The sequence below is a fragment of the Leptodactylus fuscus genome, chromosome 1 (assembly GCF_031893055.1).
Source record: "Leptodactylus fuscus isolate aLepFus1 chromosome 1, aLepFus1.hap2, whole genome shotgun sequence".
Lineage (NCBI taxonomy): Eukaryota > Metazoa > Chordata > Amphibia > Anura > Leptodactylidae > Leptodactylus > Leptodactylus fuscus.
The window spans coordinates 153706994-154853195 of NC_134265.1; the positions used below are offsets into that span (position 1 = coordinate 153706994).

The window sequence follows — 1146202 nt, forward strand, 5'->3', positions numbered from 1 at the left end:
GACCAGCTTAGCATCCCCAGTCCCTAGCTCTCTTTTAGCTCTTCCCCTATCTGTCGGCTAGGTCTTCGTGTTAGAGAGCCAGGAGTTGTTGGGGACAAGGCTAGCTTGGGAACAGCTGACCACCACCCGCAGGCAGGGCCTATCCAGCCACCGTAGCGTCAGGGAAAGTCTCCCACCCCTGTTCCGTTAGCGGTGCATTCTGCAGTCCGGATTCTGTGTCTGGTCATAGACGCAAACGTAACATATCCACACACTGCAGAAAAATATGCGAAGAGGAAATGCTGTGATTTCCAAAACTGTCACAATTTTATAAATCACAGCATGTCAATTATACCTAAGGAATTGCTGGCGGATTCCCTATAGGCATAATGGAAGCAGAAAGTCCACAGAGGAAAACCCTGCAGACCTTCGGTGAAAAGTACTGCGGGAAAAATCACAATCTATTTCCGCTGACGTTTTTTCCCACATTACTTTTTTCTGCAGCACGCTACGAGGGGGCTTTACCTAATGGCTGGCTTTATGAGCGCTCCCATTGAAGTGAATGGGAAGTGTTTAGAAGCGCTCGCGTGTACGGCTCAGAATGAGCCGAGCGCTTACGCCGCGTGAAGGAGCCCTAAATCTGTTTTTGCTGCAGAAAAAACCTACATGTCAGGTTTTGCTGTCCGCTTGAAAAGTCGGACACCTTTAGGAATGGACAGTTAAGGACAGGCACGGAGTGCAAAACAACGCACTCGATCGCCATTTAAATGAATGAAAAATGTCACGGACACAGCTAGTGTCCGCTGCTAATATCCGTGCAAGATTTTGAACGGACACTACCTGTCGGACAATGACGGTAGTGTGAACGCTCCCTAACCTCTATTAAAAAATTGCCTGACCTCTGTATAAGCAATGCCGCCCCTGCTACCTCTTGTGTCACCCCCTCTACCTCATAGATTGTAAGTTCTTGCGAGCAGGGCCCTCAGTCCCATAGTGTGAAATGACTTTTTTTGTAATGTATCTTTCTGTCTGTATTTGAACCCTACTAATTATACAGTGCTGCGGAATATGTTGGCACTATATAAATAAAATTTATTATTATTATTATTATTATTATTATTATTATTATTATTATTATTATATGTCTTGAGAGTGCGGTATTGCTAGAACTGATATGTCTTGAAATACATCTCTTCAGCTGTTGTATTGTTTTGCCAATAGAAATGTTTGGGAACGTGCATTGAGCATAGTATACTACAGTGCAATCTATGAATGCTCTGATCATGTATTGTTTGTCATTTAGAGGATTACTGAAGATTTTCTTCTTAATCGTTAACTTACAAACAGTGCAATGTCCATAAGGATAAGATCCAACAATTGTTGATTTCATCCATTGATTTACCTCCGATACTGATACATGGTAAAATGATTGTGAGCTAGATGTTCACGTGAGTTCCTACCACGGTGATACGTGATAGTTGGTCATTGTGTCAATACTGATTTTAGATCTCCATCTCCAAATAATTGTCTCATATTTCTCAAACATTCTTTTATTCCTCAAATATGTGTATAAAAAGTACCTATACATCTAATGACGTGCTCACTCTTCCGATTCTTATCAGCAAACAGATTCTGAGTACTGCATGTCCGACTCTGTGTCCGATTTAAAAAAAAAAAAAACGGTTTTGCGGCGGAGAGCATAAAACGCTCACCGGCGCTCACGTCCGGACATCTTTCAAACCCAATGGTTTGAAAGAGTCCTGCAGCTTTCCGTCTCCTGCCTCTGTTTTGTGCAGGAAATGGAAACCTACATGAACGGAGACCGGGCGCAGATATGAACGAGCCCTAAGCAGACAAGGAGACATGATTCAGAACTCCACTCATAGGTGCACAGTGTCACAGCTCAGAGTCACACCACCTTGTCTGCACTTGTTTGATATGGCCCACTTGACTGCACAGAGCCTAAGTAGTATATCAGGCACTAAAACTATTAGCATTTATTCTTTGAATGCTAGAAAAATATTCCAACAGTGCTGGAATCAGTGGAGCAGTGTCTATTAAATGATGTAAAGAGCTTGACTTGGTGTAGATGGTAAATGGTCCTTTTTAACCGTTAAATACCATCATAAGGTGAGCAGAGACCCGGCGGCAATGCCTGCAATCATTGGCCGCATTTTCTCAGTGGTATATGGTCACCACCATTTTGGGGTGGAACACTAGTCCAATGGAACGATACCTGGGAGTTGCCATACATTGCCACTAGACCTGGAAGCCTACTGAAGTCACTTGCATTACAGGCTGTTTTATGTGGTTTGTAATTCAAGTGTCACTATTTTACAATGCTTTCCAATGCATTGTACTAGTAAATATTTTTTCCCATACGGTGAATACAATAGCGGGAAAAAATAATGTAGCTGTTTCAACTCACATAATTGGTGTTGCTGTGATCATACTGACCCATAGAATACAGGTAACATGTAATTTTTGGCTGCACAGTGAATGTGATAAAAACAAAGTGCAATGTGTCCAATTTCACCCCATTCTGAGTTCCACACATTGTACAAAATATTAAATAATACCACTACAAAGTACATTTTGTCCTGCAAAAAAATTATGGCTCTGTGAATGGAAAAATAAAACAGGGTTTAAAGAGGACCTTTCATAAGATTGTGCACAGGCAGTTCTATATACTGCTGGAAAGCCGACAGTGCGCTGAATTCAGCACACTATCAGCTTTCCCGATCTGTGCCCCGGGTAAAGCGCTATCGGTCCCGGTACCGTAGCGCTTTACAGTCAGAAGGGCGTTTCTGACAGTCTGTCAGGAACGTCCTTCTCCACAGCAGCGCCTATCGCGCTGTGCTGTGTGAGCGGGGAGGAATTCCTCCCACTCACACTGTACAGTGCAATAGGCGCTGCTGTGGAGAAGGACGTACCTGACTGACTGTCAGAAACGCCCTTCTGACTGTAAAGAGCTACGGTACCGGGACCGATAGCGCTTTACCCGGGGCACAGATCGGGAAAGCCGATAGTGCGCTGAATTCAGCGCACTCTCGGCTTTTCAGCAGTATATAGAACTGCCTGTGCCCAATTCAGTGAAAGGTCCTCTTTAAGTTATTAAGGAAGGGTTTAAGTTATTAAAGAGGACCTTTCATGTCCTCAGGCACATCCGGTGTAATACACCGCTAGAAAGCCGGCAGTGCGCTGAATTAAGCTCCCTATCTGTTTTCCCGTTCTGTGCCCCTGCTGAACAGCTATCGGTGCTGTTACTGTAGCTCTTCAGCGTCAGAATGGTGTTGCGCTGTGCTGTATTGCGATGACGCTGAGGAACGCCCCCCCCCCCCCCCGAGTACTAGTCTATGGACGAGTACTGTCAGGAGTAGGGGAGGTGTTCCTCACCGCTCAATTTTTTTTAACTAGATGTTATTCTATTGAGGTGTAATCACATTTTATTAAGATTTTTGCAATAAAAAGTGAAACAAACACATAAGATAACGGAACTATAGGGATGGGGGAAACAAGTCTCATAAACAAACAATGCGACCACACAGGGCCGAAAGAGAAGGCAAAGAAAAACGGGGAGAAAACCCCAACAGAATGAGCATGGATCAAAATAGAAAATTTGCAATACAAAAGAGAAGGGGGGATGAGGGAAGACAGGACAAGACAAAGGCACAAGACACAAAAGGAAGGTGGGACAGACAAGAGGTGCTACAAGAACAATGAGAGAGGGGGTAATATCAGAGAGAAGGCAAAGCCTGGAGCAGCAAGACTCGGCGCAAACGACAAAAGAAGCTAAGACATCAGGCAAAGAGGGAAGTGAAGTCTGACGACTCCTGAAACACCACCCACGGCTGCCAGAGGGTAGTAAATTTGGAAGTGTCCGGCACATCCTCCACCACAAGGAACTCCATTCTGCGGATAAGGAGAAACTCCTGCAGCCACTGCAGGAGAGAGGGAGGAGTAGGAGTAGAACTGCGCCATTGGCAGGGGATAACCGTCCTAGCAGCCGAGAGGAAGTGACGCAGAAGGTCGCCCTTAACCTAATCTTGCTAGGGATGAGGGAGAGGAGGGCCAGTTGAGGGGAAGGAGTCGGAGAGCGGCCAGAAACCTTTTCGTACAATGAGAACACAACTGACCAAAATGGCTTGATTTCCCCACATTCCCACCATATATGAAGGAGACAACCCTCCGCGGATCCACAGCGCCACAAAATGTTATACTATTTAAATGATTGCTCCATCTTTTTCTTTTTGTGCCTAATTTATGACGTTACATATCTCATAATAGACCATGTGCATACTTGTGGGTCTATGCACCTAAACAGAAATCCATGCAAGCTCCCTGTTGGTGTAGAGTGCTGTCATCATTTCCACCAGAAAATTGGCATAAATTATGATAAATCCTATAGGAATAATGGGACTTTTACTATTCCAAGCCCCTTTTGAGGAAAGTGGTGCACAGCCACAAACCTTTCTTCATAGATTGTATGCCAGCCTCATAGGGTTCAGTGGCTTTTACCAACCATACCAACAGGGCCAGTGTCATACCTGCTGTGTTTTAGGTGGGCAGATCTCTAGGCTATAGTGCTCTGTGCATAGCTGAAGGTAGAACTGAAATTAATCTGTAGTAGGCTTGAAAAGGTTGTCCAAGCATTTTTATTAATGCCTGGGCAACTAGGGGGAGATAAAAAAAAAAAAAAAAAAAAAAATTATACTCACATGTTCCCGGTGTTTCAAGCACATTCCTGTCCTTCTGATCCGGGGGCTTCTCAAGGGTCTCTTCTAGAGTACCATTGAGGCTGCTGATTGAGAAGACCAGGCTGCACTTTGAGGCACCAGAGCACTGTGGAAAGGTATCACATTTTTTTTATTTTTTTCACTGCCCCCGTTCGATTTAAAACTTAAACGGGTTGTCCATTTTTGGGGCACCCCATTTAATACAATACAATATATATACTGTATATGTAGCGTTAACTATCTCTATTACACAAAGATAATGGGGGGAATTTATAATTGATTTTGGACCTGTTGTTGGCATTACAATATCAACATTTTTGATACATTTTGTGGCAAAATTTGTGACTTTTTGATATTTTGTATATGTATGGCTAACCACAGCCCAGCATATGCATCATAATTTATATCAAGGGTGGAGTCTGACCACAGATTGAGTCCTCCAGGAAACACAGTTCTGTAATTGTCTGTCTGACGCATCTTCACTTGAGGACTGATTTGGTAGTACCAGCCAGACACCCTCAAGGCTAAAAAAGGCCAAGGCAACATGGAGAAATTCCTCTGGGGGAAAAGTATCTTCCAAGAAAGGGCATGCGAGATGGCACCTGATATTGGCAGTATACCAGACATACAGTACCCCAAACATCCACCTTCTTTACATGTGTTCAGATTTAAAGGTTGTTTTTTTTGTTTGTTTTTTTAAAGAAAGTGTTTAAGTTACTTCTCCTGTCTTGTTGGAACTTGAGGACTTTGACCAAAGTGCACCAGATGGGAAACATTCTGCTCTACAGTGAAGCATGGTTTCAGGCCCGAAACACAGCCTTTAGTATGACCATGAAAACTGCAGTAGGTATCAAAAAATGTGAGAATTAAAGGTCTCCACGAACCCACAGCCCATGATGTGCTGCCATCTGCAGCTAACAAAATTTTTACGTGAGTTTTACAGGAGGACAAAAGAGGTATAAGCATAATTTATGCAGAATTAAGCTATAGAGACACAGCTGATATTGTAGAGAGAGAAAGAATGAGAAAAAAAGAGTTGCTATTCAAAGGATATAATGTTTTGAACCCAATTCAGACTGTGCCACCAAAAGAGAGACCGTTTCCCTGCTAGGGAGGGGCAATCTTTGGACCTGACTTGTCTGCCGCTCTGAGAGGATGGAAGAGTCTCTGAGGCACACCTGGACATTGGTTTATTTTGTTTTGTTTCTGACGAACTGCCACCTGGAGTATGGCAGGGCACTTGACGATCCTTTGATCTTTTCAGGAGTGGTGGACCCTTGCCCTCCTCTGACGTGTTCGCCCCCTTTCTTATTTTTCTCATTTGTTCTATTTTCGCATCTTTTAGGCCTCCGCTGCCTTCCTGGTTGAACAATATTGTATTGTCAGTTGTTCCTAATTTTCTTTTTCTGTCTGCTGTTGCTTGCCACTTTGATATTACTTATTTGTTTCGGTGTCTTGGGAGCTCCAGGGGGGAGCGGCTTTGCTAATGAGTGTGTGCATTGGTGTATTAGCCAATTTCCCCACCTTTTCGTGGAGAGGATCTCCCTCCCCCACTTTATTGTTTCTGTTTTTCCCCTTTTTTTTCACTCTTGTTCCTCTTTGTTTTCTTCCTTCCCTCTCCCTCCTTTTCCTTCAACCCCTTCCTTTCTTCTTTCCGTTCCATCTTAATTTTGCTAGTGTGCTTTGGTTTCCCTTAGTCCGCGTCTTTGTCTTTACTTGTAGCTTCTCCCCATGTGTGGCCCCTTTGTTTGTCTAGCTCACATCTATCTTTTCCCCTTCAGACATGGCTTCTGTGAACTCTTAAAGGGGTTCTCCAGGCGAACCCCCCCCTTTTTTTTTTTTTTTTACAAAAAAAAGGTATTTAGGTGCTATTAATGGGATAATAAGTGCACCAAAATACCTTTAGCAGTGTTTTGAGTGATTTCTGAGTTTCCATGGGAGCTCCTCTTCTGAATTTGTTTACATGAGTAGATAACTTCCTGCTCTCTTAGCTCTCCCTCCCACTCTCACACGCCCACCCTGGTTCCCTAGCTAGCTCACGGACTACTAGCCTTATCTACCTAAGATCACCCTCCACCCCATATATACCTGTCTTCTGTGTCCTGGAGATCACTTTCTTATATCCCGCTACGGTAGCTTCTTCTTCTGTGGACTTCTGCAGCACCTGCGCAATAGAGCCAACAGAGCTCTATTGAGGCACACATGGGCTTCTTCTCTTCGTCTGCCGGTATTTGCACAATAGGCTCTATTGAGCAGGCTCCGGCAGAGAAGCGCACGTTACATCTTGCTAGCGTCCCCCGTCATGAGATTGGGGCTCCTGAATTAAGGTCCTATGCATATACAGTCCTATGAAAAAGTTTGGGCACCCCTATTAATCTTAATCATTTTTAGTTCTAAATATTTTGGTGTTTGCAACAGCCATTTCAGTTTGATATATCTAATAACTGATGGACACAGTAATATTTCAGGATTGAAATGAGGTTTATTGTACTAACAGAAAATGCGCAATATGCATTAAACCAAAATTTGACCGGTGCAAAAATATGGGCACCTCAACAGAAAAGTGACATTAATATTTAGTACATCCTCCTTTTGCAAAGATAACAGCCTCTAGTCGCTTCCTGTAGCTTTTAATCAGTTCCTGGATCCTGGATGAAGGTATTTTGGACCATTTCTTTCTACAAAACAATTCAAGTTCAGTTAAGTTTGATGGTCGCCGAACATGGACAGCCCGCTCTCAAATGATCTGAAAACAAAGATTGTTCAACATAGTTGTTCAGGGGAAGGATACAAAACGTTGTCTCAGAGATTTAACCTGTCAGTTTCCACTGTGAGGAACATAGTAAGGAAATGGAAGACCACAGGGACAGTTCTTGTTAAGCCCAGAAGTGGCAGGCCAAGAAAAATATCAGAAAGGCAGAGAAGAAGAATGGTGAGAACAGTCAAGGACAATCCACAGACCACCTCCAAAGAGCTGCAGCATCATCTTGCTGCAGATGGTGTCACTGTGCATCGGTCAACTATACAGCGCACTTTGCACAAATAGAAGCTGTATGGGAGAGTGATGAGAAAGAAGCCGTTTCTGCACGTACGCCACAAATAGAGTTGCCTGAGGTATGAAAAAGCACATTTGGACAAGGCAACTTCATTTTGGAAACAAAAATTGAGTTGTTTGGTTATAAAAAAAGGCGTTATGCATGGCGTCCAAAAAGAAACAGCATTCCAAGAAAAACACATGCTACCCACTGTAAAATTTGGTGGAGGTTCCATCATGCTTTGGGGCTGTGTGGCCAATGCCGGCATCGGGAATCTTGTTAAAGTTGAGGGTCGCATGGATTCCACTCAGTATCAGCAGATTCTTGAGAATAATGTTCAAGAATCAGTGACGAAGTTGAAGTTACGCCGGGGATGGATATTTCAGCAAGACAATGATCCAAAACACCGCTCCAAATCCTCAGGCATTCATGCAGAGGAACAATTACAATGTTCTGGAATGGCCATCCCAGTCCCCAGACCTGAATATCATTGAACATCTGTGGGATGATTTGAAGCGGGCTGTCCATGCTCGGCGACCATCAAACTTAACTGAACTTGAATTGTTTGTCCAAAATACCTTTATCCAGGATCCAGGAACTGATTAAAAGCTACAGGAAGCGACTAGAGGCTGTTATCTTTGCAAAAGGAGGATGTACTAAATATTAATGTCACTTTTCTGTTGAGGTGCCCATACTTTTGCACCGGTCAAATTTTGGTTTAATGCATATTGCGCATTTTCTGTTAGTACAATAAACCTCATTTCAATCCTGAAATATTACTGTGTCCATCAGTTATTAGATATATCAAACTGAAATGGCTGTTGCAAATACCAAAATATTTAGAACTAAAAATGATTAAGATTAATAGGGGTGCCCAAACTTTTTCATAGGACTGTAATGGGAAAAGTGAAAGCGCTGAGGGGAAAACAGTTGTGACTGACAGGGACGGATTATAGCAATGGCGCCAAAGAGTCACAGCTAAAGGGGCCGCACCACCACACACAATTATCTCACAAACACCATATAAACCTCACACAGATAACACATATACACGAACCCACAAGTGTAACACCACACAAATGCCACAACACAAACACCAGACCACTCTAGACGCACACAACACCACCCCATAAATACCACAACACCACCCCATAAATACCACACACACGCACGGACCACACATGCACGCAATGACACTCAGATGGATGCACACTACTCACACGGACGAACAGAATTCTGCTCCTGTGCGGTGGATTTGTATAGAGCAGACTACTACAGAATTTGAGTTTTATATATATAGATTTTGGGTGAGGCAAAAGACATTAATTTGACTATTACTAGAGATGAGCGAACAGTGAAATATTCGATATTCGTTTCGAATAGCCCCTCAATATTCGACTATTCGAATGAATATCGAATCCCATTATAGTCTATGGGGGGAAAAAAAAGTTTGTTTCACGGGAAACCACTATTCAACTCAGGAGGGTCACCAAGTCCACTATGACACATCAGCAACTGATGACACCTCTGGAATGCAACTGGGACAGCAGTGGAATGCCTGGGGGCATCTAACACGCCCAAGTCACAGTTTTACCCCACTATCACAGCCTATCAACTACACACTTTCCAAACTCAAAAAAACCTTTATGGAAAGTGGAAAAATACCTGGAAACCTTCTTTCCTTCCCAATTGTATGGACAGAAACCCAAATTATAAGCTAAAGAAACATTACCAAGCACCCCTTTAAATCACGTTGCCCATGACAACCACAGATGGAATAGGCAATGGGAAATCCAACAGTAGCCACCCTGAACTGTCATTGTGGATGTGTGAGGAGTTCATCACAAGGCTGACAGACCCAACTCCAAATGCTGCAGCACAAGCAACCAGCAGACAGACTAAGATTGTCTCTTCTTCAAATAAGACACAAGATTCTTTGGAACCAGAACAGGAAAACCCAGTGATTGCCATTGCAGCAGTGCCTAGGCCATCTGTCACAGCAGTTCATTCAGAGATTGAATTGGAGAAAAATAAGAACATTTACTGTGATCGAGTCTTCATGCACATTAGTGGGCATGGACAACCTAACGTACAAGTTCCTCATGCTGAGCTGGCCTCATTACTGAACAAGGTCAGCCAGGATAATCAAGGCTGGAAACAACCATCAGATCTTACCAAATGGAATCACCCTTGGTTTGGAAAGACGCCATCTAAACGTTGCACCTTTAATTGAGTTGAGCTGAATGCTCAACTCAGTTAAATTGAGTTGAATTGCATCAGCAGAATGTTAGGCCCTTGGGGTGAGATGAGCCTTGCGCCAGCAGTGTTTTTGGTGCTTGGGGTGAGTAGAGCTTTGCACCAGCAGTGTTTTATTTTTTGGCCCTTGGGGTGAGTAGAGCCTTGCACCAGCAGTGTTTTTGGCCCTTTGGGTTAGTTGAGCCTTGCACCAGCAGTGTTTTTGGCCCTTTGAGTGAGTAGAGCCTTTCACCAGCAATGTTTTTGGCCCTTGGGGTGAGTAGAGCCTTGCACCAGCAGTGTTTTTGGCCCTTGGGGTGAGTTGAGCCTCTAACCAGCAGAGTTTTTTGAGAATCAGGGTGGATTGAGCCTCTAACCAGCAGAGTTGGGGGGGATCAGGGTGGAATGAGCCTCTATCCAGCAGAGTTTTTGGGAATCAGGGTGGATTGAGCCTATAACCAGCGGAGTTTTTGGGAATCAGGGTGCATTGAGCCTCTAACCAGCAGAGTTTTGGGGAATCAGGGTGGATTGAGCCTCTAACCAGCAGAGTTTTTAGGAATCAGGGTGGATTGAGCCTCTAACCAGCAGAGTTAGGGGGAATCAGGGTGGATTGAGCCTAGTAGGAGCAGAATTGTGCAACGCTGATGGTGGAGGATTATGAGGAGGAGGAGGAATTGTAGAGGTTGAGCAGACACATGAAACTTCATGTCGGGGTGCTTGACACTGGTGGACATGAAAATGATGGGTCTATCTATTGGCTGTTCATTTTGATGAAAGTCAGCCGGTCACCACTGTCAGCTGACTGTGCTTATCCGTGATGATGCCACGAACTGCGCTGAAGACCCTTTTTGATAGCACACTGGAGGCAGGGCAGGAAAGGACCTCCAAGGCGTACAGCGCAAGTTCCAGCCACAAATCCAACCTGGAGACCCAATAAGTGTAGGGCGCAGAGGGATCGGAGAGGACAGGGCTGGGGTCGGCCAGGTACTCCCGCAACATGCACCTATACTTCTATCTCCTGGTGACACTAGGCCTCTCAATGGCAGTAGTTTGGCCAGGGGGTGCCATTAACGTGTCCCAGACCTTGGAGAGTGTGCCCCTCGTGGGTGTGGACCGGATGGCAGTTGTTAGCCTCTTGGAGGAACTCTCCTCTCTGCTGCCAACGAGAGTTGATGGAAACATTTTCATCATATTCTACACCAGTTGCTTGTGGCAATCATTAATGCGATTGGGCCTCCCCTGTATCGGAGTAAAAGTAGAGATATTATTTTTATACCGGGGTCGAGGATTGCAAAAATCCAGTATTGGTTGCTCTCCAGGATTTTGACAATGCATTTGTCACTTGAAAAGCACCCCATGAATTCAGCCATGTGTTCCAGAGTGTTACTTGGCATGACTTCACTGCCCCCACCGGAATGGTCACTCTCCATTTCCTCCTCTTTCACCTCCTCCATTTCGCCCCATCCACGCTTCAGCAATGGGACGCACTGAACTTCCCTGCTAGCCTCCTGTGTGACAATGAGATCATCTGCGACTTCGTCATCCTCCTCCTCCGTCATAATACGCTGTGGAGCGGACAGCAGTGTGCACTGACTATCCTGCTAGGATGGTTCTGCTCCTATGCCCGACTCCTCAGCGTACAATGCATTATTCCTGATGGCGATGAGGGATTCTCGCATCACACACAGGAGTGGGATTGTTACACTCAATAGTGCGTCGTCACAGCTGACCCTCTTGGTGGACTCCTCAAAGACACAAGATCTCGCATAAGTCTGCCATCCATGGCCATTAATGGTGCAGAAACTGCAGGAACCCTTGGGTTTAGGAGATGGTACTCCATCAAGGGTCCCTGCTGCTCACACACTCTGCTCAACATGTGGTACGTCGAGTTCCAGCGTGTGGGGACGTCGCACAACAGCCGGTGTTCTGGCAGATGGAGGCGTTGCTGGAGTGTTTTGAGGCTAGCAGTGGCTACTGCAGACTTGTGAAAGTGGGCATAAAAGCGCCGCACTTTCACCAGTAGCTCGGGTACATTGGGGTACGTTTTTAAAAACCGTTGCACCACTAAATTGAAAACGTGGGCCAGGCATGGAACATGTTGGAGGTTGGCAAACTCCAGAGCCGCTAACAGGTTCCAGCCGTTATCAGACACAACCATGCCTGGGGCCAGGTGCAGCGGTGAAAACCATATTGACGTCTCATCGAGGAGGGCATCCCTCACCTCGGAGGCAGTGTGCTGTCTGTCCCCCAAGCTGATGAGCTTCAGCACGGCCTGCTGACGTCTCCCCACGCAAGTGCTGCAGTGTTTCCAGCAGGTAGCTTGGGTCGATATGACGGCAGAAGAGGAGGGTGGTGGTTCACAGCCCCTGCCAGGAATGTTGGACGGGGAGACGAGGTAGACCGCCCCAGTTTGTGACCCGGTCCCAGCCTCAACTACATTCACCCAGTGTGCCGTCAGTGAAATGGAGCGTCCCAGTCCACATGCATTTGTCCACGTGTCGGTGGTCAAATGGACCTTTGTGCAAAGCGCAGAACTGAGGGCCCGCCTGATGTTGCATGACACGTGCTGGTGCAAGGCGGGGACGGCACACCGGGAGAAGTAGTGACGGTTAGGGACGGCATAGCGAGGTGCCGCACTTGCTATCAGGTCACGGAAGGCCTGAGTTTCCACAAGCCGGAACGGCAACATCTCTTGGGCCAGGAGTTTGGAGATGTGCCCGTTTAAGCCTTGTGCATTTGGATGGGTAGCGCTGTACTTTTGCCTGCGCTCAAACGTCTGGGAGATGGTGGGTTGCTGGGAAGAGGCGCATGATGGTGCAGGACAAGGAGATGAGGTAGGAGAAGGGGAGGATGAGGGAAAAGTCCCCAAAGTGGTGGAGGCAGATGTGGAGGTGTCCTGGCTGGTGGTCTGGACTGCAGAGCCAGCACTGGCAACAGTGGGAGAGGTAGTGGCGGCAACATCGGACAACGATTGTCCTGTGTTTGCTCTCTCCCACTGAGCCCAGTGCTTGCATTCCAAATGATGGTGCATGGCAGTGGTCGTAAGGTTGCTCTTTTCAGAGCCCCTACTCAGTTTCAAGTTGCAAAGTGAGCAAACCGCACTATATTTGTCATCCGCGCATACATTAAAAAAATCTCCACACCACCGAAGACCGTGGCCTCGATGGGGGAGTTTTTTAGGCTGGCTAGAATAGGGAACATCTTGGGCCTTGCTGGCTGTGGCCTGGCTTCGGTGAAGCAGCTGTCCTCTGCCTCTGGACATGCCTCTGCCTCTATTCACCCTCTTTGGTGCTGCACTTCCCTCCACATCTACAGTGCTTTCCCCCCTTGACATCCCCTCTGTCCTGTCGGGTCAGTGTCCTCTTCATCCACCACCTCCTCTTCCAACTCCTCTCTTGGCTCCTCCTCCTGCACACCGCCCATGGCAACAGGCTGCCCTGATGGCAACTGTGTCTCGTCATTGTCACTGAAGGTGGGTTACTGGTCAACTACAACAAAATCAACAGGAGATGGCGGATGCTCCAGTGTTTGGGCATCAGGACACAGAAACTCATCTGTTAGCTTTTGGGATTCGTGAAGTGGTGGGACAGAGAAAGGACCCGAAAACAACACCTGGGAGGTGGGATTACTCTGCTGGGAAGATTGGGCATGTTTTGAGGAAGGAGGACCAGACTGTTGGGTAGGAGGAGGAGTTGAGGTAAAGGCTAACTGGCTGGTGCAGAATGTGCTGGAAGTATTATCCGCTAGCTATTGTAACACCTGTTCTTGGTGATCGGATCTGGTTAGTGTTGTACCCTGCACCCTACTTAATGTGGCCATCAAGCCGGGGACTGTGGGGAAGCGCTATGCTTGCTGCCGCAGAGGAGTAGGCACGAGATGCGCTGTAGCTTGACCGCGACCTTGCTCCGCAGCTGCATTTCCACGCCTCCGGCCTCGTCCCTTTGCAATAGCCTTACGCATTTTTAGATGTATATAAATGCGAATTTTATGGTGTATACACCAAAGAAAAGCTGGATTGAGTGGATATAGCCTGACTGAATTGCTGTGTATCCCACTTAGGTGTTTGGGGGTACACACCGTGGAAAGCTGGATTGAGTGTATATAGCCTGACTGAATTGCTGTGTATCCCACTTAGGTTTTTGGGGGTATACACCGACGAAAAGCTGGATTGAGCGTATATAGCCTGACTGAATTGCTGTGTATCCCACTTAGGTGTTTGGGGGTACACACCGTGGAAAGCTGGATTGAGCGTATATAGCCTGACTGAATTGCTGTATATCCTACTTAGGTGTTTGCGGGTATACACCGACGAAAAGCTGGATTGAGTGTATATAGCCTGACTGAATTGCTGTGTATCCCACTTAGGTTTTTGGGGGTACACACCGAGGAAAGCTAGATTGAGTGTATTTGGCCTGATTGAATTGCTGTGTATCCCACTTAGGTTTTTGGGGGTATACACCGACGAAAAGCTGGATTGAGCGTATATAACCTGACTGAATTGCTGTGTATCCCACTTAGGTTTTTGGGGGTACACACCATGGAGAGCTGGATTGAGTGTATATGGACTCCTCTTCCTGCAGTATAGCTCTGAAAAGAGCTGTTGTTGTTCTTCAGGTTTCCTGCCTAGCAGAAGCTAATCCCTCCGTAGCCCTCAGCAGATCTCTGTCCTTATCTCTCCAAGCCGCAAATGAGACAAACATGGCGGTCACTATTCTTATAAATCGGAGGTCTCCTGATTTCGGCAGCCAATGGCTTTTTCCAATTTTTTTTTTCAATGCCTACATTGTTGTAGTTCCTGTCCCACCTCCCCTGCACAGTTCTTGGTGCAAAAAAAGCGCCAGGGAAGGTGGGAGGGGATACGAATCTTTACTGCATTTGCCGCATGGTATTCAATTCTAATAGAATATCTCGATATTTGATTGAACGCTGTTCGCTCATCTCTATTACATTTTGGTCTTTTTTGCGTGTTTACCATACAGAATAACGCTATTTTTGGATAGTGCTGACTTATATACGCATCCTATCACATTTGTTTACTTTTATTTTGTTCTCAAATGACTGCTGAGACCAATTTGTGGCTTTAGCGGCCGCTGGTAGGTAACTAGTGACGTATGTGAGCGAACAGTCCCTCTCCAGCAACCGCTGAGGCTATGGATTGCTCTCAGTGGTCACCTGGGGAATAGGATTTCCATCACTGGGGCACTGGAATTTTTTTTTTTTCTGCTGCAATTTGCCATGTGTAGCCTTAGTCGTTGTTTTTAGGGGGTCTGATCTGGGTTCTCTGTCCACAGCCAAAACAATAGAATGGGAGATGGAGCCTGCACCCCACATAGGAGACCAGATCCTTATCTGTACATTGTGCTGGATTTCCGACCTCTCAATGAATCTTTCATCTAACCTTAGCAAGGGTATTGGTTTAGAATAGGAGCTAGCTGCCATATTCCTTGTCGCCCCCAGAGCACTAACCCTAAACATGCCCCTCATGCTGCCGAGTGCAGACAGTAAACGTAGAGAGCGGCTGTGTAGCTGCTGAGGTAATACTAAGAAGCCGGTGCTGGGCGCACATACACCAAGTAGCAGTCACCGTTCCCGGGTGACGGCGCTGTGTACCCGGCAAAGGGTTAAGTCCCCGGCATAGGAGGAGTGTCAGGCTGACCCGGAAGCGCATGATTCTCCGCCCGTAGCCTCGGAGATGGCGGAGTGGAAAGAGGAGGTGGAGGTGCTGGTACAGCGGGTGGTGAAGGACATCACTGGTGCTTTCCGCAGGAACCCAAACATGTGAGTGATAGGGGCGGTGACGTCATAGAGGGTTGTGACGTCGCTGATGAAATAATTGCCGGCACCGCTCGAGTTGGGAAACTTTGAGTGGTGTCCTGTAGTAGCCGCTATCTGGCACCGGTGCTGACTTACAGATGAAGTGCCGACCATTCCTCAGCTGTGTGCAATGTGTCCTGTCCTTCAGGGGAGTCAGTCCTGTGTGAGGATGTGTGCTGCTTCCTCATGATCAGCTGTCCCCACATGTAATATAAGACTGTGCTATAATGCCGGGTTACTAGTCTCTAACCACACAATAATGATGGGCATAGTCACGTATCTGTATCAGCAATGGTTGTAAGAATCAGAGCCATGTATGACTGGCAAGACCTGACTACCCAGTAAACCCACAAACAGTCCCATATGCCATAGAGGATGTGGTGTCAGTGACTGCCCACCTTCAGGGCATGCTATTCTACCCTGCAAGTAGCTGTGGGTCACCCCTGGCCAACCCTAGTGGGCCTGTCTGAGTATCTGTGGCACAACCTATGCTCACCCACTGGCGGCCACCCTGCTGGTACACACGTCCTATTCTTTTGTTTGCAGTGGACTATAAACCACTAGAGTGGTGCCATTTCACAAAACAAACACTAGAGGGTAGTGAGGATGGCGATGTAACTTCTCTCTGGTGGTATAGGGGTGTTAGCGGTTACAGTGGCAGCAGGGCCCATAAGATAGAGGGGCCCAGATACCCATGTAGCAGCACTCTGATCTGCTTTTATGTCTGGCAGCCTATGTATCATAAATTGTCTCTTCTGCAATGTTTGCTTAGATTTATGGTACACAAGCTTCCAGACATGCCCCCTATCCTCTGAGGAGATCATTTAAGGGGTATTCCCATGAACATAACCATCTTTAAATTTGTACATAATTAAAAGTTAAACATTTTTGCAAATATAAGTAATTAAACATTTTGCAGAGTTTTAAAGATTTTCTCTAAATATCTCAGTGGTGACAGTCTGTTATCTTGATCGGTTGCCAGTGGATACGATCATGAATGCAGGAACTTTCTAAGGTCAGAAAGTGTAGTGTCCATGTCTGATGACTCTGCTACTATAAGAAAATCATGGCTGGGTTCCTGACAAGTCCCAGACCATAGGAAGGTTCTGCATTAGTGGTCGTATCCATTACATCCAACCGATCAAGACAACAGACTGTCACCACTAACATAGTTAGAGAAAATCTTTAAAACTCTGCAGAATTTTCAACTACTTATATTTGCAAAAATGATTAACTTTTTAATTATCTACAAATATAGATATGATTATGTATATGGGAATACCCTTTTAACCTTTCAAGGGTAAAAGTAGGAAAACTGTGGAGAAAAGTGCAAAAGACTGTGAAAGGGTTTTCAGGATTCATAGCATGACAGCATTAGAGATGAGCGAGTACTGTTCGGATCAGCTGATCCGAACAGCACGCTCCATAGAAATGAATGGATGCACCTGGTACTTCCGCTTTGACGGCGGCCGGTCGCTTAACCCCCCCTCGTGCCGGCTACGTCCATTCATTTCTATGCGAGCGTGCTGTTCGGATCAGCTGATCCGAACAATACTCGCTCATCTCTAGACTGCATGGAAGAGACTGCTGAAGTATACAGGAGATTTTACCTCTTTTGCATCACTACAAGCATAGAAGAGGTCACACGTGTAAGGCCTAGTTCACATCTGTGTTCGGTATTCTGTTTGGGAAGTCCGCTTGGGGAACCCCTGAACATAATACTGAACACATTAAAAAGTGGTGAGCAATGAAAGCACATGGACCCCATAGACTATAATGGGGTCTATGTGTTTTCCGCGTGGTGTCCGCATAAATCATGCAGAGAGAAAATAATGGTTGCAGCATGGAAGGCCTTCAGTGCATAAGGACATCTTGAGGAGGCAAGTATGATGTGGTGGAGCAGGGGAAGCAATGGGCTGAGTTAGTTGGGAAGGGTTAGTAGTGGGTGGGCTATCTAGGGAGACAGGGAGTGATTGTAAGGGAAGAGGAAGGAGCAAAGCATTATGGTAGTTGTAGGATAGAAACACAGGAAGTTACACCAGTAAACAAATGCAGAAGATTCCAGGAGCTTCCAGAGAAGCCAGAAATCACTCAACACACTGCTAAAGGTATATGGCTGTACTTAATAACCTATTAAAAGCACTAACAGACTTTTTTTTTTTTTTTTCTCCAAATAAAAATTTTGTCTGGAAAACCCCTTTAAAGGGAGTCTATCATTGGGAAAAATGCTTTTGAGCTAAACACATTTAAAAAGGCTATTCTACTGCTATCTTTATTTTTTCAGTTGTCCCCGCCGTTTCTTCATAAACCGCTTTATTTCTTTATGCAAATTAACCCCACAGAGCACCCTGGACGTTCCCCAGGGCCTCCGAGCACCCCCCACGTCATATTTTTAATTCCTCCCCTCCATTGCTTTATTTAATTTATATAGTTTTAATTACATTTTAACCCTTTAAACGAAATCTAAAACTTTGCAAAAAAAAAAGTTTTATCTTAAAGTCGCCATATTCTGTCACCCATAACTTTTTTATATTTGCCTGTACAGGGGGCGTATAGGGCATCTTTTTTTGCATACTTTTTATTTATACCATGTTGGAGAATGTCTACTGCTTAGATCTTTTTTTTTTTTTTTTTTTTGTTCAAATTTTTATCAGAGGCAAAAACTAATACCTAATGAGTTTTACATTATTGAAGTACTTTTATATGTGTTCTAATATTATATGTATTTTTTTATTATAATTTTTTTTTAATTATTGCACTTATTAGACCTCTTAGGGGTCTTGAGCCCCAGGGTGTCTGATCATCGCATTACAAAATATCAGTACTGCATAGAGTAGCCTACAATATAAAGTAATGGAACGCTGGCCACAGAGCTCGCTCCAAGTGCCAGCGATCCCTGGCAAAATGACGCTTCAGTCAAAGCACACTGTTGGCTTTCTAGTGATATATAAAACTGCCTATGCATGAAGGTCTTCTTTAAATACCTGACATCCGCCGTACTGTTACGGTGGAGTTCGGGAAAGGGTTAAAGAGTTTGTCCAGGATAAAACTTTTTTTTTTGTTTAATTAGACCGGGAGGTACAAACAATAAACATACTCACCTGTCCCTGGTGCTTTTTGGTACCTCCCAGCGTGGTCCAGCTCTGCTCTAATGTTTTCTTGTGGCGGAAGTCTTCTCCAGCAGTGACATCCTGGGCCCCTTGTTCTCGTTCACTGATTTGCCTCAGTGGTCACGTGCAGTGGGGACTTCTGCTGGAATTAAACAATGGATCAGCAGGACTGGACTGTTCTGGGAGGCACTAGGGAAAGGTGAAAAATAAAAAAAATACATATACATACTGTGTATATATATATTAATCCTCGACAACCCTTTTAATTATGGGTGGGAAATAGAGATGTAAAAATCAAAGAGGTATTTTGTCTAACCTAAAGGACATCAATTAGGTAAGCCATAATGCTGAGTTTTAACAATGTTGGGTCCTGGCCTTAGGTGAAAAGAAATGCAATGTTTTTGGCTGCCGTAAAAATAAAGCAGAAAAAAAATGCTGTGTTTTACAGTATCAGCTAAGTGAATGAGATTCTGGCTAATCCCATCCACACATTTTGGGGGAAAAAATGATGCAGATCAGGTGAATTTTTTAAAATTAATTTGTCTTTGAGAAACGCAGCATGTTAATTTTACCTGTGAATATTTTTCCTATAGATTTAATATGAGCAGAAAAATGCAGCAAAAACGTAATGAAAAATATTGTGCAGCAGGTTTTTGTTAGCTGCAGTATTTTTTTTTTTTTTTTTTTTTTTTTAATTTTACAGACCTTGCTGTGTTATTTTGAGCCAAAGTTATGAGTGGATTTAGCAGACTGGAGAAGTGTAAAAAGTACTGCAGTTATATTTTCCATTAAGTTCACAGCCACTCCTGATCTTTGCTTAATAAAACACTAACACTAAATCTGCAACAAAAAAAGCAACTTTTCTGCCTTAGCCTAAAAAAGCCAAATTTAGAGCATTCAGCGTTTAAAGACAAAACCTAGCAGTAAAGAAAATGTTTCAAATTTCAGTTTTGACTTTTTAGAGGACCTGTCACTGGGTATGAAAAGCCAAGTGAATTACATTATCTGATGTCAACCTGAGCATCTTGGTGTTTTGTTTTCCAAAATTCTTTCAGCCATTCTAAAGATATAAACCCTTTTTATTGCTGATTCAAGTTAGGGTATGCTAGCCAAGTGGAAGGTAACACTGCATAACATAGCACACAGACTCTTCTCCCAGAGAAACCACGGTGTTACCTTGGCTTAATATGCTCTAGTCTGCATGGACACTAAAAGGCTTATATCTTTTGAATGGCTGAACAGATTGGATAAACGAAACCCATATGTTCGAAGTGAGATCACCTATGAGATGATGTATGTCATTGAACTGCTCAGCCCTGATTGAAGGTCCTTTTGTCTTTTTTTAACTACAGGGGAAAAAAAACTGCTTAAAAATAATGAAATAATAATAAAGCCTTATGAAATCACCCTGATGGGTATCTGTAGACTGGTTTCAAATTAAAGTGAATATTTGTCTGTTCCACAGAGATGAAATTGGTTTAATCCCTTGTCCAGAAGCTAAATTTAATCGCAGTCCTATTGTACTGGTGGAAAATAAGTTGGGCGTGGAAAGCTGGTGCATCAAGTTTCTATTACCTTATGTACATAATAAACTCTTGCTTTACCGGCAGAAGAAACTATGGCTCAATAGAGATGGTGAGTGTTATGGATTTTTTTTGTTTTGTTTTATTCATCTTAGGGCTAGTTCACACGGGGGCAGGTGGGGCAGATTTTGGGGAGCCGCGTCACTCTCGGGTCAAAACCCGCCTGCCACGACCGTCGCGGTCGCGGATTCCCCCTCCGGAGTCGACTCAAATGAATGGGCAGTGAAGAAAGGGCAAATCGCTTCTTTTTTCCGCTATCGGCATGTTGAAAAAAAGAATGCTAGTGGTCTCCATAGACCACCATTTTATGTAGGTGGATTTTGAGGCGAAATCCGCTGTCAAAATCCGCCTCCTTGCCCCCGTGTGAACTAGCCCTTAAATTGTATTTTTTCAATGAAATATGATCGCTTGAAAGTTGAAGCCCATAGACTTGCATGTTTTAATAATACATGAGGTTTGTATTTGTCAAATACTACTTAAGGCCAGTTCACATCTGCGTTCAGGCCATCCCGATCCCCTCTACGCATGAAAAATGTGGAGAGAAAAATCCTGCAAGCAGCACTTTTCTCTCAGCATTTTTCGTGTGGAAACAGAGCGGAAACTACACGGACCCCATTGTAGTCTATGGGGTCTGCGGGTTTCCTTAGGTAACGGCTTTTTTATGCGGATTAGGTTTCCGTTCGGGGGGTCCCCAAGTGGACTCCCCGAATGGAAACCCATGCGCAGATGTGATCTGGGCCTCAAAATTAATAATGCAAATTATTAAGGCTACATCCAGATCTGCAATGGAGTTTCTGTTAGGTAGTATTAATGCTAGTTAGCAGGAAGCTGTGATGTACCAGTCATTTTGCAGTATGTAATCCAAGATAGAAAAATATATGTTTGATGTTGTAGAGATGGGGTTTTAGCTTGAGCTTAAATTGTAGACCCTGACAACATTGTAACCAGTTGAATGGCCGTTCTTTTTAATCGTATTTTAATGCACCATTTCTAGGGTATGAATGGCTGCATTGTATTGAAGGCCATTAACCGGTTAAGGACCAGGCCCAGAAGTACATTAAGGACCGGGCCTCTTTTTTCAAAACTGACATGTGTCACTTTAAATGGCAATAACTTTGAGACGCTTTAACTTACACAAGTGATTTTGAAATTGTTTTTTCGTAACACATTATACTTCATGTTAGTGGTAAACACTAATCAATATTTTTGTATTTATTTATAAAAAAACTAGCAAATTTGATGGAAATTTGGAAAAAATTGCAATTTTCAAAATGTGAAATTCTCTGCTTTTCAGGCAGATAGTCATACCATCCAAATACATGAATAAATATTATCTCCCATATCTCTGCTTTATATCGGCATCATCTTTTGATCGTCTTTTAATTCATTTTGGATGTTACAAGGCTTACAAGTGTAACAGCGATTTTCCAGATTTACAAGAAAATTCCTCAAACTAATTTTTTAGGGAACACTTCAGTTCTGAAAGGAATTATAAAGGCCTATATAATAGAAACCCCCATAAATCACCCCATTTTCAAAACTACACCCCTCAAATTATTCAAAACAGCATTTGGGATGTTTGTTAACCCTTTAAGCATTTCATAAGAATAAAAATAATATGGAGGTCAAATTTAGACATTTCATTTTTTTTCACTAATACATTCATTTAGACCTAAAATTAACACATTCACAAAGGGTTAAAGGAGAAAATGCATCTCACATTTTGTTATACAATTTCTCCCGTGCACAGAAATACCCCACATGTGGGTGTAAACTGATTTTTGGGCACACGGCAGTGCACGAAAGGGAAGGAGTGACACTGGGTGTTTGAACAGCATATTTTGCTGGAATAATTTTCAGGCACCATGTCACATTTGCAGAGCCCTTAGCGTACCAAAACAATGGAAACCCCCCAAAAGTGACCCCATTTTAGAATCTACACCCCTCACAGAATTCATCAAGGGGTATAGTCAGCATTTTGACCCTACAGTTGTTCCACAGATTTTACTAACATTGGAATGTGTAAAAGAAAAATTACTAAAATGTCACTTTATCCCCAAAGTTTTCATTTTCACAAGGGGTTAAAGGAGTAAAAGCCCCCCAAAGTTTGTTAAACAATTTATCCTGAACACAGCAATACCCCATATGTGGCCATATTCTGCTGTATGGGAACATGGCGGGGCTCAGAATGGAAGGAGCGCTATTTGGCTTTTGGATGGCAGATTTTGCTGGAATAATTTTAGGTGCCATGTCTGATTTGCAGAGCCCCTAGAGAACCAATACAGTGGAAACCCCCTAAAAGTGACCCCATTTTGGAAACTACACCCCCCACAAAACATATCAAAGGGTAGAGTGAGCATTTTGACCCTACAGCTGTTTCACAGATTTTATTAACATTGGGACATGAAAATGAAAATTTACTTTTTTTCCAACAAACTGTCAATTTAGCCCCAAATTTTTCATTTTCACAAGAGGATAAAGGAAAAAAAGCTCCCTAAAGTTCGTTACACAATTTCTCCTGAACACAGAAATGCCCCATATGTGGTCATAATCTACTGTATGGGAACATGGTGGGGCTCAGAATGGAAAGAGCGCTATTTGGCTTTTGAAGGGCAGATTTTGCTGGAATATTTTTCAGGTGCCATGTCGAATTTGCAGAGCCCCTAGTGTACCAATAAAGTGGAAACCCCCTAAAAGTGACCCCATTTTGGAAACTACACCCCTCATAGAATTTATCTAGGGGTTTGGTGAGCATTTTGGCCTCACAGCTGATTCACAGATTTTATTAACAATGGGACGTAAAAATGAAAAATTACTTTTTTTTCCAATTAATCGTCCATTTAGCGCCATATTTTTAATTTTGCAAGTAGCTGAAGAATTAAAAGCCCCCCAGAGTTTGTTACACAATTTCTTCTTAACACGGCAATACCCCATATGTGGCCATAATCTGCTGTATGGGTATACGGTGGGGCTCAGAATGGAAAGAGCGCTATTTGGCTTTTAGAAAGCAGATGTGGCTGGAATAGTTCTCAGGTGTCATGTCGCATTAGCTGAGCCCCTAAAGTATCAATACAATGGAAACCCCCCATTGTGACCCCATTTTAGAAACTACACAGGTGACAGTAAACTGGAATTCACCAAGAAGTGACCCCATTTTGTAGGGACAATTTTAGGGCCTCTGCAAATGTGACGTGGTGTCCAAAAACAAAGAATCTAAATCTGCACTCCAAAAGCACATATCGCTCCTTCACATCTGCGCCCTGCTGGGTACCCAAATAGCGGTGTATGCCCACATGTATGACACTGGTGTACCCCGGATAACGGACTTAATGCCATATGTGGGTATAAATGGCTGTTTGGGCACAGCCGGGCACAGAAGGGAAGGAGCGCTATTTTGGTTTTTGGAGCACAGTTTGGTTTTAGGACACCATGCCACTTTTGCAAAGCCCCTGAATTGCCAATAAAGTGGAATCCGCAGACATGTCACCCCATTTTGGACACCAGCCCACTGATGGGATTTATGAAGTGTTGTAACGAGCGTTTTTAACCCTTGAGTGTTGCATTTATTTAGTTTCCAGAAATGAAATCACAGCTGATAATGAGAAGTTAAAAATGAAAAATTTCCAGAGATTCGCCATTTTAGTGCCCGATATGTTGTGCCCAACTTATGTCAGCAGAGACACTCCAAAAACTGGTAAGCGGGTATCCCGGGCACAACAGCTTTTAGAGCGTTCATCTCTGATACAAGGCGGGCACAACATATTACGCACTGAAATGACGTATTCCTGGAAAAATTGTCATTTTCACCTCTCACAATCAGCTTCGTATTCATTTATGGATAATAAGTTATAGCAACACTTGGGGGTTAAAAATGCTCTCTGTACCCCTGGAGAAATCCTTCAGGGGTGTAGTTTCCAAAATAAGGTCACATATCAGGGGATTCCACTTTACTGGCGTTTCAGATCTACAAAAGTGTCATGGCATCCAAAAACCAAACCGTCTGTGCTCCAAAAACCCAATAACCCTTCTTCCCTTTTGCGTCCAGCTGTGCCCTAATATCAGTTTATACCCACATATGACATTACGTCCGTTATCCTGGGTACACCAGTGTCATACATGTGTCATAAACTGCAGTTTGGGCGCACAGCAGGGCGCAGAAGCGATGGAGCGCGATGCGGCTTTTGGAGTACAGATTTTGATGTTTGGTATCTGGACGCCATGTCATGTTTGTAGAGCCTGTAAGGTACCAGAAAAGTGGATTCCCCAAAGGAGTGACCCCATTTTGAAAACTGCACCCCTCAAAGAATTTATCAGGGGGTGTAGTGAGTATTAGTATCCCGGACTTCACTGCACAGCGGATGGCGAAGAGGGAATATATAAGCTGTGCGGAGGACATTGCAGACACCAAATTCCCTACTATGTCCCAGTAGCTCCTATGATTGGGGGAGTCACTCTGGGGGTCACTTCTGGTGTTTTTTCGCTCATAAGCTGTAAATCTGGGGTGTCCCCTGATATTCGCTCGCACAGCTTATATATTCCCTATCTGCCGCAGCCAGTTGTGTTCTAATAATTTGGCGATTTTTGGGGGGTTTTGCCTTGACATTGCTAGATGCTATATTTTCTTTATTTTTCTGGTGACGTGGCCATATAAGGGCTTGTTGTTTGCAGGATGAGATGCATTTTGTAATGACACCATCTTTGGGTGCCTACAACTTACTGATTACATTTTATTAACTCTTTCTTGCTGGATTAAAAAAAAAAAAATCAATCCTGCATTGAGTTTTACATTTTAAATTTTTCGCCATGCAGCGTACAGCATAAGTAACATGTGTCCTTTATTCTGCGGGTCGGTACGGTTACGGCGATACCTCATTTATGTTATTTTTTTATGCGATACTAAGTCTGCAGAACAAAAACACATATGGGGACATAAATCAATGTTTTTTGCATCGCCATCTTCTGAGACGTAACATTTTTATTTTTCGGTTGACAGTGTTGGTTGAGGGCTTATTTTTTGCGGGAAAATGTGCGCTTTTTATTGGCACTGTTGTGGGGTGAATATGACTTTTTGATCACTTTTTATAGCATATTTTGTAGGATGAGATGGCAAAAAATCATTATTTCCGGCGAGTTTTTTCCGTTTTTTTTTTCCGACGTTCACCGTGTACATTAAATATTATTTCAGTTTTATTGTACAGGTTGTTACGGACGCGGCGATACCAAATATGCATTGCTTTTTTTAATTTTTAGTGCTTTTTTTTATATAATTCATTTTGTATAGAAAAAAAGGGATTTTTGGACTTTAGAACTTTATTACTTTTTTCATACACTTTATTTTTTTTTTTTTTAACTTTTTTTTTACTTTTTCATGTGTCCCTTTAGGACACTTGAATCAGTTGATGCTTTGATGAAAGCACCAACTGATTCAGCACAGTAGCAGACAGGACACGAGCAGGACATGAGCCTGCTCGTGTCCTGTAAGCTGCAGAGGAAGTGAGACACATCGCTCACTTCCTCCACCGCCTGGCAGGATCACCAGGTATGTGGGGGCTCCGGTAGTCTGGGGTCACTGGCCAGACCCCAGACTACCTGTTACTGACATCGGCACCCCTCGATCTCGCCGCGGGGGGTGCCGATCACTTTAAATTATCGGCGGATCCCTTTCGATCGCGCCGTGATGTTTCACGGCGCGATCGAAAGGGTTAACACGTCCAGTCGGACTGAGTTCCGACTGGACGTTATGGAGGAAGGGGTTAGGTGTTAGTAACACCTAACCCCTGTCCCCCCCGCACCCCTCCCCCCGCCAGAAAGGTACCTAAAGGCCGGACGTATTTTGACAATAGTCCGGTCTTTAGGTACCAGCACATGAGGCCGTAAATTTACGTACGGCGGTCCTCATGTGGTTAAAGGGATTCTACCACTAAAACGCTGTTTTGTGTGCTTTAGACGTCGGAATAGCCTTTAGAAAGGCTATTCGTCTCTTACCTTTAGATGTGGTGTCTGCCACGCCGTTCCATAGAAATACCGGTTTTTACCGGTATGCTAATGAGTTCTCTGCAGCAATAAGGGCGGGCCCCAGCACTCAAACAGCGATGGGGGCGTCCCTACTGCAGCCCGAGAACCCGCTCCAGCGACACCTTCTTCTTCAGCTGCATCCTCCCTTTCTCCGTCGTCTTCCTTCTTCGTTAGCCCTGACGCCTGCGAAAATATGGCCGCCGGCCGGCATGCGCAGTCGGCTCTACCAGTGTCTTGCTGGCAGAGCGGACTGCGCAGGTATCAGAGCTGACGAAGAAGAAAACCGGTATTTTTAAGGAACGGCGTGGCGGAGACCACGTCTAAAGGTAAGAGACGAATAGCCTTTCTAAAGGCTATTCCGACGTCTAAAGCACACAAAACAGCGTTTTAGTGGTAGAATCCCTTTAAAGGAACTTTAAATGTAGAAAATTCATAAAGAAAAATTGCTTTTTTGAGACCCGCTACCGTTACCTTGTGCAGTGATTTTATTATTGAAAATGTAGAAGTTGCACTTGAGGGGAACCTATCACTAGGTCTCGTATGTCCATTGATCTACATCGTCTGATAGGCACTGCCACTTTAAGCATTTTGGTGGTTTTTTTTATCCAAATCTGTTGACACAAAAACACAACAATAGAAACCACAGTGTTACTGCACTATTCGCTAATAGACCCTACATCAACACTGTGGTTTCTCTGGGCACGGTGTCTCTATGTGCTGTGTGACATGCAGTGTTATTACCACCTTGGCTAATAGGTTCTAATTTGTAGAAACACTAATGGGGCCAATATCTGTCAGCATTTTGCTGTTTTGCTTTTCCAGATCTGTTCAGCCATTCCAGAGACAGCACTTATCAGATGATATACAACATTGGGCTTCTCAGGACTAGTGACAGAACACTTATTATCCTTGTTTGTTAATTGTATTCTATCACGTAACTTAAAATTTTGGGAAGCTGTATAATAAAATATGTAATATAATTTTCATAGGAGTGCAATTTTACAAGTAAACCTGTAATAATCGTATTTTAACAAGCTGTTAGAAAACCACTATTGGGTTATTGGATTGGAACAAGATTTTGGCATGACTGACAAACAATATGGGTATGGTTTGGTTTAGTGTTCCTTCAAAGAAAACCAGGACGTTTATGACTTTTTTCATGGTGTTGAATGCAGTCTATTGTTCTCACACAGCCACGTCACACTGAGGAGACTAGCTGCAGCGTTCTTCAGTGATAGTGACAGACTGAAAGTGCACTTAATGCCTGTCCCAATGACTGCTGCATAGTCTCTCCAGGTCTGAGGACCCCTAAAGACTCTTTGCTATTTCTATCAGTGATTGATCTGAGCAGTCTATGATCTATCACTGTACTTTATAAGGGTTACACTTTGGCAACAGGTGAAGTAAGTGCAAACAAATCTTCCTGCAAGTAAATCTGCATGTTGGTATACTTGTTATAATTCCAGGCTGCAAAACAGATCCCGAGTTTGAGTTTTCCAGTAACCGTTCTAGAATGGTAGTAAAAAAATGAACAAAGACTCATTTGTTCCTATCCTGGGTACACTTCAACAGAACAGCTCCAGATAGACTTGGCTAGCTCTATGAATTTTACTAATTCAATGGCCCCTTTGTGTGTAGCTAGACCAGTACAAGGGAAAGTTCCTGCTTCTACAATCTAGGAAAACTGTCGTTTTAAGGGTACTTGCCTTACTAGACTCTCCAATTATATATGTACTTTTTATAAATGGACTCTTCTATCGATCACATAGGCCTGTGAATCAGAACACACTTTTTGGAAGGAATGCTGGGACTCTTTTGTGGTACCAAAACTTTCAAACCAAGCTACTTTGCTGTTGTATCGCTGAATGTGTTGGTGACTCCATGCACATTATCAACAGGTTTTGACTAAATTCTCATTTCTTACTATATACTGGTCACAAAAGTAAAGAGCTGCTCTTCTCCAATTACTTTCTTGTGTATACAGATAGCAAAGTGTTGTACAGAGCAGACGCAGGACAATAGGATGGATTGAACAACAACGATGGATTGAACAACTGAATTGTCAAACTTTGCATATATCAGACTTATAGCCACTGATAGTCCTTATAGAGAAGTACTGACTGACTAACATTGATGTGAATAAATCACGTGGAGTGAGATACAAAGATTATTGTCGTCTGAAACGTTCTGTATGTCCACTCTCTCAATGGCTTCTCCTCCTCCTTCCCCTCTCTATAGATTACTGTTGTGAGTCGTGGTATGACACCTCTCTGAGGTTTTGACCGTCCTGTTCTAGCAACATGAAATTTAGCATAGGTTTTAGAGTGAACGTAGTTTTGCAGTTGGAGAGAGAGGCATTTCTATCTGATAACATATATCACAGTGTTTCTTATGCTCGCTCGTGCTATTTATGCAAAGTATTTTTAAATGTTTGTCCATCAAACAACTGTCATGTTGAACTTTAGGGACTGTACATGTGCCATATTCTGAAACCACCACCTTGGCCCCAAACAGTACTTGTTCCAACCTGTTGCAGAGAATACTACCCACTAATTGAAAAAGATTAATTCTGCAACCATATGAATGATACGTATCAGTCAAATCTGGTTTGCCTTAAGCCATTGTTTAAAGAGGACCTTTCACCACGCCAAGGCTGTACAGTTTTCTGCACCATGTTATAGGTGCTGCTGCACAGACTCTAGGGCACTTTGAATTTTAGAAAGTAGATAAAATCCAGCGTCTACCAGGAAGGATCCACGATGGTTCAGGAGTAAGTATAAAATCTAGCTTTTATTTGCTCCATCATAAAAAGTTACAAAGTAACTGATGGAGTACACAGGTTACATTTCAAAGGCTACCGGTTTCAGGGCATTGCTAGCCCCTTCCTCATGGAGTACACTGGTTACATGGCATGAGGAAGGGGCTAGCAATGCCCTGAAACCGGTAGCCTTTGAAAATTAACCTGTGTACTCCATCAGTTACTTTGTAACTTTTTATGATGGTGCAAATAAAAGCTAGATTTTATACTTACTCCTGAATCATCGTGGCTCCTTCCTGGTAGACGCTGGATTTTATCTCCTTTCTATTTGATCACTCATCTGAGTCCTACAGCAGTCTATGCTTGCCAGGCTTGTAGATCTCTTTATTAGAAATACGGTGAGCTGAAGGTATTTTCTTTTGCTATATGTTTCCACTTTGAATTTTGTCTCTAGTCCCCCTCGTTGCAAAGTTCTGAACCCCAATATTTTTGGCGCCCTGTATGTTAATTAAGCCCTTCACTGTCAGAAGGGTGTTTCTGACAGTGAAGGGAACAGCAATGTCATTTTCGTCTTTCTGACACTGTCCAATTAGCAGAGGACAGTGTCAGAGCTGCTTCAGCAGCATGATCTTGCGACTTCTCACGAGATCACGCACTTCTCTCTTTACAGGACTGAGAAGACGAGCCGGAGGAGCAATTCACTGTAGCGATGTCACTGAAGTTCTCCAGCGTCCCGCTTCAGAACTCTCCCTGGAATCTCTCCTCCTTCATCTCTGATAATGTCAGAATGACGAGAATGATGTTGCTGTTCCCTTCACTGTCAGACACACCCTTCTGACAGTGAAGGGCTTAATTGACATACAGGGCGTCAGAAATAACGGGGCTCAGAGCTCCGCAACGAGGGAGGCTAGAGACAAAATTCAAAGTGCCCCAGAGTCTGTGCAGCAGCACCTATAACGTTGCAGAAAACTGCACAGCTTTGGGGTGGTGAAAGGTCCTCTTGAATGACTTGCAGAATTGCCAACTCTAATTGTACTACATAGGTTTTTCTTCCTATATCTCCCATTTATTCTTAAGGCATTTTCCAACCCCCTTCTTTTTAGTGACAAGTGTGTGGTTCACAGACGTTCAGTACTATGTGATGGTGGTGGCCAGTTAATTCTTTCTGTTGCAGAATTTAGGCTGATGATAACAACAAGGAAGAGGTAATAATGTGTTTTCTACAGTAATTGATGAGAGTTGTTGGAATGAAAGAAAACTTTGTGTATTAATGTAATGTTGATATATGTAAGTAATTGCAATATTAGAGTAAAAGGATAAGTTTATTGGGGAAAACAGAAGAATTAAAAGGAGACTCTACTACCCTGTTGGAATGCCTCTAGCCTGGATATAAAATGCCATATTGAGAATAGAGGCACACATGTTCTGTATGGTATCCACACATTTGCCCACCGATGTTGCAGCTGGTCCAGTAAATCCTGCACACTCGTAGTTGGTGTCTCAGCTGGTCCAATACTCGATTGGCCATAAATCTGCCAGCAGGCAGGCCAAAGAAGTGCCGCTACCTGGTGGAGCCATGCCTTTGTGTGGGTGACTATTTTACGGCTTAAAAAATTACATTTGAAAGCTGTGCTATATGAGATTAGACCTGTGTCCGCATGATACCTTGGGACTGACTGTTTTGATATCACTAAATTTTCATAACAATAGAACCTAAGAAGAAAATGCAGTTTTACATGGAATAATTGTGATCATCAGCCTTTGGCCTAGCAAAGAAAGAGCAGCTATTTTTTTCCCCGTTCTAACTGCACAGGAGCTAATAGACATGCTGCTCTTTCCTGGAGAAAGCTATTTCTTTTGTCAGCTCTGCTGGGAAAACCGGATCACTATGCAAAGATTTGGCTGTGGAAGAGTGACTGAGCATACGTGTCTGCCTGTACTTGGCTCTTTATAGTACATGCATTCGTAAAATTGTATGCTGCAGATTTTCTCCATCATTCAGATTTTGTTGTTATTTTCACCTCTCATTGAAATCTATGAAATCCGCTCAAAGATTTGACATGCTGCTACTTTTAAAAACTGTATCATATGGCAATTTCCGCTCTAAAAAAAAAAAAATCTGCATTGTCTACACGAGATAAAAGGGAGTCTGTCCCCTGAACCCAGTATATAAACTCCTGCCCTGCAGATTAATAGTTTAGGGCAGTGATGACTAATTCTGGTGCCGTGTCACTTCTAGAAATATCCATTTTTTTCCTTGTAAAAAAAGTTACATTTTTGATATGTATTTATTAAAATTTAAAACAATTCTTTGCATTAATGATTTTTTTTTTTTTTTTTAAATGTGAGTTTATTAAGAAAATGCCAAAACTTGCAAAATTGCCCATGTATCAAATACTTATTTTCCCCACTGCATGTGCTCGAAAATGAAAGGAGCGCTATGTGGGTTTTGGATTGCAGATTTAATTGCTGCATATCTGGACTTCATGTCATGTTTGCAGAGCCTTTAAGGTACCGGTAAAGTGGAATCCCCCTAGGGAGTGACCCAATTTTTAAAACTTCACCCCACAAAGATTTATCAAGGGTCGTAGTGAGCATTAGTTTACCAGATATGAATGCACAGCGGATGGTTAAAAGTGAATATGTAAGCTGTGCTGGGTACATTGGGAACACAAATTCCCTACTATTTCCCCAGTAGCTCCTATGATTGGTGGGGGGGGGGGGTCACTTCTGGATTCTTTATCCTCTTAAAGGGATTCTACCATTGAAATGAATTTTTTTGGCAATCACACATCGGATTAGCCTTCAGAAAGGCTATTCGTCTCTTACCTTTAGACGTGATCTCCACTGTGCCGTTCCTTAGAAATACCATTTTTTACTGGTATGCAAATTAGTTCTCTCGCAGAGATGGGGGCGGGCCCCAGCGCTGAAAATGCAATGGGGGCATCCCCACTGCTGCTTGAAAACACGCTCTAGCGACGCCTCTATCTTTGGCTGGATCCTCCCCTTCTTTCATCATCTTCCTTTGTGTCACCTCTGACGCCTCCGCAGTTGGCTCTGCCATTGAGACACCAGCAGAGCAGAGTGCGCATGTCGACCGGCGGCCATTTTTGGGAGGTCGCTCCTGTATTGAACTACAAGAGCAAGAGCGGCCTCCCAAAAATGTTGTCTCACTGGCAGAGCCAACTTCGCAGGCGTTGGAGGTGACGCAATGGAAGACGACGAAAGAAGGGGAGGATGCAGCCGAAGATAGAGGCGTCGCTGGAGTGTGTTTTCGAGCAGCAGTGGGGACGCCACCATCGCATTTTCAGCGCTGGGGCCCGCCCCCATTGCTGCGAGAGAACTAATTGGCATACCTATAAAAAACGGTATTTCTAAGGAACGTCGCAGCGGAGACCACGTCTAAAGGTAAGAGACGAATAGCCTTTCTAAAAAATAAAAAAAAATTTCAATGGTAGAATCCCTTTAAGCTTTAAATCTGGGATGTATCCTGATATACGTTCAGAAAACTTTTACATTCCTTTTCTGCCACAGCCAGTCTTGTTCTAACGCTTTGGAGACTTAAGATTTGTCTTCATATTCGATTGAGTTGCTAGGTGGCTTATTTTTTGTGGGGCGATCTGTGCTTTTTATTGGTTCTGTTTTGGGATACATGTCTATTTGAAAATCATTACTTTCTGTGCTTCTTTTTCAAAGTTCATGTCTGTAGCCCATGTACATTAGATGTCACTGGCTAAAGTGGAGGTGCGGGAGAACACGAGCATCTGACACAAGCAGGGAGAGGAAAACAATTACTTTATTATTCTTCTGTACCTGTCCCTTATGATAACCCCAGGTGAGGGGATTCCATAGACTTTTTTTCATGATGTCACCCCCCCATGTTAATCAGAAACATACTTGCCATTTAACCCCTATATATTACTTCCCTCCTTTTTAATGATAAAAACACACAATTACAATTCAAATGCTAGAACTCATGTTTTTTTTTTTTACATCCTGCCTCTCAAAAAGATAAATTAGTAAAAACTGATCAAAAAGTCATATGTACCTATAAAATACAAGATCTTGTAAAACTACATTGAAATAACATGAAAAAGTTATGAATGTGGGAATGCAGAAATGGATAAAATGCAAATAAGATTCCTAAGTTATGAGTCAGTGATATTTATTTAAAATTTTAAATCTGCAATAAAGTGACCTATTCCGAAGGGTTTTTGGAATTTTAATGTGGGTTAAAGGAGGGTTAATGCAGTAAAGACAGTCTGCAATGGCATCCCAATTGTAAGACTTTTGTGATTTGTTTTTTTTTACTTTTTTTTTTTTTTTTTTTTTTTTTTTTAATCCATTCAATACATATGATATGTAGCAGTAGAGAAAGCCATTTCAGTGTCTGCCTGACTGCAAAGATGCTTTAATATTGTACCTAGGTTGAAATAATTATATATAAGTATAATACGGTAGGTTTAATCAGCTGCCTGACATTTAGGTTTCTTTTAAAATTAAGATGCAAATATTCTTCTGTCTTGCATCTTAACAAGCCTGAAAAGCTTCATTAATCTTAGATGAATTTAATGATGCCCTTGATGTAAAATGGTGTGGGGATCATTAAAGTATCTGGATGACAAATTAAGGCCACTGTGCATTAGCACAGTTGGTTCCTTTTTGTAAAGTCTGTGCCTGTCTGTCTCAGAATATATATTTAAGGGGGATTGTGGCTCTGTTTTTCTGATAAAGAACTCCAGATTCTTTATGTAGACATAGTTAATTGCTAAACCTTTGGCTACCTGCAAACACCCCTAATAGGCTACTTATGCCATATTAGACTTAAAGGGGTTTTCTAGGATAAATTTAATATTTCAAGTGTACTCTTCCCCATACTGCCCTAACTTTCTAAACAACATTATTAATTTTTCTTAGTTTAATGTAATATACGTTGGTCATGTGACCTACATATATTACATTTTTTGCCTTTCCACTGGCGTTCTTGGTCTACTGGATATCCACACCCTGGAACATCACTGAAAAGAAGCCTGCCCCCTCCCAGACCCATTGTACTTACCTGTTCCTACTGTGGATATCCGGATCCGAAGATTTCATCGCTGGAAGACTGCCTTTTCATTGTGTATTATACTGTGCGTGGAGCATACTATACCATGCAGTGGCATTATGGAGCATATTATACCATACAGGGGCCACTGTGGAGCATATTATACTGTGCAGGGCCACTATAGAGTATTATACTGAGTAGAGGCCACTGTTTAGCATCATACTGTGCAGGGGCCACTGTGGAGCATTGTACTGTTTATGTATGTATGCATGCACATATATATTTTATTTATTTACCAAATGGCAAAAAACATCAAGAATTCATTGTTCCCCTGAAGTCTGTGTAGCTGTAATGATGATATACGGAGGTGATTACAATATTACAGCCAAAGGAAAAGAAAAGGCTATTGAGTGAGTGAAAACTAGGAGCCTAAAGATGGCTGCTGAGGATGTAGTGGGCGCACTAGCTAGGGAAACAGGAGAGGGGATTGTGTGAGAGGGGGAGGGAGAGAGGAATGGGTCAGTTCTGAGTGCAGAGGAAGGAATCATGGAAGTTGCAGGAACAGGAAGATGCCGCTGTAAACAAATGCAGAGGATGTCAGGGGCTCCCAGAGAACCTAGAACTTTTTAGAAAATATAAATTTTTTTGCCCGTAAAACCAATTTAATGTTGAGACAGTATGCAGTAAGTTCCGTCTAGTGATGGCTGCTACAGCTAAGTTGTCATCATTTTATCATTTGAATTTCAGAGAATTTGGAACACTGCAATATATAGACAGCTTAGGAGGCGTTCACACTTCGGTTTTAAAAGCAAACCGCTGGTGTCCATATGCAACCTCTCCGTGGGGAAACAGTTTGTTTGTTTTTTTTTTTTTTTTTTTTTAAGTCGGACATGTAGGACTTTGTTTCCGGCCAAAAAAAAAAACGTTGTCCCTTGTAGAGGCTGCTGTCATGACCTGATTGTGTGTGTATGTGTGTATGTTTCTGTCGGGGATTCGATCCGGGCTTCTGTGATCTGCTGGTGGGTTCCCTACCATTGAGCCATCAGTGTGTATATAGTGTTCTGGTCTTCTGAACACACTTGAGGTTATAAGAGTAAACCTCAGGTGTTATGTATTGCCATCGTCCAATGGAAGGAGTCTGGGGCCTTTATTAGGAAGAGGGCTGTCTCCACCAGTTGCCGGTTTTTGTGGTCCCAACCTAGAATTCTTGGCCTTAGGAGGAGGACTGGTTTGCTCGTGCTTACAGACTAGAAAGGAGTTGGAGTGTTGTTTGTGTGTGACTTTGGTTTTTCCCTCCACACTTCTACTCTGCTCTGCCCTTCACGTCTGTTTGTTTGGCACTATCTGGTTGTTTGAGGTGGGTTCCAGTTTATTTTACCCCAGTCCCTAGCTCTCTTGCAGCTCTTGTCATATCTGTCTATTAGGTCTTCGTGCTAGAGAGCCAGGAGTTGTCGGGGCCAAGGCTAGCTTGGGGACAGCTGACCACCACCCGTAGGCAGGGCCTAGCTAGCCGCCGTAGTGCCAGGGAAAGTCTCCTTCCCCTGTTTCCTTAGCGGTGCAATCTGCAGCCCGGAATCTGTGTCTGGACTCTGACACGAACGTGACAGCTGCATACGGACACCGGCGGTGCTATTAAAACCTGTTCAAATGAATGGGTTTAAAAACTGACCACCGGGAAGCCGTCCCTTATGAAATAGGATGGAGACCCAGTGGACCGACATGAACGGAATTGTGAATGCCCCCTTATTTTGATCTGTACAATACAGATTTGTAATATATCAGTGTTCAAGTTGAGTGGGAATTTTGGAAGTGAAGTGTCTTTTGCTGTTTGAAGGTTTTAGGCCTGTTTGACTTTGACACTTGCTCTGTTGTTTTTTTTAATTATTTTACCTGTAAATAACAAGATTTATAACCCTTTATTTGCACACAGCTTTCCTGAATACCACTGTTTTTTCTGTGTGGTCTTAAACCGCACAACAGTTATCCCTGATTGTAACACCCTCCCTTGCTGAATTTCTCTGATAAGTTTGCTACAACTTTCCTGCTCATCCTGTAAAATTCTAATTTTGTGCTCTTTCAAAGATGTGTGTCTGCCTCCTTAAAATAACATTAAAGGCAATATACTAAGACAAAAAATCCTTTGGAAGATCAAAGATAAACCTAGCTAAACTGTGGCGATGCATGGCTCTTTAGATGTTCTATATTTAAGAATCCCTGTGGAGCTTCAATTCTATTTTGCCCCTAACCTCCTTGGTAATAGTAATTTTAAAGTAAAATCTGTTTTGTAAAATCATCCATAAGGATTTTTTTTTTATGGAAATGAAAGTACTTATCTCACTTTAAGACCTTTAGCTGCCTGATAAACATATTAGCACAATAAAGATAAACGAGTTTCCACTGTATAATGATGCTAATTTTGTTTTCGGAAAATACATTTTCATCCCCTATAGCAAATAGAATGTTTACTCTACAGATGGATGAATCTCTGAAGATTTGTTTAGTTTTGGTTGAATCGTTTTGGGTCAAAAAAATTGTTAAAAATCAGAGTTTAAATTGACTTAAAACAGTGTATGACACTGTTAGGGGGGCGTTCACACTACCATCGGTGTCCGACAGGTAGTGTCCGCTCAAAATCTGTCACAGACATTAGGAGCGGACACTAGCTGTGTCCGTGACACCTGTCATTCATTTCAATGGGCATCGGGTGCGTTCTTTTGCCCTCCGTGCCCGTCCTTCCCTGTCCGCAAGTGAAGATGTCCGACTTCTCAAGCGGACAGAAAAACCCTGCATGCACTGACACTGACATATACACACGTTTTCTAATATATAAAAATATAAGGCTGGGAAAGCTTTCCTAGAGAAATAATGGCAGCTAGGCATCCAACGTCAAGGCTGAGTGTCTGCCATTAGTTGGCAAAACGCAGTGGAATCCACCAATTGGGAAAATAGTAGAGACTGCATAGCCGGCAACTTGGCCAGGTGCGAGTTAATTTGACAAAGAGCAAATGTGGGAAAACCACCGGCATTTCCAAAGATATAATTGACGTGATGCTATTTCCAAAACTGGCCAGTGTCCGTATCATGGTTTTTACTACGAAGTGGGTATGGGATTCACTAGATTTGCTTGTTTTCAGGAAAACAAAACCTAGTGGCGCTCACAGCCGGACTCTGTGTGAAAGGTTTCCGTCTTCTGCATGCAGATTAGTGACATCTAGGGGTTAAAGACCGAGAAAGTTTTCATTTTTTCCTCCATAGCCTCCAAAAAATATAATTTATTTATTTTTATTTTTTTTCAATTCCCAGATAGCTTATAGTTTGTGGGATAAATTGTTCTTTGTAATGACACTATTCAATACCTTGCAATGTACTGGGAAGCTGAAAAAATTCTAAATGAGATGGAATTGGGGAAAGAAAATCTATTTGCGCCAATTTTTTATGGGTTTCATTTTTATGGCATTTCGGCTTATGGGACAGTACGATTACAACAATGCCAAATTTATACATTATTTTTTTTAGGTTTTCTTATGTTTTAATACCGATTTAAAAACTTTTTAAAAACTTAAATAGCACACCTTTTAGTTTCCTTTCAGAATCAACATTTTGTATGTAACACCATACTACAAATACTCCCACAAATGTCCGTCATTGATTGCAATCAAGATTTGTTCATTTGCTCACACAAAAAAAGTAATTTTCCTGACAAATTTATTCAAGACCATAGTATAAAAAATGAGAATACCTCAATGAAAATCTTAGAAGGAAAGTTAAAGTTTATCCTACAAAATTCTCAAATATTATAAAGAATTCAACCACAGGAGAGTGTAATTCTTCATGAAATAGGTGAGTATACCATAGAAAACCTTTTCCCATTTCACGCTGTCAGCAAAGGAAGCGATGGGAGAGAACATACACAAGAAGTCTACCAGAAGATCAGCAAAGCTTTACTTATCAGTCAGAATGATGTCGCGAATGTGATACAAAAATTTAACAAAGGTGGAACTGAAAGTCTCAGGTCGGGTTCACACAGGGCTTTTTGGGCTGGAAACCACGTCACAATCCGGCTCAAAAAACCTCCTCCCATTGAAATCAATTGGAGCCGGTCATTTCCTTTGTCTGCAAGCGGTTTGTTCCCGCTTCTGGAGAAAAGAAGTGACCTGCCCTTTCTTGAGGCGGAAAGTTGCTGTTATTCATTACACATGCTGATTCAGTCGCGGATGTGCGCCTCATGTCACCTCCCTCCCGAAGCAGTGGCCAAGTAAGTCTTCTGATCTGAACTCAATCGAACATCTGTGGGGAGTTCTGAAGAGACAAGTTGAGCATCGCTCTCTATCCAGCATCCGGACTCTAAAAGAGGTCGTTCTTGAAGAACTGAAAGTGATAGATGTTGCAATATATCGCCAATTTGTTCATTCCATGCCTATGAAACTTAATGCTGTCATTTCAAATCATGGTGGTCTTACAAAATACTAGATACTAGTGTGTTTGTTTTTTGTAAAGATAATAATGCACTATTTTCCACTTTTCCTTTTCTTTAGAATTGATTGATGTAACCTGCACCCTGTTGTTACTGAACCCAGATTTCACCACTGCATGGAATGTAAGGTATGTCACTATTCCATTGTTTATTCATTAATTACACGCATAAAGAGAAACTCCGAACAAAACTAAAGTGCCAGTTGCCATTAGAGTTTGCTGAAATCAGCAAAAAGAAAAAAGGTCCAAAGGGGTAGAAATGGTATAAATTAGTAAATAATTACCGTATTTTTCGGATGATAAGACGCACTGGACTATAAGACTATAGGAAAATAGGGAAAAAAAAATTTTGAAGCAAAAAAAAATGGTAAAATATTCAATAAATGGGAGTCGTAGTTTTGCAACAGCTGCAAGGCCACATTGACAGGTGACCCTGCAGCTGTACGGAGATCTCAAGAGCCATTGGGTCCAACCCCCTGCGAGTGCAGGTTTTCCTAAATCATCCCAGCTATATGTTTATCCAGATTCCGCTTGAAGATTTCCATTGATGGAGCGCCCACCACCTCCCGTGGCAGCCTATTCCACTCTCTCACTACCCTCACTGTCAGAAAGTTTTTCCTAATGTCTAATCTGTATCTCTTTCCCTTTAGTTTCATCCCATTGCTTCTTGTACTTCCTTGTGCTAATGAGAATAGGGTAGATCCCTCTGCACTGTGACTACCTTTCAGATATTTGTAGACTGCTATTAAATCTCCCCTCAGCCTTCTCTTCTGCAAACTAAACAATCCCAGTTCTTTTAGCCGCTCCTCATAGGACATGGTTTGCAGACCTTCCACCATTTTGGTTGCTCTTCTCTGGACTTGCTCCAATATATCGATGTCTTTCTTGAATTGAGGCGCCCAGAACTGTACACAGTATTCCAGGTGTGGTCTGACCAGGGAAGAGTACAGCGGAATAATGACCTCTCTTGATCTAGATTCAATGCTTGTCTTAATACACCCCAGAATTTTATTCGCCTTTTTTGCAGCAGCACCGCACTGTTGGCTCATGTTGAATTTGTGATCTACTATTATGCCCAAGTCCTTTTCCCCTATGCTATCACTTAGTTCTATTCCTCCCATACTATATATGTTTTTTACATTTCTCTTACCCAGATGTAGAACTTTGCATATGTCCCTGTTAAATACCATTTTGTTCGCCTCAGCCCATTGTTCCAGTGTGTCTAAGTCCTTTTGATCCATAGAGATCCATAGAGCGTTTTTTTTTTGCGGAGCCAGATGTACTTTTTTAGTTATACCATTTTGAGGAATGTCTATTGCTTAGATCACAAGTGTATTGCCGTCTACAGGAGATTCTCTACATTACTATTATGGCTGGTCATAGACCAACCGCAATAGTAATATAGCTATGACAGGCCTGGGAGCCTTCAGTTGGCTCCCGCTGTCACCAGAACAGGTCGGCTCCTGCGACTTTAAAGGTATGAGGGTGTATTCTACATTTTGGGGGGAAGTGGGGTTAAGTTTTAATGTCCGCAACTAGAATGCATTCTAATTGCGGGCATTAGCTTTGGGTGTCCGTGTATAGCGGAGACCCTGTTGCTATGGCGACCGCTCTGCAGCAGAGTGGCTGCCATTATTCTTACAGACTCGGCATCAATCCCTCCCCGGCAATAGAATGGCGGATGACGGGAAGGGTTTTAGACGCCGGCACAGGTGCTGGGGCCTGCAGCATTGCCACGCTCCTGTCGCTGCAGGAAGCCAGCAGCGGCAGGAACATGGCGATGCTCCACATTCGGACTATAAGACTCACCCTCATTTTCCCCCCAGATTTTGGGGAAAAAGTGCGTCTTATAGTCTGAAAAATACGGTACTCACCTGATGACTCCTCCTTTGAGCTAGTATTACTGCTTATTGTAAGGGCAGCACGGTGGCTCAGTGGTTAGCACTGCAGCCTTGCAGTGCTGGAGTCCGAGGTTCAAATCCTGCCAAGGGCAACATCTGCAAGGAGTTTGTATGTTCTCCCCGTGTTTGCGTGTGTTTCCTCCGGGTACTCCAGTTTCATCCCACACACCAAAGACATACTGATAGGGAATGTAGATTGTGAGCCCTATATGGGACAGTGACTGACAATATCTGTAAAGCGCTGTGGAATATGATGGCGCTATATAAGTATGCATAATATTGTGTTGTTGCAAAAGAAACAGTCTGAATTTGGCTTGGTGAACTGTGTTGTAATTTTTATTTACTTTTTTTCCACATGAGTTAATAGGGATTTATTAGAGATGAGCGAACACTAAAATGTTCGAGGTTCGAAATTCGATTCGAACAGCCGCTCACTGTTCGAGTGTTCGAATGGGTTTCGAACCCCATTATAGTCTATGGGGAACATAAACTCGTTAAGGGGGAAACCCAAATTCGTGTCTGGAGGGTCACCAAGTCCACTATGACACCCCAGGAAATGATGCCAACACCTCTGGAATGACACTGGGACAGCAGGGGAAGCATGTCTGGGGGCATAAAAGTCACTTTATTTCATGGAAATCCCTGTCAGTTTGCGATTTTCGCAAGCTAACTTTTCCCCATAGAAATGCATTGGCCAGTGCTGATTGGCCAGAGTACGGAACTCGACCAATCAGTGCTGGCTCTGCTGGAGGAGGCGGAGTCTAAGATCGCTCCACACCAGTCTCCATTCAGGTCCGACCTTAGACTCCGCCTCCTCCGGCAGAGCCAGCGCTGATTGGCCGAAGGCTGGCCAATGCATTCCTATGCGAATGCAGAGACTTAGCAGTGCTGAGTCAGTTTTGCTCAACTACACATCTGATGCACACTCGGCACTGCTACATCAGATGTAGCAATCTGATGTAGCAGAGCCGAGGGTGCACTAGAACCCCTGTGCAAACTCAGTTCACGCTAATAGAATGCATTGGCCAGCGCTGATTGGCCAATGCATTCTATTAGCCCGATGAAGTAGAGCTGAATGTGTGTGCTAAGCACACACATTCAGCACTGCTTCATCACGCCAATACAATGCATTAGCCAGTGCTGATTGGCCAGAGTACGGAATTCGGCCAATCAGCGCTGGCTCTGCTGGAGGAGGCGGAGTCTAAGATCGCTCCACACCAGTCTCCATTCAGGTCCGACCTTAGACTCCGCCTCCTCCAGCAGAGCCAGCGCTGATTGGCCGAATTCCGTACTCTGGCCAATCAGCACTGGCTAATGCATTGTATTGGCGTGATGAAGCAGTGCTGAATGTGTGTGCTTAGCACACACATTCAGCTCTACTTCATCGGGCTAATAGAATGCATTGGCCAATCAGCGCTGGCCAATGCATTCTATTAGCGTGAACTGAGTTTGCACAGGGGTTCTAGTGCACCCTCGGCTCTGCTACATCAGATTGCTACATCTGATGTAGCAGTGCCGAGTGTGCATCAGATGTGTAGTTGAGCAAAACTGACTCAGCACTGCTAAGTCTCTGCATTCGCATAGGAATGCATTGGCCAGCCTTCGGCCAATCAGCGCTGGCTCTGCCGGAGGAGGCGGAGTCTAAGGTCGGACCTGAATGGAGACTGGTGTGGAGCGATCTTAGACTCCGCCTCCTCCAGCAGAGCCAGCACTGATTGGTCGAGTTCCGTACTCTGGCCAATCAGCGCTGGCCAATGCATTCTATTAGCCCGATGAGGTAGAGCTGAATGTGTGTGCTTAGCACACACATTCAGCTCTACTTCATCAGGCTAATAGAATACATTGGCCAATCAGCGCTGGCCAATGCATTCTATTAGCTTGATGAAGCAGAGTGTGCACAAGGGTTCAAGCGCACCCTCGGCTCTGATGTAGCAGAGCTGAGGGTGCACAAGGGTTCAAGTGCACCCTCGGCTCTCCTACATCAGAGCCGAGGGTGCGCTTGAACCCTTGTGCAGCCTCGGCTCTGCTACATCAGAGCCGAGGGTGTGCTTGAACCCTTGTGCACACTCTGCTTCATCAAGCTAATAGAATGCATTGGCCAGCACTGATTGGCCAGAGTACGGAATTCGGCCAATCAGCGCTGGCCAATGCATCCCTATGGGAAAAAGTTTATCTCACAAAAATCACAATTACACACCCGATAGAGCCCCAAAAAGTTATTTTTAATAACATTCCCCCCTAAATAAAGGTTATCCCTAGCTATCCCTGCCTGTACAGCTATCCCTGTCTCATAGTCACAAAGTTCACATTCTCATATGACCCGGATTTGAAATCCACTATTCGTCTAAAATGGAGGTCACCTGATTTCGGCAGCCAATGACTTTTTCCAATTTTTTTCAATGCCCCCGGTGTCGTAGTTCCTGTCCCACCTCCCCTGCGCTGTTATTGGTGCAAAAAAGGCGCCAGGGAAGGTGGGAGGGGAATCGAATTTTGGCGCACTTTACCACGCGGTGTTCGATTCGAACATGGCGAACACCCTGATATCCGATCGAACATGTGTTCGATAGAACACTGTTCGCTCATCTCTAGGATTTATGCATCATTCATGCAGACAAATTGTTTAGACCATACAAGCTCTTGAAGGTTGCTGCTATTCATTGTACATGCCTCAGTGTGATTATATGGTGATAGAAACAGCAGGAAAAAGAACATGTGAGGGACTGATACATTGAATTCTTTAGCTGGTCACATTTTTTGTTGGGGTGTACTTATATGATTAATCTCAATGATTCTCTTTGTTTCTCTAATGGAATACCACTTTAGAGTATGTCCACAACTGACAAAGTAATATCTGATTTAGAAATGGGCTATTATGGAATAGTTATGAGTACACATGTATGTCTATTAAGCTGTTGGAGCTTATTAGTATTGCAAAAATTTGCATATTCTATTTAAGGTCTGTTGTGTTAGTGGGTAGTGTCAGGCAGGGGGAGGCAAGTGGGGAGGGGGCATGAGTTAGAGCTCTGACACTGGTTTCCTCCGACTGGAGCTCTGAATCACTCCACCTTGCCTGACACCTCCCACCTGACACTATAGAGTCTAAGTAGCATATCGGGCATCAGAATGATCAGGAACAGTGGGGACCACAGAAAGAATTTCAACTGTATTGGAATCAGGGTAGGAGTGCCTATTAATAGATGCTAAGAACTGGAATTGACAGAGGCAGTGATAGGTCCTCTGTTAATAGCATCTGGAACGTTTTTAAATGCAGAAAATTTGATCATATTAAAATTAGGTTGCACATAAACAAGCGGTGTGTCACCGCTATCACATTTATCAGCTCCTTTCCATATTTGCCCCCTCCCCACCACCACACTGACATCCCCAGACACAGCTTTGCATCATGACCCCCTCTGCATATGCAGAAGGGGCTTCATGCTCTCAGCCATATATCAGGCATGTACTGCCCACAAACCAATCGGTGTATGCATGAGATATGAGTGTGAAGTTGGAGGGGGACGATCTGCAGGATGGGCGCAGCAGTGGCTGGGGGCAGTGATATAAACTCCCTTTAAAGATAGGCTATAGATTTTATATTGGTGGAGTTCTGATTTTTGGGACCCCAACAATTCAGCTGTTATTATGGGACCATTGTTGCTGCAGTGCTCTTGGCCTGTACTCGCTTGATTGGGAAACTGCTGCAGTACTCAGAAGTTGCTCTGAAAGAGAAAGTAAGCATTGCAGCTGCCAGCATGTAAACAATGCCAGGAGCCGCAGTCCAGTGAGAACAGCTGATTTGCAGGGGTAGACGATGCTGTTTAAATAATTGATCTGCGGGGCTTCCACCAGTTGGACCTCTGCCGATCTCACATTAATGGCTTATGTTGAGGATAGACTGACAGCTTGTAAAAGGTGGATTTGTGACTAAGAAATCAATTTTTTTAAATTGGATAATAAACATTATTATAAACTCTGTTATATTGATTCAACAGGAAAGAGTTGATCCAGTCTGGAGCCATCAACCCAGAGAAGGATTTGCAGCTTGGAAAACTGGCTTTGACGAAGTTCCCTAAAAGTCCTGAAACATGGATTCACAGGTTTTGTCACATTTGTTAAAATCCTGCTTTTTTTTTTTTTTTTAACTGTAATTTTTATTGAAATTTTTAACAAAGAATGTGGTACAAACAAATAAACACATATAATATCAAATATTAATCCAATCAACAGTGAAATACATCAAACCAAGGAGGGAGGAGGAAGGGATAAGGGCAGGGAGTCACAGGCCACTAAGGATACAGTAGGAGTCCCAAGACGACCATACAGTTTGGAAGGCATCTAGGGTGTGGTTAAGGGAGACTGTCAAGTATTCCATATTTCGAATATCTTTCACCCTGGCCACCACCAGTAGGGGGGGGAAGGATCTCCTCCAATGAAGGGCTATAAGTGTTTTGGCTGCTGTGCAAATATATAGAAATAATTTAGAGGACTGCTTACCTAAGTGAGGGGGAGGGAGGTTGAGCAGATAAGTAAAGGGATCTGATGGGATACCCTGTATAAAAACCGCAGCAGAAAGAGATTGGACTTCCAACCAGAAGGGTCGTATGTCAGGACAGTCCCAAAAAACATGGCATAAGGAACCGATACCTGTCTGACAGTGCCAACACAGGGGTGAAATGCTAGATTTAAGAGAATGGAGCAGGTCAGGAGTATGGTACCAATGCATAAGAAGTTTGTACTGGGTTTCTCGGAATGAGATACATGTGGATGACTTAGCAGCACGGGACCAAATAACCTGCTGGGCAAGATCTACCTACCCAATGCGTCAGACCATTTAGTCATATAACGATGGGAATTGGAAGGCCGCCCCTCAGGAGATAGTAGGCTTCCAGACAGTGAGGGATCCAAACTGGGAGAGAGCAAAGTGGACAATTTGCTGGTAGTGGAACCACTCCGTGGAAGGCAATTTAAGGATAGAAGTGAAGTAGTCGAAGGGCCTGAGCTTCCGGGTAGTATAGAATATCCATGTCACTATTAGAGATGAGCGAGTACTGTTCGGATCAGCCGATCCGAACAGCACGCTCGCATAGAAATGAATGGACGTAGCCGTCACGCGGGGGGTTAAGCGGCCGGCCGACGTCAAAGCAGAAGTACCAGGTGCAGCCATTCATTTCTATGGAGCGTGCTGTTCGGATCGGTCGATCCGAACAGTACTCGCTCATCTCTAGTCACTATCAAACTGCAGCATTTAGGACATTTTCTACGTTAGCATTGGATCAGACACCATGCATGCTTTATACCCCTTTTATCTGATTGTATGAGATTGTTTTTAGTATGAGGACCTGTCCTTGTATTGATTTGTGAGTGAGTAACAGAAGTAGTACATGTATAGTATTTGAAAACTACTAATAATTTGTAATACTAGCCAAGATAGCCGAACTAGAGCACTTAGGGTGTGTTCACTCTGAGATTTTTGCAGACAGATTTTGACGTGAAACCTGTCTTAAAATCCACCTACAAAAAGGCTCCCATTCACTTCAATGAAAGCTGCTCGCTTTTTTTTCCCCGCTAGCTAGCGGAAAAAAGAAGTGACATGCCCTGTCTTGCCGTGGATTCGAGACACGCTCCTGTTTAGACCCGTTCATTCGGGCCTAATCAGGAGTGGGATGCCACGATGGAATGTCGATGCACTGCTAGCCGTGACAAAATAAAACACACTTTTCTGCTGTGTGAACTAGCCTTTAGCTTTCTCTGGCGGTCCTGTTGAAATTAATACAACAGAGGCTTGCTCTTCCAGACCACTGCTACTTTTGGGTTGCAAAGCTCCCTCCATTTGCTGAATTGGTGGCTGTGTTAGCATTTGGACCTTTGCCAATGGTGGCTGTGGATAGGGAAGCTGATTTCTTGGGCCAAACACTTTAAGCATAAGGCCCCATGTAGTGAGTCACAGCCAAAAAATGTTTATCACAGAACAGTTGCAGAGTCTTCCGCTGTGGAATTTGTCCCTGTTATACCCATATGGGAAATGCCGGCGTTTTCATAAGTATAATTGACATGCGATTTACAAAAACGCAACAGTCTAAGACTGTGTACCAAGCCTCCATTTCAGACTCTATGAAAAGTGGCAGCCAAAAAAAATTGCACAACCTGCTGCACTACTTCTGCTGCTATTGCAGAATGTAGAAATAAAATACTCCACCAATTGATCCCCAGACATTTTTTTTGACTCACCTTTGTGTAAACGGCTGTTGTAATAAACAACTGTCTTTGACTGAGCCTTTCTTTCTGTCTGCACATATATAGCCATATGATTGTATCACCCATATCCCATGGCATATGCCAAGTCTTTTGTTTAGGTGGGTTGTGCTCTATCCATAACGTTACCTGGCTTATCCCATGCAGGAACTATGGTTCCATTACAAATTCTGGGGTATCTACACCTATAGTTGTTTGTGTAGGTTGAACTTGAATTGGCTATATGCTCCATGGAATAACCTGAAAACAATTATACTAAATGTATTTTTAGGTGATTCTATTTTTTCTAATGTCCTAATTCTCTTTAATGGAAGCTTCTAGTGATTTTATGTGTTCAAGCAGCATTCTAAATGATTTCCCTTAGGAGTTGTGATTAGTTTCCCATCAGACTCTTATCTGTGGGCACATCTCATTGCAGAAAGCCAGAGTTGGACCTGCTAGTATCTAGCGTTCCCTGAGAGAACATTAAATCCTGATTGCCATGGCCATTATACTTAACTTACAGCATTCTTAGTGCTGATAATCTATGTATAGAGACTCCTTTCTTCCACTGTGTGCTTGGAGTGTACAGTAAATTGATATTATATTGGACTCGGTAGGAAATCATTTCTATTATGACTTGAAGAAGAAGTCCACTGAAGCCTTTTGTTTTCCACCAATGCACCCCTCACCTCATTTTGTTTCACACTCTCCACTTCTTCTATGTTTGCTGTACTCATGTCCCTGCAGTTCACCATCTTCTCTGCTTTCATTACCTACCATCTTAAGTTTTAAATGTCACTTACTCTTGCAGCATCTTGATATTTTGTTTACTCTTTCTCATTTCTATGATACCTCAGCAGATCATCACATAGGCAACTATAAACAGTTAGGGTACATTATAAGTATCCTATTTATATTTTTTATCTAAAAGAACATAAGTATGCAGTCAGGGAAGCTGAACTGGGAGCTCCTTCAACATAACTGTGTGACAGGAGCTGTCTTATAATCAGCAGTAGCTAGTGAGAACAGCACTGCCTGCTTCCTGCTCCATTCTCTGTGCATCAGCTTCTGAGACCAGATAGTTAACTAAATCCCCTTACAATAATTTACTATCCTTTGTTTTAATTACTTTACAGTATTAACTGTATTTGCAAATATAGAAACCCTACTTTGGAAACCTAACTAATTTTAGCTTTCAGTAAAGAAACATGGTAAAGTATGAAAAGCATAGGATTTTACAGTAGGGAAGCAAAATTCATTCATCTGGGAGTAGCAGAGCATTTAAACTAGGAACGTGGAGGCGGCAGGATGTGCTGCACATATTGATGAGATGTTTAGTGTACCTTGTATCACTACTGTTGTGTGCGATGGCTCCCTAGATCATCCATACAAAAGTAGTGGCAGTTTGTCATTCCACAATAAAGGTAGGATTGAAGCACTCGCCACGAGGCCTCCATACTTGAATTCTGCTGTCGTTGGATCCCAAACAGAACCTGAATTAGTCACTAAAGACAGTGTGGTTCTTGCACATAGCAGTCCATATTTCTCTTTCATGACAAAATGAAAAAATAGACCCACTCCAAAATTTTTGACCAGGGCTGGAAGCATCAGTGATCCACAAAACAGTCATTGGCCATTGAAGTGTGTGTTCCTTATGTACTGTGATTTGTGAAGCCATATAAAAGGAGGATTGGAGTGATGAGACGTGAGTAGCGCATTCCTTTTTTCTTTTTCTTTTTTTTTTTGATCTCTAAAATTATTCAGTTTGCTGATCAGGTTATTGTAATACTGAAGTCCATATAGCCGTGAAATCCTACATATCTAGCTATCAATATATTGAGTAGTAAAAAAGAAAAAAAAAGTGCAATGTTTCAGACTAAGTCCTTCCTCAGGCATAGATCATGTGTGCAGAAACTTCTGCAGAAGAGGAGAAATAGGAGACAGAAGTCCCAGACAAAACCCAGTGAAGGCTAGAGGAGTGTGGAAGCGCTTTAACCCATTAACTGACATGATCCTCAATTGGGGATCGGGTACTTTAACCCACCTACAAACGCCATCTGTCATTGAGGAATAGAAACAGGACATTCGGTAACTAGAAATTAACACTATGGCGCTCTCTGCTTCCAGATCCATTAAGACGGCTGCTATCAGTTGACCAGTGGGGTTTCTGTGTGTCAGACCCTGAACTGATCTGATAGGTTCAATATCCTAAAGACAGAGACTCATAAATAAATTAATAAATCTCTTAAGAAAAGTGTATCTGATGCATTTGATTTTTTTTAGCAGTAGTGACTCTTCTTCTCTTTTTTTTCGTGACAGGAGATGGGTATTGCAGCACCTTCTGCAGGGGAAAATCCATTCCTCAGCTGTGAATAAAGAAGCAAGTTTTCCAGCTCTAACAGAGCAACTCCAGGGTATTGTGCATGAAGAGATGAATGTCTGTTGTGAAGCAGCTGGAAGATACCCAAGTAACTACAATTCCTGGTCCCATCGCATTTGGGTTCTGCAGCACCTGGGGAAACTAAATGTCAAGGTATTTTTACTAGCAAAATGATATGCCATATATCTTGTGGGGGGAAAAAAAATCTAATTCAAGATAGTTGTGTTGATGTTTGCAGCTTTTATGACTAAATCATCTCATGGTTTTCCCAGTATATGTATACTAAAAGATATCCCAGCCTGCTAAGCAGTTTGTGTGGACACTGAAACACTCGGCATTTAGCCTTTAGTGTCAGAGCTAAATGAAATGGCAATGCCGGGTGCTCCACTGTCGGGAACATTCTTCTGTAATGTCCGTATACATCAACTGGACATAAGGAAAGGACCTGTCCTAGTGGCGCACCCCCTTTCTAAAGCATGTATTTTGTTGTTACAGTGTATGAGCGCATATAATATTTGTATTTAAATTGAATAACCATCTCTATCATTGTAAGCCAGCTTGTGGCGTTGGGTGGGATACTGCCACTACTTTAATGCCTTATGCTGACCCCCATGGATCTTTTATATGCAGGCATGTCCTCAGTGACACAAGCACACATAGACTAGTTATTTAAAGGGAATATGTCAGCTGGATTTTGGGTGTGAAACCCTCCTGGCTCCTGGATGCACCAGGATGTTGGATATGCTTTGTATCATCAATTGCGTCCATGACATCTGACCTCCACCCAGAGAATCACAAGTGATGCACTGAGACGTTTTTGCTGCCATGAAACAAGCTGACAGCATCCGGAGGTGGGCAATTCTCCTGCTGAGAGCGACGCACACAGCAGCTATCTTACCTCTGTTAGTGAAGTTGGTGTTAGGGTTAGGCAGTAAAGCCAGAGCTCCCACCCGCACTTAATTTATTGCAGACTTCCTCAGCAATACTGGGGAAAGAGAACACCCCATCAGAGAAAATTATCTCTGCCAAGACCTCACTGGTCTTGAAGTTTACGAAATGCCAACCTTCAATTGAAAATTTAGCAAATGAAATTCAACATCCAAAAAGTCACTAAGCGGTAAGGTAAAAAAAAATTGTTTTTTCTTTATTAATAAATACAGCACATGTATTGAAATTCAACTTTTGTTCATTAGAGCTAAAAATATCACAAAATTATAGATTTTTCGTGAAGTGACACACCACTTGAGTTGTGCTCATTTTTTTTTTTTTACGGATTTTGACACACCGAGCTTAAAAGGTTGGCCATCATATCATATGGGCATGATTAAAGTAGGGAATGTGTGACTAGTCACAGTAGCTGGCCCAACTAGATGATAGGTAATTTACATACGGCATAAAAGTAATTTTTTAGCAATACCCCTTAGCAGGATTGTTATATACACTTTTAAAGCATTTGTACAACCCTGAACTGATGGTGATAATCAGATTCACCATAATTTGTTCTATTCCCCATCTATTTCAGAATGAAGGGAATATTGACCCACTCTTGTATAGTAATACTCAAAAATATTGTGGTTTACTGCCTTTTTTTTTTTTTTTTTTTGCCTTGCAATGGTGGTACTGCCTGACCAGCGTTCCTCTACTGAATTGCTTCAGTAAAGTGATTGCCCTTAAAGTCCTTACCTAGAATAATGCTAGTACTTAGTGACTGTTGGTGCTTATCTCCAAGGTTTATACTAAAGTGGAAAGCTGCGGGTTGTAAGGCAAGAATAACCATTTAAGAATGCAGCTATTTTTTCATTACATTCTGGAAACTATAACTTTTGCATTATTTTTTTTTTTGTTTGTATGTACAGTAAGAGATTGTAGGGCAAATTTTATTTTTATTTGGCCCCATTTTAAGTTGCATATGTATTTATGAAATTATACTAAAAGGGTGATCCAGCAATATAACAAAGCTGACATTGGGCTGCAAATGTCTAATAAAGTACAGTAACTCTCCTCCATCCCCACTGTGTCGAGGTCCCACTACATACCCTTCCTTTTCCTTGTCTTGATATGGTTGAAAACAGGTAGCAATACCCTCTCAGCTATGTACGGTCTGAGATCGGTCACCATTGCAGTTAGTGATTGGTTGAGAAGAAACTGGAGCACAGCAAATCCTCAGGCATTGTCTGATGGCTGTAGTGAGGTATCACTGAAGGAGAGTATAAGAACTTTTATCTTTTTTTAAACACATTTTAAGCTCAATGCCAAACATTCGTAGGCCACTGGTAAACCCTGTCATTGTGTGTATTTTCCAGAAATTAGAAAATGTTGGAAGACTTCTGCTAACATTTTATTGCATATGTGATCATCTGAAGATATTTGGATGGATTAATATAAATGTCTTAAACCATTAGGGTAAATCTTTTACAGGAGGCCAACCTTCAGAACTGTACATTTTAAAGAAGCAGTCTAGTAAAAGCACCTTTTACTGTTCTGCACCCCTCACCTGATTATCTATTGCACTCTGCGTTTCAACACACATCCTATATCTGTAGTTCACCATTCTCCTTGCTAGTGAACCGTATTGACATTTAGATTATTCTCTGTATTTTGTTATTAAACCCATGATCCCTCAGCTCAAGATCACATGAGCAGCTAGAGACCATACCATCCCTACTTTATAAGGACAGAGTAGTTCTCCTTCTCTCTGTATTCTCCTAAATATTCTAAAAGCTCATAAGTATATAATAAAGGAGCCACACTGTCACCATCTTCATTATAACTGTGTGACAGGAGCTGTCTATTTGTCAGCTGTATGGAGCAGTCCAGGAGGTCTCTAAAAGTTCCTGTGTGACTTTTGAAGAGCAGATAGGAATGTTGTTATCAGGGTTGAAAGAGATCACATGATCCAATTGGAATAAAGGATTCCATAAATTTTCTGAAAGAAAGGAATAACTAAGAAAATAGTGGCTGAATTATATACGTGTTGTGAAAATGGGTACATAGTGAACGGAATTACTGGAGTGTTGCAGTAACTTTATTTTTTACTTTAAATAATTCAAGTAGATTCATGGTCACCATATTATGAGTACGAGATTTGAAATCTCATAAAAGTTTATGTTCCTCTGGGATAAACCATACGTTGGTCTGTAGCTATTAAAGGAACCCTGTCAGATCACTTTAGGATCCCCAGCCACCACCAACCGCATACACATCCAGTGTAGCACATTAGAGTCATGTCATCAAGTTGTAAAACGGATGTCAAAAGCCAAAATTATTATCTTTTATGTAGAGGTGTTGTATGCAGAGGTGTCCTGAAGTGCGGGATTTAAGGTGCAAATTGAGAGATGAGAGGGGGCTGGCTGGTTGAAGAAGCTTGGCAATAACGACTGAGCTGAGAATGACCCCCCCTTCCCGACCATGACTAGGGGCAAAGAGGTGCTGCCCACCATGACTCTCTGAAGCTAATTTGCATATGCCAAGATGAGTTTTTAAAATTTTGGCTTTTGCCATCAGTTTTGGGACTCATGACCTGATTCTAATGTGCTGCACTGGATGCATGTGCTGCGGCTGGTAGTCAAGGATCCTAAAATCACCTGACACGTTCCCTTTAAGTAGATCATATAGACTATCTTTGATGCCCATTGTGATTTTTAGTAGAGGTGTGAAATTAATTCCCACATTACCTTGTGTGTGCCCCTTTATTGTCAGTGATAAGCCAGTATTGAAAGCCTTTCGCAGAGCAGACACAATGCTCTACTCTTTTTGTCCCAACTTTTTACAGTTCTATAGAAAGGCGACTACTTTTTTTTTAGTTTGCTATATAGAAATTCTCTTTTTGTTGAAACACTTCTTTTCATGCTTGTGCAGTCTCCTGAGACTTCAAAAGGTATGCTATAAAGTATCTAAGAAAATTAACAATGTTTTATTGAAAGAGAGAAAGTTTGACACCTAAGGATGAAAGTAATGGAAACTGTTTTAGTTCCATCCTCAGGGAAAAGATTTCTAGAATCATAAGCATTGTATGCTTTATCAACTATGAAATCCCCACTGCATAGTATGAACGATTGCTGCAAAGTGCTCTGATGCTTGCTTTCTTGGCTTAGCGTTTCTGTTGTCAGGTAAATATTTTATATTTCTGTTAAATAAAAAGGAGCCATGGACAGTCTTGAGAAAAACACCCTTTTTGAATGCTATGGTTTTATGTACGAGGACATAATGATAAAGTATCTGGTCCTTAGAATTAAGGTCTTAAATTAAAAATAATAATAATAATGTATGTTATTTATATAGCGCCAACAAATTTAGGTAAATGCAACCTCAGATGGTCCTTATACAACAGATTCCACCGTGCTATTATATATTTAACAAAAATGAAGCCAAAATGGAAAAGTCATATGTGAACCACCTTTAGCTGCAATAACTTGAAGTACCGTATATACTCGAGTATAAGCCGAGGCCCCTAATTTTACTACAAAAAATTGGGAAAACTTATTGACTCGAGTTTAAGCCGAGGGGGGGAAATGCAGCAGCTACTGGAAAATTTCAGAAATTAAAATGGTCGGAGTTTTTGGGTACAGTAGTTGCTGGGGAAGGGGAGGGGGTGTTTTGGTTTTCTGTCTGCCCCTTCCCTGAGATTGAGGACTGGCTGAATATAGGGTATCTGCAGTGCTCCTATTAACCCCTTCCCGACGGAACAGGAGCACTGCAGATACCCTATATTCAGTAGACCAGGCACTGTCAGACACAGGATACCTAATGTGTATTTGTTTCACAGTCATTTTCTACTTTTATATGTAATCTAAGGAAAGGAGGGATTTAGAACTTTTATTTACTTTATTTTTTATTATATTTTTTTAAAGCTTCTTTTTTTCACTATTTTATGGGAAATTCTATACATTATTATTGCGGCTGGTCATAGACCCCCCCCTCCAGTGTGTGTGTGTGTATATATATATATATATATATATATATATATATATATATATATATATATATATATATATATATATATATATATATATATATATAAAATTATTTTTTTTGCTTGACTTAAGCCGAGGGAGGTTTTTTCAGCTTATACTCGAGTATATACAGTAATCTTCTGTGTGACTTTATTAGTCTGTCAATTTCCTTTGGAGGAATTTTTGTCCACTCTTCTTTACAGCGTTTCTTCAGGTCAGTGAGGTTTGTGAGTATTAGTTTATACACAACTCTCCTACCATCTCACCACAGTATTTTCACTGGATTGAGGTCTGGTCTTTGACTGAGCCATTGCAACACCTTAATTCCTTGATTCTTTTTTCTTATTTGCTGGTAATTTTGGGATTGTTGCCCTGTTGCAGATTCATTTTGGGCCAAGCTTTAGCTGATAGATAGATGGCCTCGCATTTGACTCTAGAACACTTTGGTATACAGAGGAGTTCATGGTAGACTCAATAAATACAATATGTCCAGATCGTGTGTCTGCAAAAACAGCCCAAATCATCACCCCTCCACCACTGTGCTTGAGTGGCTTGTGATGATGTGTTTTGGTTTTCGCTACACATAGTAATGTGCATCATGGCTAAACGTTTCCACTTTGGTTGCATCTAGAAGACAATGTTCCAGAAGTCTTGTGATTTTTTTTTTTTTTTTTAGTTGCTGCTTTGCAAACTTAAGTTGTGCTGCAATGTTCTATTCAGAAAAAGGGGGGTTGCTCTTGGCAACCCTTCCAAGCAATCCACTCTTGTCCAGCCTTTTTCTGAACTTGGTATCGACATGAACTTGAACATTTAACATGCTAACTGGGGCCTGTAGAGTCTTCAGTGTATCTCTTGGGTATTTTGCGATTTCTCTGAGCATTGCAGAATTGGTGTACAAATAATCCATAAGATTGGTTTACACGTTTCTGAACATGTGTTCCTCCTAGCATTTTTATTTTGTGTGTGTTCCAATACACATAAGGAAATAAACATATATAACAAAACATGTTTTTTTGCAATAAATTTCTAGGAAAATTTAAGGAGTGCCATAATTGTATTTGTGCCATATGATGAATGCTTTAGCAGGGGAAAAGAAAGACAAAAGAGCCAAACCGCATTTTTTTTTCACCTTGCATAATTTAAAAAAAAAACAAAAAAAAACTATGAAAACATCTACCTACATAAGTACCGTATTTTTTGGACTATAAGACGCACTGGACTATAAGAGGTTTTAGAGGAGGAAAATAGGGAAAAAAAATTTTGAAGCAAAAACTGGTAAAATATTTAATGTATGGGAGTTGTAGTTTTGCAACAGCTGCAAGGCCACATTGACAGGTGACCCTGCAGCTGTACGGGGATGCATAGAGTGTTTTTTTTTTGCGGGGCCAGAAGTACTTTTTAGTTATACCATTTTGGGGAATATCTATTGCTTAGATCACCTTTTATTGAAAAAAAACCCGGTGGCTTATGATATATGATTTTCTACTTTTATATATATATTCTAGGGACAGGAGGTGATTTAGAACTTTTATTTATTTCATATTTTTATTATATATTTTTAAAGCTTTTTTTTTTTTTAAACTATTTTATTCCCCCCCCCCCCCCCCCCTTCCCCCCGCGCAGGAGCCGGCCTGCAACTCTACAGGTACGGGGCCGGTGGGGACCGGCCCCGGGGGAGAAGGGGCCGCTGATACTGACCCGGCATCCGCTGTACTAGAGAGGCGGATGCCGGGGAGGGATAGACGCCGGGGCCTGAGACATCGCTGCCCTGCCCTGCATGAAGCCAGCGGCGGGGGGACGGAGGGGCGGAATAGCAGCATCACTCCTCCCGCTGCTGGCTTCATGCAGGGCAGAGGAGCGCAGCGATGTCGCAGGCCCCGGCACCTGTAATGGCGTCTATCACTTGCCGGCTTCCGCCTCTCTATTACAGTGGATGCCAGGCGCCACATTCGGCCTATAAGACGCACCCTTCTTTTCCCCCCAAATTTGGGGGGAAAAAAGTGCGTCTTATAGTCCGAAAAATACGGTACATCTGGCCTTGCAAAAAAAAAGTTGCCCCACTCAGCCCTGTATTATGGATAATTAAAAAGGTTACAAGTGTTCAAACATGGTGACTCCAAGAATTTTTTTCAGTTATTTTTTATGGTGTTTGTATACATTTGGTATTGCTGTAATCGTGCTACGTAACTTGTCATTTTGACTGCACATTGAACACTGCACAACTTTCTCATGGGCCTCGTTTTTACAAACACAGATTTTCTCAAATTGTACCCCATTCTGAATTTTTTTTTTTCTCAGCTTCCCAGTACATCAAACATTCCATTACGAAATACAATTTGTACAACAAATCTTAATCCCTCATGTAGCTCTGTGGATGGAAAAATAAAAAAAAAACAATGAAAACTTTGAGATGTTGATTTCAGAGGTGACATCTGTGGGATAATCTAGCTGTCTGAGCTTGTCCTTAATATGAATGCAATTACTATGCAAGTAGTAGGTGCTTCCATCTTAAGAGCAGAAGGTAGAAATACAATGTAGTTTATATTGGTTTCTGGCACTATTGGATTCATTTTTCAAGTAAAGAGATCAACCATTTTGAATATTCAGATTTATCATAAGCATTATCTGGATTTTTGGACTAGCAATGTATCATTTAATTTTATAGCTATTTGTCTGTATTTTTCTGTGCCAATCTCATTCATTGCCTATATAAAACTGGAGCATTTGTAGTCATCCATGCAACAGTACACAGTTCAATATTTTGCAGACAAGGTTTTTATCCCGATGTTTCTGAATGGCAGTGTGGCAGGTTAGCCTTTATCTGGTGAATTCTATATACAGTACGTCATCTGTTTATACCAAGTTTGCATTATAAATAAAGCCGCCTTGAAACAACATGATGGAAGGGCAAAAGATGCAAATTATGCAGTTAGTAATGAGATGTGCCTTAATTGAGGGTCCCTTTGTATCTGTGGTTTGCTGCCATTGTAATCCTTTGTTGTCGGCAATTGAAGATATAAAACGGATGTCAGTGCATGCGATTTCAGCTTCCTAATTGTTCTCAGCATGCGCTGGAATTAGGCGACTATTTGGATTCCCATTCAGCTATGGAATCCTATATTTAACTCCCACAATTAAGCGTCTGTGAGAAATAAACAATAATTTCATTTCTTTTCTTGTTTGCAGCTTCTCATAGATGAATTGTCTTCCACAAAACACTGGGTCTCCATGCATGTATCAGACCACAGTGGTTTCCATTATCGTCAATTTTTGCTGAAGTCTTTACTCTATAGAGCACAAATAGACTGTGAAAATCCAAGCAGTGGAAGTCTTCCCAGAGAAGAGGAGGCTCCAAGGCCAGATCTCCCCCTTTTGATAGAAGAAGAACTGGAATTTAGTAAAGATCTTATTGAGTCTTACCCTGGACATGAAGCTCTGTGGTGTCACAGGTGGGTTAGTTGCTGAGTTTGAGCATTTATTATTTAACTCCTTCCTACCACCGTGAGTTTTCATTTTCTCGCTTTCCTCCCCACTTTACAAAAGCCATAACCTTTCCGTTTCACTATTTTTTTTTTTTTTTATATGAATATTATGCAAAGTTGAATGAGGGCTATATTTTGATGTGTAGGACATAGTTTTTATTGTAAGTATGACATATATATATATATATATATATATATATATATATATTTACATATATATGATTTAACCTTTTATTATTTGTTATATTTTAAAAACATTTGTACTGCACTGCATTGTCTTTAAATGGGCAAGTGTGTATCTACTCAGGTGGTCACGAGTGAAGTTAGCATTTGGGGGTTAAGTCTCCAGTATCCTGTCCCTTGTTTATGATGAGCCATACAGATACAGCAGAATTAACCTCAGAGGGGTCCCCAAGTGGACTTCGCAAACAGAAACCCGAAGTGAACTGGGCCTCAGTTACTTTACAAGTTCAGCTTCTTCTTCATGTAGAAAATACTAATCCAAATGTATTAAATTAAGTTTTATCATGTAAAAGTGGAATATTTTTTTGGTGCCCAGACGATTTCTGCTACAAAAAAAAAAAAAGTGTAATTTTATCCATTTTCCAACTTGTTCACCACTTTTGAGAAACGGGGGTGTTGACTAAAATGGACCAGGGAAACTTCAGCCATAAAAATTTTCTATAATTTGTGCTTGAAAACCAGAGAAGTTATACCTAAAATGTAGGGCAACACAGAGGAATTGTTAAAGACGGGAATAGGAAACACTAGCCTTAATAAATCTCCCCCGGTATGTGCATTAAAGCCACAGAGAAGAGGTCTGTGCTCCAGAGGAGAGCATATCACTTCACTATAAAGCTGTCTGTATGGTATTCAGTAACATCATACCATTCACAGACTTTTTTATGAGAAAGACCAAACTTTTATTTTCCCACTGTTGGTGCCTCTTTAGCATTTTGTAGCTGGCACGCAGTCACATCTTTAGGTGCTACATATTGTGGTTGCTCCTAACTGAAAACTCAAGATTTAAAATCTAGTTTAGCTTATTGTAAACTATAAGAAATTGTGCAGTCCAGTCTTATATATTCTATATGAATGTACCAGAACAAGTGTTTTACCCTTGCGTAGCATTACTGTGCCAAGAAGGGAAAATAGTATGCTTGCTTTTCTGAAAAACAAACCTGTAAATCTTTGTTTTTCCCATAAACACTGTGGTGTACTCCAGGAGTGAAAGAGTTTATAACCTTGCAATTTATTGTCCTGCCAGTGTCCTCAGTGTTAGGCTGGCATTAACATAGAAAAGTTATGGTTATCTGTGTAAGCAGATGGCTCCCCAGCAGCTCTGCAGCAATCATTCCCAGCTCACTGCTCTGACAATGTGACCAGCACAACCAGTTGTTTGTGCTAGAACAGAACAGTGGAGGTTTATTCCTGGAATATGCCTCTGGCTTACGAGCCACGTCTAAATGGAGGACCGTGAAATAAAAAGTAATCTGGAAGTGAAGTATAAACTTTTCTGTCAAAGGCCTTGCATACTTCTAAGATTTCTAGCTTTGTTCAAATAGGCACTGTATTTTTAACAAACTTTACATAAGTGATGGTACACATGAATATAAGAAACTGTAACCTATATTGTTAAAGAATCGAGATGAGCAAGTAGTATTCGATCGAGTAGGTATTCGAATGAATACTACAGTATTCAAAATACTCGTACTTGTTCGAATACTACTAGCTATTCGCAGTTAAGATTCGATTCAGAACCAGCATTGATTTGCCGATTGCTATACACTGTATAGCATTCAGCAAATCAATGCTGGTTCTGTAGCAGGCTCGTCCTTGCTAGTTGGGATCCCTGGCAGCTTGCGTTTATGCGGGAGCTGACTTTTTCTCATAGAAATGCATTGACCAGCGTTGATTGGCCAGTGTACAGCATTCGACCAATCAACGCTGGTTCTGCCGGAGGCTCGTCTGTGAGGAGGCGGAGTCTAATATCGGATCACAGCAGTCTCCATTGTACAACCACTTTCCAATTCACTTGGGCTGCAACACTAGGTGGGATAGGAATTGCATCACCCCTTTTTGGACATAGATTAAGGTCCTATCTCCATCTTTCAAAAATGATGTCATAGATGGGAATAACGCCTTTAAGTTAAATGTATATACAGTATGCAATAAGCTTCTACACTCTTCCTGTTGGCTATAAGAAGTCAGAAAGATATGTTTTAAATATGTGAAAGGGCAAATGGCTTTTTGGATATGATAAAGAAATATTAGGACCTTGTCAGAGGCATTTTAAGCTCTTAAGTCATATCCATTATAAAAGTGACATGTTTCTTTATGATTATTTTCTAGACGTCATATACTCAGCTTGGTTCACCAACAGCACAACGAACAATCTCACGTGGAGCCCCCACAAGTCACAAGTGTGGACACAGCTGCTGTTAACCCAGGAAATGAATCTCAGCATCTCTGCAATGATTTTCTGGTTTACCATACAAACACTATGGATGTTGATGGAGTATGCGACACAAGCAAGCAGAGCTATACCCAAGAAACGAAACGTCTAAAACGTGCTCCTGTCCAAGACTCTCTTATATTCGAATCCGAGCTCAGGTTCATTAGTTGTATTCTGTCCAGCTGCCGAAATGCTGAGCAATCCAGGTTTGCTGCTTCATACAGAAAATGGCTGCTGTCCTTGCTAGGTCACTAACAGTGCTCACTGTATTATGTATGGATTACTTATGGTGCAATATTCTCTTTTCTTTAGCGTCGACATGTGCTGGTTCCAAAGTCTGTGAACCATGTTTAAGATTATAGCGAGGTTCATTTTTATTTATTTTTTTCCCCAATTTTTACATTTTTTTTTTTCAATATAGCTTTCCCTCTTCTATTTAATTGACCACACCATGATGGAGAGAGAAGGCACTGCATATGTATGTGAACTGTTCATCATGACAAAGTCATTTCGAGCTGTCACAAGTAAATGTCTTTGAGTTTATAAAGTCAAACACAGTGTGGTTAGATGGTTACTTGAAATTTCTCAGAATTACAACTTTACCTATTGGTTTATGAATGGGAGAGGTTTGGATGATGTACTTCACTGTGTGGTAACCCTTTCATATTGCTGAAATAAACACAAAATGGAGACATTGGCTGAACAAGGCACCTTGAACAATTGCAGATGTTCTGGAAGCTTGGAGCTGAGAAAGTGTGCTGCAGGGACTTCAGCACACCACACAAAATGGCACTGCCGTCATGGAATGCTTAAGTTCTAGGCATAAGGTGTTGATGAAACCTTGCATGCTGTGATTTTCTTTTTAGCTTACGTAATTGACTGACCTACATGGGTTTATGTGATGTATTTCATTTACTTTGTTGAACAATGTACATAAAAACATTCACAACAACATTCATTTCTTACAGAGATAGTTATAAATCAGGGGTGTCTTGTAGATTTTCAAGACATATATGTGCCCTCTGTCTTCACTTACGCCTCAATATAGAGATCTGAAAGAACTCTTCTAGATTATCTCCCCATCAACATCCAGCCGTGACTCCCAACATTGTGTTTGTTTTAGACACACCTACACAGATATTAATGGATGTTTTATAGTCATATGCTCATTATATGCATTTACGCATAGTCAAAAATGGTAGTAGAGAACCTGTGGCTTTCCAGCTGCCGTGAAGATATAACTCCCAGCATGCCATGCAAACCATTTTGAAAATTGCAATATGACAACAGCTGGAAAGCCATAGGGTGTCAGCCTCTCGCTGCTCAGAAGCATTACAAATATGTAATACACTGAAATGTTAGTACACATATAATTACTGAACAGGGATTGGTGTGGATTTTTTTTTTCAAAATTGTATCTGTTACTTAAAGATGCTTAAAGGGATGCTCACCAAATTAAGGAAAATACAGTGTTTCCTTTTTAGCACAATGCTAACTAATGCTCTCATACCTGTAAGCTGGTTTAATAAAACTGTGTTTCTTGATACATTCATTTTATAGAGCAATTCATCTTCTGGTTGCCGTCCATTCCTAAACCCTTTCTCAGTTTTAGTTTAACATTACTCTTAAGAAATTAGAAAATCTGCCTACACATTAAAGAAAATGAGAAGTCTTATTTCCTTACAAGGAAGCCTCACATGCACTCTCCTGCTCCACTCGGCACTCTGGCACTTTGTATCATTCACTGTTAAAGGTGTTTTCCCACAAATATAAGGCTAACTCTAATGTATTCCATTACCTACTGAGTGATCAAAGATTCTGAAAATGGTGCTCAGCATTGCTGGTAATTCTGCTGAGGAACTAGCCATGCTTCATAGGCTGCCGGTTCATACCTGCTGTATAATACTGTCCACCTCCACTGCATAACTCCTCAGATGCCACAAGCAGTTGTCATGGTGGTTGTCAGCAATGAAGGCCTACAGGCCCACCACCTTTCACACTGATTACTGATCAATATCCCCAAGGTATTTATATTTTTATATCCCCAACATATTTAGATACCCGACATGTAATGTACTATCACGGCAGATGGCAGGCATGGGTTAATCGTCCTTCAATTTATTTTTGACATTAGAAGGCTTACAAGTCTTAACAGCAAATTTCCCAAACCCCTTTTTTAGGGACCTCTTCATTTCTAAAGAGGATTTCAAATGCCTAAATATTAGAAAACCTCAATAAATCGCCTCATTTTCAAAACTTCATCTCTCAAATAACTCAAAATAGTATTTGGGAATTGTTGACCCTTTAAGTGTTTCATGGGAATTAAAACAATATGGAGGCAAAATTTAGACATTTAATATTTTTCTATTATATGTTTAGTTAGCCCCAAAATTTACAAATTCACAAGTGGTTAAAGAAGAAAATGCAATACCCAATTTTTTATGTAATTTCTCCCGACCATGGAAATCCCCCATATGTGCAAGTATACTGCTGTTTAGGCACATTGTAGTATGCTAAATGGGAGAGGAGCCAATGGGTTTGAAGAGCACATTTCACTGGAATAGTTTTCAGATACCTTGTCTTATTTGCAGAGCCCCTAAATTACCAGTACAATGGTAATCACCCAAAATTGACCCCATTTTGGAAACTGTATACACCTTGAGGAATTTTTGAAGTGGAATATTGAGAATTTTAACCCCACAGCTGTTTCACAGATTTTAATAAAGGAGGAGAGAACTCACCACTGTTCCATAATACTTCAAACCTTATTCTATTTGTGCGATTAAAACACTGGCATAAGGAGGAAGATGAAGCTGTGCTGGAGCAACAAGCGCTTTGTCTGGCCCCACAAGATGTATAGCCATCAGGATGTCTATTAAAATAGCAAATGTGGTGTGGACGCCTAAGGAAGAGGGGCAACGGCTGGCGCATCACCACTGCATGTCACGGACTACATGCCACAGCAAACGTGCAAAAAAACAGAGAAGTGGACCGTAGTTTCACTGTATTGGCACAGAAGGGAGGAAGACGGGGGCATGCCAGAGGCCGATCGCTCCCACACCAACCAAGATGCCAAGTGCGAAGCAAAAGGAGAAACAAAAGTGGGCCAAGAACACACGGTATATCAGCAGAGGAATTATATGAATAATAAACAATAAAGGGCCTAAGCATTATAAAATAAAAACATTGAAGAGTGAAATATACAAAATGCACAAATATGTAAAGACTAAGAATACAGATTCAAATTATGCTAGGCTCACACCAGCGTTTGGGTTCCCGTTCTTCAGACCGCTTGGGGACCCGACTAATGGAAACCCTATCCACTTAAAAAGTGGTTACACATGGAAACCGTAGGACCCCATATACCAGGGGTGCCCAATACGTCAATTGCAATCTACCGGTTGATCGCGAAGGAAGTATGGGTTGATCGTGTGACAAAGCCAGAAGTGTTCATTGCAGGTGCGGTCTGCTGTGTGGGCGTGGCATGGGCCACAGTCCTGCCTAGTTTCCGTGTCAGACTGGAGAGCGGGGAGCGCGTCCTGCCCCAGAGCTGCTTCGGGGGATGACGCGCTCCCCACTCTCCAGGCGGCCGCAGGCAGGAGCCTTCCATGCTGGTGGTCTGTGCTGCGGGCACCGGTATTATTGGCAGTGGTGTCGGCTCTGTGCTGGGTACCCGGGCAGTGCCATGTGAGCTCTGAGCCAATCAGAATGTCTGCATCAGAGCAGGCCCTGCCCCTTAGACTTGTGAAGCCCCGCCCAGTCTTGTTAGACTTGTGGGCCCCGCCCACACAGTAGATAATTTTGACTTGGTCAATTTATAAGCAGCTCAACCCCTGTACAAGTGTGAGCACCCCTGCCATAGACTATAATGAGGTCCACGTATTTTAAGCGAAATGACGGACAGAATCCCTGATGCTCACCCAATGTTTGTGTGACCACAGCCTTACCATTAAAAATACATCTCAGGGAAATGGTAACTTAGAAATAAATATGAATAGAGAGAGCGTATATCATACCAGACTACAAATACACACTCATGTTGATTTTCTCATTATAACCAAGGGAGTCTAGGGCTTCTGTTCTCAGAATCCATCTTGCCTTTGTCTGCAATAATAATCTTTGTCCCTCACCTCCATATTGTGAAACTGGAAGATGCTCCAAACCCGCAAATTTAAGTATGTTTATCCTACCATCATGTACTGACCGAATACTGAACCCACAGCTGTTTCACAGATTTTATTTGACATTGAAGAAATAGAAAAGAGCACCGAGCTGTGCATAGTGTGATACCGTCCCAATTGAGGTGGCACAACAAGAAAAATAAAAGAGACTCTCACCTTATACGGTTGTATGAGGAACAAAACAACCTTAAACATATTGCAAATATCCTATTTCCAGGTAGAGGGCTTTGGGGCAGCTGGTGTCAAATATGTGACGTCTCCACGACAGTGTATAAAACTGTGAAAGGAACGACCATCAGCACCTTGGGATCCTTGGACAACCAGACGTTCAACCAGGATGGCCTGATGCACAAACACCACGCCTAACAAAATGTAGTCAAGCTTGGAACTTTATTGGTACCAAAAAAAAAAACCACACTTTACTCTTTATTTGACATTGGGGAGTGAAAATGAAAAGTGATTTTTTTTTGTTTCCCCTCTCTTCAGACCCCATCATATAATAATTGGAGGCTCAGGGGCGGTGATTAAACATAACAAACAGCGTTACTGACCTCCGTCAGACATCATTCATGATGTCTGTATGACCAGAAAATAGCGCTGGAGCCCAGAAGAGTAACAATGGGCCTCCGCTTATTATATTCTGGAGTCTAAAGAGACCTCAGAGTATCATAGAAGTTTCAATAAGGACCTGTTTGGTCTGAACAAAATTTCAGACCAAAGAAATTTTTAAGGGACATAGTAAGTATTAGTTTTTCAGATGTGAATATACAGTAGATGCAGGGCCGACATTGGGGAAGGGGGGCGAACCGGAGCATCAAGCTTTTAGCCTGATGGCTTGAATCCTGGGAGCTCCACTGCTGTATTGGCATTGTATTGCTATGCTTTGCACGCCGATATTGCTTAATTCTATGTCAGAGCAGGAACCTGAAACGTCCCTCCTCTGCCATAGAGAACCGTGGGCAACTCACCTGATGTTGTGGCGCAGGTGGCGGGATGATATCTTTGCATTGCGCCACCTGTAACACTACTACAGGGAGAGTCTTCGGCTGCTCTGCTCATTGTGGGAGTGCCGTAAGGTGAGTACAAGATTTATCGTTTTCTCATAAGGGAAAGGGATTACTTGCTAAGGGGGCAAACTATTATTTATATGAGAGCTAATATTTATAGTAGGGGAGCTATTAAATATAATGGGGCTAGTATTTATAATGGAGGGATTATATATAAGGGGGGCTATTATAAGGGAGAGTCCCACATAGGGATCACAATGTACATTTTTTTTGTCCTGTCAGTATGTCTTTGTAGTATGGGAGGAAATCCATGCAAACACTGGGAGAACATACAAACGCCTTGCAGATGTTGGTCCTGGCGGAATTCAAACCCGGGACTAGAGTGCTGTAAGGCTGCAGTGCTAATCACTGAGCCACTAAGCCACCATGTTGCCCAGAGGAGACTGTTATATATAAGGGGGGCTGTTAAATATAAGTGGGCTATTGTAAGGGGGGACCATTATATATATCTAGGCGTTGCTATAGGTGAGGAACTATTATACATAAAGGGGCTATTATAAGAGAGGTATTATCTATAAGTGGGGCTATTATAAGGATGAACTGTTATATATAAGGGGGGGGATACCATAGGAGAGGAACTATTATACCTGTATATAAAGAAGCTATTATAAGGAGGAGACTGTTATATATAAGGGGCTATTAAATCTGAACAGCTATTATAAGGGGGATCATTATATATAAGGGGGTCTACAATAGGAGAGGAACTAATATATGTAAGGAGCACTATTATAAGAGAGGAATAAGGGGGGCTATTATAAGGGGAACTGCTATATATAAGGGGGCTATTATAGGAGAGGAACTATTGTGTATAAGGTGGCTGTTATAAGGGACTGTTGTTAGAGATGAGCGAACAGTGTTCGATCTAATAGGTATTCGATCGAATATCAGGCTATTCGATATATTCAATTAGAATAGAATACCACGCGGCAAACGCAGTAAAAATTCGTATCCCTTTCCTGCCGCTTTTTTTGCACCAATAACTGTGCAGGGGAGGTGGGACAGGAACTACGACAATGGAGGCATTGAAAAAAATAGGAAGAAGCCATTGGCTGCCGAAATCAGGTGACCTCTCATTTATAAGAATAGTGGCCGCCATGTTCGTGTCATTTTTGGCTTGGAAAGATAGGGACAGAGATCTGCTGAGGGCTACGGAGGGATTAGCTTCTGCTAGGCAGGAAATCTGAAGAGCAACAGCAGCTCTTTTCAGAGCTATACTGCAGGGAGAGGAGTCCATATATACTCAATCCAGCTTTCCACGGTGTGTACCCCCAAACACCTAAGTGGGATACACAGCAATTCAGTCAGGCTATATATGCTCAATCCAGCTTTCCTCGGTGTATACCCCCAAACACCAAAGTGGGATACACAGCAATTCAGTCAGGCTATATACGCTCAACCCAGCTTTTCGTCGGTGTATACCCCAAACACCTAAGTGGGATACACGGCAATTCAGTCAGGCTATATACGTTCAATCCAGCTTTGCACGGTGTGTACCCCCAAAAACCTAAGTGGGATACACAGCAATTCAGTCAGGCTATACAGTATACGCTCAATCCAGCTTTCCTTGGTGTGTACCCTCAAAAACCTAAGTGGGATACACAGCAATTCACTCAGGCTATACAGTATACGCTCAATCCCGCTTTCCACGGTGTATACACCCAAAAACCTAAGTGGTATACAGAAAATCTGTGTATAGTATATATACGCTGAATATCAGGCACAATGGTGTAGGTTTCAAAGAACCATTGCACCAACAAGTTAAAAACGTGGGCCATGTGTGGACCGTGTTTGAGTCTGGCAAGCTCCAGATCTGCTGCCAGGTTTCGGCCATTATCACATACACAACATGCCTGTGCCCAGGTGCAGCCGGGAAAACCACATTGCCGTTGCATCGAGGATGGCATCCCTAACCTCAGGGGAAGTGTGTTTTCTGTCGGTCAAGCTGATGAGCTTCAGCACGACCTGCTGACGTCTTCACACCCCAGTGCTGAAGCACTTACAGGTTGCAGGTGTGGTCGAGGTTGCAGCGGAGGAGTAGGCTTTCAGAGAGGCTCTGCCAGGAATTTTGAGCTGGGAGATGAGATAGGCCACCCCAGTTTGCACCCTGGGCCCATCCTTAACTACATTCACCTGGCCTGTCATTCCAGAGAAGAAGTGTCCCTGACCGCAGGCGTTTGTCCATGCGTCGGTGGTTAAGTGGACCTTACAGCAAAGCGCGGAACTCAGGGCCCGAATAATGTTAGGGGACACGTGCTGGCGCAAGTCGGAGATGGCACACCAATAGAGGTAGTGACGGCTAGGGGCATCATAGTGAGGTGCCGCAGCTGCCATCAGGTCACAGAAGGCCTGAGTCTCCACTAGCAGGAACGCCAACATCTCGAGGGCCAGCAGTTTTAAGATGAGGCCGTTGAAGGCTTGGGCATGTGGGTGGGTTGCGCTGTACTTCTGCCTGCAATGAAACGCCTGGGAGATGGGGAGTTGCTGGAAAGAGGCGCATGATGGTGCAGACAAAAAGGAGCAAAGGCAGGAAAAGGGGCAGATGAGAGTGAACTCCCCAAATTGTCAGAGGCAGGAGTGGAGGTGTCCAGGCTGGTGGTCTGGACTGCAGTACAAGCTCTGGAAACAGTGGAAGAGGCAGCGTCGGCAACGCCGGCCGACGATTGTCCTGCGTTTGCTGTCTCCCACTGAGCCCAGTGCTTAAATTACTCAGTGCTCATTACAAAGTGCTTAGGTTGCTTTTCTCAGAGCCCCTATTTAATTTTGAGTTGCACAATGTGCAAAATGCACTCAGATTGTCCTCCAAGCATATATTGCAAAATCTACACAACATCGAGGGAGGTGGCCAACATGGGCGAGTTTTGGGCGAGTGGCTAGTACAGGGAAAATCTTGGGCCTTGTTGCCTCTGGCCTGGCTTCTATGAAGCAGCTGTCCTGTGCCTCTGGATATGCCTCTGCCTCTAGCTGTAGCTTGACCGCAGCCTTGCTCCCCAGCTGCGTTTCTACGCCCCCGGGCATGTCCTCGTCCACATCCCTTAGCGCTAGCTTTATGAATTTTGTTATGTATACAAATAGTTTTTTTTGTATACACAGAGGCTTGGTATATTGAGCGGATATCAGCTTAAGGGACTCTAACTTAATTTTGAAGGGCTCACGTTAAGGGCCACAAAAGTGAATTTTGTAAGGTCTCACCACATCACACACACACACACAAAGACAGTTAAGGGTGGAGGCTGTTGGGTTTCTTACTGCCTATGCCATCTGTGGTTGTCATGGGCAACGTGATTTAAAGGGGTTCATGCAAAAAAAAAATTTTTCTTTATATTTTTGCTTCTGTCCATAATAATGTTGAGGAAAAAAGGTTTCAAAGTATTTAGACTTTCATAGAGGTTCTATTGAATTTGTAAAGTGTCCAGTGGAAAGGATGGGATAGGATTTCACATACGTCTGCCATCCATGGGCACTCATGGTTGAGAAACTGAGGGAGCTGACTTTGATGAACCCTTGGGAGGAGGAGGAGGGTGGTGGTTCAGCACTCCTGCCATGAATGTTGGGCGGGGAGACAAGGCAGGCCGCCACAGTTTGCGACCCGGTCCCAGCCTCAACTACATTCACCCAGTATGCTGTAATTGAGATGTAGTGTCCCTGGTCGCATGCACTTGTCCACGCCTCAGTGGTCAAGTGGAACTTTGTGCAAAGCACGGAACTTAGGGCCCGCCTGATTTTACGGGACACGTGCTGGTGCAAGGCGTGGACGGTACACCAGGAGAAGTAGGGACAGCATAGCGAGGTGCCGCAGTTGCCAGCAGGTCACAGAAGGCCTGAGTCTCCACAAGCCAGGATGGCAACATCTCCTGGGCCAGCAGTTTTATGATGAGAACGTTGAAGGCTTGGGCACATGGGTGGGTTGCGCTGTACTTCTGCTGGCGATGAAAGGCCTGGGAGATAGGGAGTTGCTGAGAAGAGGCGCATGATGGTGCAGGCAAAAGGAGCAGTGGCAGGAAAAGGGGAGGATGAGGGCGAACTCCCCAAAGTGTCAGAGGCAGATGTGGATGTGACCTGACTGGTGGTCTGGACTGCAGTGCCAGCACTTGCGTCACTGAGGACGGGTTGCTGGTCCACAACAACTAAATCACCCGGAGATGGCAGATGCTCCAGTGTTTGGACAACAGGACACACAAAGTCATCTGGTAGCTCCTAGGATTGGTGAAGTGGTTGGACAGAGTGAGGGACAGTTAAAGGACCTGAAAATATCTCCTGGGAGGGGGGAAATGTGGGATGACTGTGCTGGGAAGATTGGACGAGCTGGGAGGAAGGAGGATCAGACTCTCGGCAAGGAAGAGGACTTGAGGTAGTGACTGACCGGCTGGTGGATAAGAAGCTGCAAACATTATCCACTAGCCATTGTAATACCTGTTCCTGGTGCTCGGTCCTGTTCAGTGTGGTACCCTGCTTAACACAGCTATCAAGTCAGGGATTGTGATGAGCGCATGCTAATGTTTCTTTAGCTTAAAATTTGGGTTTCTGTTCATACAATTGGAGAGGAAAGAAGGTTTCCAGGTATTTTTCCACTTTCCACAGAGGTGGTATGGAGTGTGGAAAGTGTGTAGTTGTTGGTCTGTGATGGTGGGGTAAAACTGTGACATGGGCGTGTTAGATGCCCCCAGGCATGCTTCCCCTGCTGTCCTAGTTGCATTCCAGAGGTGTTGTCATCATTTGCTGAGGTGTCATTGTGGACTTGGTGACCCTTCTGAGTCGAATAGTGGTTTCCCCTGAAACAAACTTTTTTTCCCCATAGACTATAATGAGATTCGATATTCGTTCGAATAATCGAATATTGAAGAGCTATTCGAATCGAATATTTTACTGTTCGCTCATCTCTAACTATTATATATAATTTGGCTATTATAAGGAAGAACACCTTTGTATATAAGGGGGCCACTACAGGAGTGGAACTATTATATACAAGGAGCACTATTACAAAAAAAAAGGAAATATATATTAAGGGGGGGACTGATATATATAAGGGTGGTTATTATAGGTGGGAAACTATTATATATAAGAGAGTCTGTTAAATATAAACAGGGAACTGTTGCTTATCATGGGGCTATTATAGGAGAGGAGCTATTATATAAGGTAGAATGTTATAAGGGGAGACTTTTAAATATAAGGGGGCTATTATAAGAGGAAATTATATGTAAGGGAACATATAAGGTGGGCTATTAGTTATAAGGGAAGAACTATTTATAATAGGCCTATAATAAGAGGGGACATTTTGTTTAAATATATATTGTAAGCCGATGGCTGGTCAGGTAATGGAGGGGGTGTACATCTCTCCCAGACTACTCAGGTGGGTGAGATGAGAAAACTCCAGAAGGAATGTTTGTTCTCAACAGACAACTTTCGTCTGCTGAGCATTTTGGTAAATGCTCAGTACTGGGCTGGATTTTTAGGAATGGCAGGTAGGTTGGTAGTGGAACTTGTCATTCCATCCCCCTCCAGTCCACACTTTGGGGATGTCCCGGCAGCGACTCAGCTGCAGAGAGTCTCCTCGTCAAGGAGGCTTAAGAAGCCAGCTCCAGCAGCAACACTTTGGCAGAACTTGGCTGGAGAGCTGACAGAGAGGTCATATTTTTGGAGCTGTGTCCTGAATGATTCTCCTGAAAATGAAGCATTATTGCATTGGCACATGTTTATTTCCTCATGTGTATTGCAACAACATAAAAAACGAGATAAAAAAAAGACAAAAATTATATAATTTCAAGTAAAGGTCCAAAAATTTACTGGACAAAATTACTTTGGAAAAAATTACTGAAATCAATTGCTTCCTGTAACCATCAAGGAACTTGTTACCCCTCTGAAGTGGAATTTTGGGCAACTCTTGTTTTGCAAACTGGTCCAGGTCTCTCATATTTGAAGGGTGTCTTTTCCCAACAGTAATTTTAAGATCTCTCACAGGTCTTTAATGGGATTTACATCCGGACTCATTGCATGCCACTTCAGAACTCTCAAGCGCTTTGTTTTCACCCATTTCTGCGTGCTTTTTGAAGTATGTTTGGGGTCATTGCCCTGCTGGAAGACCCATGACCTAGGATGCAAACCCAGCTTTATGACACTGGTCCCTACATTGAGACCCAAAATCTTTTGGTAATCTTCAGATTTCATGATGCACTGTACACAGTCAATGCACCCAGTGCCAGATGCAGCAAATCAACCCGAAAACATCTCTAAACCGCCATATTTGACCGTTGATATTGTGTTCTTTTCTTTGTAGGCCTTATTCCATTTTTGGTAAACAGTAGAATGATGTGCTTTTAGTCTGATCTGTCTACAAAAGGTTTTCTCAGAAGGATTTTGGCTTACGTACATTTTGGCAAGCTGCAGTCTAGCTTTTTTATGCCTATGTGTCAGCAGTGGGGTCCTCTTGGGTCTCCTGCCATAGTTTTTAATTTCATTCAAATGTCGTCTGATATTTAGCACTAAGGGCTAGTTCACACGTGGGCAAAGGGGAGGTTTTTGACAGCGGAATTCGCTTCAAAAACCGCTCCTTTAACATGGTGGTCTATGTAGACCACTAGCTTTTTTTTCCTCCTAGCGTTTTCCGCCTGAAGAAGCGACATGACCTTTCTTCAGGCGGAAAACGCCTGAAGAATTGCATAGAAGTGAATGGGAGGCGAAAACCGCGCGGTAAAAAACCGCGCGGTTTTTTGCACACAAAACCGCGCGGTTTTCGCCTGCAGTTTCTATAGCACATATAGGAAAAAAAAACCCTAGCGAAAACCGCTAGCGAAAACCGCGTCAAAAACCGCGTGGAATGCAAAAAACAGCGTCAAAAAAACTCCCCGAGGTTTTTTACCTCGCACAAATAAGCTAGGCGGTTTTCACGTGTGAACTGACCCTAACACTGATGTCTTAGTCGTAGCGATATGTTTCTTACCATGTGAATGCGGACTTGGTTTGTTTCCTTTTGTTTCACATATATGTTCGGTTTGTTCATTTGTTTTTTTATGCTAATGGACATATATACATATTTTTTGTGTATAATGCGTCCCTATGAATGTTTTACATTTTTCATTCAATTAAAAGCTATATTTTAGCAAACTTTATTGCATGGTGCTGGACTGCAATTCTTTTTGTGTTGCTTGTACTTATTGTCCCGATCCGGGGGACTGGTCTGTGCACTTTTCACTTGAAGATTGTCTTATAGTGAAGGTGGGCTGTGAACTCACATTACATTGTTGCACTAACACTGATGCACCCTGAGCCTACAGGACAGCTTGAAATTCTTTGGACTGCTTATCTACCATCCAGATGATCCTGCGTTGTAACCTTTCATCAATTTTTCTGTTCCATCCACCTCCAGGGAAATTAGCTACAGTGCCATGGGTTGGAAACTTCTTCATTATGTTGTGAGGCGTGGACAAAGTAACATGATGCTCTCTGGAGATGGACTTCTAACCTTGAGACTGTGAATTTTTCCACAGTATTGGTTCTCAAGACCTCAGACAGTCTTCTCGTCTCCTCTTTCTCTTCTCCATGCTTAGTGTGGCACACACAGACAAACAATGCAAAGATTGAGTCAACTTCTCTGCTTTTTATCTGATTTCAGGTGATATTTTTGTAGTGCCCACACCTGTTACTTGCCACAGGGAAGTTTGAACGAGCATCACATACTTGAAACTAAGTTATTTATCCACAATTTTGAAAAATAACTTTAGGGGTGTAGTCTCTAACATATTAGTGAGTCAATTTTGTTTCACTTTAACTTATTGTCTCTAAAATTTTCCACTACATGTTTTTATCTACATATGGGGTGTTTACCTATCCTGGAAAAATTGGAAAATGAACTTTGTGGCACTTTTTTCTCCTTTACCGATCTGGATAATTTGGGGTTAAAGTGATGTTTTGTGTGATTTTTTTTGTTTTCATTTTTATGGCACAATGTTAATAAATTCTATTAAACAACTAAACTGTCATAATGCCCACTATACCCCTTCATAAATTCTTTGAGGGAGATATTTTCCTACATGGAGTTACTTTTGTGGCTTTTCTATTGTTCTGGTATTTTAGGTGATCTGCAAATGAGACATGACACCAGAAAAGTGATTACAGCAAAGTCTGATATTAAAAAGCTAAATAGAACTCTTTCCATTCTGAACCCCTTCATGTACTCATTATTATTATTGTTTATTTATATAGCACCATTAATTCCATGGTGCTTTACATTTGGGGGTTTACATACAATACACAGAATATACAGGTAGATATAATACTAACAATGACCGACTGGCACAGTGGTGGCCCTGCCTACAAGGGCTTACAATCTATGAGGGAAGGGGGATAGAGAAGGAAGGTGAGGGGGAGACAGTTCAGATGGTGGTGTGGTGATAGTGTTATTGGAGGTTGTAGGCCTTCCTGAATATGGGGTGTTTACCTACTCATACGTTAGTTTAGAATCACATATGGGGTATTGCTGTGTTCAGAAGAAATTGTGTAACAAACTGTGGAGTGCTTTTTCTCCTTGCAAATTTGTACACAATTTTGTGGCAAATTAACATATTATTGAAAAAAAAACATTAAATGTTTAATTGTCCACCTTCATCTTGGATGACTTCCTGTGATTGCAGTGCAGGTGTATTGCAGTGTATACTACGGAACCAGTGATCAGATAAGTGTTGGTTAAGGCCACCTAGTGGGACTAAAAAAAAAAAAAAACAAATATAAAAAAAATAAAGTGTGTTAAAAAAAATTTAATGACTGAATAAAGCCCCTAAAATGTCCATTTTCTATAGAAAATGCATTATATAAAACAAATCCTAACAAGAATAAAAACAATACTTCTACTTTTATCCTACATCTGTAAAAACCCATGCAATAAAACTGAAACAGCTGTGGGATCAAAATACTCACAATACCCCTTGATAAATTCCTTGAGGGGGTCACAAAATGGAGTCATTTTTTGGAGGGTTTCTATTGTACTGGTACTCTAGTGGCTCTGAAAATGAGGCATTGCACCTGAAAACTATTTCAACAAAATCTCTTTTCAAATGTCCAGGTTCACTCCTTCCATTCCATATACTGCCATGTCCCTAAAAAGCAGTTTGCATCCACATGTGAAGTATTTCCGTGCTTGTGAGAAATTGAAAAACAAACTGTACAAATGCATTTTCTCCTTTAACCCCTAGTAAATGTGCTCATTTTAGGGCTAGATGAATGTATTATTGAAAAAAAAAAATTAAATGTCTAAATTTAACCGCCATATTGTTTTAATCCCTGTGAAATCCTTAAAGAGTTAACAAACTTCCCAAATGCTGTTTTGAATTTGTTGAGAGGTGCATTTTTGAAAATGGGATAATTTATGGTGGGGTTTCTAACATATAGGTCTTTAAAATATCCTTCAGAACTGAAGTGGTCCCTAACAAATAGGTTTGGGAAATTTTCTTGTAAACGTGGAAAATCGCTTTAGATATGTATTAATTTATTTGTGTGATATGACTATCTGTTTGAAAATTGCTAATCTTTACAAATTTTTTATTAAATTTTCAATTTTATTTAAATAAATACAAAAATATTGATTATTGTTTACCACTAAAGTGAAGTACAATGTGTCACGAGCAAATATTCTCAAAATCACTTGAGTAGGCAAGTTAAACTGTCTCAAAGTTATTGCCATATAAGGTTAAGGTTTCGGAAAAGTTTTTGAAAATTTGGAAATTTGCTGTGTTGCTAGTAAGCCTTATAAAGTCTGAAAAAATAAAGGGTGAATAATGCAGGTACATTAGACTTACGAATATTTGCATACTTTTCTAAATTGTCACCAAAATCCCTATTTTTAACATAATTAGACAGAAAACATATCGACCAAAATTTACTATGTGTACAGTACCATGTGATAGAAAAAGCAATCTCTAAGGCCCGATTCACATCTGCGTTTGGGTTTCCATTTGGGGAGTCCACTTGGGAACCTGCCAAATGGAAACCTATACGCATAAAAAAGTGGTTACCTAAGGAATCCCGCAGACCCCCATAGACTATAATGGGTTCCGTGTGGTTTCCACTCGGTTTTCACATGAAACCTGCAGGGAGTAATGTGCTTTTCATGCATTAATAGGCGCTCCTTCCACTGATTCTGACATACTTGATATTTTTTCTCTATCCCCCCTTCCATTCCCAAGCAACAAGCTCAGTTAGTTTCAGCTCTCCACCGACTAAGTGGATGGTGTCAGGCAGAGGCAACGAGTTGCATGATTCTGAGCTATAACACTGTACTACTCTGATTGGAGCTCTGAGTCATTCCCCCTTGCCTAACAGCACGGATTGCTCAGGAACGGTGGGAGTTAGAGAGAAATAAATTCAAGTATGACTGATACATATTATAAGAAACACTGGAGTTAGTGTAGATGGTGAATGTTTCTCTTTAACCCCTTCCTGATATTTGCCGTAATAGTACAGCAGATTTCGGTTATTAAATATGGCTTTGCTCATAGTTAACAGGTCTCTGCTGTATAATACCTGAGCTCAGTGCCCACACTGATTGCTGGCATAACCCCCTTCCCCCTATACCAGGTGTCTGCCATTTTTGTCACTCTAGGCAACCTGCAATAGAAGTGCCAATATTTTGGAAATGTATTACAATATGTTATTGTACTGCATTGCACTAGTGATCAGACCCCTAGGGGTTGTAATAAATGCAAGAAAAAAAAAAATCAAAAATTAATTTGACCCCCCCCCTTCCCTAGCACACATATAAAAGTACTTAAATGCCCATTCTACAAATCTATAAAATATTTTTCCCGTATGTGCATGCTGTAGCGGGAAAAAAAAATCTAAAGTGTCGAATCACCATTTTTTCACTGTTTTGCCTCTGATAAAAATTTTAATAAAAAGTGAATACTGCAATAGACATTCCCCTAAATGGTATAACTAAAAAGTACACCTGGTCCCGCAAAAAAAGACTCTGTGCATTTCTGTACACAGAAATATAAAAAGTTATGGATGCTAGAATATGCGGCTTTAATTTTTTTGCAAAGTTTTAGATCTTTGCTATGGGGTTAAAATGTAAATAAAGTATAGAAATTTGGTATCCCCGGAATCGTATTGAAAAAACATAGACTACAGGTGACATTTTGGCTGAATGCCGTAAAAATGAAACCAGAAAGTAAGTCTCACAAATGCTTTTTTTTTTTCCTCAATTTCACTCAGTTCTGATTTTTTTCCAGTTTCTCAGTACACTGTACAGAATAATAAATAGTACCATTATGACGAACAATTTGTCCCACAAACATTAGGCCCTAATTTGGCTCTGTGAACAGAAAAATACAAAAGTTGTGGGGTTTGGGAGGCGGGGAGTCAAAAACGAAAATCGAAAAATGTCATCAGCGGAAAGAAGTTAAAGGCAGCAATGATCCTATATATAAGGATGATCATTAAAGGGGTTGTCCAGGCAAAGCAAGTTACCTCAACCAACTTGCTGATCGTTTGTTGTCCCACAAATACATTTCACACTATTTATATTGTGTGATGGAAGGCAAATCATTTTAGATGTTAAAAAGTAATGACAAAATTGATGTTTTTTTTTATCCTCCTAAGAAAGAGATAAAGGCAACCCAAATTGGTGTAATTAAAATTCCTAGCTTTGATATTGCTGTACCAGCGGAAAAGTTTAAAAAAAAAATTACAGCTTGTAATATTCAACAACAACCAAAAAATCCTCACAATTCCCTATCTGGATGAAGTATGAAGCAAATTGTATAAGCTGTGCAAGTATGCTTCAGTGTACACTCCAGGCTTACTGTGAAGAGACCCCAGAATGCCTCCCCCATCCTAGGAACTAGTGGGAAGAAAGTGGGCAATTTGGTGTACCCAATATACTCTGCACATCTTACATGTTCACTGTCACTATGCATTCACACCTGGTAGACTAGTGCTCACTATTAGAGATGAGCAAACAGTAAAATGTTCGAGATTCGATATTCGTTTTGAGTAGCCCCTCAATATTTGACTACTCGAATTGAATATCGAACCCTATTATAGTCTATGGGGGAAAAATGCTCGTTTCAGGGGTAGGCAATGTTCGATCAAATTATACTTACCAAGTCCACGAGTGAGGGTCGGGCTGGATCCTCCGAGAAGTCTTCTCTGTGCAGCGTCCCCGTGGCATCTTCCGGCTCTGAATTCACTCTGCCAGGCATCAGGCCTGGGCAGAGCCGACTGCGCATGTCCACACTACAAGCGGGCATGCGCAGTCGGCTCTGCCCAGGCCCGATGCCTGGCAGAGTGAATTCAGAGCCGGAAGACACCGCGGGAAAGCTGCACGGAGAAGACTTCTAAAGGTAGGAGAAGAACCAGCGTTGATTGGCCGACTGTATAGCATTCGGCCAATCAATGCTGGTTCTGCATCAAACTTTTACATTCGAATAGCGAGTGGTACTCCATCGAGTACGAGTATTTCGAATACCGTAGCATTCGATCGAATACCTACTCGATCGAATACTACTTGCTCATCTCTACTCACTATGTCTTTGATACAATTCATGGCACTGTTCCCTTTGTCAAGCATTCTTGACAAGCCCACATTCTGCAAAACTCCACCGCTCTGTGATGTTCGCTGCATGGATGCGCAGGAAATGAAAGCTCTCAAAGCATGTGAGTTTATATATTTACACACTGGAATATTAAAATGGATGTTACCTTGGTGAACTCGTTGAATGTTCATAAAGCGTTATTTAATTAAAGCCATGTTCTATTGAAGAGGTTGGATTATATTGCTGCAAAGATGTATGTTACATAAGAATAAATTAATGCAACAGTCCAGGGGTAAAAATGTTTGATACGCTCCTTGATAAATTCCTTAGAGACTAAGGGGCATTCGACTTGAAACGCGTCAGCGGTTCAATATGTAGTATTGATCCCATTGTTTTTTGGTATGTTTTTGTGTTTTATTATTGCACACATGCTTGATATCTTGTGATATGTATTTTTTTATGGACTTCACTTTTGCATGATTAACCCCTTCCCGCCGATGGCACTTTTTGACTTCCTGACCAAGCTCGATTTTTCAAAACGGACATGTGTCACTTTATGTGGCAATAACTTTGGAATGCTTTAACTTACCAAAGTAATTTTGAGATTGTTTTTTCGTAACACATTGTACTTCATGTTAGTGGTAAATTTTGGTTGATATGTTTTGTGTTTAATTGTGAAAAAATAGGAAATTTGGTGGAAATTTTGAAAAATATGCATTTTATAAAATTTGAAATGATGTGCATTGCATACAGAAAGTCAGACCGCCAAAATTATATCATAAATCTCATGTCCCAGATCTCTGCTTTATGTCGGCATCAAACTTTAGTCACCCTTTTATTTTTACGGACATTAGAAGATTTACAAGTGAAACAACAATATTCAAAATTTTCAAGAAATTTCCAAGACCCATTTTTTAAAGGGACTAATCCAGTTATGAAGGGGTTTTGAAAGACCCTTGTATTAAACCCCCTCATAAATCACCCCATTTTCAAAACTGCACCCCTTAAATACGCCAAAACAACATATACCTAGTCATTTAACCCTATAAGTGCTTAACAGGAATTAATACAAAATGGAGGTGAAATTTTCAAATTTGATTTTATTTTACTAATATTTTCGTTTAGCCCTAGAATTTGCACATTCACAAGGGGTTAAAGGAGAAAACGCATCCCACAATTTTTTAGGCAAGTTCTCCGGACTACCACAGTACCCCACTTGTGGGTGTAAACTAATATATGGACGCACAGCGAGACGCAGAAGGGAAGGCACGCCAAGGAGCTTTTAGAGGGCAGATCTGGCTGTGATCAGTTTCAGGCACCATGTCGCTTTTACAAAGCCCTTGAGGTGTCAAAACAGTGGAAACCTCTAGAAAGTGACCCCAATTTGAAAACCGCACCCCTCAAAGAATTTATCTAGTGATGTAGTGAGCATTAGTAACCCCGAAGTGAATATGTAAGCTGTGCGGAGTAAATTGGGTACACCAAATCCCATTCTATTTTCCCACTAGCTCCTATGGCACGGATGGGGAAGAGGGGCATTCTAGAGGATCAGCGCTGGTGTATTCTCTCTCATAAGCTCTAAATATGGGGGGTCCCCTGAAAACGCTCGCACCGCTTACACATTTCCTTCTACTCGCAGCCACTTATGTCCTAATGATTTGGAGACTTTTGGGGTTTTTGTCTTCACATTGTACAAGTTAGATTTTTATTTTCTGGCAATGTGGTCATATGAGGGCTTGGTGTTTGCGGTATTAGATGTGCTTTTCAATGCCACCATTTCGGGGCCTGTAACTTATTGACTACATTTTATTAACTCTTTCTGGGTGGGATGTAAAAGGAAACATCAATTCTGGCATTACTTTTTAGCATTTATTTTTTTCCCCGTGCAGCGTACACTATAAGTAACATGTTATGTTTATTCTGCGGGTCGGTACGGTTACGGCGATACCTCATGTATATTATTTTTTAATGCGTTGCTATTTGTGCAGGATAAAATTCAATTTAGGGAAAAAAATCTACTATTTTTGCATCGCCATCTTCTGAAAGGCATAACATTTTTATTTTTCGCTAGACAAAGCTGGTTGAGGGCTTATTTTTTGCGGGAAGACCTCTTCTTTTTATTGGTACCATTTTGGTTTTCATCTGACCATTTGATTACTTTTTATTGAACATTTTGTAAGGGAAAGGTGGTGAATAATCATTATTTTGTGCGGTTTTCTACGGGTTTTTTTTACGCTGTTCGGGTTAAATAATGTTTTAATTTTATTGCTCAGGTTATTACGGACGCGGCGATACCAAATATGTAATGTTTTTTTCTCTTTTTCTTTATTTTACATAATAAAACATTTTATATGGGGAAAAAGGGATTTTTGGGGCTTTATTTATTTAAACTTTTTTATTTTTACTTTTTTTTAACTTTTTTTTTCTGTCCCCATGGGGGATTGAAGCAGTCATCGGCTGATCACGGCTTCACTACATATACACTGCAATACACGTGTTACACGTGTATTGCAGAGCACAGGAAGCTGTCAGCCTGTGTGGATGCACAGGCTGACAGCTTCATTTACGGCAGGATCAGCCAGGCGTGAGGAGGGGGTAAGTGAAGGGGCAGACCTGGGGTCACTGATCAGACCCTGGGCTGCCCCCTACGAACACCGGCACCCCACGAAACCGGCGCGGGGGGTGCCAATCGCCACCATATTATGTTGAAACCCCAGAGGTGCCGGTGGTCATGTGACCGCCGGCATCTCAGGGGTTAACACCCGCGATCGGACCTGGTTCCGACCACGGGTGTTACAAGGCATTGTCAGCCGTGTATTACGGCTGACACCCGCAGTGCATGGTGCGCACACAGGTTCTGTGTGCGCACCATGCATCCGCAGTAATAGTACGGCGGTTTGTGGGAAGCCCTTCCCTGCAGCGCCGTACTATTACGGCGCATGTCGGGAAGGGGGTTAAAAGTTAAGTTTTATTGGACTTTTCTGGCATGCTAGATATATCTTTTCTTTTTTTTTTTTTCTTGTATTCAAAGAACACTATACCTACTGTGAAGCATGAGGGTGGAAACATCATGCTTTGGGGCTGTTTCTCTTCAAAGGGGCCAGGACGACTGATCCATGTACATAAAAGAATGATCGGGGCCATGTATCGTGAGATTTTGAGTGCAAACCTAATTCCATCAGCGAGGGCATTGAAGAGGAACAGTGGCTGGATTTTTCAGCATGACTGAGCCCAAGCACACCACAAGGGCAACGAAGGAGTGTCTTCATAAGAAGTATTTGAAGGTCCTGGAGTGGCCTAGCCAGTCTCCAGATCTCAACCCTATAGAAAAACTTTGCAGGGAGTTGAAAGTCCGTGTTGCCCAGTGACAGCCCCAAAACATCACTGCTCTAGAGGAGATCTGCATGGAGGAATGGGCCAACATACCAGTAATAGTGTGTGCCAACCTTGTGAAGACTTACAAAAAAAGTCTGACCTCTGTCATTGCCAACAAAGGATTTATAACAAAGTATTGAGATTAAATTTTGTTATTGACCAAATATTTATTTTCCACCATAATTTGCAAATAAATAATTTTTGTCTCTCATTGTTGAGGTCTACCTATGATGTCAATTACAGGCCGACCTCATCTTTTTAAGTGGGAGAACTTGCAAAATTGGTGGCTGACTAAATACTTTTTTTCCCCACTGTATGTGACTTTGTATATTTTTAAGGGGTTAAAATTAAATAAATAAAATGAAATAAAACAAAACAAAACAGAAATTTGGTATCTATCTCCATAATTGTATCTACCCACAGAATGCAGGTGACATGTCATTTTGGCTATACAGTGAATGCCATAAAAACAACACCCTAAGAAAGTTGCACAAACGCAGTTTCTCTCTAATTCCACCACATTCAGAATTTTTTTTCCAGCTTCCCAGTACATGGTATGGAATATTAAATCATATAACTATGAAGTACACATGTCCTGCAAAAACATAAGTTCTCATACAACATGTGGTGCCCGGTTTGTGTCAGAGACTAATGCTCCAAAGCTGTTGCACTCAGGATAACCTGCTTAAGGGCCCCTTCACACTACGGATACACTGCCTGAATTTGAACATTAAAACACGGTCAGAATCAGCAAATATAAAGCAGATCCCATTCATTTCAATGGGAGCCGGCATACGAGCGCTCCCCATTGAAATAAATGAGCTGCTTTTTTCTCTACGAGCGCTCCCATTGAAGTGAATGAGAAGCGATCGCGTGTACGGCTCGGACTGAGCCGAGCGCCTGGCCCCTTCACACGGCGAGCTGTACACGTGAGCGCTTTATACGGGAACTGCTTTATACACGCTGATTCTGATCGTGTTTTAACATTCAGAATCAGGCAGCGTATCCGTAGTGTGAAGGGGCCATAAGGCTGAGGCCCCACATTGCGAAAATGCTGCTTTTTTTGTTGTAGATTTTGTTGCGTTTTTTTTTTTTTTTTCGACAAAGCCAAGAATGGCTACAAAAGGAATGAGAAATATATAGGAAGTTCTTATACTTCTACCTATTGCTCAATCCACTCCTGGCTTTGGCTCAAAAAACTACAACAAAAAAGCTGCATTTCTGCAATGTGGGACCTTAGCCTAACAGTTTTTGGAGTGTCTCTATTGACAAGCTGAGCGTAACATATTGGACACTGAAATGATATCACATTTGTAGTTTTAACTTTTCACGATTAGCTGCAGAAACAAATGATTGTATTAATTTATATTCCAGAAGCAACTTTCAAGGGTTAAAAATACCCCTTGGTAAATTTCTAGATGGGTATACTTTACAAAATGTCACTTCTTGGGGAATTCCATTTTATTGGCACATCTGGGTCTCTGCATAACCAGCATGGCATTCAAAAACCAGTCCCTCTAAATCTACACTTGGAAAGTCAAAAAGTGCAATGTAACTTTTTTTAGAAAAATTTGTTGAGGTCACTTCTTGGTACTTTCAGCTGCACTGGCAACTCAAGGGCCTCATAGCACCTGAAAATTATTCTAATCTTCAAAAACCTACCGGAGCTCCTCGCCTTCCATACAACAGTAATCCACATGTGGGTTATTTCTTTTTTTTTTTTTTTAATGTAGATTGTGAGCCCCACATAGAGCTCACAATGTACATTTTTCCCTATCAGTATGTCTTTTTTTGGAATATGGGATGGAAACCATGCAAACACAGGGAGAACACACAAACTCCTTGCAGATGGTTTTTTGCCCATGGTGGGATTTGAACACCAGGACTCCAGCGCTGCAAGGCTGCAGTGCTAACCACTGAGCCACCGTGTGGCCCCACATGTGGGTTATTTCTATACTCAGCAATTACATTATAAATCGTAGAGCACATTGTCTCCTTTACCCCCTTGTGAAAATGAAAAATGTGAGGCTTAAAGTTACATTTTATTGCAAAAATTATAATTTCATTTCCTTGGCCCAATGCTAATAAATTCTATTAACCCCTTCCAGCCAACCGCATTTTCCAATTTTTGACTCCCCGCCTTCCTATCCCTATAAATTTTGTATGTTTCCATTCACAGAGCCATATGAGGGCTTAAAGGGGTATTCCCACGTCACATACTCACCAGTATTCACTGCTGTAAAATCTTCTTTCTTCCTGGTTTCTTGCATCATTTGGTGGGTGGGGTTTCACATGCAACCTGCCGTTTAGCTCCTCCCCCCAAATTAGTGTGCAGCTCCGCCCACCCATATTGGACTATGAAGTACAGGCAGCAGCAACTCCATTCTGTGTTACATACAGAGACTGCCTGTCTCTGCCATAATGAACACAACTGAATTAGCTAGCCTGATAACTGGGAGAACAGAAGAAATTAAAGCAGATCCTCTCCTCTATCTGATAGCAGGAAGCTAGGTCACGTGGTGTACACACAGGAATAGCTATATACATAGGCTCGCTCCCTGCACTTAGCCCCTCCTCCCTCCCCCCTGAGAGCAGCAAATACATCACTTGACTCATGAGCAGCTAAGTCAGGGCTGTGTCAACAATGAATTCACAAGAAGAAAAAAAAGTTACCTGGCGCCCGTATATAGAAAACCCTGGAAGGGGGCTGAAAATAGGCAGTTGCAGCTCTTACCCGGACACCAATCAATGAGGTGGTGGAGGTTAATGAACAAGAAAAATAAAACCCGGGATATCTATAGAGCGCTACTGTGTGATAATAAAACAGAAGCCAATTGCATGCAAAAATAAAACCAAATTATTGAGTCTTTATTGATTCCAATTGACAGTGGAAAAATATTCCTATGCTCTGACAGTTCAGGACATCTTGGCCTGAGGAAGACGCCCGTTCGGCGTTGAAACGCGTAGCCTACATTTTTGCATATTTTTCCACTGTCAATTGGAATCAATAAAGACTCAATAATTTGGTTTTATTTTTGCATGCAATTGGCTTCTGTTTTATTGTCACACAGTAGCGCTCTATAGATATCCCGGGTTTTATTTTTCTTGTTCATCAACAATGAATTGAAGAAAGTAAGACAGTGGACAAAGAAAACAGTTTTGCTGAAGCAATGTATTTAGGAACAGTCTTACATCCACATTAACAAGCAGTATAGATAGGATCCTTGTGATGGGACAACTCCTTTAAAGGAGTATTCCCATAACTCTTGTTCTGCAGCCTCTGTGCTTTCTTCACTTCTTGGTTTTCTGGGCACATTGGTGGGCGGGGTTTCACTTGCTCTGCTATGTTTTCAGTAAGTAATGAGGGATTGGTTGTAAATGCATTACCACAGTATGAAGCTGATGTAGAAACTGATGTAGCAGAGCTGGTTTTGAGTCAGCTTGCATTACATACAGAGGTAATGGACTCCTTATCTCAGCCCTTATCAGCCAAATTCAATTAAACCGGCTGATAAGTGGAAAAGCTGAAGATAGACATCACAGTAATCCTGGAGCTCTCACCTCCCCCCTCCCCTATCTGAGGAGCTCCGTTGCTTGTCAGACATACACAGCTCAGAGTTGCTGCTGAGCACTCAGCCTCTCCCCTCCCCCCCCCCTGAGAGCAGGCAGCTACATCACTTGGGGACTGAGCAGATAAGCCCCGTGGCCATAATAACGCAGTGTCAACAATGAAGTGAATAAATTAATACAGTGGCCAAACAAAGCAGTTTTGATAAAGCAATGTATTTAGGAAAAGTCTTAAATCCACATAATCTAGCAGTATAGATAGGATGCTTTTCATGGGACAACCCCTTTAAAGGGATTCTACCATTAAACTACTTTTTTTTCTAATTACCACGTTGGAATAGCCTTAAGAAAGGCTATTCGTCTCCTACCTTTAGACATGGTCTCCGCCGCGCCGTTCCGTAGAAATACCGGTTTTAACCGGTATGCAAATGAGCTCTCCGCAGCAATGAGGGCGGGCCCCAGCACTGAAACACCGATGAGCGCATCCCCATTGCTGCCCAGAGCTCTTTCCTGCGCCACCTCCTTCTTCTGCAGCAACTCCGCCTCTTCTGGCTTCTCTTGCTCTTGTAGTTCTATACAGGAGCATAGAGAGGCCACCCCAAAATGGCCGCCTCTTGTATTGAACTGCAAGAGCGGCTACCCAAAAATGGCTGCGGAGAGCTCATTTGCATACCGGTTAAAACCAGTATTTTTACGGAACGGCGCGGCGGAGACCACGTCTAAAGGTAGGTAGATATTACAGTACCCCCCCTTTTATGAGGGGCCACCGGACCCTCACCAGACAAACCAGTTCTAGAGGGATTCTGAGTGTATTTTGGTTCTGCTTGAACCACAGATGCTTGAGAATCAGGCAAACATTTTTTATTCACCTGGCACTTCTGATACCACCAGGTTTTAATACCAGAGGGGCGTTCCCAACTTTTAGTAGCTGAGACCTTCTCCTCACTGACACAATCAACAGAATGTAAAGCAATACAGTGGGATGAGCACTGATCTCCCCACTTTACCAACTCCTTTTTACCCCAATCCAAAATAGGGTTATGGAGCTTCAGCCAGGGGAACCCCAAAATAACATCAGCAGAGAGATTCTCCATAGCAAAAAGGCTTATGACCTCTGAGTGTGAAGAACCCACTTGCAAAGAGATCAAGGGGGTTTTAAAACTGACTCTACCCCTGGCCAGTGGAGCAGAATCCGCTCCAGCAACAGACATAGGTGTATCAAGTGGCAAAAGCTCAATGCCCAAAGATTCAAAAACTGAATATTTAATAAAATTTGCTGCAGACCCAGAGTCAACTAGGGCCTTGCGAGAAACAGATCTGTCCCCAGAGGACAGAGACACAGATAACAACATCTTATTGTTATTTCCACCAAATACCTGGTTGCCTGCGTGGTTCTTCTGATTACCACTCAGGCACTGAAGTTTATTCGCAGGGGACCATGGTCTGATAGAGCAGTCTCGAATGACATGACCAGAGGAACCACAGTACAGGCACAGGTTATTCCTGAGACGATGTTCTCGTCGTGTTCTGGCGTCCACAGCTCCCAGTTGCATGGGTTCCTCACCAGAAGTGATGGGAGGAAAGGTAGGTTTTTCAGAGGAGAGAGAGGAAGAGACAGAAAACTTGGAAGCAACAGGCCCTACTCTCTCTTTTAAATTTTCCCGAATCTTACGGTCAATACGGACCGCTAAAGTCATGGCCTTCTCAAGAGTCGGGGGATCTGGGTGACCAACCCAGAGCTCCTTAACACGATCACATAGCCCTTGTTTAAAGTGAGCCTTTAGAGCTGACTCACACCAACCTGCCGTTACACTGTACTTACGGAACTCAGAGCAATACTCCTCTGCAGAGCGTTTTCCCTGCCGCATAGTGAGGAGTTGCGATTCCGCAAGCGCAATGTGGTCTGGCTCAGCATAGATAGAGCCCAGGGACTTAAAATTTTTTTCCAGATCAACCCACTCCTCAGCCTCAGCAGGGAGTTTAAGGGCCCAAGCTTGTGGGTCCCCCTGTAAAAGAGATATAACCATTCCCACCATTTGGGCCTGAGTAGCATGTGGATTAACACGGAAGTACAGGCTACAAGACTCCCTGAAAGTTTCAAATTTTGCACGGTCCCCTGAGAAACGGTCCGGGAGTAGCATCTTGACCTTATAAGGTGCCAAAACAGCTGGGGATGGTGCAGCAGCCTCAGTTAGGGTCTGAACCTGTTTAGCTAGCTCAGCTACCAGGCCTGTCAATCCCTCCAACTTTGCTGCAAGGCACTGAATAGGATCCATGCTGTCTGTAGGGAAGCTATGGATGTAGGTTTCAGGCCGGTTATTCTGTTAGGGAATAGCCAGATGATAATTCCCCAGAAGCTGCTGGTGAACCCTGGAGGGAGGGGCACAAGGGACAGTGAGCCCTAAACTGAAGCCCCATCTTGCCCTTCCTATTGCCAGACCCTATCCTAAGTAATAGGCGACAACCACGAAGACAATCCCTCCCTGAATACGTGAAACACAAAACGCAGACAAGACGTACAACAACAAAGGGAGGTCAGGTAGCCAGGGTTCGGTAACAAGAGAGCGATGCAGTGCCAAATCGGAGTCAAGAGAATAGTCAGTAGGGAAGCCAGAGGTCAAGGATTAGCATACAAGTAAATAACAGCAAGAGATACCAGAAAGCTAGAGGCAATAACCGGCACCAGTGTGACTGTGAGCCAAGACTAAATAGGGAAGGAAGAACCCGCCCAGAACCTGACAGGAAGAAAAAGCTGTCAATCACAGGCAAGACAGATTAACCACTTAATGAACAGAGGCAACCTTGGCAGAAGACGGGTGTGGTGCAAATCCAATTAAGGACTAGAGCCGTGTTCACACAGTGCAACTAAAAACCTTAAGCAGATTGTCAAACTGCACACGCCTCCGGCGCCGCAGCATGCGAGCAGAGGGTGGCGCAGAGGCCCGAACAGGCAGAGATGTTACAGCCAGATGTACATTTTAGTTATACTATTTTGGCGAATGTCTATTGTTGTGATCACTTTTTATTTAAATTTTTAAGAGAGGCAAAACAGTGAAAAACGGCAGTTTGCTCGATCTTTTTTTATGGCATTCACCATATGTTAAAAAAAATGTGTTTTACCTCAAGGGTCCATTCACACAGAGGAAAATGGTGAGGAATTTGGTGTGGAATTTTCCATGTGGAAAAAAAAAGCCTCCTGTTGATTTCAATGGGTTATTAGGAAATTGCTAGGACAGCAATTCCCCAGTAGCTACTGGAAACCCTGGGAAAGGGGCACAAGAGACAGTGAGCCCTAAGCTGAAGCCCCCCACTGTCCCTTCCTTATACCTGGTCATATCCTACGTAATAGGTGGCAACTGGGCGACGGGCCCTTCCTATACACGTGAAAACACAAAACGCAGACAAGACAAACAACAACAAAGGGAGGTCAGCTAGCTGAGGGTTCAGTAAAAGTTGAGCGATGCAGTTTCAAATCAGAGTCCAAAACAATAGTCAGTAGGGAAAGCCAAGGTGAGGATTAAGAATACAAGTAACTAAAGGCAATAGCAAGCAACAATGTGAATGTGAGCCAAGAATAAATAGGGAGGATGAACCTGCCCTGGACCTGACAGGAAAGCAAGTTGTCAATCACAGGGCAATACTAAATTTAGTCACTTCATGAACAGAGGCAAACAAGGGCAGAAGACGGGTGCGGTGGAAATTCAATTACAGAACTAGAGCTGTGTTCACACAGTGCAACCAAAAACTCTAAGCAAGAAACCAAACTGCACACGCCTCCTGCACCGCAGCATGTGTGCAGAGGGTGGCGTAGTGACCCGAATAGGCAGAGAAATTACAGCTTTGCTAACTTTTTTTTTTCCCACTAGCGGCCATTTTCTTGTGGCCTGTGGGCATGCACAGTCTGCTCTGCTCAAGACCCGAAGCCTAGAAGTTACAAGCCACCGCTGGAAGAAGAGGCTGAAGAGGATGACAAAGATGGAGGCAGTGCTGGAGAGAGTTCTCTCATAGCATTGGGGATGTCCCCAGTGCTGTTTGAGCACGGGGGCCTGCCCCCAGTGCTGTGACAGAGCTAATTTGCATTTCGAGAAAAAACGGGATTGTAGGCGAACAGCGGCGCGGAGAAGACAACAAAAGGTAGGAGACGAATAACCTTTCTTAAGGCTATTCCGATGTGGTACCTAGAAAAAATTGTCTGAGTGGTAGGATCCCTTTAAATCTCATTACACTTCCTTCCTGGCGCAGATGTCTATTCTGGTGCTGGGCTCTCCGACAGACTTCTGAAGAAGCCTCTGAAGATGTCTCTGTGCCACTTGGGCTATTTATTAAGTGTGGCGGGCAATACACTAGTCCTAATACATTTGCCCCAAAGTATATTAGAAAGTTGAAGACCTTTTCATGAAACAATGGCGATGCCTATAGAATGGAAGCTCTTATGGGCAGGGTCCTCGCTCCCTCATGTCAGTCACTATGTGAGTGTTATTGTATTATGTCTGTAAATCCTCTTCATGTGCACAGTGCCCTAGAATGAACGGCGCTCTGACAATATTAGTAAATACGCCTGAGTGGATGGAAGTGAATGGCGGGCTCCAGCTATGGCTAGTATTGTCCACCTGTGTTCTATTCACATTGAATGGGGCTGTTCTCAGCACTTCCCCCGGACTGATACCAGGCTGGGCAGAGGCTGTGCCAGGGCTATGTGTGATGGGCATAGTAGAGCTCCCTGCCCTCAGCACCGTGGTGCGGCAGGACAATGCCAGCCCGTGGATCCCTCCAATAGGTAGAGCTGGGAGTGCCGGCCAGGCAGCGCTGTGTGTGTACTGATGTCACCAGGAGAGGGGCGGAGCGCTCAGCCAGGGCTGCTGGTGGCTGCAGAAGAAGAAAAGGAGGAGGAGGAGGAGGTGGTGGAAGATGGTGGAATCAGATGTGGGAGCTGCTGCTGCTGCTGCTGCCCTCAGCCCGAGCTCTCCGAGCTGTCACCGGCTCTCCCGCTAAGAGCCTGCTCTCCTGCCCGCACTGTGATGCCCACTGCCGCCGGCTCGGTGCTAAACTCCGGCCGTGAGAATCCCGAGGAGCCTCCATCCAGGGCTTTATGGGTAAGTGAAGGCTCTGGGCAGTGGTCATGTCACCCAGGGCTTGGTGCACCTTCCAGGGTGAGGTGAGGACTGGCAGGCGGGCGCTGCAGGACAGGGCAGGCTGCTGGAGGAGCAGATGGCCTAATGTACAGTGCTGGGCAGGGATGCGGACCGTAGGTGGGTGGGTGAGTGCAGCATCTGCTGTTTATTCTGCTCTTACCCTCCCCTAGCACCGCTGTGGGCACTGAGGGAGGCATGCAGTGCTGGGCACCAGCCTGTCACATAGGTATGTGGATGGCAGCCCCTGCTGTGATTAGTGGCAGTGCTGTGAGGAGCTGGACTTGAGACTGGAGGGGAGGGGCAGACTGTAATTGAGCTGTATGAGCACATGGCAGGAGGCTGGCACTCATTGTGATGTATAGGCATGTGTTGTGGCATGGCTCTGGCCATATGCATGGTGCTATGACATGAGTACTAGACACTTGATACCTTCTGCTGTTGTTTTGCACATTATGTAGACTCCTCCTAGGTTGTGCCAGTCCCTTCAGTCATGGAGGTAGAGGGCCACCCCTGTAGTAACAAGCAGGTCACAAGTGACAGCTGCTTTCAGGTGACATTACATGTGTCGCCCGCTACCCTGCATCCAGCTTCATCACAAATCACAGTATCCTGAGTATGGATACATAGCCTTGTATGTGAGATTAGATTCTAGAAACCCATCTGGACTGCAGTATCCTTCCCTTAACCTCATATTACTAGATGGATAATGGGATCAAAGTCGCCACTGTGACATATACTATATAATGCACTCATATTGGTTGTTGCCTTGCATTTGGTATGCACAATTGTAGTAAAAAGTATATTGCTTAGCATGTGTTATTTTGCAGGATCCCTTTTGTATTTAAAGGCATAGTTGACTTAGCTTTTTCATAGAAAAAAACCAATATACCAGGTATACTTGGTACTCATAGTCTATGGGCAGTAAGACATTGGGAGAATTTCCACTAGTATGAATTTCTATTCACTGATAGATAATAATAACCTTTATTTACGTTGCCTTGTCATATCTGCAGCCCTATACAAACAGTACAAGCAGTAAATAACAAATACTGTAAAACGCACATCAGCTGACAGTGAAACAGAAGGTGAGATCGGGAGAATTATGGAATGGCAGTATATAAAATGTATATAGATTTACATCATTGAAAGGTCCTAAATTGTAGCAGTAATAGAATAATACTGCGGCAGCCATCTAACCTAATTAGAAATGTGTGCATCAAGCAGCTGAGCTGTGCCAGTGTCCCCCATCGCTTTCTAACATCTGTGGCCCAGCACAATTCAGGACGGTCACAATAACCATTCAGTGTACTAGAGTACATGTCTGTAATAGGGATAGGCTATGTGTATTATATAGGTAGCACTACAGACCCTTCAAGCAGCTCCTCGCTGGGGTGCGTGAGTCTATCTAATATGGATGACCTGTCCCGTTTCACTTCTGAAGTCAGAATGTTCTTGTGATAAAAAGCAACCGTCTCCACATGCTAAGGTCATTGACATTAAGAGGAAGATTTTAATGAAATCCATTGGAATTACTAATTGCTTTAGACTCCCTTATAAATAAGGTCCACAAGGTGCAGCAATGTCTAAATGGCTCTTGTGGACAGTAATTTGGTTATTTTTTAAAGAAATGTCTATAGGCTAAATTCACGTCTGTGTCGGAGGCTCTGTTAGGAACTGAATCCCAATGGACCCCATCATAGACAATGGGATTTTGGGTTCTGTTGGTATTTCTCATTTTCAGCATCATCTCCTTTTGTTTTTTCCAATGTTTGAAAGCCGTCTGCTGATGAATACGTAGCATCCGGCCTCATTCACACTATATGATATCAAATGTAGCAAATATCTGTCTTATATTTGATACCTGGAATTGCTTAAACTTAAACCCATGAATCAAACTATTTTTACTGAAGATGGTGCTATCCTGCCATTTTTTGATCATTTATGACCCTATATTCTCATCATACTTCTGACCTATACTTTGGCTTATTATCCAGGAACAGGAAATTAGACATTGGCAATGTACTCTGGAGCACTTGCAGTAGCGCTGTGCCTACGCTGTAGCACATGGAAACAAGTTGACCCTCCAGAGCAACATTTTTTTTCAAAGGCTTTTTCTTCTTTTTAGCTTATTTTTTGGATTCTATTGTTATTGATGCTCTTTATGATAACCATCAATGACAGCTAAACGCAGATGGTGCTTCATTGTGCTGGTGCCTAAACTCTTATTTTTATCAGCGTCAAGTGAGATCAGATCTGCCTGTTTCCATTCAGTGGGGCACAATTATCAACGTGTTTGCGCCAGAATTTGGCATGTGCTGTGCCTTTACGCTGGATTTATGAATTGTTTGCGCCTTTTTTCTATGTGAACATTCTGTATCCACCACTTTGTGATTTTGTCACAAAAAGTAGGAGTGGCTGGCTAGGCGGACATGTGTTCGCCGGATTTATTATTTGCACCTTTTTTTAAAAAGGCACAAAATCCATTCCACTTTGGGATTGTAAAAGATAAAAAAACACAGAGCGCACTTTATAGTGTAGATAGTCTATTCACCTTTTTAGATAATTGTAATGAATGTATCAGACCTGGTGGCCTCTCACCTGGTTTGGTTGTGACAGTGTTCACAACTCCGTACTAAGGTGTATATGATACCAGGTATGGGGAGCAGCACGTCTCAAAGGCACCAGTTGTGTCAACCGGGGAAACAGCAGCGGAATAGGGCAGGACGGCGTTCACTGTGCAATTCTTCTTATTAATAAAATCTATTGGACCTGTGAGCGCCGTCCTGCCCTATTCCTCCCCATTCCACTTTGGGAGTCATGTACAAAACAGTGCGAACTACAGGACACAATTGCAGAAGTATAAGACACACACACAACTGTACAAAGTTGGCAGACTTAACATTTACATCAATTTTATAAATCATATTCAATTACTTGTGTCAAATTGTAAAATGCAATGTCAACTCAAGTGCATGGCTGCATCAAGAACGCAGAGCAGCGGGGCAGAGGGGGCGAGGGACCTGGCCACACTCTTCTTTTAAGAAATTCTTTTAAATTTTGGATTTTGTGGGCAAAGTTTGTTCCGAGAGAGAAATCAGAGGAGCTCTTGTCATTGGACAAGCTGAAAGAATTTGAAGCCTTCTTTGCAGATCCAGAGAAGTCACTTGTTTCTGCTTCTTAACCGCTTCACGACGGCTGACTGTATATAAACGTCGGCGCGGCTTGGGCTCTGTGCCGCGCCGACGTTTATAAACTGACCCTTTTAAAATGGGGATCGGGTCTCCCCGAGGGTCCGGAGCTCCGTGGACCCAGCGCTAATAGCTGCTGGGGTCCACGGAGACATGATCAGGACCTGATAGATTCAGGTCCCGATCATGTAGCAGCCATGTCAGGGAAAGTTTGTTGCAGTAACAAACTTTCCCTGACATGAGATGCCGCCCGCAGGTAAATGGTCCTGCGGGCGGCATCGTGAGCAGGTGTTAGCTATATGTTATAGCTAACACTGTGCCCGATGTACTCCGATTGGAGCTGGTGTCCGAGCGGAGTTTAACCCCTTCAGTTCCGTGATCAAACATGATCACGGCACTGAAGCGGTTCTGCGATGTTATCGGCACCCCCCGCGGGGAGATCGAGGGGGGGCCGATATGTAAAACGCACTCTGGGGTCTAACCAGTGACCCCAGGCTGCATGAGCCCCTCGTTACCTGGTTGACCCTGCCCGGTACTAAGAAAGCCAAGCGATGCGTCTACATCGCTTGGCTTCCTGTTACAGACTGGAGACACGTGCAGCCTGAGTCTCCAGCCTGATTGATTCAGCAATGAAATCATTGCAGAATCAAGTGTCCTAAAAGAGACACACACAAAAAAAGTGAAAAAAAAGTGAAAAAAAAAAAAGTGAAAAATAAATAATAAAGTGTTTGAAAAAAATTAATAAAGTTATAAAGCCCCAAAAATTCATTTTTATTCAATAGAAAATGAATTATATAAAAAAACCTAAAAATTAATAAAAACAATGCATATCTGGTACCGCCGCGTCCGTAACAATCTGTACAATAAAACTGAAATAATATTTAATGTACATGGTGAACGTCGGAAAAAAAAATGGAAAAAACCCGTCGGAAGTAGTGATTTTTCGCCATCTCACCTAAAAAAAAAAAATGCTATAAAAAGTGATCAAAAAGTCATAATCACCCCACAACAGTGCCAATAAAAAGCACAGGTTGTCCCGCAAAAACTAAGCCCTCAAACAACACTGTCAACCGAAAAATAAAAATGTTACGCCTCTCAGAAGATGGCGATGCAAAAATCACTGATTTTGTCCCCAAATGTGTTTTTGTTCTGCAGAATTAGTATCGCATAAAAAAATATAAATGAGGTATCGCCGTAACCGTACCGATCCGCAAAATAAAGGTCACATATTACTTATAAGGTACACTGCATGGCGAAAAATTAAAAAGGTAAAACGCAATGCCAGAATTGATTTTATTTTTTTTTAATCCAGCAAAAAAAGAGTTAATAAAATGTATCCAATAGAATATAGGCACCCAAAAATGGTGTCATTACAAAATACATCTCATCCCACAAACAACAAGCCCTTATATGGCCACGTCACCAGAAAAATATAGAAATTATAGCATCTAGTAATGTGAAGACAAAAAATCACCAAATCATTAGAACACAACTGGCTGCGTCAGGTAGGGAATATATAAGCTGTGCGAGCGTAAATCAGGGGACACCCCATATTTACAGCTTACGAGGGAAAAGACACCTGAAGTGACCCCCAGAGCAACTCCCCCCCCCCCCCCCCATCATAGGAGCTACTGGGACATAGTAGGGAATTTGGTGTTTGCATCCGCTGTGCAGTCACGTCTGGGATAGTAATACTCACTACACCCCCTGATAAATTCTTTGAGGGGTGCAGTTTTCAAAATGGGGTCACTCCTTTGGGGAATCCACTTTTCTGGTACCTTTACAGGCTCTACAAACATGACATGGCATCCAGATACCAAACATCTGAATCTGTACTCCAAAAGCCGCATCGCGCTCCTTCCCTTCTGAGCCCTGCTGTGTGCCCAAACTGCAGTTTATGACACATGTATGACACTGGTGTACCCGGGATACCGTACGCAATGCCATATGTGGGTATAAACTGATATAGGGGCACAGCCGGACACAGAAGGGTTGTTTGGTTTTTGGAGCACGGGCGGTTTTGGATGCCACGACACTTTTGCAGAGCTGAAATGCCCGTAAAGTGGAATCCACTGATATGAGACCTTATTTTGGAAACTACACCCCTGAAGGATTTATCCAGGGGTACAGAGAGCATTTTTAACCCCCAAGTGTTGCTATAACTTATTATCCATAAATGAATACGAAGCTGATTGTGAAGGGTAAAAATAATTTTTTCCAGGAATCTGTCATTTCAGTGCCTAATATTTTGTGCCCAACTTGTATCAGAGATGAACGCTCTAAAAGCTGTTGTGCCCGGGATAAATCCCATCAGTGGGGTAGTGTCCAAAATGCAGTGACATGTCTGCGGATTCCACTTTATTGGCAATTCAGGGGCTTTACAAAAGTGGCATGGTGTCCTAAAACCAAACTGTGCTCCAAAAACCAAAATAGCGCTCCTTCCCTTCTGTGCCCGGCTGTGCCCAAACAGCCGATTCTACCCACATATGGCATTACGTACGTTATCCGGGGTACACCAGTGTTATACATGTGGGCATAAACCGCCATTTGGGTACACAGCAGGGCACAGATGTGAAGGAGCGATATGTACATTTGGAGTGCAGATTTAGATTGTTGGTGTTTGGACACCATGTCACATTTGCAGAGACCCTAAAAATGCCCTTACAAAATGGGGTCACTTCTTGGGGAATTCCAGTTTACTGTTGCCTCCAGGGCTCTACAAAAACAACATGGCGCCCAGAGGGTTCCTCTAAATCTGCACCCCGAAAGCGAAAAAGCGCAGTGCTCCTTCCCTTCTGAGCCCTGCTCTGTGCCCAAGTAGCAGTTTACACCCACATATATAATTTTTTGCCCCTCAGGATGGCTCCTTAATAGTTTTAGGAGTGCAGGTCTCTGACAACACAAAGTGGGTGCAATGTATTGGGCGCCGAAATGGCTGATTTCTTTAAAAATTTCAATTTTCATTTTGTACATTAATTTTTGGGAAGAATTTTTAGGCTCAAAATGATAATACGCCTTGATACATTCTTTGATGGGTGTAGTTTTTAAAATGGGGTCACTTTTGAGGGGTTTCTATTGTATTGATACTTTAGGGGCTCTGCAAATGTGACATGGCACCTGAAAACTATTCCAGCAAAACCTGCTCTCAAAAACCCAAATAGCGCTCTTTCCATTCTGAGCCCCACCATGTACCCATACAGCAGATTATGGCCACATATGGGGTATTGCCGTGTTCAGGAGAATTTGTGTAACAAACTGTGGGGGGCTTTTTCTCTTTTAACCCCTTGTGAAAATAAAAACTTTGGAGATAAAGGGACATTTTAGTAATTTTTAACCTACACATCCCAAGGTTAGTAAAATCTGTGAAACGGCTATAGGGTCAAAATACTCATTGTACCCCTCAATGAATACCTTAAGGGGTCTAGTTTATAAAATGGGTTCATTTATGGGGGGTTTCAATTGTTTTGGTAACTCAAATCTTGTTTGAATGCGCAATGGGCCTGAAACATTTAGAAGCAAAAATTATGTCTTTGAAATCCAGTTGGTGCTCCCTTCTTTTTGGGCCCTAACGTGCGTCCGTACATAGGATTAAGGCCACAAAGTGTACATTTTTGAACACAGGAGAAATGGGGTAATCTATTTGGGGTGTTTCTCTTCATTTTCATGCATTATGGGGAAAAAAACTGCCTTTAAAATGACACTTTTGTGTAAAAAATATGAATTTTTTTTGTTTGACGCAAATTTTTTCAAAACCTATGGAGTCAAAATATTCATTATACCCCTCAATGAATAACTCACGGGGTCTAGTTTCTAAAATGGGATCACAATTTGGAGGTTTCTACTATTTGGGCACCTTGAGGGCACTGCAAATGGGACATGGTGCTTGATCATGATTCGAGCAAAATCTGGCCTCCAAAACCCAATTAGCGCTCTTTCCGTTCCGAGTGCTGCCATGTGTCCGTATATCAGTATACCAGAACATATGGGGTATTGTTGCATTCAGTAGAAATTGTGTAGCAAAATGTGGGTTGCAATTTCTCCTTTACCCCCTTTTGAAGATGGAAAATTGGGGGCTAAAGTGACATTATATCAGAAAAAAAAATAATTTTAAATTTTCATGTCTCAATGGTAAAAAAAAATCTGTGAAACACCCATAGGGTCAAAGTGCTCACTATACCCCTGGATACATTTCTTGAGGGGTCTAGTTTTCAAAATGGTGTCATTTTGGGGGGGTTTCCACTGTTCTGGCACTTCAGGGGCTCTGCAAATGCGACATGGTGCCTGAAACAGATTCCAGCAAATTCTGCCCTCCAAAATCCCAATAGCGCTCCTTCTGTTCTGGACCCTACAGTGCGCCCAGACATCATTTAACTTTCTCACATGGGACGGTTTCATGCTTGGGGGAAATTGCTTAATAGAATTTAGAATGCGTTTTCTCCTTTAACATGTTGTGAATGTGTAAATTCTAGGGTTAAATGAATATATTAGTGAAAAAAATTTAAATTGTAAATTTGACCTCTATTTTGTTTTAATTGCCGTGAAATGCTGAAAGGGTTAAGAAACTTCCTAAATGCAGTTATGAATTCTTCCAGGAGTGTAGTTTTTAGAATGGGGTGATTTATGGGGGTTTATATTAGAGAGGCCTTTCAAGACCCCTTCAGAACTGAACTGGTCCCTTGAAAAATGTGTGTTGGAAAGATTCTTACAAATTTGGAAAATTACTGCTTGACTTTTAAGCCTTATAACATCTGAAAAAAATGAAAGGGCAATTAAAGTTTGATGCCAATATAAAGCAGAGATATGGTAAATTAAATTTATGAAGTAGTTTGGGTAGTATGACATTCTACATGAAAGGCATGCAATTTCAAAGTTTGAAAACTGCATTTTTTTCAAAATTTTCACCAAATTTCCTATTTTTTCATAATAAAAGACAAAACATATTGACCAAAATGTACCACTGACACGATGTACAATGTGTCACGAGAAAACTATCTCAGAATCACCATGATAAGTTAATGCACCTCAAAGTTATTACCACATAAAGTGACACATGTCAGATTTGAAAAATGAGGCCTGGTCATTTAGGTACTTTTAGGCTCTGTCTTGAAGAGGTTAAAATGCTATTCTGTTCTGTGTCTTGCGCCTTATTTATTATGTAGGTGCAAAAAAAAAGGCGCAAGACACATGGAGAGGACATGTGCATGGAATTTATTAAACAGCTTGTACCCGATTAGTAAATCACGCCAGAAATTGAAAGGGCGCACAAAAGGCGCAACTGAGCAACATTTCGGCGAAAAGAGGGGCATTTGATAAATAAACCACCAATCCCTGCAGATTCTGCATATTCAATATAGAAAGGGCCAACAAGCTGAGATTGGTGGTGTTTGCAGAATTGTGATCACGCTGATGTGAAGAAACTGAACCCATTTAGCTACCATGATACCTTCTACTCACAAACAATTTCAGTTTCATGTTTTTGTACTTTTCTCGATAAAAGTTTGTGAGAAGAATATGAATATGAAACATGTATGTGTATGTTTCCATGGCCTATAAAACAGCAGTCACACAACAGTTGCTATTCTAGTTGTCACACTACAATGTCTCTGTGTGTAGACCTGGCCTATGAGAAGGTCCTGCAGGTGTCTTGTAATTGTGACCACTGCAAATGCTGAGAACCAATGGATCCCATCACTGATTTTAAAGGGGAAATGATTGCTCATATATTCACCCCTTTTCATATTTAGTGCTCACCCCTTCATGTGTATATAGTTGTATGGCCTCATGGGCCCAGATGCAATATCTAGACCTCCATGTAATCTTGCAAAATTCACCTCACTTGGTGTGACCAGAGAGCTCCACCTAAATTACAGATAGAATTGACAAATGTGAGTACATATTGTGCCTGCCACTTAGTAAACATTCATTAGGGAGTGTGAAAGATAACAGGAAACTCACTGGATTGGAATTGCATTCTTTTTTTTTTTTTTCAGTCTTACCCTTCGTTCACATCTGTGTTTGGTAATCCGTTCGGGGAGTCCGCATGGGGACCCCTCGAATGGAATACCAAACGCAATTGCAAGCGCTGTGCAGTGAAGTCATACGGGCCCCATACACTATAATGGGGTCCGTGTGCTTGCCGCACGCTGCCCGCACGAATTATGTGGACAGGAAAGTAGATTGTGAACTACTTTCCTGTCCACATGTTCTGTGCGGAGATCTGGCGGCAAGCACATGGACCTCATTACAGTCTATGGTGAACCGTGTGCTTTTACTGCACAGCACTTGCAGTTACGTTTCGTATTCCGTTCGGGGTGCAAGAAAGGGCCTTGTGCCAAATGTGCCACTGAAATGTCACCTTCTATGCCAGATAACTGGTGTCGTAGGATTAGTAAATGTCCCCCTGTGTGTCGCAGTGACTTAAAGGACAGATAGTGCTTCTCCCCTTTTTTTTTTATAAGTCTACTCCAGGTCTTTGGATTTAAAAACTACATGAAAAAACCTGTATGTGTGTCCATACCCATATACTGGGAAAGTATCAGGAATGAACTTTCCTATGAACGCTTGCTTCTGATAAGGGGGTGTTCACACGCTGGAGTTTGAAGCGGAATCCGAAAATCTACCTCCCATATAAAAAGTGTCCTGCACGTTCTTCATGTCTGACAACTTTTGAAATGAATATACCTTTTCCATTGATGCAGAATTTGGAGTGGTGATTGTAGAAATCCATAGGAATGCTGAAGAAACAGTCCCCATATTAGGGTAAAGGGCACATACTCAGCTGTGTTGTGTTGCCATTCAGTGGACTGACTGGCAATATGTATGCCTACAACATGTGCCATCACAACAACTGATCGCTGGTGTTTAGAAAAGGTGGACCCAACTGATAGCTGTGCCAGCACCTTTATTTAACAAAGTTTGTGTTCAAGGGACAATTCCTTAAGTAATAACCAAGGTTTTGGTTATTTATCTTTGCACTTTTGTTTCTTAGCTTGCCTTTATCTGTTGTGACCTCACAAATAAAATAGAGATTTTGCCTGCATTGTAGCATACAGCACTAAGCATTGGGAATAGCATCTATTCAGCCGCAGATTGAAGTGACCTTAGAGCTCTAGGACATTTTCAGTGCTTTATTTGACTTGGCTGTTTTTCAGAATACTGACTCAGGTTTTCATTTTCTTTTGGCTGCATTTTTAAAACTTTTTTTTTTTTTTTTTAGAGTAAACCAAGCTAGAGATATTGTATAAAATAACTAAAACTACAAAACAAGGGAATGAAAACCAAACAATAAACCTAGGATGACCATCCTTTAGTACAGGAGGTATGACAGGTATAGAGTATGGCTGACCCCTGGGGGTGTGTGAATATTAACTTGGATCAAAGAAATAGGATAGGGACTGAAAAGGATAATAAAACAAAAGAGCTAGATAAAAAAAAAAAAAAAAAAAAAAAAGCTAAAGATGCTGGCTGCAAACTTAGGCCTGGTTCACATCTGCATCCTCCTAGCAGCACTTTTCTCTCTGGATGTTTCATGCGGAAACCACACAGACCCCATTATAGTCTATGGGGGTCCGTGTGTTTCTCAGATAACCACTTTTTAATGTGTATAGGTTTCCGTTTGGGGGGTCCCCAAGTGCATTCCTTAAACAAAAATCCAATCGCAGATGTGAATGGGCCTTACATATGGAATGATGGAGAATTTATATCGGTAGTATAAGGGAAATTTAATACAGTATAGACCAGGGGTCCTCAAACTTTTTAAACAGTGGGCCGGAGGCAGAGCAGGTCGCACAGACATCGGGAGCGGTGCCCTCCAATAGGCAAAGTGAAGTGCGCTCCATGGCCTGGCCCGAGCTCCCCAGGAGCTTCATTATAAATGCACGCCTGCTGGCATTGTCGGCGGGGCCAGACAGAAGTGCTTGGCGGGCCACATGTGGCCCTCGGGCCGCAGTTTGAGGACCCCTGGTATAGACGATGCAGTGTAGGGGGGAAGAGAGAAAACTAAATCAACCAACTCACAATACTCTTGTGAAATACCTGTATTGGCCAACATAAAACAGTAAGTGTCATGCCAAGAAGTTGTAACTGTATATGCTAAGCACACAGAGTGATTCAGAGAGAATGGTGCAATATAATAGCCTCCATTCTCCAAGCGAATATAGCACAAATTTATTAACATGAAAAGACATACTGTCTATCCAAGTAGGGCTATGGAATTGTCAGTCCAAACTACCAACTCCTTCCCCTCTATTTTTCCGGCTCTGGCTTCGATTCCGTCATAAATGGCTGACAGCCATGATCCGTCAGAAGCAGTTCCTGTAATTCACTGAAAAAACAGTGATTGAATCTCTATTAAAATAAATATGCACAAAGCTCTGCATATTATTAATTATGCAATATTAAAAATGGTATAATATAATTAGAAATTATCATTTTATTTTGAAAACCTTTTTTTACAACTCTGACTCTACAGCGTGTATCCAAGTTATATCCATACGCTACAAATATCCCATGTCATTTCCAAATTTATTCTGAATGTTTCTCTGTACAGTCCCCGTTCTTGCAATTCCAAGACACAAGCATCTTTTTGTTGCTTTGATGTCACCATCTTATGTCACGCTATGTACAGTGTTGGCCAAAAGTATTGGCACCCCTGCAATTCTGTCAGATAATACTCATTTTCTTCCAGAAAATGATTGCAATCACAAATTCTTTGGTATTATCTTCATTTAATTTGTCTTTAATGGAAAACCACAAAAACAATTGTCAAAAAGTCAAATTGGATATAATTCCACACCAAACATAAAAAAGGGGGTGGACAAAAGTATTGGCACTGTTTGAAAAATCATGTGATGCTTCTCTAATTTGTGTAATTAACAGCCCCTGTTACTTACCTGAGGCACCTAACAGGTGGTGGCAATAACTAAATCACACTTGCAGCCAGTTGAAATGGATTAAAGATGACTCAACCTCTGTCCTGTGTCCTTGTGTGACCACATTGAGCATGGAGAAAAGAAAGAAGACCAAAGAACTGTCTGAGGACTTGAGAAGCAAAATTGTGAGGAAGCATGAGCAATCTCAAGGCTACAAGTCCATCTCCAAAGACCGGAATGTTCCTGTGTCTACCGTGCGCAGTGTCATCAAGAAGTTTAAAGCCCATGGCACTGTGGCTAACCTCCCTAGATGTGGACGGAAAAGAAAAATTGACGAGAGATTTCAACGCAAGATTGTGCGGATGGTGGATAAAGAACCTCGACTAATATCCAAACAAGTTCAAGCTGCCCTGCAGTCCGAGGGTACAAAGGTTTCAACCCGTACTATGCGTCCACGTCTGAATGGAAAGGGACTGTATAGTAGGATACCCAGGAAGACCCCACTTCTTACCCAGAGACATAATAAAGCCAGGCTGGAGTTTGCCAAAACTTACCTGAGAAAGCCAAAAACTTTTTGGAAAAATGTTCTCTGGTCAGATGAGACAAAAGTAGAACTTTTTGGGAAAAGGCATCAACATAGAGTTTACAGGAAAAAAAAAGAGGCCTTCAAAGAAAAGAACACAGTCCCTACAGTCAAACATGGCGGAGGTTCCCTGATGTTTTGGGGTTGCTTTGCTGCCTCTGGCACTGGACTGCTTGACCGTGTGCATGGCATTATGAAGTCTGAAGACTACCAACAAGTTTTGCAGCATAATGTAGGGCCCAGTGTGAGAAAGCTGGGTCTCCCTCGGAGATCATGGGTCTTCCAGCAGGGCAATGACCCAAAAGACACTTCAAAAAGCACTAGAAAATGGTTTGAGAGAAAGCACTGGAGACTTCTAAAGTGGCCAGCAATGAGTCCAGACCTGAATCCCATAGAACACCTGTGGAGAGATCGCTTGATGGCAGTTTGGAGAAGGCACCCTTCACATCTCAGGGACCTGGAGCAGTTTGCCAAAGAAGAATGGTCTAAAATTCCAGCAGAGCATTGTAAGAAACTCATTGATGGTTACCGGAAGCGGTTGTTTGCAGTTATTTTGTCTAAAGGTTGTGCTACCAAGTATTAGGCTGAGGGTGCCAATACTTTTGTCCAGCCCATTTTTGGAGTTTTGTGTAAAATGATCAATGATTTGACTTTTTTTTTTCATTCTCTTTTGTGTTTTTTCATTGCAAGCAAAACAAATGAAGATATTAATACCAAAGAGTTTGTGCTTGCAATCATTTTCTGGAAGAAACTGAGTATTATCTGACAGAATTGCAGGGGTGCCAATACTTTTGGCCAACACTGTAAGTACATTTGGCTCTTGAAAAATGAAAGCAGCATCTTAGGCCTGGGCTATTAATGAAAAAATAACCAAAATAGACCCTGAATTCAGATAACCGACGTAATTTGTGCAAATTTGTTATTTCATTATGGCTATTACAGTATTATTGAGTTTTTGCTTGCACTTTCATTTGGACCAAAACCGTCTAAATTGGAACCAACTTTGTCTTGTTCACCTCCCCTGGGCACTGTTCTTCGTCCTCTTCCAGCCTCTTGATTAGCTTCAGGGACTACTGAGGCCTGTGATCGGTCACGCTGGTATCTTTGAGTCACAACCCTACAGCTGAGGTTCAATCACAGGCCTCAGCAGCTCCTGACGTTATTCAGGAGGCCTGAAGCAGCGCCGGAGTCCAGGGGAGGTGAGTTATGCTTTTCTTTTATGTTGGATCACCCCAATGGTTCTCCACTAATTATATTCTGGTGTCTGAAGAAGAAAAAGGTTCCTTGCAAATTGTTGTCCAATGCTCCCAATTCATGGGTGAGACTGTCACTGTGAAGGCCTGGCCTACTACAATTTTCTATTGACCTAGTTGCCTACCTGAGGTTTCCCGCATCCTTTTCTGCCTTGCATCCTCTGTTGTTATCTCTGAAACCTTTTCTGTCTTGAGTTTTTCTCAGCTTTTTTATCCTTTTAAAATTGAGCTGCGAACTCTTCCAGTTTAACAAACGCCCAGTGTTGTGTACAATAGACCTCTGAACTGCATGCAAAGGAAAAGATTGAAGGGGATACAAAAGGATGTGCCAATGTCTAGGCACGGTTGACTACCCATGAATTTTCTGCATACATTTCAGACCATTTATGTGCTTTAAATATTTACGTTTTAAGCATTAACACCCTTGAGTTCCCTGGTTTAGCTTTTATACAGCTAGGAGAGGGGTTGTCGAATTTCAAAGCCATTTACACCCAGCTGGTGCCGCTCTGTGACTGTGCTAGAGAGTGACATATCGTGCAGGTTATGCTGAAATGAAATTGCAGAGAATAGAGAATATTCCAACACACTACTTAAATCACTTCTATAACTTACAGTTGAGCTATTCATGTCAGTGCCATAGAGGTAAAAATATTCACCCTTAGAAACGTAATGGTTTCAATAACACATACTACAGTCAAATTTAGGCCACATTTACATGGTCAGTATTTTGAATTAGCGATTGTAAGCCAAAACCAAGATTTAGTCTAAAACAACAGTTGTACAACTTTTTGTTTTTGTTCTTTTTTTGTGAAGATTTTTCTGGCCAAAGCCAGGAGTAGATTCAAAAGAAATGGGAAATATAAAGCAAAGACTTATACATCTCCATCCTGCTGAATCTACTTCAGACTTTGTTTCAAAAAACCATAGCAAATCTGCATTAAAAAAAAGCAACAAAAACTCAGTGTTTATTCAGCCAAAAGGACTGAATAGGACTGGTGTTTGGGGAACATATTCTAAAAGTGTGTTTTTGGTATGGTATATTTTTCAGTATTTGGTCAATATATCTAACTGCATGTATATACTTGTGCTTTTGTTTCAAGAAATAAAGGGAAAAAATGATTTATGATCCACTTTAAATGAAAACTGGATCTTTCAAATGGATACCAACGGTGAGCCTGTATATAAAGCTTTTTAGCTTGTTTGCAATTTTCTATTTGTCTAAAAAAGAGCATACATTTGGTAGGACCCTTAGGGTCAGTGCACACAGAGTTTTTTGACGAGGATTTTGGCGCTGAATCCATGTCGGAGTCCACGTGGAGAAAATGCCTCCCCATAGAGTTCTATTGGGTACTTCACACAGGGCAAAACAATCAGGATTTTGATGTGTTTCTTCTGCCTGTCCGCAGCTAAACCAGTTTTTTTAACCAGACACAAAGTCGGATATGCAAGACTTTGTTTCCAGTTAAAAAAAAATGGTTTTGTGGCGGACAGGCATAAGATGCATATGGTCGGTCACTTTGCAAACCAATTCAAGGGAATGGGTTTGAAAACTGACTGCCGGTTTTCCGTCTCCTGTCCAGTTTCTCGGGACAGAAGACGGAAGCCTGCTGGATTGCGCAAACCGGACACCGGGCGCAGATGTGAAACCGCCCTCAGTCAGTCCTGCTGCAGTATGAGAAAAATGCCTGTTACAGATCCTGCAGATTTCATAGCCTGTTTAAACCACTCATTCACGGGGCTAAAAAATATTTTTACCTCTCAAAACTTACATAATGTCAGTCCCTTGATTCACAGAGATACTAGATACTAAAGGTTGGAACTCCATTGGTTAAAAATCCTTAAGTGTGCCATCACTTTATAAAATGTGAGTATTCCTTAAAAAGGCGTAGTCTGTTGGTTCATGCCCTTATAAAAAAGAAATGTAATTTTTCTCATGCTGAATCACATCATCACATTTGGCTAGTTATTGAACATACTTGAACCCCTCAGAAATTTATGGGAATGTGTACCTATATGGGTCATGCTTTAGATTGAAGCAATATAACTGGGGCAGGATCTGTAAGTGTACTCTGCTTCAAAAACCAATGCAAAATCCAATGCAAATATATGCACAGTTGTCCAGTTAGTTTGGATTAGTGGTGGATAGAAAAGAAAAAGACTTGATGAAAGAAAACAATTAGAAGAACCTAGCTCTAGGCTGCTATTAGGCAAATGCCAACACTTGAAGCATTTGTATAGCTCAGTATTCTGGAAAAGCCATCTATCAATCTTTTGTGGCAAACATGCAATTAGTTCAGCTAATTCCTGCAAACACAATGATAAATGGTGACCATTCACAAGTAATGTGTATAGTAACTGAAGAGCCCCTGAATGGCTCTTGTACAATACAGTCAGTAAACACCGAGAGATAATGTAGGCCTTCAAACTGTATTATAGGGTGGCACACTTGCCTCTGATGAAATTAAAAATTACATCAAATACTATTTTCACACATCTGTATTGTCTGATGACTTTTTTTTTTTCTTACATAGGAAAACTGACTATAGACATGAGGGTTTTTTTTTTGCAATGGTGAATAGCAAGTCACGCTAGGTTCACACCTGCGTTCAGCACTCCGTTCTGTGCTTTCCGTCTTCTACATGCAAGAAGACGGAAAGCACAGACTGGGTCCGGCGGTGAGCGTTTTATGCTTAAAAAACCCGGTTTCGCGGCGGAGAGCGCAAAACGCTCACTGCCGCTCACGGCCGGACATCTTTCTCACCCATTCAAATGAATGGGTGAGAGAGTCCTGCAGGTTTCCGTCTCCTGCCTCTGTTTTACGCAGGAAACGGAAACCTGCAGAACGGAGACCGGGCGCAGATGTGAACGAGCCCTTACTGAGTGTCACAAAGTAAAAATTCATTAAGTATAAATGGTCAGTAACTTTTCAGACAACTTGGTCTCATTTCACAGAATATATACTTCTGGACCAAAATGTAATGTATTTTATTTAGAAATGTTCTTGGTTTCTTTCTGATAAACATCTGTGAAGTTCCTGCCTGTGGTTGTCTCTCTTCTACTTGATTTGCAATTCTCACCCCTTGTAAATAGAGAAGGTTCATTTTTACAAAGCAACAGACTTAATGAGGACCTTTCATATCCTAATAGCACATGCAGTTTTATACACCACTAGAAAGCGCGCACTGTTGGCTTTCCCGTTATCTGCTCCAGGGCAAGAGCTATCGGTGTCGTTACTAATAGCTCTTCACTGTCAGAAGGGCGTTCCTGAGACTCTAGCTGAGCTGTGAGAAACGCCCTTCCTGACTGTACTGTCTGTAACTCTGTACTGTCATAGGGTGTTCCTTACCATCCAATCATGATGCTGAGCTGTGAGGAACACCCCCTTCCTGACAGTAGTCGTCCATAGACTAGTACTGAGGAGGGTTTTCCTCACAGCTCAGCTAGACTGTCAGGAACGACCTTCTGACAGTGAAGATCTATTGGTAATGGCACTGATAGCTCTTTCCCCCGGGCATTTAACGGTAAAGCTGACAGTGCGCTGAATTCTTTAAATGGAAACACAGGAAGTAGAGGGAGAGGGACGAGTCTCTCTTCACACATTCTGCATGTTTACACATAGCTTTGCTGCTCTGAGCTCCCTGTCTGTACACTGCTCAGTCTGCAGCTACTCACCCTGAATGTAAGGAGAGCCGATCTCCTTAGGCCGGGTTCACACGCAGTATTTTGGCTTGTAATGTGGTATGTAGATGCCGCGGAAGCTTTTGCGGGCCGTATACGCTCCCATTGCTTTCAACGGGAGCCGGTACCGTATACGCGGCGCTATTTTGCGGCCGTGATTTTGCGGTGGCCGCAAAATAGTGCCGCGTATACAGTACCGGCTCCCATTGAAAACAATGGGAGCATATACGGCCCGCAAAAGCTTCCGTGGCGTCTACGTACCACATTACGAGCCAAAATACTCCGTGTGAACCCGGCCTTACAGTCTTGACTTCTGACTAGCTGCTTGTGTTCCTAATGGGATGTTAAAAAGCCAGCAGCTTTTCTGATTGTGCTCAGATTGCTCTTATACAGCCAGAGAATATATCGCACAGCAAACACTGCAGATATTTCAGTTTTTGATGAAAACTCAGATACCCTTTAACTACACTAACATTTTTTTTAAGGAAATCTTTGACAAAATGTATAAAAATCCCATTTTTAACATTAAGAAAATACTACTATGTAGAGAAATTATCTCTACTACAGTCATGAGGCTGTCTTTCTGAGGGATTCTAGTAATAATGAATTGTCTTCTGATCTCTACTTCTACTCTGTGAAAGAGCAAAGGACACACTGAGCGCCATTTTCCTACAATTATCTCAATAAAAGGATTTTGACTAAAGAATACTGGATTGTGTTGTACTACGGCCCTGTGAACGCAGATCTCCTGCTTCTCCTCTACACATTCTACTTGTACTCTGGGCATTTTAAAGATATGTCCAAACTTTGATGTTGCGGGGCGGGGACTCCTTAGCTTCACAAGACTTCTTAGCCTTACTTTAGTTCACACCATAGACCTGGCATGAGTTATACCTTAACTGTATGCCAGTCCCGGCTGCTTCGTAGGTGTGCCTTGTACTAAATCTCACCGATCTTAAAAAAAAAAAAAAAAAAAAAAAGCCATAGAGCTCATCTTGGGCAACTCCTTTAAGAACTTAAAAAGCGTACTATGGCATTTTAGCAAAGTAGTATTACCTTCTATTGTTCTTTCTATTGTATGCCTCTTTTGTGATGTTTTTATAGAACGGCAGTCAGAGGGTACTGCACTGACATTTTTGAGACCACAATAAATGTGAGGGTACAGGCGATCCATATAGTGATAAATAAGTTACAGTACTTTCCATGTATATATGTATAGTAAAGTCAGTCATCATCCCTGTCATCTCCATCTCCCTGCTGTAATCTCTCAACCACAGTATTTGTGCTTCACAGAATTGTTGCTTGATCGTTCTGCACGTGTCTGGAATTTATATTGTTACCAAGAATACATTATCATGATTTGTAGTGAGAGAACAGGAGACTTTAGGCAGAGATTAGGTCCAATTTACACAGTGCAGTTTTTGGAGTTTCAGGTGTATGTTTAACTTTTTTTTTTTATCAATAATGCATTGCCCAAATGTCTTTTAGGTCAAGACAAAGTAGTCTTTTTTGCACAGTATTTTTTGTACAGACCTGGCAAGACTTACTAGTAGTGGGCAAATGTTTCCTCCCACCACCTGTAGGTATAACACTGATGTCTATCAGATCCTCTGCCACAGTTTCTTCCAGCCACTTACTGTTCACAGTTTTTTTCTTGCACCCCATTATAGTGAATAAGGTCTGCTAGGCTCTGTGCGTAACCGCTGTTCTAGCGGTCCGGCTCTCCTTCAGTCGACAGACCAAACGACGGAGGGCCTGGTGCCGGTGTGAACCTAATATCACCCATCAACCCAACAACGTGCAAATGCATGTTTTTCGGATGACCAAATGTTTTTTCCTTATGCAGAACTAATAATCATTGTTTGCCAGAGGCGCAAAAAATGTAAACAGAGGACATACTGCTGACACAATGGAACTATAAGGAGGATAAATAATCACAGCCGTGATCATTCCTGGAGGCTCTAAATATAGTAATCTTGCAGTTTGGTATTTTTCAGCACTTTCTGGTATCAAACTGTTGAGGACTACTACAGTTGACCCTTTCTAAGATTTAAAGGGGGTGAAAACAGCAGACTGTGTGTAATATTACAGCATATGCAGATAAAGTTTGGGTCAGTTTTAATGGACGCAGCTGTATTTAAGAACTGTATCATGGATGTGTAATATACCATATGTAGCCTGCTATAGGCGTACTGTGTACCACAGTGTACCTCTGATTCTAAATATAGACACAATTTTTTTGTAAACAGAATCCATAGTCATGAACTGCACAGCATCTTGTGCAGTAGTAAGAAGACTGTTGTGTGCATTTTGGGTTGTTTTGGGGCTTAAAGGGTTTTTTTGGGCAAAAAATAATGTTTCAAAAAAAGGTCAGTTAGTGCTATTAATTAATAGATTAATAGGTGCAACCAAATACCTTTAGCAGTCTTTTGAGTGATTTCTGGTTTTCTGTGGGAGCTCTTGGCATCATCTGCATTTGTTTACATGGGTACACTGGGTAAACCGACATGTAGGTTTTTTCTGTCCGCTTGAAAAGTCGGACATCTTTACAAACAGACAGTTAAGGACAGGCACGGAGTGCAAAAGAACGCACCCAATCGCCATTTAAATGAATGAAAAGTGTCACGGACACAGCTAGTGTCCGCTGCTAATGTCCGTGCAAGATTTTGAACAGACACTAGGAGCGGACACTACCTGTCGGACACTGACGGTAGTGTGAACACTCCCTTAAAGTATATTACAAAGTTTATCTTCAGCTGCTGTATGAATTGATGAAAAAATAAATATATACTTACACTTTAAAGTGCAATTTGGTTTCTAAATAATAATAAGTATGGTACGGCTCCACCTAAAAACAGTTATGCTGTGGATGAAACTGATTTTAGTCTTACTACCTCAGACTGTACTTTTATGGTAGCTCATATGAATTTAGCTTCATCAGTCAGGCATATCTGAAATACCATGTTGCTTCAGACTTCTAGTGAATAGCTTTACATAACTTTAGAGTGATGATGAATATAGTTATAGGGTAGCAATTTTGCTTTCATTACGGTGTAGGCACTAGAAAAATATGCACTCCGATAATACCAGAAGCTATACAGGTATGTTCTTCCATGTTTGATTTTGATCTCTTCTAGAAATAATTGATTTGTGGAAATTATACTCTGTTGCAATTTCCCTTTATGTCCAATGTATTGCAGGATAAAATCTCTTGTGGTATGTACTAAACATTAAAATCTGATGTACTCCACTGTGTGACATACATTGCCCATAGGCCCCAGTGTTACAAAAGTTATCCTGCACAGTATATGTTTGTGGTGATTCGGCAGAATTCATATATGGTAAAATAAGGTGTTTGGTCATATACCAGCCCAATGGAAAACAGAGGAGCACTACCATTTGAATGGTTGTCTACGCCATACACCATAACTGATGTTATGCTGAAGAGTGCCTATACATAATAATGTCAATTTAGCTGAGACTGACTGATAATTTTATGTTTTTGAGGTGTTCCAGTTTTATTTCCACATGTGATGTTGCAGGAAAGAAATGTTGGGCATGTAATGTTGAACAAACTTTTCCATTGCGTCAGTGTTGCAAATAAGCCTTCACTGGTCTTGCAGTGGCTTATTCCCTTGAAAACAGTTGTTTAGCTAAATTCAGCTATTCAGATGACCGTTATTGAGGATGTATGGCCACAGTATAATTGACGTTAAAGAGGACCTTTCATCACCTTAGTTAATTCAAGCTTTTTACAGCCTTTGATAGTTGCCCCTTCCCTAAGTCCATCACAGTTAGAATTTTGTCCCTCGTCCCCACCATTCCTGAGCACTCCATGTAGTTAGTTTTGGTACCTGATAATCTGTACTATTCCTCCCTCCTACGTTGATCAAGCATAGCTCTAGCCATTATGAGGGATTTGCAGATCTGACAGGCTCTCCCAGTGTAACAGTTAGGGTCTGCTCACACTGAGTTTTTTGGCAGTGGTTTTTGACGCAGAATCCGCCTCAAAATCCGCTGCCAAAAATGGCTCCCATTGACTTCAATGGGAGCCGCTCGCTTCTTTTTTCCGCTAGGTAGTAGTGGAAAAAAGAAGTGAGCTGCTCTATCTTTCAGCGGCTGACTCAACCGCAGCGTCTGCAGCGCGAGGATCCCTCCTGATTAGGTCCATTTCATTTGGGCCTAATCCGGAGCGGAATGTCGCGACGAGACACCGGTGCACTTCATCAGCATACCGCGTGGCTAGCCACGTGGAATGTTCACACGCCGTGTGAATATACTCTTAAGAGAAGAGAATAAAGGTGGATGTACATATCCGGATATGCTGCTAGATACAGAGGTGGTCTGAGACCTAAAGCCACAAGCTATAAAACATGAGGAGACATATTCAGCTGTATCTGGCAGACAGAGCAAGCTCAATAAATCATTGTATTAAATAAAACACTTCAGTTAGATTACTCTACAAATATAATCCTAAAAATAGTATTACCCCTATATATACCCGTAAATAATCTGCCGATAAACCCTGTCTATGTGGCGCCCCTCAATCAGAATATTATAGAAGAACACCTTAAAAGAATTGTATCTTTGTATTCATATATTTGAGAATTATATTTTTCAGTAATTGCCCCACCCCCACCACAGTCTGAACTGTAATAAACATTTTTCCTTGTGTGATCTTTCATAGCACTTGACCATCACAATGCAGTAAAGGAAAGTGTATTGTCTACTTGAGTCAAAGTGATATGATTAGTATATGGACAGAATGCCCTGAAAACTAAGTAAAAGTGGGCTAGCTGCAGATTCAGACAGATCTACTATTCTTGGCTTGTGAAGCTGAAAAATCCCTTGTGGCACAGTAAGAAAGCTCTTTGTATGTACGTGACTGCAGAGTTAACGCCGCTATAATTCATGAATCCTGCACAAACGGACAGCACATTAATAACATTGCCGCACAAAAATAAGGTTACAGCAGAATATCTTATTGTGTCTATTCTATATGCTACACATCGGGGTTAAATGAACAACTTATATGAGATGTCAAATAATATACACATTGCTGAGTCAGGGTATTTACAGGCTATCATGCACCACACTGTCCTAGGGAACCAGCACTATGACCCTTACCAGGATACCTACAGATTGGCTGTGTACTGAAATAAAAACATTGTTAGACCAGAATTCCTATTTTATACTCTATCATAATAGATATGCCTGGAGTTTGTTAAAATACAGACGACTGAAGGGTATCAGGGCCAGTTCACTGCTTAGACTTTTATGTATTATATATGCCTTCTTTAGGGCTTGTTTTTCCTTATGGATTTTATAGATTAGTAAATTATGATACTGGCAAGTTGGTTGCTTCGCGTTTCTTCCGGAACCATTGTTAAACTTCACGCAGTAGACAGAACTCTCCTTTTGATTACTGATTTTTCCATGGTTTGTCATGGTTTGTTACCTTTGCTTATATGTCCATGCACACTTCTACTGTGTTGGCTGCTTTTTGTTGATGTTGGAGTCTTTTTCGGTATTAATACACTTACCATATATACTCGAGTATAAGCCGAATTTTTTCAGCACAGTTTTTGTGCAGCAAAAGCCCCCCTCGGCTTATACTCGACGCAGAAAAAAAAAAATATTTTTTTTCCGTGGTGGTGGTGGTGGTGGTGGTGGGGGTCTATGACCAGCCGCAATATCAATGTATAGAATCTCCCTTAAATAGTCCTGCCGCTGTCAATAGCGACTGCATAGTGTCAGAGTGTGCAGGGACATGCCCCATTAGCAAAGAGAAGGATAACCGTTGTCGGTTTGCTTGAACATTTTCAGGAGGAATGGCTAATAGATGGCGCAATCCCTAGCTCTTAAAGAGAACCTTTCACCATCTGGGGCACATGCGGTTTAATACATCGCTAGAAAGCCGACAGTGTGCTGAATTCAGTGCGCTGACTGTCAGAAGGGCGATTCTGACAGTCAGTCAGGAACGCCCTTCCTCACAGCAGTGTCTATAGCGCTGTACTGTAACAGGGAGCGCTCCATACTGATCAGCGATGACTCTGAGCAGTGAGGAACGCCCCCCAGTACTCGTCTATGGACAAGTACTATCAGGAGGGGAGGGAGGTGGTCCTCATCGCTCTCACGGTACAGTGCTATAGGCTCTTCTGTGAGGAAAGGCGTTCCTGACTGACTGTCAGAAACGCCCTTCTGACAGTGAAGAGCTACGGTATCGGCACTGATAGCTCTTCACTGGGGTCACAGAACGTGAAAGCCGATAGTGCGCTGAATTCAGCGCACTGTAGGCTTTCTAGCAGTGTATTACACCGCATGTACCCCAGATGGTGAAAGGTCCTTTTTAAGAAAAGATGCTTCAGATAGATGAGCATTGTGGTAGCTGGGCCTGTGTGGACATTTAGCTATATGAGATATGGTTATGAGGGTGTGCATAACCTTATAGGGTACCTATTTGTATATTTATTTTATTTAAATTTGGCTATCTTTCTGCACAAGCTAGTTTTGGATTGTAATAAGTGACAAGTGATTTGATAGCATGGTGTGCACACCTTTATAGGGTGCCTTTCTATATATTTATTTCCATCTGTTTGTCTCTTTGTACAAGCAGGCCTTGGGTTATAATAACTGATTTGCTATGAGAGGTTATTCTATATAATTATACCGTATTAGATGATGGATTTATTATCTTTTTCATGTAATGCATATTGGTGACACCGTGACCTTGCCTTTGTATCAACTGTTTTTAGCATTAAGATTCTTTTAATTCAGTAGTTTTGTGAATGCTAACAATTTTTTTTTATACTTTTTTGACACTAAAATTCATGTGTTGTTGATTTTTTTGATTTAAGAACTATTCCTGATGAAGTGACTGTTTAATGATTTGCTTTCAAAAAATGGACATATGTGTGGTCCCATTAACTCTCATAGTTCTTAAAATGGATGTGTAACGGACTTTAGGAAAACATCTGTTACATGCCCGTTTTTCATCATTGTATGCATGGAGCCTTAGGGTTTGTTCACATCACATTCTATATATCCATTTAGCAGATCTTTTTAAGGCTGGATTTACACCTCGTAGGAGTCTCCTTAGGGAGCCTTCACACAGAGTTTACGCTCCACTCATTCTGAACGTAAACTCGTTCAGAGTGAGCAGCGTTAAAACACATCCCATTGACTTTTATGGGTGCCGGTATACGCGCGTATCACATTAAAAGCAATAGGTAAAAAAGCCTCCCATTGATTTCAATGGGTAGCGTGCGTGTGCCGGCACCCATAGAAGTCAATGGGATCTGTTTTAATGCCGCTCACTCTGAACGAGTTTACGTTCAGAATGAGTGGAGCGTAAACTCCGTGTGAAGGCTCCCTTAGAATACTCCGCTGCACAATCTGCTTAAAATAGAGAAAGAGAAAAGTACTCCTTGCAGATTTCAGTATAGCATCGTCAGAAACCTAGCAGACCCAATTGTAGTCTATGGCTGAGTTCACACGTAGTTTTTTGGTCAGGATTTTGAGGCCGAATTCGCCTCAAAATCCTGACCACAAAGACGGCTCCCATTGAAATCCTTTTTCCGTAGCCGTTTGTTCCAGCTCCCAGAAAAAACAAGCGACATGCTCATTGAAGACACTCCCTAGTCCCGACTAGGCCTATTCATTGGGCCTAATCTGGAGCAGAGTGTGCGACTGGATTTTTGTAAATGTAAATTTAAATTTTTGTACTATTTTTGTGTCTGTCCAAAAAAATGACCATTCATTTGCTTCAGTTTTTTGCATCCAATAAACAGATGTAAAAAAAAGTAATCCAAATAGATTGTAAAAGATGCAAAAAAGTGGACACAAGCGTAATACCATCTGTTTACACTGGGTTCCAGCGCCCAATCTACGATTTCAGGTTTCCATCTTCCGCCGACAGAAGATGGAAACCTGGCAGACTATATGGATCATCTGTACCCTCACATTTAGTATGGCCTCAAAAATGTCAGTGCAGTACCCTCTGACTGCCATTCTATAAAAACATCACAAAAGAAGCATACAATAGAAAGAAGAATAGAATAATACTTTCTTAAAATGCCATAGTACGTTTTTTAAGTTCTTAAAGAGGTTGCCCAAGGATCGGCAAGGAAGAGACGAGCTCTATGGCTTTTTTTCTTTTTTTTTTTTAGGATCGGTGAGATTTAGTACAAGGCACACCTACGAAACAGCCGGGACTGGCATACAGTTAAGGTATATCTCATGCCAGGTCTATGGTGTGAATTAAAGTAAGGCTGTGGGCTTGTTCACATCTGCGCCCGATCTCCATCTGTCGGGTTTCCGACTTCTGCAGACAGAAGACGGAAACCCGACAGACATTGTTCGGTTTTGCCGCGGAGAGCACAAAACGCTCCCCGGCGCTCATGGCCTGACACTTTTCAAACCCATTCAATGAATGGGTTTGAAAAATGACTGCAGGTTTCCGTCTCCTGTCCAGTCTCGAGCAGGAAACGGAAACTTTACGGAGACCAGGCGCAGATGTGAACGAGCCCTTACATAGATATCAGTATTGTGATTTATTTTTTTTTCAAGGACACAAAAACATAGTATACCATACTTTTGCGTTTCTCCAAAAAAAGAAATATCCATTTTCTTTTTTAACAATTATGTCTATGTAAACAGACAGATGTCTTATTACTGAACTGTGACTATAATGAGAGGCACCTGTGTGTACATCACATGACCATGGACCGTATATCACATGACCATGGACTGATTTTTATCCACTGGGACTTAACAGAATGTATGACAGCAAACAGATCAAGAATAGAGATGAGCAAACACTAAAATGTTCGAGGTTCGAAATTCGATTCGAACAGCCGCTCAATGTTCGTGTGTTCGAATGGGTTTCGAACCCCATTATAGTCTATGGGGAACAGATACTCGTTAAGGGGGAAACCCAAATCCGTGTCTGGAGGGTCACCAAGTCCACTATGACACCCCAGGAAATGATGCCAACACCTCTGGAATGACACTGGGACAGCAGGGGAAGCATGTCTGGGGGCATCTAACACACCAAAGACCCTCTATTACCCCAACATCACAGCCTAACAAGTACACACTTTACACACTCAATACCACATCTCTGACAGTAGGAAAACACCTTGAAACATGTGTATTTGGCACTTGCAGTGAGGAGAGCTTGTCACCAGCAGTGAATTTGGCCCTTGTAGTAAGTTGAGGTTGGCACCAACATTTGTTTTGAAAATCAGGGTGGATTGAGCCTCTAACCAGCAGAGTTTGGGCAAATTCATGGTGGAGGGAGCCTCTAAACACCCCAGTTTGGGCAAATTCATGGTGGAGGGAGCCTCTAAAAACCCCAGTTTGGACCAATTCATGGTGGAGGGAGCCTCTAACCAGCCCAGTGTGGGCAAATTCATGGTGGAGGGAGCCTCTAAAAAACCCAGTTTGGACCAATTCATGGTGGAGGGAGCCTCTAACCAGCCCAGTTTGGGCAAATTCATGGTGGAGGGAGCCTCTAACCAGCCCAGTTTGGGCAAATTCATGGTGGAGGGAGCCTCTAAAAAACCCAGTTTGGACCAATTCATGGTGGAGGGAGCCTCTAACCAGCCCAGTTTGGGCAAATTCATGGTGGAGGGAGCCTCTAACCAGCCCAGTTTGGACCAATTAATGGTGGAGGGAGCCTCTAACCAGCCCAGTTTGGACCAATTAATGGTGGAGGGAGCCTCTAACCAGCCCAGTTTGGACCAATTAATGGTGGAGGGAGCCTCTAACCAGCCCAGTTTGGACCAATTAATGGTGGAGGGAGCCTCTAACCAGCCCAGTTTGGACCAATTCATGGTGGAGGGAGCCTCTAAAAACCCCAGTTTGGACCAATTCATGGTGGAGGGAACCTCTAACCAGCCCAGTTTGGGCAAATTCATGGTGGAGGGAGCCTCTAACCAGCCCAGTTTGAACCAATTAATGGTGGAGGGAGCCGCTAAACAGCCCAGTTTGGGCAAATTCATGGTGGAGGGAGCCTCTAAACAGCCCAGTTTGGACCAATTCATGGTGGAGGGAGCCTCTAAAAAACCCAGTTTGGACCAATTCATGGTGGAGGGAGCCTCTAAACAGCCCAGTTTGGGCAAATTCATGGTGGAGGGAGCCTCTAACCAGCCCAGTTTGGACCAATTAATGGTGGAGGGAGCCTCTAAACAGCCAAGTTTTGGGAAATTCATGGTGGAGGGAGCCTCTAACCAGCCCAGTTTGGGCAAATTCATGGTGGAGGGAGCCTCTAAAAAACCCAGTTTGGACCAATTCATGGTGGAGGGAGCCTCTAAAAACCCCAGTTTGGACCAATTCATGGTGGAGGGAGCCTCTAACCAGCCCAGTTTGGGCAAATTCATGGTGGAGGGAGCCTCTAAACAGCCCAGTTTGGGCAAATTCATGGTGGAGGGAGCCTCTAACCAGCCCAGTTTGGACCAATTAATGGTGGAGGGAGCCGCTAAACAGCCCAGTTTGGACCAATTCATGGTGGAGGGAGCCTCTAAAAACCCCAGTTTGGACCAATTCATGGTGGAGGGAGCCTCTAAAAAACCCAGTTTGGACCAATTCATGGTGGAGGGAGCCGCTAACCAGCCCAGTTTGGACCAATTAATGGTGGAGGGAGCCTCTAAACAGCCAAGTTTGGACCAATTCATGGTGGAGGGAGCCTCTAAAAACCCCAGTTTGGACCAATTCATGGTGGAGGGAGCCTCTAACCAGCCCAGTTTGGACCAATTAATGGTGGAGGGAGCCTCTAACCAGCCCAGTTTGGACCAATTAATGGTGGAGGGAGCCTCTAACCAGCCCAGTTTGGACCAATTAATGGTGGAGGGAGCCTCTAACCACCCCAGTTTGGACCAATTCATGGTGGAGGGAGCCTCTAAACAGCCAAGTTTGGACCAATTCATGGTGGAGGGAGCCTCTAAAAACCCCAGTTTGGACCAATTCATGGTGGAGGGAGCCTCTAACCAGCCCAGTTTGGGCAAATTCATGGTGGAGGGAGCCTCTAACCAGCCCAGTTTGGACCAATTAATGGTGGAGGGAGCCTCTAACCAGCCCAGTTTGGACCAATTAATGGTGGAGGGAGCCTCTAACCAGCCCAGTTTGGACCAATTAATGGTGGAGGGAGCCTCTAACCACCCCAGTTTGGACCAATTCATGGTGGAGGGAGCCTCTAAACAGCCAAGTTTGGACCAATTCATGGTGGAGGGAGCCTCTAAACAGCCCAGTTTGGACCAATTCATGGTGGAGGGAGCCTCTAAACAGCCCAGTTTGGGCAAATTCATGGTGGAGGGAGCCTCTAAAAAACCCAGTTTGGACCAATTCATGGTGGAGGGAGCCTCTAACCAGCCCAGTTTGGACCAATTAATGGTGGAGGGAGCCTCTAAACAGCCAAGTTTGGACCAATTCATGGTGGAGGGAGCCTCTAAAAACCCCAGTTTGGACCAATTCATGGTGGAGGGAGCCTCTAACCAGCCCAGTTTGGGCAAATTCATGGTGGAGGGAGCCTCTAAACAGCCCAGTTTGGGCAAATTCATGGTGGAGGGAGCCTCTAACCAGCCCAGTTTGGACCAATTAATGGTGGAGGGAGCCGCTAAACAGCCCAGTTTGGACCAATTCATGGTGGAGGGAGCCTCTAAAAACCCCAGTTTGGACCAGTTCATGGTGGAGGGAGCCTCTAAAAAACCCAGTTTGGACCAATTCATGGTGGAGGGAGCCTCTAACCAGCCCAGTTTGGGCAAATTCATGGTGGAGGGAGCCTCTAACCAGCAGAGTTGTGGGAAAGCAGGGTGGAGGGAGCCTCTAACCAGCAGAGTTGGTGGAAATCAGGGTGGAGGGAGCCTCTAACCAGCAGAGTTGGGGGAAATCATGTTGGAGGGAGCCTAGTATTAGCAGAATTGTGCAACGCTTATGGTGGATGAGTATGAGGATGCGGAGGAATTGGAGAGGTTGAGTACAGACATGGAGTTTCATGTTGGGGTGCTTTACACAGGTGGGCACAAAAATGAAGGCTCTATCCAGTGGTGGTTCATTTTTATCAAAGTGAGCCGGTCGGCACTCTCAGCTGACAGACGGGTGCGCTTGTCAGTGATGATGCCACCGGCTGCACTGAACACCCTCTCAGATAGGACGCTGGCGGCAGGACAGGACAGCACCTCCAAGGCATATAGGGCAAGTTCAAGCCACAGGTCCAACTTCGACACCCAATACGTGTAGGGCGCAGAGGGGTCGGAGAGGACAGGGCTGTGGTTGGAAAGGTATTCCCGCAACATGCGCCTATACTTCTCACGCCTGGTGACACTAGGATCCTCCGTGGCGGCACTTTGGCGAGGGGGTGCCATCAAGGTGTCCCAGACCTTAGACAGTGTGCCCCTCGTTTGTGTGGACCGGTGAGAACTTGGTTGCCTACTGGAGGAACTGCCCTCCCTGCCGCCAACGTCACATGCTGGAAACATCTCCATCATATTCTGCACCAATTGCCTGTGGCAAGCATTGATGCGATTGGCCCTCCCCTCTACCGGAATAAAAGACGAGATGTTGTTTTTATACCGGGGGTCAAGGATAGCAAAGATCCAGTACTGGTTGTCCTCCATGATTTTGACAATACGCTTGTCGGTTGTAAAGCACCCCAACATGAACTCAGCCATGTCTGCCACAGTGTTAGTTGGCATGACTCCTCTGGCCCCACCGGAAAGTTCAATCTCCATTTCCTCCTCATCCTCCATGTCTACCCATCCGCGCTGCAACAATGGGACGATTCGAAGTTGCCCGGAAGCCTCCTGTATCACCATCACATCATCGGACAACTCTTCTTCCTCCTCCTCCTCCTCCTCCTCCTCCATTAAACGCAGTGAAGCGGACAGATGTGTGGACCTACTCTCCAGCTGTGACGGATCGGATGCTATCCCTAACTCCTCTGTGTGATCTGAGTTATCCCTGATGTCAATCAGGGATTCTCTCAGAACACACAAGAGCGGGATTGTAAGGCTCACCATCGCATCCTCAGAGCTCACCCTCCTTGTGGACTCCTCAAAGACCCGTAGGATGTCACAAAGGTCTCTCATCCATGGCCACTCATGGATGTGAAACTGAGGCAGCTGACTTTGTGGCACCCTAGGGTTTTGTAGCTGGTATTCCATCAAAGGTCTCTGCTGCTCAACCACTCTATTCAACATCTGAAACGTTGAGTTCCAGCGTGTGGGGACGTCGCACAAAAGCCGGTGTTGTGGCACATGCAGGCGTTGCTGGAGAGATTTTAAGCTAGCAGCGGCTACTGTCGACTTGCGAAAGTGGGCGCACATGCGCCGCACTTTCACCAGTAGCTCTGGAACATTGGGGTAGCTCTTTAGGAAACGTTGCACCACTAGGTTGAAGACGTGGGCCAGGCATGGAACATGTTGGAGTCCGGCAAGCTCCAGAGCTGCTACCAGGTTCCGGCCGTTATCACAAACGACCATGCCTGGGCCCAGGTGCAGCGGCTCAAACCATATTGCCGTCTCATCGAGGAGGGCATCCCTCACCTCGGAGGCAGTGTGCTGTCTGTCCCCCAAGCTGATCAGCTTCAGCACAGCCTGCTGACGTCTACCAACGCCAGTGCTGCAACGTTTCCAACTCGTAGCTGGGGTCAATCTAACAGCGGAGGAGGAGGCGGTGGCGGAGGAGGAGGCGGTGGCGGAGGAGGAGGCGGTAGAGGAGGAGGAGGAGGGGGGTGTTCTTCTCGTGTCCCTGCCAGGAATGTTAGGCGGGGAGACGAGGTACACCGGGCCAGTTTGGGAAGCAGTCCCAGCCTCAACTACATTCACCCAGTGTGCCGTCAGTGAAATGTAGCGTCCCTGTCCGCATGCACTTGTCCACGCGTCGGTGGTCAAGTGGACCTTTGTGCAAAGCGCGGAACTAAGGGCCCGCCTGATGTTGAGTGACACGTGCTGGTGCAAGGCGGGGACGGCACACCGGGAGAAGTAGTGACGGCTAGGGACGGCATAGCGAGGTGCCGCAGTTGCCATCAGGTCCAGGAAGGCGGGAGTTTCAACAAGCCGGAACGCCAACATCTCCTGGGCCAGCAGTTTAGCGATGTTGGCGTTCAAGGCTTGCGCGTGTGGGTGGTTAGCAGTGTATTTCTGCCGCCGCTCCAATGTCTGAGAGATGGTGGGTTGTTGTAAAGAAACGCCTGATGGTGCCTTTGATGGTGCAGGAGAAGGAGATAAGACAGGACCAGGGGAGGATGAGGTAGAAGTCAACAAAGTGGCGGAGGCAGATGAAGTGGTGTCCTGGCTCGTCCTCTGGAGTGCATCGCCAGCACAGTCAGCAGTGGCAGTGGCAGAGGCAGAGGCAGTGGCAGAGGCAGTGGCAGTGGCGTGAACGGCAGGCGGCCTTTGTCCTGCCGTTGCTGCCTGCCACTGATTCCAGTGCTTGGATTCCAAATGACGGCGCATTGAAGTGGTGGACAGGTTGCTCTTCTCAGAGCCCCTAATCAATTTCGAGAGGCAAATTGTGCAGACAACACTATATCTGTCCTCGGCGCATTCCTTGAAAAAACTCCACGTGCCCTCGAGGTGGGAGTTTTTCGGGGCTGGGTACGAACTGGAACATCTTGGGAGATTCCGGGTGTGGCCTGGCTTCGCCTAAGCTGCTGACCTCTGCCTCTGCCTCTAGCTACCCTTTTTGGTGCTGCACCTGCCTCAACATCCACACTACTTTCCCCGCTTGACATCCCCCCTGTCCAGGTCGGGTCAGTGTCCTCATCATCCACCACTTCCTCTTCCAACTCCTGTCTCATCTCCTCCTCCCGCACAATGCGCCGGTCAACTGGATGCCCTGACGGCAACTGCGTCACATCATCGTCGATGAGGGTGGGTTGCTGGTCATCCACCACCAAATCGAACGGAGATGGAGGAGACTCTAGTGTTTGAGCATCTGGACACAGATGCTCCTCTGTTAGGTTCGTGGAATCGTGACGTGGAGAGGCAGGTTGAGGGACAATGAAAGGAGCGGAGAACAGCTCTGGGGAGCAGGGACAGTTTGGGTTATTGTTCTGTAAAGCTTCGGAATTTTGGGAGGAAGGAAGACAAGACTGTTGGGTAATAGGAGGAGAGGAGGCAGAGTCTGACTGGCTGCTGGACAATGTGCTGTAAGCGTTCTCTGACAGCCATTGCAAGACCTGTTCCTGGTTCTCGGGCCTACTAAGGTTTGTACCCTGCAGTTTAGTTAATGTGGCAAGCAACCCTGGCACTGTGGAGTGGCGCAATGCTTGCTGCCCCACAGGAGTAGGCACGGGACGCCCTGTGGCTTCACTGCTACCTTGCTCCCCAGAACCATTCCCCCGACCTCGCCCACGGCCTCGTCCACGTCCCTTTCCGGGAGCCTTGCGCATTTTGAATTCCTAGTTAGAAATTGGCACTGTATACCAGTAGTAAAAATTGTGGGTGCACGTAACCCCAATATATTCTTTGAATTACCAGTCAGAAACTGGCACTATATGGCAGTAGCAAGAAATGAGGGTATTTGTATTCCCAATATATTCTTTGAATTCCCAGTCAGACACTGGCACTATATGGCAGTAGCAAGAAATGAGGGTATTTGTATTCCCAATATATTCTTTGAATTCCCAGTCAGACAATGGCACTGTATACCAGTAGTAAAAATTGTGGGTGCACGTAACCACAATATATTCTTTGAATTACCAGTCAGAAACTGGCACTATATGGCAGTAGCAAGAAATGAGGGTATTTGTATTCCCAATATATTCTTTGAATTCCCAGTCAGACAATGGCACTGTATACCAGTAGTAAAAATTGTTGGTACACGTAACCACAATATATTCTTTGAATTACCAGTCAGAAACTGGCACTATATGGCAGTAGCAAGAAATGAGGGTATTTATAACCCCAATATATTCTTTGAATTCCCAGTCAGACAATGGCACTGTATACCAGTAGTAAAAATTGTGGGTGCACGTAACCCCAATATATTCTTTGAATTCCCAGTCAGACACTGGCACTATATGGCAGTAGCAAGAAATGAGGGTATTTGTATTCCCAATATATTCTTTGAATTCCCAGTCAGACAATGGCACTGTATACCAGTAGTAAAAATTGTGGGTGCACGTAACCACAATATATTCTTTGAATTACCAGTCAGAAACTGGCACTATATGGCAGTAGCAAGAAATGAGGGTATTTGTATTCCCAATATATTCTTTGAATTCCCAGTCAGACAATGGCACTGTATACCAGTAGTAAAAATTGTGGGTGCACGTAACCACAATATATTCTTTGAATTACCAGTCAGAAACTGGCACTATATGGCAGTAGCAAGAAATGAGGGTATTTATAACCCCAATATATTCTTTGAATTCCCAGTCAGACAATGGCACTGTATACCAGTAGTAAAAATTGTGGGTGCACGTAACCCCAATATATTCTTTGAATTACCAGTCAGAAACTGGCACTATATGGCAGTAGCAAGAAATGAGGGTATTTGTATTCCCAATATATTCTTTGAATTCCCAGTCAGACAATGGCACTGTATACCAGTAGTAAAAATTGTGGGTGCACGTAACCCCAATATATTCTTTGAATTCCCAGTCAGACACTGGCACTATATGGCAGTAGCAAGAAATGAGGGTATTTGTATTCCCAATATATTCTTTGAATTCCCAGTCAGACAATGGCACTGTATACCAGTAGTAAAAATTGTGGGTGCACGTAACCCCAATATATTCTTTGAATTCCCAGTCAGACACTGGCACTATATGGCAGTAGCAAGAAATGAGGGTATTTGTATTCCCAATATATTCTTTGAATTCCCAGTCAGACAATGGCACTGTATACCAGTAGTAAAAATTGTGGGTGCACGTAACCCCAATATATTCTTTGAATTCCCAGTCAGACACTGGCACTATATGGCAGTAGCAAGAAATGAGGGTATTTGTATTCCCAATATATTCTTTGAATTCCCAGTCAGACAATGGCACTGTATACCAGTAGTAAAAATTGTGGGTGCACGTAACCCCAATATATTCTTTGAATTCCCAGTCAGACACTGGCACTATATGGCAGTAGCAAGAAATGAGGGTATTTGTATTCCCAATATATTCTTTGAATTCCCAGTCAGACAATGGCACTGTATACCAGTAGTAAAAATTGTGGGTGCACGTAACCCCAATATATTCTTTGAATTCCCAGTCAGACACTGGCACTATATGGCAGTAGCAAGAAATGAGGGTATTTGTATTCCCAATATATTCTTTGAATTCCCAGTCAGACAATGGCACTGTATACCAGTAGTAAAAATTGTGGGTGCACGTAACCCCAATATATTCTTTGAATTCCCAGTCAGACACTGGCACTATATGGCAGTAGCAAGAAATGAGGGTATTTGTATTCCCAATATATTCTTTGAATTCCCAGTCAGACAATGGCACTGTATACCAGTAGTAAAAATTGTGGGTGCACGTAACCCCAATATATTCTTTGAATTCCCAGTCAGACACTGGCACTATATGGCAGTAGCAAGAAATGAGGGTATTTGTATTCCCAATATATTCTTTGAATTCCCAGTCAGACAATGGCACTGTATACCAGTAGTAAAAATTGTGGGTGCACGTAACCCCAATATATTCTTTGAATTCCCAGTCAGACACTGGCACTATATGGCAGTAGCAAGAAATGAGGGTATTTGTATTCCCAATATATTCTTTGAATTCCCAGTCAGACAATGGCACTGTATACCAGTAGTAAAAATTGTGGGTGCACGTAACCCCAATATATTCTTTGAATTCCCAGTCAGACACTGGCACTATATGGCAGTAGCAAGAAATGAGGGTATTTGTATTCCCAATATATTCTTTGAATTCCCAGTCAGACAATGGCACTGTATACCAGTAGTAAAAATTGTGGGTGCACGTAACCCCAATATATTCTTTGAATTCCCAGTCAGACACTGGCACTATATGGCAGTAGCAAGAAATGAGGGTATTTGTATTCCCAATATATTCTTTGAATTCCCAGTCAGACAATGGCACTGTATACCAGTAGTAAAAATTGTGGGTGCACGTAACCCCAATATATTCTTTGAATTCCCAGTCAGACACTGGCACTATATGGCAGTAGCAAGAAATGAGGGTATTTGTATTCCCAATATATTCTTTGAATTCCCAGTCAGACAATGGCACTGTATACCAGTAGTAAAAATTGTGGGTGCACGTAACCCCAATATATTCTTTGAATTCCCAGTCAGACACTGGCACTATATGGCAGTAGCAAGAAATGAGGGTATTTGTATTCCCAATATATTCTTTGAATTCCCAGTCAGACAATGGCACTGTATACCAGTAGTAAAAATTGTGGGTGCACGTAACCCCAATATATTCTTTGAATTACCAGTCAGAAACTGGCACTATATGGCAGTAGCAAGAAATGAGGGTATTTGTATTCCCAATATATTCTTTGAATTCCCAGTCAGACAATGGCACTGTATACCAGTAGTAAAAATTGTGGGTGCACGTAACCCCAATATATTCTTTGAATTCCCAGTCAGACACTGGCACTATATGGCAGTAGCAAGAAATGAGGGTATTTATAACCCCAATATATTCTTTGAATTCCTAGTCAGACAATGGCACTGTATACCAGTAGTAAAAATTGTGGGTGCACGTAACCCCAATATATTCTTTGAATTCCCTGTCAGACACTGGCACTATATGGCAGTAGCAAGAAATGAGGGTATTTGTATTCCCAATATATTCTTTGAATTCCCAGTCAGACAATGGCACTGTATACCAGTAGTAAAAATTGTGGGTGTATATAGCCCCAATTCTATTGCTAGGGGACTTGCAGGGTATTTCTGGGGTGAAGGTGGGGGGGCACACCGTTGGAACGGGTATCGGGGTATATATCGGGTATACGGGAATACACTGACAGTGTATTCCATTCAGGATCCTGGGAAAGCTGGGTTGCGGCGATTGAGCCCGTCAGTGCCACGTTACACTGACAAGCTTCTCCCTGGAATTTAGCTCTTACAAGAACTGTTGGTTGTCTTCTCCTTCCTATCCTAGCCTGTCCCTGCCTACCCAGAATCTAAGCCCTAGCTAGCTGGACGGAAACCTCCGTCCTCGGTGAATTGCAAGCTCAGAATGACGCGAACCTGGGCGGCGCTGTTCTTTTAAATTAGAGGTCACATGTTTTCGGCAGCCAATGGGTTTTGCCTACTTTTCTCAACGTCACCGGTGTCGTAGTTCCTGTCCCACCTACCCTGCGCTGTTATTGGAGCAAAAAAGGCGCCAGGGAAGGTGGGAGGGGAATCGAGTAATGGCGCACTTTACCACGCGGTGTTCGATTCGATTCGAACATGCCGAACACCCTGATATCCGATCGAACATGAGTTCGATAGAACACTGTTCGCTCATCTCTAATCAAGAATACTGTGAGGAATTGATACAGAAAGTATATTGGAAAATTGTATATCTTTTTATTTTTACAAACAATAACATTTGTTTCTCAATATTGGTCTAAAACAGATATAAAAGACATGACCTGAATAGAGCCTGTTTTTTTTTTTTTTTTTTTTTTTGAAGGACACAAAATCGTTTTATGTCTGGAGTGATTTTTTCTTTGATCTCTGTATAGATGGTAATCAGCTTGCATCCGTTTCTTGCAATGGTTAAACGGATCTGCTAAACAGATGTAAAAAAAAAAAGTGATGTGAATGGACCATTATACTGTAGAGTGAAATAGACTGAGAAGCTGCAGCTGCATTTCTTCCTATCAGTCTTTTATTCACTATTTTACAACAGGTGTATTCCTTGGCGAGGGAGGTTTCTGAACATTTTCAGAAATTTTATACATTCAGCTGTACTATATTTTAACTATAGTTCTAGCCACAAATCTGAATTTTTGACAGATAAGTTTGACTATTATTGATGTTCTGACTACTAGTCAGTCTGAAATAAAATACACCTGCCATTTGCTTCCGGACTAATATCAACAATTGACATTTCTGGTGTTGGATCTAGTTTTATGCCATTTCCCCCAAGTAACTCAAAAGGGACCTAACTTAGATAAAAAGGAGGGTGACCAAAGTCACTTGGAACTGTCCCCTGTCTATGACAGCCAGTATCCTTCTTAAGACTCCCAAGCCTTTTAGAGGAATATAATTATGAGGCTTTACCAAAGTGTAAGAATATGTATCCAATACAGCAAACACCGTAGTGGTAAAAAAGATAAAAAAGCCAAATTGCTGTTTTGCCTAAATCCTACAAAATGATATGCAAAAGAAGAATGAATGAAAAAGAAAATATGTCCACCCTGATCCAACACACTGTAAGTTTTCTGATGTGGAATTGCAGATAGAAAATCCACAGTGTATACAGCTACAGAAAAAGCCTGCACAGAATCCATGTGGGAGAATTCGCCTTCAGTGTTGTCATATAAAAATGGATACATAAGCTTCCATAGAAAAAAAATGTTTACCAGAAATGCAGGCTTTCTATAGTCTGTGTTCCTTCCTGCACAGTTCTTTCTTTAAAGGGGTATTCCCATAACGCTGGTTAACTAACCTGCAGGCTGTTGTGCTCTCTTCACTTCCTGCTTCTCTCGGCACATGGGTGGGCGGTGTTTTACTTGCACTTGGGATTGGTTGTAAATGAATTATCACAGTGTGAAGCTGATGTAGCAGAGCTGGATTTCAGCCAGTTTGCATTACATACAAAGGTAACGGACTCCCTATCTCAGCCCTTATCAGCCAAATTCAATTAAACCGACTGATAAGAGCTCAGAAATCCCAGAGCTCTCACCTCCCCTATCTGAGAAGCTCCGCTACTTAAAAGACACAAACAACTCAGAGCTGCTCCCAGCCCCTCCCTCTCCCCCCCTGAGAGCAGGCAGGGACATCACTTGACAAATGAGCAGATAATCCCAAGGGCCTTAGAAACGCAGTGTAAACAATGAAGTGAATAAATTAAGATAGCGGCCAAACAAAGCAGTTTTGATAAAGCAATCCATCTAGCAAAAGTCTTAAATCCACATAAACTAGCAGTATAGATGGGATTCTTGTGATGGGACAACCCCTTTAATGGGCTTCTGTCATTGTTGTCAGTAGTTTTGAGATAAAGACATGCCTGGATAGACTATAAAAAGGCTATTCCACTATTACCTTCTTTTTATCGGTTCTCCCCACCGCTTCATTGTAATCCTCGTTAATCACTTTATGTAAATGAGCCCACCGAGTACCCTGGACGTTCCCCAGGGCCTCCGAGCACTCCCCACATCATACCTTTATTCACGCCCTTCCATTGCTTGTGCCCCGTCTGACCCTCCTCCTCCCTGGATGTTCTTCCGGCCATATCGTGTTGCTGCATTTCAATTCTCAGGCATGCGTAGTTCTGCTCCATTCATTTTGGTGTAGCTCGCTATAGAACAGCATACTGAGCATACATTAGCTGGCCATATGCTTTAGTGGTAAACTAAGTAGAAGAGGCTCGGCCATCCTGGTTATAGTATCAGTAGAGACAGGGTGGTAAAGAATGTGTCAATGTTGATATACACATTACTATGTAACAACATTGTATTACATGTTGCCATGTAACTGCAGCCTTTTTAAGTCTGGTCTCCAAATCCCCACATGTCCCCAATTTCAAATATGTCACAATATTTTTGGAACATCCTGCTGTTAAAATATGCAGATTTTCGATATCCACATCTATCTCTTTCTCCCTCAGGCAAAGGGAGATTAAGTGATGTGCTCAAGGTCTGATAGGCAATATGCAGATGGTTTTATTTGCAAGTGTCATTAATATTAGGGCTGTATTTCCTTAGCCTCCATAATGTTTCTAACCCTCTGGACACTTGTGCTAAAATGACACTTCATATAAATGATTGTTATTTGCAGTTGTTATTGTGACATTTTGCGCTCCGTGTCTTTTGGCTATTAGATAAAACTAGCACTGTGAGTATGACAAAGCCTTTTTATTACTTGATCCTTCGAAGAAATGTTCACTGTTGCAACCAAGTTTCTCAGGAAAGGAAGTAAGCTATGTGATGAAGCTAATTACTTGTGTGTTAAACCATGAAGATGTATTGTTTCATAATTATTCCACATGGACATGGCATCTGGATAGGCTACTATCTAATGCAAATACACTAGACTGCCATTATCCGGGGGAAACTGCACTTCTGGGTAACAAACTTAAGTATGATAAGAATTTGAGGTAGACGTATGGAGCATTTCCAATGTAGGAGATTATTTACCGTATATACTCGAGTATAAGCCGAGTTTTTCAGCACAGTTTTTGTGTTGAAAAAGTCTGCCTCGGCTTATACTCGGGTCATTACGGTAATTCAGCAATATCAAAGTTACAGACCCGGCATGCATCCGGACCTGGCATGCAGACACCGGGATGGGTGTCGGGCCGCAGCATCGCCACGCTCATAGCAGGTGCGTAGCGATGCTGCTCATTTCAAACTGCCCCGGTGTCTGTATGCCGGGTCCGGATGCCGGGTCTGTAACTATAATGGCACCGCTTCAGAGGGTCACCATACCAACCGGCACCTCCGCTGTAACTTTTACAGTGGTAATGTCGGAACTCCCTGCAATCAGAGATTGCAGGCATAGGGAGCTAGGACATCTCCGCTGTAAGTGTTACAGCAGAGATGCTCTATGATGTCCCGGTATGAGGGGTCCGGGCAGGTGCCACCATGCTGCTGGAGGGAGGAGGGAGTGGGTGCGACCGCTGTCTCAAGCCCAATCCTTTAGATAGGAACTGCGGCCGGCTGCCGGCAGAAGCGCTTCTGCCAGGAATTCCCCTCAGCGCTCCTGAAGTATTAGTATTAGTAAATAAAAGGTATTAAAAATTCAAATCCTTCCCCTTTCCCTAGAACACATATAAAGTTGATACTGTTAATACTGTGAAACACATACACGTAAGTTATCCATGTGTCCAAAAACGCCCGCGCTACAAATCTATAAATATATTTTTCCTGTACGGTAAATGCCGTAGCGGGAAAAAAAAAGTTGTCTAACTGCCCCTTCTCCGAGACTGAGTCCCCCCCCCCCACTTGGAATTCAGCCTGACTACATCCAGGCTAAGTATAGGGTATCTGCACTGCTTATATTCCGTCGGGAAGGGGTTAATAGGAGCACTGCAGATACCCTATATTCAGCCAGGCTGAATTACAAGTGTGTGTGTGTGTGTGGGGGGGAAACAGTCCTCAAGCTCAGAGAAGGGGCAGACAGACAACCAAAACACTGCACTCAAAAACTTTGGCCATTATAATTTTTGACCCGAAGAAAGAGCAAGTTGCTTCTTTTTTCCGGGAGCTGGAACAAACGGCTCCCGGAAAAAAGAACTGACCGGCTCCCATTGGTTTCAAAGGGAGCCGTCTTTTTGATCAGGATTTTGAGTCAGATACGGCCTCAAAATCCTGGCCAAAATACTCCGTGTGTTACCCTAAAACATTTGATTTCAATGGGACTATTGTTTTTTGATGGTCCGTTAACAGGTTGACATAAAGAGGACATATATCATATATTTGCTTGTTTTTATGGATACCTCCGTAGAGAGTCCATGAGTAATCAATGGGTGCTTCGCGTTTGGGTGTAAATCTGACATGAAAAGCTGACACTTTTACATTAGTTTACATAACAGGCATCTAATAATCTTCCTCAAGACTTTGGACATGTTAAAATCAACATTACTGATTCTTCTCTTTTCTGAGAGCTGCCATTGGAGTGTATTAAGCCCAAATATGTCAGATGTGTACGTCCACTTGTAAAGGTGGACTAAATGTGACCTTTACGTCTACTTGTGCAGGTACAGTGGTCTCCCCTATTAATCTGTCACGCCATGTCACATGTATCCTGATTTAACCAACTTAGTAAGGTGGGTTTAGGTAATGCTTTAAGTTTGTTATGGAAACTTTCAGTAGTTTGACAGTCTTGATCTGTTTCCTACTGTGAGATCATTTTTAATAACTGAAGAAGGCGGATTGAACATCTAAAAGCAACAATATGACTAGAAATGTGGTTACTTATATATAATCAAACTAGGCAGCAACAGAGGTAATATTGGATCATCCTCCTCCAATTGAACTATTCTTCTGTAATATTGGGTGCTGTAGGAGTTATATATTTATATTCTGTTGAATCTAGTCCATGGCACAGCTTTGAAAAACAGTTGCCAAAATGAACTTTGAATAGCCACCATGTGAAGATTGGTTTTCTCATAAGTAGCATGGTAGATACCACTATAAACAGTGTGGCTTCTCTCCTGCTAACAGCTGTTTGAGGGAAAGGTTTGCTCCCAGCAGACAGTTTTCATGGTATTAGCTTCTGGGAGGGGTATTAAGCTTATTATAATATACTAATCTTATTATAGCATTGTTTACACTACTTACATGTGTTTTGTCTGCCAAAAAATGAATTAAAAAAAAATCCCTGTGTTGAGTTTCGCATGTCCATGTGCATGGGACAGGCTTTGAAAAGTTGCACATACTTATTGTATATGTGATGTCAGCTCAGTTTTTTTTTCTTTTTCAATCAGAAATCTTCTCCATCTGTCCACCTTTTAAATGACTTTTGATCTTGCAAGTTCTTTATTGTGTGAACGTTCAGTGTATATTGCACGGCATCTGTAAAGCTTTTAATCATTCTTGGGGATTACCAAAATACTTTTCTTCTCTTCCCCGTCTGACATTATTTAAAGATCGGATATGTTTCATCATTAAATGTGTCTGATAAAGGCTGAAGCCGAAACCAAAGAATTGATTTTACTTTCAACAATAGAAGGATGATCTGCTCACTTAAGAAGCAGCTTAGCAGTTTTTTTTCGGAGGTCTTTCTTTGCTCCGTTTTGCCAGTTTACAGAAAAAAATCCATTGTTTTGAGATGTTTAACTTCCAGAGCCTTTTAGATACATCTTGCAGTACTTTAGGATATTCTGCTGGGTATTGCATTCTAATAAAGCAGGAGGAACTGTTAGATGCATGTTTTTAGTCGTGTGACCTTTCACAGAATTTGCTGAAAAAAAGGTATTTTTTAAACCTGCAATATCCATATCGCTTTTCAGCGACAATTTTTTTGCTCGAAGTACAGGAAAAAGGTCATTTACCAAAGATCAGGTTCAGCCATTTACCAAAGATCAGGTTCAGCCATAATGGGTAGGATTTAGCTGTTCGCTTGAAAAATCGGACATCTTTGTTAACGGACACTTAAGGACACACACAGACAGTAAAGGACACTACATAATATCCCATTTAAAATAATGCAAATTGTAAACGGACACAGTTAGTGTCCAAGGCTAAAATTATGTGCGGACATTAGCTGCGGACACTAGCTATCGGACACTGAAACTAGTGTGAACCCATCTTAACTGAAAATCCATTTCTTTTATCAGAATGGGGTTATTTTGATAGCATGCACGTGTGTGTGTGTGTGTGTGGGGGGGGGGGGATGTATCATGCATTGTACAGTAATTTCTGCAATGTATAATAAAAGTAAAATTTTCGTTTATCGTCCCCTGCAAGTCAATTTTCTAAAAAAAACCCCTACTATAATTACTACTAGAAAGTGGTGTAAATTGAAGCACAAAACTATGCCAGCTCCTAGTCAGCATAGATTTGAGATTCCGACACACGGAGGGGAGGAGAGGCAGCTGATTTCTTAAGATGCATGAGTCTCTTATAAATAACCATTCAACACCTCCACCAAGCCTAGCTACAATATTTAATAAGCACTGCTCCACTGATTCCAGCAAAGTTGGGTTTTTTTTTCTAGCCCCCACCATTCTTAAGCAATAAGTGCAGTTAGTTTTGGTGCCGGATATACTATTTAGGTTCTGTACCAACAGGTGGTTTGTGTTAGGCAGGTGTTGGAAACGGGGCGTGATTTTGCACTTTGAGGGCCCCTTAACACGGAGTTTACGCTCCGTGTATTCTGTCTACGCGCTGTGTATTCTGTACATTTTACATGTGTAAAATGTAGTTAGCCATGGAGTTCAATGGTTTTTTCGTATAACACGCGTCTTTTTGCGTGCATCTTTTAACTCAATGGCTAACTACATTTTACATGTGAATTTTTACACGTGTAAAATGTACAGAATACACGGAGCGTAAACTCCGTGTGAAGGGATCCTGAGACTGTCCACCTCTGATTGGAGCTCTGAATCACGCCCCCCTTTTCTGTTCCAAAATTTAAATCACTTATTGCTTGGGAATGGTGGGGGCTAGAGAAATGATTCCAAATGTGTTGGAATCAGTGGAGCAGCGCCTATTATATGCTAAGAAGTGGAATTAGGTGCAAACAAAAATTCACCAACAAAATCTTCAGAGTTTGAAGGCACCCTTTGAAACAAGAAAAAAATGTAGTCATGAGGTATAAATAAAATGAAATGCCTGAAGATAAATATAAAACCTTTATTTTCACATTGTCACGATACTATTGCAGTGTTCATATATACATTGCTCTGTCTTTAGTGTGCTTTCATTGGCCTGCATTTCTGGCAGAATGGACTTTATAATATACCGTAATGAATGTCAAATTCAGCTCAAGTACTCTACGCCATAATGACAGGTCTGGTTGACACTTAATCCATATTGATGCTGGCCTTCCCTGGAAACAACTACTAGTTGAATGAGTTTCAGCCTCCTGAGAAATCAATGCATCTGTTAGAAATCACCTAAAGGCATGGTGTCTATCCACCCACTATTATATGCTGTCATGCCTTTATGGAACATGGGCCCTTGGATCTTGCTCTGCATATAATTAGACTGTATCATTTCTGTACAGTGTTTGACAAGTCTGAATTTAATTCTAGCAAATAGCAGCAGTTACCGTACTTAATCTACCCATGTGGACCTGCCATCCTGTTTAGCATTATTTCTTAGCATTGATGATCCTGTGTTATTATTAAAATATCGCTGTATCTTTATCTTGTACTTGTTCTGGACATAGATATGTATGAATGCATAGTAAAAACATGCTAGGGATATTGTAACTGCACAGGTAAAGAAACAACAGCTGTTACTATGTACATCATATGTAGATGAACCTATGTGTCATGACTGTATTAGGGCTAGTTCACACGGAGTCAACGCGCTCGCATTCTGGCACGTATACACGTGTCAGAATGTGAGCGCTCAAAACAGATCACATTGATTTCAATGGGTTGTTACGGGCGTATGACGCGCGTAATTTTGCGAATATCCCCCCTATACTCGTTATTTTTGATTACCTCATAGAACTGATCAGATTAGTCTGACAGGACCGATTCCTCATAAACCCATGCTGATTGGGTGTTATAAGATTATTTACATTGAGATACTCCAGAATAGCATCTCTTAGAAAGCCCTCAAATATCTTTCCCACCACAGAAGTCAAACTTACTGGCCTAAAGTTTCCAGGTTCACTTTTACACCCCTTTTTGAATACTGGCACCACATTTTCTATGCTCCAGTACTGTGGAGCAGGCCAAGTCATTACTGAATTCTTAAATATTAGATATAAGTGTCTGTCTATCACCTTGTATAATTTTCTCAGAACTCAGTGGTGTATGCCTTTTGGACCCAGCAATTTTAGTATTATGAAGGCAGCGCTGAACCTCCTCTTGGTTTTAGCAGATGACATAATGGAGAATTTACACGATCCCTAATCATGTTGCTGGCTGTTGGATTTTCTTGGGTATACACCGTAGAGAAGAAGACATTAAATAGATCTACCTTTTCCTCATCCTCCTCCACCATTACACCCAGATTATTTTTGTGAGGGCCCACATTGTCAGTTTTATTTTTTTTTTATTTATGTAATTGAAGAATAATTTTGGTTTATTTTCACTTTCCTTAGCACTTATTCTCTCAGCCACGATCTTTGCCTTCTTTATTTGCCTTTTACACTTTATTTTTCTCTTGATAAATTTTTTTAATGCTGCGTCACTACTTTTTAGTTTTAGTACTTTAAATGCTTCCTTTTTATCCCCTATTGCTGTACCTACCGTTTTAGTTAGCCGTATTGTTTTTTTATGATTTTGTTCTCTCTTATTCCCATAAAGTATATGTTTTCACTGTACTTATTAAGAATGCTTTTGAAAATGTCCCATTTTATTTGTGTTCCGGTCACTTTGTGGACAGCTAAATAAAACTGGCCTTCCTGAACTTTAGTGTTTTTGTACCCCCTCTACTGAAATGTTACTCCAACACCTACAACACATATCACTACAGGAGTCAGATTGCAGCAATTATTGTAACATTTTAAAAAGTTGCAGAGGCAGCTAGAAAGATTTCCTATTCATGCTTTCCTACCCAATTTTTTTTTTGAAACTTTGAATGAAAAACTGCAGCTGCATCCCCTTTCTCCCTGTCCTTTATTTAGACTTCTTTCACATTATCTTGTGTCCGTCCATTCATCAGCAAAGCTCCTGGAAAATTCCCCCAATTCTTGCATGTCAAGCACTCTATAGGTCCTAACATTCCTATAGTTTTTTCAGTGTCTTTCCTATTGCTTTATTTAGTGTGACCTAAGCCAGTTCTCTTTATAAGGATGTTCATATTTCTGTTCATTTTTTTTTAGTTCCTGTTAAACTGTGCCTAAAGAAATCTATCTTGTTCTCTTGTGAATGGCCTTATTAACTTGCTGTCATGGTAAAGTAAGCACCTTTACCCAAAGGATCTAGATCTGCTGGAAGCCTGAGAATTTTGCTAATGGAAAAACACTTGACTTTTTTCCATGTAGACTAATGAATCCATAGGTCTATTTTACCTTGTAAAACAAAAAGTACTTCTGTAGAAAACAGCAGCGCTGCTATCCCGATTTTCCTCTTGTAAGTGAGGTCCTTAATATTTTTAGCTGCGTGACCTCAGTAGTTCATAGTGGCTGAAGGCTGACAAAGGCAGTTTCCAAACCCTTCTTAGTGACATTGGCTGTGTTCAGCTCCGTAACCAAATCTTTATTTAGTTTCTCCAATGCAACTAAAATGGAAAATAAAGTCTTTATTATAAATATCCAAATGTTTTGGCAAATCTTTGTGTCTCAACTGTAAAGGGGCGTTCACACTACCGCCGCTGTCTGCCCTGGGTTTTCCTCCTAAACCCTGGCACAACTGGACAGGGTCAGAATTAAAACCCATTCATTTGGATGGGTTTTTAAAGGTAACCACTGGTGTTCGTGTGCAGCCTCTCCGCCTGGAAACCGTTTTTCGTGTATGGACACAGAGTCATACATGCAGGACTTTGTGTTTGTGCAAAAAAACTGGTTTCCAGGTGGAGAGGCTGCATATCGACACCACCGGTTACCTTTAAAAACCCATTCAAATTAATGGATTTTAAAGCTGACCTCTGGCAAGCCGTCCCCTTTCCAGTTTCCCCGGGGTTTCCGTCCTAAACTGGACAGGGGACGGCTTGCCAACGGCGAATAGCAGCGGTATTGTGAATGGGCCCTAACAATGAACAACCAACAAGTCTGGCCTGATCTAGCAGATATATTCTCTTCGTTTTCTACCATCTTTACGATTACAAAAAATCATAAGGCCCCATAGTAAAAGTCAGAATTGAGCCCCTCTCTTTCAAAAAACAAAAAATGGCAGGATAAAGAAGGGCAGTGGTTGTAGAAAAGATTTTTTTTCTCTTTTTAGTTTTAAGGAATTGTGTTTAAATAATAATAAAAAGAAAAATAAACCTCAGCAACAATTCCAGCTACTGTTCACTTACCACTGCCTACAGGGTCCACTAGTCCAGCTGGCTCCCTTAAATGACTATATACTGACTATACTGCTACTGTTTCAATATAAAGTTAATTATTTAATAATTTCCTAAAGCTAGGAAAATTTTGGCTTAATATAAAATCTAGATTATTTCCCATTTAAAGGGGATTATCAAATTATAAAGTCAATTTTCATGTTTTCACTTAAAAAAAAAAAGAGTTCAGTGAGTTGGCACGGTATGAAAGAGTCAGATATATTTGATGCAGGCTTTTTTTTTATCCTATCACCCATCTATTGACTACAGTGACAAAAGTATTGATCATAGGAGGAGAAATCTTGTATAGAATAGAATATATATGACATATATTCTGCTAAAAACAAAATAGTGTTTCTTTAAAATGGCATATAATTACGCTTAATGAATTCAGTTAATTGCCCAGTAGAGATGAGCGAGTACTGTTTGGATCAGCCGATCCGAACAGAACGCTCCATAGAAATGAATGGATGCACTTGGTACTTCTGCTTTGACGGCGGCCGGCCGCTTAACCCCCCGCGTGCCGGCTACGTCCATTCATTTCTATGCGAGCGTGCTATTCGGATCGGCTGATTCGAACAGTACTCGCTAATCTCTATTGCCCAGCCCTATGATCTCCTGGCAAGGTAGGGGGACATGTCTGACCGTGTACCATAAGCTCAGTAAATAGAACAGGGAGATGGAATTGCAGCCATCAAAAGAGACAAAAAAATGTTGTGAGCGGCACCTGCGGGCCTAATTCCCCCTTGCGCCTCCATGGTAAGTATGCCAGTGGAAAAGAATATGACATAAAGATGAGGGTACAGAGGGTTTGTTTGTAGTCTCTTACCATGGAGTCATATAGATCTGCATAGTAGCTAAAAAAAAGTTCAATTGCAAAAATTTGCAAAGTTTCTTCTTTGTTTGTTTTAAAGGTTTTTATATATTTCCTGATCAATATATATATTTAGCAAATTACTGCGAATATAAAGGATGGGAAGGATTTCAGATAAGAGATCTCTTCAGGTAAGCCACTTGGTTAGCTGGACAGACTGATTTGTGGGTTCCTTGGGTCTAGAAGGGAGAGGGAGGGGTAAAACTTCTGTTGATGTATGTAGCAAACATGAACCTTATATGTTGTCAGTCGGTGCGGCAATGGTTTGCCAGAATTATTTAAAGGGACACTACTGACAAAGGTATTACACCTAGTAGGCAGGATGTGAGGGGTGCTGCCTCACAGAGGAATTCTCACTTTGGTGTTCTATAAACCTTAAGGGATACTATCCACTTGGCCCTGCACTCAACATAATGTATCTTTTTCTCCCTTCGAAATATGGTATTTATTAGACAGCAAATTAATTTCTGAAAGATTGTGAAATACTGCTATCAAACATGAAGCTATTGGCATCTCCCGGGACTGTGTACTTTATTTATCTAGTTTAGATAATGTTTACCTTGAGCGGTACTTAAGAAGCTGAGCAAGCTTTCACCTGCAGACTGAGGCCAATCAACGCTGGTTCTGCCGGAGGCTCGTCTGTGAGGAAGTGGATCTAAGATCGGTCCACATCAGTCTCCATTGTGGTCCGATCTCAGGTATAGCAGAGTTGACACAGCTCTGCTACATCTCAGGTGTAGCAGAGCTGTGCGCTCAACTCTGCTACACCTGAGATGCAGCAGAGCTGGCCGTGCGCTGAGCTCAGCTACACCTGAGATGTAGCAGCACTGTGTCAACTCTGCTACATCTGAGATCAGACCACAATGGAGACTGCTGTGGACCGATCTTAGACTCCGCCTCCTCCGGCAGAACCAGAGTTGATTGGCCGAATGCTGTACACTGTATGGCATTCAGCCAATCAACGCTGTTCAATGCATTCCTATGAGAAAAAGTCCGCTCCCGCATAATGGAAGCTGACAGGGATCCCGACGAGATAGAGCCCCAAGGAGCTGTTTGAGTAAGATTCCTACCTAAATAAAGGTAATCCCTAGCTAACCCTGCCTGTAGATCTATACCTGTCTCACAGTCACATAGTTCACAGTCTCATATGAACCGAATCTGAAATCCACCATTCATATAAAGTGGAGGTCAACTGATTTAGCTAGACAATTACTTTTTCCAATTTTTTTTCTGATGCCTCCATTGTTGTAGTTCCTGTCCTACCTCCCCTGCACAGTTATTGGTGCAAAAAAAGTGCCAGGGAAGGTGGGAGGGGATACAAATTTTTAGTACGTTTGCCGTGTGGTATTTGATTGGAATCGAATATCTCGAGTAGCCTGATATTCGATCGAATACCAATTCAATCGAACGCCGTTCGCTCATCTCTACTTTTTATTAAAAAAAACAAGACAGAAAAAGTTGTTATGCTTTCTATTATAGATTACTACTGGCCTTTTTCTACTCATTAATGTATTTTGCCTGTAACATGAAAAGTTGATATTATGAGCTCAAATATTTCAGCATGGACTTCTGGATAATGCACGTTTTACTTTTAGACTATACATAATATAAGACTATACATAATATACATACATACATACATACATACATACATACATACATACATACATAATATAAGACTATACATAATAACTAGGAGCACATGAAAGTTCATGGTTTGTGTACAGTCTTGCTTTTGGATATGCTTATATGATTACTATGTCTGTTTTTAATCAAATACTTTCATATGGCTAGGTTCACATCTGCGTAGGAGACTGCTGCAGATTCTGTCTAAAATCGGCTGAGAGAAAAATTCTACATGGAGGACTTTTCATGCCGCAGGTTTCAATACACTGTAAAACCAGTAAAAACCCGATGGACACCTGGCAGACTCTATTATAGTTCATGGGGTCCACTGGTAACCGATTTTTTTTTTTAGCAGATGGGCTCTCCATCTTTCAGTTCCCATGTGGACCTGAACGATGAAGAGAAGAACGCTAGTGTGCACCTGGTATCACTCTTTATCTGTACTGCAGCAGAACCATATGGACCCCATTGTAAATGTTTATATGTTTATGGGAGTAATGGACATACAGTATACTACTAGGCCTATTCAGTAGCATACATATCAGCCCTACATTTAGGTTGGAGAAAACACATGATGTATACCTATGATGACAGCCAAGTGACATGTGAACAGAGCCTTGACTTTAGAGTCTTTCCGTTAGAAGGTATACTCAACATGACCAATATCTTTTCATTACAGAGTGGGATGAAACTAAATTGTAATATCTCTGATGGCCTTATTATATGTGAAGAAATCAAATTTGTTATAGTTCTTTTAAAATCCCAACCATTGGTCAGTCTTAAAGGGGTTTTGTGGTCCCCAAGACCCTGTACAGACTCAGTCTGCTGTATAGTGGCTGTACTGAAGTACTACAGCATTGCTTCTATTTCCTTGAATGAAGGGCATACATGCAACACTCTGGTTGCAATATAGGGAATGGAGACTTATGTTCCCTGTTCTGTCCCCTGCACATGTTCCAATGTCAGATACTACCTGGAACAGCTGATCAGTGCTGGGTCCAAGTGTTCCAGTGGTCTGATACAAATGACCTTTCCTAAAAATAGGTAATCCGTATCAAACCTTGCCTGGGGAACAGAAAACCCTTTTAAAATTATCTTTATAACATTTTTTTTTTATAATTTTCTGATATTCACACTTCTGTTTCCTCCATAGTTTGTGTAAACTTGACATTTTCCAACATGCTTAAGGTAATCTCATTTTAATTAGCATTTTACCTGTCTTGGTTCTTGCAATATAAGCAGACTTGTTTACAGCTGAAGACCTACCTCGGAAAATGCTGAAGGCTGCATCAGTTTCCTCATTGTTTGTCTTATACAGAAGTTTGCTTAATACATTGATTTTATTACTTCTTGCAAATGGTGTGTGTGATCTCAGCCTTGGTCAGGCACATTCACACTGTTTGCTGTTAAAACGGTGAGTCATAATGTATTGTCTTCAGCTGAAAAACAATCCATACAAGTTGCGAGAACAATAAGAAAATAGGAAGAATAAGTAAAAATTATAGTGAGTAAGGATGTAAAAGAGGAAATATCTACTAGAGCAATCCCCCTGATATAGGGCATTAGCAGTAGTGGCTTGGTTAAAGGAGTTTCTCAGAATTTTAATATTGATGACCTATCTTTTGGATAGGTTAACAATGTCAAATTGTTTAGGGTCCAATACCTGGTACCCGGCAAGTAGCTAAAATACATTGTATGGAGACGTTAGTAGACAAATCAGTACACAGTATTGTGTCTGCATTAGGTTTCTACAGCTCAGTCCCCATTCAAGCGCCACTGCACAGTGTACAGAGCTGTCTGCTTCTGGTTCTGTACTGTACACTGTGTTTTTGTGAGGTCTTTAGCTGCTAACAGTTGATCAGTGGGGGTTCTGGCTGTTGGACCTTCACTGATCTGATCTTGGTGACCTAGCCTAAAGATATATCATGAATATCAAAATCCTAATAAAACAGGACAGTGCTTTATTTGGTCTTCATGTCACACAAAGCAATTAGGAATGGTTTCTGTTCTCCATGGGAGTTTTTTGTTTTGGAGAGCAGGCTAAGATACTGGTTAAACAATTTTTGTCCAGAGTTGGCTCCAGGTTCGAGCCACAATGAACCGCAAGCCTCTGAAACAAAAAACACCCCAAATTGGGTGGTTTTGCTGGGCCTCACTTGATGGAGTCACTACTGAAACTTTCCATCTTTACGATGCAAAGGTTGGGTACCGTGGATGAGACCTGCAGCAACACTTCACATGCTCCAACTCAGTATTTTGGCACTATATTATGCCCCAATAGAATAACGAATCCCTTATTATTTACCTACATAATATAATGGCTCCATTATTATGCTCTGGTAAAGTATAATGGCCTCCTTGTGCTCTATACAGTATAATGGCCTCCTTGTGCGCTATACAGTATAATGGCCCCCTTATGCCCCCACACAGTCTAATGTCCCCCTTTATGAGGCCCACTCATATAGTATAATGGCCACATTATTATTCTCCCATGCAGTATAATGGCTTCCTTATTATGCCCCTGCAGTATAATTGCCCACTTATTATACCCACACACACAATATAGTGGCCCCCGGTTATGACCCTATACAGTATATGGCCCCATTATGCTTACCTCTACCACCTACATGAAAGTGTTATGTAGGGCCCTGTGAAAGGGCTGGTGATTACGAAATCTGTACTCATTTCTCCCTCCCTATTATCCATATTAACGGAAGTACTTGTAGCAGAAGCCAAGTTGGCTTTTCTGCTAACTTATCACTGGATCATGTTGCTTTTCAAAAATTTCTTAAATCTCATAACTGACATGTCCGTTCCAAAGGACAGGTTTCTCCGGAGATTAGGATGGAATCCCCTGGGCGGACAGCAGACGCTAGTGTGAATACCACGTAACTAGTGGTGAAAATGAGAGAGGGGGAGGAGGCAGACCAACCCAGTGTGCTGGTTCTTATCACATGACCTGTGGTCCGAATCAGCCTGAGACTACTAAGTACAGCATCTAAAAACACGCAGATCAAGGAAGTATTAAAAAAAAAAAAAAAAAAAAAAAATGCCTTGGAGCACCCCTTTTATTTTCTTTAGCATATTAACTGACCATGTAATATCCTTGTGGATAGGGGTAGCTTTATTACTCCCTGTTTGTTAGATTTCTGACATACAACGCATAAAAAGTTGCCAAAGAAATTGTGACTTTTTCTTATTGTGCCACCCTCACAATGACTAGAGATGAGCGAACAGTGTTCTATCGAACTCATGTTCGATCGGATATTAGGCTGTTCGGCATGTTCGAATCGAATCGAACACCGCGTGGTAAAGTGCGCCATTACTCGATTCCCCTCCCACCTTCCCTGGCGCCTTTTTTGCTCCAATAACAGCGCAGGGTAGGTGGGACAGGAACTACGACACCGGTGACGTTGAAAAAAGTAGGCAAAACCCATTGGCTGCCGAAAACATGTGACCTCTAATTTAAAAGAACAGCGACGCCCAGCTTCGCGTCATTCTGAGCTTGCAATTCACCGGGGACGGAGGTTTCCGTCCAGTTAGCTAGGGGTTAGATTCTGGGTAGGCAGGGACAGGCTAGGATAGGAAGGAGAAGACAACCAACAGCTCTTATAAGAGCTAAATTCCAGGGAGAAGCTTGTCAGTGTAACGTGGCACTGACGGGCTCAATCGCCGCAACCCAGCTTTCCGCGGATCCTGAATGGAATACACTGACAGTGTATTCCCGTGTACCCCATATATACACCCCAAATCCCCGTTCCAACGGTGTGCCCCCCCACCTTCACCTCAGAAATACCCTGCAAGTCCCCTAGCAATAGAATTGGGGCTATATACACCCACTATTTTTGCTACTGGTATATAGTGCCATTGTCTGACTGGGAATTCAAAGAATATATTGGGGTTACGTGCACCCACAATTTTTGCTACTGGTATATAGTGCCATTGTCTGACTGGGAATTCAAAGAATATATTGGGGTTACAAATACCCTCATTTCTTGCTACTGGTATATAGTGCCATTGTCTGACTGGGAATTCAAAGAATATATTGGGGTTACGTGCACCCACAATTTTTGCTACTGGTATATAGTGCCATTGTCTGACTGGGAATTCAAAGAATATATTGGGGTTACGTGCACCCACAATTTTTGCTACTGGTATATAGTGCCATTGTCTGACTGGGAATTCAAAGAATATATGGGGGTTACGTGCACCCACAATTTTTGCTACTGCTATACAGTGCCATTGTCTCACTGGAAATTCAAAGAATATATGGGGGTTATGTGCACCCACAATTTTTGCTACTGCTATATAGTGCCATTGTCTGACTGGGAATTAAAAGAATATATTGGGGTTACGTGCACCCACAATTTTTGCTACTGGTATATAGTGCCATTGTCTCACTGGGAATTCAAAGAATATATTGGGGTTATGTGCACCCACAATTTTTGCTACTGCTATATAGTGCCAGTTTCTGACTGGTAATTCAAAGAATATATTGGGGTTACGTGCACCCACAATTTTTGCTACTGGTATATAGTGCCAGTTTCTGACTGGGAATTCAAAGAATATATGGGGGTTACGTGCACCCACAATTTTTGCTACTGCTATATAGTGCCATTGTCTCACTGGGAATTCAAAGAATATATGGGGGTTACGTGCACCCACAATTTTTGCTACTGGTATATAGTGCCATTGTCTCACTGGGAATTCAAAGAATATATGGGGGTTATGTGCACCCACAATTTTTGCTACTGGTATACAGTGCCATTGTCTCACTGGGAATTCAAAGAATATATTGGGGTTACGTGCACCCACAATTTTTGCTACTGCTATACAGTGCCATTGTCTCACTGGGAATTCAAAGAATATATTGGGGTTACGTGCACCCACAATTTTTGCTACTGGTAGATAGTGCCATTGTCTCACTGGGAATTCAAAGAATATATTGGGGTTACATGCACCCACAATTTTTGCTACTTGTATATAGTGCCATTGTCTCACTGGGACTTCAAAGAATATATTGGGCTTACATATAACTTCAATTCCAGGGAGAAGCTTGTCAGTGTAACGTGGCACTGACGGGCTCAATCGCCGCAACCCAGCTTTCCCAGGATCCTGAATGGAACACACTGACAGTGTATTCCCGTATACCCCATATATACACCGCAATTCCCCGTTCCAACGGTGTGCCCCCCCACCTTCACCTCAGAAATACCCTGCAAGTCCCCTAGCAATAGAATTGGGGCTATATACACCCACTATTTTTGCTACTGGTATATAGTGCCATTGTCTGACTGGGAATTCAAAGAATATATTGGGGTTACGTGCACCCACAATTTTTGCTACTGGTATATAGTGCCATTGTCTGACTGGGAATTCAAAGAATATATTGGGGTTACGTGCACCCACAATTTTTGCTACTGGTATATAGTGCCATTGTCTGACTGGGAATTCAAAGAATATATGGGGGTTACGTGCACCCACAATTTTTGCTACTGCTATACAGTGCCATTGTCTCACTGGGAATTCAAAGAATATATTGGGGTTACGTGCACCCACAATTTTTGCTACTGGTATATAGTGCCATTGTCTGACTGGGAATTCAAAGAATATATGGGGGTTACGTGCACCCACAATTTTTGCTACTGCTATACAGTGCCATTGTCTCACTGGGAATTCAAAGAATATATTGGGGTTACGTGCACCCACAATTTTTGCTACTGGTATATAGTGCCATTGTCTGACTGGGAATTCAAAGAATATATGGGGGTTACGTGCACCCACAATTTTTGCTACTGCTATACAGTGCCATTGTCTCACTGGGAATTCAAAGAATATATTGGGGTTATGTGCACCCACAATTTTTGCTACTGGTATATAGTGCCATTGTCTGACTGGGAATTCAAAGAATATATTGGGGTTACAAATACCCTCATTTCTTGCTACTGCCATATAGTGCCAGTTTCTGACTGGTAATTCAAAGAATATATTGGGGTTACGTGCACCCACAATTTTTGCTACTGGTATATAGTGCCATTGTCTCACTGGGAATTCAAAGAATATATTGGGGTTATGTGCACCCACAATTTTTGCTACTGCTATATAGTGCCAGTTTCTGACTGGTAATTCAAAGAATATATTGGGGTTACGTGCACCCACAATTTTTGCTACTGGTATATAGTGCCATTGTCTGACTGGGAATTCAAAGAATATATGGGGGTTACGTGCACCCACAATTTTTGCTACTGCTATACAGTGCCATTGTCTGACTGGGAATTCAAAGAATATATTGGGGTTACGTGCACCCACAATTTTTGCTACTGGTATATAGTGCCATTGTCTGACTGGGAATTCAAAGAATATATGGGGGTTACGTGCACCCACAATTTTTGCTACTGCTATACAGTGCCATTGTCTCACTGGGAATTAAAAGAATATATTGGGGTTATGTGCACCCACAATTTTTGCTACTGCTATATAGTGCCAGTTTCTGACTGGTAATTCAAAGAATATATTGGGGTTACGTGCACCCACAATTTTTGCTACTGGTATATAGTGCCATTGTCTGACTGGGAATTCAAAGAATATATGGGGGTTACGTGCACCCACAATTTTTGCTACTGCTATACAGTGCCATTGTCTCACTGGGAATTCAAAGAATATATTGGGGTTATGTGCACCCACAATTTTTGCTACTGCTATATAGTGCCAGTTTCTGACTGGTAATTCAAAGAATATATTGGGGTTACGTGCACCCACAATTTTTGCTACTGGTATATAGTGCCATTGTCTGACTGGGAATTCAAAGAATATATTGGGGTTACAAATACCCTCATTTCTTGCTACTGCCATATAGTGCCAGTTTCTGACTGGTAATTCAAAGAATATATTGGGGTTACGTGCACCCACAATTTTTGCTACTGGTATATAGTGCCATTGTCTGACTGGGAATTCAAAGAATATATTGGGGTTACAAATACCCTCATTTCTTGCTACTGGTATATAGTGCCATTGTCTGACTGGGAATTCAAAGAATATATTGGGGTTACGTGCACCCACAATTTTTGCTACTGGTATATAGTGCCATTGTCTCACTGGGAATTCAAAGAATATATTGGGGTTATGTGCACCCACAATTTTTGCTACTGCTATATAGTGCCAGTTTCTGACTGGTAATTCAAAGAATATATTGGGGTTACGTGCACCCACAATTTTTGCTACTGGTATATAGTGCCATTGTCTGACTGGGAATTCAAAGAATATATGGGGGTTACGTGCACCCACAATTTTTGCTACTGCTATACAGTGCCATTGTCTCACTGGGAATTCAAAGAATATATTGGGGTTACGTGCACCCACAATTTTTGCTACTGGTATATAGTGCCATTGTCTGACTGGGAATTCAAAGAATATATGGGGGTTACGTGCACCCACAATTTTTGCTACTGCTATACAGTGCCATTGTCTCACTGGGAATTCAAAGAATATATTGGGGTTACGTGCACCCACAATTTTTGCTACTGGTAGATAGTGCCATTGTCTCACTGGGAATTCCACAAATAATTTGGGGATTCATTCACCCTACATCTCAGGCTCTTGCCATATTCACCCAGGTTGTCAGTGCTGCACCAGCTCGTTCCCAGACAGCTCGGCCCGAAAAACACGTTACCTATATAGAGGATTTGGACAATGAAGACAACATGTTCTAAATCTAATGTCTGCACCTTCTCCAGAATTAAAATAAAGGCAGCGTTTAACTTTCAAATAGCACTGCACAAAGGAAGAGCTTATCAGCTTGTCTCATGACATGCTACTGAAAAGTGTCATTTGTGTATCTTAATGTAAATATAGTTGTATAAGCTTTTTGGGATTTAGGCACTGCCAAGTTATTTATTACCACCTGCTCCCTTATAATGATGATGACGCCAAAGTCACTGTGGGTGTTCAGAGCTCACAGCTTTGGTTGACATTTGTCTTGCTCTCTGTCGGTACCAGCTGTCTTTTTGGATACCGTAAAGTTATGTTGACTTTATTAACAGCTATAGAAGCTTTAGCCAGGTTGTGACGGTGTGTAACCCTAACAACACTAAGTGGGATGCACATTAATAGTCAGTCTATGTACGCTAAACGTATCACTGAAGTAATTTTTTTTCCCTCTCCCCTAATATAAGAAAGGAACAGACATTAGACCTAGACCGGGGTTCGAGGCTTGTAAAAATCCAGTATTATTTGTTCTTCATGATGTGAAATATGTGTTGAAAAGCAACCCAAGATGAAGTCAGCCATGTGTGCCAGTGTGTTACTTGGCATGCCTTTGCTGGCCCCAACTGTAAGGGTCACTCTCCATTTCCTCCATTTTCCACTCCCCTTCACACCATTTGTGGTGAAGCAATGGGATGCACTGAAGTGCACCCTCTAGCCTCGTGTGGGACAGGGACATCAGATGCCACTCCAACCCCCTCGTCTTCCTCCGCCAGCCAACGGTGCGAAGATGAGAGGAGTGTGCTCTGAATGTTTTCTGCCTAGCAGAGGCTAGTTCTCACTTACGAAAATGGCCCCACTTTCACCTGTATATCAGGCACAATGGTGTAGGTTTCAAAGAAACATGGCACCAACAAGTTGAAAAACGTGGGCCATGCGTGGACCGTGTTTGAGTCTGGCAAGCTCCAAATCTGCTACCAGGTTCCAGCCATTATCACAGGCGCAAAAATGCCAGGCCCCAGGTGTAGCAGGGAAAAAAAAAATGCCATCTCAGCCAGGATGGCATCCCTGACCTCGGAGGCACTGTGCTGTCTGTCCCCCAAGCTGATCAGTTTCAGCACGGCCTGCTGACATCTCCCCATGCCAGTGTTACAGTGTTTTCCGCTAGTAGCTGGGGTGGAGGTTGCAGCATCGTAGGGTTTCAGTCTACTCCTGCCATGAATTTTGGCCTGGGAGAGGAGATAGGCCACCCCAGTTTGCACCCGGGGAACAGACTCCACCACATTCACCCTGCCTGTCATTAAAGATAAGCACTGCAGCATCCCTGACCACAGGCGCTTGTCCATGTGTCGGTGGTCAAGTGGACCTTGCAGCAAAGCGCAGAGCTCTGGGCCCGACTGATGTTATGGGACACATGCAGGCGCAAGGCAGGGACAGCACACCAAGAGAAGTAGTAACGGCTAGGCCCAGCATAGGGAGGTGCCCCAGCTGCCATCTGCTGACGGAAGGCCTGGGTCTCCAGAAGCATAAACAAACACCAACATCTCCAGGGCCAGCAGTTTATCGATGAGGCTGTTAAAGGCTTGGGCATGGGGGTGGGTTGTGTTGTACTTCTGCCTGCAATGAAAAGCTTGGGAAATGTGGAGTGGCTGGGAAGAGGCGCATGATGGTGCAGGCCAAAAGGGCGCATGAGGGTGAACTCCCCAATGTGTCAGAGATAGGTGTGTAGGTGTCCTTGCATCATATACTTGCACCATATTTGGCTTTGGAAGTTAATTTTGTGCCAAAAAGTGGTTAAGACAGCGATCCCTCAGCTACTCCCGTTACACTGTCTAGTGAAATTACCATCTTTGGAAGTGGACCACCACTTGTAAGATCCCAAAGGAAGCAGGCAAGAGATGTGCAGTGCAGAAAAAAAGATGAGAAAATAAGTGTAGGCTGTAGAGCACAGAGGGATCGGAGAGGACAGAGCTGGTGTCGGCCAGGTATTCCCACAACATGCGCCTATACTTGTCCCTCCTGGTGACACTAGGCCCCTGAGTGGCAGTAATTTGTCCAGGGGGACCATTAACGTGTTCCAGACCTAGGAATAAGTCTTCCAACAGGGTAGAGTTTTGCATGCCTTTGCTTCTACCCACTGTTTTTGCTGCTTAGCTTCCCTCCACATCTACACTGCTTTCACCCCTAAACATCACCCCAGTTTATGCCTTTGTTTCTACCCTGTTTTTTTTTGTTGAATTAGCTTCCCTCCACATCTACACTGCTTTAGCCCCTAAACATCACCCCAGTTTATGCCTTTGCTTCTACCCAGGTTTTTTGTTGATTTAGCTTCCCTCTACATCTACACTGCTTTAGCCCCTAGACATCACCCCTGTCCATGTGGGGTCGGTGGCCTCGTCATCCACCAACTCCTCTTCCAATTGCGCACTGGCCCCTTACTGCAAACCGCACATGACCACAGCTTGCCCTGATGGCAACTGTGTCTCATGATCCCCACTTAGGTCCAGACAAGTCGGTGGCGGGTCCAAAACCCCAAAATTGGAAGGAAATGGCGGATGCTGCAGTATTTCTGACACCTGTTCCTGGTGCTCGGGCCTGGTCTGTGTTGTACCCTGCACCCTGCTTAACGCAGCTGCCATATCCGAAGTTGTGCTGAGCGCATGCTAATGTTTTGTGTCCAGTGCAATGGATGGGATGGGATTTCACATAAGTCTGCCACCCATGGCCACTCATGGTTGAGCAACTGAGGGAGTTGACTTTGACGAACCCGAGGGTTTTGGAGTTGGAACTACATCAAAGGTCTGTGCTGCTCACACACTCTGCTCAACACATGATATGTTTAGTGCCAGCAGTGTGGAGACGTCGCACAACAGCTGTTGTTCCAGCAGGTACAGGCGTTGTAGGAGTGCATAGAGGCTAGCAGCGGCAACTATAGACTTTAAAAACTATCCGCACAAGCGCCACACTTTCACCAGTAGCTCAGGAACATTGGGGTACCTTTTTAAAATGATTAGCAGCAATGAGTTAAAAACGTGGCCCAGGCATGGAATATTTTGCAGGCTGCCAAGCTACAGAGCCAATCCCAGGTTACGGCCATTATCACACAGGACAACATGCCTGGGCCCAGGTGCAGTGGCAAAAACCACATTGCCGTCTCATCGAGGATGGCATGACTCACTTTGTAGGCAGTGTGCTGTCTGGCCCCCAAGCTGATGAGCTTCAGCACGGCCCGCTGACGTCTCCCCACACCAGTGTTGCAGCGTTTCCAGCTCGTAGCTGGGGTCAATTTAACAGCGGAGGAGGGTGGTGTTTCAGCCCTCCTCCCAGGAATGTTGTGTGGGGAGACAAGTCAGGCCACCACATTTTGCGACCCGGTCCACGCCTCAACTACATTCAACCACTGTGCCCAAATTGAAAGGTAGCGTCCCTGTCCGCATGCACTTGTCCATTCGTAACTGGTCACATGGAACTTTAGGGCTAAGCGCTGAATTTAGGGACCGCCTCATGTTTGGGGGAAAGTGCTGGTGTGGACGGCATTGTGCGGTGGCGCAGTAGACACTCTGCCCAAAAAGGGCAGAGTGTCCCCCAGCCGGGATTCCAACATCTCCTGGGCCAGATTTCTTGAGATGAGGCCGTTGAAGCCTTGGGCATGTGGGTGGGTTGCGCTGTACTTTAGCATGAAATGAAAGGCTTGGGAGATGGGGAGTTGCTGGGAAGAGGCGCATGATGGCGCGGGCAAAAGGAGAAATGGCAGGAAAAGGTGAGGATAAGGGTGAACTCCCCAAAGTGTCAGAGGCAGATGTGGAGGTGTCCTGGCTGCTGGTCTGGACTGCAGCGCCAGCCCTGTCAACAGTGGGAGAGGCAGTGGCCGCCAGGCCAAACGACGATTATCCTGCGCTTGCTCTCACCCACTGAGCCCAGGGCTTGCCTTCCAAATGATGGCACCCGCAAGAGGTGGTGAGATTCCTCTCCGCAGATCTCCAACCCATCTTGGACTTGCAAATTGCACTAAATTTGTCATGTAACTGACATGTATATGATGAGTCTATCCATTGTCTGTTCATTTTGGTGAAAGTCAGCCTGTCAGCTGACAGACAGCTGTGCTTGTCAGTGATGATGCCACCGGCTGCTTGTACCCCCAGTTTTTGCTGCTTAGCTTGCCTCCACATCCACACTGCTTTTGCCCCTACACATCACCCCTATCCATGCCTGTGCCTCTAGCCATAAGTCTGCCACCCATGGAAACTCATGGTGCAGAAAGTGAGGGAGCTGACTCTGAGGAACCCTTGGGTTTTGTAGCTGGTACTCCATCAAAGGTCTCTGCTGCTCACACACCCTGCTGAACATACGGTATCTAGGGTTAGAGCGTGTGGTGACCTCGCACAACAGTAGGTGCTTCAGGCAGATGTAGGCCTTGCTGGAGTGTATTGCGGCTAGCTCCAGGTACTGTAGACTTGGGAAAGTGGGTGTCCAAGTGCCGCACTTTCACCCTTAGCTCAGCTAATTTGGGGTATGTTTTTAAAAATCATTGCACCACTACATTGAACACGTGGGCCAGGCATGGAACGTGTTGGAGGCTGGCAAGCTCCAGAGCCCTCCAACAAGACAAAAAAGCCTGGCCCCAGGGGCAGCGGGGATAAACAAATTGCCATCTCATCCAGGATGGCATCCCTGACCTCAGAGGCAGTGTGCTGTCCGTCTCCCAAGCTGATGAGCTTCAGCCCAGCCTGCTGACGTCTCCCCACACCAGTGTTGCAGCGTTTTCAGCTCGTAGCTGGGGTCAATCTAACAGCGGAGGAGGAGGAGGGTGGTGTTTCAGCCCTCCTCCCAGGAATGTTTTGTGGGGAGACAAGTCAGGAAAATTCTTGAAACAGGGGAGAGTTTTGCATCTTTGCCCTTGCTGCCTATGGACATCCCTTTGCCTCTAGCCACCATTTTCCCTGCTTTGCTTGCCTCCACATCCACACTGCTTTTGCCCCTAGACATCACCCCAATCCATGCCTTAGCTTGTACCCCCAGTTTTTCCTGCTTAGCTTGCCTCCACATCCACACTGCTTTTGCCCCTAGACATCACCCCAGTCCATGCCTTAGCTTGTACCCCCAGTTTTTCCTGCTTAGCTTGCCTCCACATCCACACTGCTTTTTCCCCTAGACATCATCCCTATCCATGCCTCTGCCCCTAGCCATAACTCTGCCACCCCTGGAAACTCATGGTGCAGAAACTTTGGGAGCTGACTATGAGGAACCCTTGGGTTTTGTAGATGGAACTCCATCAAAGGTCTGTGCAGCTCACACACCCTGCTCAAGATATGGTATTGTAGGGTTTCAGCGTGTGTGAATGACGGACAACAGCCTGTGTTTGGACAGATGTAGGCCTTGCTAGAGTGTTTTTAGGCTAGCAGCGACTCCTGTGCACTTGCAAAAGTGGGCGCACAAGCGCCGCATTTTCAACAGTAGCTTCGGTACATTTGGGTATGTTTTCAAAAAACTTTGCACCACTAGGTTAGACGTGGGCCTAACATGGAACGTGTTGGAGGCTGGCAAGCTCCAGAGCCGCTACCAGGTTCCAGCCATTATCACAGGCGTAAAAATGCCAGGCCCCAGGTGTAGCAGGGAAAAAAAAAATGCCATCTCAGCCAGGATGGCATCCCTGACCTCGGAAGCACTGTGCTGTCTGTCCCCCAAGCTGATGAGCTTCAGCACCGCCTGCTGACGTCTCCCCACACCAGTGTTTTAGCGTTTGCCGCTAGTAGTTGTGGTGGAGGTTGCAGCGTCGTAGGGTTTCAGTCTACTCCTGCCATGAATTTTGTCCTGGGAGAGGAGATAGGGTACCTCAGTTTGCACCCCGGGACCAGACTCCACCACATTCACCCTGCCTGTCCTTAAAGATAAGCAGCATCCCTGACCACAGGCGCTTGTCCAAGTGTCGGTGGTCAAGTGGACCTTGCAGCAAAGCGCGGAACTAAGGGCCCACCTGATGTTGAGTGACACGTGCTGGTGCAAGGCGGGGACGCCACACCGGGAGAAGTTGTGACGGCTAGGGACGGCATAGTGAGGTGCCACAGTTGCCATCAGGTCCGGGAAGGCGGGAGTTTCAACAAGCCGGAACGCCAACCTCTCCTGGGCCAGCAGTTTAGCGATGTTGGCGTTCTAGGCTTGCGTGGGTGGGTGGTTAGCGGTGTATTTCTGCCGGCGCTCCAATGTCTGAGAGATGGTGGGTTGTTGTAAAGAAGCGCCTGATGGTGCCTTTGATGGTGCAGGAGAAGGAGATAAGACAGAAACAGGGGAGGATGAGGGAGAAGTCAACAAAGTGGCGGAGGCAGATGAAGTGATGTCCTGGCTCGTCCTCTGGAGTGCATCGCCAGCACTGTGAGCAGAGGCAGTGGCATGAACGGAGGGCGACGTTTGTCCTGCCGTTGCTGCCTGCCACTGATTCCTTTGCTTGGATTCCAAATGACGGTGCATTGAAGTGGTGGACAGGTTGCTCTTCTCAGGGCCCCTACTCGATTTCGAGAGGCAAATTGTGTAGACGACACTATATCTGTCCTCGGCGCATTCCTTGAAAAAATTCTACACCTTCAAGAAACGTGCCCTCGATGGGGGAGTTTTTCTGGGCTGGGTACAAAAGGGAACATCTTCGGACATTCCGGGTCTGGCCTGGCTTCGGCAAAGCAGCTGACCTCTGCCTCTGGACATGTCTCTGCCTCTAGCTACCCTTTTTGGTGCTGCACCTGCCTCAACATCCACACTACTTTCCCAGCTTGACATCCGCCTTGTCCAGGTGGGGTCGGTGTCCTCGTCGTCCACCACCTCCTCTTCCAACTCCTGTCTCGCCTCCTCCTCCTGCACAATGCGCATGTCAACTGGCTTCCCTGACAGCAACTGCGTCTCATCGTTGTCGATGAGGGTGGGTTGCTGGTCATCCGCCACCAAATCGACCGGAGATGGAATGGAGGAGACTCTAGTGTTTGAGCATCTGGACACAGATACTCGTCTGTTAGGTCCGTGGAATCGCAAAATGGAGGGGCAGGTTGCGGTACAGTCAAAGGAAGGGAGAACAGCTCTGGGGAGCAGGGACAGTTGGGGTTATTGTTCTGGGAAGATTGGGAATTTTGGGTGGAAGGAGGACAAGACTGTTGGGTAACAGGAGGTAGAGGCTGACTGGCTGGTGGACAATGTGCTTTAAGCGTTATCCGACAGCCATTGCAAGACCTGTTCCTGGTTCTCGGGCCTACTAATCTTTGTACCATTCAGCCTAGTTAATGTGGAACTTTTGTGCAAAGCGCAGAACTTAGGGCCCGCCTGATGTTAAGGGACACACGCTGGTACAAGGCTCAACTCACCCTAAGTGCCAAAAACACTGCTGGTGCAAGGCTCTACTCATGCCAAGGGCCTCAATCTCTGCTGGTAGCTCAGCTTAAGGTCCTGTAACTTTGTTTGGAAGGGCTCATGTTAAGGGCTAGAAAAGTGAATTTTGGAAGGTCTTACCACATCACACACACACACACACACACACACACACACTCAAAATGACAGTTAAGGGTGAGGGCTTTTGGAATTCCCATTGCCTATTCCATTTGTGGTTGTCATGGGGAACGTGATTTAAAGGGGTGGTTGTTACTGTTTGTTGAGCTTAAATTGGGGTTTGTGTCCATCCATTTGGGGAGTAAAGAAGGTTTCCAGGTATTTTCCCACTTTGATAGAGGTTTTTTTGAATGTGGAAAGTGTGTAGTTGTTAGGCAGTGATGTTGGGGTAATAGAGGGTCTTTGGTGTGTTAGATGCCCCCAGACATGCTTCCCCTGCTGTCCCAGTGTCATTCCAGAGGTGTTGGCATCATTTCCTGGGTTGTCATAGTGGACTTGGTGACCCTCCAGACACGGATTTGGGTTTCCCCCTTAACGAGTATCTGTTCCCCATAGACTATAATGGGGTTCGAAACCCGTTCGAACACACGAACATTGAGCGGCTGTTCGAATCGAATTTCGAACCTCGAACATTTTAGTGTTCACTCATCTCTAACAATGACCCCTTTTTGGGCATAGGCCATTGCCTCACCATATTGTATTATAATTTACAAAAGAAATTTTGCGTAAATGATGCTAGAAATCTACGCCAACTACGAGTCCTTCCAGGTTCACGCCATGGCAGAGCGTGTGCCTCATTTATGTGAAGGCTTACGCCTTGATGATCAGAATTTGCTCCGTTTCTGTGTTCCAGACACTGAAGGGTTCAGATACACAGATGATGGATCTTGGATTCAGTGATGGAAATATCTGTTGTAAAGAAACATGTTTCTATAGTAACCGGGGGAGTTCTGCTGCTTTTGCAATTTTTGTTTTTAGATGCACGATTTCTCCAAAACATTACCCTTCTGGTAAACACATTATCCCCGGTGGTGTGGAAATAATTCAGTTGTTTTATAGAAGCATTTGTGTTTGTCATATGCATGGCTCAATTAATAGAATTGCTGTTCCCAGGAGGATCTTCAGGTACATCTGCTTACTACATGTTGTCTTATCCCCGACTGTAAGGCTTCTAACTTAGTACTAGACCTAAGCAAACAAGTGAATGATACAGGATGTTGGTAAATCAATAGCAATCTGAGATATCCTAATTCTACCATACTGCTCAGAGGCTCCCTCTGATATCATTGTTTAGGGATGTCAGTCTTTCACTTATTTCTCACAGTTACTATCTTGCATATAAAACTATTTATAATCCACATATTGGGGTCAATTTATGATTTATTTTACATACTTATTTCAAGCCAATCTATTCTGCAGAACTTTGCAGACATTGTCAGTCACTGTCCCAAGTAGTGCTCATAGTCTAAATCCCATGCAGATGTTATCATACACTGGACCAATGTTACATTAACACGAAAACTGGCCGCACACGGCAACATTCGTTTTAATGTCAGCAAATGGGGGGATATTCACATGACTGTTATTTTGACTGCTGTCACAGACCGTTAAAATATAGGTCATGTCCTAATTTTGGCCATTTTCATATATCCCTCCATAGATTGAAAAGTATGGGAGATCCGTGAAAATAGGTGCCCTTCAGGTATATGATGACTGTTTTGCACCTCTTTCGTGTGAATCTAGCCTTAAAGGGGTTTTCCCATCTCAGTCTTTCAGCAGTCTGCATGCAGTGTCTGCTTCTTACTTCCTGTATTTCTCTCCCGCCTCCTCCTTCTTGGTAAAGGGGAGACACAACACTTTTGCAGGTCTGTTAATATTTAGATGCTTGTACAGATTGGACTCAGTGTTATCTATGTGTTTACATAGCAAGATAACAGACGGCTTTATCAGCAAACTGCAATTATCTGAACGATTGTCCTGCCAGCAAGACCAGTGAGTAAATGACAGTGAGTAAGTGACGTCACTTGTCCTATCAGGCCGTGGTTATAGCAACGCTGTGTAAAAAATGGGAGGAAGAAGTTCACATACCAGGCAAACAAAGCAGAATTTCTAAGGCAATATATTTAGGAAAAGTCTTCAATTCACATAAACTACCAGTATAGATGGGACAACACCTTTAAACCCAAGAATCGAGCACTAGAAGGCAACAATGAACAACTGTGCCTGAATTCTGTACATGCTGCTTAAAATCTTTAGGAGACTCAGGCACATTTTCCCCATGGAACTGCAACTAATTTATCAACCAACCCGAAAGGTTTTGATGAATTTGTTGCACAAAAATCCTAGTAAAAAATAAGCTATGTTAGAATAGTGGCGTAAGAAAACCTCTTGTGATAAATTGGCCCCATTTATTTTCAGTTCTGACTTTACTACATTTTTTAAGCAATATATACAAAGTCGGTGAAGGGAAAGAGTACCGAAGATCTTTACAGAAACCTGGAAAGAAAGCAGGAGAGTATATACAGAGATGCCCACCCTAAAGAACAAACACTCACCGTCATCAATTACCTCATATGTACAGTATATAGTATTGATATATGTATATATCTCATTCATAACCAAACACTTTATTGGGTTTTAGTACCCGTTGTTATAAAAATGATAAGATCATAGCTGTAATACTTACACGAGCTTGGAGTGAACCCAGTGTCAGCTAGATGACACTCCAAGGTGTACAGGCAAATCACAGATGATAAGACTCCAAGCAAAAATCTGGGCAATGGGTTGGCTTAGATAACATATTTCACCAGCTTATAGTGTTCCGCACCCAAACCTTCTTAATGTATATATTGAATTTACATGTACGCAAGCCTTCTGGTCACTGGTTTGGCATTTGACCTTACCCCCTTTTTTTTATCAGACAGTACCAAGGAATTCTAGAAAGTTTACAACACAACAGAGGCCAATTCAGGAGGGAGAAGTATTTTTAACCCTTTAACCATAGGGGCAAGGTTAGAGGCTGTGGTTGGAGATGGTGGGAGCGTTCTTTTCATAGATATATATATATATATATATATATATATATATATATATATATATATATATATATATATATAGTTAGCAATGCGAGTGTACAGAAACCCAATAGTTTCTTTTGCCTTTCAGACAGAGATTCATCTTTCTTTACCTCAGGCCTCATTGACCCATTACGAAGGATGAAATGAGTGCTGCCGACAGCTTTCCGATCCTTCCAGGGTTTTATCAGGTTCATGTGGTAAATCTCTTCAGGTTTCCTCTTACCTCTTTGGCTGGATTCACATGAGTTTTTTGGGCCAGATTTTGCTCAGAATCCACGTCAAAGTCCGGGTCATAAAACCGCCTCGCATTGAAATCAATGAGAGACAGTCATTTCCTTTTAATGAGAGACAGTCATTTCCTTTTTCCGTGACCGGAAAAAGAAGCGACATGCCCTTTCTTCAGGCAGATTCTGCGACTGATTCAGCCACAGACGTCCGCCTCGCGACACTCCCTCCCGACTAGGCCCATTCATTTGGGCCTAATCTGGAGAGGAATGCTGCGTCTGGATGCTGGTGTACTGTATGCACTGCACTGGCATCCAGTCGCGGCTAGCCATTTTTTGGACCGGATTCTGAGGCAGCCATCGCGTCAAAATCCGGTCTGAAAAACTCCTGTGTGAACCCAGCCTTACCTTCCTCACTGCCTTGCCATTGCTCTGCTGGGACCCCTGCTGACTAGCCAGACAGGAGCTGATAATAGTAGTGGCATCTGCTCTGCAGGACTTAGTACATAGGTATTAGGCTGGTTGAAAACTTTCCTTTGGTATTTTTGCACATTTTTCATTGCACACATATACTTGTACAGTGTACCTATAGAATACCTTCACATAAAATGCTACATAGAAAAAGTGCCAGTGTTAATATAGTCTTACATGTATAACTACATCGAAAAGTTACATTGTGAATATATTATTTGTATATATAGTACTTCCTAGAAAGGTGTCAATGTGAATATGCTCTTACATGCATTACTAATAGAAAAAAGTGTTTGTTTGAAAATACCCTTCCTACAATTTTCCCATTTGGATAGTTTTAACACCAGCACTTCTCTACAATAATACGACCATTCCAGTGACCACATCAGTCTGAATGGAACCAAGTTTTTATCTGTCTATGCATGGATGTTTCCAATGAAGTTACGGGTCATTGAGTAGGGAACATAATGTATAAAAGCGGAGGCTAATTTTAGTGCGAGTTTATTACGAATATTGCAGCTAATGCATGGGCTTCCGCCCCAGTAATTCTGTATGTGTTTGCCTTAAAAGCTTATTCTGCTAAGCTGTGCTCAGATGCATTGTGTGTTATTGTGAGCAAACTGGTTCTATAGACCTTATGACAAATTCTTTATAGCTTGAATAGGGACTATTAGCAGATATAGAAGTCCAAACATTCCTATTCTTTAGCAATGCATGCTGGCATGTTAGGATTTTATGGGTAACACAATTTGTGGCTACTCAAGGATTCCTTCATTTAACACTATATAAGAATTATATAATGCTAAACAAATTGTTATAGGCCATGCTCCAGCACAAACACAATATCACCCCAAAGTGTCAGTCTGGAACCACACAGACACAATGGTCCGGATTATGCAGGATCCAACTACAAAAATAAAACACATACTATGAAAAATGACCATTGATGAACATTGAGCCTGGAGGATCATTGTTGTGACATCTTTAGGCCGTATTCACACTTCAGTGAGAGGTAATGTATAATGGAAGGATTTACACCTGTTCTGTGTTTTTAACACACTCCTGATTTTCTTCAACATCACTGATGTATATCTAAGTCTGTAAAGACGTGTGCATTTTTTTCCAATCACACATTTTGTTACAAAGGACAGATGTGTTTGCCTAAAAAGGAAAAATTATATGATAAATTTGGTACATTGATCTGTGTAACAGTTCTGTCCTGAGAGGTTCCTTCATACACAATCCACTCATTGGAGTAAGATTGCAACAATTTTCATGACTTTTTTGATATAGTTGCTATATAGTTGATAAATTTAGTGGACAGAAATACAAACAGGCCAACCATACCCATTTTATAAAAGAGGAGTGAATTGTGTAAGGGTAAGTTGACACAGAGTTTTTTGATCAGGGTTTTGAGGCTGTATCTGCCTAAAAACCCTGACCAAAAAGACAGCTCCCATTGAACTCAATGGGAGCCGCTCGGGTCTTTTTTCCTGGAGCCGTTTGTTCCGGCTCCTGAAAAAAAGAAGCGAGGTGCTCATTCTTCAGGCCGAGTTGCTTCGCGATTCGGCCTGAAAACACTCCCTCCTCCGAACTAGGCCCATTCATTGGACCTAATCCAGAGCAGAGTGTGCGGCTAGATGCCGGTGCAGTGCACCAGCTTTCAGTCTCAGCTACTGAGTTTTTGGATCCGATCCACAAAACTCTGTGTGAACTTACCCTAAAACTACCAAATTTTTTGTGCGAATGAGGTAAAAAAGTCAAATACCCTTATTTTTGTAACCTTTTCCACCAGCATTCTAGAGTGCAAGTCTTAATTACCCTATCGTGTATGTTCTTAACTATACTGTTTTAAAGAGGTTGTTCAGCCCCATATTGATAGGATAGTGTTAACAGTATGTGACCTATGAGGGACCAAAACCCAGGACCCCCACATATTAGCTGTTTGGGCAGCCTCTATATGCAGGAAGCTGCTAGTGGACAGGGAGTGCGTGCAGCACCTCTCCTATTCTAGGAAATAGCAGCAGCAGGGAATTAGTAGAATACGCTAATCCAGTAGCAACTTCTGGCTCTCGGAGTCTGCTGGAACAGCTGATCTGTTGGGTTCTGAGCTGTCATACTCAATCAGCTTGGGGCTGGAAATATTTTTTAGGCTAAGTCCCCATGTTGTGGAAAGGCAGCATTTTTTGTTGCAGATTTTGCTGTAGTTTTTTGAGCCAAAGTCAGAAGTGGATTTAACACAAGGCTAAATGTCTAAGTAGCGGCTTTAAATTTTCCATTCTTTTTCGAGTCACTCCTGACTTTGGCTCGAAAAATTTCAGCAAAATCTGCAACAAAAAAACACTGCATTTCCGCAATATGAGGCTTTAGGTTGAAAAAAAAATCCTGACAAGTTCCCTTAAAATATAAAAAAAAATTTGTATCACCTGATTTAGCCATTAAAAAAGGTATCACCTACTGAAGACTTGTAAGTTTTTCTGATTTGCACAGTTCTTTTGCCACACATTTAGACTGAGGCCCCACATGGTGTAAATGTCACGATTTGGCGATTTCTATCCACACATAGAAAAATATGTGCAGTGGAAATGCTGAGACTTCCAAATCCATGACATTTTTGGAAATCGCAGCATGTCAATTATCCCTACGGAAGCGCCAGCGGTTTACCCATTGGTATAGTTGAAGCAGAAAGTCTGCAGAGGAAAACTTTGCAGACTTTCTGTGGAAACCGTGATATTTTTCTTGCAGTGCTTTATGTCTGCAGTCCGCTTCGTGGACCATAGCCTTATCATGCTCACTGGAAAAGATTGGTATAGTGGTAAATTATGTTACGCAACAACCTACAGAACGAATTATCTATATATTTAATGATTACTTTTTTTCACAGTGGAGCTATATAGGTGACCAATGCCAATATATGTAATGTTTCTCGGACATATATTTGCCTTAAATGCCTCGGGGATATACGGTACATTCCGTGAAGGTCGGCAATGCAGTATGAATTGTACGTAAGATGTATAGGAACAAAATGATATCTGGAGAAAAGTTCTCTTGATAGTTGTTATGGCTACAAGTACAAGTACTCCACAAATAAAGTCATGTTTTTGTTATGATTTTTATGATGAACATTGACCCAAAGTTTCTATGTCCAATAAAAATGACACCTGTTTTATAGAAAAATTACCTACTCGGCCATTTATGTTTTATACTCCTGTGCTATAGATAATGATAGAAGCCTTGTTTCCCTGGGATACAAGCGCAGCTATTTTTATTAATTATTAGGTGTTTTTATTAGCTATTTTCTTTAACCATTCATTGCATACCTGCTTATTGATTTTTGCTGAAGACCGTATATACCCTGTTATTTATTGGTGCCACTGTATTCCTCAGCACAGAGCTATAGCACATCTCATTACTTGGTGCTATGTGGTTGGAAGGTTTACAGTTCTTGCTGTCCCGTACAATTTATTTAGTAAATGTCAGACTTTCAGTTCCATAAAACGCCGCTAACACGATATAAGATTGCCAGTGGACCAGGTTTCAAGGACACCACTTTATTTCTTAGCCTTCGTTTTACAAGCTTCATTTCATGTTTCTCAAATGCAGGAGTGCGGATATCACCTTATATCTGCATTGAAATGAATCTATTACAGATCTGCCCATACAAATGATTCAGCTGAAGCTGTGATACGGCTGAGATGACAGTTTACCAGAAAGCCGCACTTTATTCTAAGCACGATTACTTTATCGTCCATTGCATTCGATTCATAGCGGTGATGTCTCTTTCTTGTCACCGGGGATTTTTAGAACGTTTTATAACAGTGCGGTGCTTTGGTATTAATCTAGAAGGCCAAGCAAAGATACCAAGTAGGCAATGTTTAGGAATCAGATATTTGGCTGGCTAGCTTTTTGTACTTTATTGTGCAAAGGACATAAGGAATGCCATCTACAGCAAATTGTGTCTGTTGCTAACATGTAGAAACACCTATATAATACATCTAGTGTATAGGTTTGTAAGGGTGGATCTATCCATACCTCCCTCATACTATAAAGCTGGGTTCACACGGGGTTTCTTGGGCCGGATTTTGATGTGCAACGCCGCCTCAGAATCCAGTCCAAAAAACGGCTAGCCGCAACTGGATGCTGGTGCAGTGCACTGGTATCCAGTCATGACATTTGGCTCCGGATTAGGCCCAAATTAATGGGCCTAGTCGGGAGGGAGTGTTCCTATAATGGCGCCAATATGAACACATTTAGGGCTCGTTCACACGGGGGGGCGGTGGGGTGGATTTTGACCATATTTTGACTCGGGGAGCTGAGTCAAACTATGGTCAAAACCCGCTTGCCACTATGTCGCGGTCGCGGCTTCCCCTATCCCGGAGTCGGCTCAAATGAATGGGCCGACGCCGGAGATTGCGGCTGCCAGGCGGAAGCCGCGGCACAGTGAGTTGCGGCTTCCGCCTGAAGAAAGGGCAGCTACCTTCTTGCCGTTTCCGATAGCGGAAAAAAGAACGCTAGTGGTCTCCATAGACCACCATTGTAAAGAGGCGGATTATCACGTGGATTCCGCTGTCAAAATCCGCCCCTTTGGCCCCGTGTGAACTAGCCCTTACTGAAATTTTGGTTAACCTCATCCACACAATGTGGAAAAAAAATCCTGTCATGGCTTTCCTCTACTGATTAGTCCTGGCTGAATGGGTCTGATCAGCAGGTACTCCTAAGCTGCAAAATCCGTAGCAAGACTGAGCAGGATGCTTATTTTTTGAAAACAGTGGCCGGCAGATTCCAGGCAGAATCTGCTGCAAATTCGGTGGCAGATTTCTACATGTGAATGTATCCTTTGGCTTTTAAGTTTTGTGGAAAGACAGCTAAAAACCGTTATGCAAACAAATGCTGCAATAATACAGCGGAAAACGCAGCATATCCGCAATGAAATGACACAACACATTTCTGGTGAGTTTTTTTGTCGCCACATAGAAGTAATTTCCGCATTTTTCAAAACCTCACACAATTTTAGGTTTTTAAGCCTAAATATTGAGTCCCTGGAGGCTCTGGCACACACATTGTACTTGAGGTTCACTTGCATATTTATTAAAACATATTTAAGGAAATAGAGCATCTACTGGACAATCTATAGTTTCCTGGTGACAGATTTCCTTTCAGGTTGGCATCATTGCTTAGTGCTCATGGTCTTTTTTTCCCATGATTCTTTTTCAATTTCTGTTCTAAAGATTTCAACAAAATAACTATGGCGAGGAAAACACCCCTGAGTTCTGTGAGTCACTCTAATGTCTCCAGTAGCAAGGCCATCTATATTTTATGGGCCTGTGTGCCGCTATCTGTTTATGACATGGGAATCAATCAGCAATGTGAGTGCCCCTTCTGGAACAGTAAATCACACATCTAGTGCAAGCCTGGCAATTTGTTATAATACAGTACTCAGCTGCCTTGACTACACAGCTAGGCAGGCCAGATTATATTATATCTAACCTTATCATTGTAGTGTTCCTCTACGGTAAGTTATTAGATAAAAAAAAAAATACAGTATAAACCAAATGAAAATAAATGAATGTAAAAAAATTATGTAAAACTAAGTAGAATTTTGTGACTGTAATTCTGAATACTCAACTAGGATAGGGCTAAATGGCTACTTTCAGCACAGCTGCCATTGCACAACCAAAGATCACTTTGTCACCCTGTAACTACTTCACCAATATATAAGAATGGAATCGCCGTATGACTTTGAGGATATGGATCACTATCTCTATTTCCTACTTACTTGTCTATATATGTGGCATGTTTACTAACAAGATGCATGCTGTTTGGAATTGTGTCGGTGCTAAAAGAATTATGTCTAAAATGTGGTTTCTGTCATAAAGATAGACATTTTGTAATTTTTTTTTTTTAATTAATTTTAGAGCATGTCTGTGATTTTTGGCATATCGGTTATTATCTTCAAAAAGTTGCATATCCTTACATCAAACTGGTACTGTATTTTTCGGACTACAACACTCACCAGACTGTAAGATGCACCTAGGTTTTAGAGGGGGAAAATACGGAAAAACATTTGGAAGCAACGCTGCTGCAAGTTGATTAAATGTTGCCCCTGTATTATAAGGAAATACCTGTTTTTATTCACCCCTTTCAGAATGGAAAGGGGTTAAAATCTTTCACTAAATAATGCACATACTCGATCCTGAATTTCTATAACACATTAAAGGGGTTGTTCAGAATAAATAAAGTATAAAGCATACTAAATAAATAAAGCATAGTCATCAGTGGCGGCGCCCATAGCTGTGTATACTTCACTCATTATGCCCTGTGTACACAGCGATCAGGGAAGGCAGGGACGCTAATAACCTTCCCTGCCTTCTCTAGTTACAGCTGGCTCCCTGTTTCAACAGCTGCACGATTTCGTGCAGTTGCTGAAAATTGCAAGGACGTACCAAGAGGGACCGCCCGGATTTATATAATCTATGGGCGGTCCAGAAGAGGTTAAAAGGATTAGCCACTTTCAGACCAATATTGAGGGAAAAATGTGATTGATTGTATAATAAAAAGTTATACAATTTTCCAATATATTTTCTGTATTAACTCCTCATGGTTTTTAGATCTCTGGTTGCTGTGATTCATTTTGCTTACTTCCAGGGGATAATTTAATTCTGATATAGTCCCTTATGCATGACTAAACTTTCGGACAACTTCTGATTTTCTGGCAGTATTTGTGTCATAAATAAATTTTGTAATATACTTTACGAACAAATTGCGGATCATTTCTGTGAAATCCTGCATTTCTTCACTCTTTCCCTTGTTTCTGCCTCTCATGGAATGTTATTGTATAAAGGTTGTATGGGCTGAGAGAGAGGAGGGTTACTTCACACAGTTATGACACTAAGTGTTGCAGTGCTATCTAAATTATTTCCTGAGATATTACTGGTTGAGAACACAGTTAGGATTAGGATATTTATATGCAGCTGTATAATATACAGTATATACTCGAGTATAAGCCGACTTTCTCAGCACATTTTTCATGCTGAAAAAGCTCTCCTCGGCTTATACACGAGTCAGGGTCCACGGAGCACAGTAAACTGGAAGGGGGAGGTCCTTTAGTGCTACTGCTCTGTGATTGGCTTGTCATGCGGTCACATGACTGTGATGTCATCAAAGGTCCTGTAGCCACTGGTATATAACATCTGCAGATAAGGTTGAGTCTAAAGCCTAGTAGCTCCGCCCACACCAGAGTCCGATCACATGGTCATGACGTCACCAGAGGTCCTTTAGCACACTTGGATTTAGCATCTACCCTGCAGATGAGTGGCCAGGATTCATTGTGTCTTATGGAAGATGTCTGTTGTATGGAGGAGAGGAAGCTACAGTAACGTGACACACACAGGGACCTTCCTTTAGTTACTCTGCCTAGTAATGTCAGGCATTTGGGGTTATTAATTTAGTTTCAGTAACTCCATGTGCCTCACATTAATAACAGTTAACCCCATCATGTCCCTCATATTAACCCCTGTGTGCCCCATATAAGGGTTACTAATATGTGAGACACATGAGGGTACTAATGAAGGACCTTAATTATGAAGGTACCTAATTATTACCTCCATATATCCCACATATCAGTAACTCTTATGTGAGGCACACAGGGGGTTAATGTGAGGGACATGATGGGGTTAACTGCTATTACTATGATCCCCATGGAGTTACTAAGCTGCAATGCACATGACCAGACTTTTTATCTGCAATGGTGGATTCCCCCCCTCGACTTATACTCGAGTCAATAAGTTTTCCCTGTTTTTTTTGTGGTAAAATACTCGAGTATATACGGTATATGATATAAGAAAAACCCAATGCTGAATGTGTTTATAACCAGTGATATCTCCGGAAATGTTACCAATAGTTGTTGTCTTCTGTGATAAGATATCATGGTGCAGTAGTTTTTTAAGTATGTATGTGTATATATACATTATCTATCTATCTATCTATCTATCTATCTATCTATCTATCTATCTATCTATCTATCTATCTATCTATCTATCTGTCTGTCTGTCGACTAGATAGAGGGATTACATGGCTATTTACTACAAGGAATAAATGGGTTTGCCAGAAAATGTAATCTTTTCTTTTTTCTTTTTTTTTTTTACTATGTGAGCTGAGGTTTTATCATTTGCAGAAGACTTTTTATTTGCTGCAGTCATTCTGTGGAATGGTTTGGAGCGTGTGTGACAATTATGTTTCTATCCTGCAGCGTCCCCGGCCTTCTGTGAGGAAAGTGTATGAGTAAATGGAACACAAGGGGGAGGCAGCTTTTTGTGCATTTCCCATGCCTAAGGGTATTTATATGAATACAGACAGACACAAAGGTGCAGGAAAGGTGGGGGAAGCATACTGTTCTAATAATTCTAGTTTCTCTATTAGTAATTTTGAACATGGTGGTTGTTTATCATTTTAATCCTTTCTGTGCATCTTGCCCTGTTGTATACTTTTCCTTTCTATATAGATGCTGTGTTATATTAGATTCTTTGTTCAGGTTGCTTCATAACTATATATTTGATATTAACTATACCTTATTGCCACATCTACCCTGTAATTTTTCTAGTACTGAAATACATATTTGTTATAGGACTAGTAGAGATTTTTTTTAGCTTTTTTACTACTATTATCTTATGCTTTCATTTTTTTTCTTGCAGACAAGATGTTAATACTGTAAAAATCCGAAAATCTGCCATGAACCATTTAGACGGAGCACAAGAGGTGGAGGCAAGTGATGAGCCTGCAAATGCAGACATCAATGAATCTGTGGAAGCTGATCTTGAACTTCCAGAAGTTGAAGAAGAACAACATCCGTACGCATCTCCTAACTCACGGCATACAGCTGGAGAGCAGGATAGGCAAGATGAAGAGGGAACGCTTGCAAGATCTGCAAGTACAGAGAGTGGGTTTCACAATCACACAGATACTGCAGAAGGGGATGTCATTGCAGGCCAAGTAGAAGGATATGACCTTGACAGAGCTCAGGAAAATGAGGATGAGAATGCCTATGCTATTCAGTATAGGCCAGAATCTGAGGAATACGCTGAGAACGCTGAGGCAGAGCATGGTGAGGTGCTACATAACAGAACTCTCCCCAATCATTTACATTTTCATGGTATGGACCAGGAGGAGGCCATTAACGCAGCTTACTCCGGTTATGTCTACACACACAGGTTATTTCACAGGGGTGAGGATGAGCAATATGCAGAACCTTATGCAGATTATGGACTGCAGGAACATGTCTATGAAGAAATAGGAGACACTCCAGATTTGGATATCAGGGAGGGCCTCCGCCTATACGAGCAAGAGAGAGAAGAAGCTGACAATTATAGAAAAGAAGCCTTGGGTGCTCGTCTGCACCATTACGATGAACGGTCTGATGGAGAGTCGGATAGTCCTGAAAAGGAGGCAGAGTTTGCACCATACCCAAGGATGGACAGCTATGAGCAAGAAGAAGATATTGATCAAATTGTGGCAGAAGTAAAACAAAGTATGAGCTCTCAAAGCCTAGATAAGGCAGCTGAGGATATGCCAGAAGCCGAGCAAAGTTTAGACCTCCCTGATCATACCAAGGTTGTTGGCGGAGGGCATGTAACTAATGGAAACCACTCTTCTGCCTCCAAAACTGCTGCTAATGCTGTAGAAATGGTGCAAAGGTACAGTAAGGAAAAACGTGATGCCATTTCGCTGGCTATCAAGGACATTAAGGAGGCCATAGAGGAAGTAAAGACGAGGACAATACGCTCCCCTTACACTCCGGATGAGCCAAAAGAGCCTATTTGGGTGATGAGGCAGGATATCAGTCCAACTAAGGACTGTGATGACCAAAGGCCACTAGGTGGAGATGTAAGTATGTCTGCTATCTACAGCATGTTAGTCTTCATCTAAACTTTCTGTGGTTTATTCCTTACTTTAGAGCCTAGTGTAGAGGTGGGATACAGGAATGTTTGAGTTAGCAAATACAGTTTGCAATAGTTAAAACATGAATTTTCTAGCATAATATTTTACTTACCGATATGGAAGCAATGTATCTAAGGAATGTATCAGTTTCACACTATACAGTCCTATGAAAAAGTTTGGGCACCCCTATTAATCTTAATCATTTTTAGTTCTAAATATTTTGGTGTTTGCAACAGCCATTTCAGTTTGATATATCTAATAACTGATGGACACCGTAATATTTCAGGATTGAAATGAGGTTTATTGTACTAACAGAAAATGCGCAATATGCATTAAACCAAAATTTGACCGGTGCAAAAGTATGGGCACCTCAACAGAAAAGTGACATTAATATTTAGTACATCCTCCTTTTGCAAAGATAACAGCCTCTAGTCGCTTCCTGTAGCTTTTAATCGGTTCCTGGATCCTGGATGAAGGTATTTTGGACCATTTCTTTCTACAAAACAATTCAAGTTCAGTTAAGTTTGATGGTCGCCGAACATGGACAGCCCGCTCTCAAATGATCTGAAAACAAAGATTGTTCAACATAGTTGTTCAGGGGAAGGATACAAAACGTTGTCTCAGAGATTTAACCTGTCAGTTTCCACTGTGAGGAACATAGTAAGGAAATGGAAGACCACAGGGACAGTTCTTGTTAAGCCCAGAAGTAGCAGGCCAAGAAAAATATCAGAAAGGCAGAGAAGAAGAATGGTGAGAACAGTCAAGGACAATCCACAGACCACCTCCAAAGAGCTGCAGCATCATCTTGCTGCAGATGGTGTCACTGTGCATCGGTAACAATACAGCGCACTTTGCACAAGGAGAAGCTGTATGGGAGAGTGATGAGAAAGAAGCCGTTTTTGCACGTACGCCACAAATAGAGTTGCCTGAGGTATGCAAAAGCACATTTGGAGAAGCCAACTTCATTTTGGAAACAAAGATTGAGTTGTTTGGTTATAAAAAAAGGCGTTATGCATGGCGTCCAAAAAGAAACAGCATTCCAAGAAAAACACTTGCTACCCACTGTAAAATTTGGTGGAGGTTCCATCATGCTTTGGGGCTGTGTGGCCAATGCCGGCACCGGGAATCTTGTTAAAGTTGAGGGTCGCATGGATTCCACTCAGTATCAGCAGATTCTTGAGAATAATGTTCAAGAATCAGTGACGAAGTTGAAGTTACGCCAGGGATGGATATTTCAGCAAGACAATGATCCAAAACACCGCTCCAAATCAACTCAGGCATTCATGCAGAGGAACAATTACAATGTTCTGGAATGGCCATCCCAGTCCCCAGACCTGAATATCATTGAACATCTGTGGGATGATTTGAAGCGGGCTGTCCATGCTCGGCGACCATCTAACTTAACTGAACTTGAATTGTTTGTCCAAAATACCTTTATCCAGGATCCAGGAACTGATTAAAAGCTACAGGAAGCGACTAGAGGCTGTTATCTTTGCAAAAGGAGGATCTACTAAATATTAATGTCACTTTTCTATTGAGGTGCCCATACTTTTGCACCGGTCAAATTTTGGTTTAATGCATATTGCACATTTTCTGTTAGTACAATAAACCTCATTTTAATCCTGAAATATTACTGTGTCCATCAGTTATTAGATATATCAAACTGAAATGGCTGTTGCAAATACCAAAATATTTAGAACTAAAAATGACTAAGATTAATAGGGGTGCCCAAACTTTTTCATAGGACTGTATATATACTGTTGGAATTTATTTACAGAACAGAAGATATATATATATTACAAAATGTATGATTTGTAAAGCCTTTCTAAGACCAGGGTCACATTGTGTGATATCACTGCAGGTTAGCAGAAGGAAAGCCAATGTGAATTAGTTACAGTATAGAGGATGTAAACAAATCACACTCAAATGGAGCAAGTGTATGAAAACCTGCAGCATGTCTATTATTGCTGCAGGCTTTACAATCATTGCATTGCAACTTGATCTGAACTAACAAATAGCATGTCTGCAAAGATGTTCCTATATCCCTTCCTAAGATTGAGACAAATTTGGGCATGACACATGCCAAATAAACCAAGTTGTTTATGCTACAAAAGTAAAACCGGGAAATAGTATCTAACTCATTTGTATTATTTGAGAAATAAATAAAATAATAATGCCATTTGTGTACTAGGGTTAGATGATGCATCAAATATCCTATTCTATTATGGTTTATAACAGGGGTTGGCAACATCTGGCATGCATGCCACACTTGGCATGCGTGGCATATCTCGGCTGGCACGACAAGACCTGCAGAAGTTGTGAGGCATTGTCCCTTCACTGCTCTCAGGACGCTCCCCCTTCTCTGGCTGTCCTCTGTCCACCAATGATAGGAGAGGAGAGCTCAGGAGGCGGAGCTAACATTATACAGCACAAAGACCCTGCCTGCAGTGCTAAGCTCCTGTCGTCTGTATCCTGCACACAGGAGAAGAAGAAGAGAGGAGCTGCGAGCAAATGAAAGTAAAAAAAAAAAAAAAGAAAATACCAGGTAGATTCTGGAGTTATTCTGCCTATAATGTCCGGTATGTGCTGTTATTAATTTAGTATTAGTAACTCCATGTGCCTCACATTAATGGCAGTTAACCCCATCATGTCCCTCACATTAACCCCTGTGTGCTTCACATAAGGGTTATTAATATGTAAGATATATGGAGGGACTAATAATGAAGTTTCTTAAAGGGGCTCTATCATTGGGAAAAGTCATTTTTAGCTAAGCACATCTTTGCATAGCCTTTAGAAAGGTTATTCCACACCTACCTTTAGTATGTAGATTGCCTCACTGGTTTTTGAAGAAGTCCGTTTTTACTCATATGCTAATTAGACTGGTGGACGATGCATCGTGCACCCCCTTTGCTATTGTTTCCTATGGGAGTATACAGCACAGGCTGCTGATGATGATGATGACTCAGCTTCCCCTTTGCACAAACACATAGGAGATAATAGAAGAGACGAGTGCTGCTGGGAACTTCCTGTGCTGGCTGGAAGCTCATTAGCATATGAATAAAAACGGACTTATTCATAAACCACTGAGGCAATCTACATACTAAAGGTAGGTGTGGAATAGATTTTCTAAAGGCTATGCAAGGATGTGATTAGTTAAAAATGACTTTTCCCAGTGATAGAGCCCCTTTAATTATCACCTCCATGACTCTCACATATCAGTAACCCTTATGTGAGGCACACAAGGGTTAATGTGAGGGACATGATGGGGTTAATTGATATTAATGTGAGGCACATGGAATTACTAAATTGCAATGCACATGATCATACCTTTTATCCACAATTAGGGATAATACTGTGGACTATTATATTTTAATGGTCCCGTACACACGGCCATTGTTTTTACAGCTGTGTGTCTGGGTCAAAATTGAAGAGCTGCAAATTATGGAGCAGGTACTTTATGTGTTTCCATTTGCAGCCCTGTCAATTCATTTTAATGTATAATTCAGTTTGAACCACATTTGTGCTGTTTTTGTGCGGGAGGCCTAAAGGGAGCAGCACACCACCGTGTTTCACATGAGAATTCCAGTCCGTATGCCAGCCTGATTTAATGGCTTGAACGTGCTGGAATCCTAGCAGTATAGTCATCTATGATACTAGGAGTGCCTGTGCTGCTCCCCTAAGGGGAGCGTTTTCTTGCAGATTTTGCTGAAGTTTTTTGAGCCAAAGCTAAGAATGGCTACAAAAGAAATGGGAAATTTTTAGAAACCACCTTTGGCTCAAAAAACCACAGCAAAATCTGCAACAAAAAAGCTGTGTTTCCGCAACGTGGGGCCTCGGCCTTAGGGTGTTTACCTTGTTTCCTTGTATTACAAGGAATTAAATGTGGCTGCAATTAATCTACGTTTCACTTACAGAAAAGTGAAGGTACTGGTGTCCAGAGAATAGATGCAGCATCCAGGTACATAGGGTTTGACTCCCTACAGGTGTTTCCTCACTCTGCTACCAGTCACGTACATTTACCACTAACTGCGGGTTGCTCATGTACATACATTGCTTCTAATGGAAAAGTACAGGTGTATCCAGGCAAATAGCGGTAAACACATGTGGCTGGGAGCACGACCCAAAAGCACTTTGCACATTAATAAGACACTGTGTGGAAAACACAATATAGTAGAAAAAAGGACCCTCAACTATCACAATATGCAAACCCCAAAATTGTATATAGAAACACCTACAGCAAAAAAAAAATGGGGACCAAAAAACGCAAATGAAATAAATCCACCAAACAAATAAAATTATATAAATATTTATTGATAAATAATATAAAATAGAAAAAATGTAGCAGCAGGGCAGATATTACAAAAGCCAGAGAGAAGGATCAAGATACTAGACAAGTGCACAAAAGCCGATGTGTAAGTCATCAATTATCTGCATAAATACAATGGGGTAAAAGATATTAAAAATACAGTTGCAAATGCATATATTTCAACACCCCAGTTGTACATAATAAATGACAGCAGGTAACAGGTTAACCAGTGTGAAGATACAATAGTGAAAATATATGCACCATAAATATTCCCCTGTTTGAGCATAGCCTACATACAAGCAAGATGCACAAAAAAATGCGGCTCCACAAATCTAAAGTAGAGCATCAGCAAGCGTTCATACTAATATAGGCCACAAAATAGGGCATACAAGGATACACACTAGATAGATGAAAACGAATAGTAATTACCTACAGTAATGATGACTAAGAACGGCCCGGCACCTGATGAAACACTGAGACCAGGGACACTCTCAATGCGTTTCAGCTCATGCGAGGCTTCATCAGGAGGAATGTGCCTTGATCCTTCTCTATGGCTTTTGTAATATCTGCCCTGCTGCTACTTTTTTTCTATTTTATATTATTTATCAATAAATATTTATATATTTTATTTGTTAGGTGGTTTTATTTCATTTGTGTTTTTGGTCCCCATGTTTTTTCTTGCTGTAGGTGTTTCTAAACACAATATAGTAGCTGTGCGCTGTCACTCATCCCATCTTCCATTGACTTCTTTGTTCCAAATAAGGCTCACGATCTAACTTTTCTATCAGTATGTCTTTGGAATGTGGGAGGAAACCAGGAGAAACCCTGAGAAAACCTGCGCAAATACAAGAATAAGAAATAAACAAAACATTGGACAACCGTTTTAACGTTTAAATAAGCTGGGGGCAATAAAAAAAAAAAAAAAAAAAAAAAAAAGCATACTCCCCTGTCCCCATTGTTCCAGTGTCCTCCCGCACCTCCCGTTTGTTGTTGTTGTGTTGAAGCTGCTGATTGGCCTCAGCGGTCACGTGTCTGCTAAGACCAAACAGCGAAGGGCCTGAATGTCACTACCTATGATATTACGGGTCCTCTTCCTGAGGGCTTCTGATTGGCCTCAACGGTCACATGACTTGCATTAAATGCATGCGGTTAAGAGCACCACGAGGCAGCATCCTACAGTAAACGGGAAGAGGTTATTTCATGAAGACAACCTCTGTTGATATGCCCTGCAAGGTATATGTAATGTAATAGAGGAATAAAAAAAATACAGTGAAAAACATTATTTTTAGCTGTGTTTTGCTATATGGGACCTTAGCCTGAAAATCTGACGAAAATCTGCATTTGTAAACTAGCACCCTAAGACCAAATCAGATGTGTATGCCGCAGAATTTCCTGCAGAAAAGTTCTGCAATATATTCTTCCGCATGACCAAACCTCTCAGTATGTAGTTTTTTTTTTTTTTACTGCAGCTCATCTGCAGGCCTTCGCAGATTTTAACCTCTGCATTCCAAATCTGCTGTGATTCTGGTGTGTGTAGCATTACCTTATAGTGACAGGACAGTTGTAAACGGTCATCATGCGGCTTCTTTAATATTCATTCATGCGAATGGGTGTTATTCATATGACCGATATTTTGACGGTCACAGACTTTATGCACTGTCAAATGCACTATTTTTGTATGTTTTCTCGGATCCCTCCATACACAGCAATGCATGAGGGAATCTGTCAAAACAGCCGCCCCTAGAGTACAAAACGGCTGTGAAAAATGGACATTTTTCATGGATGTTTTCACCCATGGTCGTGTGAATATAAGCATAGGACTAACTTATAGGAAAAATAATGGGGCACATTTATTAAGCCACAAGCCTCCTCATAATTTTGGAACATCTGAATAGAGCATGGAGTTGGAATAGTTTTTAGGTGTTAAATGTGCTGGGCAAGAAAAACCCTGTACCTTCTCACTCCATGCTCCACCTCTTGTTAAAAAAGTGGCATGAAGGGGTTAAACAGAATTTAAAAGTTGACGCAGATTTGGCACTCATCAAAAATTGCTCCTGTTCCCACTCATTCTCTTTTGAGTAGGTGATAAATGGCAGTGGATCGGACTAATTTTGTGCCTATCCATCATGCATTTGTTAATATTACGTATTGTGCTTTCAGTAAAGGGGAATTCATTGGAGATGATAATATTTCTTTAGTACAATGTTTCTGACCTTATAAAGCACCCATCAAAATATTCCTTTTTGTGTCAGTAGGTTCTTAATAAAATAAGGCTGTATCTTCTGTCTGTTCCATTGTCCCTCTGATCAATAATTAATGTGGCAGATAAGAAACCTGCTTTGCATTATTGAACAGGTTTCAGGTGCACAAATGAACATTACCATAAATGAGGAAGAAAAGATGGCAGAGAATAGACCTTCACCGAGCCCTGAATGTTAGGTTCATCCTGTACCATACCACGTCACAAAAGGCATTGCTCCGGAATGGGCAGCTATACGCTCAGCTTAAAAATTGTCTACTTAACATTGCGTATTTAATTGCATTTAGCAGATGGCTGCATGCTGAATCATCAGTGAACTTGTGCTGAAATGTTATTTTATTGCCGAATCTCTTGGAATATAAAAACCATGACATGAGCGATGCTACCTGCACAAACTTAGTATGCGCCTCTCTGGCGTATAATTCCGAAGAACCAAATATAATTTATTGTGAGAGTGTCAGTGCCTAGTGCTAAAGCAAAAACAGGATGAATCACAGCAATTAAATGTGTGAAATTATCAATTGCTTTTAATAGAATTCATTTGTTTTGCTTATTAATAGCCTGAAGTAAGAGGTGAGATCAAGTGGAATCTTAAGACAAATGCAACAAGGAGATAAAATAAGGCTACAGCTGCTAAACAGATATCTTGTAGTATCTCAGCCGCAGTAGACATCTGTTGAAATTTATTCAGACATACAAGAATTGTATTTGTCTGCAAAATCCATAAGAATTGTCACGCTTTTGTCATATGAATAAGTATATGGAAGAATGAAAAATTGGCATCCAAGTCACATGAACTATGCTTAGGGTAGGTTATTAGTTTGAGATTGGAGGTAGAGATGAGCGAACAGTGAAATATTCGAGATTCAATATTCGTTTCGAATAGCCTCTCAATATTCGACTATTTGAGGCGGAGTCTAATATCGGACCACAATGGAGACTGCTGTGGACCAATCTTAGACTCCGTCTCCTCACAGACGAGCCCCCGGCAGAACCGGCGTTGATTGGCCGAATGCTGTACTCTGTATGGCATTCAGCCCATCAACGCTGGTCAATGCATTCCTATGGGAAAAAGTCAGCTCGTGCATATTGCAAGCTGACAGGGATCTCGACGAGATAGAGCCCCAAAGAGCTGTGTGAGTAACATTCCCACCTAAATAAAGGTAATCCCTAGCTTACCCTGCCTGCACATCTATCCCTGTCTCACAGTAACATAGTTCACAGTCTCATATTACCCGAATCTGAAATCGACCATTCGTATAAATTGGAGGTCACCTGATTTAGCCAGTCAATTTCTTTTTCCGATTTTTTTTCGATGCCTCCGTTGGCGTAGTTCCTGTCCCACCTCCCCTACACAGTTATTGGTGCAAAAAAAACCGCCAGGGAAGGTGGGAGGGGATACGAATTTTTAGTGCGTTTGCCTCGTGGTATTCGATTGGAATCGAATACCTCGAACTGCCTGATATTCGATCGAACGCTGTTTGCTCATCTCTAATTGGAGGCAGTCAGACACCTGATCCTTGAACCGATCTGCTGTTCTCCGCACATTGTTTGTAGATGGAAGTAGATGGCGCCATACTCGGTGTGATGGACTGGCTGCGCTATTACAGCTCCGCTCCTATTCATTGGTGGCCCAGTCACTGCATAGTTTATGGAGCTGTCTGCTTCCATTTCTGTACACTATGCTCAGCAGCTTGGTGTGGGGCTCGGTGTCAGCCCTCACCAGTCTCCTATATTAATAACTTCTACTCAGGGTATTTCATTAAAGGATTGCTGTTAGTGAGCCTATAAACATAACAAACATGTACTCACCTTTCCCAGGGCTTCTGTCTCCTGTGGAGGCAGGTCCATTTGCCTGAATACATGTCCTCCTGATGTTTGTTCCTTGGCGGGCACCTCTTTATATATGGCATGTTACAGCAGTCACTTGCTGTTTGTGAAGAGGTCAGACGTGTGACTGGGTACAGCAGTCCCCTTTCACAAACGGCACATCACTACTGTTTGATGTTAAATAATAAAAAAATGTATTGATATACCCCTTTACTTTTTAGTCTTTGACACATGACTATATTACAACTCTATGCTGGAGCTGTAAATTTATTTCCAAGACTACATTTGGATCCTTTCCCGGGGTATTAAAGAAAACATTTCCCAAAAACTCTTTGCCAATGGTATTCTTGGTCTGCTTGAAATGATTTGTTCCTATCATTTATGTTGAGATGTAAGATGGCCATGTGCAATTACAGAGTGCTACATTACGGGTGAATTCATACCTTCAGTTTTGTGGCAATTTGTGATGCATTCGAGTCAAACACAAGATTGGATACAAACAAGAGGAATGTCATTCTTTATCTTGTTTTTTTTTTTTCTTCTTTTTGAATTCCTTCCTGACTTTGGCTCAAAAAACTGCATCTTAAGACAGGCTGTAAAACGTCATGAGTGATTCCTGTCTAAGGCCTCATGTAGCGTCCCACAGCAACAAAGCACTGTGAGAAAAACCGCGGCAGCAACGCACTTTGGTTCTTCCCATAGCGCTTTAGACAAGAAGTCCGCAGAGGTTTCCTCTGAGGGCTTTCTGTTTCAATTTCACCTATGAGGAAACCAGTGGCTTTTCCGTAGGTATAATTGACATGCTGTGAATTCCGCACCGGTTTTGGAAATCGCGGTGTGTTCACAGCGCGGTTTTTACAGCAAAATGGGTATGGGATTCACTAGAATTCACTTTGCTCTGACTGTAAAACGCCACAATTTTTCCCATGTCATTTCTGCCACGGGCATATGTTTATTCCAAAGGCTAAAGCTCCACGTTGTGTAAATGCAGCTTTTTTTTGTTAAGTATTTTGTTGCAGTTTTTTTGAGAAAAAGCCAAGAATGGCTACAAATGGAATGGGAAATATTGAGGAAGTATTTATACTTTTTTCCAGTGGCGTAACTTCCACCGTAGCAGACATTAGGGAGCCCGGTGACAGCCACTACCGCTGTGTTTTTTTTTTTTTTTGTTTTTTTTTTAATAGGCCGTTACTGGCTGGAGTTACTCCCTAGCTTTGGCTCAAAAAACCACTATAAAATCTGCAACAAAAAAGCTGTATTTCCACAATGTGGGGCCTCAGTCTAATAGAGAAGTTAGAAACATGTTCTTAAAAAATATCTAGCATGAGAACCCACAATGTGATCAGCATTGCATCCGTGCCATGTCCAAAGCTGCACCCACAGTGACCAATGGAAGTTGCTCGCTACTCCATACAGCCATTGGTGTTAGACCCAGCACATGGTTGAATTGTTGAATTGAATTGTATACACCATTGCAGACAGTGATTAGGCCTGACATTATATATGTGTTCTAGGGCCATAGCTGTAATTACTACATGCAGACTGCGTTCTTTCTGCATTTGCGCACATTTCTCCTGTACTGCTTTTTCCTATGCTCTAATATTCATCGGTCAAATAGGTCACTATGAGTTGGACCTAGTGTGTGTGATATAGAGAGATTAGATTGTGGGCCCTATTGGGGATTGGAATGGACGTGAATAATGACAATGACAATTTTTGTATGGTGCTGATTAGAGATGAGCGAGTACTGTTCGGATCAGCCGATCCGAACAGCACGCTCCATAGAAATGAATGGATGCACCTGGTACTTCCGCTTTGACGGCGGCCGGCCGCTTAACCCCCCGCGTGCCGGCTACGTCCATTCATTTCTATGCGAGCGTGCTGTTTGGATCGGCTGATCCCAACAGTACTCGCTCATCTCTACTGCTGATGAATACGTTGGTACCATATAAGCGAAATAAACCGGGTGGCAAAACAAAACCCCACATTACTGCCAAGGACCAACATTGTAGCGATATTTGGCCAAAGAAGAAAGAAAAACATTGATCCAAAACAAACCTCATGATCAACCTTGATCTACATAAAGAAACAAAATCTTAAGGTTTTGGAATGTCCTTCAAAGTTTCCAGTTTTGAAATTTCTTAATCTCAGACTTTGAAAGTGGGAGGGGAGGGGGGGAAGCTATAAAGCAAGAATAAAGACACTTATCTGACTGCAAGAAACATTCGAAGGCTGGATTTTCTGGCACAGTGAAGGTGGTCTGTGAACCTTCTTTGTGAATGGAGCAGTAATGAATAATGAGAAGCGACTCCCCATTCACTTCTATGGGACTAATAGAGATAGCCTTGGACTCTATCTCAGTCAGTTCCAAAAAAGTAAATAGAGCAGTGGTCCATCATTCACACTTCTGCTTCATGCACAAAGTGAAATTGAGGACCCCATGATCATTAAGGTTGCAGTGGTTGGACTCACAATGATCAGACATTTTAACATATCCTGAGGCCATTCTTAATGGCTGCCCAGCCTAACAACTTTCTTTTCAGCTATAGAATGCACTGAAGTTGTAGGGGATGTTTTGTGAGTTCTTTGCATCCACTAGCTATTGAGGAAACGAATGACTAGATCTGTTTGGTTGACAGATTCTTTTCATGTGTGTGAGCTACTGATATACAAAACTCCTTAAAAGTATAGGTCCTTCCATCCCAAATTGAAACCTGATAGTGACAGAAACCTCAGGGCAGGACAATTGCAAGATATGATTGACACTGGAACTTCTTAGGCTGTGTTCACATGGAGGAATTTGCCACAGATTTCGCACCCGGAATACGCCTCCCGTTGTTTTCAATGGGAGGCTGACATTGTAGGAGGACGCAGAAAAAAGAAGCATTCTTCTCGATCTTGTCATGGCTCCCTGCTTATTAGGCCCATTCATCTGGGCCTAATCAGTAGTGGGATGCTGCTACGGGAGGCCGATGCACTGCATTCCTCCTCTTTTACTGCTGTGTGAACATATTTAGGGCTAGTTCACACAGGGGCAATGAGGCAGATTTTCACAGCAGATTTCGCCTCAAAATCTGCCTCCATACAATGGTGGTCTATGGAGACTGCTAGCTTTTTTTTTCTGCTAGTATACTCACAGTTTTGTAGAAATGTAATCCGCTACGTTGTTAACATACATAGTGTACATACTGTACACTGTGTGGCAGCTAAACCCGCTGTGGATGTGTGTTCGCCTATGCCCTTAGTTTAAATGTGATGTTAGGGTCCTCATCTTTCAGATTCACCAAAATGTTCTAAAAATCGAGTCAGTGCTATATTCGGTGGTGTCTAATTTTTAAAAGAAATTGTAGAAAAGTGTTGAGATTTTTTTCAGTGTGAATATACAAACAGCAGCAGAAGGAAGGTTGAATCATTTACTTCAGAGTGCCTTGGTAACAGTGTCGGCGTGGATTCATAGATTAGTCATTCCTAAATAATATGATTGGATTTTGATAAGGAGTTAATGACTATCTCTAAGGTTTCTTTTTAGAATATAGCAAACTTTACATAATTCACTTATACCAAATGCGCCACACTTATGGATAGAATATCACAAATATTGTTAATGTATACATAGAGCAACATAGTTATCAAATATTATAGCTGTGACAAATGGAGAGAGGAAGTCATAGCTTGTTACAATCCTAATCTATAAAGCTATAGCCTATAGCCTACTAATATTATAAATGTGAAAGTTTGTGTGTTTGAATGTTTGTATCACGCAAAAACGGCTGAATGGATTTGTCTGAAATTAGCCACATACACAGACTGGAACCCCGATTAAAACATAGGCTACTTTTTTTTTTTTTTTTTTTGTTAAATGTAGATTGTGAGCCCCACATAGAGCTCACAATGTACATTTTTTCCCTATCAGTATGTCTTTGGAATATGGGATGGAAATCCATGCAAACACGGGGAGAACATACAAACTCCTTGCAGATGGTTTTCTGCCCTTGGCGGGATTTGAACACCAGGACTCCAGCGCTGCAAGGCTGCAGTGCTAACCACTGAGCCACCGTGTGGCCCCCATAGGCTACTTTTTATCCCGGTAAATGATGTCACTTCACGACTGCTATGAACGAATTTAGGTTCAGACTACATTAAAGGACCCGTGATCACATAATCACAGTTCCTTGAGCCGTTCTTGGATAGGATCACGCTATTGGGTGGGCAGAGCTACATGCTATGTTGGGGGTGGAGCTATATAGGATGAAACCAGACAGTGTGAAAGCTTCAGAAAATGGAGTCTCATGGAAGATCAGCACACGCAGGCTGTGTGTGGGCAATAGGAGTAGATCAGGTGTAGAGTTTGTGTGAGTACGACGGGGCAGCCTCTGCTACATCCGTTCAGCCGTTTCTAACAGAAGCTGCTCAGATACTGACATAACCAAACCCCTGTAATAAAAATTGCTGGATGTAGCAGTGCTTAGGCAGCGCTGTAGCACAGCTCAGTAGGCTCTCCATATGCAAATTCGTTCATAGCAGTCGTGAAGTGACGTCATTTACCGGGATAAAAAGTAGCCTATGTTTTAATCGGTGGGTATCCTGAGCATATGCAGTGATGTAGAAGAGCTGAGACGCGGGAGCAGGCGGATCAAACTGTGGCAAATTTCAGCCACATCCATTCAGCCCTTTCTAACACACAAGCTGCTCAGATACTGACATAAGAACACCCCTGTAATCCAAGTGTCCAGATGTAGCAGAGCTTAGGACGCACTGTAATACAGCTGAATAGGCTCTCCATATGCAGAGATGTACATACAGCTGGGCATGCTGCGCATATGCAACAATGTAGCAGAGCCAAGACGCGGAAGCAGGCAGATCATCGACAACAATTATTGGCGAAATATAAGCGGATCATCGCCAACAACAACATGCAGACGAAATCGCGGGCAGATGCTAGTAGATAATAAATATGACAATAGAAATAATTAAGGGTAACATTACATGAAGGCAGAAAGTGCGCAGGGCTGAGTAGGGTGTATTGGGTAGGGAAAGTGAATGCAAGGATGGTGTAAGGATGGTGTAATGCATGTTTATAAACACTACAAGGAGGTACAGTGGTCTGATGCTAGTAAGGGTTGCCATAAAAAACACTCCCACAACCATGAAGTATAGTCTGGGACTGAAAAAAATGGTCAAAACACAAAGAAAGATACTCATTTTTGTTTGTTCATTCATATAACAATTATTTCATGCCATTTGCACATTATTTTAATGACAAATTTGGTACATTACATTATGGGACCCCAACCTTTTTCCCTTACCTGCCTCAACCAACTCAATTCTGGCTCTGATGTAAACAGGCATAGGATCTAATAGGTAAGTATTGTTTCTTTTATTTTTTTTGGCATTTCCCTGCAATGCTTTTTTTGTTAAACTAACAAATCTTCCTATATTATAGGGTCTATGTCAGGATACGGAGTCGCCGCGGTCTCCTTGCTGCGCGGCGCCTCCCCGGGAGACGTGTTAAGAGTTCTGTTGGTTGTGCTTAGGTGATTAAGGGTTAAATCTTTTCCCTACTCTCAGTACTCCATGCCATTAGCCATCATAGGTGTTGTGGGTGTGTTTTCTCTGCTGCTATTTAAACCCCACCCAGGCATGGATCCTTGCCAGCCATTCACTTAGGGCTAGTTCACACGTAGGTAAAGGGGCGGATTTTGACAGCGGATTTCGCTTCAAAATCCGCCCCTTTACAATGGTGGTCTATGTAGACCACCGGGCTTTTTTTTTTCAGCTAGCGGCGGGCTGCCGCTAGCGGAGAAAAGAAACGACATGCCCTTTCTTCAGGCGGAAGCCGCGCGGCAGCTCGGCAGCTCCCTCCTATGTCGGCTCATTCATTTGAGCCGACAGCGGAGGGGAAAGCCGCGACCGTGATAGTCGCGGCAGGCGGGTTTTGAAAAGAGAGAGACGTGGCTCACCGCGTCTCTCTCGGTGTCAAAACCCGCGCGGGCAGTTCACGTGTGAACTGACCCTTAGTGTTTCCTGGTCTCCTGCTCTGTCAGATATCCTGTCTGTGTGTCTTTCAGTCTGTGTATTGGTTATTGTATACCCGGCTTGTATTTGACTATTCCTTCTCTTCTGATTTGGTACTTTATTCTTATCTCCTGGCTTGACCTCTTGCTCGTCCGACCTCGCCTTCTCTACTGTGTTTTTGCTGGGACTTGTTGTCCTCCCTTGTTCCATGCTATTTTGGTCCAGAATCTGAGGTGGCCTCCACATCAAATTCCGGACCAAAAAACCCCATCTGAACTCAGCTCCACTGATTTCAGCTCACTTGGATTCTTTTCTCTAGTCTTTATTGTTTCCAAGCAATAAGTGCTGTTAGGTTTGGTGGTTGATAAGCTTTTTAAACTTTGTTTTGTCAGATGGGCAGTGTTATGCAATCGGGTGTGATTCACAGCTTCAATCATAGATGGACAGTATCAGGCACCAAAACTGACTATACCAGTTATCGATCGATAACTGTTTAGTAGGGCTAGGCAATCGATCGATAACTAAAACCGAATATCAAACAGGATAACCAATGTAATTTTGCCTCTCTTTAGACTCCAGAGTGTAATAAATGGAAGAGGTAATCATATTTACAGTGTTACTCACCTCTCCTTGGCTTTGGTAAAACTGCCGGCTGTCTTCAGCGCCTCTGCCTTTTTTCGAGGACCACTGAGACCTGTGATTTGGCCACAGCGGTAATGTGGCATTGCATCCGTGATGTCAGAAGCACTGAAGACAGCAGGGAGTCATGCTGGAGCCCTTGAGTGGTGAGTAACACTGTTGTTTTATGTTTATTCACCTCCCCGGGGGCCTCCACTTATTACACATGAGGGTCTGAATAGACCCCAGAGTATAAAGATAGCAGTTTTAATCCAAACACTGCCGGGTGGAGTCTTGGTATAAATCAGGCAAGGTTTGCCCAACACTGTGAAAGGGCATGGTTTCATTAATCGGAATCAAAGTAAAATACCCTTATTCTACACTTTGATAAAGCTTCCTGTATGGAACTGGTATAGTTTCTATATCCCATACCAAGGAAGGCACGCCTCTTCTGCAAGTTGTTGTAAAAGAATCCGAGCAGAGTCATGTAAAATTCACAGGAAAGTAATTGATCAGGTCTGAAATAACTGTGGAGTAGCCGCTCCAATTACCTTGTCCTGTATTCTTCAGTTGTCGTACCAGTACCTTTATAGAAATATACCAGTATTTGCTGAATGCTCCTGAGAACATCTGCTTCTTTATTACTCGGACTCCCTACAATAGTCTGATGGAGAATTTTTGGACTTACCAAGCTGAATATCGTGATGAGGATGTAAGTGCCTAGTGTGAAGTATTACATGACCTAATGGGGGTTCTCTTTAACATTTGACCAAAATTGTATGTGAACTAATTAAATACGAAACTTTATTTGGACTACGTATTTCATATTTAATTAGTTCACATACAGTTTTGGTCATATCTTAGATGTGAATGACCTTAGTGTCATCACTTGATACAGGGTCTCTTTGTTTTGGATTCTCTTTAACATTGCCTGTATATGACTTGAAATATCTTTCATGGTAAAAGCTAATATAAAAGATAATAATGAACAAAATATTAAATTATGGGAATTCTGACTATTGAAATGATATATAGAGAAATAAAAACTATAAATGACTGTTTTACTATTTTACTGAACTGAAGGTTTTAGGAATAATAGAACATGTATTGACTTCTATATAATATAGTTAACCTTGCTATGTTCTAAGTTTTCATAACGAATACAAAAGTTTCTTTGCATATTAGCATTCATTACCTAATACAAAACATCTTAGATCCTTTAGATACTGCATATTTGCATATTATGTAAGTTGTTTTGGATTTGCACATTCAATGTCAATTTTTTAATGTACTAGCAGGAGGACCCGGCTTCGCACGGGTATATTTCTTTTTTTGCTTGTGTAGTGGCCCCATAAGAATTGTCCCATTTTGCGCTGTTGTATTTTGCATATCGTTTGTGTGTGTGTCCATAAGCATCTCTTTTTGGATATCAGTGAAATACCTGTGATGTGGTAGTCTGTGCAGAGCCGTATATCTAATCTTCCGGTGTGTGGTATTGTGTGCAGTGGTGCGTATCTAATCCTCTGGCATGTGGAATTGTGTGAAAACGCATGTTTGTAATCCTCTGGCGCTTGGTACTTTGTGCATACGTGGGTATCTAATCCTCCAGCTTGTGGTACTGTGTGCAGACATGCGTATTTAATCCTCCGGCGTGTGGTACTGTGTGATGACTTGTGTATCTAATCCTCCAGCATGAAGTATTGTGTGCATAAACACGTATCTAATCCTCTGGCGTGTGACACTGTGTGCTGACTTGTGTATCTAATCCTCCAGCGTGTGTTATTGTGTGCAGACGTGCGTTTCTAATCCTCCAGTGAGTAGTACTGTCAGCAGACACGCGTATCTAATCCTTTGGTGTGTGTTACTGTGTGCTGACGTGTGTATCTAACCTTCCCTGTGGTATTGTGCGCAATAGCGTGCATCTAATCCTTAGGCGTATGGTATTGTGTGCAGTGGCGCATATCTAATCTTCCATAGTGTGGTTTTGTGTAAAGACATGCGTATCTAATCCTCCGGCGTGTGGATGTGTGCACAGACGTGCGTATCTAATCCTGCGGCATGTGTAATTGTGTATAGACGTACGTATCTAAACCTCCGGCGTGTGGTGCTGTGTGCTGACATACATATCTAATCATCTGGCATGTGGTACCATGTGCAGACACGTGTATCTAACCCTCCCTGTGTTGTATTGTGTGCAGTAGTGCGTATCTAATCCTCCACCATGTGGTATTGTGTAAAGACGTGCGTATCTAATCCTCCAGCGTGAGGAACTGTGTGCAGACAGGTGTATCTAATCCTGTGGCATGTGGAACTGTGTGCAGACATGTGTATCAAATCTTGCAGCATGTGGTATTGTGTAAAGACGTGCGTATCTAATCCTGCGGCATGTATAACTGTTTATAGACGTACGTATCTAATCTTCTGGCGTGTGGTACAATGTGTTGAGGTGCTTATCTAATCCTCTGGCGTGTGGAACTGTGTGTAGACTCACATATCTAATCCTCCAGCATGTGGAATTGTGTGTAGATGCGTGTATCTAATCCTGCGGTGTGTGTATCTGTGTGCATTGGCGCGTATCCAATCCTCTGGCGTGTGGTATTGTGTGCAGTAGCATATATCTAATCCTGTGGTGTGTGGAACTGTGTGCAGATGTGCGTATCTAATCCTCCTGCATGTAGTATTGTGTGCAGTGGTGCGTATATAATCCTCTGGCATGTGGTATTGTGTAAAGACGTGCGTATCTAATTCTCCAGCAGGTGGTGCTGTGTGCAGATGTACATATCTAATCCTCTGGTCAGCATGCGGTACTGTGTGCAGACGTGCGTATCTAATTCTCTAGCATGTGGTATTGTGTGCAGTGGCGCGTATCTAATCCTCTGGCATATGGTATTGTGTGCAGTGGCGCGTATCCAATCCTCCGGCATGTGGTATTGTGTGCAGTGGCGCGTATCCAATCCTCTGGGGTGTCGTATTGTGTACAGATGCGCGTATCTAATCCTCCGGCCGGCGTGTGGTACTGTGTGAAGATGCGCGTATCTAATCCTCTGCCATGTGATACTGTGTGTTGACCTGTGTATCTAATACTCCAGTTTTGGTATTTTGTGTAGACGCATGTATCTAATCCTCTGGCATGTGGAAATGTGTGCAGATGCGCGTATCTAAACTTTTGGCGCATGGTACTTTGTGCAGACACGTGTATCTAATCCTCTGGCATGTGGAACTGTGTGCAGACGCGTGTATATAATCCTTCGGCTTGTGGAACTGTGTGCAGATGCATGTATCTAATCCTCTCACATATGATATTGTGTGCTGACCTGTGTATCTAATCGTCTGATGCGTGTATCTCAGCTTGGTTATCAGTGTTGGATTGTACATGTGCAGTGACTGTGTGTATTGCAGTTGGAATATGAGTGAAAGACTTGCAGGTCTGTTTTGGCTAATGGGGGGTCAGGGTCTTTGGAAAGCTGTATCTCCAGAACGTCTCAGTACGTCTGAGTGAGTTGGGTTCTCGTCATAAACCTTCCCGGACACCTGAAGTATCTGTGTGCCAAATTTGGTGAAAATCGGTCCAGTCGTTTGGTCGCGCATAAAGAACAGACAGACAGACAGAAATTCATTTTTATAAGATAGAGAGATAAACTTCAAATTTAGACTTCAGGTTAGAATAACACATTTTACAGTGAGTAAGATCTTTGACTTTTCTCCCTGAAACTGAACAATGCCCTTAACTCTCGCTAATTAGGAACAGCTAGAGAATCGCATCTCCTTGAGTAGAGATTTGTGTCTCTTTGTTAGAAAATATCCAAAAAGGGCCAAAGCCCCTTTTTTTTTTTAGGCAACAGTGGGTCCACAAGGTGGTTGGATCCCTATATTTCAGAAAATATAGCTACTGCATATTTTGGCAATGTAACTTCTTTGCTTTTGATGAGAGTCCACTTTCAGGACAGAGTAAGAAGACATGTAATTGATTCTGTTATACATCTGTATCCAGCTACACATTTAGAAATACTGTTGTATAGTACATATACAGTGTCGGGTACAGAGCTATTAACTCTAGCTTGCATACAGCTCTAACAGGTTTATTAGCAATTGGATATTGGAACCAGGGCTGTAAAGATTCTATTTCTAGACATATTTTTACACTATGAAATGTTCCAAAAATATCCAATGGTAAATCTAGATCAAAGTGTAATTATTAATTAACATTTCCATGTCCATGGGTTTTTGTGCTAATAAGCACAGATAATATTATCCAAATAGTTCCAAAACATTCATGAAGAGGAGTGAATAGAACAGAAAAGGAACAAAGAGGGAATAGGGAATTATGCTTAAGGATACATCAAGGGCCCATTGATCTGATCTGTCAGAGGAATATTGGTCATTAAATGCTAAAATAACAGCTGATAGAAGGAGCTATCTGATATTATTTTACCAGTGCAGTCAGGACGGATACAAACGGAAAGTGCTCTGTTTATATCCATAAGTCACGAAAACTTTAATATGTGCTCTGATCATTTAATGAATTAGAACAACAGACCCCCTATGGTAATGTGCCAGAGCCTCAGGTTTTCAAACCAGAATACAGAGCCCTTGGAAGATCTGTCACTCTCATTGTGCTTAGCCTTATTTGCATATTCATACAAATGGCTCTTTTAAGAATATGATACATCTATTGGACTAAAAGTATGATGGTGCTGCGCATAATGTCCAATACCATACACTATGGCTACTTTGATATCAAGTTTCCTGGAGAGAGAGGAAGAAATAGAGAATAGATAGATAGATAGATAGATAGATAGATAGATAGATAGATAGATAGGATAGATGAGAGATAGATAGATAAATAGATAGATAGATAGATAGATAGATAGATAGATAGATAGGATAGATGAGAGATAGATAGATAGATAGATAGATAGATAGATAGATAGATAGATAGATAGATAGATAGATAGATAGATAGAGATATATACAGTATAACTGTACTTATAGAGTAGAGTCGTGGTTGACTTCTTGAAGCACATGTGAAGTAACCATAGCCAGAATGTACACTTTGTGTTGTAGTTTATCACGAAGTAATCCAGTTGCTCTACCATACAATAGTACCGTAAACCTTGTAGGGTATAGAGAAGGTTTTAGGTTGTTTGATGACATGCAAAGGATATAGGAATTGTTTATAGCAGCTTGTATATACTTCTAAAAACAGGTTGTCTTGCTCTGATATTTAAGCAATTCCTTACTTCACTTTAACAGCAGTGTATATACCCTGTGGGCGTTGGTTTTACCATAACTGTGAGAAGCTTTTTTTTTTATTAGGTTTTAGTATTTTTACAGGAATAGTTCATAGGTGAGAATATCTTTTAAGGAAACGCTAAAAATATGTGTAGAATTAACATGTTGAAGTTTCTTTCTAGATACTAAACAATGTATCTAGCCTGTCGTATTTATATTTCTTTCTGGTGCACACTGTTCATAAATATCTCGTAAATGCTGTGTAAATACTATGTATTTTGGCGTAAATGTAGACAGAAAAGTGTCAGACTTGGATTAATAAAAGAATGAAAAGAATTTCTGTGATATTTGATGTGTAACTTTGGTTTACTGGATCTCTCCATTATATGGGTCAGAGCAACATATTCAGGTTGCTAAAACAGAATGCCACAGACTTTAATGGTGCAGTGATGTTGATGTCTGGCCATTTTTATATACATATTAACTCTTCTCTTTTTTTGTGTCTGTTTTTAACCTTGTGTAGTCTCCCTCTCCGGATTCTTCTACGCAGGGAGCAGAATCCACAAACAGACAACATCGTCAGAATGCCTGTGATTCTGCAGAGTCCTCTTCTAATAAAGAGGTAGGCCTACTTCACCCAAAACATCTCTTTTGTGGCTTTCATACAGTTACTAAAGCCCCACGTGGCAAGCTGCAGTCAAAAAGCACTGCGAAAAAGACCTCAGCAAAAACGCATCATGTTTTTTTTCTGCAGAGTCTGCAAAGTTTTCCTTTGCGGACATCCTGTCCCTATTATACATATACCAAAAATACCAGCGTTTCCGTAGGAGTAATTGACATACTGAGATTTACAAAAATGCAAAGTTTTTTGACATTGCTGCATTTCTGCTGCAGATATTTTTCTGCAATATGTGGATAGAATTACCCAGAATCCCATCCACTTTGCAGTTACTGTAAAATCGCAGCATTTTTGCAGCATGGGGCCCCGGCCTTAAAGAAGTGTTTAAGATTTCCTCATACACATTACAATACAGTACCAATTCACATTGACCATTGTAGCAGAGAATGGGCACACTTGATCTTGGCCACCACATCCTCTTTTCAAAACATGACCCGCAACAATAACATATATAAATGTATAGATATGTATGTGTGAAAAAATTTAAAAACCCATACTCATCTGTCTCTGGTGCTCCGGTATCTCCCAGTATGGTCCGATCCTGCTGCTCCAGTGTTTTATTCCGGCAGAAGTCCCCACCACTGTGACGTTCTGTGTCCCTTTCCTTAGGCTGCTGATTGGTCTCAGCTCTCACGTGCGGCGGGGACTTCCGCCGCAAGAAAACAACGGAGCACTGGGGACAGGTGAGTATGGTTTCTTTTTACAATTTTTTTTTCACCTTCCCCGGCCTTATGTTAAAAAAAGTGGTTATCTTGGACAATCCCATAACCAATATCCCTGTCTCTTAAACTAAGTGTACACCAGTTCATAAGACTATTCTACACAATCATTTAACATAGTGCATTGCATTGTGGTATACATTTATTTCTACACAGTATATACAGTAATTTTACATTGCTATATTATGTTGCCAATGTAGCTTCCCTAACCTGTATGTGTAGAAAACTCTATGTTATGCTGTTCCTCTATTATCCCTCCTGCAAATTTATGAATAAATAGACGTCTGAGTGTTTCCACAACATGGGGCCTCAGACTTAAAGAGATTTTCCGGGCAAAAAATATTGTTTTTTTTTTTCTTCAAAAAAAGGTCTGTTAGTGCTATTAATGGGTTAATAAATGCACCCATATACTTGTTTTGAGTGATTTCTGGATGTCTCTGGGAGCTCCTGGTGTCTTCTGCATTTGTTTACCTGGTTTAGTGATCTGCCATGTAACTTCCACACTACCTCCCTCTCACCTTACTCAGCCCTTCCTCTCTCCCCTCTCCCATACACCCCCTCCCTGTCTCTCTAGTTATCCACTACTAGGCCTTCTCAACATACCTAGCCCAACCCCCGACCCCATTATATACTTACCTTCCAGTCTTCGTCCTGCGAGACAGCTCCTCCTTCCTTTTTGATTCTGCAGGCGCGAACTATTGTTCCAATGCTGCTCTGTTCTCTGAAGCCTACGATCCATCTCTACTGCACATGCGTAGGAGCTGTGCAGCAGAAGTGGATTATCAGCTATGAGCAGCACAGCAGTCAGAAAACAGGGAGGAGCCATCCCTCAGGAAGAAGCCTGGAAGAAAGAAGATAGGTAAGTATGATGGAGTGGATGGCGGTAGGGAGGGGGGATATGTAGCAGTGATGTTCCGTTTCCGGAAACGGATTGTCACTGGATAACCAACAAATGTCCCTGCAGTGGTCACATGACTGCCCAGGTATAAGGGTAAATATACATTTTTGATTAATTATGTTATTCGGAAAGTAGACAGGGCTTGGTGTTTAGGTTAGTGTAAGGATTTCATTTTATCCCAAACAACCCCATTAAAGAGAGTCTAATACTTCACCACTCCCCAATATTTACCACCTACCTCACATTACAGGACGCATTACAGTGATAAACAACATGTCTCTTTTATGGTTGTTGTTTTCCTATATTTGAAGAAAAATTACTTTGAAGTCCTATGCAATGAGGCAGTTGGTGCACTGGGGGTGGCAATTTATTTTTGTGTTTTTCATTTTAGCAAATGTTTTGTTTTCCTCCTAACTTCATGGGCAGAGAAATAAATGTAGAAATAATATGAATGTTTTACCATACTTCACTTTCAGCTCCTGGGAATCCTGCAACCTACTGACAGTCTCCTAGCCAGTAACCTTCTGAGGTAGCATGCAGTGTTTGCAAGCATTACCCAAGTGTCATAGCAGGAGCCTGCAGATACAACCCTGAATTCTCTGTTTCCGGGAACATTCTAATAAAACATCTCTGTGCGCAATTCCCTAAATAACTACTAATAGTTTGAGAACAATCTAATTTTTCTTAACAAGCGTCTGGGGCTGCATTTGCTGTCTTATGTGTGATATGTGCATGATGCCGTTGTATTTCATCTTGCTGCATATGTCTTGCTTGTGCTAGAAACAAACATTGTTTGTCTTAATTACAGTCCAGAAAGAGCCTGGCTTCATTCCCGACCTACGTAGAAGGTAAGAACGTCACTCGGAAGAAGAAATACCAGCTGTGTCAATTGCTTTCATTGCCAGGAAAGATCTAAACTTTGTATGCTATGTGTATCATTATGGATTTGTACATGAACTGTGGACTGCACCAGGTTTATTTTGTTTTTTGTTTTTTTCCTTTTGTTAAAGTATATATCTCAACTTTCTGTCTGAGGATTTATATATTACTACGTTATTTTATGGGGATAACGTCCATCCTTAGGTGCTTCCCGTAGAGGGCAGCATAACAGAGGCACTGTCTCCCTGTTTACATCTTGGGAGACAGATTTGCATATTCCTCCTACGTTATTTTAGGCACTGCTCTGGACTATATGACTGGTATTACTTTATGTATTGGCCCATAATAAGCCACATGTAGTCTTTTTAGTGGTTCTCACTGAGAAAACTATACAAGCCTGCAGGAAGATATACAGGGTAATGGATATCCAAGAGCATGCATAAAGCATTAGGTACTCAATAAGCACTGTCATGGGTAAAAGTTGATGTTTTACCCCAGATGGTTACCACCCTTAAAGTCCCATAAAACATGTTTTTAGTTTTCTGTGTGTTTACTGCATGATGTACTGTATACTAAGAAAGTCGAATAAAAACAACACTGTAAGATGAATTCTACCTAGCTCCATCTAACACAGCAGCACACTGTGAAAAATTCCACGTAGGAAGATTAAACAGCAAATTTTCATATTCGACATATATCAATTCTCCCAGCTTGTGAATCTTGCCATATATGACCAGAATTAGCTAGTGATATTTAGAAAAGGCATGGCAAACTATAAGGCATGCGGTGTTTTGGGATACCTACTTTATTCCATTTGAGGCTAAGGCCCCATGCAGTAAAATTCTAGTTTTTTCTACAACATGTGTTCTCAACCTAAACATTGTTCTACATAAACTAAAACCTATAAAACAGTTAATGGAAGACTTTGCCAATGAAGAACCTTGTATATCCAATCTACTTTTGGACAGATCAGCTCAGATACATTTACCATTGACTGATAATCAATATATGTATCTATTATTAAATGTGCTCTCCAGGATTTAGGTTTTTATGGCCTATTCTTAGGATAAGTTATAAATATCTTATTGTGGGGAGCTGAGCTGTAGTATTAGTGGCCAGCTCCTTTCTGCTTCTTCATTTTATGTATTGTATGGGTGTTGAAAGCAGCCCCATAATGCTGTTTTGGCCGTAAAAACCTAAATACTGGACAATCCCTTTAAATGACAGCATCTTATCATATTTTTGTTTAGGACATATGCTGTTCTGTTTCCTCCTTTACTATGAAGATATGCAGATGCATTTCATACAACTACTGTTATTTCCAGGCATGCTATTACTTCCAGCTTACAGGGCATTTATCACAACAAGCTCTCCAATTCCTTCTTGCTGGAGGAATGTAGTTTTGTAGCAGGTTTTTTTTAATAACAGGGAACACTGGCCCTTAGTCTGCTTGAGTTATGTCTGATGCAGAATCTATTTTGTATTTTACCCCAGACAACCCCTTTAACTCACTTAGAAATTGATGGCAGCAAAAGGCTGAAAACGTAAGTGGAACTAATGAAAAACATTTGGGCGGCAATTTGTATACAAAGAGCATGGTAGAGAGGCAGAGTCTCTCAGAAGCAAAATGGTTGTGAAAAACTATGTCTAAGAATTGTGGAACAATTTTATAAATTGTTCATCAATGTAAAATTGAAAAAACTTTGAATATTGCATCATCAGTACTATAATAGCACCATATATCACCATCAGTACATAATATCGCAAAGATAGATGCAGATAATCTATTGAATTCCTTGTGTACAAGGGACAAAGTTGACAGTCAATCTTGGGCTCTTGTGATTTACGAGTCCTCGGGTGGAACTGCACTAAACACAGGTATGAATTGATATTGTAAGTTACTGCACGGGCTAGGGAATGTTCAAGCCACAAATGCAAGTTGAAGCTGTATCATGTAAAGAAGTCACAAATCAACTCAATCCAGAAATTCTACTGTCTTCTTTGGGTCAAAACTCATTTAAAATGAACTGAGGTAAAATCGAAAATCTCTAGAGGAATCAAAATTAAAAATTTTTTTTATTGAAACCAATGACACTGTGTCCTGGGATTTCAAGAGGAGAGGAACCATCCAGCTTGTTAGCAGCACAAAGGGCAAACTCTTGCATTTCTGATGATATGGGGCTGCGTTAGTGCCTATAGCATGGGCAGGTTACACATCTTAAAATGCTGACTGGCATAGAGAGATTTTAGAAAACATATGGTCACAGACAACATCTCTATCAGGGAAGGCTCTTCATATTTAAGCAAGACAATGCTAAACCAAATATTGCATCCATCACAACAGCATGAATTTGTAGAACAAGAGTCCAGGTGCTGAACTGGTCTGTCTACAGTCCAGACTTTTCACCAACCAAAAACATTTGGTACATTATGAAATGAAAAATACAACAAAGAAAACCAAGGACTGTTTGAGCAGATCCTACATAAGACAAGAATGAGACAATATTCCTTTCCGAGCACTCCAGGAATTTGTCTCCTTACATGCTAGACATTTACAGACTGTTGTAAAAAGAAGAGGGAATACTACATGAAAGTAGACATGGCCCTGTCCCAACTTTTCTCCCATGTGTTGCAGCCATCAGTTTCTAAATAGGTTAAGTTTCTAAAATGAAATGGACAAATGTCTAACTTTCACCTTTTGATATGTGTTCTGTGTTCTACTTTGAATAAAATATGGTTACATCAGATTTTCAAACCTTCTTGTTTCTTTTACATTTTTCGCATTATCCCAATTTCGGGGGTTTACGATGGGGACAAGTAGCTAATGTTCCATGACTTGTAAATGTAACTTAGGTTAATAACAACCTCTGTGACGATAGATCAGAGGCGCACAAGTCAGTTCATAAACAACAATACAAAATCTGCCCCACTAACTGAAATTTATTGGTTATAGTACTGGTATCCTCCTGATGAGAGCAGACACCTTCTTGATCCCTTATGGTTGCACCCTTTCAAGTTACGCCACTGATAAAAATAAATGCGTTTGCTGGCTGGTGTGCCTGTTCTGAGAATTTTGATTTATGTGTGATTTTTAATCTTTACAGTTCCTGGGCCCTGTGATCCAGAAGATTTAATTGATGGAATAATATTTGCTGCGAATTACCTTGGCTCCACTCAGCTTCTGTCAGATAAAACCCCATCTAAGAATGTGCGCATGATGCAAGCACAAGAGGCAGTTAGTCGGATTAAGGTAAGGGGTAAACTTTATTCCACTTCTTATATTGTTATCACAACATGTTTTGTATCCAAATTCTATGATTCATCTTACCACAGTCTAAGTAGGAAGAATAAAAATAACAGGAACTAAATACTGAAGTCATATAGAACAAACAAAAATAAAATCTCCCAGATCTCACATCCCTTCTCCTCTTGCTTGGCCCTATTCAATCATATTACAATTAAACGTGTGAGAAATATATAATTTATATAATTCTTCTATATATTTACCAAGTGATCAGATATTTTCACCACTTCTACTCACACATTAGGAAAAAACGGACTTTGGCTGTAAGGCGTCTGGTTGGAGCAGGAACCCTTCCCTGTCGCTGAGACCTCCCTAGTAAAACCACATCTCTTACAGAAGTTTTCTAGACAAATATGGAAAGGATCAAAGGGATTTAAACACCTAAATTTGATTCAGGGCTTTTTTTGTGGGCATATTGATAATCCAACAGACTGAACTTTAGTGATCCTTAATCGGAGTTGACCTCCAGTTTCTGGTGGTTTTGTATATCTTAAATTTGGTTTGATATTATCAGTATTATCTTGTATATCTTTGTTAACCATGTGTCTGTGCACCTGTGGTATGCTAATGCTCATGTAAATAAGGGCATGGTTAGTCTACAGGTCTTCCATTTTGAATCATAAAAGTACAGCGCATTGAACCAGATCCCATGTGGGGATCCCAATCGTGTCTGAAGGTGATCTGCACTTCAGATAAATTCTGGCCTAGCATAACAAGTTTAGCAGATGTCAGAGGAGATAAAGATTGGATTTCTCCTGCCCAATACATTTGTTTTTGGGGTGTTAAGCCACTGCCAGAGGGGCTTGGCAGCGGCTCTCTCCATTGACAATGTATGCCTGAGTATAAGGGGATTGGGGGAGAGAGCCATCATTCAGGTGATGGATATATAATGTGTTTGGCCAGCCTTAAAGGTAATTATATCCTTTGCCGCTTATTTCATGAACTCAGTTTTTTAATTATAAAAAAAAAACATGGCTTGAACAAAGTAGATGGTACTATTGTGGTAGTTATCTGATGTTGGAAATTTTACATTCCATGTATTAATACGGTAATTGACTATTTGGCTATTCTCATTTTCAACCTATAGTTTAAGAGGTGGTCTCATCACAGACTATAATGGCATATTTCTACAACATAGCACCAATTTCCGATAAGTAGGGGTCCGATTTCTGGGACTCCTGCAAAACATGGCAGCTAAGAAGAGCTGTTTAGAAGACAAAGCTAAATTTCCCATTTGTTTTATTGATTGACACTGGTCACAGCGGACACAACACCTATTGGGCACTGGTGTATGTCATAGTTTTATGCTGCCAATATCTGTGATGATCCAACCCCTTTAAAACTACTCTATTGCTGCTAATTTTGTCACCCACTGTTGAAATGATATAGTTCAGGGATGAAGGGTTACATTCCCTACATCTTCATCATTTTTACAATGCTACATCCATATTTTAATATGAGTTGTCACCATTACCGTTAAGTTCATGTTTCATGTAGGCCAGTTTTTTCTGAAGATAATTGAGGCATTTGCATTTTATTTAATACACGTAATATATAGCAAATAGTTTGAAAAGAGCAGACAAAACTGTGAAGTATGTTAGAAACCAGCGCTAAACCATATTTGCCATTCCACCAAATGCACCATAACTGATATTGATAGCCTCTTGAGTTCTGTCTTACATTGTTGGTAGCTGCCCTTTATATTCCCCTTATTAGAAGTAGTATCTGTAACATATTCTCTAACCATATTCCTGTCTCTGTTTATTTCATGCTAAGCAGATGGCCCAGAAATTAGCCAAAAGCAGGAAGAAGGTGCAGTACAATCTCATCACTTTGTTGTTATGCTTGCTTTTATTTCGTTTTTCTTTTGTTTTAGTTTGCATTATTTTTTATCTTGATATGCCATTTTTTTCTGAGAATGCTATTCTCTCATCATTACATCTACCCATTCCGTAAAATATAACCATTACCATATGCCTATTAAATCATTCATATCTATAGACATACTTGCAACTATATAGGTTTTTCGATAAAATTAGGATTCCTGTATGCTGAAATGTGTTGCCCTGTTCTTTAGTTGTTACTGATATGTTTGTATACAGACCACTGTATATTTGTTATTGACTATATGTCTGGACCCTGACTGATCAAGTACTGATGACTAATACTGTGGATAGGGCTTTAGTATGAAAAATCATTTTGGAGCCAGACAACTCCTTTATGGAAATAAATGTACAGCCCAGCATCTCTATAGAAAATCATTTTACCATCAAATATAATCAGTATGTCCTTTGTAACACTTTTCTGAAAAGGTGCCCGTACCTTTATTAGCTGTCAGTCTAGCATTTGTTCCTCAGTCAGCTTTCCCCCATGCACATGCACGCTTGTTTCCTTGTGTGTTGTGAATAGGACGGGGTAGTGAGCGGCTGCCAGGCACCTCTGGTAGTGTCTTATCTCCCCTGAGAACAAATGGTTGAGTGCTGAAATTCAGTATATGTAATCATTTATTCCCCCTTAAAATTAAGGAGTCCTCCATATAGATAAAATAGTCAACCAGTCCTAATGAAATGGTAAATGGCAGTCATTACAGCTCCTATAGTAATTGTAACCTATGTTACACACTTTGGGAACAATAAATGTGCCTGGCTGTGCGTTGCTACTTTGCCCACCTCTATGTTGCAATATAATTTGGAAAAAATGGTTGATCAGTTTCCAAAAACTTGAAAGAAAAAACAACTCACAGACAGTATTTTAGGTGGGAAGGCTTCATGTCAGGGAGGAAGTATTTTTTTTTATAATTACACTGAACTTGTTATCCCACCATGTAGTATGTTGTGGTTTGTGTGTATTAGTAAGCCAGTTATCAGAACAGTGTGCACTCTATGGCTCTTTTGGACATGACATACTGTATATAATTGCAATGTTAAATCTTATTTTCTTACTTGCTGATGGTAATAGAAAACTAACAAGCTAATAAAATTGCATTACAACATACAATTTTTTAACTGATTTAAAAAAAATTTAATATTTCTGTGTCTATATTGCCATTACATACTTGTTATTGTGACCCCTGCACCTAATGTGTCCATTGATGGTGAGAAAATGCTGCTTGAAGTGTCCCAATGAGTTGGCCTACAGAATAGCAGGAATCACCCCACCACCCGTGCATAAAAAGAGTAAGGGTAATGGGACTTTTCTACTGAGCATGTGTGACTACCAGTTCTGACACTTGAAGTGGACATTTTGAGAGGGAAGAAAACGAACATTAGCAGGTACCATAAGTATGTAAGAAAGTTTTAGGTTGAGGCTTCACGTTACAGAAACACAGCTTTTTTTGTTGTTGCAGATTTTGCTTCTGTATTTTAAGCCAAAGCCAAGAATGGCTACAAAACGAATGGGAATTCATAAGAAGTTCTTATACTTCTACCTCCTGCTCATTCCACTCCTGGCTTTGGCTCATAAAACCAGAACCAAATCTGCAACAAAAAAACTGTGTGGGCCTTAGCCTTAAAAAAGAAAGTATTAAGAACTTAAAACACCCATTTCCGTATTTTACATATAAAAGGAACACAAAAAAAATACAGTAGGTCAGATTTATTATCCCTTGTATGGAAGTTATTATGCCTTGTACCAATAAAAAGTTGTCCAGTACACACAAAACATTAAACCAGAGGTACTCAAAATGAAAACACCATTTTAGAAAATAAAAGATGATAAACTTTATTAATACTTTTAAAATACCACAAGACAAGATAATACAGTAAAGAAGCTAATGTGCCAGACAAGTGGAATCCACCAAAAATGGGCCTGATGATAATAGTATATCTACAGTTGTCTATAATAGTAATCCTATGGGATGCACACATAGACAGACAAGCATTAAGGATATAATCTACATCATAATAAGACAATAAATATATTCAGGATACATTATATTATTATTTAATGATAATACAAATCACCTATCACAAGAAAAAAATAGATAGAAATATCCCAATGGAATTCAGTAAGGAACTCAGAGGATTGAGTAATGCCCCATCAACATTCACTAAAGTACTGCTCCTAGTGGTATAGGTCCAGAAATTAATGTATCATGAACAGGCTACTAGCTAACTAGTATAAGTATGCATACCCATGTTGAAGATGTAAGATACAGGCTCAGGTGCACACTGCCGGCACACCCCAACGTACGTTTTGGGAATCTTTGTCTGGGGGCCATTAAAAATAGTTGAGTGGGCTGGGGCAAACAAAAATAGACCAGTAAATTGAAATGGTGAAATTGCATTTTTTTTCCAGTCTCAACCCACAAATATTTATTTATTTTTTTACTATTTCCAAATACAGCTTATAGAAAATTGAAAGGCGTCATTAGAAAATATAACTTGTCCTGCAAAACAAACAAACAAACAAACAGCTATGTCAATGGAAAATTGAAAAAGTTATGGAAGTTAGGTAGTTAAAAAATACTAAATTGCTATGTCTCCAAGGGGTTAAATTTCCACATCCCTGTGTTTTATAAGAATTGTGATTTGTGACTTTAAAAATTAATGAAGGTAAAAGTAAATGTTTAAAACGTGCCACACATTTGGTTTATTTGAGACTGCTGTTCTGATAGCGCACTGTGTGTTCCGTTTGTCTGTCTGTACAATATCTTTGAATTTGTGAGTGATTTGTCTTATTGTTTTACTTGCTGTTTTTGCAGGCTGCAGAAGGCGAAGCTCAGCCCATGACTGAAGTGGACTTGTTTATTTCAACTCAGAGAATAAAAGTACTGAATGCAGATACACAGGTAATGGGGTTTTTACAATGCAAATGTGTCAAAAAGGGCGATAGCTACTGTATAGCTACAACGTGAGGCCTTAGGGTGCATTCACACTGAGTATACGCTGACTGATTCTGAACATTAAAACCCGAATCATTCGCGTTCAACCCGAATCAAACCGTTCAAAATCAGCGCGTACAAAGTAGATCCCATTCATTTCAATGGGAGCCGGCATACGAGCGCTCCCCATTGAAATGAATGGGCTGCTTTTTTCCCTATTGGGTTCAATGTGATACGTGCTTTACGTTCAGAATCAGCTCAGTGTATACTTACTGTGAATGCACCGTTAGTCTAGTAGTATAGTTGTAGAGATTGTACTTCACCATTGGAAATTGCAGTCTACTTAAATAATCAGTCGGGCTCACAAATATTTAGGAATGAATATACACTTGTACAAAGGCTGGATTCATATATGCACTTTTTATGCACTTTTTTTGTAGCCAGTCAGAAGGAAAAGTACAAATGAAAAATTTCATTAAAAAAGTTAACCCATTTTCACAGATTATAAAAATGAATCAATCACGGGCAGCACACAACCCAAAAATGAGTAGCGACGTGTACTGGCCATGATAAACACCAACATCACATGTCCGCTAAGACTAAGTTCACATCTGCAATGACTGCCAAAAATTACTGAACAAAAAAGTGCTGCAAGTCCAACTTTATCCAACATCAGTTTAATCGGATTCAGTTTTACGGATGCCTTTACAGTATAGTCAATGTGGTCCACCGGGCATTGTTGGTATCTGCTATTTTAGCAGTTTGTGTTTACATTGTTCTGGTCCTCCGAAGGACACAGGGGCACAGATGTGAACATAGATGTAAAATTGGACATGTGAATAACCCCTTAGGGTTAAGGCTCAAATCTATGTTCTGAGACTGTTGTAAAATCCTTCTAAATCTGCAGATGAAAAAGTTCTGCATGCAAGATTCTTTTTCTTTCCAACAATAACACGGTTTTCCAGTGAACCCCATTATAATTAAATGGATCTTTGAGGCTCTGTTGGTGTCTATCTGTAGATGGATCCATCTTTACAGTTCAGTACAGTTTACAGAAGAACGTAAAGAATGATGCAGATGTGGACTTACCCTATATTCTTAAATCTGGGCTAACATTTACATGGACAGCCTTTTATAAGAAATTATCTATAAATAAATATCATGCTATCTGTTGTTGAGCTCAGTGGTTCACTTACTGTTACAGTATATATAGATCCCAGCATAGGACACTTGAATGATCTAAGTAGAATATACAGACTACATGTAGCCCCATGTCTTTGTAAGATATTCAAATGCAATTGTATACTCAGCTATCTGTAATGTATCCATCCGCATTTGACTGCTTTGAATAAGACCAGGCTATTAGGAAGATATTGGGAATTCACATTCCCGCCAGCTCACCTCTGGCAGCATGTCTTCATGTCAGTAGGCAGAGGATGTGTACAGTTCAATGAATAGGCTTCCATCCGTACAGTACTCTGCAAAAGTTTTAGACAGGTGTGGAAAAATTGTTGCAAAGTAAAAATGTTTTTAAAAATAGAAGTGTTAATAGTTTATTTTTGTCAAGATGCAAAGTCAATGAACCAAAGAGAAATCTAAAACAAATCAATATTTGGTGTAAGGACCTTTGGAGGAGGAGTACTGAAAGTGATGATATGGCCACCACAGAGCCCTGATCTCATCATCCAGTCTGTCTGGGATTACATGAAGAGACAGACGGATTAGTGCAAGTCTATATTCATAGAAGATCTGTGGTTAGTTTTTCAAGATTTTTGGAACAACCTCCATGCAGAGTCCCTTCAAAAATTGTGTGCAAGCGTTCCTAAAATTGATGCAGTATTGAAGGCAAAGGGTGGTCAAACTAAATATTGATGTAATTTAGATTTTTCTTTTGTTCATTCACTTTATGTTTTGTTAATTGACAAAAAATAAATTAGCACTTATATTTTTAAAGGGATTCTATTGTTAAAATGTTTTTTTTTCTAACACGTAGGAATAGCCTTCAGAAAGGCTATTCTTCTCCTACCTTTAGATGTTTTCTCCACGCCGTTGTTCGGTAGAAATCCTGGTTTTCTTCGGTATGCAAATGAGTTCTCTCACAGCACTGGGGGCGGTCCTCAGCACTCAAACAACACTGAGGGCGTCCTCAATTCTGTGAGAGAACTCTACAGCACCGCCTATATCTTCTTCTGGAATGGCCTCTCCCCGTGTCTTCATCTGGAGCTAGGGGTCAAACTTCTACGCATGCGCAGTCGGCTCTGCCATTGGGTGCTTTGGGCAGAGCCGACTGCACATGCGCGTGGCCATTTTTTTGTGGTTGCTTACCCCAGCTTACTGTGTAAGCGACCACAAGAAAATGGCCGCTTACCCCAGGTGGGCATGCCTGACTGCCCGACAGCAGAGCCGACTGTGCATGCCTAGAATTTTGAAACCAGCGCTGGAAGAAGACGCATGGAGAGGCCGTTCCAAAAGAAGATGAAGGTCGCACTGGAGAGATCACACGCAGCATTGGGACGCCCCCAGTGCTCCGAGAGAACTAATTTGCATACCGAAGAAAACCGGGATTTCTACTGAACATCGGCGCGGAGAAGACTTCTAAAGGTAGGAAAAGAATAGCCTTTCTTAATGATAGAATTCCTTTAAAGCATTCTAAGACTGGGATCACACTTGCACTGTTCAGGGATTCTGTCCTCCCACTCCACTTGGAAAATGTGGAGAGAAAAGTCCTACAAGCAGACCTCATTGTAGTCTATATTTAGACTATACATCTTATGCTAAAAAAAACAAAACAAAACAACAAATACTAGAAAAATCAAGTTTCCCCTCCTTTTTCAACATTTTTCAAATAGTAAATAAAATTAAATCCATATGGCTGAAAAAATATGCCAAATTATTTGAATAACATCAACAAAAAAAAACTATTAAAGCTTGCAAAAGTGTTTTATTTTTTAATATATATGGTAATGAACCAAGGAAAATGGTGGTCTTGAAGTGGTTAAAATGTGACCCCATGTATAGATATGGCATCCTTGTAAAGAAAATGTGATCCCAAACGTATTTTGCCCATGATTTTTCCCTCAGAATTTTTTTTTAATGATGCATATTCATCCAATAGCTATGTCTTTCAAGCCAGAATTTGTGTTTGCTCTTTACATAAAGAGCAGAGGATTGGATATGTTGAAATCCAACATGAATACCCCCCATCCCCAGCTTGTACAATTGATAGGGGTTCGAAAAGCGTCTTTACACTTTAAAGCATTGACTGATCATGCTAAAATTACTAGCGCAGTCTACTTTCATCTTATGTGAATAGCCAGCTTAAGGGTATGATCACACATGGCAAAGACACTTTCATCTAGATTTGTGGGTAGAAAATCCACAGGGTATCACAGTAGCAGCAAGATGTATGAGCTTTTAAGAAAATTCATTCACAGACTGTGAAAAATATTGTGCGGAAATTGCGAATTTAAATCTCCAACATGTCTATTCCTTCTGTGGATTCGCACTGTAGGTTTGCAATAAAATTTACAACCAAAACACTTGTGGTATATGCAGATTTTTGCTGCAGGTCAGAATGTCCAACAGTTTTTTTTTTTTAAATGTTCCTAAGGCTAAGGGCTAGTAGTTATTTGGTCCGGATTTTGACACGGGAAGCAGTGTCAGAATCCGGACCAGAATGCACCTGCAACAGCTAGCAGTTGCGGCTTTCCGCTATGGATTAAGTCCAAATGAATGGGCCTAGTCCAGAGGGATTATTTTGACACCGCGGCAGTTTCCAGTGTGGAATCTGCGTCAAGATAGGGCAGGTACCGTACTCGAGTATAAGTCAACCAGAATATAAGCCGAGGACCCTAATTTTACCACAAAAACTGTGAAAACTTATTGACTCGAGTATAAGCCTAGGGGGGAAATGCAGCAGCTACTGGAAAATTTCAAAAATTAAAATGGTTGTAGTTTTTGGGTGCAGTAGTTGCTGGTTCTGGGACTGTTTTTTTCCCCCCACTTGGAATTCAGCCTGGCTGAATATAGGGTATCTGCAGTGCTCCTATTAACCCCTTCCCAACGGTACAGGAGCACTGCAGATACCCTATATTCAGTAGACCGGGCACTTTCAGACACAGGGATACCTAATGTGTATGTGTTTCCCAGTAATTTTCTACTTTTATATGTATTCTAGGGAAAGGAGTGATTTAGAACGTTTATTTATTTTTTTTTTTAAAGCTTCCTTTTTTTCACTATTTTATAGGAAATTCTATACATTACTATTGCGGCTGGTCATAGACCCCCTCACCCCCGAGGGGGGCTTTTTCAGCACAAAAACTGTGCTGAAAAATTCTGCTTATACTCGAGTATATACGGTAACTTCTTTTTTCCGTGAGCAGTAAAATACCGATTGAGGAAAAAGGAAATGACCGACTCCCTTTGAATTCAATGGGAGGCGGTTTTTTGACGCAGATTCCGTGTCAAAATCCGGACCAAATAACTACATGTGAACTAGCCCTAAGGCCCCAAGTAACGGACCGAAGTAAAAATAATGTTGCGGGAAAAACCACCACAACAACGCTTCTTGTTGCTGTACGCAATTGTTCTTGCATACAGCAGTCAAAACAATTAGACCTTTAGTACCAAGTGGACATTTTGTAAGTCACAGTTACTTTTATAGGTGCGGGAATTATTCATTTTTAACCCCTGGAGCAGCAGAATTATCAGCACTTCTGCAGTCACATTGCAGGAGTATGCACCATCTTTATGTTCTGGTACTTTATCCCATTATTTGTGGCGTATGCACTATAGTATGATTCTGCTGCTAGGATAATATAGTACTTATACTATATCCTTCTGTTTCACCCATTGACACTTCTCAGTAGTGATCCTTGAGGACAGTCTTGGGTTTCTGGTCTGTTTACTGTTCAGATAAGTAGTAGGCGATGTTCTTGCTGCTGAAAACTGGGTCTTCACATGCCTTGTAGCTGGCTAGAAGTGATTGTCATCTTTGACATTGAGACCTAGACTGTAAACTGCTGTAGTCTGTATGTAGCTCAGCATTGACTCTCACTATGCATCATCAGTAGTTTTATAAGGCAGAGTCTATGTCCTACCAGGACTCATCTCCAATCTCTCCTATTTACTTCCTACAGGAGACAATGATGGATCACCCTTTGAGGACTATCTCTTACATTGCTGATATTGGGAATATTGTGGTCCTTATGGCACGCAGGCGAATGCCACGAAGCAATTCTCAGGATAATGTGGAGGCCTCTCACCCATCCCAAGATGGAAAAAGACAGTACAAGATGATCTGCCATGTCTTTGAGTCTGAGGATGTGAGTACCATGTGACTGTTTTTTTTTTATAAGAAATGCAGAATACTTTCAGTATCTAATGATGACAATTTTGTATTATTTTATCAAACGCAGGAGCTGACAATGCATACGAATAAAAGTATACACCCGTTTAACCTTTTAACAACCAGAGTGTTTTAGTCCTGAATGACTAGGCTCCTTTTAGCAGTTTTGCACCTGTAGCTAGGGATTTAGGGCCATTAAGGATAGACAATGGTTTGAAATAAAAAATGGAGTGTTATTCACCCCTCTTTTTCCTGCCATTACACTGGTGGGCCTCCAGTCTATGCGATGATCCACCAATGACTTTAAGAACTCCCACTGCCCTGAACTAATTTTGTTTTACCCAGAAAACCCCTTTAATGGTCCTTAACTTTTAAACTTATTTGGTTATCAATATCATTTTTGCATTTGGGAATTACCGGTACATTCACAGATGTTTTCTAGCACTATTTTTCCCAATCTTAGGCATAAATTGAACAAAAAGTTTTTAAAAAGGACCTTTTATAGTGCTTTATTTTTTAACAAAAATTTTAAAGATTAAAGATTTTTTAAATGTTTAAAATTTTTGGAAATTTCCACTAAAGTTACAGTTATGGTTATTTTGCTAAATAATGTGTATATTTTCATTGTCATGTGAATGTAGGTTTAAGCCTTCATAGATAGATGGGTATTCCAATTTCAGTCATGAACGACTAAAATGGGAATATCCCTTTAAGTATGTATAGAAATAAGCAGTCTGTTCACTCTGATATTCCTCTCTATATTTTCGTAGTCTGTTTTTCAGAAAAAACAAAACCCTGTTTTCCACTAGTTGGGTACTTGGGTGTTTTTGTCAGTACCGTAGACATGTCCAAACTGCAGTTGTGTGGCTGAGAGAACTGGGGTTTTCAGATTCAGCGATTGGTGGAGGTCCCAGTGATCTGATCTGATGTAATATTTATTACCTACTAGAGGGAGGACCCGGCTTCGCACGGGTATATTACATTTTATGTTCGTGTAGTGGCCCCATAAGAATTGTCCAATTTTGCACTGATGTATTTTGTATGTTGTTTCTGTGTATGTCCATAAGCGTCATGTGATTATGTGTATCTCATTTTGGATGTCAGTGAAAAACCTGTGATCAGTTGTTATGGATACCTGGAGTAAAGCTGTATCTAATCCTTCCCTATGTAGTACTGTGTTTAGATGCAAGTATCCAATCCTTGTTGGTGTGGTACTTTGTGCATATGCACATATCTAATCCTCCAGCGTGTGGTACTGTGTGCAGATGCACATATCTAATCCTCCCCTGTGTGGTATTGTGTGAAGAGGCGCGTATCTAATCCTACGGCGTGTGGAACTGTGTGTAGACGAACGTATCTAATCCTACGGCATGTGGTACTGTGTGCAGACACGCGTATCTAATCCTACGGCATGTGGTACTGTGTGCAGACACGCGTATCTAATCCTACGGCATGTGGTACTGTGTGTAGACGCGCATATCTAATCCTACGGTATGTGGTACTGTGTGCACATGCGTGTATCTAATCCTATGGCGTGTACAACTGTGTGAAGACACGTGTATCTAATCCTCCCCTGTGTGGTATTGTGTGAAGAGGCGCGTATCTAATCCTACGGCGTGTGGAACTGTGTGTAGACGCGCGTATCCACTCCCCCGGCATGTGGTACTGTGTGCAGACGCTTGTATCTAATCCTACAGCATGTGGTACTGTGTGTAGATGCGCGTATCTAATCCTCCCCCGTGTGGTACTGTGTGCAGACGCATGTATCTAATCCTCCCCCATGTGAGATGGTGTGATGAGACGCGTATCTAATTCTCTGGCTTGTGGTACTGTGTACAGAGGCATGTATCTAATCCTCCAAAGTGTGATACTGTGTGCACACACATGTATCTAATCCTCCCCTGTGTGGTATTGTTTGAAGAGGCGCGTATCTAATTCTTCGGCGTGTGGAACTATGTGTAGACGCGCGTATCTAATCCTACTGCATGTGGTACTGTGTGCAGACGCGTGTATCTAATCCTATGGCGTGTACAACTGTGTGCAGACGCGCGTATCTAATCCTCTGGAGTGTGGAACTGTGTGTAGACGCGTGTATCTAATCCTACGGCATGTGGTACTGTGTGCAGATGCGCATATCTAATCCTCTGGCGTGTGGTACTGAGTGCTGAGACGCGTATCTAATTCTCTGGCTTGTGGTACTGTGTGCAGAGGCATATATCTAATCCTCCAAAGTGTGGTACTGTGTGCAGACACACGTATCTAATCCTCCCCTGTGCGGTATTGTGTGAAGAGGCACATATCTAATCCTGAGGCATGTGGTACTTTGTGCAGACGCGCGTATCTAATCCTCCCCGTGTTGTACTGTGTGCTTAGACACGTATCTAATTCTCTGGCTTGTGGTACTGTGTGCAGACACGCGTATCTAATCCTCACCTGTGTGGTATTGTGTTAAGAGGCACGTATCTAATCCTACGGCATGTGTTACTGTGTGCAGACGCGTATATCTAATCCTCTGGCGTGGGGTACTGTGTGCAGACGCACGTATCTAATCCTCCCTGTGTGGTACTGTGTGCTGAGACGCGTATCTAATTCTCTGGCTTGTGGTACTGTGTGCAGAGGCATGTATCTAATCCTCTAAAGTGTGGTACTGTTTGCAGATGTGTGTATCTAATCCTCTCCTGTGTGGTACTGTGTGCAGATGCGCGTATCTAATCCTCTGGCATGTGGTACTATGTGCAGATGAGCGTATCTAATCCTCCCCCGTGTGGTACTGTGTGCTGAGACGCACATCTAATTCTCTGACTTGTGGTACTGTGTGCAGAGGCATGTATCTAATCCTCCAAAGTGTGGTACTGTGTGCAGACACACGTATCTAATCCTCCCCTGTGTGGTATTGTGTGAAGAGGCGCGTATCTAATCCTACGGCAAGGGGAACTGTGTGTAGACACACATATCTAATCCTGCGGCATGTGGTACTGTGTGCAGATGTGCATATCTTATGCTCTGGTGTGTGGAACTGTGTATAGACACGTGTATCTAATCCTATGGCGTGTACAACTGTCTGCAGACGCGCGTATCTAATCCTCTGGAGTGTGGAACTGTGTGTAGACGCACGTATCTAATCCGACGACATGTGGTACTGTGTGCAGACGTGCTTATCTTATGCTCTGGTGTGTGGAACTGTGTGCAGATGCGTGTATCCAATCCTTTGGCATGTGGTACTGTGTGCAGACGCATGTATCCAATCCCCCGGGGTGTGGTACTTTGTGCAGACGCGTGTATCTAATCCTTCGGTATGTGGAACTGTGTGCAGACGCACGTATCAAATCCTTCAGTGTGTGGAACTTTGTGCAGAAGTGCGTATTTAATCCTCTGGTTTGTGGGACTGTGTGCAGACGCGTGTATCTAATCTTCTGGAGTGTGACACTGTGTGCTGATCTGTGTATCTAATCTTCTGATGCGTGTATCTCAGTTTGGATATCAGTGTTGTATTGTGCATGTGGAGTGACCATGTGTATTGCAGTTGGAATATGAGTGAAAGACTTGCAGGTTTGTATTGGCTAAGGGGGGGGGGGCACTGTGTTTGGAATGCTGTATCTCAGCAACGGTACGTCCGAGTGAGTTGGAGTCTCGTCTTAAACCTTCCCGGATATCTGAAGTATCTCTGTACCAAATTTGGTGAAGATCGGTCCAGTCGTTTGGTTCGCATTAGAGCACAGACAGACAGACAGACAGAAATTCATTTTTATAATATAGGGAGATAATTGAATACCTGCAAATCCACAGGAAACATTCACTGGAAATAAACACATTCAATTCCATATCAAAACAATAGCAAAGTGTATCCAGGTTAGTTAATCCTTTACAGAAAGTAAAGAAAAAGGAATAGTAGACTGTTGAGAAAGTAACATCTTAAAAAAAAAAAAAAAGTTTGAGATTTCACTTTATCTTGAATTTGGATGATCGCTCTACATTCCATAGTTCGGCATTTTGGGGTTTTGCTTCAAAAACAGTATTTTTTATTTCTCTCCAACAGTTCTCTAGGCAGTGCTTTCCAAACACTTTCTGAAGGCAGGACTGACTTTTGTGGAATGTTGCCAGGGACCCCCTCTACCATACTTAGTCCCATTTGAAAAATAAATGTCCCCCACCTATATTCTACCTCTTATTTTGCTGTAATCTTCATTATGTTGTGCCTTTTACCGTTGTACTCTGTCTTTTATTCTATTCTGCCATTAGGAATTCTAGGGGCCCATACCGCAAAATTTGTGGGCACCCCCTTCTCCCCATTGTTTCTTATAGTCTCCCATCTGTTCCCCAGTGCTTCCCCTGTTTAAAATGCTCCACAGCGTCTCTACACTGTATCACTGTCTACACTGTCTCTACAGTGGCCTCACACAGTATAATACTCCCAAAAGCCCCTCACAGAAGAGTGCTCTAGTGACCCCACTCAGTAGAATTGTCCTAAGAAGCCCCATACAGCACAATGCTCCGCAGCGGCCATACACAGTATAATGATGCAAAGTGGCCCCCTACAGTATAATGCACCACAGTTTCCGCACAAAGTGTAATGCTCCACAGTGCCCCCCACAGTATAAAGCCTCAGGCTACCTCATTTGTAAAGATTGGTGAACCCCCTTTCCCAGGTTCCTTACATTGAATTATTGTACTCTGGGGTCTTCCCTGAGTATATTTAGTGGAGGATCATTGGAGGTGAGTGAAAATAACAAACACTTACACTCACCTTGCCTCACCTCTCCTCGGCATCTTCTTGGCACCCAGTGGTGTCCTGTGGTCACCTCTGGCCTCTTGTGTACTCAGGCGCCCCGTGGATCACTTCGCAGGAAGCCCAGTGCTTCCCCACAAATATGGCAGCTGATCTTAATAAGCCATCATATTGGGACAGTGCTGGACAGCCTAATTACCACTGATGGTTCCCAACCCCCCGACAGTGTAAGCACAACCCCTCCTGGCAGTCACAACCCACAGTTTTGAAACCACTGCTCTATGAGACGTTTGTAATCAAAATGCTGTTTGTTTACTGGCGTGTTTTGGGTCATTGTCATCTTGAGACAATGCCCATTTCAAGGGCATTTTTTTCTTCTGTATAGGGGCAATTTGAGCCCCTCAAGTATTTTGATATATTCAAACTAATCCGTTAACCCAAAACATCCTCATATCATGATTTTTGCACCACCATGCTTTACTGCCTTTACAGTGTACTGTGGCGTGAATTCAATGACATATAGGGACAGATGTTATTAAGGCTGGTGTTTATTATGCTAGTTTTAATAACGGCCCTGACCGAGGCAAGGCAAGACTGGTTTGTGAAGAGGCTCCTACATGAGTGGAGATCTATGGCAGTTAGGCACTGGATTAGAATTCCATTATAACCAAAACTGGAGTGAGTTATAATAAGTATGTGAGGCCAAGGCGTCCCTGTGTCACTCTTTTCACATTCCTACAATGTGAGGCGCAAAAAACTGGTGTAGAGGGATTGATAAATTCCCTCTATTGTCTTTCATCTTTATAGAGGTGATCATTGGTTGAGGTTTTTCTATTCTATTTGAACAGTGGTTCCCCGCTTCCTTCCGTGTCTCTCAGGCTTGGTTGCCACTTTAAGGCATTTAAGATCATTTTAGCTGAGCAGCCTATAATTCACTGCACTTGTCTATATGATTTTTCCTCTCCAATCAACTTTTTAATCTTTGATAAAAAAAAACTTTCATCATCACAAGGTTGGAAACAGCTGCGTTCACACAGAGTTTTTTGGTCAGGAATTTGGTCAGGAAACTGACTCAAGTTCCTTCTCCTAAAAACGCCTCACCATAGGACTGTTTTTTGGAGGAGGAATTTGAGTCAGTTTCCTGACCAAATTCCTGACCAAAAAACTCCATGTGAATGCAGCCAATTCACACCTGCACTCATTCGAGCATTCCGTCCATCATGCTGTTTAAAAAATGCAGAGAGAAAAGTCCTGCAAGGAGGTCTTTCCTCTCCGCATTTTTTTGGTTGGAAACCTAGCAAACCCCATTATAGTCATATAGTCCGCGGGGTTCTGTGAGTAACTGATTTTTTTTTTTTAAGTGATCTAGGTTTCTGTTTCTGTCCACAAGCGAACCCCAGAAACGGAAACCCAAATGCTGGTGTGAACCTAACATAAGATTTATTTTTTTTTTTTAAATCTAGCTTACACCGTTCCTGAACATAAAGTGCAGTTATTTTCAGTGCTTACTATGATAATTAGGCTCGGTCCTGTCAAGTGGGTGGTTTTTGGCCAGAGCAATCAAGTGGACGCGATTGAGACTGTCTAATTCCTCCTTGCCTGCTCCTGTCTAACACCATCCACTTATCATATAAGGCACCAAAATAAACTGCACTAGTTGCTCAGTAACAGTGGGGGGCTAAAGATAAAACTCCAACTGTGTAAGAATCAGAGGAGCACCTCTGATTAAAGAGTGAAGACACCTAAAGTTGGTAGATGTAGTGAAAGCTCTTCTTTAAGTTGACGGGTTGTATACAGGGCTGCAGAGTTGGAGGTGAGGTCAATTTTGAGTGGAGTCAAAGTTGAGTTAGAGAAAACTTACTGACTCTGACTATGTATAATTGATTATTTTGAATTATAATATACAGTTATTGATATTGTATAATTAATTAGCTGTAGAGATTTTTGCATAGTTACTTTAATAGGAATTCATTCGCTAGTTTTTTATTGAATTAGAGGATCTTTACTTTTTTCTGAACGATTATGGCTGTCAGCCATTTATGAAGGAGTCAGAGTCGGTCTGATGAAAATAAAGGAGTCGGGGTTGTGGTTTGGCCTACCAATTCCACAGCCCTGGTTGTATATGCATATCATATGCGGATCTGGTGCCATGCTTTATGCTAAATATACAACCTTACGACAATCTTATCTGCAACAAGACAGATTTATTAACTGATGCCAATGCAGACACATCTGTAAAGCCATCACTATGTCATGTTGAAGTAAGTATAGACAATGCCCAGGCTCAGCAGCGGACCCTGAGATTATAACTATCATGAACTCACTGCACTGGATGTGGCTCAGTTATTTGAGCGTTGGAGACAAATCCCCTTTAAGCAGAGAAGCATGTTCCTACATAAATAATGCGTGGCTGTATACTTTATAGCATAATTATAGACCTTAGTGAAAGCAAATCTAATTAAAGTGAAATAATAAGCCCTGAGAAGCAGATAAAACAGAGACCTAGTTTTTAGCCCAGGAACTGTGTGAATGTGATCTAACGTCTGGAATATCTTTAAGGTGTACACCTATAAATATTCTATGCTTTGGTATATTACTAGGCTGCATATTAGCCATCATCCTTCACACTTGCGTGGGTTCAGTTCTGTCCTCCATTACTGTGGAGTATCTGCCTAGGAAAATTTCCATTCCTGTTTCTCATCTTTTCCCTTGGAAGGGCTTTGGAAATTAATGACATGAATGTCAGTTTCTATTATCTCGGCTTTTCCAAATGTTGTGTTGCTATGTAGATAGTATGTAATTCTATTATCTTTCCCCTTTCACCGCTTGGGCAAGTCCTTAACGCAATTTCTTTTAGCTTTGCTAGCCTGTTATTTTCTGCGGTGACGCTTTTTCGCCTGTGTTCAGCCAACGTGACACCAGCACAAGCGCAGAGCGGTGACACAGATGTAATTAGAACAGGGCATGAACTGCCCAAATAGATAGACGTTGGCTGACCTTGCCAGCAGGTCACACTTAGTCAGTGACTATGTCCTTGCCTGCAGACTGTTTGCAGGCAGTTTGTGAAGACAGATAATTAAGTGTAAAGAACAGGGGAATTGTGCCTGGCCTGCACACATACTGGAATCAGCTAATGGCATTTCCATTTTGCATATTTCATCCTCTCTGTTTTCCATTACCAGACGTTTGCACATTTCGAAGTTATGTAAGCGTGTGCTAGTGGGTTATATTGATCCTAGTTGGTTGAATTAGCTATGTTGTCACAGTCTTGTTCAATAGAGTCCTCTTTTACCATCTCTCTAAATCATATTGATAAATGACATAACATTTATTCACAAATGTAACGAGTAACATGCAGTGTGACAGAAGCCATAAGTTCTATATAATCTATTTACTAACTTTACTGTTCTTTTTTTCTAACCTGTTTGTGTCCAAGGTGCCCATATTGATATTGAGGAGAGATGAGTAGTGCATATAAGACTCTAGTACTACAGTCAGTAAATGGCCCGAGGTGTGGTGCACTACCAGTATCAGCCACACTCCTATGAATGTCACTGTGTCAGGCACTGCAGTGAAGGGGCTGCACTACTACCTCTTCTATCCGCTGAAACGCTAGCTATATAGTTTGTACATAAACTGATCCTTTATAGGATATACTGTATTATCTTAAAATAAATCTAGTAATAAATTTATTATCTTAAAATATACTTCAATGCATTTTATATTGAATATTATAGGGTTTAATGATAATTAGTATTTTCTCTTTTACTGCTGCTTTTGGGACAGAAATACTGATTTAGCAATTAAATCCACATTATGATTAAAAGACTTTATAACTGAGTCGTTCATGATGTTAAGGATGCCGCCCTCTAGAGGGTGGTGTACAGAGTGCACTCTGTTCTCCTAATTCCATCCAGGAGATTAGATTTGCATATTTTTTACCCATAATCCCTAGCGGAGCAGGAATGACTTGTAAGTCTCCGTACTGCCTATGTAGGCGAACACTCTCCCTAATGTGGACGAGTGTCCCCATACCCTGCTGTAGCAACGTAAATGCCTTCCGAGCATGGACTTTCTCTAGTGTGTTCTTATTGATCACGATATGATGTGTATATTGTTGATGCTGTTTTGCTGCCGTAGCAACCATCAATAAAAAAAATGTTTACATTTCTGCAGTAATAAGGAAATCAATAAAGGCAGCTATCTAGAAGCTATGCATTTTTTAAAAGTACATTGCGAAAAGTCATTTTTAACTAAGCACATACTTGAATAGCCTTTAGAAAGGCTCTTCCACACATACTTTTTCTATGTAAATCGCCTCAGTAGTTTTTGAATGAGCCCGCTTTTATTCATATGCTAATTAGGCTTCAGCATGAACCCAGAAGTCTCATTGAGCACTGTCTGCTGTGTATACAGCACAGGCTGCTGCTGACTCATCTCCCTGCTCTCACACACAGCACACAGCAGAGGGAGACAGTGCTAGGTGAGAAATTCCTGTGCTTGCTGGAGGCTAATTAACATATGAATAAAAACGGGCACATTCAAAAACTACTGAGGTGATTTACATACAAAGGGTATGCCGGGAAAAGCCTTTCTAAAGGCTTTGCAAGTATGTGCTTAGTTAAAAATGACTTTTCCCAATGATAGAGCCCTTTTAAGACGAGCATACAATTTGACTTTTTATTGTGCATCTTGGGATCCTTTCACACAGGCAGATTTGTTGACTCTTGACTGTTAGTAGATACAACCGCTCCAGTGAATGTATATTTGCCCTATGGTCTGCCTATATAAGAGGCCCTTAACAGGGATTCTTGAGGGAGGTCCCAGCCTTAGCTGTTGACCCAGCTCTTGTGAATAAACCCCACAGCCATCAGTCAGGACCAAGCAGGAGGTATTGGGCAGGGTTTACTTTCAAGAGGCAGGGCATTTGCCATTTTTGGGGCCACTCTCAGACACTTGCAATCTCAAATGCACACAAGATTAAAGTTTTCTTTTTCTGCACTGATAAGTCTATCTGAAACTACAAAGGCATGTGTTTAGTCCCCTACCCAACACTGTTATTAGCTTAGTCTCCATAAGATAAGATAAGATAATCCTTTAATAGTCCCACAATGGGGAAATTTCAGTGATAGTTTCATAGATGGTACAGTAGTATATAACAAGAGAGAAAAACACATACAAGCTCATGGCAGATAGAGAAATCCTAGGAATCCTAAAGAATCCTAGGAATCCTAAAGAATATAGCAGAAACCCTTGAAGGCTACATGCATGTGGGGTTGGAAAATTCAGTAATATATTTCCTGGCTTCCAGTTAGGAGATTGGGACTGCTTGCATCATAGTGATCTATGATGCTGAGACTGCCTACCTTCTTGCTCCTTTACTGTCCTTTACTCTATATAGTATAGACAGTAGATCTACTAAGAGGCAGGGACTCCCAGTATTATACATCGCTATCATGCAAGGAATGCCAATCTCATCACTGGGTTTGGATCTGGAAATCTGGCCGATGTCCACACCCAATTTTCCAGCTCAGATTTCCCTGTGTGCATGGGGCCTAAGACAAACCAACGATATCTTGTATGGTACAAAGGAACAATCTATTTACCTTATTGTAACATAAAATGCAATAAAAAAAAGTTTTTGGTTATTAATGTTTTTTTGTGTTTAATGTCCTATAAAATTTTTTTCTAAATGCAGGCCCAGCTTATTGCTCAGTCTATAGGTCAGGCATTCAGTGTTGCTTACCAGGAATTCCTGAGAGCTAATGGCATTAACCCAGAAGATCTGAGCCAAAAGGAATACAGCGATTTACTCAATACCCAGGACATGTACAATGATGACCTCATCCACTTCTCCAAGTCTGAGAACTGCAAAGATGTAGGTATTCTGATGTAATGTGTACTCTGCTTACCACTTGTAGACCTGAACTAATCAACAGCCTGTACTTGTGAATCTCTAGGTAGTTGAAATGTGTATTTTTCTATCAGATATAGTTTCCTTAGCAGTTTCTTAGCTGTATGTCTAAATGGAGTTTAGATTATTGTTATTATACAGATTATTTAATTCTGCTTGTATTATTCATAATTTGTTTCATATAGAGACAGTATCAGGGGGATTCACCTGATTCCCTATGGGTCAGCCTAAACCTGGGTGCAAAGAGTCTATTGGTATTAAAATAGTTATCATCATTTCGCTTTGTCTTTCAGGTTTTTATTGAAAAGCAGAAGGGTGAAATCCTTGGTGTTGTCATTGTAGAATCTGGCTGGGGCTCCATTCTGCCCACAGTTATTATTGCTAATATGATGCATGGAGGGCCTGCCGAGAAGTCAGGGAAACTGAATATCGGGGATCAAATCATGTCTATCAATGGCACCAGTTTAGTTGGTTTACCACTGTCCACTTGTCAGAGCATAATAAAGGTAACATACTTACAACTCATCTAATTGTATTGTACTTTCTGGCTAGTTTTTATCACAGCTAATATAGTGTATTTTTATAAATTAGGTATTCAAACATTGTTCAAGCGTATACATTATATCAGTTATCAGTGTCTATGATGATCCAGAGCCCATCACGGCATATTCAACATATAAAAGAAAAAGAAACCTGGCCTTTGTGTCAGGAAAATATTAAAGGAGTATTCCTATCTTGAGAAATTTTTGGGATGTCCACAGGATATGCCATAACTACTAGAGATGAGCAAACAGTAAAATATTTGATATTCGTTTCGAATAGCCGCTCAATATTCGACTCTTCGAACGAATATCGAACCCTATTATAGTCTATGGGGAAAAATGCTTCGTTTCAGGGGAACCCACGATTCGAGTCAGGAGGGTCACCAAGTCCACTATGACACCTCAGCAAATGATGACAACACCCTGGAATGCAACTGGGACAGCAGGGGAAGCATGTCTGGGGGCATCTAACAAGCCCAAGTCACAGTTTCACAGCCTATCAACTACACACTTTCCACACTCAAAAAAAACCTCTATCAAAGTGGGAAAATACCTGGAAACCTTCTTATGTCCCCAAATGGATGGACAGAAACCCAAATTTAAGCTAAAGAGACATTAACAAGCACCCCTTTAAATCACGTTGCCCATGACAACCACAGATGGAATAGGCAATGGAAAATCCAACAGTACCCACCCTTAACTGTCATTGTGGATGTGTGTGTGTGTGTGTGTGTGTGTGGTAAGAACTTCCAGAATTCACTTTCCTGGCCCTTAACGTGAGCCCCTCCAAATTACCGTATATACTCGAGTATAAGCCGAATTTTTCAGCCCAGTTTTTGTGCTGAAAAAGGCCCCCTCGGCTTATACTCGAGTCAGCAAAAAAAAAAAAAATTTTTTTTTTTTTTTTTTTAGGAGGGAGGGTCTATGACCAGCCACAATATTAAAATATAGAATCTCCCATAGAATAGTGCAAAAGAAAAAAAAAAAAAGATTTTAAAAACATAAAAGTTCTAAAACACTCCTTTTCCTAGAATACATACAAAAGTAGAAAATGACTGTGAAACACATACACATTATCCCTGTGTCTGAAAGTGCCCGGTCTACTGAATATAGGGTATCTGCAGTGCTCCTGTTCCGTCGGGAAGGGGTTAATAGGAGCACTGCAGATACCCTATATTCAGCCAGACTGAATTCCAAGTGGGGGGAAGAAAAAACCCAGTCCTCAAGCTCAGGGAAGGGGCAGACAGACAACCAAAACACCCCCTCCCCAGCACCAGCACCTACTGCACCCAAAAACTCTGACCATTTTAATTTTTGAAATTTTTCAGTAGCTGCTGCATTTCCCCCCCTAGGCTTATACTCGAGTCAATAAGTTTTCCCAGTTTTTTGTGGTAAAATTAGGGGGGTCGGCTTATATTCGGGTCGGCTTATACTCGAGTATATACGGTAAGTTAGAGGCCCTTAAGCTGAGCTACCAGCAGAGATTGAGGCTCTTTAGGTGACTTCAGCCTCTTACCAGCAGAGTTTTAGGCCCTTTAACTTAGTTCAGCCTTGCACCAGCAGAGTTTTTTGCCCTTTGGGTGAGTTGAGCCTTGCACCAGCAGAGTGTTAGCCTCTTTAAGATTCTTAGCACCTAAAACGGTGGTTCAGAACCATCACTCTCATTGTGTGGGATTGATGCAGTGGATTGGAGTGAGGACCCAGACATTGACCTTCATTTGGATTGGGAAATTGATAACATTTTGGCATCAAGTCCTGGGGGTAACTTTTATTTAGAGGGCCGCAAAGGTGGAGAATTGGCTGCAACCACAACTACCGGTAATGGTCCTCTAATATGGGACTCTACATTACCTCTACAGGGTTCTGATCAGGTGTTAATAGTCCAAACAACATGCTCCAGTACTTTAGATGTAGATCAGAAAACACTTTCCCTTCCAACACCAGATTTAACCAAGCTTCATCATCATCATCATCATCATCATCATCCTGCTGAGATGGAGCCACTAAAGGAAACCTTGCCTTCAAAGGCATGTTCTGGAGCTGCGACTGAGCCAAATCTAAACGCAGAGTCCTTTGGAACTGAACAAAATTCACCAGCAGTGTTTTTGGCCCTTAGGGTTAGTTGAGCCTTGCACCAGCACGTGTCCCGTAACATCAGGCGGGCCCTAAGTTCTGCGCTTTGCACAAAGTTCCACTTGACCACTGACGCGTGGACAAGTGCATGCGGCTAGGGACGCTGCATCTCAATCGTGGCACCCTAGCTAAATGAGGCTGGGACCGAGTCACAAACTGTGGCGGCCTGCCTTGTCTCCCCACTAAAAATTCCTGGCAGGAATACTGAAGCACCACCCTCCTCCAATGTTAAATCGACCCCAGCTACGAGCTGGAAACGCTGCAACACTGGCGTGGGGAGACGTCAGCAGGCGTGCTGAAGCTCATCAGCTTGGGGGACAGACAGCACACTGCCTCCGAGGTCAGGGATGCCATCCTGGATGAGATGGCAATGTTTTTTGCCCCGCTACACCTGGGCCCAGGTGCAGATTGGCGTATGTGATAATGGCCGGAACCTGGTAGCAGATCTGGAGCTTGCCAGACTCAAACACGGTCCACACATGGCCTACATTTTTAACTTGTTGGTGCAAAGGTTCTTTGAAACCTACATCATTGTGCCTGATATACTGGTCAAAGTGCGTCTGTTTTCGTAAGTGAAAAGTAACCTCTGCTAGGCTGAAAACATTCAGAGCACACTCCTGTCATCCAACCATTAAAAGCTGGTTGGAACGTATATAGCAAGAAGTAACTGCTGTGGATTCCTGCTATTTTTTGGGGGGACACCCCTAATAAAAGCTGGTTGGAACGTATAGAGCAAGAAGTAACTGCTGTGGATTCCTAGTATTTGTGTGTGGGGGGGGGGGACGACACCACTAATAAAAGCTGGTTGGAACGTATATAGCAAGAAGTAACTGCTGTGGATTCCTGCTATTTTTTCGGGGGGACATTTCTGAGAAAAGCTGGTTTTAACGTATATAGCAACAAGTAACTGCTGTTGATTCTTGCTATTTTTTGGGGGGGACCCCTAATAAAAGCTGGTTGGAACGTATATAGCAAGAAGTAAATTCTGTGGATTCTTGCTATTTTTTGGGGGGACACCCCTAATAAAAGCTGGTTGGAACGTATACAGCAAGAAATAACTGCTGTGGATTCCTGCTATTTTTTTGGGGAACACCCCTAATAAAAGCTGGTTGGAACGTATATAGCAAGAAGTAACTGCTATGGATTCTTGCTATTTTTGTGGGGGACACCCCTAATAAAAGCTGGTTTTCATGTATATAGCAAGAAGTAACTGCTGTGGATTCCTGCTATTTTTTTGGTGGGGGGCACCCCTAATAAAAGCTGTTTGGAACGTATATAGCAAGAAGTAACTGCTGTGGATTCCTGCTATTTTGTGTGGGGACATCCCTAACAAAAGCTGATTTGCACATATATAGCAACAAGTAACTGTTCTGTATGCCTGATTTCCACCGTCCATGGAAAACTGGACTCCTGTCCCTGCAGTGTATAGCTCTGAGAAGAGCTGTTGTTGTTCTTCGTTTTTTCACTGCCTATCTGAAGCTAATGCCTATTTAGCCCTCAGCAGATATGTTTCTCTCCCTATCTCTGACCGCATATCTGGCGAATATGGCGGCGGCCGTTCTTATAATTGGGAGGTCACGTTTTCGTCAGCCAATGGGTTTTTCAATTATTTTTCAATGCCTCCGTTGTCGTAGTTCCTGTCCCACCTCCCCTGCACAGTTATGGTGCAAAAAACTCGCCAGGGAAGGTGGGGAGGGGATATGCATTTTTACTGTGTATGCCGCGTGGTATTCAATTGGAAACGAATACCTCGAACGGCCTGACGGTGTTCTCTCATCTCTAATAACTACCCAATGGATGCTGGTCCCAAGTCTAGGACCATTACATTTCCCATATGAATATTTCATTTCTTTCAGCAATGTGTTACACGGGATCAGCATTTTGTTAGATATTGATGTGCATACCAATACAATCATTAACATCACTTATTGGTTTATTGAATCTCTTCTAGGGCTTAAAGAACCAGTCCCGAGTGAAGCTGAATATTGTGAGGTGTCCTCCAGTTACAACTGTCTTAATACGAAGACCTGACCTTAGATACCAGCTGGGCTTCAGTGTACAGAATGGAATTGTGAGTGACTACACGCTTTTTAATTTTTTTTTTTTTTGGCATATTAGAGCGGCATTCATGAAACAGTCCAATTTTTTTTGCAGTCCTAGAATTTTTGAGCAAGAATTGGAACTTTTTGAGTTTTTGCCTCAAGTCCCATTTTCCTCAGTGCGGCTGGACCATCTGACACAGCCAAATTTACCATCATTTGCATCAGTTTACTGGTTTCCTCTTTAGGCACATGGAGTTTGGAGGATGTGGCTAATTTATGATAGGGTGTGGATCTTGACATACATTAGACACTAAGGGGGGCGTTCACTCTACCGTTGGTGTCCGCTCAGCAGTGTCCGTGACTATTGTCCATACAAGATTTTAGCAGTGGACACTAGCTGGTCCGTTTGCAATTTCCATTCCTTTCAACGAGATTTTATCTTGTGTCCTTTAGTGTCTGTTTACAACCATGTACTTTTTTTCAAACGGACAAAAAAATCCTACATGCAGGACTTTTCTCTCCGCTTTAAAAAACGGACAGTAAAGTGTCCATATTTTTTTTTATTTTTTTTTTTAAACATTGAGGTCTACGGGCAACAGACATATAACGGTCAGTAACTGATAGCCATCAGTTACTGTCTGTTTGTGTCTGTTATGATAGGTGTCCATTTTTTTGTTTGTTTTTTTAAACGGACACCTTCTGAGCGGACACCAATGGTAGTGTGAACCCTACCTAACTGTTTTGGGGCCGGTATTTTCAGAGAACTCAACCCCAGTGTATCTAAATATTAAATATTACCTACAAGTAGAGGTAGAATGACCCTAACCTCTGTATCACATAACCTTATTGCTGATCTGTGTTAGACAGACCACCAAAATACCACTTTGAGGCCATACTGTTTGGCTCAGGTTTAATACAGAGACTAGCTGAAGTTATTTCTTACAATATACAATATTTTCTCAACTCTATGGGACTGCCAAACAGAAGCCAAGTATGGTGATCTGCAATCTCCTATGGAGTTGAATGAAGGGCTAGCATGAATGACAACTACTTCATTCACACAGGGCACTTGGAACCCCCATTCTTGTTCACTGGGAGTATCAGCAGTCACAATAGGTGATAAGTTGTTTTGGTGGTCCAGCCCCTTAAATGTGGACCTATATCGACTTTTTGTGCACTGAGGTGTTGCAATTATTAAATGCATTTCCATTCAGCCAAAACTGGGAATGGTTCCAAGAAGTGTCATGCTTTCCTATATACTATTGACTAAAAAGAAAAATGAACTGCATCTAAACCTAAAGCCACTGTTAAAAAGTCAACTGGATTTTAACTATATTATTCTGAAAGGGTACATTTTACCTGGGCAATCTGCTTTCATATCCATAGACAGTCGTCTTATTCATAACCTGCAGGTTGTGGCTTGAAATGAGCATTGAGCACTGAAGGATTCACAGCACCGCTGCTTTCCCTTGAGAGTATTTTTAACTAAGACGCACATAGAGATATGAATAATTTGCTTGGTTTATTATTAGCTTTTGTTCACAAGCCTGTAGCGCTGCCTATTGCTGCAATACTGGTGAGAAATAGCTCTGGCTTAAGTAGAAATATAGGCATGCAGGACAGACAATTGTCTAATTTTACCACTTGACTTGTTTCTTGACTGATGTTTTCCTGAAACATAGTGATGGATTAAAAATACCTGCAGAATAAATATGAAAATGAGAAACTTCTAAATTCTGAGCAAGGAAGATGAATGCAGCAGTCACTCCACAATTTATGGGGGGGGGGGGGCTTTACAATAGGTAAATGGTTTAATAGCACAGTGTTGTTGGAAAACTACTGCATATGTAGTTCGCAAAAAAATATTCAAAAGAAATCTAGAGGATACTTTACAGCTTAAGTCGTTTATGTGGAGAGAACTTTTATTACTGTGTAGTCACGGCACTTCAGAAACATCTTACTAATATAAATAACAGTCCCATGGCATCTTAATGTTTTGCTTTGTACAACGGTAGTCTCATTCCTCACCCTTCTCTACTAACCGACTGCACATCTTATATGACCGATTCGCATCTACCCTATAGACCTGCAGCCAGAATATAGTGGAGTCAATGACATCATAGAGAGCCAAAACAGCAGCATGAGAGGCCAAGGAATGAGATTTGTCTGAATCCCATCCTTCCTGCAGTATACTCTACAAAGAAAAGCAGTGTGACTGCACTGTAACAAAATTCATCTTCCCTTAAAAATGTATCCATCATCAAGCTCAATTGTCAGCCGTGACAGAAAAGGGATCCATTACCCATCCAGCTGAGTGAATGTATAAGCTTGTGTCCAACTTAAGCATGCCGTGATGCAGCTGTTTATTCAATCATAAGATTGTCCATCCCAACAATCCCACCATCAACAACCAAATTGCCTGATCAGCGAGCTAGTTTAAGGTACATTCACATATCTGTTATTGAAGTCCATTGCACCTCATCCATCAGCAACACTGATAGAATGATGCAGACTGAGTAACCTATGTCTGCATTCACTCTAATGGAATTAAAAAAACAAAAACAATACATGATGGAATTTTTACACCATCATATTTGTTATTTTTGTAATGCAGATAGAAAAATCCTGCATTCAGGACATTTTCTTACCTTGGAAAAGTAAACAATCTTCTGTTTTCTTATCTTTTTTACATTAGAGTGCTCCATCTGAATCAATCTATTGGAGTTTAATTCCGTTGATTTGATCCTATATCAGATAAGAGCAATAGACTTCAGTGTGAAAGCAAAGCACAGAGAGTCTGGTAAAGTTGGCTGATGAATGGCCAAAAGCAGCCGATCATGCCAAACACTAATATTTTCATCCAACTTTTGGCTGAAAATATCTAACATGGCTGATCTTCATTTGGCAGACTAAAGTTTTCTGTCAGCCATCATGAACACATTTTGTGGGATTTTCATGAAAATGTAATGTAATGCATATGGCCAGTATAACTTTAGGCAGACTTTCAGCAGACTTGTACCAAAGTAAATTTTCTTTGTAGAGGTCAGGTTGGCTTCTGAGATAGGGCAGATATTGAAAGAAGTTCTTGAGGCAAGATGATCCCGGTCACACGTGTATCTCATGTCACAAGGTTAAAAGCATTTGCTGTTGTCTAATGATGTTACAATTTATATAATTTATTATTATGACATAGGTTTTTGTAAATGTAGATAAAAACATGAATAACACGTGCTGTGATAACACTGGCACGTAAACTCAGTTCAGGGTTTCCATCCCTGAACCCGCTTAAAAATGTAGAGAGCAGGACTTATTTTTCTGCGTTTTTCAGGCAGAAACCTGGCGGAATCCTTTATAGTCTGTGGGGTCCATGGGTAAGCACTTTTTAAGCGGGTTAGCTTTCCGTTTTTTGGGTCCCCAAGCGGACTCGAAGAACGGAAAGCAGAACGCTAATGTGAACCTAGCGTCAAAAGTAAGTAGTTTTTAAATATATTGAAATATAAATATTTAGCCTAGAATGACTTTCTGATTTCTTACATTGATTTTGCTGTAAATGTGACGGTTCTTTGCATGAAGTATAGTTACATATAGAACACTTTGAAACCTGACTTTGATACTCTCCATGATGCTTATGTTGGCTGTTTCATGTTCAGATTTGCAGCCTGATGCGAGGAGGTATTGCGGAACGAGGTGGAGTACGAGTCGGTCATCGGATTATAGAGATTAATGGACAGAGTGTTGTAGCGACTCCTCATGAGAAGATAGTGCATATTCTGTCCAATGCAGTTGGTGAGGTGAGGAATGAACTCAATATTGTCAATACTGTTTTTTTTTAGCTAGATGTATGTAGATAGTAGATTAATGATTTCAGCTACACAAATAACTGTACATAACATCACAAAGACAAAGAATAAGGTGTAGTAAGAAGGCCAGTGGCTACCAATGTAACTCTACCAAAAGCTAGTCCTATCCATTTGTTTAATCATATTACCTCCTAATTTTAGCAAGATCGGTCCACTATCTCATATGCTGGCATTCCCACCTACTGCCGTTGGCAAATACTAGAAAGATCGGAAATGTTTGATTTAAACATATGGATTGTTTTATTGCTTTTAGATGGAGAAGTACCGTATTTTCCGGACTATAAGGCGCACATAAAAACCTACGATTTCCTCAGAAATCGTAAGTGCGGCTTATAGTCCGGTGCGCCTTATATATGGATGGAAGCGGTGGCAAAGTCTGCGTGCCGCTTCCATACATACATAAAAGGCACCGTAAGGGTGCATTCACACTACGGAACGCCGGCGTGTATCACAGCCGTACACGCCGGCGTTACAGCAAGGCTGCCGGACACTTCCTATTCATTTCTATGGGAGCCGGCATGCGAGCGCTGCCCATAGAAATGAATGGACAGACACTTCCCATTCATTTCTATGGGAGCCGGCATGCGAGCGCTCCCCATAGAAATGAATGGAAAAAAGCAGTCCATTCATTTCTATGGGGAGCGCTCGCATGCCGGCTCCCATAGAAATGAATGGGAAGTGTCCGGCAGCCCTGAAACAGAACGTGAAACTTACCGAGCGGTGCAGGGCGGGCGGGCGAGCATTCAGGCCTCCTCTTCCTCCGATGTCCTGACCACTTCCTCCGGCGCTCGCGAACTGATAATGGCCTGGGCGCATGCGCAATATCATAATGCTTCTACTACGGCTACTGCGCATGCGCCCAGGCCATTATCAGTTAGCGAGCGCCGGAGGAGGAGGACGGAACATCGGAGGAAGAGGAGGCCTGAATGCCCGCCCACCCTGCACCGCTCAGTAAGTTTCACATTCTGTTTCAGGGTTTTATTTTAAAACGGGGGGTAGTTTAATATAACTTTTACGGTTGGGCTCTATCAGCATGATTTTGCTGATAGAGCCCCTCCTCGCCTGCCGAGCGCTTCCAATAGAAGCGGCTGGCACGCGGGGGGTTAAGCGGCCGCTGGCAAAGTCTGCCTGCCGCCGCTTTCAATAACATATAATGCGCACCGGACTGCGGCTTATAGTCCGGTGCGCCTTATATATGAACCGAGACGGACTATAAGGCGCTCATGGGCAATGCGCCTTATAGTCCAGTGCGCCTTATAGTCCGTAAAATACGGTATAGAAGCAACTTATTTTCCTTTCCGTGAACTGAGCCAAATATGCCTGTTTAATTGATCATTTTTACTCCAACTTCTTCATATCTTAGTTGCATGCTTATGTGCTGAATGGAGATTTACACCAATTAGGAACTTAGAACTTATTGGAAGTTATAACTCATGAGTAATAATGAATATGAATAAAAATTATCAAAAAGTCACATATAACCCAAAATGGTACCAATAGAAACAATAGCTGATCCCATAAAAATCAAGTCCTAACAAACCTCTGATGATGGAAAAAATCAAAAAGTTTCGAATCTCCGAGTATGGTGACATTAATACAAAGAACTTTTTTTGCAAATAAGATTTTATTGCGTAGAAATAGCACGACACAAGAAAACTTATGGTATGACTGTGATCATATCGAGCGGTAGAATAAAGAGAACATGTTATTTATCATGCCCAGTGAACATAAAAAAAGAGCAAAACTGACTCTTTTTTGCCATCCTGCTAAGAAAGGGTTAACATTTGATCAATAAGCTAAATGCTTCCCAAAATGGTGCAACATAAAAGTACTACTCATTGTGCAAAAAACAAGCCTTCATATGTCTATATCTATATTAAAATGAAAAGGTTATGGCTTTTAAAATGAAATAGTGTAAAAAATAAAAAAGTACTTGCATCCTTAAGTATCAAACTAGGCTGTGTCCTTAATGGGTTAAGGGCAAAATTGCAGCCTACAATGATCATGTTACAGTACAGCACAAATTGTGTAAGGTGAAACAGCAGCCACTAGTGGTCATCCCTAAAAAAGACAACCTTCCTGATAAATGCATGTTCTCATGGTTGTGTTCTGCTCAGTACTCTTATGCACAAGCTGGAAATAAAATCTACGGAGAGAAAGGTTACTGAAAAGATTGGTACATGTGTATTGGACATACTGCTGGTTTTAGATTACAAATACTGACTGAAAATGTTGCTGTATGAATAAGGTCTTAGGCTACTGTCACACGACCCAGTAAACTCCAGGAAACTCACAATGGCAAACATTTGTAATGGGCTTTTCTCACCAAGTGACTCAAGGTTCTGGGAGAGATCTGGAGTAGGGGAGCTAGTGGCTGCCATATAGGCGCTCATCCCCAACACATACAAGAGGCAGTTATTTTACAAAAAGCCAATTTACCTGTCTATTTTTGGCATATGGTAGGAAACCAATGCACACATGATGAGATCATGCAGATAGTGCCCTTGGTAATATTCAAACCCAGCACCTCTGTAATACAAGGAAACTCCATTAGGCTGGGTTCACACTGGGATTTTTGGACCGGATTCTGACACGGAATCCATCTCAGAATCTGGTCCAAAAAAAGCCTGCGATTGACTTCAATGGGAGCCGTAAACTTCTTTTAGTCCTCTAGCGGTCACGGAAGAAAGAAGCGACCTGCCCTTTCTTGCTGCGGATTCCACGGCGGAATCTTCCGCAGCGGTCGCAGCGCAACAGCTCCCTCCAGACTAGGCTCATTCAAGCGGAATGCCGCAACTGGATGCCAGCATCCAGACGCGGCTAACCTTTTCTTGAACTGGAATCTGAGGTGGCTTCCGTGTCAAAATCTGGTAAAAAAAAAAAACATGTGAACCCAGCCTTATAGCCTATGGGGTCTGCAGGTTTTCCTAGGTAACCACTTTTTTATGCGGATAGGTTTCCGTTCAGGGGGTCCTAAGTGGACTTCCCGAACGGAAACCCGAACACAGATATGAACTGGGCCTAATAATTTGAGCTTTAGAGATCATAAATCCTTGCAGTCATGTTCTAAAATCCAGAACAGTTATGGTGGAAGAGTGGACATACGAAATACTAAAGGCCATGATTTTAATATTGGGGAATTTGTTTTAATATAAAAGGTAGCTAGCGATTCATTGAACTATAGTGTACTATCACTAATAATTTACTACAAGTGTATATGAGATCATTTATGCAAGCCAAAATACTACTGTCTCTTAATTTAGCATTTTCTTTATCTCATCAGATACACATGAAGACAATGCCAGCAGCCATGTACCGACTGCTGACCGCCCAGGAGCAACCAGTTTACATCTGATAGCCTCTCTGCTACTTCACAACATGCATGGAGGACAATTCGCCTCACCCGTGGTTGTTTTCCTAGTGCTGCCTTTGTGTCTACAGAAACATCTCCAGGAACATTACTCTTTGTACATTTTTTTCCATTTCTTGATGCCCATGAATATTTTACTGAAAGTCATGACTTTGGAGGTAACATGCTCCACTAATGGCTAAGCTAATTTATGTTTTCAGTGTCGGGAAGACGCTGTATAGCTTTTGTGTGATAGAGAGTGTCTACGAGCCTCAGAAGATCCCACACTTGAAAACTGGTTCATAAGGAGTCAGTTGTAGAAGGCTATCAGGCCACTGTTGGCTGGGCTCACTTATACCATTCCTTCATGCATTTATAGCTCTAACACTTGAAATTGGCCAGTTCTTAATATCATATGTTACAAAAAAAAAGCCCTAATGCATGTGTCACAATAATAGAGTAGCAGGACTGAATCTTAGTTACAACTCGGAAGGCTGTGCATGAAGCTCTGGGTCACCTTGAATTTACAAGTTATACTATGTGTGCTTCTGTGGTGTTCACTGTATCAAAGCACTGTTGAAACTCAATGGAGAATCTTGCAATATGATTAAGTAACAGGTGGCATTCTACAAGTAGTTTGACGTGGATATTAGTTCATATTTCTATGAATCAACCACCATCTACTGTTCTTCAATATATAATTCTACCTTAAAAGATTTCACACAGAGCATGACAATGTCTGAACCTGACTCAACTTGCTAGAAGATATATTCCAAATTAAAAACGTGGCTTATTTGCACAATAAAGGGTAACCATAGTGGATGAATAACATAGTGACAGCTAAAATCACCATAGTTGGACATGTGATGTATATATAGAGACCATTTCATTTTGATAAAGACTGCCATTCTTCTCAGTCATTATTATAGTTTGTCTCTGACATGTCTCCCTGCACTTTAAGAATACATGGCAATGTTTGGTTTCACATTCTTTCATGTTTCTACCAAATGTTTTATACAGAGGTGTAACCGGAGGTACCTGGGCCCCAATGCTAAATCAGTACTAGGCCCTCAATTCTAATGTATCCTTTATAATACTGGTGTCCTCATATTTGGAAGAGATTTCTTATGTCCTGGGACCTCAAGTTTGGACATCATAGAGAATCCTAGGTTCATAAACTATTACTGCCCATTGTATTGTAGCAGAGTCAGGCAATTTTAGTTTATTTCCCGTCATGATGGGATAACCACACAATCTGTCCACAGTAAACCGTATCATATCCATGTACATTATACTGTAGTGCACAAGGACATCCACCACATATATTTTGTGCAGTGAAGCCCTACAATTGCTGCTGTTTTACAATCTAGTAAAGTGTGACATGTTCTATTTCAGAAGTGGTCCCGTATTACAAGGGTTGTCACAATGTTTAGATTTTGTTTACCTCTTACAATTATTTCTGTAGATAAGACGGACTAGTATACAGATTCAGATTGTGACATTGGTTTTCACATGTACTGTCTCCCTTTTTATTGGGGTGATCTGTAGTAGGTTTGAGAACTAAGAATACAGATGTAAAATGTCGTAATAGATATAGGCCTATGAGTATCTTCACAGTTAAGTCAAAATCCGAAAATTTATTCTTATTCACCAGTAAGCTATAAGTCTAGATATAGCAAGGAATCATTAAGACTAAGCTCCCATTGTAACGAGCTGCAGCTATCACGTTTTTTTCCTACAGTGTTTTTTACAGAAAGTCCCGAGTTTTCCTCTGCGGACTTTCTACCCTTATTATACCTACAGAGAAAACGCCAGTGTTTCCGCAGGTATAATTGACATGCTTGCTTTTATGAAACATCTTTTCCGCTGCTGTTTTTTTTTCTGCAGTGTGTGGTTGGGATTACCCAGAATCCCATCCACTTTGCAGGTATAGATAGACACAGTGTTTTTTTGCCACTGTATTTTCACAATGTGGGAGCCCGGCCTAAAGGGGGTTTCTAGATTAAAATTTACTGGTGACCTATACTAATGATTGTGAGATCAGTGGAGGTCTGGTGATCCTAAAACAAATTATCAAGCCTCTAGCAAAGAGAATTTAGCAGAAAGCAGACAGCGTGTCGTGCTGAGTCACTGCAGCTTACCACTCGTTCACATCTGCATTGGTATTCCGTCTGGGGAAGTCCACATGGGGACCCCCCAAATGGAATACCAAATGCAACTGCAAGCGGTGTACAGTAAAAGCACACGGACCCCACAGACTATATTGGGGACCATGTGCTTGCCGCACACTGCCCACACGAATCATGTGGACAGGAAACTAGATTGTAAACTACTTTCCTATCCGCATGATCCCTGCGGAGATCTGGCGGCAAGTACACAGACCCCATTATAGTCTATGGGGTCCATGCGCTTTCACTGGCACACCGCTTGCAGTTGCATTCGGTATTCCATTCATGGGGGTCCTCATGTGGACTCCCCCAGACGGAATACCAACCCAGATGTGAACGAGGCCTTAGCTCCCTTTCAATTGAATGGAAGCTGATCTGCAGTATCCTGATCTGGCCACTACACAAAAAACAACGCATCCTGCTTCCTGTTCAGGCAGGCATTTTTGGAGCCATAGGGATTTGCAGTGCAATCTGAATATCAACATACTTGTTCCTATTTATTCCACAAAGATGTATAGATACTCTCACGATAAAACTTATGTCAGCTGGACTATTATTACTGACCATAAGTGTCATTCTGGGACAACATACAGACAGATAGAGTTTGTGTGGCCAGGATGATATAGAGTAGACTCCATAGTTATTGACCTCAGATATGACCGCTTCCAGCTAACATTGTTTACACACGTTGATTTACAATATCTACATGTCACTGGCGTGCAATACTACGTGCGTCTAAATAACACTATTAGGATGAGGTATCTTTCTTCCAAACTTCTCCCGAGGACATGTTTACATAAAAATAATGTGTATAATTTTTGTCCCACTATAGTTGGTTGCTCTCCATAGAGAAACGTATCGCTAAATAGTCTAATATTTTATCATTTTACAGTTGACCAATAAGGACATATATAATATATAAAACAAAAACAATTGTTTGGTTCAACTTATACAGAACCAAACTAATATAATGGTTAATATTTATATTGTGATGTAGATAATTGTGTTGACCTGTATGACAGGGTTTATTAATAAGGTGTGATGACCATTTAGTAGGTTCTTAGCGAGCTGCCGCTTCCTTGGGAGCTTTGATATGAAGAAAATTGGTAATATATTTATTTATTTATTAGGATATATATTTTGTGTTCTGAAATGATAACTGTTCCTATTAATCTGACAGATGCAGATCTGCGTGGCAGTGTCAGGAATAACAATGTGCAATAGCACTGAATATGACCAGATTATGACTAGTAGGTGAGATTAACTTAAATTATAAGCAGCATCTGTACCCTTGGGGGTGTCACTGACTGAAGAATACTAACATGTTATAGCTTCTGACTTGAGAAACCAAATATTAATGATTATTCAACCGGCGGGGTGAAAGAGATAAGGAATTCATAGTGATGGTCTTTGATTTACTGCATTGTTTTTGGTGAAGACTATTTAGAAACACGTACACGGCCAATAGCGGAGATCGGACTCTAAACCCCTTATTTGTTTAGAATGGAATTCTTATAGAGAGGTGAACCCTACACAAGTTCTTATCACCTAATAGGAATAGGGTTAAAGAGATCCGGACCCTCTGTCTCCAAGGGCTTCATAGCTGCCTCTATAGTCCCTTTGAGAGCGATATCGAGAAACTTAACTTTATTGGGAAGACAGAGCTTAGATTTACTTAAGTCTGCTGAGATGAACTACAACATAAGGCTACATTCACATCACATTTTTATTTATTTAATTTTTTTATTTTATGCTTAATTGTATAGCGCCATCATATTCCGCAGCGCTTTGCAGACATAGTCAGTCACTGTCCCACATAGGGCTCACAATCTACATTCCCTATCATTATGTCTTTCACATTTTTACAGTTCATTGCTTTGTTTGGAAAAAAAAAGAAGTATGTAAACAGTTGCTGTGGAAAGGGTATCCATTTGTATCTGCTTTACATAGAACCCAGTGATTAAAAAACAAACAAACAAAAAAAAACGTATTCGTCTCTTTCTGTCCTTTTTTTTTTGCAGGATAGAAAAGCATGGAATACTAATACTGAAAAAAAGCAGACACATTTGCTTTTTTATCATTAAAGTCTATGTAAATCAAATGCAAATGGATTCTATTTCATGGCGTATGTATGCATACTTTTTTATGAACTGTCGTAAAAACATGATGTGAACATAGTCTTATTTTGTAGTCTATCTCAGCAGACTTAAGAAAATCTGATTGATCTAGAAAAAAGAAAAAATTTAGTAAAATAAATCCAGTCAGGTTTAGAATGACGAATCCAGATTGGATATACGCAGAAAGGATATGTTCTCTGTGCTCATGGGAAATAAGTGCACATGATATTTTATAGAACACAAGAACCTAGCATAATGTGCTGCATCACGGGGTAAGAAGCAATGGCTGCATGGGACAAGATAAGCAGAGGGCTATGCAATAAGTGTTGCAATATTAAGTGTCAAGCAAGGCTGTCATGGGTAAACAACATAATTGAGTAAATTTTAACTACCCAGTTTTCCATTATCGGTTTATCATGACTGTAACACATTATCCACCTAGATGTGTCATTTTATTGTATGTTATGGCAGATTTATGAAACTATATTGTAAAGAAAAACTCTTTGTTGCCGTATCATCCAATCACAGTGCAGCGTATATTTCATGTCGTGTAGTTGAAAAGTGAAAGCTGTGCAGTGATCAGGTGGATCAGCTGTTCTGGGCAAGAAAGACAGTTTTTTTTTTCTTTTAGGTTAAGGCCCCACATTGCAGAAACACAGCTTTTTTTGTTGCAGATTTTGTTGTGTTTTTTGAGCCAAAGCCAAGAGTGGCTACAAATGGAATCGGAAATATAGAGAAAGCTCTTACCCGTCTAACTTCTGCTCAGTCTAGTCTTGGCTTTGGCTCAAAAAAACGCAGCAAAATCTGCAACAAAAAAAGCTGTGTTTTCGCAACGTGGAGCCCCAGCTTTAGGCAGCTTCATAAATCTGCCCCAGTGTTTCATTTTAATGTCATAAACTTATCTAGAGCTTTGTGCAATATCTGATATCTGACACGTTGTTGGCTACACGTAGAGAATATGAAAGTATTTAGTAATATGTTCATAACTAAGCCAGAAATACAGTAATTTCAGTCTATTTTCTTGAATGGAAAGTCATAGTAGATAAAGTGGTCTTGGAGCAAAACTCACTTGAATTAATCTCTTACCTTTCACCATTAAAAAAATTCTTTATACTATGAGGAATTGCAACACTTGTGGCAAGCGTGACATCGAATCTTTCTTGCCCAATATGACATTTATATTATAAACATACTGACGGATTTTGTTATACTGTGTAATTGTCACATAAAAGAGCACAAGTGTCACTGTCTTAAAATCCTCACAGAGAAGCACAGTGCTGTACAAATCACAACCCATCAGAAGAAAATTGCAATAGTTCCCATTTCCATTTCACATTCCACCATGAACCTGTTTTACGACATATGCACTGCTGTCTTACTCACATTTCTTAAGTTTCCTAGGAGGAAGACGATAATTTTAAGTTTACATGACCTCTGGTTGGGTTAAAACATCTTAGATATCCTGATTTTTTTGTTTTTGTTTTCTTCTTTGTATAAAATCACAGCTGCGTCAACAGACGTTTTGTACATACCTAGCAGAGTACCTAGAATATGCAGTTATATTATTGTTCTGTAAAGAGGGTGGAATAGAAATTATTGTAAATCGCTGGGAAAGTATAGTAATGTAATTGTAACAATATTGTTCTTTGTAAACAGCAAACCTAAAAAGAATCAATGTGAGCCTGGAATGTTGATACTGCACATCTACTGAATGTAATTCCTCTGACGGCTTTGTCACAGATTCCTGACCCCTTTTTATCTGTGATGCAGCTGAAACGGTTCCATTGATTCTCAAGCTACTTTGTTGTGGTGTATCTACTCTGCTATATATCTTTTATTTAACTGAGCGCTTGCTGATGTCTGTAACATTTGCAACAACAATAGTAATAAAAAAAATGAGTACAACTAGCAGTAGTCAGAATTACTGATGTCCTTGTGTAGTCTGCCTTTTTATTCTATAGGTGGTCAAAATGGCTGGCGTTCTTTTGTATAGTGATTTATATACACAACATATTTTATTTGCATGCATACTGTACATTGTTTTTCTGTTTCCTCGCAGCCTCCAAAAACATTTAAAGGGAATTACCAGGGACCTACTGATACAGTTCTGTCTTGTGAGCCTATGACCTTGGAGGCCTGCATTAAGTGGCTAGGTTAGTTTTTGCTACTCTATTTTAGTAGCAGCACACCATTAAAATCATGTAGTAGAGCAGGGGTCAGTAACCTTCAGCACTCCAGCTGCTGTGAAACTACAACTCCCAACATGCTCCATTCACTTCCATGGGAATTCCAAGAACAGTAGAGAAAGTGCATGCTGGGAGTTGTAGTCTGACAACAGCTGGAGAGCCAAAGGTTGCCTACTAGAGATGAGCAAGTAGTATTCGATCGAATACCTCCCCTGCATAGTTATTGGTGTAATCGATGCGTCTCCCATATTCCCTGGCGCTTTTTTACACCAATAACTATGAAGGGGAGGTATTCAATCGAATACGACTCGCTCATCTCCATTGCCTACGCCTGTAATAGAGTATACTTAAGGCAGAGTCGAGATCTTTGACTACAATTGTGATATTTGCGGACAGTAAATGTACTTTCCAGAATGTAGAATAGTGTATAGTAAATATATACAGTCCTATGAAAAAGTTTGGGCACCCCTATTAATCTTAATCATTTTTAGTTCTAAATATTTTGGTATTTGCTACAGCCATTTCAGTTTGATATATCTAATAACTGATGGACACAGTAATATTTCAGGATTGAAATGAGGTTTATTGTACTAACAGAAAATGCGCAATATGCATTAAACCAAAATTTGACCGGTGCAAAAGTATGGGCACCTCAACAGAAAAGTGACATTAATATTTAGTAGATCCTCCTTTTGCAAAGATAACAGCCTCTAGTCGCTTCCTGTAGCTTTTAATCAGTTCCTGGATCCTGGATAAAGGTATTTTGGACAAACAATTCAAGTTCAGTTAAGTTAGATGGTCGCCGAGCATGGACAGCCCGCTTCAAATCATCCCACAGATGTTCAATGATATTCAGGTCTGGGGACTGGGATGGCCATTCCAGAACATTGTAATTGTTCCTCTGCATGAATGCCTGAGTTGATTTGGAGTGGTGTTTTGGATCATTGTCTTGCTGAAATATCCATCCCCGGCATAACTTCAACTTCGTCACTGATTCTTGAACATTATTCTCAAGAATCTGCTGATACTGAGTGGAATCCATGCGACCCTCAACTGTAACAAGATTCCCGGTGCCGGCATTGGCCACACAGCCCCAAAGCATGATGGAACCTCCACCAAATTTTACAGTGGGTAGCAAGTGTTTTTCTTGGAATGCTGTTTCTTTTTGGACGCCATGCATAACGCCTTTTTTTATAACCAAACAACTCAATCTTTGTTTCCAAAATGAAGTTGGCTTGTCCAAATGTGCTTTTGCATACCTCAGGCAACTCTATTTGTGGCGTACGTGCAGAAACGGCTTCTTTCTCATCACTCTCCCATACAGCTTCTCCTTGTGCAAAGTGCGCTGTATTGCTGACTGATGCACAGTGACACCATCTGCAGCAAGATGATGCTGCAGCTCTTTGGAGGTGGTCTGTGGATTGTCCTTGACTGTTCTCACCATTCTTCTTCTCTGCCTTTCTGATATTTTTCTTGGCCTGCCACTTCTGGGCTTAACAAGAACTGTCCCTGTGGTCTTCCATTTCCTTACTATGTTCCTCACAGTGGAAACTGACAGGTTAAATCTCTGAGACAACGTTTTGTATCCTTCCCCTGAACAACTATGTTGAACAATCTTTGTTTTCAGATCATTTGAGAGCGGGCTGTCCATGTTCGGCGACCATCAAACTGAACTGAACTTGAATTGTTTTGTAGAAAGAAATGGTCCAAAATACCTTCATCCAGGATCCAGGAACTGATTAACTGCTTCCCGACCGGCCCCTGTAGATTAACGTCGGCGCGGCTTGGGCTCTGCCCCCCTTAGTGACCCCCCCAACATAGTAGCTACTGGAGATATAGTAGGAAATTTATAGTAGGTTCCTTATCTGGGGTACACCAGTGTCATACCTGTGGGCATAAACTGCTGCTTGGGTACACAGCAGGGCGCAGAAGGGAAGGAGCGATATGTGCTTTTGGACAGCTGATTTAGATTGTTGGTGTTTGGACACCATGTCACATTTGTAGAGACTCTAAAATCTCCCCTACAAAATGGGGTCACTTGTTGGGGAATTCCAAATTACTGTCACCTCCAGGGCTCTGCAAAAACAACATGGCGGCAGGAAACCCCTTCAAATCTGTACACCAAAAGCTGAAAAGCCCACTGCTCCTTCCCTTCTGAGCCCTGCTGTGTGCCCAAGCAGCAGTGTACACCCACATATATAACTTCTTTCTACCCGGGATGGCCCCTTAATAGTTTTAGGAGTGCACAAAGTGGGTGCAACTCATTGGGCACCGAAAAGGCATATTTCTTTCAAAATTTAAATTTTCATTTTGTGCATTAATTTTTGGGAAGCATTTTTAGGCTCAGAATGATAATACCCCTTGATACATTCCTTGATGGGTGTAGTTTTTAAAATGGGGTCACTTTTGAGGGGTTTCCATTGTATTGATACTTTAGGGGCTCAGCAGATGCAACATGGCACCTCAAAACTATTCCAGCAATATCTGCCCACCAAACGCAAAATAGCGCTCTTTCCATTCTGTGCCCCGCCATGTTCCCATACAGCAGATTATGGCCACATATGGGGTATTGCCGTGTTCAAGAGAAATTGTGTAACAAACTGTGGGGGTGCTTTTTCTCCTTTAACCCCTTGTGAAAATGAAAACTTTGGAGATAAAGGGACATTTTAGTAATTTTTCACCTACACATCCCAAGGTTATTAAAATCTGTGAAATGGCTATAGGGTCAAAATGCTCACTATACCCCCCAATGAATACCTTAAGGGGTCTAGTTTATAAAATAGGGTCATTTATGGGGGTTTTCAATTGTTTTGGTAACTCAAATCTTGTTTGAATGTGCAATGGGTCTGAAACATTTAGAAGCAAATATTATGTCTTGAAACCCAGTTGGTGCTCCCTTCTTTTTGGGCCCTACTGTGCGTCTGTACATAGGATTAAGGCCACAAAGTGTACATTTTTGAACACAGGAGAAATGGGGCCATCTATTTTGGGGTGTTTTTATTTATTTTCATGTGTTATGGGGAAAAAAGCTGCCTTTAAAATGACACTTTTGTGTAAAAAATATGAAAAATTTTAGTTTGACACAAATTTTTTCAAAACTTATGTGGTCAAAATACTCACTATACCCCTCAATGAATAACTCACAGGGTCTAGTTTCCAAAATGGGGTCACAATTTGGAGGTTTCTACTGTTTGGACACCTAGAGGGCTCTGCAAATGGGACATGGTGCTTGATCATGATTCCAGCAAAATCTGGCCTCCAAAACCCAATTAGCGCTCTTTCCGTTCTGAGAGCTGCCATGTGTCCGTATATCAATATACCAGAACATATGGGGTATTGTTGCATTCAATAGAAAGTGTGTAGCAATATGTGGGTTGCAATTTCTCCTTTAACCCCTTTTGAAGATAAAAAATTGGGGGCTAAAGTGACATTATATTAGGGAAAAAAATATTTAAAATTTTCATGTCTCAATGGTAAAAAAATCTGTGAAACACCTGTAGGGTCAAAGTGCTCACTATACCCCTGGATACATTCCTTGAGGGGTCTAGTTTCCAAAATGGTGTTATTTTGAGGGGGTTTCCACTGTTCTGGCACTTCAGGGGCTCTGCAAATGCGACATGGTGCCTGAAACAGATTCCAGCAAAATCTGCCCTCCAAAATCCCAATAGCGCTCCTTCTGTTCTGGACCCTACAGTGTGCCCATACATCTTTTAACATTCTCACATGGAATAGTTTCATGCTTGGGGGAAATTGCTTAATAGAATTTAGAATGTGTTTTCTCCTTTAACACGTTGTGAATGTGTAAGATCTAGGGCTAAATGAAAATATTAGTGAAAAAAAATTGAAATTGTAAATTTGACCTCTATTTTGTTTTAATTGCCATGAAATGCTGAAAGGGTTAAGAAACTTCCTAAATGCAGTTATGAATTCTTACAGGAGTGAAGTTTTTAGAATGGGGTGATTTATGGGGGTTTCTAATAGAGAGGCCTTTTAAGACCCCTTCAGAACTGAACTGGTCCCTTGAAAAATGTGTGTTGGAAATATTCTTAAAAATTTGGAAAATTACTGCTTGACTTGTAAGCCTTATAACATCTGAAAAAAATGAAAGGGTGATTAAAGTTTGATGCCAATATAAAGCAGAGATATGGTAAATTAAATTTATGAAGTAGTTTGGGTAGTATGACATTCTACATGAAAGGCATGCAATTTCAAAGTTTGAAAATTGCATTTTTTTCAAAATTTTAACCAAATTTCCTATTTTTTCATAATTAAAGACAAAACATATTGGCCAAAATGTACCACTGACACGATGTACAATGTGTCACGAGAAAACAATCTCAGAATCACCATGATAAGTTAATGCACCTCAAAGTTATTACAGTTATTATAAAGTGACACATGTCAGATTTGAAAAATGAGGCCCGGTCATCTAGGTACTTTTAGGCTCGGTCTTGAAGAGGTTAAAAGCTACAGGAAGCGACTAGAGGCTGTTATCTTTGCAAAAGGAGGATCTACTAAATATTAATGTCACTTTTCTGTTGAGGTGCCCATACTTTTGCACCGGTCAAATTTTGGTTTAATGCATATTGCGCATTTTCTGTTAGTACAATAAACCTCATTTCAATCCTGAAATATTACTGTGTCCATCAGTTATTAGATATATCAAACTGAAATGGCTGTTGCAAACACCAAAATATTTAGAACTAAAAATGATTAAGATTAATAGGGGTGCCCAAACTTTTTCATAGGACTGTATATGTCATGTATAGCGCAATGGTGCCCTAAACTACCTTTTCTAGCAATACATTTTCTTCCTTACAGATAATGTCTCTGTAGAGAGAGTTATGGACAGGTTTACATCACCCAGGAAGGGGGATTAAGCTGATATACATCAACAGATAATGGTTGCATAAATTCTGTAACTGCAGATTAGTTGCCTTGCAGAGGTTGTAAACAAAACCTGTAATCCCTAAAACTAAATAACATGCCTATTACAACTAACATGTATGACAATCACATCAGCCACATGAACATCTGCATTCAGAGTGAAGACGCCTTGTTTGCCCCTCTACCAGTATTACGTTCCTGTAACTATATCCTTATACATATGCCATATACTGTGCCAACTCTACCAGTACCAGTCACGTCCCCCACTCCGCTGTAAATAAAGTTACGCAATGATATGATATCAGATACTTATTACTGTAGTTGTGCTTGAATGTAAAGGGGATTCTAAGCACTGAAAAAGTGCAGAATGTTATTTAGGTTCACTGGAGTGTTAATTATATGTTATTGTTTTCTGGGGAGGTTTATTATTAAACTTTTTATAAGGGACATTTTTAGTAATTTGGCTCTATTGGTAGAACTCTATTGGGACACTTTTTTGGAGGCTGATTTTGAGGCGGATTCAGCGTCAAAATCAGCGCCAAGAAACTCTGTGTGCACTGACCCTCTGCATTTCTACTGCAGATTGGATTATTTTCTTCAATGTGTGGATAGGATTAGCCAGAATCCCATCCACTTTGTAAGTGCTGTAATATGCTGCATTTTTTGCCACGGAATTGCTGTTGCGGCCAGAACGCTACGTAATCACAACTTGGGGCCCCAGCATTAAACCTTGTTGTTAAACAATACAGAGATGCAAGGTGAAGACCATCACTACTTTGCAGAGAACATTAGGTATCAACCTGGCCAAGAAGTTGTTGTTCACTGCTTATAGGAGTGTACCTAGAAGGTACTCAGGTAAGTACCAGGACGGAGGGGCCTGAAAAAACTTTCTGCGACCTAAGAAGAAATCACATCTTCGCTTGGTTCCCAAGTGCATCAAACAACATCTTTAACTACTTGTTTGGTAACGTTATAATCACATGAGCGTAATTGTGTTTTTAAAGGTGGTTTCCTGGAAAAACAGTTTTTTCTTTGAGGCTAGGGAAAGTGAAAAAGAAAACCATACTCTGATATCCCAGGCCACTGTCCAGTCCCACAGTGCCCGGGACTAGTTCTCTCCGCATGTGACCACTGAGGCCAAACAATGGCTTATGGAAGGAATACGGGACGTTACTCACATACGTCACCTGTCACATCCCAGGTCATAATGATAGGACCAGACAGCAGCTAGGAACAATGGGGACAGGTGAGCATGGTGTGAGTTTCTTTTGTTTGTTTTTTTTTTTTTACCTTCCCTAGCCTCCAGGAAAAAAATTGTTTTTCCAGAACACCCCCTTTAATGTCCATTAAAGGCTGTGTTCACATTACCTCATTTTTCATCAGTCATGCAAATTGTCAACTATGCTAAAGAAAAAAGGTAAAGAATAATGCAAAGTTTATTTTCACATTAATATCAGTGAGCAAAGGATTGTACATTGATCAATCTACTCTGCTATAAATGCTATAAATATATCTTGTAATACCTTGTAATGTAGTAGTAGTAGTAGTAGTAGTAGTAGTAGTAGTAGTAGTAGTAAGATCTACTCTTGATTTAAAATACAATATTGAAAAAAATAAGTGTAAGCTGGCCTTATATCATTTTTCACATTAAAGCTGGCCTTCCGTTAATATGTGGAAATGATAGTGCACAAGCTAAAGCACTTTGCAGTATGAACATCACATGCACAGCAGGACAGGTCCCAGCGGTAACAAGCCAGGAGACGAAAATAGTGACAACTGCTGCTTTGAGCGCAGTATGTACTCCCAGCAATTGTCACCTTGCACAGCAGGAATAGCGCACAGCTAGCCAGAGAGGAAGGGTAAGATGGACTGCCTTGTTACTACAAAACTTTTTACATTTTGTAAGTCATTTTTTTAAAAAAAATTTCAGTTATATTGATTTATATATGAATTATATAAATATTGTAAGGGGGCGCCAGGTAGCAGAAAGTAATAGCGGGGGGTGCTAAAACAGGTGTGGGTGGGTTGTTTTTAAAGAATGTGCCATAGAGCCCCTATGGTTTTAGCTATAGATCTGTATAGAACAGTTATCAAAGGTAAAGGTAATGCCTTTTTTTTTTTTTTGGGGGGGGGGGGGTTTACTATATAAGAACTAAGACTATGTTCACATTTGCCTTGGTCCACTTGAAATTGCTGGTGGAACAAGTCCTACATGCACAGATTTTTCGCCCACTACTTTCAGTTTAAAAAGAACACCGGACGGACACCATTCTAGTCAATCAGGCTCTGTATGTAACGACTGTTTTAGCAGTGTGTTTTTTTAGGTCCTCGACAGACCAGAACTATGGACAGCCCATGCAAGTCTGAAACTAGTGTAAATAAATAAAATGGGAATATTGAACAAACAGGCTGTTGTTTTATTATGATTCTTCCTAGCCATGTATTCAGACACATTTTACAGCATACTACATTGGAAATTGATCTGTTTTGTAAACTGATATAGGAAAATACTGCAAAAGACTTTTTGCCAGTGTAAACTAAGTGGCATATTGAAAGGTATAACTATGCCATCTAGTGGTTAAGTGAATGCTGTCGACATCAATAAGCCGCACACTTTGTTGTGACCTTTCCTGGTAATGTCATGAAACTTTGCAATATTGTCCACTGGGTCAACTCGGCTTTTGATAGTCTTTCATGAAAATACCTTGCTCATGTTCTGAAATTTATAGGTATCGTTGATCACTTTCAGAGACCCCTCCATGCTCTCTACTGTGACTCCATCGCATACCTGAAACCTGTCCGACACCTATCCAAAATTTCTGTGGCACTCAGTAGGGCTGCATTATAACTCCTGCCTTATTTGCCCATGCGATAGAACTATCAGCGATGGCTATTCGCTCCCATCCCGATATTGGTGCGTATTGGTGATCACGAAATACAAAACTAATCTTTTTGCAGATGACATGCTTTTAAATAATCCCTTAGTTTCTCTACCAAACCTGATTAACACTCTCTCCTATTTTGCGAAAATTTTCAGGCCTTAAGCTTAATACATCTAAGGATTGGTTCACATCTGTGTTTGTATTCCATGGGGTGAAGTCTGCATGGGGATCCCCCCGAACGTAATACCAAACACAATTGCAGGCGCTGTGTAGTAAAAGTACACAGACTCCCATAGACTATAATGGGGTCCATGTGCTTGCTGCAAGATCTCCACACAGAACATGCAAACAGTAGTTCACAATCTACTTTCCTGTCCGCATAATTCGTGCGGGCAGCGCATGGCAGGCACGCGGACCCCATTATAGTCTATGGGATCCGTGTGCTTTTACTGCATAGTGCTTGCAATTGCGTTTGGTATTCCGTTCGGGGGGTTCAGATGTGAACGATGGGTAAATTGGAAATTTTCCACTGTAATGTCTCCCCAGCCACTATTAAATTGATTGCCCTAAATTTAGGCTTCCAGTCTAGAGATAAATATCTCCCATCCCTAGGCATTAATCTCTGTTACTTCTTCTTGTTACTGCCCACCCTTTCCTGAATCGGTAGAGTTCATTCGATTATGATGGTAATACTGCCTTGTACTCTCTATCTTGTCAGCTCTCTCCCAACTCCAGTGACCTCTGCCTCTTTAGCCTCCCTCTAGAAAGAAATTTTTGATTTTCTTAGTTTATAAATGGCCACATATTCGCCAGCACATTATGTATTTTCGTAAAAGGCTGGATGGATTATCAGTATCCCACCTATACAAATCCTATGTTGCCACTAGACTCTCTCAATTTAGCTACTTCCACAAGGAATCTGATTGCCCAGAGTGGGTGGCATTGAAATCAGGATTGTTAGCCCCGACCTCTCTGCAAACCTTGCTTTGTGCCCTGAGGTCTACAGCCCCTACTACTGTAGCGGCTGCCAGAGTGAACATTTACGTGTTGCAACTGTGGAGAAGAGTCCATTTCCAAAATGCTAACAAAGCCTGATCTTACCTCTAATTCCACTGTTTTTCAACTCCCTCTTGCCACCTGGCCTATCCACTGAGGTGTTTTTTTGGTGGAGACATGTCTGGTTTTACAGACTCCATGATTTCCTCTGTAACCGGCGGCTTTTCACCAAAGAGTACGTCTCTAATACATTTATAATAATTGGTATACCGAGCAACCCCTTGGTATCCCTTCCTACGGTAGTGGGAAGTTGTTGGCACCCAGCCGACTTGTTTTCCTGGAGACAACAGCAGCAGTAGTGATATCCAGCACCCCCTCGGGGAGAAACGGCTCAGGAAGAACACTTGACCAATGGATGAAAACTGCGCTACTCCAGAGATGTTGAATTGAACATGCACTTTATTGGAATTCTTTACACACGACGCGTTCAAAAAAGCATTTCAGGGAGTACCCCTTTCTCAAGTGTATAGCTAGTACACACCTTGTTCAACCTTGAACTTCCTCTCCTGTCGATCGGCATACTTCACTCCAAGGTTCACTTTGGCACCCTTGGACTTGGCCTAAAATATTGAAGATATAGGTGACTTGACAGTGCAGTGCGTTACAGAGAAGTATATACTATAAGGATACAGAGGTGAACACCAGGATGCAGCTTTGGATGTGATTGGAGTATAATACTGGATACGTGTGTACTGGCTATACACTTGAGAAAGGGGTACTCCCCGAAATGCTTTTTTGAATGCGTCGTGTGTAAAGAATTCCAATAAAGTGCATGTTCAATTCAACATCTCTGGAGTAGCGCAGTTTTCATCCATTGGTCAAGAGTTCTTCTCTAATACATTTATCCCGGCCTCTCTCAGAGGCATTTTGGACTGCCTTTTTTTACACTCCCTTACTCCACTCAATCCAGAGATCACCCCTACTAGCTTTGAGAGACTCTGTATGTTTCAAGTAGCAGAAAAGGGCTCTCTCTAAACTTGACTTGATTTTATGGGAGCAAGAGCATGATTCTATCTTGACCCCAGCCCAATGGATTGACTGTTATACTTCTAATAACAAAGCCAGTTGGCAGGTCACCTTTATGGAACCTTCTCTGAAAGTCCTACATAGGACGTATCTGGTCCCTGAGCAATTACACAGTTTTAACCCTACAGTATTACCCTTCTGCTTCAGGGGTTGCAATGCCTTAGGGGGCGTTCACACTACCGTCTGTGTCCGACAGGTAGTGTCCGCTCCTAGTGTCCGCTCAAAATCTGGCACGGACATTAGGAGCAGACACTAGCTGTGTCCGTGACACTTGTCATTTATTTAAATGGGCATCGGGTGCGTTCTTTTGCACTCCGTGCCCTTCCTTCCCTGTCTGTTCGTAAAGATGTCAGACTTCTCAAGCGGACAGAAAAACTCGACATGTAGGGTTCTTCTGTCCGCTTGAGAAGTCGGACATCTTTACATGCGGACAGGGAAGGAAGGGCACGGAGTGCAAAAGAACGCACCCGATGCCCATTTAAATAAATGACAAATGTCACGGACACAGCTAGTGTCCGCTCCTAATGTCCGTGCCAGATTTTGAGCGGACACTACCTGCCGGACACCGACGGTAGTGTGAACGCCACCTTAGGCACTACCTTTCACCTTTGGAATATCTTCTAAAATAGAAAGGATTCAAAGACCCAGAGACCCACACTTGGGAGGCAGAAAAGTACCTAGATTATCCTGCCAGATGGGATCACATTTCTCATCAACATGGTGTTGGTGGACTGACAATTTACAAAATTTTGAAAAATTTTGGGACACACTATCAGTGTGCCTACTGTCTAGCTTGCCAGCTGAAAAAGCTGGACTATTTTTCAAATATGAACATGAGGTAAAAATTGTTGCTCTTCCTCTCACAGTTATCCACATCAATGTGTCTGTGGTTTGGTGCATGCAGTAATCATTCACCATATACTGCTGCTCAAACTGACACTCCAGTATATACAGCAATGCCACTCAATGTGTGCTTCTTTTTACAGCCATAAAATAAGGGAGGTGAAGTATAAGCAATGGCTTGCCCTGATGAAGTTGGGATGGGAAATGTTCCACTGTTCCGATCCTGATCTTTTCCGGCTGGATTGAGGTTGGAGGTTATTTCCCACAATGCTTGGCTACTGGCCAATCATTGTGGGAAAAATTATAGTATCAGATATGCGAGTACTATTCGAAACTCCCGTTTCGAATAGCACGCACCCATAGGAATGAATGGATCAGGCCGGCACGCAGACTTTGCCGGCGTCCGGCCGCTTAACCCCCTGCATGCTGGCTGCGTCCATTCATTCCTATGGATTTACCACAGCCTGCCACTCTTCTGCTTCGTCCCTGTTTTACCGTATACTCAACTCTGCTACATCTGAGATGTAGCAGAGCTGAGTATACAGTAAAGCAGGGACGAAGCAGAAGAGTAGATAGTATCTATCTACTCGCGAACTTCGCTCAACTTACCTGCACAGAAGTGCTGCCGCTACCCGCTCTTCTCGCTCCTCTTCTGTTAGAGGTGCTGGGAGAAGGCAGGGCTTGTGGCTTAGGAGAATGTGGGCAGGCACTGGGAGGGGAGATGTGAGTGATGCACTCACATCTCCCCGCCCACACTTTCCTAAGCCACAACAAGCCCCGCCTACTCCCATCATCTCTAACACTAGCCTAGAGTGGTGGGGGCATGCATGGTGCTCTGAAGGCATTTCAATGAGAGAGGACTGCACCGACCAGAACGGGCAGCGGCAGCGGATCTGTGCAGGTAAGTGGACACCAGGGAGGCTAAGTAGCCAGGGGATTTTTTTTAAAATCACTACACAGCGTGGAGTCCAAAAATTGAAAAAATTTTGGACTACATGCTGTGTAGTGAATAGGATCGTTTTTAAAATCGATTATTTAAAAAAAATGCCATTGACTTGCATTGGGATCAAAATTGGGTTTGGGATTGGGTTCGAATGGAAAATTAAATTTCAAGATCGGCTCAATCCTAATCAACATAGTTCCAGATGTTTTTTTTTTTACACGTGTTGCTTATTAAATAGATGCAAGAAATGAGAAGTTAATATATAGAAATGTCACCTTATAATGTGTAGAAGGTGATTGATTAGATTTCTTACACCATAAATAAATCAGTGTCAATAGAACATTTATTTCACCTTCAGGTTGAATATTTTATGGGGAAGCTCAGAGACCCCAAAGCTCAGCTCCATTATCAAATGTCAAGTGCAACAGAATATTCACACTCTATTCATAACTCATAACCTGCCTTATGTATAATGTAAAACGTGAAATGGTCTCTTCACAGAGGAACATTAAAGTTTAAACATTGGATACAAGGGATTCAACGTAGAGACCTGCTGCTAGTTATCTTGTGCTGTTCCAGATGTCAGGAGAATGACCTTTATTTGTGTCTCGATATGAAAGATTGAAATGCTCTGACTTGGCTTTTAGCAGGAAAGATCAATAACTACTGTAGCTCCACAGTAACTGGTCACAGCTGAATGAGCTGCAGTCAGATACTATTACTGGGAGGGGGTGCTGAAATGTATCACCTTATCCACGTCATCACACACAACACACTCCCATTAGTTTGCTTTTTCTATATTCAGAATAATGTATTTCCTAGGGTAAGGGGCTGAAATATCATTGCAGCTATACAGATCTGAAGGGAAGGTTCAGGATTTTATTTTGGATAGATTATTGAGTACTTGGAGTTTTTAAAAGATGCATCAAGCTCTTACTTTTTTTTTAATGTTACTTTGACCTTAATGTATCCAGGATGGCTGCTCAGAATATGTAAAATTAGAGTCCTTCCAGTGATACTAATATCAAGCAAGTCTGAGGAGCATAGCAGTAAATTTTATAGGCAGTGTATTATGAACAATTATTCCCTATCCACAGATCCCAAGTTTGAATGGAAAGGTGGTCAGGCATATTTGCTGCTTCCCTACTCGACTTTTTGGGCCTGCTCAAGAGCTGAACACACTGAACTTGGCTATCTCCAGCAATCCCATATAATTAAGTGGAGCAACCATAGACATGTGCAACTTCTCCTCCTTTCAAACAGGCAAGGGGGGACTCAGGACTCATACTTTCATGACTGGTGGGGGTCCCAGAGGACACACTGTGGAAAAGTGTACAGAATTAACAGGCCCAGCTTCAACATCTATGGGTAAATGTTCCCCTGGATAACATATGGAACCTGCATGCCTCCATGTCCAAGCGAATCTCATCTCGTATCCAGGCTAGAGGCTCCCCAACAGGGTACAGGAGCCTCCTCTAATATTGTAATAACTTATATATGTTACCGGCAATGTATGAAATCCGGCATTGTATAGAATGCCTAAATCTAGCCGGCAATGCATGAAACGATTCGTCATTTCACACATTGCCTAGGCATTCTATACAATGCCAAATGAGAAAGTGGCAAAGTATGAAATAATAGGTGACTTTATCGTTTTGCTTCTTCAGCTCCTCTGCAAGGCACTACTAGCAGCAGCAGCATCATCATTATCTCCGATGATCGCGCACGGCGCTTCTAGCATGAAGCCACGCACGCGCGATACGACGGTCTCTCTCTGCCGTTGCCTTAGGCTTGCACTTAGTTCAGCATCTACGATGATCACGCATGCTTCGCTTCTAGCATGAATATGACGGTCTTCTCTGCCGTTGTCTCAGGCGTTTGAAATTAGACTTAGTTCGGTTTTGTTCGTGAATGAATGTCCATGAAAATGTGGGAAGAGGAGGAGGAGCAAGCTGGAGTGTTGGAGAAGGACATGAAACAACAATTCAACGAGGAACTGATTAAAATTTGAGGGAATGCTGCCAAAAACAGTATTTGCTTAAGCCAAACTACTTACCAGAAGTTAATCAATGATGTCCAAAAAGCCAAAATTACTATTAAGAAGGAACCCAGGGACTATTGGTTGCTGAATCGCTATGATGTGATGATTGTAGAAAACAAAAGTAAACTCATTTATCCTGTTAAAGAAGGCGTCAGTACTATCCAGCATTATGTCACGGACTCCAAGTTATTTTTTTCACGCATTTCATGGAGCTTTTTCATACTATGCCTAAACAGCATTTGGCATTCTATACAATGCCTAGGTATTTTATACAATGCATTTGCAAAATATGTAACGATTCTCCCATTTCATACATTGCCTAGAAACGCCGGGCATTCTATAGAATGCCTGCTTTTCATACATTGCCTGTAACATATATATCAAGAAGCTAGCAAGCAAGGAGGTGGCACTCCTATAATTGCCAAACTGTAGCTTGAGACGTATAGAGGAAAATATACATAGCGTGGTCGGATACAAGCCAGCGCCAATATTCGGGTGGTGCTCAGCTACCCAGAAAAATAGCATGTGAAACATAGACAAAAATAGAAAAAAGTGGGGGCACACACCCTAGGCGTTATAAAAATCTTTCAAGGTTTATTACATATTCGGTAAAACCAACACAGCGAAAGAGAGGTATGCCAGCAGTAGTAGCAACGATCTTTTTGCCCCTCCCAGGTGCTTTTTCAAGCTTGTTGTTTCATGAATGACAGGAACGATGTAAATTATACATAAGCACAATAAAATGAATAGGTCTTTTAACTTGTAGATTCTTAGCCAACTGCATGATGTATGGGAAATCAGTGGATAAATATCATGTAAGAGGAAAACCCCTAGAGCAGTGGTTCTTAACCTTGTTTGAGGTACCGAACCCACCAGTTTCATATGCACATTCACCGAACCCTTCTTTAGTGATAAATCAAATAAGATTTTTTTCAAAATTCAAGACATAGGTACAGTGGAGCAAAAAAGTATTTAGTCAGTCACCAATAGTGCAAGTTCCATCGCTTAAAAAGATGAGAGGCGTCTGTAATTTACATCATAGGTAGACCTCAACTATGAGAAACAAAATGAGAAAACAAATCCAGAAAATCACATTGTCTGATTTTGTAAGAATTTATTTTCAAATTATGGTGGAAAATAAGTATTTGGTCAGTAACAAAATTTCATCTCAATACTTTGTTATATATCCTTTGTTGGCAATGACAGAGGTCAAACGTTTTCTGTAAGTCTTCACAAGGTTGGCACACACTGTTGTTGGTATGTTGGCCCATTCCTCCATGCAGATCTCCTCTAGAGCAGTGATGTTTTGGGGCTGTCGCTTGGCAACACGGACTTTCAACTCCCTCCAAAGGTTTTCTATAGGGTTGAGATCTGGAGACTGGCTAGGCCACTCCAGGACCTTGAAATGCTTCTTACAAAGCCACTCCTTCGTTGCCCTGGCGGTGTGCTTTGGATCATTGTCATGTTGAAAGACCCAGTCACGTTTCATCTTCAATGCCCTTGCTGATGGAAGGAGGTTTGCACTCAAAATCTCACGATACATGGCCCCATTCATTCTTTCATGTACCCGGATCAGTCGTCCTGGCCCCTTTGCAGAGAAACAGCCCCAAAGCATGATGTTTCCACCCCCATGCTTTACAGTAGGTATGGTGTTTGATGGATGCAACTCAGTATTCTTTTTCCTCCAAACACGAAAAGTTGTGTTTCTACCAAACAGTTCCAGTTTGGTTTCATCAGACCATAGGACATTCTCCCAATACTCTTGTGGATCATCCAAATGCTCTCTAGCAAACTTCAGACGGGCCCGGACATGTACTGGCTTAAGCAGTGGGACACGTCTGGCACTGCAGGATCTGAGTCCCTGGCGGCGTAGTGTGTTACTGATGGTAGGCTTTGTTACATTGGTCCCAGCTCTCTGCAGTTCATTCACTAGGTCCCCCCGCGTGGTTCTGGGATTTTTGCTCACCGTTCTTGTGATCATTTTGACCCCACGGGGTGAGATTTTGCGTGGAGCCCCAGATCGAGGGAGATTATCAGTGGTCTTGTATGTCTTCCATTTTCTAATTATTGCTCCCACAGTTGATTTCTTCAATCCAAGCTGGTTGCCTATTGCAGATTCAGTCTTCCCAGCCTGGTGCAGGGCTACAATTTTGTTTCTGGTGTCCTTTGACAGCTCTTTGGTCTTCACCATAGTGGAGTTTGGAGTCTGACTGTTTGAGGGTGTGCACAGGTGTCTTTTTATACTGATAAGTTTAAACAGGTGCCATTACTACAGGTAATGAGTGGAGGAAAGAGGAGACTCTTAAAGAAGAAGTTACAGGTCTGTGAGAGCCAGAAATCTTGATTGTTTGTAGGTGACCAAATACTTATTTTCCACCATAATTTGCAAATAAATTCTTACAAAATCAGACAAAGTGATTTTCTGGATTTGTTTTCTCATTTTGTCTCTCATAGTTGAGGTCTACCTATGATGTAAATTACAGACGCCTCTCATCTTTTTAAGTGGTGGAACTTGCACTATTGGTGACTGACTAAATACTTTTTTGCCCCACTGTATATGTTTTTTTACTGGTACACAAGATGAACCGTGCATATGGCCTAGGGTTCGATCGAACCCTGGTTAAGAACCTCTTCTCTATAGGAAGGCAACATATGTAAAAACTATGTAGTACTTTTTTTTCAGTTTTTTTTTTTTTTTTTTATAATTAGTCTCTTGATTGTTTTCTCTCTGTTCAGCATTATATATATATATATATATATATATATATATATATATATATATATATATAAAGCCTCCATGTACTGTATACCGGAGAGATAAGGCAGCATACAAAAGTCAAGGATAAAAAGTGCACTGGGAGTCCATTTATTTTATTACAATGCTACATATATCACAATTTCTTGGCAAAGAATACCCCTGAGGCTGCTATAAATTATATATAATTATGCATATTACCATACTGCAGGATATTTTACAATCAGACTGTCCACACTTGCACATGCTCTGTAAATACCAAAAAACTTCAGAAACCTGATAGATCTTTGGTTTTGGCCAAAAAAACATTCAGATTATTCAGCAAGAGCTACATATAGGGACTGCGTATCTGACAAGTTCAAGGAGCAGTTGCATGCCCTATTCTTTGGAGGCAATGGGATATCACTTGTTTCTCCATTGGATTACTTGTTTATCACAGTATAGTCTCACGCACAACTCCAATGAGACTGTGGGGCCTTTCTCTGGCAGTCCTTTGGCTTCTTATGCTATTGTCTCTCTGGGTCTGTGTAGTGCAAAAAGTGCTTACATCTCCACAGCTGTCCAAATGTAGAACACCTGGCTGCCTTCTGCTTGGTTGTCTTCGGGTTGCAGACATGATCGGGTGGCTTGGCCCCATTACCTTCACATTTGTAGATAAAAATAAAATATAGTCATGAATAAAACAATCACAGACCTTTAGATTTCTATATATAAATACTTGAATATCACAAAATTCTCCACCTTTTAATACCATATCATTTTTAGGTTCACAGTACTGTGATATATATATATATATATATATATATATATATTTTTTTTTTTATAGTGGTTAGAACTTAGTTTTTCTGAAGTGAACCTCCAAATGCTGTTTATAGATCTTAATATAAGGAGTTTTTATCTATTTAATAGAAGTATAACCAGTGGCCAATTCAACAATCCTTTTGAGAAATTTTCTCCTCCAATCTCCTCCTTGTACTGGTTTGACTACTTGCTCAAGGACAATGAATTGAAAAGATGTTAAATTTTCCCTGTGGCAAGTGAAAAAATGTTTGGAGTCCCCTGATGATCTTAGTAAGCTCTCGCCCTTGCTATGTGAGATATCTTCAGATATGCCAGATTTGATGGTTAATGTAAAGTTATATAAACGGGATGAGCACTTGAACACATTGTGCAGGGAAGTATTGTCTTGCGTTGTCAATAACACATTCATTTATCTATTTGATTATTCATTTTTATTAAATTCAGATATAATTAGAATTTAGCTAATTTCGCTGTCTCTTTGTGTCCATTTAGCATGCAGATTACATTGTATTTCATCTTTGCCACTTTTTTCAGTCCAAGTTGGTGGGGACATATTATTGGCCCAAAGCCGTCTTGTGATTTGTGTCACGTGGCTGCTCTGGTCAGTACCTTTGGCCATGTTCTTTTGTACTTACAGCGAACAAGATATTTCCTGAGATTGTGAGTCCCTTGTTTTTTGTGCACTTTTCACTTTTCGCTATGACCTAACAAGTATGGAATTATTTTGGGGCTTTTTGTGCTGCGTATGGAACCCTGTAGCGTAGGATTTCCTCTGAAGTTAGATATATAATCCAAGTATTACCCTGACATGATAAGCATTCCTTAATAGTTTTATTGTCATTTCACAAGATGATGACACATTTGTTTATAGATTAGATGAGAATAAGAGGTTTTGACTATTACACATTCTTTTTTCAACATGCATGCTTAGGTGTGCTGCTGTCATATTTGTTATAATGTGAATTCTTACTCATCATATACAGTACATTGTGTATGCTGAAATTGCTATGTTGCCATTACTTTTGTAATATATATCTCTAATAACTTTTAGACATTAATGATAATAATAATAATAATTACCGTATTTTTCGGACTATAACACGCACTTTTTTTCCCCAAAATTTTGGGGGAAAAGAAGGGTGCGTCTTATAGTCTGAAGGTGGCGCCTGGCATCCGCTGTAATAGAGATGCGGAAGCCGGCAAGTGATAGACGCCATTACAGGTGCTGGGGCCTGAGACATCGCTGCGCTCCTCTGCCCTGCTCCTCCGTGCCCCCGCCGCTGGCTTCATGCAGGGCAGAGGATCGTAGCGATGTCTCAGGCCCCGGCGTCTATCCCTCCCCGGCATCCGCCTCTCTAGTACAGCGGATGCCGGGTCAGTATCCGTGGCCCCTTCTCCCCCGGGGCCGGTCCCCACCGGCCCCGTACCTGTAAAGTTGCAGGCCAGCTCCTGCGCGGCGATATCGCAGGAGCCGACCTGTTCGGGTGACAGCAGGGAGCCTAATGAGGCTCCCCGGCCTGTCACGGCTGTATTAGTATTGCGGCTGGTCTCTATGACCAGCCGTAATACTAATAGACAGAATGTCCCATAGACGGCAATACAGTTGTATTGACGTCTATGGGACTTGCGATCAAGTGACCGCAGGTTCAAGCCCCCGGGGGGGAATAAAATAGTAAAAAAAAAAAAAGCTTTAAAAATATGAAATAAATAAAAGTTCTAAATCACCTCCTGTTTTTTTTTTCAATACAAGGTGATCTAAGCAATAGATATCCCCCAAAATGGTATAACTAAAAATTACAGCTGGCCCCGCAAAAAAAACGCTCTATGCATCCCCGTACAGCTGCAGGGTCACCTGTCAATGTGGCCTTGCAGCTGTTGCAAAACTACAACTCCCATATATTAAATATTTTACCAGTTTTTGCTTCAAAATTTTTTTTCCCTATTTTCCTCCTCTAAAACCTAGGTGCGTCTTATAGTCCAGTGCGTCTTATAGTCCGAAAAATACGGTAATAACAATACATTTTATTTATATAAACTTATTCTATGAAATGTTTCATCAAGTCTATGTCAGGCATTCTAATAGTTGAACCAGACTCAACTCTTTCAAATGAGATTTCCCTGAACAAAAGCTTCAACAGTATTTTTTTCACATGTATAGTGTATTGGTATAAAGAGCTATACCATATATCTTTATGCTAGGACATTACACATATAAAAAGAAATATACTCTTTCAAAACTTATAGACAGAGAAAAACTTGAGAACAATTAAAGCTAACATAATATACAGAAGACAACAAGACACAATGGTGAGTCATTGGAAAAACATTGTCCAATGATTTTGTTGTCTTCTGTAATAAGATATGACACTGCAGGAGTTTAACCAATTGCAGACGTTCAGATTAACTCTGATACATCCATAAGAATAAATTTACTGAATATTATATAACTTATAGTGTAATTGTTTATTTTATTTTAACTGGTAACAATCTAGGGTCTGATATTATGTTGGGTCTTAACAGGCTTGGACTGAATTCCCCAGTGGGCCCCTGAGCAAGGTTACTGGTTGCATGTAGCTGTAAATTTTCCAGTGACCGTAGACACCACAGTCCAACACTAGGTCCTAATATATTTAGTTGTGCCCTTTTATAAAGGCCATGCCTGTGCCATACAGAGAACAAATCCAGAAGCAGAGGCCGATCCTCATAATTTAACATGACCACTACACAGAGAACTAATGCTGACTACTGTAATGTGATTATGCCAAAAAAAAAAAAAAAGTATCATGAATGCCCTAAATAAGCTGCCTTCTTTAAAGGGAGTCTGTCATTAGAACCCAGCATATCAACCCAGAAATATACAGGTTAGTGTAACCTGATTCAATTTTGATCAATGGTGATTTCCCCTTGTGAACTGGTGCTTCCATCGCTGAGACATTGCTGTTTTGGTAAATACAAAAATTAAGTTTTGGACCAATGAGGGCATTGTTGTTGTTCCAAAACTGTAAGCGACAATGCACACATTGCTCCAAAGAGTTTATTTGCATATTGTAAGCCGATGGCTGGTCAGGTAATGGAGGGGGTGTACATCTCACCCAGACTACTAAGGAGTGTTTGTTCTCAGCAGACAGCTTTTGTCTGCTGAGCATTTTGGTAAATGCTCAGTACTGGGCTGGATTTTTAGGAATGGCGGGTAGGATTGGTAGTGGGACCTGTTATTCCACCCCCCTCCAGTCCATACTTTGGGGATGTTCCGGCAGCGACTCAGCTGTAGAGAGTCTCCTCGTCAAGGAGGCTTAAGAAGTCAGCTCCAGCAGCAACACTTGGGCAGAGCTTGGTTGGAGAGCTGACAGAGGTGTCATATTTTTGGGAGCTGGGTCCTGAATGATTCTATTGGTTTTGGATTTCTGTTATTCTAGGTAAGGTAACCTATTCTATGTTTAGTTAGAGCCTAGCCAGACAGGGATTTATTTTTGTATTGTTTCCTTTTGTTGCTGCACTGCCTTTTTGAGTGAAAATAAACTCTACCTTTGTTTTGGACTAAAGAATCTGGACTTTTGTGTCTATGCCACCCCACCTAGCAACCCCAGACCCTGACAATATTGACTAAACCAACAATATCTCATCAACCGAGGCAGAAATTCACAAGGAGAAAATAAAGTTACATTAACTTGACCCTATCTTATATTTCTTAGGAGTTCAGTTGATATGCTTGTTTTTGGTGACAGACTCCCTTTAAGGCTATGTACATGTTTGACAAGATAAAAAATAGATTTTTCCATATATTACAGTATAACTCAGTATGACCACTACAGCTCTCACCACAGCTTCCTTCCTTCTTCATCCCTGAGTGATCTCTTCTTCCAAATACAGATATGGTGACGTGACACATGGGTATGTAACACATATTTTCTATTTCTGATGCACACTGTACTGCTCCACCTGCAGATTCTGCCATGAGTTCCCTTCTTGTCCTCCTATACTGTACACGGATACTGCCTTTGTGTGATCTCACCCTTCCCCTATCAGATTCTGCAATGGTTTCTCTTCTGTCACTAAACAACCTGTGTGATCATTTGCTTTGCAGAGCCTGGATCCCATCCTCCCTCTCTAATAGTTTGCTTTTCCATATTCAACCCCCTCCCTGATCCTATCTCTGGCACTGAGAAAAGAGTGAAGACATTAAGTCAGCCCAAATCAACAGAGGCCAGAAACTTTTGTTAGTTGTGGGAAATATGCGCTGTGGACATGCTGCGATTTCCAAAACCATTACGGAAACACCAGCGTTCTCCCTATAGGTACAGTATAATTGAAGCAGAAAGTCCGCAGAGGTTTCCTTTCTGTGAAAAGCGCGGTGGGAAACACCACAATGCGTTGCTGCCTCAGTTTTTCCCGCAGTGCATTTTGCTGCTGGATGCTATGGGGGCCTTAGACTAAAGAAATTTTTTGAGAACACAAGAAGTTATTGAGTAGGATGATTTTTCTTTATCAAAGGGGCGCACAGTGACCATCCTGAGCTAAAGATTGACTAAGCAAACATTTTTAGGCATTTTATATACACACTATATTGAGAAAAGAATTGTGATTCTCTGCGTAATAACTGACGTGAGGTGTTTTATTCCGTCCCATTGTACAGATGTATAAAACCCAGCACCTAGCCCTGTTGTCTGCCTTTACATATCTTTGTGAAATAATAGGAACTTCTGAAGAGCTCCGTGAATTTCAGCGTGATACTGTATAATAGGATGGTACCACAGCAACAAGCCATCATGAAATTTCTTCCCTCTTAGATATTCCAGGATCAGCTATGAATGGTATTATATAATATTATGGAACCACAGCAACCCTGAAATGGCAGACCACATAAAGATACAGAGCATTTGCTGGAGGCTTTGCTGCATAAAAGTTAATAAACGCTGCACTGACTCAATAATTGCAGAATTCTAACCTATGGCACTATATAGGTTATCTGCTTTAAAAATAAGATAACAGCAGTTGTGAATACTGTAATCTATGTCTCAGACTTGGATAGGGCTCAGGCTGCAGCACTCACAACTGCTGTCTTTAAAGCGTTGCGAATAAGTACGGAATGGAGTGGTGTAGCGCACACTGCCACTGACTCAGGAGCAATGGAAACGTAGTCTGTGGAATGAAGAATCACACTTCTGCAAAAAACTCTATCTGAACATACCCTTAGGTTGTGTTTGTGTTCTGTGTGCCACGGACTCAGCCCAGTGATATTGACAATAGAGTCCTGACCGTACCCAGCAGCGCTCCTCTCCCTCTGCCCCTGGGGACAGACGCAGCCAAGGCCCAAGCCCGGGGAATGTGACCCCCTTTTTGTCAGGGATTTTCGAGGTGATTGTGAACGGAGGAGGATTATCCTAGGCTCGCAGGAACAAGCTGCTGCTGGGGAAAGCGCTGAGGACTGAGGCCTAGGCTGAGAGCAAAGCAACCCATAGGGAAGGGAGGGAGGGAGAGCCCTCTGTGCCAGCAACATCGGTTACCAGGAAACCCACTGAAAATTCTCTAATCCCTATTAGAGCTCCAAGGAATATTTCCCCAACACCAACCACTCCTCCATCAGTGGATAAAATAGAGATTTTCACGGACGTCCGTCAGAAATGCCAGGCAGAAGAGATCACAGAGCTCTTCACAGTATTGGTTTCAGTGCAAGCGTATGGAGTTAACGCCTCTGCCTCTGCTTAAAGACGTCGCAACCACAGAGCAGCCTGAACTGTTCCCCAAGAAACTTTAGCGGTGCTGTGTCATTTTTGATTTCAGATACACTGTCTACTCCAATGTGGCTTTAGTTAAAAACATGTTTGAGCAATGAAAGACTCCCTTCAATGCCTATAGGTGTAAAATAGAATGTCATAAAAGCTCCTGCACATTTATAAATATAATATAACAAAGATTTAATTAACCTGTTCAAGGAAGTTGGCACTTAAAATGGCTTCATCCATATGTTCTTCATCTGATTTTAAAACTGTTTTGATGCTTTCTACCAGTTCGCGGACATCTTCTGACATGTGACAAGATGGCTCCTCTAAAAACCTGGTCACCAGTAGTTTAGTGTCCATATATGACTTGTAATCGACTAAAGACCTAGGTCTTGCTCGAACAGCTTTTGCTCTCAATGCTCGTCTTAAGGTGACAGTTGTCACTGGTGGTCTTAGCTCTGTTTGAGTAGCGGCTTCACAGCTTGGAACTGCGCCTACATAAAAAAAAAAGTAAAAAAAGACAAAAGAACATGGTGTACAGTATATATAACCTTAACTCTTATCAGTTATAGAATTTCAATAAAAAATATATATCATAAGCTACACATTTAAAGGAGTTGTCTCACGATTAAATGTTACACTCCTGTTGGATCATGTAAAACATAACCATTTCTTAATTCATTATACAGATATTGAGATATTATAAATTTGGCATGGCACTCAATGTTTTTTTTTTTAATTTTATTTATTCATTTACTTCATACATGCAGTAGTGGTGAAAAGAAGCCATTTTTAGTATGCTGGCTCCAGTATGTTGATCCACCTGTCCTGGACACAGGTGGAGTGTCTTGGAGATAAAAGAACACCAGGGGATGGTATAACAATTATATAACAATATCTAGAAATACTGCAAATTCAACCTGAAAAAAATAATGCTTTGTGTGATCCAACAGGGAAATTTGATCATATTTAATAAGAATAATCCCTTTAACTCTTAACACCGATCATCACACTCGTATGGCAGATGTGCATTCCAACTATACTGTGTGGTCTATACTGAAGCCATACTATATGTTAGATGTATTACAGCTAATACCCATGAAATGTGGCCATTTAACATCTTAGATGCCACAGTCGGTAGCGACTGCAGCATCTAAGAGGTTATAAAGAACATCATAAAGGAGCACTGTTTGTTTCTCATGCAAGTGAAGGCGCTCAGTCATGCTATGCTTTCAGTTTTTGTGCACCCAGCCACAGTACAGAAAAGTCATAATACAGGTCTCCAAGGGAGAATGGACATCCACTTAATCTGACAAGTCTAAGATGCTTCCAGTGTTACCTCTTGGGGGAAGATCATGGATGACTGGGTCACTGTGTGACCTCTTTCGATGGGGATTATTGGTTATATCAACTTCTGAATTTTGTTGTACACTGGATGAAGGTACAGGTATGTCTTCTGCATTACAAAAGGCAGCAACTTCTGCAGATAAAAACAGACCAGCTTACTTTTCTATGAGCAATGAATAGCTAAAAATAATTTATACAAATTCATTACAATAAATTTAGCAGCAACTTAGTTTACACGTGAAATATTTCAGTATCTGTAGTCACTACTTACCCGTAAATGGATTTTATATTGCTTTGCTGTGAAAACCAGTTATATTTCAACATCAGTTTGCACACCTCACATTTTTTTTTAATTCTGTTATTGATTTACTTGATAACATTTAGGTTAAAGGGGTTTTCCCATTTCCCTGTTTCAGCAGCTTTGTCTGCTGTCTCTTCTTCTCACTTTCTATACCCCCCTCCCCCAGCTTGCTGAACAGGACACCATGAAGTATCACAATATTTAAGATTACTAGAAATCTAGCGGAGCTGTAGAGAACTGTGAGCTATCACACAGGTCTGGTGTTAAGGAAATGCTGTGTAAACAATGGGAGGAATAATTTCACATAGCAGGAAAACAAAGCAGCATTGCAAAAGCAATATATTTAGGAAAAGTCTTCAATTTACATAAGCTACCAGTATAGATAGGATCCTTTAAGGCCGGGCCCCACTGGCCGGAAACGCTGCGATTTGGCTGTGCCGGAAACGCCGCGGTAAAAATTGTGCCATTTTACAATACTTGCAAAGTGGATGGGAGTCATGTGAATCCCATGCCTACTTTGCGGAAAAAAATCGCAGTGCAGACATGCTGCAATTTCCGAAACTGTTGTGGTTTTGAAAATCGCAGCATGTCAATTATATCAACGGAAACGCCGGCGACTTTCCTATAGATATAATTGTAACAAAAAGTTTGCGAAGGAAAACCTTGTGAACTTTCTGTTGAAAGTGCTGCGGGAAGAACCACAATGTGCTCACGCCGCGGCTCTTCCCGCAGCGCTTTAGCGCTGCATTTCCACCCAGTGGGGCCTTAGCCCAAGGCCCCACGTTGTGGAAAAAATGCTGCGTTTTAAAATACCAGATAAATTAATGAGAATTAGGTTTATTTCATCCACACATTTCATAAAAAAACAGCTGCAGAAAGGCTGCATGTTCTAAAATGTCAATGCAAGCAATTGCCCTATAGATTTAATAAGGAAAGAAAAGCTGCAGAGAAAAATAAAATGAAAACGCTGTAGAAAAAAAACCGATCCATTTTGGTGCGTTTTTTCTGCTGTGTTTTGCTACATAGGGCTTTAGCTTTACTGGAATTTCCAAGGATAGCAGACAGAGTACACAATAGAGTACACAAGTCACATGTGAACCAAGCAAAGCAGTCTGTAATAAACATAATTACAAACCAAGTTCAAAGCTATATAGAGAAGACAACAACAGAAGTAAAACATTGCTAGAGCTACAGACCGGATGGGCGGGGTGTAACTAGCAAACATTGGGCCCATAGCAAACTTTTAACTTGGGCCCTCCTTCCCCACAACATAGCGCCCCTTTCCTGGCCTTCACATGTTATAACACCCCATTTACACACACTATAATGTCCCAAAGTGGCCTCCAGACAGTGTAATATCCCATAGTGGCCCCTTCCACACAGTATAATGTCCCACAGCAGCCCCTCCACACAGTATAGTGACCCACAGCGGTCCCTCCACACAGTATAATGTCCCATAGCAGCCCCTCGACACAGTATAATGTCCCATAGAGGCCCCTCTACACAGTATAATGTCCCATAGCAGCCCCTCCACACAGTATAATATCCCATTTTGGCCCCTCTACACAGTATAATGTCCCATAGCAGCCCCTCCACACAGTATAATGTCCCATAGCAGCCCCTCCACACAGTATAATATCCCATTTTGGCCCCTCTACACAGTATAATGTCCCATAGCAGTCCCTCCACACAGTATAATGTCCATAGAGGCCCCTCTACACAGTATAATGTCCCACAGTGACCTTTCCACACAGTATTATGTCCTATAGTGGTCCTTGCAGTGTTTGTTACAAATATTGCAAACATTTCGGGTTCGGTAGAATCTGAAATTTTTGGTGTACACCACCCAAAAACTATTATTATACTCTGGGGTATGATCGAAAGCCCAGTGGAGATGACAAACGTAAAAACCAGTGTTACTTACCTCTCCTGGACTCTGATATGACTACTCTTTAATGATCAATGAGAAGAAAGGACACACGGCGAGCAGAACACCGCGTAATACAGTAACGGAAAGTGAGAGATAATATTAGAACCAAATGATGGTCTCTCACCTTCAGTTGTTGTGAAATAGTCACAACAACTAATGTAGTTTGAAATTACAATCCGTATTACAGGTGGCAGCGGAACTATACCACGTCACAAGGTCAGGGAGTGCAGAAAGCCAGACTGGAACCGCTAGAGCATATGGATTGCACACGCACACAGAAGGAATTGAGTCCACAGATGAATCAATGGTGAATAAAAACTTATCTTTTTTCATTTACAGCACACAAGCACAACGTGTTTCGGAAGTAGAACTATCCCGTTTTCATGTGCATATGAGTGAACAATAAGGATCAATACAGAGCTCTCCAGACGATGCTCCTGCTCACAGCCACCTCTGTTTCCCTTTCTTCCTCCTTGTGTATCACAGATCATTTTTCAACACAAGGGGCCATTTGGAGGAAGGTGAAGAGGAGGCAGCCGTGAGCAGGAATTAGGATCAGTAAATAAATAGGGCCCGTTACCTGCAGGGGTTACTCAAGTAGTCCTATTAGAAAAAAAAAAAAATTAGGGTCGCGGGCCCCGTACCAGCCGCTATGACTACTACGGCGTAGTTACGCTACTGAGGATGGACTAAACTTCCCTATTAGCAATCCAATTAAGATCAAGGGATAAAATTAGAGACTAAAAGTTAAATATATAGCTATTATAGATAAAACATTTAAGCCAAATACAGTACTATAGGCCCAAACCCAAAGCATTAATGGCAACATTTTGGGAAGATCTTTCCCGTCATAATAAAGATGAGTTAGCTGGAAGAGACCTACCAACTTCCCTGGATACCTTCATTTCCTTGGCCACTTACATTGACCTTTAGTTCAGAATATGTTGCAGGGAATCTGCCTGGGAAAGGAGTGTTCCAAGACTTGCTCCTTCTTCCAGAGGCCTCACAAGACTCCTGCTGCTTCATCAGCAGAAGAACCAATTCAAGTGGAGCGAGTCAAACTTTCTGATCCAGAACATCAGACAGACATATGAACATTTTGTGCCTCTATTGCAGCAGTGACGCTCATTTTCTACAAAAATGCCGGGAAACAATAGGTTGCAGAGACAATGCTAGGTGGAATTGAGCACTCTCCCAAATGCTGGATACCTTTGACCCTGGTCAACAGCAAAAACTGCATCTATGTTGTGCTCATATATATTCAATGTTTTCAGACCATGGATTGACAATGTATTCAGACCATGGATTTATCCTGGACCACATGTATTTTATGGGTGTTGTGAATTCATATTGTGAACTATATGTTTTTCAGTATTATTGGATCTAATAAAGATGGTTTGTATGTACTGTGTTTCCCTGAAAATAAGACAGTGTCTTAAATTAATTTTTGCTCCTAAAGACGCGCTAGGTCTTTTTTTCAGGGGATGTCTTATTTTTCATGAATTCACATTTATTGTTAAACGAAAAAAAGGGGTAGCTGCTGCCGCCGCTGTCTCTGTTGCACCTGCTGCTCTGGGATGAACTAGGAGAGGCCCACTGCTTCCACCATTGTCAATACCGATACAGTAGGGAAAGCGGTGGCGGCAGTGGGCCTCTCCTATTTCATCGTAGAGCAGCAGAGACAATGGATGCAGAAGAGTGGCAGCAGGCTCTCCTGTGCAGACACGGAACATCATATGCGGCGGGGGTGGGCCTCTTCCAACTCACCCATGCACAACGGTCCCTGGAGGAAGCAGTGGCAGGAATGCTCCTCTTTACATGTGCTTTGCACAGCAAACACAACGCAAGAAATGTTTTATTTGATTTACTTCTGTTTTATTTTTTGGTGTTAATTGGAAAATGTAATAAAACAAACAAAAATAATACTCACCTGAATCCCTTGTCTATTCAGATTCACTCGTCATTGTGTAAAGTACATTCTAGCAGCAATGTCAAGACTGGCCACAGCAGTAATACCAGTAAGTACTGCATGTGACTTATAATGCCAATGAGTGGCTTCAGGTGTCTCAAGGAATAGCATAAGCAGTGCTAGAATGTAAAGAAGTACTGACAAAGGACCAGAAGAGCACCAAAGTATGGATCAGCAGCAATTTAACAGGTACTTCTGGACAACCCCTTTAATAAAATACTAGGATAGAAAAGGTGACAAACACACAAACACAAATAAGAAAACAAGAATAAAAAAGAAAAAGACAAATACTAGATTGCCTCGTGGCCTTTTTCTACCTTCACTATTCTTTGCATATTTCTACCCACCTGATGTGCTCGGCATTCTGGGCAGTGCCATGGTTGCTTCTGGCGCACTGCTTGTGGCTTCCAAATTTGTTTCCTTTAAATAATATTGAGAAATTGTGTGTTAAAAGAATACATCTAATGATAAAAGCAATTATATTAGCAAGTTAAAGAAGAAAGATACTGTCTATGCTAATAGCAATAAAGGGGTTAACATCCTACTATTAAAAGAAAAGAAAACAGCTGCAAATTGTATAAACCAGTGATTCGAGCCATTGGGCCAGTAGTATACCATGTGACCACCGCAGCAACTGATTGGCAGTTGTGGTCACGTGTTGGCCAATTGTAAGCAAAGACTGGATGGACAGCAGCAGCAACACTGCTGGATCGGCGGGAGAAACAATAGGTGGTTATTTATTTATTTTATACAATTTGCAGCACTTTTTATTTTTCATGTTGTACCACAGCATTTGACCATTGATGTTCCTCAGTATATCTAATAAGAATATAATACATTTTGCCTAATACTTATCAACTTTATATTTAAAAAAGTGACAGGTACATACAGTGTAAACTTACATAAGTATAAAATAACATGACTTATTTTATAGATGATGTTAACTCACGTCTGTAATGTGTTCAGATAACACTGTAAGCTAAAATAGATGTTTGGCCAAGTGTCCACACTATGGAGGACAGATAGGGGTCTACTGAGAGACAAAGATTAGACATTGGTAGAACATCAGTAAATATTAAAGGGAATGTCATCAGAATCCAGTATATCAACATAGCCCCACAGATAGTTCAAGTGAGGGCCACCTGAATCCAATAGTGTATTTCCCTTGTGAATCAGTGACTCCATTGTTGGGATATTGCTATTTTTGTTAACATGTTCATGAACTTCTTGGAGCAATGAGGGGATCACTATTGCTTCAAAGAGGTATGCAGCAATGCCCCAATTGTTCCAAAGAGCTGATTTGCAAATTAAATAAAAAAAAACAAACAACCCAGCAATATCTCAGCAATGGAGACAAAGATTCACAAGAGGAAAACTGCACTTGATTTAGGTAACCCTAACTATTTGCTAAATTGATATCTAATTTTGGTGACAGACTTCCTTTAATTCTTATTTCTAATAACTATAGTTACCTCTAGTGAATGACTTTCTCTAACCACAGATTCATATGGTGGAGGAGGATCCACAGGGCAGAACACTTCAACCCCTTTGAATCTGGAGCCATAAATGTGTGGAAGGGGAATCACCTCATTACCAACCATTCTAAAAGAGAAGACATAGAAGTAAATTAATATATTTAGTTGGGGGCTCTGAGTGGTAGGCATACCAGATAGCCTACAGCTGACTGCGATTTATTTCTATTACTGTGGACACGTGGGACTCTGTTACAACCTGGGAACCTACCATCACCCACCTACCCATGAGTTTATGGAAGCTTGGCAAGAGAGCAGCACCCTGTCTACTTGGATGGCTTCAGACTTCTTTGGGCAGTAGAACACAGTGGTAAGAAGAAAGGGGAGGAGGGCTTGTGATGAAGGATATTTGGGGCATTCTTTGTGGTTAATGGACAATAGTGCTGGTGCAAGATACCGAACTATCAGCTGTGAGCATGAGATCTCCCTACCTACCAAAGGAACTGCCACATGTTATCGTGATAGCTGCATATGTCCCCCACCTCTGCAAAAAAACGTTTCTGCCTGTTATATCTACATGCTGTGACCCACCTCCTCATGTCCTCTAACCACAGTCGGCTGTATTATTAACATCAGTCCACAAAGAGAACTAAATGATCCTGCAGTGTGTCTGTGTTTCTTTCCTTTTTCGTTGCTATGATTCCTAGGATTTCTCTATCTGCCATGAGCTTGTATGTGTTTCTCTCTTGTTATATACTACTGCACCATCTATGAAACTGTAATCACTGAAATGTCCCCATTGTGGGACTATTAAAGGATTATCTTATCTTATTATATAGCAGTAAGGGGATAAGCCTAGGAACACATCTGCGTCAGAGACTCCATTACAGTGTCTGTATAAAAACAGAAAATGAAAAAATCTTACAAGTGCAACTGTTTTTCACAGTGATTCCAATCATCCAAAGAACAGACATCCAACGGACACCATTATAGTCAAAGGAGCCTCTTGAGCTCCGTTGGTGTCCGTTATTTTAGCAGTCCATTTGGCTATTCTTCTGGTCCTCTGCTGAACCAGAAGAACAAACACCTGTCACTAGTGTGAACCTAGCACAACTAGTTTTTATTTTGTTAGATAAGTAAACCCTATGTAATGTCTCTGCTTATTTGGGTCTCCACACCGTCCTCCACTCGCACGCTGAGGCGCAAAAGGCGTGTTCAGTGATAATTCCTTGCTTTAGGTTCTTGTTGCTCTGTCTGAACATTGCTCTATCCTCTCATCTCTGTAATTGATTTTCCACCACACCCATCTCCTTCACCTTGGTTTCCCTCTGCTCCACTAATAGTTAATCTTAGTCTTACCTTTGTGATTGATAGCTGATGTAGCAATCAAGTCTGGGATGGGTTCTGGATTTCCTATAAACAGGTTATCAGCCCATACAGGTTTGCTAGCTATTGAGACTCTGTCCTTGCTAAGCGTTGTACTTGCTCTTATGGTATTGTACTTCTTGACTTCTGACCAGTGGCTCTTCTTGTGACTACTCTTTTGGATTTTGATTTGGTACTACTTGTCTCTTTAGTTTGACATCGGCTTGCTGACTCTGCTTCTGTGTTGTTTTGTCTTGTCCTGTTATGTGTTTCACTTATTTAGAGAAGGGACAGTCGTCCAGTGGTCCCTTTCATTAGGACAGTTGTGGCAAGTAGGTAGGGACAGGGGCTGGGGTCAGGTGTAGGACCCACTGTCACTGTCTTTTCCTTCCTCCCTCGTTTCAGCAGGAATTGCTCAACTAGCAATTCCATAACACCCTACTTCATTGGAGTATATTTTATTCGGCATGATGGAATGTCAGGGCTGTGGAATCGAAGCTGGAACCACTTTTGGGTGGAGTTCGAGTTGGTAACTTTTTTCCAATTTTAATAATTATTTTAAATTATATTATACTGAAATTGCATAATTAAGCAAGAGCTTATCTTGCTATAAACTTACTTTCTAAGAAGTGAATCATTAGGGGTTCTTTATGATTTTTAATGCTTTTGTCTGACAATGGCTGTCAGCCATTTATAAAGAAACTGGAGCAGGAGTCAGCATCAGGCTGTGGAAAAATAGAGGAGTTGGTAGTTTGGCTTACCAACTCCACAACCTTGTGAAATGTATGAATGCAATGTCTTTATTAACTCCCTTATTCCTTATAATGGTATTACACTAGTATTTACTGCATTCTGTGTAAGTATTTGTATGTGAAATGTTGTAGACCAGGGGTGCCCAATACGTCGATCGCGATCTACTGGTCGATCACGAAGGACGTATGGGTCGATCGCGGAATGCAACCAGGGATCCCCGATGTCTGCAGGCCCCGTCTGCAAGTGTCCGGAGATGACTCTCAGCCTGCGCTGTGAACAAGCACTCCGGACACTTGCAGGCCGGGCAGCAGCAGCTCCGTGGGATGACGCGCTCCCTGCTCTTAGGGATGAAGGGAGCTGGGGTGCTGCTTGTTCACAGAGTAGCCTGAGAGTCATCTATGGACACTGGCAGGCGGGGCTGCCGCAGCCCCAGCCCCAGCCTGCCAGTGTCCAGAGATAACTCTCAGCCTGCGCTGTGAACAAGCAGACATCGGGGATCCCTGAACGCCGCTGTCTCCTGCTCTGCCCTGCCCACAGACACGCCCCGCCCACAGGCCCATCCCGACCCCGCCCACAAGAAGTGGGTAGTAAATCTTATCCCTTGGTCAGTTTATAAAGTAGCTCACATGCTAGAAAAGTGTGAGTACCCCTGTTGTAGACTAACACAGGATCAAGTACTGAATGATCCAGAGAAGAAGAGCAAATGTATTCATTGCCAACAGAAGCAATTAATATAATTATATGTAAATACTACTAAAACATCTGCTCCTAACTTAACAGCAAAGCACATTGGACTTAAGCAATGCTATTCTGCCACGTGATGTACGTGATATTAGACATTTTCATGTCTATATTTTATCTTCTTTGCCTGACTTGGTTTACAAACTTTATTTTTGGACATTGTTTATTCCTGGCCTTCATGCAGCACATACGAATATTACTGCACACGCAGTATTCATAGAAATTTTGTATAGTCACACTATTTTTAGAGTGCTGTCCTAGTTTTCATGTAATTTGCATATACTAATACAACATATTTTACCAAATTCATATGAATATGGACTTTGGAAATACATAAATATTAAATCTACAATCTATACTGAAGAAAAAGTGAGTATCAAAGACTAGACCATGAGATCATGAGCTGTAGAAAACAAATATCACTTACCTATGACTCATTCTCGGAGTATTAGTAAAGAATGTTGAAAAGTATGAAGGGGGAGGGGCAGGTGGAACAAAATCATCATACTCTGGCTGCCTATCCTGCTCTTCAGCTTCCTCTACAGAGACTTGGGACTCATCCTAATAACAATACAAGTATGGAAAATCATCATTAAACCTAAAAATGAGTTACAAATTGTATTCTTATTTGGCACAAACTGTCATCTATATATCTCCACATTGTGGTGCAGAATACTGCAGTTACCTTTGATAATATTTGCTATTTCCTTTCACAGTTTAATCTGAATAATTTTTCAAGTATCAATCTATAGTTTTTCTAGTGAGTTTAGTTATTGGATATTTTGTTTTCTAACTCTCATATCGGGGCAGATAAACTAATACTATATGACTTGTGTCTAATGCTGTCTCATAAATCTGGCATATTTTTACACTGTTTACTCTCACTTTACTCCATTTATTAGTTGGCTTTATTTCTGATATAAAAATGCTCTTAAATGTTAACACATTGTTTGATGTCCTGTATTGCATATTAAGCTCCTTCCATTTTTTTAAAATAATGTAGTATGTCTATGGAGTATCACACAAACTCCTTGCAGACGTTGTTCTTGGTAGGAATCAAACCCAGGACTGCAGTGCTGCAAGGCTACAGTGCTAACCACTGACGCTGGGTTCACACCAGCGTTCGGCACTCCGTATTAAGTTTCCGTCTTCTGCCGGCAGAAGACAGAAACCTGTCATGCCGAGTCCGGCCGTGAGTGTCAGTGAGTGTTTTGAGCTCTGCGCGGTGAAACCGTTTTTTTTAAACCGGACACAGAGTACTGACTCTGTGTCCGGTTTAAAAAAACAAAACGGTTTTGCCGCGGAGAGCATAAAATGCTCAACAGCGCTCATGGCCGGACACTTTTCAAACCCATTCAAATGAATGGGTTTGAAAGATGCCGGCAGGTTTCCGTCTTCTGCCCTGTTTTGTGCAGGAAATGGAAACAAGCAGAACGGAGTCCTGGGCGCAGATGTGAACGAGCCCTGAGCCAACATGTTGCCCCAAGCTCTTTCCATTTTTCACAAGCCCTGCCCATCTAGGGTCAAGGTGCAGAAACTCTTAGAAAGTGTCTAAAACACATAGAAAATGAAGTGTAAAGCCAATTTTTTTGAGCAAATGACACCATAATTCTGGTGCATTTTTATTAGGTTATCTGCCCCAATGTGTCACTAATTCTACTGACTAGTAATGGACCTCACGGCTGCTTCTCTCCACACCCTGTCAGGGCACAGAAAAAACGGTGTGTTGCATCTTTGGCAAAAGAAAACGATGTGTGCCAAAGATGCGCCACATTAAAGGGATTCTACCATTAAACTACTATTTTTTCTATTTACCACGTTGGAATAGCCTTAAGAAAGGCTATTTGTCTCCTACCTTTAGACGTGGTCGAGAGGCGGAGTTGCTGCAGAACAAGGAGGCAGCGCAGGAAAGAGCTCTCGGGCAGCAATGGGGACGCGCTCATCGGTGTTTCAGCGCTGGGGCCCGCCCTCATTGCTGCGGAGAGCTCATTTGCATACCGGTTAAAACCGGTATTTCTACGGAACGGCGGGGTGGAGACCACGTCTAAAGGTAGGAGACGAATAGCCTTTCCTAAGGCTATTCCGACGTGTTCATTAGAAAAAAAGGTAGTTTAATGGTAGAATCCCTTTAATGCCCATGTACATCAGAAAACTGGTATAGATGAGTTAGCAAATTCCCCCAGAATCTTTACTTAGCGCAAAAATGCATCCTATATACTCAGTTGTCAGTTATTCCTTTTATATTATATATATAGGTTAGTAAACTGTCCACTCACTTACTGTGCAGGGTCTTCTAGTGGTCAGGAGTTGCAGGTAACGTAAGGCAGCTGCGACCAGGCACACAGTGGTTGTCAAAGCATTCAAGGCACAAAGGGCAAAGAACACTTTCTACAGAAATAATAAAAATGTTCAATAAATCTAAGCACATTTTGTATAAACATTATAGTAATATGTATTCTGCAAGATATTTCATGTATTTCAAAATTTGTGGGACAAACTTTCTTGTGTAGATCGCTGTTACTGTAGCATATCTTTGGCGTATAGCCTTTTCTTACCACATATTTCGTTCTGCATCTTACTCGCTACTTTAAAGTGGGTGAAGCAGGGCAGAGAGCGAGTTGTGGAAAAAACTGGCATGAGTTCCTGACTGGCATAGATTTTCATTATGGCACACAGAAGTGTGCCTGATTTATTAAGAGGCCTCTTAAAACTTCGGCAGTGCCTTGTGTCAGTCAGGAACTTTACGAAGACTAGCGTGAGCAACAACAATCTTAAAAAATTGTCCCCCATGGTTTAAGTTTTTTCATAAATCAATAGTATGAGTGAATACAAAAAACTTTGTAATATTTTTAATCAGAGAAAAATGCTTTTTTGCTCTATTATTAGACTTTTTTCCTGTTCCCCCTCTAAACTGCTCAATTTACTGACAGATAAAAGATCGGTCATCAGTGAAGATGGGTTTGCAGCTCACAAACAGATCAGATTACATAGAAGTCTTTGGAGAGGTGAGAGGAAGAGTAAAAGAAAACAGCCTATTTTTTTGAACCATACCAAACAGTATTGATGTAAATAAAGCACCCTACTTCCAAGCCCGCGAGATCACCATCACGTATATGCACGTGGGAATGCGATAAGTAACCACATTCCCTGACATGCATATAGGTGAAATAGCATTAAAGGGTTAAGGGGGTGTTCACACATAGGAATTTGACGCTGTATTTATCAAGCAGAAAATTTCTGCTTCAGTAATTTGAAGTAGATTTCAGTTTGTGAAAAAGCAACGAGGATTTTAACACTGAATTTGAAGCTGATTTGCTTCTGAATTTGAAGCAGAATTTGGAGAACAGTACGGGTATGTTCACACAGAGTTTTTTGCAGGCGGATTTTGACGTCATTTCAATGGGAGTCACTAGCTTTTTTTTCCCGCTAGCAATTTTTTTCAGCCTATTCTTTCAGGCCTAATCAGGAGTGGGATGCCGCGACAGGACACTGATGCACTGCATCAGCATCCCGTTGTGGCTAGTCACACAGAAAAGTCACATGGCGGAAAAGGTTTCTGCCGTGTGAACATACCCTATGTAAGCCGATGGCTGGTCAGGTAATGGAGGGGGTGTACATCTCACCCAGACTACTCAGGTGGGTGAGATGAGAAAACTCCAGGAATGTTTGTTCTCAGCAGACAACTTTCGTCTGCTGAGCATTTTGGTAAATGCTCAGTATTGGGTGGATTTTTAGGAATGACAGGTAGGTTGGTAGTGGAACCTGTCATTCCACCCCCCTCCAGTCCACACTTTAAGGATGTTCCGGCAGCGACTCAGCTGCAGAGAGTCTCCTTGTCAAGGAGGCTTAAGAAGTCAGCTCCAGCAGCAGACTGGGACAGAGCTTGGCTGGAGAGCTGACAGAGAGGTCATATTTTTGGAGCTGTGTCCTAAGTGATTCTACTGGCTTTTGGATTTCTGTTATTCTAGGTGAGGTAACCTATTCTATGTTTAGTTAGAGCCTAGCCGGCAGGGATTTATTTTTGTATTGTTTCCTTTTGTTGCTGCACTACCTTTTTGAGTGAAAATAAACTCTACATTTGTTTTTCAATTAAAGAATCTGGACTTTTCTGTCTATGCCACCCCACCTAGCAACCCCAGACCCTGACACCTACTACTGTATTTTGCCTTTATTAATTTTGCCAGATTTCACAAGGAGATCATGAGAAATTCAGCGTCAAATTCTGTGCTGTATTTTTCCACCTCTAATTCATTTCAGTGGGAGCTTTCAGGCAGAATCCACCTAAAGAACAAGCAGGATACTTATTTTTTTCTGGAAAAAATCAGCTAGCAGAAAACAAACAAGCTATGCCTCCCACTGAAATGAATGGAAGGCAGGTTTAGGTGGAATTTGAGGAGGCCTAAATATTATTCCTGCTTCTTTCAGCAAAATCAACAACAAAAAATCTGCAATGACAAAATAAACGGTGTTTCTATAATGTGGGACCTCAGCCTAATGGTATATTCTGATTACTTGTTTCCATTTGCATTGGTGGAACAATCCCTGCAAATCATGACATACAGCTGCACAATGGAAAGCCAAACAATGACCACACTGCTATAGACTGCAGCAATCTAACCTTTATTAGACTTTCAAGTGTGCCGTGTCAGCATAGACTATTGGTAAATGAAGACGCGTAGCAAGTTCCTGGAACATTAGAGCACAAATCAGCTTCTTTGTCTCGTATAACAGGAAGGTCAATCTGTTCCTGACAGGGCTAATATACAGTAAGATACTATCTGAGATTCTAGCCAGAAGTCCTGAATCAATTACAAACATCCTAAGAATTGCAGGATTTTAAGCGGCAAAAAGAAGAGCTTTGTAAATGGTTTAGTGCAAAATAAAAAACAAAGCAAACGCCAAGAGAGACACTTCTAATGCCGCCGCTATTACATTGCTTTTCTTAGTTAGATATTGACAGATATATTGATAACTGCCAGCAGATATATCTCTTTAGGTCAGGCAAACCAGAATGGGGGCTATCCCTGCATACTCTGGTTGTCAGCAGAGACTGGACAGTGTCAGCTTAGGTAGGACAAAGGCTTTGACAAGGGAATCGGTGAATTATCAATTTATTCATAGATTTGCGAGAGGAGTAATATACAATTCATGCAGAGTTTGAGATTTGAAGAATGTTTCAGAATGTATCTTTCATGGAGAATGCAAGAAGTTACTAAAACAGACTTGTCAGGAAGGTTCTTTATTAGAGATGAGCGAACACTAAAATGTTCGAGGTTCGAAACTCGAATCGAACAGCCGCTCAATGTTCGTGTGTTCGAACAGGTTTCGAACCCCATTATAGTCTATGGGGAACATATACTCGTTAAGGGGGAAACCCAAATCCGTGTCTGGAGGGTCACCAAGTCCACTATGACACCCCAGGAAATGATGCCAACACCTCTGGAATGACACTGGGACAGCAGGGGAAGCATGTCTGGGGGCATCTAACACACCAAAGACCCTCTATTACCCCAACATCACAGCCTAACAACTACACACTTTACACATTCAAAAAAACCTCTATCAAAGTGTGAAAATACCTGGAAACCTTCTTTACTCCCCCAAATGGATGGACACAAACCCCAATTTAAGCTCAACAAACAGTAACAACCACCCCTTTAAATCACGTTCCCCATGACAACCACGGATGGAATAGACAATGGGAAATCCAAAAGCCCTCACCCTTAACTGTCATTTTGAGTGTGTGTGTGTGTGTGTGTGTGTGTGTGTGTGTGTGTGTGTGTGTGTGATGTGGTAAGACCTTCCAAAATTCACTTTTCTAGCCCTTAACATGAGCCCTTCCAAACAAAGTTACAGGACCTTAAGCTGAGCTACCAGCAGAGATTGAGGCCCTTGGCATGAGTAGAGCCTTGCACCAGCAGTGTTTTTGGCACTTAGGGTGAGTTGAGCCTTGTACCAGCGTGTGTCCCTTAACATCAGGCGGACCCTAAGTTCTGCACTTTGCACAAAAGTTCCACATTAACTAGGCTGAATGGTACAAACCTTAGTAGGCCCGAGAACCAGGAACAGGTCTTGCAATGGCTGTCGGATAACGCTTAAAGCACATTGTCCACCAGCCAGTCAGCCTCTACCTCCTGTTACCCAACAGTCTTGTCCTCCTTCCACCCAAAATTCCCAATCTTCCCAGAACAATAACCCCAACTGTCCCTGCTCCCCAGAGCTGTTCTCCCTTCCTTTGACTGTACCGCAACCTGCCCCTCCATTTTGCGATTCCACGGACCTAACAGACGAGTATCTGTGTCCAGATGCTCAAACACTAGAGTCTCCTCCATCTCCGGTCGATTTGGTGGCGGATGACCAGCAACCCACCCTCATCGATGACGATGAGACGCAGTTGCTGTCAGGGCAGCCAGTTGACATGCGCATTGTGCAGGAGGAGGAGGCGAGACAGGAGTTGGAAGAGGAGGTGGTGGACGACGAGGACACCGACCCCACCTGGACAAGGCGGATATCAAGCTGGGAAAGTAGTGTGGATGTTGAGGCAGGTGCAGCACCAAAAAGGGTAGCTAGAGGCAGAGACATGTCCAGAGGTAGAGGTCAGCTGCTTTGCCGAAGCCAGGCCAGACCCGGAATGTCCAAAGATGTTCCCTTTTGTACCCAGCCCAGAAAAACTCCCCCATCGAGGGCACGTTTCTCGAAGGTGTAGAGTTTTTTCAAGGAATGCGCCGAGGACAGATATAGTGTCGTCTACACAATTTGCCTCTCGAAATCGAGTAGGGGCCCTGAGAAGAGCAACCTGTCCACCACTTCAATGCACCGTCATTTGGAATCCAAGCACTGGAATCAGTGGCAGGCAGCAACGGCAGGACAAACATCGCCCGCCGTTCATGCCACTGCCTCTGCTCACAGTGCTGGCGATGCACTCCAGAGGACGAGCCAGGACATCACTTCATCTGCCTCCGCCACTTTGTTGACTTCTCCCTCATCCTCCCCTGTTTCTGTCTTATCTCCTTCTCCTGCACCATCAAAGGCACCATCTGGCGCTTCTTTACAACAACCCACCATCTCTCAGACATTGGAGCGCCGGCAGAAATACACCGCTAACCACCCACCCACGCAAGCCTAGAACGCCAACATCGCTAAACTGCTGGCCCAGGAGAGGTTGGCGTTCCGGCTTGTTGAAACTCCCGCCTTCCCGGACCTGATGGCAACTGTGGCACCTCACTATGCCGTCCCTATCCGTCACAACTTCTCCCGGTGTGGCGTCCCCGCCTTGCACCAGCACGTGTCACTCAACATCAGGTGGGCCCTTAGTTCCGCGCTTTGCTGCAAGGTCCACTTGACCACCGACACTTGGACAAGCGCCTGTGGTCAGGGATGCTGCTTATCTTTAAGGACAGGCAGGGTGAATGTGGTGGAGTCTGGTCCCCGGGTGCAAACTGGGGTGGCCTATCTCCTCTCCCAGGCCAAAATTCATGGCAGGAGTAGACTGAAACCCTACGACGCTGCAACCTCCACCCCAGCTACTAGCGGCAAATGCTAAAACACTGGTGTGGGGAGACGTCAGCAGGCGGTGCTGAAGCTCATCAGCTTGTGGGACAGACAGCACAGTGCCTCCGAGGTCAGGGATGCCATCCTGGCTGAGATGGCATTTTTTTTTCCCTGCTACACCTGGGGCCTGGTATTTTTACGCCTGTGATAATGGCTGGAACCTGGTAGCGGCTCTGGAGCTTGCCAGCCTCCAACACGTTCCATGTTAGGCCCACGTCTAACCTAGTGGTGCAACGTTTTTTTTAAAACATACCCAAATGTACCGAAGCTACTGTTGAAAATGCGGCGCTTGTGCACCCACTTTTGCAAGTGTACAGGAGTCGCTGCTAGCCTAAAAACACTCTAGCAAGGCCTACATCTGTCCAAACACAGGCTGTTGTCCGTCATTCACACACGCTGAAACCCTACAATACCATATCTTGAGCAGGGTGTGTGAGCTGCACAGACCTTTGATGGAGTTCCATCTACAAAACCCAAGGGTTCCTCAAAGTCAGCTCCAAAAGTTTCTGCACCATGAGTTTCCAGGGGTGGCAGAGTTATGGCTAGGGGCAGAGGCATGGATAGGGATGATGTCTAGGGGCAAAAGCAGTGTGGATGTGGAGGCAAGCTAAGCAGTAAAAACTGGGGGTACAAGCTAAGGCATGGACTGGGGTGATGTCTAGGGGCAAAAGCAGTGTGGATGTGGAGGCAAGCTAAGCAGCAAAAACTGGGGGTACAAGCTAAGGCATGGACTGGGGTGATGTCTAGGGGCAAAAGCAGTGTGGATGTGGAGGCAAGCTAAGCAGGGAAAAAGGTGGCTAGAGGCAAAGGGATGTCCAGAGGCAGAAGACAGCTGCATGACAGAAGCTAGACCTGAGCCAGCAAGGCCCAAGATGCCCTCTTTTCTAGCTTCCTTAGAAAAATTCCCCCATCGAGGCCACGTTCCTCGCTGGGGGAGATCATTTCTAAATGTATAGGTCGAGGACAAACTGAGTGTGGTTTACACACTTTGTAATGCGACTCCCCATCTCCCAGGCCTTTCATTCCAGGCTAAAGTACAGCACAACCCACATGCCCAAGGCTTCAACGGCCTGATCTCAAAAATTCTGGCCCAGGAGATGTTGGGGTCCCGGCTTGTGGACACTCTGCCCTTTTTGGGCCTGCTGGCTACTGCGCCACCTCACTGTGCCGTCCACACCAGCACTTTTCCCCAAACATGAGGCGGTCCCTAAGTTCAGCGCTTTGCCCAAAAGTTCCACGTGACCAGCTATGAATGGACAAGTGCATGCGGACAGGGACGCTAACTTTTAATCTTGGCACAGTGGTTGAATGTACTTGAGGCATGGACCGGGTCGCAAAATGTGGTAGACTGACTTGTCTCCCCACACAACATTCCTGGGAGGAGGGCTGAAACACCACCCTCCTCCTCCGCTGTTAGATTGACCCCACCTACGAGCTGGAAACGCTGCAACACTGGTGTGGGGAGATGTCAGCAGGCCGTGCTGAAGCTCATCAGCTTGGGGGACGGACAGCACACTGCCTCTGAGGTCAGGGATGCCATCCTGGATGAGATGGCAATTTGTTTATCCCCGCTGCCCCTGGGGCCAGGCTTTTTTGTCTTGTTGGAGGGCTCTGGAGCTTGCCAGCCTCCAACACGTTCCATGCCTGGCCCACGTGTTCAATGTAGTGGTGCAACGATTTTTAAAAACATACCCCAAATTAGCAGAGATAAGGGTGAAAGTGGGGCACTTGGACACCCACTTTCCCAAGTCTACAGTACCTGGAGCTAGCCGCAATACACTTCAGCAAGGCCTACATCTGCCTGAAGCACCTACTGTTGTGCGAGGTCACCACACGCTCAAACCCTAGATACCATATGTTGAGCAGGGTGTGTGAGCAGCAGAGACCTTTGATGGAGTACCAGCTACAAAACCCAAGGGTTCCTCAGAGTCAGCTCCCTCACTTTCTGCACCATGAGTTTCCATGGGTGGCAGAGTTATGGCTAGAGGCACAGGCATGGATAGGGGTAATGTGTAGGGGCAAAAGCAGTGTGGATGTGGAGGCAAGCTAAGCATAAAAATCTGGGGGTAAAAGCAGAGGCATGGACTGGGGTGATGTCTAGGTGAAAAAGCAGTGTGCATGTGGAGGGAAGCTAAATCGACAAAAAAAGCTGGGGAAAAGCACAGGCAGAAACTGGGGTGATGTTTAGGGGTGCAAGCATTGTTGATGTGGAGGGAAGCAAAGCATAAAAAACTGGGGGTAAAAGCAGAGGCATGGACTGGGGTGATGTCTAGGGGCAAAAGCAGTGTGGATGTGGAGGCAAGCAAAGCAGGGAAAATGGTGGCTAGAGGCAAAGGGATGTCCATAGGCAGCAAGGGCAAAGATGCAAAACTCTCCCCTGTTACAAGAATTTTCCTGACTTGTCTCCCCACAAAACATTCCTGGGAGGAGGGCTGAAACACCACCCTCCTCCTCCGCTGTTAGATTGACCCCAGCTACGAGCTGGAAACGCTGCAACACTGGTGTGGGGAGACGTCAGCGGGCCGTGCTGAAGCTCATCAGCTTGGGGGCCAGACAGCACACTGCCTACAAAGTGAGTCATGCCATCCTCGATGAGACGGCAATGTGGTTTTTGCCACTGCACCTGGGCCCAGGCATGTTGTCATGTGTGATAATGGCCGTAACCTGGGATCGGCTCTGTAGATTGGCAGCCTGCAACATATTCCATGCCTGGGCCACGTTTTTAACTCATTGCTGCTAATCTTTTTAAAAAGGTACCCCAATGTTCCTGAGCTACTGGTGAAAGTGTGGCGCTTGTGCGGATAGTTTTTAAAGTCTATAGTTGCCGCTGCTAGCCTCTATGCACTCCTACAACGCCTGTACCTGCTGGAACAATGGCTGTTGTGCGACGTCTCCACACTGCTGGCACTAAACATATCATATGTTGAGCAGAGTGTGTGAGCAGCACAGACCTTTGATGTAGTTCCAACTCCAAAACCCTCAGGTTCGTCAAAGTCAACTCCCTCAGTTGCTCAACCATGAGTGGCCATGGGTGGCAGACTTATGTGAAATCCCATCCCATCCATTGCACTGGACACGAAACATTAGCATGCGCTCAGCACAACTCCGGATATAGCAGCTGCGTTAAGCAGGGTGCAGGGTACAACACAGACCAGGCCCGAGCACCAGGAACAGGTGTTAGAAATACTGCAGCATCCGCCATTTCCTTCCAATTTTGGGGTTTTGGACCCGCCACCGACTTGTCTGGACCTCAGTGGGGATCATGAGACACAGTTGCCATCAGGGCAAGCTGTGGTCATGTGCGGTTTGCAGTAAGGGGGCAGTGCGCAATTGGAAGAGGAGTTGGTGGATGACGAGGCCACCGACCCCACATGGACAGAGGTGATGTCTAGGGGCTAAAGCAGTGTAGATGTGGAGGGAAGCTAATTCAACAAAAAAAAACAGGGTAGAAGCAAAGGCATAAACTGGGGTGATGTTTAGGGGCTAAAGCAGTGTAGATGTGGAGGGAAGCTAATTCAACAAAAAAACAGGGTAGAAGCAAAGGCATAAACTGGGGTGATGTTTAGGGGCTAAAGCAGTGTAGATGTGGAGGGAAGCTAAGCAGCAAAAACAGTGGGTAGAAGCAAAGGCATGCAAAACTCTACCCTGTTGGAAGACTTATTCCTAGGTCTGGAACACGTTAATGCCCCCCCCCTGGACAAATTACTGCCACTCAGGGGCCTAGTGTCACCAGGAGGGACAAGTATAGGCGCATGTTGTGGGAATATCTGGCCGACACCAGCTCTGTCCTCTCCGATCCCTCTGTGCTCTACAGCCTACACTTATTTTCTCATCTTTTTTTCTGCACTGCACATCTCTTGCCTACTTCCTTTGGGATCTTAGAAGTGGTGGTCCACTTCCAAAGGTGGTAATTTCAGTGCTGGAGTTGTCAATAGACAGTGTAATGGGAATAGCTAAGGTATCGCTGTCTTAACCACTTTTTGGCATAAAATTAACTTCCAAAGCCAAATATGGTGCAAGTATATGATGCAAGGACACCTACACACCTATCTCTGACACATTGGGGAGTTCACTCTCATGCGCCCTTTTGGCCTGCACCATCATGCGCCTCTTCCCAGCCACTCCACATCTCCCAAGCTTTTTATTGCAGGCAGAAGTACAACACAACCCACCCCCATGCCCAAGCCTTTAACAGCCTCATCGATAAACTGCTGGCCCTGGAGATGTTGGTGTTTGTTTATGCTTCTGGATACCCAGGCCTTCCGTCAGCAGATGGCAGCTGGGGCACCTCCCTATGCTGGGCCTAGCCGTTACTACTTCTCTTGGTGTGCTGTCCCTGCCTTGCGCCTGCATGTGTCCCATAACATCAGTCGGGCCCAGAGCTCTGCGCTTTGCTGCAAGGTCCACTTGACCACCGACACATGGACAAGCGCCTGTGGTCAGGGATGCTGCAGTGCTTATCTTTAATGACAGGCAGGGTGAATGTGGTGGAGTCTGGTCCCCGGGTGCAAACTGGGGTGGCCTATCTCCTCTCCCAGGCCAAAATTCATGGCAGGAGTAGACTGAAACCCTACGACGCTGCAACCTCAACCCCAGCTACTAGCGGCAAACGCTAAAACACTGGTGTGGGGAGACGTCAGCAGGCGGTGCTGAAGCTCATCAGCTTGGGGGACAGACAGCACAGTGCCTCCGAGGTCAGGGATGCCATCCTGGCTGAGATGGCATTTTTTTTTCCCTGCTACACCTGGGGCCTGGCATTTTTGCGCCTGTGATAATGGCTGGAACCTGGTAGCAGATCTGGAGCTTGCCAGACTCAAACACGGTCCACGCATGGCCCATGTTTTCAACTTGTTGGTGCCATGTTTCTTTGAAACCTACACCATGGTGCCTGATATACAGGTCAAAGTGGGGCCATTTTCGTAAGTGAGAACTAGCCTCTGCTAGGCAGAAAACATTCAGAGCACACTTCTCTCATCTTCACACCGTTGGCTGGCGGAGGAAGACGAGGGGGTTGGAGTGGCATCTGATGTCCCTGTCCCACACGAGGCTAGAGGGTGCACTTCAGTGCATCCCATTGCTTCACCACAAATGGTGTGAAGGGGAGTGGAAAATGGAGGAAATGGAGAGTGACCCTTACAGTTGGGGCCAGCAAAGGCATGCCAAGTAACACACTGGCACACATGGCTGACTTCATCTTGGGTTGCTTTTCAAGAGTCTAACACATATTTCACATCATGGAGAACAAATAATACTGGATTTTTACAAGACTCGAACCCCGGTCTAGGTCTAATGTCTGTTCCTTTCTTATATTAGGGGAGAGGGAAAAAAAAATTACTTCAGTGATACGTTTAGCGTACATAGACTGACTATTAATGTGTATCCCACTTAGTGTTGTTAGGGTTACACACCGTCACAACCTGGCTAAAGCTTCTATAGCTGTTAATAAAGTCAACATAACTTTACGGTATCCAAAAAGACAGCTGGTACCGACAGAGAGCAAGACAAATGTCAACCAAAGCTGTGAGCTCTGAACACCCACAGTGACTTTGGCGTCATCATCATTATAAGGGAGCGGGTGGTAATAAATAACTTGGCAGTGCCTAAAACCCAAAAAGCTTATACAACTATATTTACATTAAGATACACAAATGACACTTTTTAGTAGAATGTCATGAGACAAGCTGATAAGATCTTCCTTTGTGCAGTGCTATTTGAAAGTTAAACGCTGCCTTCATTTTAATTCTGGAGAAGGTGCAGACATTAGATCTAGAACATGTTGTCTTCATTGTCCAAATCCTCTATATAGGTAATGTGTTTTTCGGGCCGAGCTGTCTGGGAACGAGCTGGTGCAGCACTGACAACCTGGGTGAATATGGCAAGAGCCTGAGATGTAGGGTGAATGAATACCCAAATTATTTGGGGAATTTCCACTCAGAAACTGGCACTATATGGCAGTGGCAGGACTTGAAGGTATTTGTAACCCCAATATATTCTTTACATTCCCAGTCAGACAATGGCACTATATGGCAGTGGCAGGACTTGAAGGTATTTGTAACCCCAATATATTCTTGGAATTCCCAGTGAGAAACTGACACTATATGGCAGTGGCATGACTTGAAGGTATTTGTAACCCCAATATATTCTTGGCATTCACAGTCAGACAATGGCACTATATGGTAGTGGCAGGACTTGAAGGTATTTGTAACCCCAATATATTCTTTGCATTCCCAGTGAGAAACTGGCACTATATGGCAGTGGCAGGACTTGAAGGTATTTGTAACCCCAATATATTCTTTGCATTCCCAGTCAGACAATGGCACTATATGGTAGTGGCAGGACTTGAAGGTATTTGTAACCCCAATATATTCTTTGCATTCCCAGTCAGACAATGGCACTATATGGTAGTGGCAGGACTTGAAGGTATTTGTAACCCCAATATATTCTTTGCATTCCCAGTCAGACAATGGCACTATATGGCAGTGGCAGGACTTGAAGGTATTTGTAACCCCAATATATTCTTGGAATTCCCAGTCAGACAATGGCACTATATGGTAGTGGCAGGACTTGAAGGTATTTGTAACCCCAATATATTCTTTGCATTCCCAGTGACAAACTGGCACTATATGGCAGTGGCAGGACTTGAAGGTATTTGTAACCCCAATATATTCTTGGCATTCCCAGTCAGACAATGGCACTATATGGTAGTGGCAGGACTTGAAGGTATTTGTAACCCCAATATATTCTTTGCATTCCCAGTGAGAAACTGGCACTATATGGCAGTGGCAGGACTTGGAAGGTATTTGTAACCCCAATATATTCTTTGCATTCCCAGTCAGACAATGGCACTATATGGTAGTGGCAGGACTTGAAGGTATTTGTAACCCCAATATATTCTTTGCATTCCCAGTCAGACAATGGCACTATATGGTAGTGGCAGGACTTGAAGGTATTTGTAACCCCAATATATTCTTTGCATTCCCAGTCAGACAATGGCACTATATGGCAGTGGCAGGACTTGAAGGTATTTGTAACCCCAATATATTCTTTGAATTCCCAGTCAGACAATGACACTATATGGTAGTGGCAGGACTTGAAGGTATTTGTAACACCAATATATTCTTTGAATTCCCAGTCAGACAATGGCACTATATGGCAGTAGCAAAAATAGTGGGTGTATATAGCCCGAATTCTATTGCTAGGGGACTTGCAGGGTATTTCTGGGGTGAAGGTGGGGGGGCACACCGTTGGAACGGGGATCGGGGGTATATATAGGGTATACGGGAATACACTGTCAGTGTATTCCATTCAGGATCCTGGGAAAGCTGCGTTGCGGCGATTGAGCCCGTCAGTGCCACGTTACACTGACAAGCTTCTCCCTGGAATTGAAGTTATATGTAACCCCAATATATTCTTTGAATTCCCAGTCAGACAATGGCACTATATGGCAGTAGCAAAAATAGTGGGTGTATATAGCCCCAATTCTATTGCTAGGGGACTTGCAGGGTATTTCTGGGGTGAAGGTGGGGGGGCACACCGTTGGAACGGGGATCGGGTGTATATATAGGGTATACGGGAATACACTGTCAGTGTATTCCATTCAGGATCCGGGGAAAGCTGGGTTGCGGCGATTGAGCCCGTCAGTGCCACGTTACACTGACAAGCTTCTCCCTGGAATTTAGCTCTTACAAGAACTGTTGGTTGTCTTCTCCTTCCTATCCTAGCCTGTCCCTGCCTACCCAGAATCTAAGCCCTAGCTAGCTGGACGGAAACCTCCGTCCCCGGTGAATTGCAAGCTCAGAATGACGCGAACCTGGGCGGCGCTGTTCTTTTAAATTAGAGGTCACATGTTTTCGGCAGCCAATGGGTTTTTCCAACTTTTTTCAACGTCACCGGTGTCGTAGTTCCTGTCCCACCTACCCTGCGCTGTTATTGGAGCAAAAAAGGCGCCAGGGAAGGTGGGAGGGGAATCGAGTAATGGCGCACTTTACCACGCGGTGTTCGATTCGATTCGAACATGCCGAACAGCCTAATATCCGATCGAACATGAGTTCGATAGAACACTGTTCGCTCATCTCTATTCTTTATCTGTTTATGAGGTTTGGGGTCAACACAAGAAAATTGTTATGATACTAAACAATGTACATACACTAAGAAATTACTGTCTGCTCTTATGTTTTCACTTTTAAAAAAGACGTCAGCTTTTCTTTAATACTCGTGCTCTAGTATATTATTACCTATGTACAGACATAACTTTAGTACATAAACCAATGCTTTTACTGGTCTAGAAATACTACCTTGAGTAACAAATGAACTGCATTACAGGAGTGGATCATGACCAGCTTCAGGACATTGTCTTTCTCCAAGCATTTGGAAGCCTGAGGTTCTTCACAGCAGACACAGATTTTGCCTTCTGTCATATCTACCTGCAAATAGAGAATTGTGACTTAGAGACAATTTTTCTTATTATCACATATCTTTCCATTTACGTTTGCGCACTAGCCTGGGTAATTCACGCAGGCACACTCGAGTTTTTGGTATGCCGAAGTAACGTGCAGTAGCTGAGCAGGACATTATACATCCTTTGGTAAGTAATATGGTGCTTTTAGCCAAGTTTTGATGCACTATATTTTAATAATTGTTCTTATTTATACCTAGTTTCATGTGTTTTTAATAAAAGTATATGTTGTATATAGAACTTGGTGTTTATAGGAAACTAATGATTGGTTCTTTGTTACAAGGGCTGGAATTGGTGGTTTCTTATATAAATTGCACTGGAATAGATGTGTTCATTTGCACCTGAGAAAGGTTCCTGTGAGGACCGCTACGTGGTGGACTACTTTTCCAATAAAAGGACATTTTCCATCTACACAAATTGCTTGCAGACTGGATTGTTTTTTCTATTAGGAACCCTTTTGGCTGGAAGGGGGTTTCTTCCATGCAATTTAAGGGACGATACCCAGATATATATATGTTTTTCTTGGCTCCTTTACACGCTGCCTGTAGACTGCACAATATTTTTCATGCGACAGGAGGGATTGTCCAGGAAAAAGTCTCTGTCACACATGATTGTTGAGGCCATCAGTGGCCTAAGTAAAGGAACCGGGACGTCACTCGCAAATGTGCAAACTGGAACAGCAGTACCAGACCAAGGTGGGAGACACTGGCGATTCAACAGGTAAGAATGAGTTCTTCCCTCCCCCATATCTTACAGAAATGTAGCATACCATACTTTTGTGTTCCTCCAAAAAAGGAGAAAAACTGCTGTTTGTTATTTTTCATATTTGAAACGGCTTTCAGCCTACAAAAGGAAACCTTTGTTCTGCAGAGTTGCAGGTTTCACACAACATGTCTTATAGGTATAGGGTGCAGAGGTAAATTGCCATTTTGGGAAACAAAGTTCTAGATCAATAGGTTGATAATTATAAGATTACTCAAAATAAATGAAATTAAAAAAAGCCAAGCACTGTCATCTCTCTATCTTACAAAAATGAATTCTTGTCTGTCTGTCTGTCTGTCTGTCTGTTCTTTATGCGTGACCAAACGACTAGACCGATCTTCACAAAATTTGGTACACAGATACTTCAGGTATCCGGGAAGGTTTAAGACGAGACTCCAACTTGCTCGGAAGTACCGTTGCTGAGATATAGCATTCCAAACACAATGTCTCCTCCCCCCAGCCAGTACAAACCTGCAAGTCTTTCACTCATATTCCAACTGCAATAAAAACGGTCACTCCACATACACAACCCAACACTGATATCCAAACTGAGATACACGCATCAGAGGATTAGATACACAGATCAGCACACAGTATCACACGCCAGAGGATTAGATACACACGTCTGCACACAGTTCCACACACTGAAGGATTAGATACGTGCATCCACACACAGTTCCACATACCGAAGGATTAGATACACGCGTCCACACACAGTTCCACATGCCGTAGGATTAGATACGCACCTCTTCAAACAATACCACATGGGGAGGGTTAGTTACGTGTATGTGCACACAGTACCACACGACCGAAGATTCGATATGTGCGTCTGCAAACAGTTCCACATGCTGAAGGATTAGATACGTGTGTCTGCAAAAAGTACCACACGGGGGAGGATTAGATATGCACCTCTTCACACAATACCACACAGGGGAGGATCAGATACGCACATTTGCACACAGTTCAAAATGCCGGAGGATTAGATACGCATGTCTTCACACAGTACCACAAGCCGTAGCATTAGATACTCGCGTTTACACACAATTCCACATGCCATAGGATTAGATATGCGCCTCTTCACACTATGCCACACAGGGGAGGATTACATTTGTACGTCTGCACACTGTACCACACTTTGGAGGATTAGATACATGCCTCTGCACACAGTAGCACACACCAGAGAATAAGATACGCGTCTCAGCACACAGTACCACACGGGGAGGATTAGATACGCGTGTCCAGACACAGTACCACACGTCAGAGGATTAGATACGTGCACCTGCACACAGTTCTACACGCCGTAGGATTAGAAACACACGTCTGCACATAGTACCACATGCCGTAAGATTAGATACGTGCCTCTTCACACAATACCACACAGGAGAGGATTAGATACATGCGTCTGCACACAATACCACACGACCGAGGATTCGATATGCGCGTCTGCACACAGTTCCACAAACTGAAGGATTAGATATGTGTGTCTGCACAAAGTATCACAAGCCGGGGGATTGGATACATGCGTCTGCACACAGTACCACATGCCAGAGGATTGGGTATGCACATCTGAACACAGTTCCACACACCAGAGGATTAGATACGCACATCTGCACACAGTACCACATGCCATAGGATTAGATACGTGCATCTTCACACAGTTCCACATGCCGCAGGATTAGATACGCGTGTCTGCACACAGTTCCACATGCCGTAGGATTAGATACGTACATCTTTACACAATACCAAACAATGGAGGATTAGATACACGCCACTGCACACAATACCACACGGCGGAGGATTAGATACACGCGTCTGCACACAGTACCACATGCCGGAGGGTTAGATACGCATGTCAGCACACAGTACCATATGCCGGAGGATTAGATACACACGTCTGCACACAGTACCAAACGCTGGAGGATTAGATACACAAGTCCGCACACAGTACCACATGCCAGAGGATTAGATATGCACACAGTTCCACACGCTGGAGGATTAGATATGCACCACTCCACACAGTACCACATGCCAGTGGAATATATACCTGCGTCAGCACACAGTACCACACGCTGGAGGATTAGATACATAGCTCTTAACAGAGAACCACATATTAGAGTTTTACTCAAGGTTTCCATAGCAACCCAGCCATTTTTCTTCACTACTTTATGTCAGCCTTACAGGGGCAGGGCGCTGTAAATGACACTTTTACACAAGGTCACATACACACAGCTTTACTCCAGGTCTCCATAACAACCGATCGCAGGTTTTTCACTGATATTCGACGCTAATGGACACACACAAACGATATATAAAATACACCAGTGCAAAATTGGACAATTCTTATGGGGCCACTACACAAACAAAAAATTAAATATACCCGTGCGAAGCCGGGTCCTCCTGCTAGTCTATTATAAATGTAAATAATTCATACAATACCAGTCTGTGGTAACTAAAGTTAACTGGATATTGTTTTTCTAAGGCTCCATGGACATGAACATATGCATTGTCATGGTGCTGTCCCATCATATTGTAATGGCCCCATGCACAGGCCCCTCTACTCACTGAAGACAGTTCCGTGGAGGCACGGACGGCACACAGATATCATCCATGTGCCCTCTGTGCTGTTCAACCACAGACTCGGCACAAGTACATGGTCATGTGAATGACTGACAAGAAAGTATTACTTTGCCTATTAGTTATAGGATATTATAAACTTGTACAGAGAATGTCTAATAATAAAGCATAGAAATGTATGTTTTACTTTCACAATTAAAAGGAAAAAAAATGTTGAAAAGCTTGAAAATTTTTGGGATATTTGTTTAAAAAAGGAATCCTAATGACTCCTAGTTTTGAGCAATGTATTATAATTGAAGCTTTAGAAATCTTGCCCAGAACCATCACAGAACTTTGTTCAGGCAGGTGCCGTCCACTTTGGTACTGAAGGTCCAATCAAAGCAATGAAGTGATGGAGTCTCATATATAACTTCATACATACTTAGACATATAATAATTAAAAAATATGTTTACTTTTATTAACTCACCACTCAACTAGTGCCTTCCTCTGCAACTTACATTGGAGATGACATCACTCCATTACTTTGCATTACTTTTATCTCCAGTATCCAAGTGGAACAATGAACGCCTGGTTGAACTGATACACAGTAAATCCATGGAAGTTTAGAGTTTAGAGGTGAGTGGATCACTACACATTTGAGACTCATCTCCATTGTGACATACTTCACAAGGGAACACCTTCTATATTCTGTTTTTACAGTATATATTAAGTGTTGTATCTTTTGGTATGCTTCCATTATATACATATCAACCCCGATATTCTGTTGTCTTTGTTTGAGGAATATGTGAATGAATTCAACTTGTGAAAAAAGGGAACCTGCTCTATTACAACTACCATGGCATGCCTGGTCTAATAAGTCCGAATATGGTACAAAGCAGCAATATCTCCTTAATGGCACATAGTACACCTAACTGTTTTTGCCTGAAAGGACAGTACACTAATTCATTTACGTCTATTAAAAAATGAACATGATCTTGTGCGGTAATTCAAGTCACTGATCTGCAGTTCTTCATTGAAATGTCTGCTTCCCTCCACATTATCCAGGGACATACAGAGATATAATTTTATTTTGACTGTGTTTATGAGAGAGGATACATGTGTAAGCACTATTAGGAGAAGGAGTGCTGTGAGAGTGAATGCATCCTGTATAAAGCACTCTGGATTATTTATGTTACAGATCATTCTGATGAGTAAGTAACAGGACTAAGCAGATTTTCATAGATTATTTTACAACTAAGTGTGCAGCATTTTTTAACCCTCTGTCACATATAATATCGGTTCTAACGAAACAACACAGAAAAATACTATTAGCTATGCTTTTTATGTTGAAAAGAAAAGCCAAACAAGTAGTTAACAGCTCACCACATCTTCATAATGTGAACTAAGTAAATTCAATATCGCATTCTGATTTTGAGATGTTATACAAAAATATGCAAGATAACTTGAATAGGCTTCAAACACAGATCACACAAGTTAAAAGGGTTAAATTCATTAGAGATGTAGATGAACGCAGTCGATTAAAGAAACAGAGAAGTAAGGTTAAATCCCAGCAACACGTAAGCTTTTCATCTTGAATTGGGCCAGAAGGGGTACAGAGACTTATTAGACCATGCATTCCCTGCTAAGGAAGATGCAAATAAGACCTCATTAAGTTACTTGGTTTTAGGCAAACCTGAGACCAAATTAAATTATTTTTTAAGCTTCTCAATTTTGGACCGGCTACATGAATCCCTATCAAACAATATACGATGCCCATGAATTTATTAGGGTGCGTTCACACTATGTAAAATGGAGCGCAAGCTGGCACGTATACGCGTGTCAGCATTTTGCGCCCTCAAAAACATCCCATTGATTTCAATGGGAGTTACGAGAGTATATGCCGCGTAATTTTGCGCCCGTAATTTTTTAGCCGCAAAATTACGGGCGCAAAATTACGGGGCATATACGCTCATAACTTCCATTGAAATCAATGGGATCTTTTTGAGCGCGCAAACTCTGACACACCGTATACGTGCCAGATCCCTCTCCACTTTACTACGTGTGAACGCACCCTTAGATTGTGGAATGCGAAATGACACTATTTTCATGCTCCTGATATTTCCATCTTGGGTTCATGTTTCTCTGAACTTAATTCCAAAGGCAGTGTTGATTTTCCTACATATTGACAGTTTCAGAAACAGATGGCACTCCTGAATTTGCTGGATTACTTGATAGTTCACATAAGAGCAAGACAGCCCATCCTATGTTTTACCCTGTGCAAGCCCACACTTCAGAATGGACAGCTTTCAAATATCTATTGAAAAAGATCTGAAAAGTTTATCAGAACCTATCCATCTGTCTGAACATGGATGTAATAGTAGTAGGTGTTAACACGTAGCCATGAAAAAACTCCAATGGAATCCACATATAGTTATATCAGTTTCGGATAAGGGGGACTCAGTACTGGAGATAGACTTATACTAATGGGAAAATATAAATATGATAGAGGACACTGTAGTATATTCTAAATAACAGTGCTATCCTACTACCGTGGTCACTGACAAGCCTGTGAATGTTCTGTATACACTCTGTATATGTCTATACCTCATAATAAAGCCTGTACTGCTGTTGCTTTTCACTTAGAGAAATATAGTAATTATTCTGCGACATTGACTACATTCTCATGGTCCGGAGTTTCTTCTTATCCCATAACTTTTTCACTTTTAATTCTCAATGTTATTGATAACAAACAAAAGCAGTTAGGCTCTGTGGATGCCACATTCTCTCCATCCCTTGACAATTTATATATGGCCTTTTGTGAGAAGTCTCTTTTTCCATGTCAATCCATTCATCACATCCATAATATGGTACAGTCACTATATTGATGACTTCATATTGGCTTGGTCGGGTCCTGAGGAAGGTTTTGTTACATATTTGCACAGTAATGTTTATAACCTCAGGTTTACTTGTACTTATATGAATCAATGTCAAACTCTATTTTTGGATTTGATGCTGAACCATCTAATCATAACATTATTTTGCATGCTACTAGCTTCCATTCCTCTCATGTCATTAAAAAATCTTCCAAGTGGCACATTAAGGTCTGAGTTGCCCGCTACCCTGGAGGTTAGGCCCATGAACCTGACCAGTGCAGTTAGAGCAATGCTCTGAATGAGAAAAAATAATTCATAAGCCACAATTTTTGTCTCCCAAAGGTTTAGGTTAAACACAAGAAAAAAAGAAGTATAAATGGTAAAGGGGTTATCCTCCTTTTAAAAATTGGTGGCCCATGCTTAAGACAGACCAGAGGGGGGATTTTATAGCGGAATGTACTCGGATGACACTGAGCAGAGAGTGTCATCCGAGTCACAGAGCAGGACACAGCATCAGAAGAGCCTTGGCCTGCATACTGGCTTTGTGCATGTGGTCTTACTGCTGCTTTTTATATAGTACTAGTCTCTGCCAGCGACTTCATCTGCATGTTATTGGTGTCGATGATCCACCTATATTCAGCAAATTGCTGCTGTCGATGGTTTGCATGCTCTGGCGTTTCGGCACCTCTTAAGCTATTCTGCTGCTGAACTTGTTCCTCACACCATGACTGTGATTGTTCTGGCATCTCAGCAACTGGCTGGGAAGCCATAAAATGAGCGTGTTGTTGGCATTGATGATCCACCTACTCCGGTGTTTAAGCAGCTGTCAAGCTAGGTCTGCTGCTGAACTCTTTCCTTGCACCGTGCCTGTGATTGTTCCGGCATCTCAGCAGCTCACTGGGACGCCATACAATAAGTGTTTTGTTGGCGTCCATGATCCCCTTCAGCTCCACTTGAGGAGAACTCTATTGACTTGTGGCTATCTTCATAGCTCTCGTTGTTTTAGAATTTTGCAACAAATTTGATTTTCTTTTTCCCGGCATCTTTAAAAGTAGCAAACTGCCAATTTGGAATAAAGGTGTTTTCCCACCCAGTGTGTCAGCACTGCATGGAGCAGATCAGATAATATGCAAATGCTTGTACAGAATGGACTGAGGGTTAGCATGTTTACACAGAGAGATAACAGACCTGGTTTTATCAGAACCTGAGATAAGCTGCTGCAGTTTAATGTAGTATGCGAACATAAGTTCATAATAGTCATGAAGCCATGTCATTTACCGGGATAAAAAGTAGCCTATGTGTTAATCAATGTTACAAACTATCTATGTGCCAAGTTTGATCCAAATACGTTCTGTCGTTTTTGTGTGATTGACTAACAAACATCCAAACATTCATATTAATAGGATAGGATAGGATTAATAGGAAGGATGATGTTATTTAATGTAATTAACCCCCTAATCTTTTACTGACCACCCATGCTGACCAGGGGTTTAACTATAGCACCTAGGCTGCTTGCCTTTAAATGGTTAACTCTGAAGCAGTTGTTCCCAAGGAGCAGTGTACTAAAGGAAGCACTGTGTTAATTTAGTTAATGTGTAATTCAGATATGTGAGTCATCATGGCATTACCAAAAAAAACAAAACTAATGGACAACAGAAGATAGACATCAATATAGAAGGACTGAGAAAAGAAACACAATATGATGTTTCAGCACAGGATGAGGATCTGCAAAGAATTCACATTAAGAGGGTCGTGTACGGAAACCATAACATGTTCACATACTATAGGACACCTCTAATTGCCATAATTAGGAAGCTAAAACAATGCCACACAAAGATACAGTACTGTTCACAAGGGTGTAGATCTGAAAGCAGTTTCCAATCTATTCTGCTATTCACACAGAACCTAAAAACTCTATACTATTATAATTCTATAGAAAGTTAGTGTTTGGTTGCAAGGCCAAAATATCACCCCAAAATAAGAAATATTTGAGGTGAAAGTAGATAAACGTAGTTCATTTGTAACGCTGCTTTGTCCCCCTCTGTGCTTTACTATCAATCTCATGATGCCGTAACACAACAACATAGGGGCAGCTAGAGACAGTAACATCTCTGTCTGCTGTAGGCACCCAGTGTTCCCTTCTGTGCTGTCCTAAATAAGGTAAGAGGAGAAGTATAGAATTATGGAGATTTATATTGTTACAATGTCTACCACATATGCATTCTGTATTTCTTAATGGTAAAGGGTTAAGGATAATAGAAGTCATAGCTAACATGTTTTTTCATCACTGTAGGCTACAGAACTGTGAAATGTTCAAATATAACATTATATAAACACTTACCAAATGACAGCTGGGAACACTGGACACAAATTGCGCACCTTGGCATCCTAATATAAAGCCAGCCAGGTTCAGCAGAACACAGACCACCGAAAGCATGACAAATAGATTTACCTAGTAGAATGGAAAAACACAAAAATAGGTTTATCTTTTAAAGTTATGTTTAAATACAATGCTAATTCTTGATGTTTAAATGATAAAACCATGATGAAAGCCCAATATAAGTCAGTGGGTCGGTGCCATTGTTATATGTCATGTGACAGACCAAGCAGAGAACTGTGGCTTCCATTATGAAGCTACAACACATAGAGATGTAGCAGAATTAACCTGTACGTCTGTAACTGGTTAAACTGTTGCAGCGTGATATCAGAAAAGACCAGAAAAATCATTGGAAAGTCAAAAAAAAATGTGTAATGAATTTTCATTGGTTTTTGTTGCCTTGTTTCATGCTTCAGCAGTGTAACCAACTGTATCTAAACAGAGCCTTGCAGTTCTACAACAGTCCTTTACTACAATATTCATTTTGTTCAAGGATGACTATTGTATGTTGAAAATATTGTACCTCAAAGCCATAACTCTATGCAAAACAAGTAATTGCCCCAAAATGGCGTCTTAAATAAATGAAGATTTAAGAACTATAGGCAAAAAATCAATACAGGTAAAGCAAGGCTTTACATATGAAAGGGAGAAAGAGCTGCAGGAAGCTGTAAATCACTTCTCAGGGTCCTTTACAGTGTATACAGTGGGTAAGACTTACTAAGACTGGCGTGTCATACACTAGTCTTAATAAAGGTCCCTCTGATAAATGCAGGACACAGTTCATTAATTAAGAAGCTCCGGAGACCCCCATACATGATTGTTGATATCCATTCTAAGTTATGCTAGAAAACTGGTGTGAGTTATAATGGATATGTCGGGCCGAGGTGTCCCCACCTTGTGTCGCCTATGTTCGCACAATGTTGCAAGTCAGGTGAAGGATGAGGGTTTTAGAACAGGTTTGGTGCAAGAAAAGGCATAGGGATGGTTGGTTATGGTATTTATTTATTTATTTATTTCTCCTTCCCCCGCCAAATATTAAAAAAAGTTTATCCTGGACAACCCCTTTAAGCACCACCTTGTAGCTGCCTAAAACTTTGGGGGGAGTGGAGTTTGTTAATTTCAGCATTAATAGGATCTACTTAAACAGTGTAGATGATGAAATGTCTTTATCTTCACCTTTTTTATAGATATACAGTAAGTAGAATTTATCGGGGGATGCAGCATGAGGATATCCTAAATAGGTAATGCTACAGCAGAGGTATAGTATCCACAGTACACAAATAGCAGAGCGGAAATACTGAGCACGTTATCAGGAAGAAAGCACGAAGAGAGGAAAACTGTTTAAACAAAACAGCATAAGAAACACATAAACTAGCGTAACAATGGAAAATATGCTGCATATATTGATAATGTGAAGAGCAGTGTACAATGCTCAATACAAATGTATTCCTATTAGCCAGCAAGTAAGAAACGTCTACTCATTGCTACAATTCACAGTAGACCTTCTAGGATAACATATTTTTCTCCTGTGTGCTTACTCGGCAGATACCATCATGCAAAGTCAGCAGATGAAAAACAATATTCACTTGGGATACCAAAATTTTTGTTTCTTCACAAACACTCTTAACAAACTCTCTGGTGTACTGCAGCTTCTTTCCTCTGCAGTACATATGCTAAAGGAGAGTGTTATCAATAGTGTACCTGTAAGGGGGAGTTCTTACACTACCATTTGTAAGCTGATGGCTGGTCAGGTAATGGAGGGGGTGTACATCTCACCCAGACAACTAAGGTGGGTGAGATGAGAAAACTCCAGAAAGAACATTTCTCAGCAGATAACTATTGTCTGCTGAGGGTTATTTCAAAGTTCCAGTTACTGGGCTGGATTTTTAGGACTGACAGGTAGGTTGGTAGTGGGACCTGTCATTCCACCCCCCCTCCAGTCCACACTTTGGGGATGTTCCGGCAGCGACTCAGCTGCAGAGTCTCCTCGTCAAGGAGGCTTAAGAAGTCAGCTCCAGCAGAAACACTTTGGCAGCTGGAGAGCTGACAGAGAGGTCATATTTTTGGAGCTGTGTCCTGAATGATTCTACTGGCTTTTGGATTTCTGTGATTCTAGGTGAGGTAACCTATTCTATGTTTAGTTAGAGCCTAGCCGGGCAGGGATTTATTTTTGTATTGTTTCCTTTTGTTGCTGCACCATATTTTTGAGTGAAAATAAACTCTACCTTTGTTTTGGACTAAAGAAACTGGACTTGTGTGTCTATGCCACCCCACCTAGCAACCCCAGACCCTGACACAATGTATATGTCCGTTGCTGTCTTCCAGCATAGGATGAAAGCAACAGACGTTAAACTGTCACAGAGATTGGTCACAGACTGATTCTGTGTCCCTTCCCATTGACACTAATGTAAACAACATGACAAGCTAGCTTCCATCATGTTTGTTTACTTTTGTAACAAAAGATAAAGTCATGAACCCCGCCTTAGGAAAAATAAATATTTTTATGTTTCCTTCTTCTAAGATATTTCATACACACATATAAAACATTATCCAGTACTATTATGGTTAAAACATACCTGTTGTTTCATTTGCCTTTTCAAAAAGAGCTGTTATGTGTTTGCATAAGGAATAACAATACCTCTGATCATTGGAATATATAGGAAGATGTAGCAGAGTTAAAGGGGTTGTCCAGGATAAAATGTAATTCCTCTACTAATTTTCTGGTTATCTGGTGACGATTTCCCCATTTCCGGAAACGGAACATGACCAATATTCTCCCCCCTCCTTTACCCCATCATACTTATCAATCTTCCTTTCAGACTTCTCCTGCAAGACGGCTCCATCCACGCCTGTGCAGCAGAGGTGAATTGCCAGCTGCAGAGTATAGAACAGCGGTGGACACTGCGCGTGACGGCCGGGTCAGAAAAAAGGAAGGAATCGTCTTACAGGAGGAAGTGCGGAAGGAAGATGGGTAAGTATGATGGGGTGGGATGAGTTAGTTAGGAAGGGCTAATAGTGGGTGGGATTTGGGTGTCATTTGGGTCCACTGGTGGTGTGCAGAAATGACATAGTATATTTTACTTACCAAAAGAACCATTGGCTTTTTCCATGTAGTTAGTCCTATAATACCAGACAGAATTACCTGCAAAAAAAGATTAAATTCAAAGTCAATCTCAATACTTTTTGCTTATTATTTCACCTGTGTGTTATTGCCCTAGGATACATACTGCATTCTTCCAAAAACAGTACCACATGTGTCCACAGGTTTTGTGTAATATTGCAGCTTCGTTCCAGTTACTTTTTACATATTAGTCTACGGAGAGGAGAAAGGGAAGATAAAGGCTGCTGGATAAGGCCGGTCCTACAGTTCAGGTGGAAGTACCTGGTGCATGTGACTGTTGAGGCCAATCAGCGGCCTCAAGATGTGAACCGGGGACGTCACTACCTGAGGCCGCTGATTGGCCTCGTGACTCAGTGGAAGGGAAACGGGACGTCACAGCCAGCAAGAAATTCAGCAACAAGAAGGCAGCTGACTGGACTCCCATGGCAGGACACCGGAGCATCGGGGACAGGTGAGTATGTTTTTTTTTTCCACCTACCTCTCCATTTCTAATTAGAAAATATTGTTTAGCCTGGACAACATCTTTAAGGATTCATCATCAATATCAGATCAGTGGGGGTCTGAGAAGTGACACCAATCAGATTTTCATAGCAGCTTATACACAGAGAATGGAGTAGGAAGCAGGCAACTCTGGTCTTTGTATATTGGTCAATCCAGATTAATGCATATTAGCGCACTTGAAGTTGCGGCACTTGGTTCAGCCAAATCATACAAAATAGAACTGTCTGCTTCCTGCTCTATTTATTTTTTATGACTGATAATTACACATTATATTATTATTTTAACACAATTCTTCCCTACATCGTATTATATTTTGATAACTAGAGTATAACATTTTCTCAGTTTTATAACATAGAGCATTGTGACAAGTGCACTGTACTACTAGGACTGACGCAAAGGTAACCTGTTTTCTTTTCTTAGGGTCACTTAATGTGAACATGCGGATGGAATGTAGCAGGCGTGTAAAATAAACAGTTCCGCTTAACACTGGCAAAGCATCTTAATGTCAGTCTACACTACAGCAACCGAGCTCAGTTGGACAGTTCTCCTTAAACAATAGCAGTGCCCTACTGCAGGTGCTTGGACTCCCATAAGAGGAAATGAAGGAACATGGCACGTTTATCTCAGAATACCTAGTCCTCTTTAGCAGGATTTATCTGCAGATGCACATTTGATATGTATTTAAGGGAAATTTTAATAGAAGTTCTCTTGCATCCTATCAGATGCCATATATTCAACACCATCTTTGTTTGTGTAGTGACTGCATTAAAGGGAACTCTGACCAAAAAAATTACTTTTTAATGTTAAATAAATATAAGTAAAACTAGTCCTGACAAACTTGATCTTCTGATCACTGGTTCAGTAGTATGCCCTTAATGGATAATGGGATCAAACACAGGTACAAAAACCCCTTAGATGCCGCATGTCATAACTGACTGTGGTATCGAAGGGCTCAATGCTGCCAGATCGCCCACTTCTCTACTCTTACTACCCACTGATAGCACACACAGTGGGGTAGTGAGAGCAGAAGTGCCGGGGGCTTCTCCGATACCTTTTTACTCAGTAAATAGGACATAAAAAGGCTATGGGGTGGCGGGAAGTGGTTAAATAAGACAGGCAAGTTAATAGACTAAAAACAGAAGCCGGGTAAAACTTTTTATTATTACAAACTGTCATAATTTGTTTTATAACTATAAGAGAAATAACCCTAAATCCTACAGAGAAGATATAGAGAACAGATGTGTAAGCACATTGCTCATCAAATAGGATGGGCTTCATGTGAAAAAGTGTGTCTTATTACAGCCGCACAACTCTCTCTGTGATCAGGTAAAGTACTCTATTAACATGTTTCAGCGAATAATTATGGAACCAGTCAGGGGCGCCTGGGGGTCTCGCACTGTAGATAAGCAGTGAAGTTACGTATTGTGTCTTATCTACGTATACATAATAGCTGTGATCATTACAGTCAAAAATGCGGGAATTAAAAATAGATCATTTTCGGGTGACACATTCCATTTAAGCGGGGTCAACATAGTATATAATGGTGACCATTTAAATGAATGATGACCATACCATGTCACTAGAAGAGGACTAGCTTTTCGCAACTGGTTAGTAATAATGCCAACAGAGGATATCGAGCGTGTGATCCTCTCTAGGACATCCATATGTACATTTATATATGGAGCAGCGCTTGACTTAATGGGAAAACTCCTTTAAAGGGAACCTGTGATTAACATTTAACCCAATGGTAGGAAGTAGAGATGAGCAAACAGTAAAATGTTTGAGGTTCGATATTCGTTTCAAGTAGCCCCTCAATATTCGACTACTCGAATCGAATATCGAACCCTATTATAGTCTATGGGGGGGAAATGCTCGTTTCAGGGGTAGGCAACGTTCGATCAAATTATACTTACCAAGTCCACGAGTGAGGGTCGGGCTAGATCCTCCGAGAAGTCTTCTCCGTGCAGCTTCCCAGCGGCGTCTTCCAGCTCTGAATTCACTCTGCCAGGCATCAGGCCTGGGCAGAGCCGACTGCGCATGTCCGCACTACAAGCGGGCATGCACAGTCGGCTCTGCCCAGGCCCGATGCCTGGCAGAGTGAATTCAGAGCCGGAAGACGCCGCAGGGAAGCTGCACGGAGAAGACTTGTAAAGGTATGAAAAGAACCAGCGTTGATTGGCCGACTGTATCGCATTCGGCCAATCAATGCTGGTTCTGCATCAAACTTTTCCATTCGAATAGCGAGTAGTACTCCATTGAGTACGAGTATTTCGAATACCGTAGTATTCGATCGAATACCTACTTGATCGAGTACTACTCGCTCATCTCTAGTAGGATGCAGCCAGTTCTACCCCGTTCTGCCAATCCAAATGTTAAAATTACAACCGGGTTGCAGAACCGGGGAGAAAAGGGCCCATGGTCCATTAATATTCTGCCCTACTACTTTTTGCCTTGTTGTGACACTTATGACATCAGTCCTGTGGGCCACTATATGGGGGATATTATACTGTATTGTGGACATTATATTGAATGGGAGCTACTATATGAGGTACATTACATTATATGGGAGCTATTATACTATATGGAGGCAGTGATGGGCATTAAGCTGTGTGGCAAATGAATTGGAATATAAGGGTATGTTCACATGGTAGGATCTGGCACTGATTTTGAGGTGTAATATTCTGACCTGATTCTGGTTCCCATTGTTTTCAACAAAAAGCAGAGATCATAGCAGGATGCTGAAAAAAATAAGCATCCTGTTTGAACTTCTCTTGGATTCTGCAACAGATTCAGCCACAGCATGAGTGAGACACCCCTGAAACAATGTGGCGACCAGTAATGTGAACAAGTCATGAGTCATGCTACTCACTAGCCATACAATGTGTACTGGAGCATTTAAAGGGATTCTATCATTAAAATCACATTTTTTTTTCCATCACACGTAGGAATAGCCTTAAGAAAGGCTATTCTTCTCCTACCTTTAGATATCTTCTCCGCGCCTCCGTTCGGTAGAAATCCCGGTTTTCATCTCTATGCAAATGAGGTTTCTAGCAGCACTAAGGGCGGTCCTCTGCACTCAAACAGCACTTCCCCAATGGTGTAAGCAGCCATTTTTTTGTGGCCGCTTACACAGTAAGCTGGGGTAGGCGGCCACAAAAAAATGGCCGCATGCATGTGCAGTCGGCTCTGCCCAAGTCCTGATGGCAGAGCCAGCAGCGCATACGTAGAAGTTTGAACCCAGCTCCGGAAGAAGACGCGCAGAGAGGCTGTTCCTGAAGAAGATGGAGGTGGCACTAGAAATTTCTCTCGCAGCATTGGGGACGCCCCCAGTGCTGTTTGAGCGCTGGGGACCACCCCCAGTGCTGCGAGAACACTCATTTGCATAGAGACAAAAACCGGGATTTCTACCGAATGGTGGCGCGGAGAAGACATCCAAAAGTAGGAGAAGAATAGTTGATCACATTTTGATTTTAATGATAGAATCCCTTTAAGTATTACACCAGTGCACATTGTACAATGAACAGCCACTCCTCCTCTTGTTAAAAATGGTATCCCACCCCTGCTTTATCCTCCCAAATCAACAACAACCTTAAATCCAGTATGGTGAAAGGTTCACAACTGGTTCACGATCTGCTGGCCAATTTCTCCCATATTCCAAATTCTGAGTGACAACAAAGTCTGTGAAGCACATCCATGATAACTATCTTATGTACATTGAACTAATGAGCGCCATCTAACTTGCTAATATCCTCGACTGTTCCTCATTATGGGCAGAAAATCTGCTGTGCAAATGGGCCCTGAGATGCTCTCCCTCTTTGATGTCCTAATAGGGCAAATGTACAGAGGTTGTCTTTGTAAACTGCTTGGGTTTACAAAATTTTAATGATTCAATCAGCATTCCTTGGCCAGTCATGGTTGGTGTTAAACAAATCTATAGGGCAATAGAAATGCTTTGCTTGTCTTTTGTTAAAGGGCATCATGAACTTTAGTGGCGTTGATCACTAAATAATAAACACTTCGGCCCCCTCTGATAGGGGGGATTCTAAGTACTATTATTATTGTTATTATTATGTTATTTCTTTTGTTGTTTTTTATTTAGTATTGAGCTAGTGTTACAGTGTTAGTCTAAGAAGATTTGTTACTAACATCCTTGCATAGGGCAATATCCTGCTGATCAGATTCTCCCACTGGTGGCATGCTTGGGGCTTAACAAAGAGTTGGGTCTGTTTATATAAAGAGATTTATTCAGGATCAGCAATAAGAATGAACAAATGAGACCCCAAACAAAATGCCTATGACTAACTATAAGAAAGTTGCTCAATATTTAAGGGAATAAAACATACGTGCAGTGTATTAACAACAATAGATGATCATACCAATATACTGTACATGATGCTCCCAAATTCTGAGCATTTCATAGAACTTCCTGGGGATTAGAAGTCTGTTAATTCAGCTCCTCTGATATCACTCTGACTCTGGATCACGTGACTGACCTTGCTCTACTCTTACTGCTTGTCGTCAGAGGAAAGTAGGTTTAGTCACATGATGCATAGTCAGAGCATTATTAGGGGAGCCAAACTAGAAGACTTTTGGCAGCGCTACAAAATTCTCAAAATTGGCGCAACAAGGAAGCAGCATATATATTGGTAAGCAAGATCATCTAATGCAGTGAATACACTGCATGTACATTTTTTTTCCATGGATAATCCCTTTAAATTGTCCTTACTTCCACACACCTGTACAAACTAAATGCCATAGGAGGTCAGTGTGAATTCCCAATATTATTATCTTTGGTGGCTGCAAAGAGCTATATTCTGAGTGAGTTTGTGTCTCTGGTGGAGAATCCCTTCCATAATGTGGTGCCACTGTGAGTACCTATAGCTCCATAAATGTGAGGACTCCATGCAGACTCTGAGTACTATGGGGAGTGATGGAGGCAGAAAGAAGGTGATCTTGGGTAGGCCAGGGTTAAAATGTCCTGAGATTTTGTTGGCGACTGTGTTGTATACACTGATATAGTGGGCATTTTTGCCTGATGTACACTGCTATGGGGTTTCTGTGGCTGATACACAGTTGTCATAGTATTTATGACAGGCACACACAATTATGGGGGGATCAATGGCTGATACACAGTTGTCACAGTATTTACGGTGGACAAACAGTTATAAGGAGATCAGTGGCTCATACACAGTTGTCATGGTATTTATGGTGGGCACACAATTATGGGGGGGATCAGTTGCTGATACACAGTTGTCATGGTATTTATGGTGAGTACACACAGTTATGGGGGGATCAGTGGCTGATACAAAGTTGTCATGGTATTTATGGTGGGTACACACAGTTATGGGGGGATCAGTGGCTGATACAAAGTTGTCATGGTATTTATGGTGGGTACACACAGTTATGGGGGGATCAGTGGCTGATACAAAGTTGTCATGGTATTTATGGTGGGCACACACAGTTATGGGGGGATCAGTGGCTGATACACAGTTGTCATGGTATTTATGGTGGGCACACACAGTTACATGATATTTATGGTGGGCACACACAGTTATGGGGGGCTCAGTGGCTGATACACAGTTGTCATGGTATTTATGGTGGGCACACACAGTTACATGATATTTATGGTGGGCACACACAGTTATGGGGGGATCAGTGGCTGATACACAGTTGGCATGGTATTTATGGTGGGCACACGCAGTTATGGAGGGATCAGTCCCTGATACACAGTTGTCATATCTATGGGGTATCTGTAGCTTCTTCTAGGGCACACTGGGACAGTGAAAGGGTTATGACAAATGCATTTTCACAATTAAAATAATGATTTTAATCTGCAGAAACATTTGCAATGTATGGCTAACTGTCTAGAAAAGAGAACTGTGAAGTTTGTACGGAAAACGCAGAGACAATGCAGACCTTTGAGGACAAGTGCGATATTTGAGAGGTTCCCAGGACAAGCATGCAGCAGGTTACTCACCGATGATCCTGCCCAGAATGGACATGAACTCCTGATCTGGGGACTCTTGCTGAGTGACAGAGCCCCAAAGCTGAGAGCCACCGTGCAGCATCCCAGAATAAGCTGTAGCAGTCCCAGGGACAGCAGCGGTCTCCCAGGCAGGATCAGCCCAGGGGAAGCCCGGCGCCGGCTGGACACAGAGGACGGTGGAGGAGGGGGGCACAGGCTCAGAGCAGCGGAACATCGAGGGGGCTGCAGCGCCCCGCGGCCTCTGCGTGCCCGCTGCTGGCAGGGCTCTCCGCCTGGAGAAGAAACAGGTGCGGCACTGCCCATGGAAGAAGAGTGGCCGGCCATGGGACAACAAGAGCCAGGAAGTAGCACCGGGAGAGACATGGCTGGAGAGGGGATGGCAGCAGTGGCCGAGGGGAGGGAGAAACCTGATCGCACAAACAGCCGAATAACTCGTGCAGCTGGTCTGGCAGAGCCGCTACATGGCATCCATTTAGGCTATAGGCACAGCACACAGACTAGGGCTGCCCCTGCTGCCCCCATGCCTTACTTCCTGCCCTCTCTCTGCCAGCCCCCTTCCCCTCTCCACTCTCTTCTTTCCATACGACCATACGACATAGAAGTTCTAAAATAACTCCAGTGAATAGTAGGAGGGCGCTGAGCTTCAGTTTCACATATCCTGGCACTGGTTCAAGGAGGGAGTGGAGAGAGAAGGAGCTGCTCCCCTGTAAGATACTACACCAAAGTGCCATGACCTTTTATCATATACCTCAGTATATAGCGGCAGGCGGGCAAACTGTATCCTATTCTAAACTAAAGACTGATCACTTCATACCAGAGGCAGATGGGTGTGAAGGCAAAAAGGGCAGTTGTTATGGGCACCATGTCCAGGCAATACATTAGCTTGCCCCTTTTCATATTTCATGCGTACGCTCCATGCCTCCAGATTTGGCCCCATTCCAGGGCCGTGATAATACATAGTGTCATATACGGACCATCCTAAGATGTTACGTGAATGTGACTGTCAGGGGATAGTTCACTCCACTCACTCAATCTTACACTCACCCTTCACACCCCAAAAGAGGTCATGCACCCCAGATGCACACTGCCAGCACTAGTGTTATTGGGTAGTAGGAAACTCAGTCACATATGTCTCTCTCATAGTCTGACAGCAAACAGACTTATCATTCTGATCCGTGACGCTGATCCTTAGAAATAACTTCTTTTTTCTTTGTGTAAATGAGTTTTCTCATTGGGGCCCAAAGCCTGCCTGAAGTGCGGAGAGGTAAGTAATAGTGTTTTTTTTTAATGTTCCCTTACCTCTCCTGGGCTTCCAATCATTATACCCAGGGTTTGAAAAGACCCCCCAAGTATAATAATAGTGATTGTGGGGCCCGCGGCGACACTTACCAATCCTGACCCCTGTTAGGATCTGTAGGTAAATAGGTCTCGTTACTATCTGGAGTAATTCTAAAAAAAAAAAAGTAGCTGTTGTCGCCAGCCCTTAATGTCTTGGGCCCTGTGGCAGCCGCTACCCCTGCTACCCCGATAGTTACACCACTGATGGGCCCCCTAAGGCTCCTGGGGCCCGATGCGTCTGCACCCTCGGCACCCCTGAGCTGAGCCCTCTTCATAGACGGGGGATACCGGCTGTATTATACTACCGTTAACACTTTAGAAGTTGCAAATAAATGCAACCGTGGCATCATAGGTGCGCAGACCCCATGGATGCACCATATTTTAACAACCACCACCCTCTGAAGATGTTCTACTTGCCATGACAGCTGAGAGCCTATTGAAGGATACCACTCTACTCATTACTATGGTTCTATTACACTCTGCCATGGGCAGCAAGATTACATACAAGATCATCATCATTAGTAGTAAGGATGAATTACATATGTCCTCTGCTACAAAATACAATATAAAAAAATGAAAGGCAGGGGCCACACGGTGGCTCAGTGGTTAGCACTGCAACATTGCAGCGCAGATGGCCCATTGTTCAAATCCCACCAAGGGCAAAAAAGAACATCTGCAAGGAGTTTGTATGATCTCCCCATGGATGTCCCCTATTCCAAAAATGTATAATGATAGGAAAAAATGTAGATTGTAGCCTCACTAACTACATTTAAAAAAATACATGAGTGGCAAGGAGAAGGTTGAATTATAAAAATATTTATTAAATATTTATATGAAGAAGTGTAGAAACACCACTACAAGGTACTGTGTTGGGGTTTGTAAACAATTTGCTGCTGATAGACTCCATGTAAACGGGCCAAATATAGCCTATTTTTACAAATAAGACTATAGTTAGGATAAATAATGATGAAAGATTCAACTTGTATACAAGTCTACCACCAGGGTTGTTAAGCTATAGATTTATGCTAATATTAGCTAGCAGAACTTTTCGAGTCTCAGGATCTCACATGCTGAGTGAAGTGGAATAGCGTAATGTACAACGTAAGATGTTTTATGAAGACGTGTAGTCGGGTTATGTTCCTTGCCAATCCACTGGTATCCTGTTCCCTTCTTCTGTCACTCTAGCGATAAACACGCAATCAGTTCTACACTTGAGATTTCATAGAGTCTTTGACTTATGCTTATCCCATGCCGGAGCACCTAATTGGTAATGCACCAGTTCACTGTGGAGGAGGTTTGGAAAAGTAAACCAAAGGAAGAAGAGTTTTTGTCTTGGCTTCATAGCTCAGTGGTTAGAGCACTGGTCTTGTAAACCAGGGGTCGCGAGTTCAATTCTCGCTGGAGCCTTTGCTGCTCGCACTTTTGTGAAAGATCACGTCGATCCTTCCGACTGACCATCACCCTACTAGCTTGGTCTAAGATGTCAAATATAGACCCAGAAAACATTTAGACACGGTGGTTAAATACTGTACCTTTGAAAATGAAATCCTCATGGAGCATTTCTCGCTTTGAGTGGAGATGCATCTCTGTTTGGTATCTATAACATTCAGATGTTTGCCTGTCTAAATAGGAATTTAGGCATGTTCAACCTCCCGTTGAAACTCTTTATAATGTGGAGCAGCTCTAACATGTATTAGAATATTTCTCATATCCATCTTTACAGGTTTTACAAGTCTTACGCAATAATTATTACTCTAGTCGGGTAAGAATAAGCCTTCATGTACCTAGCAAATTGATCTTCTTCTATGGCAATGTCAAATTCATTGCTAAAGGAAGATTTTTCAACTGTTTCCATGTGCTTTTACCATGAAGTATTTTACCGTCATCAATACAAACACCACCAAAGAGCTTCTAGAGCTCTAAAACAAAGCTTTGCTCCGACATACCGATATACACATCGGTCTAGGAAGGCTTCATAGCTCAGAGGTTAGAGCACTGGTCTCGTAAACCAGGGGTCGCGAGTTCGACTCTCGCTGAAGCCTTTGTGTTAGCTTAAATCTTACCCACGCTTTGTTACTTTGGTTTCAGGAACAGGATCTCTGTTATGGTTAGATGGAGTGTGTCATAAGTAAATTTAGTTAACCACATTAGTTTGTAGTGGAGTTTCCACTCATAGGACCCTTGCTGAGTTCTGGAGCAAAATTTCATAGAAATTGCTGTTTTATTCCTATGAAAATGAAGGCACTAGTTCTTTGCGGGTATGCCGTAGCTTGATGGGCTTCAGTCTCAGCTCTAGTTTCCTGGGCAAAGCAAAGCATTTTTCTCCTCATTTGCATATAATTAACATGGCCATTTACATGAAGATGGGCACCAAAGTTGAAAAATAGAGGCATATTTGGAAAGTGTAGAAACACCACTACAAGGTACTGTGTTGGGGTTTGTAAACAATTTGCTGCTGATAGACTCCATGTAAACGGGCCAAATATAGCCTATTTTTACAAATAAGACTATAGTTAGGAAAAATGTTGATGAAAGATTCAACTTGTATACAAGTCTACCACCAGGGTTGTTAAGCTATAGATTTATGCTAATATTAGCTAGCAGAACTTTTCGAGTCTCAGGATCTCACATGCCGAGTGAAGTGGAATAGCGTAATGTACAACGTAAGATGTTTTATGAAGACGTGTAGTCGGGTTATGTTCCTTGCCAATCCACTGGTATCCTGTTCCCTTCTTCTGTCACTCTAGCGATAAACACGCAATCAGTTCTACACTTGAGATTTCATAGAGTCTTTGACTTATGCTTATCCCATGCCGGAGCACCTAATTGGTAATGCACCAGTTCACTGTGGAGGAGGTTTGGAAAAGTAAACCAAAGGAAGGGGAGTTTTTGTCTTGGCTTCATAGCTCAGTGGTTAGAGCACTGGTCTTGTAAACCAGGGGTCGCGAGTTCAATTCTCGCTGGAGCCTTTGCTGCTCGCACTTTTGTGAAAGATCACGTCGATCCTTCCGACTGACCATCACCCTACTAGCTTGGTCTAAGATGTCAAATATAGACCCAGAAAACATTTAGACACGGTGGTTAAATACTGTACCTTTGAAAATGAAATCCTCATGGAGCATTTCTCGCTTTGAGTGGAGATGCATCTCTGTTTGGTATCTATAACATTCAGATGTTTGCCTGTCTAAATAGGAATTTAGACATGTTCAACCTCCCATTGAAACTCTTTATAATGTGGAGCAGCTCTAACATGTATTAGAATATTTCTCATATCCATCTTTACAGGTTTTGCAAGTCTTACGCAATAATTATTACTCTGGTCGGGTAAGAATAAGCCTTCATGTACCTAGCAAATTGATCTTCTTCTATGGCAATGTCAAATTCATTGCTAAAGGAAGATTTTTCAACTGTTTCCATGTGCTTTTATCATGAAGTATTTTACCGTCATCAATACAAACACCACCAAAGAGCTTCTAGAGCTCTAAAACCAAGCTTTGCTCCGACATATCGATATACACATAGGTCTAGGAAGGCTTCATAGCTCAGAGGTTAGAGCACTGGTCTCGTAAACCAGGGGTCGCGAGTTTGACTCTTGCTGAATCCTTTGTGTTAGCTTAAATCTTACCCACGCTTTGGTACTTTGGTTTCAGGAACAGGATCTCTGTTATGGTTAGATGGAGTGTGTCATAAGTAAATGTAATTAACCACATTAGTTTGTAATGGAGTTTCCACTCATAGGACCCTTGCTGAGTTCTGGAGCAAAATTTCATAGAAATTGCTGTTTTATTCCTATGAAAATGAAGGCACTAGTTCTTTGCGGGTATGCCGTAGCTTGATGGGCTTCAGTCTCAGCTCTAGTTTCCCGGGCAAAGCAAAGCATTTTTCTCCTCATTTGCATATAATTAACATGGCCATTTACATGAAGATGGGCACCAAAGTTGAAAAACAGAGGCATATTTGGAAAGTGTAGAAACACCACTACAAGGTACTGTGTTGGGGTTTGTAAACAATTTGCTGCTGATAGACTCCATGTAAACAGGCCAAATATAGCCTATTTTTACAAATAAGACTATAGTTAGGAAAAATGTTGATGAAAGATTCAACTTGTATACAAGTCTACCACCAGGGTTGTTAAGCTATAGATTTATGCTAATATTAGCTAGCAGAACTTTTCGAGTCTCAGGATCTCACATGCTGAGTGAAGTGGAATAGCGTAATGTACAACGTAAGATGTTTTATGAAGACGTGTAGTCGGGTTATGTTCCTTGCCAATCCACTGGTATCCTGTTCCCTTCTTCTGTCACTCTAGCGATAAACACGCAATCAGTTCTACAATTGAGATTTCATAGAGTCTTTGACTTATGCTTATCCCATGCTGGAGCACCTAATTGGTAATGCACCAGTTCACTGTGGAGGAGGTTTGGAAAAGTAAACCAAAGGAAGGCGAGTTTTTGTCTTGGCTTCATATCTCAGTGGTTAGAGCACTGGTCTTGTAAACCAGGGGTCGCGAGTTCAATTCTCGCTGGAGCCTTTGCTGCTCGCACTTTTGTGAAAGATCACGTCGATCCTTCCGACTGACCATCACCTTACTAGCTTGGTCTAAGATGTCAAATATAGACCCAGAAAACATTTAGACACGGTGGTTAAATACTGTACCTTTGAAAATGAAATCCTCATGGAGCATTTCTCGCTTTGAGTGGAGATGCATCTCTGTTTGGTATCTATAACATTCAGATGTTTGCCTGTCTAAATAGGAATTTAGGCATGTTCAACCTCCCGTTGAAACTCTTTATAATGTGGAGGAGCTCTAACATGTATTAGAATATTTCTCATATCCATCTTTACAGGTTTTACAAGTCTTACGCAATAATTATTACTCTGGTCGGGTAAGAATAAGCCTTCATGTACCTAGCAAATTGATCTTCTTCTATGGCAATGTCAAATTCATTGCTAAAGGAAGATTTTTCAACTGTTTCCATGTGCTTTTACCATGAAGTATTTTACCGTCATCAATACAAACACCACCAAAGAGCTTCTAGAGCTCTAAAACAAAGCTTTGCTCCGACATATCGATATACACATAGGTCTAGGAAGGCTTCATAGCTCAGAGGTTAGAGCACTGGTCTCGTAAACCAGGGGTCGCGAGTTCGACTCTCGCTGAAGCCTTTGTGTTAGCTTAAATCTTACCCACGCTTTGGTACTTTGGTTTCAGGAACAGGATCTCTGTTATGGTTAGATGGAGTGTGTCATAAGTAAATTTAGTTAAGCACATTAGTTTGTAGTGGAGTTTCCACTCATAGGACCCTTGCTGAGTTCTGGAGCAAAATTTCATAGAAATTGCTGTTTTATTCCTATGAAAATGAAGGCACTAGTTCTTTGCGGGTATGCCGTAGCTTGATGGGCTTCAGTCTCAGCTCTAGTTTCCCGGGCAAAGCAAAGCATTTTTCTCCTCATTTGCATATAATTAACATGGCCATTTACATGAAGATGGGCACCAAAGTTGAAAAACAGAGGCATATTTGGAAAGTGTAGAAACACCACTACAAGGTACTGTGTTGGGGTTTGTAAACAATTTGCTGCTGATAGACTCCATGTAAACGGGCCAAATATAGCCTATTTTTACAAATAAGACTATAGTTAGGATAAATAATGATGAAAGATTCAACTTGTATACAAGTCTACCACCAGGGTTGTTAAGCTATAGATTTATGCTAATATTAGCTAGCAGAACTTTTCGAGTCTCAGGATCTCACATGCTGAGTGAAGTGGAATAGCGTAATGTACAACGTAAGATGTTTTATGAAGACGTGTAGTCGGGTTATGTTCCTTGCCAATCCACTGGTATCCTGTTCCCTTCTTCTGTCACTCTAGCGATAAACACGCAATCAGTTCTACACTTGAGATTTCATAGAGTCTTTGACTTATGCTTATCCCATGCCGGAGCACCTAATTGGTAATGCACCAGTTCACTGTGGAGGAGGTTTGGAAAAGTAAACCAAAGGAAGAAGAGTTTTTGTCTTGGCTTCATAGCTCAGTGGTTAGAGCACTGGTCTTGTAAACCAGGGGTCGCGAGTTCAATTCTCGCTGGAGCCTTTGCTGCTCGCACTTTTGTGAAAGATCACGTCGATCCTTCCGACTGACCATCACCCTACTAGCTTGGTCTAAGATGTCAAATATAGACCCAGAAAACATTTAGACACGGTGGTTAAATACTGTACCTTTGAAAATGAAATCCTCATGGAGCATTTCTCGCTTTGAGTGGAGATGCATCTCTGTTTGGTATCTATAACATTCAGATGTTTGCCTGTCTAAATAGGAATTTAGGCATGTTCAACCTCCCGTTGAAACTCTTTATAATGTGGAGCAGCTCTAACATGTATTAGAATATTTCTCATATCCATCTTTACAGGTTTTACAAGTCTTACGCAATAATTATTACTCTAGTCGGGTAAGAATAAGCCTTCATGTACCTAGCAAATTGATCTTCTTCTATGGCAATGTCAAATTCATTGCTAAAGGAAGATTTTTCAACTGTTTCCATGTGCTTTTACCATGAAGTATTTTACCGTCATCAATACAAACACCACCAAAGAGCTTCTAGAGCTCTAAAACAAAGCTTTGCTCCGACATATCGATATACACATCGGTCTAGGAAGGCTTCATAGCTCAGAGGTTAGAGCACTGGTCTCGTAAACCAGGGGTCGCGAGTTCGACTCTCGCTGAAGCCTTTGTGTTAGCTTAAATCTTACCCACGCTTTGTTACTTTGGTTTCAGGAACAGGATCTCTGTTATGGTTAGATGGAGTGTGTCATAAGTAAATTTAGTTAACCACATTAGTTTGTAGTGGAGTTTCCACTCATAGGACCCTTGCTGAGTTCTGGAGCAAAATTTCATAGAAATTGCTGTTTTATTCCTATGAAAATGAAGGCACTAGTTCTTTGCGGGTATGCCGTAGCTTGATGGGCTTCAGTCTCAGCTCTAGTTTCCTGGGCAAAGCAAAGCATTTTTCTCCTCATTTGCATATAATTAACATGGCCATTTACATGAAGATGGGCACCAAAGTTGAAAAATAGAGGCATATTTGGAAAGTGTAGAAACACCACTACAAGGTACTGTGTTGGGGTTTGTAAACAATTTGCTGCTGATAGACTCCATGTAAACGGGCCAAATATAGCCTATTTTTACAAATAAGACTATAGTTAGGAAAAATGTTGATGAAAGATTCAACTTGTATACAAGTCTACCACCAGGGTTGTTAAGCTATAGATTTATGCTAATATTAGCTAGCAGAACTTTTCGAGTCTCAGGATCTCACATGCCGAGTGAAGTGGAATAGCGTAATGTACAACGTAAGATGTTTTATGAAGACGTGTAGTCGGGTTATGTTCCTTGCCAATCCACTGGTATCCTGTTCCCTTCTTCTGTCACTCTAGCGATAAACACGCAATCAGTTCTACACTTGAGATTTCATAGAGTCTTTGACTTATGCTTATCCCATGCCGGAGCACCTAATTGGTAATGCACCAGTTCACTGTGGAGGAGGTTTGGAAAAGTAAACCAAAGGAAGGGGAGTTTTTGTCTTGGCTTCATAGCTCAGTGGTTAGAGCACTGGTCTTGTAAACCAGGGGTCGCGAGTTCAATTCTCGCTGGAGCCTTTGCTGCTCGCACTTTTGTGAAAGATCACGTCGATCCTTCCGACTGACCATCACCCTACTAGCTTGGTCTAAGATGTCAAATATAGACCCAGAAAACATTTAGACACGGTGGTTAAATACTGTACCTTTGAAAATGAAATCCTCATGGAGCATTTCTCGCTTTGAGTGGAGATGCATCTCTGTTTGGTATCTATAACATTCAGATGTTTGCCTGTCTAAATAGGAATTTAGACATGTTCAACCTCCCATTGAAACTCTTTATAATGTGGAGCAGCTCTAACATGTATTAGAATATTTCTCATATCCATCTTTACAGGTTTTGCAAGTCTTACGCAATAATTATTACTCTGGTCGGGTAAGAATAAGCCTTCATGTACCTAGCAAATTGATCTTCTTCTATGGCAATGTCAAATTCATTGCTAAAGGAAGATTTTTCAACTGTTTCCATGTGCTTTTATCATGAAGTATTTTACCGTCATCAATACAAACACCACCAAAGAGCTTCTAGAGCTCTAAAACCAAGCTTTGCTCCGACATATCGATATACACATAGGTCTAGGAAGGCTTCATAGCTCAGAGGTTAGAGCACTGGTCTCGTAAACCAGGGGTCGCGAGTTTGACTCTTGCTGAATCCTTTGTGTTAGCTTAAATCTTACCCACGCTTTGGTACTTTGGTTTCAGGAACAGGATCTCTGTTATGGTTAGATGGAGTGTGTCATAAGTAAATGTAATTAACCACATTAGTTTGTAATGGAGTTTCCACTCATAGGACCCTTGCTGAGTTCTGGAGCAAAATTTCATAGAAATTGCTGTTTTATTCCTATGAAAATGAAGGCACTAGTTCTTTGCGGGTATGCCGTAGCTTGATGGGCTTCAGTCTCAGCTCTAGTTTCCCGGGCAAAGCAAAGCATTTTTCTCCTCATTTGCATATAATTAACATGGCCATTTACATGAAGATGGGCACCAAAGTTGAAAAACAGAGGCATATTTGGAAAGTGTAGAAACACCACTACAAGGTACTGTGTTGGGGTTTGTAAACAATTTGCTGCTGATAGACTCCATGTAAACAGGCCAAATATAGCCTATTTTTACAAATAAGACTATAGTTAGGAAAAATGTTGATGAAAGATTCAACTTGTATACAAGTCTACCACCAGGGTTGTTAAGCTATAGATTTATGCTAATATTAGCTAGCAGAACTTTTCGAGTCTCAGGATCTCACATGCTGAGTGAAGTGGAATAGCGTAATGTACAACGTAAGATGTTTTATGAAGACGTGTAGTCGGGTTATGTTCCTTGCCAATCCACTGGTATCCTGTTCCCTTCTTCTGTCACTCTAGCGATAAACACGCAATCAGTTCTACAATTGAGATTTCATAGAGTCTTTGACTTATGCTTATCCCATGCTGGAGCACCTAATTGGTAATGCACCAGTTCACTGTGGAGGAGGTTTGGAAAAGTAAACCAAAGGAAGGCGAGTTTTTGTCTTGGCTTCATATCTCAGTGGTTAGAGCACTGGTCTTGTAAACCAGGGGTCGCGAGTTCAATTCTCGCTGGAGCCTTTGCTGCTCGCACTTTTGTGAAAGATCACGTCGATCCTTCCGACTGACCATCACCTTACTAGCTTGGTCTAAGATGTCAAATATAGACCCAGAAAACATTTAGACACGGTGGTTAAATACTGTACCTTTGAAAATGAAATCCTCATGGAGCATTTCTCGCTTTGAGTGGAGATGCATCTCTGTTTGGTATCTATAACATTCAGATGTTTGCCTGTCTAAATAGGAATTTAGGCATGTTCAACCTCCCGTTGAAACTCTTTATAATGTGGAGGAGCTCTAACATGTATTAGAATATTTCTCATATCCATCTTTACAGGTTTTACAAGTCTTACGCAATAATTATTACTCTGGTCGGGTAAGAATAAGCCTTCATGTACCTAGCAAATTGATCTTCTTCTATGGCAATGTCAAATTCATTGCTAAAGGAAGATTTTTCAACTGTTTCCATGTGCTTTTACCATGAAGTATTTTACCGTCATCAATACAAACACCACCAAAGAGCTTCTAGAGCTCTAAAACAAAGCTTTGCTCCGACATATCGATATACACATAGGTCTAGGAAGGCTTCATAGCTCAGAGGTTAGAGCACTGGTCTCGTAAACCAGGGGTCGCGAGTTCGACTCTCGCTGAAGCCTTTGTGTTAGCTTAAATCTTACCCACGCTTTGGTACTTTGGTTTCAGGAACAGGATCTCTGTTATGGTTAGATGGAGTGTGTCATAAGTAAATTTAGTTAAGCACATTAGTTTGTAGTGGAGTTTCCACTCATAGGACCCTTGCTGAGTTCTGGAGCAAAATTTCATAGAAATTGCTGTTTTATTCCTATGAAAATGAAGGCACTAGTTCTTTGCGGGTATGCCGTAGCTTGATGGGCTTCAGTCTCAGCTCTAGTTTCCCGGGCAAAGCAAAGCATTTTTCTCCTCATTTGCATATAATTAACATGGCCATTTACATGAAGATGGGCACCAAAGTTGAAAAACAGAGGCATATTTGGAAAGTGTAGAAACACCACTACAAGGTACTGTGTTGGGGTTTGTAAACAATTTGCTGCTGATAGACTCCATGTAAACGGGCCAAATATAGCCTATTTTTACAAATAAGACTATAGTTAGGATAAATAATGATGAAAGATTCAACTTGTATACAAGTCTACCACCAGGGTTGTTAAGCTATAGATTTATGCTAATATTAGCTAGCAGAACTTTTCGAGTCTCAGGATCTCACATGCTGAGTGAAGTGGAATAGCGTAATGTACAACGTAAGATGTTTTATGAAGACGTGTAGTCGGGTTATGTTCCTTGCCAATCCACTGGTATCCTGTTCCCTTCTTCTGTCACTCTAGCGATAAACACGCAATCAGTTCTACACTTGAGATTTCATAGAGTCTTTGACTTATGCTTATCCCATGCCGGAGCACCTAATTGGTAATGCACCAGTTCACTGTGGAGGAGGTTTGGAAAAGTAAACCAAAGGAAGAAGAGTTTTTGTCTTGGCTTCATAGCTCAGTGGTTAGAGCACTGGTCTTGTAAACCAGGGGTCGCGAGTTCAATTCTCGCTGGAGCCTTTGCTGCTCGCACTTTTGTGAAAGATCACGTCGATCCTTCCGACTGACCATCACCCTACTAGCTTGGTCTAAGATGTCAAATATAGACCCAGAAAACATTTAGACACGGTGGTTAAATACTGTACCTTTGAAAATGAAATCCTCATGGAGCATTTCTCGCTTTGAGTGGAGATGCATCTCTGTTTGGTATCTATAACATTCAGATGTTTGCCTGTCTAAATAGGAATTTAGGCATGTTCAACCTCCCGTTGAAACTCTTTATAATGTGGAGCAGCTCTAACATGTATTAGAATATTTCTCATATCCATCTTTACAGGTTTTACAAGTCTTACGCAATAATTATTACTCTAGTCGGGTAAGAATAAGCCTTCATGTACCTAGCAAATTGATCTTCTTCTATGGCAATGTCAAATTCATTGCTAAAGGAAGATTTTTCAACTGTTTCCATGTGCTTTTACCATGAAGTATTTTACCGTCATCAATACAAACACCACCAAAGAGCTTCTAGAGCTCTAAAACAAAGCTTTGCTCCGACATATCGATATACACATCGGTCTAGGAAGGCTTCATAGCTCAGAGGTTAGAGCACTGGTCTCGTAAACCAGGGGTCGCGAGTTCGACTCTCGCTGAAGCCTTTGTGTTAGCTTAAATCTTACCCACGCTTTGTTACTTTGGTTTCAGGAACAGGATCTCTGTTATGGTTAGATGGAGTGTGTCATAAGTAAATTTAGTTAACCACATTAGTTTGTAGTGGAGTTTCCACTCATAGGACCCTTGCTGAGTTCTGGAGCAAAATTTCATAGAAATTGCTGTTTTATTCCTATGAAAATGAAGGCACTAGTTCTTTGCGGGTATGCCGTAGCTTGATGGGCTTCAGTCTCAGCTCTAGTTTCCTGGGCAAAGCAAAGCATTTTTCTCCTCATTTGCATATAATTAACATGGCCATTTACATGAAGATGGGCACCAAAGTTGAAAAATAGAGGCATATTTGGAAAGTGTAGAAACACCACTACAAGGTACTGTGTTGGGGTTTGTAAACAATTTGCTGCTGATAGACTCCATGTAAACGGGCCAAATATAGCCTATTTTTACAAATAAGACTATAGTTAGGAAAAATGTTGATGAAAGATTCAACTTGTATACAAGTCTACCACCAGGGTTGTTAAGCTATAGATTTATGCTAATATTAGCTAGCAGAACTTTTCGAGTCTCAGGATCTCACATGCCGAGTGAAGTGGAATAGCGTAATGTACAACGTAAGATGTTTTATGAAGACGTGTAGTCGGGTTATGTTCCTTGCCAATCCACTGGTATCCTGTTCCCTTCTTCTGTCACTCTAGCGATAAACACGCAATCAGTTCTACACTTGAGATTTCATAGAGTCTTTGACTTATGCTTATCCCATGCCGGAGCACCTAATTGGTAATGCACCAGTTCACTGTGGAGGAGGTTTGGAAAAGTAAACCAAAGGAAGGGGAGTTTTTGTCTTGGCTTCATAGCTCAGTGGTTAGAGCACTGGTCTTGTAAACCAGGGGTCGCGAGTTCAATTCTCGCTGGAGCCTTTGCTGCTCGCACTTTTGTGAAAGATCACGTCGATCCTTCCGACTGACCATCACCCTACTAGCTTGGTCTAAGATGTCAAATATAGACCCAGAAAACATTTAGACACGGTGGTTAAATACTGTACCTTTGAAAATGAAATCCTCATGGAGCATTTCTCGCTTTGAGTGGAGATGCATCTCTGTTTGGTATCTATAACATTCAGATGTTTGCCTGTCTAAATAGGAATTTAGACATGTTCAACCTCCCATTGAAACTCTTTATAATGTGGAGCAGCTCTAACATGTATTAGAATATTTCTCATATCCATCTTTACAGGTTTTGCAAGTCTTACGCAATAATTATTACTCTGGTCGGGTAAGAATAAGCCTTCATGTACCTAGCAAATTGATCTTCTTCTATGGCAATGTCAAATTCATTGCTAAAGGAAGATTTTTCAACTGTTTCCATGTGCTTTTATCATGAAGTATTTTACCGTCATCAATACAAACACCACCAAAGAGCTTCTAGAGCTCTAAAACCAAGCTTTGCTCCGACATATCGATATACACATAGGTCTAGGAAGGCTTCATAGCTCAGAGGTTAGAGCACTGGTCTCGTAAACCAGGGGTCGCGAGTTTGACTCTTGCTGAATCCTTTGTGTTAGCTTAAATCTTACCCACGCTTTGGTACTTTGGTTTCAGGAACAGGATCTCTGTTATGGTTAGATGGAGTGTGTCATAAGTAAATGTAATTAACCACATTAGTTTGTAATGGAGTTTCCACTCATAGGACCCTTGCTGAGTTCTGGAGCAAAATTTCATAGAAATTGCTGTTTTATTCCTATGAAAATGAAGGCACTAGTTCTTTGCGGGTATGCCGTAGCTTGATGGGCTTCAGTCTCAGCTCTAGTTTCCCGGGCAAAGCAAAGCATTTTTCTCCTCATTTGCATATAATTAACATGGCCATTTACATGAAGATGGGCACCAAAGTTGAAAAACAGAGGCATATTTGGAAAGTGTAGAAACACCACTACAAGGTACTGTGTTGGGGTTTGTAAACAATTTGCTGCTGATAGACTCCATGTAAACGGGCCAAATATAGCCTATTTTTACAAATAAGACTATAGTTAGGAAAAATGTTGATGAAAGATTCAACTTGTATACAAGTCTACCACCAGGGTTGTTAAGCTATAGATTTATGCTAATATTAGCTAGCAGAACTTTTCGAGTCTCAGGATCTCACATGCTGAGTGAAGTGGAATAGCGTAATGTACAACGTAAGATGTTTTATGAAGACGTGTAGTCGGGTTATGTTCCTTGCCAATCCACTGGTATCCTGTTCCCTTCTTCTGTCACTCTAGCGATAAACACGCAATCAGTTCTACAATTGAGATTTCATAGAGTCTTTGACTTATGCTTATCCCATGCTGGAGCACCTAATTGGTAATGCACCAGTTCACTGTGGAGGAGGTTTGGAAAAGTAAACCAAAGGAAGGCGAGTTTTTGTCTTGGCTTCATATCTCAGTGGTTAGAGCACTGGTCTTGTAAACCAGGGGTCGCGAGTTCAATTCTCGCTGGAGCCTTTGCTGCTCGCACTTTTGTGAAAGATCACGTCGATCCTTCCGACTGACCATCACCCTACTAGCTTGGTCTAAGATGTCAAATATAGACCCAGAAAACATTTAGACACGGTGGTTAAATACTGTACCTTTGAAAATGAAATCCTCATGGAGCATTTCTCGCTTTGAGTGGAGATGCATCTCTGTTTGGTATCTATAACATTCAGATGTTTGCCTGTCTAAATAGGAATTTAGGCATGTTCAACCTCCCGTTGAAACTCTTTATAATGTGGAGGAGCTCTAACATGTATTAGAATATTTCTCATATCCATCTTTACAGGTTTTACAAGTCTTACGCAATAATTATTACTCTGGTCGGGTAAGAATAAGCCTTCATGTACCTAGCAAATTGATCTTCTTCTATGGCAATGTCAAATTCATTGCTAAAGGAAGATTTTTCAACTGTTTCCATGTGCTTTTACCATGAAGTATTTTACCGTCATCAATACAAACACCACCAAAGAGCTTCTAGAGCTCTAAAACAAAGTTTTGCTCCGACATATCGATATACACATAGGTCTAGGAAGGCTTCATAGCTCAGAGGTTAGAGCACTGGTCTCGTAAACCAGGGGTCGCGAGTTCGACTCTCGCTGAAGCCTTTGTGTTAGCTTAAATCTTACCCACGCTTTGGTACTTTGGTTTCAGGAACAGGATCTCTGTTATGGTTAGATGGAGTGTGTCATAAGTAAATTTAGTTAAGCACATTAGTTTGTAGTGGAGTTTCCACTCATAGGACCCTTGCTGAGTTCTGGAGCAAAATTTCATAGAAATTGCTGTTTTATTCCTATGAAAATGAAGGCACTAGTTCTTTGCGGGTATGCCGTAGCTTGATGGGCTTCAGTCTCAGCTCTAGTTTCCCGGGCAAAGCAAAGCATTTTTCTCCTCATTTGCATATAATTAACATGGCCATTTACATGAAGATGGGCACCAAAGTTGAAAAACAGAGGCATATTTGGAAAGTGTAGAAACACCACTACAAGGTACTGTGTTGGGGTTTGTAAACAATTTGCTGCTGATAGACTCCATGTAAACGGGCCAAATATAGCCTATTTTTACAAATAAGACTATAGTTAGGAAAAATGTTGATGAAAGATTCAACTTGTATACAAGTCTACCACCAGGGTTGTTAAGCTATAGATTTATGCTAATATTAGCAAGCAGAACTTTTCGAGTCTCAGGATCTCACATGCCGAGTGAAGTGGAATAGCGTAATGTACAACGTAAGATGTTTTATGAAGACGTGTAGTCGGGTTATGTTCCTTGCCAATCCACTGGTATCCTGTTCCCTTCTTCTGTCACTCTAGCGATAAACACGCAATCAGTTCTACACTTGAGATTTCATAGAGTCTTTGACTTATGCTTATCCCATGCCGGAGCACCTAATTGGTAATGCACCAGTTCACTGTGGAGGAGGTTTGGAAAAGTAAACCAAAGGAAGGCGAGTTTTTGTCTTGGCTTCATAGCTCAGTGGTTAGAGCACTGGTCTTGTAAACCAGGGGTCGCGAGTTCAATTCTCGCTGGAGCCTTTGCTGCTCGCACTTTTGTGAAAGATCACGTCGATCCTTCCGACTGACCATCACCCTACTAGCTTGGTCTAAGATGTCAAATATAGACCCAGAAAACATTTAGACACGGTGGTTAAATACTGTACCTTTGAAAATGAAATCCTCATGGAGCATTTCTCGCTTTGAGTGGAGATGCATCTCTGTTTGGTATCTATAACATTCAGATGTTTGCCTGTCTAAATAGGAATTTAGGCATGTTCAACCTCCCGTTGAAACTCTTTATAATGTGGAGCAGCTCTAACATGTATTAGAATATTTCTCATATCCATCTTTACAGGTTTTACAAGTCTTACGCAATAATTATTACTCTGGTCGGGTAAGAATAAGCCTTCATGTACCTAGCAAATTGATCTTCTTCTATGGCAATGTCAAATTCATTGCTAAAGGAAAATTTTTCAACTGTTTCCATGTGCTTTTACCATGAAGTATTTTACCGTCATCAATACAAACACCACCAAAGAGCTTCTAGAGCTCTAAAACAAAGCTTTGCTCCGACATATCGATATACACATAGGTCTAGGAAGGCTTCATAGCTCAGAGGTTAGAGCACTGGTCTCGTAAACCAGGGGTCGCGAGTTCGACTCTCGCTGAAGCCTTTGTGTTAGCTTAAATCTTACCCACGCTTTGGTACTTTGGTTTCAGGAACAGGATCTCTGTTATGGTTAGATGGAGTGTGTCATAAGTAAATTTAGTTAAGCACATTAGTTTATAGTGGAGTTTCCACTCATAGGACCCTTGCTGAGTTCTGGAGCAAAATTTCATAGAAATTGCTGTTTTATTCCTATGAAAATGAAGGCACTAGTTCTTTGCGGGTATGCCGTAGCTTGATGGGCTTCAGTCTCAGCTCTAGTTTCCCGGGCAAAGCAAAGCATTTTTCTCCTCATTTGCATATAATTAACATGGCCATTTACATGAAGATGGGCACCAAAGTTGAAAAACAGAGGCATATTTGGAAAGTGTAGAAACACCACTACAAGGTACTGTGTTGGGGTTTGTAAACAATTTGCTGCTGATAGACTCCATGTAAACGGGCCAAATATAGCCTATTTTTACAAATAAGACTATTGTTAGGAAAAATGTTGATGAAAGATTCAACTTGTATACAAGTCTACCACCAGGGTTGTTAAGCTATAGATTTATGCTAATATTAGCTAGCAGAACTTTTCGAGTCTCAGGATCTCACATGCTGAGTGAAGTGGAATAGCGTAATGTACAACGTAAGATGTTTTATGAAGACGTGTAGTCGGGTTATGTTCCTTGCCAATCCACTGGTATCCTGTTCCCTTCTTCTGTCACTCTAGCGATAAACACGCAATCAGTTCTACACTTGAGATTTCATAGAGTCTTTGACTTATGCTTATCCCATGCCGGAGCACCTAATTGGTAATGCACCAGTTCACTGTGGAGGAGGTTTGGAAAAGTAAATCAAAGGAAGGAGAGTTTTTGTCTTGGCTTCATATCTCAGTGGTTAGAGCAATGGTCTTGTTAACCAGGGGTCGCGAGTTCAATTCTCGCTGGAGCCTTTGCTGCTCGCACTTTTGTGAAAGATCACGTCGATCCTTCCGACTGACCATCACCCTACTAGCTTGGTCTAAGATGTCAAATATAGACCCAGAAAACATTTAGACACGGTGGTTAAATACTGTACCTTTGAAAATGAAATCCTCATGGAGCATTTCTCGCTTTGAGTGGAGATGCATCTCTGTTTGGTATCTATAACATTCAGATGTTTGCCTGTCTAAATAGGAATTTAGGCATGTTCAACCTCCCGTTGAAACTCTTTATAATGTGGAGCAGCTCTAACATGTATTAGAATATTTCTCATATCCATCTTTACAGGTTTTACAAGTCTTACGCAATAATTATTACTCTGGTCGGGTAAGAATAAGCCTTCATGTACCTAGCAAATTGATCTTCTTCTATGGCAATGTCAAATTCATTGCTAAAGGAAGATTTTTCAACTGTTTCCATGTGCTTTTACCATGAAGTATTTTACCGTCATCAATACAAACACCACCAAAGAGCTTCTAGAGCTCTAAAACAAAGCTTTGCTCCGACATATCGATATACACATAGGTCTAGGAAGGCTTCATAGCTCAGAGGTTAGAGCACTGGTCTCGTAAACCAGGGGTCGCGAGTTCGATTCTCGCTGAAGCCTTTGTGTTAGCTTAAATCTTACCCACGCTTTGGTACTTTGGTTTCAGGAACAGGATCTCTGTTATGGTTAGATGGAGTGTGTCATAAGTAAATTTAGTTAAGCACATTAGTTTGTAGTGGAGTTTCCACTCATAGGACCCTTGCTGAGTTCTGGAGCAAAATTTCATAGAACTTGCTGTTTTATTCCTATGAAAATGAAGGCACTAGTTCTTTGCGGGTATGCCGTAGCTTGATGGGCTTCAGTCTCAGCTCTAGTTTCCCGGGCAAAGCAAAGCATTTTTCTCCTCATTTGCATATAATTAACATGGCCATTTACATGAAGATGGGCACCAAAGTTGAAAAACAGAGGCATATTTGGAAAGTGTAGAAACACCACTACAAGGTACTGTGTTGGGGTTTGTAAACAATTTGCTGCTGATAGACTCCATGTAAACGGGCCAAATATAGCCTATTTTTACAAATAAGACTATAGTTAGGATAAATAATGATGAAAGATTCAACTTGTATACAAGTCTACCACCAGGGTTGTTAAGCTATAGATTTATGCTAATATTAGCTAGCAGAACTTTTCGAGTCTCAGGATCTCACATGCTGAGTGAAGTGGAATAGCGTAATGTACAACGTAAGATTTTTTATGAAGACGTGTAGTCGGGTTATGTTCCTTGCCAATCCACTGGTATCCTGTTCCCTTCTTCTGTCACTCTAGCGATAAACACGCAATCAGTTCTACACTTGAGATTTCATAGAGTCTTTGACTTATGCTTATCCCATGCCGGAGCACCTAATTGGTAATGCACCAGTTCACTGTGGAGGAGGTTTGGAAAAGTAAACCAAAGGAAGTGGAGTTTTTGTCTTGGCTTCATAGCTCAGTGGTTAGAACACTGGTCTTGTAAACCAGGGGTCGCGAGTTCAATTCTCGCTGGAGCCTTTGCTGCTCGCACTTTTGTGAAAGATCACGTCGATCCTTCCGACTGACCATCACCCTACTAGCTTGGTCTAAGATGTCAAATATAGACCCAGAAAACATTTAGACACGGTGGTTAAATACTGTACCTTTGAAAATGAAATCCTCATGGAGCATTTCTCGCTTTGAGTGGAGATGCATCTCTGTTTGGTATCTATAACATTCAGATGTTTGCCTGTCTAAATAGGAATTTAGGCATGTTCAACCTCCCGTTGAAACTCTTTATAATGTGGAGCAGCTCTAACATGTATTAGAATATTTCTCATATCCATCTTTACAGGTTTTACAAGTCTTACGCAATAATTATTACTCTGGTCGGGTAAGAATAAGCCTTCATGTACCTAGCAAATTGATCTTCTTCTATGGCAATGTCAAATTCATTGCTAAAGGAAGATTTTTCAACTGTTTCCATGTGCTTTTACCATGAAGTATTTTACCGTCATCAATACAAACACCACCAAAGAGCTTCTAGAGCTCTAAAACAAAGCTTTGCTCCGACATATCGATATACACATAGGTCTAGGAAGGCTTCATAGCTCAGAGGTTAGAGCACTGGTCTCGTAAACCAGGGGTCGCGAGTTCGACTCTCGCTGAAGCTTTTGTGTTAGCTTAAATCTTACCCACGCTTTGGTACTTTGGTTTCAGGAACAGGATCTCTGTTATGGTTAGATGGAGTGTGTCATAAGTAAATTTAGTTAACCACATTAGTTTGTAGTGGAGTTTCTACTCATAGGACACTTGCTGAGTTCTGGAGCAAAATTTCATAGAACTTGCTGTTTTATTCCTATGAAAATGAAGGCACTAGTTCTTTGCGGGTATGCCGTAGCTTGATGGGCTTCAGTCTCAGCTCTAGTTTCCCGGGCAAAGCAAAGCATTTTTCTGCTCATTTGCATATAATTAACATGGCCATTTACATGAAGATGGGCACCAAAGTTGAAAAACAGAGGCATATTTGGAAAGTGTAGAAACACCACTACAAGGTACTGTGTTGGGGTTTGTAAACAATTTGCTGCTGATAGACTCCATGTAAACGGGCCAAATATAGCCTATTTTTACAAATAAGACTATAGTTAGGAAAAATGTTGATGAAAGATTCAACTTGTATACAAGTCTACCACCAGGGTTGTTAAGCTATAGATTTATGCTAATATTAGCTAGCAGAACTTTTCGAGTCTCAGGATCTCACATGCTGAGTGAAGTGGAATAGCGTAATGTACAACGTAAGATGTTTTATGAAGACGTGTAGTCGGGTTATGTTCCTTGCCAATCCACTGGTATCCTGTTCCCTTCTTCTGTCACTCTAGCGATAAACACGCAATCAGTTCTACACTTGAGATTTCATAGAGTCTTTGACTTATGCTTATCCCATGCCGGAGCACCTAATTGGTAATGCACCAGTTCACTGTGGAGGAGGTTTGGAAAAGTAAACCAAAGGAAGTGGAGTTTTTGTCTTGGCTTCATAGCTCAGTGGTTAGAGCACTGGTCTTGTAAACCAGGGGTCGCGAGTTCAATTCTCGCTGGAGCCTTTGCTGCTCGCACTTTTGTGAAAGATCACGTCGATCCTTCCGACTGACCATCACCCTACTAGCTTGGTCTAAGATGTCAAATATAGACCCAGAAAACATTTAGACACGGTGGTTAAATACTGTACCTTTGAAAATGAAATCCTCATGGAGCATTTCTCGCTTTGAGTGGAGATGCATCTCTGTTTGGTATCTATAACATTCAGATGTTTGCCTGTCTAAATAGGAATTTAGGCATGTTCAACCTCCCGTTGAAACTCTTTATAATGTGGAGCAGCTCTAACATGTATTAGAATATTTCTCATATCCATCTTTACAGGTTTTACAAGTCTTACGCAATAATTATTACTCTGGTCGGGTAAGAATAAGCCTTCATGTACCTAGCAAATTGATCTTCTTCTATGGCAATGTCAAATTCATTGCTAAAGGAAGATTTTTCAACTGTTTCCATGTGCTTTTACCATGAAGTATTTTACCGTCATCAATACAAACACCACCAAAGAGCTTCTAGAGCTCTAAAACAAAGCTTTGCTCCGACATATCGATATACACATAGGTCTAGGAAGGCTTCATAGCTCAGAGGTTAGAGCACTGGTCTCGTAAACCAGGGGTCGCGAGTTCGACTCTCGCTGAAGCTTTTGTGTTAGCTTAAATCTTACCCACGCTTTGGTACTTTGGTTTCAGGAACAGGATCTCTGTTATGGTTAGATGGAGTGTGTCATAAGTAAATTTAGTTAACCACATTAGTTTGTAGTGGAGTTTCTACTCATAGGACACTTGCTGAGTTCTGGAGCAAAATTTCATAGAACTTGCTGTTTTATTCCTATGAAAATGAAGGCACTAGTTCTTTGCGGGTATGCCGTAGCTTGATGGGCTTCAGTCTCAGCTCTAGTTTCCCGGGCAAAGCAAAGCATTTTTCTGCTCATTTGCATATAATTAACATGGCCATTTACATGAAGATGGGCACCAAAGTTGAAAAACAGAGGCATATTTGGAAAGTGTAGAAACACCACTACAAGGTACTGTGTTGGGGTTTGTAAACAATTTGCTGCTGATAGACTCCATGTAAACGGGCCAAATATAGCCTATTTTTACAAATAAGACTATAGTTAGGAAAAATGTTGATGAAAGATTCAACTTGTATACAAGTCTACCACCAGGGTTGTTAAGCTATAGATTTATGCTAATATTAGCTAGCAGAACTTTTCGAGTCTCAGGATCTCACATGCTGAGTGAAGTGGAATAGCGTAATGTACAACGTAAGATGTTTTATGAAGACGTGTAGTCGGGTTATGTTCCTTGCCAATCCACTGGTATCCTGTTCCCTTCTTCTGTCACTCTAGCGATAAACACGCAATCAGTTCTACACTTGAGATTTCATAGAGTCTTTGACTTATGCTTATCCCATGCCGGAGCACCTAATTGGTAATGCACCAGTTCACTGTGGAGGAGGTTTGGAAAAGTAAACCAAAGGAAGATGAGTTTTTGTCTTGGTTTCATAGCTCAGTGGTTAGAGCACTGGTCTTGTAAACCAGGGGTCGTGAGTTCAATTCTCGCTGGAGCCTTTGCTGCTTGCACTTTTGTGAAAGATCACGTCGATCCTTCCGACTGACCATCACCCTACTAGCTTGGTCTAAGATGTCAAATATAGACCCAGAAAACATTTAGACACGGTGGTTAAATACTGTACCTTTGAAAATGAAATCCTCATGGAGCATTTCTCGCTTTGAGTGGAGATGCATCTCTGTTTGGTATCTATAACATTCAGATGTTTGCCTGTCTAAATAGGAATTTAGGCATGTTCAACCTCCCGTTGAAACTCTTTATAATGTGGAGCAGCTCTAACATGTATTAGAATATTTCTCATATCCATCTTTACAGGTTTTACAAGTCTTACGCAATAATTATTACTCTGGTCGGGTAAGAATAAGCCTTCATGTACCTAGCAAATTGATCTTCTTCTATGGCAATGTCAAATTCATTGCTAAAGGAAGATTTTTCAACTGTTTCCATGTGCTTTTACCATGAAGTATTTTACCGTCATCAATACAAACACCACCAAAGAGCTTCTAGAGCTCTAAAACAAAGCTTTGCTCCGACATATCGATATACACATAGGTCTAGGAAGGCTTCATAGCTCAGAGGTTAGAGCACTGGTCTCGTAAATCAGAGGTCGCGAGTTTGACTCTCGCTGAAGCCTTTGTGTTAGCTTAAATCTTACCCACGCTTTGGTTTCAGGAATAGGATCTCTGTTATGGTTAGATGGAGTGTGTCATAAGTGAATTTAGTTAAGCACATTAGTTTGTAGTGGAGTTTCCACTCATAGGACCCTTGCTGAGTTCTGGAGCAAAATTTCATAGAAATTGCTGTTTTATTCCTATGAAAATGAAGGCACTAGTTCTTTGCGGGTATGCCGTAGCTTGATGGGCTTCAGTCTCAGCTCTAGTTTCCCGGGAAAAGCAAAGAATTTTTCTCCTCATTTGCATATAATTAACATGGCCATTTACTTGAAGATGGGCACCAAAGTTGAAAAACAGAGGCATATTTGGAAAGTGTAGAAACACCACTACAAGGTACTGTGTTGGGGTTTGTAAACAATTTGCTGCTGATAGACTCCATGTAAACAGGCCAAATATAGCCTATTTTTACAAATAAGACTATAGTTAGGAAAAATGTTGATGAAAGATTCAACTTGTATACAAGTCTACCACCAGGGTTGTTAAGCTATAGATTTATGCTAATATTAGCTAGCAGAACTTTTCGAGTCTCAGGATCTCACATGCTGAGTGAAGTGGAATAGCATAATGTACAACGTAAGATGTTTTATGAAGACGTGTAGTCGGGTTATGTTCCTTGCCAATCCACTGGTATCCTGTTCCCTTCTTCTGTCACTCTAGCGATAAACACGCAATCAGTTCTACACTTGAGATTTCATAGAGTCTTTGACTTATGCTTATCCCATGCCGGAGCACCTAATTGGTAATGCACCAGTTCACTGTGGAGGAGGTTTGGAAAAGTAAACCAAAGGAAGAGGAGTTTTTGTCTTGGCTTCATAGCTCAGTGGTTAGAGCACTGGTCTTGTAAACCAGGGGTCGCGAGTTCAATTCTCGCTGGAGCCTTTGCTGCTCGCACTTTTGTGAAAGATCACGTCGATCCTTCCGACTGACCATCACCCTACTAGCTTGGTCTAAGATGTCAAATATAGACCCAGAAAACATTTAGACACGGTGGTTAAATACTGTACCTTTGAAAATGAAATCCTCATGGAGCATTTCTCGCTTTGAGTGGAGATGCATCTCTGTTTGGTATCTATAACATTCAGATGTTTGCCTGTCTAAATAGGAATTTAGGCATGTTCAACCTCCCGTTGAAACTCTTTATAATGTGGAGCAGCTCTAACATGTATTAGAATATTTCTCATATCCATCTTTACAGGTTTTACAAGTCTTACGCAATAATTATTACTCTGGTCGGGTAAGAATAAGCCTTCATGTACCTAGCAAATTGATCTTCTTCTATGGCAATGTCAAATTCATTGCTAAAGGAAGATTTTTCAACTGTTTCCATGTGCTTTTACCATGAAGTATTTTACCGTCATCAATACAAACACCACCAAAGAGCTTCTAGAGCTCTAAAACAAAGCTTTGCTCCGACATATCGAGATACACATAGGTCTAGGAAGGCTTCATAGCTCAGAGGTTAGAGCACTGGTCTCGTAAACCAGGGGTCGCGAGTTCGACTCTCGCTGAAGCCTTTGTGTTAGCTTAAATCTTACCCACGCTTTGGTACTTTGGTTTCAGGAACAGGATCTCTGTTATGGTTAGATGGAGTGTGTCATAAGTAAATTTAGTTAAGCACATTAGTTTGTAGTGGAGTTTCCACTCATAGGACCCTTGCTGAGTTCTGGAGCAAAATTTCATAGAAATTGCTGTTTTATTCCTATGAAAATGAAGGCACTAGTTCTTTGCGGGTATGCCGTAGCTTGATGGGCTTCAGTCTCAGCTCTAGTTTCCCGGGCAAAGCAAAGCATTTTCTCCTCATTTGCATATAATTAACATGGCCATTTACATGAAGATGGGCACCAAAGTTGAAAAACAGAGGCATATTTGGAAAGTGTAGAAACACCACTACAAGGTACTGTGTTGGGGTTTGTAAACAATTTGCTGCTGATAGACTCCATGTAAACGGGCCAAATATAGCCCATTTTTACAAATAAGACTATAGTTAGGAAAAATGTTGATGAAAGATTCAACTTGTATACAAGTCTACCACCAGGGTTGTTAAGCTATAGATTTATGCTAATATTAGCTAGCAGAACTTTTCGAGTCTCAGGATCTCACATGCCGAGTGAAGTGGAATAGCGTAATGTACAACGTAAGATGTTTTATGAAGACGTGTAGTCGGGTTATGTTCCTTGCCAATCCACTGGTATCCTGTTCCCTTCTTCTGTCACTCTAGCGATAAACACGCAATCAGTTCTACAATTGAGATTTCATAGAGTCTTTGACTTATGCTTATCCCATGCCGGAGCACCTAATTGGTAATGCACCAGTTCACTGTGGAGGAGGTTTGGAAAAGTAAACCAAAGGAAGTGGAGATTTTGTCTTGGCTTCATAGCTCAGTGGTTAGAGCACTGGTCTTGTAAACCAGGGGTCGCGAGTTCAATTCTCGCTGGAGCCTTTGCTGCTCGCACTTTTGTGAAAGATCACGTCGATCCTTCCGACTGACCATCACCCTACTAGCTTGGTCTAAGATGTCAAATATAGACCCAGAAAACATTTAGACACGGTGGTTAAATACTGTACCTTTGAAAATGAAATCCTCATGGAGCATTTCTTGCTTTGAGTGGAGATGCATCTCTGTTTGGTATCTATAACATTCAGATGTTTGCCTGTCTAAATAGGAATTTAGGCATGTTCAACCTCCCGTTGAAACTCTTTATAATGTGGAGCAGCTCTAACATGTATTAGAATATTTCTCATATCCATCTTTACAGGTTTTACAAGTCTTACGCAATAATTATTACTCTGGTCGGGTAAGAATAAGCCTTCATGTACCTAGCAAATTGATCTTCTTCTATGCCAATGTCAAATTCATTGCTAAAGGAAGATTTTTCAACTGTTTCCATGTGCTTTTACCATGAAGTATTTTACCGTCATCAATACAAACACCACCAAAGAGCTTCTAGAGCTCTAAAACAAAGCTTTGCTCCGACATATCGATATACACATAGGTCTAGGAAGGCTTCATAGCTCAGAGGTTAGAGCACTGGTCTCGTAAACCAGGGGTCGCGAGTTCGACTCTCGCTGAAGCCTTTGTGTTAGCTTAAATCTTACCCACGCTTTGGTACTTTGTTTTCAGGAACAGGATCTCTGTTATGGTTAGATGGAGTGTGTCATAAGTAAATTTAGTTAAGCACATTAGTTTGTAGTGGAGTTTCCACTCATAGGACCCTTGCTGAGTTCTGGAGCAAAATTTCATAGAAATTGCTGTTTTATTCCTATGAAAATGAAGGCACTAGTTCTTTGCGGGTATGCCGTAGCTTGATGGGCTTCAGTCTCAGCTCTAGTTTCCCGGGCAAAGCAAAGCATTTTTCTCCTCATTTGCATATAATTAACATGGCCATTTACATGAAGATGGGCACCAAAGTTGAAAAACAGAGGCATATTTGGAAAGTGTAGAAACACCACTACAAGGTACTGTGTTGGGGTTTGTAAACAATTTGCTGCTGATAGACTCCATGTAAACGGGCCAAATATAGCCTATTTTTACAAATAAGACTATTGTTAGGAAAAATGTTGATGAAAGATTCAACTTGTATACAAGTCTACCACCAGGGTTGTTAAGCTATAGATTTATGCTAATATTAGCAAGCAGAACTTTTCGAGTCTCAGGATCTCACATGCTGAGTGAAGTGGAATAGCGTAATGTACAACGTAAGATGTTTTATGAAGACGTGTAGTCGGGTTATGTTCCTTGCCAATCCACTGGTATCCTGTTCCCTTCTTCTGTCACTCTAGCGATAAACACGCAATCAGTTCTACACTTGAGATTTCATAGAGTCTTTGACTTATGCTTATCCCATGCCGGAGCACCTAATTGGTAATGCACCAGTTCACTGTGGAGGAGGTTTGGAAAAGTAAACCAAAGGAAGGGGAGTTTTTGTCTTGGCTTCATAGCTCAGTGGTTAGAGCACTGGTCTTGTAAACCAGGGGTCGCGAGTTCAATTCTCGCTGGAGCCTTTGCTGCTCGCACTTTTGTGAAAGATCACGTCGATCCTTCCGACTGACCATCACCCTACTAGCTTGGTCTAAGATGTCAAATATAGACCCAGAAAACATTTAGACACGGTGGTTAAATACTGTACCTTTGAAAATGAAATCCTCATGGAGCATTTCTCGCTTTGAGTGGAGATGCATCTCTGTTTGGTATCTATAACATTCAGATGTTTGCCTGTCTAAATAGGAATTTAGGCATGTTCAACCTCCCGTTGAAACTCTTTATAATGTGGAGCAGCTCTAACATGTATTAGAATATTTCTCATATCCATCTTTACAGGTTTTACAAGTCTTACGCAATAATTATTACTCTGGTCGGGTAAGAATAAGCCTTCATGTACCTAGCAAATTGATTTTCTTCTATGGCAATGTCAAATTCATTGCTAAAGGAAGATTTTTCAACTGTTTCCATGTGCTTTTACCATGAAGTATTTTACCGTCATCAATACAAACACCACCAAAGAGCTTCTAGAGCTCTAAAACAAAGCTTTGCTCCGACATATCGATATACACATAGGTCTAGGAAGGCTTCATAGCTCAGAGGTTAGAGCACTGGTCTCGTAAACCAGGGGTCACGAGTTCGACGCTCGCTGAAGCCTTTGTGTTAGCTTAAATCTTACCCACGCTTTGTTACTTTGGTTTCGGGAACAGGATCTCTGTTATGGTTAGATGGAGTGTGTCATAAGTAAATTTAGTTAACCACATTAGTTTGTAGTGGAGTTTCCACTCATAGGACCCTTGCTGAGTTCTGGAGCAAAATTTCATAGAAATTGCTGTTTTATTCCTATGAAAATGAAGGCACTAGTTCTTTGCGGGTATGCCGTAGCTTGATGGGCTTCAGTCTCAGCTCTAGTTTCCTGGGCAAAGCAAAGCATTTTTCTCCTCATTTGCATATAATTAACATGGCCATTTACATGAAGATGGGCACCAAAGTTGAAAAATAGAGGCATATTTGGAAAGTGTAGAAACACCACTACAAGGTACTGTGTTGGGGTTTGTAAACAATTTGCTGCTGATAGACTCCATGTAAACGGGCCAAATATAGCCTATTTTTACAAATAAGACTATAGTTAGGAAAAATGTTGATGAAAGATTCAACTTGTATACAAGTCTACCACCAGGGTTGTTAAGCTATAGATTTATGCTAATATTAGCTAGCAGAACTTTTCGAGTCTCAGGATCTCACATGCCGAGTGAAGTGGAATAGCGTAATGTACAACGTAAGATGTTTTATGAAGACGTGTAGTCGGGTTATGTTCCTTGCCAATCCACTGGTATCCTGTTCCCTTCTTCTGTCACTCTAGCGATAAACACGCAATCAGTTCTACACTTGAGATTTCATAGAGTATTTGACTTATGCTTATCCCATGCCGGAGCACCTAATTGGTAATGCACCAGTTCACTGTGGAGGAGGTTTGGAAAAGTAAACCAAAGGAAGAAGAGTTTTTGTCTTGGCTTCATAGCTCAGTGGTTAGAGCACTGGTCTTGTAAACCAGGGGTCGCGAGTTCAATTCTCGCTGGAGCCTTTGCTGCTCGCACTTTTGTGAAAGATCACGTCGATCCTTCCGACTGACCATCACCCTACTAGCTTGGTCTAAGATGTCAAATATAGACCCAGAAAACATTTAGACACGGTGGTTAAATACTGTACCTTTGAAAATGAAATCCTCATGGAGCATTTCTCGCTTTGAGTGGAGATGCATCTCTGTTTGGTATCTATAACATTCAGATGTTTGCCTGTCTAAATAGGAAATTAGGCATGTTCAACCTCCCGTTGAAACTCTTTATAATGTGGAGCAGCTCTAACATGTATTAGAATATTTCTCATATCCATCTTTACAGGTTTTGCAAGTCTTACGCAATAATTATTACTCTGGTCGGGTAAGAATAAGCCTTCATGTACCTAGCAAATTGATCTTCTTCTATGGCAATGTCAAATTCATTGCTAAAGGAAGATTTTTCAACTGTTTCCATGTGCTTTTACCATGAAGTATTTTACCGTCATCAATACAAACACCACCAAAGAGCTTCTAGAGCTCTAAAACAAAGCTTTGCTCCGACATATCGATATACACATAGGTCTAGGAAGGCTTCATAGCTCAGAGGTTAGAGCACTGGTCTCGTAAACCAGGGGTCGCGAGTTGGACTCTCGCTGAAGCCTTTGTGTTAGCTTAAATCTTACCCACGCTTTGTTACTTTGGTTTCAGGAACAGGATCTCTGTTATGGTTAGATGGAGTGTCATAAGTAAATTTAGTTAACCACATTAGTTTGTAGTGGAGTTTCCACTCATAGGACCCTTGCTGAGTTCTGGAGCAAAATTTCATAGAAATTGCTGTTTTATTCCTATGAAAATGAAGGCACTAGTTCTTTGCGGGTATGCCGTAGCTTGATGGGCTTCAGTCTCAGCTCTAGTTTCCCGGGCAAAGCAAAGCATTTTTCTCCTCATTTGCATATAATTAACATGGCCATTTACATGAAGATGGGCACCAAAGTTGAAAAACAGAGGCATATTTGGAAAGTGTAGAAACACCACTACAAGGTACTGTGTTGGGGTTTGTAAACAATTTGCTGCTGATAGACTCCATGTAAACGGGCCAAGTATAGCCTATTTTTACAAATAAGACTATAGTAAGGAAAAATGTTGATGAAAGATTCAACTTGTATACAAGTCTACCACCAGGGTTGTTAAGCTATAGATTTATGCTAATATTAGCTAGCAGAACTTTTCGAGTCTCAGGATCTCACATGCTGAGTGAAGTGGAATAGCGTAATGTACAACGTAAGATGTTTTATGAAGACGTGTAGTCGGGTTATGTTCCTTGCCAATCCACTGGTATCCTGTTCCCTTCTTCTGTCACTCTAGCGATAAACACGCAATCAGTTCTACACTTGAGATTTCATAGAGTCTTTGACTTATGCTTATCCCATGCCGGAGCACCTAATTGGTAATGCACCAGTTCACTGTGGAGGAGGTTTGGAAAAGTAAACCAAAGGAAGTGGAGTTTTTGTCTTGGCTTCATAGCTCAGTGGTTAGAGCACTGGTCTTGTAAACCAGGGGTCGCGAGTTCAATTCTCGCTGGAGCCTTTGCTGCTCGCACTTTTGTGAAAGATCACGTCGATCCTTCCGACTGACCATCACCCTACTAGCTTGGTCTAAGATGTCAAATATAGACCCAGAAAACATTTAGACACGGTGGTTAAATACTGTACCTTTGAAAATGAAATCCTCATGGAGCATTTCTCGCTTTGAGTGGAGATGCATCTCTGTTTGGTATCTATAACATTCAGATGTTTGCCTGTCTAAATAGGAATTTAGGCATGTTCAACCTCCCGTTGAAACTCTTTATAATGTGGAGCAGCTCTAACATGTATTAGAATATTTCTCATATCCATCTTTACAGGTTTTACAAGTCTTACGCAATAATTATTACTCTGGTCGGGTAAGAATAAGCCTTCATGTACCTAGCAAATTGATCTTCTTCTATGGCAATGTCAAATTCATTGCTAAAGGAAGATTTTTCAACTGTTTCCATGTGCTTTTACCATGAAGTATTTTACCGTCATCAATACAAACACCACCAAAGAGCTTCTAGAGCTCTAAAACAAAGCTTTGCTCCGACATATCGATATACACATAGGTCTAGGAAGGCTTCATAGCTCAGAGGTTAGAGCACTGGTCTCGTAAACCAGGGGTCGCGAGTTCGACTCTCGCTGAAGCTTTTGTGTTAGCTTAAATCTTACCCACGCTTTGGTACTTTGGTTTCAGGAACAGGATCTCTGTTATGGTTAGATGGAGTGTGTCATAAGTAAATTTAGTTAACCACATTAGTTTGTAGTGGAGTTTCCACTCATAGGACCCTTGCTGAGTTCTGGAGCAAAATTTCATAGAAATTGCTGTTTTATTCCTATGAAAATGAAGGCACTAGTTCTTTGCGGGTATGCCGTAGCTTGATGGGCTTCAGTCTCAGCTCTAGTTTCCCGGGCAAAGCAAAGCATTTTTCTCCTCATTTGCATATAATTAACATGGCCATTTACATGAAGATGGGCACCAAAGTTGAAAAACAGAGGCATATTTGGAAAGTGTAGAAACACCACTACAAGGTACTGTGTTGGGGTTTGTAAACAATTTGCTGCTGATAGACTCCATGTAAACGGGCCAAATATAGCCTATTTTTACAAATAAGACTATTGTTAGGAAAAATGTTGATGAAAGATTCAACTTGTATACAAGTCTACCACCAGGGTTGTTAAGCTATAGATTTATGCTAATATTAGCTAGCAGAACTTTTCGAGTCTCAGGATCTCACATGCTGAGTGAAGTGGAATAGCGTAATGTACAACGTAAGATGTTTTATGAAGACGTGTAGTCGGGTTATGTTCCTTGCCAATCCACTGGTATCCTGTTCCCTTCTTCTGTCACTCTAGCGATAAACACGCAATCAGTTCTACAATTGAGATTTCATAGAGTCTTTGACTTATGCTTATCCCATGCCGGAGCACCTAATTGGTAATGCACCAGTTCACTGTGGAGAAGGTTTGGAAAAGTAAACCAAAGGAAGTGGAGTTTTTGTCTTGGCTTCATAGCTCAGTGGTTAGAGCACTGGTCTTGTAAACCAGGGGTCGCGAGTTCAATACTCGCTGGAGCCTTTGCTGCTCGCACTTTTGTGAAAGATCACGTCGATCCTTCCGACTGACCATCACCCTACTAGCTTGGTCTAAGATGTCAAATATAGACCCAGAAAACATTTAGACACGGTGGTTAAATACTGTACCTTTGAAAATGAAATCCTCATGGAGCATTTCTCGCTTTGAGTGGAGATGCATCTCTGTTTGGTATCTATAACATTCAGATGTTTGCCTGTCTAAATAGGAATTTAGGCATGTTCAACCTCCCGTTGAAACTCTTTATAATGTGGAGCAGCTCTAACATGTATTAGAATATTTCTCATATCCATCTTTACAGGTTTTACAAGTCTTACGCAATAATTATTACTCTGGTCGGGTAAGAATAAGCCTTCATGTACCTAGCAAATTGATCTTCTTTAGAGATGAGCGAACACTAAAATGTTCGAGGTTCGAAATTCGATTCGAACAGCCGCTCACTGTTCTAGTGTTCGAATGGGTTTCGAACCCCATTATAGTCTATGGGGAACATAAACTCGTTAAGGGGGAAACCCAAATTCGTGTCTGGAGGGTCACCAAGTCCACTATGACACCCCAGGAAATGATACCAACACCCTGGAATGACACTGGGACAGCAGGGGAAGCATGTCTGGGGGCATAAAAGTCACTTTATTTCATGGAAATCCCTGTCAGTTTGCGATTTTCGCAAGCTAACTTTTCCCCATAGAAATGCATTGGCCAGTGCTGATTGGCCAGAGTACGGAACTCGACCAATCAGCGCTGGCTCTGCTGGAGGAGGCGGAGTCTAAGATAGCTCCACACCAGTCTCCATTCAGGTCCGACCTTAGACTCCGCCTCCTCCGGCAGAGCCAGCGCTGATTGGCCGAAGGCTGGCCAATGCATTCCTATGCGAATGCAGACTTAGCAGTGCTGAGTCAGTTTTGCTCAACTACACATCTGATGCACACTCGGCACTGCTACATCAGATGTAGCAATCTGATGTAGCAGAGCCGAGGGTGCACTAGAACCCCTGTGCAAACTCAGTTCACGCTAATAGAATGCATTGGCCAGCGCTGATTGGCCAATGCATTCTATTAGCCCGATGAAGTAGAGCTGAATGTGTGTGCTAAGCACACACATTCAGCACTGCTTCATCAAGCCAATACAATGCATTAGCCAGTGCTGATTGGCCAGAGTACGGAATTCGGCCAATCAGCGCTGGCCAATGCATTCTATTAGCCCGATGAAGTAGAGCTGAATGTGTGTGCTAAGCACACACATTCAGCACTGCTTCATCAAGCCAATACAATGCATTAGCCAGTGCTGATTGGCCAGAGTACGGAATTCGGCCAATCAGCGCTGGCTCTGCTGGAGGAGGCGGAGTCTAAGGTCGGACCTGAATGGAGACTGGTGTGGAGCGATCTTAGACTCCGCCTCCTCCAGCAGAGCCAGCGCTGATTGGCCGAATTCCGTACTCTGGCCAATCAGCACTGGCTAATGCATTGTATTGGCGTGATGAAGCAGTGCTGAATGTGTGTGCTTAGCACACACATTCAGCTCTACTTCATCGGGCTAATAGAATGCATTGGCCAATCAGCGCTGGCCAATGCATTCTATTAGCGTGAACTGAGTTTGCACAGGGGTTCTAGTGCACCCTCGGCTCTGCTACATCAGATTGCTACATCTGATGTAGCAGTGCCGAGTGTGCATCAGATGTGTAGTTGAGCAAAACTGACTCAGCACTGCTAAGTCTCTGCATTCGCATAGGAATGCATTGGCCAGCCTTCGGCCAATCAGCGCTGGCTCTGCCGGAGGAGGCGGAGTCTAAGGTCGGACCTGAATGGAGACTGGTGTGGAGCGATCTTAGACTCCGCCTCCTCCAGCAGAGCCAGCGCTGATTGGTCGAGTTCCGTACTCTGGCCAATCAGCGCTGGCCAATGCATTCTATTAGCCCGATGAAGTAGAGCTGAATGTGTGTGCTTAGCACACACATTCAGCTCTACTTCATCAGGCTAATAGAATACATTGGCCAATCAGCGCTGGCCAATGCATTCTATTAGCTTGATGAAGCAGAGTGTGCACAAGGGTTCAAGCGCACCCTCGGCTCTGATGTAGCAGAGCTGAGGGTGCACAAGGGTTCAAGTGCACCCTCGGCTCTCCTACATCAGAGCCGAGGGTGCGCTTGAACCCTTGTGCAGCCTCGGCTCTGCTACATCAGAGCCGAGGGTGCGCTTGAACCCTTGTGCACACTCTGCTTCATCAAGCTAATAGAATGCATTGGCCAGCACTGATTGGCCAGAGTACGGAATTCGGCCAATCAGCGCTGGCCAATGCATCCCTATGGGAAAAAGTTTATCTCACAAAAATCACAATTACACACCCGATAGAGCCCCAAAAAGTTATTTTTAATAACATTCCCCCCTAAATAAAGGTTATCCCTAGCTATCCCTGCCTGTACAGCTATCCCTGTCTCATAGTCACAAAGTTCACATTCTCATATGACCCGGATTTGAAATCCACTATTCGTCTAAAATGGAGGTCACCTGATTTCGGCAGCCAATGACTTTTTCCAATTTTTTTCAATGCCCCCGGTGTCGTAGTTCCTGTCCCACCTCCCCTGCGCTGTTATTGGTGCAAAAAAGGCGCCAGGGAAGGTGGGAGGGGAATCGAATTTTGGCGCACTTTACCACGTGGTGTTCGATTCGATTCGAACATGGCGAACACCCTGATATCCGATCGAACATGTGTTCGATAGAACACTGTTCGCTCATCTCTAATCTTCTTCTATGGCAATGTCAAATTCATTGCTAAAGGAAGATTTTTCAACTGTTTCCATGTGCTTTTACCATGAAGTATTTTACCGTCATCAATACAAACACCACCAAAGAGCTTCTAGAGCTCTAAAACAAAGCTTTGCTCCGACATATCGATATACACATAGGTCTAGGAAGGCTTCATAGCTCAGAGGTTAGAGCACTGGTCTCGTAAACCAGGGGTCGCAAGTTCGACTCTCGCTGAAGCCTTTGTGTTAGCTTAAATCTTACCCACGCTTTGTTACTTTGGTTTCAGGAACAGGATCTCTGTTATGGTTAGATGGAGTGTGTCATAAGTAAATGTAGTTAACCACATTAGTTTGTAGTGGAGTTTCCACTCATAGGACCCTTGCTGAGTTCTGGAGCAAAATTTCATAGAAATTGCTGTTTTATTCCTATGAAAATGAAGGCACTAGTTCTTTGCGGGTATGCCGTAGCTTGATGGGCTTCAGTCTCAGCTCTAGTTTCCCGGGCAAAGCAAAGCATTTTTCTCCTCATTTGCATATAATTAACATGGCCATTTACATGAAGATGGGCACCAAAGTTGAAAAACAGAGGCATATTTGGAAAGTGTAGAAACACCACTACAAGGTACTGTGTTGGGGTTTGTAAACAATTTGCTGCTGATAGACTCCATGTAAACGGGCCAAATATAGCCTATTTTTACAAATAAGACTACAGTTAGGAAAAATGTTGATGAAAGATTCAACTTGTATACAAGTCTACCACCAGGGTTGTTAAGCTATAGATTTATGCTAATATTAGCTAGCAGAACTTTTCGAGTCTCAGGATCTCACATGCTGAGTGAAGTGGAATAGCGTAATGTACAACGTAAGATGTTTTATGAAGACGTGTAGTCGGGTTATGTTCCTTGCCAATCCACTGGTATCCTGTTCCCTTCTTCTGTCACTCTAGCGATAAACACGCAATCAGTTCTACACTTGAGATTTCATAGAGTCTTTGACTTATGCTTATCCCATGCCGGAGCACCTAATTGGTAATGCACCAGTTCACTGTGGAGGAGGTTTGGAAAAGTAAACCAAAGGAAGGGGAGTTTTTGTCTTGGCTTCATAGCTCAGTGGTTAGAGCACTGGTCTTGTAAACCAGGGGTCGCGAGTTCAATTCTCGCTGGAGTCTTTGCTGCTCGCACTTTTGTGAAAGATCACGTCGATCCTTCCGACTGACCATCACCCTACTAGCTTGGTCTAAGATGTCAAATATAGACCCAGAAAACATTTAGACACGGTGGTTAAATACTGTACCTTTGAAAATGAAATCCTCATGGAGCATTTCTCGCTTTGAGTGGAGATGCATCTCTGTTTGGTATCTATAACATTCAGATGTTTGCCTGTCTAAATAGGAATTTAGGCATGTTCAACCTCCCGTTGAAACTCTTTATAATGTGGAGCAGCTCTAACATGTATTAGAATATTTCTCATATCCATCTTTACAGGTTTTACAAGTCTTACGCAATAATTATTACTCTGGTCGGGTAAGAATAAGCCTTCATGTACCTAGCAAATTGATCTTCTTCTATGGCAATGTCAAATTCATTGCTAAAGGAAGATTTTTCAACTGTTTCCATGTGCTTTTACCATGAAGTATTTTACCGTCATCAATACAAACACCACCAAAGAGCTTCTAGAGCTCTAAAACAAAGCTTTGCTCCGACATATCGATATACACATAGGTCTAGGAAGGCTTCATAGCTCAGAGGTTAGAGCACTGGTCTCGTAGACCAGGGGTCGCGAGTTCGACTCTCGCTGAAGCCTTTGTGTTAGCTTAAATCTTACCCACGCTTTGTTACTTTGGTTTCAGGAACAGGATCTCTGTTATGGTTAGATGGAGTGTGTCATAAGTAAATTTAGTTAACCACATTAGTTTGTAGTGGAGTTTCCACTCATAGGACCCTTGCTGAGTTCTGGAGCAAAATTTCATAGAAATTGCTGTTTTATTCCTATGAAAATGAAGGCACTAGTTCTTTGCGGGTATGCCGTAGCTTGATGGGCTTCAGTCTCAGCTCTAGTTTCCCGGGCAAAGCAAAGCATTTTTCTCCTCATTTGCATATAATTAACATGGCCATTTACATGAAGATGGGCACCAAAGTTGAAAAACAGACATATTTGGAAAGTGTAGAAACACCACTACAAGGTACTGTGTTGGGGTTTGTAAACAATTTGCTGTTGATAGACTCCATGTAAACGGGCCAAATATAGCCTATTTTTACAAATAAGACTATAGTTAGGAAAAATGTTGATGAAAGATTCAACTTGTATACAAGTCTACCACCAGGGTTGTTAAGCTATAGATTTATGCTAATATTAGCTAGCAGAACTTTTCGAGTCTCAGGATCTCACATGCTGAGTGAAGTAGAATAGCGTAATGTACAACGTAAGATGTTTTATGAAGACGTGTAGTCGGGTTATGTTCCTTGCCAATCCACTGGTATCCTGTTCCCTTCTTCTGTCACTCTAGCGATAAACACGCAATCAGTTCTACACTTGAGATTTCATAGAGTCTTTGACTTATGCTTATCCCATGCCGGAGCACCTAATTGGTAATGCACCAGTTCACTGTGGAGGAGGTTTGGAAAAGTAAACCAAAGGAAGTGGAGTTTTTGTCTTGGCTTCATAGCTCAGTGGTTAGAGCACTGGTCTTGTAAACCAGGGGTCGCGAGTTCAATTCTCGCTGGAGCCTTTGCTGGTTGCACTTTTGTGAAAGATCACGTCGATCCTTTCGACTGACCATCACCCTACTAGCTTGGTCTAAGATGTCAAATATAGACCCAGAAAACATTTAGACACGGTGGTTAAATACTGTACCTTTGAAAATGAAATCCTCATGGAGCATTTCTCGCTTTGAGTGGAGATGCATCTCTGTTTGGTATCTATAACATTCAGATGTTTGCCTGTCTAAATAGGAAATTAGGCATGTTCAACCTCCCGTTGAAACTCTTTATAATGTGGAGCAGCTCTAACATGTATTAGAATATTTCTCATATCCATCTTTACAGGTTTTACAAGTCTTACGCAATAATTATTACTCTGGTCGGGTAAGAATAAGCCTTCATGTACCTAGCAAATTGATCTTCTTCAATGGCAATGTCAAATTCATTGCTAAAGGAAGATTTTTCAACTGTTTCCATGTTCTTTTACCATGAAGTATTTTACCGTCATCAATACAAACACCACCAAAGAGCTTCTAGAGCTCTAAAACAAAGCTTTGCTCCGACATATCGATATACACATAGGTCTAGGAAGGCTTAATAGCTCAAAGGTTAGAGCACTGGTCTTGTAAACCAGGGGTCGCGAGTTCGACTCTCGCTGAAGCCTTTGTGTTATCTTAAATCTTACCCACGCTTTGGTACTTTGGTTTCAGGAACAGGATCTCTGTTATGGTTAGATGGAGTGTGTCATAAGTAAATGTAGTTAACCACATTAGTTTGTAGTGGAGTTTCCACTCATAGGACCCTTGCTGAGTTCTGGAGCAAAATTTCATAGAAATTGCTGTTTTATTCCTATGAAAATGAAGGCACTAGTTCTTTGCGGGTATGCCGTAGCTTGATGGGCTTCAGTCTCAGCTCTAGTTTCCCGGGCAAAGCAAAGCATTTTTCTCCTCATTTGCATATAATTAACATGGCCATTTACATGAAGATGGGCACCAAAGTTGAAAAACAGAGGCATATTTGGAAAGTGTAGAAACACCACTACAAGGTACTGTGTTGGGGTTTGTAAACAATTTGCTGCTGATAGACTCCATGTAAACGGGCCAAATATAGCCTATTTTTACAAATAAGACTATAGTTAGGAAAAATGTTGATGAAAGATTCAACTTGTATACAAGTCTACCACCAGGGTTGTTAAGCTATAGATTTATGCTAATATTAGCTAGCAGAACTTTTCGAGTCTCAGGATCTCACATGCCGAGTGAAGTGGAATAGCGTAATGTACAACGTAAGATGTTTTATGAAGACGTGTAGTCGGGTTATGTTCCTTGCCAATCCACTGGTATCCTGTTCCCTTCTTCTGTCACTCTAGCGATAAACACGCAATCAGTTCTACACTTGAGATTTCATAGAGTCTTTGACTTATGCTTATCCCATGCCGGAGCACCTAATTGGTAATGCACCAGTTCACTGTGGAGGAGGTTTGGAAAAGTAAACCAAAGGAAGAAGAGTTTTTGTCTTGGCTTCATAGCTCAGTGGTTAGAGCACTGGTCTTGTAAACCAGGGGTCGCGAGTTCAATTCTCGCTGGAGCCTTTGCTGCTCGCACTTTTGTGAAAGATCACGTCGATCCTTCCGACTGACCATCACCCTACTAGCTTGGTCTAAGATGTCAAATATAGACCCAGAAAACATTTAGACACGGTGGTTAAATACTGTACCTTTGAAAATGAAATCCTCATGGAGCATTTCTCGCTTTGAGTGGAGATGCATCTCTGTTTGGTATCTATAACATTCAGATGTTTGCCTGTCTAAATAGGAATTTAGGCATGTTCAACCTCCCGTTGAAACTCTTTATAATGTGGAGCAGCTCTAACATGTATTAGAATATTTCTCATATCCATCTTTACAGGTTTTACAAGTCTTACGCAATAATTATTACTCTGGTCGGGTAAGAATCAGCCTTCATGTACCTAGCAAATTGATCTTCTTCTATGGCAATGTCAAATTCATTGCTAAAGGAAGATTTTTCAACTGTTTCCATGTGCTTTTACCATGAAGTATTTTACCGTCATCAATACAAACACCACCAAAGAGCTTCTAGAGCTCTAAAACAAAGCTTTGCTCTGACATATCGATATACACATAGGTCTAGGAAGGCTTCATAGCTCAGAGGTTAGAGCACTGGTCTCGTAAACCAGGGGTCGCGAGTTCGACTCTCGCTGAAGCCTTTGTGTTAGCTTAAATCTTACCCACGCTTTGGTACTTTGGTTTCAGGAACAGGATCTCTGTTATGGTTAGATGGAGTGTGTCATAAGTAAATTTAGTTAAGCACATTAGTTTGTAGTGGAGTTTCCACTCATAGGACCCTTGCTGAGTTCTGGAGCAAAATTTCATAGAAATTGCTGTTTTATTCCTATGAAAATGAAGGCACTAGTTCTTTGCGGGTATGCCGTAGCTTGATGGGCTTCAGTCTCAGCTCTAGTTTCCCGGGCAAAGCAAAGCATTTTTCTCCTCATTTGCATATAATTAACATGGCCATTTACATGAAGATGGGCACCAAAGTTGAAAAACAGAGGCATATTTGGAAAGTGTAGAAACACCACTACAAGGTACTGTGTTGGGGTTTGTAAACAATATTCTGCTGATAGACTCCATGTAAACGGGCCAAATATAGCCTATTTTTACAAATAAGACTATAGTTAGGAAAAATGTTGATGAAAGATTCAACTTGTATACAAGTCTACCACCAGGGTTGTTAAGCTATAGATTTATGCTAATATTAGCTAGCAGAACTTTTCGAGTCTCAGGATCTCACATGCTGAGTGAAGTGGAATAGCGTAATGTACAACGTAAGATGTTTTATGAAGACGTGTAGTCGGGTTATGTTCCTTGCCAATCCACTGGTATCCTGTTCCCTTCTTCTGTCACTCTAGCGATAAACACGCAATCAGTTCTACACTTGAGATTTCATAGAGTCTTTGACTTATGCTTATCCCATGCCGGAGCACCTAATTGGTAATGCACCAGTTCACTGTGGAGAAGGTTTGGAAAAGTAAACCAAAGGAAGATGAGTTTTTGTCTTGGCTTCATAGCTCAGTGGTTAGAGCACTGGTCTTGTAAACCAGGGGTCGCGAGTTCAATTCTCGCTGGAGCCTTTGCTGTTCGCACTTTTGTGAAAGATCACGTCTATCTTTCCGACTGACCATCACCCTACTAGCTTGGTCTAAGATGTCAAATATAGACCCAGAAAACATTTAGACACGGTGGTTAAATACTGTACCTTTAAAAATGAAATCCTCATGGAGCATTTCTCGCTTTGAGTGGAGATGCATCTCTGTTTGGTATCTATAACATTCAGATGTTTATCTGTCTAAATAGGAATTTAGGCATGTTCAACCTCCCGTTGAAACTCTTTATAATGTGGAGCAGCTCTAACATGTATTAGAATATTTCTCATATCCATCTTTACAGGTTTTACAAGTCTTACGCAATAATTATTACACTGGTCGGGTAAGAATAAGCCTTCATGTACCTAGCAAATTGATCTTCTTCTATGGCAATGTCAAATTCATTGCTAAAGGAAGATTTTTCAACTGTCTCCATGTGCTTTTACCATGAAGTATTTTACCGTCATCAATACAAACACCACCAAAGAGCTTCTAGAGCTCTAAAACAAAGCTTTGCTCTGACATATCGATATACACATAGGTCTAGGAAGGCTTCATAGCTCAGAGCTTAGAGCACTGGTCTCGTAAACCAGGGGTCGCGAGTTCGACTCTCGCTGAAGCCTTTGTGTTAGCTTAAATCTTACCCACGGTTTGTTACTTTGGTTTCAGGAACAGGATCTCTGTTATGGTTAGATGGAGTGTGTCATAAGTAAATGTAGTTAACCACATTAGTTTGTAGTGGAGTTTCCACTCATAGGACCCTTGCTGAGTTCTGGAGCAAAATTTCATAGAAATTGCTGTTTTATTCCTATGAAAATGAAGGCACTAGTTCTTTGCGGGTATGCCGTAGCTTGATGGGCTTCAGTCTCAGCTCTAGTTTCCCGGGCAAAGCAAAGCATTTTTCTCCTCATTTGCATATAATTAACATGGCCATTTACATGAAGATGGGCACCAAAGTTGAAAAACAGAGGCATATTTGGAAAGTGTAGAAACACCACTACAAGGTACTGTGTTGGGGTTTGTAAACAATATTCTGCTGATAGACTCCATGTAAACGGGCCAAATATAGCCTATTTTTACAAATAAGACTATAGTTAGGAAAAATGTTGATGAAAGATTCAACTTGTATACAAGTCTACCACCAGGGTTGTTAAGCTATAGATTTATGCTAATATTAGCTAGCAGAACTTTTCGAGTCTCAGGATCTCACATGCTGAGTGAAGTGGAATAGCGTAATGTACAACGTAAGATGTTTTATGAAGACGTGTAGTCGGGTTATGTTCCTTGCCAATCCACTGGTATCCTGTTCCCTTCTTCTGTCACTCTAGCGATAAACACGCAATCAGTTCTACACTTGAGATTTCATAGAGTCTTTGACTTATGCTTATCCCATGCCGGAGCACCTAATTGGTAATGCACCAGTTCACTGTGGAGGAGGTTTGGAAAAGTAAACCAAAGGAAGGCGAGTTTTTGTCTTGGCTTCATATCTCAGTGGTTAGAGCACTGGTCTTGTAAACCAGGGGTCGCGAGTTCAATTCTCGCTGGAGCCTTTGCTGTTCGCACTTTTGTGAAACATCACGTCGATCCTTCCGACTGACCATCACCCTACTAGCTTGGTCTAAGATGTCAAATATAGACCCAGAAAACATTTAGACACGGTGGTTAAATACTGTACCTTTGAAAATGAAATCCTCATGGAGCATTTCTCGCTTTGACTGGAGATGCATCTCTGTTTGGTATCTATAACATTCAGATGTTTGCCTGTCTAAATAGGAATTTAGGCATGTTCAACCTCCCGTTGAAACTCTTTATAATGTGGAGCAGCTCTAACATGTATTAGAATATTTCTCATATCCATCTTTACAGGTTTTACAAGTCTTACGCAATAATTATTACTCTGGTCGGGTAAGAATAAGCCTTCATGTACCTAGCAAATTGATCTTCTTCTATGGCAATGTCAAATTCATTGCTAAAGGAAGATTTTTCAACTGTTTCCATGTGCTTTTACCATGAAGTATTTTACCGTCATCAATACAAACACCACCAAAGAGCTTCTAGAGCTCTAAAACAAAGCTTTGCTCTGACATATCGATATACACATAGGTCTAGGAAGGCTTCATAGCTCAGAGGTTAGAGCACTGGTCTCGTAAATCAGGGGTCGCGAGTTCGACTCTCGCTGAAGCCTTTGTGTTAGCTTAAATCTTACCCACGCTTTGGTACTTTGGTTTCAGGAACAGGATCTCTGTTATGGTTAGATGGAGTGTGTCATAAGTAGATTTAGTTAAGCACATTAGTTTGTAGTGGAGTTTCCACTCATAGGACCCTTGCTGAGTTCTGGAGCAAAATTTCATAGAAATTGCTGTTTTATTCCTATGAAAATGAAGGCACTAGTTCTTTGCGGGTATGCCGTAGCTTGATGGGCTTCAGTCTCAGCTCTAGTTTCCCGGGCAAAGCAAAGCATTTTTCTCCTCATTTGCATATAATTAACATGGCCATTTACATGAAGATGGGCACGAAAGTTGAAAAACAGAGGCATATTTGGAAAGTGTAGAGACACCACTACATGGTAGTGTGTTGGGGTTTGTAAACAATTTGCTGCTGATAGACTCCATGTAAACGGGCCAAATATAGCCTATTTTTACAAATAAGACTATAGTTAGGAAAAATGTTGATGAAAGATTCAACTTGTATACAAGTCTACCACCAGGGTTGTTAAGCTATAGATTTATGCTAATATTAGCTAGCAGAACTTTTCAAGTCTCAGGATCTCACATGCTGAGTGAAGTGGAATAGCGTAATGTACAACGTAAGATGTTTTATGAAGACGTGTAGTCGGGTTATGTTCCTTGCCAATCCACTGGTATCCTGTTCCCTTCTTCTGTCACTCTAGCGATAAACACGCAATCAGTTCTACACTTGAGATTTCATAGAGTCTTTGACTTATGCTTATCCCATGCCGGAGCACCTAATTGGTAATGCACCAGTTCACTGTGGAGGAGGTTTGGAAAAGTAAACCAAAGGAAGGGGAGTTTTTGTCTTGGCTTCATAGCTCAGTGGTTAGAGTACTGGTCTTGTAAACCAAGAGTCGCGAGTTCAATTCTCGCTGGAGCCTTTGCTGCTCGCACTTTTGTGAAAGATCACGTCGATCCTTCCGACTGACCATCACCCTACTAGCTTGGTCTAAGATGTCAAATATAGACCCAGAAAACATTTAGACACGGTGGTTAAATACTGTACCTTTGAAAATGAAATCCTCATGGAGCATTTCTCGCTTTGAGTGGAGATGCATCTCTGTTTGGTATCTATAACATTCGGATGTTTGCCTGTCTAAATAGGAATTTAGGCATGTTCAACCTCCCGTTGAAACTCTTTATAATGTGGAGCAGCTCTAACATGTATTAGAATATTTCTCATATCCATCTTTACAGGTTTTACAAGTCTTACGCAATAATTATTACTCTGGTCAGGTAAGAATAAGCCTTCATGTACCTAGCAAATTGATCTTCTTCTATGGCAATGTCAAATTCATTGCTAAAGGAAGATTTTTCAACTGTTTCCATGTGCTTTTACCATGAAGTATTTTACCATCATCAATACAAACACCACCAAAGAGCTTCTAGAGCTCTAAAACAAAGCTTTGCTCCGACATATCGATATACACATAGGTCTAGGAAGGCTTCATAGCTCAGAGGTTAGAGCACTGGTCTCGTAAACCAGGGGTCGCGAGTTCGACTCTCGCTGAAGCCTTTGTGTTAGCTTAAATCTTACCCACGCTTTGGTACTTTGGTTTCAGGAACAGGATCTCTGTTATGGTTAGATGGAGTGTGTCATAAGTAAATGTAGTTAACCACATTAGTTTGTAGTGGAGTTTCCACTCATAAGACCCTTGCTGAGTTCTGGAGCAAAATTTCATAGAAATTGCTGTTTTATTCCTATGAAAATGAAGGCACTAGTTCTTTGCGGGTATGCCGTAGCTTGATGGGCTTCAGTCTCAGCTCTAGTTTCCCGGGCAAAGCAAAGCGTTTTTCTCCTCATTTGCATATAATTAACATGGCCATTTACATGAAGATGGGCACCAAAGTTGAAAAACAGAGGCATATTTGGAAAGTGTAGAAACACCACTACAAGGTACTGTGTTGGGGTTTGTAAACAATTTGCTGCTGATAGACTCCATGTAAACGGGCCAAATATAGCCTATTTTTACAAATAAGACTATAGTTAGGAAAAATGTTGATGAAAGATTCAACTTGTATACAAGTCTACCACCAGGGTTGTTAAGCTATAGATTTATGCTAATATTAGCTAGCAGAACTTTTCGAGTCTCAGGATCTCACATGCTGAGTGAAGTGGAATAGCGTAATGTACAACGTAAGATGTTTTATGAAGACGTGTAGTCGGGTTATGTTCCTTGCCAATCCACTGGTATCCTGTTCCCTTCTTCTGTCATTCTAGCGATAAACACGCAATCAGTTCTACACTTCAGATTTCATAGAGTCTTTGACTTATGCTTATCTCATGCCGGAGCACCTAATTGGTAATGCACCAGTTCACTGTGGAGGAGGTTTGGAAAAGTAAACCAAAGGAAGGCGAGTTTTTGTCTTGGCTTCATAGCTCAGTGGTTAGAGCACTGGTCTTGTAAACCAGGGGTCGCGAGTTCAATTCTCGCTGGAGTCTTTGCTGCTCGCACTTTTGTGAAAGATCACGTCTATCTTTCCGACTGACCATCACCCTACTAGCTTGGTCTAAGATGTCAAATATAGACCCAGAAAACATTTAGACACGGTGGTTAAATACTGTACCTTTGAAAATGAAATCCTCATGGAGCATTTCTCGCTTTGAGTGGAGATGCATCTCTGTTTGGTATCTATAACATTCAGATGTTTGCCTGTCTAAATAGGAATTTAGGCATGTTCAACCTCCCGTTGAAACTCTTTATAATGTGGAGCAGCTCTAACATGTATTAGAATATTTCTCATATCCATCTTTACAGGTTTTACAAGTCTTACGCAATAATTATTACTCTGGTCGGGTAAGAATAAGCCTTCATGTACCTAGCAAATTGATCTTCTTCTATGGCAATGTCAAATTCATTGCTAAAGGAAGATTTTTCAACTGTTTCCATGTGCTTTTACCATGAAGTATTTTACCGTCATCAATACAAACACCACCAAAGAGCTTCTAGAGCTCTAAAACAAAGCTTTGCTCCGACATATCGATATACACATAGGTCTAGGAAGGCTTCATAACTCAGAGGTTAGAGCACTGGTCTCGTAAACCAGGGGTCGCGAGTTCGACTCTCGCTGAAGCCTTTGTGTTAGCTTAAATCTTACCCACGCTTTGGTACTTTGGTTTCAGGAACAGGATCTCTGTTATGGTTAGATGGAGTGTGTCATAAGTAAATGTAGTTAACCACATTAGTTTGTAGTGGAGTTTCCACTCATAAGACCCTTGCTGAGTTCTGGAGCAAAATTTCATAGAAATTGCTGTTTTATTCCTATGAAAATGAAGGCACTAGTTCTTTGCGGGTATGCCGTAGCTTGATGGGCTTCAGTCTCAGCTCTAGTTTCCCGGGCAAAGCAAAGCATTTTTCTCCTCATTTGCATATAATTAACATGGCCATTTACATGAAGATGGGCACGAAAGTTGAAAAACAGAGGCATATTTGGAAAGTGTAGAAACACCACTACAAGGTACTGTGTTGGGGTTTGTAAACAATATGCTGCTGATAGACTCCATGTAAACGGGCCAAATATAGCCTATTTTTACAAATAAGACTATAGTTAGGAAAAATGTTGATGAAAGATTCAACTTGTATACAAGTCTACCACCAGGGTTGTTAAGCTATAGATTTATGCTAATATTAGCTAGCAGAACTTTTCGAGTCTCAGGATCTCACATGCTGAGTGAAGTGGAATAGCGTAATGTACAACGTAAGATGTTTTATGAAGACGTGTAGTCGGGTTATGTTCCTTGCCAATCCACTGGTATCCTGTTCCCTTCTTCTGTCACTCTAGCGATAAACACGCAATCAGTTCTACACTTGAGATTTCATAGAGTCTTTGACTTATGCTTATCCCATGCCGGAGCACCTAATTGGTAATGCACCAGTTCACTGTGGAGGAAATTTGGGAAAGTAAACCAAAGGAAGGGGAGTTTTTGTCTTGGCTTCATAGCTCAGTGGTTAGAGCACTGGTCTTGAAAATCAGGGGTCGCGAGTTCAATTCTCGCTGGAGCCTTTGCTGCTCGCACTTTTTTTTTTTTTTTTATAATATTTTTATTGAAATTTATAATAGGACTACAACAAATAGAGAATATACGATTGGGTAGGGGTTACAATCGCGAAGAAATAGGAAGTTATTACAATTGTGAGTACAAATCGTTGGTGATAAAACATATGTGATAAAACATTGGTAATGAAACAAGGTGGGGAGAACTGAGATGACAATCAAACCAAAACATCTTACATGTGAGAGGTTTATGGAAAGAATGGAAGAGCAAGTAGTAGTGGCTTGTTCAGTATTTGACTTTACGGCAGACATGGCGCCTGCCAAAAATCAATAACTAGAGGAATGGATCCCTGTGCACCTGGTGAACGAGAGTTGAAGGTGGGGCTTAATCAAAAGATAGGTAGACAGGGAGGTGTTGTGGTTGGTAAGCTTTGGAGTAGTCAAGCTATTGTAGGGGGACAATATATGATAAAACAAACTCAGTTGACCATTATCAGGCACACGTATGCGGAAAGTGGGGGGGGGAAGGGTAGGTGGGAGAGGATGTGCGAGAGGGGAGAGGGGAGAGGGGGGGGGGCGGGTGAATGAGATATTGAGGGGGCAGTGGGGAAAGAGGAGGGAGGGGGGGAATAGGAGGGAATGCAGACTAGGTTGCGACCCGCGGCCAGAGCGACCGCCAGGGGGTCCAAATCTTTTCAAATTTGTGATGAGATCTATTTTTCCAGGACGTCAGTTCCTCAAATCTAGAAATTTGATTTACTTTCCCTATCCATTCTGATTTGGTAGGGGGGTCAGAGGACAGCCACTTCAACGGAATTAAGGCATTTGCTGCTAGTATCAGTAAAGATAAGAGGTTGGATTTTGAAGGTTTGTAAGTGGAGGACGGGAGGGCCAGTAGGACCATAGTGTCCGTTAGTTCAAATGACGGGGAGGTAAGCTCGCGGATTACTTCTTGAATCGATAGCCAGTAAGTCTGTATTTTAGGGCAGGACCACCATATATGGAGCAGGGAACCTTCCTGAGATCCACATCTCCAACAAGATGATTTGTCTGTCAGATTATGCTTCAGTAGCCAGTCTGGTGTCCGATACCACCTGGTGAGCAGTTTATAGTGAGATTCTTGGAGGCGAACACAAGGGGAAAACCCATGAGAATGTGACAGAACTTGTTGCACTTGTTCGTCCGAGAATGTAACGTTAAGGTCATCTTCCCAGGCGAATAAGAAGGCGGGTTTCTGAATCACCAAGGGGTCAATGTGAGATGAAAGAACATATGAGGTTTTGTGGAGAAGCTTGTGTTTTGCCATGACTGAGCGTTCGAATGTGGTCAGCGAGGTCCGTATAGTCCCCAGGGCAGTGGCTTGTTTAATTATGCCTTCCAAATGTAATGTGTGTAGGAAGGAAGGGCTGGGCATATCTGCGAGCAATGAGTGAAAGGTCTCTGGATCAAATTTTCGGTCGGGTCCCAGGACATCAAAGAGTTTTTTAGGGATTAGAGTTGACCAAACAGGGAGGTTTGCCAGACTCGACTTTCCTAAGAATTCAGGTAGGGTGCCTAGTGATAGGAGAGGAGAGGGGTATGGAGCTAGGGTGTCTCTCGCATCTCGCCATGTTTCGCAAGCTCCAAGGAGAAGATGGTGAACGTTGCTGGACTTATGTCCGGGGCGGCCATAAAGCCAGAGGTCGGAGAGGGTAGAGTGTCCAAAGGTGGTGCGTGACAGGTCTGCTATCAGGAGGTTCGAGGAATTGTACGTGAGGTCCATCCAACGTTTCAGTTGGACCGCTTTGTAGTAACTAAAGACGTTAGGGAGGCCAATCCCACCTGCTTGTTTCTTCTTCAGCAGCAAAGCCATGGAGAGTCTCGGGTGTTTTCCTCTCCAAAGAAAGGAAGAGAAGAGGGATTTTAAGGATTTAAAAAATTGAGGGGGTAAACGAATTGGAAGCATGTGGAGTCTATAGAGTACTTTGGGTAGGGCATAGGTCTGCAGGAGGTTGCGTCTGCCAAACCATGAAAAGGGCATGCCTTGGTAGGACATTAACATTTTTCTGATGTCCGCCAGGAGCGGGACAAAGTTGGCCTCATAGAGATCCTTGATGTCTGCTGTTAAGTAGATACCTAGATATTTGATCTTGCTGGAGGTCCATTTCAAAGAGGTGGAAGCGGCTATTTGAGTCGCACGATTCCGGGGGATATTAATGTTTAGGACTTCTGATTTGTCAAGATTAGCTTTGTAGCCCGCTACAGTGCTGTAGTTACTGATTAGGTTAGTAATGGTTGGCAGAGCTAGTTCAGGATTTGAGATCAGAATGAGTACGTCGTCTGCAAAGGCGGCTGTATGTAAGGTGTGCTTCCCTATGTTTAAGCCGTGAATGTCAGGATTGGACCTAATTAGCTGTAAAAGAGGCTCCAGGGTTAGAATAAACAAAGAGGGGGATAGGGGGCAACCCTGTCGTGTTCCATTCGTGATGTGAAAGGGGGTTGACAAAGTACCGTTAATTTTTAGTTTTGCATAAGGAGTGTCGTAAAGGGAGAAAATGGCGGTGATAAACTCTGGAGGAAAACCAAATTTTTCGAGGGTGGCCTTCATAAAGAGCCAGTCAACTCGATCAAAGGCCTTTTCGGCATCTATTCCTAATAGTATCAAGTCCGAGTGAGTTTTCTTTGCGTGGGCGATAGCATGAAGGAGGCGATGGGAATTATCTTTCCCCTCCCTCCCTAGAACAAAGCCGGCTTGGTCCGGGTGTAAAAGTTTAGGGATGAGGGACTTAATTCTATATGCTAGGATCTTTGCCCACAGTTTAAGGTCGACATTTAGCAATGAGATGGGTCTGTAGCTACCGCAGGCGCTAGGGTCTTTTCCCTCTTTGGGTAAGATTGTGATATGGGCTTCTTGAGCGTGTTTCAGGAGTGCTTTTCCAGAGAGGAGAGCATTACAAGAAAGGGCAAAGTGGGGTAGAAGTGTGGAGAGAAAGGTTTTATAGTAATGAAGGGGGAAGCCATCCGGTCCAGGGCTTTTGCCTTTAGGAAAGCTGTTTAAAACCTGTCTTATTTCTTCATGAGATATGGGGTCGAGGAGGGGAGAGATGTCCTCGTTGGTTAAAGAAGGAAGGTTTACAGAGGATAAGAAGTCATTTATTTTGTTTTTGTGGAGAGAGATGTTCTCATTAGTGCGGTGTGAGGTGAGATTGTAAAGATCTGTGTAAAATTTGTGGAACGCGTATGAGATGTCCTTGGTGGAGCGCCTAGTTATCCCTAAATGGTCTTTAATCTCTGAAATAAAACAGTTTGATTTTTGTTTTTTGATCATGGAGGTCATGAGCTTACCTCCTCTGTCCCCATGGGCATAGATCCTGTGCTGGAAGTGGAGGAATTGTTTTGCAGTGCGGGAGTTTATAATGTCTTTCAGTTTTTCTCTAAGGGAGCGCAATTCTGCGTCCGAGTTGGTTCTAAGGGAGGCCTTGCGAAGTCTTTCGATTTTTGAGATGTTGGAGAGAATGGAGTCGAGTTCAAACTGTGACTCTTTTTTAAGTTTAGAAGCAATAGAGATGAAAGCCCCTCTTATCACAGATTTGTGGGCTTCCCATGTAATTGTGGGGCAAGTGTCTGAATTTGCATTGATGCTAAAATATGTCTCTAGTTGTTTTTTGATTGAGTCGGTCACATCTGATCTATCGAGGAGTGATTCGTTTAACCTCCAGTTCCAGTCTTTCCTCGGGAGCTGGGCAAAGTTAACTTGGATCCATACCGGGGCATGATCCGAGACAGATATCACATCTATTTTGGCCTTAGTGACATGGGGTAATAGGTCAGTGGAGAGGAGAAAGTAGTCTAAGCGTTGATAGGAATTTCGAGGGTTAGAATAAAAGGAGAAGTCTTTTGTAGTGGGATTAAGGGTTCTCCAGACATCTATTAAGTTTAGGTCAGAAAAATCTTGTTGAAGCCTGCCTCTGGCTTTCTGCGGTGTGGAAGAGGAGCCTGTGGAGGTGTCTAAAGATGGATCTAGTGCTAGATTGAGGTCGCCTGCTAGTATGATTGGGCCTTCAGCAAATAACTCTAGCTTTTTGAGGACCTCTAGTAGCCAAGGGACCTGGTCTTTATTGGGAGCATACACATTTACAAACGTATATTTCTGAGAGGCGATTGTGCCTTTGAGGAACAAGAACCTGCCATCTGCGTCTGCATATGTCTGTGCGGAATGGAAGGGAACTGAGTGGTGGAAAAGGATGGAGACCCCTTTTGTGGCTGCCGAGGGGTTGGTGGAGTGGAAAGAAAGGGGGAAGTATTTTGTTGAGAAGCGCGGAATTTTTCCAGTTTTGAAGTGTGTTTCTTGCAGAAAAGCTATTTTGGTGCGAAGTCTTTTAAGGATGGTAAATATTTGTGATCGTTTATTGGGGGAGTTTAGTCCGTGGACATTGAAGGAAGTGAGAATGTGGTCTGACATATCGAGGAAGGGCCTGGCCGCAGGCCGCAACCAGCCAAAGGTATAAGAAGAGAAAGAGATACAGAAAGGGAGTAAGCAGTGAGGTATTAGAGGGAGGAGAAGAAAAAAGGGAGGGGTTGGGAATAAAGGGAGCGAAGGGGAGGGGGAAGCGTGAGGGGCGTAGAGAGAAAAGGGAAATGGGGAGGGAGAAAAAGTGAAAGAGAGGAGAAGGGGGGGGGTGGGGTTCAGACGGAGAAGGAGTGTTAGAGAGGATAGGATAGGGAGGGTCGGGGAGGGGAGAGGGGAAAGTGTATCTGACTACGTCAACTGAGGGAGAATAATGTAAAGTCAGGGAGAAATAAAAAAAATTTTTTGGCGAGGGTGCCTGAGACTCGCCAGAGGTTAGCAGAGAAAATTTTCCGGAGCTATCCGAGTATGGATAGCGGGTGGGTGGGGAACGAAGTAAAAGTCCTAATCGTCACAGCCTACCTGACGACCCTAAAGAGAGTGGCGTGTAACTAAATGGGTTGAGAATGGAGTGATGTGAGTTGAGAAGTGGGGAGAGCTGCAGAGGTAGTGGGGGGGAGGGGGTAGGTAGAGGTGAGGGGGGGGGGAGGATGTGGGGGAGAAAGGGAGAGGAGAAGGGGAAGGGGAACCGGGAGTTTTAAAGCTTTGGGGAGAGTTCCACGAGATTGAGGCAGTGAGGGCTATGACACCGGGAGTAATCTGGTGCTACAGTTAGCTAAGGTCAGCAGGTGAGAGTAGGGGTTCAGGTATGAGCCGAACAGGGCGGGCACGACACCACAGAGATAATTTAGAGAAACAGTAACAAATATAAATTTCTGAGTCTCTATTAAGAGAAGAGGGAGGGATGAAAGACAAGTTTTTGGTAGGTTGAAGAGAAAAGCAGGAGCAGGATGAAAAGGGAGAGAGAGAAGAAAAGGCAAGGGGTAGGAGCAGAGGAGGGAGAGAGGGAGGGGAGGTTGAGAGTAGGCGACACCAGAGAAGAGCAAGCATTGATGAGGAATAGTATATCAGTGAAACTACTATGGCTATGAAATCCAAATACTAGATGAGAAATATGTCACACTAAGACAAAAAACTTAATGAACTTAGTAAGAAGCTTAATATAACTGATTAACTTAACCAGAGAAAAAAGTTTTTAACATAAAACATTGTAAGCTAGCTTAAGGAGGCCTAAAGCCGTAGAGTAAGGGGGGGGGGGGGAGAAGGAAAGGGGAGGGAAGAGAGGAGGGGGGGGGGGGGACCATCACCCCTGACCGTGGGACCCAGCTGGGAGACCCAGGGGCAGGGGGGAAGGAGAGAGCCCTTATTGTACACAAGGCATATGCATTAAGTAAGAGTAAGAATGACATATATTATGTAGGATGCATCACATTGTGAGAGCTTAGCGAAGAACTTAGTATAACTGTGAATGCGGGTAGAGATAAATTCTTGACATATAACACTGCGGGCTAACTTGAGGGAAGGGGAGGAGGGAGGGGAGGGAGGAAGGAGGAGAGGGAGGCTAGAGGGGATCCATCGCCCCCGGCCGCGGAACCCGAAACAGGGGACTCGGGGCCAGGGGAGAGGGAAAGAACCCTCAATAATACACAAGGCAATAACATTAGGTGAAGAGACTCATCTGGATGGGGGGATTCCGAGCAGTGTTGTGAGGAAAGGTCCCGTTGGGTTTATATCAAGGGAGGAGAGCATTGGATCCAGATAGAGAAGCTGGTACGGAACCGATGGTAAAGTTTATAGCAGAAAACGTGGATGCTCTACCGGTCCTGTCCGTCCCCAACGGTAGAGGACACCTTGGGGTGATGTGTCCCTGAGAAGTAATACTAGGTGGGTGTCATAACAAGAAATAACAGAACATAACAGAGGTCTGTTAAGGGAGAGTGTCAAGAAAAAGGGTTGGCGACAAGGCTGAGGAAGAATCAGTCACTGATAATGCCCCTAGCAACCGGCTTCTTCTGTTTCGGAGATTTAGATCTGCGATATGGTGCCTGTTTCTCCAGGGTGGGTAAGGGTGGCCAATCGTGCACATCCTCGGGAAGCATTGACCAAGATGGTATGGGTATCGGGTCCAGACCCAGTAATATATCCTGCGGCCCTGATTCATGACAGAGAGACCGAATGGGAACAGCCACGCATAAGATAAGCCTTTCTCTCTCAGGGTAGCTAGCAATGGTTTCAATAATCTCCTCTTAGCGAGTGTGGAGGGTGCCAGATCTTGATATAGCTGTATTTCATGGCCCTCATACATTAGGGGTCTCTTGTCCCTTGACGCCATGAGGACTTCTGTTGTGTCCACAGAAGTCAATAGACCACATATTATGTCCCTAGGAGGCTCTGTAGTTGCAGGCTTAGCCCTAATGGAGCGATGTACCCTCTCAATCTGGATGGATGCAGCCCTCTCTGAGCCTAGGATGTCTGTAAAGATGGCGGACATGATCTCCCTCAGAGAGTCAGGGGGGAAAGACTCAGGTAAGCCCTTCAGTCTGATGTTTCTTCTCCTGTTCCTATTCTCCAAGTCCTCAATCATGTCATGGAGGCGATTGAGATGGTTGTGATGATTGGAGATATGCAATGCTGCTGTGGCCGTGTGTTGTGTTATGTCCGTGTGGGCAGACTCCAATCTATCTACGCGGCCTCCCATGTGTTGGAGCTCGGCTTTCATCTCAGCTAATTCGGCCATAACTGGGGCAATAGTTTTTGCTAGGGCTTTCATGAGAAAGGCTTGGGTAATGGGGCGCGTACCTGTGTCCTGTATGTCTGCGCCAGACATGCTCTCCACGTCAGACTCTTCAGGGGCGTCCCCTGACTGCAGATCTTCGGGCGCCATCTTGCGTGCCAAGGCCGGAGACTGAGAGGCCTTTTTTCGGAAGAATTTGTGGAGTTCTGCCGAACTGGACCTGCGGTTTGGTGTCCCCGGCAGGTCCCCTCCACGTTCCCGGTTTTGTTTGCCCATTTTCAGGCGGTTAATTGCGGTAGGGTCGGGGTAAGGCTGCTCTGTAGACGGAGCTGCAGGCTCAGACCTCCATCCACTTCAGCGGTTAGGCTCCGCCCCCCCGCACTTTTGTGAAAGATCACGTCGATCCTTCCGACTGACCATCACCCTACTAGCTTGGTCTAAGATGTCAAATATAGACCCAGAAAACATTTAGACACGGATCTTCTTCTATGGCAATGTCAAATTCATTGCTAAAGGAAGATTTTTCAACTGTTTCCATGTGCTTTTACCATGAAGTATTTTACCGTCATCAATACAAACACCACCAAAGAGCTTCTAGAGCTCTAAAACAAAGCTTTACTCCGACATATCGATATACACATAGGTCTAGGAAGGCTTAATAGCTCAAAGGTTAGAGCACTGGTCTTGTAAACGAGGAGTCGCGAGTTCAATTCTCGCTGGAGCCTTTGCTGCTCGCACTTTTGTGAAAGATCACGTCGATCCTTCCGACTGACCATCACCCTACTAGCTTGGTCTAAGATGTCAAATATAGACCCAGAAAACATTTAGACACGGTGGTTAAATACTGTACCTTTGAAAATGAAATCCTCATGGAGCATTTCTCGCTTTGAGTGGAGATGCATCTCTGTTTGGTATCTATAACATTCAGATGTTTGCCTGTCTAAATAGGAATTTAGGCATGTTCAACCTCCCGTTGAAACTCTTTATAATGTGGAGCAGCTCTAACATGTATTAGAATATTTCTCATATCCATCTTTACAGGTTTTACAAGTCTTACGCAATAATTATTACTCTGGTCGGGTAAGAATAAGCCTTCATGTACCTAGCAAATTGATCTTCTTCTATGGCAATGTCAAATTCATTGCTAAAGGAAGATTTTTCAACTGTTTCCATGTGCTTTTACCATGAAGTATTTTACCGTCATCAATACAAACACCACCAAAGAGCTTCTAGAGCTCTAAAACAAAGCTTTGCTCCGACATATCGATATACACATAGGTCTAGGAAGGCTTCATAGCTCAGAGGTTAGAGCACTGGTCTCGTAAACCAGGGGTCGCGAGTTCAATTCTCGCTGGAGCCTTTGTGTTAGCTTAAATCTTACCCACGCTTTGGTACTTTGGTTTCAGGAACAGGATCTCTGTTATGGTTAGATGGAGTGTGTCATAAGTAAATGTAGTTAACCACATTAGTTTGTAGTGGAGTTTCCACTCATAGGACCCTTGCTGAATTCTGGAGCAAAATTTCATAGAACTTGCTGTTTTATTCCTATGAAAATGAAGGCACTAGTTCTTTGCGGGTATGCCGTAGCTTGATGGGCTTCAGTCTCAGCTCTAGTTTCTCGGGCAAAGCAAAGCATTTTTCTGCTCATTTGCATATAATTAACATGGCCATTTACATGAAGATGGGCACCGAAGTTGAAAAACAGAGGCATATTTGGAAAGTGTAGAAACACCACTACAAGGTACTGTGTTGGGGTTTGTAAACAATTTGCTGCTGATAGACTCCATGAAAACGGGCCAAGTATAGCCTATTTTTACAAATAAGACTATAGTTAGGAAAAATGTTGATGAAAGATTCAACTTGTATACAAGTCTACCACCAGGGTTGTTAAGCTATAGATTTATGCTAATATTAGCTAGCAGAACTTTTCGAGTCTCAGGATCTCACATGCTGAGTGAAGTGGAATAGCGTAATGTACAACGTAAGATGTTTTATGAAGACGTGTAGTCGGGTTATGTTCCTTGCCAATCCACTGGTATCCTGTTCCCTTCTTCTGTCACTCTAGCGATAAACACGCAATCAGTTCTACACTTGAGATTTCATAGAGTCTTTGACTTATGCTTATCCCATGCCGGAGCACCTAATTGGTAATGCACCAGTTCACTGTGGAGGAGGTTTGGAAAAGTAAATCAAAGGAAGGAGAGTTTTTGTCTTGGCTTCATAGCTCTGTGGTTAGAGCACTGGTCTTGTAAACCAGGGATCGTGAGTTTAATTCTCGCTGGAGCCTTTGCTGCTCGCACTTTTGTGAAAGATCACGTCGATCCTTCCGACTGACCATCACCCTACTAGCTTGGTCTAAGATGTCAAATATAGACCCAGAAAACATTTAGACACGGTGGTTAAATACTGTACCTTTGAAAATGAAATCCTCATGGAGCATTTCTCGCTTTGAGTGGAGATGCATCTCTGTTTGGTATCTATAACATTCAGATGTTTGCCTGTCTAAATAGGAATTTAGGCATGTTCAACCTCCCGTTGAAACTCTTTATAATGTGGAGCAGCTCTAACATGTATTAGAATATTTCTCATATCCATCTTTACAGGTTTTACAAGTCTTACGCAATAATTATTACTCTGGTCGGGTAAGAATAAGCCTTCATGTACCTAGCAAATTGATCTTCTTCTATGCCAATGTCAAATTCATTGCTAAAGGAAAATTTTTCAACTGTTTCCATGTGCTTTTACCATGAAGTATTTTACCGTCATCAATACAACCACCACCAAAGAGCTTCTAGAGCTCTAAAACAAAGCTTTGCTCCGACATATCGATATACACATAGGTCTAGGAAGGCTTCATAGCTCAGAGGTTAGAGCACTGGTCTCGTAAACCAGGGGTCGCGAGTTCGACTCTCGCTGAAGCCTTTGTGTTAGCTTAAATCTTACCCACGCTTTGGTACTTTGGTTTCAGGAACAGGATCTCTGTTATGGTTAGATGGAGTGTGTCATAAGTAAATTTAGTTAAGCACATTAGTTTGTAGTGGAGTTTCCACTCATAGGACCCTTGCTGAGTTCTGGAGCAAAATTTCATAGAAATTGCTGTTTTATTCCTATGAAAATGAAGGCACTAGTTCTTTGCGGGTATGCCGTAGCTTGATGGGCTTCAGTCTCAGCTCTAGTTTCCCGGGCAAAGCAAAGCATTTTTCTCCTCATTTGCATATAATTAACATGGCCATTTACATGAAGATGGGCACCAAAGTTGAAAAACAGAGGCATATTTGGAAAGTGTAGAAACACCACTACAAGGTACTGTGTTGGGGTTTGTAAACAATTTGCTGCTGATAGACTCCATGTAAACGTGCCAAATATAGCCTATTTTTACAAATAAGACTATAGTTAGGAAAAATGTTGATGAAAGATTCAACTTGTATACAAGTCTACCACCAGGGTTGTTAAGCTATAGATTTATGCTAATATTAGCTAGCAGAACTTTTCGAGTCTCAGGATCTCACATGCTGAGTGAAGTGGAATAGTGTAATGTACAACGTAAGATGTTTTATGAAGACGTGTAGTCGGGTTATGTTCCTTGCCAATCCACTGGTATCCTGTTCCCTTCTTCTGTCACTCTAGCGATAAACACGCAATCAGTTCTACACTTGAGATTTCATAGAGTCTTTGACTTATGCTTATCCCATGCCGGAGCACCTAATTGGTAATGCACCAGTTCACTGTGGAGGAGGTTTGGAAAAGTAAACCAAAGGAAGGCGAGTTTTTGTCTTGGCTTCATAGCTCAGTGGTTAGAGCACTGGCCTTGTAAACCAGGGGTCGCGAGTTCAATTCTCGCTGGAGCCTTTGCTGCTCGCACTTTTGTGAAAGATCACGTCGATCCTTCCGACTGACCATCACCCTACTAGCTTGGTCTAAGATGTCAAATATAGACCCAGAAAACATTTAGACACGGTGCTTAAATACTGTACCTTTGAAAATGAAATCCTCATGGAGCATTTCTCGCTTTGAGTGGAGATGCATCTCTGTTTGGTATCTATAACATTCAGATGTTTGCCTGTCTAAATAGGAATTTAGGCATGTTCAACCTCCCGTTGAAACTCTTTATAATGTGGAGCAGCTCTAACATGTATTAGAATATTTCTCATATCCATCTTTACAGGTTTTACAAGTCTTACGCAATAATTATTACTCTGGTCGGGTAAGAATAAGCCTTCATGTACCTAGCAAATTGATCTTCTTCTATGGCAATGTCAAATTCATTGCTAAAGGAAGATTTTTCAACTGTTTCCATGTGCTTTTACCATGAAGTATTTTACCGTCATCAATACAAACACCACCAAAGAGCTTCTAGAGCTCTAAAACAAAGCTTTGCTCCGACATATCGATATACATATAGGTCTAGGAAGGCTTCATAGCTCAGATGTTAGAGCACTGGTCTCGTAAACCAGGGGTCGCGAGTTCCACTCTCGCTGAAGCCTTTGTGTTAGCTTAAATCTTACCCACGCTTTGTTACTTTGGTTTCAGGAACAGGATCTCTGTTATGGTTAGATGGAGTGTGTCATAAGTAAATGTAGTTAACCACATTAGTTTGTAGTGGAGTTTCCACTCATAGGACCCTTGCTGAGTTCTGGAGCAAAATTTCATAGAAATTGCTGTTTTATTCCTATGAAAATGAAGGCACTAGTTCTTTGCAGGTATGCCGTAGCTTGATGGGCTTCAGTCTCAGCTCTAGTTTCCCGGGCAAAGCAAAGCATTTTTCTCCTCATTTGCATATAATTAACATGGCCATTTACATGAAGATGGGCACCAAAGTTGAAAAACAGAGGCATATTTGGAAAGTGTAGAAACACCACTACAAGGTACTGTGTTGGGGTTTGTAAACAATTTGCTGCTGATAGACTCCATGTAAACGGGCCAAATATAGCCTATTTTTACAAATAAGACTATAGTTAGGAAAAATGTTGATGAAAGATTCAACTTGTATACAAGTCTACCACCAGGGTTGTTAAGCTATAGATTTATGCTAATATTAGCTAGCAGAACTTTTCGAGTCTCAGGATCTCACATGCTGAGTGAAGTGGAATAGCGTAATGTACAACGTAAGATGTTTTATGAAGACGTGTAGTCGGGTTATGTTCCTTGCCAATCCACTGGTATCCTGTTCCCTTCTTCTGTCACTCTAGCGATAAACACGCAATCAGTTCTACACTTGAGATTTCATAGAGTCTTTGACTTATGCTTATCCCATGCCGGAGCACCTAATTGGTAATGCACCAGTTCACTGTGGAGGAGGTTTGGAAAAGTAAACCAAAGGAAGGGGAGTTTTTGTCTTGGCTTCATAGCTCAGTGGTTAGAGCACTGGTCTTGTAAACCAGGGGTCGCGAGTTCAATTCTCGCTGGAGCCTTTGCTGCTCGCACTTTTGTGAAAGATCACGTTGATCCTTCCGACTGACCATCACCCTACTAGCTTGGTTTAAGATGTCAAATATAGACCCAGAAAACATTTAGACACGGTGCTTAAATACTGTACCTTTGAAAATGAAATCCTCATGGAGCATTTCTCGCTTTGAGTGGAGATGCATCTCTGTTTGGTATCTATAACATTCAGATGTTTGCCTGTCTAAATAGGAATTTAGGCATGTTCAACCTCCCGTTGAAACTCTTTATAATGTGGAGCAGCTCTAACATGTATTAGAATATTTCTCATATCCATCTTTACAGGTTTTACAAGTCTTACGCAATAATTATTACTCTGGTCGGGTAAGAATAAGCCTTCATGTACCTAGCAAATTGATCTTCTTCTATGGCAATGTCAAATTCATTGCTAAAGGAAGATTTTTCAACTGTTTCCATGTGCTTTTACCATGAAGTATTTTACCGTCATCAATACAAACACCACCAAAGAGCTTCTAGAGCTCTAAAACAAAGCTTTGCTCCGACATATCGATATACACATAGGTCTAGGAAGGCTTCATATCTCAGAGGTTAGAGCACTGGTCTCGTAAACCAGGGGTCGCGAGTTCGACTCTTGCTGAAGCCTTTGTGTTAGCTTAAATCTTACCCACGCCTTGGTACTTTGGTTTCAGGAACAGGATCTCTGTTATGGTTAGATGGAGTGTGTCATAAGTAAATTTAGTTAAGCACATTTGTTTGTAGTGGAGTTTCCACTCATAGGACCCTTGCTGAGTTCTGGAGCAAAATTTCATAGAAATTGCTGTTTTATTCCTATGAAAATGAAGGCACTAGTTCTTTGCGGGTATGCCGTAGCTTGATGGGCTTCAGTCTCAGCTCTAGTTTCCCGGGCAAAGCAAAGCATTTTTCTCCTCATTTGCATATAATTAACATGGCCATTTACATGAAGATGGGCACCAAAGTTGAAAAACAGAGGCATATTTGGAAAGTGTAGAAACACCACTACAAGGTACTGTGTTGGGGTTTGTAAACAATTTGCTGCTGATAGACTCCATGTAAACGGGCCAAATATAGCCTATTTTTACAAATAAGACTATAATTAGGAAAAATGTTGATGAAAGATTCAACTTGTATACAAGTCTACCACCAGGGTTGTTAAGCTATAGATTTATGCTAATATTAGCTAGCAGAACTTTTCGAGTCTCAGGATCTCACATGCCGAGTGAAGTGGAATAGCGTAATGTACAACGTAAGATATTTTATGAAGACGTGTAGTCGGGTTATGTTCCTTGCCAATCCACTGGTATCCTGTTCCCTTCTTCTGTCACTCTAGCGATAAACACGCAATCAGTTCTACACTTGAGATTTCATAGAGTCTTTGACTTATGCTTATCCCATGCCGGAGCACCTAATTGGTAATGCACCAGTTCACTGTGGAGGAGGTTTGGAAAAGTAAACCAAAGGAAGAGGAGTTTTTGTCTTGGCTTCATAGCTCAGTGGTTAGAGCACTGGTCTTGTAAACCAGGGGTCGCGAGTTCAATTCTCGCTGGAGCCTTTGCTGCTCGCACTTTTGTGAAAGATCACGTCGATCCTTCCGACTGACCATCACCCTACTAGCTTGGTCTAAGATGTCAAATATAGACCCAGAAAACATTTAGACATGGTGGTTAAATACTGTACCTTTGAAAATGAAATCCTCATGGAGCATTTCTCGCTTTGAGTGGAGATGCATCTCTGTTTGGTATCTATAACATTCAGATGTTTGCCTGTCTAAATAGGAATTTAGGCATGTTCAACCTCCCGTTGAAACTCTTTATAATGTGGAGCAGCTCTAAGATGTATTAGAATATTTCTCATATCCATCTTTACAGGTTTTACAAGTCTTACGCAATAATTATTACTCTGGTCGGGTAAGAATAAGCCTTCATGTACCTAGCAAATTGATCTTCTTCTATGGCAATGTCAAATTCATTGCTAAAGGAAGAGTTTTCAACTGTTTCCATGTGCTTTTATCATGAAGTATTTTACCGTCATCAATACAAACACCACCAAAGAGCTTCTAGAGCTCTAAAACAAAGCTTTGCTCTGACATATCGATAAACACATAGGTCTAGGAAGGCTTCATAGCTCAGAGGTTAGAGCACTGGTCTCGTAAACCAGGGGTCGCGAGTTCAATTCTCGCTGAATCCTTAGTGTTAGCTTAAATCTTACCCACGCTTTGGTACTTTGGTTTCAGGAACAGGATCTCTGTTATGGTTAGATGGAGTGTGTCATAAGTAGATTTAGTTAAGCACATTAGTTTGTAGTGGAGTTTCCACTCATAGGACCCTTGCTGAGTTCTGGAGCAAAATTTCATAGAAATTGCTGTTTTATTCCTATGAAAATGAAGGCACTAGTTCTTTGCGGGTATGCCGTAGCTTGATGGGCTTCAGTCTCAGCTCTAGTTTCCCGGGCAAAGCAAAGCATTTTTCTCCTCATTTGCATATAATTAACATGGCCATTTACATGAAGATGGGCACGAAAGTTGAAAAACAGAGGCATATTTGGAAAGTGTAGAAACACCACTACATGGTAGTGTGTTGGGGTTTGTAAACAATTTGCTGCTGATAGACTCCATGTAAACGGGCCAAATATAGCCTATTTTTACAAATAAGACTATAGTTAGGAAAAATGTTGATGAAAGATTCAACTTGTATACAAGTCTACCACCAGGGTTGTTAAGCTATAGATTTATGCTAATATTAGCTAGCAGAACTTTTCGAGTCTCAGGATCTCACATGCTGAGTGAAGTGGAATAGCGTAATGTACAACGTAAGATGTTTTATGAAGACGTGTAGTCGGGTTATGTTCCTTGCCAATCCACTGGTATCCTGTTCCCTTCTTCTGTCACTCTAGCGATAAACACGCAATCAGTTCTACACTTGAGATTTCATAGAGTCTTTGACTTATGCTTATCCCATGCCGGAGCACCTAATTGGTAATGCACCAGTTCACTGTGGAGGAGGTTTGGAAAAGTAAACCAAAGGAAGGCGAGTTTTTGTCTTGGCTTCATAGCTCAGTGGTTAGAGCACTGGTCTTGTAAACCAGGGGTCGCGAGTTCAATTCTCGCTGGAGCCTTTGCTGCTCGCACTTTTGTGAAAGATCACGTCGATCCTTCCGACTGACCATCACCCTACTAGCTTGGTCTAAGATGTCAAATATAGACCCAGAAAACATTTAGACACGGTGGTTAAATACTGTACCTTTGAAAATGAAATCCTCATGGAGCATTTCTCGCTTTGAGTGGAGATGCATCTCTGTTTGGTATCTATAACATTCAGATGTTTGCCTGTCTAAATAGGAATTTAGGCATGTTCAACCTCCCGTTGAAACTCTTTATAATGTGGAGCAGCTCTAACATGTATTAGAATATTTCTCATATCCATCTTTACAGGTTTTACAAGTCTTACGCAATAATTATTACTCTGGTCGGGTAAGAATAAGCCTTCATGTACCTAGCAAATTGATCTTCTTCTATGGCAATGTCAAATTCATTGCTAAAGGAAGATTTTTCAACTGTTTCCATGTGCTTTTACCATGAAGTATTTTACCGTCATCAATACAAACACCACCAAAGAGCTTCTAGAGCTCTAAAACAAAGCTTTGCTCCGACATATCGATATACACATAGGTCTAGGAAGGCTTCATAGCTCAGATGTTAGAGCACTGGTCTCGTAAACCAGGGGTCGCGAGTTCGACTCTCGCTGAAGCCTTTGTGTTAGCTTAAATCTTACCCACGCTTTGTTACTTTGGTTTCAGGAACAGCATCTCTGTTATGGTTAGATGGAGTGTGTCATAAGTAAATTTAGTTAACCACATTAGTTTGTAGTGGAGTTTCCACTCATAGGACCTTTGCTGAGTTCTGGAGCAAAATTTCATAGAAATTGCTGTTTTATTCCTATGAAAATGAAGGCACTAGTTCTTTGCGGGTATGCCGTAGCTTGATGGGCTTCAGTCTCAGCTCTAGTTTCCCGGGCAAAGCAAAGCATTTTTCTCCTCATTTGCATATAATTAACATGGCCATTTACATGAAGATGGGCACCAAAGTTGAAAAACAGAGGCATATTTGGAAAGTGTAGAAACACCACTACAAGGTACTGTGTTGGGGTTTGTAAACAATTTGCAGCTGATAGACTCCATGTAAACGGGCCAAATATAGCCTATTTTTACAAATAAGACTATAGTTAGGAAAAATGTTGTTGAAAGATTCAACTTGTATACAAGTCTACCACCAGGGTTGTTAAGCTCTAGATTTATGCTAATATTAGCTAGCAGAACTTTTCGAGTCTCAGGATCTCACATGCTGAGTGAAGTGGAATAGCGTAATGTACAACGTAAGATGTTTTATGAAGACGTGTAGTCGGGTTATGTTCCTTGCCAATCCACTGGTATCCTGTTCCCTTCTTCTGTCACTCTAGCGATAAACACGCAATCAGTTCTACACTTGAGATTTCATAGAGTCTTTGACTTATGCTTATCCCATGCCGGAGCACCTAATTGGTAATGCACCAGTTCACTGTGGAGGAGGTTTGGAAAAGTAAACCAAAGGAAGGGGAGTTTTTGTCTTGGCTTCATAGCTCAGTGGTTAGAGCACTGGTCTTGTAAACCAGGGGTCGCGAGTTCAATTCTCGCTGGAGCCTTTGCTGCTCGCACTTTTGTGAAAGATCACGTCGATCCTTCCGACTGACCATCACCCTACTAGCTTGGTCTAAGATGTCAAATATAGACCCAGAAAACATTTAGACACGGTGGTTAAATACTGTACCTTTGAAAATGAAATCCTTATGGAGCATTTCTCGCTTTGAGTGGAGATGCATCTCTGTTTGGTATCTATAACATTCAGATGTTTGCCTGTCTAAATAGGAAATTAGGCATGTTCAACCTCCCGTTGAAACTCTTTATAATGTGGAGCAGCTCTAACATGTATTAGAATATTTCTCATATCCATCTTTACAGGTTTTACAAGTCTTACGCAATAATTATTACTCTGGTCGGGTAAGAATAAGCCTTCATGTACCTAGCAAATTGATCTTCTTCAATGGCAATGTCAAATTCATTGCTAAAGGAAGATTTTTCAACTGTTTCCATGTGCTTTTACAATGAAGTATTTTACCGTCATCAATACAAACACCACCAAAGAGCTTCTAGAGCTCTAAAACAAAGCTTTGCTCCGACATATCGATATACACATAGGTCTAGGAAGGCTTCATAGCTCAGAGGTTAGAGCACTGGTCTCTTAAACCAGGGGTCGCGAGTTCGACTCTCACTGAAGCCTTTGTGTTAGCTTAAATCTTACCCACGCTTTGTTACTTTGGTTTCAGGAACAGGATCTCTGTTATGGTTAGATGGAGTGTGTCATAAGTAAATTTAGTTAACCACATTAGTTTGTAGTGGAGTTTCCACTCATAGGACCCTTGCTGAGTTCTGGAGCAAAATTTCATAGAAATTGCTGTTTTATTCCTATGAAAATGAAGGCACTAGTTCTTTGCGGGTATGCCGTAGCTTGATGGGCTTCAGTCTCAGCTCTAGTTTCCCGGGCAAAGCAAAGCATTTTTCTGCTCATTTGCATATAATTAACATGGCCATTTACATGAAGATGGGCACCAAAGTTGAAAAACAGAGGCATATTTGGAAAGTGTAGAAACACCACTACAAGGTACTGTGTTGGGGTTTGTAAACAATTTGCTGCTGATAGACTCCATGTAAACGGGCCAAATATAGCCTATTTTTACAAATAAGACTATAGTTAGGAAAAATGTTGATGAAAGATTCAACTTGTATACAAGTCTACCACCAGGGTTGTTAAGCTATAGATTTATGCTAATATTAGCTAGCAGAACTTTTCGAGTGTCAGGATCTCACATGCTGAGTGAAGTGGAATAGCGTAATGTACAACGTAAGATGTTTTATGAAGACGTGTAGTCGGGTTATGTTCCTTGCCAATCCACTGGTATCCTGTTCCCTTCTTCTGTCACTCTAGCGATAAACACGCAATCAGTTCTACACTTGAGATTTCATAGAGTCTTTGACTTATGCTTATCCCATGCCGGAGCACCTAATTGGTAATGCACCAGTTCACTGTGGAGGAGGTTTGGAAAAGTAAACCAAAGGAAGAGGAGTTTTTGTCTTGGCTTCATAGCTCAGTGGTTAGAGCACTGGTCTTGTAAACCAGGTGTCGCGAGTTCAATTCTCGCTGGAGCCTTCGCTGCTCGCACTTTTGTGAAAAATCACGTCGATCCTTCCGACTGACCATCACCCTACTAGCTTGGTCTAAGATGTCAAATATAGACCCAGAAAACATTTAGACACGGTGGTTAAATACTGTACCTTTGAAAATGAAATCCTCATGGAGCATTTCTCGCTTTGAGTGGAGATGCATCTCTGTTTGGTATCTATAACATTCAGATGTTTGCCTGTCTAAATAGGAATTTAGGCATGTTCAACCTCCCGTTGAAACTCTTTATAATGTGGAGCAGCTCTAACATGTATTAGAATATTTCTCATATCCATCTTTACAGGTTTTACAAGTCTTACGCAATAATTATTACTCTGGTCGGGTAAGAATAAGCCTTCATGTACCTAGCAAATTGATCTTCTTCTATGCCAATGTCAAATTCATTGCTAAAGGAAAATTTTTCAACTGTTTCCATGTGCTTTTACCATGAAGTATTTTACCGTCATCAATACAACCACCACCAAAGAGCTTCTAGAGCTCTAAAACAAAGCTTTGCTCCGACATATCGATATACACATAGGTCTAGGAAGGCTTCATAGCTCAGAGGTTAGAGCACTGGTCTCGTAAACCAGGGGTCGCGAGTTCGACTCTCGCTGAAGCCTTTGTGTTAGCTTAAATCTTACCCACGCTTTGGTACTTTGGTTTCAGGAACAGGATCTCTGTTATGGTTAGATGGAGTGTGTCATAAGTAAATTTAGTTAAGCACATTAGTTTGTAGTGGAGTTTCCACTCATAGGACCCTTGCTGAGTTCTGGAGCAAAATTTCATAGAAATTGCTGTTTTATTCCTATGAAAATGAAGGCACTAGTTCTTTGCGGGTATGCCGTAGCTTGATGGGCTTCAGTCTCAGCTCTAGTTTCCCGGGCAAAGCAAAGCATTTTTCTCCTCATTTGCATATAATTAACATGGCCATTTACATGAAGATGGGCACCAAAGTTGAAAAACAGAGGCATATTTGGAAAGTGTAGAAACACCACTACAAGGTACTGTGTTGGGGTTTGTAAACAATTTGCTGCTGATAGACTCCATGTAAACGGGCCAAATATAGCCTATTTTTACAAATAAGACTATAGTTAGGAAAAATGTTGATGAAAGATTGAACTTGTATACAAGTCTACCACCAGGGTTGTTAAGCTATAGATTTATGCTAATATTAGCTAGCAGAACTTTTCGAGTCTCAGGATCTCACATGCCGAGTGAAGTGGAATAGCGTAATGTACAACGTAAGATGTTTTATGAAGACGTGTAGTCGGGTTATGTTCCTTGCCAATCCACTGGTATCCTGTTCCCTTCTTCTGTCACTCTAGCGATAAACACGCAATCAGTTCTAAAATTGAGATTTTATAGAGTATTTGACTTATGCTTATCCCATGCCGGAGCACCTAATTGGTAATGCACCAGTTCACTGTGGAGGAGGTTTGGAAAAGTAAACCAAAGGAAGTGGAGTTTTTGTCTTGGCTTCATAGCTCAGTGGTTAGAGCACTGGTCTTGTAAACCAGGGGTCGCGAGTTCAATTCTTGCTGGAGCCTTTGCTGCTCGCACTTTTGTGAAAGATCACGTCGATCCTTCCGACTGACCATCACCCTACTAGCTTGGTCTAAGATGTCAAATATAGACCCAGAAAACATTTAGACACGGTGGTTAAATACTGTACCTTTGAAAATGAAATCCTCATGGAGCATTTCTCGCTTTGAGTGGAGATGCATCTCTGTTTGGTATCTATAACATTCAGATGTTTGCCTGTCTAAATAGGAATTTAGGCATGTTCAACCTCCCGTTGAAACTCTTTATAATGTGGAGCAGCTCTAACATGTATTAGAATATTTCTCATATCCATCTTTACAGGTTTTACAAGTCTTACGCAATAATTATTACTCTGGTCGGGTAAGAATAAGCCTTCATGTACCTAGCAAATTGATCTTCTTCTATGGCAATGTCAAATTCATTGCTAAAGGAAGATTTTTCAACTGTTTCCATGTGCTTTTACCATGAAGTATTTTACCGTCATCAATACAAACACCACCAAAGAGCTTCTAGAGCTCTAAAACAAAGCTTTGCTCCGACATATCGATATACACATAGGTCTAGGAAGGCTTCATATCTCAGAGGTTAGAGCACTGGTCTCGTAAACCAGGGGTCGCGAGTTCGACTCTCGCTGAAGCCTTTGTGTTAGCTTAAATCTTACCCACGGTTTGTTACTTTGGTTTCAGGAACAGGATCTCTGTTATGGTTAGATGGAGTGTGTCATAAGTAAATGTAGTTAACCACATTAGTTTGTAGTGGAGTTTCCACTCATAGGACCCTTGCTGAGTTCTGGAGCAAAATTTCATAGAAATTGCTGTTTTATTCCTATGAAAATGAAGGCACTAGTTCTTTGCGGGTATGCCGTAGCTTGATGGGCTTCAGTCTCAGCTCTAGTTTCCCGGGCAAAGCAAAACATTTTTCTCCTCATTTGCATATAATTAACATGGCCATTTACATGAAGATGGGCACCAAAGTTGAAAAACAGAGGCATATTTGGAAAGTGTAGAAACACCACTACAAGGTACTGTGTTGGGGTTTGTAAACAATTTGCTGCTGATAGACTCCATGTAAACGGGCCAAATATAGCCTATTTTTACAAATAAGACTATAGTTAGGAAAAATGTTGATGAAAGATTCAACTTGTATACAAGTCTACCACCAGGGTTGTTAAGCTATAGATTTATGCTAATATTAGCTAGCAGAACTTTTCGAGTCTCAGGATCTCACATGCTGAGTGAAGTGGAATAGCGTAATGTACAACGTAAGATGTTTTATGAAGACGTGTAGTCGGGTTATGTTCCTTGCCAATCCACTGGTATCCTGTTCCCTTCTTCTGTCACTCTAGCGATAAACACGCAATCAGTTCTACACTTGAGATTTCATAGAGTCTTTGACTTATGCTTATCCCATGCCGGAGCACCTAATTGGTAATGCACCAGTTCACTGTGGAGGAGGTTTGGAAAAGTAAACCAAAGGAAGGGGAGTTTTTGTCTTGGCTTCATAGCTCAGTGGTTAGAGCACTGGTCTTGTAAACCAGGGGTCGCGAGTTCAATTCTCGCTGGAGCCTTTGCTGCTCGCACTTTTGTGAAAGATCACGTCGATCCTTCCGACTGACCATCACCCTACTAGCTTGGTCTAAGATGTCAAATATAGACCCAGAAAACATTTAGACACGGTGGTTAAATACTGTACCTTTGAAAATGAAATCCTCATGGAGCATTTCTCGCTTTGAGTGGAGATGCATCTCTGTTTGGTATCTATAACATTCAGATGTTTGCCTGTCTAAATAGGAAATTAGGCATGTTCAACCTCCCGTTGAAACTCTTTATAATGTGGAGCAGCTGTAACATGTATTAGAATATTTCTCATATCCATCTTTACAGGTTTTACAAGTCTTACGCAATAATTATTACTCTGGTCGGGTAAGAATAAGCCTTCATGTACCTAGCAAATTGATCTTCTTCTATGGCAATGTCAAATTCATTGCTAAAGGAAAATTTTTCAACTGTTTCCATGTGCTTTTACCATGAAGTATTTTACCGTCATCAATACAAACACCACCAAAGAGCTTCTAGAGCTCTAAAACAAAGCTTTGCTCCGACATATCGATATACAAATAGGTCTAGGAAGGCTTCATAGCTCAGAGGTTAGAGCACTGGTCTCGTAAACCAGGGGTCGCGAGTTCGACTCTCGCTGAAGCCTTTGTGTTAGCTTAAATCTTACCCACGCTTTGGTACTTTGGTTTCAGGAACAGGATCTCTGTTATGGTTAGATGGAGTGTGTCATAAGTAAATTTAGTTAACCACATTAGTTTGTAGTGGAGTTTCCACTCATAGGACCCTTGCTGAGTTCTGGAGCAAAATTTCATAGAAATTGCTGTTTTATTCCTATGAAAATGAAGGCACTAGTTCTTTGCGGGTATGCCGTAGCTTGATGGGCTTCAGTCTCAGCTCTAGTTTCCCGGGCAAAGCAAAGCATTTTTCTCCTCATTTGCATATAATTAACATGGCCATTTACATGAAGATGGGCACCAAAGTTGAAAAACAGAGGCATATTTGGAAAGTGTAGAAACACCACTACAAGGTACTGTGTTGGGGTTTGTAAACAATTTGCTGCTGATAGACTCCATGTAAACGGGCCAAATATAGCCTATTTTTACAAATAAGACTATAGTTAGGAAAAATGTTGATGAAAGATTGAACTTGTATACAAGTCTACCACCAGGGTTGTTAAGCTATAGATTTATGCTAATATTAGCTAGCAGAACTTTTCGAGTCTCAGGATCTCACATGCCGAGTGAAGTGGAATAGCGTAATGTACAACGTAAGATGTTTTATGAAGACGTGTAGTCGGGTTATGTTCCTTGCCAATCCACTGGTATCCTGTTCCCTTCTTCTGTCACTCTAGCGATAAACACGCAATCAGTTCTAAAATTGAGATTTTATAGAGTATTTGACTTATGCTTATCCCATGCCGGAGCACCTAATTGGTAATGCACCAGTTCACTGTGGAGGAGGTTTGGAAAAGTAAACCAAAGGAAGTGGAGTTTTTGTCTTGGCTTCATAGCTCAGTGGTTAGAACACTGGTCTTGTAAACCAGGGGTCGCGAGTTCAATTCTCGCTGGAGCCTTTGTTGCTCTCACTTTTGTGAAAGATCACGTCGATCCTTCCGACTGACCATCACCCTACTAGCTTGGTCTAAGATGTCAAATATAGACCCAGAAAACATTTAGACACGGTGGTTAAATACTGTACCTTTGAAAATGAAATCCTCATGGAGCATTTCTCGCTTTGAGTGGAGATGCATCTCTGTTTGGTATCTATAACATTCAGATGTTTGCCTGTCTAAATAGGAATTTAGGCATGTTCAACCTCCCGTTGAAACTCTTTATAATGTGGAGCAGCTCTAACATGTATTAGAATATTTCTCATATCCATCTTTACAGGTTTTACAAGTCTTACGCAATAATTATTACTCTGGTCGGGTAAGAATAAGCCTTCATGTACCTAGCAAATTGATCTTCTTCTATGGCAATGTCAAATTCATTGCTAAAGGAAGATTTTTCAACTGTTTCCATGTGCTTTTACCATGAAGTATTTTACCGTCATCAATACAAACACCACCAAAGAGCTTCTAGAGCTCTAAAACAAAGCTTTGCTCCGACATATCGATATACACATAGGTCTAGGAAGGCTTCATAGCTCAGAGGTTAGAGCACTGGTCTCGTAAACCAGGGGTCGCGAGTTCGACTCTCGCTGAAGCCTTTGTGTTAGCTTAAATCTTACCCACGCTTTGGTACTTTGGTTTCAGGAACAGGATCTCTGTTATGGTTAGATGGAGTGTGTCATAAGTAAATTTAGTTAAGCACATTAGTTTGTAGTGGAGTTTCCACTCATAGGACCCTTGCTGAGTTCTGGAGCAAAATTTCATAGAAATTGCTGTTTTATTCCTATGAAAATGAAGGCACTAGTTCTTTGCGGGTATGCCGTAGCTTGATGGGCTTCAGTCTCAGCTCTAGTTTCCCGGGCAAAGCAAAGCATTTTTCTCCTCATTTGCATATAATTAACATGGCCATTTACATGAAGATGGGCACCAAAGTTGAAAAACAGAGGCATATTTGGAAAGTGTAGAAACACCACTACAAGGTACTGTGTTGGGGTTTGTAAACAATTTGCTGCTGATAGACTCCATGTAAACGGGCCAAATATAGCCTATTTTTACAAATAAGACTATAGTTAGGAAAAATGTTGATGAAAGATTCAACTTGTATACAAGTCTACCACCAGGGTTGTTAAGCTATAGATTTATGCTAATATTAGCTAGCAGAACTTTTCGAGTCTCAGGATCTCACATGCCGAGTGAAGTGGAATAGCGTAATGTACAACGTAAGATTTTTTATGAAGACGTGTAGTCGGGTTATGTTCCTTGCCAATCCACTGGTATCCTGTTCCCTTCTTCTGTCACTCTAGCGATAAACACGCAATCAGTTCTACACTTGAGATTTCATAGAGTCTTTGACTTATGCTTATCCCATGCCGGAGCACCTAATTGGTAATGCGCCAGTTCACTGTGGAGGAGGTTTGGAAAAGTAAACCAAAGGAAGTGAAGTTTTTTGTCTTGGCTTCATAGCTCAGTGGTTAGAGCACTGGTCTTGTAAACCAGGGGTCGCGAGTTCAATTCTCGCTGGAGCCTTTGCTGCTCGCACTTTTGTGAAAGATCACGTCGATCCTTTCGACTGACCATCACCCTACTAGCTTGGTCTAAGATGTCAAATATAGACCCAGAAAACATTTAGACACGGTGGTTAAATACTGTATCTTTGAAAATGAAATCCTCATGGAGCATTTCTCGCTTTGAGTGGAGATGCATCTCTGTTTGGTATCTATAACATTCAGATGTTTGCCTGTCTAAATAGGAATTTAGGCATGTTCAACCTCCCGTTGAAACTCTTTATAATGTGGAGCAGCTCTAACATGTATTAGAATATTTCTCATATCCATCTTTACAGGTTTTACAAGTCTTACGCAATAATTATTACTCTGGTCGGGTAAGAATAAGCCTTCATGTACCTAGCAAATTGATCTTCTTCTATGGCAATGTCAAATTCATTGCTAAAGGAAGATTTTTCAACTGTTTCCATGTGCTTTTACCATGAAGTATTTTACCGTCATCAATACAAACACCACCAAAGAGCTTCTAGAGCTCTAAAACAAAGCTTTGCTCCGACATATCGATATACACATAGGTCTAGGAAGGCTTCATAGCTCAGAGGTTAGAGCACTGGTCTCGTAAACCAGGGGTCGCGAGTTCGACTCTCGCTGAAGCCTTTGTGTTAGCTTAAATCTTACTCACGCTTTGTTACTTTGGTTTCAGGAACAGGATCTCTGTTATGGTTAGATGGAGTGTGTCATAAGTAAATGTAGTTAACCACATTAGTTTGTAGTGGAGTTTCCACTCATAGGACCCTTGCTGAGTTCTGGAGCAAAATTTCATAGAAATTGCTGTTTTATTCCTATGAAAATGAAGGCACTAGTTCTTTGCGGGTATGCCGTAGCTTGATGGGCTTCAGTCTCAGCTCTAGTTTCCCGGGCAAAGCAAAGCATTTTTCTCCTCATTTGCATATAATTAACATGGCCATTTACATGAAGATGGGCACCAAAGTTGAAAAACAGAGGCATATTTGGAAAGTGTAGAAACACCACTACAAGGTACTGTGTTGGGGTTTGTAAACAATTTGCTGCTGATAGACTCCATGTAAACGGGCCAAATATAGCCTATTTTTACAAAAAAGACTATAGTTAGGAAAAATGTCGATGAAAGATTCAACTTGTATACAAGTCTACCACCAGGGTTGTTAAGCTATAGATTTATGCTAATATTAGCTAGCAGAACTTTTCGAGTCTCAGGATCTCACATGCTGAGTGAAGTGGAATAGCGTAATGTACAACGTAAGATGTTTTATGAAGACGTGTAGTCGGGTTATGTTCCTTGCCAATCCACTGGTATCCTGTTCCCTTCTTCTGTCACTCTAGCGATAAACACGCAATCAGTTCTACACTTGAGATTTCATAGAGTCTTTGACTTATGCTTATCCCATGCCGGAGCACCTAATTGGTAATGCACCAGTTCACTGTGGAGGAGGTTTGGAAAAGTAAACCAAAGGAAGGGGAGTTTTTGTCTTGGCTTCATAGCTCAGTGGTTAGAGCACTGGTCTTGTAAACCAGGGGTCGCGAGTTCAATTCTCGCTGGAGCCTTTGCTGCTCGCACTTTTGTGAAAGATCACGTCGATCCTTCCGACTGACCATCACCCTACTAGCTTGGTCTAAGATGTCAAATATAGACCCAGAAAACATTTAGACACGGTGGTTAAATACTGTACCTTTGAAAATTAAATCCTCATGGAGCATTTCTCGCTTTGAGTGGAGATGCATCTCTGTTTGGTATCTATAACATTCAGATGTTTGCCTGTCTAAATAGGAATTTAGGCATGTTCAACCTCCCGTTGAAACTCTTTATAATGTGGAGCAGCTCTAACATGTATTAGAATATTTCTCATATCCATCTTTACAGGTTTTACAAGTCTTAAGCAATAATTATTACTCTGGTCGGGTAAGAATAAGCCTTCATGTACCTAGCAAATTGATCTTCTTCTATGGCAATGTCAAATTCATTGCTAAAGGAAGATTTTTCAACTGTTTCCATGTGCTTTTACCATGAAGTATTTTACCGTCATCAATACAAACACCACCAAAGAGCTTCTAGAGCTCTAAAACAAAGCTTTGCTCCGACATATCGATATACACATGGGTCTAGGAAGGCTTCATAGCTCAGATGTTAGAGCACTGGTCTCGTAAACCAGGGGTCGCGAGTTCAATTCTCGCTGGAGCCTTTGTGTTAGCTTAAATCTTACCCACGCTTTGGTACTTTGGTTTCAGGAACAGGATCTCTGTTATGGTTAGATGGAGTGTGTCATAAGTAAATGTAGTTAACCACATTAGTTTGTAGTGGAGTTTCCACTCATAGGACCCTTGCTGAGTTCTGGAGCAAAATTTCATAGAAATTGCTGTTTTATTCCTATGAAAATGAAGGCACTAGTTCTTTGCGGGTATGCCGTAGCTTGATGGGCTTCAGTCTCAGCTCTAGTTTCCCGGGCAAAGCAAAGCATTTTTCTCCTCATTTGCATATAATTAACATGGCCATTTACATGAAGATGGGCACCAAAGTTGAAAAACAGAGGCATATTTGGAAAGTGTAGAAACACCACTACAAGGTACTGTGTTGGGGTTTGTAAACAATTTGCTGCTGATAGACTCCATGTAAACGGGCCAAATATAGCCTATTTTTACAAATAAGACTATAGTTAGGAAAAATGTTGATGAAAGATTCAACTTGTATACAAGTCTACCACCAGGGTTGTTAAGCTATAGATTTATGCTAATATTAGCTAGCAGAACTTTTCGAGTCTCAGGATCTCACATGCTGAGTGAAGTGGAATAGCGTAATGTACAACGTAAGATGTTTTATGAAGACGTGTAGTCGGGTTATGTTCCTTGCCAATCCACTGGTATCCTGTTCCCTTCTTCTGTCACTCTAGCGATAAACACGCAATCAGTTCTACACTTGAGATTTCATAGAGTCTTTGACTTATGCTTATCCCATGCCGGAGCACCTAATTGGTAATGCACCAGTTCACTGTGGAGGAGGTTTGGAAAAGTAAACCAAAGGAAGGGGAGTTTTTGTCTTGGCTTCATAGCTCAGTGGTTAGAGCACTGGTCTTGTAAACCAGGGGTCGCGAGTTCAATTCTCGCTGGAGCCTTTGCTGCTCGCACTTTTGTGAAAGATCACGTCGATCCTTCCGACTGACCATCACCCTACTAGCTTGGTCTAAGATGTCAAATATAGACCCAGAAAACATTTAGACACGGTGGTTAAATACTGTACCTTTGAAAATGAAATCCTTATGGAGCATTTCTCGCTTTGAGTGGAGATGCATCTCTGTTTGGTATCTATAACATTCAGATGTTTGCCTGTCTAAATAGGAAATTAGGCATGTTCAACCTCCCGTTGAAACTCTTTATAATGTGGAGCAGCTCTAACATGTATTAGAATATTTCTCATATCCATCTTTACAGGTTTTACAAGTCTTACGCAATAATTATTACTCTGGTCGGGTAAGAATAAGCCTTCATGTACCTAGCAAATTGATCTTCTTCAATGGCAATGTCAAATTCATTGCTAAAGGAAGATTTTTCAACTGTTTCCATGTGCTTTTACAATGAAGTATTTTACCGTCATCAATACAAACACCACCAAAGAGCTTCTAGAGCTCTAAAACAAAGCTTTGCTCCGACATATCGATATACACATAGGTCTAGGAAGGCTTCATAGCTCAGAGGTTAGAGCACTGGTCTTGTAAACCAGGGGTCGCGAGTTCGACTCTCGCTGAAGCCTTTGTGTTAGCTTAAATCTTACCCACGCTTTGTTACTTTGGTTTCAGGAACAGGATCTCTGTTATGGTTAGATGGAGTGTGTCATAAGTAAATTTAGTTAAGCACATTAGTTTGTAGTGGAGTTTCCACTCATAGGACCCTTGCTGAGTTCTGGAGCAAAATTTCATAGAAATTGCTGTTTTATTCCTATGAAAATGAAGGCACTAGTTCTTTGCGGGTATGCCGTAGCTTGATGGGCTTCAGTCTCAGCTCTAGTTTCCCGGGCAAAGCAAAGCATTTTTCTGCTCATTTGCATATAATTAACATGGCCATTTACATGAAGATGGGCACCAAAGTTGAAAAACAGAGGCATATTTGGAAAGTGTAGAAACACCACTACAAGGTACTGTGTTGGGGTTTGTAAACAATTTGCTGCTGATAGACTCCATGTAAACGGGCCAAATATAGCCTATTTTTACAAATAAGACTATAGTTAGGAAAAATGTTGATGAAAGATTCAACTTGTATACAAGTTTACCACCAGGGTTGTTAAGCTATAGATTTATGCTAATATTAGCTAGCAGAACTTTTCGAGTGTCAGGATCTCACATGCTGAGTGAAGTGGAATAGCGTAATGTACAACGTAAGATGTTTTATGAAGACGTGTAGTCGGGTTATGTTCCTTGCCAATCCACTGGTATCCTGTTCCCTTCTTCTGTCACTCTAGCGATAAACACGCAATCAGTTCTACACTTGAGATTTCATAGAGTCTTTGACTTATGCTTATCCCATGCCGGAGCACCTAATTGGTAATGCACCAGTTCACTGTGGAGGAGGTTTGGAAAAGTAAACCAAAGGAAGAGGAGTTTTTGTCTTGGCTTCATAGCTCAGTGGTTAGAGCACTGGTCTTGTAAACCAGGTGTCGCGAGTTCAATTCTCGCTGGAGCCTTTGCAGCTCGCACTTTTGTGAAAGATCACGTCGATCCTTCCGACTGACCATCACCCTACTAGCTTGGTCTAAGATGTCAAATATAGACCCAGAAAACATTTAGACACGGTGGTTAAATACTGTACCTTTGAAAATGAAATCCTCATGGAGCATTTCTCGCTTTGAGTGGAGATGCATCTCTGTTTGGTATCTATAACATTCAGATGTTTGCCTGTCTAAATAGGAATTTAGGCATGTTCAACCTCCCGTTGAAACTCTTTATAATGTGGAGCAGCTCTAACATGTATTAGAATATTTCTCATATCCATCTTTACAGGTTTTACAAGTCTTACGCAATAATTATTACTCTGGTCGGGTAAGAATAAGCCTTCATGTACCTAGCAAATTGATCTTCTTCTATAGCAATGTCAAATTCATTGCTAAAGGAAGATTTTTCAACTGTTTCCACGTGCTTTTACCATGAAGTATTTTACCGTCATCAATACAAACACCACCAAAGAGCTTCTAGAGCTCTAAAACAAAGCTTTGCTCCGACATATCGATATACACATAGGTCTAGGAAGGCTTCATAGCTCAAAGGTTAGAGCACTGGTCTTGTAAACCAGGGGTCGCGAGTTCGACTCTCGCTGAAGCCTTTGTGTTAGCTTAAATCTTACCCACGCTTTGGTACTTTGGTTTCAGGAACAGGATCTCTGTTATGGTTAGATGGAGTGTGTCATAAGTAAATTTAGTTAAGCACATTAGTTTGTAGTGGAGTTTCCACTCATAGGACCCTTGCTGAGTTCTGGAGCAAAATTTCATAGAAATTGCTGTTTTATTCCTATGAAAATGAAGGCACTAGTTCTTTGCGGGTATACCGTAGCTTGATGGGCTTCAGTCTCAGCTCTAGTTTCCCGGGCAAAGCAAAGCATTTTTCTCCTCATTTGCATATAATTAACATGGCCATTTACATGAAGATGGGCACCAAAGTTGAAAAACAGAGGCATATTTGGAAAGTGTAGAAACACCACTACAAGGTACTGTGTTGGGGTTTGTAAACAATTTGCTGCTGATAGACTCCATGTAAACGGGCCAAATATAGCCTATTTTTACAAATAAGACTATAGTTAGGAAAAATGTTGATGAAAGATTCAACTTGTATACAAGTCTACCACCAGGGTTGTTAAGCTATAGATTTATGCTAATATTAGCTAGCAGAACTTTTCGAGTCTCAGGATCTCACATGCTGAGTGAAGTAGAATAGCGTAATGTACAACGTAAGATGTTTTATGAAGACGTGTAGTCGGGTTATGTTCCTTGCCAATCCACTGGTATCCTGTTCCCTTCTTCTGTCACTCTAGCGATAAACACGCAATCAGTTCTACACTTGAGATTTCATAGAGTCTTTGACTTATGCTTATCCCATGCCGGAGCACCTAATTGGTAATGCACCAGTTCACTGTGGAGGAGGTTTGGAAAAGTAAACCAAAGGAAGGGGAGTTTTTGTCTTGGCTTCATAGCTCAGTGGTTAGAGCACTGGTCTTGTAAACCAGGGGTCGCGAGTTCAATTCTCGCTGGAGCCTTTGCTGCTTGCACTTTTGTGAAAGATCACGTCGATCCTTTCGACTGACCATTACCCTACTAGCTTGGTCTAAGATGTCAAATATAGACCCAGAAAACATTTAGACACGGTGGTTAAATACTGTACCTTTGAAAATGAAATCCTCATGGAGCATTTCTCGCTTTGAGTGGAGATGCATCTCTGGTATCTATAACATTCAGATGTTTGCCTGTCTAAATAGGAATTTAGGCATGTTCAACCTCCCGTTGAAACTCTTTATAATGTGGAGCAGCTCTAACATGTATTAGAATATTTCTCATATCCATCTTTACAGGTTTTACAAGTCTTACGCAATAATTATTACTCTGGTCGGGTAAGAATAAGCCTTCATGTACCTAGCAAATTGATCTTCTTCTATGGCAATGTCAAATTCATTGCTAAAGGAAGATTTTTCAACTGTTTCCATGTGCTTTTACCATGAAGTATTTTACCGTCATCAATACAAACACCACCAAAGAGCTTCTAGAGCTCTAAAACAAAGCTTTGCTCCGACATATCGATGTACACATAGGTCTAGGAAGGCTTCATAGCTCAGAGGTTAGAGCACTGGTCTCGTAAACCAGGGGTCGCGAGTTCGACTCTCGCTGAAGCCTTTGTGTTAGCTTAAATCTTACCCACGCTTTGTTACTTTGGTTTCAGGAACAGGATCTCTGTTATGGTTAGATGGAGTGTGTCATAAGTAAATGTAGTTAACCACATTAGTTTGTAGTGGAGTTTCCACTCATAGGACCCTTGCTGAGTTCTGGAGCAAAATTTCATAGAAATTGCTGTTTTATTCCTATGAAAATGAAGGCACTAGTTCTTTGCGGGTATGCCGTAGCTTGATGGGCTTCAGTCTCAGCTCTAGTTTCCCGGGCAAAGCAAAGCATTTTTCTCCTCATTTGCATATAATTAACATGGCCATTTACATGAAGATGGGCACCAAAGTTGAAAAACAGAGGCATATTTGGAAAGTGTAGAAACACCACTACAAGGTACTGTGTTGGGGTTTGTAAACAATTTGCTGCTGATAGACTCCATGTAAACGGGCCAAATATAGCCTATTTTTACAAATAAGACTATAGTTAGGAAAAATGTTGATGAAAGATTCAACTTGTATACAAGTCTACCACCAGGGTTGTTAAGCTATAGATTTATGCTAATATTAGCTAGCAGAACTTTTCGAGTCTCAGGATCTCACATGCTGAGTGAAGTGGAATAGCGTAATGTACAACGTAAGATGTTTTATGAAGACGTGTAGTCGGGTTATGTTCCTTGCCAATCCACTGGTATCCTGTTCCCTTCTTCTGTCACTCTAGCGATAAACACGCAATCAGTTCTACACTTGAGATTTCATAGAGTCTTTGACTTATGCTTATCCCATGCCGGAGCACCTAATTGGTAATGCACCAGTTCACTGTGGAGGAGGTTTGGAAAAGTAAATCAAAGGAAGGGGAGTTTTTGTCTTGGCTTCATAGCTCAGTGGTTAGAGCACTGGTCTTGTAAACCAGGGATCGTGAGTTTAATTCTCGCTGGAGCCTTTGCTGCTCGCACTTTTGTGAAAGATCACGTCGATCCTTCCGACTGACCATCACCCTACTAGCTTGGTCTAAGATGTCAAATATAGACCCAGAAAACATTTAGACACGGTGGTTAAATACTGTACCTTTGAAAATGAAATCCTCATGGAGCATTTCTCGCTTTGAGTGGAGATGCATCTCTGTTTGGTATCTATAACATTCAGATGTTTGCCTGTCTAAATAGGAATTTAGGCATGTTCAACCTCCCGTTGAAACTCTTTATAATGTGGAGCAGCTCTAACATGTATTAGAATATTTCTCATATCCATCTTTACAGGTTTTACAAGTCTTACGCAATAATTATTACTCTGGTCGGGTAAGAATAAGCCTTCATGTACCTAGCAAATTGATCTTCTTCTATGGCAATGTCAAATTCATTGCTAAAGGAAGATTTTTCAACTGTTTCCATGTGCTTTTACCATGAAGTATTTTACCGTCATCAATACAAACACCACCAAAGAGCTTCTAGAGCTCTAAAACAAAGCTTTGCTCTGACATATCGATATACACATAGGTCTAGGAAGGCTTCATAGCTCAGAGGTTAGAGCACTGGTCTCGTAAACCAGGGGTCGCGAGTTCGACTCTCGCTGAAGCCTTTGTGTTAGCTTAAATCTTACCCACGCTTTGTTACTTTGGTTTCAGGAATAGGATCTCTGTTATGGTTAGATGGAGTGTGTCATAAGTAAATTTAGTTAAGCACATTAGTTTGTAGTGGAGTTTCCACTCATAGGACCCTTGCTGAGTTCTGGAGCAAAATTTCATAGAAATTGCTGTTTTATTCCTATGAAAATGAAGGCACTAGTTCTTTGCGGGTATGCCGTAGCTTGATGGGCTTCAGTCTCAGCTCTAGTTTCCCGGGCAAAGCAAAGCATTTTTCTCCTCATTTGCATATAATTAACATGGCAATTTACATGAAAATGGGCACCAAAGTTGAAAAACAGAGGCATATTTGGAAAGTGTAGAAACACCACTACAAGGTACTGTGTTGGGGTTTGTAAACAATTTGCTGCTGATAGACTCCATGTAAACGGGCCAAATATAGCCTATTTTTACAAATAAGACTATTGTTAGGAAAAATGTTGATGAAAGATTCAACTTGTATACAAGTCTACCACCAGGGTTGTTAAGCTATAGATTTATGCTAATATTAGCTAGCAGAACTTTTCGAGTCTCAGGATCTCACATGCTGAGTGAAGTGGAATAGCGTAATGTACAACGTAAGATGTTTTATGAAGACGTGTAGTCGGGTTATGTTCCTTGCCAATCCACTGGTATCCTGTTCCCTTCTTCTGTCACTCTAGCGATAAACACGCAATCAGTTCTACACTTGAGATTTCATAGAGTCTTTGACTTATCCTTATCCCATGCCGGAGCACCTAATTGGTAATGCACCAGTTCACTGTGGAGGAGGTTTGGAAAAGTAAACCAAAGGAAGGGGAGTTTTTGTCTTGGCTTCATAGCTCAGTGGTTAGAGCACTGGTCTTGTAAACCAGGGGTCGCGAGTTCAATTCTCGCTGGAGCCTTTGCTGCTCGCACTTTTGTGAAAGATCACGTCGATCCTTCCGACTGACCATCACCCTACTAGCTTGGTCTAAGATGTCAAATATAGACCCAGAAAACATTTAGACACGGTGGTTAAATACTGTACCTTTGAAAATGAAATCCTCATGGAGCATTTCTCGCTTTGAGTGGAGATGCATCTCTGTTTGGTATCTATAACATTCAGATGTTTGCCTGTCTAAATAGGAATTTAGACATGTTCAACCTCCCGTTGAAACTCTTTATAATGTGGAGAAGCTCTAACATGTATTAGAATATTTCTCATATCCATCTTTACAGGTTTTGCAAGTCTTACGCAATAATTATTACTCTGGTCGGGTAAGAATAAGCCTTCATGTACCTAGCAAATTGATCTTCTTCTATGGCAATGTCAAATTCATTGCTAAAGGAAGATTTTTCAACTGTTTCCATGTGCTTTTACCATGAAGTATTTTACCGTCATCAATACAAACACCACCAAAGAGCTTCTAGAGCTCTAAAACAAAGCTTTGCTCCGACATATCGATATACACATAGGTCTAGGAAGGCTTAATAGCTCAAAGGTTAGAGCACTGGTCTTGTAAACCAGGGGTCGCGAGTTCGACTCTCGCTGAAGCCTTTGTATTATCTTAAATCTTACCCACGCTTTGGTACTTTGGTTTCAGGAACAGGATCTCTGTTATGGTTAGATGGAGTGTGTCATAAGTAAATGTAGTTAACCACATTAGTTTGTAGTGGAGTTTCCACTCATAGGACCCTTGCTGAGTTCTGGAGCAAAATTTCATAGAAATTGCTGTTTTATTCCTATGAAAATGAAGGCACTAGTTCTTTGCAGGTATGCCGTAGCTTGATGGGCTTCAGTCTCAGCTCTAGTTTCCCGGGCAAAGCAAAGCATTTTTCTCCTCATTTGCATATAATTAACATGGCCATTTACATGAAGATGGGCACCAAAGTTGAAAAACAGAGGCATATTTGGAAAGTGTAGAAACAGCACTACAAGGTACTGTGTTGGGGTTTGTAAACAATTTGCTGCTGATAGACTCCATGTAAACGGGCCAAATATAGCCTATTTTTACAAATAAGACTATAGTTAGGAAAAATGTTGATGAAAGATTTAACTTGTATACAAGTCTACCACCAGGGTTGTTAAGCTATAGATTTATGCTAATATTAGCTAGCAGAACTTTTCGAGTCTCAGGATCTCACATGCCGAGTGAAGTGGAATAGCGTAATGTACAACGTAAGATGTTTTATGAAGACGTGTAGTCGGGTTATGTTCCTTGCCAATCCACTGGTATCCTGTTCCCTTCTTCTGTCACTCTAGCGATAAACACGCAATCAGTTCTACACTTGAGATTTCATAGAGTCTTTGACTTATGCTTATCCCATGCCGGAGCACCTAATTGGTAATGCACCAGTTCACTGTGGAGGAGGTTTGGAAAAGTAAACCAAAGGAAGTCAAGTTTTTTGTCTTGGCTTCATAGCTCAGTGGTTAGAGCACTGGTCTTGTAAACCAGGGGTCCCGAGTTCAATTCTCGCTGGAGCCTTTGCTGCTCGCACTTTTGTGAAAGATCACGTCGATCCTTCCGACTGACCATCACCCTACTAGCTTGGTCTAAGATGTCAAATATAGACCCAGAAAACATTTAGACACGGTGGTTAAATACTGTATCTTTGAAAATGAAATCCTCATGGAGCATTTCTCGCTTTGAGTGGAGATGCATCTCTGTTTGGTATCTATAACATTCAGATGTTTGCCTGTCTAAATAGGAATTTAGGCATGTTCAACCTCCCGTTGAAACTCTTTATAATGTGGAGCAGCTCTAACATGTATTAGAATATTTCTCATATCCATCTTTACAGGTTTTACAAGTCTTACGCAATAATTATTACTCTGGTCGGGTAAGAATAAGCCTTCATGTACCTAGCAAATTGATCTTCTTCTATGGCAATGTCAAATTCATTGCTAAAGGAAGATTTTTCAACTGTTTCCATGTGCTTTTACCATGAAGTATTTTACCGTCATCAATACAAACACCACCAAAGAGCTTCTAGAGCTCTAAAACAAAGCTTTGCTCCGACATATCGATATACACATAGGTCTAGGAAGGCTTCATAGCTCAGAGGTTAGAGCACTGGTCTCGTAAACCAGGGGTCGCGAGTTCGACTCTCGCTGAATCCTTTGTGTTAGCTTAAATCTTACCCACGCTTTGGTACTTTGGTTTCAGGAACAGGATCTCTGTTATGGTTAGATGGAGTGTGTCATAAGTAAATTTAGTTAAGCACATTTGTTTGTAGTGGAGTTTCCACTCATAGGACCCTTGCTGAGTTCTGGAGCAAAATTTCATAGAAATTGCTGTTTTATTCCTATGAAAATGAAGGCACTAGTTCTTTACGGGTATGCCGTAGCTTGATGGGCTTCAGTCTCAGCTCTAGTTTCCCGGGCAAAGCAAAGCATTTTTCTCCTCATTTGCATATAATTAACATGGCCATTTACATGAAGATGGGCACCAAAGTTGAAAAACAGAGGCATATTTGGAAAGTGTAGAAACACCACTACAAGGTACTGTGTTGGGGTTTGTAAACAATTTGCTGCTGATAGACTCCATGTAAACGGGCCAAATATAGCCTATTTTTACAAATAAAACTATAGTTAGGAAAAATGTTGATGAAAGATTCAACTTGTATACAAGTCTACCACCAGGGTTGTTAAGCTATAGATTTATGCTAATATTAGCTAGCAGAACTTTTCGAGTCTCAGGATCTCACATGCTGAGTGAAGTGGAATAGCGTAATGTACAACGTAAGATGTTTTATGAAGACGTGTAGTCGGGTTATGTTCCTTGCCAATCCACTGGTATCCTGTTCCCTTCTTCTGTCACTCTAGCGATAAACACGCAATCAGTTCTACACTTGAGATTTCATAGAGTCTTTGACTTATGCTTATCCCATGCCGGAGCACCTAATTGGTAATGCACCAGTTCACTGTGGAGAAGATTTGGAAAAGTAAACCAAAGGAAGAGGAGTTTTTGTCTTGGCTTCATAGCTCAGTGGTTAGAGCACTGGTCTTGAAAACCAGGGGTCGCGAGTTCAATTCTCGCTGGAGCCTTTGCTGCTCGCACTTTTGTGAAAGATCACGTCGATCCTTCCGACTGACCATCACCCTACTAGCTTGGTCTAAGATGTCAAATATAGACCCAGAAAACATTTAGACACGGTGGTTAAATACTGTACCTTTGAAAATGAAATCCTCATGGAGCATTTCTCGCTTTGAGTGGAGATGCATCTCTGTTTGGTATCTATAACATTCAGATGTTTGCCTGTCTAAATAGGAATTTAGGCATGTTCAACCTCTCGTTGAAACTCTTTATAATGTGGAGCAGCTCTAACATGTATTAGAATATTTCTCATATCCATCTTTACAGGTTTTACAAGTCTTACGCAATAATTATTACTCTGGTCGGGTAAGAATAAGCCTTCATGTACCTAGCAAATTGATCTTCTTCTATGGCAATGTCAAATTCATTGCTAAAGGAAAATTTTTCAACTGTTTCCATGTGCTTTTACCATGAAGTATTTTACCGTCATCAATACAAACACCACCAAAGAGCTTCTAGAGCTCTAAAACAAAGCTTTGCTCCGACATATCGATAGACACATAGGTCTAGGAAGGCTTCATAGCTCAGAGGTTAGAGCACTGGTCTCGTAAACCAGGGGTCGCGAGTTCGACTCTCGCTGAAGCCTTTGTGTTAGCTTAAATCTTACCCACGCTTTGGTACTTTGGTTTCAGGAACAGGATCTCTGTTATGGTTAGATGGAGTGTGTCATAAGTAAATTTAGTTAAGCACATTAGTTTGTAGTGGAGTTTCCACTCATAGGACCCTTGCTGAGTTCTGGAGCAAAATTTCATAGAAATTGCTGTTTTATTCCTATGAAAATGAAGGCACTAGTTCTTTGCGGGTATGCCGTAGCTTGATGGGCTTCAGTCTCAGCTCTAGTTTCCCGGGCAAAGCAAAGCATTTTTCTCCTCATTTGCATATAATTAACATGGCCATTTACATGAAGATGGGCACCAAAGTTGAAAAACAGAGGCATATTTGGAAAGTGTAGAAACACCACTACAAGGTACTGTGTTGGGGTTTGTAAACAATTTGCTGCTGATAGACTCCATGTAAACGGGCCAAATATAGCCTATTTTTACAAATAAGACTATAGTTAGGAAAAATGTTGATGAAAGATTCAACTTGTATACAAGTCTACCACCAGGGTTGTTAAGCTATAGATTTATGCTAATATTAGCTAGCAGAACTTTTCGAGTCTCAGGATCTCACATGCCGAGTGAAGTGGAATAGCGTAATGTACAACGTAAGATATTTTATGAAGACGTGTAGTCGGGTTATGTTCCTTGCCAATCCACTGGTATCCTGTTCCCTTCTTCTGTCACTCTAGCGATAAACACGCAATCAGTTCTACACTTGAAATTTCATAGAGTCTTTGACTTATGCTTATCCCATGCCGGAGCACCTAATTGGTAATGCACCAGTTCACTGTGGAGGAGGTTTGGAAAAGTAAACCAAAGGAAGAGGAATTTTTGTCTTGGCTTCATAGCTCAGTGGTTAGAGCACTGGTCTTGTAAACCAGGGGTCACGAGTTCAATTCTCGCTGGAGCCTTTGCTGCTCGCACTTTTGTGAAAGATCACGTCGATCCTTCCGACTGACCATCACCCTACTAGCTTGGTCTAAGATGTCAAATATAGACCCAGAAAACATTTAGACACGGTGGTTCAATACTGTACCTTTGAAAATGAAATCCTCATGGAGCATTTCTCGCTTTGAGTGGAGATGCATCTCTGTTTGGTATCTATAACATTCAGATGTTTGCCTGTCTAAATAGGAAATTAGGCATGTTCAACCTCCCGTTGAAACTCTTTATAATGTGGAGCAGCTCTAAGATGTATTAGAATATTTCTCATATCCATCTTTACAGGTTTTACAAGTCTTACGCAATAATTATTACTCTGGTCGGGTAAGAATAAGCCTTCGTGTACCTAGCAAATTGATCTTCTTCTATGGCAATGTCAAATTCATTGCTAAAGGAAGAGTTTTCAACTGTTTCCATGTGCTTTTATCATGAAGTATTTTACCGTCATCAATACAAACACCACCAAAGAGCTTCTAGAGCTCTAAAACAAAGCTTTGCTCCGACATATCGATATACACATAGGTCTAGGAAGGCTTCATAGCTCAGAGGTTAGAGCACTGGTCTCGTAAACCAGGGGTCGCGAGTTCAATTCTCGCTGAATCCTTAGTGTTAGCTTAAATCTTACCCACGCTTTGTTACTTTGGTTTCAGGAACAGGATCTCTGTTATGGTTAGATGGAGTGTGTCATAAGTAAATGTAGTTAACCACATTAGTTTGTAGTGGAGTTTCCACTCATAGGACCCTTGCTGAGTTCTGGAGCAAAATTTCATAGAAATTGCTGTTTTATTCCTATGAAAATGAAGGCACTAGTTCTTTGCGGGCATGCCGTAGCTTGATGGGTTCAGTCTCAGCTCTAGTTTCCCGGGCAAAGCAAAGCATTTTTCTCCTCATTTGCATATAATTAACATGGCCATTTACATGAAGATGGGCACCAAAGTTAAAAAACAGAGGCATATTTGGAAAGTGTAGAAACACCACTACAAGGTACTGTGTTGGGGTTTGTAAACAATTTGCTGCTGATAGACTCCATGTAAACGGGCCAAATATAGCCTATTTTTACAAATAAGACTATAGTTAGGAAAAATGTTGATGAAAGATTCAACTTGTATACAAGTCTACCACCAGGGTTGTTAAGCTATAGATTTATGCTAATATTAGCTAGCAGAACTTTCGAGTCTCAGGATCTCACATGCTGAGTGAAGTGGAATAGCGTAATGTACAACGTAAGATGTTTTATGAAGACGTGTAGTCGGGTTATGTTCCTTGCCAATCCACTGGTATCCTGTTCCCTTCTTCTGTCACTCTAGCGATAAACACGCAATCAGTTCTACACTTGAGATTTCATAGAGTCTTTGACTTATGCTTATCCCATGCCGCAGCACCTAATTGGTAATGCACCAGTTCACTGTGGAGGAGGTTTGGAAAAGTAAACCAAAGGAAGAGGAGTTTTTTGTCTTGGCTTCATAGCTCAGTGGTTAGAGCACTGGTCTTGTAAACCAAGGGTAGCGAGTTCAATTCTCGCTGGAGCCTTTGCTGCTCGCACTTTTGTGAAAGATCACGTCGATCCTTCCGACTGACCATCACCCTACTAGCTTGGTCTAAGATGTCAAATATAGACCCAGAAAACATTTAGACACGGTGGTTAAATACTGTACCTTTGAAAATGAAATCCTCATGGAGCATTTCTCGCTTTGAGTGGAGATGCATCTCTGTTTGGTATCTATAACATTCAGATGTTTGCCTGTCTAAATAGGAACTTAGGCATGTTCAACCTCCCGTTGAAACTCTTTATAATGTGGAGCAGCTCTAACATGTATTAGAATATTTCTCATATCCATCTTTACAGGTTTTACAAGTCTTACGCAATAATTATTACTCTGGTCGGGTAAGAATAAGCCTTTATGTACCTAGCAAATTGATCTTCTTCTATGGCAATGTCAAATTCATTGCTAAAGGAAGATTTTTCAACTGTTTCCATGTGCTTTTACCATGAAGTATTTTACCGTCATCAATACAAACACCACCAAAGAGCTTCTAGAGCTCTAAAACAAAGCTTTGCTCCGACATATCGATATACACATAGGTCTAGGAAGGCTTCATAACTCAGAGGTTAGAGCACTGGTCTCGTAAACCAGGGGTCGCGAGTTCGACTCTCGCTGAAGCCTTTGTGTTAGCTTAAATCTTACCCACGCTTTGGTACTTTGGTTTCAGGAACAGGATCTCTGTTATGGTTAGATGGAGTGTGTCATAAGTAAATTTAGTTAACCACATTAGTTTGTAGTGGAGTTTCCACTCATAGGACCCTTGCTGAGTTCTGGAGCAAAATTTCATAGAAATTGCTGTTTTATTCCTATGAAAATGAAGGCACTAGTTCTTTGCGGGTATGCCGTAGCTTGGTGGGCTTCAGTCTCAGCTCTAGTTTCCCGAGCAAAGCAAAGCATTTTTCTCCTCATTTGCATATAATTAACATGGCCATTTACATGAAGATGGGCACCAAAGTTGAAAAACAGAGGCATATTTGGAAAGTGTAGAAACACCACTACAAGGTACTGTGTTGGGGTTTGTAAACAATTTGCTGCTGATAGACTCCATGTAAACGGGCCAAATATAGCCTATTTTTACAAATAAGACTATAGTTAGGAAAAATGTTGATGAAAGATTTAACTTGTATACAAGTCTACCACCAGGGTTGTTAAGCTATAGATTTATGCTAATATTAGCTAGCAGAACTTTTCGAGTCTCAGGATCTCACATGCTGAGTGAAGTGTAATAGCGTAATGTACAACGTAAGATGTTTTATGAAGACGTGTAGTCGGGTTATGTTCCTTGCCAATCCACTGGTATCCTGTTCCCTTCTTCTGTCACTCTAGCGATAAACACGCAATCAGTTCTACACTTGAGATTTCATAGAGTCTTTGACTTATGCTTATCCCATGCCGGAGCACCTAATTGGTAATGCGCCAGTTCACTGTGGAGGAGGTTTGGAAAAGTAAACCAAAGGAAGGGGAGTTTTTGTCTTGGCTTCATAGCTCAGTGGTTAGAGCACTGGTCTTGTAAACCAGGGGTCGCGAGTTCAATTCTCGCTGGAGCCTTTGCTGCTCGCACTTTTGTGAAAGATCACGTCTATCTTTCCGACTGACCATCACCCTACTAGCTTGGTCTAAGATGTCAAATATAGACCCAGAAAACATTTAGACACGGTGGTTAAATACTGTACCTTTAAAAATGAAATCCTCATGGAGCATTTCTCGCTTTGAGTGGAGATGCATCTCTGTTTGGTATCTATAACATTCAGATGTTTATCTGTCTAAATAGGAATTTAGGCATGTTCAACCTCCCGTTGAAACTCTTTATAATGTGGAGCAGCTCTAACATGTATTAGAATATTTCTCATATCCATCTTTACAGGTTTTACAAGTCTTACGCAATAATTATTACACTGGTCGGGTAAGAATAAGCCTTCATGTACCTAGCAAATTGATCTTCTTCTATGGCAATGTCAAATTCATTGCTAAAGGAAGATTTTTCAACTGTCTCCATGTGCTTTTACCATGAAGTATTTTACCGTCATCAATACAAACACCACCAAAGAGCTTCTAGAGCTCTAAAACAAAGCTTTGCTCCGACATATCGATATACACATAGGTCTAGGAAGCCTTCATAGTTCAGAGGTTAGAGCACTGGTCTCGTAAACCAGGGGTCGCGAGTTCGACTCTCGCTGAAGCCTTTGTGTTAGCTTAAATCTTACCCACGCTTTGGTACTTTGGTTTCAGGAACAGGATCTCTGTTATGGTTAGATGGAGTGTGTCATAAGTAAATTTAGTTAACCACATTAGTTTGTAGTGGAGTTTCCACTCATAGGACCCTTGCTGAGTTCTGGAGCAAAATTTCATAGAAATTGCTGTTTTATTCCTATGAAAATGAAGGCACTAGTTCTTTGCGGGTATGCCGTAGCTTGATGGGCTTCAGTCTCAGCTCTAGTTTCCCGGGCAAAGCAAAGCATTTTTCTCCTCATTTGCATATAATTAACATGGCCATTTACATGAAGATGGGCACCAAAGTTGAAAAACAGAGGCATATTTGGAAAGTGTAGAAACACCACTACAAGGTACTGTGTTGGGGTTTGTAAACAATTTGCTGCTGATAGACTCCATGTAAACGGGCCAAATATAGCCTATTTTTACAAATAAGACTATAGTTAGGAAAAATGTTGATGAAAGATTCAACTTGTATACAAGTCTACCACCAGGGTTGTTAAGCTATAGATTTATGCTAATATTAGCTAGCAGAACTTTTCGAGTCTCAGGATCTCACATGCTGAGTGAAGTGGAATAGCGTAATGTACAACGTAAGATGTTTTATGAAGACGTGTAGTCGGGTTATGTTCCTTGCCAATCCACTGGTATCCTGTTCCCTTCTTCTGTCACTCTAGCAATAAACACGCAATCAGTTCTACACTTGAGATTTCATAGAGTCTTTGACTTATGCTTATCCCATGCCGGAGCACCTAATTGGTAATGCACCAGTTCACTGTGGAGAAGGTTTGGAAAAGTAAACCAAAGGAAGTGGAGTTTTCGTCTTGGCTTCATAGCTCAGTGGTTAGAGCACTGGTCTTGTAAACCAGGGGTCGCGAGTTCAATTCTCACTGGAGCCTTTGCTGCTCGCACTTTTGTGAAAGATCACGTCGATCCTTCCGACTGACCATCACCCTACTAGCTTGGTCTAAGATGTCAAATATAGACCCAGAAAACATTTAGACACGGTGGTTAAATACTGTACCTTTGAAAATGAAATCCTCATGGAGCATTTCTCGCTTTGAGTGGAGATGCATCTCTGTTTGGTATCTATAACATTCAGATGTTTGCCTGTCTAAATAGGAATTTAGGCATGTTCAACCTCCCGTTGAAACTCTTTATAATGTGGAGCAGCTCTAACATGTATTAGAATATTTCTCATATCCATCTTTACAGGTTTTACAAGTCTTACGCAATAATTATTACTCTGGTCGGGTAAGAATAAGCCTTCATGTACCTAGCAAATTGATCTTCTTCTATGGCAATGTCAAATTCATTGCTAAAGGAAGATTTTTCAACTGTTTCCATGTGCTTTTACCATGAAGTATTTTACCGTCATCAATACAAACACCACCAAAGAGCTTCTAGAGCTCTAAAACAAAGCTTTGCTCTGACATATCGATATACACATAGGTCTAGGAAGGCTTCATAGCTCAGAGGTTAGAGCACTGGTCTCGTAAATCAGGGGTCGCGAGTTCGACTCTCGCTGAAGCCTTTGTGTTAGCTTAAATCTTACCCACGCTTTGGTACTTTGGTTTCAGGAACAGGATCTCTGTTATGGTTAGATGGAGTGTGTCATAAGTAGATTTAGTTAAGCACATTAGTTTGTAGTGGAGTTTCCACTCATAGGACCCTTGCTGAGTTCTGGAGCAAAATTTCATAGAAATTGCTGTTTTATTCCTATGAAAATGAAGGCACTAGTTCTTTGCGGGTATGCCGTAGCTTGATGGGCTTCAGTCTCAGCTCTAGTTTCCCGGGCAAAGCAAAGCATTTTTCTCCTCATTTGCATATAATTAACATGGCCATTTACATGAAGATGGGCACGAAAGTTGAAAAACAGAGGCATATTTGGAAAGTGTAGAAACACCACTACAAGGTACTGTGTTGGGGTTTGTAAACAATTTGCTGCTGATAGACTCCATGTAAACGGGCCAAATATAGCCTATTTTTACAAATAAGACTATAGTTAGGAAAAATGTTGATGAAAGATTCAACTTGTATACAAGTCTACCACCAGGGTTGTTAAGCTATAGATTTATGCTAATATTAGCTAGCAGAACTTTTCGAGTCTCAGGATCTCACATGCTGAGTGAAGTGGAATAGCGTAATGTACAACGTAAGATGTTTTATGAAGACGTGTAGTCGGGTTATGTTCCTTGCCAATCCACTGGTATCCTGTTCCCTTCTTCTGTCATTCTAGCGATAAACACGCAATCAGTTCTACACTTCAGATTTCATAGAGTCTTTGACTTATGCTTATCCCATGCCGGAGCACCTAATTGGTAATGCACCAGTTCACTGTGGAGGAGGTTTGGAAAAGTAAACCAAAGGAAGGCGAGTTTTTGTCTTGGCTTCATAGCTCAGTGGTTAGAGCACTGGTCTTGTAAACCAGGGGTCGCGAGTTCAATTCTCGCTGGAGTCTTTGCTGCTCGCACTTTTGTGAAAGATCACGTCTATCTTTCCGACTGACCATCACCCTACTAGCTTGGTCTAAGATGTCAAATATAGACCCAGAAAACATTTAGACACGGTGGTTAAATACTGTACCTTTGAAAATGAAATCCTCATGGAGCATTTCTCGCTTTGAGTGGAGATGCATCTCTGTTTGGTATCTATAACATTCAGATGTTTGCCTGTCTAAATAGGAAATTAGGCATGTTCAACCTCCCGTTGAAACTCTTTATAATGTGGAGCAGCTCTAACATGTATTAGAATATTTCTCATATCCATCTTTACAGGTTTTACAAGTCTTACGCAATAATTATTACTCTGGTCGGGTAAGAATAAGCCTTCATGTACCTAGCAAATTGATCTTCTTCTATGGCAATGTCAAATTCATTGCTAAAGGAAGATTTTTCAACTGTTTCCATGTGCTTTTACCATGAAGTATTTTACCGTCATCAATACAAACACCACCAAAGAGCTTCTAGAGCTCTAAAACAAAGCTTTGCTCCGACATATCGATATACATATAGGTCTAGGAAGGCTTCATAGCTCAGAGGTTAGAGCACTGGTCTCGTAAACCAGGGGTCGCGAGTTCGACTCTCGTTGAAGCCTTTGTGTTAGCTTAAATCTTACCCACGCTTTGGTACTTTGGTTTCAGGAACAGGATCTCTGTTATGGTTAGATGGAGTGTGTCATAAGTAAATGTAGTTAACCACATTAGTTTGTAGTGGAGTTTCCACTCATAAGACCCTTGCTGAGTTCTGGAGCAAAATTTCATAGAAATTGCTGTTTTATTCCTATGAAAATGAAGGCACTAGTTCTTTGCGGGTATGCCGTAGCTTGATGGGCTTCAGTCTCAGCTCTAGTTTCCCGGGCAAAGCAAAGCATTTTTCTCCTCATTTGCATATAATTAACATGGCCATTTACATGAAGATGGGCACGAAAGTTGAAAAACAGAGGCATATTTGGAAAGTGTAGAAACACCACTACAAGGTACTGTGTTGGGGTTTGTAAACAATATGCTGCTGATAGACTCCATGTAAACGGGCCAAATATAGCCTATTTTTACAAATAAGACTATAGTTAGGAAAAATGTTGATGAAAGATTCAACTTGTATACAAGTCTACCACCAGGGTTGTTAAGCTATAGATTTATGCTAATATTAGCTAGCAGAACTTTTCGAGTCTCAGGATCTCACATGCTGAGTGAAGTGGAATAGCGTAATGTACAACGTAAGATGTTTTATGAAGACGTGTAGTCGGGTTATGTTCCTTGCCAATCCACTGGTATCCTGTTCCCTTCTTCTGTCACTCTAGCGATAAACACGCAATCAGTTCTACACTTGAGATTTCATAGAGTCTTTGACTTATGCTTATCCCATGCCGGAGCACCTAATTGGTAATGCACCAGTTCACTGTGGAGGAGATTTGGGAAAGTAAACCAAAGGAAGGGGAGTTTTTGTCTTGGCTTCATAGCTCAGTGGTTAGAGCACTGGTCTTGAAAATCAGGGGTCGCGAGTTCAATTCTCGCTGGAGCCTTTGCTGCTCGCACTTTTTTTTTTTTTTTTATAATATTTTTATTGAAATTTATAATAGGACTACAACAAATAGAGAATATACGATTGGGTAGGGGTTACAATCGCGAAGAAATAGGAAGTTATTACAATTGTGAGTACAAATCGTTGGTGATAAAACATATGTGATAAAACATTGGTAATGAAACAAGGTGGGGAGAACTGAGATGACAATCAAACCAAAACATCTTACATGTGAGAGGTTTATGGAAAGAATGGAAGAGCAAGTAGTAGTGGCTTGTTCAGTATTTGACTTTACGGCAGACATGGCGCCTGCCAAAAATCAATAACTAGAGGAATGGATCCCTGTGCACCTGGTGAACGAGAGTTGAAGGTGGGGCTTAATCAAAAGATAGGTAGACAGGGAGGTGTTGTGGTTGGTAAGCTTTGGAGTAGTCAAGCTATTGTAGGGGGACAATATATGATAAAACAAACTCAGTTGACCATTATCAGGCACACGTATGCGGAAAGTGGGGGGGGGGAAGGGTAGGTGGGAGAGGATGTGCGAGAGGGGAGAGGGGGGGGGCGGGTGAATGAGATATTGAGGGGGCAGTGGGGAAAGAGGAGGGAGGGGGGGAATAGGAGGGAATGCAGACTAGGTTGCGACCCGCGGCCAGAGCGACCGCCAGGGGGTCCAAATCTTTTCAAATTTGTGATGAGATCTATTTTTCCAGGACGTCAGTTCCTCAAATCTAGAAATTTGATTTACTTTCCCTATCCATTCTGATTTGGTAGGGGGGTCAGAGGACAGCCACTTCAACGGAATTAAGGCATTTGCTGCTAGTATCAGTAAAGATAAGAGGTTGGATTTTGAAGGTTTGTAAGTGGAGGACGGGAGGGCCAGTAGGACCATAGTGTCCGTTAGTTCAAATGACGGGGAGGTAAGCTCGCGGATTACTTCTTGAATCGATAGCCAGTAAGTCTGTATTTTAGGGCAGGACCACCATATATGGAGCAGGGAACCTTCCTGAGATCCACATCTCCAACAAGATGATTTGTCTGTCAGATTATGCTTCAGTAGCCAGTCTGGTGTCCGATACCACCTGGTGAGCAGTTTATAGTGAGATTCTTGGAGGCGAACACAAGGGGAAAACCCATGAGAATGTGACAGAACTTGTTGCACTTGTTCGTCCGAGAATGTAACGTTAAGGTCATCTTCCCAGGCGAATAAGAAGGCGGGTTTCTGAATCACCAAGGGGTCAATGTGAGATGAAAGAACATATGAGGTTTTGTGGAGAAGCTTGTGTTTTGCCATGACTGAGCGTTCGAATGTGGTCAGCGAGGTCCGTATAGTCCCCAGGGCAGTGGCTTGTTTAATTATGCCTTCCAAATGTAATGTGTGTAGGAAGGAAGGGCTGGGCATATCTGCGAGCAATGAGTGAAAGGTCTCTGGATCAAATTTTCGGTCGGGTCCCAGGACATCAAAGAGTTTTTTAGGGATTAGAGTTGACCAAACAGGGAGGTTTGCCAGACTCGACTTTCCTAAGAATTCAGGTAGGGTGCCTAGTGATAGGAGAGGAGAGGGGTATGGAGCTAGGGTGTCTCTCGCATCTCGCCATGTTTCGCAAGCTCCAAGGAGAAGATGGTGAACGTTGCTGGACTTATGTCCGGGGCGGCCATAAAGCCAGAGGTCGGAGAGGGTAGAGTGTCCAAAGGTGGTGCGTGACAGGTCTGCTATCAGGAGGTTCGAGGAATTGTACGTGAGGTCCATCCAACGTTTCAGTTGGACCGCTTTGTAGTAACTAAAGACGTTAGGGAGGCCAATCCCACCTGCTTGTTTCTTCTTCAGCAGCAAAGCCATGGAGAGTCTCGGGTGTTTTCCTCTCCAAAGAAAGGAAGAGAAGAGGGATTTTAAGGATTTAAAAAATTGAGGGGGTAAACGAATTGGAAGCATGTGGAGTCTATAGAGTACTTTGGGTAGGGCATAGGTCTGCAGGAGGTTGCGTCTGCCAAACCATGAAAAGGGCATGCCTTGGTAGGACATTAACATTTTTCTGATGTCCGCCAGGAGCGGGACAAAGTTGGCCTCATAGAGATCCTTGATGTCTGCTGTTAAGTAGATACCTAGATATTTGATCTTGCTGGAGGTCCATTTCAAAGAGGTGGAAGCGGCTATTTGAGTCGCACGATTCCGGGGGATATTAATGTTTAGGACTTCTGATTTGTCAAGATTAGCTTTGTAGCCCGCTACAGTGCTGTAGTTACTGATTAGGTTAGTAATGGTTGGCAGAGCTAGTTCAGGATTTGAGATCAGAATGAGTACGTCGTCTGCAAAGGCGGCTGTATGTAAGGTGTGCTTCCCTATGTTTAAGCCGTGAATGTCAGGATTGGACCTAATTAGCTGTAAAAGAGGCTCCAGGGTTAGAATAAACAAAGAGGGGGATAGGGGGCAACCCTGTCGTGTTCCATTCGTGATGTGAAAGGGGGTTGACAAAGTACCGTTAATTTTTAGTTTTGCATAAGGAGTGTCGTAAAGGGAGAAAATGGCGGTGATAAACTCTGGAGGAAAACCAAATTTTTCGAGGGTGGCCTTCATAAAGAGCCAGTCAACTCGATCAAAGGCCTTTTCGGCATCTATTCCTAATAGTATCAAGTCCGAGTGAGTTTTCTTTGCGTGGGCGATAGCATGAAGGAGGCGATGGGAATTATCTTTCCCCTCCCTCCCTAGAACAAAGCCGGCTTGGTCCGGGTGTAAAAGTTTAGGGATGAGGGACTTAATTCTATATGCTAGGATCTTTGCCCACAGTTTAAGGTCGACATTTAGCAATGAGATGGGTCTGTAGCTACCGCAGGCGCTAGGGTCTTTTCCCTCTTTGGGTAAGATTGTGATATGGGCTTCTTGAGCGTGTTTCAGGAGTGCTTTTCCAGAGAGGAGAGCATTACAAGAAAGGGCAAAGTGGGGTAGAAGTGTGGAGAGAAAGGTTTTATAGTAATGAAGGGGGAAGCCATCCGGTCCAGGGCTTTTGCCTTTAGGAAAGCTGTTTAAAACCTGTCTTATTTCTTCATGAGATATGGGGTCGAGGAGGGGAGAGATGTCCTCGTTGGTTAAAGAAGGAAGGTTTACAGAGGATAAGAAGTCATTTATTTTGTTTTTGTGGAGAGAGATGTTCTCATTAGTGCGGTGTGAGGTGAGATTGTAAAGATCTGTGTAAAATTTGTGGAACGCGTATGAGATGTCCTTGGTGGAGCGCCTAGTTATCCCTAAATGGTCTTTAATCTCTGAAATAAAACAGTTTGATTTTTGTTTTTTGATCATGGAGGTCATGAGCTTACCTCCTCTGTCCCCATGGGCATAGATCCTGTGCTGGAAGTGGAGGAATTGTTTTGCAGTGCGGGAGTTTATAATGTCTTTCAGTTTTTCTCTAAGGGAGCGCAATTCTGCGTCCGAGTTGGTTCTAAGGGAGGCCTTGCGAAGTCTTTCGATTTTTGAGATGTTGGAGAGAATGGAGTCGAGTTCAAACTGTGACTCTTTTTTAAGTTTAGAAGCAATAGAGATGAAAGCCCCTCTTATCACAGATTTGTGGGCTTCCCATGTAATTGTGGGGCAAGTGTCTGAATTTGCATTGATGCTAAAATATGTCTCTAGTTGTTTTTTGATTGAGTCGGTCACATCTGATCTATCGAGGAGTGATTCGTTTAACCTCCAGTTCCAGTCTTTCCTCGGGAGCTGGGCAAAGTTAACTTGGATCCATACCGGGGCATGATCCGAGACAGATATCACATCTATTTTGGCCTTAGTGACATGGGGTAATAGGTCAGTGGAGAGGAGAAAGTAGTCTAAGCGTTGATAGGAATTTCGAGGGTTAGAATAAAAGGAGAAGTCTTTTGTAGTGGGATTAAGGGTTCTCCAGACATCTATTAAGTTTAGGTCAGAAAAATCTTGTTGAAGCCTGCCTCTGGCTTTCTGCGGTGTGGAAGAGGAGCCTGTGGAGGTGTCTAAAGATGGATCTAGTGCTAGATTGAGGTCGCCTGCTAGTATGATTGGGCCTTCAGCAAATAACTCTAGCTTTTTGAGGACCTCTAGTAGCCAAGGGACCTGGTCTTTATTGGGAGCATACACATTTACAAACGTATATTTCTGAGAGGCGATTGTGCCTTTGAGGAACAAGAACCTGCCATCTGCGTCTGCATATGTCTGTGCGGAATGGAAGGGAACTGAGTGGTGGAAAAGGATGGAGACCCCTTTTGTGGCTGCCGAGGGGTTGGTGGAGTGGAAAGAAAGGGGGAAGTATTTTGTTGAGAAGCGCGGAATTTTTCCAGTTTTGAAGTGTGTTTCTTGCAGAAAAGCTATTTTGGTGCGAAGTCTTTTAAGGATGGTAAATATTTGTGATCGTTTATTGGGGGAGTTTAGTCCGTGGACATTGAAGGAAGTGAGAATGTGGTCTGACATATCGAGGAAGGGCCTGGCCGCAGGCCGCAACCAGCCAAAGGTATAAGAAGAGAAAGAGATACAGAAAGGGAGTAAGCAGTGAGGTATTAGAGGGAGGAGAAGAAAAAAGGGAGGGGTTGGGAATAAAGGGAGCGAAGGGGAGGGGGAAGCGTGAGGGGCGTAGAGAGAAAAGGGAAATGGGGAGGGAGAAAAAGTGAAAGAGAGGAGAAGGGGGGGGGTGGGGTTCAGACGGAGAAGGAGTGTTAGAGAGGATAGGATAGGGAGGGTCGGGGAGGGGAGAGGGGAAAGTGTATCTGACTACGTCAACTGAGGGAGAATAATGTAAAGTCAGGGAGAAATAAAAAAAATTTTTTGGCGAGGGTGCCTGAGACTCGCCAGAGGTTAGCAGAGAAAATTTTCCGGAGCTATCCGAGTATGGATAGCGGGTGGGTGGGGAACGAAGTAAAAGTCCTAATCGTCACAGCCTACCTGACGACCCTAAAGAGAGTGGCGTGTAACTAAATGGGTTGAGAATGGAGTGATGTGAGTTGAGAAGTGGGGAGAGCTGCAGAGGTAGTGGGGGGGAGGGGGTAGGTAGAGGTGAGGGGGGGGGGAGGATGTGGGGGAGAAAGGGAGAGGAGAAGGGGAAGGGGAACCGGGAGTTTTAAAGCTTTGGGGAGAGTTCCACGAGATTGAGGCAGTGAGGGCTATGACACCGGGAGTAATCTGGTGCTACAGTTAGCTAAGGTCAGCAGGTGAGAGTAGGGGTTCAGGTATGAGCCGAACAGGGCGGGCACGACACCACAGAGATAATTTAGAGAAACAGTAACAAATATAAATTTCTGAGTCTCTATTAAGAGAAGAGGGAGGGATGAAAGACAAGTTTTTGGTAGGTTGAAGAGAAAAGCAGGAGCAGGATGAAAAGGGAGAGAGAGAAGAAAAGGCAAGGGGTAGGAGCAGAGGAGGGAGAGAGGGAGGGGAGGTTGAGAGTAGGCGACACCAGAGAAGAGCAAGCATTGATGAGGAATAGTATATCAGTGAAACTACTATGGCTATGAAATCCAAATACTAGATGAGAAATATGTCACACTAAGACAAAAAACTTAATGAACTTAGTAAGAAGCTTAATATAACTGATTAACTTAACCAGAGAAAAAAGTTTTTAACATAAAACATTGTAAGCTAGCTTAAGGAGGCCTAAAGCCGTAGAGTAAGGGGGGGGGGGGGGAGAAGGAAAGGGGAGGGAAGAGAGGAGGGGGGGGGGGGGGACCATCACCCCTGACCGTGGGACCCAGCTGGGAGACCCAGGGGCAGGGGGGAAGGAGAGAGCCCTTATTGTACACAAGGCATATGCATTAAGTAAGAGTAAGAATGACATATATTATGTAGGATGCATCACATTGTGAGAGCTTAGCGAAGAACTTAGTATAACTGTGAATGCGGGTAGAGATAAATTCTTGACATATAACACTGCGGGCTAACTTGAGGGAAGGGGAGGAGGGAGGGGAGGGAGGAAGGAGGAGAGGGAGGCTAGAGAGGATCCATCGCCCCCGGCCGCGGAACCCGAAACAGGGGACTCGGGGCCAGGGGAGAGGGAAAGAACCCTCAATAATACACAAGGCAATAACATTAGGTGAAGAGATTCATCTGGATGGGGGGATTCCGAGCAGTGTTGTGAGGAAAGGTCCCGTTGGGTTTATATCAAGGGAGGAGAGCATTGGATCCAGATAGAGAAGCTGGTACGGAACCGATGGTAAAGTTTATAGCAGAAAACGTGGATGCTCTACCGGTCCTGTCCGTCCCCAACGGTAGAGGACACCTTGGGGTGATGTGTCCCTGAGAAGTAATACTAGGTGGGTGTCATAACAAGAAATAACAGAACATAACAGAGGTCTGTTAAGGGAGAGTGTCAAGAAAAAGGGTTGGCGACAAGGCTGAGGAAGAATCAGTCACTGATAATGCCCCTAGCAACCGGCTTCTTCTGTTTCGGAGATTTAGATCTGCGATATGGTGCCTGTTTCTCCAGGGTGGGTAAGGGTGGCCAATCGTGCACATCCTCGGGAAGCATTGACCAAGATGGTATGGGTATCGGGTCCAGACCCAGTAATATATCCTGCGGCCCTGATTCATGACAGAGAGACCGAATGGGAACAGCCACGCATAAGATAAGCCTTTCTCTCTCAGGGTAGCTAGCAATGGTTTCAATAATCTCCTCTTAGCGAGTGTGGAGGGTGCCAGATCTTGATATAGCTGTATTTCATGGCCCTCATACATTAGGGGTCTCTTGTCCCTTGACGCCATGAGGACTTCTGTTGTGTCCACAGAAGTCAATAGACCACATATTATGTCCCTAGGAGGCTCTGTAGTTGCAGGCTTAGCCCTAATGGAGCGATGTACCCTCTCAATCTGGATGGATGCAGCCCTCTCTGAGCCTAGGATGTCTGTAAAGATGGCGGACATGATCTCCCTCAGAGAGTCAGGGGGGAAAGACTCAGGTAAGCCCTTCAGTCTGATGTTTCTTCTCCTGTTCCTATTCTCCAAGTCCTCAATCATGTCATGGAGGCGATTGAGATGGTTGTGATGATTGGAGATATGCAATGCTGCTGTGGCCGTGTGTTGTGTTATGTCCGTGTGGGCAGACTCCAATCTATCTACGCGGCCTCCCATGTGTTGGAGCTCGGCTTTCATCTCAGCTAATTCGGCCATAACTGGGGCAATAGTTTTTGCTAGGGCTTTCATGAGAAAGGCTTGGGTAATGGGGCGCGTACCTGTGTCCTGTATGTCTGCGCCAGACATGCTCTCCACGTCAGACTCTTCAGGGGCGTCCCCTGACTGCAGATCTTCGGGCGCCATCTTGCGTGCCAAGGCCGGAGACTGAGAGGCCTTTTTTCGGAAGAATTTGTGGAGTTCTGCCGAACTGGACCTGCGGTTTGGTGTCCCCGGCAGGTCCCCTCCACGTTCCCGGTTTTGTTTGCCCATTTTCAGGCGGTTAATTGCGGTAGGGTCGGGGTAAGGCTGCTCTGTAGACGGAGCTGCAGGCTCAGACCTCCATCCACTTCAGCGGTTAGGCTCCGCCCCCCCGCACTTTTGTGAAAGATCACGTCGATCCTTCCGACTGACCATCACCCTACTAGCTTGGTCTAAGATGTCAAATATAGACCCAGAAAACATTTAGACACGGTGGTTAAATACTGTACCTTTGAAAATGAAATCCTCATGGAGCATTTCTCGCTTTGAGTGGAGATGCATCTCTGTTTGGTATCTATAACATTCAGATGTTTGCCTGTCTAATTAGGAAATTAGTCATGTTCAACCTCCCGTTGAAACTCTTTATAATGTGGAGCAGCTCTAACATGTAATAGAATATTTCACATATCCATCTTTACAGGTTTTACAAGTCTTACGCAATAATTATTACTCTGGTCGGGTAAGAATAAGCCTTCATGTACCTAGCAAATTGATCTTCTTCTATGGCAATGTCAAATTCATTGCTAAAGGAAGATTTTTCAACTGTTTCCATGTGCTTTTACCATGAAGTATTTTACCGTCATCAATACAAACACCACCAAAGAGCTTCTAGAGCTCTAAAACAAAGCTTTGCTCCGACATATCGATACACACATAGATCTAGGAAGGCTTCATAGCTCAGAGGTTAGAGCACTGGTCTCGTAAACCAGGGGTCGCGAGTTCGACTCTCGCTGAAGCCTTTGTGTTAGCTTAAATCTTACCCACGCTTTGGTACTTTGGTTTCAGGAACAGGATCTCTGTTATGGTTAGATGGAGTGTGTCATAAGTAAATTTAGTTAAGCACATTAGTTTGTAGTGGAGTTTCCACTCATAGGACCCTTGCTGAGTTCTGGAGCAAAATTTCATAGAAATTGCTGTTTTATTCCTATGAAAATGAAGGCACTAGTTCTTTGCGGGTATGCCGTAGCTTGATGGGCTTCAGTCTCAGCTCTAGTTTCCCGGGCAAAGCAAAGCATTTTTCTCCTCATTTGCATATAATTAACATGGCCATTTACATGAAGATGGGCACCAAAGTTGAAAAACAGAGGCATATTTGGAAAGTGTAGAAACACCACTACAAGGTACTGTGTTGGGGTTTGTAAACAATTTGCTGCTGATAGACTCCATGTAAACGGGCCAAATATAGCCTATTTTTACAAATAAGACTATAGTTAGGAAAAATGTTGATGAAAGATTCAACTTGTATACAAGTCTACCACCAGGGTTGTTAAGCTATAGATTTATGCTAATATTAGCTAGCAGAACTTTTCGAGTCTCAGGATCTCACATGCTGAGTGAAGTGGAATAGCGTAATGTACAACGTAAGATGTTTTATGAAGACGTGTAGTCGGGTTATGTTCCTTGCCAATCCACTGGTATCCTGTTCCCTTCTTCTGTCACTCTAGCGATAAACACGCAATCAGTTCTAAAATTGAGATTTTATAGAGTATTTGACTTATGCTTATCCCATGCCGGAGCACCTAATTGGTAATGCACCAGTTCACTGTGGAGGAGGTTTGGAAAAGTAAACCAAAGGAAGTGGAGTTTTTGTCTTGGCTTCATAGCTCAGTGGTTAGAGCACTGGTCTTGTAAACCAGGGGTCACGAGTTCAATTCTCGCTGGAGCCTTTGCTGCTCGCACTTTTGTGAAAGATCACGTCGATCCTTCCGACTGACCATCACCCTACTAGCTTGGTCTAAGATGTCAAATATAGACCCAGAAAACATTTAGACACGGTGGTTAAATACTGTACCTTTGAAAATGAAATCCTCATGGAGCATTTCTCGCTTTGAGTGGAGATGCATCTCTGTTTGGTATCTATAACATTCAGATGTTTGCCTGTCTAAATAGGAATTTAGTCATGTTCAACCTCCCGTTGAAACTCTTTATAATGTGGAGCAGCTCTAACATGTATTAGAATATTTCTCATATCCATCTTTACAGGTTTTACAAGTCTTACGCAATAATTATTACTCTGGTCGGGTAAGAATAAGCCTTCATGTACCTAGCAAATTGATCTTCTTCTATGGCAATGTCAAATTCATTGCTAAAGGAAGATTTTTCAACTGTTTCCATGTGCTTTTACCATGAAGTATTTTACCGTCATCAATACAAACACCACCAAAGAGCTTCTAGAGCTCTAAAACAAAGCTTTGCTCCGACATATCGATATACACATAGGTCTAGGAAGGCTTCATAGCTCAGAGGTTAGAGCACTGGTCTCGTAAACCAGGGGTCGCGAGTTCGACTCTCGCTGAAGCCTTTGTGTTAGCTTAAATCTTACCCACGGTTTGTTACTTTGGTTTCAGGAACAGGATCTCTGTTATGGTTAGATGGAGTGTGTCATAAGTAAATGTAGTTAACCACGTTAGTTTGTAGTGGAGTTTCCACTCATAAGACCCTTGCTGAGTTCTGGAGCAAAATTTCATAGAAATTGCTGTTTTATTCCTATGAAAATGAAGGCACTAGTTCTTTGCGGGTATGCCGTAGCTTGATGGGCTTCAGTCTCAGCTCTAGTTTCCCGAGCAAAGCAAAGCATTTTTCTCCTCATTTGCATATAATTAACATGGCCATTTACATGAAGATGGGCACCAAAGTTGAAAAACAGAGGCATATTTGGAAAGTGTAGAAACACCACTACAAGGTACTGTGTTGGGGTTTGTAAACAATTTGCTGCTGATAGACTCCATGTAAACGGGCCAAATATAGCCTATTTTTACAAATAAGACTATAGTTAGGAAAAATGTTGATGAAAGATTCAACTTGTATACAAGTCTACCACCAGGGTTGTTAAGCTATAGATTTATGCTAATATTAGCTAGCAGAACTTTTCGAGTCTCAGGATCTCACATGCTGAGTAAAGTGGAATAGCGTAATGTACAACGTAAGATGTTTTATGAAGACGTGTAGTCGGGTTATGTTCCTTGCCAATCCACTGGTATCCTGTTCCCTTCTTCTGTCACTCTAGCGATAAACACGCAATCAGTTCTACACTTGAGATTTCATAGAGTCTTTGACTTATGCTTATCCCATGCCGGAGCACCTAATTGGTAATGCACCAGTTCACTGTGGAGGAAGTTTGGAAAAGTAAACCAAAGGAAGTGGAGTTTTTGTCTTGGCTTCATAGCTCAGTGGTTAGAGCACTGGTCTTGTAAACCAGGGGTCCCGAGTTCAATTCTCGCTGGAGCCTTTGCTGCTCGCACTTTTGTGAAAGATCACGTCGATCCTTCCGACTGACCATCACCCTACTAGCTTGGTCTAAGATGTCAAATATAGACCCAGAAAACATTTAGACACGGTGGTTAAATACTGTACCTTTGAAAATGAACTCCTCATGGAGCATTTCTCGCTTTGAGTGGAGATGCATCTCTGTTTGGTATCTATAACATTCAGATGTTTGCCTGTCTAAATAGGAATTTAGGCATGTTCAACCTCCCGTTGAAACTCTTTATAATGTGGAGCAGCTCTAACATGTATTAGAATATTTCTCATATCCATCTTTACAGGTTTTACAAGTCTTACGCAATAATTATTACTCTGGTCGGGTAAGAATAAGCCTTCATGTACCTAGCAAATTGATCTTCTTTAGAGATGAGCGAACACTAAAATGTTCGAGGTTCGAAATTCGATTCGAACAGCCGCTCACTGTTCGAGTGTTCGAATGGGTTTCGAACCCCATTATAGTCTATGGGGAACATAAACTCGTTAAGGGGGAAACCCAAATTCGTGTCTGGAGGGTCACCAAGTCCACTATGACACCCCAGGAAATGATACCAACACCCTGGAATGACACTGGGACAGCAGGGGAAGCATGTCTGGGGGCATAAAAGTCACTTTATTTCATGGAAATCCCTGTCAGTTTGCGATTTTCGCAAGCTAACTTTTCCCCATAGAAATGCATTGGCCAGTGCTGATTGGCCAGAGTACGGAACTCGACCAATCAGCGCTGGCTCTGCTGGAGGAGGCGGAGTCTAAGATAGCTCCACACCAGTCTCCATTCAGGTCCGACCTTAGACTCCGCCTCCTCCGGCAGAGCCAGCGCTGATTGGCCGAAGGCTGGCCAATGCATTCCTATGCGAATGCAGACTTAGCAGTGCTGAGTCAGTTTTGCTCAACTACACATCTGATGCACACTCGGCACTGCTACATCAGATGTAGCAATCTGATGTAGCAGAGCCGAGGGTGCACTAGAACCCCTGTGCAAGCTCAGTTCACGCTAATAGAATGCATTGGCCAGCGCTGATTGGCCAATGCATTCTATTAGCCCGATGAAGTAGAGCTGAATGTGTGTGCTAAGCACACACATTCAGCACTGCTTCATCAAGCCAATACAATGCATTAGCCAGTGCTGATTGGCCAGAGTACGGAATTCGGCCAATCAGCGCTGGCCAATGCATTCTATTAGCCCGATGAAGTAGAGCTGAATGTGTGTGCTAAGCACACACATTCAGCACTGCTTCATCAAGCCAATACAATGCATTAGCCAGTGCTGATTGGCCAGAGTACGGAATTCGGCCAATCAACGCTGGCTCTGCTGGAGGAGGCGGAGTCTAAGATCGCTCCACACCAGTCTCCATTCAGGTCCGACCTTAGACTCCGCCTCCTCCGGCAGAGCCAGCGCTGATTGGCCGAAGGCTGGCCAATGCATTCCTATGCGAATGCAGACTTAGCAGTGCTGAGTCAGTTTTGCTCAACTACACATCTGATGCACACTCGGCACTGCTACATCAGATGTAGCAATCTGATGTAGCAGAGCCGAGGGTGCACTAGAACCCCTGTGCAAACTCAGTTCACGCTAATAGAATGCATTGGCCAGCGCTGATTGGCCAATGCATTCTATTAGCCCGATGAAGTAGAGCTGAATGTGTGTGCTAAGCACACACATTCAGCACTGCTTCATCAAGCCAATACAATGCATTAGCCAGTGCTGATTGGCCAGAGTACGGAATTCGGCCAATCAGCGCTGGCCAATGCATTCTATTAGCCCGATGAAGTAGAGCTGAATGTGTGTGCTAAGCACACACATTCAGCACTGCTTCATCAAGCCAATACAATGCATTAGCCAGTGCTGATTGGCCAGAGTACGGAATTCGGCCAATCAGCGCTGGCTCTGCTGGAGGAGGCGGAGTCTAAGGTCGGACCTGAATGGAGACTGGTGTGGAGCGATCTTAGACTCCGCCTCCTCCAGCAGAGCCAGCGCTGATTGGCCGAATTCCGTACTCTGGCCAATCAGCACTGGCTAATGCATTGTATTGGCGTGATGAAGCAGTGCTGAATGTGTGTGCTTAGCACACACATTCAGCTCTACTTCATCGGGCTAATAGAATGCATTGGCCAATCAGCGCTGGCCAATGCATTCTATTAGCGTGAACTGAGTTTGCACAGGGGTTCTAGTGCACCCTCGGCTCTGCTACATCAGATTGCTACATCTGATGTAGCAGTGCCGAGTGTGCATCAGATGTGTAGTTGAGCAAAACTGACTCAGCACTGCTAAGTCTCTGCATTCGCATAGGAATGCATTGGCCAGCCTTCGGCCAATCAGCGCTGGCTCTGCCGGAGGAGGCGGAGTCTAAGGTCGGACCTGAATGGAGACTGGTGTGGAGCGATCTTAGACTCCGCCTCCTCCAGCAGAGCCAGCGCTGATTGGTCGAGTTCCGTACTCTGGCCAATCAGCGCTGGCCAATGCATTCTATTAGCCCGATGAAGTAGAGCTGAATGTGTGTGCTTAGCACACACATTCAGCTCTACTTCATCAGGCTAATAGAATACATTGGCCAATCAGCGCTGGCCAATGCATTCTATTAGCTTGATGAAGCAGAGTGTGCACAAGGGTTCAAGCGCACCCTCGGCTCTGATGTAGCAGAGCTGAGGGTGCACAAGGGTTCAAGTGCACCCTCGGCTCTCCTACATCAGAGCCGAGGGTGCGCTTGAACCCTTGTGCAGCCTCGGCTCTGCTACATCAGAGCCGAGGGTGCGCTTGAACCCTTGTGCACACTCTGCTTCATCAAGCTAATAGAATGCATTGGCCAGCACTGATTGGCCAGAGTACGGAATTCGGCCAATCAGCGCTGGCCAATGCATCCCTATGGGAAAAAGTTTATCTCACAAAAATCACAATTACACACCCGATAGAGCCCCAAAAAGTTATTTTTAATAACATTCCCCCCTAAATAAAGGTTATCCCTAGCTATCCCTGCCTGTACAGCTATCCCTGTCTCATAGTCACAAAGTTCACATTCTCATATGACCCGGATTTGAAATCCACTATTCGTCTAAAATGGAGGTCACCTGATTTCGGCAGCCAATGACTTTTTCCAATTTTTTTCAATGCCCCCAGTGTCGTAGTTCCTGTCCCACCTCCCCTGCGCTGTTATTGGTGCAAAAAAGGCGCCAGGGAAGGTGGGAGGGGAATCGAATTTTGGCGCACTTTACCACGTGGTGTTCGATTCGATTCGAACATGGCGAACACCCTGATATCCGATCGAACATGTGTTCGATAGAACACTGTTCGCTCATCTCTAATCTTCTTCTATGGCAATGTCAAATTCATTGCTAAAGGAAGATTTTTCAACTGTTTCCATGTGCTTTTACCATGAAGTATTTTACCGTCATCAATACAAACACCACCAAAGAGCTTCTAGAGCTCTAAAACAAAGCTTTGCTCCGACATATCGATATACACATAGGTCTAGGAAGGCTTCATAGCTCAGAGGTTAGAGCACTGGTCTCGTAAACCAGGGGTCGCGAGTTCGACTCTCGCTGAAGCCTTTGTGTTAGCTTAAATCTTACCCACGCTTTGTTACTTTGGTTTCAGGAACAGGATCTCTGTTATGGTTAGATGGAGTGTGTCATAAGTAAATGTAGTTAACCACATTAGTTTGTAGTGGAGTTTCCACTCATAGGACCCTTGCTGAGTTCTGGAGCAAAATTTCATAGAAATTGCTGTTTTATTCCTATGAAAATGAAGGCACTAGTTCTTTGCGGGTATGCCGTAGCTTGGTGGGCTTCAGTCTCAGCTCTAGTTTCCCGGGCAAAGCAAAGCATTTTTCTCCTCATTTGCATATAATTAACATGGCCATTTACATGAAGATGGGCACCAAAGTTGAAAAACAGAGGCATATTTGGAAAGTGTAGAAACACCACTACAAGGTACTGTGTTGGGGTTTGTAAACAATTTGCTGCTGATAGACTCCATGTAAACGGGCCAAATATAGCCTATTTTTACAAATAAGACTACAGTTAGGAAAAATGTTGATGAAAGATTCAACTTGTATACAAGTCTACCACCAGGGTTGTTAAGCTATAGATTTATGCTAATATTAGCTAGCAGAACTTTTCGAGTCTCAGGATCTCACATGCTGAGTAAAGTGGAATAGCGTAATGTACAACGTAAGATGTTTTATGAAGACGTGTAGTCGGGTTATGTTCCTTGCCAATCCACTGGTATCCTGTTCCCTTCTTCTGTCACTCTAGCGATAAACACGCAATCAGTTCTACACTTGAGATTTCATAGAGTCTTTGACTTATGCTTATCCCATGCCGGAGCACCTAATTGGTAATGCACCAGTTCACTGTGGAGGAGGTTTGGAAAAGTAAACCAAAGGAAGTGGAGTTTTTGTCTTGGCTTCATAGCTCAGTGGTTAGAGCACTGGTCTTGTAAACCAGGGGTCGCGAGTTCAATTCTCGCTGGAGCCTTTGCTGCTCGCACTTTTGTGAAAGATCACGTCGATCCTTCCGACTGACCATCACCCTACTAGCTTGGTCTAAGATGTCAAATATAGACCCAGAAAACATTTAGACACGGTGGTTAAATACTGTACCTTTGAAAATGAAATCCTTATGGAGCATTTCTCGCTTTGAGTGGAGATGCATCTCTGTTTGGTATCTATAACATTCAGATGTTTGCCTGTCTAAATAGGAATTTAGGCATGTTCAACCTCCCGTTGAAACTCTTTATAATGTGGAGCAGCTCTAACATGTATTAGAATATTTCTCATATCCATCTTTACAGGTTTTACAAGTCTTACGCAATAATTATTACTCTGGTCGGGTAAGAATAAGCCTTCATGTACCTAGCAAATTGATCTTCTTCAATGGCAATGTCAAATTCATTGCTAAAGGAAGATTTTTCAACTGTTTCCATGTGCTTTTACAATGAAGTATTTTACCGTCATCAATACAAACACCACCAAAGAGCTTCTAGAGCTCTAAAACAAAGCTTTGCTCCGACATATCGATATACACATAGGTCTAGGAAGGCTTCATAGCTCAGAGGTTAGAGCACTGGTCTCGTAAACCAGGGGTCGCGAGTTCGACTCTCGCTGAAGCCTTTGTGTTAGCTTAAATCTTACCCACGCTTTGGTACTTTGGTTTCAGGAACAGGATCTCTGTTATGGTTAGATGGAGTGTGTCATAAGAAAATTTAGTTAAGCACATTAGTTTGTAGTGGAGTTTCCACTCATAGGACCCTTGCTGAGTTCTGGAGCAAAATTTCATAGAAATTGCTGTTTTATTCCTATGAAAATGAAGGCACTAGTTCTTTGCGGGTATGCCGTAGCTTGATGGGCTTCAGTCTCAGCTCTAGTTTCCCGGGCAAAGCAAAGCATTTTTCTCCTCATTTGCATATAATTAACATGGCCATTTACATGAAGATGGGCACCAAAGTTGAAAAACAGAGGCATATTTGGAAAGTGTAGAAACACCACTACAAGGTACTGTGTTGGGGTTTGTAAACAATTTGCTGCTGATAGACTCCATGTAAACGGGCCAAATATAGCCTATTTTTACAAATAAGACTATAGTTAGGAAAAATGTTGATGATAGATTCAACTTGTATACAAGTCTACCACCAGGGTTGTTAAGCTATAGATTTATGCTAATATTAGCTAGCAGAACTTTTCGAGTCTCAGGATCTCACATGCTGAGTGAAGTGGAATAGCGTAATGTACAACGTAAGATGTTTTATGAAGACGTGTAGTCGGGTTATGTTCCTTGCCAATCCACTGGTATCCTGTTCCCTTCTTCTGTCACTCTAGCGATAAACACGCAATCAGTTCTACACTTGAGATTTCATAGAGTCTTTGACTTATGCTTATCCATGCCGGAGCACCTAATTGGTAATGCACCAGTTCACTGTGGAGGAGGTTTGGAAAAGTAAACCAAAGGAAGTGGAGTTTTTGTCTTGGCTTCATAGCTCAGTGGTTAGAGCACTGGTCTTGTAAACCAGGGGTCGCGAGTTCAATTCTCGCTGGAGCCTTTGCTGCTCGCACTTTTGTGAAAGATCACGTCGATCCTTCCGACTGACCATCACCCTACTAGCTTGGTCTAAGATGTCAAATATAGACCCAGAAAACATTTAGACACGGTGGTTAAATACTGTACCTTTGAAAATGAAATCCTCATGGAGCATTTCTCGCTTTGAGTGGAGATGCATCTCTGTTTGGTATCTATAACATTCAGATGTTTGCCTGTCTAAATAGGAATTTAGGCATGTTCAACCTCCCGTTGAAACTCTTTATAATGTGGAGCAGCTCTAACATGTATTAGAATATTTCTCATATCCATCTTTACAGGTTTTACAAGTCTTACGCAATAATTATTACTCTGGTCGGGTAAGAATAAGCCTTCATGTACCTAGCAAATTGATCTTCTTCTATGGCAATGTCAAATTCATTGCTAAAGGAAGATTTTTCAACTGTTTCCATGTGCTTTTACCATGAAGTATTTTACCGTCATCAATACAAACACCACCAAAGAGCTTCTAGAGCTCTAAAACAAAGCTTTGCTCCGACATATCGATATACACATAGGTCTAGGAAGGCTTCATAGCTCAGAGGTTAGAGCACTGGTCTCGTAAACCAGGGGTCGCGAGTTCAATTCTCGCTGGAGCCTTTGTGTTAGCTTAAATCTTACCCACGCTTTGGTACTTTGGTTTCAGGAACAGGATCTCTGTTATGGTTAGATGGAGTGTGTCATAAGTAAATGTAGTTAACCACATTAGTTTGTAGTGGAATTTCCACTCATAGGACCCTTGCTGAATTCTGGAGCAAAATTTCATAGAACTTGCTGTTTTATTCCTATGAAAATGAAGGCACTAGTTCTTTGCGGGTATGCCGTAGCTTGATGGGCTTCAGTCTCAGCTCTAGTTTCTCGGGCAAAGCAAAGCATTTTTCTGCTCATTTGCATATAATTAACATGGCCATTTACATGAAGATGGGCACCAAAGTTGAAAAACAGAGGCATATTTGGAAAGTGTAGAAACACCACTACAAGGTACTGTGTTGGGGTTTGTAAACAATTTGCTGCTGATAGACTCCATGAAAACGGGCCAAGTATAGCCTATTTTTACAAATAAGACTATAGTTAGGAAAAATGTTGATGAAAGATTCAACTTGTATACAAGTCTACCACCAGGGTTGTTAAGCTATAGATTTATGCTAATATTAGCTAGCAGAACTTTTCGAGTCTCAGGATCTCACATGCTGAGTGAAGTGGAATAGCGTAATGTACAACGTAAGATGTTTTATGAAGACGTGTAGTCGGGTTATGTTCCTTGCCAATCCACTGGTATCCTGTTCCCTTCTTCTGTCACTCTAGCGATAAACACGCAATCAGTTCTACACTTGAGATTTCATAGAGTCTTTGACTTATGCTTATCCCATGCCGGAGCACCTAATTGGTAATGCACCAGTTCACTGTGGAGGAGGTTTGGAAAAGTAAATCAAAGGAAGGAGAGTTTTTGTCTTGGCTTCATAGCTCTGTGGTTAGAGCACTGGTCTTGTAAACCAGGGATCGTGAGTTTAATTCTCGCTGGAGCCTTTGCTGCTCGCACTTTTGTGAAAGATCACGTCGATCCTTCCGACTGACCATCACCCTACTAGCTTGGTCTAAGATGTCAAATATAGACCCAGAAAACATTTAGACACGGTGGTTAAATACTGTACCTTTGAAAATGAAATCCTTATAGAGCATTTCTCGCTTTGAGTGGAGATGCATCTCTGTTTGGTATCTATAACATTCAGATGTTTGCCTGTCTAAATAGTAAATTAGGCATGTTCAACCTCCCGTTGAAACTCTTTATAATGTGGAGCAGCTCTAACATGTATTAGAATATTTCTCATATCCATCTTTACAGGTTTTACAAGTCTTACGCAATAATTATTACTCTGGTCGGGTAAGAATAAGCCTTCATGTACCTAGCAAATTGATCTTCTTCAATGGCAATGTCAAATTCATTGCTAAAGGAAGATTTTTCAACTGTTTCCATGTGCTTTTACCATGAAGTATTTTACCGTCATCAATACAAACACCACCAAAGAGCTTCTAGAGCTCTAAAACAAAGCTTTGCTCCGACATATCGATATACACATAGGTCTAGGAAGGCTTCATAGCTCAGAGGTTAGAGCACTGGTCTCGTAAACCAGGGGTCGCGAGTTCGACTCTCGCTGAAGCCTTTGTGTTAGCTTAAATCTTACCCACGCTTTGGTACTTTGGTTTCAGGAACAGGATCTCTGTTATGGTTAGATGGAGTGTGTCATAAGAAAATTTAGTTAAGCACATTAGTTTGTAGTGGAGTTTCCACTCATAGGACCCTTGCTGAGTTCTGGAGCAAAATTTCATAGAAATTGCTGTTTTATTCCTATGAAAATGAAGGCACTAGTTCTTTGCGGGTATGCCGTAGCTTGATGGGCTTCAGTCTCAGCTCTAGTTTCCCGGGCAAAGCAAAGCATTTTTCTCCTCATTTGCATATAATTAACATGGCCATTTACATGAAAATGGGCACCAAAGTTGAAAAACAGAGGCATATTTGGAAAGTGTAGAAACACCACTACAAGGTACTGTGTTGGGGTTTGTAAACAATTTGCTGCTGATAGACTCCATGTAAACGGGCCAAATATAGCCTATTTTTACAAATAAGACTATTGTTAGGAAAAATGTTGATGAAAGATTCAACTTGTATACAAGTCTACCACCAGGGTTGTTAAGCTATAGATTTATGCTAATATTAGCTAGCAGAACTTTTCGAGTCTCAGGATCTCACATGCTGAGTGAAGTGGAATAGCGTAATGTACAACGTTAGATGTTTTTTGAAGACGTGTAGTCGGGTTATGTTCCTTGCCAATCCACTGGTATCCTGTTCCCTTCTTCTGTCACTCTAGCGATAAACACGCAATCAGTTCTACACTTGAGATTTCATAGAGTCTTTGACTTATGCTTATCCCATGCCGGAGCACCTAATTGGTAATGCACCAGTTCACTGTGGAGGAGGTTTGGAAAAGTAAACCAAAGGAAGGGGAGTTTTTGTCTTGGCTTCATAGCTCAGTGGTTAGAGCACTGGTCTTGTAAACCAGGGGTCGCGAGTTCAATTCTCGCTGGAGCCTTTGCTGCTCGCACTTTTGTGAAAGATCACGTCGATCCTTCCGACTGACCATCACCCTACTAGCTTGGTCTAAGATGTCAAATATAGACCCAGAAAACATTTAGACACGGTGGTTAAATACTGTACCTTTGAAAATGAAATCCTCATGGAGCATTTCTCGCTTTGAGTGGAGATGCATCTCTGTTTGGTATCTATAACATTCAGATGTTTGCCTGTCTAAATAGGAATTTAGGCATGTTCAACCTCCCGTTGAAACTCTTTATAATGTGGAGCAGCTCTAACATGTATTAGAATATTTCTCATATCCATCTTTACAGGTTTTACAAGTCTTACGCAATAATTATTACTCTGGTCGGGTAAGAATAAGCCTTCATGTACCTAGCAAATTGATCTTCTTCTATGGCAATGTCAAATTCATTGCTAAAGGAAGATTTTTCAACTGTTTCCATGTGCTTTTACCATGAAGTATTTTACCGTCATCAATACAAACACCACCAAAGAGCTTCTAGAGCTCTAAAACAAAGCTTTGCCTTTGCGGTAGCTTAAATCTTACTCATGGTTTGTTAATTTGGTTACAGGAACAGGAGTTCTGTTATGGTAAGATGGAGTGTGTCATAAGTAAATTTAGTTAACCACATTAGTTTGTAGTGGAGTTTCCACTCATAGGACCCTTGCTGAGTTCTGGAGCAAAATTTCATAGAAATTGCTGTTTTATTCCTATGAAAATGAAGGCACTAGTTCTTTGCGGGTATGCCGTAGCTTGATGGGCTTCAGTCTCAGCTCTAGTTTCCCGGGCAAAGCAAAGCATTTTTCTCCTCATTTGCATATAATTAACATGGCCATTTACATGAAGATGGGCACCAAAGTTGAAAAACAGAGGCATATTTGGAAAGTGTAGAAACACCACTACAAGGTACTGTGTTGGGGTTTGTAAACAATTTGCTGCTGATAGACTCCATGTAAACGGGCCAAATATAGCCTATTTTTACAAATAAGACTATAGTTAGGAAAAATGTTGATGATAGATTCAACTTGTATACAAGTCTACCACCAGGGTTGTTAAGCTATAGATTTATGCTAATATTAGCTAGCAGAACTTTTCGAGTCTCAGGATCTCACATGCTGAGTGAAGTGGAATAGCGTAATGTACAACGTAAGATGTTTTATGAAGACGTGTAGTCGGGTTATGTTCCTTGCCAATCCACTGGTATCCTGTTCCCTTCTTCTGTCACTCTAGCGATAAACACGCAATCAGTTCTACACTTGAGATTTCATAGAGTCTTTGACTTATGCTTATCCCATGCCGGAGCACCTAATTGGTAATGCACCAGTTCACTGTGGAGGAGGTTTGGAAAAGTAAACCAAAGGAAGAGGAGTTTTTGTCTTGGCTTCATAGCTCAGTGGTTAGAGCACTGGTCTTGTAAACCAGGGGTCGCGAGTTCAATTCTCGCTGGAGCCTTTGCTGCTCGCACTTTTGTGAAAGATCACGTCGATCCTTCCGACTGACCATCACCCTACTAGCTTGGTCTAAGATGTCAAATATAGACCCAGAAAACATTTAGACACGGTCGTTAAATACTGTACCTTTGAAAATGAAATCCTCATGGAGCATTTCTCGCTTTGAGTGGAGATGCATCTCTGTTTGGTATCTATAACATTCAGATGTTTGCCTGTCTAAATAGGAATTTAGGCATGTTCAACCTCCCGTTGAAACTCTTTATAATGTGGAGCAGCTCTAACATGTATTAGAATATTTCTCATATCCATCTTTACAGGTTTTACAAGTCTTACGCAATAATTATTACTCTGGTCGGGTAAGAATAAGCCTTCATGTACCTAGCAAATTGATCTTCTTCTATGGCAATGTCAAATTCATTGCTAAAGGAAGATTTTTCAACTGTTTCCATGTGCTTTTACCATGAAGTATTTTACCGTCATCAATACAAACACCACCAAAGAGCTTCTAGAGCTCTAAAACAAAGCTTTGCTCCGACATATCGATATACACATAGGTCTAGGAAGGCTTCATAGCTCAGAGGTTAGAGCACTGGTCTCTTAAACCAGGGGTCGCGAGTTCGACTCTCGCTGAAGCCTTTGTGTTAGCTTAAATCTTACCCACGTTTTGTTACTTTGGTTTCAGGAACAGGATCTCTGTTATGGTTAGATGGAGTGTGTCATAAGTAAATTTAGTTAACCACATTAGTTTGTAGTGGAGTTTCCACTCATAGGACCCTTGCTGAGTTCTGGAGCAAAATTTCATAGAAATTGCTGTTTTATTCCTATGAAAATGAAGGCACTTGTTCTTTGCGGGTATGCCGTAGCTTGATGGGCTTCAGTCTCAGCTCTAGTTTCCCGGGCAAAGCAAAGCATTTTTCTGCTCATTTGCATATAATTAACATGGCCATTTACATGAAGATGGGCACCAAAGTTGAAAAACAGAGGCATATTTGGAAAGTGTAGAAACACCACTACAAGGTACTGTGTTGGGGTTTGTAAACAATTTGCTGCTGATAGACTCCATGTAAACGGGCCAAATATAGCCTATTTTTACAAATAAGACTATAGTTAGGAAAAATGTTGATGAAAGATTCAACTTGTATACAAGTCTACCACCAGGGTTGTTAAGCTATAGATTTATGCTAATATTAGCTAGCAGAACTTTTCGAGTGTCAGGATCTCACATGCTGAGTGAAGTGGAATAGCGTAATGTACAACGTAAGATGTTTTATGAAGACGTGTAGTCGGGTTATGTTCCTTGCCAATCCACTGGTATCCTGTTCCCTTCTTCTGTCACTCTAGCGATAAACACGCAATCAGTTCTACACTTGAGATTTCATAGAGTCTTTGACTTATGCTTATCCCATGCCGGAGCACCTAATTGGTAATGCACCAGTTCACTGTGGAGGAGGTTTGGAAAAGTAAACCAAAGGAAGAGGAGTTTTTGTCTTGGCTTCATAGCTCAGTGGTTAGAGCACTGGTCTTGTAAACCAGGGGTCGCGAGTTCAATTCTCGCTGGAGCCTTTGCTGCTCGCACTTTTGTGAAAGATCACGTCGATCCTTCCGACTGACCATCACCCTACTAGCTTGGTCTAAGATGTCAAATATAGACCCAGAAAACATTTAGACACGGTGGTTAAATACTGTACCTTTGAAAATGAAATCCTCATGGAGCATTTCTCGCTTTGAGTGGAGATGCATCTCTGTTTGGTATCTATAACATTCAGATGTTTGCCTGTCTAAATAGGAATTTAGGCATGTTCAACCTCCCGTTGAAACTCTTTATAATGTGGAGCAGCTCTAACATGTATTAGAATATTTCTCATATCCATCTTTACAGGTTTTACAAGTCTTACGCAATAATTATTACTCTGGTCGGGTAAGAATAAGCCTTCATGTACCTAGCAAATTGATCTTCTTCTATAGCAATGTCAAATTCATTGCTAAAGGAAGATTTTTCAACTGTTTCCATGTGCTTTTACCATGAAGTATTTTACCGTCATCAATACAAACACCACCAAAGAGCTTCTAGAGCTCTAAAACAAAGCTTTGCTCCGACATATCGATATACACATAGGTCTAGGAAGGCTTCATAGCTCAAAGGTTAGAGCACTGGTCTTGTAAACCAGGGGTCGCGAGTTCAATTCTCGCTGGAGCCTTTGCTGCTCGCACTTTTGTGAAAGATCACGTCGATCCTTCCGACTGACCATCACCCTACTAGCTTGGTCTAAGATGTCAAATATAGACCCAGAAAACATTTAGACACGGTGGTTAAATACTGTACCTTTGAAAATGAAATCCTCATGGAGCATTTCTCGCTTTGAGTGGAGATGCATCTCTGTTTGGTATCTATAACATTCAGATGTTTGCCTGTCTAAATAGGAATTTAGGCATGTTCAACCTCCCGTTGAAACTCTTTATAATGTGGAGCAGCTCTAACATGTATTAGAATATTTCTCATATCCATCTTTACAGGTTTTACAAGTCTTACGCAATAATTATTACTCTGGTCGGGTAAGAATAAGCCTTCATGTACCTAGCAAATTGATCTTCTTCTATGGCAATGTCAAATTCATTGCTAAAGGAAGATTTTTCAACTGTTTCCATGTGCTTTTACCATGAAGTATTTTACCGTCATCAATACAAACACCACCAAAGAGCTTCTAGAGCTCTAAAACAAAGCTTTGCTCTGACATATCGATATACACATAGGTCTAGGAAGGTTTCATAGCTCAGAGGTTAGAGCACTGGTCTCGTAAACCAGGGGTCGCGAGTTCGACTCTCGCTGAAGCCTTTGTGTTAGCTTAAATCTTACCCACGCTTTGGTACTTTGGTTTCAGGAACAGGATCTCTGTTATGGTTAGATGGAGTGTGTCATAAGTAAATTTAGTTAAGCACATTAGTTTGTAGTGGAGTTTCCACTCATAGGACCCTTGCTGAGTTCTGGAGCAAAATTTCATAGAAATTGCTGTTTTATTCCTATGAAAATGAAGGCACTAGTTCTTTGCGGGTATGCCGTAGCTTGATGGGCTTCAGTCTCAGCTCTAGTTTCCCGGGCAAACCAAAGCATTTTTCTCCTCATTTGCATATAATTAACATGGCCATTTACATGAAGATGGGCACCAAAGTTGAAAAACAGAGACATATTTGGAAAGTGTAGAAACACCACTACAAGGTACTGTGTTGGGGTTTGTAAACAATTTGCTGCTGATAGACTCCATGTAAACGGGCCAAATATAGCCTATTTTTACAAATAAGACTATTGTTAGGAAAAATGTTGATGAAAGATTCAACTTGTATACAAGTCTACCACCAGGGTTGTTAAGCTATAGATTTATGCTAATATTAGCTAGCAGAACTTTTCGAGTCTCAGGATCTCACATGCTGAGTGAAGTGGAATAGCGTAATGTACAACGTAAGATATTTTATGAAGACGTGTAGTCGGGTTATGTTCCTTGCCAATCCACTGGTATCCTGTTCCCTTCTTCTGTCACTCTAGCGATAAACACGCAATCAGTTCTACACTTGAGATTTCATAGAGTCTTTGACTTATGCTTATCCCATGCCGGAGCACCTAATTGGTAATGCACCAGTTCACTGTGGAGAAGGTTTGGAAAAGTAAACCAAAGGAAGTGGAGTTTTTGTCTTGGCTTCATAGCTCAGTGGTTAGAGCACTGGTCTTGAAAACCAGGGGTCGCGAGTTCAATTCTCGCTGGAGCCTTTGCTGCTCGCACTTTTGTGAAAGATCACGTCGATCCTTCCGACTGACCATCACCCTACTAGCTTGGTCTAAGATGTCAAATATAGACCCAGAAAACATTTAGACACGGTGGTTAAATACTGTACCTTTGAAAATGAAATCCTCATGGAGCATTTCTCGCTTTGAGTGGAGATGCATCTCTGTTTGGTATCTATAACATTCAGATGTTTGCCTGTCTAAATAGGAATTTAGGCATGTTCAACCTCCCGTTGAAACTCTTTATAATGTGGAGCAGCTCTAACATGTATTAGAATATTTCTCATATCCATCTTTACAGGTTTTACAAGTCTTACGCAATAATTATTACTCTGGTCGGGTAAGAATAAGCCTTCATGTACCTAGCAAATTGATCTTCTTCTATGGCAATGTCAAATTCATTGCTAAAGGAAGATTTTTCAACTGTTTCCATGTGCTTTTACCATGAAGTATTTTACCGTCATCAATACAAACACCACCAAAGAGCTTCTAGAGCTCTAAAACAAAGCTTTGCTCCGACATATCGATATACACATAGGTCTAGGAAGGCTTCGTAGCTCAGAGGTTAGAGCACTGGTCTCGTAAACCAGGGGTCGCGAGTTCGACTCTCGCTGAAGCCTTTGTGTTAGCTTAAATCTTACCCACGCTTTGGTACTTTGGTTTCAGGAACAGGATCTCTGTTATGGTTAGATGGAGTGTGTCATAAGTAAATTTAGTTAAGCACATTTGTTTGTAGTGGAGTTTCCACTCATAGGACCCTTGCTGAGTTCTGGAGCAAAATTTCATAGAAATTGCTGTTTTATTCCTATGAAAATGAAGGCACTAGTTCTTTGCGGGTATGCCGTAGCTTGATGGGCTTCAGTCTCAGCTCTAGTTTCCCGGGCAAAGCAAAGCGTTTTTCTCCTCATTTGCATATAATTAACATGGCCATTTACATGAAGATGGGCACCAAAGTTGAAAAACAGAGGCATATTTGGAAAGTGTAGAAACACCACTACAAGGTACTGTGTTGGGGTTTGTAAACAATTTGCTGCTGATAGACTCCATGTAAACGGGCCAAATATAGCCTATTTTTACAAATAAGACTATTGTTAGGAAAAATGTTGATGAAAGATTCAACTTGTATACAAGTCTACCACCAGGGTTGTTAAGCTATAGATTTATGCTAATATTAGCTAGCAGAACTTTTCGAGTCTCAGGATCTCACATGCTGAGTGAAGTGGAATAGCGTAATGTACAACGTAAGATGTTTTATGAAGACGTGTAGTCGGGTTATGTTCCTTGCCAATCCACTGGTATCCTGTTCCCTTCTTCTGTCATTCTAGCGATAAACACGCAATCAGTTCTACACTTCAGATTTCATAGAGTCTTTGACTTATGCTTATCTCATGCCGGAGCACCTAATTGGTAATGCACCAGTTCACTGTGGAGGAGGTTTGGAAAAGTAAACCAAAGGAAGGCGAGTTTTTGTCTTGGCTTCATAGCTCAGTGGTTAGAGCACTGGTCTTGTAAACCAGGGGTCGCGAGTTCAATTCTCGCTGGAGTCTTTGCTGCTCGCACTTTTGTGAAAGATCACGTCTATCTTTCCGACTGACCATCACCCTACTAGCTTGGTCTAAGATGTCAAATATAGACCCAGAAAACATTTAGACACGGTGGTTAAATACTGTACCTTTGAAAATGAAATCCTCATGGAGCATTTCTCGCTTTGAGTGGAGATGCATCTCTGTTTGGTATCTATAACATTCAGATGTTTGCCTGTCTAAATAGGAATTTAGGCATGTTCAACCTCCCGTTGAAACTCTTTATAATGTGGAGCAGCTCTAACATGTATTAGAATATTTCTCATATCCATCTTTACAGGTTTTACAAGTCTTACGCAATAATTATTACTCTGGTCGGGTAAGAATAAGCCTTCATGTACCTAGCAAATTGATCTTCTTCTATGGCAATGTCAAATTCATTGCTAAAGGAAGATTTTTCAACTGTTTCCATGTGCTTTTACCATGAAGTATTTTACCGTCATCAATACAAACACCACCAAAGAGCTTCTAGAGCTCTAAAACAAAGCTTTGCTCCGACATATCGATATACACATAGGTCTAGGAAGGCTTCATAACTCAGAGGTTAGAGCACTGGTCTCGTAAACCAGGGGTCGAGAGTTCGACTCTCGCTGAAGCCTTTGTGTTAGCTTAAATCTTACCCACGCTTTGGTACTTTGGTTTCAGGAACAGGATCTCTGTTATGGTTAGATGGAGTGTGTCATAAGTAAATGTAGTTAACCACATTAGTTTGTAGTGGAGTTTCCACTCATAAGACCCTTGCTGAGTTCTGGAGCAAAATTTCATAGAAATTGCTGTTTTATTCCTATGAAAATGAAGGCACTAGTTCTTTGCGGGTATGCCGTAGCTTGATGGGCTTCAGTCTCAGCTCTAGTTTCCCGGGCAAAGCAAAGCATTTTTCTCCTCATTTGCATATAATTAACATGGCCATTTACATGAAGATGGGCACGAAAGTTGAAAAACAGAGGCATATTTGGAAAGTGTAGAAACACCACTACAAGGTACTGTGTTGGGGTTTGTAAACAATATGCTGCTGATAGACTCCATGTAAACGGGCCAAATATAGCCTATTTTTACAAATAAGACTATAGTTAGGAAAAATGTTGATGAAAGATTCAACTTGTATACAAGTCTACCACCAGGGTTGTTAAGCTATAGATTTATGCTAATATTAGCTAGCAGAACTTTTCGAGTCTCAGGATCTCACATGCTGAGTGAAGTGGAATAGCGTAATGTACAACGTAAGATGTTTTATGAAGACGTGTAGTCGGGTTATGTTCCTTGCCAATCCACTGGTATCCTGTTCCCTTCTTCTGTCACTCTAGCGATAAACACGCAATCAGTTCTACACTTGAGATTTCATAGAGTCTTTGACTTATGCTTATCCCATGCCGGAGCACCTAATTGGTAATGCACCAGTTCACTGTGGAGGAGATTTGGGAAAGTAAACCAAAGGAAGGGGAGTTTTTGTCTTGGCTTCATAGCTCAGTGGTTAGAGCACTGGTCTTGAAAATCAGGGGTCGCGAGTTCAATTCTCGCTGGAGCCTTTGCTGCTCGCACTTTTTTTTTTTTTTTTATAATATTTTTATTGAAATTTATAATAGGACTACAACAAATAGAGAATATACGATTGGGTAGGGGTTACAATCGCGAAGAAATAGGAAGTTATTACAATTGTGAGTACAAATCGTTGGTGATAAAACATATGTGATAAAACATTGGTAATGAAACAAGGTGGGGAGAACTGAGATGACAATCAAACCAAAACATCTTACATGTGAGAGGTTTATGGAAAGAATGGAAGAGCAAGTAGTAGTGGCTTGTTCAGTATTTGACTTTACGGCAGACATGGCGCCTGCCAAAAATCAATAACTAGAGGAATGGATCCCTGTGCACCTGGTGAACGAGAGTTGAAGGTGGGGCTTAATCAAAAGATAGGTAGACAGGGAGGTGTTGTGGTTGGTAAGCTTTGGAGTAGTCAAGCTATTGTAGGGGGACAATATATGATAAAACAAACTCAGTTGACCATTATCAGGCACACGTATGCGGAAAGTGGGGGGGGGGAAGGGTAGGTGGGAGAGGATGTGCGAGAGGGGAGAGGGGAGAGGGGAGAGGGGGGGGGGCGGGTGAATGAGATATTGAGGGGGCAGTGGGGAAAGAGGAGGGAGGGGGGGAATAGGAGGGAATGCAGACTAGGTTGCGACCCGCGGCCAGAGCGACCGCCAGGGGGTCCAAATCTTTTCAAATTTGTGATGAGATCTATTTTTCCAGGACGTCAGTTCCTCAAATCTAGAAATTTGATTTACTTTCCCTATCCATTCTGATTTGGTAGGGGGGTCAGAGGACAGCCACTTCAACGGAATTAAGGCATTTGCTGCTAGTATCAGTAAAGATAAGAGGTTGGATTTTGAAGGTTTGTAAGTGGAGGACGGGAGGGCCAGTAGGACCATAGTGTCCGTTAGTTCAAATGACGGGGAGGTAAGCTCGCGGATTACTTCTTGAATCGATAGCCAGTAAGTCTGTATTTTAGGGCAGGACCACCATATATGGAGCAGGGAACCTTCCTGAGATCCACATCTCCAACAAGATGATTTGTCTGTCAGATTATGCTTCAGTAGCCAGTCTGGTGTCCGATACCACCTGGTGAGCAGTTTATAGTGAGATTCTTGGAGGCGAACACAAGGGGAAAACCCATGAGAATGTGACAGAACTTGTTGCACTTGTTCGTCCGAGAATGTAACGTTAAGGTCATCTTCCCAGGCGAATAAGAAGGCGGGTTTCTGAATCACCAAGGGGTCAATGTGAGATGAAAGAACATATGAGGTTTTGTGGAGAAGCTTGTGTTTTGCCATGACTGAGCGTTCGAATGTGGTCAGCGAGGTCCGTATAGTCCCCAGGGCAGTGGCTTGTTTAATTATGCCTTCCAAATGTAATGTGTGTAGGAAGGAAGGGCTGGGCATATCTGCGAGCAATGAGTGAAAGGTCTCTGGATCAAATTTTCGGTCGGGTCCCAGGACATCAAAGAGTTTTTTAGGGATTAGAGTTGACCAAACAGGGAGGTTTGCCAGACTCGACTTTCCTAAGAATTCAGGTAGGGTGCCTAGTGATAGGAGAGGAGAGGGGTATGGAGCTAGGGTGTCTCTCGCATCTCGCCATGTTTCGCAAGCTCCAAGGAGAAGATGGTGAACGTTGCTGGACTTATGTCCGGGGCGGCCATAAAGCCAGAGGTCGGAGAGGGTAGAGTGTCCAAAGGTGGTGCGTGACAGGTCTGCTATCAGGAGGTTCGAGGAATTGTACGTGAGGTCCATCCAACGTTTCAGTTGGACCGCTTTGTAGTAACTAAAGACGTTAGGGAGGCCAATCCCACCTGCTTGTTTCTTCTTCAGCAGCAAAGCCATGGAGAGTCTCGGGTGTTTTCCTCTCCAAAGAAAGGAAGAGAAGAGGGATTTTAAGGATTTAAAAAATTGAGGGGGTAAACGAATTGGAAGCATGTGGAGTCTATAGAGTACTTTGGGTAGGGCATAGGTCTGCAGGAGGTTGCGTCTGCCAAACCATGAAAAGGGCATGCCTTGGTAGGACATTAACATTTTTCTGATGTCCGCCAGGAGCGGGACAAAGTTGGCCTCATAGAGATCCTTGATGTCTGCTGTTAAGTAGATACCTAGATATTTGATCTTGCTGGAGGTCCATTTCAAAGAGGTGGAAGCGGCTATTTGAGTCGCACGATTCCGGGGGATATTAATGTTTAGGACTTCTGATTTGTCAAGATTAGCTTTGTAGCCCGCTACAGTGCTGTAGTTACTGATTAGGTTAGTAATGGTTGGCAGAGCTAGTTCAGGATTTGAGATCAGAATGAGTACGTCGTCTGCAAAGGCGGCTGTATGTAAGGTGTGCTTCCCTATGTTTAAGCCGTGAATGTCAGGATTGGACCTAATTAGCTGTAAAAGAGGCTCCAGGGTTAGAATAAACAAAGAGGGGGATAGGGGGCAACCCTGTCGTGTTCCATTCGTGATGTGAAAGGGGGTTGACAAAGTACCGTTAATTTTTAGTTTTGCATAAGGAGTGTCGTAAAGGGAGAAAATGGCGGTGATAAACTCTGGAGGAAAACCAAATTTTTCGAGGGTGGCCTTCATAAAGAGCCAGTCAACTCGATCAAAGGCCTTTTCGGCATCTATTCCTAATAGTATCAAGTCCGAGTGAGTTTTCTTTGCGTGGGCGATAGCATGAAGGAGGCGATGGGAATTATCTTTCCCCTCCCTCCCTAGAACAAAGCCGGCTTGGTCCGGGTGTAAAAGTTTAGGGATGAGGGACTTAATTCTATATGCTAGGATCTTTGCCCACAGTTTAAGGTCGACATTTAGCAATGAGATGGGTCTGTAGCTACCGCAGGCGCTAGGGTCTTTTCCCTCTTTGGGTAAGATTGTGATATGGGCTTCTTGAGCGTGTTTCAGGAGTGCTTTTCCAGAGAGGAGAGCATTACAAGAAAGGGCAAAGTGGGGTAGAAGTGTGGAGAGAAAGGTTTTATAGTAATGAAGGGGGAAGCCATCCGGTCCAGGGCTTTTGCCTTTAGGAAAGCTGTTTAAAACCTGTCTTATTTCTTCATGAGATATGGGGTCGAGGAGGGGAGAGATGTCCTCGTTGGTTAAAGAAGGAAGGTTTACAGAGGATAAGAAGTCATTTATTTTGTTTTTGTGGAGAGAGATGTTCTCATTAGTGCGGTGTGAGGTGAGATTGTAAAGATCTGTGTAAAATTTGTGGAACGCGTATGAGATGTCCTTGGTGGAGCGCCTAGTTATCCCTAAATGGTCTTTAATCTCTGAAATAAAACAGTTTGATTTTTGTTTTTTGATCATGGAGGTCATGAGCTTACCTCCTCTGTCCCCATGGGCATAGATCCTGTGCTGGAAGTGGAGGAATTGTTTTGCAGTGCGGGAGTTTATAATGTCTTTCAGTTTTTCTCTAAGGGAGCGCAATTCTGCGTCCGAGTTGGTTCTAAGGGAGGCCTTGCGAAGTCTTTCGATTTTTGAGATGTTGGAGAGAATGGAGTCGAGTTCAAACTGTGACTCTTTTTTAAGTTTAGAAGCAATAGAGATGAAAGCCCCTCTTATCACAGATTTGTGGGCTTCCCATGTAATTGTGGGGCAAGTGTCTGAATTTGCATTGATGCTAAAATATGTCTCTAGTTGTTTTTTGATTGAGTCGGTCACATCTGATCTATCGAGGAGTGATTCGTTTAACCTCCAGTTCCAGTCTTTCCTCGGGAGCTGGGCAAAGTTAACTTGGATCCATACCGGGGCATGATCCGAGACAGATATCACATCTATTTTGGCCTTAGTGACATGGGGTAATAGGTCAGTGGAGAGGAGAAAGTAGTCTAAGCGTTGATAGGAATTTCGAGGGTTAGAATAAAAGGAGAAGTCTTTTGTAGTGGGATTAAGGGTTCTCCAGACATCTATTAAGTTTAGGTCAGAAAAATCTTGTTGAAGCCTGCCTCTGGCTTTCTGCGGTGTGGAAGAGGAGCCTGTGGAGGTGTCTAAAGATGGATCTAGTGCTAGATTGAGGTCGCCTGCTAGTATGATTGGGCCTTCAGCAAATAACTCTAGCTTTTTGAGGACCTCTAGTAGCCAAGGGACCTGGTCTTTATTGGGAGCATACACATTTACAAACGTATATTTCTGAGAGGCGATTGTGCCTTTGAGGAACAAGAACCTGCCATCTGCGTCTGCATATGTCTGTGCGGAATGGAAGGGAACTGAGTGGTGGAAAAGGATGGAGACCCCTTTTGTGGCTGCCGAGGGGTTGGTGGAGTGGAAAGAAAGGGGGAAGTATTTTGTTGAGAAGCGCGGAATTTTTCCAGTTTTGAAGTGTGTTTCTTGCAGAAAAGCTATTTTGGTGCGAAGTCTTTTAAGGATGGTAAATATTTGTGATCGTTTATTGGGGGAGTTTAGTCCGTGGACATTGAAGGAAGTGAGAATGTGGTCTGACATATCGAGGAAGGGCCTGGCCGCAGGCCGCAACCAGCCAAAGGTATAAGAAGAGAAAGAGATACAGAAAGGGAGTAAGCAGTGAGGTATTAGAGGGAGGAGAAGAAAAAAGGGAGGGGTTGGGAATAAAGGGAGCGAAGGGGAGGGGGAAGCGTGAGGGGCGTAGAGAGAAAAGGGAAATGGGGAGGGAGAAAAAGTGAAAGAGAGGAGAAGGGGGGGGGGGTGGGGTTCAGACGGAGAAGGAGTGTTAGAGAGGATAGGATAGGGAGGGTCGGGGAGGGGAGAGGGGAAAGTGTATCTGACTACGTCAACTGAGGGAGAATAATGTAAAGTCAGGGAGAAATAAAAAAAATTTTTTGGCGAGGGTGCCTGAGACTCGCCAGAGGTTAGCAGAGAAAATTTTCCGGAGCTATCCGAGTATGGATAGCGGGTGGGTGGGGAACGAAGTAAAAGTCCTAATCGTCACAGCCTACCTGACGACCCTAAAGAGAGTGGCGTGTAACTAAATGGGTTGAGAATGGAGTGATGTGAGTTGAGAAGTGGGGAGAGCTGCAGAGGTAGTGGGGGGGAGGGGGTAGGTAGAGGTGAGGGGGGGGGGAGGATGTGGGGGAGAAAGGGAGAGGAGAAGGGGAAGGGGAACCGGGAGTTTTAAAGCTTTGGGGAGAGTTCCACGAGATTGAGGCAGTGAGGGCTATGACACCGGGAGTAATCTGGTGCTACAGTTAGCTAAGGTCAGCAGGTGAGAGTAGGGGTTCAGGTATGAGCCGAACAGGGCGGGCACGACACCACAGAGATAATTTAGAGAAACAGTAACAAATATAAATTTCTGAGTCTCTATTAAGAGAAGAGGGAGGGATGAAAGACAAGTTTTTGGTAGGTTGAAGAGAAAAGCAGGAGCAGGATGAAAAGGGAGAGAGAGAAGAAAAGGCAAGGGGTAGGAGCAGAGGAGGGAGAGAGGGAGGGGAGGTTGAGAGTAGGCGACACCAGAGAAGAGCAAGCATTGATGAGGAATAGTATATCAGTGAAACTACTATGGCTATGAAATCCAAATACTAGATGAGAAATATGTCACACTAAGACAAAAAACTTAATGAACTTAGTAAGAAGCTTAATATAACTGATTAACTTAACCAGAGAAAAAAGTTTTTAACATAAAACATTGTAAGCTAGCTTAAGGAGGCCTAAAGCCGTAGAGTAAGGGGGGGGGGGGGGAGAAGGAAAGGGGAGGGAAGAGAGGAGGGGGGGGGGGGGGACCATCACCCCTGACCGTGGGACCCAGCTGGGAGACCCAGGGGCAGGGGGGAAGGAGAGAGCCCTTATTGTACACAAGGCATATGCATTAAGTAAGAGTAAGAATGACATATATTATGTAGGATGCATCACATTGTGAGAGCTTAGCGAAGAACTTAGTATAACTGTGAATGCGGGTAGAGATAAATTCTTGACATATAACACTGCGGGCTAACTTGAGGGAAGGGGAGGAGGGAGGGGAGGGAGGAAGGAGGAGAGGGAGGCTAGAGGGGATCCATCGCCCCCGGCCGCGGAACCCGAAACAGGGGACTCGGGGCCAGGGGAGAGGGAAAGAACCCTCAATAATACACAAGGCAATAACATTAGGTGAAGAGACTCATCTGGATGGGGGGATTCCGAGCAGTGTTGTGAGGAAAGGTCCCGTTGGGTTTATATCAAGGGAGGAGAGCATTGGATCCAGATAGAGAAGCTGGTACGGAACCGATGGTAAAGTTTATAGCAGAAAACGTGGATGCTCTACCGGTCCTGTCCGTCCCCAACGGTAGAGGACACCTTGGGGTGATGTGTCCCTGAGAAGTAATACTAGGTGGGTGTCATAACAAGAAATAACAGAACATAACAGAGGTCTGTTAAGGGAGAGTGTCAAGAAAAAGGGTTGGCGACAAGGCTGAGGAAGAATCAGTCACTGATAATGCCCCTAGCAACCGGCTTCTTCTGTTTCGGAGATTTAGATCTGCGATATGGTGCCTGTTTCTCCAGGGTGGGTAAGGGTGGCCAATCGTGCACATCCTCGGGAAGCATTGACCAAGATGGTATGGGTATCGGGTCCAGACCCAGTAATATATCCTGCGGCCCTGATTCATGACAGAGAGACCGAATGGGAACAGCCACGCATAAGATAAGCCTTTCTCTCTCAGGGTAGCTAGCAATGGTTTCAATAATCTCCTCTTAGCGAGTGTGGAGGGTGCCAGATCTTGATATAGCTGTATTTCATGGCCCTCATACATTAGGGGTCTCTTGTCCCTTGACGCCATGAGGACTTCTGTTGTGTCCACAGAAGTCAATAGACCACATATTATGTCCCTAGGAGGCTCTGTAGTTGCAGGCTTAGCCCTAATGGAGCGATGTACCCTCTCAATCTGGATGGATGCAGCCCTCTCTGAGCCTAGGATGTCTGTAAAGATGGCGGACATGATCTCCCTCAGAGAGTCAGGGGGGAAAGACTCAGGTAAGCCCTTCAGTCTGATGTTTCTTCTCCTGTTCCTATTCTCCAAGTCCTCAATCATGTCATGGAGGCGATTGAGATGGTTGTGATGATTGGAGATATGCAATGCTGCTGTGGCCGTGTGTTGTGTTATGTCCGTGTGGGCAGACTCCAATCTATCTACGCGGCCTCCCATGTGTTGGAGCTCGGCTTTCATCTCAGCTAATTCGGCCATAACTGGGGCAATAGTTTTTGCTAGGGCTTTCATGAGAAAGGCTTGGGTAATGGGGCGCGTACCTGTGTCCTGTATGTCTGCGCCAGACATGCTCTCCACGTCAGACTCTTCAGGGGCGTCCCCTGACTGCAGATCTTCGGGCGCCATCTTGCGTGCCAAGGCCGGAGACTGAGAGGCCTTTTTTCGGAAGAATTTGTGGAGTTCTGCCGAACTGGACCTGCGGTTTGGTGTCCCCGGCAGGTCCCCTCCACGTTCCCGGTTTTGTTTGCCCATTTTCAGGCGGTTAATTGCGGTAGGGTCGGGGTAAGGCTGCTCTGTAGACGGAGCTGCAGGCTCAGACCTCCATCCACTTCAGCGGTTAGGCTCCGCCCCCCCGCACTTTTGTGAAAGATCACGTCGATCCTTCCGACTGACCATCACCCTACTAGCTTGGTCTAAGATGTCAAATATAGACCCAGAAAACATTTAGACACGGTGGTTAAATACTGTACCTTTGAAAATGAAATCCTCATGGAGCATTTCTCGCTTTGAGTGGAGATGCATCTCTGTTTGGTATCTATAACATTCAGATGTTTGCCTGTCTAAATAGGAATTTAGGCATGTTCAACCTCCCGTTGAAACTCTTTATAATGTGGAGCAGCTCTAACATGTATTAGAATATTTCTCATATCCATCTTTACAGGTTTTACAAGTCTTACGCAATAATTATTACTCTGGTCGGGTAAGAATAAGCCTTCATGTACCTAGCAAATTGATCTTCTTCTATGGCAATGTCAAATTCATTGCTAAAGGAAGATTTTTCAACTGTTTCCATGTGCTTTTACCATGAAGTATTTTACCGTCATCAATACAAACACCGCCAAAGAGCTTCTAGAGCTCTAAAACAAAGCTTTGCTCCGACATATCGATATACACATAGATCTAGGAAGGCTTCATAGCTCAGAGGTTAGAGCACTGGTCTCGTAAACCAGGGGTCGCGAGTTCGACTCTCGCTGAAGCCTTTGTGTTAGCTTAAATCTTACCCACGCTTTGGTACTTTGGTTTCAGGAACAGGATCTCTGTTATGGTTAGATGGAGTGTGTCATAAGTAAATTTAGTTAAGCACATTAGTTTGTAGTGGAGTTTCCACTCATAGGACCCTTGCTGAGTTCTGGAGCAAAATTTCATAGAAATTGCTGTTTTATTCCTATGAAAATGAAGGCACTAGTTCTTTGCGGGTATGCCGTAGCTTGATGGGCTTCAGTCTCAGCTCTAGTTTCCCGGGCAAAGCAAAGCATTTTTCTCCTCATTTGCATATAATTAACATGGCCATTTACATGAAGATGGGCACCAAAGTTGAAAAACAGAGGCATATTTGGAAAGTGTAGAAACACCACTACAAGGTACTGTGTTGGGGTTTGTAAACAATTTGCTGCTGATAGACTCCATGTAAACGGGCCAAATATAGCCTATTTTTACAAATAAGACTATAGTTAGGAAAAATGTTGATGAAAGATTCAACTTGTATACAAGTCTACCACCAGGGTTGTTAAGCTATAGATTTATGCTAATATTAGCTAGCAGAACTTTTCGAGTCTCAGGATCTCACATGCTGAGTGAAGTGGAATAGCGTAATGTACAACGTAAGATGTTTTATGAAGACGTGTAGTCGGGTTATGTTCCTTGCCAATCCACTGGTATCCTGTTCCCTTCTTCTGTCACTCTAGCGATAAACACGCAATCAGTTCTACAATTGAGATTTTATAGAGTATTTGACTTATGCTTATCCCATGCCGGAGCACCTAATTGGTAATGCACCAGTTCACTGTGGAGGAGGTTTGGAAAAGTAAACCAAAGGAAGTGGAGTTTTTGTCTTGGCTTCATAGCTCAGTGGTTAGAGCACTGGTCTTGTAAACCAGGGGTCGCGAGTTCAATTCTCGCTGAAGCCTTTGCTGCTCGCACTTTTGTGAAAGATCACGTCGATCCTTCCGACTGACCATCACCCTACTAGCTTGGTCTAAGATGTCAAATATAGACCCAGAAAACATTTAGACACGGTGGTTAAATACTGTACCTTTGAAAATGAAATCCTCATGGAGCATTTCTCGCTTTGAGTGGAGATGCATCTCTGTTTGGTATCTATAACATTCAGATGTTTGCCTGTCTAAATAGGAATTTAGGCATGTTCAACCTCCCGTTGAAACTCTTTATAATGTGGAGCAGCTCTAACATGTATTAGAATATTTCTCATATCCATCTTTACAGGTTTTACAAGTCTTACGCAATAATTATTACTCTGGTCGGGTAAGAATAAGCCTTCATGTACCTAGCAAATTGATCTTCTTCTATGGCAATGTCAAATTCATTGCTAAAGGAAGATTTTTCAACTGTTTCCATGTGCTTTTACCATGAAGTATTTTACCGTCATCAATACAAACACCACCAAAGAGCTTCTAGAGCTCTAAAACCAAGCTTTGCTCCGACATATCGATATACACATAGGTCTAGGAAGGCTTCATAGCTCAGAGGTTAGAGCACTGGTCTCGTAAACCAGGGGTCGCGAGTTCGACTCTCGCTGAAGCCTTTGTGTTAGCTTAAATCTTACCCACGCTTTGGTACTTTGGTTTCAGGAACAGGATCTCTGTTATGGTTAGATGGAGTGTGTCATAAGTAAATTTAGTTAAGCACATTAGTTTGTAGTGGAGTTTCCACTCATAGGACCCTTGCTGAGTTCTGGAGCAAAATTTCATAGAAATTGCTGTTTTATTCCTATGAAAATGAAGGCACTAGTTCTTTGCGGGTATGCCGTAGCTTGATGGGCTTCAGTCTCAGCTCTAGTTTCCCGGGCAAAGCAAAGCATTTTTCTCCTCATTTGCATATAATTAACATGGCCATTTACATGAAGATGGGCACCAAAGTTGAAAAACAGAGGCATATTTGGAAAGTGTAGAAACACCACTACAAGGTACTGTGTTGGGGTTTGTAAACAATTTGCTGCTGATAGACTCCATGTAAACGGGCCAAATATAGCCTATTTTTACAAATAAGACCATAGTTAGGAAAAATGTTGATGAAAGATTCAACTTGTATACAAGTCTACCACCAGGGTTGTTAAGCTATAGATTTATGCTAATATTAGCTAGCAGAACTTTTCGAGTCTCAGGATCTCACATGCTGAGTGAAGTGGAATAGCGTAATGTACAACGTAAGATGTTTTATGAAGACGTGTAGTCGGGTTATGTTCCTTGCCAATCCACTGGTATCCTGTTCCCTTCTTCTGTCACTGTAGCGATAAACACGCAATCAGTTCTACACTTGAGATTTCATAGAGTCTTTGACTTATGCTTATCCCATGCCGGAGCACCTAATTGGTAATGCACCAGTTCACTGTGGAGAAGGTTTGGAAAAGTAAACCAAAGGAAGAGGAGTTTTTGTCTTGGCTTCATAGCTCAGTGGTTAGAGCACTGGTCTTGTAAACCAGGGGTCGCGAGTTCAATTCTCGCTGGAGCCTTTGCTGCTCGCACTTTTGTGAAAGATCACGTCGATCCTTCCGACTGACCATCACCCTACTAGCTTGGTCTAAGATGTCAAATATAGACCCAGAAAACATTTAGACACGGTGGTTAAATACTGTACCTTTGAAAATGAAATCCTCATGGAGCATTTCTCGCTTTGAGTGGAGATGCATCTCTGTTTGGTATCTATAACATTCAGATGTTTGCCTGTCTAAATAGGAATTTAGGCATGTTCAACCTCCCGTTGAAACTCTTTATAATGTGGAGCAGCTCTAACATGTATTAGAATATTTCTCATATCCATCTTTACAGGTTTTACAAGTCTTACGCAATAATTATTACTCTGGTCGGGTAAGAATAAGCCTTCATGTACCTAGCAAATTGATCTTCTTCTATGGCAATGTCAAATTCATTGCTAAAGGAAGATTTTTCAACTGTTTCCATGTGCTTTTACCATGAAGTATTTTACCGTCATCAATACAAACACCACCAAAGAGCTTCTAGAGCTCTAAAACAAAGCTTTGCTCCGACATATCGATATACACATAGGTCTAGGAAGGCTTCATAGCTCAGAGGTTAGAGCACTGGTCTCGTAAACCAGGGGTCGCGAGTTCGACTCTCGCTGAAGCCTTTGTGTTAGCTTAAATCTTACCCACGCTTTGGTACTTTGGTTTCAGGAACAGGATCTCTGTTATGGTTAGATGGAGTGTGTCATAAGTAAATTTAGTTAAGCACATTTGTTTGTAGTGGAGTTTCCACTCATAGGACCCTTGCTGAGTTCTGGAGCAAAATTTCATAGAAATTGCTGTTTTATTCCTATGAAAATGAAGGCACTAGTTCTTTGCGGGTATGCCGTAGCTTGATGGGCTTCAGTCTCAGCTCTAGTTTCCCGGGCAAAGCAAAGCATTTTTCTCCTCATTTGCATATAATTAACATGGCCATTTACATGAAGATGGGCACCAAAGTTGAAAAACAGAGGCATATTTGGAAAGTGTAGAAACACCACTACAAGGTACTGTGTTGGGGTTTGTAAACAATTTGCTGCTGATAGACTCCATGTAAACGGGCCAAATATAGCCTATTTTTACAAATAAGACTATAGTTAGGAAAAATGTTGATGAAAGATTCAACTTGTATACAAGTCTACCACCAGGGTTGTTAAGCTATAGATTTATGCTAATATTAGCTAGCAGAACTTTTCGAGTCTCAGGATCTCACATGCTGAGTGAAGTGGAATAGCGTAATGTACAACGTAAGATGTTTTATGAAGACGTGTAGTCGGGTTATGTTCCTTGCCAATCCACTGGTATCCTGTTCCCTTCTTCTGTCACTCTAGCGATAAACACGCAATCAGTTCTACACTTGAGATTTCATAGAGTCTTTGACTTATGCTTATCCCATGCCGGAGCACCTAATTGGTAATGCACCAGTTCACTGTGGAGGAGGTTTGGAAAAGTAAACCAAAGGAAGGGGAGTTTTTGTCTTGGCTTCATAGCTCAGTGGTTAGAGCACTGGTCTTGTAAACCAGGGGTCGCGAGTTCAATTCTCGCTGGAGCCTTTGCTGCTCGCACTTTTGTGAAAGATCACGTCGATCCTTCCGACTGACCATCACCCTACTAGCTTGGTTTAAGATGTCAAATATAGACCCAGAAAACATTTAGACACGGTGGTTAAATACTGTACCTTTGAAAATGAAATCCTCATGGAGCATTTCTCGCTTTGAGTGGAGATGCATCTCTGTTTGGTATCTATAACATTCAGATGTTTGCCTGTCTAAATAGGAATTTAGGCATGTTCAACCTCCCGTTGAAACTCTTTATAATGTGGAGCAGCTCTAACATGTATTAGAATATTTCTCATATCCATCTTTACAGGTTTTACAAGTCTTACGCAATAATTATTACTCTGGTCGGGTAAGAATAAGCCTTCATGTACCTAGCAAATTGATCTTCTTCTATGGCAATGTCAAATTCATTGCTAAAGGAAGATTTTTCAACTGTTTCCATGTGCTTTTACCATGAAGTATTTTACCGTCATCAATACAAACACCACCAAAGAGCTTCTAGAGCTCTAAAACAAAGCTTTGCTCCGACATATCGATATACACATAGGTCTAGGAAGGCTTCATAGCTCAGAGGTTAGAGCACTGGTCTCGTAAACCAGGGGTCGCGAGTTCGACTCTCGCTGAAGCCTTTGTGTTAGCTTAAATCTTACCCACGCTTTGGTACTTTGGTTTCAGGAACAGGATCTCTGTTATGGTTAGATGGAGTGTGTCATAAGTAAATTTAGTTAACCACATTAGTTTGTAGTGGAGTTTCCACTCATAGGACCCTTGCTGAGTTCTGGAGCAAAATTTCATAGAAATTGCTGTTTTATTCCTATGAAAATGAAGGCACTAGTTCTTTGCGGGTATGCCGTAGCTTGATGGGCTTCAGTCTCAGCTCTAGTTTCCCGGGCAAAGCAAAGCATTTTTCTCCTCATTTGCATATAATTAACATGGCTATTTACATGAAGATGGGCACCAAAGTTGAAAAACAGAGGCATATTTGGAAAGTGTAGAAACACCACTACAAGGTACTGTGTTGGGGTTTGTAAACAATTTGCTGCTGATAGACTCCATGTAAACGGGCCAAATATAGCCTATTTTTACAAATAAGACTATAGTTAGGAAAAATGTTGATGAAAGATTGAACTTGTATACAAGTCTACCACCAGGGTTGTTAAGCTATAGATTTATGCTAATATTAGCTAGCAGAACTTTTCGAGTCTCAGGATCTCACATGCCGAGTGAAGTGGAATAGCGTAATGTACAACGTAAGATGTTTTATGAAGACGTGTAGTCGGGTTATGTTCCTTGCCAATCCACTGGTATCCTGTTCCCTTCTTCTGTCACTCTAGCGATAAACACGCAATCAGTTCTAAAATTGAGATTTTATAGAGTATTTGACTTATGCTTATCCCATGCCGGAGCACCTAATTGGTAATGCACCAGTTCACTGTGGAGGAGGTTTGGAAAAGTAAACCAAAGGAAGTGGAGTTTTTGTCTTGGCTTCATAGCTCAGTGGTTAGAACACTGGTCTTGTAAACCAGGGGTCGCGAGTTCAATTCTCGCTGGAGCCTTTGCTGCTCGCACTTTTGTGAAAGATCACGTCGATCCTTTCGACTGACCATCACCCTACTAGCTTGGTCTAAGATGTCAAATATAGACCCAGAAAACATTTAGACACGGTGGTTAAATACTGTATCTTTGAAAATGAAATCCTCATGGAGCATTTCTCGCTTTGAGTGGAGATGCATCTCTGTTTGGTATCTATAACATTCAGATGTTTGCCTGTCTAAATAGGAATTTAGGCATGTTCAACCTCCCGTTGAAACTCTTTATAATGTGGAGCAGCTCTAACATGTATTAGAATATTTCTCATATCCATCTTTACAGGTTTTACAAGTCTTACGCAATAATTATTACTCTGGTCGGGTAAGAATAAGCCTTCATGTACCTAGCAAATTGATCTTCTTCTATGGCAATGTCAAATTCATTGCTAAAGGAAGATTTTTCAACTGTTTCCATGTGCTTTTACCATGAAGTATTTTACCGTCATCAATACAAACACCACCAAAGAGCTTCTAGAGCTCTAAAACAAAGCTTTGCTCCGACATATCGATATACACATAGGTCTAGGAAGGCTTCATAGCTCAGAGGTTAGAGCACTGGTCTCGTAAACCAGGGGTCGCGAGTTCGACTCTCGCTGAAGCCTTTGTGTTAGCTTAAATCTTACCCACGCTTTGGTACTTTGGTTTCAGGAACAGGATCTCTGTTATGGTTAGATGGAGTGTGTCATAAGTAAATTTAGTTAAGCACATTAGTTTGTAGTGGAGTTTCCACTCATAGGACCCTTGCTGAGTTCTGGAGCAAAATTTCATAGAAATTGCTGTTTTATTCCTATGAAAATGAAGGCACTAGTTCTTTGCGGGTATGCCGTAGCTTGATGGGCTTCAGTCTCAGCTCTAGTTTCCCGGGCAAAGCAAAGCATTTTTCTCCTCATTTGCATATAATTAACATGGCCATTTACATGAAGATGGGCACCAAAGTTGAAAAACAGAGGCATATTTGGAAAGTGTAGAAACACCACTACAAGGTACTGTGTTGGGGTTTGTAAACAATTTGCTGCTGATAGACTCCATGTAAACGGGCCAAATATAGCCTATTTTTACAAATAAGACTATAGTTAGGAAAAATGTTGATGAAAGATTCAACTTGTATACAAGTCTACCACCAGGGTTGTTAAGCTATAGATTTATGCTAATATTAGCTAGCAGAACTTTTCGAGTCTCAGGATCTCACATGCCGAGTGAAGTGGAATAGCGTAATGTACAACGTAAGATTTTTTATGAAGACGTGTAGTCGGGTTATGTTCCTTGCCAATCCACTGGTATCCTGTTCCCTTCTTCTGTCACTCTAGCGATAAACACGCAATCAGTTCTACACTTGAGATTTCATAGAGTCTTTGACTTATGCTTATCCCATGCCGGAGCACCTAATTGGTAATGCACCAGTTCACTGTGGAGGAGGTTTGGAAAAGTAAACCAAAGGAAGGGGAGTTTTTGTCTTGGCTTCATAGCTCAGTGGTTAGAGCACTGGTCTTGTAAACCAGGGGTCGCGAGTTCAATTCTCGCTGGAGCCTTTGCTGCTCGCACTTTTGTGAAAGATCACGTCGATCCTTCCGACTGACCATCACCCTACTAGCTTGGTCTAAGATGTCAAATATAGACCCAGAAAACATTTAGACACGGTGGTTAAATACTGTACCTTTGAAAATGAAATCCTCATGGAGCATTTCTCGCTTTGAGTGGAGATGCATCTCTGTTTGGTATCTATAACATTCAGATGTTTGCCTGTCTAAATAGGAATTTAGGCATGTTCAACCTCCCGTTGAAACTCTTTATAATGTGGAGCAGCTCTAACATGTATTAGAATATTTCTCATATCCATCTTTACAGGTTTTACAAGTCTTAAGCAATAATTATTACTCTGGTCGGGTAAGAATAAGCCTTCATGTACCTAGCAAATTGATCTTCTTCTATGGCAATGTCAAATTCATTGCTAAAGGAAGATTTTTCAACTGTTTCCATGTGCTTTTACCATGAAGTATTTTACCGTCATCAATACAAACACCACCAAAGAGCTTCTAGAGCTCTAAAACAAAGCTTTGCTCCGACATATCGATATACACATAGGTCTAGGAAGGCTTCATAGCTCAGATGTTAGAGCACTGGTCTCGTAAACCAGGGGTCGCGAGTTCAATTCTCCCTGGAGCCTTTGTGTTAGCTTAAATCTTACCCACGCTTTGGTACTTTGGTTTCAGGAACAGGATCTCTGTTATGGTTAGATGGAGTGTGTCATAAGTAAATGTAGTTAACCACATTAGTTTGTAGTGGAGTTTCCACTCATAGGACCCTTGCTGAGTTCTGGAGCAAAATTTCATAGAAATTGCTGTTTTATTCCTATGAAAATGAAGGCACTAGTTCTTTGCGGGTATGCCGTAGCTTGATGGGCTTCAGTCTCAGCTCTAGTTTCCCGGGCAAAGCAAAGCATTTTTCTCCTCATTTGCATATAATTAACATGGCCATTTACATGAAGATGGGCACCAAAGTTGAAAAACAGAGGCATATTTGGAAAGTGTAGAAACACCACTACAAGGTACTGTGTTGGGGTTTGTAAACAATTTGCTGCTGATAGACTCCATGTAAACGGGCCAAATATAGCCTATTTTTACAAATAAGACTATAGTTAGGAAAAATGTTGATGAAAGATTCAACTTGTATACAAGTCTACCACCAGGGTTGTTAAGCTATAGATTTATGCTAATATTAGCTAGCAGAACTTTTCGAGTCTCAGGATCTCACATGCTGAGTGAAGTGGAATAGGGTAATGTACAACGTAAGATGTTTTATGAAGACGTGTAGTCGGGTTATGTTCCTTGCCAATCCACTGGTATCCTGTTCCCTTCTTCTGTCACTCTAGCGATAAACACGCAATCAGTTCTACACTTGAGATTTCATAGAGTCTTTGACTTATGCTTATCCCATGCCGGAGCACCTAATTGGTAATGCACCAGTTCACTGTGGAGGAGGTTTGGAAAAGTAAACCAAAGGAAGGGGAGTTTTTGTCTTGGCTTCATAGCTCAGTGGTTAGAGCACTGGTCTTGTAAACCAGGGGTCGCGAGTTCAATTCTCGCTGGAGCCTTTGCTGCTCGCACTTTTGTGAAAGATCACGTCGATCCTTCCGACTGACCATCACCCTACTAGCTTGGTCTAAGATGTCAAATATAGACCCAGAAAACATTTAGACACGGTGGTTAAATACTGTACCTTTGAAAATGAAATCCTTATGGAGCATTTCTCGCTTTGAGTGGAGATGCATCTCTGTTTGGTATCTATAACATTCAGATGTTTGCCTGTCTAAATAGGAAATTAGGCATGTTCAACCTCCCGTTGAAACTCTTTATAATGTGGAGCAGCTCTAACATGTATTAGAATATTTCTCATATCCATCTTTACAGGTTTTACAAGTCTTACGCAATAATTATTACTCTGGTCGGGTAAGAATAAGCCTTCATGTACCTAGCAAATTGATCTTCTTCAATGGCAATGTCAAATTCATTGCTAAAGGAAGATTTTTCAACTGTTTCCATGTGCTTTTACAATGAAGTATTTTACCGTCATCAATACAAACACCACCAAAGAGCTTCTAGAGCTCTAAAACAAAGCTTTGCTCCGACATATGGATATACACATAGGTCTAGGAAGGCTTCATAGCTCAGAGGTTAGAGCACTGGTCTCTTAAACCAGGGGTCGCGAGTTCGACTCTCGCTGAAGCCTTTGTGTTAGCTTAAATCTTACCCACGCTTTGTTACTTTGGTTTCAGGAACAGGATCTCTGTTATGGTTAGATGGAGTGTGTCATAAGTAAATTTAGTTAAGCACATTAGTTTGTAGTGGAGTTTCCACTCATAGGACCCTTGCTGAGTTCTGGAGCAAAATTTCATAGAAATTGCTGTTTTATTCCTATGAAAATGAAGGCACTAGTTCTTTGCGGGTATGCCGTAGCTTGATGGGCTTCAGTCTCAGCTCTAGTTTCCCGGGCAAAGCAAAGCATTTTTCTGCTCATTTGCATATAATTAACATGGCCATTTACATGAAGATGGGCACCAAAGTTGAAAAACAGAGGCATATTTGGAAAGTGTAGAAACACCACTACAAGGTACTGTGTTGGGGTTTGTAAACAATTTGCTGCTGATAGACTCCATGTAAACGGGCCAAATATAGCCTATTTTTACAAATAAGACTATAGTTAGGAAAAATGTTGATGAAAGATTCAACTTGTATACAAGTTTACCACCAGGGTTGTTAAGCTATAGATTTATGCTAATATTAGCTAGCAGAACTTTTCGAGTGTCAGGATCTCACATGCTGAGTGAAGTGGAATAGCGTAATGTACAACGTAAGATGTTTTATGAAGACGTGTAGTCGGGTTATGTTCCTTGCCAATCCACTGGTATCCTGTTCCCTTCTTCTGTCACTCTAGCGATAAACACGCAATCAGTTCTACACTTGAGATTTCATAGAGTCTTTGACTTATGCTTATCCCATGCCGGAGCACCTAATTGGTAATGCACCAGTTCACTGTGGAGGAGGTTTGGAAAAGTAAACCAAAGGAAGAGGAGTTTTTGTCTTGGCTTCATAGCTCAGTGGTTAGAGCACTGGTCTTGTAAACCAGGTGTCGCGAGTTCAATTCTCGCTGGAGCCTTTGCTGCTCGCACTTTTGTGAAAGATCACGTCGATCCTTCCGACTGACCATCACCCTACTAGCTTGGTCTAAGATGTCAAATATAGACCCAGAAAACATTTAGACACGGTGGTTAAATACTGTACCTTTGAAAATGAAATCCTCATGGAGCATTTCTCGCTTTGAGTGGAGATGCATCTCTGTTTGGTATCTATAACATTCAGATGTTTGCCTGTCTAAATAGGAATTTAGGCATGTTCAACCTCCCGTTGAAACTCTTTATAATGTGGAGCAGCTCTAACATGTATTAGAATATTTCTCATATCCATCTTTACAGGTTTTACAAGTCTTACGCAATAATTATTACTCTGGTCGGGTAAGAATAAGCCTTCATGTACCTAGCAAATTGATCTTCTTCTATGGCAATGTCAAATTCATTGCTAAAGGAAGATTTTTCAACTGTTTCCATGTGCTTTTACCATGAAGTATTTTACCGTCATCAATACAAACACCACCAAAGAGCTTCTAGAGCTCTAAAACAAAGCTTTGCTCCGACATATCGATATACACATAGGTCTAGGAAGGCTTCATAGCTCAAAGGTTAGAGCACTGGTCTTGTAAACCAGGGGTCGCGAGTTCAATTCTCGCTGGAGCCTTTGCTGCTCGCACTTTTGTGAAAGATCACGTCGATCCTTCCGACTGACCATCACCCTACTAGCTTGGTCTAAGATGTCAAATATAGACCCAGAAAACATTTAGACACGGTGGTTCAATACTGTACCTTTGAAAATGAAATCCTCATGGAGCATTTCTCGCTTTGAGTGGAGATGCATCTCTGTTTGGTATCTATAACATTCAGATGTTTGCCTGTCTAAATAGGAAATTAGGCATGTTCAACCTCCCGTTGAAACTCTTTATAATGTGGAGCAGCTCTAAGATGTATTAGAATATTTCTCATATCCATCTTTACAGGTTTTACAAGTCTTACGCAATAATTATTACTCTGGTCGGGTAAGAATAAGCCTTCATGTACCTAGCAAATTGATCTTCTTCTATGGCAATGTCAAATTCATTGCTAAAGGAAGAGTTTTCAACTGTTTCCATGTGCTTTTACCATGAAGTATTTTACCGTCATCAATACAAACACCACCAAAGAGCTTCTAGAGCTCTAAAACAAAGCTTTGCTCCGACATATCGATATACACATAGGTCTAGGAAGGCTTCATAGCTCAGAGGTTAGAGCACTGGTCTCGTAAACCAGGGGTCGCGAGTTCGACTCTCGCTGAAGCCTTTGTGTTAGCTTAAATCTTACCCACGCTTTGTTACTTTGGTTTCAGGAACAGGATCTCTGTTATGGTTAGATGGAGTGTGTCATAAGTAAATTTAGTTAACCACATTAGTTTGTAGTGGAGTTTCCACTCATAGGACCCTTGCTGAGTTCTGGAGCAAAATTTCATAGAAATTGCTGTTTTATTCCTATGAAAATGAAGGCACTAGTTCTTTGCGGGCATGCCGTAGCTTGATGGGCTTCAGTCTCAGCTCTAGTTTCCCGGGCAAAGCAAAGCATTTTTCTCCTCATTTGCATATAATTAACATGGCCATTTACATGAAGATGGGCACCAAAGTTAAAAAACAGAGGCATATTTGGAAAGTGTAGAAACACCACTACAAGGTACTGTGTTGGGGTTTGTAAACAATTTGCTGCTGATAGACTCCATGTAAACGGGCCAAATATAGCCTATTTTTACAAATAAGACTATAGTTAGGAAAAATGTTGATGAAAGATTCAACTTGTATACAAGTCTACCACCAGGGTTGTTAAGCTATAGATTTATGCTAATATTAGCTAGCAGAACTTTTCGAGTCTCAGGATCTCACATGCTGAGTGAAGTGGAATAGCGTAATGTACAACGTAAGATGTTTTATGAAGACGTGTAGTCGGGTTATGTTCCTTGCCAATCCACTGGTATCCTGTTCCCTTCTTCTGTCACTCTAGCGATAAACACGCAATCAGTTCTACACTTGAGATTTCATAGAGTCTTTGACTTATGCTTATCCCATGCCGCAGCACCTAATTGGTAATGCACCAGTTCACTGTGGAGGAGGTTTGGAAAAGTAAACCAAAGGAAGAGGAGTTTTTTGTCTTGGCTTCATAGCTCAGTGGTTAGAGCACTGGTCTTGTAAACCAAGGGTAGCGAGTTCAATTCTCGCTGCAGCCTTTGCTGCTCGCACTTTTGTGAAAGATCACGTCGATCCTTCCGACTGACCATCACCCTACTAGCTTGGTCTAAGATGTCAAATACAGACCCAGAAAACATTTAGACACGGTGGTTAAATACTGTACCTTTGAAAATGAAATCCTCATGGAGCATTTCTCGCTTTGAGTGGAGATGCATCTCTGTTTGGTATCTATAACATTCAGATGTTTGCCTGTCTAAATAGGAACTTAGGCATGTTCAACCTCCCGTTGAAACTCTTTATAATGTGGAGCAGCTCTAACATGTATTAGAATATTTCTCATATCCATCTTTACAGGTTTTACAAGTCTTACGCAATAATTATTACTCTGGTCGGGTAAGAATAAGCCTTTATGTACCTAGCAAATTGATCTTCTTCTATGGCAATGTCAAATTCATTGCTAAAGGAAGATTTTTCAACTGTTTCCATGTGCTTTTACCATGAAGTATTTTACCGTCATCAATACAAACACCACCAAAGAGCTTCTAGAGCTCTAAAACAAAGCTTTGCTCCGACATATCGATATACACATAGGTCTAGGAAGGCTTCATAACTCAGAGGTTAGAGCACTGGTCTCGTAAACCAGGGGTCGCGAGTTCGACTCTCGCTGAAGCCTTTGTGTTAGCTTAAATCTTACCCACGCTTTGGTACTTTGGTTTCAGGAACAGGATCTCTGTTATGGTTAGATGGAGTGTGTCATAAGTAAATTTAGTTAACCACATTAGTTTGTAGTGGAGTTTCCACTCATAGGACCCTTGCTGAGTTCTGGAGCAAAATTTCATAGAAATTGCTGTTTTATTCCTATGAAAATGAAGGCACTAGTTCTTTGCGGGTATGCCGTAGCTTGGTGGGCTTCAGTCTCAGCTCTAGTTTCCCGGGCAAAGCAAAGCATTTTTCTCCTCATTTGCATATAATTAACATGGCCATTTACATGAAGATGGGCACCAAAGTTGAAAAACAGAGGCATATTTGGAAAGTGTAGAAACACCACTACAAGGTACTGTGTTGGGGTTTGTAAACAATTTGCTGCTGATAGACTCCATGTAAACGGGCCAAATATAGCCTATTTTTACAAATAAGACTATAGTTAGGAAAAATGTTGATGAAAGATTTAACTTGTATACAAGTCTACCACCAGGGTTGTTAAGCTATAGATTTATGCTAATATTAGCTAGCAGAACTTTTCGAGTCTCAGGATCTCACATGCTGAGTGAAGTGTAATAGCGTAATGTACAACGTAAGATGTTTTATGAAGACGTGTAGTCGGGTTATGTTCCTTGCCAATCCACTGGTATCCTGTTCCCTTCTTCTGTCACTCTAGCGATAAACACGCAATCAGTTCTACACTTGAGATTTCATAGAGTCTTTGACTTATGCTTATCCCATGCCGGAGCACCTAATTGGTAATGCGCCAGTTCACTGTGGAGGAGGTTTGGAAAAGTAAACCAAAGGAAGGGGAGTTTTTGTCTTGGCTTCATAGCTCAGTGGTTAGAGCACTGGTCTTGTAAACCAGGGGTCGCGAGTTCAATTCTCACTGGAGCCTTTGCTGCTCGCACTTTTGTGAAAGATCACGTCGATCCTTCCGACTGACCATCACCCTACTAGCTTGGTCTAAGATGTCAAATATAGACCCAGAAAACATTTAGACACGGTGGTTAAATACTGTACCTTTGAAAATGAAATCCTCATGGAGCATTTCTCGCTTTGAGTGGAGATGCATCTCTGTTTGGTATCTATAACATTCAGATGTTTGCCTGTCTAAATAGGAATTTAGGCATGTTCAACCTCCCGTTGAAACTCTTTATAATGTGGAGCAGCTCTAACATGTATTAGAATATTTCTCATATCCATCTTTACAGGTTTTACAAGTCTTACGCAATAATTATTACTCTGGTCGGGTAAGAATAAGCCTTCATGTACCTAGCAAATTGATCTTCTTCTATGGCAATGTCAAATTCATTGCTAAAGGAAGATTTTTCAACTGTTTCCATGTGCTTTTACCATGAAGTATTTTACCGTCATCAATACAAACACCACCAAAGAGCTTCTAGAGCTCTAAAACAAAGCTTTGCTCTGACATATCGATATACACATAGGTCTAGGAAGGCTTCATAGCTCAGAGGTTAGAGCACTGGTCTCGTAAATCAGGGGTCGCGAGTTCGACTCTCGCTGAAGCCTTTGTGTTAGCTTAAATCTTACCCACGCTTTGGTACTTTGGTTTCAGGAACAGGATCTCTGTTATGGTTAGATGGAGTGTGTCATAAGTAGATTTAGTTAAGCACATTAGTTTGTAGTGGAGTTTCCACTCATAGGACCCTTGCTGAGTTCTGGAGCAAAATTTCATAGAAATTGCTGTTTTATTCCTATGAAAATGAAGGCACTAGTTCTTTGCGGGTATGCCGTAGCTTGATGGGCTTCAGTCTCAGCTCTAGTTTCCCGGGCAAAGCAAAGCATTTTTCTCCTCATTTGCATATAATTAACATGGCCATTTACATGAAGATGGGCACGAAAGTTGAAAAACAGAGGCATATTTGGAAAGTGTAGAAACACCACTACAAGGTACTGTGTTGGGGTTTGTAAACAATTTGCTGCTGATAGACTCCATGTAAACGGGCCAAATATAGCCTATTTTTACAAATAAGACTATAGTTAGGAAAAATGTTGATGAAAGATTCAACTTGTATACAAGTCTACCACCAGGGTTGTTAAGCTATAGATTTATGCTAATATTAGCTAGCAGAACTTTTCGAGTCTCAGGATCTCACATGCTGAGTGAAGTGGAATAGCGTAATGTACAACGTAAGATGTTTTATGAAGACGTGTAGTCGGGTTATGTTCCTTGCCAATCCACTGGTATCCTGTTCCCTTCTTCTGTCATTCTAGCGATAAACACGCAATCAGTTCTACACTTCAGATTTCATAGAGTCTTTGACTTATGCTTATCCCATGCCGGAGCACCTAATTGGTAATGCACCAGTTCACTGTGGAGGAGGTTTGGAAAAGTAAACCAAAGGAAGGCGAGTTTTTGTCTTGGCTTCATAGCTCAGTGGTTAGAGCACTGGTCTTGTAAACCAGGGGTCGCGAGTTCAATTCTCGCTGGAGTCTTTGCTGCTCGCACTTTTGTGAAAGATCACGTCTATCTTTCCGACTGACCATCACCCTACTAGCTTGGTCTAAGATGTCAAATATAGACCCAGAAAACATTTAGACACGGTGGTTAAATACTGTACCTTTGAAAATGAAATCCTCATGGAGCATTTCTCGCTTTGAGTGGAGATGCATCTCTGTTTGGTATCTATAACATTCAGATGTTTGCCTGTCTAAATAGGAAATTAGGCATGTTCAACCTCCCGTTGAAACTCTTTATAATGTGGAGCAGCTCTAACATGTATTAGAATATTTCTCATATCCATCTTTACAGGTTTTACAAGTCTTACGCAATAATTATTACTCTGGTCGGGTAAGAATAAGCCTTCATGTACCTAGCAAATTGATCTTCTTCTATGGCAATGTCAAATTCATTGCTAAAGGAAGATTTTTCAACTGTTTCCATGTGCTTTTACCATGAAGTATTTTACCGTCATCAATACAAACACCACCAAAGAGCTTCTAGAGCTCTAAAACAAAGCTTTGCTCCGACATATCGATATACTCATAGGTCTAGGAAGGCTTCATAACTCAGAGGTTAGAGCACTGGTCTCGTAAACCAGGGGTCGCGAGTTCGACTCTCGCTGAAGCCTTTGTGTTAGCTTAAATCTTACCCACGCTTTGGTACTTTGGTTTCAGGAACAGGATCTCTGTTATGGTTAGATGGAGTGTGTCATAAGTAAATGTAGTTAACCACATTAGTTTGTAGTGGAGTTTCCACTCATAGGACCCTTGCTGAGTTCTGGAGCAAAATTTCATAGAAATTGCTGTTTTATTCCTATGAAAATGAAGGCACTAGTTCTTTGCGGGTATGCCGTAGCTTGATGGGCTTCAGTCTCAGCTCTAGTTTCCCGGGCAAAGCAAAGCATTTTTCTCCTCATTTGCATATAATTAACATGGCCATTTACATGAAGATGGGCACGAAAGTTGAAAAACAGAGGCATATTTGGAAAGTGTAGAAACACCACTACAAGGTACTGTGTTGGGGTTTGTAAACAATATGCTGCTGATAGACTCCATGTAAACGGGCCAAATATAGCCTATTTTTACAAATAAGACTATAGTTAGGAAAAATGTTGATGAAAGATTCAACTTGTATACAAGTCTACCACCAGGGTTGTTAAGCTATAGATTTATGCTAATATTAGCTAGCAGAACTTTTCGAGTCTCAGGATCTCACATGCTGAGTGAAGTGGAATAGCGTAATGTACAACGTAAGATGTTTTATGAAGACGTGTAGTCGGGTTATGTTCCTTGCCAATCCACTGGTATCCTGTTCCCTTCTTCTGTCACTCTAGCGATAAACACGCAATCAGTTCTACACTTGAGATTTCATAGAGTCTTTGACTTATGCTTATCCCATGCCGGAGCACCTAATTGGTAATGCACCAGTTCACTGTGGAGGAGATTTGGGAAAGTAAACCAAAGGAAGGGGAGTTTTTGTCTTGGCTTCATAGCTCAGTGGTTAGAGCACTGGTCTTGAAAATCAGGGGTCGCGAGTTCAATTCTCGCTGGAGCCTTTGCTGCTCGCACTTTTTTTTTTTTTTTTATAATATTTTTATTGAAATTTATAATAGGACTACAACAAATAGAGAATATACGATTGGGTAGGGGTTACAATCGCGAAGAAATAGGAAGTTATTACAATTGTGAGTACAAATCGTTGGTGATAAAACATATGTGATAAAACATTGGTAATGAAACAAGGTGGGGAGAACTGAGATGACAATCAAACCAAAACATCTTACATGTGAGAGGTTTATGGAAAGAATGGAAGAGCAAGTAGTAGTGGCTTGTTCAGTATTTGACTTTACGGCAGACATGGCGCCTGCCAAAAATCAATAACTAGAGGAATGGATCCCTGTGCACCTGGTGAACGAGAGTTGAAGGTGGGGCTTAATCAAAAGATAGGTAGACAGGGAGGTGTTGTGGTTGGTAAGCTTTGGAGTAGTCAAGCTATTGTAGGGGGACAATATATGATAAAACAAACTCAGTTGACCATTATCAGGCACACGTATGCGGAAAGTGGGGGGGGGGAAGGGTAGGTGGGAGAGGATGTGCGAGAGGGGAGAGGGGGGGGGGCGGGTGAATGAGATATTGAGGGGGCAGTGGGGAAAGAGGAGGGAGGGGGGGAATAGGAGGGAATGCAGACTAGGTTGCGACCCGCGGCCAGAGCGACCGCCAGGGGGTCCAAATCTTTTCAAATTTGTGATGAGATCTATTTTTCCAGGACGTCAGTTCCTCAAATCTAGAAATTTGATTTACTTTCCCTATCCATTCTGATTTGGTAGGGGGGTCAGAGGACAGCCACTTCAACGGAATTAAGGCATTTGCTGCTAGTATCAGTAAAGATAAGAGGTTGGATTTTGAAGGTTTGTAAGTGGAGGACGGGAGGGCCAGTAGGACCATAGTGTCCGTTAGTTCAAATGACGGGGAGGTAAGCTCGCGGATTACTTCTTGAATCGATAGCCAGTAAGTCTGTATTTTAGGGCAGGACCACCATATATGGAGCAGGGAACCTTCCTGAGATCCACATCTCCAACAAGATGATTTGTCTGTCAGATTATGCTTCAGTAGCCAGTCTGGTGTCCGATACCACCTGGTGAGCAGTTTATAGTGAGATTCTTGGAGGCGAACACAAGGGGAAAACCCATGAGAATGTGACAGAACTTGTTGCACTTGTTCGTCCGAGAATGTAACGTTAAGGTCATCTTCCCAGGCGAATAAGAAGGCGGGTTTCTGAATCACCAAGGGGTCAATGTGAGATGAAAGAACATATGAGGTTTTGTGGAGAAGCTTGTGTTTTGCCATGACTGAGCGTTCGAATGTGGTCAGCGAGGTCCGTATAGTCCCCAGGGCAGTGGCTTGTTTAATTATGCCTTCCAAATGTAATGTGTGTAGGAAGGAAGGGCTGGGCATATCTGCGAGCAATGAGTGAAAGGTCTCTGGATCAAATTTTCGGTCGGGTCCCAGGACATCAAAGAGTTTTTTAGGGATTAGAGTTGACCAAACAGGGAGGTTTGCCAGACTCGACTTTCCTAAGAATTCAGGTAGGGTGCCTAGTGATAGGAGAGGAGAGGGGTATGGAGCTAGGGTGTCTCTCGCATCTCGCCATGTTTCGCAAGCTCCAAGGAGAAGATGGTGAACGTTGCTGGACTTATGTCCGGGGCGGCCATAAAGCCAGAGGTCGGAGAGGGTAGAGTGTCCAAAGGTGGTGCGTGACAGGTCTGCTATCAGGAGGTTCGAGGAATTGTACGTGAGGTCCATCCAACGTTTCAGTTGGACCGCTTTGTAGTAACTAAAGACGTTAGGGAGGCCAATCCCACCTGCTTGTTTCTTCTTCAGCAGCAAAGCCATGGAGAGTCTCGGGTGTTTTCCTCTCCAAAGAAAGGAAGAGAAGAGGGATTTTAAGGATTTAAAAAATTGAGGGGGTAAACGAATTGGAAGCATGTGGAGTCTATAGAGTACTTTGGGTAGGGCATAGGTCTGCAGGAGGTTGCGTCTGCCAAACCATGAAAAGGGCATGCCTTGGTAGGACATTAACATTTTTCTGATGTCCGCCAGGAGCGGGACAAAGTTGGCCTCATAGAGATCCTTGATGTCTGCTGTTAAGTAGATACCTAGATATTTGATCTTGCTGGAGGTCCATTTCAAAGAGGTGGAAGCGGCTATTTGAGTCGCACGATTCCGGGGGATATTAATGTTTAGGACTTCTGATTTGTCAAGATTAGCTTTGTAGCCCGCTACAGTGCTGTAGTTACTGATTAGGTTAGTAATGGTTGGCAGAGCTAGTTCAGGATTTGAGATCAGAATGAGTACGTCGTCTGCAAAGGCGGCTGTATGTAAGGTGTGCTTCCCTATGTTTAAGCCGTGAATGTCAGGATTGGACCTAATTAGCTGTAAAAGAGGCTCCAGGGTTAGAATAAACAAAGAGGGGGATAGGGGGCAACCCTGTCGTGTTCCATTCGTGATGTGAAAGGGGGTTGACAAAGTACCGTTAATTTTTAGTTTTGCATAAGGAGTGTCGTAAAGGGAGAAAATGGCGGTGATAAACTCTGGAGGAAAACCAAATTTTTCGAGGGTGGCCTTCATAAAGAGCCAGTCAACTCGATCAAAGGCCTTTTCGGCATCTATTCCTAATAGTATCAAGTCCGAGTGAGTTTTCTTTGCGTGGGCGATAGCATGAAGGAGGCGATGGGAATTATCTTTCCCCTCCCTCCCTAGAACAAAGCCGGCTTGGTCCGGGTGTAAAAGTTTAGGGATGAGGGACTTAATTCTATATGCTAGGATCTTTGCCCACAGTTTAAGGTCGACATTTAGCAATGAGATGGGTCTGTAGCTACCGCAGGCGCTAGGGTCTTTTCCCTCTTTGGGTAAGATTGTGATATGGGCTTCTTGAGCGTGTTTCAGGAGTGCTTTTCCAGAGAGGAGAGCATTACAAGAAAGGGCAAAGTGGGGTAGAAGTGTGGAGAGAAAGGTTTTATAGTAATGAAGGGGGAAGCCATCCGGTCCAGGGCTTTTGCCTTTAGGAAAGCTGTTTAAAACCTGTCTTATTTCTTCATGAGATATGGGGTCGAGGAGGGGAGAGATGTCCTCGTTGGTTAAAGAAGGAAGGTTTACAGAGGATAAGAAGTCATTTATTTTGTTTTTGTGGAGAGAGATGTTCTCATTAGTGCGGTGTGAGGTGAGATTGTAAAGATCTGTGTAAAATTTGTGGAACGCGTATGAGATGTCCTTGGTGGAGCGCCTAGTTATCCCTAAATGGTCTTTAATCTCTGAAATAAAACAGTTTGATTTTTGTTTTTTGATCATGGAGGTCATGAGCTTACCTCCTCTGTCCCCATGGGCATAGATCCTGTGCTGGAAGTGGAGGAATTGTTTTGCAGTGCGGGAGTTTATAATGTCTTTCAGTTTTTCTCTAAGGGAGCGCAATTCTGCGTCCGAGTTGGTTCTAAGGGAGGCCTTGCGAAGTCTTTCGATTTTTGAGATGTTGGAGAGAATGGAGTCGAGTTCAAACTGTGACTCTTTTTTAAGTTTAGAAGCAATAGAGATGAAAGCCCCTCTTATCACAGATTTGTGGGCTTCCCATGTAATTGTGGGGCAAGTGTCTGAATTTGCATTGATGCTAAAATATGTCTCTAGTTGTTTTTTGATTGAGTCGGTCACATCTGATCTATCGAGGAGTGATTCGTTTAACCTCCAGTTCCAGTCTTTCCTCGGGAGCTGGGCAAAGTTAACTTGGATCCATACCGGGGCATGATCCGAGACAGATATCACATCTATTTTGGCCTTAGTGACATGGGGTAATAGGTCAGTGGAGAGGAGAAAGTAGTCTAAGCGTTGATAGGAATTTCGAGGGTTAGAATAAAAGGAGAAGTCTTTTGTAGTGGGATTAAGGGTTCTCCAGACATCTATTAAGTTTAGGTCAGAAAAATCTTGTTGAAGCCTGCCTCTGGCTTTCTGCGGTGTGGAAGAGGAGCCTGTGGAGGTGTCTAAAGATGGATCTAGTGCTAGATTGAGGTCGCCTGCTAGTATGATTGGGCCTTCAGCAAATAACTCTAGCTTTTTGAGGACCTCTAGTAGCCAAGGGACCTGGTCTTTATTGGGAGCATACACATTTACAAACGTATATTTCTGAGAGGCGATTGTGCCTTTGAGGAACAAGAACCTGCCATCTGCGTCTGCATATGTCTGTGCGGAATGGAAGGGAACTGAGTGGTGGAAAAGGATGGAGACCCCTTTTGTGGCTGCCGAGGGGTTGGTGGAGTGGAAAGAAAGGGGGAAGTATTTTGTTGAGAAGCGCGGAATTTTTCCAGTTTTGAAGTGTGTTTCTTGCAGAAAAGCTATTTTGGTGCGAAGTCTTTTAAGGATGGTAAATATTTGTGATCGTTTATTGGGGGAGTTTAGTCCGTGGACATTGAAGGAAGTGAGAATGTGGTCTGACATATCGAGGAAGGGCCTGGCCGCAGGCCGCAACCAGCCAAAGGTATAAGAAGAGAAAGAGATACAGAAAGGGAGTAAGCAGTGAGGTATTAGAGGGAGGAGAAGAAAAAAGGGAGGGGTTGGGAATAAAGGGAGCGAAGGGGAGGGGGAAGCGTGAGGGGCGTAGAGAGAAAAGGGAAATGGGGAGGGAGAAAAAGTGAAAGAGAGGAGAAGGGGGGGGTGGGGTTCAGACGGAGAAGGAGTGTTAGAGAGGATAGGATAGGGAGGGTCGGGGAGGGGAGAGGGGAAAGTGTATCTGACTACGTCAACTGAGGGAGAATAATGTAAAGTCAGGGAGAAATAAAAAAAATTTTTTGGCGAGGGTGCCTGAGACTCGCCAGAGGTTAGCAGAGAAAATTTTCCGGAGCTATCCGAGTATGGATAGCGGGTGGGTGGGGAACGAAGTAAAAGTCCTAATCGTCACAGCCTACCTGACGACCCTAAAGAGAGTGGCGTGTAACTAAATGGGTTGAGAATGGAGTGATGTGAGTTGAGAAGTGGGGAGAGCTGCAGAGGTAGTGGGGGGGAGGGGGTAGGTAGAGGTGAGGGGGGGGGGAGGATGTGGGGGAGAAAGGGAGAGGAGAAGGGGAAGGGGAACCGGGAGTTTTAAAGCTTTGGGGAGAGTTCCACGAGATTGAGGCAGTGAGGGCTATGACACCGGGAGTAATCTGGTGCTACAGTTAGCTAAGGTCAGCAGGTGAGAGTAGGGGTTCAGGTATGAGCCGAACAGGGCGGGCACGACACCACAGAGATAATTTAGAGAAACAGTAACAAATATAAATTTCTGAGTCTCTATTAAGAGAAGAGGGAGGGATGAAAGACAAGTTTTTGGTAGGTTGAAGAGAAAAGCAGGAGCAGGATGAAAAGGGAGAGAGAGAAGAAAAGGCAAGGGGTAGGAGCAGAGGAGGGAGAGAGGGAGGGGAGGTTGAGAGTAGGCGACACCAGAGAAGAGCAAGCATTGATGAGGAATAGTATATCAGTGAAACTACTATGGCTATGAAATCCAAATACTAGATGAGAAATATGTCACACTAAGACAAAAAACTTAATGAACTTAGTAAGAAGCTTAATATAACTGATTAACTTAACCAGAGAAAAAAGTTTTTAACATAAAACATTGTAAGCTAGCTTAAGGAGGCCTAAAGCCGTAGAGTAAGGGGGGGGGGGGGGAGAAGGAAAGGGGAGGGAAGAGAGGAGGGGGGGGGGGGGACCATCACCCCTGACCGTGGGACCCAGCTGGGAGACCCAGGGGCAGGGGGGAAGGAGAGAGCCCTTATTGTACACAAGGCATATGCATTAAGTAAGAGTAAGAATGACATATATTATGTAGGATGCATCACATTGTGAGAGCTTAGCGAAGAACTTAGTATAACTGTGAATGCGGGTAGAGATAAATTCTTGACATATAACACTGCGGGCTAACTTGAGGGAAGGGGAGGAGGGAGGGGAGGGAGGAAGGAGGAGAGGGAGGCTAGAGAGGATCCATCGCCCCCGGCCGCGGAACCCGAAACAGGGGACTCGGGGCCAGGGGAGAGGGAAAGAACCCTCAATAATACACAAGGCAATAACATTAGGTGAAGAGATTCATCTGGATGGGGGGATTCCGAGCAGTGTTGTGAGGAAAGGTCCCGTTGGGTTTATATCAAGGGAGGAGAGCATTGGATCCAGATAGAGAAGCTGGTACGGAACCGATGGTAAAGTTTATAGCAGAAAACGTGGATGCTCTACCGGTCCTGTCCGTCCCCAACGGTAGAGGACACCTTGGGGTGATGTGTCCCTGAGAAGTAATACTAGGTGGGTGTCATAACAAGAAATAACAGAACATAACAGAGGTCTGTTAAGGGAGAGTGTCAAGAAAAAGGGTTGGCGACAAGGCTGAGGAAGAATCAGTCACTGATAATGCCCCTAGCAACCGGCTTCTTCTGTTTCGGAGATTTAGATCTGCGATATGGTGCCTGTTTCTCCAGGGTGGGTAAGGGTGGCCAATCGTGCACATCCTCGGGAAGCATTGACCAAGATGGTATGGGTATCGGGTCCAGACCCAGTAATATATCCTGCGGCCCTGATTCATGACAGAGAGACCGAATGGGAACAGCCACGCATAAGATAAGCCTTTCTCTCTCAGGGTAGCTAGCAATGGTTTCAATAATCTCCTCTTAGCGAGTGTGGAGGGTGCCAGATCTTGATATAGCTGTATTTCATGGCCCTCATACATTAGGGGTCTCTTGTCCCTTGACGCCATGAGGACTTCTGTTGTGTCCACAGAAGTCAATAGACCACATATTATGTCCCTAGGAGGCTCTGTAGTTGCAGGCTTAGCCCTAATGGAGCGATGTACCCTCTCAATCTGGATGGATGCAGCCCTCTCTGAGCCTAGGATGTCTGTAAAGATGGCGGACATGATCTCCCTCAGAGAGTCAGGGGGGAAAGACTCAGGTAAGCCCTTCAGTCTGATGTTTCTTCTCCTGTTCCTATTCTCCAAGTCCTCAATCATGTCATGGAGGCGATTGAGATGGTTGTGATGATTGGAGATATGCAATGCTGCTGTGGCCGTGTGTTGTGTTATGTCCGTGTGGGCAGACTCCAATCTATCTACGCGGCCTCCCATGTGTTGGAGCTCGGCTTTCATCTCAGCTAATTCGGCCATAACTGGGGCAATAGTTTTTGCTAGGGCTTTCATGAGAAAGGCTTGGGTAATGGGGCGCGTACCTGTGTCCTGTATGTCTGCGCCAGACATGCTCTCCACGTCAGACTCTTCAGGGGCGTCCCCTGACTGCAGATCTTCGGGCGCCATCTTGCGTGCCAAGGCCGGAGACTGAGAGGCCTTTTTTCGGAAGAATTTGTGGAGTTCTGCCGAACTGGACCTGCGGTTTGGTGTCCCCGGCAGGTCCCCTCCACGTTCCCGGTTTTGTTTGCCCATTTTCAGGCGGTTAATTGCGGTAGGGTCGGGGTAAGGCTGCTCTGTAGACGGAGCTGCAGGCTCAGACCTCCATCCACTTCAGCGGTTAGGCTCCGCCCCCCCGCACTTTTGTGAAAGATCACGTCGATCCTTCCGACTGACCATCACCCTACTAGCTTGGTCTAAGATGTCAAATATAGACCCAGAAAACATTTAGACACGGTGGTTAAATACTGTACCTTTGAAAATGAAATCCTCATGGAGCATTTCTCGCTTTGAGTGGAGATGCATCTCTGTTTGGTATCTATAACATTCAGATGTTTGCCTGTCTAATTAGGAAATTAGTCATGTTCAACCTCCCGTTGAAACTCTTTATAATGTGGAGCAGCTCTAACATGTAATAGAATATTTCACATATCCATCTTTACAGGTTTTACAAGTCTTACGCAATAATTATTACTCTGGTCGGGTAAGAATAAGCCTTCATGTACCTAGCAAATTGATCTTCTTCTATGGCAATGTCAAATTCATTGCTAAAGGAAGATTTTTCAACTGTTTCCATGTGCTTTTACCATGAAGTATTTTACCGTCATCAATACAAACACCACCAAAGAGCTTCTAGAGCTCTAAAACAAAGCTTTGCTCCGACATATCGATACACACATAGATCTAGGAAGGCTTCATAGCTCAGAGGTTAGAGCACTGGTCTCGTAAACCAGGGGTCGCGAGTTCGACTCTCGCTGAAGCCTTTGTGTTAGCTTAAATCTTACCCACGCTTTGGTACTTTGGTTTCAGGAACAGGATCTCTGTTATGGTTAGATGGAGTGTGTCATAAGTAAATTTAGTTAAGCACATTAGTTTGTAGTGGAGTTTCCACTCATAGGACCCTTGCTGAGTTCTGGAGCAAAATTTCATAGAAATTGCTGTTTTATTCCTATGAAAATGAAGGCACTAGTTCTTTGCGGGTATGCCGTAGCTTGATGGGCTTCAGTCTCAGCTCTAGTTTCCCGGGCAAAGCAAAGCATTTTTCTCCTCATTTGCATATAATTAACATGGCCATTTACATGAAGATGGGCACCAAAGTTGAAAAACAGAGGCATATTTGGAAAGTGTAGAAACACCACTACAAGGTACTGTGTTGGGGTTTGTAAACAATTTGCTGCTGATAGACTCCATGTAAACGGGCCAAATATAGCCTATTTTTACAAATAAGACTATAGTTAGGAAAAATGTTGATGAAAGATTCAACTTGTATACAAGTCTACCACCAGGGTTGTTAAGCTATAGATTTATGCTAATATTAGCTAGCAGAACTTTTCGAGTCTCAGGATCTCACATGCTGAGTGAAGTGGAATAGCGTAATGTACAACGTAAGATGTTTTATGAAGACGTGTAGTCGGGTTATGTTCCTTGCCAATCCACTGGTATCCTGTTCCCTTCTTCTGTCACTCTAGCGATAAACACGCAATCAGTTCTAAAATTGAGATTTTATAGAGTATTTGACTTATGCTTATCCCATGCCGGAGCACCTAATTGGTAATGCACCAGTTCACTGTGGAGGAGGTTTGGAAAAGTAAACCAAAGGAAGTGGAGTTTTTGTCTTGGCTTCATAGCTCAGTGGTTAGAGCACTGGTCTTGTAAACCAGGGGTCACGAGTTCAATTCTCGCTGGAGCCTTTGCTGCTCGCACTTTTGTGAAAGATCACGTCGATCCTTCCGACTGACCATCACCCTACTAGCTTGGTCTAAGATGTCAAATATAGACCCAGAAAACATTTAGACACGGTGGTTAAATACTGTACCTTTGAAAATGAAATCCTCATGGAGCATTTCTCGCTTTGAGTGGAGATGCATCTCTGTTTGGTATCTATAACATTCAGATGTTTGCCTGTCTAAATAGGAATTTAGTCATGTTCAACCTCCCGTTGAAACTCTTTATAATGTGGAGCAGCTCTAACATGTATTAGAATATTTCTCATATCCATCTTTACAGGTTTTACAAGTCTTACGCAATAATTATTACTCTGGTCGGGTAAGAATAAGCCTTCATGTACCTAGCAAATTGATCTTCTTCTATGGCAATGTCAAATTCATTGCTAAAGGAAGATTTTTCAACTGTTTCCATGTGCTTTTACCATGAAGTATTTTACCGTCATCAATACAAACACCACCAAAGAGCTTCTAGAGCTCTAAAACAAAGCTTTGCTCCGACATATCGATATACACATAGGTCTAGGAAGGCTTCATAGCTCAGAGGTTAGAGCACTGGTCTCGTAAACCAGGGGTCGCGAGTTCGACTCTCGCTGAAGCCTTTGTGTTAGCTTAAATCTTACCCACGGTTTGTTACTTTGGTTTCAGGAACAGGATCTCTGTTATGGTTAGATGGAGTGTGTCATAAGTAAATGTAGTTAACCACGTTAGTTTGTAGTGGAGTTTCCACTCATAAGACCCTTGCTGAGTTCTGGAGCAAAATTTCATAGAAATTGCTGTTTTATTCCTATGAAAATGAAGGCACTAGTTCTTTGCGGGTATGCCGTAGCTTGATGGGCTTCAGTCTCAGCTCTAGTTTCCCGAGCAAAGCAAAGCATTTTTCTCCTCATTTGCATATAATTAACATGGCCATTTACATGAAGATGGGCACCAAAGTTGAAAAACAGAGGCATATTTGGAAAGTGTAGAAACACCACTACAAGGTACTGTGTTGGGGTTTGTAAACAATTTGCTGCTGATAGACTCCATGTAAACGGGCCAAATATAGCCTATTTTTACAAATAAGACTATAGTTAGGAAAAATGTTGATGAAAGATTCAACTTGTATACAAGTCTACCACCAGGGTTGTTAAGCTATAGATTTATGCTAATATTAGCTAGCAGAACTTTTCGAGTCTCAGGATCTCACATGCTGAGTAAAGTGGAATAGCGTAATGTACAACGTAAGATGTTTTATGAAGACGTGTAGTCGGGTTATGTTCCTTGCCAATCCACTGGTATCCTGTTCCCTTCTTCTGTCACTCTAGCGATAAACACGCAATCAGTTCTACACTTGAGATTTCATAGAGTCTTTGACTTATGCTTATCCCATGCCGGAGCACCTAATTGGTAATGCACCAGTTCACTGTGGAGGAAGTTTGGAAAAGTAAACCAAAGGAAGTGGAGTTTTTGTCTTGGCTTCATAGCTCAGTGGTTAGAGCACTGGTCTTGTAAACCAGGGGTCCCGAGTTCAATTCTCGCTGGAGCCTTTGTTGCTCGCACTTTTGTGAAAGATCACGTCGATCCTTCCGACTGACCATCACCCTACTAGCTTGGTCTAAGATGTCAAATATAGACCCAGAAAACATTTAGACACGGTGGTTAAATACTGTACCTTTGAAAATGAACTCCTCATGGAGCATTTCTCGCTTTGAGTGGAGATGCATCTCTGTTTGGTATCTATAACATTCAGATGTTTGCCTGTCTAAATAGGAATTTAGGCATGTTCAACCTCCCGTTGAAACTCTTTATAATGTGGAGCAGCTCTAACATGTATTAGAATATTTCTCATATCCATCTTTACAGGTTTTACAAGTCTTACGCAATAATTATTACTCTGGTCGGGTAAGAATAAGCCTTCATGTACCTAGCAAATTGATCTTCTTTAGAGATGAGCGAACACTAAAATGTTCGAGGTTCGAAATTCGATTCGAACAGCCGCTCACTGTTCGAGTGTTCGAATGGGTTTCGAACCCCATTATAGTCTATGGGGAACATAAACTCGTTAAGGGGGAAACCCAAATTCGTGTCTGGAGGGTCACCAAGTCCACTATGACACCCCAGGAAATGATACCAACACCCTGGAATGACACTGGGACAGCAGGGGAAGCATGTCTGGGGGCATAAAAGTCACTTTATTTCATGGAAATCCCTGTCAGTTTGCGATTTTCGCAAGCTAACTTTTCCCCATAGAAATGCATTGGCCAGTGCTGATTGGCCAGAGTACGGAACTCGACCAATCAGCGCTGGCTCTGCTGGAGGAGGCGGAGTCTAAGATAGCTCCACACCAGTCTCCATTCAGGTCCGACCTTAGACTCCGCCTCCTCCGGCAGAGCCAGCGCTGATTGGCCGAAGGCTGGCCAATGCATTCCTATGCGAATGCAGACTTAGCAGTGCTGAGTCAGTTTTGCTCAACTACACATCTGATGCACACTCGGCACTGCTACATCAGATGTAGCAATCTGATGTAGCAGAGCCGAGGGTGCACTAGAACCCCTGTGCAAGCTCAGTTCACGCTAATAGAATGCATTGGCCAGCGCTGATTGGCCAATGCATTCTATTAGCCCGATGAAGTAGAGCTGAATGTGTGTGCTAAGCACACACATTCAGCACTGCTTCATCAAGCCAATACAATGCATTAGCCAGTGCTGATTGGCCAGAGTACGGAATTCGGCCAATCAGCGCTGGCCAATGCATTCTATTAGCCCGATGAAGTAGAGCTGAATGTGTGTGCTAAGCACACACATTCAGCACTGCTTCATCAAGCCAATACAATGCATTAGCCAGTGCTGATTGGCCAGAGTACGGAATTCGGCCAATCAACGCTGGCTCTGCTGGAGGAGGCGGAGTCTAAGATCGCTCCACACCAGTCTCCATTCAGGTCCGACCTTAGACTCCGCCTCCTCCGGCAGAGCCAGCGCTGATTGGCCGAAGGCTGGCCAATGCATTCCTATGCGAATGCAGACTTAGCAGTGCTGAGTCAGTTTTGCTCAACTACACATCTGATGCACACTCGGCACTGCTACATCAGATGTAGCAATCTGATGTAGCAGAGCCGAGGGTGCACTAGAACCCCTGTGCAAACTCAGTTCACGCTAATAGAATGCATTGGCCAGCGCTGATTGGCCAATGCATTCTATTAGCCCGATGAAGTAGAGCTGAATGTGTGTGCTAAGCACACACATTCAGCACTGCTTCATCAAGCCAATACAATGCATTAGCCAGTGCTGATTGGCCAGAGTACGGAATTCGGCCAATCAGCGCTGGCCAATGCATTCTATTAGCCCGATGAAGTAGAGCTGAATGTGTGTGCTAAGCACACACATTCAGCACTGCTTCATCAAGCCAATACAATGCATTAGCCAGTGCTGATTGGCCAGAGTACGGAATTCGGCCAATCAGCGCTGGCTCTGCTGGAGGAGGCGGAGTCTAAGGTCGGACCTGAATGGAGACTGGTGTGGAGCGATCTTAGACTCCGCCTCCTCCAGCAGAGCCAGCGCTGATTGGCCGAATTCCGTACTCTGGCCAATCAGCACTGGCTAATGCATTGTATTGGCGTGATGAAGCAGTGCTGAATGTGTGTGCTTAGCACACACATTCAGCTCTACTTCATCGGGCTAATAGAATGCATTGGCCAATCAGCGCTGGCCAATGCATTCTATTAGCGTGAACTGAGTTTGCACAGGGGTTCTAGTGCACCCTCGGCTCTGCTACATCAGATTGCTACATCTGATGTAGCAGTGCCGAGTGTGCATCAGATGTGTAGTTGAGCAAAACTGACTCAGCACTGCTAAGTCTCTGCATTCGCATAGGAATGCATTGGCCAGCCTTCGGCCAATCAGCGCTGGCTCTGCCGGAGGAGGCGGAGTCTAAGGTCGGACCTGAATGGAGACTGGTGTGGAGCGATCTTAGACTCCGCCTCCTCCAGCAGAGCCAGCGCTGATTGGTCGAGTTCCGTACTCTGGCCAATCAGCGCTGGCCAATGCATTCTATTAGCCCGATGAAGTAGAGCTGAATGTGTGTGCTTAGCACACACATTCAGCTCTACTTCATCAGGCTAATAGAATACATTGGCCAATCAGCGCTGGCCAATGCATTCTATTAGCTTGATGAAGCAGAGTGTGCACAAGGGTTCAAGCGCACCCTCGGCTCTGATGTAGCAGAGCTGAGGGTGCACAAGGGTTCAAGTGCACCCTCGGCTCTCCTACATCAGAGCCGAGGGTGCGCTTGAACCCTTGTGCAGCCTCGGCTCTGCTACATCAGAGCCGAGGGTGCGCTTGAACCCTTGTGCACACTCTGCTTCATCAAGCTAATAGAATGCATTGGCCAGCACTGATTGGCCAGAGTACGGAATTCGGCCAATCAGCGCTGGCCAATGCATCCCTATGGGAAAAAGTTTATCTCACAAAAATCACAATTACACACCCGATAGAGCCCCAAAAAGTTATTTTTAATAACATTCCCCCCTAAATAAAGGTTATCCCTAGCTATCCCTGCCTGTACAGCTATCCCTGTCTCATAGTCACAAAGTTCACATTCTCATATGACCCGGATTTGAAATCCACTATTCGTCTAAAATGGAGGTCACCTGATTTCGGCAGCCAATGACTTTTTCCAATTTTTTTCAATGCCCCCAGTGTCGTAGTTCCTGTCCCACCTCCCCTGCGCTGTTATTGGTGCAAAAAAGGCGCCAGGGAAGGTGGGAGGGGAATCGAATTTTGGCGCACTTTACCACGTGGTGTTCGATTCGATTCGAACATGGCGAACACCCTGATATCCGATCGAACATGTGTTCGATAGAACACTGTTCGCTCATCTCTAATCTTCTTCTATGGCAATGTCAAATTCATTGCTAAAGGAAGATTTTTCAACTGTTTCCATGTGCTTTTACCATGAAGTATTTTACCGTCATCAATACAAACACCACCAAAGAGCTTCTAGAGCTCTAAAACAAAGCTTTGCTCCGACATATCGATATACACATAGGTCTAGGAAGGCTTCATAGCTCAGAGGTTAGAGCACTGGTCTCGTAAACCAGGGGTCGCGAGTTCGACTCTCGCTGAAGCCTTTGTGTTAGCTTAAATCTTACCCACGCTTTGTTACTTTGGTTTCAGGAACAGGATCTCTGTTATGGTTAGATGGAGTGTGTCATAAGTAAATGTAGTTAACCACATTAGTTTGTAGTGGAGTTTCCACTCATAGGACCCTTGCTGAGTTCTGGAGCAAAATTTCATAGAAATTGCTGTTTTATTCCTATGAAAATGAAGGCACTAGTTCTTTGCGGGTATGCCGTAGCTTGGTGGGCTTCAGTCTCAGCTCTAGTTTCCCGGGCAAAGCAAAGCATTTTTCTCCTCATTTGCATATAATTAACATGGCCATTTACATGAAGATGGGCACCAAAGTTGAAAAACAGAGGCATATTTGGAAAGTGTAGAAACACCACTACAAGGTACTGTGTTGGGGTTTGTAAACAATTTGCTGCTGATAGACTCCATGTAAACGGGCCAAATATAGCCTATTTTTACAAATAAGACTACAGTTAGGAAAAATGTTGATGAAAGATTCAACTTGTATACAAGTCTACCACCAGGGTTGTTAAGCTATAGATTTATGCTAATATTAGCTAGCAGAACTTTTCGAGTCTCAGGATCTCACATGCTGAGTAAAGTGGAATAGCGTAATGTACAACGTAAGATGTTTTATGAAGACGTGTAGTCGGGTTATGTTCCTTGCCAATCCACTGGTATCCTGTTCCCTTCTTCTGTCACTCTAGCGATAAACACGCAATCAGTTCTACACTTGAGATTTCATAGAGTCTTTGACTTATGCTTATCCCATGCCGGAGCACCTAATTGGTAATGCACCAGTTCACTGTGGAGGAGGTTTGGAAAAGTAAACCAAAGGAAGTGGAGTTTTTGTCTTGGCTTCATAGCTCAGTGGTTAGAGCACTGGTCTTGTAAACCAGGGGTCGCGAGTTCAATTCTCGCTGGAGCCTTTGCTGCTCGCACTTTTGTGAAAGATCACGTCGATCCTTCCGACTGACCATCACCCTACTAGCTTGGTCTAAGATGTCAAATATAGACCCAGAAAACATTTAGACACGGTGGTTAAATACTGTACCTTTGAAAATGAAATCCTTATGGAGCATTTCTCGCTTTGAGTGGAGATGCATCTCTGTTTGGTATCTATAACATTCAGATGTTTGCCTGTCTAAATAGGAAATTAGGCATGTTCAACCTCCCGTTGAAACTCTTTATAATGTGGAGCAGCTCTAACATGTATTAGAATATTTCTCATATCCATCTTTACAGGTTTTACAAGTCTTACGCAATAATTATTACTCTGGTCGGGTAAGAATAAGCCTTCATGTACCTAGCAAATTGATCTTCTTCAATGGCAATGTCAAATTCATTGCTAAAGGAAGATTTTTCAACTGTTTCCATGTGCTTTTACAATGAAGTATTTTACCGTCATCAATACAAACACCACCAAAGAGCTTCTAGAGCTCTAAAACAAAGCTTTGCTCCGACATATCGATATACACATAGGTCTAGGAAGGCTTCATAGCTCAGAGGTTAGAGCACTGGTCTCGTAAACCAGGGGTCGCGAGTTCGACTCTCGCTGAAGCCTTTGTGTTAGCTTAAATCTTACCCACGCTTTGGTACTTTGGTTTCAGGAACAGGATCTCTGTTATGGTTAGATGGAGTGTGTCATAAGAAAATTTAGTTAAGCACATTAGTTTGTAGTGGAGTTTCCACTCATAGGACCCTTGCTGAGTTCTGGAGCAAAATTTCATAGAAATTGCTGTTTTATTCCTATGAAAATGAAGGCACTAGTTCTTTGCGGGTATGCCGTAGCTTGATGGGCTTCAGTCTCAGCTCTAGTTTCCCGGGCAAAGCAAAGCATTTTTCTCCTCATTTGCATATAATTAACATGGCCATTTACATGAAGATGGGCACCAAAGTTGAAAAACAGAGGCATATTTGGAAAGTGTAGAAACACCACTACAAGGTACTGTGTTGGGGTTTGTAAACAATTTGCTGCTGATAGACTCCATGTAAACGGGCCAAATATAGCCTATTTTTACAAATAAGACTATAGTTAGGAAAAATGTTGATGATAGATTCAACTTGTATACAAGTCTACCACCAGGGTTGTTAAGCTATAGATTTATGCTAATATTAGCTAGCAGAACTTTTCGAGTCTCAGGATCTCACATGCTGAGTGAAGTGGAATAGCGTAATGTACAACGTAAGATGTTTTATGAAGACGTGTAGTCGGGTTATGTTCCTTGCCAATCCACTGGTATCCTGTTCCCTTCTTCTGTCACTCTAGCGATAAACACGCAATCAGTTCTACACTTGAGATTTCATAGAGTCTTTGACTTATGCTTATCCATGCCGGAGCACCTAATTGGTAATGCACCAGTTCACTGTGGAGGAGGTTTGGAAAAGTAAACCAAAGGAAGTGGAGTTTTTGTCTTGGCTTCATAGCTCAGTGGTTAGAGCACTGGTCTTGTAAACCAGGGGTCGCGAGTTCAATTCTCGCTGGAGCCTTTGCTGCTCGCACTTTTGTGAAAGATCACGTCGATCCTTCCGACTGACCATCACCCTACTAGCTTGGTCTAAGATGTCAAATATAGACCCAGAAAACATTTAGACACGGTGGTTAAATACTGTACCTTTGAAAATGAAATCCTCATGGAGCATTTCTCGCTTTGAGTGGAGATGCATCTCTGTTTGGTATCTATAACATTCAGATGTTTGCCTGTCTAAATAGGAATTTAGGCATGTTCAACCTCCCGTTGAAACTCTTTATAATGTGGAGCAGCTCTAACATGTATTAGAATATTTCTCATATCCATCTTTACAGGTTTTACAAGTCTTACGCAATAATTATTACTCTGGTCGGGTAAGAATAAGCCTTCATGTACCTAGCAAATTGATCTTCTTCTATGGCAATGTCAAATTCATTGCTAAAGGAAGATTTTTCAACTGTTTCCATGTGCTTTTACCATGAAGTATTTTACCGTCATCAATACAAACACCACCAAAGAGCTTCTAGAGCTCTAAAACAAAGCTTTGCTCCGACATATCGATATACACATAGGTCTAGGAAGGCTTCATAGCTCAGAGGTTAGAGCACTGGTCTCGTAAACCAGGGGTCGCGAGTTCAATTCTCGCTGGAGCCTTTGTGTTAGCTTAAATCTTACCCACGCTTTGGTACTTTGGTTTCAGGAACAGGATCTCTGTTATGGTTAGATGGAGTGTGTCATAAGTAAATGTAGTTAACCACATTAGTTTGTAGTGGAATTTCCACTCATAGGACCCTTGCTGAGTTCTGGAGCAAAATTTCATAGAAATTGCTGTTTTATTCCTATGAAAATGAAGGCACTAGTTCTTTGCGGGTATGCCGTAGCTTGATGGGCTTCAGTCTCAGCTCTAGTTTCTCGGGCAAAGCAAAGCATTTTTCTGCTCATTTGCATATAATTAACATGGCCATTTACATGAAGATGGGCACCAAAGTTGAAAAACAGAGGCATATTTGGAAAGTGTAGAAACACCACTACAAGGTACTGTGTTGGGGTTTGTAAACAATTTGCTGCTGATAGACTCCATGAAAACGGGCCAAGTATAGCCTATTTTTACAAATAAGACTATAGTTAGGAAAAATGTTGATGAAAGATTCAACTTGTATACAAGTCTACCACCAGGGTTGTTAAGCTATAGATTTATGCTAATATTAGCTAGCAGAACTTTTCGAGTCTCAGGATCTCACATGCTGAGTGAAGTGGAATAGCGTAATGTACAACGTAAGATGTTTTATGAAGACGTGTAGTCGGGTTATGTTCCTTGCCAATCCACTGGTATCCTGTTCCCTTCTTCTGTCACTCTAGCGATAAACACGCAATCAGTTCTACACTTGAGATTTCATAGAGTCTTTGACTTATGCTTATCCCATGCCGGAGCACCTAATTGGTAATGCACCAGTTCACTGTGGAGGAGGTTTGGAAAAGTAAATCAAAGGAAGGAGAGTTTTTGTCTTGGCTTCATAGCTCTGTGGTTAGAGCACTGGTCTTGTAAACCAGGGGTTGCGAGTTCAATTCTCGCTGGAGCCTTTGCTGCTCGCACTTTTGTGAAAGATCACGTCGATCCTTCCGACTGACCATCACCCTACTAGCTTGGTCTAAGATGTCAAATATAGACCCAGAAAACATTTAGACACGGTGGTTAAATACTGTACCTTTGAAAATGAAATCCTTATAGAGCATTTCTCGCTTTGAGTGGAGATGCATCTCTGTTTGGTATCTATAACATTCAGATGTTTGCCTGTCTAAATAGGAAATTAGGCATGTTCAACCTCCCGTTGAAACTCTTTATAATGTGGAGCAGCTCTAACATGTATTAGAATATTTCTCATATCCATCTTTACAGGTTTTACAAGTCTTACGCAATAATTATTACTCTGGTCGGGTAAGAATAAGCCTTCATGTACCTAGCAAATTGATCTTCTTCAATGGCAATGTCAAATTCATTGCTAAAGGAAGATTTTTCAACTGTTTCCATGTGCTTTTACCATGAAGTATTTTACCGTCATCAATACAAACACCACCAAAGAGCTTCTAGAGCTCTAAAACAAAGCTTTGCTCCGACATATCGATATACACATAGGTCTAGGAAGGCTTCATAGCTCAGAGGTTAGAGCACTGGTCTCGTAAACCAGGGGTCGCGAGTTCGACTCTCGCTGAAGCCTTTGTGTTAGCTTAAATCTTACCCACGCTTTGGTACTTTGGTTTCAGGAACAGGATCTCTGTTATGGTTAGATGGAGTGTGTCATAAGAAAATTTAGTTAAGCACATTAGTTTGTAGTGGAGTTTCCACTCATAGGACCCTTGCTGAGTTCTGGAGCAAAATTTCATAGAAATTGCTGTTTTATTCCTATGAAAATGAAGGCACTAGTTCTTTGCGGGTATGCCGTAGCTTGATGGGCTTCAGTCTCAGCTCTAGTTTCCCGGGCAAAGCAAAGCATTTTTCTCCTCATTTGCATATAATTAACATGGCCATTTACATGAAAATGGGCACCAAAGTTGAAAAACAGAGGCATATTTGGAAAGTGTAGAAACACCACTACAAGGTACTGTGTTGGGGTTTGTAAACAATTTGCTGCTGATAGACTCCATGTAAACGGGCCAAATATAGCCTATTTTTACAAATAAGACTATTGTTAGGAAAAATGTTGATGAAAGATTCAACTTGTATACAAGTCTACCACCAGGGTTGTTAAGCTATAGATTTATGCTAATATTAGCTAGCAGAACTTTTCGAGTCTCAGGATCTCACATGCTGAGTGAAGTGGAATAGCGTAATGTACAACGTAAGATGTTTTATGAAGACGTGTAGTCGGGTTATGTTCCTTGCCAATCCACTGGTATCCTGTTCCCTTCTTCTGTCACTCTAGCGATAAACACGCAATCAGTTCTACACTTGAGATTTCATAGAGTCTTTGACTTATGCTTATCCCATGCCGGAGCACCTAATTGGTAATGCACCAGTTCACTGTGGAGGAGGTTTGGAAAAGTAAACCAAAGGAAGGGGAGTTTTTGTCTTGGCTTCATAGCTCAGTGGTTAGAGCACTGGTCTTGTAAACCAGGGGTCGCGAGTTCAATTCTCGCTGGAGCCTTTGCTGCTCGCACTTTTGTGAAAGATCACGTCGATCCTTCCGACTGACCATCACCCTACTAGCTTGGTCTAAGATGTCAAATATAGACCCAGAAAACATTTAGACACGGTGGTTAAATACTGTACCTTTGAAAATGAAATCCTCATGGAGCATTTCTCGCTTTGAGTGGAGATGCATCTCTGTTTGGTATCTATAACATTCAGATGTTTGCCTGTCTAAATAGGAATTTAGGCATGTTCAACCTCCCGTTGAAACTCTTTATAATGTGGAGCAGCTCTAACATGTATTAGAATATTTCTCATATCCATCTTTACAGGTTTTACAAGTCTTACGCAATAATAATTACTCTGGTCGGGTAAGAATAAGCCTTCATGTACCTAGCAAATTGATCTTCTTCTATGGCAATGTCAAATTCATTGTTAAAGGAAGATTTTTCAACTGTTTCCATGTGCTTTTACCATGAAGTATTTTACCGTCATCAATACAAACACCACCAAAGAGCTTCTAGAGCTCTAAAACAAAGCTTTGCTCCGACATATCGATATACACATAGGTCTAGGAAGGCTTAATAGCTCAAAGGTTAGAGCACTGGTCTTGTAAACCAGGGGTAGCGAGTTCAATTCTCGCTGGAGCCTTTGCTGCTCGCACTTTTGTGAAAGATCACGTCGATCCTTCCGACTGACCATCACCCTACTAGCTTGGTCTAAGATGTCAAATATAGACCCAGAAAACATTTAGACACGGTGGTTAAATACTGTACCTTTGAAAATGAAATCCTCATGGAGCATTTCTCGCGTTGAGTGGAGATGCATCTCTGTTTGGTATCTATAACATTCAGATGTTTGCCTGTCTAAATAGGAATTTAGGCATGTTCAACCTCCCGTTGAAACTCTTTATAATGTGGAGCAGCTCTAACATGTATTAGAATATTTCTCATATCCATCTTTACAGGTTTTACAAGTCTTACGCAATAATAATTACTCTGGTCGGGTAAGAATAAGCCTTCATGTACCTAGCAAATTGATCTTCTTCTATGGCAATGTCAAATTCATTGTTAAAGGAAGATTTTTCAACTGTTTCCATGTGCTTTTACCATGAAGTATTTTACCGTCATCAATACAAACACCACCAAAGAGCTTCTAGAGCTCTAAAACAAAGCTTTGCTCCGACATATCGATATACACATAGGTCTAGGAAGGCTTAATAGCTCAAAGGTTAGAGCACTGGTCTTGTAAACCAGGGGTAGCGAGTTCAATTCTCGCTGGAGCCTTTGCTGCTCGCACTTTTGTGAAAGATCACGTCGATCCTTCCGACTGACCATCACCCTACTAGCTTGGTCTAAGATGTCAAATATAGACCCAGAAAACATTTAGACACGGTGGTTAAATACTGTACCTTTGAAAATGAAATCCTCATGGAGCATTTCTCGCTTTGAGTGGAGATGCATCTCTGTTTGGTATCTATAACATTCAGATGTTTGCCTGTCTAAATAGGAAATTAGGCATGTTCAACCTCCCGTTGAAACTCTTTATAATGTGGAGCAGCTCTAACATGTATTAGAATATTTCTCATATCCATCTTTACAGGTTTTACAAGTCTTACGCAATAATTATTACTCTGGTCGGGTAAGAATAAGCCTTCATGTACCTAGCAAATTGATCTTCTTCTATGGCAATGTCAAATTCATTGCTAAAGGAAGATTTTTCAACTGTTTCCATGTGCTTTTACCATGAAGTATTTTACCGTCATCAATACAAACACCACCAAAGAGCTTCTAGAGCTCTAAAACAAAGCTTTGCTCCGACATATCGATATACACATAGGTCTAGGAAGGCTTCATAGCTCAGAGGTTAGAGCACTGGTCTCGTAAACCAGGGGTCGCGAGTTCGACTCTCGCTGAAGCCTTTGTGTTAGCTTAAATCTTACCCACGCTTTGGTACTTTGGTTTCAGGAACAGGATCTCTGTTATGGTTAGATGGAGTGTGTCATAAGTAAATTTAGTTAAGCACATTAGTTTGTAGTGGAGTTTCCACTCATAGGACCCTTGCTGAGTTCTGGAGCAAAATTTCATAGAAATTGCTGTTTTATTCCTATGAAAATGAAGGCACTAGTTCTTTGCGGGTATGCCGTAGCTTGATGGGCTTCAGTCTCAGCTCTAGTTTCCCGGGCAAAGCAAAGCATTTTTCTCCTCATTTGCATATAATTAACATGGCCATTTACATGAAGATGGGCACCAAAGTTGAAAAACAGAGGCATATTTGGAAAGTGTAGAAACACCACTACAAGGTACTGTGTTGGGGTTTGTAAACAATTTGCTGCTGATAGACTCCATGTAAACGGGCCAAATATAGCCTATTTTTACAAATAAGACTATAGTTAGGAAAAATGTTGATGAAAGATTGAACTTGTATACAAGTCTACCACCAGGGTTGTTAAGCTATAGATTTATGCTAATATTAGCTAGCAGAACTTTTCGAGTCTCAGGATCTCACATGCCGAGTGAAGTGGAATAGCGTAATGTACAACGTAAGATGTTTTATGAAGACGTGTAGTCGGGTTATGTTCCTTGCCAATCCACTGGTATCCTGTTCCCTTCTTCTGTCACTCTAGCGATAAACACGCAATCAGTTCTAAAATTGAGATTTTATAGAGTATTTGACTTATGCTTATCCCATGCCGGAGCACCTAATTGGTAATGCACCAGTTCACTGTGGAGGAGGTTTGGAAAAGTAAACCAAAGGAAGTGGAGTTTTTGTCTTGACTTCATAGCTCAGTGGTTAGAACACTGGTCTTGTAAACCAGGGGTCGCGAGTTCAATTCTCGCTGGAGCCTTTGCTGCTCGCACTTTTGTGAAAGATCACGTCGATCCTTCCGACTGACCATCACCCTACTAGCTTGGTCTAAGATGTCAAATATAGACCCAGAAAACATTTAGACACGGTGGTTAAATACTGTACCTTTGAAAATGAAATCCTCATGGAGCATTTCTCGCTTTGAGTGGAGATGCATCTCTGTTTGGTATCTATAACATTCAGATGTTTGCCTGTCTAAATAGGAATTTAGGCATGTTCAACCTCCCGTTGAAACTCTTTATAATGTGGAGCAGCTCTAACATGTATTAGAATATTTCTCATATCCATCTTTACAGGTTTTACAAGTCTTACGCAATAATTATTACTCTGGTCGGGTAAGAATCAGCCTTCATGTACCTAGCAAATTGATCTTCTTCTATGGCAATGTCAAATTCATTGCTAAAGGAAGATTTTTCAACTGTTTCCATGTGCTTTTACCATGAAGTATTTTACCGTCATCAATACAAACACCACCAAAGAGCTTCTAGAGCTCTAAAACAAAGCTTTGCTCCGACATATCGATATACACATAGGTCTAGGAAGGCTTCATAGCTCAGAGGTTAGAGCACTGGTCTCGTAAACCAGGGGTCGCGAGTTCGACTCTCGCTGAAGCCTTTGTGTTAGCTTAAATCTTACCCACGCTTTGGTACTTTGGTTTCAGGAACAGGATCTCTGTTATGGTTAGATGGAGTGTGTCATAAGTAAATTTAGTTAACCACATTAGTTTGTAGTGGAGTTTCCACTCATAGGACCCTTGCTGAGTTCTGGAGCAAAATTTCATAGAAATTGCTGTTTTATTCCTATGAAAATGAAGGCACTAGTTCTTTGCGGGTATGCCGTAGCTTGATGGGCTTCAGTCTCAGCTCTAGTTTCCCGGGCAAAGCAAAGCATTTTTCTCCTCATTTGCATATAATTAACATGGCCATTTACATGAAGATGGGCACCAAAGTTGAAAAACAGAGGCATATTTGGAAAGTGTAGAAACACCACTACAAGGTACTGTGTTGGGGTTTGTAAACAATTTGCTGCTGATAGACTCCATGTAAACGGGCCAAATATAGCCTATTTTTACAAATAAGACTATAGTTAGGAAAAATGTTGATGAAAGATTCAACTTGTATACAAGTCTACCACCAGGGTTGTTAAGCTATAGATTTATGCTAATATTAGCTAGCAGAACTTTTCGAGTCTCAGGATCTCACATGCTGAGTGAAGTAGAATAGCGTAATGTACAACGTAAGATGTTTTATGAAGACGTGTAGTCGGGTTATGTTCCTTGCCAATCCACTGGTATCCTGTTCCCTTCTTCTGTCACTCTAGCGATAAACACGCAATCAGTTCTACACTTGAGATTTCATAGAGTCTTTGACTTATGCTTATCCCATGCCGGAGCACCTAATTGGTAATGCGCCAGTTCACTGTGGAGGAGGTTTGGAAAAGTAAACCAAAGGAAGTCAAGTTTTTTGTCTTGGCTTCATAGCTCAGTGGTTAGAGCACTGGTCTTGTAAACCAGGGGTCCCGAGTTCAATTCTCGCTGGAGCCTTTGCTGCTCGCACTTTTGTGAAAGATCACGTCGATCCTTTCGACTGACCATCACCCTACTAGCTTGGTCTAAGATGTCAAATATAGACCCAGAAAACATTTAGACACGGTGGTTAAATACTGTATCTTTGAAAATGAAATCCTCATGGAGCATTTCTCGCTTTGAGTGGAGATGCATCTCTGTTTGGTATCTATAACATTCAGATGTTTGCCTGTCTAAATAGGAATTTAGGCATGTTCAACCTCCCGTTGAAACTCTTTATAATGTGGAGCAGCTCTAACATGTATTAGAATATTTCTCATATCCATCTTTACAGGTTTTACAAGTCTTACGCAATAATTATTACTCTGGTCGGGTAAGAATAAGCCTTCATGTACCTAGCAAATTGATCTTCTTCTATGGCAATGTCAAATTCATTGCTAAAGGAAGATTTTTCAACTGTTTCCATGTGCTTTTACCATGAAGTATTTTACCGTCATCAATACAAACACCACCAAAGAGCTTCTAGAGCTCTAAAACAAAGCTTTGCTCCGACATATCGATATACACATAGGTCTAGGAAGGCTTCATAGCTCAGAGGTTAGAGCACTGGTCTCGTAAACCAGGGGTCGCGAGTTCGACTCTCGCTGAAGCCTTTGTGTTAGCTTAAATCTTACCCACGCTTTGGTACTTTGGTTTCAGGAACAGGATCTCTGTTATGGTTAGATGGAGTGTGTCATAAGTAAATGTAGTTAACCACATTAGTTTGTAGTGGAGTTTCCACTCATAGGACCCTTGCTGAGTTCTGGAGCAAAATTTCATAGAAATTGCTGTTTTATTCCTATGAAAATGAAGGCACTAGTTCTTTGCGGGTATGCCGTAGCTTGATGGGCTTCAGTCTCAGCTCTAGTTTCCCGGGCAAAGCAAAGCATTTTTCTCCTCATTTGCATATAATTAACATGGCCATTTACATGAAGATGGGCACCAAAGTTGAAAAACAGAGGCATATTTGGAAAGTGTAGAAACACCACTACAAGGTACTGTGTTGGGGTTTGTAAACAATTTGCTGCTGATAGACTCCATGTAAACGGGCCAAATATAGCCTATTTTTACAAATAAGACTATAGTTAGGAAAAATGTTGATGAAAGATTCAACTTGTATACAAGTCTACCACCAGGGTTGTTAAGCTATAGATTTATGCTAATATTAGCTAGCAGAACTTTTCGAGTCTCAGGATCTCACATGCTGAGTGAAGTGGAATAGCGTAATGTACAACGTAAGATGTTTTATGAAGACGTGTAGTCGGGTTATGTTCCTTGCCAATCCACTGGTATCCTGTTCCCTTCTTCTGTCACTCTAGCGATAAACACGCAATCAGTTCTACACTTGAGATTTCATAGAGTCTTTGACTTATGCTTATCCCATGCCGGAGCACCTAATTGGTAATGCACCAGTTCACTGTGGAGGAGGTTTGGAAAAGTAAACCAAAGGAAGTGGAGTTTTTGTCTTGGCTTCATAGCTCAGTGGTTAGATCACTGGTCTTGTAAACTAGGGGTCCCGAGTTCAATTCTCGCTGGAGCCTTTGCTGCTCGCACTTTTGTGAAAGATCACGTCGATCCTTCCGACTGACCATCACCCTACTAGCTTGGTCTAAGATGTCAAATATAGACCCAGAAAACATTTAGACACGGTGGTTAAATACTGTACCTTTGAAAATTAAATCCTCATGGAGCATTTCTCGCTTTGAGTGGAGATGCATCTCTGTTTGGTATCTATAACATTCAGATGTTTGCCTGTCTAAATAGGAATTTAGGCATGTTCAACCTCCCGTTGAAACTCTTTATAATGTGGAGCAGCTCTAACATGTATTAGAATATTTCTCATATCCATCTTTACAGGTTTTACAAGTCTTACGCAATAATTATTACTCTGGTCGGGTAAGAATAAGCCTTCATGTACCTAGCAAATTGATCTTCTTCAATGGCAATGTCAAATTCATTGCTAAAGGAAGATTTTTCAACTGTTTCCATGTGCTTTTACCATGAAGTATTTTACCGTCATCAATACAAACACCACCAAAGAGCTTCTAGAGCTCTAAAACAAAGCTTTGCCTTTGCGTTAGCTTAAATCTTACTCATGGTTTGTTAATTTGGTTACAGGAACAGGAGTTCTGTTATGGTAAGATGGAGTGTGTCATAAGTAAATTTAGTTAACCACATTAGTTTGTAGTGGAGTTTCCACTCATAGGACCCTTGCTGAGTTCTGGAGCAAAATTTCATAGAAATTGCTGTTTTATTCCTATGAAAATGAAGGCACTAGTTCTTTGCGGGTATGCCGTAGCTTGATGGGCTTCAGTCTCAGCTCTAGTTTCCCGGGCAAAGCAAAGCATTTTTCTCCTCATTTGCATATAATTAACATGGCCATTTACATGAAGATGGGCACCAAAGTTGAAAAACAGAGGCATATTTGGAAAGTGTAGAAACACCACTACAAGGTACTGTGTTGGGGTTTGTAAACAATTTGCTGCTGATAGACTCCATGTAAACGGGCCAAATATAGCCTATTTTTACAAATAAGACTATAGTTAGGAAAAATGTTGATGATAGATTCAACTTGTATACAAGTCTACCACCAGGGTTGTTAAGCTATAGATTTATGCTAATATTAGCTAGCAGAACTTTTCGAGTCTCAGGATCTCACATGCTGAGTGAAGTGGAATAGCGTAATGTACAACGTAAGATGTTTTATGAAGACGTGTAGTCGGGTTATGTTCCTTGCCAATCCACTGGTATCCTGTTCCCTTCTTCTGTCACTCTAGCGATAAACACGCAATCAGTTCTACACTTGAGATTTCATAGAGTCTTTGACTTATGCTTATCCCATGCCGGAGCACCTAATTGGTAATGCACCAGTTCACTGTGGAGGAGGTTTGGAAAAGTAAACCAAAGGAAGAGGAGTTTTTGTCTTGGCTTCATAGCTCAGTGGTTAGAGCACTGGTCTTGTAAACCAGGGGTCGCGAGTTCAATTCTCGCTGGAGCCTTTGCTGCTCGCACTTTTGTGAAAGATCACGTCGATCCTTCCGACTGACCATCACCCTACTAGCTTGGTCTAAGATGTCAAATATAGACCCAGAAAACATTTAGACACGGTCGTTAAATACTGTACCTTTGAAAATGAAATCCTCATGGAGCATTTCTCGCTTTGAGTGGAGATGCATCTCTGTTTGGTATCTATAACATTCAGATGTTTGCCTGTCTAAATAGGAATTTAGGCATGTTCAACCTCCCGTTGAAACTCTTTATAATGTGGAGCAGCTCTAGCATGTATTAGAATATTTCTCATATCCATCTTTACAGGTTTTACAAGTCTTACGCAATAATTATTACTCTGGTCGGGTAAGAATAAGCCTTCATGTACCTAGCAAATTGATCTTCTTCTATGGCAATGTCAAATTCATTGCTAAAGGAAGATTTTTCAACTGTTTCCATGTGCTTTTACCATGAAGTATTTTACCGTCATCAATACAAACACCACCAAAGAGCTTCTAGAGCTCTAAAACAAAGCTTTGCTCCGACATATCGATATACACATAGGTCTAGGAAGGCTTCATAGCTCAGAGGTTAGAGCACTGGTCTCTTAAACCAGGGGTCGCGAGTTCGACTCTCGCTGAAGCCTTTGTGTTAGCTTAAATCTTACCCACGTTTTGTTACTTTGGTTTCAGGAACAGGATCTCTGTTATGGTTAGATGGAGTGTGTCATAAGTAAATTTAGTTAACCACATTAGTTTGTAGTGGAGTTTCCACTCATAGGACCCTTGCTGAGTTCTGGAGCAAAATTTCATAGAAATTGCTGTTTTATTCCTATGAAAATGAAGGCACTTGTTCTTTGCGGGTATGCCGTAGCTTGATGGGCTTCAGTCTCAGCTCTAGTTTCCCGGGCAAAGCAAAGCATTTTTCTGCTCATTTGCATATAATTAACATGGCCATTTACATGAAGATGGGCACCAAAGTTGAAAAACAGAGGCATATTTGGAAAGTGTAGAAACACCACTACAAGGTACTGTGTTGGGGTTTGTAAACAATTTGCTGCTGATAGACTCCATGTAAACGGGCCAAATATAGCCTATTTTTACAAATAAGACTATAGTTAGGAAAAATGTTGATGAAAGATTCAACTTGTATACAAGTCTACCACCAGGGTTGTTAAGCTATAGATTTATGCTAATATTAGCTAGCAGAACTTTTCGAGTGTCAGGATCTCACATGCTGAGTGAAGTGGAATAGCGTAATGTACAACGTAAGATGTTTTATGAAGACGTGTAGTCGGGTTATGTTCCTTGCCAATCCACTGGTATCCTGTTCCCTTCTTCTGTCACTCTAGCGATAAACACGCAATCAGTTCTACACTTGAGATTTCATAGAGTCTTTGACTTATGCTTATCCCATGCCGGAGCACCTAATTGGTAATGCACCAGTTCACTGTGGAGGAGGTTTGGAAAAGTAAACCAAAGGAAGAGGAGTTTTTGTCTTGGCTTCATAGCTCAGTGGTTAGAGCACTGGTCTTGTAAACCAGGGGTCGCGAGTTCAATTCTCGCTGGAGCCTTTGCTGCTCGCACTTTTGTGAAAGATCACGTCGATCCTTCCGACTGACCATCACCCTACTAGCTTGGTCTAAGATGTCAAATATAGACCCAGAAAACATTTAGACACGGTGGTTAAATACTGTACCTTTGAAAATGAAATCCTCATGGAGCATTTCTCGCTTTGAGTGGAGATGCATCTCTGTTTGGTATCTATAACATTCAGATGTTTGCCTGTCTAAATAGGAATTTAGGCATGTTCAACCTCCCGTTGAAACTCTTTATAATGTGGAGCAGCTCTAACATGTATTAGAATATTTCTCATATCCATCTTTACAGGTTTTACAAGTCTTACGCAATAATTATTACTCTGGTCGGGTAAGAATAAGCCTTCATGTACCTAGCAAATTGATCTTCTTCTATGGCAATGTCAAATTCATTGCTAAAGGAAGATTTTTCAACTGTTTCCATGTGCTTTTACCATGAAGTATTTTACCGTCATCAATACAAACACCACCAAAGAGCTTCTAGAGCTCTAAAACAAAGCTTTGCTCTGACATATCGATATACACATCGGTCTAGGAAGGTTTCATAGCTCAGAGGTTAGAGCACTGGTCTCGTAAACCAGGGGTCGCGAGTTCGACTCTCGCTGAAGCCTTTGTGTTAGCTTAAATCTTACCCACGCTTTGGTACTTTGGTTTCAGGAACAGGATCTCTGTTATGGTTAGATGGAGTGTGTCATAAGTAAATTTAGTTAAGCACATTAGTTTGTAGTGGAGTTTCCACTCATAGGACCCTTGCTGAGTTCTGGAGCAAAATTTCATAGAAATTGCTGTTTTATTCCTATGAAAATGAAGGCACTAGTTCTTTGCGGGTATGCCGTAGCTTGATGGGCTTCAGTCTCAGCTCTAGTTTCCCGGGCAAACCAAAGCATTTTTCTCCTCATTTGCATATAATTAACATGGCCATTTACATGAAGATGGGCACCAAAGTTGAAAAACAGAGACATATTTGGAAAGTGTAGAAACACCACTACAAGGTACTGTGTTGGGGTTTGTAAACAATTTGCTGCTGATAGACTCCATGTAAACGGGCCAAATATAGCCTATTTTTACAAATAAGACTATTGTTAGGAAAAATGTTGATGAAAGATTCAACTTGTATACAAGTCTACCACCAGGGTTGTTAAGCTATAGATTTATGCTAATATTAGCTAGCAGAACTTTTCGAGTCTCAGGATCTCACATGCTGAGTGAAGTGGAATAGCGTAATGTACAACGTAAGATATTTTATGAAGACGTGTAGTCGGGTTATGTTCCTTGCCAATCCACTGGTATCCTGTTCCCTTCTTCTGTCACTCTAGCGATAAACACGCAATCAGTTCTACACTTGAGATTTCATAGAGTCTTTGACTTATGCTTATCCCATGCCGGAGCACCTAATTGGTAATGCACCAGTTCACTGTGGAGAAGGTTTGGAAAAGTAAACCAAAGGAAGTGGAGTTTTTGTCTTGGCTTCATAGCTCAGTGGTTAGAGCACTGGTCTTGAAAACCAGGGGTCGCGAGTTCAATTCTCGCTGGAGCCTTTGCTGCTCGCACTTTTGTGAAAGATCACGTCGATCCTTCCGACTGACCATCACCCTACTCGCTTGGTCTAAGATGTCAAATATAGACCCAGAAAACATTTAGACACGGTGGTTAAATACTGTACCTTTGAAAATGAAATCCTCATGGAGCATTTCTCGCTTTGAGTGGAGATGCATCTCTGTTTGGTATCTATAACATTCAGATGTTTGCCTGTCTAAATAGGAATTTAGGCATGTTCAACCTCCCGTTGAAACTCTTTATAATGTGGAGCAGCTCTAACATGTATTAGAATATTTCTCATATCCATCTTTACAGGTTTTACAAGTCTTACGCAATAATTATTACTCTGGTCAGGTAAGAATAAGCCTTCATGTACCTAGCAAATTGATCTTCTTCTATGGCAATGTCAAATTCATTGCTAAAGGAAGATTTTTCAACTGTTTCCATGTGCTTTTACCATGAAGTATTTTACCGTCATCAATACAAACACCACCAAAGAGCTTCTAGAGCTCTAAAACAAAGCTTTGCTCCGACATATCGATATACACATAGGTCTAGGAAGACTTCGTAGCTCAGAGGTTAGAGCACTGGTCTCGTAAACCAGGGGTCGCGAGTTCGACTCTCGCTGAAGCCTTTGTGTTAGCTTAAATCTTACCCACGCTTTGGTACTTTGGTTTCAGGAACAGGATCTCTGTTATGGTTAGATGGAGTGTGTCATAAGTAAATTTAGTTAAGCACATTTGTTTGTAGTGGAGTTTCCACTCATAGGACCCTTGCTGAGTTCTGGAGCAAAATTTCATAGAAATTGCTGTTTTATTCCTATGAAAATGAAGGCACTAGTTCTTTGCGGGTATGCCGTAGCTTGATGGGCTTCAGTCTCAGCTCTAGTTTCTCGGGCAAAGCAAAGCATTTTTCTGCTCATTTGCATATAATTAACATGGCCATTTACATGAAGATGGGCACCGAAGTTGAAAAACAGAGGCATATTTGGAAAGTGTAGAAACACCACTACAAGGTACTGTGTTGGGGTTTGTAAACAATTTGCTGCTGATAGACTCCATGTAAACGGGCCAAATATAGCCTATTTTTACAAATAAGACTATAGTTAGGAAAAATGTTGATGAAAGATTCAACTTGTATACAAGTCTACCACCAGGGTTGTTAAGCTATAGATTTATGCTAATATTAGCTAGCAGAACTTTTCGAGTCTCAGGATCTCACATGCTGAGTGAAGTGGAATAGCGTAATGTACAACGTAAGATGTTTTATGAAGACGTGTAGTCGGGTTATGTTCCTTGCCAATCCACTGGTATCCTGTTCCCTTCTTCTGTCATTCTAGCGATAAACACGCAATCAGTTCTACACTTCAGATTTCATAGAGTCTTTGACTTATGCTTATCCCATGCCGGAGCACCTAATTGGTAATGCACCAGTTCACTGTGGAGGAGGTTTGGAAAAGTAAACCAAAGGAAGGCGAGTTTTTGTCTTGGCTTCATAGCTCAGTGGTTAGAGCACTGGTCTTGTAAACCAGGGGTCGCGAGTTCAATTCTCGCTGGAGTCTTTGCTGCTCGCACTTTTGTGAAAGATCACGTCTATCTTTCCGACTGACCATCACCCTACTAGCTTGGTCTAAGATGTCAAATATAGACCCAGAAAACATTTAGACACGGTGGTTAAATACTGTACCTTTGAAAATGAAATCCTCATGGAGCATTTCTCGCTTTGAGTGGAGATGCATCTCTGTTTGGTATCTATAACATTCAGATGTTTGCCTGTCTAAATAGGAATTTAGGCATGTTCAACCTCCCGTTGAAACTCTTTATAATGTGGAGCAGCTCTAACATGTATTAGAATATTTCTCATATCCATCTTTACAGGTTTTACAAGTCTTACGCAATAATTATTACTCTGGTCGGGTAAGAATAAGCCTTCATGTACCTAGCAAATTGATCTTCTTCTATGGCAATGTCAAATTCATTGCTAAAGGAAGATTTTTCAACTGTTTCCATGTGCTTTTACCATGAAGTATTTTACCGTCATCAATACAAACACCACCAAAGAGCTTCTAGAGCTCTAAAACAAAGCTTTGCTCCGACATATCGATATACACATAGGTCTAGGAAGGCTTCATAACTCAGAGGTTAGAGCACTGGTCTCGTAAACCAGGGGTCGAGAGTTCGACTCTCGCTGAAGCCTTTGTGTTAGCTTAAATCTTACCCACGCTTTGGTACTTTGGTTTCAGGAACAGGATCTCTGTTATGGTTAGATGGAGTGTGTCATAAGTAAATGTAGTTAACCACATTAGTTTGTAGTGGAGTTTCCACTCATAAGACCCTTGCTGAGTTCTGGAGCAAAATTTCATAGAAATTGCTGTTTTATTCCTATGAAAATGAAGGCACTAGTTCTTTGCGGGTATGCCGTAGCTTGATGGGCTTCAGTCTCAGCTCTAGTTTCCCGGGCAAAGCAAAGCATTTTTCTCCTCATTTGCATATAATTAACATGGCCATTTACATGAAGATGGGCACGAAAGTTGAAAAACAGAGGCATATTTGGAAAGTGTAGAAACACCACTACAAGGTACTGTGTTGGGGTTTGTAAACAATATGCTGCTGATAGACTCCATGTAAACGGGCCAAATATAGCCTATTTTTACAAATAAGACTATAGTTAGGAAAAATGTTGATGAAAGATTCAACTTGTATACAAGTCTACCACCAGGGTTGTTAAGCTATAGATTTATGCTAATATTAGCTAGCAGAACTTTTCGAGTCTCAGGATCTCACATGCTGAGTGAAGTGGAATAGCGTAATGTACAACGTAAGATGTTTTATGAAGACGTGTAGTCGGGTTATGTTCCTTGCCAATCCACTGGTATCCTGTTCCCTTCTTCTGTCACTCTAGCGATAAACACGCAATCAGTTCTACACTTGAGATTTCATAGAGTCTTTGACTTATGCTTATCCCATGCCGGAGCACCTAATTGGTAATGCACCAGTTCACTGTGGAGGAGATTTGGGAAAGTAAACCAAAGGAAGGGGAGTTTTTGTCTTGGCTTCATAGCTCAGTGGTTAGAGCACTGGTCTTGAAAATCAGGGGTCGCGAGTTCAATTCTCGCTGGAGCCTTTGCTGCTCACACTTTTTTTTTTTTTTTTATAATATTTTTATTGAAATTTATAATAGGACTACAACAAATAGAGAATATACGATTGGGTAGGGGTTACAATCGCGAAGAAATAGGAAGTTATTACAATTGTGAGTACAAATCGTTGGTGATAAAACATATGTGATAAAACATTGGTAATGAAACAAGGTGGGGAGAACTGAGATGACAATCAAACCAAAACATCTTACATGTGAGAGGTTTATGGAAAGAATGGAAGAGCAAGTAGTAGTGGCTTGTTCAGTATTTGACTTTACGGCAGACATGGCGCCTGCCAAAAATCAATAACTAGAGGAATGGATCCCTGTGCACCTGGTGAACGAGAGTTGAAGGTGGGGCTTAATCAAAAGATAGGTAGACAGGGAGGTGTTGTGGTTGGTAAGCTTTGGAGTAGTCAAGCTATTGTAGGGGGACAATATATGATAAAACAAACTCAGTTGACCATTATCAGGCACACGTATGCGGAAAGTGGGGGGGGGGAAGGGTAGGTGGGAGAGGATGTGCGAGAGGGGAGAGGGGAGAGGGGGGGGGCGGGTGAATGAGATATTGAGGGGGCAGTGGGGAAAGAGGAGGGAGGGGGGGAATAGGAGGGAATGCAGACTAGGTTGCGACCCGCGGCCAGAGCGACCGCCAGGGGGTCCAAATCTTTTCAAATTTGTGATGAGATCTATTTTTCCAGGACGTCAGTTCCTCAAATCTAGAAATTTGATTTACTTTCCCTATCCATTCTGATTTGGTAGGGGGGTCAGAGGACAGCCACTTCAACGGAATTAAGGCATTTGCTGCTAGTATCAGTAAAGATAAGAGGTTGGATTTTGAAGGTTTGTAAGTGGAGGACGGGAGGGCCAGTAGGACCATAGTGTCCGTTAGTTCAAATGACGGGGAGGTAAGCTCGCGGATTACTTCTTGAATCGATAGCCAGTAAGTCTGTATTTTAGGGCAGGACCACCATATATGGAGCAGGGAACCTTCCTGAGATCCACATCTCCAACAAGATGATTTGTCTGTCAGATTATGCTTCAGTAGCCAGTCTGGTGTCCGATACCACCTGGTGAGCAGTTTATAGTGAGATTCTTGGAGGCGAACACAAGGGGAAAACCCATGAGAATGTGACAGAACTTGTTGCACTTGTTCGTCCGAGAATGTAACGTTAAGGTCATCTTCCCAGGCGAATAAGAAGGCGGGTTTCTGAATCACCAAGGGGTCAATGTGAGATGAAAGAACATATGAGGTTTTGTGGAGAAGCTTGTGTTTTGCCATGACTGAGCGTTCGAATGTGGTCAGCGAGGTCCGTATAGTCCCCAGGGCAGTGGCTTGTTTAATTATGCCTTCCAAATGTAATGTGTGTAGGAAGGAAGGGCTGGGCATATCTGCGAGCAATGAGTGAAAGGTCTCTGGATCAAATTTTCGGTCGGGTCCCAGGACATCAAAGAGTTTTTTAGGGATTAGAGTTGACCAAACAGGGAGGTTTGCCAGACTCGACTTTCCTAAGAATTCAGGTAGGGTGCCTAGTGATAGGAGAGGAGAGGGGTATGGAGCTAGGGTGTCTCTCGCATCTCGCCATGTTTCGCAAGCTCCAAGGAGAAGATGGTGAACGTTGCTGGACTTATGTCCGGGGCGGCCATAAAGCCAGAGGTCGGAGAGGGTAGAGTGTCCAAAGGTGGTGCGTGACAGGTCTGCTATCAGGAGGTTCGAGGAATTGTACGTGAGGTCCATCCAACGTTTCAGTTGGACCGCTTTGTAGTAACTAAAGACGTTAGGGAGGCCAATCCCACCTGCTTGTTTCTTCTTCAGCAGCAAAGCCATGGAGAGTCTCGGGTGTTTTCCTCTCCAAAGAAAGGAAGAGAAGAGGGATTTTAAGGATTTAAAAAATTGAGGGGGTAAACGAATTGGAAGCATGTGGAGTCTATAGAGTACTTTGGGTAGGGCATAGGTCTGCAGGAGGTTGCGTCTGCCAAACCATGAAAAGGGCATGCCTTGGTAGGACATTAACATTTTTCTGATGTCCGCCAGGAGCGGGACAAAGTTGGCCTCATAGAGATCCTTGATGTCTGCTGTTAAGTAGATACCTAGATATTTGATCTTGCTGGAGGTCCATTTCAAAGAGGTGGAAGCGGCTATTTGAGTCGCACGATTCCGGGGGATATTAATGTTTAGGACTTCTGATTTGTCAAGATTAGCTTTGTAGCCCGCTACAGTGCTGTAGTTACTGATTAGGTTAGTAATGGTTGGCAGAGCTAGTTCAGGATTTGAGATCAGAATGAGTACGTTGTCTGCAAAGGCGGCTGTATGTAAGGTGTGCTTCCCTATGTTTAAGCCGTGAATGTCAGGATTGGACCTAATTAGCTGTAAAAGAGGCTCCAGGGTTAGAATAAACAAAGAGGGGGATAGGGGGCAACCCTGTCGTGTTCCATTCGTGATGTGAAAGGGGGTTGACAAAGTACCGTTAATTTTTAGTTTTGCATAAGGAGTGTCGTAAAGGGAGAAAATGGCGGTGATAAACTCTGGAGGAAAACCAAATTTTTCGAGGGTGGCCTTCATAAAGAGCCAGTCAACTCGATCAAAGGCCTTTTCGGCATCTATTCCTAATAGTATCAAGTCCGAGTGAGTTTTCTTTGCGTGGGCGATAGCATGAAGGAGGCGATGGGAATTATCTTTCCCCTCCCTCCCTAGAACAAAGCCGGCTTGGTCCGGGTGTAAAAGTTTAGGGATGAGGGACTTAATTCTATATGCTAGGATCTTTGCCCACAGTTTAAGGTCGACATTTAGCAATGAGATGGGTCTGTAGCTACCGCAGGCGCTAGGGTCTTTTCCCTCTTTGGGTAAGATTGTGATATGGGCTTCTTGAGCGTGTTTCAGGAGTGCTTTTCCAGAGAGGAGAGCATTACAAGAAAGGGCAAAGTGGGGTAGAAGTGTGGAGAGAAAGGTTTTATAGTAATGAAGGGGGAAGCCATCCGGTCCAGGGCTTTTGCCTTTAGGAAAGCTGTTTAAAACCTGTCTTATTTCTTCATGAGATATGGGGTCGAGGAGGGGAGAGATGTCCTCGTTGGTTAAAGAAGGAAGGTTTACAGAGGATAAGAAGTCATTTATTTTGTTTTTGTGGAGAGAGATGTTCTCATTAGTGCGGTGTGAGGTGAGATTGTAAAGATCTGTGTAAAATTTGTGGAACGCGTATGAGATGTCCTTGGTGGAGCGCCTAGTTATCCCTAAATGGTCTTTAATCTCTGAAATAAAACAGTTTGATTTTTGTTTTTTGATCATGGAGGTCATGAGCTTACCTCCTCTGTCCCCATGGGCATAGATCCTGTGCTGGAAGTGGAGGAATTGTTTTGCAGTGCGGGAGTTTATAATGTCTTTCAGTTTTTCTCTAAGGGAGCGCAATTCTGCGTCCGAGTTGGTTCTAAGGGAGGCCTTGCGAAGTCTTTCGATTTTTGAGATGTTGGAGAGAATGGAGTCGAGTTCAAACTGTGACTCTTTTTTAAGTTTAGAAGCAATAGAGATGAAAGCCCCTCTTATCACAGATTTGTGGGCTTCCCATGTAATTGTGGGGCAAGTGTCTGAATTTGCATTGATGCTAAAATATGTCTCTAGTTGTTTTTTGATTGAGTCGGTCACATCTGATCTATCGAGGAGTGATTCGTTTAACCTCCAGTTCCAGTCTTTCCTCGGGAGCTGGGCAAAGTTAACTTGGATCCATACCGGGGCATGATCCGAGACAGATATCACATCTATTTTGGCCTTAGTGACATGGGGTAATAGGTCAGTGGAGAGGAGAAAGTAGTCTAAGCGTTGATAGGAATTTCGAGGGTTAGAATAAAAGGAGAAGTCTTTTGTAGTGGGATTAAGGGTTCTCCAGACATCTATTAAGTTTAGGTCAGAAAAATCTTGTTGAAGCCTGCCTCTGGCTTTCTGCGGTGTGGAAGAGGAGCCTGTGGAGGTGTCTAAAGATGGATCTAGTGCTAGATTGAGGTCGCCTGCTAGTATGATTGGGCCTTCAGCAAATAACTCTAGCTTTTTGAGGACCTCTAGTAGCCAAGGGACCTGGTCTTTATTGGGAGCATACACATTTACAAACGTATATTTCTGAGAGGCGATTGTGCCTTTGAGGAACAAGAACCTGCCATCTGCGTCTGCATATGTCTGTGCGGAATGGAAGGGAACTGAGTGGTGGAAAAGGATGGAGACCCCTTTTGTGGCTGCCGAGGGGTTGGTGGAGTGGAAAGAAAGGGGGAAGTATTTTGTTGAGAAGCGCGGAATTTTTCCAGTTTTGAAGTGTGTTTCTTGCAGAAAAGCTATTTTGGTGCGAAGTCTTTTAAGGATGGTAAATATTTGTGATCGTTTATTGGGGGAGTTTAGTCCGTGGACATTGAAGGAAGTGAGAATGTGGTCTGACATATCGAGGAAGGGCCTGGCCGCAGGCCGCAACCAGCCAAAGGTATAAGAAGAGAAAGAGATACAGAAAGGGAGTAAGCAGTGAGGTATTAGAGGGAGGAGAAGAAAAAAGGGAGGGGTTGGGAATAAAGGGAGCGAAGGGGAGGGGGAAGCGTGAGGGGCGTAGAGAGAAAAGGGAAATGGGGAGGGAGAAAAAGTGAAAGAGAGGAGAAGGGGGGGGGGGGTTCAGACGGAGAAGGAGTGTTAGAGAGGATAGGATAGGGAGGGTCGGGGAGGGGAGAGGGGAAAGTGTATCTGACTACGTCAACTGAGGGAGAATAATGTAAAGTCAGGGAGAAATAAAAAAAATTTTTTGGCGAGGGTGCCTGAGACTCGCCAGAGGTTAGCAGAGAAAATTTTCCGGAGCTATCCGAGTATGGATAGCGGGTGGGTGGGGAACGAAGTAAAAGTCCTAATCGTCACAGCCTACCTGACGACCCTAAAGAGAGTGGCGTGTAACTAAATGGGTTGAGAATGGAGTGATGTGAGTTGAGAAGTGGGGAGAGCTGCAGAGGTAGTGGGGGGGAGGGGGTAGGTAGAGGTGAGGGGGGGGGGAGGATGTGGGGGAGAAAGGGAGAGGAGAAGGGGAAGGGGAACCGGGAGTTTTAAAGCTTTGGGGAGAGTTCCACGAGATTGAGGCAGTGAGGGCTATGACACCGGGAGTAATCTGGTGCTACAGTTAGCTAAGGTCAGCAGGTGAGAGTAGGGGTTCAGGTATGAGCCGAACAGGGCGGGCACGACACCACAGAGATAATTTAGAGAAACAGTAACAAATATAAATTTCTGAGTCTCTATTAAGAGAAGAGGGAGGGATGAAAGACAAGTTTTTGGTAGGTTGAAGAGAAAAGCAGGAGCAGGATGAAAAGGGAGAGAGAGAAGAAAAGGCAAGGGGTAGGAGCAGAGGAGGGAGAGAGGGAGGGGAGGTTGAGAGTAGGCGACACCAGAGAAGAGCAAGCATTGATGAGGAATAGTATATCAGTGAAACTACTATGGCTATGAAATCCAAATACTAGATGAGAAATATGTCACACTAAGACAAAAAACTTAATGAACTTAGTAAGAAGCTTAATATAACTGATTAACTTAACCAGAGAAAAAAGTTTTTAACATAAAACATTGTAAGCTAGCTTAAGGAGGCCTAAAGCCGTAGAGTAAGGGGGGGGGGGGGGGGAGAAGGAAAGGGGAGGGAAGAGAGGAGGGGGGGGGGGGGGACCATCACCCCTGACCGTGGGACCCAGCTGGGAGACCCAGGGGCAGGGGGGAAGGAGAGAGCCCTTATTGTACACAAGGCATATGCATTAAGTAAGAGTAAGAATGACATATATTATGTAGGATGCATCACATTGTGAGAGCTTAGCGAAGAACTTAGTATAACTGTGAATGCGGGTAGAGATAAATTCTTGACATATAACACTGCGGGCTAACTTGAGGGAAGGGGAGGAGGGAGGGGAGGGAGGAAGGAGGAGAGGGAGGCTAGAGGGGATCCATCGCCCCCGGCCGCGGAACCCGAAACAGGGGACTCGGGGCCAGGGGAGAGGGAAAGAACCCTCAATAATACACAAGGCAATAACATTAGGTGAAGAGACTCATCTGGATGGGGGGATTCCGAGCAGTGTTGTGAGGAAAGGTCCCGTTGGGTTTATATCAAGGGAGGAGAGCATTGGATCCAGATAGAGAAGCTGGTACGGAACCGATGGTAAAGTTTATAGCAGAAAACGTGGATGCTCTACCGGTCCTGTCCGTCCCCAACGGTAGAGGACACCTTGGGGTGATGTGTCCCTGAGAAGTAATACTAGGTGGGTGTCATAACAAGAAATAACAGAACATAACAGAGGTCTGTTAAGGGAGAGTGTCAAGAAAAAGGGTTGGCGACAAGGCTGAGGAAGAATCAGTCACTGATAATGCCCCTAGCAACCGGCTTCTTCTGTTTCGGAGATTTAGATCTGCGATATGGTGCCTGTTTCTCCAGGGTGGGTAAGGGTGGCCAATCGTGCACATCCTCGGGAAGCATTGACCAAGATGGTATGGGTATCGGGTCCAGACCCAGTAATATATCCTGCGGCCCTGATTCATGACAGAGAGACCGAATGGGAACAGCCACGCATAAGATAAGCCTTTCTCTCTCAGGGTAGCTAGCAATGGTTTCAATAATCTCCTCTTAGCGAGTGTGGAGGGTGCCAGATCTTGATATAGCTGTATTTCATGGCCCTCATACATTAGGGGTCTCTTGTCCCTTGACGCCATGAGGACTTCTGTTGTGTCCACAGAAGTCAATAGACCACATATTATGTCCCTAGGAGGCTCTGTAGTTGCAGGCTTAGCCCTAATGGAGCGATGTACCCTCTCAATCTGGATGGATGCAGCCCTCTCTGAGCCTAGGATGTCTGTAAAGATGGCGGACATGATCTCCCTCAGAGAGTCAGGGGGGAAAGACTCAGGTAAGCCCTTCAGTCTGATGTTTCTTCTCCTGTTCCTATTCTCCAAGTCCTCAATCATGTCATGGAGGCGATTGAGATGGTTGTGATGATTGGAGATATGCAATGCTGCTGTGGCCGTGTGTTGTGTTATGTCCGTGTGGGCAGACTCCAATCTATCTACGCGGCCTCCCATGTGTTGGAGCTCGGCTTTCATCTCAGCTAATTCGGCCATAACTGGGGCAATAGTTTTTGCTAGGGCTTTCATGAGAAAGGCTTGGGTAATGGGGCGCGTACCTGTGTCCTGTATGTCTGCGCCAGACATGCTCTCCACGTCAGACTCTTCAGGGGCGTCCCCTGACTGCAGATCTTCGGGCGCCATCTTGCGTGCCAAGGCCGGAGACTGAGAGGCCTTTTTTCGGAAGAATTTGTGGAGTTCTGCCGAACTGGACCTGCGGTTTGGTGTCCCCGGCAGGTCCCCTCCACGTTCCCGGTTTTGTTTGCCCATTTTCAGGCGGTTAATTGCGGTAGGGTCGGGGTAAGGCTGCTCTGTAGACGGAGCTGCAGGCTCAGACCTCCATCCACTTCAGCGGTTAGGCTCCGCCCCCCCGCACTTTTGTGAAAGATCACGTCGATCCTTCCGACTGACCATCACCCTACTAGCTTGGTCTAAGATGTCAAATATAGACCCAGAAAACATTTAGACACGGATCTTCTTCTATGGCAATGTCAAATTCATTGCTAAAGGAAGATTTTTCAACTGTTTCCATGTGCTTTTACCATGAAGTATTTTACCGTCATCAATACAAACACCACCAAAGAGCTTCTAGAGCTCTAAAACAAAGCTTTACTCCGACATATCGATATACACATAGGTCTAGGAAGGCTTAATAGCTCAAAGGTTAGAGCACTGGTCTTGTAAACGAGGAGTCGCAAGTTCAATTCTCGCTGGAGCCTTTGCTGCTCGCACTTTTGTGAAAGATCACGTCGATCCTTCCGACTGACCATCACCCTACTAGCTTGGTCTAAGATGTCAAATATAGACCCAGAAAACATTTAGACACGGTGGTTAAATACTGTACCTTTGAAAATGAAATCCTCATGGAGCATTTCTCGCTTTGAGTGGAGATGCATCTCTGTTTGGTATCTATAACATTCAGATGTTTGCCTGTCTAAATAGGAATTTAGGCATGTTCAACCTCCCGTTGAAACTCTTTATAATGTGGAGCAGCTCTAACATGTATTAGAATATTTCTCATATCCATCTTTACAGGTTTTACAAGTCTTACGCAATAATTATTACTCTGGTCGGGTAAGAATAAGCCTTCATGTACCTAGCAAATTGATCTTCTTCTATGGCAATGTCAAATTCATTGCTAAAGGAAGATTTTTCAACTGTTTCCATGTGCTTTTACCATGAAGTATTTTACCGTCATCAATACAAACACCACCAAAGAGCTTCTAGAGCTCTAAAACAAAGCTTTGCTCCGACATATCGATATACACATAGGTCTAGGAAGGCTTCATAGCTCAGAGGTTAGAGCACTGGTCTCGTAAACCAGGGGTCGCGAGTTCGACTCTCGCTGAAGCCTTTGTGTTAGCTTAAATCTTACCCACGCTTTGGTACTTTGGTTTCAGGAACAGGATCTCTGTTATGGTTAGATGGAGTGTGTCATAAGTAAATTTAGTTAAGCACATTTGTTTGTAGTGGAGTTTCCACTCATAGGACCCTTGCTGAGTTCTGGAGCAAAATTTCATAGAAATTGCTGTTTTATTCCTATGAAAATGAAGGCACTAGTTCTTTGCGGGTATGCCGTAGCTTGATGGGCTTCAGTCTCAGCTCTAGTTTCCCGGGCAAAGCAAAGCATTTTTCTCCTCATTTGCATATAATTAACATGGCCATTTACATGAAGATGGGCACCAAAGTTGAAAAACAGAGGCATATTTGGAAAGTGTAGAAACACCACTACAAGGTACTGTGTTGGGGTTTGTAAACAATTTGCTGCTGATAGACTCCATGTAAACGGGCCAAATATAGCCTATTTTTACAAATAAGACTATAGTTAGGAAAAATGTTGATGAAAGATTCAACTTGTATACAAGTCTACCACCAGGGTTGTTAAGCTATAGATTTATGCTAATATTAGCTAGCAGAACTTTTCGAGTCTCAGGATCTCACATGCTGAGTGAAGTGGAATAGCGTAATGTACAACGTAAGATGTTTTATGAAGACGTGTAGTCGGGTTATGTTCCTTGCCAATCCACTGGTATCCTGTTCCCTTCTTCTGTCACTCTAGCGATAAACACGCAATCAGTTCTACACTTGAGATTTCATAGAGTCTTTGACTTATGCTTATCCCATGCCGGAGCACCTAATTGGTAATGCACCAGTTCACTGTGGAGGAGGTTTGGAAAAGTAAACCAAAGGAAGGGGAGTTTTTGTCTTGGCTTCATAGCTCAGTGGTTAGAGCACTGGTCTTGTAAACCAGGGGTCGCGAGTTCAATTCTCGCTGGAGCCTTTGCTGCTCGCACTTTTGTGAAAGATCACGTCGATCCTTCCGACTGACCATCACCCTACTAGCTTGGTTTAAGATGTCAAATGTAGACCCAGAAAACATTTAGACACGGTGGTTAAATACTGTATCTTTGAAAATGAAATCCTCATGGAGCATTTCTCGCTTTGAGTGGAGATGCATCTCTGTTTGGTATCTATAACATTCAGATGTTTGCCTGTCTAAATAGGAATTTAGGCATGTTCAACCTCCCGTTGAAACTCTTTATAATGTGGAGCAGCTCTAACATGTATTAGAATATTTCTCATATCCATCTTTACAGGTTTTACAAGTCTTACGCAATAATTATTACTCTGGTCGGGTAAGAATAAGCCTTCATGTACCTAGCAAATTGATCTTCTTCTATGGCAATGTCAAATTCATTGCTAAAGGAAGATTTTTCAACTGTTTCCATGTGCTTTTACCATGAAGTATTTTACCGTCATCAATACAAACACCACCAAAGAGCTTCTAGAGCTCTAAAACAAAGCTTTGCTCCGACATATCGATATACACATAGGTCTAGGAAGGCTTCATAGCTCAGAGGTTAGAGCACTGGTCTCGTAAACCAGGGGTCGCGAGTTCGACTCTCGCTGAAGCCTTTGTGTTAGCTTAAATCTTACCCACGCTTTGGTACTTTGGTTTCAGGAACAGGATCTCTGTTATGGTTAGATGGAGTGTGTCATAAGTAAATTTAGTTAACCACATTAGTTTGTAGTGGAGTTTCCACTCATAGGACCCTTGCTGAGTTCTGGAGCAAAATTTCATAGAAATTGCTGTTTTATTCCTATGAAAATGAAGGCACTAGTTCTTTGCGGGTATGCCGTAGCTTGATGGGCTTCAGTCTCAGCTCTAGTTTCCCGGGCAAAGCAAAGCATTTTTCTCCTCATTTGCATATAATTAACATGGCTATTTACATGAAGATGGGCACCAAAGTTGAAAAACAGAGGCATATTTGGAAAGTGTAGAAACACCACTACAAGGTACTGTGTTGGGGTTTGTAAACAATTTGCTGCTGATAGACTCCATGTAAACGGGCCAAATATAGCCTATTTTTACAAATAAGACTATAGTTAGGAAAAATGTTGATGAAAGATTGAACTTGTATACAAGTCTACCACCAGGGTTGTTAAGCTATAGATTTATGCTAATATTAGCTAGCAGAACTTTTCGAGTCTCAGGATCTCACATGCCGAGTGAAGTGGAATAGCGTAATGTACAACGTAAGATGTTTTATGAAGACGTGTAGTCGGGTTATGTTCCTTGCCAATCCACTGGTATCCTGTTCCCTTCTTCTGTCACTCTAGCGATAAACACGCAATCAGTTCTAAAATTGAGATTTTATAGAGTATTTGACTTATGCTTATCCCATGCCGGAGCACCTAATTGGTAATGCACCAGTTCACTGTGGAGGAGGTTTGGAAAAGTAAACCAAAGGAAGTGGAGTTTTTGTCTTGGCTTCATAGCTCAGTGGTTAGAACACTGGTCTTGTAAACCAGGGGTCGCGAGTTCAATTCTCGCTGGAGCCTTTGCTGCTCGCACTTTTGTGAAAGATCACGTCGATCCTTTCGACTGACCATCACCCTACTAGCTTGGTCTAAGATGTCAAATATAGACCCAGAAAACATTTAGACACGGTGGTTAAATACTGTATCTTTGAAAATGAAATCCTCATGGAGCATTTCTCGCTTTGAGTGGAGATGCATCTCTGTTTGGTATCTATAACATTCAGATGTTTGCCTGTCTAAATAGGAATTTAGGCATGTTCAACCTCCCGTTGAAACTCTTTATAATGTGGAGCAGCTCTAACATGTATTAGAATATTTCTCATATCCATCTTTACAGGTTTTACAAGTCTTACGCAATAATTATTACTCTGGTCGGGTAAGAATAAGCCTTCATGTACCTAGCAAATTGATCTTCTTCTATGGCAATGTCAAATTCATTGCTAAAGGAAGATTTTTCAACTGTTTCCATGTGCTTTTACCATGAAGTATTTTACCGTCATCAATACAAACACCACCAAAGAGCTTCTAGAGCTCTAAAACAAAGCTTTGCTCCGACATATCGATATACACATAGGTCTAGGAAGGCTTCATAGCTCAGAGGTTAGAGCACTGGTCTCGTAAACCAGGGGTCGCGAGTTCGACTCTCGCTGAAGCCTTTGTGTTAGCTTAAATCTTACCCACGCTTTGGTACTTTGGTTTCAGGAACAGGATCTCTGTTATGGTTAGATGGAGTGTGTCATAAGTAAATTTAGTTAAGCACATTAGTTTGTAGTGGAGTTTCCACTCATTGGACCCTTGCTGAGTTCTGGAGCAAAATTTCATAGAAATTGCTGTTTTATTCCTATGAAAATGAAGGCACTAGTTCTTTGCGGGTATGCCGTAGCTTGATGGGCTTCAGTCTCAGCTCTAGTTTCCCGGGCAAAGCAAAGCATTTTTCTCCTCATTTGCATATAATTAACATGGCCATTTACATGAAGATGGGCACCAAAGTTGAAAAACAGAGGCATATTTGGAAAGTGTAGAAACACCACTACAAGGTACTGTGTTGGGGTTTGTAAACAATTTGCTGCTGATAGACTCCATGTAAACGGGCCAAATATAGCCTATTTTTACAAATAAGACTATAGTTAGGAAAAATGTTGATGAAAGATTCAACTTGTATACAAGTCTACCACCAGGGTTGTTAAGCTATAGATTTATGCTAATATTAGCTAGCAGAACTTTTCGAGTCTCAGGATCTCACATGCCGAGTGAAGTGGAATAGCGTAATGTACAACGTAAGATTTTTTATGAAGACGTGTAGTCGGGTTATGTTCCTTGCCAATCCACTGGTATCCTGTTCCCTTCTTCTGTCACTCTAGCGATAAACACGCAATCAGTTCTACACTTGAGATTTCATAGAGTCTTTGACTTATGCTTATCCCATGCCGGAGCACCTAATTGGTAATGCACCAGTTCACTGTGGAGGAGGTTTGGAAAAGTAAACCAAAGGAAGGGGAGTTTTTGTCTTGGCTTCATAGCTCAGTGGTTAGAGCACTGGTCTTGTAAACCAGGGGTCGCGAGTTCAATTCTCGCTGGAGCCTTTGCTGCTCGCACTTTTGTGAAAGATCACGTCGATCCTTCCGACTGACCATCACCCTACTAGCTTGGTCTAAGATGTCAAATATAGACCCAGAAAACATTTAGACACGGTGGTTAAATACTGTACCTTTGAAAATGAAATCCTCATGGAGCATTTCTCGCTTTGAGTGGAGATGCATCTCTGTTTGGTATCTATAACATTCAGATGTTTGCCTGTCTAAATAGGAATTTAGGCATGTTCAACCTCCCGTTGAAACTCTTTATAATGTGGAGCAGCTCTAACATGTATTAGAATATTTCTCATATCCATCTTTACAGGTTTTACAAGTCTTAAGCAATAATTATTACTCTGGTCGGGTAAGAATAAGCCTTCATGTACCTAGCAAATTGATCTTCTTCTATGGCAATGTCAAATTCATTGCTAAAGGAAGATTTTTCAACTGTTTCCATGTGCTTTTACCATGAAGTATTTTACCGTCATTAATACAAACACCACCAAAGAGCTTCTAGAGCTCTAAAACAAAGCTTTGCTCCGACATATCGATATACACATAGGTCTAGGAAGGCTTCATAGCTCAGATGTTAGAGCACTGGTCTCGTAAACCAGGGGTCGCGAGTTCAATTCTCCCTGGAGCCTTTGTGTTAGCTTAAATCTTACCCACGCTTTGGTACTTTGGTTTCAGGAACAGGATCTCTGTTATGGTTAGATGGAGTGTGTCATAAGTAAATGTAGTTAACCACATTAGTTTGTAGTGGAGTTTCCACTCATAGGACCCTTGCTGAGTTCTGGAGCAAAATTTCATAGAAATTGCTGTTTTATTCCTATGAAAATGAAGGCACTAGTTCTTTGCGGGTATGCCGTAGCTTGATGGGCTTCAGTCTCAGCTCTAGTTTCCCGGGCAAAGCAAAGCATTTTTCTCCTCATTTGCATATAATTAACATGGCCATTTACATGAAGATGGGCACCAAAGTTGAAAAACAGAGGCATATTTGGAAAGTGTAGAAACACCACTACAAGGTACTGTGTTGGGGTTTGTAAACAATTTGCTGCTGATAGACTCCATGTAAACGGGCCAAATATAGCCTATTTTTACAAATAAGACTATAGTTAGGAAAAATGTTGATGAAAGATTCAACTTGTATACAAGTCTACCACCAGGGTTGTTAAGCTATAGATTTATGCTAATATTAGCTAGCAGAACTTTTCGAGTCTCAGGATCTCACATGCTGAGTGAAGTGGAATAGCGTAATGTACAACGTAAGATGTTTTATGAAGACGTGTAGTCGGGTTATGTTCCTTGCCAATCCACTGGTATCCTGTTCCCTTCTTCTGTCACTCTAGCGATAAACACGCAATCAGTTCTACACTTGAGATTTCATAGAGTCTTTGACTTATGCTTATCCCATGCCGGAGCACCTAATTGGTAATGCACCAGTTCACTGTGGAGGAGGTTTGGAAAAGTAAACCAAAGGAAGGGGAGTTTTTGTCTTGGCTTCATAGCTCAGTGGTTAGAGCACTGGTCTTGTAAACCAGGGGTCGCGAGTTCAATTCTCGCTGGAGCCTTTGCTGCTCGCACTTTTGTGAAAGATCACGTCGATCCTTCCGACTGACCATCACCCTACTAGCTTGGTCTAAGATGTCAAATATAGACCCAGAAAACATTTAGACACGGTGGTTAAATACTGTACCTTTGAAAATGAAATCCTTATGGAGCATTTCTCGCTTTGAGTGGAGATGCATCTCTGTTTGGTATCTATAACATTCAGATGTTTGCCTGTCTAAATAGGAAATTAGGCATGTTCAACCTCCCGTTGAAACTCTTTATAATGTGGAGCAGCTCTAACATGTATTAGAATATTTCTCATATCCATCTTTACAGGTTTTACAAGTCTTACGCAATAATTATTACTCTGGTCGGGTAAGAATAAGCCTTCATGTACCTAGCAAATTGATCTTCTTCAATGGCAATGTCAAATTCATTGCTAAAGGAAGATTTTTCAACTGTTTCCATGTGCTTTTACAATGAAGTATTTTACCGTCATCAATACAAACACCACCAAAGAGCTTCTAGAGCTCTAAAACAAAGCTTTGCTCCGACATATGGATATACACATAGGTCTAGGAAGGCTTCATAGCTCAGAGGTTAGAGCACTGGTCTCTTAAACCAGGGGTCGCGAGTTCGACTCTCGCTGAAGCCTTTGTGTTAGCTTAAATCTTACCCACGCTTTGTTACTTTGGTTTCAGGAACAGGATCTCTGTTATGGTTAGATGGAGTGTGTCATAAGTAAATTTAGTTAACCACATTAGTTTGTAGTGGAGTTTCCACTCATAGGACCCTTGCTGAGTTCTGGAGCAAAATTTCATAGAAATTGCTGTTTTATTCCTATGAAAATGAAGGCACTAGTTCTTTGCGGGTATGCCGTAGCTTGATGGGCTTCAGTCTCAGCTCTAGTTTCCCGGGCAAAGCAAAGCATTTTTCTGCTCATTTGCATATAATTAACATGGCCATTTACATGAAGATGGGCACCAAAGTTGAAAAACAGAGGCATATTTGGAAAGTGTAGAAACACCACTACAAGGTACTGTGTTGGGGTTTGTAAACAATTTGCTGCTGATAGACTCCATGTAAACGGGCCAAATATAGCCTATTTTTACAAATAAGACTATAGTTAGGAAAAATGTTGATGAAAGATTCAACTTGTATACAAGTTTACCACCAGGGTTGTTAAGCTATAGATTTATGCTAATATTAGCTAGCAGAACTTTTCGAGTGTCAGGATCTCACATGCTGAGTGAAGTGGAATAGCGTAATGTACAACGTAAGATGTTTTATGAAGACGTGTAGTCGGGTTATGTTCCTTGCCAATCCACTGGTATCCTGTTCCCTTCTTCTGTCACTCTAGCGATAAACACGCAATCAGTTCTACACTTGAGATTTCATAGAGTCTTTGACTTATGCTTATCCCATGCCGGAGCACCTAATTGGTAATGCACCAGTTCACTGTGGAGGAGATTTGGAAAAGTAAACCAAAGGAAGAGGAGTTTTTGTCTTGGCTTCATAGCTCAGTGGTTAGAGCACTGGTCTTGTAAACCAGGTGTCGCGAGTTCAATTCTCGCTGGAGCCTTTGCTGCTCGCACTTTTGTGAAAGATCACGTCGATCCTTCCGACTGACCATCACCCTACTAGCTTGGTCTAAGATGTCAAATATAGACCCAGAAAACATTTAGACACGGTGGTTAAATACTGTACCTTTGAAAATGAAATCCTCATGGAGCATTTCTCGCTTTGAGTGGAGATGCATCTCTGTTTGGTATCTATAACATTCAGATGTTTGCCTGTCTAAATAGGAATTTAGGCATGTTCAACCTCCCGTTGAAACTCTTTATAATGTGGAGCAGCTCTAACATGTATTAGAATATTTCTCATATCCATCTTTACAGGTTTTACAAGTCTTACGCAATAATTATTACTCTGGTCGGGTAAGAATAAGCCTTCATGTACCTAGCAAATTGATCTTCTTCTATAGCAATGTCAAATTCATTGCTAAAGGAAGATTTTTCAACTGTTTCCATGTGCTTTTACCATGAAGTATTTTACCGTCATCAATACAAACACCACCAAAGAGCTTCTAGAGCTCTAAAACAAAGCTTTGCTCCGACATATCGATATACACATAGGTCTAGGAAGGCTTCATAGCTCAAAGGTTAGAGCACTGGTCTTGTAAACCAGGGGTCGCGAGTTCAATTCTCGCTGGAGCCTTTGCTGCTCGCACTTTTGTGAAAGATCACGTCGATCCTTCCGACTGACCATCACCCTACTAGCTTGGTTTAAGATGTCAAATATAGACCCAGAAAACATTTAGACACGGTGGTTAAATACTGTACCTTTGAAAATGAAATCCTCATGGAGCATTTCTCGCTTTGAGTGGAGATGCATCTCTGTTTGGTATCTATAACATTCAGATGTTTGCCTGTCTAAATAGGAATTTAGGCATGTTCAACCTCCCGTTGAAACTCTTTATAATGTGGAGCAGCTCTAACATGTATTAGAATATTTCTCATATCCATCTTTACAGGTTTTACAAGTCTTACGCAATAATTATTACTCTGGTCGGGTAAGAATAAGCCTTCATGTACCTAGCAAATTGATCTTCTTCTATGGCAATGTCAAATTCATTGCTAAAGGAAGAGTTTTCAACTGTTTCCATGTGCTTTTATCATGAAGTATTTTACCGTCATCAATACAAACACCACCAAAGAGCTTCTAGAGCTCTAAAACAAAGCTTTGCTCTGACATATCGATAAACACATAGGTCTAGGAAGGCTTCATAGCTCAGAGGTTAGAGCACTGGTCTCGTAAACCAGGGGTCGCGAGTTCAATTCTCGCTGAATCCTTAGTGTTAGCTTAAATCTTACCCACGCTTTGGTACTTTGGTTTCAGGAACAGGATCTCTGTTATGGTTAGATGGAGTGTGTCATAAGTAGATTTAGTTAAGCACATTAGTTTGTAGTGGAGTTTCCACTCATAGGATCCTTGCTGAGTTCTGGAGCAAAATTTCATAGAAATTGCTGTTTTATTCCTATGAAAATGAAGGCACTAGTTCTTTGCGGGTATGCCGTAGCTTGATGGGCTTCAGTCTCAGCTCTAGTTTCCCGGGCAAAGCAAAGCATTTTTCTCCTCATTTGCATATAATTAACATGGCCATTTACATGAAGATGGGCACGAAAGTTGAAAAACAGAGGCATATTTGGAAAGTGTAGAAACACCACTACAAGGTACTGTGTTGGGGTTTGTAAACAATTTGCTGCTGATAGACTCCATGTAAACGGGCCAAATATAGCCTATTTTTACAAATAAGACTACAGTTAGGAAAAATGTTGATGAAAGATTCAACTTGTATACAAGTCTACCACCAGGGTTGTTAAGCTATAGATTTATGCTAATATTAGCTAGCAGAACTTTTCGAGTCTCAGGATCTCACATGCTGAGTGAAGTGGAATAGCGTAATGTACAACGTAAGATGTTTTATGAAGACGTGTAGTCGGGTTATGTTCCTTGCCAATCCACTGGTATCCTGTTCCCTTCTTCTGTCACTTTAGCGATAAACACGCAATCAGTTCTACACTTGAGATTTCATAGAGTCTTTGACTTATGCTTATCCCATGCCGGAGCACCTAATTGGTAATGCACCAGTTCACTGTGGAGGAGGTTTGGAAAAGTAAACCAAAGGAAGGCGAGTTTTTGTCTTGGCTTCATAGCTCAGTGGTTAGAGCACTGGTCTTGTAAACCAGGGGTCGCGAGTTCAATTCTCGCTGGAGCCTTTGCTGCTCGCACTTTTGTGAAAGATCACGTCGATCCTTCCGACTGACCATCACCCTACTAGCTTGGTCTAAGATGTCAAATATAGACCCAGAAAACATTTAGACACGGTGGTTAAATACTGTACCTTTGAAAATGAAATCCTCATGGAGCATTTCTCGCTTTGAGTGGAGATGCATCTCTGTTTGGTATCTATAACATTCAGATGTTTGCCTGTCTAAATAGGAATTTAGGCATGTTCAACCTCCCGTTGAAACTCTTTATAATGTGGAGCAGCTCTAACATGTATTAGAATATTTCTCATATCCATCTTTACAGGTTTTACAAGTCTTACGCAATAATTATTACTCTGGTCGGGTAAGAATAAGCCTTCATGTACCTAGCAAATTGATCTTCTTCTATGGCAATGTCAAATTCATTGCTAAAGGAAGATTTTTCAACTGTTTCCATGTGCTTTTACCATGAAGTATTTTACCGTCATCAATACAAACACCACCAAAGAGCTTCTAGAGCTCTAAAACAAAGCTTTGCTCCGACATATCGATATACACATAGGTCTAGGAAGGCTTCATAGCTCAGAGGTTAGAGCACTGGTCTCGTAAACCAGGGGTCGCGAGTTCGACTCTCGCTGAAGCCTTTGTGTTAGCTTAAATCTTACCCACGCTTTGTTACTTTGGTTTCAGGAACAGCATCTCTGTTATGGTTAGATGGAGTGTGTCATAAGTAAATTTAGTTAACCACATTAGTTTGTAGTGGAGTTTCCACTCATAGGACCTTTGCTGAGTTCTGGAGCAAAATTTCATAGAAATTGCTGTTTTATTCCTATGAAAATGAAGGCACTAGTTCTTTGCGGGTATGCCGTAGCTTGATGGGCTTCAGTCTCAGCTCTAGTTTCCCGGGCAAAGCAAAGCATTTTTCTCCTCATTTGCATATAATTAACATGGCCATTTACATGAAGATGGGCACCAAAGTTGAAAAACAGAGGCATATTTGGAAAGTGTAGAAACACCACTACAAGGTACTGTGTTGGGGTTTGTAAACAATTTGCTGCTGATAGACTCCATGTAAACGGGCCAAATATAGCCTATTTTTACAAATAAGACTATAGTTAGGAAAAATGTTGTTGAAAGATTCAACTTGTATACAAGTCTACCACCAGGGTTGTTAAGCTCTAGATTTATGCTAATATTAGCTAGCAGAACTTTTCGAGTCTCAGGATCTCACATGCTGAGTGAAGTGGAATAGCGTAATGTACAACGTAAGATGTTTTATGAAGACGTGTAGTCGGGTTATGTTCCTTGCCAATCCACTGGTATCCTGTTCCCTTCTTCTGTCACTCTAGCGATAAACACGCAATCAGTTCTACACTTGAGATTTCATAGAGTCTTTGACTTATGCTTATCCCATGCCGGAGCACCTAATTGGTAATGCACCAGTTCACTGTGGAGGAGGTTTGGAAAAGTAAACCAAAGGAAGAGGAGTTTTTGTCTTGGCTTCATAGCTCAGTGGTTAGAGCACTGGTCTTGTAAACCAGGGGTCGCGAGTTCAATTCTCGCTGGAGCCTTTGCTGCTCGCACTTTTGTGAAAGATCACGTCGATCCTTCCGACTGACCATCACCCTACTAGCTTGGTCTAAGATGTCAAATATAGACCCAGAAAACATTTAGACACGGTGGTTAAATACTGTACCTTTGAAAATGAAATCCTCATGGAGCATTTCTCGCTTTGAGTGGAGATGCATCTCTGTTTGGTATCTATAACATTCGGATGTTTGCCTGTCTAAATAGGAATTTAGGCATGTTCAACCTCCCGTTGAAACTCTTTATAATGTGGAGCAGCTCTAACATGTATTAGAATATTTCTCATATCCATCTTTACAGGTTTTACAAGTCTTACGCAATAATTATTACTCTGGTCAGGTAAGAATAAGCCTTCATGTACCTAGCAAATTGATCTTCTTCTATGGCAATGTCAAATTCATTGCTAAAGGAAGATTTTTCAACTGTTTCCATGTGCTTTTACCATGAAGTATTTTACCATCATCAATACAAACACCACCAAAGAGCTTCTAGAGCTCTAAAACAAAGCTTTGCTCCGACATATCGATATACACATAGGTCTAGGAAGGCTTCATAGCTCAGAGGTTAGAGCACTGGTCTCGTAAACCAGGGGTCGCGAGTTCGACTCTCGCTGAAGCCTTTGTGTTAGCTTAAATCTTACCCACGCTTTGGTACTTTGGTTTCAGGAACAGGATCTCTGTTATGGTTAGATGGAGTGTGTCATAAGTAAATGTAGTTAACCACATTAGTTTGTAGTGGAGTTTCCACTCATAGGACCCTTGCTGAGTTCTGGAGCAAAATTTCATAGAAATTGCTGTTTTATTCCTATGAAAATGAAGGCACTAGTTCTTTGCGGGTATGCCGTAGCTTGATGGGCTTCAGTCTCAGCTCTAGTTTCCCGGGCAAAGCAAAGCGTTTTTCTCCTCATTTGCATATAATTAACATGGCCATTTACATGAAGATGGGCACCAAAGTTGAAAAACAGAGGCATATTTGGAAAGTGTAGAAACACCACTACAAGGTACTGTGTTGGGGTTTGTAAACAATTTGCTGCTGATAGACTCCATGTAAACGGGCCAAATATAGCCTATTTTTACAAATAAGACTATAGTTAGGAAAAATGTTGATGAAAGATTCAACTTGTATACAAGTCTACCACCAGGGTTGTTAAGCTATAGATTTATGCTAATATTAGCTAGCAGAACTTTTCGAGTCTCAGGATCTCACATGCTGAGTGAAGTGGAATAGCGTAATGTACAACGTAAGATGTTTTATGAAGACGTGTAGTCGGGTTATGTTCCTTGCCAATCCACTGGTATCCTGTTCCCTTCTTCTGTCATTCTAGCGATAAACACGCAATCAGTTCTACACTTCAGATTTCATAGAGTCTTTGACTTATGCTTATCTCATGCCGGAGCACCTAATTGGTAATGCACCAGTTCACTGTGGAGGAGGTTTGGAAAAGTAAACCAAAGGAAGGCGAGTTTTTGTCTTGGCTTCATAGCTCAGTGGTTAGAGCACTGGTCTTGTAAACCAGGGGTCGCGAGTTCAATTCTCGCTGGAGTCTTTGCTGCTCGCACGTTTGTGAAAGATCACGTCTATCTTTCCGACTGACCATCACCCTACTAGCTTGGTCTAAGATGTCAAATATAGACCCAGAAAACATTTAGACACGGTGGTTAAATACTGTACCTTTGAAAATGAAATCCTCATGGAGCATTTCTCGCTTTGAGTGGAGATGCATCTCTGTTTGGTATCTATAACATTCAGATGTTTGCCTGTCTAAATAGGAATTTAGGCATGTTCAACCTCCCGTTGAAACTCTTTATAATGTGGAGCAGCTCTAACATGTATTAGAATATTTCTCATATCCATCTTTACAGGTTTTACAAGTCTTACGCAATAATTATTACTCTGGTCGGGTAAGAATAAGCCTTCATGTACCTAGCAAATTGATCTTCTTCTATGGCAATGTCAAATTCATTGCTAAAGGAAGATTTTTCAACTGTTTCCATGTGCTTTTACCATGAAGTATTTTACCGTCATCAATACAAACACCACCAAAGAGCTTCTAGAGCTCTAAAACAAAGCTTTGCTCCGACATATCGATATACTCATAGGTCTAGGAAGGCTTCATAACTCAGAGGTTAGAGCACTGGTCTCGTAAACCAGGGGTCGCGAGTTCGACTCTCGCTGAAGCCTTTGTGTTAGCTTAAATCTTACCCACGCTTTGGTACTTTGGTTTCAGGAACAGGATCTCTGTTATGGTTAGATGGAGTGTGTCATAAGTAAATGTAGTTAACCACATTAGTTTGTAGTGGAGTTTCCACTCATAAGACCCTTGCTGAGTTCTGGAGCAAAATTTCATAGAAATTGCTGTTTTATTCCTATGAAAATGAAGGCACTAGTTCTTTGCGGGTATGCCGTAGCTTGATGGGCTTCAGTCTCAGCTCTAGTTTCCCGGGCAAAGCAAAGCATTTTTCTCCTCATTTGCATATAATTAACATGGCCATTTACATGAAGATGGGCACGAAAGTTGAAAAACAGAGGCATATTTGGAAAGTGTAGAAACACCACTACAAGGTACTGTGTTGGGGTTTGTAAACAATATGCTGCTGATAGACTCCATGTAAACGGGCCAAATATAGCCTATTTTTACAAATAAGACTATAGTTAGGAAAAATGTTGATGAAAGATTCAACTTGTATACAAGTCTACCACCAGGGTTGTTAAGCTATAGATTTATGCTAATATTAGCTAGCAGAACTTTTCGAGTCTCAGGATCTCACATGCTGAGTGAAGTGGAATAGCGTAATGTACAACGTAAGATGTTTTATGAAGACGTGTAGTCGGGTTATGTTCCTTGCCAATCCACTGGTATCCTGTTCCCTTCTTCTGTCACTCTAGCGATAAACACGCAATCAGTTCTACACTTGAGATTTCATAGAGTCTTTGACTTATGCTTATCCCATGCCGGAGCACCTAATTGGTAATGCACCAGTTCACTGTGGAGGAGATTTGGGAAAGTAAACCAAAGGAAGGGGAGTTTTTGTCTTGGCTTCATAGCTCAGTGGTTAGAGCACTGGTCTTGAAAATCAGGGGTCGCGAGTTCAATTCTCGCTGGAGCCTTTGCTGCTCGCACTTTTTTTTTTTTTTTTATAATATTTTTATTGAAATTTATAATAGGACTACAACAAATAGAGAATATACGATTGGGTAGGGGTTACAATCGCGAAGAAATAGGAAGTTATTACAATTGTGAGTACAAATCGTTGGTGATAAAACATATGTGATAAAACATTGGTAATGAAACAAGGTGGGGAGAACTGAGATGACAATCAAACCAAAACATCTTACATGTGAGAGGTTTATGGAAAGAATGGAAGAGCAAGTAGTAGTGGCTTGTTCAGTATTTGACTTTACGGCAGACATGGCGCCTGCCAAAAATCAATAACTAGAGGAATGGATCCCTGTGCACCTGGTGAACGAGAGTTGAAGGTGGGGCTTAATCAAAAGATAGGTAGACAGGGAGGTGTTGTGGTTGGTAAGCTTTGGAGTAGTCAAGCTATTGTAGGGGGACAATATATGATAAAACAAACTCAGTTGACCATTATCAGGCACACGTATGCGGAAAGTGGGGGGGGGGAAGGGTAGGTGGGAGAGGATGTGCGAGAGGGGAGAGGGGAGAGGGGAGAGGGGGGGGGGCGGGTGAATGAGATATTGAGGGGGCAGTGGGGAAAGAGGAGGGAGGGGGGGAATAGGAGGGAATGCAGACTAGGTTGCGACCCGCGGCCAGAGCGACCGCCAGGGGGTCCAAATCTTTTCAAATTTGTGATGAGATCTATTTTTCCAGGACGTCAGTTCCTCAAATCTAGAAATTTGATTTACTTTCCCTATCCATTCTGATTTGGTAGGGGGGTCAGAGGACAGCCACTTCAACGGAATTAAGGCATTTGCTGCTAGTATCAGTAAAGATAAGAGGTTGGATTTTGAAGGTTTGTAAGTGGAGGACGGGAGGGCCAGTAGGACCATAGTGTCCGTTAGTTCAAATGACGGGGAGGTAAGCTCGCGGATTACTTCTTGAATCGATAGCCAGTAAGTCTGTATTTTAGGGCAGGACCACCATATATGGAGCAGGGAACCTTCCTGAGATCCACATCTCCAACAAGATGATTTGTCTGTCAGATTATGCTTCAGTAGCCAGTCTGGTGTCCGATACCACCTGGTGAGCAGTTTATAGTGAGATTCTTGGAGGCGAACACAAGGGGAAAACCCATGAGAATGTGACAGAACTTGTTGCACTTGTTCGTCCGAGAATGTAACGTTAAGGTCATCTTCCCAGGCGAATAAGAAGGCGGGTTTCTGAATCACCAAGGGGTCAATGTGAGATGAAAGAACATATGAGGTTTTGTGGAGAAGCTTGTGTTTTGCCATGACTGAGCGTTCGAATGTGGTCAGCGAGGTCCGTATAGTCCCCAGGGCAGTGGCTTGTTTAATTATGCCTTCCAAATGTAATGTGTGTAGGAAGGAAGGGCTGGGCATATCTGCGAGCAATGAGTGAAAGGTCTCTGGATCAAATTTTCGGTCGGGTCCCAGGACATCAAAGAGTTTTTTAGGGATTAGAGTTGACCAAACAGGGAGGTTTGCCAGACTCGACTTTCCTAAGAATTCAGGTAGGGTGCCTAGTGATAGGAGAGGAGAGGGGTATGGAGCTAGGGTGTCTCTCGCATCTCGCCATGTTTCGCAAGCTCCAAGGAGAAGATGGTGAACGTTGCTGGACTTATGTCCGGGGCGGCCATAAAGCCAGAGGTCGGAGAGGGTAGAGTGTCCAAAGGTGGTGCGTGACAGGTCTGCTATCAGGAGGTTCGAGGAATTGTACGTGAGGTCCATCCAACGTTTCAGTTGGACCGCTTTGTAGTAACTAAAGACGTTAGGGAGGCCAATCCCACCTGCTTGTTTCTTCTTCAGCAGCAAAGCCATGGAGAGTCTCGGGTGTTTTCCTCTCCAAAGAAAGGAAGAGAAGAGGGATTTTAAGGATTTAAAAAATTGAGGGGGTAAACGAATTGGAAGCATGTGGAGTCTATAGAGTACTTTGGGTAGGGCATAGGTCTGCAGGAGGTTGCGTCTGCCAAACCATGAAAAGGGCATGCCTTGGTAGGACATTAACATTTTTCTGATGTCCGCCAGGAGCGGGACAAAGTTGGCCTCATAGAGATCCTTGATGTCTGCTGTTAAGTAGATACCTAGATATTTGATCTTGCTGGAGGTCCATTTCAAAGAGGTGGAAGCGGCTATTTGAGTCGCACGATTCCGGGGGATATTAATGTTTAGGACTTCTGATTTGTCAAGATTAGCTTTGTAGCCCGCTACAGTGCTGTAGTTACTGATTAGGTTAGTAATGGTTGGCAGAGCTAGTTCAGGATTTGAGATCAGAATGAGTACGTTGTCTGCAAAGGCGGCTGTATGTAAGGTGTGCTTCCCTATGTTTAAGCCGTGAATGTCAGGATTGGACCTAATTAGCTGTAAAAGAGGCTCCAGGGTTAGAATAAACAAAGAGGGGGATAGGGGGCAACCCTGTCGTGTTCCATTCGTGATGTGAAAGGGGGTTGACAAAGTACCGTTAATTTTTAGTTTTGCATAAGGAGTGTCGTAAAGGGAGAAAATGGCGGTGATAAACTCTGGAGGAAAACCAAATTTTTCGAGGGTGGCCTTCATAAAGAGCCAGTCAACTCGATCAAAGGCCTTTTCGGCATCTATTCCTAATAGTATCAAGTCCGAGTGAGTTTTCTTTGCGTGGGCGATAGCATGAAGGAGGCGATGGGAATTATCTTTCCCCTCCCTCCCTAGAACAAAGCCGGCTTGGTCCGGGTGTAAAAGTTTAGGGATGAGGGACTTAATTCTATATGCTAGGATCTTTGCCCACAGTTTAAGGTCGACATTTAGCAATGAGATGGGTCTGTAGCTACCGCAGGCGCTAGGGTCTTTTCCCTCTTTGGGTAAGATTGTGATATGGGCTTCTTGAGCGTGTTTCAGGAGTGCTTTTCCAGAGAGGAGAGCATTACAAGAAAGGGCAAAGTGGGGTAGAAGTGTGGAGAGAAAGGTTTTATAGTAATGAAGGGGGAAGCCATCCGGTCCAGGGCTTTTGCCTTTAGGAAAGCTGTTTAAAACCTGTCTTATTTCTTCATGAGATATGGGGTCGAGGAGGGGAGAGATGTCCTCGTTGGTTAAAGAAGGAAGGTTTACAGAGGATAAGAAGTCATTTATTTTGTTTTTGTGGAGAGAGATGTTCTCATTAGTGCGGTGTGAGGTGAGATTGTAAAGATCTGTGTAAAATTTGTGGAACGCGTATGAGATGTCCTTGGTGGAGCGCCTAGTTATCCCTAAATGGTCTTTAATCTCTGAAATAAAACAGTTTGATTTTTGTTTTTTGATCATGGAGGTCATGAGCTTACCTCCTCTGTCCCCATGGGCATAGATCCTGTGCTGGAAGTGGAGGAATTGTTTTGCAGTGCGGGAGTTTATAATGTCTTTCAGTTTTTCTCTAAGGGAGCGCAATTCTGCGTCCGAGTTGGTTCTAAGGGAGGCCTTGCGAAGTCTTTCGATTTTTGAGATGTTGGAGAGAATGGAGTCGAGTTCAAACTGTGACTCTTTTTTAAGTTTAGAAGCAATAGAGATGAAAGCCCCTCTTATCACAGATTTGTGGGCTTCCCATGTAATTGTGGGGCAAGTGTCTGAATTTGCATTGATGCTAAAATATGTCTCTAGTTGTTTTTTGATTGAGTCGGTCACATCTGATCTATCGAGGAGTGATTCGTTTAACCTCCAGTTCCAGTCTTTCCTCGGGAGCTGGGCAAAGTTAACTTGGATCCATACCGGGGCATGATCCGAGACAGATATCACATCTATTTTGGCCTTAGTGACATGGGGTAATAGGTCAGTGGAGAGGAGAAAGTAGTCTAAGCGTTGATAGGAATTTCGAGGGTTAGAATAAAAGGAGAAGTCTTTTGTAGTGGGATTAAGGGTTCTCCAGACATCTATTAAGTTTAGGTCAGAAAAATCTTGTTGAAGCCTGCCTCTGGCTTTCTGCGGTGTGGAAGAGGAGCCTGTGGAGGTGTCTAAAGATGGATCTAGTGCTAGATTGAGGTCGCCTGCTAGTATGATTGGGCCTTCAGCAAATAACTCTAGCTTTTTGAGGACCTCTAGTAGCCAAGGGACCTGGTCTTTATTGGGAGCATACACATTTACAAACGTATATTTCTGAGAGGCGATTGTGCCTTTGAGGAACAAGAACCTGCCATCTGCGTCTGCATATGTCTGTGCGGAATGGAAGGGAACTGAGTGGTGGAAAAGGATGGAGACCCCTTTTGTGGCTGCCGAGGGGTTGGTGGAGTGGAAAGAAAGGGGGAAGTATTTTGTTGAGAAGCGCGGAATTTTTCCAGTTTTGAAGTGTGTTTCTTGCAGAAAAGCTATTTTGGTGCGAAGTCTTTTAAGGATGGTAAATATTTGTGATCGTTTATTGGGGGAGTTTAGTCCGTGGACATTGAAGGAAGTGAGAATGTGGTCTGACATATCGAGGAAGGGCCTGGCCGCAGGCCGCAACCAGCCAAAGGTATAAGAAGAGAAAGAGATACAGAAAGGGAGTAAGCAGTGAGGTATTAGAGGGAGGAGAAGAAAAAAGGGAGGGGTTGGGAATAAAGGGAGCGAAGGGGAGGGGGAAGCGTGAGGGGCGTAGAGAGAAAAGGGAAATGGGGAGGGAGAAAAAGTGAAAGAGAGGAGAAGGGGGGGGGGGGGTTCAGACGGAGAAGGAGTGTTAGAGAGGATAGGATAGGGAGGGTCGGGGAGGGGAGAGGGGAAAGTGTATCTGACTACGTCAACTGAGGGAGAATAATGTAAAGTCAGGGAGAAATAAAAAAAATTTTTTGGCGAGGGTGCCTGAGACTCGCCAGAGGTTAGCAGAGAAAATTTTCCGGAGCTATCCGAGTATGGATAGCGGGTGGGTGGGGAACGAAGTAAAAGTCCTAATCGTCACAGCCTACCTGACGACCCTAAAGAGAGTGGCGTGTAACTAAATGGGTTGAGAATGGAGTGATGTGAGTTGAGAAGTGGGGAGAGCTGCAGAGGTAGTGGGGGGGAGGGGGTAGGTAGAGGTGAGGGGGGGGGGAGGATGTGGGGGAGAAAGGGAGAGGAGAAGGGGAAGGGGAACCGGGAGTTTTAAAGCTTTGGGGAGAGTTCCACGAGATTGAGGCAGTGAGGGCTATGACACCGGGAGTAATCTGGTGCTACAGTTAGCTAAGGTCAGCAGGTGAGAGTAGGGGTTCAGGTATGAGCCGAACAGGGCGGGCACGACACCACAGAGATAATTTAGAGAAACAGTAACAAATATAAATTTCTGAGTCTCTATTAAGAGAAGAGGGAGGGATGAAAGACAAGTTTTTGGTAGGTTGAAGAGAAAAGCAGGAGCAGGATGAAAAGGGAGAGAGAGAAGAAAAGGCAAGGGGTAGGAGCAGAGGAGGGAGAGAGGGAGGGGAGGTTGAGAGTAGGCGACACCAGAGAAGAGCAAGCATTGATGAGGAATAGTATATCAGTGAAACTACTATGGCTATGAAATCCAAATACTAGATGAGAAATATGTCACACTAAGACAAAAAACTTAATGAACTTAGTAAGAAGCTTAATATAACTGATTAACTTAACCAGAGAAAAAAGTTTTTAACATAAAACATTGTAAGCTAGCTTAAGGAGGCCTAAAGCCGTAGAGTAAGGGGGGGGGGGGAGAAGGAAAGGGGAGGGAAGAGAGGAGGGGGGGGGGGGGACCATCACCCCTGACCGTGGGACCCAGCTGGGAGACCCAGGGGCAGGGGGGAAGGAGAGAGCCCTTATTGTACACAAGGCATATGCATTAAGTAAGAGTAAGAATGACATATATTATGTAGGATGCATCACATTGTGAGAGCTTAGCGAAGAACTTAGTATAACTGTGAATGCGGGTAGAGATAAATTCTTGACATATAACACTGCGGGCTAACTTGAGGGAAGGGGAGGAGGGAGGGGAGGGAGGAAGGAGGAGAGGGAGGCTAGATGGGATCCATCGCCCCCGGCCGCGGAACCCGAAACAGGGGACTCGGGGCCAGGGGAGAGGGAAAGAACCCTCAATAATACACAAGGCAATAACATTAGGTGAAGAGACTCATCTGGATGGGGGGATTCCGAGCAGTGTTGTGAGGAAAGGTCCCGTTGGGTTTATATCAAGGGAGGAGAGCATTGGATCCAGATAGAGAAGCTGGTACGGAACCGATGGTAAAGTTTATAGCAGAAAACGTGGATGCTCTACCGGTCCTGTCCGTCCCCAACGGTAGAGGACACCTTGGGGTGATGTGTCCCTGAGAAGTAATACTAGGTGGGTGTCATAACAAGAAATAACAGAACATAACAGAGGTCTGTTAAGGGAGAGTGTCAAGAAAAAGGGTTGGCGACAAGGCTGAGGAAGAATCAGTCACTGATAATGCCCCTAGCAACCGGCTTCTTCTGTTTCGGAGATTTAGATCTGCGATATGGTGCCTGTTTCTCCAGGGTGGGTAAGGGTGGCCAATCGTGCACATCCTCGGGAAGCATTGACCAAGATGGTATGGGTATCGGGTCCAGACCCAGTAATATATCCTGCGGCCCTGATTCATGACAGAGAGACCGAATGGGAACAGCCACGCATAAGATAAGCCTTTCTCTCTCAGGGTAGCTAGCAATGGTTTCAATAATCTCCTCTTAGCGAGTGTGGAGGGTGCCAGATCTTGATATAGCTGTATTTCATGGCCCTCATACATTAGGGGTCTCTTGTCCCTTGACGCCATGAGGACTTCTGTTGTGTCCACAGAAGTCAATAGACCACATATTATGTCCCTAGGAGGCTCTGTAGTTGCAGGCTTAGCCCTAATGGAGCGATGTACCCTCTCAATCTGGATGGATGCAGCCCTCTCTGAGCCTAGGATGTCTGTAAAGATGGCGGACATGATCTCCCTCAGAGAGTCAGGGGGGAAAGACTCAGGTAAGCCCTTCAGTCTGATGTTTCTTCTCCTGTTCCTATTCTCCAAGTCCTCAATCATGTCATGGAGGCGATTGAGATGGTTGTGATGATTGGAGATATGCAATGCTGCTGTGGCCGTGTGTTGTGTTATGTCCGTGTGGGCAGACTCCAATCTATCTACGCGGCCTCCCATGTGTTGGAGCTCGGCTTTCATCTCAGCTAATTCGGCCATAACTGGGGCAATAGTTTTTGCTAGGGCTTTCATGAGAAAGGCTTGGGTAATGGGGCGCGTACCTGTGTCCTGTATGTCTGCGCCAGACATGCTCTCCACGTCAGACTCTTCAGGGGCGTCCCCTGACTGCAGATCTTCGGGCGCCATCTTGCGTGCCAAGGCCGGAGACTGAGAGGCCTTTTTTCGGAAGAATTTGTGGAGTTCTGCCGAACTGGACCTGCGGTTTGGTGTCCCCGGCAGGTCCCCTCCACGTTCCCGGTTTTGTTTGCCCATTTTCAGGCGGTTAATTGCGGTAGGGTCGGGGTAAGGCTGCTCTGTAGACGGAGCTGCAGGCTCAGACCTCCATCCACTTCAGCGGTTAGGCTCCGCCCCCCCGCACTTTTGTGAAAGATCACGTCGATCCTTCCGACTGACCATCACCCTACTAGCTTGGTCTAAGATGTCAAATATAGACCCAGAAAACATTTAGACACGGTGGTTAAATACTGTACCTTTGAAAATGAAATCCTCATGGAGCATTTCTCGCTTTGAGTGGAGATGCATCTCTGTTTGGTATCTATAACATTCAGATGTTTGCCTGTCTAAATAGGAATTTAGGCATGTTCAACCTCCCGTTGAAACTCTTTATAATGTGGAGCAGCTCTAACATGTATTAGAATATTTCTCATATCCATCTTTACAGGTTTTACAAGTCTTACGCAATAATTATTACTCTGGTCGGGTAAGAATAAGCCTTCATGTACCTAGCAAATTGATCTTCTTCTATGGCAATGTCAAATTCATTGCTAAAGGAAGATTTTTCAACTGTTTCCATGTGCTTTTACCATGAAGTATTTTACCGTCATCAATACAAACACCACCAAAGAGCTTCTAGAGCTCTAAAACAAAGCTTTGCTCCGACATATCGATATACACATAGATCTAGGAAGGCTTCATAGCTCAGAGGTTAGAGCACTGGTCTCGTAAACCAGGGGTCGCGAGTTCGACTCTCGCTGAAGCCTTTGTGTTAGCTTAAATCTTACCCACGCTTTGGTACTTTGGTTTCAGGAACAGGATCTCTGTTATGGTTAGATGGAGTGTGTCATAAGTAAATTTAGTTAAGCACATTAGTTTGTAGTGGAGTTTCCACTCATAGGACCCTTGCTGAGTTCTGGAGCAAAATTTCATAGAAATTGCTGTTTTATTCCTATGAAAATGAAGGCACTAGTTCTTTGCGGGTATGCCGTAGCTTGATGGGCTTCAGTCTCAGCTCTAGTTTCCCGGGCAAAGCAAAGCATTTTTCTCCTCATTTGCATATAATTAACATGGCCATTTACATGAAGATGGGCACCAAAGTTGAAAAACAGAGGCATATTTGGAAAGTGTAGAAACACCACTACAAGGTACTGTGTTGGGGTTTGTAAACAATTTGCTGCTGATAGACTCCATGTAAACGGGCCAAATATAGCCTATTTTTACAAATAAGACTATAGTTAGGAAAAATGTTGATGAAAGATTCAACTTGTATACAAGTCTACCACCAGGGTTGTTAAGCTATAGATTTATGCTAATATTAGCTAGCAGAACTTTTCGAGTCTCAGGATCTCACATGCTGAGTGAAGTGGAATAGTGTAATGTACAACGTAAGATGTTTTATGAAGACGTGTAGTCGGGTTATGTTCCTTGCCAATCCACTGGTATCCTGTTCCCTTCTTCTGTCACTCTAGCGATAAACACGCAATCAGTTCTACACTTGAGATTTCATAGAGTCTTTGACTTATGCTTATCCCATGCCGGAGCACCTAATTGGTAATGCACCAGTTCACTGTGGAGGAGGTTTGGAAAAGTAAACCAAAGGAAGGGGAGTTTTTGTCTTGGCTTCATAGCTCAGTGGTTAGAGCACTGGTCGTGTAAACCAGGGGTCGCGAGTTCAATTCTCGCTGGAGCCTTTGCTGCTCGCACTTTTGTGAAAGATCACGTCGATCCTTCCGACTGACCATCACCCTACTAGCTTCGTCTAAGATGTCAAATATAGACCCAGAAAACATTTAGACACGGTGGTTAAATACTGTACCTTTGAAAATGAAATCCTCATGGAGCATTTCTCGCTTTGAGTGGAGATGCATCTCTGTTTGGTATCTATAACATTCAGATGTTTGCTTGTCTAAATAGGAATTTAGGCATGTTCAACCTCCCGTTGAAACTCTTTATAATGTGGAGCAGCTCTAACATGTATTAGAATATTTCTCATATCCATCTTTACAGGTTTTACAAGTCTTACGCAATAATTATTACTCTGGTCGGGTAAGAATAAGCCTTCATGTACCTAGCAAATTGATCTTCTTCTATGCCAATGTCAAATTCATTGCTAAAGGAAAATTTTTCAACTGTTTCCATGTGCTTTTACCATGAAGTATTTTACCGTCATCAATACAAACACCACCAAAGAGCTTCTAGAGCTCTAAAACAAAGCTTTGCTCCGACATATCGATATACACATAGGTCTAGGAAGGCTTCATAGCTCAGAGGTTAGAGCACTGGTCTCGTAAACCAGGGGTCGCTAGTTCGACTCTCGCTGAAGCCTTTGTGTTAGCTTAAATCTTACCCACGCTTTGGTACTTTGGTTTCAGGAACAGGATCTCTGTTATGGTTAGATGGAGTGTGTCATAAGTAAATTTAGTTAAGCACATTAGTTTGTAGTGGAGTTTCCACTCATAGGACCCTTGCTGAGTTCTGGAGCAAAATTTCATAGAAATTGCTGTTTTATTCCTATGAAAATGAAGGCACTAGTTCTTTGCGGGTATGCCGTAGCTTGATGGGCTTCAGTCTCAGCTCTAGTTTCCCGGGCAAAGCAAAGCATTTTTCTCCTCATTTGCATATAATTAACATGGCCATTTACATGAAGATGGGCACCAAAGTTGAAAAACAGAGGCATATTTGGAAAGTGTAGAAACACCACTACAAGGTACTGTGTTGGGGTTTGTAAACAATTTGCTGCTGATAGACTCCATGTAAACGGGCCAAATATAGCCTATTTTTACAAATAAGACTATAGTTAGGAAAAATGTTGATGAAAGATTGAACTTGTATACAAGTCTACCACCAGGGTTGTTAAGCTATAGATTTATGCTAATATTAGCTAGCAGAACTTTTCGAGTCTCAGGATCTCACATGCCGAGTGAAGTGGAATAGCGTAATGTACAACGTAAGATGTTTTATGAAGACGTGTAGTCGGGTTATGTTCCTTGCCAATCCACTGGTATCCTGTTCCCTTCTTCTGTCACTCTAGCGATAAACACGCAATCAGTTCTACAATTGAGATTTTATAGAGTATTTGACTTATGCTTATCCCATGCCGGAGCACCTAATTGGTAATGCACCAGTTCACTGTGGAGGAGGTTTGGAAAAGTAAACCAAAGGAAGTGGAGTTTTTGTCTTGGCTTCATAGCTCAGTGGTTAGAGCACTGGTCTTGTAAACCAGGGGTCGCGAGTTCAATTCTCGCTGAAGCCTTTGCTGCTCGCACTTTTGTGAAAGATCACGTCGATCCTTCCGACTGACCATCACCCTACTAGCTTGGTCTAAGATGTCAAATATAGACCCAGAAAACATTTAGACACGGTGGTTAAATACTGTACCTTTGAAAATGAAATCCTCATGGAGCATTTCTCGCTTTGAGTGGAGATGCATCTCTGTTTGGTATCTATAACATTCAGATGTTTGCCTGTCTAAATAGGAATTTAGGCATGTTCAACCTCCCGTTGAAACTCTTTATAATGTGGAGCAGCTCTAACATGTATTAGAATATTTCTCATATCCATCTTTACAGGTTTTACAAGTCTTACGCAATAATTATTACTCTGGTCGGGTAAGAATAAGCCTTCATGTACCTAGCAAATTGATCTTCTTCTATGGCAATGTCAAATTCATTGCTAAAGGAAGATTTTTCAACTGTTTCCATGTGCTTTTACCATGAAGTATTTTACCGTCATCAATACAAACACCACCAAAGAGCTTCTAGAGCTCTAAAACAAAGCTTTGCTCCGACATATCGATATACACATAGGTCTAGGAAGGCTTCATAGCTCAGAGGTTAGAGCACTGGTCTCGTAAACCAGGGGTCGCGAGCTCGACTCTCGCTGAAGCCTTTGTGTTAGCTTAAATCTTACCCACGCTTTGGTACTTTGGTTTCAGGAACAGGATCTCTGTTATGGTTAGATGGAGTGTGTCATAAGTAAATTTAGTTAAGCACATTAGTTTGTAGTGGAGTTTCCACTCATAGGACCCTTGCTGAGTTCTGGAGCAAAATTTCATAGAAATTGCTGTTTTATTCCTATGAAAATGAAGGCACTAGTTCTTTGCGGGTATGCCGTAGCTTGATGGGCTTCAGTCTCAGCTCTAGTTTCCCGGGCAAAGCAAAGCATTTTTCTCCTCATTTGCATATAATTAACATGGCCATTTACATGAAGATGGGCACCAAAGTTGAAAAACAGAGGCATATTTGGAAAGTGTAGAAACACCACTACAAGGTACTGTGTTGGGGTTTGTAAACAATTTGCTGCTGATAGACTCCATGTAAACGGGCCAAATATAGCCTATTTTTACAAATAAGACCATAGTTAGGAAAAATGTTGATGAAAGATTCAACTTGTATACAAGTCTACCACCAGGGTTGTTAAGCTATAGATTTATGCTAATATTAGCTAGCAGAACTTTTCGAGTCTCAGGATCTCACATGCTGAGTGAAGTGGAATAGCGTAATGTACAACGTAAGATGTTTTATGAAGACGTGTAGTCGGGTTATGTTCCTTGCCAATCCACTGGTATCCTGTTCCCTTCTTCTGTCACTGTAGCGATAAACACGCAATCAGTTCTACACTTGAGATTTCATAGAGTCTTTGACTTATGCTTATCCCATGCCGGAGCACCTAATTGGTAATGCACCAGTTCACTGTGGAGAAGGTTTGGAAAAGTAAACCAAAGGAAGAGGAGTTTTTGTCTTGGCTTCATAGCTCAGTGGTTAGAGCACTGGTCTTGTAAACCAGGGGTCGCGAGTTCAATTCTCGCTGGAGCCTTTGCTGCTCGCACTTTTGTGAAAGATCACGTCGATCCTTCCGACTGACCATCACCCTACTAGCTTGGTCTAAGATGTCAAATATAGACCCAGAAAACATTTAGACACGGTGGTTAAATACTGTACCTTTGAAAATGAAATCCTCATGGAGCATTTCTCGCTTTGAGTGGAGATGCATCTCTGTTTGGTATCTATAACATTCAGATGTTTGCCTGTCTAAATAGGAATTTAGGCATGTTCAACCTCCCGTTGAAACTCTTTATAATGTGGAGCAGCTCTAACATGTATTAGAATATTTCTCATATCCATCTTTACAGGTTTTACAAGTCTTACGCAATAATTATTACTCTAGTCGGGTAAGAATAAGCCTTCATGTACCTAGCAAATTGATCTTCTTCTATGGCAATGTCAAATTCATTGCTAAAGGAAGATTTTTCAACTGTTTCCATGTGCTTTTACCATGAAGTATTTTACCGTCATCAATACAAACACCACCAAAGAGCTTCTAGAGCTCTAAAACAAAGCTTTGCTCCGACATATCGATATACACATAGGTCTAGGAAGGCTTCATAGCTCAGAGGTTAGAGCACTGGTCTCGTAAACCAGGGGTCGCGAGTTCGACTCTCGCTGAAGCCTTTGTGTTAGCTTAAATCTTACCCACGCTTTGGTACTTTGGTTTCAGGAACAGGATCTCTGTTATGGTTAGATGGAGTGTGTCATAAGTAAATTTAGTTAAGCACATTTGTTTGTAGTGGAGTTTCCACTCATAGGACCCTTGCTGAGTTCTGGAGCAAAATTTCATAGAAATTGCTGTTTTATTCCTATGAAAATGAAGGCACTAGTTCTTTGCGGGTATGCCGTAGCTTGATGGGCTTCAGTCTCAGCTCTAGTTTCCCGGGCAAAGCAAAGCATTTTTCTCCTCATTTGCATATAATTAACATGGCCATTTACATGAAGATGGGCACCAAAGTTGAAAAACAGAGGCATATTTGGAAAGTGTAGAAACACCACTACAAGGTACTGTGTTGGGGTTTGTAAACAATTTGCTGCTGATAGACTCCATGTAAACGGGCCAAATATAGCCTATTTTTACAAATAAGACTATAGTTAGGAAAAATGTTGATGAAAGATTCAACTTGTATACAAGTCTACCACCAGGGTTGTTAAGCTATAGATTTATGCTAATATTAGCTAGCAGAACTTTTCGAGTCTCAGGATCTCACATGCTGAGTGAAGTGGAATAGCGTAATGTACAACGTAAGATGTTTTATGAAGACGTGTAGTCGGGTTATGTTCCTTGCCAATCCACTGGTATCCTGTTCCCTTCTTCTGTCACTCTAGCGATAAACACGCAATCAGTTCTACACTTGAGATTTCATAGAGTCTTTGACTTATGCTTATCCCATGCCGGAGCACCTAATTGGTAATGCACCAGTTCACTGTGGAGGAGGTTTGGAAAAGTAAACCAAAGGAAGGGGAGTTTTTGTCTTGGCTTCATAGCTCAGTGGTTAGAGCACTGGTCTTGTAAACCAGGGGTCGCGAGTTCAATTCTCGCTGGAGCCTTTGCTGCTCGCACTTTTGTGAAAGATCACGTCGATCCTTCCGACTGACCATCACCCTACTAGCTTGGTTTAAGATGTCAAATATAGACCCAGAAAACATTTAGACACGGTGGTTAAATACTGTACCTTTGAAAATGAAATCCTCATGGAGCATTTCTCGCTTTGAGTGGAGATGCATCTCTGTTTGGTATCTATAACATTCAGATGTTTGCCTGTCTAAATAGGAATTTAGGCATGTTCAACCTCCCGTTGAAACTCTTTATAATGTGGAGCAGCTCTAACATGTATTAGAATATTTCTCATATCCATCTTTACAGGTTTTACAAGTCTTACGCAATAATTATTACTCTGGTCGGGTAAGAATAAGCCTTCATGTACCTAGCAAATTGATCTTCTTCTATGGCAATGTCAAATTCATTGCTAAAGGAAGATTTTTCAACTGTTTCCATGTGCTTTTACCATGAAGTATTTTACCGTCATCAATACAAACACCACCAAAGAGCTTCTAGAGCTCTAAAACAAAGCTTTGCTCCGACATATCGATATACACATAGGTCTAGGAAGGCTTCATATCTCAGAGGTTAGAGCACTGGTCTCGTAAACCAGGGGTCGCGAGTTCGACTCTCGCTGAAGCCTTTGTGTTAGCTTAAATCTTACCCACGCTTTGGTACTTTGGTTTCAGGAACAGGATCTCTGTTATGGTTAGATGGAGTGTGTCATAAGTAAATTTAGTTAACCACATTAGTTTGTAGTGGAGTTTCCACTCATAGGACCCTTGCTGAGTTCTGGAGCAAAATTTCATAGAAATTGCTGTTTTATTCCTATGAAAATGAAGGCACTAGTTCTTTGCGGGTATGCCGTAGCTTGATGGGCTTCAGTCTCAGCTCTAGTTTCCCGGGCAAAGCAAAGCATTTTTCTCCTCATTTGCATATAATTAACATGGCTATTTACATGAAGATGGGCACCAAAGTTGAAAAACAGAGGCATATTTGGAAAGTGTAGAAACACCACTACAAGGTACTGTGTTGGGGTTTGTAAACAATTTGCTGCTGATAGACTCCATGTAAACGGGCCAAATATAGCCTATTTTTACAAATAAGACTATAGTTAGGAAAAATGTTGATGAAAGATTGAACTTGTATACAAGTCTACCACCAGGGTTGTTAAGCTATAGATTTATGCTAATATTAGCTAGCAGAACTTTTCGAGTCTCAGGATCTCACATGCCGAGTGAAGTGGAATAGCGTAATGTACAACGTAAGATGTTTTATGAAGACGTGTAGTCGGGTTATGTTCCTTGCCAATCCACTGGTATCCTGTTCCCTTCTTCTGTCACTCTAGCGATAAACACGCAATCAGTTCTAAAATTGAGATTTTATAGAGTCTTTGACTTATGCTTATCCCATGCCGGAGCACCTAATTGGTAATGCACCAGTTCACTGTGGAGGAGGTTTGGAAAAGTAAACCAAAGGAAGTGGAGTTTTTGTCTTGGCTTCATAGCTCAGTGGTTAGAACACTGGTCTTGTAAACCAGGGGTCGCGAGTTCAATTCTCGCTGGAGCCTTTGCTGCTCGCACTTTTGTGAAAGATCACGTCGATCCTTTCGACTGACCATCACCCTACTAGCTTGGTCTAAGATGTCAAATATAGACCCAGAAAACATTTAGACACGGTGGTTAAATACTGTATCTTTGAAAATGAAATCCTCATGGAGCATTTCTCGCTTTGAGTGGAGATCCATCTCTGTTTGGTATCTATAACATTCAGATGTTTGCCTGTCTAAATAGGAATTTAGGCATGTTCAACCTCCCGTTGAAACTCTTTATAATGTGGAGCAGCTCTAACATGTATTAGAATATTTCTCATATCCATCTTTACAGGTTTTACAAGTCTTACGCAATAATTATTACTCTGGTCGGGTAAGAATAAGCCTTCATGTACCTAGCAAATTGATCTTCTTCTATGGCAATGTCAAATTCATTGCTAAAGGAAGATTTTTCAACTGTTTCCATGTGCTTTTACCATGAAGTATTTTACCGTCATCAATACAAACACCACCAAAGAGCTTCTAGAGCTCTAAAACAAAGCTTTGCTCCGACATATCGATATACACATAGGTCTAGGAAGGCTTCATAGCTCAGAGGTTAGAGCACTGGTCTCGTAAACCAGGGGTCGCGAGTTCGACTCTCGCTGAAGCCTTTGTGTTAGCTTAAATCTTACCCACGCTTTGGTACTTTGGTTTCAGGAACAGGATCTCTGTTATGGTTAGATGGAGTGTGTCATAAGTAAATTTAGTTAAGCACATTAGTTTGTAGTGGAGTTTCCACTCATAGGACCCTTGCTGAGTTCTGGAGCAAAATTTCATAGAAATTGCTGTTTTATTCCTATGAAAATGAAGGCACTAGTTCTTTGCGGGTATGCCGTAGCTTGATGGGCTTCAGTCTCAGCTCTAGTTTCCCGGGCAAAGCAAAGCATTTTTCTCCTCATTTGCATATAATTAACATGGCCATTTACATGAAGATGGGCACCAAAGTTGAAAAACAGAGGCATATTTGGAAAGTGTAGAAACACCACTACAAGGTACTGTGTTGGGGTTTGTAAACAATTTGCTGCTGATAGACTCCATGTAAACGGGCCAAATATAGCCTATTTTTACAAATAAGACTATAGTTAGGAAAAATGTTGATGAAAGATTCAACTTGTATACAAGTCTACCACCAGGGTTGTTAAGCTATAGATTTATGCTAATATTAGCTAGCAGAACTTTTCGAGTCTCAGGATCTCACATGCCGAGTGAAGTGGAATAGCGTAATGTACAACGTAAGATTTTTTATGAAGACGTGTAGTCGGGTTATGTTCCTTGCCAATCCACTGGTATCCTGTTCCCTTCTTCTGTCACTCTAGCGATAAACACGCAATCAGTTCTACACTTGAGATTTCATAGAGTCTTTGACTTATGCTTATCCCATGCCGGAGCACCTAATTGGTAATGCACCAGTTCACTGTGGAGGAGGTTTGGAAAAGTAAACCAAAGGAAGGGGAGTTTTTGTCTTGGCTTCATAGCTCAGTGGTTAGAGCACTGGTCTTGTAAACCAGGGGTCGCGAGTTCAATTCTCGCTGGAGCCTTTGCTGCTCGCACTTTTGTGAAAGATCACGTCGATCCTTCCGACTGACCATCACCCTACTAGCTTGGTCTAAGATGTCAAATATAGACCCAGAAAACATTTAGACACGGTGGTTAAATACTGTACCTTTGAAAATTAAATCCTCATGGAGCATTTCTCGCTTTGAGTGGAGATGCATCTCTGTTTGGTATCTATAACATTCAGATGTTTGCCTGTCTAAATAGGAATTTAGGCATGTTCAACCTCCCGTTGAAACTCTTTATAATGTGGAGCAGCTCTAACATGTATTAGAATATTTCTCATATCCATCTTTACAGGTTTTACAAGTCTTAAGCAATAATTATTACTCTGGTCGGGTAAGAATAAGCCTTCATGTACCTAGCAAATTGATCTTCTTCTATGGCAATGTCAAATTCATTGCTAAAGGAAGATTTTTCAACTGTTTCCATGTGCTTTTACCATGAAGTATTTTACCGTCATCAATACAAACACCACCAAAGAGCTTCTAGAGCTCTAAAACAAAGCTTTGCTCCGACATATCGATATACACATAGGTCTAGGAAGGCTTCATAGCTCAGAGGTTAGAGCACTGGTCTCTTAAACCAGGGGTCGCGAGTTCGACTCTCGCTGAAGCCTTTGTGTTAGCTTAAATCTTACCCACGCTTTGTTACTTTGGTTTCAGGAACAGGATCTCTGTTATGGTTAGATGGAGTGTGTCATAAGTAAATTTAGTTAACCACATTAGTTTGTAGTGGAGTTTCCACTCATAGGACCCTTGCTGAGTTCTGGAGCAAAATTTCATAGAAATTGCTGTTTTATTCCTATGAAAATGAAGGCACTAGTTCTTTGCGGGTATGCCGTAGCTTGATGGGCTTCAGTCTCAGCTCTAGTTTCCCGGGCAAAGCAAAGCATTTTTCTGCTCATTTGCATATAATTAACATGGCCATTTACATGAAGATGGGCACCAAAGTTGAAAAACAGAGGCATATTTGGAAAGTGTAGAAACACCACTACAAGGTACTGTGTTGGGGTTTGTAAACAATTTGCTGCTGATAGACTCCATGTAAACGGGCCAAATATAGCCTATTTTTACAAATAAGACTATAGTTAGGAAAAATGTTGATGAAAGATTCAACTTGTATACAAGTTTACCACCAGGGTTGTTAAGCTATAGATTTATGCTAATATTAGCTAGCAGAACTTTTCGAGTGTCAGGATCTCACATGCTGAGTGAAGTGGAATAGCGTAATGTACAACGTAAGATGTTTTATGAAGACGTGTAGTCGGGTTATGTTCCTTGCCAATCCACTGGTATCCTGTTCCCTTCTTCTGTCACTCTAGCGATAAACACGCAATCAGTTCTACACTTGAGATTTCATAGAGTCTTTGACTTATGCTTATCCCATGCCGGAGCACCTAATTGGTAATGCACCAGTTCACTGTGGAGGAGGTTTGGAAAAGTAAACCAAAGGAAGAGGAGTTTTTTGTCTTGGCTTCATAGCTCAGTGGTTAGAGCACTGGTCTTGTAAACCAGGTGTCGCGAGTTCAATTCTCGCTGGAGCCTTTGCTGCTCGCACTTTTGTGAAAGATCACGTCGATCCTTCCGACTGACCATCACCCTACTAGCTTGGTCTAAGATGTCAAATATAGACCCAGAAAACATTTAGACACGGTGGTTAAATACTGTACCTTTGAAAATGAAATCCTCATGGAGCATTTCTCGCTTTGAGTGGAGATGCATCTCTGTTTGGTATCTATAACATTCAGATGTTTGCCTGTCTAAATAGGAATTTAGGCATGTTCAACCTCCCGTTGAAACTCTTTATAATGTGGAGCAGCTCTAACATGTATTAGAATATTTCTCATATCCATCTTTACAGGTTTTACAAGTCTTACGCAATAATTATTACTCTGGTCGGGTAAGAATAAGCCTTCATGTACCTAGCAAATTGATCTTCTTCTATAGCAATGTCAAATTCATTGCTAAAGGAAGATTTTTCAACTGTTTCCATGTGCTTTTACCATGAAGTATTTTACCGTCATCAATACAAACACCACCAAAGAGCTTCTAGAGCTCTAAAACAAAGCTTTGCTCCGACATATCGATATACACATAGGTCTAGGAAGGCTTCATAGCTCAAAGGTTAGAGCACTGGTCTTGTAAACCAGGGGTCGCGAGTTCGACTCTCGCTGAAGCCTTTGTGTTAGCTTAAATCTTACCCACGCTTTGGTACTTTGGTTTCAGGAACAGGATCTCTGTTATGGTTAGATGGAGTGTGTCATAAGTAAATTTAGTTAAGCACATTAGTTTGTAGTGGAGTTTCCACTCATAGGACCCTTGCTGAGTTCTGGAGCAAAATTTCATAGAAATTGCTGTTTTATTCCTATGAAAATGAAGGCACTAGTTCTTTGCGGGTATGCCGTAGCTTGATGGGCTTCAGTCTCAGCTCTAGTTTCCCGGGCAAAGCAAAGCATTTTTCTCCTCATTTGCATATAATTAACATGGCCATTTACATGAAGATGGGCACCAAAGTTGAAAAACAGAGGCATATTTGGAAAGTGTAGAAACACCACTACAAGGTACTGTGTTGGGGTTTGTAAACAATTTGCTGCTGATAGACTCCATGTAAACGGGCCAAATATAGCCTATTTTTACAAATAAGACTATAGTTAGGAAAAATGTTGATGAAAGATTCAACTTGTATACAAGTCTACCACCAGGGTTGTTAAGCTATAGATTTATGCTAATATTAGCTAGCAGAACTTTTCGAGTCTCAGGATCTCACATGCCGAGTGAAGTGGAATAGCGTAATGTACAACGTAAGATATTTTATGAAGACGTGTAGTCGGGTTATGTTCCTTGCCAATCCACTGGTATCCTGTTCCCTTCTTCTGTCACTCTAGCGATAAACACGCAATCAGTTCTACACTTGAGATTTCATAGAGTCTTTGACTTATGCTTATCCCATGCCGGAGCACCTAATTGGTAATGCACCAGTTCACTGTGGAGGAGGTTTGGAAAAGTAAACCAAAGGAAGGGGAGTTTTTGTCTTGGCTTCATAGCTCAGTTGTTAGAGCACTGGTCTTGTAAACCAGGGGTCGCGAGTTCAATTCTCGCTGGAGCCTTTGCTGCTCGCACTTTTGTGAAAGATCACGTCGATCCTTCCGACTGACCATCACCCTACTAGCTTGGTTTAAGATGTCAAATATAGACCCAGAAAACATTTAGACACGGTGGTTAAATACTGTACCTTTGAAAATGAAATCCTCATGGAGCATTTCTCGCTTTGAGTGGAGATGCATCTCTGTTTGGTATCTATAACATTCAGATGTTTGCCTGTCTAAATAGGAATTTAGGCATGTTCAACCTCCCGTTGAAACTCTTTATAATGTGGAGCAGCTCTAACATGTATTAGAATATTTCTCATATCCATCTTTACAGGTTTTACAAGTCTTACGCAATAATTATTACTCTGGTCGGGTAAGAATAAGCCTTCATGTACCTAGCAAATTGATCTTCTTCTATGGCAATGTCAAATTCATTGCTAAAGGAAGATTTTTCAACTGTTTCCATGTGCTTTTACCATGAAGTATTTTACCGTCATCAATACAAACACCACCAAAGAGCTTCTAGAGCTCTAAAACAAAGCTTTGCTCCGACATATCGATATACACATAGGTCTAGGAAGGCTTCATATCTCAGAGGTTAGAGCACTGGTCTCGTAAACCAGGGGTCGCGAGTTCGACTCTCGCTGAAGCCTTTGTGTTAGCTTAAATCTTACCCACGCTTTGGTACTTTGGTTTCAGGAACAGGATCTCTGTTATGGTTAGATGGAGTGTGTCATAAGTAAATTTAGTTAAGCACATTTGTTTGTAGTGGAGTTTCCACTCATAGGACCCTTGCTGAGTTCTGGAGCAAAATTTCATAGAAATTGCTGTTTTATTCCTATGAAAATGAAGGCACTAGTTCTTTGCGGGTATGCCGTAGCTTGATGGGCTTCAGTCTCAGCTCTAGTTTCCCGGGCAAAGCAAAGCATTTTTCTCCTCATTTGCATATAATTAACATGGCCATTTACATGAAGATGGGCACCAAAGTTGAAAAACAGAGGCATATTTGGAAAGTGTAGAAACACCACTACAAGGTACTGTGTTGGGGTTTGTAAACAATTTGCTGCTGATAGACTCCATGTAAACGGGCCAAATATAGCCTATTTTTACAAATAAGACTATAGTTAGGAAAAATGTTGATGAAAGATTCAACTTGTATACAAGTCTACCACCAGGGTTGTTAAGCTATAGATTTATGCTAATATTAGCTAGCAGAACTTTTCGAGTCTCAGGATCTCACATGCTGAGTGAAGTGGAATAGCGTAATGTACAACGTAAGATGTTTTATGAAGACGTGTAGTCGGGTTATGTTCCTTGCCAATCCACTGGTATCCTGTTCCCTTCTTCTGTCACTCTAGCGATAAACACGCAATCAGTTCTACACTTGAGATTTCATAGAGTCTTTGACTTATGCTTATCCCATGCCGGAGCACCTAATTGGTAATGCACCAGTTCACTGTGGAGAAGATTTGGAAAAGTAAACCAAAGGAAGAGGAGTTTTTGTCTTGGCTTCATAGCTCAGTGGTTAGAGCACTGGTCTTGAAAACCAGGGGTCGCGAGTTCAATTCTCGCTGGAGCCTTTGCTGCTCGCACTTTTGTGAAAGATCACGTCGATCCTTCCGACTGACCATCACCCTACTAGCTTGGTCTAAGATGTCAAATATAGACCCAGAAAACATTTAGACACGGTGGTTAAATACTGTACCTTTGAAAATGAAATCCTCATGGAGCATTTCTCGCTTTGAGTGGAGATGCATCTCTGTTTGGTATCTATAACATTCAGATGTTTGCCTGTCTAAATAGGAATTTAGGCATGTTCAACCTCCCGTTGAAACTCTTTATAATGTGGAGCAGCTCTAACATGTATTAGAATATTTCTCATATCCATCTTTACAGGTTTTACAAGTCTTACGCAATAATTATTACTCTGGTCGGGTAAGAATAAGCCTTCATGTACCTAGCAAATTGATCTTCTTCTATGGCAATGTCAAATTCATTGCTAAAGGAAAATTTTTCAACTGTTTCCATGTGCTTTTACCATGAAGTATTTTACCGTCATCAATACAAACACCACCAAAGAGCTTCTAGAGCTCTAAAACAAAGCTTTGCTCCGACATATCGATATACACATAGGTCTAGGAAGGCTTCATAGCTCAGAGGTTAGAGCACTGGTCTCGTAAACCAGGGGTCGCGAGTTCGACTCTCGCTGAAGCCTTTGTGTTAGCTTAAATCTTACCCACGCTTTGGTACTTTGGTTTCAGGAACAGGATCTCTGTTATGGTTAGATGGAGTGTGTCATAAGTAAATTTAGTTAAGCACATTAGTTTGTAGTGGAGTTTCCACTCATAGGACCCTTGCTGAGTTCTGGAGCAAAATTTCATAGAAATTGCTGTTTTATTCCTATGAAAATGAAGGCACTAGTTCTTTGCGGGTATGCCGTAGCTTGATGGGCTTCAGTCTCAGCTCTAGTTTCCCGGGCAAAGCAAAGCATTTTTCTCCTCATTTGCATATAATTAACATGGCCATTTACATGAAGATGGGCACCAAAGTTGAAAAACAGAGGCATATTTGGAAAGTGTAGAAACACCACTACAAGGTACTGTGTTGGGGTTTGTAAACAATTTGCTGCTGATAGACTCCATGTAAACGGGCCAAATATAGCCTATTTTTACAAATAAGACTATAGTTAGGAAAAATGTTGATGAAAGATTCAACTTGTATACAAGTCTACCACCAGGGTTGTTAAGCTATAGATTTATGCTAATATTAGCTAGCAGAACTTTTCGAGTCTCAGGATCTCACATGCCGAGTGAAGTGGAATAGCGTAATGTACAACATAAGATATTTTATGAAGACGTGTAGTCGGGTTATGTTCCTTGCCAATCCACTGGTATCCTGTTCCCTTCTTCTGTCACTCTAGCGATAAACACGCAATCAGTTCTACACTTGAGATTTCATAGAGTCTTTGACTTATGCTTATCCCATGCCGGAGCACCTAATTGGTAATGCACCAGTTCACTGTGGAGGAGGTTTGGAAAAGTAAACCAAAGGAAGAGGAGTTTTTGTCTTGGCTTCATAGCTCAGTGGTTAGAGCACTGGTCTTGTAAACCAGGGGTCGCGAGTTCAATTCTCGCTGGAGCCTTTGCTGCTCGCACTTTTGTGAAAGATCACGTCGATCCTTCCGACTGACCATCACCCTACTAGCTTGGTCTAAGATGTCAAATATAGACCCAGAAAACATTTAGACACGGTGGTTAAATACTGTACCTTTGAAAATGAAATCCTCATGGAGCATTTCTCGCTTTGAGTGGAGATGCATCTCTGTTTGGTATCTATAACATTCAGATGTTTGCCTGTCTAAATAGGAAATTAGGCATGTTCAACCTCCCGTTGAAACTCTTTATAATGTGGAGCAGCTCTAAGATGTATTAGAATATTTCTCATATCCATCTTTACAGGTTTTACAAGTCTTACGCAATAATTATTACTCTGGTCGGGTAAGAATAAGCCTTCATGTACCTAGCAAATTGATCTTCTTCTATGGCAATGTCAAATTCATTGCTAAAGGAAGAGTTTTCAACTGTTTCCATGTGCTTTTATCATGAAGTATTTTACCGTCATCAATACAAACACCACCAAAGAGCTTCTAGAGCTCTAAAACAAAGCTTTGCTCTGACATATCGATAAACACATAGGTCTAGGAAGGCTTCATAGCTCAGAGGTTAGAGCACTGGTCTCGTAAACCAGGGGTCGCGAGTTCAATTCTCGCTGAATCCTTAGTGTTAGCTTAAATCTTACCCACGCTTTGGTACTTTGGTTTCAGGAACAGGATCTCTGTTATGGTTAGATGGAGTGTGTCATAAGTAGATTTAGTTAAGCACATTAGTTTGTAGTGGAGTTTCCACTCATAGGACCCTTGCTGAGTTCTGGAGCAAAATTTCATAGAAATTGCTGTTTTATTCCTATGAAAATGAAGGCACTAGTTCTTTGCGGGTATGCCGTAGCTTGATGGGCTTCAGTCTCAGCTCTAGTTTCCCGGGCAAAGCAAAGCATTTTTCTCCTCATTTGCATATAATTAACATGGCCATTTACATGAAGATGGGCACGAAAGTTGAAAAACAGAGGCATATTTGGAAAGTGTAGAAACACCACTACAAGGTACTGTGTTGGGGTTTGTAAACAATTTGCTGCTGATAGACTCCATGTAAACGGGCCAAATATAGCCTATTTTTACAAATAAGACTACAGTTAGGAAAAATGTTGATGAAAGATTCAACTTGTATACAAGTCTACCACCAGGGTTGTTAAGCTATAGATTTATGCTAATATTAGCTAGCAGAACTTTTCGAGTCTCAGGATCTCACATGCTGAGTGAAGTGGAATAGCGTAATGTACAACGTAAGATGTTTTATGAAGACGTGTAGTCGGGTTATGTTCCTTGCCAATCCACTGGTATCCTGTTCCCTTCTTCTGTCACTTTAGCGATAAACACGCAATCAGTTCTACACTTGAGATTTCATAGAGTCTTTGACTTATGCTTATCCCATGCCGGAGCACCTAATTGGTAATGCACCAGTTCACTGTGGAGGAGGTTTGGAAAAGTAAACCAAAGGAAGGCGAGTTTTTGTCTTGGCTTCATAGCTCAGTGGTTAGAGCACTGGTCTTGTAAACCAGGGGTCGCGAGTTCAATTCTCGCTGGAGCGTTTGCTGCTCGCACTTTTGTGAAAGATCACGTCGATCCTTCCGACTGACCATCACCCTACTAGCTTGGTCTAAGATGTCAAATATAGACCCAGAAAACATTTAGACACGGTGGTTAAATACTGTACCTTTGAAAATGAAATCCTCATGGAGCATTTCTCGCTTTGAGTGGAGATGCATCTCTGTTTGGTATCTATAACATTCAGATGTTTGCCTGTCTAAATAGGAATTTAGGCATGTTCAACCTCCCGTTGAAACTCTTTATAATGTGGAGCAGCTCTAACATGTATTAGAATATTTCTCATATCCATCTTTACAGGTTTTACAAGTCTTACGCAATAATTATTACTCTGGTCGGGTAAGAATAAGCCTTCATGTACCTAGCAAATTGATCTTCTTCTATGGCAATGTCAAATTCATTGCTAAAGGAAGATTTTTCAACTGTTTCCATGTGCTTTTACCATGAAGTATTTTACCGTCATCAATACAAACACCACCAAAGAGCTTCTAGAGCTCTAAAACAAAGCTTTGCTCTGACATATCGATATACACATAGGTCTAGGAAGGCTTCATAGCTCAGAGGTTAGAGCACTGGTCTCGTAAATCAGGGGTCGCGAGTTCGACTCTCGCTGAAGCCTTTGTGTTAGCTTAAATCTTACCCACGCTTTGGTACTTTGGTTTCAGGAACAGGATCTCTGTTATGGTTAGATGGAGTGTGTCATAAGTAGATTTAGTTAAGCACATTAGTTTGTAGTGGAGTTTCCACTCATAGGACCCTTGCTGAGTTCTGGAGCAAAATTTCATAGAAATTGCTGTTTTATTCCTATGAAAATGAAGGCACTAGTTCTTTGCGGGTATGCCGTAGCTTGATGGGCTTCAGTCTCAGCTCTAGTTTCCCGGGCAAAGCAAAGCATTTTTCTCCTCATTTGCATATAATTAACATGGCCATTTACATGAAGATGGGCACGAAAGTTGAAAAACAGAGGCATATTTGGAAAGTGTAGAAACACCACTACAAGGTACTGTGTTGGGGTTTGTAAACAATTTGCTGCTGATAGACTCCATGTAAACGGGCCAAATATAGCCTATTTTTACAAATAAGACTATAGTTAGGAAAAATGTTGATGAAAGATTCAACTTGTATACAAGTCTACCACCAGGGTTGTTAAGCTATAGATTTATGCTAATATTAGCTAGCAGAACTTTTCGAGTCTCAGGATCTCACATGCTGAGTGAAGTGGAATAGCGTAATGTACAACGTAAGATGTTTTATGAAGACGTGTAGTCGGGTTATGTTCCTTGCCAATCCACTGGTATCCTGTTCCCTTCTTCTGTCACTCTAGCGATAAACACGCAATCAGTTCTACACTTGAGATTTCATAGAGTCTTTGACTTATGCTTATCCCATGCCGGAGCACCTAATTGGTAATGCACCAGTTCACTGTGGAGGAGGTTTGGAAAAGTAAACCAAAGGAAGGCGAGTTTTTGTCTTGGCTTCATAGCTCAGTGGTTAGAGCACTGGTCTTGTAAACCAGGGGTCGCGAGTTCAATTCTCGCTGGAGTCTTTGCTGCTCGCACTTTTGTGAAAGATCACGTCTATCTTTCCGACTGACCATCACCCTACTAGCTTGGTCTAAGATGTCAAATATAGACCCAGAAAACATTTAGACACGGTGGTTAAATACTGTACCTTTGAAAATGAAATCCTCATGGAGCATTTCTCGCTTTGAGTGGAGATGCATCTCTGTTTGGTATCTATAACATTCAGATGTTTGCCTGTCTAAATAGGAAATTAGGCATGTTCAACCTCCCGTTGAAACTCTTTATAATGTGGAGCAGCTCTAACATGTATTAGAATATTTCTCATATCCATCTTTACAGGTTTTACAAGTCTTACGCAATAATTATTACTCTGGTCGGGTAAGAATAAGCCTTCATGTACCTAGCAAATTGATCTTCTTCTATGGCAATGTCAAATTCATTGCTAAAGGAAGATTTTTCAACTGTTTCCATGTGCTTTTACCATGAAGTATTTTACCGTCATCAATACAAACACCACCAAAGAGCTTCTAGAGCTCTAAAACAAAGCTTTGCTCCGACATATCGATATACTCATAGGTCTAGGAAGGCTTCATAACTCAGAGGTTAGAGCACTGGTCTCGTAAACCAGGGGTCGCGAGTTCGACTCTCGCTGAAGCCTTTGTGTTAGCTTAAATCTTACCCACGCTTTGGTACTTTGGTTTCAGGAACAGGATCTCTGTTATGGTTAGATGGAGTGTGTCATAAGTAAATGTAGTTAACCACATTAGTTTGTAGTGGAGTTTCCACTCATAAGACCCTTGCTGAGTTCTGGAGCAAAATTTCATAGAAATTGCTGTTTTATTCCTATGAAAATGAAGGCACTAGTTCTTTGCGGGTATGCCGTAGCTTGATGGGCTTCAGTCTCAGCTCTAGTTTCCCGGGCAAAGCAAAGCATTTTTCTCCTCATTTGCATATAATTAACATGGCCATTTACATGAAGATGGGCACGAAAGTTGAAAAACAGAGGCATATTTGGAAAGTGTAGAAACACCACTACAAGGTACTGTGTTGGGGTTTGTAAACAATATGCTGCTGATAGACTCCATGTAAACGGGCCAAATATAGCCTATTTTTACAAATAAGACTATAGTTAGGAAAAATGTTGATGAAAGATTCAACTTGTATACAAGTCTACCACCAGGGTTGTTAAGCTATAGATTTATGCTAATATTAGCTAGCAGAACTTTTCGAGTCTCAGGATCTCACATGCTGAGTGAAGTGGAATAGCGTAATGTACAACGTAAGATGTTTTATGAAGACGTGTAGTCGGGTTATGTTCCTTGCCAATCCACTGGTATCCTGTTCCCTTCTTCTGTCACTCTAGCGATAAACACGCAATCAGTTCTACACTTGAGATTTCATAGAGTCTTTGACTTATGCTTATCCCATGCCGGAGCACCTAATTGGTAATGCACCAGTTCACTGTGGAGGAGATTTGGGAAAGTAAACCAAAGGAAGGGGAGTTTTTGTCTTGGCTTCATAGCTCAGTGGTTAGAGCACTGGTCTTGAAAATCAGGGGTCGCGAGTTCAATTCTCGCTGGAGCCTTTGCTGCTCGCACTTTTTTTTTTTTTTTTATAATATTTTTATTGAAATTTATAATAGGACTACAACAAATAGAGAATATACGATTGGGTAGGGGTTACAATCGCGAAGAAATAGGAAGTTATTACAATTGTGAGTACAAATCGTTGGTGATAAAACATATGTGATAAAACATTGGTAATGAAACAAGGTGGGGAGAACTGAGATGACAATCAAACCAAAACATCTTACATGTGAGAGGTTTATGGAAAGAATGGAAGAGCAAGTAGTAGTGGCTTGTTCAGTATTTGACTTTACGGCAGACATGGCGCCTGCCAAAAATCAATAACTAGAGGAATGGATCCCTGTGCACCTGGTGAACGAGAGTTGAAGGTGGGGCTTAATCAAAAGATAGGTAGACAGGGAGGTGTTGTGGTTGGTAAGCTTTGGAGTAGTCAAGCTATTGTAGGGGGACAATATATGATAAAACAAACTCAGTTGACCATTATCAGGCACACGTATGCGGAAAGTGGGGGGGGGGAAGGGTAGGTGGGAGAGGATGTGCGAGAGGGGAGAGGGGGGGGGGCGGGTGAATGAGATATTGAGGGGGCAGTGGGGAAAGAGGAGGGAGGGGGGGAATAGGAGGGAATGCAGACTAGGTTGCGACCCGCGGCCAGAGCGACCGCCAGGGGGTCCAAATCTTTTCAAATTTGTGATGAGATCTATTTTTCCAGGACGTCAGTTCCTCAAATCTAGAAATTTGATTTACTTTCCCTATCCATTCTGATTTGGTAGGGGGGTCAGAGGACAGCCACTTCAACGGAATTAAGGCATTTGCTGCTAGTATCAGTAAAGATAAGAGGTTGGATTTTGAAGGTTTGTAAGTGGAGGACGGGAGGGCCAGTAGGACCATAGTGTCCGTTAGTTCAAATGACGGGGAGGTAAGCTCGCGGATTACTTCTTGAATCGATAGCCAGTAAGTCTGTATTTTAGGGCAGGACCACCATATATGGAGCAGGGAACCTTCCTGAGATCCACATCTCCAACAAGATGATTTGTCTGTCAGATTATGCTTCAGTAGCCAGTCTGGTGTCCGATACCACCTGGTGAGCAGTTTATAGTGAGATTCTTGGAGGCGAACACAAGGGGAAAACCCATGAGAATGTGACAGAACTTGTTGCACTTGTTCGTCCGAGAATGTAACGTTAAGGTCATCTTCCCAGGCGAATAAGAAGGCGGGTTTCTGAATCACCAAGGGGTCAATGTGAGATGAAAGAACATATGAGGTTTTGTGGAGAAGCTTGTGTTTTGCCATGACTGAGCGTTCGAATGTGGTCAGCGAGGTCCGTATAGTCCCCAGGGCAGTGGCTTGTTTAATTATGCCTTCCAAATGTAATGTGTGTAGGAAGGAAGGGCTGGGCATATCTGCGAGCAATGAGTGAAAGGTCTCTGGATCAAATTTTCGGTCGGGTCCCAGGACATCAAAGAGTTTTTTAGGGATTAGAGTTGACCAAACAGGGAGGTTTGCCAGACTCGACTTTCCTAAGAATTCAGGTAGGGTGCCTAGTGATAGGAGAGGAGAGGGGTATGGAGCTAGGGTGTCTCTCGCATCTCGCCATGTTTCGCAAGCTCCAAGGAGAAGATGGTGAACGTTGCTGGACTTATGTCCGGGGCGGCCATAAAGCCAGAGGTCGGAGAGGGTAGAGTGTCCAAAGGTGGTGCGTGACAGGTCTGCTATCAGGAGGTTCGAGGAATTGTACGTGAGGTCCATCCAACGTTTCAGTTGGACCGCTTTGTAGTAACTAAAGACGTTAGGGAGGCCAATCCCACCTGCTTGTTTCTTCTTCAGCAGCAAAGCCATGGAGAGTCTCGGGTGTTTTCCTCTCCAAAGAAAGGAAGAGAAGAGGGATTTTAAGGATTTAAAAAATTGAGGGGGTAAACGAATTGGAAGCATGTGGAGTCTATAGAGTACTTTGGGTAGGGCATAGGTCTGCAGGAGGTTGCGTCTGCCAAACCATGAAAAGGGCATGCCTTGGTAGGACATTAACATTTTTCTGATGTCCGCCAGGAGCGGGACAAAGTTGGCCTCATAGAGATCCTTGATGTCTGCTGTTAAGTAGATACCTAGATATTTGATCTTGCTGGAGGTCCATTTCAAAGAGGTGGAAGCGGCTATTTGAGTCGCACGATTCCGGGGGATATTAATGTTTAGGACTTCTGATTTGTCAAGATTAGCTTTGTAGCCCGCTACAGTGCTGTAGTTACTGATTAGGTTAGTAATGGTTGGCAGAGCTAGTTCAGGATTTGAGATCAGAATGAGTACGTCGTCTGCAAAGGCGGCTGTATGTAAGGTGTGCTTCCCTATGTTTAAGCCGTGAATGTCAGGATTGGACCTAATTAGCTGTAAAAGAGGCTCCAGGGTTAGAATAAACAAAGAGGGGGATAGGGGGCAACCCTGTCGTGTTCCATTCGTGATGTGAAAGGGGGTTGACAAAGTACCGTTAATTTTTAGTTTTGCATAAGGAGTGTCGTAAAGGGAGAAAATGGCGGTGATAAACTCTGGAGGAAAACCAAATTTTTCGAGGGTGGCCTTCATAAAGAGCCAGTCAACTCGATCAAAGGCCTTTTCGGCATCTATTCCTAATAGTATCAAGTCCGAGTGAGTTTTCTTTGCGTGGGCGATAGCATGAAGGAGGCGATGGGAATTATCTTTCCCCTCCCTCCCTAGAACAAAGCCGGCTTGGTCCGGGTGTAAAAGTTTAGGGATGAGGGACTTAATTCTATATGCTAGGATCTTTGCCCACAGTTTAAGGTCGACATTTAGCAATGAGATGGGTCTGTAGCTACCGCAGGCGCTAGGGTCTTTTCCCTCTTTGGGTAAGATTGTGATATGGGCTTCTTGAGCGTGTTTCAGGAGTGCTTTTCCAGAGAGGAGAGCATTACAAGAAAGGGCAAAGTGGGGTAGAAGTGTGGAGAGAAAGGTTTTATAGTAATGAAGGGGGAAGCCATCCGGTCCAGGGCTTTTGCCTTTAGGAAAGCTGTTTAAAACCTGTCTTATTTCTTCATGAGATATGGGGTCGAGGAGGGGAGAGATGTCCTCGTTGGTTAAAGAAGGAAGGTTTACAGAGGATAAGAAGTCATTTATTTTGTTTTTGTGGAGAGAGATGTTCTCATTAGTGCGGTGTGAGGTGAGATTGTAAAGATCTGTGTAAAATTTGTGGAACGCGTATGAGATGTCCTTGGTGGAGCGCCTAGTTATCCCTAAATGGTCTTTAATCTCTGAAATAAAACAGTTTGATTTTTGTTTTTTGATCATGGAGGTCATGAGCTTACCTCCTCTGTCCCCATGGGCATAGATCCTGTGCTGGAAGTGGAGGAATTGTTTTGCAGTGCGGGAGTTTATAATGTCTTTCAGTTTTTCTCTAAGGGAGCGCAATTCTGCGTCCGAGTTGGTTCTAAGGGAGGCCTTGCGAAGTCTTTCGATTTTTGAGATGTTGGAGAGAATGGAGTCGAGTTCAAACTGTGACTCTTTTTTAAGTTTAGAAGCAATAGAGATGAAAGCCCCTCTTATCACAGATTTGTGGGCTTCCCATGTAATTGTGGGGCAAGTGTCTGAATTTGCATTGATGCTAAAATATGTCTCTAGTTGTTTTTTGATTGAGTCGGTCACATCTGATCTATCGAGGAGTGATTCGTTTAACCTCCAGTTCCAGTCTTTCCTCGGGAGCTGGGCAAAGTTAACTTGGATCCATACCGGGGCATGATCCGAGACAGATATCACATCTATTTTGGCCTTAGTGACATGGGGTAATAGGTCAGTGGAGAGGAGAAAGTAGTCTAAGCGTTGATAGGAATTTCGAGGGTTAGAATAAAAGGAGAAGTCTTTTGTAGTGGGATTAAGGGTTCTCCAGACATCTATTAAGTTTAGGTCAGAAAAATCTTGTTGAAGCCTGCCTCTGGCTTTCTGCGGTGTGGAAGAGGAGCCTGTGGAGGTGTCTAAAGATGGATCTAGTGCTAGATTGAGGTCGCCTGCTAGTATGATTGGGCCTTCAGCAAATAACTCTAGCTTTTTGAGGACCTCTAGTAGCCAAGGGACCTGGTCTTTATTGGGAGCATACACATTTACAAACGTATATTTCTGAGAGGCGATTGTGCCTTTGAGGAACAAGAACCTGCCATCTGCGTCTGCATATGTCTGTGCGGAATGGAAGGGAACTGAGTGGTGGAAAAGGATGGAGACCCCTTTTGTGGCTGCCGAGGGGTTGGTGGAGTGGAAAGAAAGGGGGAAGTATTTTGTTGAGAAGCGCAGAATTTTTCCAGTTTTGAAGTGTGTTTCTTGCAGAAAAGCTATTTTGGTGCGAAGTCTTTTAAGGATGGTAAATATTTGTGATCGTTTATTGGGGGAGTTTAGTCCGTGGACATTGAAGGAAGTGAGAATGTGGTCTGACATATCGAGGAAGGGCCTGGCCGCAGGCCGCAACCAGCCAAAGGTATAAGAAGAGAAAGAGATACAGAAAGGGAGTAAGCAGTGAGGTATTAGAGGGAGGAGAAGAAAAAAGGGAGGGGTTGGGAATAAAGGGAGCGAAGGGGAGGGGGAAGCGTGAGGGGCGTAGAGAGAAAAGGGAAATGGGGAGGGAGAAAAAGTGAAAGAGAGGAGAAGGGGGGGGGTGGGGTTCAGACGGAGAAGGAGTGTTAGAGAGGATAGGATAGGGAGGGTCGGGGAGGGGAGAGGGGAAAGTGTATCTGACTACGTCAACTGAGGGAGAATAATGTAAAGTCAGGGAGAAATAAAAAAAATTTTTTGGCGAGGGTGCCTGAGACTCGCCAGAGGTTAGCAGAGAAAATTTTCCGGAGCTATCCGAGTATGGATAGCGGGTGGGTGGGGAACGAAGTAAAAGTCCTAATCGTCACAGCCTACCTGACGACCCTAAAGAGAGTGGCGTGTAACTAAATGGGTTGAGAATGGAGTGATGTGAGTTGAGAAGTGGGGAGAGCTGCAGAGGTAGTGGGGGGGAGGGGGTAGGTAGAGGTGAGGGGGGGGGGAGGATGTGGGGGAGAAAGGGAGAGGAGAAGGGGAAGGGGAACCGGGAGTTTTAAAGCTTTGGGGAGAGTTCCACGAGATTGAGGCAGTGAGGGCTATGACACCGGGAGTAATCTGGTGCTACAGTTAGCTAAGGTCAGCAGGTGAGAGTAGGGGTTCAGGTATGAGCCGAACAGGGCGGGCACGACACCACAGAGATAATTTAGAGAAACAGTAACAAATATAAATTTCTGAGTCTCTATTAAGAGAAGAGGGAGGGATGAAAGACAAGTTTTTGGTAGGTTGAAGAGAAAAGCAGGAGCAGGATGAAAAGGGAGAGAGAGAAGAAAAGGCAAGGGGTAGGAGCAGAGGAGGGAGAGAGGGAGGGGAGGTTGAGAGTAGGCGACACCAGAGAAGAGCAAGCATTGATGAGGAATAGTATATCAGTGAAACTACTATGGCTATGAAATCCAAATACTAGATGAGAAATATGTCACACTAAGACAAAAAACTTAATGAACTTAGTAAGAAGCTTAATATAACTGATTAACTTAACCAGAGAAAAAAGTTTTTAACATAAAACATTGTAAGCTAGCTTAAGGAGGCCTAAAGCCGTAGAGTAAGGGGGGGGGGGGGAGAAGGAAAGGGGAGGGAAGAGAGGAGGGGGGGGGGGGGACCATCACCCCTGACCGTGGGACCCAGCTGGGAGACCCAGGGGCAGGGGGGAAGGAGAGAGCCCTTATTGTACACAAGGCATATGCATTAAGTAAGAGTAAGAATGACATATATTATGTAGGATGCATCACATTGTGAGAGCTTAGCGAAGAACTTAGTATAACTGTGAATGCGGGTAGAGATAAATTCTTGACATATAACACTGCGGGCTAACTTGAGGGAAGGGGAGGAGGGAGGGGAGGGAGGAAGGAGGAGAGGGAGGCTAGAGAGGATCCATCGCCCCCGGCCGCGGAACCCGAAACAGGGGACTCGGGGCCAGGGGAGAGGGAAAGAACCCTCAATAATACACAAGGCAATAACATTAGGTGAAGAGATTCATCTGGATGGGGGGATTCCGAGCAGTGTTGTGAGGAAAGGTCCCGTTGGGTTTATATCAAGGGAGGAGAGCATTGGATCCAGATAGAGAAGCTGGTACGGAACCGATGGTAAAGTTTATAGCAGAAAACGTGGATGCTCTACCGGTCCTGTCCGTCCCCAACGGTAGAGGACACCTTGGGGTGATGTGTCCCTGAGAAGTAATACTAGGTGGGTGTCATAACAAGAAATAACAGAACATAACAGAGGTCTGTTAAGGGAGAGTGTCAAGAAAAAGGGTTGGCGACAAGGCTGAGGAAGAATCAGTCACTGATAATGCCCCTAGCAACCGGCTTCTTCTGTTTCGGAGATTTAGATCTGCGATATGGTGCCTGTTTCTCCAGGGTGGGTAAGGGTGGCCAATCGTGCACATCCTCGGGAAGCATTGACCAAGATGGTATGGGTATCGGGTCCAGACCCAGTAATATATCCTGCGGCCCTGATTCATGACAGAGAGACCGAATGGGAACAGCCACGCATAAGATAAGCCTTTCTCTCTCAGGGTAGCTAGCAATGGTTTCAATAATCTCCTCTTAGCGAGTGTGGAGGGTGCCAGATCTTGATATAGCTGTATTTCATGGCCCTCATACATTAGGGGTCTCTTGTCCCTTGACGCCATGAGGACTTCTGTTGTGTCCACAGAAGTCAATAGACCACATATTATGTCCCTAGGAGGCTCTGTAGTTGCAGGCTTAGCCCTAATGGAGCGATGTACCCTCTCAATCTGGATGGATGCAGCCCTCTCTGAGCCTAGGATGTCTGTAAAGATGGCGGACATGATCTCCCTCAGAGAGTCAGGGGGGAAAGACTCAGGTAAGCCCTTCAGTCTGATGTTTCTTCTCCTGTTCCTATTCTCCAAGTCCTCAATCATGTCATGGAGGCGATTGAGATGGTTGTGATGATTGGAGATATGCAATGCTGCTGTGGCCGTGTGTTGTGTTATGTCCGTGTGGGCAGACTCCAATCTATCTACGCGGCCTCCCATGTGTTGGAGCTCGGCTTTCATCTCAGCTAATTCGGCCATAACTGGGGCAATAGTTTTTGCTAGGGCTTTCATGAGAAAGGCTTGGGTAATGGGGCGCGTACCTGTGTCCTGTATGTCTGCGCCAGACATGCTCTCCACGTCAGACTCTTCAGGGGCGTCCCCTGACTGCAGATCTTCGGGCGCCATCTTGCGTGCCAAGGCCGGAGACTGAGAGGCCTTTTTTCGGAAGAATTTGTGGAGTTCTGCCGAACTGGACCTGCGGTTTGGTGTCCCCGGCAGGTCCCCTCCACGTTCCCGGTTTTGTTTGCCCATTTTCAGGCGGTTAATTGCGGTAGGGTCGGGGTAAGGCTGCTCTGTAGACGGAGCTGCAGGCTCAGACCTCCATCCACTTCAGCGGTTAGGCTCCGCCCCCCCGCACTTTTGTGAAAGATCACGTCGATCCTTCCGACTGACCATCACCCTACTAGCTTGGTCTAAGATGTCAAATATAGACCCAGAAAACATTTAGACACGGTGGTTAAATACTGTACCTTTGAAAATGAAATCCTCATGGAGCATTTCTCGCTTTGAGTGGAGATGCATCTCTGTTTGGTATCTATAACATTCAGATGTTTGCCTGTCTAATTAGGAAATTAGTCATGTTCAACCTCCCGTTGAAACTCTTTATAATGTGGAGCAGCTCTAACATGTAATAGAATATTTCACATATCCATCTTTACAGGTTTTACAAGTCTTACGCAATAATTATTACTCTGGTCGGGTAAGAATAAGCCTTCATGTACCTAGCAAATTGATCTTCTTCTATGGCAATGTCAAATTCATTGCTAAAGGAAGATTTTTCAACTGTTTCCATGTGCTTTTACCATGAAGTATTTTACCGTCATCAATACAAACACCACCAAAGAGCTTCTAGAGCTCTAAAACAAAGCTTTGCTCCGACATATCGATACACACATAGATCTAGGAAGGCTTCATAGCTCAGAGGTTAGAGCACTCGTCTCGTAAACCAGGGGTCGCGAGTTCGACTCTCGCTGAAGCCTTTGTGTTAGCTTAAATCTTACCCACGCTTTGGTACTTTGGTTTCAGGAACAGGATCTCTGTTATGGTTAGATGGAGTGTGTCATAAGTAAATTTAGTTAAGCACATTAGTTTGTAGTGGAGTTTCCACTCATAGGACCCTTGCTGAGTTCTGGAGCAAAATTTCATAGAAATTGCTGTTTTATTCCTATGAAAATGAAGGCACTAGTTCTTTGCGGGTATGCCGTAGCTTGATGGGCTTCAGTCTCAGCTCTAGTTTCCCGGGCAAAGCAAAGCATTTTTCTCCTCATTTGCATATAATTAACATGGCCATTTACATGAAGATGGGCACCAAAGTTGAAAAACAGAGGCATATTTGGAAAGTGTAGAAACACCACTACAAGGTACTGTGTTGGGGTTTGTAAACAATTTGCTGCTGATAGACTCCATGTAAACGGGCCAAATATAGCCTATTTTTACAAATAAGACTATAGTTAGGAAAAATGTTGATGAAAGATTCAACTTGTATACAAGTCTACCACCAGGGTTGTTAAGCTATAGATTTATGCTAATATTAGCTAGCAGAACTTTTCGAGTCTCAGGATCTCACATGCTGAGTGAAGTGGAATAGCGTAATGTACAACGTAAGATGTTTTATGAAGACGTGTAGTCGGGTTATGTTCCTTGCCAATCCACTGGTATCCTGTTCCCTTCTTCTGTCACTCTAGCGATAAACACGCAATCAGTTCTAAAATTGAGATTTTATAGAGTATTTGACTTATGCTTATCCCATGCCGGAGCACCTAATTGGTAATGCACCAGTTCACTGTGGAGGAGGTTTGGAAAAGTAAACCAAAGGAAGTGGAGTTTTTGTCTTGGCTTCATAGCTCAGTGGTTAGAGCACTGGCCTTGTAAACCAGGGGTCACGAGTTCAATTCTCGCTGGAGCCTTTGCTGCTCGCACTTTTGTGAAAGATCACGTCGATCCTTCCGACTGACCATCACCCTACTAGCTTGGTCTAAGATGTCAAATATAGACCCAGAAAACATTTAGACACGGTGGTTAAATACTGTACCTTTGAAAATGAAATCCTCATGGAGCATTTCTCGCTTTGAGTGGAGATGCATCTCTGTTTGGTATCTATAACATTCAGATGTTTGCCTGTCTAAATAGGAATTTAGGCATGTTCAACCTCCCGTTGAAACTCTTTATAATGTGGAGCAGCTCTAACATGTATTAGAATATTTCTCATATCCATCTTTACAGGTTTTACAAGTCTTACGCAATAATTATTACTCTGGTCGGGTAAGAATAAGCCTTCATGTACCTAGCAAATTGATCTTCTTCTATGGCAATGTCAAATTCATTGCTAAAGGAAGATTTTTCAACTGTTTCCATGTGCTTTTACCATGAAGTATTTTACCGTCATCAATACAAACACCACCAAAGAGCTTCTAGAGCTCTAAAACAAAGCTTTGCTCCGACATATCGATATACACATAGGTCTAGGAAGGCTTCATAGCTCAGAGGTTAGAGCACTGGTCTCGTAAACCAGGGGTCGCGAGTTCGACTCTCGCTGAAGCCTTTGTGTTAGCTTAAATCTTACCCACGGTTTGTTACTTTGGTTTCAGGAACAGGATCTCTGTTATGGTTAGATGGAGTGTGTCATAAGTAAATGTAGTTAACCACGTTAGTTTGTAGTGGAGTTTCCACTCATAAGACCCTTGCTGAGTTCTGGAGCAAAATTTCATAGAAATTGCTGTTTTATTCCTATGAAAATGAAGGCACTAGTTCTTTGCGGGTATGCCGTAGCTTGATGGGCTTCAGTCTCAGCTCTAGTTTCCCGAGCAAAGCAAAGCATTTTTCTCCTCATTTGCATATAATTAACATGGCCATTTACATGAAGATGGGCACCAAAGTTGAAAAACAGAGGCATATTTGGAAAGTGTAGAAACACCACTACAAGGTACTGTGTTGGGGTTTGTAAACAATTTGCTGCTGATAGACTCCATGTAAACGGGCCAAATATAGCCTATTTTTACAAATAAGACTATAGTTAGGAAAAATGTTGATGAAAGATTCAACTTGTATACAAGTCTACCACCAGGGTTGTTAAGCTATAGATTTATGCTAATATTAGCTAGCAGAACTTTTCGAGTCTCAGGATCTCACATGCTGAGTAAAGTGGAATAGCGTAATGTACAACGTAAGATGTTTTATGAAGACGTGTAGTCGGGTTATGTTCCTTGCCAATCCACTGGTATCCTGTTCCCTTCTTCTGTCACTCTAGCGATAAACACGCAATCAGTTCTACACTTGAGATTTCATAGAGTCTTTGACTTATGCTTATCCCATGCCGGAGCACCTAATTGGTAATGCACCAGTTCACTGTGGAGGAAGTTTGGAAAAGTAAACCAAAGGAAGTGGAGTTTTTGTCTTGGCTTCATAGCTCAGTGGTTAGAGCACTGGTCTTGTAAACCAGGGGTCCCGAGTTCAATTCTCGCTGGAGCCTTTGTTGCTCGCACTTTTGTGAAAGATCACGTCGATCCTTCCGACTGACCATCACCCTACTAGCTTGGTCTAAGATGTCAAATATAGACCCAGAAAACATTTAGACACGGTGGTTAAATACTGTACCTTTGAAAATGAACTCCTCATGGAGCATTTCTCGCTTTGAGTGGAGATGCATCTCTGTTTGGTATCTATAACATTCAGATGTTTGCCTGTCTAAATAGGAATTTAGGCATGTTCAACCTCCCGTTGAAACTCTTTATAATGTGGAGCAGCTCTAACATGTATTAGAATATTTCTCATATCCATCTTTACAGGTTTTACAAGTCTTACGCAATAATTATTACTCTGGTCGGGTAAGAATAAGCCTTCATGTACCTAGCAAATTGATCTTCTTTAGAGATGAGCGAACACTAAAATGTTCGAGGTTCGAAATTCGATTCGAACAGCCGCTCACTGTTCGAGTGTTCGAATGGGTTTCGAACCCCATTATAGTCTATGGGGAACATAAACTCGTTAAGGGGGAAACCCAAATTCGTGTCTGGAGGGTCACCAAGTCCACTATGACACCCCAGGAAATGATACCAACACCCTGGAATGACACTGGGACAGCAGGGGAAGCATGTCTGGGGGCATAAAAGTCACTTTATTTCATGGAAATCCCTGTCAGTTTGCGATTTTCGCAAGCTAACTTTTCCCCATAGAAATGCATTGGCCAGTGCTGATTGGCCAGAGTACGGAACTCGACCAATCAGCGCTGGCTCTGCTGGAGGAGGCGGAGTCTAAGATAGCTCCACACCAGTCTCCATTCAGGTCCGACCTTAGACTCCGCCTCCTCCGGCAGAGCCAGCGCTGATTGGCCGAAGGCTGGCCAATGCATTCCTATGCGAATGCAGACTTAGCAGTGCTGAGTCAGTTTTGCTCAACTACACATCTGATGCACACTCGGCACTGCTACATCAGATGTAGCAATCTGATGTAGCAGAGCCGAGGGTGCACTAGAACCCCTGTGCAAGCTCAGTTCACGCTAATAGAATGCATTGGCCAGCGCTGATTGGCCAATGCATTCTATTAGCCCGATGAAGTAGAGCTGAATGTGTGTGCTAAGCACACACATTCAGCACTGCTTCATCAAGCCAATACAATGCATTAGCCAGTGCTGATTGGCCAGAGTACGGAATTCGGCCAATCAGCGCTGGCCAATGCATTCTATTAGCCCGATGAAGTAGAGCTGAATGTGTGTGCTAAGCACACACATTCAGCACTGCTTCATCAAGCCAATACAATGCATTAGCCAGTGCTGATTGGCCAGAGTACGGAATTCGGCCAATCAACGCTGGCTCTGCTGGAGGAGGCGGAGTCTAAGATCGCTCCACACCAGTCTCCATTCAGGTCCGACCTTAGACTCCGCCTCCTCCGGCAGAGCCAGCGCTGATTGGCCGAAGGCTGGCCAATGCATTCCTATGCGAATGCAGACTTAGCAGTGCTGAGTCAGTTTTGCTCAACTACACATCTGATGCACACTCGGCACTGCTACATCAGATGTAGCAATCTGATGTAGCAGAGCCGAGGGTGCACTAGAACCCCTGTGCAAACTCAGTTCACGCTAATAGAATGCATTGGCCAGCGCTGATTGGCCAATGCATTCTATTAGCCCGATGAAGTAGAGCTGAATGTGTGTGCTAAGCACACACATTCAGCACTGCTTCATCAAGCCAATACAATGCATTAGCCAGTGCTGATTGGCCAGAGTACGGAATTCGGCCAATCAGCGCTGGCCAATGCATTCTATTAGCCCGATGAAGTAGAGCTGAATGTGTGTGCTAAGCACACACATTCAGCACTGCTTCATCAAGCCAATACAATGCATTAGCCAGTGCTGATTGGCCAGAGTACGGAATTCGGCCAATCAGCGCTGGCTCTGCTGGAGGAGGCGGAGTCTAAGGTCGGACCTGAATGGAGACTGGTGTGGAGCGATCTTAGACTCCGCCTCCTCCAGCAGAGCCAGCGCTGATTGGCCGAATTCCGTACTCTGGCCAATCAGCACTGGCTAATGCATTGTATTGGCGTGATGAAGCAGTGCTGAATGTGTGTGCTTAGCACACACATTCAGCTCTACTTCATCGGGCTAATAGAATGCATTGGCCAATCAGCGCTGGCCAATGCATTCTATTAGCGTGAACTGAGTTTGCACAGGGGTTCTAGTGCACCCTCGGCTCTGCTACATCAGATTGCTACATCTGATGTAGCAGTGCCGAGTGTGCATCAGATGTGTAGTTGAGCAAAACTGACTCAGCACTGCTAAGTCTCTGCATTCGCATAGGAATGCATTGGCCAGCCTTCGGCCAATCAGCGCTGGCTCTGCCGGAGGAGGCGGAGTCTAAGGTCGGACCTGAATGGAGACTGGTGTGGAGCGATCTTAGACTCCGCCTCCTCCAGCAGAGCCAGCGCTGATTGGTCGAGTTCCGTACTCTGGCCAATCAGCGCTGGCCAATGCATTCTATTAGCCCGATGAAGTAGAGCTGAATGTGTGTGCTTAGCACACACATTCAGCTCTACTTCATCAGGCTAATAGAATACATTGGCCAATCAGCGCTGGCCAATGCATTCTATTAGCTTGATGAAGCAGAGTGTGCACAAGGGTTCAAGCGCACCCTCGGCTCTGATGTAGCAGAGCTGAGGGTGCACAAGGGTTCAAGTGCACCCTCGGCTCTCCTACATCAGAGCCGAGGGTGCGCTTGAACCCTTGTGCAGCCTCGGCTCTGCTACATCAGAGCCGAGGGTGCGCTTGAACCCTTGTGCACACTCTGCTTCATCAAGCTAATAGAATGCATTGGCCAGCACTGATTGGCCAGAGTACGGAATTCGGCCAATCAGCGCTGGCCAATGCATCCCTATGGGAAAAAGTTTATCTCACAAAAATCACAATTACACACCCGATAGAGCCCCAAAAAGTTATTTTTAATAACATTCCCCCCTAAATAAAGGTTATCCCTAGCTATCCCTGCCTGTACAGCTATCCCTGTCTCATAGTCACAAAGTTCACATTCTCATATGACCCGGATTTGAAATCCACTATTCGTCTAAAATGGAGGTCACCTGATTTCGGCAGCCAATGACTTTTTCCAATTTTTTTCAATGCCCCCAGTGTCGTAGTTCCTGTCCCACCTCCCCTGCGCTGTTATTGGTGCAAAAAAGGCGCCAGGGAAGGTGGGAGGGGAATCGAATTTTGGCGCACTTTACCACGTGGTGTTCGATTCGATTCGAACATGGCGAACACCCTGATATCCGATCGAACATGTGTTCGATAGAACACTGTTCGCTCATCTCTAATCTTCTTCTATGGCAATGTCAAATTCATTGCTAAAGGAAGATTTTTCAACTGTTTCCATGTGCTTTTACCATGAAGTATTTTACCGTCATCAATACAAACACCACCAAAGAGCTTCTAGAGCTCTAAAACAAAGCTTTGCTCCGACATATCGATATACACATAGGTCTAGGAAGGCTTCATAGCTCAGAGGTTAGAGCACTGGTCTCGTAAACCAGGGGTCGCGAGTTCGACTCTCGCTGAAGCCTTTGTGTTAGCTTAAATCTTACCCACGCTTTGTTACTTTGGTTTCAGGAACAGGATCTCTGTTATGGTTAGATGGAGTGTGTCATAAGTAAATGTAGTTAACCACATTAGTTTGTAGTGGAGTTTCCACTCATAGGACCCTTGCTGAGTTCTGGAGCAAAATTTCATAGAAATTGCTGTTTTATTCCTATGAAAATGAAGGCACTAGTTCTTTGCGGGTATGCCGTAGCTTGGTGGGCTTCAGTCTCAGCTCTAGTTTCCCGGGCAAAGCAAAGCATTTTTCTCCTCATTTGCATATAATTAACATGGCCATTTACATGAAGATGGGCACCAAAGTTGAAAAACAGAGGCATATTTGGAAAGTGTAGAAACACCACTACAAGGTACTGTGTTGGGGTTTGTAAACAATTTGCTGCTGATAGACTCCATGTAAACGGGCCAAATATAGCCTATTTTTACAAATAAGACTACAGTTAGGAAAAATGTTGATGAAAGATTCAACTTGTATACAAGTCTACCACCAGGGTTGTTAAGCTATAGATTTATGCTAATATTAGCTAGCAGAACTTTTCGAGTCTCAGGATCTCACATGCTGAGTAAAGTGGAATAGCGTAATGTACAACGTAAGATGTTTTATGAAGACGTGTAGTCGGGTTATGTTCCTTGCCAATCCACTGGTATCCTGTTCCCTTCTTCTGTCACTCTAGCGATAAACACGCAATCAGTTCTACACTTGAGATTTCATAGAGTCTTTGACTTATGCTTATCCCATGCCGGAGCACCTAATTGGTAATGCACCAGTTCACTGTGGAGGAGGTTTGGAAAAGTAAACCAAAGGAAGTGGAGTTTTTGTCTTGGCTTCATAGCTCAGTGGTTAGAGCACTGGTCTTGTAAACCAGGGGTCGCGAGTTCAATTCTCGCTGGAGCCTTTGCTGCTCGCACTTTTGTGAAAGATCACGTCGATCCTTCCGACTGACCATCACCCTACTAGCTTGGTCTAAGATGTCAAATATAGACCCAGAAAACATTTAGACACGGTGGTTAAATACTGTACCTTTGAAAATGAAATCCTTATGGAGCATTTCTCGCTTTGAGTGGAGATGCATCTCTGTTTGGTATCTATAACATTCAGATGTTTGCCTGTCTAAATAGGAAATTAGGCATGTTCAACCTCCCGTTGAAACTCTTTATAATGTGGAGCAGCTCTAACATGTATTAGAATATTTCTCATATCCATCTTTACAGGTTTTACAAGTCTTACGCAATAATTATTACTCTGGTCGGGTAAGAATAAGCCTTCATGTACCTAGCAAATTGATCTTCTTCAATGGCAATGTCAAATTCATTGCTAAAGGAAGATTTTTCAACTGTTTCCATGTGCTTTTACAATGAAGTATTTTACCGTCATCAATACAAACACCACCAAAGAGCTTCTAGAGCTCTAAAACAAAGCTTTGCTCCGACATATCGATATACACATAGGTCTAGGAAGGCTTCATAGCTCAGAGGTTAGAGCACTGGTCTCGTAAACCAGGGGTCGCGAGTTCGACTCTCGCTGAAGCCTTTGTGTTAGCTTAAATCTTACCCACGCTTTGGTACTTTGGTTTCAGGAACAGGATCTCTGTTATGGTTAGATGGAGTGTGTCATAAGAAAATTTAGTTAAGCACATTAGTTTGTAGTGGAGTTTCCACTCATAGGACCCTTGCTGAGTTCTGGAGCAAAATTTCATAGAAATTGCTGTTTTATTCCTATGAAAATGAAGGCACTAGTTCTTTGCGGGTATGCCGTAGCTTGATGGGCTTCAGTCTCAGCTCTAGTTTCCCGGGCAAAGCAAAGCATTTTTCTCCTCATTTGCATATAATTAACATGGCCATTTACATGAAGATGGGCACCAAAGTTGAAAAACAGAGGCATATTTGGAAAGTGTAGAAACACCACTACAAGGTACTGTGTTGGGGTTTGTAAACAATTTGCTGCTGATAGACTCCATGTAAACGGGCCAAATATAGCCTATTTTTACAAATAAGACTATAGTTAGGAAAAATGTTGATGATAGATTCAACTTGTATACAAGTCTACCACCAGGGTTGTTAAGCTATAGATTTATGCTAATATTAGCTAGCAGAACTTTTCGAGTCTCAGGATCTCACATGCTGAGTGAAGTGGAATAGCGTAATGTACAACGTAAGATGTTTTATGAAGACGTGTAGTCGGGTTATGTTCCTTGCCAATCCACTGGTATCCTGTTCCCTTCTTCTGTCACTCTAGCGATAAACACGCAATCAGTTCTACACTTGAGATTTCATAGAGTCTTTGACTTATGCTTATCCATGCCGGAGCACCTAATTGGTAATGCACCAGTTCACTGTGGAGGAGGTTTGGAAAAGTAAACCAAAGGAAGTGGAGTTTTTGTCTTGGCTTCATAGCTCAGTGGTTAGAGCACTGGTCTTGTAAACCAGGGGTCGCGAGTTCAATTCTCGCTGGAGCCTTTGCTGCTCGCACTTTTGTGAAAGATCACGTCGATCCTTCCGACTGACCATCACCCTACTAGCTTGGTCTAAGATGTCAAATATAGACCCAGAAAACATTTAGACACGGTGGTTAAATACTGTACCTTTGAAAATGAAATCCTCATGGAGCATTTCTCGCTTTGAGTGGAGATGCATCTCTGTTTGGTATCTATAACATTCAGATGTTTGCCTGTCTAAATAGGAGTTTAGGCATGTTCAACCTCCCGTTGAAACTCTTTATAATGTGGAGCAGCTCTAACATGTATTAGAATATTTCTCATATCCATCTTTACAGGTTTTACAAGTCTTACGCAATAATTATTACTCTGGTCGGGTAAGAATAAGCCTTCATGTACCTAGCAAATTGATCTTCTTCTATGGCAATGTCAAATTCATTGCTAAAGGAAGATTTTTCAACTGTTTCCATGTGCTTTTACCATGAAGTATTTTACCGTCATCAATACAAACACCACCAAAGAGCTTCTAGAGCTCTAAAACAAAGCTTTGCTCCGACATATCGATATACACATAGGTCTAGGAAGGCTTCATAGCTCAGAGGTTAGAGCACTGGTCTCGTAAACCAGGGGTCGCGAGTTCAATTCTCGCTGGAGCCTTTGTGTTAGCTTAAATCTTACCCACGCTTTGGTACTTTGGTTTCAGGAACAGGATCTCTGTTATGGTTAGATGGAGTGTGTCATAAGTAAATGTAGTTAACCACATTAGTTTGTAGTGGAATTTCCACTCATAGGACCCTTGCTGAGTTCTGGAGCAAAATTTCATAGAAATTGCTGTTTTATTCCTATGAAAATGAAGGCACTAGTTCTTTGCGGGTATGCCGTAGCTTGATGGGCTTCAGTCTCAGCTCTAGTTTCTCGGGCAAAGCAAAGCATTTTTCTGCTCATTTGCATATAATTAACATGGCCATTTACATGAAGATGGGCACCAAAGTTGAAAAACAGAGGCATATTTGGAAAGTGTAGAAACACCACTACAAGGTACTGTGTTGGGGTTTGTAAACAATTTGCTGCTGATAGACTCCATGAAAACGGGCCAAGTATAGCCTATTTTTACAAATAAGACTATAGTTAGGAAAAATGTTGATGAAAGATTCAACTTGTATACAAGTCTACCACCAGGGTTGTTAAGCTATAGATTTATGCTAATATTAGCTAGCAGAACTTTTCGAGTCTCAGGATCTCACATGCTGAGTGAAGTGGAATAGCGTAATGTACAACGTAAGATGTTTTATGAAGACGTGTAGTCGGGTTATGTTCCTTGCCAATCCACTGGTATCCTGTTCCCTTCTTCTGTCACTCTAGCGATAAACACGCAATCAGTTCTACACTTGAGATTTCATAGAGTCTTTGACTTATGCTTATCCCATGCCGGAGCACCTAATTGGTAATGCACCAGTTCACTGTGGAGGAGGTTTGGAAAAGTAAATCAAAGGAAGGAGAGTTTTTGTCTTGGCTTCATAGCTCTGTGGTTAGAGCACTGGTCTTGTAAACCAGGGATCGTGAGTTTAATTCTCGCTGGAGCCTTTGCTGCTCGCACTTTTGTGAAAGATCACGTCGATCCTTCCGACTGACCATCACCCTACTAGCTTGGTCTAAGATGTCAAATATAGACCCAGAAAACATTTAGACACGGTGGTTAAATACTGTACCTTTGAAAATGAAATCCTTATAGAGCATTTCTCGCTTTGAGTGGAGATGCATCTCTGTTTGGTATCTATAACATTCAGATGTTTGCCTGTCTAAATAGGAAATTAGGCATGTTCAACCTCCCGTTGAAACTCTTTATAATGTGGAGCAGCTCTAACATGTATTAGAATATTTCTCATATCCATCTTTACAGGTTTTACAAGTCTTACGCAATAATTATTACTCTGGTCGGGTAAGAATAAGCCTTCATGTACCTAGCAAATTGATCTTCTTCAATGGCAATGTCAAATTCATTGCTAAAGGAAGATTTTTCAACTGTTTCCATGTGCTTTTACCATGAAGTATTTTACCGTCATCAATACAAACACCACCAAAGAGCTTCTAGAGCTCTAAAACAAAGCTTTGCTCCGACATATCGATATACACATAGGTCTAGGAAGGCTTCATAGCTCAGAGGTTAGAGCACTGGTCTCGTAAACCAGGGGTCGCGAGTTCGACTCTCGATGAAGCCTTTGTGTTAGCTTAAATCTTACCCACGCTTTGGTACTTTGGTTTCAGGAACAGGATCTCTGTTATGGTTAGATGGAGTGTGTCATAAGAAAATTTAGTTAAGCACATTAGTTTGTAGTGGAGTTTCCACTCATAGGACCCTTGCTGAGTTCTGGAGCAAAATTTCATAGAAATTGCTGTTTTATTCCTATGAAAATGAAGGCACTAGTTCTTTGCGGGTATGCCGTAGCTTGATGGGCTTCAGTCTCAGCTCTAGTTTCCCGGGCAAAGCAAAGCATTTTTCTCCTCATTTGCATATAATTAACATGGCCATTTACATGAAAATGGGCACCAAAGTTGAAAAACAGAGGCATATTTGGAAAGTGTAGAAACACCACTACAAGGTACTGTGTTGGGGTTTGTAAACAATTTGCTGCTGATAGACTCCATGTAAACGGGCCAAATATAGCCTATTTTTACAAATAAGACTATTGTTAGGAAAAATGTTGATGAAAGATTCAACTTGTATACAAGTCTACCACCAGGGTTGTTAAGCTATAGATTTATGCTAATATTAGCTAGCAGAACTTTTCGAGTCTCAGGATCTCACATGCTGAGTGAAGTGGAATAGCGTAATGTACAACGTAAGATGTTTTATGAAGACGTGTAGTCGGGTTATGTTCCTTGCCAATCCACTGGTATCCTGTTCCCTTCTTCTGTCACTCTAGCGATAAACACGCAATCAGTTCTACACTTGAGATTTCATAGAGTCTTTGACTTATGCTTATCCCATGCCGGAGCACCTAATTGGTAATGCACCAGTTCACTGTGGAGGAGGTTTGGAAAAGTAAACCAAAGGAAGGGGAGTTTTTGTCTTGGCTTCATAGCTCAGTGGTTAGAGCACTGGTCTTGTAAACCAGGGGTCGCGAGTTCAATTCTCGCTGGAGCCTTTGCTGCTCGCACTTTTGTGAAAGATCACGTCGATCCTTCCGACTGACCATCACCCTACTAGCTTGGTCTAAGATGTCAAATATAGACCCAGAAAACATTTAGACACGGTGGTTAAATACTGTACCTTTGAAAATGAAATCCTCATGGAGCATTTCTCGCTTTGAGTGGAGATGCATCTCTGTTTGGTATCTATAACATTCAGATGTTTGCCTGTCTAAATAGGAATTTAGGCATGTTCAACCTCCCGTTGAAACTCTTTATAATGTGGAGCAGCTCTAACATGTATTAGAATATTTCTCATATCCATCTTTACAGGTTTTACAAGTCTTACGCAATAATAATTACTCTGGTCGGGTAAGAATAAGCCTTCATGTACCTAGCAAATTGATCTTCTTCTATGGCAATGTCAAATTCATTGTTAAAGGAAGATTTTTCAACTGTTTCCATGTGCTTTTACCATGAAGTATTTTACCGTCATCAATACAAACACCACCAAAGAGCTTCTAGAGCTCTAAAACAAAGCTTTGCTCCGACATATCGATATACACATAGGTCTAGGAAGGCTTAATAGCTCAAAGGTTAGAGCACTGGTCTTGTAAACCAGGGGTAGCGAGTTCAATTCTCGCTGGAGCCTTTGCTGCTCGCACTTTTGTGAAAGATCACGTCGATCCTTCCGACTGACCATCACCCTACTAGCTTGGTCTAAGATGTCAAATATAGACCCAGAAAACATTTAGACACGGTGGTTAAATACTGTACCTTTGAAAATGAAATCCTCATGGAGCATTTCTCGCGTTGAGTGGAGATGCATCTCTGTTTGGTATCTATAACATTCAGATGTTTGCCTGTCTAAATAGGAATTTAGGCATGTTCAACCTCCCGTTGAAACTCTTTATAATGTGGAGCAGCTCTAACATGTATTAGAATATTTCTCATATCCATCTTTACAGGTTTTACAAGTCTTACGCAATAATAATTACTCTGGTCGGGTAAGAATAAGCCTTCATGTACCTAGCAAATTGATCTTCTTCTATGGCAATGTCAAATTCATTGTTAAAGGAAGATTTTTCAACTGTTTCCATGTGCTTTTACCATGAAGTATTTTACCGTCATCAATACAAACACCACCAAAGAGCTTCTAGAGCTCTAAAACAAAGCTTTGCTCCGACATATCGATATACACATAGGTCTAGGAAGGCTTAATAGCTCAAAGGTTAGAGCACTGGTCTTGTAAACCAGGGGTAGCGAGTTCAATTCTCGCTGGAGCCTTTGCTGCTCGCACTTTTGTGAAAGATCACGTCGATCCTTCCGACTGACCATCACCCTACTAGCTTGGTCTAAGATGTCAAATATAGACCCAGAAAACATTTAGACACGGTGGTTAAATACTGTACCTTTGAAAATGAAATCCTCATGGAGCATTTCTCGCTTTGAGTGGAGATGCATCTCTGTTTGGTATCTATAACATTCAGATGTTTGCCTGTCTAAATAGGAAATTAGGCATGTTCAACCTCCCGTTGAAACTCTTTATAATGTGGAGCAGCTCTAACATGTATTAGAATATTTCTCATATCCATCTTTACAGGTTTTACAAGTCTTACGCAATAATTATTACTCTGGTCGGGTAAGAATAAGCCTTCATGTACCTAGCAAATTGATCTTCTTCTATGGCAATGTCAAATTCATTGCTAAAGGAAGATTTTTCAACTGTTTCCATGTGCTTTTACCATGAAGTATTTTACCGTCATCAATACAAACACCACCAAAGAGCTTCTAGAGCTCTAAAACAAAGCTTTGCTCCGACATATCGATATACACATAGGTCTAGGAAGGCTTCATAGCTCAGAGGTTAGAGCACTGGTCTCGTAAACCAGGGGTCGCGAGTTCGACTCTCGCTGAAGCCTTTGTGTTAGCTTAAATCTTACCCACGCTTTGGTACTTTGGTTTCAGGAACAGGATCTCTGTTATGGTTAGATGGAGTGTGTCATAAGTAAATTTAGTTAAGCACATTAGTTTGTAGTGGAGTTTCCACTCATAGGACCCTTGCTGAGTTCTGGAGCAAAATTTCATAGAAATTGCTGTTTTATTCCTATGAAAATGAAGGCACTAGTTCTTTGCGGGTATGCCGTAGCTTGATGGGCTTCAGTCTCAGCTCTAGTTTCCCGGGCAAAGCAAAGCATTTTTCTCCTCATTTGCATATAATTAACATGGCCATTTACATGAAGATGGGCACCAAAGTTGAAAAACAGAGGCATATTTGGAAAGTGTAGAAACACCACTACAAGGTACTGTGTTGGGGTTTGTAAACAATTTGCTGCTGATAGACTCCATGTAAACGGGCCAAATATAGCCTATTTTTACAAATAAGACTATAGTTAGGAAAAATGTTGATGAAAGATTGAACTTGTATACAAGTCTACCACCAGGGTTGTTAAGCTATAGATTTATGCTAATATTAGCTAGCAGAACTTTTCGAGTCTCAGGATCTCACATGCCGAGTGAAGTGGAATAGCGTAATGTACAACGTAAGATGTTTTATGAAGACGTGTAGTCGGGTTATGTTCCTTGCCAATCCACTGGTATCCTGTTCCCTTCTTCTGTCACTCTAGCGATAAACACGCAATCAGTTCTAAAATTGAGATTTTATAGAGTATTTGACTTATGCTTATCCCATGCCGGAGCACCTAATTGGTAATGCACCAGTTCACTGTGGAGGAGGTTTGGAAAAGTAAACCAAAGGAAGTGGAGTTTTTGTCTTGACTTCATAGCTCAGTGGTTAGAACACTGGTCTTGTAAACCAGGGGTCCCGAGTTCAATTCTCGCTGGAGCCTTTGCTGCTCGCACTTTTGTGAAAGATCACGTCGATCCTTTCGACTGACCATCACCCTACTAGCTTGGTCTAAGATGTCAAATATAGACCCAGAAAACATTTAGACACGGTGGTTAAATACTGTATCTTTGAAAATGAAATCCTCATGGAGCATTTCTCGCTTTGAGTGGAGATGCATCTCTGTTTGGTATCTATAACATTCAGATGTTTGCCTGTCTAAATAGGAATTTAGGCATGTTCAACCTCCCGTTGAAACTCTTTATAATGTGGAGCAGCTCTAACATGTATTAGAATATTTCTCATATCCATCTTTACAGGTTTTACAAGTCTTACGCAATAATTATTACTCTGGTCGGGTAAGAATAAGCCTTCATGTACCTAGCAAATTGATCTTCTTCTATGGCAATGTCAAATTCATTGCTAAAGGAAGATTTTTCAACTGTTTCCATGTGCTTTTACCATGAAGTATTTTACCGTCATCAATACAAACACCACCAAAGAGCTTCTAGAGCTCTAAAACAAAGCTTTGCTCCGACATATCGATATACACATAGGTCTAGGAAGGCTTCATAGCTCAGAGGTTAGAGCACTGGTCTCGTAAACCAGGGGTCGCGAGTTCGACTCTCGCTGAAGCCTTTGTGTTAGCTTAAATCTTACCCACGCTTTGGTACTTTGGTTTCAGGAACAGGATCTCTGTTATGGTTAGATGGAGTGTGTCATAAGTAAATGTAGTTAACCACATTAGTTTGTAGTGGAGTTTCCACTCATAGGACCCTTGCTGAGTTCTGGAGCAAAATTTCATAGAAATTGCTGTTTTATTCCTATGAAAATGAAGGCACTAGTTCTTTGCGGGTATGCCGTAGCTTGATGGGCTTCAGTCTCAGCTCTAGTTTCCCGGGCAAAGCAAAGCATTTTTCTCCTCATTTGCATATAATTAACATGGCCATTTACATGAAGATGGGCACCAAAGTTGAAAAACAGAGGCATATTTGGAAAGTGTAGAAACACCACTACAAGGTACTGTGTTGGGGTTTGTAAACAATTTGCTGCTGATAGACTCCATGTAAACGGGCCAAATATAGCCTATTTTTACAAATAAGACTATAGTTAGGAAAAATGTTGATGAAAGATTCAACTTGTATACAAGTCTACCACCAGGGTTGTTAAGCTATAGATTTATGCTAATATTAGCTAGCAGAACTTTTCGAGTCTCAGGATCTCACATGCTGAGTGAAGTGGAATAGCGTAATGTACAACGTAAGATGTTTTATGAAGACGTGTAGTCGGGTTATGTTCCTTGCCAATCCACTGGTATCCTGTTCCCTTCTTCTGTCACTCTAGCGATAAACACGCAATCAGTTCTACACTTGAGATTTCATAGAGTCTTTGACTTATGCTTATCCCATGCCGGAGCACCTAATTGGTAATGCACCAGTTCACTGTGGAGGAGGTTTGGAAAAGTAAACCAAAGGAAGTGGAGTTTTTGTCTTGGCTTCATAGCTCAGTGGTTAGATCACTGGTCTTGTAAACTAGGGGTCCCGAGTTCAATTCTCGCTGGAGCCTTTGCTGCTCGCACTTTTGTGAAAGATCACGTCGATCCTTCCGACTGACCATCACCCTACTAGCTTGGTCTAAGATGTCAAATATAGACCCAGAAAACATTTAGACACGGTGGTTAAATACTGTACCTTTGAAAATTAAATCCTCATGGAGCATTTCTCGCTTTGAGTGGAGATGCATCTCTGTTTGGTATCTATAACATTCAGATGTTTGCCTGTCTAAATAGGAATTTAGGCATGTTCAACCTCCCGTTGAAACTCTTTATAATGTGGAGCAGCTCTAACATGTATTAGAATATTTCTCATATCCATCTTTACAGGTTTTACAAGTCTTACGCAATAATTATTACTCTGGTCGGGTAAGAATAAGCCTTCATGTACCTAGCAAATTGATCTTCTTCAATGGCAATGTCAAATTCATTGCTAAAGGAAGATTTTTCAACTGTTTCCATGTGCTTTTACCATGAAGTATTTTACCGTCATCAATACAAACACCACCAAAGAGCTTCTAGAGCTCTAAAACAAAGCTTTGCCTTTGCGTTAGCTTAAATCTTACTCATGGTTTGTTAATTTGGTTACAGGAACAGGAGTTCTGTTATGGTAAGATGGAGTGTGTCATAAGTAAATTTAGTTAACCACATTAGTTTGTAGTGGAGTTTCCACTCATAGGACCCTTGCTGAGTTCTGGAGCAAAATTTCATAGAAATTGCTGTTTTATTCCTATGAAAATGAAGGCACTAGTTCTTTGCGGGTATGCCGTAGCTTGATGGGCTTCAGTCTCAGCTCTAGTTTCCCGGGCAAAGCAAAGCATTTTTCTCCTCATTTGCATATAATTAACATGGCCATTTACATGAAGATGGGCACCAAAGTTGAAAAACAGAGGCATATTTGGAAAGTGTAGAAACACCACTACAAGGTACTGTGTTGGGGTTTGTAAACAATTTGCTGCTGATAGACTCCATGTAAACGGGCCAAATATAGCCTATTTTTACAAATAAGACTATAGTTAGGAAAAATGTTGATGATAGATTCAACTTGTATACAAGTCTACCACCAGGGTTGTTAAGCTATAGATTTATGCTAATATTAGCTAGCAGAACTTTTCGAGTCTCAGGATCTCACATGCTGAGTGAAGTGGAATAGCGTAATGTACAACGTAAGATGTTTTATGAAGACGTGTAGTCGGGTTATGTTCCTTGCCAATCCACTGGTATCCTGTTCCCTTCTTCTGTCACTCTAGCGATAAACACGCAATCAGTTCTACACTTGAGATTTCATAGAGTCTTTGACTTATGCTTATCCCATGCCGGAGCACCTAATTGGTAATGCACCAGTTCACTGTGGAGGAGGTTTGGAAAAGTAAACCAAAGGAAGAGGAGTTTTTGTCTTGGCTTCATAGCTCAGTGGTTAGAGCACTGGTCTTGTAAACCAGGGGTCGCGAGTTCAATTCTCGCTGGAGCCTTTGCTGCTCGCACTTTTGTGAAAGATCACGTCGATCCTTCCGACTGACCATCACCCTACTAGCTTGGTCTAAGATGTCAAATATAGACCCAGAAAACATTTAGACACGGTCGTTAAATACTGTACCTTTGAAAATGAAATCCTCATGGAGCATTTCTCGCTTTGAGTGGAGATGCATCTCTGTTTGGTATCTATAACATTCAGATGTTTGCCTGTCTAAATAGGAATTTAGGCATGTTCAACCTCCCGTTGAAACTCTTTATAATGTGGAGCAGCTCTAACATGTATTAGAATATTTCTCATATCCATCTTTACAGGTTTTACAAGTCTTACGCAATAATTATTACTCTGGTCGGGTAAGAATAAGCCTTCATGTACCTAGCAAATTGATCTTCTTCTATGGCAATGTCAAATTCATTGCTAAAGGAAGATTTTTCAACTGTTTCCATGTGCTTTTACCATGAAGTATTTTACCGTCATCAATACAAACACCACCAAAGAGCTTCTAGAGCTCTAAAACAAAGCTTTGCTCCGACATATCGATATACACATAGGTCTAGGAAGGCTTCATAGCTCAGAGGTTAGAGCACTGGTCTCTTAAACCAGGGGTCGCGAGTTCGACTCTCGCTGAAGCCTTTGTGTTAGCTTAAATCTTACCCACGTTTTGTTACTTTGGTTTCAGGAACAGGATCTCTGTTATGGTTAGATGGAGTGTGTCATAAGTAAATTTAGTTAACCACATTAGTTTGTAGTGGAGTTTCCACTCATAGGACCCTTGCTGAGTTCTGGAGCAAAATTTCATAGAAATTGCTGTTTTATTCCTATGAAAATGAAGGCACTTGTTCTTTGCGGGTATGCCGTAGCTTGATGGGCTTCAGTCTCAGCTCTAGTTTCCCGGGCAAAGCAAAGCATTTTTCTGCTCATTTGCATATAATTAACATGGCCATTTACATGAAGATGGGCACCAAAGTTGAAAAACAGAGGCATATTTGGAAAGTGTAGAAACACCACTACAAGGTACTGTGTTGGGGTTTGTAAACAATTTGCTGCTGATAGACTCCATGTAAACGGGCCAAATATAGCCTATTTTTACAAATAAGACTATAGTTAGGAAAAATGTTGATGAAAGATTCAACTTGTATACAAGTCTACCACCAGGGTTGTTAAGCTATAGATTTATGCTAATATTAGCTAGCAGAACTTTTCGAGTGTCAGGATCTCACATGCTGAGTGAAGTGGAATAGCGTAATGTACAACGTAAGATGTTTTATGAAGACGTGTAGTCGGGTTATGTTCCTTGCCAATCCACTGGTATCCTGTTCCCTTCTTCTGTCACTCTAGCGATAAACACGCAATCAGTTCTACACTTGAGATTTCATAGAGTCTTTGACTTATGCTTATCCCATGCCGGAGCACCTAATTGGTAATGCACCAGTTCACTGTGGAGGAGGTTTGGAAAAGTAAACCAAAGGAAGAGGAGTTTTTGTCTTGGCTTCATAGCTCAGTGGTTAGAGCACTGGTCTTGTAAACCAGGGGTCGCGAGTTCAATTCTCGCTGGAGCCTTTGCTGCTCGCACTTTTGTGAAAGATCACGTCGATCCTTCCGACTGACCATCACCCTACTAGCTTGGTCTAAGATGTCAAATATAGACCCAGAAAACATTTAGACACGGTGGTTAAATACTGTACCTTTGAAAATGAAATCCTCATGGAGCATTTCTCGCTTTGAGTGGAGATGCATCTCTGTTTGGTATCTATAACATTCAGATGTTTGCCTGTCTAAATAGGAATTTAGGCATGTTCAACCTCCCGTTGAAACTCTTTATAATGTGGAGCAGCTCTAACATGTATTAGAATATTTCTCATATCCATCTTTACAGGTTTTACAAGTCTTACGCAATAATTATTACTCTGGTCGGGTAAGAATAAGCCTTCATGTACCTAGCAAATTGATCTTCTTCTATGGCAATGTCAAATTCATTGCTAAAGGAAGATTTTTCAACTGTTTCCATGTGCTTTTACCATGAAGTATTTTACCGTCATCAATACAAACACCACCAAAGAGCTTCTAGAGCTCTAAAACAAAGCTTTGCTCTGACATATCGATATACACATAGGTCTAGGAAGGTTTCATAGCTCAGAGGTTAGAGCACTGGTCTCGTAAACCAGGGGTCGCGAGTTCGACTCTCGCTGAAGCCTTTGTGTTAGCTTAAATCTTACCCACGCTTTGGTACTTTGGTTTCAGGAACAGGATCTCTGTTATGGTTAGATGGAGTGTGTCATAAGTAAATTTAGTTAAGCACATTAGTTTGTAGTGGAGTTTCCACTCATAGGACCCTTGCTGAGTTCTGGAGCAAAATTTCATAGAAATTGCTGTTTTATTCCTATGAAAATGAAGGCACTAGTTCTTTGCGGGTATGCCGTAGCTTGATGGGCTTCAGTCTCAGCTCTAGTTTCCCGGGCAAACCAAAGCATTTTTCTCCTCATTTGCATATAATTAACATGGCCATTTACATGAAGATGGGCACCAAAGTTGAAAAACAGAGACATATTTGGAAAGTGTAGAAACACCACTACAAGGTACTGTGTTGGGGTTTGTAAACAATTTGCTGCTGATAGACTCCATGTAAACGGGCCAAATATAGCCTATTTTTACAAATAAGACTATTGTTAGGAAAAATGTTGATGAAAGATTCAACTTGTATACAAGTCTACCACCAGGGTTGTTAAGCTATAGATTTATGCTAATATTAGCTAGCAGAACTTTTCGAGTCTCAGGATCTCACATGCTGAGTGAAGTGGAATAGCGTAATGTACAACGTAAGATATTTTATGAAGACGTGTAGTCGGGTTATGTTCCTTGCCAATCCACTGGTATCCTGTTCCCTTCTTCTGTCACTCTAGCGATAAACACGCAATCAGTTCTACACTTGAGATTTCATAGAGTCTTTGACTTATGCTTATCCCATGCCGGAGCACCTAATTGGTAATGCACCAGTTCACTGTGGAGAAGGTTTGGAAAAGTAAACCAAAGGAAGTGGAGTTTTTGTCTTGGCTTCATAGCTCAGTGGTTAGAGCACTGGTCTTGAAAACCAGGGGTCGCGAGTTCAATTCTCGCTGGAGCCTTTGCTGCTCGCACTTTTGTGAAAGATCACGTCGATCCTTCCGACTGACCATCACCCTACTCGCTTGGTCTAAGATGTCAAATATAGACCCAGAAAACATTTAGACACGGTGGTTAAATACTGTACCTTTGAAAATGAAATCCTCATGGAGCATTTCTCGCTTTGAGTGGAGATGCATCTCTGTTTGGTATCTATAACATTCAGATGTTTGCCTGTCTAAATAGGAATTTAGGCATGTTCAACCTCCCGTTGAAACTCTTTATAATGTGGAGCAGCTCTAACATGTATTAGAATATTTCTCATATCCATCTTTACAGGTTTTACAAGTCTTACGCAATAATTATTACTCTGGTCGGGTAAGAATAAGCCTTCATGTACCTAGCAAATTGATCTTCTTCTATGGCAATGTCAAATTCATTGCTAAAGGAAGATTTTTCAACTGTTTCCATGTGCTTTTACCATGAAGTATTTTACCGTCATCAATACAAACACCACCAAAGAGCTTCTAGAGCTCTAAAACAAAGCTTTGCTCCGACATATCGATATACACATAGGTCTAGGAAGGCTTCATAGCTCAGAGGTTAGAGCACTGGTCTCGTAAACCAGGGGTCGCGAGTTCGACTCTCGCTGAAGCCTTTGTGTTAGCTTAAATCTTACCCACGCTTTGGTACTTTGGTTTCAGGAACAGGATCTCTGTTATGGTTAGATGGAGTGTGTCATAAGTAAATTTAGTTAAGCACATTTGTTTGTAGTGGAGTTTCCACTCATAGGACCATTGCTGAGTTCTGGAGCAAAATTTCATAGAAATTGCTGTTTTATTCCTATGAAAATGAAGGCACTAGTTCTTTGCGGGTATGCCGTAGCTTGATGGGCTTCAGTCTCAGCTCTAGTTTCTCGGGCAAAGCAAAGCATTTTTCTGCTCATTTGCATATAATTAACATGGCCATTTACATGAAGATGGGCACCGAAGTTGAAAAACAGAGGCATATTTGGAAAGTGTAGAAACACCACTACAAGGTACTGTGTTGGGGTTTGTAAACAATTTGCTGCTGATAGACTCCATGTAAACGGGCCAAATATAGCCTATTTTTACAAATAAGACTATAGTTAGGAAAAATGTTGATGAAAGATTCAACTTGTATACAAGTCTACCACCAGGGTTGTTAAGCTATAGATTTATGCTAATATTAGCTAGCAGAACTTTTCGAGTCTCAGGATCTCACATGCTGAGTGAAGTGGAATAGCGTAATGTACAACGTAAGATGTTTTATGAAGACGTGTAGTCGGGTTATGTTCCTTGCCAATCCACTGGTATCCTGTTCCCTTCTTCTGTCATTCTAGCGATAAACACGCAATCAGTTCTACACTTCAGATTTCATAGAGTCTTTGACTTATGCTTATCCCATGCCGGAGCACCTAATTGGTAATGCACCAGTTCACTGTGGAGGAGGTTTGGAAAAGTAAACCAAAGGAAGGCGAGTTTTTGTCTTGGCTTCATAGCTCAGTGGTTAGAGCACTGGTCTTGTAAACCAGGGGTCGCGAGTTCAATTCTCGCTGGAGTCTTTGCTGCTCGCACTTTTGTGAAAGATCACGTCTATCTTTCCGACTGACCATCACCCTACTAGCTTGGTCTAAGATGTCAAATATAGACCCAGAAAACATTTAGACACGGTGGTTAAATACTGTACCTTTGAAAATGAAATCCTCATGGAGCATTTCTCGCTTTGAGTGGAGATGCATCTCTGTTTGGTATCTATAACATTCAGATGTTTGCCTGTCTAAATAGGAATTTAGGCATGTTCAACCTCCCGTTGAAACTCTTTATAATGTGGAGCAGCTCTAACATGTATTAGAATATTTCTCATATCCATCTTTACAGGTTTTACAAGTCTTACGCAATAATTATTACTCTGGTCGGGTAAGAATAAGCCTTCATGTACCTAGCAAATTGATCTTCTTCTATGGCAATGTCAAATTCATTGCTAAAGGAAGATTTTTCAACTGTTTCCATGTGCTTTTACCATGAAGTATTTTACCGTCATCAATACAAACACCACCAAAGAGCTTCTAGAGCTCTAAAACAAAGCTTTGCTCCGACATATCGATATACACATAGGTCTAGGAAGGCTTCATAACTCAGAGGTTAGAGCACTGGTCTCGTAAACCAGGGGTCGAGAGTTCGACTCTCGCTGAAGCCTTTGTGTTAGCTTAAATCTTACCCACGCTTTGGTACTTTGGTTTCAGGAACAGGATCTCTGTTATGGTTAGATGGAGTGTGTCATAAGTAAATGTAGTTAACCACATTAGTTTGTAGTGGAGTTTCCACTCATAAGACCCTTGCTGAGTTCTGGAGCAAAATTTCATAGAAATTGCTGTTTTATTCCTATGAAAATGAAGGCACTAGTTCTTTGCGGGTATGCCGTAGCTTGATGGGCTTCAGTCTCAGCTCTAGTTTCCCGGGCAAAGCAAAGCATTTTTCTCCTCATTTGCATATAATTAACATGGCCATTTACATGAAGATGGGCACGAAAGTTGAAAAACAGAGGCATATTTGGAAAGTGTAGAAACACCACTACAAGGTACTGTGTTGGGGTTTGTAAACAATATGCTGCTGATAGACTCCATGTAAACGGGCCAAATATAGCCTATTTTTACAAATAAGACTATAGTTAGGAAAAATGTTGATGAAAGATTCAACTTGTATACAAGTCTACCACCAGGGTTGTTAAGCTATAGATTTATGCTAATATTAGCTAGCAGAACTTTTCGAGTCTCAGGATCTCACATGCTGAGTGAAGTGGAATAGCGTAATGTACAACGTAAGATGTTTTATGAAGACGTGTAGTCGGGTTATGTTCCTTGCCAATCCACTGGTATCCTGTTCCCTTCTTCTGTCACTCTAGCGATAAACACGCAATCAGTTCTACACTTGAGATTTCATAGAGTCTTTGACTTATGCTTATCCCATGCCGGAGCACCTAATTGGTAATGCACCAGTTCACTGTGGAGGAGATTTGGGAAAGTAAACCAAAGGAAGGGGAGTTTTTGTCTTGGCTTCATAGCTCAGTGGTTAGAGCACTGGTCTTGAAAATCAGGGGTCGCGAGTTCAATTCTCGCTGGAGCCTTTGCTGCTCACACTTTTTTTTTTTTTTTTATAATATTTTTATTGAAATTTATAATAGGACTACAACAAATAGAGAATATACGATTGGGTAGGGGTTACAATCGCGAAGAAATAGGAAGTTATTACAATTGTGAGTACAAATCGTTGGTGATAAAACATATGTGATAAAACATTGGTAATGAAACAAGGTGGGGAGAACTGAGATGACAATCAAACCAAAACATCTTACATGTGAGAGGTTTATGGAAAGAATGGAAGAGCAAGTAGTAGTGGCTTGTTCAGTATTTGACTTTACGGCAGACATGGCGCCTGCCAAAAATCAATAACTAGAGGAATGGATCCCTGTGCACCTGGTGAACGAGAGTTGAAGGTGGGGCTTAATCAAAAGATAGGTAGACAGGGAGGTGTTGTGGTTGGTAAGCTTTGGAGTAGTCAAGCTATTGTAGGGGGACAATATATGATAAAACAAACTCAGTTGACCATTATCAGGCACACGTATGCGGAAAGTGGGGGGGGGGAAGGGTAGGTGGGAGAGGATGTGCGAGAGGGGAGAGGGGAGAGGGGGGGGGCGGGTGAATGAGATATTGAGGGGGCAGTGGGGAAAGAGGAGGGAGGGGGGGAATAGGAGGGAATGCAGACTAGGTTGCGACCCGCGGCCAGAGCGACCGCCAGGGGGTCCAAATCTTTTCAAATTTGTGATGAGATCTATTTTTCCAGGACGTCAGTTCCTCAAATCTAGAAATTTGATTTACTTTCCCTATCCATTCTGATTTGGTAGGGGGGTCAGAGGACAGCCACTTCAACGGAATTAAGGCATTTGCTGCTAGTATCAGTAAAGATAAGAGGTTGGATTTTGAAGGTTTGTAAGTGGAGGACGGGAGGGCCAGTAGGACCATAGTGTCCGTTAGTTCAAATGACGGGGAGGTAAGCTCGCGGATTACTTCTTGAATCGATAGCCAGTAAGTCTGTATTTTAGGGCAGGACCACCATATATGGAGCAGGGAACCTTCCTGAGATCCACATCTCCAACAAGATGATTTGTCTGTCAGATTATGCTTCAGTAGCCAGTCTGGTGTCCGATACCACCTGGTGAGCAGTTTATAGTGAGATTCTTGGAGGCGAACACAAGGGGAAAACCCATGAGAATGTGACAGAACTTGTTGCACTTGTTCGTCCGAGAATGTAACGTTAAGGTCATCTTCCCAGGCGAATAAGAAGGCGGGTTTCTGAATCACCAAGGGGTCAATGTGAGATGAAAGAACATATGAGGTTTTGTGGAGAAGCTTGTGTTTTGCCATGACTGAGCGTTCGAATGTGGTCAGCGAGGTCCGTATAGTCCCCAGGGCAGTGGCTTGTTTAATTATGCCTTCCAAATGTAATGTGTGTAGGAAGGAAGGGCTGGGCATATCTGCGAGCAATGAGTGAAAGGTCTCTGGATCAAATTTTCGGTCGGGTCCCAGGACATCAAAGAGTTTTTTAGGGATTAGAGTTGACCAAACAGGGAGGTTTGCCAGACTCGACTTTCCTAAGAATTCAGGTAGGGTGCCTAGTGATAGGAGAGGAGAGGGGTATGGAGCTAGGGTGTCTCTCGCATCTCGCCATGTTTCGCAAGCTCCAAGGAGAAGATGGTGAACGTTGCTGGACTTATGTCCGGGGCGGCCATAAAGCCAGAGGTCGGAGAGGGTAGAGTGTCCAAAGGTGGTGCGTGACAGGTCTGCTATCAGGAGGTTCGAGGAATTGTACGTGAGGTCCATCCAACGTTTCAGTTGGACCGCTTTGTAGTAACTAAAGACGTTAGGGAGGCCAATCCCACCTGCTTGTTTCTTCTTCAGCAGCAAAGCCATGGAGAGTCTCGGGTGTTTTCCTCTCCAAAGAAAGGAAGAGAAGAGGGATTTTAAGGATTTAAAAAATTGAGGGGGTAAACGAATTGGAAGCATGTGGAGTCTATAGAGTACTTTGGGTAGGGCATAGGTCTGCAGGAGGTTGCGTCTGCCAAACCATGAAAAGGGCATGCCTTGGTAGGACATTAACATTTTTCTGATGTCCGCCAGGAGCGGGACAAAGTTGGCCTCATAGAGATCCTTGATGTCTGCTGTTAAGTAGATACCTAGATATTTGATCTTGCTGGAGGTCCATTTCAAAGAGGTGGAAGCGGCTATTTGAGTCGCACGATTCCGGGGGATATTAATGTTTAGGACTTCTGATTTGTCAAGATTAGCTTTGTAGCCCGCTACAGTGCTGTAGTTACTGATTAGGTTAGTAATGGTTGGCAGAGCTAGTTCAGGATTTGAGATCAGAATGAGTACGTCGTCTGCAAAGGCGGCTGTATGTAAGGTGTGCTTCCCTATGTTTAAGCCGTGAATGTCAGGATTGGACCTAATTAGCTGTAAAAGAGGCTCCAGGGTTAGAATAAACAAAGAGGGGGATAGGGGGCAACCCTGTCGTGTTCCATTCGTGATGTGAAAGGGGGTTGACAAAGTACCGTTAATTTTTAGTTTTGCATAAGGAGTGTCGTAAAGGGAGAAAATGGCGGTGATAAACTCTGGAGGAAAACCAAATTTTTCGAGGGTGGCCTTCATAAAGAGCCAGTCAACTCGATCAAAGGCCTTTTCGGCATCTATTCCTAATAGTATCAAGTCCGAGTGAGTTTTCTTTGCGTGGGCGATAGCATGAAGGAGGCGATGGGAATTATCTTTCCCCTCCCTCCCTAGAACAAAGCCGGCTTGGTCCGGGTGTAAAAGTTTAGGGATGAGGGACTTAATTCTATATGCTAGGATCTTTGCCCACAGTTTAAGGTCGACATTTAGCAATGAGATGGGTCTGTAGCTACCGCAGGCGCTAGGGTCTTTTCCCTCTTTGGGTAAGATTGTGATATGGGCTTCTTGAGCGTGTTTCAGGAGTGCTTTTCCAGAGAGGAGAGCATTACAAGAAAGGGCAAAGTGGGGTAGAAGTGTGGAGAGAAAGGTTTTATAGTAATGAAGGGGGAAGCCATCCGGTCCAGGGCTTTTGCCTTTAGGAAAGCTGTTTAAAACCTGTCTTATTTCTTCATGAGATATGGGGTCGAGGAGGGGAGAGATGTCCTCGTTGGTTAAAGAAGGAAGGTTTACAGAGGATAAGAAGTCATTTATTTTGTTTTTGTGGAGAGAGATGTTCTCATTAGTGCGGTGTGAGGTGAGATTGTAAAGATCTGTGTAAAATTTGTGGAACGCGTATGAGATGTCCTTGGTGGAGCGCCTAGTTATCCCTAAATGGTCTTTAATCTCTGAAATAAAACAGTTTGATTTTTGTTTTTTGATCATGGAGGTCATGAGCTTACCTCCTCTGTCCCCATGGGCATAGATCCTGTGCTGGAAGTGGAGGAATTGTTTTGCAGTGCGGGAGTTTATAATGTCTTTCAGTTTTTCTCTAAGGGAGCGCAATTCTGCGTCCGAGTTGGTTCTAAGGGAGGCCTTGCGAAGTCTTTCGATTTTTGAGATGTTGGAGAGAATGGAGTCGAGTTCAAACTGTGACTCTTTTTTAAGTTTAGAAGCAATAGAGATGAAAGCCCCTCTTATCACAGATTTGTGGGCTTCCCATGTAATTGTGGGGCAAGTGTCTGAATTTGCATTGATGCTAAAATATGTCTCTAGTTGTTTTTTGATTGAGTCGGTCACATCTGATCTATCGAGGAGTGATTCGTTTAACCTCCAGTTCCAGTCTTTCCTCGGGAGCTGGGCAAAGTTAACTTGGATCCATACCGGGGCATGATCCGAGACAGATATCACATCTATTTTGGCCTTAGTGACATGGGGTAATAGGTCAGTGGAGAGGAGAAAGTAGTCTAAGCGTTGATAGGAATTTCGAGGGTTAGAATAAAAGGAGAAGTCTTTTGTAGTGGGATTAAGGGTTCTCCAGACATCTATTAAGTTTAGGTCAGAAAAATCTTGTTGAAGCCTGCCTCTGGCTTTCTGCGGTGTGGAAGAGGAGCCTGTGGAGGTGTCTAAAGATGGATCTAGTGCTAGATTGAGGTCGCCTGCTAGTATGATTGGGCCTTCAGCAAATAACTCTAGCTTTTTGAGGACCTCTAGTAGCCAAGGGACCTGGTCTTTATTGGGAGCATACACATTTACAAACGTATATTTCTGAGAGGCGATTGTGCCTTTGAGGAACAAGAACCTGCCATCTGCGTCTGCATATGTCTGTGCGGAATGGAAGGGAACTGAGTGGTGGAAAAGGATGGAGACCCCTTTTGTGGCTGCCGAGGGGTTGGTGGAGTGGAAAGAAAGGGGGAAGTATTTTGTTGAGAAGCGCGGAATTTTTCCAGTTTTGAAGTGTGTTTCTTGCAGAAAAGCTATTTTGGTGCGAAGTCTTTTAAGGATGGTAAATATTTGTGATCGTTTATTGGGGGAGTTTAGTCCGTGGACATTGAAGGAAGTGAGAATGTGGTCTGACATATCGAGGAAGGGCCTGGCCGCAGGCCGCAACCAGCCAAAGGTATAAGAAGAGAAAGAGATACAGAAAGGGAGTAAGCAGTGAGGTATTAGAGGGAGGAGAAGAAAAAAGGGAGGGGTTGGGAATAAAGGGAGCGAAGGGGAGGGGGAAGCGTGAGGGGCGTAGAGAGAAAAGGGAAATGGGGAGGGAGAAAAAGTGAAAGAGAGGAGAAGGGGGGGGGGGGGTTCAGACGGAGAAGGAGTGTTAGAGAGGATAGGATAGGGAGGGTCGGGGAGGGGAGAGGGGAAAGTGTATCTGACTACGTCAACTGAGGGAGAATAATGTAAAGTCAGGGAGAAATAAAAAAAATTTTTTGGCGAGGGTGCCTGAGACTCGCCAGAGGTTAGCAGAGAAAATTTTCCGGAGCTATCCGAGTATGGATAGCGGGTGGGTGGGGAACGAAGTAAAAGTCCTAATCGTCACAGCCTACCTGACGACCCTAAAGAGAGTGGCGTGTAACTAAATGGGTTGAGAATGGAGTGATGTGAGTTGAGAAGTGGGGAGAGCTGCAGAGGTAGTGGGGGGGAGGGGGTAGGTAGAGGTGAGGGGGGGGGGAGGATGTGGGGGAGAAAGGGAGAGGAGAAGGGGAAGGGGAACCGGGAGTTTTAAAGCTTTGGGGAGAGTTCCACGAGATTGAGGCAGTGAGGGCTATGACACCGGGAGTAATCTGGTGCTACAGTTAGCTAAGGTCAGCAGGTGAGAGTAGGGGTTCAGGTATGAGCCGAACAGGGCGGGCACGACACCACAGAGATAATTTAGAGAAACAGTAACAAATATAAATTTCTGAGTCTCTATTAAGAGAAGAGGGAGGGATGAAAGACAAGTTTTTGGTAGGTTGAAGAGAAAAGCAGGAGCAGGATGAAAAGGGAGAGAGAGAAGAAAAGGCAAGGGGTAGGAGCAGAGGAGGGAGAGAGGGAGGGGAGGTTGAGAGTAGGCGACACCAGAGAAGAGCAAGCATTGATGAGGAATAGTATATCAGTGAAACTACTATGGCTATGAAATCCAAATACTAGATGAGAAATATGTCACACTAAGACAAAAAACTTAATGAACTTAGTAAGAAGCTTAATATAACTGATTAACTTAACCAGAGAAAAAAGTTTTTAACATAAAACATTGTAAGCTAGCTTAAGGAGGCCTAAAGCCGTAGAGTAAGGGGGGGGGGGGGAGAAGGAAAGGGGAGGGAAGAGAGGAGGGGGGGGGGGGGACCATCACCCCTGACCGTGGGACCCAGCTGGGAGACCCAGGGGCAGGGGGGAAGGAGAGAGCCCTTATTGTACACAAGGCATATGCATTAAGTAAGAGTAAGAATGACATATATTATGTAGGATGCATCACATTGTGAGAGCTTAGCGAAGAACTTAGTATAACTGTGAATGCGGGTAGAGATAAATTCTTGACATATAACACTGCGGGCTAACTTGAGGGAAGGGGAGGAGGGAGGGGAGGGAGGAAGGAGGAGAGGGAGGCTAGAGGGGATCCATCGCCCCCGGCCGCGGAACCCGAAACAGGGGACTCGGGGCCAGGGGAGAGGGAAAGAACCCTCAATAATACACAAGGCAATAACATTAGGTGAAGAGACTCATCTGGATGGGGGGATTCCGAGCAGTGTTGTGAGGAAAGGTCCCGTTGGGTTTATATCAAGGGAGGAGAGCATTGGATCCAGATAGAGAAGCTGGTACGGAACCGATGGTAAAGTTTATAGCAGAAAACGTGGATGCTCTACCGGTCCTGTCCGTCCCCAACGGTAGAGGACACCTTGGGGTGATGTGTCCCTGAGAAGTAATACTAGGTGGGTGTCATAACAAGAAATAACAGAACATAACAGAGGTCTGTTAAGGGAGAGTGTCAAGAAAAAGGGTTGGCGACAAGGCTGAGGAAGAATCAGTCACTGATAATGCCCCTAGCAACCGGCTTCTTCTGTTTCGGAGATTTAGATCTGCGATATGGTGCCTGTTTCTCCAGGGTGGGTAAGGGTGGCCAATCGTGCACATCCTCGGGAAGCATTGACCAAGATGGTATGGGTATCGGGTCCAGACCCAGTAATATATCCTGCGGCCCTGATTCATGACAGAGAGACCGAATGGGAACAGCCACGCATAAGATAAGCCTTTCTCTCTCAGGGTAGCTAGCAATGGTTTCAATAATCTCCTCTTAGCGAGTGTGGAGGGTGCCAGATCTTGATATAGCTGTATTTCATGGCCCTCATACATTAGGGGTCTCTTGTCCCTTGACGCCATGAGGACTTCTGTTGTGTCCACAGAAGTCAATAGACCACATATTATGTCCCTAGGAGGCTCTGTAGTTGCAGGCTTAGCCCTAATGGAGCGATGTACCCTCTCAATCTGGATGGATGCAGCCCTCTCTGAGCCTAGGATGTCTGTAAAGATGGCGGACATGATCTCCCTCAGAGAGTCAGGGGGGAAAGACTCAGGTAAGCCCTTCAGTCTGATGTTTCTTCTCCTGTTCCTATTCTCCAAGTCCTCAATCATGTCATGGAGGCGATTGAGATGGTTGTGATGATTGGAGATATGCAATGCTGCTGTGGCCGTGTGTTGTGTTATGTCCGTGTGGGCAGACTCCAATCTATCTACGCGGCCTCCCATGTGTTGGAGCTCGGCTTTCATCTCAGCTAATTCGGCCATAACTGGGGCAATAGTTTTTGCTAGGGCTTTCATGAGAAAGGCTTGGGTAATGGGGCGCGTACCTGTGTCCTGTATGTCTGCGCCAGACATGCTCTCCACGTCAGACTCTTCAGGGGCGTCCCCTGACTGCAGATCTTCGGGCGCCATCTTGCGTGCCAAGGCCGGAGACTGAGAGGCCTTTTTTCGGAAGAATTTGTGGAGTTCTGCCGAACTGGACCTGCGGTTTGGTGTCCCCGGCAGGTCCCCTCCACGTTCCCGGTTTTGTTTGCCCATTTTCAGGCGGTTAATTGCGGTAGGGTCGGGGTAAGGCTGCTCTGTAGACGGAGCTGCAGGCTCAGACCTCCATCCACTTCAGCGGTTAGGCTCCGCCCCCCCGCACTTTTGTGAAAGATCACGTCGATCCTTCCGACTGACCATCACCCTACTAGCTTGGTCTAAGATGTCAAATATAGACCCAGAAAACATTTAGACACGGTGGTTAAATACTGTACCTTTGAAAATGAAATCCTCATGGAGCATTTCTCGCTTTGAGTGGAGATGCATCTCTGTTTGGTATCTATAACATTCAGATGTTTGCCTGTCTAAATAGGAATTTAGGCATGTTCAACCTCCCGTTGAAACTCTTTATAATGTGGAGCAGCTCTAACATGTATTAGAATATTTCTCATATCCATCTTTACAGGTTTTACAAGTCTTACGCAATAATTATTACTCTGGTCGGGTAAGAATAAGCCTTCATGTACCTAGCAAATTGATCTTCTTCTATGGCAATGTCAAATTCATTGCTAAAGGAAGATTTTTCAACTGTTTCCATGTGCTTTTACCATGAAGTATTTTACCGTCATCAATACAAACACCGCCAAAGAGCTTCTAGAGCTCTAAAACAAAGCTTTGCTCCGACATATCGATATACACATAGATCTAGGAAGGCTTCATAGCTCAGAGGTTAGAGCACTGGTCTCGTAAACCAGGGGTCGCGAGTTCGACTCTCGCTGAAGCCTTTGTGTTAGCTTAAATCTTACCCACGCTTTGGTACTTTGGTTTCAGGAACAGGATCTCTGTTATGGTTAGATGGAGTGTGTCATAAGTAAATTTAGTTAAGCACATTAGTTTGTAGTGGAGTTTCCACTCATAGGACCCTTGCTGAGTTCTGGAGCAAAATTTCATAGAAATTGCTGTTTTATTCCTATGAAAATGAAGGCACTAGTTCTTTGCGGGTATGCCGTAGCTTGATGGGCTTCAGTCTCAGCTCTAGTTTCCCGGGCAAAGCAAAGCATTTTTCTCCTCATTTGCATATAATTAACATGGCCATTTACATGAAGATGGGCACCAAAGTTGAAAAACAGAGGCATATTTGGAAAGTGTAGAAACACCACTACAAGGTACTGTGTTGGGGTTTGTAAACAATTTGCTGCTGATAGACTCCATGTAAACGGGCCAAATATAGCCTATTTTTACAAATAAGACTATAGTTAGGAAAAATGTTGATGAAAGATTCAACTTGTATACAAGTCTACCACCAGGGTTGTTAAGCTATAGATTTATGCTAATATTAGCTAGCAGAACTTTTCGAGTCTCAGGATCTCACATGCTGAGTGAAGTGGAATAGCGTAATGTACAACGTAAGATGTTTTATGAAGACGTGTAGTCGGGTTATGTTCCTTGCCAATCCACTGGTATCCTGTTCCCTTCTTCTGTCACTCTAGCGATAAACACGCAATCAGTTCTACACTTGAGATTTCATAGAGTCTTTGACTTATGCTTATCCCATGCCGGAGCACCTAATTGGTAATGCACCAGTTCACTGTGGAGGAGGTTTGGAAAAGTAAACCAAAGGAAGTGGAGTTTTTGTCTTGGCTTCATAGCTCAGTGGTTAGAGCACTGGTCTTGTAAACCAGGGGTCGCGAGTTCAATTCTCGCTGGAGCCTTTGCTGCTCGCACTTTTGTGAAAGATCACGTCGATCCTTCCGACTGACCATCACCCTACTAGCTTGGTCTAAGATGTCAAATATAGACCCAGAAAACATTTAGACACGGTGGTTAAATACTGTACCTTTGAAAATGAAATCCTCATGGAGCATTTCTCGCTTTGAGTGGAGATGCATCTCTGTTTGGTATCTATAACATTCAGATGTTTGCCTGTCTAAATAGGAATTTAGGCATGTTCAACCTCCCGTTGAAACTCTTTATAATGTGGAGCAGCTCTAACATGTATTAGAATATTTCTCATATCCATCTTTACAGGTTTTACAAGTCTTACGCAATAATTATTACTCTGGTCGGGTAAGAATAAGCCTTCATGTACCTAGCAAATTGATCTTCTTCTATGCCAATGTCAAATTCATTGCTAAAGGAAAATTTTTCAACTGTTTCCATGTGCTTTTACCATGAAGTATTTTACCGTCATCAATACAACCACCACCAAAGAGCTTCTAGAGCTCTAAAACAAAGCTTTGCTCCGACATATCGATATACACATAGGTCTAGGAAGGCTTCATAGCTCAGAGGTTAGAGCACTGGTCTCGTAAACCAGGGGTCGCGAGTTCGACTCTCGCTGAAGCCTTTGTGTCAGCTTAAATCTTACCCACGCTTTGGTACTTTGGTTTCAGGAACAGGATCTCTGTTATGGTTAGATGGAGTGTGTCATAAGTAAATTTAGTTAAGCACATTAGTTTGTAGTGGAGTTTCCACTCATAGGACCCTTGCTGAGTTCTGGAGCAAAATTTCATAGAAATTGCTGTTTTATTCCTATGAAAATGAAGGCACTAGTTCTTTGCGGGTATGCCGTAGCTTGATGGGCTTCAGTCTCAGCTCTAGTTTCCCGGGCAAAGCAAAGCATTTTTCTCCTCATTTGCATATAATTAACATGGCCATTTACATGAAGATGGGCACCAAAGTTGAAAAACAGAGGCATATTTGGAAAGTGTAGAAACACCACTACAAGGTACTGTGTTGGGGTTTGTAAACAATTTGCTGCTGATAGACTCCATGTAAACGGGCCAAATATAGCCTATTTTTACAAATAAGACTATAGTTAGGAAAAATGTTGATGAAAGATTGAACTTGTATACAAGTCTACCACCAGGGTTGTTAAGCTATAGATTTATGCTAATATTAGCTAGCAGAACTTTTCGAGTCTCAGGATCCCACATGCCGAGTGAAGTGGAATAGCGTAATGTACAACGTAAGATGTTTTATGAAGACGTGTAGTCGGGTTATGTTCCTTGCCAATCCACTGGTATCCTGTTCCCTTCTTCTGTCACTCTAGCGATAAACACGCAATCAGTTCTACACTTGAGATTTCATAGAGTCTTTGACTTATGCTTATCCCATGCCGGAGCACCTAATTGGTAATGCACCAGTTCACTGTGGAGGAGGTTTGGAAAAGTAAACCAAAGGAAGTGGAGTTTTTGTCTTGGCTTCATAGCTCAGTGGTTAGAGCACTGGTCTTGTAAACCAGGGGTCGCGAGTTCAATTCTCGCTGGAGCCTTTGCTGCTCGCACTTTTGTGAAAGATCACGTCGATCCTTCCGACTGACCATCACCCTACTAGCTTGGTCTAAGATGTCAAATATAGACCCAGAAAACATTTAGACACGGTGGTTAAATACTGTACCTTTGAAAATGAAATCCTCATGGAGCATTTCTCGCTTTGAGTGGAGATGCATCTCTGTTTGGTATCTATAACATTCAGATGTTTGCCTGTCTAAATAGGAATTTAGTCATGTTCAACCTCCCGTTGAAACTCTTTATAATGTGGAGCAGCTCTAACATGTATTAGAATATTTCTCATATCCATCTTTACAGGTTTTACAAGTCTTACGCAATAATTATTACTCTGGTCGGGTAAGAATAAGCCTTCATGTACCTAGCAAATTGATCTTCTTCTATGGCAATGTCAAATTCATTGCTAAAGGAAGATTTTTCAACTGTTTCCATGTGCTTTTACCATGAAGTATTTTACCGTCATCAATACAAACACCACCAAAGAGCTTCTAGAGCTCTAAAACAAAGCTTTGCTCCGACATATCGATATACACATAGGTCTAGGAAGGCTTCATAGCTCAGAGGTTAGAGCACTGGTCTCGTAAACCAGGGGTCGCGAGTTCGACTCTCGCTGAAGCCTTTGTGTTAGCTTAAATCTTACCCACGCTTTGGTACTTTGGTTTCAGGAACAGGATCTCTGTTATGGTTAGATGGAGTGTGTCATAAGTAAATGTAGTTAACCACATTAGTTTGTAGTGGAGTTTCCACTCATAGGACCCTTGCTGAGTTCTGGAGCAAAATTTCATAGAAATTGCTGTTTTATTCCTATGAAAATGAAGGCACTAGTTCTTTGCGGGTATGCCGTAGCTTGATGGGCTTCAGTCTCAGCTCTAGTTTCCCGGGCAAAGCAAAGCATTTTTCTCCTCATTTGCATATAATTAACATGGCCATTTACATGAAGATGGGCACCAAAGTTGAAAAACAGAGGCATATTTGGAAAGTGTAGAAACACCACTACAAGGTACTGTGTTGGGGTTTGTAAACAATTTGCTGCTGATAGACTCCATGTAAACGGGCCAAATATAGCCTATTTTTACAAATAAGACTATAGTTAGGAAAAATGTTGATGAAAGATTCAACTTGTATACAAGTCTACCACCAGGGTTGTTAAGCTATAGATTTATGCTAATATTAGCTAGCAGAACTTTTCGAGTCTCAGGATCTCACATGCTGAGTAAAGTGGAATAGCGTAATGTACAACGTAAGATGTTTTATGAAGACGTGTAGTCGGGTTATGTTCCTTGCCAATCCACTGGTATCCTGTTCCCTTCTTCTGTCACTCTAGCGATAAACACGCAATCAGTTCTACACTTGAGATTTCATAGAGTCTTTGACTTATGCTTATCCCATGCCGGAGCACCTAATTGGTAATGCACCAGTTCACTGTGGAGGAGGTTTGGAAAAGTAAACCAAAGGAAGGGGAGTTTTTGTCTTGGCTTCATAGCTCAGTGGTTAGAGCACTGGTCTTGTAAACCAGGGGTCCCGAGTTCAATTCTCGCTGGAGCCTTTGTTGCTCGCACTTTTGTGAAAGATCACGTCGATCCTTCCGACTGACCATCACCCTACTAGCTTGGTCTAAGATGTCAAATATAGACCCAGAAAACATTTAGACACGGTGGTTAAATACTGTACCTTTGAAAATGAAATCCTCATGGAGCATTTCTCGCTTTGAGTGGAGATGCATCTCTGTTTGGTATCTATAACATTCAGATGTTTGCCTGTCTAAATAGGAATTTAGGCATGTTCAACCTCCCGTTGAAACTCTTTATAATGTGGAGCATCTCTAACATGTATTAGAATATTTCTCATATCCATCTTTACAGGTTTTACAAGTCTTACGCAATAATTATTACTCTGGTCGGGTAAGAATAAGCCTTCATGTACCTAGCAAATTGATCTTCTTCTATGGCAATGTCAAATTCATTGCTAAAGGAAGATTTTTCAACTGTTTCCATGTGCTTTTACCATGAAGTATTTTACCGTCATCAATACAAACACCACCAAAGAGCTTCTAGAGCTCTAAAACAAAGCTTTGCTCCGACATATCGATATACACATAGGTCTAGGAAGGCTTCATAGCTCAGAGGTTAGAGCACTGGTCTCGTAAACCAGGGGTCGCGAGTTCGACTCTCGCTGAAGCCTTTGTGTTAGCTTAAATCTTACCCACGCTTTGTTACTTTGGTTTCAGGAACAGGATCTCTGTTATGGTTAGATGGAGTGTGTCATAAGTAAATTTAGTTAACCACATTAGTTTGTAGTGGAGTTTCCACTCATAGGACCCTTGCTGAGTTCTGGAGCAAAATTTCATAGAAATTGCTGTTTTATTACTATGAAAATGAAGGCACTAGTTCTTTGCGGGTATGCCGTAGCTTGATGGGCTTCAGTCTCAGCTCTAGTTTCCCGGGCAAAGCAAAGCATTTTTCTCCTCATTTGCATATAATTAACATGGCCATTTACATGAAGATGGGCACCAAAGTTGAAAAACAGACATATTTGGAAAGTGTAGAAACACCACTACAAGGTACTGTGTTGGGGTTTGTAAACAATTTGCTGTTGATAGACTCCATGTAAACGGGCCAAATATAGCCTATTTTTACAAATAAGACTATAGTTAGGAAAAATGTTGATGAAAGATTCAACTTGTATACAAGTCTACCACCAGGGTTGTTAAGCTATAGATTTATGCTAATATTAGCTAGCAGAACTTTTCGAATCTCAGGATCTCACATGCTGAGTGAAGTAGAATAGCGTAATGTACAACGTAAGATGTTTTATGAAGACGTGTAGTCGGGTTATGTTCCTTGCCAATCCACTGGTATCCTGTTCCCTTCTTCTGTCACTCTAGCGATAAACACGCAATCAGTTCTACACTTGAGATTTCATAGAGTCTTTGACTTATGCTTATCCCATGCCGGAGCACCTAATTGGTAATGCACCAGTTCACTGTGGAGGAGGTTTGGAAAAGTAAACCAAAGGAAGGGGAGTTTTTGTCTTGGCTTCATAGCTCAGTGGTTAGAGCACTGGTCTTGTAAACCAGGGGTCGCGAGTTCAATTCTCGCTGGAGCCTTTGCTGCTTGCACTTTTGTGAAAGATCACGTCGATCCTTTCGACTGACCATCACCCTACTAGCTTGGTCTAAGATGTCAAATATAGACCCAGAAAACATTTAGACACGGTGGTTAAATACTGTACCTTTGAAAATGAAATCCTCATGGAGCGCTTTGAGTGGAGATGCATCTCTGGTATCTATAACATTCAGATGTTTGCCTGTCTAAATAGGAATTTAGGCATGTTCAACCTCCCGTTGAAACTCTTTATAATGTGGAGCAGCTCTAACATGTATTAGAATATTTCTCATATCCATCTTTACAGGTTTTACAAGTCTTACGCAATAATTATTACTCTGGTCGGGTAAGAATAAGCCTTCATGTACCTAGCAAATTGATCTTCTTCTATGGCAATGTCAAATTCATTGCTAAAGGAAGATTTTTCAACTGTTTCCATGTGCTTTTACCATGAAGTATTTTACCGTCATCAATACAAACACCACCAAAGAGCTTCTAGAGCTCTAAAACAAAGCTTTGCTCCGACATATCGATGTACACATAGGTCTAGGAAGGCTTCATAGCTCAGAGGTTAGAGCACTGGTCTCGTAAACCAGGGGTCGCGAGTTCGACTCTCGCTGAAGCCTTTGTGTTAGCTTAAATCTTACCCACGCTTTGTTACTTTGGTTTCAGGAACAGGATCTCTGTTATGGTTAGATGGAGTGTGTCATAAGTAAATGTAGTTAACCACATTAGTTTGTAGTGGAGTTTCCACTCATAGGACCCTTGCTGAGTTCTGGAGCAAAATTTCATAGAAATTGCTGTTTTATTCCTATGAAAATGAAGGCACTAGTTCTTTGCGGGTATGCCGTAGCTTGATGGGCTTCAGTCTCAGCTCTAGTTTCCCGGGCAAAGCAAAGCATTTTTCTCCTCATTTGCATATAATTAACATGGCCATTTACATGAAGATGGGCACCAAAGTTGAAAAACAGAGGCATATTTGGAAAGTGTAGAAACACCACTACAAGGTACTGTGTTGGGGTTTGTAAACAATTTGCTGCTGATAGACTCCATGTAAACGGGCCAAATATAGCCTATTTTTACAAATAAGACTATAGTTAGGAAAAATGTTGATGAAAGATTCAACTTGTATACAAGTCTACCACCAGGGTTGTTAAGCTATAGATTTATGCTAATATTAGCTAGCAGAACTTTTCGAGTCTCAGGATCTCACATGCTGAGTGAAGTGGAATAGTGTAATGTACAACGTAAGATGTTTTATGAAGACGTGTAGTCGGGTTATGTTCCTTGCCAATCCACTGGTATCCTGTTCCCTTCTTCTGTCACTCTAGCGATAAACACGCAATCAGTTCTACACTTGAGATTTCATAGAGTCTTTGACTTATGCTTATCCCATGCCGGAGCACCTAATTGGTAATGCACCAGTTCACTGTGGAGGAGGTTTGGAAAAGTAAACCAAAGGAAGGGGAGTTTTTGTCTTGGCTTCATAGCTCAGTGGTTAGAGCACTGGTCTTGTAAACCAGGGGTCGCGAGTTCAATTCTCGCTGGAGCCTTTGCTGCTCGCACTTTTGTGAAAGATCACGTCGATCCTTCCGACTGACCATCACCCTACTAGCTTGGTCTAAGATGTCAAATATAGACCCAGAAAACATTTAGACACGGTGGTTAAATACTGTACCTTTGAAAATGAAATCCTCATGGAGCATTTCTCGCTTTGAGTGGAGATGCATCTCTGTTTGGTATCTATAACATTCAGATGTTTGCTTGTCTAAATAGGAATTTAGGCATGTTCAACCTCCCGTTGAAACTCTTTATAATGTGGAGCAGCTCTAACATGTATTAGAATATTTCTCATATCCATCTTTACAGGTTTTACAAGTCTTACGCAATAATTATTACTCTGGTCGGGTAAGAATAAGCCTTCATGTACCTAGCAAATTGATCTTCTTCTATGCCAATGTCAAATTCATTGCTAAAGGAAAATTTTTCAACTGTTTCCATGTGCTTTTACCATGAAGTATTTTACCGTCATCAATACAAACACCACCAAAGAGCTTCTAGAGCTCTAAAACAAAGCTTTGCTCCGACATATCGATATACACATAGGTCTAGGAAGGCTTCATAGCTCAGAGGTTAGAGCACTGGTCTCGTAAACCAGGGGTCGCGAGTTCGACTCTCGCTGAAGCCTTTGTGTTAGCTTAAATCTTACCCACGCTTTGGTACTTTGGTTTCAGGAACAGGATCTCTGTTATGGTTAGATGGAGTGTGTCATAAGTAAATTTAGTTAAGCACATTAGTTTGTAGTGGAGTTTCCACTCATAGGACCCTTGCTGAGTTCTGGAGCAAAATTTCATAGAAATTGCTGTTTTATTCCTATGAAAATGAAGGCACTAGTTCTTTGCGGGTATGCCGTAGCTTGATGGGCTTCAGTCTCAGCTCTAGTTTCCCGGGCAAAGCAAAGCATTTTTCTCCTCATTTGCATATAATTAACATGGCCATTTACATGAAGATGGGCACCAAAGTTGAAAAACAGAGGCATATTTGGAAAGTGTAGAAACACCACTACAAGGTACTGTGTTGGGGTTTGTAAACAATTTGCTGCTGATAGACTCCATGTAAACGGGCCAAATATAGCCTATTTTTACAAATAAGACTATAGTTAGGAAAAATGTTGATGAAAGATTGAACTTGTATACAAGTCTACCACCAGGGTTGTTAAGCTATAGATTTATGCTAATATTAGCTAGCAGAACTTTTCGAGTCTCAGGATCTCACATGCCGAGTGAAGTGGAATAGCGTAATGTACAACGTAAGATGTTTTATGAAGACGTGTAGTCGGGTTATGTTCCTTGCCAATCCACTGGTATCCTGTTCCCTTCTTCTGTCACTCTAGCGATAAACACGCAATCAGTTCTACAATTGAGATTTTATAGAGTATTTGACTTATGCTTATCCCATGCCGGAGCACCTAATTGGTAATGCACCAGTTCACTGTGGAGGAGGTTTGGAAAAGTAAACCAAAGGAAGTGGAGTTTTTGTCTTGGCTTCATAGCTCAGTGGTTAGAGCACTGGTCTTGTAAACCAGGGGTCGCGAGTTCAATTCTCGCTGAAGCCTTTGCTGCTCGCACTTTTGTGAAAGATCACGTCGATCCTTCCGACTGACCATCACCCTACTAGCTTGGTCTAAGATGTCAAATATAGACCCAGAAAACATTTAGACACGGTGGTTAAATACTGTACCTTTGAAAATGAAATCCTCATGGAGCATTTCTCGCTTTGAGTGGAGATGCATCTCTGTTTGGTATCTATAACATTCAGATGTTTGCCTGTCTAAATAGGAATTTAGGCATGTTCAACCTCCCGTTGAAACTCTTTATAATGTGGAGCAGCTCTAACATGTATTAGAATATTTCTCATATCCATCTTTACAGGTTTTACAAGTCTTACGCAATAATTATTACTCTGGTCGGGTAAGAATAAGCCTTCATGTACCTAGCAAATTGATCTTCTTCTATGGCAATGTCAAATTCATTGCTAAAGGAAGATTTTTCAACTGTTTCCATGTGCTTTTACCATGAAGTATTTTACCGTCATCAATACAAACACCACCAAAGAGCTTCTAGAGCTCTAAAACCAAGCTTTGCTCCGACATATCGATATACACATAGGTCTAGGAAGGCTTCATAGCTCAGAGGTTAGAGCACTGGTCTCGTAAACCAGGGGTCGCGAGTTCGACTCTCGCTGAAGCCTTTGTGTTAGCTTAAATCTTACCCACGCTTTGGTACTTTGGTTTCAGGAACAGGATCTCTGTTATGGTTAGATGGAGTGTGTCATAAGTAAATTTAGTTAAGCACATTAGTTTGTAGTGGAGTTTCCACTCATAGGACCCTTGCTGAGTTCTGGAGCAAAATTTCATAGAAATTGCTGTTTTATTCCTATGAAAATGAAGGCACTAGTTCTTTGCGGGTATGCCGTAGCTTGATGGGCTTCAGTCTCAGCTCTAGTTTCCCGGGCAAAGCAAAGCATTTTTCTCCTCATTTGCATATAATTAACATGGCCATTTACATGAAGATGGGCACCAAAGTTGAAAAACAGAGGCATATTTGGAAAGTGTAGAAACACCACTACAAGGTACTGTGTTGGGGTTTGTAAACAATTTGCTGCTGATAGACTCCATGTAAACGGTCCAAATATAGCCTATTTTTACAAATAAGACCATAGTTAGGAAAAATGTTGATGAAAGATTCAACTTGTATACAAGTCTACCACCAGGGTTGTTAAGCTATAGATATATGCTAATATTAGCTAGCAGAACTTTTCGAGTCTCAGGATCTCACATGCTGAGTGAAGTGGAATAGCGTAATGTACAACGTAAGATGTTTTATGAAGACGTGTAGTCGGGTTATGTTCCTTGCCAATCCACTGGTATCCTGTTCCCTTCTTCTGTCACTGTAGCGATAAACACGCAATCAGTTCTACACTTGAGATTTCATAGAGTCTTTGACTTATGCTTATCCCATGCCGGAGCACCTAATTGGTAATGCACCAGTTCACTGTGGAGAAGGTTTGGAAAAGTAAACCAAAGGAAGAGGAGTTTTTGTCTTGGCTTCATAGCTCAGTTGTTAGAGCACTGGTCTTGTAAACCAGGGGTCGCGAGTTTAATTCTCGCTGGAGCCTTTGCTGCTCGCACTTTTGTGAAAGATCACGTCGATCCTTCCGACTGACCATCACCCTACTAGCTTGGTCTAAGATGTCAAATATAGACCCAGAAAACATTTAGACACGGTGGTTAAATACTGTACCTTTGAAAATGAAATCCTCATGGAGCATTTCTCGCTTTGAGTGGAGATGCATCTCTGTTTGGTATCTATAACATTCAGATGTTTGCCTGTCTAAATAGGAATTTAGGCATGTTCAACCTCCCGTTGAAACTCTTTATAATGTGGAGCAGCTCTAACATGTATTAGAATATTTCTCATATCCATCTTTACAGGTTTTACAAGTCTTACGCAATAATTATTACTCTGGTCGGGTAAGAATAAGCCTTCATGTACCTAGCAAATTGATCTTCTTCTATGGCAATGTCAAATTCATTGCTAAAGGAAGATTTTTCAACTGTTTCCATGTGCTTTTACCATGAAGTATTTTACCGTCATCAATACAAACACCACCAAAGAGCTTCTAGAGCTCTAAAACAAAGCTTTGCTCCGACATATCGATATACACATAGGTCTAGGAAGGCTTCATAGCTCAGAGGTTAGAGCACTGGTCTCGTAAACCAGGGGTCGCGAGTTCGACTCTCGCTGAAGCCTTTGTGTTAGCTTAAATCTTACCCACGCTTTGGTACTTTGGTTTCAGGAACAGGATCTCTGTTATGGTTAGATGGAGTGTGTCATAAGTAAATTTAGTTAAGCACATTTGTTTGTAGTGGAGTTTCCACTCATAGGACCCTTGCTGAGTTCTGGAGCAAAATTTCATAGAAATTGCTGTTTTATTCCTATGAAAATGAAGGCACTAGTTCTTTGCGGGTATGCCGTAGCTTGATGGGCTTCAGTCTCAGCTCTAGTTTCCCGGGCAAAGCAAAGCATTTTTCTCCTCATTTGCATATAATTAACATGGCCATTTACATGAAGATGGGCACCAAAGTTGAAAAACAGAGGCATATTTGGAAAGTGTAGAAACACCACTACAAGGTACTGTGTTGGGGTTTGTAAACAATTTGCTGCTGATAGACTCCATGTAAACGGGCCAAATATAGCCTATTTTTACAAATAAGACTATAGTTAGGAAAAATGTTGATGAAAGATTCAACTTGTATACAAGTCTACCACCAGGGTTGTTAAGCTATAGATTTATGCTAATATTAGCTAGCAGAACTTTTCGAGTCTCAGGATCTCACATGCTGAGTGAAGTGGAATAGCGTAATGTACAACGTAAGATGTTTTATGAAGACGTGTAGTCGGGTTATGTTCCTTGCCAATCCACTGGTATCCTGTTCCCTTCTTCTGTCACTCTAGCGATAAACACGCAATCAGTTCTACACTTGAGATTTCATAGAGTCTTTGACTTATGCTTATCCCATGCCGGAGCACCTAATTGGTAATGCACCAGTTCACTGTGGAGGAGGTTTGGAAAAGTAAACCAAAGGAAGGGGAGTTTTTGTCTTGGCTTCATAGCTCAGTGGTTAGAGCACTGGTCTTGTAAACCAGGGGTCGCGAGTTCAATTCTCGCTGGAGCCTTTGCTGCTCGCACTTTTGTGAAAGATCACGTCGATCCTTCCGACTGACCATCACCCTACTAGCTTGGTTTAAGATGTCAAATATAGACCCAGAAAACATTTAGACACGGTGGTTAAATACTGTATCTTTGAAAATGAAATCCTCATGGAGCATTTCTCGCTTTGAGTGGAGATGCATCTCTGTTTGGTATCTATAACATTCAGATGTTTGCCTGTCTAAATAGGAATTTAGGCATGTTCAACCTCCCGTTGAAACTCTTTATAATGTGGAGCAGCTCTAACATGTATTAGAATATTTCTCATATCCATCTTTACAGGTTTTACAAGTCTTACGCAATAATTATTACTCTGGTCGGGTAAGAATAAGCCTTCATGTACCTAGCAAATTGATCTTCTTCTATGGCAATGTCAAATTCATTGCTAAAGGAAGATTTTTCAACTGTTTCCATGTGCTTTTACCATGAAGTATTTTACCGTCATCAATACAAACACCACCAAAGAGCTTCTAGAGCTCTAAAACAAAGCTTTGCTCCGACATATCGATATACACATAGGTCTAGGAAGGCTTCATAGCTCAGAGGTTAGAGCACTGGTCTCGTAAACCAGGGGTCGCGAGTTCGACTCTCGCTGAAGCCTTTGTGTTAGCTTAAATCTTACCCACGCTTTGGTACTTTGGTTTCAGGAACAGGATCTCTGTTATGGTTAGATGGAGTGTGTCATAAGTAAATTTAGTTAACCACATTAGTTTGTAGTGGAGTTTCCACTCATAGGACCCTTGCTGAGTTCTGGAGCAAAATTTCATAGAAATTGCTGTTTTATTCCTATGAAAATGAAGGCACTAGTTCTTTGCGGGTATGCCGTAGCTTGATGGGCTTCAGTCTCAGCTCTAGTTTCCCGGGCAAAGCAAAGCATTTTTCTCCTCATTTGCATATAATTAACATGGCTATTTACATGAAGATGGGCACCAAAGTTGAAAAACAGAGGCATATTTGGAAAGTGTAGAAACACCACTACAAGGTACTGTGTTGGGGTTTGTAAACAATTTGCTGCTGATAGACTCCATGTAAACGGGCCAAATATAGCCTATTTTTACAAATAAGACTATAGTTAGGAAAAATGTTGATGAAAGATTGAACTTGTATACAAGTCTACCACCAGGGTTGTTAAGCTATAGATTTATGCTAATATTAGCTAGCAGAACTTTTCGAGTCTCAGGATCTCACATGCCGAGTGAAGTGGAATAGCGTAATGTACAACGTAAGATGTTTTATGAAGACGTGTAGTCGGGTTATGTTCCTTGCCAATCCACTGGTATCCTGTTCCCTTCTTCTGTCACTCTAGCGATAAACACGCAATCAGTTCTAAAATTGAGATTTTATAGAGTATTTGACTTATGCTTATCCCATGCCGGAGCACCTAATTGGTAATGCACCAGTTCACTGTGGAGGAGGTTTGGAAAAGTAAACCAAAGGAAGTGGAGTTTTTGTCTTGGCTTCATAGCTCAGTGGTTAGAACACTGGTCTTGTAAACCAGGGGTCGCGAGTTCAATTCTCGCTGGAGCCTTTGCTGCTCGCACTTTTGTGAAAGATCACGTCGATCCTTTCGACTGACCATCACCCTACTAGCTTGGTCTAAGATGTCAAATATAGACCCAGAAAACATTTAGACACGGTGGTTAAATACTGTATCTTTGAAAATGAAATCCTCATGGAGCATTTCTCGCTTTGAGTGGAGATGCATCTCTGTTTGGTATCTATAACATTCAGATGTTTGCCTGTCTAAATAGGAATTTAGGCATGTTCAACCTCCCGTTGAAACTCTTTATAATGTGGAGCAGCTCTAACATGTATTAGAATATTTCTCATATCCATCTTTACAGGTTTTACAAGTCTTACGCAATAATTATTACTCTGGTCGGGTAAGAATAAGCCTTCATGTACCTAGCAAATTGATCTTCTTCTATGGCAATGTCAAATTCATTGCTAAAGGAAGATTTTTCAACTGTTTCCATGTGCTTTTACCATGAAGTATTTTACCGTCATCAATACAAACACCACCAAAGAGCTTCTAGAGCTCTAAAACAAAGCTTTGCTCCGACATATCGATATACACATAGGTCTAGGAAGGCTTCATAGCTCAGAGGTTAGAGCACTGGTCTCGTAAACCAGGGGTCGCGAGTTCGACTCTCGCTGAAGCCTTTGTGTTAGCTTAAATCTTACCCACGCTTTGGTACTTTGGTTTCAGGAACAGGATCTCTGTTATGGTTAGATGGAGTGTGTCATAAGTAAATTTAGTTAAGCACATTAGTTTGTAGTGGAGTTTCCACTCATAGGACCCTTGCTGAGTTCTGGAGCAAAATTTCATAGAAATTGCTGTTTTATTCCTATGAAAATGAAGGCACTAGTTCTTTGCGGGTATGCCGTAGCTTGATGGGCTTCAGTCTCAGCTCTAGTTTCCCGGGCAAAGCAAAGCATTTTTCTCCTCATTTGCATATAATTAACATGGCCATTTACATGAAGATGGGCACCAAAGTTGAAAAACAGAGGCATATTTGGAAAGTGTAGAAACACCACTACAAGGTACTGTGTTGGGGTTTGTAAACAATTTGCTGCTGATAGACTCCATGTAAACGGGCCAAATATAGCCTATTTTTACAAATAAGACTATCGTTAGGAAAAATGTTGATGAAAGATTCAACTTGTATACAAGTCTACCACCAGGGTTGTTAAGCTATAGATTTATGCTAATATTAGCTAGCAGAACTTTTCGAGTCTCAGGATCTCACATGCCGAGTGAAGTGGAATAGCGTAATGTACAACGTAAGATTTTTTATGAAGACGTGTAGTCGGGTTATGTTCCTTGCCAATCCACTGGTATCCTGTTCCCTTCTTCTGTCACTCTAGCGATAAACACGCAATCAGTTCTACACTTGAGATTTCATAGAGTCTTTGACTTATGCTTATCCCATGCCGGAGCACCTAATTGGTAATGCACCAGTTCACTGTGGAGGAGGTTTGGAAAAGTAAACCAAAGGAAGGGGAGTTTTTGTCTTGGCTTCATAGCTCAGTGGTTAGAGCACTGGTCTTGTAAACCAGGGGTCGCGAGTTCAATTCTCGCTGGAGCCTTTGCTGCTCGCACTTTTGTGAAAGATCACGTCGATCCTTCCGACTGACCATCACCCTACTAGCTTGGTCTAAGATGTCAAATATAGACCCAGAAAACATTTAGACACGGTGGTTAAATACTGTACCTTTGAAAATGAAATCCTCATGGAGCATTTCTCGCTTTGAGTGGAGATGCATCTCTGTTTGGTATCTATAACATTCAGATGTTTGCCTGTCTAAATAGGAATTTAGGCATGTTCAACCTCCCGTTGAAACTCTTTATAATGTGGAGCAGCTCTAACATGTATTAGAATATTTCTCATATCCATCTTTACAGGTTTTACAAGTCTTAAGCAATAATTATTACTCTGGTCGGGTAAGAATAAGCCTTCATGTACCTAGCAAATTGATCTTCTTCTATGGCAATGTCAAATTCATTGCTAAAGGAAGATTTTTCAACTGTTTCCATGTGCTTTTACCATGAAGTATTTTACCGTCATTAATACAAACACCACCAAAGAGCTTCTAGAGCTCTAAAACAAAGCTTTGCTCCGACATATCGATATACACATAGGTCTAGGAAGGCTTCATAGCTCAGATGTTAGAGCACTGGTCTCGTAAACCAGGGGTCGCGAGTTCAATTCTCCCTGGAGCCTTTGTGTTAGCTTAAATCTTACCCACGCTTTGGTACTTTGGTTTCAGGAACAGGATCTCTGTTATGGTTAGATGGAGTGTGTCATAAGTAAATGTAGTTAACCACATTAGTTTGTAGTGGAGTTTCCACTCATAGGACCCTTGCTGAGTTCTGGAGCAAAATTTCATAGAAATTGCTGTTTTATTCCTATGAAAATGAAGGCACTAGTTCTTTGCGGGTATGCCGTAGCTTGATGGGCTTCAGTCTCAGCTCTAGTTTCCCGGGCAAAGCAAAGCATTTTTCTCCTCATTTGCATATAATTAACATGGCCATTTACATGAAGATGGGCACCAAAGTTGAAAAACAGAGGCATATTTGGAAAGTGTAGAAACACCACTACAAGGTACTGTGTTGGGGTTTGTAAACAATTTGCTGCTGATAGACTCCATGTAAACGGGCCAAATATAGCCTATTTTTACAAATAAGACTATAGTTAGGAAAAATGTTGATGAAAGATTCAACTTGTATACAAGTCTACCACCAGGGTTGTTAAGCTATAGATTTATGCTAATATTAGCTAGCAGAACTTTTCGAGTCTCAGGATCTCACATGCTGAGTGAAGTGGAATAGCGTAATGTACAACGTAAGATGTTTTATGAAGACGTGTAGTCGGGTTATGTTCCTTGCCAATCCACTGGTATCCTGTTCCCTTCTTCTGTCACTCTAGCGATAAACACGCAATCAGTTCTACACTTGAGATTTCATAGAGTCTTTGACTTATGCTTATCCCATGCCGGAGCACCTAATTGGTAATGCACCAGTTCACTGTGGAGGAGGTTTGGAAAAGTAAACCAAAGGAAGGGGAGTTTTTGTCTTGGCTTCATAGCTCAGTGGTTAGAGCACTGGTCTTGTAAACCAGGGGTCGCGAGTTCAATTCTCGCTGGAGCCTTTGCTGCTCGCACTTTTGTGAAAGATCACGTCGATCCTTCCGACTGACCATCACCCTACTAGCTTGGTCTAAGATGTCAAATATAGACCCAGAAAACATTTAGACACGGTGGTTAAATACTGTACCTTTGAAAATGAAATCCTTATGGAGCATTTCTCGCTTTGAGTGGAGATGCATCTCTGTTTGGTATCTATAACATTCAGATGTTTGCCTGTCTAAATAGGAAATTAGGCATGTTCAACCTCCCGTTGAAACTCTTTATAATGTGGAGCAGCTCTAACATGTATTAGAATATTTCTCATATCCATCTTTACAGGTTTTACAAGTCTTACGCAATAATTATTACTCTGGTCGGGTAAGAATAAGCCTTCATGTACCTAGCAAATTGATCTTCTTCAATGGCAATGTCAAATTCATTGCTAAAGGAAGATTTTTCAACTGTTTCCATGTGCTTTTACAATGAAGTATTTTACCGTCATCAATACAAACACCACCAAAGAGCTTCTAGAGCTCTAAAACAAAGCTTTGCTCCGACATATGGATATACACATAGGTCTAGGAAGGCTTCATAGCTCAGAGGTTAGAGCACTGGTCTCTTAAACCAGGGGTCGCGAGTTCGACTCTCGCTGAAGCCTTTGTGTTAGCTTAAATCTTACCCACGCTTTGTTACTTTGGTTTCAGGAACAGGATCTCTGTTATGGTTAGATGGAGTGTGTCATAAGTAAATTTAGTTAACCACATTAGTTTGTAGTGGAGTTTCCACTCATAGGACCCTTGCTGAGTTCTGGAGCAAAATTTCATAGAAATTGCTGTTTTATTCCTATGAAAATGAAGGCACTAGTTCTTTGCGGGTATGCCGTAGCTTGATGGGCTTCAGTCTCAGCTCTAGTTTCCCGGGCAAAGCAAAGCATTTTTCTGCTCATTTGCATATAATTAACATGGCCATTTACATGAAGATGGGCACCAAAGTTGAAAAACAGAGGCATATTTGGAAAGTGTAGAAACACCACTACAAGGTACTGTGTTGGGGTTTGTAAACAATTTGCTGCTGATAGACTCCATGTAAACGGGCCAAATATAGCCTATTTTTACAAATAAGACTATAGTTAGGAAAAATGTTGATGAAAGATTCAACTTGTATACAAGTTTACCACCAGGGTTGTTAAGCTATAGATTTATGCTAATATTAGCTAGCAGAACTTTTCGAGTGTCAGGATCTCACATGCTGAGTGAAGTGGAATAGCGTAATGTACAACGTAAGATGTTTTATGAAGACGTGTAGTCGGGTTATGTTCCTTGCCAATCCACTGGTATCCTGTTCCCTTCTTCTGTCACTCTAGCGATAAACACGCAATCAGTTCTACACTTGAGATTTCATAGAGTCTTTGACTTATGCTTATCCCATGCCGGAGCACCTAATTGGTAATGCACCAGTTCACTGTGGAGGAGGTTTGGAAAAGTAAACCAAAGGAAGAGGAGTTTTTGTCTTGGCTTCATAGCTCAGTGGTTAGAGCACTGGTCTTGTAAACCAGGTGTCGCGAGTTCAATTCTCGCTGGAGCCTTTGCTGCTCGCACTTTTGTGAAAGATCACGTCGATCCTTCCGACTGACCATCACCCTACTAGCTTGGTCTAAGATGTCAAATATAGACCCAGAAAACATTTAGACACGGTGGTTAAATACTGTACCTTTGAAAATGAAATCCTCATGGAGCATTTCTCGCTTTGAGTGGAGATGCATCTCTGTTTGGTATCTATAACATTCAGATGTTTGCCTGTCTAAATAGGAATTTAGGCATGTTCAACCTCCCGTTGAAACTCTTTATAATGTGGAGCAGCTCTAACATGTATTAGAATATTTCTCATATCCATCTTTACAGGTTTTACAAGTCTTACGCAATAATTATTACTCTGGTCGGGTAAGAATAAGCCTTCATGTACCTAGCAAATTGATCTTCTTCTATAGCAATGTCAAATTCATTGCTAAAGGAAGATTTTTCAACTGTTTCCATGTGCTTTTACCATGAAGTATTTTACCGTCATCAATACAAACACCACCAAAGAGCTTCTAGAGCTCTAAAACAAAGCTTTGCTCCGACATATCGATATACACATAGGTCTAGGAAGGCTTCATAGCTCAAAGGTTAGAGCACTGGTCTTGTAAACCAGGGGTCGCGAGTTCAATTCTCGCTGGAGCCTTTGCTGCTCGCACTTTTGTGAAAGATCACGTCGATCCTTCCGACTGACCATCACCCTACTAGCTTGGTCTAAGATGTCAAATATAGACCCAGAAAACATTTAGACACGGTGGTTAAATACTGTACCTTTGAAAATGAAATCCTCATGGAGCATTTCTCGCTTTGAGTGGAGATGCATCTCTGTTTGGTATCTATAACATTCAGATGTTTGCCTGTCTAAATAGGAATTTAGGCATGTTCAACCTCCCGTTGAAACTCTTTATAATGTGGAGCAGCTCTAACATGTATTAGAATATTTCTCATATCCATCTTTACAGGTTTTACAAGTCTTACGCAATAATTATTACTCTGGTCGGGTAAGAATAAGCCTTCATGTACCTAGCAAATTGATCTTCTTCTATGGCAATGTCAAATTCATTGCTAAAGGAAGATTTTTCAACTGTTTCCATGTGCTTTTACCATGAAGTATTTTACCGTCATCAATACAAACACCACCAAAGAGCTTCTAGAGCTCTAAAACAAAGCTTTGCTCCGACATATCGATATACACATAGGTCTAGGAAGGCTTCATAGCTCAGAGGTTAGAGCACTGGTCTCGTAAACCAGGGGTCGCGAGTTCGACTCTCGCTGAAGCCTTTGTGTTAGCTTAAAACTTACCCACGCTTTGGTACTTTGGTTTCAGGAACAGGATCTCTGTTATGGTTAGATGGAGTGTGTCATAAGTAAATTTAGTTAAGCACATTAGTTTGTAGTGGAGTTTCCACTCATAGGACCCTTGCTGAGTTCTGGAGCAAAATTTCATAGAAATTGCTGTTTTATTCCTATGAAAATGAAGGCACTAGTTCTTTGCGGGTATGCCGTAGCTTGATGGGCTTCAGTCTCAGCTCTAGTTTCCCGGGCAAAGCAAAGCATTTTTCTCCTCATTTGCATATAATTAACATGGCCATTTACATGAAGATGGGCACCAAAGTTGAAAAACAGAGGCATATTTGGAAAGTGTAGAAACACCACTACAAGGTACTGTGTTGGGGTTTGTAAACAATTTGCTGCTGATAGACTCCATGTAAACGGGCCAAATATAGCCTATTTTTACAAATAAGACTATAGTTAGGAAAAATGTTGATGAAAGATTCAACTTGTATACAAGTCTACCACCAGGGTTGTTAAGCTATAGATTTATGCTAATATTAGCTAGCAGAACTTTTCGAGTCTCAGGATCTCACATGCCGAGTGAAGTGGAATAGCGTAATGTACAACGTAAGATATTTTATGAAGACGTGTAGTCGGGTTATGTTCCTTGCCAATCCACTGGTATCCTGTTCCCTTCTTCTGTCACTCTAGCGATAAACACGCAATCAGTTCTACACTTGAGATTTCATAGAGTCTTTGACTTATGCTTATCCCATGCCGGAGCACCTAATTGGTAATGCACCAGTTCACTGTGGAGGAGGTTTGGAAAAGTAAACCAAAGGAAGGGGAGTTTTTGTCTTGGCTTCATAGCTCAGTTGTTAGAGCACTGGTCTTGTAAACCAGGGGTCGCGAGTTCAATTCTCGCTGGAGCCTTTGCTGCTCGCACTTTTGTGAAAGATCACGTCGATCCTTCCGACTGACCATCACCCTACTAGCTTGGTTTAAGATGTTAAATATAGACCCAGAAAACATTTAGACACGGTGGTTAAATACTGTACCTTTGAAAATGAAATCCTCATGGAGCATTTCTCGCTTTGAGTGGAGATGCATCTCTGTTTGGTATCTATAACATTCAGATGTTTGCCTGTCTAAATAGGAATTTAGGCATGTTCAACCTCCCGTTGAAACTCTTTATAATGTGGAGCAGCTCTAACATGTATTAGAATATTTCTCATATCCATCTTTACAGGTTTTACAAGTCTTACGCAATAATTATTACTCTGGTCGGGTAAGAATAAGCCTTCATGTACCTAGCAAATTGATCTTCTTCTATGGCAATGTCAAATTCATTGCTAAAGGAAGATTTTTCAACTGTTTCCATGTGCTTTTACCATGAAGTATTTTACCGTCATCAATACAAACACCACCAAAGAGCTTCTAGAGCTCTAAAACAAAGCTTTGCTCCGACATATCGATATACACATAGGTCTAGGAAGGCTTCATATCTCAGAGGTTAGAGCACTGGTCTCGTAAACCAGGGGTCGCGAGTTCGACTCTCGCTGAAGCCTTTGTGTTAGCTTAAATCTTACCCACGCTTTGGTACTTTGGTTTCAGGAACAGGATCTCTGTTATGGTTAGATGGAGTGTGTCATAAGTAAATTTAGTTAAGCACATTTGTTTGTAGTGGAGTTTCCACTCATAGGACCCTTGCTGAGTTCTGGAGCAAAATTTCATAGAAATTGCTGTTTTATTCCTATGAAAATGAAGGCACTAGTTCTTTGCGGGTATGCCGTAGCTTGATGGGCTTCAGTCTCAGCTCTAGTTTCCCGGGCAAAGCAAAGCATTTTTCTCCTCATTTGCATATAATTAACATGGCCATTTACATGAAGATGGGCACCAAAGTTGAAAAACAGAGGCATATTTGGAAAGTGTAGAAACACCACTACAAGGTACTGTGTTGGGGTTTGTAAACAATTTGCTGCTGATAGACTCCATGTAAACGGGCCAAATATAGCCTATTTTTACAAATAAGACTATAGTTAGGAAAAATGTTGATGAAAGATTCAACTTGTATACAAGTCTACCACCAGGGTTGTTAAGCTATAGATTTATGCTAATATTAGCTAGCAGAACTTTTCGAGTCTCAGGATCTCACATGCTGAGTGAAGTGGAATAGCGTAATGTACAACGTAAGATGTTTTATGAAGACGTGTAGTCGGGTTATGTTCCTTGCCAATCCACTGGTATCCTGTTCCCTTCTTCTGTCACTCTAGCGATAAACACGCAATCAGTTCTACACTTGAGATTTCATAGAGTCTTTGACTTATGCTTATCCCATGCCGGAGCACCTAATTGGTAATGCACCAGTTCACTGTGGAGGAGGTTTGGAAAAGTAAACCAAAGGAAGGGGAGTTTTTGTCTTGGCTTCATAGCTCAGTGGTTAGAGCACTGGTCTTGTAAACCAGGGGTCGCGAGTTCAATTCTCGCTGGAGCCTTTGCTCCTCGCACTTTTGTGAAAGATCACGTCGATCCTTCCGACTAACCATCACCCTACTAGCTTGGTCTAAGATGTCAAATATAGACCCAGAAAACATTTAGACACGGTGGTTAAATACTGTACCTTTGAAAATGAAATCCTCATGGAGCATTTCTCGCTTTGAGTGGAGATGCATCTCTGTTTGGTATCTATAACATTCAGATGTTTGCCTGTCTAAATAGGAATTTAGGCATGTTCAACCTCCCGTTGAAACTCTTTATAATGTGGAGCAGCTCTAACATGTATTAGAATATTTCTCATATCCATCTTTACAGGTTTTACAAGTCTTACGCAATAATTATTACTCTGGTCGGGTAAGAATAAGCCTTCATGTACCTAGCAAATTGATCTTCTTCTATGGCAATGTCAAATTCATTGCTAAAGGAAAATTTTTCAACTGTTTCCATGTGCTTTTACCATGAAGTATTTTACCGTCATCAATACAAACACCACCAAAGAGCTTCTAGAGCTCTAAAACAAAGCTTTGCTCCGACATATCGATATACACATAGGTCTAGGAAGGCTTCATAGCTCAGAGGTTAGAGCACTGGTCTCGTAAACCAGGGGTCGCGAGTTCGACTCTCGCTGAAGCCTTTGTGTTAGCTTAAATCTTACCCACGCTTTGGTACTTTGGTTTCAGGAACAGGATCTCTGTTATGGTTAGATGGAGTGTGTCATAAGTAAATTTAGTTAAGCACATTAGTTTGTAGTGGAGTTTCCACTCATAGGACCCTTGCTGAGTTCTGGAGCAAAATTTCATAGAAATTGCTGTTTTATTCCTATGAAAATGAAGGCACTAGTTCTTTGCGGGTATGCCGTAGCTTGATGGGCTTCAGTCTCAGCTCTAGTTTCCCGGGCAAAGCAAAGCATTTTTCTCCTCATTTGCATATAATTAACATGGCCATTTACATGAAGATGGGCACCAAAGTTGAAAAACAGAGGCATATTTGGAAAGTGTAGAAACACCACTACAAGGTACTGTGTTGGGGTTTGTAAACAATTTGCTGCTGATAGACTCCATGTAAACGGGCCAAATATAGCCTATTTTTACAAATAAGACTATAGTTAGGAAAAATGTTGATGAAAGATTCAACTTGTATACAAGTCTACCACCAGGGTTGTTAAGCTATAGATTTATGCTAATATTAGCTAGCAGAACTTTTCGAGTCTCAGGATCTCACATGCCGAGTGAAGTGGAATAGCGTAATGTACAACGTAAGATATTTTATGAAGACGTGTAGTCGGGTTATGTTCCTTGCCAATCCACTGGTATCCTGTTCCCTTCTTCTGTCACTCTAGCGATAAACACGCAATCAGTTCTACACTTGAGATTTCATAGAGTCTTTGACTTATGCTTATCCCATGCCGGAGCACCTAATTGGTAATGCACCAGTTCACTGTGGAGGAGATTTGGAAAAGTAAACCAAAGGAAGAGGAGTTTTTGTCTTGGCTTCATAGCTCAGTGGTTAGAGCACTGGTCTTGTAAACCAGGGGTCGCGAGTTCAATTCTCGCTGGAGCCTTTGCTGCTCGCACTTTTGTGAAAGATCACGTCGATCCTTCCGACTGACCATCACCCTACTAGCTTGGTCTAAGATGTCAAATATAGACCCAGAAAACATTTAGACACGGTGGTTAAATACTGTACCTTTGAAAATGAAATCCTCATGGAGCATTTCTCGCTTTGAGTGGAGATGCATCTCTGTTTGGTATCTATAACATTCAGATGTTTGCCTGTCTAAATAGGAAATTAGGCATGTTCAACCTCCCGTTGAAACTCTTTATAATGTGGAGCAGCTCTAAGATGTATTAGAATATTTCTCATATCCATCTTTACAGGTTTTACAAGTCTTACGCAATAATTATTACTCTGGTCGGGTAAGAATAAGCCTTCATGTACCTAGCAAATTGATCTTCTTCTATGGCAATGTCAAATTCATTGCTAAAGGAAGAGTTTTCAACTGTTTCCATGTGCTTTTATCATGAAGTATTTTACCGTCATCAATACAAACACCACCAAAGAGCTTCTAGAGCTCTAAAACAAAGCTTTGCTCTGACATATCGATAAACACATAGGTCTAGGAAGGCTTCATAGCTCAGAGGTTAGAGCACTGGTCTCGTAAACCAGGGGTCGCGAGTTCAATTCTCGCTGAATCCTTAGTGTTAGCTTAAATCTTACCCACGCTTTGGTACTTTGGTTTCAGGAACAGGATCTCTGTTATGGTTAGATGGAGTGTGTCATAAGTAGATTTAGTTAAGCACATTAGTTTGTAGTGGAGTTTCCACTCATAGGACCCTTGCTGAGTTCTGGAGCAAAATTTCATAGAAATTGCTGTTTTATTCCTATGAAAATGAAGGCACTAGTTCTTTGCGGGTATGCCGTAGCTTGATGGGCTTCAGTCTCAGCTCTAGTTTCCCGGGCAAAGCAAAGCATTTTTCTCCTCATTTGCATATAATTAACATGGCCATTTACATGAAGATGGGCACGAAAGTTGAAAAACAGAGGCATATTTGGAAAGTGTAGAAACACCACTACAAGGTACTGTGTTGGGGTTTGTAAACAATTTGCTGCTGATAGACTCCATGTAAACGGGCCAAATATAGCCTATTTTTACAAATAAGACTACAGTTAGGAAAAATGTTGATGAAAGATTCAACTTGTATACAAGTCTACCACCAGGGTTGTTAAGCTATAGATTTATGCTAATATTAGCTAGCAGAACTTTTCGAGTCTCAGGATCTCACATGCTGAGTGAAGTGGAATAGCGTAATGTACAACGTAAGATGTTTTATGAAGACGTGTAGTCGGGTTATGTTCCTTGCCAATCCACTGGTATCCTGTTCCCTTCTTCTGTCACTTTAGCGATAAACACGCAATCAGTTCTACACTTGAGATTTCATAGAGTCTTTGACTTATGCTTATCCCATGCCGGAGCACCTAATTGGTAATGCACCAGTTCACTGTGGAGGAGGTTTGGAAAAGTAAACCAAAGGAAGGCGAGTTTTTGTCTTGGCTTCATAGCTCAGTGGTTAGAGCACTGGTCTTGTAAACCAGGGGTCGCGAGTTCAATTCTCGCTGGAGCCTTTGCTGCTCGCACTTTTGTGAAAGATCACGTCGATCCTTCCGACTGACCATCACCCTACTAGCTTGGTCTAAGATGTCAAATATAGACCCAGAAAACATTTAGACACGGTGGTTAAATACTGTACCTTTGAAAATGAAATCCTCATGGAGCATTTCTCGCTTTGAGTGGAGATGCATCTCTGTTTGGTATCTATAACATTCAGATGTTTGCCTGTCTAAATAGGAATTTAGGCATGTTCAACCTCCCGTTGAAACTCTTTATAATGTGGAGCAGCTCTAACATGTATTAGAATATTTCTCATATCCATCTTTACAGGTTTTACAAGTCTTACGCAATAATTATTACTCTGGTCGGGTAAGAATAAGCCTTCATGTACCTAGCAAATTGATCTTCTTCTATGGCAATGTCAAATTCATTGCTAAAGGAAGATTTTTCAACTGTTTCCATGTGCTTTTACCATGAAGTATTTTACCGTCATCAATACAAACACCACCAAAGAGCTTCTAGAGCTCTAAAACAAAGCTTTGCTCCGACATATCGATATACACATAGGTCTAGGAAGGCTTCATAGCTCAGAGGTTAGAGCACTGGTCTCGTAAACCAGGGGTCGCGAGTTCGACTCTCGCTGAAGCCTTTGTGTTAGCTTAAATCTTACCCACGCTTTGTTACTTTGGTTTCAGGAACAGCATCTCTGTTATGGTTAGATGGAGTGTGTCATAAGTAAATTTAGTTAACCACATTAGTTTGTAGTGGAGTTTCCACTCATAGGACCTTTGCTGAGTTCTGGAGCAAAATTTCATAGAAATTGCTGTTTTATTCCTATGAAAATGAAGGCACTAGTTCTTTGCGGGTATGCCGTAGCTTGATGGGCTTCAGTCTCAGCTCTAGTTTCCCGGGCAAAGCAAAGCATTTTTCTCCTCATTTGCATATAATTAACATGGCCATTTACATGAAGATGGGCACCAAAGTTGAAAAACAGAGGCATATTTGGAAAGTGTAGAAACACCACTACAAGGTACTGTGTTGGGGTTTGTAAACAATTTGCTGCTGATAGACTCCATGTAAACGGGCCAAATATAGCCTATTTTTACAAATAAGACTATAGTTAGGAAAAATGTTGTTGAAAGATTCAACTTGTATACAAGTCTACCACCAGGGTTGTTAAGCTCTAGATTTATGCTAATATTAGCTAGCAGAACTTTTCGAGTCTCAGGATCTCACATGCTGAGTGAAGTGGAATAGCGTAATGTACAACGTAAGATGTTTTATGAAGACGTGTAGTCGGGTTATGTTCCTTGCCAATCCACTGGTATCCTGTTCCCTTCTTCTGTCACTCTAGCGATAAACACGCAATCAGTTCTACACTTGAGATTTCATAGAGTCTTTGACTTATGCTTATCCCATGCCGGAGCACCTAATTGGTAATGCACCAGTTCACTGTGGAGGAGGTTTGGAAAAGTAAACCAAAGGAAGAGGAGTTTTTGTCTTGGCTTCATAGCTCAGTGGTTAGAGCACTGGTCTTGTAAACCAGGGGTCGCGAGTTCAATTCTCGCTGGAGCCTTTGCTGCTCGCACTTTTGTGAAAGATCACGTCGATCCTTCCGACTGACCATCACCCTACTAGCTTGGTCTAAGATGTCAAATATAGACCCAGAAAACATTTAGACACGGTGGTTAAATACTGTACCTTTGAAAATGAAATCCTCATGGAGCATTTCTCGCTTTGAGTGGAGATGCATCTCTGTTTGGTATCTATAACATTCGGATGTTTGCCTGTCTAAATAGGAATTTAGGCATGTTCAACCTCCCGTTGAAACTCTTTATAATGTGGAGCAGCTCTAACATGTATTAGAATATTTCTCATATCCATCTTTACAGGTTTTACAAGTCTTACGCAATAATTATTACTCTGGTCAGGTAAGAATAAGCCTTCATGTACCTAGCAAATTGATCTTCTTCTATGGCAATGTCAAATTCATTGCTAAAGGAAGATTTTTCAACTGTTTCCATGTGCTTTTACCATGAAGTATTTTACCATCATCAATACAAACACCACCAAAGAGCTTCTAGAGCTCTAAAACAAAGCTTTGCTCCGACATATCGATATACACATAGGTCTAGGAAGGCTTCATAGCTCAGAGGTTAGAGCACTGGTCTCGTAAACCAGGGGTCGCGAGTTCGACTCTCGCTGAAGCCTTTGTGTTAGCTTAAATCTTACCCACGCTTTGGTACTTTGGTTTCAGGAACAGGATCTCTGTTATGGTTAGATGGAGTGTGTCATAAGTAAATGTAGTTAACCACATTAGTTTGTAGTGGAGTTTCCACTCATAGGACCCTTGCTGAGTTCTGGAGCAAAATTTCATAGAAATTGCTGTTTTATTCCTATGAAAATGAAGGCACTAGTTCTTTGCGGGTATGCCGTAGCTTGATGGGCTTCAGTCTCAGCTCTAGTTTCCCGGGCAAAGCAAAGCGTTTTTCTCCTCATTTGCATATAATTAACATGGCCATTTACATGAAGATGGGCACCAAAGTTGAAAAACAGAGGCATATTTGGAAAGTGTAGAAACACCACTACAAGGTACTGTGTTGGGGTTTGTAAACAATTTGCTGCTGATAGACTCCATGTAAACGGGCCAAATATAGCCTATTTTTACAAATAAGACTATAGTTAGGAAAAATGTTGATGAAAGATTCAACTTGTATACAAGTCTACCACCAGGGTTGTTAAGCTATAGATTTATGCTAATATTAGCTAGCAGAACTTTTCGAGTCTCAGGATCTCACATGCTGAGTGAAGTGGAATAGCGTAATGTACAACGTAAGATGTTTTATGAAGACGTGTAGTCGGGTTATGTTCCTTGCCAATCCACTGGTATCCTGTTCCCTTCTTCTGTCATTCTAGCGATAAACACGCAATCAGTTCTACACTTCAGATTTCATAGAGTCTTTGACTTATGCTTATCTCATGCCGGAGCACCTAATTGGTAATGCACCAGTTCACTGTGGAGGAGGTTTGGAAAAGTAAACCAAAGGAAGGCGAGTTTTTGTCTTGGCTTCATAGCTCAGTGGTTAGAGCACTGGTCTTGTAAACCAGGGGTCGCGAGTTCAATTCTCGCTGGAGTCTTTGCTGCTCGCACTTTTGTGAAAGATCACGTCGATCCTTCCGACTGACCATCACCCTACTAGCTTGGTCTAAGATGTCAAATATAGACCCAGAAAACATTTAGACACGGTGGTTAAATACTGTACCTTTGAAAATGAAATCCTCATGGAGCATTTCTCGCTTTGAGTGGAGATGCATCTCTGTTTGGTATCTATAACATTCAGATGTTTGCCTGTCTAAATAGGAATTTAGGCATGTTCAACCTCCCGTTGAAACTCTTTATAATGTGGAGCAGCTCTAACATGTATTAGAATATTTCTCATATCCATCTTTACAGGTTTTACAAGTCTTACGCAATAATTATTACTCTGGTCGGGTAAGAATAAGCCTTCATGTACCTAGCAAATTGATCTTCTTCTATGGCAATGTCAAATTCATTGCTAAAGGAAGATTTTTCAACTGTTTCCATGTGCTTTTACCATGAAGTATTTTACCGTCATCAATACAAACACCACCAAAGAGCTTCTAGAGCTCTAAAACAAAGCTTTGCTCCGACATATCGATATACTCATAGGTCTAGGAAGGCTTCATAACTCAGAGGTTAGAGCACTGGTCTCGTAAACCAGGGGTCGCGAGTTCGACTCTCGCTGAAGCCTTTGTGTTAGCTTAAATCTTACCCACGCTTTGGTACTTTGGTTTCAGGAACAGGATCTCTGTTATGGTTAGATGGAGTGTGTCATAAGTAAATGTAATTAACCACATTAGTTTGTAATGGAGTTTCCACTCATAGGACCCTTGCTGAGTTCTGGAGCAAAATTTCATAGAAATTGCTGTTTTATTCCTATGAAAATGAAGGCACTAGTTCTTTGCGGGTATGCCGTAGCTTGATGGGCTTCAGTCTCAGCTCTAGTTTCCCGGGCAAAGCAAAGCATTTTTCTCCTCATTTGCATATAATTAACATGGCCATTTACATGAAGATGGGCACGAAAGTTGAAAAACAGAGGCATATTTGGAAAGTGTAGAAACACCACTACAAGGTACTGTGTTGGGGTTTGTAAACAATATGCTGCTGATAGACTCCATGTAAACGGGCCAAATATAGCCTATTTTTACAAATAAGACTATAGTTAGGAAAAATGTTGATGAAAGATTCAACTTGTATACAAGTCTACCACCAGGGTTGTTAAGCTATAGATTTATGCTAATATTAGCTAGCAGAACTTTTCGAGTCTCAGGATCTCACATGCTGAGTGAAGTGGAATAGCGTAATGTACAACGTAAGATGTTTTATGAAGACGTGTAGTCGGGTTATGTTCCTTGCCAATCCACTGGTATCCTGTTCCCTTCTTCTGTCACTCTAGCGATAAACACGCAATCAGTTCTACACTTGAGATTTCATAGAGTCTTTGACTTATGCTTATCCCATGCCGGAGCACCTAATTGGTAATGCACCAGTTCACTGTGGAGGAGATTTGGGAAAGTAAACCAAAGGAAGGGGAGTTTTTGTCTTGGCTTCATAGCTCAGTGGTTAGAGCACTGGTCTTGAAAATCAGGGGTCGCGAGTTCAATTCTCGCTGGAGCCTTTGCTGCTCGCACTTTTTTTTTTTTTTTTATAATATTTTTATTGAAATTTATAATAGGACTACAACAAATAGAGAATATACGATTGGGTAGGGGTTACAATCGCGAAGAAATAGGAAGTTATTACAATTGTGAGTACAAATCGTTGGTGATAAAACATATGTGATAAAACATTGGTAATGAAACAAGGTGGGGAGAACTGAGATGACAATCAAACCAAAACATCTTACATGTGAGAGGTTTATGGAAAGAATGGAAGAGCAAGTAGTAGTGGCTTGTTCAGTATTTGACTTTACGGCAGACATGGCGCCTGCCAAAAATCAATAACTAGAGGAATGGATCCCTGTGCACCTGGTGAACGAGAGTTGAAGGTGGGGCTTAATCAAAAGATAGGTAGACAGGGAGGTGTTGTGGTTGGTAAGCTTTGGAGTAGTCAAGCTATTGTAGGGGGACAATATATGATAAAACAAACTCAGTTGACCATTATCAGGCACACGTATGCGGAAAGTGGGGGGGGGGAAGGGTAGGTGGGAGAGGATGTGCGAGAGGGGAGAGGGGAGAGGGGGGGGGGCGGGTGAATGAGATATTGAGGGGGCAGTGGGGAAAGAGGAGGGAGGGGGGGAATAGGAGGGAATGCAGACTAGGTTGCGACCCGCGGCCAGAGCGACCGCCAGGGGGTCCAAATCTTTTCAAATTTGTGATGAGATCTATTTTTCCAGGACGTCAGTTCCTCAAATCTAGAAATTTGATTTACTTTCCCTATCCATTCTGATTTGGTAGGGGGGTCAGAGGACAGCCACTTCAACGGAATTAAGGCATTTGCTGCTAGTATCAGTAAAGATAAGAGGTTGGATTTTGAAGGTTTGTAAGTGGAGGACGGGAGGGCCAGTAGGACCATAGTGTCCGTTAGTTCAAATGACGGGGAGGTAAGCTCGCGGATTACTTCTTGAATCGATAGCCAGTAAGTCTGTATTTTAGGGCAGGACCACCATATATGGAGCAGGGAACCTTCCTGAGATCCACATCTCCAACAAGATGATTTGTCTGTCAGATTATGCTTCAGTAGCCAGTCTGGTGTCCGATACCACCTGGTGAGCAGTTTATAGTGAGATTCTTGGAGGCGAACACAAGGGGAAAACCCATGAGAATGTGACAGAACTTGTTGCACTTGTTCGTCCGAGAATGTAACGTTAAGGTCATCTTCCCAGGTGAATAAGAAGGCGGGTTTCTGAATCACCAAGGGGTCAATGTGAGATGAAAGAACATATGAGGTTTTGTGGAGAAGCTTGTGTTTTGCCATGACTGAGCGTTCGAATGTGGTCAGCGAGGTCCGTATAGTCCCCAGGGCAGTGGCTTGTTTAATTATGCCTTCCAAATGTAATGTGTGTAGGAAGGAAGGGCTGGGCATATCTGCGAGCAATGAGTGAAAGGTCTCTGGATCAAATTTTCGGTCGGGTCCCAGGACATCAAAGAGTTTTTTAGGGATTAGAGTTGACCAAACAGGGAGGTTTGCCAGACTCGACTTTCCTAAGAATTCAGGTAGGGTGCCTAGTGATAGGAGAGGAGAGGGGTATGGAGCTAGGGTGTCTCTCGCATCTCGCCATGTTTCGCAAGCTCCAAGGAGAAGATGGTGAACGTTGCTGGACTTATGTCCGGGGCGGCCATAAAGCCAGAGGTCGGAGAGGGTAGAGTGTCCAAAGGTGGTGCGTGACAGGTCTGCTATCAGGAGGTTCGAGGAATTGTACGTGAGGTCCATCCAACGTTTCAGTTGGACCGCTTTGTAGTAACTAAAGACGTTAGGGAGGCCAATCCCACCTGCTTGTTTCTTCTTCAGCAGCAAAGCCATGGAGAGTCTCGGGTGTTTTCCTCTCCAAAGAAAGGAAGAGAAGAGGGATTTTAAGGATTTAAAAAATTGAGGGGGTAAACGAATTGGAAGCATGTGGAGTCTATAGAGTACTTTGGGTAGGGCATAGGTCTGCAGGAGGTTGCGTCTGCCAAACCATGAAAAGGGCATGCCTTGGTAGGACATTAACATTTTTCTGATGTCCGCCAGGAGCGGGACAAAGTTGGCCTCATAGAGATCCTTGATGTCTGCTGTTAAGTAGATACCTAGATATTTGATCTTGCTGGAGGTCCATTTCAAAGAGGTGGAAGCGGCTATTTGAGTCGCACGATTCCGGGGGATATTAATGTTTAGGACTTCTGATTTGTCAAGATTAGCTTTGTAGCCCGCTACAGTGCTGTAGTTACTGATTAGGTTAGTAATGGTTGGCAGAGCTAGTTCAGGATTTGAGATCAGAATGAGTACGTTGTCTGCAAAGGCGGCTGTATGTAAGGTGTGCTTCCCTATGTTTAAGCCGTGAATGTCAGGATTGGACCTAATTAGCTGTAAAAGAGGCTCCAGGGTTAGAATAAACAAAGAGGGGGATAGGGGGCAACCCTGTCGTGTTCCATTCGTGATGTGAAAGGGGGTTGACAAAGTACCGTTAATTTTTAGTTTTGCATAAGGAGTGTCGTAAAGGGAGAAAATGGCGGTGATAAACTCTGGAGGAAAACCAAATTTTTCGAGGGTGGCCTTCATAAAGAGCCAGTCAACTCGATCAAAGGCCTTTTCGGCATCTATTCCTAATAGTATCAAGTCCGAGTGAGTTTTCTTTGCGTGGGCGATAGCATGAAGGAGGCGATGGGAATTATCTTTCCCCTCCCTCCCTAGAACAAAGCCGGCTTGGTCCGGGTGTAAAAGTTTAGGGATGAGGGACTTAATTCTATATGCTAGGATCTTTGCCCACAGTTTAAGGTCGACATTTAGCAATGAGATGGGTCTGTAGCTACCGCAGGCGCTAGGGTCTTTTCCCTCTTTGGGTAAGATTGTGATATGGGCTTCTTGAGCGTGTTTCAGGAGTGCTTTTCCAGAGAGGAGAGCATTACAAGAAAGGGCAAAGTGGGGTAGAAGTGTGGAGAGAAAGGTTTTATAGTAATGAAGGGGGAAGCCATCCGGTCCAGGGCTTTTGCCTTTAGGAAAGCTGTTTAAAACCTGTCTTATTTCTTCATGAGATATGGGGTCGAGGAGGGGAGAGATGTCCTCGTTGGTTAAAGAAGGAAGGTTTACAGAGGATAAGAAGTCATTTATTTTGTTTTTGTGGAGAGAGATGTTCTCATTAGTGCGGTGTGAGGTGAGATTGTAAAGATCTGTGTAAAATTTGTGGAACGCGTATGAGATGTCCTTGGTGGAGCGCCTAGTTATCCCTAAATGGTCTTTAATCTCTGAAATAAAACAGTTTGATTTTTGTTTTTTGATCATGGAGGTCATGAGCTTACCTCCTCTGTCCCCATGGGCATAGATCCTGTGCTGGAAGTGGAGGAATTGTTTTGCAGTGCGGGAGTTTATAATGTCTTTCAGTTTTTCTCTAAGGGAGCGCAATTCTGCGTCCGAGTTGGTTCTAAGGGAGGCCTTGCGAAGTCTTTCGATTTTTGAGATGTTGGAGAGAATGGAGTCGAGTTCAAACTGTGACTCTTTTTTAAGTTTAGAAGCAATAGAGATGAAAGCCCCTCTTATCACAGATTTGTGGGCTTCCCATGTAATTGTGGGGCAAGTGTCTGAATTTGCATTGATGCTAAAATATGTCTCTAGTTGTTTTTTGATTGAGTCGGTCACATCTGATCTATCGAGGAGTGATTCGTTTAACCTCCAGTTCCAGTCTTTCCTCGGGAGCTGGGCAAAGTTAACTTGGATCCATACCGGGGCATGATCCGAGACAGATATCACATCTATTTTGGCCTTAGTGACATGGGGTAATAGGTCAGTGGAGAGGAGAAAGTAGTCTAAGCGTTGATAGGAATTTCGAGGGTTAGAATAAAAGGAGAAGTCTTTTGTAGTGGGATTAAGGGTTCTCCAGACATCTATTAAGTTTAGGTCAGAAAAATCTTGTTGAAGCCTGCCTCTGGCTTTCTGCGGTGTGGAAGAGGAGCCTGTGGAGGTGTCTAAAGATGGATCTAGTGCTAGATTGAGGTCGCCTGCTAGTATGATTGGGCCTTCAGCAAATAACTCTAGCTTTTTGAGGACCTCTAGTAGCCAAGGGACCTGGTCTTTATTGGGAGCATACACATTTACAAACGTATATTTCTGAGAGGCGATTGTGCCTTTGAGGAACAAGAACCTGCCATCTGCGTCTGCATATGTCTGTGCGGAATGGAAGGGAACTGAGTGGTGGAAAAGGATGGAGACCCCTTTTGTGGCTGCCGAGGGGTTGGTGGAGTGGAAAGAAAGGGGGAAGTATTTTGTTGAGAAGCGCGGAATTTTTCCAGTTTTGAAGTGTGTTTCTTGCAGAAAAGCTATTTTGGTGCGAAGTCTTTTAAGGATGGTAAATATTTGTGATCGTTTATTGGGGGAGTTTAGTCCGTGGACATTGAAGGAAGTGAGAATGTGGTCTGACATATCGAGGAAGGGCCTGGCCGCAGGCCGCAACCAGCCAAAGGTATAAGAAGAGAAAGAGATACAGAAAGGGAGTAAGCAGTGAGGTATTAGAGGGAGGAGAAGAAAAAAGGGAGGGGTTGGGAATAAAGGGAGCGAAGGGGAGGGGGAAGCGTGAGGGGCGTAGAGAGAAAAGGGAAATGGGGAGGGAGAAAAAGTGAAAGAGAGGAGAAGGGGGGGGGGGTTCAGACGGAGAAGGAGTGTTAGAGAGGATAGGATAGGGAGGGTCGGGGAGGGGAGAGGGGAAAGTGTATCTGACTACGTCAACTGAGGGAGAATAATGTAAAGTCAGGGAGAAATAAAAAAAATTTTTTGGCGAGGGTGCCTGAGACTCGCCAGAGGTTAGCAGAGAAAATTTTCCGGAGCTATCCGAGTATGGATAGCGGGTGGGTGGGGAACGAAGTAAAAGTCCTAATCGTCACAGCCTACCTGACGACCCTAAAGAGAGTGGCGTGTAACTAAATGGGTTGAGAATGGAGTGATGTGAGTTGAGAAGTGGGGAGAGCTGCAGAGGTAGTGGGGGGGAGGGGGTAGGTAGAGGTGAGGGGGGGGGGAGGATGTGGGGGAGAAAGGGAGAGGAGAAGGGGAAGGGGAACCGGGAGTTTTAAAGCTTTGGGGAGAGTTCCACGAGATTGAGGCAGTGAGGGCTATGACACCGGGAGTAATCTGGTGCTACAGTTAGCTAAGGTCAGCAGGTGAGAGTAGGGGTTCAGGTATGAGCCGAACAGGGCGGGCACGACACCACAGAGATAATTTAGAGAAACAGTAACAAATATAAATTTCTGAGTCTCTATTAAGAGAAGAGGGAGGGATGAAAGACAAGTTTTTGGTAGGTTGAAGAGAAAAGCAGGAGCAGGATGAAAAGGGAGAGAGAGAAGAAAAGGCAAGGGGTAGGAGCAGAGGAGGGAGAGAGGGAGGGGAGGTTGAGAGTAGGCGACACCAGAGAAGAGCAAGCATTGATGAGGAATAGTATATCAGTGAAACTACTATGGCTATGAAATCCAAATACTAGATGAGAAATATGTCACACTAAGACAAAAAACTTAATGAACTTAGTAAGAAGCTTAATATAACTGATTAACTTAACCAGAGAAAAAAGTTTTTAACATAAAACATTGTAAGCTAGCTTAAGGAGGCCTAAAGCCGTAGAGTAAGGGGGGGGGGGGGGAGAAGGAAAGGGGAGGGAAGAGAGGAGGGGGGGGGGGGGACCATCACCCCTGACCGTGGGACCCAGCTGGGAGACCCAGGGGCAGGGGGGAAGGAGAGAGCCCTTATTGTACACAAGGCATATGCATTAAGTAAGAGTAAGAATGACATATATTATGTAGGATGCATCACATTGTGAGAGCTTAGCGAAGAACTTAGTATAACTGTGAATGCGGGTAGAGATAAATTCTTGACATATAACACTGCGGGCTAACTTGAGGGAAGGGGAGGAGGGAGGGGAGGGAGGAAGGAGGAGAGGGAGGCTAGAGGGGATCCATCGCCCCCGGCCGCGGAACCCGAAACAGGGGACTCGGGGCCAGGGGAGAGGGAAAGAACCCTCAATAATACACAAGGCAATAACATTAGGTGAAGAGACTCATCTGGATGGGGGGATTCCGAGCAGTGTTGTGAGGAAAGGTCCCGTTGGGTTTATATCAAGGGAGGAGAGCATTGGATCCAGATAGAGAAGCTGGTACGGAACCGATGGTAAAGTTTATAGCAGAAAACGTGGATGCTCTACCGGTCCTGTCCGTCCCCAACGGTAGAGGACACCTTGGGGTGATGTGTCCCTGAGAAGTAATACTAGGTGGGTGTCATAACAAGAAATAACAGAACATAACAGAGGTCTGTTAAGGGAGAGTGTCAAGAAAAAGGGTTGGCGACAAGGCTGAGGAAGAATCAGTCACTGATAATGCCCCTAGCAACCGGCTTCTTCTGTTTCGGAGATTTAGATCTGCGATATGGTGCCTGTTTCTCCAGGGTGGGTAAGGGTGGCCAATCGTGCACATCCTCGGGAAGCATTGACCAAGATGGTATGGGTATCGGGTCCAGACCCAGTAATATATCCTGCGGCCCTGATTCATGACAGAGAGACCGAATGGGAACAGCCACGCATAAGATAAGCCTTTCTCTCTCAGGGTAGCTAGCAATGGTTTCAATAATCTCCTCTTAGCGAGTGTGGAGGGTGCCAGATCTTGATATAGCTGTATTTCATGGCCCTCATACATTAGGGGTCTCTTGTCCCTTGACGCCATGAGGACTTCTGTTGTGTCCACAGAAGTCAATAGACCACATATTATGTCCCTAGGAGGCTCTGTAGTTGCAGGCTTAGCCCTAATGGAGCGATGTACCCTCTCAATCTGGATGGATGCAGCCCTCTCTGAGCCTAGGATGTCTGTAAAGATGGCGGACATGATCTCCCTCAGAGAGTCAGGGGGGAAAGACTCAGGTAAGCCCTTCAGTCTGATGTTTCTTCTCCTGTTCCTATTCTCCAAGTCCTCAATCATGTCATGGAGGCGATTGAGATGGTTGTGATGATTGGAGATATGCAATGCTGCTGTGGCCGTGTGTTGTGTTATGTCCGTGTGGGCAGACTCCAATCTATCTACGCGGCCTCCCATGTGTTGGAGCTCGGCTTTCATCTCAGCTAATTCGGCCATAACTGGGGCAATAGTTTTTGCTAGGGCTTTCATGAGAAAGGCTTGGGTAATGGGGCGCGTACCTGTGTCCTGTATGTCTGCGCCAGACATGCTCTCCACGTCAGACTCTTCAGGGGCGTCCCCTGACTGCAGATCTTCGGGCGCCATCTTGCGTGCCAAGGCCGGAGACTGAGAGGCCTTTTTTCGGAAGAATTTGTGGAGTTCTGCCGAACTGGACCTGCGGTTTGGTGTCCCCGGCAGGTCCCCTCCACGTTCCCGGTTTTGTTTGCCCATTTTCAGGCGGTTAATTGCGGTAGGGTCGGGGTAAGGCTGCTCTGTAGACGGAGCTGCAGGCTCAGACCTCCATCCACTTCAGCGGTTAGGCTCCGCCCCCCCGCACTTTTGTGAAAGATCACGTCGATCCTTCCGACTGACCATCACCCTACTAGCTTGGTCTAAGATGTCAAATATAGACCCAGAAAACATTTAGACACGGTGGTTAAATACTGTACCTTTGAAAATGAAATCCTCATGGAGCATTTCTCGCTTTGAGTGGAGATGCATCTCTGTTTGGTATCTATAACATTCAGATGTTTGCCTGTCTAAATAGGAATTTAGGCATGTTCAACCTCCCGTTGAAACTCTTTATAATGTGGAGCAGCTCTAACATGTATTAGAATATTTCTCATATCCATCTTTACAGGTTTTACAAGTCTTACGCAATAATTATTACTCTGGTCGGGTAAGAATAAGCCTTCATGTACCTAGCAAATTGATCTTCTTCTATGGCAATGTCAAATTCATTGCTAAAGGAAGATTTTTCAACTGTTTCCATGTGCTTTTACCATGAAGTATTTTACCGTCATCAATACAAACACCACCAAAGAGCTTCTAGAGCTCTAAAACAAAGCTTTGCTCCGACATATCGATATACACATAGATCTAGGAAGGCTTCATAGCTCAGAGGTTAGAGCACTGGTCTCGTAAACCAGGGGTCGCGAGTTCGACTCTCGCTGAAGCCTTTGTGTTAGCTTAAATCTTACCCACGCTTTGGTACTTTGGTTTCAGGAACAGGATCTCTGTTATGGTTAGATGGAGTGTGTCATAAGTAAATTTAGTTAAGCACATTAGTTTGTAGTGGAGTTTCCACTCATAGGACCCTTGCTGAGTTCTGGAGCAAAATTTCATAGAAATTGCTGTTTTATTCCTATGAAAATGAAGGCACTAGTTCTTTGCGGGTATGCCGTAGCTTGATGGGCTTCAGTCTCAGCTCTAGTTTCCCGGGCAAAGCAAAGCATTTTTCTCCTCATTTGCATATAATTAACATGGCCATTTACATGAAGATGGGCACCAAAGTTGAAAAACAGAGGCATATTTGGAAAGTGTAGAAACACCACTACAAGGTACTGTGTTGGGGTTTGTAAACAATTTGCTGCTGATAGACTCCATGTAAACGGGCCAAATATAGCCTATTTTTACAAATAAGACTATAGTTAGGAAAAATGTTGATGAAAGATTCAACTTGTATACAAGTCTACCACCAGGGTTGTTAAGCTATAGATTTATGCTAATATTAGCTAGCAGAACTTTTCGAGTCTCAGGATCTCACATGCTGAGTGAAGTGGAATAGTGTAATGTACAACGTAAGATGTTTTATGAAGACGTGTAGTCGGGTTATGTTCCTTGCCAATCCACTGGTATCCTGTTCCCTTCTTCTGTCACTCTAGCGATAAACACGCAATCAGTTCTACACTTGAGATTTCATAGAGTCTTTGACTTATGCTTATCCCATGCCGGAGCACCTAATTGGTAATGCACCAGTTCACTGTGGAGGAGGTTTGGAAAAGTAAACCAAAGGAAGGGGAGTTTTTGTCTTGGCTTCATAGCTCAGTGGTTAGAGCACTGGTCTTGTAAACCAGGGGTCGCGAGTTCAATTCTCGCTGGAGCCTTTGCTGCTCGCACTTTTGTGAAAGATCACGTCGATCCTTCCGACTGACCATCACCCTACTAGCTTGGTCTAAGATGTCAAATATAGACCCAGAAAACATTTAGACACGGTGGTTAAATACTGTACCTTTGAAAATGAAATCCTCATGGAGCATTTCTCGCTTTGAGTGGAGATGCATCTCTGTTTGGTATCTATAACATTCAGATGTTTGCTTGTCTAAATAGGAATTTAGGCATGTTCAACCTCCCGTTGAAACTCTTTATAATGTGGAGCAGCTCTAACATGTATTAGAATATTTCTCATATCCATCTTTACAGGTTTTACAAGTCTTACGCAATAATTATTACTCTGGTCGGGTAAGAATAAGCCTTCATGTACCTAGCAAATTGATCTTCTTCTATGCCAATGTCAAATTCATTGCTAAAGGAAAATTTTTCAACTGTTTCCATGTGCTTTTACCATGAAGTATTTTACCGTCATCAATACAAACACCACCAAAGAGCTTCTAGAGCTCTAAAACAAAGCTTTGCTCCGACATATCGATATACACATAGGTCTAGGAAGGCTTCATAGCTCAGAGGTTAGAGCACTGGTCTCGTAAACCAGGGGTCGCGAGTTCGACTCTCGCTGAAGCCTTTGTGTTAGCTTAAATCTTACCCACGCTTTGGTACTTTGGTTTCAGGAACAGGATCTCTGTTATGGTTAGATGGAGTGTGTCATAAGTAAATTTAGTTAAGCACATTAGTTTGTAGTGGAGTTTCCACTCATAGGACCCTTGCTGAGTTCTGGAGCAAAATTTCATAGAAATTGCTGTTTTATTCCTATGAAAATGAAGGCACTAGTTCTTTGCGGGTATGCCGTAGCTTGATGGGCTTCAGTCTCAGCTCTAGTTTCCCGGGCAAAGCAAAGCATTTTTCTCCTCATTTGCATATAATTAACATGGCCATTTACATGAAGATGGGCACCAAAGTTGAAAAACAGAGGCATATTTGGAAAGTGTAGAAACACCACTACAAGGTACTGTGTTGGGGTTTGTAAACAATTTGCTGCTGATAGACTCCATGTAAACGGGCCAAATATAGCCTATTTTTACAAATAAGACTATAGTTAGGAAAAATGTTGATGAAAGATTGAACTTGTATACAAGTCTACCACCAGGGTTGTTAAGCTATAGATTTATGCTAATATTAGCTAGCAGAACTTTTCGAGTCTCAGGATCTCACATGCCGAGTGAAGTGGAATAGCGTAATGTACAACGTAAGATGTTTTATGAAGACGTGTAGTCGGGTTATGTTCCTTGCCAATCCACTGGTATCCTGTTCCCTTCTTCTGTCACTCTAGCGATAAACACGCAATCAGTTCTACAATTGAGATTTTATAGAGTATTTGACTTATGCTTATCCCATGCCGGAGCACCTAATTGGTAATGCACCAGTTCACTGTGGAGGAGGTTTGGAAAAGTAAACCAAAGGAAGTGGAGTTTTTGTCTTGGCTTCATAGCTCAGTGGTTAGAGCACTGGTCTTGTAAACCAGGGGTCGCGAGTTCAATTCTCGCTGAAGCCTTTGCTGCTCGCACTTTTGTGAAAGATCACGTCGATCCTTCCGACTGACCATCACCCTACTAGCTTGGTCTAAGATGTCAAATATAGACCCAGAAAACATTTAGACACGGTGGTTAAATACTGTACCTTTGAAAATGAAATCCTCATGGAGCATTTCTCGCTTTGAGTGGAGATGCATCTCTGTTTGGTATCTATAACATTCAGATGTTTGCCTGTCTAAATAGGAATTTAGGCATGTTCAACCTCCCGTTGAAACTCTTTATAATGTGGAGCAGCTCTAACATGTATTAGAATATTTCTCATATCCATCTTTACAGGTTTTACAAGTCTTACGCAATAATTATTACTCTGGTCGGGTAAGAATAAGCCTTCATGTACCTAGCAAATTGATCTTCTTCTATGGCAATGTCAAATTCATTGCTAAAGGAAGATTTTTCAACTGTTTCCATGTGCTTTTACCATGAAGTATTTTACCGTCATCAATACAAACACCACCAAAGAGCTTCTAGAGCTCTAAAACAAAGCTTTGCTCCGACATATCGATATACACATAGGTCTAGGAAGGCTTCATAGCTCAGAGGTTAGAGCACTGGTCTCGTAAACCAGGGGTCGCGAGCTCGACTCTCGCTGAAGCCTTTGTGTTAGCTTAAATCTTACCCACGCTTTGGTACTTTGGTTTCAGGAACAGGATCTCTGTTATGGTTAGATGGAGTGTGTCATAAGTAAATTTAGTTAAGCACATTAGTTTGTAGTGGAGTTTCCACTCATAGGACCCTTGCTGAGTTCTGGAGCAAAATTTCATAGAAATTGCTGTTTTATTCCTATGAAAATGAAGGCACTAGTTCTTTGCGGGTATGCCGTAGCTTGATGGGCTTCAGTCTCAGCTCTAGTTTCCCGGGCAAAGCAAAGCATTTTTCTCCTCATTTGCATATAATTAACATGGCCATTTACATGAAGATGGGCACCAAAGTTGAAAAACAGAGGCATATTTGGAAAGTGTAGAAACACCACTACAAGGTACTGTGTTGGGGTTTGTAAACAATTTGCTGCTGATAGACTCCATGTAAACGGGCCAAATATAGCCTATTTTTACAAATAAGACCATAGTTAGGAAAAATGTTGATGAAAGATTCAACTTGTATACAAGTCTACCACCAGGGTTGTTAAGCTATAGATTTATGCTAATATTAGCTAGCAGAACTTTTCGAGTCTCAGGATCTCACATGCTGAGTGAAGTGGAATAGCGTAATGTACAACGTAAGATGTTTTATGAAGACGTGTAGTCGGGTTATGTTCCTTGCCAATCCACTGGTATCCTGTTCCCTTCTTCTGTCACTGTAGCGATAAACACGCAATCAGTTCTACACTTGAGATTTCATAGAGTCTTTGACTTATGCTTATCCCATGCCGGAGCACCTAATTGGTAATGCACCAGTTCACTGTGGAGAAGGTTTGGAAAAGTAAACCAAAGGAAGAGGAGTTTTTGTCTTGGCTTCATAGCTCAGTGGTTAGAGCACTGGTCTTGTAAACCAGGGGTCGCGAGTTCAATTCTCGCTGGAGCCTTTGCTGCTCGCACTTTTGTGAAAGATCACGTCGATCCTTCCGACTGACCATCACCCTACTAGCTTGGTCTAAGATGTCAAATATAGACCCAGAAAACATTTAGACACGGTGGTTAAATACTGTACCTTTGAAAATGAAATCCTCATGGAGCATTTCTCGCTTTGAGTGGAGATGCATCTCTGTTTGGTATCTATAACATTCAGATGTTTGCCTGTCTAAATAGGAATTTAGGCATGTTCAACCTCCCGTTGAAACTCTTTATAATGTGGAGCAGCTCTAACATGTATTAGAATATTTCTCATATCCATCTTTACAGGTTTTACAAGTCTTACGCAATAATTATTACTCTGGTCGGGTAAGAATAAGCCTTCATGTACCTAGCAAATTGATCTTCTTCTATGGCAATGTCAAATTCATTGCTAAAGGAAGATTTTTCAACTGTTTCCATGTGCTTTTACCATGAAGTATTTTACCGTCATCAATACAAACACCACCAAAGAGCTTCTAGAGCTCTAAAACAAAGCTTTGCTCCGACATATCGATATACACATAGGTCTAGGAAGGCTTCATATCTCAGAGGTTAGAGCACTGGTCTCGTAAACCAGGGGTCGCGAGTTCGACTCTCGCTGAAGCCTTTGTGTTAGCTTAAATCTTACCCACGCTTTGGTACTTTGGTTTCAGGAACAGGATCTCTGTTATGGTTAGATGGAGTGTGTCATAAGTAAATTTAGTTAACCACATTAGTTTGTAGTGGAGTTTCCACTCATAGGACCCTTGCTGAGTTCTGGAGCAAAATTTCATAGAAATTGCTGTTTTATTCCTATGAAAATGAAGGCACTAGTTCTTTGCGGGTATGCCGTAGCTTGATGGGCTTCAGTCTCAGCTCTAGTTTCCCGGGCAAAGCAAAGCATTTTTCTCCTCATTTGCATATAATTAACATGGCCATTTACATGAAGATGGGCACCAAAGTTGAAAAACAGAGGCATATTTGGAAAGTGTAGAAACACCACTACAAGGTACTGTGTTGGGGTTTGTAAACAATTTGCTGCTGATAGACTCCATGTAAACGGGCCAAATATAGCCTATTTTTACAAATAAGACTATAGTTAGGAAAAATGTTGATGAAAGATTCAACTTGTATACAAGTCTACCACCAGGGTTGTTAAGCTATAGATTTATGCTAATATTAGCTAGCAGAACTTTTCGAGTCTCAGGATCTCACATGCTGAGTGAAGTGGAATAGCGTAATGTACAACGTAAGATGTTTTATGAAGACGTGTAGTCGGGTTATGTTCCTTGCCAATCCACTGGTATCCTGTTCCCTTCTTCTGTCACTCTAGCGATAAACACGCAATCAGTTCTACACTTGAGATTTCATAGAGTCTTTGACTTATGCTTATCCCATGCCGGAGCACCTAATTGGTAATGCACCAGTTCACTGTGGAGGAGGTTTGGAAAAGTAAACCAAAGGAAGGGGAGTTTTTGTCTTGGCTTCATAGCTCAGTGGTTAGAGCACTGGTCTTGTAAACCAGGGGTCGCGAGTTCAATTCTCGCTGGAGCCTTTGCTGCTCGCACTTTTGTGAAAGATCACGTCGATCCTTCCGACTGACCATCACCCTACTAGCTTGGTCTAAGATGTCAAATATAGACCCAGAAAACATTTAGACACGGTGGTTAAATACTGTACCTTTGAAAATTAAATCCTCATGGAGCATTTCTCGCTTTGAGTGGAGATGCATCTCTGTTTGGTATCTATAACATTCAGATGTTTGCCTGTCTAAATAGGAATTTAGGCATGTTCAACCTCCCGTTGAAACTCTTTATAATGTGGAGCAGCTCTAACATGTATTAGAATATTTCTCATATCCATCTTTACAGGTTTTACAAGTCTTAAGCAATAATTATTACTCTGGTCGGGTAAGAATAAGCCTTCATGTACCTAGCAAATTGATCTTCTTCTATGGCAATGTCAAATTCATTGCTAAAGGAAGATTTTTCAACTGTTTCCATGTGCTTTTACCATGAAGTATTTTACCGTCATCAATACAAACACCACCAAAGAGCTTCTAGAGCTCTAAAACAAAGCTTTGCTCCGACATATGGATATACACATAGGTCTAGGAAGGCTTCATAGCTCAGAGGTTAGAGCACTGGTCTCTTAAACCAGGGGTCGCGAGTTCGACTCTCGCTGAAGCCTTTGTGTTAGCTTAAATCTTACCCACGCTTTGTTACTTTGGTTTCAGGAACAGGATCTCTGTTATGGTTAGATGGAGTGTGTCATAAGTAAATTTAGTTAACCACATTAGTTTGTAGTGGAGTTTCCACTCATAGGACCCTTGCTGAGTTCTGGAGCAAAATTTCATAGAAATTGCTGTTTTATTCCTATGAAAATGAAGGCACTAGTTCTTTGCGGGTATGCCGTAGCTTGATGGGCTTCAGTCTCAGCTCTAGTTTCCCGGGCAAAGCAAAGCATTTTTCTGCTCATTTGCATATAATTAACATGGCCATTTACATGAAGATGGGCACCAAAGTTGAAAAACAGAGGCATATTTGGAAAGTGTAGAAACACCACTACAAGGTACTGTGTTGGGGTTTGTAAACAATTTGCTGCTGATAGACTCCATGTAAACGGGCCAAATATAGCCTATTTTTACAAATAAGACTATAGTTAGGAAAAATGTTGATGAAAGATTCAACTTGTATACAAGTTTACCACCAGGGTTGTTAAGCTATAGATTTATGCTAATATTAGCTAGCAGAACTTTTCGAGTGTCAGGATCTCACATGCTGAGTGAAGTGGAATAGCGTAATGTACAACGTAAGATGTTTTATGAAGACGTGTAGTCGGGTTATGTTCCTTGCCAATCCACTGGTATCCTGTTCCCTTCTTCTGTCACTCTAGCGATAAACACGCAATCAGTTCTACACTTGAGATTTCATAGAGTCTTTGACTTATGCTTATCCCATGCCGGAGCACCTAATTGGTAATGCACCAGTTCACTGTGGAGGAGGTTTGGAAAAGTAAACCAAAGGAAGAGGAGTTTTTTGTCTTGGCTTCATAGCTCAGTGGTTAGAGCACTGGTCTTGTAAACCAGGTGTCGCGAGTTCAATTCTCGCTGGAGCCTTTGCTGCTCGCACTTTTGTGAAAGATCACGTCGATCCTTCCGACTGACCATCACCCTACTAGCTTGGTCTAAGATGTCAAATATAGACCCAGAAAACATTTAGACACGGTGGTTAAATACTGTACCTTTGAAAATGAAATCCTCATGGAGCATTTCTCGCTTTGAGTGGAGATGCATCTCTGTTTGGTATCTATAACATTCAGATGTTTGCCTGTCTAAATAGGAATTTAGGCATGTTCAACCTCCCGTTGAAACTCTTTATAATGTGGAGCAGCTCTAACATGTATTAGAATATTTCTCATATCCATCTTTACAGGTTTTACAAGTCTTACGCAATAATTATTACTCTGGTCGGGTAAGAATAAGCCTTCATGTACCTAGCAAATTGATCTTCTTCTATAGCAATGTCAAATTCATTGCTAAAGGAAGATTTTTCAACTGTTTCCATGTGCTTTTACCATGAAGTATTTTACCGTCATCAATACAAACACCACCAAAGAGCTTCTAGAGCTCTAAAACAAAGCTTTGCTCCGACATATCGATATACACATAGGTCTAGGAAGGCTTCATAGCTCAAAGGTTAGAGCACTGGTCTTGTAAACCAGGGGTCGCGAGTTCGACTCTCGCTGAAGCCTTTGTGTTAGCTTAAATCTTACCCACGCTTTGGTACTTTGGTTTCAGGAACAGGATCTCTGTTATGGTTAGATGGAGTGTGTCATAAGTAAATTTAGTTAAGCACATTAGTTTGTAGTGGAGTTTCCACTCATAGGACCCTTGCTGAGTTCTGGAGCAAAATTTCATAGAAATTGCTGTTTTATTCCTATGAAAATGAAGGCACTAGTTCTTTGCGGGTATGCCGTAGCTTGATGGGCTTCAGTCTCAGCTCTAGTTTCCCGGGCAAAGCAAAGCATTTTTCTCCTCATTTGCATATAATTAACATGGCCATTTACATGAAGATGGGCACCAAAGTTGAAAAACAGAGGCATATTTGGAAAGTGTAGAAACACCACTACAAGGTACTGTGTTGGGGTTTGTAAACAATTTGCTGCTGATAGACTCCATGTAAACGGGCCAAATATAGCCTATTTTTACAAATAAGACTATAGTTAGGAAAAATGTTGATGAAAGATTCAACTTGTATACAAGTCTACCACCAGGGTTGTTAAGCTATAGATTTATGCTAATATTAGCTAGCAGAACTTTTCGAGTCTCAGGATCTCACATGCCGAGTGAAGTGGAATAGCGTAATGTACAACGTAAGATATTTTATGAAGACGTGTAGTCGGGTTATGTTCCTTGCCAATCCACTGGTATCCTGTTCCCTTCTTCTGTCACTCTAGCGATAAACACGCAATCAGTTCTACACTTGAGATTTCATAGAGTCTTTGACTTATGCTTATCCCATGCCGGAGCACCTAATTGGTAATGCACCAGTTCACTGTGGAGGAGGTTTGGAAAAGTAAACCAAAGGAAGGGGAGTTTTTGTCTTGGCTTCATAGCTCAGTTGTTAGAGCACTGGTCTTGTAAACCAGGGGTCGCGAGTTCAATTCTCGCTGGAGCCTTTGCTGCTCGCACTTTTGTGAAAGATCACGTCGATCCTTCCGACTGACCATCACCCTACTAGCTTGGTTTAAGATGTCAAATATAGACCCAGAAAACATTTAGACACGGTGGTTAAATACTGTACCTTTGAAAATGAAATCCTCATGGAGCATTTCTCGCTTTGAGTGGAGATGCATCTCTGTTTGGTATCTATAACATTCAGATGTTTGCCTGTCTAAATAGGAATTTAGGCATGTTCAACCTCCCGTTGAAACTCTTTATAATGTGGAGCAGCTCTAACATGTATTAGAATATTTCTCATATCCATCTTTACAGGTTTTACAAGTCTTACGCAATAATTATTACTCTGGTCGGGTAAGAATAAGCCTTCATGTACCTAGCAAATTGATCTTCTTCTATGGCAATGTCAAATTCATTGCTAAAGGAAGATTTTTCAACTGTTTCCATGTGCTTTTACCATGAAGTATTTTACCGTCATCAATACAAACACCACCAAAGAGCTTCTAGAGCTCTAAAACAAAGCTTTGCTCCGACATATCGATATACACATAGGTCTAGGAAGGCTTCATATCTCAGAGGTTAGAGCACTGGTCTCGTAAACCAGGGGTCGCGAGTTCGACTCTCGCTGAAGCCTTTGTGTTAGCTTAAATCTTACCCACGCTTTGGTACTTTGGTTTCAGGAACAGGATCTCTGTTATGGTTAGATGGAGTGTGTCATAAGTAAATTTAGTTAAGCACATTTGTTTGTAGTGGAGTTTCCACTCATAGGACCCTTGCTGAGTTCTGGAGCAAAATTTCATAGAAATTGCTGTTTTATTCCTATGAAAATGAAGGCACTAGTTCTTTGCGGGTATGCCGTAGCTTGATGGGCTTCAGTCTCAGCTCTAGTTTCCCGGGCAAAGCAAAGCATTTTTCTCCTCATTTGCATATAATTAACATGGCCATTTACATGAAGATGGGCACCAAAGTTGAAAAACAGAGGCATATTTGGAAAGTGTAGAAACACCACTACAAGGTACTGTGTTGGGGTTTGTAAACAATTTGCTGCTGATAGACTCCATGTAAACGGGCCAAATATAGCCTATTTTTACAAATAAGACTATAGTTAGGAAAAATGTTGATGAAAGATTCAACTTGTATACAAGTCTACCACCAGGGTTGTTAAGCTATAGATTTATGCTAATATTAGCTAGCAGAACTTTTCGAGTCTCAGGATCTCACATGCTGAGTGAAGTGGAATAGCGTAATGTACAACGTAAGATGTTTTATGAAGACGTGTAGTCGGGTTATGTTCCTTGCCAATCCACTGGTATCCTGTTCCCTTCTTCTGTCACTCTAGCGATAAACACGCAATCAGTTCTACACTTGAGATTTCATAGAGTCTTTGACTTATGCTTATCCCATGCCGGAGCACCTAATTGGTAATGCACCAGTTCACTGTGGAGAAGATTTGGAAAAGTAAACCAAAGGAAGAGGAGTTTTTGTCTTGGCTTCATAGCTCAGTGGTTAGAGCACTGGTCTTGAAAACCAGGGGTCGCGAGTTCAATTCTCGCTGGAGCCTTTGCTGCTCGCACTTTTGTGAAAGATCACGTCGATCCTTCCGACTGACCATCACCCTACTAGCTTGGTCTAAGATGTCAAATATAGACCCAGAAAACATTTAGACACGGTGGTTAAATACTGTACCTTTGAAAATGAAATCCTCATGGAGCATTTCTCGCTTTGAGTGGAGATGCATCTCTGTTTGGTATCTATAACATTCAGATGTTTGCCTGTCTAAATAGGAATTTAGGCATGTTCAACCTCCCGTTGAAACTCTTTATAATGTGGAGCAGCTCTAACATGTATTAGAATATTTCTCATATCCATCTTTACAGGTTTTACAAGTCTTACGCAATAATTATTACTCTGGTCGGGTAAGAATAAGCCTTCATGTACCTAGCAAATTGATCTTCTTCTATGGCAATGTCAAATTCATTGCTAAAGGAAAATTTTTCAACTGTTTCCATGTGCTTTTACCATGAAGTATTTTACCGTCATCAATACAAACACCACCAAAGAGCTTCTAGAGCTCTAAAACAAAGCTTTGCTCCGACATATCGATATACACATAGGTCTAGGAAGGCTTCATAGCTCAGAGGTTAGAGCACTGGTCTCGTAAACCAGGGGTCGCGAGTTCGACTCTCGCTGAAGCCTTTGTGTTAGCTTAAATCTTACCCACGCTTTGGTACTTTGGTTTCAGGAACAGGATCTCTGTTATGGTTAGATGGAGTGTGTCATAAGTAAATTTAGTTAAGCACATTAGTTTGTAGTGGAGTTTCCACTCATAGGACCCTTGCTGAGTTCTGGAGCAAAATTTCATAGAAATTGCTGTTTTATTCCTATGAAAATGAAGGCACTAGTTCTTTGCGGGTATGCCGTAGCTTGATGGGCTTCAGTCTCAGCTCTAGTTTCCCGGGCAAAGCAAAGCATTTTTCTCCTCATTTGCATATAATTAACATGGCCATTTACATGAAGATGGGCACCAAAGTTGAAAAACAGAGGCATATTTGGAAAGTGTAGAAACACCACTACAAGGTACTGTGTTGGGGTTTGTAAACAATTTGCTGCTGATAGACTCCATGTAAACGGGCCAAATATAGCCTATTTTTACAAATAAGACTATAGTTAGGAAAAATGTTGATGAAAGATTCAACTTGTATACAAGTCTACCACCAGGGTTGTTAAGCTATAGATTTATGCTAATATTAGCTAGCAGAACTTTTCGAGTCTCAGGATCTCACATGCCGAGTGAAGTGGAATAGCGTAATGTACAACATAAGATATTTTATGAAGACGTGTAGTCGGGTTATGTTCCTTGCCAATCCACTGGTATCCTGTTCCCTTCTTCTGTCACTCTAGCGATAAACACGCAATCAGTTCTACACTTGAGATTTCATAGAGTCTTTGACTTATGCTTATCCCATGCCGGAGCACCTAATTGGTAATGCACCAGTTCACTGTGGAGGAGGTTTGGAAAAGTAAACCAAAGGAAGAGGAGTTTTTGTCTTGGCTTCATAGCTCAGTGGTTAGAGCACTGGTCTTGTAAACCAGGGGTCGCGAGTTCAATTCTCGCTGGAGCCTTTGCTGCTCGCACTTTTGTGAAAGATCACGTCGATCCTTCCGACTGACCATCACCCTACTAGCTTGGTCTAAGATGTCAAATATAGACCCAGAAAACATTTAGACACGGTGGTTAAATACTGTACCTTTGAAAATGAAATCCTCATGGAGCATTTCTCGCTTTGAGTGGAGATGCATCTCTGTTTGGTATCTATAACATTCAGATGTTTGCCTGTCTAAATAGGAAATTAGGCATGTTCAACCTCCCGTTGAAACTCTTTATAATGTGGAGCAGCTCTAAGATGTATTAGAATATTTCTCATATCCATCTTTACAGGTTTTACAAGTCTTACGCAATAATTATTACTCTGGTCGGGTAAGAATAAGCCTTCATGTACCTAGCAAATTGATCTTCTTCTATGGCAATGTCAAATTCATTGCTAAAGGAAGAGTTTTCAACTGTTTCCATGTGCTTTTATCATGAAGTATTTTACCGTCATCAATACAAACACCACCAAAGAGCTTCTAGAGCTCTAAAACAAAGCTTTGCTCTGACATATCGATAAACACATAGGTCTAGGAAGGCTTCATAGCTCAGAGGTTAGAGCACTGGTCTCGTAAACCAGGGGTCGCGAGTTCAATTCTCGCTGAATCCTTAGTGTTAGCTTAAATCTTACCCACGCTTTGGTACTTTGGTTTCAGGAACAGGATCTCTGTTATGGTTAGATGGAGTGTGTCATAAGTAGATTTAGTTAAGCACATTAGTTTGTAGTGGGGTTTCCACTCATAGGACCCTTGCTGAGTTCTGGAGCAAAATTTCATAGAAATTGCTGTTTTATTCCTATGAAAATGAAGGCACTAGTTCTTTGCGGGTATGCCGTAGCTTGATGGGCTTCAGTCTCAGCTCTAGTTTCCCGGGCAAAGCAAAGCATTTTTCTCCTCATTTGCATATAATTAACATGGCCATTTACATGAAGATGGGCACGAAAGTTGAAAAACAGAGGCATATTTGGAAAGTGTAGAAACACCACTACAAGGTACTGTGTTGGGGTTTGTAAACAATTTGCTGCTGATAGACTCCATGTAAACGGGCCAAATATAGCCTATTTTTACAAATAAGACTACAGTTAGGAAAAATGTTGATGAAAGATTCAACTTGTATACAAGTCTACCACCAGGGTTGTTAAGCTATAGATTTATGCTAATATTAGCTAGCAGAACTTTTCGAGTCTCAGGATCTCACATGCTGAGTGAAGTGGAATAGCGTAATGTACAACGTAAGATGTTTTATGAAGACGTGTAGTCGGGTTATGTTCCTTGCCAATCCACTGGTATCCTGTTCCCTTCTTCTGTCACTTTAGCGATAAACACGCAATCAGTTCTACACTTGAGATTTCATAGAGTCTTTGACTTATGCTTATCCCATGCCGGAGCACCTAATTGGTAATGCACCAGTTCACTGTGGAGGAGGTTTGGAAAAGTAAACCAAAGGAAGGCGAGTTTTTGTCTTGGCTTCATAGCTCAGTGGTTAGAGCACTGGTCTTGTAAACCAGGGGTCGCGAGTTCAATTCTCGCTGGAGCCTTTGCTGCTCGCACTTTTGTGAAAGATCACGTCGATCCTTCCGACTGACCATCACCCTACTAGCTTGGTCTAAGATGTCAAATATAGACCCAGAAAACATTTAGACACGGTGGTTAAATACTGTACCTTTGAAAATGAAATCCTCATGGAGCATTTCTCGCTTTGAGTGGAGATGCATCTCTGTTTGGTATCTATAACATTCAGATGTTTGCCTGTCTAAATAGGAATTTAGGCATGTTCAACCTCCCGTTGAAACTCTTTATAATGTGGAGCAGCTCTAACATGTATTAGAATATTTCTCATATCCATCTTTACAGGTTTTACAAGTCTTACGCAATAATTATTACTCTGGTCGGGTAAGAATAAGCCTTCATGTACCTAGCAAATTGATCTTCTTCTATGGCAATGTCAAATTCATTGCTAAAGGAAGATTTTTCAACTGTTTCCATGTGCTTTTACCATGAAGTATTTTACCGTCATCAATACAAACACCACCAAAGAGCTTCTAGAGCTCTAAAACAAAGCTTTGCTCCGACATATCGATATACACATAGGTCTAGGAAGGCTTCATAGCTCAGATGTTAGAGCACTGGTCTCGTAAACCAGGGGTCGCGAGTTCGACTCTCGCTGAAGCCTTTGTGTTAGCTTAAATCTTACCCACGCTTTGTTACTTTGGTTTCAGGAACAGCATCTCTGTTATGGTTAGATGGAGTGTGTCATAAGTAAATTTAGTTAACCACATTAGTTTGTAGTGGAGTTTCCACTCATAGGACCTTTGCTGAGTTCTGGAGCAAAATTTCATAGAAATTGCTGTTTTATTCCTATGAAAATGAAGGCACTAGTTCTTTGCGGGTATGCCGTAGCTTGATGGGCTTCAGTCTCAGCTCTAGTTTCCCGGGCAAAGCAAAGCATTTTTCTCCTCATTTGCATATAATTAACATGGCCATTTACATGAAGATGGGCACCAAAGTTGAAAAACAGAGGCATATTTGGAAAGTGTAGAAACACCACTACAAGGTACTGTGTTGGGGTTTGTAAACAATTTGCTGCTGATAGACTCCATGTAAACGGGCCAAATATAGCCTATTTTTACAAATAAGACTATAGTTAGGAAAAATGTTGTTGAAAGATTCAACTTGTATACAAGTCTACCACCAGGGTTGTTAAGCTCTAGATTTATGCTAATATTAGCTAGCAGAACTTTTCGAGTCTCAGGATCTCACATGCTGAGTGAAGTGGAATAGCGTAATGTACAACGTAAGATGTTTTATGAAGACGTGTAGTCGGGTTATGTTCCTTGCCAATCCACTGGTATCCTGTTCCCTTCTTCTGTCACTCTAGCGATAAACACGCAATCAGTTCTACACTTGAGATTTCATAGAGTCTTTGACTTATGCTTATCCCATGCCGGAGCACCTAATTGGTAATGCACCAGTTCACTGTGGAGGAGGTTTGGAAAAGTAAACCAAAGGAAGAGGAGTTTTTGTCTTGGCTTCATAGCTCAGTGGTTAGAGCACTGGTCTTGTAAACCAGGGGTCGCGAGTTCAATTCTCGCTGGAGCCTTTGCTGCTCGCACTTTTGTGAAAGATCACGTCGATCCTTCCGACTGACCATCACCCTACTAGCTTGGTCTAAGATGTCAAATATAGACCCAGAAAACATTTAGACACGGTGGTTAAATACTGTACCTTTGAAAATGAAATCCTCATGGAGCATTTCTTGCTTTGAGTGGAGATGCATCTCTGTTTGGTATCTATAACATTCAGATGTTTGCCTGTCTAAATAGGAAATTAGGCATGTTCAACCTCCCGTTGAAACTCTTTATAATGTGGAGCAGCTCTAACATGTATTAGAATATTTCTCATATCCATCTTTACAGGTTTTACAAGTCTTACGCAATAATTATTACTCTGGTCAGGTAAGAATAAGCCTTCATGTACCTAGCAAATTGATCTTCTTCTATGGCAATGTCAAATTCATTGCTAAAGGAAGATTTTTCAACTGTTTCCATGTGCTTTTACCATGAAGTATTTTACCGTCATCAATACAAACACCACCAAAGAGCTTCTAGAGCTCTAAAACAAAGCTTTGCTCCGACATATCGATATACACATAGGTCTAGGAAGGCTTCATAGCTCAGAGGTTAGAGCACTGGTCTCGTAAACCAGGGGTCGCGAGTTCGACTCTCGCTGAAGCCTTTGTGTTAGCTTAAATCTTACCCACGCTTTGGTACTTTGGTTTCAGGAACAGGATCTCTGTTATGGTTAGATGGAGTGTGTCATAAGTAAATGTAGTTAACCACATTAGTTTGTAGTGGAGTTTCCACTCATAGGACCCTTGCTGAGTTCTGGAGCAAAATTTCATAGAAATTGCTGTTTTATTCCTATGAAAATGAAGGCACTAGTTCTTTGCGGGTATGCCGTAGCTTGATGGGCTTCAGTCTCAGCTCTAGTTTCCCGGGCAAAGCAAAGCGTTTTTCTCCTCATTTGCATATAATTAACATGGCCATTTACATGAAGATGGGCACCAAAGTTGAAAAACAGAGGCATATTTGGAAAGTGTAGAAACACCACTACAAGGTACTGTGTTGGGGTTTGTAAACAATTTGCTGCTGATAGACTCCATGTAAACGGGCCAAATATAGCCTATTTTTACAAATAAGACTATAGTTAGGAAAAATGTTGATGAAAGATTCAACTTGTATACAAGTCTACCACCAGGGTTGTTAAGCTATAGATTTATGCTAATATTAGCTAGCAGAACTTTTCGAGTCTCAGGATCTCACATGCTGAGTGAAGTGGAATAGCGTAATGTACAACGTAAGATGTTTTATGAAGACGTGTAGTCGGGTTATGTTCCTTGCCAATCCACTGGTATCCTGTTCCCTTCTTCTGTCATTCTAGCGATAAACACGCAATCAGTTCTACACTTCAGATTTCATAGAGTCTTTGACTTATGCTTATCTCATGCCGGAGCACCTAATTGGTAATGCACCAGTTCACTGTGGAGGAGGTTTGGAAAAGTAAACCAAAGGAAGGTGAGTTTTTGTCTTGGCTTCATAGCTCAGTGGTTAGAGCACTGGTCTTGTAAACCAGGGGTCGCGAGTTCAATTCTCGCTGGAGTCTTTGCTGCTCGCACTTTTGTGAAAGATCACGTCTATCTTTCCGACTGACCATCACCCTACTAGCTTGGTCTAAGATGTCAAATATAGACCCAGAAAACATTTAGACACGGTGGTTAAATACTGTACCTTTGAAAATGAAATCCTCATGGAGCATTTCTCGCTTTGAGTGGAGATGCATCTCTGTTTGGTATCTATAACATTCAGATGTTTGCCTGTCTAAATAGGAATTTAGGCATGTTCAACCTCCCGTTGAAACTCTTTATAATGTGGAGCAGCTCTAACATGTATTAGAATATTTCTCATATCCATCTTTACAGGTTTTACAAGTCTTACGCAATAATTATTACTCTGGTCGGGTAAGAATAAGCCTTCATGTACCTAGCAAATTGATCTTCTTCTATGGCAATGTCAAATTCATTGCTAAAGGAAGATTTTTCAACTGTTTCCATGTGCTTTTACCATGAAGTATTTTACCGTCATCAATACAAACACCACCAAAGAGCTTCTAGAGCTCTAAAACAAAGCTTTGCTCCGACATATCGATATACACATAGGTCTAGGAAGGCTTCATAACGCAGAGGTTAGAGCACTGGTCTCGTAAACCAGGGGTCGAGAGTTCGACTCTCGCTGAAGCCTTTGTGTTAGCTTAAATCTTACCCACGCTTTGGTACTTTGGTTTCAGGAACAGGATCTCTGTTATGGTTAGATGGAGTGTGTCATAAGTAAATGTAGTTAACCACATTAGTTTGTAGTGGAGTTTCCACTCATAAGACCCTTGCTGAGTTCTGGAGCAAAATTTCATAGAAATTGCTGTTTTATTCCTATGAAAATGAAGGCACTAGTTCTTTGCGGGTATGCCGTAGCTTGATGGGCTTCAGTCTCAGCTCTAGTTTCCCGGGCAAAGCAAAGCATTTTTCTCCTCATTTGCATATAATTAACATGGCCATTTACATGAAGATGGGCACGAAAGTTGAAAAACAGAGGCATATTTGGAAAGTGTAGAAACACCACTACAAGGTACTGTGTTGGGGTTTGTAAACAATATGCTGCTGATAGACTCCATGTAAACGGGCCAAATATAGCCTATTTTTACAAATAAGACTATAGTTAGGAAAAATGTTGATGAAAGATTCAACTTGTATACAAGTCTACCACCAGGGTTGTTAAGCTATAGATTTATGCTAATATTAGCTAGCAGAACTTTTCGAGTCTCAGGATCTCACATGCTGAGTGAAGTGGAATAGCGTAATGTACAACGTAAGATGTTTTATGAAGACGTGTAGTCGGGTTATGTTCCTTGCCAATCCACTGGTATCCTGTTCCCTTCTTCTGTCACTCTAGCGATAAACACGCAATCAGTTCTACACTTGAGATTTCATAGAGTCTTTGACTTATGCTTATCCCATGCCGGAGCACCTAATTGGTAATGCACCAGTTCACTGTGGAGGAGATTTGGGAAAGTAAACCAAAGGAAGGGGAGTTTTTGTCTTGGCTTCATAGCTCAGTGGTTAGAGCACTGGTCTTGAAAATCAGGGGTCGCGAGTTCAATTCTCGCTGGAGCCTTTGCTGCTCGCACTTTTTTTTTTTTTTTTATAATATTTTTATTGAAATTTATAATAGGACTACAACAAATAGAGAATATACGATTGGGTAGGGGTTACAATCGCGAAGAAATAGGAAGTTATTACAATTGTGAGTACAAATCGTTGGTGATAAAACATATGTGATAAAACATTGGTAATGAAACAAGGTGGGGAGAACTGAGATGACAATCAAACCAAAACATCTTACATGTGAGAGGTTTATGGAAAGAATGGAAGAGCAAGTAGTAGTGGCTTGTTCAGTATTTGACTTTACGGCAGACATGGCGCCTGCCAAAAATCAATAACTAGAGGAATGGATCCCTGTGCACCTGGTGAACGAGAGTTGAAGGTGGGGCTTAATCAAAAGATAGGTAGACAGGGAGGTGTTGTGGTTGGTAAGCTTTGGAGTAGTCAAGCTATTGTAGGGGGACAATATATGATAAAACAAACTCAGTTGACCATTATCAGGCACACGTATGCGGAAAGTGGGGGGGGGGAAGGGTAGGTGGGAGAGGATGTGCGAGAGGGGAGAGGGGAGAGGGGGGGGGGCGGGTGAATGAGATATTGAGGGGGCAGTGGGGAAAGAGGAGGGAGGGGGGGAATAGGAGGGAATGCAGACTAGGTTGCGACCCGCGGCCAGAGCGACCGCCAGGGGGTCCAAATCTTTTCAAATTTGTGATGAGATCTATTTTTCCAGGACGTCAGTTCCTCAAATCTAGAAATTTGATTTACTTTCCCTATCCATTCTGATTTGGTAGGGGGGTCAGAGGACAGCCACTTCAACGGAATTAAGGCATTTGCTGCTAGTATCAGTAAAGATAAGAGGTTGGATTTTGAAGGTTTGTAAGTGGAGGACGGGAGGGCCAGTAGGACCATAGTGTCCGTTAGTTCAAATGACGGGGAGGTAAGCTCGCGGATTACTTCTTGAATCGATAGCCAGTAAGTCTGTATTTTAGGGCAGGACCACCATATATGGAGCAGGGAACCTTCCTGAGATCCACATCTCCAACAAGATGATTTGTCTGTCAGATTATGCTTCAGTAGCCAGTCTGGTGTCCGATACCACCTGGTGAGCAGTTTATAGTGAGATTCTTGGAGGCGAACACAAGGGGAAAACCCATGAGAATGTGACAGAACTTGTTGCACTTGTTCGTCCGAGAATGTAACGTTAAGGTCATCTTCCCAGGCGAATAAGAAGGCGGGTTTCTGAATCACCAAGGGGTCAATGTGAGATGAAAGAACATATGAGGTTTTGTGGAGAAGCTTGTGTTTTGCCATGACTGAGCGTTCGAATGTGGTCAGCGAGGTCCGTATAGTCCCCAGGGCAGTGGCTTGTTTAATTATGCCTTCCAAATGTAATGTGTGTAGGAAGGAAGGGCTGGGCATATCTGCGAGCAATGAGTGAAAGGTCTCTGGATCAAATTTTCGGTCGGGTCCCAGGACATCAAAGAGTTTTTTAGGGATTAGAGTTGACCAAACAGGGAGGTTTGCCAGACTCGACTTTCCTAAGAATTCAGGTAGGGTGCCTAGTGATAGGAGAGGAGAGGGGTATGGAGCTAGGGTGTCTCTCGCATCTCGCCATGTTTCGCAAGCTCCAAGGAGAAGATGGTGAACGTTGCTGGACTTATGTCCGGGGCGGCCATAAAGCCAGAGGTCGGAGAGGGTAGAGTGTCCAAAGGTGGTGCGTGACAGGTCTGCTATCAGGAGGTTCGAGGAATTGTACGTGAGGTCCATCCAACGTTTCAGTTGGACCGCTTTGTAGTAACTAAAGACGTTAGGGAGGCCAATCCCACCTGCTTGTTTCTTCTTCAGCAGCAAAGCCATGGAGAGTCTCGGGTGTTTTCCTCTCCAAAGAAAGGAAGAGAAGAGGGATTTTAAGGATTTAAAAAATTGAGGGGGTAAACGAATTGGAAGCATGTGGAGTCTATAGAGTACTTTGGGTAGGGCATAGGTCTGCAGGAGGTTGCGTCTGCCAAACCATGAAAAGGGCATGCCTTGGTAGGACATTAACATTTTTCTGATGTCCGCCAGGAGCGGGACAAAGTTGGCCTCATAGAGATCCTTGATGTCTGCTGTTAAGTAGATACCTAGATATTTGATCTTGCTGGAGGTCCATTTCAAAGAGGTGGAAGCGGCTATTTGAGTCGCACGATTCCGGGGGATATTAATGTTTAGGACTTCTGATTTGTCAAGATTAGCTTTGTAGCCCGCTACAGTGCTGTAGTTACTGATTAGGTTAGTAATGGTTGGCAGAGCTAGTTCAGGATTTGAGATCAGAATGAGTACGTCGTCTGCAAAGGCGGCTGTATGTAAGGTGTGCTTCCCTATGTTTAAGCCGTGAATGTCAGGATTGGACCTAATTAGCTGTAAAAGAGGCTCCAGGGTTAGAATAAACAAAGAGGGGGATAGGGGGCAACCCTGTCGTGTTCCATTCGTGATGTGAAAGGGGGTTGACAAAGTACCGTTAATTTTTAGTTTTGCATAAGGAGTGTCGTAAAGGGAGAAAATGGCGGTGATAAACTCTGGAGGAAAACCAAATTTTTCGAGGGTGGCCTTCATAAAGAGCCAGTCAACTCGATCAAAGGCCTTTTCGGCATCTATTCCTAATAGTATCAAGTCCGAGTGAGTTTTCTTTGCGTGGGCGATAGCATGAAGGAGGCGATGGGAATTATCTTTCCCCTCCCTCCCTAGAACAAAGCCGGCTTGGTCCGGGTGTAAAAGTTTAGGGATGAGGGACTTAATTCTATATGCTAGGATCTTTGCCCACAGTTTAAGGTCGACATTTAGCAATGAGATGGGTCTGTAGCTACCGCAGGCGCTAGGGTCTTTTCCCTCTTTGGGTAAGATTGTGATATGGGCTTCTTGAGCGTGTTTCAGGAGTGCTTTTCCAGAGAGGAGAGCATTACAAGAAAGGGCAAAGTGGGGTAGAAGTGTGGAGAGAAAGGTTTTATAGTAATGAAGGGGGAAGCCATCCGGTCCAGGGCTTTTGCCTTTAGGAAAGCTGTTTAAAACCTGTCTTATTTCTTCATGAGATATGGGGTCGAGGAGGGGAGAGATGTCCTCGTTGGTTAAAGAAGGAAGGTTTACAGAGGATAAGAAGTCATTTATTTTGTTTTTGTGGAGAGAGATGTTCTCATTAGTGCGGTGTGAGGTGAGATTGTAAAGATCTGTGTAAAATTTGTGGAACGCGTATGAGATGTCCTTGGTGGAGCGCCTAGTTATCCCTAAATGGTCTTTAATCTCTGAAATAAAACAGTTTGATTTTTGTTTTTTGATCATGGAGGTCATGAGCTTACCTCCTCTGTCCCCATGGGCATAGATCCTGTGCTGGAAGTGGAGGAATTGTTTTGCAGTGCGGGAGTTTATAATGTCTTTCAGTTTTTCTCTAAGGGAGCGCAATTCTGCGTCCGAGTTGGTTCTAAGGGAGGCCTTGCGAAGTCTTTCGATTTTTGAGATGTTGGAGAGAATGGAGTCGAGTTCAAACTGTGACTCTTTTTTAAGTTTAGAAGCAATAGAGATGAAAGCCCCTCTTATCACAGATTTGTGGGCTTCCCATGTAATTGTGGGGCAAGTGTCTGAATTTGCATTGATGCTAAAATATGTCTCTAGTTGTTTTTTGATTGAGTCGGTCACATCTGATCTATCGAGGAGTGATTCGTTTAACCTCCAGTTCCAGTCTTTCCTCGGGAGCTGGGCAAAGTTAACTTGGATCCATACCGGGGCATGATCCGAGACAGATATCACATCTATTTTGGCCTTAGTGACATGGGGTAATAGGTCAGTGGAGAGGAGAAAGTAGTCTAAGCGTTGATAGGAATTTCGAGGGTTAGAATAAAAGGAGAAGTCTTTTGTAGTGGGATTAAGGGTTCTCCAGACATCTATTAAGTTTAGGTCAGAAAAATCTTGTTGAAGCCTGCCTCTGGCTTTCTGCGGTGTGGAAGAGGAGCCTGTGGAGGTGTCTAAAGATGGATCTAGTGCTAGATTGAGGTCGCCTGCTAGTATGATTGGGCCTTCAGCAAATAACTCTAGCTTTTTGAGGACCTCTAGTAGCCAAGGGACCTGGTCTTTATTGGGAGCATACACATTTACAAACGTATATTTCTGAGAGGCGATTGTGCCTTTGAGGAACAAGAACCTGCCATCTGCGTCTGCATATGTCTGTGCGGAATGGAAGGGAACTGAGTGGTGGAAAAGGATGGAGACCCCTTTTGTGGCTGCCGAGGGGTTGGTGGAGTGGAAAGAAAGGGGGAAGTATTTTGTTGAGAAGCGCGGAATTTTTCCAGTTTTGAAGTGTGTTTCTTGCAGAAAAGCTATTTTGGTGCGAAGTCTTTTAAGGATGGTAAATATTTGTGATCGTTTATTGGGGGAGTTTAGTCCGTGGACATTGAAGGAAGTGAGAATGTGGTCTGACATATCGAGGAAGGGCCTGGCCGCAGGCCGCAACCAGCCAAAGGTATAAGAAGAGAAAGAGATACAGAAAGGGAGTAAGCAGTGAGGTATTAGAGGGAGGAGAAGAAAAAAGGGAGGGGTTGGGAATAAAGGGAGCGAAGGGGAGGGGGAAGCGTGAGGGGCGTAGAGAGAAAAGGGAAATGGGGAGGGAGAAAAAGTGAAAGAGAGGAGAAGGGGGGGGGGGGGTTCAGACGGAGAAGGAGTGTTAGAGAGGATAGGATAGGGAGGGTCGGGGAGGGGAGAGGGGAAAGTGTATCTGACTACGTCAACTGAGGGAGAATAATGTAAAGTCAGGGAGAAATAAAAAAAATTTTTTGGCGAGGGTGCCTGAGACTCGCCAGAGGTTAGCAGAGAAAATTTTCCGGAGCTATCCGAGTATGGATAGCGGGTGGGTGGGGAACGAAGTAAAAGTCCTAATCGTCACAGCCTACCTGACGACCCTAAAGAGAGTGGCGTGTAACTAAATGGGTTGAGAATGGAGTGATGTGAGTTGAGAAGTGGGGAGAGCTGCAGAGGTAGTGGGGGGGAGGGGGTAGGTAGAGGTGAGGGGGGGGGGAGGATGTGGGGGAGAAAGGGAGAGGAGAAGGGGAAGGGGAACCGGGAGTTTTAAAGCTTTGGGGAGAGTTCCACGAGATTGAGGCAGTGAGGGCTATGACACCGGGAGTAATCTGGTGCTACAGTTAGCTAAGGTCAGCAGGTGAGAGTAGGGGTTCAGGTATGAGCCGAACAGGGCGGGCACGACACCACAGAGATAATTTAGAGAAACAGTAACAAATATAAATTTCTGAGTCTCTATTAAGAGAAGAGGGAGGGATGAAAGACAAGTTTTTGGTAGGTTGAAGAGAAAAGCAGGAGCAGGATGAAAAGGGAGAGAGAGAAGAAAAGGCAAGGGGTAGGAGCAGAGGAGGGAGAGAGGGAGGGGAGGTTGAGAGTAGGCGACACCAGAGAAGAGCAAGCATTGATGAGGAATAGTATATCAGTGAAACTACTATGGCTATGAAATCCAAATACTAGATGAGAAATATGTCACACTAAGACAAAAAACTTAATGAACTTAGTAAGAAGCTTAATATAACTGATTAACTTAACCAGAGAAAAAAGTTTTTAACATAAAACATTGTAAGCTAGCTTAAGGAGGCCTAAAGCCGTAGAGTAAGGGGGGGGGGGGGGAGAAGGAAAGGGGAGGGAAGAGAGGAGGGGGGGGGGGGGACCATCACCCCTGACCGTGGGACCCAGCTGGGAGACCCAGGGGCAGGGGGGAAGGAGAGAGCCCTTATTGTACACAAGGCATATGCATTAAGTAAGAGTAAGAATGACATATATTATGTAGGATGCATCACATTGTGAGAGCTTAGCGAAGAACTTAGTATAACTGTGAATGCGGGTAGAGATAAATTCTTGACATATAACACTGCGGGCTAACTTGAGGGAAGGGGAGGAGGGAGGGGAGGGAGGAAGGAGGAGAGGGAGGCTAGAGGGGATCCATCGCCCCCGGCCGCGGAACCCGAAACAGGGGACTCGGGGCCAGGGGAGAGGGAAAGAACCCTCAATAATACGCAAGGCAATAACATTAGGTGAAGAGACTCATCTGGATGGGGGGATTCCGAGCAGTGTTGTGAGGAAAGGTCCCGTTGGGTTTATATCAAGGGAGGAGAGCATTGGATCCAGATAGAGAAGCTGGTACGGAACCGATGGTAAAGTTTATAGCAGAAAACGTGGATGCTCTACCGGTCCTGTCCGTCCCCAACGGTAGAGGACACCTTGGGGTGATGTGTCCCTGAGAAGTAATACTAGGTGGGTGTCATAACAAGAAATAACAGAACATAACAGAGGTCTGTTAAGGGAGAGTGTCAAGAAAAAGGGTTGGCGACAAGGCTGAGGAAGAATCAGTCACTGATAATGCCCCTAGCAACCGGCTTCTTCTGTTTCGGAGATTTAGATCTGCGATATGGTGCCTGTTTCTCCAGGGTGGGTAAGGGTGGCCAATCGTGCACATCCTCGGGAAGCATTGACCAAGATGGTATGGGTATCGGGTCCAGACCCAGTAATGGCCACGCTGTAGCTAGGTCTTCAGGGGATCTGATATATATCCTGCGGCCCTGATTCATGACAGAGAGACCGAATGGGAACAGCCACGCATAAGATAAGCCTTTCTCTCTCAGGGTAGCTAGCAATGGTTTCAATAATCTCCTCTTAGCGAGTGTGGAGGGTGCCAGATCTTGATATAGCTGTATTTCATGGCCCTCATACATTAGGGGTCTCTTGTCCCTTGACGCCATGAGGACTTCTGTTGTGTCCACAGAAGTCAATAGACCACATATTATGTCCCTAGGAGGCTCTGTAGTTGCAGGCTTAGCCCTAATGGAGCGATGTACCCTCTCAATCTGGATGGATGCAGCCCTCTCTGAGCCTAGGATGTCTGTAAAGATGGCGGACATGATCTCCCTCAGAGAGTCAGGGGGGAAAGACTCAGGTAAGCCCTTCAGTCTGATGTTTCTTCTCCTGTTCCTATTCTCCAAGTCCTCAATCATGTCATGGAGGCGATTGAGATGGTTGTGATGATTGGAGATATGCAATGCTGCTGTGGCCGTGTGTTGTGTTATGTCCGTGTGGGCAGACTCCAATCTATCTACGCGGCCTCCCATGTGTTGGAGCTCGGCTTTCATCTCAGCTAATTCGGCCATAACTGGGGCAATAGTTTTTGCTAGGGCTTTCATGAGAAAGGCTTGGGTAATGGGGCGCGTACCTGTGTCCTGTATGTCTGCGCCAGACATGCTCTCCACGTCAGACTCTTCAGGGGCGTCCCCTGACTGCAGATCTTCGGGCGCCATCTTGCGCGCCAAGGCCGGAGACTGAGAGGCCTTTTTTCGGAAGAATTTGTGGAGTTCTGCCGAACTGGACCTGCGGTTTGGTGTCCCCGGCAGGTCCCCTCCACGTTCCCGGTTTTGTTTGCCCATTTTCAGGCGGTTAATTGCGGTAGGGTCGGGGTAAGGCTGCTCTGTAGACGGAGCTGCAGGCTCAGACCTCCATCCACTTCAGCGGTTAGGCTCCGCCCCCCCGCACTTTTGTGAAAGATCACGTCGATCCTTCCGACTGACCATCACCCTACTAGCTTGGTCTAAGATGTCAAATATAGACCCAGAAAACATTTAGACACGGTGGTTAAATACTGTACCTTTGAAAATGAAATCCTCATGGAGCATTTCTCGCTTTGAGTGGAGATGCATCTCTGTTTGGTATCTATAACATTCAGATGTTTGCCTGTCTAATTAGGAAATTAGTCATGTTCAACCTCCCGTTGAAACTCTTTATAATGTGGAGCAGCTCTAACATGTAATAGAATATTTCACATATCCATCTTTACAGGTTTTACAAGTCTTACGCAATAATTATTACTCTGGTCGGGTAAGAATAAGCCTTCATGTACCTAGCAAATTGATCTTCTTCTATGGCAATGTCAAATTCATTGCTAAAGGAAGATTTTTCAACTGTTTCCATGTGCTTTTACCATGAAGTATTTTACCGTCATCAATACAAACACCACCAAAGAGCTTCTAGAGCTCTAAAACAAAGCTTTGCTCCGACATATCAATATACACATAGGTCTAGGAAGGCTTCATATCTCAGAGGATAGAGCACTGGTCTCGTAAACTAGAGGTCGAGAGTTCGACTCTCGCTGAAGCCTTTGTGTTAGCTTAAATCTTACCCACGGTTTGTTACTTTGGTTTCAGGAACAGGATCTCTGTTATGGTTAGATGGAGTGTGTCATAAGTAAATGTAGTTAACCACATTAGTTTGTAGTGGAGTTTCCACTCATAGGACCCTTGCTGAGTTCTGGAGCAAAATTTCATAGAAATTGCTGTTTTATTCCTATGAAAATGAAGGCACTAGTTCTTTGCGGGTATGCCGTAGCTTGATGGGCTTCAGTCTCAGCTCTAGTTTCCCGGGCAAAGCAAAGCATTTTTCTCCTCATTTGCATATAATTAACATGGCCATTTACATGAAGATGGGCACCAAAGTTGAAAAACAGAGGCATATTTGGAAAGTGTAGAAACACCACTACAAGGTACTGTGTTGGGGTTTGTAAACAATTTGCTGCTGTTAGACTCCATGTAAACGGGCCAAATATAGCCTATTTTTACAAATAAGACTATAGTTAGGAAAAATGTTGATGAAAGATTCAACTTGTATACAAGTCTACCACCAGGGTTGTTAAGCTATAGATTTATGCTAATATTAGCTAGCAGAACTTTTCGAGTCTCAGGATCTCACATGCTGAGTGAAGTGTAATAGCGTAATGTACAACGTAAGATGTTTTATGAAGACGTGTAGTCGGGTTATGTTCCTTGCCAATCCACTGGTATCCTGTTCCCTTCTTCTGTCACTCTAGCGATAAACACGCAATCAGTTCTACACTTGAGATTTCATAGAGTCTTTGACTTATGCTTATCCCATGCCGGAGCACCTAATTGGTAATGCACCAGTTCACTGTGGAGGAGGTTTGGAAAAGTAAACCAAAGGAAGGGGAGTTTTTGTCTTGGCTTCATAGCTCAGTGGTTAGAGCACTGGTCTTGTAAACCAGGGGTCGCGAGTTCAATTCTCGCTGGAGCCTTTGCTGCTCGCACTTTTGTGAAAGATCACGTCGATCCTTCCGACTGACCATCACCCTACTAGCTTGGTCTAAGATGTCAAATATAGACCCAGAAAACATTTAGACACGGTGGTTAAATACTGTACCTTTGAAAATGAAATCCTCATGGAGCATTTCTCGCTTTGAGTGGAGATGCATCTCTGTTTGGTATCTATAACATTCAGATGTTTGCCTGTCTAAATAGGAATTTAGGCATGTTCAACCTCCCGTTGAAACTCTTTATAATGTGGAGCAGCTCTAACATGTATTAGAATATTTCTCATATCCATCTTTACAGGTTTTACAAGTCTTACGCAATAATTATTACTCTGGTCGGGTAAGAATAAGCCTTCATGTACCTAGCAAATTGATCTTCTTCTATGGCAATGTCAAATTCATTGCTAAAGGAAGATTTTTCAACTGTTTCCATGTGCTTTTACCATGAAGTATTTTACCGTCATCAATACAAACACCACCAAAGAGCTTCTAGAGCTCTAAAACAAAGCTTTGCTCCGACATATCGATATACACATAGATCTAGGAAGGCTTCATAGCTCAGAGGTTAGAGCACTGGTCTCGTAAACCAGGGGTCGCGAGTTCGACTCTCGCTGAATCCTTTGTGTTAGCTTAAATCTTACCCACGCTTTGGTACTTTGGTTTCAGGAACAGGATCTCTGTTATGGTTAGATGGAGTGTGTCATAAGTAAATTTAGTTAAGCACATTAGTTTGTAGTGGAGTTTCCACTCATAGGACCCTTGCTGAGTTCTGGAGCAAAATTTCATAGAAATTGCTGTTTTATTCCTATGAAAATGAAGGCACTAGTTCTTTGCGGGTATGCCGTAGCTTGATGGGCTTCAGTCTCAGCTCTAGTTTCCCGGGCAAAGCAAAGCATTTTTCTCCTCATTTGCATATAATTAACATGGCCATTTACATGAAGATGGGCACCAAAGTTGAAAAACAGAGGCATATTTGGAAAGTGTAGAAACACCACTACAAGGTACTGTGTTGGGGTTTGTAAACAATTTGCTGCTGATAGACTCCATGTAAACGGGCCAAATATAGCCTATTTTTACAAATAAGACTATAGTTAGGAAAAATGTTGATGAAAGATTCAACTTGTATACAAGTCTACCACCAGGGTTGTTAAGCTATAGATTTATGCTAATATTAGCTAGCAGAACTTTTCGAGTCTCAGGATCTCACATGCTGAGTGAAGTGGAATAGCGTAATGTACAACGTAAGATGTTTTATGAAGACGTGTAGTCGGGTTATGTTCCTTGCCAATCCACTGGTATCCTGTTCCCTTCTTCTGTCACTCTAGCGATAAACACGCAATCAGTTCTACACTTGAGATTTCATAGAGTCTTTGACTTATGCTTATCCCATGCCGGAGCACCTAATTGGTAATGCACCAGTTCACTGTGGAGGAGGTTTGGAAAAGTAAACCAAAGGAAGGCGAGTTTTTGTCTTGGCTTCATAGCTCAGTGGTTAGAGCACTGGTCTTGTAAACCAGGGGTCGCGAGTTCAATTCTCGCTGGAGCCTTTGCTGCTCGCACTTTTGTGAAAGATCACGTCGATCCTTCCGACTGACCATCACCCTACTAGCTTGGTCTAAGATGTCAAATATAGACCCAGAAAACATTTAGACACGGTGGTTAAATACTGTACCTTTGAAAATGAAATCCTCATGGAGCATTTCTCGCTTTGAGTGGAGATGCATCTCTGTTTGGTATCTATAACATTCAGATGTTTGCCTGTCTAAATAGGAATTTAGGCATGTTCAACCTCCCGTTGAAACTCTTTATAATGTGGAGCAGCTCTAACATGTATTAGAATATTTCTCATATCCATCTTTACAGGTTTTACAAGTCTTAAGCAATAATTATTACTCTGGTCGGGTAAGAATAAGCCTTCATGTACCTAGCAAATTGATCTTCTTCTATGGCAATGTCAAATTCATTGCTAAAGGAAGATTTTTCAACTGTTTCCATGTGCTTTTACCATGAAATATTTTACCGTCATCAATACAAACACCACCAAAGAGCTTCTAGAGCTCTAAAACAAAGCTTTGCTCCGACATATCGATATACACATAGGTCTAGGAAGGCTTCATAGCTCAGATGTTAGAGCACTGGTCTCGTAAACCAGGGGTCGCGAGTTCGACTCTCGCTGAAGCCTTTGTGTTAGCTTAAATCTTACCCACGCTTTGGTACTTTGGTTTCAGAAACAGGATCTCTGTTATGGTTAGATGGAGTGTGTCATATGTAAATTTAGTTCACCACATTAGTTTGTAGTGGAGTTTACACTCATAGGACCCCTGCTGAGTTCTGGAGCAAAATTTCATAGAAATTGCTGTTTTATTCCTATGAAAATGAAGGCACTAGTTCTTTGCGGGTATGCCGTAGCTTGATGGGCTTCAGTCTCAGCTCTAGTTTCCCAGGCAAAGCAAAGCTTTTTTCTCCTCATTTGCATATAATTAACATGGCCATTTACATGAAGATGGGCACCAAAGTTGAAAAACAGAGGCATATTTGGAAAGTGTAGAAACACCACTACAAGGTACTGTGTTGGGGTTTGTAAACAATTTGCTGCTGATAGACTCCATGTAAACGGGCCAAATATAGCCTATTTTTACAAATAAGACTATAGTTAGGAAAAATGTTGATGAAAGATTCAACTTGTATACAAGTCTACCACCAGGGTTGTTAAGCTATAGATTTATGCTAATATTAGCTAGCAGAACTTTTCGAGTCTCAGGATCTCACATGCTGAGTGAAGTGGAATAGCGTAATGTACAACGTAAGATGTTTTATGAAGACGTGTAGTCGGGTTATGTTCCTTGCCAATCCACTGGTATCCTGTTCCCTTCTTCTGTCACTCTAGCGATAAACACGCAATCAGTTCTACACTTGAGATTTCATAGAGTCTTTGACTTATGCTTATCCCATGCCGGAGCACCTAATTGGTAATGCACCAGTTCACTGTGGAGGAGGTTTGGAAAAGTAAACCAAAGGAAGAGGAGTTTTTGTCTTGGCTTCATAGCTCAGTGGTTAGAGCACTTGTCTTGTAAGCCACGGGGCGCGAGTTCAATTCTCGCTGGAGCCTTTGCTGCTCGCACTTTTGTGAAAGATCACGTCGATCCTTTCGACTGACCATCACCCTACTAGCTTGGTTTAAGATGTCAAATATAGACCCAGAAAACATTTAGACACGGTGGTTAAATACTGTACCTTTGAAAATGAAATCCTCATGGAGCATTTCTCGCTTTGAGTGGAGATGCATCTCTGTTTGGTATCTATAACATTCAGATGTTTGCCTGTCTAATTAGGAAATTAGGCATGTTCAACCTCCCGTTGAAACTCTTAATAATGTGGAGCAGCTCTAACATGTATTAGAATATTTCTCATATCCATCTTTACAGGTTTTACAAGTCTTACGCAATAATTATTACTCTGGTCGGGTAAGAATAAGCCTTCATGTACCTAGCAAATTGATCTTCTTCTATGGCAATGTCAAATTCATTGCTAAAGGAAGATTTTTCAACTGTTTCCATGTGCTTTTACCATGAAGTATTTTACCGTCATCAATACAAACACCACCAAAGAGCTTCTAGAGCTCTAAAACAAAGCTTTGCTCCGACATATCGATATACACATAGGTCTAGGAAGGCTTCATAGCTCAGAGGTTAGAGCACTGGTCTTGTAAACCAGGGGTCGCGAGTTCAATTCTCACTGGAGCCTTTGTGTTAGCTTAAATCTTACCCACGGTTCGTTACTTTGGTTTCAGGAACAGGATCTCTGTTATGGTTAGATGGAGTGTGTCATAAGTAAATGTAGTTAACCACATTAGTTTGTAGTGGAGTTTCCACTCATAGGACCCTTGCTGAGTTCTGGAGCAAAATTTCATAGAAATTGCTGTTTTATTCCTATGAAAATGAAGGCACTAGTTCTTTGCGGGTATGCCGTAGCTTGATGGGCTTCAGTCTCAGCTCTAGTTTCCCGGGCAAAGCAAAGCATTTTTCTCCTCATTTGCATATAATTAACATGGCCATTTACATGAAGATGGGCACCAAAGTTGAAAAACAGAGGCATATTTGGAAAGTGTAGAAACACCACTACAAGGTACTGTGTTGGGGTTTGTAAACAATTTGCTGCTGATAGACTCCATGTAAACGGGCCAAATATAGCCTATTTTTACAAATAAGACTATAGTTAGGAAAAATGTTGATGAAAGATTCAACTTGTATACAAGTCTACCACCAGGGTTGTTAAGCTATAGATTTATGCTAATATTAGCTAGCAGAACTTTTCGAGTCTCAGGATCTCACATGCTGAGTGAAGTGGAATAGCGTAATGTACAACGTAAGATGTTTTATGAAGACGTGTAGTCGGGTTATGTTCCTTGCCAATCCACTGGTATCCTGTTCCCTTCTTCTGTCACTGTAGCGATAAACACGCAATCAGTTCTACACTTGAGATTTCATAGAGTCTTTGACTTATGCTTATCCCATGCCGGAGCACCTAATTGGTAATGCACCAGTTCACTGTGGAGGAGGTTTGGAAAAGTAAACCAAAGGAAGGGAAGTTTTTGTCTTGGCTTCATAGCTCAGTGGTTAGAGCACTGGTCTTGTAAACCAGGGGTCGCGAGTTCAATTCTCGCTGGAGCCTTTGCTGCTCGCACTTTTGTGAAAGATCACGTCGATCCTTCCGACTGACCATCACCCTACTAGCTTGGACTAAGATGTCAAATATAGACCCAGAAAACATTTAGACACGGTGGTTAAATACTGTACCTTTGAAAATGAAATCCTCATGGAGCATTTCTCGCTTTGAGTGGAGATGCATCTCTGTTTGGTATCTATAACATTCAGATGTTTGCCTGTCTAAATAGGAATTTAGGCATGTTCAACCTCCCGTTGAAACTCTTTATAATGTGGAGCAGCTCTAACATGTATTAGAATATTTCTCATATCCATCTTTACAGGTTTTACAAGTCTTACGCAATAATTATTACTCTGGTCGGGTAAGAATAAGCCTTCATGTACCTAGCAAATTGATCTTCTTCTATGCCAATGTCAAATTCATTGCTAAAGGAAGATTTTTCAACTGTTTCAACTGTAATTTTGTCTATGTGGCCTATTGTTTAGTTTGGTGTTTGCCTATGTAGGGCTTGCTTATGAATTTTGAGGAACCGTTTGTGTTGTTGAGTTAATGGTCATTTCTGAGAGTCAAGTTCATCTATTGTATCCTACCCTTTAATTGGGATGCTATGCATGCAGGGTCCCACATTTAATGTGGTCAAGTATCTTTGTTTAGACTTTTTGGTTGTGGTGACAGTAAATCTGTGGTGACAGTATAGGTACCACTGCTCCTTGTAATTTATTAAATTTACTGGTTCTCCTTCATGAGGCGAGGCAGAAACCATATTCTTATCTTTCTGCGTGAAACCTTAATTCTTGCACACATGGCCATTACTCTAAGATGGAATAACAGATGATCCCCTTCTATATCCCAAAGGCAACACATTGTCAATACTGTTGTTCCATATGAACATATAGTAAACACATTACCTATTGGTTCTCTTTATGATTATGACACATGGGTTAAATTCAAATGTATATTTGTGTGTGTGTTTTGTTTATATTCTAGACCCGAACACGTCAGATTTTTTGGTTGTTTTACTTTCTCTGGTTGCAACTACAATCCCCTCCCGCCGTAGATGGGACATTCCACTACATAACATGAATAAGCCACGGGAAGATTCTGACATATATATATATATATATATATATATATATATATATATATACACATACATACACACACACACAGTATATACATATGTGCATGTGGGGATCATTGTACATCAAGGATTTGTCCCCACATGCACAGATAATATATTAATGGAGATGAGCGAACACTGTTCGGATTAGCCGATCCGAACAGCACGCACCCATAGAAATGAATGGAAGCACCTGTGACGATGACTCGGCCGGCGTCACAGGTTTTTCCATTCATTTCTATGGGTGCGTGCTGTTTGGATTGGCTGATCCGAACAGTGTTCGCTCATCTCTATATATTAAGTCTGTTTATATATACATAACAATTTGCAATTCAGAGACAGAGGCAATTTAAATTGTTTATTACTGGCAAGAAGAGAACCCCCCCCCAAAAAAACAAAACAAAACAAAAAAAAAACAAAAAAAAAAACACCACAACAAACAGGCTAAGCACCCTCAAAGCCTGGCTGTAACAGGCAGAGTGGTCAGTTTTAAAGAAGTGTACTAGCCCTATGACTTGAGACAAGGTAACACAAAGCAAACACAATTTTAAGGTGACTTTAAATTAATGCAAAACAAGTTTAAAGAGGACCTTACAGCACCTCCGCCAACTCCATTTCTTAGCATCTGTTAACAGGCAATGCTTCACTGATTCCGGCACAGTTATAAATTTTTCTCTAGTCCCCATTGTTCCTGAGCAATCGATGCAGTTACTTTTGATGGATGAAATGCTATTTAGGCTTTTGCGATGAGGTGAGCAGCATCAAGCAGAAGCTGGCAAAGGGGTGCGATTCAGAGCACCATCAGGGGTGCACAGGACTCAGAATCACACCGCTAGCCTGCTACTTCCCACCTGGCAGTTCTAAATAGCTTATCAGGCATAAAAATTAACAACACTTACTACTGAATGGAGGGACCTACCGAAAGAATTTCAATTATGCTGGAATAAGTGGAGCAGCACCTACTAAACAATGCAAAGAACTGGACTTGGTGAAGTTGGTAAAAGGTCCTCCTTTTTAAGACATTCCAGCTCAAAAAGGCACTTATTAAAATACTTTTTTGGAATGTTGTTAGAAAGCATGATATTTTTGAACAGGGTGGATTTTTATGAATGTAGATCAGTACAAATTAACATAAAAAAAAAAAGAACAATGGAACCTTTGCAGTATATAACCCTACCTCTTATATTTACAATGTACCAAAAAGCCCACAGTTCACTGTGGTTCACCAGTTTAGTATACAAATTCAAGTGTCTAAAATACAGAACAAAGAAACTATGTGAAACAAAAGGTGGAAAAACATTTTCCTACTCAAAAAATAACACATTGAATTTAATCTAAAGGATAATCTATGTTCTTGTATGTACCTAAAAGTAACTGTACATTATTAGTTAACAGATACACTGTATCCCCTATTTTAAAGAAGTTCACAATTCAGTATCCCTATATTTTGTTGGCTGGGCATAAAACCCTCGTTTTGATTGATCAGACAACTGGCGTCGATATTCTTCTTCCTCTTCATCACTTCCATAACTTCCCTTCTTATCCAGGTATGACCAAGCAGGTGGCTTCTGAGGCTCTGGAGGACGAGAGCTGGGGAGGAAAAGAAAAAGAAGTGACCTTTGTTTCACACTATGCACTTTGCCAAAGACTATCTGAATGATCCAGAGTAGGCATAGGAGAAGGTCATGTGGACAGATGAGACCAAACTTTTTGCTATCAACTTTCCTCACCTTGTTGGAAGAGGAAAACAATGCTTCTCAGTAGGAGCATTGAAAACTGGTCGTGGTCTTCCAACATGACAATGACCTGAAACACACAGCCAGGGCAACTAAGAAGTGGCTCCATAAGGAGTTCTGGAGTGGCCTAGACAATCTTCAGACCTGAATCCAATCGAAAATCTTTAGAGAGAGCTGAAACTCAATGTTGCATTGAGACAACCATAAAACCTGAAAGATCTGGAGAAGATCTGTATCAAGGAGTGTGCCAAAATCCCCGCTGCAGTGTGCACAAATTTTTTTTTTTTTTTTTTTTTTTTTTTTTTTTTTTTTAAGAACTACAAGAAATGTGTGACCTCTGTAATTGCAAACTAAGGTTTTCGTACCAAATATTAAGTTCTGTTTTTCTGTTGTATCAAATACTTATTTCATGCAATAAAATGCAAATGATTACTTCAAAATCATGTAATGTGGTGCGTGTGGTGATTAATTCTGCTTTTAGGGCATTTTATTTGAGGTTTTTAAAATATTTCTGTGTGCCTTTTTTTTTGCAGTCATATATACTTTTTAGATATGCTATATTGGTGAAACTCTATTGCTTTGATTGATTTTTATTCAAATCTTTATGAAAAGTGAAACACCAGTTTGCCACTTGATTCCCCTGAACGCTCTCCCCTCCACGCTACAGTTGGTATGCCAGGCATTTCTGGACACAGGGAAACCTAATAAGTATGTGTTTCACAATATTTTTTTTACGTGTTCTAGGGAAAGGGGGTGATTTGAATTTTTAATTTTCTATGGTGTTTTTAAATATTTTTTTTTTGACTGTATTTATTAGACCCACCTGTAATATAAACAAATGAGAGACAAGCCTAGGGAGCCTTCAATAGGCTCCTGGCTGTCATAGTGACTGATCATTGGCCTGGCAATCTACACAAAAATGGGGACGCCCATGCGCCATCACAAAAATGGAGCCTCGATCAACTTTGATGAAGACGCCACAGGTCTTTGACTGATTAAGGGTATTAGCGCCAGGTCTTTCCTGAGCAGTCACCATATTTAAATACTCTACATTTACCGTAATAGTACAGCAGATGTTGGGAAGGGGTTAAAAATAGCATACAAACTTCATGAAAAAAAAAAATAAATAAAAAAAATAAATAAAGGACCCGTTTTCTTGAAGCCTTTAAGCCTGAAAGGTTACCACCCATATCTGATTCCCCAATTTCTATGTGGCTATTTAGCCACAGTAAAAGGAGAGGTGGCTGCACTTAGACATGACAATGAAGTCTATGAGTGATGTAACCACAGAACTCTCCTCTTTTTGTATCAAACAAAGCTTATTTATTGTAAAATGAAAATTCATACAGTTTACCAAAATACTTTGTACCCAATTCCTCGTGGTTTTCAATATCTTTTCTTGTAAAGATAACAAAAAAGGTCTACTATTCACAATGTGCACAGATTGGCAGAGTGCACGGAGACCACTCAGCTAAAGGTATCTTTGTAAGTAATAGTGTTGGTAAAATCCAAAATCCAATTTTTTCACCTTTATAATGCGAATAAACCAAATTTGTGCAGTGGACTAATCACCACTTACCTTGTAGGTTGAGGTCGATTTTGTTCAGGCTTTTGTGGCTTGACAGGTACAGCATAGATATCAGGGAGTTTCTGTGCCAGTTCCAACTGCAGAAACAGAAACATTAGAGCTTTTATACATATTTTGCACTTTATTGCGGTTGCGGAAAAAGTGGTGAAAATAAAACACTAATATAGACAAGGCAGAAGGGATAAAAAAGTATAACAAGATAAAAACATTTCCATTTTTTTTTCCAGATAGATTCTCTTCTCATCTCCTTCGTCTGGGGGTAACTGAAGGTCTAAGTTGCGATTATCTACCCTGCAACGACTGTAACATATGAGGAAGTGGGGGAGATTTCTGTTCTTGTATAGTCTTGGTTGTGCGCATCAACATCCAGTGTTGGACTAGCTCCTGAACCACTAAAAAGTCTTTTCTAATAAAAGCCTTCCCAGGGGACATGTGTAAAAATCAAACACATTTATACTCAACTTTCCTGAGCGTCTTCTTCTGGGTTGTGGCTGACGTCACGCATTTCGGATGTCACCGCTGAGGCCTGTGATTGGGCCTCAGCAGTGATGACTGAGAAGTGTGATGTCAGCCACAGACCTGAAGAGGAAGATGACGTCGACAGCAGAGCAACTCAAGGTTGCCTAGGACAAGCGAGACAAGGTGAGTATAACGGTTTGTTATTTTTAATCACCTATCCTGGGCCGCTACTTATTATATTCTGGGGTCTGAACAGTCACATTATAGTCACATGGACTATAATGGGAACTATCCAGCGTCCGTTGTTTTAAAATGAAACTGGTGGAGAAAAAGGTCCTCCATGGAAGACTTTTTCCTCAACCAATTTTTCAGGTGACCACTGCAAAAGAGTCTCCAGTGCAAATGTGGTCATAGCCTTAGGCTCAGTTAATGTCTGCGCATGGACTTCCATTCGGGGGGGGTCCTAATCCACATAAAAAAGCAGTTACCTCAGGAAATCCGTGGACTCCATAGACTATAATGGGGTCCATGTGGTTTCTGCGGTTTTCCCTGCTGCTTGCAGGACACTTCTCTCTGGATTTTTCATGGAGAGGGGAACGGAATGGGCCGACAGCAGATATGAAATGGGCCTTAGTAGGTTCCCAAATCTTTGATGCAAAATGAAGCTAGAAAATGTATATTTTAGAAAAATAGGTTCCTTATGTGCCAGTTCAAGGCATTTCTTACCCGTGCATTTTGTGCCTCATGAAGTTCCTGTATCCTTTGCTGTCTTGCGCTGTAATCCATTTTCTCAAATATTTTCACTTTTCCCAATACAGATTTAGGAGGATTTAACACTTCGTTTTCTTGTGCATCTTCAATCCCAGCTGAGGGGGTAACTGTAACTGGAGGTTTCAGTATAGGCTTCCCACTAATCGCAGGTTTAGCAGCAACAGGAGGGGGTACAGCCTTGGCAGATGCACCTGAGGTTTCACTGCTGGCTACACTAGAGCTGCTTCGTTTAGCTTCATAACTGCGAGGAGAGTCATAAAGTTCATCCTTGCCTTGTGGCTTCACCTGCAAACAACACATAAGTAATGATTAGTAAACAACCTTTAGAAAAGTATTGTTGCAAGACTGCATTACTGCAGGTTCAAAAGGTCATACATTTCAGGTCCATGTAGGTCCATTAGCTTATACCTTCACATATTACTTAAATGATGGAGCTGAATTTCTAATTTTTGGGTCTGAACTACTTTGGCATCTCAAATATCAGTAACTAGAATTCTTAAATACTGAACTCTTTTTTTTTTTTGTGGCTTATTTCAATGGGAAAGTGTGTGTGTGGGGGCGGGGACAGCACTATGGGATTTCCTGGCAGTCCAAGAGGGTGGGAATTACACAGATATGCGAGCAACCAAGCACACAGCCACTTGCAGAATCTTAAAACCCAAGCTGGCAATCAGAGGCCACAAAATGGATCTGGTAGAACTTTGTGAAAGTATGAACAGAGGACCAGATGGCAGCCTTTCAGACCTAGACGGAGGAAGTCTAATGCCAAACAGCCCAGAAGGTTTTGACAGCTGTCGTGGAATGAGCCATCACACGGGGAGGCCTACCCTTGAGCTAATAGGCCTCCCCGATAGCAGACAATCCACCTGGAGATGGAAGCCTTGAAAGCAGTCAGCCCTTGTGATGGTCTTCAGAGAGAACAAACAAAGCGTCTGAGCAATGGAAGGGGTCAGTCAGAGGCCAGTCTGAAGGAGAGAGTGACAAGCTGACAGTAAACAAAGCGCTGATGGCACAGCACAATGGGAATCTGGAGGTAGCCATCGCAAATGTCGATGTATGAAAGAAATTTACCGGTCTCCAGGGATGGCACCACCAACCACAGGGACTCCATACGGATGCTACGGACACTAACAAACCGGTTGAGAACCTTCAGGTCCAGGATGGGGTGAAGGGAGTTGTCCTTCTTGGGGATGGTGAAGAGACTGTAATAAAAGACCTGGAAACGCTCTAAAGCTGGAGCGAAAATAATGATGTCCTGCCGTTATAGAGCAGAGATTGCCTGTAGAAAGGTGGCTGCTCGAGCAGGGAAATAAGGCAAAGTAGATAGAAAAAAAATCTTCTGTGAGGAAAGGAGGAGAATGCTTAGAGGAAGATGGGGAAGACAATGACCTGTAGGAGGATTTCCTGGTCCTTTTCCAAGGGCAGCTCCTGGTGAGGGGAGACACCGACTAAGCAGCAATCTGGGAAGGCAGTCTTTCCAGGGTTTCCACCACAGACTGATTACGTTTGGCAAGGTTGCCTATGGCCCAGGTATGCAAGGTCACCATGTCCGGGAGGGTCCTGAGCTGACTTGAGCAGAAGGCAGTGAAAGCAGATGGGCTAAGGCTGACCACATGGCAACTTTTTGGTAAAGCGGGTGTCCTTATAAAATGTGGTGGCACTGGACGTGCCAAGAGCCAGGTTGGCCCATCGCAGGAGGACATTGGGGAGGGATCCTAAAGGAAAAAAGGGGGTGCTAACCCAGGGGGATAGCCCACAAGACCACTGGAAGATGTCCCAATGTCAATTGCTGCAGGATGGCTGCACAGAGAGGTACCCCAGGTGCTGTGTCCCTCACGACAGATTGGAAAATCCTGTGGGAGCTGCATGCTGCAGGTGCTACTAAAGTATTTTTTCAAGGAAAAAAAATGGTCTTCAAAGAGGAGATAAAAACCTCTCCTACAAACTTTCCCATGTCTAGAGAATAGGGAGAAGGACCTCCTCTTGGTCAGAGTGGCTAGAATGTTGGGAGGGGAGTTGGCCTAGTTGTGGCATGGTCCTTGGTGGAGCTGGAGATTCTAGGAGACTCAAAAAACCCATAGGGCGCCAAAGAAGGGTGCTGGGTGCCCAGAAGAGGGGGAGGGGGCATTAGAAAAAGTGGCAGAAAAAGGGGATCATTCAATAAGACCTTTTATGATGACAGCCACCAGTGGCAGGGGGTGGGGATTGCTATTCACAGTCCCCCAGGTTGCTAACATACCCAAGTGAAGGAGTGGTGGGGGAAGAATACTTGATCCACTGTCTTTGGGCACTCCATGGTCGCCCCCTTGGTGGTTGTAGGGGGTTAGTCAGTATTCTGGCCTCCGCAGGGACTGGGTGACTGTTGGGGCAGTCTTTGAAAGCGCAAAATACAACCCTGCCCCCCGAGTGTTTTGCAGGCTGAAAAAATCTGCTTCAGGAATTATAAAGTTTTTCAAAAAAAATTTTTTTATTTTCAAACAATGCCTTTGATGCCTTTTTTTGTCCCTTCTTTTTTTTCTACCAGCACACCATATGGACTTGGGAACTTTAAAAAAAAAAAAAATTTCTGCAAAAATGGTGTCAAAAAAATGCTAGCGGGTTTTCTGCCTCCCATTGAATTCAATGGGTTTTTCAAGGTGTAATCTGCCTGAAAATAGGTAGTGTCACTTTTTTTTCCCCTCTAGCTGAAACAAAAAAAATATCAATCGTCTAGAGGGAAAAAAAAATCTCCTAAATGCATCCTCCCTATGAATGAAGTGATAGTTCACTTTTGTGACTGTCACTAGTGCTTCATTCACAGAGAGGATTCAAGAAGACTTTTCTGTTCCTCATTCTCATAATTGCCGGCGGTCCCAGCAATCTAACATTTATCCCTTATCCTGTGCCTGTAATTCCACAACTCCGTTAATTAGCACTACTGCCCCTCCTATACAATGTCAATGTGTTTATAGAGATGTCCGTGTATTTTTACAGACCATAGGTCCACAGATAAAGAACAGACGCACGTCACTGATGCTGATACATCACACCAACAAAAACCTATGGGTATATTTATGAATAGAAGAATGGCAGACTTCGATCTATATTTATGGTGTGCTTCATTTACTACAAATTTTTGAACATTGTGTGCCAGAAAGAACATGATAATACGCCTGGTTTGACACTTCTGAAAAATGAGCACCAGGAATGGACCCGATTTTAAAGTGTCTAAATTCATGAGATGTTTATGAAACGGGAAAAAAAATGTCAGGAATATGGCACAAGTTTTCGTTTGCAACGTGTACCAAGCTTAAAATGGTATAAGCTTGTGAATTTACAATTCGGCAATTTAACTTGTGTGCCATAAATTCCTGTATTATGCCTCATACTTGCCTTCTCCGTGAGAGATGATTTGTCTCTGCTTATTTTGCACCAAAAATTTTAACATTTTTAATGAGACTGCCAAATATTTTTTCCTTACAGTGTGAAAGTTAAGTTCTTGTTATGTTTCTGTATAGCGTCTGAAATATATATATATATATTTATATTTTGAATGCGCCAAATATTTGTCCAGTGGTGAAAGGCGACACTTCTAGTCGTATGGTATTTCATTCAGAAATACGGCACTTTTAGAAACATTTCATATTTATGATAGATTCAGCAAATAGGTCTAAAATTACTAGCAGAATTGGTAGTTTGACAGTATTAATAAATATGCCCCTGAGTCTAAAAAAAAAGAAAAGGATTAAACCCAGTTGCCTTCCCTTTTCCATGCACTTAGACACAAAATATAGAAAATTAAAATTTAAAAAAAAAAAAAAAAAAAAAAAAAAAAAAAAAAAGCTAATCTGTTTTTCACAGATGTGAACAGCAGATCAACCATAGACAGTGCACCACCCGCAAATGAGCAGGCACAGCACTGTCCAAGAAGGTACAGACTTCGCTCTCAATCACATATCCATGCTAAATTTAATGATAGACATTATTGACCACACATTTGGAAGTCTAACAGTTAAGTTTGTGTCGGCCGACCGAAAATATAAGTTTTCCGCCACAAACAGCCGATTCTCGGCTGAAAAAAAAATGCAAACTTTTAGCAAACAAAAGTCGAGCGTGTATGGCCAGCTTAATAAATGTTGGGTTTACATAACCTGTGTGTTTATTACAATGAAAAGCAGTGGACTGAATGTACCTTTGGTGGTTCTGGTTTAAATGGAGGAGGACTTGGCTCTCGTAGGATTTCTCTGCTGCCAGCTTTTTTCATGTTACTTCTTGGTTCAGGCACTGGTTTAACTACAGGCTGAAAAATTATTTACACAAAAATGGTTATAAAGACTACGGAACTTCCAATAATTCCCAAAGGCTGCTGTAGAACAGTTCCCAAGCCAAATACACCCTACTCAAACAAACACCATTAAAGTACCCACCAAGGCTATAAGGCGGTCCATGGCTTATAGGGTGAAAAATAACAAATGTATGAAACTCATTTAGCATTTTTGCAACTTGCAACTTTTGCCTGTTTATAACGTGCTTGTGACTTTTAAGAGAAGTCAGCAGAAAATGGGCGGGGAAGGAAACAATTTAGCAATATTTGCTTATTATTATTAAGACTGATGTACTGTACATGAAAGAAAAGAATCCATAGGACAATAGGTACCAGGAAAAGAAGCCTAAGGCCACAGGACTTGCATCAAAAACAAGGCAGATGAACACTCTGTATGTATGCTGATCTGCTGTTTTTTCACAAGCAGATAAAAAATAGACTTGTGAACTCATTCCTCAGTCCAAAGTGTGACAGGCTGTAGCCCCAGTTTGCGGAAACGCAGCTTTTTTTTTTTTTTTATTGCAGATTATGCCGCATTTTTTTGAGCCAAAGCCAGGAGTGGGATGAGCAGAAGGTAGAAGTATTTTATATATATATATATATATATATATATATATATATATATATATATATATTTACATATTTACCATTCCGTTTGAAGCCATTCTGGACTTTGAATTAAAAAAAAAACAAAAAACAGCAAGATCTGCAACAAAAAATGCTGCATTTTCGAAACGTGGGGCCTCAGCCTTAGGAAGACTTCAACACAGACAGGGATTGGCAGAAGAAAGTTAGCAGGTGAGAACTCGAATACTTAAAAAGACAGGGTCACACACAAGGTTTACTGAGAAGGCAGTGGGCCAGCAAAAAACAGGGCAGTGGCATTACACACCATAACATACCTCTTCGGGATGTACAGGCTCAGAAGACCGGCTGATAGCGGAGACTGGTACAGGATCATCCATAATCTCATCAAGCTCATTGTCTGTATACGCGCCACCTTCACCATCAGTGTCTTCAAAGTCACTCACTAATCTGCTGTCACAACTCAGGTAGTCAGCTCCCATCGCAGTCAGGTATGACATTCGGTCGTCATCCTCATCAATTCCATCTGTCTATAGATTTCAAGCAAAGTTTTTTTAGTGGCTTATAAATATTAATCCTATGCTACAGCAAGCCCCTGCTGGCAGAGATTATAGAGCATATCACTAAATCCTCTCTCATTACAGTAATGCTGATCTGTTTGTCACTGTGTGTAACAGGAACATCTTGAATTCAATCTGCTGGCTGTCTTTACCTGTAGAGGCGACTGCCAGAACACAGAGTGGAATCTTATCCCTTTGAGGACACAGCAGATTTTTTTCAAATCTGACATGTGTTACTTTATGTGGTAATAACTTTGGATTGCTTAAATTTATCCAAGTGATTTTGAGACTGTACTTTGTGTTTGTGGAAAGCTTTGGTCAATACTATTTGCATGCATTCATTTATCAAAAACAGAAAATTTTATGAAAATTTGGAAAAATTCTAAATCTGAAATGCTCTGCTTTTAAGACAGCCATATCAAATTCATCAATAACTGTTTTCTACTATAACAATTTACAAGTCTAACAGCAAATTTCAAAATTTACAAGAAAATTTTCCTCTCTCATATTTTGGGGAGTACTTCAGTTCTGAATGGGATTTGTGCCCATCAAACAACATTTAGAAAGTTTGATCACCCTTCAAGCATTTTACAGGAATTAAAGCAAAACAGAGGTTAAATTTAGAGACATCTAATATGTTCATTTAGCCTTAAAATGTACACATCCACCATTTGTTGTGTAATTTCTCCCGAGCACAGCAATACCTCATATGTAGTCATAAACTGCTGTATGGTTACATGACGGGGCTTGCAACGGAAAGAGCGCTATTTGGGTTTTGGAGTAATTATTTTGCTAGAATTGTTTTCGGGTACCATTTCACATTTGCAGAGCACTTAAAAGTGGAAATCCACAAAAAGTGACCCCATTTTGGAAACTCTTCCAAAACACCCATCAAATAATTTAATCAAAGGCTTTTTATTATTACAGATTTTACCGACAAAGTGCTCGAGTGCTGCATATGAGTGAACAAGGACATTTTTTTCTTAAACTGGTTAAAAAAAAAAAAAAAAAAAAAAAATCAGATTATTTTATCTTGGGCTGGAAAAATTCTTTTTTTTAATTTATTGTTGCATATACTTTAGTTTTAAGAAGAAAAGGACAGCAGATGGTGAAAAGTTAACGTAGCATTTTTCCAGAGATACACCATTTCAGTGCTCAATATGTTGCGCCCAGCTAGTGTCACCAGGGACACACATTCTGTTATGCAGGTTATTCCGGACACAATGGCTTTTTGGAGTGTTCAACTCAACACAAAAGCTGAGCACACCAAACTGCACTGAAATTACATTTCTGAAAAAGTTTCAATTGCCACTTTTCAGCTGCGCTTTAATTTCTGTGCTACTTCCCTGGACAAATTCTTTGAGAAATGGGGTTTCCAAAATGGGGTCAGGAGATTCCATTTTACTGGCATTTCAGGGTCTCGGCAAAAACAAAAACATTCCAAATCTGTGCTCTAAAAATCAAATAGCACATCTTTCCTTCTGTGCCCTGCCGTTTCCCCAAACAGCAGTTTAAGCCGAAGTATATGACAATACGTTACACAGGATAACCCACTTATCATATGAGGGTATAAACTGCTGTCTTGGCACAGAACAGGATCCAGTTGTGGACGAGGTGCCAATAAAGAGAATTACCCTAGAAAGTGACCCCACTTTAAATACTGCATCCCTCAAGAATTTATCAAGGAGCATAATGAGCATTAGTTTCCCGAGATGTGAGTATATAGTAGATGATAAAAAGTGAATATGTTTGATGTGCAGAATACCTACTGTACACCAAATTCCCCACTACTATTCCACTATCTCTTAGTGTTTGGGGAGCATTCCATAGAGTTAGTTCTGGTGACTTTTCTATTGTAAAATCTTAGAATAGGGTGTATCTTGTTGAACGCTCACAAAGCTTTTACAAGGTTTCTTGTTGTCTACAGCTATAATTTTTCTGTGGTGATGTAGTCTTTTTGCGGGATGAGGTGCACTTTTTAAGTAAACCATTAAGGGGGCTGAAATTTTTTTTTTATTGGTGCTACTTTATGGCACATAAGACTTTTCATCACTTTGTTTCATTTTCTGTGGTGTTAAAGTGATTTGTCACTTTTTTTTACGGTGTTAATTCTGCAGCTTAAATAATGCTTTATTTTTCTTCTATGGGTTGTTACAAATGTAGTGAGACCCAATATGTATTTTTTATGTTTTTAATGATATAACAGTTCTGTTTTTTTCTTCTTTTAAGTCTGACTACGTATTGGAGTGTATAATAGATGTCAGCTAGTAAGCTAGTGCATACGCATAGCCTCCTTTTGGCTGCTGAAAGTACACTATGGCCACCTCCAAAGTTGGTGCAGGGGGACCAATGAGGCTATATCTCTAAGAACCCATTATATGACCAAGTGGCATCTAACACCTGGAGATTGGAGGCTAACTCTGACCACGAGTATTACAGGTGGGAGTCAGCTGCACGTCACTTTCTGACTTTGAGCCATGTCCATGCTGAAATAATACCGTATGTTGTGCCAATTAACAACACTCCATGCCATACCGTTACAGCATACTGCGTCAAGGTGTTAATGTATGGGCTATGTTATTGAGTAACTGGACACAACTTATTTCTATCAGTAAATTAAAGCTGCTGCATAATGTATAAAAAAAAAAGACACTAACATATTAATTAAAAAAAAAAAGTACCTTTCCTTCTGATACCCATACTGCTTCTGTCTGTTGGTCTTTGATCACATCTTTCAAGCTCCCATACCAGCTGTCATTTGAAGAATTTAAGTTAATAGTGGCTGTGTGGAAAAAAAAAAAAAAGTTAAAAAGGTAGTTTTCACAATGAAAAACATTACAACTCTAAGAATTAAGTTTTTGTTTATTGCAGATATTTTATGTTAAATCAGTTTTTAGTGAAAGTTTTGTATATAACAGGGCAGGAAAAACAATTTATCAGAGAACATAGGGGTGTGCAAACCTCAAAAACATGAAGAAAGTAACTTTGTAATCAAACAAGTTAGACGCCTTCAAAACAACATTGGTTAAAGGCAACTGGAGGGATCAAGTTGGAGGAAAAAAAAATAGGGCCCATTATAGAATGAGAGGTCCACATGAGGTAGACCAAAAATGTGCCACCAGCCACAGAGAGGGAACAACAAAACAAATAAATGAAGGACAGGAAAATCAAGAGAAAGACCAGCAAGCAAAGAAGTTGTATGTGAAGGGGAGAAACAAAAAGGGGACGAAAAAGGGGTAGGGGTGTGACAGAGGGCCTCCAGGAAAGGAAGTGAAGAGGCATCTTCAAGTACAGAGAAAAAGTCTGAGAACTCTGCGTACTCCTGAAACATTACCCACAGCCCCTAGAGAGACTCAAACATGAGGGAGTCCTCCACCACCAGAGCCTCCATTCTCCAGATAAGTTGAAGCTTCTGTAAAAATTCCACCAGGGTAGGCACGGCAGTGCTTGGGAATGACTATTCTGGCGGCCGTAAGGAAATGTGACAAAAACAAAACGTGTCCAAACACAATAAAATGGCCGCTGCATTATACTCTGGGACCTCTTCAGGCCTCAGAGTATAATAGGTGCAGGCCCAGGGGAGATGAAAAAAAATGAAAAATAAAAAAAACACATTCATAAACACTTAGTCCCTGCTGATATTTACATGGTCTATGAATGTCATCACATCAAGGAGACCAGAGAGCACTTTCATTGTGTTGTAATCCTTTAAAGTAGGGTATATAAACATTAGCGTGTCCTACTTACCTGTAATGAGATGAGCACATGTCTTCTTTAGCTTATTTGCTTGATCATACAGTTTGCGGGAACTTTTGGTTGATGTTGGACATAATCTTTGCCTCATAGTCTTTACTCCTTGCTTGCTATCTGGATTAAACAACACGACTATAGGAAACCACTGAGTGTAGTTGAGCAAGTCCACTGCTTTAGGGGTAACATCCATAAGAGCATGTTTGTCCTTAACAAAAGTGAACAGAAATGGAAATTTGAACTAGTTGTAGAAAAAAAATGATGCTTCAAAGATGGTAAGTCATCAAGTTAGGGCTGGATGATGCTCTGTTAGTCACAAATTACATCACTTTTAACTCTTGAATAGCAGCATTTTTGGAATTAACTTGCAAAGTATAAGGGATCCAGACACAACAAAACAGAAACCACAATGCAAGTATAAACATAGCCTTAAAGGGATACTGGTGATTTTGTTTGACTTGTATGAAAGATCTTCCCCTCATTAGTTAAAAGTTGAATACTCAGTTTCTTTTGTTATCCTGTTTTCACCATTTTCAAAAAGTCACCTAGCAAGGGTTGTTGTAAAAACCGTAGGAGTGACTCTCTGCTAACTTCAGATATATCATTTGTAGAGATGAGCGAGTAGTGAAATATTCGATATTCGTTTCGAGTAGCCCCTCAATATTCGACCGAATATGGAATCCCATTATAGTCTATGGGGAAAAAAATGCTCGTTTCAGGGGGAAACCACAATTTGACTAAGGAGAGTCCCCAAGTCCCCAATGACACCCCAGGAAATGATGCAAACACCTCTGGAATGCAACTGGGACAGCAGGGGAAGCATGTCTGGGGGCATCTAACACTCCCAAGTCCAGTATTACCCCACTATCACCACCTATCAACTAGACACTCCAAACTCAATAAGGAAAGTGGAAAAATACTTGGAAACCTTCTTTCCTCTACATTAGTATGGACAGAAACACAAATTTTAAGCTAAAGAAACATTAGCATGCACCCCTTTAAATCACATTGCCCATGACAACCACAGATGGCATAGGCAATGGGAAATCCAAAAGCCCCCACCCTTAACTGTCATTGTTTGTGTGTGTGTGTGTGTGTGTGTGTGTGATGTGGTGAGACCTTCAAAAATTACTTTTTTGGCCCTTCACATGAGCCCTTCCAAATTAAGTTAGAGGCCCTTAAGCTGAGCCATACAAACATTTACTTTCTCAGGCCCTTGGGGAGAGACCTCCAAAACTTAGCTTCAGGCCCTTGGGGTGAGCTGAGCCTTGTACCAGCACAGTATTAGGCCCTTGAAGTCAGTTGAGCCTTGCACCAGCAGAGTACTAGGCCCTTGGGGTGAGTTAAGCCTTGTACCAGCAGTGGTTTTGGCCGTTGGGGTGAGTTGAGCCTTGCACCAGCAGTGGTTTTGGCCCTTGGGGTGAGTTGAGCCTTGCGCCAGCAGTGGTTTCGTCCCTTGGGGTGAGTTGAGCCTTGCACCAGCAGTGTTTTTGGCCCTTGGGGTGAGCTTAGCCTTGCACCAGTAGTGTTTTTGGCCCTTTGGGTGAGCTGAGCCTTGCACCAGCACTGGTTTTGGCCCTTGGGATGAACTGAGCCTTGAACTAGCAGTGGTTTTGGCCCACTGGGGTGAGCTGAGCCTTGCACCAGCAGTGGTTTCGGCCCTTTGGGTGAGCTCAGCCTTGCACCAGCAGTGTTTTAGTTTTTGTCCCTTGGGGTGAGTTGAGCCTTGTACCAGCAATGTTTTTGGCCCTTGGGGTGAGTTGAGCCTTGTACCAGCAATGTTTTTGGCCCTTTGGGTGAGTAGAGCCCTAAAAAAAAATATTTTTCAGGCCCTTGGGGTGAGCCCTAAAACATTATTTGTCAGGCCCTTGGGGTGAGCCCTGAAACATTAATTTTCAGGCCCTTGGGGTGAGCCCTAAAACATTATTTGCCCTAAAACATTAATGGGGTTATTTTAATTATTTTTTTAACGGTGATGGTAGTGGTGTTGGAGGAGGAGGAGGAGGAGGAGGAGGAGGAACTTGTGAGCTGGCACAGACACATGGAATTGTGTCTCGTCAGTACTATTGTTGGGAAATGCTGGTTGCGGGTCCACAATATCTGCTATCCACTGTAACACCGGTTCCTGGTGCTCAGGCCTCGTCAACGGGGTACCCTGCACCCTGCTTGACGTTGTGGCACTGCTGGCTGCCCCTCTCCAGTAGCCAATTGGACCCGCAGTAGCTCAACTGTGGCCTGGATCCCCAGCTGGATTTCCATGTCCCCGTCCCTTTGTGCTACCCTGACGCATTGTCAGATGTGTACAGGTGACAGTACGAAGCTTTATTCTCACCCCTATGGGACACTTGTAATGAATTTGAGTCCTAAAAAGGGCTTTTCTGAAGTTTTGGCAGGTTGAGTGTATATACACTCTTCCTGCAGTGTAGCTCTGTAAAGAGCTGTTGATTGAATTTTTCCTGCCTAGCAGTAGCTAAACTCTCTCTCACCCTCAGAACGTTGTCTCTCCCTATCTCACCAAACCGCATCTGACACGAATATGGCTACCACTATTATTATCAATCACCTGATTTCACCAGCCAATGACTTTTTCCTATTTTTTTTTCCCGATGCCTACGTTTTCCTGCTTCCTGTCCCAACTTCCCTGCACAATTATTGGTGCAAAAAAAGCGCCAGGTGTCAGTAGGAGGGGATACGAATTTTTACTGTGTTTACCACATGGTATTCGATCAAAATCGAATATGTCAAATACCGTAATATTCGATCGAATACCTACTCGATCGAACGGTATTCGCTCATCTCTAATCATTTGAGATCTCCCTCTAAATTCTGTCCCCTTGCTATTCTACCAAAACACCTACCTGCTCTTCTTCAGTCTCTCACAAATTGCTCCCCATAAAAAGCCTCTCTCACATACAGTTCACAGCTCCTTGTCTCTCACAGTTAAGTCACCATGCCCCAATTACCTCCCCCAGCTAGTGGCGCTTTCAGGAACTTAGGCAATATTGTCTTCACAGTCTAAAGGTCATGAAAGGTCCATTTTAGTATTAGCTTTGCAGTGTACAGCAGAAACACAAAATAGAAATGGGTACTGCTACTAGACATGGGTGACAGATTTTTAAGTTTGTGTATTAACAGCAATGTACACACAGACACACAAAAATATCTTATATCATTTCATATTTAGGTCTTCCTAAGAATATCTGTAACTGCTTTTCCTGTACTGTACCGTATTTTTCGGACTATAAGACGCACTTTTTTTCCTCCCACTATGGGAGGAAAATGTGTGTGCGTCTTATAGTCCGAATGCAGAGTGCGCAGCGTCTGTGTCCCGTCTGTGCGAATGAAAAGAAGAGCAGCACGGTGCCTGCCTGCTCTGCCCCTCCTTCCCTGTCTGTGTCGCGTGTTTGCAGGAGCGAGATCTGAGAGGCAGGGAAGTAGGGGCGAGCCAGACAAGTGAAGGAAGCGTGGTTTCAAGCTTGCAGAGAAAACCACGCCTCTTTCACCCGTCTGGCTCGTCCCTCCTTCACTGCCTCTCAGATCTGGCTCCGGCAATGAAACCACACAGACAGGGAAGGAGGGGCGGGCCAAACGGGAGGAGGAGGCGTGGTTTTCTCGGCAAGCTTGAAACCACGCCTCCTTCACCCGTCTGGCCCGCCCCTACTTCCCTGCCTGTGTGGCTTCATTGCCGGAGCAAGATCTGAGAGGCAGTGAAGGAGGGACGAGCCAGACAGGTGAAAGAGGTGTGTTTTCAAGTTTGCTTAGAAAACCACACCTCCTTCACCCGTCTGGCCCGCCCCTTTTTCTCTTCTTACATAGCTTCACTGCAGGGTGTCTCTTTCCATCCATGGATGAGATTAGATAGAATAGATAGATAGACAGACAGACAGACAGACAGACAGATAGGATAGATTAGATAGATATGTTCAAATCACCCCCATAGCCCTACAATACATATAAAACAAAAACATTACTGTGAAACACATACACATTTGGTATCCCTGTGTCCGAAAGCCCCCGGTTCTATTTACATTGGTGAAATATTATATTATTAGGTTATTAAATATTTCACCAATTTTTTTTCCTTAAAAATTTTTTTTTCCCTATTTTCCTCCTCTAAAACCTTATGGTCTTATGGTCGTCTTATGGTCCGTTGCGTCTTATAGTCCGAAAAATACGGTACTTATTTTCTCTACTTTAAAAAAAACAAAAACTTTTCAGAGATTTGTGCATCAAATGTAAGAAGTTCTTCGATGTTCAAATAAAGCTGTTAGCCAAAAGCTGCCCAGACGCCAACATAATAATGTATGGTCAGATTAGTTACTACTTGCAGATCAGTACTGCCAAAGCAATAAATATTCATGTTTGGCCAATATGGTAATAGTCAGGCAGTGGCATACGTGTTAGAAGTTTTCACTGACATTTAATCTGGGTGTGACAAGATTTAGAAGAATTAACTGCGTAGGTAAATATTGTTCAGAAGCGAAGTAACACATTTACAGCTTTGTTTGCATACACACCTGTTCAATGATCTGTCGAACTGTATTTAACCGCACTATTCCATTTGATTTTTCAGATCCAGCATCTTTAGGTTCAGTCTCTGTGTGAAACAGAAGTATGTTAACTTGTTTCTGAACATTGGTAACACAAACATGCATGGCTCACCCAACATAACTTACTGGCTATTTGAAATAAGTCCGGTATATCTGTTGCCAATTTTTCCATAGCTACATCTGCAATTGGACCAAACACCACAACAGGTCTTTTAAAGCCAGCTGTAAGAAGAGCAAACTATTAGTAATGTTACAGTAAAATTCACGATTTAAGATTTGCCACCTTCCCAAACTGCAAAATGTTCTATTCTGCAGAGTACTGTAAATACATAAACTACTGCTCAGCAATTTCTACTCAAATTGTAAAGGTGTATTGCCATTTTTTCTGGAAAGAACTGGAAAAATAAAATTTAAAATAAAGTATTACTATTACATATGTTACAAAATAATTTAAAATGGTTTGAAACAATTACATGCAAGACTTAAAGAGAGATAAAGAAAGTGACCATTACCTTCCCGCAGCAGAACTTTCTCATAGGAAGGGAATCTGGTGCTAATCCAGGATATTGAGGACAAATCATCACGACCCTTCTTAGCATTCTTCTTTGCTCCAGCTCTTTGGGCTCGGTTCTTCCAGAAATCTGCACGATCCCCGGCAGCCCCTGTTCTCTGTGCATTCTGCACACTGGCCAGCTGATCAGCTCTGTAACATTAATAGCTATATTAACATAATACGAACGTACACTTACACATAAAATTCACCTCCATGCAGCAAAATGTTTAAAAAATATAAAATTGACTGACATACTTATACAGGGGCAGGGTTTAGGAATCTTGTTTAGTGTGACTCATTTATGAAGCTTCCCATCGCTATTGTGACTTGGCCCGGGTATTTATTACATGCCACATCTGATGGTATGTGTGCAAGTTTTGTCAATACTAATAAATCTCTTTTACTATCCGTACTTTCTCACAAAACTTCTTCATGCAAAATTTTGCCTTGTACATGGAAGTTGTTCATATGTTTAGCGAAAGGTAGTACTGAAAAAGCCGCTCAAGTCCACAGTTCATGACAAACCTTAAAGGGGTTGTCCAGCCCCAAATCGAATTTTCATATTAAATGACCTATATCCACAGGATTGGTCATCAGTATGAGATCTGTCTGACTCCAACAACTGAACCCAGCACAGAGCAACTGCTCTTGCAGCTTCTGGGTATGAGAAGCGTAAGCAGAACCATAAGTCCCATCAAGTGCTTAACCGTATTTTAGGTGAACTGCAGCAACACTTCTATTTCTTGAACAGCAGTATTGCTGCTAGAACAGGTGATTTGTGCATGACCCCAACAGATCACATACAGATGACCTACCTTGTGGATAAGTCATCAGTATGAAAAATTGAATCGGGGCCGATAAAGCCCTTTAACCACTTAAAGACACAGCCTAAAAGTATCTTAAAGGGGTTATCTGGATTCTAACATTGATGACCTATTCTTTAGTCGATCGCCCACACATTACTTATGTAGTCGAAGCCCAACAGTATAAAATGGTATCCATATTACTACAGAAATAATTAATCATCCTAAAGTATAATTAGAAATATGTATAGAAGTGTTTTCGTTATAGCTGAAAGACAAACAGGATCAATTGATATGAAGTATCAAAGACTACAGTGCTAAAAATTTCTCAACAATTATCCAGCTAAATTTAGAATACTATGAGCGGCCAACCTTACAATTAAAAGGGGGTTTCCAGGTTTATTGATATTTATGAACTATCCATAAAATAGGTCCTCAACTGTCGAATTAATACGAGTCTGACACCAGGCACTTCACTTATCAGCTGTTTCCAGCAGCCACAGACACCAGAACTGTCAAAGAGAATGGAATTGGAAGCACAGATCCATTCATTGTGCAGTTCAAGTGAACAAGAGTGAGATGAGGCAACTCCTCATGGCCACTACACAGATAATAGTGCTGTATGCTTCTGGCTCTGCTCTTGGTGTCCATTCCAGTTACTACTGAAATCACCTGATCAATGGGGGTGCAAGGTGTCAGACCCCCATGGTTCTCATAATGATTATCTATTCTATGGATAGTTCATCAATCTCTATATCCGGGAAAACCCCTTTAATACTTGTGGGATGATAGTTTAACACATGCACAGATGATCCACAGTTAAATTCTGCTGTGCACTGTAGGACAGAAACAATATGTACACATTTGGCATTCTTTCGTCAAACATAGCCCCTGGAAAGATCAGAGGACTTAGTGTCTATGAACAACTACACAGTTCTTTTCATAAGGTCCCAAAACTTGGTCACCAAATCAACATAGTTGAATCAGTTTTTACAAATCAGAAAAACACTTAGTTAAAGATCAAAGATGAAATGCAGATCTCATACATGCTGAACATTGGAAGATACCTGCTTTTACTTGGAATAAGCCCCTTCTCCAGCTCATTGGCAATCCTTACAGACAGCCAGCTGCCTAGTTTTCCATCATACAGTGTGTCAACCACTCTAAAAATTTCACCTCGTGTGAATCCTAAGAATTGTGGACCTTCTTTTTCATATTCAAAATGAGTTCTTATGAAGAATGAATCTCCTCGGCCACAGGCAAGTATATTTTTGTATACTATGCAAAGAAAAGAAACAAAAATAAAAACTTATTTAACAAGCAAAAAAAAAAGCTGAACTTGCTCAGTAATTACAATGCAATTGCAAGTATTTGCTTAATTATAAAGATATGAAGATGAGAGAACCATATTCAAGTAAAGGTAAATGCGGTAGAATTATACACACACATTTACTTAAAACTTATTTTTAAATCACATTTTTAGTTTCAACTGTATTTATCAAATGACAATAAAAGGAAGGTAATGAAGTATAAGAGTGATGTTTCAAACAGACTAAACTGAAAACAGTGCACACAAAACATCATATACAAGTACAACATCTTATCAAAAAGTAGAAATTACAATCTGAGGCTATGAATAAAAAAGTGAATAACCAACATGAGACAGAAAGGGTAGATAAAAGAAAAAGGAATACAAGTAAACAGGGCAGGGTGGAAAAGGGGTGAGCAGTCCCTGCCAAGGGGACAAAAATAGAACACTCAACCGGAGACATTATGGGAGACCTAGGATATTAGACCTATTGACCCAGGAAAACCAAACCCTCTGAAAAAGCAAACAAGTAAATCACATTTTTATATTAAAAACACGTTTAAATAATTTTTGGAGGGGTTTTTAATTTTCCATGTTATGAGTTATATTTAAAAAAAAAAATCCCCCAAAATCTTGCAATTCCAACTTTTGCCACTAAAGCCCCATAAACACAACACAGTGTGCTTCCAATAAGGGGCAGAGTTTGCAGCGGAATGCATTCGGATTACACTCAGACGTCACTTCCTATGCACTCATGTCTATGGGGTCTTCCAATCCATTCCAAAAACACGGAGTAATATAGGACTTGCTCCTCTGTATTATAACCTGTGTCATTGTAACGGGTTGGATTGGAAGCCCCCACAGATGTAAAATATTTTATGACTTCCTGCTTCCTATAGAAGGACAATGGTCTGGAGTAGATGAAATCAGGAAGGATATTATTTGACTTTGTTTCTATGTTATAATCAATAACATAGGAAACTTACAAAATTGTACAGGTGGTTCTACAGTTTCCAAATAGGCCTCTGTTATTCAGTATTCAATAACAAAGGCATAACGGGAAAGTGTAGGAAAAACCTCTACAAGCAAATGTGATTAGGTTTATAACCAATTTACTGCCGACATTACTGTATGTCATCATTTAAGGAGAGTAAATAGTTTACCGTACATTACGGCGGTGTGTGTACAGTCTCTTATGGTGGCTCTTGGAGTCCCTAAGATTTTGAACTATGAAGCTGTAGGTTTTAATACTGAACGTCTATGGCCACCAGCATTCTGCCTTTCCTGGTGCTCACAGCCACAGGGTTACTTACAGATGTCACTGCAAGGCTCCTGCTCCTCCCCACGGGCATGCCATACTTAGCCCCCACCTTGCTTACCCTGCTCTGAAAACCAGTAAATTACTCATACTACTTATTATACATACTAAAGTTTTCTCGCATACAAGTTCTTGTGAAAGTGTGCTTTTTGTAGCATTCTGACTTTTTTCCCCCATATTCAAACCTCAGCTTGTTACCTAACTCCGTTACCTAATACCTAATCTACTTTTTCTGATTAACCATACTCGACTCCATCTTGTTCCTAACCTCCGAATCTATAGAGTCTTGTATAGAGGTTAAGGAGGGAAAATCAGGGAGGCACCTAAGTAACGCTAGGTTCACACCTGCGTTCTACTCTCTGTTCTGTGCTTTCAGTCTTCTGCATGGCAGAAGACGGAAAGCACAGACCAGATCCGGCCGTGAGCGTTTTATGCTCTCCGCCGCGAAACCGGATTTTTTAATCCGGACACAGAGTACTGCATGTCCGACTGTGTCCGGATTAAAAAACCCGGTTTCGCGGCGGAGAGCGCAAAACGCTCACCGCCGCTCACGGCCGGACAGCTTTCTCACCCATTCAAATGAATGGGTGAGAAAGACTCCTGCAGGTTTCCGTCTCCTGCTCTGTTTTATGCAGGAAACGGAAACCTGCAGTACGGAGAGGGCAACGCAGATGTGAACGAGCCCTAACACACTAAGGAGTAGCCAAAGCAGTTAGGGTGACACTCTCACTGCCCACCATTTGGTTTTCTTGTACAGCAATATACAGAATTATGGTTGTATTTTATTGAAACAATGCTTTCTAATAAGATAAGTAGGACCTTTCCTTTGTCAGTTTCACTATGAAAAAGAGCCATATGGAGAATTTTTTTTTTTCCAAACTGGAGGCATACAGAGGTTACAGTATTGCCCACAGACTGCTGTGTGTCACATCATGGCTCCATACAGCTTATTATTTGTACAGAACTATAAATGGCTCTGTGCAAGGGGCCTTAAAAACAAAAAAATACAAGGCCCATCATAAGATAATGTATAACTCAAGTGTTACTTAGATGAAAAAAAACAGTGCTTATAACAAATAAATATGAAGGCTTTAATAAATTCTATTTAATAAACTTACCATCATATTTATTCTGGATTAAAATTATTACTTCTTCACCTTTTGGGATTTCCAACAAATAAAGAACAGCATCTTCTCGAACAATGCAACGGAAATCTTGAGAGTTTACCTGATAGATGTGAAAGATAGAGCAGGAATGTCAAAAATTGTGCCTTTCCTTGTCCTAATTTAAAAGGAAATTGAAACGACTAAAACATAACATATTCTGTTTCATATAGAAGATATAGATAAAAGGATAAAAATCACAAATCAAAAGGATAAGCAATCCACACCATGATAGACGGAGCTACTGTATATCCATCAGCTCATACACTCAGGGTCTAACATTTATTGGCACTGACTAGCCCTTTGCGTTACACTGAGCTAAGATGTAGGTAGCCCTCCCTATACTGTTAAATATTTTAAATTTGTTTTTTATTGAGAAAAAAAAAACAGAAGAATAGAAGAACAAGAACAAGGAGAATAAGTACCAACTTCATATCATCACACAATACAGCGATATCATGCAACAAGTGCACAGCTCCAAACCAATAGGAGTATAAGTACTGCGTGTGAATTAACAGTAATGAGTACCCAGGCAAAGTCCGCACCTATAGAAGAAAAAGCAAAGAAAACGGGCATACATGTAGGGGGAGGAGAGGGAAAAAACAGAACAATGGAACATCACATAGCTTGAAAAATTAATAGAGTGTAAGCTAAAATGAAAACTAAGAGTACCACCAGTGTACATCTCAGAGCAGAGTACAGACCATATGGAAGAATACTACAGGGAGGGGAGGTCAGGTCTGCTGAGTGGAAGGCCACCAGTACGATCTATATAGGCAGACCAAAGTACCCACTTAGACCGGAAACAGGGATACCTATGATTCTTAGAAGTCAGCATCCTCTCCAGAGTATAAACCAAATTAACATTCTGGATAAGTTCTGCCACCGTCAGGCAGGGCACACATTTCCACTGACATGCAATCATGGCTCTGGCTAATAATTTGACCTAGCACAGTGTCCATACATTTTGGAAAGGAGTCAGTATCAGGGAAACAAAGTGCTAGGCCCGGCAACATCGAAATGTCAATGTTCGCTAAGAAAGAGAAACTGGAAGGTGGAGGTCCAAAAGGCCAGGGCAGGGGGGCAATACCATCACATATGTATAAGGGTACAACAGTCTACCACAACCTCTCCAACACAGAAGAGTCTATATGTGCCAATTGATTAAGAGTCCTATACTGTCAAATAGACAAAACCCTACGCATTTCTACATTCATTCTAATGTATAAGGGGAAAATCGATAAAAAAAAAAAAGACAGGGAGCTAAAGTAATCACCATCTACTGACTTTGCTTGATATGTGCTCTACTATCCCATTGCTTATCTATCGTATGTGGCCAGCATTCAGCTGAGATCTATATAGCTCTCAGCTCCTACCAAGCTGGCCAATTGACAGGAGTGGCAAACGGGAAGGCTATTGCCATAAGGAGGAGTTGCTGGGGACCAGAAGTGCTCCCTGGTAACCTATGAGAATACTGAAGCGGCTACATCAGATAGATGAATGTATGGACAGGGTATGAATTTATTCAGATGCTGCCCTTCAATATCTAGCATAGTGGCTCTAGGTGGTCTTGGTCATAGACCCTGAGCGTATGAGCTAATAGATATAGCTACTGCTATCACAGATTGGATTGCTTACAACTGAGCTTGTTGGAAGACGTTTACATCGGCTGATATGTTCTGCAGAGACTGCTCCCCTGCTTTTTTGTTTACATTTTCTCTAATATTAAAGGGATTGTCCCATCACAAGGATCCTATCTATACTGCTTGTTAATGTGAATGTAAGACTTTTCCTAAATACATTGCTTCAGCAAAACTGCTTTGTTTGGCCACTATCTTACTTTATTCATTTTTTTGTGGCCACAGCCCTGACCTAGCTGCTCCTGAGTCAAGTGCTGTGTCTGCCTGCTCTCAGGGGGGAGGGAGGAGGGGCTAAGTGCACGGGAGCGAGCCTGGTGGGAGGGGGGGTAGTTTACCCTTTGGGGGAAGGGGCCGCCAATACAGGGTTAGACGCCGGCACAAGTGAAGTCAGCAACATTGCTATGCTTCTGCCCTGCATGAAGCCAGCAGTGGCAGAAGCGATGCTGCTATTCCGGGGTGGGGGGCGGAGGAGCGGAATAACAGCATCGCTTCTGCCGCTGCTTGCTTCATGCAGGGCAGGCACATAGCGATGTTGCTGGCTTCATCTGTGTCGGCGTCTAACACTCCCCAGCATCCGCTGTAATAGAGGCGGATGCCGGAGACAGTTAGACGCCGGCACAGGTGAAGCCAGCAACATCGCTATGCTTCTGCCCTGCATGAAGACAGCAGCAGCAGAAGCGATGCTGTTATTCCGCTCCGGGGTCACATATGCAAAGCCAAGCGGCGAGATGCCGCTGGCCCTGCGTGCACGCTCATACACCAGTCTAGCCTTCACAGTGCGAATACAGACCCGACACCCTGTCGGGTCTGTATTTGCACTGTGAAGGCTAGACTGGTCTATGAGCGCGCACGCAGGGCCAGCGGCATCTCGCCACTTGGCTTTGCATATGTGACCCCGCCCACCAATGACGAGACAAAGCCGGAAGACAGAAGAATTCACAGAAACGAAGACTGGTAAGTATGCGACGTGGGACAACCCCTTTAAATTAAAGCAACAACATATAAAAACAAACAAAAATAAAGCCCTGTGTGTCACTGAAAAAAAGACACAAAAATTATTATTATTAAGAAGGTATAGCCTTAAAAAACACATGTATGAAAAAAACTAAAATATGTCCACTCCTGGGGAAAATAGCCTGGGCCTGAAGTGGTTAAGTAGTGCCTCCAAGAAAATATTTAATTACCGAGTTGCCAACTAAATGGTTTCCCACCCAAGAACACCAGAACTCATTGTTTATACATACCTTAAGCAGTTGATCACCTTCTTGAAGGCCTTCCTGCTCAGCAGCACTGCCTTCCTGCACACCAGCAACGTATATACCTACATCATTGCCGCCAGCAAGACGCATGCCAACACTATCACCTTTTCTAAACCTGATCATTTTTGTATTAGGTCTAATAGACAGAAAATAACAAAATATGGTAAAGGAAAAGAGAAGTACATAAACCAGCAAATAAAAAACATTAAAAAAAAAAGTATAAATGTGAAGCAATCACGTGATAAAGACGAGGTTCACATCTGCGCACGGGTCTCTGCCATTCGGGTCCAACATGGGCTCTGAACGATGGAGAGTCAGACAACTAAAACAGAGGTTACCCATGGACTCCATAGACTATTATGGGCTCTGTCGTGTGTCCACTGTTTTCATGCTGAAACTGGTGGAGAGAAAAGTCCCCTGTGTAGGACATTTCTCTCCAAAGGTTTTCAGGGTTTCTGTTGGTTTCTCTCCTCTACAATCTATTCTGAATGCAGCGGCCAGTCTCATCTATCAGGCTAGACGCTACAGCGATGCCTACGGTCTGTGCCGCTCACTACATTGGCTGCCTATTCATTATAGAATAAAATATAAAGTTATCACCCTCATCCACAAGGCTCTCCATAATGCCGCACCTCCCTCATCTCTGTCTACCGCCCAACCCATACTCTCCGTTCACTCAATGATCCAACACTTACATCCTCTATTATCAGAACTTCCCAAGCTCGTATACAAGACTTCTCCCGAGCTGCACCACTTCTCTGGAATGCTCTACCCCGGACAATCAGATTAACTCCCAATTCCCGCAGCTTCAAGCGCAAACTAAAGAGACAGCTTTTCAGACATTCCCATCCCAATTCCTAATGTAAACCCTTCCATACCGTAATTAGAATCCCCAAAATCTAACCCTCCTCTATTCCAGCTCCCACATTACCCCACATGATATGATGCTATTTCAGGCTAATTTTATATGTACAAGCTCCATCCACATGTTAAAGGGCAAGACTGGTGACGGCTCAAAGTTTTATGTTTGTGTAATGACAGTAACCTCTATTACAAATTTGTCTGACCTCTGTATAAGTAATGCCGCCCCTGCTACCTCTTGTGTTACCCCTTATACCACAGAGTGTAAGCTCTTGCGAGCAGGGTCCTCAGTCCCATTGTGTGAAATGACTTTCTTTGTAACGTATCTTTCTGTCTGTATTTGAACCCTACAAATTGTACAGCGCTGCGGAATATGTTGGTGCTATATAAATAAAATTTATTATTATTATTATTATAATAAAGGAGACTCTAGCGCAGATGTGAACCTAGCTTTATTTGTTTATTATTTTTGAACATTATGTTTTTACTCCAAAATAATAACTGTTCAGAGGAGAGCACTGCATGGTAAATCATGTTCTCCTATTGTTGTTTATTTAACACAAAACGTTTAGGTCATAACATTTAAGTATTTATCCGTTAAACATTATATATCTTCCAAAACCCCCCGAATTTTTTACTTACCCATAGGTCTCCAGATCTTCTGAACTTGGTTGCAAAAAAGCCTTAGGAGTTATAATAGGTTTCTCATCTGTATGGGTCAGAAAGTATGAATTATCTGATTAGTGATTAGCCAAGAATTGTGGCTACATGTTGTGGAAAAGCTGTGCTGCAAATATGGCGTTATTCCAGATCCAAAGCCAGGAGTGGATTAGCAGAAGAGAAAAGTATAAGTATTTCCTTTATATTTTCCACTCCTTTTTAAAGAGGACCTTTCACCACTTTTGGGCACATGCAGTGTTATATACTGCTGGAAAGCTGACAGTGCGCTGAATTCAGCGCACTGTCGGCTTTCCCGATCTGTGCCCGGTGTACAGAGCTTACGGTGCCGGTACCGTAGTGCTCTATGGTCAGAAGGGCGTTTCTGACCATTAGCCAGAGACGTCCTTCTGCCTCGCGGCGCCTATCGCGCTGTACAGTGGAGTGGGGAAGAACGCCCCCTCCCTCTGCTCACACAGCTTGTCCGTAGACTAGCATTATCAGGAGAGGGAGGGGGCGTTCCTCCCGGCTCCACAGCACAGCGCGATTGGCGCCGCGAGGCAGAAGGACGTCTCTGGCTAATGGTCAGAAACGCCCTTCTGACCATAGAGCACTACGGTACCGGCACCGTAAGCTCTGTACACCGGGCACAGATCGGGAAAGCCGACAGTGCGCTGAATTCAGCGCACTGTCAGCTTTCCAGCAGTATATAACACTGCATGTGCCCAAAAGTGGTGAAAGGTCCCCTTTAAGTCACTAATGGCTTTAGGTAAAAAATTATAAAAAGCTAAATACAAAATCTGCAATTAAAAAAAATAAATAAAAAATTATGCAGCTTTTCCGTAACATGGACCTCAGCCTAAAAGAAACTCTCAAATACAACATATATAAATAATTTTATATTGAAAATAGGCCATGATTTAATTAAACAAGAACGGTCAAAAATCAAGTAGATTAACATAAAAAAAAAGAAATTTAGCTGTAGGCACAATGTACCCACAAAAGGCAGCACACAGTCTGTCAACTTGGACATAGAAGGTGTGTTTCACTTCTAAGGTGTAGAATACAATAGTAAAAAATATATATATATATATATATATATATATATATATATCTTATTAAAATATGTTAAAAGGACTGTGAGATACTTAATACAGTCTTAAACAGATCAGTCTCAGGATATATAAGGTTGATCAAAAGTCCATCCAGAACTGGATGCAACCTAAAAAGGTCTGCTAGGATACTAATAATCATGTGTCCTTGAGCCACCGATATTCTACGATTCAGGTCATTTCTCTAATACCAATCATCATTGCAATACCTCAATATGTTTCACCCCTCATGCACCAAACAAGAGGAACATCAGAAGGAACTAATCTAGTGGCCGGTTAGTTAATTACACAGTGAAGTCTGATAAGTACTGTAAAAAACTGCACTACCAGGGCCCTGATAGTGGACAGCAGTGCTTGTGGTAAGCTGTTTCACGCGGTGCAAAGTCAGATATATATATTCTAAGCCCTGTTCATCCTCTAACATACCCCTTTAACGTGGAGCGTGTAGATTGGTGTGGAACATAAATTTCTAGCTGCTTCACTTAGTGCATCATAGGAGTCCAGATGATTGTCAAGGCAACAGGACACCAAGCTTGATCGCATATAAACAAAAGTATTAGGCAACAGGAATCCAAATTAATATCCAAAATTGTTGTCTAACAAGATGGGTACATAAAAGATAAATATATGCTGCTCATAGATTTCGTAAAGCGAAAAACAGGAATACTATAAATACATTTCAATGTCATGTGACAGACTGTCATCGGCACCATGGGGGGTGAGCCATAAGGGCACATAAGTGTATATAAACAACCCAAAGGGAAAACCTGGCTACAGAAGGCAACATTTACGGCACATAGATGTCAATTTATATACATTACTTATTTCAAGGCAAGCTCCACTCCTGACAGGGAGCCCTCTCCTCTAGAAAGAAGAGAGAGAACTGACATGCTTCTCAAGTATATCTAATAAAAAAAACTGTAACTCACATACTCTCCGTAGGCTGAGCAAACCCCAAATATCTTAAATGCCCAACATAAATACATACTCATCGCCAACCTGAACTGACAGAAATGTATGACCCAAAAAGTACCTACCCTGATTCTGTAACCAAAACATATGAAACATATGAAGAGCTCAACGGAAAAATGGCCTAAGTCCAAAAATCAATATTGTGAGAAAAACGAAATTTAAAGATTTAGCCTAAAGCAAACGGGCATTATTGTGGAATATATCTATCCAATGTAATCAGCTAATGAACACCGTTAATCCTAATCATAAATTGTATTATTTATTAAAAAAAATTGCAGCTTCATGTATAAATATTATTTATTTAATATTATTAATTAATTACTACTATTATTAAACGATGAAGAAGAATAATTACCTGCCTCCCTTTTCGGCGCTAAATATGTGCAAAAGTCGATTTAGAGCCTTTTAAACAATAAGACAAAGTTTTTACACTAATATAAACAACAGACCGGAAGTCACGATTTCAATGAAAAAATGACCAACGAGAGTGAAGTAAGTAAGTTTGTATTGGACTTAGGCCATTATTCCATTGAATGTAAATTCTTCTGCATTGAAATATATGGACTTAGGTCATTAATCCTAGGTACCTTGTAAACCCAATGCATAGAACGAGGTACAAAGAAGCTTTCTAGGTAATAATTTGAAATATGACAAAATGTGGACTTAGGCCATTTTTCCGTTGAGCTCTTCATATATTTTTGTTCAGTCCCAGTGGTTAAACACAATGTATCCTAAATATCCATTGGGCTTTCTTTTGGAGTATTTTGCAATCCAGACGACCTCTACTCACAAACGGATGGAACTTTTCAATCCCTTGAAAAGACAGACACTAAGGATTACAGTAACGTGGGAGCCTGGTTGCACTCACTTTTGCAAATCTATATTTAGGTTTGTGGGAGGGAAGTTGTGTGTTCATATAGTAAATGGAGACCTGGACGTTGTCGGCGGCATTCTGGTTGAGGTATGTCGATGACGTCCTGATCCTCTGAACAGGGAATGACGAATCCTTTTCGGAGTTTGTGATAGTGTTGAGCCATAACAATATTAATATGAAATTCACTGCAACTATTGACCATCACAGAATTACTTTTTTGGGTCTCTCCATCCGTATTAATTAGAATGGAACATTTTTTCATATCAACATTCCAGAAATAGAAGGCCACAAATAGCTTGTTCCTCTGGAATAGTCATCATTCCTTCCCATTGAGATGAAGGATTCCAAAGGGACAGTTACTACAGATCCACAGAAACTGTTCTGAGGTTGGGGAGGTTTTTATTTAGACAAGCAGGTGAACTAGCGGAGAGATTCCACAGATGTGGGTACCCAAGTCATTTCCTCAAAAGGGCAGGTCACCATACTGCCTCCCAGAACTGTATGAATATTCTAGATCAATGATCACAGAACCCCAAAGAGCTAAAAACGAGACCTATATCAAATTTTGGTAACATTAATAGTCAAGTGATGAAGATTCCTAGGTCTTTACGAGATACTCTTAATCTGATTCATATTTCTCTGGTATGATTACTACAAATCCCTCAGTAACGTATCAGAGAATTCAGACAACTCCTCGATTATGTGGGTAAGGCCTGGTTCACATCTTCATCGGTAATCCATTTGGGAAGTCCGCATTGGGACCCGCCCCAAATGGACTACCGAACGCATTGGCAAGCGGTGTGCAGTGAAAGCACACAAACCCCATAGACTATAATGGGGTCTATGTGCTTTCCGCGCGATCTCCACAGGGGTCATGCAGACAGAAAAGTACTTTACGATCTACTTTTTTGTCCACATGACTCCTGCAGAGATCGCGCGGAAAGCACACCACTTACGAAAGTGTTTGGCAGTTCGTTCGGGGGGTCCCCATGTGGACTCCGTGAACGGATTACCAACACATATGTGAACCAGGCATAACATCAGACGTAAAGGAAAGCATCCATTAAGCAAAAATGTATGGGGGGTACATGACTGTAATCCTAAGTGTCTGTGATCTATCCATCTGTAAAAAGAGGTCATCTGGATCACAAAATACTCCAAAAGGAAGCCCAATGAATATTCTGGATACACCGTGTTAGACCATTGGGAATGAACAAAAATATCTCTTTCATATGCTTTATTTGATTACAGAATTAGTGTAGGTACTTTTCCAGTAATATATTTCTGTCGGTTTAGGTTGAAGATAGGAGTCAGTGTTAACGTAAAGCACTTCAGATATTTGGGGTTTGCTCAGCCTACTGGTAGTATGTATCTGTGGGTTACACGGTTTATTAGACTTACTGGTGAGGCAACAAGTCAGTATATAAACTGATATGTATCAGCCATAAATGTTGCCTTCCACTGCCAGGTCAACCCATTGGGGTGTCTATATACATCTGGGCCCTTACGGCTCATCACATCTTATGGTGCCAACGACAGTCCATCATATGACTTGGATGACTGAACCATCATAAATTATTTATTTCCTGCATTTCAAAAATAGCATTAATATGCTTTGTATTACAAATGATCTGTGAAAAAAGTAGATTTATATTTTATGTGCCCTTGGTCCTATAGACCAATTTTGGATCTTAATTCGGATTTCTGATGCCTGATTCTTTAGTTTACTTGCTGATCAGACATAGTGTCCTGTTACGTTGATACCCATCAAGCTTCCTGTGACTAGATAGGTGTAGTGGGTGGAAACTTATGCTCCGCACCAATCAACACACTTCACATTATATGGTTATATCGTCGAGCTTAGAATGTGTATATCCAGCGTTGAATCATGGCAAGTGGCTTAACATATCGGTGTCCACCAGCCGGCCTCTGGGAAATGCAGTTTTATCTGCCTATGTTGGACATCACCGTGCTGGTAATTTTCCAGGCATTAAATTAATTCCTTCTGATGTTCCCCTTCTTTGGTACATGAGGGGTGAAGCAAGTTGAGGTGTCACAATAAAAGGGCACTGGTTGGATCTATATTTCGCATGATACTGGCTGTGGTTAGGCACCTGGAATTTTACTTATCGCTGAATATCTCCGCAGCTGCATTTTATGATCGGTGTCTGCCACTAACCTTTGACCATATTTGTGGAATATCGGTGGCTAATGGATACAGAATACATGGCTATGGATGCATGACCTACTGAAGTATGGATGAACCCATGCAAGCATATACATCCTGGGCATGATCTGTTTAAGACTGTATCAAGTCCTTTTAATGTCCTTAATAAAAAAAACTATATTTTTGTTCTTCCTACTACCACATTCTACACCATAGCAGTGATTAGTTTGTTACTAATAGAATTGTTCCACAGTGAATATAAAGAAGGTGCGGTGTTGCAACACAGGAGAAACTGCTTGTAGTAATATGAGAAATAATGCTCATTCTTGAACAGGAAATAAACTTGCATTCAGTAACTGAATATAATGCCCCCACCCCAATGATAGAATTAATTATTTTTAATATAATAGAATATAAGACAATGCATCAAATTGGGGCTAACCTGGATCTTCTTCTAAATGTACTGTCTGTGTGACAGACTCTGGAACGGGGCTTACAGAAACCGGAACTGGTGTTTCAGCGGTATTCAACACTTTAAAAGGAGTCGGCATGGCACCCATTTTAGCAAGTCTATTGGGTGGTTCCTCTTTAGTACTAATAAAAAATAAACAATTAGGTATTATTAAAACATTCACAAAAAAAAAAAAAAAAGACAAATACCGTACATTTAATAGTAGGGCAATTTTCTTTACTGAAGTCCTTGCAGGATTATTCCCACAACAACCATATTTCACAGAAACATATTTTGCCACACATCAGGTCAGCCATTGAAATTATAAGACTTTTATACCAAATACCCAACTCTGTTTCCACCTTTTGGAGGGGTAGTGTAAGTGGGCTAAAGCCCTGTATTAAATTAAACCAGATTTGTAGCTAGACTTTCCATTGCCCGGGGCAAAGTTTCATTTCGCTCCTCTTACTCCGTATCTAAATGCAAAGCACCAGTGACCGTCTCTCTGCAGTGTCCAACATCATGTCTTCCCAAACTGAATCTTTTTAAAAACTAACTTCTTTCCACTATCAACTAACGCAGCTAACGCGGATATTCCTCAGGGTTGTATTGGACTCAAACCTCTCAGTCACCCTACATATTGTCACTTCCACGAACATGCCCTTATCTCACTATGGAAACATCAAAAACCCTCACTGGTGCTATGATTCACTTTTGTCTTGACTCCGCTTTCTTTTGGCCATCCACCTATCAGGAACAGGCATTCCAACAAAGGACTAGGCTGTGTAATAGGGCTTTATAACATCAATGGAAAAGTACGTAAAAACATTTCTTACTATGGCCTTTCTTTCAGTTTCTCATTAGAGGAATGAGAGTCTGAATGCTGTAATCTCCTGTCATCTTGAGGGGAGCTGGAGCGATTGGATTCTATTTCAGATATATCTGTGTAACAAAGGAAAAAATATTCGTTATACTTTTTTAAATTGCAATATAGCCTACAATGCAAAATTACGTCTAAAAATGTGGAGTAAAAAACAAATAGTTAAAAGAAATTGACATTTTCAGGTATTTATTTCTTTCATAATATGATTAATAGTTTGTCTACATTGATACCCTGCAAATCAGAGACATGGGCACAGGACAAACCACTTCTGCCTTGGGTTGCAGGCACCTCAACTGGACCTATGTAACCACTTGTTTCCAATGACAAGCAAATGTGCACAAGGGGTCATTAGACTGGTTTCACACAGAGTGCACAAAGGTACCACAAAAAGATTGTGTTTAACACAAACCTCAAGGCACTACATGTCTTCATTCTTTTTGGCTAGGAGTTAATTTTGTAAAAATGTTTTACCCCAAATTGTGCGTTGGTACACTATACATAAAATAGGAATTTAAAAATGGGCGTTTTCACAACTAGTCACTCACGATTGGACTGTGAAAATAGGCACAATTGATTGACAACCTTATGTGTACACACTAATACTATATATGGACGAGGATCCTGTATTCTCACTGTCACTCCTGTGGTTCCTGTCAGGATTTACTCTGATTTTCACTCAGAATCCTGCTCCAAATCATATAAATCAATACATCACAAAGCTCAACTCTCCCTCTATCATATGCTGCTTTCAGATAGGGCATCGGAAATCACCTGTCCAGTTTGCTATAAGCTAATATTTTCCATTTAGCAGATTAGGAGTCTATAAACCCTATAATTTATAATAATAATAGATGGAAACTTACCCCCGATATCAGAGTCACTATCGTGCACAGAAGGAACATTAATTAAAGTCTGTTGGACATCTCTCTGCACAACCAACTGCAGCTTCCCTCGTGATTTCTCAATTAGTTTCCGGGCATCAGATAAAGACATGTTTTCTGTCACCGTGCCATTGATCTGTGACAGAGAAAATGGTAAGGGATGAAAAACAGTACTACTAAATTATATTCCATTAATATCCATTGATTTTAATCAAAATACAATTCTAATCATGTTAAGAAACTTTTAGTACCATAAAAAATAAACCGTAAAAACAACGAAAGCAACCATAATTCTCCTCATACAGATGTGTGAAGGCAATTCCATAAGAGTACATTTTACAATAATTATCCCTCAACATAAAAAAAGTAGTTCTAAATAACTACAGTCAAAACAATTAGGTAAAAGGGAATATGTCACATGAAAAATGCCATCTAATTTTTGCATCGGTTTGTTGGAAAAGTTTCAGCATACCTTGCTTTTTATCCACAGAAATCTTTGCTCTCTATCGTGAGAAGTCAAGGTGGAAGGTCTAACACTGACCAACAGTCTCCGTCAATGACTATTTATAAACGGTTATCTGTAATAGAACTGCCTCCTTTACTTCTTAAATACAATTTCAACAGATGGACAGTGAACTAAAACATACTGCAAAAGCAAGTCAGGAGTTTTTTTTTGTTTTTTTTTTTAAGGCAAAGAAGTGGAATGTTCTGTAAAGTCAATCACTAGATCTCAACCCCATTGAGCATGTCTTTCAATTGCTTGAAACAAAACTAAAGGCAGGAAGAACCACAAACAAACAACAACAGAAGACAGTGGCAACAAAGAGCTGGCAAAGCATCACAAAGGAGGAAACCCAATGTTTGGTGATGGCCATGGGTTCCACACTTCAGACAGTCATTGCCTACAAAAGGATTCTCTAAAATGTATTAAAAGTGAACATTTTAGTCATGGCAATGCTACTTTGACCAATTACTTCTGAACCTCTGGAATGTGAAGGGCTTTGTAGAAAAATGGTTGCGATTCCTAATGGTTTCATTGAATATTTTTGTTCAACTCCTAACTTTAAACCTGAAAGTAGAGACTTCACTTGCATCTTAGTTGTTTCATCTGAAATCCAATGTGCTGGCATGCAGAGTCTAAATTGCGAAGGTTTTATCACTGTCCAAATATTTTTGAACTTAACTATATATACACTAATCTCTTCATCCCCTCTTGCTCTAGGAGACACTGCCCCCAAGCAATAAGTCTATTATATACATATAAATATAGTACTTTATTTCTTTCAGTTTCCCACCTGTTTTAATGGATGCTCCATGCAAACAAAGCTATTCCTTGGGTGAGAATTTGAACACCATGACACACATCAAAGTGTTGCTGAGATCACTTAACATTCATACATTAAGGCATCTTATCAAAAGCAGTAAAAAAAATAAATAAAAATTGATTCACCTTAAGAACAATATCTCCTTCATTTAAATTGCCATCCCGTGTTGCCAATCCAGTATCTGTCATTTCTTTGATAAATATTTGGCTACCCAGTCGCAAACCATACTCTGTGAAAAATAAAACAGCATGAGAAAAAGTGATCTTTAGTACACTCACATGTACACCCAAGGCCTGCTACATGCGTTCAGTGAATGAGTGCCAACTGTGAGACCCAATGACAAAGAATCAAAATATGGCAGAAAGCAGCTCTCCAAAACATTAACGTGAAAAGGAGATCGCTCCTATCTGTGACATTTCAATCAAAAGTTATGGGGCCTCTTTCTGTTTTTCTAGCCTATTTTTATTTTCTGTATATGGCTAAGCCTAAAGCAGCTGCTCTAAATAGTAAATTGTTATGAGATTTGCTTTACAGCATCCACATGGACAAAAATATTGGTCAGAAAGCATCCTTCTGATTTCCTGCCTTGTATGGTAGACCTTTTCTGGCCAAAAGGTTATCTGATCTCTGGTGAACTGACACCCGGATCCCACACAGATCAGCTTTACCAGCAGCTTCCAGGAATAAGAAGCTGTTGCAGTGGAGTTACTGTATTTACTGGATTCACAGTTATTAAGTAAGTTAACCTCTTCCCAGTCATAACAAGCTTGAGGCAACATAAATGCATCACAAAGTCACAAATACTCATTAGGCTTTTCACATCATTTGGAAATCTCAACTACCGTATTTTGCGGACTATAAGGCGCACTGGACTATAAGGCGCATTACCCATGAGCGCCTTATAGTCCTGTCTAGGTTCATATATAAGGCGCACCGGACTATAAGGCGCAGCGCTGTCCGGTGCGCCTTATATGTGATTGAAAGCGGTGGCACGCAGACTTTGCCGGCGGCCGCTTAACCCCCCGCGTGCCAGCCGCTTCTATTCATTTCAATGGCATGCTTCCATTGAAATGAATGGAAGCGCTCGGCACGCGAGGAGTTAAGCGGCGGCCGCCGGCAAAGTCTGCGTGCCGCTTCCATACATTGCAATGGGAGCGTGCTATTCGAATAGTATTCGCTCATCTCTAACTTCAATTGTAAGAAGTTACAATTGAAGTTAGAGATGAGCGAATACTATTCGAATAGCACGCTCCCATTGCAATGTATGGAAGCGGCACGCAGACTTTGCCGGCGGCCGCCGCTTAACTCCTCGCGTGCTGCCGCTTCCATCCATATATAAGGCGCACCGGACTATAGCACCGGACTATAAGGCGCAATTTCGATTTCTATAGTCCGGAAAATACGGTATGTATATCTCAAACAGAAGATATACGGTACTTTTTGTGGGATTTCTCTGTATGTAATAGTGCAGTCTGCAATATGTTTTCAAATAGTACAAAAAAATAAATATGTTGATGTATACTGTCCAGCAGAGACGAAAATAATAACTTGTTTGGCCACGATCAGTGTTAGGGAAGTCTGTGAACAAAAGTGTTGTTTTAATTTTTTTTTTTTTTTTTTTTTAAATAATGGTGTAGGGGAAAGTATTTTTAACAATTTTCTAACATATTGAGTCTACCACCATCAGAACTGTGTGACCAATGGCCCCTACTAGAGCGACGAGCGAGTGAAGTCATCCAGGCTTCGGAGGGCTGTACAGACCTTACTGAGCATGCGAAGTACGCTCTGTTCGGTGAAGACTTTGAGGAGCGTACTGCGCGTGCGCACAATTGCGGCCTCGAAGATATGGCCGCTGGCCGGCATGCACAGTCGGCTGTACTAGTGTCTCGCTGGCAGAGCCTACTGCGCAGGCGTCGGAGATGACGCAGAAGGAAGACGACGAAAGAAGGGGAGGATACAGTTGAAGAAGAAGGCGTCGCTGGAGAGAGTTCTCGGGCAGCAGTGGGCCGTTTGAGCACTGGGGCCGCCCCCATTGCTGCGAGAGAACTCATTAGTATACCGGTAAAAACCGGGCTTTCTAAGGAACGGCGCCGCGGAGACCACGTCTAAAGGTAAGAGACGAATAGCCTTTCTAAAGCCTATTCTGATGTCTAAAGCAGAAACAATAGCTATTTAGTGGTAGAATCCCTTAAAGGGAATTTACCACCAGCAGAATCTTTTAAAGCAAAAGCAGAAATAAATCAAAATTATAATCAAAAATCGCTCAAGATTAGCTGTCTTCATGGGCCGCAGCCACAAGTATTGCAGTATGGGACATCACTGCAATGTTCATAAAAGAGCAGTACAGATCCAGTCATATACACAATGCCAGGAGCCAGGGTTCCCTGAAAACAGCTGATCAATTTAAAAAAAATGAATAACCCCTATAATAAAAACCCCGCCAAAGCATTTTAAAATATATTTAGCAGATGCATACATGTGTTTACAATATAATCCTACCTTCATTTTGTCTCTTTTTGAAAAGTAATACACTAATGGGCTTCTCTGGGCCCTTTTGGGCAGATTGTCTGAAGGGTTCAGGAGATGGGGTATGAGACTGAAGCCTATCTCGGCTGCGGTGAAGCACCTCTTTTTCACTCCTATAATCAAGCTGAGTTCTTCGGTTACTGCCTCGATCCGGACTGTAGTCTCCACTGTAGCTACGTTCAAAGGACTCCTCCCTATCCACACTCTTTCCTCGATCTCTCCTATATCGCCGTTCTTCACTAGCATCTCTGTCAACACTTCTTCCTTGGCTTCTATCCCTTCTGTATTCTTGGTCATCATCTAGATTTCTTTCTCTACTCCTTCCACGAACATAACCTGGGTCTCTGTCGTACAAGCGACCTCGTTCTTGCTCCTTAGAATAGCCTCTGTCTGGGCTGGATTCTCTACTTCGTCGAACATTTCCACTCTGCCAGCTTTCACTGTAACCACTGTATGCACTTCTGTTATCAAGATGTCCATCATCATCCATTATATCAAATGCCCTAGAATCTGAATCTGGAGAGGGAGTTCGCCTTATTGCTGATACTTGAACCTTACGAGGTCTTTTCACTACCTATTTCAACAGAGAAGAGGAGAAGGAGAAAAGATATGTAGAATAAAATTATATTAAACAGGAAACACAAATTTATAGATTGAACAAATTTTCTTCTTAGATGCTTCATGAAACGTGATTCTGCTAAAACAAAAGAGAGCTATAAACATAAGTATATGTGTCCTTCCTTTCATGTCCTCTTGACTTGGCAAGTCCATATGTCTGCATCACAAGTTAAACAACATGCAAAATGATCTTGTGATAAGTTAACACAAAGGCATAGTTTAACAATCCAACTTACCCTATGACCACCCTATGGGGGTGAATTATTTTTCGCTGCAGCCAATAACATACTGATAGATTTAATTTAATAAAAATTCTGTAAAAAGAACACTAAAGTATATTAAAGAGAAACAATGAGTGTCACTAATAGAACTTCCTCAGGTACAATGACAAACAGGCACCATATTACTAGTCTAGTCATTAGTTGCAAATGTTTTCCACTTGACAGACATAGTGAGCATTCCAAACAAATTCTGTCTTGTTCAGAGTTTGCCATTTTTTTTTAAACCTTCAAGTGAGAAGTCTCTTTATTTTTCCTTTCCCCGAGAAACAAGACTTGGGAAACAAGAATAAAAAGAGCCTTTGGTTGACAAATTATCTTTTTGATTTCAACAAATGTGCCTCGTGCAGCATAAGGGCATTTTCAGCTAGTTTAGGACAAAGATTTCTGAAAGGCACTGTCTGTTCAACAAGGAAAGAAAGAAAAGAAGAATGTAATCTTACAATCACAGCGGTTTTTCCACACTTTCGTAACTGTTGCACTGCAAATGCATGCAGAACATTATCCATAGGTGTTCCATTAACCATGACCACGCGATCATTTTCTCTGTAAAACAAGAGCAGCAAGTTCATTAATTAAATAAGCCCTTTCACAACCTCTATTGAGGCCAATTCTTATCTGTTAATAGGCACAGCTCCATTCATTATAGCGAAGTTGGAATTATTTCTCTAGCCTCTCCTGTGCAGTTATTTCAAGTGCCTGATGTGTTATTTAACACCTTTATGAACGGCCATTTTTCTCTTTTGCATTTACGTTTTTCCCTCCATTTCAAAATCTGCAAATCTTTTGATTATCTAGATCTGCAAAAGTGTTTAGCTTTTAATTGTCTACAAATTTTCATATGATTATATTAATTGGAAAACACAATTTTACAATGCAATACTTACTGTAGGATGCCATCAGCTGGACCACCGGGAAGAACATCAGAAATAACAATAGAAGGTTCTCCATTTTCAAAATGTGGATTATCTTTTCCTCCAGAAACTGCTATACCAAAACCTTTTTTGCTATCCTGTAAAGCAGAAATTTACATTATTTTAACTCCTTGTTTCAGAGACTAATGCGTTCAAGCATTAAAGGGGTTATCTAGGATAAGCGGGGGGGGGGGGGGGTGTTTGTATTTTTAAACAAAAGGACAAGGGGGGGGGGTTACAAAACAAAACAGAAAAAACACACACACACACACACACACACACACTCCATACTCAACTGTTCCCGGAGCTCCACCACATGTGACGGCTAAGGCCACTCAGTGGCCTAAGGAAAGGACACAGGACATGACTACCTGTGACATCCTCTGTCCTTTACTTAGGCTGATGACTGGCCTCAACGTGTCGCGTGCAGCATGGACTGCCGCCAAAACAAGACACCAGAGCAGCAGGACCTCAGTGGGAGACAGGAGCATCAGGGACCGGCGAGTATAGGAAACCTAATACACTTAAAAAAGCGGTTACCCGCGAAACTCAGACTATAATGGTCCGCCTGGTTTCTGCACCGTTTCCGCCCGAATGCGGAGAGAAGCATTTTTCAGGTGGAGAGGCGAACAAAATCCCCCATTCGGAGAGCCAGCACTAGTGTGAACCCAGCCTGAAATGGTTTGAAATTAGTTGGACCATAGAGAGTGGGAAGAGGAGCCAGTATATTGATTCACATTTTTGGATTATTTATCAAATGAGTTCTGCAGGAAGAAATAAAGTTCTTCAGTGCATCCCCTGCTTTGAATATGCTTTATAAATAATAAAGAAGCAACTTTTCAGGAGCCAATATTATTACCTTTTACATAGTGCATTGGAGCACCGCCTCTGACATCACTGAGACTGAGCTCCCCCGACCGCAGATCCACACAGTATGGTGGAGTCTGACATGTGACCGATAGTCGGAGCATCAGTATGGGAAGCAGAAGAACAAAGCTTCCAGCCTCCCCTGCTCTGGGGACAGGTACGTATATTAATAAAGATTAGAATGAAAAGGTGTGTAGAAACTTTTGACTGGTACAGTATTATATCCATGTATAGATTCATACATATAGATACACAGAGAGGTATTCATATTTTCATCAAAATATATTGAATCCATGATCCATAGCTGCACAATAAGTGACAATTTTTAGATCATGAAGTTCCTGTAGGTGCAGAATTTTGTGTGTGCCAGTGCTTATTGGTTTGCAAATTAACACACCTAGATGGAGGGAACCTTGCTCTATCAAACATGGTGTATTTCAAAAGGTCCAAATGGGCATCTAAAATCATATCCAGTAGCCAACTGCAATACACCACACTATTTATTCCCTCCTTTAAAAGGCATTATCTGGGATTAGAAAACATGACTGCTTTCTTGCAGAAAGAGATCCACTTCCTCTTCTCACGTTCACTGGTCATATGACCATACTGAAGCTCAATCCTGATCATTTGAATGGGAACAAAGGACGTGAAGGGGGAAGAAATAAAAGGAGCCATGTCCTCTAACCCTGGATAACCCCTTTACCCTTGCACAACTTGCATTTGGTATGGCTAGATTTTTCTGCTGATGTGAGGTTGCTGGGATCATTTTTAAGTCAATTTCCTTGGGGTCTCCTAGATGTCTGCAATGACAAGTGTCTGAAGACTTGGGTTTTCTAATTTTTTTTCTTTTTGCTTCTTATATTTTTTACTCCACTTTGGCACCAAAACACGCATACTGCTTTTTGCTTGAAAGGGAATGTCCATAAATGGACCCGAAAAGCAGGCCTGTGTTTCTATGAACAAGCCTATTCATACATGGTACTCCACTATTCTTCGCTGAAACAAATGCAGCCTCTTGGACGCACTCACGCACAATACTACTTCACCTCTAAAAAGTGTACGCCCCGGCAGGGAAGGATAAGGATATACAATGGGCCTCATTCATTTCTCAAACTGCTGTGGTAAAATGAAATTTGAGCTCTGGTTGATTGCTATGGGTACCAAAGCTCCGGACAGCTCAGACCACTGTAGATAGGATCATATGATCCGCCTAAGCAGCTTCCACAGTTTGTCCACCATCCAGACACAGGTGGACCTTCATTACATACCTGTCTCATCTGTCTCTGCTCAGACTGTTTCCAGTCACATGGAGTAAACCCAAGGACTTTTTACATCAGCAATTTTTGGAATGAGTGTATGTGGAAACATTTATTCAGCCAATTATCGGCTTGTGTAAAAATGTCTTGGCCAACTACATCTTTTATGCGAATAGATAAATCTTAAATGTTGGTAAGACATCTCCCTGTGTAATGGCATGTGCTGCCAACAATAAAGCAAACAATTGTTCATTCCTATACAGCTTGCCATCTGGCCAAATAAAATTACTTAAAACAAAAACCAATCATCTTGTTTTATTCTTTAGCAATGCTTTCGACAAACAAAACTGGCTATATGAAAGGACCTTATCATATCCACAGCTTTGATGCAGTCACATGCAAAATCTTTTAACCCCCAACACAGAATGACATAAAATACATTTACTTCATTTGCAGAGTACAGTTCCAACAAAATACCGTATATACTCGAGTATAAGCAGAGAACCCTAATTTTACCACAAAAAAACTGTGAAAACTTATTGACTCGAGAATAAGCCGAGGGAAGAAAATGCAGCAGCTACTGGAAAATTTCAAAAATTAAAATGGTCGGAGTTTTTGGGTGCTGTATATGTTGGATGCTGGGAAAGGGGAGGGGGTGTTTTGGTTGTCTGTCTGCCCCCTTCCCTGAGCTTTTTTTTTATTTCACTATTACATGGGAGATTCCATTACATTACTATTGCGGCTGGTCATTTTTTTTTTTTTGCTCAACTCGAGTATAAGCCGAGGGTGGCTTTTTCAGCACAAAAAACTGTGCTGAAAAACTCGGCTTATACTCGAGTATATATGGTACATGCATACACGGTTACTACTTTGACAGAGGAGCTATAATGGCACTTGACACCACTAGCAAGATCATTAGTGACCAAATTGACTAGCGTGGGGGCAACACGGTGGCTCAGTGGTTAGCACTGCAACCCTGGAGTCCCGCCAAGGGCAAAAAAACATCTGCAAGGCGTTTGTATGTTCTCCCCGTGTTTGCATGGATTTCCATCCCATATTTTAAAGACATACTGATAGGGAAAAATGTACATTGTGAGCTCTACGTGGGCTCACAATCTACATAAAAAAATAAATAAATAAATAAAAAATTGGCTAGAATGCACAGAATTGTCTTTCCCCCTTAAAATGTGGCATTATTTTTCAAAAATGTTAAAAAAAAAAAAAAATACATGTATATGTATTTCTACCTAAAAGATACATTTATTTGTTTTTTTCCCAATACAAAAAAAAATAAGAAACAGCAAAATAATTTATATTTGGTATTACCATAGCTGGATAGATAGACTAGATGTAAAGCATTATATAAAATGAAACAAAATCAATGGTGGAATTTCTGTTTATTCCCAATCCCCCACAATTCCCAACTTTGAAGAAGAAGAGGTAATCTGAATGTAACTACGCATCCCAAAAACAAAACAAAAAAATCTTTATGCCCTAGGTGTTTAACCCCTTCAAGACTTTATGCCTTGGGGGGTTATACACATATTACAAACTGCATCCTATCCTTTTAACAAACTGGCCAGCCCTAGATTTTACTGAAGTCCATGACATATGCATATTAAAGGGGTATTCCCATAACTCTTGTTCTGCAGCCTGCAGGCTCTGTGCGCTTGTCAGACACACACAGCTCAGAGCTGCTCCCAGCACTCAGCCCCTCCCTCCCCCCCTGAGAGCAGGCAGCTACATTACTTGGAAACTGAGCAGATAAGCCCAGTGGCCATAGAAACACAGTGTCAACAATGAAGCAAATAAATTAACCCTAGAACGCATACCTGGGGCCTTTTAGGCCTGCATGCTTAACTTTTTGCTCCATTATAATAAAAATTTTGGCCACTATTCAGATTTTAATTTACAATTTTGAAATAAACTTGTGAAAGTAATTTAAGTGTGTTTTTCTATATTATTTGCATGGGGGCTAAAAGGCCCCCAATACCTTAAAATGTATGTATTTTTAACGTCATGCGTTCTAGGGTTAAGATAGCAGCCACACAAAGCAGTTTTGATAAAGCAATGTATTTAGGAAAAGTCATAAATCCACACAAACTAGCAGTAAAGATAGGATGTTTTTCATGGAACAACCCCTTTAACCAGCAAGGTCAACAGTGTCCTGACATTCTAAGAAACTGATCCATGTGTATTGTATTCATAGTACAGTGGTAAAGTCATCACTGGTATAATAATACTATTCCAGAGATATTAAGACGGGGCTGTTATACATTTTATGTTTAGGAATTGCTTATAAAAACAGAAGTGACATTCAAGTACTCACCTTTTGCAAGGTCACAGTATATTGCTCCCATATGAACTCTTCCATGCTGGAGGCCTGGATCAAAGCAAAACATAAACAATTATTAACCCACCATAGTATGTGAATTTTATTTATATTTGCAGAAACCGACTATTACTATTACTGCCTACAGGATGTGGGGTTCACTAAAAAGAACAGCTGTGCAGCACAATGCAGTGTTCATCAATGGGCAAACAGTAATTCATGATGCAAGCATCGCTAAGTTATAAAAGTGCTCAAGGAACACACCCGCAGACACTTTTTAAAGGAGCAGTCAATATCCACTGAACTGAAAAGCCTATAAAAACCACCAAGAAAGCATAGAGTTTTATTCCAAAGTAATTCAGGAGAGGATTAAAACACAATATATGAAATGAAATCTAAAATACACACATCCAAAATGTATAGAATAGTAATAATAAATAAAATGTATTTATATAGCGCCAACATATTCCGCAGCACTGTACAATTAAGCAAGAAGTAGTGGAGAAAAACATTCCCTGAACACAAATATGACAACTGTTGGCCAGATACAAAGAATGACTGATACAAAGAATGACTGAACACGCTACCCAAAAAGGGATGCTGCAAAGGACTAACGGACAACATGCACCCACTTTTGCAAGTGCCTTATGTTACATGCATTTAGGCTCCGTTCACATCTGCAAGATGGTTTCTGTTTATAATGAAAGCCAAGATGCTATGCCTCAGCATTTGTACTCAGGATCTCAATTGTACCCATGGGGATCCTAAGGATTATCAGGGCCCTGGAATGCTGAAGCATGCTGTAGTATTCTTGCTATAGAAGTAACTTGGCAAAGTTTCTGAATAGAGCGACTTTGGTAGAAATATGCCAAAGGGAGTGTCACAAGAACAGTCCTATAGCCAGGGTTCATGTGAATAAAATGCTTTTTGCTGCTTGATGATCAGGTCCTTTGTTGCAGAGATGTGGCTTCTTTCCTGATATAATAATGATCTGTTTGGTGCAGCAAGGGCATCACCATTGTTATTGCACCAAAGAAATACCTACCTGCTAAAACAGACAGGGCCTGGCCGTGTCCATGTCAACCATAGTAGGATTTCAATGCCATAAGGTCTTCCTTGGACACCCATTGCATTTCGCAAGGTCTCCAACTCCTACCCTCCTCTCTTCTTTCCCTTGTTGTCTTCCCTATATTCTATGTGTTACTCGTTAATTGTTTCTTTCTGTATGCACATCCATGTTTGTTTAGATGCTATTGACCAACCTGGCCACTTGCTGTGGCACAATTCTTTAGTTCTTCTTTTATTATTGTGTATTTCACGAAAATTTCAATAAAAATTCCAGTTAAAAAAACAAACAAAAACATAGCAGGTTGGGATGAAGGGACTGGAAGCTGGAAACATAGGTCATTAAGGGAGCGTTCACACTACCGTCGGTGTCCGACATGTAGTGTCCGCTCCTAGTGTCCGCTCAAAATCTGTCACGGACACTAGGAGCGGACACTAGCTGTGTCCGTGACACCTGTCATTCACTTGAATGGGCATCGGGTGCGTTCTTTTGCACTCCGTGCCCGTCCTTCCCTGTCCGCAAGAGAAGATGTCCAACTGCATGCAGGGTTTTTCTGTCCGCTTGAGAAGTCGGACATCTTCTCTTGCGGACAGGGAAGGACGGGCACGGAGTGCAAAAGAACGCACCCGATGCCCTTTCAAGTGAATGACAGGTGTCACGGACACATCTAATGTCCGCTCCTAGTGTCCGTGACAGATTTTGAGCGGACACTAGGAGCGGACACTACATGTCGGACACCGACGGTAGTGTGAACGCCCCCTAACATATGAGGAGAAAAGCAAATATCTCAGCAATGAATGCAACAATCAGGAAACCAAAAAAGTGCTTTATTTACATCAATGGATCCAAAACTGTGGGCTACAAGTTATTCACTGATATTCTTGGGCAACTCTCACAAGGACACCAGAAGCAACAGTATCCCAAAACATCTGAGTAGTTGTTGAAAGGGGATTCAGCTAAGGTGGTAGAGCGAGGGGTGTCAGTGTCTAGGGTTGCTACTGTACACTGGCAAGTTTGAGATTGCTGAATGTACGCCCTTTGTAATTTCAGACAAGATGGATTCACATTCTCAATTCTTTAAACTCCTTAGGCATGGAGCTGTAGCTGAGGAGAACAGGATATGAAGGTATGCCATTCTTGCCATCAGTAGGGGTACTAGTACTCAAACTTCCAACATGTAGAGGAGTCCCAGACAAAATTCTTGACAAAAGTGGGTCCCGCCTTCAGAAAGTGTGGGAACCTCTGATTTAGATGAATCTTTACTGTCTGACTGTCCAATAGGGACTGTTCTGGTGAAAGAATACCTTTGAATTTGTATTGGATGTTTGTGAAAGATCTGGGAAAATTTCCAGCGAACTACAACTCTATACTATACATGTGGAAATCATCTCAATTAATCGTTGTGAACGTGTTCATATCAATTACTTCAGTTATTTTGCATCTATGAGAACCAACACCAAAATTCAGTGACATGGCATGGCATATAAATAAGAGATGTAGCAGGTAAAAAGGAGAATGTTCTAAAATAGTTCTTTATTAATTGTAATTGAGGTAAAATGGTCAATTAATCGTGAAAGTCATAATTACCCAGCCCTACTATCAAATGTCGTTAAGATGTGTTGTGCTGAGGACTAAGGATGAAGTCATACTGGGGTCCTGGAAGGGGAGTATGCTCTGGGCCAATATTTAAAGGGATAAGTGGGGAAATATGCTAAAGACCATCGTTTAAAGTGATCCAATGCTAGGGACTGAAAGCCACAACTTAGAAGGATGCCATGCTGGTATCTAAGAACAAGAGGAATGCCATGCTAAGGACCAAGAATGATGGGAACCATTCTGAACTAGGAAATGTGCAGTAAGAGTAATGCTTTTCAGTCCAATTCTGTGTAATCCAACAGTCTTTGTTTATTTAGCCAGCAAAAATGATATATTGTATTCTGAAATTGACAAAGCCTACCAATCGTTGACAGCAGTAGTGACGTAAATATAGACATCCATAATGCATAAACGGTAAATAGACTGTAAGCCCTTGTGGGCAGGACCCTCTACCCCACTGTGCCAGTCGGTCATTGTTAGTATTATATCTGTTTGTATATTTTGTGTACTGTATGTGAACCCTCAAATGTAACTCACCATGGAATTAATGGTGCTATATAAATAATCAATAATAATAACAATGTAACAAGGTAAACAATGGCAGGTGGGGGACCATAGAACCATTGGTGTGGGAGATATGAAAGGAGAGTAAATGCCTATCTGATACTTTTACCATAAATTGATATTAGAGGATTTTTTTAAAGGGAATCTGAAAGCCCACCAGTAGCCAACCAACTGCCCTATTTGTACAATGCTAGTCTAGTAATTATAATGTGACCCCTATAATGTGCTGCATATTTGTGAGGGGGGCTGAGGTATACATGGAAACTAAGTCAATCTGATCTATGCCAATAAAATACTAAGAAATTCTAATGTCTATAAACAACCTTTGGTCTTCTACAAACTACAATTGTAACAAACTTCCCAGCAGGTTTCCGACATGAAATGAAAAAATATCATCATCATCATCATCAATAAAAACAGTTTAGAAACTGAGGCCACTCAATACTGGACTACAACTCATGCGTATTAAACAGGCCCTAGTAAAGCTTTCACAATAACATGTTTCAGATATATAATTGAAGGCTTCTTTGAACTATGTAGTGATTTCTAGCCTATATATTATTGAAGAAAAGCCATTTAAACCGCACGCCCCACTGCCAGCAAGCGCATTTCACTAAAACACAACAATCTAGTCTGTTTCCTGTTAATATAAATGGCCTTCCATCCCAAACTCTCTAATGAATGATAAAACATTATTAGAAGCAGAAAGCCTGGGAACAACATGTAATAGAAAACAAAATGCACACCTGCAACAAGCATATAAAGGAGCATGTGATGATACAAAATGAATGAACAGTGATGTATGCTAATAATAGTACTAAGGCTGTAAATAATACTCTGCAAACACTTCAATCTGATCCTATACACAAATCTGTGCGGCACAAGCAAGTTGTGCCTGACAATAAGCTTTGTTTAGGATATGTTCACATAGGAAGGCTTTCATTCATGTATGGAAACTATAGGCCAGTAGGCAAAGTCTGTTGTGAGTATCTCAAACGAAATGAATGTAAAAATTCCATGAGTTTATAAAAGGATCAAATCCATCTAAAGTAACCTTATCAGCTCCTATGAGGAGGTAAGTTGTAGACTGGATCAGCAAAGGCCATGGACATTGTACTGTATATCTTACTTTCTTCACTCTAACCCTTTATGGACACAGAATAGTTTGCATGGTAAAGCTCAGTGACTTTTTTCATATGTTCCTTTCTCTCCTTAGGGTGCATTCATACTGAGTATACGCTGGCTGATTCTGAACGTTAAAACACGTTCAGAATCAGCACGTACAAAGCAGATCCCATTCATTTCAATGGGAGCCGGCATACGAGCGGGCTGCTTTTTTCCCTATTGGTTGAAATGGGGAGCGCACGTATTCCGGCTCCCATTGAAATGAATGGGATCTGCTTTGTACGCGCTGATTCTGAACGTGCTTTAACGTTCAGAATCAGTCAGCATATACTCAGTGTGAATGCACCCTTAGAAAAATAAAAAAGTTATGAATTTTGTGTCAACATAGGTATGTGACTGTTTATTCTTTGTGTGACGAATTATACTTTCATTTCGCTCCGTTTTGGGGTACATATAATGTTTTCATTGGCTTGTATTAATGTTTTTACGTGGTCCATGTGAAAAACTCACAATTTTATCATAATTGCTTGCATTTCGCTTTTACAGCATTTACTCTGAATGAAATAAAAGATCTGGCAACCATGTCCAGCGGGTCATTACGATTACAGCAATATCATATTTATATTGATTTTATTATGTTTTACCTCTTTTACAAATAAAATGGAACTTTTTGAAAAAGAACGATTTTCCAAGGGACACAGTATTCTGATGTCTATACCTTTTTGCTGTTTTGTTGAGGAAGGTAGGGTTTGTTTGTTTTTTGCAGAGCCAGTTGTACTTTTTTTTTTGGTACCAATGTTTGGTATGTATGACTTTTAGATCATTTTTTATTGCTATTTTTTTGGGGGGGAAGCGAGGTAACCAAAATACGTTAATTTTCACATTGCATTTATCTTTTTTACAGCATTCATTGTGCGAGATAAATAACACTATTTTTGGGTAGATGGTGGGGACTTACATGCACATGAGAATACCTATCATGTTTGTTTATTTATTTATCAAATGAGTTTTTCAAATGTAAAGGTGTTTTTTTATCTTTTTATATTTCAGTCTTTAGTGTTTCTGTATTTTAATCTATGATTTACAAGTATATCTCGGTCCTTCTCTACCAGTGACTCTCCCAGCTGGCATATCCAATGTCCAGCCAGAGAGTCAATTGTGGCCCATGTTCAAATTTACACCGGTCCGCAGCTCATCAGCACAGTTGACCACAGCAGGCTCGCCAGTGGAGTTCTGATAATGGACCTTAATTTACCTATCCCATCTCCTGTTCCAGGCCTCCCCTTCCCTCTTCAGCCTTTAAAGGCCATGTGCTGCACATTATTTCATTGCGACCTGATGTGCGGCACAGCATCACATTGAAGGCTGAAGAGGGAAGAGGAGGCTGTGAGCGGGAGTGGTAAGCGAACAAAGCCAGGTTCTCCCTGTTTCTGCCACATTTTTACCTCACCAAATCTGGTCCTTTTTGCAAAAAGTTTGGCTAGCCCTGCCCTAGGACAAATTGTATGCAGATTATTTTTACACAGACACATAACTTTACATTTATCCACACCGAACCTCATCTGCAACACTCAGTCTGTCCAAGTCTGCTTATAACCTACATACATATTACATATCTTGGTGTCATTTGCAAAAATAGAAAAAGTGCTATTAATCCCATCTTCTCTATCATTAATAAATAACAGGAGACACAGCACTGAGCCCTGGGGTACACCACATGAGAGCGCAGTCATTGATCACAGCGATGCGTTAACCAGTTTTCAATCCAATTACTAACTATATTTTCCAAGCCAATGGAACTGATTTTACCCATGAAACGTCTATGAGGAACAGTGTCAAATGTCAGTCCAGTAACACTATATCCACAATCTCCCATCTGTCCAGACTTCTACTCAACTCTTCATAAAAGCAAATCAGATTAGTCTGACAACTTCTGTCCTTAGTAAAACCTTGCTGTCTGTCACTGGGGAAGATCTAGAACACTTTATTGATTCAGAGATTTATTCTGATCTCCACATAGGGAAGAATTTTGTTAATATGAAGAATACTGGCTTGTACCTTTATGGTTTGTTTGTTTTTTGCCTTTCTGTGGATTAAAACTGAAGCTTAGTAGACTGAACTGGAAGGACGTATCTTTTTTCAGTCTTTTAAACTATGTTACTTAGTGAAAAAGCTTACCATAGTATGGGCTGACCATAATAATGGAGGTTTAGTCGACAAGTCACACATAAAAAAAAAATAACCAAGTACTGTTCAACTCCAGTATAATATCATAAATATCACCCAAAGTGATTTTTTTTCCATTTGATTTTGCCTCTTATTTTAGGGAAACAATTATAATAACAAGACTAACATTGTATCCTGCTATATTCATGGCAAATTCTTATAAAACAAGGGACTCTAAGCACAGAGAGCGTTGTGGAGTTAATGGCTGCCATACAGGCGCTGATCCCCAATACAAAAACAAGCTATTTTCACAGGAAGCAAATTTACCCATCAGTATATTTTTGGCTTGTGGAAGGAAACCAAAGGATACCCAGGCAAACGTGGGGAGCACAAGCTAATTCTATGCAGATGTTGCCCTTGTTTGAACACAGAGCGTCCATGCAACCCCAAACTGTGAATATAAGTGGACGGTGAAAAAACGTTAACAGATAAAAGACACGTTAAACGGTAGGGTCTGTCTACTCTATGGTAGCATTGCAATAAAGACCAATCCAAGGAAAACTCTTCTATAGAAGTTACCAATGGACAAATAGATCCGCGCTTACCAGCTGTATTCTTGTAATATTCGTTTATTAATAGCCTTTCACACCACGCATTTCGAAACCATACCAGTTTCTTCTTCAAGTGAACAAAGGACACTATGGTAGCATGGCATTCAAGAGAATGTCCGAATAAACAGAACACAACGTAAAAGATGGACTCACATACACAAAAATGTTTGCTATGTTTTTTGACGCAGTTCAGTCAAAGCTAGGGGTGGATATAAAATAGAAGTTTAGCTTTTTCCTTTCTAGTTAGTTTTGGTTCATAAAACTACATCAAAAACTACCACAAAAAGACGTGTTTCAGTTTGGCCAAACAAAGGTTAACAGAAAAGAAACCCTCACTTCAGTCAATGATAACTCCTTTCAAACATACAATGCAATATCTTTGGTCATAAAACAGACAGTACTTATTAACAACACGTTACACAACACCCATGAATTCCCACAGCTCTCTCTTTACCTGAGTTACTTGGTCTTGAAATCTGACCGTAAGTTTTCCTGGCCATGTGTTTCTGCGGCCCCTGTTTTGCTTGATTACTGAGGAAAGTTTACGGACAGGCCTGCTGTCTATCTGCATTGCATGGTGTGTCATGGACAGTGGGAAAAGAGTACATCATCCCATAAGTCAAATGATTTCATGTTAATAATTACTTTACATGCTCCGCCTCTTGTACGCTGCATTACAGCTAGTAATCTGATCCTGTCTGCTTCACAGGTCAATAGGGTGATTTTTTTTTTTTTTTTTAAATCAGAACTACCTATGCAACATCAAAAAAAATTGTATAAACCGAAAAAAAAAGTTTATTATAACTTATTAGTAAAAGATTAGAACCTTAAAAATAAAGTGAGCTCTTCTAATGCTGGATATATGATTTGTTGTAGACAAAAATCTGTAAGACTTCCAACCACTGAAAATCCCCATGAACATGCAACTTAAAGCATACATGCCATATTCAAAAAACTATTTTCAGGGAAAAAAAGGTCTAGTGGCTCAAGAAGTGCAGACAACATTTTTCAGGCCACGCATTCTCTTTACAGGTCATAAATACTGTGCTAGATTCATTATGTTGCACCACTCCACAATTTACACAGGACTGCTTGCTACACACACCCCTCCATATTTCACTCATGGTCAAATTTATTCATATACCCCTAACCATGTCCATATTCCCTTATGCTCCACCCCTCTGTGCCCCAGCACAGTAATAGTGTCCTTCCTTGTGTCAATATTGAGAAAGCAAAACCGAAACTCACCATACAATGTCCAAGTCCTGGTGGGGTGCACAACCTTGTATCCTCCGGACTCACTGAGGCATATGTTCAAGCTGAAGTAATGTTGAAAAATAAAGATGGTCCACAGTCCCTCCAGGCTCAATAAAATTTTACTTTTAATTCTCCATTTTAAAAATACAAATTCCAAAAATATAGACAGCACAAAATGTTTGTTTTTTCTGACTCTTCACATTTTGTGCTGTCTATATTTTTGGAATTTGTATTAAATTTAATTAATTAAATTTTTTTTTTTTTTATTGAGCCTGGAGGGACTGCGGACCATCTTTATTTTTCAACATTACTCCTTCCTTGTGTAATGCCCCCTTAGCAGTCCCCAGTACAGTATAATTAGTGCTCCTGCCCATCACCGCCTTCCTAACCGTACAAAGACTAAATAGCAGATCAGACACCAAAAAAAGCATCGATTGCTCGGGAATGTTGTGTGCTAGAGAAATAAATTCCAACTGTTCATTGGAGCAGCAGCTTTTAACCCTTTCCTAGGTCTTTAAAGATGGCAGCTGCTCTAAAGCAGAGCAGTCAACGTGAAGCACAGTATTGCCCCTAATATTAAAGGGGTTATCTGGATGGCCTGTCCTTATGATAGGTTATTACAGAATATTATAAATTAGATCTGCAGGGGTCCAACAACCTGCCCTGCGCAGATCACCTGTACTGAAACAGTATAGTTCCCATGACTATTTATATTGACTCACCATAAAAACTGCTGCGGCAAGCAAGCATCATGGCTCCTAGAATGTAAACAATACCAGGAGCTGTGCTCTCAGTGTATAGGTGGACTACGGGGGTCCCAGGTGTCGGAACCCATCAGATCTAATATTATAAACCAGATAACCCTCTTAACTGGTTCTAGCCTCCCCTCATGTTTTTCCTATACATGCAGTCTTGAAATACATGTGCCAGACAAACTCTGGACAGTGCACTGGCAATACTATTACTGTAGTCTATAGCATCATATTTGTGTGGACTGTGCAACAATGTGTCAAAGCTGTGTGCATAGCTTTACTAAATGGTTTCATAATCCCCACACAGACAGAAGTGATGATGATGATGATGATGATGATGATAATGATAATAATAATAATAATGCAGGTACACAACCTGCGTGTTTAGGACACACAGGATAGATGTGGCTGCAGACAGATCAGGCTACAAATGGACTCTACGTGACAGCAGGCAGTAGAAAGCAAGTTAGAGGGAATGAAGACCCCTAGTGGCCAGCAAAGTAATTGTTCAGCACAAAAAAAGTCATTTTAGGTAAACAAAATGATTTACACTTTCGATGAGGATTGCACTGGCTATCATAATTATACAAGGTACTATGATTAGGCTTCTAACCAATTTACTGCAGACAGACTCCCTTTAAAGAAATCAATTTCCTTCTCCACTTATTAGGCTTCTTTCTTCCTCCTTAAAGGGACATTCCCATAACTCTTGTTCTGCAGCCTGAAGGCTCTGTGCTCTCTTCACTTCCTGGATTTCTCGCACATTGGTGGGCGGGGTTTCACTTGCTCTATCTGCTATGATCCACAGTATAAAGCTGATGTGGAAACTGATGTAGCAGAGCTGGATTTGAGTCAGCTTGCATTACACACAGAGGTAATGGTCTCCTTATCTCATCCCTTACCAGCTAAATTCAATTAAAGCAGCTGATAAGTGGAAAAGCTGAAGATAGACAGCACAGTAATCCCAGAGCTCTCACCTCCCCCTCCCCTATATGAGGAGCTCCGTTGCTTGTCAGCCCCTCCACCCCCCCTGAGAGCAGGCAGCTACTTCACTTGACAAATGAGCAGATAATCCCAAGGGCCAGTGTCAACAATGAAGTGAATAAATTAAGATAGCGGCCAAACAAAGCAGTTTTGATAAACCAATTTATTTAGAAAAAGTCTTATATTCACATAAACTAGCAGTATAGATAGCATCCTTGTTATTGGACAACTCCTTTAACTTCACGCTGACTGTTTGTTTTATCTCTCTACTCACCTCCCACATAGAAGTCTATGGAGTGTGCAGGGGAGGAGGAGAAAGCTGTTAATTGATTTACAGCCTCATTCTGTGCAGAGATTTTATCTTATCTTGTCTTATCTTGTGAGTCAGGGAATTGAAACAATTCCCTGACTCACAGTGTAGCAGAGTCTAGCAGCTGTGTGTGTGTGTGTGTGTGTGTATATGTGTGTGTGTGTGTGTGTGTGTGTGTGTGTGTGTGTGTGCGCGTTTTCCAGCAGCAGCCTCCTCCTTCCTCACCTCTCCATACATTTCTAGTTGAGAAAGAAAAATAATGTATAACAAAGTTTCTTATATTTGCCTGTACTACATGTGCTACTATAAAACTGTATATAAAAATAAAAAAAATACAGGTGTAACTGCTGGACAACCAGTAAAGTTTTATGAATAATACTTTTGTACTGTCTGTACTTGTATGCTGGTCTGTATAGATATATACAATGCTTTGTAGTCCCATAATGGAATTTAATAACGTTATGTTCAGCAAAGAATATGAACCAATAACCAAAAGCAACATAAAAACAATAGAAAGGCCAAATAGTAAGAACATTGTCCATCCTCAAACTGCTATACAAACTTGTTAAAAACAAAACAGACACACAGAATAGGACATCTAAACAGCAATTACCCTCCCAATCTCTGTACGGCTAACAATAAAGCTATTCTTACCACCCAAACACTGCTTCCCTTGACCAAGGCACTATTCATTCCTGGCATATTTTTTTTCTCTCATTAATATGGCAAGTGTGACTGAAAGAATGTGTTGACTCCAAACGACATAGGAATACATATTTTTACAGATAAATTAATATTTGCATTCTCTTACTATTGGTCATTGCAATGATGTTTACTGATGTAGCATAACAGTTATCGAGCTGGACTGTCAAAGCAGAGCTTACCATTATTTGCTATATTATCCTAAAGGTTTATGCACAAAGGAATACGACTAGATGTTTGCGCAGAAAAATTCAAATGTACAATTTCTATAGATTGGTAAACTGGTATATATGTCAGAGGATTACTATAAGCTTTGTGTACATGGTCACGTCATAACTCAGAAAATAAAAATAGTAAGCCCTGCCAAACAACACAAACTATGTGTGCAAATGCACACTACCATGGCTGCAAGAGAAATGCAAACAGCAGAAACTGCAACAACTCTACAAGCATCAACAGCATTAGTAGTATGCCTACTGTATATAGATAAAAACAATTAGATTCTTAGTGCACATTTTGATCAAATTCTGAATGCCCATCTAGCAGCAATAAGGTAAACTCTTTACACAAGACTCAACTCTCTCTAGGACTCTAACAAAGTACTGTTGCAATTTTTGGTGTTCCCATGGTCTAGCATAATAGGACTCTATACGGTGTCTATTATGGGGGTTATTTCCGCTTTCAATTACAGTCTCCATATCTCCTATGTTGTCAGAAAACATCTTACAGTAGCTGCCAGTTAATAGGTCCTATGGAACGTTACAAGTGAAATGTAATCCTTGTTGTGTAAAATGAGCTCCCGTCTCACCATTTATACATTAGCTTGTAAGTAAGTCATGCACCATGAAAATTCCAAAAAGCTTATGAGAACATAATATAGAGGCAACCTAGGCAAACATAGCAAGCCATGACTGACAACAGACTGATCCCTCATACTGCAATGCTGTGAAAGGAAACCCTTACTGCGGTCACATAGACTCTGCATAATTCATGTTGCAAGGTGAACAGTACGTTCTACAGATATCAAAGCAGGAACGTGTTCTAGAGGCAGGACGACTCAATATATCTTTAGAATAAATATCATTTGTTTGCAAAATAAGGAAATTCAAAGTATACCTATGTATCTTGTAAGGAAATTTCAATATAATCAAATGAACAAGTGAGCATAAGAAACGTTGCGATTTATGTTATTAGAGATGATTTCCGAAAAGCCTCTTCGACTAACCCCTTCCCACCACAGTCATTTTTCATTTTTGTATTTTCTCTTTATTACTCCTTGTCTTCCAAAATTCATAGCCATTTTCTTATGGGTTTTCTTTTTGCAACATGTATTGTGCAGCAAAAATAGCAAGCTACCTATATTTTGCAGGTCCATACGAATACAGTAAAACTAAGTTTATATAGTTATGCTTCAATACCTTTACAAAAAAAAATTGAATAAATAAATTTGGGAAAAGTAACTTTTTTTTTATATTTCTGTGTATGAAGCTGCGTAAGAACTTTCATTTGTACAATTTTGGCTGCTTGTGGCATCCTGTAATAGAAGTTCAGTAAAGACAGGTCTGGGAGCCTTGAACAGGATCCTAGCTGTCATGGTAACAAATCACCACCCCAACAACTCGCTCTGAGGGACGCAGTTCCTCCTTAACATGGCAGTGCATACACTAACGCACATTTGATCCACGCCATGGAGGCTCCTTGTACTTCACACATTGATCTTGCATGGTGAAGGTCATTAGGCCGAAATGTCCCTGCTTAAAGAGGACCTTTCATGGTTTGGGGCACATGCGGTTTTGTATACCGCTAGAAAGCCGACAGTGAGACTTTATCAGCAAACTGCAATTAGCTGAACTGACTGCCCTGCTGGCAAGAGAAATGAGTAAGTGGCAAACAAAGCAGCATTTCTAAAGCAATATATTTAAGAAAAGTCTTCAATTTACATAAGCTACCAGTATAGATAGGATCATTGAGATGGGACAACCCCTTTAAATCTGCAGCAAACCCACAGTAATTATATATTTCACATCAAGATCTGCACCATTTTTCTAAAAATGATGCCAAATCTTGGAAGATATGTTTTGGGAGGATTCAAACATACTTAATTCAAATAAAATATATGGAGAAAACAACAGCCACAAATATAGCCATGGAAGAGAGTTGTGTGCAGTTAGAGCCCAGACAATCTTTCATTGGTGGCATGAACGACTGTCATTTCATTCAACTCCTTCTAACCACGACCATACCAAAATCCCTATACCTATAAAGCACTCACAGTAACAATAAAATAATAATAATAATAATACTCTAGTTAACAAACATGGTTAAAATTATCTAATAATAGTAAAAGAAAAACAAATCGTACACAAAGAGGGGAAACAACATCCAATGTTACATAAGGTAGAGCTGAGACTCTGTAGACATAATGACCCTTAAGTCGTCAATGTGGCTGGTCTGTATACATTTTTATCCTTGTGTCCTCCATTGTTATAGTTTACTTTATAACTGGGCTTTGGTTTCTGCTGCATATGACAATATCTATTTATAACTTACTCTATTTATCATACTATCAATGACAGCATGTTCTCCCCTATATATAACATTATATCATTGGGGAATTTTAGAATTATTTGATTTATACAGTCTCAGCACTCCTTTATGTAACATTAGATGTTGCTTCCTCTCTGTTTATTATTTGTTTTTAGGATTGCTGGATATTTTTAACCATGTTAGGATTAAATAAAGAGTGATTTTTTTTATTATTATTAATACTGTGTTTGCTCTTTGGGAATAGTAATTACAGTACTGCCTTGACTTTTCTGCCCATATAACATTGTTACTATGCTTATATATGCCCTTGTTTATGTAGTGTTAGGGTATGTTCACACAGAGGAAAAGGTGGTGGAAACCATTTCTGCCTTGTGAACATTCCACGCGGCTAGCCGCAATGGGATAACGATACAGCATCGGCATTCTGTCACGGCATCCAGCTCCTGATTAGGCCCAAATGAATGGGCCTAATCAGGAGCGTTTCTCCAGCCGTGGACACCGCAGCTGACTAAGCTGCAGAATCCATGGCAAGATAAGTCACATTGCTGCTAATCCCCTCCCCTCCTGATAGTACTCGTACGACGAGTATTGGAGGAGGCGTTCCTCCCAGCTCACACTGTACAGCGCTATAGGCGCTGCTTTGAAGAAGGACGTACCTGACTAACTGTCAGGAACGCCCTTCTGACTGTGAACAGCTACGGTACCGATAGCGCTTCACTCGGGGCACAGATCAGGAAAGCAGACAGTGCGCTGAATTCAGCAGTATATAAAACTGCCTGTGCCCAAACCCATGAAAGGTCCTCTTTAACATGGAAAGAAATATGTTTGCTTGTGTGTGGTCCCAGCCTAGAAGAAAACCTATGTTCCTCATTGCATTACATGGTCATATTTGCTAGCAGAGATCTGAATAACTTGTAGTTGCTGACCACATGGGTACATGTTTGGATGATAGGAAATGACATGTAAACATAGACTGTGACAGATGCATTGAATTTAAAGGGCCAGGCAGAGTCTAAAGGATTGAGTTTGTATGTGACCTATTCTCCGCTGGTTCTATATACAGTATATATATACACTCACCGGCCACTTTATTAGGTACACCATGCTAGTAACGGGTTGGACCCCCTTTTGCCTTCAGAACTGCCTCAATTCTTCGTGGCATAGATACAACAAGGTGCTGGAAGCATTCCTCAGAGATTTTGGTCCATATTGACATGATGGCATCACACAGTTGCCGCAGATTTGTCGGCTGCACATCCATGATGCGAATCTCCCGTTCCACCACATCCCAAAGATGCTCTATTGGATTGAGATCTGGTGACTGTGGAGGCCATTGGAGTACAGTGAACTCATTGTCATGTTCAAGAAACCAGTCTGAGATGATTCCAGCTTTATGACATGGTGCATTATCCTGCTGAAAGTAGCCATCAGATGTTGGGTACATTGTGGTCATAAAGGGATGGACATGGTCAGCAACAATACTCAGGCAGGCTTTGGCGTTGCAACGATGCTCAATTGGTACCAAGGGGCCCAAAGAGTGCCAAGAAAATATTCCCCACACCATGACACCACCACCACCAGCCTGAACCGTTGATACAAGGCAGGATGGATCCATGCTTTCATGTAGTTGACGCCAAATTCTGACCCTACCATCCGAATGTCGCAGCAGAAATCGAGACTCATCAGACCAGGCAACGTTTTTCCAATCTTCAATTGTCCAATTTCGATGAGCTTGTGCAAATTGTAGCCTCAGTTTCCTGTTCTTAGCTGAAAGGAGTGGCACCCGGTGTGGTCTTCTGCTGCTGTAGCCCATCTGCCTCAAAGTTCGACGTACTGTGCGTTCAGAGATGCTCTTCTGGCTACCTTGGTTGTAACGGGTGGCTATTTGAGTCACTGTTGCCTTTCTATCAGCTCGAACCAGTCTGGCCATTCTCCTCTGACCTCTGGCATTAACAACGCATTTCCGCCCACAGAACTGCCGCTCACTGGATGTTTTTTCTTTTTCGGACCATTCTCTGTAAACCCTAGAGATGGTTGTGCGTGAAAATCCCAGTAGATCAGCAGTTTCGTTAATACTCAGACCAGCCCTTCTGGCACCAACAACCATGCCACGTTCAAAGGCACTCAAATCACCTTTCTTCCCCATACTGATGCTCGGTTTGAACTGCAGGAGATTGTCTTGACCATGTCTACATGCCTAAATGCACTGAGTTGCCGCCATGTGATTGGCTGATTAGAAATTAAGTGTTAACGAGCAGTTGGACAGGTGTACCTAATAAAGTGGCCGGTGAGTGTATATGTTTTGTATGGAATAGAATAGTATATTGATCTACACTGTTCTGCCCCACTCAAAAAACACGCGCCAACAGAAAACAACCAAAACTGGATGAAAGAAAGCTTGGTGAATATAGTCTATAATGTAGCAGTGCAGGGTTGTGTTTCACAAAAAGTTAAGGAATGGCATCAGAACAGCAATTTACTGACCCCATACTCAGGTTGGTAAACACAGAGTATTTGCTATCTTTTCAATAGCAATAAATAACAGAGGCATAGTGTCATAAATAGCTTAGTCTGTAGACTGCAGGGAACCAGATAAAACTACAGTCTTTGCTAGCAAGTCAGTCTTTTATACAGTTAATTTGTTGTGGAAAATAAATCAAACTCTTAACCTAATAAGATTAAAAATAAAATAAACAGGAAATGCATATTCTTCAAATGGGACGTTTTAGATTTTTTTTTTTCTGTTATGACTTTATCCCACGCTTTCTTCTTGACGGTTCTCTACTCTTAGGAGGAAGGAAAATTTTGTCTTTTCTACCTATACTTATCCGGCCCCTATCAAGTCCCACTGTTGTGGTATTACAGGAATTTACCAAGAATATGATACAATCACTCACCCCTCAGCTTCCATCCTACTGTATCCCGTCCCAATAAAAGGGCACTTCTAGATTGATCAGGGGGGTTTTAGAGGGTAACATTGAAGCCTCTGCCAGGTGTGGATCATAACATGAGCAGGACTAGAGACAGATCCCCTCTCCCTGTTTTTTATTTCAGGTTTTTCCTTCAAATGCTATATAAAATCCTGAAGTAAACCTGACATGTGAAACAATCCAGTCTTGATAGGGTGCCCAGTACCTAGAATAAAGCAGATCAGCAAGGCTGGCCTGAAACAAGTGCATTCTACATGAGGCTGCTGCACTGCAGACCTCGCCGGGCATCTCTGCCATCACTGCCTCAAGGGCAGCACGAGTTTCCATGAAGTCAGACAAAGTTTCGTGAAGTTTCAGCCCCCTGTCCCCTGTAGTGTGTGGCGGACACCTGCCAGCCAGGAGGTGCGCACCTTACAGCACCCTATCTATGTGCCTGGATACTTACGCCCAGCCATGCTGACAGGTTCTTGCTGTGGTTGTGGAGCGGGTGCTGAAGGATCCTGTCTCCTCTCATGGGCATCTTGTAGGCTCAGTGCTGCATGTGCTTATGGACAGACGCCGCAATCCTCACACACAACAACCTGTCCCCGTGCACTGCATAGGACTACCGATCCCCTCAGCCAAGTGAGAACTCCCCTGAGGCGAGCTTCCAGCGGGCCCGTACCATTACCTAAATGGGGGGAGTGGTCGCCATCGTAGAAAGCTAATACTACTACTTGCTATGTAGATCTCAGCTAGCAGTGGTACGAAAGGGGTAGATATAAGAAATGATGTGATGTGAGGAGTTCATGGGCTCGGAGGAAAACTAGCGGAAACTTCTTGATAATGTAAGACGTCTAGCCACCTGTCCACAGTAATGGTATATTCGAAGTGCTGCAACTACAAGCTGGAAGTTTCAAAGCAAACAAAGAGGGAGGGGAGCTAATACCCTGCAGTGTCCTGGGGACAGGGAAGGGTCCAGACAGGGGATGACAGGGCCCATCTATCAGCAGCACCTGCTCAAAAGACACTTTATATAAGACTTGTATCATATTCATTCATCGGAAACAAATAGTAGCCATACCTTCAATGATTAGTTAGTCTATATTTGGCAGTAAAAGCTTCTTGGTAGTGAAACCTCTCAGAAAGAACACCCTTATAACAGGACCAACCCTGTGTGTGTATATATATATATATATATATATATATATACACACACACACACACACACTCTATCTCATGGCCAATTAAAACTGTCACATCCCTAGTTTATTTTAGAAGGCAGAAACCAAGGTCAGAGACATGTCAGGGCCTCCATTCAAACCCTTTTGATTTCACCTGAAGTAATAGGTAACCTTCCTGGTAGTCTTGGGTAGTGAAGGGGTTAATAGTAAAATTGCTGATGATTTAGGACAGTAAAGTTGCAAATGTTAAAATCCACTTCGGACTAGGGAAATAAAGGGGGTTCTCCAAGATACAATATCCTAACAGTAGTTCAGTATTGGATTGGGGGAATTCCGACCCCAAGCACTTCCACTGTGCGGCTGGATTCAGTAGATTGTATAGAGTCACAAGCAGACTCTACACTGTGCACTGGCCAAGCAACACTATTGCAGCTTAGGGCAGGTTCACACCTGCGCCCAGTCTCCGCTTTGCAGGTTTCTATCCTCACTTGAATGGGTTTGCAAAGTGACCGCCCATGAGCGTTTTGTGCCTGTCTGTGGCTAAACCGTTTTTTTAACCGGACACAAAGTCGGACATGCAGGACTATGTGTCCAGTTAAAAAAAAGCGGTTTTGCCGCGGAGAGGCACAACCGCTCACAGGCGGACACTGACTGCCAGGTTATTGTCTCTTGTCCAGTTTCTCGGGCAGAAGACAAAAACCCATGAAGTGGAGACCGGGCGCAGGTGTGAATTCGCCCTTAGTAAACATTCAAAAGAAGAGAGGAGAAGAGATTTTGTAGCTAATACTTTAAGTTTTCTCTCAAGCGCTTTATTTACCTCAATACTGTTCAGTTCTCTGATATGTCATCCATGCTGACTTTCAATTAAAGTTACTGAACAGAATCTCATCTGCTCTCTATGGGAGATATCATAACAGATAATCTCCACACACGAGTTTAGGGAAAACTGAGAATTAGAAAGAGAACCTGCAAAACTGCTAATAATGCAGAATAATGTTATTCCTAATGTATTAAGCCACCGGAAAGGATAGATATACTTTAACAATCCAGTTCCCTATTCTTTGTTCTTATTTTCTCTATGTTAGGTTACTATTATATTCTACCTTAGGTAGAATTTAGGTTGATTCAGGTGGCATTCACACTTGTGCCTGTGTAAAAACTGTTTAAAAACTGATTCAAATGAATGGGTTTAAAAATGATCTTTATAAATCATTGGTGCGGCCCCATATATAGAGTTGGAAAAGTTATAGTGGAGGGCCACAAAGGAGCATAGAGGACCTCAGTTGTGAGGAGAGATTAAGGGCCCGTTCCCATGGAGTAACGCTGCGCTCATTCTGACACGTAAACACGTGTCAGAGTGAGAGCTTCAAAACAGAATCCCATTGACTTCAATGGGTTCCGTCTTATGCGCGCTACAAGCGCGCTACACATTGAAATCAATGGGAGGCTTTTTAACCCATTGATTTCAATGTGTTACGCACGTTAAACGGAATCCATTGAAGTCAATGGGATTCTGTTTTGAAGCACTCACTCTGACACGTGTTTACGTGTCAGAATGAGCGCAGCGTTACTCCGTGGGAACGGGGCCTAAAGGAGTTAAATGTGTTTAGTGTTGAGAAGAGGGGTTTAAGGGGAGATATGATAAACCTACAACCCCAATTCCAATGAAGTTGGGAAAGATGTGTAAAAAATAAAAACAGAATACGATGATTTTTAAATTCTTTTCAAACTATATTCAATTGAATACATTACAAAGAGAAAATATTTAATATTCAAATGGATAAACTTTATTCACTCATTTTGAATTTGATGCCGGCAACACGTTCCTCAAAAGTTGGGATAAGGGGCATGTTTACCACTGTGTTACATCACCTTTCCTTTTAAGAACACTCAATAAGTATTTGGGAACTGAGGACACGAATTGTTGCAGCTTTGTGGGTGGAATTCTTTCCCATTCTTGTTTGATGTACAACTTTAGTTGCTCAACAGTCCGGGTTCTCCATTGTTGTATTTTGCACTTCATAATGCGCCACACGTTTTCATTGGGAGATAGGTCTGGACTGCAGGCCAGTCTAGTACCTGCACTCTTTTACTAGGAAGCCAAGCTGTTATAACACGTGCAGAATGTGGCTTGGCATTGTCTTTCTGAAATAAGCAGGGACGTCCCTGAAAAAGATAGCAGCATATGTTGCATGTGTCATTGATATATGGCTTTTGCTTTGCATAGCAGAGTTTTAACTTGCACTTGTAGATGTAGTGACGAACTGTGTTCACTGACAATGGTTTTCTGATGCATTCCTGAGCCCATGTTAGGTGTTTTTTGAGCATTCCTCAACTTTCCTAGTCGATTCCCAGCTTTTTTGGAATGGGTTGCAGGCATCAAATTCAAAATGAGTGAATATTTCCTAAAAACAATAAAGTTTATCCGTTTGAATATTAAATATCTTGTATTTTGTAGTGTATTCAATTGAATATAGGTTGAAAAGGATTTGCAAATCATTGTATTCTGTTTTTATTTATGTTTTACACACCGTTCCAGCTTCATTGGAATTGGAGTTGTATAATAAATGGCCCACACAAGAAATATGGGTAAAAACTGTTCCATGTAAAATTCCCTAAAAGACAAGAGAGACTTCCTTCCATTTGGATAAAAATATCATTGATGTTTATGGAGATTTATAGAATACCTATTTCCTTCACACATCTCCTCAGTCATGCCCTTTCCCATCCCTTTGTTGAAATAGATGGACTTATTTATCAACTATACTAAGTATGTAACTAAGTCACTATGTAGCTTTAGGCTGGTCTTACACGACCGTAGTTTAAGACCGCAAATGGTTCACAATTGAGGGTTTTCAATTGCGGACCATTTGCGGACACATTATATTCAATGCGGCCTCTTACACCACTGGATATTTTATCTGTGGTGTTCCGGGCCGCAACCGAGGTCCGCACTTTTTAGAACATGTCCGTAATGGCCGCAATTCACGGCACTGCACAGAGCTCTATGGGCGAGTGCGGCAGTTTACGGGCATCTGCGACGTGTATGTTGATGATCAGCAACTAGTGTTGCTGATCAGCAACATGCGGACCGTAAAAGCATTACGTTCGTGTAAGACCAGCCTTACTCTAAGTACAACTAGTATTGTTATGCCATCCTGTGCAGTTTGCAGCAGGCAGAACAGGCACATATACATTGTGCAAGGCTGCACAGAAAGAATTTGTTTAGGTTACAATATGTTTTCCTCATGCACAAATTTTGTAGACACATATTTCTGTTTGAATATAATATTTGTCTGATCTCTCCATGAACGTGTGACTAAAGCTGCATTTTACTTTGGTAAGAAGGGAAGGAAGCAACAATGGTCGCTTTTTATCTTACTGAAAAGTGGGACAACTGCCATAAGAATCAAACATGACAGATCTAATTAACCCCTAGCTATCCCATTGTTCGAAAGGCATTGTATAAGTCTTTGGCTACCACCAGTCATCTACCAACCAGCTGTGAAAGTCTATTGATTTAATCATTGCAGATAGTGCATGCCAATGTACAGATTAAGTGAAGTACTCTACATGGCCTAGTTCAGCATTAATCTTTAGAGATCTCTAGATGATGCTTTAGATGTCCTGTCAAATCCAAAGGCTTCCCATATGCAAATCTATGCTCTAAAGTGGATAAAACATTTGTGGATTAGTTTCCTTTTAATGGTAGTCTCTACTTTATAATGTTAATTGAACTACAGTAAAAATATCAGATAAGACTGCCATTCAATTCAAGTGCATTGATAGGATTACCATTACATTTAGGGATTTTGCTTTTTGTGTCTAAACCACATTGCTGCTTTATACCCTCTTATATGAAGTAACTAACATTAAAATATTTCTGAATATTTTATTGTCACATGTCTATTGCCGTGGCTCATGCACATTGCAAAGCCATATGGTTCCTCAGTTACACAATTTTGTAGCCTTCTAAGGAAGGATAATTCCATAGTAAGGCATTTAAGGATACATAAAGTTTTTATACATAAAGTAAAAAATGTGGTTTTTTCAATTGCTTGTCCTATTAACAATCCTCCTCCTACTGTGTAAAAAAAAAAAAAAAGTAATCATTAGATTGCCCTCTTCCATTATCTTTTTACTCCTAGGCCAGTGACAGTGACAAGAGGACATCCTCTACGTCTGGAGGAGAGAAGGTTTCACCAGAAACATAGAAGGGGATTCTTCACAGTAAGAACAGCGAGGCTCTGGAACTCTCTGCCCCAGGAAGTGGTGATGGCGGATTCATTAAACAAGTTCAAAGAGGGCCTGGATGCCTTTCTTGGAGAGAACAATATTATGGGTTATGGACTCTAGATTTTAAGGACACGTTGATCCAGGGTTTTTATACTGACTGTCAGATTGGAGTTGGGAGGGAATTTTTTCCCCTGAAATGGGGCAATTGGCGTGAGCCTCATGGGTTTTTTTTTTGCCTTCCCCTGGATCAACACTGTAGGGGACTGTAGGGTTACAGGTTGGACTTCATGGACCGAGGTCTTCATCCAACTTCATCTACTATGTAACTATGTACATAGCATTAGATTGTGTTAAATAGTGTTATAAATTGTTACATAGTGTTAGATTGTGTTACATAGTGTTACAAATTGTTGCATAGTGTTAGATTGTGTTAACTAGTGTTAGATTGTGATTATACAGTGGATCTGTGTTTCTTCTAGATTCAGAATGTCACTTTATTACTCTAAGGTGGTCTATGTATTGAGATCTGCTGAAAGGGCATAATCCAATTTTACTTGTTCTTCATGGTCATACACAATGGAAGGTTCTAAGGCAGAGTTTCCCAACCTTTTCAGACTCGAGACACCTCTACCAAATAGTTTTTATTAAAAAAAACAACCGTTTTGATGTGTTGGTTTTTTTGGCAGTTTTTGAAATTACAGCTGGAACTCATTTTTTTCACTTATAAATTTAGAAAACCTTACCAAAAACCACAACAAAACTGATGCATTTTTCGGTGCAGTTTTGATGCAATTGTAACTGCATCACAACCGCACTATGTGAATGCACCCTCAAAGCTACACCATACTATACTTTCCAACCTCACCTTTTACCATCACCAAGCTCTTAGAGGCCCCATATAGTATCATGCTCCCCAGTGGCCCAATACGCAGTACATGCTCCCTAGTGGCCCCCAGACAACTAATAATGTCCTCAGTGGCCCCACACTGTAGTTGTGCTATAGAAATAAAAATTTTAAAAAAAAAACTCTTACCCATTCTCGGGTTTCGGATCTCTGAGGCCCTCCTGCTTCTTATCTGCAGATCGATGCATCAAGTCTTCAGCAGACCTCATTAGCTGATGCCTAAAGGCTAGAGCAGGAAGATAAAGCCTTCCTGCTGCATCGTTCTATTCAACTACATCAACATCCTAAGGGAAAGCCTGGCCATTTTCCCATCTCGGCACCCCAGTTGTGAATCACTGTTCTAAGTTTACCCGTGAGAGAGCTGGGAGTCCCATTCTGTATAGTCAGGGGATGTACTGCACCTCTGAACACTTCCATTATAACATTGTTGGTTAAATAGGCAGGCAGCAAGATTAGTATATTCTGTTGTGCATATGTAGGCATACACCCTCCAGGGTTGAAGTACCCTGGTAAATATAGAGGGAAAGGGATGTAGTTGCAGTAAGTGACATTGTCTATATCTAGCCAGAAGCATAACATGAAGCAGATAGGCTACTATCTACTGTGTGCCATTTAGAATAGTGGTATTTTTATATGGCAGAGAGACCTTTGGGGCCTATTGTTATGCCCCTGTTTATAGCTATGTGCACTATCACTTATCTCGGCACTATAGACACCACCATTGTAATGCTTTGTTAAAAGGACACTGTGTGACAAGTGCTTTTCAGCAGTCATACATGCAGAGGTGAACCTGCCCCTCTCGCCGCCCGAAGCGAACGAGAGAAAGCCGCCCCCCCCCCCTGCCGGGGAGGAGCGGGGCTTAGCAGAGGGGCGGGGCTTAGCAGAGGGGCGGGGCTTAGCACCGTTCACAGGCATGAGAGCAGGCCTGCTCTCTGCCTGAGTGTGAGGGGGCGGGGCTTAGCGCCGTTCGCAGGCAGAGAGCAGGCCTGCTCTCTGCCTGAGTGTGAGGGGAGGCTGCTGGAGCAGCACTGCTTCAGCGGCCTCCCCAATCCACCGCTCCGTACTAAGCCAGTCCAGGACAGCTTGTCCTGGACTGGCTTAGGTAAGAAAAAATGCTGCCCTCCCTGAGGCCCTGGCATAGTGCCGCCTGAAGCGCTCGCTTCAGGTCGCCTCATGGGAGGTGCGGCACTGCATACATGTCCGTGTATTTTTCTAATCATGCTTAAAGAGGACCTTTCATGTCCGCATGTATATTTGGTTTTATATACTGCTAGAATTCAGCGCACTGTCCACTTTCCCGTTATGTGCCCCAGAGGTGGAGATATCAATGCCATTAATTTCGGCATCAATATATCCTCACTGTCAGAAGGGCATTGCTCATGTCTCAGAATCATCGCTGGGCGGTAAGGAAAGCCGCCTCTGATTACAAGTCTATGGACGAGTAATGCCGGGGGGGGGGGGGGGGGGGGGGCAATCCTCACAGCTCAGCGATGAGGCTAGGCTGTGAGGAACGTCCTTCTGACAGTGGGGAGAGATCGGCTACTATGTCTCCAGCCCTGGGGCACATAACGGTATGGGCAACAGTCTGCTGAGTTAAATGAAATACCAGCTTTCTAGCGGTATATACAAATTAATCTTAATTTAATAAGTATTTTGGGAGGAAATACACAGAAAAAGAAGAAGAACAAACAAATCCCATGTACCTGGTCAGTTTCAAACCCAGGACCTCAGTGCTGCAAGGCAGCAGTACTAACCACTGAGCCACCATGCTACACACGTCATTTATCACTATTATATGTTGTATAGTACCCACACATTTATACTGTTTTTTTAAAACTCTTTTTTACTAACTTGAAGTATAAAATGTAGATTTCATTAACAATTGTTGTATAAATGGCATGAACTTAACAAGCCAGAATAAAATACTAATAAGCATCCTGCTGGTCTTAGTTTAATCCACAAAAGAAGTTGTATCACACATTACCAAATAATATAACACATCATATAACTACTGTTCCAAATAAATATCACCATGTAGGAGATTGGCAAGCCCCATTGACACCCCCCCCCCCCTCCATAGTATGCATACAGGACCTTTATTTTGCATCATTTCAAAAACATCCATAGTGTGAAGTTTCTGATGTATTTCAATATCTATAGTGTTGGTTTCCATACCTTCATCCATTAGGCACATAAGCACAGTACATAAAACACATGCTATATGTAATGACATCATTATATTCTTTCGCCACATTCACCACAATTTCTTGGCAGTGACATACCTGGTGAAGCACTCTACTGCGTAATATCTTGAGCCGTGACCCAGTGACTTTCTTTGGTGGAGGGTTCCAGTGTGGGTTAGTGTACCATTCACATGCACTAGGTAACACAGTACTCCTTTCCCTACAACAAAAGATATCAATCCATTTATAAGAGTAAAGAATCACTATAAGGCTGGGTTCACATCTGTGTCTTCGTTGGAGGCTCCGTTGCAGAGAACCCCAGAACTCGGCAGAGAAGCACTTTTTTCTCTGCCCCTTTCAGTTTCTAAACAGTGGACACCCGATGGACCCCATTATAATGAGTTGGGTCCATTGGGCTCCTTGTGTAATTGCTATTGTAGCTCTCCCGCTCTACTAGCGTAAGGTGGTGGAGTCATTTTTCTTGTAAGATGTATTATTATAGCTTGGATCACTCTAATCATTCTATCATCATAACAGATGTATTTCTGGCTTTCCAATTGATGCCAGAATACACACTGCTGCCTTTTATGGACTAGTAAGGAAATATAATTCTGATAGATTAGTTACATTATGATCAGTTTACGGCACATTACAAAACTGGAACTGAAATATCATCTATTTTACAACAATTTTTCATTTGTCTAATGATAAGTATGTGTGAAAGGTGCACGGTCATAAAATGCTTTCTTATAACTTCATAAAATAATATCATTAACTCTTACAGGTCTGCCATGAAATTTTATGTTACTCTATGAAGTTTTATCATTTTACTTATTTTTCTGTTAAATAAAATGTTTGTGTTCTCTGTTGGGAAATTATATAATACATATTAAATATATATATATATATATATATATATATATATATATATATATATATTACAATCTCAGCCATCTCAAGTGTTAGGCTGTGTGAAACCACCTAAGGATTTGCCATGAAAAAAGGAATAAGAAAACTTCCACAAGCTTTTGTCTTAAGTAGTTCACATAATAGTTATTGGCAATTAAGCAATATTTACAGGCAGCGTATACTGAAGGTGTTACATACATATAAAAAGGAGCGAGGGATCTTGATGGCAAACAAACAGAATAGTTAAATATACAAAACGCAAACACAAGGGAGTAGTTCCACCATGATCACCTTACCCTGAAAATTGCCACAGGTTTGCATGTCTTCCCTCTGGCAGAAGCTCTCTTTTATTCAGTGGGGTGATGCCAATGGCTGCTTCTAAAATAGTGAAATATTTTTTGTACCTCATGCTGCCTGTGCCACTACAACCCTGCATGAAGTGATGGTGTAACCTTTCCTCTTCCAGTTGTTAACTGATCTTGTCATTCAATAGCAGTCGCGTACATGATAGTAAAATCTGGTTGTAATGCTGCCTCTCTGAACACATCACTGAAATCAACCCAATCCATTGAGGTAGTTGTCTGCAACGTCACTCTTATATAATTCCAGTGATCTTGGAATAAAGCCGTAATGAAAATTCTCTGCAGTTACAATCATGTTGTAAGCCTTTACAGACAGACTAGAACTCACTAATCCCTAGATAAATCTTTTAGGTCAGCAATGTAAAAGTGCAGCATGTCTCTAACAAAAAAAAAAAAAAAAAGAGTACTTTAATTTTGCAACTGATAATGCAAAAAAATATATGATTATGATTGCTTAAAGGGGATTTCTGGGCCCAATTGCGTTGCTCATATTGAAAAGCTATCCACAGAATAGGTCATTAGGGGCCACATGGTGGCTCAGTGGTTAGCACTGCAGCCTTGCAGCACTGGAGTCCTGGTGCTCAAATCCTGCCAAGGGCAAAAAACCAACTGCAAGGAGTTTGTATGTTCTCCCCGTGTTTGCATGGATTTCCATCCCATATTCCAAAGACATACTGATAGGGAAAAATGTACATTGTGATCCCTATATGAGGCTCACAATCTACATTAAAAAAAAAAAAAAAAAGGTCATTAGCATCTGATTTGTGGGAGTCCGACATCTAACCCCGCTTAGATCAGCTGTCCTGCAGCAGTGGAGTAGAAGCATTATGCTCCTATTCAATGAAAACATTTTTTGAGAGAAGTCCTCAGTAGTTGATACCTTTTTTTAATGGCTAACTTAAAAAAAAAATTGATGACATATTTCGAGCTTTCGGGACTACTATAAAGGTCCCTTCATCAGGATGGTATAACACAATTTCTGAAGTTAGGCATATATATACAGCAATGGAGTGTTAGATGCAAAATAGATGGAAAACAGAACATGCAAATACACAGTTTAAAAAAACATATATATCAGTTCACAGAAAAGTTCTCTGGGTTTATGGCTTCTTTGATCAGTGACGTGGTATCTAGTTGTTGTAAAACGTCATAAAACCCTGTGCCACGGCCCCTATTCAAGTAATAGTAGTGGATTTACAATTCCCTAGTGCCATACACTATACAGTATACAAGACTGCTTCCGTTCCTCATCCACTGTTGTAACTTCCGATGCCCAGTCATCAGTACCAGAAATGCATTCAGGGCCAGACAATTCCTTTAACAAATAGTGATTTAATTTTCTGAAATAAGTAACTTAGAGCCCTGGTGTCTTATTGATATTGACTGGTTAATAGTCATATTATGTAACAATAGATTCTAATCCATATTTTCAGTAGGGTGACTACCACCGATTTAAAAATGTACAGCTAGGATTTTTGCACTGGTCTCAGAAGAATTTCTAGAAATTCTGGCAGACAGTCTGAAGGTTTAAGTATTTTTAAAGACACCAAGCCTTACACAGCTATTTATTTCTGTTTTTTTCTAAATTCTTAAAATGAAAAAAAACACACACAGCATCACAGTTGTCGGTGTCCTTTTGCTGGTAAAACTATAGCAGGATACACATGTTACAAAACTGAAGGCCCCTTTCAGGCATAATTGAAAGGCCAGATGATATTGCATGACAGACTCAAAATGTATCTACTTTAGAAGGTAGATCTAGATTTTCTGCTTATTGACAATATGGTAAACCGTAGCCATCTCATGTAATCTGATAATCTGCTGTTTAGAATTGTATGTTTTTCTCTTCTACTTACAGTGCACTAAGTACATAATCAGAATGTTGAAAATTGTCACCATGATCTGAAATGCATGAAAGTATCTAAAATGTGCTATTGTTTCTTTAAACCAGCTGGGATGTCCAAATAAACAAAGGAGATATACATTTAATAATGTGTCTGAGAGTTTGATCAGATTGCTTTATAAGGGTGCTTTCACATGGAGTAACGCTCCGATCATTCTGACATGTAAATACGTGTCAGAATGAGCGCTGTAAAACAAAATCCCATTGACTTCAATGGGTGCCGTCTTACGCGCGCTACACATTGAAATCAATGGGTGGCTTTTTAACCCATTGATTTCAATGTGTAGCACGCGTAAGACGGCACCCATTGAAGTCAATGGGATTCTGTTTTACAGCGCTCACTCTGACACGTGTTTACATGTCAGAATGAGCGGAGCATTACTCCATGTGAAAGCAGCCTTTAGTGGTTGGCTAGGAGTAATTCTGGTGGGGGGCCGACAGGCAGCTACAGCATGGATTTGCTATTTGGGGCCATTCCCAATACCCATTCTGTACACAACACAAACCTGGAAGCAGTTGGCTCTGGTCCCTCTATAGTGGCCGGACCAACTGCTTCTATCTCTGTGTTCTGTATAGTACAGGTATCAGAAGCAACCCTGGAAAGGTAATATGTGCAGGACTCACCCTTTGGCCCCTTCATAAATGATATATTTATGGCCTATCTTAAGGATTCAAAATGCTTGCGTAGGCCACAAACAAAGACAAGACAACATATGGACACACCACCATAATGAATGAGATTCTCAATGCTCCTGAAACAAATTGCAGGGGGTAGTAAAACATTGCTATGACAGCTGGGAACCTATTGAAGGCTCCTAGGCCTGTCATAAGTACAGTTCAGTTATATGCTACCATAAGTATTATTTTATATATAACTGTGCTGTCTGAACACGTAACTCTTTCTGTTTATGGGGAAAAGGGGCGATTTATCAGAGTTGCAAAAAGGGATGATTTGGCTAAGGGTGGCAGTATTTCTGAAACAGCTCATTTTGTGAACTTTTTGCATGGTGCTGTGGTGAAGTGTACCGTGAATGGACAAATGACTCCATTGGGATTAACCAACATGAAAACTGCAGAGCACCACATGCCACTGATGTGAGGACTGAACGACACACTACAATGGAGCAGCTCAACATGAAAATGAACAAGGGACTCTCAGACGAGTGTCTAAAACAACAGTTCAGCAAACCCTATTGCGTGTGGTGCTACGAAGTAGATGAATGGTTACTGCACCTATGGTAACAAAGGTGCATGAGGAAAAAAGGTTTTAATTTACAATGTAGTAACAGTATTGGACCACCAATGATTGGCAAAGGGTGGCCTTCTCCAATGAGTCACATTTTCTGCAAACAGAGGGGCATTGGCTTATCAGGCAGGTAACATCAGAGAACAGTCATCCTTCAACCATTGCTGGAAGAACAGAAGATGGTGAGGCAGAGGTACTGTATGTTAAGAAGAATTTTTTAATGGCATTGTCTAGGTCCATTCATCCATGTGGAAGGCACCCTGAACTGATCTGGGTAACAGATCTAGTACACTCATATATGCTGTTTCATTCCATTGGGACAGATGGAATCTTCCAGCAAGACAATGCAACATGTCACATGGCTATAAATGTCTGACTGTGGTTAGAAGAGCATAACTAAGGCCTAATGCGCACAACCAAGTGTGCAGGCCTATGCTCCTCCAAGGGGGCATCTGATGATCTGTTGTGTTCCAATGAACATAGAGCAGGTCCTATCCTGCTCTGTGTGATTAGAGCAATGGAAGCCTTGGAGGTGAGTACATCACAGAATGCACTCGAATGAATTCCTCTGCAAATTTAGTCCCACATTGGACATATGTATGGGACCTAAGAGTTTAAAAATATTTATAATTGTAGACAATTAAAAGTCAAACATTTTTGCAACTAGAAATACCATATTTTTCACTTTATAAGATGCATTTGATGATAAGATGCACCTAGAAGAGAAAAATAGGAAAAAAAAACATTTTGAACCAATTCATGGACAACCTTTTTAAGAATAATGTCCCATAGTGGCTCCTCCACACAGTATAATGTCCCATAGTGGCTCCTCCACACAGTATAATGTCCCATAGTGCCCTCCACACAGTATGATGTCACACAGTGGCCCCTCCACACAGTATGATGTCACACAGTGGCCCCTCCACATGCTACAATGTCCCATAGTGGTCTTAATACAGTATAATTTCCCATAATGCCTCCACACAGTATAATGCCCTATACAGGCCCCTCCGCACACTATAATACCTTATAGTGGCACCCCCACAAAGTATAATACCCTATAGTGGCCCTTCCAGGCAGAATAATGTCTCAAAGTGGCCCCTTCACACAGTATAATGTCCAATAGTGACCCCTCCACACACTATAGTGCCTGATAGTGGCCTATACAGTTTTTCTTTATGAATTTTCCAAAAATTTCAGATAAAGAAGAATCCGAAATTCTTGTTGTTTGCTACCCAAGAACCAATATTATACTCTGGTTTCATGATGTAAAATGACGGCAGGCATTATTTTCGGGTCTCCCCATGCAATATAGCAAAGACCTATGGCGGACTTCTCTGCTTCAGAGCAGCCACCATCTTTAGAGATGTAATCATCATATTATTACAGTGGATGTCGGGAAGGGGATAAGAATCTTTTTAATGCAGTTAATAAAGTGAATAGTTGATAAATTATGTCCATCAGTTTAGAATTCTGTTATGGAAAATAAAAAGGAGAAGAGGTGTGGATTCACGCCTTCAGAGATTTGCCGTTCCATAAAAGCTGAACATTTTAATTCTATCTTGGAAATATTTCTTCTGGGTGTGTTCAGTAGAAGAATAATAATTATTATGATAAAAAATGTACTTAGCAACACTTGTACCTAGAACATTGCCAAACTACAAATGGCCACCTTTGTATTTCACCTTGGCCTTTTATAATGTCTCACTGCTCAAACATTATAATCTGTGAGACTGTACATTACCAATTTCTTTGCTCTTATTTAAGTCTAGCAAATATATAAAGTAATCAAGTCAAAACAGCCATAGGACCCTGTTCATACAATTATAATGAGTTCTTCTCATAATTTGAGATGAGTCATCTGGTTTGTTTCAAAACAGATTTGTAACAAATTTTTCAAAAAGATCAGATTCAACTGAATTCAAGCTTTTAGCAGCTTGATTTACACAAACCAGTTAGAATGGTGGCTGCCATGTCTGCACGAAGAAAACGAAGAAGGATCATATGACCTTGGGGATCAGGTGAGTTCACCTATAATTTCTTACTTCAGGACAGGGAACACCCGTTCATGAGGGACTATAGGACCTAGGTCACCAATGCGCTTTAACCCCTTCCCGACATCTGCTATAATAAATGTTGGGTATTTAAATGGACTCATATAAATAAATACTAGAAACAATGAACAATCAGTAATATGTTTAGAATGCACCTTACCTTCTCAAATGGATGGAAAAAAAAGTGAAACCCTCATCAATGTGCTTATGATATACATTGAAGGTCCCTATGAATCAAATCAAATTTTCATAAAGGCTATTTGTTACCCCTGGATACCATATATTTACCCATAGCTGTATCTGTTGCTGTTTCTTTGACATTACAAATGCAGTTTGAGTTAGTGAGTTAAAAAGTGTTAACTTATGTTCATATGGCAGAAAATGAAGAAGAATTCCACTTCATTTTCCACCGCCGTATATTCGCCTGTGCTCTAACCGCGGCAAGATGCTGATGCAGGGCAAACTGTGGCAAGATGGAGCAGGGTGCTTATTTTTTTGCATCCTGCTTCAATCTCAGATTTCAAAGTAAAACAGATTCTGGGTAAAACGAAAAACATTTTGAATGTTCATTAATATCTACTCATAACAGAGACATTACAACCTTGACAGATTAATTTCAAGTGGATCCCAACAAATCGTGACAGATCCCATGGGTCTATCAGATTATTATTTGGTTTTCTCTATTCTTAGGATAAAAATCTCTGCAGACTACATTTGTGAACAGACCTCTACGTTTATACTCTTCAACATAGAAATTACAATATATAGTAGCAATAAAGGGCAGATTTTGCTGAGTAGTTTTCAGGTGCCATGCCATGTAGAGCCCCTAGAGTACCAATACAATGGAAACCCTCCAAAAGTTACCCCACTTTGGAAACTACACGGTACATAGAATTTATCAAGGGGTATAGTGAGCATTTTTACCCCACAGCCATTTCACAGATATTATTAACATTTAGACTTCAAAATAGAAAATAATTTTTTTTCCCAAATAAACCGGCAATTTAGCCCAAAAATTTTCATTTCCACAAGAAGATAAAGGAGAAAAAGCTCCCCAAAGTTCGTTACACAATTTTTCCTGAACACAAGAATGTGCCATGTCATGTTTGCAAAGCCCGTAAAGTGCCAGTACAAAGGACACTCCCAAAAAGTAAACCCATTTTAGAAACAATAATCCACAAGGAATTTCTCAAGGGCTATTATAATTATGAGCCCAAGAGTCCAGATGCATAGGCAGATTTCCTCCCATCACACCAAGATCACCCAGGTATGTGGGGTCCTGGCAGCCCAGGGTCACTGATCAGACCCCGGGCCCCTGAAAATACATATAGGCACCCTCTGATCTCACTGCATGGGGGCAGCCAGCGATGGAGACAGTAAATTAGTGGGAAACCCCTTAGATGACGCAGTCATGTTTGACTGCGGCATCTAAGTGGTTAAAACCCCTGATCGGAGCTCAGCTGGAGTAACGCGTTAGCTGTAACTTATTCTGAACAGGCGGAAGGCTTCCCCCATAATAGCATGGCGGCTGTCCTCTAGTCCAAGGCAGCTGCATCATACTATTATGGTGTTTGTTGACTAGTTAACACCTAGTTAATACCTAGCTAATAATATGAATAAAAGTAACATTTTTGGCATCTTGTTTTCAGTGATAGTCTAGTTCCCCTTGTCTGAATGTCTATCCCTTGTTTGGGCGTGTTCTTGTTGAATTGGTTAACTTCCCCAACTTCAGTAATACTTTATTGACAGATACATCAAGTTTGTGACTCAATACATATTTATAATGTTGACCCTTAGTTTTGCAATACTTCTGCAATTCACCGTAGCATGCTGGATATCAGCTTCTGGGCCAAATGCTGACTGATGGCCACCCATTTGAGACTAATGAGTGCTTGGAGTTTCTTATGTTTTTGTTTGTTCACTCGCTTTTCACTTTTGCTTTGCGACATAGTGCTTTAAAATGTTGGACAAAGCATTGCTCATCATCAAATTACTCCAAGATGGTTGAGAAATAGGATGTGTAAATATCATTCTTTATTCATGGCAGTGTTCTTAGACAAAATTGTAAGTGAGCTTGGATGTAAAGCAACCCCACACATGAATGGTCTCATGATGCTTCACAGTTGACACGACACATGGCTCATGGTCATAAAGTTAATATTGTTAGAGTTAAGTCCTCCATCTTTGTATTTTGGCAGCCATCTTGTGCTCTTTCACATATAAACTGATTTTCTGCTTAAGTCAAGGAGGCCCTTTGTTAGACTTTAAGGAATGTGATAATGAACGTTAATGCAGAGGTTGCTAATCATTATCTCTCAAGGGCCTCATTTTGAGAAGATACAGCTGACTTTGTATATCTCTTACCTCCTTTACATGATGTATGGACACATAACCAACAAAAGTATTAATCTTATGGTATCTGGACACTCTGTCATATTTTATGGTATATGAAGGTCACTTAGAGTGTATAGACACAGGGTCTATGGAACATGTCATCTTATCTCTTTTGCCATGATATATACATATAGATAGTCTGGGATGTTAGCTCACACATAAGTATTTGAATCCTTCTTTGTTTCATGGGAAAGTCCATCCCAGTTCTGAAAATTATAATAAGATGCAGATTATACCAGGCCTCAGCCAATAGTCATGTGCCAGGCTTGTCTTATATCTCTATAACCAATCGTGTTGTACCTGATTAGAATAGCCAAGCCAGCTCTTTGTCTGTAATGTATTTAAACTACCTTTTTCTTATAATAAATCAGAACTCTTTTGATACACTACCATCTCGTGTCTTCAATTAGTTCTCCAGGCTTAAAGAGAGATGGCTGCAGTCCATCTAGGCCTGTTAATTAATTATCTAATTTGGAACTCTGCAACATACTCTTATGAGGACACTAATGTCCCTATCAATATACATAAAATCTCAAACATTAGAAATTGTTGGTAGAAGGGGGTGTAACTTGAGAGGGTGCAGCGGATGCAGCGGAAACAAAATACTTTAAGTAAGTGTTCGGTTTTCCGTTCTTCAAGTCTGCTTGGGGACCTGAAAAGTGGAAAGCTAACCCACTTAAAAATTGGTTACCCACAGAAATACGTGGACCCTATAGACTATAATGGGGTCTGCCGGGTTTCCACCCCAGAAATGTGAAGAGAAAAGTTCCACATTTTTTAAGTGGGTTCGGAGAACGAAACCCCGAACAGAATACAGGCGCATGTGTGAACCTCGCTTTAACCATCTCAAAAGATAGATTTGGGTATCCGCTGTGTAACCGGTTGGAACACTGTTTGTACAAAACCATTTTTCTCTTAAAATGGTTTGCAAGCGGACAGATACCTGGCACAGGTGTAAACCTAGTGTAATCTTTCCAGTATAGAAATACTACTTTAGGATTTGAAGCTTCCTTGTAATGCCATACGCCATACATATACACAGTAGCGTGCAGTCACCATCATAAAAACTACATTATATCTCCTTTGCTATCAGCATGCATTAACAATAAACCCAATGCTTAATTAGGATAGACTTCCTGTGGAACATCAGGCAGAGAAGCCAAGTAGTGTAATCTACCTGCATGCCGGAACCTGTTCAGTTATGTAGCTAGACCAGTTGCGTTCAGCACAAACTAAACTAAATGAATATAGATATTACAAATAAGTATTCTTATCATTTATATTTAGTTAAGGATCAATGTACAGAAACTTAAATTATCTGTAAAGCAAAAGTCATTGTAACTTCATGTTTCATAACTTGGTCTATTCCATAGGTTGTAGCATTTCATTTGTTTCCCATGAAAATCCATAATAACTTTCACTTGTTGACAGCCTTATCCTATGTTGTAAATAATAAGCCGACAACGTGCCTACACCTCACCTATCCAATGACAATATGACATCAGCATTCAACAACAGAAACAGAGGCTCTAACCTGAAGCCATTTTGACAGGTTTGTACTCACCTTGCAGTTCCTGAAAGTGTCTGCAGCCTATACTATAACATGAGATAAGCAATCCAGAGCAAAATGGACAGTCTGAAAGCAAATCACGTGGAAAATCCAAAGATTTCTTTTTCTCTGGGAAAGTTTCCTTAGGAATCCTTGTGATTTAAGGTTGGACTGGAAAGGGTGTGTGCTGCCTGAAGCAGCCAGGGTGGAGAATAAGAGCCAGGAAGCTTCCTGTTTGCAGAACAGTGTATGAGTGAGCACACAGCTCATGTAAAGGGGAGGTGTTTATGGGTCATAGGTATCACTAGCTCTGCAGGCAAGCAAGTGCTTGGCTATTAGTTAACTTCATAACAAAAGGCTGACTCAAGTCACTCTCTTTGCTATTGGCTATAAATACACTGATCCAGTGAGGAGTAAGCAGGAACGTAAAGTGAGAATAAAGTCAGCCATAAACAGGAAGAAAAATGCCCTTTACCTATATGACATGGGTGTCATGAATCATGACGGAACAAACAAAATGTTTAAATCTGGATGAAAACTATTTTTCATTTTTGGAGATATGGTTAGTACTATTATTTCTTCCAAGACTTTTACAGAGCTTATGTTTCGTAGAACCACAATGGGAAAAAGGGTGAAAAATGATATTGCCTCAAATTTTTCAGGAAATCATGGCTTAGTTTCTGAGGAGTGCCAGACCATAGAAAGTTCCTACATTCATAGTCATATCCACTGGCAACCAATCAAGACAAAATAGAATACCCATTTAAAATTCTTAATGAGAGTACACCAGTCAGGGCCGTTTTAATATATTGGGGGATCCAGTGCAAAGATTTCATAAATGGGGCTCCCCATCACCACTCTTTAGAACTACTTGACCTGCACAAATTATAATGTCCCGTCAGTGGCTCCCACATAGTGTAATGCACCTATACAGTATAATGCCTCCTTAGTGATCCCACACATTATAATGCCCTCGTGACCCATCACATTCAGTGTCCCATAATCAAATACCCCTGCAGAGACATCAGACATTAACAGGTCCCCCAAGTGGCCCCTCATACATTAACCTGTCCCACAAACATTATATTATAATGTCCCCCTCCATAGTATAATGTTACTTTTCCACTTTGCCCAGCTGTATACAGTCCTATGAAAAAGTTTGGGCACCCCTATTAATCTTAATCATTTTTTGTTCTAAATATTTTGGTGTTTGCAACAGCCATTTCAGTTTGATATATCTAATAACTGATGGACACAGTAATATTTCAGGATTGAAATGAGGTTTATTGTACTAACAGAAAATGTGCAATATGCATTAAACCAAAATTTGACCGGTGCAAAAGTATGAGCACCCTTATCATTTTATTGATTTGAATTCTCCTAACTACTTTTTACTGACTTACTGAAGCACAAAATTGGTTTTGTAACCTCAGTGAGCTTTGAACTTCATAGCCAGATGTATCCAATCATAAGAAAAGGTATTTAAGGTGGCCAATTGCAAGTTGATCTCCTATTTGAATCTCCTCTGAAGAGTGGCATCATGGGCTACTCAAAACAACTCTCAAATGATCTGAAAACAAAGATTGTTCAACATAGTTGTTCAGGGGAAGGATACAAAAAGTTGTCTCAGAGATTTAACCTGTCAGTTTCCACTGTGAGGAACATAGTAAGGAAATGGAAGACCACAGGGACAGTTCTTGTTAAGCCCAGAAGTGGCAGGCCAAGAAAAATATCAGAAAGGCAGAGAAGAAGAATGGTGAGAACAGTCAAGGACAATCCACAGACCACCTCCAAAGAGCTGCAGCATCATCTTGCTGCAGATGGTGTCACTGTGCATCGGTCAACTATACAGCGCACTTTGCACAAATAGAAGCTGTATGGGAGAGTGATGAGAAAGAAGCCGTTTCTGCACGTACGCCACAAATAGAGTTGCCTGAGGTATGAAAAAGCACATTTGGACAAGGCAGCTTCATTTTGGAAACAAAAATTGAGTTGTTTGGTTATAAAAAAAGGCGTTATGCATGGCGTCCAAAAAGAAACAGCATTCCAAGAAAAACACATGCTACCCACTGTAAAATTTGGTGGAGGTTCCATCATGCTTTGGGGCTGTGTGGCCAATGCCGGCATCGGGAATCTTGTTAAAGTTGAGAGTCGCATGGATTCCACTCAGTATCAGCAGATTCTTGAGAATAATGTTCAAGAATCAGTGACGAAGTTGAAGTTACGCCGGGGATGGATATTTCAGCAAGACAATGATCCAAAACACCGCTCCAAATCCTCAGGCATTCATGCAGAGGAACAATGACAATGTTCTGGAATGGCCATCCCAGTCCCCAGACCTGAATATCATTGAACATCTGTGGGATGATTTGAAGCGGGCTGTCCATGCTCGGCGACCATCTAACTTAACTGAACTTGAATTGTTTGTCCAAAATACCTTTATCCAGGATCCAGGAACTGATTAAAAGCTACAGGAAGCGACTAGAGGCTGTTATCTTTGCAAAAGGAGGATCTACTAAATATTAATGTCACTTTTCTGTTGAGGTGCCCATACTTTTGCACCGGTCAAATTTTGGTTTAATGCATATTGCACATTTTCTGTTAGTACAATAAACCTCATTTCAATCCTGAAATATTACTGTGTCCATCAGTTATTAGATATATCAAACTGAAATGGCTGTTATAAACACCAAAATATTTAGAACTAAAAATGATTAAGATTAATAGGGGTGCCCAAACTTTTTCATAGGACTGTAACTGTTGGCCTTACGGTTAAAGGAGCCCTGACACCAGCACCAAAAACACTACTAATCATTAGTACTACATTTATACCGTATGCTGTTCTAAGGGGTACTAGTGGCTTAAATAACATACTATTTCTGTATCATTGTGAATTCCAACTGGCAAGAAAATCTACTTTTAATTTTTATTTTCAAATTAGCTGTTTGGTGCATCTGGAGCATGGCCACATCTACCAGAGAGTTCCTTTTTAAAGGGGCTCTATCATTGGGAAAAGACATTTTTAGATAAGCACATCCTTGCATAGCCTTTTGAAAGGCTATTCCACACCTTTAGTATGTAAATTGTCTCAGTGGTTTTTGAATGAGTCCATTTTTATTAATATGCTAATTAACCAATCGGTGCACCCCAGAAGTCTCATCGTGCACCCTCTGCCTATTCTTTCCTATGTATGTGTACAGCACAGGCTGCTGCTGTTGTTGATGATGACTCCTGCTTCCTGTTTGTACACACAGATAGGAGTGAATGGCAAAGAGACAGTGCTGCTGGGAACTTCCTGTGCTGGCTGTAAGTTAATTAGCATATGAATAAAAACGGACTTATTCAAAAACCACTGAGGCAATTTACATACTAAAGGTATGTGTGAAATAGCATTTCTAAAGGCTATGTATGTATGTGCTTAGTTAAAAATGACTTTTCTCAATGATGCACTATGTGCAGCATGTGCACTATGTCACAGGTAGCGTCCACACTCCATCCAACTATAAGGAGGGACAGGGATGGTTAGCAGTAGTTTTACATCTATAAGAAACATGGATTACTTGTTACTATTCTATGTCTTACTTAGAGATGAGCGAACAGTGAAATATTCGATATTCGTTTCGAATAGCTCCTCAATATTCGACTATTCGAATTAATATTGAATCCCATTATAGTCTATGGGGAAAAAATGCTCGTTTCAGGGGAAACCACTGTTCGACTCAGGAGGGTCACCAAGTCCACAATGACACCTCAGCAAATGATGCCAACACCTCTGGAATGCAACTGGGACAGCAGGGGAAGCATGCCTGGGGGCATCTAACAAGCCCAAGTCTCAGTTTTACCCCACTATTACAGCCTAACAACTACACACTTTCCACACTCAAAAAAACCTCTATCAAAGTGGAAAAATACCTGGAAACCTTCTTTCCTCCCCAATTGTATGTACAGAAACCCAAATTTTAAGCTAAAGAAACATTACCAAGCACCCCTTTAAATCACGTTGCCCATGACAACCACAGATGGAATAGGCAATGGAAAATCCAACAGTACCCACCCTGAACTGTCATTGTGGATGTGTGTGGAGTTCATCACAAGGCTGACAGACCCAACTCCAAATGCTGCAGCACAAGCAACCAGCAGTCAGCCTTAGGCTGCATTCACACTGAGTTACGTTGGCGTTTTTTGTGCTGTTTTTGTGCTGATTTTGCACATAACGCCACGTATACGCCGCGTTTGCGCCGGTCAATGCGACCGCAAAATAACGCGGCGCAAACGCGGCGTATATGCGGCGTATATGCGGCGTTATGTGCAAAATCAGCACAAAAACAGCACAAAAAACGCCAACGTAACTCAGTGTGATTGCAGCCTAAGATTGTCTCTTCTTCAAGTAAGACACAAGATTCTTTGGAACCAGAACAGGGAAACCCAGTGATTGCCATTGCAGCAGTGCCTAGGCCATCTGTCACAGCAGTTCATTCAGAGATTGAATTGGAGAAAAATAAGAACATTTACTGTGATCGAGTCTTCATGCACATTAGTGGGCATGGACAACCTAACGTACAAGATCCTCATGCTGAGCTGGCCTCATTACTGAACAAGGTCAGCCAGGATAATCAGGGCTGGAAACAACCATCAGATCTTACCGAAAGGAATCACCCTCAGTTTGGAAAGAAGCCATCTAAGGGCCGCTTCACACGGAGTAAACGCGCGTATAGTTTGGCAAAATACACGTATAAAAATCAGACTCCCATTGACTTCAATGGCATTTTCTTTTACACGTGTAAAAAAAAAACACGTCAAAATACACATGTAAAATGTCGTTGAAGTCAATGGGAGTCTTATTTTTACACATGTATTTTGCCAAAATACACGCGCGTTTACTCTGTGTGAAGGGGCCCTAAATGTAAACCTTTAATTGAGTTGAGCATTGCACCAGCAGAATGTTAGGCCCTTTGGGTGAGTTGAGCCTTGCACCAGCAGTGTTTTACTTTTTGGCCCTTGAGGTGAGTTGATCCTTGCACTAGCAGTGTTTTACTCTTTGGCCCTTAGGCTGAGTAGAGCCTTGCACCAGCAGTGTTTTACTTTTTGGCCCTTAGGCTGAGTAGAGCCTTGCACCAGCAGTGTTTTACTTTTTGGCCCTTGGGGTGAGTTGAGCCTTGCACTAGCAGTGTTTTACTCTTTGGCCCTTAGACTGAGTAGAGCCTTGCACCAGCAGTGTTTTACTTTTTGGCCCTTAGGCTGAGTAGAGCCTTGCACCAGCAGTGTTTTACTTTTTGGCCCTTGGGGTGAGTTGAGCCTTTATAACCAGCAGAATGTTAGGCCCTTTGGGTGAGTTGAGCATTGCACCAGCAGTGTTTTATTTTTTGGCCCTTGGGGTGAGTAGAGCCTTGCATCAGCAGTGTTTTACTTTTTGGCCCTAGGGGTGAGTTAAGCCTAGCACCAGCAGTGTTTTACTTTTTGGCCCTTGAGGTGAGTTGAGCCTTGCACCAGCAGTGTTTTTGGCCCTTAGGGTGAGTAGAGCCTTGCACCAGCAGTGTTTTACTTTTTGGCCCTCAGGGTTAGTTGAGCCTTGCACCATAAGAATGGTAGGCCCTTATGGTGAATTGAGCCTTGTAGCAGCAGAGTGTTAGGCCCTTTGGGTGACCCCTAAAACATTGATTTGCAGGCACTTGGGGTGGAGCCCTAAAAAATTGATTTGAAGGCCCTTGGGGTGGAGCCCTAAAAATTGCATTGCAGGCCCTTGGGGGGGGGGGAGCCCTAAAAAATTGATTTGAAGGCCCTTGGGGTGGAGCCCTAAAAATTGCATTGCAGGCCCTTGGGGGGAGCCCTAAAAAATTAATGAGGTAACCTCAGCGAGGTTTTTTAAGTATTACATTAGGGTTGAAGGGGCTGGGGTTGGAGAAGGAGGAGGAGGATGAGTGAAGTGGGTGCTAGCAGCCCCTTTCCAGTACCTGGACTGTGGACTGGATACCCAGCTGGATATCCACGTCCATGTCCTCGCCCCCTTCTGCTACTGACGAGGGGCACTGCTGGCAGCCCCTCTCCAGTACCTGGACTGTGGACTGGATACCCAGCTGAATATCCACGTCCACATCCTCGCCCCCTTCTGCTACTGATGAGGGGCACTGCTGGCAGCCCCTCTCCAGTACCTGGACTGTGGACTGGATACCCAGCTGGATATCTACGTCTTCGCCCACGTCCCCTGCTGCTACAATGCAGCATGATTGGCAGATTAACTGTATGTGTATAGTGTTCCTGCAGTGTAGCTCTGAAAAGAGCTGTTTTATAAGAATGTTTTCCTGCCTAGACAAGGCTAAAATCTGTTTCTCACTCTGAGAACAAGATCTCCCTATCTCTCCAAAACTAAAGTGAGACGAACATGGCCAACACTATTCTTATGAATCAGAGGTCACCTGATTTTGGCAGCCAATGGCTTTTTCCAATTTTTTTTCAATGCCTATCTTTTTTTCTAAAAGTCACTATATTCTAAAAGTCACCATATTCTGACACCTATAACTTTTTTATATTTCCGTCTACAGGAATGCATAGGTATCTTTTTTTTGCAGGACCAGGTTTCCTTTTCAGTTGCAGAATTTTGTTTTAATCCCTTTTCATTCAAATTTTTATCAGAGGTGAAACAGCCCAAAAAAACAAACAAAAAAAAACAGCGTTTGGCACAGGTTTTTTTCCTGTTTACCGTGCGGAAAAAATATTTTTATAAGTTTTCGGACACTGTGATGCCTAATGTGTGTGTGTTTCACAGTAATTTTTTACTTTTATATGTATTCTAGGTACTGCAAGGTGATTTGAACTTTTAATTCTTTTTATTTTTTTATTTATTTTTTTTTACTTTTTTCTTTGCATTTATTTAGACACCCTAGGGGTCTTGAATCCCTGGGGGTCTGATCACTAATACAATGCATTGCAATGCTAATGCATTGCAATGGATTGCAAAATATTGGCATTTGTATGACAAACTGCATAAAGCAGCCTGTCATACAAACTAATGTCAGACAAGCCTGGGCTTGAAGGCTTCAGTAGGCTCCCATCTGTCATGGCAATCGGATGCCGGCACTGGATCTCGCTTTGGGTGACGGCAATCCCTGGAAAATTATCACCTCATTGAAAGCTAACTAGGGGCCTTAATGTCTGCAATCTGCTGTATTATATCTCCCATAGCCTCAGTCAAAGATAACCAAGACACAATTTTTATAGTGGTGAATGGGCAATACCAGTGGCGTAACTAAACTCTTGCAGACCCCAATGAAAAGTTTTACCAGGAACCCCTCCCTACAGCATAGTGTTGATAGTGAGAGTTATGGGTGCTGCACCTGTATTTCAGATACTTGAAAGGGATACAACTATAGTTCCCACAACTACAGTTGTCAAGAATAATTTGCATCGCACAGGACCTGTTTTATAATGACCGTGCAATGTAATTACAGCTTGTAATAATATCAGATGTCTGCTATAAAATGGGGTGGGATGTAAATAGTGAAGGGGCCCCACACAGTATAATATATTTCACAGAGCCCTCCACAGTTTAATGCTCCACAGTGGCCCCACAGACTATAATAAGCTCCGCAATGGCCCTCCACAGTATAATATGATCCATAATGACCCACACACATATCATATGTTCCACAATGGCCCACACACAGTATAATATGCTCCACTGTGGCCCCTAAACAGTATAATATTCTCCACAATGGCCCCCATACAGTATAATATGCTCCATAGTAGTCCCACACAGTATAATATGCTCTACAGTGGCCCAGAACAGTTTAAAATGCTCCCAAGAGTCCCTCTTGAGCTACTTCAGGTGAACCCCACTAAATTTGATGAATATTCGTGAGGTTCGGTGCTCCAGTCAGTTTTGTTGCTACTATTAAACACTGCGGTTGCCTCAGACCCCAAAGTATAATAATAGAAGGCCCAGGAGAAGTCATGGAAAATAACAAACACTTATACTCACCATACCTCACCTCTTCTGGACATCCTTACTCCATCCGGTTCTCTGCAGCATCCTCCATGCTCCTCTGTCTGCTACTGTAGTCACGCGCCCCAGAGACCTCCGCTGAGGCCTGTGATTGGGCCGCAGTGGTCACATGGGGCACGCTGACGTCATTACACTGGGACCCAATCATAGGTGACAGTTGGGAGCCTATTGAAACTCCCATTCTTGTCTCCTATTGACTTCTATTACAGGCTGCACTAGTATAGTACAGTATAGTATAGTATAGTATAGTATAGTATAGGAATTTACAATGCATTGCAATGAATTAATGTAAGAATGGGATGACATATGGAAGCTGTGATGTGACTGATGATGACTTTTGCCAGTCAATTATCATGTGTATTATGATGGATAAGTAGTAGATGAGCACAATCCTTAAATGAAATGTAATTAATTAGATATGGTATTGTTTCCGGTTGCCTTTAGCTATTATTAATGCAAAAATTCAATTAATCATCACAACATGCGGCGTCACTTAAAGACTGTACTTGGGAAGCAAAGACTGATATTAATAATCTGTTTAAATATCAAAGGACAGCTATTGGACCTATATAGAATATCTGCATGTACCTTCTTACTGAGAGGTTTTAGCTATCTAATGCCCATCTGCTTGTTCAATATCCTGCAATATATGTCCTATAGACTGCAGAGTGTTAACTTGAGGGGGTGCTTTAGGAGAGGTATATAGCTTTGGTGGGGAGGGCAATAGTGTCTCTTTTATCAATAAGCGGAGACCAGTGCTGTAAAGGATAGATCATAGTTGGGGGGCCCAGTTTGGATTTTGCATTTGGGCCCAAGAACTTCATGTTATACCTCTTACAGCTTGGTATCTCAATAATTTCTTTGTGGTGGATCTATAGGGTGGTTGTTGAGCCTATAAAATCGCCTGTTCCATATGCTGTTATCTGAAACCCATCTTATAGTCCAGCAATTTTTCCTTGAAGCAGTGCTACATCAGTCCATAGGCCATGTCTAGTTTTGCAGCTCCTATACATGATATTCAATGGTGCCAAGCTGCAATACAAGACACAGTCCATGGACAAAAGTGGTGCTGTTTCTAGAATGAACAAATTTTCTTTTCTAATTTCAGACACTTTAAGGTATTTTAGTTTTTCTGAGAACTATTGTTCTCTGTGGTAAAATCTTGTTACTTTATGTTTGAATAACATTAAGGAACAGGAAGTCTGCTGAATGTAGGGAAATATCCCAACCCATAATTACAACTATCTTAGGCATCTCTGCTTTTTGATAAGCTGGAAAACCTGATGAGAATTTATCCTGTTTAGTTCAGAACATTATTAACATTTTCTTTTCTTGTAGGATTCAGCATGTTCTGTTTTGAAGGTCAGTTAGCAGTGCATTAAAAAAACCTTAAGGCCGGGGCCCCATGGGCTGGATATGCCGTGATTCGCCAGCGGCGGAAAAACCGCAGGAAAAATTGCAGCATTTATGAGTACTTGCAAATTGGATGGGATACATGCGAATTCCATGTCCACTTTGCGTTAAAAACCACAGCGTGGACACGCTGCTTTTTCCAAAATTGGCGCGGTTTTGGAAATCGCAGCATGTCAATTATATGTACGGAAACGCTGGTGGCTTTCCTGTAGATATAATGATAAGAGAAAGTCTGTGGAGGAAAACTCTGTGAACTTTCTCTTCAAAGCGCTGCGGGAAGAACCGCGATGCGTTCCCGCTGCGGTTGTTCCCGCAGCGCTTTAGTGCGGCGTTTCCGGCCCATGGGGCCTTAACCTAAGGGTGGTTATACACAATGTGTCCCTGTCCTGGCTACTCATGTTTTACGTCTATGCAAGTGAAACACCAATGAATTTTACCGGCATATCAAAGCCTGTGTGGTTTTGCTGTCACTATACAGCTTGTAAAGATGTGTAGGTGAAATTGCAAAGATGTGAAACACCAGCAGGCTCTAGGTGTATCCCGGAGTACAACACGCATTAACACCCTTGCTCCGCCTGTGCTCCTATTCAAGTCATAGTAATTCACTTACTGGAATCAGAGCAGAGCTGCTTCCAGCCCTGTCCAGTACAGTAGCTTTTGGCACTGGGAGGCAGTCAGATCAGCTGATGACTACAGGATCCGTATGTTTTGGGACCCTGCACCCATCTATTTGGGGGATGTACCCGATTTATCGTTCAGCATCAGTCACTGTGATAAATTTAGCTAGTGTAAATTTCACAATGTAAAATTTTGTTACCAGGTTTAGCAAATCTACCCCATTGTGCTTACCATCATTATTACAGAAGTACCCACATTTCATTTGACTATGTAATATGGGAATATACAGGATATGATGGTGTTTGACACACCCTCCATTGGAGGCATATGGAGACACAGGAAAGTCACCTTGGTTCCTACCATTACATGATACTGGCTTGACTCTTCGTAGTCAAGAGGAATCACTTGTAACTGCCATTGCATCTGAGTGGAAGTACGAATGTGTCTGAGTCTAAAGTGTCCCTCTGCTCACAGTGCTCGTCCATAGTGCTCGTCCGTATTATCAGGAGGGGAAGGGGCGTTCCTTCCCGCTCACACTGTACAGCACGATAGGCGCTGCTGTGGAGAAGGATGTACCTGATTGACTGTCAGGAACGCCCTTCTGACTGTAAAGCGCTACGGTACCGGGACCGATAGCTCTTCACCTGGGGCACAGATCAGGAAAGCCGACAGTGCGCTGAATTCAGTATGTAGAACTGCCTGTGCCCCAAACCATGAAAGGTCCTCTTTAAAGGGGTTGGACACTTTATAGCTATACGTTTGTAATGTGTAGCACAAAGATAAATAATAAACTTACTCATTGACATTCATTTTCAATTCCATCTCTGTCTCTTTATTTTTGAAGCCACGCCCCACTGACTTGGCTCCGCCTGCTCCCTGACACACCTCCTCTGACCACTGAGCTCGTGACATGGAGGGACATGTGACACAGCATGACCATATCACGTGTGTGCCTGCTCTGCTCTCCTGCCTGGTCTATCATCCGCAGGTCCCGGTTCATTTGCATTCCTGGGTTACTTCCACCATTGTGCTGAAGCCGCTAATTGGACTCAGCGGTCACGTGACCACTGAGGCTAATCAGCAGCCTCAAGAAACTGACCCGTTATATCACAGGTAGTGACATTCAGGCCCTTCGCTGATTGGCCTCAGTGGTCATGTGACTGCTGAGGCCAATCAGCAGCTTCAACACAACCCTGGTAGATACCACAGGAGTAGATGGCATGGGAGGTGCAGGAGGACATCGAAGGAACGGGGACAGGTGAGTATGCATTTTTTTTACATTTTTTTCACTACCCCCAGTTTATTTAAACTTTAAAAGGGTTGTCCATTTTTGCCAGGACAACCCCTTTAAGGATGAACCTATTCCTGAAACAGAGGACTGTAACTTGGGCTTATTTATGGAGTAGGGCTTATATTTCAAGCCTACTCCAAAAACCCTGCAAAATCAAGCTAGGGCTTATATTCAGAGTAGGGCTTATTTTTGAAGAAACAGGGTATACAGTCCTATGAAAAAGTTTGGGCACCCCTATTAATCTTAATCATTTTTTGTTCTAAATATTTTGGTGTTTGCAACAGCCATTTCAGTTTGATATATCTAATAACTGATGGACACAGTAATATTTCAGGATTGAAATGAGGTTTATTGTACTAACAGAAAATGTGCAATATGCATTAAACCAAAATTTGACCGGTGCAAAAGTATGGGCACCTCAACAGAAAAGTGACATTAATATTTAGTAGATCCTCCTTTTGCAAAGATAACAGCCTCTAGTCGCTTCCTGTAGCTTTTAATCAGTTCCTGGATCCTGGATAAAGGTATTTTGGACAAACAATTCAAGTTCAGTTAAGTTAGATGGTCGCCGAGCATGGACAGCCCGCTTCAAATCATCCCACAGATGTTCAATGATATTCAGGTCTGGGGACTGGGATGGCCATTCCAGAACATTGTCATTGTTCCTCTGCATGAATGCCTGAGGATTTGGAGCGGTGTTTTGGATCATTGTCTTGCTGAAATATCCATCCCCGGCGTAACTTCAACTTCATCACTGATTCTTGAACATTATTCTCAAGAATCTGCTGATACTGAGTGGAATCCATGCGACTCTCAACTTTAACAAGATTCCCGATGCCGGCATTGGCCACATAGCCCCAAAGCATGATGGAACCTCCACCAAATTTTACAGTGGGTAGCATGTGTTTTTCTTGGAATGCTGTTTCTTTTTGGACGCCATGCATAACGCCTTTTTTTATAACCAAACAACTCAATTTTTGTTTCCAAAATGAAGCTGCCTTGTCCAAATGTGCTTTTTCATACCTCAGGCAACTCTATTTGTGGCGTACGTGCAGAAACGGCTTCTTTCTCATCACTCTCCCATACAGCTTCTATTTGTGCAAAGTGCGCTGTATAGTTGACCGATGCACAGTGACACCATCTGCAGCAAGATGATGCTGCAGCTCTTTGGAGGTGGTCTGTGGATTGTCCTTGACTGTTCTCACCATTCTTCTTCTCTGTCTTTCTGATATTTTTCTTGGCCTGCCACTTCTGGGCTTAACAAGAACTGTCCCTGTGGTCTTCCATTTCCTTACTATGTTCCTCACAGTGGAAACTGACAGGTTAAATCTCTGAGACAACTTTTTGTATCCTTCCCCTGAACAACTATGTTGAACAATCTTTGTTTTCAGATCATTTGAGAGTTGTTTTGAGTAGCCCATGATACCACTCTTCAGAGGAGATTCAAATAGGAGATCAACTAGCAATTGGCCACCTTAAATACCTTTTCTTATGATTGGATACATCTGGCTATGAAGTTCAAAGCTCACTGAGGTTACAAAACCAATTTTGTGCTTCAGTAAGTCAGTAAAAAGTAGTTAGGGGAATTCAAATCAATAAAATGATAAGGGTGCCCATACTTTTGCACCGGTCAAATTTTGGTTTAATGCATATTGCACATTTTCTGTTAGTACAATAAACCTCATTTCAATCCTGAAATATTACTGTGTCCATCAGTTATTAGATATATCAAACTGAAATGGCTGTTGCAAACACCAAAATATTTAGAACAAAAAATGATTAAGATTAATAGGGGTGCCCAAACTTTTTCATAGGACTGTATGTGTTTAGTATTGAGCCCTTAGCAGCCCAGATAAGAAACAATCCTGAAGTTCAAGGACTTTTGGCACAGGATAAATCCTTTTGGGCTAGTTCACACGTGAACTGCCCGCGCGGGTTTTGACACAGAGAGAGACGCGGCGAGCCGCGTCTCTCTCTTGTCAAAACCCGCCCGCCGCGACCATCGCTGTCGCGGTTTAACCCTCTGCTGTCGGCTCAAATGAATGAGCCGACATAGGAGGGAGCTGCGGGGGGCGGAAGCCGCGCGACTGAGACAGCGCGGCTTCCGCCTGAAGAAAGGACATGTCCTTTCTTCTCTCCGCTAGCAGCAGCTCGCCGCTAGCGGAGAACAGAAGCCCGGCGGTCTCCATAGACCACCATTATAAGGGGAGGTTTTGGACGCGAAATCCGCTGTCAAAAACCTCCCCTTATACTCACGTGTGAACTAGCCCTTTAAGTTTTTATATTTATTTATTTATTTATTTATTTATTTATTTATTTTTTACACAGAGCTCTTTCCCACCTGGAGAAACCAGGGAACACTGAGAATAATGTTCTTTGATTTCTCCAGTGCTTTTAACACCATTAAGCCTGTGCTACTGAGGAACAAGCTGGCTCTTGTTGGAGTGGACCACCACCTCTCCAACTGGATCCTAGACTACCTCACAAACCGAGCCTGCGTCCCGGGTCATGTGATGTCCAACATTATTGAAGAAGGCTGACAGCGAAGGACTGCAGCGGAGCCGTGGGACAGGTAACAGTGGTTTTTTTTATGTTTTTATTCCCCTGGGTCTCCGATTATTATACTCTGGACTCTGAAAAGACCCCAGAGTATAATAATTGTTTATGGGTGTCCACAGTGGGACATAATAGTGCAGGGGCCACTGAGGGACATCATACTGTGTGCAGGGGCCACTAAGGGGCATAATAGAGCGTGCAGGAATGCGGAGGAGGGGGTCGGTTGGGGGGGGGCATGTCAAAAGATCGCCACGAGGCCCTACCATTCCTACTTATGCCACTGGTCAAGAGGTCCTCCTCTTAATATACCCACTTGCTGGCTATCCTCTCTTGTACTTCATGCACATGACAAGGTGCATTGTAAGTGTATATAGTGTATTATGTTTTTTTGGCCTGGGGCGAAACGCAGTACAGGACCTATACTTCTCCATTTTGCAACCTGGGCTCACTGAAGGCAGTAAATGGGGCTGTACAGGCAAAGGCAAGAAACTGATAAGATGTATGAACCTTCCGTGCTGTTCAACCACAGATTTGGCACATGCAAACAAAAGTCTTACAGCCTCTTTCCTGTATGGTTTCTTGGGGAATGGCAGCCCATTCTTCACGGAGTGCTGCACTGAGGAGTGGTATCGATGTAGGTCGGTGAGGCGTGGCACGACGCCCCCTCCATGAAAAACACGACCACACCATAACACCACCACCTCCGAATTTTACTGTTGGCACTACACACGCTGGCAGATGACGTTCACCAGGCATTCGCCATACCCACACCCTGCCATCGGATCACCACATTGTGTACTGTGATTCGTCACTCCACACAATGTTTTTCCACTGTTCAATCGTCCAATGTTTACACTCCTTACACCAATCGAGGCGTCGTTTGGTATTGACCTGCATGATGTATGGCACCCAATCATCTGACCACGTTCGAAGTCCGTGAGTTCCGCGGAGCGCCCCATTCTGCTCTCTCATGTCTAATGTCTACTGAGGTCGCTGATATGGAGTACCTGGCAGTAGGTGGCAGCACAATGCACCTAATATGAAAAACGTATGTTTTTGGGGGTGTCTGGATAGTTTTGATCACATAGTGTATATATGGGAGCTCACATAAATTCACCAAACTCTACTCTCTTCTTGGCAAATTTCCCTCCATTAATCTCAGATATTAGTAGGCTTCTAGTTAATTTGAAGCAATTAAAATTACCACTCCTTGGCAGAATATAGAAATGTCTATTCTTCCTAAATACATTTCCAGAAAGTACATTTTTTGAATTTTGTATGGACACAAAACACATGATGTATATTTTCTTTACAGATGCAATAGGTAGTACAATGTACTGTCATCTATTAGTAGTATAATGTAGTGATGTTGTAGTATGTCATACTTTTTTCTTCATTATTATTATGTTGTTGTCTAAAATGTACAAATAAATAAAACATAGCTGTAAAAAGAAAACAAGAGTTTCTTTATAGGGAAAAGTATAATGGAGGCATAGTATCAAGGTAGTATGTATGACATGCTCACTGTGAGTGCAACAGGGGTAGGTAGTATCAAGGTAGCATGTATGAAATATTTGCTGTGAGTGCTGAACATATATATATATATATATATATATATATATATATATATATATATATATATATATATATACACTCACCGGCCACTTTATTAGGTACACCTGTCAAACTGCTCGTTAACACTTAATTTCTAATCAGCCAATCACATGGCGGCAACTCAGTGCATTTAGGCATGTAGACATGGTCAAGACAATCTCCTGCAGTTCAAACCGAGCATCAGTATGGGGAAGAAAGGTGATTTGAGTGCCTTTGAACGTGGCATGGTTGTTGGTGCCAGAAGGGATGGTCTGAGTATTTCAGAAACTGCTGATCTACTGGGATTTTCACGCACAACCATCTCTAGGGTTTACAGAGAATGGTCCGAAAAAGAAAAAACATCCAGTGAGCGGCAGTTCTGTGGGCAGAAATGCGTTGTTGATGCCAGAGGTCAGAGGAGAATGGCCAGACTGGTTCGAGCTGATAGAAAGGCAACAGTGACTCAAATAGCCACCCGTTACAACCAAGGTAGCCAGAAGAGCATCTCTGAATGCACAGTACGTCGAACTTTGAGGCAGATGGGCTACAGCAGCAGAAGACCACACCGGGTGCCACTCCTTTCAGCTAAGAACAGGAAACTGAGGCTACAATTTGCACAAGCTCATCGAAATTGGACAATTGAAGATTGGAAAAACGTTGCCTGGTCTGATGAGTCTCGATTTCTGCTGCGACATTCGGATAGTAGGGTCAGAATTTGGCGTCAACAACATGAAAGCATGGATCCATCCTGCCTTGTATCAACGGTTCAGGCTGGTGGTGGTGGTGTCATGGTGTGGGGAATATTTTCTTGGCACTCTTTGGGCCCCTTGGTACCAATTGAGCATCGTTGCAACGCCAAAGCCTACCTGAGTATTGTTGCTGACCATGTCCATCCCTTTATGACCACAATGTACCCAACATCTGATGGCTACTTTCAGCAGGATAATGCGCCATGTCATAAAGCTGGAATCATCTCAGACTGGTTTCTTGAACATGACAATGAGTTCACTGTACTCCAATGGCCTCCACAGTCACAAGATCTCAATCCAATAGAGCATCTTTGGGATGTGGTGGAACGGGAGATTCGCATCATGGATGTGCAGCCGACAAATCTGCGGCAACTGTGTGATGCCATCATGTCAATATGGACCAAAATCTCTGAGGAATGCTTCCAGCACCTTGTTGAATCTATGCCACGAAGAATTGAGGCAGTTCTGAAGGCAAAAGGGGGTCCCACCCGTTACTAGCATGGTGTACCTAATAAAGTGGCCAGTGAGTGTATATATTTTAGACTATATATACACACACATATATATGCGTGTGTTTAAACATGTCCATATGTATTTCACATTAAAGGGATTCTATCATTTAGAAAAGTGATTTTGAGGTAAGCATATGCCTGAATAGCCTTTAAAAGGTTATTCAGGTGCTGCCTCTAGTTCTGCTAAAGACCTCTCAGTTTTCAGTAAAAACGGGTAAATAATATATGCAAATGAGGCTCAACGAGCACCCTGGTCGTTTCTCAGGGCCAGCGAGCACCCACCTCTGAAATGCCCTTCCGTTGCTTGTACTCCAAAAAACATCCTCCTCCATGTGTCCTGTATTGCCTATATCTTCTGTAGTCTCACTCCGGGCAGTTGAAATCCCGTGTATGAGCAGAAAGGATCCGTTCTGAGTGGTACTGTGCATGCCCAAGCGCCATTTTGTTGCATGGTCTACAAGAAAATGGCGCTCAAAAATATGCAGTTATCCACCAAAGATTTTTTTCATTGTAGGCAGCAGTGGAGGAGATGGAGGAGGTAGGTGCTGCAGCAGCTGTGCAATACAAATGCACATAGGGACTGGCCGGAAATTCAAGTGAATTGCCTGGCAGTGCAACAGAACATCCCATATGGATTGTGTTATATTATTAATATATAATACTAGCTGGTACCCGTGACTTTGTCTGCGGTGATTGTAGAAGTGAGTATATACAGGCGTGGGTAAGGTTTTTGTAGTGTGTATAAGGTATGAGATATGAAATGTAACTTTGTATCTTATTTTTGCTGTAATTCAGAGAATACGTGAGACTTTTGTGTTGAAGTTAACTTGTATTTGAGCTGCTATACGGTGTTGTGAGAAACTGTACATAGTGACTTTGGGACAGAAGTATTTGAAGTTAAGCCTTTCCCGCCGATGGCATTTTTTGATGTTCGTTTTTGACTCCCCTCCTTCTAAACCCTATAACTTTTTTATTTCTCCACTCCCAGAGCCATATGAGGTCTTAATTTTTCCTGGGACAAATTTTTCTTCATGATGCCACCATTATTTATTCTATATAATGTACTGGGAAGCAGGAAAAAAAATCAGAATGGGGTGGATTTGAAGAAAAAATGCATTTCTGAGACTTTCTTACGGGCTTTGGTTTTACGGCGTTCACTGTGCAAGCAAAATGACATGTCCCCTGTATTCTGTGTTTTGTTACGATTCCGGCGATACCAAATTTATATGGTTTTATTTACATTTTGACCCCTTAAAAAAAATCCAAAATTGTGTTAAAAAATTATTTTTTGAAAAGTCGCCATATTCCGACAGCCGTAACTTTTTTATACATGCATGTACGGGGATGTATAGGGCGTCTTTTTTTTGCGGCACCGGGTGTACTTTGTAGTTCTACCATTTTCGGGAAATGTTATTGCTTTGATCACTTTTTATTCAAATTTTTATCAGAATCAAAACAGTGAAAAAATGGCGGTTTGGTACTTTTGACCATTTTTCCTGCTACGGCGTTTACTGAACAGGAAAAATATTTGTATAGCTTTGTAGAGCGGGCGATTTCGGACGTGGGGATACCTAACATGTATGTGTTTCACAGTTTTTAACTACTTTTATATGTGTTCTAAGGAAAGGGGGGTGATTTGAATTTTTAATCCTTATTATTTATTTTTGTATATTTTTTTACTTTTTTTAAACTTTTTTTTTGCACTTATTAGACCGCCTAGGGGTATTGACATGGGTGGGCGGTGTCACGGATTGTCAGAGCGGTGGGGGTCGGCAAACATGGCTGCTCCGGAGCATTAAAGAGCGCCTCCTGGAGTATCATTATGGTGAGGGGGCAAAGTGGTAAAGTATATGTATATGTGATTGTGTGGGGTGAGGGGCGAGGCTGCAGAGGGCAATATGAATTTTGTGGCTTGCTATGGTCCAAAGTGTGTGAGATTGCAGAGATGGTGGTGTGAGTTTGGGTTTTGTGGGGGTCCTGGCACAAACGTATGTGCGCTATTGTGACGAAAAGTAGCCTATTGTTTAATCGGGTGTATTAACTATGTTTGTGGAAAATTTCAGCCAAATCGGTGGAGCGGTTTTTCCGTGATTGAGGAACAAACATCCGAACATGCAAACATCCAAACACACAAACCCACAAACCCACAAACTCACAAACTTTCACATTTATAATATTAATAGGATAATATAATATATATATATATCTATATATATATATATATGTGTGTGTGTGTGTGTGTGTGTGTGTTCACTTATAGAGTATATGTAAATATAGATTGTGTAAAGGGTGTACTGTATATATATTTATATGTAGCCATATATATCACTTCTAACATCTGATGTAATTGGTATTTATATGTGTGTGTGTTTGTATATAAATATGTATAGATAAATAGATAGATATGACAGTAAGTAGTGTCCACTTATGTATTAAAGGGGTTTTCCAGGATAACCACATTTTTAATATTTAAGGTGAAACTCCCCCCCCCCAAAAAAAAAAAAACAAAACATATTCACCTGTCCCTGGTGCTCTGGTGTCTCCCAGCACGGAGTCTTCCAGCACCTAGTATTAAAAAAGTGGTTATCCTGGACAACCCCTTTATATTTAAATACAGTTTTTGTAAAGGTTGTACTATATATATATAATATGCCAAGTTTAATATCACTTTTACCATGTTACGTAAAATGCACTTTTTTTCCATCCATAGTGGGGGTAAAAAGTCAGTGAGTCTTATAAAGCAAACATGCCAAAGATCGCAATCCACAAGCCATTATTAGACTCTATGGTCTCTTCAGACCCCAGAGTATAATGAGAAGTGGCCCCGAGGAGGTGCGGAAACATAATAAAGAGTGTTAGTCACCTCTGCTGGGCTCCGGTGCTGATCTTCAGGCCTCTTCTGGTTGCAGAGATGTCAAGAATGATGCCGGCATAACGTCATGTCCATGACGCCGCCGTCATTTTGCGTCATGATGCCAACGTGATATTGTATGTGTGACGCCAATATTATAAAGTGCAGCGTTTGTTTGCCACAGAGTCAAAGTGTGGGCCAAAGTGTGTGATTTTGCAGAGATGGTGATGTGAGTTGGATGTTTGTGTGGGTCATGGGAAAAACATATGTGAGTTATTGTGACGAAAAGTAGCCTATTGCGCAATCCAGTGTATTAGCTATGTTTGTGGAAAATTTGAGCCAAATCGGTGGAGCGGTTTTTCGGTGATTGAGGAACAAACATCCAAACACACAAACTCACAAACTAATATTAATAGGATATATATATATATATATATATATATATATATATATATATATATATATACCCCTTAGCACCTAAGGCATTATATGCCATTTAATTCAATTGTATATAATGTGTTAAATGTCAAGTTAACGTTTTCTGGGTCAAGTTAATGTTTGCTAGTACTAGAAATACTCAAAAACATGACTGCAGGAAGTACCAATAATGTAATAAGATTCTTTATATGTAATAGAGCCCGTCGACCACTTAGTGGCGTTATTACGATGGGTCCCTACACTAACACTTTATATATGGGATAGGAGATTACCTTCTAATAGACTCACGCTTACAGAGCAGTCTCTATGAACTTGATCTCTGGGGTCTTATCTATAGCATATCTTATCTATAGCATTTCTTATACAAGTAAAGTCTTAGGGTAGGGACCCATCTGAATGAGGTCGCCGTGACGTGGCAGATGGGCTCGCACAATATACCAAACTGTGCGCTAAGAACCTCACAATTCTAATCGTAGTCAGTGATACATGAAAGTGTAGGCAAAGAATTTTATCATTTAAATATCTACGCCAAAAGTATAAAGTCACTTGGCAGAATTAATTATAGCCTCAAAATGGCTTCTCTAAAAGCTATTCTGAGTGTATCAGTCCTCATCTAATCTACCTGGTCTTTAAATTTCCCTCCACTAATTAACCTCTTAGTTCGACTTGAAGAGTTATTCTAGCAAGTAGCATTTATTACCTAGCCACTGGTGTGATGATCTGGGGAGCCATCACATATGACAGTCGCACACCCCTAATAGTGATATGAGGGACACTAACAGGTCAGCGATACGTGCAGGACATCCTATGTTGTCTGTCATGGCAGGGCTTCCAACTGGCATTTTTTCAACAGGATAAAGCTCATCCGTACACATCAAGGGTTTTCCAGAATTGCAACCCTTGATCTAATATTTTAATAATTTCCCAGTTGCAGCACTACTGTCACAGCAGCTATGGGGCTCACATCACCTCTGCAGCTTTTTTTTTTTTTTTTTTTTACGTTACAGGGGCCAGTAAAGGAAGCACTTTACTGTATGGGGATAAGTGAAGGAACAGTATACTGAATGTGGACCAAAACAGGAAGCAACATACTGTATAGGGACCAATAAAGAAAACTGTATACTGTGTGGTGGCCAATAAAGGGGTTGTATACTGTGTGGAAGAGAATAAAGGAGGCCATATACTGTGTGGAGGAAAATATACTGTGTTGGGGTCAGTAAGACAGTTCATATAGTTATGTCCTGTCAATTACATATATTATTGTTGAATTTACACATAAAACATTTCATTCATTCTAACAACTCCTTCTTGGTGAGCTTTTTTTTATGTCAATAAGTGTATATTCACTAGTGTAGTATATTGTTTCCCAACAAATATGATCTCCCTATATAATAACCATCATGGCATTGACTACATTGACAAGAAAACAAAAAAGGAAAGGAATGTGGAAGAAAGTGGGAAAAAAGCAGTGGTATCTCTGAGATCTCTGAGATTTAGACTTCCCTTTAAATGTAAATTCCAACAGGATACCCCATTTTAAAGGGATTCTAACATTAAAAACTTTTTTTTTCTCCCTAACACATCGGAATAGCCTTAAAAAAGGCTATTCGTCTCCTACCTTTAGATGTCTTCTCCACCGCACCGTTCGGTTAAAATCCCGTTTTCCGCCGGTATGCAAATGAGTTCTCTTGCAGCACTGGAGGCGGGCCCCAGGGCTCAAACAGCACTGGGGGCATCCCCAATGCTGCGAGAGAGCTTTCCAGCGCTGCCTCCATCTTCTTCAGGAACGTCGTCTTCACCGCATCTTCTTCCAGGGGTTGGCTTCAAACCTAGGGCAAAGCCGACTGCGCATGCCTGCGGCCACAAGAAAAATGGGCGCTTACACAGTATTTAACTTTAAGCAATCTATATAAATATATGTAGTTGCAAGCCCAAATTTGTGTTTGTGTGTGTATGTGTTTGTTTGCATGATGCTTGGATTGTTATGATGGCGTGTACATATGTTTCGCCTGCATGAAGCTTGACTTCTTCCGGGGTAGTGGCCCCCAGGAACCAGAGGTCCTAAATAGTATCAGAGATGATTGTCATTAAAATCCCCCAATCAGGATGCAGAAAGGGAGACTACATAGAAAATATAGGTACATTGTTACTATAATCAGACCCAAATAAACAGGTAAATGACTTACCGTATTTTGCAATTAAGTAAATAAAAAATTGACCAAAATGTAAGGACTATGTCAGAGAACGAGAACTATAATGATAAGGTACTGATAAAAGTAGCCATGACAACAACTTTTATATCACGCAGCCAAGCTTTATGCAGGTAAAACGTACGTGGGGTTTATCAGGGAACTAATGCCCCAGGGACAGCTTAATTCATAATAGTACAGCGAATGTCAGAAAGGGATTAAGTGACTTTAACTTCAGTGATTTAGAAAAAAGATATTTAACCAGATATGCAATTTATCTTGATCTTGACTGTTCTTTTTACTTGTATTTTTTATTTGTCTAATAGTCCCCATTAGTTAAGATGTGCTCCATTACAGTCCAGTGTACATCTTGTACCATGTATGCTCTGTTTGAGTAGTGCTTTGAGAAGGCATATTGCTGAGCGAAATGTAAGCCCAGATACTGGATGTAAGTGAGTGAATTGCAAGACTGATAACCATTAAGAACTTGGAAAGGAGTTGTTTTTTTCTTTAACTGTAATGTTATTAAAGTTTTCAATTTAACAAGAAAAAGGAGAACAAAGTAATATCAAGATTAAATCAGTGCAACAGAGGACCATCTAATAAAAGTGCATAAAAAATGAAACAGCAAGACAAAGGGAAACAAGGGGAAGAAGGGAAGGGAAGCATCAAAAGGGGAGGGAAGGGGAGAGAATTCAAAGACCTTGCAATAAGTGTCCCACTGGGACCAAATGGAGTCACTAGCAGAGACTGTATTGTTCAGGGAAGCCGTCTGCAAAGGAGTTTATTGCTCATAGAGCAAGAACTCACTGGGGTAAGTCAGGGCTGCTGTGAGGGTCCACTTGCACCGGACCTTCTGGTAGCGGGGGCTCTCTTTGGGCAGTGCGACTGTCCTACATTTGCTGTCCCACTGTCCAGGGCAGTGGGTTCTTACTACCCCAACTCATCGGCACCTGCCTTTGCTCACAGTGTTCTGGGAGAAGGAGGCGTGATGTAGTGACGTCGCTTACAGCGCGCCTGTTGCTCCTAGAAGACTCCGGGACCAGAAAGAAGTGAACGGGGGAATGGAAAAAGGTGAGTATGGGGGCAAAGAGAAGGGGCATGACATTCTGGGGGCAACCCAGGGGGTGGGAGTACACAAAATTGTGTAAGCAATCTAGATGGGGGACACACATGAAACTGTGGGTGCAACCTGAGGGGGGGGGCATGATAGTGTCAGGTCAACCTAGGATGAGGACATGAAATGGGAAGGGGGAATGACACTATGGGGACAACCTGGGAGGTGGGAAGACTTGATACTGTGTGGGCAACCTTGGGTGAGGACATGATACTATGGGGGCAACCGGAGGGGGGCATGTCAGTGAGGGGATCATGATACTGTTGGCGCAACCTGGGGTGAGGATATGATACTGTGGGGGCAACCTGAGTGGGACATCACACAATGGGGGCAACCAGGGGGGTGAGGGGACATATATTTGTGAGGAAAACCTGGAGGGAGACTTGAATCTGTGGGAGCAATTCAGAGGAGGGCATGTGTATGGGGCCACTACGGAGTCTTTATACTGTGTGAGAGCCACTAAGTGGCGTTATACTATGTTTGGGCCATTGAGGGAGCATTATAATTTGTGTAGGTCAGGTACTTCTAGGTGGTGGCGGTGATGGGGGGACCCACTCATGAAATCTTTTCACAGGGCCCACTAATGTGTTAAAACGGCCCTTGGGTATGTGTAGAAAGGGGTGCAGGAACAGTAGGAAGCTAGCTGGGTGACAGGAAGAGTGTAGCAGGGTAGAGTGTCAGGGAGGTTAGTCCTGAATTGGGACATCCCAACATGTTAGCTAATGACAGATGAGGAGGATGTCAGTATAGGGGTAACATTGCTGCAGCATGGCACTTCCTCTGACAACCAGGGCAATATCTGCTCCAGTAAGAAGGAAAATAGGAGTGCAGGGCAAGCCAGACAGGTGCTGGTAGTGGGGGATTTAAATATTAGGGTAACAGTCAGACTGCGATGACATCACTCACATTGCAACTGCAGCTCCCTTAAGACTCTGGACCAGAAACTGCTGACAGAACAGCAAGGGAGCAAGGAGAGGTGAGTATTAGTGTATTTTTTTTTTTATTAGTGTAATTTCTAGTTTGTTTGGTAGGAGAGAGACTTAATACTGTTAATACTACTCCCAGCTGGAGGGGGGCATAAAACTGGGGGAAACTAGAGGGAGAAACTATACTGTGGGGTGCTGGAGGGGGACATTAAACTAGGGGTAGCTGGAAAGGGACACTTAAACTGGGAGCAACTAGAGGGGAAAATTATACCATGGGACAACTGGAGGAGGATATTAAACTGGGGAAACTGGAGGGGACATGAAACTGTGGCGGAGCTGGCCAGATGTAGAGGACAAGTTAGTGAAGGCAGAGAACGAGGACTAAATAATGTAACTGGGGTTGGGGTGAGAACATTTAATAGGGAGAGACAGGGATAAAGATAAATACATAAAATGCATAAATAGCAATGCCAGAAGACTTACTAACAAGAGTGAGGAATTGGAACGGTTAATGATGGAAGAGAAATATAGCAGGAATAAGTAAGACATGGCTGGACTTTAAATACAGTATACAAGTTGTTTAGAAAAGAGTGTACAAATAGGAAACGGGGAGGGGTTTGCTTATACGTAAAATCCTGTTTAAGCCCATTCTACATAAGACTTCTGGGAGAAAAATGAATATGTGGGGTTCCTATGGGTGGAAATAAGGGGAGGGATAAAGAATGATAAAATACTGTTAGGGTCTTTTTTTTTTTAGCAAGTCCCCAAATATAACGGAGCTAGTTAATACAAACAGATAAAACACTGGGTAAGACTACTCCTGAAAAAAACTTGGCAATATTGGTAGACCGTAAACTTTTTATAATCAGTGCCAGGCGGCTGCTGCCAAAGCAAATAAAATCATGAACTGCATTAAGAGATGAATAGATTGTCACAATAAGGATATTGTTTTGCCTCTGTACAAATCACTGGTCTGGCAACATGTACTGATACTGAATACTGTGCACAATTTTGGGCACCTGTATAAAGAAAGGATATGGCTGAACTAGAGTGGGCATGTGTTGTTCAATTTGGAACAGTTGGCTTAGGGGCAACTTGATTATGGACAGTGCAGAGATCTTTAGAACAATCTCTTTATGCTGAGGCCTGTAACTATGACAAGGGGCGTCCTCTATATCTAGAGCACAACTGATATTACCATAGTCATAAAAGGGGCTTCTGTACAGTAAGGCTGGGTTCAACATCTGCACTGGAGTGTCCGTTTGGAGAATCTGTAATATTGACCACCAAAATTCTCCGGACATAAAAGTCCAACTTTTCACTCAGCGGTTTCAGCTTAACCCTTTAAGGAGCAGGGTAGTTTGTATGTTTCAGTTTTGTTTCATACAGAAGAGTAAAAGTTATGATTACGTAATTAGAAATGATGTGTCAAAAAGTTACATCATTACTGTAAATCAAAAACAGCAATGTCAATGATATGCATTTTGTATTGTGGTCTGTATATATTTATACCACAAGAGGGTGCAATTTAATAGAACATACATAAATAATGAAGAGAATGAAAGCACACCAGTTATTCACATGTACCTTTTATTTAGTGTTTCGGCCACAGCAGTAATTTACCACATTGGCCTAATGTTACATAATTGTAAATTGAAGAGCGCGTGGCCTGGTGCTGAACAAATGCACCATCTTTCTGCTCCGTTTGCATCCTCCACAAGCCAAACTCCATCCTGAGCATCTCTTTCCTAGAACTCTGGCACAACTGCTGGCACTTTGGTCTTTCTCCCAGACAGCTTCTTATCTGATGTGTAGACAGTGAGCCACGTGTCAGCCGCCATCTTGGACTTGTGCCTGGAACAGTATTATTGAACTGACTGATTCTTCATCAAGGAAAAGTCACAGCTCACCCAAGCACTTTCTTGATACCATTTCCTTACCCCTGGCTAAACATTAGCGTTTGGATTCCGTCCGGGGAAGTCCGCATGAGGCCTCCCATGCGGACCCCATAGACTATAATGGGGCCCGTGTGCTTGCTGCTCACTGCCTGCCACGAATGATTCGTATTGACGTATCAAATGATTGTATTCCGTCCAGGGGGGTCTCCATGAGGACTCTCCCTGGACGGAATACATGTGCTAATGTGAGCCGACCCTTACCCCTAGATATTGACTTCTCATCTTCTCCTGGTGCTCTTCCCAAAAAGAGGCTGGTCTGTAATTCACAGTGGGCTACATTTAGTGACTGCCATCTTCATGTACAGTCTCAGTGGGACAGAAGTGAGGTACTAACATACCTCCCAAACTTTCAAAGAACAGAAAGAGGGACAAAATGTGTGGTGCGCTATGCTCGCTGTGGCAAATTTAGCTCCACCTGCTTCTATGTTGACTCCGCCCATTCCCATCCATTTTTCCATGTGTCCCCACAGTATAATGCTCCTACAGACACCCGAATATTATATACCCCCACATTATAATGTTTCCCTGCAACTGGGCCACAGTATTAAGTCCCTCTCCTGGTTTATATAACTGATTAGTACCGTGTTTCCCCAAAAGTAGGACACCCCCGAAAGTAAGGCATGCTGGGGGTTTCTGTTGAATTGCCTAATATAAGGCACCCCCCGAAAATAAGGCATGCCTAGCAGTGGTGGGCGGGGCTTAGCGGGAATTCGAGGCGGGGCTTAGCAGAGCTTTCGTGGGCGGGGCTTAGTGATCCCCACTTCACTGCCACAGCAGCCATGCTCTGTGCTCTGTGTGCCTATGCACACCGGCTGCCGGCTGCTGCCTTTGCTGTCCGTGCTATCCCAGAGGCAGCCGGCTTTCCTGTGCACACGGAGCACAGAGCACGGCTGCTATGTCAGTGAGGTCTGGATCGCTAAGCCCCCCCGAAGCCTCGCTAAGCCCCGCCCACCACTGCCGGGACAAACAGCAGCACTAGCGCTGCTAGGAAGATGGGATAGGTAAGTATGATACCTTCCCCCTCCCCTACACTACACTACCTACAACCGGCAGTCATGCTGACGCTCCCTAAGGAAGTGTCGGCATGACTGCCAGTTGTAATAAGACACCCCCTGAAAATAAGACTGGTCCTATATTTAGGGCGACAATTTAGTATAAGACACTGTCTTATTTTCGGGGAAACACGGTAGTATACACTCACCGGCCACTTTATTAGGTACACCTGTCCAACTGCTCATTAACACTTAATTTCTAATCAGCCAATCACATGGCGGCAACTCAGTGCATTTAGGCATGTAGACATGGTCAAGACAATCTCCTGCAGTTCAAACCGAGCATCAGTATGGGGAAGAAAGGTGATTTGAGTGCCTTTGAACGTGGCATGGTTGTTGGTGCCAGAAGGGCTGGTCTGAGTATTTCAGAAACTGCTGATCTACTGGGATTTTCACGCACAACCATCTCTAGGGTTTACAGAGAATGGTCCGAAAAAGAAAAAACATCCAGTGAGCGGCAGTTCTGTGGGCGGAAATGCGTTGTTGATGCCAGAGGTCAGAGGAGAATGGCCAGACTGGTTTGAGCTGATAGAAAGGCAACAGTGACTCAAATAGCCACCCGTTACAACCAAGGTAGCCAGAAGAGCATCTCTGAACGCACAGTACGTCGAACTTTGAGGCAGATGGGCTACAGCAGCAGAAGACCACACCGGGTGCCACTCCTTTCAGCTAAGAACAGGAAACTGAGGCTACAATTTGCACAAGCTCATCGAAATTGGACATTTGAAGATTGGAAAAACGTTGCCTGGTCTGATGAGTCTCAATTTCTGCTGCGACATTCGGATAGTAGGGTCAGAATTTGGCGTCAACAACATGAAAGCATGGATCCATCCTGCCTTGTATCAACGGTTCAGGCTGGTGGTGGTGGTGTCATGGTGTGGGGAATATTTTCTTGGCACTCTTTGGGCCCCTTGGTACCAATTGAGCATCGTTGCAACGCCAAAGCCTACCTGAGTATTGTTGCTGACCATGTCCATCCCTTTATGACCACAATGTACCCAACATCTGATGGCTACTTTCAGCAGGATAATGCGACATGTCATAAAGCTGGAATCATCTCAGACTGGTTTCTTGAACATGACAATGAGTTCACTGTACTCCAATGGCCTCCACAGTCACCAGATCTCAATCCAATAGAGCATCTTTGGGATGTGGTGGAACGGGAGATTCGCATCATGGATGTGCAGCCGACAAATCTGCGGCAACTGTGTGATGCCATCATGTCAATATGGACCAAAATCTCTGAGGAATGCTTCCAGCACCTTGTTGAATCTATGCCACGAAGAATTGAGGCAGTTCTCAAGGCAAAAGGGGGTCCAACCCGTTACTAGCATGGTGTACCTAATAAAGTGGCCGGTGAGTGTATCTCTGCTCTGATAGCTGGAAGGGTGCAGTAGTACTCTACCACTAAACAAGAATATAGCAGTATCCACTGTGACGCATATACAGTGCTCAGCTTAAATGTGTATATATATGCCATTAATATCTCACTGAATGCAAGAAAAAATTTGTAAAATTTAGATTGCAAAATCCTAAGTTTTACTCAAATTAGTTGATGCAATAATAACACCCCATAAAAACTACTATATCTAGTGTTTTGTTTTTGCTTTCTATGGCCTCCATAATTTTTAATGAAAACACCAATTCTTCTAGGCATGGAATAAACAAGATAGCAACATATTACAACATCTATCTTATTCCGTTCTTCAAGATCATCTTATAGAGCCTGGATGCTGGATGTAGAGTGATGCTCAACTCCTCTCTCAAGAATTCCCCATAGGTGTCCAAATGGGAACAGATCAGGAGACATACTTACCAATGGAATCACTTTCACGCTATTCTTAAGACACTCCCATGGCCTCAGATATGTGTTTTGGATCATTGTCATATTGGAAAAGTTTATAACAACCAAGGGCATGGAGTGATTGAAGCATCTTCTCTTTCAGTACAGAGCAGGACAGGGTCGGACTGGCCCGCCGGGGAATCCCCTGGTGGGCCCCGAGCCTTGACTATTAGTGCTCATTTCCCCAATGCAGAAGCATTGGTCAGGGGCCCGAAAGGGATTTTCAGTGGCCGGGTCGGGCCCTTGAACCAATGCATTTACACTGGCAAACTGAGCACTTGATAGTGGCAGGGGCCGGATCGGTAACCTCGGGGCCCCAGGCTGCCGGCAGCATTGTAATGATTAAAGATGCCCGGCGGCCGGCAGTTTCCCAGGGCCCTGACACTTACACTGAGGGGCCTCCTGCCAGTGGTATACTTTCCCTATTAATATAGGGAAAGTATACATCGGGAGGACTGAAGACACCGGGGCAGCAGCTGCAGTAGGTATTGCTACCATCCTATGTAGAACTCTCTACCCGGACATTCCCCTCCCCCTCCCAGCAGTGAGTCATCGCTAACATCCTACTGTGAGGGGACAGAGGAGTCTGCTGCTGCTGCGATCATCACCTTTCTACTTCACAAATGTGAGTATATTTTTTTTTATTTTTTGGTAAAATGTAATGTTTAATATGTATATGTGTACATTTTTTTTTAACCCTTAAGTCCTATCATGGTGTCTATCATACACCACTACCATACACATATCATTATGATAGACACCATGACAGTACTTAAGGGTTAAAGGGGTATTCCCACCTCACACACTCATCAGTCTTTACTGCTGTAAAATCTTCTTTCTTCCTGGTTTCTTGCATCATTTGGTGGGCGGGGCTTCATATGCAACCTGCCGTTTAGCTCCGCCCCCAAATTCGTGTGTAGCTGCGCCCACTAATATTGGACTATGAAGTACAGGCAGCAGCAACTCCATTCTGTGTTACATACAGACACTGCCTGTCTCTGCCATAATGAACACAATTGAATTAGCTAGCCTGATAACTGGGAGAGCACAAGAAATGAAAGCAGCTCCTCTCCCCTATCTCATAGCAGGAAGCTAGGTCACATGGTGTAGACACAGGAATAGCTAGATACACAGGCTCGCTCCCTGCACTTAGCCCCTCCTCCCTCCTCCCTCCCCCCTGAGAGCAGCAGATACATCACTTGACTCATGAGCAGCTAAGTCAGGGCTGTGGCCACAAAGAATTGAATAAAGTAAGATAGTGGACAAACAAAGCAGTTTTGCTGAAGCAGTGTATTTAGGAAAAGTCTTAGGCAGCATTCACACTGAGTAACGCTGGTGTTTTTTGTGCTTATTTTGGCACGTAGCGCCGCGTTTACGCCGCGCTATTTTGCGGTAGCGTTGTACGGCGCAAACGCGGCGCTACGTGCCAAAATAAGCACAAAAAACGCCAACGTTACTCAGTGTGAATGCTGCCTTACATCCACATTAACCAGCAGTATAGATAGGATCCTTGTGATGGGACAACCCCTTTAAAGTCTGTGTTTTGTATACTGTGTGAGGACTGTAAGTTTGTATACAGGTATGTGTGTGTATACACAGTATGCTATAATAATGTGTGAGTGTATGTATATAGGTGAGTATATATAGTATTCATATATATATATATATATATATATATAGCTTATATATGTGCTATAATAATGTATATGAGTGAGTGTATGGCTATATATAGTATTCATATAAGTATATATTTGACTTATATATGGTATACTAGCATGTGCCCGCGACTTAGTCTGCGGGTTGGTTGCGGCGCTGAGGCGCTTATATGTAGCGAACTCATGGTGGCTATGATCCACTGCCCTCCTTACGCCATCGGGCCCCCTCCCTATTTACGTCTTGCCCCCTGCCCCCCCATTCCCCCCGCACCAGGTCCCTTCCCCCATACACACACTACCGCGCCCATGCGCCTTTTTCCCCCCCCTCCCCCCCGTACGTCTGCCTGCGCCCATGCCCCACCTTCCCTTGTGGTGCGACCGCAGCCGCCCCTCCCGCTCACAGGTAAACCCCCCCCCGAACATCCAAACCCACAAACTTCCACATTTATAATATTATTAGAATAAATGTATATATGCTAATATATATATGTATGTGTGTGTGTGTGTATATATATATATATATATATATATATATATATATATATGAATGTATATGTATGGGTACGTTCACACGATGTAAAATGGAGCGTGATCTGGCACGTATACGGCGTGTCAGATTTTGCGCGCTCAAAAACATCCCATTGATTTCAATGGGAGTTACGAGCATATACGCCGCGTTATTTTGCGCCCGCAAAATTACGGGCGCAAAATAACGCGGCGTATACGCTCGTAACTCCCATTGAAATCAATGGCATCCTTTTGAGTGCGCAAACTGCTGACACGCGTAGACGTGCCAGATCATGCTCCACTTTACATCGTGTGAACGCACCCTATGGGTGCATTCACACTGAGTAAACGCTAGCTTATTCTGAACATAAAACACGTTCAGAATAAGCGGCGTCTAAATCAGCTCCATTCATTTCTATGGGAGCGGGGATACGAGCGCTCCCCATAGAAATGAATGGGCTGCTTCTTTCACTCCGTGCAGTCCCATTGAAGTGAATGGGGAGTGCCGGCGTATACGGCAAGCTCTGCTCATGCCGGAGCGTACACGCCGGCACTCCCCATTCACTTCAATGGGACTGCACGGAGTGAAAGAAGCAGCCCATTCATTTCTATGGGGAGCGCTCGTATCCCCGCTCCCATAGAAATGAATGGAGCTGCTTTAGACGCCGCTTATTCTGAACGTGTTTTACGTTCAGAATAAGCTAGCGTTTACTCAGTGTGAATTCACCCTATGAGTGTCTAAGTAACTGTTTTTGGAAATCGCAGCATGTCACTTATACCTACAGAAACACCGGCAGTGTCCCTATAGGTATAATGGAAGCAGAAAGTCCTCAGAGGAAACCTCTGGAGTTTCTGTAAAAAGTGCTGCAAGAAAACTGATGTGTTGCCGCTTAGGGGGTTTTCCACAGTGCTTTTTGGCTGTGGGACACTGTGCTAGGCCTTGTCCTTATAGTGTGGTGTACAGTATTTTGAGATGTTAAAGAGGAGCTCTCACCACCTGGGGCACATGCAGTTTTATACACTGCTAGAAAGTCAACAGTGCGCTGAATTCAGCACACTGTCAGCTTTCCCGTTCTGTGCCCCCATTGAAGAGCTATCAGTGCCAGTACTGTAACTCTTCACTGTCAGAAGGGCGTTTCTGACAGTCTGTCTGGAACGCCCCTCCTCACAGTAGCGTCTATTGCGCTGTACTGTGAGCGGTGAGGAACGCCTTCTCCCCTCCTGATAATGCTCGTCCATAGACAAGTACTGGGGGGGGGGGAGCATTCCTCACCGCTCAACTTCATGGCTGGGTGGTAAGAAACGCCCCCTCTCAGAATACGGCGCAATAGACTCTACAGTGAGGAAGGGACGTTCCTGACTGTCAGAAACGCTCTTCTGACACTGAATAGCTAAAGTAATGGCAACGATAGCTCTTCACCGGTGGCACAGAATGGGAAAGCTGAATTCAGCGCAGTGTCGGCTTTCAAGCAGTGTATTAATCCGCCTGTACCCCAAATGGTGAAAGGTCCTCTTTAAGGATTAGGCGCAACAGTGAGACGCAGTGTTTTTCATTCAGTTTTTGTCCCTAGCACCTCGTTGTCCCGCCTGTGTCTGTTCAGTCTCATGGCCTCATTTCTGGAAATCCTGCACCTAATTAGTCTTAGTGATCACATGAGGTGCAGGACTCCCAGCAAGGAGGTGCCGGCACGAGACTAAATGGACACTGGCGGCGGACAACAGAGTAACGGGGGCAGATGAAGGCGCTTTCTATTTATTTATTTTACACCTCCCACCAGGCACATGGGTCACTCCAATTCCTGGACAAATCTTTAAAGGATTTATCCATCTTTGTAATATTAATGGTCTGTCCTTAGGATAGGCCATCAATATTACATCTGTGATGATACAACAGCCAGGACCTCTGCAAATCAGCTCTTCCAGGACAGTGTGGCTACAGGTAATGGTAACATTTCTAGGAGCCATGCTGATCACTTTCCATACAGTGTGTAGCAGTGGGTTTAGGTAGTGCGTTGTTGCACATCGTATGGTAGGTGAGCTGCATGGCTCCCGACATGTTATTACCTTTAGCCGCCCTGTCTCGGTATCGCTGGTCTGCAGGGGTCCTGATGGTGGGCCCTAGACACCCCAGTCCGACCCTGGAGCAGGATGTGTGTGAATTCATGATACTATCAATGAGAGGCAGCTCCACGACACCAGCAGGTCTCAGCCCCACATAAGGACTCCGCCATCACTATGTCTCACTGTAGACACCATGCATTTTTTCTTTCTACTCCTCTCCTTTGCCTTGTCATCAGTTCCAAAAACATTTTTTTTTTTTTTTTTTTAATGTAGATTGTGAGCCCCACATAGAGCTCACAATGTACATTTTTCCCTATCAGTATGTCTTTGGAGTATGGGATGGAAATCCACGCAAACACGGGGAGAACATACAAACTCCTTGCAGATGTTTTTTTTTTGCCCTTGGCGGGATTCGAACCAAGGACTCCAGTGCTGCAAGGCTGCAGTGCTAACCACTGAGCCACCGTGTGGCCCCTAGTTCCAAAAACATTTATCATGGTCTCAATCACTTCAGATTATAGAGTCCCAGTAGTCTTCATCTTATTCAGCATTATTGGCAAGTTGGGGGCGGGAATTTTTGTGAAAGGGCATTAGGAGAGGGTCCTTTGTGGGCAACACCCATGCATGTTATACCTCTGCAGTGTACACTGTATTGTGTCTTGGGAAACACCCCAGTTTCTCTTTCTACTTTTTTTTAGCTAACTTCAGTCAACTTGCATGGCGATTTTCTGCAACCATTTCCATCAAAAGAAGCCTCTATTTAGGTGTTAACTTCGGTGGACTACCTGACGCCTCTGTGAATTTCAGTTCCATATTTTTTTCAATTTTTATATCACTTTTGCTACAGTATTTTGACTGACCTTTTTGTAGCTTTCATATTTCTTGTGTAAAAAAAAATAAAAAATTCTCAGGTCTTCTGACATTTCTATAGCTGAAAATGAGCGTGCAATTTAAAGGGGTGTCCTTTACCCCCATCTAAGTAGCACCCTTTTATACTCACCTGTCTGCAGGACACTGTTTAATGAATATTTAGACTCACAGGTTAAATTTGTTTGGAATCAGCTTGGCTCTTAAGACTTTCATTGAGGTGAAATTGTTTTTTTGTTTTTTTTTCAACATGGTCTTGGATGAATTTGTTAGGAAAATTCTTTTTGTGTGAGTAAATGAACAAAACGTGCTTGCAATCAATGGCGAAAATTTGTGGTATTTTGTAGAAAATGTTGATTCTTTAAGAAATCTAAAAGTTATCTGACAAATCTGTTGGGATGGACTTATGCTGAGATCTATATATATTAATTTATACATATTTTATATGTAGATTTATACATACAGGATGTCCAGAAAGGAAGTACACAAAATGAAAGGGTGGACTTTACCCGGTATATGAAGCTTTTTTTTATTTTTTTTTTTTTTATTAATGAACATGTGACCGGAAATACACCATTGTGGCGCTGCAGGTAGACTGAGATGTCTGTTTCCTATCCCTAGCTGCGCCATAAGAAAGGAGAAACGAAGAAGAGAAAGCGCTTTAATGGGAAATCAGTTTAATCGTCGTTACTGGTTTACAAGAATTGCTGGCCACCTGCCTCGATGCCAGCAGTGCAACGCCGGGAGATGGATTGATGCACCCGTACAGACTCCTGGCATGGCCCTCTCCACGACGAACGCAGCCTGGGTGCAGTTCACAAGCTCTTCGCGGGTTGGCACAGAGGTTGGTAAACAACGGACTGGACATTCCCCACAAGAATTACTGTTACATGCACAATTACAAGCTTACATTCCCTGTGTCAGTCTACCTGCTGCGCTGCCATGGTGCATTTCCGGTCACATGTTTATTAATAAAAAAAATGCTTCATATACCGGCTAAAGTCCATTCTTTCGTCCCGGAATTGAAATCTTTGTAAGTCAGTTTTATGCAGAGTGTCATAATAAATCTAATCGTCTGAGGTACTCCACCCCAGCCTACCTTGATCAACAACCTACTCCACCCACTCAAAAAGTGGTGAGTGGGATAGAAAAATAAAGTGGAGTCTTTGGGGCAAATCAGGGCTGTGTGTCAAAGATGCAAAACTTCTAAACCAGTTTGGCATACTGTTTATAGTAAATTCCATTAATATATATATATATATATATATATATATATATATATATATATATATATATATATATATATATATATATATATATAGACACACACACATAAATACACACGCTGTATATTGAAAAAACAACTCATGCATGGAAATAGTCTATTGTCTATAGAAATTTTATTTCTCCAGTGGTGGTGTGGGCAAGCATTATCATTTAGAATGTTATCTATAAGTATTTCTAATATCTAAATATATATCACAGATAAAATGCTAATTTTTACTATTTTATCTACATAGACAAAGTGAAATACATTTTTGTCTTGAGTCATGTAGAAAATCAGTAAAAAAAAAAAAAATATATAGAAAAAAATCTTAAAGGCAATTCAAGTAATTGAGAACACAGTGTTAATCGGACTTCTATTTTGTTGTGAATTTGCCTTTAATTGAATATACAAAGTACAAATATGTTGGCTTTTACATGTATATTTATATCTTTGGTTAGAGGAAGAGGAAGTTGTTCTGGCATTTGAAGACCCATCATACGGTCCTACAATGTAAAATAAAAATTACAATAATTTGTTAGAGATTTAACATTTTCACCTCACTACATTTAAATCATTTTATCCCAGATCCACATTTTCTGCTAGATATAAAATTTCTGTTGCTTTCACACAGTCAGTACATCAATATTGATTTGCTTTTTTTCACCTGTAATATTGAGCCCATATAAACGTAGGGGCAATGCACAGGGATGTATCAAACATTTACATTCTGCATTTTTAAAATGTCTACTACGGTTTTTTATGAGCTATTGATTTGACCTTCCTTGAGCCTTGCCCTCCTTTCTATGCATATTGTGGCTCATGACTGTTTTTGCATTATCCTATTTGTTCTTAAAATTTCGATAAAAATTTGATTACATCTAAAATGTCTACTACTTTCATCTGTTTCGCAGTTAAAAAATAAATAAATAAAATCTGAAATACTGATTCATGAGCCAGAAAAAGTTTGTATCGTGGATCTATATGTCCTCTTACAAAAAACCCCATATAAATTGATCTTCCGGGCTCTAAAAAAACCTGCACAATGAAGCGTTCCAGAACTCAACATATACCGCATATACTCGAGTATAAGCCGAGACCCCTAATTTTACCACAAAAAACCTGGGAAAACTTATTCACTCGAGTATAAGCCGAGGGGGGGAAATGCAGCAGCTACTGGAAAATTTCAAAAATTAAAATGGCCGGAACATAGTGTATCTGCAGTGCCCCTATTAACCCCTTCTCGCCGGAATAGGAGCACTGCAAATAACTTAGATTCAGTCTGGCTGCAGTCAGACTGAATTCCAAAGGGGGGGGGGGGGGGAACTCAGCCTCAGGGAAGGGGCAGTTGGAAAACTTTTTTTCCCCCGCTACAGCATTTACCGTACAGGAAAAATATATTTATAGATTTGTAGAGCGGGCCTTTTCAGATACAGGGATACCTAACATGTATGTGTTTCACAGTATTAGTTTTATAAGTGTTCTAGGGAAAGGGGGAGGATTTGAATACTTTTATTTATTTTTTTTTTTTTTTTTTTTTTAGCTTTTTATTAGACCCCCTAGGGGTCTTGAACCCCAGGGGGTCTGATCACTAATGCAATGCATTGCAATGCTAATGCATTGCAAAAATTGTCTTTTCTTTTGCAGGCTGCTCTATGCAGAGAAGCACTGCCGGCAGGGGAGCCTTTACAGAAGCACTGAGGGGAATCCCTGGCAGGAGCGCTGGGGAGGAATCCCCGGCAAGAGCACTGAGGGGCGGACCTAAAGGGAGACTGCAGCCGGCTGCCGGCAGTAGCGCTGAGATGTACACCCCCTCCATCCCCTCACCAGCCATTGGCTTACACCGCTTTTTTTAAAAAGAAAATTAGGTTGCCGTTAAGTGACCCTTCTTTTCCCCTCAACAGAAACCTGAACGCAGGTGTGAACCTAGCATCAGGGGTATTTTAAACTATTCCAATAAAAAAAAAAAAAAAAAAAAAAAAATTTATCTGTTTCTTTACACATTTAAAAAAGTGGAATTATATGCATTTTATTATATAATATATAAAAATACAAATTCTTGATAGACAAACCTTCATTTTGCTTACTGCTCCTTGGATCTTGGATTTCTCCTCTTGTTTGTATATGGCAGATCATCTAAAAGAAAACATATTTATATTTAATATTAAGAGTTATTAAATCTATAGCATAACTAAACATTTACTTTTTTCCCAAAACAAACTGTGCAGGTAAAAGGAAAGAACTTTGCAATATGTTGCGCTAAAGGAAAGTTTCTTTAAGTATATGTCTTGTATTTACTTCTTATCTGAGTGATTTCAGTCTATACTCTGTTACATAAGTAGTGTCAGTTTACAATAGAGTTTATGGAGAAGAAAAAATATATATAAAAAAAAAAAAAAAAAAAAAACAAGAGGGAGGGGGAAGGAGAAAAAGCAGTAAACTTTTTTCAATTGTTCAATCATACTGAAATGGAGAGGTTCACATGCTGCCTGACCACAGCTCTATTCAGAAGGAGGGCTAAAAGTTCCACAATCTCCTGATCCAAGTGGTGAGACCCTTTACTGATCTGCAAGTTATCCCTATCCTATGGAACCTATTCCTGAGAACTGACAAAATAAGTCATGAAGATAGCACCAACTCAGAGGCTGAGCTGCTGCCATCAGGCGAGGGTGTTTTTTGGGACACAAAGAGAACATCCTTTTAACAGCTGTGAAGGCGAAACCACCACTCATGGCCAGACGCATCATGGTAATGTTGAGGGTAGATGAGGAACCTACCGTTGTCCCCCACAACACCCTCATAGGTATCTCTATAAGATTCTGCCAGAAGCAATGTGTTAGAGTTGTAGTAACACAGAAGAAAAGACAGATGTTCCCCCAAAAAACAAGCCCTGACAACTTTGAGAATGGAAAAAGGAAAAAGGGTATGGCTCTCAGAATATGGAGCCACTAAAAAATTATTTTTTGCAACTAAGTGATTTTATATACAGTACAGCATAAAAAACATGAACTTGGTAGAATAATGGTAATTTATGTTGTACACTGCTAAATTTAAAGTATAAAAAAAAAAAGTTGAACTGACTTTTTTTTAGCCATTCTGTTGAGAAAGAGTTAAAAGGGTTATCCGGTTTTTATAATTAATGGCCTATCCAGACTCTAATAGCTTATGTTTATAGGCCCCTCAGCAATATCACTTACTTCTCCCTAAGCTTCCGCTTCTAGCAATAGAAACTCCATTTGTCTGTATACATGTTCCACAGCTGACATCACCTGTGATGTCCCATTTGTACTAGTGGTCCGCTGCAGCCAATCACAATCCTTAGAGGGTGACCTTTCCACAAAGAGCATGTGACTGCTGTGACGTGCTGCTTGTGAAGAGGCGATTGGCTGCAGGAAACCTGTAAAATGAAGATTGAACCAGTTTCTACTTTAAACGGAGCTTCAACGCTATTGAATAATAAAAATGTGTGTCAAACATCCCTTTCAAGGCTAAGGTCACATGATGTGGAAAAGTTGCATTTGTAGTTACAGATTTCCTTTAGTATTTATGCCTAAGCATACGTTAGAAGGGAGAAGAAGAACTTCCATCATATTTCCCATTTCTTTCTAAGCCACAAAATCTACAAGATTACAAGAAATGTCGCCATTCTGCAACAGACCTGGCTAGGACATATTTTATCTTGTGTGAACCTTGAAATTCTGGGAATAGATAGATGCAATAAGACATGCCAAAATGTATAGAAGGCAAATGTTATCAGTATGGATGAAATATTACTAAAGGCATGACTAGGAAACCTCAGCTCACCTTCCATTTCAGAATCACTGTCCTCCACATATGGCAAGTTTATCAGGGTCTGCTTCTTGTCCCTTAGTACGACCAGCTGCAGCTTCCCTCTTGATTTTTCTATCAATGCCTGGGCTTCACTCAAAGACATGTTCTCTGTTAAAATACCGTTTATCTGAAAATAGAGTGTTATGAGTGTTATACCTTATCACTTAAAGAAATAAATTGATTCTGGTGTTGTAGTAAGATTCCAATTCCTGTACAGCAGTCCCAGGAACTGCTCAAATCACCAGTCACAATATACACGGCTCTTACCAGGACCATACAGGTAGTGTGACACACAGCTGACAGCCTCCTATCACCTGCTTAGATGACATATTCCAGTATCCTTTATATCTCAGGCATGTGCCATTGCCTTGTGCTCACTGAGCATACGCAGTAAGGTGTAGCGCATTATTCTTCATTGCAGTATTGTGCATGTAGGAATCCTTATCTGACTGTTCCTCACAAATTTTTACATGCTCAGTACAATGATAAGACCATATACAGTATACCTTAACGTACTGTGTATGACCAAAGAGAAAAGAGGAGAACAGGGAGGCAGAAGCCTTATAGTGAGGACTAAAGCAGGAGAATGGACTTGCTTCCGCTTGTCTTATTGTTGGGTCATGTGGCATTTTAATCAGAATGAATTCATGAGCAAGTGTTCTTGTAATTTGGGCAGCTTTCTGCTCAAAATGGCTGCCAACGACTATTCTAAAATTACATGGTCTTTTTGCAGGCGGATTTTTGAGGCAGAATCCGCATTAAAAACGCCTCCAAACTCTCCCATTCATGCGGCTTCTGCCTTACAAAGCCCATTAAAAACCACTCCAAAAAATGCTGCGAACAAACGTTAGCAATTTTTTTTTCTGCTGCTGCGTTCATTTTAATGGGTTTGCAAGCCTGAAGTTAGGTCATGATTTTTATTTTTTTTTTTTTTTTTAACACAAAAACCCCCAAAAAACCTAGAGTCAAGAATCTACTATGAATTGTGAATTTCTACTATGAATTTACCATTGAAATCCACCTGCAAAAAACTCCATGTGATGAACATACCCCAACAAGCAAATTAGCACTTGTTACAAAACGGTATGAACAATTACCCATAAATTATGAGCACGATTCATTATTGTCCATGGCGCATTCCCTGTTTATTTGAGCTAACAATTTTTAATGCCACAAGAATGATACAATCAGCTAGCAATCACTTGTCAGCTCATCGTAGGCCTATTACAAAGGGCACTGATTAGGGACAAACTTTTGCTCAGCCAATAATTGCCCAACATAAAAGACCATTACTACATACAATAGCAGAGATGGGCAATCATCTTGCACTCTGAAACACGGCCCCAGACAAGGACCTGTGTGCTGTTGCCTTGTCCGGATGCTACATAAATTGTTATCATTGACTATGGCAAAAAGTTAGGAGATTGAACACTTACAACACTTCAATGCTACTAAAGTTACAGTAATCTCTTCAGGGAGGCATGAAAAGGGCTAAATCCCCTTAAACTGTGTTCACACTTTTGTTGGATACTTTCTTATAAACTTCTGTAACAGACTATATCAAAAATACTGTACGAATTATAGCATGCTGTGCCATCTGGTGTCCTAATATGTCAGTTGAACAAGCCCCGCTATAATCAATGGGGTCCACTAGATAACGTTTGTGTCCAAAATGGAGCAGAACAATAAAAATGTTAGTACATATGTGAACAGAGTCTTACTAGTTGATGTATTAAACTAAAGTGATAAGAAAAAGAACAAGAGCACACACAAGCTGCGTATACAAACCTATGTAAGCAGGACTCAGGATTTTCTCTGCTCCAAATCACATAAACCTATATATCACTCAGCTCAGCTTCTTTAACCTGACAGGAGTACTTTACATACATAAAACACTGTGCCCTATTACTTAGTGTGCTATTGAGCATGTGCCAATTACATTCAGGGCCATCACGGAGTCTGTGCATAGATTTGTAACTAGACCAACATTCTGACTGACATATTCAGTGGCAAATATGAGTAAAAAGATGGCTTTCATCAGGCAAAATTACATTTATGGCGCTGGTATTGTGTACTTAATGGAACATGCCAAAAAAACTCAGTCACACATGTGCTCTGTTGCTTTATTCAGTTGATGGGCCTGAGTGCTGTAGTCATCTATCTCAGTCAGTCCCATAGAGGCTAAATGGAATTCCAGTTTGCACATGTGACTATTGTTCCATTCAAATGGGGGCATAAGATCCAGACTCTTGTGAATGGAAGGATCACTGTGCAGGAATCCCTAGCAACCAAACACAGGATAAGTTAACAAGTTGTGAATCTACGAAAAATGCTGAAAACTGAAATGCAACCTTACTTTTCACCTTTGTTTGTCAATTAGCATTTTAAAAATGCACAATACTTCAGGATCAAATAGCGACAGTAAGTATGAAATACAGAGCTGTGTGCGGATTGACCTGACAGTTTTCACATGGTTGAACAGATCAGTTTTGTCTTCAGTAAAATGCAGCCTCTGAGTAGACTTGGTAAATGATTAACAATTGAGGGCTTTCCAAAGCACTGCTGGTGAAACAGATCATGAAAGATTAAGGAAAATAAACAGGAAAGGGGCAACGCTCTGAGCCAACCATATGGAATACGCAGAAGTCACAAAATCCAAAACCTGAGTCTACTCAATTGTTAAAAAAAAAAATATAAATAAAAAAATGGGCAAACGTCATTAATTTTAGGGCATTCTGATTAGACAGAATAAATGGACTGTCTACCTTGAGCACTATATCTCCTTCGTGTAAATTCCCGTCTTTTGATGCTAAACCACTGTTTGTCAATCCTTTAATGTAGATCTGGCTGCCAAGACGAAGACCGTATTCTGAAAGATATAAATAAATGAATACAATTTTATTTTTTCCTCATTACACCTATTCCAGTTCTTCTCATTCTTAAATAGAAGCTGCTCCACCGATTCCAGCACAGAGCAGTCAGTTGTGACTTTCCCTCTACCTCCCACCATTCCTGAGCTATCAGTGTCTTTAGTTTTAAAGGAGATATGGTAAATAGCCTCGCTATAGTGTCACATGGGTGGTCTTAGAGAAGAGCAGGCAAGGGGGGGGGGGGGGGGTTGATGTCAAAGCTCTTTGACACTACTGGCGTCTGAATGCAATATCAGAGAGCTACGAATCGTGCCCCCTTGCCTACTCTGGCCTAAAACCACTCATGTGACAATAGAGATAAGAAATTATCATTTAAGACATCATAACTAAGAGCAGCGATTTATTGTTCAGAAACAGTGCAGCCAAGACAAAAAAATAAAATAAAAAATTAACCCAAGGAACTGGAGTTGGTGGTGAGTGAGGACATTGCCTGTAACATGTTGCTGAATATGTTGGAGATATAAAAGCACAAGAATGATAAGTTGATGGTAAATGGTTCTTTGTAATGAGTTAAATTTTGCTTACCCTCATTAGATTTTTTCTTTGTTAACAGGACACAAGTTGTGTTTGAATCTCCATACCCTTGAGGGGATGGGCTGCGGGACTGAAGTCTATCACGACTACGACTTCTTTGAACATTCTGGTCATATCTACGCTCGACTGAAGATCTTCCATACTGACGATCTGGACTATTTCTATCATAGATGTCATCTCTATCCATGGTCCTGCCACGACTGCTATCTCTTCCATAACTACGAGGGTCATCCAGGTCGCGATCAAGGCTCCTGCCACGACTGTGCTCCCTTCTGTATACACGTTCTTCATCCAGACCACGGTCTATACTTCTGCCACGACTACGATCTCTTTTATACATCTGGTCGTCATCCAGACCACGGTCTATACTTCTGCCACGGCTAATATCTTGCCTCCCTCCATAGCCCACATTAAGATCCTGGTCAACACTTTTTGCTCTGGTTCCATATCCTTTTTGATCTCGTTCATAATATGGTCCCCTTTCTTGTTCCCTTCGGAAGCCTCTATCTGGACTTGGGTCTCTGCTCCGAGATCCACCATATCCACTCCTATCACTGTATGCACTGTAAGCAGTTCGGCTCTCATAGTCTGCATAGTCATCCATTACATCCAGGGCAGGTTCTGATTTGCTTGGAGCACCCATCGGTACCCTTCGTGGCCTTCTCACTACCTATATTATACAGAAGTTAGATTTTAAACTAGAAACCACATGAAAAAAAGTAAAAGGACATTTTATAAAAGTTATAAATGGTTTGATTTATTAGAGTCATTTTAACTCTTAAAACAGTTCCGATATAGGGTCATTCCATGTCAAGTGAACCAATGATTTTAACTCTATATTTTTAATTCTTTTGAGATTTTGTTATTTGGTAATAGTATGTCAGAGAATGCAAAATGTGAAGAAAAAAAAAATAAAAATTTTTTTTGAATTTTTAATTGATTTTCAAAGTGCAGAAAAAGTGTGAATTTCTGCGTTGCCTGCCTTTACATTTCTCCTCATAACTCAGGCTAGAAAAAAGATAGAGAAACAAAATAAACGCCATTCTACTCAGGACTTTACAGGCTTTCACCAGATATGTCACAAGAGCATCTTTGTTAAATATTTTTACTCATGCGAACGCAAAATTTAAAAGCGCATTTCCAAAAAAAAGTTTAATCTAAAAATCTCCAAAAATGCACATGTGCCTGCTATGCTCCTAGCCACATCTGTACCAAAATTCAAGTTGGGATCGCGATGGGATCATATTTTAAAATATAACTATAAGGGTGCATTCACACTGAGTAAACGCTAGCTTATTCTGAACGTAAAACACGTTCAGAATAAGCGGCGTCTAAAGCAGCTCCATTCATTTCTATGGGAGCGGGGATACGAGCGCTCCCCATAGAAATGAATGGGCTGCTTCTTTCACTCCGTGCAGTCCCATTGAAGTGAATGGGGAGTGCCGGCGTGTACGCTCCGGCATGAGCAGAGCTTGCCGTATACGCCGGCACTTCCCATTCACTTCAATGGGACTGCACGGAGTGAAAGAAGCAGCCCATTCATTTCTATGGGGAGCGCTCGTATCCCCGCTCCCATAGAAATGAATGGAGCTGCTTTAGACGCCGCTTATTCTGAACGTGTTTTACGTTCAGAATAAGCTAGCGTTTACTCAGTGTGAATGCACCCTTAGTGTCAATTCAAAAATCTTGAATTCAGATCTGTTCAGCCTGTGGTCTAAAAGTGTGGGGTCTATAGTTACAGTAATATCTAAAAATCCTGGATTATTTGGTATTATTTTATTATGTTACAGCTTAGGGGCATTTACACTACAGTTAGTGTCCGCGGCTATTGTCCGTACAAGATTTTAGCAACAGACACTAGCTGGTCCGTTTGCAATTTCTATTCATTTCAATGGGACTTTATCTTGAGTCCTTTAAGTGTCCCTTTGTGACCATTAGTGTTCGTTTACAACCATGTCTGTTTTTTCAAGCAGACAAAAAAAAAAAAAAATCCTACATGCAGGACATTTATGTCCGTTCGAAAAAACTGACAATAAGTGTCCATTTTTTTTTTTTCTAAACATTGAGGTCTATGGGCAACTGACATAACGGACAGTAACCATCAGTTACTGTCTGTGTCCGTTATGATAGGTGTCCATTTTTTTTATTTATTTTTTTTAAACAGACACCAATGGTAGTGTGAACCCTGCCTTAGAAGCAGGAGAGGACAGAGGAGAAAGCTTTGTTAGGGCTCAACCTGAGAAGGAACAGGGGTAGACAGTGAATGCAGAGCAGATGACAGGCCAGCAACTCTTAGTCATGTGAAGCATCTGTCCACTGCAGAGTCAAGAAGTAAGACAGAGCTTCAGAACTTTCATGTCCTGACTACGAAGAGGAGGAGGACAGTTTGTTAAAACATCGGTTACTGGAAGAAGAACCCATCAAAGGGACTCAGCAATACCACACTTTCATTCCATGTAGTGAAAAAGAAAAAAAAAAAAAAAAAAAAAAGTAGGGTTTTTTCATTCCACAATGACAGTGAAGTCCATGAAGTGGTAGAAGGCAGCACAAGATTGGCAATGGATGACATAACTAGTTCTGTGACCTGTGAATATGATCGGCGCTGATGGCTGGCTACTGTACTCTCTAAAGATTGTGAAAATGAAGATGCAGGATTGACTTTTTTGCATCCTTCTGGTCCAGCATCATCCTTTGTGTATCCAAGAAAAACAGACATTTTAAAGCTTAGCAAAAATCAGATATTAAAGGGATTCAATCATTAAAATGACAATTTTTTCTCCCTTCTTCCAGCGCTGGCTTCAAACTTCTGGGCATGCGCAGTCGGCTCTGCCGTTGACCTCGGGCAGAGTCAACTGCGCATGCCCACAGCAATTTTCCTGTGGCCACTTACACAGTAAACTGATGTAAGTGGCCACAAGAAAATGGCTGCTGGAATGCGCAGTCGGCTCTGCCCGAGGCCCAGAAATTTGTAACCAGTGCTGCAAGAAGACGCAGGGAGAGGCTGTTCCAAGTGAAGATGGAGGCGGCGCTGGAGAGTTCTCTCGCAGCATTGGGGCCGCCCCCAGTGATGTTTGAGCGCTGAGGACCGCCCCCAGTGCTGTGGGAGAACTCATTTGCATACAGAAGAAAACCGAGATTTCTACCGAATGGCAACTCGGAGAAGACATCTAAAGGTAGGAGAAGAATAGCTTAAGGCTATTTGACGTGTTAAGGAGAAAAAAAAAAAAATTATGATTGAATCCGTTTAACTCAGGTGGAGCCGAACACATGACAGGCCGGACATACTCTGTGACACATTGCTAGTAAGCGCTTATGGACAAGATTACATTTCACTCACTAGAAGGGACAAATTGATGATAAAAGGCCAGTAGTTTAATGTACGTCCTAATAAGTGTTTGATTAGTTCATATTTTATAGAATGAGGATGTTACTACTGGACTATTCTTAATAAATTACATGTTTAGTGATATAATAAAATTGTTACATGTAGAAATAGATGTTACAAATATTGGTTCTTTTAATCTTATCATATAAATAGGGTGAAACTGTATTTAGAAAATCCCACTTGAGGATATGATCAGCTTTTTTCTTTGGGTTTGTTCAATGTATTCAGGTTGAAAATGCTGAACAAGTTGTGTTCTGATGAGAAGTTGTATTTATTCTGGCTCTTACGGGATTTTTTTTTTTTTTTTTTAAACTAATTTTTATTGAAAGGATTTTTGTAAAATACAATACAACACAAGAGTTGAAAACAGGAAAAACATGAACGTGAAGCAATGCATATACCGTCAAATAGACTGGGAATGTATACACATCACAAAAGCCTGATAGTAGAAATGAGGGGGTGGGGGAGGAAGGGAAGGGGAAGGAGTCGGAGACCATTCAAAATACAGTATGCGTCCCAAGATGACCATATAGCTTGGAACACCTCAACAGTATGGTTAAGTGTGGCTGTCAAGTTCTCCATGCTACGGACATCCTTAACTCGGGCTACAAGATCAGAGCCAGAGGAAGGAGAGGCACTCTTCCATCGGAGAACGATGAGAGTTTTGGCTGCGGTACAAAGATAAAGAAACAATTTAGAGGTGTGCTTACCCAGATGAGCAGGGGGGAGATTGAGGAGATAGATGAGGGGGTCTAAAGCGACACCTTGGATAAATAGAGCGTCTGTAAGGGACTTGACCTCCAGCCAGAAAGGACGGATCCCTGGACAATCCGAAAATATATGATACAGAGTACCCACTCCTGCCTGGCAACACCAACACTGGGAAGAGATGTTAGGATTAAGGGAGTGGAGCAAGGCTGGGGTATGGTACCAGTGCATAAGTAGCTTGTACTGGGTCTCCCGGAACGTAACACAGGTGGAGGATTTAGCTGCACGGGACCAGATAATTTGCCATTGGTTAGGGGAGATCTGCCTGTTCAAGGCCCCAGACCACCTCTCCATATATTTATGCGATATGGGTCCCTGCCGTCCAGAGGAGGAGAGGATACCATAAATACCAGAAATAAGGTCTGCAGTAGAGGTGCCCGCACAACATTGTTTTTCAAATGGTATTTGTTTTTTATGTTTCTTTATTGTTGCAAAAAAAAAAAAATAAAAAAAAAAAATGTTGAATTCAGCAAGTTGTAATATGAAAAGAAAAAAGGAAGAAGTTCACACAAACATAAAATCAGATGATTCAAGGCTTAGAAAAAATAAATAAAGAAATAGATCCCAATTTGGTCCCAAGTTGAAACCCTGTACAAGTATAACCAAGAACACAAGTAACACACATGCATTTTTTCACAATTTTAAAACATACTTTTTTTTCACAATTGCGTGTCGAAATTTTGAATTTAATGTCAAAATATAAAGCAAAATATAAAGAAACCTCGTCTTGTGACATATCAAATAAAAACCGGGACCATTCTGAGAAAAATGATGCCTCTCCCCCCTCTGTATCTTAATTCTAGCCCGAGATATGATAAAAATGTAAAGCCATACCAGGCCAAAATTTGCACTCTCAAAACTTTAGAAGTCTGTAAAAAATTAACTGATGAAGAAAAAAAGTCAAAACTTTTTAATTTGTAATTAACTTAAGTTGTACTTCATAAAACAAAATAAAAATCTAAAGACGTCAGGTAAAAAAAAATTCATATTTGGATCACTTGATATGGAATGACCCTATACATCCAAAATATCCTATTGTACTCTGCACGTGCAGCAGTTGTATGCTTTTAACAAAGTTGCCTCAATCCAAGGATATGTTATAGGCATTTGAACAAAACAGAAGCAAATATCTTATATGTGGACATTTATCCTTTTTACGCAGCATAATAGCATTTAGAAAAAAATAAAAAAATAAAAACTGTACTGTGTGAACACATTATGGCTATATTAATTGTACAGGATTCTTGTTTTTCATTATGCAAAAAAGACATTTTCCTGGTAGTAGCTTCCAGAAGAATTTCTACAGTAATGTTCTTCAGTTTCATTTACTGAAGAAAATCCTGATATCTGTAGTACATGATGGCTTTATTGTGCTCGTGTGAGTACCAATGATATCTCATTGGCATTACATTTTTACATATCCAAATCTTCTTCCACGACAGTATATTTTAGGGAAGACATGAGAGACGCCCATATACACATTAGACCAGGGGAGCAAAACCTAATTTTGGTCTGAGGGATGTACTGTTATTTTGTTCAAGTTCAAGGGTCCGAAATAAAACTTAAACGGCTTAAAATGCTTAGTTGTGCCCTTACTGAAGGCAAAAAAACAAAACAAAAAAAAAACACTCATATAGTTTGTATAAAATTTATAGTTCAGTTACATGGGAGTCCTGAGAATGTTAAGAATATTATTGCAAAGCCCAGACAGAATAGCCATGAATCTGAACAACCCATTTAAAAAGAGGACCATTCATGTCCTCATGAAAGTGCGGTTTTATATACTGCTAGAAAAGCCAATATCTCCCCACTGTCAGAAGGGCGTTCCTCATTGCTCAGCGTACTGGATGGAATGTAAGGAAGGCCCCCTACCCCCCCAACTGTATTCCAACATAGCAATGTACTGTTAGAGGGGGTGTTCCTTAGTGCCTTGTGATGAACCTGAGCTGTGAGGATCGACCTTCTGACAGTGGAGAGATATTGATGCTTAAACTAACGGCAAAAATATCGCCACGAACGGGCGCACATAATGGGAAAACAGACAGTGCGCTGAAATCAGTGCACTGTTAGCTTTCTATTGGTATATAAAACTGCACTTTCATGAGGATATGAAAGGTCCTCTTTCTAATTATTGCTCCCACAGTTGATTTCTTCAATCCAAGCTGGTTGCCTATTGCAGATTCAGTCTTCCCAGCCTGGTGCAGGGCTACAATTTTGTTTCTGGTGTCCTTTGACAGCTCTTTGGTCTTCACCATAGTGGAGTTTGGAGTCTGACTGTTTGAGGGTGTGCACAGGTGTCTTTTTATACTGATAAGTTTAAACAGGAGCCATTACTACAGGTAATGAGTGGAGGAAAGAGGAGACTCTTAAAGAAGAAGTTACAGGTCTGTGAGAGCCAGAAATCTTGATTGTTTGTAGGTGACCAAATACTTATTTTCCACCATAATTTGCAAATAAATTCTTACAAAATCAGACAATGTGATTTTCTGGATTTGTTTTCTCATTTTGTCTCTCATAGTTGAGGTCTACATATGATGTAAATTACAGACGCCTCTCATCTTTTTAAGTGGTGGAACTTGCACTATTGGTGACTGACTAAATACTTTTTTGCCCCACTGTATATCTCTTAAAAAGGTGTTGTCTAATACCTAGGTGTAATGAATACTGATGAACTATCCACAGTATAGATGAGGGGTGCACAACATCGGGCACCTGTGCCGAATTTGGCATATTTGCTTGGCACAGGGCTCTCTGTAATGTTAAAAATGCTGCTGCTCCATGTAGTCCCTCGCTCTTATGGACCATTTAAACACAATCAGAGGGGAGGAAGTACTAAAAGGAAAAATATGAGGCATGGCATCCTAGTGTCGGGGCTGTGAGCTAGCCCAGTCAGAGGGTAGCAATTGCCCGTACAATTTATTTTTGTACCTTCAAGCAAGTACATGAGTAAAGTATGATATGACACCTGAATATGCTTAAGTAGGCCTTTGTTCAGTTCACAAGAGTAGACAAATTTGAATGGGCTTAAGCAGCAAAAAAAAAAAAAAGTCTGGCATATGTGAGGGTCATCCTCTGCCCCTACAAAGCTGGCTTACTGCAGATCACTCTCAGGACTGTGTTCACCAAAAAGTCATATACATCAGAGAAGAATCATCTTTGCGCAAAAAGTAATGGACAAGAAAAAAGTTGTAATTAAAGTTTAAACAACTATTTAATAGATTATTGTTATGGTCTACTATACATAATTTTCATGTAGGGATCAAAATTCTTAAAATTATTGCTCGACACACAGACTACTTCAATTATGACTCAAAAATACCGGCACACAATACAAAAAGGTTGTATCAATAGCAAGTTGATGGGGATTTAACACTCAGGCTCCTTATAGATCATCACCCGATCTAACACCTGTACCTGTAGAGATCATCAGTATCCATTAGGCTTAGGTTTCCGAAACCCCCTTAATGTTAAGGCCCCGCATAGTGTCCATCAGGAAAACCTGCATGTTTTTCTTTTTCCCCACAGCGTGTTCACAGAGGTTTCCTCTGCGGACTTTCTGCCTCGATAAACCCATGAAAATGTTGGCAGTTTCCCTAAAGGTATAATTGACATTCTGCAATTTCCATAACCCTGTGACTGTAAAATGCGACATTGAGCTCCAGCCTAAAACAACATATCCAAACAAGGTCATCTGAAAATAAAATAAATTGCCATTTACCAGAACTGCAGTTTTCCCACATTTTCGTAGCTGCTGAACCGCAAACGAATGTGGCACATTTTCCAAGAGGGTTCCATTAACCATAACAACGCGATCATTTTCTCTTTAAAAAAAAAAAAATAAATAAATTAGAACAACCGCAAACACAAAAGTCCTGGTTTCATCAAAGACCAAAATATTGCTACATAATCAGGTAAATTTACCACTAAGGTGTCTGGAAAAACTGAAGCCGTTTTCACCTACAACTTCAGAAACTAAACCTATAAGAGACTTGATAAAAGAACAAGCCAAGAACTTTACTGAGAACACAGTTGCTCTTTCGACTAGCTCTGTAATATTCTTGTTACCCAAAGGCGTTTTCAAAAGATCACTTTCAAAGTTGTTAAACAGGAAGCACGGCTATTAATGAGTAACACAAGATGCAGTGTGAAAGTAGACTAACTAGCCAGGGAATTCATGGGGGAGAAAAAAAAAAAAAAAAAAAGTTTTTATGTCGTAAAATGTATAACATTTCATATACAAAAAAAAAAAAAAAACCCTCCACAATAAATATACATACTGCAAACGACCATCTGCAGGTCCCCCTTGAAGCACATCTGAAATGACAATGGAGTTGTCACCATTGTTAAAATGTGGATTGTCCCTTCCTCCGGACACAGCAATGCCAAATCCTTTCTTTGGATCCTAATACACATACAACAGAAAGGAAAAAGATTTAAGTAAAAACAGCAGTTTCAAATTTTTACTAAGTATACTTCAGACACTTCCTTATTACAACAGCCCACATTTACTAATAGCTAGATGAGCAGCCTGAAAATAAGCCCGATTTATCACAGTAGTGATAAATAAGGGAGTGTTCACACTACCGTCATTGTCCGACAGGTAGTGTCCGCTCCTAGTGTCCATTCAAAATCTCGCGGACATTAGCTGTGTCCGTGACATTTTGCATTCATTTAAATGGAGATCGGGTGCGTTCTTTTACAGTCCGTGCCTGTCCTTAACTAAAGATGTCCGACTTTTCAAGCGGACAGCAAAACCCAACATGTAGGTTTTTTCTGTCCGCTTGAAAAGTCGGACATCTTTACGAACGGACAGTTAAGGACAGGCACGGAGCGAAAAACAACACACCCGATCGCCATTTAAATGGATGAAAAATGTCACGGACACAGCTAGTGTCCAATGCTAATGTCCGTGCAAGATTTTGAACAGACATTAGCAGCGGACACTGATGGTAGTGTGAACGCTCCCTAATTCTCATTATTGGTGACTAAACGGAACGTCACCGATAATCAGAAAATGTGCCTGGAATATTGGTAAATATACATTTTTGATTAATTACGTCATTTAGAAAGTAGGTGTGGGGTGTGTTTAGATTAGTGTAGGAATTTCATTTTATGATAGACAACCCCTTTAAAGCCAAGTACCCAAGTTTTTTTTTTTTTTTTTTTAGCCAAACCCAGGAGTGGCTACAAATGGAATGCAAAACAAAAAGGCCGCACTTCTACTTCTCCCTTCTGCTCATTCCACTGTAGTCTTTGGCTCAAAACATTGCAGCAAAATCTGCAACGTAAAAAAATAAATCATATAATATAGCATTTCCTCAATTTGGGGTCGTACCCTAAGAGTATGTTCTTCTGTGAATCGGGGCATCTGTTGACAATATATTGCAACAGATGCCCTGCATCAAAAATATGTTTCCTAATTCCTGATGCATATTTTTTCAATGTTGGATTCAGGTGACCCTAATTTGAGCTGAAATGCTGGGATCTGATGACAGACTCCCTTTAACAGAGTCAAAAAAAAAAGTTAAGGAAGATGTTGGTGCAAAATTCAAGAGATTTTTTTTTTTTTCATACCCCAGACCTTTATTTCATGTCTTTGTCCCATTGTCTGAATTCACACAGCAGATATTGTAGCATTTATCAATGTGTTTTTATTTAAGGTTTTAAATACACAAGATGCACACAACCGTGTTCTTTCTACTGTTCACAAATGCACAGATCTGTATTCTGAAAAATACATATCTGCATTGTATCCATATGTCACCTATTATCATTGAGCAGCACAAGGACTTCTATTGCATAATCCCATACTGAAATATTGCACTTAGGATGTGTGTATGGGGTCAAAATGTAACCAGTATGAAAAAATGCTTACAATTTATGGCTTTTATTATCGTTATTCAAAATAGTGTTACAAAATAGTGCAATTACAAATAATCTACACTCACTGGCCACTTTATTAGGTACACCATGCTAGTAACGGGTTGGACCCCCTTTTACCTTCAGAACTGCCTCAATTCTTCGTGGCATAGATTCAACAAGGTGCTGGAAGCATTCCTCAGAGATTTTGGTCCATATTGACATGATGGCATCACACAGTTGCCGCAGATTTGTCGGCTGCACATCCATGATGCGAATCTCCCGTTCCACCACATCCCAAAGATGCTCTATTGGATTGAGATCTGGTGACTGTGGAGGCCATTGGAGTACAGTGAACTCATTGTCATGTTCAAGAAACCAGTCTGAGATGATTCCAGCTTTATGACATGGCGCATTATCCTGCTGAAAGTAGCCATCAGATGTTGGGTACATTGTGGTCATAAAGGGATGGACATGGTCAGCAACAATACTCAGGTAGGCTTTGGCGTTGCAACGATGCTCAATTGGTACCAAGGGGCCCAAAGAGTGCCAAGAAAATATTCCCCACACCATGACACCACCACCACCAGCCTGAACCGTTGATACAAGGCAGGATGGATCCATGCTTTCATGTTGTTGACGCCAAATTCTGACCCTACCATCCGAATGTCGCAGCAGAAATCAAGACTCATCAGACCAGGCAACGTTTTTCCAATCTTCAATTGTCCAATTTCGATGAGCTTGTGCAAATTGTAGCCTCAGTTTCCTGTTCTTAGCTGAAAGGAGTGGCACCCGGTGTGGTCTTCTGCTGCTGTAGCCCATCTGCCTCAAAGTTCGACGTACTGTGCGTTCAGAGATGCTCTTCTGGCTACCTTGGTTGTAACGGGTGGCTATTTGAGTCACTGTTGCCTTTCTATCAGCTCGAACCAGTCTGGCCATTCTCCTCTGACCTCTGGCATCAACAACGCATTTCCGACCACAGAACTGCCGCTCACTGGATGTTTTTTCTTTTTCGGACCATTCTCTGTAAACCCTAGAGATGGTTGTGCGTGAAAATCCCAGTAGATCAGCAGTTTCTGAAATACTCAGACCAGCCCTTCTGGCACCAACAACCATGCCACGTTCAAAGGCACTCAAATCACCTTTCTTCCCCATACTGATGCTCGGTTTGAACTGCAGGAGATTGTCTTGACCATGTCTACATCCCTAAATGCACTGAGTTGCCGCCATGTGATTGGCTGATTAGAAATTAAGTGTTAACGAGCAGTTGGACAGGTGTACCTAATAAAGTGGCCGGTGAGTGTATATTCTTTGTTAAAGCCAGGGTTTGTTTATATATATATATATATATATATATATATATATATATATATAATCGCACCAGTACAACAACGTTTCCTTATGGTTCTTTAAGTTCAAAGCCTGCATCTTCATATTTTTTTTTTCACAGCTTCCTTGCTGGAATCATCACGCTGATAAGAACCAGACACTGGTTAACAGTGTTCTCCAAGTGAACTATATGGGAGTCTCACCTTTTGTAATGTCACGGTACACTGTTCCCAAAATGTATCTTCCATTCCATACCCCTAGAACACAAACAATTATGATGTAAAGATAATGTAACATTTCAAGGAAAACATGTAAAGTTCATAGGATACAACTAAACTTGTTATTACCCTTGAACATCCCATCCTCATGCACAGAGAATAGACCTGGAACCACCATAATTCTATCCCCATGCTAGACTCTCTTACCACCAGGGTGTGCGTCCCTTGTACCTATTTTATCTTTGGCACATCATTATATCAGCAGAGTTATATTCCTCACATATCTTTTTAGGGTGAATTCACACTGAGTAAACGCTAGCTTATTCTGAACGTAAAACACGTTCAGAATAAGCGGCGTCTAAAGCAGCTCCATTCATTTCTATGGGAGCGGGGATACGAGCGCTCCCCATAGAAATGAATGGGCTGCTTCTTTCACTCCGTGCAGTCCCATTGAAGTGAATGAGTGCCGGCGTGTACGCTCCGGCATGAGCAGAGCTTGCCGTATACGCCGGCACTCCCCATTCACTTCAATGGGACTGCACGGAGTGAAAGAAGCAGCCCATTCATTTCTATGGGGAGCGCTCGTATCCCCGCTCCCATAGAAATGAATGGAGCTGCTTTAGACGCCGCTTATTCTGAACGTGTTTTACGTTCAGAATAAGCTAGCGTTTACTCAGTGTGAATGCACCCTTATAGTGACACTTCAAGTGCTATAACTGAACATTATTATACCACTGATATATTATGAGGAAAGCTAATCACTTTCAGCAATGTATAGAACTAAACGCTATGGTGAATAGCTGCTTCACTAACTTTTCGGTAGGCCTCAGGAGAGCAAACTGACTGTGCTCCAAGTTCTTGTACACAGTAAGAGACATATCAGTAAATTCCATTATCTTGGTACTTTTCTTATTTTTGCACTGCGAAAAGGATATTGGAACCCCCCAAACAAAAAAGCAAAAAAAAACAACAAAAAACAAAACAAAAAACCCCTTTTACGCAGACAAAGATAAAAGAGGCTCATCAAACCAGGAGTTTCTTTTCCAAGCATCTGTAACTTCTCCTAGAAGTAATTGGGGCACACTTACTGAGCTACTGGCACCTTTTTTTTGTGTGTAAATTTCACATCTGAGGTCTTTTTCTGCCCTATGCTTCATTTATGAAGCATTTGTGCTTTATTTCCCAGATGTTCTGCTGCTCTCACCACTTTTGTTTTCTGTTGAGAAAAGGGAGCATGGCCTAAATGGAGATTTTCACGCTGCATTTATGACTTGCGCCTTTTTAAAAAAGGAGCAAAAAAAAAAAAAAAAATGGCACAAACGCACTCCAGTCCATGGGCAGTGTAAAAGAGCCAGTTAGCATAGAAAGCATTAAAAAGGTGCAAGGTTAATTTTTTTTTTTGCAAAGGGCATGTGGCCAAAAAAAGCACATCTAAACTAACATATGCAGATCACTTAAGAAGGAGGTGAGCCTACATCATAAATAAGCACCACAGTAAACTACCGTATATGCTCAAGTATAAGCTGACTTTTCCAGCACAGTTTTTATGCCGAAAAAGCTCCCCTTGGCTTATACTCGAGTCAGGGTCCATGGAGCACAGAAACTTGAATAACCTGCATAAATTAAACGAAGGGGGAGGTCCTTTAGTGCTACTGCTCTGTGATTGGCTTGTCATGTAAGGTCACATGACTGATGTCATCAAAGGTTCTGTAGAAACTAGAATGTAACATCTGCAGATATGTCAGTAGCCATTATGTTCAAGATTCATTGCGTCTTATAGAAGATGTCTGTCGTATGGAGGAGAGGAAGCTACAGTAAAGTGAAGGTAAAACACAGGTACCTGCTGGGGTTACTAGTTATCAAGATACCTAATTATTACCTCCATATGTCCCACATATCAGTAACTGTTATGTGAGGCACACAGGGGGTTAATGTGAGGGACATGATGGGTTTAACTGCTATTACTATGAGGCACATGGAGTTACTACGCTGTAATGCACATGACCAGACTTTTTATCTGCAATATCCCCACTTGGCTTATACCCGAGTCAATAAGTTTTCCCAGTTTTCTGTGGTAATATTAAGGGCCTTGGCTTATATTTGCGTCGACTTATACTCGAGTATATATGGTAGTCTAAAAATGGCCAGGTGATAACCCCATTATTTTTATCATTTAAGGCAAGGGGAAACACTGGTGCCGAACACATGCTGGACTACAGGTGTTTTCACTTACATCAATTGATTTGTAATAGATAACTTGTTCTCCATTTTTGTCTGGACAACTCATTGAATAAATATTTTTTTTTTTAAAAAGAAATGTACTTATAAACTCAGGGTACATCACTGAAGAAATACAAAAATACTAGGGTACATCACTACTATACTGAAGACCATAGAGCTAAAATTCACTCAAGGAATATTCACTCATCCCCCATATGCTAACAGTATAATTTATGTAAGTGAACCAAAACAAGTTAATGAACAAAAGAGAAACCTAACTCGCATTAATGTTTGCCCTAAAAACAGTATTGATTCTTCTATGTACACTTGCACAGTTTTTGAAGGAACTCTCCAAAGAAGCTGTTCCAAAATCCCTGTATAATTAGCCACAGATCTTCAGTAGGTTTGCTCAATTCCTTTTGTCTCTTCATGTAATCCCAGACAGACTGGATGGTGAGATCAGAGCTCTGTGGCAGCCATATCATCACTTCTAGGACATCTCCTCCAAAGGTCCTCACTCCAAATATTGATTTTATTCAAATTTCTCTTTCATTCACTTTATTTGATAATTGACAAAGTATAAACTATGGCCACTTCTATTTCTGAAAGCACTCTTTTACTGCAGTATCCCCCCTCACACCGTACTGTATTCATGAACTGAACAAGACCTTGTGCCAAGTACACAAATGATCACTCCAACTCTAATGTCTGGTCATGAGATGACTGTACCCAACAAAAAATATAATAAGTGACTGACGGTGATATGGATTACACACTATACACCTAAGATGAGATCAGAGCGTCACATGCCATAATTATACGCTTCCTTATTGCCATTTAGTGCATAACATCACGAGTCAGCAGTAAATTAAAGCTACATCTTAAAATGAAGGCAGTCCTTTCTGCAGGCAGGATGTTCTGGAGCAAGAGGAGCTGAGAAGAATGATGTGGTGTATAAAATATAGTTTATGTACATAGTAACACATTCACTACCGCCCACTGGATCCCAAAGCCCAAAGTCAGACATATAAATGAATAAATCATAAGTTATATGGACTCTTTTGTAACAAAGTTACATTTCTGCTCAGTTCCTTCTGTGACAAGTTCTCTTTTAGGGGTTTAACTGGTTTCTAACATGGATGCCCTATCTTTGGGACAGACTATCAATTAGATCTGCAGGGGCACTATCTGCACTGCTCACTCGCCATACAAACTGCAGCAGTGAGTGAAGGTACTGCAGTGCTAGCTCCTGGTAATCCATTGTAATGCGGTCCCCCACAGATCTAATATTAATGGTTGGTCCCAAAAGTAAGCCATCAATGTTGGAAACTAGATAACCCCTTTAAGTTCAGTGTAAAGGTTTGTCAAGACAAAAAAAAAAAAAAAAAAGTTATATTTTAAATAGGGCAATCAACAGAACGGATCCAGGACATCACAGCCAGCGAGGGGTTTCACCTCAAGACGGAGAAGAAGAACCGGACTGTACCCGACCATTGGGAATGGGAGAGTATGATTTTTATTTTAGATTTGTTTTTTACCTCACCAGGCTCATTTGAAAATTAATGTTTTGCCCTAACAACCTCTTTAACCCCTTAGAGACACAGCCCAAAAGTGACTTAAGGACCAGGCCTCTTTTTTCAAATCTGACATGTGTCACTTTAAATGGCGATAACTTTGAGACGCTTTAACTTACACAATTGATTCTGAGATTGTTTTTTCGTAACACATTGTACTTCATGTCAGTAGTAAATTTTCGTCGATATGTTTTGTCTTTAATTATGAAAAAATAGGAAATTTGGTGAAAATTTTGAAAAAAATGCAGTTTTCAAACTTTGAAATTGCAAGCCTTTCAAATAGAAAGTCATACTACCCGAATTTTTTCATAAATATAATTAACCATGTCTCTGATTTATGTAGCAATCAAATTTTAAGCACCCTTTCATTTTTTTCAGATATTATAAGGCTTACAAGTCAAGCAGTAATTTTCCAAATTTTCAAGAAAATTTCCAAAACACATTTTTCAAGGGACCAGTTCAGTTCTGAAGGGAACTTGAAAGGCCTCTCTAATAAAACCCCCCAAAAGTCACCCCATTCTAAAAACTGCACTCCTGAAAGAATCCAAAACAGCAGTTAGAAAGTTTCTTAACCCTTTCAGCATTTCACAACAATTACAACAAAATGGAGGTCAAATTTACATTTTTCAATTTCTGTCACTAATATATTCATTTAGCCCTAGAATTTACACATTTACTAAGGTTTAAAGGAGAAACTGCACCCCACATTTTGTTACACAATTTCTCCCGAACACGACAATACCCCATATGTGCTGGTACCCTAATGTACGGGCACACGGTCGCTCTCAGAGCGGATGGAGCGCTAATTGGATTTTGTAGGCCAGATTTTGCTAGAATATTTTTCAGGCGCCATGCCCCGATTGCAAAGCCCCCAAGGTGCCAAAACAGTGGAAAACCCCAAAATGTCACCCCATTTTGGAAACTAGACCCCTCAAGGAATTTATCAAGGGGTATAGTGAGCACTTGGACCCTACAGGTGTTTCACAGATTTTTTTACCATTGAGATGTGAAAATGAAAAATTACTTTTTTTTATAATAAAATGTCACTGTAGCCCCAAATTTTTCATCTTCACAAAGGGTTAAAGGAGAAACTGCACCCCACATTTTGTTATACAATTTCTCCTGAACACGACAATACCCCATATGTGCTGGTACCCTAATGTACAGGCACACGGTCGCTCTCAGAGCAGATGGAGCGCTAATTGGATTTTGTAGGCCAGATTTTACTAGAATACTTTTCAGGCACCATGTCCCTTTTGCAGAGCCCCCAATGTGCCAAAACAGTGGAAACCCCCAAAATGTCACCCCATTTTGGAAACTATACCCCTCAAGGAATTTACCAAGGGGTTTAGTGAGCCCTTTGACCCTACAGGAGTGTAACAGAATTGGCCCAACAAAAGGAAAAGTGACATTTTTTGCTATAAAATGTAGCTTTAACCCCAAATTATGCATTTCCACAAGGGGTTAAAAAAGAAAATGCACCCCACAAATTGTCAAGCACTTTGCCCCAACTACAGAAATGCCCCACATGTGGATGTAAAGTGATGTATGGGCACACTGTAAAGTCCAGAGCTGAAGGATCGCTATTGGGATTTTGGAGGGCAAATTTAGCTGAAATCTGTTTCAGGCACCATGTTGCATTTGGAGAGCCCCTGAAGTGCTAGAACAGTGGAAACCCCCCCAAAACGACCCCATTTTGAAAAATAGACCCCTCAAGGAATTTATCAAGGGGTTTAGTGAGCACTTGGACCCTACAGGTGTTTCACAGATTTTTTTACCATTGAGATGTGAAAATGAAAAATTACTTTTTTTCCAATAAATCGTCCATTTAGCGCCATATTTTTAATTTTTGCAAGTAGTTAGAGAATTAAGAGCCCCCCACAGTTTGTTACACAATTTCCCCTGAACACGGCAATACCCCATATGGGATCATAATCTGCTGTATGGGAACATGGCGGGGCTCAGAATGTTAAAGAGCGCTATTTGGATTTTGGAGGGCATATATTGCTGGAATAGTTTTGAGGTGCCATGTCGCATTTGCTGAGCCCCTAAAGTATCAATACAATAGAAACCCCTCAAAAGTGACCCCATTTTAGAAACTACACCCGTCAAGGAATGTATCAAGTGGTATTATGATTTTGAGACTAAAAATGCTTCCCAAAAATTGAAATTTTTAAAGAAATATGCCATTTTGGTATCCAATGCATTGCACCCACTTTGTGTTGTCAGAGACCTGCACTCCTAAAACTATTAAGTGGGCCTTCCCGAGAGGCAAAAAAATTATATATGTGGGTATAAACTGCTGCTTGGGCGCACAGCAGGGCTCAGAAGCGAAGGAGCACTGCGCTTTTTAGCTTTTGGGGTACAGATTTAGAGGGACTTTCTGGGCGCCATGTTGTTTTTGCAGAGCCCTGGAGGTGCCAGTAAACTGGAATTCCCCAAGAAGTGACCCCATTTTGTAGGGGAAATTTTAGAGTCTCTGCAAAAGTGCCATGGCATCGAAAAAACCAAACCGTCTAAGTCTGTGCTCCAAAAACCAAATAACCTTCTTCCCTTCTGTGTCTGGCTGGGCCCTAATATCAGTTTATACCCACATATGACATTACATATGTTATCCCGGGTACACCAGTGTCATATATGTGCCCTAATATCAGTTTATACTCACATATGACATTACCCCGGTTACACCAGTGTCATACATGTGGCATACATGTGGCATAAACTGCAGTTTGGGCGCACAGCAGGGGGCAGAAGGGAAGGAGCGCGATGCGGCTTTTGGAGCACAGATTCAGATGTTTGGTATCTGGACGCCATGTCATGTTTGTAGAGCCTGTAAGGTACCAGAAAAGTGGATTCCCCAAAGAAGTGACCGCAGTTTGAAAACTGCACCCCTAAAAGAATTTATCAGGGGGTGTAGTGAGTATTAGTATCCCGGACGTGACTGCACAGCGGATGGCGAAGAGGGAATATATAAGCGGTGCGGAGGACATTGCAGACACTAAATTCCCTACTGTACCCCCAGTAGCTCCTATGATTGGGGAAGTCACACTGGGGTCACTTTGGGGGTCACTTCTGGTATATTTTCCCTCATAAGCTGTAAATATAGGGTGTCCCCTGATATTCGCTTGCACAGCTTATACATTCCCTGCCTGCCGCACCCAGTTGTGTTCTAATGATTTGGCGATTTTGCGTGATTTTGTCTTCACATTGGTAGAGGCTATATTTTCTTTATTTTTCTGCTGACGTGGCCATATAAGGGCTTGTTGTTTGCGGGATGCGATGTATTTTGTAATGACACCATCTTGGGGTGCCTAAAACTTACTGATTACATTTTATTAACTCTTTTTTTGCTGGATTTAAAAGAGAAAAAAATCAATTCTGGTATTGAGTTTTACCTTTTACATTTTTCGCCATGCAGCGTACAGTATAAGTAACATGTGACCTTTATTCTGCGGGTCGGTACGGTTACGGCGATACCTCATTTATGTTATTTTTTTATGCGATACTAAGTCTGCAGAACAAAAACACATTTGGGGACATAAATCAGTGATTTTTGCATCGCCATCTTCTGAGAGGCATAACATTTTTATTTTTCGCTTGACAGTGTTGGTTGAGGGCTCATTTTTTGCGGGACAACCTGTGCATTTTATTGGTACTATTTTGGGGTGCATATGACTTTTTGATCACTTTTTATAGCACATTTTGTAAGGTGAGATGGCGAAAAATCACTACTTCCGGCGGTTTTTTTTCCGTTATTTTTTACCGCCGTTCACTGTGTACATTAAATATTGTTTCAGTTTTGTTGTACAGGTTGTTACGGACGCGACAATACCAAATATGTATTGTTTTTATTAATTTTTTTGTGTTTTTTTTACATAATTCATTTTTTATAGAAAAAAGGGATTTTTGGGACTTTATAACTTTATTAATTGTTTTCAAATACTTTATTTTTTTTACACTTTTTTTTTTTTTTACTTGTTCTTGTGTCCCTATGGGACACATGGATCAGTGATGATTGCATCACTGATTCTCTACTCTAGAATGAGACACAGGCTGCAGTGACAGCCTGCACGTGTCTCACTCTAGACACAGGAAGTGAGCTGTGCGGACGGGACAGCTCACTTCCAGAAGACGCCGGGAGCATCACCAGGTAAGTGAGTGCTCAGGGCTGTCTGGGGTCACGAACCAGACCCCAGACTACATATTACAGATACCGGCACCCCCCGATCTCGCCGCGGGGGGTGCCGGCGGGGGGGGGGGGGGGGGGGGGGGGAGAGATCGCGGCACCCTTTGTTTGCGGTGGTCATGTTTGACCATCGCAATCAAAGGGTTAAAACCTCCGATCGGTAAAAGTACCGACCAGAGGTTATGGAAAAGGGTGATAGCTGTCAGTAACAGCCATCACCCAGTTCCGATTCCACCCGCTCAGCTAGTGAGCGGGCGGAATCACCATGACGTACAATTACTTCATGGTGCGCAAAGTACCTCGCGTCCATGACGTAATAGTACGTCAAAGGTCGCTAAGGGGTTAAGCCTGCATATAGATGAAAAGTCATGTCAAGTGACTCATCTGGTCTCTGGTGAAAATTATCTGAGGTGTACAATGCTGTTCTCCTGACTCATGGCACGTCATTGTGCATCTCTGATAAGGTAGATCTCAATGAAATAGTAACTGTATATAATAAAAATAATTGGGGATGCCTATAGTATAGCGTAATGTAAATTGTGAGTTTATCAGGGGTGGTTACGGACTGCTTAGATCAGCAGACGTGACTTACTCAGATCACAAGTGCAGAGAGAACAAAAACAAAAAAAAAAAAAAACTGTTGCCTTGAAACATTGGTTTGTTATCAGTAAACAGGAACACAGCAACTTTAGTGGAAATATAGGAATCTTTGTAACCAAATCTATAAATCTTGTCCTTGTACATCCAAGCCTTCCATGGCAAAACAACATTATAATGTATTCCATTGTACGATATAAAGAGTGGCTGGCATTATTAACCAGACTCCAGTGCACCCAGAACAGTGCCTCTGTGTCTTTGGTGTCTCCACTGGCCGATGTACCTAACCTATAATTGGGAACTATCCTCTGACAACATAAGGTTATTACAATCCACCTCCATCTGCCTTCTTTTCATATGAAGGACTGCACATCTCTTCCCCTACAACAGACTTTACCAATAAGATCCTCAAATGTTACATTTCTCTACCCTTGGCTTAAAATGAGAAAAGGTTTATATCCAAATTTACACTTAATAAATCTCTTTTATATCACTTTTTTGATGTTGAGGCTAGAGAGGTCATGGGAAAAAAAAAAAAAAAAAAGCAAACCGAGATAAGTTTTAGTTGCAGAGATGAAAAACCCCTCAAATCTCCAGGGCAATGTAAAATGCAAATTCATTTCCAAATTCCTGGGATGCATGCCCTCTTACGCAGTAAAACTCCCAAGCCTTATGTTTTCAAAGAAAGCAGCTGTGGTGACAGAGATGAAGCAGTCTGATGCATTTGTGGCAGGTTTCTACAATGAAAATACTCCTTACCCCTGGCAGTCTCTTAAAGGGAACCAGTCAGCATATTCATGGTGTCCTGTCACAGCAGGATTTATTAACAGTTGTTTAGATTTTAATATTTCCGATCAGTCACTGACCTCGCTCTTACAAAAGCTCTGTAGTCATTGTTTACAAGATTCCCTGTTCCATAAGGGTGTTACCATGCAATTCCAAATGAACCCATTAGTATGATTTTGGTGTGTCTGCAGAAACCTATGCCAATACATGCAAACTCTATGTAGAGCCAAAGCCAGGAGCAGATTGAGCAGAAGGTTGAAGTATATGTACCTCCTTTATATTTCACATTCCTTTTGTTACCACTCTCCGGTTTCCCAGTACCCTGAGAATAAGTCAGAAATATCAGATTGATGGGGGACCGATATCCAGCACTCCCACCAATGAACTATTTGAATGTAGGGAGTATGGAATTGGAAAATGGATGCAGCTTTATCAGTGCTTCTCTGGTTTCTAAGATTGATGGCTTGTCCTCAGTATAGGCCATTAACAATAGATCTACAGGGATACCAGGTGTCAGACCCCTGCAGATTACTGGTACCGAGGCAGTGCAGAGTACACTGCACACTCACCATACAAACTGTAGCAGTGAATGTAGGTACTGCAACACTGCCTCAGTACCAGTGATCGGCAGGGGTCCCAGGTGTCAGACCACCACAGATATAATATTGATAACCTATCCCGAGTATAGGCCATCAATCTTAGAAACTGGATAGTTCCTTTCAAAAGAATGGTGCTGTACATTGTCTAGTGGCTGTGCTTGATACTACAGCTCAATCCCATTCATTTGAATTGGACTGAGGTGCAGCCTGGCCATGTGACCACCAGACATGAGGTCATAGCGGAGCTCCATGACTTCTTCAAAACCTGACTGCTGGGGGTGCCCCGAGTCAGGCCCTTACTGATCTGATCTGATATTGATGACCTATCCTAAGCATAAAAACAAATGTTATAGTACGGGACAACACCATGAATTACAGGCCAGTGCAGCCAGTAACGATAAAAAGTTATGACCGCACCAACAGCCGTAGCACTGAATGTAGTTGTGGTTCAGCGCCATCCTTACATGTAGCAATGACTGCACAATATGGAAATGACTAATGATTGATGATTGTGAGCAGCATGTCCGTTTCTGTAAAAGGAACTCATTGAAGTCAATAGGAGGCTTTTTTTCCAATGCTGAATCTGACACAGATTTCACACCAAATTCAGCGCCATTTTTGGAACCATGTAAATATACCCTTACCATCTGTTTTTAGCGTATCTGTTAAACAGATCCATTGGATTATCAAAGAATGATGTGCAGATCCCGGTCACTATATACACCAGCAGCACAAATCTCTCTCCTGTCCTAGGAGATCCATATAATGTAACAGTGTAGGTAAAATGTGTCAGTCTGAAGTACAGGCCGTTTATCTCACAAAGGATTGATCAGACTAGATGCAATTGTAGCAAACTCTACGTTCAGTCTTATTCATTGATTTTTTTTTTTCTTGTGGTCAGTGAGTTGAAACCTTGTTTGCATTCAAGGGATGAAAAGCTATCCTACTCAAAGATTCCCTGAGATCACTTGAAAGCATGAACTGTGAGGCACTGTCTCAGGAACACACACAAACTGGTATTTGGGATCCACATGACACAGATCATAAATAATGTACCCTAGAAGTCCATTGTGATGGAGGAAGCCCACTTGCGTATCTATCATTACTGAATAATATTGTTTGCGTATCTACCATTAGTGAATATGGTGTTTATGTAAGTGTCATCAGTATCTGTATTACAATCAAAACCTTGGACTGGTCAAGAGCGACACATTTCCTTCCTGTGATCCAGGATCAGACTCTTTGCCAGTTTATGACCTGGTCTGGCTCTTTGAAATAATACAGGCCAGTTCTATGACCTAACAGCTCTGTCACTGCCAGGCTCACTGAGGCCCAAATGTGGGGGTGGGGGCAGGTGAGGGAGACTCTATTTAAACTAACAGATTGTCCAAGATATACAACTTTCTGCAAGGAGCCTAGGGAAGGTGACCCTCCTTGCCAAAAACTGTATATCCTGGACAACCCCCTTTAACCTCAGAGACCAGCAGGGATCCAGCTTCCCATGATGGAGATAAAAGAACATAAAACCTCAACTTTCCAAGATGAGGGTGGAGCAGCGCCCTGACAGGGCAAGTAGCTAAACACAAGCCAAGAGCTTCACTTTACAAAAGCTTGCGAATATGTAGGAAACTTTTTTAATTTTTTTTTCTCCACACTATGGAAGCCAGAGAACAAGCTAGGTGTCAGCCATACTTCTCCAAGATTCCCATAAAGAAAGGGACTAAGTATAAGGTTCTTCTGTCTTTTCTTTGTCTCTTTTTTTTAATGAATAGGTGTTTTGGCCTCCCTACTCCGCTGCCCTGCTTATAATGCTTCAAGACCAAAAGAAGGAGACTCACAGTGTGCTCTATAGATCTGTCACAAGACCGTCAATATGGCCCTGTATGCAGTTGGTGAATCAAGACTGATGTTTCCAACATCAATCTAGAGTCCCTTGTGCATAGTAATACAAATACACCTAATTTATTAAGAGCACATTCATTAAATAACATTAGCTACATCTTCTGCTTTCTTTGTTCCAAAAGTTCATAGAACATAAGCTCTTGTGAGCAGGGCCATCACGCCTACTATTTCATATATTTCTATGTCACATTGTAATGTCTTATATTGTCTGTTCATGTGTCCTCTGATTTGTAAAGTGCTATGGAATATAATAGCAATATATAAAGTTATTATTAATAATAATAATAATAATAACTCAAATGTATGCCAGCTAGAGATTTGAGCCATAATACACATCAGTTTCTGGCTTTAGTTATACTAAATCTGCTGGACAACAACAGGCCATGCTGCTGTTAGGCTAAGGCCCTACGGGACGTTGTGCAGCTCTAAAGCGCTGCGAGAAAACCGCAGGAACACATTAGGGGACTTCCCACAGCACTTTGAACAGAAAGTTCACAAAGTTTTCCTCCGCAGACTTTCTGTTCCCATTATATCTACGGGAATGCCGCTGGCGTTTCCGTAGATATAATTGACATGCTGCGATTCCTAAAACCGCGCCGGTTTTGGAAAACACACCATGTCTGCGCTGCGGTTTTAAATGTAAAGTGGGCATGGGATTCACATGAATCCCATCCACTCTGCCTGCACTGTATAACGCTGCAATTTTTTCCGTCGCGTTTCCAGCCCATGGGGCACTGGCGTTACTGAACCCTGCCCATGAGGACTCCTAAAAAACCCTGAAATGCTGCAATTTTTGAGGCAAAAATGAACCGTGTATACGAAAACTGCAACTTTTCTATGCAAGAAAACTGATGTAGAAGTTTTGGAAAATGCCCCCTTACTAAACAGCCATGTACAGAAGCACTAAGGCCCAAATCACACATTGATGCGGTCTTTTGGTACCTAGAAAACAGAATCCAAAAAAGGAAATAAAATCTTTTAAATCAGCAAAGTATGCACTGGAACTTAGCAGTTCTTTTGAAATATGGCACCTATAAAGTTCTATTTCATATAAAGGTTTTATTTTTTGTACCAGATGTATAGCATCTTCTTCCTCTAAAAACAGTAATATTAAATGTAGAATAGTTCCTCACAAGAATTCATTTATTATCATTCAGCCACCGTGCTATACGCATGAGGTCTTATAGGAAATCTTTAAGACAATTAAAAGGGCAGACTACATCTGTAAAAAGGAACTTTAACCACCTCCACCAATACATGTGCTTAGCATGTGTTAGTAGATGTTGCTTCACTGATTCCAACACAGTTGGAATTTTCTCTCTATTCCTGAGCAACAAGTGCAGGTAGTTTTGGTGCCTGATGTGCTATATAACCTCTGTAATGTCAGAAGGGCAGTGTCAGACAGGAGGCATGACTCAGAGATCCAATCAGAAGCCGCCAGTGTAATAGTTCAGAATCACACCCCTTGTCTGCTTCTGTCTGACACCGCCCTCCTGACAATACAGAGTTTAAATATCATATAAGGCTCCAAAACTAATAGCATTGATTGTTCAGGAACAGTAGGGGTTACAGAATCAGTGGAGCTGTGCCTGTTAACAGATGCTTTGAAATGGAGCTGGTACAGGTGTAGAAAAGTCCTCTTTAAGAACATTAACAGGGAACACTCCATTGTTCTCCTTTTTCACTTAGGTTGTTAAAAAAATGGATTTCTTGTATTCTTAAAAAGAGTGTTTGGGTTCCAATGTGGTCCAACCTTGTAACTTACGCCTGGTTCACATCTACGTTTGGCCGTTCCATTTGTAAATAGTATTTGACATCTTCAAAATCAGATTTCAAATGGTCTGACTGAAAACCCATCGACTACAACCGGTTTTAAGGGTGCACGCACACAATGTAACGCGCCACTGATTCTTGCACAGTAAATCGTGTAAGGATCAGCACTGCAAAACAGAATCCCATTGACTTCAACGGTTTCCGTTTAGCGTGCGTAACATTGAAATCAATGGGTTAAAAATCCTCCCATTGATTTCAATGTGTTACATGCGCTAAACAGAACCTATTGATGTCAATGGGATTCTGTTTTGCAGCGCTGATTCTGACATGAGTTTACGTGTAAGGGCTCGTTCACATCTGCGGCCCGGCACTCCGTACTTAGGTTTCCGTTTCCTGCCTAAAACACAGGCAAGATACGGAAACCTGCAGGAGACTTTCTCACCCATTCATTTGAATGGGTGAGAAAGCTGTCCGGCCGTGAGCGGCGGTGAGCGTTTTGCGCTCTCCGCCGCGAAACCGGGTTTTATAATCCGGACACAGAGTCAGACATGCAGTACTCTGTGTCCGGATAAAAAAATCCGGTTTCGCGGCGGAGAGCCTAAAACGCTCACCGCCGGACCCGGTCTATGGTTTCCGTCTTCTGGCATGCAGAAGACGGAAACCATAGAACGGAGACCCCAAACGCAGGTGTGAACCTAGCATCAGAATCAATGCTGCGTTACATCGTGTGAATGGACCCTAAAAGTAATCAGTATGTAATCAGTTGTTTTTTTATTTTATAATGTAGATTACAAGCCCCACATAGAGCTCACAATGTACATTTTTCCCTATCAGTATGTCTTTAGAATATGGGATGGAAATCCATGCAAACACGGGGAGAACATACAAACTCCTTGCAGATGGTTTTTTGCCCTTGGCGGGATTTGAACACCAGGACTCCAGCGCTGCAGGGCTACAGTGCTAACCACTGAGGCACCGTGTGGGCCCCCCCCTTTTTTTTTTTAATGTAGATTGTGAGCCCCATATAGGGATCACAATGTACATTTTTTTTCATTTAAGTATTTTTTTTTTGTAGAATGGGAGGAAATCCACACAAAAACAGGGAGAACATACAGACTCCTTGCAGATGTTGTTCCTGGCGGGATTCAAACCCAAGACTCCAGCGCTGCAAGGCTGCAGTGCTAACCACTGAGCCACTGTGTGGCCCCTAGTATGTAATCAGTTTGTGTCATTCCGTCTGCTTTCAGTTTTTTTTTGAGCGGAGAGAAAAGTAGAACTTACAGAACTTTGTCTCCGTACTGAAAATAAGGATTCCAGACAGACAGCAACCAATCCATGAAAAGTAACAAGGTCCAGCACGAACGATCAGCCATCCATGTATCATAAAACGTAGCTTTTATTTTACATATAAAAAAAATTTATGTGCAGCAGTAGGGGTTACAAGAGCAACCAATCCGTTTTGTTTTAACAATGAGGCCTATGGAAAACTGATTACATACTGAGGGAGGGTTCACATCTGCGCCCGGTCTCCACTTTGTGGGTTTCAGTCTTCTGCCAACAGGAGACGGAAACTCGGCAGTCAGTGTCCGCACATGAGCGTCTTGTGGTCTCCGCGGCGTAACAGGTTTTTTGTTTGTTTGTTTTTTTAAATAGGACACAAAGTCCTGTATGCCCGACTTTGTGCTCGATTTTAAAAAAAAAATAAAAAAAATAATGGTTTCGCCACGAAGACTGGAAGACGCTCAAGGGTGGGCACCTTACAAACCCATTCAAACGAATGGGTTTGAAAACTGACTGCCGGTTTCCATCTCCTGTCCAGTTTCTCAGGCAGAAGACGGAAACCTGAAAGCTGAGACTGAGTAAGGTGGGATCCTGCCCTGACACAGTTTTCATCCAGTCAGTTTGAAATCAGTTTTTGAAGATGTTAGATACTGATTTCAAACGGATTTGCCAAACGCAGATGTGAACCAGGCCTTACTACTTCCAATGTGAGTGAACACACCTTTGCAATTACAAAACAAACCTAGTTTAAAAGACAAAAATATACTAAGTAAGGGTTGGTTGACATCTGCATTGGTATTCTATCCGGGGGAGTCTGCATGGGGACTCCCCCCCCCCAAATGGAATACCAAATGCAATTGCAAGCTCTGTGCAATAAAAGCACACGGACCCCATAGAATATAATGGGGTCTGTGTGCTTGCTGCGTGCTACCCGCACAAAATATGCGGACAGGAAAGTAGATTGTGAACTACTTTCCTGTCCACATGTTCTGTGCGGAGATCTGTCAGCAAGACAAACAGACCCCATTATAGTCTATGGGGTCCGTGTGCTTTTACTGTACAGCGCCTGCAATTGCGTTTGGTATTCCGTTCAGGGGGGTCCCTATGCGGACTCCCCCAGACGGAATACCAACGGAGATGTGAATGAGGGGTTACACTGTATGGAAAAAATATTGAGACAACTACAGTGTACAACATTAGCAGATTTTATGACATCCACTCTTTAAGTCCTAGATATTGATATGGAGTTTCCCCTCCCCCTTGCAGTTAATATAGCAGCTACTCCTCAGGGAAGGCTTTTATTATTTTGGAGCATACCTGAGGGAATTTCTGTCCATTCTGTCAGAAGCATTTGAAAGGTCAGACACTGATGGTTTGGACAAGAGAGCCTGACTTGCAATTTACCTCCTCCACCAAACTGGGTCAGACAACAGACAACCCAGAGTCAAGTGGCACCATGCTTTGCATCACTCCATCTGACGCTCTGCATTGTGCTTAGTGATGTAAGGCGAGGTCCACACAGCAGAAAACGAAGAGAAATTTGAGGACTCTGCATCAAAAATCAAACAGGACGCTGAAAATATAGATGTCCTGCAATCTCTGCCTCCCACTGAATACAGTGGGAGAACGGCAGATTCCACTGTGTGAACAGGTCCGAAGGATTGCATACTGCTGCTTGGCCATATCATGAAGTTCCTGGAGCAGAATTTACAAACCCCCTGATGAAGCCCATTATAATTAGTGGGGGCTCTTGGAATCTGTTGCTGTCCATCATTTCCAGGATTAGTTGCTATCCGTTTTTCTGGTCCAGTGACAGACCAGAAGAACGGATAAGACAATGCTGACGCGAACTTAGCATCACAGTTGGTTGTGGAATATCTGAGGGAAGAAATTTCAGGAACTTACTTGTTACAATGGTATTATCCTATTACAGTACCACGCTGGAATTGAGCAAGCTCTTTAGAACAAGACATTATTTCGCAAGTGTTTATAAAGGCAGAAAGCACGGCTAGGTACTGGACTTTATACACCTGTAGCAATGGGACTGAATTCAGAGATTAAGCTAGGTTGGGAAATATCAGCCATAACTGACCAAAACCTCTATGAATGGATCAACCACCCAACTACTCTATTTTTTCTTTTTTTTTTTTTTTTTGTGGGGGGGGGGGGGGGTATCATCCACTTATACTTCTATTGCTGGTGGGTTCAATCATGTAAGTGATCATATGGGCTATGGCAGCCAATTATTATCCTAGTTGTATAGCGGACTAGAGTCTAACAGATTTGCTTTCACTTTGGCTGTATACTTGAACTGGACTAAAGACTTGATGGCATAAAAACGCCTAGTGACCAGGATACTATCAAAAAGTACATCCATAAGCAGCAACTGAGATCAACCTGAAGTCAGCAAAGATATAAAATCTTATCCATACATTTCCTTCATGGACGCTCATAACAAAATAACTAAATAAAAACCCCAAACAGTGTTCTGCTGACATCACTATCTCCTACGAGAACAAAGTATCAGGCTATATATCACGATATATAAAAGGACAGTGGAGCTGTGGGTAGGCACTTTACTAGAGTCAGACTGAGTAATACGCTCTGGTTTTCAAGATCCTATTTACCTGTGTGGAGGACGACTTACATACATTCACATGAAAGTGATTAATGGCCATGTGACATCCATTTTATTAAAGGATGTCACATGGCAGTATTAAATTCAATATCAGTGAATGGAAGCTTCTCATATGACTTATTTTGACGGTCTGTTGCCACGAACTGTCAAAAGTCAAGTCCTATTTTTGGACATTCATACACTGTAAAATTGGGTGCAAGATGGCTGTGAAAAATTGACATTTTTCACTTTCGTTTTGCATCTCGTCTGAAAACAGTCATAAGACTGTAAAAAAAACAGGAGTGGGACCAAAATAGAGAATATGGTCAGAGTTATGACTCAAGTACGCGTATGTAATATTGTAGTTGTATATAACCATAAGACACCACGCCTTTTATGAAAGTTTACTATGCCTCAGATTTCATATGGAAAGTAAACTGTGGCACAGACACCATATCAAAGAGCTTCTACAGGTGAATAACCATGTACAAGAAGGGCAATGAAGCATCGTGATCTGTATAGTCTGAGATTTGTAGTGAATGTCTCCAGCCCAGCATTACTATACAGTCCAGAGAGTGTCATGGGCTGCAGTGGGCTCTATAGATGTGCTCTGTGCAGCTTCTACCATACATAGGTGATAGCATTACTATACAGTCCAGAGAGTGTCATGGGCTGCAGTGGGCTCTATAGATGTGCTCGGTGCTCTTATATCATACACAGGTGATAGCATTACTATACAGTATTACTACACAGTCCAGAGAGTGCCATGGGCTGCAGTGGGCTCTATAGATGTGCTCTGTGCAGCTTATACCATACACAGGTATAGCATTACTATACAGTATTACTATACAATCCAGAGAGTGTCATGGGCTGCAGTGGGCTCTATAGATGTGCTCTGTGCAGCTTATACCATACACAGGTATAGCATTACTATACAGCATTACTATACAGCATTACTATACAGTCCAGAGAGTATCATGGGCTGCAGTGGGCTCTATAGATGTGCTCGGTGCTCTTATACCATACACAGGTGATAGCATTACTATACAGTATTACTATACAGTCCAGAGAGTATCATGGGCTGCAGTGGGCTCTATAGATGTGCTCGGTGCTCTTATACCATACACAGGTGATAGCATTACTATACAGCATTACTATACAGTCCAGAGAGTATCATGGGCTGCAGTGGGCTCTATAGATGTGCTCGGTGCTCTTATACCATACACAGGTGATAGCATTACTATACAGCATTACTATACAGTCCAGAGAGTATCATGGGCTGCAGTGGGCTCTATAGATGTGCTCGGTGCTCTTATACCATACACAGGTGATAGCATTACTATACAGCATTACTATACAGTCCAGAGAGTATCATGGGCTGCAGTGGGCTCTATAGATGTGCTCTGTGCTCTTATACCATACACAGGTGATAGCATTACTATACAGCATTACTATACAGTCCAGAGAGTGTCATGGGCTGCAGTGGGCTCTATAGATGTGCTCTGTGCTCTTATACCATACACAGGTATAGCATTACTATACAGTATTACTACACAGTCCAGAGAGTATCATGGGCTGCAGTGGGCTCTATAGATGTGCTCTGTGCTCTTATACCATACACAGGTATAGCATTACTATACAGCATTACTATACAGTCCAGAGAGTGTCATGGGCTGCAGTGGGCTCTATAGATGTGCTCTGTGCAGCTTATACCATACACAGGTGATAGCATTACTATACAGTATTACTATACAGTCCAGAGAGTGTCATGGGCTGCAGTGGGCTCTATTGATGTGCTCTGTGCTCTTATACCATACACAGGTGATAGCATTACTATACAGTATTACTATACAGCATTACTATACAGTCCAGAGAGTGTCATGGGCTGCAGTGGGCTCTATAACTGAACTCTGTACAGCTTATACCATACACAGGTATAGCGTTACTATACAGTATTACTATACAGTCCAGAGAGTGTCATGGGCTGCAGTGGGCTCTATAGATGTGCTCGGTGCTCTTATACCATACACAGGTGATAGCATTACTATACAGTCCAGAGAGTGTCATGGGCTGCAGTGGGCTCTATAGATGTGCTCGGTGCTCTTATATCATACACAGGTGATAGCATTACTATACAGTATTACTATACAGTCCAGAGAGTGCCATGGGCTGCAGTGGGCTCTATAGATGTGCTCTGTGCAGCTTATACCATACACAGGTATAGCATTACTATACAGTATTACTATACAATCCAGAGAGTGTCATGGGCTGCAGTGGGCTCTATAGATGTGCTCTGTGCAGCTTATACCATACACAGGTATAGCATTACTATACAGCATTACTATACAGCATTACTATACAGTCCAGAGAGTGTCATGGGCTGCAGTGGGCTCTATAGATGTGCTCTGTGCTCTTATACCATACACAGGTATAGCATTACTATACAGCATTACTATACAGTCCAGAGAGTGTCATGGGCTGCAGTGGGCTCTATAACTGAACCCTGTACAGCTTATACCATACACAGGTATAGCATTACTATACAGCATTACTATACAGTCCAGAGAGTGTCATGGGCTGCAGTGGGCTCTATAGATGTGCTCTGTGCTCTTATACCATACACAGGTGATAGCATTACTATACAGTATTACTATACAGCATTACTATACAGTCCAGAGAGTGTCATGGGCTGCAGTGGGCTCTATAGATGTGCTCTGTGCTCTTATACCATACACAGGTATAGCATTACTATACAGCATTACTATACAGTCCAGAGAGTGCCATAGGCTGTAGTGGGCTCTATAGATGTGCTCGGTGCTCTTATACCATACACAGGTGATAGCATTACTATACAGTATTACTATACAGCCCAGAGAGTGTCATGGGCTGCAGTGGGCTCTATAGATGTGCTCTGTGCTCTTATACCATACACAGGTATAGCATTACTATACAGCATTACTATACAATCCAGAGAGTATCATGGGCTGCAGTGGGCTCTATAGATGTGCTCTGTGCTCTTATACCATACACAGGTGATAGCATTACTATACAGTATTACTATACAGCATTACTATACAGTCCAGAGAGTGTCATGGGCTGCAGTGGGCTCTATAGATGTGCTCTGTGCTCTTATACCATACACAGGTATAGCATTACTATACAGCATTACTATACAATCCAGAGAGTATCATGGGCTGCAGTGGGCTCTATAGATGTGCTCTGTGCTCTTATACCATACACAGGTGATAGCATTACTATACAGTATTACTATACAGCATTACTATACAGTCCAGAGAGTGTCATGGGCTGCAGTGGGCTCTATAGATGTGCTCTGTGCTCTTATACCATACACAGGTGATAGCATTACTATACAGTATTACTATACAGTCCAGAGAGTGTCATGGGCTGCAGTGGGCTCTATAACTGAACTCTGTACAGCTTATACCATACACAGGTATAGCATTACTATACAGTATTACTATACAGTCCAGAGAGTGTCATGGGCTGCAGTGGGCTCTATAGATGTGCTCGGTGCTCTTATATCATACACAGGTGATAGCATTACTATACAGTATTACTACACAGTCCAGAGAGTGCCATGGGCTGCAGTGGGCTCTATAGATGTGCTCTGTGCAGCTTATACCATACACAGGTATAGCATTACTATACAGTATTACTATACAATCCAGAGAGTGTCATAGGCTGCAGTGGGCTCTATAGATGTGCTCTGTGCAGCTTATACCATACACAGGTATAGCATTACTATACAGTATTACTATACAGTCCAGAGAGTGCCATGGGCTGCAGTGGGCTCTATAGATGTGCTCGGTGCTCTTATACCATACACAGGTGATAGCATTACTATACAGCATTACTATACAGTCCAGAGAGTGTCATGGGCTGCAGTGGGCTCTATAACTGAACTCTGTACAGCTTATACCATACACAGGTATAGCATTACTATACAGCATTACTATACAGTCCAGAGAGTGTCATGGGCTGCAGTGGGCTCTATAGATGTGCTCTGTGCTCTTATACCATACACAGGTGATAGCATTACTATACAGTATTACTATACAGCATTACTATACAGTCCAGAGAGTGTCATGGGCTGCAGTGGGCTCTATAGATGTGCTCTGTGCTCTTATACCATACACAGGTATAGCATTACTATACAGCATTACTATACAGTCCAGAGAGTGCCATGGGCTGTAGTGGGCTCTATAGATGTGCTCTTATACCATACACAGGTGATAGCATTACTATACAGTATTACTATACAGTCCAGAGAGTGTCATGGGCTGCAGTGGGCTCTATAGATGTGCTCTGTGCTCTTATACCATACACAGGTGATAGCATTACTATACAGCATTACTATACAGTCCAGAGAGTGTCATGGGCTGCAGTGGGCTCTATAGATGTGCTCTGTGCTCTTATACCATACACAGGTATAGCATTACTATACAGCATTACTATACAATCCAGAGAGTATCATGGGCTGCAGTGGGCTCTATAGATGTGCTCGGTGCTCTTATACCATACACAGGTGATAGCATTACTATACAATCCAGAGAGTATCATGGGCTGCAGTGGGCTCTATAGATGTGCTCGGTGCTCTTATACCATACACAGGTGATAGCATTACTATACAGCATTACTATACAGTCCAGAGAGTGTCATGGGCTGCAGTGGGCTCTATAGATGTGCTCTGTGCTCTTACACCATACACAGGTGATAGCATTACTATACAGTATTACTATACAGCATTACTATACAGTCCAGAGAGTGTCATGGGCTGCAGTGGGCTCTATAACTGAACTCTGTACAGCTTATACCATACACAGGTATAGCATTACTATACAGTATTACTATACAGTCCAGAGAGAGTCATGGGCTGCAGTGGGCTCTATAGATGTGCTCGGTGCTCTTATATCATACACAGGTGATAGCATTACTATACAGTATTACTACACAGTCCAGAGAGTGCCATGGGCTGCAGTGGGCTCTATAGATGTGCTCTGTGCAGCTTATACCATACACAGGTATAGCATTACTATACAGTATTACTATACAATCCAGAGAGTGTCATGGGCTGCAGTGGGCTCTATAGATGTGCTCTGTGCAGCTTATACCATACACAGGTATAGCATTACTATACAGCATTACTATACAGTCCAGAGAGTGTCATGGGCTGCAGTGGGCTCTATAGATGTGCTCTGTGCAGCTTATACCATACACAGGTATAGCATTACTATACAGCATTACTATACAGCATTACTATACAATCCAGAGAGTGTCATGGGCTGCAGTGGGCTCTATAGATGTGCTCTGTGCTCTTATACCATACACAGGTGATAGCATTACTATACAGTATTACTACACAGTCCAGAGAGTATCATGGGCTGCAGTGGGCTCTATAGATGTGCTCTGTGCTCTTATACCATACACAGGTATAGCATTACTATACAGCATTACTATACAGTCCAGAGAGTGTAATGGGCTGCAGTGGGCTCTATAGATGTGCTCGGTGCTCTTATACCATACACAGGTATAGCATTACTATACAGCATTACTATACAGTCCAGAGAGTGTCATGGGCTGCAGTGGGCTCTATAGATGTGCTCTGTGCTCTTATACCATACACAGGTATAGCATTACTATACAGCATTACTATACAGTCCAGAGAGTGTCATGGGCTGCAGTGGGCTCTATAGATGTGCTCGGTGCTCTTATACCATACACAGGTGATAGCATTACTATACAGTCCAGAGAGTATCATGGGCTGCAGTGGGCTCTATAGATGTGCTCTGTGCTCTTATACCATACACAGGTATAGCATTACTATACAGCATTACTATACAGTCCAGAGAGTGTCATGGGCTGCAGTGGGCTCTATAGATGTGCTCTGTGCAGCTTATACCATACACAGGTATAGCATTACTATACAGCATTACTATACAGTCCAGAGAGTGTCATGGGCTGCAGTGGGCTCTATAGATGTGCTCTGTGCAGCTTATACCATACACAGGTATAGCATTACTATACAGCATTACTATACAGTCCAGAGAGTGTCATGGGCTGCAGTGGGCTCTATAACTGAACTCTGTACAGCTTATACCATACACAGGTATAGCATTACTATACAGTATTACTATACAGTCCAGAGAGTGTCATGGGCTGCAGTGGGCTCTATAGATGTGCTCGGTGCTCTTATACCATACACAGGTGATAGCATTACTATACAGTATTACTATACAGCCCAGAGCGTGTCATGGGCTGCAGTGGGCTCTATAGATGTGCTCGGTGCTCTTATACCATACACAGGTGATAGCATTACTATACAGCATTACTATACAGTCCAGAGAGTGTCATGGGCTGCAGTGGGCTCTATAGATGTGCTCGGTGCTCTTATACCATACACAGGTGATAGCATTACTATACAGTATTACTATACAGTCCAGAGAGTGTCATGGGCTGCAGTGGGCTCTATAGATGTGCTCTGTGCTCTTTTACCATACACAGGTATAGCATTACTATACAATCCAGAGAGTATCATGGGCTGCAGTGGGCTCTATAACTGAACTCTGTACAGCTTATACCATACACAGGTATAGCATTACTATACAGTATTACTATACAGTCCAGAGAGTGTCATGGGCTGCAGTGGGCTCTATAGATGTGCTCGGTGCTCTTATACCATACACAGGTGATAGCATTACTATACAGTATTACTACACAGTCCAGAGAGTGCCATGGGCTGCAGTGGGCTCTATAGATGTGCTCTGTGCTCTTATACCATACACAGGTATAGCATTACTATACAGTATTACTACACAGTCCAGAGAGTGCCATGGGCTGTAGTGGGCTCTATAGATGTGCTCTGTGCAGCTTCTACCATACACAGGTATAGCACTACTATACAGCATTACTATACAGTATTACTATACAGTCCAGAGAGTGTCATGGGCTCTATAGATGTGCTCGGTGCTCTTATACTACACACAGGTGAGGCACCATGTACAGGGCAGCATTGTATTATCTATCTGTGACATTGATGAGGAACATATTTACTTTTCTGCAAAAGTTCCAACAAAGACTGAAACTTTAAGAAAAGCAAAAGTAAAGAAAAGAGGAGAAAGTATTTGAGTCGGTGCCGGACACTGACACACCTGAGGCGGAGAGCCAGTCCTGTGCAGAGGACACTTGTACACCAGTACAAGCCATTATAATGGAGCTCTGCGCCCTGACCCTGCAGCCCGAGCTCCGAGGCAGCTGTGCGCCCCCACCCCGGCCACATGACACCCAGCGCTGAGCCTGAGGGACTTCCCATAAGCCTCCCATTTGGCCAGGTAGTAGTAGAGCTATAAGAAGCAGCTCACAGTGGTGACCCAGATTCTCCTTACCTGGTAGTGAGTTCTGACAGCCATTTTAGAATCAGGCGGGGGCTCAGTGAATCCAGTTCCTCCCTCCGAGAAACTCCTTGTCCAGCACCTGTGTACACGAGAGAGGACTTAGACCGCGGCACACAAGGGTGTGGAGGGCAGGAAGCTCAGCACTGATCCTATCCTATAGCAGGAAGCCTTGAGCAGGCAGCAGTGCTCCTGAGAGGAGCTGCCACCCACCTGCCCTGCCCATCTCTCAGCCAGGTCTGACGTGCTCACCTCACCGCTGTAATATGATCTGAGTCAGAGCCACAAAGCTCACTCACACAGGCAACAACAACCCAAGGGAGGCTGTGGGAAGTCAAGCTGCAATCCAAGAGCAGGGAGGAGGCGGAGGGGGACGTGTGCTATTATATGCGGGGAAAACAGCCCACAACTCGCCATATCACAGGCAGCCAGAGATGTCGTTTCCGCCTCCCGCCATGAGGCACCACAACTTTTACTTGTGAGGAGTCTCCGCTGCTGCTTTATGGACGGCTTGTCTGTCAGGGAATCCACAACTCACCAGTCTCAGTGTTTCTAGGCAGAGAAGTTTTCAGCTCCTTGTGAACCCCAAGCAAGGAATGGATAATAAAGGAGTGTGAAGTATATGGAAAGCTGTTACTTCTCTGCTTCTCTTCATTTCTACTGTAGACTTCTAAAACTACATATAAAGAATTCCTGAAGACAAGTGTGAAGGCGCCTCATGTTTAGTCACACATCCCACTTTCTCCGTGAGCAGTGAGAAAATAGGGCATGTCTTAATTTTTCATGGATCAAACTCTCAGCTCAGTTTTCGCGGCTCCGATTCACTCATTGAGATCAAGAAAAACAATCACACCCCAATAAGAATCACTCAGTGAGAATATAGAATCCCAGTGAATAAGTGCGTGTCATAGAAAGCAACGTTTTATTTGTTTCTACCAGACATGGGCGAACCCTTCTAGATTCACCTCGCCACTTCAGGTCCCTGATTCTTTTCAGGTCGAACAAGTTCAGTACGAACCTCACCTTAAATTGGCTTAAAACAGTGTGGAAACCTGGCGTTCTGTTGGGCCGATCACTGGCCCTGTGATTGGATGCGATAGCGGCTTCGGATCTCTTGTGATTGGGCCACAGAGCAGGTGCTTGCAAATGGCTAAAGTGTCGGTACTATTCCGTTATCGGGCCAGCAGCAGCGCAGTTCAGCAGCAGCTTTCGGGACAGCAGTTCAGCAGCGGGAATTACAATGACATCCGAGGACTGCTGGCCCGATGCTTGTGCCCAGTAACCAGTACATCGATGACCCCCCTCCCCCATCCTTCTCCTCCTGCCAGTGCTGCCCCCCAGCTCTCCTTACATCTTCCCCGTACCCTCTCCCCGCCACACGACTAGGCCTCACCTCAGCGCTAGTACCGAGACCGAAAGGAAAGACACCGGGGCTCAATCCAGGCCCTGACAAGAAACACGCCGACTATAGGAACGGTGAGCTACAGCGAGCCGGAGGGACAAACTTTCTGCAGCGTCCGGCGGCTATCTAGTAGCATTCATTGCTCAAGATTTACGGTGAGGCCTATTACAGGGAGAGGGTACGGGGCAGATGTAAGAAGAGCTGGGGGGCAGCACTGGAAGGAAGAGGAGGATGAGGGCATCGATCGATGTACTGCCTACTACACACAAGCACGGCCTCTATCATCGGGCCAGCATCGGCTTAGTCATGTGGCGGGGAGAGGGTACGGGGTAGATGTAAGGAGAGCTGGGGGGCAGCACTGGAAGGAGGAGGAGATGGAGGGGGGGTCATTGATGTACTGGCTACTGGGCACAAGCATCGGGCCAGCAGTCCTCGGATGTCATTGTAATTCCCGCTGCTGAACTGAACTGCTGTCCCGAAAGCTGGTGCTGAAATGCGCTGCTGCTGGCCCGATAACGGAATAGTACCAAAGTGTCTACATAGAGGGACCACGACCAACAGTAGCGGCGGTAGTTCCACTATGATTTTATATTTTTTCACCCACTGCTGCCAATTGTTTTACTATCCCTATGCTGACATCAAATTGAATTCAATAACGTCAGTGGCATTTGTGATAGTGAGACCACCGCAGTGGTGGTCCTACTATGATCTACTCGCATGGGACAATTTAGTTTCTATGAGAAGATTGCAATTTGTTGGGTTTCATTAAAGACTGAACAATTTGGAATATTCGGGTTGAATCGGTTCATTATCAACCACATTATTTCCACACCAGAGTATTGGTACATATAAAGCGCTTGTAAATACAGTTCTGCGGTGTAGCTGGATTGAAAAAAACTGAGGGCAAAATTAGGAAACTCCCTAATCCCTGTATGGCATCTGTTTAATGTATGAACTGAGAGCTTTGTCAGCATAGATATTAGGGCTATATGGTGACTATTCACTCTTTCACTCATGTTAGTGAATAGAGTCCGATTTTTTACATGGGTCACAATGACATGAGTAAAGGAGTCGAATAAAAATTCTCTTTTTAACAAGGCTTAATAAATCCGCCCCAGTGTGTTTACAACTAAGCCCAGTACCACATCAAAGCAATTGTCCAGTTAACAAATATTCCAGTCGTATCCAGCTCTGATGCTACATTAGTTGGCATATCATTATTTTTGCAATATGCAAATGAGGGAAATGTTCTTTGGGGGCAAGTTTTAGCTTGCTAGAGCTTTGGTCTCTGCTCTAGCTTCCCTCTTCTATGTTCTGCCCAGCTTCCAGCATCAGAAGCGTGCCTGGGTGTACTGCGCATGCCTAATGATGTAGGATTAGTATGGTGCAGCCATTAATGCTGGCAGAGATGCCGTTAACTACTGGAGGATAGAGTCCGAAGCCCAAGGAAACTAAAACACAGCCTCAAAACAGTTTCCCCTCATTTGCTAATAGCGAAAATTGTTATTTACATGCAAAAAGAGTATCAGACTAGATAGGACTGGCATATTTGCAAACAGGAGAATTACCTCTACTAGGTACTGGAATTAGTTGTATAGACATTTTTCTGCTGACAGATTGTGGATTATCCACCCCATCTGACATCAAGCATGGAAAGATGAAACTACACATCAGGTTCCCAAAGCAATCCTCCCACACTAATGGATGGCACCCACAAACAATACTTTCTGGCCTCAGCAATTCAAAAGGCCCAGAGTGCAGTTGCATTACTCTATTCTCACTTTTACGTTGCGTGGGAGAGTATACTAGAATCAGCTGTTATTACTCATTAAGGGAATTTAATTAAAGGAGTTGTCCCATGAAAAGCATCCTATCTTTACTGCTAGTTTATGTGGATTTAAGACTTTTCCTAAATACATTGCTTTATAAAAAAAAACTGCTTTGTTTGGCCGCTATCTTAATTTATTCACTTCATTGTTTACAGCAGCAGCCTTGTCTCTTACCACCACCAAGCCTGGCTGAGCCACAGAGCCCTGGGCAAACCCGACACCCCCCAACCAAGCATCAGCCATCTGCCAAGCCAAAACCCCCAGCATGCCCTGAACAAGGCTCAAATAAAAGGAGCCATTGAGAGAGACAAAGAGCGGTACATCAAGGAATGGAGAAGTGCAATAAATAACTCCAAGAAACTCACCGTGTACCAGTCATTGCAGAGAGACTACACCATGGCCACCTACCTGGAGAGAATACCCCACCCCAAACACAGACAGTCCCTGAGCCGGTACAGACTGAGCGCCCACAACCTGGAGATGGAGACAGGGCGGCACAGGCAGACATACAAGCCACGGGAGAACAGACTGTGCCAGCACTGTGACCAGGGGGCCCTAGAAGACGAGGCCCACTTCCTGCTACACTGCACCAAATACTCAGCTGTGAGGGCCGTCTACTTCCAAAGACTCTCTGCCCACATCCCAGAATTCACATCTGCAGATGAGAAGAGGAATCCACTGTGGAGATCGCTGCCCAATACGTGTCCAGCTGTCACCAACTAAAAGGAAGATGAGACCCCATGGACTGTTATACCCCAATTCACCCACCCCCTCATACAGCCATCACCAACTAAGAGGAAGATGAGATCCCACAGACTGTTATAACCCAAATCACCCACCCCAGTCCCCCCATACCCACCACTCTCCCCCCAAACCCCAAATCTCCCCCCCTCCTTTACTAGCTTTGGCAATGCTAAATATCTATTCAGACGTGCCAATAAAGCTTGTTTGATTCTTGGTTTACACTGTGTTTCTATGGCCACGGGGTTTATCTGCTCAGTTCCCAAGTGAAGTAGATGCCTGATCTCGGGGGGGGGGGGGGGGGGATGGGCTGAGTGCTCGGGAGCAGCTCTGAGCTGTTTATGTCTGACAAGTAGTGGAGCTCCTCAGATAGGGGAGGGGGGAGGTGAGAGCTCCGGCATTTCTGAGCTGTCTATCTTCAGCTCTTCCACTTATCAGTCAGTTTAATTGAATTGATAATTGCTGAGATAAGGAGTCCGGTACCTCTGTATGTAATGCAAGCTGACTCAAATCCAGCTCCGCTACATCAGTTTCCACATCAGCTTTATACTGTGGTAATTCATTACCACCAATCCATCATTACTGACTGCAAACATAGCAGATGGCAGAGCAAGTGAAATCCTGCTCACCAATGTGCCGATAAAACCAGGAAGTGAAGAGAGCACAGAGCCTGCAGGTTGGTGAACAAGCGTGATTGGAATACCCCTTTAATCCCCCTGACTCTTTTCTAAAGCTCTGTTCATGTTTCCTTTTCTAGTGTGAGTATATCCATATGGCCCCATCCACCTAGCATATCCCAAAAGGGTGTTCTTTTAGCAAATGTCAAACTGAGACATGCTGTGCGAAATAGCCCTTAGCCTGGTTGCACACGACCATGTGCTTACCACCGGCTGTGTATGAAATGCACAGCCAGCACACGGATGTCACCCGTGTGCTGCCCGTGCACCAGCTATGTTTCTACAGCCCCATTCAGTCAATGAATAGGAGCCACTGAAGCACAGACAGAAAATAGGACAGGAATACGAACCTTTCCATATTTTGCGAACCGGACTTTCGGCCCGTACACCAGACCACGTAATTCACAGTCATGTGTATAGGCCCATTGAACTGAATGAGTCAGGGTGCTATCCGGGAAGAACACGGATAGAACACTGACCTTTCATACAGTTGTCTGCAAGGGGCTTTAGAGTAATGTCTTCTTATCCAAAGGTAAAATAGGAAAAATGTGAAATACATGTCCCATGTATCAATAAAAACACAATAAATTACTTTTAGAAAGTGACCAAAAAAGGTTAGCTTTAGTTCTCAGCTAAATTTGTCCAAAACTGTGAATAGGGAATCCATAGAAGCTTATCTCCCCTTCTGTATTTCTGTACGCTGTAGGTCCATTCGTCTGCACATGTTCTACAAAACAAATTGTGACATGTTCCATCAAATGCTCAAGATTACTGCTGTTAATAAAACTCCTGTCCCAGCATGCCAATATTTTATCATTTGTTTAAGAGGCTGGAAAGTTGTTTTTTTTTTTCTGATGAAAAACTAATTGTGTCCTTACACTATAGTTTTTTATCCATACATTTTGCCAGTAATTCATAAAAAAAAATCAAGTGGCCTTTAAAATCCCATCAAATGGTCAGTTTAGGAACAGAGCCAAAGAAGGACATCATTGAGTAGTTGGGAAGTAGTAAAAATACAATCATTTTTGGAAAGTTATATTTACTGGAAATGTTCCTGGAGATTAAGGACTACTGATAACCATGACTGGGAATAAATCTGAAGTTCTCATTCCTTTTTACCCATATTTGTTAGCTTATTTGGACTATATCTAACTGAATTTGACCTGGCATTCAGTGTGCCTGATCATGGGACAGTGTTCCTAGCTATTCCTATACACCACAGGTTTGTAATACATTTGCAGTTGTTACAATGTTGCAATGCAGTAAATGCCTGCACTATTTTTAGTACTACATATGTTTTTCATATGATGGACCATACATATTTATTATGCTTCAATGTGTTTGATTTAACCTACTTCAGTGTTTGGCAGGAGGAAACACATGGGAGTGCTTTTGGAAGTTAGAAAGGTAATATTTTAGTAGACAATAAATGGTTTAACATGTGTTCAAACCACGACCAGCGCATGTGTCAGAAGATACTCCTGGTCCATATAGACACAATAGATTTTGGCATATGCCAGGCAGGTATACATTGGTATAACTTTTTTTTCACTGTATAGAAAAGTACATCTAGAAAAAAAAAAACATGGGAGATATATATATATATATATATATATATATATATATATATATATATATTTTGCCTGAAGGTATATAGAAGACATATGCCATATACAGTGGCATGTGTTGAGGCCTTAGGTTCAGTGCTTACACTGTGGGAGGTATATGTGGTGAACATAGCCTTAGGCCTCATTCACACATTTCTGAATTCTGTGTATGTTGTCACTCTATGGGGCCACACTAAATGCTAAATACTGTATAAATAGAGCTGTGGTCATGCATGTGCTTTACCACTGTATTTATAGGGGGAACTCAGTTATCAGTGGAGGTGCCAGCGATCATACGTTTATAATCTATCATCTGTATAGGTGATAAATAATGTTTATGAGGATACACATTTAAAGCATACCTCCAGATATAAACAACTTTTCACAAATGAATAGTTCAGACTAATGTATGAAACTTTATACTATATCTTATCTAAGAAATATGTTTTCTTCTTCAATTTCAGTCAGAATTACTTCCTACATATTAGTCTATGAAGACAGGAGGTGGATAGAAAAGAAACTCAAATAATTATTGTTGTTGCACTCTGCTATTCTGTGCTCTTTTTTTAACACTGCTTGGTTTGCAGATAAAAGGCTATGAGTGCACAGAATAAGGCCATAAAATCAATTAACTATCTGGCAGCAGGATCTTACTCAACGCCTCTACGCTCATAGAGCTGTGTGTGTGAGGCTGAATATGGAGAATATAATGTGAACAACAGTCAACTTGAAGATACCAAGTAGGAGAACAGCTTAAAAAGTGGTAAAAGAAACAGATATCCTTAATAAGATATATTACAAAGTTTCTTATATTCAAATACACTATTCATTTATAAAAAGTTGTTTATAGCTAGAGGTACACTTTATAGATATAGAGCATAAAATGAACAGAATAATAAGCACTTTTATTTATGCAATCATATAATAACTTAAATACCTTAAAAGGTATGTTTCTTAGCTTCTCTAATGTGTGAATAAGCGAGGAAATTAGTTAATTTACACCATGATTATAATTTAATTATAAATCGTAGGTATCTGAGGTTCTCTGTATCTGTGTACTTGTTGTCATTGGAGGGTGAAGAGTTAAGTTTTAATTGTGCTGGTTACAGCCATCATACGCTCTCAATTCAAAGGCAGAATAAATTTTTCATAAATGAGGGACTTGTTCATTTTAACGTATAAGTAGGTCAGCAAACATTATGTATTCACCATTTAGTTAATGCTTTCTATATACAGTGTTGGCCAAAAGTATTGGCACCCCTGCAATTCTGTCAGATAATACTCAGTTTCTTCCAGAAAATGATTGCAAGCACAAACTCTTTGGTATTAATATCTTCATTTATTTTGCTTGCAATGAAAAAACACAAAAGAGAATGAAAAAAAAGTCAAATCATTGATCATTTTACACAAAACTCCAAAAATGGGCCGGACAAAAGTATTGGCACCCTCAGCCTAATACTTGGTAGCACAACCTTTAGACAAAATAACTGCAAACAACCGCTTCTGGTAACCATCAATGAGTTTCTTACAATGCTCTGCTGGAATTTTAGACCATTCTTCTTTGGCAAACTGCTCCAGGTCCCTGAGATGTGAAGGGCGCCTTCTCCAAACTGCCATTCTGAGATCTCTCCACAGGTGTTCTATGGGATTCAGGTCTGGACTCATTGCTGGCCACTTTAGAAGTCTCCAGTGCTTTCTCTCAAACCATTTTCTAGTGCTTTTTGAAGTGTGTTTTGGGTCATTGTCCTGCTGGAAGACCCATGACCTCTGAGGGAGACCCAGCTTTCTCACACTGGGCCCTACACTATGCTGCAAAATTTGTTGGTAGTCTTCAGACTTCATAATGCCATGCACATGGTCAAGCAGTCCAGTGCCAGAGGCAGCAAAGCAACCCCAAAACATCAGGGAACCTCCGCCATGTTTGACTGTAGGGACCGTGTTCTTTTCTTTGAAGGCCTCATTTTTTTTCCTGTAAACTCTATGTTGATACCTTTTCCCAAAAAGCTCTACTTTTGTCTCATCTGACCAGAGAACATTCTTCCAAAACGTTTTTGGCTTTCTCAGGTAAGTTTTGGCAAACTCCAGCCTGGCTTTTTTTATGTCTCTGGGTAATAAGTGGGGTCTTTCTGGGTATCCTACCATACAGTCCCTTTTCATTCAGACACCGACGGATAGTATGGGTTGACACTGTTGTACCCTCGGACTGCAGGGCAGCTTGAACTTGTTTGGATGTTAGTGGAGGTTCTTTATCCACCATCTGCACAATCTTGCGTTGAAATATCTCGTCAATTTTTCTTTTCCGTCCACATCTAGGGAGGTTAGACACAGTGCCATGGGCTTTAAACTTCTTGATGACACTGCGCACGGTAGACACAGGAACATTCAGGTTTTTGGAGATGGACTTGTAGCCTTGAGATTGGTCATGCTTCCTCACAATTTTGCTTCTCAAGTCCTCAGACAGTTCTTTGGTCTTCTTTCTTTTCTCCATGCTCAATGTGGTACACACAAGGACACAGGACAGAGGTTTGGTCAACTTTAATCCATTTCAAGTGGCTGCAAGTGTGATTTAGTTATTGCCACCACCTGTTAGGTCCCTCAGGTAAGTAACAGGTGCTGTTAATTACACAAATTAGAGAAGCATCACATGATTTTTCAAACAGTGCCAATACTTTTGTCCACCCCCTTTTTTATGTTTGGTGTGGAATTTGGCTTTTTGACAATTCTTTTTGTGGTTTTCCATTGAAGACAAATTAAATGAAAATAATAATACCAAAGAATTTGTGATTGCAATAATTTTCTGGAAGAAAATGAGTATTATTTGACAGAATTGCAGGGGTGCCAATACTTTTGGCCAACATTGTATCACAGTTACCTTCATACAGTTGCTTTACAATACTGAAGAGGAATGACATATCCAATAAACAAACAGTACTAGTAGCACTGCACATTCGCACATCGCTCACATGGCATGGTAAAAATCACATGTGCTAGTACAACTAGAAGACTTGTTCTACCGGCTTCACAGAAGTGATTTGGTTCCTGTTTTCTACCTGACTTTTAATATTGTTCCTGAATAGAGATGAGCGAGTAGTATTCGATCGAGTAGGTATTCGATCGAATACTACGGTATTCGGAATATTCATACTCGATCGAATACTACTAGCTATTCGCAGTAAATATTCGATTCAGAGCCATCGTTGCTTGGCCGAATGCTATACAGTATATAGCATTCAGCAAATCAACACTGGTTCTGCAGCAGGCTCGTCCTTGCTAGTCAGGAGAGCTGGCAGCTTGCTGTTATGAGGGAGCTTACTTTCTCTCATAGGAATGAATTGACCAGTGTTGATTGGCAAGTGTACAGCATTCGGCCAATCAACGCTGGTTCTGCCGAAGGCTCGTCTGTGAGGAGGCGGAGTCTAAGATCGGACCACAGTAGTCTCCATTGTGTTCCGATTTTAGACTCCGCCTCCTCACAAACGAGCCTCCGGCAGAACCAGCGCTGATTGGCCGAATGCTGTGCACTGGCCAATCAACGTTGGTCAATTCATTCCTATGAGAAAAAGTAAGCTCCCTCGTAACAGCAAGCTGCCAGCATTCCTGACTAGCAAGGACGAGCCTGCTGCAGAACCAATGCTCGTCTTTGCTAGTTGGGAGAGCTGGCAGCTTGCGGTTACGAGGGAGCTTACTTTTTATCAGCACAAATCCAAGCACTGTGCAGTTAAAGCGCACGGTCCCCATAGACTATAATGGGGTCCGTGCGCTTTAACTGCACAGCGCTCCTCCTAAACACTCTCCTCCTGCTATTCGTGGACTTGGTGACTCTCCTTTAGTCGAATAGTGGTTTCCCCTGAAACGAGCATTTTTTCCCATAGACTATAATGGGATTCGATATTCGTTCGAATAGTCGACTATTGAGGGGCTATTTGAAACGAATATAGAATCTCGAATATTTCACTGTTCGCTCATCTCTATTCCTGAACTAAAATCACTTCAAAGGGTTATCTTTCTTCATATAGAACACGGACATGATAATATTTCTGCAGAAATGTAACAAATTGCTTACAATTTTGGGAGTATTTCTGCTTTATATCTCATATATTGCGCTCAGTATGGTTATCCATATAGGGTTCATGTCTTCTGAGTTTGATGTTCCTGTCAGTTCTAAAGCTGGGTAAACATTTAAATATCTTTAAGCAGATTAAAGTGTCCTTAAATTGTCAATCAACTTCATGAAATGCTCAACTTTCATATGACAATAAGATCTCTGTTCTACTTGTATTTTTTCCAGAAATATTATTTATTTCTCTAACCTATACAGACATTGTCAGTTACTGTCCCATATAGGTTTTCATAAATTAGGCCCATTTCTTTCAACTAATAAGTATTACTAAGAACATTAAAACCAGTGTTCCACCCTGTCTGGTTAGTCAGTGCTGATATCTTAGAGAATTATGAGTTTATGAAACAATAGGACAATATGGAATGATTGCTAATCTAACTCATGTCTGACCTGTTAGTGTAAAGGTAATTATTATGGTATGTATATAGGGTGTGTTTTAGGACAGCTTGCAGAGCAAAAGCTCTGAATAGACTGCAGCGTTATTGGTCTTCTAATAACATATACAGATATGGGTCAGTCTTGTGGAGAACCTTGATTTCAGATAGCAGAATCCCAAACATCTTTGACAAGGTGAAGCTATGGAAGTCTTTTACATTGGTTGACTACAGGTATATATTTTCCTTTAAAATTGGTAAAACCTGAATTATAAATAATAGGGGGAATTTTCTATGCCAGTCTTAGTAAAGTCAAGTCTGACTTTCACGAGGCTCCAATCTCTTAATTAATCAACAACACTCCTGTATGCCACAACTGAAGTCTGTGCCAGGCAGCAACTGGTGTAGAATTCATGCATAACTCATGCCAGATTTATGCTCTCTGCCCATTTTCACAAAAAATGGTGAGCAAGGTACATAACAAAGAATAAAAGGATATGCTCCAAAGACGCGCAACATTGAAGCTAAGGCCCCACGTTGCAGAAACAGATTTCTTTTTTGTACAGATTTTGCAGTTTTTTGAGGAAAAGACTGAAATGGATTGAGTAGAAGGTAGAAGTATAAAAGCTTCTTATATATCTCCCATTCCTTTTGCAGCCCTTCTTGGCTTTGGCTAAAAGAAAAAAAACGCAGCAAAATCTGCGACAAAAAAAGCTGCTTTTCCGCAACGAGTTCCTAAGGCCAGGGCCCCACTGCGGTAGAAATCGCAGCATTTCACAGTACTTGCAATAGTGGATGGGAATCATGTGACTCTCATGCCCACTTTGCAGAAAAAATCGCAGCGTGGACACACTGCAATTTCCAAAACCGTTGTGGTTTTGAAAATCACAGCATGTCAATTATACCTACGGAAATGCCGGTGGCTTTCTTATAGATATAATTGTAACAGAAAGTCTGCAGAGGAAAACTCAGTGAACTTTCTGTTTGAAGCGCTGCGGGAAGAACCACAATGCGTTCACGCTGCGGTTCTTCCCGCAGTACTTTAGCGCTGCCTTTCCGCCCAGTGGGGCCTTAACCTTAGTCTAACACCCATCTATACCAGAAAATTAGAGGGTGGTCTCCAATATATTTCTGATTCTGGGAATTTTATAGTAAATTGAAAAATTATTTTATGATCATAACAGAAATCAATGAATTGCATAAGGTGCAGTTATTCTCATCTGAGGTGCATAGAGTCTGTTATACTTTGCAAAAACAGGTATTTTTCCTAAATTAGGAACTCTGCTTTTTGCTGTAAAGTTTTTATAGGGTTAATTGCTTGCAGAACCTTTAGCTTTGTTTTTGTTAATAATGTACGCTGATGTTTTTTATGTAACTTCACAGAGTGATTATTATATTGAAAGCCCAGTATTGAGGCAAAAAGCCACATGACACGCTACCAACAAAAACGTATTCATTAGGCTTCACTATGTTGGGTGTAGCATGGCTCTGTGTATAAGCAGTAACTTCACAACAGAGGAAACTCTGCATGGACATAAGGGTCCATTCACATGGAGGAAAATGGTGAGGAATTTGGTGGAACCCATTGAAGTCAATGGGAGACTTTATTTTCAGCACTGAAATTCCACATCAAATTCTTCACCATTTTCCTGCGCGCGAATGGACCCTGAGTCTGCCTTCATACGGAGTAACGCGCCGCTCATTCTGACACGTAAACACGTGTCAGAGTGAGCGCAGTTAGACAGAATCCCATTGACTTCAATGGGTGCCGTCTTACGCACGCTATACATTGAAATCAATGGGAGGCCTTTTAACCCATTGATTTCAATGTGTAGTGCGCATAAGACGGCACCCATTGAAGTCAATGGGAATCCGTTTTACTGCACTCACTCTGACACGTGTTTACGTGTCAGAATGAGCTGCGCGTTACTCCGTGTGAACGCAGCCTTACAGTGCACAACAGTAGAAGCACACACTATGCCTTCCTCCTAAACAGCAAAACCCTTCGAACTGTACACTTCAGTTCCTTTTGGGACTCGGGTATCCATAGTGAGAATCCAAACTGCTTTTCTATTCTGTGTAAGTCCTATATTCAGTGTGAATGAAGGAATTTTTTTTTATTCCTAGAATACCATGTGGAGCTATAGGAGTAAAGGCTGAAAAGGAGTAAATATGAATATTATGAATGAATGACACAGACTAGGAAGCTGTTTAGCTATTAAAAGACATAATTGGAAGGTGAGTTGTAATAACTAACTATATATAACCCTTGTACCTCAGGTCTGCTGCTAACCATGATTCATTGATTTAACTCTTCAATATACAGTCCTATGAAAAAGTTTGGGCACCCCTATTAATCTTAATCATTTTTAGTTCTAAATATTTTGGTATTTGCAACAGCCATTTCAGTTTGATATATCTAATAACTGATGGACACAGTAATATTTCAGGATTGAAATGAGGTTTATTGTACTAACAGAAAATGTGCAATATGCATTAAACCAAAATTTGACCGGTGCAAAAGTATGGGCACCTCAACAGAAAAGTGACATTAATATTTAGTAGATCCTCCTTTTGCAAAGATAACAGCCTCTAGTCGCTTCCTGTAGCTTTTAATCAGTTCCTGGATCCTGGATAAAGGTATTTTGGACAAACAATTCAAGTTCAGTTAAGTTAGATGGTCGCCGAGCATGGACAGCCCGCTTCAAATCATCCCACAGATGTTCAATGATATTCAGGTCTGGGGACTGGGATGGCCATTCCAGAACATTGTAATTGTTCCTCTGCATGAATGCCTGAGTTGATTTGGAGCAGTGTTTTGGATCATTGTCTTGCTGAAATATCCATCCCCGGCGTAACTTCAACTTCGTCACTGATTCTTGAACATTATTCTCAAGAATCTGCTGATACTGAGTGGAATCCATGCGACCCTCAACTTTAACAAGATTCCCGGTGCCGGCATTGGCCACACAGCCCCAAAGCATGATGGAACCTCCACCAAATTTTACAGTGGGTAGCAAGTGTTTTTCTTGGAATGCTGTTTCTTTTTGGACGCCATGCATAACGCCTTTTTTTATAACCAAACAACTCAATCTTTGTTTCCAAAATGAAGTTGGCTTCTCCAAATGTGCTTTTGCATACCTCAGGCAACTCTATTTGTGGCGTACGTGCAGAAACGGCTTCTTTCTCATCACTCTCCCATACAGCTTCTCCTTGTGCAAAGTGCGCTGTATTGCTGACTGATGCACAGTGACACCATCTGCAGCAAGATGATGCTGCAGCTCTTTGGAGGTGGTCTGTGGATTGTCCTTGACTGTTCTCACCATTCTTCTTCTCTGCCTTTCTGATATTTTTCTTGGCCTGCCACTTCTGGGCTTAACAAGAACTGTCCCTGTGGTCTTCCATTTCCTTACTATGTTCCTCACAGTGGAAACTGACAGGTTAAATCTCTGAGACAACGTTTTGTATCCTTCCCCTGAACAACTATGTTGAACAATCTTTGTTTTCAGATCATTTGAGAGCGGGCTGTCCATGTTCGGCGACCATCTAACTTAACTGAACTTGAATTGTTTTGTAGAAAGAAATGGTCCAAAATCCCTTCATCCAGGATCCAGGAACTGATTAAAAGCTACAGGAAGCAACTAGAGGCTGTTATCTTTGCAAAAGGAGGATCTACTAAATATTAATGTCACTTTTCTGTTGAAGTGCCCATACTTTTGCACCGGTCAAATTTTGGTTTAATGCATATTGCACATTTTCTGTTAGTACAATAAACCTCATTTCAATCCTGAAATATTACTGTGTCCATCAGTTATTAGATATATCAAACTGAAATGGCTGTTGCAAACACCAAAATATTTAGAACTAAAAATGATTAAGATTAATAGGGGTGCCCAAACTTTTTCATAGGACTGTATTTCATTGTGTTTGTCTTTATAGTGAGTTAGGCTTAGACCATGAAACAGGATAGTAGTATTATTTCCTGTTTCAATTAGAGAATATTTTTCTGTATGGAGTGATGTATAAATATCACCTAACCCGTATAAAAGAAAACTGAGCCTACAGTTATTGGTGTCTTTACTGTGCAACACCTGTACATGTATATGAATTTACCAGTCTAATGCATTTCCATGCAGCAACTGAGGTTCCTCACTATCTGCAGTATATCCATATAGGGTGAATGCACTGCTGACTTGCACTACCGGTCAATTTACACTGGAGCATTTTTGCACAGTGTGTGGACGAGATTTAACTTTGCTGTGACTCTACAACTGCAGATTTTCTGGTCACAAACCTTCTCTAGGAAATCTACTGTGTGTACTCTCCATGTGAACACACCCTTACTGAGACTATTCACTGCAGCCTGCAAGGTAGTGTAGTTTGGAATCGCTAAAGGTGCCAGAGTAAACCAAAAAGACACTCGGCCAACTAGGAGAACAGCAGTATTATCACAGGGCAATGTAGAGATGTACAAAGAGATTTATCAATTAAATAAGTTTATTTTTTTTTTATATCATTTTGTATTACAATGGACTCCCTGTAATCATTATATAACACATACAGTATATGGCTTAGGAAAGGAAATCAAAAGTGCAGGTAGGCTTTGCTTCACTAGTTGGAACCCTCTGCCAACCAAGGCACCAACTCCTGGAGAAATCAAATTTGTGGAATATTAATATAAAATTATTTTCCAAACATCATTTGTTGGTTTGTTTCCATCCAGGGACCAACGAAGTATACACATCGCAGTGTTTTACAGTACCTGTCTGGCTAATCCCATCCACACATTGCAAAAAATAATCTGCAGTGGAAAACTCTGTGGACTGTCTGTGATGCGTTTCCACCACAGTTTTTCTGCATTGCTTTTTAGATGTGGCTCGCCACATTGGGCATTAGGCTTCACTCTGGCTTTTCACTCTGTCTATCTAATGTGGATTTCTTAACAAGCAGATACTTAGATGGACATGGTCAATGAACTTAAATGGCAGCAAGTGGAGGAAGCAAAAAAAAAAAAAAAACGTAGATGATTCTTCGGGAAAAAGTAGGGACCATTACTGACCAGTGCAGTTCCATTACTGTTAGTGTGACAGCTGAGAGAAGGTAAAGCCCCACTTTCTGTGCATGAGAGCTGATGTTTGCCTGAACATAAAAACATGAATTATGGTGGGAGTGCGTTGAGCATGCTTTGCGGGAGAAGAGAGAGGGAGGAGGTAAGCTGTCCCCAAAACCTATTGTCAATGATATAATAGTATGTAATCTTCTCTAAAAATAAAATTACATATATTGTATATATCTAACTTAAAATATTCTTTTTAAAATCCTGGTCATTTTCCACAAACTATATGGGTTTGTTTATTTTAGAGGAACGATTTTGCCTCCCTACACTACGCTGTAATTAAAATCTGGAATATCTTGGTGTACAGCGCGGAGAGCAGCCAGCTTGTGTTGGCTGGCATCCTTCTCACAGTCTCCCTTGTTATTACTCACTAATTCAGCCTGCCAGTTTCCTCCCCTGGTCTGGGACTACAGTGTTGCAATTACAAATTGGCAAATGAAGGACACAAAGAGAATTCTTCTTCTGTAGAGTTTTGTCATTAACAGCAAAGCAATCTACTTCTCATTATTAGGAAGAGTTCAAAGCACTTCTATTCCAGGCCTCATTTTTTTTAATTCTACATGAAATAATTAGCAGTAAGCTTCATTAATTTCACACCGCTTCCCACAAACAGAAAGGAAACCGCGTACAGGGAGTTGTAAATCAGTTTTAACACCTACTTTACTCAGGAGAATGGCAAGAAAAGAAAGCTCTGATCATCATAAACAATTCATTTTAGAGCAATGAATTGTATTATTTCACTCCTCAAGCAGCAGGGGCATTTCCATTTTATTTTATGGCACCAACTTTATATTAAAGAGAGCTAAGTCAGCAGTATAGGGGAGAACAGAGAGGATTTACTAACTTATGATTCGTGCAAGTATACAGAATCAGATGTTTCTGTGTATCCGCCATCACAACTCATAGACAACAACAGTACAAATGTCTAAACAGTTTTGGAAATAACTTAAAGCCGGGGCCCCACGTTCCTGCATTTTACAATACCTGCAAAGTGGATGGGATTTGGTCTAATCCCATCCACATATTGCAAAAAAAATTTGTAGATGAAAAGTTGCGACCACATTTTTGAAAATTGCAGCATGTCAGTTATACTTGAGGAATTACTGTCGTTTTCCGTATAGGTATAATAAATGCAAAAAGTACGCAGAGGAAAACTCTGCAGACTTTCTGTGATAAATGCCGTGCAAAAAAATGCTATGCGATTCTGTCACAAGTTTTTTCAGATTAATTTTTTTTTTTTCAGCGCACAGAGTTTTTTGTTACAGATTTTGCTGCGTTTTTTGAGCAAAAGTCAGGAGTGGATGTAACAGAAACAAAATATGTAGGAGCTTCCTTTATATTGTCCATTGAAGCCACTTCTGACTTTGGTTTTGAAATCGCTGCTTCTCAATTATACCTATGGAAACACTGGTGGATTCCCTATAGGTATATTTGAAGCAGTTCTTAAGCATTGCGTTAAGGACTGTGAACATTTTTTTTTTTTTTTTGCAGGCCACTACTTGGGGCCTTAGCCTAAATAAGTTTTACAGGAAAGAACAGTGATTGCCTATCTTTTAGATAGAACATCAGTAGGTGCTCAGCAAGTATTTAACTCCCAAGATTCCTGTCAGCAGAACATTCTAGTGAGCCCTTCAGTACCATTATTGAGTAACTGTATGGAGTGCTAGCCACCTAGTTACATGAACGTGGCTTAGCACAGCAAAGTGAGTAGCTAAGGATAGGCCATCAATTTTATATCTCAGTAAAACCCTTTATGGCTAAGACACCACGTAGCAGGCTGCAGCCAAAAACCGTTGTGGGAAAAACAGTGGCGGAAACGCATTATGGTTTTTCCCTCGAACTTTCAGCTTCAATTATACCTATATCTGTGTTGCAAACTTTACAGAGACAAGTCACAGCTGGAAGAAGTGGTCATGGCGGTCCAAAGGGAAGAGACGGGAAATGTGTGCAATTAGTCAAAGACGTCTCCTGTAAGTCACCAAATGTTACTGCACTGTATTCACTGTGATGTTACCACTAGCAACCTTACCCCACTCCCCGGTATTCAGTCCGGGGTGGCGAGGGAGGTGTGTCTTTCTATCAGGCAGCAGAAAGGCTAGGTTCACCACTGTGCTTGGGAATGGTGGAAGTTAGAGAAAAAAATTCTAACTGCACTGGAATCAGTGTAGCGGCATCTTACCATCACAGATGGTAAGAACTTGCATTGATGGAGGTGGTGAAAAGTCTTATTTAAATGCACTATTCATTTATGAAAAGTTGTTTATAACTGAGGTATGTTTTAAGCTTACAAGATACAGCTGACATACATGACTGATAGAGATCTCAATTCTGGTACAGAGGTCGGAACCTCTTAATCCTTATTTTTCTGGAGATGTGCCAGAATTATTAAGACTGGTGCATGAAGCGTCAATTTTAATAAATCAACCTTTTAGCGCTTTAGAAGCTGGGTTTTCGAAAATGCACTCTAAGACCAGGGCCCATGTGGCGTAAATACTGCGGGAAAAAAATGCAACATTTTACAGTCACTGCAAAGTGGATACCATTCTGGCGAATCCCATCCACACATTGCGGGTAAAACATGACATGTGATTTTGAAAACTGTTGAAGTTTTGGAAATCACAGCACTGCTTATTGAAACAGCGGAGGTTTTCCTATAGGTATAATTGAAGCAGAAAGTCAGCAGAAGAAACCTCTGTAGACTTTCTGTGAAAAGCGCTGTGGGAAAAACCGCAATACATTTCCGCTGTGATTTATCCTGCAGCACTTATTACTGCATCCCACTCCGTAGGGCCTTAGCCTCTTTAGTATGCCCCCAGTATTATATGCTTTTCAGTATGGCACTGACACTCACACTCACTCCATTATACTCCAGGCGTCCTCCTCCTTTTGACTGCGGGCGCTGATTACTTACGTCATCGCGCCTGCGTTGGATCAGAGGTCACACTCTTCAGTCAGTATAGGCCGCGGTTGCGCGAACCGCAGCCTACACTGACAACTTTCAGCTGTATGTGCATTCATCAACGGGGAGTCCTGTACCGGATACCTAGTTAGTGAGCAATCTGGGTGACCGCACGCGTGTCAGCATAGAGGGCTCTGCGTGCCCTCTCTGGCATGTGTGCCATTGGTTTGCCATCACGCATACCTCCCAACCGTCCCGATTTCCGCGGGACAGTCACGATTTGGGTGACATGTCCCGCGGTCCCGGTTGGAGGGAGGTATGTCCCGATTTCAACTCAGATCTGCGTTCAGAGGACATGAAACTGGGGGCAGAGATGGGAGGGGGACATGAAACTGGGGGCAGATGAAGGGTGTATATGAAACTGGGGGAGAGATAGAGGGGGGGACATATAATTTACGGGTGACTGTAGGAGGATTATACTGTGCGCGGGCACATGAAAAATTAACGAGTGGGCGGAGTCAACACAAAAGTGGGTGGGGCTAAATTTTCTGCGGCGCGCTACTCTTTCCATTCTTCAAAAGTTGGGAGGTATGCATTACGGCCCTAAAGCCTTATTCACACATCACACATTAGGTCAGTATTTTCAGCCAAAATCAAGACTTGATACTAAACAGATGGGAAATATAATGGGGAAGATTTATACATCTCTTGATTTTAGCTTCAAAATAAGATGCAAAATATTGCTGAAATATGAAAAGTTCAAATAAGGCCTAAAAACCTTGAGTTATCCTGTTAGACCATTTTTATTTAGTTTGCCAAAGCAAGTAGTCATACGAAAAGCGTAACTTCCGAGTAAGGATAGATTCACTGCTCTTACTTCTAATGATCTTCTTTATAGTCCATACTTCCAGACAGGATTTCCAAGCTATGGAGTACAGGCATCAACAGATAAATAAGCAAAGACTGGATAAAATAATTCTACACAGCTCTGCTACATTATACCAATTTGTTGGCCATATTCATTGTCATCCCCATGCGTTCAGACACAAGCATCTTGCTGGTCATGTGTCTCTGCTTCTTAAACCGGTCACAATACATTTGTTGTTCTTCCTTGTGATCACATGCCCTCAGTGAATTAAGGAAGTTGTTTAGGCTGCCCAGCCCTTCCTAGTGCTGTTCTTTGTATTCAAGTGTATTTCTTGGCTAGTTTGTGTATACTGTCCTGTGGGCCTAACTCCAGCTTGTTTGTCATGCCCAGGTTGCCTGACTATACTTTTGTGCTATAATTTTATGCTTTGGTACTGAAGTTAGGCCCTATTCAGATCACAGTTTTTACATCCGTTAAATGGATGCAAATAACGGAATCAAATAAGGAAGGATTATGAAGATAATCTTGTTTCCCTTAGTCCTAACAGCGGCACAATATGGGGTATTTCTGCCCCTGTGTGCTGGTAGGACAGGCGGAATTTTAATTAGCCAATTAATTAATCATGGCTTGCCCTATAAGAGGGCACAAGGACCCCCCCCCCTGCATGTATATACAAGAGTAACATAATTATACATAGGTAACACAATATATTTATAACAATGACAAAATTCTTCTGGGCGGGAAGTCTTGTGCTGCTGTTAGGACTGAGGGAAACAAGATTATCTTCATAATCCTTCGTTCCCTGTCGTCCTATCAGCGGCACAATATGGGGAGTTAGCTCCCCTAGGGTGGGTCCTCGTTACCAACTGCACCTAAACCGTGACCAAAAGCAGTAGCTTCTGAAGCCCGAGTGTCCAGGCGGTAGTGGGACACAAGGGTTGAATCTGAGGACCAAAATGCAGCAGAGCAAATTTGACTTAGAGACAAGGCTTTTGTCTCTGCCCAGGAGGTGGTAACCAACCTCGTGGAATGCGCTCTTGAGTAAGAGATCTTAATTGTCTCCCTGACCCCGTGTAAAATTGAGGCTTTGGAAGCCATAAGCCCTTTGTGTCTCCCCAAGAAGTTGATGAGGAGGTTCTCGGAGTTTTTGAAGGAACACGTAAGCTGGAGGTAGATCCTCAGGCATCTCACGAGGTCCAGTGTATGGAACTTTTCTTCGTCAGCAGAGGAAGGAGATGGAAAAAAGCTGGTAAGGTGATCAGCTGGTTTATATTTGTGGTGGAAGGAATTTTGGGTCTGAAGCCCGGAACCTAAGCTGAACACGATCCGGAAAGAGTAGGTACATGGCTTCTCCGAAGACAGAGCTTGCAGCTCACTGACCCTTTAGGCTGATGTTATAGCCAGAAGAACTGCTGTTTTGTAGGTCAGGAACTTTAGTTCAACCTCGTCCAGAGGCTTAAAGGCTTTGTGAGTAGTGCCGAAAGGACCATATTGAGGTCCCACTGGTGGACAGGTGTGGTAACTACAGGTCTCAGCCTAGTTGCCCCTTTGATAAAAATGCTTACTAAAGGATCTTAAGACAAACTCCTCCCCAGATAGGCGGACAGAGCAGCTACATGTACCTTTAGGGTGGCAGCAGCGAGCCCTCTGTCTAGTCCATTCTGAAGAAAATCCAGGATCACCCTCACTGGGGGATCGGAGGAGTCCACTTCATGTTCAAGACATCAGGCATTGAAGATGTTACCAATCCTTCTGTAGTTGTTATTAGTAGACACAGCTCTGGCGCTTGCAAGAGTCTTCAGAACGGCTTGAGACAGTCCTCTATTCCAAATGGGCTCCCCATCCCAGATGGGATGCATCTGTTGTCAACAGGGTCCACACTGTCGGGACCGAGGACCTTCCGTCTTTTAGGTTATCCACCATCTGAGGGAAAGACGGGTACTGGGAGAAAAGCAGATCTTGTGCAATCCCTGTGGAGAGCCATTCCAGGTCCTCAACACTCCTGTCTGACGGGGATGCAAATGCCATAAAGCCCAAGGGACCGCCCTGGCCGAGGATGACATCAGGCCAAGGATTCTCATGGCGGTGCGGATGGTAATTCGCCGGGTCCGAAATAGGAAGCAGGCAGCAGACTCTATTCTCAACCTCCTTGGGCTGGAAAGGAAGATCTGCATTAACTCTGAATCCACAATGAAACCCAGGAACTTCTTCCGGGAAGCTGGCACGATCTCTGATTTCTCCCAATTGACTATCCAACCTAACTTTTGTAGGAAGTTGATAGTTATCTGGAGATGATGTTGGAGGATTGCAGAAGACTGAGCTTATATGAGCCAGTTGTTCAAGTAGGGAACGATGAATAGGCCTTATTGAGGACGGCGGCGACCGGAGCGACCACCTTGATGAATACGAATGGGGCTGAGGAAATGCCGAACGGCAGTGCGGTGAATTGATAATGCGCTCTGTGGTCGGCCATATAAATGGAGATTCTGGGATACTTCCTGTGAGGACGAAAAATAGGGACATGGAGATATGCGTCCTTGAGAAAAAAATGTTACAGAGTCTACAGACTCCCTCCAGCCGATCAGGAGGTAGATGATCGAACTCTATAGAGTAACCGCATTCTACCACCTGTAGAACACAAAGATGTTCTATGTGGGTTCTCCATGCCACTGAAAAATGGAAAAGACGTCCTCCAACATGAATTATGGCCACAGAGAGCGGTGCCCCATAAAAATTCAGGCTTCTTTTTGGGGTCATCCCCGGATTACCACAACCTGCGCCTCTAGGACGGTATCTAGACTGTTGTTGTTGCTGGTGTCTAAGGCCAGGTGTTGACCCTCGACCCCTAGGAGGGGGAGGTCTCCTTCCTCTGGAGGCTTGCGGCAGGGATTTCCCTTTGCCCTCAACTAGACCTTCCATGAGGTCATCCAGCCCTCGGCCGAATACCCTCCCAGGCTCAAAGGGAAGGGAGCAGAGCGCAAATTTTGAAGTGGGATCAGCTCTCTGGGGTTTTAACCATAGAGGCCTCATGGCGGCCGTAGACATAGCCATGGAACTGGAGGCAAGCTTTAGCTGTTGTCTGGATGACTCCGAGATGTAGTCCACTGCTCTGTGGAGGTTACCGTTCAAGTTGAGAAAGACAGGTCCGCAGATAATCGGACACAGCAGTTGAGGCTATGGCTACTGAGGCCTGAGCTGAACTGGCGGAATACACCTTCTTTAGGTTGGAGTCCGCTTAGCGATCCAGGAGGTCCTGAAGATTCGAGCCATCTTCTAAGGGGACTACAGTCTGACGTGATAGTTTAGCCACCACGAGGTCCACCTTCGGGGGAGGCCCCCACTTGTCCCATTGTGATGGGTCCATGGGGAACAGGGACCTGAAGACTCTCGTAGAGGAATGTCCCTTCTCAGGTTGTTTCCATTGCTGATGCATGATGCTGGCCAAAGATGCGGCCGCATGGACGGTAATGTGCCCCCCAGAGGTGGACGTGGAGGCTTCCCCGTCAACAACCTTGTCAACTGTAGACCGGATGGACTTCAGCAACCTTGTAGTCCTAATAGAAGATAGGCCTGCTGGAATGAGTCATCACCCACCTAGAGTCTCTCCATAGAGGGGAGCGACAGGGAAAGCCTTCCAGGGCATGGCTTCTTTGCGAGCTGAGACAAGGAAGTACGGATGTCTACTAGAAGTGAGTAGATGCTTTCACTTTTATTCCGGATCCATACTCACCAAACCACCTCCTTGAGGAGGGTCTATAATCTGCACCAGCAAGATGCTTCTGCTCATGATGCTCCTACAGGAGCAGAGGTAGCAGGTACTCAAGGCAGGTAGCCACCACTAGGAGACTGATAGCCGAATCAGGCAGATGCTGCAGATGGCTGCCCAAGTAGGCAACAGTGAGATGAGCCAGGTAGTCAAGCCAACACAGTAGACTTTAGTCAGGCAGCCCACAGGCAGATGCCGCAGATGGCAGCAGGCAGATCTAGCCTTCAGGTAGAGTACAAACAGTATCGAACTCTAGACCCGGTGCACTCAACATAAAAGTCTGTTTCCTTACAGACAGAAACACAAAAAAAACCTCCTTTTTTTTTTTTTAAAAGGGACTTGTTCACTCACAAAAGTAGCCTTGGTGCACCTTCAACTTACCTCACCTAAGCAGTGGGAGTGCTGGAAAAAACTCACTGCCATCTCACAGGTTGCTGTTCACATTAGCAATCGCACAGGCCATCACAATAGACATAAGTGCTCAGACTATGCACTAAGCATAAAGGGAAAGCTGAAAGCTCCCACACAAATTCCATGTCTGCGACTGTAACACAAACAGGCCATCGCAATAGACATAAGTGCTCAGACTATGCACTAAGGATAAATGGAAAGCTGAAAGCTCCCACACAATACCCATGCCAGTGATTTTAACACAGACAGGCACGCACAGGCCACAATAGATTCCACGCTGCACAAATAAGTGCGCACAGGTGCCACAAACACAACAGAGTGCCCATAGCAAAAAGTATCAGTGCTTTTAGTTTGCAAGCCATGATTAATTAATTAATTGGCTAATTAAAATTCCGCCTGTCCTACCAGCACACAGGGGCAGAAATACCCCATACTGTGCCGCTGGCAGGACGACAGGGAAAGAAAGATTATGAATGATAATCTGTTTTCCCTTAGCCCAAACAGCAGCACAACTGGGGTATTTCTGCCCCTATGAGCTGTTAGGACAGGGGGAATTTTTAATTACCTAACAGCTTTGACCCCTATAAGAGGCCGGAAGACCTGCTCCTCCCATGTGTTAGTATCAAGTATGGCATACACAGAGCAATTACATAGAGTGATACACACACATATAAAATCTGTACAACAGTACCTCCTAGGGAAGGAGCCTTGTGCTGCTGTTTGGGCTAAGGGAAAACAGATTATCATTAATAATCTTTCTTTCCCCCTACGCCCAACAGCAGCACAACTGGGGATTTAGCAAGTATCATTTCCCCTAGGGCGGGTCATCCTGGCAGGCAGATGCCAAGATGGAGTGCCCAAATGCTGTAGCATCGGCCGTAGGCCAGTCCAGTCTGTAATGTTTGGCAAAAGTCAGCTGTGAGCTCCAGGAGGCTGCTGCACATATTTGCTCTAAACAGAGGAACTGTGTCTCTGCCCATGATGTCGCCACTGCTCGGGTGGCATGAGCTCGTAAAAACTCTGGAACAGGAAGATCCTGGGCCCGTAGGCAACAGCTAATGGCTTCTCTGATCCATCTTGACAGGGTTGCCTTTGATGCTTTAGAGCCTCTATTGTGGCCAAACACATTGAATAGAAGATTCTTTGATCTTCGGAACGGTGCTGTACGGTCTAGGTAAATACGTAGTGCTCTTACCAGATCCAGTGTGTGTAGCTTCTCCTCCTGCTCTGAAGCGGGAGAGGGAAAGAAGGCAGGCAAGGCAATTACCTGGTTGGTATTCTGAAGCATGGGTACCTTTGGCAAGAATCCTGGGACGAACCTCAGCTGCACCCTGTCTGGAAAGAAGGTTATGAAGGGTTCGGAGGCCGCTAGGGCTTGTAGTTCGCCAACCCTCTTAGCGGAGGTTATTGCCAGCAGGAAAGTCACTTTGAATGAAAGGTACTTCCAGTACACTTCAAATAAGGGTTCGAAGGGGGGTGCACAGAGCCCTTGTAGAACCGCGGCCAGGTCCCACCTTGGGACAGGGGGCCGTACCTGGGGGCGGAGCCTGGCAGGCCCCCTAAGGACTGTTTGACGAGAGGATCTTGTGATAACCGTGTCTCCAGGAGAGCAGATAGAGCTGACACTTGGACTTTGAGGGTGGTAGGTGCTAGTCTTCTCTCCAGGCCGTTCTGTAAGAACTCTAGGACTCCATCTCTGTCTGGATCGTGCTGGTTGCCTGTACACCAATCTCGGAATATCCGGGCGATCCTCTAGTAGCTCTGATTGGTTGCTTCTGCTCTTGAATGGGCTAAAGTACTTAGCACTCCCTGGGACAATCCTCTGTCTGAGCGTATGGCGCGGTTAACCTCCAGGCAGTGAGGTTGAATTTGTCTAGGCCCAGGCAAGGCCGACTGTTCCGTGACACCAGGTTCCTGACTGGTGGAAGCCTCCAGTAGTTCCCCCAACTCATAAGGATAAGGTCGGTGATCCATGCCCTCTTTGGCCAGAACGACATGATCACTATTGCCGAGGTCTGGTCCTGCCTGAGTTTCGCCAATACCTTCGGAATCATCGGAATGGGAGGGAAAACATATGCCAGTTTGAACCTCCATGGTATTGACAGGGCATCCACCGCCAAAGGGTTGTCTTCCCAGTACAGGGAGCAAAACCTTTCTACTTTGGCGTTGTATTGGGTGGCCATCAGATTCACCTCGGGGAGACCCCACCTCCTGGTCAGGTAGCGGAAGATGTCCTGATGTAAGGACCATTCGCCTGCGGTTTGGCGGCCTCTGCTGAGCTGATCCGCTAGGATGTTCAGGCGGCCCTGGATGTGTACCGTGGCCAGCTGGAAGAGGTTCCGTTCTGCCCAGGAGAAGATCCGGTTGGTGACTTGTAGGAGCGAGGGGGACCTGGTTCCTCCCTGCTTGTTGATATAATGGACTTCCGTCAGATTGTCTGACCTTACCTTCACCGCTCTTCCCTGCAGAACCGGTGCAAATGACAGAAGGACTCGATGAACTGCGGTAAGCTCACGCCAATTGGATGAGCGCATCCTCTCCCGCCGATTCCATGTACCTTGTACCGGGGTCTCCCCCAGATGAGCTCCCCAGCCTGTGAGGGAGGCATCTGTAGTCAACAGGGTCCAGGCGGGCTGGACCGAGGACTTCCCATCTCGCAGATGGGTCCACCAGGGCAGGGTTTGCTGGGTGATGATGGTTAACTGGATAGGCTTCTGTAATCCTGTAGGACTGTGTTTCCAGACTCTCAAGAGCTCGTTCTGTAGTGGGCGCATATGCCATAGGGCCCAACGAACTGCTTCTATGGTGGCGGACATCAAACCTAGGACCTTCATGGCCGTCCTGATGGTGACCCTCCGTGTAGTAGATAAGTGATGCACCGCCCGAGCAATCTTCCTTTTGCGAGAGGAGGGTAGAGAGATCGTCATGTTGAGAGAGTCTAGAATAAGTCCCAGGAACTGAACTTGAGTTGATGGCACCACCACTGACTTCTGCCAGTTTACCAGCCACCCCAACTTGTTTAGTAGAGCTACATCGGCCTGCACCTGCGTGGTAAGAATCTCCTTTGAATGAGCCTTGAGGAGCCAGTCGTCCAGATACGGGATTATGAATATGCCCTGAAGGTGCAGGGCAGCAGCGACCGGAGCTATGACCTTCGTGAAGGTGTGGGGGGCGGAGGATATGCCGAACGGGAGGGCTGCGAACTGGAAGTGCGCCTCTTTCCCTTTATGTATACGGCAATCCTTAGGAACTTTCGGTGTGCCGGAAAGATAGGTAAGTGGAGATAGGCGTCTTTCAGGTCCAGAGTGACGAAGTGATCTCCAGGCTGTAGAAATGGCAGCACTGACCTGATAGTTTCCATGCGGAAGCGCACCTTGCGGATGAAGCGATTCAGGTATCTGAGATCGATGATCATGTGCCACTCGCCTGATGATTTGGGGACCAGGAAAACTGGAGAATAGATGCCTGTGCCTTGATCTGCGCGGGGTACCACTTCCAGCGTGCCTTGTCCACGTACTCTTGAATCGACTTCTCCAGATGAAGTTGTTTGGAGCCTTGAAGAGGCTGGGTTCTTACCATCTTTTCTGGCGGCTGGGAAATAAAATTGATTTTATAACCCTCCTGGATCGTCTGGATGACCTAGGGGTCCCGAATCTGTTGGCGCCAGGCATCCACATAGTGGGAAAGATGACCGCCCACCACAGGGGAGGGAGGGGATGGGGAGGGGGGGAAGAGGTGGGGAAATTAGAAGGAGGCACGCTTACGCCCATGAGAGGAGCCCCGACCTCTTCCTCTGCCGGACCGCCTCTGGCCTCTTCTAGAGGCTCCCCGTCCCTGAAAGGAGGAGCTCTGTCCTTCAAAGGGCTGTGGTAGACTTTTGCCCTTCCCGAACAGCCGGCCGGGTTCAAAGGGGAGGCTGCATAGGCTGTTCTTGGAGGTGAGGTCAGCTCTCCAGGGCTTCAGCCACAGGGGCCGGTGAGCGGCAGTGGACAATGCCATAGATTTGGTGGCCAATCTGGTCTGGAAGTGGGTGGCCTCAGTTAGGTGATCCACCAGCAAGGTGATATCTGACATCGCCGCCAGGAGGTCGTCCCAGTCCACTCCAGAGTCGATATCCTTGGAGAGAGACGAAAGCTCTGCCCACAAGCCAGTGACTACCTCATTGACAGCAATGCCAAGAGAGGCTTGGGCAGAGGAGGCCGAGTAAATTCGTCTCAGGGATCCCTCAGGCTCAACCCGTCTTCAGTCAGGAGGACCGTGCATCTGGACAACTTCACCACTGCCACATCTACCTTGGGCGGTGGACCCCATGATTTTAATTGGGCTTCAGAGATGGGAAACAAAGCCTTAAACCATCTGGAAGGGGCAAAAGGTTTCTCTGGGCGCCTCCACTCTGCTTCCATCAGGCAGAGCATCTCCGACGTGGGTTTAAAGGTGTGGGACCTGCGGCTTGAGCCTTCTCCGCCATCCCGGTCTCTGATCCTGAGTGTCTTAAACACCCTAGACATCTTCTCCATGGGGAAGATCTCTTTCTCATCCTCAGAATCGTCCTCCGAAGACTCCACATCTCTGAGGCATAGGTTTTGCAAGGGTGGAAGAGAAAACTCGCATGGTTCCAGGCGCGGTCTTTTGGCCAGGTGGGAGACGGTCGTTTCCATTCTATTCATGGAATCCTGGACAAATCCCTTCACCCAGGATACCATCTCTCGCATGGGGGTCGCCTCAGAGGAGGGGGCTCTACATCCCCGACAAAAGCGGTATTGGGAGTCATCAGGAAGCGAAATCCTGCAGGTGGCACATGCAAGGTGCTTCCTCTTCGACACCGCTTTTCTCCGTGGAGGGATAACAGAGGAGGAAGAAGAAGACATTCTGAGGAAGAAAGGAGATACACGGCACTACACAAAATTGCCCCCATGGTGGGGACACTCCTGACCCCCCTTCCCCCCCGGCCACCTCAACCAAACCTCACTAGATGTAGAAAGGGCAATTATTTCCACTGGACACGAATCACTGCAAGAGCTTCTCCGTACTGCTTGGAACCGGAGTGACAAGCACTGAATGGTGAGTAGGGGGGAAATTTATAGGCCAGGGGGAGGAGCCTTGTGGAGGGACCGCCCCTCCTATTGCTTAGGCCGAAGGGCAGGATAATGGGGCCAATCTTCTGGGACACAGGCCCTCTTGGGAGGGAGACCCCCCCCCCCCCGAACCCCTTAGGTAAAAAAAAACCCGCTCGTTTCTAGGGGAACGGGGCCGCCGCGGGATTCACGCTACTGCGCATGTGCGGCGGATGCCCAAAGCTGACGGACCCAGGAACCTAGACAAAGGTTCCTAGGTCCGGAAGTTCCCCCCTATGCAGGGAAGCCCCGGCTCAGCGCGGCAGCTGCGAACAGCATACGCGTGGCAGAGAGGACTCCCCCGGCGGGGGGAGAATGAAGATTTGGTAAAAAAAAAAAGCAGGAAAAGAAAAAGGTCTTCCACTGTCAGGTAACGCAAAGAGAGGGGGGAGAGAAGCAGATCCCTATGAGAGGTTGGAACCCCTGCTCCCCCCTTGACTACCTGTCCTGTCCCACAGGACAGAAAAAAACACGAGGGAGGAGCAGGTCTTCCGGCCTCTTATAGGGGTCAAAGCTGTTAGGTAATTAAAAATTCCACTTGTCCTAACAGCTCATAGGGGCAGAAATACCCCAGTTGTGCTGCTGTTGAGCGTAGGGGGAAAGGACATTAACAGATGCAAATTGAAAGTTATCCGTTTACATAAACATCAATGTTAAAAAAAACCCCATCCGTTTATGTCTGAAACAGATCCGATTTTTTTTTAACATTAATGTCTATGAAATCAAATCCTAAGACTCTATTCAGATCACATATTTTACATATTTTTTACGTCCATTTAAAGGATGGAAAAAAAAGAATGCAAATGTTGCAAACTGATCTGACACAAAAACTTAATATACCATTCTTTTGCGTCTGTTCGAAAAACGTGCAGAAACTGATCTTTTTGGGGGGGTTTTAAACATTGATGCCTATGTAAACAGGTGAACATCAGTTTGCATCTGTTTGTGCCCTTTTTTTTTGCATCCATTTTTTTCTTCCTTTAAACGGATGTAAAAAAAAAAAGTTAGTCTGCTTTTAAACTTTGGCGACCTCATCATGGAAATTCACTTACAGCAGAGATCTTACATTCTTGTGGAAGAAGTTAATGAGGACCTTTTATCTCTCATGACATGTCTCATAGTCAATTATTGTTTTCTCTATGATATAACTATTCTGTGTCACTTTTTTTGCTTTGTGCCATTGCCTAAAAAAAAGTCTCCATATACCATATACCATTCGTCAATGGAACTACAGTTGTATTAATCTAAATCGGCCTCTTTTTGTAAACACATGGATTTCTGCAATCCCAATTCAGATGTATGGTATAGTTGTAGAAATCTATCAAATTCCATTAGAAGGCACAATTCATAATTTAAGTTTCACAGGAAAAAATAACAAAGGGAGTCTGCCAGCAGTAAACGGTTTTCAAACCTAACCACAGTACCTCATAGTGCTATTTCTACAATTTTCAGTCGTGTCTATGTTTTTAAACTTTGAAGCCCCATTTTCATGGAACTCAGTGTTTTGTTCATTAGCATAAATCGATAGTTTAACAACCCGGGTGGTAGACTTTTATACAAGTTGAATCTTTCATCAACATTTTTCCTAACTACCGTATTTTCCGGACTATAAGGCGCACATAAAAACCTACGATTTCCTCAGAAATCGTAAGTGCGGCTTATAGTCTGGTGCGGCTTATATATGGATGGAAGCGGCGGCAAAGACTGCGTGCCACTTCCATACATACATAAAAGGCACCGTAAGGGTGCATTCACACTATGGAACGCCGGCGTGTATCACAGCCGTACACGCCGGCGTGACAGCAGGGCTGCCGGACACTTCCTATTCATTTCTATGGGAGCAGGCATGCGAGCGCTCCCCATAGAAATGAATGGACAGACACTTCCCATTCATTTCTATGGGAGCCGGCATGCGAGCGCTCCCTATAGAAATGAATGGAAAAAAGCAGTCCATTCATTTCTATGGGGAGCGCTCGCATGCCGGCTCCCATAGAAATGAATGGGAAGTGTCCGGCAGTCCTGCTGTCACGCCGGCCTGAAATAGAACGTGAAACTTACCCAGCGGTGCAGGGCGGGCGGGCGGGCATTCAGGCCTCCTCTGCCTCCGATGTTCCGTCCTTCTCCTCCGGCGCTCGCTGATAATGGCCGGGGCGCATGCGCAATATCATAATGCTTCTACTGCGCATGTGCCCTGGCCATTATCAGCTTGCGAGCGCCGGAGGAGGACGGAACATCGGAGGAAGAGGAGGCCTGAATGCCCGCCCACCCTGCACCGCTCGGTAAGTTTCACATTCTGTTTCAGGCTTTTATTTTAAAACGGGGGGGGGGGGGGGGGTAGTTTAATCTAACGTTTACGGTTGGGCTCTATCAGCATGATTTTGCTGATAGAGCCCCTCCTCGCCTGCCGAGCGCTTCCAATAGAAGCGGCTGGCACGCGGGGGGTTAAGCGGCCGCTGGCAAAGTCTGCCTGCCGCCGCTTTCAATAAGATATAATGCGCACCGGACTGCGGCTTATAGTCCGGTGCGCCTTATATATGAACCGAGATGGACTATAAGGCGCTCATGGGCAATGCAGCTTATAGTCCAGTGCGCCTTATAGTCCGTAAAATACGGTATAGTCTTATTCGTAAAAATAGGCTATATTTGGCCCATTTACATGGAGTCTATCAGCAGCAAATTGTTTAAAAACCCCAACACAGTACCTTGTAGTGGTGTTTCTACACTTTCCAAATATGCCTCTGTTTTTCAACTTTGGTGCCCATCTTCATGTAAATGGCCATGTTAATTATATGCAAATGAGGAGAAAAATGCTTTGCTTTGCCCGGGAAACTAGAGCTGAGACTGAAGCCCATCAAGCTACGGCATACCCGCAAAGAACTAGTGCCTTCATTTTCATAGGAATAAAACAGCAATTTCTATGAAATTTTGCTCCAGAACTCAGCAACGGTCCCATGAGTGGAAACTCCACTACAAACTAATGTGATTAACCAAATTTACTTATGACACACTCCATCTTACCATAACAGAACTCCTGTTCCTGTAACCAAATTAACAAACCATGAGTAAGATTTAAGCTAACGCAAAGGCAAAGCTTTGTTTTAGAGCTCTAGAAGCTCTTTGGTGGTGTTTGTGTTGATGACGGTAAAATACTTCATGGTAAAAGCACATGGAAACAGTTGAAAAATCTTCCTTTAGCAATGAATTTGACATTGCCATAGAAGAAGATCAATTTGCTAGGTACATGAAGGCTTATTCTTACCCGACCAGAGTAATAATTATTGCGTAAGACTTGTAAAACCTGTAAAGATGGATATGAGAAATATTCTAATACATGTTAGAGCTGCTCCACATTATAAAGAGTTTCAACGGGAGGTTGAACATGCCTAAATTCCTATTTAGACAGGCAAACATCTGAATGTTATAGATACCAAACAGAGATGCATCTCCACTCAAAGCGAGAAATGCTCCATGAGGAGTTCATTTTCAAAGGTACAGTATTTAACCACCGTGTCTAAATGTTTTCTGGGTCTATATTTGACATCTTAGACCAAGCTAGTAGGGTGATGGTCAGTCGGAAGGATCGACGTGATCTTTCACAAAAGTGCGAGCAGCAAAGGCTCCAGCGAGAATTGAACTCGCAACCCCTGGTTTACAAGACCAGTGCTCTAACCACTAAGCTATGAAGCCAAGACAAAAATTCCACTTCCTTTGGTTTACTTTTCCAAACCTCCTCCACAGTGAACTGGCACATTACCAATTAGGTGCTCCGGCATGGGATAAGCATAAGTCAAAGACTCTATGAAATCTCAAGTGTAGAACTGATTGCGTGTTTATCGCTAGAGTGACAGAAGAAGGGAACAGGATACCAGTGGATTGGCAAGGAACATAACCCGACTACACGTCTTCATAAAACATCTTACGTTGTACATTACGCTATTCCACTTCACTCAGCATGTGAGATCCTGAGACTCGAAAGTTCTGCTAGCTAATATTAGCATAAATCTATAGCTTAACAACCCTGGTGGTAGACTTGTATACAAGTTGAATCTTTCATCAACATTTTCCCTAACTATAGTCTTATTTGTAAAAATAGGCTATATTTGGCCCGTTTACATGGAGTCTATCAGCAGCAAATTGTTTACAAACCCCAACACAGTACCTTGTAGTGGTGTTTCTACACTTTCCAAATATGCCTCTGTTTTTCAACTTTGGTGCCCATCTTCATGTAAATGGCCATGTTAATTATATGCAAATGAGGAGAAAAATGCTTTGCTTTGCTTTGCCCGGGAAACTAGAGCTGAGACTGAAGCCCATCAAGCTACGACATACCCGCAAAGAACTAGTGCCTTCATTTTCATAGGAATAAAACAGCAATTTCCATGAAATTTTGCTCCAGAACTCAGCAACAGTCCTATGAGTGGAAACTCCACTACAAACTAATGTGGTTAACTAAATTTACTTATGACACACTCCATCTAACCATAACAGAGATCCTGTTCCTGTAACCAAATTAACAAGCCGTGAGTAAGATTTAAGCTGATGTAAAGGCTTCAGCGAGAGTCGAACTCGCGACCCCTGATTTACGAGACCAGTGCTCTAACCTCTGAGCTATGAAGCCTTCCTAGACCTATGTGTACATTAATATGTCGGAGCAAAGCTTTGTTTTAGAGCTCTAGAAGCTCTTTGGTGGTGTTTGTATTGATGACGGTAAAATACTTCATGGTAAAAGCACATGGAAACTGTTGAAAAATCTTCCTTTAGCAATGAATTTGACATTGCCATGGAAGAAGATCAATTTGCTAGGTACATGAAGGCTTATTCTTACCCGACTAGAGTAATAATTATTGCGTAAGACTTGTAAAACCTGTAAAGATGGATATGAGAAATATTCTAATACATGTTAGAGCTGCTCCACATTATAAAGAGTTTCAACGGGAGGTTGAACATGCCTAATTTCCTATTTAGACAGGCAAACATCTGAATGTTATAGATACCAAACAGAGATGCATCTCCACTCAAAGCGAGAAATGCTCCATGAGGATTTCATTTTCAAAGGTACAGTATTTAACCACCGTGTCTAAATGTTTTCTGGGTCTATATTTGACATCTTAGACCAAGCTAGTAGGGTGATGGTCAGTCGGAAGGATCGACGTGATCTTTCACAAAAGTGCGAGCAGCAAAGGCTCCAGCGAGAATTGAACTCGCGACCCCTGGTTTACAAAACCAGTGCTCTAACCACTGAGCTATGAAGCCAAGACAAAAATTCCACTTCCTTTGCATTACTTTTCCAAACCTCCTCCACAGTGAACTGGTGCATTACCAATTAGGTGCTCCGGCATGGGATAAGCATAAGTCAAAGACTCTATGAAATCTCAAGTGTAGAACTGATTGCGTGTTTATCGCTAGAGTGACAGAAGAAGGGAACAGGATACCAGTGGATTGGCAAGGAACATAACCCGACTACACGTCTTCATAAAACATCTTACGTTGTACATTACGCTATTCCACTTCACTCAGCATGTGAGATCCTGAGACTCGAAAAGTTCTGCTAGCTAATATTAGCATAAATCTATAGCTTAACAACCCTGGTGGTAGACTTGTATACAAGTTAAAGCTTTCATCAACATTTTTCCTGTTGTCTTATACAACCTGTCTACCATTAAGTATTTGGACACCAATGCAAATGAAGATATCTGCGGTCATGATGTACGTCACGCCTTCCGCCATTAAATATCATGTAGGAAACAGCATTGGCATTAGTCGCATGCAAGATGCTACGAAGTGCAGAGTTGTCCGATTTTGAGAAAGGGGGAATTGTCAGGTACCACAGACCCAACCAATGTTGCTTCCAGGATGACAACACCAGCTGTCATGTAGCGAGGTTTACTATGGTTTGGTACAGTGACAATCAAGACTGGACTGGCCTGCCCAGAGCCCAGACTTGAACATTAAGGGGTGCAGCAGCCATCCAAAATTGGTGAAAGAACTTACGTGTCTTCTCCAAGCCGAATGGAATAAAATACCACTAGCCATCATACAAGGACTTGTGGAAAGCATGCCCTGGAGGGTTGAGGCTGTAATTGCTGCTCATGGAGGCTTTACCAACTATTGAATATGAATAAATGTTGTTTTTCTATTCTACCACAGGTGTCCAAATACTTATTGGTAGACAGTTTATGTTGTATTATGGTTAGATGCAAGGCCACAATAAAAGCAATAGCAAGCAATTGGCTGATAACTGCGAGCAGTAGAGACAGCTATCCACCAGCAGCACACCTCTGCGAGCCAAGACAGACCCCCAGATGACTTCAACAGAGCTCATCGTGAGACAAAATGGACTTTTCTGGATCTGGAGATCTGAATTGTCACCAAACAAATACATGTACTAATAGTAAATACACTGCTAAACCGCTAAAACCGCTAAACCGCTAAAACTTAAAAATTGGCGTGGACAGAAGAGAAGTCGTACAACAGAGTCAAAACCAGGAGAAATGAATAAGCAGAGACAGGCGACAAAAGAGATATCTGAGAAACTAGCCAAGGGACAAACATCCAGCTCGGAATGTCACAACAGAATCAGAGGCAAAAGAGGAATCCAAAAAGCAAGCTAGAGGACACAAGTCATACAGGTACACATACAGTGGAAGCTAAACTAGCAGTAGCAAACGATATTCGGCACATGTCTCAGGAGGACGTGGTCTTATATAGGCCTCCTCAGCTGCTAACTGGACAAAGCCAGGAAGCCCCTGAAACTGCAAAAGCTTCCCAGGTTGGCATGGTAACGTCAAAAGCGCAGCAGCCAGATAGCGAATCCTGATATATTCAAAATAGACTATATTTCGCCATTTGTAGGGAGTCTATCAGCAGTAAATTGTTTACAAACCTCATCACAGTACCTTGTAATGGTGTTTCTACACTTTCCAAACATGCCTGTTTTTCAGCTTTGGAGACCCATTTCTTTTGTAAATCTCCATGTTATTCATATGTAAATAATGATTAAAGTGCTGGAGCCAGGAATGTAGAGCTGAGACTAAAGCACATATAGGATAAGGCATGACCCAAGGAACTTTACCCTCATTTTCATATGCATAAAACAGTGATTTACATGAAAATGGGGGGTTCACAATTAAAAGACAGAGCCATATTTGGAAACTGTAGATTCACTTCTACAAGGTTCTGTCAGGAGGTATTAAATGAATTTAGTGGTAATAGACTCCCTTTAATGCTCTCCCATGTGTGAGGCTTATTAGATGAATAAAAATTAAAATTAATTTACAGAATAAAATTTATTGATCCCATCGGGGAATGGCTATTCGACAGCTCAGTATAGAGCACATTAGTTATAAACAATCGAACAGTAGGGCAATACAATAAGGAATAGTAGAACAATAGACCACCTCCTAATTACTAAGTTGTTAAAGAGTGTGATTGCCAAGGGAATGAATTACCTTGCCTTTTAGAGCATAACTGTATGAAGGACCTTTGAAAATACAATTGGGAGAAATTACTAAAATAGGCACACCAGTCTTTCTGGTGCAAAAATAATACATTTTTGATGCATGCACCAAAAAATGTGCCAAAAATACACCACTTTCTCCATTTTCTACCTGGCTTGACACTTTATAGAAGTGAACATAACAGAGAAGGGTGAACAAGACTTACCAGGGTGAAGGTAACAGGACGTGCCATGATTTATTATAACTAATGCCAGAAAACTGTTGTGAGGTAGATCTTAAATCTGTGCCCATCCTCTTAATAAAGTCCACTCCACTGTATCCACATAAATATAGATGTCCCATGAAGGCTGTAAACGCTTCAATCTACTGCTTCAGTAAAATTATAATTATAGTAGAACATTATCAGTATACATACCATTGTTAATAGGACTCACTATGAAGCTGTTCTACTCCCTACATCATAAATGCCGTTAGTCATTGTTGTAAATTACTAGCTGGTGTGGATAAGAATACTATGACAGATATTCTTCTCATTACACAGCAATTGTCCAGAACTTGTTTTGAATAAAATTATTTTGATCATAATCTCAGAATGTATCTCAGCATGTACCTCAGGAACATAGCAGACATGTTCTCAGGGTGAATTCACACTTGGGAGTTTTTTGGATTTGGACACTGAAAAAAATCTGCCTCAGGAATTGGGAAACAGTTCTCTGCCTTGGTTTTTGACACTTTTTATTTCCAGCACACTGTTTTGGGGATGGGCCTGGAAAATCTGCTTCAAAAAACAACATCCAAAAAACCACATTATGTTTTTTTTCCTCCTCCTATTAATTTCAATGGGGTTAGCGATGTGTTAGCTGCCTGAGGCTAAGGCCCTATCGAGCCAAAAAGCACTGCAGGTAAAACCACGGCAGAAATACATAGCAGTTTTCCCACAGCACTTTACACAGAAAGTCCACATAGTTTTCCTTCTGCGGACAATGATCCAAAACATACAGCCAAGGCAACAAGGAAGTGGCTAAAAAAAACACATTAGGGCTAGTTCACACGTGGGCAAAGGGAAGGTTTTTGACAGCGGATTTCGCTTCAAAATCAGCCCCTTTACAATGGAGCCCTATGTGAACAGCTAGCTTTTTTTTTCTGCTAGCTTTTTTTTTTCTGCTAGCTTTTTTTTTCTGCTAGTTATTTTTCAACTAGCAGAAAAAAGAAGCGACATGACCTTTCTTCAGGCGTTTTCTGCCTGAAGAAAGCAATAATAAGCGACGCGTTTTTTTTCAGCCCATTCACTTTATGGGAGGGGAAAACAGCCAGGCTTTTTTTGGAAGCGGTTTTTACAAAAAAAAGCTCCAAAAAAGCTTTTCAAGGTCAAAAAAAAGCTTCCTAATTAGGAAGCGTTTTTTTTCAGGACCAAAATAAGCCAGGAGGTTTTTACGTGTGAACTAGCCCATCATGGAGTGGCCTATCCAGTCTCCAGACCTTAAAGGGATTCTACCATTAAAACATGTTTTTTTCTAATGACCACGTCGGAATAGCCTTAAGAAAGGCTATTCGTCTCCTACCTTTTGATGTGGCCTCCGCCGCGCCGGTCATCCGAAATACCATTTTTTCCGGGAATGCTAATGAGTGTCCGTCAGCAATGAGGGCGGGCCCCAGCGCTGGAACTGGGCAATCCAGCCACACCTTGTTCCTGATCTGCCTCCTCCCCTTCTGTGTCCTCTTCTTTCGTCATCATGGGTGACACATGCGCAGTCGACTCTGGCAGCAAGGCCCTGTTAGAGCCGACTGCGCATGCTGGTCGGCGGCCATATTTGCGAGGCCGCAATTGTCCGCATGCACAGTACGCTCCGCAAAGTATTTGCCGAACAGAGTGTACTGCGCATGCTCAGTAAAGTACGTACAGCCCTCCGACGCGCGAGTGAACTCATCCAAATATTCTATCTCTCACTGTTAAAATTAACCTACCCTTAAAATTATAGACTCTTCACGTCTTTGTCAGTGGACAAACCTGCAAAATCAGCAAGGGATCAAATAATTATTTCCTTCAATGTATGTCTTTCTTTCAACAATGGATTTCTTTTTGCCATTCTTCCATAAAGGCTAAATTTGTGGAATTCACCACTTATAGTTGCCCTGTTGACAGATTCTCCCACCTGAACGCTGGATTTCTGCAGCTCCTTCAGAGTGACCATGGGCTTCTTGGCTGCTTCTCTGACCAGTGCTCTCCTTGCTCAATACAGTCCTATGAAAAAGTTTGGGCACCACTATTAATCTTAATCATTTTTAGTTCTAAATATTTTGGTGTTTGCAACAGCCATTTCAGTTTGATATATCTAATAACTGATGGACACAGTAATATTTCAGGATTGAAATGAGGTTTATTGTACTAACAGAAAATGCGCAATATGCATTAAACCAAAATTTGACCGGTGCAAAAATATGGGCACCTCAACAGAAAAGTGACATTAATATTTAGTACATCCTCCTTTTGCAAAGATAACAGCCTCTAGTCGCTTCCTGTAGCTTTTAATCAGTTCCTGGATCCTGGATGAAGGTATTTTGGACCATTTCTTTCTACAAAACAATTCAAGTTCAGTTAAGTTTGATGGTCGCCGAACATGGACAGACCGCTCTCAAATGATCTGAAAACAAAGATTGTTCAACATAGTTGTTCAGGGGAAGGATACAAAACGTTGTCTCAGAGATTTAACCTGTCAGTTTCCACTGTGAGGAACATAGTAAGGAAATGGAAGACCACAGGGACAGTTCTTGTTAAGCCCAGAAGTGGCAGGCCAAGAAAAATATCAGAAAGGCAGAGAAGAAGAATGGTGAGAACAGTCAAGGACAATCCACAGACCACCTCCAAAGAGCTGCAGCATCATCTTGCTGCAGATGGTGTCACTGTGCATCGGTCAACTATACAGCGCACTTTGCACAAATAGAAGCTGTATGGGAGAGTGATGAGAAAGAAGCCGTTTCTGCACGTACGCCACAAATAGAGTTGCCTGAGGTATGCAAAAGCACATTTGGACAAGCCAGCTTCATTTTGGAAACAAAAATTGAGTTGTTTGGTTATAAAAAAAGGCGTTATGCATGGCGTCCAAAAAGAAACAGCATTCCAAGAAAAACACATGCTACCCACTGTAAAATTTGGTGGAGGTTCCATCATGCTTTGGGGCTTTGTGGCCAATGCCGGCATCGGGAATCTTGTTAAAGTTGAGAGTCGCATGGATTCCACTCAGTATCAGCAGATTCTTGAGAATAATGTTCAAGAATCATTGACGAAGTTGAAGTTACGCCGGGGATGGATATTTCAGCAAGACAATGATCCAAAACACCGCTCCAAATCCTCAGACATTCATGCAGAGGAACAATTACAATGTTCTGGAATGGCCATCCCAGTCCCCAGACCTGAATATCATTGAACATCTGTGGGATGATTTGAAGCGGGCTGTCCATGCTCGGCGACCATCTAACTTAACTGAACTTGAATTGTTTGTCCAAAATACCTTTATCCAGGATCCAGGAACTGATTAAAAGCTACAGGAAGCGACTAGAGGCTGTTATCTTTGCAAAAGGAGGATCTACTAAATATTAATGTCACTTTTCTGTTGAGGTGCCCATACTTTTGCACCGGTCAAATTTTGGTTTAATGCATATTGCACATTTTCTGTTAGTACAATAAACCTCATTTCAATCCTGAAATATTACTGTGTCCATCAGTTATTAGATATATCAAACTGAAATGGCTGTTGCAAATACCAAAATATTTAGAACTAAAAATGATTAAGATTAATAGGGGTGCCCAAACTTTTTCATAGGACTGTATGTTAGTTTAGGAGGACAGCCATGTCTTGGTAGGTTTGCAGTAGTAAAATACTTTTTCCAGTTTTGGATGATGGATTGAACAGTGCTTCTGGTGATGCTCAAAGCTTGGGATATGTTTTTATAACCTAACCCTGCTTTAAACTTCTCCACAACTTTATCTCTGTCTGGTTATTTCCTTGGTCTTCATGATGCTGTTTGTTCACTAGTGTTCTCTTACAAGCCACTGAGACCTTCACAGAACGGGTGTATTTATACTGAGACTAAATTACACACAGCTGGACTCTATTAACTAATTAAGTGACTTCTGAAGGCGATTGGTTGCACTGAATTTTATTTAGGGGTATCGGAGTATAGGGGGCTGAATACTTTTGCATGTCACACTTTTCAGCTTTTTATTTGATTAAAATGTTGAAAACCATGTATCATTTTCGTTCTACTTCACAATTATCTGCTGCTTTGTGTTGGTCTATAACTTAAATTTATAATAAAATACATTTAAGTTTGTGGTTGTAAGGTGACAAAATATGAAAAGTTAAAGGGGTATGAATACTTTTGCAAGCCACTTTTTTGTATATTTCACTGTACAGATCTGGGTAAGGTGTCTTTTTTTATACAGGACAATATGTATTTTTTATTAATACCATGTTGGGGAATGTATGATGTTTTGATCACTTTTTATTACAGTTTTTTAGGCAAATCAGTGAAAAAATGCAGTAGAATGTGTTGTACTTTGGTTTATTTATTTTTAAATTACATATAGGTTTAACATAATCTACAGCGTTTTACAGATATTCACTGTTTTTTTTTAGAGGCTCTAGAGCAGGTTACTATGATGGCAATTATCATGCTTTTATAGCTTACAGTAAATTCTGGTATTGAGTTTATATCAGTTCCATTGAGCTGTAGCCATGCATTTGGGACTGGCCTTAGGGGATGCAACTGCCTGACCATCACTCCCCGATAGTCTTTGAAATCCAATATGATACATCCATGATCTTTATTAGAGGCGGTAGAGCAGGTTACTATGATGGCAATTATCATGCTTTTATAGCTTACAGTAAATGCCGGTAATGAGTTTATATCAGTTTCATTGAGCTGGAGCAATGCATTTTGGACTGGCCTTAGGGGAAGCAAGTGCCATACCAGCACTCTCCCATAGCAGCCAGCTTTCCTCCTCCCCTCTACACCAGACATCAAGGAGCCATCAGCAGCTCTTACCTGACAACTTCCCTAGCTCTCATGCCCCCCCCCCCCCAATAGTGTCTTCTGAATGGAAGCAGTAGTTACTACATATTTGGAGCTGTACGGGCTTTGGTATATAGCTGATGTGATCCTCCCCAGGTCCATGACACAGATACCCTGGTGTCATTCCTGATATGATGCACCTTCCCATCTTTTTTTTTTTTTTATTACAGAAGGTGTGTGAAACTCATTTTTGCAAATGGCCACACCGGCCTTATGGTTGCCTTCAATTAGTAATTCTGCAATTGCATAAAAGTAGCTATGCCAGTTATCTGTAGTTGCATCTATAGCCCATTGAAGGTAACCATAAGGCTGATGTTAACATATTGTTAATACACATAGGACACAGCTGATAGTGTCCTAATTATATCCCCCAACAGGTAATTTTACCCACATAGGTAATAGTGTCCTCATTGTCCACCCAAATAGATATTGGTGATCAACACAGGTAATAATTCTCACCACTCCTCAAATTACATTACATAAAGTCCAGGCCACACATCTCTGGTTAATTGAATATTTTCCTCCTTTTATAGTGCTGATGTGCTTGGCTATAAGGTCCACAGAACTCCTCAGCTATAGAGTACTGGGAACCTTCCAACTGAACACAAAACAAAGTGATGGCAGCTACATGATGTGACATCAGTTTGTTCTGTCTTCAGCTGGAAAGTCCCCATCACTCTATAGCTGTGGAGTGCTGTGGACCTTCCAGCTAAAGACTGAACAAACAGCTATAGGGGTCACAGCAGTCGCCCTTGTGACCAGGACCCTAAACCAGGGTGCTTCATAAGCCCTCTAGCCAAACTACTGTCACCAGTGTAGGGAATTGAATACCTACCTCTTTTTCCTGCAAAACACTGATGTGGTGGCCACTTGGGCTCCTCATCCCTTGTCCTATGGGGTACTCTGTCACTTACTCCATAGCAGGGGTCCTCAAACTTTTCAAACAGTGGGCCGGAGGCAGAGCAGGTCGCACAGACATCAGGAGCGGTGCCCTCCAATAGGTAAAGTGAAGTGCGCTCCATGGCCTGGCCCGAGCTCCCCAGGAGCTTCATTATAAATGCACACCTGCCGGCGTTGTTGGCGGGGCCAGACAGAAGTGCTTGGCAGGCCGCATGTGGCCCGTGGGCCGCAGTTTGAGGACCCCTGCTCTATAGCAACACTTGCAGTACTGCAGTACAGGTGACAGCTTAGCTGGAAGGACAGTAAGGTAATAGTACAGTGGATGTCAGGTATTTAAATATGGCAGACACTCAGGAGCAGTGCGACCGTCATAGGCGTGGGGTCTCTGATGTATTATATCAAAGCTGACTGAGGAGCCAGCATCTTGTTAGCATGATGGCCGGGAGCCCATTACAGACTGTGATCAGACAATCATTAAAAAAAAATACACCATCCTTTCCCTACATATAAAAGTACTTAAATACTGTGAAATACATACATTAGGTATCCCTGTGTCTGAAAACGCTTGTTCTACAAATCTATAATATATCTAATAATATATGGATAGATAGATAGATAGATAGATAGATAGATAGATAGATAGACAGATAGCCAACCACCAAACCAAAAACACCAACAGATGATAACCAAGGCCGAAATAAAGGCGACCACAGAGGCAAACAGAGAGCAGTACATTGAAGAATGGAGAAACGAAATAAATAACTCCAAGAAACTCACCGTGTACCAATCCCTACAAAGGGACTACACCATGGCCACCTACCTGGAGAGAATACACCACCCCAAACACAAACAGACCCAGAGCCGGTACAGACTGAGCGCCCACAACCTAGAGATAGAGACGGGGCGATACAGGCAGACGTACAAGCCACGGGAGAACAGACTGTGCCAGCACTGTGACCAGGGGGCCCTAGAAGACAAGACCCACTTCCTGCTACACTGCACCAAATACTCAGCTGTGAGGGCCGTCTACTACCAAAGACTCTCTGCCCACATGCCAGACTTCATATCTGCAGACGAGAAGAGGAAACTCTACATCCTACTGGGAGAAGAAGAGGCCACTGTGGAGATCGCTGCCCAATACGTGCCTAGCTGTCACCAAACCAGAGGAAGATGAGACTCCATGGACTGTTATATTTATCCCAATACACCCGCCCCACCCCACCCCCACCTCCCCATATAGTGGTCACCAACGAAGAGGAAGATGAGACTCCACGGACTGCTATACCCCAAACCAACCGCCCCACCCCACCTCCCCATATAGCGGTCACCAACGAAGAGGAAGATGAGACTCCATGGACTGTTATAACCCAAACAACCCACCCCACCCCCCCATACCCACCACTCACCCAACCGAATCCAATTCCCCCCCACACACACACACTTTATTAGCTTTGGCAATGCCAAATATCTATTCAGACGTTCCAATAAAGCTTTTTTTGATTTGATTTCATTTTATTTGATTTGATAGATAGATAGATATGAGACAGAAGGATAGATAGATAGATATGATATAGATAGATAGATAGATAGATAGATAGATAGATAGATAGATAGGAGATAGATAGATAAATAGATAGATAATATCTATTTTATCCATACGGTGAACGCCGTAGTGGTAAAAAAATCAAAAGTGCAGAACTGTCATTTTCTCACATTTTTGCTTCTAAGAAAATTTTTAATAAAGAGATCAAAGCAAAAGACATTCCCCAAAATGGTATGACTAAAAAGTACACCTGGTCTTGCAAAAAAGATGCCCTATGCATCCGCATACATAGACGCATTACGTTATGGGTGTCAGAATACAGTGACTTTTAGAAAAAAAAAATTTTTTGCAAAGTTTTAGATTTTTTGTCATGTAAATAAAATCATAAAAATGAGGACAGCTTGGAGGCAGCGGTGGGTGTCCAGAAGCTATGACGCTAAGGGGTGCACGGAACGCCCACCGTGCACGATCGAGCTCATTTGCATATCGATTTACACGGTAGGAAACGATAATAATTACTGTTTACACTTTGTCTAAAACCAGCCCTGTGTAGCAATTCCTCAGTTCCAGTTTTTTAGATCTCGGTTTGCTGTCATTCATTCTGCTTAGACCCCATGTACATGACCATGTGCGAGTTCAGTGTGCTATTCAGGTTTTTCCCATTTGTTTCTGTCGTCACATGTACATGACTGTGTATTACACAGTTCAGTGTGCGGACCGACAGTCTGGGCCATAATGCTCAAGAAAGGTCCTATTCCTGTCCGTTATTGCAGTCGTACTTGAACAACCCATTCATTCAATGACATCCGTGTGCCGTCCGTGCACCAGCCAGTGGCTCACACACAATCGCGTACAATTAGCCTTACTTACAGTGGATGAAAATTAGTCCATGGTCATGTGATATCCACAGAGGTGCACTGCTTGCTATAATCACTGCTCAGTAATCAGACATCTGCCTGGTAATGAGCTGTGCACCTGTTTGTCCGTCACATGACCATGGACTGTATATCACATGACCATGGATTGTATATCACATGACCATGGACTGATTTTCATCTACTGGGAGTAAGCAGAATGAATGACAGCAAGCGGAGATAAAGAAAACTGTGAGGAGTTAATACAGAAAATATATTGGAAAATGAGCATTCTAAAAACAGTAATATTTATTTGCTGAAACTGGACGAACCCTCTAAGTATAATTAAACATTTGCTGATGATAATGTAGGGGGCCAACCCTGCATGCATTACTTACAATCTTTATAATGCATTATAGATTTCCAGTCTGTGTCTATGATTTTTGGAAAGGTCCAGAAGACAAAAAAAATCAGCTTGGCAGCGCAGTGATGCGCTTGGTGACTTTAAATATGATGCCACTATAAAGTGCAGCTTTTTCTACAATTCTGTTCATCTATTATTTGCCCTAGTCACCTGTAAGCCCTGCACTGGGAAACATGTAGGAGAAAAAACAACTCATTCATAAAGTTGACCGAATAAGACCTCTGAGTGCTGAATTTCTAACTAAGCTCATGTTCTTTGGCTTAATGGATATGAATTCCCACAGCTTATTTTAGAATCCATTTGAAAACCTTCCCAGAAAAGTAGTGGTTGGTACAACAGTAGTGATTGACTCAACCTGCTAATATCTCACTCCACTGCATTTTGCAGATACATGTATTGTTGACTGGATATTTCTTTCACACCTCAAGCTGCACACCAACTAGAAGCTTGTTTGTTATATGAATGAACGTAACTGAGCACTTTTAAGGGAGCGTTCACACTACCGTCGGTGTCCGACATGTAGTGTCCGCTCCTAGTGTCCGCTCAAAATCTGCATGCAGGGTTTTTCTGTCCGCTTGAGAAGTCGGACATCTTCACTTGCGGACAGGAAAGGACGGGCACGGAGTGCAAAAGAACGCACCCGATGCCCATTGAAATAAATGACAGGTGTCACGGACACAGCTAGTGTCCGCTCCTAATGTCCGTGAGAGATTTTGAGCGGACATTAGGAGCGGACACTACATGTCGGACACCGACGGTAGTGTGAACGCCCCCTTAGTCTATGGACCATCATTTCTACCATTCCTCATATTTTCAGGCTCATTCAATGCTTCCTGGTTTGTAGTTCCTGGTTATGGGAGTGTCAAAGCTTTTCCAAGCATCTGCCCACTGAACCTCCTAGTAATATATATATATGTGTATATATATAGTGTTATCTGTGTGTTTACATGGAGAGATAACAGGCTCAGCTTTATTAGCAAACTGCAAGCTAGCTGAGCTTGAAAAAGTGCAACCTAGCACGAAACGGCTGTCGCTCAACTCAGAGTGTACCTCCTCCCGTGTTTTCTGTATTTTTAACCCGGACTATGAGAAATAAAGTTTGAATTTTACGCATCTGGGTGAGTGACAAGTATTTTTCTACTTGTTCATCAATTTTCTGACGAATTTTTCTGCTTAGAGCACCACCTGTTTATGCGTTTTTTTGTTCATCCCCATCCAGATTTTTTGAGTAGTGCCGCATAATCTCCTATTCCACAATTAACTGAACTGATTGTCCTGCCAACAAAGCAGTTTGTGACGTCACTTGCCCTATTACCCAGGTCCATGGTTGTGGTAACGCTGAGTAAACAATGAGAGGAATAAGTTCAGATAGCAGGCAAACAAAGCAGCATTTCTAAAGCAATATATTTAGGAAAACACTTCAATTTACATAATTTACCAGTATAGATAGGATCTTTGAGATGAGACCCTTTTAATGTTTGAGGAACAAACTGTTCTTCATAATAGTAGCATTTATTATTATTTGTGACTTTCTTACAGGCTTTAAATTTTGCAGCATTCATTCTGCAGCCAAGATGACAGGTCACCTGTATTCTATGTTTTTGGTATTCCGAGATACCAAATTTATATACTTTTATTTACATTTTAACCACTTAACAAAGATCGAAAACTTTGCAAAATATTTTTTTATTAAAGTCGCCATATTCTGACACCTATAACTTTATTTTTATATTTCTGTGTATGGGGATGCATAGGGCATCATTTTTTGCAGGGTTAGGTGTACTTTTTAGCTATACCATTTTGGGGAATTGTTATAACTTTGATCACTTTTTATTAAAATTTTTTATCAGAGGCAAAAAAACTGTGAAAAAATGGCAGTTCTGCACTTTTGACTTTTTTTTCCCCATTACAAAGTTCACCCTACGGGAAAAATATTTTTATAGATTTGTAGAGTGAGCATTTTCAGACACAGGGATACCTAATGTGTATATGTTTCACAGTATTTAAATACTTTTATATGTGTTTTAGGGAAAGGGGGGGTGATTTGAATTTTTATATATTTTTTTAATATACAGTCCTATGAAAAAGTTTGGGCACCCCTATTAATCTTAATCATTTTTTGTTCTAAATATTTTGGTGTTTGCAACAGCCATTTCAGTTTGATATATCTAATAACTGATGGACACAGTAATATTTCAGGATTGAAATGAGGTTTATTGTACTAACAGAAAATGTGCAATATGCATTAAACCAAAATTTTGACCGGTGCGAAAGTATGGGCACCCTTATCATTTTATTGATTTGAATTCCCCTAACTACTTTTTACTGACTTACTGAAGCACAAAATTGGTTTTGTAACCTCAGTGAGCTTTGACCTTCATAACCAGATGTATCCAATCATAAGAAAAGGTATTTAAGGTGGCCAATTGCAAGTTGTTCTCCTATTTGAATCTCCTCTGAAGAGTGGCATCATGGGCTACTCAAAACAACTCTCAAATGATCTGAAAACAAAGATTGTTCAACATAGTTGTTCAGGGGAAGGATACAAAAAGTTGTCTCAGAGATTTAACCTGTCAGTTTCCACTGTGAGGAACATAGTAAGGAAATGGAAGACCACAGGGACAGTTCTTGTTAAGCCCAGAAGTGGCAGGCCAAGAAAAATATCAGAAAGGCAGAGAAGAAGAATGGTGAGAACAGTCAAGGACAATCCACAGACCACCTCCAAAGAGCTGCAGCATCATCTTGCTGCAGATGGTGTCACTGTGCATCGGTCAACTATACAGCGCACTTTGCACAAATAGAAGCTGTATGGGAGAGTGATGAGAAAGAAGCCGTTTCTGCACGTACGCCACAAATAGAGTTGCCTGAGGTATGAAAAAGCATATTTGGACAAGGCAGCTTCATTTTGGAAACAAAAATTGAGTTGTTTGGTTATAAAAAAAGGCGTTATGCATGGCGTCCAAAAAGAAACAGCATTCCAAGAAAAACACATGCTACCCACTGTAAAATTTGGTGGAGGTTCCATCATGCTTTGGGGCTGTGTGGCCAATGCCGGCATCGGGAATCTTGTTAAAGTTGAGGGTCGCATGGATTCCACTCAGTATCAGCAGATTCTTGAGAATAATGTTCAAGAATCAGTGACGAAGTTGAAGTTACGCCGGGGATGGATATTTCAGCAAGACAATGATCCAAAACACCGCTTCAAATCCTCAGGCATTCATGCAGAGGAACAATTACAATGTTCTGGAATGGCCATCCCAGTCCCCAGACCTGAATATCATTGAACATCTGTGGGATGATTTGAAGCGGGCTGTCCATGCTCGGCGACCATCTAACTTAACTGAACTTGAATTGTTTATCCAAAATACCTTTATCCAGGATCCAGGAACTGATTAAAATCTACAGGAAGCGACTAGAGGCTGTTATCTTTGCAAAAGGTGGATCTACTAAATATTAATGTCACTTTTCTGTTGAGGTGCCCATACTTTTGCACCGGTCAAAATTTTGGTTTAATGCATATTGCACATTTTCTGTTAGTACAATAAACCTCATTTCAATCCTGAAATATTACTGTGTCCATCAGTTATTAGATATATCAAACTGAAATGGCTGTTGCAAACACCAAAATATTTAGAACAAAAAATGATTAAGATTAATAGGGGTGCCCAAACTTTTTCATAGGACTGTATATATATATATATTTTTTTTTTTTAAATTCTTGCATTTATTAGACCCTATACTACAATACATTGTGAAATATTGGCACTTCTATTGCAGGCTGCATAAAGGAACCTGCAATAGAAGGAACTGGAAGACAAACTTGGGAACCTTCAATAGGCTCCCAGTTATCATGCCAATGGGATGCTGGCCTTGGATCTTGCTCCAGATGCCAGCGATCCCTAGCAAAATGGCACCTCAGTCAGCTTTGACCAAGGCACCAGGAGGGTTAATGCCTGCGATCAGTGTGGGCACTGATCTCGGTCTTTGGTGTATAATGCAGAGGTACCCAGTGGCTATGGTGGCCACTAAACTCCTGAGCAGCCACCATATTTAAATACCTGACATCCTCCATACTGCAGGAAAGGGTTAAAAAAGCAGTATACTGAACTACAGAAAGCAAGCATTGATACTGACTAGCATCTACAATAGGGGTATGTAACCTTCGGCACTCCAGCTGTTGTAAAACTACAACTCCCAGCATGCATACTTGTTCTGCTATTCTTGGAACGCCCATGGAAGTGAGTAGAGTATGTTGGCAGTTGTAGTTTCACAACAGCTGGAGAGCCGAAGGTTGTTGATCCCTGATCTGCAGTATTTCTATTTACCGTACTAGCTCTGGTTATCTAAGCTATAACTATTAAACTCTATTTAGGATGCAGCATGCACACGGAATACCAATCCAGTCAGCTACTTATCCATATTAACTGCTCTCTAATGATTAACTAAATGAGCTATTAGTGTGACATTAACATTTCTGAAAGTGACTTTAAACATAAACAACCTATGAAATTTGGGCCTTTACTAGTATGGACTTTTGAGACTTTGAATAAGTTACAGCAGTGGAACCCAATCTTTCTGAGGCCATGACCCACTTTGGCCAAGTCTTTGGTAACAATGATAACTGTATTTTGCCTCTACTCCCCTTTTCAGGTATATTCTACCTCCATTCCCCTCTATTTAGCATCTGTCATTCCTTTTATTCTGCTTTTAGCTGTAATAGGGATGCTTCAGTCAGCAGTGTAAGGATGGCTTCACTGAGCGGGATAAAATGAGGGAATGAGCAGGGCATCATGTGATTGGTTACAGGAGGGTAGGAGGGCAGTATACCAAGAAGGAAAGGTGGCCTTGTGCTGTGCATTGCTGTGATCCCAATATGGCATGACAGAGGATCATGTTATCAGCCTGATCCATCGGTGGCCATATCACAACAGAAAATCAGTTCCTATCCGAAAGTGCCTCTTAAGGATAAGTTCAGACGGGTAATGCACCGGCATCCAGTCGCGCACTTCGCTCCGGATTAGGCCCAATGAATGGGCCTAGTTGGGAGGAGGGAGTACCTTCAGGCTGAATCGCGAGGTGAAACGGCCTGAAGAATGAGCATGTCGCTTCTTTGATTTCAATGGGAGCCGTCTTTTTGGTCAGGATTTTGAGGCCGTATTCACCTAAAAAAAAAAAAAGCTCTGTGTGAACTTACCCTCACACCCCCTTCTCCCCCAGAGTTCTTTATGACCCACACTTTGGGGAACATTGAATTACAGTACATTTTGATCAGAATACATAGAAAGATTGTGCTGCCGGTAGAGGAATCACATATCTCAGTACATATTACAAATTCCTCGAGGACTGGGAATATAAATGATTTTTGCAACACATTTTATCTGTAGCCAAACGATTTTGATTTATATTAAAACTGTTAATATAATCTCATGAAGCTGAGAAATAGTTTAGCTGCTTACTGCTGAAATATGGAATGTTGCCTGTTCCTACAAGCAGTAGCTAGTTCCTACTAGAAGTAGCTCAGTTTAGTAAAAAAAAAAAAATGTCATTATCCCAAACTGATTTCCTATACTACAAACAAATGAAAAATAAAACAGTAAAAAAATAAAAAAACAAAAGTGTGAACTGTACAATACAGCACTAGAGCTTCTACATTATTGTACTATACAGGGGCATTCACACTACAGTTATTAGTTTCCATTTCTAGCATCCGTCAGAAAATGTTAAGTGTCCATTATTTTTTTTAACATAAATGTCTTTGGCTAACGGAAGTATGATGGGTGGCAGCGGACGGTCGTCCATACTGTCCGTTAGTACTGTCTGGGTTTTTTTTGTGAATACTCAGAAAGCAGAACAAAAAAAATAAACAAAAAAGTACGATATAAAAATGGATATTAGTGGACAATAAGGGGCGTTCACACTTAAGCCCGTCTCACCCCACTGGGTCTCTGTCCTATTCCCCGGGGGAAACTGCATAGGGTACGGCTTCCTGGCAGTCAGGAATGAGTTTTTAAAGGAAATCGACGGTGTCCGTATGTAGCTTCTCCACCTGGAAAACGTTTTTTTGGATAAGCACAAAGTCCGGCATGTTCAGCTTTGTGTCAACGCAAAAAACCCCCCCCAAAAAAACGGTTTCCCTGTGGAGAGGCTGCATACGGACACCGGCGGTTTGCTTTAAAAACCCATTTAGTTTCCGCAGGGAATAGGAAGAAGACTCGGCAGCAGGGCACGGGCGCAAGTGTGAACGCCCCCTAACTCATGTTAATGCTTCAGTTTCTTCTTACTGATTCACATAATACTAGTATACTTATTTTTGTTTATTTTTTGTTCTTTCACTGGGACTCAATGACAAATGTAAATGGAGATCTACATGCATAACAATAGATATGCCTGGAGCATAGGTGCAAAGTTGCCATAGCAGTAAAGCTATAATACTGTGCTCTCTGCATCTACCTGTAGTTATCACCTGTGTCTAGTATATTATTATGCTATCCTTCGGTTACTTGATATAGATGTTATATGAGACAACATACCATTGCTGTAAGTATTTGCAGAATAGAATTAAAATAATATTAAATCTTTTTCATACATACAGCATTTGCTATCCTCTCCAGAGTTCACTGATCATATTCCATTTCTATGAATACAGTGCGAATGAGCTTCTTCACACGGATTAGAAAGTGAGAGAATGATCTCAACGTGTTTGTCGCAGCCGTTTTTCAAATTAACATAGCAAGTAGAAGACATGTTTATGCTTGCATGTAAGTTGCTTGGAAAAATATAGCTTAGCATTTCTTCAAAAAAAAAGCTCATTATTATTATTAGGTGTTACAAGAGTAAAAGTAAATCTTAGAATGTGCAATAAAACAGATGCAAACCAAAATATTGTGATATAATTGTATTGTTGGTAGCAGATTACAATTCAACTATAAGATTAACATGTGTTACTGGATTACAGTCTATATCACAATAAGGGTGCATTCACACTGAGTAAACGCTAGCTTATTTTGTAGAGTAAAATTACACTTGTAAATTTTGCTATCCCATTGACTTCAATGATATTTTTTTACAAGTGTAAAAATACGCCTGTAAAAAATACGCCTGTAAAAAATACGCCTGTAAAAATACGCCTGTAAAATGTCATTGAAGTCAATGGGATAGCAAAATTTACAAGTGTAATTTTACTCTACAAAATAAGCTAGCGTTTACTCAGTGTGAATACACCCTAATTTTGGTTGAATCCTGTATTTGCGGTCTGGTATACAGGGCTACACTGTAGTTTTAACTGTGAACTTTGATTTTAACCCATAGAAATTTTTGTTCAATAGTATTGGTACAGTCCCTGATAGTGTTTATATTTCCAGGCATTTGGTTTTTAAGCACAATTCCTGTAACGTATGATGCGTACCTGCAAGTGGTTTATCCATACATGGCGGAATTCCCAGTTCCATATTTTTTGTGCTCCTTTGGTTTATGTTCCGCCAAATGTTTCTAGCTCATTTCTCCATTATACTACAATATATAATAACTTGTTTAATGAATCACACAAAATCGAGCAGCTGAGATTTCTGCATATACTGTATTAAGAATCACTATAAAATAAACAAAAAAAACAAGTACTAATTTATATAACCAAATACTGTATCAACAGTTTTCTGATTTCTCTAATAGTATGTTCACACATACAGTTTTGATTGTGGTTAGATTTCCAAAAATACTATTCACACATTGTGTGTCATATGATTTTCTAAAGCATGTGCTTATATAGCATGGTTCAACTAATTTATTTTCTGTTGCTTATGTAGCTTGAACATGTTTCATAATGCCAAAGGCACATCTTAAAGCTCCTGAATCTGTAGCAAGGTACCAACCATTATACTAGTGCATCTCAATAAATTAGAATATCATCAATAATTTATGGACTGTAGCTCAGTGGTCAAAGGTGTTTTCAGATTAAAGTAAATGTTGCGTTTCATTTGGACGGTCCCAGAGTCTGGAGGAAGAGTGGAGAGGCTGCTGTACACAATCCAAGCTGTTTGAGGTCTAGTGTGTAGTTACTACAATCACTGATAGTTTGGGGTGCCATGTCATCTTCTGGTGTAGGTCCACTGTGTTTTATCAAGACCAAAGTCAGCGCAGCCGTCTACCAGGAAATTCTAGAGCACTTCATGCTTCCCTCTGCCCACAAGCTTTTTGGAGATAGAATTGTCATTTTCCAACAGGACTCGGCACCTGTCCACACTGCCAAAAGTACCAAGACCTGGTTTAATAACCATAGCATCACTGTGCTTGATAGGCCAGCAAACTCGCCTGACCTTAACCCCATAGAGACTCTATGGGGTATTGTCAAGAACAAGATGAGAGACCCCAGACCCAACAATGCAGACGAGCTGAAGGCTGCTATCATACAACCTGGGCTCCCATAACCCCTCTGCAGTGTCACAGGCTGATCCCTCCATGTCACATTGGTGCAGTCATTCCTGCATAAGGAGCCCCCACCAAGTATTGAGGGCATTTACTGGACAGACTTTTCACTCGAACAACATTTCTGTGTTAAATCTTTTATTTACATTTGGTCTTATATAATATTCTAATTTTCTGAGATAATGACTTTTGGGTTTTCCTTGGCTGTAAGCCATAATCATCTACATTAACGGAAAGAAACACTTAATAAAAGTTCACACTGTAATGAATCAGTATAATATATGGGATTCACTTTTTCAATTGAATTACTAAAATTTTTTGATGATATTCTAATTTTTGAGATGCACTAGTATGTAATTTATTGTAGCGGTAGCCATATATAGGACAGATGGACATTTTGGGTCCAGTAATGTTTCAGGGACTCTGCAAGTTACAGAGCATTGTATTGAGGCTGCCTTACCTGCCCGATTACTATGTTCTTTCACACAGCTGATCATCAGGGGTGTGGAGAGTTAAGATCCACAATGTAAATTATACGTTTAAAAGAAATGAAACACAGGCCTTCTTTCAAACCTGGCCCTGTCCTATATTCTACCTTCTCCATCTACCAAATCACTTGTGCACATTGCTCAAGCAATGACCTATGACTTTCATTCTCCTTTGCTGCACCCATTTTGTTGAACCCTTTGTCCTAGACCCTTTAAACTTACTCCTAATAGTAAAGAGGTTAGCTAGATTTTTATTTTAAAATTTAAGGCCTATTCTATTTTTATTTAAGGCCTACAGCCCATGCAAAAATCAGCTATTGGGGGTTACATCCGGTCCCAGTGCTACAGTGCATGGAGCCAGTAGCAGTTGGCCCTGTTTAGTGTCTGGTGGCATTACTGCATCTCAGCGATTGCCTGAGTGTCTAGTTTAAATAGCTTTATTTATACTCCCCCTGCCAACACAAAGGGGCTGGACTCCTGGACAAAATGACAGTATCACCATACAACTATTGTGTCACTCTTCCCATTCCATTTAGATAAGAAGCCTTGTGGCAGTGTGACTGCTGGACTAGCATATTAATACTGCTAAAGTTATGTATTTGGGAAAGCAGAGTGGAAAAATTCTGGGAAAGCTAGGTGTCACATTGTTACCCTGAAAAAACCAAGAACGCTATATCTGCTCGGAAGAAAAATCAAGCAATGTCCAATCCTTTTGAGTAGAAGTCAGGTTTACAGCACCTTCGGGGTCGCAGTGTGACTCCATTCACTAACATGAGTGAAATAGAGTCCCAAGTTGCAGCCAAAATTTCCATGTGGCCCTAACCTAATAGTCATATTCAATACCATCACTGATAATACTTATTCATATATGCATCCAGAAGAACAAAAACTCTGCTGATAGATACTTCATGTACTGCATAACCCTGGTAAACGTGTAAATGTACGATCGTACTAAATAATTATCTTGTTTCCAATGACCAACCAGTATAAGATGATTTTAATCTGACTTTAATGGGCGACATCTGACAACTTTTTTCTTTCTGTGCCATACATTTCCCACTCCACACAAATGGCGTGCTACAACTACTTCACATTATGAAGACATAGATATATATTATATATATATAATGACATTTTTACAGTTATTTTTTTAATGACCCTGTTATGTGTGCTTTCTGTTTAGTGCAGTTTTTCTTTTAACAGGGACAAATTCCTTTGCTCATGACTGATATTTTTGGCAAGAGAAATAAGTGTTCACTTGATAAAAACATCTGAAATATGTGAAGAAAATAAACAGAGCATACAGCTACTTGCTAGAAATATTATGCTTGTGCAGATTAGTAAAACATCAAGAGCACATTCAACATAAAGCAGCGTCAGCGAATCTTTTTAGAAACATTTTCTCCCATGTCAACAGAGTGAGAAACCCAATTTTAACACATCTTGTTTCAGTCTGAGAAATATTTGAGAGTTTCAAGCAGAAGTAAAACAGTGCTCCAATCTTTATTCCAATTACTTTTATTTCTTTACATATTTTCCGTCACTTTCTTAACTTTTTATTAATTTTCATTGTGCAATCATAATATCCTTTTGCTGATGTCCACAATAATAATACTGCAGGTGTCATCTTAAATATTGTGCCCGCTCAGAAGCAGGACGGGCACCAGAACCCCCAGATCTCTGTTGTTTTACACAGCATGGACCTAGTATTATCCGCAATCATATTTACTTTGCTGTGTGTCCCTCAACCTGTTCTTTTATTACCTCTCTTTTTTTCTTTTAAGTGCCAGCAAGGTTCCCACACTACAAGATCAAAAGAGCCTATACTTACAGTATGTATAATCAAATTTTATTAAGGGTTTTTCATAAACAAGGGGAAAGGGGATCATCAACGCAAAAAGAGGACACGATGAATGAGGCACGCAGGCCTCTCAAGGTAGTAGCGGGTCGAAGCATGCCCCCGACCAGTAAAACATGTAAAAAAACATAATATGCAATATCAAAGTAGGTAGCTAAAGCCGTTAAGCAACACAAGAAACATACAACAAAGAGGGGTAGGGAAAGGTGAGACAGTCATAGGGAAGACCAAACTAGACAAGGGGGCAACCAACAAAGACTAGGAGACAGAAAGGGAGGAGGGGGAGGAGAGACTAACGAAAGGGGAAAGGAACTCAGGAGAAAGAGGCGGAAAGGTTGGAGGATTCCTGGAACACCACCCAGGGCCGCCAGAGAGTTTCAAACCTTGAGTGATCTGGAGAGTCCTTAGCAACCAGGCCCTCCATCCTCCGAATAAGGAAAAACTCAATGGGATCTGTTTTAACGCCGCTGATTCGGAACATGTTACACGTTCCGAATCAGCGAGTGTGTACTCCGTGTGAAGGGGCCCTAAAGGTGGAAATTCTTGCTTGGCTGGGGGTAACCACTGCTCTCTGTGCCCGGCGGGTACATACCTGGAGCTACCAGATGGACAAGCCTGCCAGATCCCAGATGTACGACCTGATTCACCTGGTGAAAAAGTGGCTGGAACCAGACACCTGTACCCCTGCAAAGATGGTGGAAAAGGTGGTCCTAGACCGATTCACCAGAGCTCTTCCTCCTGCGTTGCAGCGCTGGGTTGGACATGGAGACCCCAAAGATGCCAACCAGCTTGTCAGCCTTTTGGAGAGGTACCAGGCGACTGAGACTGAACTCCATGATGACCCTACAGCACAACCATACCCCAAGAACACCTGATGGAGGGCACCTCCCGGTAAAACTGTTCCAATATTTGAGAGAAGAGGGAACAGAGCTCGTGATGGGTTTTCCAGGCAGTCCACCAGCCCAAGAAGGGACTCTCTGCTGGAGAAACCGGGGCTGGTACAGTGTTGGAGATGCCATGAGCGGGCACATATTGCTGCCCAGTGCCCATTCACCTCTGAACCAATGGACTGTGACTCTGGTGGGCGTCGATCATTATTTGCCAGACCTGTCTGTGTTGCAGCACCGGGGCTAGAGACTGGGCCTCAGGTCTGCCAAGTTGTGGTGAATTGCCATTCTGTCCAGGTGTTGTTGGACTCTGGTAGCTTGGTCACTCTGGTGCATGCCAGCTTGATAGCTGGGGACTTTATCCCGGACAAACATATGAGTATTTGTTGCGTCAATGGGGATGTCAAGGACTACCCCATGTCCAAGGTCACAATAGAGAATATATTAGGATCTGTTTATTATGAAGTGAGTGTTGTAAAAAACCTTATGCATAATGTTATTTTGGGACGTGATTTCCCTTTGTTCTGGGATTTTTGGGGAAAAGGTACAACCACACAGCCAAAGGTGGAAACCCCGCCTACGCCCAAAGTGCATGAGGAGAGCGACACCTTTCCGTTACAGGTCCTAGCTGGAGAGGAAGATGATGCCTCTTCCCCAGCCCCTGAGCCTAACATAGTTGAATTAAAAGTCTCACGGGATAATTTTGGAGCTGCATAGTTGAGAGATCCCACTCTTGCTAATGCTCGTGATAATGTGACAGTTGTTAACAATGTGCCTCAGGAACCTGATGCTGACCACCAATTCCCACATTTTGCTATGAATAATGACCTCTTGTATCAGGTTGCAAAAAGTAATGGGGAAATTGTGGAGCAGCTTCTCGTACCAAAGCCATACCGCCGTATGGTACTTGATATGGCCCATAATCATGTGCTTGGGGGACACCTAGGGGCGGAGAAAACACAGGAGAGGATTCTCCAAAGATTTTATTGGCCAGGCGTGTACAGGGAAGTGAAGGACTACTGTGCTTCCTGTCCTACGTGTCAGGTATATGCCCCAGCCCCACATTTCCGTAGTCCCATGGTTCCCCTGCCCATAATTGAAGTACCTTTTGAAAGGATTGGTATGGACTTGGTCGGTCCAATAGTCAAGTCAGCTAGAGGTCACCAAATATATTCTGTTTGTCTTAGATTATGCTACTCGCTATCCTGAGGCAGTTCCCTTGCCTAATACGACATCAAAGAGTATTGCCCGTGTGTTATTCTATATGTTTTCAAGAACAGGCATACCTAAAGAGATACTGACTGACAAAGGCACGCCCTTCATGACAAAGGTGATGAAAGAGCTATGCAAGCTGTTTAAAATTACCCACATACGGACGTCTGTGTATCACCCCCAGACAGATGGGTTAGTGAAGCGCTTTAATAAGACTCTCAAGCATATGCTTAAAAAGGTGGTAGAAAAAGATGGTCGTGACTGGGATTGCCTGTTGCCGTACCTGATGTTCTGTATTAGAGAGGTTCCACAAGCGTCTCCAGGTTTCCCCCCTTTTGAGTTAGTCTATGGTAGACACCCCAGGGGCTTACTTGATAGAGCCAAGTACACCTGGGAAACGGAGGCTTCCCCATACCGTAGTGTCATACAGTATGTAGCTCACATGCAGGACCGCATTTCAACAGTCATGACAATTGTAAAAGAACATTTGCAAAGAGCACAAGAGGCCCAAAGCAGAATTTACAATCGTTCTGCCAGAGTCCGAAAGTTTAACCCAGGGGACAGAATCCTTATTTTGGTGCCTACTGTAGAGAGCAAGTTCTTAGCAAAATGGTAAGGCCCATATGAAATTGTGGAAAAAGTAGGGCCAGTCAACTATAAGGTTCACCAACCAGGGAAAGGGAAGCCTTTTCAAATCTACCATGTGAACTTGATTAAGCCCTGGAACCAGAGGGAATCCTTGGTGGCCTCAAATACAGAGGTGGCTGATTCGTTGCCACTAGAGATGAGCGAACAGTGTTCTATCGAACTCATGTTCGATCGGATATTAGGCTGTTCGGCATGTTCGAATCGAATCGAACACCGCGTGGTAAAGTGCGCCATTACTCGATTCCCCTCCCACCTTCCCTGGCGCCTTTTTGCTCCAATAACAGCGCAGGGTAGGTGGGACAGGAACTACGACACCGGTGACGTTGAAAAAAGTAGGCAAAACCCATTGGCTGCCGAAAACATGTGACCTCTAATTTAAAAGAACAGCGACGCCCAGCTTCGCGTCATTCTGAGCTTGCAATTCACCGGGGACGGAGGTTTCCGTCCAGTTAGCTAGGGCTTAGATTCTGGGTAGGCAGGGACAGGCTAGGATAGGAAGGAGAAGACAACCAACAGCTCTTATAAGAGCTAAATTCCAGGGAGAAGCTTGTCAGTGTAACGTGGCACTGACGGGCTCAATCGCCGCAACCCAGCTTTCCCCGGATCCTGAATGGAATACACTGACAGTGTATTCCCGTATACCCCATATATACACCCCAAATCCCCGTTCCAACGGTGTGCCCCCCCACCTTCACCCCAGAAATACCCTGCAAGTCCCCTAGCAATAGAATTGGGGCTATATACACCCACTATTTTTGCTACTGCCATATAGTGCCATTGTCTGACTGGGAATTCAAAGAATATATTGGGGTTATAAATACCCTCATTTCTTGCTACTGGTATATAGTGCCATTGTCTGACTGGGAATTCAAAGAATATATTGGGGTTACAAATACCCTCATTTCTTGCTACTGGTATATAGTGCCATTGTCTGACTGGTAATTCAAAGAATATATTGGGGTTATAAATACCCTCATTTATTGCTACTGGTATATAGTGCCATTGTCTTACTGGGAATTCAAAGAATATATTGGGGTTACAAATACCCTCATTTCTTGCTACTGGTATATAGTGCCATTGTCTGACTGGGAATTCAAAGAATATATTGGGGTTACAAATACCCTCATTTCTTGCTACTTGTATATAGTGCCAGTTTCTGACTGGTAATTCAAAGAATATATTGGGGTTACGTGCACCCACAATTTTTGCTACTGGTATATAGTGCCATTGTCTGACTGGGAATTCAAAGAATATATTGGGGTTACAAATACCCTCATTTCTTGCTACTGCCATATAGTGCCAGTTTCTGACTGGTAATTCAAAGAATATATTGGGGTTACGTGCACCCACAATTTTTGCTACTGGTATATAGTGCCATTGTCTGACTGGGAATTCAAAGAATATATTGGGGTTACAAATACCCTCATTTCTTGCTACTGCCTTATAGTGCCAGTTTCTGACTGGTAATTCAAAGAATATATTGGGGTTATAAATACCCTCATTTCTTGCTACTTGTATATAGTGCCAGTTTCTGACTGGTAATTCAAAGAATATATTGGGGTTACGTGCACCCACAATTTTTGCTACTGGTATATAGTGCCATTGTCTGACTGGGAATTCAAAGAATATATTGGGGTCCACCACTTCAATGCGCCGTCATTTGGAATCCAAGCACTGGAATCAGTGGCAGGCAGCAACGGCAGGACAAAGGCCGCCTGCCGTTCACGCCACTGCCACTGCCTCTGCCTCTGCCTCTGCCACTGCCACTGCTGACTGTGCTGGCGATGCACTCCAGAGGACGAGCCAGGACACCACTTCATCTGCCTCCGCCACTTTGTTGACTTCTTCCTCATCCTCCCCTGTTCCTGTCTTATCTCCTTCTCCTGCACCATCAAAGGCACCATCAGGCGCTTCTTTACAACAACCCACCATCTCTCAGACATTGGAGCGGCGGCAGAAATACACTGCTAACCACCCACACGCGCAAGCCTTGAACGCCAACATCGCTAAACTGCTGGCCCAGGAGATGTTGGCGTTCCGGCTTGTTGAAACTCCCGCCTTCCTGGACCTGATGGCAACTGCGGCACCTCGCTATGCCGTCCCTAGCCGTCACTACTTCTCCCGGTGTGCCGTCCCCGCCTTGCACCAGCACGTGTCACTCAACATCAGGCGGGCCCTTAGTTCCGCGCTTTGCACAAAGGTCCACTTGACCACCGACGCGTGGACAAGTGCATGCGGACAGGGACGCTACATTTCACTGACGGCACACTGGGTGAATGTAGTTGAGGCTGGGACTGCTTCCCAAACTGGCCCGGTGTACCTCGTCTCCCCGCCTAACATTCCTGGCAGGGACACGAGAAGAACACCCCCCTCCTCCTCCTCCTCCACCGCCTCCTCCTCCGCCACCGCCTCCTCCTCCGCTGTTAGATTGACCCCAGCTACGAGTTGGAAATGTTGCAGCACTGGCGTTGGTAGACGTCAGCAGGCTGTGCTGAAGCTGATAAGCTTGGGGGACAGACAGCACACTGCCTCCGAGGTGAGGGATGCCCTCCTCAATGAGACGGCAATATGGTTTGAGCCGCTGCACCTGGGCCCAGGCATGGTCGTTTGTGATAACGGCCGGAACCTGGTAGCAGCTCTGGAGCTTGCCGGACTCCAACATGTTCCATGCCTGGCCCACGTCTTCAACCTAGTGGTGCAACGTTTCCTAAAGAGCTACCCCAATGTTCCAGAGCTACTGGTGAAAGTGCGGCGCATGTGCGCCCACTTTCGCAAGTCGACAGTAGCCGCTGCTAGCTTAAAATCTCTCCAGCAACGCCTGCATGTGCCACAACACCGGCTTTTGTGCGACGTCCCCACACGCTGGAACTCAACGTTTCAGATGTTGAATAGAGTGGTTGAGCAGCAGAGACCTTTGATGGAATACCAGCTACAAAACCCTAGGGTGCCACAAAGTCAGCTGCCTCAGTTTCACATCCATGAGTGGCCATGGATGAGAGACCTTTGTGACATCCTACGGGTGTTTGAGGAGTCCACAAGGAGGGTGAGCTCTGAGGATGCAATGGTGAGCCTTACAATCCCGCTCTTGTGTGTTCTGAGAGAATCCCTGATTGACATCAGGGATAACTCAGATCACACAGAGGAGTCAGGGATAGCATCCGATCCGTCACAGCTGGAGAGTAGGTCCACACATCTGTCCGCTTCATCGCGTTTAATGGAGGAGGAGGAGGAGGAAGAAGAGTTGTCCGATGATGTGATGGTGATACAGGAGGCTTCCGGGCAACTTCGAATCGTCCCATTGTTGCAGCGCGGATGGGTAGACATGGAGGATGAGGAGGAAATGGAGATTGAACTTTCCGGTGGGGCCAGAGGAGTCATGCCAACTAACACTGTGGCAGACATGGCTGAGTTCATGTTGGGGTGCTTTACAACCGACAAGCGTATTGTCAAAATCATGGAGGACAACCAGTACTGGATCTTTGCTATCCTTGACCCCCGGTATAAAAACAACATCTCGTCTTTTATTCCGGTAGAGGGGAGGGCCAATCGCATCAATGCTTGCTACAGGCAATTGGTGCAGAATATGATGGAGATGTTTCCAGCATGTGACGTTGGCGGCAGGGAGGGCAGTTCCTCCAGTAGGCGACCAAGTTCTCACCGGTCCACACAAATGAGGGGCACACTGTCTAAGGTCTGGGACACCTTGATGGCACCCCCTCGCCAAAGTGCCGCCACGGAGGGTCCTAGTGTCACCAGGCGTGAGAAGTATAGGCGCATGTTGCGGGAATACCTTTCCGACCACAGCCCTGTCCTCTCCGACCCCTCTGCGCCCTACACGTATTGGGTGTCGAAGTTGGACCTGTGGCTTGAACTTGCCCTATATGCCTTGGAGGTGCTGTCCTGTCCTGCCGCCAGCGTCCTATCTGAGAGGGTGTTCAGTGCAGCCGGTGGCATCATCACTGACAAGCGCACCCGTCTGTCAGCTGAGAGTGCCGACCGGCTCACTTTGATAAAAATGAACCACCACTGGATAGAGCCTTCATTTTTGTGCCCACCTGTGTAAAGCACCCCAACATGAAACTCCATGTCTGTACTCAACCTCTCCAATTCCTCCACATCCTCATACTCATCCACCATAAGCGTTGCACAATTCTGCTAATACTAGGCTCCCTCCACCCTGATTTCCCCCAACTCTGCTGGTTAGAGGCTCCCTCCACCCTGATTTCCACCAACTCTGCTGGTTAGAGGCTCCCTCCACCCTGCTTTCCCACAACTCTGCTGGTTAGAGGCTCCCTCCACCCTGCTTTCCCACAACTCTGCTGGTTAGAGGCTCCCTCCACCCTGATTTCCACCAACTCTGCTGGTTAGAGGCTCCCTCCACCCTGATTTCCCCCAACTCTGCTGGTTAGAGGCTCCCTCCACCCTGCTTTCCCACAACTCTGCTGGTTAGAGGCTCCCTCCACCCTGCTTTCCCACAACTCTGCTGGTTAGAGGCTCCCTCCACCATGAATTTGCCCAAACTGGGCTGGTTAGAGGCTCCCTCCACCCTGATTTCCACCAACTCTGCTGGTTAGAGGCTCCCTCCACCCTGATTTCCCCCAACTCTGCTGGTTAGAGGCTCCCTCCACCCTGCTTTCCCACAACTCTGCTGGTTAGAGGCTCCCTCCACCATGAATTTGCCCAAACTGGGCTGGTTAGAGGCTCCCTCCACCCTGATTTCCACCAACTCTGCAGGTTAGAGGCTCCCTCCACCCTGATTTCCACCAACTCTGCTGGTTAGAGGCTCCCTCCACCCTGATTTCCCCCAACTCTGCTGGTTAGAGGCTCCCTCCACCCTGCTTTCCCACAACTCTGCTGGTTAGAGGCTCCCTCCACCATGAATTGGTCCAAACTGGGGTTTTTAGAGGCTCCCTCCACCATGAATTTGCCCAAACTGGGCTGTTTAGAGGCTCCCTCCACCATGAATTGGTCCAAACTGGGTTTTTTAGAGGCTCCCTCCACCATGAATTGGTCCAAACTGGGGTTTTTAGAGGCTCCCTCCACCATGAATTTGCCCAAACTGGGCTGTTTAGAGGCTCCCTCCACCATGAATTGGTCCAAACTGGGTTTTTTAGAGGCTCCCTCCACCATGAATTGGTCCAAACTGGGGTTTTTAGAGGCTCCCTCCACTATGAATTGGTCCAAACTGGGTTTTTTAGAGGCTCCCTCCACCATGAATTTCCCAAAACTTGGCTGTTTAGAGGCTCCCTCCACCATGAATTGGTCCAAACTGGGCTGGTTAGAGGCTCCCTCCACCATGAATTGGTCCAAACTGGGTTTTTTAGAGGCTCCCTCCACCATGAATTTGCCCAAACTGGGCTGGTTAGAGGCTCCCTCCACCATGAATTGGTCCAAACTGGGTTTTTTAGAGGCTCCCTCCACCATGAATTGGTCCAAACTGGGCTGGTTAGAGGCTCCCTCCACCATGAATTGGTCCAAACTGGGTTTTTTAGAGGCTCCCTCCACCATGAATTGGTCCAAACTGGGCTGTTTAGAGGCTCCCTCCACCATGAATTGGTCCAAACTGGGTTTTTTAGAGGCTCCCTCCACCATGAATTGGTCCAAACTGGGGTTTTTAGAGGCTCCCTCCACCATGAATTGGTCCAAACTGTGTTTTTTAGAGGCTCCCTCCACCATGAATTTCCCAAAACTTGGCTGTTTAGAGGCTCCCTCCACCATGAATTGGTCCAAACTGGGCTGGTTAGAGGCTCCCTCCACCATGAATTGGTCCAAACTGGGTTTTTTAGAGGCTCCCTCCACCATGAATTTGCCCAAACTGGGCTGGTTAGAGGCTCCCTCCACCATGAATTGGTCCAAACTGGGTTTTTTAGAGGCTCCCTCCACCATGAATTTGCCCAAACTGGGCTGGTTAGAGGCTCCCTCCACCATGAATTGGTCCAAACTGGGTTTTTAGAGGCTCCCTCCACCATGAATTGGTCCAAACTGGGCTGGTTAGAGGCTCCCTCCACCATGAATTGGTCCAAACTGGGTTTTTTAGAGGCTCCCTCCACCATGAATTGGTCCAAACTGGGGTTTTTAGAGGCTCCCTCCACCATGAATTTGCCCAAACTGGGCTGGTTAGAGGCTCCCTCCACCATTAATTGGTCCAAACTGGGTTTTTTAGAGGCTCCCTCCACCATGAATTGGTCCAAACTGGGGTTTTTAGAGGCTCCCTCCACCATGAATTTGCCCAAACTGGGCTGGTTAGAGGCTCCCTCCACCATGAATTGGTCCAAACTGGGTTTTTTAGAGGCTCCCTCCACCATGAATTGGTCCAAACTGGGCTGTTTAGAGGCTCCCTCCACCATGAATTGGTCCAAATTGGGTTTTTTAGAGGCTCCCTCCACCATGAATTGGTCCAAACTGGGCTGGTTAGAGGCTCCCTCCACCATGAATTGGTCCAAACTGGGTTTTTTAGAGGCTCCCTCCACCATGAATTGGTCCAAACTGGGGTTTTTAGAGGCTCCCTCCACCATGAATTTGCCCAAACTGGGCTGTTTAGAGGCTCCCTCCACCATGAATTGGTCCAAATTGGGGTTTTTAGAGGCTCCCTCCACCATGAATTGGTCCAAATTGGGGTTTTTTAGAGGCTCCCTCCACCATGAATTGGTCCAAACTGGGGTTTTTAGAGGCTCCCTCCACCATGAATTTGCCCAAACTGGGCTGTTTAGAGGCTCCCTCCACCATGAATTGGTCCAAATTGGGGTTTTTAGAGGCTCCCTCCACCATGAATTTGCCCAAACTGGGCTGTTTAGAGGCTCCCTCCACCATGAATTGGTCCAAACTGGGTTTTTTAGAGGCTCCCTCCACCATGAATTGGTCCAAACTGGGGTTTTTAGAGGCTCCCTCCACCATGAATTTGCCCAAACTGGGCTGTTTAGAGGCTCCCTCCACCATGAATTTGCTCAAACTGGGCTGGTTAGAGGCTCCCTCCACCATGAATTGGTCCAAACTGGGCTGGTTAGAGGCTCCCTCCACCATGAATTGGTCCAAACTGGGTTTTTTAGAGGCTCCCTCCACCATGAATTGGTCCGAACTGGGCTGGTTAGAGGCTCCCTCCACCATGAATTGGTCCAAACTGGGTTTTTTAGAGGCTCCCTCCACCATGAATTGGTCCAAACTGGGCTGGTTAGAGGCTCCCTCCACCATGAATTTGCCCAAACTGGGCTGTTTAGAGGCTCCCTCCACCATGAATTTGCCCAAACTGGGCTGTTTAGAGGCTCCCTCCATCATGAATTGGTCCAAACTGGGTTTTTTAGAGGCTCCCTCCACCATGAATTGGTCCAAACTGGGGTTTTTTAGAGGCTCCCTCCACCATGAATTGGTCCAAACTGGGGTTTTTAGAGGCTCCCTCCACCATGAATTTGCCCAAACTGGGCTGGTTAGAGGCTCCCTCCACCATGAATTGGTCCAAACTGGGGTTTTTAGAGGCTCCCTCCACCATGAATTTGCCCAAACTGGGCTGGTTAGAGGCTCCCTCCACCATGAATTGGTCCAAACTGGGTTTTTTAGAGGCTCCCTCCACCATGAATTGGTCCAAACTGGGGTTTTTAGAGGCTCCCTCCACCATGAATTTGCCCAAACTGGGCTGTTTAGAGGCTCCCTCCACCATGAATTTGCCCAAACTGGGCTGGTTAGAGGCTCCCTCCACCATGAATTTGCCCAAACTGGGCTGTTTAGAGGCTCCCTCCACCATGAATTGGTCCAAATTGGGGTTTTTAGAGGCTCCCTCCACCATGAATTTGCCCAAACTGGGCTGTTTAGAGGCTCCCTCCACCATGAATTGGTCCAAACTGGGTTTTTTAGAGGCTCCCTCCACCATGAATTGGTCCAAACTGGGGTTTTTAGAGGCTCCCTCCACCATGAATTTACCCAAACTGGGCTGTTTAGAGGCTCCCTCCACCATGAATTGGTCCAAACTGGGTTTTTTTAGAGGCTCCCTCCACCATGAATTTCCCAAAACTTGGCTGTTTAGAGGCTCCCTCCACCATTAATTGGTCCAAACTGGGCTGGTTAGAGGCTCCCTCCACCATGAATTTGCCCAAACTGGGCTGTTTAGAGGCTCCCTCCATCATGAATTGGTCCAAACTGGGGTTTTAGAGGCTCCCACCTCCATGAATTGGTCCAAACTGGGGTTTTTAGAGGCTCCCTCCACCATGAATTTGCCCAAACTGGGGTGTTTAGAGGCTCCCTCCACCATGAATTTGCCCAAACTCTGCTGGTTAGAGGCTCAATCCACCCTGATTTTCAAAACAAATGTTGGTGCCAACCTCAACTTACTACAAGGGCCAAATTCACTGCTGGTGACAAGCTCTCCTCACTGCAAGTGCCAAATACACGTTTCAAGGTGTTTTCCTACTGTCAGAGAGGTGGTATTGAGTGTGTAAAGTGTGTAGTTGTTAGGCTGTGATGTTGGGGTAATAGAGGGTCTTTGGTGTGTTAGATGCCCCCAGACATGCTTCCCCTGCTGTCCCAGTGTCATTCCAGAGGTGTTGGCATCATTTCCTGTGGTGTCATAGTGGACTTGGTGACCCTCCAGACACGGATTTGGGTTTCCACCTTAACGAGTATATGTTCCCCATAGACTATAATGGGGTTCGAAACCCGTTCGAACACATGAACATTGAGCGGCTGTTCGAATCGAATTTCGAATCTCGAACATTTTAGTGTTCGCTCATCTCTAGTTGCCACCAATCCCTCCAGTCCGTGTGAATGAGACCTTATCAGTGTCCAAACAACAGGAGGCAAGAGAGTTCCTGCAGAAGAATAGATGCAAGTTCTCTGGCCTGTCAGGGCGTACCCACCTGATAGAGCACCATGTAGAGACAGAACCTGGGAGGAAAGTAAACCTCAGAATACCAGAGTCACGTAGGGAGGTGGTGTCAGCTGAGGTTAAACACATGCTGGAGTTGAGAGTGATTGAGGAGTCCAAAAGTGAGTGGTCTAACCCAATTATATTGATACCAAAGCCCAATGGTACTTGGAGGTTCTGCAATGACTTTAGAACATTTAATGAGATTTCAAAGTTTGACGCTTATCCCATGCCCAGGGTTGATAAACTTATTGAAAAGTTGGGTAATGCCAGGTACATAACCACACTGGACCTTACAAAAGGTTACTGGCAAATACCTTTGTCTAAGTAAGCCAAGGAGAAAACTGCCTTTGTTGTTCCAGAAGGTCTGTTCCAGTACACGGTTATGCCATTTGGTTTGCAAGGAGCTCCTGCTACCTTTCAGAGGTTGATGGACCAGATCTTCCGGCCACATCGTGACTACGCAGCGGCTTACCTGGACGATGTGGTCATTCATAGCCCAGACTGGGGAAGTCACCTCTGTAAGGTGCAGATAGTACTGGACTCCATAAGTAAGGCAGGTCTTACTATCAACCCTGAGAAATGTGCTTTAGGGCTGGAGGAAGCCAGGTACCTGGGCCCCAAATCAATAAGGTGGAGGCAATACAAAACTGACCAAGACCACTGATCAAGAAGCGTTTCTTGGCATTGCTGGCTACTACCGGAGGTTTGTGCAAAACTTTGCCTCCATTGCAGCTCCTCTCACTGACCTGACAAAAGATGGGAAGTCATTGATGATCCACTGGACACCAGAGGCAGAGGAGGCGTTCCAGAAGCTAAAGTTAGCTTTTTGCCAGCAGCCAGTGCTGATAGCCCCTGACTTTAGGAAGGAGTTCCTGGTTCAGACAGATGCCTCAAATGCAGGTCTACGAGCAGTGCTGTCCGAGGTGGTAAATGGTGAGGAGCATCCAGTAATGTACCTGAGCAGGAAGCTGTCACCTGCAGAGAAAAACTACGCCATGGTGGAAAGGGAATGCTTGGCCATTAAGTGGGCGCTGGATGCCCTGAGGTATTACTTCCTGGGCAGAAAATTTAAGTTAATAACTGACCATGCTCCTCTTACATGGATGAAAATCAATAAGGAAAGAAATGCTAGGGTTACCAGATGGTTCCTGTCTCTGCAAAATTTAGCGTTTCATGTAGAAAACAGGCCAGGGAAATTATTGGGAAATGCTGATGCCCTATCAAGGGTGCATTGTATGATGGCCACAAATGCCCAGCCCTCCGGTCTGGAGAAGAGGGGGGGGGGAGATATGTAAGCCGATGGCTGGTCAGGTAATGGAGGGGGTGAGATGAGAAAACTCCAGAAGGAATATTTATTCTCAGCAGACAACTTTCGTCTACTGAGCATTTTGGTAAATGCTCAGTATTGGGCTGGATTTTTAGGAATGGCAGGTAGGTTGGTAGTTGGACCTGTCATTCCATCCCCCTCCATTCCACACTTTGGGGATGTTCCGGCAGCGACTCAGCTACAGAGAATCTGCTGATCAAGGAGACTTAAGAAGTCAGCTCCAGCAGCAACACTTTGGCAGAGTTTGGCTGGAGTGCTGACAGAGAGGTCATATTTTTGGAGCTGTGTCCTGAATGATTCTACTGGCATTTTGGATTTCTGTTATTCTACGTGAGGTAACCTATTCTATGTTTAGATAGAGCCTAGCCGGGCAGGGATTTATTTTTGTATTGTTTCCTTTTGTTGCTGCACTACCTTTTTGAGTGAAAATAAACTCTATCTTTGTTTTTGGACTAAAGAATCTGGACTTTTTTTTGTCTATGCCACCCTACATAGCCAACCCCAGTCCCTGACAGTACCTATAGGAAACCCAAAGGGAACATCCAAACTAATGCTGTCAGTTTTACAGGTAATGACCTGCAGGTGTCATACGCTATCTATACATCCAAGAATTGTACAATGTAAGAGAAATACATTGTAACCATATCATATTAAGTAACAATCACGTGAGAGCAATGTCGGACTGCAATGTCTAGGGCCCACCAGTGGAATTGCTTCTAGGGGCCCACCACCAGGACCCCTGCAGATAAGTTGTATCGAGACACAACGGCTAAAGGTAATAACATGTTGGGAGCCATGCTGCTCATCTGCAATACAATATACAACACTGTACTACCTAAACCCACTGCTACATCATGTATGGCAAGTGAACAGCGTGGCTCCAAAAATTATTACCATTACCTGTAGCTGCACTGTCCTGAAAAAGCTGATCTGCAGAGGTCCTGGCTGTCAGACCCCCACAGATGTAATATTGATGGATTATCCTATTGACAGGCCATCAATATTAGAAAGATGGATGTCTGTGATTTCACCATTACAAAACATACGAGCCACTTCCACTGCTGTATTTTCCGTGCCAGAACTCATAGACTTGTTGACTCTGATCTTTTGCCTGGACATCCACCTCTTGGCTTCTAAATGGAGACTTAATTTTGTATTTTTCTAACTGTCATGACACTTACATGATGCAGTTTGGCAATTTTCTAGGCTGAGAGACTGCTATCGACAAGCTGGATGCTGCTGGATGATCTTTTCTTGGGAAATCTTCATGGCTAGTTCTCGATTTCAACCAGTGACCGTTCGTTTGGGAATCAATCAAATAACACACTGAGCTATTAGGGAATGCAAGTTGTAGTATACAAGAAGAAAAAGATTTTTCAGTTCCATAGGCAAAACAATAACAATGCAGTTACATGACAAGAATCTGCATAACTCATCATATGCTAAATAGTTGCAAGTCAAATTTATGTAAGAGATAGTCAAGATGGTTGTCTATAAAATGATGGTAGTCTCTCGTTCGAAGCTGTAGTGGATGGTGAGATATGGAGCATGAAAGTCAAAAGCTCAAACATTGTTACCCTTATTCGTCAGTGTATACAGTAGTGGCCAAAATAAAAAAGCACCACCAGTGGATTTTGTTAAATGTATGTGATGTGTATAAATTGAGTCCCTGAAGATGATATATATACCCCCTACTACAAAATCGACTGAAAAATGTCACGCGACGTACAAAATTGCCAAATACTCGTCATCCAGGAGAGAAGAGGATAGAAATGGAGAAAGACAAGAAATTATTTTCGCTACAATCATTACATTTTGTGAAATCGTGTGGATTTTTTTGGCCGCCAGTGTATATCTTTCATGGCTCATATGCACATCATATACATACAGCACAGATATGCACCTCACTTATACTCACATAAACAGTTACCCTTCTTCCTTTGATTGCTGAACCTTTTGGTCATGGGACAATTGGCATCAACATTCATGTTTTTTTTTTTTTTGCATTCCTCTCGAATAACACTATAGGGTTGTAGATTGGACATGATGGACCTGTGCCTACATAAAACCTCATCTACAACGTTAATATAATAGCTTTGTTTTATTTGCAGTGGCATAGATGAATGAAGGAGGCCACATAGAAGTTTACAAACTTACTAGACTTGGCCAATAAAGGTCTCATTTCTTGCTGCCATTTTCTAATTTACCATTGTTGGAGCTGCATTGGCCAAGGTGGATAAAAAACAGGTTCTAAGTATTATCATATATATCTTAAGTACCCAGATTTGACCACTAGATGTCTCACTTGTTGATGGCAAATCAATGTATGAATCAAATATACCACTATGGTATTGGAATTATTGAAATCACAGGATTGACAGGCATGTTAAGGATATCCACATTTAAAAAAAAATAGAATATTTTGATTTATTCAGTACGGAGTATGAGCACCGCATGCAGACATACATGTACTTACATGCCATTAATAAGGTTAATGGTTTTCTGAAGAACGCTATATACAATGCTCTCGGAGTTAAAAGAAGTAATTGCTGAAGCCGGGTAAGAATATAACCCTGACACCGGGTGTATATGGCACCCCAATTATGAGAAGTCACTTATAGCACTGATGCCAATGGGCACAGGTATGACTGTGGCCTCTGCACCCCTATAGTTATACCCATGGTGCAAACATGATATGTAGTATAGCCCCAGAAATTGGAAGAGTCCCTCTAAGTATAGAAGCGGTGTAATTTAGAAGAACAGAGATAGTTCCCCCCTGTACTACAGATGTAGCAGGGCTTGTTAGTAATATCACTATGAGTACTAAGAATCCAGAAGATTTACTTGCAGTCCTATGTAAAATCAGTAATAATACTTTATAGTGCCATAAGGAGATGTTCCAGATTACCCAGTGAGCCTGCTACATCTATATGCCCATCCAATGGCCAATACTAATAATTTACACTTATTGATACCAAAGAACAGAGAATCCAGAACCAAAAAAACATAAAGACAAGCCCAGAGTCCTTTATAATGGACACACATGTCTATCCTCTTCTGATGGTTTCTATTTTATATTGTTGCTGCTCCAGCGGAGAATATAACCCCTCCTGAAGTAAAGACCATTGGGATTCCCAAACCTAGTAAGAATCACTAATAACCCTGAGAAGGTTGTGTGACCCCAATATAAAGCAGACTGTCCCTGTGATATATGACCTGTAAGGCTCCTGCTGACAATGGTCAATATGAAAAGCAGACATTGAACCCACATCAAATGTCCAAAATAATCCAAAACCATCAAGTGATCTGCTGTGAAGGACACTGAATATCTGAAACTCTTCTCATTATGGATTCTCTATTTATAGACAACAATGAGGAGATCAATGATTGGGAATATATTACCAGGCCAGGACAACCCCCACAAAGAGTACAGGTCCAAAAGTGCAAGATACCAACGCCTGCCAAAAGATGCAGAAAGAAGACACCTGCTCATTGTAGAAGATCTTGGAAGGCATGTAGACCGACTTGTGGTGGAAGAAAGACAATTAAGAGCTCGTTCACACCTGTGTCCCGGTCTCCGTTATGCAGGTTTCCATTTCCTGCCCAAGGGATGGAAACCTGCAGGCATTTTTCAAACCCATTCAAATGAATGGGTTTGAAAAGTGTCTGTCCATGAGCGCCTGTGAGCGTTTTGTATTCTCCGTGGCCAAACTGTTTTTTTCAACCAGACACAAAGTCAGATATGCAGGACTTTGTGCCCGGTTTAAATAAACAGTTTCGCTGTGGAGAGCACAAAACGCTCACAGGCACTCACGGCCAGACACAGTCTGACAGGTTTCCATCTTTTGCCGGCAGAAGACGGAAACCTGAAAACGTAGATCGGGCGCTGGTGTGAACCCAGTCTGAGAGTAGAGCTCGGATGAAACTGAAATAAATATTGTGTTGTTCCTTGCCAGTTGATAGGATGTTTGTAATTCTCTCGTTTATTTTCTAATTGCTGTCTTAATACTTCCTTTCTTATTGATAAAACTTAAATAAATATTACATTTTATATATATATATATATATATATATATATATATATATATATATATATATATAAAAGAAACTGCAATAAAGACCATGAATGCATAAAATGACACCACCACCCTGCTAGAAGCCCCTACCAAATATTGAGGTGAGCTGGAAAAACTCTACACGTAGTACAAATAACATGTTTAGCTTATGTAGAAAATAATAATGTATATAACATATAACATGGTTGGACTACTGCTGGACATAGACATCAGAGTCCATTACCTATCCAGGATGGCTGTTGAGCCAACATTCCCGGAACCAGCCTCCAAAGATTCTTGAGGCCAGACATACAGAAGCCTCTAAACTCAGCACTTCCTATCCTTAGTAGTTTCGGGGAACAATCACTCTTTTACTTATTTTTCTCTTCTTAAGTCATACCATATGGGAAAAATATTTTTGCAGATTTGTAGAGCGGGCGTTTCGGAAACAGGGATAATGTCTATGTGATTTGAACTTTACATTTTTTTATTTGTTTTTTACTTTTTTTAAATTATTTTTTTTATGCATTTATTAGACGTCCTAGGGTTTTTGAATCCCAGTGGGTCTGATCACTAATGCAATGCATTACAATGCTAATGTACTGCAATGCATTGAAAATACCAGCATTCTATTGCAGACTACCATATGGTGGCCATCATATTTAAAAACCTGGCATCCGCCATAGTAGTACAGTGGATGCCAGGAAGGGGTTAAGGCGTTAAAACAATTTAAGGCTTTCAGCACTATGATAAACATTTTATTATAACACAAAGGGAATCAGAAGTAAAAATAGAATTGAAAGGGGTGAATAGACGATACCACAATGCATGAAGATTTTGATATCGGTCACATAATAAGGCCTAAAATATATAGTAGTCATTTATAAGAGGTTTCACTTTGTAGCATTAGAAAGTTTCCAAACTGCTTGTCATGATGAATAAACCAAGGCGGACAGGTCTAGCGTCGTGTTCAGTGCAAGAGAAAGTTCTTGTTCCAAAAGCTGATGAAGAGATACGCCATCATGTGCATATACCCAACTTTTTCCAGTCCAGTCATACCTTTTAGGTCCACTGCAAAAGAAAATATTCTAGTGAGAAATCTTCAAATCCCAAGCTTCATAATAATATAAAACATTGGAAAATATATAACACATCCGACAAAAAAAAAACAACAACCCCCCCCCCCCCCCAATTCTGTCATAGTTTTTTACATTTTATTTTTTTTTACAACATTCACTCTGCATTAAAAATGACACGGCAGCTTTGTCCAGCCGATCATTAAGATTATAACAATACCATATTCATATTGCATGAACAATTTTCCTGGAGTCAGTGTATTCTGGCACCTAGAATTTTTTTTTTTTTTTACTGTTTTGTTGATGAAGCTATGTTAGGGCTCTTTATTTGTGGGGCAAGTCGTAGTTTATATTGGTACCAGGTTTTGATATATATATATATATATATATATATATATATATATATATATATATATATATATATGAAATTTTGATCAATTTTTTTTTTTTGGGGGGGAGAATATGTTAATTTGCACATTACGGTATATATCTATTTTTTTCCAGTGTGTTACTGTGATATTGGAAAGTGTAAAATTGCCATATTGTGAAGCCACAGATATTGCATATAAATAAATAGCTTTTATTCTTGCTTGGTGAATATGTAGCTCCAGCTGTCTCATAACACTAGACTGCAACTTTTATCTCTTCATTTTAAAAAAACAAAAAAACGCAAACATATCCTAAAGAATGGTATCTTTACAATTGCAGACTATCAATAAGTCAGCTAAGGTACTTACCTTGTGGGTGATGATAGCCAGATCTGTCTGTTTGGGGTCTGTTTATTGATTACATAAGTTCCAATGTTCCCTCCAACTTTAACTGTAAGAACCCCATTCTGACAAAGTAAAAAAATTAAAATTAAATAAAAACTGACATTAGAATTCCTCACTGACATTAGAATTACATCACTTGTTGGCTTAAGGCTAAGGCCCCACGGGCCGTAATCGTAGTGCTAAAGCGCTGCGGAAAGAACCGCTGTGATTTCTTCCGCAAAGTTGGCATAGGAGTCGCATGAATCCCATCCCCTTTACTTGCACTGTAAAACGCCACGATTTTTCCGGCAGCGTCTCCGCTGCGGGCAAATCATGGTGTTTACGTCCCGTGAGGCCCTGGCCTAAAAGTTTCTGTGACATTTTTAGTGCAACTTAGGCTACACCCTTTTTTTTTTTTTACCCAAGTCTAAAAAGTGCCTGAAACACCTGATAAATGTGGTGCATGTTTATTTGTTGGCGCAAATTATGTCAGAATTCTGGTACATTTTGCTTAATAAATCTCCCCCATTGTGTCCAGTATTCAGAAATCCATGAGCAAGGTTTTAATTACTCTATAGGAGCCAAGAATTTGGAGATGATCTGGGAAATACTTCACCAATATGATATCAATTCACTTTTATTAATTCAATGCAAAATACACATGATCTATATAATGATCAAATACACATGATCTATATGATAAGAGTATTTTATTGTCATGTAGCTAAAACCATGCACCCACTGAAAAGGGGTTGTCCAAGAGTTATGTTTTTATGGCTTTGTATCATGTGATATACAGTCCATGGTCATGTGATGTACACAGATGCATGGCTCATTATAGTCACAGTACAGTAATCTGTCTTGTAACGAGCTGTGCACCTGTATGTCCATCACATGACCATGGACTGATTTATCCACTGGAAGTAAATAAGGAAAGAATGACAGCAAGCAGAGATCCGGAAACTGTGAGAAAATGATACAGAAAGTATAATAAAAAGTTATACCATTTCCTAATATACTAATAATAATATTTGTCTGAAGCTGGACTACCCCTTTAACTGTTTGAAGTGACCCTGCCCTCCACGCATGTTCTCTATATTTTACACAGCCTCATACTCCAAGCACACACTCCATACATAGTTACTGAGTGAGAGGCCTGGAAGTTCTCCACAAAAGTACATATGTGCTCACACTTGACAAAGCCATTTCACTACAAATACCACATATTCTGGATGAACTATTGTAGATTTAGCTTCTCATGTATGAATTTATCTTAAAGTGAGCAGACCTTACTGAAGTTTAGTTGCATTAAATTTTAGAGCTGGGCTACAGCACCACCTAGTGAAAAAATGGGCCTACTACAACTTAAATGAGTTGGTGACTAAGGATTAGAGATGAGCGAATATACTCGATCAAATACCTGCGCTGCATAGCTCCCGTTGCAAAAACACTTCCAGGCTTGGAATTTTTACGGCCCCTCCCACCTTCCCTGGCGCCAGGAGCTATGCGGTGGAGGTATTCGATCGAGTATATTCGCTCATCTCTACTAAGGATCCGTTCACTTATTTAGTTTTGTAGCTATAATACATAAGGAAATACCTTTAAGCCCTGTTTTATAATATAGCCTGACAATCCCTAAAATGTCTGTTGGGGGGGGGGGGGGGGTCATGTAAATCCAATCTTTCTTGTAGGGGGAATAACACATCAGAATTTGACCATTTACAGAGAGGAGGAAAGTTACATCTATTTCTATAGACGCAGTCTTGACTGTTGCAGGACATTCCTTCTCATGTCTCAACCAATGGTAGGTGACTTTCGTCAGCAGCCATTATGCATATTACACTATACACTGCTTTTGAACCTTAAAATCTTTCTAAAATGGACAGGTTTCCTACCTGTAACAAAATGCTACACTTGTTAACTGCCCTCCACATGTGGCAATCATATTGTATGGAGACATACAGAAAACCTGCTGCTGATATACAGGTTGGGCCATACACCTAAATAAAATGGGAATGGTTGGTGATATCAACTTCTTGTTTGTGGTACATTAGCATATGGGAGAGGGAAAACTTTTCAAGATGGATGGTGACCATTTTGACCTCGGCCATTTTGGATCCAACTTTAGTTTTTTTCATTGGGTCATGTGATGCATCAAACTTATTGAGAATTTCATGAGAAAAACAATGGTGTGCTTGGTTTTAACATAACTTTATTCCTTTATGCGTTATTAACAATTTTCTCTTTGTTTACAGCCATTGACCTATCGCTGAGATTAACACGTGAGGAGTGGATAAAAATTGTGTTGATGTCTGGTGAACGCAGTACCCGAGTTATTGAAGCAGATTTCAATGCTAGACACCCTACGAGAACACCCTATCTCCCATGCAACAGTTAGCAAACCAGTTGCTAAATTTTGTGAAACTGGTTCAGTGTTGGATTTGCCAAAATGTGGACACATGAAAACTGTCAATAATGAAGAAACATCAGTGGCTCTCCTAGTTGCATTCAGCAACAGCCCCCAGCGAAGCACCCACCGCATGTCACCGGAGAGTGGCATCAGTCGAACATCCCTTGGCACCCTTGCAAACTCCAGCTGCTGCAGCATCTCATCGAGGATGACCCAGATCGGAGCACTGAATTTTCAGAATGGGCAAAACAAAAATTCGAACAGGACCCTCAGTTTACACAGGACATTATGTTCAGTGACAAGGCAAACTTTTTTGCGAATGGTGAAGTTAACAAACAAAACCACCGCTATTGGTGTGACACTAACCCACACTGGATAGATCCCTCCAAGACTGTTGACCATTCTTCATCAATGGAAACCTCAATGCCACTGGTTATCTGAAATTGCTACATGATAATGTGTTTCCCTCTTTATGCACTGAAGCTGGCACGTTCCCTGAGTTTCTCCAGCAAGATGATGCACCACCACATTATCAGCTCCGAGCATTCCTAGATGAACAGTTTCCTGCAAAGTGGATTGGTCATCGTGGGCCAGTTGAATGGCCACCAAGGTCTCCTGATCTGACCCCCTTAGACTTTTATCTTTAGGGTCATCTGAAGGCAATTGTCTATGCTGTGAAGATACGAGATGTGCAGCACCTGAAACAATGGATACTGGGAGCCTGTGCTAGTATTTCTTCTGTGGTGTTGCTATCAGTGTGTCAAGAGTGGGAGAAGAGGGTTGAATTGACAAGTGGTCATAAAACTGTTAATAACTCATGAAAGAATAAAGTTACGCTAAAACAAAGTGCACCATTGTATTTCTTGTGAAATTCTCAACAAGTTTGATGTGTCACATGACCCTCTTTCCCATTGAAAAAACTAAAGTTGGAGATGGTCGAGAACAAACCCTTATAGCGAGCAACAGCTGTCTAGGAGGATTTTCTCCGCCTTTCAACTCTTCTTTACAGACATAATATCCTAGTATATAGAGATATACAGGTAAATACAAGAAGAAAAAGATAAGATAATCCTTTAATAGTCCCACAGTGGGGAAATTTCAGAAAAAGCTTAAAAAGTAAAAGAATATTTGGTACTTTGAAAACATAACTGTGAAAATGATTACAACATACACTTTTTTTTTTTTACATTGTATGTCGTAATACACAGTTATTGCAACACAGTAAATAATATGGAAATATTTGGTATCCTCTTACTCAGATAAACCGGTATTATGCAGAAAACCTTGTTAAGTATTCTGATTTTTAAATTACATAAATAAAAATAGCATTTTTTTTGGTAGTAGAAATGACTTTTACATAACTGGTATCATAGAAAGTTTTGCCCTGACATACATTTCTGCTGCAGCTCTCCCCTATGGTTCATTAAGTGGAGCTGCTAGGTAAAGGACTCCTCAATTATGTAGATCCATCCAAAGTATGTATAATAACGGGTAACTATTCTATATTATTTATTATAAGTCAAAGAAACAGTGATAGATAAAAAGAAATTTGAAACAGAAAATATTAAAATAAGATACACACCCCAAAGGAGACATCATAATCATTTGGTGTGAATGTTTGATCGCCGAGATCCTCGAAGAACTCAGCAAGGGAATACAATGTATCTGCAGCCAACCGCTCATAGGTAGTTTCATCCAAAGTGCTGTCAAAGAAAAGATACGTTGACTACAGGCACCAAACAATCTGAAGCATGCTACATGAAAAAAAAAATGAATAGGCCCATCCCCTCTATAATCTCTACTTTATTGAAAAGTTGTAAAATTCAGGAATCTAAAGAAAAAAGGCAATCCAAGCTTTATTAGACTGAATGATGATTAGAACTATGACAGAGAGACATATAAGGGCGCATTCACACAGAGGAAAATGGTGCTGAATATGGTGTGGAATCCGCCTCAGATTCAGTGCTGAAAAAAAAGCCTCCCATTGACTTTTTTTCAGCGCTGAATCTGAGGCGGATTCCACACCAAATTCAGCATCATTTTCCTCCATGTGAATGCACTCTAAGGGTGCATGCACACTACGTAACGCCGGGCGTGTATGAGAGCCGTACACGCCGGCGTTACAGCAGGGCTGCCGAACACTTCCCATTCACTTCAATGGGAGCGCTCGTAAACGCCGCTGTTACGAGCGCTCCCATTGAAGTGAATGGGAAGTGTTCGGCAGTCTGCTGTAATGCCGGCGTGTACGGCTCTCATACACGCCCGGCGTTACGTAGTGTGCATGCACCCTAACAGAGGAACCGCAATATGCAGGGTTAAATTATAGATGCTCCAAAAGGGTATAATATGGGAAATACAATCATTTGCTAAGACAGAAATATTAGGAGAGATGATAGATCAGCCATAAAGACTGTAAACAGTCACTGTACCTGCTGCTTGTCAGCGTCCCAGCTGTTCTGCATATAGCTACTAACATGTTTTTGTGGACAGTTTGTACTTGTGGGTTTAAACATATTTGACCCTAGAAGAAAAAGGAATTGTGATTCAGGTTTTCATTTTATCTGGCTGTAAAGTTCTGCAGACAATTGACCTACATGAAGTACAGGCAGCAGCAACTCCATTCTGTGTTACATACAGAGACTGCCTGTCTCTGCCATAATGAACACAATTGAATTAGCTAACCTGATAAGTGGGAGAACAGAAGAAATGAACGCAGCTCCTCTCCTCTATCTGAGAGCAGGAAGCTAGGTCACGTGGTGTACACACAGGAATAGCTAGATACACAGGCTGGCTCCCTGCACTTAGCCCCTCCTCCCTCCCCCCTGAGAGCAGCAGATACATCACTTGACTCATGAGCAGCTAAGTCAGGGCTGTGGCCACAAAGAATTGAATAAAGTAAGATAGTAAGATAAGATAGTGGACAAACAAAGCAGTTTTGCTGAAGCAGTGTATTTAGGAAAAGTCTTACATCCACATTAACAAGCAGTATAGATAGGATCCTTGTGATGGGACAACCCCTTTAAGGGTCCATTCACACAAGCATCTTGACTATGCATAATAAAATGCTGTATTATAGAGCACTCAGTATGGCTTGTACATGAGATCTGCATTTTATATATACCCCTATTCTACTGCTTCACCCCCTTCTCTAAACACTACCACATGGGTATGCTAGAGTTCATATGGTATACAGTATACACTGCACTCTGCCCTGGGTATCCCAGTTATGTGACTAGATGCCACACAACACCAGGAGCACTCATACAATGATATCAGTGGTCAGCGGTACCATCTCCAATAGGTCCTAACAGTTGATGTTTGTACTTACAATGAGAGCAAGACTCACCTTCAGGCTAACACAGCGTCCCACACAGTTGACTGCAGCTCTTGCCTGGCAGGGAACCCTTACGAAGAAGGTGACTGCCCTTGGTGCCCTAAAAAGAAGCCACATACTCACAGGAATCCAGAGTATCACATGCACTCTTACCGGTCACTTGATAGGACAGCACAAATGTCTGAGCTTGCTAGATAAGTTTAGTGTGTACAAATTCTAAAATCCATGTATAGTGACAAAGTTGCCATTTAGTGATGCAAATCCTGCCTTCGGTCACAAAGTCGATTGCTGAGCAATGTTTCGACTAACAAGCCCTTCCTCAGACTGTGTAAGAAGTAGAAGAATAACAAAAGTTACTCAGATAGAAATCAATAAACGTATGCAGATATGTTAACACAAAAAAATAGATAGTGTGAAAGAAAATACAAAAATAGAATAAAGGAACATATAGAAACTGAAAAGGCATACTTTAGACTAGGATGATGTACAAGAACATGAGGAAATGCAAATAAAGTGAAGTATATGTATGCATACCGCCCAACTTTTGAAGAACCGAAAGAGGGAAAGCACGCCACAGCAAAGCACGCAAAGCACGCCACAGCAAATTTAGCCCCGCCCACTTTTGTGTTGACTCTGCACATTCTCATTAATTTTTTATGTGCCCGCACACAATATAATCCTCCTACAGTCACCCGTAAATTATATGTCCCCCTCCATCTCTGCCCCCAGTTTCATATCCCCTCCATCTCTGCCCTCAGATGCATGTCCCCCCATCTCTGCCCCCAGATTCATGTCCCCTCATCTCTGTCCCCAGCTTCATGTCCCCTCATCTCTGTCCCCAGCTTCATGTCCCCCATCTCTGCCCACAGAATCATGTTCCCCCTCCATCTCTGCCCCCAGATTCATGTCCCCTCCATCTCTGACCCCAGATTCATGTCCCTCCATCTCTGCCCCCAGATTCATGTCCTCCCATCTCTGCCCCCAGATTCATGTCCCCTCCATCTCTGCCCCCAGATTCATGTCCCCTCCATCTCTGCCCCCAGATTCATGTCCCCTCCATCTCTGCCCCCAGATTCATGTCCCTCCATCTCTGCCCCCAGATTCATGTCCCCTCCATCTCTGCCCCCAGATTCATGTCCCTCCATCTCTGCCCCCAGATTCATGTCCCTCCATCTCTGCCCCCAGATTCATGTCCTCCCATCTCTGCCCCCAGATTCATGTCCCCACATCTCTGCCCCCAGTGTCATGCGGTCCTCTCCTTCATCTGCCCCCAGTTTCACGTTCCACCTCAGTGTACACATTACACTTACCTTCTCCTTGTTCCCTCGCCGCTCTCTCGCGCACAGCTGTAGACTCGATGTGACGTCATCACATCGCGTCTACACAGCCAGTAGGTGGCGTTCAGCTGCGAAGCAAGGAGCTGAACTGTGACAGCTCCTTGCTTCAGCCGCGTATGTGTTCCTCTGGACGCAGATCTGAGTTGAAATCGGGACATACCTCCCACCAACTGGGACCCCGGGACACGTCACGCAGAAATCGGGACGGTTGGGAGGTATGTGTATGAGCCACTACAGTCGGATAGTGATAGTATATGAATGGAAAAGCAAAATGTGTCAACATCAAATTATGGAAAACATATTCGTGGCAAGGATAAAATCCTAAAATATAAAACAACAATAAAACAAACAAAACCAGAAGATACATTAAAGCATCTGAGGATATATCATATGATTAATACAGAACAAAGGTATAGTACAAAACTGGGAAAAAGGCAGATATAAAGCGACATGCAATGTAAAACAGATAAACATGACAATACAGGTCGCTGTAGCAGATCTAAAAGACAAATATATGCATGAGAGAAATCTACTATACTAGGCAGTATATAGCACATGGAGGACGGCACAGGTGACAAGGACAGACACATAGAAATAGAGAGGACACAGCAACTCTATACAGCATTGTGAGGAAACAACAGAGGACCCTGCCCCCCAGAAGAGCATATATCATATACGGCAATGTCAGCTAGTGTCATGGGGGAGATATAACCTTACAGGCAACACCACCTGTGTGTGACATAATAGTCACTCAGCAGTAACCATGAATACCACAGTGACACTATACTGACCACAGTCTGGTATAAATGATAAGTGCGAGGGCTTACAATAAAAACTTACTAGGCTGGAGAGAGTTAAATGCGTCAGCAGCCGCGTGTGACGTCAGTGACCGGCGCCAGGGTATGCATGGTCGTGTCCAGAATGGAGTTGCTCCTGGCAGATGTGATGTCACGGGAAGGGGCGGGGCCTCTCAGAGAAGTTCAATACGGGAAGTAGGAACAGAGCCGTGTAGCTGGCGGAGCTGGCGGGATGGGAGAGATGTTACATGGGACTGCATGTTATAGGGAGACGAGTAGTGCTGTTACATAGTACTGCGTGTTGGGTTGCGTCTAGAATGGAGTTGCTCCTGGTAGGTCCTCCCTCCAGTAACTCCAATCTAGTCACCTCACTAGTGAACGGGCTAGAATGGAGTTACTGTAGGGAGGACCTACCAGGAGCAACTCCAATCTAGACAATTCACTAGTGAGGTGACTAGAATGGAGCTGCTGGAGGCAGGAACTACTAGAATCAACTCCAATGTAGACTGTTCAGTACTGAAGTGACTAGAATGGAGTTGCTAATAGGAGCTGCCGCCAGAAACTCCAATCTAGTCACCTCACTACAGGAGCAGCTACGGTAGAGTGGAGTGTCTATAGGAAGGAGCCAGAACTGGCCAAGAGAGACATTGTATATGTATATGATTATCAATAAGAATACAGGAAATACACATTCCTCAACATAGATACATCCTGTGAAAGTTTGTGTGTTTGAATGTTTGTTACTCAATCACGCAAAACCCGCTCGACCGATTTGGCTGAAAGTTTCCACAAACATAGTTAATACACCCGATTGCGCAATAGGCTACTTTTCGTCACAATAGCGCACATACGTTTGTGCCAGGACCCCCACAAAACCCAAACTCACACCACCATCTCTGCAATCTCACACACTTTGGACCATAGCAAGCCCCAAAATTCATATTGCCCTCTACAGCCTAGCCCCTAACCCCACACAATCTCATATACATATACTTTACCACTTTGCCCCTCACCTTAAAGGGGTATTCCCACGTCGCATACTTACCCGTCTTCGTGTCTCTAAAATCTTCTATCTTCCGGCTTTGTCTCGTCATTGGTGGGCGGGGTCACATATGCAAAGCCAAGCGGCGAGATGCCGCCGGCCCTGCGTGCGCGCTCATACACCAGTCTACCCTTCACAGTGCAAATACAGACCCGACACCCTGCGGGTCTGTATTAGCATTGTGAAGGTTAGACTGGTGTATGAGCGTGCACGCAGGGCCGGCGGCATCTCGCCGCTTGGCTTTGCATTTGTGACCCCGGAGCGGAACAGCATCGCTTCTGCCGCTGCTGGCTTCATGCAGGGCAGAAGCATAGCGATGTGCCTGTGCCGGCGTCTAACAGTCCCCAGCATCCGCCTATTACAGCGGATGCCGGGGAGTTAGATGCCGACACAGGTGAAGCCAGCAACATCGCTATGCGCCTGCCCTGCATGAAGACAGCAGCGGCAGAAGCGATGCTGTTATTCGGCTCCTCCCCCCCCCCCCCCCCGCCCCGGAATAGCAGCATCGCTTCTGCCGCTGCTGTCTTCATGCAGGGCAGGCGCATAGCAATGTTGCTGGCTTCACCTGTCCCCCAAAGGGTAAACTACCCCCCCCCCCCCCCTCCAGGCTCGCTCCCGTGTACTTAGCCACTCCTCCCTCCCCCCTGACAGCAGGCAGACACATCACTTGACTCAGGTCAGGGCTGTGGCCACAAAAAAATGAATAAAGTGATATAGTGGCCAAACAAAGCAGTTTTGCTGAAGCAGTGTATTTAGGAAAAGTCTTACATTCACATTTACAAGCATTATAGATAGGATCCTTGTGACGGGACAACCCCTTTAACGATACTCCAGGAGGTTCGCTTTAACGCTCCGGAGCAGCCATGTTTGCCGACCCCCACCGCTCTGACAATCTGCGACCACGCCCACCCATGTCAATACCCCTAGGAGGTCTAATAAATGCAAAAAAAAAGTTTTAAAAAAAGTAAAAAAATATAAAAACAAATAAAAAGGATTAAAAATTCAAATCACTCCCCTTTCCCTAGAACACATATAAAAGTAGTTAAAAACTGTGAAACACATACATGTTAGGTATCCCCGCGTCCGAAATCGCCCGCTCTACAAAGCTATACAAATATTTTTCCTGTTTGGTAAACGCCGTAGCGGGAAAAATGGTCAAAAGTGCCAAACCGCTGTTTTTTCACTGTTTTGATTCTGATAAAAATTTGAATAAAAAGTGATCAAAGCTATAACATTTCCCGAAAATGGTAGAACTAAAAAGTACACCCGACCCCGCAAAAAAAGACGCCCTATACATCCCCGTACACGGACGTATAAAAAAGTTACGGCTGTCGGAATATGACGACTTTTCAAAAAAAAAAAATTTTTTTAACACAGTTTTGGATTTTTTTAAAGGGTCAAAAAGTAAATAAAACCATATAAATTTGGTATCCCCAGCATCGTAACGAAACACAGAATACAGGGGACATGTCATTTTGGTTGAACAGTGAACGCTGTAAAACCAAAGCCCGTACGAAAGTCGCAGAAATGCATTTTTTCGTCAAATCCACCCCATTCAGAATTTTTTCCCTGCTTCCCAGTACATTATATAGAATAAATAATGGTGGCATCATGAAGAAAAATTTGTCCCAGGAAAAATTAAGACCTCATATGACTCTGGGAGCGGAGAAATAAAAAAGTTATGGGGTTTAGAAGGAGGGGAGTCAAAAAGGAAAATCAAAAAATGCCATCGGCGGGAAAGGGTTAACTTCAAATACTTCTGTCCCGAAGTCACTATGTAAAGTTTCTCACAACACCGTATAGCAGCTCAAATACAAATTAACTTCAACACAAAAGTCTCACGTATTCTCTGAATTACAGCAAAAACAAGATACAAACTTACATTTCATATCCCATACCTTATACACAGTACGAAAACCTCACCCGCGCCTGTATATACCCACTTCTACAATCACCGCAGACGAAGTCGCGGGTACCAGCTAGTATATTATAATTGTGAAATGTTTGTGGGTTTGGATGTTTGGCGGTCAATCACGCAAAACCCGCTCCACCGATTTGGCTGAAATTTTCCACAAACATAGTTACTACACAGGATTGCACAATAGGCTACTTTACTACACAAGAAGCGTTCCGGAAGACCACGCACCTCGACAAGCCCCATAAAAGAAGAAAGATGGGGCACCTCCACACTACCATGTGTTATTCTCAGGTCCCCAGTAGGTGCAATTGTGTCTGTTAATCGAACCATTTAATTTGAATGTGGCCTCATCACTCCACACAATCTTTGTGGGAAAGTGTGCATCTTACTCTTCGGTCTGGATCATCGTCATTAAGAGCATGGACTAATCTTGGAATGTAACTTCTCCACTGACAACGTTTCATGATGCGATGAACTGATGAGTTTGAAATCCCTACCTCACGACTAGCTTGCCGCAGAGAGTTTCTTGGACTTCGTTGAAACGTTTCCAGTAATCTTTCTTCTTTTATGGGGCGGGTGTATTGGGATAAATATAATAGTCCGTGGAGTCTCATCTTCCTCTTATTTGGTGACAGCTAGGCACGTATTGGGCAGCGATCTCCACAGTGGCCTCTTCTTCTCCCAGTAGGATGTAGAGTTTCCTCTTCTCATCTGCAGATATGAAGTCTGGGATGTGGGCAGAGAGTCTTTGGTAGTAGACGGCCCTCACAGCTGAGTATTTGGTGCAGTGTAGCAGGAAGTGGGTCTCGTCTTCTAGGGCCCCCTGGTCACAGTGCTGGCACAGTCTGTTCTCCCGTGGCTTGTACGTCTGCCTCTATTGCCCCGTCTCTATCTCTAGGTTGTGGGCGCTCAGTCTGTACCGACTCAGGGTCTGTCTGTGCTTGGGGTGGCGTATTCTCTCCAGGTAGGTGGCCATGGTGTAGTCCCTTTGTAGGGATTGGTACACGGTGAGTTTCTTGGAGTTATTTATTTCGTTTCTCCAATCTTCAATGTACCGCTCTCTGTTTGCTTCTGTGGTCGCCTTTATTTCGGCCTTGGTTATCATCTGTTGGTGTTTTTGGTTTGGTGGTTGGCTGTTGTTTGGTTGGTGAGTGTCTGATTTGCTCAGGTGGCTTAGTCATGCTTGGTGGTGGTAGGAGTCGGGCTTGCTCCCCTGGATGTGTGCCTGGAAAGCTAGCGCCCTCTTCTGTATGGTGAGCCATAGGGGGAGTCTGCCTAGCTCAGCCCTGCAGGCCATGTTGGTGGTGTTGCAATGGACATGGAGCAGGTATTTGCAGAACTCCAGGTGGAAGTTCTCTGTTGGGCTGGAATCCCACTTTGACTGGTCTGGGTAGGTGGCTGGGCCCCAAACTTCACTGCCATAGAGAAGGATCGGGGAGATGACAGCGTCAAATATCTTCAGCCAGACCCTCATCGGTGGTTTGAGGTGGTACAGTTGACTTCTGATGGCGTAGAAGGTTCTGCAGGCTTTTGCTTTCAGGGTTTCTATTGCTGCTTTGAAGCTTCCTGATTGGCTGAGCTCCAGCCCCAGGTAGGTGTAGCTGTTGGTTTTCTCCAGTGTGGAGCCGTTCAGTGTGAATTGTGGGGTGGGGGCTTTATTGTGGCCCTTCTTCTGAAATACCATGACTTTGGTCTTCTTCTGGTTGATGGGTAGGGCCCATGTGGTGCTGAATTTTCCAGCACTGACAGGCTTTCTTGGAGGTCTTTCTCGGTGGGGGCCAAGAGTAGGAGGTCGTCGGCGTATAGCAGGAACTTCACCTCCCGGTCGTTCAGGGTGAGGCCTGGTGTTGGTGAGGCCTCCAGGGCTGTAGCCAGTTCATTGATATAGATGTTGAAGAGCGTTGGGCTCAGGCTACAGCCTTGTCTGACCCCTCGGGCCTGTTGGAAGTATGCTGTCCTTTTCCCATTCACCTTCACACTGCACTGGTTTCCGGTGTAGGAGCTCTTGATGACGTCGTAGGTTCTTCCTCCTATTCCACTCTCTAAGAGTTTCAGGAGCAGGCCTGGGTGCCATACTGAATCAAACGCCTTCTTAAAGTCCACAAAGCAGGTGAAAATCTTGCCTCTTGTGGTGTTGTGGACGTGCGTCTTGATGAGGCTGTGCAGGGTGTAGATATGGTCTGTGGTGCGGTGGTTTGGCATGAACCCTGCTTGGCTCTTGCTGAGGACCCCATGTTGTGTGAGGAAGGTGAGGATTCTGTTATTGATGATGCTGTTGAACAGTTTACCCAGTGTACTGCTGACACAGATCCCTCTGTAGTTGTTGGGGTCATAATGGTCCTCATTCTTGTAGATGGGGGTTATGAGGCCTATGTTCCAGTCTTCAGGGAAGTGTCCAGCATTGAGCACGAGGGTGAATAGCTTTGCCAGTGCCGCGTGTATTGCTGGAGGGCTGTATTTGATCATCTCTGGTAGGATGCCGTCAGGGCCACTGGCCTTTTTGCCTTTCAGCAGGACAATTCTTTCCTGTATATCTTTTATGGTGATTGGCGAGTCCAGAGGGTTCTGGAAGTCTTTGATGACTTTCTCCATGTCCCTCAGTTTGGTGATCTGTTGCTGTTCTGGAGTTAGTTCTTCTTCTGGGATGTTTTTGTAGAGACCTCTGAAGTAGTTGAGCCAGATATTGCCATTTTGGATGTGGAGAGAGTTTTTCTTGGGCTTTGTGCCCATGTGGTGCCAGGTCTCCCAGAATGAGCTGTCCTGGAGGGAGTCCTCTGGTTGCTCTATTTTGTGGGAGAGGTACCTCTGTTTCTTCTCTCTGAGGGTGCCCTTGTATTGCTTGCATAGATTGTTGTAGGCTTCCCTCGTCTCTCTGTTGTTGGGGTCTCTGTGTTTCTGGTTGGAGGCTGCCCTTAGAGAACAGAGTAGAGCCTTGCAGTCGCTGTCAAACCATTTGTGAGACTGTTTGTTAGTCGGTCTCTTGGGCTTTGTCTGTTTCAGTCCTGCTAGTTCTGCTGTGGTGTACAGGATGTTACTGAAGTCCTTCACTGCTCGGGTGACCCCTTGTTGGTCTGGCTGGTAGGAACTCATATAGAAGTTTGTGAGCAGTTCCTTGATTTCGGATCGGTTAGCCGCATTGGTGTATTCGGTGGCCCGGTGACTGGCCCATTTAAAGGATGGTGGTAGGTTGTAGAGACCAATCTGGTGGAGCTGCTGTTTGAGTGGCTTGTCAGTGGATCTCATGTACAGCAGGATCTGATTGTGGTCTGACAGGTGTGTCTCAGGGGTGAGTATGAGAGCATGTATGTCTGCTGGGTCTGCGTCTGTGATGACATAGTCCACCATGCTGTTGCCCACGTGGGAGTTTAGTGTGAAGCGTCCCTGAGAGTCCCCTCTGGTACGCCCGTTCATTATGTACAGTCCCAGACTCCGGCGCAGGTTCAGCAGCTGTCTCCCGCTTTTGTTGACGACTATGTCATAGCTATTTCTTCTTCTCTGTGCAGACTCCAGGTGGTGGACCTCGCCTACCGGGATGTGCAGGTTTCCATCAGAGGACAGGAAGTCTATCTCTGTGCCAGTCCTGGCGTTTAGGTCACCGCAGATCAGCACTCTGCCTTGGGACTGGAACTGGGCAGATTCCCTTTGTAGGACCTCATAGATGTCTGGGTTGTGGTAGGGGGACTCAGATGGGGGGATGTATACTGCACAGAGATAAATGTCGTGTTGGCCGTTGAGGATGGAGCTTATTTTTATCCACATGTGGTTGTCACCGCGTTTGATGGCTTTCACATGTTCTTTAAGTTCCTCCTTGTACCATATTAGTATGCCTCCTGAGTGGCGGCCTGGTTTGGTAGTCTTGCTTTTCCGGGCAGCGACAGAGAATTCCTTGTAGCCCATGGGTGTTAGGGATTCATCTTCTGCCCGGGTCCATGTCTCTAGGAGGATTTGGATGTCTATGTTTTTTAGTCTGTCTATAAAGTCTGGATCGTTTGGTTTGGATATATATGGGACACCCACGCACATGTGCGCGCGCATTTTTTTGGGACACCCTGTATATATATGTATATATATATATATATATATGTGCGCGCATATACAGGGTTCCCAAAAAAATGTATACATATGTGCGAGCGCATATATATGGGACACCCGTGCATATTTATATATATAAATATAGGCATATATATAGAGGGTGTCCCAAAAAAAAATGTGCGCGCACATGTGCGCAGATGTCCCATATACAGTCCTATGAAAAAGTTTGGGCACCCCCTATTAATCTTAATCATTTTTAGTTCTAAATATTTTGGTGTTTGCAACAGCCATTTCAGTTTGATATATCTAATAACTGATGGATACAGTAATATTTCAGGATTGAAATGAGGTTTATTGTACTAACAGAAAATGCGCAATATGCATTAAACCAAAATTTGACCGGTGCAAAAGTATGGGCACCCTTATCATTTTATTGATTTGAATACTCCTAACTACTTTTTACTGACTTACTGAAGCACAAAATTGGTTTTGTAACCTCAGTGAGCTTTGAACTTCATAGCCAGGTGTATCCAATCATGAGAAAAGGTATTTAAGGTGGCCAATTGCAAGTTGTTCTACCATTTGAATCTCCTCTGAAGAGTGGCATCATGGGCTACTCAAAACAACTCTCAAATGATCTGAAAACAAAGATTGTTCAACATAGTTGTTCAGCGGAAGGATACAAAAAGCTGTCTCAGAGATTTAACCTGTCAGTTTCCACTGTGAGGAACATAGTAAGGAAATGGAAGACCACAGGGACAGTTCTTGTTAAGCCCAGAAGTGGCAGGCCAAGAAAAATATCAGAAAGGCAGAGAAGAAGAATGGTGAGAACAGTCAAGGACAATCCACAGACCACCTCCAAAGAGCTGCAGCATCATCTTGCTGCAGATGGTGTCACTGTGCATCGGTCAACTATACAGCGCACTTTGCACAAATAGAAGCTGTATGGGAGAGTGATGAGAAAGAAGCCGTTTCTGCACGTACGCCACAAATAGAGTTGCCTGAGGTATGAAAAAGCACATTTGGACAAGGCAGCTTCATTTTGGAAACAAAAATTGAGTTGTTTGGTTATAAAAAAAAGGCGTTATGCATGGCGTCCAAAAAGAAACAGCATTCCAAGAAAAACACATGCTACCCACTGTAAAATTTGGTGGAGGTTCCATCATGCTTTGGGGCTGTGTGGCCAATGCCGGCATCGGGAATCTTGTTAAAGTTGAGGGTCGCATGGATTCCACTCAGTATCAGCAGATTCTTGAGAATAATGTTCAAGAATCAGTGACGAAGTTGAAGTTACGCCGGGGATGGATATTTCAGCAAGACAATGATCCAAAACACCGCTCCAAATCCTCAGGCATTCATGCAGAGGAACAATTACAATGTTCTGGAATGGCCATCCCAGTCCCCAGACCTGAATATCATTGAACATCTGTGGGATGATTTGAAGCGGGCTGTCCATGCTCGGCGACCATCTAACTTAACTGAACTTGAATTGTTTGTCCAAAATACCTTTATCCAGGATCCAGGAACTGATTAAAAGCTACAGGAAGCGACTAGAGGCTGTTATCTTTGCAAAAGGAGGATCTACTAAATATTAATGTCACTTTTCTGTTGAGGTGCCCATACTTTTGCACCGGTCAAATTTTGGTTTAATGCATATTGCACATTTTCTGTTAGTACAATAAACCTCATTTCAATCCTGAAATATTACTGTGTCCATCAGTTATTAGATATATCAAACTGAAATGGCTGTTGCAAATACCAAAATATTTAGAACTAAAAATGATTAAGATTAATAGGGGTGCCCAAACTTTTTCATAGGACTGTATATATATATGTATATATATATATATATATATACACGAGCACATATATATGGGACACCCGCGCAAGTGCATATATATGCAATGTCAGAGCCATATACAGTATATGCGAGCGCATATATATGCGAGCACATATATATGGGACACCCACGCACATGTGCGCGCGCATTTTTTTGGGACACCCTGTAAATATATATGTATATATATATATATATATATATATATATATATATGTGCGCGCATATACAGGGTTACTAAAAAAATGTATACATATGTGCGAGTGCATATATATGGGACACCCGCGCATATTTATATATATAAATATATGCATATATATAGAGGGTGTCCCAAAAAAATGTGCGCGCACATGTGTGCGGGTGTCCCATATATATGCGCTCGCATATATATGTGCGCTCGCGAGCGCATATATATGGGACACCCGCGCATATTTATATATAAATATATGCATATATATAGAGAGTGTCCCAAAACAATGCGCGTGCACATGTGCGCAGGTGTCACATATATATGCGACATATATATGCGCATATATATGGGACACCCGCGCATATTTATATACATATGCATATATATAGAGGGTGTCCCAAAAAAATGCGCGTGCACATGTGTGCAGGTGTCCCATATATATGCGAGCGCATATATATGCGCTCGCATATATATGCGCTCGCATATATATGCGACACCCGCGCACATGTGCGCGCGCATTTTTTTGGGACACCCAGTATATATATGCGAGCACCCTGTATATACAGTCCTATGAAAAAGTTTGGGCACCCCTATTAATCTTAATCATTTTTAGTTCTAAATATTTTGGTGTTTGCAACAGCCATTTTAGTTTGATATATCTAATAACTGATGGACACAGTAATATTTCAGGATTGAAATGAGGTTTATTGTACTAACAGAAAATGCGCAATATGCATTAAACCAAAATTTGACCGGTGCAAAAATATGGGCACCTCAACAGAAAAGTGACATTAATATTTAGTACATCCTCCTTTTGCAAAGATAACAGCCTCTAGTTGCTTCCTGTAGCTTTTAATCAGTTCCTGGATCCTGGATGAAGGTATTTTGGACCATTTCTTTCTACAAAACAATTCAAGTTCCGTTAAGTTTGATGGTCGCCGAACATGGACAGCCCGCTCTCAAATGATCTGAAAACAAAGATTGTTCAACATAGTTGTTCAGGGGAAGGATACAAAAAGTTGTCTCAGAGATTTAACCTGTCAGTTTCCACTGTGAGGAACATAGTAAGGAAATGGAAGACCACAGGGACAGTTCTTGTTAAGCCCAGAAGTGGCAGGCCAAGAAAAATATCAGAAAGGCAGAGAAGAAGAATGGTGAGAACAGTCAAGGACAATCCACAGATCACCTCGAAAGAGCTGCAGCATCATCTTGCTGCAGATGGTGTCACTGTGCATCAGTCAGCAATACAGCGCACTTTGCACAAGGAGAAGCTGTATGGGAGAGTGATGAGAAAGAAGCCGTTTCTGCACGTACGCCACAAATAGAGTTGCCTGAGGTATGCAAAAGCACATTTGGAGAAGCCAACTTCATTTTGGAAACAAAGATTGAGTTGTTTGATTATAAAAAAAAGGCGTTATGCATGGCGTCCAAAAAGAAACAGCATTCCAAGAAAAACACATGCTACCCACTGTAAAATTTGATGGAGGTTCCATCATGCTTTGGGGCTGTGTGGCCAATGCCGGCACCGGGAATCTTGTTAAAGTTGAGGGCAGCATGGATTCCACTCAGTATCAGCAGATTCTTGAGAATAATGTTCAAGAATCAGTGACGAAGTTGAAGTTACGCCGGGGATGGATATTTCAGCAAGACAATGATCCAAAAGACTGCTCCAAATCAACTCAGGCATTCATGCAGAGGAACAATTACAATGTTCTGGAATGGCCATCCCAGTCCCCAGACCTGAATATCATTGAACATCTGTGGGATGATTTGAAGCGGGCTGTCCATGCTCGGCGACCATCTAACTTAACTGAACTTGAATTGTTTGTCCAAAATACCTTTATCCAGGATCCAGGAACTGATTAAAAGCTACAGGAAGCGACTAGAGGCTGTTATCTTTGCAAAAGGAGGATCTACTAAATATTAATGTCACTTTTCTGTTGAGGTGCCCATACTTTTGCACCGGTCAAATTTTGGTTTAATGCATATTGCACATTTTCTGTTAGTACAATAAACCTCATTTCAATCCTGAAATATTACTGTGTCCATCAGTTATTAGATATATCAAACTGAAATGGCTGTTGCAAATACCAAAATATTTAGAACTAAAAATGATTAAGATTAATAGGGGTGCCCAAACTTTTTCATAGGACTGTACACTCACCGGCCACTTTATTAGGTACACCATGCTAGTAACGGGTTGGACCCCCTTTTGCCTTCAGAACTGCCTCAATTCTTCGTGGCATAGATACAACAAGGTGCTGGAAGCATTCCTCAGAGATTTTGGTCCATATTGACATGATGGCATCACACAGTTGCCGCAGATTTGTCGGCTGCACATCCATGATGCGAATCTCCCGTTCCACCACATCCCAAAGATGCTCTATTGGATTGAGATCTGGTGACTGTGGAGGCCATTGGAGTACAGTGAACTCATTGTCATGTTCAAGAAACCAGTCTGAGATGATTCCAGCTTTATGACATGGCGCATTATCCTGCTGAAAGAAGCCATCAGATATTGGGTACATTGTGGTCATAAAGGGATGGACATGGTCAGCAACAATACTCAGGTAGGCTTTGGCGTTGCAACGATGCTCAATTGGTACCAAGGGACCCAAAGAGTGCCAAGAAAATATTCCCCACACCATGACACCACCACCACCACCAGCCTGAACCGTTGATACAAGGCAGGATGGATCCATGCTTTCATGTTGTTGACGCCAAATTCGGACCCTACCATCCGAATGTCGCAGCAGAAATCGAGACTCATCAAATCAGGCAACGTTTTTCCAATCTTCAATTGTCCAATTTCGATGAGCTTGTGCAAATTGTAGCCTCAGTTTCCTGTTCTTAGCTGAAAGAAGTGGCACCCGGTGTGGTCTTCTGCTGCTGTAGCCCATCTGCCTCAAAGTTCGACGTACTGTGTGTTCAGAGATGCTCTTCTGGCTACCTTGGTTGTAACGGGTGGCTATTTGAGTCACTGTTGCCTTTCTATCAGCTCGAACCAGTCTGGCCATTCTCCTCTGACCTCTGGCATCAATAACACATTTCCGCCCACAGAACTGCCGCTCACTGGATGTTTTTTCTTTTTCGGACCATTCTCTGTAAACCCTAGAGATGGTTGTGCGTGAAAATCCCAGTAGATCAGAGGTTTCTGAAATACTCAGACCAGCCCTTCTGGCACCAACAACCATGCCACGTTCAAAGGCACTCAAATCACCTTTCTTCCCCATACTGATGCTCGGTTTGAACTGAAGGAGATTGTCTTGACCATGTCTACATGCCTAAATGCACTGAGTTGCCGCCATGTGATTGGCTGATTAGAAATTAAGTGTTAACGAGCAGTTGGACAGGTGTACCTAATAAAGTGGCCGGTGAGTATATATATATATATATATATATATACATACATACATACATACATACATACATACATGAGCACATATATATATGGGACAGCCGCATGAGCGCATATATATGCGATGTCAGAGCCAGAATCAGTATGAAAGGTCAGAGCCAGAATCAGTCTGAGAGGTCAGAGCCAGAATCAGAATGAGAGATCGGAGCCAGAATCAGTCTGAGAGGTCAGAGCCAGAATCAGTCTGAGAGGTCAGAGCCAGAATCAGAATGAGAGATCAGAATCAGTGTAAGAGGTCAGAGCCAGAATCAGTGTGAGAGGTCAGAGCCAGAATCAGTGTGAGAGGTCAGAGCCAGAATCAGACTGAGAGGTCAGAGCCAGAATCAGTCTGAGAGGTCAGAGCCAGTATCAGTCTGAGAGGTCAGAGCCAGAATCAGTCTGAGAGGTCAGAGCCAGAATCAGTCTGAGAATTCAGAGCCAGAATCAGTATGAGAGGTCAGAGCCAGAATCAGTCTGAGAATTCAGAGCCAGAATCAGTATGAGAGGTCAGAGCCAGAATCAGTCTGAGAGGTCAGAGCCAGAATCAGTCTGAGAGGTCAGAGCCAGAATCAGTATGAGAGATCAGAGCCAGAATCAGTATGAGAGGTCAGAGCCAGAATAAGTCTGAGAGGTTAGAGCCAGAGCCGGTATGAGAGGTCAGAGCTAGAATCACACTGAGAGGTCAGAGACAGAATTAGTATGAGAGGTCAGAGCCAGAATCAGTCTGAGAGGTCAGAGCCAGAATAAGTCTGAGAGGTTAGAGCCAGAACCGGTATGAGAGGTCAGAGCCAGAAGCAGTATGAAAGGTCAGAATTGGAATCAGTACGAGAGGTCAGAGTCAGAATCAGTCTGAGAGATCAGAGCCAGAATCAGTCTGAGAGGTAAGAGCCAGAATCAGTCTGAGTGGTCAGAGCCAGAATAATTATGAGACGTCAGAGCCAGAATCAGTCTGAGAGGTCAGAGCCGGAATTAGTATGAGAGGTCAGAGCCAGAATCAGTCTGAAAGGTCAGAGTCATAATCAGTATGAGAGGTCAGAGCCAGAATCAATATGAGAGGTAAGAGCCAGAATCAGACTGAGAGGTCAGAGCCAGAAATAGTATGAGAGGTCAGAGCCAGAATCAGTCTGAGAGGTCAGAGCCAAAATCAGTCTAAGAGGTCAGAGCCAGAATCAGTATGAGAGGTCAGAGCCAGAATCAGTATGAAAGGTCCGAACTTGAATCAGTATGAGAGTTCAGAGCCAGAATCAGTCTGAGAGTTCAGAGCCAGAATCAGTCTGAGAGGTCAGAGCCAGAATCAGTATGAGAGGTCAGAGCCAAAATCAGTATGAGAGGTCAGAGCCAGAATCAGACTGAGAGGTCAGAGCCAGAATCGGTCTGAGAGTTCAGAGCCAGAATCAGTCTGAGAAGTCAGAGCCAGAAGTAGTATTAGACGTCAGAGCCAGAATCAGTCTGAGAGGTCAGAGCCAGAATCAGTCTGAGAGGTCAGAGCCAGAATCAGTCTGAGAATTCAGAGCCAGAATCAGTATGAGAGGTCAGAGCCAGAATCAGTCTGAGAATTCAGAGCCAGAATCAGTATGAGAGGTCAGAGCCAGAATCAGCCTGAGAGGTCAGAGCCAGAATCAGTCTGAGAGGTCAGAGCCAGAATCAGTCTGAGAGATCAGAGCCAGAATCAGTATGAGAGGTCAGAGCCAGAATCAGTCTGAGAGGTTAGAGCCAGAGCCGGTATGAGAGGTCAGAGCTAGAATCACACTGAGAGGTCAGAGACAGAATTAGTATGAGAGGTCAGAGCCAGAATCAGTCTGAGAGGTCAGAGCCAGAATAAGTCTGAGAGGTTAGAGCCAGAACCGGTATGAGAGGTCAGAGCCAGAAGCAGTATGAAAGGTCAGAATTGGAATCAGTACGAGAGGTCAGAGTCAGAATCAGTCTGAGAGATCAGAGCCAGAATCAGTCTAAGAGGTAAGAGCCAGAATCAGTCTGAGAGGTAAGAGCCAGAATCAGTCTGAGAGGTCAGAGCCAGAATAATTATGAGACGTCAGAGCCAGAATCAGTCTGAGAGGTCAGAGCCGGAATTAGTATGAGATGTCAGAGCCAGAATCAGTCTGAAAGGTCAGAGTCATAATCAGTATGAGAGGTCAGAGCCAGAATCAGTATGAAAGGTCAGAACTTGAATCAGTATGAGAGTTCAGAGCCAGATTCAGTCTGAGTGGTCAGAGCCAGAATCAATATTAGAGGTAAGAGCCAGAATCAGACTGAGAGGTCAGAGCCAGAAATAGTATGAGAGGTCAGAGCCAGAATCAGTCTGAGAAGTCAGAGCCAAAATCAGTCTAAGAGGTCAGAGCCAGAATCGGTATGAGAGGTCAGAGCCAGAATCAGTATGAAAGGTCAGAACTTGAATCAGTATGAGAGTTCAGAGCCAGAATCAGTCTGAGAGTTCAGAGCCAGAATCAGTCTGAGAGGTCAGAGCCAGAATCAGTATGAGAGGTCAGAGCCAAAATCAGTATGAGAGGTCAGAGCCAGAATCAGACTGAGAGGTCAGAGCCAGAATTAGTATGAGAGGTCAGAACCAGAATCAGTATGAGAGGTCAGAGCCAGAATCGGTCTGAGAGTTCAGAGCCAGAATCAGTCTGAGAAGTCAGAGCCAGAAGTAGTATTAGACGTCAGAGCCAGAATCAGTGTGAGAGGTCAGAGCCAGAATCAGTGTGAGAGGTCAGAGCCAGAATCAGTCTGAGAGGTCAGAGCCAGAATCAGTATGAGAGGTCAGAGCCAGAATCAGTATGAGAGGTCAGAGCCAGAATCAGACTGAGAGGTCAAAGCCAGAATCAGTATGAGAGGTCAGAGCCAGAATCAGTGGGAGAGGTCAGAGCCAGAATCAGTCTGAGAGGTCAGAGCCAGAATCAGACTGAGAGGTCAGGGCCAGAATCAGTCTGAGAGGTCAGAGCCGGAATCAGTATGAGAGGTCAGAACCAGAATCAGTATGAGAGGTCAGAGCCAGAATCAGACTGAGAGGTCAGAGCCAGAATCAGTGTGAGAGGTCAGAGCCAGAATCAGTCTGAAAGGTCAGTCATAATCAGTATGAGAGGTCAGAGCCAGAATCAGTCTGAGAGGTCAGAGCCAGAATCAGTCTTAGAGGTCAGAGCCAGAATCAGTATGAGAGGTCAGAACCAGAATCAGTATGAGAGGTCAGAGCCAGAATCGGTCTGAGAGTTCAGAGCCAGAATCAGTCTGAGAAGTCAGAGCCAGAAGTAGTATTAGACGTCAGAGCCAGAATCAGTGTGAGAGGTCAGAGCCAGAATCAGTGTGAGAGGTCAGAGCCAGAATCAGTCTGAGAGGTCAGATCCAGAATCAGTCTGAGAGGTCAGAGCCAGAATCAGTATGAGAGGTCAGAGCCAGAATCAGACTGAGAGGTCAAAGCCAGAATCAGTATGAGAGGTCAGAGCCAGAATCAGTGGGAGAGGTCAGAGCCAGAATCAGTCTGAGAGGTCAGAGCCAGAATCAGACTGAGAGGTCAGGGCCAGAATCAGTCTGAGAGGTCAGAGCCGGAATCAGTATGAGAGGTCAGAACCAGAATCAGTATGAGAGGTCAGAGCCAGAATCAGACTGAGAGGTCAGAGCCAGAATCAGTGTGAGAGGTCAGAGCCAGAATCAGTCTGAAAGGTCAGTCATAATCAGTATGAGAGGTCAGAGCCAGAATCAGTCTGAAAGGTCAGAGCCAGAATCAGTCTTAGAGGTCAGAGCCAGAATCAGTATGAGAGGTCAGAGCCAGAATCAGTCTGAGAGGTCAGAGCCAGAATCAGACTGAGAGGTCAGAGCCAGATTCAGTCTGAGTGGTCAGAGCCAGAATCAGTATGAGAGGTAAGAGCCAGAATCAGACTGAGAGGTCAGAGCCAGAATCAGTATGAGAGGTAAGAGCCAGAATCAGACTGAGAGGTCAGAGCCAGAAATAGTATGAGAGGTCAGAGCCAGAATCAGTCTGAGAGGTCAGAGCCAAAATCAGTCTAAGAGGTCAGAGCCAGAATCGGTATGAGAGGTCAGAGCCAGATTCAGTCTGAGTGGTCAGAGCCAGAATCAGTATTAGAGGTCAGAGCCAAAATCAGACTGAGAGGTCAGAGCCAGAATCAGTCTGAGAGGTCAGAGCCAGAATCAGTATGAGAGGTCAGAGCCAGAATCAGACTGAGAGGTCAGAGCCAGATTCAGTCTGAGTGGTCAGAGCCAGAATCAGCATGAGAGGTAAGAGCCAGAATCAGACTGAGAGGTCAGAGCCAGAAATAGTATGAGAGGTCAGAGCCAGAATCAGTCTGAGGTCAGAGCCAAAATCAGTCTAAGAGGTCAGAGCCAGAATCGGTATGAGAGGTCAGAGCCAGAATCACACTGAGAGGTCAGAGCCAGAATTAGTATGAGACGTCAGAGCCAGAATCAGTCTGAGAGGTCAGAGCCAGAATTAGTGTGAGAGGTCAGAGCCAGAATCAGTCTGAGAAGTCAGAGACAGAAGTAGTATTAGACGTCAGAGCCAGAATCAGTCTGAGAGGTCAGAGCCAGAATCAGTGTGAGAGGTCAGAGCCAGAATCAGTCTGAAAGGTCAGAGCCAGAATCAGTATGAGAGGTCAGAGCCAGAATCAGTATGAGATGTCAGAGCCAGAATCAGACTGAGAGGTCAGAGCCAGAATCAGTATGAGAGGTCAGAGCCAGAATCAGTATGAGAGGTCAGAGCCAGAATCAGTATGAGAGGTCAGAGCCAGAATCAGACTGAGAGGTCAGAGCCAGAATCAGTCTGAGTGGTCAGAGCCGGAATCAGTATGAGAGGTCAGAGCCAGAATCAGTATGAGAGGTCAGAGCCAGAATCAGTGTGAGAGGTCAGAGCCAGAATCAGTCTGAAAGGTCAGTCATAATCAGTATGACAGGTCAGAGCCAGAATCAGTCTGAGAGGTCAGAGCCAGACTCAGTATGAGAGGTCAGAGCCAGAATCAGTCTGAGAGGTCAGAGCCAGAATCAGACTGAGAGGTCAGAGCCAGAAATAGTATGATAGGTCAGAGCCAGAATCAGTATGAGAGGTCAGAGCCAGAATCGGTATGAGAGGTCAGAGCCAGAATCAGTATGAAAGGTCAGAACTGGAATCAGTATGAGAGTTCAGAGCCAGAATCAGTCTGAGAGTTCAGAGCCAGAATCAGTCTGAGAGGTCAGAGCCAGAATCAGTATGAGAGGTCAGAGCCAAAATCAGTATGAGAGGTCAGAGCCAGAATCAGACTGAGAGGTCAGAGCCAGAATTAGTATGAGAGGTCAGAACCAGAATCAGTATGAGAGGTCAGAGCCAGAATCGGTCTGAGAGTTCAGAGCCAGAATCAGTCTGAGAGGTCAGAGCCAGAAGTAGTATTAGACGTCAGAGCCAGAATCAGTCTGAGAGGTCAGAGCCAGAATCAGTGTGAGAGGTCAGAGCCAGAATCAGTGTGAGAGGTCAGAGCCAGAATCAGTGTGAGAGGTCAGAGCCAGAATCAGTATGAGAGGTCAGAGCCAGAATCAGACTGAGAGGTCAGAGCCAGAATCAGTATGAGAGGTCAGAGCCAGAATCAGTATGAGAGGTCAGAGCCAGAATCAGACTGAGAGGTCAGAACCAGAATCAGGATGAGAGGTCAGAGCCAGAATCAGACTGAGAGGTCAGAGCCAGAATCAGTGTGAGAGGTCAGAGCCAGAATCAGTATGAGAGGTCAGAGCCAGAATCAGTATGAGAGGTCAGAGCCAGAATCAGACTGAGAGGTCAGAGCCAGAATCAGTATGAGATGTCAGAGCCAGAATCAGTATGAGAGGTCAGAGCCAGAATTAGTATGAGAGGTCAGAGCCAAAATCAGACTGAGAGGTCAGAGCCAGAATCAGTCTGAGAGGTCAGAGCCAGAATCAGTATGAGAGGTCTGAGCCAGAATCAGTATGAGAGCTCAGAGCCAGAATCAGACTGAGAGGTCAGAGACAGAATCAGTCTGAGAGGTCAGAGCCAGAATCAGTATGAGAGGTCAGAGCCAGAATCAGTATGATAGGTCAGAGCCAGAATCAGACTGAGAGGTCAGAGCCAGAATCAGTCTGAGAGGTCAGAGCCGGAATCAGTATGAGAGGTCAGAGCCAGAATCAGTATGAGAGGTCAGAGCCAGAATCAGACTGAGAGGTCAGAGCCAGAATTAGTATGAGAGGTCAGAACCAGAATCAGTATGAGAGGTCAGAGCCAGAATCGGTCTGAGAGTTCAGAGCCAGAATCAGTCTGAGAGGTCAGAGCCAGAAGTAGTATTAGACGTCAGAGCCAGAATCAGTCTGAGAGGTCAGAGCCAGAATCAGTGTGAGAGGTCAGAGCCAGAATCAGTCTGAGAGGTCAGAGCCAGAATCAGTATGAGAGGTCAGAGCCAGAATCAGTATGAGATGTCAGAGCCAGAATCAGTATGAGAGGTCAGAGCCAGAATTAGTATGAGAGGTCAGAGCCAAAATCAGACTGAGAGGTCAGAGCCAGAATCAGTCTGAGAGGTCAGAGCCAGAATCAGTATGAGAGGTCTGAGCCAGAATCAGTATGAGAGCTCAGAGCCAGAATCAGACTGAGAGGTCAGAGCCAGAATCAGTCTGAGAGGTCAGAGCCAGAATCAGTATGAGAGGTCAGAGCCAGAATCAGTATGATAGGTCAGAGCCAGAATCAGACTGAGAGGTCAGAGCCAGAATCAGTCTGAGAGGTCAGAGCCAGAATCAGTATGAGAGGTCAGAGCCAGAATCAGTATGAGAGGTCAGAGCCAGAATCAGACTGAGAGGTCAGAGCCAGAATAAGTGTGAGAGGTCAGAGCCAGAATCAGTCTGAAAGGTCAGTCATAATCAGTATGAGAGGTCAGAGCGAGAATCAGTCTGAGAGGTCAGAGCCAGAATCAGTCTGAAAGGTCAGAGCCAGAATCAGTATGAGAGGTCAGAGCCAGAATCAGTCTGAGAGGTCAGAGCCAGAACCAGACTGAGAGGTCAGAGCCAGATTCAGTCTGAGTGGTCAGAGCCAGAATCAGTATGAGAGGTAAGAGCCAGAATCAGACTGAGAGGTCAGAGCCAGAAATAGTATGAGAGGTCAGAGCCAGAATCAGTCTGAGAGTTGAGAGCCAAAATCAGTCTAAGAGGTCAGAGCCGGAATCGGTATGAGAGGTCAGAGCCAGATTCAGTCTGAGTGGTCAGAGCCAGAATCAGTATGAGAGGTAAGAGCCAGAATCAGTATTAGAGGTCAGAGCCTGAATCAGTCTGAGAGGTCAGAGCCAGAATCGGTATGAGAGGTCAGAGCCAGAATCAGACTGAAAGGTCAGAGCCAGAATCAGTCTGAGAGGTCAGAGCCGGAATCAGTATGAGAGGTCAGAGCCAGAATCAGTATGAGAGGTCAGAGCCAGAATCAGACTGAGAGGTCAGAGCCAGAATAAGTGTGAGAGGTCAGAGCCAGAATCAGTCTGAAAGGTCAGTCATAATCAGTATGAGAGGTCAGAGCGAGAATCATTCTGAGAGGTCAGAGCCAGAATCAGTCTGAAAGGTCAGAGCCAGAATCAGTATGAGAGGTCAGAGCCAGAATCAGTCTGAGAGGTCAGAGCCAGAACCAGACTGAGAGGTCAGAGCCAGATTCAGTCTGAGTGGTCAGAGCCAGAATCAGTATGAGAGGTAGGAGCCAGAATCAGACTGAGAGGTCAGAGCCAGAAATAGTATGAGAGGTCAGAGCCAGAATCAGTCTGAGAGTTGAGAGCCAAAATCAGTCTAAGAGGTCAGTGCCGGAATCGGTATGAGAGGTCAGAGCCAGATTCAGTCTGAGTGGTCAGAGCCAGAATCAGTATGAGAGGTAAGAGCCAGAATCAGTATTAGAGGTCAGAGACTGAATCAGAATGAGAGGTCAGAGCCAGAATCAGTCTGAGAGGTCAGAGCCAGAATCAGTATGAGAGGTCAGAGCCAGAATCAGACTGAGAGGTCAGAGCCAGATTCAGTCTGAGTGGTCAGAGCCAGAATCAGTATGAGAGGTAAGAGCCAGAATCAGACTGAAAGGTCAGAGCCAGAAATAGTATGAGAGGTCAGAGCCAGAATTAGTCTGAGAGGTCAGAGCCAAAATCAGTCTAAGAGGTCAGAGCCAGAATCGGTATGAGAGGTCAGAGCCAGAATCAGTATGAAAGGTCAGAACTGGAATCAGTATGAGAGGTCAGAGCCAGAATCAGTCTGAGAGGTCAGAGCCAGAATAATTATGAGACGTCAGAGCCAGAATCAGTCTGAGAGGTCAGAGCCAGAATTAGTATGAGAGGTCAGACCCAGAATCAGTCTAAAACGTCCGAGTCATAATCAGTCTGAGAGGTCAGAGCCAGATTCAGTCTGAGTGGTCAGAGCCAGAATCAATATGAGAGGTAAGAGCCAGAATCAGACTGAGAGGTCAGAGCCAGAAATAGTATGAGAGGTCAGAGCCAGAATCAGTCTGAGAGGTCAGAGCCAAAATCAGTCTAAGAGGTCAGAGCCAGAATCGGTATGAGAGGTCAGAGCCAGAATCAGTATGAAAGGTCAGAACTGGAATCAGTATGAGAGTTCAGAGCCAGAATCAGTCTGAGAGTTCAGAGCCAGAATCAGTCTGAGAGGTCAGAGCCAGAATCAGTATGAGAGGTCAGAGCCAAAATCAGTATGAGAGGTCAGAGCCAGAAATAGACTGAGAGGTCAGAGCCAGAATTAGTATGAGAGGTCAAAACCAGAATCAGTATGAGAGGTCAGAGCCAGAATCGGTCTGAGAGTTCAGAGCCAGAATCAGTCTGAGAAGTTAGAGCCAGAATCAGTATTAGACGTCAGAGCCAGAATCAGTCTGAGAGGTCAGAGCCAGAATCAGTGTGAGAGGTCAGAGCCAGAATCAGTGTGAGAGGTCAGAGCCAGAATCAATATGAGAGGTCAGAGCCAGAATCAGTATGAGAGGTCAGAGCCAGAATCAGACTGAGAGGTCAGAGCCAGAATCAGTATGAGAGGTCAGAGCCAGAATCAGTATGAGAGGTTAGAGCCAAAATCAGACTGAGAGGTCAGAGCCACAATCAGTCTGAGAGGTCAGAGAAAGAAGTAGTATGAAAGGTCAGATCCGGAATCAGTATGAGAGGTCAGAGCAAGAATCAGTATGAGAGGTCAGAGCCAGAATCAGTCTGAGAATTCAGAGCCAGAATCAGTATGAGAGGTCAGAGCCAGAATCAGTCTGAGAATTCAGAGCCAGAATCAATATGAGAGGTCAGAGCCAGAATCAGTCTGAGCGGTCAGAGCCAGAATTAGTCTGAGAGGTCAGAGCCAGAATCAGTATGAGAGTTCAGAGCTAGAATCACACTGAGAGGTCAGAGCCAGAATTAGTATGAGACGTCAGAGCCAGAATCAGTCTGAGAGGTCAGAGCCAGAACCGGTATGAGAGGTCAGAGCCAGAAGCAGTATGAAAGGTCAGAATTGGAATCAGTACGAGAGGTCAGAGCCAGAATCAGTATGAAAGGTCAGAGCCAGAATCAGTATGAGAGTTCAGAGTCAGAATCAGTCTGAGAGATCAGAGCCAGAATCAGTCTGAGAGGTCAGAGCCAGAATCAGTCTGAGAGGTCAGAGCCAGAATAATTATGAGACGTCAGAGCCAGAATCAGTCTGAGAGGTCAGAGCCAGAATTAGTATGAGAGGTCAGAGCCAGAATCAGTCTGAAAGGTCAGAGTCATAATCAGTATGAGAGGTCAGAGCCAGAATCAATATGAGAGGTAAGAGCCAGAATCAGACTGAGAGGTCAGAGCCAGAAATAGTATGAGAGGTCAGAGCCAGAATCAGTCTGAGAAGTCAGAGCCAGAAGTAGTATTAGACGTCAGAGCCAGAATCAGTCTGAGTGGTCAGAGCCAGAATCAGGGTGAGAGGTCAGAGCCAGAATCAGTCTGAGAGGTCAGAGCCAGAATCAGTATGAGAGGTCAGAGCCAGAATTAGTATGAGAGGTCAGAGCCAGAATCAGACTGAGAGGTCAGAGCCAGAATCAGTATGAGAGGTCAGAGCCAGAATCAGTATGAGAGGTCAGAGCCAGAATCAGTATGAGAGGTCAGAGCCAGAATCAGACTGAGAGGTCAAAGCCAGAATCAGTCTGAGAGGTCAGAGCCAGAATCAGTATGAGAGGTCAGAGCCAGAATCAGTATGAGAGGTCACAGCCAAAATCAGACTGAGAGGTCGAAGCCAGAATCAGTCTGAGAGGTCAGAGCCGGAATCAGTATGAGAGGTCAGAGCCAGAATCAGTATGAGAGGTCAGAGCCAGAATCAGACTGAGAGGTCAGAGCCAGAATCAGTGTGAGAGGTCAGAGCCAGAATCAGTATGAGAGGTCAGAGCCAGAATCAGTATGAGAGGTCAGAGCCAGAATCAGACTGAGAGGTCAGAGCCAGAATCAGTATGAGATGTCAGAGCCAGAATCAGTATGAGAGGTCAAAGCCAGAATCAGTATGAGAGGTCAGAGCCAGAATCAAACTGAGAGGTCAAAGCCAGAATCAGTCTGAGAGGTCAGAGCCAGAATCTGTATGAGAGGTCAGAGCCAGAATCAGTATGGGAGGTCAGAGCCAGAATCAGACTGAGAGGTCAGAGCCAGAATCAGTGTGAGAGATCAGAGCCAGAATCAGTCTGAAAGGTCAGTCATAATCAGTATGAGAGGTCAGAGCGAGAATCAGTCTGATAGGTCAGAGCCAGAATCAATCTGAGAGGTCAGAGCCAGAATCAGTATGAGAGGTCAGAGCCAGAATCAGTCTGAGAGGTCAGAGCCAGAACCAGACTGAGAGGTCAGAGCCAGATTCAGTCTGAGTGGTCAGAGCCAGAATCAGTATGAGAGGTAAGAGCCAGAATCAGACTGAGAGGTCAGAGCCAGAAATAGTATGAGAGGTCAGAGCCAGAATCAGTCTGAGAGTTCAGAGCCAAAATCAGTCTAAGAGGTCAGAGCCGGAATCGGTATGAGAGGTCAGAGACAGATTCAGTCTGAGTGGTCAGAGCCAGAATCAGCATGAGAGGTAAGAGCCAGAATCAGTATTGGAGGTCAGAGCCTGAATCAGACTGAGAGGTCAGAGCCAGAATCAGTCTGAGAGGTCAGAGCCAGAATCAGTATGAGAGGTCAGAGCCAGAATCAGACTGAGAGGTCAGAGCCAGATTCAGTCTGAGTGGTCAGAGCCAGAATCAGTATGAGAGGTAAGAGCCAGAATCAGTATGAGAGGTAAGAGCCAGAATCAGACTGAGAGGTCAGAGCCAGAAATAGTATGAGAGGTCAGAGCCAGAATTAGTCTGAGAGGTCAGAGCCAAAACCAGTCTAAGAGGTCAGAGCCAGAATTAGTATGAGAGGTCAAAACCAGAATCAGTATGAGAGGTCAGAGCCAGAATCGGTCTGAGAGTTCAGAGCCAGAATCAGTCTGAGAAGTCAGAGCCAGAATCAGTATTAGACGTCAGAGCCAGAATCAGTCTGAGAGATCAGATCCAGAATCAGTGTGAGAGGTCAGAGCCAGAATCAGTCTGAGAGGTCAGTGCCAGAATCAGTATGAGAGGTCAGAGCCAGAGTCAGTATGAGAGGTCAGAGCCAGAATCAGACTGAGAGGTCAGTGCCAGAATCAGTATGAGAGGTCAGAGCCAGAGTCAGTATGAGAGGTCAGAGCCAGAATCAGTATGAGAGGTCAGAGCCAGAATAAGTATGAGAGGTTAGAGCCAGAATCAGACTGAGAGGTCAGAGCCACAATCAGTCTGAGAGGTCAGAGCAAGAAGTAGTATGAAAGGTCAGATCCGGAATCAGTATGAGAGGTCAGAGCAAGAATCAGTATGAGAGGTCAGAGCCAGAATCAGTCTGAGAATTCAGAGCCAGAATCAGTATGAGAGGTCGGAGCCAGAATCAGTCTGAGAATTCAGAGCCAGAATCAGTCTGAGCGGTCAGAGCCAGAATCAGTCTGAGAGGTCAGAGCCAGAATCAGTATGAGAGTTCAGAGCTAGAATCACACTGAGAGGTCAGAGCCAGAATTAGTATGAGACGTCAGAACCAGAATCAGTCTGAGAGGTCAAAGCCAGAACCGGTATGAGAGGTCAGAACCAGAAGCAGTATGAAAGGTCAGAATTGGAATCAGTACGAGAGGTCAGAGCCAGAATCAGTATGAAAGGTCAGAGCCAGAATCAGTATGAGAGTTCAGAGTCAGAATCAGTCTGAGAGATCAGAGCCAGAATCAGTCTGAGAGGTCAGAGCCAGAATCAGTCTGAGAGGTCAGAGCCAGAATAATTATGAGACGTCAGAGCCAGAATCAGTCTGAGAGGTCAGAGCCAGAATTAGTATGAGAGGTCAGAGCCAGAATCAGTCTGAAAGGTCAGAGTCATAATCAGTATGAGAGGTCAGAGCCAGAATCAATATGAGAGGTAAGAGCCAGAATCAGACTGAGAGGTCAGAGCCAGAAATAGTATGAGAGGTCAGAGCCAGAATCAGTCTGAGAGGTCAGAGCCAAAATCAGTCTAAGAGGTCAGAGCCAGAATCGGTATGAGAGGTCAGAGCCAGAATCTGTATGAAAGGTCAGAACTGGAATCAGTATGAGAGTTCAGAGCCAGAATCAGTCTGAGAGTTCAGAGCCAGAATCAGTCTGAGAGGTCAGAGCCAGAATCAGTCTGAGAAGTCAGAGCCAGAAGTAGTATTAGACGTCAGAGCCAGAATCAGTCTGAGAGGTCAGAGCCAGAATCAGTATGAGAGGTCAGAGCCAGAATCAGACTGAGAGGTCAGAGCCAGAATCAGTCTGAGAGGTCAGAGCCAGAATCAGTATGAGAGGTCAGAGCCAGAATCAGTATGAGAGGTCAGAGCCAGAATCAGTATGAGAGGTCAGAGCCAGAATCAGACTGAGAGGTCAGAGCCAGAATCAGTATGAGAGGTCAGAGCCAGAATCAGACTGAGAGGTCAGAGCCAGAATCAGTCTGAGAGGTCAGAGCCGGAATCAGTATGAGAGGTCAGAGCCAGAATCAGTATGAGAGGTCAGAGCCAGAATCAGACTGAGAGGTCAGAGCCAGAATCAGTATGAGAGGTCAGAGCCAGAATCAGTATGAGAGGTCAGAGCCAGAATCAGACTGAGAGGTCAGAGCCAGAATCAGTATGAGAGGTCAGAGCCAGAATCAGTATGAGAGGTCAGAGCCAGAATCAGACTGAGAGGTCAGAGCCAGAATCAGTGTGAGAGGTCAGAGCCAGAATCAGTATGAGAGGTCAGAGCCAGAATCAGTATGAGAGGTCAGAGCCAGAATCAGTATGAGAGGTCAGAGCCAGAATCAGACTGAGAGGTCAGAGCCAGAATCAGTCTGAGAGGTCAGAGCCAGAATCTGTATGAGAGGTCAGAGCCAGAATCAGTATGAGAGGTCAGGGCCAGAATCAGACTGAGAGGTCAGAGCCAGAATCAGTGTGAGAGGTCAGAGCCAGAATCAGTCTGAAAGGTCAGTCATAATCAGTATGAGAGGTCAGAGCGAGAATCAGTCTGAGAGGTCAGAGCCAGAATCAATCTGAGAGGTCAGAGCCAGAATCAGTATGAGAGGTCAGAGCCAGAATCAGTCTGAGAGGTCAGAGCCAGAACCAGACTGAGAGGTCAGAGCCAGATTCAGTCTGAGAGGTCAGATCCAGAATCAGTATGAGAGGTAAGAGCTAGAATCAGACTGAGAGGTCAGAGCCAGAAATAGTATGAGAGGTCAGAGCCAGAATCAGTCTGAGAGTTCAGAGCCAAAATCAGTCTAAGAGGTCAGAGCCGGAATCGGTATGAGAGGTCAGAGACAGATTCAGTCTGAGTGGTCAGAGCCAGAATCAGTATGAGAGGTAAGAGCCAGAATCAGTATTGGATGTCAGAGCCTGAATCAGACTGAGAGGTCAGAGCCAGAATCAGTATGAGAGGTCAGAGCCAGAATCAGACTGAGAGGTCAGAGCCAGATTCAGTCTGAGTGGTCAGAGCCAGAATCAGTATGAGAGGTAAGAGCCAGAATCAGACTGAGAGGTCAGAGCCAGAAATAGTATGAGAGGTCAGAGCCAGAATTAGTCTGAGAGGTCAGAGCCAAAATCAGTCTAAGAGGTCAGAGCCAGAATCGGTATGAGAGGTCAGAGCCAGAATCAGTATGAAAGGTCAGAACTGGAATCAGTATGAGAGGTCAGAGCCAGAATCAGTATGAGAGTTCAGAGCCAGAATCAGGCTGAGAGGTCAGAGCCAGAATCAGTATGAGAGGTCAGAGCCAGAATCAGACTGAGAGGTCAGAGCCAGAATCAGTCTGAGAGGTCAGAGCCGGAATCAGTATGAGAGGTCAGAGCCAGAATCAGTATGAGAGGTCAGAGCCAGAATCAGACTGAGAGGTCAGAGCCAGAATCAGTGTGAGAGGTCAGAGCCAGAATCAGTATGAGAGGTCAGAGCCAGAATCAGTATGAGAGGTCAGAGCCAGAATCAGACTGAGAGGTCAGAGCCAGAATCAGTATGAGAGGTCAGAGCCAGAATCAGTATGAGAGGTCAGAGCCAGAATCAGACTGAGAGGTCAGAGCCAGAATCAGTGTGAGAGGTCAGAGCCAGAATCAGTATGAGAGGTCAGAGCCAGAATCAGTATGAGAGGTCAGAGCCAGAATCAGTATGAGAGGTCAGAGCCAGAATCAGACTGAGAGGTCAGAGCCAGAATCAGTCTGAGAGGTCAGAGCCAGAATCTGTATGAGAGGTCAGAGCCAGAATCAGTATGAGAGGTCAGGGCCAGAATCAGACTGAGAGGTCAGAGCCGGAATCAGTGTGAGAGGTCAGAGCCAGAATCAGTCTGAAAGGTCAGTCATAATCAGTATGAGAGGTCAGAGCGAGAATCAGTCTGAGAGGTCAGAGCCAGAATCAATCTGAGAGGTCAGAGCCAGAATCAGTATGAGAGGTCAGAGCCAGAATCAGTCTGAGAGGTCAGAGCCAGAACCAGACTGAGAGGTCAGAGCCAGATTCAGTCTGAGAGGTCAGATCCAGAATCAGTATGAGAGGTAAGAGCCAGAATCAGACTGAGAGGTCAGAGCCAGAAATAGTATGAGAGGTCAGAGCCAGAATCAGTCTGAGAGTTCAGAGCCAAAATCAGTCTAAGAGGTCAGAGCCGGAATCGGTATGAGAGGTCAGAGACAGATTCAGTCTGAGTGGTCAGAGCCAGAATCAGTATGAGAGGTAAGAGCCAGAATCAGTATTGGATGTCAGAGCCTGAATCAGACTGAGAGGTCAGAGCCAGAATCAGTATGAGAGGTCAGAGCCAGAATCAGACTGAGAGGTCAGAGCCAGATTCAGTCTGAGTGGTCAGAGCCAGAATCAGTATGAGAGGTAAGAGCCAGAATCAGACTGAGAGGTCAGAGCCAGAAATAGTATGAGAGGTCAGAGCCAGAATTAGTCTGAGAGGTCAGAGCCAAAATCAGTCTAAGAGGTCAGAGCCAGAATCGGTATGAGAGGTCAGAGCCAGAATCAGTATGAAAGGTCAGAACTGGAATCAGTATGAGAGGTCAGAGCCGGAATCAGTATGAGAGTTCAGAGCCAGAATCAGGCTGAGAGGTCAGAGCCAGAATCAGTCTGAGAGGTCAGAGCCAGAATAATTATGAGACGTCAGAGCCAGAATCAGTCTGAGAGGTCAGAGCCAGAATTAGTATGAGAGGTCAGACCCAGAATCAGTCTGAAAGGTCAGAGTCATAATCAGTATGAGAGGTCAGAGCCAGATTCAGTCTGAGTGGTCAGAGCCAGAATCAATATGAGAGGTAAGAGCCAGAATCAGACTGAGAGGTCAGAGCCAGAAATAGTATGAGAGGTCAGAGCCAGAATCAGTCTGAGAGGTCAGAGCCAAAATCAGTCTAAGAGGTCAGAGCCAGAATCAGTATGAGAGGTCAGAGCCAGAATCAGTATGAAAGGTCCGAACTTGAATCAGTATGAGAGTTCAGAGCGAGAATCAGTCTGAGAGTTCAGAGCCAGAATCAGTCTGAGAGGTCAGAGCCAGAATCAGTATGAGAGGTCAGAGCCAAAATCAGTATGAGAGGTCAGAGCCAGAATCAGACTGAGAGGTCAGAGCCAGAATCGGTCTGAGAGTTCAGAGCCAGAATCAGTCTGAGAAGTCAGAGCCAGAAGTAGTATTAGACGTCAGAGCCAGAATCAGTCTGAGAGGTCAGAGCCAGAATCAGTCTGAGAGGTCAGAGCCAGAATCAGTCTGAGAATTCAGAGCCAGAATCAGTATGAGAGGTCAGAGCCAGAATCAGTCTGAGAATTCAGAGCCAGAATCAGTATGAGAGGTCAGAGCCAGAATCAGCCTGAGAGGTCAGAGCCAGAATCAGTCTGAGAGGTCAGAGCCAGAATCAGTATGAGAGGTCAGAGCCAGAATCAGTCTGAGAGGTTAGAGCCAGAGCCGGTATGAGAGGTCAGAGCTAGAATCACACTGAGAGGTCAGAGACAGAATTAGTATGAGAGGTCAGAGCCAGAATCAGTCTGAGAGGTCAGAGCCAGAATAAGTCTGAGAGGTTAGAGCCAGAACCGGTATGAGAGGTCAGAGCCAGAAGCAGTATGAAAGGTCAGAATTGGAATCAGTACGAGAGGTCAGAGTCAGAATCAGTCTGAGAGATCAGAGCCAGAATCAGTCTAAGAGGTAAGAGCCAGAATCAGTCTGAGAGGTAAGAGCCAGAATCAGTCTGAGAGGTCAGAGCCAGAATAATTATGAGACGTCAGAGCCAGAATCAGTCTGAGAGGTCAGAGCCGGAATTAGTATGAGAGGTCAGAGCCAGAATCAGTCTGAAAGGTCAGAGTCATAATCAGTATGAGAGGTCAGAGCCAGAATCAGTATGAAAGGTCAGAACTTGAATCAGTATGAGAGTTCAGAGCCAGATTCAGTCTGAGTGGTCAGAGCCAGAATCAATATTAGAGGTAAGAGCCAGAATCAGACTGAGAGGTCAGAGCCAGAAATAGTATGAGAGGTCAGAGCCAGAATCAGTCTGAGAAGTCAGAGCCAAAATCAGTCTAAGAGGTCAGAGCCAGAATCGGTATGAGAGGTCAGAGCCAGAATCAGTATGAAAGGTCAGAACTTGAATCAGTATGAGAGTTCAGAGCCAGAATCAGTCTGAGAGTTCAGAGCCAGAATCAGTCTGAGAGGTCAGAGCCAGAATCAGTATGAGAGGTCAGAGCCAAAATCAGTATGAGAGGTCAGAGCCAGAATCAGACTGAGAGGTCAGAGCCAGAATTAGTATGAGAGGTCAGAACCAGAATCAGTATGAGAGGTCAGAGCCAGAATCGGTCTGAGAGTTCAGAGCCAGAATCAGTCTGAGAAGTCAGAGCCAGAAGTAGTATTAGACGTCAGAGCCAGAATCAGTGTGAGAGGTCAGAGCCAGAATCAGTGTGAGAGGTCAGAGCCAGAATCAGTCTGAGAGGTCAGAGCCAGAATCAGTATGAGAGGTCAGAGCCAGAATCAGTATGAGAGGTCAGAGCCAGAATCAGACTGAGAGGTCAAAGCCAGAATCAGTATGAGAGGTCAGAGCCAGAATCAGTGGGAGAGGTCAGAGCCAGAATCAGTCTGAGAGGTCAGAGCCAGAATCAGACTGAGAGGTCAGGGCCAGAATCAGTCTGAGAGGTCAGAGCCGGAATCAGTATGAGAGGTCAGAACCAGAATCAGTATGAGAGGTCAGAGCCAGAATCAGACTGAGAGGTCAGAGCCAGAATCAGTGTGAGAGGTCAGAGCCAGAATCAGTCTGAAAGGTCAGTCATAATCAGTATGAGAGGTCAGCCAGAATCAGTCTGAGAGGTCAGAGCCAGAATCAGTCTTAGAGGTCAGAGCCAGAATCAGTATGAGAGGTCAGAACCAGAATCAGTATGAGAGGTCAGAGCCAGAATCGGTCTGAGAGTTCAGAGCCAGAATCAGTCTGAGAAGTCAGAGCCAGAAGTAGTATTAGACGTCAGAGCCAGAATCAGTGTGAGAGGTCAGAGCCAGAATCAGTGTGAGAGGTCAGAGCCAGAATCAGTCTGAGAGGTCAGATCCAGAATCAGTCTGAGAGGTCAGAGCCAGAATCAGTATGAGAGGTCAGAGCCAGAATCAGACTGAGAGGTCAAAGCCAGAATCAGTATGAGAGGTCAGAGCCAGAATCAGTGGGAGAGGTCAGAGCCAGAATCAGTCTGAGAGGTCAGAGCCAGAATCAGACTGAGAGGTCAGGGCCAGAATCAGTCTGAGAGGTCAGAGCCGGAATCAGTATGAGAGGTCAGAACCAGAATCAGTATGAGAGGTCAGAGCCAGAATCAGACTGAGAGGTCAGAGCCAGAATCAGTGTGAGAGGTCAGAGCCAGAATCACTCTGAAAGGTCAGTCATAATCAGTATGAGAGGTCAGAGCCAGAATCAGTCTGAAAGGTCAGAGCCAGAATCAGTCTTAGAGGTCAGAGCCAGAATCAGTATGAGAGGTCAGAGCCAGAATCAGTCTGAGAGGTCAGAGCCAGAATCAGACTGAGAGGTCAGAGCCAGATTCAGTCTGAGTGGTCAGAGCCAGAATCAGTATGAGAGGTAAGAGCCAGAATCAGACTGAGAGGTCAGAGCCAGAATCAGTATGAGAGGTAAGAGCCAGAATCAGACTGAGAGGTCAGAGCCAGAAATAGTATGAGAGGTCAGAGCCAGAATCAGTCTGAGAGGTCAGAGCCAAAATCAGTCTAAGAGGTCAGAGCCAGAATCGGTATGAGAGGTCAGAGCCAGATTCAGTCTGAGTGGTCAGAGCCAGAATCAGTATTAGAGGTCAGAGCCAAAATCAGACTGAGAGGTCAGAGCCAGAATCAGTCTGAGAGGTCAGAGCCAGAATCAGTATGAGAGGTCAGAGCCAGAATCAGACTGAGAGGTCAGAGCCAGATTCAGTCTGAGTGGTCAGAGCCAGAATCAGCATGAGAGGTAAGAGCCAGAATCAAACTGAGAGGTCAGAGCCAGAAATAGTATGAGAGGTCAGAGCCAGAATCAGTCTGAGGTCAGAGCCAAAATCAGTCTAAGAGGTCAGAGCCAGAATCGGTATGAGAGGTCAGAGCCAGAATCAGTATGAAAGGTCAGAACTGGAATCAGTATGAGAGGTCAGAGGCAGAATCAGTATGAGAGTACAGAGCCAGAATCAGGCTGAGAGGTCAGAGCCAGAATCAGTCTGAGAGGTCAGAGCCAGAATCAGTATGAGAGGTCAGAGCCAGAATCACACTGAGAGGTCAGAGCCAGAATTAGTATGAGACGTCAGAGCCAGAATCAGTCTGAGAGGTCAGAGCCAGAATTAGTGTGAGAGGTCAGAGCCAGAATCAGTCTGAGAAGTCAGAGACAGAAGTAGTATTAGACGTCAGAGCCAGAATCAGTCTGAGAGGTCAGAGCCAGAATCAGTGTGAGAGGTCAGAGCCAGAATCAGTCTGAAAGGTCAGAGCCAGAATCAGTATGAGAGGTCAGAGCCAGAATCAGTATGAGATGTCAGAGCCAGAATCAGACTGAGAGGTCAGAGCCAGAATCAGTATGAGAGGTCAGAGCCAGAATCAGTATGAGAGGTCAGAGCCAGAATCAGTATGAGAGGTCAGAGCCAGAATCAGACTGAGAGGTCAGAGCCAGAATCAGACTGAGAGGTCAGAGCCAGAATCAGTCTGAGTGGTCAGAGCCGGAATCAGTATGAGAGGTCAGAGCCAGAATCAGTATGAGAGGTCAGAGCCAGAATCAGTGTGAGAGGTCAGAGCCAGAATCAGTCTGAAAGGTCAGTCATAATCAGTATGACAGGTCAGAGCCAGAATCAGTCTGAGAGGTCAGAGCCAGACTCAGTATGAGAGGTCAGAGCCAGAATCAGTCTGAGAGGTCAGAGCCAGAATCAGACTGAGAGGTCAGAGCCAGAAATAGTATGATAGGTCAGAGCCAGAATCAGTATGAGAGGTCAGAGCCAAAATCAGTCTAAGAGGTCAGAGCCAGAATCGGTATGAGAGGTCAGAGCCAGAATCAGTATGAAAGGTCAGAACTGGAATCAGTATGAGAGTTCAGAGCCAGAATCAGTCTGAGAGTTCAGAGCCAGAATCAGTCTGAGAGGTCAGAGCCAGAATCAGTATGAGAGGTCAGAGCCAAAATCAGTATGAGAGGTCAGAGCCAGAATCAGACTGAGAGGTCAGAGCCAGAATTAGTATGAGAGGTCAGAACCAGAATCAGTATGAGAGGTCAGAGCCAGAATCGGTCTGAGAGTTCAGAGCCAGAATCAGTCTGAGAGGTCAGAGCCAGAAGTAGTATTAGACGTCAGAGCCAGAATCAGTCTGAGAGGTCAGAGCCAGAATCAGTGTGAGAGGTCAGAGCCAGAATCAGTGTGAGAGGTCAGAGCCAGAATCAGTGTGAGAGGTCAGAGCCAGAATCAGTATGAGAGGTCAGAGCCAGAATCAGACTGAGAGGTCAGAGCCAGAATCAGTATGAGAGGTCAGAGCCAGAATCAGTATGAGAGGTCAGAGCCAGAATCAGACTGAGAGGTCAGAACCAGAATCAGGATGAGAGGTCAGAGCCAGAATCAGACTGAGAGGTCAGAGCCAGAATCAGTGTGAGAGGTCAGAGCCAGAATCAGTATGAGAGGTCAGAGCCAGAATCAGTATGAGAGGTCAGAGCCAGAATCAGACTGAGAGGTCAGAGCCAGAATCAGTATGAGATGTCAGAGCCAGAATCAGTATGAGAGGTCAGAGCCAGAATTAGTATGAGAGGTCAGAGCCAAAATCAGACTGAGAGGTCAGAGCCAGAATCAGTCTGAGAGGTCAGAGCCAGAATCAGTATGAGAGGTCTGAGCCAGAATCAGTATGAGAGCTCAGAGCCAGAATCAGACTGAGAGGTCAGAGACAGAATCAGTCTGAGAGGTCAGAGCCAGAATCAGTATGAGAGGTCAGAGCCAGAATCAGTATGATAGGTCAGAGCCAGAATCAGACTGAGAGGTCAGAGCCAGAATCAGTCTGAGAGGTCAGAGCCGGAATCAGTATGAGAGGTCAGAGCCAGAATCAGTATGAGAGGTCAGAGCCAGAATCAGACTGAGAGGTCAGAGCCAGAATTAGTATGAGAGGTCAGAACCAGAATCAGTATGAGAGGTCAGAGCCAGAATCGGTCTGAGAGTTCAGAGCCAGAATCAGTCTGAGAGGTCAGAGCCAGAAGTAGTATTAGACGTCAGAGCCAGAATCAGTCTGAGAGGTCAGAGCCAGAATCAGTGTGAGAGGTCAGAGCCAGAATCAGTCTGAGAGGTCAGAGCCAGAATCAGTATGAGAGGTCAGAGCCAGAATCAGTATGAGAGGTCAGAGCCAGAATCAGACTGAGAGGTCAGAGCCAGAATCAGTATGAGAGGTCAGAGCCAGAATCAGTATGAGAGGTCAGAGCCAGAATCATTATGAGAGGTCAGAGCCAGAATCAGACTAAGAGGTCAGAACCAGAATCAGGATGAGAGGTCAGAGCCAGAATCAGACTGAGAGGTCAGAGCCAGAATCAGTGTGAGAGGTCAGAGCCAGAATCAGTATGAGAGGTCAGAGCCAGAATCAGTATGAGAGGTCAGAGCCAGAATCAGTATGAGAGGTCAGAGCCAGAATCAGACTGAGAGGTCAGAGCCAGAATCAGTATGAGATGTCAGAGCCAGAATCAGTATGAGAGGTCAGAGCCAGAATTAGTATGAGAGGTCAGAGCCAATATCAGACTGAGAGGTCAGAGCCAGAATCAGTCTGAGAGGTCAGAGCCAGAATCAGTATGAGAGGTCTGAGCCAGAATCAGTATGAGAGCTCAGAGCCAGAATCAGACTGAGAGGTCAGAGCCAGAATCAGTCTGAGAGGTCAGAGCCAGAATCAGTATGAGAGGTCAGAGCCAGAATCAGTATGATAGGTCAGAGCCAGAATCAGACTGAGAGGTCAGAGCCAGAATCAGTCTGAGAGGTCAGAGCCGGAATCAGTATGAGAGGTCAGAGCCAGAATCAGTATGAGAGGTCAGAGCCAGAATCAGACTGAGAGGTCAGAGCCAGAATAAGTGTGAGAGGTCAGAGCCAGAATCAGTCTGAAAGGTCAGTCATAATCAGTATGAGAGGTCAGAGCGAGAATCAGTCTGAGAGGTCAGAGCCAGAATCAGTCTGAAAGGTCAGAGCCAGAATCAGTATGAGAGGTCAGAGCCAGAATCAGTCTGAGAGGTCAGAGCCAGAACCAGACTGAGAGGTCAGAGCCAGATTCAGTCTGAGTGGTCAGAGCCAGAATCAGTATGAGAGGTAAGAGCCAGAATCAGACTGAGAGGTCAGAGCCAGAAATAGTATGAGAGGTCAGAGCCAGAATCAGTCTGAGAGTTGAGAGCCAAAATCAGTCTAAGAGGTCAGAGCCGGAATCGGTATGAGAGGTCAGAGCCAGATTCAGTCTGAGTGGTCAGAGCCAGAATCAGTATGAGAGGTAAGAGCCAGAATCAGTATTAGAGGTCAGAGCCTGAATCAGTCTGAGAGGTCAGAGCCAGAATCAGTCTGAGAGGTCAGAGCCAGAATCGGTATGAGAGGTCAGAGCCAGAATCAGACTGAAAGGTCAGAGCCAGAATCAGTCTGAGAGGTCAGAGCCGGAATCAGTATGAGAGGTCAGAGCCAGAATCAGTATGAGAGGTCAGAGCCAGAATCAGACTGAGAGGTCAGAGCCAGAATAAGTGTGAGAGGTCAGAGCCAGAATCAGTCTGAAAGGTCAGTCATAATCAGTATGAGAGGTCAGAGCGAGAATCAGTCTGAGAGGTCAGAGCCAGAATCAGTCTGAAAGGTCAGAGCCAGAATCAGTATGAGAGGTCAGAGCCAGAATCAGTCTGAGAGGTCAGAGCCAGAACCAGACTGAGAGGTCAGAGCCAGATTCAGTCTGAGTGGTCAGAGCCAGAATCAGTATGAGAGGTAGGAGCCAGAATCAGACTGAGAGGTCAGAGCCAGAAATAGTATGAGAGGTCAGAGCCAGAATCAGTCTGAGAGTTGAGAGCCAAAATCAGTCTAAGAGGTCAGTGCCGGAATCGGTATGAGAGGTCAGAGCCAGATTCAGTCTGAGTGGTCAGAGCCAGAATCAGTATGAGAGGTAAGAGCCAGAATCAGTATTAGAGGTCAGAGACTGAATCAGAATGAGAGGTCAGAGCCAGAATCAGTCTGAGAGGTCAGAGCCAGAATCAGTATGAGAGGTCAGAGCCAGAATCAGACTGAGAGGTCAGAGCCAGATTCAGTCTGAGTGGTCAGAGCCAGAATCAGTATGAGAGGTAAGAGCCAGAATCAGACTGAAAGGTCAGAGCCAGAAATAGTATGAGAGGTCAGAGCCAGAATTAGTCTGAGAGGTCAGAGCCAAAATCAGTCTAAGAGGTCAGAGCCAGAATCGGTATGAGAGGTCAGAGCCAGAATCAGTATGAAAGGTCAGAACTGGAATCAGTATGAGAGGTCAGAGCCAGAATTAGTATGAGAGTTCAGAGCCAGAATCAGGCTGAGAGGTCAGAGCCAGAATCAGTCTGAGAGGTCAGAGCCAGAATAATTATGAGACGTCAGAGCCAGAATCAGTCTGAGAGGTCAGAGCCAGAATTAGTATGAGAGGTCAGACCCAGAATCAGTCTAAAAAGTCCGAGTCATAATCAGTCTGAGAGGTCAGAGCCAGATTCAGTCTGAGTGGTCAGAGCCAGAATCAATATGAGAGGTAAGAGCCAGAATCAGACTGAGAGGTCAGAGCCAGAAATAGTATGAGAGGTCAGAGCCAGAATCAGTCTGAGAGGTCAGAGCCAAAATCAGTCTAAGAGGTCAGAGCCAGAATCGGTATGAGAGGTCAGAGCCAGAATCAGTATGAAAGGTCAGAACTGGAATCAGTATGAGAGTTCAGAGCCAGAATCAGTCTGAGAGTTCAGAGCCAGAATCAGTCTGAGAGGTCACAGCCAGAATCAGTATGAGAGGTCAGAGCCAAAATCAGTATGAGAGGTCAGAGCCAGAAATAGACTGAGAGGTCAGAGCCAGAATTAGTATGAGAGGTCAAAACCAGAATCAGTATGAGAGGTCAGAGCCAGAATCGGTCTGAGAGTTCAGAGCCAGAATCAGTCTGAGAAGTTAGAGCCAGAATCAGTATTAGACGTCAGAGCCAGAATCAGTCTGAGAGGTCAGAGCCAGAATCAGTGTGAGAGGTCAGAGCCAGAATCAGTGTGAGAGGTCAGAGCCAGAATCAATATGAGAGGTCAGAGCCAGAATCAGTATGAGAGGTCAGAGCCAGAATCAGACTGAGAGGTCAGAGCCAGAATCAGTATGAGAGGTCAGAGCCAGAATCAGTATGAGAGGTTAGAGCCAAAATCAGACTGAGAGGTCAGAGCCACAATCAGTCTGAGAGGTCAGAGAAAGAAGTAGTATGAAAGGTCAGATCCGGAATCAGTATGAGAGGTCAGAGCAAGAATCAGTATGAGAGGTCAGAGCCAGAATCAGTCTGAGAATTCAGAGCCAGAATCAGTATGAGAGGTCAGAGCCAGAATCAGTCTGAGAATTCAGAGCCAGAATCAATATGAGAGGTCAGAGCCAGAATCAGTCTGAGCGGTCAGAGCCAGAATTAGTCTGAGAGGTCAGAGCCAGAATCAGTATGAGAGTTCAGAGCTAGAATCACACTGAGAGGTCAGAGCCAGAATTAGTATGAGACGTCAGAGCCAGAATCAGTCTGAGAGGTCAGAGCCAGAACCGGTATGAGAGGTCAGAGCCAGAAGCAGTATGAAAGGTCAGAATTGGAATCAGTACGAGAGGTCAGAGCCAGAATCAGTATGAAAGGTCAGAGCCAGAATCAGTATGAGAGTTCAGAGTCAGAATCAGTCTGAGAGATCAGAGCCAGAATCAGTCTGAGAGGTCAGAGCCAGAATCAGTCTGAGAGGTCAGAGCCAGAATAATTATGAGACGTCAGAGCCAGAATCAGTCTGAGAGGTCAGAGCCAGAATTAGTATGAGAGGTCAGAGCCAGAATCAGTCTGAAAGGTCAGAGTCATAATCAGTATGAGAGGTCAGAGCCAGAATCAATATGAGAGGTAAGAGTCAGAATCAGACTGAGAGGTCAGAGCCAGAAATAGTATGAGAGGTCAGAGCCAGAATCAGTCTGAGAAGTCAGAGCCAGAAGTAGTATTAGACGTCAGAGCCAGAATCAGTCTGAGTGGTCAGAGCCAGAATCAGGGTGAGAGGTCAGAGCCAGAATCAGTCTGAGAGGTCAGAGCCAGAATCAGTATGAGAGGTCAGAGCCAGAATTAGTATGAGAGGTCAGAGCCAGAATCAGACTGAGAGGTCAGAGCCAGAATCAGTATGAGAGGTCAGAGCCAGAATCAGTATGAGAGGTCAGAGCCAGAATCAGTATGAGAGGTCAGAGCCAGAATCAGACTGAGAGGTCAAAGCCAGAATCAGTCTGAGAGGTCAGAGCCAGAATCAGTATGAGAGGTCAGAGCCAGAATCAGTATGAGAGGTCACAGCCAAAATCAGACTGAGAGGTCGAAGCCAGAATCAGTCTGAGAGGTCAGAGCCGGAATCAGTATGAGAGGTCAGAGCCAGAATCAGTATGAGAGGTCAGAGCCAGAATCAGACTGAGAGGTCAGAGCCAGAATCAGTGTGAGAGGTCAGAGCCAGAATCAGTATGAGAGGTCAGAGCCAGAATCAGTATGAGAGGTCAGAGCCAGAATCAGACTGAGAGGTCAGAGCCAGAATCAGTATGAGATGTCAGAGCCAGAATCAGTATGAGAGGTCAAAGCCAGAATCAGTATGAGAGGTCAGAGCCAGAATCAAACTGAGAGGTCAAAGCCAGAATCAGTCTGAGAGGTCAGAGCCAGAATCTGTATGAGAGGTCAGAGCCAGAATCAGTATGGGAGGTCAGAGCCAGAATCAGACTGAGAGGTCAGAGCCAGAATCAGTGTGAGAGATCAGAGCCAGAATCAGTCTGAAAGGTCAGTCATAATCAGTATGAGAGGTCAGAGCGAGAATCAGTCTGATAGGTCAGAGCCAGAATCAATCTGAGAGGTCAGAGCCAGAATCAGTATGAGAGGTCAGAGCCAGAATCAGTCTGAGAGGTCAGAGCCAGAACCAGACTGAGAGGTCAGAGCCAGATTCAGTCTGAGTGGTCAGAGCCAGAATCAGTATGAGAGGTAAGAGCCAGAATCAGACTGAGAGGTCAGAGCCAGAAATAGTATGAGAGGTCAGAGCCAGAATCAGTCTGAGAGTTCAGAGCCAAAATCAGTCTAAGAGGTCAGAGCCGGAATCGGTATGAGAGGTCAGAGACAGATTCAGTCTGAGTGGTCAGAGCCAGAATCAGCATGAGAGGTAAGAGCCAGAATCAGTATTGGAGGTCAGAGCCTGAATCAGACTGAGAGGTCAGAGCCAGAATCAGTCTGAGAGGTCAGAGCCAGAATCAGTATGAGAGGTCAGAGCCAGAATCAGACTGAGAGGTCAGAGCCAGATTCAGTCTGAGTGGTCAGAGCCAGAATCAGTATGAGAGGTAAGAGCCAGAATCAGTATAAGAGGTAAGAGCCAGAATCAGACTGAGAGGTCAGAGCCAGAAATAGTATGAGAGGTCAGAGCCAGAATTAGTCTGAGAGGTCAGAGCCAAAACCAGTCTAAGAGGTCAGAGCCAGAATTAGTATGAGAGGTCAAAACCAGAATCAGTATGAGAGGTCAGAGCCAGAATCGGTCTGAGAGTTCAGAGCCAGAATCAGTCTGAGAAGTCAGAGCCAGAATCAGTATTAGACGTCAGAGCCAGAATCAGTCTGAGAGATCAGAGCCAGAATCAGTGTGAGAGGTCAGAGCCAGAATCAGTCTGAGAGGTCAGTGCCAGAATCAGTATGAGAGGTCAGAGCCAGAGTCAGTATGAGAGGTCAGAGCCAGAATCAGACTGAGAGGTCAGAGCCAGAATCAGTATGAGAGGTCAGAGCCAGAATAAGTATGAGAGGTTAGAGCCAGAATCAGACTGAGAGGTCAGAGCCACAATCAGTCTGAGAGGTCAGAGCAAGAAGTAGTATGAAAGGTCAGATCCGGAATCAGTATGAGAGGTCAGAGCAAGAATCAGTATGAGAGGTCAGAGCCAGAATCAGTCTGAGAATTCAGAGCCAGAATCAGTATGAGAGGTCGGAGCCAGAATCAGTCTGAGAATTCAGAGCCAGAATCAGTCTGAGCGGTCAGAGCCAGAATCAGTCTGAGAGGTCAGAGCCAGAATCAGTATGAGAGTTCAGAGCTAGAATCACACTGAGAGGTCAGAGCCAGAATTAGTATGAGACGTCAGAACCAGAATCAGTCTGAGAGGTCAAAGCCAGAACCGGTATGAGAGGTCAGAACCAGAAGCAGTATGAAAGGTCAGAATTGGAATCAGTACGAGAGGTCAGAGCCAGAATCAGTATGAAAGGTCAGAGCCAGAATCAGTATGAGAGTTCAGAGTCAGAATCAGTCTGAGAGATCAGAGCCAGAATCAGTCTGAGAGGTCAGAGCCAGAATCAGTCTGAGAGGTCAGAGCCAGAATAATTATGAGACGTCAGAGCCAGAATCAGTCTGAGAGGTCAGAGCCAGAATTAGTATGAGAGGTCAGAGCCAGAATCAGTCTGAAAGGTCAGAGTCATAATCAGTATGAGAGGTCAGAGCCAGAATCAATATGAGAGGTAAGAGCCAGAATCAGACTGAGAGGTCAGAGCCAGAAATAGTATGAGAGGTCAGAGCCAGAATCAGTCTGAGAGGTCAGAGCCAAAATCAGTCTAAGAGGTCAGAGCCAGAATCGGTATGAGAGGTCAGAGCCAGAATCTGTATGAAAGGTCAGAACTGGAATCAGTATGAGAGTTCAGAGCCAGAATCAGTCTGAGAGTTCAGAGCCAGAATCAGTCTGAGAGGTCAGAGCCAGAATCAGTCTGAGAAGTCAGAGCCAGAAGTAGTATTAGACGTCAGAGCCAGAATCAGTCTGAGAGGTCAGAGCCAGAATCAGTATGAGAGGTCAGAGCCAGAATCAGACTGAGAGGTCAGAGCCAGAATCAGTCTGAGAGGTCAGAGCCAGAATCAGTATGAGAGGTCAGAGCCAGAATCAGTATGAGAGGTCAGAGCCAGAATCAGTATGAGAGGTCAGAGCCAGAATCAGACTGAGAGGTCAGAGCCAGAATCAGTATGAGAGGTCAGAGCCAGAATCAGACTGAGAGGTCAGAGCCAGAATCAGTCTGAGAGGTCAGAGCCGGAATCAGTATGAGAGGTCAGAGCCAGAATCAGTATGAGAGGTCAGAGCCAGAATCAGACTGAGAGGTCAGAGCCAGAATCAGTATGAGAGGTCAGAGCCAGAATCAGTATGAGAGGTCAGAGCCAGAATCAGACTGAGAGGTCAGAGCCAGAATCAGTATGAGAGGTCAGAGCCAGAATCAGTATGAGAGGTCAGAGCCAGAATCAGACTGAGAGGTCAGAGCCAGAATCAGTGTGAGAGGTCAGAGCCAGAATCAGTATGAGAGGTCAGAGCCAGAATCAGTATGAGAGGTCAGAGCCAGAATCAGTATGAGAGGTCAGAGCCAGAATCAGACTGAGAGGTCAGAGCCAGAATCAGTCTGAGAGGTCAGAGCCAGAATCTGTATGAGAGGTCAGAGCCAGAATCAGTATGAGAGGTCAGGGCCAGAATCAGACTGAGAGGTCAGAGCCAGAATCAGTGTGAGAGGTCAGAGCCAGAATCAGTCTGAAAGGTCAGTCATAATCAGTATGAGAGGTCAGAGCGAGAATCAGTCTGAGAGGTCAGAGCCAGAATCAATCTGAGAGGTCAGAGCCAGAATCAGTATGAGAAGTCAGAGCCAGAATCAGTCTGAGAGGTCAGAGCCAGAACCAGACTGAGAGGTCAGAGCCAGATTCAGTCTGAGAGGTCAGATCCAGAATCAGTATGAGAGGTAAGAGCTAGAATCATACTGAGAGGTCAGAGCCAGAAATAGTATGAGAGGTCAGAGCCAGAATCAGTCTGAGAGTTCAGAGCCAAAATCAGTCTAAGAGGTCAGAGCCGGAATCGGTATGAGAGGTCAGAGACAGATTCAATCTGAGTGGTCAGAGCCAGAATCAGTATGAGAGGTAAGAGCCAGAATCAGTATTGGATGTCAGAGCCTGAATCAGACTGAGAGGTCAGAGCCAGAATCAGTATGAGAGGTCAGAGCCAGAATCAGACTGAGAGGTCAGAGCCAGATTCAGTCTGAGTGGTCAGAGCCAGAATCAGTATGAGAGGTAAGAGCCAGAATCAGACTGAGAGGTCAGAGCCAGAAATAGTATGAGAGGTCAGAGCCAGAATTAGTCTGAGAGGTCAGAGCCAAAATCAGTCTAAGAGGTCAGAGCCAGAATCGGTATGAGAGGTCAGAGCCAGAATCAGTATGAAAGGTCAGAACTGGAATCAGTATGAGAGGTCAGAGCCAGAATCAGTATGAGAGTTCAGAGCCAGAATCAGGCTGAGAGGTCAGAGCCAGAATCAGTATGAGAGGTCAGAGCCAGAATCAGACTGAGAGGTCAGAGCCAGAATCAGTCTGAGAGGTCAGAGCCGGAATCAGTATGAGAGGTCAGAGCCAGAATCAGTATGAGAGGTCAGAGCCAGAATCAGACTGAGAGGTCAGAGCCAGAATCAGTGTGAGAGGTCAGAGCCAGAATCAGTATGAGAGGTCAGAGCCAGAATCAGTATGAGAGGTCAGAGCCAGAATCAGACTGAGAGGTCAGAGCCAGAATCAGTATGAGAGGTCAGAGCCAGAATCAGTATGAGAGGTCAGAGCCAGAATCAGACTGAGAGGTCAGAGCCAGAATCAGTGTGAGAGGTCAGAGCCAGAATCAGTATGAGAGGTCAGAGCCAGAATCAGTATGAGAGGTCAGAGCCAGAATCAGTATGAGAGGTCAGAGCCAGAATCAGACTGAGAGGTCAGAGCCAGAATCAGTCTGAGAGGTCAGAGCCAGAATCTGTATGAGAGGTCAGAGCCAGAATCAGTATGAGAGGTCAGGGCCAGAATCAGACTGAGAGGTCAGAGCCAGAATCAGTGTGAGAGGTCAGAGCCAGAATCAGTCTGAAAGGTCAGTCATAATCAGTATGAGAGGTCAGAGCGAGAATCAGTCTGAGAGGTCAGAGCCAGAATCAATCTGAGAGGTCAGAGCCAGAATCAGTATGAGAGGTCAGAGCCAGAATCAGTCTGAGAGGTCAGAGCCAGAACCAGACTGAGAGGTCAGAGCCAGATTCAGTCTGAGAGGTCAGATCCAGAATCAGTATGAGAGGTAAGAGCCAGAATCAGACTGAGAGGTCAGAGCCAGAAATAGTATGAGAGGTCAGAGCCAGAATCAGTCTGAGAGTTCAGAGCCAAAATCAGTCTAAGAGGTCAGAGCCGGAATCGGTATGAGAGGTCAGAGACTGATTCAGTCTGAGTGGTCAGAGCCAGAATCAGTATGAGAGGTAAGAGCCAGAATCAGTATTGGATGTCAGAGCCTGAATCAGACTGAGAGGTCAGAGCCAGAATCAGTATGAGAGGTCAGAGCCAGAATCAGACTGAGAGGTCAGAGCCAGATTCAGTCTGAGTGGTCAGAGCCAGAATCAGTATGAGAGGTAAGAGCCAGAATCAGACTGAGAGGTCAGAGCCAGAAATAGTATGAGAGGTCAGAGCCAGAATTAGTCTGAGAGGTCAGAGCCAAAATCAGTCTAAGAGGTCAGAGCCAGAATCGGTATGAGAGGTCAGAGCCAGAATCAGTATGAAAGGTCAGAACTGGAATCAGTATGAGAGGTCAGAGCCAGAATCAGTATGAGAGTTCAGAGCCAGAATCAGGCTGAGAGGTCAGAGCCAGAATCAGTCTGAGAGGTCAGAGCCAGAATAATTATGAGACGTCAGAGCCAGAATCAGTCTGAGAGGTCAGAGCCAGAATTAGTATGAGAGGTCAGACCCAGAATCAGTCTGAAAGGTCAGAGTCATAATCAGTATGAGAGGTCAGAGCCAGATTCAGTCTGAGTGGTCAGAGCCAGAATCAATATGAGAGGTAAGAGCCAGAATCAGACTGAGAGGTCAGAGCCAGAAATAGTATGAGAGGTCAGAGCCAGAATCAGTCTGAGAGGTCAGAGCCAAAATCAGTCTAAGAGGTCAGAGCAAGAATCGGTATGAGAGGTCAGAGCCAGAATCAGTATGAAAGGTCAGAACTGGAATCAGTATGAGAGTTCAGAGCCAGAATCAGTCTGAGAGTTCAGAGCCAGAATCAGTCTGAGAGGTCAGAGCCAGAATCAGTATGAGAGGTCAGAGCCAAAATCAGTATGAGAGGTCAGAGCCAGAATCAGACTGAGAGGTCAGAGCCAGAATTAGTATGAGAGGTCAAAACCAGAATCAGTATGAGAGGTCAGAGCCAGAATCGGTCTGAGAGTTCAGAGCCAGAATCAGTCTGAGAAGTTAGAGCCAGAATCAGTATTAGACGTCAGAGCCAGAATCAGTCTGAGAGGTCAGAGCCAGAATCAGTGTGAGAGGTCAGAGCCAGAATCAGTATGAGAGGTCAGAGCCAGAATCAGTATGAGAGGTCAGAGCCAGAATCAGACTGAGAGGTCAGAGCCAGAATCAGTATGAGAGGTCAGAGCCAGAATCAGTATGAGAGGTTAGAGCCAACATCAGACTGAGAGGTCAGAGCCACAATCAGTCTTAGAGGTCAGAGAAAGAAGTAGTATGAAAGGTCAGATCCGGAATCAGTATGAGAGGTCAGAGCAAGAATCAGTATGAGAGGTCAGAGCCAGAATCAGTCTGAGAATTCAGAGCCAGAATCAGTATGAGAGGTCAGAGCCAGAATCAGTCTGAGAATTCAGAGCCAGAATAAGTATGAGAGGTCAGAGCCAGAATCAGTCTGAGCGGTCAGAGCCAGAATCAGTCTGAGAGGTCAGAGCCAGAATCAGTATGAGAGTTCAGAGCTAGAATCACACTGAGAGGTCAGAGCCAGAATTAGTATGAGACGTCAGAGCCAGAATCAGTCTGAGAGGTCAGAGCCAGAACCGGTATGAGAGGTCAGAGCCAGAAGCAGTATGAAAGGTCAGAATTGGAATCAGTACGAGAGGTCAGAGCCAGAATCAGTATGAAAGGTCAGAGCCAGAATCAGTATGAGAGTTCAGAGTCAGAATCAGTCTGAGAGATCAGAGCCAGAATCAGTCTGAGAGGTCAGAGCCAGAATAATTATGAGACGTCAGAGCCAGAATCAGTCTGAGAGGTCAGAGCCAGAATTAGTATGAGAGGTCAGAGCCAGAATCAGTCTGAAAGGTCAGAGTCATAATCAGTATGAGAGGTCAGAGCCAGAATCAATATGAGAGGTAAGAGCCAGAATCAGACTGAGAGGTCAGAGCCAGAAATAATATGAGAGGTCAGAGCCAGAATCAGTCTGAGAGGTCAAAGCCAAAATCAGTCTAAGAGGTCAGAGCCAGAATCGGTATGAGAGGTCAGAGCCAGAATCAGTATGAAAGGTCAGAACTGGAATCAATATGAGAGTTCAGAGCCAGAATCAGTCTGAGAGGTCAGAGCCAGAATCAGTCTGAGAAGTCAGAGCCAGAAGTAGTATTAGACGTCAGAGCCAGAATCAGTCTGAGAGGTCAGAGCCAGAATCAGGGTGAGAGGTCAGAGCCAGAATCAGTCTGAGAGGTCAGAGCCAGAATCAGTATGAGAGGTCAGAGCCAGAATTAGTATGAGAGGTCAGAGCCAGAATCAGACTGAGAGGTCAGAGCCAGAATCAGTATGAGAGGTCAGAGCCAGAATCAGTATGAGAGGTCAGAGCCAGAATCAGTATGAGAGGTGAGAGCCAGAATCAGACTGAGAGGTCAAAGCCAGAATCAGTCTGAGAGGTCAGAGCCAGAATCAGTATGAGAGGTCAGAGCCAGAATCAGTATGAGAGGTCAGAGCCAAAATCAGACTGAGAGGTCGAAGCCAGAATCAGTCTGAGAGGTCAGAGCCGGAATCAGTATGTGAGGTCAGAGCCAGAATCAGTATGAGAGGTCAGAGCCAGAATCAGACTGAGAGGTCAGAGCCAGAATCAGTATGAGATGTCAGAGCCAGAATCAGTATGAGAGGTCAAAGCCAGAATAAGTATGAGAGGTCAGAGCCAGAATCAAACTGAGAGGTCAGAGCCAGAATCAGTCTGAGAGGTCAGAGCCAGAATCTGTATGAGGGTGCATTCAGACTACGTAACGCCGGGCGTGTATGAGAGCCGTACACGCCGGCATTACGGCAGACTGCCGAACACTTCCCATTCACTTCAATGGGAGCGCTCGTAACAGCGGCGTTTACGAGCGCTCCCATTGAAGTGAATGGGAAGTGTTCGGCAATCTGCCGTAATGCCGGCGTGTACGGCTCTCATACACGCCCGGCATTTCGTAGTCTGAATGCACCCTGAGAGGTCAGAGCCAGAATCAGTATGAGAGGTCAGAGCCAGAATCAGACTGAGAGGTCAGAGCCAGAATCAGTGTGAGAGGTCAGAGCCAGAATCAGTCTGAGAGGTCAGAGCCAGAATCAGTATGAGAGGTCAGAGCCAGAATCAGTATGAGAGGTCAGAGCCGGAATCAGTATGAGAGGTCAGAGCCGGAATCAGTATGAGAGGTCAGAGCCGGAATCAGACTGAGAGGTCAGAGCCAGAATCAGGGTGAGAGGTCAGAGCCAGAATCAGTCTGAGAGGTCAGAGCCAGAATCAGGGTGAGAGGTCAGAGCCAGAATCAGTCTGAGAGGTCAGAGCCAGAATCAGTATGAGAGGTCAGAGCCAGAATCAGTATGAGAGGTCAGAGCCAGAATCAGACTGAGAGGTCAGAGCCAGAATCAGTCTGAGAGGTCAGAGCCAGAATCAGTATGAGAGGTCAGAGCCAGAATCAGTATGAGAGGTCAGAGCCAGAATCAGTATGAGAGGTCAGAGCCAGAATCAGACTGAGAGGTCAGAGCCAGAATCAGTATGAGAGGTCAGAGCCAGAATCAGTATGAGAGGTCAGAGCCAGAATCAGTATGAGAGGTCAGAGCCAGAATCAGACTGAGAGGTCAGCGCCAGAATCAGTCTAAGAGGTCAGAGCCGGAATCAGTATGAGAGGTCAGAGCCAGAATCAGTATGAGAGGTCAGAGCCAGAATCAGACTGAGAGGTCAGAGCCAGAATCAGTATGAGAGGTCAGAGCCAGAATCAGTATGAGAGGTCAGAGCCAGAATCAGACTGAGAGGTCAGAGCCAGAATCAGTATGAGAGGTCAGAGCCAGAATCAGTATGAGAGGTCAGAGCCAGAATCAGACTGAGAGGTCAGAGCCAGAATCAGTGTGAGAGGTCAGAGCCAGAATCAGTATGAGAGGTCAGAGCCAGAATCAGTATGAGAGGTCAGAGCCAGAATCAGTATGAGAGGTCAGAGCCAGAATCAGACTGAGAGGTCAGAGCCAGAATCAGTCTGAGAGGTCAGAGCCAGAATCTGTATGAGAGGTCATAGCCAGAATAAGTATGAGAGATCAGGGCCAGAATCAGACTGAGAGGTCAGAGCCAGAATCAGTGTGAGAGGTCAGAGCCAGAATCAGTCTGAAAGGTCATTCATAATCAGTATGAGAGGTCAGAGCGAGAATCAGTCTGAGAGGTCAGAGCCAGAATCAATCTGAGAGGTCAGAGCCAGAATCAGTATGAGAGGTCAGAGCCAGAATCAGTCTGAGAGGTCAGAGCCAGAACCAGACTGAGAGGTCAGAGCCAGATTCAGTCTGAGAGCTCAGAGCCAGAATCAGTATGAGAGGTAAGAGCCAGAATCAGACTGAGAGGTCAGAGCCAGAAATAGTATGAGAGGTCAGAGCCAGAATCAGTCTGAGAGTTCAGAGCCAAAATCAGTCTAAGAGGTCAGAGCCGGAATCGGTATGAGAGGTCAGAGACAGATTCAGTCTGAGTGGTCAGAGCCAGAATCAGTATGAGAGGTAAGAGCCAGAATCAGTATTGGAGGTCAGAGCCTGAATCAGACTGAGAGGTCAGAGCCAGAATCAGACTGAGAGGTCAGAGCCAGATTCAGTCTGAGTGGTCAGAGTCAGAATCAGTATGAGAGGTAAGAGCCAGAATCAGACTGAGAGGTCAGAGCCAGAAATAGTATGAGAGGTCAGAGCCAGAATTAGACTGAGAGGTCAGAGCCAGAATTAGTATGAGAGGTCAAAACCAGAATCAGTATGAGAGGTCAGAGCCAGAATCGGTCTGAGAGTTCAGAGCCAGAATCAGTCTGAGAAGTTAGAGCCAGAATCAGCATTAGACGTCAGAGCCAGAATCAGTCTGAGAGGTCAGAGCCAGAATCAGTGTGAGAGGTCAGAGCCAGAATCAGTCTGAGAGGTCAGAGCCAGAATCAGTATGAGAGGTCAGAGCCAGAATCAGTATGAGAGGTCAGAGCCAGAATCAGACTGAGAGGTCAGAGCCAGAATCAGTATGAGAGCTCAGAGCCAGAATCAGTATGAGAGGTTAGAGCCAAAATCAGACTGAGAGGTCAGAGCCACAATCAGTCTGAGAGGTCAGAGAAAGAAGTAGTATGAAAGGTCAGATCCGGAATCAGTATGAGAGGTCAGAGCAAGAATCAGTATGAGAGGTCAGAGCCAGAATCAGTCTGAGAATTCAGAGCCAGAATCAGTATGAGAGGTCAGAGCCAGAATCAGTCTGAGAATTCAGAGCCAGAATCAGTCTGAGAGGTCAGAGCCAGAATCAGTATGAGAGTTCAGAGCTAGAATCACACTGAGAGGTCAGAGCCAGAATTAGTATGAGACGTCAGAGCCAGAATCAGTCTGAGAGGTCAGAGCCAGAACCGGTATGAGAGGTCAGAGCCAGAAGCAGTATGAAAGGTCAGAATTGGAATCAGTACGAGAGGTCAGAGCCAGAATCAGTATGAAAGGTCAGAGCCAGAATCAGTACGAGAGATCAGAGCCAGAATCAGTCTGAGAGGTCAGAGCCAGAATAATTATGAGACGTCAGAGCCAGAATCAGTCTGAGAGGTCAGAGCCAGAATTAGTATGAGAGGTCAGAGCCAGAATCAGTCTGAAAGGTCAGAGTCATAATCAGTATGAGAGGTCAGAGCCAGAATCAATATGAGAGATAAGAGCCAGAATCAGACTGAGAGGTCAGAGCCAGAAATAGTATGAGAGGTCAGAGCCAGAATCAGTCTGAGAGGTCAAAGCCAAAATCAGTCTAAGAGGTCAGAGCCAGAATCGGTATGAGAGGTCAGAGCCAGAATCAGTATGAAAGGTCAGAACTGGAATCAATATGAGAGTTCAGAGCCAGAATCAGTCTGAGAGTTCAGAGCCAGAATCAGTCTGAAAGGTCAGAGCCAGAATCAGTCTGAGAAGTCTGAGCCAGAAGTAGTATTAGACGTCAGAGCCAGAATCAGTCTGAGAGGTCAGAGCCAGAATCAGGGTGAGAGGTCAGAGCCAGAATCAGTCTGAGAGGTCAGAGCCAGAATCAGTATGAGAGGTCAGAGCCAGAATTAGTATGAGAGGTCAGAGCCAGAATCAGACTGAGAGGTCAGAGCCAGAATCAGTATGAGAGGTCAGAGCCAGAATCAGACTGAGAGGTCAAAGCCAGAATCAGTCTGAGAGGTCAGAGCCAGAATCAGTATGAGAGGTCAGAGCCAGAATCAGTATGAGAGGTCAGAGCCAAAATCAGACTGAGAGGTCGAAGCCAGAATCAGTCTGAGAGGTCAGAGCCGGAATCAGTATGAGAGGTCAGAGCCAGAATCAGTATGAGAGGTCAGAGCCAGAATCAGACTGAGAGGTCAGAGCCAGAATCAGTATGAGATGTCAGAGCCAGAATCAGTATGAGAGGTCAAAGCCAGAATAAGTATGAGAGGTCAGAGCCAGAATCAAACTGAGAGGTCAGAGCCAGAATCAGTCTGAGAGGTCAGAGCCAGAATCTGTATGAGGGTGCATTCAGACTACGTAACGCTGGGCGTGTATGAGAGCCGTACACGCCGGCATTACGGCAGACTGCCGAACACTTCCTTTTCACTTCAATGGGAGCGCTCGTAACAGCGGCGTTTACGAGCGCTCCCATTAAAGTGAATGGGAAGTGTTCGGCAATCTGCCGTAATGCCGGCGTGTACGGCTCTCATACACGCCCGGCGTTACGTAGTCTGAATGCACCCTGAGAGGTCAGAGCCAGAATCAGTATGAGAGGTCAGAGCCAGAATCAGTGTGAGAGATCAGAGCCAGAATCAGTCTGAAAGGTCAGTCATAATCAGTATGAGAGGTCAGAGCGAGAATCAGACTGAGAGGTCAGAGCCAGAAATAGTATGAGAGGTCAGAGCCAGAATCAGTATGAGAGGTCAGAGCCAGAATCAGTATGAGAGGTTAGAGCCAGAATCAGACTGAGAGGTCAGAGCCACAATCAGTCTGAGAGGTCAGAGCAAGAAGTAGTATGAAAGGTCAGATCCGGAATCAGTATGAGAGGTCAGAGCAAGAATCAGTATGAGAGGTCAGAGCCAGAATCAGTCTGAGAATTCAGAGCCAGAATCAGTATGAGAGGTCAGAGCCAGAATCAGTCTGAGCGGTCAGAGCCAAAATCAGTCTGAGCGGTCAGAGCCAGAATCAGTCTGAGAGGTCAGAGCCAGAATCAGTATGAGAGTTCAGAGCTAGAATCACACTGAGAGGTCAGAGCCAGAATTAGTATGAGACGTCAGAGCCAGAATCAGTCTGAGAGGTCAGAGCAAGAACCGGTATGAGAGGTCAGAGCCAGAAGCAGTATGAAAGGTCAGAATTGGAATCAGTACGAGAGGTCAGAGCCAGAATCAGTATGAAAGGTCAGAGCCAGAATCAGTATGAGAGTTCAGAGCCAGAATCAGTCTGAGAGGTCAGAGCCAGAATCAGTCTGAGAGGTCAGAGCCAGAATAATTATGAGACGTCAGAGCCAGAATCAGTCTGAGAGGTCAGAGCCAGAATTAGTATGAGAGGTAAGAGCCAGAATCAGTCTGAAAGGTCAGAGTCATAATCAGTATGAGAGGTCAGAGCCAGAATCAATATGAGAGGTAAGAGCCAGAATCAGTCTGAAAGGTCAGAGTCATAATCAGTATGAGAGGTCAGAGCCAGAATCAATATGAGAGGTAAGAGCCAGAATCAGACTGAGAGGTCAGAGCCAGAAATAGTATGAGAGGTCAGAGCCAGAATCAGTCTGAGAGGTCAGAGCCAAAATCAGTCTAAGAGGTCAGAGCCAGAATCGGTATGAGAGGTCAGAGCCAGAATCAGTATGAAAGGTCAGAACTGGAATCAGTATGAGAGTTCAGAGCCAGAATCAGTCTGAGAGTTCAGAGCCAGAATCAGTCTGAGAGGTCAGAGCCAGAATCAGTCTGAGAAGTCAGAGCCAGAAGTAGTATTAGACGTCAGAGCCAGAATCAGTCTGAGAGGTCAGAGCCAGAATCAGTATGAGAGGTCAGAGCCAGAATCAGTATGAGAGGTCAAAGCCAGAATCAGACTGAGAGGTCAGAGCCAGAATCAGTATGAGAGGTCAGAGCCAGAATCAGTATGAGAGGTCAGAGCCAGAATCAGTATGAGAGGTCAGAGCCAGAATCAGACTGAGAGGTCAAAGCCAGAATCAGTCTGAGAGGTCAGAGCCAGAATCAGTATGAGAGGTCAGAGCCAGAATCAGTATGAGAGGTCAGAGCCAGAATCAGTATGAGAGGTCAGAGCCAGAATCAGACTGAGAGGTCAGAGCCAGAATCAGTCTGAGAGGTCAGAGCCAGAATCTGAATGAGAGGTCAGAGCCAGAATCAGACTGAGAGGTCAGAGCCAGAATCAGTGTGAGAGGTCAGAGCCAGAATCAGTCTGAAAGGTCAGTCATAATCAGTATGAGAGGTCAGAGCCAGAATCAGTATGAGAGGTCAAAGCCAGAATCAGACTGAGAGGTCAGAGCCAGAATCAATATGAGAGGTCAGAGCCAGAATCAGTATGAGAGGTCAGAGCCAGAATCAGTATGAGAGGTCAGAGCCAGAATCAGACTGAGAGGTCAAAGCCAGAATCAGTCTGAGAGGTCAGAGCCAGAATCAGTATGAGAGGTCAGAGCCAGAATCAGTATGAGAGGTCAGAGCCAGAATCAGACTGAGAGGTCAGAGCCAGAATCAGTCTGAGAGGTCAGAGCCAGAATCTGTATGAGAGGTCAGAGCCAGAATCAGTATGAGAGGTCAGAGCCAGAATCAGACTGAGAGGTCAGAGCCAGAATCAGTGTGAGAGGTCAGAGCCAGAATCAGTCTGAAAGGTCAGTCATAATCAGTATGAGAGGTCAGAGCGAGAATCAGTCTGAGAGGTCAGAGCCAGAATCAATCTGAGAGGTCAGAGCCAGAATCAGTATGAGAGGTCAGAGCCAGAATCAGTCTGAGTGGTCAGAGCCAGAACCAGACTGAGAGGTCAGAGCCAGATTCAGTCTGAGTGGTCAGAGCCAGAATCAGTATGAGAGGTAAGAGCCAGAATCAGACTGAGAGGTCAGAGCCAGAAATAGTATGAGAGGTCAGAGCCAGAATCAGTCTGAGAGTTCAGAGCCAAAATCAGTCTAAGAGGTCAGAGCCGGAATCGGTATGAGAGGTCAGAGACAGATTCAGTCTGAGTGGTCAGAGCCAGAATCAGTATGAGAGGTAAGAGCCAGAATCAGTATTGGAGGTCAGAGCCTGAATCAGACTGAGAGGTCAGAGCCAGAATCAGTATTGGAGGTCAGAGCCAGATTCAGTCTGAGTGGTCAGAGCCAGAATCAGTATGAGAGGTAAGAGCCAGAATCAGTATTGGAGGTCAGAGCCAGATTCAGTCTGAGTGGTCAGAGCCAGAATCAGTATGAGAGGTCAGAGCCAGAATCAGACTGAGAGGTCAGAGCCAGAATCAGTATGAGAGGTCAGAAACAGAATCAGTATGAGAGGTTAGAGCCAGAATCAGACTGAGAGGTCAGAGCCACAATCAGTCTGAGAGGTCAGAGCAAGAAGTAGTATGAAAGGTCAGATCCGGAATCAGTATGAGAGGTCAGAGCAAGAATCAGTATGAGAGGTCAGAGCCAGAATCAGTCTGAGAATTCAGAGCCAGAATCAGTATGAGAGGTCAGAGCCAGAATCAGTCTGAGCGGTCAGAGCCAAAATCAGTCTGAGCGGTCAGAGCCAGAATCAGTCTGAGAGGTCAGAGCCAGAATCAGTATGAGAGTTCAGAGCTAGAATCACACTGAGAGGTCAGAGCCAGAATTAGTATGAGACGTCAGAGCCAGAATCAGTCTGAGAGGTCAGAGCAAGAACCGGTATGAGAGGTCAGAGCCAGAAGCAGTATGAAAGGTCAGAATTGGAATCAGTACGAGAGGTCAGAGCCAGAATCAGTATGAAAGGTCAGAGCCAGAATCAGTATGAGAGTTCAGAGTCAGAATCAGTCTGAGAGATCAGAGCCAGAATCAGTCTGAGAGGTCAGAGCCAGAATCAGTCTGAGAGGTCAGAGCCAGAATAATTATGAGACGTCAGAGCCAGAATCAGTCTGAGAGGTCAGAGCCAGAATTAGTATGAGAGGTAAGAGCCAGAATCAGTCTGAAAGGTCAGAGTCATAATCAGTATGAGAGGTCAGAGCCAGAATCAATATGAGAGGTAAGAGCCAGAATCAGACTGAGAGGTCAGAGCCAGAAATAGTATGAGAGGTCAGAGCCAGAATCAGTCTGAGAGGTCAGAGCCAAAATCAGTCTAAGAGGTCAGAGCCAGAATCGGTATGAGAGGTCAGAGCCAGAATCAGTATGAAAGGTCAGAACTGGAATCAGTATGAGAGTTCAGAGCCAGAATCAGTCTGAGAGTTCAGAGCCAGAATCAGTCTGAGAGGTCAGAGCCAGAATCAGTCTGAGAAGTCAGAGCCAGAAGTAGTATTAGACGTCAGAGCCAGAATCAGTCTGAGAGGTCAGAGCCAGAATCAGGGTGAGAGGTCAGAGCCAGAATCAGTCTGAGAGGTCAGAGCCAGAATCAGTATGAGAGGTCAGAGCCAGAATCAGTATGAGAGGTCAAAGCCAGAATCAGACTGAGAGGTCAGAGCCAGAATCACTATGAGAGGTCAGAGCCAGAATCAGTATGAGAGGTCAGAGCCAGAATCAGTATGAGAGGTCAGAGCCAGAATCAGACTGAGAGGTCAGAGCCAGAATCAGTCTGAGAGGTTAGAGCCGGAATCAGTATGAGAGGTCAGAGCCAGAATTAGTATGAGAGGTCAGAGCCGGAATCAGTATGAGAGGTCAGAGCCAGAATCAGACTGAGAGGTCAGAGCCAGAATCAGTCTGAGAGGTCAGAGCCAGAATCAGTCTGAGAGGTCAGAGCCAGAATCAGTATGAGAGGTCAGAGCCAGAATCAGTATGAGAGGTCAGAGCCAGAATCAGACTGAGAGGTCAGAGCCAGAATCAGTATGAGAGGTCAGAGCCAGAATCAGTATGAGAGGTCAGAGCCAGAATCAGACTGAGAGGTCAGAGCCAGAATCAGTCTGAGAGGTCAGAGCCAGAATCTGTATGAGAGGTCAGAGCCAGAATCAGTATGAGAGGTCAGAGCCAGAATCAGACTGAGAGGTCAGAGCCAGAATCAGTGTGAGAGGTCAGAGTCAGAATCAGTCTGAAAGGTCAGTCATAATCAGTATGAGAGGTCAGAGCGAGAATCAGTCTGAGAGGTCAGAGCCAGAATCAATCTGAGAGGTCAGAGCCAGAATCAGTATGAGAGGTCAGAGCCAGAATCAGTCTGAGTGGTCAGAGCCAGAACCAGACTGAGAGGTCAGAGCCAGATTCAGTCTGAGTGGTCAGAGCCAGAATCAGTATGAGAGGTAAGAGCCAGAATCAGACTGAGAGGTCAGAGCCAGAAATAGTATGAGAGGTCAGAGCCAGAATCAGTCTGAGAGTTCAGAGCCAAAATCAGTCTAAGAGGTCAGAGCCGGAATCGGTATGAGAGGTCAGAGACAGATTCAGTCTGAGTGGTCAGAGCCAGAATCAGTATGAGAGGTAAGAGCCAGAATCAGTATTGGAGGTCAGAGCCTGAATCAGACTGAGAGGTCAGAGCCAGAATCAGTATTGGAGGTCAGAGCCAGATTCAGTCTATATGGTCAGAGCCAGAATCAGTATGAGAGGTAAGAGCCAGAATCAGTATTGGAGGTCAGAGCCAGATTCAGTCTGAGTGGTCAGAGCCAGAATCAGTATGAGAGGTAAGAGCCAGAATCAGACTGAGAGGTCAGAGCCAGAAATAGTATGAGAGGTCAGAGCCAGAATTAGTCTGAGAGGCCAGAGCCAAAATCAGTCTAAGAGGTCAGAGCCAGAATCTGTATGAAAGGTCAGAACTGGAATCAGTATGAGAGGTCAGAGCCAGAATCAGTATGAGAGTTCAGAGCCAGAATCAGGCTGAGAGGTCAGAGCCAGAATCAGTATGAAAGGTCAGAGCCAGAATCACACTGAGAGGTCAGACCCAGAATTAGTATGAGACGTCAGAGCCAGAATCAGTCTGAGAGGTCAGAGCCAGAATCAGTCTGAGAGGTCAGAGCCATAATCAGTATGAGAGGTCAGAGCCAGAATCACACTGAGAGGTCAGAGACAGAATTAGTATGAGAGGTCAGAGCCAGAATCAGTCTGAGAGGTCAGAGCCAAAATAAGTCTGAGAGGTCAGAGCCAGAACCGGTATGAGAGGTCAGAGCCAGAAGCAGTATGAAAGGTCAGAATTGGAATCAGTACGAGAGGTCAGAGCCAGAATCAGTATGAGAGGTCAGAGCCAGAATCAGTATGAGAGTTCAGAGTCAGAATGAGTCTGAGAGATCAGAGCCAGAATCAGTCTGAGAGGTCAGAGCCAGAATCAGTCTGAGAGGTCAGAGCCAGAATAATTATGAGACGTCAGAGCCAGAATCAGTCTGAGAGGTCAGAGCCAGAATTAGTATGAGAGATCAGAGCCAGAATTAGTATGAGAGATCAGAGCCAGAATCAGTCTGAAAGGTCAGAGTCATACTCAGTATGAGAGGTAAGAGCCAGAATCAGACTGAGAGGTCAGAGCCAGAAATAGTATGAGAGGTCAGAGCCAGAATCAGTCTGAGAGGTCAGAGCCAAAATCAGTCTAAGTGGTCAGAGTCAGAATCGGTATGAGAGGTCAGACCAGAATCAGTATGAGAGGTCAGAGCCAGAATCAGTATGAAAGGTCAGAACTGGAATCAGTATGAGAGTTCAGAGTAAGAATCAGTCTGAGAGTTCAGAGCCAGAATCAGTCTGAGAGGTCAGAGCTAGAATCAGTATGAGAGGTAAGAGCTAAAATCAGTATGAGAGGTCAGAGCCAGAATCAGACTGAGAGGTCAGAGCCAGAATTAGTATGAGAGGTCAGAACCAGAATCAGTATGAGAGGTCAGAGCCAGAATCAGACTGAGAGGTCAGAGCCAGAATCAGTATGAGAGGTCAGAGCCAGAATCAGTATGAGAGGTCAGAGCCAGAATCAATATGAGAGGTCAGAGCCAGAATCAGTCTGAGAGGTCAGAGCCAGAATCAGTATGAGAGGTCAGAGCCAGAATCAGTATGAGAGGTCAGAGCCAGAATCAGACTGAGAGGTCAGAGCCAGAATCAGTGTGAGAGTTCAGAGCCAGAATCAGTCTGAAAGGTCAGAGTCATAATCAGTATGAGAGGTAAGAGCGAGAATCAGTCTGAGAGGTCAGAGCCAGAATCAATCTGAGAGGTCAGAGCCAGAATCAGTATGAGAGGTCAGAGCCAGAATCAGTCTGAGAGGTCAGAGCCAGATTCAGTCTGAGTGGTTAGAGCCAGAATCAGTATGAGAGGTAAGAGCCAGAATCAGGCTGAGAGGTCAGAGCCAAAATCAGTCTAAGAGGTCAGAGCCGGAATCGGTATGAGAGGTCAGAGCCAGATTCAGTCTGAGTGGTCAGAGCCAGAATCAGTATGAGAGGTAAGAGCCAGAATCAGTATTAGAGGTCAGAGCCAGAATCAGATTGAGAGGTCAAAGCCAGAATCAGTCTGAGAGGTCAGAGCCAGAATCAGTATGAGAGTTCAGAGCTAGAATCACACTGAGAGGTCAGAGCCAGAATTAGTATGAGACGTCAGAGCCAGAATCAGTCTGAGAGGTCAGAGCCAGAACCGGTATGAGAGGTCAGAGCCAGAAGCAGTATGAAAGGTCAGAATTGGAATCAGTACGAGAGGTCAGAGCCAGAATCAGTATGAAAGGTCAGAGCCAGAATCAGTCTGAGAGGTCAGAGCCAGAATAATTATGAGACGTCAGAGCCAGAATCAGTCTGAGAGGTCAGAGCCAGAATTAGTATGAGAGGTCAGAGCCAGAATCAGTCTGAAAGGTCAGAGTCATAATCAGTATGAGAGGTCAGAGCCAGAATCAATATGAGAGATAAGAGCCAGAATCAGACTGAGAGGTCAGAGCCAGAAATAGTATGAGAGGTCAGAGCCAGAATCAGTCTGAGAGGTCAAAGCCAAAATCAGTCTAAGAGGTCAGAGCCAGAATCGGTATGAGAGGTCAGAGCCAGAATCAGTATGAAAGGTCAGAACTGGAATCAATATGAGAGTTCAGAGCCAGAATCAGTCTGAGAGTTCAGAGCCAGAATCAGTCTGAAAGGTCAGAGCCAGAATCAGTCTGAGAAGTCAGAGCCAGAAGTAGTATTAGACGTCAGAGCCAGAATCAGTCTGAGAGGTCAGAGCCAGAATCAGGGTGAGAGGTCAGAGCCAGAATCAGTCTGAGAGGTCAGAGCCAGAATCAGTATGAGAGGTCAGAGCCAGAATTAGTATGAGAGGTCAGAGCCAGAATCAGACTGAGAGGTCAGAGCCAGAATCAGTATGAGAGGTCAGAGCCAGAATCAGACTGAGAGGTCAAAGCCAGAATCAGTCTGAGAGGTCAGAGCCAGAATCAGTATGAGAGGTCAGAGCCAGAATCAGTATGAGAGGTCAGAGCCAAAATCAGACTGAGAGGTCGAAGCCAGAATCAGTCTGAGAGGTCAGAGCCGGAATCAGTATGAGAGGTCAGAGCCAGAATCAGTATGAGAGGTCAGAGCCAGAATCAGACTGAGAGGTCAGAGCCAGAATCAGTATGAGATGTCAGAGCCAGAATCAGTATGAGAGGTCAAAGCCAGAATAAGTATGAGAGGTCAGAGCCAGAATCAAACTGAGAGGTCAGAGCCAGAATCAGTCTGAGAGGTCAGAGCCAGAATCTGTATGAGGGTGCATTCAGACTACGTAACGCCGGGCGTGTATGAGAGCCGTACACGCCGGCATTACGGCAGACTGCCGAACACTTCCTATTCACTTCAATGGGAGCGCTCGTAACAGCGGCGTTTACGAGCGCTCCCATTAAAGTGAATGGGAAGTGTTCGGCAATCTGCCGTAATGCCGGCGTGTACGGCTCTCATACACGCCCGGCGTTACGTAGTCTGAATGCACCCTGAGAGGTCAGAGCCAGAATCAGTATGAGAGGTCAGAGCCAGAATCAGTCTGAGAGGTCAGAGCCAGAACCAGACTGAGAGGTCAGAGCCAGATTCAGTCTGAGTGGTCAGAGCCAGAATCAGTATGAGAGGTAAGAGCCAGAATCAGACTGAGAGGTCAGAGCCAGAAATAGTATGAGAGGTCAGAGCCAGAATCAGTCTGAGAGTTGAGAGCCAAAATCAGTCTAAGAGGTCAGAGCCGGAATCGGTATGAGAGGTCAGAGCCAGATTCAGTCTGAGTGGTCAGAGCCAGAATCAGTATGAGAGGTAAGAGCCAGAATCAGTATTAGAGGTCAGAGCCTGAATCAGACTGAGAGGTCAGAGCCAGAATCAGTCTGAGAGGTCAGAGCCAGAATCGGTATGAGAGGTCAGAGCCAGAATCAGACTGAAAGGTCAGAGCCAGAATCAGTCTGAGAGGTCAGAGCCGGAATCAGTATGAGAGGTCAGAGCCAGAATCAGTATGAGAGGTCAGAGCCAGAATCAGACTGAGAGGTCAGAGCCAGAATAAGTGTGAGAGGTCAGAGCCAGAATCAGTCTGAAAGGTCAGTCATAATCAGTATGAGAGGTCAGAGCGAGAATCATTCTGAGAGGTCAGAGCCAGAATCAGTCTGAAAGGTCAGAGCCAGAATCAGTATGAGAGGTCAGAGCCAGAATCAGTCTGAGAGGTCAGAGCCAGAACCAGACTGAGAGGTCAGAGCCAGATTCAGTCTGAGTGGTCAGAGCCAGAATCAGTATGAGAGGTAGGAGCCAGAATCAGACTGAGAGGTCAGAGCCAGAAATAGTATGAGAGGTCAGAGCCAGAATCAGTCTGAGAGTTGAGAGCCAAAATCAGTCTAAGAGGTCAGTGCCGGAATCGGTATGAGAGGTCAGAGCCAGATTCAGTCTGAGTGGTCAGAGCCAGAATCAGTATGAGAGGTAAGAGCCAGAATCAGTATTAGAGGTCAGAGACTGAATCAGAATGAGAGGTCAGAGCCAGAATCAGTCTGAGAGGTCAGAGCCAGAATCAGTATGAGAGGTCAGAGCCAGAATCAGACTGAGAGGTCAGAGCCAGATTCAGTCTGAGTGGTCAGAGCCAGAATCAGTATGAGAGGTAAGAGCCAGAATCAGACTGAAAGGTCAGAGCCAGAAATAGTATGAGAGGTCAGAGCCAGAATTAGTCTGAGAGGTCAGAGCCAAAATCAGTCTAAGAGGTCAGAGCCAGAATCGGTATGAGAGGTCAGAGCCAGAATCAGTATGAAAGGTCAGAGCCAAAATCAGTATGAGAGGTCAGAGCCAGAAATAGACTGAGAGGTCAGAGCCAGAATTAGTATGAGAGGTCAAAACCAGAATCAGTATGAGAGGTCAGAGCCAGAATCGGTCTGAGAGTTCAGAGCCAGAATCAGTCTGAGAAGTTAGAGCCAGAATCAGTATTAGACGTCAGAGCCAGAATCAGTCTGAGAGGTCAGAGCCAGAATCAGTGTGAGAGGTCAGAGCCAGAATCAGTGTGAGAGGTCAGAGCCAGAATCAATATGAGAGGTCAGAGCCAGAATCAGTATGAGAGGTCAGAGCCAGAATCAGACTGAGAGGTCAGAGCCAGAATCAGTATGAGAGGTCAGAGCCAGAATCAGTATGAGAGGTTAGAGCCAAAATCAGACTGAGAGGTCAGAGCCACAATCAGTCTGAGAGGTCAGAGAAAGAAGTAGTATGAAAGGTCAGATCCGGAATCAGTATGAGAGGTCAGAGCAAGAATCAGTATGAGAGGTCAGAGCCAGAATCAGTCTGAGAATTCAGAGCCAGAATCAGTATGAGAGGTCAGAGCCAGAATCAGTCTGAGAATTCAGAGCCAGAATCAATATGAGAGGTCAAAGCCAGAATCAGTCTGAGCGGTCAGAGCCAGAATTAGTCTGAGAGGTCAGAGCCAGAATCAGTATGAGAGTTCAGAGCTAGAATCACACTGAGAGGTCAGAGCCAGAATTAGTATGAGACGTCAGAGCCAGAATCAGTCTGAGAGGTCAGAGCCAGAACCGGTATGAGAGGTCAGAGCCAGAAGCAGTATGAAAGGTCAGAATTGGAATCAGTACGAGAGGTCAGAGCCAGAATCAGTATGAAAGGTCAGAGCCAGAATCAGTATGAGAGTTCAGAGTCAGAATCAGTCTGAGAGATCAGAGCCAGAATCAGTCTGAGAGGTCAGAGCCAGAATCAGTCTGAGAGGTCAGAGCCAGAATAATTATGAGACGTCAGAGCCAGAATCAGTCTGAGAGGTCAGAGCCAGAATTAGTATGAGAGGTCAGAGCCAGAATCAGTCTGAAAGGTCAGAGTCATAATCAGTATGAGAGGTCAGAGCCAGAATCAATATGAGAGGTAAGAGCCAGAATCAGACTGAGAGGTCAGAGCCAGAAATAGTATGAGAGGTCAGAGCCAGAATCAGTCTGAGAAGTCAGAGCCAGAAGTAGTATTAGACGTCAGAGCCAGAATCAGTCTGAGTGGTCAGAGCCAGAATCAGGGTGAGAGGTCAGAGCCAGAATCAGTCTGAGAGGTCAGAGCCAGAATCAGTATGAGAGGTCAGAGCCAGAATTAGTATGAGAGGTCAGAGCCAGAATCAGACTGAGAGGTCAGAGCCAGAATCAGTATGAGAGGTCAGAGCCAGAATCAGTATGAGAGGTCAGAGCCAGAATCAGTATGAGAGGTCAGAGCCAGAATCAGACTGAGAGGTCAAAGCCAGAATCAGTCTGAGAGGTCAGAGCCAGAATCAGTATGAGAGGTCAGAGCCAGAATCAGTATGAGAGGTCACAGCCAAAATCAGACTGAGAGGTCGAAGCCAGAATCAGTCTGAGAGGTCAGAGCCGGAATCAGTATGAGAGGTCAGAGCCAGAATCAGTATGAGAGGTCAGAGCCAGAATCAGACTGAGAGGTCAGAGCCAGAATCAGTGTGAGAGGTCAGAGCCAGAATCAGTATGAGAGGTCAGAGCCAGAATCAGTATGAGAGGTCAGAGCCAGAATCAGACTGAGAGGTCAGAGCCAGAATCAGTATGAGATGTCAGAGCCAGAATCAGTATGAGAGGTCAAAGCCAGAATCAGTATGAGAGGTCAGAGCCAGAATCAAACTGAGAGGTCAAAGCCAGAATCAGTCTGAGAGGTCAGAGCCAGAATCTGTATGAGAGGTCAGAGCCAGAATCAGTATGGGAGGTCAGAGCCAGAATCAGACTGAGAGGTCAGAGCCAGAATCAGTGTGAGAGATCAGAGCCAGAATCAGTCTGAAAGGTCAGTCATAATCAGTATGAGAGGTCAGAGCGAGAATCAGTCTGATAGGTCAGAGCCAGAATCAATCTGAGAGGTCAGAGCCAGAATCAGTATGAGAGGTCAGAGCCAGAATCAGTCTGAGAGGTCAGAGCCAGAACCAGACTGAGAGGTCAGAGCCAGATTCAGTCTGAGTGGTCAGAGCCAGAATCAGTATGAGAGGTAAGAGCCAGAATCAGACTGAGAGGTCAGAGCCAGAAATAGTATGAGAGGTCAGAGCCAGAATCAGTCTGAGAGTTCAGAGCCAAAATCAGTCTAAGAGGTCAGAGCCGGAATCGGTATGAGAGGTCAGAGACAGATTCAGTCTGAGTGGTCAGAGCCAGAATCAGCATGAGAGGTAAGAGCCAGAATCAGTATTGGAGGTCAGAGCCTGAATCAGACTGAGAGGTCAGAGCCAGAATCAGTCTGAGAGGTCAGAGCCAGAATCAGTATGAGAGGTCAGAGCCAGAATCAGACTGAGAGGTCAGAGCCAGATTCAGTCTGAGTGGTCAGAGCCAGAATCAGTATGAGAGGTAAGAGCCAGAATCAGTATGAGAGGTAAGAGCCAGAATCAGACTGAGAGGTCAGAGCCAGAAATAGTATGAGAGGTCAGAGCCAGAATTAGTCTGAGAGGTCAGAGCCAAAACCAGTCTAAGAGGTCAGAGCCAGAATTAGTATGAGAGGTCAAAACCAGAATCAGTATGAGAGGTCAGAGCCAGAATCGGTCTGAGAGTTCAGAGCCAGAATCAGTCTGAGAAGTCAGAGCCAGAATCAGTATTAGACGTCAGAGCCAGAATCAGTCTGAGAGATCAGAGCCAGAATCAGTGTGAGAGGTCAGAGCCAGAATCAGTCTGAGAGGTCAGTGCCAGAATCAGTATGAGAGGTCAGAGCCAGAGTCAGTATGAGAGGTCAGAGCCAGAATCAGACTGAGAGGTCAGAGCCAGAATCAGTATGAGAGGTCAGAGCCAGAATAAGTATGAGAGGTTAGAGCCAGAATCAGACTGAGAGGTCAGAGCCACAATCAGTCTGAGAGGTCAGAGCAAGAAGTAGTATGAAAGGTCAGATCCGGAATCAGTATGAGAGGTCAGAGCAAGAATCAGTATGAGAGGTCAGAGCCAGAATCAGTCTGAGAATTCAGAGCCAGAATCAGTATGAGAGGTCGGAGCCAGAATCAGTCTGAGAATTCAGAGCCAGAATCAGTCTGAGCGGTCAGAGCCAGAATCAGTCTGAGAGGTCAGAGCCAGAATCAGTATGAGAGTTCAGAGCTAGAATCACACTGAGAGGTCAGAGCCAGAATTAGTATGAGACGTCAGAACCAGAATCAGTCTGAGAGGTCAAAGCCAGAACCGGTATGAGAGGTCAGAACCAGAAGCAGTATGAAAGGTCAGAATTGGAATCAGTACGAGAGGTCAGAGCCAGAATCAGTATGAAAGGTCAGAGCCAGAATCAGTATGAGAGTTCAGAGTCAGAATCAGTCTGAGAGATCAGAGCCAGAATCAGTCTGAGAGGTCAGAGCCAGAATCAGTCTGAGAGGTCAGAGCCAGAATAATTATGAGACGTCAGAGCCAGAATCAGTCTGAGAGGTCAGAGCCAGAATTAGTATGAGAGGTCAGAGCCAGAATCAGTCTGAAAGGTCAGAGTCATAATCAGTATGAGAGGTCAGAGCCAGAATCAATATGAGAGGTAAGAGCCAGAATCAGACTGAGAGGTCAGAGCCAGAAATAGTATGAGAGGTCAGAGCCAGAATCAGTCTGAGAGGTCAGAGCCAAAATCAGTCTAAGAGGTCAGAGCCAGAATCGGTATGAGAGGTCAGAGCCAGAATCTGTATGAAAGGTCAGAACTGGAATCAGTATGACAGTTCAGAGCCAGAATCAGTCTGAGAGTTCAGAGCCAGAATCAGTCTGAGAGGTCAGAGCCAGAATCAGTCTGAGAAGTCAGAGCCAGAAGTAGTATTAGACGTCAGAGCCAGAATCAGTCTGAGAGGTCAGAGCCAGAATCAGTATGAGAGGTCAGAGCCAGAATCAGACTGAGAGGTCAGAGCCAGAATCAGTCTGAGAGGTCAGAGCCAGAATCAGTATGAGAGGTCAGAGCCAGAATCAGTATGAGAGGTCAGAGCCAGAATCAGTATGAGAGGTCAGAGCCAGAATCAGACTGAGAGGTCAGAGCCAGAATCAGTATGAGAGGTCAGAGCCAGAATCAGACTGAGAGGTCAGAGCCAGAATCAGTCTGAGAGGTCAGAGCCGGAATCAGTATGAGAGGTCAGAGCCAGAATCAGTATGAGAGGTCAGAGCCAGAATCAGACTGAGAGGTCAGAGCCAGAATCAGTATGAGAGGTCAGAGCCAGAATCAGTATGAGAGGTCAGAGCCAGAATCAGACTGAGAGGTCAGAGCCAGAATCAGTATGAGAGGTCAGAGCCAGAATCAGTATGAGAGGTCAGAGCCAGAATCAGACTGAGAGGTCAGAGCCAGAATCAGTGTGAGAGGTCAGAGCCAGAATCAGTATGAGAGGTCAGAGCCAGAATCAGTATGAGAGGTCAGAGCCAGAATCAGTATGAGAGGTCAGAGCCAGAATCAGACTGAGAGGTCAGAGCCAGAATCAGTCTGAGAGGTCAGAGCCAGAATCTGTATGAGAGGTCAGAGCCAGAATCAGTATGAGAGGTCAGGGCCAGAATCAGACTGAGAGGTCAGAGCCAGAATCAGTGTGAGAGGTCAGAGCCAGAATCAGTCTGAAAGGTCAGTCATAATCAGTATGAGAGGTCAGAGCGAGAATCAGTCTGAGAGGTCAGAGCCAGAATCAATCTGAGAGGTCAGAGCCAGAATCAGTATGACAGGTCAGAGCCAGAATCAGTCTGAGAGGTCAGAGCCAGAACCAGACTGAGAGGTCAGAGCCAGATTCAGTCTGAGAGGTCAGATCCAGAATCAGTATGAGAGGTAAGAGCTAGAATCAGACTGAGAGGTCAGAGCCAGAAATAGTATGAGAGGTCAGAGCCAGAATCAGTCTGAGAGTTCAGAGCCAAAATCAGTCTAAGAGGTCAGAGCCGGAATCGGTATGAGAGGTCAGAGACAGATTCAGTCTGAGTGGTCAGAGCCAGAATCAGTATGAGAGGTAAGAGCCAGAATCAGTATTGGATGTCAGAGCCTGAATCAGACTGAGAGGTCAGAGCCAGAATCAGTATGAGAGGTCAGAGCCAGAATCAGACTGAGAGGTCAGAGCCAGATTCAGTCTGAGTGGTCAGAGCCAGAATCAGTATGAGAGGTAAGAGCCAGAATCAGACTGAGAGGTCAGAGCCAGAAATAGTATGAGAGGTCAGAGCCAGAATTAGTCTGAGAGGTCAGAGCCAAAATCAGTCTAAGAGGTCAGAGCCAGAATCGGTATGAGAGGTCAGAGCCAGAATCAGTATGAAAGGTCAGAACTGGAATCAGTATGAGAGGTCAGAGCCAGAATCAGTATGAGAGTTCAGAGCCAGAATCAGGCTGAGAGGTCAGAGCCAGAATCAGTATGAGAGGTCAGAGCCAGAATCAGACTGAGAGGTCAGAGCCAGAATCAGTCTGAGAGGTCAGAGCCGGAATCAGTATGAGAGGTCAGAGCCAGAATCAGTATGAGAGGTCAGAGCCAGAATCAGACTGAGAGGTCAGAGCCAGAATCAGTGTGAGAGGTCAGAGCCAGAATCAGTATGAGAGGTCAGAGCCAGAATCAGTATGAGAGGTCAGAGCCAGAATCAGACTGAGAGGTCAGAGCCAGAATCAGTATGAGAGGTCAGAGCCAGAATCAGTATGAGAGGTCAGAGCCAGAATCAGACTGAGAGGTCAGAGCCAGAATCAGTGTGAGAGGTCAGAGCCAGAATCAGTATGAGAGGTCAGAGCCAGAATCAGTATGAGAGGTCAGAGCCAGAATCAGTATGAGAGGTCAGAGCCAGAATCAGACTGAGAGGTCAGAGCCAGAATCAGTCTGAGAGGTCAGAGCCAGAATCTGTATGAGAGGTCAGAGCCAGAATCAGTATGAGAGGTCAGGGCCAGAATCAGACTGAGAGGTCAGAGCCGGAATCAGTGTGAGAGGTCAGAGCCAGAATCAGTCTGAAAGGTCAGTCATAATCAGTATGAGAGGTCAGAGCGAGAATCAGTCTGAGAGGTCAGAGCCAGAATCAATCTGAGAGGTCAGAGCCAGAATCAGTATGAGAGGTCAGAGCCAGAATCAGTCTGAGAGGTCAGAGCCAGAACCAGACTGAGAGGTCAGAGCCAGATTCAGTCTGAGAGGTCAGATCCAGAATCAGTATGAGAGGTAAGAGCCAGAATCAGACTGAGAGGTCAGAGCCAGAAATAGTATGAGAGGTCAGAGCCAGAATCAGTCTGAGAGTTCAGAGCCAAAATCAGTCTAAGAGGTCAGAGCCGGAATCGGTATGAGAGGTCAGAGACAGATTCAGTCTGAGTGGTCAGAGCCAGAATCAGTATGAGAGGTAAGAGCCAGAATCAGTATTGGATGTCAGAGCCTGAATCAGACTGAGAGGTCAGAGCCAGAATCAGTATGAGAGGTCAGAGCCAGAATCAGACTGAGAGGTCAGAGCCAGATTCAGTCTGAGTGGTCAGAGCCAGAATCAGTATGAGAGGTAAGAGCCAGAATCAGACTGAGAGGTCAGAGCCAGAAATAGTATGAGAGGTCAGAGCCAGAATTAGTCTGAGAGGTCAGAGCCAAAATCAGTCTAAGAGGTCAGAGCCAGAATCGGTATGAGAGGTCAGAGCCAGAATCAGTATGAAAGGTCAGAACTGGAATCAGTATGAGAGGTCAGAGCCAGAATCAGTATGAGAGTTCAGAGCCAGAATCAGGCTGAGAGGTCAGAGCCAGAATCAGTCTGAGAGGTCAGAGCCAGAATAATTATGAGACGTCAGAGCCAGAATCAGTCTGAGAGGTCAGAGCCAGAATTAGTATGAGAGGTCAGACCCAGAATCAGTCTGAAAGGTCAGAGTCATAATCAGTATGAGAGGTCAGAGCCAGATTCAGTCTGAGTGGTCAGAGCCAGAATCAATATGAGAGGTAAGAGCCAGAATCAGACTGAGAGGTCAGAGCCAGAAATAGTATGAGAGGTCAGAGCCAGAATCAGTCTGAGAGGTCAGAGCCAAAATCAGTCTAAGAGGTCAGAGCAAGAATCGGTATGAGAGGTCAGAGCCAGAATCAGTATGAAAGGTCAGAACTGGAATCAGTATGAGAGTTCAGAGCCAGAATCAGTCTGAGAGTTCAGAGCCAGAATCAGTCTGAGAGGTCAGAGCCAGAATCAGTATGAGAGGTCAGAGCCAAAATCAGTATGAGAGGTCAGAGCCAGAATCAGACTGAGAGGTCAGAGCCAGAATTAGTATGAGAGGTCAAAACCAGAATCAGTATGAGAGGTCAGAGCCAGAATCGGTCTGAGAGTTCAGAGCCAGAATCAGTCTGAGAAGTTAGAGCCAGAATCAGTATTAGACGTCAGAGCCAGAATCAGTCTGAGAGGTCAGAGCCAGAATCAGTGTGAGAGGTCAGAGCCAGAATCAGTATGAGAGGTCAGAGCCAGAATCAGTATGAGAGGTCAGAGCCAGAATCAGACTGAGAGGTCAGAGCCAGAATCAGTATGAGAGGTCAGAGCCAGAATCAGTATGAGAGGTTAGAGCCAACATCAGACTGAGAGGTCAGAGCCACAATCAGTCTTAGAGGTCAGAGAAAGAAGTAGTATGAAAGGTCAGATCCGGAATCAGTATGAGAGGTCAGAGCAAGAATCAGTATGAGAGGTCAGAGCCAGAATCAGTCTGAGAATTCAGAGCCAGAATCAGTATGAGAGGTCAGAGCCAGAATCAGTCTGAGAATTCAGAGCCAGAATAAGTATGAGAGGTCAGAGCCAGAATCAGTCTGAGCGGTCAGAGCCAGAATCAGTCTGAGAGGTCAGAGCCAGAATCAGTATGAGAGTTCAGAGCTAGAATCACACTGAGAGGTCAGAGCCAGAATTAGTATGAGACGTCAGAGCCAGAATCAGTCTGAGAGGTCAGAGCCAGAACCGGTATGAGAGGTCAGAGCCAGAAGCAGTATGAAAGGTCAGAATTGGAATCAGTACGAGAGGTCAGAGCCAGAATCAGTATGAAAGGTCAGAGCCAGAATCAGTATGAGAGTTCAGAGTCAGAATCAGTCTGAGAGATCAGAGCCAGAATCAGTCTGAGAGGTCAGAGCCAGAATAATTATGAGACGTCAGAGCCAGAATCAGTCTGAGAGGTCAGAGCCAGAATTAGTATGAGAGGTCAGAGCCAGAATCAGTCTGAAAGGTCAGAGTCATAATCAGTATGAGAGGTCAGAGCCAGAATCAATATGAGAGGTAAGAGCCAGAATCAGACTGAGAGGTCAGAGCCAGAAATAATATGAGAGGTCAGAGCCAGAATCAGTCTGAGAGGTCAAAGCCAAAATCAGTCTAAGAGGTCAGAGCCAGAATCGGTATGAGAGGTCAGAGCCAGAATCAGTATGAAAGGTCAGAACTGGAATCAATATGAGAGTTCAGAGCCAGAATCAGTCTGAGAGGTCAGAGCCAGAATCAGTCTGAGAAGTCAGAGCCAGAAGTAGTATTAGACGTCAGAGCCAGAATCAGTCTGAGAGGTCAGAGCCAGAATCAGGGTGAGAGGTCAGAGCCAGAATCAGTCTGAGAGGTCAGAGCCAGAATCAGTATGAGAGGTCAGAGCCAGAATTAGTATGAGAGGTCAGAGCCAGAATCAGACTGAGAGGTCAGAGCCAGAATCAGTATGAGAGGTCAGAGCCAGAATCAGTATGAGAGGTCAGAGCCAGAATCAGTATGAGAGGTGAGAGCCAGAATCAGACTGAGAGGTCAAAGCCAGAATCAGTCTGAGAGGTCAGAGCCAGAATCAGTATGAGAGGTCAGAGCCAGAATCAGTATGAGAGGTCAGAGCCAAAATCAGACTGAGAGGTCGAAGCCAGAATCAGTCTGAGAGGTCAGAGCCGGAATCAGTATGTGAGGTCAGAGCCAGAATCAGTATGAGAGGTCAGAGCCAGAATCAGACTGAGAGGTCAGAGCCAGAATCAGTATGAGATGTCAGAGCCAGAATCAGTATGAGAGGTCAAAGCCAGAATAAGTATGAGAGGTCAGAGCCAGAATCAAACTGAGAGGTCAGAGCCAGAATCAGTCTGAGAGGTCAGAGCCAGAATCTGTATGAGGGTGCATTCAGACTACGTAACGCCGGGCGTGTATGAGAGCCGTACACGCCGGCATTACGGCAGACTGCCGAACACTTCCCATTCACTTCAATGGGAGCGCTCGTAACAGCGGCGTTTACGAGCGCTCCCATTGAAGTGAATGGGAAGTGTTCGGCAATCTGCCGTAATGCCGGCGTGTACGGCTCTCATACACGCCCGGCATTACGTAGTCTGAATGCACCCTGAGAGGTCAGAGCCAGAATCAGTATGAGAGGTCAGAGCCAGAATCAGACTGAGAGGTCAGAGCCAGAATCAGTGTGAGAGGTCAGAGCCAGAATCAGTCTGAGAGGTCAGAGCCAGAATCAGTATGAGAGGTCAGAGCCAGAATCAGTATGAGAGGTCAGAGCCGGAATCAGTATGAGAGGTCAGAGCCGGAATCAGTATGAGAGGTCAGAGCCGGAATCAGACTGAGAGGTCAGAGCCAGAATCAGGGTGAGAGGTCAGAGCCAGAATCAGTCTGAGAGGTCAGAGCCAGAATCAGGGTGAGAGGTCAGAGCCAGAATCAGTCTGAGAGGTCAGAGCCAGAATCAGTATGAGAGGTCAGAGCCAGAATCAGTATGAGAGGTCAGAGCCAGAATCAGACTGAGAGGTCAGAGCCAGAATCAGTCTGAGAGGTCAGAGCCAGAATCAGTATGAGAGGTCAGAGCCAGAATCAGTATGAGAGGTCAGAGCCAGAATCAGTATGAGAGGTCAGAGCCAGAATCAGACTGAGAGGTCAGAGCCAGAATCAGTATGAGAGGTCAGAGCCAGAATCAGTATGAGAGGTCAGAGCCAGAATCAGTATGAGAGGTCAGAGCCAGAATCAGACTGAGAGGTCAGCGCCAGAATCAGTCTAAGAGGTCAGAGCCGGAATCAGTATGAGAGGTCAGAGCCAGAATCAGTATGAGAGGTCAGAGCCAGAATCAGACTGAGAGGTCAGAGCCAGAATCAGTGTGAGAGGTCAGAGCCAGAATCAGTATGAGAGGTCAGAGCCAGAATCAGTATGAGAGGTCAGAGCCAGAATCAGACTGAGAGGTCAGAGCCAGAATCAGTATGAGAGGTCAGAGCCAGAATCAGTATGAGAGGTCAGAGCCAGAATCAGACTGAGAGGTCAGAGCCAGAATCAGTGTGAGAGGTCAGAGCCAGAATCAGTATGAGAGGTCAGAGCCAGAATCAGTATGAGAGGTCAGAGCCAGAATCAGTATGAGAGGTCAGAGCCAGAATCAGACTGAGAGGTCAGAGCCAGAATCAGTCTGAGAGGTCAGAGCCAGAATCTGTATGAGAGGTCATAGCCAGAATAAGTATGAGAGATCAGGGCCAGAATCAGACTGAGAGGTCAGAGCCAGAATCAGTGTGAGAGGTCAGAGCCAGAATCAGTCTGAAAGGTCATTCATAATCAGTATGAGAGGTCAGAGCGAGAATCAGTCTGAGAGGTCAGAGCCAGAATCAATCTGAGAGGTCAGAGCCAGAATCAGTATGAGAGGTCAGAGCCAGAATCAGTCTGAGAGGTCAGAGCCAGAACCAGACTGAGAGGTCAGAGCCAGATTCAGTCTGAGAGCTCAGAGCCAGAATCAGTATGAGAGGTAAGAGCCAGAATCAGACTGAGAGGTCAGAGCCAGAAATAGTATGAGAGGTCAGAGCCAGAATCAGTCTGAGAGTTCAGAGCCAAAATCAGTCTAAGAGGTCAGAGCCGGAATCGGTATGAGAGGTCAGAGACAGATTCAGTCTGAGTGGTCAGAGCCAGAATCAGTATGAGAGGTAAGAGCCAGAATCAGTATTGGAGGTCAGAGCCTGAATCAGACTGAGAGGTCAGAGCCAGAATCAGACTGAGAGGTCAGAGCCAGATTCAGTCTGAGTGGTCAGAGTCAGAATCAGTATGAGAGGTAAGAGCCAGAATCAGACTGAGAGGTCAGAGCCAGAAATAGTATGAGAGGTCAGAGCCAGAATTAGACTGAGAGGTCAGAGCCAGAATTAGTATGAGAGGTCAAAACCAGAATCAGTATGAGAGGTCAGAGCCAGAATCGGTCTGAGAGTTCAGAGCCAGAATCAGTCTGAGAAGTTAGAGCCAGAATCAGCATTAGACGTCAGAGCCAGAATCAGTCTGAGAGGTCAGAGCCAGAATCAGTGTGAGAGGTCAGAGCCAGAATCAGTCTGAGAGGTCAGAGCCAGAATCAGTATGAGAGGTCAGAGCCAGAATCAGTATGAGAGGTCAGAGCCAGAATCAGACTGAGAGGTCAGAGCCAGAATCAGTATGAGAGCTCAGAGCCAGAATCAGTATGAGAGGTTAGAGCCAAAATCAGACTGAGAGGTCAGAGCCACAATCAGTCTGAGAGGTCAGAGAAAGAAGTAGTATGAAAGGTCAGATCCGGAATCAGTATGAGAGGTCAGAGCAAGAATCAGTATGAGAGGTCAGAGCCAGAATCAGTCTGAGAATTCAGAGCCAGAATCAGTATGAGAGGTCAGAGCCAGAATCAGTCTGAGAATTCAGAGCCAGAATCAGTCTGAGAGGTCAGAGCCAGAATCAGTATGAGAGTTCAGAGCTAGAATCACACTGAGAGGTCAGAGCCAGAATTAGTATGAGACGTCAGAGCCAGAATCAGTCTGAGAGGTCAGAGCCAGAACCGGTATGAGAGGTCAGAGCCAGAAGCAGTATGAAAGGTCAGAATTGGAATCAGTACGAGAGGTCAGAGCCAGAATCAGTATGAAAGGTCAGAGCCAGAATCAGTACGAGAGATCAGAGCCAGAATCAGTCTGAGAGGTCAGAGCCAGAATAATTATGAGACGTCAGAGCCAGAATCAGTCTGAGAGGTCAGAGCCAGAATTAGTATGAGAGGTCAGAGCCAGAATCAGTCTGAAAGGTCAGAGTCATAATCAGTATGAGAGGTCAGAGCCAGAATCAATATGAGAGATAAGAGCCAGAATCAGACTGAGAGGTCAGAGCCAGAAATAGTATGAGAGGTCAGAGCCAGAATCAGTCTGAGAGGTCAAAGCCAAAATCAGTCTAAGAGGTCAGAGCCAGAATCGGTATGAGAGGTCAGAGCCAGAATCAGTATGAAAGGTCAGAACTGGAATCAATATGAGAGTTCAGAGCCAGAATCAGTCTGAGAGTTCAGAGCCAGAATCAGTCTGAAAGGTCAGAGCCAGAATCAGTCTGAGAAGTCAGAGCCAGAAGTAGTATTAGACGTCAGAGCCAGAATCAGTCTGAGAGGTCAGAGCCAGAATCAGGGTGAGAGGTCAGAGCCAGAATCAGTCTGAGAGGTCAGAGCCAGAATCAGTATGAGAGGTCAGAGCCAGAATTAGTATGAGAGGTCAGAGCCAGAATCAGACTGAGAGGTCAGAGCCAGAATCAGTATGAGAGGTCAGAGCCAGAATCAGACTGAGAGGTCAAAGCCAGAATCAGTCTGAGAGGTCAGAGCCAGAATCAGTATGAGAGGTCAGAGCCAGAATCAGTATGAGAGGTCAGAGCCAAAATCAGACTGAGAGGTCGAAGCCAGAATCAGTCTGAGAGGTCAGAGCCGGAATCAGTATGAGAGGTCAGAGCCAGAATCAGTATGAGAGGTCAGAGCCAGAATCAGACTGAGAGGTCAGAGCCAGAATCAGTATGAGATGTCAGAGCCAGAATCAGTATGAGAGGTCAAAGCCAGAATAAGTATGAGAGGTCAGAGCCAGAATCAAACTGAGAGGTCAGAGCCAGAATCAGTCTGAGAGGTCAGAGCCAGAATCTGTATGAGGGTGCATTCAGACTACGTAACGCCGGGCGTGTATGAGAGCCGTACACGCCGGCATTACGGCAGACTGCCGAACACTTCCTATTCACTTCAATGGGAGCGCTCGTAACAGCGGCGTTTACGAGCGCTCCCATTAAAGTGAATGGGAAGTGTTCGGCAATCTGCCGTAATGCCGGCGTGTACGGCTCTCATACACGCCCGGCGTTACGTAGTCTGAATGCACCCTGAGAGGTCAGAGCCAGAATCAGTATGAGAGGTCAGAGCCAGAATCAGTGTGAGAGATCAGAGCCAGAATCAGTCTGAAAGGTCAGTCATAATCAGTATGAGAGGTCAGAGCGAGAATCAGACTGAGAGGTCAGAGCCAGAAATAGTATGAGAGGTCAGAGCCAGAATCAGTATGAGAGGTCAGAGCCAGAATCAGTATGAGAGGTTAGAGCCAGAATCAGACTGAGAGGTCAGAGCCACAATCAGTCTGAGAGGTCAGAGCAAGAAGTAGTATGAAAGGTCAGATCCGGAATCAGTATGAGAGGTCAGAGCAAGAATCAGTATGAGAGGTCAGAGCCAGAATCAGTCTGAGAATTCAGAGCCAGAATCAGTATGAGAGGTCAGAGCCAGAATCAGTCTGAGCGGTCAGAGCCAAAATCAGTCTGAGCGGTCAGAGCCAGAATCAGTCTGAGAGGTCAGAGCCAGAATCAGTATGAGAGTTCAGAGCTAGAATCACACTGAGAGGTCAGAGCCAGAATTAGTATGAGACGTCAGAGCCAGAATCAGTCTGAGAGGTCAGAGCAAGAACCGGTATGAGAGGTCAGAGCCAGAATCAGTATGAAAGGTCAGAGCCAGAATCAGTATGAGAGTTCAGAGCCAGAATCAGTCTGAGAGGTCAGAGCCAGAATCAGTCTGAGAGGTCAGAGCCAGAATAATTATGAGACGTCAGAGCCAGAATCAGTCTGAGAGGTCAGAGCCAGAATTAGTATGAGAGGTAAGAGCCAGAATCAGTCTGAAAGGTCAGAGTCATAATCAGTATGAGAGGTCAGAGCCAGAATCAATATGAGAGGTAAGAGCCAGAATCAGTCTGAAAGGTCAGAGTCATAATCAGTATGAGAGGTCAGAGCCAGAATCAATATGAGAGGTAAGAGCCAGAATCAGACTGAGAGGTCAGAGCCAGAAATAGTATGAGAGGTCAGAGCCAGAATCAGTCTGAGAGGTCAGAGCCAAAATCAGTCTAAGAGGTCAGAGCCAGAATCGGTATGAGAGGTCAGAGCCAGAATCAGTATGAAAGGTCAGAACTGGAATCAGTATGAGAGTTCAGAGCCAGAATCAGTCTGAGAGTTCAGAGCCAGAATCAGTCTGAGAGGTCAGAGCCAGAATCAGTCTGAGAAGTCAGAGCCAGAAGTAGTATTAGACGTCAGAGCCAGAATCAGTCTGAGAGGTCAGAGCCAGAATCAGTATGAGAGGTCAGAGCCAGAATCAGTATGAGAGGTCAAAGCCAGAATCAGACTGAGAGGTCAGAGCCAGAATCAGTATGAGAGGTCAGAGCCAGAATCAGTATGAGAGGTCAGAGCCAGAATCAGTATGAGAGGTCAGAGCCAGAATCAGACTGAGAGGTCAAAGCCAGAATCAGTCTGAGAGGTCAGAGCCAGAATCAGTATGAGAGGTCAGAGCCAGAATCAGTATGAGAGGTCAGAGCCAGAATCAGTATGAGAGGTCAGAGCCAGAATCAGACTGAGAGGTCAGAGCCAGAATCAGTCTGAGAGGTCAGAGCCAGAATCTGAATGAGAGGTCAGAGCCAGAATCAGACTGAGAGGTCAGAGCCAGAATCAGTGTGAGAGGTCAGAGCCAGAATCAGTCTGAAAGGTCAGTCATAATCAGTATGAGAGGTCAGAGCCAGAATCAGTATGAGAGGTCAAAGCCAGAATCAGACTGAGAGGTCAGAGCCAGAATCAGTATGAGAGGTCAGAGCCAGAATCAGTATGAGAGGTCAGAGCCAGAATCAGTATGAGAGGTCAGAGCCAGAATCAGACTGAGAGGTCAAAGCCAGAATCAGTCTGAGAGGTCAGAGCCAGAATCAGTATGAGAGGTCAGAGCCAGAATCAGTATGAGAGGTCAGAGCCAGAATCAGACTGAGAGGTCAGAGCCAGAATCAGTCTGAGAGGTCAGAGCCAGAATCTGTATGAGAGGTCAGAGCCAGAATCAGTATGAGAGGTCAGAGCCAGAATCAGACTGAGAGGTCAGAGCCAGAATCAGTGTGAGAGGTCAGAGCCAGAATCAGTCTGAAAGGTCAGTCATAATCAGTATGAGAGGTCAGAGCGAGAATCAGTCTGAGAGGTCAGAGCCAGAATCAATGAGAGGTCAGAGCCAGAATCAGTATGAGAGGTCAGAGCCAGAATCAGTCTGAGTGGTCAGAGCCAGAACCAGACTGAGAGGTCAGAGCCAGATTCAGTCTGAGTGGTCAGAGCCAGAATCAGTATGAGAGGTAAGAGCCAGAATCAGACTGAGAGGTCAGAGCCAGAAATAGTATGAGAGGTCAGAGCCAGAATCAGTCTGAGAGTTCAGAGCCAAAATCAGTCTAAGAGGTCAGAGCCGGAATCGGTATGAGAGGTCAGAGACAGATTCAGTCTGAGTGGTCAGAGCCAGAATCAGTATGAGAGGTAAGAGCCAGAATCAGTATTGGAGGTCAGAGCCTGAATCAGACTGAGAGGTCAGAGCCAGAATCAGTATTGGAGGTCAGAGCCAGATTCAGTCTGAGTGGTCAGAGCCAGAATCAGTATGAGAGGTAAGAGCCAGAATCAGTATTGGAGGTCAGAGCCAGATTCAGTCTGAGTGGTCAGAGCCAGAATCAGTATGAGAGGTCAGAGCCAGAATCAGACTGAGAGGTCAGAGCCAGAATCAGTATGAGAGGTCAGAAACAGAATCAGTATGAGAGGTTAGAGCCAGAATCAGACTGAGAGGTCAGAGCCACAATCAGTCTGAGAGGTCAGAGCAAGAAGTAGTATGAAAGGTCAGATCCGGAATCAGTATGAGAGGTCAGAGCAAGAATCAGTATGAGAGGTCAGAGCCAGAATCAGTCTGAGAATTCAGAGCCAGAATCAGTATGAGAGGTCAGAGCCAGAATCAGTCTGAGCGGTCAGAGCCAAAATCAGTCTGAGCGGTCAGAGCCAGAATCAGTCTGAGAGGTCAGAGCCAGAATCAGTATGAGAGTTCAGAGCTAGAATCACACTGAGAGGTCAGAGCCAGAATTAGTATGAGACGTCAGAGCCAGAATCAGTCTGAGAGGTCAGAGCAAGAACCGGTATGAGAGGTCAGAGCCAGAAGCAGTATGAAAGGTCAGAATTGGAATCAGTACGAGAGGTCAGAGCCAGAATCAGTATGAAAGGTCAGAGCCAGAATCAGTATGAGAGTTCAGAGTCAGAATCAGTCTGAGAGATCAGAGCCAGAATCAGTCTGAGAGGTCAGAGCCAGAATCAGTCTGAGAGGTCAGAGCCAGAATAATTATGAGACGTCAGAGCCAGAATCAGTCTGAGAGGTCAGAGCCAGAATTAGTATGAGAGGTAAGAGCCAGAATCAGTCTGAAAGGTCAGAGTCATAATCAGTATGAGAGGTCAGAGCCAGAATCAATATGAGAGGTAAGAGCCAGAATCAGACTGAGAGGTCAGAGCCAGAAATAGTATGAGAGGTCAGAGCCAGAATCAGTCTGAGAGGTCAGAGCCAAAATCAGTCTAAGAGGTCAGAGCCAGAATCGGTATGAGAGGTCAGAGCCAGAATCAGTATGAAAGGTCAGAACTGGAATCAGTATGAGAGTTCAGAGCCAGAATCAGTCTGAGAGTTCAGAGCCAGAATCAGTCTGAGAGGTCAGAGCCAGAATCAGTCTGAGAAGTCAGAGCCAGAAGTAGTATTAGACGTCAGAGCCAGAATCAGTCTGAGAGGTCAGAGCCAGAATCAGGGTGAGAGGTCAGAGCCAGAATCAGTCTGAGAGGTCAGAGCCAGAATCAGTATGAGAGGTCAGAGCCAGAATCAGTATGAGAGGTCAAAGCCAGAATCAGACTGAGAGGTCAGAGCCAGAATCAGTATGAGAGGTCAGAGCCAGAATCAGTATGAGAGGTCAGAGCCAGAATCAGTATGAGAGGTCAGAGCCAGAATCAGACTGAGAGGTCAAAGCCAGAATCAGTCTGAGAGGTCAGAGCCAGAATCAGTATGAGAGGTCAGAGCCAGAATCAGTATGAGAGGTCAGAGCCAGAATCAGACTGAGAGGTCAGAGCCAGAATCAGTCTGAGAGGTTAGAGCCGGAATCAGTATGAGAGGTCAGAGCCAGAATCAGTATGAGAGGTCAGAGCCGGAATCAGTATGAGAGGTCAGAGCCAGAATCAGACTGAGAGGTCAGAGCCAGAATCAGTCTGAGAGGTCAGAGCCAGAATCAGTCCGAGAGGTCAGAGCCAGAATCAGTATGAGAGGTCAGAGCCAGAATCAGTATGAGAGGTCAGAGCCAGAATCAGACTGAGAGGTCAGAGCCAGAATCAGTATGAGAGGTCAGAGCCAGAATCAGTATGAGAGGTCAGAGCCAGAATCAGACTGAGAGGTCAGAGCCAGAATCAGTCTGAGAGGTCAGAGCCAGAATCTGTATGAGAGGTCAGAGCCAGAATCAGTATGAGAGGTCAGAGCCAGAATCAGACTGAGAGGTCAGAGCCAGAATCAGTGTGAGAGGTCAGAGTCAGAATCAGTCTGAAAGGTCAGTCATAATCAGTATGAGAGGTCAGAGCGAGAATCAGTCTGAGAGGTCAGAGCCAGAATCAATCTGAGAGGTCAGAGCCAGAATCAGTATGAGAGGTCAGAGCCAGAATCAGTCTGAGTGGTCAGAGCCAGAACCAGACTGAGAGGTCAGAGCCAGATTCAGTCTGAGTGGTCAGAGCCAGAATCAGTATGAGAGGTAAGAGCCAGAATCAGACTGAGAGGTCAGAGCCAGAAATAGTATGAGAGGTCAGAGCCAGAATCAGTCTGAGAGTTCAGAGCCAAAATCAGTCTAAGAGGTCAGAGCCGGAATCGGTATGAGAGGTCAGAGACAGATTCAGTCTGAGTGGTCAGAGCCAGAATCAGTATGAGAGGTAAGAGCCAGAATCAGTATTGGAGGTCAGAGCCTGAATCAGACTGAGAGGTCAGAGCCAGAATCAGTATTGGAGGTCAGAGCCAGATTCAGTCTATATGGTCAGAGCCAGAATCAGTATGAGAGGTAAGAGCCAGAATCAGTATTGGAGGTCAGAGCCAGATTCAGTCTGAGTGGTCAGAGCCAGAATCAGTATGAGAGGTAAGAGCCAGAATCAGACTGAGAGGTCAGAGCCAGAAATAGTATGAGAGGTCAGAGCCAGAATTAGTCTGAGAGGCCAGAGCCAAAATCAGTCTAAGAGGTCAGAGCCAGAATCTGTATGAAAGGTCAGAACTGGAATCAGTATGAGAGGTCAGAGCCAGAATCAGTATGAGAGTTCAGAGCCAGAATCAGGCTGAGAGGTCAGAGCCAGAATCAGTATGAAAGGTCAGAGCCAGAATCACACTGAGAGGTCAGACCCAGAATTAGTATGAGACGTCAGAGCCAGAATCAGTCTGAGAGGTCAGAGCCAGAATCAGTCTGAGAGGTCAGAGCCATAATCAGTATGAGAGGTCAGAGCCAGAATCACACTGAGAGGTCAGAGACAGAATTAGTATGAGAGGTCAGAGCCAGAATCAGTCTGAGAGGTCAGAGCCAAAATAAGTCTGAGAGGTCAGAGCCAGAACCGGTATGAGAGGTCAGAGCCAGAAGCAGTATGAAAGGTCAGAATTGGAATCAGTACGAGAGGTCAGAGCCAGAATCAGTATGAGAGGTCAGAGCCAGAATCAGTATGAGAGTTCAGAGTCAGAATGAGTCTGAGAGATCAGAGCCAGAATCAGTCTGAGAGGTCAGAGCCAGAATCAGTCTGAGAGGTCAGAGCCAGAATAATTATGAGACGTCAGAGCCAGAATCAGTCTGAGAGGTCAGAGCCAGAATTAGTATGAGAGATCAGAGCCAGAATTAGTATGAGAGATCAGAGCCAGAATCAGTCTGAAAGGTCAGAGTCATACTCAGTATGAGAGGTCAGAGCCAGATTCAATCTGAGTGATCAGAGCCAGAATCAATATGAGAGGTAAGAGCCAGAATCAGACTGAGAGGTCAGAGCCAGAAATAGTATGAGAGGTCAGAGCCAGAATCAGTCTGAGAGGTCAGAGCCAAAATCAGTCTAAGTGGTCAGAGTCAGAATCGGTATGAGAGGTCAGACCAGAATCAGTATGAGAGGTCAGAGCCAGAATCAGTATGAAAGGTCAGAACTGGAATCAGTATGAGAGTTCAGAGTAAGAATCAGTCTGAGAGTTCAGAGCCAGAATCAGTCTGAGAGGTCAGAGCTAGAATCAGTATGAGAGGTAAGAGCTAAAATCAGTATGAGAGGTCAGAGCCAGAATCAGACTGAGAGGTCAGAGCCAGAATTAGTATGAGAGGTCAGAACCAGAATCAGTATGAGAGGTCAGAGCCAGAATCAGACTGAGAGGTCAGAGCCAGAATCAGTATGAGAGGTCAGAGCCAGAATCAGTATGAGAGGTCAGAGCCAGAATCAATATGAGAGGTCAGAGCCAGAATCAGTCTGAGAGGTCAGAGCCAGAATCAGTATGAGAGGTCAGAGCCAGAATCAGTATGAGAGGTCAGAGCCAGAATCAGACTGAGAGGTCAGAGCCAGAATCAGTGTGAGAGTTCAGAGCCAGAATCAGTCTGAAAGGTCAGAGTCATAATCAGTATGAGAGGTAAGAGCGAGAATCAGTCTGAGAGGTCAGAGCCAGAATCAATCTGAGAGGTCAGAGCCAGAATCAGTATGAGAGGTCAGAGCCAGAATCAGTCTGAGAGGTCAGAGCCAGATTCAGTCTGAGTGGTTAGAGCCAGAATCAGTATGAGAGGTAAGAGCCAGAATCAGGCTGAGAGGTCAGAGCCAAAATCAGTCTAAGAGGTCAGAGCCGGAATCGGTATGAGAGGTCAGAGCCAGATTCAGTCTGAGTGGTCAGAGCCAGAATCAGTATGAGAGGTAAGAGCCAGAATCAGTATTAGAGGTCAGAGCCAGAATCAGATTGAGAGGTCAAAGCCAGAATCAGTCTGAGAGGTCAGAGCCAGAATCAGTATGAGAGTTCAGAGCTAGAATCACACTGAGAGGTCAGAGCCAGAATTAGTATGAGACGTCAGAGCCAGAATCAGTCTGAGAGGTCAGAGCCAGAACCGGTATGAGAGGTCAGAGCCAGAAGCAGTATGAAAGGTCAGAATTGGAATCAGTACGAGAGGTCAGAGCCAGAATCAGTATGAAAGGTCAGAGCCAGAATCAGTCTGAGAGGTCAGAGCCAGAATAATTATGAGACGTCAGAGCCAGAATCAGTCTGAGAGGTCAGAGCCAGAATTAGTATGAGAGGTCAGAGCCAGAATCAGTCTGAAAGGTCAGAGTCATAATCAGTATGAGAGGTCAGAGCCAGAATCAATATGAGAGATAAGAGCCAGAATCAGACTGAGAGGTCAGAGCCAGAAATAGTAGGAGAGGTCAGAGCCAGAATCAGTCTGAGAGGTCAAAGCCAAAATCAGTCTAAGAGGTCAGAGCCAGAATCGGTATGAGAGGTCAGAGCCAGAATCAGTATGAAAGGTCAGAACTGGAATCAATATGAGAGTTCAGAGCCAGAATCAGTCTGAGAGTTCAGAGCCAGAATCAGTCTGAAAGGTCAGAGCCAGAATCAGTCTGAGAAGTCAGAGCCAGAAGTAGTATTAGACGTCAGAGCCAGAATCAGTCTGAGAGGTCAGAGCCAGAATCAGGGTGAGAGGTCAGAGCCAGAATCAGTCTGAGAGGTCAGAGCCAGAATCAGTATGAGAGGTCAGAGCCAGAATTAGTATGAGAGGTCAGAGCCAGAATCAGACTGAGAGGTCAGAGCCAGAATCAGTATGAGAGGTCAGAGCCAGAATCAGACTGAGAGGTCAACGCCAGAATCAGTCTGAGAGGTCAGAGCCAGAATCAGTATGAGAGGTCAGAGCCAGAATCAGTATGAGAGGTCAGAGCCAAAATCAGACTGAGAGGTCGAAGCCAGAATCAGTCTGAGAGGTCAGAGCCGGAATCAGTATGAGAGGTCAGAGCCAGAATCAGTATGAGAGGTCAGAGCCAGAATCAGACTGAGAGGTCAGAGCCAGAATCAGTATGAGATGTCAGAGCCAGAATCAGTATGAGAGGTCAAAGCCAGAATAAGTATGAGAGGTCAGAGCCAGAATCAAACTGAGAGGTCAGAGCCAGAATCAGTCTGAGAGGTCAGAGCCAGAATCTGTATGAGGGTGCATTCAGACTACGTAACGCCGGGCGTGTATGAGAGCCGTACACGCCGGCATTACGGCAGACTGCCGAACACTTCCTATTCACTTCAATGGGAGCGCTCGTAACAGCGGCGTTTACGAGCGCTCCCATTAAAGTGAATGGGAAGTGTTCGGCAATCTGCCGTAATGCCGGCGTGTACGGCTCTCATACACGCCCGGCGTTACGTAGTCTGAATGCACCCTGAGAGGTCAGAGCCAGAATCAGTATGAGAGGTCAGAGCCAGAATCAGTATGAGAGGTCAGAGCCAGAATCAGTGTGAGAGATCAGAGCCAGAATCAGTCTGAAAGGTCAGTCATAATCAGTATGAGAGGTCAGAGCGAGAATCAGACTGAGAGGTCAGAGCCAGAAATAGTATGAGAGGTCAGAGCCAGAATCAGTATGAGAGGTCAGAGCCAGAATCAGTATGAGAGGTTAGAGCCAGAATCAGACTGAGAGGTCAGAGCCACAATCAGTCTGAGAGGTCAGAGCAAGAAGTAGTATGAAAGGTCAGATCCGGAATCAGTATGAGAGGTCAGAGCAAGAATCAGTATGAGAGGTCAGAGCCAGAATCAGTCTGAGAATTCAGAGCCAGAATCAGTATGAGAGGTCAGAGCCAGAATCAGTCTGAGCGGTCAGAGCCAAAATCAGTCTGAGCGGTCAGAGCCAGAATCAGTCTGAGAGGTCAGAGCCAGAATCAGTATGAGAGTTCAGAGCTAGAATCACACTGAGAGGTCAGAGCCAGAATTAGTATGAGACGTCAGAGCCAGAATCAGTCTGAGAGGTCAGAGCAAGAACCGGTATGAGAGGTCAGAGCCAGAAGCAGTATGAAAGGTCAGAATTGGAATCAGTACGAGAGGTCAGAGCCAGAATCAGTATGAAAGGTCAGAGCCAGAATCAGTATGAGAGTTCAGAGTCAGAATCAGTCTGAGAGATCAGAGCCAGAATCAGTCTGAGAGGTCAGAGCCAGAATCAGTCTGAGAGGTCAGAGCCAGAATAATTATGAGACGTCAGAGCCAGAATCAGTCTGAGAGGTCAGAGCCAGAATTAGTATGAGAGGTAAGAGCCAGAATCAGTCTGAAAGGTCAGAGTCATAATCAGTATGAGAGGTCAGAGCCAGAATCAATATGAGAGGTAAGAGCCAGAATCAGACTGAGAGGTCAGAGCCAGAAATAGTATGAGAGGTCAGAGCCAGAATCAGTCTGAGAGGTCAGAGCCAAAATCAGTCTAAGAGGTCAGAGCCAGAATCGGTATGAGAGGTCAGAGCCAGAATCAGTATGAAAGGTCAGAACTGGAATCAGTTTGAGAGTTCAGAGCCAGAATCAGTCTGAGAGTTCAGAGCCAGAATCAGTCTGAGAGGTCAGAGCCAGAATCAGTCTGAGAAGTCAGAGCCAGAAGTAGTATTAGACGTCAGAGCCAGAATCAGTCTGAGAGGTCAGAGCCAGAATCAGGGTGAGAGGTCAGAGCCAGAATCAGTCTGAGAGGTCAGAGCCAGAATCAGTATGAGAGGTCAGAGCCAGAATCAGTATGAGAGGTCAAAGCCAGAATCAGACTGAGAGGTCAGAGCCAGAATCAGTATGAGAGGTCAGAGCCAGAATCAGTATGAGAGGTCAGAGCCAGAATCAGTATGAGAGGTCAGAGCCAGAATCAGACTGAGAGGTCAAAGCCAGAATCAGTCTGAGAGGTCAGAGCCAGAATCAGTATGAGAGGTCAGAGCCAGAATCAGTATGAGAGGTCAGAGCCAGAATCAGTATGAGAGGTCAGAGCCAGAATCAGACTGAGAGGTCAGAGCCAGAATCAGTCTGAGAGGTCAGAGCCAGAATCTGAATGAGAGGTCAGAGCCAGAATCAGACTGAGAGGTCAGAGCCAGAATCAGTGTGAGAGGTCAGAGCCAGAATCAGTCTGAAAGGTCAGTCATAATCAGTATGAGAGGTCAGAGCCAGAATCAGTATGAGAGGTCAAAGCCAGAATCAGACTGAGAGGTCAGAGCCAGAATCAGTATGAGAGGTCAGAGCCAGAATCAGTATGAGAGGTCAGAGCCAGAATCAGTATGAGAGGTCAGAGCCAGAATCAGACTGAGAGGTCAAAGCCAGAATCAGTCTGAGAGGTCAGAGCCAGAATCAGTATGAGAGGTCAGAGCCAGAATCAGTATGAGAGGTCAGAGCCAGAATCAGACTGAGAGGTCAGAGCCAGAATCAGTCTGAGAGGTCAGAGCCAGAATCTGTATGAGAGGTCAGAGCCAGAATCAGTATGAGAGGTCAGAGCCAGAATCAGACTGAGAGGTCAGAGCCAGAATCAGTGTGAGAGGTCAGAGCCAGAATCAGTCTGAAAGGTCAGTCATAATCAGTATGAGAGGTCAGAGCGAGAATCAGTCTGAGAGGTCAGAGCCAGAATCAATCTGAGAGGTCAGAGCCAGAATCAGTATGAGAGGTCAGAGCCAGAATCAGTCTGAGTGGTCAGAGCCAGAACCAGACTGAGAGGTCAGAGCCAGATTCAGTCTGAGTGGTCAGAGCCAGAATCAGTATGAGAGGTCAGAGCCAGAATCAGACTGAGAGGTCAGAGCCAGAAATAGTATGAGAGGTCAGAGCCAGAATCAGTCTGAGAGTTCAGAGCCAAAATCAGTCTAAGAGGTCAGAGCCGGAATCGGTATGAGAGGTCAGAGCCAGAATCAGTATTGGAGGTCAGAGCCAGATTCAGTCTGAGTGGTCAGAGCCAGAATCAGTATGAGAGGTAAGAGCCAGAATCAGTATTGGAGGTCAGAGCCAGAATCAGTATTGGAGGTCAGAGCCAGATTCAGTCTGAGTGGTCAGAGCCAGAATCAGTATGAGAGGTCAGAGCCAGAATCAGTATTGGAGGTCAGAGCCAGATTCAGTCTGAGTGGTCAGAGCCAGAATCAGTATGAGAGGTAAGAGCCAGAATCAGTATTGGAGGTCAGAGCCAGATTCAGTCTGAGTGGTCAGAGCCAGAATCAGTATGAGAGGTCAGAGCCAGAATCAGACTGAGAGGTCAGAGCCAGAATCAGTATGAGAGGTCAGAAACAGAATCAGTATGAGAGGTTAGAGCCAGAATCAGACTGAGAGGTCAGAGCCACAATCAGTCTGAGAGGTCAGAGCAAGAAGTAGTATGAAAGGTCAGATCCGGAATCAGTATGAGAGGTCAGAGCAAGAATCAGTATGAGAGGTCAGAGCCAGAATCAGTCTGAGAATTCAGAGCCAGAATCAGTATGAGAGGTCAGAGCCAGAATCAGTCTGAGCGGTCAGAGCCAAAATCAGTCTGAGCGGTCAGAGCCAGAATCAGTCTGAGAGGTCAGAGCCAGAATCAGTATGAGAGTTCAGAGCTAGAATCACACTGAGAGGTCAGAGCCAGAATTAGTATGAGACGTCAGAGCCAGAATCAGTCTGAGAGGTCAGAGCAAGAACCGGTATGAGAGGTCAGAGCCAGAAGCAGTATGAAAGGTCAGAATTGGAATCAGTACGAGAGGTCAGAGCCAGAATCAGTATGAAAGGTCAGAGCCAGAATCAGTATGAGAGTTCAGAGTCAGAATCAGTCTGAGAGATCAGAGCCAGAATCAGTCTGAGAGGTCAGAGCCAGAATCAGTCTGAGAGGTCAGAGCCAGAATAATTATGAGACGTCAGAGCCAGAATCAGTCTGAGAGGTCAGAGCCAGAATTAGTATGAGAGGTAAGAGCCAGAATCAGTCTGAAAGGTCAGAGTCATAATCAGTATGAGAGGTCAGAGCCAGAATCAATATGAGAGGTAAGAGCCAGAATCAGACTGAGAGGTCAGAGCCAGAAATAGTATGAGAGGTCAGAGCCAGAATCAGTCTGAGAGGTCAGAGCCAAAATCAGTCTAAGAGGTCAGAGCCAGAATCGGTATGAGAGGTCAGAGCCAGAATCAGTATGAAAGGTCAGAACTGGAATCAGTATGAGAGTTCAGAGCCAGAATCAGTCTGAGAGTTCAGAGCCAGAATCAGTCTGAGAGGTCAGAGCCAGAATCAGTCTGAGAAGTCAGAGCCAGAAGTAGTATTAGACGTCAGAGCCAGAATCAGTCTGAGAGGTCAGAGCCAGAATCAGGGTGAGAGGTCAGAGCCAGAATCAGTCTGAGAGGTCAGAGCCAGAATCAGTATGAGAGGTCAGAGCCAGAATCAGTATGAGAGGTCAAAGCCAGAATCAGACTGAGAGGTCAGAGCCAGAATCAGTATGAGAGGTCAGAGCCAGAATCAGTATGAGAGGTCAGAGCCAGAATCAGTATGAGAGGTCAGAGCCAGAATCAGACTGAGAGGTCAAAGCCAGAATCAGTCTGAGAGGTCAGAGCCAGAATCAGTATGAGAGGTCAGAGCCAGAATCAGTATGAGAGGTCAGAGCCAGAATCAGACTGAGAGGTCAGAGCCAGAATCAGTCTGAGAGGTTAGAGCCGGAATCAGTATGAGAGGTCAGAGCCAGAATCAGACTGAGAGGTCAGAGCCAGAATCAGTCTGAGAGGTCAGAGCCAGAATCAGTATGAGAGGTCAGAGCCAGAATCAGTATGAGAGGTCAGAGCCAGAATCAGACTGAGAGGTCAGAGCCAGAATCAGTATGAGAGGTCAGAGCCAGAATCAGTATGAGAGGTCAGAGCCAGAATCAGACTGAGAGGTCAGAGCCAGAATCAGTCTGAGAGGTCAGAGCCAGAATCTGTATGAGAGGTCAGAGCCAGAATCAGTATGAGAGGTCAGAGCCAGAATCAGACTGAGAGGTCAGAGCCAGAATCAGTGTGAGAGGTCAGAGCCAGAATCAGTCTGAAAGGTCAGTCATAATCAGTATGAGAGGTCAGAGCGAGAATCAGTCTGAGAGGTCAGAGCCAGAATCAATCTGAGAGGTCAGAGCCAGAATCAGTATGAGAGGTCAGAGCCAGAATCAGTCTGAGTGGTCAGAGCCAGAACCAGACTGAGAGGTCAGAGCCAGATTCAGTCTGAGTGGTCAGAGCCAGAATCAGTATGAGAGGTAAGAGCCAGAATCAGACTGAGAGGTCAGAGCCAGAAATAGTATGAGAGGTCAGAGCCAGAATCAGTCTGAGAGTTCAGAGCCAAAATCAGTCTAAGAGGTCAGAGCCGGAATCGGTATGAGAGGTCAGAGACAGATTCAGTCTGAGTGGTCAGAGCCAGAATCAGTATGAGAGGTAAGAGCCAGAATCAGTATTGGAGGTCAGAGCCTGAATCAGACTGAGAGGTCAGAGCCAGAATCAGTATTGGAGGTCAGAGCCAGATTCAGTCTATATGGTCAGAGCCAGAATCAGTATGAGAGGTAAGAGCCAGAATCAGTATTGGAGGTCAGAGCCAGATTCAGTCTGAGTGGTCAGAGCCAGAATCAGTATGAGAGGTAAGAGCCAGAATCAGACTGAGAGGTCAGAGCCAGAAATAGTATGAGAGGTCAGAGCCAGAATTAGTCTGAGAGGCCAGAGCCAAAATCAGTCTAAGAGGTCAGAGCCAGAATCTGTATGAAAGGTCAGAACTGGAATCAGTATGAGAGGTCAGAGCCAGAATCAGTATGAGAGTTCAGAGCCAGAATCAGGCTGAGAGGTCAGAGCCAGAATCAGTATGAAAGGTCAGAGCCAGAATCACACTGAGAGGTCAGACCCAGAATTAGTATGAGACGTCAGAGCCAGAATCAGTCTGAGAGGTCAGAGCCAGAATCAGTCTGAGAGGTCAGAGCCATAATCAGTATGAGAGGTCAGAGCCAGAATCACACTGAGAGGTCAGAGACAGAATTAGTATGAGAGGTCAGAGCCAGAATCAGTCTGAGAGGTCAGAGCCAGAATAAGTCTGAGAGGTCAGAGCCAGAACCGGTATGAGAGGTCAGAGCCAGAAGCAGTATGAAAGGTCAGAATTGGAATCAGTACGAGAGGTCAGAGCCAGAATCAGGATGAGAGTTCAGAGTCAGAATGAGTCTGAGAGATCAGAGCCAGAATCAGTCTGAGAGGTCAGAGCCAGAATCAGTCTGAGAGGTCAGAGCCAGAATAATTATGAGACGTCAGAGCCAGAATCAGTCTGAGAGGTCAGAGCCAGAATTAGTATGAGAGATCAGAGCCAGAATTAGTATGAGAGATCAGAGCCAGAATCAGTCTGAAAGGTCAGAGTCATACTCAGTATGAGAGGTCAGAGCCAGATTCAATCTGAGTGATCAGAGCCAGAATCAATATGAGAGGTAAGAGCCAGAATCAGACTGAGAGGTCAGAGCCAGAAATAGTATGAGAGGTCAGAGCCAGAATCAGTCTGAGAGGTCAGAGCCAAAATCAGTCTAAGTGGTCAGAGCCAGAATCGGTATGAGAGGTCAGACCAGAATCAGTATGAGAGGTCAGAGCCAGAATCAGTATGAAAGGTCAGAACTGGAATCAGTATGAGAGTTCAGAGTAAGAATCAGTCTGAGAGTTCAGAGCCAGAATCAGTCTGAGAGGTCAGAGCTAGAATCAGTATGAGAGGTAAGAGCTAAAATCAGTATGAGAGGTCAGAGCCAGAATCAGACTGAGAGGTCAGAGCCAGAATTAGTATGAGAGGTCAGAACCAGAATCAGTATGAGAGGTCAGAGCCAGAATCAGACTGAGAGGTCAGAGCCAGAATCAGTATGAGAGGTCAGAGCCAGAATCAGTATGAGAGGTCAGAGCCAGAATCAATATGAGAGGTCAGAGCCAGAATCAGTCTGAGAGGTCAGAGCCAGAATCAGTATGAGAGGTCAGAGCCAGAATCAGTATGAGAGGTCAGAGCCAGAATCAGACTGAGAGGTCAGAGCCAGAATCAGTGTGAGAGTTCAGAGCCAGAATCAGTCTGAAAGGTCAGAGTCATAATCAGTATGAGAGGTAAGAGCGAGAATCAGTCTGAGAGGTCAGAGCCAGAATCAATCTGAGAGGTCAGAGCCAGAATCAGTATGAGAGGTCAGAGCCAGAATCAGTCTGAGAGGTCAGAGCCAGATTCAGTCTGAGTGGTCAGAGCCAGAATCAGTATGAGAGGTAAGAGCCAGAATCAGGCTGAGAGGTCAGAGCCAAAATCAGTCTAAGAGGTCAGAGCCGGAATCGGTATGAGAGGTCAGAGCCAGATTCAGTCTGAGTGGTCAGAGCCAGAATCAGTATGAGAGGTAAGAGCCAGAATCAGTATTAGAGGTCAGAGCCAGAATCAGATTGAGAGGTCAAAGCCAGAATCAGTCTGAGAGGTCAGAGCCAGAATCAGTATGAGAGGTCAGAGCCAGAATCAGACTGAGAGGTAAGAGCCAGATTCAGTCTGAGTGGTCAGAGCCAGAATCAGTATGAGAGGTAAGAGCCAGAATCAGACTGAGAGGTCAGAGCCAGAAATAGTATGAGAGGTCAGAGCCAGAATCAGTCTGAGAGGACAGAGCCAAAATCAGTCTAAGAGGTCAGAGCCAGAATCGATATGAGAGGTCAGAGCCAGAATCAGTATGAAAGGTCAGAACTGGAATCAGTATGAGAGGTCAGAGCCAGAATCAGTATGAGAGTTCAGAGCCAGAATCAGTCTGAGAGGTCAGAGCCAGAATCAGTCTGAGAGGTCAGAGCCAGAATTAGTATGAAAGGTCAGAACTGGAATCAGTATGAGAGTTCAGAGCCAGAATCAGTCTGAGAGTTCAGAGCCAGAATCAGTCTGAGAGGTCAGAGCCAGAATCAGTATGAGAGGTCAGAGCCAAAATCAGTATGAGAGGTCAGAGCCAGAATCAGACTGAGAGGTCAGAGCCAGAATTAGTTTGAGAGGTCAGAACCAGAATCAGTTTGAGAGGTCAGAGCCAGAATCAGTATGAGAGGTCAGAGCCAGAATCACACTGAGAGGTCAGAGCCAGAATTAGTATGAGAGTTCAGAGCCAGAATCAGTCTGAGAGGTCAGAGCCAGAATCAGTCTGAGAGGTCAGAGCCAGAATTAGTATGAAAGGTCAGAAGTGGAATCAGTATGAGAGTTCAGAGCCAGAATCAGTCTGAGAGTTCAGAGCCAGAATCAGTCTGAGAGGTCAGAGCCAGAATCAGTATGAGAGGTCAGAGCCAGAATTAGTATGAGAGGTCAGAGCCAAAATCAGTATGAGAGGTCAGAGCCAGAATCAGACTGAGAGGTCAGAGCCAGAATTAGTTTGAGAGGTCAGAACCAGAATCAGTATGAGAGGTCAGAGCCAGAATCGGTCTGAGAGTTCAGAGCCAGTATCAGTCTGAGAAGTCAGAGCCAGAAGTAGTATTAGACGTCAGAGCCAGAATCAGTCTGAGAGTGTTCAGAGCCAGAATCAGTGTGAGAGGTCAGAGCCAGAATCAGTCTGAGAGGTCAGAGCCAGAATCAGTATGAGAGGTCTGAGCCAGAATCAGTATTAGAGGTCAGGCCAGAATCAGACTGAGAGGTCAGAGCCAGAATCAGTCTGAGAGGTCAGAGCCAGAATCAGTATGAGAGGTCAGAGCCAGAATCAGTATGAGAGGTCAGAGCCAGAATCAGACTGAGAGGTCAGAGCCAGAATCAGTATGAGAGGTCAGAGCCAGAATCAGTTTGTGAGGTCAGTGCCAGAATCAGTCTGAGAGGTCAGAACCAGAATCAGTCTGAGAGGTCAGATCCAGAATCAGTCTGAGAGGTCAGAGCCTGAAGTAGTATGAAAGGTCAGAACTGGATTCAGTATGAGAGGTCAGAGCCAGAAATAGTCTGAGAGGTCAGAGCCAGAAGCAGTCTGAGTGGTCAGAACCAGAAGCAGTCTGAGAAGTCAAAGCCAGAATCAGACTGAGAGGTCAGAGCCAGAATCAGTCTGAGAGGTCAGAGCCAGAATCAGTATGAGAGGTCAGAGCCAGAATCAGTCTGAGAGGTCAGAGCCAGAATCAGTTTGAGAGGTCAGAGCCAGAATCAGTCTGAGAGGTCAGAGCCAGAATCAGTCTGAGAGGTCAGAGCCAGAAGTAGTATAGAGTAGAGTAGCCAGAGTAGTATACTGGAATCAGTATGAGAGGTAAGAGCCAGAATCAGTATGAGAGATCAGTGCCAGTATCAGTATGAGAGGACAGAGCCAGAAGCAGTATGAAAGGTCAGAGCCGGAATTAGTATGAGAGGTCAGAGCCAGAAGCAGTATGAGACATCAGAGCCAGAAGCAGTCTGAGAGGTCAGAGCCAGAATCAGTCTGAGAAGTCAGAGCCGGAATCAGACTGAGAGGTCAGGGCCAGAATCATTCTGAGAGGTCAGAGTCAGAATCAGTATGAGAGGTCAGAGCCAGAATCAGTCTGAAAGGTCATAGCAAGAATTAGTATGAGACGTCAGGGCTAGAAGCAGTCTGAGAGGTCAGAACCAGAAGCAATATAAGAGGTCAGAGCCAGAATCAGTCTGAGAGGTCAGAGCCAGAATCAGATTGAGAGGTCAAAGCCAGAATCAGTCTGAGAGGTCAGAGCCAGAATCAGTATGAGAGGTCAGAGCCAGAATCAGACTGAGAGGTAAGAGCCAGATTCAGTCTGAGTGGTCAGAGCCAGAATCAGTATGAGAGGTAAGAGCCAGAATCAGACTGAGAGGTCAGAGCCAGAAATAGTATGAGAGGTCAGAGTCAGAATCAGTCTGAGAGGTCAGAGCCAAAATCAGTCTAAGAGGTCAGAGCCAGAATCGATATGAGAGGTCAGAGCCAGAATCAGTATGAAAGGTCAGAACTGGAATCAGTATGAGAGGTCAGAGCCAGAATCAGTATGAGAGTTCAGAGCCAGAATCAGTCTGAGAGGTCAGAGCCAGAATCAGTCTGAGAGGTCAGAGCCAGAATTAGTATGAAAGGTCAGAACTGGAATCAGTATGAGAGTTCAGAGCCAGAATCAGTCTGAGAGTTCAGAGCCAGAATCAGTCTGAGAGGTCACAGCCAGAATCAGTATGAGAGGTCAGAGCCAAAATCAGTATGAGAGGTCAGAGCCAGAATCAGACTGAGAGGTCAGAGCCAGAATTAGTTTGAGAGGTCAGAACCAGAATCAGTTTGAGAGGTCAGAGCCAGAATCAGTATGAGAGGTCAGAGCCAGAATCACACTGAGAGGTCAGAGCCAGAATTAGTATGAGAGTTCAGAGCCAGAATCAGTCTGAGAGGTCAGAGCCAGAATCAGTCTGAGAGGTCAGAGCCAGAATTAGTATGAAAGGTCAGAACTAGAATCAGTATGAGAGTTCAGAGCCAGAATCAGTCTGAGAGTTCAGAGCCAGAATCAGTCTGAGAGGTCAGAGCCAGAATCAGTATGAGAGGTCAGAGCCAGAATTAGTATGAGAGGTCAGAGCCAAAATCAGTATGAGAGGTCAGAGCCAGAATCAGACTGAGAGGTCAGAGCCAGAATTAGTTTGAGAGGTCAGAACCAGAATCAGTATGAGAGGTCAGAGCCAGAATCGGTCTGAGAGTTCAGAGCCAGTATCAGTCTGAGAAGTCAGAGCCAGAAGTAGTATTAGACGTCAGAGCCAGAATCAGTCTGAGAGTGTTCAGAGCCAGAATCAGTGTGAGAGGTCAGAGCCAGAATCAGTCTGAGAGGTCAGAGCCAGAATCAGTATGAGAGGTCTGAGCCAGAATCAGTATTAGAGGTCAGGCCAGAATCAGACTGAGAGGTCAGAGCCAGATTCAGTCTGAGTGGTCAGAGCCAGAATCAGTATGAGAGGTAAGAGCCAGAATCAGACTGAGAGGTCAGAGCCAGAAATAGTATGAGAGGTCAGAGTCAGAATCAGTCTGAGAGGTCAGAGCCAAAATCAGTCTAAGAGGTCAGAGCCAGAATCGATATGAGAGGTCAGAGCCAGAATCAGTATGAAAGGTCAGAACTGGAATCAGTATGAGAGGTCAGAGCCAGAATCAGTATGAGAGTTCAGAGCCAGAATCAGTCTGAGAGGTCAGAGCCAGAATCAGTCTGAGAGGTCAGAGCCAGAATTAGTATGAAAGGTCAGAACTGGAATCAGTATGAGAGTTCAGAGCCAGAATCAGTCTGAGAGGTCACAGCCAGAATCAGTATGAGAGGTCAGAGCCAAAATCAGTATGAGAGGTCAGAGCCAGAATCAGACTGAGAGGTCAGAGCCAGAATTAGTTTGAGAGGTCAGAACCAGAATCAGTTTGAGAGGTCAGAGCCAGAATCAGTATGAGAGGTCAGAGCCAGAATCACACTGAGAGGTCAGAGCCAGAATTAGTATGAGAGTTCAGAGCCAGAATCAGTCTGAGAGGTCAGAGCCAGAATCAGTCTGAGAGGTCAGAGCCAGAATTAGTATGAAAGGTCAGAACTGGAATCAGTATGAGAGTTCAGAGCCAGAATCAGTCTGAGAGTTCAGAGCCAGAATCAGTCTGAGAGGTCAGAGCCAGAATCAGTATGAGAGGTCAGAGCCAGAATTAGTATGAGAGGTCAGAGCCAAAATCAGTATGAGAGGTCAGAGCCAGAATCAGACTGAGAGGTCAGAGCCAGAATTAGTTTGAGAGGTCAGAACCAGAATCAGTATGAGAGGTCAGAGCCAGAATCGGTCTGAGAGTTCAGAGCCAGTATCAGTCTGAGAAGTCAGAGCCAGAAGTAGTATTAGACGTCAGAGCCAGAATCAGTCTGAGAGTGTTCAGAGCCAGAATCAGTGTGAGAGGTCAGAGCCAGAATCAGTCTGAGAGGTCAGAGCCAGAATCAGTATGAGAGGTCTGAGCCAGAATCAGTATTAGAGGTCAGGCCAGAATCAGACTGAGAGGTCAGAGCCAGAATCAGTCTGAGAGGTCAGAGCCAGAATCAGTATGAGAGGTAAGAGCCAGAATCCGTATGAGAGATCAGTGCCAGTATCAGTATGAGAGGACAGAGCCAGAAGCAGTATGAAAGGTCAGAGCCGGAATTAGTATGAGTGGTCAGAGCCAGAAGCAGTATGAGACATCAGAGCCAGAAGCAGTCTGAGAGGTCAGAGCCAGAATCAGTCTGAGAAGTCAGAGCCGGAATCAGACTGAGAGGTCAGAGCCAGAATCATTCTGAGAGGTCAGAGTCAGAATCAGTATGAGAGGTCAGAGCCAGAATCAGTCTGAAAGGTCATAGCAAGAATTAGTATGAGACGTCAGAGCTAGAAGCACTCTGAGAGGTCAGAACCAGAAGCAATATAAGAGGTCAGAGCCAGAATCAGTCTGAGAGGTCAGAGCCAGAATCAGATTGAGAGGTCAAAGCCAGAATCAGTCTGAGAGGTCAGAGCCAGAATCAGTATGAGAGGTCAGAGCCAGAATCAGACTGAGAGGTAAGAGCTAGATTCAGTCTGAGTGGTCAGAGCCAGAATCAGTATGAGAGGTCAGTGCCAGAATTAGTATGAGAGGTCAGAGCCAAAATCAGTATGAGAGGTCAGAGCCAGAATCAGACTGAGAGGTCAGAGCCAGAATTAGTATGAAAGGTCAGAACTGGAATCAGTATGAGAGTTCAGAGCCAGAATCAGTCTGAGAGTTCAGAGCCAGAATCAGTCTGAGAGGTCAGAGCCAGAATCAGTCTGAGAGGTCAGAGCCAGAATTAGTATGAAAGGTCAGAACTGGAATCAGTATGAGAGTTCAGAGCCAGAATCAGTCTGAGAGTTCAGAGCCAGAATCAGTCTGAGAGGTCAGAGCCAGAATCAGTATGAGAGGTCAGAGCCAGAATTAGTATGAGAGGTCAGAGCCAAAATCAGTATGAGAGGTCAGAGCCAGAATTAGTATGAGAGGTCAGAGCCAAAATCAGTATGAGAGGTCAGAGCCAGAATCAGACTGAGAGGTCAGAGCCAGAATTAGTTTGAGAGGTCAGAACCAGAATCAGTATGAGAGGTCAGAGCCAGAATCGGTCTGAGATTTCAGAGCCAGTATCAGTCTGAGAAGTCAGAGCCAGAAGTAGTATTAGACGTCAGAGCCAGAATCAGTCTGAGAGTGTTCAGAGCCAGAATCAGTGTGAGAGGTCAGAGCCAGAATCAGTCTGAGAGGTCAGAGCCAGAATCAGTATGAGAGGTCTGAGCCAGAATCAGTATTAGAGGTCAGGCCAGAATCAGACTGAGAGGTCAGAGCCAGATTCAGTCTGAGTGGTCAGAGCCAGATTCAGTATGAGAGGTAAGAGCCAGAATCAGACTGAGAGGTCAGAGCCAGAAATAGTATGAGAGGTCAGAGTCAGAATCAGTCTGAGAGGTCAGAGCCAAAATCAGTCTAAGAGGTCAGAGCCAGAATCGATATGAGAGGTCAGAGCCAGAATCAGTATGAAAGGTCAGAACTGGAATCAGTATGAGAGGTCAGAGCCAGAATCAGTATGAGAGTTCAGAGCCAGAATCAGTCTGAGAGGTCAGAGCCAGAATCAGTCTGAGAGGTCAGAGCCAGAATTAGTATGAAAGGTCAGAACTGGAATCAGTATGAGAGTTCAGAGCCAGAATCAGTCTGAGAGTTCAGAGCCAGAATCAGTCTGAGAGGTCACAGCCAGAATCAGTATGAGAGGTCAGAGCCAAAATCAGTATGAGAGGTCAGAGCCAGAATCAGACTGAGAGGTCAGAGCCAGAATTAGTTTGAGAGGTCAGAACCAGAATCAGTTTGAGAGGTCAGAGCCAGAATCAGTATGAGAGGTCAGAGCCAGAATCACACTGAGAGGTCAGAGCCAGAATTAGTATGAGAGTTCAGAGCCAGAATCAGTCTGAGAGGTCAGAGCCAGAATCAGTCTGAGAGGTCAGAGCCAGAATTAGTATGAAAGGTCAGAACTGGAATCAGTATGAGAGTTCAGAGCCAGAATCAGTCTGAGAGTTCAGAGCCAGAATCAGTCTGAGAGGTCAGAGCCAGAATCAGTATGAGAGGTCAGAGCCAGAATTAGTATGAGAGGTCAGAGCCAAAATCAGTATGAGAGGTCAGAGCCAGAATCAGACTGAGAGGTCAGAGCCAGAATTAGTTTGAGAGGTCAGAACCAGAATCAGTATGAGAGGTCAGAGCCAGAATCGGTCTGAGAGTTCAGAGCCAGTATCAGTCTGAGAAGTCAGAGCCAGAAGTAGTATTAGACGTCAGAGCCAGAATCAGTCTGAGAGTGTTCAGAGCCAGAATCAGTGTGAGAGGTCAGAGCCAGAATCAGTCTGAGAGGTCAGAGCCAGAATCAGTATGAGAGGTCTGAGCCAGAATCAGTATTAGAGGTCAGGCCAGAATCAGACTGAGAGGTCAGAGCCAGAATCAGTCTGAGAGGTCAGAGCCAGAATCAGTATGAGAGGTCAGAGCCAGAATCAGACTGAGAGGTCAGAGCCAGAATCAGTATGAGAGGTCAGAGCCAGAATCAGACTGAGAGGTCAGAGCCAGAATCAGTATGAGAGGTCAGAGCCAGAATCAGACTGAGAGGTCAGAGCGAGAATCAGTATGTGAGGTCAGAGCCAGAATCAGTTTGTGAGGTCAGTGCCAGAATCAGTCTGAGAGGTCAGAACCAGAATCAGTCTGAGAGGTCAGATCCAGAATCAGTCTGAGAGGTCAGAGCCTGAAGTAGTATGAAAGGTCAGAACTGGATTCAGTATGAGAGGTCAGAGCCAGAAATAGTCTGAGAGGTCAGAGCCAGAAGCAGTCTGAGTGGTCAGAACCAGAAGCAGTCTGAGAAGTCAAAGCCAGAATCAGACTGAGAGGTCAGAGCCAGAATCAGTCTGAGAGGTCAGAGCCAGAATCAGTATGAGAGGTCAGAGCCAGAATCAGTCTGAGAGGTCAGAGCCAGAAGAAGTATTAGATGTCAGTCAGAAGCAGTATGAGACATCAGAACTGGATTCAGTATGAGAGGTCAGAGCCAGAAATAGTCTGAGAGGTCAGAGCCAGAAGCAGTCTGAGTGGTCAGAACCAGAAGCAGTCTGAGAAGTCAGAGCCAGAATCAGACTGAGAGGTCAGAGCCAGAATCAGTCTGAGAGGTCAGAGCCAGAATCAGTATGAGAGGTCAGAGCCAGAATCAGTCTGAGAGGTCAGAGCCAGAATCAGTCTGAGAGGTCAGAGCCAGAATCAGTCTGAGAGGTCAGAGCCAGAATCAGTATGAGAGGTCAGAGCCAGAAGTAGTATAGAGTAGAGTAGCCAGAGTAGTATACTGGAATCAGTATGAGAGGTAAGAGCCAGAATCAGTATGAGAGATCAGTGCCAGTATCAGTATGAGAGGACAGAGCCAGAAGCAGTATGAAAGGTCAGAGCCGGAATTAGTATGAGAGGTCAGAGCCAGAAGCAGTATGAGACATCAGAGCCAGAAGCAGTCTGAGAGGTCAGAGCCAGAATCAGTCTGAGAAGTCAGAGCCGGAATCAGACTGAGAGGTCAGAGCCAGAATCATTCTGAGAGGTCAGAGTCAGAATCAGTATGAGAGGTCAGAGCCAGAATCAGTCTGAAAGGTCTTAGCAAGAATCAGTGTGAGAGGTCAGAGCCAGAATCAGTCTGAGAGGTCAGATCCAGAAGCAGTATGAAAGGTCAGAACCGGAATCAGTATGAGAGGTCAGAGCCAGAATCGGTATGAGAGGTCAGAGCCAGATTCAGTCTGAGATATATATGCGAGCGCATATATATGCGCTCGCAAATACAGGGTGTCCAAAAATAACGCACGCGCACATGGGCGCGGGTGTCCCATATATATACGTGCACATATACAGGGTGTCCCATTTATATGCGTGCGCATATACAGGGTGTCCCAAAAAAATGTATACACATTTTAGCAGCTGATAACTCAATTATTTATTCTTTCTTTACAGACTGAACCCATTACGAGCGCTCCCATTGAAATTAAAGGGAAGTGTTCGGCAGCCTGCCGTAGCGCTGGCGTGTACGGCTGTGATACACGCTCGGCGTTACTCTGTGTGAATGTTCCCTTACACGTGGCTGTGCACGTCAGTTTCACAACCTGAACAGGTGAGATGCCATCGGGTCTAAATAGATATTATTACTTTTTATACTTTTTTTGTACCAACCATATTTTAAAAATTACTACACTATCATCAGTTTTTGCTCAGTGCTGTTTTGTTTTGTGTTCTCTTTGAGGTTTAATATGATGGAAGTTCTTGGTTGTCCTGATCTGGTCCTAGTCTTCGCTGAAGTCCTCGCCTGTCTTGGATTGTGTTCAGTCCTGGTCTTGGGTTGTGTCTGGCCTTGTCCTGGATTGTGTCTGGCCTTGTCCTGGATTGTGTCTATTCCTGTCCTTGGGCTGTATCTAGTCCTGTATTGGGCTGTGTGTAGCCTGGTCTTCGGCTGTGTCTAGACCTATTCTTGGGCTGTGTCTGACCCTGTCCTGGATCGGGTCTATTCCTGTCTTGGACTGTATCTAGTCCTGGTCTTGGGCTGTGTCTGACCTTGTCCTGGATTGAGTCTAGTCCTGTCCTTGGACTGTATCTATTCCTGGTCTTGGGCTGTGTCTGACCTTGTCCTGTCTTGGGCTGTATCTAGTCCTGTCTTGGACTGTATCTAGTCCTGTATTGGGTCGTGTCTAGACCTATTCTTGGGCTGTGTCTGACCCTGTCCTAGATTGTGTCTAGTCCTGTCTTGGACTGTATCTAGTCTTGTATTGGCCTGATGTAGCCTGCTTTTGGGCCGTGTCTAGACCTATCCTTGGGCTGTGTCTGGCCTTGTCCTGTATTGTGTCTAGTCCTGTCTTGGGCTGTATCTAGTTCTGACCTAGGGCTCTGTTTAGCCTGGTCTTTGGATGCTTCTTAGTCTTGTCTTGGGCTCCGTATACTCCTGATCTAATATTATCTATAGTCAGAGTGTTTTGAGCATGCATTATCCCTAGCCTCACACAGCGGGGACTCAGTAGTCAGCACTGCTACATCTGTCAGACCCCATAGGAATGTTATTATCCATATTCTGCACCGATTCTATGCTGACGGCTTAAAGTGACAGAGCAGACTTTCATATAACCTTCATGGAGTGCATCTGTCAGGGGTTTGTGTGATGCTGCGGTGCCGCACGTGTCTCATTCAGTCCATTCTTTGTTACACACACACACATATATATAATAGAAGGAATGGAGTAGAAGGGATGATAAATGAGTTTACATGGGACTGCATGTTGGAGAGGTTAAAGGGACTCTATCAGCAAAACCTAAAAAAGAATGTTATCTACTTACGGATTGTGCACGCTGGGCGGGCATTCAGGTTGCGCCGTCTTCTTCATCCACGCCTCCTCTTCCTCCGATGTCTTCGGGTCCCGTCCTCCTCCGGCGCTCGCAAACTGACAATGATAAAAAAAAATGGCCTGGGCGCATGCGCAGTAGCCGTAGTAGAAGCCGCATGCTACTGCGCATGCGCCCAGACCCGAGGACATCGCAGGAAGAAGAGGCGTGGATGAAGAAGACGGCGCACCCTGAATGCCCGCCCAGCGTGCACGTTCCGTAAGTAGAGCACATTCTTTTTTAGGGTTTTATTTTAAAAACTGGCTTAATGATCGGGCACAACGAGTAATACTAAATGGCTACACATCGAACTGGAAGAAAGTCAAAAGCGGGGTGCCGCAGGGCTCTGTTCTGGGCCCAGTACTTTTTCATATCTTTATAAATGATCTGGACGATGGAATTATTGGGGAACTCATAAAATTTGCAGATGATACGAAAATAGGAGGAATAGCCAACACTAGAGAGGAGAGAGAGTGTATTCAAAAGGACTTAGACACACTGGAACAATGGGCTGAGGCGAACAAAATGGTATTTAACAGGGACAAATGCAAAGTTCTACATCTGGGTAAGAGAAATGTAAAAAACATATATAGTATGGGAGGAATAGAACTAAGTGATAGCATAGGGGAAAAGGACTTGGGCATAATAGTAGATCACAAATTCAACATGAGCCAACAGTGCGGTGCTGCTGCAAAAAAGGCTAATAAAATTCTGGGGTGTATTAAGACAAGCATTGAATCTAGATCAAGAGAGGTCATTATTCCGTTGTACTCTTCCCTGGTCAGACCACACCTGGAATACTGTGCACAGTTCTGGGCGCCTCAATTCAAGAAAGACATCGATATATTGGAGCAAGTCCAGAGAAGAGCAACCAAAATGGTGGAAGGTCTGCAAACCATGTCCTATGAGGAGCGGCTAAAAGAACTGGGATTGTTTAGTTTGCAGAAGAGAAGGCTGAGGGGAGATTTAATAGCAGTCTACAAATATCTGAAAGGTAGTCACAGTGCAGAGGGATCTACCCTATTCTCATTAGCACAAGGAAGTACTCAGCGCACTCTCAGCTTTCTAGCAGTATATAGAACTGCCTGTGGGCAAAATGGTGAAAGGTCCTCTTTAAAGAGGACCTTTCATCAGTTTGGGCACATGCAGTTCTATATACTGCTGGAAAGCTGACAGTGCGCTGAATTCGGTGTAAAGCGCTATCGGTCCCGGGACCGTAGCGCTTTAGTGTCAGAAGGGCGTTTCTGACAGTTAGCCAGGAACGTCCTTCTGCCTCGCGGCGCCTATCGCACTGTGCTGTGGAGCGGGGAGGAACGCCCCCTCCCTCTGCTCACAGTGCACATCCATAGACGAGTATTATCTGGAGGGGAGGGGGGAGTTCCTCCCCACTCACACTGTACAGCGCGATAGGCGCCGCGAGGCAGAAGGACGTCCCTGGCTAACTGTCAGAAACGCCCTTCTGACACTAAAGCGCTACGGTACCGGGACCGATAGCGCTTTACACCGGGCACAGATCGGGAAAGCCGACAGTGCGCTGAATTCAGCGCACTGTCAGCTTTCCAGCAGTATATAAAAATGCCTGTGCCCAAACTGATGAAAGGTCCTCTTTAAGTGGAGGAGGAATCACTTAATTTACACGAGACTGTACCTTGGAAGGGGCTGAAAGAGGGATGGTGGGTTTTATATTGTCCTGTATACTGTAGGAGGAGTAATCTTACATGGGACTGCAAGTTGGATACAATTGAAGGGAGAGAGTGCTGTTATTAATATGGAACTGCATGTTGGGGGGCAGAGATTGAACTCCACATTTGTTGTGTTTGTTTTTTTTCGTTCGGAGAATCTGCTTGGGGCCACTGAACGGAATATCGAACACATTAAAGGGGCTCTATCAGCAAAATCAGGCTGATAGAGCCCCACATATGCGTGAATAGCCTTTAAAAAGGCTATTCAGGCACCGCTTAAGTTATATTAAACTACCCCCCAGTTTTAAATCAATACCCTAAAAAAGAATGTTTTCAACTTACCCATCGTGCACGATGGGCGGGCATTCAGCGTGCGCTGTTTTCTTCATCCACGCCTCCTCTTCCTGCGATGTCCTCAGGTCCCGTCTTCCTCCACGGCGCTTGCGAACTGACATTGCTAAAAAAAAATTGGCCTGGGCGCATGCGCAGTAGCCGTAGTAGAAGCAGCATGCTACTGCGCATGCGCCCAGGCCATTTTTTTTTTTTTTTTTTTAGCAATGTCAGTTCGCGAGCGCCGGAGGAGGATGGGACCCGAGGACATTGGAGGAAGAGGAGGCGTGGATGAAGAAGACACACTCTGAATGCCCGCCCAGCGTGCACGTTCGGTAAGTTTATCACATTCTGTTTTAGGGTTTTATTTTAAAATGGGGGGGTAGTTTAATATAACTTTAGCGGTGCCTGAATAGCCTTTTTAAAGGCTATTCACGCATATGTGGGGCTCGATCAGCATGATTTTGCTGATGGAGCCCCTTTAAAAAGCAGTTAGCAAAGCACATGGACCTCATAGACTGTATAGACGGGATTTGTGTGTTTTCTGAGTGGTGTCCTCACGAATCATGCAGAGACATTAGTGCTTCTTGAAGTACTTTTCTCTCCGCATGATTTGTGCAGAAAACACGGACCCATTATAGTCTATGGAGTCCGTGTGCTTTCTTTGCTAACTGCTTTTTTAATATGTTCAGTATTCTGTTTGGGGGGTCCCCAAATGGACTCTCTGAACGCAGATCTGAACCAAGCTTTTTTCCATTGAGCAGACGCGTTTTGACACAGAAAAAACTTGCACAATATCCCCAAAGACTTCTGGTGGTTAAAGAGGACCTTTCACCTCCTGCGGCACATGCGGTGTAATACATCACTAGAAAGCCGACAGTGCGCTAAATTCCTCACTATTTTCCTCTGTGTGAATGGACCCTCAGTGTTGCCGAATGGAGGACTAGTGGGTAGTGTAATACTGGTTGCTAGACTACTGGTTGAGAGGTCCTGGAGAAGTACCAACCCCCTAACAATTAAGGAATTGTACTGTATACAAAATCAGAAAAACATGGCCCGCACATCCCAGTCTTATACATTGATCTAGTGCTTCTCAGCAAATTTTACAATACCGAACATGAGGTTCTTAGTATACAGATCAATGTGCATAAGCCCACTAGTCACTTCACGGCGATCTCTTTATACTCTACTGTATGGTAAGTTTCTTCCTTCACCATTTTTTTTGTGTTTGCCTTGGTACCAGCACTCCCCCCATTTTGCCCAGGTGTTTTCAATTAGCAGGAGACTGCAAAAAGGGACCCACCTACAAGCGCTCAGTCCTCTGACTGCGGCAATATGGTAAGGTGAATTCTTGAGATCTTTTCACACGGTGAGGTGCTGCGTGGTGTCTGCTGCTTCTGTGGCGCTGTGCCCATGGTGCGGCGCGGCCCAGAGCCTGGGGGCTTTGTCTGGTGGCAGGGGTGTTGCCAGACCACTGTGTCGCTCGACTCTGCGGGCGCTGTGTGGCGGTCGCGGTGCAGTGCCGCATCCAGTAGAGTAGGGACTCACTATAAAGAGGTTGCCGTGAAGTGGCTAGTGGGCTTATGCACATTGATCAATATGTATACTAAGAACCTCATGTTCGGTATTGTAGAATTTGCTGAGAAGCACTAGATCAATGTATAAGGTTGGGATGTGCGGGCCATGTTTTTTTCTTTTTGTACATGTAAGGAATTGTCTGTCTTCTTCAATTCAACCACATTATGGAGTTTATGACTCATACGGCTGTATCCTCAAAAGCCTCTTCCTCTTCACTGGGATATTTGGACGAACTTTACTTCTAAGGGTCCATTCACATGGAAGAAAATGGTGAAGAATTTGGTGTGGAATTTCAGCGCTGAAAAAAAAAAAAGCCTCCCATTGACTTCAATGGGTTCCTTTTTCAGCTAGAAATGGGAGGCTTTGAAATCCCACACCAAATTCTTCACCATTTTCTTCTGTGTGAATGGACCCTCAGCATGGAAAATTTCGCTAGCGGAAAAAAAAGGTAGTAGACCCCATTGAAATAAATGGGAGGCTTTTTTTTCCAGCGCTGGAAATTCAGCACCAAATAAAGCACTATTTTCCTCCGTATGAATGGACCCTAACTCCAAGGATACCAAAATTAGGTTTTTCTTTTACGTTTTAACCCCTTAAAAAATACAATTCTTGGAGTTGCCATACTCTGACACCAATAACCTTTATTTTCATGTACAGGTGTTACATAATGTGTCTTTTTTGCATGGCCATATGAACTTTTTATTTATGCCAAATTGGGCACTATCTATTGCTTTGATTGCTTTTTATCCAAGTTTTTATGGAAAGTGAAACATCAAAAAAACAAAACATGGTCTGGCTCTTGATTTTTTTTTTTCTCTTTTATGGCGTTCACTATACGAGAAAAATATTTTTATTAGTTCATAGACCAGGTATTTTCATACACATTTCGTACTATTACGGCAGATGTTGGGAAAGGATTAACTATAGCTATGTGCTCACAGTGCAGATAAAAATAATATGCTTGTGATGTTCTAGGGAGCCAGCCTGACAGACTGGTGCTTTAAAGCAATATCTACCTTTTAAAAGGGTTGCACAGAGTTTAGGATTTTAATTTTCTCTCAGCGATTGCATCTATGCAGCCCCATATGTTACCAGTCAAAATTTTTAAAATACTTAAATTTTTCTAGTTATTTTTTTTACATTCACACAGTTCTAGTAAGGCTAATGACATGAAATGGTTCAAATGGTAATCTAAAAACATAAAAACAATAGTCTGTTTCTGATTTTAAAATGTTTCTGAGTTCTGATTTTTTAAAAGGTCCTTTTTCAGGGAAGGCAGTGGGGGTTATTTATCAAATGCACCTCTTTTCCTTGAAAGTTCGCGCTATTGCGCCCTTTCAATTACTGGTGTGATTTAGGTAGGGTTCACACTAACATTAGTCTCCGTTATAAAGGTGTCCGTTTAAAAGAAAAAACTGGAAACCTATCATAACAGACATTATCTGATGCTGAATGATGATTAGTATCAGTGAGTGTCCGTTTTTTTTATACTGTTGTTTTTTTTTTTGTTTTTTTTTGCTGTTTATGCTGAGTGCGCAGAAAATAAACGGACACAAAATAACAGATAATAACTGATGGCTATCAGTTACTGTCCATTATATGTCCGTTGCGCATAGACTTCAAAATTAAAAATAAAATAACAGACACTTGCTGTCCATTTTTTCAAACAGACAGAAAAGTCCTGCATATAGCAAGTTTTTGTCCGCTTGAAAAAACGGACATGGTTGTAAATAGACACTAAAGGACACAAGATAAAATCCCTTTGAAATTAATGGAAATTGCAAACGGACCAGCTGGTGTCTGTTGCTAAAGTCTTGTACGGACAGTAGGCATAGACACTGGTGAGCGGACACCAAGAGTAGTGTGAACGCCCCCTTACTAATCGGGTGCAAGCTATTGATAAATTCCATGAATATGTCCTCGTCATGTGTCTTGTGTTTTTTTTTTTTTTTTTTTTATACAGGTGTTTGCAATGCGCCGAATTTATCAAAAAGGCTCAACTACACAATATACTGTATATACGGTGCAGACACAGAACAGAAGAGGTATTTTAAGAAGAGGAAACAAGTGATTTCTCTAGATCTGCAAAGATGGATTAAAATCTTTTCAGGTTGTCCAATGAAGAGAGCTCCTCTGATTTTCTTTGTCTCAGAGCAAACTTTTCCCACAAAATAATTAAAAAAAAGTAATTCTTAAAGAAGTAGAGTGTGGCCACGTCCGCCGCCCCCTCTGCTCCCCGCTAGCTACATTTCTGCTTTGCATTCTTGGTGCAGCCTGCAGTCATCTGCTTCAGTTGACATTGCATTTTTGGATTTGACACAAGTAACTGAATCTGATTTATAAAACTGATGCAAACGTTTAGTTTGCTAACTTAGTATAGTTTTGTGTGTGTCTTATGCTTGTACAATTGTGTCCTGTAGTCTGCACTTTTTTTTTACTTGACTCCCAGTGTGGAGTGGTCTTTTTTTTTTTTTGAAAAGGTGCAAATAATAAATCCAGTGAACACATGTCCACCTAGCCTGCCACTCCTACTTTTCTGTCCAAAATCACTGACAAATGGCCCCTGTACCAATCAGCTTCTATAAACAACACAGGACCAGGCATAGAAAGCTCTGGTCCCTGTATAGTGGTCGGCTCTGTCACTGAGGTTCAGCTGTCTCTGACTTCAATGAGAGCTAAGCTACAGTCCTGACACCTGGCGACTGCACAGGACACAGCGCCAACTGCTTCTGGCCTTTTGTTGTGTATAGTACAGGCGCCAGTGTACCATGATCAGTGTAGAGGCTGTCGTCCCCACGATTAGATATTTGTGGCCTATTCTAAGGATAGGCCATAAAATCCAATATCCTCAACAACAGTTTGGTACTGGCATGCAGTGACTGCTCTACTGTGGATATCGGGGTATACTAAATATTGTACTAGTGCTGGGGCCAACATCAGCCCTATTGACCTACATTATGAGAGCAATAGGAGGGGTGTTACGCTAGGTTCACACTAGCGCCCGGAGTCCGTTTTCAGGTTTCCGTCTTCTGCATGCAGAAGACGGAAACCTGTCAGACCGGGTTCGGCCGTGTGCGCCGGTGAGCGTTTTATGCTCTCTGCCGCGAAACCGGTAACTGGACACAGAGTACTGCATGTCCGACTCTGTGTCTGATTTTTTTTAAAAAACGGTTTTGCGGCGGAGAGCATAAAACGCTCACCGGCGCTCATGGACGGACAGCTTTCTCACCCATTTAAATGAATGGGTGAGAAAGAGTCCTGCAGCTTTCCGTCTCCTGCTCAATTTTGTGCAGGAAACGGAAACCTGCAGAATGGAGTGCCGGGCGCAGATATGAATGAGCCCTTACATGGTTTGTGTGTTAAAACGACCTAAAAAGCTGATGGAACTAGGTTTTTTTTTGCAATGTACGAATACAACAATTCATATTAACAGGTGATTGTAAAAGAAATAAACATCAAACTGAGAACAAAATATTTATTTCTTTCATCCATAAAACTATAGTATACAGTTAATTTTGTCTAAATAAATTATAGAATTTGTCATTTACAAGCAATAAACTAGATCACAATATTTTAAAGACAGTATGTACACAACATAAGGCTTAGTTATAAACATCACATAATCTTCAGTGTCTATAGTAAACATATTGAAAACAACTGTATTGAAGCTGAGTACGCAGAAGCTGCATGAAATTATACTGCAACCCAACAAGACAGACCTCAGTCTAGATTTCAGAAGGAGGAATTAGAAACTACTTCATTTACTTTGCATTTATGATCTTTTGCATGGAGTTTTGGAAGGTCAACAGGTCATGTGTCATGCCATTCACAGCGGAAAACATGCAAAGAAAACACCATGTGAATTCTGGGTAATGATCAGCCCAACGTCCAAGGTGATTTGCAGCAATGGAAGCAGAAACTTCAATGCTTTCTTCACAGTTCTATTAGCAAAGTGTCACTTATTGTCCTCTCCCATTCCACCAGCAAAGGGTGTCAGATCAATGCAGAACACGTCGCTGTGCTCTCACATCCATAGGAAATGTCAGCGAATCTCCTCTTCACGTATGAGCCACTCAGTAAACCACGTTGTACAGCAAGCTGGCTCTCACAAGAAGGATCCCATGTGTCTTCTTACTAAAATAAGAAAGAAGAGGACGTTGAAAATTTGATCAGTTATGTGCTACAATTTATATATAGTTAAGTAATTCAGTCCATAAGATAAACCATATATATGTTATTCATTTGGGTGCTTCCACTGATCAGCAAGTCGAGGTCAAGAGCTGAAGTGCCATGATCCCTTCAGAGCAGTAGCTGACAACTCCAATTTCGCCCATGAGGTTGGTACTACAGCTTACACTAAGTTCACATCTAAGTTTCCGCTTGGAGACCCTTGGAATGGAAACCTAATCCACTTAAAGTGTGGACCCCAAACACTAATGTAGTCTACTGGGTTTCCACCTAAAAGGGGTTCAGGGACGGAAACTTCGAACGGAATTCAAGCGCTGGTGTGAACCCAGTCTTCTTTCTTTTTCAGTTGCAATACCAGTTCATAGTTATTATAATGGTAAAATGTGGCAGAGCAAATGGTGTGTGAAAAGATCTTATTGCATGCTGGATGACACCGAAAACTGTACAATACAGACTGGGATTGCATAAAGAATTCCATGGTCATAGGAAATATTGCCTGACAATTTTTGGTAGAAAGGTGTATGTAATATTAAGCAACACGTAATAATTACTTTTGAGGAATTTTCATACCACTTCCATTAAAGACACGGGGGGAGGTTACCATTCCCTGTGCACCGGAAAGCAGTTATTTTGCACCGAAGATGCACCACTGTGATGCTGCAGGGATAATGTGCCTGGATTATTAAGAGACCACCATGGGAACTGATTAAGACTGGCTGATACTCAAGCAGCTGCGTAACACAAGTTTTAGGTCTTATTCACATGTCTGCATTTTGAGAAAGAGACAGAATTCCACCCTCCTTATTTCCGGGTGTGTGCTGTCTGTAGTTGATCCATTATTGACGTGTCTGTCTGATTTTCACAGTCCCATAGACCTTGACGTGATAATTTTCTAGCATATCTATCAGAGCATATCTCTGCCTGTCATTCTGTTACTTGTAGTATTCTCCTTCTAACTATATTAGATTTTAGGCTTCCCGTGACTGTGATGGCTTCTCCTTTGCTTACCCTCACTACCAGTGCTAGACTGAAGTTCCTTGGGTCCACCAGATAAAATGATTCTGACAGTTTACCCTCCAGCAACCCCTAGGAAATAAACAATAGTTCTCTTCAAACTTGTATGTGTTCTGCTGATCCATTATTGTGTTAGAGCCTGGGTCCACCGCAGGATCTTCGGGTACTCTGTGGGCTAGTTCCACACTGCTTGCTACATATGGCTAAGCCTTTCACGGTTTACACTGATAGTCGGGAACTACTCTTAAGCTTAACCAATGGATTTGCAGTAGCCAAGTTCATATTCCTTGGTGAAAAGCCAACCACATCAGGTCCGACAGATGGAATCCTTTTAAAAACAGATATATCCTCTACACGTTCCATGTCATATATGCCAATCGTGCACCTTTTGCACATGTGGTATGGACATAGCAGAAAGTGGTGGTACTCTCTTACCATTTGGTGCATCTGGGTTCTGTTTTGGTTGTTTGAGGATTTCAAAAGCCTGAAATCTCCCTGAACAATCTACTGCAAGTGTTTCCATCACAGCCGCACACTGCATTCATTATTGCAGGTCAACAGACTTGGTTAATCGTAAGCATAAAGAGTTTGCCTTCAGGCCTGTACTCTGCTGCTGTCATTTAGTAAGGCACAAGCATACACATGTACATACAAACACATGCTTGTTCCATTGTGAAGACTCCCACCGATACGACTGCACGCTGCGTTTCAGCATATGTGGGTGTTTAATCAGAGACTGCCAAGGGAAAAGGCGCACGTGACATGATGTTGAGAACAGGCACAACGTATATCAGAGAGAAGGGCACAATTTCCTCCTTCAATGCCCCAGAGCAAATACAGAAAACATCTTAAAATGGAAATAGCTCATTTCTCTGTTTCCTCTAAAGGCATCAGGGCTTTTTAGTTAATTCATTTCATCCAATGTGTATACGGTTCTGTATATGTATATGTGTATATATATATATATATATATATATATATATGCCTGTATATTCACACAAATCACTACACTGCTCTGTATAGTGTACAGATAAAAGACATTGGGAAATCTCAAATCCTGTAGAATTAGAGTGGAGCGGACAATGTAACATGAAGACAGCATGTTGTCCATCTCAGAGGAGCTGCCTTTTTAGGAAAACCCATTTTAAAGATCCAATTACGGAATTCTGAGCTTAGGACCCTTATCTATTAGCATTGGAAGCAGGTCCAAAGAAATATCTTTGTTGCTTGAGGAATTAGAACATCTCATGGAGTTTGTATGTTCTCCACACTCCAAAAATATACCTAAAGGTTATTTAGGAATATAGATTGTGAGCTATGAGTGATGACAGTCTCTGTACAGTGCTACAGAATATGTTGGTACTACAAAAGCAAATAAAATAATAATAATAATCATCCATACATTAAACAGGTTTCCAATTGATGTAAATGAGAACTATGCAATGCACAGGATAGATGATAAGATCATGAGCATGGGAGTACAGTGTCACCCCATATAAATGAAGCAATGGTCGAATCTGCACAATCTTCCATTCCATACATCTCTATGTGGCTGCCAAGGAAAAGTTGAGTACAGTGCTCAGCTCTTTTGACCATTTTTGCAAGCATTTGAGGCTCCCAGGACTGTCATACTTGTGATCAGTGGGAGTCCAAATGGGTGGATTCCAAAAGATCAGACACATCACTAGATCACAGCATATCGATGTCACAAGTCGGCCAAAAAACTTAAGTCAAGTGAGCAGTTCTTTATTCATCTTTAATCCTTATGTGGTACTTCTCTATAAGGGAGCATTATTACTATGGAGATCACTGTTATGAGCACTATTTGCTGTGTGCAAAGGTACCGTATTGGGGCACTATTTATGACACTTATTACTGTTGTAGGCGCTATGTATGACACTGATTATTGTAGGGGCCTCTATGAATGACACTAATTATTGTGGGGGGCACTATATATGGCACTGATTACTGTAGGGGGCACTATATATGGCACTGATTACTGTAGGGGGCACTATGTATGACACTGATTATTGTAGAAGGCACTATGTATGACACAGATTATTGTAAGGGGGCACTATGTATGACAGTGATTATTGCATGGAGCACTACTGTATGACAGATTATTGTAAGGGGGCACTATGTATGACAGTGATTATTGTAGAAGGCACTATGTATGACACTGATTATTGTAAGGGGGCACTATGTATGACAGTGATTATTGTAAGGGGGCACTATGTATGACACTGATTATTGCATGGAGCACTACTGTATGACAGTGATTATTGTAGAAGGCACTATGTATGACAGTGATTATTGTAAGGGGGCACTATGTATGACAGTGATTATTGTAGAAGGCACTATGTATGACAGTGATTATTGTAAGGGGGCACTATGTATGACAGTGATTATTGTAGAAGGCACTATGTATGACACTGATTATTGTAAGGGGGCACTATGTATGACACTGATTATTGTAGAAGGCACTATGTATGACACTGATTATTGTAAGGGGGCACTATGTATGACAGTGATTATTGTAAGGGGGCACTATGTATGACAATGATTATTGTAAGGGGGCACTATGTATGACAGTGATTATTGTAAGGGGGCACTATGTATGACAATGATTATTGTAAGGGGGCACTATGTATGACAATGATTATTGTAAGGGGGCACTATGTATGACAATGATTATTGTAAGGGGGCACTATGTATGACAATGATTATTGTAAGGGGGCACTATGTATGACAGTGATTATTGTAAGGGGGCACTATGTATGACAGTGATTATTGTAGAAGGCACTATGTATGACACTGATTATTGTAAGGGGGCACTATGTATGACAGTGATTATTGTAAGGGGGCACTATGTATGACAATGATTATTGTAAGGGGGCACTATGTATGACAATGATTATTGTAAGGGGGCACTATGTATGACAATGATTATTGTAAGGGGGCACTAGGTATGACAGTGATTATTGCATGGAGCACTACTGTATGACAGATTATTGTAAGGGGGCACTATGTATGACAGTGATTATTGTAGAAGGCACTATGTATGACACTGATTATTGTAAGGGGGCACTATGTATGACAGTGATTATTGTAAGGGGGCACTATGTATGACACTGATTATTGCATGGAGCACTACTGTATGACAGTGATTATTGTAGAAGGCACTATGTATGACAGTGATTATTGTAAGGGGGCACTATGTATGACAGTGATTATTGTAGAAGGCACTATGTATGACACTGATTATTGTAAGGGGGCACTATGTATGACACTGATTATTGTAGAAGGCACTATGTATGACACTGATTATTGTAAGGGGGCACTATGTATGACAGTGATTATTGTAAGGGGGCACTATGTATGACAATGATTATTGTAAGGGGGCACTATGTATGACAGTGATTATTGTAAGGGGGCACTATGTATGACAATGATTATTGTAAGGGGGCACTATGTATGACAATGATTATTGTAAGGGGGCACTATGTATGACAATGATTATTGTAAGGGGGCACTATGTATGACAATGATTATTGTAAGGGGGCACTATGTATGACAGTGATTATTGTAAGGGGGCACTATGTATGACAGTGATTATTGTAGAAGGCACTATGTATGACACTGATTATTGTAAGGGGGCACTATGTATGACAGTGATTATTGTAAGGGGGCACTATGTATGACAATGATTATTGTAAGGGGGCACTATGTATGACAATGATTATTGTAAGGGGGCACTATGTATGACAATGATTATTGTAAGGGGGCACTATGTATGACAATGATTATTGTAAGGGGGCACTAGGTATGACACTGATTATTGCATGGAGCACTACTGTATGACAGTGATTATTGTAGAAGGCACTATGTATGACACTGATTATTAATGAAGGGGCACTATGTATGACAATGATTATTGTAAGGGGGCACTATGTATGACACTGATTATTAATGAAGGGGCATTATGTATGACACTGATTACTTTAGAAAGCACTACAGTATGTAAGGATCTATAGAAAGGACTATATGGGTAGTAGTAATATTTTCAGGGGGCTATGTGTATGGCACCAGGATGTGGGGTGATGGAAAACTAAGGAACCCAAGGTGTCTATGTGACAAACGCTGCAGAGACAAGTCATGGCTATAAAAAGTGTTTACGGAATGGAGAGAATAAGGAACAAGAACATCACCTGTGAGTCACTGGTTGTTTTAGATATACATTTTGACTGTATGTTTTCAGTACCGTTATCTTTGGCCTCAGAAGGGCGGACTTTTTGTCAGATATGTATTTGGCTACACATGCAATGCCCCATAAGCATTAGATACAATGCCTTGCAAAAGTATTCATATCCCCTTGAGCTTTTTCACATTTTGTCACCTTACAACCACAACCTCAAATGTATTGTATTGAGATTTTAAGTTATAGACCAACACAAAGTAGCAGATAATTGTGAAGTGGGAGGAAAATTATACATGGTTTGCACGTACGTTTGCATGTCACACTATTTTCAGATTTTTATTTCATTTAAAATTCTGAAAACTATATATAATTTTCCTTCCACTTCACAAGTATCTGCTACTTTGTGTTGGTCTATCACTTAACATCTCAATAAAATACCTTTAAGTTTGTGGTTGTAAGGTGACAAAATGTGAAAAAGTTCAAGGGGTATGAATACTTTTGCAAATCGCTGTAGTTGCTGGTATTCCCTGACATTTATCTAGTGTGATTGACCAACTTATTGAGAGACTATTATATTATTATGTCATTAATAATAATGTGAATGCTAGTTATTTATCAACCAGGCTTTGTAGAACAGATGCAAATTCACAGATTCTGGGGTTGCAGATGTAGATGTCAAACTGAAAATTTACAGTTTCCAGGAAAATACATATGGATAGAATTTTAAAAAACCAATTCCAATTGGGAAAAAATATGAGTCAATCCTGTTGTGGATTTGTCACACATTTTTACTATTTCTTCTGAAATACCTAATGTGAAATGTGCATCAAAATTTGTGTTGTGTTGAAGTCTGAATAGAACACATTTGTAGTAGTTTGCTGTCAAAAAGTCTGCAGCATGTGAACTCATCCTAACAAAAATAAACCAGTTCCCTGTCGTCCGTACCAGCGGCACAATGTGGGGGTATTTCTGCCCCTGTGTGCTGGTAGGACAGGCGGATTTTTAATTAGCCAATCAAAAGCGTGGCTGGCCCTATAAGAGGGCACAAGAACCTCCCCTCTGCGTGTTTTTTTCTGTCCTGTGTGGTCAAGGACAGGTGGGGAGGACTTGTGTCCTCTTATTTTAGGCTCTATGGGTTACCTACCTTTGGAGCATAATTCTTCTTTCTTCAGTTTCTGACCTTCTTGATTGAAGGTCCCTTCCCCTGTCTGGGAAAAAAAAAAAAAAAAAAAAAGTTTCTCTTTAGCCTGCGTGGCTTCTTTCCTTCCCTCCTCCCTCCCTCCCCCCCCCTCCCCTCCTTCTCCCTCTGGCTCACCTGTCAGCACATCTCGTGCTGGTGAGTTGGCCCGGCACGCTGCCGCGGGGCTCTCTCGCTGTCGCTCGCGGACGTGCTCTGCCGGAACTAAAGTTCCCGGCGGAGAGTTTCCTGCGTCCGCATTTGCCGGGCGCACACTTCCTGTTGTGCCCGGAAGTATAGCGGCGCCATTGAAGATCCTGGCGCCGGCGAAGGATGTTTTCTCCGGCTTTCTGCTTATTGCAGAATCTAGCCTGCACGCACGTCCGGGCCAGGAATTGAGGGGGTAGGCGCCCCTGCTGGGGCTGTATGAAGAGGGGGGGGGGGGTAACCTTTCTCTTTTCCTGGAGGGTTCATGTGACTATGGCCCCTCCCATTTCCGGCCGGCCGGGTTAAAGGTCAGGCCGGCCGGTTATTAGTTACCTTCTCCTTTCTAAGGCGGAAGGCTGTGCATCAGAGGTTGTTGCTTAGCTTCAGGTCTCTTTTTGCCTCCAAACCAAATCTTCAGTTTCTTGTCACCTTGCTGTCCGGGTCTAGGACACGGTAAGATCTACCCCTTCTTTTGATATTTGGTAGAATATGTTGGTGACAATTTTGCATGGTCTATGGTCTCTCTGTAGGATATGTCTTCCTCTACTACCCCCCCTGGGGATTATAGGAGGAAATCTACTGCTAAAAGGAAGCACCTTTCCTGTTTTGACTGTGACACACCGCTCCCTGATGGTAGGTAGCGGCTTAAGAGGTTATCCCTCTGGGTACTACCGGCCCTATAACCCGCCTATTATTTTTAGGCTATGAGTGGGCCCGTTGTCGTGGTTGCAGAGGCCCCCCACCTGAGGAGCCTTCTCCTAGAGATATGATGGCCTGGGTCAAGGAGATGGTGAGTTGGGCATCGCTTGGGTAAGGATAATTCCCTTGCTTGTACTCTCTCTTTATTTTTTGCAGGATGATTCCCTCAAAGGCATACAGTCTACCTTGTCTCAGCTCGCCAAGAGACCATGCACAGAGCATCGTTCCTCGTCCCTCCCTCCCCTGGAACATCTACGGGTGGCAGAGGATGTTTCCTCCGAGGACGACTCTGTAGTTTCCAGCAGACCTGTGTTCCACTATGAACAAACAGGCAGGCTGCTGAAGTCCATCCGGTCTACAGTGGGCCGAGATGTTGACGGGGAAGCCTCCACGTCTGCCTCTGGGGGACATATTGCCTTCCATGCGGACGCCACGCTGACCGACCTCATGGTGCAGCAGTGGAAGCAGCCAGAAAAAGGACATTCATTATCCAGGATCTTTAAGCACCTGTTCCCTATGGATTCAACTCAGTGGGATTCCTGGGGGCCTCCCCCGAAGGTGGATCTAGCCGTGGCGAAGTTGTCTCGTAGAACCCTGGTGCCCCTTGAAGATGGATCAAATCTTCAGGACCCTTTGGATCGCAGGGCTGACGCCACCCTAAAGAAGGTTTATTCTGCTTCCTCTGCCCAAGCCTCAGTAGCCATAGCCTCTACCACTGTGGGCGATTTTTTTCGTAACCGCCTAGCCACCTTGGAGCGGGATATTGATTCCGGTGTGGACAGGGATGACATCTTGGCTTCCATGAAGAATATTCATAGGGCCGCAGATTTTTTGGCAGAATCTTCTCGCCATCAGTTGAGAATTTCAGCCAAGTCGATGGCGTTGTCCACTGCGGCCCGCAGACCCCTGTGGCTAAAGCCTTGGCGTGCAGACTTTGCATCCAAGGCTGCTCTTTGCGCGCTCCCTTTTGAGCCAGGAAGAGTATTTGGGCAAGGCTTGGATACTATCATAGAGGGATTAGCTGAAGGTAAGGGGAAGTCCTTACCTCAAGCTGCCAGGGGCAGACGTGCCCCCTCTAGAGGCAGAGGTTCCGCCTCTAATTATAGACGCCCAACCCAGCAAAGGCGTCCCAGATATCGTCCTAGAGGTTCCGGACGTGGTGCTTCCAGGGAGGACACCAAGAGGAAGCCGGAATTTTGACGCGGGGCAGCTCCCTGTGGCCCCCCTTCCTGTGGGAGGACGTCTTTCGGTTTTTTTCAGAGCTTGGGTCACCCATATTCAAGATCCATGGGTGCTAAGAATTATACAGCACGGTTATCTTATCAAATTCCACCTTCCACCTCCAGATCGGTTTGTTGTCACCAGAACCCTTCCACCTTCCCAACAGGCCAGTTTAGAGGCCTTGGTCGCTGAGTATGTCATCAAAGGCGCCCTGGAGAAGGTCCCAGCCTCAGATCTCGGTCTGGGAGTTTACTCCCCCGTCTTTCTGGTCCCCAAAGTCACCGGGGGCTGGAGAATGATAATAGACCTGAGGTATCTCAATCGCTTTATCAAGAAGAGGTCATTCCGTATGGAAACCGTGGATTCCGTGTCTGCTTTTCTCCAGCCAGGAGACGTGATGGTTACCCTCGACCTGAAGGACGCCTACCTTCATGTCCCTATTGCTCACTCCCACAGGAAATTCCTCAGGATTGCCGTTTCTATGGCCGGCCACAGGGAGCACTTTCAATTCACAGCTCTGCCGTTCGGCATCACATCCGCCCCCCTGGTATTTACCAAGGTGATCGCTCCGGTTGCTGCGGCCCTCAGACTACAGGGCCTCTTCATCGTTCCTTACCTAGACGACTGGCTTCTGAAAGCTCAGTCTCCGGCTGCTCTCCTCCAGCAGCTCAACCTTGCCATCAGTTTCCTACAAGAGTTAGGATGGATCATCAATTGGGAGAAGTCCGAAATCGTTCCTTCCACACGGAGGAAGTTCCTCGGGTTCATAGTGGATTCAGAAACGATGCAGATCTTCCTCTCCAGCCCAAGGAAGGAAAGGATCCAGGCCGGTGCACGGTTTCTATTACACACCCGGCGGGTAACTATCCGCACCGCCATGAGGGTCCTCGGCCTAATGTCATCCTCGGCCAGAGCAGTCCCTTGGGCTTTATGGCATTTGCGTCCCCTGCAGATGGAAGTGTTGACAACCTGGAACAGGTCTCCACGGGGACTGCACAAGAAGATCTGCCTTTCTCCCGCTACCCGTCTTTCCCTCAGATGGTGGATACACCTGAAAGACGGAAGGTCCACGGTCCCAACATTGTGGACCCTGTTGACAACAGATGCATCCCAGTGGGGATGGGGAGCCCATTGCCAGGACAGGACTGTACAAGGACGATGGAGATGTCCGGAGCTGGGATCTTCCAATCTCAAGGAACTCAGAGCTGTGTACTTGGCCCTAGTGCACTTTGCCCCGGAGTTGAGAGGCAAGTCTGTCAAGATCAGGTCAGACAACATGACGGTGGTTGTTTACATAAACAAACAAGGGGGCACCAGGTCACCAACCTTACTGAGAGAGACGAATCTTATATTTGCCTGGGCAGAGAAGAACCTAGCCCAGTTATCCGCTGTTCACATAAAGGGCTCCCTGAACATAGTAGCGGATCATCTGAGTCGGGGTATTACCGTATCAGGAGAATGGTCTCTCAATCCAGACGTTTTTCAACAGATCGTCCAGAGATGGGGTCTCCCGGAGGTCGATCTAATGGCTACCCGACTCAATGCCAAGGTAGGGACCTTCTGCTCCCTATACCAGGAGGACGATCCCTTGGCAGTGGATGCCCTGTCCATCCCATGGAGGTTCAGGCTGTTTTACATATTCCCTCCAATTCCAATCATACCGAAGGTATTGATCAAAATAAGACAGGACCAAGCCTCGGGAATAGCCATAATCCCGTTCTGGCCAAAAAGGGCTTGGTTTGCTCAGCTCATACTAATGAGTCAGGGCATATATTGGAGGCTTCCCCCTCTCCCAGATCTGGTAACCCAAGGAGAGCTGAGATGCCAGGATCTGAGGAGACTCAACCTGACAGCCTGGAGGTTGACCAGTCCCTATTGAGGAATAGAGGACTGTCACAAGCCGTCTTGAAGACCCTATCCAGCGCCAGAGCGGATTCGACTAACAGGAATTACCGTCGAATTAGTAACATCTTTAATGCCTGGTGTCTGCAGCATCAAGTGGACTCCACTGGTCCCCCGACTGAGGCGATCCTGGACTTCCTTCAAGACGGACTAGACAGAGGTCTGGCTGCGGCCACACTCAAAGTACACGTAGCGGCCCTGTCCGCCTATCTGGGGAGGCGTTTGTCTCAGGATCCTTTAGTGAGCACCTTTATTAAAGGGGCAACTAGGCTGAGACCGGTGGTGAACACCCCTGTCCACCAATGGGACCTGATTCCGGTCCTGAACGCTCTTTGCGACCAACCATTCGAACCCCTGGAAGAAGTCTCACTTAAGTTACTAACTGGCAAAATGGCGCTACTATTGGCAGTTACAACTGCCAAAAGAGTTAGTGAGCTACAAGCCTTGTCTACCGAGGAGCCATATACTATATTTTTTCCGGACCATGTGCAGCTTAGGTTCCTCCCAGGATTTCGTCCCAAGATTCCATCTGCTGCAAATAGGAACCAAACTATTTCTCTTCCAGCATTTTTTCCCTTCCCCTCTTCATCTGAAGAGGAAAGATGGCACAGGCTGGATGTTATCAGATGTCTGCAAATTTATCTGCAGCGTACTCGCCCTTTTAGGCAGGCCGAAAACCTGTTAATTAGTTATACGGGGAAGAATAAAGGCGCCAAGGCCGCCAAGGCCACGATATCCCGCTGGGTCTCCGATACCATAAAAGTCGCCTATACCGCCCAAGGGCGTCCGGTCCCATCTTTTCTTCATGCCCACTCGACCAGGGCAGTGTCCACCTCTCAGGCCGAGAGGAGTGCGTTGTCCTTGGATCAGATTTGTGCAGCTGCCTCCTGGGCATCTGAGTCCACGTTCATTCGGCATTACCGCCTGAGGGACCGGGTGTCCGATTCCTCTGCCTTTGCCCAAACTATTTTGAGCTCTGTCATGGAGTAATCCCGCCCATCTTTGGGCCTACTTGCTATATCCCCACATTGTGCCGCTGGTACGGACGACAGGGAACAAGTGATTATGAAGATAATCTTGTTTCCCTTAGTCCTAACAGCGGCACAAGATTTCCCACCCTGGGAATCATATCTTATGTATAAAACTGTGTATAAATATGGAGGTACTTTTGTATTGACACGCAGAGGGGAGGTTCTTGTGCCCTCTTATAGGGCCAGCCACGCTTTTGATTGGCTAATTAAAAATCCGCCTGTCCTACCAGCACACAGGGGCAGAAATACCCCCACATTGTGCCGCTGTTAGGACTAAGGGAAACAAGATTATCTTCATAATCACTTGATAGCTGCACTGGCAAGGCAGATGCCATTCATTATCCGACTGAGTTTTATGTTGTATGTATTTTATATTCAATAAGAAGGAAATAGTAGACTGTTTATTTCCATGGGAAAATGAATACTGACATTTGTGTTCTCTTTAGCAGCCAGATGGCTTGTGTGCTGGATTCTGGTAGTCATTTGTAGCATTCACAGTATGGTAAGAAGCCAAAAGCATATTCACAATACTGGTACTTTTGGTCCTGATCATTCTCTCACTTCACTCAAAGACAGCAGATATACCGGGGAAACAGTAATTAAGGCTGGGGCCCCACAGGACGTAAACGCCGTGATTTGCTCCGCTGCGGGAAAAATCGCGGCGTTTTACAGTGCAAGCAAAGGGGATGGGATTCCACTTTGCGGAAAAAAACGCAGCGCAGACATGCTGCGATTTGCAAAGCCGTTGCGGCTTTGCAAATTGCAGTATGTCAATTATATCTACGGAAACGCCGGCGGCTTTCCCATAGATATAATTGTAACAGAAAGTCCGCGGAGGAAAACTGCGAACTTTCTGTTGAAAGCGCTGCGGAAAGAACCACAGTTCGTTCACGCTGCAGTTCTTTCCACAGCTCCCGTGGGGCTTTGTTTTTTCAATGTTGGTTGAAGTTTTCAGAATGTAGGGTTAATTTGTTCTCTGGAAACATCCAAGCATTACTTCACTTTTCAATGTCTGAAAAATACCCATGGTCTTGTGTTTTCAGCTGAACTGCATATAAGTCTAACTCGACCTGAACCATTCCACCAACACCAATAGGTGGCGCCCAGCAATAGCACTGCACACAACTTCCTTTCTACTATTTATATGTCGTCGTAGGCCACCATAACCTCCCCTAAATTTATTGCTTCATGCGAAGAAGTTCACTATAATAGGTCATGCAATAAAATATATGCGTGTTTTTCTCTCACATCCATATGACAAAAACTCAGTATACCTGTATTTAAAACCAGTAACACACAAGTATACAGTAAGGACCCATATGTTTACCATATGATCACTACATTATACACAATCAAAAGTATCCCCATTGAAAATTGAGTCACCGGAGTGATTGTTTGATCATCTCAGGTCCCATTCACAGTAACCCTGACAAACAACTGATTCTGGTGGTCCTCAATTCTCTCAAATCCACAATCTCATAGACGGGGAAAATTGTGAATGGGGACCCCCTCCCCATGGGCATACCCAATGAAGAACCAGGGAACCATTCATTTCCAGGTTCACCAGTAACCTCATGCCTTTGCCTCTGGTAGATTGGGTGCTGGCAGATATGATGTAATGACAACATTGTACCTGCTACTCCAGGAACACAGTGAGTATTAAATGTTTTTGCCATTTTACTGTGTGGCAACATAAAGGCATTATACCGTGTGCGGGGTCACAAGGGCGCATTATTTGTTGTGGGAGTCACAAGGGGACATTATACCACATGAAAGCCACTAATTGGGTATTATGGTGAGACTGGTGATTCATTGAGGGGGCATTATACTTTTTGGGAACACTAAAGGGTCATTTTACTGTGCGTGTAAGAATAGCCCCATAAAACTGGGGCTACTAAGAGACTGTTATAGTGTGGGGTGGCACTTAGGAAACATTATTCTGTGTCGGAGCACCTAGGGGAAATTATACTATGTGGGAAAGCTTAGGGGACATTATACTGTATCATGGCACCAAGGGGACACTATACTTTATGGAGGTGCTATATGGCATCAAACTGTGTGAGGGAACTAAAGTGGCATTACTGTATATTATGTGAGGGCACTATGGGGACATTATAATGCATGAAGGCACTACTGTATGCTGTGGGTTCACAAAAGAGACTTTATACTGTGTGGGGGTACTAATGGTCATTATATTGTTTTGAGGCACTATGAGGCCTTAACAATGTGTGTGTGCGCACTAATCAGACATTATACTGTGGGGACACTAAGGAGGCTTTGTAACTGTATGTTACACACAGGAGAGCGCTACTGTACAGAGCACAAGGGGACTAGATTGCATTGGGCAGGGTCAAAGAGAGGAAGGGGGCTGGACAGAAAGTTAGAGGCATGGTTTAACATGCTGTGCACTCTGCAAAATGTGTCCATCTTTCCATTTGCATCAAATGTAGAGTGTCTCAGAAGTGGAAATATGGGAAATAAAGTAGTCTTTGTGGGGTAGACAGTCATTTTCTCCTCTTTCTAAAATGGCTGCTAAATGTTAATAATAATGTATTCGATTGACCAGATACTTAAAGGGGTTGGCCGCTTTCAGACCAATATTGAGAGACAAATGTTTTTGTTTGTGTAATAAAAAGATATTCAGTTTTCCAATATACTTTCTGTATTAATTCCTCACAGTTTTCTAGATTTCGGCTTACTGTCAATCATTCTGTTACTTCTAGTGGATAAAACTCTGACCATGGTCATGTGATTTACAGTTTATGGTCATGTGATGAGCACAGGACCCTGATCAGCTTTATAGTAATGTGTAGGAGACTGTATTCCTCCTGCAACTGGGGTTAAATGTATCAACCCCAGTTACAGGAGAAATCAGCCCCCCCCCCCCCCCCAAATCAGCCGATCTGAACAGCACGCTCCATAGAAATGAATGGATGCACCTGGTACTGCTTAACCCCCCGCGTGCCGGCTATGTCCATTCATTTCTATGCGAGTGTGCTGTTTGGATCGGCTGATCTGAACAGTACTCACTCATCTCTAATTATGACCTATGGAGACACAATGTAAAAATAAATGATTTTAAAAATACTTAAAAAATATGCCAATAAAACGCCCTTATTACAGGTTCTAGCCCCACCCCCTATGACACCATATCAAATAAAAATTGCCTTAACGGAGCAGAAAAACTATTTTGAAACATTGTTTTAGAAGCACTTTATACTATTAAATTTTAAAAAAATGAAACGTGAAAAACACACACATTTTCCTTCCTCTTTTGTTTACACTTTCCCGGATATAAAAAAAATTAAAACACATGCAAAAATAAAAACAAAATAAAAATAAAGCCCTATGTGTCACCGAAAAAGGACGCAGAAATTAGTTGAACAACGCAAATGATAAAAATGTTACAGCCCTCAAAACCGCACATACAAAAAAACCTGAAAATGTGTCTGGTTCTGAATCACAAATTGGCCTGGTACTTAAGTGGTTAAGATAGAAAAAACTTTTTCTTTGCTGTCTCTTTAAGTTACTTTCCAGCACTGAAGGACAAAGCAGCAGCATGCGTTGCCAAATATGAATAGAAATACAATATTCTGCGGCCTGCAGTTTTAAAAATATTTTTCCAATATCCTACAAACCCTCTCACTCACTCACCCACTGAAATAAAGGGTAATAAAATCAGAAATAATAGATACATCCTACATGGTTATCTTGGAGCTGCGTCTTGCCGTATGTTAACAAATGAAGTCATTTGGATGTGACTCGGGATTGTACACTATTTGACTAATGCTTTTTTCTGGCCTCTCTGTATTTGTTATTCAAACTTGACTTCATGCTAGTGAAAATAAGGAAGGAACTTGAGTGCCAACACCCAGTATATCCTGGAACACACGTAGACAGAGCCAGAGGAGATTAACAGCAGGGCTGTGGTTAACATTTCTGTAGCATCTCACTGTATTATCTCTGGGCCCCAACTGTAGGCCAGTATGTACATTACTGACAAAGCGAACATACAGGAAGAGCGCACAATCAAACAGATAAGTGGCGGCGGCCTCAATAGTCTACCTAACACAGCATGTTTGGATGTGAAATAGCTAGGTCAGGATGAAAAGCTGCTGGTGCGCACACAGCGCCGCACCTCCCATGAGGCGACCTGAAGCGAGCGCTTCAGGCGGCACTATGCCAGGGCCTCAGGGAGGGCGGCATTTTTGCTAACCTAAGCCAGTCCAGGACAAGCTGTCCTGGACTGGCTTATCACCGAGCGGTGGTTTGGGAAGGCCGCTGGAGCAGCGCTGCTCCGGCAGCCTCCTCTCACGCTCAGGCAGAGAGCAGGCAGTCTCCGGGCCTACTCTCTGCCGGCGAACGGGGCTAAGCCCCGCCCCTTCACTCGACCACGCCCCCGATGGAATTTGATTGCCCCACCCCTGCACCCACCAATTAATTTAAAGGGGTTCTCTGTGAGTTTGTAATATCCTACCAAATATATCTGCTTGGTGAGGGCCTGCAGCCAACCCCCACATGGATCAGCTGTTTGGGGCTGCATCTGTTCCGCCGTACTGTATAGTTTACACAGCCAACAGCAGCCGGCTTCATGCACTGTATAGGGCTACGCAGTGTTACTGCAGCTCAGCTCCATTGACCTTCTGTGATCAGATGTTTATCCCCAAGCAGACAAGCCCTTAAATATCTCCCATATGTAAAAGTAACCATTTCAGCAGCTAGGTATATATCAAGGAGATACTATGAATGCAATCCCCAACCATATAAATACTATGGATTTGTACAAACCTTTGGGACTGGCAGGCCTTGGACCCAGAGAAAGATCTACTCTTTGCTCTGGCCAATAGAGGGATGTCCAAAGCGGGGACACCTCACATACTGTATGTGACAACATTTTGTAAACCCAGAGAACTGTCAGTCTATTCATGCATGGTATAAATGTAGACATATCTACAAACATGCCTTTATGTAAGGAGTATTTGAAGAACCCACTCTATTAAAATTATTACAGGTATCTTCACTGAGTCCACTAAGTATAGGCTTCTTACAAGGTGTCTGTTGGGACCCCCATTGATCCGTTGGGGAAATGCAGCAATCTGCAACACTGCCATAAAGAAAATGAAATATTCCATGGCCTCCAAAGGATTCAATGGGTAGAGGAGTTTCTTGTAGACATTCTCTGTTCTGGTTAATTGATGGAGGTCTCAGACAAGGGAGTCCATTTGTATATCTATTGTCTTTGAGAATGTATTCATAAAAAAAACATAAATTCCCATATTGTATACACTGAGAAAGAATTGTTATCCATTGCTAAGTCCTAGCAACTACCCATAGAGCCTTCTCTGCAAAAGTAGGTATTACTTGGCAATCACTCACTACATGCTATGTGAGAGCCCCCATAAGACGGTAGCCTGGCTGTATCAGAAAGATTCTGTTTAGAATTCTGTAAGTACTTTTTCAAGTTTCTATTATTCTTGATGGCCCATTTAACTCTGCATGCTGCACTATTATATCCAGAAAGAAACAACATGAAGAACGGATAGAAATGCTAAAACCTTAAATGGAGTCTACCACACATTAGCGCACATCACAGTGATAGAATGCAAGAAAAACAACTTTGAAGTGATATGCAAATAATGCAGTTGGTGCACTAGGGGCGGGCCTTCAGCCCTGAGAGAACTTCTCTTGCTGCACAAGTAGGATGGGTGTTGTCATAGCAGTGGGAGGATCAGCGCTCACTGGGCGAGGTGGTGCAGGCAGAAGATGGTAGTAGCTTATACTGCAAAAGCAGTGCTCTCAGGAGTTGAAGGCCCGCCCCCAATGCACCAACTGTTGTTGTCAAATGTTCAGTTATAACTTGCTCTAGTTTTATGGTGCAAATTTAATAAAGGTGTTGGGCTGCATTAGTCCTGCCCTGCCAACTTCCCACTATACATTGTTCACTTTTTCTGAAAGTGGTTTGAGCAACAGAAAAAGGGTTAAAGAACATATATCTCTTGCATTTTTTTTGCATGCACACTTTTTCACATCAAAAAATGGATGTAACACCCTTAATATATTCCCCTTTAGTGTTTAAATCCTACCTAAACCTAAATATTGAAAGTATTGGATAGACCTAAATAGATGTAAAGTCAGCAACATATAGACAACAGAAAAAAACAGGGTCACATATGGCTAGCAAAAAGCTGCAGGGAGTATCTGTTACTAATATTAACCAATCTTAGGCCGGGGCCCCATATTGCGAATACACAGAGTTTTGGCTGTAGCAGAAATGCGGTGGCAAAAAAGGCTGCATATTTCAGTAAAAAAAAAAAAAAATGGAAGCAGAAATGCTGCGATTTAAAAAAATCATTGTGTTATACCTACTATACCTGCGCTGGCATTTTCGATATAGATATAACGGGCAGAAAATCCGCACAGGAAAGCTCTGCGGACTTTCTGTGAAAAGCGCTATGAAAAATAACAGGATGCATTTCTACCACAGTCTTTTTCACATAGTTTTTTGGGCTGCGTCTCGCTACGTGGGGGTTTAACCTGAAAAGTGCTGTTTCCTCGATAAGTTATGTCCATGTAGGCTTTGAGAAATGACTTACTAAGTAGACATCAAAGGCATCATTGTCATTGTCCATTTCTATTGTGCTCTGCTCGGAGGTTTGGTACGCACTGTCTTCTAGTGTGAATGTAGAACTTGATGGTAGTCCTCTTCTACAAATAAAAAAAAATTATTCATAAAATTAGAAAACAAGCATAGGACATACATTGTTTCATGTTGTTTATAGGATATTGATCACATCATCACATCATACTGGAAGAACATAGTAGAATGGATTGATATGTATGCTGATAATAGTCCCCAGCTCTGAGCTTACTGTATAATAGCACAGCGATCATTGTGTGTTACCTCCTCCCCAAACAGGCTTAGTTTCTACCAATGTGTGCATGGTTTATAAACCATGGGTGCAACCAGGGCTGTTAGATGTATAAGTGGGTGGATCAGGGATGGGCCTGGGTGGATCAAAAGAAATATCATCATGGATTGTAAGGTATGTCCCTGCCTGTCAGAAAAAGCACGAGAAATCTATTAAAGTCTACACACACCAGAACATTATGGCGTTCACACTGATGTCAGGGATGAGTGCATAGAAAAGTTTCTTGTAAATAGTCAAACTATGCTATCCCATAGTATTACACCTCCATTGGTTATGCAAGATGCCAACAATAGTATTTATACAATTCCCACTCACTTGCTGACCAAAGAAATGAAAAGCATCTGGAGAGAAATGTCTATAAGAGAACGGTAATATAAGTCTACACCGGGAATAGGCAACCTTTGGCACGCCAGCTGTTGTGAAACTACAACTCCCAACATGCAATCTTGTTCTGCTGTTCTTGGAACTCCCATGGAAATGAATGGAGCATGTTGGGAGTTGTAGTTTCACAGCAGCTGGAGTGCTGAAGGTTGCTGACCCCACCTGGTCAACACCATCACATTGCTTCATTCACTGTCAGTAGGTAACACAATGCCCTTACACATATTGAATGCACACATTCAAATATCTCACAACAGATTTAGCAACAGCAAATGTCGGCAAACCAATGGATGATTCCCCAGCAGAAATGATTCTCACTTGTTCCAAAAATTACCTGGATTTAAGACCTTTTTGCTATTGATTCACAGAGGTGGTTGTCAAACACCACAAGACATAATACAAGAAGCTAACTAAAGCCTGAGTCTAATTTATTAACATGATAAATGTTGTATATATACATGAGGATCCACAATATCTATTCCATACATTTTTCTTTCTGCAAAATGTACATGAATGTTTGCAAGCCCACAAGATAGCACACTGACCCATTCATTTTTGTGGGCTCATGCGCTTTGAGTCCATGCCACAAAATATAGAGCAGGTCTTATTCTGTTCAGTGAATGAAGCCTATGGGAGACTAAAAACCATGGGCAACACACAGATTTACTCCGTGTGTTATCAGTGTGCTGTCTGTATTTGCGGACAAACTAGGAACATCATTAGATGTCTTCTGTGGGTTTTTTTTTTTTTGCAGATCCGCAAACGTGGATCACAGACTGATGGCACACTGATAACACACTGTCTGTTTTTGCTGACATACGGCACTGATGCTAAAGACACACTGATGACACACGATCCGCAAAAAAGGAACACTGATCACTTGTTTGCAGACCGCAAAATACACACAGTTGTCTGCAACTAGCCTTACGCTACGTTTACACCTGCATTTGGAGTTCTGTTCGGGGGAATCCGCTTGGGTCTAGGACAGCAAGCAAAAACTGGGACTGTCCCACTGAATCCAGGAAGGTTGTGAGGCATGCAGCTTCTCTATTACCAAAACCGACCAGTGCAATAGAAAATGTGTAACTCTAAGTGCAGGAATAATGGGACCATGTTGACTCACTTTGGAGTGAGTTTTCTAGTGACATAATTATTAGATCTGAATATACTCCCAGCTGGTACAATGCTTCTGCAAGGCAAAGGTCTGTATTTATAGGCTGTTTTCTGACCCTCCCTTTGTAAACAGAACATTATTCTGTTTAACTGAGGCTGCTGAATTCACAGGCAAATGTCATTGTGTGCTTCTCTGTATTGGGAACGGTTTCTATTTCAGTTACAAGTACTGTTATTAAACTATACATCTAGGATTCAAACAAAATCTATCTATCTATCTATCTATCTATCTATCTCATATCTATCCATCTATCTATCTATCTATTATCTATCTATCTATCTATCTATCTCCTATCTATCTATCTATCTATCTATCTATCTATCTATCTCCTATCTATCTATCTATCTCCTATCTATCTATCTATTATCTATCTATCTCCTATCTATCTATCTATCTATCTATCTATCTATCTATCTATCTATCTCTCTATATCTATCAATCTATCTCTCTATCTATCTATCTATCTATCTATCTCCTATCTATCTATCTATCTATCTATCTATCTATCTATCTATCTCCTATCTATCTATCTATCTATCTATCTATCTCCTATCTATCTATCTATCTATCTATCTATCTATCTATCTATCTCCTATCTATCTATCTATCTATCTATCCATCTATCTCCTATCTATCTATCTATCTATTATCTATCTATCTATCTCCTATCTATCTCTCTATCTATCTCTCTATCTCCTATCTATCTATCTATCTATCTATCTATCTATCTATTATCTATCTATCTATCTCCTATCTATCTCTCTATCTATCTCTCTATCTCCTATCTATCTATCTATCTATCTATCTATCTATCTATCTATTATCTATCTATCTCCTATCTATCTCTCTATCTCCTATCTATCTATCTATCTCTCTATATCTATCTATCTATCTATCTATCTATCTATCTATCTATCTATCTATCTCATATCTATCCATCTATCTATCTATCTATTATCTATCTATCTATCTATCTATCTATCTATCTCCTATCTATCTATCTATCTATCTATCTATCTATCTATCTATCTCCTATCTATCTATCTATCTATCTATCTATCTATCTATCTCCTATCTATCTATCTATTATCTATCTATCTCCTATCTATCTATCTATCTATCTATCTATCTATCTCTCTATATCTATCAATCTATCTCTCTATCTATCTATCTATCTATCTATCTCCTATCTATCTATCTATCTATCTATCTATCTATCTATCTCCTATCTATCTATCTATCTATCTATCTCCTATCTATCTATCTATCTATCTATCTATCTCCTATCTATCTATCTATCTATCTATCTATCTATCTCCTATCTATCTATCTATCTATCTATCTATCTATCTATCCATCTATCTCCTATCTATCTATCTATCTATTATCTATCTATCTATCTCCTATCTATCTCTCTATCTATCTCTCTATCTCCTATCTATCTATCTATCTATCTATCTATCTATCTATTATCTATCTATCTATCTCCTATCTATCTCTCTATCTATCTCTCTATCTCCTATCTATCTATCTATCTATCTATCTATCTATCTATCTATCTATTATCTATCTATCTCCTATCTATCTCTCTATCTCCTATCTATCTATCTATCTCTCTATATCTATCTATCTATCTATCTATCTATCTATCTATCTATCTATCTATCTATCTATCTATCATCTGTCTCTAGATAAGCAACACTGTAGAATCCAAGTCCCCCATATACAAAAATCTATGAAATGGCAGCTCTCCACTACAGTAGAAGTAGGTACTTTATTCACCCCTAGGTACAATCTATTTGCACTACTTTAGAACAGTGTATGTAACTGGATTCATCAGACAATGCAATAGTCAATAACTATTGTGAAATATAAAGGACATATAAAGTGCTGTGTTGTAAACCAGGGACAGTTACATTGAATAGACTCCATTTTGAACAATAGGCTGGTTCCCTTTAAGTGTCCTTGTAACCCTTCGCTCTCCAGCTCTGTGCACCTTGCTGGTTAAGTGTCTGTCATCACTAGCAATGTATTTCTAACAGCAAATAAAGAAGTCTCTGCAGTCATGCACTGACAGACAAGTCTGACACTGATTCTTATTCCCTTCCCAAATTATTTAGTGTCAGTTTTGCTGGCAGATTCTCACTATATGGTTGCCATGCCAACTACTGAGGTTTCTGCACATCGGAGAACATTTTGTTTCAGAAGCCTTTTCTTTCCTGAAGGATTAGGTCTGCAGAGTTAATTTAATTTGGATAATAAGCAGCATCCCTTGGAGAGCTCCTGTCAGGTAGTCTTGATCTCAGGAGTCTTTCTTAGACAGTCAGTCCTTTTTTGGAAATGTACTATGATGAATGCCTTGCAGTCCATTTATCTTTTGGTATGAGCAGTCAGGAGCGGGGCTTTACATGCAATTTAATGAACTGACCACCGTTGTATCTGTTTGGCATTATGACATCTGTTCCGGGCAGTTGGCAAGCACAATGGAAAATACAACACATCTGACCTGATAGATTGTGTTGTCCTGGACCGTCCGCCTCACATGACAGTCCAGGGAACATAATATAAGATGTGCTTAGGCTTTATTACAGGGGTTTTCCAGCGCATTTTTATTAACTATCTTTTTATTATCTAATATATATATATATATATATATATTTATCATCAGGATGAATCATTAATAAGAAATTAGTGGGTTTCTGACACCTGTGCCCCCACTGATCAGCTGTTTGAGAACAGCATGGTGCATGTGCATGCACAGTGACCTATTCACTGTTTACATCAGGGGTCCTCAAACTGCGGCCCGCGGGCCACATGCGGCCTGCCAAGCACTTCTGTCTGGCCCCGCCGACAACGCCAGCAGGCGTGCATTTATAATGAAGCTCCTGGGGAGCTCGGGCCAGGCCATGGAGCGCACTTCACTTTACCTATTGGAGGGCACCGCTCCCGATGTCTGTGCGACCTGCTCTGCCTCCGGCCCACTGTTTAAAAAGTTTGAGGACCCCTGGTTTACATCGTGACCAAGCAACGTAATACACTCTTGTCCCATAGCAGTGTATAGGACAAGGCTGCAGGAACATTGCATGGCCACTATAAAGCAAACAATACAATGTAAATGAAGAAAGGGTCATGGAGCTTGCGCAACCACCATCTCCTTCAAACAGCTGATCGGCCTGGGGCCCCAGGTGTTGGATCCCCATTGATTTTCTTTTATTGATGACCTGAAAAACCCCTTTAGTTATGGGGCACAACTGGGGCATTATTAATAAGGTGTATTATTCAAGAGGACTCACAGATGCATTATTAATTTAATGAGGAGACGGGGTTATATTATATTTTTATAATTGGAGTTAACAGCAGGATGAGAGTTTGTGTAGATAAAGACAATTTGGGTCGGGTGCCTACAAAAGTGAGGAGCTAAAGATGTCTGTGCTGAAAACTTTACAGAGACTGGAAGAAGTGGTCATGGCAGTCCGGGTGGAAGAGACGAGAAATGTGAACAATTACAGTCGGAGACATCACTAAATGTTGTAGTCACATAAATTGTCTGCAGAGTCGGCACTTACCACTATACTGTCACTGTATAGTGATAATATCGGTGTACCTGAGTTTGGGCCCACTTGGACGTGTGTCCCCCTCATGTTAATCACTACTAACAAAATATTACAGTGTTTGGAGAATGTAGCCATGTTAGGTTACTACATATTTTTTTTTATTTTTCTGTGGTTTAAAGTGTAAATGTCAGAGAAAAGTTCTGACAAGTCATAGTGATAGACGTTTCTGTAGCATCCCAGTGATTCGCTGTGTTAAGAACTAACGTATATGCATTTACTTGATATTATTTTATGTGAATTAGCATTTTTCAATTTGTTAATGCTGAATGGAAACTGTGTCACTTTCAGTGTAAGTTCACATGAAGGAATTTGCCTCGGATTTGGGGGCGGATTCATTGTCAATGCGTCTGTATTTATCTGTGGTCAACAGCTGGGAGAAAAACAATCTCCCAGCCTTTGCCTCTTTGTGTAGTCGAAGCACCTGGACCCCAACAGGTCAACTATGACATGTCTCTGAAGCAACAGGTACTGAAGCATCTGGCACATAGGTGTAATGCCAGTAGACGCACAAGTGAACTGTTAGATCAGTTCTCACTATTATGTTCCATTTATTGGACGGATCCCATCATCTTGTTCTCCATGTAAAAGAACAAGCTCTTATTCAGAAACAGCTATTATAGCGGAGTCACACAAATGCCACAGAAATAGAAACAACTTCAAAATAACCATTATTTATAAACAGGATATAGCTATTAATAAAACCATTTATTTCATTGGAGATAATATTCTGGCTTCAGGGCCCAAGTGTGGAGGAAGATCTCGGGTAGAGAGTGTTGGAAAATAACATATTCAGCATGAGGTTCTGACTCATCCTATACAAGTTATTCATTACTGATGCCAAGGACAATAAGTAGAAGGGGTTTATACATATGAGCATGTTATCATTTTTATTATATGTAGTGATACCAGACATACTGAAGGGGTGGATGGAAGCTGCTATGGACCCTGGGTTGGGTAAAACTGTAGGTTCCCCTCAGGTCCACAATTTTTAAATTATCTACCACATTTAAAATGATTATTAACTGTTAAGTTTTATTTGCCATATAATGTTGGGTCATTGCCTGCTTGTATTGCCTTAACTTTTGATCCATGAGAAATTAAGAACCCTGTTTCTCATTTGTCCTATTGTGTGTGTAATATATATATATATATATATATATATATATATATATATATATATATGTATATATATATATGTATATATATATAAGTTCATCTACCACATGCCATGCTACAGGACATTTTGACCAAGTGGATCAGGGTGATGTAGGGATTCAATCATTCCTGGGTTTTCCCAGGGTTTGTATCAGCTGCATGGGCTAGATGGGAGGAGCAAGTGTTTATATGTGGCTGCTCTGGGGAGTTTACTTCACCAAGTGTGTTCTGGTGGAGACTGCAGGTATTTCCACCCTCCTCTCCTTATTAAGTTTGTTTTGCTTATTTATTTATGACTATTCATACCAATAGTCTTTCTGTATTCATTGATGTCACAGCTGGCGGAAGGGAGAGCCTTGACTGGAGAACCTGTTATTGGTGATCATCAAGGACATATCCAGCCAGAAAAGGCTGGCTGGAATTCAGGATGGTATTGGCTGCAAACAGCCATGATAATAAGCATAATAATAAGAATTGCTTTACATCGGGATGGCTTCCCAATACTGTTATCGCTATTATTGTTTAATAAAGCTGTGGCTGACCCCCTGTCCATAAAAAGATCATACTGTTGTCATAATGTGAATTATTCAAGGCTGTAAGGTTTAAATGGTTGCTAAAGAAAGCTGGAAAGATTACAGGTACACTCAGTCCTATGAGAACTACTTCAGTGTATAGATATGATAAAGGAACATAAGCCAGCCAACCAGCCAGACCTACTCTTATCTTGTTTTCACCACTACATTGCATTTATAGGATACTGTCTGTGGTGACCTCCATGCGGGAGAACAAATCCCACCCCATGTATGGGACCGTGATGGGACTTGGAAGCACTGTAAGCGACCGTCTGCTTCACCCCAAGTGTGAGAAGGAGCGCTATCGCAGGTCCTTCCTTCCAACCGCGACCAGGCTGTATAATCTACATCAGACCAAACGAAGAGCACTCCGCACAGAGAACTAATGATTATGAGGATGACCATGAGGTCTTCCTCTTTCTCTTCTGTTTTTCCTTAGCTGCCATGGACTCCTAGTATATCTTCTCTTCTCAGCTTATCTGTGTCTACGTCTGTAATATATTACTCTGTATTATCCTGTATCTGTATTACTATGCTGCTGTAACACGCTGAAATTTCCCCAATGTGGGACTATTAAAGGATTATCTTATCTTATTTTATCTTACTGCAGTGAGTAAGGGGGAGGGGATGTTCAGAGGGAAGGTGATATGCTAGTGCTTCCAGTGGCGTAACTAGGAATGGCTGAGTCTCAAGGCGAACATTTGACATGGGGCCCCGACCCCGACCACTCCCGCACAAACCGCATTCCTGCACACACTATTTTTCCCCATAGTGGCCCCTACACTTTTCAGAACTCAGAGTATAATGACCGGAGACCCAAGAGAGGATACAAACATAAAAAACAATGTTACTTACCTCTCCCTGGCTTTGCCGCACTCGCTGTTACTTTTGGCTATCTTCAATGTGGGACCAAATATCACCTGAGGCAGGCCAGCGTCATGACGCATCATGATGCCGGCCTGGCCCTCGTGACATCTGGCACGTCAGCAAACAGGCCCGCAGATTGCCGGAGCGCAGGAGAGGTAAGTAACAGTGGTTTTTATGTTCCTTCACCTCCCCTGGGTCTCCAATCATTGTACTCTGGAGTCGGAAAAGAGGATCGGTAAGTAAATCGGGCCCATTACCTGCTGGAGTTACTCATGCAGGTAACAGCCTATTAAAAAAAAAAAAAAACAGAGGCCCGCCAGGCCCCCTAATGTCCCGGGCCTTGTGGTAGCGATTACCGCTGCTACCCCGTTATTTATGTCACTGAGTGCTTCCCTGTGTAATGTGCTCATGTGGGTCAGCAAGAAGGCTGGTGATATGGAGGAGATCGAATGGATGCTTATAGCTGCTTAGATAGTGAATGACAGTGGCTATCATCTCGGTCAGCTAAGCTTAATATATCATTGCTTAAGTGGCTGAAATAGCACTTACTGCCAAACAGTGCAGAGGGGACCGATTATAGTGTATGTAGCTGCTGGTGGTCAAGCTCCTCTCCATTTTTAAAGGGAATCGCCACTCACTCTGAGTGGTTCAGTGAGTCCAAATTTGTCTAATTTGGAAGTTTCAGGACCATTTGAGTATGATGTATCTGAATTTCAACAGTTTGGGTAGTTTGAGCCAGGCATATGATAGTCTACAACTGTACTCCATAGTAGTCGTATGCCTTCATATGGCCGACAGGCAGCACCAAGGGCTGATAGTAACACATTAGATGTTCACCTTCTATTTTCACTTATCTCTGTGAAGGTTTTATAATGATCCAATAAAAGATTATAATATTGTACCTGACAGATTCTATTGGTGCTGGAATAAATAACACATTTTATTGTATTTCTCATAATATTTGAGACTATGGTTTACAGGTAATTTTACATTAGAATATATCCAACAAAGATTCACATAGTTGTCCTAAATAGTGTTTTCTGTGGCTCAGCTTTAGTCACACAATATGCATTCATCACAGATTCCATCAACACAGCGGACACTTTGCAGAACCTGACAGACCTCATTATAAGTTAATGGGGTTCATTGAGCTCCATTGGTGTCTGTTGTGCAGTGGGTCCAGCAGAAAGTTGTGGCTTCCAGTTAACATTCTGTTGCTGCATCCTACCTTATTGCTTGGAATTGGGGCCACTTTAACTATAGGGCAAATGCCATATAATAATGGGTGCCTACTCATCCAACTCAGATAGAAAGGGGCAGTCCTGCATTTCGGGTACTGTCCTGCTATTCTATATGGCAGGTGCTGATCTCAACAGTATCTGTGTCCATAGGATGCAGATAAAGTTGAATACAAAAGTGAAGCTCACTATTCAAGCTTTGGCTGATGATGCCTGCAGCAGGGAGGTGCAATAAGTGCTAAGTTACACACATCATTACAGCTGGAGCCTGCAGGCATCTGTGGGAACAAGGTTAGGCGACTTTAAACTTAAAAAAAAAATGTAAATGATATATTTATTGAATGGTTACTAAGGAGAAACTACATTGTTTTCAACCTTTGAATCTGACCGTGGTCAGGATATTAAAGTGAGATTAGTTACCTGCTAGAATAGTGAATTGTGTCTTCATGGTGATACTGATCATCAGCATACAATGATGAAGAGGATATTGTAGTTGCTAAGGAAGCAGCTTCAAATAAGGATGGTGTGCTGGGCACCAAGTCAGGCCGCTGCCTTGAATTTAATGCTGGCGAAATAAAAAAAAAAAGGTTAATATGTATGTGTTTATATGTTGCTTGATAATATCATAATGGTACTGTTCTATCATTTATTCATTATTTATCCTTTATCTAAAATACACTCGTTGAAAAAAAAAATAATGCACCAAGAAAAAGTTATTGGGATCGAATGAAATGTTATATGTGTTTGATAATATATATAAGTGATTAAAATGCTTGAGCGAAAGGATACATTTATTGAGAAAATTTGTACAATTGAAGGAGGCTCTAATACCCTTTTGCATCGCCTTTAGCCTGGATACAAGATGAGATGGGGTTGGACATGAAGGCATAAAAGTTCCATATGGTATCCTGTGGCACATTTGCCCACAGATGCTGACACTGGGTCTGTACATCCTGCGCACTCGTGGGTTGCCAAGCTCTTCGTCCCAGCTGGCCCCAGGATGGACAGGCTGGGAAGTGCTGAAATCTGGTGGAGGCATTCCTGGGAAATGCCTGCTATGTGTGGGCTGAAATCGCACACCCTGGGGTCACTATTGAGGCCCAATCACAGGGCCCTGCACCCCGTTTGCTATTTTTTACTATAGTGTACATAGTAGGGCAGAGACCAAGGAATCTCGCCTTGGCCTGACATATTTACTATAGCTCACGCTGAAAGATGACATGAGTTATATCTTAAATTTACACCACTTCCCGACTAGCATAGTTTTCAATTCTGGCCCATAGGACTGAATATAAATTATTAAGAGCTTCACAGTTACTACCAGTGGAGGAATGGATTAAAACTGGTGTACAGAATGCCAGCCTTATTAAATCCCCTCACTAATTTATTAGCTGTCCTTACACTTTTATTTAATGTGGGATATGAATGTGTTTAGGGGATTCTTGTGAGTCAAAATGCAATGAGGTTGCATGGGAATCATTGTCATTACGAAATTTGTTTATTTAGGATTTTATTTTTAAATTGCTATTGTCCCTTCTTACCCTCTTCGTCCAAACTGGTGAAACTTTGTCCTTCTGTTATTTTTTTGCTTTTCTCTTTCTCTTCTAGTGTCTCCTGTGTGTTGGCAGACAGTATCTCTTGTGACGAAGACTTCAAAGCCGGAATTGAATTGCACCGTCGCTTGGAAGGTGATGACTTAATAGCTGAAAAAAGACTTCCAAAGTTAACAAACTCCCTCCTAGTTGTCTGGTATTATGTATCATGGCTCTCTCATGTAGCAGGCCACAGCAAAAAAGAGCTGCAGGAAAAACTGCAGCAGCAACGCATCACGGTTTTTCCCACAGTGCTTTCCACAGAAAGTCAGCAGAAGAAATTTTTGCTTCCATTATACCTATAGGGAAGCCATCAGCATTTCCGTAGGTATAATTGACATGCTGTGATTTCCAAAATCGAATTGATTTTGGAAATCACAGCGTTTCCACTTCACATATTTTTCCGCAATGTGTGGATGGGATTTGCTAGAATCCCATTCATTTTGTAGTGCCTGTAAAACTGCAGTGTTTATACAATGGCAGGTCAAATCTTTGGTCAGTAACCTACCTTGAAATGCATATTTGGCACTTATATATTTTGCACATTCATTTATTTAGGGTAAAATAATATTTTTTTTTATATTGATGTGTTAGGTAATATTCATATTATAGATTAATACAGAATTCGTGAGAAAGTATGTACATGTTACATAAATTACAGAAGCATTTTCCCTTAGAAGGTATTCTGTCATAGAATATCTGTATATCTGTAGGTATGCACCACAATGCAACAACTAGTGCCTAATGTTATGTAGTACAGAACCTCATGGACTCTGTGTGCCATTGTACAGGCTCGGTACTCACGGCTCTACTGTGTTTTGATACATTAAAAAGGCTATAGCTTATTTCAATGAGAAAATCTAAATTTTCTTCCATTATGTATTAGTTGAGGTGTATGAAATCTTATGCAACCAGAGTATTGTAGGTTATTTCTATAAAAAGAAAGACATTCTACAACTTTCATCTTATACTGTAGATACAACAGTACCTAGATTTGTAGTGTAAGGCCCGGTTCACATGTGCGTACGAGTTTCCATTTGGGCATCTCCCGAACAGAAACCTACACACATAGAAAAGCGGTTACCTGGGAAAACACGTGGACCCCATAGACTATAATGGGGTCCGTGTGGTTTCTGCTCAAAACATAAGGAGAGAAAAATTCTGCTTGCAGGACTTTTTTCTCCGCATGTTTCATGTGAAAACCGAGCGGAAACCACATGGACCCCATTAAAGTCAATGGGATCCATGTGTTTTCCCAGGTAATTGCTTTTCTATGCGTATAGTTTTCTGTTCAGGGAGTCTCCATGCGAACTCCCCGAACAGAAACCCAAATGTAGATGTGACCGGGCCTAACAGATAGAAGAAATGTATAGATTAGAAGTCAGGTCAGATTTTCAATAAGTTTTTATGACAGCCCAAATGTACTATTGGTACAAATTTGTAAGTGACTATTTTGAATGAGTTGCACTAGTTTCGTCCTAGTAATTTGTCATATTATAAGATTAGAATTCTGAAACATTAAGGCTAAGGCCCCATGTAGCGAGACGCAGCAAAAACAAAAAGCTGTGGGAAAAAAATTGTGGTGGAAATGTTTTTCATTGCATTTTCGCAGTTTCCTCTGCAGACTTTCTGCCTCTATTATACCTATACAAAAAAACACCAGCATGTCCAAAGATATAATTGATATGCTGTGATTTTAATAAACGTAGGTGGTCAAAACACCTAAATGCATTACATCTAAAATCCTGTATAGCAAATGAAAAGATGTATTCTCTTTTCTCTTATTGCCCACATAATTTTTTTTTTATCATCGTTCAATCTCGATTGTCAATACTATATTTCAAAGTTCTTTCTTGAAAATATCACCACATTCCTTTGTTACCTTGGACTTTCTTGAAGACCCTGGAGTTCATAAACTTCAAAAATCTGTCTGCATAAAAACTTGGCCTATGGACTGACACCGTGTCCTAGAAAGAAAATAACAGGCATTCATGTTATAAAACAGTAAATCCCGGTAATGCAAATTCCTCTGATAAGCCCATGAGAACAGTTTCCCCCCAATGAAATTCTTGTGAAAGCAAATCCTGTTATACAAGATTTTCGCTCAGCTCCCTGGGGGATTTTTATAAAGTAAATCCAGTGTACTGAATTAAGAGGGAGAATAAAGCCCATCTGCCCAGCAAGAGGAAGATGTTATATTGGCTTGCGGTTTATGACCTGTTTTGACCCATGAAGTAACATAAGATATGGATAAATATAAAATATGTTCCAAAGACAAATAATATCTTCATAAAATGATCAGACATAATGGAAAGTACATTGTAAACTCAAACCTTTCGAAGGACAACCTCTCTTAGTACCTAGACGGTATGTTATCAAACAAAGTGTGCACTAAGAACTAATATTTGCCCATATTTGCCCCATGATTTAATGTTCTGGGCTTGAGTATAAACTTCCAAGCCTTACAGAAATGTCCGCTCACATCTGCCATGGAGGTCTGTCCTGAGCAGATCTATAAGAAATCACCGGACCAAAAAGTTCTGTAAGCCCTACTTTTTTGTCTGGCAATTTCACCTGATGGACTCCATTACAGTCAATGGGGGCCTTTGGGCTCCTTTTGTGTTTATTTTCGGAGTCCATTGGTGATGGATAAACAGGCAACATGGGAACAATTTAGTTTGCAACCATCTCAGCTATGTAATAAATAGTCATATACATATTCACCATACAAACCATTGTCTCTCCAGTTGAGGGATTTCCAACACATCACATATTTTTTATGTTTTAACTTGAATGACATTTGTCATCAATCTTAGGTGATGAATGTATGATTGCTGGGGACCCCACTGGATGGACCCTGGTCTTCCTTACTGCATGAGTGCAGTGAGGAGAGTGTGTATTGAGTGGCAATTTATACATGTACATTGTGGGGGGAAAAAAAAAAACGTGGAAAAAAATGTGGCATTTTTGAAAACTCAGCTTTTCTAATGCTAATTCTTTTCTGCAATGTGTGGATGGAACTAGCCAGAATCTCATTCACTTTGCAGGTAAAAACACGGCAAAAACAGCGTTTTCACAACTTGGAGCCTCAGCTCCAAACGCAGCTTCTTTTGTTGCACATTTTGTTGGGGGTTTTTTTGAGCCAAAGCCAGGATTGGTCTGAGCAAATGGGAGAAGTATAAGAACTTCCTATATATTTCCCATTCCCTCTGTAGCCATTCTTGGCTTTGGCTCAAAATAACGCAGCAAAATCTACAACAAAAGAAGCTGCGTTTCCGCAACGTGGGGCCTCAGCCTAACAGAGTTAAAGGCAAAAAATGTAAAGTGTTAATAAATGTTTTTAAATTAGTGAGAACTCACCCCATCATAAACTAATGCTTTCCATGAATGTTCCAATTTCTTTATTAACCTAAAGACAAACACATGATTTAAAAGTTATTAAATATTTCAGTCAATTCATATAATACATAAATGCCACCACTGTTTGCCTTGTTTCCTTCATGTAAAGGGAACAAACTTTGATGGTAGTGTAAATATGGCGTCATTTCTATACAAGGGATGTGAGAGACTTGTAAATTATTTACCTGTAAGACTGGAGAATATCGATAATACCCATAAAAAGCAGCATTCTCTCTCCCTTATGATTCTTTGCAGGGATACCACCCATCCTATTTAAAAAGTGAGAACATTATTATCATATTGTTATATTCCAGATTGCTCACACATACATGCGTATACATTTACAGTGGCTTGAAAAAGTATTCATACCCATTGAACTTTTTCTCATTTTGCCACCTTACAACCACAAAGTTAAACGTATTTAACCCCTTAAGGACACAGCCCAAAAGTGCCTTAAGGACCAGGCCTCGTTTATCAAAACTGACATGTGTCACTTTATAAGGCAATAGCTTTGAGACGCTTTAACTTATACAAGTGATTTTGAGACTGTTTTCTCGTGACACACTGTACTTCATGTTAGTGTTAAAATCGAATCAATATTTGTGTATTTATTATAAGAAAAAAATAGAAAATTTGATGGAAATTTGCAAACAAATCGCAATTTTCAAAATGTGAACTGCTTTGCTTTTCAAACAGATAGTTATATCACACAAATACATGAATTAATATTATCTACCATATCTCTGCTTTATATCGGCATCATCTTTTGATTGTCTTTTAATTTATTTTGGATGTTAGAAGGCTTTGAAGTGTAACAGCGATTTTCCAGATTTACAAGAAAATTCCCCAAGCAAATTTTTTAGGGACCCCTTCAGTTCTGAAAGGAATTATAAAGGCCTATATAACAGAAACCCCCATAAATCACCCCATTTTCAAAACTGCACCCCTCAAATAATTCAAAACAGCATTTGGGAAGTTTGTTAACCCTTTAAGTATTTCACGGAAATTGAAGTAATATGGAGGCGAAATTTAGACATTTAATTTTTTTTCTATAATACATTCATATAGCCCTAAAATTAACACATTCCCAAAGGGTTAAAGGAAAAAATGCATCTCACATTTTGTTATGCAATTTCTATGAAGCACAGAAATCCCCCACATGTGGGTGTAAACTGATTTTTGGGCACACGGCAGCGCATGGAAGGGAAGGAGCGACACTGGGTGTTTGAAAAGCAGATTTTGCTGGAATAATTTTCAGGCACCATGCCTCATTTGCAGAGCCCCTAGAGTACCAAAACAATGGAAACCCCCCCAAAAAGGACCCTATTTTGGAAACTACACCCCTCACAGAATTCATCAAGTGGTACAGTGAGCATTTAGACCCCACAGCCTTTTCACAGATTTTATTAACATTGGGATGTGTAAATGAAAAATTACTAAAATGTCACTTTATCCCCAAAGTTTCATTTTCACAAGGGGTTAAAAGAGAAAAAAAAAAACACAGATTGTTACACAATTTCTCCTGAACACGGCAATATCCCATATGTGGCCATAATCTGCTGTGTGGGTACATGGTAGGAGCGCAAATTTTGCTGGAATTGTTTACAAGTGCCATTTCGCATTTGCAGGGCCCTAGCGTACCAAAACACTGGAAACACCCAAAAGTGACCCCATTTTGTAAACTGCACCCCTCAAAAAATTTATCAGGGGTCTAATGAGCATTAGTATCCCAGACATGACTACACAGCGGATGGTGGAGCATGAATATATAAGCTGTGCAGAGTGCATTAGGAACACAAAATTCTCCACTATATCCCCAGTAAGATTGGGGGTCACTTTGGGGGTCAGTTCTGGTATATTTTCCCTCATAAGCTTTAAATCTGGGGTGTTTGCTGATATACGCTTATACACATCTTATACATTCCCTTCCTGCCACAGCCAGTTGTGTTCTAATGATTTGTTGATTTTTTGGGATTTTTGTCTTCACATTGTACAAGCTATATTTTTTTTAATTTTACTGATGATGTGGCCACAGGGTTTGTTTTTTGCGGGATGAAATGTATTTTGCAATGACAACATTTCTGGATGCCTATAAACTATAGAATAAATTTTATTAACTCTTTCTTGGTGGATTAAAAATCTCCCAGCAATTCTGGTATTGCTTTTTAACTTTTAATTTTTTTTCCACCCAGCGTAGCGTATAAGTAACATGTGACCTTTATTCTGCGGGTCAATACGATTACGGCGATACCTCATTTATATAGTTTTTTATGCGTTACAGGTTTTGCAGAACAAATAACTATTTGGTGAAAGAAATCAATTATTTTCATCGCCATTTTCTGAGATGTGTAGCATTTTTTTTTTGGTTGATAGAGTTGGTTGAGGGCTTATTTTTTGTGGGACGATCTGTGCTTTTTATTGGTATTGTTTTGGGGTATGTGTGACTTTTTGATCACTTTTTATAGCATTTTAATAAGGTGAGATGGCAAAAAATCATTATTTCTTTGCTTGATTAATACATTTATTTCTTTATTTTTCATAAACTTAAATTCTTTTTTTTAAACTTTTTATTGATGTCCCACTAGGGGACCTGAACCAGTGGTCCACTGGATTGCTGATTCAGCATTATAGACTCGCAATTCACTTGTATTGCAGTCTATAGAGGAAGTTAGCCTATGCAGACGCATAGGCTGACTTACTTCAACGCAGGCAGGATCAACCAGGTATGTAGAGGCTTCATGTAGCCTGCGGTGACTGTCCAGACTCCGGGCTGCAAATACTTCATTTGGGCACCCCCCGATCACACAGCATATGTGTGTCTACTAGAGATGAGCGAACAGTGTTCTATCGAACACATGTTCGATCGGATATCAGGGTGTTCGCCATGTTCGAATCGAATCGAACACCGCGTGGTAAAGTGCGCCAAAATTCGATTCCCCTCCCACCTTCCCTGGCGCCTTTTTTGCACCAATAACAGCGCAGGGGAGGTGGGACAGGAACTACGACACTGGGGGCATTGAAAAAAATTGGAAAAAGTCATTGGCTGCCGAAATCAGGTGACCTCCATTTTAGACGAATAGTGGATTTCAAATCCGGGTCATATGAGAATGTGAACTTTGTGACTATGAGACAGGGATAGCTGTACAGGCAGGGATAGCTAGGGATAACCTTTATTTAGGGGGGAATGTTATTAAAAATAACTTTTTGGGGCTCTATCGGGTGTGTAATTGTGATTTTTGTGAGATAAACTTTTTCCCATAGGGATGCATTGGCCAGCGCTGATTGGCCGAATTCCGTACTCTGGCCAATCAGTGCTGGCCAATGCATTCTATTAGCTTGATGAAGCAGAGTGTGCACAAGGGTTCAAGCGCACCCTCGGCTCTGATGTAGCAGAGCTGAGGCTGCACAAGGGTTCAAGCGCACCCTCGGCTCTGATGTAGGAGAGCCGAGGGTGCACTTGAACCCTTGTGCACCCTCGGCTCTGCTACATCAGAGCCGAGGGTGCGCTTGAACCCTTGTGCACACTCTGCTTCATCAAGCTAATAGAATGCATTGGCCAGCGCTGATTGGCCAATGCATTCTATTAGCCCGATGAAGTAGAGCTGAATGTGTGTGCTAAGCACACACATTCAGCTCTACTTCATCGGGCTAATAGAATGCATTGGCCAGCGCTGATTGGCCAGAGTACGGAATTCGGCCAATCAGCGCTGGCTCTGCTGGAGGAGGCGGAGTCTAAGATCGCTCCACACCAGTCTCCATTCAGGTCCGACCTTAGACTCCGCCTCCTCCAGCAGAGCCAGCGCTGATTGGCCGAATTCCGTACTCTGGCCAATCAGCACTGGCTAATGCATTGTATTGGCGTGATGAAGCAGTGCTGAATGTGTGTGCTTAGCACACACATTCAGCTCTACTTCATCGGGCTAATAGAATGCATTGGCCAGCGCTGATTGGCCAGAGTACGGAATTCGGCCAATCAGCGCTGGCTCTGCTGGAGGAGGCGGAGTCTAAGATCGCTCCACACCAGTCTCCATTCAGGTCCGACCTTAGACTCCGCCTCCTCCAGCAGAGCCAGCGCTGATTGGCCGAATTCCGTACTCTGGCCAATCAGCACTGGCTAATGCATTGTATTGGCGTGATGAAGCAGTGCTGAATGTGTGTGCTTAACACACACATTCAGCTCTACTTCATCGGGCTAATAGAATGCATTGGCCAATCAGCGCTGGCCAATGCATTCTATTAGCGTGAACTGAGTTTGCACAGGGGTTCTAGTGCACCCTCGGCTCTGCTACATCAGATTGCTACATCTGATGTAGCAGTGCCGAGTGTGCATCAGATGTGTAGTTGAGCAAAACTGACTCAGCACTGCTAAGTCTCTGCATTCGCATAGGAATGCATTGGCCAGCCTTCGGCCAATCAGCGCTGGCTCTGCCGGAGGAGACGGAGTCTAAGGTCGGACCTGAATGGAGACTGGTGTGGAGCGATCTTAGACTCCGCCTCCTCCAGCAGAGCCAGCGCTGATTGGTCGAGTTCCGTACTCTGGCCAATCAGCACTGGCCAATGCATTTCTATGGGGAAAAGTTAGCTTGCGAAAATCGCAAACTGACAGGGATTTCCATGAAATAAAGTGACTTTTATGCCCCCAGACATGCTTCCCCTGCTGTCCCAGTGTCATTCCAGGGTGTTGGTATCATTTCCTGGGGTGTCATAGTGGACTTGGTGACCCTCCAGACACGAATTTGGGTTTCCCCCTTAACGAGTTTATGTTCCCCATAGACTATAATGGGGTTCGAAACCCATTCGAACACTCGAACAGTGAGCGGCTGTTCGAATCGAATTTCGAACCTCGAACATTTTAGTGTTCGCTCATCTCTAGTGTCTACGTCTGTAATATATTACTGTGTATTATCCTGTATCTGTATTACTATGCTGCTGTAACATACTGAAATTTCCCCACTGTGGGACTATTAAAGGATTATCTTATCTTAAACTGACAGATTGAGCAAGGAGAGCACTGGTCAGAGAAGCAGTCAAGAGGCCCATGGTCACTCTGGAGGAGCTGCAGAAAATCAAAGCTCAGGTGGGAGAATCTGTCCACAGGATAACTACAAGTCGTGCAAGCCATAAATCGGGCCTTTATGGAAGAGTAGCAAGAAGAAAACAATTATTGAAAGAAAGACATAAGAAAAGCAGTTTGCAGTTTGCCACAAGTCATATAGGGGGACACAGCAAATGAAGAAGAATCTGCTCTGGTCAGATGAGAGAAAAGTTGAACTTTTTGACCTAAATGCAAAGCGCTGTGTGTGGTAGAAAAGTAACACTGCCCATCACCCTCAAAACACCATCCCCACTGTGACACATAGTGGTGGCAGCATCATCCTGTGGGGATGGTTTTCTTCTTCAGGGACAGGTAAGCTGGTCAGGGTTCATGGGAAGATGGCTCTACACTACAGCCTGGACTGACAGTCACAAAAACTACAGCTGTGTGTATGGGCCCATGGAAATTCATGTGTCTGGACTTTGATTTACAATTATAGATCCGCAATTGCGGATAAAATGTTTGCAGAAAAAAAAAAGCTGCTGAAAAGCTGCATGTTAATTTTAGCTGCGGAATCACTCCTGTAAGCTGATCAAACCTTGCTCTTTATGCTTGTTCATAAAAAGTGTTCACTGGAAACTAAAGAATTTACAACTTCTACAAACAAATGAAATAAGCCTTACGTATTCTCTTTTGTGACCGCATCAACAGCCTTCCCAGGACCCTGTATAGACTCCAAGGCAGTGGAATAGAGAACTTTCTGTACTGATGGACGTTTATTGTCTATGGAATACTGAGAAGTCTCTCCCTCTTTCTCTTTGGGTGGACGGTCAAGGACATGAACTCCAAGCAATAGACTGTAGTCCATAATCTTGAAACTTTCTAATACCTGTTAAAATAGAAAAAATATTCATTAATAGATTTAGAACACAAGTCAGTGGCTCATTGCCCTGTTAATACAGTATAAGAATGCTTTAGAATTGTTCTGGTTCTTATCATAGAAGCACAAAAGCAACTGGAAGACTCTGACATAAAAATGTGCCCTTTACTAATGTATTTACTAGAAGAATTAAGTTTTAACAGAATTCAGTACACCTAGGAGGAAGCCATGTGGCCTGAACATTTGGCACGTTCGGAGAAGTAGGCTGCTTCCCTGTAGAAACATGTCAGATAGTGGTCACCTGTCACTGAGATTTCACTTATTACAGGGGATCACAGCCTTCCATACAGGTGGACACTTTTTGATAAGTTTAGTGTTTAAGGAGACCCTTCTAACAAGTCACTTTAGTGACCACTAAAAGTGTAGAACATCCTAGTAGTTCCACGTAATAACAGTAACAGTTACACAAGACATTTTGGAACACTATGATATAAAGGGTGTGCACATTCTAAGAATTTGTACGTCTTATCATAGACCAGACAACACACACAAGATGTTTTCTTTTTAACATTGTGACATTTGCTCCAATAAACAGAGTCTACAGAACATTGAAAAGGCATAAAAATTGAGCAATGAAATGGTTAAGCGATTACATGCCAGTCTGTAACAATGCATCATTTCTGTTTCATTTATTTTATTGACTTTTTGTAATAGAAAACATATAAAAATGCAAAAACTAAAAAAAAATGAATACAAGTCCCTGCAAAGTGGATGGAATTCTAGAGAATCCCATCCACAAACTGCGGAAAAATACGTCGCATTACAGTTTTGGAAATCGCTGCATGTCAATTATACCTACGGAAACACCAGCGGTTAACCTATGGGTATAATGGAAGAGGAAAGTCCACAGAAGGCTTTCTGTGAAAAGCGTTGCGAGAAAAATCGCGTGGTTTTTCCTGCGCCCGCTATATTGCTAATTCGATCAGGTAAGTAGTCTGTAAGGCTGTATCCGCAGCAGAAAAGCGCTGCGGGAAGAACCGCTGTGTGATCACATTGCAGTTCTTTCCGCAGCGCTTTTAAGAGAAAGTTCACAGAGTTTTTTCCTATGCGGACTTTCTCTTAACATTATATCTATGGGAAAGCCGCCGGCGTTTCCGTAGATGTAATTGACATGCTGCGATTTGCAAAGCCACAATGGATTTGCAAATCGCAGCGTGTCTGCATTGCGATCTTTTCCGCAAAGTGGGGATGGGATTCGCATGAATCACATTCACTTTGCCTGCACTGTACAACGCCACGATTTTTCCCGCAGCGTCCCCGCCGCAGGCAAATCGCGGCATTTCCGGTTCGTGGGGCCCCAGCCTAAGTGAAGAATGGAGTGTGCAGTAATTTCTTATATCATGAAGGTGAGTACATATCGGCAGACTTGACCATAGATAGATTTATGAATGCTCCCCTTCTACTTGTATTAATAGTCATTTTAGAAATGCACATAATATGTTGTTGCTTTTAAAGGCAATGTGTCACCCAAAAAAATAAATACTTTTAATCAAGTTTTATGTTAAACATATTTTTAAAAAATTTTGGTGAGGTTTTTAAAATGTTTCCATGTTATTATCTGTTTAAAAAAAAAAATCTTAAAAATTCAGTAGTTCTCCACTAACCCATATAATACACTGGGGCTTCCTGTTTTTTTATAGATTTGTTTGCAGCAGCCAGGGCCGCCATCAGGAATTTTGGGGCCCCATACAGCCTAAGTGTCTGGGCCCCCCCTCCCCCGCCATTTTAAAACTACCTTATTTTGCGTCATACCAATTATGTATTACATTTCCCTTTATTTAGCAGCATTACAAGGCTTAATCAGATTCTATTTGCAGGTAAAATCTGTGTGACAGCGCCTATAGAGAGCCAACACCATCTATAAGAGCCCTCCTAATAAATCCTCAGGGTTTATTCACATTGCGTTTTTGGCCTCCCTTGCCGGGATCCGTTGGTAACCAGTCATAATCAGCTGTCAACTTATCCCTGCACGAAGAACTGGCCATTAAAAAAAAAGGGGGGGCCTGCAGTTCTCCGTGCAGGGATAAGTGGGGAGCTGATGGTGACTGGTTACCAACGTATCCCGGCAAGGGAGGCCAAAAACGCAATGTGAACACTCCTTTAAAGTGAAAGTCCCACCCCCAAACAGGCTGCTATGCTAGTAGCATAGCAGCCTACATCATTATTATTCTCCAGCTAAAAACTTATATATTATATATTATTGCCCCAGTTCCCTCTCCGCAGTGCCGCACACCCGATGTCCCAACAATCCCCCCCCCCCGTCCACCCTCTAACATCTTTCCATTGCCCCCTGTACCCATACCTCTCAACTTTTGAAGACCCAAAAGAGGGACAAAATGTGCGCCGCGGGAAATTTAGCCCCACCCACTGTTGACTCCGCCCACTCATTAATTTTCCATTTGCCCGCACACTGTATAATCCTCCTACAGTCACCCGTAAATTATATGTCCCCCCTCCGTCTCTCCCCCAGCTTCATATACACCCTTCATCTGCCCCCAGATTCATGTCCCCTCCATTTCTGCCCCCAGATTCATGTCCCCACATCTCTGCCCCCAGATTCATGTCCCTCCATCTCTGCCCCCAGATTCATGTCCCTCCATCTCTGCTCCCAGATTCATGTCCCCCCATCTCTTCCCCCAGATTAATGTCCCCTCCATCTCTGCCCCCAGATTCATGTCCCCCCATCTCTTCCCCCAGATTAATGTCCCCCCATCTCTGCCCCCAGATTCATGTCCTCTCCATCTCTGCCCCCAGATCCATGTCCCCTCCATTTCTGCCCACAGTTTCATGTCCTCACATCTCTGCCCCCAGTGTCATGCCGTCCTCTCCTTCATCTGCCCCCAGTTTCACGTTCCACATTACACTTACCTTCTCCTTCGTTCCCCCGCTGCTCTCTGCACGCCTCTCTCTCTTACTGGCGCACAGTTGTAGACGCGATGTGACGTCATCACATCGCGTCTACACTGCCGGGTAGTCGGCGGCAGCGGCGAAGTGAGGAGCTGACACAGGTCAGCTCCTCGCTTCAGCGGCTGAAGCGAGCTGACCTATGTCAGCTCCTCGCTTCGCCGCTGACGCCTCTCTCGCTGACGCTGACACATATGCGGATGAAGCGAGAAGCTGACCTGTGTCAGCTCCTCGCTTCACCGCTGCCGCCTCTCTTGCTGACACAAGCCGCATATGTGTCACCGAGAGAGGCGGCAGCGCGAAGCGAGGAGCTGACACAGGTCAGCTCCTCGCTTCAGCCGCATATGTGTCAGCGAGAGAGGCGTGCAGTGGCGAAGCGAGGAGCTGACACAGGTCAGCTCCTCGCTTCAGCCACGTATGTTGAAACAGGACATACAATGACTGCTGCCGGCGCCAGGGGGCCGGCACACGGTGGCGGGCCAAAACCGGGCCCCCCCCCATTTTTAAATTTGGCCGGGCCCCTGACGCCAGTAGCAGTAGTACTGGCCTATCAGCGGCCCTGGCAGCAACCCCTCACTTATCAGAGCATTGATGATCACAGCTATCATGTCTATGTAGATAAGAAACAGTATCCACCACAATAGGTGATTTCACATCTTATCTACACTCATCCCTGCCCAGATTACAAAATAGGCCTAGAAAACTCTCCCACACAAGTGAATAAGGTCTGATCCGGACCATTGTGTCTATGGTCTATGGTCTTTCTATAGGAAGCAGGAAGTTTTTTAGGCCAGGGCTTCAAAGGCCGGAAATGCTGTGATTTGCTCGCGGCGGAAACACAGCGGAAAAAATCACGGTGTTTTACAGTACAGGCAAAGTGGATGGGATTCCAGCAAATCCTATACCCCTTTTGTGGTAAAAACCGCTGTGTGGACACGCCACGATTTCCAAAACCGGCGCGGCTGGAAATCACAACAAGCCAATTATACATACAGAAATGCCGGCAGTTTCCCCATAGGTATAATTGTAACAGAAAGTCTGCAGAAGAAAACTCTGCAAACTTTCTGTTTAAAGCACTGCGGAAAGAACTGTTGTATGTTGCCGCCGCGGATTTTCCCACAGCGCTTTATTGTTGCTGGACATCCTGTGAGGACTAAGCCTTAGGGCCCCTTCACACGAAGTTTACGCTCTGTTTATTCTGTATACGCTTGGTGTATTCTGTACATTTTACACATGTAAAAATACACGTGTAAAATGTAGTTAGCCATTGAGTTCAATGGCATGTTCGTATAACGTGCGTCTTTTTGCGCGCGCGTCTACGAGAATACAACAAGAGTATACAAAATACACGGAGTGTAAACTCCATGTGAAGTGGCCCTTAGACTTAGTGGCAAAAGTTGAAATTGCTAAATTTTTAGTTGTTTTTTTTTTAATATGTTTAACATGATTTGAATAATAGGTAATTTCCTGGAGACACATTCTCTCATGACTTTTTATGGCATGTTTTCGTCACAGACCCAATACAATCTTGTGGTGTATACACACCGTCCTCCGGACTAGGCCCATTCATTGAGCCTAATCCGGAGCAGGGTGCGCGGCTACCCGATTTTTGGATCGGAACCTGAGGCGGCCGCCGCCTCAGGTTCCGATCCAGAAAACTCCATGTGAACTTACCCTAAAACCCAACTTAATAACTGTAGGTTGATCTGGTGCCAAGTTGGGTGTGCCTGGTATCATCCAAGCGGCTATTGATAAGCTCTGTAAATATGAGCGTTGCTGTTCCAGCCGCCATAAAGATTGTTAGTCTGCAATGTAAAGTTTATCAAAATGGAAGTGCTCCAAATGGTTGCAGCTTATCTATATATGTCTGCGCTGTAGCGCTCGGTACATGTAAGCAGAATACTGTCATTACAAGAATATGCTCAATATATTTCTGTCAAGTTTTTGTTATTCAAATTAGCAACCAGTCAAATATGGGTATAGCCTAATTTGCATTTCATTTTCATAAAGGAACATGCGACACATCTTTACATCAGAACAGGCCGACTATTGTGAGTTAGTTGTAATAACTGCAGTATCTATTTATCTGAAAATCAAAGAAAAAGCTGAAAAGAATAATATCTTTTTTTCCAAGGTCCAGAAACCTATTATTTACAAAATGAGACAGACACACTAAGGCCTGAGACACACACAGTGAAATTGCCATTGGTCAGCCATCGCAAATTCACTACTCGCTAAACCACAGCAATTTAAGGTTACTGCGTCCGGGATGGGATTTAGACAAATCTTATGTACATGCTGTGTAAGAAAACTGCATTGCAAGGTGACTTACGTTGCATGTCTTAAACCCATAGTATGCCAATTATCACTGCACGTTTTTACCTGAACATTAAATTGTAACAAAGAAAATGTCATGGTAGCAAAATAATTCATTGAAATAAGGAATTTATCTTTCCTGCACAGGCTTTACATGGTCATGAAACATTATAAAAGTAGTATTTTTAACACTATATGGTCTTATGCACTACGGCTCAGAGTCTGTTTGGCAATGCAAGAGACTTGTACATGGAACAATGCCTCTAAGAGAAAATACGTAGAGAAATATGGAGTCCACTGGTGCATGCTACATTTTTTTTTCTGCAGATATATACAGTTTTCATACATCTCTATGAAATCAGAGGGATAAGTATGTACAGTACAGGTCTTATATGGCATAAGCCCCAGTGTGTGCCTATATTAGGGAAATTAGAATATAACCCATACAGGGACTGGCGGTGACAACCTATGTACAATGCTGCTATATAAGGAAATATAGAAAACATAAGTTCTAGCACCACCAAGCTCAGGAAAACATAAGATCACAATTATAAGTAATAAACCCACCCAACAACAGTGTCACCATATGCTGTGGCCATGGGCATCTTGTTGTTAATGAAGAGTTTTGGACAAAATAAACTCACGTGTAATCCGTGCTGAGTACATATACATATACGTATGTAGTCAGGAGAATAACAAAGTACACCCTCTTTGAATACTGTGGCTTTACGTATTAAAACATAATTAAAAAAAAACCAAAGGTCGAAAAGATAGATAAATTCCACTGTGTCATTATTTATTTAACAAAAATACCATATGTAAAAAAACACTATGTACACCCGATATGTAGAACCCCCTTTAGCAGCAATAACAGCTTATGGTTTTCTGTATGATTTTATCAGTCTCTCACATTGTTCTGAAGGAATTTTGGCCTGTTCTTCTTTACAATATTGCTTCAGATTATCGTGGTTTGTGGGTATTAGATTATGCACAGCAATCTGAAGTGGTTATCCCACTGTGTTACAGTTGGGTTGAGGTCTAATCTTTGGCTGAGTTTCTTTTCTTTTTCAGCTATTCTGTTGTAGATTTTCTGGTGCGCTCAGTATCATTGTCACACTGCATGACCCAGTCATGGCCATGCTTTAGCTTTTGGATATATGGCCTCAGATTTGACTCTAGAATACTTTGGTAAATAGATGAGCCATAGTCATCTCTATTACAACATACCTAGGCCCCACAACTAAGCCCAAATCATTACCCATCTACCTCCATGCCTGACAATTGGAGTGAGGTGTTTGTGCTGATAGTGTGCTTGGTTTCTGACAATGTGCATCATGACCAAACATCTCCACCTTGATGTCATGTGTCCAAATAAGCTTTCACCTGGCAACCCTTCCAAACAAGCCATACATGTTCAGTCTTTTTCTCATTGTCATGAACTTGAACATTTAACATGCTGAGACCTGTAGAGAACATTTAAACATGCTTAGACATGTAGAGTCTTAGACGTAGCTCTTGGGTTTTTTACAATTTCTGTGAGTATTGCATAGTAAATTTGCTGGGATTAGTTCTTCAAAGATTGTCTACTGTATTGAATGCTTTCCACCTGTGAATACTCTTTCTCACTGTGGAATGATGAACTTTAAATTGTTTGGAAATGTCCTTATAACAATTTCCGAAATTACTGGGCACAAACAATTGCTAGTCTAAGATCATTGCTGACTTCCTCCATCCTTGCACTTGTGTTAACACATACTTGACTGGTCCAAACCAGCAAACTGACAGAACTTCTGCTTTTACAGAGGTGGTTACGCTTTCTGATGATCAATTAACCAAGTGCATTTGATTAACAGCACATACCATATTAATTCTGAAGGAAGAAGTAACAATGTATTTATTATTTCACACACTGCTATAGCACTGTCATTGAAATGAATAGAGTGAGGGCATGTGTGCGTTTACTGCTACTTTCTCAGTGGGCATGTACCCACTGTTCTTAAGATTGTTGGTGGGGTCTCTAAGCAGTCAGACCCCCACCAATTTATTCTCTATCCTACCAATAAATAATGTTCATGGCATATCCCCTTTAAAGTGAGACCATAACTAGGTTGAAGCACATTGAACCAGCAACACAGTTAGATAGGTCAAGCTCACCTAAATGTAACAGCCTTTTCCCAATGAAAATGTATGACTAAGAGAGTCCACAATTTGGAAATGAGCGTTGCTCCAAACCGCTAAGCCTGATGTTGCTCTAATATGTACTCCATCCCTATTCCATTCTTTTTTTAATTTAATTTAAAGTTTATTGATTTTTAATAAGAAACAAAAATAATACAGTGCTACCACAGTACAAACATCGTACAAAAAGGTAGAAAACAGACTCATTAACCCAAATAAAGGGCAATATCAGAAGAAGGGGGGAAAGTGGGGGGAGTGGTAGCGGAGATGGGTGAGGGTAAGGAATGGGGAAAGGAATCCCTCTTTCATTTTTGAGAAACAGGGCCACAGCCCTATGTACTCGTGTTTGCGCTGGTGTAGTAGAGCAGTGTGGTGCATAGGAGCTTGGAGCAACAGAGCCGCCCTCAGTGCTCCAAACTGCTCATTTGCATATTATGAAATAAAAAAAATGTCAAAAATATTCTGATAGGTAAATTGGCTCCCTGTACAAACAACTGACCCTTGTGAATGTTGGGGATGTGCGCCTGTATGGTAGCCACTAGAGAAAAGTGTTTGTCATTCTCATTTCTTGGCGCAAATTTTCAGGAGGAAAAAGGCATTACAGTCAGGTGAGCCTGAACTATCTGTGTTACTGGTTTAATATGTTTCACCCTGCTGACAGATTCCCCTAAAGTAGAAAAGATAAATGAGACATTAATTGAAGAGCCTGTTCACCGTTGCCACCTGTTACCCACATATCCGAAATTTTAACTGCCTGCCTTTTCTGTGCAGATATTTAACTGTCAGAGACCTCCTAGGAGTAAAGTGAGTATAAGTTTTATTCAATTGAATAAACTCATCAGAGATTCAATTGGAGAAGTGTTCTGGCATGGCACAGGTGACTGTCAGGCTGGAGAAAATAGGAACATTAAATTCAGAAAGCGTTCTGGCATGGCACAGGTGACTTTCTGGCTGAGGGAATAAGAACTAGATCTGGCTGCTTTTAAAGGAAATGAAATATATCTATATATAGAGTAACTCTATCGCTGCTGCCTGTACACAGTAATCTATTTCGATAAAATACAATCATCTACATGTCTACATTGATTCACTTTACTGTACAGCATCCATAGTTACCAATCATTGCACATTAAGGGCTTACACAAATAAGCATTATCTGTGAGTTCTAGTTAATGGCTTGGTCATCTTCATGAAGTTAGGTTTAGCCTGTCTATCGGACTGCTGATATTTGTTTGCAGATGTTTATGCTTGTGGATAGATCAATAGCGGACATGCACTAATGTCAAACTACTGCCAAGGAACAGAGGCCCTGAATTTATTACCTATTTTTAGCTGTCTGAGTGGATTAACAACTAGACAAGGTCATGGTTTAAAGCAAAAAATAGTATAGCACTATACAGTGGGCTGAGTTTATGGCAGCACTATTGTATGGCACTATATGGTTGAACATAAAGGAAGTGTAGAAAAGTGCAGCTCACTTGTTAGCTTTGCTGTGCAGACTGGGACAAGATGAGGAGAGTTATTTCATTATGATTAGATGGCGGTGAATTTAATTACCCTGCTGTTGTTCTGCTGAAGGACTAAGTAATGCAGGATAGCAGCAATGACCACAGATAACCTCTGAATGCATTTTGTCTGAACAAATTAATTCTCTTTGAGCCATACTTAAAACTTAAATGAATGACATCATTCCCTTTAACTGTTTACGAACTGCCCATGGACTATGTATGTCCTGGTGGTCCACTTTTAACTCTGCAAGGATGTACATATAAGTTATACAATTGCAAGATATCATGTAGTATATAAGCAGGAAGTTAGTTGTTAGGTGCAATAATAAACCAGCCCTGCCTTCTCTAAGGGAGCTCCTACTGTTCTGTCTTCCCATTCGCTGTATAAAGTTATGAGAGCTGCTATGATTCAGCACCCCTTTTGGTTTGGTGGTCCTATGATCAATCAGCAGCCAGGATTTGTATGAACTGCTGGGTCCTAAAGAACCCAGATAAGCTCTGCAGTGTAGCTCAGGAGGCTGCATTCCTCCTGTAACTGGGGCTAATGTATCAGGTAATGTATAAACCAAAAAAATATATCAATATATTTAAAAAATACACCTACACCACAAGTTCTATCCCTGCCCCGGCAACCTAACTATATATGTCAGCTACATAAATATTACCGTAACAGAGGAGGAAAACTATTTTAAAAATTTTTTAGTAGCACTTTGTGCTATCAAAAAAACCTATGAAAAATGTGGAAGACTGACATGTTTTCCCTCCGTTTTTGTCTATACTTCCCCAAATATTAAATTAAAGAAAAACAAAAGGAAAAAAATATCTCAAAACTGCATGTAGGAAAAAACCTGAAAAATGCATCCTATCCTGACATGTTCCGGTTTTGAAGTTTATAATCTAAATATCCACTAGAAATAAAATATTTGGGGTAATGTGTCTTATTAGGGAGAGACGGTACAGGGACATAAGACCATGCATGCCCTGCTAAGAATTCTGGGTAAAGAATATGCAAATAAAGGCTTCATTAGTGAAAATCTTGCTCCTAGTGACACATTTTGGAAGGTAGCATAAATTAATGCTTGGTTTTCAAATAATAGTCAAGTCAAAATAACTCCTCCAAAAGGAAGAGGAAGCTACCTTCCAAAAGGGGACACTAGGAACCAATAGGGTCTTATTCGCATATTCCTTACCCAGAATTCTGGGCAGGGCATGCATGATCCTATAAATCCCCGTACAGTCTCACCATAATGAGACATAGTATCCCTTTTGACCTCTCACACAGCCAGGCAGTACCCCACTCTGCACTAATGAGAGACAATAACATGGGTACATCTACCTTCTGGAGGGGTTACTCTGGTTTGGCTATTATTCCTGGATTATGCCCTTAGGTTTCTCTGAAAATCATACATTAATCTATAAAAAGATACCTTCCTAAAGGTGGTGCTAGGAGCAAGTTCTTTTTTTACCAGTGAGGTCTTATGTGCATATTCTTTATATAATATATACAAGAGAAAACTGATAAAGCGGAAAACTCATAAAGTATTTGGAGGGAAATGTCATATTCATAAGCCTGAAAATTGGCTGGTGTGTACAAGGGTCTTTGTCTGTGTCACTTGGTTGATTGTCTATTAAAAACAAAAATGATTAACTTGTAACTGGTCTGTAAATGGATGTCCTAATAGTCTATATTCCAACATGATTGAATATGATAAGCGAGGAAAGGGACGTTAGATTCTGAGATCTACTTAAGACAAATGCAAGTGATATATGGCATGGGGGAATATGCAAGTGCTATTTAAATAACATAAACATTTTATATGTTTTTTCAATGTGAGTATTATGCTTCATCATTCGTTTCTTGATGAAACTACTATCAATGTCTTTTCAATACAGCTTCCATGGGCAGTAATAGGAAGTGGCTTTATTTCTCTGTCATCAGAATAGTGACTAGATGTTATCTCCACAGTGTACACAGCTGGACATGAGATCACTGCTAGGACATATTCACACAAGGCAGCAGCAGATACTTTGTCCCTGCCAAGGGTAATTTCTCAAACAAAGAGAAGCATTTTTATTGATGGACAATAAAGCTCAGCACATAAGTAGATTGCCTCAATTCTCTATTCCAATTGAATGTATATATTTGTTGTTTTGGCCATATAGGATCATATACATGAACTGCAGTTTTATTCTGTGTATTTTTACCATCATTAGCAACTCTAAAGCCAAACCTAATGGATAAACTATTTTGCATGCTCGGCAAGTGTGTAACTATACAATGTAGTGTACAGTGTTTGTGGGAAATAACAGCTTAAAATGTATACCACAGGATATGCCATAAATGTCCAATATCCTGCAGTGTATCGAGAGATGGCTACATATGGATACTGAATTAGTACATTCACAGTGGCGGGTCCTCAACCCTCTTTCAGAAAGGACCTCCATTTAAAACCTCTTTATCCAGTGAATATGCCATATAAAGTCTGAGATTGGAAAAATCCCTTGAAAGGGGTTGTCTCAGGACACACATTGCCACAATAGGATGTGACATCCATTTCCTATTGTGCAGGCCTGACCATGCAGTTACTTCTCTTGAGAAGCACAATGTTCAGCTATTGACTCCTGCAAAGACCCAGTGGCCCAGATTATCTAACTGGCTTGAACCTAAAAATGAAACTCAGCTTGGCTCTTTTTTTTTTTTCTAACATAGATTGTGAGCCCCACATAGAGCTCTCAATGTACATTTTTCCCTATCAGTATGTCTTTGGAATATGGGATGGAAATCCATGCAAACACAGGGAGAACATACAAACTCCTTGTAGATGGTTTTTTTGCCCTTTGGCAGGATTTGAACACCAGGACTCCAGCGCTGCAAGGCTGCCGTGCTAACCACTGAGCCACCATGTGGCCCCTAGCTTGACTCATTTTTAACTCACAATGTCAATCCATCCATCAGTTTAGAGAGAAATAAAAACTACAGATATAGAATGCAGCAGGAAAACTGCTAAATAATGCAAATATAAGTCATATAATAAAACTCCACATGTACACATAAAGTCAAATGAAAAAGACAGATACACTTTAAGGCTACAGCCTCACGTAGCTGGCCACAACAAAAAAGAGCTGTGGGAAAAACCACGCCACAGCACTTCTGCTGCTTCCATTATACCTATAAGGAAACCACTGGCGTTTCTGTAGGTATAATGTGACATACTGGGATTTCCAAAACAACGACGGTAATGGAAATTGCTGCATATCCGTATGCGCGCATTTTTCTGCAATGTGTGGATGGGATTCTCTACAATCCCATCCACTTTGCAGGAACTGTGGAAAACCACGTTTTTTTCCATGGTGTTTATGACACGTGGGGCCCTGGCCTTAGATATATGGAATACATAGAAAACAATGTACAACACTAGCTTCCCTTTAATCACTATTTCTCACCTGCCATCTGCCATAAGATTTTCCTATACATTTCTACAGTTTAATCCCTGTTGCTATGAATTTCATCTAATATTTATATAGCCATAAAAAATAAAGTGGTGACATGCTCACTTGAGATTTTGTTAATGCTAAACATTCCCTTCTGGAGAACGTCTTACCAATCTATAACATATCTAAAATACATATATTACACTTTCCTCAGCATGTGCGTGTCAAGAAGACTTGGCCTTAATAGTCTCTATTTACACTGTGGTGATGTTTAGGTCACTATTTGCAGAACGAATTATTTACTTAACTACTTGTATTTACTTACTTGTCTTCGGTATGAACAGACTCTAGCAGTAGTTGTGTAGCTGGTCTGGACATACAATATATAACAAAAAAAGCAATGCCTTCAGACCAAGAGAGAAGAAAAAACATTCTAGTCCTTGGAACACAAGGTCCCTGTTATGGAATGGCTATGAAAATGAGGCTGGGAAAAGTAACCTTGCATATGTTCTTACTAAAAAGATATTTAGATATCTTGAGAGGGTGTCAAATTCAATGTCGGTCATAAACATTGGTGTCTTTTTTCAGATTAATTTATCTTACAGTGTACTTCTCTGTTAGCTCAATTTCTAGCTTTGTTTTTTTTCCTTCGAAAGATGCACATAATATAACATATAAGTATATATCTTGTACCTTGGACAGATATTTTTACCAGGTGCCCAAAGTCAATTAGCACTGAAAGCTAGCTAGCTGTATACCAAGTGCAATTTACCAAGGGAGTCTGCCACCAGATTTGTCCATATATTGGCAAAATATACCCCTTTGCTTCTGTGATTTTCCAGAAATCAAACCTTTATTTTTTATGTATGTGAAGAAATTAAGAAACTCGTTGTCAAATGTTCTCGCCATTCTTCTCATTTGAGCTCCACCCCTCAACCACAACTGGCCCACCCCCCACTGCAACCACCATCTCTGCTCCAATCAGAAATCTTGCAGATGCATGTGCAGTCCTATACTGATTGCCATGGCCCAGAAGCAGCAATACTGGACATTCGCCTGTTGACGAACTTGTAAAGTTTCCATATGCGGAAGAGATGAAGGGGTTGGGTCTGATGTAGCTGAGGGGTTGGTTTCGAAAGGAGAAGAGTGACAAGAACAATTGAAAACAGTCAAACCATGAGACTTGGGCATACCTCTAGTGCACCATTTACCTAACATGCATAGAGACTAAAAATTTGATTTCAGCAAAAGGTGTGTTTAAAGCCCTACATACCCTGTAAGTAGCTGGATGCAAATAAATCTGGTGATAGACTCCTTCATCCAGCAGCTCTCTGACCACATTGGTATGTCAAAATGTTAAACTGGCAACATCTTTCTTGTTTTACTTGCATTGTACTTACCCGACAATCCCTCTGTAAAGTCTTCATTAATGCACTGTAGGTGTCAGGATCAAAATACAATCCTTCATGCATATCTTGCAGGAAATCCAGGTCTTTATATGTGGGGCTGGATTTCTCCCGTTCTTTTCGAGAAGCTCTCCGTTTATATGTTGATCCTTTGAGATCATACTTGAAATGCATCTTCAGAGACCGTGGCAATACATTGTTCATGACCACAAGTCGAATGTTTATACCTCCAGACTGAAGACAGTAAAGTCCATAAAACTTGGGCAGCAGTGTTCGGGGATTCTGATTCAAATTCTATATATTTATAAAAAAAAAAAATTGATGAAAAAAATCAGCTATGTTTTTTTCATATCTTTAAATGCTGTTAACAGCAGACTCATAAACATGTACAGAAAATAGATACAAGTAATATATCCATAATATAATATATATGTATACAATCACTAGGTAACAACAGATTTTAAAAAATATTTATCTATATAGATATTTAACTAGTAGAAAAATATAGCTGCTACATTCCCTATAAAGAGGACCTTTCATGTAAGAGGGAGGGCGTTCAGGGAAGAGGGGGGTTGCTCCTCACCGCTCAGCGTCATCACTGGACAGTAAAGAATGTCCCCTCTGACATTATAGAGCTAGAGACAATACTGTCAGGAAGGGTGTTCCCAGTAAGACTGTCAGGAACGCCCTTCTGACAGTGAAGAGCTATCGGTAATGGCACTGATAGCTCTTCCCCTGTGGCACATAACGGGAAAGCGCACTGTCGACTTCCTAGCGGTGTATAAACCCGTGTGTGCCCGAGGATATGAAAGGTCCTGTTTAAACAAAACCTATACAATGTAATGAGTAACTGAAGCTTGGTTTTATTTCTGTCAGGATACGGAGTCGCCGCGGTCTCCTTGCTGCGCGGCATCTCCCTGGGAGACGTGTTAGGAGTTCTATTGGGTGTGCTTAGGTCATTAAGGGTTAATCTTTTCCTTGCCTTCAGTCTCCATGTCATTAGCCATCAGGTGTGTTCTCTGCTGCTATTTAAACCCCACCCAGGCATGGATCCTTGCCAGCCATTCACTTTGTGTTTCCTGGTCCCCCTGCTGAGTCTGATTCCCTGTCTGTTTGTATTCCATATGTTTCTTGGTTTTTAGACCCGGCTTGTATTTTTGACTATCCCTTGTCTTTTGATTTGGTACCTTTTATTATATCTCCTGGCTTGACCTCTTGCTCGTCTGACCTCGCCTTCTCTTCTGTGTCTTGCTGGGACTTGTGGTCCTCCCTGGTTCTATGCTGTTTAGTCTTTTGTTTTGCATTGCAGTTACACTGTGCTTTCTGTTTAGGTGTGACCCCTGTGACTCCAGTCCCTAGGACTTTCAGGGCCTCCTCTCCCCTTATCCTAGCCGCCGGATAGAAGGTTAGGAGCCGTGGTAAGCGCACTTCAATTAGGAAGTGCATGGGTCTGCCTCATCTCAGATATTACAGCATAGTTATAGCTGCAGGGCCTGCGACCCCTTTTGTCCTTAGTTGCACAGTGTTGCTTTCCCAGCTGTGTCACTTTGCACTGCCTGACCCTGACTCCAATCCTTACAATTTCCTTTGCTGTTGGGTGACAAGATCCTCTGCAGAACTCCCTTTGTCATTGTTAACAAGCAAAAGGCAGGAAATAGGGCAGTTGATTTATGGATTTCCCCAAAGGGGCAACTTCTGATATGTCAATCCTACTAAATCGGTAGCATCAGTTAGGATTCATTGGATTTATTTTTATGGGTGACTGTACTTACACAGTCACCCATTCATAAAAATAAGTGGTGGAATGTCTCAGCTCTAGACATTGGTGAAGAACCAATAAAATGGAGGGAAACTTACAAACTGTATATAGAAACTAATGTCATATTCCACAAATCTATTACAGCATCCTCTTACTCACCATGTAATAGCCAGGAAGCAGCTTTTGAAGGAATTCTGCCTCCTTGTGCTGAACTGTTTTGATGATAAATTCATCGTCACTGGTTACAAAGAAGATGGAGCCACTTGCGCCAGGATTAGACAGTTCTATTAAAGGTTCGCCGCAGAGTGAATACTAAAGCAAAAGACGAGGATAAATTTATTGGTTTGAGCCATATAGGAAGGGAAAAGGACTGGAAGATAGTCTTGCTCTCCACTTTTTTATCCCGTTATCATAATTTTTCATTGCAATGAAGTAGTTCTCCGTTTGGTTTGAAAGCCTAAGGCTATATTCACAAGAATGAGTGTCCAGCCATGTGCTGTCTGTGATCTGTGAAAATGTAGCTCATGCACTACTCTTTCACAGCTTGGACTCTCAGGCTCATTTAACAAGCCCAATTTGCCAATTGATGTGACTTGGTGCCTAAAAACAATGGATACCACAGGGATCCTTGAAAATCACAGCTGAGAATTGTCATGGTTATGTGAATATAGCCTAACACTAACCAGAAAGGTTGATCTTGGCAGAACCCACCTTTTGCTCTGGCTGGCCATTGGCCAGCCAGTTTGTGCATTCCGCTGGGTTTCTGTCTTCAGCCCCGGCGAAACTGGACAAAGGACGGAAACCGGCAGTCAGCTTTAAAACCCATTCACTTGAATAGGTTTGTAAAGGTGACTGCCCATGTCCGCCTTCTTCCAGTCCGTGGGGAAACAGTTTTTTTTTTAACCAGACACAAAGGTTTTAAAACTGACCGCTGGATTTCCATCCCCTGTCCAGTTTTGTTGGGCTGAAGACGGAAACCCGGCGGAATGCTCAAACTGGAGAACGAGCGCAAATGTGAAAGCCCGCCAAGACAAAAGTCATGAACTGTAGAGCAGCTACAATAAATATTACATGTGGCTACAGACAATACTTTCACCTTTTAATGTACTGAACACTTTATCAGGATGAGTTAGCCTAAATGCTTTCTATAGAAGTGTTTCTAGGTCAAGGTTACAAGACTCACATAGGAGATGTGGCTATTAATGAACTGCATATACACAGCAATTAACTCCTAAGCGCTCTCAATTAGAATGCAATCAGTCATATTCTGGGGGGGATTTCCATCTAATGAGATCATTCTGTGAAATAATTACTATAATCAATGGCTACAAAAATATCAATTATAATAAGACCACAGGTTCATGAAATGCTTAATTTGCTCTGGAACTAGCAGACCATGAGTCTGACATGACTCTTACTTACAAATATGGATATTTAATACAGTTTAAAGGCGTGCTGAGGGGTCCTGAAACATAAATAAAACATGACTCACCTGTATTGGGACCTCCCGTTCCAGCAGCAGCAGTTCCGGTTTTCAGTTTACAGATCCTCTGGCTGTTTGTACCACGTGACTACTGCAGTCAATCACTGGCCTCAGTGGTGACCTCTTCACAGCAGTCAGGTGCCATTTGCGAAGAGTTCACTGCTGAGGCCTGTGACTGGCTGCAACGGTCCCCATAGTTCAAATAGGAGATAAGGATCTGTATTTAGGAGACCGGAGTTGCTGCCCCTGGGGAGAGGAAAGTAATGTTTTTTTTATGTTTATGGGCCCCTCAGCTGCACTATTAGATAATATAAAAAATAAGTCGGAACAACCCTTTAACTCTTATCTGACTTATAACAAATTAACCAAATCAGAATATAAAATTTTCAAACTTTCTATGATTCACAGCCCAAATAGCAACTTTTGTCCTTCAGCCTAATGTGGCCAAAACTTAGCACATTGGCTGTATGATGTTGTGGGGAAAACCTGTTTTATGCTTTTGCCACTATTTGTCAGCTTCAGTAGGTTCAGTTGTTACTTACAACAATATTTTGGCAATATTAATGTTAAATGTGTGGAGCTGTGAACGCAACCCCCACCCCCAACCAACTCTACCTATTTAACAAAGTGGTGGCAGAAAAATGACAAGGTGCAGTTTTTAGCACAAAACTGGTATTTGCAAAGAATTACTGATTTCTGATGCTGCTTTAGGTTTATTGTATGTTAGTTTTTGTAGTGCATATGCATAACAGATTAATATTTTCTGTTTCAATGTCAATTTTCAATTTTTCTGTATAGACTGGGTTAAGTTCAGCAGATTTATGTTTTTCTTACAGAGAAGATATTCATTACAGATTACAGATTATTGTTTGTAACCCTACATACAAACAATCCCTATATCCCTACTCAAGAACATCCATCAAATCCGCTCCTTTCTCACCTCAGAAACTACTAAGACGCTAGTCTATGTCCTCATAATCTCCCGCTTAGATTACTGCAACACCCTTCTCCATGGACTCCCAGCAAAAACCCTCGCCCCCCTCCAGTCCAACTTAAACTGTGCTGCTTGCTTAATTCACCTCTCCGTGCTCTCCCCCCGATCTTCATCGGCTGCTCCCCTCTGCCAATCCCTTCACTGGTTACCTATTGCCCAGCAAATAGAGTTCAACTTACTAACAGTAACATACAAAGCCATCCAAAACCTGTCCCCTCCATATATTTCTGACCTAATCTCCCGCTACCTGCCCACACGTAACCTCAGATCCTCCAAAGACCTCCTACTCCGCTCTGCCCTCATCCGCTCCTCACACAACCGTCTCCAAGATTTCTCCCGTGCATCCCCCATACTCTGAAGTTATTACCAAGACACATAAGACTGACCCACACAATCACAGACTTCAAGAAGGCCCTGAAGACTCACCTATTCAGGAAGACCTACAACCTCCAATAACACTACTGTCACCACATCACTATCTGAACTGTCTCCCCCTCACATTCTGTCTCTATCCCTCTTCCCTCTTAGACTGTAAGCCCTCGTGGGCAGGGCCCTCTATCCCACCGTGCTAGTCGGTCATTGTTAGTTCTATATCTGTTAGTATATTTTGTGTACTGTATGTGAACCCTCAAATGTAAAGAACCATGGAATTAATGGTGCTATATAAATAAACAATAATAATAATAATAATAATAATAATAATAATAATAATAATAATAATAATAATACATAGGGTGGGATACAAAAGTTGGGTATGCACATAAAATAACTGTCAGGTGTCACTTATGTACATTTGCCTTGGCCAAGTGTGCATATGTTCTGAATCTGCTGAGGAGAGAAAGTCAGTGCAAGATCAAAAGGAACAGGCAGTTGAAATCCAACTTGCCCAATCCATAGCATATACTAGTATGTTCAGTATCAAACAGTATTGCAATTAGACAGCACCTTGTTACAGGCTATCAGTACATAAAATGTAATTATTTAATTATTGAAATACAAAACCAGAGATCTTACCAAATAGTCATCTGGCTTGATACCAAAAAGTTCTCTGAAGTAGCGGAATGCTAATGGAGCATAGGTCTTGAATCTGAAGTCTGGATAATGATGTGCTGGCGTTAAATTGCTCCCTTCACTAAAATATAGGAAACAAAAAATTTCAAAGGTAACAAACTGCTATATCCGATATTATGACCCCTAAATTTCAAGAAACATGAAATACTAATTAGCAAAAAAATTTAGAAATGCCCCAAATTGTGGAAATGTGGTAGATAGAGCAGAAGGTAGAGGTATAAGGACTTCCTATATATTTCCCATTCCTTTTGTAGCCACTTTGGCTAAAAAAAAAGCTGCAAAATCTGTAACAAAAAAAGTGTTTTTCTGCTGGGTCTTGCTACGTGTAGCTTTAGCCTAAATCAGATTTCATCATTTTGATATTAATGATGTAACTCATGACAAATTCATAGGACTGCTTTATGGAATATCATCTAAATAAGGTTACGTGCCAATACGCTAGGTGTATTCTTGCAAATACTTTCCAGGCAATTGGTCCACATCCAAAGTTCTTCTTTGGCCAGTGTTCAATTTCCATAAACAGATCTCATCTCTATTATTTTAAAGTGTAGCTATCATTTGATTTCTATAGGGAAAATGTGGATAAAAAAAATCTTTTCAAATACTGTATTGTAAATTTGTATATACAGTGTTGGCCAAAAGTATTGGCACCCCTGCAATTCTGTCAGATAATACTCATTTTCTTCCAGAAAATGATTGCAAGCCCAAACTCTTTGATATTAATATCTTCATTTATTTTGCTTGCAATGAAAAAACACAAAAGAGAATGAAAAAAAATTCAAATCATTGATCATTTCACACAAAACTCCAAAAAGGGGCCGGACAAAAGTATTGGCACCCTCAGCCTAATACTTGGTAGCACAACCTTTAGACAAAATAACGGCGAACAACCGCTTCCGGTAACCATCAATGAGTTTCTTACAATGCTCTGCTGGGATTTTAGTCCATTCTTCTTTGGCAAACTGCTCCAGGTCCCTGAGATGTGAAGGGTGCCTTCTCCAAACTGCCATTGTGAGATCTCTCCACAGCTGTTCTATGGGATTCAGGTCTGGACTCATTGCTGCCACTTTAGAAGTCTCCAGTGCTTTCTCTCAAACCATTTTCTAGTGCTTTTTGAAGTGTGTTTTGGGTCATTGTCCTGCTGGAAGACCTCTGAGGGAGACCCAGCTTTCTCACACTGGGCCCTACATTATGCTGCAAAATTTGTTGGTAGTCTTCAGACTTCATAATGCCATGCACATTGTCAAGCAGTCCAGTGCCAGAGGCAGCAAAGCAACCCCAAAACATCAGGGAACCTCCGCCATGTTTGACTGTAGGGACCGTGTTCTTTTCTTTGAAGGCCTCTTTTTTTTTTCCTGTAAACTCTATGTTGATGCCTTTTCCCAAAAAGCTCTACTTTTGTCTCATCTGACCAGAGAACATTCTTCCAAAACGTTTTTGGCTTTCTCAGGTAAGTTTTGGCTTTATTATGTCTCTGGGTAAGAAGTGGGGTCTTCCTCGGTATCCTACCATACACTCCCTTTTCATTCAGACACCGACGGATAGTATGGGTTGACACTGTTGTACCCTCGGACTGCAGGGCAGCTTGAACTTGTTTGGATGTTAGTCAAGGTTCTTTATCCACCATCCGCACAATCTTGCGTTGAAATCTCTCGTCAATTTTTCTTGTCCGTCCACATCTAGGGAGGTTAGCCACAGTGCCACGGGCTTTAAACTTCTTGATGTCACTGCGCACGGTAGACACAGGAGCATTCAGGTCTTTGGAGATGGACTTGTAGCCTTGAGATTGCTCATGCTTCCTCACAATTTTGCTTCTCAAGTCCTCAGACAGTTCTTTGGTCTTCTTTCTTTTCTCCATGATCAGTGTGGTACACACAAGGACACAGGACAGAGGTTGAGTCAACTTTAATCCATTTCAACTGGCTGCAAGTGTGATTTAGTTATTGCCACCACCTGTTAGGTGCCTCAGGTAAGTAACAGGTGCTGTTAATTACACAAATTAGAAAAGCAGCACATGATTTTTCAAACAGTGCCAATACTTTTGTCCACCCCCTTTTTTATGTTTGCTGTGGAATTATATCCAATTTGGCTTTTTGACAAATCTTTTTGTGGTTTTCCATTGCAGACAAATTAATTTAAGATAACAATACCAACGAATTTGTGCTAGCAATCATTTTCTAGAAGAAAATGAGTATTATCTGACAGAATTGCAGGGGTGCCAATACTTTTGGCCAGCACTGTATATAATTGTTCCTTATACAAATAATATTTATTTGCTGAAACTAGACAACCCCTTTAAGGGATTGTAATTTTGCACCATAAGGGTCCATTCACACAGAGTTTTGTGGCGCTGATTTGGCCACAAAACTTGTGTAAAAAAATAAGCGCTGTAAAACTGAATCCCATTGAGTTCAATGGGTTCTGTCTTACGCGCACTGCCCATTGAACTCAATAGGAGGCTTTTTTTTACCTATTGCTTTCCATGTGTTAACGTGTGTATGCTTAACGTGTGTAACACATTGAAAGCAATAGGTAAAAAAGCCTCCCATTGAGTTCAATGGGCAGCGCGCATAAGATGGAACCCATTGAACTCAATGGGATTCAGTTTTACAGCGCTTATTTTTTTAAATGAGTTTTGTGGCCAAATCAGCGCCACAAAACTCTGTGTGAATGGACCCTAATTTGTCTTGGAGACATTTTCCATAGAATGGATTACGTTTTACCTAATAATGCAGATTTTTACAAACCACACTTTGTCTTTCATATGTACTCAGAGGTGGGCATTGTTTATCCATTCTAATTTGAGCCCCACATGTTCTATAACACGAGGAAACTTTCATATTAGATTGATTATTAATACTTATGTCATAGTCTATATTAAAGCAATGGAAATAAACACTAGAGGCTTAATAGCATGTTATGTTATTGCTAATATTTATTTTTATGATGTGAGTCACCTTGCTCCTGGCATACCTCACAACAATTTTCCATTTGACAGTAAGTAGTATTAAAGAGTACATTCTGCCAGACTTTTTGATCTACGTGTCAACAATACAGAGTCGACTGTGGCTTTTCTGATCAACACATATAGCTATGATCACTGAGTGTAGAGTCTTGGCTATCGGTGTCAATGAAAAGATTTTCTTTATTACTAATAATTTATTAATACAATCTATGTCACTAATGCAAATGAGCTACAAAACGTTGGTTAAGGCTAAGGCCACATGTTGCAGGAATGCAATGTTTTTGGCTGCTGGGGAAACATGTTTTTGTAAAATGCAGCATGTAATGTTAGCTGAAAGTGTTTTTCCTATAGGTATAATAGGGGAAGAAAAAATTCTGCAAAAACTCAATGAAAAATACTGTGTTTTTATACATTGGGCCTTAGCACAAGGTAGGCCTTAAACGCACTGATGATTTAATTAATACAGATATAAAACATGACTATGCATGTATGGAACCAATGAAAATTAGCTGCAGAGTCATCAGTCATTTTTTATTATTTTATGTTACTTTAGTAACCATTTGAATCTTGGCAATGAATCCTACATACTACAATAACAGCCTTGATTAAAAAGATCATTTTTTGAATATAGCCCCTGTGCACAGATGTGTAACTTGAAGCTCCTGGCCCCCAATGCAATGGGACTGCTGCCTACCTACCTTGTGCCATTGACCATACTTTTATATTTTATGAGGCAGAGGGACCTTTGGGACTCCTACCTATTCAACCCTATAGCTACACTCCTGCCTGTTGGTTGTAGACAAACCCTACAGTAATGTCACTATACCCTATTCCCTACTTACTGACATTCAAAGGACATACATAGGAAATTTACATCAATGCTGTTAGTAATGTTACTTAAGTTTGGAGAAATGAAACCTTTTGCAAAAGTGTCTATGATTTATATTATACTACAGATGGAGCCATCTTCAACTTGAATCTGATATCTCTGGATACAATTCCTAACCAGATCTTTTAGAATCACAAATAATGCAAAAAATGGGTTATGCAGGACCAAAAAAACATGGCTCCTATTTTGGAGTACGAGAGCCCCAGCTGTCCATGGGATGTGTCTAGAATTACAGCCTAAAGGGATTCTACCATTAAAATCAATTTTTTTTTCTTCAGGAACGGCCTCTTCACGAGTCTTCTTCCAGTGCGAGCAGTCCAACTCCTAGGCCTCGAGCAGAGCCGACTGCACATGCCCGCAGCCACAAGGAAAATGGCCGCTTACACAGTAAGTAAGCGCCCATTGTCTTGTGGCCTGTGGGCAGGCGCAGTCGGCTCTGCCCTAGGCCCGAAGTCTAGAAGTTTGACCGCCCGCGTCGGAAGAAGACTTGTGAAGAGGCCGTTCCTGAAGAAGATGAAGGCGGCGCTGGAGAGTTCTCTCGCAGCATTGGGGATGCCTCCAGTGCTATTTGAGTGCTGGGGCCCGCCCCCAATGTTGTGAGAGAACTCATTTGCATACCGATGAAAACCAGGATTTATACCGAACGGCGGTGCGGAGAAGACATCTAAAGGTAGGAGAAGAATAGCCTTTTTTAAGGCTATTCCTATGTGTCAACGAGAAAAAAATTCGATTTTAATGGTAGAATCCCTTTAAGGCAGAGGCTCCACATTGCGGAAATGCAGCTTTTTTTAGTTGCAGATTTTGCTTTGGTTTTTTGAGGTAAAGCCAAGAATGACTAGAAAAGGAATTGGGAATATATAGGAAGTTGTCATACTTCTCCCTTGGCTTTGGCTCAAAAAACTGCAGCAAAATCTGCAACAAAAAAGCTGCTTTTCTGCAAAGTGGGCCTGTAACATTTCTGCCTGTTCAGGTCACTACGCCACCCTCTGCACGCATGCTGCGGTGCAGGAGGCGTGTGCAGTTTAGTTTCTTGCTTAGAGTTTTTGGTTGCACTGTGTGAACACGACTCTAGTTCTGTGATTGTATTTGCACCACACCTGTCTTCTGCCCTTATCTGCCTCTGTCCATGAAGTAGTTAAATTTGGTCTTGCCCTGTGATTGACAGCCTGCCTTCCTGTCTGGTCCAGGGCGGATTCATCTTCCCCTATTTAGTCTTGGCTCACATTCACACTGGTGCCTGTTATTGCCACTTGCTTGCTGGCTTTCTCTTGCTGTTTAATTACTTGTATCCTTGGGACTAACTGACAACACTTCCACTGGTGAAGGGGTTAATGCAGTGTGTAAGGGAACTCTTCTGCTCTCTGAACCCCTTGCTCTACCTGCTGCCTGGCCTCCCTGCATTGCCTGAAGTGGAGACACCTCACCCCCCCCTGCTGTTTTGGCTCCCATCCTGACACTTTCTGCTGGGACATTCTGCTAACTCTGTGAGTACTCCCTACTGTTTTTTGGACTTTCTTACCCTCTTCAGAGACCTTTCTAGCAGGGAAATTTTTTTTTTTTTTGTTGTTGTCGTGCACTGCAGTGGTGTGAAGGGAGTGCTGAGCCCCTACTCCACCATCAGGGGGGGCTCCTCACCTTCCTCCACTTGCTGTGTGTTCCACGTTCTGCAGTATATCCCCACGGAACTAGCACTTCTCCCATTGCTCCTTTTGCACCTCATGGGTACCAGGTTTGATTATGGAACTGTGTGACCGCCTCATGTAAGGCCTGGTGATACTGCGAGTGTACCTTCCTTACCTTCTATGGTCGCTTCTCATTGTGATATGTCCAGAAGACGTCCTAACACCTCTACTGCTCCTTCCCGCACGCCGAGTCGCTCTCTTACTCACTCACCGTCAATCTCTACCTTCCTGTCCCGATCTGGAACCTCGGCTACTGGGTCTGGCACTGATGACATGGCTCCTCCATCTCCTCCGCTTCGCCAATCGCAGCCACCTCCTTCACTGTCTGCCACCCTCCCTGGACATGACGTGCAATCCATGGATTCGGCCTCCCTGCCCTGCTCGGCAGCCCATATTGCCTCTGCGGACTTTCAGCTACTTCGGGACCTTATTCAAGCTCTGCCCACTAAACAGGACCTGGATGCTGTAGTTTCCCGAATGGAACAATCCCAGGCACAGGCCCTCGGTGCGATCCAGTCTGATGTGTCTCAACTTACTACTAGGGCTGACGCTACTGATCAAACACTGTCCTCTTTGGAACAACGCCTGTCTGCAGTGGAGAGCAATCAAACCCACTCTGAGGCCCGCCTTCAACAAATTGCCTTGCTCCTGGATGACCAGGAGAACCGGGGTCGCAGAAATAATATTCGATTACGAGGAGTGCCAGAAAAAGGCCCTCAGGATGATCTGATCAGCCGTATTAATACCATTTTCAATATGGCGACTCAACGCCCGCTGGATGCTACCTTCATGATGGACCGTGTGCATAGAGTCCAACGTTCTGGCCCGCTTGACCCTGCTAATCCTAGAGACGTTCTGTGTAGACTACATTACTTCACGGACAAGGAACACATCCTGAGGTGTGCCTGGGATATGGGATCGGTGCCTTTTGAGAATGCCTCTGTCAAGCTCTACCCAGACGTCTCATCCCGCACATTGGCTATGCGCCGTGCCCTTCAGCCAGTGTTGACTCTGATTAAGGACTGTGGAGGTTCCTATAGGTGGGGTCATCCCTTCCATTTGATTGTTCGTGTTGGCTCGTCTTCGATTGTTGTCCGTTCCCCGGCGGACTTGCCTGATTTGTTTGCCTCCCTGGATGTGCGCCCTGTCTCAGTCCCGAACTGGCTTGCTCTGGATTCCTCCCGCCCTACTATACCCAGGCGCGGCCGCGGTTCCAGGCGTTCTTCTTCGGCTGCTTCCAGAGAGAGACCTCGGGGGAAACTCATCTCCACGACATCTTCCAATACCGGATCCGCCTGGGTCTCCGCTCCGCCAACCAGATCTCTCAGCTCAGCTTCCCATTGAAGCATGAGCCCTCATGCCGCCGGTCTTTGATCTGCCCACAGGACAGTGTTAATATCCTTTTATGTTGAGTGGTCTTGGACTTGTTTCGCGGTTGGTGGACATTTTCACTATGTTTATTTTGTTTTGTGACTACTCTGTTCCTCTTGATCCTGTTCCTGCTGGGCTTTATAGATGGCCCTTGTTGTTGGTATTGCTGTGTTTTTATACAATGTTGTTATTTGGACCTTAGAGTCAGTTTGTAGCCCTGTGCTTCCTATCCCTTTACACTTTGTTGGGGGTGGGGGCATAGGGTCTTCCTTACCAGGTACACTCGTGGTGCTTGCGGGCCCACTTCTCCCCCCATCTTTTCTTACTCCCTCACTCCTTCCTGTCTGTTGTTGTGCCCCTGGCCCATTTGTCTAGGGGTAGTTAGATTTGTTCTACTCTTGGTTCTTTTTCCCTTTCCTTTCTCCCCCCCCCCCTCATTCTTTACTGCTCTCCTTCCTCTACTCTGTTACTTTTCTCTCTTTTTTTTTTTTTTTTTTTTTCTTTTCTTTCCCTCCCCTTTACCCTCTTCAATTCTTCGCCCTCTCCCCTTCCTCCCCCCCCCCTTTTTTTTTTTTTTTTTTTTTTTTTCTCTCTCTGCTCCTAGGGTGTGAGCTGGGAAAGCCCGTCTCCCTCCATGCCTCCGCTTGATCGCCTTTCCTCCATCGCCGTGGGCTCCCTCAATGTGAGAGGCCTTCATAGTCCAGAGAAGCGCTCCGTACTCTTCAATCTGCTCAAAGGTAAGCGCCTTCATGTTGTGTTTTTGCAGGAAACTCACCATTGCTCTACCAAGCCATACAAGTTGACTAATGCTTGGTTTCCTCATGCATATCATAGCTCTTCTCCTGACCCGAAATCCAGAGGGACTAGTATCTTGATTTCTCGCTCCCTGCCTTGGGAACATTTGGAGACTCGCACTGATTCTGAGGGGAGACTTGTTATGGTCAAGGGTCGTATCTCCTCTCAGCTTTTTACTTTTGCCTCTTTGTATTTGCCTAACTCGGGACAGGGTCGTGCCCTTAGTTCTTACTTAGGGCTGTTGGACGGCTTTGTGGAGGGCTTCCTGGTGGCGGGGGGTGATCTTAATCTGGTCCTAGACCCTTCATTGGACTCTTCTGCTGGCGTCTCTTCTCACCCCTACTTGCTCATCAGGAGGATTAAGAGGGACCTTCATTCCCACCAGCTTGTGGACTCCTGGAGGTTACTCCACCCATTGGATAGGGATTACTCCTATTACTCTCCGGTCCATCACCGATACTCTCGTATCGACTACCTCTTTATCCGTCACCAACATCTCCACTCTTTGTTGGCTGCGGAAGTCGATAACATTACTTTCTCCGACCATGCTTTAGTTACTTTGTCTGTTTCCTTGTCCTCTCCTATTCCCTTCCAGCGTCAGTGGAAACTTAACGCATCACTTCTTGATGACGTAACCATCCTGGATGACATTAAGACCCGTTTGGGGGAATACTTTGAGAGGGAGGAATTGTCGGGGATTGCTCCTCCAATGGTGTGGGAGGCTCACAAATGTTTTATCCGGGGTATCCTGTTGCAACATGGTTCCCGCTTAAACAAGGAACGCCGGGCTTGTATTGAATCTCTGCTGCAGCGGATCCGCTCATTGGAACTTCTTCATAAACGCCAAATCACTCCTGATGTTTATTCCCAGCTTGCCAGCGCCCGAGAGGAACTGCGTACGCTCGTCACTGATAGGGTGAAGGGTACTCTAGCTAAATGCAGACGTCATTTTTATGAGTTTGGAAATAAGAGCGGGCGTTCACTAGCTAGGGCCCTTCGGGTTCAGCAGTCCTCCACCTACGTTCCATGCATCAATTCCGCCCAGGGTACTCGATTACACATGCCCCTTGATATTGCAGCTGCCTTTCGGGACTACTATGCCTCTTTGTATTCTGTAAACTCTGGCCCTTCTCCTCTCCCTGAAGCGGAGTTCCGAGATCGCATTCGTTCTTATCTCTCCTCCTCTGGTCTCCCGTCATTGTCTCTAGAGGAATTGACGGCCTTGGAATCTCCTATTGTTGAAGAGGAAATTTCTTTAGCTATCTCCAGTATGGCAACGGGTAAGGCCCCAGGCCCAGACGGCCTTACCTTGGTATACTATAAGAAACTTGGCCCTGAACTCCGCCCCAGACTGTTGAAAGTTTTCAATTCTCTCACCGATGGCTCGGCCCTTTGTCGTGACTCCCTGTGTGCTCACATAGCGGTTATCCCCAAACCCGGAAAGGACCCTCTTCTGTGCTCTAACTACCGCCCCATTTCGCTAATCAATGTTGACCTAAAAATTTTAGCCAAGAGCCTTGCGACGCGTTTATCGCCCTTGTTAGGAAATATTGTTCACGCGGATCAAGCTGGATTTTTACCCGGCCGTGAGGCTCGAGATAATACTACCAAAGCTATCAACCTCATGTATGGGGCTAAACAATCGGGCTCTCCTCTCATGCTTCTTTCAACTGACGCTGAGAAAGCCTTCGACAGGGTCAACTGGCGGTTCATGGAAGAGACCCTGTTACATATTGGTCTTGGAAATCGCATGATGAGTTGGATCATGGCTCTATACTCTCTCCCTACAGCGATGGTTAGGGTGAACGGTTTATTGTCCCAGTCCTTCCCTATCCGAAATGGCACTAGGCAAGGATGCCCCCTCTCGCCTCTCATTTTCGTCCTGACTCTTGAACCCTTCCTCCGCCAGGTTCGAGCCGACCCGAACATCTCAGGCGCTGCTCATTCTTCCTGTTTATACAAAGTGGCGGCTTATGCAGACGACTTGCTATTTTTTCTCTCCTCCCCTCATGTTTCTCTTCCAGCTCTGATGTCTGCCTTTCAGGTTTACTCGACCCTTTCGAATTTTAAAATCAACTTTTCGAAGTCGGAAGCCCTTAATGTGACCCTTTCCTCCTCGGCGGCCACCTCCTTGAGTCAATCTTTCCCTTTTCATTGGGCCCCCACTTCTCTCAAATATTTGGGGGTTTATCTTACTCCGGACCCGAAAGATCTCTTTCGTTGCAACTTCCCCCCACTTCTGGCGTCTATCAGGGCTGATTGTACTCGATGGTCCACTGGAGCCTTTACTTGGTTCGGGAGATGCGCGATTTTTAAAATGAACATTCTCCCTCGTCTTCTCTACTTGATGCAGGCGCTTCCCATTCACATCCCTCTGTCTTTTCTTAGATCCCTCACTTCCGTCCAATTGAAGTTCATCTGGTCGGGCAGACCCGCCCGAGTGAGCAAGGCTTTTCTCTTTCGTCCCAAGAGTTGCGGTGGTTTATCGCTTCCGGACCTGAAGTCCTATTACTTGGCTACCCACCTGACTCGTGTCGTGGACTGGTGTAGGCATGCTGTTTCTAAACCTTGGGTCTACATCGAACAGGCATTCTCTCCGATCCCTTTGCAGGTTGCCCCATGGCTGGACTCCTCCTCATTGTCATCTCTCTTTTCTCACCCTACCCTTGGTCCCACGCTTCGGATTTGCTCCAGGGGCCTTGTTCGCTCCACTCTCCTCCCTAAGGATTCCGCTCTTTTCCCAGTGCTGGGCAATCCTGCCTTTCCACCTGGAATGTTTGACCGAGTTTTTCGTAATTGGCGCCGTCATGGGATTTTCCGTGCCTGTCACTTCCAGGACGCTGGGGGATGGACTACACTTCTGAATTCCCAGGCCCCTCCTGAGCTGCCCCCTTTGGATGCTTGGCGGGGGATGCAACTTCGTCACTTTTTACATTCTCTCCCTGCTCCTGCAGAGTTCCGCGTCGAACCTACCCCCTTGGAGAAGATTTTTGTTGGTGCTGGCCCCCTTCGCCACTCCCTCTCGCTCACTTACCGGATCCTGGTTGAACCTCCGGAGGACTTTGTTCCGCCGTTCTTGTTGAAATGGGAATCTGACTTATCCCTTTCCCTCTCTCAGGAGCAGCGTAGGCGCATTTTTCGCCTTTCTCATACTGCTTCCATCAGCTCTCGCCACCAGGAGGCCAGCTACAAAATCTTGTCCCGATGGTATAGGGTTCCTACGAGACTCCATGCTATGTTTCCTCAGGTCTCCCCATTATGTTGGCGCTGTGGCGACGAGGAAGGCACGCTGCTACACATTTTTTGGTCCTGTCCTGCCCTTTCGTCCTTCTGGAAGGGGGTCAAGCGGATAACCCTCCAGCTTACTGAAACTTCTCACCATTTGGGCCCTGCCCTGTTCCTCCTTAATCATTGTGAGTCTTCTGTAAAGGTCTTTAAGCGTTCCCTACTTAGATTCCTGATCCTCGCTGCCCGGGCTTGTATCCCCCTTTTTTGGAAACGAGTGGATCCTCCTCCTCTCTCCCTCTGGATTTCGAAGGTCAACAAGATAATGCGCATGGAAAATCTCACGTCTTTCCTGCATGGCACGACTGAGGCGTACATCAAAACCTGGTTCTACTGGTTCAGGTTTCAACAGTCTGCAGAGTACCGGACGCTCCTGGGCTCTGACCCCTCCTCTGATTGATACTCTTGTTGTTCGTCTCAGGTATTTGACCAGTGGTTGCTCCCGAGCCCTTCCCAACTGGCTGTGGTATGGATGACCTGGCGAGCGCTCTCACTGGTTTCCTGACTGCTCACACTCACCCCTACCTACCCTTTCACCCCCCACATTTAGTCCTCTCCCCCACTCATCTGTCCCACTAACCCCTCCCTCCCCCCCCCTTTTTTTCCTTTTTTTTTCTATGTTGCTTTCTTTGTCTTTAATTTTTTTTTATTTTTTTTTATTTTTTTTTTATTTTATTCTTCTGATTGTATTTTGTGTTGCACTGTGTGCTTTTTCTGTTCGCAGGGCGGGTGTTCGCCTTGTAACTTGTAATTGTTTTTTCTTTTCTTATTGTTTAAAAAAATTTTCAATAAAAATTTGAGTTATAAAAAAAAAAAATAATTACTTGTATTCTGATTCTTGACCTCTGGCTGTCCCTATTGACTATTCTTTTGGATTTCGATTTTGACACTGCGTTGCTCGACTGTTACCGAACCCTGGCTAGCGGACCTCCCTTTGTTGTTGTTTGTCTTGTCTGCGTTTTGTGTTTCACGTATATAGGAAGGGATCGTCTCCAAGTTGCCACCTATTACCTATGATAGGACCAGCAAGAGGAAGGGACAGTGGGGGGCTTCAGCTTAGGGCTCACTGTCTCTTGTGCCCCTTTCACCAGGGTTTCCAGCAGTTACTGGGGAATTGTCATCAAAGCAATTTCCTAACAGGGCCCCAGCCTAAAGCATTATTCACACAACAGAGACTTTTTTGACGGATCTATTGGGCGTTTTGCATCTGTTCCTTTGTGATCTGTGATTTTTTTTTATTAGTTTTTGATATCCAGGTGTCATCCAGGGAAGGGGAATACACAAATACACTGCTGCCATACTACTCAGGCAATAACTTATCTCCGCATAAAGAAACAGTCATGTTAAAATAATGTATAACTGAACAGTCTTTCCCCAATATCTGTCAATGGGGAAAATTTGGAAAGCCACATTATACCTTAGGGGGCATTCACACGGAGTATTCTGGTGGAATCAGAGGCTTTTTCCCATTGGATTCAATGGGTTCTTCGCGGAAAACGAAACCCATTGAAGTCAATGGGAGGCTTTATTTCCGCGCGGATGCTGATGCTACCAAATCGCAATGAAACCATCTGGTTTGGGCAACTTTCATCTAGTATGCATTAGCACCTTATGGAATTGTACAAAGCAAATAAAATGCATGTGCAGTTTGTCCTAGAATATGTCAGCCATGACTCAGTGTTATGTGCTGATAGCTCCTGTTCATTTATCTTTGTTTGGGAAACATAAAGTAGTATGTGACCCAAAAGAACAGTGAACCTTGAAAGTTAGTTTTACAAGATGGGTGCTAGGCTTTAGTGTAATCACAAAGCAAAGCAATAAAACTATTATTTATGTGGAAGGATATGAGTAGATAAACTTTACCCTTTGCTGTCCAATGATATTCCACAATGCTAGTATTGTTTAAACAGCCAGTATTTATGCTACAGTATCAAAGGGATCAATGTCAACATGGAATAAATCAGAATGTAGAGACATAACTACAATAATAAAATTTACTCATGTAATAGGTCCCCCGAAATGGTGTAATTACAAAATGTATCTTATCCTGCAAAAAAAGCCCTCATATGGCGACATCACAAGAAAAATAAAAAAATATATAGATTACATTATAGACTATGCAAGCGTTCATCAGGGTACACCCCGGGGTTAGAGATTATGGGGAAAGAACACCAAAAATAGAAAGTAAGAAAATAGTGGTGCATTCAGTGTGCCCAATGTTCGCTTTACAGCTTACATATTCACTTTTCACCATTTGCTATGCATTCATATATAGAGAACTAATGCTCATTATGCCCCCTGCTAAATTCTTTGAGGGGTGCAGTTTTTAAAATGGGCTCATTTGGTAAGGGATTCCACTTTACTGGCACCTCAGAGGTTCTGCAAATGTGCCATGATTCAGGATTGTATAACTAACTGTTAGGTGTTTTGTCATCTTTAGCCCCTTGTGAAAATGAAAATTTGTGGTTAAAGTAAGGTTTTAATGGGGAAAAAAAGTAATTTTGCATAACCCAATCAATGTTAATAAAACCTATGAAACAACTGTGAGGTTAAAAATGCTCACTAATTCCTTGATAAAGTCCTGCATTGTTGGAGTATAGGTTCTGTATAAGACTCCGTCACTAGAGATGAGCGAACAGTGTTCTATCGAACACATGTTCGATCGGATATCAGGGTGTTCGCCATGTTCAAATCGAATCGAACACCGCGTGGTAAAGTGCGCCAAAATTCGATTCCCCTCCCACCTTCCCTGGCGCCTTTTTTGCACCAATAACAGCGCAGGGGAGGTGGGACAGGAACTACGACACCGGGGGCATTGAAAAAAATTGGAAAAAGTCATTGGCTGCCGAAATCAGGTGACCTCCATTTTAGACGAATAGTGGATTTCAAATCCGGGTCATATGAGAATGTGAACTTTGTGACTATGAGACAGGGATAGCTGTACAGGCAGGGATAGCTAGGGATAACCTTTATTTAGGGGGGAATGTTATTAAAAATAACTTTTTGGGGCTCTATCGGGTGTGTAATTGTGATTTTTGTGAGATAAACTTTTTCCCATAGGGATGCATTGGCCAGCGCTGATTGGCCGAATTCCGTACTTTGGCCAATCAGCGCTGGCTCTGCTGGAGGAGGCGGAGTCTAAGATCGCTCCACTCCAGTCTCCATTCTGGTCCGACCTTAGACTCCGCCTCCTCCAGCAGAGCCAGCGCTGATTGGCCGAATTCCGTACTCTGGCCAATCAGCGCTGGCCAGTGCATTCTATTGACGTGATGAAGCAGTGCTGAATGTGTGTGTTTAGCTCAACTACTCCACCGGCGTAGTTGAGCTAAACACACACATTCAGCACTGCTTCATCACGCCAATAGAATGCATTGGCCAGTGCTGATTGAAGCAGAGCTGAATCTGTGTGCTTAGCTCAAGTACTCCACCGGCGTAGTTGAGCTAAACACACACATTCAGCACTGCTTCATCACGCCAATAGAATGCATTGGCCAGTGCTGATTGAAGCAGAGCTGAATGTGTGTGCTTAGCTCAACTACTCCACCGGCGTAGTTGAGCTAAACACACATATTCAGCACTGCTTCATCACGCCAATAGAATGCATTGGCCAGTGCTGATTGAAGCAGAGCTGAATGTGTGTGCTTAGCTCAACTACTCCACCGGCGTAGTTGAGCTAAACACACACATTCAGCACTGCTTCATCACGCCAATAGAATGCATTGGCCAGTGCTGATTGAAGCAGAGCTGAATGTGTGTGCTTAGCTCAACTACTCCACCGGCATAGTTGAGCTAAACACACACATTCAGCACTGCTTCATCACGCCAATAGAATGCATTGGCCAGTGCTGATTGAAGCAGAGCTGAATCTGTGTGCTTAGCTCAACTACTCCACCGGCGTAGTTGAGCTAAGCACACACATTCAGCACTGCTTCATCACGCCAATAGAATGCACTGGCCAGCGCTGATTGGCCAGAGTATGGAATTCGGCCAATCAGCGCTGGCTCTGCTGGAGGAGGCGGAGTCTAAGATTGCTCCACACCAGTCTCCATTCTGGTCCGACCTTAGACTCCGCCTCCTCCAGCCGAGCCAGCGCTGATTGGCCGAATTCCGTACTCTGGCCAATCAGCACTGGCTAATGCATTGTATTGGCGTGATGAAGCAGTGCTGAATGTGTGTGCTTAGCACACACATTCAGCTCTACTTCATCGGGCTAATAGAATGCATTGGCCAATCAGCGCTGGCCAATGCATTCTATTAGCGTGAACTGAGTTTGCACAGGGGTTCTAGTGCACCCTCGGCTCTGCTACAGCAGATTGCTACATCTGATGTAGCAGTGCCGAGTGTGCATCAGATGTGTAGTTGAGCAGAACTGGCTCAGCACTGCTAAGTCTCTGCATTCGCATAGGAATGCATTAGCCAGCCTTCGGCCAATCAGCGCTGGCTCTGCCGGAGGAGGCGGAGTCTAAGGTCGGACCTGAATGGAGACTGGTGTGGAGCGATCTTAGACTCCGCCTCCTCCAGCAGAGCCAGCGCTGATTGGTCGAGTTCCGTACTCTGGCCAATCAGCACTGGCCAATGCATTTCTATGGGGAAAAGTTAGCTTGCGAAAATCGCAAACTGACAGGGATTTCCATGAAATAAAGTGACTTTTATGCCCCCAGACATGCTTCCCCTGCTGTCCCTGTGTCATTCCAGGGTGTTGGTATCATTTCCTGGGGTGTCATAGTGGACTTGGTGACCCTCCAGACACGGATTTGGGTTTCCCCCTTAATATGTTCCCCATAGACTATAATGGGGTTCGAAACCCATTCGAACACTCGAACATTGAGCGGCTGTTCGAATCGAATTTCGAACCTCGAACATTTTAGTGTTCGCTCATCTCTATCCGTCACAGATTCCGCCGGAAATCGACAGGGATAAAAGTCCTGCAAGGAGGATTCTTCTCTTTGCCGTATTAAAAACTCCAGTCTATGGGGTCTGTGAGTAACCACTGTTCCCCCCAACGGACCCAAGTGACAGAGAGCTTGGCTCAAGTGTGAACCTATCCCCCTTCTGACCCATACCTAAGTTATGGGAAATCTACCTATATTCTTCCTAGGTAATACTGGAGTTAATTGTAATATTGTCTTTAAATGTAAGATTAAGTTTTTTATGGTTTATCCAATCACTCATCCCATATAAAATGAGTATGTTAGTGTTATACTATGAGACAATAAAATCCACCCTTTGTAGATTTCTCTCCACCTTCTACAGCACAGTATATTAAACTATGCATATTCTTATGTATGTATAGATCTTATCTTATTTGGTATAGTGTAAGTAAAAACTGTATTAATATTTAGACTACGCTTTAAGTATTTAGTCTTGTATTATCCGCACGCCTTCAGTTGGAGAATGTTTAAATATAGATCTGTTCTCTTTGTGAGTAAGATACATTTCACAGTAACTGGCTTTTATTTCTTATGTCTCGTTGACAGTATTATCTCTACTGCTCCATTACACTCAATGTCTGTACCACTTTTATCACAACTTACTGTAGCTGTGGAATATGCTAAAATAGCACTGTCTCTCTGCAAAGACTCTACACTGGTTAACAATCACCTCAATGAGAAAATCACTTGACCTAAATGAAAATGTCATTATTATTTGCAGGTTGGCCATACAGTTTCAATAGCTGGCAACTAAATGCTCATTTGGCTATTCCAGCTTCCCACACCTCTTTCTCCATACATGTGCATGTTCAATTCTACTTTGGTAGTTGTGTAGTTCCATTGAGCAATTGTCCAATGAGCATTTCTTACACATTAAGGGGTTGGTGGTTGGCTCTGAAATTGGCATGTTCTGTTAATCTAAGTCTAAGGTTTATGTCCATAGATAGATAGATAGATAGATAGATAGATAGATAGATAGATAGATTTAAAATAAATAAATAAATAGATAGATAGATAGATGATAGCTGAAAAAATATGAGATATTGGCTATATTTGATTAATTCAATCTGATCCCTGCCAGTAGAGTAACTACAGGGGTAGCAATGGTAGTGGCCATTCCACAGGGCCCAGGACACTAGGGGGCTACTGCTACAGATCTTTTTTTTTTTAATAGGCCGTTACCTGATGGAGTAACTCCAGCAGGTAATGGTCCCTATTTACTTACTGATCCTGGCTCCTAGCAGGAGCTGGGATCGGCAAGTGAGGCCGCAGGCAGGACCCGCAAACCTCACAAACACTATCATTATACTGGGGGGGGGTCTTTTCAGATTATGCCCCATAATCAAAAGTTCGCCACGGGGCCCCACCATTCCTAGAAAACAATTGCAGTTATACCCGCTACATTATCTCACATCAGTGATATTTATAGTCATGATAAATGTTACTCCTGCTATGTTTTTTTTTTCCTTTTAATTCTTACCTTGGTAAGAAAACACTCTCCACCACATAGAAGTCTTGCATGAGCACATCTCTGTCGGGTTTAGATGTAAGGTTACCTACGGTGTAGCCTATCCCCAGCTGAATAGTTCCTTTTATCGCTGATGATGCTGTCTGTAGAAAGAATACACACATATAGAAATGATCAATGAGTTTTCTCCTACAATATCTCATTACTTAAGTCTCCTGATTTGTAACAGCCTTCCAGTAAATGCATGATGCCACCATTTTAATGAAACAAAGAAATAAAAAATATACCATAAGGAATGGAATCCTCATCAGGATTTTAGTGCCTGTGCTTATTTTTTTGCATTCAGTGATGTATCTTACCATTTTTCAATGACCTGCATTGAGGGACACACATAAAAGACAGGGGACCTTCACTATGGTACCCAGTAATAAAGATCGTGGTGCCTGTTACCCTCTTACACAATTCGTGGGTTGATTCTCAGCCTCTTGTTGCAAAGGGAATGGGACAATCCAAGGCTAGGTTCTCTCCATTAAAGGCCTTGTTGCAGTCGCCTCTATGTTATGTACAGTATGTTGATGCCTGAATTTTATACTGTCATCCATAAAAAAAAACCTAAATTTGCATTTGTGTGTAAAAATATCAGGGCTGTACTATAAGGTTATAAGGTTAGTGACACTTCACTAAACCTGAGAGTGAATGGAGAAAGCACATAGAAGATAACCTTTCTCTCAATGTTTGTTAGTTTTGTGTTGTAGAAATCCTGCAAGAGAACACGGAGGGTTAATTTCCTGCTGATCAGTTGAATATTCGATTGGTGAATAAGTGACATAATTCCATTCGGATTCACAGAGTTTAATGATCTTTGTAGCCTACTTAGACAGGGCAGCTACTGTAGCCAGTTGTCTTACAGCTACACACAAGTTAGAAAGAAGGAGGAGCAGGACATGGCTGATCTCCTGGGACAAACTCAAAGAGAATTTTCTATATTCCTTTTACCCTTATAGTTTGTGTGGCTGGTAGGTTAGGTAGGTTACCCTCTTCCATTGTTTTATGGTACTGCTTTGATGCCTATGTACCCATTGTAGTCTCTCATTGCAAAGAAAAGGCATGGGTCAGCATGGGCACTCTTATCGGCCTCTGGTTATGCAGCGCTCATACACAGCCCCCATACTCCTATACACATCAATAAGTCTTTGACACCAAATCCTATAGCAGTTCGCTGGTTGTCCTTCGTTTGACTAATTTTGGAAGATCCTAGTTACTGCATGCTATGAATACTCTAAATGATATATAATTTGTAAATGTCTTGGTCTTTAAAAGAATTATGACGATAGGCTTTAAAGGACCACTAAACCCAGACTCCAAAGAAATAAAAGAATACATAATTCCCTATATGACATCTTACCTCATCTCCTGATGTTTCTTGCTCATCTTTTCTCATTTATCATAATTACAACACATAAATGATTTCTTCTCTATGGCAGCAGACATGTTTTTCCCTTTTCCCTTTTCCGGGGTTTAGGCTGCACACTTTTTGCTTGATTTACATTTCAGGGTTCTGGAAAATCTGGGTAGTATAGCATGTGGAGCTAAGTGGAGGTAATACTGAATACTACATTTATCTTAAAGATCCCACTCTTTGCCATAACTATGCTATATCGTTTCAGATGTTGTTTTACCTGTAAAACTGGGTAACATACTAGGTAATGCTGTATTAAGGACTGCTGAGTACTAAATATACCTAAACCCTTCCCCCTGCTCAATAATTGTTCCTTAATGTGACAGATGTATTTTACAGGGTCCCAGAAAGCTTCAGTGCTGCAATACAGACTGCTGCTAAAATCTACCCAATATGTAAAGTTATAACACAAAAAAAAAAATAGTTATTTTTGTTTTTCAGGGTTTAGTGTCCCTTTATTTACTCCCATTATCTGAACCCTATATGCACTATTCATAAATATCTCTGTTTTACAGCATTGCAGTGAAAAATAAAGTTCAGCTCACCCTCACCTATTCCCAATGCAAGGAACGCACTGAACTAGTGCATTATAGTTGAACAGGATCTATCAGCACCAGTAAAAATTTCCAAGCTTTAATATATGTCATCCTAAGGCGGCCCGTTGCACACAACCATGTGTGGGCTGCTGTTCACAATTGAACGGCACGGCCGATGCATGGGTGGCACATGGATGACCATGCTTCCGTGGCCCCATTAATTCAATAAATGAAACGCGGTCGCAAAGCCGGACAAGAATCAGAATAGTCCTTCGTTTTGCAGTCCGGACTGTTGGCGCGCACACTGATCCGCGTAATGATCAGTCAAGTGCGTGGGCCAACAGAAATGAATGGATCAGCATGCTATCAGGGAAAAACTCTGATACTGACCTAGCCCATGGTCTCATGCAAAGGGTCTAATAAACTGGATAATAGAACACTTGCTTACACATTTCAGGTTGCTTTTAACCCTTTACTTAGACATATCATTGCTATGAGATAGGTTTTATTTCTCATCAAATTGAAATCAACTTTCTGGAAGGAGATGGGAAGGGTAGGCAGACAAGGCCTAATGTAAAGCCTGTTGTGACTCCAGCAAAAGTGAATTAAACACGAGGGGATTATTCTACTAATCCTTCAAGTCTCATTTTAAAATTAAGACATCCAATTTATTGCTTCTTTACTAGGGAAGAGTCATTTCAATAAATGAACAAGCTAATGAAAAACAAACAAGACAAATCATACACAACCAAAGTTATCATTACAAAATGAGTAAGCTAATCTTAAGACTTTCAGATAACATAATACTGCAATCTGCCATATCATTGATACCATCTCAAATGTGTAGAGTGAATAAGCCATTTAATTCACAAGAGAATCTCTTTAATGTAATAGCCTCAAAGCTTAAATGGTCACTATCATTGTTAAAAAACTTAGCAAAAATCAACAGCAGTTTTCTTTACTATATCTTACCAGAGAATACTGCGCCTTTCTCCCCTTATTTCTCTCTTCCTGCTCCTATCCATACTAAATTGCAAATTAACTCTCAAATCTCTGCTGAATTTCACCTACAGCAAGACGGACAGAAGCTGCAAGCAGCACTTTTCTCTCTGCAATATTCGTACAGACACCGAAAACATGGGGTCCGTGTGGTTTCTTAGCTAACCATTTTTTAATTCATATAGGTTTCCATTCGGAGGTTCCCCAAGCAGACTCCCTGAATGCAGATGGGCCAAACAGTACTAGAGAAGCATGCATGATCATAGGTCAATCTATGCGGGTTACGGTGCTCTCTTCAATAAGACAAAAGTCCCCTCCAGAGTCAAATCTATAGCCTTTTACCTAGTCAACCTCTGGAATAATGAGGGGCAAGAATACCAAAACAATTGTGTGTGCATGCGTGTATTCTCCTTTTAGAAGAGACTTTCTGATTTATGTCCCAAATTCAGACCTTGACCTATAGGGAGATACCTTCCAATAGGTAACACTAGAGGCATAGTTTTCTGTTTGCATCTCTTTTACTAGGCATACTATACACCAGTGTTTCCCAAACATTTCAGACTCAGAGCACCAGTGTGTCTCGGCCCCCGGGTGGGTTTCCAAGGCACCTCTGTGTGTCGCTGCACCCATTGCAAATCACTGCTATACACTATTCTCTTCCTAATTACTTCTTTAATAAATCAGGACTATTTTACGACTCCTCTTAGCCATGCTATTAGAGTTGGCTTATGTTGCGCAGTGTTAGCTAAACAAACAGGGCGTTTCTGGGCAGTGCGTAACACAGGGATTCAAAGAAGATGAAAGAAGAAAAGTCTGTATCTTGCTCCACCCTGTCAGGCCTAGACCAGATAAACACAGTGCAACAATTTTGCCAACAGGGCTGTTAGTGATATTTACTTCTTCTTTCAGTGATCAAAAAAATCTCATAAACTCATAGCTATGCGGGTTCAATCACTCAATGGTTCAATGAATCAATGACTCAATGGCTATGGGTGCTCAAGAATTACCCCAACCCCTCAGGTTATGATGTGTATCAATGTAAAGTATCAGAGAGGAGTGAAGTGCTCTTCTCATGAATACAGTGGATTGAAAGTTATGAGTCTGCTGTATTGCACAATTGCTTCAAGCATTCAAATGGCACAATATTTTAGTAAAAGTAAAGGGGACTTTACATAGGGCTAAATCTGCAGAGGATACATCCACTTTGAATTGCAATGGCAGATCCCAACTATGCCAAAAGAAAACAGAGCTAGAAGCACACAGTAAAAAATAAGTAGTCATCTGCCAAAGGTAGAGACTTAAGGGTGTGTTCACACTGCCATTATTCATTTCTGTTGCTGTCATCCATCACAGGATTAGAGCAATGGACATTAGATGATTCAACTGCCTCTGTCAGATGTCCACCGGCATTCACCCTCATGTAAATAACAGAAGCAGGGGATCCGTCTGCATCCGTCACTCTACTATTCTTAATGTCTGATCCTCTCATCCTAAGAAGGATAGTGTGAACGTCCCCTAAATTGTAATTTTTAAGCTTTCATAGAAATATAGGGGTAGCTCATTTTGGATGCTCGAGCACCATTAAAGGGCATCTCTCATTCTGGATACAATGTATGCTTGCTGTGGTCCAAGGAACAAGGTAGTGTTCTGCATATCTCTTGTGGACCCTTCTATAAAGGTATTGTACAAAGCGTACAACCCTCTTAAATGTATATAAAACAGTAACGTTAATGATATTGATATCGTGTAAATATGATTTGTTAGATTTCATATAGTACATATACCTTTCAGACAAGGTTATTGCTGTAGTACTAAGTAAATCACCTACAAAAGAACAAGAATACTTGTCTAAGAAAACCAGAAGACAGTCATTCTTACCTACAAACATTGAGAGGTCTACATTTACTTTCCTGTTTCTCAACCAATTCTTGTTACTTTTGGTATGTGGTTAAAAGCAGCATGTCTTGTATATACAAATATAGACTTTCCCACACTCTTGGTAACTTTAGTTTCTCTTTGATAAACAACTCGCAATACTTCTAGATCTGCACGATATAGTCACATAGGCCATTGTACTTCTCTTCAGTGTAGTTACATATCAAATCATTCTTTAATCACTAGCCGCATATGCCCAGAATTACAATTTTCAATTATCATTTCATGTATCAAAAAGAAAAGTGTTTTCCAAATTCTGTTGAAACGGTGGTAGAAATACACAGCTTTTACCCCCTTCATGCAGGGTCTGACAAAGTGGCTGGAGGCAAACCGCATAGTCATTAACAATCAACAATCTACCAAGACTCAGTTTATTTGCAAACTGCACCGACTTGAGGCTTTTGGCTGCACTGTACCTGAATTTCACGCAGAAGCTGCTACACTGGACTCCACCAAGGGTAAGGGGTAATTGGTTCATTTAGCATGGAGACTGTCAGCTTGGAGTATTAGTAGCCCCTTGAAAGTCACTCAAGGTCACACCCCGGCAATGTGAAGTTCAGTAGGAAAAGGGGTTCAAATAGAAGAGCAGAGTCTCAGCATTCATAAAAAGACTAGGAAAACAAGATATTCAAACAAGATGGAAAAACACTGCTAACCAAGAGGAACATAATAGCTCACTTTTGTCTGTTCCTGACTCTGTGACCTGAAACTTATGTGTAATTGTGGTTCATGGGTTACCTGGAGTACAAGGGCAAATCCAACTTAGGCTAAGGTCACACATAGCAAGCTGCAGCCAAAAAGCGGTGCATTATAGTTTTTCCACAGCACTCTTCACAGAAGTGCACAGAGCTTTTCGCTGCTGATTTTCTGCCTCTATTATACCTTTATGGAAAATGATAGTGTTTCGTAGGTATAACTGACATTCTGTGATTTCCAAAAATGTGATGGTTTTCAAATTGCAGCATGTCTGCTGCAGATATTTTTCTGCAATGTGTGGATGATATTAACCAGAATCCCATCCACTTTGCAAGTACTGTAAAATGTGGTGTTTTTTGCCGCCACGGCAAAATCGCGGCATTTATGCTATGTGTGGCCGTGAGACGTCATATGACAGTGAATAATGGCCGTGAGACGTCCATTTTTTTTAACAAATTTCACACGGCAGCACTGAATTCAATTAAAAAGAATGGGGGCTATTCACACGACTCTTACTTTGATGGTTTGTAGGTCATGTGCTATATATACTGTAATGTATGGGGACCCTCCGCTACGAAACAAAGAAAAATAAATGCTTTTTTGTGGCACTTTGGTTGTGTGAATGTAGCCTTAGAATGACTGAAAAGAATTGAAATTGTATTGTAGGAGTGGCCTAAAGTTCTGACTTATACCCCCAGTGACACACTGTGGCGGAACCTTAAATGGACAGCTCATGCTGAAATGACTTGCAATATTATTACAATAGAACAATACTGCAATGAAGAGTGGGCCGGATTTCCTCTAAGATACATGAAAGACTGATCTCCAGTAATGCACAGATTATGGTTATGATTGTTGCTGATATTTTCACTTTTTATTTTACTATGGTTGACAGAAAAGTTAGATAACTTATTCATTCAGTAAAAAAAATTATCATTCAAACACTGTACCTCATTTTTGTGACAAAAACTATTTGTAGTGTTGTACATACAACAGATCCTACATGGAAAATTATATAGAAGGTGAAGAATCATTTTACGCTCCTGATTTAGCCGTTATTACAATTGAGATTGGGTTGTAGAGTTAAGTTCTTCTTATTGATCATGTATAAGAAGTCCAGTAAAAGCCCTGCCACATGCCCTTTATTTATCTCATGAATATTCATTTTTGAGAACATCCAGAATCATTTATATATGCTTAAAAGATGGTAACAGCTCTTTCCATGAACTGCATTTTTATAAGCTTCACACTTCAGATTCATGTCTTTGTTATCCATTTAAATAAGTATATATACTAACAGGAGGACCCGGCTTTGCACGGATACATATAATTTTTTGTTTGTGTAGTTGCGCCATAAGAATTGCCCAGTTTTGCACTGGTGTATATTGTATGTCATTTGTGTTTGTGTCCATAAGCGTCATGTGATCATGTGTAACTCAGTTTGGATAACAGAGAAAAACCTGTGATCGGTTGTTATGAATATCTGGAGTAAAGCTCTGTGAATGTGTGTCATCAACAGCGCCCTACCCCTTTAAAGCTGACCTACAGCAGTGAAGAAAAATGGCTGGGTTGTTGTGGAAATCTGGAGTATAGATCTGATGTGTGATGGTGTGTGTTGAGCTGTGTATCTAATCCTCTGATGTGTGATAGTGTGTGATAAGCTATGTATCTAATCCCTGATGTGTGATGGAGTGTGCTGAGCTGTGTATCTAATCCTCTGATGTGTGATAGTGTGTGCTGAGCTGTGTATCTAATCCCCTGATGTGTGATGGAGTGTGCTGAGCTGTGTATCTAATCCTCTGATGTGTGATAGTGTGTGCTGAGCTGTGTATCTAATCCCCTGATGTGTGATGGAGTGTGCTGAGCTGTGTATCTAATCCTCTGATGTGTGATAGTGTGTGCTGAGCTGTGTATCTAATCCCCTGATGTGTGATAGTGCGTGCTGAGCTGTGAATATAATCACCTGATGTGTGTTTGCATACCCCCCCCCCCATTTTGCTGTTAGATTATTCCAGCAAAATTGGGACTGCAGGCATGCATGTAATGCTATATATATAGCTACCACTAGACATCAGGTAGGATGCAGCTATGTAGTTGGTGATTTGATTTCAAACAGGGCCCCATTACAACACTGCACCTCAGATCAGATGGAAATACTGTTGATAGATTTTTGCGGTAATGTAGCCTTAGGCTTTGGGCCTGTAACTTCATTTAGTATTTATTTATTTATTTATTTATTTTTAATCTTATTCAGTAAATGTCCTTTAAAACTGATGCTCTACTTGAAGCGAGCATGATACAGTACATGTTGTACTCACGGCAACATAATAAACAGCATTTTTACAATGCCTAGCTGCTCAAAAAAGGGGTTTAAAAGGTGCTGTTGTGTTATTTTTTCTCAGGCTGCATAAAGACGCAATGTCACAATCCCCATTTATATGTGTAGTTTACTGCTGACTGTCTTTATTAATGTACTTCAACAAAAAGCTCAATAGCTACTTAAAGATCCCATTAGCTAAATGTAAGTAGCTGGTATAGCCAGTTTTCCCCCCACAAATTTTTTTTTGAAGCCGGAATTACAGGGAGAGAATGCCTACTTCTAAGTAGAAGCTTCTGCGTGTAATGCAATCCACAACAAATAACACTTGTCCCTCTAGTACACTGGACAATTTCTTGTGTAACCCCAGACTTTTTAAAGAGAACTTTTCATGTCCTTGGACGCATGCGGTTTTATATACCGCTTGAAAGCTGAATTCAGTGCATGGTTGGCTTTCCCAAGAGATACCGGGAAAGCCGACCATGCACTGAATTCAGCGTACTGTTGGCTTTATAGCGGTATATAAAAACACGTGTGCCCAAGGATATGAAAGGTCCTCTTTAAGAAGCATATGTTCAAGCCTTGCAATATTCCTAGTACAATTCTTGCTTCTTTCTGTATAGTGGAGTGAGTAATGAACTGTAGTCAGAAACAAGCCAGGATCAAGATCCAAAAGTAGTATTACAACAAGTAACAAGTGACTTAGAGGATGACTAGACTGAAAAAACTACAAGAGAGGACTACACAGAGTGGAGAGTGAATAGGAGACCTTTGAGAATCCTTCCAAAACAGCTGAATGGCAACAGAGCTCAAATCCAGATCAAACTAACCACTGCTTTTTCTGCAGCAGAGTATGGAGAACAAAAAGAAGAGGTATTCAGCAATTCACATAACACATGCAAACTACACATCCTGGAAGATATTGATAAATATACCACAGTTTTGCCTTAAACAGTATACTATATCAAAACCATCTAGACTTTTCTTAACCTAAAACTAAAATTTTTCCCCAGCTCCCACTATGGAATAATAATATTATGGTATATTGTATATAGAGTCCTATGGGGACTCGTTTCATCTCAAACTCAGTTCTTCAGCGTTCTTCACAGAGTTATGTGTGCCGTACAAACAGTGAGAAAAACTGGGCAACAATCTTAGTGGACACTATAATGACTGCTAAAGTATAACTACCGGTAAGCTTTCGGACAAGAAGTATTTGTGTCATTAATAAACATGGAATATACTTTATTAACAAATTATGGTTTCTTTCTGTGAAATCCTGCATCTCTTTATTTTTACCCGTACTTCTGTACTGAGATCTGTCTCTGCCTCTCACTGAATGTTACTGTGAATGGTGTACAGGAGTATAGGGCTGTGTAGTATATACAAAACATGAGGGGAGGGTCACTTCAAGCCGTTATATCTCACACATTATAGTATTTCTATATTATATGAGAAGGTGACAGGCTGAGTGCTGGAATCACACTATATCTCCCCCAGGTTTCTGACATATGTGTGGTCCAGTGCGGGTCTTGAGTAGGCCTCAGCTCCATTTGTGAGTCCTTGGCTCATTACTGGGCCAGAAAAAGGCTGCAGATTCTGTACTCCAATGTGGATCCAGGGAGTGAGAGGAGGTGTATGGGTCTGTCCTGTAACCCTGAGTCCACTGAGGCAAAATGCTTGTTTTGTTCGTGTGGCTAGTAGTAAGCCACACGTATAGTTAGGTTATCCGTTTTGTTTAGTTAGTCGCTCAGACAAGCAGGTTCTTATTTTGTTTTTGCGTCAAGTTGTATTTTATTTTGCTCATTTTGTGCCTGAAGTCAAGTTTATTTTCCGGTTTTTTTTCTAAATAAACCAGTTTGCTGCACATTTTTTATCCCTGTTTTGAATGTTTGGGTCTGAACCACTGCTTCTACCGAGCTACATTCCCCACAATTATTTTTAGAGATATCTCTGGCTGAAAACACGGTTAGGAATAAGATATTTTTATGCAGATGTATACTATATATGATATAAATTTCCTAACCCCAACTGTGTTTTCAACCAGTGATATCTAAGAAATAATATAGCTAGCACTACATGAGAATCACCTCTTTCATATGACACCAAAAAGCAAAATTGTACGTTTTATAATGTCTGAAATATAACTGTCTGAATCGACACCCCCCCTTCCTTATTTTCTCTACATTGAACACAACCGATACTCCAGTCCCGTACGCCATATATAATTACTGAGTGAGAGGCAGGAACAGCTCTCAATACAAAAGCAAGGGGAAGAGTGAAAAAATGCAGGATTTCACAGAAAGCATCCAAAATTTGTTAATAAAGTATATTACAAAATGTATTAGTGGCACAAATACGGCCAAAAAGTCAAAAGTTGTCCAAAAGTTTTGCTACGATTTAATGACTGAAAACAAGAAGAAATCCTAAGTATAACACATACTATCAGATGGAGTTTCTATTATGGACACCTGCTTGCTCAGAGGCTGCTTATTCCAAAGCCAAGCAGGTTAGGTGCAGATTGCAAGGGAATTGTAATACTATACTATGCCCAAGGAAGTCATTGTGCAGCCTTGTAATAGCAGCTCCATGTAGTGACTCTGTGCTCTTGGTAATATCAGACTGCCATGGTCCTTTATTACTATACGCCCTAACAGGACACATGGAAAAGGATTATCCTAAGTATCCTAAGTGCCCGTTTTTAAAACACAACTACAGTACTGCCACAGATGTGTTTCTTTTATGTGTAAACTGTCGCTCCTTTATACTACATTTCAGGTTTCATATAGTATATGTTAAATAATACATGCAGTGTATAAAGGTTTCCGTTATTGTCTCTGAAAATCTTATTCTATATGTATAACTACAATTGAAGCAGGGAATTAAATAGCGCTAAGCTGAAATAAATCATTCTGCAAATGTCTTGGGATGCTCCTTACTTTGGAATAAATTATGCTTAGAGATTTCTTCTTGATGTTTAAGATAAGGGTATTCCCATAACTGAGATATATATTATGTATAAGTTATGCATGCCAGTTACTCTGTTATTGACTGCATCAATTGAACCAGTAGATCTCCCAGATATAACCCTGTATTCCACAGATTTGCTACTGCTAGTAGTTTATAGCTTTAATTTCAATATTTTTAATGAAATCATATATTACATATCATAAAGACAAATACTTCCAAGGATACAATCATATTCACATGTGGAGGAATTGCTGCAAATTTTTGATGTTAATCTCATGCACATGCTTCCCAAAATTGGTAAAGGTTTTTAAAGGGATTCTATCATTAGAATTCTTCTCCGTGCCGCAGTTCGGTAGATATCCTGGTTTTCGTTGTTATGTTAATGAGTCTCTAGACAGCACTGTTTGGAGACTCATTAGTATGAGACTCTGGCCATCCCCTGTGCTGCTTGAAAACTCTCCAGCGCCGCCCTCCATCTTCTTCTCCGACTCTGCCTCTTCTCCCACGTCATCACACATCTTCATCCAAAAGAGCTGACTGCGTGTGTCTGTCAGCCATTTTCCTGTGGCCAAATGGAAGGGGGTCACAGGAAAATGGGCTACGGACATGCGCAGTCGGCACATTTGGATGAAAACATGTGGTGACACAGGAGAAGAGGTGGCGGCAGAGAAGAAGATGGAGGGCGTCACTGGAGAGTTGTCAAGCATCACAGGGGACGCCCCCAGTGCTGTTTGAGCATAAGGGCCCCTTCACACGGCGTAAGCGCGCCGCTCATTTAGACACGTATACACATGTCCGAGCGTGGCACTTCAAAACAGAGCCCAACGTGCGCTTCCCATTGAAATCAAAGGGCTCTGTTTTGAAGCGCCGCGCTCGGACACGTGTACACGTGTCTAAATGAGCGGTGCGCTTACGCTGTGTGAAGGGGTCCTAATAACGAAAACCGGGATATCTACTGAACAGCGATGCAGAGAAGTATTCTAAAGGTAGGGGAAGAATAGCCTTTCTGAAGGCTATTCCGATGTGGGCTTAGTTAAAAACTGGATTCTAATGATAGAATCCCTTTAAGGTTGCGCAGTAGAAATTCAATTCATAGAATATTTGAGGAAAGGATTGTGTTTTCCATCCAGCAATAGGAAAAATGCAACATGGAAGCAATCCACAAGCAATACTTTGTTAGAAAAGAAGAAGTCTACATTTGGTCTTGAAACCTGTAGAGTAACACTTCTTTTCCATATAAAGTATATTATTTTTATTACCTTCTTCACATCCTTACAGCAAGCAATGCTGTTAGTTAAGGTGGAACTTAAATAAACAAGCTTATATGTATTTTTCCAACGCAAACCACAGACCTGTGCCAATGTAAAAAAATATTATTGGATCCGGTGACAACCTTACTGGTGACATTTAATGTTCATGCCCACAGCATATTAAAGACAAAATGTACAGCCATCTGAATGGAAGAATAAACAGATGACGTAGGTGACAATGCATACAGCGTCTTCCCTAGCTGAGCTCAACAATGGATATTCCAGGGTGATTAGTTACGAAAACCACAAAAAAGATCCCGTCCACAGATATGGAAGTACTGACTATGTGGCTGCAGGATTCAGAAATCCTGTGGTTGCCCATCCCTAATAACTACCCGACATTACCAGTTTAGTATGGGTCATATGATAAGAGAACAAAATATTATCATAATTTAGCATCAACTTCCACATCACAATACATTGTAATACATTTATGTATAGCTTTTTTATATAAAAATGATCTAGAAGCAGGACAATATTCACATGTGGCCAATCCATAGTGAACTCAGTAAATTTCAGAAGTTGTTATCAAAATATTAGGGAATATAGGCACATTAAATGGGAACCAGTCTCCATATGCCAGAAGGGATTCTGAGAATCTATTCTGCTATGTCACATACAATAGAGAAAGCCAGACCCCTTTAAAACAATAAGGAGTGTCTGTTATGTGGGTGCCATGTCATATATGATTTGTGAATTTGTAGAGAACCACGGCACTCCTTTATGGACTGGTACAATGATATCTCTACGTATATGATTTGTGGGCACATCTTGCTATCACAGCTACCTTTAATAAGTGGATTGTGATGAAGAATTACAACTGAAAATTACATTTCTTTAATCGTTCACATTCAGTTAATATTAAAGGGTTTGCCCAGGAAACAAAAACATCTAGCATGGCATCAAATGCAGCTCAAGTACCCGCTTACAAATACGTGCTGCACCCTTGTTGCATTGAAGTTACACAGCAGTCTAAATAGCAATGCTTGAAAGCAGAGAATTTTATATCACACACAGATGACTATAAATGGCCAGACACAAACTACTATGCTCCATTGGAAAATATGTTTATCAGATCAAATATTACAAGTCACATTAACCTAGCTTTTCGTAGTTATGGTTGCCTGTATGACAAATGGAAAGGTCAGCTGTGTGCAGTCCTGCTAGGTATAATTCATTTTCCACAAACATCCTCTGCAATGCTCAGCACAGGGAGTCTTAGTGGTGAAATAAAGGATCCATTATATAACATAGGCACAATGTGCTATCCCGAGCCTCAGTCAGACTGCAGTGCTGTTCTGTTACAACACACAGGACTTACAGAATGGCTTTCTGTGCAGATTCTGTGTTCTTGTTGGTAAACAACAAAGGAGAATAAAAAAAATCACACAACGGGATAGCTGGTTGGCTATTACAATGGCTGCATACAGTGACACAACAGTGGACAGCCTGTATGTTGTTTTCACTTATTCCATGTTATATACTATGCAGCAAACAAGCCAGACTGCGAGAACCTAGTGCTGCTGCCACATTGCATTTCATCTAAAAATGGACATAGACATAACGTAATGTTTACATTTTTCTATATTAACCCTATCAGTTCTTAAATGGCCCCTACAAGTTGTCCAATTTGTGAACTTGTGGCCCTCAGACATTAGAACGTTGTACAGCATGTTTCATATATCTTTACATAACGTCAAGTTGCAGAATGAAAATTTACATAAATCTGTCATAAAGGACAAATCTCTGGTACAGACCTGGCAGGAGCCAGTCATGAGCTGACATGGCATAACTCTGAATCTATGAATATTTCCCCCTTTTCCATTTTAATTATAGTCAAAATTCTGCATATCCTTTGTGTTATCTACAGTATACCACAATAAAATGCTACAATGTGCATCCATATTTCAGCATTGTCTCATATGGGAAAATAAATAAAAAAAGGACATTTACCTATCAATGTGGCAAATATTCACCAATATTACTAAACTCTGTATACACAGACATAATAAGGAATTTAAAAATAAACCTAGAACATAAACTGAATAAAGCAAATAATAGACTTTATAGTTCATTGTATTTGATTAAATCTCTGTATTGATATCATATTGATAATCTGTTATACCATGTAATACAACATTGACTTAGTACTGTCCTTAAAATATAAATACAATTGTATAAAATGAGTGTGGCTGAAACAACTACATGATGTAGAGTGAATCAGGTTTAGGGCCCCTACATACATACATTGATAAGCATGGTAGTCAGACCTTGCTCTCTTTTTTATATCAGGACGCAGACTAGAAAGCCCCATAGTGTCATTTCTTGTACATCACTTGTTTCTGGTATACGACAAGTATAAATGTACAGCAGTCTGAATGTGGCAATTCACATCATATTCAATATATGGCATGTCCCATTATACTCTCTTAAAAATATAAGTGATTCAGGGGCATCACAGTTATTAGGCACTACTCATACATGATGCCCATATATCACCTAATCCTTATGTCAAAAAGCAGATGTGTACTGAAGGGTATTCCCATCTGGGACACTAATGTTATAGCCAAATGCTAAGCCATGATTGTCCAAATAAATGTGGGTGCTAGGGAGGCCCAGCTATTCTCAGAAGTCCCCCATATTGCAGCTCTGAGGCTGGGGTCAGGAACCACTGTTCTTGAGACTCAGAGAACCCACATCGATTTCCCATTTATGGTATATCTTGTGGATGTCATAGATGTTTCAGATGGAAATTGCAGCTTCACACACTTTGGACACTTTGTACTGTACATAGCATTAACAGAAGGCTAGTCTTTTCATCATTTCCACATACCTTTTTGTAGGTTTTTTCTCCATTTGGTCTTTCGCTTGTTGCACTTCCATTCTCTGTGGCTGTAGACATCTAGACAGAAGAATAATTTCCAGTTACCTGGTGCATCAATGAAGAGGATAGACCTATCTAGATGCCCACCGAGCCCTGCATTGTTACCTTTACAGCTCTGTACCATCCCATCTCTGCCAGGTCCCTAATGCTGGGAAGGGGTCAATTATCGCGGCAAATCTTTTCTTACAATGTACAACACTTTCTGCTGCTTTCTTAGAGATTTCATAACAATTAAACTGCTTAGAATGTAACCTAAAATCTCCTCAGTTCCCCGGCGTCTGGCTCGATTTAAAAATGGGAGGAAACCAATGGGGATTTATTTGTTTTATAATGTTACAATGAGGCCAGTGCCTGCTGTAATGCTACGCTAATGCTCCTCTTGGCTGTGAGTCATGCTGTAACACCAGCTAAAATGACAGATATTAGAAAACCTCGGCTTATATTGAGACTGGATGTGCTCAATTTACACAGAAAGAGACAGCTCGGCAAAATCAACACTCAGGTTCTTGAAATACGATTCTAATGCCCACATGTACAGCCTGCCCAGCCACTTCTACAAGGAACAACAAGAACTACCTTTCCTCAGTTGTAATTCATCCGAAGCATGGGTGAATGAGTGCACTGGTCATTTATGCAGCTTGTCCCAAGATCCTAGGAAAGAACAAAAAAATATTCAGCAAACTTCATTAACATTGGCTCTACAATCAACAAATACAAAAACTGCCATACAATAGTCAAAGTGGATGTTGTATACCAAAGTTCAGCCTCACCCACAGATCAACGAGTCAATTCCCTGCTGGGCCTCTGAACCAAGTGGGTCCCCAGCAAACCTTGCATAACACAGTACACTCATTGTATTTTATACATATACTCAACCATGTACTGCAATGGTAGATTATTTCAGAAACTACGCCGTTTATTTTTATATACTGTCGATACACTGGGTGGCTGAGAAGAAATGTAGGTGCAGAGTCAGGCCATCCAGTATTCTTTTTCCCTAGGCCCCATCTTCCCAATTGCCAATCATCTTGAACCTAAAATTTCATGGTACCGCCGAAGATGACCAAATTATGGACATATTTTCCTTCAGAATAAATTTGTGTGAAATCAACAAAAATTGCGCTACTCCTAGGTTTTATACGGATTGTACAGAACCATATTCTGGTATGTTGATTATGAGAATTTGATTATATTGGCTATGTATTCTTTGGGAGCGTTCACACTACCGTTGGTGTCCACTCAGCAGTGTCCTTGGCTATTGTCTGTACAAGATTTTAGCAACAGACACTAGCTGGTCTGTTTGCAATTTCCATTCATTTCAATGGGATTTTATCTAGTGTCCTTTAGTGTCCATTTACAACCATGACAAAAAAAATCCTACATGCAGGCTTGTAACATCTAAGCAGTAAATGTCTTCACTATATGATTGATTTTAAAGGAAACCACCAAAGGTATGAGATTTTATCTTCAAATATCAGATTCTGATTTTTTTCATTTTGATTGATAAAGCTTGTTCTGCCCTGCATCCTTGTACAACTGCAGATGAACTGATCCTAGGAATGATCTTTCCTGATAAGTGTCCCATGTAAGGTGCAAGCAATTGGTGCCAACAATCAGTTTGTTAGGTGACTACATCATTTTATAGAGCACCTAAGGTCACTGCTTGTCGACAGAATAGAAAAGTCCTGACCATTCATGAACGTCATGACCATTCATGATCGCTGCCCTGCTCTTCAAGCTATATGTAAATGGGGCATTAGTGGATCACAAGTTGCCCACATAAGCAGAACAGCTTATTCACTTATATTGAATCCCCAAGCACATCTCTAGCTGAACTACAGGACAGTAGTTTGATGTTAAAGTTTCGTAGCAAATGATGGATTTTTTTGCTTCCATCAAAGTCAACTAAATCAATTGTTTGTCCAGCTGTGAACAACAATTTCTTAAGAAGAGAAACTATGAGTAAAGCAAATTTCCGCAACAGACACTGAAAATATTTATATTGTAGAACATGAAGTCTCATAACTTTGGATTGATTGTTCTGTAAGGCTACCATGTCACAATATCAGCCCCTCCAGCATTTCTTGTTGTGTACATATAAGCTGTTACTGAGGAAAATGAATTGTACAAGTAGTGACAAAGGTCACGAGAATCATTTGAGCTAATAGCTAGCAAGTGACCACAGAGAGGTTAAGTCAGGTGGTATGGCAGGATGAATTTCCTTTCTGAAATTTTCAATCTAATTGAAGCAGATAATTCATGAAAGATCTGGACTGAGCTGCAGTGAGAATATAGGCTATTTATAAATCTAACGTCAACCATACATACGATTAGTATGATTAGTCAGTTATAATGGTCAAGGAGATCAAATTAAAGTTAACATGAAAGTTAAAGGGGTTTTCTGGGCAGAAACTGTTTTTTTTTTTTTTCAGAAAGGTTTGTTAGAGCTAGTAAAATAAGTAATAAGTACGCCCATATACCTTTAGCAGTGTTTGGAGTGATTTCTGGGTGTCTCTAGCTGCTGCTGCATCCCCTGCATTTGTTTACTTGGTGTTAGCTTCCTGCTGTGCAGCTTCATGTGTAGCTTGTATTCTAGTAACCTCTCACTCAGCCCCCTACTCTCTCATTCTGTTACTCCCCCCTCTCTGTCTCACTAGCTAAACTATGTCACCCACTAATCACCCTTCCCCCCTCTCTGTCTCACTAGCTAAACTATGTCGCCCACTAATCACCCTTCCCCCTCTCTCTGTCTCGCTAGCTAAACTATCTCACCCATACTAGCCCCTCCCACCCATCACCACAGCCTAGCTATATCACCCATTACTAGCCCCTCCCAGCCTTCCTGTCTCCCTAGCCTAGGGGTCCCGTCCATTACTATCCCCTCCCACCCATCTCCATAGCTAACGGTCACATGACCGCTCCAGGGATATGGGTAATTATAGATTTTTTTTTAATTCAAGTAAATTAGAAGTTAGGCGGAGGGAGGGGGTTTAGTTTAGGGGTTAATTGTTAGTTTACCTGGACAATCCCAATACGTTGTGAAGACAAAATCGTTTTACTTTTTGCATTAATAGACATAAAAGTTATGGCTATAATATAATTAGATTGAGAGCATGGTGGACAACATCAATGAAAAAAGAGTATTTTGCATTTATTTTCAAGTAAAACAATCCTTAACAATGCACATAAAGATCAAATGCTACTCATATATTCAGGCAGCGCCTAAACTACATTCTCCTATAGCTGTACTTTCCGAATACACACACCTTATATGATAATCCCCCCTCCCCGAAAGCTATGAAAGAGTCCCATATACAGCTCCACAATTACCGTACTTTACGCAGCTCTCCAGGGTAAAGGTCAAGCAAAGTGCTATGACGTTCAGACATCACCTGCTGTACATACTGTGGGTGCCACACCTGCATGCAAATGTCAGGGTGTGTGCAGGCCCGGACACTCTTTAAGGCTTACAAGTGTAGCAGATCAGCTTGTTATTTTATCTGACTGGGGGGTCAGTTTTACTAAAGCCATGCTTATTGTTAAGGAGGATTTCTCATTATTTATCAATTATATGTATTCTCATGATTTCTGTTAATAGTTCTAATGAGATCATCTAAAGCATTAAACCTTAATAGTTATTATATATCAAATATTTATTCGAAAGTGCCAAAAATGATTATCTTTAATGAAGGCAAGAGTAAAAGAAAACAAAGGTGTTCTTTAAAAAAAAAAATGTTAGAGCAAGACAGAATTGGTGAAGACAAAAAGTGACGAAAAGTGAATATTTCTAATAAAAAGCACATATACCCTGAAAATATTATATATATTTGATGAACAATAAAATATAAAAACTATGTTAGAGAAGTTTAACAATTAAAAGTATCCTATTGAAAGAACTAGGCAGGGCATGAACTAAGGACGTGCAGTCGACCATGTCACTGAAGGATTTACTAAGACATTGATTAAGAACAAAGTCCAACATGCTCGAGTATAGCATTACATCTCGAAACTAAAAGGACATTGTATATGTGCACTAAACATACTACATATTGTGCACTGTTGTATTGGCTGCCTTAGCTCCTAGACACCTTAAAAACAGAGCAGGGGATTTGAACAGTGAATATCTTGTTTTTCATGCCTCTTTTACAAGTGTCATAAGCTGCTATAAATAAATCATATGTGTCTAACTCAGCCAAATAGTCGTGTAATTTCTATGGATTATGGGACATAAGAAGATGCCTGATATATCTGGTCTAACTTGTCTTGGATAAAACAAATGATGAGATAAAGAAAACCCAACCTGTGAGATCCATGTTATCTCTAAGGCCTCATGCACACAACTGTGTGCAGCCAGAGGGGGATCTGATTTTCAATGGAAGGCCCCCGGGTGACACTTGGATGATATCTGAAAGCCTTCCATGTTACATTGATTTTAATAGGGGTTCCATTCCATTCCGATCTGTTTTTAAGAATAGGATATGCTCCATAATCCTTGGAATGGATCATCAGCATCCCTCTTGGACTGCACACTAGACTGTGCACAAGAGGACTAACAGTCTTAGGCCGGTTGCACATGACTGTGTGCTGCTGGCCGGCCATGGGCAGCATATGGGGGACATGCAGATGTCCCCCATATGCCGCCCATGCTCAGGCCATGCTTCCGTGGCTCATTTAAATGAATAGGAGCCACGGAAGCAGGGGCCGCAAAATAGGATAGGAATAGGACCTGTTCTATACTTCGCAGCCTGGACTGTCGGCCCGCACACATGACCATGTAATTAACGGTCATGTGTATGGGCCCATAGAAATGAATGGGTCAGTGTGCTATCTGTGAAATACCTATCTGTGTACATCTGCAACCTATGTTATGTTTGTTTAGTCAGATATGGTAATTTTATAAGGTTCATTTTACAATGGGGAAATGCGCTACTGAGAACAGTGCACTGTATAATAAATTCTCTGGATATCAGTCTGCATTCTTCATAGACATACAGTAATATTTTCTGTGATGGAAACAGGAAATAATGGAAATAGGAAAATGTATTCCAATTGTAGAAAACAAAACTTGTTATTCCCCATTATCAGGAATTCCTTCATATCACTGTTTATACAATACATGGATGATGCATGGGGAATTTTATGCAGATCAGATAATAATCTGTTCCAACCATTAAAACTATTACTTTTCTAACATTTTTATGGGTTACAAAATATAAATGTGGCACAAATAAGTAAAATAAATGACAACTATTTTTCATATAAAAAATTTCACCTATGATATATTTAGAAACTTTCCAGCAATTCCTATGTAGAATAATTTACCTCTATGATGTACAGTAATTGTTCAATAAGTAATAAGAAATGTAATCAAATAGTTTATGCTTATATATTTGTATTATTCATATTCATATTAGTCAAATATGTAGCTGGAGGTTGATTTAAAATTCATATTAATATCACTAATGTAACCTTGTTATAAATCCACTCAACATAACAATGTGCAGTTTGCTATAAAGTAGTGTACTGATGCTTTACCGTCATATTAAGGGAATGTATTGCAAAAGACTTATATATATATCCATATACTTCAGCAAACAGGAACAACGTGTAAGAATGAGCTGACAATGGTAATATGCCATTACAGAATCATTTCTAGAGAAACTGGATGAGGTCATAACACTCCATAGTTCATGGGTTCCTAATAATATTCTGAAAAGATTATTAAAGTTACATCTCATACTTTTCAGAGGAATTATCTTCTCATGGACAATCCCTTTAACATAGAAAACAAGGTGGCCACTTGCTTATTGTCACAAGTAAAGCTCCTTAGATCCCCACAAACTATTGACTTTGTCAGTGATGGTTAATACATATATGAGCTAAATACATAGGGGTTGGATCGTGAGGACAATTGGTGGACATGAACAGTCATGGACATCAGGTAATAATATATCGCTGCGGGTGAACGGCCGCTATCACTTTAGGGAAAATGCCTGACTGGAATGTCCTTCATAATCCTGCATGAAGACATGGAATTTCTATAATGAGGTAATTATAATACATTTTTTATGGCACAAAAATTTATGAGTTTTATTTTTTGTTACTTAGCATTTAGCTTGAGGTCAATGAGCCACTGCACCATGGGCATAGAATACAGGGGGTCAAACAATATGTCTAGGCCCCCCGTTCACACTAATTGGTCTCAGTGGTCACATGGGATGCAAAAAAACTGAACAGGCTATGCTGAAGACACATAAAATAATATTCTATAGTTTACAGTCAATAGCCTACCTCACAGCAGACCTAAGAGCATAAAAAATCTACAATATTATAATATAGTTTATGATATTTTCATGTGGCCTATTCACTTAATATAGTCAATTATTCTGTAAAGTAGAAAACAACATGAAAACCCTTTACAAGGAAGCAGCCGGGTATCTGAGGTGGTGACAAACATATTCCATGACGGTACTTTTCATAGTAAATGATATGTAATTGTGACTGGTAAATAGTCTAATAATATGGATTATAACCCATAATTAACAGTATCCCAAGGGAAAAGAAGCTTTGATCCGATTTTCAGATGCTTTCAATAAATTCTACATATTTGGCATTCAACTAAAAGACATCTGGTAGGAAACCAGTCTTGATGAAAACGCGTGTCTCCCTGTGTTCTGCATGCTATTCTCTGTATATTACATCATATTTAGTGACACATTACCCTTCTTATTGAGAACGCAGCTATTGTCGCTTTTTTGTATGAATAATCCACTGTATACTTTTGGTGTAATCTGTAACTTTTAGGGCTAGTTCACACGGGGGCAGGTGGGGTGGATTTTGGCACCGGGAGTGACGCGGGGAGCTGCGTCACTCTCGGGACAAAACCCCCCTGCCACAACCGTCGCGGTCGGTTTTCATTGAGCCTCCAGAGTCGGCTCAAATGAATGGGACGACACCAGAGGTTGCTGTCGCCAGGCCTCAGCGGGCTGCGGCTTCTGCCTGAAGAAAGGGCAGCTCGCTTCTTTTTTCCGCTATCGGTAACATGCCGATAGCGGAAAAAAGAACACTAGTGGTCTCCATAGACCACCATTGTATGGAGGCGGATTTTGAGGCAAAATCCGCTATCAAAATCCGTCTCCTTGCCCCTGTGTGAACTAGCCCTTAGAGTATGTTGACCTAGTCAGTAAAAACAAGTGTTGTGAAAAACTAGACAGAATCCAGAATCACATTGCTGGCCTAATGTAAAAAAAATGAAAGCTTTGATCTGGTTGACAGATATGGATGGCATGGCAAAATTAAAAAGACTTAATGTAACATGTCAGCTATGACAGGTATGTATTGTGCAGTGTCAATAGCTACAGGGTTTATTTGTTTGAGATGTTTTACCTTTCTTGATATTACTTACTGTAACAGATAACAGGCAGCCATGAGCAAATCACAATATTAAGATGCAACGACGAGAATAAAAATAGAGTTATGAATATGTTAATCACGTGACCTGGGTCAGGACCAGCCTGAAAACCCAGGTTTGGTACATAAAACCCCCAGAAAAGTAAGTATTCACAGACTCCCTGGAGCACCCCTATAATATCTGAAGAGTTAGGGGTTTTAGGTAAATCAAACTCACTGAAAATTCATTTCCTTGATATAGCTAGCCATGGAAGCTGAAAATGCGCAAATTATCAATCAATATATATAGATGTCAGTGATACAAGGCTGTAGAGTGATAACTTATTACACAACACAACAAAGCCATTAAAGAGGACCTTTCATCAGATTGGGCACAGGCAGTTCTATATACTGCTGGAAAGCTGACAGTACGCTGAATTCAGCGCACTATCGGCTTTCCCGATATGTGCCCTGGGTAAAGCGCTACCGGTCCCGGTACCGTAGCGCTTTACAGTCAGAAGGGCGTTTCTGACAGTTAGCTAGGGACGCCCTTCTGCCCAGCAGTGCCTATCGCGCTGTACTGTGGAGCGGGGAGGAACGCCCCCTCCCTCTCCTAATAATACTCGTCTATGGACGAGCACTGTGAGCAGAGGGGGGAGTTCCTCCCCGCTCACACAGTAAAGCGCGATAGGCGCTGCTGGGCAGAAGGGCGTCCCTAGCTAACTGTCAGAAACGCCCTTCTGACTGTAAAGCGCTACGGTACCGGGACCAGTAGCGCTTTACCCGGGGCACAGATCGGGAAAGCCGATAGTGCGCTGAATTCAAATGTCATGATTGTATTTTAGCATCCAATCAGGGGTTGAGGCAAGGGATTGTATCCTGAAACATTCATTGCTAAGGTGCCTGTGATTACTTTTGTATCTAAGCTTCTGTGTCTGTGTTTTCTGAACTTATTTTCAGTGCCTTACTATGTTTATCTGCTCATCTCCTGGTTAATCCTGCTCGTTCTGCTTTTCCTTTGTCTGTGACCTCCTGGACTTAACTTTAGCTTCTGATATTACACTGTCTTCATTTTGGCTATTCTTGTACATTCCTGGTTTTCCACTCTGTTTTACTATCTGCCCAATATATGGTTTCTTGTTTGGTTCTTAGCAACCTGTTTTCTGACACCTTGCTCTGGAGTATCGTCCTGAATCCTGAGTTGGAAGAAGCCAACTCCATCCTGACTTGCAGAGTTCTGGTGAATCTCGGGGTATTCCAGAATGATGTTGGACAATAGTTAGCTTATTTCTTGCTGTTTGTTGATCCTATCAGTTACCTGCGGCTTAACAGGAAATAATCTAACATATCTTCATTTGAGCACATATGGTGCTTACATCTTCAATGTTGTATAAACAATTCAAAGCTAACAGATGCACGTGTCTATGTTTTTGCTGCAAATGATACTTTATATATTGTTTTTTTCAAATTATAGACTTCTGTAGACATGCTTTAGAAGCAGACAGCAGCCATTACTTAAAGGAGTATCCCCATCTATAGAATCCTATCTATACTGCTAGTAAATTGAAGAGATTTCCTAAATACATCGCTATGTCAATGCTGCTTTGTTTGCCTGCTTTGTGAAATGATTTATCCTATTGCTTAGAAATCATTTCCATGGAGCTGGACCTGTCTGATAAGACAAGACAAATGATGTTAGTCACTGCTCTCTGGGGGGGGGGGGGAGAGCATGTAAGTTAGTTTTTCTCTCCAAACCTGAGTAATGTAATATACATTTATTGTGCATATTATTTGCATTTGTTTATAATTATATGAGATTTCTTGTAATCATAATAAATAATCTCTCATGGTAAAGGCCAAGTCTATATTGTGATACTTCATAGTATCCTGTTTAGCAAGCTGGGGGGAGGTATATTTGGCTGTTTGATGAAGAATGCAGGAAGTGAGAAGAAGAGACAGCAGGAAAGCTACTGAAACAGGGAGATGGGAAAACTCCTTTTGGCTAGGGCCCTATGTTGTAAGCCACAGTAAAAACGCGTCGGAAACATATTGTGTTTTTTTCCACAGCGCTTTTCACAGAAATTCTGCAGACGTTTCCTCTAAGGTCTTTGTGTCCCTATTATAGCTATACGGAAAACGCCAGAGTTTCCGTAGGTATAATTGGTATGCTGTGATTTACAGAAACGCAATGGTTTTTGAAATCGTGGCATTTCCTCTGTGGATAGTTTTCTGCAATGTATGGATGGGATTGGACAAAATCCCATCCACTTTGCAAGTACTGTAAAATGCTGCAGATTTTGCCACAGCATTTCTGCCAAGGCCTAACCTTGGCATTTACGCTAAGTGGGGCCCCGGCCTTAAGTGTTTCTCTCATGTTCTGTTCATGTTTGAGGAAAGAAGTGAGGCAGCTGTTTCAGATTGTCTATAGGAATGAATTTCTGCCAAACTGTGCTGTTTAATTATCCCAAGTGTTATAATGCACGGAGTTCTTGAACATTAGAATATGTGCTTCAGGCTGAATGCTGTTTATAGAATCCATGATTTCCTGTTAGATGGAAAGAGTCAGCTGCTCTGTATAAAGTGCTCACTCCTAAAAATCATCCAGTTTAAAGTTTTAGCTTAACTCCTTGAAATATCAGAGAGATTTTTTGGCCTATCTCATGGTGTGTGTCACGTCCTCTGGCTCAATATTGCAGAATAATAGGCTGAACTGCATGGACTTGTGTCTTTTTTTCCAGCTGTACAAACTAAGATAGTACTGTATATTACTATGCAAATATATTGTAAGATACAACCCAACTACAGTAACTTATACACTGAATGTGAATGGCTTATGCCTGCTATTGTGCTTGCTTTGGTTCTGCCACATCTGCCCATTAAGACATACTCTACAGACTCTGATTTCTCTATAAATATGTTAGTAGGTAAGAATGGTAGGGTATGAGAGCTTGAATCTCAAAGAAAGCCATAAATGTGTTGGGGTCAGTATGCATTAACATGCAGAGATGGCCACAGATGTGAGCCTACCTCTGTGTTGAATCTGTAACAGCTATGAGTGCTCTTTCACTTGTATGTTTCCATAACTCCTATTGATTTCCATTGAGTGGTAGCTATACAGCTGCAGTTATCTCTGTGACTGCTCTTACCTATAGATTTCTGTAACGTCTATCGATTTAAGGAGACTGGTGGAGGACAAAGAAACAACTGCACAAAGAGACACAAAGTCAAAGACGTCTAGAAAGAAAATACATCTTTCAATTGTGAAGCTATAGACTTGATATAACTAAAACCAAGTAACAGGCAGTTGGATTCTGTGCTGTCATTTGGTTGGTTGCCCTGGGCTCTTGAGTAAACCATATCCTTTTATGTACATTACTGCAAATCTAAAAGTCTTTGATGAACTAAATATATCTGATACACAGCTGCAGGTAGAGGAAGAATTATATGAACTAGTTATTATGTACTAGCCTTTGCACGCCACTTCGTCTGCATGTTGTTGGCATCGATGATCCGCCTATATTTAGCAAATTGCTGCCGTTGATGGTTTGCCTGCTCTGGTGTTTCAGCAGTTCGCAAGCTGTCCTGCTGCTGAACTTGTTCCTCACGCTGTGCCTGTGATTGTTTCGGCATCTCAACAGCTGGCTGGCACGCCATATAATGAACGTGTTGTTGGCGTCGATGATCTGCCTGCTCCAGCATTTCGGCAGCTGTCAAGCTGGCCTGCCGCTGAACTTGTTCCTCGCGCCGTACCTGTGATTGTTCCAGCATCTCAGCAGCTCGCTGGGACACCATATAATGAGTGTGTTGTTGGCGTAGATAATCCACATGCTCCGGTGTTTTGTCTGCTCTAAGAGCCGCTTGACACCTAGCTTGCTCAATCCTCCTTAGCTCTGCTTGAGGACAAGTCTGTGACTTCTGGCTACCTTCATAGCTCTTGTTGTTTTAGGATTTTGTGACAAATTAGATTTTCTTTTTGGCAGCATGTTTAAAATTGGCAAACTGCCAATTTGTGTTAAAGGGATTTTCCCTTCTGGCTGGAGCACATCAGATAATATGCAAATGCTTGTACACAATGGACTCAGTGTCATCTGTGTATTTACATAAAGAGATAACAGACCTAGCTTTATCAGCAAACTCCAATTAGCTGAGAGAGTCCTGCTGACAAGAGCAGTATAATATAGTATATGAACATAAATTCATAACAGTCGTGAAGCCATGTCATTTTCCGGAATAAAAAGCCTATGTGTTAATCGAGGTTACAAACTATATATGTGCCAAATTTCATTCAAATGCGTTTAACTGTTTTTGTGTGATTGAGTAACAAACACACAAACAGGGGCAACACAGTGGCTCGGTGGTTAGCACTGCATCCTTGCAGTGCTGGAGCCCTGGAATTTGAATCCCGCCAGGAGCAACATCTGCAAGGAGTTTGTATGTTCTCCCCATGTTTGCGTGGATTTCCTCCCATTCTACAAAGACATACTGATAGGAAAAAAAAAATATGTACATTGTGATCCCTAAATGGGGCTCACAATCTACATTAAAAAAACAAAACAAAACACAAACATGCAAACTTTCACATTTATAATATTAGTAGAATTATTTCCACCATACAGAATATTGGTCACACAGGCTGAGTCCAAAATAGTCCAAAATAGTTATTTTACATTCAGATGGAATAAGCAATGCGATCCTCTAGATACTGAACGTCTAGTTATGGCATCTACAGTACTTCACTCTAAACAGATCTTCCACAACCCTTGAACCTGGGGTTTATGGTCTGACTTGAGCAATCACTTGTGCAATATGGTTAATATACACATACAGTATGATATTTATTTTTAGGCATGTATGCAAGTATATACAGTACATTTATGTGGTTGTCTTATGTGGATAGGTGTATATATACAGTATATATATATATATATATATATATATATATATATATATGCGCATACTATCCATATATCTTTTGTTTAGCTATATATATGGGTGTGTGGGGGTTGTGGGTCGTTTGATTTGCTGCCTTTGTTAGAATCTTATCTGCTCATGTTTAAGGTTGTCCAGCTCAGCTGGCTTTCACCTTTTGTTTGGGGATAGTCTCAGGGTTACTGTCCTGTTGAAGTGTCAATTCACATTACTTTGGACCAGGTGAAAACTTCAGGGTCCTGTGATGTGGAGTTTTATTGTGTTTGCTAATGAGAGACAGTTGAAACCAATAGAAGTCAGACCGCTGCCCTTTCCCAGCTACCAATGGGTATAAAGGTGCTGGCATGAAGATTAGTTATTAGCTCAAAACTGGAACAGAACTGAAATATTATGTGTCCAGACTGCTGATATTCTACTTCTGGACCACAAGAAGGTGGACGGGGGCGCTAACTACGTATAATAACATATACTACTTTTTCTTTTAATTGTGTAAGTCTTTCATTATGTAGTATTTCCCTTATTCAATATCATATTTGAATACATCACTACACCATTCAGATTACGTCTGATGTAGGATCAAGTTAAACTGAAACTTTCTAGCCATCACCATTCACTGGTGATGTCAACATGGATTTCAGTACAAAGCATATCCACTTCTTGGATTGCTGTTATACTTTTTTGTTGTTTAACGTCAAATTTTTATGGGAAGTGCGTGGCCATTAAACATGTTGGGAGATGCACTGCTTGGCCCTCACTGTAAAGCTGTCTTAGAAAATAAAATCTTGATTTCCATTCAGATGACATTGCACATATATTAATTGTACTAATATAGGGACAACTACGTCATAGGGCTTTTGGTCTTAAGGTGGCCCTACCTATTAGACTAAGGTCAGCCATCTTATTGGTGTTGGTCAACTATCTAATGATGTTTGCATTAAGTTGTTAGTGGGAACAAAATAATGGAGCATGTTGAATGTCAACATAGCATTATTTTGGTCTTAGGCCTCCTGCACAATATTCCGTCCTGAAAGCACGGTCCATATGAAGAGCATATTTCCCTTTATGTCAGTGTAGTACAGTAATAATTTGGCCATTTGGGAGCTCACTGCATCATATCCCACTACGATGCAGTGAGTTCCATGTTCACGCCATGGTTAGTCCAGGAAATATGGCCCTCATATGGACCTTGATTCTGGGACGGAATAGGGTCATGTGCAGGAGGCCTTAAGGAAGAAAAGCCACCAGAGGTACAAGTTCAGCCTAGCTGAGTGTTACTGTGTACAATGAAGTCCAGAGGAGTAGCCGTCAGCTGAACAAGTATTTAGCAGATAGCTATTGAATGTGTATAGCACCTTTACTCTGGACCTACAGGATACCTAAACACTGACATTCATAGACATTCTCTTCATCTTCATGGACTTCCTCTATCATGAAAGCTATTCAATGTTTGGAGAACTGTAAAATTACTAATAATAATATCTAGAATGACCTTCACATAGATTAAAAATAAATATAAATACAAGGCTAGGGTCACACATGCAGATTTTGTGGCAGATATGATGCAGTTTGCAGAACCAAAGACAGGCAGAGATAAGGATGAATATAAACTCAAAAGAAGGACTTCAACTTTTCTTTTCTTCTGGATCAACTTCTTACTTTGGTTCAAAAACTGCGCCACAATTTGCCACAAAAACTGTATGTGTCATTGCAGGGTAAAAAGGAAAACGCAGGCACAAAGCAACCCAACAATCTTAGATTGTGCGACAGGAGTCACAGCCAAAATCTCTGTGTGGCCCTATCCTAAAGTTTCAGAAACCGAGTCTGTGAAGAATTGTCATTGTTACTAATATAAAGTGGGTGAGGGGAAAAAAGGATATGCAGCTGCAGTTTATCTGCCTCTAGATGTTTCATTGAAACAACTTGAAGCGAGAGAGGAAAGCAGGATAGCGAGAGCAGGATAGCATATCAGCAGAAACTTCTCTCCAGGAAGATCCCATGCATTTAACAAGAAAGCAAAATGTGCATGTTGTGAAAGGCAGCAAGGAGATGGCTAAAGATACAAAATACACGTGTTAAACACCCTGACCCTCATTTATTAATAAATGACTTGTAGCCTTGAAAATTCACCTAGTCTAGTAAGTTAGGAAAACTTTAGCTTAAAGGGATCCTATCATTCAGATGACATATTTTCTAAGTGCCACATCGGAATAGCCTTAAGAAAGGCTATTCATCTCCTACCTTTCCTTTTCTTCTCTATGCCGCCGTTCGCCTACAATCCTGGTTCTTCTCAGTATGCAAATGAGTTCTTTCGCAGCACTGGGGACATGCTCACATATGCGGCCGGCCACCAAAAACATGGCCACCCGCATGTGACTCTGCTCGCGCCCCACGGGCAAAGCCAACTTGCGCATGCGTTTCACTTTGACCCAGCCGGAAGAAGACGGTGAAGACGATGTAGCTGACGAAAATGGAGGCAGCACTGGAGCGAGTTCTCTCGCAGCATTGGCGCCGCCCCCAGTGCTGTCTGAGCGCTGGGGCCCATCCCCAGAGCTGCGAAAGAACTCTTTTGCATACCGAGAAGAACCGGGATTGTAGGCGAACAGCAGCACGGAGGAGAAAAGGAAAGGTAGGAGACGAATAGCTTTTCTTAAGGCTACTCCAGCGTGGTACTTAGAAAATATGTCGTCTGAATGATAGGATCCCTTTAAATTGAATGCACTGAGATGTTCTTAAGCCACATATATGCAAATGTCCAGTCCTAACCACAAATCTGGACCACAGTTTCTCACTGCTCTACAATTCAAATAAAACTACAGTTATCTAAGGAGTGATTGTGAATTTCAGATTGAAGTAATATATGATAAAAACACAATATAAAAAACCATTAGAACAATAAGAAGAATAATTATCACTCAAGCTTAATCATTGCAAATAAGGGACTGGCTTATACAGGAATCACAAAATTACTATATCATTATATAATGTATTACGGTATATACCACAAATATAAATGCGTGTATTTGTATGCCAAACAGATATGCTTTAAATTTTGAAATGAAAGCTGAGAAACTGAATGCTAATAACCTTCAATCCCATGTTTTCTCGGAGCGCTATACCTTCGGGGTAATTAGGCTAGTGCTAGTACGTAATGTACTTTTCTACTTCAAAAGATTTCAGCTCAACAGCTATCACAGAATAACCCAGTCCCCTTGTTTACACAATCTGTATCTGTACCATACTTAGGAGAAATGAAATGTCCACTGCCAACTTTGCTGCTGGCACTGGATCATGCTGCCAAATATTTTAATTAGCTTTCAGCCTCCTGAGGTCACGTATTAGCGATATAAACCATAGTGTGCAGAGACTTCCATTAATCGCTATCCAACACGACATCAATGGAAACTGTGGCAAATAATGCCCAGCTAAACAATCAGTTTGTTCTCCAGTGGCAGATTATGGTAAAAGTAGCCGTCAAAGTGGTTCATTTGCTGTTATCAGCCTAGATACTTCATTAACCACATGTTTGGCTGGGCTGAATATGCATGTGAATTTCTATGGTGAGAGGAAAGGAAAAATCTGGCTAACCGTAATTTATATATACAGTACATTAAAGAGTACATCCAATTATAGAACAACTTGTCTTAAATCAATAGTACAAGGCAATATAAGAGGTTTTATAATATATCCCATTTAAAAAATGCTTCATTCTACACTATCAGGCTTGTGAAACTGCTTGGCACGCCTGCGATCACCTTTCTTACCTTCCACTTACACCCCGTCAGTGTCTGGGCTCATAAGATAATACAAATCAAGATTTATAAATTTTATATATTTATTAACCAAAGTGGGTCAGTACTAGCCACTAACATATACAGAAATATACGTTAGGGGATGATAAGCAAATGCAGTTACAGTACAATACAATATGGAAAATAAAAGGGGATTACAAGAGTAGAACAGATATACTACCAAATGAAGTTACGGTTTGGTTCACTGGGGCCTCAGGGCACTTACTTGAGTCAGTCCAAAAAGCATTTGTTCTCACATGCTGTCCCAGAGTCAGCACTGTCCTTGCTACCTCTTTGCTGAGTGGCCAAGAATCTAGGTCTTCCTGTCAGCATATGGCCAGTGCCCGACCACACCTCCCTCCCAGGTGGCCCCCTCCTCCTTCCCTCCTTGCAGAATCCGGGCAAAGAGGGTTGTTTTCCTGGCTGGGGTAAAGTTGTGTGTCTTTGGGTCAACTGAGGGTCAGTAGCCATCTAGGGGCCATAAACTAGCTGGGTAGAAAGGGCTATCTCCAATGGTATATATATATGAAACCACTGAAGCGAATTGACCTCCAAGGTAAACAAAGCTTAAACACAACATTCCTAGAGGTATGTGTAGGACTAATATGACCCAGTAAAACCACCTTTTAAAGAAAAGAACATGGCTGAGGGTTTGTTCATCACAAGGATGTTACTCCTAGCATAGAAGTCTATGGAGAGGATGAGATGAAAAAGACACATACATCCATCAGCTGCTAAGTTTTGCTACACATTATAACTAAGATAGCTCTTTTGACTCTACTATATTTAGTAAACTAACGCTGTACTCCACTGTAAAGAATCACAACTTACTAAATATTACACCTGGAATATTACACGACATTTGTATGTTCCATAAACTTTAATAGATGACATTTTTGTGGACACTAAACCAATAGATCTAATTGAGAAAAGCCATAATCAGTAGAGATGAGCGAACACTAAAATGTTCGAGGTTCGAAATTCGATTCGAACAGCCGCTCACTGTTCGAGTGTTCGAATGGGTTTCGAACCCCATTATAGTCTATGGGGAACATAAACTCGTTAAGGGGGAAACCCAAATTCGTGTCTGGAGGGTCACCAAGTCCACTATGACACCCCAGGAAATGATACCAACACCCTGGAATGAAACTGGGACAGCAGGGGAAGCATGTCTGGGGGCATAAAAGTCACTTTATTTCATGGAAATCCCTGTCAGTTTGCGATTTTCGCAAGCTAACTTTTCCCCATAGAAATGCATTGGCCAGTGCTGATTGGCCAGAGTACGGAACTCGACCAATCAGCGCTGGCTCTGCTGGAGGAGGCGGAGTCTAAGATCGCTCCACACCAGTCTCCATTCAGGTCCGACCTTAGACTCCGCCTCCTCTGGCAGAGCCAGCGCTGATTGGCCGAAGGCTGGCCAATGCATTCCTATGCGAATGCAGAGACTTAGCAGTGCTGAGTCAGTTTTGCTCAACTACACATCTGATGCACACTCGGCACTGCTACATCAGATGTAGCAATCTGATGTAGCAGAGCCGAGGGTGCACTAGAACCCCTGTGCAAACTCAGTTCACGCTAATAGAATGCATTGGCCAGCGCTGATTGGCCAATGCATTCTATTAGCCCGATGAAGTAGAGCTGAATGTGTGTGCTAAGCACACACATTCAGCACTGCTTCATCACGCCAATACAATGCATTAGCCAGTGCTGATTGGCCAGAGTACGGAATTCGGCCAATCAGCGCTGGCTCTGCTGGAGGAGGCGAAGTCTAAGGTCGGACCTGAATGGAGACTGGTGTGGAGCGATCTTAGACTCCGCCTCCTCCAGCAGAGCCAGCGCTGATTGGCCGAATTCCGTACTCTGGCCAATCAGCGCTGGCCAATGCATTCTATTAGCTTGATGAAGCAGAGTGTGCACAAGGGTTCAAGCGCACCCTCGGCTCTGATGTAGCAGAGCCGAGGGTGCACAAGGGTTCAAGTGCACCCTCGGCTCTCCTACATCAGAGCCGAGGGTGCGCTTGAACCCTTGTGCAGCCTCAGCTCTGCTACATCAGAGCCGAGGGTGCGCTTGAACCCTTGTGCACACTCTGCTTCATCAAGCTAATAGAATGCATTGGCCAGCACTGATTGGCCAGAGTACGGAATTCGGCCAATCAGCGCTGGCCAATGCATCCCTATGGGAAAAAGTTTATCTCACAAAAATCACAATTACACACCCGATAGAGCCCCAAAAAGTTATTTTTAATAACATTCCCCCCTAAATAAAGGTTATCCCTAGCTATCCCTGCCTGTACAGCTATCCCTGTCTCATAGTCACAAAGTTCACATTCTCATATGACCCGGATTTGAAATCCACTATTCGTCTAAAATGGAGGTCACCTGATTTCGGCAGCCAATGACTTTTTCCAATTTTTTTCAATGCCCCCGGTGTCGTAGTTCCTGTCCCACCTCCCCTGCGCTGTTATTGGTGCAAAAAAGGCGCCAGGGAAGGTGGGAGGGGAATCGAATTTTGGCGCACTTTACCACGCGGTGTTCGATTCGATTCGAACATGGCGAACACCCTGATATCCGATCGAACATGTGTTCGATAGAACACTGTTCGCTCATCTCTAATAATCAGTCCTTCCCTAGCCCAAAAAAGTGCCCACTAACAGGCACCAACAGATAGCATTCAAGTGCAGAGTAAAGAGAGATAAGACAGACTGAAGGTTAGTGTCTCTTTAAGAACAGTCATATTTTCATTTCCTCTAGTAAGACAAGTTGTGTTATTTCTAGCTTATCACTGCTGAAAAACAGCTTAACTATTCCACAGCCATGCTAAAGGATAAATGCAGAACATGATGATGTTTCCTTCACACTATCTTACAACTCTTTAAGGAATTGGGTACGATAAGAGAAAACACTGTTTATTTTCTAGACTTGTCTTTTCCTGATGACAACACAATAAAAGACAATAGTCCCACAAAACAATAGTCTTTATGTGTTTATTCCATTCTTTATCATTCGGCTTCTCATTCCTTTAGTCAGCCAACTACTTGGAAAACACTTTTATCTAATCGTTTCCTTGCAGTTTTAACAGGAATCTAAAAACAAAGAGCCAAGTCCAGCCAACTTTTTATTGCTAGCAATATCTCTGACTATGGGTTTGTGTAAACTGTGCTTTTATCAGTGGTGTAGTTGATCTTAAATGTAAACAAGGAATACCTTCTTATTAGTTCATTTGTCAGAGACGCTGCAAAAAGGACAATTGGGAAACCGGGTCACCTCTACTGGGATGTGACAATAAATGATTACATATTAGGAGGTCGTCCAATCGCACTATTTAAAAGCGTCTGATCTGCAGTACCAAACGCAGCCTATAGACGATCATGGAGCTGGTTTTGGGAAAAAGCCAGTCCATTCGATTAGTCTACAACCAGCTACCAAGCAATATATTGCAGATTTTATTTATTTATTTTTACAGATTATTATTATTATTATTTATTTATTTATATAGCACCATTAATTCCTGGTGCTGTACATTATGGGTTTACATACGGTACACAAAATATACAAACAAATATAATACTAACAATGACCGACTGGCACAATGGGATAGTGGGCCCTACCCGCAAGAGCTTACAGTCTATGGGCAAGGGCTTACGGTCCTTACGGTCTATGTGTAAGGGCTTATAGTCTTTTACTTGTTGGCCTATTGGATATAAGTTTCTTAAAGATGAACAATTATGAACAGCAATTGTGAACATTTTGTCCAACAATTGCCTCATAGGTAGAAAAATTGGAGAAAAAAACTTAAATCAGGGATCGCCTGACAAACCTGTCTGGAAACTTTGGTCAACATTGATGGTATTCCTGTTTTTCATAGTACTTGAGAACAGCCGTACAAAAGCCTGTTTGCCTAGACGTGCTGCTTTTTTACACCGCACAGTAGTCTATTGCTCAGAGGCCTAGAAAACTCGCTGCTTTCTTTGTTAAAATAAATAGCTTACATGAGCAACCATGAGCTTCCATTTCAAAGCAGCTGAGATAAAAGGACATGTCCACCCTGCAGAATCAAATGTCCTCAATATAGAATTCTCAGAAATGAAATGAATATTGTCTGAAGGAAATATTGTCTGTCTTTGGACAGTAATTATTTTATTAAACATCTTTATTGTTGTAACAATGTATTACAGGGAAAGTACAGTGGTCACTAAAACATTTCCAATAAAAACTGCTCAGTCACATATTTCTCTCTCTATAGTAACCTTTCATGTCCTAACCAGAGATACAGTAGCTGAATGGATCCTTGCCAGACACAACCAATATATATAATATAACATTATATATATATATATATATATATATATATATATATATATAATATTATATGAACACTGGAAATGCAAACGTGACTGCAGTCAGATCCTCTACTAACTATACATTTCCATTCACGAAAGGTCCAAAATGCTGATATATAGAGAAATGTTTAGCACAGTAGTAACTCCCAACTATTTCATGTTTTTTTAAAATCTAAGCAGAAGTGGAGGAATAAGGCCTGGTTCACGTCTACGTTTCAGTTTCCGTTTAGGGAGTCTGCTTGGGGACCCCCTGAATGGAAACCTATACGCATTAAAGAGCGGTTACCTATGGAAACCTCAGATTGTAAGGGAGTCCGTATAGTTTTCGCTCGGTTTCCACATGAAATCATGCAGAGAGAAAAGTGCTGCTTGCAGGACTTTTCTCTGGGCATGATTCGTGCGGAAACAGAGTGGAAGCCACACAAACCCCAGTATAGTCAGGGTCCATGTTTTTCCCATGTAACCGCTTTTTAATGCATACAGGTTTCCATTCATGGGGTCCCCAAGCGGACCGAAAAACTAAAAAGAAATTATTTTGACCATGAAGAACTTCTCATTTGTTAGCTATTGAAAGAACATGCTAGTAACCAAAAACTACTCATACAACCATGTGTGACATGGTAGAAGCAGATTGTAGGATTAAAGGGGTTGTACACTTTTGGATAATCTCTTTTTGCAAAAAGAATCCCTTGAAAATAAGATGATCCTGTGGTATCTTGCTGCAAGAACTACCGGTACCAGCAAAAAAGAAACAATGTTTTTTCTAACTCTGAATAACCCATTTAAAGAGGTTATCCGAGACCTATCCTATTCATTTCAATGGAAGCTGAGATAAAATAGTGTAGGCCTACTACAGCACAGTGTACAGAGCAATTTGTTTACTCTTTACACTGTGTTGAGAAGAACTGATTGGTGAGGTTGTCGGGTGTGGACACCCACTTGTCTCATATCAATTACCTACCCTAAGTATATGTCATTAATTGTGGGGCTCGGATAACCCCTATAAATAGTGCCTATTGCAATCCATTGACTGTCGTTTTATGCACTGACAGCTTAGTCGCAGTGGGTTAGACACTCCATACCTGCTGGCAGTTAATCTGCTGTGATGTACATTACCAGGTTATTGCATCAGATTTTCATCCAATTTCATTCTCATGCTGTGACAAAAACCTGGCGCAAATTCAACCCACAGTATTTCAATTTACAATCCTGGTTTTCCCACACCTTTCAGATTTACAATGCAAAAGTTGATAGCAGCAAGAATTCTACCACAAAAATGTTTTTTTGCAAGCAACTTTTAGATCAATGCGATAGTACCATCCTGCACTCCGGACTTACTGCTTATTTTTACATGTAATAAAAGCTACGTTTTATTTTTAAACCATATCGGATGCCTGGGCGCTGGATTTGTTCATATTTTTTCTACTCAACTTTCAGATCAACCCCTTTCTCTCTTGGGAAATTCAGCAGCAGAGTTTTCCTCAGTTACCCTGAGGCTATTACCCCACATGGCAAAAACATTTAACTTTTTTTCATTAACCCATTAAGGACACAGGGTGGTTTGCATGTTAATGGTTCGCCACTTTTTTCATATTTTTCATCCCCACCTTCCAAAATTCATCACTTTTTTATTTCTTTGTTGACATAGCTATGTGAGGGCTTATTCTTTGTGTGACGAGTTCTAATTTTATTTGGCACCATTTTGGGGTTACTTATGTTTTGATTAGCTTTTATTAATATTTTTTGGGGGGTCATGTGAAAATTTTTCAAAAATGGAGCTTTTCTGCAGCTTAAAGCCTGTTTCACATCTGCGTTTGGTAATCTGTTCGGGGAGTCTGCAAGGGGACCCCCACCCAAACGGACTACTGAACGCCTTGGCAAGCGGTGAGCAGTGAAAGCACATGGATCCCATAGACTATAATGGGGTCCATGTGCTTTCCGCATAGTGTCCGCACGGAAAAACATGCAGACAGAAAGGTACTTCATGATCTACTTTCTTGTCCGCATGACTCGTGTGGACACTGTGTGGAAAGCACACAGACCCCATCATAGTCTATGGGATCCGTGTTCTTTCACTGCTTAGCACTTGCCAATGCATTCGGTAGTCCGTTCAGGGGGTCCCCATGTGGACTCCCTGAACGAATTACCGAACGCAGATGTGAACCAGGCCTAACTGTGGTTAAAACAAAGTATTTATGATTCTTATCCATGACAGCCATTTAACCACTATAATAATGACAGCAATGTGGGCTGATAAAAAGCAGTTTAGTCTGTGGTGTGTACAAAACATCAACTAAAACGTCTCCTAATGTTTTGGACTAATAATAGATAACATCTTGAGTGCAATGAAATTGATAAACACACAAAAACCAATGAACTGTTTCTTTAGAAAATTCCTTAGATAACAATTATTTACTAGTTGCTCAATATAAGATGTATTGAATAGGTGTGGATTATAGATGATGAAGGTTGAAAAATTCCATTCTTGAGTAATAATCACCCTTCACCTCTGCTATAGAATTACACAAGCAAAGCAACTGCCATTACTGCTGACAATTTCCTTTTCCATATATTATGGCGTTGAAGTTTTATTACATACAGCAACACAAAACATTAACTTATACTGCACCCTGGGTTGCCAAACATTGGTATACTCTTTGACCATCCTAAAAACGGGTCTTTTTTCCAATGTCATTGAAAAAAATAGGTTCATGATTCTTTCGAGGTTGGTAGTACGTCAGTAGGCCATTGGAATTATAATAATTTCACAGTAAATGCTAGTAATGCATTCATATCAGTATATTGCGCTATACGTCTGTATTACTTATCCTCACCATTCATTTTCGATTTCCAATATGTCCATAAAAATGACTAACTTTTGGCTAAGTTGTCCAAAAATTGTGAAAACTTCAGTTTTCAAACCCTGGCAAGCACCATTAAATATACGTCTGTTATGGAGTCAGGTGTTGCCAGCCAGGGTAGTGGGATATAACAGGATACGGTTGAAAGAAGCGGCAAAACCCACTATGTTTTACACTACTAATCCCATACAGAAATTGCAGAAAAAAAATCTGCAGTGGAATTGCTGCGATTTGAAAAACGCTTGCGTGTATGTAAATCGCAACATGTCAATTATATCTCCGGAAACACTGGCATTTTCTGTAAAGGTATAATAGAGGCAGAAAGTCTGCAAAGGAAAACTCTGTAGATTTCTGTAAAAAACGCTGTGGAAAAAAATGCGATGTGATTCCGCTGCGGTCTTGTTTGAGCATTTTTTATCTGCGTCTCGCTACGCGTGGCCTTAGCCTTCAGCTATTATCAGACAAGAAAAAGACTGTTTTGGTAACAATTATTGCGCACATAAGTTATTAACCCCTCAAAAACTAAATAATCATAATGTGGCTTTATCTGTTTTTAAGAAATTCAGCCATTATCATCTATATTTCTGCTACTACTTATGCAAGTATATCTTTGCAGATCCATTGTCACATAGCTAGCAGATCTGATAGGGTAATCTAGGCTTTGTACCTCTGTCAAGGGTGGCACAAAGTAAAGCCATGTTCACATTAGTGTTTTCTGAGGGTGATTTTTTTTTTTTTTTTTTTTTTTTTACCAAATGGAAGTAAAAGAAGGAATTATTATAATACATTCCCATTTTTGGTAAAAAAAAAAAAAATAGACATAACACAAACAGTATAAAAAATCCTTAGCTATACGCTTGCAAGATATAAACAAGGGATAAGAGGCACTAAATTTACTACTCTACCCCCTCAGTATTGATCATAAATCTTATACTATAAAGGTTATGAAATATTACTACTCCATTAAGAGGGCTTGAAGACCCTTTTTATAACACAAAAGAAATAGCTGATCCCATAGGAAAACAAGAAGGCCGTGCTACAGAGTTCAGGACAACTGTTTAGTACAAAAGTCTATAAAATACAGTAGCAATGATTCCCATGAGAAGTGTTTTCTTTTCTCTGGCTAAAGATGACCAGTAGGCACATTAAAGAGGACCTTTCATCAGATTGGGCACATGCAGTTCCTCCCCGCTCCACAGTACAGCGCGATAGGCTCCGCGAGGCAGAAGGACGTTTCTGGCTAACTGTCAGAAACGCCCTTCTGACACTAAAGCGCTACGGTCCCGGGACCGATAGCGCTTTACACCGGGCACAGATCGGGAAAGCCAATAGTGCGATGAATTCAGCGCACTGTCAGCTTTCCAGCAGTATATAACACTGCATGTTCCCGATCTGATGAAAGGTCCTCTTTAACTACAATGTAGAAGGTCAAATAGTAGGTTTCTTTAATGGTTTACAATGGGCTACCTGAAATCTAGTACTGAGTCTTCAATAACTTCATGGCTCTTCTATCTATGATTAAATAATAGGATTTTACATCCAGGTCTAGCACCAAATAACACTGACAATTTTCCTATATACCATAATAATACAAATGATCAGTTTCTATAATAATAATACAACTGAAAGCTATTTCTTCCTGATGTGGCCCTAGATAAGTGGAACATTTTGTAACACAAGTTATTGATACAGTGGGTGGACACTGGTAAGAAGTTCTTATTAATAATAATAATAATAATAATAATAATAAATAATTTTATTTATATCGTTCTGATATATTTCACAGGAAATCGGAACATTTTGGCAGAAATTGCACCTTTTTGTGATTTTTCCCCCTTTTATTCCAGATGTTATGCTGTCCTTACCACTTTTGCTTATTGTCAGGAAAAAGGGGTCATGGTGGACAATATGTGAGCACATTGTATTTATGACTTACCAGCGCTTGCACTATGTTCAGGGGTTCGGGAAACCAGCACTTTTCTGTCTGCATTTTTCACCCTCTTTGGACAGAAACCAAGCGGAAACCACACGGATCGCTTTATAGTCTATGGGGTCCCCAGGTTTCCAAGCTAACTACTTTCTATATGGATTAGTTTTCCATTTGGGAGTTCCCCAATGCAGATGTGAACCTAGCCTTATCTCTTTTTAAAAAGGGGCAAAAAAGGCGCAAATGCACTCCAGCACATGAGCAGGTCAGACAGCATTAGAAAGGGGCAAAGTACACGTAGCTTATAAAGGCGAATATAAACTAACACGTGCACAATATTTAACAAGAAGGTTCGGCTACATCATAAAAGACATTGCAGTAAAACTAGTCTAAAAAACCAGCACCAGCACAACCCTTATTCTGTTTGGCCACCTAGTTTCCTAGTTTCATCTCTACTGTTTTGTGACAAATATCACAAAAATACATATGAATTAATCTGATTGACATGAATGAAAAAGATTAAGAAGGTGAAAGCACAGAAATACGTGGAAGGTGATTCATTTGGCAGGATGTTATTTATACATGTATTTACAATGCTTAGACTGGATTCACACTAGCTAATAATTGATCAATCAGTTTCTATGGGACTCTATGGGAACAAAACAAACATCCAATGAAATAGTGTAAATCAGTGGTGTAGTTATCAGAGGGATATTAATCTGTCTAATATGTTCCATAAATTAAGGAAATAAGTTGTACTTGGCACTATCCGATTCTATTCTTAGCAGTCCAAGTAGGGTATGTGGGATAATGTCAAAGTGGGGCCGTGATACACGCAGGACATGACCTGAAAATAAGATTCATATCTAGAATTTGGTGCTATGACGTAAATAGTGCATTGTTGCAGTACATTGGTTGTAGATATGTCTACAGGCATATGTTTTCATTCCAAACTATGTCGCTACTTCTGGGAAACGGGCATTATACCACGTGATGGGCTATATGGCAATTTGGCTATTACATACAAGGCCACAGAGCTGTCTGCTCTACAATCAATGACTATATTGACACACAGAATAGACCTCAAGGCTACTTGTTATTTGTCTTTGTCGACAATTGACACCAAAATGTTACCTTATGTCAATCACTATCACAATTTTGTATTGTATAGAACTCAGCTAAACAAGCACATGTAACACACAGAGGTACATGCGTATGTGAAAGGAACGCTGCGCAATATCTGCAAAGTATTCTTTCGCAATTCACACTTTATTACACTACATGGATACATTGCTATGATGACTAGTATGAAAACAATGAGACAACGCAGCATGTTTTATGTCACATGTCAACTATATAAGAGTTGATTGTTGTGGGAGGGTAGCCCTAATGTATATGTTAAAGGGATCCTATCATTAAAACTCAATTTTTTTCTGCCTACGACATAAGAATAGCCTTAGGAAACACTATTCTTCTCCTACCTTTAGATGTCTTCTCCGTGCCGCCGTTCCGTAGAAATCCCGGTTTTCATCAATACGCAAATGAGTCCCCAATGTTGTGAGAGAACTCTCCAGCAACGCCTCCATCTTCTTCAGGAACGTCCTCTTCACAATAAGTAAGCGGCCATTTTCTTGTGGCCTGTGGGCATGCGCAGTTGGCTCTGCCCGAGGCCTACAAGTTTGACCGCCTGTGCCGAAAGAAGACACGTGAAGAGGACGTACCTGAAGAAGATGGAGGCGTCGCTGGAGAGTTCTCTCGCAGCATTGGGGACGCCCCCAGTGCTGTTTGAACGCTGGGGCCCGCCCCCAGTGCTGCAAGAGAACTCATTTGCATATTCGGCGAAAACCAGGATTTCTACTGAATGGCGTCGCGGAGAAGACATCTAAAGGTAGGAAAAGAATAGCCTTTCTTTAGGCTATTCCAACGTGGTGGGCAGAAAAAATTGTGTTTTAATAATAGGATCCCTTTAATCTATCAAAACATAATGTTATCCCTACACAAGACTTGATCAATAATGCAACTTTTGTTTTTTCGATTTAATAGATGTTTTCTATTATCTATGGTAATACAATGTGTGCCCCTTTGCATGGCAGATGAAGAAATGAGAATATCTAAGAACAACTTATCTGAAGATACAATTATACAGATGTAATTTATTACAGACTGCAAACAGTATCCACATATTCACAGCAATGTACTTGGAGGTTTCTAGGTGGAAGGAGTCCTTGGATACTTGTCTTACTTTCTGTTACTACTATCTGGTGCTGCTATTCAGTACTTTACAGGATAATGTCTCCTTCTGTCAAAGACGCTGTAGTACCAGGCCCAGTAAGGGTAATGCATGAAGGCAATATAGTATACATAGAAATATTACATATATAAATGACTTTCATTTTACACCTGGAGAATGTTGCATAAAAAATAAATGTAAATACAGAATCAAATAGGGAACGCTTTGCTTTTTGTATCATGGAATATTTCCTCAGATTTCCTAAGGAAGCATGCATGGCCCCTACAAGGGAGTTTGTCATCAGAAAAGAGGCCTTTCTGATTTTGCATTGCAGTTCCATTTTCATGAAAATGTATGTTTTATTTTTATGTAAATTTGCAAATTTGATAGACTCTCTTAAATACTCTGTACACCTGCATAGGTGTCCTGCAAAAGCTGTCTCCTCAAGAAGACGTGCTATCATAAGATGCAGTAGCTGAAGAGATCCATGTTATCAGACATGAGTTGAGGTGATAAACAAAGTACATGCAAAAACATTAAGAAACGTTCCTTTCTGATGTTTAAACATACTGATGTAATACTTATGTTATAATATTTTGCTCACAAGCAACTCTTACCCCAGTGTAGTAATCCCGCTGTTTTAATACATAGAATAATACAGACTAAGGATTAATACTGTATAGACCATTGGCCTAAGTTCTAATGTTATCCCCTACTCACAAGATGGAGGATGAGATGCTGATCACTGGGGTTCAGCCACTATAACCCCCTACTGATCACAAGAATGGAGTGGCAGGCCAAGCATGCATATTCATTCTCTATGGTACTATTGGAGACATCCAAGCTATGTACCTGGCTATTTTCAGACAGTGATTGGAACTGCAGCGTGCATGCTTTGTCTGCTGCTTCATCTGGACAGTGGAACAGGACCCCTGCTCTCATGATTGGTGGGGTCCCAATGGTCAGACCACCCCTCCCCCAGATCCCTGTGGATGGAGCATAACATTAAAATTTGGGCCAACCACTTTAATGAATAGCACATGCCATGGGTCATTGTTCTTCTCTACACACATCATGTTACCCCCACTATTAAATTAATGACAGGGTTATGGGCTGACCATGTGACAGGTCAATGTGCAGGATGTATCTAATGGCTAACTGAAGTAAAACTAAACATGGCGCTGGTCACAAGACTTGAATGTGTCATAATCTGGCCTACATCCAAATGTCACTGAATGAGAAATTGGGGACATTTACAAAACTGTCAGAAAAAAACTGTTTTTTTGTCTATAGCAACTATTCACAGGACAAATTTCATTACATATTCTGCTGTTAAAAAATACAAGTTTGACTATGATTGGTTGCTATAGACATCACAAATGTTTTCTCTCTAACGCAGTATCATAGATTGATAGATCTGTCACATCACCTCCTGACAGCAGATCGTTGTCAATCCCCTACCAAAGGTTAAGGTGCCCATACATCTTAAATAACTACCTATATACATGTAAAATCTTCTTCGGTGCTGCCAAACACTTCGTGAGAACAAAAGATCGGGCATGTTAAAATCCAACATGTGTGATATTTCTCCCCCCCCCCCCCCAACAGCTGGGGGAGAGGCCACCATGTACTTTAGATATTCTATATCTCAAAGGCCTACATTGAATTACAAAATGGGGAACTCCGGGCTTCTACCATGTTTTCCATGTAATGGGAGAGGGTTATCAAAATGGATACAAGATGAAACAATGAAAAGAAGAAAAATACTGCAGTAACTTGACTTGCAGTCATGCGTGTTCTATACAGTACTAATCTATGGTCTATGCTAAAATAGAGACAACAGAATGCAATATATAATACTAACATTATTTATATAGCACCAACATATTCTGCAGCTCTTTACAAATCACAGGGGACATGAATAGACAGTATGTGACATTACAATGTGACAAAGAATTAACGGATCAAACAATAGGAGTGTGGGCCTTGCTCACAAGAGCTTATAATGTATGAGACTACAATATCCTAGGGAGTTTTACTAAATGACAAAGAATAACACTGCTGTAACTAACAAAGTCTCCTCTGCTATGTATGTGTGTTTGTACATTTACCTATTCATTTCCTTTCTTTTTTTATTTTACAGTTTCAACTAAAGAGTAACAGCAGAGAATCAACTCAGCAACACCATACATACATACAAGTATATATATACCAGCAAATCTGCAAGGCAATAAGATAAGACAGGGCTGAACTTAAAGGGGTTGTCCACTTTCAGACCAATATTGAGAGACAAATGTTATGATTTGTATAATAAAAAAGTTTTACAGTTTTCCAATATACCTTCTGTATCAATTTCTCACAGTTCTCTAGATCTCCACTCGCTGTTATTCATTCTGTTACTTTCTAGTGGATTAAAGTCTGACCATGGTCATGTGATTTACGGTCCATGGTCATGTGATATACGGTCCATGGTCATGTGATGAGCACACAGGTGCCGCTTGTTATAGTCACAACACAGTAATCAGACATCTGCCTGGTAACGAGCTGTGCACCCGTGTGCTCATCACATGACCATGGACGGTAAATCACATGAGCATGGTCAGAAGTAACAGAATGAATGACAACAAGCAGAGATCTAGAAAACCATGAGGAATTGATAAAGAAAGTATATTGGAAAATTGTATATCCTTTTATTGTACAAACAATAACATTTGTTTCTCAATATTGGTCTGAATGTGGCCAACCCCTTTAAGATCACGCTACTAAATCACACACCACCATTCATCTACAATTCACACCTACACCGTCCCCCAATCACAAACCCCTAGAACAGGGCCAATCAGGTAGCAGTCTCAGTAGTCTCCAGCACGCATGCCCATATCTTTGCTTATCTATTAATTCAATGTGTCAGTCATTGGACTGTAGTTGTACATATTCTTCATACCAAAGACCATCAGAAAGTAAGAAACCCCTACACTCATAAGCAGAATTTCTCTAAGAAGCGACGGCTTTCAGAGTTTTGTAAGAACATAGAAAAACTCTGTGAAATGCAATATTGATTTGGTGTAATTTTCTTGAGCAAGGCTTTTAGCAGAGGCAGTCAAACTAAGCCTGAGCTCTGTTAAATGCTGATGTTTAAAGCCATGTGTGCACTGACAGAGCAGTATATCAAGACTTTCAATGCCTTGAGCAAAATATAAGTTGACAGTGCTTTTATGGTTGCCTTCACTGTGGAATTTCTGTTGCTATATTATGTGAGCTGGAACAGATTGTGCCCTGGAAAAAACCATTCAATGTATCTAAAGCATAAAAGACCCAAATAAATATATGGAATAATATTTAGCCCCAATGGTATGCACCTAGGAAACACTAACTACAAATAAAGTGATGCTTAATGGGCGACTGAGTTTTGTGCAAGCAAGGCAAACTACTTTGTAGTCAGACTACTGCTGTCATCCTAAAATGACAGGTAGAAAAGTGGCTGCTAAGAAGAAGGTGCCTTGATGTTCTGCTGTTTCAGGACAGAAGCTAAGAAATGATCTTTGTAATACAAGTTTAACTCTCTGTCATCCTAGGATAGATTACATTACATGGGTAATTAGGATGCTAAGCAATGACTGTGAACACAGACACATGAGACTGTAGTTACGCATAATGCAACACCGTAGGTGTGTTACTTACCTACATAATAAATAAGTGCCACATCATGCCATGCAATAAGGTAATGCATATTTCAGACAACATGACAAATTAATTCACAGATAAACTAACCAATATACTAATTTATTTATTTCGCTCACTTATATAGCCCCATCATATTTCACAGAGATACTGTGTACACTGTCCCAAGTAGGGCACACAATCTAAACTCCCTATTAGTATGTCTTTGGAGTATCAGAGAAACCTGGAGTACTCGGAAGAAACTCACAGGGAGAACATACGAACTCCTTGCAGGTGTTGTCCTTGGCTGGATTCATACCTAGGCCTCCAGGGCTGCAAGGCAACAGTGCTAACCAAAATGGCCATTTTTTATCATTTATTTCCAGGACACTGTATTCACCAGTTGTCCAATCTCTTCTTAAAGGGGTTGTCCCATCACAAGGATCCTATCTATACTGCTGGTTAATGTGGATGTAAGACTTTTCCTAAATACACTGCTTCAGCAAAACTGCTTTGTTTGTCCACTATCTTACTTTATTCAATTCTTTGTGGCCACAGCCCTGACTTAGCTGCTCATGAGTCAAGTGATGTATCTGCTGCTCTCAGGGGGGAGGGGCTAAGTGCACGGGAGCGAGCCTGTGTATCTAGCTATTCCTGTGTCTACACCATGTGACCTAGCTTCCTGCTATCAGATAGGGGAGAGGAGCTGCTTTCATTTCTTCTGTTCTCCCAGTTATCAGGCTAGCTAATTCATTTGTGTTCATTATGGCAGAGACAGGCAGTCTCTGTATGTAACACAGAATGAAGTTGCTCCTGCCTGTACTTCATAGTCCAATATGGGTGGGCGGAGCTACACGTGAATTTGGGGGCGGAGCTAAATGTCAGGTTGCATATGAAACCCCGCCCACCAAATGAAGCAAGAAACCAGGAAGAAAGAAGATTTTACAGCAGTAAAGACTGATGAGTATGTGAGGTGGGAATACCCCTTTAAGTTCTGATGAAGTTGCAATTCATTTGCTGTGGTATTCATATGCCATGATATGTTATCTTTACACTTGGCAAATAATTCAGGCAAATATTCATTCCATCCATTTAGATAAGATGGTTTTTGCAGAATGGAATCCTCCAATTATTTGCATGGAACAGATTCAGAAAAATTCTATAACAAGTCTGATATATGTAGACTACCCATAATTATATAGTCCTAATAGAAGAACCCCCTTAACGGAAAACTGCTAGTAATTTTGATCCCTCTGAACTGATATTACTCGTGCTAAGAGCTAGGGAGATCACATTCATGTGTATCATTAGTAATGCAGCTACTTGCATTTTACTCTTTAAAGTGGCTCCTAGGTGCTCCTTCAGCAGATAAAGTTGGTCATATACTCTAAATAGCTGTCAGCCAACAATTAACTTGCCTGACACAACAAAACAAATGCATATTCAACTTGGTTGAACATTGCATGTGTATTTTATTCGGAGAGGGGTGAAAGCACCTACTAGACTCCTCCACCTCAACATATGGGTAGAGTAGGCAGCTACCCTTACACATCAGATGATCAGACGGACCTGTCAAAATCATTAGGTTTGGCCAATACACATCTAGACTGTAAGCCCTTGCGGGCAGGGCCCTCTATCCCATTGTGCCAGTCAGTTATTGTTAGTATTATATTTGTTTGTATATTTTGTGTACTGTATGTAAACCCTCAAATGTAAAGCACCATGGAATTAATGGTGCTATATAAATAAATAATAATAATATGACTAGTTTAGCCATCCTATAATATAGGTGTCAGTGCCTCCCATCTAAGCTTTATTGTCTTTGCAGGGAACACACCGGACATCTTCTGAAAGGGGTAGTGGATGAAGGCATGACAGGGACTCTGAAAGTGCACCAAGATATTTTCGGAACAAGATTAAAATGGGTTTAAAGATAGCAGATATGATATGAGTGATGCCATCGGTCCTGTCACATTTATTTTCATTTATGCCTCCTCAGGAACCAGGCGTACCCTCAATCAGTGCAGGAAATAAGAGTCTTCATAATTCTCTCCCATTATGTTGTGGTAGTGGTCACTGCAAAGCATACAGGATAAATTTGAAGACAACCTGTTAGCTGTTTTGACCTCCCTAAACAGCTTTCACCACAACTGTGCTACTTGCAAATTAAAGGGGTTATCCCATGAAGCTAATACATCAGGACCTTTATCCCACTGCACATTCAGTCTGACCGCAGCCAGACTGAATGTGGGCATGACTGGTGGTGGATGATGCTCCCATTCACTTCAATGTTTCAAATGGGAATGCTGAGGATAGCCACATGGTTATTTCTATTGCTCCCATTGAAGTAAATGGGAGCGCCATCCACCACCAGTCAAGACCACATGCAGTTTGGCTATGGTCAGGATGAATGTGCAGTGGGAGAAAGGTCTTGCCATTTTTGCTTCATGGGATAACCGTTTTAATTTGTAAGTAGCCCACGTGATACCTCCAGACATGCCTCCTGTTATTCCAAGGTTTAGAGGAGAAAAAGGTAAAATGTTTTTAAAAAATTTGCTCCAACTACTGTTTGTGAAAGCTTTCAATTTAGTGCAAAGGAACCTACCTCTAAGTTGTGGCCAGCATGAAAGGGTTGTATTTTCTACCATATGTATAATACGTGTATACTGGGTATATTAGTTAGGTATAGGCCATATTTTATATGATGAAATTATGCATAATGTAATAATACACTAAATCAATTACAATTAGAATACAATGTAATAAATTACAAATTTTAATTCTATTTATCTGTCAATTGAATTATAATGTATGGAGGGACCTCCTATAAGCTGTGTATAGATCTTAATTTTTAGAGTAAAACATTTGTGTAACTAGTAATATCACAATGCATTATGTTCATCTCCGACACACCAATGGCCACCAATCATTCACCAGTTACCTATATTTGAACCATGTCATTCCAGGTATCCCCATGTGTTACACTGATCCCCTAGCCAAGAGGTCACTTCAGTTTGTTATCATAGCTACATATACTTTGTCTACCAAAAGGTGACACCAGATCTTGCTATACAGGTTTTGTTTCACAGTTGTTTGCATAGCATAAGATATAGTCTATTCTGTCAGTTAGCAGTAGGGGAGTATACCAGCACAAAGCACTTAGAACATATAGCTTGTAACAAATAAACTAATGTATCTTATACATTTATCTGTTGTTTTGAAGCTATTGTGCCTGATGCCTGCCAAGTGACCTTTTACTGTGGTGTGTGTAGACTGCACCTGAATGAGAACTGAGCTGTAATAGTGTTGCTTGTCTACTTTACAGTGTATGGAGCCGACTATTTCTGACTCCATACACTGTGCTAACAAGAGCTGATAGGTGCAGGACCTATGTGCAGACCACCAATCTCAAAATGATTACCAACCATAAAGATGAATTGACAGTCTTGGACAACCCCTTTAAAATCACTGACAGGGGCTGTGAATATTGAATATCACACAACAATGGCACCTGTTATGGGCTGGGATATATTAAGGCTGGGATCCCACGTGGCGTAAACGCTGCTGCAAAAACTGCTGCGTTTTACAGTCCCTGCAAAGTGGATCCCATCCACACATTGCAGAAAAATATGTGCAGCATAAATGCTGTGTTTTCCAAAACTGTTGTGTTTTTTTGGAAATCGCAACATGTCAATTATACCTAAGCTGGCGGTTTCCCTATAGGCATAATTGAAGCAGAAAGTCCACAGAAGAAGACTCTGCAGACTTTCCGTGAAAAGCACTGTGGGAAAAACCGCATTGCGTTTCCGCCACGTTTTTCCCGCAGCACTTTTTTGCTGCCGCCTGCTATATGGGGCCTTAGCCTAAAGTTGATTTGTTCAAAGCAGGAACATTCACCCAGAAGAATCTGAGCAATTCTGACAAGGGCCAAATTGTGGTCACTAGACAATTAGGTTAGACCTCCTCTATGAAAACAGGTTTCATAAGGATTTTCTGATATGCAGTGGTTAGTGCCTTCCAAAAGGGGTCTATGTGATAACCAGTGAACTAGCAACAGGGTCATGGCTGTCCAAGGTTCACTGAAGTACACAAAGACTTCTAAGAGACGTATTGGAAGAATTCTTGTAATTCAAGTATTCCTGTCACGCTCAACTTTAGCTTTAAGATTTGCTCTGCTCATCTGCAGGTAAGAAGGCAGATTTTGCTGGGTTAGCATCAACCTTTGTCCTAGAAGAATGGCAGCCAGAAGAAAAACTGCCAGCATATGTTCTACTGCAAATGAGAAGTACTGGCTTTCAAGTCCAAGATAGCCCAGAAAGTTAGAAATCATATAGGTTTGTCCTCCAATGCCAGCATGTTTTGCCACAAAGTAACATATGTATTTCTAAAACCATGCACCTCTACTAATCTACAAAAAGTCAGTATTATAAAAAAGATTGAAACTTTGAAATAAAGTCATGTTTTGAGCATATGTATAGAGCCGTCAGACATTGTATATGCAATAACTGACATACATTGCAAATATACATTATCAATCCATATTATTTATTTTACCATTTTACCATCAGAACAAGCAGGGGTACATTCACAAATTCAAGTAAATAAGTACATAAAGGAATTATTACATAGTCGTCTTTGAGCACTATACAGGGGTTCAACAAGTGTTTCACTAGGCGTGAGGCCTACAAAAACCAGTGATGCACATCAGTGAGGATCTCTTATCGAACTCAATGTGATAGGAAACACAACAGAATAATGCCTACATTATAATTCCACTACTATAATTCCAGATGTTATGACAAAACTACAACCCGTCCTGTCTTGTAGGAGGTGGAAAACTCAGTCTGAATGCTTCCGTATAAACAATTTGTTAGTACTGAAGTATACAAGAGTCTGACATCCAGACATTTTCTGCAGCTTTAGATTCTGCTCACATAGTACCGAGCAAAAAAAACAAGAGCTCGCTGTAATTCCACACACCCATATAGTAAAAGTCAGAAGGTCTCAGGAATCTACTTAATAACACATTCTACATGGCACAAAATGACAAAGTCCAAGCACAAGACCCAGATATCCTTAAAGCTAGGACAAACATCTTGTACACAGTACACCGTGTGCCAAGGTAGGCAGGCAGAGAAGGTGGAACCACAGGGAAGGGAGGTGAGGGGAGAAGAGTAGACCACTGTGGTTTTTAGAAATGGATGAGGAATGAGATGAGAAGGTAAACAGGAAAGAGAGATTCAGTCTTCATGTCTCAAGGGTCTACCGAACTCTACTTCTGCAATGTACAGTAAAAGATGACATAATTCTGTCCTTGTCACAGTCTTCATCTGACGCCACAAATGTCACCTGCAGCTGCCTAGAATCAGGACTACATGAGTAATATAAAGATAAACTTACATGTGAAGTTAGGGGGCCAGAAGCGTATCAATCCAAAGCAAGCGTAATATACATAGAAATCCTTAATATAGAAATGCTTTCAGCTTAACCATTGGTTTCAATGAGCACAAATCTCACAAAATATTCTAGAAATTGTGCACCAGTTCACAGTAGAAATGGCAGAATGGATAAGGGGAGCAGGAGCCCACTCCCCACATATCAGCAGGTATTAAGGTGCCAAACTTAGCGCTCACCTCATTGATGCTGTGGTCCCCTAAGTGCAGAGATTCAGTCAACATGTCATATCCATGATCTGTCGTCCTTTCGGTCAAATGAATTCAAAATGCGCCAGTTTTCTGTTCGTATATAAGAGGCAGTGTCGGAGACGTAGAGTTCCTGTGTGCAATGTGTTCTTCACTACATAATATGCTTACATTACTGTGACACCGAGCCGCCCCCGCCTGTCTGATGGCTTTCACTCAATGCTAAACTGGCGTCGCTGCTCCTCTGACTTGCACAGCACACAGCACACAGCACACACACACACACACACACATACACACATACACACATACAGCATTGCACTGCTACTACAGCAGACTCCGCCTAACTGGCCCACAACCCCCTCCCTGCTTCACTTGCCTCCTTACACTAGGCATCACATTCTCATACAGAAAGCCAGTGTACTGCAGACATACAGTGCTCATATTATACATTGTGTGCAGCTCACAAGGCCACACGCAGATCCGCAAGCCATGACTCACAGCTGCGAACACTGCTGCAAAGAGAAGACCTAAGTATATGTGTGTATGGAGGGAGACATTGGCTGTATCTCCTCCAGAAAGGTGCAGCAGGCCTCCCCACTCACTGATACTTGGCCCATACTGAATAGGAATGACATACACTTCTATTGTAACCCTTGCTTTTCCGGATTTTCCACCTGCGGGTATTATTCAATGATGATAGGCGTGAAGGAATTGAGACAAGCAGAGAATGTGTGTTTGTGAAAAACAGAGTCGCACATGAACATTATGGGTATGTTCACAATGCACAATTTGCTGCTGCTTTTGAGCTGGAACTGTACTTCAAATGTTTCTTTCATTTGTACCATGTGAATGGGCCCTAAGGGTGTCACATGGACTACTAACAATACATGCAGTAGGACCAGCTGCCACTCTGCCTGTGGGCACTATAGGGTGCCAGGAATGTGGGCAGCCTGTAGCTGTTATCTGATCTGTTTAACTAAGCTTTATTGTGTTCCTGCTCATGCACACTACCTCACTGGATTGTATTTCTTGTTGCCTGGGTCTAGCGCCCTCTAGTGAATATATTAGATCACACAACCAGTGGTCAGTGCTTTATGGTCATTGGATTTGTTGTTGAAAGGGGATCTGACAGCTCTCCTGACATGTCTGGTTTAGGTACTACTTGTATTCCCCATAATAATTCTGGGACATTGTTTCTTATAAAAGTCAGTATGACTAGAAGCATTTTATTCAGACTTGAGTTAGGTTTCTCAGGGAAGACAAAAAGATGACAGGGAGATTTCCTAAGTAAAATTGGGAAATTTTATTAAGACTGATATATTGTACGCCGTCTTGGGTTCACCCTGGCTTGGGGATGAGGGATGCTCAGATGGTTACCTTGTACTCCACTCCAACAACTCAGTAGCTACGCTAGCCTCAGTTAGTAGATATTTCTGGGGGCTGGCGGTAGAAAGTCCTCTGGGCCCAAATACATTGTTAGATGGGTCCTGGAATATAGTTCCTGTAGGACAGGACTCCTTCTCTCCTCCTGGCACACTGTCTGGACCATCTCAGGGTTGTTTCTGGCAGAGCTGGACCATAATCCTCACCCTCAAGGACTGACTAGAACTGCCAGGGCACAATGTTACAGTGCAAACACTAAGGGAGCATTCACACGATGTTACGCTCAGCACATTCTGAACATAAAATTTGTTCAGAATGAGCGCGTAAGAAGCAGCTCCCATTGACTTGAATGGGTGCCGGCATATGTGCGTATTACATTGAAAGCAATAGGGGAAAAAGCCTCCCATTGATTTCACGCCACGCACCCATTCAAATCAATGGGAGCTGCTTCTTACGCGCTCATTCTGAACGAATTTTACGTTCAGAATGAGCGGAACGTAACATCGTGTGAATGCTCCCTAACTGCTAGACTCCCTATTGTCTACAAACCCCTCGCAGTGTCCTGTGGTTAGCTAAGGCTGAACCAAGCCACAAAGGGAAGAAGGGATGACCAACAGAAGTCCGAAATCATTAGGGAAACACAATAGGGAAGCTCCAAAACAATAAATACACAAAATATATATACAACCAGAGGTACGTAAAATAAAACAACATAAGCAGTGTCATTCAAGGATGCTGCACATCTAGTGTATAGTCCTGGTGCAATGGGCTTCTGAAAAGAGCTGATTGGTGGGGGTGCCAGGTGTCAGAATGCCACTGACCTGATATTTATGAAAGATCATCAACATCAAAAACCCCTTTAACCCCTAACTTCAATGTTATTTGTAGTTGCAGACCCCTCACAAAATCCATTTACTATATAAGGTGCCAGTCATATAATAATGGTAGGTTCATAATGCTAGTTTACACCCTATTAGTGATGCCCATACTTTAAGATCAGACGAGTTACCTAGCCCCTGTATACATATACCACACTAGTATCAACAACCCCATTTTCCTTCAACCAACATAACAGGACCTGGCCACGTCCTGAAAAAAATGAGTTAATTACTGAGGTGTTTGGTTGTTGTTTTGGCCAAAATTTCGAAGCTTGCAATGTGCTTCAAGGGTCCCCCTGTGTAGTGAGTCACTATATATGTATACTGTGATTCACTGACGAAGACATATCACTGGAAAGAGCTGGGCAGCCTACCGAATCTGAAAGTATGAGCCAGCATAGTACAAATTCACAACTTCACATATTTTATGCATAAGGCGTCTTTTTCTGGGGGGCCAGGTGTAATTTTAATTTTTACCATTTTATGGATTATCTGATGTTTTGAAAAAATGTTATGGGAGTTGAAATGACGAAAACATGGCTCTTTTGATTCTTTTCCCTGCTACGTTTGCTGTATGAGAAAATATTTATATATGTTTGTAGACCTTGCATTTTTGGACACGGGATGTATAATTTGCTTTTTTTTGTTAATTTATCTATTGAGAACTAGCAATGGCATTAGTTCTGGGTTTCTGCTGTGAAATACAGCAGAGGCCTGGTCGCTATGGCATCCACTATACTATTACAGCGGATGTATGGAATGGGTTAATATACACAAATAAAGATATTTATTTTTTTGTCATGTTTTCAGGCAAGATTTTATCAATTATGAGAGATGGATGAATACTTAACCTATTTTTTTGAATTGGGAATGGCAGGCTTTCTATCTGAAGATCGCAACTTTGACAAGTAAGGTCAAGTAGGTATTTCCTGAGGGAGATTTACCACAGTACTCAGCAAATACTACAATTATGTCCTCTTTTAAGGCTTTGATAGCTTCCAATTCCATCATCCTAAATCATAAATTTCAACCTGGAGGTTTACAGACCAAGAGTGCTAGTCTTAACCAGCCATCCATTTAGAAGCCAAAAACAAAAGTTTGAGAGGAGTCGGAAACCAGAACTGAAAGCATCATCCTATCAAGGGAAGTTTATGATCAAATATATCCAGACCAAATATTATTTAGAGTCTGAGAATGGTGTTTTTAGTGCATCAAGAGACAGGAGTATTTTTGGATCCATCATACATAAGGAACATCAGTAAAAACAAAGAAAAAAGAATCAGAGAAAACAGGCAAAGGATACATTTTCATTAATACCAACAGGTTGTATAGACTTAAATCTGTGGATCCATCTACATTCTTGTTGCAATATGGCTTTGTCCTGATTTCCTCTTCTCATGGGGAACGGGACAAGTATGGTTGACCATCATGAAAGGTTAAAGCATACCTGACAATTTTGTCTTTCCAATGTCCATTGGATATGAGCATTGGTCTATATACACGACTCCCTTACTTCTACAATTGATGAAGTCTCTAATCCCAACAATTTTTCCCATTGTAGAACACCTTGCTGTTTTTGACTTTATCATTTGGCTACAGGCTAAGCATTCACCACATGGAAAGATGCACAGGGGTCTACAATCCCACCATGTTCCCTTTTACCCAACATAATGGCTGTGTACAAGGCAGTCCTTAAAATTCCTTTAGTTACAATATGTAATCTGCGTATGGGGACTAAGGACTTGTCGTAGGTCATCATCCTGGAGTAAAATCCTCCAATATCTGCCCTAATAATGCAGGCCTCCACCAGCCCAGGAGCAAATTCACAAAGTTGGGTGCACAGAGGCTGCCCATCGCAGTGCCAATGAGCTGGTGGTAGATATAGCCATCAAAGATAAAGTAGTTATTAATGAGACAAAACTTCAATAGCACTATTATAAAGGTGTTGGGGGTTCTCACCTTAATGTCACGCATGTTGAGGAAATATTCAATAGCTCTAATGCTGTGCTCATGATGGATAGATGTATACAGGGCTTCCACATCTATGGAGGCTAAGAGAACATCCTTCTCAATGCTTATACCATCCAGTTTTAATAATAAATCTGAGTGTCCCATGTGTAGGAGGGTAGAGTCTCCACAAAAAGACAAAGGATCTTATCAATATATATCCCCAAGCTACGGGTAAGACTACCCACTTTTAAAGTAATGGGTCTTCCTTTTAGGGGAAGTGAGTAGAAGGTTGCTATTACCGGGAACTTGGAATATAAAAACTCAAACTAATTTTTGTCCGTTATCATTAGTTGCTGATCCAAAGCATCCTATAGCATAGAGTAAAGACTCCTTTGACAGGACCAAATAGGGTTATCTTTCATTTTCCATAAAATTCAGTTTCCGATAAGAGTGACATGCACATAACCCTATATTTCTGTGTGTCTATAACCACAACATTTCCATTCTTATGACATGGTTTTACTGTTATGTTTTTATTTTGTTCAAGTATTTTGGTTTTTTAGGTCAGTATATGGTGTTCTTAAGTATCCATACTTATTATCAAGTAGACTGATAAAGAGGATAATGAGAGAAAAAATTTTGTCTGGGAAAAAAAGTTAAATGAGTGGACAAAGGAGACTCCCCTCTCCACTTGAGTCAAAGGTCTAGTCAAGAGATTAAATATTTCTAGTCACCTATTTATTCCTTTTTTGCGTGCAGCTTTTTAATGGAACGGGCCCTGTGATAAAAAAAAAAACTTAGTGTTTGTACGACTGGAAGGGAATTGGGGTCCCTGGTAGGTATTCTGTCCCTTTTTGAAGTTTCGACTGCTATTTCTCAGGCCTCTATATCTAATTGGGCCTGTGTCCTGAAACAGTATATCGTTCTTGGTCTCTGAATATTCTGCTTTAGAGGTTGAGGGATCCCAATCTCCCCTATTTCTAGGATTCCGTTTAAGGAAGCCATAAGTTCTCTTCTGTTTGAATTCTTGAACATCCCTCAGAAACTATTTGTGTTTCCTATCACTCATAGTGGATTTATGGTTCCTACATTCTGTTTGGGAAGAGGGATCTAGGTTCAGGTCCATTTACTGATTTAGTGACCGTATTTACGAGGTATCCTCCATTCAGTGAGAATGCTGACATTGAAGTGTTTGGGAAAGTAGTAACACAACAATTGCAGCAGGTTCACGCTAGATCAAGGTATTACACAACGAGATCTTAATTGGAAGCCTTTAGGCAGTTGATAGAGGATTTCTTAACCCCTTAACGCAGCAGGAATTTTTGGATTTTCATTTTTGACTCCCCCCCTTCCAAAGCCCATAACTTTTTTTTATTTTTCTGCTCTCTGAGCTATATGAGGTCTTAATGTTTGCGGGACAAATTGTTCTTCATGATGCTACCATTAATTATTTAATTAATTATTTTAATTTAATTAATATGATTAATGCATTGCAAAAATCCAGCATTTCTATTGCAGGCTACATAGAGTAGTCTGCAATAGAATATACTGAAAGACAGGCCTGGGAACCTTCACAAGGCTCCCTGCTGCCTTAGCAATGGGAATTTGCTCTGGGTGTTGGTGATCCACAGGAAAACAGTGGTGCCCAAGCACTGCTGGTAAAATAGTGATAGATGACTGAGGGGTTAATGCCCGCGATTGGTGCGGGCACTGATTGCAGACATTAGCACCAAGTGTCTGCTGTATAAAATAGCAGATGCCCGGCGGCCATGGTGGCCACCCAGCTCCTGAGCAGCCACCATCTCTAAACATTCGACATCTGCTGTATTAGTACAGCAGATTTAGGGAAAGGGTTAATTGTTATCAAACTGTTGAATAAAAGTGGTCATATTGTGTTGGAATAAGCCCAATGTCTTGAGATGTGTTACCTTATTATTATTTGTATTATTATTAGCAGACTATTCTATGCCCTGTGCTTCAACAGCTTCCTATAAAATCACCCTCACCGAGCTGTTGCCTGATGCAAAAAAGGTACTTGATAAAAAGGTCATTATGTCATTATGCAATTATCAGATACCAACATTCTTGTCTGTACCTAAAATCCAAAAAAGTACTATTCCCTTGAAAGGATGTCTATTCGTGTTTGACATTAACAATATCACTTAGAATGCAGCCAGTTTGTAGATCTTATCCTATTGTCAGCTGCACAGTCAATTTGTGGTCAAGCTGCAGTACTACATCCTGGAACACAGCTACTTTACCTTTGATCGCAAGTACTTCCACTAGCTCAGGGGAGTGGCCATGGGCATCCCTTATGCAACAATTTTTTTCTGCGTTGGTGGTAAGGAAATATGGTTTTTGGTGATGAGTTGAAGAGTAGACATTATCAATAGATTTCACTGACTCCAAAGTACTAGAAGATAACAATATAATAAAACTTCACCTTTATTCATAAGTATTAAAATGTGTATATGAATAAAATAAAAAATAGGTCACCAGATTTGGTCACTTGTAGTAGATAGGACTAGACAAGTCCCACCGATACAAAAATCTCAAACTTTGTCTAATGGTAGTGCAGAACACTTTACAACAGAGAAAAGAAAGGGAAAATAGATGTGACTACCTCCAACTAAGTTGCTGCCTCCCTAATCATAAAAGACATGCCAAAACCACACAGCCTTGGTTAAGTGCAGTAGTTGTGGACCACGTGTATGGACCACATAGTTGTGGACATTATCAATAGCCACTTGGTTTAGATTTATTGATGATGTATTCTTCATCTGTACAGATAAAAAGAGGTTTGAAGAAGTTATAGGGATCCTGAATAAGAACCAATTGGGTAGATTTTTACATCTGAAATTTAAGAGCTATCCATAACATAGCTGGACCTATCCATCTTTGTCTCATTCCTGTCAAGTAAAGCCTGCCAGGGGTGAACCCTCACCCCTGGTCAGTAACACAAAAGGGCTACACAACAGCTAGGAGCTTCAATGTAACTTAGACAGTACAATAGGCTTTTTGGGTCCCAAAAGGCAGTGCCCTGGTAGGCCAAGGAAACCTATCCTAGACACCCTATCTGGCAACCTGCCTTCTCTGGAACCTAGCCCTGACCTGCTGTCTCAAAGTATTTTAGTCAAAGTGTGAGCACCCGGCGCGTGTCGGCTCACACTATAAAAAGGCAAGTCCCCGCCCACAGGGGGCCATAAATTCACTGAACATGCTCAGTATGGTCAAAATGGCCTCTGAACGCCTCCAAAAGGTCTGAGACCCCTAATTTTACCACAAAAAACTGGGAAAACTTATTGACTCGAGTATAAGCCGAGGGGGGGGGGGAAATCCTCCATTGCAGATAAAGTCTGGTCATGTGCATTGCAGCTTAGTAACTCCATGGGGATCATAGTAATAGCAGTTAACCCCATCATGTCCCTCACATTAACCCCCTGTGTGCCTCACATAAGAGTTACTGATATGTGGGATATATGGAGGTAATAATTAGGTATCTTCATAATTAAGGTCCTTGATTAGTACCCTCATGTGTCTCACATATTAGTAACCCTTATATGGGGCACACAGGGGTTAATATGAGGGACATGATGGGGTTAACTGTTATTAATGTGAGGCACATGGAGTTACTGAAACTAAATTAATAACCCCAAATGGCTGACATTACTAGGCAGAGTAACTAAAGGAAGGTCCCTGTGTGTGTCACGTTACTGTAGCTTCCTCTCCTCCATACAACAGACATCTTCCATAAGACACAATGAATCCTGGCTACTCATCTGCAGGGTAGATGCTAAAGGACCTCTGATGACGTCATGACCATGTGATCAGACTCTGGTGTGGGCGGAGCTACTAGGATTTAGACTCAACCTTATCTGCAGATGTTACATACCAGTGGCTACAGGACCTTTGATGACATCACAGTCACGTGACAAGCCAATCACAGAGCAGTAGCACTAAAGGACCTCCCCCTTCCAGGTCCTTCCAGTTTTCTGTGCTCCATGGACCCTGATTCGTGTATAAGCCGAGGAGAGCTTTTTCTGCATGAAAAATGTGCTGAGAAAGTCGGCTTATACTCGAGTATATACGGTATTGTATACTTTCATTTGTGCATAACATGTTTTGTGACATTATGTCTGTTATACGCAGGATGTCTGATGAAGGACCAGACTGGACCATAACATCATATTGTAATTCTATTTAGAGACTGCATTTACAATAAATAAAATACCTTTTCCTTCACTATTTTTAAGTGCCAAGGATTTGTTTCATGTGAAGATGGAGTGAGTTTCTTTCAGAGCATCGGTCACTATCGCTGCACCTTATTACCCTGACTCACTATCTACAGTGAGAATGGAAAGACATTGCATCTGATAACAGAGAGAAAAGAGGAATGAGCTAAACCACAATTCACCAACTCTAGTGGGTCTTCTGAGAGGAGATTTATCCCTGTGTGGTTATCAGAAGAGAATACTGCCATGTTGTTTTCAACAACTACTACACATAATTGAAGTTCTTAACCAATCTTGAATTACAGGTCTGCAATAAAATAGGGGTTACCCCCTGCATCGTATCTCTGGTGGTTGGGGTACTCCTGGATGGTGATAAATAAAGCTTAGCAACTAATATCCATTTAAGTGTCAAGCAAGAGCTGCTGCTTCTCTACTGCTCAAATTGCATATTGTTTATTGCAGGTTTTTAGAGAGTGTATGCATGTATAAGTAGTGTGGGGGAGGTAGGCTCAACAGTAGCAGCAGCGGACCCAGACCGTCAGAGACAGACACCAAAATCAGGCTCAACAGGTTTTTAAGCCTGTGCATTTATTTTGAAAAATAAAAAGGGACTGGCAGAAAAATAAACAAGTCTTAGCTTCAGGCAAAAATAGTAACGCAAGGCAGCACGGTGGCTCAGTGGTTAGCACTGCAGCCTTGCAGTGCTGGAGTCCTGGCTTTGAATGCTGTAAGGACAACATCTGCAAGTAGTTTGTATGTTCTCCCCATATTTGCGTGGATTTCCTCCCACACTCCAAAGTCATACTGATAGGGAAAATGTACATGGGCATAAAAAAAGTAACAGAAAAACCTGCTTGTCTGAGCGACTAACTAAACACGGGTACTCTAACTATACGTGTGGCTTGCTCCAGCCACAGGGGAAAAACAAAAGCAGAAATTGTGCTTCACATTGGTCTCTCATCAGAGGTCATTCTGTAGGAACAGAACCCGGCTCCTCCACTCTCCCGCAGGACTGAAGTCTTGACAAGCTTTATAGGCCTTTAATAAGGGCTAGTTCACACGTGGGCAAAGGGGAGGTTTTTGACAGCGGAATTCGCTTCAAAAACCTCTCCTTTAACATGGTGGTCTATGTAGACCACTAGCTTTTTTTTTCCTCCTAGCGTTTTCCGCCTGAAGAAGCGACATGACCTTTCTTCAGGCGGAAAACACCTGAAGAATTGCATAGAAGTGAATGGGAGGCGAAAACCGCGCGGTAAAAAAGTAGGGCCCATTACCGGCTGGAGTAACTCCAGCGGTGACGGCTGTCGCCAGGCCCCCTAATGTCCTGGGCCCTGTGGCAGCTGCCTCCGCTGCTTCCCCGGTAGTTACGCCTCTGGTGTGAGGGTAGTTACCTATTAAACCATATATGTGTTATCACACCATTAACATTTTCTACAGTTGTTACTGCAACACTCAGGAGGGCCAGGGCTGGTATCACTGGTGATTATATCCGATGTGGCCGGCTTTCAGGGGGGAGTCCCTGGGTCCCAAATGTGCACCAAATCTCCCTTTTTGATGTCCCCGACTACCCACCCCTGCTCTGATACCTGACAGTGACAACAGACAACCAGGCTTCGGGGGTAATCGTTGCTCTTTTTACTAGCAGGACAAAGTAATACAAATGTACATATGGAGGACTTCTTCACATACAATACAGCAATCTTTTTAGGCCGTGTCCAACTAAGCAGGTGATAGAGCTTGGAGCAGGAATGCTTGGGATAGTTTAATTAATAGTTGCTGGGTAGTTAACTTGTATATACTTGTAAAGATGGCCTGTATCCAAGGGGTTAATCCTCGACAACTGGGTACACGTATGTAGAAGAGCAAATACAATTTTTCTTAGCAGCGGGAGATTCTCGATTTCTGCCAGACTAGCTATGGGCTTCTTTAAATATAGATTTGTCCCAAAGACTTACTTGGATAGAGATATACGTGGGGGGTCCCAGATGTATGGATAACCAGGTCCATCAACTTCAGCGCTTGTAAGATTAGAGCTTCAGAGGAAAACACTCTCTGAGAAGGGCCTTGAGGACAGGGAAGAAGACATCTCTGCTTGGTGTACCCTGATAGTCGGAAGCCATTATCCATGCTCCATGTGCTCTGTCTCTCAGCTGTTTCTACACAATAGGGCCGACAGAAGGTTCCCCACCCCCCTCGAGGGGCTGTAACTCCTCCTCCAGGCCAAATCAAGGGAGCTTGAATGGTCCTGAAGGTCACCTGATTATAATGGACACACCTTCACAGTGACAACTCAAATTACAATGGCAAAGTATAGGCAGGTGTAGTTCACAAAAACATCCACAAGATGGCGCATGAAAAATAGAAATGAAGGAATGCAGGGGAAGGAATCGCTTTACCTTATATGAAAATGTCCATGCTATCTCGGTCTGCAAGGATTGTTAGAGGGAATTGGACTAGCAGTACCGGGACATTACATTACCAATACACCTGGGATATCTGGACATCCCAGCCACTGTTCTTAAGGTAACTGTGTTCTACTTACAAGGAGAGAGAGAGTTGTATATTTGTGTTATTGCCATAAAATTTAGTTACTCTCAAAAAAGTTGTAGCTTTACTTAATTATCAATCGAAACACCAGACTCCTGGTTGTATTTTACCTTTCTCCGACGTTGTATAGCATTTTACTATAGCAGGTATTGGTCAAAATAGATGAATCAACCCTTGACAGCAGAAACAAACCATTTGACTACCTCACAAACTTCTATAAAGACTCTGACATCTACAAGAGTTGTAACTGTTTTGTTGATGGAGCTATGTGAGGGCTCATTTTTTGTGGGGCAAGATCAATACCTTGTTTTCCTGAAACTTAGCAAACTAGGGCTCTATAGATATTAATGGATCCATTCACATGAATGTTATTTCAATGACCCATGTAACTGAGAAAAATTAGAATATGTAATTTTCCAGACCGATTTCACGGATCCTTCAATAGAAAAAAATCTATGAGAAGTTCGTGAAAATGGGTTTCTCACAGGTGTACATTTGGCCATGAAGTGCTAACACCAGGCATATCATTCAGCCTTCTCCATTGAAACACGTTCTGCCTCCCATCTGCACATAGGCACGTCCATGAATGAGGTCATAACATACACTCACACATCTAAGCTCAGGGGTTAGCACTGGAGTCCTGGATTCAAATCTGGCCAATGAGAACATATGCAAGGAGTTTGTATGTTCCCCCATGTTTGTGTGGGTTTCCTCTCATAGGTAATCCAATTCTATGTGAAAAAATGATAAATTTTTATTGATATGCGTTAAAAAAAAATGTATATCCTGGGTATAAATATATTAAATTTACTAAAATATTCTCTCCAGATAGTGTATTGGTGTCTTTTTTTGGTCGATGTTTGGAATGACATACTATTCTACCATTCCCATTCCAAAAAGACCTCCAAAATCCAAAAGCAACATATACCTGGGATCCCAAATCTTTGGTATTCCCCAGTCCTAAAGTTCGCCCTAGGAGAGATGACTAATATTGCACCAACGGCTGGCTGTATTTCAAATGGCAAAGAGATGACTTATAGCCCATTACATTGATGCAAAAAACACTGTTAGGCTGCATTCACACGGAGTAACGCCAGGCGTCATTTGTGTGTAATTTGTGTGTTTTTTACGGCCGTCATAAAACGTTTACATAGAGTTCTATAGGAAAAGACGTCCGTAATTTACTGCCGTCATTTACGGCCGTCATTACAATGACGGCCGTAAATGACGGCAGTAAATTACGGACGTCTTTTCCTATAGAACTCTATGTAAACGTTTTATGACGGCCGTAAAAGACACACAAATTACACACAAATGACGCCTGGCGTTACTCTGTGTGAATGCAGCCTTAGGGTGCATTCACACGGAGTGTCGTTAACGCGACCGCAAACATGCACCGTCAAAAACGCGGCGCAAACGTCCCGTAAACGTGGCGCATTGCGCGCTGCGTTTACTCCGTGTGAATGCACCCTAACACCGTAGCTGCTACCTATCCCGCAGCTGTAAACCAACTCAATGAATGTTTTGAGTTGTATTAGAAAGCCTGTTGCAACATAATCACAGATGGACCCTCTATTGACGAACTAGAGACACCCTCTGCAATAAACTATCACTTGACCCAACTAGATACTGCTATGGTCATGCAGATAAATAGACCAGAGGACATATATACAGGGGTGTCATAGACTTAACCTCTCATACTCAAAAGACATACAAATAGGGAATTTAGATTGTGGGCCCTATATGGGACAGCGACTGACAATGTAAAGCACTGTGGAATTTGATGGCGCTATATAAGTAAGCAAATAAATACAGTCCTATGAAAAAGTTTGGGCACCCCTATTAATCTTAATCATTTTTAGTTCTAAATATTTTGGTGTTTATAACAGCCATTTCAGTTTGATATATCTAATAACTGATGGACACAGTAATATTTCAGGATTGAAATGAGGTTTATTGTACTAACAGAAAATGTGCAATATGCATTAAACCAAAATTTGACCGGTGCAAAAGTATGGGCACCTCAACAGAAAAGTGACATTAATATTTAGTAGATCCTCCTTTTGCAAAGATAACAGCCTCTAGTCGCTTCCTGTAGCTTTTAATCAGTTCCTGGATCCTGGATAAAGGTATTTTGGACAAACAATTCAAGTTCAGTTAAGTTAGATAGTCGCCGAGCATGGACAGCCCGCTTCAAATCATCCCACAGATGTTCAATGATATTCAGGTCTGGGGACTGGGATGGCCATTCCAGAACATTGTAATTGTTCCTCTGCATGAATGCCTGAGGATTTGGAGCGGTGTTTTGGATCATTGTCTTGCTGAAATATCCATCCCCGGCGTAACTTCAACTTCGTCACTGATTCTTGAACATTATTCTCAAGAATCTGCTGATACTGAGTGGAATCCATGCGACTCTCAACTTTAACAAGATTCCCGATGCCGGCATTGGCCACACAGCCCCAAAGCATGATGGAACCTCCACCAAATTTTACAGTGGGTAGCATGTGTTTTTCTTGGAATGCTGTTTCTTTTTGGACGCCATGCATAACGCCTTTTTTTATAACCAAACAACTCAATTTTTGTTTCCAAAATGAAGCTGGCTTGTCCAAATGTGCATTTGCATACCTCAGGTGACTCTGTTTGTGGCGTACGTGCAGAAACGGCTTCTTTCTCATCACTCTCCCATACAGCTTCTATTTGTGCAAAGTGCGCTGTATAGTTGACCGATGCACAGTGACACCATCTGCAGCAAGATGATGCTGCAGCTCTTTGGAGGTGGTCTGTGGATTGTCCTTGACTGTTCTCACCATTCTTCTTCTCTGCCTTTCTGATATTTTTCTTGGCCTGCCACTTCTGGGCTTAACAAGAACTGTCCCTGTGGTCTTCCATTTCCTTACTATGTTCCTCACAGTGGAAACTGACAGGTTAAATCTCTGAGACAACATTTTGTATCCTTCCCCTGAACAACTATGTTGAACAATCTTTGTTTTCAGATCATTTGAGAGTTGTTTTGAGTAGCCCATGATGCCACTCTTCAGAGGAGATTCAAATAGGAGATCAACTTGCAATTGGCCACCTTAAATACCTTTTCTTATGATTGGATACATCTGGCTATGAAGTTCAAAGCTCACTGAGGTTACAAAACCAATTCTGTGCTTCAGTAAGTCAGTAAAAAGTAGTTAGGGGAATTCAAATCAATAAAATGATAAGGGTGCCCATACTTTTGCACCGGTCAAATTTTGGTTTAATGCATATTGCATATTTTCTGTTAGTACAATAAACCTCATTTCAATCCTGAAATATTACTGTGTCCATCAGTTATTAGATATATCAAACTGAAATGGCTGTTGCAAACACCAAAATATTTAGAACAAAAAATGATTAAGATTAATAGGGGTGCCCAAACTTTTTCATAGGACTGTAGATCCAAAACCAGGTTTATGTTCCTTTATAAAAATACATAAATGCTTAGCATAATTCCTTTGTACCCAATTTGCAGCCAGTCTGCAGCCTTTATTCTATGTCTGTCAGATCCACATTTAACAGGTCGCGTCCCCAATGCTGCAAGAGAACTCTCTCCAGCGCCCCCTCCATCTTCGTTAGCAGTGTCCTCTTCATCCTCTTCTTCCAGCTTCTAGGCCTAGGGCAGAGCAGACTTTGGCAATCAGTATACTGTATCTCAATTAGGCTGTGCCAGTGGCACTGCCTAATAAACTGCTGGCCAGTTTCAGACAGACAGTGTAATATGTACAGTGTTGGCCAAAAGTATTGGCACCCTTGCAATTCTGTCAGATAATACTCATTTTCTTCCAGAAAATGATTACAAGCAAAAACTCTTTGGTATTAATATCTTCATTTATTTTGCTTGCAATGAAAAAACACAAAAGAGAATGAAAAAAAAAGTCAAATCATTAATCATTTTACACAAAACTCCAAAAATGGGCCAGACAAAAGTATTGGCACCCTCAGCCTAATACTTGGTAGCACAACCTTTAGACAAAATAACTGCGAACAACCGCTTCTGGTAACCATCAATGAGTTTCTTACAATGCTCTGCTGGAATTTTAGACCATTCTTCTTTGGCAAACTGCTCCAGGTCCCTGAGATTGCCATTTTGAGATCTCTCCACAGGTGTTCTATGGGATTCAGGTCTGGACTCTGTGTTTTGGGTCATTGTCCTGCTGGAAGACCCATGACCTCTGAGGGAGACCCAGCTTTCTCACAATGGGCCCTACATTATGCTGCAAAATTTGTTGGTAGTCTTCAGACTTCATAATGCCATGCACATGGTCAAGCAGTCCAGTGCCAGAGGCAGCAAAGCAACCCCAAAACATCAGGGAACCTCCGCCATGTTTGACTGTAGGGATCGTGTTCTTTTCTTTGAAGGCTTCTTTTTTTTCCTGTAAACTCTATGTTGATGCCTTTTCCCAAAAAGCTCTACTTTTGTCTCATCTGACCAGAGAACATTCTTCCAAAACATTTTTGGCTTTCTCAGGTAAGTTTTGGCAAACTCCAGCCTGGTTTTTTTATGTCTCTGGGTAAGAAGTGGGGTCTTCCTGGGTATCCTACCATACAGTCCCTTTTCATTCAGACGCCGACGGATAGTACGGGTAGACACTGTTGTACCCTCGGACTGCAGGGCAGCTTGAACTTGTTTGGATATTAGTCGAGGTTCTTTATCCACCATCCGCACAATCTTTCGTTGAAATCTCTCGTCAATTTTTCTTTTCCGTCCACATCTAGGGAGGTTAGCCACAGTGCCATGGGCTTTAAACTTCTTGATGACACTGCACACGGTAGACACAGGAACATTCAGGTCTTTGGAGATGGACTTGTAGCTTTGAGATTGCTCATGCTTCCTCACAATTTTGCTTCTCAAGTCCTCAGACAGTTCTTTGGTCTTCTTTCTTTTCTCCACGCTCAATGTGGTCACACAAGGACACAGGACAGAGGTTGAGTCAACTTTAATCTATTTCAACTGGCTGCAAGTGTGATTTAGTTATTGCCACCACCTGTTAGGTGCCTCAGGTAAGTAACAGGTGCTGTTAATTACACACATTAGAGAAGCATCACATGGTTTTTCAAACAGTGCCAATACTTTTGACCACCCCCTTTTTTATGTTTGGTGTGGAATTATATCCAATTTGGCTTTTTGACAATTCTTTTTGTGGTTTTCCATTGAAGACAAATTAAATGAAGATAATAATACCAAAGAATTTGTGATTGTAATCATTTTCTGGAAGAAAATGAGTATTATCTGACAGAATTGCAGGGGTGCCAATACTTTTGGCCAACACTGTAATTGCTGTTTTCTTGTCTTTGGCTACTGATAAAATGCAATCAAAAAGTCTTATGATTCTCAGATATAAATATCAAGTCTTCCCACAAAAAAAAACCTCTCATACAATTTCAGTGGCAGAACAATAATAAAGTGATAATGCAAAAATATTGTTTATGAGGCCCGGTTCACATCTGCATTTGTGTTTCTGTTCGGTGAGTCCGCTTGGGGACGCCCAAACGGAAACCTATGCACATTAAAAAAACGGTTACCTGAGTAAATAGACTATACCATAGACTATAATGCGGTCTGTGTGGTTTCCGCACAAAACATGCGGAGAGAACAGTCCTGCAAGCAGCACTTTTCTCTCTGCATGTTATGTGCGGAAACCGAATTGAAACACACGCGGACCCCATTATAGTGTATGGGGTCCACATGTTTTCCCAGCTAACTGCTTTTTAATATGTATAAGTTTCCGTTCCAGGGGTCCCCAAACGGACTCCCTGAATGGATACCCAAACGCAAATGTGAATGGGGCCTTACTAGTTTTTATTTTGTCAAAGCAAGATAACACTAATTTGATGTAATCTTATGAACCCAGAGAATAAATTTATTTGCGTGGTGAATGGCACAAAATTGTGGCATTAAAATGCAATTGTAGAATTGCAGCTTTTTTCTGTTCTCTCCCAGAGTTAGTAAAAGTTAATCAATGAAATATGTGTACCATGAAATGGCGGCATTAAACAATTCAACTTTCTATATAAAAAAAAATAACAATTTGTACAGTTACATTGACAAGAGAAATATCAAAGTTGTGGATCTTGGTGTGCAATGACAAAAACACAAAAAAATCGGTCAGATTTTGGTGTTGTGAGCCTTTAATCAAATGTAATTTAGAAATTCTTTAAAAATAAAATTACATGAATTTTGAATGTTTTTTTTTTTTTCATAGAATATCCTAGGAAAAGGACCTGGAGCAAACAGTTTATAGATTCTTAGAATTTTAGACAATATTGATAACGATTAACATACTGGTATTGGGCCACTTTTACACTGCAGTGCTTGTTTGTTGTATGTATTGGAAAAATGTCGTTTTTTGAACATGGCCAGTTTGGGGGAGTGGACGGCACTATGTACAGTGACTTCGTTATCTCTGATTGAAAATGCAATATCCACAAAAGCACACATCAGTTTCAAATCTAAATGACGCTAGGTTCACACTAGCGCCCGGAGTCCGTTCTGAGCTTTCCGTCAGACCAAGTCCGGCCGTGAGCACCGGTGAGCGTTTTATGCTCTGCATGTCCGACTCTGTGTCTGGTTTAAAAAAAATGGTTTCACGGCGGAGAGCATAAAACACTCACCGGCGCTCACGGCCAGACATCTTTCAAACCCATTCAAATAAATGGGTATGAAAGAGTCCTGCAGGTTTCCGTCTCCTGCTCAGTTTTGTGCAGGAAACCTGCATAAACGGAGACTGGGCGCAGATGTGAACGAGCCCTGACCAATACAGTATGTTGAGCTTAAAGTTGGCCAATGCTGCCATCTTGTGGCAAACTATATTTTGAACAATTGATGTAGAATTTTCTGTTCCAGCAATTTATACAATGTGTTTAAAAGGTTTAAAATCAATTTCTCATTTTAAAGATAATAATTTATTGCCTATTTTTGCCCACTATTATATTGTTTTCAGTCAGTAAACCTATGTCCACCTCTGTATTATGCAGGATTGATAGATTTCAAATACAGATTTATTGTAAATCGGAGGCTGCGACATGAGGTATATTCTATTTCTTACACTTCCGCCATGTACCATAAAGTGCATATAATGCATAGAGAGTTATTTAGTTAGAGCCTAGCCGGGCAGGGATTTATTTTTGTATTGTTTTCTTTTGTTGCTGCACTAACTTTTTGAGTGAAAATAAACTCTACCTTTGTTTTGGACTAAAGAAATTGGACTTGTGTGTCTATGTCACCCCACCTAGCAACCCTGACACTATACAATGTATACACCAGTGCACAAGGGGGAAAACAGTTTTTACAGGTGATCATGACCACTTCATCTATGGTTCTAAGCAGTGGCGTAACTAGAAATGGCGGGGCCCCGTGGCGAACTTTTGACATGGGGCCCCCCCATCACAACTGACGCCAAAGACCTCGACTGACCCCCTCCTCCGCACTCTATTATGTCCCTTAGTAAGCCCTGCACACAGTATTATGTCCCTTAGTGGCCCCTGCACACAGTATTATGTCCCTTACTAGCCCCTGCACACAGTATTATCCCCCACAGTGACCCCTGCACACAGTATTATGTCCCACAGTGACCCCTGCACACAGTATTATGTCCCATAGTGACCCCTGCACACAGTATTATCCCCCATAGTGACCCCTGCACACAGTATTATCCCCCATAGTGGCTCCTGCACACAGTATTATGTCCCTTACTCGCCCCTGCACACCGTATTATCCCCAATAGTCTCCCCTGCACACAGTATTAACCCCAATAGTGGCCCCTGCACACAGTATTAACCCCAATAGTGGCCCCTGCACACAGTATTAACCCCAATAGTGGCCCCTGCACACAGTGTTAACCCCAATAGTGGCCCCTGCACACAGTATTAACCCCAATAGTGGCCCCTGCACACAGTATTAACCCCAATAGTGGCCCCTGCACACAGTATTAACTCCCATAGTGGCCCCTGCACACAGTATTAACTCCCATAGTGGCCCCTGCACACAGTATTAACCCCAATAGTGGCTCCTGCACACAGTATTAACCCCAATAGTGGCCCCTGCACACAGTATTAACCCCAATAGTGGCCCCTGCACACAGTATTAACCCCAATAGTGGCCCCTGCACACAGTATTAACCCCAATAGTGGCCCCTGCACACAGTATTAACCCCAATAGTGGCTCCTGCACACAGTATTAACCCCAATAGTGGCCCCTGCACACAGTATTAACCCCAATAGTGGCCCCTGCACACAGTATTAACCCCAATAGTGGCCCCTGCACACAGTATTTACCCCAATAGTGGCCCCTGCACACAGTATTAACCCCAATAGTGGCCCCTGCACACAGTATTAACCCCCATAGTGGCCCCTGCACACAGTATTATGTCCCTCTGTGGACACCCATAAACAATTATTATACTCTGGGGTCTTTTCAGACCCCAGAGTATAATAATCGGAGACCAGGGGAATAAACCCATTAAAAAAAACACTGTTGCTTACCTGTTCCCCGTCTCCTATGCTGTCGACCGACGCTCATGTCCTTCTTTAATGACGTCAGACGTCACATGACCCGGGAAGCATGCTGGGTTCATGTAACGTCAGAGACGTCAGACAAAGTAGGACGGAGGCCTGGCAGGATTGTGGAGAGGTAAGTAACAGTTTTTTATGTTTCTTACCTCTCCGGTCCACCGATCATTATACTCAGGGGTCTGCAAAGACCCCCGAGTATAATGATAGTCTTTGTGGGGCCCACGGTGTCACTTGCCGATCCCGACCCAGCCAGGATCAGCAAGTGAATAGGGGCCCTAACGGCCTATTTTAAAAAAAACGCAGCGGTAGCGGCATCGGCTGTCACCGGGCCTCCTAATGGTCCGGGCCCTGTGACAGCCGCCTCCGCTGCCTCTACGGTAGTTACGCCCCTGGTTCTAAGTTGATAGTCTGGGTTCTGGTGACAGACTCTTTTTAATATGTCACTATGGGCCATGGGATGTACAAATCTTGTGGGCTAAATTTTTTGGGAGTTTTAACTGTCATTTTTATTGAAAATTTTTTAAACGTTAACAAAAACATGAAGAGAAACAAGGCCTATGACATGTTACATAATATATTCAAGTGCTTATAACAGTCAGTGGAAAATAAGAAACCAGTGACAAGACAATCAAATGAAAGAATGGCACAAGGGGAAATAAGCAAGGAAGATGTACTCAATGTACAGTAGGTGTCCCATGGGGGACTGATGAAAGGCAGGTACAGTATTATTGAGAGAGGCGATTGTGAACATCCTTGACCCTAGCAAAGAAGAGAATGTAAGAAGGGGAGGCCATAGATTTCCACAGTGGGCTAGTTTTTTTTAAAAAAAAAAAAATGATCTGATGATTACTGCATTCATACAGTAACATAACCAACATTAATACATAGCTATAGCAAGAAAACCCATCTTACTCTGTAAAAGTTATCAAAGTTACTACATTGTTCTTGGACTAGAAACAAGTGTAATGTCCCGGTACTGCTCGTCCCATTCCCTTTAATAGTCCTTTCAGACCGAGATGGTACGGACATTTGCATATAAGGTAAAGAGATTCCTCCCCCTTCATTCCTTCTATATATTTACCAGTGGTTCTATTTTACCAGAGCCAGCACACATAGGGGTTTATTAATGCGCCATCTTGTGGATGTTTTTGTGAACTACACCTGCCTATATTTTGCCATTGTAATTTGAGTTGCCAGTGTGAAGGAATGTCCAGTATGATCAGGTGACCTTGAGGACCAATCAAGCTCCCTTGACTGGCCTGGAGGAGGAGGAGTTACAGCCCCCTCTAAGGGGGTTGGGGACCTTTTGTTTGGTCTTTTGTGTGGAGCTAGCTGTAGAGACAGACATGTGGAGCTGAAAATGGCAGCCAAGTCTCAAGGCACTCCAAGCAGAGATGTCTTTTCCTCTGTACTCAAGATTCTCCTCAAAGAGTGTTTCCCTCTGAAGCTCCAAGCCTACAAGCACTAAAGTTGACGGACCCGTTTTAACGATACATCTGGGACCTCTACACGTATCTCTCTATTCAAGTAAGTCTTTGGGACAAATCTATATTTCAGAAGCCCATAGCTAGTCTGGCAGAATTTGAGGGTCTCCCGCTCCTGACAATTCTAGTTGCTCTTCTACATATGTGTACCCAGTTTGTTGAGGACTAACCCCCTGGATACAGGCCATCTTTACAAGTATATACAAGATTAACTACCCAAGCAACTACTAATTAAACTATCCAAAGCATTCCTGCTCCAAGTTCTATCACCTGCTCAATTGGACACTGCCTACAAAGATCGCTGTATTGTATGTGAAGAATTACTCCATATGTACATTTGTATTACCTTGTCCTGCTAGTAAAAGAGCAACGGCTACCCCCGAGACCTGGTTGTCTGTTGTCATTGTCAGATATCACGTGGGGGTGGGTAGTCGGGGACATCAAAAAGGAGATTTTGTGCACATTTGGGACCCAGGGACCCCGTGAAAGCCAGCCACATCTGATATATTACCCGTGATACCAGCCCTGGCCCTCCTGAGTGTTACACAAGCTACTGCATAGATAACAGATATATATATTGTTGCCACTCCTCATGGTGGTAGTCCGCTGCAGGAATCCCTTGCCTCTTGGGCAGGAGCAGGGATTGGTAAGTAGGGCCCAGCACTTAGAGTATTTGTTGGACGAACCATGCAAAATTCAGGTGGTTTCTTTTGGACCAAGCACTTCTGTGGGCCTCAGCTGTCACGTGAGTTACACGAACATCACAATGCACAATGACGGCGGGGTAAATCACGTGACCACTAAGTCCCAATTACAGGCTTCAGCGGTCTGTGATGTCATTGAAGAGGCCTGAAGACCAGCACCATGAATCTGTTTTCCTGAGACCCCAGAGTATAATAATTTGTGAGTGGTGAACCCAAATATTTGGCTGAACCTAAAATTTGTAATATTTGTAATGAAAAAAGTGGGGCCACTGTGGGACATTATACTGATTGGAAGCCACTGTGGGATATTATACTATATGGAGGCTAGTACGGGACATCATACTGTGTGGAGGGGGCATTGTGGGACATTTTAATGTATGGAGGGGCCACTATGGGACATTATAGTGTGTGGAGGGGCCACTGTGGAACATTATACAGTATGGAAACCACTGTGGGATATTATACAGTATGGAGGCCACTATGGGGCATTATACAATATGTGTGGAGGGGCTACTGTGGGACATCATATCATATGGAGGCCGCTATGGGACTTTACACCTGGTGAAGTGTCTGACCATGACCTGACTGACAGGAATTGTTATACAGCCACACTCTCCACACTATGTATCTAGGATGACAGCTAGACATATATACCGTACATAGAAAATCAACTACAGTATATTTGCTATGGGGTGCAGATGTGCTTAGCAAATTGGTCTTATTGGCGGGGATCAGTTTTGACTTGAGCCAGGTTCGACCCTGGAAGGTTCCTCCAAAACAGAACAGGTTCCTCCAGAACAGAACAAGTTCCTTCAGAACACGTTCTAACATGTGCTTTTCAGCACACTGACACAAACTAAACCATGCTTCCTATTGCAAGGGCTTATAAAAACATTCCCTCTCAGAAACAACAGTGGCAAGGTCAACAGCCTGCTTAACACACGTGTGTGAACCATACAACAGGAATGAGTCAGCAAAGTCCATCTTACAATGTACAATGTACTAAAGGCATTGCCCTGAACAGTGAAAGGGAAAATAACCGAACACATGATAAACACAAAACATACATATACAACAACAGGATAACAGTTTAAGACTAAGACAACACCACATGCGGCCCCAGCCTAAAGGGGTTGTCTAACAGGGACGGCTCCAGGTTTGTGTAGGCCCTTGATCGTCAGAGCCTCAGCAGGCACCTTTTGGAGCAACTCATCCGCATCACAGCAAAACTGAAATTGGGTGTTTTTTGTTGAAGCGGACCTACTGGAGCGGACTGTAATACAGTCCATTGCATATATGTATATAGACCCTGTTCAGATGTCAGAAAGTAAAGACGAATTTGAGGCAGACATCTACCTCTTTACTTCTGCCCCTGACTCACAGTGGTGGATACAGAGTATCGGTATTCCATTGGGGCTTTTCACTGCTAATTGCCCAAATGAGTCAATCAGTGGGGAGTCTCAAGCTGCGGCCTCTGAATCAGCTGCAGAATCTGAAGAAAGATCGAGCTGGACTTTTTTTTTTTCCAGCGTCCTGCTTCAATTGTTTTCAATGGGAAGCAGAATGAGGGAAGAAACTGACACTGATTTGGGGTCGAAATCTGCCACAAAATCAGTGTCAGATTCCAATGTGTGAACAGGGTCTGATATTATAAACAGTGAAATGAACATTTTTATCTGTATTAATGGAAGTGCTCAATGCATAAACTGAGTGGGCCCCCACAAATACATGTCCTATAGTGACCTCACACAGTACAATGTTCCATAGTGGCCCCTCCACACAGTATAATCTCCCATAGTGGCCCCTTCACAAGGTATGATGTTCCATAGCAGTTAGTGCCAATTGATAATGCTGTCTGCCCCTGAGCCACATTCGGCAACCCTGCCACCACAGTGTTATGGCAACTTTCAGATTCCCCTCCCCATTGCATTTCTCAACTTCATACTTAGTATTTTACTTCCCAGCAGTGACGCGGCAGGCAGTAGTTGCTCTGGTACACAATCTGTGTGCACCTTCTATTCTCTTCCCACCTCCTGTGGAGCCATAGAGTAGCTGTCAGGATAGCAGAGAGGTGAATAGAAGATGCACATAGGCTGAGTGCCAGAGCAGCTCCCGCCTGCCAAGTCATTGCTCTGAAGGTAAATGGTAGCAGAGTTTAGCAGAGAAGGGGAGGAGCACAGAATCCATACCTCCCAACTTTTGAAGAACCGAAAGAGGGACAAAATGTGCGGCGCGCGTAGCGGCAAATTTAGCCCCGCCCACTTTTGAGTTGACTCTGCCCATTCTCATTAATTTTTCATGTGCTCACACACAGTATAATCCTCCTACAGTCACCTGTAAATTATATACCCCCCCTCCATCTCTGCCCCCAGTTTCATATACACCCTTCATCTCTGCCCCCAGTTTCATGTCCCCCCTCCATCTCTGCCCCCAGTTTCATGTCCCCTCCATCTCTGCCCCCAGATTCATGTCCCCCCATCTCTACCTAGATTCATGTCCCTCCATCTCTGCCCCCAGATTCATGTCCCTCCATCTCTGTCCCCAGATTCATGTCCCCCATCTCTGCCCACAGATTCATGTCCCCCATCTCTGCCCACAGATTCATGTCCCCCCATCTCTGCCCAGATTCATGTCCCTCCATCTCTGTCCCCAGATTCATGTCCCTCCATCTCTGTCCCCAGATTCATGTCCCCCATCTCTGCCCACAGATTCATGTCCCCCCTCCATCTCTGCCCCCAGATTCATGTCCCCTCTCCATCTCTGCCCCCAGATTCATGTCCCCCCTCCATCTCTGCCCCCAGATTCATGTCCCCCCTCCATCTCTGCCCCCAGATTCATGTCCCCTCCATCTCTGCCCCCAGATTCATGTCCCCCCTCCATCTCTGCCCCCAGATTCATGTCCCCTCCATCTCTGCCCCCAGATTCATGTCCCCTCCATCTCTGCCCCCAGATTCATGTCCCCTCCATCTCTGCCCCCAGATTCATGTCCCTCCATCTCTGCCCCCAGATTCATGTCCCTCCATCTTTGCCCCCAGATTCATGTCCCCTCCATCTCTGCCCCCAGATTCATGTCCCTCCATCTCTGCCCCCAGATTCATGTCCCTCCATCTTTGCCCCCAGATTCATGTCTCCACATCTCTGCCCCCAGTGTCATGCCATCCTCTCGTTCATCTGCCCCCAGTTTCACGTTCCACCTCAGTGTACACATTACACTTACCTTCTCGCTCCCCCACCACTCTCTGCGCGCCTCTCTCTCTCGCTGACACAGTTGTAGACGCAATGTGACGTCATCACATCGTGTCTACACAGCCAGTAGGCGACGTGCAGCGGCGAAGCAAGGAGCTGAACTGTGACAGCTCCTTGCTTCAGCCGCATATGTGTTCAACTCAGATTTGCGTCCTCTGGACGCAGATCTGAGTTGAAATCGGGACATACCTCCCTCCAACTGGGACCGCGGGACACATCACCGGAATTGTGAATGTCCCGCGGAAATCGGGACAGTTGGGAGGTATGCAGTACGGTATGTGGGGTAGGCAATATTTAAGTAATTTCATTACTTTCTGCTATCTAGTAGCCTTTTAGCCTTTTAATATAATATACCAATTAGAACAAATACAACACTGACTCCTGTATGATACTTTGTTATTACTTGGCTAGTTACTATTAACAACACCACTCAAAAAATGAAGAGTCCAGACCCTTTAATTTTCAGCTTTTTTTCACTATTGCTTTTTTTTTCCCACTTACATACAGTAGGTAACCATAGAGATTGCATTCTCCATCCAAAGCAAGCTCTGACCAAGCCATAAATGCTCTCTTTGTTCTTTTTATGCTACATGATATCATATTGGCATCACGCTTATCTTCAACCAGACTGCAATTCAGCCCTAAAACCTTATGGGATATTGCCCATTTCCTGTACTATTCTGAGGAGAACAAGCAGATATTGAATAGTGTTATATAAATATGAACATTATAAATGCTTAATAGGTGTAAATAGACGTCAATAGTAAGAAAAATTGTCCCAGATAATAGTAATAGGTAAGGAGTGTAGATATCTATAACTGTATAAATGTAATATGACATTAAAAGTAGATTCAATAGGTTCATTGAGTCTATTAGGTTTCTGTTCATCCATTTTAGTATATGTTGTAAAAGCTTGGACTAACACTAGGATAAAATAAAAAATAAATGGCATTTAATGGTCTGGAAATCCTGCTGGCCTGGCATCCATTAAAAAAAAAAGCCCAAAGGTTATTAAATTCAGAATAACATGCTGGATTAACATTAACACATAGAATTACATGCCGAATCTTGATATTTATTGATCAATGGAGGCCTCGTTGTTGGGACTCTCACCAATCACTAGAATTGTGCTCTAAGGACTGGTACTTTTGAGGGCTAATTACTTTTAATTATTAACATAGTTGATAAGGTTGGATAAAAACACAAGTTCAACCTATAAACCTAACAGGTGATTCACAGGAAGCGAAAAACATGAAGCAAATCCCAAATGCCCCATCTGAGGAAAACAATCCTTTCCAACTCCAAATATGGCAATTGGACTAAGTCTCTGGACTATCCCAAAAATTCTAGTTCCAGTGACCTGTGATATTTTCTTTTTCAAGAAAGCCATCCAGTTCCCTTTGTGAACTTGTACAGGTTATCATCCATCACCACATCAAGTTCCATAGACTCAAAATTGTAACTGTAAGGGCTCGTTCATACAGAGTTTTTTGGCAGCAGATTTTGATGCGGAAAAGTAGAGATATGATAGTAGTGGAAAAAAAAAGCTACATTACCCTTCCTCCCACAGATTCCGCGGCTGACTCAGCAGCGGCGTCCGCGGCGTGAGGCTCCCTCCCAATTAGGCCCATTCATTTGGGCCTAACCCAGAGAGGAATCCCGCGACGAGATACTGGTGCACTGCATCGGCATTCCATCGTGGCTAGCCGCGCAGTATGTTCACATGTGGAATCCATTTTCCGCCATGTGAACATACCCTAAAGAAGCCCTGCCTATGACTATGAGAAAATCTTATTTTTACACTAGATGTAGAGGACGTCTCATCCAGTGGTGTAACTAAAGTCTTGTGGGCCCTACTGCAATCTTTTGTCCGGGGCCCCCTACCTCATTCCTACAGTGAATTCTTGATAGTGATGGTTACGGATACTAAAGAGTTTAATCAACCTAAGTGTCGTTAGGGAATTCTGTGGGTCTCCTTGGCTTATGGGCCAGATGGAAGCTGCAATCTCAATTCTGATGCCAGTGCTTATGGGCCCTCTAAGGCTCCTGAGCCCCGTTACGACTGCACCCCCTTAAGTTACATCATTGGTCTCATCCCTTGTCTTCGTTACAGCCTGGCTGTAAAGAGACAATCTGTAACATCCCTTTACTGTCCATATATATATATATATATATATATATATATATATATATATATATGTTCAATATGAATAGGTTGCCTCTAAACCATCTTTTTTTTTTTCAAACTGAACAACCCCAAATTTAATAAGCTGTCTTTATTTTCTAATCCACCCATCCCCCTAATTACCATTGTTACCCTTATCTGTTCCTTCTCTAGTTCAGCTATGTCTTTCCTAAACACAGATGCCCAATACTGTGCACTGTATTCTATTATTGGTCTGACCATTTATTTGTATAGATGCAAAACCAGGTCCTTGTTATGAGCCTTTATTCTTCTCTTGACTTGCCTTTGCAGAAGCTGCCTGCCAAAATTACGTTTACCGTCATAAATAAAAATATGAAAGGGACAATAAACCTTGAAAACTATGAATACAAACAAAAAAAGACATGATATAGTATCAGGGCCGCCATCAGGAATTTTGGGGCCCCATACAGCCTAAGTGTCTGCCCCCCCCTCCCCCGCCATTTTAAAACTACCTTATTTTGCGTCATACCAATTGCGTATTACATTTCCCTTTATTTAGCAGCATTACAAGGCTTAATCAGATTCTATTTGCAGGTAAAATCTGCTCCGTGTGACCGCACTTATAGAGAGCCAACACCATCTATAAGAGCCCTCTTAATAAATCCTCAGGGTTTATTCACATTGCGTTTTTGGCCTCCCTTGCCGGGATACGTTGGTAACCAGTCAGAATCAGCTGTCAACTTATCCCTGCACGAAGAACTGGCCATTAAAAAAAAAGGGGGGCCTGCAGTTCTCCGTGCAGGGATAAGTGGGGAGCTGATTGTGACTGGTTACCAACGTATCCCGGCAAGGGAGGCCAAAAACGCAATGTGAACACTCCTTTAAAGTTAAAGTCCCACAACCAAACAGGCTGCTATGCTAGTAGCATAGCAGCCTACATCATTATTATTCTCCAGCTAAAAACTTATATA

At 42.5% G+C, this 1146202-nt stretch overlaps 7 protein-coding genes and 315 non-coding genes across 329 annotated transcripts; 314 read left to right on the plus strand and 8 right to left on the minus strand.

Annotated features, from left to right (window-relative positions):
* The first annotated feature begins 15635 nt into the window (after positions 1-15635).
* PTAR1 (protein prenyltransferase alpha subunit repeat containing 1) lies at positions 15636-61730 on the plus strand. The gene is made up of 7 exons (XM_075279095.1): positions 15636-15763; positions 20375-20544; positions 38848-38914; positions 44679-44783; positions 49240-49453; positions 57439-57701; positions 60087-61730. The coding sequence occupies exons 1-7, from the start codon at positions 15678-15680 to the stop codon at positions 60442-60444; spliced, it is 1263 nt and encodes a 420-aa protein (XP_075135196.1). The 5' UTR covers positions 15636-15677; the 3' UTR covers positions 60445-61730.
* Positions 61731-89754: 28024 nt separating this feature from the next.
* On the plus strand, positions 89755-656823 carry APBA1 (amyloid beta precursor protein binding family A member 1). Of its 5 annotated transcripts, XR_012716979.1 has the most exons (14): positions 89755-89993; positions 167371-168559; positions 189398-189496; positions 191979-192018; positions 195154-195299; positions 197133-197165; positions 200056-200142; positions 205314-205499; positions 215947-216126; positions 216456-216668; positions 220789-220908; positions 224530-224670; positions 228023-228956; positions 656811-656823. XR_012716979.1 is itself a non-coding variant. In XM_075278948.1 (13 exons), exons 2-13 carry the CDS (start codon positions 167408-167410, stop codon positions 228092-228094), a joined length of 2469 nt encoding a protein of 822 aa, XP_075135049.1. In that variant the 5' UTR covers positions 89755-89993; positions 167371-167407; the 3' UTR covers positions 228095-229946. The 5 variants fall into 5 exon arrangements, 4 of the variants coding, with proteins under 4 accessions (XP_075135049.1, XP_075135070.1, XP_075135060.1 ...); XM_075278948.1 differs by lacking the exon at positions 656811-656823 and having other exon boundaries at positions 228023-229946; XM_075278959.1 differs by lacking the exons at positions 89755-89993; positions 656811-656823 and adding an exon at positions 90133-90149 and having other exon boundaries at positions 228023-229947.
* On the minus strand, positions 250998-302155 carry ENTREP1 (endosomal transmembrane epsin interactor 1). Its single transcript, XM_075278328.1, has 11 exons — positions 301563-302155; positions 295049-295105; positions 291928-292038; positions 283237-283365; positions 269672-269779; positions 267819-267952; positions 264533-264662; positions 263408-263480; positions 258853-258993; positions 257718-258007; positions 250998-251632 (listed from the first exon to the last, which is right to left on the minus strand). The coding sequence occupies exons 1-11, from the start codon at positions 302037-302039 to the stop codon at positions 251426-251428; spliced, it is 1857 nt and encodes a 618-aa protein (XP_075134429.1). The 5' UTR covers positions 302040-302155; the 3' UTR covers positions 250998-251425.
* Positions 304244-304316, plus strand: TRNAT-UGU (transfer RNA threonine (anticodon UGU)). The gene has a single exon. It is a non-coding gene; the product is annotated as a tRNA-Thr (tRNA).
* On the plus strand, positions 304879-304951 carry TRNAT-CGU (transfer RNA threonine (anticodon CGU)). Its single transcript has one exon. It is a non-coding gene; the product is annotated as a tRNA-Thr (tRNA).
* TRNAT-UGU (transfer RNA threonine (anticodon UGU)) lies at positions 305806-305878 on the plus strand. The gene has a single exon. It is a non-coding gene; the product is annotated as a tRNA-Thr (tRNA).
* TRNAT-CGU (transfer RNA threonine (anticodon CGU)) lies at positions 306441-306513 on the plus strand. Its single transcript has one exon. It is a non-coding gene; the product is annotated as a tRNA-Thr (tRNA).
* TRNAT-UGU (transfer RNA threonine (anticodon UGU)) lies at positions 307368-307440 on the plus strand. Its single transcript has one exon. It is a non-coding gene; the product is annotated as a tRNA-Thr (tRNA).
* TRNAT-CGU (transfer RNA threonine (anticodon CGU)) lies at positions 308003-308075 on the plus strand. The gene has a single exon. It is a non-coding gene; the product is annotated as a tRNA-Thr (tRNA).
* TRNAT-UGU (transfer RNA threonine (anticodon UGU)) lies at positions 308930-309002 on the plus strand. The gene has a single exon. It is a non-coding gene; the product is annotated as a tRNA-Thr (tRNA).
* TRNAT-CGU (transfer RNA threonine (anticodon CGU)) lies at positions 309565-309637 on the plus strand. Its single transcript has one exon. It is a non-coding gene; the product is annotated as a tRNA-Thr (tRNA).
* TRNAT-UGU (transfer RNA threonine (anticodon UGU)) lies at positions 310492-310564 on the plus strand. Its single transcript has one exon. It is a non-coding gene; the product is annotated as a tRNA-Thr (tRNA).
* TRNAT-CGU (transfer RNA threonine (anticodon CGU)) lies at positions 311127-311199 on the plus strand. The gene has a single exon. It is a non-coding gene; the product is annotated as a tRNA-Thr (tRNA).
* Positions 312054-312126, plus strand: TRNAT-UGU (transfer RNA threonine (anticodon UGU)). Its single transcript has one exon. It is a non-coding gene; the product is annotated as a tRNA-Thr (tRNA).
* On the plus strand, positions 312689-312761 carry TRNAT-CGU (transfer RNA threonine (anticodon CGU)). The gene has a single exon. It is a non-coding gene; the product is annotated as a tRNA-Thr (tRNA).
* TRNAT-UGU (transfer RNA threonine (anticodon UGU)) lies at positions 313616-313688 on the plus strand. Its single transcript has one exon. It is a non-coding gene; the product is annotated as a tRNA-Thr (tRNA).
* Positions 314251-314323, plus strand: TRNAT-CGU (transfer RNA threonine (anticodon CGU)). The gene has a single exon. It is a non-coding gene; the product is annotated as a tRNA-Thr (tRNA).
* On the plus strand, positions 315178-315250 carry TRNAT-UGU (transfer RNA threonine (anticodon UGU)). The gene has a single exon. It is a non-coding gene; the product is annotated as a tRNA-Thr (tRNA).
* Positions 315813-315885, plus strand: TRNAT-CGU (transfer RNA threonine (anticodon CGU)). Its single transcript has one exon. It is a non-coding gene; the product is annotated as a tRNA-Thr (tRNA).
* Positions 316740-316812, plus strand: TRNAT-UGU (transfer RNA threonine (anticodon UGU)). Its single transcript has one exon. It is a non-coding gene; the product is annotated as a tRNA-Thr (tRNA).
* TRNAT-CGU (transfer RNA threonine (anticodon CGU)) lies at positions 317375-317447 on the plus strand. The gene has a single exon. It is a non-coding gene; the product is annotated as a tRNA-Thr (tRNA).
* Positions 318302-318374, plus strand: TRNAT-UGU (transfer RNA threonine (anticodon UGU)). Its single transcript has one exon. It is a non-coding gene; the product is annotated as a tRNA-Thr (tRNA).
* On the plus strand, positions 318937-319009 carry TRNAT-CGU (transfer RNA threonine (anticodon CGU)). The gene has a single exon. It is a non-coding gene; the product is annotated as a tRNA-Thr (tRNA).
* On the plus strand, positions 319864-319936 carry TRNAT-UGU (transfer RNA threonine (anticodon UGU)). The gene has a single exon. It is a non-coding gene; the product is annotated as a tRNA-Thr (tRNA).
* Positions 320499-320571, plus strand: TRNAT-CGU (transfer RNA threonine (anticodon CGU)). Its single transcript has one exon. It is a non-coding gene; the product is annotated as a tRNA-Thr (tRNA).
* Positions 321426-321498, plus strand: TRNAT-UGU (transfer RNA threonine (anticodon UGU)). The gene has a single exon. It is a non-coding gene; the product is annotated as a tRNA-Thr (tRNA).
* TRNAT-CGU (transfer RNA threonine (anticodon CGU)) lies at positions 322061-322133 on the plus strand. Its single transcript has one exon. It is a non-coding gene; the product is annotated as a tRNA-Thr (tRNA).
* Positions 322988-323060, plus strand: TRNAT-UGU (transfer RNA threonine (anticodon UGU)). Its single transcript has one exon. It is a non-coding gene; the product is annotated as a tRNA-Thr (tRNA).
* Positions 323623-323695, plus strand: TRNAT-CGU (transfer RNA threonine (anticodon CGU)). The gene has a single exon. It is a non-coding gene; the product is annotated as a tRNA-Thr (tRNA).
* Positions 324550-324622, plus strand: TRNAT-UGU (transfer RNA threonine (anticodon UGU)). The gene has a single exon. It is a non-coding gene; the product is annotated as a tRNA-Thr (tRNA).
* Positions 325185-325257, plus strand: TRNAT-CGU (transfer RNA threonine (anticodon CGU)). Its single transcript has one exon. It is a non-coding gene; the product is annotated as a tRNA-Thr (tRNA).
* Positions 326104-326176, plus strand: TRNAT-UGU (transfer RNA threonine (anticodon UGU)). The gene has a single exon. It is a non-coding gene; the product is annotated as a tRNA-Thr (tRNA).
* On the plus strand, positions 326739-326811 carry TRNAT-CGU (transfer RNA threonine (anticodon CGU)). Its single transcript has one exon. It is a non-coding gene; the product is annotated as a tRNA-Thr (tRNA).
* Positions 327665-327737, plus strand: TRNAT-UGU (transfer RNA threonine (anticodon UGU)). Its single transcript has one exon. It is a non-coding gene; the product is annotated as a tRNA-Thr (tRNA).
* On the plus strand, positions 328300-328372 carry TRNAT-CGU (transfer RNA threonine (anticodon CGU)). The gene has a single exon. It is a non-coding gene; the product is annotated as a tRNA-Thr (tRNA).
* On the plus strand, positions 329227-329299 carry TRNAT-UGU (transfer RNA threonine (anticodon UGU)). Its single transcript has one exon. It is a non-coding gene; the product is annotated as a tRNA-Thr (tRNA).
* Positions 329862-329934, plus strand: TRNAT-CGU (transfer RNA threonine (anticodon CGU)). Its single transcript has one exon. It is a non-coding gene; the product is annotated as a tRNA-Thr (tRNA).
* TRNAT-UGU (transfer RNA threonine (anticodon UGU)) lies at positions 330789-330861 on the plus strand. Its single transcript has one exon. It is a non-coding gene; the product is annotated as a tRNA-Thr (tRNA).
* TRNAT-CGU (transfer RNA threonine (anticodon CGU)) lies at positions 331424-331496 on the plus strand. Its single transcript has one exon. It is a non-coding gene; the product is annotated as a tRNA-Thr (tRNA).
* TRNAT-UGU (transfer RNA threonine (anticodon UGU)) lies at positions 332349-332421 on the plus strand. Its single transcript has one exon. It is a non-coding gene; the product is annotated as a tRNA-Thr (tRNA).
* Positions 332984-333056, plus strand: TRNAT-CGU (transfer RNA threonine (anticodon CGU)). The gene has a single exon. It is a non-coding gene; the product is annotated as a tRNA-Thr (tRNA).
* TRNAT-UGU (transfer RNA threonine (anticodon UGU)) lies at positions 333911-333983 on the plus strand. The gene has a single exon. It is a non-coding gene; the product is annotated as a tRNA-Thr (tRNA).
* Positions 336910-336982, plus strand: TRNAT-CGU (transfer RNA threonine (anticodon CGU)). Its single transcript has one exon. It is a non-coding gene; the product is annotated as a tRNA-Thr (tRNA).
* TRNAT-UGU (transfer RNA threonine (anticodon UGU)) lies at positions 337837-337909 on the plus strand. Its single transcript has one exon. It is a non-coding gene; the product is annotated as a tRNA-Thr (tRNA).
* TRNAT-CGU (transfer RNA threonine (anticodon CGU)) lies at positions 338472-338544 on the plus strand. Its single transcript has one exon. It is a non-coding gene; the product is annotated as a tRNA-Thr (tRNA).
* TRNAT-UGU (transfer RNA threonine (anticodon UGU)) lies at positions 339397-339469 on the plus strand. Its single transcript has one exon. It is a non-coding gene; the product is annotated as a tRNA-Thr (tRNA).
* TRNAT-UGU (transfer RNA threonine (anticodon UGU)) lies at positions 340032-340104 on the plus strand. The gene has a single exon. It is a non-coding gene; the product is annotated as a tRNA-Thr (tRNA).
* On the plus strand, positions 340959-341031 carry TRNAT-UGU (transfer RNA threonine (anticodon UGU)). Its single transcript has one exon. It is a non-coding gene; the product is annotated as a tRNA-Thr (tRNA).
* On the plus strand, positions 341594-341666 carry TRNAT-CGU (transfer RNA threonine (anticodon CGU)). Its single transcript has one exon. It is a non-coding gene; the product is annotated as a tRNA-Thr (tRNA).
* TRNAT-UGU (transfer RNA threonine (anticodon UGU)) lies at positions 342521-342593 on the plus strand. Its single transcript has one exon. It is a non-coding gene; the product is annotated as a tRNA-Thr (tRNA).
* Positions 343156-343228, plus strand: TRNAT-CGU (transfer RNA threonine (anticodon CGU)). Its single transcript has one exon. It is a non-coding gene; the product is annotated as a tRNA-Thr (tRNA).
* Positions 344083-344155, plus strand: TRNAT-UGU (transfer RNA threonine (anticodon UGU)). The gene has a single exon. It is a non-coding gene; the product is annotated as a tRNA-Thr (tRNA).
* On the plus strand, positions 344718-344790 carry TRNAT-CGU (transfer RNA threonine (anticodon CGU)). The gene has a single exon. It is a non-coding gene; the product is annotated as a tRNA-Thr (tRNA).
* TRNAT-UGU (transfer RNA threonine (anticodon UGU)) lies at positions 345645-345717 on the plus strand. Its single transcript has one exon. It is a non-coding gene; the product is annotated as a tRNA-Thr (tRNA).
* TRNAT-CGU (transfer RNA threonine (anticodon CGU)) lies at positions 346280-346352 on the plus strand. Its single transcript has one exon. It is a non-coding gene; the product is annotated as a tRNA-Thr (tRNA).
* TRNAT-UGU (transfer RNA threonine (anticodon UGU)) lies at positions 347207-347279 on the plus strand. The gene has a single exon. It is a non-coding gene; the product is annotated as a tRNA-Thr (tRNA).
* On the plus strand, positions 347842-347914 carry TRNAT-CGU (transfer RNA threonine (anticodon CGU)). The gene has a single exon. It is a non-coding gene; the product is annotated as a tRNA-Thr (tRNA).
* Positions 348769-348841, plus strand: TRNAS-UGA (transfer RNA serine (anticodon UGA)). The gene has a single exon. It is a non-coding gene; the product is annotated as a tRNA-Ser (tRNA).
* Positions 356606-356678, plus strand: TRNAT-UGU (transfer RNA threonine (anticodon UGU)). Its single transcript has one exon. It is a non-coding gene; the product is annotated as a tRNA-Thr (tRNA).
* On the plus strand, positions 357241-357313 carry TRNAT-CGU (transfer RNA threonine (anticodon CGU)). Its single transcript has one exon. It is a non-coding gene; the product is annotated as a tRNA-Thr (tRNA).
* Positions 358168-358240, plus strand: TRNAT-UGU (transfer RNA threonine (anticodon UGU)). The gene has a single exon. It is a non-coding gene; the product is annotated as a tRNA-Thr (tRNA).
* Positions 358803-358875, plus strand: TRNAT-CGU (transfer RNA threonine (anticodon CGU)). The gene has a single exon. It is a non-coding gene; the product is annotated as a tRNA-Thr (tRNA).
* TRNAT-UGU (transfer RNA threonine (anticodon UGU)) lies at positions 359730-359802 on the plus strand. Its single transcript has one exon. It is a non-coding gene; the product is annotated as a tRNA-Thr (tRNA).
* On the plus strand, positions 360365-360437 carry TRNAT-CGU (transfer RNA threonine (anticodon CGU)). The gene has a single exon. It is a non-coding gene; the product is annotated as a tRNA-Thr (tRNA).
* On the plus strand, positions 361292-361364 carry TRNAT-UGU (transfer RNA threonine (anticodon UGU)). The gene has a single exon. It is a non-coding gene; the product is annotated as a tRNA-Thr (tRNA).
* TRNAT-CGU (transfer RNA threonine (anticodon CGU)) lies at positions 361927-361999 on the plus strand. Its single transcript has one exon. It is a non-coding gene; the product is annotated as a tRNA-Thr (tRNA).
* Positions 362854-362926, plus strand: TRNAT-UGU (transfer RNA threonine (anticodon UGU)). Its single transcript has one exon. It is a non-coding gene; the product is annotated as a tRNA-Thr (tRNA).
* Positions 363489-363561, plus strand: TRNAT-CGU (transfer RNA threonine (anticodon CGU)). Its single transcript has one exon. It is a non-coding gene; the product is annotated as a tRNA-Thr (tRNA).
* Positions 364416-364488, plus strand: TRNAT-UGU (transfer RNA threonine (anticodon UGU)). Its single transcript has one exon. It is a non-coding gene; the product is annotated as a tRNA-Thr (tRNA).
* Positions 365051-365123, plus strand: TRNAT-CGU (transfer RNA threonine (anticodon CGU)). Its single transcript has one exon. It is a non-coding gene; the product is annotated as a tRNA-Thr (tRNA).
* TRNAT-UGU (transfer RNA threonine (anticodon UGU)) lies at positions 365978-366050 on the plus strand. The gene has a single exon. It is a non-coding gene; the product is annotated as a tRNA-Thr (tRNA).
* Positions 367540-367612, plus strand: TRNAT-UGU (transfer RNA threonine (anticodon UGU)). The gene has a single exon. It is a non-coding gene; the product is annotated as a tRNA-Thr (tRNA).
* On the plus strand, positions 368175-368247 carry TRNAT-CGU (transfer RNA threonine (anticodon CGU)). The gene has a single exon. It is a non-coding gene; the product is annotated as a tRNA-Thr (tRNA).
* Positions 369102-369174, plus strand: TRNAT-UGU (transfer RNA threonine (anticodon UGU)). The gene has a single exon. It is a non-coding gene; the product is annotated as a tRNA-Thr (tRNA).
* TRNAT-CGU (transfer RNA threonine (anticodon CGU)) lies at positions 369737-369809 on the plus strand. The gene has a single exon. It is a non-coding gene; the product is annotated as a tRNA-Thr (tRNA).
* On the plus strand, positions 370664-370736 carry TRNAT-UGU (transfer RNA threonine (anticodon UGU)). Its single transcript has one exon. It is a non-coding gene; the product is annotated as a tRNA-Thr (tRNA).
* Positions 371299-371371, plus strand: TRNAT-CGU (transfer RNA threonine (anticodon CGU)). The gene has a single exon. It is a non-coding gene; the product is annotated as a tRNA-Thr (tRNA).
* TRNAT-UGU (transfer RNA threonine (anticodon UGU)) lies at positions 372226-372298 on the plus strand. Its single transcript has one exon. It is a non-coding gene; the product is annotated as a tRNA-Thr (tRNA).
* TRNAT-CGU (transfer RNA threonine (anticodon CGU)) lies at positions 372861-372933 on the plus strand. Its single transcript has one exon. It is a non-coding gene; the product is annotated as a tRNA-Thr (tRNA).
* TRNAT-UGU (transfer RNA threonine (anticodon UGU)) lies at positions 373789-373861 on the plus strand. The gene has a single exon. It is a non-coding gene; the product is annotated as a tRNA-Thr (tRNA).
* On the plus strand, positions 374424-374496 carry TRNAT-CGU (transfer RNA threonine (anticodon CGU)). Its single transcript has one exon. It is a non-coding gene; the product is annotated as a tRNA-Thr (tRNA).
* Positions 375351-375423, plus strand: TRNAT-UGU (transfer RNA threonine (anticodon UGU)). Its single transcript has one exon. It is a non-coding gene; the product is annotated as a tRNA-Thr (tRNA).
* Positions 375986-376058, plus strand: TRNAT-CGU (transfer RNA threonine (anticodon CGU)). Its single transcript has one exon. It is a non-coding gene; the product is annotated as a tRNA-Thr (tRNA).
* On the plus strand, positions 376913-376985 carry TRNAT-UGU (transfer RNA threonine (anticodon UGU)). The gene has a single exon. It is a non-coding gene; the product is annotated as a tRNA-Thr (tRNA).
* Positions 377548-377620, plus strand: TRNAT-UGU (transfer RNA threonine (anticodon UGU)). The gene has a single exon. It is a non-coding gene; the product is annotated as a tRNA-Thr (tRNA).
* TRNAT-UGU (transfer RNA threonine (anticodon UGU)) lies at positions 378475-378547 on the plus strand. The gene has a single exon. It is a non-coding gene; the product is annotated as a tRNA-Thr (tRNA).
* On the plus strand, positions 379110-379182 carry TRNAT-UGU (transfer RNA threonine (anticodon UGU)). Its single transcript has one exon. It is a non-coding gene; the product is annotated as a tRNA-Thr (tRNA).
* TRNAT-UGU (transfer RNA threonine (anticodon UGU)) lies at positions 380037-380109 on the plus strand. Its single transcript has one exon. It is a non-coding gene; the product is annotated as a tRNA-Thr (tRNA).
* Positions 380668-380740, plus strand: TRNAT-CGU (transfer RNA threonine (anticodon CGU)). The gene has a single exon. It is a non-coding gene; the product is annotated as a tRNA-Thr (tRNA).
* Positions 381595-381667, plus strand: TRNAT-UGU (transfer RNA threonine (anticodon UGU)). Its single transcript has one exon. It is a non-coding gene; the product is annotated as a tRNA-Thr (tRNA).
* TRNAT-CGU (transfer RNA threonine (anticodon CGU)) lies at positions 382230-382302 on the plus strand. The gene has a single exon. It is a non-coding gene; the product is annotated as a tRNA-Thr (tRNA).
* Positions 383157-383229, plus strand: TRNAT-UGU (transfer RNA threonine (anticodon UGU)). The gene has a single exon. It is a non-coding gene; the product is annotated as a tRNA-Thr (tRNA).
* TRNAT-UGU (transfer RNA threonine (anticodon UGU)) lies at positions 383792-383864 on the plus strand. The gene has a single exon. It is a non-coding gene; the product is annotated as a tRNA-Thr (tRNA).
* TRNAT-UGU (transfer RNA threonine (anticodon UGU)) lies at positions 384720-384792 on the plus strand. Its single transcript has one exon. It is a non-coding gene; the product is annotated as a tRNA-Thr (tRNA).
* Positions 385355-385427, plus strand: TRNAT-CGU (transfer RNA threonine (anticodon CGU)). Its single transcript has one exon. It is a non-coding gene; the product is annotated as a tRNA-Thr (tRNA).
* TRNAS-UGA (transfer RNA serine (anticodon UGA)) lies at positions 386282-386354 on the plus strand. Its single transcript has one exon. It is a non-coding gene; the product is annotated as a tRNA-Ser (tRNA).
* Positions 386917-386989, plus strand: TRNAT-CGU (transfer RNA threonine (anticodon CGU)). The gene has a single exon. It is a non-coding gene; the product is annotated as a tRNA-Thr (tRNA).
* Positions 387844-387916, plus strand: TRNAT-UGU (transfer RNA threonine (anticodon UGU)). The gene has a single exon. It is a non-coding gene; the product is annotated as a tRNA-Thr (tRNA).
* TRNAT-CGU (transfer RNA threonine (anticodon CGU)) lies at positions 388479-388551 on the plus strand. Its single transcript has one exon. It is a non-coding gene; the product is annotated as a tRNA-Thr (tRNA).
* On the plus strand, positions 389405-389477 carry TRNAT-UGU (transfer RNA threonine (anticodon UGU)). Its single transcript has one exon. It is a non-coding gene; the product is annotated as a tRNA-Thr (tRNA).
* On the plus strand, positions 390040-390112 carry TRNAT-CGU (transfer RNA threonine (anticodon CGU)). The gene has a single exon. It is a non-coding gene; the product is annotated as a tRNA-Thr (tRNA).
* Positions 390967-391039, plus strand: TRNAT-UGU (transfer RNA threonine (anticodon UGU)). The gene has a single exon. It is a non-coding gene; the product is annotated as a tRNA-Thr (tRNA).
* Positions 391602-391674, plus strand: TRNAT-CGU (transfer RNA threonine (anticodon CGU)). Its single transcript has one exon. It is a non-coding gene; the product is annotated as a tRNA-Thr (tRNA).
* TRNAT-UGU (transfer RNA threonine (anticodon UGU)) lies at positions 392529-392601 on the plus strand. The gene has a single exon. It is a non-coding gene; the product is annotated as a tRNA-Thr (tRNA).
* Positions 393164-393236, plus strand: TRNAT-CGU (transfer RNA threonine (anticodon CGU)). The gene has a single exon. It is a non-coding gene; the product is annotated as a tRNA-Thr (tRNA).
* Positions 394091-394163, plus strand: TRNAT-UGU (transfer RNA threonine (anticodon UGU)). The gene has a single exon. It is a non-coding gene; the product is annotated as a tRNA-Thr (tRNA).
* Positions 394726-394798, plus strand: TRNAT-CGU (transfer RNA threonine (anticodon CGU)). Its single transcript has one exon. It is a non-coding gene; the product is annotated as a tRNA-Thr (tRNA).
* Positions 395653-395725, plus strand: TRNAS-UGA (transfer RNA serine (anticodon UGA)). Its single transcript has one exon. It is a non-coding gene; the product is annotated as a tRNA-Ser (tRNA).
* TRNAT-CGU (transfer RNA threonine (anticodon CGU)) lies at positions 403764-403836 on the plus strand. Its single transcript has one exon. It is a non-coding gene; the product is annotated as a tRNA-Thr (tRNA).
* Positions 404691-404763, plus strand: TRNAT-UGU (transfer RNA threonine (anticodon UGU)). The gene has a single exon. It is a non-coding gene; the product is annotated as a tRNA-Thr (tRNA).
* TRNAT-CGU (transfer RNA threonine (anticodon CGU)) lies at positions 405326-405398 on the plus strand. Its single transcript has one exon. It is a non-coding gene; the product is annotated as a tRNA-Thr (tRNA).
* Positions 406253-406325, plus strand: TRNAT-UGU (transfer RNA threonine (anticodon UGU)). Its single transcript has one exon. It is a non-coding gene; the product is annotated as a tRNA-Thr (tRNA).
* On the plus strand, positions 409831-409903 carry TRNAT-CGU (transfer RNA threonine (anticodon CGU)). The gene has a single exon. It is a non-coding gene; the product is annotated as a tRNA-Thr (tRNA).
* Positions 410758-410830, plus strand: TRNAT-UGU (transfer RNA threonine (anticodon UGU)). Its single transcript has one exon. It is a non-coding gene; the product is annotated as a tRNA-Thr (tRNA).
* On the plus strand, positions 411393-411465 carry TRNAT-CGU (transfer RNA threonine (anticodon CGU)). The gene has a single exon. It is a non-coding gene; the product is annotated as a tRNA-Thr (tRNA).
* Positions 412319-412391, plus strand: TRNAT-UGU (transfer RNA threonine (anticodon UGU)). The gene has a single exon. It is a non-coding gene; the product is annotated as a tRNA-Thr (tRNA).
* Positions 412954-413026, plus strand: TRNAT-CGU (transfer RNA threonine (anticodon CGU)). Its single transcript has one exon. It is a non-coding gene; the product is annotated as a tRNA-Thr (tRNA).
* Positions 413881-413953, plus strand: TRNAT-UGU (transfer RNA threonine (anticodon UGU)). Its single transcript has one exon. It is a non-coding gene; the product is annotated as a tRNA-Thr (tRNA).
* TRNAT-CGU (transfer RNA threonine (anticodon CGU)) lies at positions 414516-414588 on the plus strand. The gene has a single exon. It is a non-coding gene; the product is annotated as a tRNA-Thr (tRNA).
* On the plus strand, positions 415443-415515 carry TRNAT-UGU (transfer RNA threonine (anticodon UGU)). Its single transcript has one exon. It is a non-coding gene; the product is annotated as a tRNA-Thr (tRNA).
* Positions 416901-416973, plus strand: TRNAT-UGU (transfer RNA threonine (anticodon UGU)). Its single transcript has one exon. It is a non-coding gene; the product is annotated as a tRNA-Thr (tRNA).
* Positions 418463-418535, plus strand: TRNAT-UGU (transfer RNA threonine (anticodon UGU)). The gene has a single exon. It is a non-coding gene; the product is annotated as a tRNA-Thr (tRNA).
* Positions 419098-419170, plus strand: TRNAT-UGU (transfer RNA threonine (anticodon UGU)). The gene has a single exon. It is a non-coding gene; the product is annotated as a tRNA-Thr (tRNA).
* Positions 419733-419805, plus strand: TRNAT-CGU (transfer RNA threonine (anticodon CGU)). Its single transcript has one exon. It is a non-coding gene; the product is annotated as a tRNA-Thr (tRNA).
* On the plus strand, positions 420660-420732 carry TRNAS-UGA (transfer RNA serine (anticodon UGA)). The gene has a single exon. It is a non-coding gene; the product is annotated as a tRNA-Ser (tRNA).
* On the plus strand, positions 421295-421367 carry TRNAT-CGU (transfer RNA threonine (anticodon CGU)). Its single transcript has one exon. It is a non-coding gene; the product is annotated as a tRNA-Thr (tRNA).
* On the plus strand, positions 422222-422294 carry TRNAT-UGU (transfer RNA threonine (anticodon UGU)). Its single transcript has one exon. It is a non-coding gene; the product is annotated as a tRNA-Thr (tRNA).
* Positions 422857-422929, plus strand: TRNAT-CGU (transfer RNA threonine (anticodon CGU)). Its single transcript has one exon. It is a non-coding gene; the product is annotated as a tRNA-Thr (tRNA).
* On the plus strand, positions 423784-423856 carry TRNAS-UGA (transfer RNA serine (anticodon UGA)). The gene has a single exon. It is a non-coding gene; the product is annotated as a tRNA-Ser (tRNA).
* On the plus strand, positions 431912-431984 carry TRNAT-CGU (transfer RNA threonine (anticodon CGU)). The gene has a single exon. It is a non-coding gene; the product is annotated as a tRNA-Thr (tRNA).
* Positions 432839-432911, plus strand: TRNAT-UGU (transfer RNA threonine (anticodon UGU)). Its single transcript has one exon. It is a non-coding gene; the product is annotated as a tRNA-Thr (tRNA).
* TRNAT-CGU (transfer RNA threonine (anticodon CGU)) lies at positions 433474-433546 on the plus strand. The gene has a single exon. It is a non-coding gene; the product is annotated as a tRNA-Thr (tRNA).
* On the plus strand, positions 434401-434473 carry TRNAT-UGU (transfer RNA threonine (anticodon UGU)). The gene has a single exon. It is a non-coding gene; the product is annotated as a tRNA-Thr (tRNA).
* On the plus strand, positions 435036-435108 carry TRNAT-CGU (transfer RNA threonine (anticodon CGU)). Its single transcript has one exon. It is a non-coding gene; the product is annotated as a tRNA-Thr (tRNA).
* On the plus strand, positions 435963-436035 carry TRNAT-UGU (transfer RNA threonine (anticodon UGU)). Its single transcript has one exon. It is a non-coding gene; the product is annotated as a tRNA-Thr (tRNA).
* Positions 436598-436670, plus strand: TRNAT-CGU (transfer RNA threonine (anticodon CGU)). The gene has a single exon. It is a non-coding gene; the product is annotated as a tRNA-Thr (tRNA).
* Positions 437525-437597, plus strand: TRNAT-UGU (transfer RNA threonine (anticodon UGU)). Its single transcript has one exon. It is a non-coding gene; the product is annotated as a tRNA-Thr (tRNA).
* Positions 438160-438232, plus strand: TRNAT-CGU (transfer RNA threonine (anticodon CGU)). Its single transcript has one exon. It is a non-coding gene; the product is annotated as a tRNA-Thr (tRNA).
* On the plus strand, positions 439087-439159 carry TRNAT-UGU (transfer RNA threonine (anticodon UGU)). The gene has a single exon. It is a non-coding gene; the product is annotated as a tRNA-Thr (tRNA).
* TRNAT-CGU (transfer RNA threonine (anticodon CGU)) lies at positions 439722-439794 on the plus strand. The gene has a single exon. It is a non-coding gene; the product is annotated as a tRNA-Thr (tRNA).
* On the plus strand, positions 440649-440721 carry TRNAT-UGU (transfer RNA threonine (anticodon UGU)). Its single transcript has one exon. It is a non-coding gene; the product is annotated as a tRNA-Thr (tRNA).
* Positions 442211-442283, plus strand: TRNAT-UGU (transfer RNA threonine (anticodon UGU)). The gene has a single exon. It is a non-coding gene; the product is annotated as a tRNA-Thr (tRNA).
* TRNAT-UGU (transfer RNA threonine (anticodon UGU)) lies at positions 442846-442918 on the plus strand. The gene has a single exon. It is a non-coding gene; the product is annotated as a tRNA-Thr (tRNA).
* Positions 443481-443553, plus strand: TRNAT-CGU (transfer RNA threonine (anticodon CGU)). Its single transcript has one exon. It is a non-coding gene; the product is annotated as a tRNA-Thr (tRNA).
* On the plus strand, positions 444409-444481 carry TRNAT-UGU (transfer RNA threonine (anticodon UGU)). The gene has a single exon. It is a non-coding gene; the product is annotated as a tRNA-Thr (tRNA).
* TRNAT-CGU (transfer RNA threonine (anticodon CGU)) lies at positions 445044-445116 on the plus strand. The gene has a single exon. It is a non-coding gene; the product is annotated as a tRNA-Thr (tRNA).
* On the plus strand, positions 445971-446043 carry TRNAT-UGU (transfer RNA threonine (anticodon UGU)). Its single transcript has one exon. It is a non-coding gene; the product is annotated as a tRNA-Thr (tRNA).
* Positions 446606-446678, plus strand: TRNAT-CGU (transfer RNA threonine (anticodon CGU)). Its single transcript has one exon. It is a non-coding gene; the product is annotated as a tRNA-Thr (tRNA).
* Positions 447533-447605, plus strand: TRNAT-UGU (transfer RNA threonine (anticodon UGU)). The gene has a single exon. It is a non-coding gene; the product is annotated as a tRNA-Thr (tRNA).
* Positions 448168-448240, plus strand: TRNAT-CGU (transfer RNA threonine (anticodon CGU)). The gene has a single exon. It is a non-coding gene; the product is annotated as a tRNA-Thr (tRNA).
* On the plus strand, positions 449095-449167 carry TRNAS-UGA (transfer RNA serine (anticodon UGA)). Its single transcript has one exon. It is a non-coding gene; the product is annotated as a tRNA-Ser (tRNA).
* Positions 457205-457277, plus strand: TRNAT-CGU (transfer RNA threonine (anticodon CGU)). Its single transcript has one exon. It is a non-coding gene; the product is annotated as a tRNA-Thr (tRNA).
* On the plus strand, positions 458132-458204 carry TRNAT-UGU (transfer RNA threonine (anticodon UGU)). Its single transcript has one exon. It is a non-coding gene; the product is annotated as a tRNA-Thr (tRNA).
* TRNAT-CGU (transfer RNA threonine (anticodon CGU)) lies at positions 458767-458839 on the plus strand. Its single transcript has one exon. It is a non-coding gene; the product is annotated as a tRNA-Thr (tRNA).
* TRNAT-UGU (transfer RNA threonine (anticodon UGU)) lies at positions 459694-459766 on the plus strand. Its single transcript has one exon. It is a non-coding gene; the product is annotated as a tRNA-Thr (tRNA).
* On the plus strand, positions 463272-463344 carry TRNAT-CGU (transfer RNA threonine (anticodon CGU)). The gene has a single exon. It is a non-coding gene; the product is annotated as a tRNA-Thr (tRNA).
* TRNAT-UGU (transfer RNA threonine (anticodon UGU)) lies at positions 464199-464271 on the plus strand. Its single transcript has one exon. It is a non-coding gene; the product is annotated as a tRNA-Thr (tRNA).
* TRNAT-CGU (transfer RNA threonine (anticodon CGU)) lies at positions 464834-464906 on the plus strand. The gene has a single exon. It is a non-coding gene; the product is annotated as a tRNA-Thr (tRNA).
* Positions 465760-465832, plus strand: TRNAT-UGU (transfer RNA threonine (anticodon UGU)). The gene has a single exon. It is a non-coding gene; the product is annotated as a tRNA-Thr (tRNA).
* Positions 466395-466467, plus strand: TRNAT-CGU (transfer RNA threonine (anticodon CGU)). The gene has a single exon. It is a non-coding gene; the product is annotated as a tRNA-Thr (tRNA).
* TRNAT-UGU (transfer RNA threonine (anticodon UGU)) lies at positions 467322-467394 on the plus strand. Its single transcript has one exon. It is a non-coding gene; the product is annotated as a tRNA-Thr (tRNA).
* TRNAT-CGU (transfer RNA threonine (anticodon CGU)) lies at positions 467957-468029 on the plus strand. Its single transcript has one exon. It is a non-coding gene; the product is annotated as a tRNA-Thr (tRNA).
* TRNAT-UGU (transfer RNA threonine (anticodon UGU)) lies at positions 468884-468956 on the plus strand. Its single transcript has one exon. It is a non-coding gene; the product is annotated as a tRNA-Thr (tRNA).
* TRNAT-UGU (transfer RNA threonine (anticodon UGU)) lies at positions 469519-469591 on the plus strand. The gene has a single exon. It is a non-coding gene; the product is annotated as a tRNA-Thr (tRNA).
* Positions 470154-470226, plus strand: TRNAT-UGU (transfer RNA threonine (anticodon UGU)). The gene has a single exon. It is a non-coding gene; the product is annotated as a tRNA-Thr (tRNA).
* On the plus strand, positions 470789-470861 carry TRNAT-CGU (transfer RNA threonine (anticodon CGU)). The gene has a single exon. It is a non-coding gene; the product is annotated as a tRNA-Thr (tRNA).
* On the plus strand, positions 471716-471788 carry TRNAT-UGU (transfer RNA threonine (anticodon UGU)). Its single transcript has one exon. It is a non-coding gene; the product is annotated as a tRNA-Thr (tRNA).
* Positions 472351-472423, plus strand: TRNAT-CGU (transfer RNA threonine (anticodon CGU)). The gene has a single exon. It is a non-coding gene; the product is annotated as a tRNA-Thr (tRNA).
* On the plus strand, positions 473279-473351 carry TRNAT-UGU (transfer RNA threonine (anticodon UGU)). Its single transcript has one exon. It is a non-coding gene; the product is annotated as a tRNA-Thr (tRNA).
* Positions 473914-473986, plus strand: TRNAT-CGU (transfer RNA threonine (anticodon CGU)). Its single transcript has one exon. It is a non-coding gene; the product is annotated as a tRNA-Thr (tRNA).
* TRNAT-UGU (transfer RNA threonine (anticodon UGU)) lies at positions 474841-474913 on the plus strand. Its single transcript has one exon. It is a non-coding gene; the product is annotated as a tRNA-Thr (tRNA).
* On the plus strand, positions 476299-476371 carry TRNAT-UGU (transfer RNA threonine (anticodon UGU)). Its single transcript has one exon. It is a non-coding gene; the product is annotated as a tRNA-Thr (tRNA).
* Positions 477861-477933, plus strand: TRNAT-UGU (transfer RNA threonine (anticodon UGU)). The gene has a single exon. It is a non-coding gene; the product is annotated as a tRNA-Thr (tRNA).
* TRNAT-CGU (transfer RNA threonine (anticodon CGU)) lies at positions 478496-478568 on the plus strand. Its single transcript has one exon. It is a non-coding gene; the product is annotated as a tRNA-Thr (tRNA).
* On the plus strand, positions 479423-479495 carry TRNAS-UGA (transfer RNA serine (anticodon UGA)). The gene has a single exon. It is a non-coding gene; the product is annotated as a tRNA-Ser (tRNA).
* On the plus strand, positions 480058-480130 carry TRNAT-CGU (transfer RNA threonine (anticodon CGU)). Its single transcript has one exon. It is a non-coding gene; the product is annotated as a tRNA-Thr (tRNA).
* On the plus strand, positions 480985-481057 carry TRNAT-UGU (transfer RNA threonine (anticodon UGU)). The gene has a single exon. It is a non-coding gene; the product is annotated as a tRNA-Thr (tRNA).
* On the plus strand, positions 481620-481692 carry TRNAT-CGU (transfer RNA threonine (anticodon CGU)). Its single transcript has one exon. It is a non-coding gene; the product is annotated as a tRNA-Thr (tRNA).
* TRNAS-UGA (transfer RNA serine (anticodon UGA)) lies at positions 482547-482619 on the plus strand. The gene has a single exon. It is a non-coding gene; the product is annotated as a tRNA-Ser (tRNA).
* Positions 491021-491093, plus strand: TRNAT-CGU (transfer RNA threonine (anticodon CGU)). The gene has a single exon. It is a non-coding gene; the product is annotated as a tRNA-Thr (tRNA).
* Positions 491948-492020, plus strand: TRNAT-UGU (transfer RNA threonine (anticodon UGU)). The gene has a single exon. It is a non-coding gene; the product is annotated as a tRNA-Thr (tRNA).
* On the plus strand, positions 492583-492655 carry TRNAT-CGU (transfer RNA threonine (anticodon CGU)). Its single transcript has one exon. It is a non-coding gene; the product is annotated as a tRNA-Thr (tRNA).
* TRNAT-UGU (transfer RNA threonine (anticodon UGU)) lies at positions 493510-493582 on the plus strand. Its single transcript has one exon. It is a non-coding gene; the product is annotated as a tRNA-Thr (tRNA).
* TRNAT-CGU (transfer RNA threonine (anticodon CGU)) lies at positions 494145-494217 on the plus strand. Its single transcript has one exon. It is a non-coding gene; the product is annotated as a tRNA-Thr (tRNA).
* Positions 495072-495144, plus strand: TRNAT-UGU (transfer RNA threonine (anticodon UGU)). Its single transcript has one exon. It is a non-coding gene; the product is annotated as a tRNA-Thr (tRNA).
* Positions 495707-495779, plus strand: TRNAT-CGU (transfer RNA threonine (anticodon CGU)). Its single transcript has one exon. It is a non-coding gene; the product is annotated as a tRNA-Thr (tRNA).
* TRNAT-UGU (transfer RNA threonine (anticodon UGU)) lies at positions 496634-496706 on the plus strand. The gene has a single exon. It is a non-coding gene; the product is annotated as a tRNA-Thr (tRNA).
* On the plus strand, positions 498196-498268 carry TRNAT-UGU (transfer RNA threonine (anticodon UGU)). The gene has a single exon. It is a non-coding gene; the product is annotated as a tRNA-Thr (tRNA).
* Positions 498831-498903, plus strand: TRNAT-UGU (transfer RNA threonine (anticodon UGU)). The gene has a single exon. It is a non-coding gene; the product is annotated as a tRNA-Thr (tRNA).
* TRNAT-CGU (transfer RNA threonine (anticodon CGU)) lies at positions 499466-499538 on the plus strand. The gene has a single exon. It is a non-coding gene; the product is annotated as a tRNA-Thr (tRNA).
* TRNAT-UGU (transfer RNA threonine (anticodon UGU)) lies at positions 500393-500465 on the plus strand. The gene has a single exon. It is a non-coding gene; the product is annotated as a tRNA-Thr (tRNA).
* Positions 501028-501100, plus strand: TRNAT-CGU (transfer RNA threonine (anticodon CGU)). Its single transcript has one exon. It is a non-coding gene; the product is annotated as a tRNA-Thr (tRNA).
* Positions 501955-502027, plus strand: TRNAT-UGU (transfer RNA threonine (anticodon UGU)). The gene has a single exon. It is a non-coding gene; the product is annotated as a tRNA-Thr (tRNA).
* TRNAT-CGU (transfer RNA threonine (anticodon CGU)) lies at positions 502590-502662 on the plus strand. The gene has a single exon. It is a non-coding gene; the product is annotated as a tRNA-Thr (tRNA).
* Positions 503517-503589, plus strand: TRNAT-UGU (transfer RNA threonine (anticodon UGU)). Its single transcript has one exon. It is a non-coding gene; the product is annotated as a tRNA-Thr (tRNA).
* Positions 504152-504224, plus strand: TRNAT-CGU (transfer RNA threonine (anticodon CGU)). Its single transcript has one exon. It is a non-coding gene; the product is annotated as a tRNA-Thr (tRNA).
* Positions 505079-505151, plus strand: TRNAS-UGA (transfer RNA serine (anticodon UGA)). The gene has a single exon. It is a non-coding gene; the product is annotated as a tRNA-Ser (tRNA).
* On the plus strand, positions 513201-513273 carry TRNAT-CGU (transfer RNA threonine (anticodon CGU)). The gene has a single exon. It is a non-coding gene; the product is annotated as a tRNA-Thr (tRNA).
* On the plus strand, positions 514128-514200 carry TRNAT-UGU (transfer RNA threonine (anticodon UGU)). The gene has a single exon. It is a non-coding gene; the product is annotated as a tRNA-Thr (tRNA).
* TRNAT-CGU (transfer RNA threonine (anticodon CGU)) lies at positions 514763-514835 on the plus strand. The gene has a single exon. It is a non-coding gene; the product is annotated as a tRNA-Thr (tRNA).
* TRNAT-UGU (transfer RNA threonine (anticodon UGU)) lies at positions 515690-515762 on the plus strand. The gene has a single exon. It is a non-coding gene; the product is annotated as a tRNA-Thr (tRNA).
* Positions 516325-516397, plus strand: TRNAT-CGU (transfer RNA threonine (anticodon CGU)). The gene has a single exon. It is a non-coding gene; the product is annotated as a tRNA-Thr (tRNA).
* Positions 517252-517324, plus strand: TRNAT-UGU (transfer RNA threonine (anticodon UGU)). The gene has a single exon. It is a non-coding gene; the product is annotated as a tRNA-Thr (tRNA).
* TRNAT-CGU (transfer RNA threonine (anticodon CGU)) lies at positions 517887-517959 on the plus strand. The gene has a single exon. It is a non-coding gene; the product is annotated as a tRNA-Thr (tRNA).
* On the plus strand, positions 518814-518886 carry TRNAT-UGU (transfer RNA threonine (anticodon UGU)). Its single transcript has one exon. It is a non-coding gene; the product is annotated as a tRNA-Thr (tRNA).
* Positions 519449-519521, plus strand: TRNAT-CGU (transfer RNA threonine (anticodon CGU)). Its single transcript has one exon. It is a non-coding gene; the product is annotated as a tRNA-Thr (tRNA).
* Positions 520376-520448, plus strand: TRNAT-UGU (transfer RNA threonine (anticodon UGU)). The gene has a single exon. It is a non-coding gene; the product is annotated as a tRNA-Thr (tRNA).
* TRNAT-CGU (transfer RNA threonine (anticodon CGU)) lies at positions 521011-521083 on the plus strand. The gene has a single exon. It is a non-coding gene; the product is annotated as a tRNA-Thr (tRNA).
* TRNAT-UGU (transfer RNA threonine (anticodon UGU)) lies at positions 521938-522010 on the plus strand. Its single transcript has one exon. It is a non-coding gene; the product is annotated as a tRNA-Thr (tRNA).
* TRNAT-UGU (transfer RNA threonine (anticodon UGU)) lies at positions 523501-523573 on the plus strand. The gene has a single exon. It is a non-coding gene; the product is annotated as a tRNA-Thr (tRNA).
* On the plus strand, positions 524136-524208 carry TRNAT-UGU (transfer RNA threonine (anticodon UGU)). Its single transcript has one exon. It is a non-coding gene; the product is annotated as a tRNA-Thr (tRNA).
* TRNAT-UGU (transfer RNA threonine (anticodon UGU)) lies at positions 525063-525135 on the plus strand. The gene has a single exon. It is a non-coding gene; the product is annotated as a tRNA-Thr (tRNA).
* TRNAT-CGU (transfer RNA threonine (anticodon CGU)) lies at positions 525698-525770 on the plus strand. The gene has a single exon. It is a non-coding gene; the product is annotated as a tRNA-Thr (tRNA).
* Positions 526625-526697, plus strand: TRNAS-UGA (transfer RNA serine (anticodon UGA)). The gene has a single exon. It is a non-coding gene; the product is annotated as a tRNA-Ser (tRNA).
* On the plus strand, positions 527260-527332 carry TRNAT-CGU (transfer RNA threonine (anticodon CGU)). The gene has a single exon. It is a non-coding gene; the product is annotated as a tRNA-Thr (tRNA).
* TRNAT-UGU (transfer RNA threonine (anticodon UGU)) lies at positions 528187-528259 on the plus strand. Its single transcript has one exon. It is a non-coding gene; the product is annotated as a tRNA-Thr (tRNA).
* On the plus strand, positions 528822-528894 carry TRNAT-CGU (transfer RNA threonine (anticodon CGU)). Its single transcript has one exon. It is a non-coding gene; the product is annotated as a tRNA-Thr (tRNA).
* TRNAT-UGU (transfer RNA threonine (anticodon UGU)) lies at positions 529749-529821 on the plus strand. Its single transcript has one exon. It is a non-coding gene; the product is annotated as a tRNA-Thr (tRNA).
* On the plus strand, positions 530384-530456 carry TRNAT-CGU (transfer RNA threonine (anticodon CGU)). The gene has a single exon. It is a non-coding gene; the product is annotated as a tRNA-Thr (tRNA).
* On the plus strand, positions 531311-531383 carry TRNAT-UGU (transfer RNA threonine (anticodon UGU)). The gene has a single exon. It is a non-coding gene; the product is annotated as a tRNA-Thr (tRNA).
* On the plus strand, positions 531946-532018 carry TRNAT-CGU (transfer RNA threonine (anticodon CGU)). Its single transcript has one exon. It is a non-coding gene; the product is annotated as a tRNA-Thr (tRNA).
* On the plus strand, positions 532873-532945 carry TRNAS-UGA (transfer RNA serine (anticodon UGA)). The gene has a single exon. It is a non-coding gene; the product is annotated as a tRNA-Ser (tRNA).
* On the plus strand, positions 540983-541055 carry TRNAT-CGU (transfer RNA threonine (anticodon CGU)). Its single transcript has one exon. It is a non-coding gene; the product is annotated as a tRNA-Thr (tRNA).
* TRNAT-UGU (transfer RNA threonine (anticodon UGU)) lies at positions 541910-541982 on the plus strand. The gene has a single exon. It is a non-coding gene; the product is annotated as a tRNA-Thr (tRNA).
* Positions 542545-542617, plus strand: TRNAT-CGU (transfer RNA threonine (anticodon CGU)). Its single transcript has one exon. It is a non-coding gene; the product is annotated as a tRNA-Thr (tRNA).
* TRNAT-UGU (transfer RNA threonine (anticodon UGU)) lies at positions 543472-543544 on the plus strand. The gene has a single exon. It is a non-coding gene; the product is annotated as a tRNA-Thr (tRNA).
* Positions 547050-547122, plus strand: TRNAT-CGU (transfer RNA threonine (anticodon CGU)). The gene has a single exon. It is a non-coding gene; the product is annotated as a tRNA-Thr (tRNA).
* TRNAT-UGU (transfer RNA threonine (anticodon UGU)) lies at positions 547977-548049 on the plus strand. The gene has a single exon. It is a non-coding gene; the product is annotated as a tRNA-Thr (tRNA).
* Positions 548612-548684, plus strand: TRNAT-CGU (transfer RNA threonine (anticodon CGU)). Its single transcript has one exon. It is a non-coding gene; the product is annotated as a tRNA-Thr (tRNA).
* Positions 549538-549610, plus strand: TRNAT-UGU (transfer RNA threonine (anticodon UGU)). The gene has a single exon. It is a non-coding gene; the product is annotated as a tRNA-Thr (tRNA).
* On the plus strand, positions 550173-550245 carry TRNAT-CGU (transfer RNA threonine (anticodon CGU)). Its single transcript has one exon. It is a non-coding gene; the product is annotated as a tRNA-Thr (tRNA).
* TRNAT-UGU (transfer RNA threonine (anticodon UGU)) lies at positions 551100-551172 on the plus strand. Its single transcript has one exon. It is a non-coding gene; the product is annotated as a tRNA-Thr (tRNA).
* Positions 551735-551807, plus strand: TRNAT-CGU (transfer RNA threonine (anticodon CGU)). Its single transcript has one exon. It is a non-coding gene; the product is annotated as a tRNA-Thr (tRNA).
* Positions 552662-552734, plus strand: TRNAT-UGU (transfer RNA threonine (anticodon UGU)). Its single transcript has one exon. It is a non-coding gene; the product is annotated as a tRNA-Thr (tRNA).
* TRNAT-UGU (transfer RNA threonine (anticodon UGU)) lies at positions 553297-553369 on the plus strand. The gene has a single exon. It is a non-coding gene; the product is annotated as a tRNA-Thr (tRNA).
* TRNAT-UGU (transfer RNA threonine (anticodon UGU)) lies at positions 553932-554004 on the plus strand. Its single transcript has one exon. It is a non-coding gene; the product is annotated as a tRNA-Thr (tRNA).
* Positions 554567-554639, plus strand: TRNAT-CGU (transfer RNA threonine (anticodon CGU)). The gene has a single exon. It is a non-coding gene; the product is annotated as a tRNA-Thr (tRNA).
* TRNAT-UGU (transfer RNA threonine (anticodon UGU)) lies at positions 555494-555566 on the plus strand. The gene has a single exon. It is a non-coding gene; the product is annotated as a tRNA-Thr (tRNA).
* Positions 556129-556201, plus strand: TRNAT-CGU (transfer RNA threonine (anticodon CGU)). The gene has a single exon. It is a non-coding gene; the product is annotated as a tRNA-Thr (tRNA).
* TRNAT-UGU (transfer RNA threonine (anticodon UGU)) lies at positions 557056-557128 on the plus strand. The gene has a single exon. It is a non-coding gene; the product is annotated as a tRNA-Thr (tRNA).
* On the plus strand, positions 558514-558586 carry TRNAT-UGU (transfer RNA threonine (anticodon UGU)). The gene has a single exon. It is a non-coding gene; the product is annotated as a tRNA-Thr (tRNA).
* On the plus strand, positions 560076-560148 carry TRNAT-UGU (transfer RNA threonine (anticodon UGU)). Its single transcript has one exon. It is a non-coding gene; the product is annotated as a tRNA-Thr (tRNA).
* Positions 560711-560783, plus strand: TRNAT-CGU (transfer RNA threonine (anticodon CGU)). Its single transcript has one exon. It is a non-coding gene; the product is annotated as a tRNA-Thr (tRNA).
* On the plus strand, positions 561638-561710 carry TRNAS-UGA (transfer RNA serine (anticodon UGA)). Its single transcript has one exon. It is a non-coding gene; the product is annotated as a tRNA-Ser (tRNA).
* On the plus strand, positions 562273-562345 carry TRNAT-CGU (transfer RNA threonine (anticodon CGU)). Its single transcript has one exon. It is a non-coding gene; the product is annotated as a tRNA-Thr (tRNA).
* Positions 563200-563272, plus strand: TRNAT-UGU (transfer RNA threonine (anticodon UGU)). Its single transcript has one exon. It is a non-coding gene; the product is annotated as a tRNA-Thr (tRNA).
* On the plus strand, positions 563835-563907 carry TRNAT-CGU (transfer RNA threonine (anticodon CGU)). Its single transcript has one exon. It is a non-coding gene; the product is annotated as a tRNA-Thr (tRNA).
* On the plus strand, positions 564762-564834 carry TRNAS-UGA (transfer RNA serine (anticodon UGA)). The gene has a single exon. It is a non-coding gene; the product is annotated as a tRNA-Ser (tRNA).
* Positions 572877-572949, plus strand: TRNAT-CGU (transfer RNA threonine (anticodon CGU)). The gene has a single exon. It is a non-coding gene; the product is annotated as a tRNA-Thr (tRNA).
* TRNAT-UGU (transfer RNA threonine (anticodon UGU)) lies at positions 573804-573876 on the plus strand. Its single transcript has one exon. It is a non-coding gene; the product is annotated as a tRNA-Thr (tRNA).
* Positions 574439-574511, plus strand: TRNAT-CGU (transfer RNA threonine (anticodon CGU)). The gene has a single exon. It is a non-coding gene; the product is annotated as a tRNA-Thr (tRNA).
* On the plus strand, positions 575366-575438 carry TRNAT-UGU (transfer RNA threonine (anticodon UGU)). The gene has a single exon. It is a non-coding gene; the product is annotated as a tRNA-Thr (tRNA).
* Positions 576001-576073, plus strand: TRNAT-CGU (transfer RNA threonine (anticodon CGU)). The gene has a single exon. It is a non-coding gene; the product is annotated as a tRNA-Thr (tRNA).
* TRNAT-UGU (transfer RNA threonine (anticodon UGU)) lies at positions 576928-577000 on the plus strand. The gene has a single exon. It is a non-coding gene; the product is annotated as a tRNA-Thr (tRNA).
* On the plus strand, positions 577563-577635 carry TRNAT-CGU (transfer RNA threonine (anticodon CGU)). The gene has a single exon. It is a non-coding gene; the product is annotated as a tRNA-Thr (tRNA).
* TRNAT-UGU (transfer RNA threonine (anticodon UGU)) lies at positions 578488-578560 on the plus strand. Its single transcript has one exon. It is a non-coding gene; the product is annotated as a tRNA-Thr (tRNA).
* On the plus strand, positions 579112-579184 carry TRNAT-CGU (transfer RNA threonine (anticodon CGU)). The gene has a single exon. It is a non-coding gene; the product is annotated as a tRNA-Thr (tRNA).
* TRNAT-UGU (transfer RNA threonine (anticodon UGU)) lies at positions 580039-580111 on the plus strand. Its single transcript has one exon. It is a non-coding gene; the product is annotated as a tRNA-Thr (tRNA).
* Positions 580674-580746, plus strand: TRNAT-CGU (transfer RNA threonine (anticodon CGU)). Its single transcript has one exon. It is a non-coding gene; the product is annotated as a tRNA-Thr (tRNA).
* Positions 581601-581673, plus strand: TRNAT-UGU (transfer RNA threonine (anticodon UGU)). Its single transcript has one exon. It is a non-coding gene; the product is annotated as a tRNA-Thr (tRNA).
* On the plus strand, positions 582236-582308 carry TRNAT-CGU (transfer RNA threonine (anticodon CGU)). Its single transcript has one exon. It is a non-coding gene; the product is annotated as a tRNA-Thr (tRNA).
* On the plus strand, positions 583163-583235 carry TRNAT-UGU (transfer RNA threonine (anticodon UGU)). Its single transcript has one exon. It is a non-coding gene; the product is annotated as a tRNA-Thr (tRNA).
* TRNAT-CGU (transfer RNA threonine (anticodon CGU)) lies at positions 583798-583870 on the plus strand. The gene has a single exon. It is a non-coding gene; the product is annotated as a tRNA-Thr (tRNA).
* On the plus strand, positions 584725-584797 carry TRNAT-UGU (transfer RNA threonine (anticodon UGU)). Its single transcript has one exon. It is a non-coding gene; the product is annotated as a tRNA-Thr (tRNA).
* Positions 585360-585432, plus strand: TRNAT-CGU (transfer RNA threonine (anticodon CGU)). Its single transcript has one exon. It is a non-coding gene; the product is annotated as a tRNA-Thr (tRNA).
* Positions 586287-586359, plus strand: TRNAT-UGU (transfer RNA threonine (anticodon UGU)). Its single transcript has one exon. It is a non-coding gene; the product is annotated as a tRNA-Thr (tRNA).
* Positions 586922-586994, plus strand: TRNAT-CGU (transfer RNA threonine (anticodon CGU)). Its single transcript has one exon. It is a non-coding gene; the product is annotated as a tRNA-Thr (tRNA).
* TRNAT-UGU (transfer RNA threonine (anticodon UGU)) lies at positions 587849-587921 on the plus strand. The gene has a single exon. It is a non-coding gene; the product is annotated as a tRNA-Thr (tRNA).
* TRNAT-CGU (transfer RNA threonine (anticodon CGU)) lies at positions 588484-588556 on the plus strand. The gene has a single exon. It is a non-coding gene; the product is annotated as a tRNA-Thr (tRNA).
* Positions 589411-589483, plus strand: TRNAT-UGU (transfer RNA threonine (anticodon UGU)). The gene has a single exon. It is a non-coding gene; the product is annotated as a tRNA-Thr (tRNA).
* On the plus strand, positions 590973-591045 carry TRNAT-UGU (transfer RNA threonine (anticodon UGU)). Its single transcript has one exon. It is a non-coding gene; the product is annotated as a tRNA-Thr (tRNA).
* TRNAT-UGU (transfer RNA threonine (anticodon UGU)) lies at positions 591608-591680 on the plus strand. Its single transcript has one exon. It is a non-coding gene; the product is annotated as a tRNA-Thr (tRNA).
* TRNAT-CGU (transfer RNA threonine (anticodon CGU)) lies at positions 592243-592315 on the plus strand. The gene has a single exon. It is a non-coding gene; the product is annotated as a tRNA-Thr (tRNA).
* On the plus strand, positions 593170-593242 carry TRNAT-UGU (transfer RNA threonine (anticodon UGU)). The gene has a single exon. It is a non-coding gene; the product is annotated as a tRNA-Thr (tRNA).
* Positions 593805-593877, plus strand: TRNAT-CGU (transfer RNA threonine (anticodon CGU)). The gene has a single exon. It is a non-coding gene; the product is annotated as a tRNA-Thr (tRNA).
* Positions 594732-594804, plus strand: TRNAT-UGU (transfer RNA threonine (anticodon UGU)). The gene has a single exon. It is a non-coding gene; the product is annotated as a tRNA-Thr (tRNA).
* On the plus strand, positions 595367-595439 carry TRNAT-CGU (transfer RNA threonine (anticodon CGU)). Its single transcript has one exon. It is a non-coding gene; the product is annotated as a tRNA-Thr (tRNA).
* TRNAT-UGU (transfer RNA threonine (anticodon UGU)) lies at positions 596294-596366 on the plus strand. The gene has a single exon. It is a non-coding gene; the product is annotated as a tRNA-Thr (tRNA).
* On the plus strand, positions 596929-597001 carry TRNAT-CGU (transfer RNA threonine (anticodon CGU)). The gene has a single exon. It is a non-coding gene; the product is annotated as a tRNA-Thr (tRNA).
* TRNAT-UGU (transfer RNA threonine (anticodon UGU)) lies at positions 597856-597928 on the plus strand. The gene has a single exon. It is a non-coding gene; the product is annotated as a tRNA-Thr (tRNA).
* On the plus strand, positions 598491-598563 carry TRNAT-CGU (transfer RNA threonine (anticodon CGU)). The gene has a single exon. It is a non-coding gene; the product is annotated as a tRNA-Thr (tRNA).
* TRNAT-UGU (transfer RNA threonine (anticodon UGU)) lies at positions 599418-599490 on the plus strand. The gene has a single exon. It is a non-coding gene; the product is annotated as a tRNA-Thr (tRNA).
* Positions 600053-600125, plus strand: TRNAT-CGU (transfer RNA threonine (anticodon CGU)). Its single transcript has one exon. It is a non-coding gene; the product is annotated as a tRNA-Thr (tRNA).
* TRNAT-UGU (transfer RNA threonine (anticodon UGU)) lies at positions 600980-601052 on the plus strand. The gene has a single exon. It is a non-coding gene; the product is annotated as a tRNA-Thr (tRNA).
* On the plus strand, positions 601615-601687 carry TRNAT-CGU (transfer RNA threonine (anticodon CGU)). The gene has a single exon. It is a non-coding gene; the product is annotated as a tRNA-Thr (tRNA).
* On the plus strand, positions 602542-602614 carry TRNAS-UGA (transfer RNA serine (anticodon UGA)). Its single transcript has one exon. It is a non-coding gene; the product is annotated as a tRNA-Ser (tRNA).
* On the plus strand, positions 610657-610729 carry TRNAT-CGU (transfer RNA threonine (anticodon CGU)). Its single transcript has one exon. It is a non-coding gene; the product is annotated as a tRNA-Thr (tRNA).
* TRNAT-UGU (transfer RNA threonine (anticodon UGU)) lies at positions 611584-611656 on the plus strand. Its single transcript has one exon. It is a non-coding gene; the product is annotated as a tRNA-Thr (tRNA).
* TRNAT-CGU (transfer RNA threonine (anticodon CGU)) lies at positions 612219-612291 on the plus strand. Its single transcript has one exon. It is a non-coding gene; the product is annotated as a tRNA-Thr (tRNA).
* Positions 613146-613218, plus strand: TRNAT-UGU (transfer RNA threonine (anticodon UGU)). The gene has a single exon. It is a non-coding gene; the product is annotated as a tRNA-Thr (tRNA).
* On the plus strand, positions 613781-613853 carry TRNAT-CGU (transfer RNA threonine (anticodon CGU)). The gene has a single exon. It is a non-coding gene; the product is annotated as a tRNA-Thr (tRNA).
* TRNAT-UGU (transfer RNA threonine (anticodon UGU)) lies at positions 614708-614780 on the plus strand. The gene has a single exon. It is a non-coding gene; the product is annotated as a tRNA-Thr (tRNA).
* Positions 615343-615415, plus strand: TRNAT-CGU (transfer RNA threonine (anticodon CGU)). Its single transcript has one exon. It is a non-coding gene; the product is annotated as a tRNA-Thr (tRNA).
* Positions 616270-616342, plus strand: TRNAT-UGU (transfer RNA threonine (anticodon UGU)). The gene has a single exon. It is a non-coding gene; the product is annotated as a tRNA-Thr (tRNA).
* Positions 617833-617905, plus strand: TRNAT-UGU (transfer RNA threonine (anticodon UGU)). Its single transcript has one exon. It is a non-coding gene; the product is annotated as a tRNA-Thr (tRNA).
* On the plus strand, positions 618468-618540 carry TRNAT-UGU (transfer RNA threonine (anticodon UGU)). The gene has a single exon. It is a non-coding gene; the product is annotated as a tRNA-Thr (tRNA).
* Positions 619395-619467, plus strand: TRNAT-UGU (transfer RNA threonine (anticodon UGU)). The gene has a single exon. It is a non-coding gene; the product is annotated as a tRNA-Thr (tRNA).
* Positions 620030-620102, plus strand: TRNAT-CGU (transfer RNA threonine (anticodon CGU)). Its single transcript has one exon. It is a non-coding gene; the product is annotated as a tRNA-Thr (tRNA).
* On the plus strand, positions 620957-621029 carry TRNAS-UGA (transfer RNA serine (anticodon UGA)). Its single transcript has one exon. It is a non-coding gene; the product is annotated as a tRNA-Ser (tRNA).
* On the plus strand, positions 621592-621664 carry TRNAT-CGU (transfer RNA threonine (anticodon CGU)). The gene has a single exon. It is a non-coding gene; the product is annotated as a tRNA-Thr (tRNA).
* Positions 622519-622591, plus strand: TRNAT-UGU (transfer RNA threonine (anticodon UGU)). Its single transcript has one exon. It is a non-coding gene; the product is annotated as a tRNA-Thr (tRNA).
* On the plus strand, positions 623154-623226 carry TRNAT-CGU (transfer RNA threonine (anticodon CGU)). The gene has a single exon. It is a non-coding gene; the product is annotated as a tRNA-Thr (tRNA).
* On the plus strand, positions 624081-624153 carry TRNAT-UGU (transfer RNA threonine (anticodon UGU)). Its single transcript has one exon. It is a non-coding gene; the product is annotated as a tRNA-Thr (tRNA).
* Positions 624716-624788, plus strand: TRNAT-CGU (transfer RNA threonine (anticodon CGU)). Its single transcript has one exon. It is a non-coding gene; the product is annotated as a tRNA-Thr (tRNA).
* Positions 625643-625715, plus strand: TRNAT-UGU (transfer RNA threonine (anticodon UGU)). Its single transcript has one exon. It is a non-coding gene; the product is annotated as a tRNA-Thr (tRNA).
* Positions 626278-626350, plus strand: TRNAT-CGU (transfer RNA threonine (anticodon CGU)). Its single transcript has one exon. It is a non-coding gene; the product is annotated as a tRNA-Thr (tRNA).
* Positions 627205-627277, plus strand: TRNAT-UGU (transfer RNA threonine (anticodon UGU)). Its single transcript has one exon. It is a non-coding gene; the product is annotated as a tRNA-Thr (tRNA).
* TRNAS-UGA (transfer RNA serine (anticodon UGA)) lies at positions 628767-628839 on the plus strand. The gene has a single exon. It is a non-coding gene; the product is annotated as a tRNA-Ser (tRNA).
* Positions 637848-637920, plus strand: TRNAT-UGU (transfer RNA threonine (anticodon UGU)). Its single transcript has one exon. It is a non-coding gene; the product is annotated as a tRNA-Thr (tRNA).
* TRNAT-CGU (transfer RNA threonine (anticodon CGU)) lies at positions 638483-638555 on the plus strand. The gene has a single exon. It is a non-coding gene; the product is annotated as a tRNA-Thr (tRNA).
* On the plus strand, positions 639410-639482 carry TRNAT-UGU (transfer RNA threonine (anticodon UGU)). The gene has a single exon. It is a non-coding gene; the product is annotated as a tRNA-Thr (tRNA).
* TRNAT-CGU (transfer RNA threonine (anticodon CGU)) lies at positions 640045-640117 on the plus strand. Its single transcript has one exon. It is a non-coding gene; the product is annotated as a tRNA-Thr (tRNA).
* TRNAT-UGU (transfer RNA threonine (anticodon UGU)) lies at positions 640972-641044 on the plus strand. Its single transcript has one exon. It is a non-coding gene; the product is annotated as a tRNA-Thr (tRNA).
* TRNAT-UGU (transfer RNA threonine (anticodon UGU)) lies at positions 641607-641679 on the plus strand. Its single transcript has one exon. It is a non-coding gene; the product is annotated as a tRNA-Thr (tRNA).
* Positions 642534-642606, plus strand: TRNAT-UGU (transfer RNA threonine (anticodon UGU)). Its single transcript has one exon. It is a non-coding gene; the product is annotated as a tRNA-Thr (tRNA).
* Positions 644135-724722, minus strand: TJP2 (tight junction protein 2). 3 transcript variants are annotated; one of them, XM_075278851.1, is made up of 24 exons: positions 724570-724722; positions 714237-714357; positions 689039-689092; positions 684560-684684; positions 684116-684218; positions 682750-683350; positions 680376-680479; positions 678908-679061; positions 677998-678103; positions 677153-677304; positions 671571-671637; positions 670053-670203; positions 667124-667232; positions 664446-664656; positions 662535-662725; positions 662149-662244; positions 661990-662069; positions 657470-657680; positions 656404-656504; positions 653480-653692; positions 652446-652553; positions 648230-648559; positions 647036-647121; positions 644135-645310 (listed from the first exon to the last, which is right to left on the minus strand). In XM_075278851.1, exons 3-24 carry the CDS (start codon positions 689081-689083, stop codon positions 645145-645147), a joined length of 3510 nt encoding a protein of 1169 aa, XP_075134952.1. In that variant the 5' UTR covers positions 689084-689092; positions 714237-714357; positions 724570-724722; the 3' UTR covers positions 644135-645144. The 3 variants fall into 3 exon arrangements, with proteins under 3 accessions (XP_075134952.1, XP_075134938.1, XP_075134944.1); XM_075278837.1 differs by lacking the exon at positions 724570-724722 and adding an exon at positions 715343-715647; XM_075278843.1 differs by lacking the exons at positions 714237-714357; positions 724570-724722 and adding an exon at positions 706097-706272.
* Positions 724723-760279: 35557 nt separating this feature from the next.
* Positions 760280-804154, minus strand: LOC142210046 (tight junction protein 2-like). 2 transcript variants are annotated; one of them, XM_075279084.1, is made up of 10 exons: positions 804064-804154; positions 803806-803893; positions 778853-778906; positions 775739-775863; positions 775180-775282; positions 767300-767978; positions 766610-766713; positions 763818-763971; positions 762086-762149; positions 760280-760519 (listed from the first exon to the last, which is right to left on the minus strand). In XM_075279084.1, exons 2-9 carry the CDS (start codon positions 803827-803829, stop codon positions 762097-762099), a joined length of 1296 nt encoding a protein of 431 aa, XP_075135185.1. In that variant the 5' UTR covers positions 803830-803893; positions 804064-804154; the 3' UTR covers positions 760280-760519; positions 762086-762096. The 2 variants fall into 2 exon arrangements, with proteins under 2 accessions (XP_075135185.1, XP_075135180.1); XM_075279079.1 differs by having other exon boundaries at positions 760282-760519; positions 804025-804154.
* A 32195-nt stretch (positions 804155-836349) lies between these two features.
* Positions 836350-836422, minus strand: TRNAT-UGU (transfer RNA threonine (anticodon UGU)). Its single transcript has one exon. It is a non-coding gene; the product is annotated as a tRNA-Thr (tRNA).
* Positions 836423-837280: 858 nt separating this feature from the next.
* Positions 837281-837353, minus strand: TRNAT-CGU (transfer RNA threonine (anticodon CGU)). Its single transcript has one exon. It is a non-coding gene; the product is annotated as a tRNA-Thr (tRNA).
* A 562-nt stretch (positions 837354-837915) lies between these two features.
* On the minus strand, positions 837916-837988 carry TRNAT-UGU (transfer RNA threonine (anticodon UGU)). The gene has a single exon. It is a non-coding gene; the product is annotated as a tRNA-Thr (tRNA).
* Positions 837989-877472: 39484 nt separating this feature from the next.
* FXN (frataxin) lies at positions 877473-886572 on the minus strand. Its single transcript, XM_075263575.1, has 6 exons — positions 886486-886572; positions 884321-884632; positions 883404-883495; positions 882557-882677; positions 878550-878647; positions 877473-877807 (listed from the first exon to the last, which is right to left on the minus strand). Exons 2-6 carry the CDS (start codon positions 884423-884425, stop codon positions 877666-877668), a joined length of 558 nt encoding a protein of 185 aa, XP_075119676.1. The 5' UTR covers positions 884426-884632; positions 886486-886572; the 3' UTR covers positions 877473-877665.
* Positions 886573-990749: 104177 nt separating this feature from the next.
* PIP5K1B (phosphatidylinositol-4-phosphate 5-kinase type 1 beta) lies at positions 990750-1118536 on the minus strand. Its single transcript, XM_075279042.1, has 15 exons — positions 1118109-1118536; positions 1081929-1082003; positions 1081302-1081370; positions 1066259-1066389; positions 1048804-1048921; positions 1045472-1045624; positions 1043548-1043847; positions 1029553-1029758; positions 1024020-1024103; positions 1023796-1023844; positions 1022318-1022402; positions 1020385-1020546; positions 1019264-1019408; positions 1009507-1009618; positions 990750-991410 (listed from the first exon to the last, which is right to left on the minus strand). The coding sequence occupies exons 3-15, from the start codon at positions 1081368-1081370 to the stop codon at positions 991408-991410; spliced, it is 1617 nt and encodes a 538-aa protein (XP_075135143.1). The 5' UTR covers positions 1081929-1082003; positions 1118109-1118536; the 3' UTR covers positions 990750-991407.
* Between the last annotated feature and the right edge of the window lie 27666 nt (positions 1118537-1146202).

Bases quoted from the DNA above. Each gene is read 5' to 3' on its own strand.
- LOC142210046 (XM_075279084.1), bottom strand. From the start codon at position 803,829: ATGGCTGTCAGAACTCACTACCAG. The intron at 766,714-767,299 runs GTAAGCAAAATT...TATATCTTTCAG, and splicing joins AAAGAAAAAATCTAATGAGG to AATACGGTCTTCGTCTTGGC. The intron at 763,972-766,609 runs GTAGACAGTCCA...CTCTATTTTCAG, and splicing joins AAGGAGATATAGTGCTCAAG to ATAAACGGTATTTTAACAGA.
- FXN (XM_075263575.1), bottom strand. From the start codon at position 884,425: ATGTGGCTTCTTTTTAGGGCACCAAGGGCAGTCACCTTCTTCGTAAGG. The intron at 883,496-884,320 runs GTGAGTCTTGCT...TTTTTCTTCTAG, and splicing joins GACGCTGTGTTAGCCTGAAG to GGTCAAATATGTTTAAACCC. The intron at 882,678-883,403 runs GTACAGTGACTG...TTTCTTTGACAG, and splicing joins GGGACGCTGACAAGCAGCAG to CACTTTGGATGAAACTACCT.
- ENTREP1 (XM_075278328.1), bottom strand. From the start codon at position 302,039: ATGCCATGTAGCGGCTCTGCCAGACCAGCTGCACGAGTTATTCGGCTG. The intron at 292,039-295,048 runs GTAAGTAAAATA...CCATTCTACTAG, and splicing joins AAAAGCCAATGGTTCTTTTG to GTAAATCTATTTGTCATGCT. The intron at 264,663-267,818 runs GTAAGTGATATT...CTTCTCTTTTAG, and splicing joins ACTCCGAGAATGAGTCATAG to AATGGTTGGTAATGAGGTGA.
- PTAR1 (XM_075279095.1), top strand. From the start codon at position 15,678: ATGGCGGAGTGGAAAGAGGAGGTGGAGGTGCTGGTACAGCGGGTGGTG. The intron at 49,454-57,438 runs GTATTTTTACTA...TCTTGTTTGCAG, and splicing joins TGGGGAAACTAAATGTCAAG to CTTCTCATAGATGAATTGTC. The intron at 57,702-60,086 runs GTGGGTTAGTTG...ATTATTTTCTAG, and splicing joins GAAGCTCTGTGGTGTCACAG to ACGTCATATACTCAGCTTGG.
- PIP5K1B (XM_075279042.1), bottom strand. From the start codon at position 1,081,370: ATGTCTACAGCCACAGAGAATGGAAGTGCAACAAGCGAAAGACCAAAT. The intron at 1,023,845-1,024,019 runs GTAAATAATTTA...GTTTGTCTTTAG, and splicing joins GATATTCTCCAGTCTTACAG to GTTAATAAAGAAATTGGAAC. The intron at 1,019,409-1,020,384 runs GTAAGAAGGGAC...TTATTTCGCCAG, and splicing joins CACCAGTTTGGACGAAGAGG to CATTAAATTCAAGGCAGCGG.
- TJP2 (XM_075278837.1), bottom strand. From the start codon at position 715,482: ATGCAGGGTTGTAGTGGCACAGGCAGCATGAGGTACAAAAAATATTTC. The intron at 667,233-670,052 runs GTATGTATAAAC...CACATCTATCAG, and splicing joins AAGGTGATCAACTGCTTAAG to GTAAACTCTCAAGATTTCCG. The intron at 652,554-653,479 runs GTATGTTATGGT...ATAATTTTTCAG, and splicing joins AGCCTGTACATCCCGAAGAG to CCTGTAGTTAAACCAGTGCC.
- APBA1 (XM_075278948.1), top strand. From the start codon at position 167,408: ATGAACCATTTAGACGGAGCACAAGAGGTGGAGGCAAGTGATGAGCCT. The intron at 168,560-189,397 runs GTAAGTATGTCT...AACCTTGTGTAG, and splicing joins AAAGGCCACTAGGTGGAGAT to TCTCCCTCTCCGGATTCTTC. The intron at 192,019-195,153 runs GTAAGAACGTCA...TAATCTTTACAG, and splicing joins ATTCCCGACCTACGTAGAAG to TTCCTGGGCCCTGTGATCCA.